Source organism: Saimiri boliviensis, chromosome 7, assembly GCF_048565385.1.
Source record: "Saimiri boliviensis isolate mSaiBol1 chromosome 7, mSaiBol1.pri, whole genome shotgun sequence".
NCBI classification, from domain to species: Eukaryota; Metazoa; Chordata; class Mammalia; order Primates; family Cebidae; genus Saimiri; species Saimiri boliviensis.
The window spans coordinates 45,773,543-46,926,975 of NC_133455.1; the positions used below are offsets into that span (position 1 = coordinate 45,773,543).

General features: G+C 33.9%; 3 protein-coding genes across 14 annotated transcripts; 2 read left to right on the forward strand and 1 right to left on the reverse strand.

Annotated features, from left to right (window-relative positions):
* The first annotated feature begins 114,483 nt into the window (after window positions 1-114,483).
* MGAT4C (MGAT4 family member C) lies at window positions 114,484-966,560 on the forward strand. 10 transcript variants are annotated; one of them, XM_074402455.1, is made up of 10 exons: window positions 114,484-114,793; window positions 241,872-241,904; window positions 381,174-381,237; window positions 512,102-512,210; window positions 621,697-621,759; window positions 717,887-717,953; window positions 901,328-901,377; window positions 954,481-954,633; window positions 960,364-960,511; window positions 964,711-966,560. In XM_074402455.1, exons 8-10 carry the CDS (start codon window positions 954,487-954,489, stop codon window positions 965,850-965,852), a joined length of 1,437 nt encoding a protein of 478 aa, XP_074258556.1. In that variant the 5' UTR covers window positions 114,484-114,793; window positions 241,872-241,904; window positions 381,174-381,237; window positions 512,102-512,210; window positions 621,697-621,759; window positions 717,887-717,953; window positions 901,328-901,377; window positions 954,481-954,486; the 3' UTR covers window positions 965,853-966,560. The 10 variants fall into 10 exon arrangements, with proteins under 10 accessions (XP_074258556.1, XP_074258558.1, XP_074258557.1 ...); XM_074402457.1 differs by lacking the exon at window positions 901,328-901,377; XM_074402456.1 differs by lacking the exon at window positions 717,887-717,953.
* A 59,474-nt stretch (window positions 966,561-1,026,034) lies between these two features.
* Window positions 1,026,035-1,129,030, reverse strand: NTS (neurotensin). Of its 2 annotated transcripts, none has more exons than XM_003927851.2 (5): window positions 1,128,945-1,129,030; window positions 1,033,774-1,033,977; window positions 1,031,549-1,031,610; window positions 1,029,310-1,029,534; window positions 1,026,035-1,026,803 (listed from the first exon to the last, which is right to left on the reverse strand). In XM_003927851.2, the coding sequence occupies exons 2-5, from the start codon at window positions 1,033,844-1,033,846 to the stop codon at window positions 1,026,651-1,026,653; spliced, it is 513 nt and encodes a 170-aa protein (XP_003927900.1). In that variant the 5' UTR covers window positions 1,033,847-1,033,977; window positions 1,128,945-1,129,030; the 3' UTR covers window positions 1,026,035-1,026,650. The 2 variants fall into 2 exon arrangements, with proteins under 2 accessions (XP_003927900.1, XP_074258566.1); XM_074402465.1 differs by lacking the exon at window positions 1,128,945-1,129,030 and adding an exon at window positions 1,049,437-1,050,049.
* RASSF9 (Ras association domain family member 9) lies at window positions 1,066,019-1,095,709 on the forward strand. Of its 2 annotated transcripts, none has more exons than XM_074402464.1 (2): window positions 1,066,019-1,068,041; window positions 1,094,298-1,095,709. In XM_074402464.1, the coding sequence occupies exon 2, from the start codon at window positions 1,094,314-1,094,316 to the stop codon at window positions 1,095,556-1,095,558; it is 1,245 nt and encodes a 414-aa protein (XP_074258565.1). In that variant the 5' UTR covers window positions 1,066,019-1,068,041; window positions 1,094,298-1,094,313; the 3' UTR covers window positions 1,095,559-1,095,709. The 2 variants fall into 2 exon arrangements, with proteins under 2 accessions (XP_074258565.1, XP_003927899.2); XM_003927850.4 differs by having other exon boundaries at window positions 1,066,019-1,066,291.
* Window positions 1,129,031-1,153,433: the final 24,403 nt, after the last annotated feature.

Here is a 1,153,433-nt window from a genome sequence, read left to right on the forward strand (position 1 = left end):
TGTGTTGATAAATTAGCACCAAAAGAAGTTTAATTTCATACTTGTGCTAGTAATTACAAGGGCAAAATTTTTAAATAATTCTTACTTGCAGCAGGGCCCCCTTATTTTTCATTTATAACCTAATATGTCAGTACTTGAATTATATTAAATATTGTAACATTGATTGCAATTTATGTTCAATATTTCTTAAATGTGTATTTATTATTTAATAATTTTTGGTTATTTTGTTATTTTTATTGCAACTTTCTACTGTGATGCAACAACTCTAACTCCAGAGACTGGGGACTTTCATCACTAAATTACACTGCACTGCTTCTTTATAACAAACCATAGGGTAACGTACCAGAGAAATTCTATAAGCTAGGTAATCAGCAAAGCTTTATTAAATATGTTCACACAGTAAATTGAGGAGCAGGAATGTTAAACAGGAAACACCATAACACTATTGCAATGAGTGTTATATGTGGAAAATAAGGTAATTTCATATTTACTAAAGACAGAATTAACTGTATTTATATTTAATATATACCTATATCTAATAACCTGAATGCAATTAGTAATCTATAACTATATAAATCTAATGTCTTTTAAGTTAGAAAGATTAGACAGAACAAAATTGGTATGCATCTTTCTTACAGAAATAAACACTACTCTTAACCAATGACCTTGAAAAATATATGTATAGTATAGAAAACATATTATAATACTAAATTTGATACTGCCTACCAAATAATAATTTTCTTAACTAATATTCTTAATAAAATAGGAGATTACAGACCATATTTGGTGGATTACCATCATAAGGAAATTAAAGTTTGGTAGATGAGGAAAAGTATTTATTTATGATGTGAATGTAGATACAAAATAAGCAGTATGAGCAGATCTAAAGATTTAGTACTAATTCAAGTATTGGAAATTAGAAAATCAATCTTATATAAAGCATTGTGAATTAAGACAAAGTAAATAAATTTAGCAAATTAAGTTAAGAAAGAAGGAGAATGATTTATGTTCCTTTGGATATATACCCAGTATAAAGACATATACACATAAGTTCATTGAAACACTATTCACCATAGCAAAGATATGGAATCAACCTAAATGCCCATCAATGATAGACTACATAAAGAAAACATGACAAGTTTACACCATGGAATACCATGCAGCTCTAAAAAAGAATGACAGCATGTCCTTTGCAGGGACATGGGTGGAGTTGGATTTTCTTTAGCAAATTAACATAGGAACAAAAAATCAAATACTGTATGTTCTCACTTATAAGTGGGAGCTAAATGAGGAGAACATATGAACACATAGAGTGGAAAAATACATATTGGGGCTTTTTGGAGGATAGAGGCTGGAAGGAGGAAGAGGATCAGAAAAAGTAACTAATAGGTACTAGTCTTAACACCTGGGTGATGAAATAATCTGTACAAGCCCCCATGACATAAGTTTACCTATGTAACAGACCTGAACTTGTACCCCTGGACTTAAAGTAAAATTTTAAAAAAGCATAAAAAGAATAGAGGCGGAAAAATATACCCTTTTTTTCAATAATGATGGCCAACATACAGAAACCTGTAAGCCAGATAGTAAATACTTTAGGCTTTATCTTACAGTCTGTTACAACTACTGAAATATGCCACTGTAGTATGAAAACAGTGATAGACAATTCAGATATAAAAGAGGGTGTCTTCCTAGAATATTATATTCTACTAAAAGGTGGTGAGTTGGATTTCTCAGGCTCTAATATAGATTGTCATGTGACTTTTGGAAGGCTCCTACCTTAATCAATTTCAACTTAGAGATTTATAAAATACAGAAATTCACATCTTCCTCATAGAGAGTTACTATTCTTGAAGACCAAGTCATGTATTAGAAACACCAATGAGCTTATAAAAGCTCAAGTTTCACAACCATGCTGGACCTACTGGATCAGTAATTCCAGCGAGGCATTTACAGTTCTGTTTTCCTAAAAGCTTTCATGGTGATCTGGTGTAGCCAGTTCCACATCAGACTAAGAGCTGACTGAAATAATGACTGTAAAATAATTATTATAGAGCCTAGCACAGTGTGTGCACTCAGCACTTAACAAAAGAAACATGATGATACAGTGGAAAACAGCCTTTAAAAAATGCCAAAGACAGCTGTAAAGAAAAACTTCACGAAGGGCCAGGGGTGATGGAAGACAAGAATGATAGTTGCTTCTACTTTAATCAAGGTTAGAAAAGCAAAGGAGCCAATTTAATGAATGTGACCCTGAGTATGTTTTAGCACAAATTTAATAGGATCCTCTTCTTTCTCTAACATTCTCTCCTGAGTACCGTGTCTCTCTGCTAGGAGTTTGGGTCATAATTTGGACACAGAGAATTCAAGTTCTTAGAATACATCTTCTCATTACATCTAGGTACATTGTTCTTTCTCTAAAAATTGACTTTATTCCTATCACATGGATTCATTCAGTCAAATTATACATATGCCTCAAGATGTAATTCAATATATTCCTTGAGAATTATCTCCCAAGATGTTATGGTCAATAATGTGTTATGGAAATAATCTCAGTGTTATAATGATTAGTTGACATATCTATCTCCTTCATCAAACTATAGTTCTGAGGAGATCATATACTACATTTCATTTACCATGCTGTCTCCAGAATTTCCCTCAGGACTTGGCACATAGTTGACATATACTAAAGGAAGTCTTTGAATCATGTCATTTTGTTTAATGCTGTTTTTTTTACAGTGTGATGAAAACAAAAGAAAACAAATTTTTGTCCAGAGCAACTCTCCTTGTATATTTTGCATGTTCTCTCAATGTCAGTGGGATTTTCTCCAGGTAATTCATTTTCCTCCCACATCCCAAAGCTGTGCATGTTAGGTGAATTGGCAACGTGTCTAAATAGTCCCAGTACTCATGAGTACGAGTGTATGTAGGACTGTGCCTTGGGAGGGAATGACATCCTCTATAGGGCGGGTTCCTGCCTTGTGCCCTTAGCTGCTGGGAATAGGTTTCAGCCAATCATGACCCTGTACCAGAGTAAGCCAGTAAGAAAAAGAATAAAGAAATGAATACAAATCACTGTCAAAGAAAAACTCATAAAATATATGATAACCATTAAAATGCATGACAATAATAACATGGTATCAAAGTGCTCAGCAAACAGCTATACTTGTGATTATTTAATTTTGTACTGTGTGACAGTAGGAAGTGCTCCTTAACAATATTTGCTTTGTACACATTTATTAACTCATCCCCACTAAGACCACTGTCACTCTTTGCTTACCAAATATTAGGTAAATAATAATCTTACTTCTTTTTATTAATCTGTCTTAAATGTATGTATAGTTCAGTTTTATTTCATTGTTTAATCTTATATAGTTATTTAGAACTTTGGTGATGATTTTGTGACCAGAAAGAGGCCATAAGAAACAAACTCTTTTTTATATCAATTCACCTGTAGTAAAATCAGTTTATTATACATCCTTATATTTAAAGTTGAAGTTTACAAGCATCTGTAGGTGATATTAAGTGAGGACTTATTGTGCAAGTTTGAAGAATGAATGCTAACTCCATTTTATTTTGAAATAAGAAGTTATGATATGAGTAGATTGATTATACAAAGTAGTACAGATAAAGAAGTGTAAAGTGAAGATAAACAGGTAATAAATAAAACTATAATATTGGTAGAATAGAGAATATGGATTTGAACACATTTAAATACACATTCCGTAGTATCCAGAGAAGAGAGAAGGTTAACAGACTAATAATATTAAAATTAAGATAAATGATGAAAATTCAAGAAACCAATACAGTTTCCCAAAAATGAGAAGACTAAAGTAAAAATGAGTGCCAGTGTGTGGGAGGAATAATCACATCTAAGTAATGAGTGGTCCTCATGACTACATTTTAGTGGTCCTTTGCTTCACATGGTAAAGATAAACGTGCTCAATACAATTGGCTATGCCTGCTTTGAGTGTCTATACTCAGGCCATAATCCTAAATCAACAGGAAGTAGGGTGAAGTATTGATACCTGCTATAACATAAATTATCTGGAAAACATTATGCTAATTTTAAAAATCCAGTCACAGAAGGCCACATATTGAATGCAGACCAAAAGTAAATGAATAGTTCCCTGGAGAAGCGGGTAACTTTAAAAAGTTCCAAAATTACAGGGAGGTTATGGTTGCATGACTCTGTGAATATATTTTTTTAAACCACTGGATGTAAAAGGGTCAATTTTAGTATATATAAATTATATATATATTTTAAAAGTTATTATTAAAAACTGAGGGAAACAGTCTGGGTACAATGGTTCACGCCTGTAATTCCAGCACTTTGGGAGGCCGAGGTGGGCGGATCATCTGAGGTCAGGAGTTTGAGACTCACCTGACCAACATGGTGTAACGCTGTCTCTACTAAAAATACAAAATTAGTCGTGTGTGGTGGTGCATGTCTGTAATCCTGGCTAGTCAGGAGTCTGAGGCAGGAGAATTACTTCAACCCAGGAGGCAGAGGTTGCAGTGAGCTGAGATTGCTCCATTACACTGCAGCCTGGGTAACAAAAGCAAAACTCTGTCTCAAAAAAAAAAAAAAAAAAAGAAAGAAAAAAGAAAAAACTACTAATTGCAGGATCTGGGGGAAAGCAGTTTGGTGCATGACCAGATAATAGAACAAGTAATTGACTCCTTTAGAAAATACGTGCCACATAGCACCCAAATATGTTTCCTCATTAGTTTATTGTGTCCTCTACCATTCTGAGATATTTTTTAAAATGCAGAACATTTTAAAGAAAAATAACAAAAGCTTTATGTTCCCAGCACCATAATTAGCAACTTTTAGCATGACCTGTTTGCTTCAGGACTTTTTGATATATAAAAACAAAATATATCACATACTTAAAAATGTCTCTTCAACCAATCATTTTGTTGGAAATGAGAATTTTAAAAATTATTTTAAAATGTGTGCTTAAGTTACATAATTTCCTAATGTATAGCTTTCTGACATGCAATTGTGTGCTAGAAAGTGCAAATGAGACACCATTTATTAACATTAATGTTTTCAAACTGCCAGTTAAGGTACATACACTTCAAAGTATAAAAAATAAATTGATCATTTAAAAAATATAAAAATTAATACAAATATTGCTATCAATTTATATTAGGAGAAGTAATAGCAGCCATAAAAAATATTTTCTTCACTGAAAGTAGTTTAGAAAAATGTTTAAATTTTTCCTTAGAGCAATATGAATAATGAGAAACTTGACAATACCGTTGAAAAGATGACAAATGTTCATTTTTTCTTGCATTCTTTCCAAGCTCTCTTAAAGTGATATTATGGAGTACACATAGAAAACGGAAAGCCTACAGAACAGAATAGAAGAATGAATTAACTGGAAATATAAGCCAAAACAATAAAGTTTTATTTTAATAGGCCATCCTTTTCAAACAGAGGAGCAGGAACTACAGTTGAATGCTCTAAAACAAATTAATTTTAATTTGGAGCTGCCATCATTCCAAGCTTGTGAGAAGTATGACCTTAGTCATTGCTGAAGATGTCCCACTCTGTTTATGGGCTGGAATCAATAAAAACACATTTGGACAATGCTCCAGAATGAGCCATCTCATGTGGGTCAAAGTGAATCTTCATGTAAAAACTGTATTTTATAAAATGCCAATTAATATCTATTTTTTAAAACCTACTCTGCTGCATAAGCTCAAGGTTTTGAGATTTCTCTGGCAGGCTGTCATCGAAGTCAGAGAAACACTTCAAAAAGCTAAGACACTGGCAAAGGTCACTTGTCCATAGAGGATATCATTTAAAACCATCATCACAGTCAACATGAACTCTTAGATCCAGTACCTGTCTGAGGCCTCTGTTTTAAGTGGGAGCAGGGGAAATGTCACAGACCACCTGTGATTCTGTCTAGTTATATAACATATGACATTTCTGTTTGTACTCTTTTGATACATTGGCATTGTGAGAATCCATCTCATCCAGATGACTGTAGAGTCTTGCTGTATCATGATACAGATGTACATCAGCACATCTGAGAAGCTCAGTTCACTTTCTTTTCACCTTTGTTTCCATCCCATATGCATGCTTGCTAGCTTCAGAACATCCTTGCCTTTCTCAAACTCACACTGGGGAATCTTCTTCCGATCCAAGATGGAACCTGCTATGCTTGTTCCTGGTGATAGACAGAAAGACAGAAAGCCTGACTGACAGATAGGTGTAGATATGGATACAGCTACTGATATCATTTCCTACTCAAGTTCATTTTCCTAGACATAAATTTTGGCTTTTGGAAACAAAATCTAGAAAGAGTCAAAAGTAATTTCTGCTTTTTAGTCTATCACCTAAATTCTCAAATTGACAGAAGAAAAATACTAATAGACTATAATGCAATATGATGTAATATCAAAAATTAATAATTGATTAACATCTCAAAATATTGCTCCCACTAGATGAATATATGTGAATGAAAACATTCTATTACATGTCTTATAGGTTGTTCTCAATTTTTCTAATGAACTTTCAAGAACATTTAAGAAAGTACATGCATAAAAGTCACAAAAGACATTTAATGGAGGCTTTCTATTTCTACAAAACTAAACATGTTCTAATATTAATAATCGGGTTTTGATATTCAAGGATTTTATTTGAGTTTTACGTTATATATGTGTCTTGTATTAAATATAAGCAGTGAATATACTCAGAAATAATTTTAAAAACTACATCTTTAAACTTCATTCTTTCAGTTAACTGGAAATTTAACAGTTTTAAATAACTATATTTAAATGTTGGGAGAAAGTTTGTTTTTGTGATGTTTTAAATGACTAATCAGAAAAGCAAAAAATTTTTGCATGAAAATTGTGTTGATGATTTTGACAATTTCTCAACATGTTTCTTAAATAAATTGTCAAGAAATTTAAAGGCCAGATTTCTCCTCTTTAAAAGGAGTTTGGTTTCAGCTCTGAGATGTAGAGAGCTGAAAAGAGGCTCACTCTCATTCATACAGCACTGATAAACCTGTGCAAACTGCACATTAATTATTTTTCTTGAACCCATCACAAAAAGCTGAGGCTACAGTGCAATTAACGAACCTGAATTAGAAAAAACCTGCAAGAAACAGGATCCTCTTTTTTGCTTATTTCTGGAGTGGATAAGAAATATGGGTAAAATTTGTGAACACATTGCTAAAGACCAAGAATGGACTATATGAGTGTGGGAAACCCTTAGGTGCTGTAGACATGAGGGGATCACAACCTTTTGAACACTTTCTCTGTTTGAACCCAACCAGCAGATCACAGAAAATAGTCCAAAACTGTCCAAGAAAGCTCACTGCTGATGCTGGCTGGGAAAATGTAATGACATTCACTCCTGAAACTGTACCTAGATCACACCTCCTCTATATTTCATTTAGAATAAAATAGTTAAGCAGCCAAGAGAAAGCAAAATAAAAATTACTTCCTTAAGGCATCTTGGAAAGCTATTGCAGATTATGGAAGGGAAGAAATTATAACAATTATAAACAATATATTTTAGAAATAGAAGGGAAGTAAACACTTCTTACCTTATCATATAAAGACGGTATTGCTTTAATTTAAAAAACAAAGTAATTAAAAGAAGAAAATAAGAAGCTAGTAATACACCTTGTTGAAGTCAATGGAAAGCTCCTCAACAAAACATCTGCATATTAAATTCAGCAATATATATAAGAGACAATATCTCACCACCCAGTTTGGTTTATCCTAGGAATGCACAACTGCTTCAAAAATAAAACAAAAAATTGTAAATCACCAGATTAATATACTAAAGAAAAAATAGAATATGATCTTTTCAACTGACACAGAAAGAGCATTTGACAAAACTCAGCATCAATTCATGATAAATATTCTTAGCAAATAATGAATAGAAAATAATCATTATACTACTTTGTTTTCACACTGTCATAAAAATAGTACCTAATACTGGGTAATTTATAAACAAAAGAGGTTTAATGAACTGAGATTGTAAGCCTCAGAAAACTTACAATCATGGCAGAAGGTAAAGGATCATGGCAGAAGGTAAAGGGGAAGCAAAGCATGTGTTACATGGTAGCAGGGGAGAGAGAGAGAGAGACAGACAGAGAGAGAGAGAGACAGAGAGAGAGAGAGAGAGACAGAGACAGAGACAGAGAGAGACAGAGACAGAGAGAAAGTGAAGGGGAATTGCCACCCATTTAAACCATCAGATCTCTTGAGAACTTGCTGTTACAAGAACAGCATGGGGGAAGCTACCTACATAATCTAATCACCTCCCACCAGGTCATTCCCTTGACACAGGGGATTACAATTTGAGATGAGATTTAGGTGGGGACACTGAGCCAAACCATATTAATGACCCTACTTTAATAAAGTGCCTTCTTTCTCTCTAAATTCAGAAAGAGGCCAAGAATGTCCACTCTCACTAGTGCTGTTCACCTTCACAGTGGAATTTCCAGCCAGTGCAATACCGGAAAACAAAATATAAATAAAATACATATGAATTTTAAAGGAGAAAAATAAAAATACATCTATTTACTAAATACTTGTTTTTCTATATAGATAATCTCAAAGACTTAACAAAGACTCAATGTGTTTAAATATGTTAAGCAAGAATACAAAGTTACCATTTAAGTCAATAATATAGCCATGTTGCTATGCAGACATTAACAGTGTATTTTAATTTTAATATCTAGCTTGTCTGGTATCTCCTACAGCTCCCCTTTTTCAAGAGATTTTTAAAAGTTCTTTCTTAGTCTTATCTTTCCATAGGAACTTCATAATTAATATCTGTTGTTTCAAATAAAAATGAATAATAGCTTGTAAACAATTGTATTTGGGTTGCATCATTTTTAAAAGTATGTTAGTAAGGCAAGAGATTTAGGCATTGAGATCTTGTTCATTTTGATAGGCTTTTATCATAGTTCCTTAAATTTATATTTAATTTTATTCATATATATATGAATATACACTTATGAACACATACATGTACATATGTATACATACATAAGCATACACACATACACCCATATGTGTGTGTGTGTGTGTGTGTGTGTGTGTGTGTGTGTGTGTGTCTGTAAATCAGAAAAGCAGATTAGCCAGGCGTCTTTACACCTTCATGATGTCTAGTAAGTTATTCATGAACAAAAAATGGCTTTTCATTTCCATTTGTTCAAACACACTTGCATTCCTTTCGGAAGTTTTCTTTTCTTTTCATACAGATGTTACATTAAAAAAAATCAATTCCCCAGCATTTTATATTTTTCTTATGATTTTAAATTGTTTTTCTCTTTCATTACATCTTGTATCTATTAGTTGGCAAATTGCGGTTTTTCTACTAAAAATAATTGCAAAAACTGCAATCACTTTGCCTCCACCTATAGTTGTATATGTGGAAGAAGTAGAACTGGACAGAAGAAAGAGCTGAACTGTTACACAGACCTAAGGAGGCTTCAGTCTACTTGATATGGAGTGCTGCAGTAAGGATTGCCTGTGACATAACTTGAGGGGAGATGGTTCTCTGCAGCTGATGTAGAGCCTGCAGGTGCTAAGTGCTGAAAGTTAGCTAACAAGTTCCTCCCCCAAAGGTAGGCCACAAGTCTGTCTGTGGGAAAGAATTCGTACGGTGCATGTGACCACCACAAGCTGGGAATTGTTATTTGAAGCTCAGGCAGATGGCTAAAAGTGTGAAGAGGTGAGAGTTTAAAAAGTGGCCTGAGGAATATTTAATGGATAAACATAGGAAGGAGATTTTGAAAAGCAGATTGCGAAGAAGATTAGAAGGTGGGGAAAGTTCTGGTATGTCAAAAATCTGTCATAGGATAAGGATTGAAAAATATTGATTTCATTACCAGATGACAAATCATAGTCATTGCAATGGCTTCCCAGCTGTGGAAGTTCTCTCTTCAAACCAAAGCAGACCAGTGAAGAGGAAAGGCCATAGTAATAGTTTTTTGGGATCTTGAGGCATTTGGCTTATTGACTTTCTGGAGGGCCACATAATAACAACATCTGCTTATTATGAGATACGATATGATATGAAATATGATAAAATTAGCCAGAGCTATAGCAGAAAAAGGCCCGAGAAAACCACCAGACAGTCCTTCTCCTACATGAAAATGCTTCTGTTCATTCCTTTCATCAAACAAGGGAAATTTTACAAGAGGTTTGGTAGAAAGTCATTAGGCATCCACCTTTTACTCTTGATTCAGCTATGGTTGACTTCTTTGTGTTTCCTAATCTAAAAAAAAAGGCGGCACTCATTTTTCTTCAGTTAATCACATTAAAAGACTACATTGACATGGTTAAATTCTTGGTACCCTCAGTTCTTCAGGGATGTACTAAATAACTGGTATTATCACTTATAAAGGTGTTTTGAATATGATGGAGCTTATGTTGAGAAATAAAACTTGTATTTTTAATTTGTATCCTTTTTTTACTGAACTTTGTCTCAACCTTCTTGAGGTCCCCTCATACAGCTGATCATCACAACTCCTTAACATAATGCATGAAACACTTTCCCTTGCTTTTCATGTATCTGCAGACTACAGTCCTGGATAGGTCTTTTCTAACTGCCATATATAATACGGCTTATACACTTATTATCTTTCCCAGCAAAATAATGATTACTGTCTTTACACTTCTGACTACATTTCCTATTAGGATTTATTTTATTTCCTGTGTTTTATGTTAGCGTGAAGAACAGGGACCATGCCACTTCACTGTACTGCTATATCCTATATGCTTTACACTGAACTTGGCATATAGTAGAAACTCAGTAAATATTTGTTGAATAAATGTCAGGAAAATAACAGGCATTCAAGTAACTATACTTTTCACTTTTCTCCATAAGGCAGCATTAGTTCTATGATTAGTAAACAAATTAAGGATTATTTTTATTTACTTTCTTTCTGTTACAAGATTGCATTCATAGATTGTCTTACAGATTAACTTGCCATAAGCCTCTCCACACTCCCGCACACACACAGACCCACATACACACATATGAATGCAGTTTACTTGAAAAATTAGTCTTGTTTTTAATATCATATTATAAAATGTGATGTTTTACATTTTAAATTGTAGGTTACTTAAAATTGACAATTTAATTTAACTTATATTTAATCCATTATATATGTATGTGTTTTTAAACATCTTATAAATGTGGCTAAGTTACACAGTGTGTAATGTTCGGTTTACTTTTTTTTTTCATTTTATTTATTTTGCTCATCTTTCTCCCTTGATCTTTTTGCTTTTTCTCAACTGATATTACTACTCTGACCACTCCTGTTTGCTGATGCAGTGTGTTTTCATATATTTATCTATGCTTGCGTAATTATAATCAAACATATATGGGATCATGTTTTTTTGAGTCATTTTTTTTACTCAATAAGACCTTGCAGAGTCAATTGAGTGGTATTCCTCTAAAGTATTATTCTTAATACCCATATGAGAGTACATGATATGAATGTGCCATCATCTTGCAATTTTTTTTTATTAATGAACATGCACTGTATTTCCTTGTGTTAGCCCAACATTCAATGCTGCCATACAAATCCTGGAAATATTCACTTACTTTGATTTCCATGGGATATATCCAGGAGAATGATTTTGGTCACAAGGTTTTTTTTCCCAAACAAATTACATCAATTCACATTTCTATTGACTGTGACCTCTAAAGTCTTCCCATAAATAGATCTATGCTTCCTTTGCTTTTTCTAAGAGTGATTGACGTAAATTAACACGTTATTCTGTTTTTAGACGTTTGGATTTATTTTGAAATTTGGATTTTCTAAATAAATCCAGATGTTATCTTCATATCATTTGCTATTCAGTTGTTCAACTGTAAATATGGCTAAGTCTGAATGTTTTCCATGAAAAATATTATTGTCAGGTCATATTACTTTAATTTTTTAAAGAATTATGCATGCCCTTTTGGTTACTGTGTAAGTCTCAAGAAAGGGGTGGTGCTCAAATTTGTCATGTCACTTAAGGGGTAGCCTGAGGTCACATTTGGCCAATGTGCTAGAAAAACCGGTTGATTTCAGGCTCTTTCAACCTACTTTATCCTATTTTTCTGAAGACAAAATTAAAGTTATTTTACATGAAAACTAAACTGCTTTGTATTACTTAATGTTATAAAACATACCATATTATGTTTAAAAATTGAGTCTTTTAAACTTGAAAATGAATTAAAGCAAAAAATAAATTCCTTATCTATTTTAAAAAATGATGGAACTCTTTCTAAGATTAATAGAAGTCAGGATGAAAAAAAAAAAAACTGAAAAAGACAACTTAAGTTTTTCTATTCATTTTACCTCTACTTCTCCTGACAGAGGTATATCTGTACCAAAATTTAAACTTTTAATATTAGTCAGTATGCATATATGTTGTTGGAATAAGAAACTGCATGAACACTTACTTTGCTTAGGAAAACACATGTGCTGGAAAGTCTTTTAGACAAAAGTCTATCAACGTGTCTCAATTACAAATGCAAAATTATGTAGTCATATTGCTATGTTTGAGTATGCATTTATTTCCTACATTAAATGATTTTATCTATTGACTACATTTTCAGAAACCATAATTAGCACAAACAACAATGAAAGTTCATAGCCAAGAAGTACTCACTGTTTAATGAGTTTTTTTTTTTGCTTTCTCTTAATTTTTAAATTAATATTTTAATATAAGATACATACAAAATGTAAATGGTCTCATAATACTCCTTTCATATCACATCTTATAAAACCAGTTTTTTAAATTTATTGCACAGTAGATGAATAACAACTGGAAAACCTCTGCTCAACAATGTTTTGTATCACTTAGAAGTTTTGCAAGATTTCATCCACTTTATTCATGTTGACAATGGCTATAGTTGAGTTGTTAATTGTATTTAGGAAATGGCCCAATGTAATCACATAAAAATGCTTGAAAGTCTATGTTTTACCTACACCTCTTTCCAGGGGTTACTAATTGGTGAGCAAGTTCAACAGAGGTTTTGATGAACCCACATCAGCCAGTAGGGCATTGCAAATAATACCATGATGATGAAAGTGGGTACAATGCTTAGAGATAAGAATAAGGGTGATAGACAAAGGTCAGTTAGTTTTAGTTTGGACTTCTCTAAACTTAATTTTTCACAACTCTAAAATGATGTGGTGCCTAGAGCTATCATGAAGGCCACACAAAACACTGGGCTGTCTCCTGTGGCTTGAGAAATGTGTTAAGTGTCACTATAGAATTTTTTTTTTTCTTTTTTTTTAGACAGAGTTTCGCTCTTGTTACCCAGGCTGGAGTGCAATGGCACGATCTCGGCTCACCGCAACCTCTGCCTCCTAGGTTCAGGCAATTCTCCTGTCTCAGCCTCCTGAGTAGCTGGGATTACAGGCACAAGCCACCATGCCCAGCTAATTTTTTGTATTTTTAGTAAAGATGGGGTTTCACCTTGTTGACCAAGATGGTCTCGATCTCTTGACCTTGTGATCCACCAGCCTCGGCCTTCCAAAGTGCTGGGATTACAGGCTTGAGCCTCCGCGCCCGGCCCTAGAAATTTTAACAAATTGTGATGTGTTCTTAAAAATAAAGAGTAGTAAACCATTTTATTGTCAATGTGGTAAATTTGGCCCAATAATAATCTGGCTAGTTTTAGAGATGAAATGAAGAAAATGTGATTCATGGTCTCAGAGAAAAAGAAGAAAGTTTGAAAAGGCCATAAAAAGACAAATAAACCCATACAAAATAAAAGAAAGAAATAATGTTAAAAAGCAATCAGTAGGGCTGGGCGCAGTGGCTCACGCCTGTAATCCCAGCACTTTTGGAGGCCGAGGCGGGTGGATCACAAGGTCAAGGGATTGAGACCATCCTGATCAACATGGTGAAACCCCATATCTACTAAAAATACAAAAAAAAAAAAAAAAAAAAAAAAAAAAATTAGCTGGGCATGGTGGCGCGTGGTGCCTGTAATTCCAGCTACTCAGGAGGCTGAGACAGGAGAATTGCCTGAACCTAGGAGGCAGAGTTTGCGGTGAGCCAAGATTGCGCCATTGCACTCCAGCCTGGGTAATGAGAGAAACTCCATTAAAAAAAAAAAAAAAAAATCAATCAGTGTAGCCCTTTTATTTCACAATGCGTAAAATGTGAATCAAAAAGACAAAATGTGAAACCAGTACCTATATTTCAAAATATCCATTTAGCTATATTTTCTTTAATTCTAAAAGCCTACATTTATTTTTCTCTTCTTATTATGTGTTCTTCTCCTTACTAAATACTTACACTATGTTTCAGACATGGAGCCTTACCTAAATAGTTACATCAGTAGTCCAAATTTGGGCCATCTTTCTAGACTCCTCATCCTTCTTATTTATTTATTCTTTTCATAAATTGCACTGCATTAATTTTTATATTCCAAACACTTGTTGATGTGAGTAATCAGTAGCTCTCATTGTATGTCCATGAGTAAATGTACTACATTATAATCCTTCATTGAGACATCTCTTCAAAACAAAACTTTATCAAAAATCAGGATTCAGGACGTGTAATAGGAAAAAAATCTTTAAAACAGGTGTACCTTTCAGTCCTTTTCATGTCACAGTTTGCATTTCTGCAAGTTTTAAACAAAGAAATTGGAAATACAATGATTCTGAGATCAAGCTTTGCCACATACATTGGTAACTTGTGGGCCAATTTCTATGTTTGTTTAATTCAAAGTTCTTATTCTGTGCATCTAGTGTACAAACTTGTAATGATCACATACAACAAATTTTCTGTGAGGATGAGTAATGAAAGACATAAAATAATGCATTTTGGGGGCTAAAATGCTACATCAGAAACCTTAATTTGCTGCAAATAAGACCAAATTAGAGTTTAAAATGAGAACATTGCTACCTGGTGCTTCTGGTAGCAATGCAGCATCCTAACAGCATGTAAGCCATCACAAGATTTAGAGCTCAACTCAATCAGTGGTAACAAAATTAGAAATAAATAGAGAAAGATCAATATAAAGTGTTGTCTGGAATAATTAAACAGCCCTGGGCTGGAAAAAATCTATTTTATTTTTCTTCTCTTAGGTGATCGGGAAATATCTGACTGAGCCCAGCAGAAACTGTTTACTTTGCTTATAAAGAGAAAGAAGAGTCACCGTAAAACACTATATATGATACATAAAGGTAAACATCAACTTATATTATTTATACATACCTATTTTTTTTTAAGGTCAGTTGACAGAACAATAGGACATTTAAAGAACACAGGTTTATCATTAAAATTATATTCAAATCAATTAAAATTGATAAGCCAGTTTTTAATATATTTACCATTTGATATGTTATTGCCTAACATTATTATTTTCCCTTGAATGTATTCCTTCAGGTTTAGGAGGTCACAATATTATTTTTGCAAACCTACTTACATAAGGAAATTCTAATGCATTTTATTGTCCATATATGTGATGTATCATGGAATGAAAACAGTCACAATCAAGGTTGCTCATTGCACTTCAAAGTTTTGAAGTACAAGGTTTAACCTGTGAGCTGAGGAGCTTTGAGCTGCCTGATTAATGTGATTAGTGACAATGATATGACAGTAGTGAGACTTTTCAAAATCTTAGCTACAGCTTCATCCTGATGGTTCAGCATTGATGGTTAGTGGAAGAACCACCATTTCTATGATGTTATCACAGGGCTGGAGTTTAATCTTTATGGCTGCAACAATATGGGGGAGCAATTCAATGGCAGACTCTACCATATCAGCCTTTGTGTTTGGTGAAGCACCAAACTTTCCCTTTAATGACAGAACTAGGGAGAGAGTTTTAGTATCCAAGAATTGCAACTGGCCAGGTAGAGCTTTCTAAACCTAGCCTAAGCCAGTTTCTGTAACATTTTGAGAAAGAGAAACAATTTTTCTTGCAGGCCACTTGGCAGATGATCAGTCTTAGGCTATTACCTCTTACATTTCAATATCTTTGTTTGAAAATGACATGATACATTTGAGTCTTGAATATTTAGTAAACTGTGAACTTACCTGAAATTTTACCTATGAATTAGATCTATGAATAGAGAGACTTTTCTCTTGAAAAATGTTTTTTACAAGCTTGGTGTTACAGTATATGTACCAAAATCAAACAAAATTAAATTCGATTGAGCACAAAAAAAACTATTAAGTGGAAATTTAAACACGTGCACACACACACACACACACACACACACACACCAGAAAAATCTTTGCAAGTAAAGGAAAGGTACCTTCGCCAATTGATAAACATTTCCTTTAACAGATTTATAGAGCAAGAGGTTACCTTCTCACGGGAAGTAATCCTTGAGAAAAACATTAGCTGTTTTAATGCTTCATTTTTTTTTCTTTTGCAATTTACACAAATCTATAGGGAACATCTTTTTATTAATCATCTAATAAGTATGTTGTTTGTTAAAGCATAGTATATAAATATGTACAACTATTACGTATCTATAAAAATTAAAAATAAAGTGTAATACACATCTATACACACCCACAGAATCACAACCAAAATACCCCAAAAAGTTATTGTATTAGTTAAAAATATTTAAGTAAAAGATTTTCATATGTAGAGGAAGACATTTAGAATTATTTTTCAATTTTTAAAAATGTTTGATTTTGTACTCTTTTTATATATAAAAGCAATGATAAAAGAAATAGAATTCATTTTCTTAATTTTTAGTATATTATACAGAATATTTTATAATACTTCACCTGTTGTCTCACTACATTCTTAATTAAATTACATTAAAAATGTAAAACCTCACATACCTTCATTTAAATATTATTATATTCAGAGTGATTGTACTGGAATGCCAATTATTCTAATGCCAGTTTGGGTTGGCATTCATTTATAGTATGTGGTTTTTTTTAATACTGTTGTCATAGAAAAAATGATTAACATAAAACATTTAAGGCTACAGTCTCATCTATCAACAGTTCCAGTTTATGCATGCAAATTCAAATAAGCTTATATTTTGGTTAATCTGCTAAAGCCAAATGCGTAATAAGTCATTTCAGAAAATAAACAATTTACCACTTTCATAGCTGGAAGTAATGTAATCAACAAGGTTGAATTAATGCTTTTTGTAGGCTGCAATGTTTATCATAAAAGAAGAATGCAGATATAATTACCACCTTAGACCTTTGCAAAGGTGAAGAAATGTTGCTGCTGTACCTCAAAGGTGGGTGATAATGAGAAACAGCTGCTTCATATTCTGTGCCTTTGAGATAGCCACCTGAGACATCACCTCTTTCTCAGGTATTCAGAATTAGGTCACAGTTTGTTATCAGATTTCTTAAACACCATTTGCAAGAAATTCATTTCAAGGAATAAAACTTACATACTAAAAAATTATTGTATGATTATTCTGAAAACATGTAAAACGAAATTCAAAACTAGATTTTTTTTCCTAGCCAGAATGTTATACTTCAGTTGTATCTTTACATTCTTATTTAGTTGGTTGGATTCTAGGGATTGGAAGAGGTCAAACACTAACAAAATTAAAGTGAAGGGAAAGGATACTTTCTTGCTTGTACATAATATATTTTTTCTTTTTTTAAAATAATTGTTTTTGCCCCCTTTTCTTGTACAAGAAAAAATAGATATGTGTTCTATCCTAATTGAAGATATGAACATTCAAGTGTCAGGGTAAAATGAATAGATTTTTAACAAACAATGCTTATTAAATTAATTGGGAACTCTAGTCATCTAAAACAAGAATGCTACATAACTAAAAAGCACTACATCCCAAACTCACGAATATAAAAGCCTTAAATAAAATAGGGTTTATCTCAGAATTCACCAAATGCATTATATGCATTAATAAATCTAATTAATTTACTACAAAATGTATTGATTTATATTGCTATGTAACAAATTATCTAAAGCTTAGTGTCTTGAAACAATTTACTTTATTATCTCACAGTTTTAAAGCTCAGAAGTTCAAGCATACCTTAACTGATTCTCCTGGCAGGGTCTTGCAAGGCAGCAATCAAAATGTCTCATCTGAGGTCATAGGTGCTCTCCCAAGATCACAGGGATATTTTAATTATTCACTTCATTCAGTTGTAGAACCGAGGTTCCCAGTTTCAGGAAGTTGGCTCTGTGCATTGAGAGTTCACAGGGCTGTTAGCTTCTTCATGGCCAGAAGAACATTTCTGCTGCTTCTAGTCTCAGATTTCTACTGTTTGATCTCTAGACTCTCTTCTAAATGGTTAACCTGATTACATCAGACTCATCCAGTACCATATCTCTTTTGATTAATTTAAAAGTAAACTTAATAGGAACCTTAAACGCATCTTCAGTATCTCTATTTTTGCTATGTTATGATACTGATTGTAATCATGGGAATAATATTACCTTACCATTGCTATATTCTAAAATGAAGTTACAGATCATTCTTACAGTCAAGATGAGGACATTAAACAGAAACATGGTTCCTTGGGGATTATATTATAATTCTTTATTTTATAATAATAAAGATACATTAATAAATTTATTAATATCTTCATTGAGTCACTAATTTATTATTATACATTAATATATGTAGAAAAATTAGTATATTATCATTTCTGTAGAGTCTTAAAAGGCACTTGACATAATATTAACTCCAATTCTGTTAAAAAGACAGTCAATAATTTGGTATCAATTAATACATCCTTAGCATGTTAGAATTGCTATATCTCAGCATTAAAGCTAGACACTAACTTAATGCATAAATGCTAGGAGCTTTTCCACTTGATCAGAAACAAACAAAAAAGGATTTAACTTATTTTCATTACTACTTAATATTATTTTGGGAGAAAATTCCTTATGATCTCTCTACAGGTTTATATCAAACTTTTTTTCAGAATATATTCTTAGGTGTGTTTTTATGATAAACGGTTTGGAAGTAGGCATAATGTAACCCTACAGTGCATAGGGTAGACTTGTTCACTGACGAGGATATCAGGATAATAAAGATTTTATATAGATATAGATATGTAGATCTATATATCTATAAATATAAAAATATATAATATAAAAAGATTATATAAGCTTGTATATATATTGATTTATAGATCTACATATTATATGTAATATATATAATATGTAGATTTATATATTATATATAATTATAATAGATAAAAAATATCTACATCTTATAGATATTATATGTGATATCTATATAATATGCAGATATTATATATATTATATCTATAATATATATTCATATATAAAAGTGTTATATATCTATATATTATATATGTAGATATATATATCTATATTATATATGTCTATATATAGTATCTTTTATTATATATAATATCTACATCATTATGTATGTAGATATTATATATAATATATATAGATATCTGTATATTATATCTATATCTATGTAGATATAATATATAATATATCTATATATAATATCTATATATCTATATATTTTATATGTAGATATTATATATAATATCGATATTATATAGATATATATGTAGATATATAATATAGATATATAGATATAGATATCTATATCTATATATCTAATATCTATATATCTATGTATCTATATATCTATATATCTATATCTACATATATAATATCTATATATCTATATATCTATATATAATATCTATATATCTATATATCTATATATCTATATAACTTTATAATATAGCTATATAATATATATAATATATATAAGATATATCTATATAGCTATATATCTATATATTATATATGTAGACATTACATATAATATAGATGCATATATCTTTATAATATCTATATTATATCTATATAATATATCTATATATCTATATATAATATAGATTATATATCTATATATCTTTCTATATATTATATATAATATCTACATATATAATAGATATAGATATATAGAGAGATATATAATATTTATATATTATATCTATATACTGTATCTATTATATAGAATATATTATAATATAATATATATTATATATCTATAATATAGAGATATTATAAATATATAATATGTAGATCTATATATGTATATATGTATATCTATATATCTGTATGTGTATGTAGATCTATACATCTATATAGTATGTAGATCTATATATCTATATATAATATGTAGATCTATATTATCTGTATATATAATATGTAGATCCAGATATCTGTATATATATGATATGTAGATCTATATATCTATATATAGAAAGATTTTATATATATAAAAAGATTTTATATAATATGTAGATCCAGATATCTGTATATATATGATATGTAGATCTATGTATCTATATATAGAAAGATTTTATATATATAGATACATAGATCTACATATCATATATATACAGATATCTGGATCTACATATTATATATCTAGGAATATCTTATCCTACAGATATCTAGGAATATCTTATCCAGGAATAAAAGTTGGACAGGTTTGTTTGTTTTCTCCCTATAAGAATGGGGGTGTCCTAGGTTGGGCATTCATCATTTGTGACACAAACCATTGTGGCTGCTCCAAATCACCCATGTGGAACTTGGAGAACAAGAACTCATAGAAATATGAAGCCCCTTCTGTCTGCTCTGGTGTAAATAACAAAATCCTTTGTGTTTGACCGAGAAGTCTCATGTTGTGTATCAGAAAGTTGGAACTGCAGCATTCTAATTTGTTATTTGGCAAGTATGCAAAATATCAGACCCTTTGTCATTTTTGAGACATACTTTGGAAAGATTAGCTACATCAATTAAGTGAGACAAAATCATTAAAATTGCAATGAAAAACATAACATAAACTTTATTTCCTTATAACCTGAATATACATGCAAGTCTTCCCAAAAATCCCTTTCACAATCCAAACAAATATTAAGATAATACAGGAAAGTGGTTGGTTTCACAATTAACACACTAAAATAACGTTCATTGATATTAACAGACAACTAAAAAGTGAAGAAGAAATATTAAAAGAGAAGATTTATCCTGCCATATACAATGAGTTAATTTCCAAATTTATCTTTTTGGGATTAATTATGTAAATGTACCAAGTAAAACAAAACAAAACAAAAAGCCATTAAAAGAAGCTGTGGATGAATCTCTCTCTAACTAGGAAGTAAGGAAATTCCTCTATCAGGACTAAAAGTCCAGACAAAATAGGAAATATATAAATTGAATTATATGTTAAAAATACTTGGCAAAAACAACCATAGGAAAAAAAATAACATATTCAAATTTTATTTCCAGAATCTCAAATCAAATGCAAATATTATTTTGAGACTTTAATGAAATGATAACACTTGAACAAAGTTAAGCTCTTGAGGGAGTGTTTGCTTACAAATCAAAGCTTAGTGACCTCTCAGGTTTTCCAGTCTCAACATTCAACAATTAACTTTGCTTTTCATAGGTACCTCTTGCTTTCACCAGGTGATACTGAAGTTTTTAAATTGTGTTTCTATTTTTGTTGATTAATAGTCTACGTCCAGCCTTCACACAACTTTCATATTCATCTTTTAATTTTTTTCTAATATTTTTGAAACATTCCATTAAGCTTATTCCCATCTCACCCCAAGTATTTTAGAAATATTTCCATAATTTCAATCTCATTTTATTAGTCTCACCCCATTTAAAGAAAATATATGTTTTATAGACTATAATTTCCTGTCTGCCATGTTTGTTTTGCTCTTACTTTGAAATTTTTAGTATAACCTTTTTGATGTTTTAAAAAGATAGTAATTCAGAAGCATATATAGAGTCATTATAGAATAGAAGTTTAAAATCACAGATCCGTAGGGCCAAGCTCTGTGACATGGTTAAGATACATATAAGTACATCTGCTATTGGAGAAAATATTTATTTTTTCTTTAATTAAGCTAACATGTTTGTATACTTTATGTTCCAAACCTAAACTAAGCTCTCAATATTCCAAACATGTCATTTAGCCTTAGTGTATAAATTCTTCACCAGGAAGCAATGTGTATTGCTTGATATAGAATGGCATATTTAACTGTAAGTTCTAAAGCAAACATTTGTGTTTATGATAAAGCTTCAAATCATAGAAGTACCATGACAGACTCATGCTGTGGTATACTGTGTATTGTACCATACTGTGGGCAAGTGGAAGGACATTTTCTAGTATACATTTATGTATACACATACACACACGTACATTTGCTTTTTGGAAAATAATCAAATATTTAATGGCATTTGTACTTGTTTTATTTCTTTTATAGCAAAGTCATGTCATATCTTAGAGACTTTTCTTAAATTTTATTTTTCTTCAACTTCAGTGAAACGTATGTGTTTTTCTTCCTGAGACTTTAATTGTCACTTGTTTGTTTTTATAGTTCCCAAGTTGTTCTGTGAGATTTTATTATTTTTTAGTAGTTTACTTATTTTAAAATGTCAGTACCATATAACCTTGTCATGATTTCACCTCAAATGTGGCAAAAACATTGTCAGAATGATCATTTTATGGTAAGGTAACGTTTCAGTCTTTTTAATTTTACTTTCAAGATGAACACCTACTGATATTCTTTTTCCAAACTACAGTAGAAGATTAAAAAACCTAAAATGTGCCATTTAATCAAATAATATTAAAGTGTCCTGACAGTTATTAGGAAAAAAAAAGCATCCTGAATTCTTTTCTTTTCTAAAAAGAATTAAATCTTTAGTATATTTTTATTGTATTAATGCTATTTATTCCACATTTTTAACAATACTTACATAGTTTTGTAGGAAAAAAAGGGAAATTTCTTTAGCATAAAAAGTGAAAAATAAATTGTCCTTATCCATCAGAAAATTCACATTTATTGAACATCTACAATATGCCAGGCACTGTCAATAACTGTAGATAAGGAAGGGCTAAAAGCCTTTGATCAGACTGGCATTAGATGGAAAAATTGATTGGTTTAAATAAAACAGCCTGCAAAGCAATTAATGTGGTATTCAGGGTGTCAAAATATACCAGATATAGTGAGTTACCATGAGATAGGAATTTATTTCAGTAGCTGCCTAAGGTAAATACATTTGGCCTGATAACAGTGGCTTTTCTTCTCCTGCAATTTGTTCTTCACTTTTGCTTTTGTCTTTTGACAATTGCTTGATGAAGTCCCTTTGCTTCTTTGGACAGCCGTTGGATACTGTTGCCCTCTGTACCCTCTTACTCACCTATATATTATGCCGTTTTAAATTCTGTCTTATGTTAACTACAATGGATCTATATTCTTCCTGACAGTTTATCTCTTGACTGAAAACATTATCTTAACCTCTGATTTTCTTTATTTAAAACTTATCAGATTATTTGAACATGCCCATCCAGGAACTTAGAATTCTTTGTCTAACTTTCCCATGCATGGCCTGGGTAGAAAGCCCAGGTGAGCTTCCTTTGCTTAGAAAGCCTGCCAAAAGCTCTGAGGGAGGAGGCTTTGATTGCAGGCCAGGCAACCAATCCAATATCAGAGTCAAATATCAATCACTCCAGAGGAAGTATGGAAAAGCTCCTCTGACTGGATGAGAACTTGAATAGGGAGAGAAAAATAGTGGGGTTAAAATCCTCCCTACTCCCTTACCTATACAGACTCCATCTCTGTACCCCCTCCCACAGGACATGGGAGCTGTCTTTCCCTCTTTCCCTATAGGGATACCCCCACCAGATTCCCCTCCTATGGCAGTGTGGGAGATCTTATTCTCTCTCCATTCTCTCTCTCTGCCAAATAAATCGCTCTCTAATACCTAAACTATTTGGGTCCCTGATATTTAATCAACAGTAAGCTCACCAGGCCGCCAGGGCACTCTCCCCATTCTTGGGTGAGAGCCCAAGAACCTGTCCACATCTCATCAGAGAGAGAGCCTCCCCCACGTCCCGTGACTCCGGTTACAATAGGCTCTGTATTTTTTTGGTTGAATGCTCATTGAACATAACAAAGTCATTCTTTTAGGGTTAACTTTTCCTTTGTGGGGGAAAAAGAATAAACTAAAGAACAAGTAACACAGTAAACATAGAGTTAAGTGCTATATAATAACATAAGGTAGGATAAAGGAACAGACAGTGATGAGAGTGAGGATAAGCTCATGCTGTATTCAGAATAGTCAGGTAACTCCTCTTTAAAGAGGAGCTGGCTCCAGATGGACAAAGGGTAAATGTTCATGCAAAGAGCTGCACCCAGTCAGATCAACGATCATTTTAGCAGAAGGAAGAAAAAAAAAAACAAAAACTCTGCGGTAGGAATAAGGGCAGTTGTTTGTAGTATAGAAAGGAGATTGGTAGGATTGAACACAGAGTGTTGGTATGAGTAAACAGAAAAGTTCTTGAAATGAGATAGATGTAAATGTATTTTTTATTTCCATTTTGGAGCTAAGAGTTTAATGTGTTTTAAAATACTGCACAGATGCTATGTATTCATTCATACTTAGTATTTATTTTACCTGGGCCTGGTTACAACTATTTTAGTATAGCAATTAACATATATTATTATTTTATTTAGTCATTAAAATATCTCTTTGATATTACAAAAGCAGACATGTCAGTGAGTTTTGCAGGTGAGGAAACTAAAGAGTTAGGGCTTATCTAATAAACAGGTAACTGGTGTATTTGGAATTTGTTAGGGATTCTTTGTACAATCACTTAATTCTATTACTGGCTTCTACTATATAGAAACTGGTGAAAGTGTAAAAAATTATTACAAAACTCAGTGCCACAAAACAGTAATATATGTTATCTCATTTCCTTTTTTTAGGTATCTGGGTATGGCTTAGTCTTGCTAATATTCTCACAGGCTTCAATTAAGGTGTCAGCTGGGAATGCCATCACCTTGAGTCTTGGCTGAGGAAGGATCTGCTTCCAAGCTCCCTCACCTGTTTGTTGATAGGATTCAGCTCACCTGTTTCTGCAAGAAGGGCTTCATTTCCTTGCTGGCTGTTGGCCAATGAGAGCCTTTCATTTCTTGCCAGGTGATCCTCTTCATAAGGTAGCTCACAGCTTTATCAGAGCAAGCGCTGAGAGAAAGAGAGAAAGAGCGAGCGAGAGAGCGTGAGAGCGAGAGAAAGAGAAAGAGAAATAGAGACAAAGAAAGTGAGGTAAGTCACAGTTGTTCATAACCTAATTTCTGAAGTGACATTTTATCACATTTGTGGTATTCTGTTTATTAGAAGCAAGTCAGCAGATGCGGTTTACACAGAAGTGAACTGGGTTACACAAAGGCCTAGCATTGGGCTCCATTTTAGAACTTTACACAATATTTGTATTTAAATGCCGGCAATATAATTAAAAGAAAAACATGAATGAGGAGGGAATAACTAAAAAAAATGAGTTATTTAAAGAGCAATGGGATGAAATACTGTAGTAGGAATGAAAGTGAGTTGCAGACTCAGGCCTAGAATCTTGATCCTCTTATCTAGGCCAAGTTTTTTTTTTTTTTTTTTTTTTTTTAAAGAAAGATAGTGTTTTTATTTTGTGATTTTTCTGTTGAATGTGTTATTATTTCTAACAAAAAAATTAATAATTGTAAAGAGCAATGGGATGAAATAGTAGGAATGAATATTTCATTCTAACACATTAAGAGTTTATATTTTAACTTTATTTTTAAGATTGTTCTATCCTCTAAAAGTGTTTTGGAAATTTAAAAATAAATTATTCCAATATTTTCCCTGTATGATTAAAAATTATTTTACTGAAAACTGTAGAAAACATTTGGTATTAAAATGAAGCATAATTTGTTTTATGTATGTTACAAGCGAAAAATTGCTTTCCTTTTCACTTGCATAAAATTCCTATATGAGAGCCAGAAAAACGTACTTCTAAATATTTATACTTAGTATTTATAGACAGTTTTAGAACATACATGGGCAATTCCACGACGAAAGGCATACATCAGTGTGGGCACTTGAAGACTGCGTTAAAATTGGTTCTCATTAAGAATTATAGCCTCCAGTTCCAAGCATGTTGTTGTAAAGGAAACTATTTCATTTTTTTTTAATGGCTGTGTATCCCCAAACCTCAGCATCATGAAATATTCTTACATAACCAATTTACCCCAGTAACGGGGCTGGGGGGGTGGGGCGTCCCAAAGATACTCCTAGTTCCCCAATCCAAGGTGGTTCTTGGCCTCTCTTACCCAGAAAAATAGGGAAAGGGGCCCTCTGAGGTGCAGTGAGCTTACCATTCGAGTAAATATCATGGACCCAAAGAGTTTGCGGAAAGTGATTAGAGACAGAAAAAAAGATACACACACACACACACACAGAGAGAGAGAGAGAGAGAGAGAGAGAGAGAGAGAGAGACACAGACAGCAACACACACAGACACAGAGAGAGAGAGAGAGGGAGAGAGAGAGAGAGAGAGAGAGAGAGACAGACGGACAGACAGACACACACACACACACAGACAGACAGCGACACACACAGAAGCACAGGCGGCTCCCACACTGCGTGGGAGGGGAGAGAGCAGGGGGATTTTAACCCTTGAGTTGTTCCCTACCCATTTATGTGCTCATCAAATGAGAGGAGTTCTTTCAAACTTTCTCTGGAGTCATTGATCTTTGACTCTGATATTGGATTGGCTACTTGGTCCACAGCTCTGAGTTAGAGAACCCCCTCCTCCCAGAGCTTTCAATGGGCCTTTTGGACAAAGAAGCCCACCTGGGTTTCTCTACCTTACCCGTGGAGGAAAACCCATACAAAGAACTTTACATTTGAAACTCCTCTGGTTGCCAGATGGACGGTTGGAACTGGGAAACTCCTGCCTTTGAAACCCCACCCCTTGTGGACCCGGAAAGTGTCCTCACCCCTTGCATCTAAAATAATGGTTGAAATTTAAAGAAAATATATCATCACTGGTTTTCATCACTGGCTTCTGGTTAGTATATGTACCCTCTGTATCTAAAATAATAGTTGACATTTAAACGAAATATTTCATCACTGGTTCTCATCACAGGCTTCTAGGTAGAAAATGTTGAACTCATAGAAGTAGACAGTAGAATGGTTTCCAGGGTCTTAAAGGATGAGAGATTGGGAAATGTTGGTCAATTTATAAAAAATTTCAGTTAGATAGGAGAAATAAATTCGAGACTTCTGTGGTACAACATAGTGACTATAGTTAGTAACTGTATTTTAATCTGAAAATATCTAACATAGATTTTGTTTTCTAACAACAAAGAATACGTGAGGTAATGCATATGTTAATTAGCTTGCCTGAGTCATTTCACAATGTAGGTATATTTCAAAACATCATGTTTTACACTGCATATTAAATATATATATATGTATTTATTTGGGGAGATAAGGTGTCAAGGCATGTATTGATGTGCCTTGACACCATACCTCACCAAATAAATCAGAACCTCTGGGGCTGGGATCAAGGTATCAATATTTTTAAAGTCATTTAGGTGATTCTAACACTCAACTAGAACTGAGAACCCCTGAGTTATCACAAAGAAGATACTGATGTGAATTCCAGTGTTGAACGCATACACAGTATACACAGAAACTACCTAGTTCTAACACGGAGGACTTTTCTGTCTTTAGTATTCAAAGACATTTACAGTTACTTGCTCTTACGGAGCTCTTTTCAGCTAATATTTTTGATCCTTGTAAAGAGTTGGAACCATCAAGTTATCAAATTAATAATGTGTCATCACCTGCTAACATGAAATAAGTGTTATGTTTCTAACAGCAAATGCTAGATTAATGTCATTTTAGTCACAAGGAGTTCAAAATCAATTTCAATGCTAATCAGTGGTTGAAAGAATAGATTAGCAATACAATGAATGCCATTACCCTTTCAAGCATCTCTTTTATGTGATGCTCCCTGCTGAGGTGAATAAGGTTGTGAGGCTGTGATATCAACAAGCAAGGCTATCAGTTAAAAAAAGAGATAAGAAGTATGAAGAAGAAAAAGTTAAGTTAAAAACTCTTAAATTACCTTATTTTTGCCTACAATTAACTATTATTTCAGCAATAGAGTGAATGCATTGCTATTTCAAATAAAAATGTTCTCTAAAACAAAAAATGGAAATTAACTTGATTTTTGAAGAATTTTGTGTTGTCATTTTAATTTTAATATAAAATTTTTAAATTCAAAGCTTTTACTTTATTTCTACTTACTTAATGTTATTTTATACTGATATGGCTAAATCTGCTCCACAATATTATTAAAGTTACCTAATAATGTAGGTTGCTATAATAATAATATATAGGAGAGAAAGCAGCACCTCAGTAATACTCTCAACAGAAAATATGATCTTATTACTCTGCTTCAGTGGTACTATGTAAAGAACCCAAAGCACATTTTCTTTTACTACATATCTCTTATTCATTTACAGTGTAGGTTTAAATGATATCTTGTAATTATACTTTGTATATCAAAGAATATTCTGTATGGAAAGAAATTTAGATCAATATTGAATGGATTTTCTGTTTAAGAAATTTCTTTTAAACCTTGACTGAAAATGAACTTTTTTTAATGTGGTATTTCTCTACTGTAGAAAAGTTCAGTTAAAAAAAAAAAAAAATAGGCCGGGCGCGGTGGCTCAAGCCTGTAATCCCAGCACTTTGGGAGGCCGAGGCAGGTGGATCACGAGGTCGAGAGATCGAGACCATCCTGGTCAACATGGTGAAACCCCGTCTCTACTAAAAATACAAAAAAAATTAGCTGGGCATGGTGGCACGTGCCTGTAATCCCAGCTACTCAGGAGGCTGAGGCAGGAGAATTGCTTGAACCTAGGAGGCGGAGGTTGCGGTGAGCCGAGATCGCGCCATTGCACTACAGCCTGGGTAACGAGCGAAACTCTGTCTCAAAAAAAAAAAAAAAAAAAAAAAGTTCAGAAAAAAAGGTAAAATATTTTTAAATTTTGTCATTTTGCTTAGAATTCTAGTATAAATCTATGAGTTTTATGTAATGAACTTAAACGTAGATTAGAAATTAAACTGATGAGCAAAACAATTTGTGTTTCTCAAAACTGAAAAATTATATTAAGTAGATTAGCTGTGTAGATCTGTACAGCTTATTACCACATCTTTTATGGTAAGTGAAATATAGCATATTTCCTCATATCAGCAGTACATTTTTACTTTTTCTAAACCAGAGTTTATGTACTGCTAATATTGAGTTTTTGAGTAATTTCATATAATATGTACTCTTTTTTTAGCAATGCTTTCTTAATATGATCTTTATGCAAGAACACAGTCAAACAAGGGTATAATAAAGAGGAATTCTCAGGCACTACCTTAATTCATTTCTGGTTATGAAGGCTAGGTCTCATGATGGCATTGTTTTAGTTCTTGTAGCAGGGCTGGTTTTATTTCATGGTCTTCTTTTCTAAAATACATTGATTCTTATCATTTAATATTGACCAAGTATCAGTTTGTCTTTTCCATCCTCATGCCTAAATTTATTTACTCTTTTCTATTCCCTTTTATTCTTGCTTGCAAAATGGCTAATGCTTTGGTTACCTATAAGTTTCTTACAATGCCTTGTCATACACAGTAAATAGCAAAAAATGATGTGCCACCAACGAGCTGTTTTTAACCTTCCATTACCCACCAATCTCGGGTAAATTAGGTGTATCATATGTTTTCCAATTCTTTGCTGGTGTAGTGAACTAAATATTTTTCACTACAAAATTTGGATACTGCCTCATACTCTAATAACATTCTTTTCCCACTGCCTATTGCTGGATACCTAAAGTAATGCTAGAAATATTTGATTTTAGTTTTTGAGGCAGTACCCTAGTCATAGGTACTAATTTCTGTTACAAAATAGACTAAATTAGGCTGCTTTAAGATATTGGTCCTTATTTTCTAATACCTCACATATTTATTCTCATTTTTCTTTTTTTTTTCTAATTTTAGTTGATTATTTACTATTTTCTTTTTTATGGAGTTTTTATGTAAAAGCTTTAACTGTTTTTCTTTATAATTTCTTACATAACTTTTATGCTTATTAACCCCTTGCATTTTTATTTTGGATTAATATTTATGTTACTTTAGTTATTAGGCTATTTTATCATTTATAAAATAATTATTGAAAGACAACTAAAACAGCTCATCTTGTTAAATTAATAGAATTCATTTTTAGAGCAGTTTTAAGTTTACAGAGAAAAATTAACAAAAAGTACAAGCGTTCCCATATGCCCCTCTGATTTTTCTGATTAGTAACATCTTGCATGACTGTGGAACATTTATTATAATTGATCAATCAATATTAATACATTATTAACTAAAATTTGTAGTTTATTTTGTGGTTTGCACCTTGCTTTGTAGAGTTCTGTGGGTTTTGCCTAATATGTAATGTTCTTTATCTGTCACTACACTGTCATACAAATAGTTTCACTTCCCCCAAAATCCTCTGTGTTCTACCTGCCATTCCTTTCTCTGCTCAAGATCCTGGCAGCTACTAATGTTTTCACTGTCTCTTCAGTTTTGCCTTTTCAGAATGTCATATAGTTGGAATTATCTAGTATGTAGCCTTTTCAAATAGGCCTCTTTCACACAGCAATATGCATTTAAAGTTTCCTTATGTCATTTCATGGATAGATTTCTTTCTTTTGCTAAACAATATTCTGTCCTCTGAATGCACTACAATTTGTTTATCTATTCACCTTTTGAAGGACATTTTGGTTGCTTCTAAGTTTTAGCAATTGTGAATAAAGCTGCTTTAAACATTTACGTTCAATTTTGTGTGTGGACACAAGTTTTCAACTCATCTGAGTAAATAGCAAAGAGTGAGATTACTAGAACATATGGTAAGACTCTTTAGCTTCATGAGAAACTGCTAGACTGTCTTTAAAAGTTGTTGTACCATTTTGTATTTGCACAAGCAATGAATCAGAGGTTCTGTTGCTCCACAATTGGACAGCAATTGGTGTTTGTCAGCATTTTGGATTTTGGCCATTCTAATAGGTGTGTGGTGATATCTTATTGAGGTTTTAATTTGCAATTCATTTCCCTTATCAGATGCTGATTTGCCATTTCTAGATCTTAAGTGGAATGTCCAGCCCTGTATTTTTACTCAGATTGTTTTAATTAAATTGTTTTTTTTATGACGAGTTTTAAGAGTTCTTTGTATATTTGGATGAAGGTTCTTTATTAGATATATGTTTTGCAAATATTTTCTCCCAACTCTGGCTTGACTTTGCATTCTCTAAACCAGGCGTCCCCAAACTTTTTACACAGGGGGCCAGTTCACTGTCCCTCAGACCGTTGGAGGGCCGCCACATACTGTGCTCCTCTCACTGACCACCAATGAAAGAGGTGCCCCTTCCTGAAGTGCGGCGGGCGGCTGGATAAATGGCCTCAGGGGGCCGTAGTTTGGGGACGCCTGCTCTAAACAGTGTCATTGGAGAGTGGAAGATTTTACTTTTGATAATGTTCAAATTACCAGGTTTTATTTATGTATAGTGCTTTTGGTATTGTATATAAAATGTCTTCTCCAAACTCAGGGCTACCTAGATTATCTCTATGTTATTATCTAGACATTTTACAGTTTTGCATTTTAAATTTAGGCATATGATCCATGTTGAGATCCTTTCTTTGACATACATAAGGTCTGTTTCTAGATTCTTTTTTTATTTTAAATGATGTACATGTCTAATTGTTTCAGCAGCATTTTTCCTTTCAGTTTCTTTTTTCCATTGGATTGTCTGGTTTTCTTTATGAAACATCACTTGACTATATATGTGAGGGTTGATTTTGGGGCATTTTATTCTGTTCTACTGATTTATCTATTCATTCAACAATAACACCATGATTTTATTAGTATAGCCTCATACGAGTCTTAAAGTTGGGTAGCGTCAGTCCTCTGACTTATTCATGTTGTGTTGGTTTTTCTGACTTTTTGTCATTTAATATAACAAATTTTAGAATCACTTTGTCAATATCCACAAAATAAATCCATAAAATAATTTGTTAAGATCTTGCTTGATATTGCATTGTATCTTTAGACTAAATTGGAAAAACCTGACGTCTTAACAATATTGAGTCTTTCTGTTCACGAAGTTGAAACATCTTCATTTATTTATATCTTCCTTGATTTTTTTCATCAGAGTTATGTAGTTTTCCTTTTATAGATCATATGCATATTTTGTCAGATGTATACCTCAGCGTTTATATTTTTGGTGCTAATTTTAATGACATATTTTAATTTAAATGTTCATTATTTTCTTACTGGTAAACAAGAAGGCAATTGATTTGTGTATATTAACCTTGTATGCTGAGACTTTGCTAAAATCGCTTATTAGTAGGATTTTTTTAATTCTTTGAGAATTTCTGCATAATTATATCATATATGAATAAAGATGTTTTCCTTCTTTTCTAATTGATATATATTGTATTTCCTTTTCATTACTTACTGCATTGTCTAGGACTTCCAGTAGGATGTTGAATAGCAGTAATGAGAGGAGAAGTTCATGCCTTGTTCTGATCTCATTGTGAAAGCATTTAGTTTCTCACCATTAAGGATGATGTCAGCTGTAAGATTTTTGGTATATGTTATCATGCCAATCATGGTTGGTTAGAGTTTATCATAAATGGCTATTGGATTTTGTCAAATGTTTTTCCTACATCTATTGTTATAATAGTATGGGCTTACATTTTTTTTTCTTTAGCCTATTGATGTGGTGAATTACATAAAGGGATTTTTAAAAAACTGAACCAGTCTTGCATACTGACATAAATCTCAGTTGTTCATAGTGGATAATGCTTTTACACATTGCTGAATTCATAATGCTTTCATTTTGTTAAGGATTTTTATGTCTATATGAGAAATATTGATCTGTAATACACATTTCTTGTAAGGTTTTTGTCTACTTTTGATATTAGGGTAATATTGACTTCATATTATGACTTAGGAGGTTACCATTTGCTTCTATTTTCTGGAGGAGATTGTGTAGAATCAGTATTATTTCTTGCGTAAAATTTACCAGCAAAGCCACTAAGACATGGTGTTTTCTGATTTGGTTATTAAACATTTATTTAGCTTCCCCTGCCCTGTTATCTATTTGTTATTGTGTGAACTTTGGTAGATTGTGTCTTTCAAGGAATTGTCCATTTTATCTAATTGTGGTCGTAGAGTATTTCTTAATATTTATTATTCTTGGAATGTCCATAAAATCATAGTGGTAATGGCACCACTTTCATTTCTAATAAAAATTTGTATCTTCTTCATTTTGGGGAGGGGGGAGGTAGCCTGACTAAAGGATTATCAATTTTATTAGTTTTTCAAAAAATCAAATTTAATTTGTTTCTGTTGATTATCGGTTTTTAATTTAATTGATTTCTAGTCTAATTTACAAATTACTTATTTTCTTCTGCTTAATTTGGTTTTAATTTTCTTTATAGTTTTGTAAGATTAAAAACAAATTTTTAGTCTCTTCTCGAATAAATGCATTCAATGCAAATTGAATTGAAAAAAGTACCATTTTTTACTGAATCTTACAAATGTCAACATTTTGATTTTATTTCAATTTAGTTCAGATTTTTTTAACCATATATTATTTAGAAGCACAATATTTAGGCTGGGCACAGAGGATGAGGCATGTAATTGCAAAATGTTGGGAGGCTGAGGAGACAGGATTATTTGGGGCCAGGAATTCAACACCAACCTGGGCAACATACTGAGACATCATCTTTCCAAAAAACAATTTTTAAAAATTAGTTGTACATAGTGACACATGCCTATAATCCTGGCTACCAGAGAGCATAAAGCAAGAGGATTGCCTCAGCCATGAAATTCAAGGTTATAGTGAGCTATAATGGTGCCTCTGCATTTCAGTCTGGAAGAAAAAGCAAGACTCCTCTGTCTCTACAAAATTTTTTAAAAATGCAATGTTATCTTATAAATACATTTGTCTTTTTTTCAGCCTAATTTAATTTTGTTGTGATCTGAGGTTAAACTTTGTATGATTTTAATTTGTAAACGTTTCTTGGGTATGTTTTATGGTCCAAAATTTAAACTATCTTTGTGAATGGCCAATGTGATCTTGAGAAGAAAGTGTATCTTGCTGTTGTTGGGTGAAGTGGTCAATAAATGTTAATTAGATCCAGCTGGTGATAGGGCTGCCTATCTCATTTACATCCCTCCTGATTTAATGACTGCTGAATTAATAATAAATTCCTGTTGAAATTTCCAACTGTAATAGTGGATTTCTCCTTAAACTTACAGTGTTTACCTCACATATTTTGATGCTCTATTCTTAGATATATGTACATTAAGGATCATTATGTCTTCTTGGAGATTTGACTCTTTATCAATATGTAATGCTCCTTTCTCTCTCTGATAATTTATTTTGCTCTAGGCTATCTTTTGTCTGAAATGAATACAACTAATCCAGTTTTTCTCTGGCCAGTCTTAGCATACTGTATCTTTCTTTACTTTCAGTCTATGTGGCTTTATATTTAATGTGTGTTTCTTCAGCCAGGCATAGCAGCTCATACCTCTAATCTCAGCACTTTGGTAGGCCAAAGCAGGTAGATTGCTTGAGTCCAGGAGTTTGAGACCAGGCTGGACAACATGGTGAAACCTCATCTCTACAAAAAGTACAAAACTTAGCCGGGCCTGGTGGCACTTGTTGCACCAGTGGTCCCAGCTGAGGCAGGAAGATCATTTGAGGCTGAGAGATCCAGGCTGCAGTGAGCAATGACTGTGCCACTGCACTCCAGCCTGGGTGACAGTGTAAGATCCAATGTGATACCCTGTCGAAAGAAAAGAAAAAAAAGGAATAGTTGGGTCTTGATATTTTAAATTTTTAATTAAGCAATAGTAACTATATATTATGCAGAATAAGTGCTATTTTGATATATGTGCACATTGCATAATGATAAATCAAGCTAATTAGCAGATTTTGGTAACCATCATTCTACCTCTACTTTTATGAGTTCAACGTTTTTAGATTCCACAAGTAAGTGAGATCATGCAGTATATGCATTTTTGTGCTTGACTTATTTCACTTAGCATAATGTACTCTAGGTTCATCCACATTGTCACAAATCACAGAATTTCCTTCTTTTGTGAGAACAAATAATATTCCACTGTGTATATATACACACCTTATTTTGTTATTTTTAAAAATTAATTATGACAGTCTTAGTCATTTTTTTTTTTTTTTTTTTTTCTTTAGACGGAGTTTTGCTCTTGTTGCCCAGGCTGGACAGTCTTTGTCTTTTAATTGGGGTACCTAAACCATTCCCATTTTACTGACATAATTGGTTTATCACAACCTTATTTTTAACTATTTTTGATCATTTAGCTTTTTCTTTTTCTCTTCCACTTTAGGGACTCTATTTATTCTCCTTTCTTAGCATATCATTATACTTATTTTAAAAATTAATGTTTAATGCTTGTTCTAGAGCATAAAAATAGATTACAATTAAAGAATCTAGGTTTGAATAACATTATAATATTTCACTGATAGGGCAGTTACTTATAGAAGTAATTTCCATTTCCTCTCTTGCATCTTTTTAAAAATTGGTGTCTTTCATTTCATTTATTCATAAGCTGTAATCCCTGAATGCTTTGCTGTTACTATTTTGAACTAGCATGATTATGAAGAAGTGAAAACCATATTGGGTATATACATCCCTTTGGAAGTCTCTAAGGGTTTGAGTAACTTAACAACTTGTTTCAGCAAGCAAATAGATGACTATGTACTAACCTGATGATACACTTTTAGATGGTCTTAGTCATTTCATCACTCTACCCAACAGCACCAAACATCTAAAACCCACCTTATTTCTTAATGCTATCGAATGTATATGTGTAAGTTTTTTAAATGAAGTTTATTTTCTTGGTTTATTAGTAAGAGCATTCAATGCATCCAAGCTACCTTGCCTTACCTCAAATTATTGCTTGCTTGCTTTCCAAAACAAAATATAACTTTTAATAAAATAGGGAAAATATTTCTAATAAGCTTTTACGGAATTTATTTTAGTGATTAACAAAGTGATGAATATAAAATTAGTTATCACCTTTAAAATTCAGTACTAAATACATAAAATGTACTTACAGTGAACTAAAATTAGGTGTGATCCTCAGGTATTTCTGGGATTTTAGAATTTTTAAAAAAAAATTATATCATGAACATATTTCTCAAGATACTGAGAAAAGGAAACCCAGAATACTGCCACAAATTAGGAGATATTCATAGCAATAAAAACTCCTTACTCTATGATATAATGACTTTTGCATCCATTTTCATTTTTGTTACTATCTGAGAGTTTGTTGTTTGTTTTTTTAAAACTACATTTTGCTACCAGATCATTGGAAAACTTTTTCTGTTTTGCCTATAAACCTAAGAATTACAGAGGTAGACTGAAAACTGTCAGAGAACTATTTTCAAAAACATATATGGTTTTTATTTTCTGATACAAGTTGAAATGCAATGCAATCTTTTCCATAAAATATCCAGAAAATTTGAAGTTTCTTTAACCAAAAAATGAATACAGAAGAAAACTTTAACAAATAAATACTCTATTTTACTTTTCATCTATTTTCAGTAGGTTGGAAGTGTATTTCAAAAATATTCAACTCCCTCTCTTTAAAATTCTAGGTTACATTTGGTTTCTGGAGATGATATTTCTACTTTGATACTAGGAAATACTAAAATGTGTATCATTCAGATAAGTGCCTCATAAATCATTTTGTGTAAATACTCTCAATGATAGTGATATATAGTATGAGTGCACTTAACAGGTTTTAGTACTTCTGTTTCAAGAATTTATAAAATTAAAACAGTAAATAATAATGTCAAAAATATTGTCTTACTGTCAAGTGTTGTATGGAAAATTAAACAATAGCAACAAAGCAAGACCCAGCTACCCTGGGACAGGGAAACAATGTCACCAGGATCAGTGATAGCAAATTACAGAGTAGAATATATTCTTATAATAAAAAATAATAATTTTATTTCTGTAGTCCATGACACAGAATCATCTCATACAGTGAGATATCATTAAGTTTAAATTAATCTTTTGGGTTCTTTAATAACAAAAATCTATTTTAGTGTAAAATCTCATAAAATTTTAGTGTAAAAACCCTCATAAAAATTAAACAATATATAGGCAAACTGCTTAACATAGTATCTATAACTGAAATTGTTTAGTGATACTTTGTTAGAATACTACCTTTTTATTGCAAATGCTTTTATCCTCTATTTTATCTCTACAGAAAGAGGTAAATATATTTTTAATTTACAAATATAATTTGTTCATTGAAGAAAAACCAAACCAATTTAGTAAAAAAGAAAAAAGTATTCTACCAAGGCAAGTCACTTTATAGTAATAATGAATATTTAACATTTTAAAATGCAGAAGAAGCTCTCACAATCTACTCTTTGAGAATCTAATTTTGGTCTTCTGAAATTAGAAAAGTATGAATAGTGCATTTGTGGTTTATCAATTACATTACTCTTGTTGTTTTTGGCAAGTATATCCAGTATTTGTCACAGCACTCCTGCCTTAGAAATCCCAGAAAAATGTAATGCATATTTTATGCATATGATTTTGAGCTCTCTTTTTCTCTTTTTTCCCTTTTTTTTGTAGTGTTTATGAAAAAAGAAATACCAGATTTTTCCTAAATATATGTATTTTTCTTGCCTAGGCACAAAGAAACATATTTTCCAGCCTCTACTCTTTCTTTTCATGCTCTTAGGTGGAGATGTCTGACAAATATCTGCTTAATAAAATATGAGAAGAATGGATAGGCACTGCAACCAAATTTAGGTTGTAGTATCTTCCTCACACAATCCTTTATTTCCATTTTTTTCCACATGGGCTGCAACTTCTTGGGCCATGTATCAAGGAGATCAGATCAGCTATACAAGATAAACAGATGGGCTGGGTATGATTTTCTAATGACAACCATGTAGGATTGTGATATGAGCGAGTAATCAACCTCCAGTGTTAAATTGCTAAAAAGCTTATTTATTTTTGATGCAGTAGCTAGTCTCATACACCCGAAGCCTGTAATCTTGTTTAATATACATAAGGTATTATATGTAGTGTAATAGAATATAATTTGGTGTCGTTAAGAGATATAATTAAAATTGAACTTTAATAATTTATTATTTTAAGGAAAGTTAAGTGAGAGTAAAAACATTTAGCTTTTGTTAATCTATTGTATATAATACTATAACACAGAAAAAAGTTAGCTTACCATTATAGTGTTGTCGGTACTTGTTTTACATACATGTCATGCAGAAATTTTACTTTGATTGACCACTCTCCATAAGTATGATAACTCAGAGGTAAACACATATTAAGTTTGCTGTTCTGCTTATATCTTATCTAAAGGAGAAGTCATTTTGAGTATTATGTAAAGAGCAAATATAACATTTTCTCTTACATATTTTTAAATAATTTAATCTAAGTATATGATAAAGCCTAGGAAACACTTTAGGTGCATTTTAAAAGTATAACGTGTTCAGTAATAAGCAATTATAATTACTTTACATGACTTGAATGTCATCTTTAACCTACAAATTTACTTGCTGTAGACGTGTCTCATTACCAAATCAAGTGTCATTTATTCTTAAAATACCATTTACAGAGACTCAATGTAAGAAATGTTTTAATTTACATATTACATAGAGAAAAATATAACATGGGACTTTGCTGTGAAAAAATGATTATAATATATTTTATGTGTAGATATTAATCACATATAGATGAGAAAAGTGGTTTTAATGGTAATAAATCACTTGCCATTTCTTTTCCAGAAGGTTTATGAATATAATTTTTGGTCAAATTCTGTAATTGTAATTGTCATATATGGAATAAAAGATATTTCAAATTTTATGTTACTTTGCTTATAAACAAAATATTAATATAGATGTAAATCTACTTCAGGCCATAATGGTATAAATGTTCACTAAAGGCAGTGTAATCTACTCAGCCATATTTGTTGTATCTAACATATAAAATGTTGCTCAATATGTTATAAATTACAAATATGATACATTGAAATTTATTTGTAAAGACATCAAAAGTTCCTTACAGATATATTTCACAGCCAGTTTTGTGGCAATTAGGGCAAATGATATTTGTGTCTTAATTAGAAAGGGAAACAGATAGTGTACTCAAATTCAAAAAGAACTCTCCATAGGAAGAAAAAAAAGGATTTTGCACCATGCAGTTAGGCATATTTCCATCAGTAGAATGGTTCGAAAAATTGATCTCAGCCACTGGTAAAAATGATCATTCTTGAACATAAGCATCAACCAAGAAAATCTGCTGTGAGTAATACAGAGAATTAAAACTATATAACATCCATATTTATCTTCCAAAAGATAGGTTTTTCTTACAATTGGGAGAGATTTGCAACAAACAATCTTTCACTTTCACACTTTACTATGAGCATGAAGCCTAATTATAATATTGCCTCTTTTTCTATTTGAATGTGTCAGTTTTTATATTATGACTTTCACACCTTTACAAGCTCAGATTAAATAGCCATGTCATCTGAGACCACCCAGCAACTAAACTGTGAAAATTAATTTCAATTTCACCTAAGCTCAGCCCCATGCTGTTTTTCTATTACTCCCATACCAGGATATCTGTGACTTTTGCCTACCAAATGGCTTATTTATTTTTATAGAAAATACTCTAAAGAATTGTGGTGACAAACTCTGTCTTTTACTTCAGTATAACTTTAATAAACATGTTTTATGTTTGGAGGAAGGATATTGTTAAATGATTTTTCTAATTTCTCACTATATTTAACTAAAAACAATTATAAATATTAAACTCAAAAGTGTTTAGGTTATCTGGCAACATATGTAGTAATATCATATAATAAATTTATAAATGTGTTTTAAAATATTTAGTACTTTGGGGAAAAAAAGTGTTTCAAAATAGGTAAGACAAAAACTAATAAAAGCCAAAGAAGACATAGAGAATTACAATCACAGTTGGGGATTTAATAGTACTCTCTTTAATAACAAAAATAACAAAACCAGATTAATACATTACAAGAAAGCTACAGTCTAATATAAGTTTGTTCATATGTGTATGTATTTATATGTATCTATATATATACATATGTAGATATTATATATATTATATTATACATATTGCATGTATAAACTTTTTCATAAAATACTCATCATTAGGATCCACCATTGTATAAAAATGATAGCACACCATGATCAAGTAGAATTTATTCCATAAATTCAATAACAATTTAACTTTGAAAATCAATTCGATTTATCATATTAACCAAATAAGTGAGAAAAATTTTTCATTTCTCTAAATGCAAATAAGTCACCTGATAAAATTCAACATTATTTAGATAAGAGTTTTCTTCAAAGTAGGACAAGAATTCCCTTAACCCTATAAAAAAGTATCTTAAATAAAACAAGCAAAGAATTTAGAGCTAGTATTATATTTAACAATAAATATAAAATGCTTTTCCCTGGAAATCGGGAACAGGGCAAGGGTAAACATCTGAACTTCTCATTTCTACTTAATGTTATGCTATGTTCCTAGACAATGCAATGAGAGAGACAGACAGAAAGAGAGAGAATACAGACTGAAACAAAGCAATAAATATTATATTTGATTTGAGGACATGATTGAGTGTACAGAAAATCCTAAGGAACCTACCAAATACTAGATTTGCTAAGCTCAAATCTAGTATGTTGTTAGCAAGTTATAAGATGCTAGGTCAATGTACAAAAATCAATTATATACAGTATAAGCAATTGAAAATATATTTTTAAATCTAAAATTTAATATAAAATGTTTATAAATATATTTTACGATATATATGCAAGATCTGTGAAATGAAAACCACGAAATATTGCTGTGAGAAAGTAACAAACACCAAAATAAACCAAAAGATATACCTTGTTATTGAATTGGAAGACTTGATATGCTTAAGACATACTTTCTCCTCAAGTCAATCTATAGAGTACTGTCAATGCCAATCAAAATCTAGCAAAATTCTGTAGAAATAGACAATGTTTTTCCAAAATGTATATGGAAATTCTAAGAACATAGTATAGACAAAGCAATTTTGAAAACAAAAAGCAAATTTAGACAACTATCACTATTTAACTGCCATACTATAAAATGTGGTATTGGTATAAAGATAGACATATGAATCAATGGAACAGAAAAGAAAAATGGAAACACACTTATATAATCAGTTGATACCAAACAAATGTGTCTAAGTAATTTATTGCGACAGACTATTCTTTTTAAGCAATTGTGCTGGAACAATGACACATTCATTTTCTGTTCTATTCATTTCTGGAGAGTGCCAGGTGGAGTTAGGTTATGTCCAAGCTAAGAGGATTATCTTCAGGAAATACACTGGAGTTGTGTAGAGTGGACTGCTGCAAAGTCAAACTCTGGAAAAGGAGAGTTGTTGGCTGAAGGAGCATCAAAATAAACATCGTCAAGGGAGTTTTAGCTGATGGGCCCAAAATGGGTCTGGTCTGTGAGATCAACAGTAAGCTTTAAATTTTTGCAAAATGCGGAATGTGCTAAACTCTTTTAAGAGAGCAATTATTCAAGCAGGAATTTCTCTATCCTGTAACTTTCTTCTTTACTTTTGATCTAATCCTAGAGGGGTCAGAAACAGCAGCTAATGAGTGGTAAATGATGAGCAAGAAAGAATAATGACTCCATATATAATTTCTTGTTCTTTAACCTGTACAAGTTAAGGGGAGGTAAACAAAAAAGGCTTATTGTTTTGTGTAATATATCAGAATGCATATAAGAATATTTCTAACTCATGGAAGCACTTTTTGATTTAAGTAATTTAGAATTCTCTATTTTTTAAGATTCTGGAAAAAAAAAATGTTATCAAAGAGCAGAGGAAACACCTGCAGAATATTTTTTAAAAAAGAGGAAAGAAGAAATATGAAGTCTCTGCTATGAATACTTCCTGGGGTTTCATTGTTTGTAAAAAACTCCCAGAGAAGGAGAGCAAATTAAAAAAAAAATTATTTATTTTACTTTAGGTGAAGAGCAAAATTTTAATGGAAATCAGGGATTCCGTGCCTGATTATTATATCATGATGAGATATAATGTATCTAGATGGTGATTTTCAACTCCATCAGATACTTTTCCTGGAGAAATTTAAATAGGAAAACACACTGAAATGATGCTGAGAAGGACACATAGATCAGACAACATAGAAGTCAAAATGTGGTTGTTACTATTGGTAAGCTAAATCTGTGCAGTAGAGAGAAGAGAGCTGTTAATAGCATTCAACATATCTGACAATGTTTGGAGTGGCTCTGTGTCTAGATAAAACAGCAATATATTTCTGTAAAATTTTTAGTATTTGATTATTCTTTTGGGACATAGGAGTTGTTACTGTATTCTGAATAAGAAAGAACTGAAGTCACTGTCAGGAGACCTAGGAGAATAATTTTGTGTTTCTATACAAGGCTATGTACTTTAAAAAATATTAGCTTTTATCTCCAGAGATAATATCCAGAGATAGCCCAGTTTTCTTACATTCAACTTACAAAATTTAGCAACTGATAACAAATATATATATATATTAGATATATTTATACAATTTTCTCTCTTTTCTCTCTCTCCATATACACACAAACATATGCACATGCTTATAATAAAACTGTATCCTGTCAGGATGATAGTGGAAAGCTGACTTTTGTTTTGGGTAAAGTTAATTGGCAAATGTAAATTACCTGTGAGTTCCCACTCCAACTCTTATAAATTCTGTTCCCTTTGTGTAACTGGAGAATATAGCAAGTATTTGTTACTAACCAGGATTAACGTATTGTATAAAAATTTTGTATTAACAAAATCACATAAAGTCATGTCACCTGAAAATTTAGTCCTTCTAAAAAAGGTACCTATAAATAATGAAAATTATGGGGTTTTTTTTTTGTAAAACATAATTGAAAATTTAAAATAATGATTTAATTGCCTCTTTCCCTCAACATATGGGGGTTACAAATCCAGAGATTTGAGTGGGAACACACAGCCAAAACATAATACTTTTTTTCTTCCTTTTTCCTCTTTTATTTTTTTAAAAAAGATAAAGAGGAAAAGGTACATTTTAAAAGAGAATATATATACATATTGGTCTTAGAATCAAAACAAAATGTAGTTTCTCTTTAAATATAATCACATTCTTATTAGCAAAAAACAAAAAGACCTTTGTACTTTTGTTAAAAAGCTACTCATAGAACTTTTATAACACTTTATTTTATTTTTAATGATTTTATCCAAATATGGTAAGAGTGGAAATCATCTCTTTGGACTTTATTGACTTTCATGTTGGCTTTTAAATTACATTTTATTAACTCTTTTATTCTTCGAAGAGGTTTTCTATATGATATAATTTCTACAATGACAGAAACATCTGGAGATAAATAAAAGAACTATCAGAATTTTCTAGAGAAATGAATGACTCTTTCAAGCCAGTGACCTGCCACATAGAGTCCTAGGTAGTTGCATGTCAGTGAGTGTTAGCTCGAGCAGGAGGTTCATATAATCTGTCAATATGCAGCTATAGAGTGTGTCAATGTTATTTGAATGAAAGGTGCTATAATGTATAGTGGGGAGTGAAAATAATATATAGTATGATATGTTAGTTAAAATATAATTTTATTTTCATGTAATTTGTACATTTTTTCAGAAGCACCTTTAATGAAGAGTAAAGCTAACCCAAACTAAAACAACTTTGAAATTTAATACCTTTATTTTTTAAGTTTCAGATGTAAACATTACATAAAATAATATTCACTCCTTCTAACAGTAGAAGTTGGTGCTAATTGTACTCAATCACATAATCTCCACTGCAAACATGTTATCATTCTAAAAGGTTTTCTTGTCCCCCTGTGAAATGTATGAACCACTGTTATAGGGTGAAATATGTTCCACAAAATACATATGATGGATTCCTATCGCCAAGTACTTTCAAATGTGGCTGTATTGAAGATGTGGTCTTTAAAGAGGTAATTAAGATGGACCATGGTCACACATGTGGGTTCTAATTTTTAACTGGTATCCTTATAAAAAAAAATTAAGACACACACACACACACACATACACACCAGAGGAATGACCATAATTAGACAGAGGGATGAGACAATCATCTACTAGTCAAGGAGAGAGGCCTGAGATGAAATCCACCCTTCCAATGCCTTGATCTTGGACTTTAGCTCCCACAGCTAGGATAATATATATTTCTGTTATTTAAGCCATTCAATCTGTGGAACTTTGTATAGCAGTCCTAGTAAACTAATACATCTAACCTCACCCTCAAGGTCAAGTAACCAATCATCTACCAGGTGTCATAATTTTGACCTTTCCAAATTTTATATAAATGATATCACACAGTATGCAACATTTTGCATTTAATTATTTTCACTTATAATTTTTTGAAAGTCATCCATCTTATTGCATGTATTTGTATTTTTTTTCCTTTGCTTAAATGGCTGAGGAATTTTCTATATGATGACTATATGACATTTTAAATTTCTATCTTCAACTGGATAAACATTTAGGTAGTCTCCCAGCATATGGCTTACATAAACTAATTCCATTACTGACATGCACATGTATATTCATGTGTGAATGTACTCTACTTAGAAAGATATCTGGAAGTGAGATTGCTAGGTTCTGTAACAAACTAATTTTTAACCTTGTAAAACACTGCCATGTCAACTTTTCAGAATTTTGTGTCTGTATCATTTTGAGTTTCTACAGCAATACATACATGATATTTACAGCTGATCCTTATTTTTGCAAACACTTAGTCATATCAGGAATTTTATCTTTATTGTATTTGATACATTGTCATTGGTGATTGTAATTTTAATTTGAATATTATTAATAACCAGTGATATTGACCATCATTTCATGTGCTTATTTACCAGTTGTGTATCTTTGAAAGTGCCTTTTCAAATATTTTACCCATTTACAATTAGATTTTATTATTGATTTTTGAGATACCTTTATGTATTCTGAATATAAGTCCTTTATTAGATTGGTGTTATTCAAGTATTTTTTCAGTCTGTAGCTTACTTTCTCATTTTCTTCAAAGAGTGAAAGTTTTAATCTTCATTAAAACTATTAATTTTTTATCTTTGCAGGACTGTTCTTTTTTATATAGTATTTGAAAATATTTTCCTAACTGTAGTTCGCAATGATTTTCTTCTATCTTCTTTAAGTGCAGCAATTTAACTCATGCACTTAGGTCATTGTCTACTTTGAATTTCTTATGATATAAAATATGTATTGAGATTCATTTTTCCAGATATACAAAATTGTTAAAAGAAAGTTATTATCTAACTGAATAACCATGGCAGTTTGTCAAATCAATTAATCAATGAAGTACTGGTCTACATGTGTACTCTGTTGTGTTCCTTGAATCTACCTTCTTTTTAATATCAGTGTACCTTTAAAGTAAGATTTGAAATTAGATGGTGTTAGTATTCCAAAATTTCCTTTCCTTTAAGAATTATTTTTCTTCTTCAGAATCATTTGCCTTCACCTATAGATTTTAAAGTCAGCTTACCAATTTACTCAAAAAACTTGCTGGAATTTTGAATGGGATTTTATTGAATCTGTAGAGCAATCTGAGTAGAATTGTGTTCCTAATAATAGTATTTCAGTTGCTGAACATGGTATATTGATTTTGGCTTTACTAAAAATGTCTGATGTTTTTGTAGGGGTTTTTTGTTTGTTTGTTTTGTTTTTTGTTTTTTTGTAAGCAGGTGCTAAAATTTTTGGTGAAATTTATTTCAAAGTATTTTGTTTCATACTATTATAAGTAGATTCATTGTTTGCTTGCCTGCTGGCTTATTTTGTGTGCTAATGTTCACTGTCATTATGCATAAAATTGACTCTTGTATATTGAGCTTGTAACCTGCAAACTCTGAATTTACTTATCAGCTTCTATAGTCATCTTTAAATAAAATCGAATTAATTCTTATTTTCTAATAATTATCACTATTACCTCTTTTCCTTATGTTATCACATTGGATCTCTAATAAAATATTCAACAAAAATGGTGAGAGAAGGTACCTTTGCCTTTGTTTTTTTTTTTTTTTTTTTTTTTTTTTTTTTTTTTTTGAGAGGAAAACATTATCTTTCATCACTAAGTATAATACTAAGTTTTCCATAGATCTTCTTTAAGTGAGAAATTTTCATAATACAGATTTGCTATCATATGCCTTTGAAAATATTACTTTGGATATAGTTTTATACGACACTGATTAGGATGGAGTGGAGGGTGCATAAGTGGAAACAAGAATCCAATTAAGAAGTGAATAAAGGGTCAAGATAAAGGTATCTCCTGCTAGTCTAAAATAAATGGGGAGATGAAGAGACAGGAATTCGTTTGAAGGATTTTAATAGGTAAAATCAATAAAATTTGCAACTGAGAATATGAGGAACAGGGAGAAATTATTGTTAAGAGTATTTTTAATGTAACGATTTGAATGGTTGCACCAGCCACTGAGTTTAAAGCTGGAGGATGATTATGGTTTTGGAGTGAATGATGGATAGCACACTTATGGTTTTGTACATACAGAGTAGATATTCTTAGTGGAACTGTGAAATGCACTATTCGATATATATTTCTGGAGCTCAGGTGAGAAACAGATATAGTATTTTAAGAATTATTGATGTAATAACTGATAAAGCTTTGATTCAAAAATATATAACATTTATTTTAGAATTTAGAATTTATTTTAGTCTTTTTAGAATCTTTTTAGTGTGTTAATACTTAAAACTCTTTTTGATTCTTTTCATCCATTCTATATAGAAACCAATTATGAAATAATTTGAAGTTGTCTTTAGCATCACATGGACCCTTTTTCTGAAGCTACTGCTTTCTTCTTTGCCATTTTAATCTTTTCAATTTTCTCACTGATTCCTTTGGTGCCTTTACTCTCATAGTAATGTAGGGTTTGGCAATCATTTACTGTAAAGGCCTGAGAATAAATATTTTAGACATTATAGGCTACAGAGAGTTTTTATTATTTAATTTTTTGATAGTCTTTAAAAAATAAAAAATATTCTTAGTTGACGTACCAATACAAACACAGGTTGCAAACTGAAATTGGCCTCTGGGCCATCATTTGCCTGTATCATAACACATGAGGCTGCCCTCTTGGCAACATATTATATTCTAATATATTCTTGCCTATCCTTTACTCATTTCTGTCTGTCAGTACTGAGTACTATTACCTTCTGATCGTGAGTATTACCTATTTGAGCATAGTACTCTCCTCTATCTAAATTTTATTCACTATTCAATTCTCTAAAATTGAACTTTAAAGACGTTCTTGACCCCACCATTGAGACGTTAATTATTCCCTTCTCTGTACATCCATTTTGCTTATTGCATATTCCTTTTATTAAATTTTTAAATGTCTATGATAAGCTTTTTGTTTTGATTTATTTTATGTTAAGGTTTTATTTTTATCGCTCCTATTAAACATTGTTCCACTGAAGGCCATATTAATCTCTTCTAGATGCCTAAAGTAATATCACAGGTTAAGAGACATTCCTTAATATGGATATATGGATATGATCTGAATTGAACTGAATCTCTGTATTTTTATCAATTTGGAACTATTGATAATACACAGTGCTTACTGATGTTATTAAATTGTGCAAGACAACATAATATACACATAGACTACCTGTATAGCATGTCCACATTGCATGAAAATTTACTTTTTATGCGTTATGTAAAATTTAGCCTTAGCTTTCTAGTTTATTATAAGTAGATAGTGATACTTGCATTACCAAAATTCTAGTATTGAACCATTCAAATGGGTATTGTTATTACTACTATTAAGTTTAGTGTATCCTTTTAGCCACAGGACATTTGCATTTCAACTAGAAATGTCAATGGCTTAGCTTAAATAAATTATCAAACAAAGTTCAGTAATTGATCGTCAGGTAGGCTGATTTTTTTAAAGTAATATTTTCTCTCCTTATCTAAAATTTGAATTATTTTTGTTTTTTCTAGCTATAAAAAATCCCTTTACTATCACATAGATTGCTATCAAGTGACAGCTAAGCTTATTGTCAAACTTCCTAAGGAATTTATAACTGTGCAACATCTTTGCAAAAATAAAATATTGTTTGATCCAAAATTACAATAGTGATTTAATTCAAGAAATTCTAAAATTTTTATGAACTATTCAATCTCTACTATACAAACATAACTATTCCTTATGGAGTGGTGGTGGTGAAAAGGTATAAAGGAACTAAAATTTGTAAAATTAGATTAGATTTGGAAAAGCTACAGGATTCCCAAGTGTTTAGATTATACAATTCTTCCAGAAACTTGTTTCTAAAATGATATGCAGTTATTTTTATATGATGTTTCCACCATTGGAGATTGTATTACCCAAAAATTTTTTTCAAACCCATCCAAATAAATTATATTAGAGAAAAATTTAGTAGTTGTTTATTTCATCAAAATAACCGTAAATAAGTATCAGCTTACTTACTAAAGATAAAAGTCCTGTGACCAATAACATTTAATGTATTATGAAATGTAACTTCATGGAAAAACTAATTGATGTAATTATATTTGGTAACATGCCACATTTTAATTAGGGCTAATTAAATTGAACTATTAGCAATTTTGGTTTATTTGTCTTATTAAAAAACAGCGACTATGATTTAGAGGATAATTGCAATATTTATAAGATAATATTGTTCTTTCACCATCTTTTTATTTTATAAAATTCAGATAGATAATATTGTTACTCTAAATAAATGTATGGATTATGTTTAAATATGATAGATTGAACATAACTGAAGAATGTAAAGACCTTAAAGAATATAAATATACAATTTTATTTTAAACGTGATTATTATGTTGATCATTTTTTATATAGATTATTCTTAACACCTAAGAGGGTGGTATTCTATGTTTAAATAGCCTTCTGTTTTTGAGCTTCCGTTGGCCTCAGTAATCTTAAGACAGCAATTCAGTTGTACTCGCTTTTATTCAGCCCTCGTAAACTCTTTAAATCATGGATTTCTTTGATTTTTAGAGATCTCAACCAATATCTCTCAAGTTAATCAAGCTCATGTCTACTGCTTAATTGCTTTACAATTTTGTGGCCTCTGGTAGGAGTCCTTATTTATAAGTTGTCAGATCCACTACTTACACCTATCACTATCATTTAATCTACCTGTGAGAAGCATGATCCAGCCCTTGTTATGTATTTCTCTAAAATTGCACTGAATAGCTAGCCACCCCAGTCACCAGTATGACATGAGTGAAAATTGTCAACTAGCTCAGGATATCTAAATTTAAATTGTAGCTCTACCACTGTAACTGGGCGTTGTACTTAAAAGCTCCAATCCTCAATTTCTTCAACATTAAAATGGGAGTGCTAATAATTTTATTTAAATATTAATAAGATAATTAGTAAAATTATCTTAATTATCTTAAAACTTAGCCCATATTCTATTTTTATTATTTGTTTTGGTTTTTACATTTTGGTTCCCAGTCAAGTTCGTGTATTTATTATCGTCATCATTGTCAATCTGTTCATTCTCTATACAGAGACGTAGAGAGATCAATCACAAACTATCAGTTATGTGACACCCCAAAATCCACTCTAGATAAATGTGTTTAGTAGGAGGAGAAAGTATCTCTTTGACCTGAAAGGCAAATCGGTATTAGTGAAATGGCTTACAAGTTATAATGATATATTTGCCTCTTTGTTTTCTTTATATCCTTTCCCCTTTGTCTTGGCAACTTGATCCTATGCAGCTCTAGTTCAGATAAATGGTCAGTTGTAGATAAAAGGATACAAGTAAACAAAGTCATAGCAAGAACAGAAGTTGAGTACATTTGGTACTCAGACCACTAGATATTGAAGCAGACCTTTTCCTCAGCAAAGCCACAATGAAACTAACTGATTCTCTTTGGAGAGACTCTGAGCAAACCATTTTAATATGAGCTGCCTCTGGCCGAATAATAGACTGAACAACTCCGAGGTTTAATTAAATAGCTAAGAACTTTGGAAATAGGAAACCACACTTTGATTATGATCAATTTTTGTTTAACACAAATCAGATTAGATGTTTATTATTTTGCTGTGTAGCAGTAAAAAAATTAGGTGATTCAAGCTTATATTTTAATTTTTTAGCTTGTAATCATGTGTCCTTGGGTAGAAAATTTAATACTGACAAATATGGAGCTAAAATGCTACAATCAATTTTTCAATACTAGTAAAATGAAATCTAATATTCCTTGTCTTGGGATTTTGTTCTATGGTCTTTATAAATTAGGATGTTTTGGAAATACATTGGAAAAATTTGTACTGTGAAAAGATAATCATTTCAGTTCATATCATCTTTTCAAGATGTACTAAATAAAATTTCTTGCATTATAATAGGCTTTGTTCTAATTTATTTTACTCACTATTCTTTCACTCTGTGCTTACCTAAAAATATTATTGAAACCATCGCAAACACTTAAAGATACTAAAATGATTCTTTTTAAAATCACTTTCTTTACAACCTATGAAAGTTCTTGGAAATGTAGTTCTTCTGATAGATGAACTTGAAACACAGCTCTGAAATAAGCCATGTGCATCTAATGTTATTACTATACTAATTATATTTTTTCTGTGATATTTTAGCAGAAGATATGAATGCATTCATTAAAATCAAATGATTGATAATTAAATTAGGATTATTTTCTTTTAAAAAGCAACTGAAATATATAAAAAAATATCTACTTCATGGGTTCATTTATGTGTATGTACTTAGACAAACTGATTTAGAGTGACACAAGGTATATAAAAACAAGAAAATGTTTTGCAACTCATGTGTTTTAAGTAATGCAAATATAGAAAATTATGGCCTTGTTTCCTAGTGTACCACAGATATTTTAGTGCAGCTCACAATTTTAAAATAACATGAAGTGATTAGTATTCATCAAAAGGAATTGGTAAGAGAAGCATCAATTTATTCTCAATTAATAGAAAACATGGCATTGTCTATTTTTAATCTCCTAGCTATTTATCCATTCCCTATGAAAGTGAGTGTTCTGTCACACTTCTAGTCTGCTTTCTTGCTAAAAGTGCTTGCTTGTGCTGCCAAGCTCACTACATAGTTTCTATTTGGCATGGAAACACTATCTGTTTCAGCCATGCAAGTCTGTGTTCTGTGATAAAGTTCAGTTATGGGCAGTCTTGCTGAATCTACTATGCTATAGAAAGAATTCTCTCTTGCTCCAGTATTCATTTGAAAACTGCCTTTCCTGATACTTGACTTTCTTCTAAAATTGTACTTGTCATCCTAATGGTTAACCCATTGTACTTGTTTAATATGAACTAGATACTTAATTCTAATTTAAGCAGCAAAGGAAGTTGCTGACTGCTACAGTAACTAAGTTTTGTAAGGGAGAAATTACTATTTACATACTTGATTTAACTGAGCATATATCAGTTAAATGTAGAGATTTTTAGTTAAGTTATTATGGAGGTAGTCTGACTTGTAATGTGTTCATCAATTTATTTCAATTTCTGTAAGAATTACAATGATTATTTCAGTCCATGTGATGGCATTAGTACTCTACATCTGTAATTATTTTCAGCATGATAAATGCATGGATTAGTTATACTATCAACCATTTCTTTAATGTGTGAGTAGTCATCACCTTAGAGCATCCATTTCTGGTATTTTGTAGGCACCTAGATACTCTTCTGCTTTAAACACCTAAAATAATAAAATATCAAAAATAAGATTTTAATGTATATCTGAATTTCAAGTATAAGAAAATACAGAACCAAAAATGAATAGCCACTTAGTAAATTAATGAGAAACAGCTAATGAAAGAAAAAAGAACATTATAAATAAAACAATTTTACAGAAGTTCCAGGTTAGGTATGTCTTTACGGGTAGATGAGATTAAGATTTCTATGTTGTTGTTCATGTATCGATGAAAAAAAGTCTTGACAAAGAGCCTGTATATTAAAAAAAAATTGAAGAGAGAACTCCCTATATAGTTGGGTTTCTATAAAGGCTATGACCTGAAGAATAAAACTTTTAAAAAGATGAACTGGAAATCACATTTAATCACCAATAAAAGAAGATGAGAGGATGTCAGGAAAAGTTTAAAAATTGGCCTGTGCTTTGATAAAACATAGAAAGAATCCACTTATTACTGTGTTCCACTGTCAAGCAGGTTTAGCTATTTCAATTACATAACATACTGAGTGTTTAAATTGAAAACTAAAATATTAACATAATGTTCCCTAGTGAGTGATCTACTGGTTGTCCAGCAAAGGCAAAATTTAAATTTAGTTGGATATATGCACTTTAATTCAACATTAAATAATATTTTTAAACATTAAATAAAAGCATTATTAGAATTATGCTCAGAATCCACAATTAAAAGCCATGTAATTGATTGTTCAACCACTTATGAGTGATCTCAGAAAAAAAAAATAGAAATGAGTATCTGATCCCTAAAAACTTCAAATAATAAAATTATGAAATAAAGAATATAACATAAGATGTTAAAAATTCTAAGTAGAAGCCCATGTAAAGAAATACTCATTTAGTTGCAGAAGCATCAGTAAAGATAATATAAATTTCAAAGGAAATAGGACATGCAGTTTAGAATTCTGATTTTCAAAGGCAGCAGAATTTGAGGGCTCAATATTTGGAAGAGAAGAGGCGCTCAGAGAAATGACCAGGACAATAGGCCACTATGTATTTATCAAATGATTAAGTTGACCAGGGCAGTAGCCTCAAAAACCACAAAGGGAATCTCTTAAACATAGAGGCAAGTTTTTGCAATTTTTATGGAGCTGAAAAGATAAAACTTTAGTTCATTATTTTCAAAAGGAATAACAGACTAGAAAATATTTCAGTTTCAAATTGCAGAGCATCCTATGGATAATAATAAAATGTTAAAAACTTCTGAGGTTGAGAAAAGATGGTGGCACCAGGCAAAGCAGTAAGTATTAAAATGTATACTGAAATTTCAAGCTAATAGACTAAGATAGGAAAAAAATAAAGGTTAGAACAGAGGAAGTTAAGCTGTCACTATAAGACAATCTAATTAGGTTCTTAGAAATCATAGAGTCTACATTTATATTATTAAAATTAAAAAATGAATTAAAATGTAACAACACAAGATGAAATACATTTTTCTTACATCAATAAACAAGTTGAAGTTAAAGTGAAGACTATTTCTAGCCATGCAATGTCTTTTAGAATGTATCTAATAAGTTAAGTGCAAGACCAGTAAACAGAAAGCCCCAAAACATTATTGAGAAAAGCTAAAGCATATTTATATCTCAACAGATGTGTGTGTGTCTAAAATGACGAAAAGCTGATATAAGGCTACGATAATTAACATAGTTGGTATTATGCAAATATATGCAAATAGACCCATGAAACACAATAGGATGGTGGTTCCCAAACTTTACTCTAGGTCATAATCATCTGAAGAAAGATTCAGTAGAAATAGGGGAGGAGGTCCATTTACACTAAATTCTTGGGTACGGACAGTTATCGCTACTGGTCTGGGCACAACACTTTCAAAAGAACTAGAAGAGAACAAGTCCAAAAATAAGCTCATATTTAAATATTTACTGGACTTATGGCAAAGGCAAGGTACAATAATATCCATTTAAATAAAGTTTACTGGGCTAATGAAAATTTACTTGGAAAAAAATCATGACAACCCATTTGTAAAATGGCAAAGAAACATGCACAAATACTTCACAAAAGAGGATAACCAAATGGCTTTTATAAACATATGAAAAGTTTCTGATTTTTATTATCAGAAAAATGCAAATAGAAAAACTTAACAAGATATCGTTACTTATCCAAAAAATTCTGTAGAATGGTAAATCTGTTAGTGGCAAGTATTGGTGAGATTGTATATAAATCCACATCTAGTTATAAGATTGGGGATAAAAAATTGAATAAGATTGAAGAATTACATCAAATATGAAGTTTGTAAAAGCATTCAGACAGACAAGAATAATAATTTATAACATACTTCTTAATAGCAACAATGATAATACGATGTAATTTAAAAGGCTGAGATAGCAAAATAGTCAACCTGAACATATTCCCATCTAAACTGTCATTCACAACTAAATTAAGTACATTCAAATAATAACTGCTAACCTTTAAATAATAATAATAATAATGCCAAAGGAGTTCAAAACAAAGAATGAGATATAAGAAATTTTGTATACATAGAAGTAAGTGAACCTGTAGGCCTATGTGTAGGTATAAATAAGGATTGAAAGTAAATATATTTGAAAGGATTGAAAATAAAAGTAAATTTATTTGAAAGGATTGAAAATAAAAATAACAATAAGTACTGATTTGTGATGTATAGGAATAAGACAGAAGACTTAAAAGAGCAAAACTTGCAGCCTGAAAAGTTCCAGGAGAGTTTTAAAACCTCTACGTTTTTTGAATTGTTTCTAAGTATGGGGAGAGGCTTTACTTTACATTAGATTTTTTTGTTAAGGATTTGTTTAGAAATACTAAAAATAATGATTAATAGTATTAGTATGTATTAATCAATATTTAGAATAAATAAGCAAATTAAACAGGCAAATCATAATACCTAGAAATCTCAATCAAGTCAATACATGGGAGCAAAGAAAACAATGGAGGAGTCAGTCTTTGCAGATCAAGATTCCAGATCCACCCCAGTGCCAGATGAATACGGCCATTACATAATGATAAAAGGATAAATTCAACAGGCATGTGTAAAAATAACTGATATACATACACTCAACATCAATGCACCTAAATATATGAAGCAAATATTGACAAGATGTGAGGGGAGAAATAGGCAGCAATGCAATGATTGTCAGATTCTTCATACTACACTTATCAATAAGAAAACAGCAGACTTGAACTACATTATAGGCAAATGAACCTGACAGGTACATATAGAAAATTCTACCCAACAGTAGCTGGGTTCTCATATGCTTCTCAAGTGTACATGGAACATTCTCCAGAATAGATCACAGGTTAGGTTATAAAACAAGTCTTAACAAATTTAAGATTAAAGTCATCTCAAGTATCATTTTCAACCACACTGGAAAAAACTAGAATTAATAGAGTGAACTCAAAAACATTTAAAATACGTGGAATTTAAACTACATATTATTGGGTTGAAGAAGAAATCCAAAGCAAAATTTTATGTATATATAACTTAGACACACACACACACATACACACACACAAACAGAGAGAGAGAGAGAGAGAGAGAGAGAGAGAGAGACAGCACTAAAAATTTTCTAGGATGCACCAAAAGCAGTACGAAGAGAAGAATTTATAAATTTAATTACTTTTTTTTCTGGCAGAGATCAATTTATTTACCATGCATATATTAAGTACTTAATATCTATAGTCACTTTTCTAGAAAATTGACATAATTCATTGAATAAAACAAGTGACAATCCCTGGGCCTCAGCTCTATCTGGGGAGTCAGATACTCACAATACACATAATAATCAGGTCACGTCCACAGAATGTGAGATGTGATGCCCTCATGGCCTCCTTTAGGTGTGGAGACATCCTCCCAGATTTTGACCAGGATGACAGACTCAACGACCAATATGACATTTAAATAGATGCAGAAAAGGGACATGACAAAATTCAGTATTTCTTCATGACACTCTCAACAAACTGGAGAACAAAAATGCACCTCAATGCAATAAAGAGGCCTATATGACAAATGTAAAGCCAACATGGCATTAAACCAGAAAAACAATGTAAGACTTTTCCACTAAGAGCTGGAACAAAACAAAGATGCCCAGCCCCATAATTCCCACTCACCACAGCACTGAATGGTCAAGCCAGGGTATTTAAAGAACAAAGTCAAAGGCATATAGATTAGAAAGGAGGAAGTCTGTGTTCTTGTTTGGAGATGATGTAATTTTATATATGTAGAAAACCCTAAAAACTCCAACAAAATATTGCTAGAACTAATAAATTCGGCAAACTTGCAAGATACAAAATCAGCCTACAAAGTCACCATTTGCATACACCAATAACAAAATATAATGCTATTGGTATATAGAAACACTACTGATTGTTGTGCATTTATTCCACATCCTGAAATCTCACTGAAGTAGTTTATCAGTTCTAGGAGTCTTTAAGCAGAATCCCCAGGGTTTTCTAGGTATATATCCCTATTATCAGCAAAGAGGGACAACTTGACTTCTTTTTCTATATAGATGACTTTTATTTCTTCTACTCATATGATTTTCTTACAAGGACCCCCAGCACCACATTGGACAGGAGTGGTAAGCATGGGCATCCCTGTGCTGCTGCAATTCAAAAGAGAATGCTTCTAAATGTTCTCCTTTCAGTATAATGATGGCTGTAAGTTTCTAATAGATGGCTTCTATTGTTTTGAAGTATGTTCCTTTGATGGCTAATTTGTTGAGAGTTTCCTTCACAAAGGGACACTGTATTGTATGAAAAGCTTCCTCTGCATCTATTGAGATGATCATATGATTTTTATTTTTAATTCTGTTTTTATGTGGTAAATTGCATTTATTGATTTCCATATGTTGAAGCAGCCCTGCATCCCTGGAAAAAAGCCTACTTGATCATGGTAAGTTAACTTTTTGATGTGCTATGAGATTCTATTTGCTAGTGTTTTTGTTAAGAATTTTTGTGTCTATGCTCTTCAGGGATATTGGCATGTAGTTTCCTTTTTCTGCTGTGTCTTTGCCAGATTTTGGCATCAGAGTGATTCTGACTTGTAGTATGAATTAGGGAGGAATCCTTCCTCCTCAGTTTTTTGGAGTAGTTTCAGTAGGATTGTTATCAGTCCTTCTTTGTATGCCTGGTAGAATTCAGCTGTGAATCCATCTGGTTCAGGGATCTTTTTTGTTGGTAGGTAATTTTTATTACTGACTCAATTTTGGAAATTGATATTTGTCTATTTGAGGTTTCTATTTTTTCCTAACTCAGTCTTTGGAGTTTGTGTGTTTCCAGGAATTTATTTATTGCCTCTAGATTTTCTAGTTTCTGTGCACAGAGGTATTCACTGTGGGGTGAGCTGCAATGTCACCCTTGTCAGTTCTAATCACGCTTGTTTGGATCCTCTCTTTTTTTTCATTAATCTAGCTAGTGATCTATCCATCTTACTTAGCCATTGAAAGAATAATATTTGGTTTTGTTTATCCTTTGTATGGATTTTTGGGTCTCAACTTTATTCAGTTCTGCTCTGATATTAGTTACTTCTTCTCTTCTGCTAACTTTGGGGTTAATTTGTTCTTGTTTTTCAACTTCCTCCAGGTGTGATGTTAGATTTTTAATTTGAGATGTTTCTAATTTCTTGATTTAGGCATTTTGGGCTATAAATTTTCTATTTAACATTACATTCACTGCATACTGGTGATTTTGGTATATTGTGTCTCTGTTTTTGTTTACTTCTAAATTTTTTTTTAATTTCTGCCTAATTTCATAGTCATTAAATGACCCTTAATTTATCCAAGGGTCATTCAAGAGCAAGTTGTTTTAGTTCCATGCAATTGTGTGGTTTTGAGAGATATTCTTGATATTGATTTATATTTTTATTCTAAAGTGATCTGAAAGTATGACTCTTACAATTTTATGCTTTTAAATTTATTGATACTTGCTTTGTAGGCAAGCACATGATCAACTTTTGAGTATGCTGTGTGTGTGAATGAGAAGAATGTGTATTCTGTGGTTGATAGGTGGAGTGCTCTGTAAATGTCTAGTAGGTGCAATTGGTCAAGGGTCAAATTTAAGCACAGATTTTTTTTGTTATTAGATTCTTCCCCTGATGATTTCTCTACCACTGTCAGTAGTATGTTGAAGTCCCTCATTATTATTCTGTGGCTAAGTCTTTTTGTAGCATCAGAAGTATTTGTTTTATGGATCTGACTGCTCCAATGTTAGGTGCATATATATTTAGGATAGTTAAGTCATGTCATTGAATGGGATCCTTTATCATTATGTAGTAGCCTTCTTTGTCATTTTTAACTGTAATTAAAGTCTTTTTTTTTTTTTTTTTGAGACAGAGTTTCGCTCTTGTTACCCAGGCTGGAGTGCAATGGCGCGATCTCGGCTCACCGCAACCTCCGCCTCCTGGGTACAGACAATTCTCCTGCCTCAGCCTCCTGAGTAGCTGGGATTACAGGCACGCGCCACCATGCCCAGCTAATGTTTTTGTATTTCCAGTAGAGACGGGGTTTCACCTTGTTGACCAGGATGGTATCGATCTCTTGACCTCGTGATCCACCCGCCTCGGCCTCCCAAAGTGCTGGGATTACAGGCTTGAGCCACCGCGCCCGGCCCTTAAAGTCTTTTTTATATGAAAATAATAACTCTGTTCTTTTTTGTTTTGCATTAGTATAACAGATCTTTCTCCAACTCTTTACCTTGCGTCTATGGGTGTTATGATTGAGATGGGTCATTTGAAGTCAGCAGACAAATGTGTCTTTTGTTGTTTTTTTGAGTCAAAATCTTGCTCTGTCACCCAGGTTGAAGGGCAACAGCATGATCTTGGCTGACTGCAATCTCCGCCTCCTGGGTTCAAGAGATCCTCCTGTTTCAGCCTTCCCAGTAGCTGAGATTACAGGCTGTGCCACCACGCCTGGCTAATTTTTTTTTTGTATTTTTAGCAGACATAGAGTTTCACCATGTTGGTCAGGCTGGTCTCTCAAACTTCTAACCTCAAATGATCTGCCTGTCTCAGCCTCACAAAGTGCTGGGATTACAGGCCTAAGCCACCTTGCCCTGCTGGTCTTGTTTTCATTGTTGTTTGTGTTTTAAGATGGAGTCTCACTTTGTCACCCAGGCTGGAGTGTAGTGGCACAATCTCGGCTCACTGCAACCTCAGCCTCCTGTGTTCAAGCAATGCTCCTGCCAAGCCTCCTGAGTAGCTAGGATTATAGATGTGCGCCACCATGCCCAGATAATTTTTGTATTTTTAGTAGAGACAGGGTTTCATCATGTTGGCCAGGCTGCTCTGGAACTCCCTGACCTTAAGCGATCTGCCCTCCTTGGCTCCCAAAGTGCTGGGATTACAGGTATGAGCCACTGCATCCAGTCTAGTCTTGCTTTTTTTTTTTTTTTTTTTTTTTTTTTTTTAATCCAACATGTCACTTGGTGCCTTTTAAGTGGGGCATTAGGGTCAGGCGTGGTGGCTTATGCCTGTAATCCCAGCACTTTGGGAGGCTGAGGCAGGCAGATCACCTGAGGTCGGGAGTTAGAGACTAGCCTGGCCAACATGGTAAAACCCCGTCCCTACTAAAAATACAAAAATATCCTGGTGTCTTGGCAGGTGCCAGTAATCACAGCTCCTAGGGAGGCTGAGGCATGAGAATTGTTTGAACCTGCAGGCAGAGGTTCCAGTGAACCGAGATCTCCCCACTGCACTCCGACCTGGGTGACAGAATGATACTCTGTCTCAAAAAAAGAAAAGAAAAGAAAAGAATAGAAAAAGGTTGCAGGGAGGGGGGCTTGAGAACGACTTACATTCAGAGTTAATTTTGATATCGGAGGTTTTGATTTTATTGTGAAGTTGTTAGCTGTATGTTTTCTACTTTCTACTGTAAAGTTTCTTTCAAGAGTTTGTGGGTTATGTACCTAGGTGTACTTTTGTAGTAACAGGTATCAATCTTTTGTCTCTATGATTAGAACTTTCTTTAAAGACTTTTGTAAGGCTGGTCTAGTGGTAATGAATTTCCTTAGTACTTGCTTATCTGAAAAATAAGTTATTTCTCTTTCATTTAGAAAGTTTGGTTTGGCAAGATACAAAATTATTTGGCCATAGTTCCTTTTCTTTGCGAATGCTAAAAGTAGGCCCCTAGTCTCTCTGGCTTATAGGGGTTCTACTGAGATGTCTGCTCTTAAGATGCCAGAATTTCCTTTGTGTGCAATCTGGCCTTTTCCTCTAGCTGCCTTTAAGATGTTTTCTTTACTGTTCACTTTAGACATTTTCATGACCACATGCCTTGGTGTTGTTCATTTTGTATAGCATCTGGCAGGTGTTCTCTGGAGTTATTGTTTTGAATGTCTACTTCTCTAGCAAGGTTAGGAAAGTGTTCTTAAATTATTTTCTCAAATACGTTTTTCAGGTTGTTTTACTTAGTCTCCTTCTCTCTCAAGAATGTCAATAATTCATAGTTTTGGTTGCTTTACATAATCTCATATTTCTCAGAGACTTTGTTCATTTAAAATTTTTTTCCTTATTTTTATCTGACTAGGTTAGTTCAAAAGACTAGTCTTTAAGCTCTACAATTCTTTCTTCTGCTTTGTCTGGTCTATGGATAAATCTTTTAGCTGTATTTTAAAATTCTTTAAGTGAAATTTTCAGTTCTAGTAGCTCTGTTTCATTTCTTTTTAAGATGTTTACCTCTTCCTTTATTAATTGGATTACTTTAGAGGTTCTTTTGTGTTGATTTTCATCCTTGTCTTGGATCTTGTTTAAATTTTCTGCCATCCGTGCTTTTAATTCTCCATCAGTCATCTCTTTGCCTCTTTCAGCTAGAGACCTAGAGTGAGCCTTTGGTGGTATCATAACGTTTAGTTTTTTTATGATGGAAGAATTATTATGCTGGTGCTTTCTCATCTGGAGGTTGTTTTGGGTAGTGTCTTTTGGTTTTGTTTCTATAGTCCTATGCACTTTTGATGGAAGGTTTTGTATTAGGCTGTGCAGTTTGACCTACAGGCCAGTGGATGGTGTCTGCAGGTGAGAGCCATCTGCCACACAAGCACGTGAGTTTGAACCTATCTCTGTTACTGTGAGGCACTGTCCTGTTGTTTCAGGTGATAGGCTAGTGAGATGTTTAGTTCCCTGAGCTTTCTTGTCCATGGGAGAGGCGGGGTACAGTTGGGCAGAGCTGAAGCCCCTGGATTACTAACAAATATGCCGATGGTAAGTGTAAGCACCAGCCCTAATGAGGCTAGCTGGGATGAGCTCCTGGTGTAGTACACTGAGGTCTTTGTTAGGCCAGTGGTTGGTAAGGGACCTGTGCTGTCTCCCTGTCCTAGATAGCTAGGAGTGTGATTTAAATTTATTTATTTATTATTATTATTATTATTATTTTACTTTTAAACAAATTTGTATTTTATTCACCATTATAGCATCTACAAACTTCCAAAAAATAATGTCATAGGTAGGAGAAACGTTCTTTAGTCTCCAGACAATGCTCAGCATATACATGATCTATGAAATTCTTTTTTTTTTAATTGCATTTTAGGTTTTGGGGTACATGTGACATGGATGAACCTGGAAACCATCATTCTCAGCAAACTGACACAAGAGCAGAAAATCAAACACCGTATATTCTCACTCATAGGCGGGTGTTGAACAATGAGAACATATGGACACAGGGAGGGGATCACTACACACTGGGGTCCGTTGGGGGGAAATGGGGGAGGAGCAGGGGGGTGGGGAGGTGGGAAGAGATAGCATGGGGAGAAATGACAGATACAGGTGAGGGGACGGAAGGCAGCAAACCACACTGCTATGTGTGTACCTATGCAACAATCTTGCATGTTTATTTTTTTATTTTTTTATTTTTACCTATCACATTGTTCCATGGCTCATGACTCCTAGTTCAGACACACACGATAGTCTATCTCCATGCCACAAGGGGGTTGAGAGCCACAGGGAACATCTATTTTGCTACTTTTCATGGGAGTGGTTTCAAGGCATAAGTTGTCATACAACCTGACACAGATAGCTTTAATACTTGCCTGTTTTCTCACGTGGCAGTACTACTGCCTCTTGTTAAAGAACTCCACATTTGAGCCCATGCTCATCTGTGTTGGTTGTGGGGGTATCAGTTGACTGAGTCAGCCCAACCTCAGGCTCTAGAAGAAGTGGTCAGGTACCAACAGAGTTGAAGTGGGGTAGGTTGGTTCTTCAGTCCCCAAGCCCCTAAATGGCCCACTGGACAGCTTTTGTAAGTCCTGGCAGGGCTGCATTTGCTACACAGAAAATAAAATACCTAGGAACACAGCTAACAAAGGACGTGAAGGACCTCTTCATGAAGAACTACAAACCACTGCTCAACGAAATAAGAGAGGACACAAACAGATGAAAAAACATTCCATGCTCATGGTTAGGAAGAATCAGTATCATGAAAATGGCCATACTGCCCAAAGTAATTTATAGATGCAGTGCTATCCCCATCAAACTCCCACTGACCTTCTTCACAGAGCTGGAAAAAATGACCTTAAACTTCATATGGAATTTTTAAAAAAGTCCACATAGCCAAGACAATCCTAAACAAAAAGAACAAAGCTGGAGATATTATGTTACCTGACTTCAAACCATACTATAAGTCTACAGTAATCAAAACAGCATGGTACTGGTACCAAAACAGAGATATAGACCAATGGAACAGAACAAAAGCCTCAGAATTAATGCCACACCCCTACAATCATCTGATCTTTGAAAAACCTGACAAAAACAAGCAATGGGGAAAGGATTACCTATTTAATAAATAGTGTTGGGAAAACTGGCTAACCATGTGCAGAAAGGTGAAACAGAACCCATTCCTTACACCTTATACAAAAATTAACTCCAGATGGATTAAAGATTTAAACATAAGACCTAATACTATAAAATCCCTAGAAGAAATCATAGGCAATACAATTCAGGACATAGGCATAGGCAAAGACTTCATGACTAAAACACCAAAAGCAATGACAACAAAATCCAAAATAGACAAATGGGATCTAATTAAACCTAAGAGCTTCTCCACAGCAAAAGAAACAATCATTAGAGTGAACTGGCAGCCAACAGAATGTGAAAAAATTTTGCAAGCTACTCATGTGACAAAGGGCTAATATCCACAATGTACAAAGAACTAAAACAAATTTACAAGAAAAAAAAATCCTCATCATAAAATGGGCAAAGTATGTGAACAGGCCCTTTTCAAAAGAAGACATTTATTTGGCCAACAAATATATTTTAAAATGTTCATCATCACTGGTCATTAGAGATATGCAAATCAAAACCACATTGATATACCATCTCATGCCAGTTAGAATGGTGATCATTAAAAAAGCTGGAGACAACAGATGCTAGAGAGAATGTGAAGAAATAGTAACACTTTTACACTGTTGTGGGCATGTAAATTAGTTCAACCATTGTGGAAGACAGTGTGGTGCTTTCTCAAGGACCTAGAAATAGAAATTCCATTTTACCCAGCAATCCCATTACTGGGTATATACCCAAGGGATTGTAAATTGTCATATTATAAAGACACATGCATAAGTATGTTCACTGTGGCACTGTTTACAATTACAGAGACTTGGAACCAACCAAAATGCCCATCAATGATAGACTGGATAAAGAAAATGTGGCACATATATGCCATGGAATGCTATTCAGTCATAAAAAGTATGAGTTCATGTCCTTTGCAGGGACATGGATGAAGCTGGAAACCATCATTCTCAGCAAACTGACACGAGAACAGAAAACCAAACACTGCATGTTCTCACTTATAAGTGGGTGTTGAACAATGAGAACACATGGACACAGGAATGAGAATATCACACACCCAGTCTGTTGGGGATGGGTGGATAGGGGAGGGATAGCAGGGGGTGGGGAGTTTGGAGAGGAATAACAACATTAGGAGAAATATTTAATGTAGGTGATGGGGGGATGGAGGCAGCAAACCACCATGGCTTGTGTATAGCTATGTAACAATCCTGCAAGATCTGCACATGTACCTCAGAACTTAAAGTATAACAAAAAAATATGTAAATAAAGTGCAGTGGAATAATATCACCATAAAATATTTCATTGGTGGACCCATCAAAAAAATAGAAGAAAACTGCATAAAAATTAATATAAATGAAAAACCAAAAATATATTAGTAAAATAAATATATCAGTAAATAATAAATGTAAGCTAACTAAAGGTACTAGTTAAAAGAGATAGTCTAAAAGTTTGCTTTACATTTGTGGAATTATCAGAAGGATTTTGTGGCACAAGATATTCATGAGTAGAGGGGGCCACCAATTACTTTATAAAATTCTCTAAAGAAGTATACTAATGCTAAAATTATACCCATTCAATAACATAGAAATGGTTTTACATATTCAAATACTTTATCAAAAAGGCATAAAATTAATTCTGTATATCAATATTTTATAAGATTACCTAATATTTTAATAACAACCTATTTTTTAAAATGTTTATGTGAAACTATAACCATCTTTTAAATTTACACATAGGTCATTAATTTATAAATAAAGGATTATTTGAATCTTTAAACTTTTAAAATTGGTTTTACTGTTTTTATATGTAGTAGATAACAAATACTTCTATCAAGCCCTTTGAATAATATAAGTTAAATTAGGAAAAAATTCCTAAAATAAGCACTCTGGATATAATTTTAATTCATAAAATTTTTAAAAATTATTTTTCCTGCATTTACAATTTAAATATATTATTTAGGAATTTCACAAGCATAGCAGAGAAAACTCACAACTGTAACAAGAAAATCTCTCCCAAAACTTTTAAAATTTTTATAAATACAAACATAAATTTATAAAATAGATTTATTTATATAGTCTAATATTAGTAACAGAAAAACAAATCTTGTTAGACATTTTAGCACAAAATAAAGAATCAAATATGCCACATTCTCCTAAATGTAATAAGAATTATCAATAAAAAAAGATACCTATTATTCTAAACTTAGAATGAAGTATTCTCGCTCTATACCTGACTTCTCTTATCTTGTCTTAACTTCATTATCTCAACTTACTTTCTAAGGGGAGTAGTGGGGTAAGTTGGTAGAAAATCAAAAAAACATTGTGCTGTTTGCTGTAGTAGTTTACTGTAATTATCAATATATTTGTTTTTTATTTATAAATTTGAAGCCACTTTAGAGGAACTTGTTCTATGTGCTAGGGTCCACCCAGGGACTTGTTGGACAGCAGAATTATTTTTTAGAACCGCCCAAATTAGTAAGTGGAATTCCCCACTTGGACTTACTGCCTAACTGAATTTTTATTTGTTCCCATAAACTTCTTTGCTACAGTTCTAAAGACATTTTAATGTCTTCTCCTCTGGTTTGACCACAATTCTAAAGATGTTTTTGTGTCATCCATAGTATTTCAAAATTCTTCACATCTTTACATATATTTGTTTCCTATAGCTATAACTTTAATATCAGGCTGATGACATTTTAGAAATAATAAAGGATATTTATGAGTAGCATAAAAATAGTTGATATTTGTTTATTTATTTTTGCTTTATTATAGACTACTTCTTTCCAAACCAGTAAAGTTGGCTTTTAGATCCTTTTCTTATTAAATAATAACAAGTTAAACATGTTATTCATATAGGAAACTATAAATGTCAGCTATTCTTTGATTCTTTAGGCAATATCCATGCCAAATTTCAGCGGAGACCCCAAGTTAAGGTATACTGGGAAGAATTTGGGTTTTACTGTTAGTCCAGTATTAGATTGATTACTAATCTGTCTATATCAATCACCACCTGTGTGATTTGGAACATGTTACTTAATTTGTAGATACCTGTTTTCATATATTTATATCTAGAATGACTAAACATGCCATACTGATTTGCTGTGAAAATAAAATTACCTCATATCTCTGAAGGCATTTTAAAGTGCCTGAACCATAGATAATTGTTATTTAATTATAGTTGCAATTAGTTAATCTATCAAAATAATCTTCGTGGAAGGGTGGAGTGGTTCATGACTAATATTAAATGAAGATTCTAAAATAGATTTTACTTTTAAGCTCACTCTAGTGCAAAGAACTTCATTTTATATCTGCCATCATTCATGCAGATGCCAAGAACTGTGAAGGGTCTGAGAGTTTACACTATATGTAAACAAAAAAGATAACTTGCCACAAATTCATGAACATTGGCAAAAGACACCAGATTCCTAGAGAAGAGACAAAGGGTGGTTTATCATAGCAACAGGAATAGTCAATATTACATGAGTTTCCCAAGTCCTAATCCCTACAGGGTAATATGATAAAGTGCAAGTGACAACTGTTCCCACAATGAGTTGTGTTACAGGAGAAAACTCTAAGCTTAGGACATCCACAATGTTTTATAAGAAGGCAACTAGCAAACCTATCCAACATTTGGACTACAGGGAGACATTGTCATTGGTAACATAAACAGCAAACCAATATACTCTCTGCTCTAGAAAAATACATTCTAACTTCCAAGGTTGTTTATAAGCATCTTTAAAAGACAGTGTATATAAATATGAAACTGTTACAGAAGACATAGAAATGGGCACATAGGCCAGAAATTTATGGAGAATTGTCTTCCAAAAGTAGAATGTAAACTCTGGCCTTCTAATATAACATAAAATTGATTATTGAATTTGTGATCATTTAAGGGATTCAGGGTACTGAATTTCACCAAAATAACATATTCATCAGGCATGGCAAAAAACACCACTTATTGAGAATGTCTTAATAGTGTTTCAGAGAGAGGAGGGGGAAAATTTGGAATATTTATGAGGTTTTAGAGGTGTAATTTAAAGCATGTATTTCAATGTGAGAGCTTGATGAGGATTAGTTAATGATATAATAGTTTAGAACTGGTGGGCAGGGCAAGGCTAAGGTTTTGAGGAAAAGATTCTGAGTGAGTGCTATCTATTGAAAAGGCAGCAGTCTGATGTTCATCTAAGAGTTTTTCAATAGTTTCTAAAAGAAGAAATAATCTTATTTGCATCTTTTATCTTTCTGAGAAAGAATTTTCTGGAGAAGCAAGGATAAGTTTAAGATTAGTGAAATAATGCTAGTATGGACTTTTAGCTGTGTAAGCATACATTATGTTGCTTCTCAAACCAAAGGACTTTTAGCCCAAACCTTCCCTTACTTGTACATGAAATTAAACTTGTGATGGGGATGGGAGGGATGTACTCATTTTTTCCTAGACTAGATATGAAAACTGGACATCTTTAATACAAGGATGAGAAGAAGAGTAAAATATATCTGATGAGGAAATAAAAATTGACCATACTTTGCAAGGAAATGACCTATTTAAGATAAAAATATATGTAGACAAAAATAAACTGTAAAATGTTGAACACACAGGAAAACATGTTTGCAGAACACTAGGAATGAATATAAAGATGAAGTCATTTTTATATGAAAACAAAATATCTCTCTAATTTAGGACAATGGAGAAAACAATTCCTAACCCAAAACCTGTTCTTCTAAGTATGTATAGATGTTTATTCTTCTTTAAAAAATATTTGATTAGATAGTATTTTAAAGGTGACTACAATAATTCAGTGTGAAGCCAACTGAAAATTCATTTGTGTAGGTTCAGGTATTTTTATTTCTTCTCCTATTTTCTTTCTGTATATATCTAATATTTTAAAAATGAAAAGTTACATAAGGTGTGGCATAGTGGCTTATGACTATAATCCCAGCAATTTGGGAGGCTGAGGTAGGTCAATCACCTGAGGCCAGGAGTTTGATATCAGCTTGGCCAACATAGCAAAACCCTGTCTCTCCTAAAAATACAAAAATTTACCCAGGTGTAGTGGTGGCCACCAGTAATCCTAGTTACTCTGGAGGCTGAGGCAGGAGAATTGTTCAAACCCAGAAGGCAGAGGCTGCAGTGAGCGGAGACCATGCCATTGCACTCCAACTTGGGTGAAACCCCATCTCAAAACACACACACAAAAAACAATTGCCTACATCCTCATAGGCAAGTGTTGACTTATAATCAAAAAGGGTCATCAAGATTGGGATGAAGTTTAAGAGAAGGAATAAGAGAGAAACCACTTCAGAAAACAAAAGTCTTATGTTCCAATAAGATTTTCCAAAGCCTGTCATTCTCAAAGTGGTTTGTCTGGAAAATAAAACTTCTTATTGAAATACACTTTCAGATTTAGAAACCATTTTGTTGTATATGACAATATTATATCTATATAATAAACTTTATATCCCAGGAATAATTATTCAAAATGCAAAAATAAAGTGGCAGTAATAGGTATAAATTTAAAATATTTACTGTTCTTTTTCCTCAAACGGAGAATTGACGTCTGTTCATACCGTTTGTTGAGCTGCTTTCATCTTGAATTCTTCTTTATATTTCAGTTTTTCCATTGAATATTTTCACTGGGTGCTTTACTAGGAAACTCATTGTTACAAAACATTATTACTCCATCCTCCAAACTCATCTAAGATCATATTAAACATTATCTTCTATGATAAAGATAATATTTAATATTCATCATTCAGAATCTTTTGTTCATCAGAATTGTTTTCAATGTGGATATGATACATATTGCAACAATATCTAACAGTGAGAACACAAGAGATCAGAAAGCAAAATGGAATAACTCCTTCACAGGGAGCTAAGATCCAGTAGAAAATTAAGATGTGTCCTTTAAAAGCAATAGATTGAGAGCTAGTAACGACAGTAATTGAAGACCAATCACTTAAATATTGTGATGAGTGAATTGAGTTGTCACAGAAAATACGGGCAGATTTTAAAGTGGAAAACTGGACAGATCAATGTAAAAACCTTAAAAACTATAGTATGACTTTCAAGATGAACACTTACTTTAAATAGAAACACAGGTATTTTCTCTTTCTTCATGAAATTTGTCTGACAAATTAATGCAATTTAACTTCTAAGGGAAGACACAACCAAGATGACACATTAAATGTTCCTCAGCCCAGGGTCCACCCTGAAAGTAAAACCTGAGTCAAAGCTCCTGTGAGGCTAGTCTATTTTAGAATGTGATCTCAGGTAAGAGATAGAATGCAAGGAAAAGAGAGTGAAATAGGGAAAGAGAAAAAGTCAGTGTAAAAATATATTACTAAGTTGGATGCCCTCCAAGCAACTGACTTGCTTCACTTGAACCTCCAAAGGAGCCTTATACAATGTATGGTTGTTCACTCTAAGACAAAAATATTTTTCAAACATCCTTCTGTCCTCATTGGCCCAGGGTGGCCCTGTTGACATAAATCTCTTGTATTTCCAGGTTTCCAAAGAAGTCTGATTGAATAACATTCTTTATGTGGGTCTTAGAGAAACCCCAGGGCAGGAATCACACTATAAGGTCCCCAACTTGAGGCAAGATGCAATAAGATAACATCTGTAAAAGCTGGTTGAGGTTTGCATGGATTGAGTTACTATGACCAGGGGATTTTTAAGTAGTTTGCAAGGTGTGCTCAAGACAAAGGGTAGTTTGTATATAATCATAATATATTGAATCTAGGTTGGGCTTAGATGTTGTGTGATAGACAGTTTTGGTGGGAGATTTAATTGTTTTAATGTTTCCAAAACAGTGGCATACTAGTATATTTGATTTCAAAAACCAGTTTAAAGACCCTTATCCTTTACATAACAAAATTATTTTTAAGAATAATAATAAAACTTAATTTATAGTGATAATAATGGCCAAAAAAAGAAAGCAGATAGTAAATATTTTGTAGAATTGTATGTTTATAATTATGCCAGTAAAATACTATGAATATTATAGAATAAAAATTAAAAACAAAATCAATAATTAAAACAAATACAAATTTATATTTCAATAAAAGGTAAACAAATAAAAATTTTATAACAATTCTGGCTTATTGCAATAATGAATGACAACAATACACTTTAGTTTTGAATCTTCATGTCTATAAACTTGTCAAACTTTTTAAAAAATCTTTTTTCACATATTAATGTTCAATAAATTGTATAGTCTAATTGTTCCATTTATTTTCATAAGTGATTCATAAGAATTTTTTAAATAAATTTTTCACTTAACTGAAGCAATTTATCTTAAAGGAAAGTTCTTAAATGTAATACTTTAAGAGAGAGTCATAAAAATAAATTTTACAATAAAAATCTCATTTTGTTTATGATTTTATTTCTTCAGACTTGATTCTAACAGATTTTTAATATTTCTGTTGTTCAAAAATATCTTCAACAAACAATTCATTATACATTTCTATCACATTTGATAAAAATCTTTGATGTTTCCTTCAAAGAAAAATCACTAAATGTTTGTATACATTGACTTCATTTGATCTGTTGATTTAGAATCATTGTTCAGCTGTTAGTAAAATTAGTTGAGACATTCAATCATTTTCTATTTTATTTCTTATAGTGGAGCATCACCATATTTTATAATTTCTTTTTAAATTTTTCTTCTAAATTTCATTCTTCCTATACAACTTTTTTGCAAAGTCAATAACTTGCTTCATTATTTTTTCTACTATTCATGGATTAATATAAGAGCTTGATGTTTCACTATCTCTTATTCACATCTTATTCTGGCTGTTCGCAAATTAATTATTAATATTTACATTTTAAGTTCCCTCTTTAAACAAAAGGTAACACAGAAAATCAGTATGTAACGGAGAGCAACATCTGAGCTGATCCTCCTGTATCCAGATTTTCCTTTTGGATGACCCAGTAATTCATAGGTTGGAATTAACATCCCAAAATTGTCTTTCCTGTGCCTAGAGCTTCATGATGAGTATTTTTCTATTAAGATAGCTTTTATATGGCTATGCTTATTTTAGTAGAATTTTTCATTGTTGAGGTAAGACAGTAAAAAATGATTTTTTAAAAAAACAATTTTCACAGTACATTACACTGAGGAAATTCTTCTAAATGAGGCTTATATGACTTTTAACCTCAACACCATGTGTTGTAGTGGTGGTGTAGCCTTGACTAATGTACAGTATGGTAAAAGTCTTAAGAGTACTGCTAAGAATTTTAAACTATTTTACATTTATAATATTTATAACTACCTGTTTTCAACATCATGCTCCAGAAGATGAAAGTAATTATTTGTATCAGTCTCTTTTCAGAAAAATATAGCATACTAATTTTTAAAATATGTATATATTTTTTCAAATTTTGGCCATTATTTGAAAGTAATGTCCTCAATTTTAATATGATGTCCTTTATTTGTTAATAATAAAATGTTTTTGAGACCAAGGAAAGTAAGGTTTTGTTTGGTTGAAAGCATAAGTAAATTCAAAATATGATGTAACCATCATTTTTTACATACATACATATATGGATATGTATGATGAAAAATAAAATGCTGAATTTTAAGTTTAAAAACAAGTGATTTTTAGTTCTGTTGCCAAAATCCTCTACATTATCAGAGCTATTGTTTAGATAGTTCAAATTCAGGGATGTTAGGTTATTCTTTCGGCAGGTTTACAGCAATTTGTAAAGTTGAATATTCCAGCCTTTGTCTAGTTATCTACAAATAGAGAAAATAATTTTTTTAATTTTAAAAATGTAAATTTCCTATACTTTTCCACTGTATGATAAATATAAAACTCAAAATTTGAAAAAAGTTGACTTTTCTTTTGTACTTATCTTATACTCACTCAAATTCATAACAATGTTCATTATGAAGTAGTTCACTCCTTTTAACCAGATTAACTTGCAATTACCTAGAACCCTTACTGACCACGTACTAGCATTAAAAAAATATTATAATCTCACTTGTGTTTTTGTTAAAGTCTTGCTTTTGGCAGTTGCAATCATCAGTTTCTTCTTCTATTGTTATTACTATTAATATGTATTGGTTTTTGATAACACTAATTTTCTCTTCAACATCAGAAATTAGAAAAAAACAATTGTCATTTTTTACTTGTATTATTTAAATATTGTCTTATTTTTTCTATGGCTACTTTAAATGTGTAAGGTTGAATGTAACTTTTATGAACTATAAACATTTCATTTGGAAAATATTACACCTTCCAAAATAAACTCAGCTAATAATTCAATTACTCTCATTTTGACTTCTTTTTCCCTTTGTGAGAGTGCAATGGATTGATTTTATTATGCATTGAAATAGTAGCATTTTAAATTGATGTGGATATCTATCTGAACATTCTTTACAAAACGTAGAATAATTATGAACCGTTTACTAATCCAGGCTTTATCAAATTCCTGCTGAAAGAAAACAACAAAAACACAACTAGTAATCAATAGTTCGTGTTTAGTGAATATCGTGAACTTTGATTTTTTGGCTATGGTGTGATGTTATTTAAATTTTTTTGTAAGTTAATCAGGTATATTTTATCAAAGCCAAAACACAAAATGCTCAATTTGTGTTACTACAGTACTGAATTGGTCCACTGTTGTGACGTTTAATTTTTATAATTTATTTTTATTCTAACTTTTACATTATGTTTAGGGATACATTATATAAGTAAACTCCTGTCATGGGGGTTTGTTGTACAGATTATTTCATCATCCAGGTAATAAGCCTAGTACCTATTTGTTATGTTTCCTGGTACTCTCCCTCTTCTCACTTTCCACCATCTGGTAGGACCCAGTGTCTGTTGTTCCCCTCTATGTGTCCTGTGGTATCATTTAACTCCCATTGTAAGTAAGAACTTGTGGTATTTGGTTTTCTGTTCCTGCATTAGTTTGTTAAGGGTAATAGCCTCCAGTTCCATCCATGTTTATGTGAAAGATATGATCTCGTTCTTTTTTTCTTTTTTTTTTTTTTTTTTTTACGACTTCATAGTATTCCATGGTATATATGTACTACATTTTCTTTATCCAGTCTATCATTGATGGACATTTAGGTTGACTCTATGTCTTTGCTACTGTGAATAGTGCTGCAATGAACATACATATTTATGTGTCTTTATAATACAACTATCTATCTATCTATCTATCTATCTATCTATCTATCTATATATATGGGTATATACCTAGTAATAGGATTGCTGGGTCAGATGGTAGTTCTGTTTTTAGGTCTTTGAGGAATGACATTGCTTTCCACAATGGCTGAACTAATTTACATTCTTATCAACAGTGTGTGTTTCTTTTTCTCTGAAACATTACCAGCATTGTTATTTTTTGACTTTTTAATAGTAGCCATTCTGACTAGTGTGAGATGGTATCTAATTGTGGTTTTGATTTAAATTTCTCTGATGGTGACTGTGGTTGAGCTTTTTCTTCATAAACATATATGTCTTATATAGAAAAGTGAGGAGGTTGGGGAGGGATAACATGGGGAGAAGTGCCAGATATAGCTGACAAGGGGATGGAGGCAGCAAACCACATTACCATGTATGTACCTATGCAACAATCCTGCATGTTCTGTACGTGTACCCCAAAACCTAAAGCACAAAAATAATAATAAAAGAAAATGTCTTTTCATGTCCTTACCTACTGTTTAATAGAGTGGTTTGTTTTTCCTTGTATTTCTTATAAATTTGTTTAAGGTCCTTATAGATGCTGGATATTAGATCTTTTCAGATGCATAATTTGCAAAAATATTCTTCCATTCAGTGTGTTTTTAACTCTGTGGATAAAGAGCTCTACAGAAACTCTTTAGTTTAATTAGCTCCTGTTTGTCATTTTTTGTTTTTGTTGCAATTGCTTTTAATGTCTTTGTCATGAAATCTTTGCCCATTCTTACGTCCAGAATGGTATTGACTAGGTTATCTTTTAGAATTTTTGTTTTATAGTTTTTTGTTTTACATTTAAGTCTTTAACCCATCTTAAGTTAATTTTTATATAAGGTGTAAGAAATGTTTCGTTTTTATCTTCTGCATATGGCTAGCCAGTTTTCTTTATTTCTTTAGAAATAAAGGAGATTTTTTTCATTTTTAAGCCCAAAACATAATATGTAATGAAAAATCTAATTTTAAATATAAGTTTAAACCAATAATAGATTGTCTATGTGAATTAATTTAACTTATCAAACAGAAACTGTACATTTCAAAGTTCACATGTTTTTTACTGTATTGTTTTAAAATACAAGAAAAATTTTCAGTGGTCACATAGAATGATGTAATTGAAATAATTTGTTTCATTTTTTCATCTATACATTATACTATCATTGTTTATTTTGTATTTACCATTACAAAAATTAATATGTCCTACTATATTGGCTAAGACACATATTGCACGTGAAGGGAATTCAAAGGATTACAAGACTTTACAAACTTAACTTTAGAAAATAATGACTATATCTAGTCTGCTTATTTCAGGGGCCTACTATATAACTGAGAATTATACAATTTCTAACAAGGAACATATATAAGAAAAATGTAAATTGAATGCATATATATTAATAGTATAAACATATTTTTTTAATTTACAATAGCTAAATTTTTCTTAGGGAAGAGTATTTTTGTTACTGACATAGTTTAATTTTTTTTAGATCATGGAGATAATAAAAATGCACAACTTTTACCTAATTTTATTAGTTTTTCCTTGTTCATGCATGTCCTTATCACCTGCTCTCAGGCAGACTGTTACTTCTATATATATCATTGTATGCTAAAATAGAGGCTTCCATTGAATAAAATTTTCTTTAATAGTCAATGCTTTTGACAAACCTAGTACTCGTTGATTTCATATCTCTCACTATAGAGAGTTTGTAAGACTGAATTTAGAGAAAATTAGAAAATTCAAGTATTGGAATCAAAAATTATAGAAAATGAAAAATAATGATGTGGTACCAATAATGCTATCAAATTAACAATTTAAGTAGACTAAGTAGTATGCTTAAGTGCTATGCAATCAGCTGATATTTTTAATAGTAGTTCCTTGATTGTAGACAAAAAAATTAGAATAAATAACTGCTATTTTACTTCTAAAATGTCAGTCTATGAAAAGCCAATGGTTGAGAGATCACATGGCAAAAATTCTGGTTACAATTATAGCTTCAGATAAGATTTCTTATGTCTAGGAAGTAGGAAGCAGTATGTAAGGTTCTTAGGTCTAAGTAATTTCATGTTAAGATGAAATAGTTGAAGAAATGGAGCAAGATGGCCAAGTAGAAATCTCCAGCAATTGTTCCCCTACAGGAATACCAAATTGATCAACTATCCAATAGAAAAAGCATATTCATAAGAACAAAAAATCAGATGAGGAATCACAGTACTTTGTTTTAATATTATATCAAAGAAAGAGACATTGAAGAGGGTAGATATGATATTCTTGAATTGCCAATACTATTCCTCACCCATTACCCAGGAGTGGTCATGTGGCATAGAGAGAATCTGTGTGCTTGGAGGACAAGAGTGCAGTGACTGTGGGACTTTGCACTGGAACTCAGTCTTGTCTTGTCACAGTGGAAAGCAACATGGGACAGAATTCAACTGGTGCCCACAGAGGAAGCATATAGATGAGACCTAGCCAGAGGAATATTATCCCTCCCAGCAGTCAGAATCTGCATTGTGACTAGCCCCAACACTGTGCATTAAGGACTTAGGAATTCTCTAAATTAAACTTGAAATAATTTGAGTTTAATTGAATTATTAATTGAGGCTCTAAACAAACTTGACAAACAGTCTAGGTCACAAGGACTTTAATTCCTGGCCAAGTCTTGGTGTTGTGCTGGGCTCAGAGCCAGAGGACTTCAGGTGCATGTAACATGGTGAGACACCAGCTTGAGTGGCCAAAGGAGTGATTACATTTCCTCACCACTAAAAGACATAGGGTTGCATAATGGTTAAAAACAAAACAAGTTCCAACAATATCTTGCTTACAAGTAACACATCTCACCTGTAAACATACATAGACCTATAAACACATCTCACCTATAAACATACATAGACTGAAAATAAAGGAATGAAAAAGATACTCCCTGTTCACTGAAACCAAGAAAGTGCCAGTGAGTGTAGCTATACTTATATCAGACAAAATAGATTTAGGAAAATATATATATATATATATATATATATATATATATATATATATATATAGATGAAGAAATTAATTATGTAATGTTAAAGTGGTCAATTCAGCAAGAGGATATAACAATTGTAAATATATATGTGCCCAACACTGAGGCACTCAGATGTATAAAGCAAATATTATTGGACCTAAAGAGAGAGATCGGCCCCAATACAATAATAGCTGTAGATTTCAATATCCTACCTTCAGCATTGGACAGATCATCCAGACGGAAAATTAACAAAGTAATATTAGACTTAATCTATACTAGATGCCAAGTGGATTTAACAAATACTTACAGAATGTTTTATCCAATGGCTTCAGAATACACACATTATTCTCCTAATACATGAATTATTCTTAAATATAGAACATATGTTAGGCAACAAAATGAGTCTTAAAACATTAAAAAATGTTTAAATAATATCAATTATGTTGTCTGACCACATGTAATAAGAAATCAATAACAAGAGGAATTTTGGAAATTGTCTGAACACATGGAATTAAACAACATGCTCCTAAATGACTAGTGTGTCAATGAAGATTAAGAAGAAAATGGAATTTTTTTTCAAACATATAACAATGCAAAAACAACAGGACCAAACCTATAAAATACAGTGAAAAAAGCATTAAGAGGAAAGTTATAGCAATAAGTGCCTATATCAAAAAAGTAGTAAAACTGCAAATAAACATTTTAATGATATATCTTAAAGAACTAGAAAAGCAGAAGCCAATTAAACCAAAAATTAGTAGAAGAAAAAAAATAATAAATACAGGAGGAAAAATAAGTTAAATTAAAATGAAAAAATATATAATATAGAATCTAGAAAAGCCTACAAACTCCATTAAAAAATGTGAACTGATTAAAAAAATCAGTAAAGTTGCAGGATAAAAAATCAACATGTAAAATTCAGTAGCATTTCTATGTGGCAACAGTGAAAAAATGTTTAAAAGAAATCAAAGAAATAACAGTGTTTACAAATCAGTTGCCTAGGAATAAAATTAACCAAAGAAGTGAAAAAGCTCTACAATGACAACTATAAAACATTGATGCCAAAAATTTTACAGGACACACACGAAAGATGGAAAGATATTCCTTATTTATGAGTTGGAAAAATATTGTTAAAATGTCCATACTACCTAAAGCAATTTATAGATTCAATGTAAGCCCAATCAAAATATCAACAATATTCTTCATAAAAACAAAGTAATTCGAAAATTTATATGTAATCACAAAAGACCCAGAATAGCTAAAGCCATCCTGAACCAAGATTATAAAACTGGAAGGATTACATAACAAGGTTTCAGATTATATTACAGAGATATAGTAGCCCAAACAGCATGGTAGTGTTATAAAAACATAGACTTGGAACAAGGAAACAGAATATATAGTGCCATATGTCTACAGTGATCTTATTTTTAACAAAGCTGTCAAGACAGGGCAGTCTCTTCAATAAATGATGTTGGACTGAATATTCATATGCAGAAGAATGAAATTAGATCCCTACCTCTTGCTGTATACAAAAATCAAAATTGATTAAGGACTTAAATATAAAACTTCAAACCATGAATCTACTTAAGTAAAACCTGGTAGTAGGTTTCCAAGACATTGTTTTGGACAAAGATTTCTTGAGTTGTATCCCCAAAGTATAGCCATCCACAGCAGAAATAGTCAATGGGATCACATCAAGTTAAAAAGTTGATGCACAGCAAAGGATACAGTCAAGAGATAATCCACAGAAAAGAAAAAATATTTGAAAGCTATCAATCTCACAAGAGACTAATAATCAGAATATATAAGGATCTCAAACAAGTCTATAGGAAAAAAAAACTAATCCCTTTAAAAATGAATGAAAAATCTGAATAGACATTTCTCAAAAGATATACAAATTGCAAACAAGCATATGAAAAGGTACTCGACATCATTAATCTTCAGAGAAATGCAAATTAATACTACAATGAGATACCATCCTACCACAGTTCAAATGGCTTTTATGCAAAAGACAGGTAACAACAAATGCTGGCAAGGATGTGGAGAAAAGGGAACCTTTGTACACTGTTGGTGGGAATGTAAATTAATGCAAACATTATTGAGAAGAGTATGGAGATTCTCAAAAAGCTGAAAATAGAACTACCACATGATTCTGCAATTTCACTGTTGGGTATATACCAAGAAGAAAGTTAACCAGTATATCAAAGAGCTATATACACTCCCATGTTTATTGCAGCACTGCTCACAGTAGTGGAGATTTAGAAGCAACATAATTTCCATCAGCAGATAAATGGAAATGTATATACACAATGGAGCACTATTCAGCCATAAAGAAGAATGAGATCCTGTCATTTGTGACAACATTAGATGAAACTGAAGGACATTATGTTGAGTTAAATAAGCCAGGCACAGAAAGACAAACTTCACAAGTTTTCACTCATTTGTTGGAGCTAAAGATTAAAACAATTGAATTCATGGAGACAGAAAGTAGAATGATGGTTACAGAGACTGTGATGAATAGTGGATGGGCATGTGAGGATGGTTAATGGATACAAAAATATATTTAGATACAATAAATAATAAGATCTAGTATTTGATAGCACAATAAAAATTTGTTATATATTTAAAGACAACTAAAAGAGCATATCTGGAATGTTTATAACACAAAGAAATAAATCCTTGAGGGGACAGATATCCCACTTACCCTGGGGTGATAATTATGTATTATATGACCATTTCAAAGTATATCATGTACACAATAAATATACACAGCCATAAAAATTAAAAAAGGCAATAGTAGTTGTAACCATTTTGGCTAAATTTGAGTAGGAAGTTTTCCTTTTTTTCCTTTGCAACTAAAATACTTCAAATAATAATGACCACGTAGAATGTCTGATGAGTATTCTAATATAATAGCCATTAATGTAATTACTATTATTATTAGCTTTCAGCAACCTTCACAGTATGCCAAGACATTCAGTTGATTTATCAGCTTAAACTCTTTTGTGCCGTATAGATTACAATTCATTTTTTCTAACAACTTATTTCTATCTCTGTATCTTATTTCCCACTGTGTTGCTGGGTTGGAAATAAGTATTTAATCAGATATTTTTCTAGTTCTCTTCTTCATATATCCAGTCTTCACTGAGCTTCAGTGAGATACATGCTAAATATTTTTCTAAATGGAGCTGGAATATTTCAGATGGTCTTCACTGTTCCCTGATTCTCTTTCTGAAATTCAGTTTCTTTTTCTTTTTTTTCTTTTTTTGAATAGTTGGCTCTGTTCTTAACTATTATGTTTCAAAGCCTCCTCACAATCTATGTGTAACTGTCATAGAAAATAAAAGTTAAGCTACAAATTTGGGAGTTTGCCACCCTTATTTCTGAGAAACAGAGAAATACTTCAAAGATCTATTGCTGGAAAAGAATTGTGTGAAAATGGTATATTTTACTAACCTGCTATGAGATTTTTAGCTTCTAAAGGGATAATCTTCAGAAAACAGAAAATTTTGAGAATAAAAGAATGCCTACTTTTCCACAATTCTTGGCAATTATATTTCATCAGTAAGCCAAGGAATTTTTTTCCATTTACTATTTGAGTACTCTACAATTCCATTCATTTTAGGACACATATCTTAATTCTAAAAACACAAAAGCATATTAAAGTGTCCATATAAGTTTCTTCAATCAAAATGTAAGACAGTGTGCTTTTAAATTGTATGAACTTAGAAGACTATTTAAAATGTGTTTAGTAGATAAGGCGTAACAGAGTAAAAGTCAGATTTTTGGATAAACTCATAGTGAGGGTTTCTAACTGGTAGACATAACAACACTTATTTTAATTTCATGCATTGACCATGCTTCTGTTCACTTGCAGAGTTCAGCATTTGTTGTCTTTTTATTTCTTTAGGTTCTTTATCCTTTTTATCTAGTACTAATTGATTTCAAAATGTATTAGATATTACTTCTTCCTGTAAATTTTCCAGAACCCTTAGTTCATTACTTTTCCTCATTTTGTCCTTTTATTTTGCATCGTCCTTATCTCTAGTTATAAAAATGCTTTTAAATTATCTGTTTTATTTCTCAGAATTTGTAAGCTCTACGAAGGCTTGAGTCTTCTTACCTTCTTATTAACCTTTCTACTCCATGGAAACAGCAGCATCTGATGCATAATTGGTATAAATATTTGTTGGATAAATATTTAAACAAATGAGTGAGAAAGGAGCTGTTTTAAAGAAAATCTTTCGACAAATTTAACATAGTTTTAGAAAAATGAAAAAAAAAATCATGAGTCAGTAGCCCTCAGAATTAGAAGAGGTTCAGAGAGCTACACTCAGCACCATGAGCAGTGAGTATTTATAGACAGAATATGGAAATAAAGCACAGAAATAGCCTGATTGTTTAGAGCTATGCTGTCTCATTTGGGACATGGTCTGATCAGTTGACAGTGGGTGGTTGGCTGAAGCTCATCTGCTTTTGATTGGCTGAGACTAGGCTATATGTTACAAAAATTAGATTCCTTATTAGGTTTGCTTTATTTATTTACTAAGTTACACTGCAGTTTGTTACATAGGAACTACAGGTACAGAGACAGCCTCAAGCCAGTGGCCTTCTGCTAATTTCATTCAACAGAGTGAACATATTGAATGTGATGACAAGGGCAGCATCATGGGATTCGGGTCCCATTCTGTTTTTACCACAGTACACCTCCTTAATTAATCATGTTCTCTGATTACGTATATTAGAGTAAACTGAGAACAAACAAACAAAAAATTTCTTTAAAATCCACTTAGGGGTTAATACGTGTGTTCACTTTTACTGACTTTAGTAATTCAGGTACATAAAACTCGCTCCAGAACTGTAACTCATTTGTTCTCATTTACATCTCTAAAGAGCAAGAATTCTACTGTCAATGAATAATGAATCACAACAGCTGGACTTTTATCACTGAGCAGATATATATAGTGCTACAAATAAATCAATATTTTTATTTGTGTGCTATGGCCAAAGTATTTCTTTTTCCTCTCTTAAATGCAGCCTTAATGAATTTTGTAGGCTATCTTGGAATTCAATGGAAAGTTCATCAGCAAACTCCAAAGGTATTCCTCTGTGAGATATTAAAATAGAAAAAAAAAAAAACAGCAATGTTAGATGGCCTACTTTAAAGAAAAAAAAGCACATAGATTTTAGAGTCTCAATTTGACTTTACTCTCTGCTTACGCTTCTGGAAATTTTCTGAGGCAATGAATATGATAATTCATTGACTGAGATGGGATAGGATGAGGGTGAAGGAAGAAGGTGATAGAGGGTTGGTAATGAGAGGAAAAGGAAGTAGAGACATACCACAGCATCTCTCCAAACAGACAGTGAAGCATCTTCTCTTAAATCACTTCTAGGTCACACTTATGATCACAAGTAATTGTTCCCTTTAAAACTCCAACTTCTTTCATAAAGAGAAATTTTAAAATACTATAGCCCAAGTGTAAAAGGTCAGAAGAGTACTTCTTATTTTTCCTCTCCTGAGTTCTTCCTTGCAAAATAAATATGTAAAATATTGAACATTATTTGAAGATGTTAATTTCAGACAGAAGCACTAATAGAGTCAAATAATTTCTTTCCTTACTACCCTGTAGGTGGAATATATTTTGTAGTTGACATATGTTAGTTTACATTGATCAAACAGCAAAATGTAAGTTCCATTGTAGTAATTGTATGATTTAGCTGTGTCCCCTCCCAAATCTCACCTTGAATCCCTGCATGTGAAAGTCAGGGCTAGGTGGAGATAACTGAATCATGGGGGCACATTCCCCATACTGTTCTCATGGTAGTGAATAAGTCTCAGAAGATCTGACGGTTTGATAAATGGGAGTTTCACTGCATAAGCTCTCTAGTCTGCCAACATGTAATACATGCTTTTGCTTCTCTTTGCCTTCCACCATGATTGTGAGGCCTCCCAAGCCATGTGGAACTGTGAGTCCATTAAACCTCTTTTTCTTTATAAATTATCAGTCTTGGTATTTATTCATAGCCGTGTGAAAATACAGTACTCTTCTGAATTACTTACATTTTCTTATAAATCATTTGACTAATATAGCCAAGTTACAGTCATTCAATTATCCATCTAATATATGTTTTATTTTGCAGACAAAAATTAATGAAAATAGGATACACATACCTATACACATAATTCTTTTTAACTGTTTTATGTAGAAAAAATGTTTTATGTAGAAAAAAAATGTTTTCAAGGGTATTTAGGCAGAAAACATTTTATACACAAAATATCTAATTAGCCCAGTCTCAAGCTGTCCTTCTGAAACTATTTTAGCTGAAGACAGTGGCTCAATTTCCACAGAAGTTAGTGGGAAGATTCTTGTTCCCCAATACCCATATATTTATTTTCACTTTGGCTTGAAAAATAGAATGGACTCAGATGGGTAACACACACAAAATTGATTGAATTCTAATTCAATATTATATTTTTAAATCATTATAATAGCAATTTGATTTAAATTCATTTTAATGGTGATTAGGTTTTTATGGAATAGTTCAATTTTTAAAAGAAGCAAAACAGCCAAACTTGGTTTTAATAATGATGGCCTCAAAATCTTATGTGCCTAGTGTATCTTAGCCATCCTCATTAACATATAGTAAGAACGACTTTCATAAATGCTTGTAGAGTAAATGTTTAGCTGTCTATGAGGTCCTCTCTTTGGTGAAGGCAAAGAAAAGGTTTTCCTGTTGCTTTGGCTCCTTTGTTCACATTATTTTAAAGCATGGTGAGCTTCTGCCAAGGCATAATTATGTGGTAGACTTTGCTACCCTCTCACATAATCTTTTACAGGTAAAGATAAATATATAACTGAATTTATTTATTCTTTCAAAATATGTATGGAAATATGAACCCTACATGAAGCATATTGAAGTAAAAATACTATTTTGCTTTTTTCTATGTGGGGAAATATATTAAAATAAATACCCTGTAGTGTTTGAAAAAGTTTAATGAGTTACTCCACAAAGAATATAAGAGAGTGATGGAATGGAAAATAGCAAGGTGGTAAGTAAGATGAGGCAGAATCAGTGAAACTTGTTAATTATGTAGTCATATAAATGTTTAAAGAGACATAGAGCAGAAAAAAAAAAAAACTCTCTCTCCTTGCTGTTAGCTAACAAAAAAACTGGGAAAAGTTCTGTAAGTTCTATACTTTTATTCCATATTTTTTTCATTCAAAAGAAAGTGATGTCCAAATAAACATGGCTTTGCATTTAAAATTCTTTATGTCTGACCTCATCCCTACATTAATATGAGATTTTTACTTAAAAAATATTTTTTACATTATACTTTAAGTTCTGGGGTGCATTTGCCAGACTTGCAGGTTTGTTACACTGGTATACACGTGCCATGGTGGTTTGCTGCATCCATTCCCCTGCCATCTACATTAGGTATTTCTCCTAATGCTGTCCCTCCCCTATCCACCAAACCCCTGCTATCCCTCCTGTATCCCAAACAGACCCCAGTATTTGATATTCTCCTCCCTGTATCCTTGTGTTCTCATTATTCAACACTCATTTATGAGTCAGAACATGCAGTATTTGGTTTTCTGTTCTTATTTCAGTTCGCTGAGAATGATGGTTTCCAGCTTTATTCATGTCACTGCAAAGGACGTGAACTCATCCTTTTATATGGTTGCATAGTATTCCATGGTGTATATGTGCCATGTTTTCTTTATCCAGTTTAACATACCATATGGTATTCTTCTTTTACACTAATGAAGCCATATTATTTTTGCCAAAATCTTTATAAACCTAAGCCACAGTTTAACAAACCAAAAAAGAATATGTATCATATAATATATGTGATGGGTCTGGACCAGAATAGCCTCAGAATACCTTGGCAAATTTGATAAATTAAGACTGTTGAGAGTTAAATTCCTAGATAGTGTATAAATGTCTGGAAGATTATAGTTTTTATGTTTTACAGCATAAAAATGTACCTCTGCACTATATCTTAGAGGGGTTTGTAGGTGAATATTTTTCTCATTAATATAATACACCTTTGCATTCTAATTACACAAACACAGATATAGACACACACATAAAATATGCTTCAATACAGTTGAAATTATTTTGGCCGTTATGTTGGATTATTTAGAGAGTTGTTGTTAGAGTCACCAATCATCACTATCATTTTCTCAAAGTCACAATCTTCCAGTACTTTGAAGTTATGTTAGATTATGCTTTCCTTCTCTGTCCCCTTTTGATTTAAATGTTTCATTACTTGACTTTATTATATTACTAATTTTACATTGTCATCTGTGAAATTTTCTCACTTTTTAAAACATTAGCTTAAGTTTCTGTGCCTGAAATAAACCATAGACATAAATAATTTGCACACATGAAAGATTCGGTGTGGTTGAGTGAAAGGAGCATGAAATTTATTACACAATCTCGATTTTCGTCCTACTTTCTCATTTATTAGTTTTATGACTTTGGACAAGTCACAGTGTATACTGATCCCCCACAATAATGGTAAAGATAATGTGATAAGATTATGGGAAGTCATAGAGGGTGTTAAAGTTCAAGGATATGAACATGGAAAAGTGATTTTTCTATTAAATATTCACAACAAAGTTCAGAAGGCATTTTTCTTCTCATCTAGAAATAGGCAGGCAGTGAATAATTATGATTGATAAAAGTTACTTTTATTGCCATAGGGATAGCCTACCTTAATTATAAGTCAGCCTGAAGTGCATAAAAGCTTTTTTTTTTTTTTTTTTTTTTTAGTTCTTAGTATATACTATGAGCTCTTATTTGAAAAGCTGAATGAAATGAATGCAAATGCATAACAGGCATTGGTCAATATAGAAGATTCCAGAATCAGGCTGCCTGAGTTTGAATGGTGCAATAGCACCAACAAGCTTTGTAACCTTGGACAAATTACTGCATGTCTTGGATTATAATCTGTAAAAGGGGAATGATGATATGTTAGATAATATATGTAGAGATTATAAATGTCTCTCATAGAGCAGCAGTTGATCAATTTTAGCCTTAACTATTACTGTTGGCTTTGCTACTGCTATTATTATTAAGAATATTGTTAAAGAACAAAAAATGTAGACTTAAACATGACCTTCTTTGGAACTTTAGGAAGTCAAATATTTTAGCAGTAAAACTTATTAATTAATAAATAGCTTTACGAATAACTAAATCTTTCCAAGTTACAACTGCTTATAATGTTGAATTCTAAAGAGTAGCTTATAACTTGGTAGTATGTGACTAAATGTGAAACATTATCCAAGTTTCAAGTGGATAACAAAGAAAGAGAAGATGTTTAGAGTCTTGGCATTTTATTTGAAGAAATAATTAATTTAGTATTCACTTAACTATGTCCAGAACTTAAAATACTTTGAACATTCTTGTGTTTAATGAGAGCTCATTTAGCTGCAATATATTCAACTATATTATGAAATAATATCTTTAAATTTCTAGTTAGGCAATAGTACAGATAATTACCCTTTAAAAGCGTATATGAATACAGAATGTGAATACTTGATTTTAATTCCTTAGTATTCAAATCAAATTTTAGTATATGTATGAGTCATTTACAAATAGACATAGTATATTTTTCCATTTAAATCTTATATCTCTCCTAATTTGCTATATCTCTCCCAGTTATGTTTTAAAGGAGACTGTTTTCTTAAAATGTGAATATTTAAGTTGATATCTAAAGGAACATGTTTTATATGCCATTTTCATATTGTAGAAAATTCTGTGCCTCTATTTCTTATACTAGTGAAGATGATATTAGCTAAAGTGAGTTGGTAATATTAAGCTTGTATATAAGTTGAAGCTGGATTCTTTAAGTAAATGTTGAGATGTCTTAGTTTAATAATAAGGAGAAATTATACAATTTTAAAAATAATTGTTCTGAAAAATACTTTTCATATGATGCATTTTAATTTATACTTACTTCATAACACTGATAATAATAGCTTCATATTTGTTAGTGGGAAGTTGCTGTGTTTCTACTATGAACAAACTACTCAACATTAAAGGATTAAATTTAATACTATCACTTAAATCTGAATCATGTGCACTGAATTCAGTAGTTGGCAAATAAATTTGTAACATAAACAGCTGGCAACTCAAGCCTAAAGAAAGAAAAGATGCAAATCTCAACTTGAACCCTGGGAGAAGACACCTATAGTGGGTTGAGGAAAATTTATTAATTAAGAGATAGGAGAAATAGAAGACAAGAAAGTGTTGGTGTAGGGAAAAAAAAAGAGTTTTATGTGGAATTGGTTAATAGTGTCAAAGAATATTAAATGACAAATTAGAATCAAGATAGGACTTTTGGATATTGCCAGGTACTGGAAATGATGAGACATTGTATTTAGAACCGTTGAGCAATGGACACATAAATTAGGTTGCAGAAGATATTGATAGAAGATCTTGTATTGCTAACACAGTAATACATGACAGAAATAACAGGGATGAGATGCCTCAGGAATAAATATTGTAAAGTTTTCTCAGTAGTAGAGGCTACCTAAATGTACACTACTTCATATTTTTGTTTTTCTTTTATTGGCTAGTATATATCCATGGATTGACTTTTAAATTCCTTCAAGATTTTTATGAATTCAAATGGCCTCACATAAAAGACCCAGATGTCTGCAGTGTCACTAGGTATGCTAATTGTATAGGATCACTTACCCTGAAATATGGCTTTCTAGAACATTGTACAAATGAGCTGTGTAGACATTACATGGTGTCTTTCAAAAGAGTAAAATAGATAACATGGTGACTACTATATCGTACAAAAACCTACAAATAGAACATTTAATGAAAACTTTATTTTGATTCAGTTTGATGATTTGTCAATGATACACCTGACATTAATTTTTGTCATGTTTCTTTTAATTTAAAACTGTCCTCTCTTTCTGTCTCTGTCATTTTCTTTTTTAAGGGTTCTTTACTTGAAGAAAATTTACCTTTTGTCTAGTATAATATCCTATATTCTGGTTTGCTTAATGTTTTCCTTGTGGTGTTTGCATATTCATCTATCTCCTGAACTTACTGCAAATTGCAAGTTAAATCTAAAGTCTCCATTATATTTTGACTTAATTTACCCCCAAGAGTATGCACAGGAAGTACCTTTGTGCTTTATCACATCAGGAGGGTGCATAGCATCTCAATTATGGCCAAGTTAGGAGTCATCAGTGGGCTCAAGTGATGCCAACACAATATTATTTGAAAGTTTCCCATCATCTTTGTATTCATTGATTTTTATAGGGTGGATAAATCACTTTATTTGGAATGGCAAAATGGTTATTCTATTTATTTTCTACATTTATTCACTTAAGTTGCTCTGTAAGAAATCAGCTAGGATTATAAAATAAGACAACTGAAACAATCACTTAAATACTTTTTCCTTTACTTACTAGTTTAAAGAATAAGAATTTAGTGGCCTAGCTCTTATTAAAAGAAACCATTGATTTTTTACATTTTCTTCAGTTTGAATACGGTTTCAAATAGACATGCTCCTCAACTTATGATATGGTTAAATGTTTTGACCAAACTATTTCAAGGCAAAAATATCTGAAGCTGAAAATGCATTTAATAACCCAATAAACTCATCATAAAGTTGAAAAGTCAGAAGTTTCAGATTGTAAATGGACATATATATATATATATATATATATATATATATATGTACATATACCCATATATATCATTTACAGACAAAATATACATACACATATATGTGTGTTATAGACATAGACACATATATTTTATATTACTGTATGATAATACAGTAATACAAAATTATAGGCCGGACATGGTGGCTCACACCTGTAATCCCAACATTTTGGGAGGCTAAAGCAGGTGAATCACGAGGTCAGGAATTCAAGAACAGCCTGGCCAATATAGTGAAACCCCATCTCTACTAAAAATACAAAACAAAGTAGCCAGGTGTGGTGGCATATGCCTGTAGTCCCAGCTACTTGGGAGGCTGAGGAAGAAGAATCATTTGAACCATGAGGTGGAGGTTACAGTGAGCAGATAGTGTGCTACTGCACTCCAGTGTGGGTGATACAGGGAGACTGTGTCTCAAAAAAAAAAAAAAAATTAACAGTACACATTTCTTGTGTGTGTGTTCATGCGTGTGTGTGTGTGTGTGTGTGTGTGTGTGTGTAGTGTGTGTGTGTATAGTCATTTTTACCTGAACATTTTAAGCTTTCAGGAGCAAATAGATATGTGTAATATGTGCATTCCATTCTCTACCTATAATGGTTCCAAGCCAAAAACCTACAAATGAAATAATGTATTGGGTGGAATCCTCGTATCTACAATAGATGAAGCAAGTGGTTCTGGTTAAGTGGAATCTGTGTCCATGTGGCCTTTTGACATAAAGAGGGAACCCCAAGGCTCAGAAAAGCAGAGTTTGACATTTTACTCCCATGGAATTATTAAGAGTTTTGTAATCAGTCATTCTCAATTGTATATCTGGATTTCGTTTCTCTTCTTCTCTTCCCTTTCTCTTTTTTCTTGTCGTCCTTGTCATCTTTTCCTTCTGTCAGCAGTTAGCCTTGTGATCTGCAAACTTTTAAAACTCTTTTCTGGGGAGTAGTCTTACTTGTTTTTGCCTAGATTCTTCATATAATATGTGAAAATCCACTTGGTCATCTCTGAAGTTGTTTGTATGTCTTAAATTTTGTGACTCAGATCTTCATATGTTTTTTTTTCTGTTCAAGATTTCTCTGTTTGCTCAACGCATAGGTCTCTCTGCCAGTTTTGACAAGTATAAGGAGGAGTATGATGGACAGTTACTGAATCATTACAAAGTTTCATGATGTACAGGTAGTACTAAATATACAACATTCTAAATGTATCTTTTTGTTGTTATTGGAACGCATATGATGAAAGTGTGCTTTTTTCCCTCTTATTAATTTTAGGAAAGAATGAAATAGACAGGTTGTAGAAGTGGATAGAGCATGAGGAGACAGTATTACAGTGGTCCTCCATTATCTGCAAATTTGCTGGTTTCAGTTACCTTTGGTTAACCAGAGTCTGAAAATACTAAAGAAAAAATCCAGAAATAAACAATTTCTGTGTTTCAAGTTGCACATTGTTCTGAGTATTGTTATAATTGTTCTATTTTAGTATTATTTATTGTTAATCTTATACTGTACTTAATTTACAAATTAAAATTTTTGTAGGTATATATCTATAGGGAAAATCATATTACTAATAAATATGGGGTGCAATATTATCCAAGGTTTTAGTCATCCACTGGGAGGTCTTAGAACATATATCCTGTGGATAAGGGAGGACTACTGAATTCAGATATTTATAATTTGACATGTCTGGAGCAATAAATTTTTAATTTATAAGTTTTAATTCATATTTATCTGTTAATCTCAAATATATTATTTTAGATATACACTTCATAAGGTGTATTTCAAGGTGTTTTTGGAGTTAGTGTGAGATTTTATAAGAAGAATGCTATGATATCACATATTTTGGGGGTAACAAATCATTCAATATGATTTACAGCTGATAAGGGGGAATAAAAATGCATCATAAAATACCTATAAAAATGCATTTGATTTGTCTGTTAGAAATTGATAATTCCAATTCTGTTTCAGAAAACAAATTGATATTCTTATACCTCTGACTTTTTAATGTACTTTTTTGCCCATCACACAATAAATCGATTCTGCACTGGTAAATAAATTGGTCCATATAAAAGAAAACATTTTAAATTTTAATTTTCACATTACTAAGAAAATATGTGTTGAGGTATCAGAGATACACATAAGATGCTCACAAATGATTATTCTGTGTATACATGTAGACAACTTATAGTACAGATGTTTAAACAAACTCAAAGTACAGTAATACAATAATATAAAAATCATAGCAGTACACATTTCTAGTATTATGATAAGCTGTGATTTTCTTGCTGTGGATGCCAAGATAAATTATATTGTTATTTAATTTATAGAAATTCTCAAATCTATAGAGGTAGTAGGTATACAGCACTATCTTAGAATTTTAAATCTCTTCTGTAAATGTTATTATAGTCTCATTTTCCCTTTAAAATTTTATTCATCCTTGTACTGTTTTCTGAAGCACAATTTTAATAAGATTTTTAAAGATGCAAAAAGATATATTTTACGTACTTATACATACTATGGAATATTTGCATATAATTATCATATTTACATACAAATATCTGCTAGCACTTAGCATATGAATTTATATATCAATATGTAATTCCACATACATTTTGATATCTATACTTCAATGACATCAAATAAGTACTTATAAATAAAATTAATATAAATAGAAAAATTCATATACCATTTTTACCTCTATAGTTAACTTATAGCTATTACTTGTCTATGAGCACATAGGCTATTCTTATATATTAATATATAGGCACATAACATGTAGTGTAAAATACAATTACAAATGTTTGCCTCAAAATTCAAAAGTTTAATTTAGGTACATTTGGTTTATAAGAGCATCTGAATAAAAAGCACTTTTAACACTAATAATTATCATGTAATCATATTACTATTAAAGGGATATATCCACAGTTTTTTTTAGACATGGAAAGATATTTTAACTTCAAGAGATATTAGGGTTTTAATTATATACAATTACTCGTTGTAGCTTTTGAAATGTGTGATTATTCTAATTCACATATGTTGGTTATAGATATCTAGTAGAAAATCCTCTAGCATTCACTTTTTTATTTTTTAGTGAGGTAGCCTGGGAGATACAGGCTTGGCTGAAAATGCTCTGTAAGAAATGAATAGATTTGGGGCTAGAAGTCTGACGTGGGCTATAAAGAGATTACTAGAAATGGAAACAGGATAAATCAGATGGACCAACACATTATTTGAGGAAGCTGCTATGTGAACTCCCACAAAAAATATGTCATGCTGACTTTCTCTGAAGAAATAAGCTGGGCTTTGTGGATGACAGTTGTGGTGGGTGGATAGAGGAAACAATTTTCAAAATATTACATATTCTACCAATAAAATTGTTCTGCAAGTGTTAAGGAATCCTTCTGGATATGTTAATGTGACTTGACTATAAAAAATTATTGAGCATAGGAGCACATGCACACACATACTCACACATTCCTTCCTTCAGTGTTATTTCCTTAGAAAGATGAATTAAAATTTTTGAAAACATATATGCTCTATATCTGCAGTAACATATGAGAAAACTTTCAAAATGTTAAAAATAAAGCTATACCACTCTATCCTGGCTCCCATCTGTGTGGCTGTTTCTTCACATGTCAATTGTAGAATTGTGCTTACAATAAGCATGTACAGTATAGTAATAGGACTTGGGTGACTAAATTTACCGTTTTGCTGTCATTGCCAATGCTTTTGGTTGTGAAAATTTATAAAATTGCTATGTAAGCCGCGCTTAATAAGTGAGTATTTTCAATGGGTGCAACTTGTTTAAAGAAGCATTTAACATTATGTAGGAGCATATCTCTGTTATTCTGTGAATCCTAATTTAAAGTGCCAAACTTTTCACCTCTTATTCCTTAATGCGCCTCTAAGCCTTTAGTAGCCCTACTAGTGAAAAATACTCATTGCATTTGGTATATACAGGCCAAGTGGAGAAGTGGGCAAATCTGCCTCTGCTCGTAAGTGGGAGGTCGAATAATGTCATCAAAAGTCAGAAATAAGCATAAATAAATTTTCTAAAAATAACAGACCCTCCCCTACCCACCAGTATATACACTTTTATATTTTATAATGGTTTTAAGAAGAATAGCTCTTAGGGATAAAACTTTATAATGTATAAAATGTGGCAGTACAGGGTGTATTAGACGCACCTATCCTTTAAGCATTAATGAAATGGGTCATAAAAACATATGTAAGTTACACATATGTAATTTAGTAACAGAGGTATACTTGGTAAAACGCAGAGCAAACATCCGTACACGTCATAGGAAAATTGATTTGACCTAAGTATAGTGATTAAAATACAGGTTCAAATTAAGATGAAAAAGTAACATGGTCTCTGAAGAAATTTCCTTTAAGAAACCTGGAGTATGAGTGATAAAAATAATTTTCTGTATTAATCTGATGTTTATGAGAAGTACCTTACCCAGTTAAAAACCGGATTTTTTTGTTTAGAAGTCATTAAAAACAGTCAGGTATGAATACTGAATTCAAAGGCCAATTTCAATTTATTAGATAATTACATATATGTACATGTCTACATATGTGTATATGCATGTGTATATGATACTTCCCATACATGAGGGGCACATGTAAACTCAACTGTACACACACATTTATAGTTACTCCCCTCCATGCAAGTATACTTTTTCTATTCTATATAACATGAGACTTTTATAAGGAAAATCTACTACTTATTAAAATTATTATTATCTAGAATGTAACCTTAAAACTTAAGAAATTTCATAGTCCCATGATCTGTGAAAAATTTTTATATAATGTTATAATCCTATAAAATTAAACTTGATATGCTCACATATATTTTATCAAAAAATCTTTTTAAAATATATATGTTTAAATGATACATAGTAATTTTACATATTTAGGGAGTACTGTGAGATATTTTGATGCATATATACAATGTCTAATGAAAGGAACTTTGTTAAAAAGCATTCTCAAACACTTGATTACAGAGTTGACTGTGGGTAAACATTTCACTTCACTGTAATAAAGCAGCTCACAATGTATCTCTGAAGTAACACACTCAGAATTAGCTTTATTCCCATGTGTAAATAAACCCTTCAATGTGGTGATAAGCACGATGGTAAAAAACATCATTAGAAATCACATTCCCATCAGAGTGACTAGCATATCCATCATCTCCAACTTTTATGTTGGGTAACATTGAAAATTCTCTCTTCTAGCTATTTGAAATTTAAGATAAATTATTGTTTAATAGTTACTCCACAGTGCTATAGAACACTAAAACTCATTCCTCCTATCTAGCTGTAATTTTGTATACATTAAACAGTCTCTATCTATCCCCTTACCTCCTACCCTTCCTAGCTTCTGGTAATTGCTATTCTGTTCTCTACTTCTATAGGATCAATTTTTTAGCCTCCATATGTAAATAAGGAAATATGGTATGCATTTTTCTGTGCCTAACTTATTTCACTTAACATTATTTCCCCATGACAGCATTTTACTCTTTGTTAAGCCTAATGGTATTTCATTATGCATATTCTGCAAGTTTACTTTTTCCATTCATCTGTTGATGGACACATTGGTTGATTCCCTATCTTGGCTATTGTGAATAGTGCTGCGATAATAGTGCAGATATACCCTCTGCACTAATAGTGCTACATGAGAGTGCAGATATACCTTCAACATACTCATTTCCTTACCTTTAGATATGTACTCGGTAGTGGGATTGCTGGATTATATTGTAGTTTTATTTTTTACCTTGAACAAATGTCTTTTTTATGAGCAGCACAGTGTCAAATTTTGAACAAGGATTCCAGTAAAAATATATGTTTAAAAACTTAATACAATTTTAAAAATAAAGACATGATATTTCTCAATATAAATTAGCATTATGCTTATTAACTGTTATTAAAAATTTAGGCTTTCAGAGATGTGATTTTTAAAAGTGGCATGAGATATGAGATGAAAAATCTCTACTATTCAGTGATAAGTGGTGTGCTAATTAAACTGCGTAATCAAGTAATGTCAAGGATTTAAAGATTATTATGCAGCTGCTTCAGAATGAGTGTGGAAACATGAGTGAGGCTTAGTTTATGTTTACTGCTTTTTAACTCCTTTAAAACTCATACATTCAAGGTAGAGGTGGCAGGCAAGAGTATAAGAAGAAATTGCTTCAGGCCAGCATTTCTCTCCACTTGAAAACTCCTCTTTACATCTTAATCCAGGCTTCTCATTTTGTTCTGTTGGAATTCTCTTTTTTGTTAGTGCAAATTTATTATTCCACTAAATGCTGTCATTGGCAATTACTTCTTACTTTCAGACTGCAAAAATAAGGCTATTTCAAGGCACTAAGCCCCACATTCCACTTAAACCTCGGGAGGCCACAAGCAGACCATTTGCACAAAATTCCTTTCTATGTGTAGAATACAATAAGACAAAAAAAACAGCATAGAATGCTATTTGAGTTTAATTATTGCTTTCCACTTGCTGTTAATGTTGTAGTGAATTTTCTTTTATATTTGGGGGCAAGGCAGGGGAATCCTTACTAACTCATACATTATCTTTCTAATTGTGAAACAAAATTGCTTCGTTATTCACATCTATAATGACATCTTTTACATTTTGCCTTGCCATTCAAGAATGAAGCATCTTGCTCCAAAATCTTTATGCATGTTCACAGAGAGGTGGACTACAGTCAGTGTTGATACATTTTTATTCTCACATTTCTTCCCCAGAATGATTCAATTCCATAAATTCATCAAAAAGAAAGAACTGCTGTAATTAGAATAGGGTGATATTTGTTGACAGCATTTGTGTACAGTGGATGGTAAGCTTTGCGTGAAAAGGCAGAATTCTGTCTTATTTAATACTGCAATCTCTGCATAATCCAGTACCTGGAATATAGTAGTTGTTACTTAAAATATATTTTTATATTTGTCATATGACATATTATCATCTATTATATTAAATGGAAATTGATGACACAATAAATTTATTTTAGTGATATTATCTTATTTTTTGAGCCCCTTTGGTGTAGCATTCTTCTTACATTGGTGGTAATGATGGTAATAACTGTTACCATATTAGGATCTTTGAGAACTGCATTAGGATACTATGTGCTTATCATGTACAGTATATTATGCTGGTACCTGGTGTTGCTGTCTGAGAATGTAGGCACTTTTGCCTTCTAAACTTTGATTTGAAGTTCAGTAGGGAGAATATGCACATCTAGAAGTACTATCCGTATATTTTAAAATAACAATGATTTTTGCATGTGATATAATTTGTTTAGCAGATGTTTACAGTATATATGTAGGATTATGTATAAGTGCAGATTTTAATAAGGTCAGTGTGAAAATGAAGGAAATTATCTGAAATCACTTAACAGACTAATCATTATCTTTGTCTATAGGCTATTATTTATCTTAATATGAAGAAATAAAACAGCAGAAATAACAGTTTATCATTAAGAAAGCATAAGTACAATGCATAGACAAATCACCTAATATAAATTTTTGTAAAATTTAAATCACATTCTGAAATTTGTCTGCTGTATCTTGTCATTATCATTTAGCCTTTTTATGATCTACTTGTCATGCTCTTCAAAATCTCAGTAGAGAGATTTCATTCTGATGTTGCATTCTAGCAACCATTCTAAAATTTGAAATGTGAATCATAATGATTTGTAATTTAAAGAAAATAGGAAGGACTTTGGTTTCAGCTCTAATATATACAAAGAGCTTAATAGTTGTCACTGCTGTCCTTACAACAAAAATAACAATAACTTAAAAAAAAACCTGAAAACAAAGAAATTTTACTTGACTCATCGGACAGACAGTTAAGTTTCAGAGAAAGTTGCCATCCTGAAATCTAGAGAGAAAGGGGAGGCAGAGAATCACAGCCAATATCTGCTTACCTGGAAGGAGGTGGAGCTATAAGAGTTAAAAATATATAAACAGTACTTTTAATAAACTGTTGGAGGCTCAGGGAAGACTAACTTGACAGGGAAAAACCTCTGAGGGAGAAAGAGGCAATGTCTTGAAGGGAATAACAGCTTTTGTGAGTTTTACCTCCAGGAAAGATCCCCTTGTGGATTGACTGGGCTAGAGAAATATAAAATATCAAACTAAAGGCCTAATTATTTCAGTCCCTGTTACCTTGTACATCATGTCTGTTTTTCACAAAAATATTACAAGGCAAAATAAAAGGCAAAAAGGAACAAAAAAGAAAAAAGTGATAAAGACAAAGGATAGAGCGGAAAATCAAAATAAAAAATAAAAATAAATATATAAGACCTTTGAATTGTTCATGAGTTTTTAGCTACAATATCAAAAGCACAATTTATGAAAGAAAAAATTGACAGTCTTTATTAAAAGTGTTTAAAGTCTAATCTAAGAAAGATAGTGCAGTAACCCCAGTTATCAGTTTTGATTTCTGCTGTTTAAGTTACCCATGATCAACCACTGTTTAAAAATATTAAATAAAATATTCCAGAAATAAACAATTCATGTTTTTAGCTGTGCACCATTATTTATAATGTAATTAAATATATCACTGTCTCACTCTGTCTCACCAGGATGTATATCATCCTATTGTACAGCACACTCATACATAACATACTAGGATTTTCCTATGCATAGGTACTATCAGTGGTTTCATACATTCGCTAAGGGTCTTGGAATTTATCTTCCATGCATAAATGAAAACTACTATATTAAGAGAATAAAAATATCAGCCACACACTGAAAAGAAAAAAAAAGATTTCCAGTATGTAAGAAGGCAGCTATATTCAAAATATACAAAGGAAGTCTTAAAAATCCACAATAAGAACCCCTAAAAAACTCATGATACCAGTTGCTGGTAAGGATCCAAACACAAGAAACTCATTCATTGCTGTTGGGAAGGTAAAATGGGACAGCTACTCTGAAAGACTGCTTGGCAATTTCTAATAAATGTAAACATAATCTTAATATAGAACCCAGAGATCATAGTTCTAAGTATTTATCTAACCGATCTAAAAAATTATGTTCCCACAAAAACCAGCAAGTGAATCTTCATAAAAACTTTGTAATTGGTATAAACTAGGACCATAACTATATTCTTCTATAGGTGAATGGGTAAACTGGCAGTATCTATGCAATATAATATTATTCAGTGATGAAAAGAAATGAGCTATCCAATGATCATAAGACATAGATGAATCTTAAATATTGCTAAGTAGGTAAAAGATAAAAAGGGTATGAAACCTTCATGAAAAGGATGCATGATGTATGACTGTAATTATACAAAATCCTGAAAAAAGCAAAATGATATTGATTATAGAATTATCAAAGTTTTTCTTGGTGTCAGGGGGAAGGAAAGAGAGGTAAATGTATGAAACATGGAAAATATTCTTAGAACAGGGAAATTATTCTTTATAATCTGTAATGGGTAACACATGTCACTATATATTTGTCAAAACATAAAAATTTATAGATAGAAGGAATTTTATATAAAAAACTTAGAAGGAATTTTATATAAAAAATTATAGCGTAGAATGCTACAAATTACAAAAAGGAGGTCAATCTCAGGATAGAATGCAAAAGTTGACAAATAATCTGACTATATTGTATATGCATAAAACAATCATACTATAAATGGGATGGAAGAAAAAGGTGTTAGTTGAGGTAACTTCAAAAATTATTACAGTATATATAAGCACTGTAATTTATTTGATTAACTTTATTCTGTAGAAGATACTTCTTAACAATTCTGACACCACTTTACCAATACAACAGATTTAAATAAGTAAGTATAAGGATGACTGATGGTGGGAGACAGGATTATCATGACTGGAGTTGGAGTTTTCAGATCAGCAGAGATCTGCTTACCTGAAGTAGAAGGGAGAGAAAGTAGAGTTAGTCATGTGGTAATGAAGTGGAATTGGAGAAATCAGTGTAAGCTCATGTATAACTGAATGGGTAGACACTGGTTTGTACATTGTAAGTTATATATATATATATATACACATACATACATACATGGTTTAGTATACACACAAATATTTTCCTATTAGGTTGGTTAAGAGGGTTAGGAAGCAAAAACTTCCCAGTATCAGTGAATACCCTTAGCACCCAGATTGCAGTTTCTTAATACCATTCTCCAGTAAAAGGAAATGGATGTCTTTGAAGAAATGGCTGATTGTGTAATGGATAGGAAATATAGAAGATTAGTCTTAAGCATTTTTTTTTTTTTAGTCACAGAGTACAAAAATGAAAGAAAAAGAAAAGAAAAAAAAATGAAACAATAAAAACCGCAAGAATGATGTGTTACATCACAGGGATACAAGAGCCAACTGAAAATGTTTCCAATGGCTGAAGCTGAAATGATTTGAGAAACAAAATAAATAAAATGATATTGGATTATAACCCAATGTTTTTATTAATGAGTTCATACTGATATAAATTAATAAAGAAGTAAGTCAAGAATAAATAAATCTTCTATGTAGAAGATTTTGATGTAAGTTATGAAGTTACTCTATCTTAAGGAAGAGAAGAACAGACGTTGTGCATAGTGACTTTATTCCAAGGAGTACTGTATGGCAAGAGATTTTTTTTTAAAGTCACTTTACAAGGGAGAAATCTGACTAACACTACTTATGCTGGGAGGTCAACCATGACAAGTCATATTTATCTTATGTACTCTTGATGTAATGGTATGAAAATAGCACTTTACCTTATGGTCTTCCTTGTAAAACCCATAAGCTCAGGCTAATGAAGAATGAGAAAAATGTTAGATAAATCAGTTAAGGCATCTCCTGCAAAATATCTAATTGGTACTTCTCAAAATCATCAAGGTTATTAAAAACAGAAATTCTGAGAAACTTTAAACAACCAAGAGGAGCCTAAAAAAATGAATAATAAATGTAATGTGGTACTCTTGTTGGAATCTTAGAACAACAGCAAAAAAAATCAGATAACAACTAATAAAATCTTAATAGATTATAAAACATAGTTAATAATAACATATCAATATTAGTTTCCTAATTGTGGTAAGTATACCATACTGATGTAAGATTTTAATATTAGAGAAATTGGTTGAGGGGCATGCAAAAACTCTGTAATTTGTTTCTGCAATTTGTTTTGCTAAACCAAAACTTATAAAATGTATTTATTTTTGAAAGACCAGAATTTGCCTTGTTTCAATAAAATTATAAAAACAATTTGGTAGTTCTAATACTATGATTTTGTGTGTGTTTGTGTGTGTGTGTGTGTGTGTGTTTGAGATGAATTAAACAATGTAGATATGCTGTACATTTCTACAAGTGGCTTCTGAATAAGGGTTTTCTATAGAAAACTTATTTACAATTTACAATTTTGATACCACTATATCTATGTAAGAGATTTAATAATGATTGTTAAATGGATGGCTGATGGTGGGAGACAGGATTATCATAACTGGAGTTGGAGTTTATAGAGAAGCAGTGGTCTGCTTACCTGAAGCAGTTAATCTTTTCTGTTTTCTTGTTATGACTGTTGCTATAACATACATTTATGTATGTATGAATGTATGTATGTATTTATTTATTTATTTATTCCTCAGAGCATATTGCTAAATAGAATCTTTTGGAAAATTTCAACTAATTCATAGGCTTTGTTTCTTTACCAGTAAATTTTAATTTTAAATAATTAGGGTAATAGTTAAAAGTTCCTATAAACATATGAAAATATTTAGATTCATAACTTGGTAGTAGTGTATTCATGGTTAAAACGCTTAGTCCTGAAGGACTGGTGGTGTGTAAAGCCTGACTGAACAGGATAAACTATGTGTATGATAATCACCTTTTTTTTCTACAAACCTTTTGAAATTGATTTGGTGATTTGAGATTTGACATATTTAATTAAGCCAACTATGTGCCTTAAAGTGAATAATTTGCAAAATCCATAGTTTTCTGGTATCATTGGTGCATTTATTTGTATAACTTAAAAATTAGCATTTCACATATGGGTAATTTTAGATTACTTTCTAAAGGCCTTGTATTGTTCATAGCCTGCTGAATTTTGAAAATATGACAGAGAACTAGAAGCATTTTAATAGTTTCTGTGTCCCTTGTGTGTTTTGTATGTCTATTTTCAAGGAATTGATTGAGACTTTGCCTAATACACAATGCATCTTTACTTCACTGATGATGAAGAATAAGTTTGACCTTCCTTGGTCTTTTAAGTAGGATATGTATGACCAGCTGTCTTTATGAAATAATTTTATTTTTTATTAAATTTTCTGCTCCACCATATATTTAGTGACTACCAAATACCTGCTTGTTATTCTCACTTGCACTTTGTTTATAATTCTCTCTGTCATATCATATTTTGCCTTATATTCAATTTCTTTCACATTTGACTGATTTTATGTTTCCTACTGAATTTTTAAAACATAGGAATAGTTACTATTTTTCTTCATTATTTTATTACCTGGCATGACTAACATAGTGATTTAATGTAATTATTAAAATTTGTGTGTGGCTGAATAAGATTATGAAGACATTAATATTCCCAGGTTTTTCTGAAGATAAAGGCATAGTACACTAAAATTAAATGACTATTAAATTAAAAATGTTGGTTCTAAATCTTCTGGCACTGACTTTGGGCAAGACAGCAAACCAGGCAATTATAAAAAGAGGGGTTGATGTATGTAATCAAGTTTCTTTCATAAATTTAAATGTGTATGATTTTAAAACATCCCCTCAAAGATATATCTTCTGTATTCTACTGAAGCCTAAAGATATGCAAAAAAAAAAAGAAAAATCCTTTGAAATTGTTTCCCAAAAGCTCTCCACTCAATAATTTGGCTGTAGGGAAGAATATATTGATTTCTTTTTCAATTAATTTTACTTTTTATTGATACATAAGAAATGTACATATTTTCAGTGTTTATATGATAATTTAATACTTTCCTGTAATTTGTAAAGATCAGATCAGCATAACTGGGATATTCATTATCTTAAATATTTATCTTTTCTTTATGCTAGAAATATTCGTTACTTTCTTATAGCTTTATAAATCTTACAATAAATAAATTATAGTAAACTACAGTTACCCTACTGATATATTGAACACTAGGTCTTATTTTTTCTATCAAACTGTAGAATACATATTGTTTTGTGATGATCACATTTTCTCACCAATGTAAGATTAAAATTATATTGGTATATAATTTAAATGAATTTTTCCTACTCTGTATAGTGAACAAAAACCTCTGCATATTCCTAAGACTTATTGCCCTCTGTATGATGATGGAAAATTATTTCAAGTGTGTCATTTGGCCTTGATCAAGAGCTTGGTATCCTTTTAGAGTGTGTGTGTGTGTGTGTGTGTGTGTACACTATATGGCGTGTATGCGTGCATGTATAATTTTTTAGAAGAGGTGATTCCATAGACTGTTTTACCTGGAAAAGTAATATCATTTTAGTGATGGAGTTCAAGTGATCTATTAACTTGTGTTTACCTACCTCGCAAACTGCTTAACATTTATTAGAAAATACATTTAAGTGGTTTAGTAATTTTTTAAAATAATGCCTTCAGGGAGAATATTTTATTGTTTATAAATACCACTTTCTTGATTCAAAGATGTCAGTTCTAATAGGATTAGCATTACAGTTCCCAAGTCATTTATAAGTACGTTATTTTTATGGAAATTAGTAATCATACATGAATAGATAACTGGTCTGGAGCTCTAATCTTTTGGGTTTGTCTCTTAAAGATAAATAAGAAGTTTATTTACTTGGGAAGAGTAAAACATAGTTTGCTAATCATATTGCTCTTTTTAAATGCCAGGGTTCACATCTTTAAAGAAACAAGATATCTCGCACGCTTTTATGCCATAAGCTGTTTATGAGGTTTCTGTAGTTGAATCTATTAATGGGATCTTTGAACTGTTGATAATTCAGCTTTCTTGAATTTGTGTTTATGCTCTTTAGTCTATCCTATGATATACAACATAAAATGCTGCTAATTTATACTACATTATTAAAAGATTATCTTGAGTGAAACGAATGAAAAACTTTTATATAACGATTTTTACTTGACATAGTTACTTAGAATTTACAAATAAATAATAAAATTTATGTTTAGAAAATAACTAAAATTTATTTCTATGTTGAAATTTATAATGGGAATTTCAAGTTTTATCATTGATTTTTGTTTTTGTAATATATTCACAAGTACTTTTCTCAATAATTTTTGAAACTGATCTGTGGAATATATAATTTCATATATATGAAATTCTTTGTGTTTATGCATGTGTCATATATGTACAAATGTGAACATATATATTTTATTTTTTAATTTTTGTGGTTATATAAAAGTTGTATGTATTTATGAGGTAAATATACACACACATATACAGAGAGGAATAAACAGAGAGAGAAGAGAAGAAGGGATATATCCTTAACACAGTTGATGCCAGTGAAATTTATGCATTTGATCTTTTTCTTTAACCTTTGTTTTTGGATTTCTCTACAATAAAATATAATCATTTTTTGTTTAAAAAAATAAACTTATTTTCTCTGTTTAGACATATGAAAGCATAATGAATAATAACAGCGGGTATCTTGTAAAAAAAAACCCACATTTTATGGAGCGTTTAGTATGTCATACAGAAAAACAGCATGTATATTTAGTGCTTTGGTTTTAACAATAATTTGCCTTACACTTAAGAAAATAATTATAATTTTTTCACCACTTTATTTTCTTTCAGCAAAGATTAGTAATGATTTAATATTTACTTTTGGACACAATTTTTTATTGTAATAAAATGTGCATAACATAAAAATTACCATTTTAATCATTTTAAGTGTATTCTTCAGTGGTATTAAGTATGATTGCCCAATATTGTTGAGCATCACCACCATTCATCTTTAAAATGTTTTTTTCAATTTCCCAATTGAAACTTCATAACCATAAACAATAACTCATACTGTCCTCTGTAAATCCCTGGAAACCACCACTCTACTTTCTTTCTCTATAAATGTGACTCTTAGGTCCCTCATTCAAGCATAATTATGCCATATTTGTCTTTTTGTGACTGGCTGATTTCACTTAGCATAATGGTCTTCAAGGACCATCTGTGTTGTAGGTTGTGTGGGGAAATTCTTTCCTTTTAATGTTGAGTAGAATTCCATTGTACATATATGTCACCTTTGTTATTTGATGGGCATTTGTGTTGCTTTCACCTTCTGACTATTGTGAATAATCCAGCTATGAAAATGGGTGCACAAATATCTGCTTGATTCTCATTCCATTCTATTCCATTCCTTAGGGTATATCCCAAAGTGGAATTTCTGAATCATATGATGACTATATTTTTAATATTTTGGGGAACTTCCATAACATTTTTTCATAGCACATGTAATATTTTGCATTCCCACGAACACTGCACAAGGATTTCAAACTCCACATTTTTGCCAACACTTGCTATGTTTTGCTAATCTGATTGTACTCATTTTAATGTATATGCAATAACATCTCAGTGTGGTTTTTATTTTCATTTCCCTATTAGTGATAGTATATTTTAATGTGCTTATTAGTCATTTGTGTATCTGTCTAGAGAAATATCCAATTTCCTTTGCCCATTTCCTAATTTGGTTGTTTTGTTTTCAGTGGTGAGTTCATACATTCTGAATATTAACTTCTTAGCAGATTCATGAATGCAAATGTTTTCTCCCACTCTGAGTTGCCTTTTTCACTCTGTCGATTGTGTCCTTAGATGCACAAAAGTTTTGAATTTTGATGTAATTCAACTTATCTCTTTTTTTTTCTTGAATATAATTCTGGTGTCATATCCAAGAAATCATGGTCAAATTCAATTTCATGAAAAATTTTCTTCTAAGAGTTTTATAGTTGTAGTTCTTATGTTTTGGTCTTTGATGTATTTTGAGTTAACTTTCATATATGATATATTGTAAGTGTCCAACTTCGTTCTCTTGCATGTGAATGTCCAGTCTTCCCAATACCATTTTTGAAAAGACTGTCCTTTCTTGGTTGATGAGTCTTGATATTCTTGTTGAAAATCATTTGACCATATACAAATTATCCCTGACTTACAAGGTTGTGACTTACAATTTTTTGACTCTGTGGTGGTACAACACCAATATGCATTCAAGAGAAACTGTACTTTGAGTTCCCAATCATTGGTTTTTCCATTTCAGCACAGTGCTCAATAAACTATATGAGATACTCAACACTTTATTATTAAATAGGCCCTGAATTAGATGATTTTGTTTAACCCTAGGCTAATGTAAGTGTCCTGAGCGTTAGGATTTTGATAAGTGTTCCAAGAATGTTATGGTAGTCTAAGCTATGATGTTTAATAGTGTGGTTGTGTATTAAATGCATTTTTGACTTACAGTATTTTCAAATTAACAGCAGATTTATTGACACATAACTCTGTCATAAGTTGAGAAGTATCTGTATTCAAGGGTTTTGGGGGGCTCTCTATTATATCCCTTTAGTTTACATGTCAGTCTTTATGCCAGCATCACACTATTTTGATTGCTGTAGATTTGTAATAATGTTTCAAATGAAGAAGTGTGAGATCTCCAACTTTGAATTTGTTTTTCAACAATTTTTCAGCAATTTGAGATCCCTTAAGAATCGGTATGGATTTTTTTATTTCTGCAAAAACAAAACAAAACAAAACAAAACAAAAAACAGTGGGATTTTGATAGTGGTAGCATTGAATCTGCAGATTGCTTTGTTTAATACTAATATCTTAACAACATTACGTTTTGAAATCCATGTACATCGAATATCTTTCCATGTATTGTGTCTTTTTAAAATTATTTCGGTAATGTTTTGTAGTGTTCAGTGTACAAGTCTTTCAACTCCTTGATTAAGTATATTCTTAAATTTAATGTAATTCTATACTTCTCTTCATAGAATGCATTCAGTTTACAAAGATGTTCTACATATACAATTTTTTATTAATACTGTCATATATTAAACTAATGTCAGTTTTATTTACAAGCAGGTGCTATGTCAATGTTTATTTTATTATTTCTTATTTTGGCCATGTTTCAGTCACTCCCCATTAAAAATAAAACATATATATATATATATATATATATATATATATGTGTGTGTGTGTGTGTGTGTGTGTGTGTGTGTGTGTGGAAGGGATAACAGGAGGAGAAATACCTAAGATAGATGACGGGGTGATGAATGCAGCAAACTGCCGTGGCACGTGTATACCTATGTAACAAACCTGCATGATCTGCACATGTACACCAGAACTTAAAGTATATTAAAATAAATAAATAAATTATACATGATGAAGTAATTTTGTTACAAAGTAGGCCAAATTTTTATACTGCTATAGCTACTATAAAATCAACCCAAGAGTAAATAATTTTTAGAAATAATGAATAATGGCTTAATAAGTAAACTTTCTTATTATTGCTATTTAAATTATGGGTGATAAAATTGTGTTTTACTATTAAAACTTTCAATATTTTAGTTGAGATTGTAATTTGAAAAAGCATTTTACAATAGAACTTGCAGAGATCTGTGAGTTTAACAATAACAGAACATAAATATATTGTATAATATATACATTTGATGTAGTCCTGTATCACAACTACACAATGAAAATCAAATGCAATCCATTTTTAAAACTGAGATCTCACATCAGGTTAATTGAAGAGAATATAAAATGGGAATGTATATTAATTGACAAAACTTTTGGAGTGTTTCTCTAAAAGGAAGATAGTTTTATGATCTTTTGGGGAGAAAGAATACAAGGGTGGAGTAAAGAAAGAAGGAAGAAGAATGGAATAAATGTTCTATAAATTTATGGTAAAATATAATAATGTGCTTACTAGTTTTGTTTTCTTATGACTCTCTGGTAAAATAAATATCAACTGAAAAAGTCATACAGTCAGATCTTGAAATCGATTTTAAGAATTTAGGACATTAATCTCCAGCTAATAATGAGTAAATAAACTGTTGTAAGCAAGAGCATGATTAATGCATATTTTAGACAGAGAACTGGCAGCTATGTAAGAATTGATGGAGGAAATGACTCAGAAAGATGAAATAAAATATTTTCGCCATCATATAGGTAAGAGATAATAAAAACTAGAAATAATGAAAGATATGGTATAACCAGTAGGTATCTGGCTTGACTAGGTACATAGTGATACTTTTAAACTGGAGAGCGTGGTATAACAATTGATCTTTCTAAAATGCAGATCTGATTAATTCATTTAAGAGCTCTCAGTGATCTCCAATTCAAAGGTAAAGCCGAATCTCATTAATAAAGCATAAAAGACTCATTTCCCCCCGTCCCCAGACTCATCTATTTCCATGTCCTTTATACCTCACTCTGCAACCAAGCCATACTGAACTAGATTCACTTATCCAAATGTAATACATATATTTCCCTTGGGATTTTGTTCTCTGTCTAGAAGTATTTCTCGTTCTTTTAACTAGGCTTACTTCGTCATTTCAAAAAAGTTACTTCTGATAAAAAGTAATTTTTAATGCTCCACAATAGTTTACGTTTCACTGTAATGTAATTGCATATGGTCCTGAATTCACCACTGGGTAGTCAATATTGCAATATTGTGTTAGTTCAATTGGCAGATTCTAGGTGGGGATAGACATCTGAGATTCTTTTGTTTGTTTGTTTGTTTCTTTCTTTTTTTTAAATTTTACTTTATGTTCTGGGGTACATGTGCAGATCATGCAGGATTGCTGCATAGGTACACACAGGACAATGTGTTTTGATGCGTCCATCCTGCTATCACCTACATCTGGCATTTCTCCCCCCAGTGTTGTCCCTCCCTTGCCCCCGCCTAACAGACCCCTGTGTGTGATGCTCCCTCACCCATGTCCCTGTGTTCTTATTGTTCAACACACGCCTATGAGTGAGACCATGTGGTGTTTGATTTTCTGTTCTTGTGTCAGCTTGCTGAGAATGATGCTTTCCAGATTCATCTATGTCCCTACAGAGGACAGAAACTCACCATTTTTTATGGCTGCATAGTATTCCATGGTGTATATGTGCCACATTTTCCTTGTCAAGTCTATCATCAATGGGCATTTGGGTTGGTTCCAGGTCTTTGTTATTGTAAACAGTGCTACTGTGAACATACGTGTGCATATGTCTTTATAACAGAACAATTTATAATACCTTGGCTATATATCCAGTAATGGGATTGCTTGGTGAAATGAAATTTCTATTTCTAGATCCTTGAGAGATTGCCACACTTTCTTCCACCATGGTTGAACTAATTTACACTCCCACTAACAGTGTAAAATGTTCCTATTTCTCCACATCCTCTCCAGCATCTGTTTTCTCCAGATTTTTTAATGATCACCATTCGAACTGGTGTGAGGTGATATCTCAATGTGGTTTTGATTTGCATTTCTATAATGCATGATGATGATGAGCATTTTTTAAATATGTTTGTTGGCCTCATATATATCTTCTTTTGAAAAGTGTCTGTTCATATCCTTCACCCACTTTTGAATGGTTTTGTTTGTTTTCTTCTTGTAAATCTGTTTTAGTTATTTTATTCTGGATATTAGCCCTTTGTCAGATGGGTAGATTGTAAAAAATTTTTCCCATTATGTTGGTTACTGATTCACTCTAATGATTGTTTATTTTGCTGTACAGAAGCTCTGGAGTTTAATTAGGTCCAATGTGTCTATTTTGGCTTTTGTTGCCAATGTTTTTGGTGTTTTAGTCATGAAGTCCTTGCCTATGCCTATGTACTGAATGGTTTTGCTTAGGTTTTCTTCTAGGGTTTTTAGGGTGTTAGTTCTTATGTTTAAGTCTTTAATCCATCTGGAGTTAATTTTAGTGTAATGTGTCAGAAAGGTGTCCAGTTTCTGCTTTCTGCACACTGCTAGCCAATTTTCCCAACACCATTTATTAAACAGGGAATCCTTTCCCCATTGCTTGTTTTTGGGAGGTTTGTCAAAGATCAGATGGCTGTAGATGTGTGGCATTGCCTCCGAGGCTTCTGTTCTGTTTCATTGATCTATATCTCTGTTTTGGAACCAGTGCCATGCTGTTTTGATTCTGTAGCCTTGTAGTATAGTTTAAAATCAGGTAGTGTGATGCCTCCAGCATTGTTCTTTTTGCTTAGGATTGTCTTGGCTATGCGGGCTTTCTTTTGGTTCCATGTGAAGTTTAAGGTGGTTTTTATCCAGTTCTGTGGAGAAGGTCATTGGTAGCTTGACAGGAATAGCATTGAATGTATACATTACTTTGTGGAGTATGACCATTTTGATGATAATGATTCTTCCTAACCATGAGCATGGAATGTTTCTCCATCTGTTTGTGTCCTCTCTTATTTTGTTGAGCAGTGGTTTGTAGTTCTCCTTGAAGAGGTATTTTACATCCTTTGTTAGTTGTATTCCTAGGTATTTTATTCTCTTTGTAACAAGTGTGAATGGGAGTTTGCTCATGATTTGGTTCTGTGTTAGTCTGTTATTGGTGTATAGGAATGCTTGTGATTTCTGCACATTGTTTTTGTATCCTGAGACTTTGCTGAAGTTGTTTATCAGTTTCAGGAGATTTTGGGCTGAGACGATGGAGTCTTCTATATATACAATCATGTCGTCTGCAAATAGAGACAATTTGACTTCTTCCTTTCCTATTTGATTACCCTTCATTTCTTTTTCTTGCCTTATTGCTCTGGCTAGAACTTCCAGTACTATATTGAATATGAGTGGTGAGAGAGAACATCCTTGTCTAGTGCCAGATTTCAAAGGGAATGCTTCCAGATTGTGCTCATTCAGTATGATATTTGCTGTAGGTTTGTCATAGATAGCTTTTATTGTTTTGAGACATGTTACTTCCATACCTAGTTTATTGAAAGTTTTTAGCATAAAGGGGTGTGGCATTTTGTCAAAGGCCTTCTCTTCATCTACTGAGATAATGTGGTTTTTGTCTTTGGTTCTGTTTATGTAGTGGACTACATTTACAGACTTGTGTATATTGAACCAGACTTGCATTCCCAGAATGAGGCCTACTTGATCGTGATGGATAAGCTTTTTGATGTGCTGTTGGAATTGGCTTGCCAGTATTTTATTGAAGATTTTTACATCTATGTTCCTCACGGATATTGGCTGGAAGTTTTCTTTTTTTGTTGAGTCTCTGCTGGGTTTTGATATCAGGATGATGTTAGTTTCATAAAATGATTTGGGAATGATTCCCTCTCTTTGTATTGTTTGGAATAGTTTCAGAAGGAATGGTGCCTGCTTTTCTTTGTACCTCTGGCAGAATTCAGCTATGAACCAGTTTGAACTTGGACTTTTTTCAGTTGGTAGGCTATTAATTGCTGCTTCAATTTCAGCCCTTGTTATTGGTCTGTTCAAGGTTTCAACTTCTTCCTGGTTTAGGCATGGGAGGGTGCACATATCGAGGAATGTATCTATTTCTTCCAGGTTTACTGGTTTATGTGCATAGAGTTGATTGTAGTAATCTCTGATTGTAGTATGTATTTTTGTGGAATCAGTGATGATATCCCCTTTACTGTTTTTTATTGCATCTATTTGATTCTTTTCTCTTTTCTTTTTTATTAATTTAGATGGTGGTCTGTCTATTTTGTTGTTCTGTTCAAAAAACCAGCTCCTTGATTTATTGATTTTTGAAGGTTTTTTTTTTGTGTGTGTGTGTGTGTGTGTGTGTGTGTGTGTGTCTTACAGTTCTGCTCTGATCTTAGTTATTTCTTGTCTTCTGATAGCTTTTGACTTTTTTTTTTAATCATGCTCCTTTAGCTCTTTCAATTTTGATGACAGGTGTCAATTTTAGAGCTTTCCTCACTTCTTATGTGGACATTTTTTTGTGTAAATTTCCCTCTAGACACTGCTTTAAATGTGTCCCAGAGATTCTGGTATGTTGTATATTCATGCTCATTGGTTTCTAAGAGCATCTTTATTTCTGTCTTCATTTCATTGTTTATCCAGTCAATATTCAGGAGCCAGTTGTTCAGTTTCCATGAAGGTGTGTGGTTCTGAGTTAGTTTCTTAATCCTAAGTTCTAATTTGACTTGTGGTCTGAGAGACTGCTTGTTATGGTTTCTGTTTTTTGCATTTGCTGAGGAGGGATTTACTTCCAATTATGTGGTCATTTTTAGAGTAGGTGCAATGTGGTACTGAGAAGAATGTATATTCTGTGGATTTGGGGTGGAGATTTCTGTAGATGTCTATTAGGTCCACTTGGTCCAGATCTGAGTTCAAGTTCTATATCTTTGTTAATTTTCTATCTTGCTGATCTGTCTAATATTGACAGTGGAGTGTTAAAGTCTCCCACTATTATTGTGTCAGAGTCTAAGTCTCTTTGTAGGTCATTAAGAACTTGCTTTATATATCTGGGTGCACCTACATTGGGTGTATATACATTTAGGTTAATTAGCTCTTCTTGATGCATTGATCCTTTTACCATTATTTAATGCTTTTCTTTGTCTCTTTTGATCTTTGTTGCTTTAAAGTCCATTTTATCAGAGACTAGAATTGCAACTCTTGCATTTTTTTGCTCTCCATTGCTTGATAAATCTTCCCCCATCATTTTATTTTGAGCCTATGTGTGTCCTTGCACATGAGATGGGTTTACCGAATACAGCACACAGATGGGTATTGACTTCTTATCCAATTTGCCAGTCTGTGTCTTGCGATTGGCATATTTAGACCATTTACATTTAAGGTTAATACTGTTATGTGTGAATTTGATCCTGCCATTTTGATGCTAGCTGGATGCTTTACCCATTAGTTGGCACATTTTCTTCATTTCCATCATCTTTACCATTTGGTACCTTTTTGGAGTGACTGGTACTTGTTGTTCCTTTCCTTGTTTAATGCTTCTTTGAGGAGCTCTTGTAAGGCAGGCCTGGTTGTGACAAAATCTCTCAATAATTGCTTGTCCATAAAGGATTTTCTTTCTCCTCTTATGAAGTTTAGTTTGGCTGGATATGAAATTTTAGGTTGAAAGTTCTTTTCTGTAAGGATGTTGAATATTGGCCCCTACTCTCTTCTGTCTTGTAGGATTTCTGCAGATAGATAGATCTGCTGTGAGTCTGATGGGCTTCCCTTTGTGCATAACCTGACCTTTCTCTCTGGCTGCCCTAAGCATTTTCTCCTTAATTTCAGCCCTGGTGAATCTGACGATTATGTGCCTTGGGATTGCTCTTCTTGAGGAATATCTTTGTGTTGTTTTCTGTATTTCCTAGACTTGAATGGTGGCCTGCCTTGCTAGGTTGGGGAAGTTGTACTGAATAATATCCTGAACAGTGTTTTCCAGCTTGGATTCATTCTCTCTGTCACATTGAGGTACACCTATCAGACATAGTTTAGGTGTTTTCACATAATCCCATATTTCTTGGAGGCTTGTTCATTTATTTCCCTATTTTTTCTCTATTCTTGCTTTCTCATTTTATTTCATTGAGTTGATCTTCAGCCTCTGATATACTTTCTTCTGCTTGGTTGATTCAGCTACTGAAACTTATGTATGTGTTGTGAAGTCCTCATGCTGTGTTTTTCAGCTCCACCAAGTCATTTATATTCTTCTCTAAGCTATTTATTCTAGTTAGCATCTCATCTAACTTTTTTCTTTCTTTTTTAACAATACATTTTATTGCATTTTAGGTTTGGGGGTATATGTAAAGAACATGCAAGTTTGTTGCATAGATACCTACATGGCAATGTGGTTTGCTGCCTTCCTCTTCATCACCTATATCTGGCATTTCTCCCCATGTTATCCTTCCCCAACTCCTCACCCCCCATTGTTCCTCCCCTAGTTCCCCCCCACAGGTTTCAGTGTGTGATGCTCCCTTCCCTGTGTCTATCTCAGTGTCCAACATTTGCCTATGAGTGAGAACATGAGGTGTTTGATTTTCTGTTCTTGTGTCAGTTTGCTGAGAATGACAGTGTCCAGGTTCATCCATGTCCCTATAAAGGACACAAACTCATCATTTTTGTGGCTGCCTAGTATTCCATGATGTATATCTACCACATTTTCCCTGTCTAGTCTGTCACTGATGGGCATTTATGTTGGTTCCAAGTCTTTGCTATTGTAAACAGTGCCATAATGAACATTCGTGAGCATGTGTCCTTATAATAGAATGATTTATAATCCTTTGGATATATACCCAGTAATGGGATTGCTGGGTCAAATGGAATTTCTATTTCTAGGTCCTTGAGGAAGTGCCACACTGTCTTCCAAAATGGTTAAACTAATTTACACTTCCACCAACAGTGTAAAAGTCTTCCTATTTCTCTATATCCTCTCCAGCATCTGTTGTCTCCAGATTTTTTAATGATTGCCATTCTAACTGGCATGAGATGGTATCTCAATGTAGTTTTGATTTACATTTCTCTAATAACCAGTGATGATGAGCTTCTAGGTTCTTAGTTTCTTTGCATTGGGTTAGCACATATTCTTTTAGCTCTGAGAAATTTGTTATTACCCACCTTCTGAAGCCTGTTTCTGTCAATTCATCAGATCATTCTCCATCCATCTTTGATTCCTAGCTGGTGAGGAGTTGTGATCCCTTGGAGGAGGAGAAGCATTCTGGTTTTTGGTGTTTTCATCCTTTTTGTGCTGGTTTCTTCCCATCTTAGTGGCTTTATCCACCTGTGGTTTTGTAGTTTTTGTTGATGTTAAAGCTATTTCTGTCTGTTTCTTAGTTTTCATTTCAGGCCCCTCTGCTGTAATGCTGCTGGAGTTCCACTGCAGACCCTGCTTGCCTGGGGATCACCTACAGAAGCTGCAGAACAGTAAGGGTTGCTGCTGGTTTCTTCTTATGTTGTCTTTGTCCCAGAAGGCTACCCATCAGATGTCAGCCTGAGTTCTCCTTTATAAGATGTATCTTTGGGTATATGGGGGTTGGGGAGCTGCTTGAGGAGACAGTCTGTCCCTTTTAGGAGCTCAAGTGCTGTGCTGGGAGCTCCATTGTTCTGTGCAGAGCTGCTGGGCAGGTACCTTTAAGTCTGCTGCAGCAGAACTCATAACCACCTCTTTTCCCAGGTGCTCTGTCCTAGGAAGTTTGGCATTATTTATAAGTTTCTGAGTTGCTGATGCCTTTTTTCATAGATACCCTGCTCCGCACAGAGTAGTCTAGTCACAGTCTTCCAGCAGAGGTATTGCTGAGCTCCAGCATGCTCTGCCCAGCTGCTGTGTGAACTGCCTCGGTAGTGGTGGTCACCCTTCTCCCACTGTACTGTACTGTCTTGGGTCCAGCAGCACTTGCTGGAAAACTATCAGTCTAGAGTGTTTCAGATTTGTTGTCTTGTGGGGGTGGTAACTGCCAAGCCAGATCGCCTGGCTCCCTGTCTCTGCCCCTCCCTTTCAGTTGAATGGGCTGCTCTGTCTCCCAGATATTCCTGGCACCAGTTGAAACGGTGCCCAGATTTGTGTGAGTTTCTGTGCACCAACCCAGCACTGGCTGAAACCACTGTACTGAAAACTCATGGCGCTTTTCAGCCCGGAGTCTCCTGGTCTGTAGGCAGTGAAAACTTGTTTGGAAATGTGGTGGGCATTCACCCTCTGCATTTTTCTGGCTGGGAACTGCACTCCAGAGCTATTCCTATTTGGCCATTTGGATCAATCATCCTGCGATGCTTAAAAAAAGAAAAAAGAATCTCATTTACTGCTGTAGTTTCTTATTATGTTAATTAAGGTAGTCAATGCACATCAGTGCAATGCAGTTAGATATTCAATCAACTGTCAATTATTAAATATACTTTTATCTTTTTAGATGATTTTTATATCTTTAGGCACTGAACACCATGGGAATTTTAGAAATAGCAATTGAGGCCAATAAATAGTTTGCTTGCTTGCTTGCTTCCTTTCTTTCTTTAAAATATGCCAGATAATTTTAGTTTCTAACTGAAATACTGAAGCTGCTTCTTTCCAATCTCCTTGTGTTTCTTCTGAAATAGCTCCAGTGATGCCTCTTCTCAAGAGGTAGAAGGTTTGAAGGCATCTTGCTGTGGTGTTTCATTTTATTTCTCCTTTTTTTTCTCCTCTCTACTTCCCTGAATGAAGTTATTAGCTACAGCTATAGGGTAGGTGGAGAAAAAAGAAAAATTCTTACTTACTTTTTTGTTGACTCTCAGGTGATTATATTGTTTGTCTCACAATGTGTAGACCTAATTTTGTCATAGAAACAACAGTTTGCTTAATTGTCATATAGACATGGAGCATTACAGATTGTCATGTTGAATCCTATGGCAAACATGAGATTGTTTTTATGGCCAGCAGGGATTTTTTAATGTACAGATTTTCATGGACTATGATGCTTGTAAGTGTCCTTTTTTGATTATGTAAAAATTGTTTTGTATGACAAATACAAGTAAAGAAGTGGAACAAAACATTCTGATAAACTTTAAATGTTTGTGTATTGCCAGTAAACCTAGTACAGTGTATTTATGTCTCAAATCCAGAATATTATGGAAATGCTAAAATAATTTTCTAACTTAGAGAAAAAACTATTGTATCATGACATGTCACTGAAATGAAATCAACAGAAGTCAAAATGGCTCATTTTTATTTAGAAGAGAAATAATTTATGAGCCTTGGTTTCATTTGGAACATCTTATTTTCCTGAGGAGGATATTGAAAGTGTCTATATTTACCTCTCTGGTCACATATTGTGATTAGAAATTTCCTTTTCTATTTTTATATAACTTCTGAATTTTGACTGACCTCTAAACATGACAATACTTCTCTGAATCTGCATTAAAATAAGTGATTGTTAATAAAAATTCAGGTATTCATATTGATGTATCACAACTTAAAACAAAACCTTCTGCATATTATAAAATACAATAAAATATCTTTGGGGACAAAAGAGACAATTTCCTATACGTAAATGACTGTTAAACTGAAAAAAGAGATAAGATTTAATTTATAAACTGAAACTTCAAATATTTCTGTTAGATAGAACTGTATATAGCCTGATAGTATGGATTCTAAACTAGTTTGAAAGAAAGCAATAGTGAAAATGAATTTCATGCCAGCAGACACTTTAAAAACTAGATTTAGCAGCAGTCACATTAGCTTAGATAATGGGAGAATTTTTCTTCATTGAAAATGCTCTCTGTCGCTTAAGAAGAACTTACTGAGGCAGCCTGCCATCTAGCTTTTTCACAGAAAAACAGGCTTGCAGACTGCAGATGAGAGAGTCTGGAGCAGAGACAATTTTAACTTAGCCATTCCTAATTTATCTCAAGTGTTTTCAATTCATCTTCACTGCTCTATGCACACAGGAACACCAGATTGCCGTCCCAGGGGAACAGAATGCAACCCGGGATCTAGAGAGCTGTCACATTCCAAGAAATATTTAAATTGTGCTGATTTTCTTCTGGAGAACTGAGCCCAGGGAATGAAACTCTCCATCAAGTCATGGCTTTGCGGGCAATAGATCAGAGGATATTGCCAGTTTTCTAATGGATTATTGTTATCGGGCAGATTTTCTCTGAAGGTACGTAGTTATTTTCTCAATTCATTACCTTCTCTTCTTTATCAGGTAATAATCTAATGAGCTAGGGATCCAAACCTGTAAAAAGAGAAAGATGTTAAGTAGTCAGTATTGACTAAAGAATGACACTTTATTGCTGCATGTTTATAGGTGAAATAATCTGATTCCTTTACTAAAGATTAGTACAATATAGTTTGAATTGCATTGTCAGCAGAAACAGGAAAAATCATAACAAAACCGTGCTGCAGGCTGCATTATCATAAGTTCATATTAATTCTCTTGAGGATTTTCCTTTTGTAGCTGCAAAATATAATGAAGAAAAATATGTACTTTGGAAACTCACTTATCCATATGAATTTTTGAATCTTTTAAAACAACCATAATATTTTCTCTATATTTTCCCCAATACAAACTTCGTATCAAATGCTTTTATTTATTTTGATAAAATGGATGCATATGATATATAAATATTTAAATGATGAAAGTATTTAATTTAAAGAAACTTCAGTTGAAGTATTTTGGAGGATATTATGTTGATATACTTTGTTTGCCTTAAAGATATTTATTTTTGAGTTTGAAAGGATTTTACTAAAATTGATTGCTGCAGTTTTAGTTAAATACACTGTAAAATTATTATTTAACTTTGTTCTCCTAGTGAAAACCTCAATGCGTTTCATAGAAGTACAATAACTGTTCAGCAAAGCAAAATGTTAAAAGCTGAAAAACTTCTGAATATCAACAGAACCAATAAAATGGGAGAAAGCCTATTCTAAACTGAAATGTATCCTATTACACTTATGATATCTTAGAACAGCAAAGGTGACTTCTGTGTCTGTTCCTGAAAAGTTAAAGGTTTCTGTGTTTGCTCTGTATCAGAGAGAGAATGAGAGAGTAGAATAGAAAAGAAGCATATAATAATCACAGTAAGCTTATAAACATGTAGTAGTAGGGCTTTTGATTTTTTTATTAATGTTTTATTACTTTGTGAATAGGATGAGTGAAATCTATCATGTCATTGGTGTTTTTCTGTGTTAAAATGACTATGAAAATGGTTAGAATAACAAGTATATTTGACCTGGAATATGGTGTACCTGCTGCTGTATTTGGACTGGAACAGAGTTTGTGTTCCCTTCAGTGGGTTAATAACAGTTTCAAGAGAGGAAATGGTGGCTGAGCTTCACAAGAGCACTTGTTAAGTGTGTTCTAATTTCTTTGGAGCATTGGAAAGACTATTAGAAGAATAAAGGAAAGAGAGAAGGATTGAGTCACCCAAATAGTAACTTTAAGTGCATTTTCTCTTATCCTCACAGGGATTGTAAAAAGCAAAAAAAAAAATGGAAAAGAGAAAAGAGTATAGAGTCCTCAAAGAGTACTTTTAAGTGCTTCTTTTTTTCATGAACTTTACAGGAATTGAGGAACAGAGTCTTAAAGTTTCCCTACGGGTTCCTCCATTTGGCAAGCTTTCTCTCCTTTGTGGAACCTTTTTCCTCCACTTACTTTAAAACATAAAAAAGTGAGATTGCTCCCAGTCTGGTTTCTCCCCCAATAACTTGCAGCTCTGATTTAAATCTACAGAAGTGCACTTTCTGAAACTACATATACTCCTGAATGTCTTAGAGTTTTACAATTCAATGGCTTATGACTTTCAGAGGTTACAGTGATTTAACATCCTCTCTCCTTCTTTACTTTTTTTTTTAAAAAAAAACTTACAACTGACTCTTCTGAAAATCTCAAACAATGTGCTAGAGGAGACACAGGAGGGAAAAAAGACAGTATTTCAGGGAGCATATTTTATGTTCTTTCAAAATCATACCAATGATGATGCCAATGGATAATGAAATAGAGTCACTTCATGTTTGAGTGTGGAACAGCTAGGGTATCAGCTTAGCAAAATATCCTTTAATTTGCCTTTTGAATGTTAGATGAATATAACACATATGAAAATCAGGAAGGGCAGCTCCAGTTGTCAAACTGCAATAAAAACTTTTATATATCTGACCTCTTATTAATCTTTTCTATCACAATCATGTTAGCGTCTCTTGCGTCCCCATAGGATTCACTCACCTACCCAGCCATTGAAATCTGCTCAGCTTCCAGGTTTAGCACTAAAACTTACTTTGCTTCATCTTATGGTGAGTTTATTACAAAATATATTACCATAATTTCATTTTATTAGTTGCTGTTAAATAACATTTATTGAGTGCCCATGATATGTTTGTTGCTTCCAAGCAACATGTAGAAAAAATTATGTAATGGTATTCTCTCCTAAATCAGCCAGTTTATTAATATTTCAGGATCTCTAATTGGTACATACAGAGGGAAGAAATGAAGTCTGGCTCTTTAGTTGCTGCTTATGTGCATGTGAGGCATGAAACATCATATATTCAGTCAATGACTTGCATTCATCTTTACAGAGGATTCCAGGCTGATATCCAGTTGTTTTCAAATTCTCCATTAGCTATATTCCATATGTCAAAGTGTTACAGTAAACAGAAAATAGGACTGGGAGTAAGACAAAGTAAGTTTAAATCTGTTAAGCTAGTTTAATTTATCTGTATACACCTCTGTCTCATTATCTGTATAATGGCACTAGTGGTATCTAACTTTTACATTCTTGTGGGTAGTGGAGACCACAAACATTAAATAACAAATACGTAGTTTGTGCATAGCATATTCTCAATAAATGGTATATATTTTTGCATGAATTTTTTTCACATATTTTCTCATAAAGATATTCTAGTTGAAATTAATTTGACTCTTTAATTGTGTGTGTGTGTGTGTGTGTGTGCATGTGTGCACATGTAGGGGGATTTTGGCTGTGTACATGTGTATTATCACAGGTCTATTTAGTAGTTTCAGTAGTAAAAATAATGCATTGAGCATATGGATGCTGTTTGCAACCAAAGTACCTATGGATACATGTGTGTAGATAAAATTGAAGAGTAACTAGTTTGGGAAATCAGTTAGCATATTCTATACAGTTATCAAATAGCTGAATTATCAACCATAATTTACCAGAGAAAGGAAAGAGAACTATTTCTCATTTCCCACTTTTACATTTTCCCAAAGGATATGGCAATAGTAGACAAGACAATAAATCCTCTTGCTCATTATACTTTGCCCTTTGCCCTTTTCATTTGCATTTTATTTTGCTACAGTGGCTTATCTAGTGAGATGGCCTTAAATTCTAACTGCACAGAGTAGTTCAAGCATGCCAATCTACCCCTCAAGGAACAAAGCAAATATATGAAGACCTTTATTAAAATAAAAGCTTCTGCTTTGAAGAAATGCTAAACCTTTTTTTAATGAGAATAAAACTGTCAAATGTGAATGTTAAATTCAGCCAGATGTTGACCTTAACTGTGAATTTAAATCTTTACAAAAATAGTATCCATGCTAGAAACTGTTTTTATTGGATCTCAAGACTACTGAAAAATTCTACGTCTGAATTTCTCAGATATACCCCATATTAAGTTAAAAATACACAGAAAACTTCCTTAAGATTTTGAATTATATGGGGAGATAAATTCAACATAACACGTCTGTCTTTACTTTTAGTATTGATATTTGGAAACATGTACAAAAGTCCTCTGTACAAAAGAGAACCACCAAGTAATTGTTTTGAAAGTCCATTACAGGACAGTATCTAGCATATTCTAGCTAGGTCAAAATGTGGACACAAAAGCAAGTACCTGCTAATGAACTATTCTAGTTTGTGTTTGTTTTCTTTAGAATCAGTGTCTTTTGACAGTGCCAATCCTGTAATAAATCTACAAATACTACCTACCAATAAGGAGATATTTTAGGCATCTGACTTCATTTATAACAAGATTCTTGAAGTTCTTCTATTGTTTTTGGATATTTTGACCCAATGTTTAACGAGACTAAAGCCTGTATTATAATTTCAGCTGTGTTTCCTAATCTGTAAAGATGTGTATGAGGTGGTTGGGGAAAGCAGATTGTAGGTATTCATCATATTCATGTGGTGATATGGATCAAATGACAAAAAATTGTAAAATACTATTATATGACCTTGTTCATATAAGCAGTAAAAAGTAGTATGGGTTATTGTTGTTTCTATCATAACATCATCAGATCCAGGTCCAACCCTGATGTTGAGTTTGCTGTTACTTAGTTTGGTTTCCAGACTTACTTTGTGGTTCCAGATTTGTGCTCACCGACTTTCTTCTTCTGTCTGTGGCTAACTCCAGGCAAATATTGCCATAATATTAAACCTTGCTGCCCCTTTGGCTCAAAATGTTGGTTTGGCTTGGCCACTAATTCCTTGAGGCACTTTTCTCTCAGCAAATATCTATCTATCTATCTATCTACCCATCCATCCATCCATCTAAAAAATCCATTATATATAAATATAAACATATTTATATATTTATCTATATAGATCTATAAATATGTAGATATTTATAGGTATCCATCGTTGGATGAATGCATAAAGAAAATGTTGTATATGTACACAATGAAACATTAAGAAAGAAATTCGGTCATTTGTGACAATATATATGAACCTGGAGGACATTATGCTAAGTAATATAAGCCAAACAAATTTGTAATGGGAAAGCAAATCTCTAAATTGAGTGATTCAATTTACATATAATTTCAAACAAATAGTAAAGGAGGTGCTAGGAAAATACTTCTCAGTTGTCAAGTGCACCCTCCTCAGTCTTCCAGAACACAGGCTGCTGGTAATTACTTTTTGTTTAAAAAAAAAAAAGGCAAGAAAGTTGGTTTGAATTGCATCCCCCTCGAATTTATATATTGAAGACTTAACCTCCAGTATCTCAAAATGTGACTATATTTGTAGATAGGTTCATTAGTGAGAGAATTAAAACAAAGTCATTAGGCTTGGATCTAATCTAATAGGATGGGTATCCTAAGAGGGTATTTGGACACACACTTACACAGAGGGAAGACCATGTGAAGACACAGGAAGAAGATGAACATCTACAAGCCAAGCAGAGAGGCCTCAGAAGAATACAAACCTGCTGACACCTTGATTTCAGACTTCTAACTCTTCAATTGAAAGAAAATAAACTCCTGTTATTTAAGCCACTAGTCTGTAGTACTTTGTTATGGGGGTCCTGGCAAAGTAATACAATAAATGTTTGACTTTGTGGGCCACATAAGATTCTGTTGCATATTATTCTTTGTTCTCTTTCTCCTCCCTCTCTTTGACTCTTCAAAATATAAAAATTATTCTTAGGCCAAATTTGGCCAAGGAGCATAATTTATTCTATCCTAGGATATTCAAGGTCTTTCAAAGCCTTTCAAAATTTGATCAAATTTCCTACTTTGGTAAGGTGTGTCCTAAATTTTCTAAACTTCCATTTTATGGTACAAGATAGTCTAATTTACTGATGGCAGCATTGATTTTTAGCCTAAAAAATTAACTAGACCAATTTCTTCACCAGTATACCTACAATATCTCAATTTGATATAAATATCTACTTCAGTATTTTAAATTCACTATTATTGGACACTTAGAAGTTTTGATGTTAAAACAATATATGAAAAAATTCATTGTAACATTTTTATATTGAATACATTCTGTGGAGTAAAGATTATTGACACACTTAACATGTGTTTTCTCATGTTCATTCTACTAGCAATCTTTCAGAGTACTTGCTATTATAAGCATTTTACTGATGTGGACATCAAGAAAGATAAAGCAACTGTCCATGATTACTTAGCATAAGTAGGTTATGTGGTTAGCTAAGGTTTGGGATCAGAATCTTTGTTCCACAATTTCACATTTAACCACTATACTCTAATGGCTCTCAAACCATGGCAGAGTTTTATGTTTACTGTAATAAAAGCTCTACAAATGTAGAAAAATATGTATCACATAGCACTGTAAGTGAAAAAGAGGAAAAATAACATGGTGCTTATTTGAATCCCATTTACATTTTTATGTAAATCACAGGTATGTTATTCTAGTTAATTATGTGATTTCTGTTTATCTTTTCCCATAGAGTATATGATTTATCTTTTTAGCACTTTTTTTTCTTTAAAATATTATGGTGAATGAGTATGGATAAATAAGTTAGACTTATTGTAGAAAATCTAAGAAACAAAATGGTGTAATTTGAAAGTCATGAACATTTTGTGTTTAATTTTGCAAGTAAATAAGTTCATGCTTAGTTTAATAATTCAGGTTATGTGGAGAAATAATGAATAAGCCAAACTGACAAGTAGTTATAAATATTCAATTATTTATTGTTATTTTAACATCATCAACAGGGACTAGACTTGAATGGTTTTGTGGAGGGACATGCTTAAGGGAAATCTTTGCCAAGTGGTAATTCTACTTTATTTCTAAGAAGCATATGATGTTGTGTAAATTCCTGGGTTTTCCTTTTTAAGTTAATTGATGCGTCTGATATGCCCACAGTATTTTTTGTAGAAATGAGTTGTATTTTCTTGCCAAATTTGAATTTGGCAGAATATCTTTGAAAAGTAGGCCAGCACCACCATGTGATGTAAGTACACTTGACCTCCCTCATAAATTATTCTTCTGTCACCTCATTTTCATAATAGAATGTTTGTGATATTGTCAGATAACCATATCCAATACAAGAAATATAATCATCATAAAGAAAGATTGTCAATCACCTGCCCAAATCGAACAATGTAAATAGCCTTAATAATTCCAAATTTTAATTATCTATCAATCATGTAATTAAAATGTATGCTTTTACATATGCATGATTGATATTATACTAAATCACTGTTATGATTTAAAAAATTGTTTCCATGGACCCTGTTATCTTAGTCTTTAGTAGGCTTCTGAACATAGGAGAACAAAAGCAAAGCAAAATTTCTTTAGCTATTTTTATTTGGACACATGAATAACGATGTACATTACATTGCATTTAAATTGTTTTTAGTTAATATGAATTTAGATTTACTATCTTTAAAATGGTTTTATGTTCACATGTGAGTAGGGATGCAAATGTGTGATATGAGGGTTTTACACATTTATGTCATGCATGTTTGTATGTATTTTAAGCCTTACAGGAGATTGAAAAGCAGATTTTTAGTCCACAGAAAGAATGTTGAGAATCATCTTTTTTATCCCATCACAAATAGACCCTTAAGTGTATAGAAATTGTAGAATTAAACCCCTCTGTGGTTGATCTTATAGCTTTCTGACACCCTCTCTCTACACAGTATGGTTCCTCACAGAATGATTTGAGCTTTAGAAATTATCTACTGGGATTTTCCTCTCTTCTTTTTGATTAGCATTGTGAGTTCAACATTGGGAATATTCAAGGAAAATGGAGATCTTTATGAGAATAAGTAGAATTTGCATGTAGAAATGAAGAAGAGCATTGCCAGTTATTGAAAAATGTGTACTCGTCATTGGTTGTCAACAGTGGTTGGGGGGCTGGATCTTGAAAACAAACTTGGAAAGGGAGATGTGCTCATAAGATAAATTTCTGAACATTGAGTTATTATATATTCTCTTTTTGCCTTGAGATCAGTGGTATTTAGCATTAGTTTCAAGTGTTATTTTTATATTAAAACTCCTTTAATAATCTTTAAACCTTTAGTAAATACCCACATAAGCCATGAGGTAGAGGTATGATGGAAATGTAGCGTTGTGCTACAATTGCATGTAAAACCTTCACAGCTTTTCTTTAGGAGAAGGGTAATGAGAAAGCAGAGGCCTGAGGTATAGATATCCGCATATACCTGTCACAGGTTTTTTGGTCATTTGTTTTGTTTTGTTTTGCTTTTCATTAGGGGTCTGCTCATAATATAGAGGCAGAATGAAATAGAGGGTAGTTTTTAATAGGCTAAAAGAAGCTGGCTTTTGAAAAATGTGACTAAACTCTAGATCCTACCATTACGTAGATTGGTCCTATAGAGTTGGCAGGTACTTGAGAGATACATACACACACAAATGATAATATGCACACTAATCTCTTAAGAAAAAAGTAATGATTTTTAAAGGTAGTATTTACTAAATCTACATTAAAGAAAAAATCTGCATGTATATACACATAGATAGAGTCATAGACAGACATGTAGCCAGATAAATACATACTTAGAGACCAATACAGACAGCCTTACAGGTACTCAGAGACAGGCTGATAAACACATGTGGTGACAAAATAACAAATAGACCTTTAGAATGGGACAGGACTAGTCAGACCCTGTGACAGAGGCAGGCAAACTGAAAGACAGTGTAAAACATACCACAGAGAGATATGGATGGATAGACAGGTAGACAAGCACAAATGGGCATACAGGGCAGAAAAACATGGATGGACTGACAAGAGGGACAGTGAGACACAGGCTCAACACAAACATGGCAGGCAAGTCCATTCATTGATAGGCAACCCAACATAGATATGGATATATGTGTATACACTTGCATTATTCTTACACATGAATTTTATCCTATATGATCATGAGGCAAAATTCAGTAATAAAGCATTTTCTTTTGTTTATTAAGGATATTTCTAAAGTATAACCATCAATTTTTTTATTATATAAATGTAAATTAAAAAAACATTGATATATATGTAAACACACCTTGTGATTTCCCTTCATTTTATCTAGTGCTGTTGTCTTTGGGTAAGAAAAACAAATTAAATAGTCAAGTTATTATGAGGTTGCTGTTGAAATGTTATCTTAAAGTCCTTTCAAGCTCTGTATTATAAGAGACAAGTCCGAAAAACAAATGATCAATTTTCTTTCTCCAGTATAAGCAACAACAATTATAAAAACAAACAAAAGAAAAAAACACTTGTGCCTCCAAAACATTATTAATGTCAAAACAGTTATCACAGTTCTTAGTCTTTTTGCTATAGGTCACTGAAATCATTTCTAATTTATAAATGCACTTGATATGTTTTGTTTGATATAAGATGAGAAAAAGGAATACATAATACTTCAATGATTGTATGAAATTTTAAATCTTGAATGAATACATATTAGACCTTAAATTTTGTAGAAAGTTTTAGCCATTGCATTATATTTAGCTTTGGATTTACTTGAAATAGTTACTCAGTCTTTCAAATGTTTTACAATTATAAGAACATTTATAGGATGAAAAAGCCTAGTGGTGTTTTAGGGGCTACTTTTACAGTTAGAAGTATATATAGACTACATAATTAAATGCATATGTTAAATTATTATCATTAAAAAATATGTTCCAGGTAGTAACTAGATGATATTTTTTAATCATCTTTTAGTTTTAATGATAGGTGAACATAATCAGCCAGTTTAAAACTATTTCTCATATTATTTAAAATCTATTGTGTATTATATATGATACTTAAAATTAAGACAAACTAAGAATTGAAGTTTGTGTTTTGCTATGAACTGTTAACTTCATAGCAACATACAAAATTTTTCATTTTTTATTAATATCTGGAAAGTATAAATGTGTATATAATGCAACTCCCTTTAAATAGCTCTGTTGAGGTATAATTTACATACCATAAAATTCTTTTAAGTATATAGGTTAATGGCCAGGCTCAGTGGCTCACACCTGTAATCTCAGCACTTTGGGAGTCTGAGGCAGGCAGATCACAAGGTCAGAAGTTTGAGACCAGCCTGGCCAATATGGTGAAACCCCATCTCTTCTAACAATACAAAAATTAGCCGGGCATGGTAGCAGGTGCTTGTATTCTCAGCTATTCAGGAGGCTGAGGCAGGAGAATTGCTTGAACTCAGTAGGTGTAGGTTGCAGTGACTGAGATCGTACCACTGCACTTCAGCCTGATGACAGGGCAAGACCCCATCTCTGAAAAGAAAAGTATATAGGTCAATAACTTTTCACAAATTTGTTTTGTTTTGTTTTGCTTTTTAATATATATCAATCAATTTATATCGGGTAAACTATCACCACACTCCAGGTTTAGAATATTTTCATCATTCCAGAAAGAATCCGTGTGTCCACTTAGTAGTCCTCTCATTTCTCACCCAAGGCTACCAATCCAAGGCAGCCACTAGCCTATTTTCTGTCTCTCTATCTTTGCTTTTTTTGGAAATTTCACATAAATAGAATCATGCAACATGTAGTCTTCTGTGTCTTGCTTATTTTTCTTTGCATAATGTTTTTAGGATCACCATACTGTAGCATCATTTCACTGCCCAATAGCATCCCATTTTTGTACATACCAAATTTTCTTCATCTGTTAACTAGTTAATGTACATATGGTTTGTTTTGAGGTTACTTTTTGTGATTGTGTACTCTCAAAGAGTGAAGATGGTATTCACTTTCCTAGAATATCTATTCACATTATGAATGTGTATTTGAAAACCAACTAATGTTCAAATTAATTTCTTTATGTTGATATTTTTAAAAGTCTTTCAGTAAAAGCTAAGATTAAAGCATAAAAGACAAAATTTTTAAAGTTTGTTATGAAAGTATAGTAAGGTTATGCATAATGTTATATTCTAGCCTAATAAAATTAGATTACTTATTTTAGATATACATCACCTCACTTAACATATCTCAGAGTAAAAATATAAATTATACACATATAGGCTAGTTAAAAATATTTTTTATTTTGCTTATTGTTTCCTGTTTAAGATGAAAAAGAACTATCTTCTCTTAAAAATTTGATGTTTTCTGATTGAAAAAAACTATAGACATAAAAATCTACAAATTAGCTTTACCATAATATTTTATTCATAACAGATTTTCCACTTTAAATGCATTTTATTCTATTTCTAGAAACTTTCTACATTTAATTTTTTCTTCTATAATTAATTGAGTAAAAGCTGAAGTTAGTCTTCTACATTTTTATCTTTAGAGATTGCTAATCTAATGAAAAATATAATAGGTATCTATTTCCAGATCATGAAGTCAGCTGAGGCTAACTATGTTAGCCTACTTATTGATAGGATTTCTATCATTTTTAAATTACTGATTTCCCAGAAGGTGCGCAAACTTTTTTCAAGTTTATGCTTCATGATAATTTTTCTACTTATTTATTTACTTGTGATTAATTAACATGGCATGTTACTTTTATATATATATTTGACTTTGAAATTGTCGACTTGAATATAAAGCATAACTTGACTTTTAAATTGATTGTTTTCTGCCACACACTGTGTCAGGCAACCAAACATGATTTACTACAACACTTTCTATTTGTTTAAGTATGAGAAATGCATGTCTTTTCCAGACATTTTTCTTTTGTTCAACTCTTAAGTATACATTTCTCTAAGTTTCATTGTTTGCCTTTTTTTCTGTATTTGCTCTCTCTGGATAGTTTCATTCATTGTCACATTTTTGACTCCATCTAAATCTACAACTATACTCATGACTTTTCCCCTTTGATTCTGACCTGGTAGTTATTGTTCAATATCCAACAGATTTTTTTTTTTTTAAGGAAATACTATTGAGAAAAACTCAGTAGGAAATATTCAGGAACATGTAAAGAAAAAATAGTGTTTACTTTGTTTGTTTAGAGAATACTAATGTTTTTAACAAGATTTTTGATCATGTACATTGTTGCACCAGGAACAAAAAGATTTTACACTCTTATTAAATGTTCTGTCTCCGATGATTGGTATCATGGGTGCTATAAAATCAACATGGTCTCTCCCTGTTGCTAACACGGCCAGTCTTTACTTGGTTCAGTTAAAATTATTTTAGATGGAGGAGGTCTCATACTAAAGCAGTTTTGCAACAAATAGAAATAAATATCTTCTGTCTGAAATGCTTTTGTTTTAATTCTATAAATAATATTCAATTTTTCTGTGTATCTATTAATATATTAATTGATTTTCTAAAGAAAATTAAGAACCATATTATTTCTGTTTTGTTAGAAGTATGGGGGATTAGTAGCAGAGATGTCTAGAGAGCTTCTTTATTTGGCTTTACAATAATTTTTGAACAAAAATAATTTTATTTTTCTTTGTATTTTAGAAAAATAGACATAGACTAAAAATATAAAGCCAAAGATGTAATATTATACTTGAGAAGATTTGGCAGAATCTCCCAACCATTTCCCTTTTATTTCAGTTTAACTAGATTGTTAACTCCCAGTAGTCTAAGAATACTGTAATATATCGGTCTAAGGAGAATCATATGCACTTACCTACAGGAACACTCTCATTCTCAGTCATGTCCACCTGCAACAAACCACAATTTCTGTTGGAATTTTAAAATTATAACTCTTAAATTCTCATGGAAAAAAAACTCAGTGGATTGTTTTGGGTAAAAAGACATTTTCTCTTAGCTTTTGTTTTGCAAGGTGTATTTAAACAAAAAGATTGTGACAGCATCATTGAAATATGGACATATCAATAATAATGTTATAATTTTTAAATAAATTTTAATAAATGATTTGAATTACTGTATTTGTAAAATGGTGTCAACACCGACACTGGAGTTTTGAGAGTCTGCTATTGCAGCTAGGTTTACTTGTTTATTTTTTTTCTTGAGACAGAGTCTTACTCTGTCACCCAGGCTGGAGAGCAGTGGTGCCAACTGGGCTCACTGCAATCTCCACCTACTGGGTTCAAGCAATTATCCTGCCTCAGCCTCCTGAGTAGCTGGGACTACAGGTGCATGCTACCACGCCCAGCTGTTTTTTTTTTCTTTTTTTATTTTTAGTAGAGAGGGTGTTTCACCTTATTGACCAGGCTGGTCTCAAACTCCTGACCTCATGATCTGCCTGCCTCAGCCTCCCAAAGTGCTGGAATTACAGGCATGAGCCACTGTACCCAAACTTAATCCTGCCTTGTCTCCCACCAGATCAGCATGAAATAAATCTGATCTCATGACCCTAACTAAGCCCTGGAATCTGGAGTAGCACCATGAAAACTCTAATCAGTTTTATTTTGATGCCCATACTGTGGAGTCACACAATGCAGGAAGGGGGTAGTCATTAATAGCTTATGTGCAAATGAGGCAGAGCAAAGCAGTCTGAAGAGAGCAATAGAGTAGAGGGAAGTTAAAGGAAGAGGTTGATGAGTTATCCCATAATTACAGAGCTAGAAAGTAGATGCAGTAATAGCGTGAGGAACTTGTTTGTCCTGAGTGCACTCACTTTCTGCTCTTGGATTCCAGGAGATATCAGGTGCTCTGGTGTCATCCCAATTGATCTGATGTAGGCTCTTAGCACTATTGCGAATTACAGTAAGTGTCCTCATGCTACAATCTCTTTTTGATACAATTATTTTATTTTCTTTCCTTCTTAAACCTCCAAGACCTGTTATTTTCGTATGTTTCTTATCTGAGTCAGAGATTTTTTATTTCACCTCCAAATACATAAATTTATGTTCACTGGCATCAGCCAAGGGGCACTGTAGTATCATACTGTTGTATGCTGGGAATAAGCTTAGTTTCTAGAGCCGGTGATAATAAGTTTAAATCTAGCTCCATCATTTACTAGAAGTATATATTTTATGTCTTTAAATACTCTGTCAAGGACCCAGAGAAGTAAAATTAAATATTCTTTGTTAATGTGTTTCTGTTTTTCCTTGTATTTTCTACAGATATGTTTATGTATATTGAAGCTCTCATGTGATATATAGTCATTACTAGTTTATCTTCAGTGTTATTGGTACCCATTAAAGTTATAAAGAGCTCTGATTTGTCTCAGTTAATAGTTTTGGCCTAAATATATACTTGTTTGCTATTAATATAGTAAACTCTGCTTCTTTATGTTTGAATTGTCTATATCTCCACACATTAAAAAGTTATATGAATCACTTTGTGTCAGGTTTATCTTATATATAGCAAAGAGGATCGTTTTGTAGTATTATCTGAAAAGTTTTCTCTTTTAAAATTATCTTACTGACTCGTGTATGTACTGGACATTAGTGAGTTCCATCTTTTTCGGATTTCTAATTATTAAAAAAGTCAGTATTCTACATACTTCCTGATTTTTTATCCTCTTTCTTCAAACCTTGATGTTTATATCATTTCTATATTAAGGCATTAAACACATACCTTCTGTTTCTTCATCCCAAACGTCACATCAGTTTGAATCTTACATCTATAGATAAATGCATAAATTCTTTCCTACTCTAGAGGTTTTTCTAGTCATTTTTGATTGACTCATGTTGATCTTTGCTATTTAGATCAGAAAAAAATTCATGAAAATATTTCTTGTGTATTCAAAAACTTTTATTGCTTTTATTCTTAAAAGATGATTTAACTCAATATAAATTCCTTGGATCGTAATTCCTTCCCTTGAGTACTTTGGAGGTATTTTTTCCATTTTAATCTAGCAGTAAAGGCTCTACAAAAGAATTCCAACAATAGCTTTATTTCATCCTGTTAATTTCAGTAGAAAGAACTTGTTTTTTTTTTTTTTTTTGGCCTGGTTGTCTAAAGCATAGGATTTTATGTTTGGTATCAAGCAAACTTACTGAGAAACCTGCAGTGTTGACAGCTTGGGACCATTTTTTCTCTGGGACATGATGCTATCTTTTCAAGATGCAGATTCAAGCCTTTTTTAGATTACAGTAGTTCCACCTCATCTACAGGGGATATTTTCCAAGACCCTCAAGTAGTACTAAGCCATATATATATGCTTTTCCATCTTAATTATCATCTACTGTAGCCATTACTTTTACAGTTTAAGAAAACTAGCACGAATTTATTTTTTCTCGTTCACAATTTCCAAATAGAAGATTTGTTCTTACTGTAGATCTTAGCAACCACAACATTCAATTGTTTTTTTCTTACAAAGTAGAGAACTTTGACTTTTTCCCTTAAGAATGACTTTACACCTTCCTTTTGGCATAGCCAAATTACCAGCAACATTTCTCTAGATCTTTGGAGCTACTATTAAATCAAATAAGATTTACTTGAACACATGCAGTGCAACATGCCAGGGTCAATCTGGTAAGATTTGACTGCCACTGAGATGAGCTGAGACATCCACTCAGGGACAGGGCAGGTGAGCACGGATATCTCGGAGAAAGGGATGATTCATGTCCTGGGTAGGATGGAGCAGGACAGTGGGAGATTTCATCATACTACTCAGAACAGTATGCAATTTAACACTTAGACATTGTTTATTTTTGGAACTTTCTATTTAATATTTTCAAACCATGGTTGACCATGAGTAACTGAAACCCTGAATAAGGGAGGATTACTATATAATCTTTTTAAAACTATTAGTTTTGTTTCATTATTTCTCTTTTATTACACGGGAATACATTTTTACAAATGTTAGCTCTCCTTATCTATGTTTCACTTCTACTGTTTTCTCCATATCACTTATTAATTAGTCTTTTAAAAAATAGATATGTTTTCTTTCACCTGTATTTATTTTCTGTGTTCCTTTTGACTATTTTTTTGCTAATCTTTTTTTATATCAGTCATTTTCTCCTTAACTCCTTTTAACTTTCTTTAAAAACATTTTTATTTATTTTTGCCCATTTTGGATCCTGGATATCTTTTTCATACTTTTATGATTGTATTCTACTCTTTTCCTGAGCTTTGCCAGACAATATGACAATTCTCTCGTTTTCTTATGTGTTCCTTGAGATGGTGAAATTACAATTTGTGTTTATGCCCTGCAGATGTAGCTATCTGTTAATTTTTTTCTGTAAAATTATTTTTTTCTGTAAAAATTAACAGATAATTACATGAAATTCATAGAAATTGGTTACCCACTCTGAGGTAACAATTACATAGGGTGGTTTACTTATTTTATTTAATTGTTCTTTTCCTATAGTTTCCCTTTCTCTTCTTAAAAATTAATTATTGCATTTTTATTGATTTTTACTTATTTTAAAGATATTTAGAAACCCTAAAATATTAATTTGCAAGTTAAGTCCTATAGGTGAATGTCTAGGGCTATGTCCCAGGCTAGGTAGAAATTTAATTTTGGGGGACCTGGAGAGATGGCTCTTGCCTGTAATTCCAGTAACTCAGGAGGCTGAGGAAAGAGGATCACTTGAGGCCAGGAGTTCAAGACCAACTTGAGCAACATAGTGAGACCCTAACGCTACAAAAAATATTTAAAAAGAAAAAGAAAGAAAGAAAGAAAGAAAGAAAGAAAGAAAGAAAGAAAGAAAGAAAGAAAGAAACCCACTGTGGTAGCACACACCTGTAGTTCTAAGTACCCTGAAGGCTGAGGCAGGTAAACTGCTTGAGTTCAGGAGTTCAAGACTACAGTGAGCTAAGCCCTAAGGTAGTTTCACTACAAATACAATTTTGTTCTTGATTTTTTTTCTTAATTATTGGTTTTAGATAATTTATTTGGAAAAAAAAAAGTGAGAGAGATAAATGTGGAATGAAAGCTATGCTAAGGTAAAAGGATTCTAGTTTGAGCCTGTGTTGTGTCTACAGCTAGAGGTCAGACTTGTGCCCAGAAGCTCCCTGAAAAAAATAAAAAAAAAAATTAAAAAAAAATTAAAAAAGGAAGTCAGAGTTGTGGGGGTAAATGTGAAAGACAAGTGGAGTGACTCAACTAGGACCTATTGGTTTGAGGGACTGAAGGCAGAAACCAGTTGTGGTTGACACTGATCTTTTAAATTATATTCCCAAAGCTGCATCATGATGAACTAGGTTCTTAGCAATCTGGTCTGGACTTGCCAGCCATCCCATTACTTTTTTACAGGAATGACCTTACAACAGCATTATATCGTTTAAATATATCCCATCTTTTTACAATGAAAAGGTATATAAAGACCATTCTTTTAGAATATTCTTTCTTGCATCTTACTAAAGTTGTGTGCATGCTTCAAGATTGTCAAATATGACAGTGTTCATCAAATTCACACAAACATTATTTTTCATCCTTTAAAATTTTATTGTACTTTTTATAACTTTTATGTTACTTATGTCATTTAACTTTGTATCATGCTAATAATAGTCTTCTTCTTTTTATCTTCCTCAGAAAGAACTGTCCTAATGCTCCAATTCAAATTACACCCAATCTGTCTGTTATTATTTTTCCTCATCATATACAACTTACAGTTATGGGTTTTGTTTATAATTATGTCTGTCTTCCCATTAAACTATAAGTTCTAATTGGTTGGGTTGTATTTTAGCAAAGAGCCTAATGATAATACGTGCTTAATAAATATTTTATCCATGCAATTAATAAAGTTTATTATATTATCTTATTGTATTTAAACCTCTTTATTTTAGAGAAGTGTGCTTTATAGGTACCTCTTTGTAATTTATCTAGTATTTGGCATCGATTGTCCATATAGATTTATGGATTTATAAGTTATAAACTTATACTTCATAACTTAAGTTATAAATTTATAGTTTTTGAATCTAACAAACCTTCTCATAAAATAGAGATTATATATCCTAAAAGCTTACCCTTATTTTTAATGATTAAACACCAAAAAACATGTATTGTATTTTCTTAGGTTCAAGGATGAGTGGGGATGTTTATCTCAATAAACTATTTTCTCAAGCTTTGGTCTAGATACAAGGGTTTCAAGAAAGGCAGTCAAAGGCTATTGAATACTAAATATATGCATATATTATAAGAAACTCATTATATCTATTTTTCTATTAGTAGAGTACAATTTCATTCTAGAAATTATGCATAAATTATGAATATAGGGATCATTTAGTTACATTACTTATACTACTTAATCAATGATATTAGTTATTTACTTAATTAATTCTTCATGTCTATTAGGCATAGCAGTTAAAATCTTGGCAGTTTGAGGCAGCTTCATCTCAGGTACTCCAGAGAATCTCTGGAACCTTAGGATATCTCACAACCATTCTATAATTCAAGAGTATTTGTAATTATCCTAATATTTATGGATCTAAATTATTTCTTTATGCTTTTAGTAAAAGTCTTTCAAATCAACAAATATTTAATACATACTAAGTCTTTGATCATATAAAATAGGAGAGTCTGCCCTTAATGGCTGCCTACAAGGAGCTAGACATATAAGAAAATAATTGAAAAAAAAATGTAGTAGTATAGAGATATAAATAAGCATCAGCACAAATGGAACACAAGGTTGGGAAAACAACTCAGCCTTTGAGAGAGTGAGTTAAGAGAAGTTTTCTTGTATAGATAATGGTTGAGCTTACACCGTATTTTGTTAAAATAGAAATCTCACTTCTAAGGTTTCAATCTAAGAAGATACACAAATATAGAAACATGTATGTCTAAGTAGCTTTACTGATACATTTTATCAGCTTTGTAATCAACCACATTTTTATTAGTGTAATAGAAGTTAAAAAGATTATGTACTTAATGTATCTTGAATAATATGCAGTAATGCAAGCTGATGATTTATACCTATATTTATTAGAAGGCAATATTTTCCATTATTTTATTGGGAGAAGACAGCAGATCACACAATAGTATGTGAGACACCGATTACGCAAAGTGGAATAGCAATAAAATGCTGCCCCTCTAAGTGGTGCAGTTTCCGATTATTTTTTAATTTTCTTTTGTTGTAGTGACATTGTACAGTTTTTATTGATTTTCTCAAATCCAAAATGCTATCAAATGCTTAAGAATAACACATTCTTTAAAAACACAAGGATTCCCTAACACTCATCCAAGTAACTAAAAGCAATAAGTTAAAGAATATTGAAATCCTTGGTAATTATTACACATAAATTTATACGGACAGACTTATTTGGTAATTTAATTAATAAGGTAAATACAAAATAATTGTAATAATTTATTAGAAGCACTGAATTATTTTGCCAACACTATGAGAAAAGGAATTTAATCTTGCCAAAGTGATCTAAAAAATTGCAGAGTCAAATTCTAATCGTTTTACTATAAGAGAATAGGTAATCTGATTTTTTTATGTATTTTTGTTTTACTTAATTCATTTTTAAGCAGGAATATGCATGTATTTTATAATTTTCTTACACATTATTTTGCAGCTGTGAAAATATCATGCAAATGAACATATCCTAAAAGGTTAATAATGAATATATCATTGCATATTGTAGTATATTTTAAGTTATTCCATTAGTGTTCAAATAACTAACATTAAAATATCTTGAAATTCTCTTTATGGTAAGTGCTACCAAGAAACTCGAATTGATTTTTTCATTAAAGAACATTTAAGGCAAATATAAATTTCAAATGTGACTTATGTTCAAAACATTGTCATTTCTTACTAAGGTATAGCTTTAATTTTATATACCCTAGATTAAGTTTAATATGTTATTTTTACCAAGAAATATTGAATTTTAACAATTTAAAGCTTCTTTTAAAATTTTTATTATACTTGAGTAAGAATGCAAATTTTTAAGCATCAAACACAGTATTTATTATTGACTGTAAGTATAATGTTGTGCAGCTGATCTCCAGAACTGAGTCGTCTTTCTTTTTATTGTACTTTAGGTTCTGGGGTACATGTGCAGATCAAGCAGGATTGTTGCATAGGTACATACATGGCAGGGTGGTTTGCTGCTTCCATCCCCCCATCACTTATATCTGTCATTTCTCCATATGTTATCTCTCCCTGACCTCCCATGCCCCACTGTCCCTCCCTTAGTGCCCCCCAACAGACCCTAGTGTGTGATGCTCCCCTCCCTGTGTCCATGGGATCTCATTGTTCAACACCCACCTACAAGTAAGAACATGCAGTGTTTGATTTTCTGTTCTTGTGTCAGTTTGCTGAGAATGATGGTTTCCAGATCCATCCATGTCCCTACAAAGGACACAAACTCATTTATTTTTATGGCTTCATAGTATTCCATGGTGTATATTTGCTACATTTTCCTTGTCCAGTCTATCATCAATGGGCATTTGGGTTGGTTCTAGGTCTTTGCTATTGTAAACAGTGCCACAATAAACATACATGTGCATGTGTCTTTATAATAGAATAGCTTATAATCCTTTAGATATGTATCCAGAAATGAGATTGCTGGGTAAAATGGAATTTCTATTTCTAGATCCTTGAGGAATTGCCACACTGTCTTCCACAATGGTTGAACTAATTTACCCTCCCACCAACAGTGTAAAAGTGTTCCTATTTCTCCACATCCTCTCTAGCATCTGTTGTCTCCAGAATTTTTAATGATTGCCATTATACCTGGAGTGAGATGGTATCTCAATGTGGTTTTGATGTGCATTTCTCTAATGACCAGTGATGGAGATTTATTCATATGTTTATTGGCCGCATATATGTCTTCTTCTGTAAAGTGTCCATATCCTTCACCCACTTTTGGATGGGTTTATTTGTTTTCTTCTTGCAAATCTGTTTTAGTTCTTTGTAGATTTTGGATATTAGTCCTTTGTCAGATGGGTAGACTGCAAAACTTTTTTCCCATTCTGTTGGTTGCCGGTTCACTCTAATGATTGTTTCTTTTGCTGTACAGAAGCTCTGGAGTTTAATTAGATCCCCTTTGTCTATTTTGGCTTTTGTTGCCAATGCTTTTGGTATTTTAGTCATGAAGTCCTTGCCTATGCCTGCGTACCAAATTGTTTTGCCTAGGTTTTCTTCTAGGGTTTTTTTGGTGTTAGGACTTATGTTTAAGTCTTTAATCCATCTGGAGTTAATTTTAGTGTAAGGTGTGAGGAAGGGCTCCAGTTTCTGCTTTCTGCACATGGCTAACCAATTTTCCCAACACCATTTATTAAACAGGGAATCCTTTCCCCACAGCTTGTTTTTATCAGGTTTGTCAAAGATCAGATGGTTGTAGATGTATGGCTTTGCCTCCAGGGCCTCTGTTCTGTTCCATTGGTCTATATTTCTGTTTTCATACCAGTAGTATACTGTTTTGATGACTGTAGCCTTGTAGTATAGTTTGAAGTCAGGTAGTGTGATGCTTCCAGCTTTTTTCTCTTGCTTAGGATTGTCTTGGCTATGTGGGCTCTCTTTTTTTCCATATGATGTTTAAGGTGTTTTTTTTTTTTTTTTTTTTTTTTTTTTTTTTTTTCAGTTCTGTGAAGATGGTTGTTGGTAGCTTGTTGGGGATACTATTCAATATATAAATTTGGGCAGAATGGCCATTTTTATGTTATTGATTCTTTCTAGCCATGAACATGGAATGTTTTTCTATCTGTGTCCTCTCTTATTTCCTTGAGCAGTTGTGTGTAGTTCTCTTGGAAGAGGTCATTTATATTCTTTGTTAATTGTATTCCTAGGTGATTTATTCTCTGTGTAGTAATTGTGAATGGGAGTTCATTAATTATTTGGCTCTCTGTTAGTCTGTTATTGGTGTAAAGGAATGCTTGTGATTTAGGCACATTGATTTTGTATCCTGAGACTCTGCTGAAGTTGCTTATCAGTTTCAGGAGATTCTGGGCTGAGACGATGGGGTCATCTAAATATACAATCATGTTGTCTGCAAATAGAGACAGTTTAACTTCCTCCTTTTGTAATGGAATACACTTTCTTTCTTTTTCTTGCATGATTACTCTGGCTAGAACTCCCAATACTATATTGAATAGGAGTGGTGAGAGAGGGCATCCTTGTCTAGTGCCTCATTTCAAAGGTAATGCTTCCTGTTTTTGCCCATTCAATATGATATTGGCTGTGTGTTTGTTGTAAATAGCTTTTTTTATTTTTAGATATGTTCTGTCAATACCTAGTTTATTGAGAGTTTTTAGCATAAAGCACTGATGAATTTTGTCAAAGGCCTTCTCTGCATCTGTTAAGATAATCATGTAGTTTTTGTCTTTGGTTCTATTTATGTGATGGATTACGCTTACAGACTTGTGTATGTTGAACCAGGCTTGTATCCCCAGGATGAAGCCTACTTGATGGTGATGGATAAGCTTTTTGATGTATTGTTGCAATTGATTTGCCAGTATTTTATTAAATATTTTTACTTCAAGGTTCATCATGAATATGGGCCTGAAGTTTTCTGTTTTTGTTGAGTCTCTGCTGGGTTTTGGCATCAGGATGATTTTGGACTCAGAAAATGATTTGGGAAGGATTTTCTCTTTTTGTTTTGTTTGGAATAGTTTCAGAAAGAATGGTACCAGCTCCTCTTTGTATATCTGGTAGAATTCGGCTGTGAAGCTGTCTAGACCTGGACTTTTTTGGTTGGAGGGTATTAATTGCTGCCTCAACTTTAGACCTTGTTATTGATCTAGTCAGGGATTTAACTTCTTCCTGGTTTAGTCTTGAGAGGGTGCAAGTTTCCAGAAATTTATTCATTTCTTCCAGATTTATTGGTTTATATGGATAGAGCTGTCTGTAGTAATATCTGATGATAATTTGTATTTCTGTGAAATCAGTGGTGGTATCCCCTTTATCGTTTTTTAATTACATCAGTTTGATTCTTCTCTCTTTTCCTTTTATTGATCTGGCTAGTGGTCTGTCTATTTTCTTGATCTTTTCAAAAAACCAGCTCCTGGATTTATTTTTTTGAAAGGTCTCTTGCATCTCTATCTTCTTCAGTTCTGCTCTGTTCTTAGTTATTTCTTGTCTTCTTCTAGGTTTTGAGTTTTTTGGATCTTGCTCCTCTAGCTCTTTCAAGTTTGATGATAGGGTGTGAATTTTAGATCTTTCCTCATTTCTGATGTGGGTGTTTATTGCTTTAAATTTCCCTCTAGATCAGACGTCCCCAAACTTTTTACACAGGGGGCCAGTTCACTGTCCCTCAGACCATTGGAGGGCTGCCACATACTGTGCTCCTCTCACTGACCACCAATGAAAGAGGTACCCCTTCCTGAAGTGTGGTGGGGGGCCGGATAAATGGCCTCAGGAGGCTGCAGTTTGGGGACACCTGCTCTAGACACTGCTTAAATGTGTCCCAGACATTCTGGTACACTGTGTGTTTGTCCATTTTGTCAGAGACTAGGATTGCAACTCCTCCTTTTTTGGCTCTTCATTTGCTTGGTAAATCTTCCTCCATCCCTTCATTTTGAGCCTGTGTGTGTCCTTGCACATGAGATGGGTTTCCTGAATGCAGCCCACCAATGGGTCTTGACTTTTTTTTTTTTTTTTTTTTTTTTTTTTTTTTTTTGAGACGGAGTTTCGCTCTTGTTACCCAGGCTGGAGTGCAATGGCACGATCTCGGCTCACTGCAACCTCCGCCTCCTGGGTTCAGGCAATTCTCCTGCCTCAGCCTCCTGAGTAGCTGGGATTACAGGCACGCGCCACCACGCCCAGCTAATTTTTGTATTTTTAGTAGAGACGGGGTTTCACCATGTTGACCAGGATGGTCTCGATCTCTTGACCTCGTGATCCACCCGCCTCGGCCTCCCAAAGTGCTGGGATTACAGGCTTGAGCCACCGCGCCCGGCCGGGTCTTGACTTTTTATCCAATTTGCCAGTCTGTGTCTTTTGATTGGGGCATTTAGACAATATACATTTAAGGTTAATATTGTTATGTGTGAATTTGATCCTGCCATTTTGATGCTAGCTGGTTGTTTTGCCTACTAGTTGATATAATAGCTTCCTTGTGTCTATGGTCTTAAAAATTTGGTATGTTTTTGGAGTAGCTGGTACTGATTGTTCCTTTCCATGTTTAGTGCTTCTTTCAGGAGCTCTTGTAAGGCAGAGCTGGTGGTGACAAAATCTCTCAGGAATCGCTTGTCTGTAAAAGATCTTATTTCTCTGCTTATGAAGCTTAATTTGGCTGGATATGAAATTCTAGATTGAAAGTTATTTTCTTTAAGGATGCTGAATATTGGCCCCCACTCTATTCTGGCTTAGGGTTTCTGCCAAGAAATCCACTGTGAGTCTGATGGGCTTCCCTTTATGGGTAACCTGACCTTTCTCTCTGGCTACCCTTAGCATTTTTTCCTTCATTTCAACCCTAGTGAATCTGACGATTACATGCCTTGGGTTTGTTATTCTTGAGGAACAACTTTGTGGTGTTCACTGTATTTCCAGGACTTGAAAGGTAGTCTGCTTTTCCAGGTAGATTGGGAAAGTTCTGAATAATATCCCGAAGAGTGTTTTACAGCTCAGATTCATTCTCCCTGTCACATTGAGGTACACCTATCAAACGTCAATTAGGTCTTTTCACATAATCCCCTATTTCTTGAAGGTTTGATCATTTCTTTTCACTTTTTTTTTGTTTAATCTTGCCTTCTTGTTTTATTTCATTGAATTGATCATCAGTCTCTGATATTCTTTCTTCTGCTTGGTTGATTTGGGTATTGAAAGTTGTGTATGCTTTACTAAGTTCTCGTCCTGGGTTTTTCAGCTCCATCAAGTCCTTTATGTTATTCTCTTAGCTGGTTATTCTAGTTAGCATGTCATCTAACCTTTTTTCCCCACATTCTTAGTTTCTTTGCATTGAGTTAGAACATGTTCTTTTAGCTCAGAGAAGTTTGTTATTATCGACCTTCTGAAGCCTGCCTCTGTTAATTCTTCAGACTCATTCTTCCTCCAGCTTTGTTTCCTTGCTGGTGAGGACTTGTGATCCCTTGGAGGAGGTGAGGCATTCTGGTTTTGGCTGTTTTTATCTTTTTTTCACTGGTTTCTTCCCATCTGCATGGATTTATCTACCTTTGATCTTTGAAGTTGGTGACTTTTGGATGGGGTATCTGAGAGGACATCCTTTTTGTTCTTGTTGAAGCTATTTCTTTCTGCTTTTTACTTTTCCTTCTAACAGTCAGGCCCCTCTGTTGCAGAACTGCTGGAGGTCCACTCGAGACCCCACTTGCTTGGGAATCATCTGCTGGGGCTGCAGAACAGTAAAGGTTGTTGCCAGTTTCTTCTTCTGTTATCTTTGTCCCAGAAAGGTACTCACCAGATGTCAGCCAGAGCTCTACTTTATCAGGTGCCTCTTTGGATATATGGGGGCCATAGAGCCACTTGAGGAAGCAGTCTGTCCCTTATCAGAGCTCAAGTGCTGTGCTGGGAGCTTCATTATTTCATTCAGAGTCTGCTGCAGCAGAACTCATAACCACCTCTTTTCCCAGGTGCTCTGTCCTGGGAAGGTGGAGCTTGATTTATAAGTCCCTGATTTGGTGCTGCTGCCTTTTTTCACAGAAACCTGCCCAGCAAGTAGGGAGTCTAGTCACAGTCTGCCGGTAGAGGCATTGCTGAGCTGCCTTGGGATTTGCCCAGCTGCTGTGCAAACTTCCCTGTGGTTTTGTTTACAGAGGTACAGTTAGAACTGTCTCAGTAATGGCGCCCTGCCTCAGTAATGGCAGACTATCTCAGTGATGGTGGACTGCCTCAGTAATGGCCGACTTCCTTGGTAATGGCAGACTGCCTTGGTAATGGTAAACTGCCTCAGTAGTAGTGGACTGCCTGGGTAATGGCAAATGTCCTTCCCCTCACCGACCTTGACTGTCCTGGGTCAAGCTCAAATTGCTGCACTTGCTGCGAAACTCGCAAATCAGAGCTTTTCAGATTGCTGGTCTTTGTGGGGGTTGGCCTGCTGAGCCAGATCACCTGGATCCCTGCTTTCAGCTCCTTCTTTTTCACTTAAATGGGTGGTTGTGTCTCCCAGGCATTCCAGGAGCCAGTTGAAACGGCCACTCAGCTTTGTGTGACATTTGTGTGGTAACCGTGGTGATGGCTGAAACAGCCATGCTGGAAACTCCTGGTGCTTTTTACCCTAGAGTTCTCCTTGTCTGTGGGTGGTAAAAACTGCGGCATAAGTGCAGTATCTGAACTGGAGTGCTGGAGTGGTTGGAAAAACTCCCAATGGCCTCCATTAGGCAGGGAGGGTGTCCTCTGAGGATTGCACTTCCCCAGTAAGGCAGTGCCCCACCCTGCCTCAGCTCACCCTTCTTGGGCTACACCCACTGTGCAACCAGTCCCATTGAGTCCCAAGGCACCTGTTGCCTTGTTTGAAAATGTGGAGAGCACTCACCTTTGGTGTTGCTCTCGTTGGGAACTATAATCCAGAGCTGTACCTATTTGGCCATCTTGCTTTGTCTCTCTGATTTATCTTTCTTAACCCGTTGATTAGTAACTTCCCATTTTCCTCTCCCACCAGCCCCTGATAATCACCATTTTACTCTTGATTTTATGAATTTGACTCTTTTAAATATCTTATGTCAGTATAATCATGCAGCACTTGTCTTGGTGTGATTGGCTTATTACAGTTAGCATAATGTGCTGAAGGGTCATCCCTGTTGCCACATGTTGTATAATTTCCTTTTTAAGGCTGAACAATATTTTTTGTCTGTGTATATCACATTTTATTTATCCACTTATCTGTCAATTAATATGTAATTTTCACATCTTGGCTACTATGAATTGTGCTGCAATTAACATGGGAGTCCTCCTAATATCTCTTCCAGACTCTTATTTCAATTTTTTTTTTTCAATAAGTTCCCAAAAGTGGGATTGCTGGATTATGTAATAGTCATATTTTTAATTTTGGGGGAAACTGCTATACTATTTTTTCATAACAGTTGTGCCATTTGCATTTTCATTAAGAGTTTTCAAGGGTTCCAATAACTACAAATATTCACCAACGCTTGTCATTTTTTTTTCTTTTTCTTTTTTTGATAATAGCCATGCTTAAAGGTGTGAAGTAATGTCTTATTGGAGTCTTTATTTGTAGTTGCCTGATGATTAGTGACATGAATCTTTGGCCATTGATGTTCAGTGACATTGAACAGCTCTATGTCATATTTGGAGAAATGTCTATTTAAGTCCTTAGCTCCTGTTGTATTTGGGTTTAGAATTTTTTTGCTACTGAGTTGTAGGCATTTCTATATATATGTTGAAGATTAACCCCTTATCAAATATGTGATTTGTAAATATTTTCTCCCATTGTGTAGGTTGCTTTTTCACTTATTTGTTTCCTTTGCTATGCAGAAACTTTTTAAAAATGTAGTCTCACTTGTTTACTTTTGTTGCCTGTGCTTTTAGCATCATATCTATAAAATCACTGCCAAGACTAAAGTCACAAAACCATCCTGTACATTTTAAGAGCTTTATTGTTTCAGGCCTCATATTTAAATCATTAATAGTATATAATATGGACTCAATTTTATTATTTTTCATGTGAGTATCCAGTTGTCCCAACACCACATGTTGAAGAGACTGTCCTTCCCTCATTGTATATTCTTGGAAACCTTGCAAATGCTCTGTTGTTAGTGTATGTGTAGATTTATTTTTGCACTCTCATCCTGTTTCATTGATATATGGCCTGTCTTTATGCCAGTACTATACTTTTTGGATTACCGTAGCTTTGTACTATATTTTGAATCAAGAAATAGGATGCCTCCAGGTTTGCTTTTGTATTCAAGATTGATTTGTGTATTCATAGTTGTGTGGTTCCACATAAATTGTGTTATCTTTTTATATCTGTAAAAAATGCCATTAGGATTTTGATAAATATTGTATTAAATCTGGATATCACTTTGGGGTTTTATGAACCTTCAAACAATATTAAGTCTCTCAATTAATGGACATAGTAGTCTTTTTATTTGTTTACATTTTCTTTAGATTCTATCATCAATGTATTGCCATTTTCAGTAGACAAGGCTTTCCCCTTCTTGATGAAATAATATTAAATTTATTCCTAAATATTTATTGTTTTTGTAGGTATTGTGAATGAAATTTCCTTTTCAAATAGCTTAATGTTAATGTGTAAAAAACAATGGATTTTTATATTTTGTTTTTGTATCCTGTAACTTTACTGAATTTTTTGTTCTAAGAGCTTTTTTTAAATAGTCTTTAAGGTTTTCAATATGTGAAGCTATATTGTCTATAAACAGGAATAATTTTACTTCTTTCTTTCTTATTTCAATGTCACTTATTTCTTTTAGCTGTCTAATTGCTCTGGCTAAGACTTCCAATACTACCTTAAATAGACATGGTGATAGTGTGTATAGTTGTCTTGTTGGTGATCTTAAAAGGCTTTCAGTTTTTCATCACTGAGTGTGGCATTAGCAGTGTACTTTTCACATCTAGCCTTTATGGTGTTGAGGTAAGTTTCTTTTATGTCTAATGTGTTGAGCAATTTTTATCATAAAAGAATGTTGGATTTTGTCAATGCTTTTTCTGCATCTATTGAGATAATGTTAATTTTTCCACCTTTATTCTATTAATGTGGTAGACAACATAACTAATTTCTGTCTTAAACCATTCCTGCACCTCAAGCATAAACCCTGCTTGATCATATGGTATAATTCTTTTAATGTGTTATTGAATTAAATCTGCTAGTTTTTTGTTGGATTTTTTTTATCTGTATTCATCAAAGATATTGGCCTACTGTTTTCTTTTCTTAGGCTGTCTTTATCTGGCTTTGGTACCAGGGTAATGATGACTTTATGAGTTTGGGCTGGGCATGGTGGCTCATGCCTGTAATCCCAGCACTTTGGGAGGCTGAGATGGGTAGATAACTAGGTCAGTAGATTGAGACTATCTTGGTTAACATGGTGAAAACCCATCTCTACTAAAAATACAAAAAATTAGCTGGGTGTGATGGTGCAAGCCTATAGTACCAGCTACTTGGGAGGCTGAGGAAGGAGAATTGCTTGAATCCCACAGGCAGAGGTTGCCATGAGCCAAGATTGTGCCACTGCACTCCAGGCTGGGTAAGAGAGCAAGACTCCCTCTCAAAAAAAAAAAAAAAAAAAAAAAAAAAAGAGTTTGGATGTGTTTCTGCCTAGTTGTTTATTATTATTATTATTATTATTTGCAAGAGATTGAGAATAATTGACATTAACTCTTCTTTAAAAGTTCACCCAAATTTTCTAGTGAATCCTTCCTGTTCTGGACTTTGCTTTGTTAAATGATTTTATTTATTAATTTAATCTTTATACCAGTTGTAGGTCTATTCATCCTGCCTATTTTTTTGATTTAGTCTTTCTGAATATATAATTATAGCAATTTATCCATTTCTTATAGGTTATCTAGTGTGTTAGTATGTGATTATTCAGAATAGTCTCATGCTCCTTTTAGAATGTTTGTGATATCACTTGCAATGTCTCCTCATTAATTTATAATTTTATTTGAGTCCTCTTTCTACATCTTTTTAAATCTAAGTTTTGCCAGTTTCCTTCATTTTTTTTTTTTTGAAAATCAAGTTCCAATTTCATTGATTTTTTTTCTAACTTTTAATTTTCTAATTTACTTATTTCTGTTTCAATCTTTGCTATTGTCTTCTTTACACTAACTTGGGCTTTGTTCTTTTTACTTCTTGTTTCTTGAAGTGTACAATTTTGTTATCTATTTAATATCTTTTTTAATGTAGGTATTTATCTCAATAAACTTTCTTGTAATATTTGGTTTGTGAATTTCATTAGTTTTACTATGTTGGGTTTTTGCTTATCTCTAGGAATTTTTCTAATTTATTTTCACTTACCCAGTGGTTGTTCAAGAGTGCATTGTTCAATTTTTGTCTATTTGAGAATTTTCCAGTTTTCTTTCTAAAATTCTATTGTGATCAGAAAAGACTTAGTATGATTTCAGTCTACTTAATAAATTTATTAAGACTTATTTTCTAACCTACCATGATTTATCATGAAAAAATTTCTATGTGCACTTGTGAAGAATGTGTGTTCTGCTGCTGTTAGGTAGAAAGTTTGGTATATGCCTGTTAGGTACAGTTAGTTGATAGTGTTGTTCATGTCATCTATTGATGTATTATCTGTTTGCTACCCATTCCTGAGTGTGCAGTATTAAATTGTTCCACTCTTTTTGCATGACTCTTTGTATATTGTTTCATGATAGGTGCTCTGATGTTGGGTGCACATATGTTTACATTTGTTATATCTTTCTGGCAATTCTTTTATCATTATATACTGTCCTTTTTTGTCTCTTGCTCTGTTTTTGACTTTAAAAAAGTATGTCTTGTCTGATATAAATATAGCTGTCTCTGTTTTCTTTTTGTTACCATTTTCATGGAATATATTTTTTCATCCATTGAGTTTCAGCCTGCATATGTCTAAAGTGAGGTTTTTTTTTTTTTTTTTTTTTTTTTTTTTTTTTTTTTTAGACAACACATGGTCAGGTCTTTTAAAATATTCATATGGTAACTCTGTAGGTTTTGATTAAAAAGTTTAATTCACTTACATTCAAAATAATTGTTAATAAGAGAAGAAGATTTACTACTGCCATTTTGTTTTCTGTTAGTCTTGCAGTCCTTTTGCTTCTTCCTTTTCTACTGTCTCTATGTGTGTCTTGTTGATTTGTTTGGAATGATAAGCTTTGATTCCTTTCTATGTCTTGTGTGTAACCTCTATACGTATATTTATTTGTGTGTGTGTATGTGTGTGTATGTGTGTTTAGTGACCTTGGGGCCTACATAACATATCTTATAACATTATATTTTAAGCTGATAACAACATAAATTCAATCACTATCACTTATAAAGCTCTACACTTTAACACCATCACAAACATTATGTTATTGTTATCATAATTTATACCAATTTGCATTGTGTGTCTTTTAAGGATATTACAGTTAGTTATTTTTAATAATTTTGTCTTTAACATTTCTACTACAATTAAAATAATTTACCTACATCATTATAGCAATATAGCTGTAGTAAGTAAGCAATGGCTAGATAATAAATCACAAGCATATATCTGTTGTCTTCCTCTTTTTATCTACAAACCAAAAAGAACAATAGTCTAAAACCTTTGTCAAGGCTTCTTTGTAACTCTCCAAAAAATTTTGATTTGACACTACTAGACCTAAATGTCCAGTGTCCAAACAGTGCTGAATATTTTTATTTTTTAACAACTGCAACAAACAGAAAGATAGTTCTAACCTATAACAAAACATCCTGGTTCACTTTGAAAGAAGGCATTAAGAAAGGATGATGAATGGGTACAAAAACACAATTAGATGGAAGAAATAAGATAAAATGTTTGGTAGCACTATAAGATGAGTGTAGTTAACAATAACTTACTGTATATTTCAAAATAACTAAAGGAGTAGAATTAAAATGTTCGTAACACAGAAAGAAAATGATAAGTGCTTCAGGTGATAGATACCCAATTACCTTGAGTTGATTATTACAAATCCTGTGCTTGTATAATATCAAAATATTGCACATATTCTGTAAGTATTATTATGCATCCATTCAAATTTAAAAATTTTAAAAGATTAAAGGTTACTGTACTTTGTAGTCAGCATTTTATCTATTTTTTTATTCACTCAATGCAACCTATACACTTATAAAATACCTGACCAGTTCCTTTTATACTTGCTGCATCTACATCACAGTATCTGAATAAATTGCAAACTCTCTCATATCTGGGTCATGGCACCAAAAAAACAAAAAAACTGCAAATTCTCTAAGGATTTATATTCTGTTTTTTCTTACCTTCTCCATTTTCTCTTCATGTATTACCTGCATACTCATTCTTTAATGACTAAGCTAAATAATAGTCATTTTCCTGAATGCCTTCTTTACACAAATATTTAACTTCAGTTATGCTTTGCCAAAGAGATTACACACCTTAAATAAAAACTTCCAGCATAGGCTAAGAATGGCTTTCTGTTTCTTATATACTAATATACTCCAGCATAATTGAGGATATTTCACCATTGTTTACTTTCAATTGTTTTACTTATTGCCCTAAATAGAGTGGAAATACATTTGATATGCTATGCATGGCAAATCGAGAAACATGAAAGATAACTATTTAAAACTAGTAAACAAAATATCTCCACTGTGACTTAATATTAGCTTTCAATAGTATATATTTATTTTTCCCAGATACATTCTTCACACTGAACTTAAAGTCTAATCTTATTAAATTCAAGTATTGTATCTCTTTTTCATCTCTGTATAAACCAATCTATAGTGGAACCTTGAAAAATCTATATATTATTTTATTAAATTATTTAAAAAGTTAAAATGACATTAAAACTTTTATAAAATAGTTTTAGATAACTATTGACCATGGATATTAGGGCTATTCACATATATATATATATATATATATATATATATATATATATATATATAGTTCTTCTTACAGATTGGAACTTACTACACTTTAAGATAGATAAGGATACTAGATTTGTTTTAGCCCATGAAATTAAACAAAGTATCATATGTCAATCAAAAGTTAAAGGAATTGATCTAGGGTGTCAAATTCTAACATTTTCTTTCCTTGTTGTAGAAATGTTATTTGTGTAGATATGAGGTCTTTGTCATACTGAGCCCCTGAAAAACCATTATAAATGGGGTCTTCCCATCATAGTGGACATATACAATAAGCAAGAAATTACCTTTGAAATATTGATCCAAATTTTGAGTTCTTGGTTATAAAAGTATAAACTTGCTCATTTTAATAAAGGAATTAAAAACAAACGTATTTTTATTTGTTGAATTAGAGACATTTCTTTTTACGAATTATACTTAATTTCAAATCTTGTTAGACGATGCTTTGTTTAAAGGCATCTGTATATTTTCTAATATTTGCTTTCCATATTGTAAACAAAAAAAAATATATTTACTCAGAATTATCTATAGCAAATTATCTCATGATAGCCTAATCTTCACAACAAAACATTATGCTTATATAATGATTTTTGTTTGTTTTTGGAAGACTTTATTCTTAATAGACAGCTTTACTTGTTATATTTGTTAATATAACATTATTAAAGCATTACTCTTCTTACTTGGAACTAGATATTTTTGTTTGTTAAATAACCTTTTAAAGTATAAGCTCTAAGAGTGCAAATTTAATTATCATTATAATTATGATCAAATGTTGAAGATATTTTAGTTAACTCTTAAGTTAGTCCTGCAAATTATTTCATGAAAAAAGTTTTCTGTATTAAAATATATATAATTATTGTTTACTACTGTACCTTGTTTCAGACATGTAGATATTACTTGGCAAAATAAGTTTTAAAAATTTTGCAATAAGGAAATAACTTTATGTTTTTTACATTCACTTTATTCAAATGTATTAGACCACATTACATATTTTTCACACACCAGTTACTGACCACCTCTGAAGCTAATCTTTTGCATTACATAATTTAGGAAAGATCTATTATTATAAGTCTCTAGAGAAAAAATAAATTACTTATAATTTGCAGTATAGTTTTTTTCTTTTTTGAATGTGGATCCTTAGAATACTGAAAATCTAAGCAGCTGGTAAGAATTTGATTAAATATAGCAAGGTTTATTACACCACAGTTTAGAGAAAAAGGAAGATTCATATCATATATGAAACACTAGCTGTGAGGGCTTAGACAAGTTATTTTAGCTTCATTCGTTTATTTATCATTTTAAATAGTTGATGCTGATACTTAACAAATTGAGGTATAATAACTGAGTTCTTTTATGTAAATCTCTTATCTTAATGACTGCCATGTCGAAAGTACTAAATAAAAATATGCAATTTCCTCATCTATTTAGAAAAAGGAAAATTAGTATATATCTTACATTTTTATTTTTCACAGTGCTTATGCCATTTTGCATTTGTATCAGGAATGTGTGAGATTATATACCCACCCCTGACTTTAAGATTTTTAAGTTGTCACTCTTCTAGTGAGTATATATTTGTGATTTTAATTTGCATGCTGGTAGTCAGCATTTATTCATATGCTTATTTACCACTTATATAATTATTCTGATGAAGCGGCTGTTTAAATATTTTGTCCATTTGTTTAAAATGTTGTTTGACTTCATGTAATTCTTATTATTAAGTTCTAAGAGTTCATTACTGAAGTTGTTTATCATATGTATTTCTGTTCTAGCACTTCAGATGAATACTGGAATCCAATTGTCCTTGCTCTCAAAGAAAGTACTATTGTCATCTTTTCTTCAGAAGCTTCAAAATGTTATTTGAGTGTCTTTTTATCCCTATTGAATGTCTACATGTGGATTTATTCCACTCAGGAGCTGTTGTGCTTCTTGAACTTGGACAAGAATTCATCAATTCTAAAATCTCCATAATTACCTATTTAAAGTCAACTCTCTCTACTTTCTCTAATTCTTATTGTTAGATGTCTCACTACACTTTCCACTCCCTAACAATTCCTTCTGATTTTATATTGTCTTATCCCTCTCTACTTCTTTATAATTATTGACTAGCTCACTCATTATCTTTTTAATCTGTGCATAGAATGGTTTTACCTGTTACTTGATTTTAATGTTTTTTATTCATATTATCTAAATTTTCATTACATTTGTTCTGTTTTGTTATTTTATAAACTTGCTTATTTTTAAGACACATTTTTATGTCCTTAATGAAGAATATTCTGTTATTGGTCTTGGAAATGCTAATTCTCTTCTCTTACAATTTTGAATTCATGATGGAAATTTTTTTCTTATGTTGCATAACTTAAAATTTCTTTATGAGCTTATTTCTCCCCTGTGTAAATTTCATTCAGTTGCAGTCATGGCAATACCTGATCAGAGTAGTTTTATGTTAATTTATTTAACAGATCTTTTGCTGTTGATGTACATTTTACACCTTGAGAAAGTAGGTCACTAGGTTTATAGTTTTTCAGATAAGTTATTTATTTACTCTCCTGTTTGTTAATACCAGAATTATGGCAGTGCCACTTCTGGGAGGAACTAGTTCAAATTCCTGCTTTAGGCAGTTGAAAAGGCCCACATTCTGTGCTACTATACAGATTCAAATAAAAGCCAATGGCATATTAAGACAAATTTCCACCCTCAAAACCTTTGCAAAAGGTGCTGCTGTGATTTTCAGTTTTGGCTGTATTTCTTCCCCAAGAATATTTCTATTAATATTTCTATTAATTTTCTGAGAAGTCAAACTTTGAAAAAGAAGTCATTGTCAAAGATAAAAATGGACATTTCTAAATGATGAAAGGAGAAATTCACTATGAATATAAAATGATTGTGAACTTTATTGCTTAATAACAAAAAGGTTCAAAATATTGACCAAACTAATATGCCTACTTCTCAGTAAATGAGAATTTTTTAAATCAAAGAACATTCATCCAAATAGGAGGACACAAAGGAATTCTCCAAATTACTAAAAAAAATATATAAAACCGGTGTCAAAATAAATGAAATAAAACATAAAAATGATACAAAAACAAAGAATTAAGAAAGCACAATTTTTGATACACACACACACATATTAACACACCAAAAAATTCACACTAATACAAAACACACTGCTGTTCTAAAAATATTTTAGTGGCACATGGTAGCAAATTTTAACATAATAGATAATTTTTATCTTATCTAAACTGTTTTTAACCAGAATGTAGTAAAAATGAAAAATTTCTAGAGTACTTACTTTTGCTGGTGTGTAACCTTCATATCAAAGCTTGTTTAGGTCAGTGTGAGAAAGATTGAAGGTTAATGATATTTTCAAATACTAATTTTTTTAAAATTTGAAATCTATATTGTCAATGTATACACAAAAGAATACATTGTCATAAAATACATGTTTTCTCAGAAATTAAGGGATAGTTTACCACCTGTTAATTTAAACAAACCCATAATATATTTAAAAAGGAAAACTAGGGGAGGGACAGCGGGGGGTGGGAAGTTGGGGAGGGAGAACATGGGGAGAAATGTCAGATATAGGTGATGGGGAGGAAGGCAGCAAACCACATTGCCATGTATGTACTTATGCAACAATCTTGCATGTTCTTCAAATGTACCCCCAAACCTAAAACACAATAAAATATATATTTAAAAAAATAAGGAAAACATAAGTAGATAGACAAAGTTTATTTGGTCAATTTTGGCACACAATTATAAAAAGCTGATAAAAACAGAAATAAATTATTTATAACCTACAAATAGAAGAGACATGAAAGATAAATTCATATACCTGATAAGAACATATAATAAAAATATATCAGGTTTCATCATACAATCTTAGAAGCAGGTCCTTTAAAATTAAGAAAACAAATTTTTGTTCAATAATTTATGGGGGACATGTTCAGTAACATAAAGAATAAAGATCAGAGAAACAATACCATTAAATTAAAATTTTTATTTTATTTCTTTTTTCTCACTCATTTTTTAAAATATTTACGTAACACAAAAATTATAACAATGTGAGTTAATGCATATTTTGATTCACTTAATTTAGCCATTTCACAAAGTATACATATATCAAAACATCATGTTTCACACCATAAAGACAATTGTTATCTGTGAGGTAAAAAAAAAATTAGCTTTAAAAGATGTATCTATTACTTTTTTATTATTATACTTTAAGTTCTGCAGTACATGTGCAGACATACAGGACTGTCACATACATATACAGATGCCATGATAGCTTGCTGCATCCACCCCTGTCACCTACATTAGATATTTCTCCTAAAGTTATCCCCTTCAGTCCCCCAACACCTGCTATCCCTCCCCTAGCTCCTCCATCCCACAACAGGCCCCAGTGTATGATGTTCACCTTCCTGTGTCTATGTGTTCTCATTTTTCAACATCCACTTATAAGTAAGAACATGTGGTGTTTGGTTTCCTGTTCTTGTGTCAGTTTGCTGAGAATGATAATTTCATGCTTCATCTATGTCCCTGCAAAGGACATGAACTCAACTTTTCATGGCTGCAAAGTATTCCATAGTGTATATGTGCCACATTTTCCTTGTCCAGTCTATCCTTGATGGGCATTTGAGTTGGTTCCAAGTCTTTGCCATTTTAATCAGTGCCACAATGAACATACATGTGTATATGTCTTTATAATAGAATGATTTATAATCCTTTGGATATATACCCAGTAATGGGATTACTGGGTCAAATGGTATTTCTATTGATCCTTGAGGAATCCCCATACTGTCTTCCACAATGGTTTAACTAATTTATGCTCCCAACAACAGATTAAAAGTGTTCCCATTTATTCACATCCTCTGCAGCATCTGTTGTCTCCAGATTTTTTAATGATCACCATTCTAACTGGCATGAGATGATATCTCAATGTAGTTTTGATTTGCATTTCTCTAATGATCAGTGATGATGAGCACTTTTTCATATGTCTGTTGGCTGCATAAATGTCTTCTTTTGAAAAGTGACTGTTCATATCCTCCACCCACTTTTTGATGGGGTTATTTTGTTTTTCCTTGTGAATTTGTTTAAATTCTTGGTAGATTCTGGATATTATCCCTATGCCATATGAATAGCTTACAAAAATTTGTTTCCATTCTGTTGGTTGCCAGTTCATGCTAACGAATATTTCTTTTGCTGTGCAAAAGCTCTTAAGTTTAATTAGATCTCATTTGTCTATTTTGACTTTTGTTGTCAATGCTTTTAGTATTTTAGTCATGAAGTCCTTGTCTATGCCTATGTCCCAAATGGTATTGCCTAGAGTTTCTTCTAGAGTTTTTATGGTGTTAGATCTTGTGTTTAAATCTTCAATCTATCTGGAATTAATTTTTGTATAAGGTATAAGAAAGAGGTCCAATTTCTGCTTTCTGTATATGGCTAGACAGTAACCCCAAGTAATAAATTAATAAATTATCCCATTTATTAGACAGGGAATCCTTTCCCCATTGCTTGTTTTTGTCAGGTTTTTCAAAGATCACAGATCACATGGTGGTAGATGTGTAGCATTACTTCTGAGGTCTTTGTTCTGTTCCACTGGTCTATGTCTCTGTTTTGGTACCAGTACCATGCTGTTTTGATTATTGTAGCTTTGTAGTATAGTTTGAAGTCAGGTAGCATGATGCCTCCAGCTTTGTTCTTTTTGCTTAAAATTTTCTTGGCTATGTATGCTCTCTTTTGGTTCCATATGAAGTTTAAGGTGGTATTTTCCAATTCTGCGAAGGTCAGTAGTAGCTTGATAGGGATAGCATTGAATGTACAAATTACTTTGGGCAGCATGACCATTTTCACAATATATGGAATATTTTTCCATCTGTTTGTCTTCTCTTATTTCCTTGAGCAGTGGTTTGTTGTTCTCCTTTAAAAGGTACTTCACATCCTTTGTTAATTGTATTCCTAGGTATATTGTTCTGTTTGTAGCAATTGTGAATGAGAGTTCAATCATTATTTGGCTCTGTTTGTCTGTTATTGGTGTATAGGAATGTTTGTGTTTTTTGCACATTGATTTTTTTGTAACCTGAGACTTTGCTGAAGTTGCTTATCATCTTAAGGAGATTCTGGACTGAGACAATGGGTTCTTCTAAATATACAATCAGAGACATTTTCACTTCATCTTTTCCTAATTGAATACCCTTTATTTCTTTTTCTTGCCAGATTGCACTGTCTAGAACTTCAAATACTATGTTGAATAGTAGTGGTCATGGAGGGCACCCCTGTCTAGTCCCAGTTTTCAAAGGAAATACTTCCAGCTTTTGCCCATTCAGCATGATATTAGCTGTGGGTTTGTCATAACTAGCTTTTATTATTTTGAGATACGTTGCATTGATACCTAGTTTATTGAGAGTTTTCAGCATAAAGAGCTGCTGAATTTTGTAGAAGGCCTTCTCTGCATCTATTGAGATAATCATGTGGTTTTTGTCTTTGGTTCTGTTTATGTGATAGATTATGATAGATTATGTTTATAGATTTATGTATGTTGAATCAGCTTTGCATCCCAGGGATGAAGCCAACTTGATCATGATGGATAAGCTGTTTGATATGCTGTTTGATTTGCTTTACCAGTATTTTATTGAATATTTTTGCTTCAATATTCATTGTGGATATTGGCCTGAAATTTTCTTTTTTAGTTGCATCTCTGTCAGGTTTTGATTTCAAGATGATGCTGGTCTCATAAAATGAGTTAGGGAGGATTCCCTCTTTTTGTAGTTTGGAATAGTTCCAGAAGGAATGGTACCAGCTCCCCTTTGTACATCTGGTAGAATTTGGCTGTGAACCCATCTAGTCCTGGACTTCGTTTGGTTGGTAGGCTATAATTGCTGCCTCAACTTCAGACTTTGTTATTATTCTATGCAGGGATTCAACTTCTTCCTGGTTTAGTCTTGGGAGGGTGTAAGTGTCCAGAAATTTATCCATTTCTTCTAGATTTACTGGTTTATGTGCACAGAGGTGTTTGTAGTAATCTCTGATGCTAGTTCGTATTTCTGTAGAATCTGTGGTGATATCCTCTTTATCATTTTTATTGCAACTATTTGATTCTTTTCTTTTTTATTAGTCCGGCTAGCAGTCTATTTTTGTTAATCTTTTCTAAAAACCAGCTCCTAGATTCACTGATTTCTTGAAAGATTTTTTTGTGTCTCTATCTTCTTCAGTTCTGCTCTGATCTTAGTTATTTCTTGTCTTCTGTTAGCTTTTGAATTTGAGCATGCCCTCACTCTCAAATCAAGAGAGACACAAAATTCATTTAGTCACAGTGTCTACCTCATGTCACTACCTATAGGCAATATACAGTCCTCTCCATTAGGTAAAGATATGGTTCTTAATAGCCTGATGTCTCACAACATAAACTGTAAAGATTAACACTACCAGCAAGCCACATAAAAATAGTAAGAGAAAAGCGAAGAAAAAGAAATCATTGACAATCACACGGCTATGTTAGGGTCAAATACTGAAGGCCATAAGAGAAGGTCTCATAGAACAAAATATGATATATGATTTGCTATTAAATAGCTTTTAGTATTGTTCTCTATTCTGAAAAATTCCTTTCTCGAAATATAAAAGCTATTTGTGCATCACAAATAATGGTTTAAAGAAAACTGACATGACAGCTTAAAGGAGAACAGCTGCGAGAAAGTATTGGTAACTGAAACCTCTGCAGTATCCACACAGGAAATAATGCATTTCAGAGAATATTCTTTCAAAAACTGAGGTTTTAAAGCACTATTTAATGCTGAAAATTTTTTCTATTTATGTTCAAAGCAGTTTTAAATGTGAAAACTTAGAGATAATAGAACATTGGAGAAATTATGCCTTACCTAATTAAGAAACATTTTGAGAGCTCACAACGTCAATGTAGTTTATAACAAGCAGAAACCACTGGAAAAATATTGGGAGGAATAATTATTTCGAATAATTAGGTTAAATTTATGAAAATCAAGTCAAATCCTCCTGTTCATATTGACTTTTGTATGCAGAATTTCACCTTAACATATAACAGTCTTTGCTAATTTGTAACTGGTACTTTTAACTGGTGGCCAAATGCTACAAGGCAAATTTAATTATTTAAGCAAAGGTTCCCTTCTATAAAGTGGCTCTGGTTTAGTAGCTTTTGCTTCTGAATGAAACTTATTTTTCTTTTTTTTTTTTTTTTTGAAACTTATTTTTCAAGACATGGCAACTCTTACATCATTTGCTTCTTATAGAATAATAAAGTATGTTATATTTACTTTGATTTTTATAAAACATTTTATTTATGTTGATATTTCTTCAAGAACTTACATATTTTTTTAATGATAATTGAAGTAGAAAATAGTTATTCTATTTTCTTAAATGCCTATCAAGAGCTAGTATTCTAAACTCCCAGGACTCAAACTTAATTACAATGGCATAGTTCATTCATTTTTCACATATATTGTTTGGATTTAGGAGCCTATATGTATTGAGCACTTGTAATATTGTACATAAATACAAAGATAGATAAATAATATGGAATTATTGCCCTTAAAGGAGTTTGGAGTATATTACAAAAACTCTGAGATTGTTATAAAATTGTGAAGTGAATAAGAAAGAAAGATGCACATAATGAAGCTTGTGGATATCCAGGTTTATACATCTGGGTGTTATTACCTTAGGAATCATTTCATGCCTGCTATCCTGTGCAGGTGCAGGGCAGCGGGCATGAAATGATTCCTGAGGCAATAATACCCATCCAGATATTAATCTGAAACATTAAGTCAAAAGTAGGTTCATTAAAGAGGAAGATGGAAAGAATATTCCTGGTAGAGAAGACAAAACAAACTAAGGAAAGGATGAACTGCAATGTGAATTGTAAATAAAATTTAAAAATACTGAACAAAATGTGTGAAGAATGGTAAATATAAGCAGTATATGTTGTTTCCTCATAAAGTGAACAAGGTTGGCTTCATGGGCCTGCAATCTGTGATGGCTTTATTTGGCATGGAAAGGTTCTGGTCAGTCAATCCGACATACGGGGGAAGTCCCTAAGGGGTTTTATGTAGGGTAAATATATTATGTGATATACACCCTGACAGCAACTGGATAGTTATGGATAGTTATAGGCAGGATATGTAAGTAGGTGTACACAGTTAGTATATAAAGTGAACACAAGTTAAGTTAATGACATGGTCATAAACGTAAATATTAGAAAATCACTTCAGAGTATTTAAACATAAATGCATGTGAATGAAACAATCAACCAATGAATTGTAAGATTGAAGAAAGACAGATGTTAACACTGATTTCTAAGATGCTGGTATGGTGTTAGTAACTATAGTAAAGAATACCAGAAGAGGAGGGGTTCAAATATCAAATATTTCAGACTTGAACATATTATCAATAAAGTGCCTTATGCTATTTCAGGACAGGTTATAGGATTGATTTTCATTAGTTGAAATCAGGAGAATGGTTCAAATTACCCAAAGAATTAGAATACGGTTACATAGAGGACATATTGCTAAGGAAATGAAGATAAAACATAATTAAAGTGAAGCAGATAGAGCAGGAAATAACAGCAGTCCATGGTCTCCATGGTTGCAGTGGGTCTATAAACATATAGTAAAAACACGGCAAGTCCTTCTGGGCTATTTTTAATAGGTGAATTGAAAAAAAAATTATCTGTTGCATTTGGCAATTTTTTACTTCCATATGTGTGTATATATAGTCATATGGTAGATATAGAAGCCAGTTGAAGTGAAATGATAGTACAGTGGGATGCAAGGAAGTAGAAATAGCAATAAAAAGTAAGAAAATTTGAAAGAAAAATAGAAGAATAAGATTGAATAATATCTCTAGAGGTTGTAGGATCATGGGGATGGCTTTTATTGTTATTTATTTTTTATGATGGGATGGCGCTTGAAATTGCTTATGACTTCTGGAGAGAAGCCAATAAATAAAAGGGATAAAAAATATAGAATAGAGGAGATAAAGGTACAGCAGAATTTAAATGAATAATGAGAAAGGAAAGCAGCAGTTTCAATGGCCTTAATTTTTCTCCAGCTGCTCTTAATTCCCCTCGTATTGTAAAGATGGAAGTTAAGTAATCGTACTTTTCTGGATGAGATATTCAGTCAGTGTATTAGTCAAAAAAAAAAAAAAAAAAAAAAAAAAAAAAAAGCCATCCTTCCCTACCACATGGGAGCAGAGCACCTTTTCATTTCCTTATCATGTTCCTTTTAAAAATTTTAAATTTTGTTGACAGATAAAATTTGTATGTATTGAACTAAATATGACATGATGTTTTGAAGTATGTAAACATTGTATAATGACTAAATCTAGGTAATTAACATATATACATTTCTTTACATAGTTACCATTTTTGTGGTGAGAACCCATACAACATTCTCTTAGCATTTTTCAAAAATACTATATATTGTTGACTCTAGTCACCATGTTTTACAATAGCTCTCTTGAATTTATTCCTTCTATGTAACTGAAATTTTGTATCCTTTGACCAATATCTTCCCAGCTGCTGGTAATCATCAATCTATTTTCTACTTCCATGAAACTTCACATAGAAGTAAAGTGATGTAGTATATCTTTCCATTTCTGGCTTATTTCACAACATAAAGTCCTCCAGGTTCATCCATCTTGCCAAAAATAACAATACTTTTTCTTTAGAATATGAATCTTGCTTTGGCAAACACTGTGAGGGCATGTTGTATGTTATTTCTCACTGTACATCTAGCACAAGGTCTGACACTTAGTAGGTGCTCAAGAAGCATTAGTGAAGAAATGGAAATGAAAGGAGGAAAGAACATAATTAAAGCACAGCAGCAACATACAACTTGGCATGTGCAGAAGTAATATAGTGTGGCTGTTGACACATCAAGTGTGAGAGAGCAGACATTAAAAAAAATACAAGTCACAGGAATTCTTTTTTTTTTTTATGTTTACCTATGTGGTAGACATTTTATTTTATTTTATTTTTTATTATTATTTTTTTAATTGCATTTTAGGTTTTGGGGTACATGTGATGAACATGCAAGATTGTTGCATAGGTACACACTTGGCAGTGTGGTTTGCTGCCTTCCGTCCCCTCACCTGTATCTGTCATTTCTCCCCATGCTATCTCTTCCCACCTCCCCACACCCCCGCCCCTCCCCATTTCCCTCCAGCGGACCCCAGTGTGTAGTGCTCCCCTCCTTGTGTCCATGTGTTCTCATTGTTCAACACCCGCCTATGAGTGAGAATATACGGTGTTTGATTTTCTGCTCTTGTGTCAGTTTGCTGAGAATGATGGTTTCCAGGTTCATTCATGTCCCTACAAAGGACGTGAACTCATCGTTTTTGATGGCTGCGTAATATTCCATGGTGTATATGTACCACATTTTCCCTATCCAGTCTATCATCGTTGGGCATTTGGGTTGGTTCCAGGTCTTTGCTATTGCAAACAGTGCTGCAATGAACATTCGTGTGCACGTGTCCTTGTAGTAGAATGATTTATAATCCTTTGGATATATACCCAGTAATGGGATTGCTGGGTCAAATGGGATTTCTATTTTTAGGTCCTTGAGGAATCGCCACACTGTCTTCCACAATGGTTGAATTAATTTACATTCCCACCAACAGTGTAAAATTGTTCCTATTTCTCCACATCCTCTCCAGCATCTGTTGTTTCCTGATCTTTTAATGATCGCCATTCTAATTGGTGTGAGATGGTATCTCAATGTGGTTTTGATTTGCATTTCTCTGATGACCAGTGATGATGAGCATTTTTTCATATGTTTGTTGGCCTCCTGTATGTCTTCTTTTGTAAAGTATCTGTTCATATCCTTTGCCCATTTTTGAATAGGCTTGTTTGTTTTTTACTTGTAGATCTGCTTTAGTTCTTTGTAAATTCTGGATATCAGCCCCTTGTCAGATGGGTAGGCTGCAAAAATTTTTTCCCATTCTGTTGGTTGCCGATTCACTCTACTGACTGTTTCTTTTGCCGTGCAGAAGCTGTGGAGTTTGATTAGGTCCCATTTGTCTATTTTGGCTTTTGTTGCCATTGCTTTTGGTGTTTTGGTCATGAAGTCCTTGCCTACGCCTATGTCCTGAATGGTTTTGCCTAGATTTTCTTCTAAGGTTTTTATGGTATTAGGTCTGATGTTTAAGTCTTTAATCCATCTGGAGCTAATTTTGGTGTAAGGTGTCAGGAAGGGGTCCTGTTTCTGCTTTCTGCACATGGCTAGCCAGTTTTCCCAACACCATTTATTAAACAGGGAGTCCTTTCCCCATTGCTTGTTTTTGTCAGGTTTGTTGAAGATCAGATGGTTGTGGGTATGTTGTATTTCCTCTGAGGCCTCTGTTCTGTTCCATTGGTCCATATCTCTGTTTTGGTACCAGTACCATGCTGTTTTGATTACTGTAGCCTTGTAGTATAGTTTGAAGTCCGGTAGTGTGATGCCTCCTGCTTTGTTCTTTTTGCTTAGAATTGACTTGGCTATGTGGGCTCTCTTTTGGTTCCATATAAAGTTTAAGGTGTTTTTTTCCAGTTCTGTGAAGAAGGTCATTGGTAGCTTGATGGGAATAGCATTGAATCTGTAAATTACTTTGGGCAGTATGGCCATTTTCACGATGTTGATTCTTCCTAACCATGAACATGGAATGTTTCTCCATCTGTTTGTATCCTCTCTTATTTCGTTGAGCAATGGCTTGTAGTTCTCCTTGAAGAGTTCCTTTATGTTCCTTGTTAGATGTATTCCTAGGTACTTTATTCTCTTTGTAGCAATTGTGAATGGCAGTTCGTTCTTGATTTGGCTCTCTTGAAGTCTATTACTGATGTATAGGAATGCTTGTGATTTTTGCACGTTGATTTTGTATCCTGAGACTTTGCTGAAGTTGTTTATCAGTTTCAAGAGATTTGTGGCTGAGATGATGGGGTCTTCCAGATATACAATCATGTCATCTGCAAATAGAGACAATTTGATTTCCTCCTTTCCAATTTGGATACCCTTTATTTCTTTTTCTTGCCTGATTGCTCTGGCTAGAACTTCCAGTACTATATTGAATAGGAGTGGTGAGAGAGGGCAACCTTGTCTAGTGCCAGATTTCAAAGGGAATGCTTCCAGTTTTTTTCCCATTCAGTATGATATTGGCTGTTGGTTTGTCGTAAATAGCTTTTATTGTTTTGAGATACGTTCCGTCAATATCTAGTTTATTGAGGGTTTTTAGCATAAAGCGTTGTTGAATTTTGTCAAAAGCCTTCTCTGCATCAATTGAGATAATCATGTGGTTTTTGTCTTTGGTTCTGTTTATGTGGTGAATTACATTTATGGACTTGCATATGTTGAACCAGCCTTGCATCCCTGGGATGAATCCTACTTGATCATGGTGGATGAGCTTTTTGATATGCTGTTGCAGTCGGTTTGCCAGTATTTTATTGGAGATTTTTGCATCTATGTTCATCATGGATATTGGCCTGAAATTTTCTTTTCTTGTTGAGTCTCTGCCGGGTTTTGGTATCAGGATGATGTTTGTCTCGTAAAATGATTTGGGAAGAATTCCCTCTTTTTGGATTGTCTGGAATAGTTTCAGAAGGAATGGTATCAGCTCCTCTTTGTATGTCTGGTAGAATTCAGCTGTGAACTCATCTGGACCTGGGCTTTTTTTGGGTGGTAGTCTCCTTATTGCTGCCTCGACTTCAGACCATGTTATTGGTCTATTCAGGGTTTCGGCTTCTTCCAGGTTTAGGCTTGGGAGGATGCAAGTGTCCAGGAATGTATCCATTTCTTCCAGGTTTACTAGTTTATGTGCATAGAGTTGTTTGTAATAATCTCTGATGATGGTTTGGATTTCTGTGGAATCTGTGGTGATATCCCCTTTATCGTGTTTTATTGCATCAATTTGGTTATTCTCTTTTCTTTTTTATTAATCTGGCTAGTGGTCTGTCTATTTTGTTGATCTTTTCAAAAAACCAGCTCCTGGATTTATTGATTTTTTGAAGAGTTTTTTGTGTCTCTATTTCCTTCAGTTCTGCTCTGATCTTAGTTATTTCCTGTCTTCTGCTAGGTTTTGAGTTTTTTTGATCTTGCTCCTCTAGCTCTTTCAATTTTGATGATAGGGTGTCAATTTTAGATCTCTCCTTTCTTCTCATGTGGGCACTCATTGCTATATATTTTCCTCTAGAGACTGCTTTAAATGTGTCCCAGAGATTCTGGTATGTTGTGTCTTCATTCTCATTGGTTTCGAAGAACATCTTTATTTCTGCCTTCATTTCATTGTTTATCCAGTCAACATTCAAGAACAAGTTGTTCAGTTTCCATGAAGCTGTGCGGTTCTGAGTTAGTTTCTGCATTCTGAGTTCTAACTCGATTGCACTGTGGTCTGAGAGACTGTTTGTTATGATTTCTGTTCTTTTGCATTTGCTGAGGAGTGATTTATTGCCAATTATGTGGTCAATTTTAGAGTAGGTGTGATGTGGTGCTGAGAAGAATGTATATTCTGTGGATTTGGGGTGGAGAGTTCTGTAAATGTCTATTAGGTTTGCTTGTTCCAGGTCTGTATTCAGGTCCTGGATATCCTTGTTGATTTTCTGTCTGGATGATCTGTCTAATATTGACAATGGGGTGTTAAAGTCTCCGACTATTATTGTGTGGGAGTCTAAGTCTCTTTGTAAGTCATTAAGAACTTGCCTTATGTATCTGGGTGCTCCTGTATTGGGTGCGTATATATTTAGGATCGTTAGCTCTTCTTGTTGCAGTGATCCTTTTACCATTATGTAATGTCCTTCTTTGTCTCTTTTGATCTTTGTTGCTTTAAAGTCTATTTTATCAGAGATGAGAATTGCAACTCCTGCCTTTTTTTGCTCTCCATTTGCTTGGTAGATCTTCCTCCATCCCTTTATTTTGAGCCTTTGTGTATCCTTGCATGTAAGATGGGTTTCCTGGATACAGCACACTGATGGGTTTTGGCATTTTATTCCAATGTGCCAGTCTGTGTCTTTTGATTGGGGCATTTAGTCCATTGACATTTAGGGATAGTATTGTTATGTGTGAATTTGTTACTGTCATTTTGATGCTACCTGGCTGTTTTGTTGGTTAGTTGATGCAGATTCTTGATTGTGTTGATGCTCTTTTACCATTTGGTGTGTTTTTGGAGTGGCTGGTACTGGTTGTTCCTTTATATGTGTAGAGCCTCTTTCAGGAGTTCTTGTAGAGCGGGTTTGGCGGTGATGAAATCTCTGAGTGCTTGCTTGTTCACAAAGGATTTTATTTTTCCTTCACTTATGAAGCTTAGTTTGGCTGGATAGGAGATTCTGGGTTGAAAGTTCTTTTCTTTAAGGATGTTGAATATTGGCCCCCAATCTCTTCTGGCTTGTAGGGTTTCTGCTGAGAGATCTGCTGTGAGTCTAATGGGCTTCCCTTTGTGGGTAACCCGACCTTTCTCTCTGGCTGCCCTTAGCATTTTCTCTTTCATTTCAACCCTGGTTAATCTGACGATTATGTGCCTTGGAGTTGCTCTTCTTGAGGAATATCTTTGTGGTGTTCTCTGTATTTCCTGGATTTGAATATTGGTCTGCCTTGCTAGGTTGGGGAAGTTTTCCTGGATAATATCCTGAAGAGTATTTTCCAGCTTGGATTCATTCTCTTCATCACATTCAGGTACACCTATCAGACGTATATTAGGTCTTTTCGCATAGTCCCACATTTCTTGAAGATTTTGTTCATTCCTTTTTGTGCTATTTTCTCTGTTCTTGCCTTCTCTTTTTATTTCATTGAGTTGATCTTCGACCTCTGATATCCTTTCTTCTGCTTGGTCAATTCGGCTGTTGAAGCTTGTTCATGCTTCACGAAGTTCTCGCGTTGCATTTTTCAGCTCCATCAATTCACTTATACTCCTCTCTATGCTGTCCATTCTCGTCAGCACTTCGTCCAATCTTTTTTCAAGGTTCCTATTTTCTTTGCGTTGGGTTATAACATGTTCTTTTAGCTCATTGTAGTTTCTTACTACCCACCTTCTGAAGTCTGATTCTGTCATTTCATCACCCTCCTTCTCCATCCGGTCTGGTTCCCTTGCTGGTGAGGAGTTGTGATCCCTTTTAGGAGGAGAGGTGTTCTGGTTTCGGGAGTTTTCATCCTTTTTGCGCTGGTTTCTTCCCATTTTTGTCGGTTTATCCACCTGTTGTCTGTCTCTGTCCCAGGGAGTTGGAGCTTTATTAGTTTCCATTGCACTACTGCCTTTTTTGATTTTTCTTTCAGGTCTGACCGGCCCAGCTAGCAGCACACCTAGCCACTGCCTGCCCGCAGGGGCTTTGCTGAGCTGCTGTGGGCTCCGCCCAGCTGCCCTGAGCTCTTCCCTGTAGTCCTTTTTATATGGGCATAGTTAGAACTGTCTGGGCAATGGTGGCCCCGCCTCTGTTATGGTGGACTCTCTCTGTTGTGGCAGGTTGCCTCGGCAACGGCAGCCTGCCTCCATAGCGGTGGAGAGTCTCAGTAATGGTGGAAGCCCCTCCCCCACGGAGCCGGACCGTCTGGTTCAGCTGTGCTTGGTTTGGAGGGCTCAACCCAGAGGGTTTCCAATTACTGTTTTTGTTTTCCTTGTTGTTGGGGGTGGATGGGTGGGATCAACCGAGCCTGATCACCTGGCTCCCTGACTCAGAGTCTTTTCTTTTAAGTTGAACAACCCCGCGTTCCGGTCGCTTGTTGAAAAGGCGCGGGGATCTCCCGTGCTGCGACTCACTGAGTTGGCTCAAATAGCGGAGCCAGCTCCTGGCGGATTTTTTGCCTAGGAATCTCCTGGCCTGACTCGCTATTTCAGATGAATGGGCAACTCTGCCGTCTCAGGGCTCTGCTCGCCAGCTAAGAGGGCTCCAGACCAGTGGCTTTTGTACAGAGAACCGCAGCAACAGGGAGTGGTCACAGCAGCCGCGCGGGCGGAATCAGCCCCGCGGGGGCCAAAACAGCCGCACCGGCTGGGACTGCGACGCTGGCGACCCCTCTGCCTGGGTATCTCCTGGTCTGTGGGCAATAAGAGTTCGTCTGGAAATGCAGCGTCCACTCACCCTCTGCATTTTCACTGGGAGCTGAAGTCCTGAGCTGTTCTTAGGCGGCCATCTTCCCAGCATCAGGAATTCTTAAAGTTTAGGTCAAGTTCAGGTGCTAGAGGCTTTTCTATAACAGAATTATTGTACTGGTGACCTAATACCAATTTAACTTGAAATTTCTTTATTCTTTTTTTAAAAATTATTATTATGTTAATGCTCAGGTTCAGCTCAGCGAAGGATATTTAAGCCAGCATGAACATTTTTTGAAGTTCCTATGAGAATATGTACTTCCATGCTCTTAAATATTACCAGTCTTACATTGCTCCCTTTCTATTTTCCATGTGGCAGCATATGATTTTCAAATCTAATTCCGACATGCTTTACAGGCATTCATTAAAAGATCTGCAGAAAGCAGTGGGATTTAAAATCTACTACTCCATGAACAACTGCCATCCTGGAGAGTCAAAAATTTCAGAGCAAGTAGGCATCAAATTTTTCTAGAAAAATATTTTCTGGAACAGGTTGGTGGGGAAGTAGATGATGGATAGAAGCATGTTTATATCAAGCAATAATTGAAAATCCTCAGAAACAGCTTAAATGTATTCATCTCTCTTCTTTCTGCACCTCTCCCTCCCTTTCTCTCTCTCTTTCTCTCTCTGTGTGTGTCTTTCTCTCTTACTCTCCCTCTCCCCTCTCTGTCTCTGTCTCTCATGTCCTATATTTCCAAATACATTGATTTCAATGCCATTTTTAAGCTTGGGTACATACAAATAAATGAACAAAGTTGAATTTTAAAACCTGATGCCACTTGCAGGGGCTAAAGGCAATGATTGCTAAAGACAAATGAAATAAGTATTTCTACAATATGCCTAATATTGTAGATATCTTGGGAATGGCGCGATGGGTAAAAATACTTGAATGTCATTGAGACCTACTGTCTTAGAATTTCACAAGTGGAAGTACATCAGTTTAACTTATCAAAGGCACAAAAGTTATTTTTCTCCACTCTTTCTTATTTACGTCATGGGACAAATTTGTTATTTCCACATTATTATTATAAAAGAACCAAAACAATAAGATTGTAATTAGAATATAAAAAATGCAGAGTTTCTAGTAAAAAGTAATTTTGTCTTTAATAATAAAGGAACACACAGACTTAAAAATTAAATAGTTTATGTATTTTGAAAACTAATATATTAAATGTTAACCATGCAAATTGTTATAATAAGCTATTATTTAAATTGAACATTTTACTTATAACATTTTAAAATACTGTTTCTATAATTTATTGTAAAGTAATTATCAGGTCAAATATGTTTTTGAAGCAAGTATTCAAACAGAATGGGGTACAGTGGTTCTATTTTCATGGAATATTGCTGATTTTCACAATGGTATTGACTTTTGTGTGGCTAAAACATAGCTACAACCACAACAATGAAACTTTATAAATCTGCGTCATATTTTATCAATAAGTCATATTTGATACATGACTTCAAACAAATTTATTTCTGTTTATACTCAGTTAATGTTGCTTTCACTTATGAACAAATCACATTATGCTTTAGAAAAGTGAAAGAAGAGTACAAATTTCCCTAAGAGAATACTTCTAAACATGCATTTAAGAGGACTTTCTCAGTTAATATTATTATTGCTCTTTGTGATACTTTATATTAAAAATATTTTTCTATTTTGATTTCTTTTCATAACAGCAATATTTTAAGAGGAGTAAAAATGATCAGTGTCATAGTACTATATTCTAGATATTAACTGCATGCTAAATATTAATATTGAGTCAACTTCTCGTTTTTTAAAAAAACAGATTGTAACTGAATCATGATCTTTGTTGTGGAAATGAGTTAATCTTATCACTTTTACTTTTCCATAAAAAAAAAACAGAAATAATATATTTCTAAAGGTTTTATTAATATTTCTGATGATATCCATGAACATATAAACTAATTCCTAATTTGAATAAGATTATTATACATATTTTAAAGCATCTAATTTTAAGTAAAATGTCAACAAGAACATACAGTTATCCACAATTTAAACATTTTAATAAAACATATTTGGATGTCTGAATATGTTTTTATTAAATCTGTTATAACTCTAAGTATTAAATAAATCATTGGTGATGTAAATATATTAATTCATCATTTTATTATGTACCATACAGGCATACTTTCTATTTACTTATCTGTAAAAATTTATATGTACTACTTCATATATGTTTGATTTAGAGTGCTGTATTTATTTAAAAATATTAACCCAAATATTCATTCATCTCTTACTCACTTCCCAAATTCTTGGCCTATCCATTTATTTGTTCAGTTTTTATTAGTAATATGAGGAAGCATTCTTCAAATTTTGTAGCCTTTGCCTATATCAGTGTTTTAGTTTGTCAACTCAGTATAATCTATAAAATATAATTGTTACCAACTAAGAGTTACAAATTGTACCTGGTGGCAGGGAATCACAAATCATTTATTGTTCACAATTTAATGAATAGTTTTTGAACAATAAATAAGACAATGTGGTGATTTCTCAAGGATCTAGAAATAGAAATACCATTTGACCCAGCAATCCCATTACTGGGTATATGCCCAAAGGATTATAAATCATTCTACTATAAAGACACATGCACACATATGTTTATTGCAGCACTGTTCACAATAGCAAAAACCTGGAACCAATCCAAATGCCCATCAATGATAGACTGGATAAAGAAAATGTGGCACATATACACTGTGGAATACTATGCAGCCATAAAAAAGGATGAATTCATGTCCTCTGCAGGGACATGGATGAAACTGGAAACCAGAATTCTCAGCAAACTGACACAGGAACAGAAAACCAAACACTGCATGTTCTCACTCAGAATTGGGAGTGGAACAATGAGAACACATGGACACAGGGAGGGGAACATCACATACCATGGCCTGTCGGGGGGTGGGGGGCCACAAGAGGGATAGCATTAGGAGAAATACATAATGTCGATTACGGGTCGATGGGTGCAACAAACCACCATGGCACATGTATACCTATATAACAAACCTGCTCACCCTGCACATGTATCCCAGATCTTAAAGTATAACAATAAATAAATAAATAAATTTTTTAAGAAAGAAAATTTAATGAATAAATTAACAATTTTGAGATTCTTCTTATATACTATATAAAAACAAATATACTATTACATAGGAAATATTGCCAGGTACATAGATGTGCACTCAGAAATGTTTAACTGAAAACAAAAGAACGTGTGAGTATATGTGTGTAACTGTAACTCTATTTTATTCATAGTTTTAAAATCGTCGAGCTTTCATCTGGCACTATACCTAATTTTAGTAAAATTTCCACATTTATTTTAGTATCTTTTACTTTGAAAAAACAAATATAAACAGTGAACATTAAATAAAAATATTTTTAAAACGCAGCATTATTAAAATACTATTGGCAACAATATAAATATGTTTGAAAAAGTGTAGACAGGTCAGACTAAGTTATCATTCACTTATGATTTACACTGAGTTGCTGAAAATTTACTTTGCTTTAATTACTCCATAAATCACTTCTTCTCTGAACAAAAGTTGCATCTTTAGATAGCACTAAGCAAGATTAAACTAAAAAAAACGAATTCCTGAACAATTAACTTTAAAATAAGTGCTCACCAACTGAAAAAAAAAAATCACTATCCAATTAAATGTTGGATATAAATGATACAAAATGTAAGATAGTATTTTCTAGCAAATAAGCTATAAGGTAAGGTGTGACGTAACTTCAGTGTCTGAGGAATAGAATATTCTCAAAACATACCTATTAATTAGATTTCCTAGGTAATTAAATTTTACCCAGGAAAATGTTATTTCAAAAAGAATGTTATTTCAACCAGTTTTTTTTTTTTTTTCCTTGCTGTGTTGTCCAGGCCAGGCTGGAGTGCAATGGCATGGTCTGAGCTCACTGCAATACCTGCCTCCTGGGTTCAAGTGACTCTCCTGCCTCAGCCTCACAAGTAGCTGGAATTACAGGCCTGTGCTACCACGCCTAGCTAATTTTTGTATTTTTAATGGAGTTGGGTTTTTACCATGTTGGTCAGGCTGTACTCGAACTCCTGACCTCATGTGATCCACCTGCCTCAGCCTCCCAAAGTGCTGGGATTACAGGTGTGAGCCACCATATCTGGCCACAGCCAGTTTTTAAAATGTACAAAGTTGTACTATTTTGTGGGAGTCCATATATTTACTCAATAGTTTTTTTGTTTCTTTCTTTTTAAATTTTACTTTAGGTTCTGGGGTACATATACAGGTCATACAAGGTTGTTGCATAGGTGCATACATAACCAGGTGGTTACTGAATGTTTATAACTTTATCAATTCAAAGCTATCTTTTGTGTATGAACAGCATTTAGGAAAACCATAAATTTGATAATATTTGTCTTTAAATTGACCTAATTTTTGATGGGACTCTTGATTTTACCTGGCTGTAAGAAAATATTACCTTAGTTGTTTTTAGTGCCTTCATTAGGTTTGAAAGCATTATGCTATTTTTCTGTCAATGGTGTACATAAGAATTTTTGCCAACACCTGGAAGTACAAATTGTTATTAACTGTTATTGTTAATAGAGGAAAAGTTACATTCATATGTGCTGATTCCATTTGGGAGTTATCCCCCTCTCCTCTCTGCTGCTGAGGACCCACAGTGCCTGTGTCTCCTCTGCTTCCAACCTCACAGTCACTGTGCTTTTCTCCAGCAATGAAGTTGGACTCTTCTCTTGTGATTAGACAAATTCCATCTGGATATTTCTTTTCAGAGGTCTTTCTCTTTGCTTATGGTTTCCTTGCAGCACTCTGTAAAATGTCCTCAATGAGTTTGGACTGGAACTAATGCTGAGAAAGGGATGGTTCTAGGCAAAAGCCTTCTTTCCAGTCACAAACCTGTCCAGAAGCAAAGAAGCAGAGAAATTGCTAACTGCTTGAATGAGAGAAGAAAAAGGTCAAAAAATGCAGGGAGAAAAAAATAGGATCTGTGAAATGAGTATTTGTATGTCAAAAATGGGCACACTACCATCAAAATATGCAAAGGAAATACAGCTTTTATTCTGTATAATTTATGTACTTTTTGTCTTAAGTCCCACAAACTGCCCTCACTCTTTATCCTGATGTGGGTTAAGAGAAAACAAACAAATAAAAAACAACATCACTTTAAAGTAGCATAGTTTCTTTGAGTTTAAAAGAAAATTCTTCCATGTAAATGCTCAAATAGTCAACCTGTATGACATCTGGTCCTTTACAAGATGGTGTTTGGATCTATCAGTGGAACCTCAAATACATATGATATTCTAGTTGTTGTGGAGTAGCTCCTTTGTTTTTGACCCTGCATTGGTGACTGGATATCTGTTGTTTCTGATGTGTCAGAGAGAATTTTTGGTACCTGTTTTTGGCATCTGTGGTCTTGGTCTTATTTCTCATATATAAAACCCCAAAATACAGAGGTCTCTTGGTCTTAACCATAACGCTTGAACCTCTCAGCATCTACATGTCCTCTTAGTAGAGCACATAGAAATTTCTGAATTCATTGTTAGCTATGTTTAGGTTTAGGAGAGTCAGAAGAGCTTTCTCTGGTTTCTTTTTCTGGCAATGTCCCAAAAACCCAGTGATGGCGTTGCCTACACCATGTGAAAGTTGGTTATATAGTGCTCTTTCTTTTTCTAGAGTAGTATTTCCCAACATTGTCTGAACATTAAAAACACTGGGTATTTGTTTAAAAATAGAGATGCCCAGTTCCCACATTGCATTTTTTGATAACTGAACCTAGAGCCTGGGCATCCCTGTTTTTTTAAAAAATACCCAGTGTTTTTAATGTTCAGACAATGTTGAACATGAAAACTGTTCAGTAAATTTGAACAATGACATTGAAGCTCTGAACTCAAAGATTCAATTTTATCAGTCTATACTGGGGTCTTTATACTGACAGTCTTGGCCTTGCAAATTTCTATTTTTCTGTGGCTGAGATTTCTCAATATTGTATGCAACTTCTTTCTTTCTGTAACTTATCAATAATGGTTTCAGAGATATACCTTCAAAACTATGGGATATAACCTGTGATTTAGTCAGCCAGGATTAGCTCCAGATATGTGAATGGAAGCTAATAGAAAAGAGCTTCTCATATCTATTTTTGCAAAGTCTGAGTTTCAAGATGATTGCTTTTTGGTATGCATTTAAGAAAGAAGTAAAACCCAAAATAAAACTACTAACTGAAACTTAAATCTAGTTTTGTCTATTTTATTCCATGTAGCATTTGACCTCCCTCTTTTCCTTAGGTTTAGAGCCCTATGGTGGGTCTTTGACTCTCAGGAAACAGGACTAATGGAAAAAATAAAAATAAAAATCATCAAAGTAGTAGACTCCAAATGCAATTATGGCTTGTTTTCAGATATATACAAGTAACAGTCATTATGTGCATTTATATATTTTAGTACTTAGGACTTCCAATTCTACCATCAAACAGGTAGTAGTCTACCTTAACCATTCACTAGTTTATTAGTTCAGAGTAGCTTAATCCTTGTGCCTCAGTTTCTTTATCTTCTGGGGAAAATCACTCCACATTATCTCTGATACCATTCAAGTACTTTCAGTACATGTGGTTTGCAAGGGAATGGTCTCAGGAACTCCTCAAAGAATGAATGACAGCACACAGTATAATGGTTAGTTTGTACTCTTTAGGGCCAGATACTTTCTGATGGAACTCAAATTCTGCAACTTAAGAGATATTTGAATAAGGTCAGGTGAATGAACTTCTATGTGTGTACATTTTCTCATTAATATAATGTAGATAGTAACACTGTAGTAAATTATGTGTTGTAGTTATTGTAAAATTATAAGTTAATCTATTCAAATTTTTTAGAATTATGGAAGTGCTTTAAGTCTTCATTGCTTTCATTATGCTTATCATCTTTATTATTACTATGTATACAATTAGATTGTTATAAATAGTGCTAATCCTTTAACACATGTCATCTTGATTGTTATAGGAATGAGTGCCATTGAATTTAGTCAAGGAGAATCAAGCCAAGACTTTACCACGTTCACTGATAAAACATCTATTTCTCTTTCCTCTGTATCTAGAGTTAGTTGAATATTCAATTGGACTGAAATAGCCATCTTGTGATTGTGAGGATTTAGGTAATGACAATTCATGAAAGGAGATTCAAGGTAGAGAATTGAAACTGTAAATATCGTTTATATGTTTTAAGCCTATGCATTAAATTTCCCTTTAAGACAATCCTCTTTCAAGAAGTTTTATTTAGGTGAGCCTATAAATGTCCTATTTGGTGAAGCAAATATAGATCAGATTTTTTGTTCTTGTGTGATTAGAGTCCTAAGAATTAAACAAGCTGTTCATATAGTCTAGTGAAGATTGAATGAGATAATCTACACAGTGTTCAGCACAGAATTTGGCATTTAGTTCTAAATACATTTCAGCTATTATTAGTAGCAAAGTTATTGTTTAATGTTAGCAAGAAGTGCAGTAAATACCTAACATATATGTCGGTTGACATTTTAAATTATAAAAATAAGTTCTTTTCTTGATATTTTTGGTATCCTGAGTCTTTCCTACTTTTAGCTCTCAATCTTTTATAATTTTGCAGGAAAATTACTTGCATATGAATAAATTATTGCCAGCTACACATTTTCAAGTAATTGAAAACATCTTAATGCTCTCCAAAAATGATATAATTCTTGTTTTCTCAATATAAATTGTTGATTTTATACATCAGCTATAAAAGTGTGAGAAACTTATTGTTTCCAAGAATTCTTTGCAAGCAGAGTTACTTTGTACATAGACAATATTTCCTTCAAAAGATAGCACAGTGTTTTCTACATAATTATGTTTTCAAATAACATCTGTTTTATCATAACATTTTCCACTGGACAGATCTTTTGATTTTTTTTATTCCATCTTTGAAAACTACATGTGATAAATAGAATCTTGTTTTATTTTGACTCCTAATATCTATGTGAAAACATCATAGAATGTAAATCTGTTTATGAATACAGTACTTTGGTTTTAAGCCAAAGTAAATCTACTCTGGCCAAATTACGGGAAACAAAAGGAATTTTTTGAAAGGATTCACGGCAACTCAGATTTAAAGGAAAAGAAAATCAGTCCTTGTATAGGACAGGAAGTGGAGATGTTTGCATAAATGAGAAAGCAATCTGTCTCTGTCATTGTAGTTGGTGCTTCTGTCCATTTTTTTCTCCTTTGTTCAGTGATTAAGGTTCACATTTCTGAGAGGCAAGATTAACATGATTTGCAGTGTCAAGGGATATTTCAAAGATAATTCAGGATGTTTTGCCAAAATAAACAACCCAATAATGAATAAAACAAAATAAAATAACAGCATATAAAAGATGCAGGGTAACCAAAAACAGATATCCACCATAATCCCTAATCTAAACTCCATAATGTGATATTCAAATACCTCTCCCTATCTCATGTACCCCATAAATATATATAAATACTATGCAACCATAATTTAAAATATATAAATATAAATACATACAAATAAAAACTGAAAAGAAGAGAATATCCCTACCTCATGAATCTGATCATTTTGTCATGTCTCTTCTATTATTTATCCATGACCTATTTTCTAGCCAAACTTTGAACCTTTTAAAAATCTAAACACAGGCAGGGGTTGGGCCAAGAGACTCAGTCCCTTTTGTCAATTGTTATATTTTATTGTATTTTAGGTTCTGGGGTACATGTAAAGAATATACAGTATTATTGCATAGGTACATAAATGGGCAATGTGGTTGCTGCCTCCATCCCTATCATCTATATCTGGCATTTCTCCCCATGTTATCCCTCCCTAACTCCCTATCCCCCACTGTCCCTCCTCTAGTTCCCCCCGCCAAACAGACATCAGTGTGTGATGCTCCCCTCCCTGTGTCCATGGGTTCTCACTGTTGAACACCCGCCTATGAGTGAGAACATGAGGTGTTTGATTTTCTGTTCTTGTGTCAGTTTGCTGAGAATGATGTTTCCAGGTTATCCATGTCCCTACAAAGGACACGAACTCATCGTTTTTTATGGCTGCATAGTATTCTATGGTGTATATGTGCCACATTTTTCCTATCCAGTGTATCATCGATGGGCATTGGGTTGGTTCCAAGTCTTGACTATTGTAAACAGTGCTGCAGTGAACATATGTGTGCATGTGTCCTTATAATAGAATGACTTATAATCCTTTGGATATATACCCAGTAATGGGATTGCTGGGTCAAATGGAATTTCTATTTCTAGGTCCTTGAGGAAGTGGCACACTGTTTTACACAATGGTTGAACTAATTTACACTCCCACCAACAGTGTAAAAGTGTTCTATTTCTCCACATCCACTCCAGTGTCTGTTGTCTCGATTTTTTAATGATTGCCATTCTAACTGGTGTGAGATGGTATCTCAATGTGGTTTTGATTTGCATTTCCCTAATGACCAGTGATGATGAGCATTTTTTTCATATGTTTGTTGGCCTCATATATATCTTCTTTTGAAAAGTGTCTGTTCATATCCTTCACCCACTTTTGAATGGTTTTGTTTGTTTTCTTCTTGTAAATCTGTTTTAGTTCTTTGTAGATTCTGGATATTAGGCCTTTGTCAGATGGGTAGATTGTAAAAAATGTTTCCCATTCTGTTGGTTGCCGATTCACTCTAATGATTGTTTCTTTTGCTGTACAGAAGCTCTGGAGTTAGATACGATTTGTTTATTTTGGCTTTTTTTGCCAATGCTTTTGGTATTTTAGTCATGAAGTCCTTGCCTATGCCTATGTCCTGAATGATTTTGCCTAGATTTTCTTGTAAGGTTTTTATGGTGTTAAGTCTTATGTTTAAGTCTTTAATCCATCCGGAGTTAATTTTAATGTAAAGTGTCAGGAAGGGGTCCAGTTTCTGCTTTCTGCACATGGCTAGCAAGTTTTCCCAGCACCATTTATTAAACAGGAAATTCTTTCCCCATTTCTTGCTTTTGTCAGGTTTGTCAAAGATCAGATGGTTGTAGATGTGTGGCGTTGCCCATATCATTTTGATATAGGATCTTGCTACCTGAGGAATGCGAGGAGGAGAATATAAAGGCAGGGGGCTTCTTTTTCTCCTAGAAGTGATTCTAACTATGTGAGGAGCTGCTGGATTCTATGATGTCTGATAGTTCTCATCTAACCAGAGCTGTTTCACTTGTGAAGTTCCAAGGTAAACAAAGGACATCTTGTTTGGAAGGGTGGTGCTGCAGTTAAACAGGAGTCAAGCAAATCTTTTTCTTTTGAATTGTTTATAGTTTAGAGCAATTAAGTGAGGAATGTTTTTGTAAGCAAGTTTACTTTTCTGTCTGAGCTCTCCAGAATTCAGAAACTGTTCCTGAGTATTCTGATTTTATGACAGTATAGTTATTTGCATAAATTTAGTAAGATTTGTTGAGATTCAAAGTGGCTACCAAATATTAAAGGAAATATTAGGTAGAGTGGTAAGTTTATAGTATCAAACCTTTTGGAAGGCTGAAAGTTTTTTATTAACTTACTGAACGGGCTGAAGGCAGCCAGGTTCTACATTGGAGCATTAGATCATAGGGTGAATATTAGGGATAATAAAAACTTCCCCAGTTAAGTCTGTTTCCCTCACATTCCTTTGTCTCTACTCTTAACTGTTTACTCATGTAAACTTTGTGCTGGATGGTCCCCTGGGTCAGGGCAGTGGGTGGGTGGGTGGGGAGTCAAATGGGGATTACCCATTAATGGTGTTTGTTCTGGGCCAGAGAACCAAAACCATTTATCATTTGTAAAACCACTCTTTTAGCCATGTTAATTATCCAAAAGTTTGTTGACTTAGAACCTCTGTTATTAAATCTATACTGAATAAATGCAAGGAGGAACAGGGAGTAATGGTTGATTAGCTGCAATTCCCCTCTGAGAGCAGCTGATGACCATCTCTAGCCCACTCACATCACTGTAAAAAGAAAGAAAAAAAAATCTAAACACAGTACACACTTTCCTAACTGCAGTGTCTTTTACTCTCCCTTGGCCAAGGGTATTCATTCCTCTCTCTTGACTAAGGCTACTCAGGAAGCTGAGGTGGGAGGATGGCTTGAGCCTGAGAGGTGGACTCTGCAGTGAGCTGTGATTATACCATTGCACTAAAGCGTGGGCAATAGAGTGGCATCCTGTCTTGAAAAACAATGTACAAAGCACATCATTCTACTTTGAGTTCATTGTAGAAATCTCCATAATTCTACTTTGAGTTCTTTGTAGAAATCTCCATGCTCGTTCCCAAAGAAGTTGCACTAGTTTGCCTTCTCACCAACAGTGTAAGAGCAATCCCTTTTCTCCTCATCTTTGCCAACAGCTGTTTTTTTCTGACATTTTAATAATAGTCATTCTCACTGTTATGAAATGGTATCTCATTGTGGTTTTAATTTGCATTTCCCTGATGACTAGTAATCTTAGGCTTTTTTTTTTTTTTTTTTTTTTTTTTCATTGAATCCAGCAGTCTCACTACTGGGTAGGTACCCAAAAAAAAAAAATAAATTCTCATATAAAAAATACCCATGCTTGTAGGTTTATTGCAGCACTATTCACAATAGAAAATATATGGATTCAACTTAATCAACAGATAATTTATAGACACACATACACAAAATTGAATGACTCAGTCATAAAAAGCATGAAATCATGTCTTTTGAAGCAATGTAAGTGGAACTGGAGGACATTATCTTAAGTGAAATAAGTCAGAAATAGAATGTCAGTACTGTGTGTTCTCACTTATAAGTGAAGCTAAATAAATCTATGTACATGTGGATGTAGAGAGCAGAGACTCAGACTAGTGGGAAGGTGGGAGGGGGGTGGGTAAGGGATCGGAAATTACTTAATTATAGAATGTACATTATTTTGTTGATGCTTACACTGAAAGCCCAAACATTACCACTATGTAATATATCCATGTAACCAAATTTTACTTGTATGCAATAAACCTATAAAAGTAAAAAGTAAAAAAAAACACATTATTTGATGAGTCTAAAGCTTATGGTTGAAGGGCATAATCAAAGGGTGAGTTTATTGATTACCAAAAAAGATTTAACTCAGTTCAATACAATAAATATTTATTTTGAAATGTGTGTAAAGCATTATAGACAAAATTAAAACATTACTGGAGAAAATTTCCTGTTAAAATGTTTACTACCTAATTAAGGAGAGAATAAGCTCAACTATGTGAACAGGATTAAAATAAGTAATAGAGAAGATTTTTTCTTTAAAACTTCAAAGATAGAGCAATTAAACTCAGACAAGAAGAGATGTCTTCAAAAGGGCACCAGGCCAGGCCACATATTTTCAGACATTGTAGTTTTCTTTGAGATAGATATTTATCAAGGCTAATAAATAGTATCCCAGAAAAACAAAAAGTTTGAGCAGAGGTTTGGAGTTAAAAGCAAACCTAGGGTATTCTGTGAGAAATGAAACCCCTGACCAACTGAAACAGATTGTTAGAATCTCACCAACATATTTAATTTTCTGACATCTTTGCCTTGTTCTTGCTTTCTTCTGAAACAGAAACAGAAAAATATATATATACATTTTACTGACATCACTGGTTAATCCATACTTATCTTTCACAGTCCAGTTTCTACTGTTTCTTTTGTTAGAAACCTGCAGATTCAACCATTCCATTATCTGTGTTCACAAAGCTCTTTATTCATAAGTGTTTGTAATATTTACCACATTGCATTTTTGTCAGCTGTTTATCTGTCAGACTTCACCTGCTGCTTTTTTGAGTTTTTAGAATTCAATAATAATATTTTATTTCTCTTTGTTCTTCTAACATGTAACACTTATCTGCTTTGTAGCAGGAGTGAATGTTGAATGATTGTAAATATAGAATTGTTGTAAGGAGACGTTATAGTGTTGTAGACAAAGCAGAGAAGTAAAGTTGTGTCACATTTTGGGAATTTTTGCTTAACAACTCAAGAAGAATGAATAAATGGAAATTTAAGTTACGTACTGCCTTTTTACTTGGAGCGTCTCTTTAGATATTTTGTAATAAACTCAATCAACAGAGATAAGGGAAAATTTGGGGTACCTAAAAAGTTCTGAGCATATTTCCAATGAATATTATGTTATACTAGTTTATATTATACATATACACATATATATGGGATATTAGTATAACACTCTCACTATTATACAAAATTTTATTTTTCTTTATAACTAACATCAAAACACTAAAATGATAATACCTTTTAGTTGTTATAATGAAAATGTATTTTATGTGACAGCTATTTTTTTATTGAATATATTATTTTTACCAAAACATAAAAATAAATGTTTTAATTTGCTACTCCATATTCCAGAAAATTGTGCTTTGTGTGGTTTATGTAACCCAGATATAATTTTCATAAGATTTGCACATTTCTGCATGGAATTTCACTTTTCCTTCAAGATAGGAATTTAATTTCTAAAAGCATTTATCTAATTTTCAGGAAGAATTTACTAAATAGTTGTGTTTATACTTTAATTGTATTAATATTTTTCAAGTTTTGCTTTTTGGAATACTGCAATGTTTGTTCAATTTAGAAGTTAAGGAAAAATGCACAAAAATAAAGAATAGATATTTTGTTGTCAGAGCAAATGAATATTGCTGTTCATTATCTTGGAATCAACATACTGAACTCATTTTTCCAGCAAATAGAGACGGACATTTATGATAGCTTAGTTTTCTCTATTTATCATTTGAATGATAAATAGTGCATAAAATAGCTCTACAATTTAGCGACTGTATTTATAGAGTTATTCCTGGCAGCTAATGCTGCCTGTCATTTGATGAAACTATGTAAAGAAAGATAGTACAAAGAAGGATTTTTTAAGCAGTTAACAAATATCCATTTTCCAAGTTTATATCATGCATTGATCAAAAGGCCCAAATCTTTCTAATTCCAACAGCATAATTACTAGTTTTCCATATCAATTCAAGGCTCCCTGATATCATTTCCCTTTCTCTGTATTGTTGCTTGAGTTATTTTTTCAGAACTGCATTTGGTATCTTCCTTCCTCTAATAACCCTTACCCTTTAAGTAAAGGGAATGGGCAAAGACACTGACCTTCAATGTCTTTTCCTTTTTCTAAGATTAAGATTAGCAGCCGGTCGCGGTGGCTCACGCCTGTAACCCAGCACTTTGGGAGGCTGAAGTGGGCAGATCACCAGGTCAGGAGTTGGAGACAAGCCTGGCCCATATGGTGAAATTCGTCTCTATTAAAACTATAAAAATTAGCCAGGCATCGTGGTGTGTGCCTGTAGTCCCAGCTACTTGGGAGGCTGAGGCAGGAGAATCACTTGAACCCAGGAGGCAGAGGCTGCAGTGAGCCAAGATCGCACCACTGGACCTCAGCGTGGGCCACATAGTAAGACTTCGTCTCAAAAAAACAAACAAACAAAAAAATATTAGCTAGGCTCTGTGTTATAAGATCAGTCTTTGCCTCCTGCAGGACTATGCAGGACTACTCTTTTGCTCCAGCTAATCTAGCCTCCTTTTTGTTTTATCCTACTGTGATATTCATTTCTTCATTCATTTAACGAAAGTTTTTGCCCATATTCTACCTCTATTATATCTCATCATGATTTTAACTTCACTTATCTGAGAGAAATAATTAGTATTAATGAAATCACAAGGATGGTGTCCTAATCCTCTAGTTACCTTTTTCAAGTATGTGATCAGTTTTTGTTTTTCTGGTTCAATTGTAAAGTTTATGAAGTAATACATGACATTCTTTTTTGCTTGCCAATTTTGTATTCTCTATGCTAAGCACAACCATCAATTCATAGAAAAAAATTAGAAATATGTTTACAAGAATAATGAAGAAATGCATAAATCTTTTGGTGGTCCACATGCTAAGTTTACTGAATATAAGAGAAGGCTTTGTAGTCACAGAAATTATGCATCACTCCATATCTCTTTGACACTTCCTGTCCAAACTTCTCTGAAGACATGCTTTGTAGTTCTTGGTTGGAAGAATTGTTGCAGCATATTTCGCTTCCTAATTGCCTACTAGGGGAACACTAGCATTATTTAATTGCAATGAATATACTGGATAATCAGTTAGGCACCATCAGGAGTATTATAGATGAATATAGTAACGGACGTGGAGGTGGAGTCCAAAAGTTCAAGACCTTAAGATACATGTACTTACTTCTGGTTGCCTTATCACCACAGTGCCCTCAGATTTAAGCTGCAGATTCAACTCAATGTCTATTTCAGGGCATGGGAATTTTCCTTTTGGTATTATAAGGAAGACTGATAAAGTCTTCCACCTTTAGTAAGCTGTCCTTGATGCCACTCCCCTCCAAAAAAAAAAAAAATAGTTGGCCAGTACTACTAATTTATTCCTTGCCAGTTTGAAGACTAAATTGATTTCCCCTATATTCTATGAGATTTTAAGTGTACCAAAATATTTTTTCATGTAAATGATTAGGTTATGTCAAATTTGATCCTACTTTCATAAATAAATAACTAAATAAATAAGAATGAAGCTATTTAGTTGGTTCTCCAAAATACAAAACTTCAGGATCACGGTAGAAAGTGCATTTAGGCATTTTGGAGATTTGCATTTAATTTCAATTTTTAAAAGTTCAAAACAATTACGTCAGGTACTGTATATATAATGAAAAGATAAAAGAAATAGGGTTCTTAGAGTCTCATGTGAGAGACAAACAGTAACCAAAGAATCACACAAATAAAAATAAAATTGTAATTGTGGTGATTTTCTTGAAGGGAAGATAGATAAGAAACTCTCTGAGTACAAAATATATTTCTGTCCTCTTGTTCTGACCTTCTTCTGGGTTGTAAGAGATAACTAAAATGATGCACGTGAAATAACTTTTTAATTGCATTAAACTAGGTAAATATATGGCATTCATACTAATACGTATTTCCTTTTGTCAATCAAACTTATTTTAATTATGTAACTCCTTCGGTGTTTATATTTTCATTTAACTCTTATGGTCTTTTCAGTCTTTATCTACTCATTTAATTTGTATATATTATGATTATGGCATCAGAATTCTCAAACCAGTCTTCTTGGTTGTGGAAAAAGTGAAGATGATCATGGAATCAGATACTTTTCTGGAGATCTGAATTATTAATATAATATCATTTTTCTTAAAATCATAACTGCTGTCTTTACAGAGTATAATGAAGATATGAGATAATTTAGAAGGAAATAATATAAAAACACAGTCCTAACTAGGTGTTCTATGAATTATATTAGTTTGCTGGAGCTGCTGTAACAAAATACTACAGACTAATTTGGATTAAACAATAGAAATACATTTTTTTCTCAGTTCTAGAAGCTGGAAGTCCCCAATATTAAGACGCTAATGGGGTTGGCTTCTGAAGTCTCTTTCTGGCTTATACATATGCAGATATTCAATTTCTGACTATGGCTTCACATAGCTTTTCCTCTGTGCAAGAGATCATTGTTATCTCTTTCTTTTCTTAAACAACACCAGTTCTACTGAATTACGTTCCCATTCTTATGATATCATTAACCATAAATATTACCTAAAAGGTCCTATGTCCAAGAACAGTCACATTAGGGGTTAAGGCTTTAACAAATAAATTTTGAGGGAAGACAACACAGTTATAAATATAAATCTTGCACTGTTAAAAAAATCTATTTACACTACTAATAACAACATTCATGAGATATTTATATTAACTCTATTCCAAATAAATCCTAATTCCAAAATTGTTTGTAACTAAACTTTGATTAAAAAATGTGGAGTTTTTTTCAAACTAATCAGATCTTAAAAATTCTGATTTTAATTTTTGTATGAAAACTTTAAGTGTGCTTCGTAGCAATCAAACAACTCTATACAAACACACAAGTTTATGTTAAAGCATCCACAACTATGGAAATCATCACACTTTAAAAATAACTTTTGAATAATTTTTGTCAAATTCTAGATTTGTTATCTAAGTAAGAGTTCATGATGGAAAATGCTGAATATTGAGATTATTGTGTAAAATAGTATCACTGAATGAAATTTCTATGAGGACAAGGATGTTGTCTTTTTTTTTTTTTTTTTCTCTTTCTGGACACCATGAGTGCCCAGAAAAGTGCCTTGTCAGTGAATACATTTTAACATCATTTAGTCAAATGAGCTTCATTTCTTATAACACTTCACAATTCACCTGAATCTTGACTATAATACCATAACATATGTGGTTTTAAGGACCTATACAGTTTTTTGGTAGAATCTTTCATACTGTCATTTTCTTTTATTCTAAGTCAAGAGTGCTTAGAATAAGCATTATTGACTAGAATCTAAGTCAATACTTCTATCTAGCTACTTCTTCAAATTTCTAACATTTATAAATTTATGCCAGTCAGAATGGCTACTAAAAAAATCAAAAAACAAACAGCTGCCGGTGAGGATGAAGAGAAAAAAGAGTACTTACAGATTGTTAGTGGGAATATAAATTGTTATAGCCTCTATGGAAAACAGTATGGAGATTTCTCAAAAAACTAAAACTAGAAACACTATTTGATCCATCCAGCAATACCACTACTGGGTATCTACCCAGTGGAAAATAAATTACTATATTAAAAAAAACCACATTTTTCTTGTATGTACATAGAATGTGGAATATTAGACATTGAAGACTCAGAATGGTAGGAGAGTGAGGGATGAGAAATTATGCAATGGGTATGATATGCATTATTTGGGTGATGGCTACACTAAAAGCCCATGTATTAGTTCATTCTCACATTGCTGTAACAAATGATCTGAGACTGGGTAATTTATGGAAAAAAAAAAGGTTTTAATTAACTCATAGGCAGGCTATACATGAAATATGGCTGAGAGTCTCAAGAAACTTAGTCTTGGAAGGCAAAAGGAATCTATACACATCTTATGATGGTGGTACAGGAGAACAAAAGCAAAGGGGAAGTGCTACTCACTTAAACAATCAGATCTCATGAGAACTCACTATCAAGAGAACAGCAAGGGAGAAATTTGCCCTCATGGTCCAGTCACATCCTACCCAGCCTCTTCTCTAATACTGAAGATCACAATTCAACATGAGATTTGCATGGGGACACAGAGACAAACCTTCTCAGCCCAGACTTCACTACTTTGCAATATAATAGCAAACATGGGATTTATATTACTCATGTAATAAAACCACACTTGCACTCCTTACATTTATAAAAATAAAAAAAAATTCTAATGTTAACCAAAGATCTAAGACTCATGGCTTTTGAGTTAAATAATTTAAGCTATATAATTCAGCCTAAATTCAACTTTAAAATTAAGATTAAAGTTTTAAGCAACAAAAATGAAAAAAAATATAAATATTCAAAAGTTTTAAAGTTGAATATAAGTCTACAATTAAAAAATAAATGGGGAATTGGCAACTGTATTATTTCATTTTAAAGGAAAGCTGCATTGTTAATTTTGGCCAACCATCAAAAGTAGATATTACTATTTATTACAAGTGTACATTTTTTTTTATTCTTATTTTGAGACAAATTCTTATTCTGGTGCCCAGGTTGTAGTGCAATGTCACCGTCATGGCTCACTGCAGCCTCAACCTCCCAGGCTCAAGCAACTCTTTCACCTCCGCCTCCCAAGTATCTGGGACTACAGTTGTGCACAACCATGCCTGGCTAATTTTTTAAATTATTTTTTTTTTAGAGATGGGGTCTCACTATGCTGCTGAGGCTGGTCTCAAACTCCTGGGCTCAAGTGATCCTCCCATGTTGGCCTTCCAAAATGCTGCATTTACAGGTGTGAGTCACTATGCCATTCCATGATGATCACAATAGACAGAAAATAGTTTTCAAAAATTATCAAGAAAAATCTGGGACATACCTCAATTGTTTTTGAATTTTTTACTCTGCTTTTACCAATTTATATTGTGTCTTTAATATGATGTAATTAGAATGATGTAAGCAAAGAGTTTACAATTAAACATGTCTACGTTGTAATTCCTGACAGCTAAGCTGCTTACCAACTGTGCATTTTCTGGCAATTTATATATCCTGTTTTCCCTTCAAGAAAAATAACAGGTTTTTTTTTTTTCAGTAAAATTGTATGTATAAAATACATACATGTGTATACATTTATATGTATATAATTTAAAATATCAGGCACAATAAAATGGCTCTCATTATATTCTTTCAGTAGAGTTTTTTTTTTTTTTTTGCAATAGTTTTGTTTTATATTGAGCTGGTTATTTAAACATTTAAATATTTGTCTTTGTATTATATTAAAATCAATTTAGAATTTCTTGACAAGGAAACTAGAGTAACTAATCTAAGTCTCTGTAAGTAATACAATGTACTGTGTTCTATTATGGTGGAATTTAAAAGGTTTTGAAAACATAAAAAAATCAATGTTATATCTTGGTAGAAAAGCTACCTCACAGAGATCCTGTTCCCAATATCGGTGTATGTGCAATTTCATAACAGGGATGAGTTGAATCACATAAGACTATGACCTTTTCCTTGTTATTTGTCACTAGCAAGCTTAGCAGTGGTGAGGATCTTGGAGACAAATCTAAGAATCTAGGGCATCTTTGCTCATTTTGAATATAGTAGATGCCTTTTTCCTTATGCAACTGTCAAATTAACCCTTTTCAGATTGCCAGGTCTAGTGTTTTAAATTATGTATAAATATATTTTTGTAAAGGAAAAAAAAATCTCAAAGAAGAGTGTACTTGTGTTTTGGTATTTTTTTTTTTTTTTTTGGAGAATGCATGTAAACAAGTTGTCTAAAATTATACATCTTCTACTTACATAGGTCATTCTCCCTTTTTTGTTGTCTGTTTTCTTTCTCTCTCTCTGCTCCACACATTTGAGTTAATATTAAAAAGTACAAATTTTCTTCAGTATTAGGACCTCTGAAAATGATCTTGACATTCTAAATGCATTATCCTTACCTTTCGTCTCTCTTATGAGGAGAGTATTATCCTTATTTTTACATGATAGAAAGCTGCTTTGAAAAGAAAAAGGGCTTGCTGCAGGACAAGCAATTAGTAAGCTATGGAGCTGTGGTGAGATTTGAATCATAGGTAATTTGTATCTCTAGGTTGTATATATCTCCGTCCTTCTAGAGAAAAAGGAGTAAGGAAAAAATGTTAATTCAATCATTTAAAATTTATTTATTTTTATTGCATTTTAGGTTTTGGGGTACATGTGAAGAATATGTTAGATTGTTGCATAGGTACACACATAGAAGTGTGGTTGGCTGCCTTCCTCCCCATCACCTATATCTGGTATTTCTCCCCATGCTATCCCTCCCCAACTCCCCATCCCCCTAGTTCTCCCCCAAAGACCCCAGTGTGTGATGCTCCCCCACCCCCAGTTCCATGTGTTCTCACTGTTCAACATCCACCTATGAGTGAGAACACGTGGTGTTTGATTTTCTGTTCTTGTGTCAGTTTGCTGAGAATGATGGTTTCCAGGTTCATCCATGTCCCTAAAAAGGACACAAACTCATTGTTTTTTATGGCTGCATAGTATTCCATGGTGTATATGTGCTGCATTTTCCCTGTCCATTCTATCATTGATGGGCATTTGGGTCTTTGCTATTTTAAGTGCCGCAATGGACATTCCTGTGCATGTGTCCTTATAATAGAATGACTTATATCCTTTGGCTATATATTCAGTAATGGGATTGCTGGGTCAAATGGAATTTCTATTTCTAGATCCTTGAGGAATTGCCACACCGTCTTCCACAATGGTTGAAATAATTTACACTCCCACTAACAGTGTAAAATTGTTCCTATTTCTCCACATCCTCTCCAGCGTGTTGTCTCCGGATTTTTTAATGATCGCCATTCTATCTGATGTGAAATGGTATCTCAATGTAGTTTTGATTTGCATTTCTCTAATTACCAGTGATGATGAGCATTTTTTCATATGTTCGTTGGCCTCATATATGTCTTCTTTTGAAAAGTGTCTCTTCGTATACTTCACTCACTTTTGAATGAGCTTGCCTGTTTTTTTTCTTGTAAATCTGTTTTAGTTCTTTGAAGATTCTGAATATTAGCTCTTTGTCCGATGGGTAGATTGCAAAATTTTTCCCATTCTGTTGGTTGCTGATTCACTCTAATGATTGTTTCTTTTGCTAGGCAGAAGCTGTGGAGTTTGATTGGGTCCCATTTGTCTATTTTGGCTTTTGTTGCCAATACTTTTGGTGATTTAGTCATGAAGTCCTTGTCTATGCCTATGCCCTGAATGGTTTTGCCTAGATTTTCTTCTAGGGTTTTTATGGTGTTAGGCCTTATGTTTAAGTCTTTAATCCATCTGGAGTTAATATTAGTGTAAGGTGTCAGGAAGTGGTCCAGTTTCTGCTTTCTGCACATGGCTAGCCAGTTTTCCCAGCACCATTTATTAAACAGGGAATCCTTTCCCCAAGCTTGTTTGTGTCAGGTTTGTCTAAGATCAGATGGTTGTAGATGTGTGGCATTGCCTCAGCCTCTGTTCTGTTCCATTGGTCTGTATCTCTTTTGGTACCAGTACCATGCTCTTTTATTTACTTTAGCCTTGTAGTATAGTTTGAAGTCCCGTAGTGTCATGCCTCCAGCTTTGTTATTTTTGCTTCGAATTGACTTGGATATGCAGGCTCCCTTTTGGTTCCATATGAAGTTTAAGGTGGTATTTTCCAGTTCTGTGAAGAAGGTCATTGGTAGCTTGATGGGGATAGCATTGGATCTGTAAATTACTTTGGGCAGTATGGCCATTTTCAAAATATTGATTCTTCCTAACCATGACCATGGAATGTTTCTCCATCTCTTTGTTTCCTCTCTTACTTCGTTGAGCAGTAGTTTGTGGTTCTCCTTGAACAGGTCCTTCATATCCTTTGTATGTTGTATTCCTAGGTATTTTATTCTCTTTGTGGCAACTGTGAATGGCAGTTCATTCTTGATTTGGCTCTCTTTAAGTGTGTGTTATTGGTGTATATGAATGCTTGTGATTTCTGCACATTGATTTTATATCCTAAGATTTTGCTGAAGTTGCTGATCAGTTTCAGGAGATTTTGGGCTGAGACAATGGAGTCTTCTAAATATATAATTGTGTCATATGCAAATAGAGACAATTTGACTTTCTCCTTTCCTAACTGAATACCCTTTATTTCTTTTTCTTGCCTGAATGCCGTGGCTAGAACTTCCAATACTATATTGAGTAGGAGTGGTGAAAGAGAGTATCCTTGTCTAGTAGGAGCGGTGAAAGAGGTATCCTTGTCTAGTGCCAGCTTTCAAAGGGAATGCTTCCAGTTTTTGCCTATTCAGTATGATATTGGCTGTGGGTTTGTCGTAAATAGCTTTTATTATTTTGAAATATGTTCCATCAATACCTAGTTTATTGAGGGTTTTTAGCATACAGGGCTATGGAATTTTGTCAAAGGCCTTCTCTGCATCTATTAAGATAATCGTATGGTTTTTGTCTTTGGTTTTGTTTATGTGGTGAATTACGTTTATAGACATGTGTATGATGAACCAGACCTGCATCCCCAGGATGAACCCTATTTCATCATGGTGGATATGCCTTTTGATGTGCTGTTGCAATAGGTTTACCATTATTTTATTGAAGATTTTTGCATCTATGTTCATCATGGATATTGGCCTGAAGTTTTCTTTTCTTGTTGAGTCTTTGCAGGGTTTTGGTACCAGGATGATGTTGGCCTCATACAATGATTTGGGAGAGATTCCCTCTTTTTGGATTATTTGGAATAGTTTCAGAAGGAGTGGTACCAGCTCCTCTTTTTATGTCTGGTTGAATTTGGCTGTGAACCCATCTGGACCTCGGCTTTTTTTTTCGTTGGTAGGCTATTAATTGCTGCCTCATATTCAGCCCTTGTTATTGGTCTCTTCAGGGTTTCAACTTCTTCCTGGTTTAGTTTTGGGAGGGTGCAAGTGTCCAGGAATTTATCCATTTCTTCCAGGTTTACTAGTTTATGTGCACAGAGTTGTTTGTAATAATTTCTGATCATGGTTTTTATTTCTGTGGACTCTGTGGTGATATCCCCTTTATCATTTTTTATTGCATCTATTTGAATATTCTCTCTTTTCTTTTTTATTAATCTGGCTAGTGGTCTATTTTGTTGATCTTTTCGAAAAACCAGCTCCTGGATTTATTGATTTTTTAAAAGATTTTTTTGCATCCCTATTTCCTTAAGTTCTGCTCTGATCTTAGTTATTTCTTGTCTTCTGCTAGGTTTTGAATTTTTTTTTATCTTGTTCCTCTAGCTCTTTCAATTTTGACAACAGGGTGTCAATTTTAGATCTCTCCTTGCTTCTCATGTGGGCATTTATTGCTATATATTTTCCTCTAGACGCTGCTTTAAATGTGTACACGAGATTCCGGTATGTTGCGTCTTCATTCTCATTGGTTTTGAATAACATCTTTATTTCTGCCTTCATTTCATTGTTTTTCCAGTCGACATTCAAGAGCCAGTTGTTCGGTTTCCATTAAGCTGTGCAGTTGGGTCTGAGTTAGTTTCTGAATCCTGAGTTCTAACTTGATTGCACTGTGGTCTGAGAGACTGTTTGTTATGATTTCCGTTCTTTTGCATTTGCTGAGGAGTGATTTACTTCCAATTATGTGGTAAATTTTAGAGTAGGTGTGATGTGGTACTGAGAAGAATGTATATTCTGTGTATTTGGGGTGGAGAGTTCTGTGTATGTCTATTAGGTTTCCTTGGTCGAGGTCTGAGTTCAGGTCCTGGATATACTTGTTAATTTTCTGTCTCATTGACAGTGTAGTGTTAAAGTCTCCCACTATTATTGTGTGGGAGTCTAAGTCTCTTTGTAAGTCATTAAAAACTTGCTTTACATACCTGGGTGCTCCTGTATTGGGTACATATATATTTAGGATTATTAGTTCTTCTTGTTGCATTGATCTTTTTACCATTGTGTAATGTCCTTTTTTGTCTCTTTTGATCTTTGTTGGTTTAAAGTCTATTTTATCAGGGACTAGGATTGCAACTCCTGCTTTTTTTTTTTTGCTCTTCATTTGCTTGGTAAATCTTGCTCTATCCCTTTATTTTGAGCCTTTGTGTATCCCTGCATGTGAGATGGGTTTCCTGGATACAGCACAGTGATGGGTTTTGGCTTTGTATCCAATTTGCCAGTCTGTGTCTTTAGATTGGGGAATTTAGCTCATTTACATTTAAGGTTGATATTGTTATGCGTGAATTTGATCCTGCCATTTTGATGCTCGCTGGCTGTTTTTCCTGTTAGTTGATGCAGTTTCTTCATTGTGTCGACGCTTTTTACCATTTGGCATGTTTCTGGAGTGGTTGGTATTGGTTGTTCCTTTCTATGTTTAGTGCTTCTTTCAGAAGCTCTTGTAAAGCAGGCCTGGCGATGATGAAATCTCTCAGGAATTGCTTGTTCATAAAGTATTTTGTTTCTCCTTTGCTTATTTATGAAGCTTAATTTGGCTGGATATGAAATTCTGGGTTGAAAGTTCTTTTCTTTTAGGATGTTGAATATTGGCCCCCACTCTCTTCTGGCTTGTAGGGTTTCTCCTGAGAGATCCGCTGTGAGTCTGATGGACTTCTCTTTGTGGGTAACCCAACCTTTGTCTCTGGCTGCCCTTAGCATTTTCTCCTTCATTTCAACCCTGGTGAATCTGATGATTATGTGGCTTGGGGTTGCTCTTCTTGAGGAATGTCTTTGTGGTGATCTCTTTATTTCCTGGACGTGAATATTGGCCTGTCTTGCTAGATTGGGAAGTTTTCCTGGATCATACCCTGAAGAGTATTTTCCAGCTTGGATTCATTCTCTCTGTCACATTCAGGTACACCTATCAAACATAGATTAGGTCTTTTCCCATAGTTCCATATTTCTTGGAGACTTTGTTCTTTTTTTTTTTTTTACGCTTTTTTCTCTCTTCAGCCTCTGATATCCTTTCTTCTGCTTGGTCAGTTTGGCTATTGAAACTTGTGTATGCCTCATGAAGTTCTTGTGTTGTGTTTTTCAGCTCCATTAAGTCATTTATATTCTTCTCTAAGCTGTTTATTCTTGTTAGCATTTCATCAAACCCTTTTTCAAAGTTCTTAGTTTATTTGCATTGGATTAGAACATGTTCTTTTAGCACAGAGAAGTTTCTTATTACCCACCTTCTGAAGCCTGTTTCTGACAATTCATCACACTCATTCTCCATCCAACTGTTTTCCCCTTCTGGTGAGGAGTTGTAATCCCTTGTAGGAGAGGTGTTCTGGTTTTGGGTGTTTTCATCCTTTTTGTACTGGTTTCTTCCCATGTGTGTGGATTTATTTACCTATGGTCTTTGTAGTTGTTGACTTTCAGATGGGGTCTCTAAGTGGATGTCCAGTTTGTTGATGATGAAGTTATTTCTTTCTGTTTCTTAGTTTTCTAACAGTCAGGGTGCTCTGTTGTAGGACTGCTGGAGGTCCACCCCAGGCCCTGCTTGGCCTTGCTTGCCTGGGGGATCACCTGCAGTGGCTGCAGAACAGTAAGGGTTGCTTCCAGTTTCTTCTTCTGCTATCTTTGTCCCAGAAGGATACCCACCAGATGGCAGTCTGAGCTCTCCTTTATGAGGTGACTCTTTGGATATATGGGGGTGAGGGAGCTGCTTGAGGGGACAGTCTGTCCTTTATAGGAGCTCAAGCGCTGAGCTGTGAGCTCCACTTTTCCATTCAGAGCTGCTGGGCAGGTATGTTTAAGTCTTCTGCAGCAGAACTCATAAATGCTTCCCCCCCCCACCCCAGGTGCTCTGTTCTAGGAAGTTAGGGCTTTATTTATAAGTTTCCGTCATGCTGCTCCCTCTTTTCAGGGCTACCCTGCCCAGCAAGGAGGCAGCCTAGTCACAGTCTGCCTGCAGAGGCTTTGCTGAGCTGCCATGGGCTCCACCCAGCTACAATGTGAACTTCCCTGCAGTACTGTTTATAGGGGTGTAGTTAGAACTGCCTTGGCAATGGTGGCCCCCCTTTGTAATGGTGGACTCTCTTTGCAATGGTGGCCCACCTCAGCAATGGCAAGCTGCCTTGGCAATGGCAAACTACCTCGGTAATGGTGGGTGCCCCTCCCCCACAGAGCTGGACAGTACTGGGTTCAGCTGTGCTTGCTGGGAAACTCTCAATCCAGAGCATTTCAGATTGCTGTTTTTTGTGCAGGTGGGACTGGCTAAGCCTGATCACCTGGATCTCTGCCTCAGATCCCTTTTTTTTCAGTTGAATGGGTGACTCTGTCTCCCAGGTGTCCCAGTCACCAGTGGAAACGGTGCCCAGATTTATGTAATTTCTTGTGCGTAGACCCACTGCCCCAGCTGAAACAGGAGCTGGAGACTCGGGGCACTTTTTCACCAGGGAATCTCCTGGCCTAGCTCCCTGTTTCAGTTGAACAGGCGACTCTGTCTCCCAGGCATTCCAGTTACCAGTTGAAAAGGTACCCAGGTTTGTGTGAGATTTTGTGCAGAGACCTGCTGTGCCTGCTGAAACGGCCACACTGGGCGCTCGTGGCACTTTTTCACCCAGGAATCTCCTGGCCTGGCTCCCTGTTTCAGTCTCCTTTTTATCAGTTGAATGGGTGACTCTGTCTCCCAGGCATTCCAGTCACCTGTTGAAAAGGTGCTGGAATCTGTGTGATTTCCTGTGTGGCAACCCACTACAATGGCTGAAACAGCCATGCTGGAGATTTGTGGTGCTTTTTTGCCCGGGAATCTCCTGGCCTGGCTCCCCGTTTCAGTCCTCTTTTTATCAGTTGAATGGGTAACTCTGTCTCCCAGGCGCTCAAATCGTAAGCTAAAATGGTGCACGGACCCACGTATTTTATGCAGAGACCCACCACACCAGCCAAAACAGCCACGCTGGCAACCAGTGGGGCTCCTCTGCCTGGGAATCTCCTGGTGTGTTGGCAATAAAAATCCAACTGGAAATGCAGTGTCCACTCACCCTCTGCACTCTTGCTGGGAGCTGCAATCCAGAGCTGCTCCTAATCAGCCAACTTGGATTCTCCCCCCTTAAAAATTTATTTATTAGTAGCATAAAGACTAATTGAGCAAAATTATTCAAAATTCAAAGTTTTGAATTCTATATAGATAATTAGTTTACAAATATATAGGAGACTGACATCCCTGTAGAGCTACATTTTCCTAATTTTATCAATGTTTCTTTTGAGACATAAGGTAGTTCCTCTATTCCAAATATGCAGAAAGCATTTGAACATATATTTCAAAGAATCTCTGGAGACAGCCAGTCGTAGTGAATTAACTTAAATTCTTGTATTTCCTCCTGGGCTCAAATGTGTGTTTCCTTCACTATATATTTGAGTTCTCATGTTCCTCTATTTCAGCTCTCTAGTTTTCCAAAGCTAACATGCTTGAATAAGAGGAAATCTGTGCCAAAGACTACTTAGAATATTTCCAGCCACAAGATTCAGATGGTCTGGCTGCCTCTAATTTAGTATTTCTAGCATATCCATCAGTGACTAAAGCCAAACAGATACCAGGCCAGGATGCTTTTTGATTTGCCAAAGCAACTTGTGAAAGAGGTAAATCAGTCCAATTCTGATAAATTATCTGCAAACAAATTAGATATTCTTCTAGCAAAAAAGTTTCAATACTGTAACCAAGCAGAGGTAACAGAATTCATAAGATCTTTCAGCAGAATATATCAGAAAAATCATTTTGTAACCATGGTAAACTTATTAAATCATTCTTCCAGTGTTTTCTTAAGCTTTTATTTGGACTTAATGGCCATTCCACAATGTATGTATGTGTGTGTATATGTATGTATGTATGTATATATATATACACACACACACACACACACACACACTTCAAAACATAATGTTTTGAAATATAAAAACCTAAAATTTTATCTGTTGATTTTAAAAAATAAATTTAAAAATATTTAAAGAATGGACTATATCACTAAACATGATACTCTGTTGTGATTTGGTGATATGCCGTTGAATCTTATATATTAGTCCTGCCAAATTAGATAAGTTCAGCCTCTTGATTTATTTCATGAAGAAGTTGGTAGCTCCTAGATAACTACTGGGTAGTTTTAGTTGGCTATATTTTGTAATTAATCAAATAGGCAATTTTTAAGTATACTTTAATCTTGTTAGTTATATATCTTTTTTTATTTATATTAATCTTTTATGTTGTATTGATAATATCCAGTCAGAAAACTGACTTTCTTAATAACTGGTGTTTGTAGATGGATTTTAGTAATCATCCTTTAAAATTTCTGAAATTTATGTCTCCTTTGATTTGAATGTATTCAAAGTGTGAGAAGGAAGTAATCTAACATATATAAAACATTGTACTAGATAGTTTAGTACATTTTAGCCAATTAGTCCTCACAATAATTCTGCAAAATATTATGCATATTTTATAGATAGTAAAACTGAGGATTTTTAACGTACAATGTCACAAATCAGAAAGTGAATATAATTCTATTTAGTACAGTAATTTGAATTTTCCACCAGATCATAAAAGACCCTGACAAAGATGTTGCTTTAAATGACCACTTAGAAAATGGATCCATCCTCTCAAAGGGTATTTAGTTATATGTGAATAAGTTTTACCTCCCCTATTAACTTACAAAAAACTTGAAGGGTAACATGATATCTTAAATTTATTCTTCAAATAAACTTACAATGAACCTCATACCTAGATATATTCATATAAATTTTAGATGGAAAAAAACTGTTCTAATTCATCTTTAACTTTTAGTAGCATTGCATTTATATAATATTTTATAAATACTCAAATGTAATATATTCAAAAGTACTTTTTTTAATCATCTCTATTTCTATTCTCTGAAACAAACTCTTTTCCAAAATGTCCTACTATGGCAAGTATTTCCATTGTCAATGGTCCCTGAGCTAAACATCATTTAATCTTACATTGGCTTCTTTTAGCCAACTCCCACATCTACTCAGTCATCAAGCTCTAGAGATTTTATTCTATTCATATCTCTATATTAGTCTCAGATTCTCACTCTCACTACTTTAGTTCAGGTATTTATAAAATAAACAAAAACATGATTGTTTTTATATGCAAAGTTCTGAACTTTTAAGAGTCATCATTATCATTCAAATTTTTATGAATTATTCTCTTGAATTGTTTGCAAACAAATCTACTTGGTAATACAAAGAAAAAAATAAAATCTCATGCTTGATAATGACTCAAGTAATTGAAAATATATATATAAATTCCAGGGTTAAAAAGAAAAAAAAAAAGCAACTAAAACTTTGAAAGTTTAGGACATAGAATAAGTGAAGATTCAGAAATAGTAAATTATTTGATCTTGCAAATGATAAGGTGCATTTGAGCACCATTATCCTTTTTCTTTCAAAGGTTATTATCCACATATTGTAGCACTTTCACATACAATTTTGATAGAAGTTATGATACTTTACTTTATTTGGTTATATGTCTGACATCTACATGGGACCTTCACCCCATGATGAGCCAAGACAATGCCTTTGGGCATGAGTGTTTGTACTACTCACTAAACATAATTTTTAAAGAAGTAAATAATTATATTTGTATTTATTTATAAATATTTTAATTATATAATTATACCTTATATATCATGTATGCATTGCTTATATAATATATTGTTATCTATGTTAAATATATACATATGAATTTAAAAATGAATGCATGTGCTTATCTTTATCTACATGGCTTTATGTTACGCTGTAGAATTTTATACTATTTTCAGTAGGATGGTAAATACTTTGTAAACATGTCCAAGTTAAAGACAGAGAAGTGACTCACCAGTTTCCTAATCCACAGGAGACTGAGAGATTGTGTCTGTGCCTGTGTGCAAATCATTTTAAAGAATCAGTTGCAATGTCTATTTCACGGCTCTTTTTACTAAATAGAAAAATCCATTTACTAAAGGCCTGTTGCTTTTTATTATGCAATGTATATCTTTTTAAAAGACAAGGCTTTGATATATTTACAAAAATTAACCACTAAACAATTATTTATGCTTAATTATACTTGACCTACAGATAATCTATTACATTGATTCTTTTCTCTCAAATAGTTCTCTTTTAAATTTCCAAGAATTGGTTGCCCTTGTGTGTTACTTTATCACATAATGAAGTACTCATGGGACCTCATTATAGAACCAATTCTATTTTCAATCATTAAATTAGTGCTCTTATTAAGATGAAGTATGAAACTGCTTGAATTGCTGCTTTCTTCACAATGCTTTTTAAAATACTTAAAATCCTTTTGAATGGTAAATTAAAATCTTTTGTAGTAATAAAGAATCATATTTATAGGTTATGGAAAGCTAACTAGAATTAAATTGATAAATGCTGTGAATTATTTTATATACAAATTGCATTGATGCAAACATGATTTCTTTTCTACAGGAGAAAAATATGAGAATAGAATAAGTATAGTCATTTGAGAATGCAGCCAAGCCAAACACTGAGACAGATAACTTTTCAAAGAAATATATCAAATATATCTATAGAAACTTATTTCCTCTCACCTATGTTTAGGTTCATGGTAGAAAGAAAAGAGGAAAGAAAGAGAGTTACCTTTTAAGTTACTTTTTAAGGCCAGGCATGGTGGCTCGCACCTGTAATCCCAGTACTTTAGGAGGCGGACTGGTCACTGGAGGTCAGGAGTTCAAGACCAGTCTGGTCATCATAGTGAAATCCCATCTTTACTAGAAATACAAAAATTAGCAGAATATGGTGACACACATCTGTAGTCCTAGCTACTTGGGAGGGTGAGGTTAGAGGATTGCTTGAACCCAAAAGGCAGAGGTTACAGTGAGCCTAGGTCATGCCACTGCACTCCAGCCTGGGTGACAGAGAGACTCCAACTCAAAAAAAAAAAAAAAAAAAAAAAAGAACTTTTAAAAAATGTGAACCTGTTAAACTGACATATTTTAGCTGAATAGAATTAGTATTTTAATAGAAAATAATCTATACTTAAGTATTTTACATAAACTTGTAATAATGTGGAAGCTTTACGTAATATGCAATATTACATGTAAGTACAAAGAAGAGTTTAAAAATATCCTTCCCATGAAAGAACCCAAAATTTAAAGTACACACACACACCCACACACATACATATATCACTTTCTTTATAAATAAGTAGTTAAGAGATATGAATATAAATTATTAGATTTATTATACAGTAGAATCGTATGCCCTGTGGTGCCTATAAATGTCAAATTTTCTATTTTGTTTCTACTCTGCAGTAGGAAAATATTAAGAAGTGTTTTTTGTCCGGTTTATATTATATATGTATATATATAATATATATTTATACATGTAAAACTATATATGTATTACATAAGCAAGTCGATTCAAACTCCTGGATTCAAGTAATCCTCCCAACTTGGCCTCCCAAAGTCTGGGATTACAGGCATCAACCACCGTGGCCATCCTTAGCTGCCTTCTGTATAGAATACGCGTTTTGTAAGAGAATAGAGACTTTCTCTACAGCTCTCTTTTTTTCTGAGCCCTTACCAGAGATACCTTCAATGACCACATTTCTACCATCAATTTTTCCAAGGAAATATAGACTCTTTCTAACATATATTTTACAACTCTTGCAGCCTCTACACAAAACCCAATTCCAAAGCCACTTTCATATTTTTAGATGTGTGTTACTGCAGCATCCCACTTCTCAGTACCAAAATCTGTATTAGTATTGCTAGGGTTGCTGTGACAGAGTGTCTCCTGCTGAGTGGCTTAAACATCAGAAATTTGTGTACAATTCTGTAGGCCAGAAGTCTGAGATCATGGTGGTGACAGGGTTGGTTTTTTCAGAGGCTCATGAGGAAAGATATGTTCCAGGTCTCCTTCCTTACCTTATAGATGGCTGTCTTATCTCCATGTCTTCATATCATCTCTCTCTTTCTCTCTCTCTCTCTCTCCCCACATACATACATACATATGTGTATATATATATATATGTATGTATATATATATACACATATGTATGTATATATCTATATATCTATATATCTGTGCTTAAATTTCCTCTTTATATAAGGACACCAGTCATATTGAATTGGGACTCACCCTAATAACCTCATTTTAATTGAATAATCTCTGTCTCTAAATACAGTTACATTCTGTGGAACTGAGAGTTTTGGGTTCAACATATGACTTTGGGGAAGGGGACACAATTCAGCCCACAATACCTTTTTTTAAAGCTCATATCATATTTATAATCCTCTATCTTATAACTAAAAATTTCTAGAAAAAGCACTCAAAATTTTTATCTTTAATTCCAGAATTATTATTTTCCCTTTTTCTAACACCTATTTCAAATAATGCAGACTAAAATTATTAACTATATTCAAGAATGAAACTTTAGTCCTCATATTGAAATAATTCATACATAAATTGATGTTTATGGTATTTAACATATACTCCTGAATCATCTGAAATTTATCACCACTTTCTATGGTTACATTATTTTTCTAAAAACACAGCCAACAATTTTAAATTGTCCTTTAACTTCCTTCTGCAGTGGAACTGCTATGGATCATGTATAATTTTTGGTACATTTTGTGAGGCTTAAAATATACATAAAGCAGAAATCATGGGAAATCATTATATAATGTTTCTTGAAGCATTTGTTTATTCTACAAAATGTGAATAGAATGATATTAATTAGATATTTAATAGCCACTACTCTCTAGTAGTGTACTAATACTGGAAATAAAAAGATTAATTAATGTAAATAATACATATATTTTCTTTTCTTTTGTTTTTTTTGAGACAGCATTTGGCTCTTGTTACCCAGGCCTGAGTGCAATGGCATGATCTCAGCTCACTGCAACCTCTGCCTCCTGGGTTCAGGCAATTCTCCTGCCTCAGCCTCCTGAGTAGCTGAGATTACAGGCACGTGCCACCATGCCCAGTTAATTTTTTGTATTTTTAGTAGAGACGGGGTTTCACCATGTTGACCAGGATGGTTTTGATCTCTTGACCTCTGATCCACCTGCCTCGGCCTCCCAAAGTGCTGGGATTACAGGCTTCAGCCACTGCACCTGGCATAATACATATATTTTCAAATGGTTTAAAGTCTGCATTCATAGAAATTTGGTATACCAGGTATACAACTATAGTTACTGCTCAATATCTACACTATTGTTGTCACCATAAATGGATATTAATATGAAAACTGCTTTCCCCTCTAATTTTTCATAGAATATTAATGTTTATGAAAAAAATAGTCTGTTTCTGAATGTAGGCTAAATCATTCTCATCCGATCATAAAAATTAATATCAAATACTAAACTTTAGATTACAAAAATTTTAACAGAATAAAGCTAATAATGTAATTCTTAACTGTATTCTACATATAGACATCTCAGCTAAATCCTAGGAGAAATAATCCATAAGTGTAATTATAACTACCAATTATAGAACAACTATTATGTGTTAAGAATTCTGTAGTTACACTATACAAACACACACACACATTATTGTGTGTGTGGGTTACTGAGTTCAGTTTTATATGTTTGTCCCTAAACAAATGAAAAATTAATCCTTAGATTACAAAATGCTCAAAATCATGTGTAATATTTTAACTGGTTTTATTGAAATTGTCTACAGAATCATTATGGATTATTTTTGGATAGTATTCAATCATAGATATGGACATTGATGATACAAAGATATATAAAATGAATTCTGCTTTCTAGTTGTTTATAAATTGAGTACATAATATAAATGCAGAAAACTAAAATCCAGTGGCACATATTAATATGATATCAAATGAGCACTGTATTCCAGAGTATACATAGGCTTAGATACTGTTAAAACATGAAAAATACTGATATGAATGCAGACCTTAAAGTGGGAAGTTTTACCCTATCTAGTTTTCAATATACCCTTGTAAAGGCAAAATTAAGAATGACAGTATAGATTCATAATTTTGTTTATAAGCCAGAGAGATAATTCACACTTTTGCTGTTCCCCTTGACATGTATATACAATTTGTTTTGAGTCAGACTTAACGTTTTTCTCTTGATAATTTCTCTTTATGATTTCAAGTAAAATAAAATAGAAACATGAAGACGTGCTTCATTATGTTCTTTCTACACCAATGGCAAAGCCCTAAGATATGCTTATTGTGTTAGATTTTGTTCCTTCTCAAAATATCAGAAAATTCAATAAGGTACATTTTGTAACAAAATGTCTTCAAGGAGCATAAATCCCCTGGAGAGCAGAAACATATGTCATAACTTAGAATCTGATTTATATTGAACACCTGCAGACTAGAGTTTCCTGTATTTGCTTTTCATTTGAAAATGGCAGAAAAGAGCATTGAACATCATCAATGCGACTCTTTTATCTGTCTGTTTTGAACCTGCTACTGCTTTATGATGACATGTTTCTCTACTTTGAAAATGTCTTCATTGTTTGTTAACAAGTGATAGATAGAGCCTGTAAAATAGGACAAAATGTTTTTACATGTCAAAAAATATATTCAAAGGGCTTATTCTTTTTCGTAAAACATGTAATGAAAATATTCAATGGGTTTTTCATTGCTTCCTTAACCAGGGAGAAATACTGAGGGACAAAGAACTAAGATTAAGATACACAGGGAAGAGAATATCACAAACCGGGGCTTGTTGAGGGGTGGGAGGCTAGGGGATGGAAAGCAGGGGTCGGGGGATTGGGGAGGGCTAACATTAGGAGAAATACCTAATGCAGATGACAGGGGGATGGATGCAGCAAACCACTATGGCACATGTATACCTATGTAACTATCCTGCACATGTACCCCAGAACTTAAAGTATAATAATAATAAACACATGTATAACTTTGGACTCTCAAAAACTTAACTGACAATAGACTACTGCTGACCAGAAGATTTACCAGTAATATAAACCATCAATTAGCATATATTTTTTTATCTCATTTATGTTATATACTTATATATTTATATAATAAAGAAAGCTAGAGAAAATAAAACGTTGTTTTTTTATAAAAAAGATACCAGCATAATAATGAGAGAAACTTTCCCTTGTTGGTTTGAAAGACTGAGCAGCTATGTGGCAGAGTCGTATTACCTGGTCCAGAAGACAGCTTCTAAAAACAAACAGTGTCTCTCTCAGCTGACAGCCACTAAGAAATGAGACCACAGTTCTACAGTCTTAATTCTGCCAACTACCTAATAAGTTTGGGAAAGGAACCTAAGTCCCATATAAGAGTGTAGCCCTAGGGCCAGGCAAGGTGGTGCACTCCTGTAATCCCAGCCCTTTGGGAGGTTGAGGCAGGCAGATTGATTGAGCTCAGGAGTATGAGACCAGCCTGGGAAACACAGTGAAACATTTTCTCTACAAAAAAACACAAAAATTAACGGGCATGGTGGCTCATGCTTCTAGTCCCAGCTACTTGGGAGGATGAATGAAGTTGGAGGATTGTTTGATCCCAGAGGGTTCAGGGTGCAGTGAGCCATGATCATGCCACTGCACTCTAGCCTGGGCAACAGAGCAAGACCGTAAGGAGAAGAAAAAAATGAGTGCAGCCCTAACCGTCAGCATTACTTCAGCCTGCTAAGACCCTGAGCAGAGGACTCAACTAACATGTTGTGGTAGACTAAATAATGCCCCTCAACCAAAGATATCATGTCCTAATCCCAAGAAAATATGAATATTATTCTATATGCCAAAGGAACTTTGCAGAGGTGTTTTAAGAATTTTAAGAAGAGACATCATTTTGAATCATTTTGATGGCACTGGACGCGATCACAAAGGTCCTTAAGAAAGAGAAGCAAAAAGGACAAGAGAATATTCATCAATATGAAGATGGAAGCAGAGGATGGAGGGATGCACTCTAAAGATAGAGGAAGTAGCCACAAGCCATGGAATACAAGTGGCCACTAGAAGTTGCCACTAAAGAGGCAAGAAAATGAATTCTCCCATGAGAGCATCCAAAAGAACCAGTCTTCTCCTGACCAGCCTGACTCCTGACATCTTTAATTCAACTTAAACTTAATAAAACTGATTTTAGAATTCTGATCTCCATAAATGTAAGAGGATAGATTTCTGTTGTTTTAAGCAACTAAGTTTGTGGTTATTTGTTATAGTGTTAATAGGAAATTAATGAACCCATACCTGGACTCCTGATCTATGAAAAAATAAATTTGTGTTGTATTATACCACAACTTTTGTGGCAATAGGAAACAAATATAATGTCTTTGTAGACAATTACACTTAACCTGTAACAATATTTAGCCTTAAACTACATCAGTACACCACAGTGACCCAAATTAACTAATATTCAAGCCAAAGTCATAAAGTTACTGTCCTCGCAAAACCCTTAGCTTACTTCCCTGGTATTTGGATCATTCATCAAAGAAAGACTGGCCTTTTATTTCATTTTCTTTCACTAAATGCTATCATTCCACGGAGGTCAATCACAAAAGTCAACTTTCCAAAACGTTATGCCCAAATCAGCAATTGCCTAGTTTTATTGAGGTATAATAGAGTACTATAAAATATACATATTTCAAGTGTACACTATAGGTTTTGGCACATTTGTACACTTGTGGAACTGAACAAAATTAAGATAGTGAACATACCCATCAACTACAAAAGTTACCTGGTAGCTTTGAGTTATCTCTTTCTACAAATCTGTCCCACAATGTGATCACTGATATGTTATCAATATAAATGAGCTTGCATTTTCTAGTTTTCTATAAGTGGAATTATACACCACATACACATTTTATCTGGCTTCTTTCACTGCACAGAATTACTTTTGAGATTCTTTTGTGTTGTAGGTGCAGGTCTCTCCCCTGAGCTGCCAGTACTCTCAGCAAAGTCTTTTTAACTCAGCACATTTTTAGAACTTCAATTGAATTCCCATTTCCTTTTCTATGCCTGGGACATTCTACCAAGAAAGCGAACTGGGACATTATGGAAATCACCATATTGTTTCTTATTTCTCTGGGATCACTATCCTTTCTTGCCCAGTGTCCCTAAAGCTGTTTCATTACACATTGTGCATATATTTTTGGCTTGATCTTTTCTTGGTTGTTTCAGGCAATAAGATCATTTTTACTCCATCTTGAATGGAAGTAGTAGCCTCAAAGATTTCTGCATTCTTGTAGAATTTGAATCACTCATTTTACATTTGCTATTTGTTACTTGGAAAAGATGCTTAACCCAAGAAAGAAAAAATCCATGACTAAACCATATCATGGAGCTTTCTTCTGAGTTCTTTCCAGAGATTTAGTAGTTTTAAGTCTGACATTGAGGTCTTTTTAATTCATTCTGAGTTAATTTTTGCATATGATGAGAGATAAGGATCTAATTTCATTCTTCTGCATGTGTATATGCAGTTTTCCCAGGACAATTTTTTGAAGAAGCTATCTTTTCCCCATTGTGAATACTTGGTACCTTTGTCAGTATTGATTAATGGTAGCTGTGTCCATTTATTTGTGGGCTTTATATTACTCCTAGTCTATGTTTCTGTTTTTATTCCAGTACCACATTGTTTTCATCATATGACTTTGTAGTATGTTTTGATAATAGGTGGTGTGATGCCACCAGTTTTGTTGTTTTTGCTCAAAATTGCTTTGGCTATTTTGTGGTCTTTTGTGGTTCCATATGATTTCCAGCAAACAAATGTAAATATTTACATATGAGGTTCCATAAAACTAAAACATTTTACAAGTAAAAGTAAATAATCAACAGATAAAAGGGACAACCTACAGAATGAGAGAACATATTTGTAAAATCTACATTTGATAAAAAAATTAACATCCAGTATATAAGGAATTTAAATAACTCGACAGCAACACACACACACACATACAAACTGATTTTTTAAATTGGCAAAATACCTGAATAGACATTTCTCTAAAGAAGAAATATACATGGCCAATACATACATGAAAACATGATCAATATCACTAATCATCAGGGGAATGCAAATCAAACTAAAATGAGATACACTTCAGTAATAACAGCTACTGTTCAAAAATCAAAAGAAAGTGTTAGGAAGGATGTGGAGAAAAGGGAACCTTATGTACTTCTGGTGGGAATATAAATTAGTACAACTATTCTGAAAAATAGTAAGGAGGTTCCTCAGAAAATTAAAGTAGAACTACAGTGTGATCCAGCAATCATAAGATTTGACATATATCCAAAGAAATAAAATTATTATGTTGATGAGATAGCTGCACTCCTGTCTTTATTGCAACACTATTCACAATAGCCAAATAGGAAACATGAATAATCCTCAATGAATGAGTAGATTAAAAACACCATGGTTTATATATGCAATATAATAGTATTCAGCCATAAAAATAATTAAATTATGACAGTTGCAGCATCACGGATGAAGGTGAAGGCCATTTATGTTCAATTAAATAAGCCAGACAGAGAGAGACAAATACCACAGGAACTCACTGATATGTAGTATCTAAAAGTTATTCTCATAGAAGCAGACAAAAGAATAGTGGTTACCAGAGGTTGGGAAGGGACGGAGGAAAGAGGATGATGAAAGATCATCAACAGGTGCAAAGCTACAGTTAGACAGGAATAGCCAGTGATGTTCTATTGAATAGTACGATGAGTAGTGTCAACAATAATATATTATATATTTCAAAATAGGTAGAAGAGAGATTTTGAATGTTCTCATATAAATAAATGACAAATGTTGAAGGTGATGGATACACTAATTAGCCCTATTCTATCATTACACAATGATCCAGGTATCAAAACAGCATGTTTTACTCCATATATGTGTTTGTGGAAGTTTGTGAGCTGATCCTTAGAGTTAACAATTTTGCATAACTACATATATAAATTTTAATATAATTCAGCTTTCTTGTTCATGACTATATTTATTTGAATACGAATGTGGTTACATGCAGAAATCTATGAAGCCAGAGTGACTGTGTTTGAATTTTGATTTTTGATTTTGGTGCTTTTCTGAATAATATAAGAAATTTACTAAGTGTCATTGTGTCTTAGTTTTCTTACCTATAAAGGGAAGAAAAGTTAAATGTATTTTTCTCAGAAAGTTATGCAAGGACTTAAGGAGTTAATAAAAGCATACAATAGCCGGGAGCGGTGGCTCAAGCTTGTAATCCCAGCACTTTGGGAGGCCGAGGCGGGTGGATCACGAGGTCAAGAGAACAAGACCATCCTGGTCAACATGGTGAAACCCCGTCTCTACTAAAAATACAAAAAATTAGCTGGGCATGGTGGTGCGTGCCTGTAATCCCAGCTACTCAGGAGGCTGAGGCAGGAGAATTGCCTGAACCCAGGAGGCGGAGGTTGCGGTGAGCCGAGATTGCGCCATTGCACTCCAGCCTGGGTAACAAGAGGGAAACTCCGTCTCAAAAAAAAAAAAAAAAAAAAGCATACAATAATAGGAATTGTACCTAAAAATTATGATAAGTAAAAACTAAATAGTTTTTTTTTTATTTATAAAAAAGCAGTCAGACATAAAAAATGTTCCCTAGCTTTATTTTCTAACATTTTGCAGTTTATCAAAATTCTTTTGATTCATCTTTATCCAAATAGGTGCTTCTGTGATAACCTGCCAACTTGGTCCAGCAAAACCCTTAGTGGTATATGATTGCAAAGTTTTATAGCAATTTATTTTTGTGACAGCAGTATAAGGCCAAAGGAACTTTGGGTAATTGAAATGCAGTTTGTTGAGTTTCAGTAGAAGCTCATGAGGTAAGATCTCAATCAACAGCCCTGTCACCTATCATAAGAAAAATGTAAAGAATCCCATGGATTGTGCTCAATACAATATGTTCTTTGGACAATTTTGAAAAGAAGCTGTTAGAGAAAGGCATTTTCTGACATGCATTTTCAGTTCACCCTGGGGATACTATATGTGATATCCATTGGTTCCAAGGTAACTGAATTTAAGAGGTTTTAAAAGTGACCAGATATGACCCATGGAGGACATAAGAGTTTCAGCAGTTAAAATTGAGGTGAGGCTATGGTTTTAGCTGAATTGGAAACTGAATTACTACTTACTGTTAGACAAAATGGTTATCTTTTAGTACCTTGAGGTTAAAGTCAGTGGGAAGGCATGAATCTGGGGTTTGTATTGTATTATTGGGAGCTGTCTCTACTGTGGTAGGCATACAGTTCCATTGTGACAATCCTTTACATTTTTAAGCATAAATATCTGTTCTAAGGAAGACAAAAATCCAGGCATTGAAAATATTAAACTCTATGCAGGTAACACTTGGAACAAACATTTTTCAAATCACTCTGGTAGCATGAAAAAAAAAAAAAAGCATTCCATGGGCATGCCTCACGTAGAAATGGATGAAGGAAATACAGATCCAGACCCCAGCATTTATACACATGCTTTCTCACTTAAATGTAGGTGCTCTTCAATCTGTTTGACCTACTGGATTTTATCATAAGTCTTTATTTGGAAAAAAAAAATCTAAAATCAGTTTCAAAATCTCTGCTTTACAGTATTTTCTTTATTTCTGGTGGGGAAATATATGTTATTTAGTGAAATGCACAAAGTTTTTGGCTATTTTTTAATATAGTAATTTATACAGATTTTAAAGATGTATTCTAAATATAACTTTTAGATAAATAAACAGTAACAATTTTAATACAATTTAAATTGAGAAAGGCTTATTACATTTATGTTATATATTTGAAGTAAAGTAACTTTTTTCCCCCCCATTGGAAATCTAGCTACTGCTTAGATTTGGGAAGTTACCTTTCAGGGTTTGGAGGGCAAAGTCAGTAGAAATGCCAGAACCAAGGACCTTATATTGCACCTGCCTTTATACTCTGTACTTCATATCAATATATCGTTTTATGGATGTGAAGATGTTTTCAGAGAATGTGGTTGACGAAACAAGAATAGTGCAACAACTTAGAAATAGTTCTTGTTTCTGCTATGACAGTTGTGCTGAAAAAGTCATTTAACTTTTTCAGTTTTAGCTTATTTCCCACCTATGAAATACAGTGATATGCTATTCAGTTTATAGTTGATACAGTGGAGGTTAATATCAAATGAGACAAAATATGCATACCTATTTTAAGAAATATAGAATTCCAAGGAAATCAGTTATTAGTGTTATTTAGAGTGTAGTATATTGCTGTGGATTGAATTATGCTCTCCACTCAAAAAAATCTTACGTTGTAGTCCTAATTCACCATGTAATGATATTAGGACATAGAAGCCTGTGGTAGGTAACTAACTATGGTTAGGTGAAGTCATATAGTTGGGACTCACATGATGGGATAAGTCCCTTTATAAGAAGAGATACCAGAGAGCTTAATCCTGCTCTGTCCCTGTATGAACTCACCAAGCAAAAACTTTGTGAACACATAGCAAGAAGGTGGCTATTCATAAGCCCTAATGAGAACACTTTGAAACAACGGCCAGCCTTGATCTTTGACTTCTGGCCTCAGAACTGTGAGAAATAAGTTTCTGTGTTCAAACTACCCAGCCTATGGTATTTTGTTATGGCAACCCAAACTGACTAATACATATATTTATTTTAAGATTAGATGAAAAAAATTGTTTAAAACTTTAAAAATTATTAATCTATTTAAAAATATTTATTGTGAAAGTAGTTTACTAGAACTAATGTGGTGGCTCACATCTGTAACTCCAACACTTTGGGATCCAAAAGCTGGCCAATTGCTTGAGGCAAGAGTTTGAGACCAGCCTGGGCAACATGACAAAACCCTGTCTCTACAAAAAATACAAAAAACTAGCAGGGCTTGGTGGCACACTCCCATAGTTCCAGCTACTCTAGAGGCTGTGGCTGAAGAGTCACCTGAGCTGGGGAGGTTGAGGCTGCAAGGATCAGTGGGTAACCAGAGTGAGAGACTGTCAGAGAGAGAGAGAGGGAGAGGAACGGAGGGAGGGAGGGAGAGAGGGAGATAAATAAAAAGAATGAGAGAAATGCAAGAAGAAAGGGAGGGAGGGAGGAAGGAAAAGAAGGAGGTAAGGAGGGAAATAAAAAAGAATGAGAGAAATGCAAAAAAAGTAGATAGTTCACTAAGTGTTAAGATATTAGCTTTGTGGTGAGAAAATGAGAGTGCCACAGTTCAGGAAATCAGGAATAATATTTCTCTGCATAGTAAATCTATGAAATCAGTGCATATTATATTACTAATGTTATGAGTCAGGGTTCTCCAGAAAACCATAATCAATGTAATGCAGATGTAGTTATAGATATACTGCAATATTTATTGTAAGGAGGTGGTTGTGGGGCTAGCAACTCCAAAATTTCTGAGGCAAGCCATTCAGCAGAAAACTCACTCAGGATTAATGTTACAGATTTGAGGAAGAATTTTTGTCTGGGAAATCCATATTTACTCTTCAGGCTTTCAGTGGTTGCATGAGGCCATCCTCATTATTATAAGTAATCTGCTTTACTAAAACCAATTTAAACTCAGCTGACTGTAGGTGTTAGTCACATCTCCACAATGTCTTCACAGCAACATGTAAATTAGTATTTTATTAAATAATTGACTACTATTGACTGGTTATATATATTAACCAGGTTAATATATATAACTAGTCATCACTGTGTTGTATAGACACTACTTGGCAGACTCACTATGAATGAAAAACTAAAGTCAGATTGGATACATTAACACATATAAAGGAAAAAAAAAATGACTATAGTTTTCAGAGTATCAAGGAAGCAAAGCACATAAGTCCCAGAGGAAAATACTGATAAAACTCTTCTCAACACTGTTCAGGAGACATAAAGTTTGTTCAAAACATCACTAATTTTTAAGTATCTGTGAAAGTCTACCCTAAAGCTGAAATGGATATATTGGGAATATATAGTCTAATTGCATTATACAGTCAATTTGTCTACATTTTCTTGTTCTAAGTTCTTACTCCACATTAAATATAGTTAATTGGTTTCCTAAATAGACTGTTTCTAGGGGAAAAAAAAGATATCTGCTTCTCAGGCTGCAATCCATGTGGCAGTTTTATTTTTCATATCCCTTTACAAAATTGCCATTCTGATTGTGTGTATTCATCTTTTAAACAGCTTTATTAAGTTATAATTGAGCTATAATATTGCTACACATATTTAAAGTCTACAATTTGATTAGTTTTGCCATATGTATACACCCATAAAACTAACATCACAACCAAAATAATGAATATGTATCTCACCCCTATTTGTAATGCCCCATGCAATCCTTCCCTCTCTTTACTCCTGCTTGCTAACAACCACTGCTCTGCTGTTTGTCCAAGGATGAGATTGCCTTTTCTAGAATTTATATATGACATTATTGAGTACATTCTCTTTTGATATGTCTTCTTTTACTCAATATAATTATATTGAGATTCATTTATGGTATTACATATAGCAAGATTTCATTACATTTTGTTGAGAAATCAAATTTCATTGCTTAGAAATACAACAAATTCTTTATTCACTCACCTGCTATGGATATATTGTTTGCTTCAAGTTCCAGGCCATTATACATAGAGTTACTATGAATATTCTTGAGTAAATATTTAAGAGTAGTAATTATATGTTTATATATTTTTTAAATGTCAAATTATTCTCCAAAGTTGTGTGATTTTACATCTACAACAACAGTATATGAATGGTCCAGTTGCTTCAAATTCTTGCCAACACTTTGTATGGTCAATCTGTTTAAATCCTAGGCAGTCTAAGTGTATAGTACTTTCTTGCTGTGGTTTAATTTGCATTTCTTAATAACTAATGATATCAAGCATCTTTACATTCACCTATTTTCTATTCATATCTTTTTTGTAAAGGGTCTGCTCAAACCTTTTGCCTACCTTTTAAATTGAGTTTTTTTTAAAAACTACTGAAGTTGAGAGTCCTTCATATATATAACAAGTCCTTTATCAGTTACATGATTTGAAATAGTCTCTCATTCTGTGACTTGTCAATCTCTCAACATTGTTTTTTGTAAGTCACAAATTTTAACATTCAAGAAGTCTTCTGATCCATTTGAAATAAATTTTTGTGTAGAGTAAGAAGTATGAAATGAAGTTTTACTTTTTGCATATGGATGGGCAATTGTTCCAAGATATTTTCCAAAAGGTATATTTGTTCGGTGAAATGCCTTCATACATTTCTCTAAAATCAGTTGCCTAGATATGCGTGGGTCTACTTCTGGGCTTTCTATTCTGTTACCTTTAACTGTTGTTCTATCTTAACTATTTGACTATCTTGAATGCCGAAAGAAATCAAGGAAAAGCTAAATAAATGGGGAGATATCCTATGTTCATGTGTTGGAAGATTAAATATTATTAATATATTGGGGGGCTCTCCAAGATGGTCGAATAGACACAACTCCATGGCACAACACCCAGTGAAAGAGATGCAGAAATCCAGAGATCTCCTAGCTCCAACCGAGGTACCAGGTGCATTTCAAAGAAAGAGAGCCCTTTCGGGGCAGACCAAGGTGGGGAGGTTTGCTGCTTCACCCAGAAAGTGCATCTGACTGGCGAGTCGGAGGCTCCTCCTCTGGCATTCTGGTATAGATACAGCGCTTCACCCAAAGCCTCAGCTATACACAGAACAGGGGATCTTTGCCAGTCTAGCACAGGGAATTAAAAGTGCAGAGTTGAATAATTAAATACAGGACAGTGTTCCGGATTGGCACACGGACCTAAACAGACGCATAAGCCCAAAAGGTGGCGTGAGAGCCTTCTAACCAAATTATCGCCTCTTCCCCATGCCCAGAGAGAGAGGGAGCTGTAAGTGGAAAGGGGGGGGGGCGGAGAGGGGATGAATGGACGGATGGAATGGCTGGGACGGCCCTTACCCTCTTACTGGAAAGAGAGGAAGCTAAAACAGGGAGATAGATAGGAGCGGCTGGCGGGTCCCAACCCTCCCCCACAAAACCCTGAGTGCTTAAGCTCTAACTCTAGAAGGTTGCGCAGCCAGTGCCACAGTGTGAGCTGAACCCTGAATGATCCAGCCCAGTGGAGGAAGGGCATAACTGACCCTTATAGGGGTGGGACTTAGCTACATGTTTTAACAAAAAACACAGGAAGATTACCTAGCAATGAGACTGCATTCTTGACCACCCAGCAGCACTGCCAGCAGAAGAGGCAGACCTAAACCCCCAGTGTAAACAAAAAAGACACAGGGAGCTTCCCTAGTAACGAAGGAGTCCCTAGAAACCCAGTAGTGCCTCCTCAGGCAGACAAGTGACCTCATCAAGCAGCTCCCTGACAACACAGCCAGGTAAATCCACAAAGATGGAAAAAAAAAAAAGCAGCACAAAAAAGTTGAAACCATCAAAGACCAGAACATCTCTTCTCCTTCAAGGGATCACAACTCCTTAAAAACACGGGAAGACAACATGACTGAGAAGGAGCGTGATGAATTGACAGAAACAGGCTTCAGAAGGTGGGTAATAACAAACTTTTCTGAGCTAAAGGAACACGTTCTAACTCAATGCAAAGAAACCAAAAATCTTGAAAAAAGGTTAGTTGAAATGCTAACTAGATATAACCAGCTTAGAGAAGAATGTAAACGACTTGATGGAGTTGAAAAACACAGCATGAGAACTATGTGAAGCAAACACAAGTTTTAATAGCTGAATCAATCAAGCAGAAGAAAGGATATCAGAGATTGAAGTTGAACTCAATGACATAAAAAGAGAAGGCAAGACAAGAGAAAAAAGAGTGAAGAGAAATGAACAAAGCCTCCAAGAAATGTGGGATTATGTGAAAAGACCTAATCTATGCTTGATGGGTATACCTGAAAATACCAAAGAGAATGAATCCAAGCTGGAAAACACACTCCAGTATATTATCCAGGAGAACTCCCCAAGCCTATCAAGGCAGGCCAACATTCAAATTCAATAAATACAGAGAACTCCATAAAGAGATTCCTCAGGAAGAGCAACCTCAAGGCACATAATCATCAGATTCACCAGGGTTGAAATGAAGGAGAAAATGCTAAGGGCAGCCAGAGAGAAAGGTAAGGTTACCCACAGAGGGAAGCCAATCAGACTCACAGTGGATCTCTCATCAGAAACTCTACAAGCCAGAAGAGAGTGGGGGCCAATATTCAGCATCCTTAAAGAAAAGAACTTTCAACCTAGAATCTCATATCCAACCAAACTAAGCTTCCTAAGTGAAAGAGAAATAAAATCCTTTATGGACAAGCAATTACTGAGAGAGTTCATCACCAACAGACCTGCCCTACATGAGTTCCTGAAAGAAACACTAACCACAGCAAGAAACAGGTATGAGCCACTGCAAAAGCAAATCAGTTGGCAAAGACCAAAAATGCAATGAAGAAAATGAATCAACTAACAGGCAAGAAAACCAGCCAGTAACAAAATGGCAGGATCAAATCCACATGTAACAATATTGACAATGAATGTAAATGGCCTAAATGCCCCAATTAAAAGACACAGCCTGGCAAACTGGATAAAAATTCAAGACCCATTGGTGTGTTGTATTCAGGAAACCCATCTCATATACAAAGAAATACATAGATTCAAAATAAAGGAATGGAAGATGATTTACCAAGCAAATGGAGAACAAAAAACAGGAGTTGCAATCCAAATCTCCAATAAAATGGACTTCAAACTAACAAAGATCAAAAGAGACAAAGAAGGACACTACATAATGGTAAAAGGATCAAACCAACAAAAAGAGCTAACTATCCTAAATATATACGTACCCAACACAGGAGCACCAAGATCCCTCACAATAAAAGTGGGAGACTTCAACACTCCACTGTAAATATTAGACAGATCAACGAGACAGAAAATTAACAAGGACATGCGGGACTTGAATGCAGATCTGGACCAAGCAGACCTAATAGACATATACAGAACGCTCCACCCAAAATCCATAGAATATACATTTTTCTCAGCAACACATTGCACTTACTCTGCAATTGACCACATCATTGGAAGCAAATCACTCTACAGCAAATGCAAAAAAATGGAAATCATAACAGTCTATCAGACCACAGAGCAATCAGACTAGAACTCAGGATTAAGAAATACACTCAAACCCTCACAACCACTTGGAAACTGAACAACTTGCTTCTGAGTGTCTACTGATAAATGATGAAATGAAGGCAGAAATAAAGATGTTCTTCAAAACCAATCAGAATGAAGACAAAACTTACCAGAATTTCTGGGACACCTTTAAAGCAGTATCGAGAGGGAAATTTATAGTAATAAATGCCCACGTGAGAAACAAGGAAAGCCCTAAAAATTGACACTCTGTCATTAAAATTGAAAGAGCTAGAAGAGGAATATATAAAAAAACAAACAAACAAACAAACAAACAAACAAAACCTCAAAACCTAGCAGAAGACAAGAAATAATTAAGATTAGAACAGAACTGAAGGAGACAGAGGCACAAAAATCCCTTCAAAACATCAATAAGTCCAGGATCTGATTTTTTGAAAGGATCAACAAAATAGAGTACTAGCCAGATTAATAGAAAAGGGAGAAGAATAAAATAGATGCAATAAACAAAGATAAAGGAGATATCACCACTAATCTCCCAGAAATACAAACTACCATCAGAGATTACTACAAACAGCTCTATTCACATAAACCAGTAAATCAGAAAGAAATGGATAAATTCCTAGACACTTGTACTCTACCAAGACTAAACCAGGAATAAGTTGAAACCCTGAATAGACCAATAACAAGGGCTGAAGTTGAGGCAGCAATCAATAGCCTACAAACCAAAAAAAGTTTGGACCTGGGTTCACAGCTGAATTCTACCAGATGTACAAAAGGAGCTGGTTCCATTCCTTCTGAAACTGTATCAAACAATACAAAAGGAGGGAATCCTCCCTGACTCATTTTATGAGACCAACATCATCCTAATACCAAAACCAGGCAGTCATTGATGCAAAAATCTTCAATAAAATACTGGCAAACAGATTGCAACAGCACATCAAAAAGCTTATCCATCACAATCAAGTAGGCTTCCTCCCAGGGATGCAAGGCAGGTTCAACATACGCAAATCTATAAATGTAATCCATCACATAAATGGAACCAAAGACAAAAGCCACATAATTACCTCAATAGATGCAGAGAAGGCCTTCGACAAAATTCAACAGCCCTTCATGCTAAAGACTTTCAATAAACTAGGTATCGATGGAAGATATCATACAATGATAAAAGCTATATATGGCAAACCTACAGCCAATATCATAGCCAATTTGAATGGGCAAAAGCTGAAAGAATTCCCTTTGAAATCAGGCACTAGACAGGGATGTCCTCTCTCACCACTCCTATTTAATATAGTATTGAAAGTTCTAGCCAGAGCAATCAGGCAAGAAAAAGAAATAAAGGGTATTCAATTAGGAAAGGAGGAAGTCAAACTGTCTCTATTTGTAGTTGACATGATTGTATATCTAGAAGATCCCATCATCTCAGCCCAAAATATTCTCAAACTGATAAGCAACTTCAGCAAAGTCTCAGAATACAAAATCAATGTGTAGAAATTATAAGAATTTCTATATACCAATAATAGACAAAGAGAGAGCCAAATCAAGAGCAAACTCCCATTCACAATTGCTGCAAAGAAAATAAAATACCTAGGAATAAAACTAACAGGGTGTAAAGGACCTCTTCAAGGAGAACTACAAAACATTGCTCAAGGAAATAAGAGAGGACACAAACAAATGGAGAAACATTCCATGCTCATCGTTAGGAAGAATCAATATTATGAAAATGACCATACTGCCCAAAGTAATCTATAGATTCAACACTATCCCCGTCAAGCTACCAATGACCTTCTTCACAGAACTAGAAAAAAACACTTTAAACTTCATATGGAACCACAAGAGAGCCTGAATAGCCAAGACAATCCTAAGCAAAAAGAACAAAGCCAGAGGCATCATACTGCTGAACTTCAAACTATACTATGAGGCTACAGTAATCAAAACAGCATGGTATTGGTACCAAAACAGAGATATAGACCAATTGAATAGAACAGAGGCCCAAGAAGCAACACCACACATCTAAAACCATCTGATCTTTGACAAACCTGACAAAAACAAGCAATGGGGAAAGGACTCCATGTTTAATAAACAGTGTTGGGAAAACTGGCTAGCAATGTGCAGAAAACAGAAACTGGACCCCTTCCTGTCACCTTACACTAAAATTAAGTCAAGATGGATTAAAGATTTAAACATAAGATCTAACACCATAAAAACACTAGAAGAAAACATAGGTAAAACCATCTAGGACATAGATATAGGCAAAGACTTCATGACTAAAACACCAAAAGCAATGGCAATTAAAGCCAAGATAGACAAATGGGATCTAATTAAAATTTAGAGCTTCTGTACAGCAAAAGAAACTATCATTAGAGTGAACTGGCAACCAGCAGAATGGGAAAAAAATTTTTGCAATCTACCCATCTGACAAAGGGCTAATATCCAGAATCTACCTAGAACTAAAACAGATATGCAAGAAAATAACAAACAACCCCATTAAAAAGTGGGCAAAGGATATGAACAGACACTTTTCAAAAGAAGACATTTATGCTGCCGACAAAAATATGAAAAAAATGCTCACATCTCTGGTCATTAGAGAAATGCAAATCAAAACCACATTGAGATACCACCTCATGCCTGTTAGAATGGCAAACATTAAACAATCAGGAGACAACAGATGCTGGAGAGGATGTGGAGAAATAGGAACACTCTTACACAGTTAGTGGGAGTGTAAACTAGTTCAACCATTGTGGAAGACAGTATGGCAATTTCTCAAGGATCTAGAAATAGAAATTCCATTTGACACCATTACTGGTGTCAAAGAACTGTATATATATATATACCCAAAGAACTGTAAATCATTCTACTATAAAGACACATGCACACATATGTTCATTGCAGCCCTGTGTACAATAGCAAAGACCTGGAACCAACCCAAATGCCCATCAATGATAGATTGGACAAAGAAAATGTGGTACATATATACCATGGAATATTATGCAGCCATAAAAAATGATGAGTTCATGTCCTTTGTAGGGACTTGGATGAATCTGGAAACCATCATCCTCAGCAAACTGACACAAGAACAGAAAGCCAAACACTGCATGTTCTCACTCATAGGTGGGTGTTGAACAATGAGAACATGTAGACTAAGGGGAAGGATCATCACACACTGGGGGCAGTTGGGGGGTGTAGAGGAGAGACAGTGGGGGGTGGGGAGGGTGCAGAGGGTTAATGTGAAGAAATACCAGATATAGTAAGCACCTAAATTAAAAAATAATAAAAATAAATAAATAAAAAAGAAAAATTGTCTTTCAAGAAGCTGGTCCCTGGTGCCAACAAGGTTACTCACTGCTGTTGTATAAAGTCTCCATGAACATTGAATTATCTAATTCTCAACCATTTCTCATAAGAGAAATAGAAGGTTAGGTTCCTGTGAGCCTCTCACAAACTTTTATCAACTGATAAGTATGTAACCTTCTTTTATGTATTTCTGATTAAAGACACATTATTTAGTATATATTGTTGATTCACTAACAGTGAGTTTATGGCCAACAGCACTGTAACTTATGTCTGAATGAAGCTAATCTACAGCATTTTCTGTAAAAGCCACATCACATCTTATTGTACTTAGAAACACTAGATAGCACATCAGTACTTTGCTTGCAAGCCATATTTAATGGTAAAATCACCAAAATAAAAGCATAAAAATGTAAAAAAAAAAAAAAAAGAAAAAAAAAAGGCACTAAATAGTCCATGGAGAGGACATTTGTTTCTAGTACAATAGCTGAAGCAAGAAAGACAGAGGATTACCTTGTTGATCTTCAGCTGGGAATGTATGTGTTGATTGACTGAAACTTTTTGCCACTCTATGCATGTCCACTCATGATTGTGAAAGCACTGAAAGTATTTATTTTGGGATTACAAAGAAATTTCAGAGATAGTAACTCTTTGCCTGTTAGAAGTTGAAGATTTTTAATTTTTTTAAAATGTATTTTTACTTTGTATTTTTTTTTACTGAATTTATATGTGTAATAAAGTTTATCAATCTTTTTCCTTAAAAAATAGATATTGATATTCACTAAATGAATATATAAATTCATACAGTCCCAATCACAGTTCTCATGAGGGAATGTTGTGGAAATTAACAAGGTAATTCTAGAACTATTATGAAAATCTAAAAGACCTAAGATAGCCAAAGCAGTTACCAGTGGTAACTTGCTTGCTTTGGCTATTCTACGTAACACTAGAGGATTAGTGTTATCTGATTTTAAGTAATCTTTAAACTGGAATAATAATCAAGAGAGTGTGGTATTTTTGTATGTATTCACTTTTTATGAAATTTTGTTTAAATTTTCTAATCTAATAAACTCTGGAACATTCATGAGACTAAATATCACTAACTGAATGATTGAACACTAGACACAGGATTGAATTGATTCAACAATATAAGTCTCATCTCACAGAGAAAATAATTTAAGTCCTACAGGTAAGAAATAACTCTTTAGAGGACAAAATAACTTTTCTATATAAACTATATAAAAACTTTTACTTGGTGATCATTACAATTTAATTATCTCATTCAATCTGATGATTCATTATATTTGATATGCCTTTATAAATCTCTCTATCTATTGTGCTCCAAGACATATGAAAATAATGCAAATAACATTTAGTCTTCATATCTTAACACGTTATTGAATACATGGTTTACATTAGTTAAGTGGTGAATTAAGCCAGATCCTAAGAAAACTTTTGAGATTTTATAAGCCTAACTTTTAATATATTCTTCTTATTCTCACATTTTATAGCAATTTACATAACAAAAGTTGAAGGAGGATAAACTAATGTTGATATGTTGTCTTCCTTAAAGCTTAAATTTGCCTAGTGACATGGTATTATTTACTACAAATCATCAATAAATTAAGCAATGTGCATTGAATTTTCTAAGATACCACCATCTGTAATTTGTATTTCTACAAAGAAGTTCAGGGAAAATAGCAGTTATGCTAAAGTTATTAATTACTAAGAAACCCAGGACATAAATACAAGTCATTTTAAATTAAAAGGTAGTCTGTCTTGAGATGTCCATTACTTAGCTTAGTGTAGGTGTTGGATTGAGGGAGTGGGAAGGAAAAGCTAAAATTTTGATAGTTTTTAGCTATTTTTAATCTTTAATTTCATTCTGATTTTACATCTTCATAAGATATTGTGTTTTTCTACATCTGCACACTTAACTGGTTAATATTTGTTAAAAGCACAGGAGTATTCTCACAAGTTAATAGACATAAGAAATCAAGAAAAAATGCAGAGTACAAAAAAATTTCTACAATTACCCGGCCGGCTCTTTGCTGTATTGAATTGCTTTAATGTGTTATAACTAAAACATTGCAATAACCTAAGTTTCTAGAATGTCCCTCAATGAATATTCTCTAGTCGATTGTCTACCTGAACATTTTGCATATCAGTGGATTAAGTTGGAACTATTTTTCAAACCAATGATGAACCTATTCCCTCCATTGGTCCCTCTCCTGGCATTGGTGTTCTAATTTCCTAATCAGTAAGATCTACTTACTGTGTTCTCATCCCCTTGGTTTTTGATGTACAAAGCTCTTATGGTATGAGCTATTGAGGTAAGGTACAATCCTCCCCACCACATTTTAAATAAATGCCAACTGTCACAGATGCTGGCTGGCCATGCCGTATTCCTTAACGTTTACCAAGGAAGTGTATTTCTAACTGTTCAAGGCTGGTATACATGTCTGGCCTGAAGTTTCTGAAAATTAATGCATCCCTATCCTGCCCTATTAACCTTCAGCAATTGTTGGCTAGAATTTGAGAAGAAAGTATACCACCTCTTTTGTCTTTAAGTTAGTATGTCCTTGTTCTGTATTGTCTTCCAAAGCTCCCCAGAGAATTAAGGTCAAATTACCTACATCAGCAACTAGCATAATAATAAAACTTTTTTTAACCTGTCTTTATCTCTTGTATTTATTTCTTATTTACTTAGTAGTTTTTAATAGAATATCTTCCCAAATACAATATTTTTATTGGAATTGTTATCTGGGATCTTTTTCTGGGAAAAACTGAAATACTACGATGGACAAGTTTGTTTTTTTTGTGTGTTTTGTTTTGTTTGCCCAAGCAAGCATCTCACACTTAAGTGTCTAGGAGGCCAGTTAAAAAATATAAAAGTAAAGCAGATCTAGTTTAAAATGATTGGGAATAGCGGGTAGAAAGCATAGCTAATGATATTCAAGTTAACTTTTAAGACAACATACAGTACAAACAAGAACATGTCTTCAGGATAATTCAGCCTCATCTATATAGGGACTTTTCTGTTAAGAGTGATTGGTAGTTATAGCTTTTCCAGCTGAGCTATAACCTTCCTTGGACATATGTCCCTACCTATGATACTACACTTTAGCTCTTGTGAAAGGATTGACCACATTAAGCTACTAGAGGCTTACTTAAACGAAATTATTTCTTCTATCTCTCCATAGATTCTTCTTGTGAAGTCTAATTTCCATTTGTCTAACTTTTGACAAGATACACCCCATTTCAGTTTACTCATATGGAAACTAGGGACATGAAATTAACAATCCAACAAATATATTGATTCCTACTGTGCTCAAATTACATGTGAGATATTCTTTCAGAGATTCAAGATGACCAAAGTTGCTCCTAAAATGAAACTGAATAAACCTTCATCCTCACCATTCAACCCAGGAAAATCTATATTCTGAGTGCCTATTAATATACATGTAATATTGGCTACTGACATCAATTAGAATCTATGTACCAGCTACTATTATTACTGAAGAAAACCCTTCCCTCAAACAGGTGGAAGTCATTAAGATTTATGCAGTGATAGTAAAAGGTTTTGATTTTCACACTCTGCATAATATCCAAAATTGGCAGAATTATTTGCCATATGATGTAATGTTTTCTGTATATTTAACTAAGATGTTTATTATAAAACCAGATTTGTCTTTAATTATTTAGTAGGGGGAGGGAAGATGTAAAACTGACATTTTTAAAAACCAGAAGAAAATTTCAAAATCTGATATGTAAATGGGCTAAATGCCCGAATCAAAAGACACAGACTGGCAAATTGGATAAAAAGCCAAAACTCATCAGTGTGCTGTATCCAGGAAACCCATCTCACATGCAAGGATACACAAAGGCTCAAAATAAAGGAATGGAGGAAGATGTACCAAGCAAATGGAGAGCAAAAAAAAGCAGGAGTTGAAATTCTCATCTCTGACAAAATAGACTTTAAACCAACAAAGATCAAAAGAGACAAGAAGGACATTAAATAATGGTAAAAGGATCAATGCAACAAGAAGAGCTAACGATCCTAAATATATATGCACTAAGTATAGGAGTACCCAGATACATAAGGCAAGTTCTTAATGACTTACAAAGAGACTTAGACTCCCACACAATAATAGTGGGAGACTTTAACACCCCATTGTCAATATTAGATCAATGAGACAGAAAATTAACGTGGATATCCAGGACTTGAACTGACATGGACCAAGCAAACCTAATAGACATTTACAGAACTCTCCGCCCCAAATCCACAGAATATACATTCTTCTCAGCACCACATCACACCTACTCTAAAATTTACCACATAATTGGAAGTAAATCACTCCTCAGCAAATGCAAAAGAACGGAAATCATAACAAACAGTCTATCAGACCACAGTGCAATCAAGTTAGAACTCAGGATTCAGAAACTAACTCAGAACCGCACGGCTTAATGGAAACTGAACAACTGGCTCTTGAATGTTGATTGTATAAATAATGAAATGAAGGCAGAAATAAAGATATTCTTCGAAACCAATGAGAATGAAGACGCAACATATCGGAATCTCGGGGACACATTTAAAGCAGTGTCTAGAGGAAAATATATAGCAATAAATGCCCACACGAGAAGCAAGATGAGATCTAAAATTGACACCCTATTGTCAAAATTGAAAAAGCTAGAGGAAAAAGATCAAAACAAAAAATTCAAAACCTAGCAGAAGACAAGAAATAACTAAGAGCAGAACTGAAGGAGATAGAGACACAAAAAACCCTTCAAAAAATCAATAAACCCAGGAGCTGGTTTTTCGAAAAGATCAACAAAATAGACCACTAGCCAGATTAATAAAAAAGAAAAGAGAGAATAACCAAATAGATGCAATAAAAATGATAAAGGGGATATCACCACAGATTCCACAGATATTCAAACCATCATCAGAGATTATTACAAACAACTCTATGCACATAAACTAGTAAACCTAGAAGAAGTGGATAATTTCCTGGACATTGCATCCTCCCAAGCCTAAACCAGGAAGAAGTCAAAACCCTGAATAGACCAATAAAAAGGTCTGAAGTTGAGACAGCAATTAAGAGCCTACCACCCAAAAAAAGCCCTGGTCCAGATGGGTTCACAGCCAAATTCCATGAGACATACAAAGAGGAGCTGGTACCATTCCTTCTGAAACTATTCCAAATAATCCAAAAGGAGGCAATCCTCTCTTACCTATAATCCCAGCACTTTGGGAGGCCGAGCCGGGTGGATCACAAGGTCAAGAGATCGAGACCATCCTGGTCAACATGGTGAAACCCTGTCTCTACTAAAAATACAAAAATTAACTGGGTGTAGTGGTGCGCACCTGCTGTCCCCAGCTACTCCAGAGGCTGAGGCAGAAGAATTGCTTGAACCCTGGAGGTGGAGGTTGCGGTGAGCCGAGATCATGCCATTGCACTCCAGCCAGGGTAACAAGAGTGAAACTCCATCTCAAAAAAAAAAAAAAAAAGAGGCAATCCTTCCCAACTCATTTTATGAGATCAACATCATCCTAATACCAAAACCTGGCAGAGACTCAGCAAGAAAAGAAAACTTCAGGCCAATATCCATGATGAACATAGATGCAAAAATCTTCAATAAAATACTGGCAAGCCGATTGCAACAGCATATCAAAAAGCTTATCCACCATGACCAAGTAGGATTCATCCCAGGGATGCAAGGCTGGTTCAACACACGCAAGTCTATAAATATATTTCTTTCAACTTAATTTTAAAATTAAGCATTTGACACTTTTAAATATTAATAACTAATGTGAACACCTCCTAGCTTCTTTGGCTCAATTATCTACTGGTATACTAAAAATTTTTAATTATTTTTATTTCTTGATAATTTGGTTAAGATATGGCTTTGTAAATGTTTTTAAAAAATCTGACTCTAGCAAGATACTCGAATTCACATCTTATACCAGTTAAATCTCTATAGATACTCATCTATTGATTACAATCTCCCTTTGATATTTTTCTTTGCTTTACATATTACACACTCTGTATTTCTGAACCTGACTACTCATTCTCCTACTCTGATTTCCAAAGTTAGGCATGGCCTGCAGATTTGTTCTCGGAGTTCCCCTCCTCATACTATACATAACTCTTGATACTCTCAGTCATAGCCTTATGTAGTGTTTTTATCACATAATTCCCAAATGTTAAAGTCAGTTATCTTTGAGTAGGTTGGCATGTTAAGTACATGAGCCAAAATTCTTAGAGATTCAACTTTCATTGAGGAGTAGACTTGGAAATAAAATGTTTAATTTCTCACTCTTCGCCATGCTTCCGGTTTCCACAATCATAAATTCTTGATACTTTCAGAAGCCAGAGGTAGGTTCTAAGATAATTATACAATTATAACTGTGTTATATTTCTAATTGTCGAAATTATATGAAAATGAGTTGGTGACACTGTCCTAATGACTAGATTAGTATGCTTAGTAGTCAATTACTTAGTATAACTCTTTAGCCAATCAGTAGGTCAAAGTTAGCACTTTTTTCTTTTGAGCTACACATGGCTTGGTCAAAGGAATTTTGCACATATTTACATGTCTCTAATCAAATATCCACTGATATGTTCATAAGTAATGATGCAGTAATACAGGGCTTGGTTCCTATTTGCTTATAAATCCATTATTGATGCTAATCAAATTAACTCTCTTCACATTAATTGTGATAGGTAACTTATGAGCTACAGAGCTAACTGTTAAAGATTTAAGAATCCTACATTCATAGGGTGGATAGTTTCTCTTCTGCATTTGCCACAGTACTTTGGGTCATTTCTTACTCATATGAGCAACTCAGGTCTATAGTCTTTCAAATTGAACATATCAGCCAGTTATTACAAGCTTTTTAAATTTTTAATTTACTTCCAGCTACCACTGAAAATAAAAGACTACTGGCAGTTTTTAATTTTACTTTAGACAGCAAAAGACATACCTGCACGTTTCAAATGCCAGATAGCTCTATAACTGTTATCAATTACATTAATTAAGAGAAAATTGTAGTGAAATTTGCTCTGAGAAAGAAAAAGAGCATTGCCCTAAAACCTTTGTTAACACATAGCTGTCCACAGCTATTGTGTTTTTCATAATTTAGCTACATTTTGTCCATTTTATGACAAAATTTTAGAGGACATAGAGAAAATACAATTTCAAAGAGAAATAATTGTGAAATTATTCATGTGTAGCTAGTTTAATATGAATCAAAACAACCTCTACACAAGTACAGGCTGATTAAACAGTTGAATTGACTAATTGTTTTGAAATACATGCCTAGGACAGCCATTTAAATTTGCTAACAAGCTGCACAGTTCAGAAAGTTTGTAAGCCATTTAGGAAAATGAAACTTATGGCTCAACAGCATTTCTGCTAACATTTAGAAAATTATAGTTTGAATTTCAAACGATTTTAAGTGTAAATCAGTGTTCAAAGATATTTTACATATATTAACTCATTTAATCCTCATTGAAATCCTGCATGATAAGGAGTACCAGAGGATGCTCTGAGTTTATCAGAGATTTGTCCAAGATTACACAAATCATACTGAAGTACACATTCAAAGTCAATTCATCAGGTTCCAAGTTTAGGGCCATCCTCATCACTTCATCTATATTTAAGTACCTAGAATGAGTCAGTACCTGGTAAGTACATCAGAGGAAGAAACCAAGAACACAATTTTGAATAGGATAATATTTTTGCTTTCAATTAGCTTTAAATGTAGCAAGTTATTTTGTTAAATTATCACATCCGGGGTAAGTATAAGGTATTTTGACAGCAACACAGGAGACATTACTTATATCTGGAGGGGGCACAAAGAAGATATCTAAGGTGATATTTGTTGATCTTCCTGTAATAGTGAGGTAAATGGAGATGAAGGACTGTTCCAGATGAGAAGAGTGAGGAGCATGTAGAAGGAACTGAGGTAAGAGAAAATGATTCTTGTTGTTAAGTGAACTATGAATAACTCACTATATTTGAAGTTTAGTATTTCTGTGAGAAACAGTTTAAATTAAACAGGTTCTTCAGCCTTCTCAGGAATATTTGGGCTCTGGAAATGTTTTTGTACATCAGATTAATGAAGAAGTGGTTATTACCAAAATTGAGGATCTCATTGCAGGGGTAATCCAGTATAGCGTGAAATTTTTTCACCCTTAAATTATAATTGTGGTCTCCTGAGCAACATAAATAACAGATCATCAAAAGCCTTGGAGGATAAATCAGGACATTTGAGCTGTCTTCAGAGGTACTTAAAGGGTTTTAAGGCCCCTGGGCCCCTAAAGGGTTTTAAGCAGAGGGTTAATACAACAAATTTCTGCTTTAAAAGGATCCTTCTAGTTGCCTTGTGGAGAATGCATTAGAAAATTTGAAAATAGACAGACAATACCACAAGCGTTTGTTCTACCTTGAATAGGAAAGTCTAAGAGAGCAGGAGAGATTTGGCCAAAACTAAGAGAATTTCACTTCATTGACTCTACCCACTGGAAAATGTGGATGCCAGCTTTTTGTGAGCAGAGTGAATGAGAGGGCATGAAATGTGCTAGAAGAACAAACTCAAAGAATAGTTCTCACAGAGGCTGGAGCAAAAACCACTTCAGACATTGGTGATACTCTCTTTTTTAGACATAGACAGCTCTGTAATTCTGCCTCATTAAAGCAAATGCCTCAAATCTTTGTTTGGTTTAAGTTCCTAAGCTGAATTTCTATATCTACAGCTGAAATAAAACTTTATTGATTCACATGGGGGTATTTAGTCATTCCATATCTTGATTCTGACAGAAATTCATTATCAGAGACAGAGATTCTCAGTTTAAATTTTTGTTGTTTTATGAAAAAGAAGATAGTTTAATGAAGCCAGATTTACTAATTAATTCATTCATTCATGCATGCATCATTCATCAAAACATATTGTGGGTATTGAGATAAGCATTCAACAGGTATAAATCATGTTTAAAGTTTGGTCTTCTAGGCCAGTATTTCTGGCATTGACATATTTTTCTCTGTATTTCCAAGGATTACTATTATCTTGCTGTTTAACTTCCTCTGAAACTTAACCAAACTGTAAAGACCCATGCCTACTATGTTGTAAAGTTTGGACTCCAAAATAAGAAGTAGAAATGCAAAGCCAAAATTATATTCATAGAAGTATGTGAATATTTTCTGAAATTGGTACCTCATTTATACCAAACATGTCTTTAGTTCTTCAAAGTAAAAAAATACTTTGATTATACAGAAATTTGTTCATTCTCCAGATGCAAACTGCTTCATTTACATGACCATTATGAATCTAAATATATATGCCTTTCTTGGTATAATTTAGTTATTCCAGACTTTCTATGTCATTTTAAGAGATGAAATGTCTTTCAATAGATGGTGAAGAGCCTAATTTTTTTAAAAAAATTTATTTTACACAGGTGTAACACAGGTGGTACACCCTTTCCTCTCTGCCCCATAGGGTGTAGCTCTAACTACCCTCTAGGGAAGAGAAGGTTGGGTGAACAGCCTTACTATTTCTCCAGCTCAGTACTTATCTGCAGGCACATTCTCTTCACTGCCCAGGAGTACTTAAGGAAAGTGCAGGCTGATACATGCAGAATGGATTTGCATCATGGTTCTTCTTCAGCAACTCGCTTCAGCCTCTTCCCCAGAACCAATACACATTTTAAGCTGACTATGTTTCCATTTTTTTATTGTCGGGTTTGGATCATTGTCATAAAATTGTTCATACTGTGGTAGAAGGGACTCAGATGCGGTGTAGCTATTTTTTTAAGTGACATACATGAAGAAGAGCTTTTACCACACAGAATCTCAGAGTGTGTTCTGCAAAACCACAGCCTCATCCATACTCATAGACTCATAACTCTGATATTGCTATGCTAAGTATGTCCTGGGTTTCATAAAAAAGCACATAGAAATAGTGAATAATGAATTATGGAGTATCTAAATAACTTGTGATTTTTTGTTTTTTACCTCATTTTGAGAAGTGATGAGAGTTGGTATTTACCACAAGTGGTTGTTTCAATCCATTAAACCACTCCACGGAGAGACAGAGTTCCACTGGAATTTTAGATGAACCAAAATGTACTATGAGTTTGGATTGAGTGAAGGAGGAGAGATTGTGAAAAATTCTTCTGTTTCTTTCTTGAAACACTGTACAGGTGTGCTACATATAATTGGTTTACCTTTCTAGGTTTCCTGATCATCCTTCCTCACTCTGCTTTGGTACCAGTAGGCCAATCTTTACTGTCTTTATCAATCATCTTTTTTTTTTTTTTCTTAGCATCTTGTTGAGTCTGGGTAATGGAAGCTATCCTCAGGAGAGAATATGCTAGCGTAGAGTGAAGTTATTTAGTTACATGGTTCTCCCTGCCGGGTCATAAACTAGCCCCTCTTGAGTTTATCTACCAAATTTTACAGCTCTTGTGGAGCAGTACTCTCTTGCCGTTGTAGTTACATCGCCAACTTTAGCCCGTTGTAAATTTCAGTATACGTTCCTTCCCACTGCCTCTTCAAGCCAAGTAATATTCATATCTCCTGCTATTGCTCAACTCAGGGTGCTTCCATATGCCTTGCTGGTTTTCTTTGAACTTGACCTCATACTTTGAAACTGCCCTTGCATTAAACTCTCCTAAATCACTATATTTTTACTGTGCCACTTTTTCCTGCTGATACCAACATTCATACTACTTAATACTTAATAACAATTTAATTGAGTAAAAAAAAGAGAGAGAGCCACACTTAGCTGTGAAAAATAGAAGTAAATTTAATTTTACACCTGTCAAATTTCAAATGCCTGACTAGTATTTCAGGAGTCATATGTTTGAGTAGTAATCCTATAGAGATGGAAGACTAAAGGGGTACCTGGGATGGATATTGATTTGCAGTTTAATAAAATTTATGAACCTGGAAAAATCTGAGCTTCACTTAACAATCTGTAAAATTGACGAAATGTATTGGTTATTTTCACTGTGCTTTCATCCCTGTGAGTCTTTATTTCATACAATCCAGCTAATTAGAAGATCAGGAACTTAAGGGACCCAGAAATCTATCATAGCCAGAAAACGTATATGAAAGCTGAAATGTCTTATTTTGTGCCAATACTTTCTGACCATTTACATCAAATGTAAAATAATCTCTTCAAGAGAAAGCTTATTTTCCCATGGGATACATTATCTCTTAAAACATAAAATATATATGTACCATAAGTTATTAAATCACTGAAGTTTGCATTGATATTTTCAGCAATATATAATTGAGAATGTATTTTCTTTGTATATAACCTATCTCTAATGTTAAAAAATACTTTAATGTAACACAGTGTGGCTATCTCCCTAGTACTTTGTGAAGAAATGCTTGTATTAACTCTACAGTACTTATAGTGTCTGAATGGAAGCCAGAGAGTGACCTGAGACTGACACCGAAATGACACTTATACACACACACACACACACACACACACACACACACACACCCCTATACACACATACACACATGCACACACATACACACACATACACACATACACACACATGTACACACACATACACACATTTTTCTTGGAATAAAGACTTAGATATTTCAATCTTTGAAATATGAAAATATCTTTAAAATGTAATAGCTTTAGTTTGTGAATAACAAATCACCTGTGAATACTATTTAATCAGGATGGAAGACTTAATATATGTTAGTATTCTTTTCTTATTATTGGTAACATGCTAAGCTGTTTCCTGTCTTTTCACATTTATTTACAATCCTATTAAGAGGCTCTGAATATATACTAAGTTGCTATGATAAGGAGTGCTTTTCAGTTTTCTGCTAGGATAATGCTGCATAATAATCCTCCAGAAACTCAATGGTTCAATAATTATTCATTTAATCTCAGTAGTCTTCGGGTCCACTAATCTCAGTCTAAACAGACTAAACTGGAACACAGGGTTTGGTTCATGTATATTTATTCTGGTAATCTGATGACAGAAAAATGGCAAACTGAGGCATGGCATACTCAGAGAGCAAGGTGGAAGTAGAAACACATAAATGCAACATTTCTTAAGGCATTGTTAAGCATAAACAAATAAATGCAACTTTTTGTTGACTCTAAAGTTGTCATCTGCCCTTTCTTTAATTGTTAAAACAAGTCAAAGAGCCATGCTTAACGTTAATCAATTATGGAAGTATACAAATACTGAACATCAAGCAAGCGCTTGAGAAAAAGGAAGAATTTTTGACAAATAATGCAATATGCCAAATAGAGTGTGCAAAGAGACATTTGTTCTCAGTTGGTTTTAGTTAATCAGCAGATATTCACTATGATTTTGTAGGCTTCAGAAATTTAAATCAAGGAGTGTTCAGTGTGAGATAAGTAATACATGAAATATGAATCCTTGATAACCCTAAGCCCAAATTGTGACCCAAGAAACTACAGAAGTATATAAATTGACTAAAAAGAAGCATAGACTCTCTTTTTCATTTTCAATGTCTAAATAAATGAACAGACCTTAAAAATTAAAATTAAATAATCAAATATGTGAATATAATGTTGTTTAAATAGAAAACAATTTTGTAAGCTGTTTTACTTGTTTACTTTTAAATATGTAGTCTAAAATTATGGAAGAATTAAATAAATTCTGTTCATGATAGTTCTCTATTATATTTAGTATTCTAAAGTGAGATCCTATTCAAAAGGAGCATCTCAGGATTGGAAGAGTCCTTAGATGACATGAAAATCTCAGGCAGTTGGGTAGGCATAAGAGGAAGATGAATCATTCTGCACAAGCAAAAGTATTCTTGCATTAAATTTCTGAAATCTTTGGGGGTAGTTTCTATGCGTTGTGTCAGAGACTGATCCTGGGTAGTAATTTTGTATTCTGATTTAAAAGTAAATTTTATTTTTCTTCTTGCCAATTACATAAAACAATGTTCAAGCATTACTAAAGTGGCACCAAACAAAAAACATTGGATTTCTAATTTTTAACTCAATATTTCTAAGCTACTATTTTTTAGTTACTGTTATGCAAAAAGTTAGCAAATTACTACACTCAGTGTGTTATTTTAACATAAAAATATGCACTATAGTTTCAAAAGACAAATGAAGATCAAATAAAAAAATATTATGCAATAATTTCTACAGTTGATAACCTGGACAACCTATAATATATCCAAGTAAGTTAAAATATAATCTGAAACCATTTTAAATGTCTTTTATTTTAAATTATTTTTATCCCATCCACCAATGATGGGCACTTGGGTCTTTGCTATTGTGAATAGTGCTGTGATGAACGTACGAGTGCATGTTTCTTTTTGTTAAACAATTTATTTATTTTTTTTTGCGGGGGCGGGATGTGGAGAACATAATCCTAAGTGAGTTGGCCTTGGAACAGAAAACAAAATACTGCATGTTCTCACTTATAAGTGGGAGCTAAACACTGAGTACAAGTGGGCATAACGATGAGAACAATAGATAGTGTAGACTACTAGATTGATAAGGGAAAGAGGTGGGTATGGGTTCAAAAATTACCTATTGGATACTATGGTCACTACCTGGGTGATGTAATTTGTATTCCAATCCTCAGTATCACATACCCATGTAACAAACCTGCACATGTATTCTCTGTATATTAAAATTGAATTTATTTTTTAATTAGATGCAATAATTTTCACGAATTTGCATTCATATAACAAACCCACACCATATGTGTAAAAATTACTTGTTTTAACTTAATGTCACTAAGAATACAACCAGATTGATAGGTATTTCCTAGGAGAATTGCTCTTTTGAAGGCCATGAGGACTTTGAGACTTTTCTGAAATCTTGTGAAAGCTGAGAAACCTAATATAGAAGTGTTATTAAAACATAGGTTGACATTCTGCTGTACAAAATATCGAGGAGAAGTACTGTGCAGAAATGGTTTATGCATAAAAACTGCAAAATTGAAGTGGCATTAAATTTCAAAAAGTATATTTTTCTTTGTTCCAATTTAATATTCTAACTAAATGTATCCTCTATTATCTTTTGGCTAATAAAAGCTTATATTTAGTCTTTCAACTTTTTTTCAGTGTTTTAAAAACACTTCCTACAAAATTCTTTAATTTGGCTTTACAATGTTCTACTGAGCAAAATCTACAATAAAAAGCAAAAAAGCATTATAAAAATATAATGAATCCTATCTTCATGACCATGATTATTTTACAACTTTTGAAGTATTACAAAAGTAGTATTTTTTCAAAGAAAAAAAGATTCCAAAACTCCACACTTTCTCATAATAATCTGAAATAAAATTAATTCTATTGTCCTCATAAAAAGAGAACATAGCTTTCAACATTGTCTGCCACAAATTTGGAAAAGGATTGAAATAATGAAGTGTTCTTGCTAAAATGAAAATGAACATTTTGCTTCATGTATATTTGTAATTTCAAAAACAATGATGTGAATCAACAATAGTTATGGACTTAGGGATAAAAACGGAGTTTTCAATATTCTTAAGCTTTTTAGCTACGAATAGCTCATAAGGAATATTATATTATAAATAGACTCTAAATTTACAGAAACATATATATATATATATATATATATATATATATATGCACACATACACACACACACATATATAATATGCCTGATGAATTATGTGTGTGTATATACATTTGCATGTATTTTTACATATATGTATAAGTATATACACATGCACACACACAAAAATAGTTGTTCCTCAGTATCCAAAGGGGATTTGTTCTAGAACCACCAGACAGATACCAAAATCCACGGATGCTCAAGTTCTTCACATAAAATAGTGTAGTATTTGCATTTAACCTGTGTACATCCTCCTTTACACTTTAAATAATCTCTAAACTACTTGTGATTACTTATAATATATAATTCAATGTAAATGCTATATAAATAGTTATTATTTCTGTATTGTTTAGAGAATAGTGATAAGAAAAGGCTTTACCTGTTCAGTACAGATACAATCATCCTTTTTTTTCCCCAAATATTTTCCATCTGCAGTTGGTTGAATCTACAAATATAGAATCCATGTATATGGAGGGCTAGCTGTATATATAGATATTCTTCCTAAGTGAGAATATATGCTTTATTTAATTTGAGTGTTATTAAAAGAATAAATTACAAAAAATGATTTATATCTGAATATATAAATTTCAATTTAAAGTTGAATATTTATTTGAATTTGGAAGTTTACTCTTTATGAATAAAATACAGACTTATAATAGCATATCCTTAGCATGTACAAAAGTTTATATCATTTATAGCTTATTTGTTTGCTTTCCAAAAAGTTTTGTCTTAATTATAACATAGAAGTTTTTGTTTGGTTTGGTTTTGTTTGCCTTGGGAAGTATAGCTGAATTAAAAATCTGCTTTGCCCATCTTAAGGAGAGCAATAAGACAAAAATTAGAAAGCCAACAATAAATAAAAGTGGATACCCTGACTGCAATCATTTGATGGCATTTATTCAATGCTTACTACACCAAAATTTTTCCTCTTGTCCCTTTGTGCTATAGCTATAAATAAGCATTTAATAAAATTTTATAATAAAATATCTTTTTCCCAGTAATAGCACATGGATACTATAAAAAAAGATAAAAGAGGTTTTATGTTGAACTCTTCAGTTTTATAGGTGCATAGGACCAGGAAATTTGTGGCAGGAGTGGAAATTCCACGCCAAAGTGCTAATTAATAAGCCCACTCTTGGACTTAATTTATTTTTACAATTGAAATGTATAGGCAAATGTATCATATTCTTAACACTTTCTATTAATAAGCAGTCTTGAAATTTCATTGATACAGAGGCTGACTTCTAAAAGCAGTAATATAATTGAAAAATATGTAATGTACTCCTCCTATGAGTTGCATGAATATAAACTGAAATTCATACTTGAAACTGACTATAAAATGGAACAAGTGGCATGATTCATTCAGCAAATATTAATTGAGTACCTGCTCTGTGTATTGGCTTTGTGGATCCATTAGTGAACAAAGCAAGCAAAAATTCCCACCTTTATGAAGACATTTATTCTAGAAGGAAACAAATTAAGTAAGGAACTGCATAAAATATGCCATATATTGAATAGTAGCAAGTGTTAAAATTAAGGAAAAAAGTTAAGAACATGTTAAGTCTAAGAATTGAAATAAAAATTTTAATTGGGTTATTTAGGCTGGAATATCTCACTAAAAACATTATTAGAATATAAAGATCTGAAGAAAATACAAATATGTGTGAGAAGAGAATCCAGAAAAAGGGAACAGTCAGAGCAAAGACCTTCAGGTGTTGTGTGAACTTAAGGCAGTTTTGAAAATATGAAGAAGGAGTATAAAAAAATGCTCATCATCACTGGTCATTAGAGAAATGCCAATCAAAACTACATTGAGATACCATCTCATGCCAGTTAGAATGGCGATAATTAAAAAATCTGGAGACAGCAGATGCTGGAGAGGATGTGGAAAAATAGGAACACTTTTACACTGTTGGTGGGAGTGTAAATTAGTTCAACCATTGTGGAAGACAGTGTGGTGATTCCTCAAGGATCTAGAAATAGAAATTCCATTTGACCCAGCAATCTCATTGCTGGGTATATACCCAAAGGACTATAAATCATTCTATTATAAGGACACATGCACACGTATGTTCATTGCGGCACTGTTTACAATAGCAAAGGCCTGGAAGCAACCCAAATTCCCATCCACTGGACAAAGAAAATGTGGCACATATATACCATGGAATACTATGCAGCCACAAAAAATGATGAGTTCATGTCCTTTGTAGGGACATGGATGAACCTGGAAACCATCATTCTCAGCAAACTGACACAAGAACAGAAAATCAAACACCACATGTTCTCATTCATAGGTGGGTGTTGAACAATGAGAACACGTGGACACAGAGGGTGGGGCATCACACACTGGGGTCTGCTGGGCAGTCTGGGGAGGCATAGTGGGAGGAAGGGTCAGGGGGATAACATGGGGAGAAATGTCAGGTATAGGTGATGGGGGGATGGTGGCAGCAAATCACCTTGCCATGAATGTACCTATGCAACAATCTTGCATGATCTGCACATGTATCCCAGAATCTAAAGTGCAATATAAATAAATAAATAAATAAATAAATAAATAAAGGAGTGACTGAGGCAATGACCTCTGACAAATGCTGTGGTAGTTGAGGTCCATGAGGGGCAGAAGGTCAGATGGTCAGATTATAAGTAAGTTTACAGGACAAATTGAATACTCTAGCATTCACTTTGAAAAGAGAAACTGTAATCAATTAAAGCCTTTTCAGTAGAGTGGCATTGTGAGCTGTCCTAAGTTTAACCAGGGCTTCTTTTTAAAATAGACCAAAAAGTAAAAGGAAAGGCAAGGAAAAAGAAGATAAATAGGCAGTTTATTCTAAAATTTAGGTAAGAGACACTAATGATTTTGACTAGTGTGTAAGCAGGAACTGCTGAGATATATTTTGAACAAAGCGCTACCAGTATTTACTAAAGCTGTGTATGTGAGAAGAAAAAAAGACTACAGGCAGGCTTTTTTTTTTTTTTTTTTTTTTTTTTTTTTTTTTTTAACTGGGCAACTGGAAGGAAAAAATTGTTATTGACCATGTTGGTGAAGACAAAACACGAGATTTTAGGGGTGGATGTGATAATCTCAGTTTTTGACTTGTTAAATTTTATATAACCAGCTTATGTGGTTGTACAAGTAAGTTTGGAGTTCAGGAAGGATTAGGAGCTGGAGACATAAATTTGAAAGACATCAGGACTGGCATGGAATTTGTCTTTGAAACTCGATGAAATCACTTAGGGGAATCAATACAGAGATACTGTTCAAAGATTGAATCTTGAGGTAGCTTACTATTTAGGGGTTTGCTAGATGATTTAAGAAAAAAAAAATAGACTGAGGAAAAATGGTCAGCAAAATAGAAGGAAAACCAGGCTTGTGGGTTATTAGGGAAGAGGCCTAGTTTTTAAAAAAGTATTTTAGTTGGCTAGACTCATCAATGGTGCCAATTGCTTCTGATAGGTCAAAAAAGTAAGGACTGAGGAATGACTATTAGACTTAACACTGTAGAAACTAATCTTAACAACAAAATGAGGAGTGAGGGTGGAGCTGTGGGGATGTGGGGATAAAAATTTGATGATAGTGAGTCCAAAAGAAAATAGGTAGAAAAAAATTTAAGATATCAAATATAGCAGCCACTTCAATGAGTTTTACTTCACAGGTAGAAGAGAAATGAGATGATAGCTCAAAGAAAAAGTGGGACAAGATAATTTGTCTTTATAAAATTGGCAGATAACTGCAAGCTAGTTTGATGTTGATGGGTGTGATCCAGTTGATGGGCAATATTTGATGGTTCAAGAGAGAGATGGGAAAATTACTAGAGCAATGCCCATGAGAAAGAAAGGGATAAAGGCATGTATACAATAGAAGGGTTGTATTTACTTAGGGTGCCATCCATCATAATAAAATAAACTAGAGTATTCAAGTACAAATGTGGAAAAATGGATGTGAAGGGACAGTTTGTGGAATTTCTCTTTTAAATGATTTTATTTTTTCTGTGAAGTAGAAAAAGTGGTTACAGCAGATGATAATTTTGAGGCAAGAGGACATAGTACAAAAGACTTCTATAGAAGTACAGTAAAAAAGTGAATGAAATAGGGTAATACAATGTGAGTTAGTGCTCATGAACTTAAAGTAGAGTCAGTCCTAGGGGTTTGGGTTTCCCTCCAGGCTTGTTCACTGGTGGAGGTGCAGATGAACAGTATGTGGAGAATTACTTTTAATCATGGTTGGAGTGGTTTACTTAACATACTATACAAATGTGATAGGAAGAATTGCTGCATTTAAGGAAGTGATTTTATAGTAATTAGCAATACAATTTAAGGTGGATAACAAGGGAAGTATGACTGGTAGGTGAGGAAGGAGACATAAGGAAAAGTGACAAGGTTTCAGTGGCTTCAAAAGATTCTTGGGGTTGGGTTCTTAGAAGGAGGGAGGTGAAAAATTAGAAAATTTTAAGACATGTTTCAACTTGAGGTGTTGGAATAATAGTAATTATTAGTAAGGCAAAGTCATGTGTATGATCACAGAAGTTAGTTTTGGAGTTAAAATGAGGACCAAGATTATTCAGAAGAAGAATGGAGGCGTTAGGTCTTGAACTTTGCATTCACTACCACAGAAATAGTGTTGGAGAGTGTTACAATGAGTCAAGAGCTAAGATTATCAAAAAACAAAGGAAGAGGACTTTTGATGACAGCAATAAAAAGATGCTTTTTATAAAAAATGTAAAGTTTGTATGAATATTTCTTCAGGTTGATGAATACAAAAAGACACCCCACATTGGGTAAAAAAGTATAAAGTATGCAGAAAAAAAAAGTTATCATTGGAAAATAGCCAGGTTTAATTCAGAGCAAGTCAGTGTGACAGACATTCAAGGAAGAGATTAAGGACATAGTCCATTTTGCTAATGACTGAATTTAAGAGAAAAACATGTAGATGGTGGAAGGATGAACAATCAGTTTCATAAGAGACTCTGGAATAGGAAGAGATTTCAAAGATTATATGATCTAATCTTTCGTATCTTAAGATACAAAATAACTTCTTCACAATATAACTCATATATAGTCTTCATTTGAATATTTCCTGTGACTGCTTTCTTACAAAATATTGCATTCAAAAAAATGACACACTTTTCCATGTTCACAAATACTTCCAAATCAAATAGAAATCTATCCATCACAGATTCTTCATGATTAGGATTCTCCTTTGCTTCCTGGTGCTGGTCCCAGGCGATTATTTCTGCTCAGCTTTAACCATCAGATTTGAACTGGCTGGTTTCCATACCCAGCTCCCCCTTTCCTTTCTGATGTGGAGTGTTTACAAATTTTCCAGTTACTTTTTTCAAATCATTAATGATTTCATCAACTGAAATCATCACCTTATCAGCTACCATCATTACAGACAATGTCTACAAGGGGGTGCCCAACTCACTGATCCTCTCTCAAGATTAATCATCTCCCTAATACTTTCATACTCTTTCTTCAGACCCAGCTTCTCTTCATTTTTTGCACAATATTTACTATTACCATTTTTAAAACACTCTTGACTCCCTTTTTCTAGTCTCACACTCATCAGGCAAAATGGAAACTCTAGACAAAACCCCTGAATAGCAAAGCATTCTATGGTAGATTGGATTCTCTACAGTTTATGTTCACCGAACTCAAGTGGGCTTTCCACAATACACATGGCCAAGTTCCACAATTAAATATTATCTTATACACACTATTTAAATGTTTTCCTTCTTCTTTCCTCCCTCTATTAATCTCAGTAGATTATTTCACTTCTTACCAGAACAAATACATCAGATGGTAACTACATAATCTTTTTGCTACTATAATTAAGAACTGACCTGCTGCATCTCTGTCCCAGTCAGTTTAGACTACTGTATAATAGAATACCACAGACTTGGTGACTTAAACAATAATAATTTCTCTCTCACAATTCCAGGAGCTGGAATATCCAAGATCAAGGATCTGACATATCTGGTTTATGGAGATGTCACTCTTCCTGATTTGCAGATGGTAGTCTTCTTTTGTATCCTCATGTGGTACAGAGCAGAGAGAGGGGAAGCAAGCTTTCTTGGCTCTCTTTGTAGGGTGGTTATTAATCTAACTCTAGAGGGCACCACCTGATGACTTAAGCCCAAAGGGTCTACCTCCTTCTGCCATTACATTGGGGCTTAGGATTTCTGTATATGAATTTTGAGAGGAGGGCACAAATATTCAGCTCATACTATGCCCATTTCCATTACAATGAAGGACATGCTACTTGGATCCAATTTCAGCCCCTGCACATCCATTCCTCTCTGCTCTCACTGTTTTTCGCTGTTTTTGTTCCTGAATCTTCAACATCTTGGTTTTTGCCATGGTTCCTTCTGATCAAACATGACTTAGTATCCCTAATCTTAAATAAAACGTAGCATGTTTTATCTTGACCTCATATCTCTTGTTAGCTATTATTTTTAATCTGTCTATTTCAATCTCCCTTCATAACCAGCTTTTAAAAATAGGTTTCTTTTTTGTAAATGCAACTTTCTCAACTTTCATTTAATTTTTTCCTCTTGCCACACTAGAGTTCTGATTCTATGTCACCAATTAGTAACTTGTTGCCAAGTCCTACATATTCCCATCCTACTTTGGCTGTCGGCAGTATTTTATATAATTGACCATTACATTTTTCTTGAGAAACTAGCTTCCTGATCTCCAAGTGTAGCAGATACATCTTTCATAAAATTCAAGTTAACACAATATGTAATTCTCTTTATTTCAATTTTATTTTTTTTTTCATAACCATAATTGTCTTCTAACTGAATTTGCATTTTGCTTGGTGGCAGAAAAAGTTAACTGAATCAATTCCAGGTAAATTCAGTGACTTCAAAGGATTCTCAGGCATTTCAGATTTTAATTCACTTAAATCAAAATTGTCTCCCCCACTTCTTCCTTGCTTTTTGGATTGATTTAACTTCTGGAAAGTTCATACAGTACAATAATATCAGATGGGAATCAGCCTTTCATTGTCCTATACTGACATCTATTGTGATGTACAATCATGCCTCACATACCTACCACATTTGCATCTCTTGAAGTTTCTGTATTCCCACCTGTTTTCTTGACATACATTTTACACTACTCTTTGTTATAATGTCTTTTTATCACAGCCACAATCCCTTTCACCATTTGCTTGCTTTCCTCAGCCGAATTTTTTTTGCCCTCTCTTCTTACTCGGGGATCATAAAATACTTGCTATGGCTGCCTTGTGCCTTCCCTTTCTTTAGCAGCAAAAAGACATCTTAAGCCTTTTAATTAGGCTATTGGGGAAGTCTAAAAGCATAATTCTTTATACTGTTCCAGAAACAATTAAGGACAAATGTGTTATTTCTAGATTTCTAAACTGTTCTCTGGGTTCTTCAACATCCCATGTACTTGTTCTCAATGACTGCAGAAAACACGATGAATAGGGCCTCTTCTTAGGTCCCATCAGTTTTTACATATTTCTCTCTACTGCATTTTTTGACTTTTTTCTACACTGGGTAGAGTAATTAGTATAGCGTGGAGGAAGAATGATTTAATTGTTCATTCTTCCAAATCTTTGTCTATTATGTCAGTAGCATAACTTTTATTAAAATGCAAAAAAACAAAGTTCACATTTTTGCTCTGTACTTTCACTCATCACTGGCTGGGCTTGGGGAAATAGTACCACATGTTAAAAATGAAGCTATTTAATGATCAGTGGGAGAGGCTTACTTTTCTGCATTATGACATAATGGTTAATCATGCTTATCTTTTTTTTTTCCCCTTGGAGAAAAAAAATATATAAATGCTGAATATGTTAAAACAGGGGTCCTCCAACCCTGGGCCACACCTCAATACCAGTCCATGGCCTGTTAGGAACCAGGGCACACAACAGAACCTGAGTGGCCAGAGAGCAAGAGAAGCTTTATCTGTATTTATACCTTTTCCCTATCAATTTATACCTTTTCCCTCCTGAGTTCTGCCTCCTATCAGATCAGCCTTGGCATTAGATTCTTATAGGAGTGTAAACTCTATTGTGACCTGCCCATGCAAGAGATATAGGCTGCATATGCCTTATGAGAATCTAATGCCTGATGATCTGTTAATATCTCCCATCAACCCCAAGATGAGACCATCTAGTTGCAGGAAAACAAGCTCAAGGCTCCAACTTATTCTACATTATAGTGAGTTATATAATTATTTAATTATATATTACAATGTAATAATAATAGAAATAGAGTGTGTAATATATGCACTTGAAACATCCTGAAACCATACATCCCACCACTGGTCTGTGGAAAAATTGTCTTCCATGAAACCAGTTCCTGGTACCAAAAAGTTGAGTACTGTTGTATTAAAACACTCAAATGCATTGATGAACTATATAAAAAGTGAGGAGCACTCCGAGGCATAAGTAAATGAAAGGATAAAATGAAAGTGACAAGCAGAATGCTGATACTGGTTTCTACCTTAAAAGGCATTGGACATTCTAGTAAACTTGAGTTTTTGTTTTCATAGATTTTCAAAGCACAGGGAATAGGGAGAAAATATCCAGTGGTTGGTGAAAATAGAAAATCTAAAAAACTATAATATCAACATAAACCTGGGCCCACCAAATGGCCTAGCCCCTCTACATAAGTGAAAAACAGAAATAAATGTCCACTCATTCACGGTTTTATAAGGAGCTATACCTATCTTGACTTCTAGTACTGAATGAAGGGGGAAAGGAATATTGCTTCTAGCTAAAAAACAGCCTTTATATTGGATTGCAGCCTGAATTTCTTCAACTGTGGGATGTGAAAACCTTAATGCAATACTACAGTTTAAAGTGCATCTAGGTTGGTATAGTCCCTGGCACGTAGCAAAAACAATTGCAATTTTTTTCCCAGAAGAGCTTGTCTTCAGTCCACACCATGAGCAATTCTCACAAATAAAAATTTAGAAATACGAATTTATACTAAAAAAAATCACAAAACACCAAGGAAACAAAGTGCCACAAGCTGGAGCCTCCAAATATGAGAACAAGATATCATAACTAAAAAGCAAATATACTTCATAGGCTACAAAAATAAAGGAAGTTACTGAAAAAAATAAGAAAAAAGCAAAATAATTTTACAAGACTGAAAAGATTTAACAAAAGACTCAAGAGAATGGCTTGATATTGAAAACTGCTATTTTAGGTCAGTGTCCCTGGAAATGAACTCTTAGATACAGATTAGCATGCAAGTAATTTATTTGGGTATATTCTCAGGGAAAATCACTGTTAAGGGAGTAAGAAAAGCTAGATTGGGCAGAAGGCAAAGGAGATGTAATTGCATTACAACTTTCAGCAGATAATATCATAAGTTCTGAAGTTAATCACTCCTAAAACTACTACTAAAAAGCAGACATACTTTTATTGTGTCTATATTATGCAGAACAGCTATCATCCCACAGACTGAATATAATAGTTACAAGGGAAAAATGAGATAACAGGCTTAAAATTTCTTTAAGAACTCTAAAAGTTCTGTACAAATGGGTTATTTTGATCATCTACACAGGAATCAAAAGAACAGCCACTGGAATCAGATAATCTTACTTCACTCCTTCACACTCACTAACTAGTTAACCAAAAGCAAATTACTGTCTCTCTATGACCAGTTTTTTTCATTTCTAGAGTGGCATTAATGATAGCTACTCAGTAGAAGTGCTATGGAGGATTAAATAAAGTGAACACATCTGAGTAAGTGTAACAACTATTACATAACAATAGTTTGTTAATAGCTGCTATAATAAAAGTACTTTTAAAAAGAGGATCATAATCATTAATTTATAATTTGCCTTAAATTTTCTTATATTTACTTTGATATCCTGTGTAGTTTACAGTCATGTGCAGAACCTAATTCTTACTCCAAAAGCAAAACAACACTTTACTGGAAATTTACCTTTAATGATATATGTGAATTCTGCAATAGCAAGAGATCCTTGACTCTTTCTCTGGCTCTTTATATTTGCTCTTTATATTTGCATTCTGGGGTATTTTAGAATATGTTCAAGATGATTCCTTTTATCCTACAAACGCACTGACAAACAACAGATTATAGCATTGAGATTTGTATTGTCAGAGCATTGCTGTTAATCAAATAACTCTGTAGCATGTTTGTACATGTTTTTCATCTGTGCTTGGAAAAAGATGATATGACTTTATTCATGCGTTTACTTGTTTATTTCTTACTCTTATAACAAATCAAGGTGTGGTATCTTAATACATTCCCTTTTCTCTGGCCCTTGGAAAACAGCAAAAATTAATGCTAAATTTAATCCATCAAGTAGTAACTGGAATAAATATTACATATCTAATCTACAGGTTTATTTCTTTGCAGTAATAAACAGATACTTTGTTTTATTTATGTTCGACCAGATTTATTCTGTTCTCCTTTAATGAAAATCTGGGGCTATTTGGCTCCTACAATAAGCTGTCAAGATGAAAAATCCACACTGTAATGTCAATTTGCAATGCTTGTGGTTCAAAGGGTATTTACAGCACATGATTTATTTTTTCAATCACCTAAGATTTAACAAAGAAACTATACCATGATTAATATAATAAAAGTGAGCAGTGATTTATTTTTACAAATTGGTCTTGAACAGCATAAAGCATGTTATTTCTGATAGTGCCTATTAGGAACAATAGCAATTCAAGTTTGTAAGAGTAAACAATTTAAATCTGCCATAAAAAAGTCAACACCTTAGAAAAAACTGGAACAGATACTCGACTTCCATCCTGTGGAATTATTTCATAGATATTAGATGAAGTGTTGGACAACATTTTTTCAGGGCTTTCGTTAGGAGAATAAGTGACCATTCTTCAAATGCATGTCACCCTTTTAACATATGATTATTCCACAGCCTTTTTTTCCTTTTATATTTAATATATATACATTTAAATTTGACAAAAATAAGTTGGTCGAAATAAAAATAAATAGCTCCTAAATTTCAAATGCCCTCTCACTTTTGGGAAACAACTTATGGCATTTCCTAGCATCAACTTAAGAAAATCTTTAGAATCAATCTCCCAGTAATATAACACTGTTCTATTCAGAATCAAATCTTTTAGACCTGCCTTCAGTGAAATAAGTGGTTGGCTGGATACAAAGTAGGTATATATATTTGTGGGTTACATGAGATATTTTGATATAGGCATGCAATAGATAATAATCACACCAGGGTAACTGGGGTATCCATCACTTCAAGCATTTATCTTTGTATTACAAACAATTCAATTATACTCTTCTCCTTATGTTAAATGTACAATTAAATTATTTTTGAGTATAGTTACCATGTTGTGCTAGAAAATATGATAGCATATATTATTGAAATTTACATGGGACATAAATTCTCCTCATGATATTTTATGTGTTTTCTTGCAAAATTACTTTGGTCTTGTTATGTTTTAACTATAAAAACTTATTTAATAATCAAGAGCTACAGTTAATTACAGAATTATTCTATTACTAGAAAGCTACATGTGAATTGATCATTCTTATTCTTTTATTACAAGTATATAATCATTAAATAAGTAGATGTATTTGAGTTGATATTAAAAGGTATCTAAGATATAATGCTAAGACAAAAAGTAAGCTAGAAAACAGTATATTTTCATAATTATGCAGTGGTACCCATATATTTATTTGTACACTTGCTGATAATGTTAAAGCACATTGGGATGTAAATTTTAAAAAATGTGGCATAATATGCAGCAAACTCAATAGTAGTGAGTGGGAATATAATAAATATTCATTTCTTTTGAGACAGAGTCTCCCTCTGTCACTCAGGCTGGAGTACAGTGGCTTAATCTCGCCTCCCTGCAAACTCTGCCTCCCAAGTTCAAGAGATTATCCTGCTTCAGCTTCCTGAGTAGCTGGGACTACAGCATGGTTGTACATAGAATAAAAATGGGACACTGGGCTGGGCACAGTGGCTCACACCTGTAATCCTAGCACTTTGGGAGTCCAAGGCAGGTGGATTGCCTGAGCTCAGGAGTTCGAGACCAGCCTGGGCAAAATGGGAACCCCATTTCTTCCTGAGTAGCTGGGACTACAGATGCTCACCACTATGCCCAGCTAATTTTTGTGTTTTTAGTAGAAATTGATGTTTTATCATGTTGGCCAGGATGGTCTTGAATTCCTTACCTCAGGGGATTCACCAGACTCAGACTCCTAAAATGCTGGGATTACAGGCATGAGCCACTGCAACCGGCCAAATATTCATTTTTTTAAAATACATCTTTTTGTCTTACATATCTTTATATGTTTCCTGACTAGCCAATATTTCTATAATAAAACATAGGAAGCAGACAGACATGTAGACTCACACATCAGTAATGACTGACTCCACAAGGTAGAATTACAAATGACCTTAATTTTCTTACTTCTTGTCTACATTTTAATATCTATGTTCATAACAAGAATTATTAATTTCTGTAAATACAAGGTAGAATCATTTTAATGGATTGATATTAAAAAACTTTTCTCATTTATTGCATAAACACATCTCACTCCTCATAGATTTTTCTGTGGAAATATGATTATATAAATATAATTAATATTTATCTGAATAAAATTTATTTATCAATAAAGAACCTTAATTGCATGAGCATTGTTAAATCACCAAACTAAATCTAATATATCACAACTAAGTTATCACGTGGCCTCCTCAAGACCTTCTTCAATTAATTGCTTGGGGATTGAGAATTAAGTTAGTTTTTTGTTTGTTTCTTCTTTTGTTCCGGTGTTTATATCAGTACTTTTGTGTAAAGTTACAAGTAATGGCAATGAATAACAACATAGATATTTTAATATATAATATTATAGAATTTTGAACAATAATTTCTATATCTACGAAATACTGAAAATAATAAAAAGTTTTAAAAAGTATTCTGTAAGCCCTTGTTTTAGAGCTCTTCTTCCTTTCAATAACATGCTTTAATAATCACTTTCTTATGCAACATGTGAATATTTAGGTGCTACTGTTTTAAAATTTTTCTATCCTTAAATATACATGCAACATTGCCTAATAATCCTCTCAACTTTTTTACTATTAGTATCTTTTTTGTTTTTAACATTCAGCTTTCCTTTGCTGCTTCAATCATCTCCAGCAATATTTAAGATCTCTGGTAGCTAACGGTAAATCTGAGAACATTTTCTGGATTCGAGCCAATCATAATATCTTTAAATAATATTTATATATTGCAAGCTTGCCAGCTACTTACCAGGGCATAACAAAAGATTATACACTCCTGTACTACCACCAGTAAGAGAAGCCAATCATCTGACTGCTAGTGACCTAATTTTTGCATAGCTGTTTATAATTCTCATCATCATGTTATAGCAATATGATTTATTAATCCTTCTGGCATTTTTCTCCTTGACAGCTTCTCAGCTGCTGTTACATTCTACTTGGATGGGTAAGTACTATATACAATTTTGAAACTGCACATCAAGTTTTATATGTTGAGACTTTATTTGCTTTAAACACTCAGTGTCTACTAAGGTAGAATAATTTGGATTTAACAATATGAAAGATAAAAATCATTTGTTCAGGGTTCAACATAGATGAGAATGAAGAAAATGCACATTTGAAGATGTGACTATAATGGAGCCTTTCAATATGTTTAACTCAGAGTGGGTTAAAATATAATTCATATCTTAGTTTATAAAAGCCATAGCATTTTACTTCAAATGGGAAATATACTTTTTAGTCCTCTGCAGACTTTTAGGTATACTGAAACAGTTCTGTATAGAAATATTTTTGCTATAATATCTAAAACCATACATGTTTTTAAGCAACAACTGCATGTTTTCACATTAATTTTTAATTGTCAAAAATTAGCTATAATCACCAATATAGGTGGTAAATTATGTATCTTTATATGTAACTACCACATTTTATTTAATTACAATAAAATTCAATTTGATGTTTTGTACATATTATACATATTAAACACAAACAAGAACAGAACAAAAAATACTGGAAAGGAATGTGCACATATTAACAAACACCCAATTAATAATTCACTACAGCTGTACTCTAAACAAGGTTGTGTTGCTACAATGTATGGCAAAAGAAGAAATATTTAGATTGTATAGTTCCCTTTGTCCAGTAAAAAAAAAAAAAAAAAAATCAACCATTGTTGCTTAATGTAAATGGACACATTTCTTGAAGCCAGTGAATCAGAAGGAGTTTAGGCATATAAAATACATTAGGTAATATCATATTGTGAACCACAGATTTGTACAGCAATGTTATTCAAGTGAGCAATTTACATTTTTGGATCTCTATTTGACCTTTCACTTGCATATTGACATTCCATCTCTATAAATTTTTCCCTTAGGTTAGAGATACATTTGTTGTAAGAAATAAAGATAATGTGGATTCATGTGACTTCCTTATGACCTAATTTAATAAAATTATTCTAAAATGTTAAAAGGAAGACATAGTTATATTTATGACATAATCTGCTCAAATTTCCAATGTTTTAAATTTTCTTTTGTCAAGTGATAGATGTTGTTTCTGTTGTAATTATCTGAATTTTTGAGATGAGCATTTCAAGGAGCTCCAGTTTCAATGGGAAAGGATCCATAATCTTTAAACACTGGACATTCGACTGTGAAGGATTTTAAGTGTGATTATATATTTTTTCTAATATTCATAAGTATTCTGTTATATTTATTCACAGAGGTAAAGCAGCAAATTAATTCCTCATAGTCTAGGAGAAATGCAACCATAATGCAACTTAGAATCTTTTCCATATTTGGAAAGGTTGTTTGAAAAGCCAGAATTCTTCAGCATCTTACTGTAAAGTCGTAATTTGTGTCTACCCTATTTTAATCATAGGTGTGACAACAGCATGGTTTTATATAGAATAAAAATGGGGCGCTGGGCTGGGCGCAGTGGCTAACTCCTGTAACCCTAGCACTCTGGGAGGCCAAGGCGGGTGGATTGCCTGAGTTCAGGAGTTAAAGATCAGCCTAGGCAAAACTGTGAAACCCCTTCTCTACTAAATTACACAAGAAATTTGCCGGGCATGGCTACGTGTGCCTGTAGTCCCAGCTACCCGGGAGGCTGAGGCAGGAGAATCACTAGAATCTGGAAGGCAGAGATGGCCGTGAGCCGAGATCATGCCACTGCACACCAACCTGGGCAACTGGGCAAGACTCCATCTCTACATGCACACGCACACAGTGTGTCGGGGTGCTGATGATTTAGCCTCTGTATTTTCCAATTTCTTGTGGAGTCTTTAATCTGGTCTGGTCTGACTCAAAATCATTGTCACTTATACCCAAGTTGTTTAAGGATAAGGATGTGATATTCTTCATTGAGTTCAGAGAACTGGCACGTAACTAACAGAACCAATTAAGTAACAATTTCACATAGTTTCTCGGTCATTAAAAAATGGAGAAAATGAGGAAAATCTAGTGTACTCTAGCTTCTAAGGAAGTAAATTCCTCTATTAAAGTCTCTTCTTTTACAGCATGTAACAAAGCAAATCAAGTAGTAGGCAATTCCATTATATTCAGATATTTTGACTTTTAAAACATTAGCTGTTAAGCTATTAATAACTGTGAGAGATCATATTAAACTCAAGTGATGATTATTTTAAAGGGATAAAGTTTTATGTATTATGTACAATGTGATATTTCAAGGTACTTATACATTGTGAAATGGTTGAATCTAGCTAGTTAAAAATGCATTACCTCATATAGTTATCATTTTGTGATAAGAACACTTAACATCTGCTTTCAACACAGAAGTATAGAGTAGCATGGTGGTTACTAGAGGCTGGGCTGGGTTGGGTGCAGCGATGTTGGGAAAATGTTGGACAACTGATGAAAAGTTACAGTTAGATAGGTAGAATAAGTTCAGGAGATAGCAATAATTTTTAAGCTTTCAGTAATTTAATAAATAACTTACATTGACATTTAACATGACACTTCACTATAATTGAAGGCTATCTTTCAAACATAACATATCTTATTTTTATTTTGAATGTCACACAAATGAACTAACGAAACTGCATGTATTAGGTAGATACTCAGGCATTTATTGACAGTTATTTTTAGTGAAAAGATTTTTTATAAACAACCTATACATAATGCTGCTGTTTAAATAATTAATATAATGTGGTAGGCCAGAGAGGTGGGGGTCCCAAAAGATGGCTCTGCAAGTAATATCAACACACTGAAAGCATTAGATGATCCAGTTTTTGAAACACTTGATATTGAACAAAAATTAGTTTCAGAAAATTGGTAAAGATGTCTGTAATTTTATCAAAGACCAATTGCATCATTAAAGCATTACATAATGGGGAGGAACAACAGTTCTGAGGAGGTGATAAAGATAGTTGTATGCATCTAGAAGTCAAGAATTTAAAAGAATGATTGAGTGTTGGGGTGCTCATTTGCCATAAATGATTTTGAACCATAATTAATAAAGAAGTATTCATTTTAAATCATAATGGCAACATTTTGTACTTAAAATTATATAAATGGTAAAAAGCCATGACAATGTATGTTTATACAAGTTTGGAGTTTTTCAGTATGTTATAAAAGGTAAATTTATAATGCATGGGTATTGTATGGAACAAATCTATTTTAATTTTATCTAAACAAGAAAAGACTTACACATACACAATTTCTGAAATCTTTTCAGAGAGGAACAATTTAATTACATGCTTCCTGAATATTTACCAATGAACTTTAAGGCAGTTGTTACACTTTATTTGTATTACAACCTCCCTAGAACTAAAAAGCATTATCATAACATTTGACCATTTTAATTGGAATATTTTAAAAATTAAACTGTTAGGAAAAAAAATGATAAGGAAAAGGAGACTCTTTGTAAGGGGTTGACTTATATCCTCCCCAAACTCATGTATTTAGTTCCCCAATGCCATAGAACATGACCTTATTTGAAAACAGTGTCTTTACAGAGGTATTCAAGTTAAAATGGGGTCACTAGAGTGATCCCTGACCCAATATAACAGGTACTTATTAAAAACAGAAATTCAGACATTCAGACTCATGCAGAGGGAAGACAATGTGAAGAAACGCAGCAAGAAGATGCCCAACTACAGCCAGAGAGCCCCTGAGGCTACTAAAACCAGGAGACAGGCCTGAAATAGATCCTTTCCTGGAGCCTTCAAAGGGACATCTTGATTTCAAACTTCTAGCCTCCAGAATTGTCAGACAATAAACTTCTGATGTTCTTAGCCAATCAATTTGTGGAACTATGTTTTGGCGCCCTAGAAAACTAATACATTATCTTAACCAATGTTTCCTGTCTAAGATAGAACTTTCATTTCCATAACATCCACAGTGGCTTAGGGAATTTATGTAGGAAATCATACATTGTAAATATTTATTTATATATTTCTGAGGTCCAGTGATGAAACTAGCAATATTAGTTGATTGATGTTCTTAAAATTCAGAGTAATCAGAGACAACTTTGCTAGTCAACTGATATAACAATAACTGAATAAACATTTTGTGATACGGCTATCAGTGTATAAAATAATTGTATAAATTTGAACATGAATCCAACCCCAGTATTACACATATATCTCTATATTCTTCTCAAGAAGCCCAAATAATTAATGGGACAACACCTGGGTTTAGCATCAGAATATGGTATTCTCCCTATGAATACCATATATTGGAAATATATTCTCCATATGAATACTATATTCTCCCCACTAAAATACCTCAGATAATTTTATGTATACCAATTAGTAAGGGCCCCAGTTTCCATCCCTTGATAACCTCCAAAACCAGAATGAGGGATCCTCATTTGACCTGGAGTTAATTTTTGAGGTGTGTGAATAAACTAAATCAGGTCACTGCTTTTGTTTTTTTTTTGCTACTTGGAGGGAGCAGAGTAAAGCAATGCTGAGATATGAATAGAGATGTAGACTTCTTTAGTAACAAAAGCCAATATATTCTTTTTTTAAACAAGTTCTGTTATTATTTTAGAGTTGACTCTTGATAAATCCATTAAAAAGCTATTGACTTGGTGGGATGTGATACTTTGGGACTTCCAGGTTATTCTTTGAGGTGGTCTTGGTAGTAAGCTATGTGTTCACAAAATGTATTAAGCTGGGGGAAATAAAGCAGTTCAATAAATGTTTGTTTACAATGTGTGTGTATTTACTTTTTCAGCAAGTTAGCTAATTTTCAAGAAAAGATCCTACAACAGAATTATAAATTTGCAATCTTTTGTTGGCATCTACAAGATGATCCTCAACTTCAGATGCTAAAGTGCTGTAAGGACACTGGCTCTATTTTACTCTGTCCTTTAAGATCCTTGGAAAAAGATGCATGCTTACAGTGCTCTCTGGCCTGTAGCAATGCCACAGTTCCCTCTTTCAGTTAGCTCCCTGCTTGCTTCCTGTCATGCATAGTTAACAGTGCCCTCCCTCCTGCTGTCACCCTCATTTCTCTAGATCTTGAGATCACTGGTGGGAGAACAGAACCATTACTAAAAGATGACTGCGAAGTGCTAAAGTGCTCACCCAGCCATAACATTCTTCTATTTACTGTCCTTGTTATTTATGTTGATATTTGCTTAATGTAGGATGTAAGAGCTTGACATATGGGGTGATTTAGCAATATCAGGGAAATAAATATTATCCAAAGTTCTATCATGACATGAGATTAATAACATCTGGGCTAACTATTCTACCCACATCAAATATCACAATCATAGATTTGAATATACTCCTTTAAAATATACAGTATTAGATTTCATTGAACCATGGTGTACTACATAAATAGAATACACTTAAACAATCAGGGACCCAGTTTGGACCACCTGGCAAACCTCATTTTTTGTTGTTGTTGTTCACTCTTATGTTATCGAAAGCTTATGGCCATTTTAAGGCAAAAACAGTCCCAATTCAGTAAAATTTGAATAATCCATCCCATAGATTAAACAAATTCTGAACCTAATTTGAAGTTACATGTTTTTCTCTTTCTCACTAAGGTACTTTGTAGTGTAAGGCAGAGACATTATTCTTCACTCTTTCCTAGCTCCCCAGTCCATACTAAACTTGAAAGCCAAAGATTCTTCTAAATCTATGGTCAAGATAGGGGAGAGAAGAGAGGAATGTGGCTAAGAACATTTTAAACATGAATTCAAGCTTCTGAGCCAGATGAATTGCTCTAGTCTACTTATTTTTCTTATGGTGCATTTGGTGTCTCAAATTTCTCAGACTCCCCCTCCCTTTTATAGGCAGGGTTTCTCTTAATTGTGTTTCTTCTAATTAACCCTCAAATGGTGACATAATGCACCTACAGCATTGACTAAAATCTTCAGATCCTGCAAGGTTATTCTTTTGGAAAAGATTATTTTCTAAATGATTACAGGCCAGTGTGCTTCCTGCTAGATCCACATATGGTGCATCACATTCTTGCACGATTGATTCATCTTGAGGGCAAAACTGATTATTTTGCACCTGCCATCTTCTCTGTTTCCCATTTGGCTTTTTCAAGCATGAGTCAATAACAATTCTACACTGGCCCCATACCCTTCTGCAAACACATATCAGATTCTTAACTGGTCAAAGTTTCTCTCACTACATTTGGATTAATTTTACCCTCCATGTTTTGATGTTGAATATATAAGTGAGGTATGGGGAAGAGCAGAGTATACAATTTACTAATCAGCTCTAAGGACATCTTCCTTAAATATTATGGTTTATTATTTCCAAACTCTCAACCACCATGTATCCTTGATGTGAAGAGGGAATTCATTTTAATTATCTACTTGAATTTCTATAAATAAGCCCTCTATTTTATAATGACTAAGACCAAATTTCATTTTTAACATGCTATTATATCAGTTGATATTCTAGAATTGTGTTTCATATTTTAGAATTTTCCTCAATTAACTAATAAGTGCCTTAAGGTCATAAACCATGTCCTGTGTTTTTTTTTTCTTATTGCTCCTGACACAGATAAGCCATCACTAATACATTTTGGATGGATGATTGAGTCAGACTTTAAAAAGAGTAGTAAGAAGCTAGATCATGATGGGGAAAACTTGAATGATGAAAAGATGATATAGATATTAATATTAAAAAAAACCTAATTGGGGAAGTACTTTAAAATAACATATAGGACATTGTAGTAGTTTTAAATGTCACCAGTTCTTTGACTCTCTTTCCCAACAGGAGGTCAAGTTTGTGTGCAGTAACTTGAACCTGAGGGCTTTGTAGGACTGTTTCAATGAATACATTGCAGAATACTTGATATTGCATAACTTTAAGACTACATTATAAAAGATCATGCAGCTTCCGTATGTCTCTCTTGGAACACTTGATTTGGGAGATGTTAGCTACCAAGAAATCCAGCAACCCTGAGTATGCCATGTAGAGATATAACAAAGCAAGAAAGTTGGTAAAGGATATATTTAATCTTAAATCATATTTAGAGAAAATGAAAAGAAATCAGGATTTCCTTTGTTCTTTATCCCCACCCAACCACTTCCATACTATTTTTCAGTCTGAGGCTCTCTCATTTGCAAAACATTTTTAAATTAAGACACATTTTATAATCCAAGATCAAATTCAAGATGAGCCTCTGTTAAGGATCCCAAAAGACCTAAGGTTAAGTTTTATAGACTCTTTCAAAGAGTCCAAAAGCCTCTTAGTGATGCCAAGGTTGTTCTTCACAAATAATCTCTGTAAAGTAATAGGAGATCTAATATATTTAATGGCTTTCCCCACAATATCCTCGAGATCTGTGAGTATATTTTTTCTAATAGAAAGAATTACACATTAATTCATCAAAAACCTACATAATTAAAACAACAACAACAACAACAACAACAAACTTTTATCAGTTAGATCTGTAAGAAAAGGGACAGTATAACATTTAAAAGGAAGTTGAATTTCAGGATTTCCATGAGCAAAAAGCTAGCTGAGAACGCTCAGCTACAAACACCAATCATTTCTTATGAGAAAGGAAGGATGATTCAGACAACAGAATCAAGATCCAGAAGGCAGACCAAAGGGCTCTAATGAATCATTCTCAAGCAGTAAGACTGAGCCATCATAAAGAAACTGGCAACATGTACTCAGTTGGATTTCAGAATTGCTATGAATCAGTGACTCTGATTGCCTCCATTTTACCTATTTAGAATGAAATTGTATCAGTTCTATATGTGAGCCATCAATGTATGTTGGCTATATGGTGGGCAGATGACTTGTCTCTTTAGGTCATAGGTCTTCACATCAAGAGGAACAGCACTGAAGGAGCTGTACTGAAAGAACCACAGGCACAGAGCTTCTTATGTGGATGGATCTGATTCAGATAACAGAATACTGAAACCTCAAACCTGAGTGTGATGCTGCAATGTACGAGACACTTGAAAGTCTTGAAAGGGAGTGTGTTTTGCATGTGGTAATATTATAAGTACTTGTGTTATGAAGGTAAACTGTGCCCTGAAGTTATTTGATGATCTTCATTCATTTAAGAGGTGGGAGCTATGTTAACTTTCCTTGAACCTGAACAGGATATTGTGACTGCCTTGAAAAACAGAATATGGTAGAAAAAATACTGTGCAACTTTAGAGAAAAATTTATTCAACTTCTGCCAGTCTTTCTGGGGACATCATCTTTTTAAGAGAATAACCCTCATGTAAAGAAACTCAGCTACCTTGAGGCCACCATGTAGAATTGTAGTCCCCAACCCCTTTGGCACCAGGGAGGAGTTTCATAGAAGATAATTATTCCATGGATGGGGTGGGAGACAGATGGTTTTGGAATGAAACTGGTCTCACCTCAGATAAACAGGCATTAGATTCTCATAAGGAGCATGCAACCTAGATCCCTTATGTAAGGCTCTTGCTCCTGTAAGAATCTAATGCCCAGTTGATCTGACAGGAGGTGAAGCTTAGGTGGTAATGCTCCCTTGCCTGATGCTCACCTTCTGCTGTGCAGCCTGGTTCCTAACAGCCCACAGACCAGTATTGGTCCATAGTCAGGGGATTAGGGACCCCTGATGTAGAGAGAACGATAAAGAAAAAATATACAGAAAGGATACGTCCATGCAGCCCCTACTGTTTCAGAATTAGTTTAATTATTTCTAGCCCAGGCTGTGTCTATGCAAGGGATAGGGCTTTTAAGATAACCCCATCCTCAGACATTGTATGACTGCTACCGCATGAGAGACACAGGTGAGACACTGACTTGCTAAGCATACTCAACTGCTGAGTTCATGAACAAAATAATTGATTGCTAATGTTTTAAGCTACTGTTTGGAGCTTTTATACCAAAGTAGGTAACCAAAACAAGAACTATTGAAATATTGAGAACTATTTTTTTTTCCAGAAAAAACAAAAAATGGATCAGTTACAGAGTTTATTGTACTATCACGGTTTAGATCAGGGTTTCTCAGCAATGGTGTATTGGCATTTAAATCCAGACAATTTTGTTGTGTGGGGCTTGCCTGTTCATTGTAGGCTGTTTAACAGCATCACTGGCTTGATTCAATAGAGAATACAACCTTTCCACCCTCAAATATGATCACTCAAAATGTCTAGAGACATTGCCAAATGTCTTCTGGGGACAAAATTCCTCCTGATTAAAATAACTGGTTAACATAAATTTGCAGAAAGAATAGTAGGGGAAAAGAAACCTAGAAAAGATAGTATAAACTTTTCTTACTTAACCAAAATATTATATCAAATTCCGTAATAATAAACTGTGAAGTAGAAACAGTATTGAAACAAGAACATTCTAGAATTGAATGCTGTTTGCAAAATAATCAAATATTCATGCTACCCATACATATGTAAGTATAGAAAATTAAGTTTCCATTAAGTTATGGATTTGTTGAGGCTCCCCATGAATGCTTACTTCTTGCACCTTTTTCCCTCTTATTTCATGCTTCAGCTGATTTTTCATGTTAACGTATATTGTTTCAATAAAAACACTTCTATAAATTAATGACTTTCCAAGAGATGAGTTTTATTTTCTCTCATGTGAGGTTATTTAACCTCACAACTTAGTATTTTAGCCTTTTGAAATACTTATCCAGAAAAAATCACTAATTGAGACTAACAAAATATGCTATCTATTTCTGAAAGTATAATCAGCTTCAAAATTTTGAAGATAATTTCAAGGCAACCTACAATTCAGAAAGGAAATAATATCAGAACTGTTAGTCATGGAAAAGGAACAAAGGGGTTAGTTTTAAAAGTGAGGGAAAACTAAGCTTTAATACAAAATTCTTGCTTATAGTATCAATGTTTTAAATTTTTGACATGACATTTCTATTTTTTCAAATTTTATTAAATTTATATTCATATGTGAGGCATTTAAGAATCAATTCTGTGTAGTTTATTGTAATTTGTTAATTTTCTCTATGTTTGTCTTTCTGAGCAATTTTTGTAATAATTATACTTAGAAGTTTTTCTTTTTTATCTCTCTTTTTAAAAAAATTGTGCTCTAAGGCAGAGGAAGTCCACTGGCCAAAAAGAGAGCAAAACATTTAATCAAATGTTTTTTTTAAAATTATTATTCTTCTATATGAATGTATGAATGTATTCTTGTGTAAAAATGTCTCATTTTTTTTCCCATTCTGAGGTCAGTTTCAAATGATGGTTGTCACAAACCAGGAGAAACAATAATTGGGTTAGAGCAAATTTGTATTACTTAGAGCAAATCTATCATTAGTACAATGATAACAGCTTAGTGTGTAGTATACAGTGCTAGAAGGTAAGAAGAATCAACTGAATATTTAAAGGGTAGGGGATACTCAACTCCCAATATTGGCATATTTCTGTTTATACTGGAAGCCCAGGTAAACTCGTGCCTTATCTTAGTCTCAACTTAACTTTCAAATATATGAAACATTATCTTTCACTTGGTAACTGGCATCTCCCTATTATAAGGTATGTGTCTGTCATCAGGTGACAGCTACCACTTATCAGAGGAATAGGACATTTGTTGCATAGAGCATTCAAAGAGATTAAATCCATTTTTCTCCTTTCTACAAACTTTGTATAGTGCAATGACATATGAATCAATTGGTAAACTATTAATAACTTCTAGATGAGTTTAGCCCCTTCATTTTTCAGAAGGGAAAGGAACTGTAGAGCTGAATAGATCTGGTGTGCCAGTACATTTACCTATTTACAACTGCTTTTCATTTTAGTGTTACTTTCTTTTTTGCAAGGGCAAGATACTAAATAAGATGAGATGATTTATATTTTGTCACATTTGCTTTCGAAGATTAATGAGCACCACTGAAAGGAATAAAAAAAATATATTAGGTAGAGCCAATTTATGAAGCAGAGGCAGTAGTTAATATATAAAGTAAAATTACACTGCATGTTTTCCAACAAAATGGTTTCTTTCTTATTCATTTGGCATGAATTAGTTTTAATTAATAGTAAATTAATAGCTTGTCCTGTTAAATATTTATACATGCCTCTTTTATGGGATAACTGATGGTTTATAAACAATTTTTGCAATTAATTGGCAATTTACTGTATCATTTGGAAAACCAGTGGGACAATTTTTCACAACAACTACAAAACACAGTAACCAACATATGATATAGTTATCTGCCTGAAACAACGGAACTTACATTATAGGTAGATTAACTAATTTCAGGTGCATAAATTGAAGCAAATAATAACACCATTTCTAGTTTTGTTTGCTCTTTCCTTTTTAGAAACACATCAACACTACTTGATTTAAAGTACATTTTTGTAAAAGACCAATATTTTCCCTTCTAAAATTTAGGTAACGTGATTACTAAACTTTAACCATTCATACACAAGAATAATAATAATCTAAAACTGACGTAGACCTAAGACACCAAATAAGGCTAAAGTATATGTAGTGACAAAATAAAAGTAGTGGACTTCATTAGATATCTGTATAGAAAATATTGCTTAGAAAAAGAAATGTATACAAGAATAATGCTTAAGAGCCTAAGTGTAGAAATCTGTCAGATTTGAAATTGAATCTTGGGTATGAAATTTTATTTTTCTGTGATTATGCTTTGATGTTTGCACATACCATAAGATGGAACAAGATTGGCTTTCTCAAAGTTTAAACTTGTTATCCAAGTATAATATACATACAGAAAAACATATAGTTTGGTGGTTTGCACAAACCTCAAATAACAGTATAATCCGCACTCAGATCAAGAAACAGCGCATTACCAACAGCCAGAATATTCCCTTATGTTCCTCACCCATCAGCCATTGCCACTCCCTCTCCAAGAAAAGCCTTTACTGTGATTTTTTTTTTTTAATTCTTTCAGACTTTTTATTGATGCATAATAGTGGTATATACTTATGGGGTACATGTGATATTTTAATACATGCATACAGTGTATAATAATCAAGTTAGGGCATTTAGGGTATTCATCACCTCAAACCTGTATCATTTCTATTTAAAGTCCTTCTTTGTCTCTTTTGTTCTTTGTTGGTTTAAAGTCTATTTTATAAGAGACAAGAATTGCAACTCCTGCTTTTTAGCATGCTTGGTTTTTGTTTTTGTTTTCTTGGTATAGTAGTTTAAGAAAAAAAAATGTAGAATAAAGTATCTTTACGTAATAGAAAAGACAATTAGCTGTCATACCTGAAATTCAGATTTTTGAAACGCTGTTTAAAAGATTTTATGTGTGGGTAAACATGCCTGAATAGATTAGTTTTATTGATATATTATTACCCACCTTTAAAAGTAAAAGACTATTTAGAATTACCATATATAGTTATACAAAGTTTGATTTAAACATAGGTTTCCATGTGACATGGTGGAATTATGACACCTTCTAATTAATTCTGAAATATGCTTTATGTTATGAGGTAAACTTAAGAAAAGTTTATGTTCATTTGTTGTTTCAGTCTTTTTCTAACTCCTCAGTAACAGCTGTTATTGTTTTAATATCTTCTTAAATAATATCTCTTATTCTCTTTACATCTTTCTTCTCTCCTTTCTTCCTTTATTTTCCTTCCTTCCTTTCTTTCTCCCTCCCTCCTTCCTTTTCCCCTTTTACCTCTTTCCTCACTCCTTCTCTATATTACTCAATTTTCAAACTACTGTTAAAGACATATTGGAGACTGTGTAATTTACAGAGAAAAAGAGGTTTAATGGACTCACAGTTCTTTGTGTGGCTGGGAAGACCTCTCAATCATGGTGGAAGGTTGAAAAGCACATCTTACAAGGTGGCAGGCAAAGAGCAAATGAAGAGTCCAGTGAAAGGAGTTTCCCCTTATAAAATCATTAGGTTTCATGAGAGTTATTCACTACCACAGGGTCTCTCTCACAACACGTGGGAATTATGGAAACTACAATTCAAGATGAGATTTGGGTGGGGACACAACCAAATGGTATCACTCTCTGTCTCCCTGCTTTCTATATATTTACTGTGAATTAACCACATGTCAAATACTGGGGTCATCACTAGGAACATAACATGAAAGCATTAGCGTACTTGTCTTCAAAGCGCAACCCACACACAGAGGCAGGTGAGACTTAAGCCAACAAGAAAAGTGAAATGCTAACCTTCATTTTGGTAAAAATACTGAAGTGTTCTCTCTATTTCCATAACAGGAATAGATGTCCTTTATCCATTCAATGGATGCCTATCAGATTTAACTTTCTAATAAAAGTTTAGTATGAAATTTTTATTAAAATAATAATAAAATTTAGTGCTGTTGCACCCTACATGAAATGTCTGCAACGCTCATGAGGACTCACATGATGTAATAAAGCCTAATATCTGTAAACCATTTTCTAATATGCTTCTAACATACCTGTTTACCCCACAGGTCAATAATTTAATAAATGTTTAAAATGTGAATTAACAACTAAAGAGGGCTCTGAATTTAATAGTGTGTTTGTATCTGTTTCTACATAATAGTGTAATACATAAGTCTGTAGGCAGTGGGGCCTAAAGTCAAATCTTTGCTCCTTCACTTCCAAGCTATGGTATTTTGGGAAAGTTACTTAAATTCTTGGAGCCTCAGATTCCTTATCCTTAAAATAGAGATAATTGTGCTGACTTCATAGGAGTTTTTAAGAAAATAAACTCATACACATAAAACTACTAATACATTGTAAAATCTCAGAAAATAGTTTAGCTAATATTTTTGCATTTCATAACTATACATTTCAAACATTTATTCAATATTTTCATAAAACTACCCTTTCCTGTAGCATATGGTCTTCCAAAAATTAAAAATACATAGATTTACTATGGAGGTATAAGCGCTTATAATTCCACAAATGTTAATTTTATAATATTAATTTATAACAGACGCATTCCTCATGATGAGAGAACCCAAAAAGATGAATGATGATTTTCAGAATAAGATGATAAATCCTCAGAGAATAAGGTCAACCTAATAGTTGTTGGTTGAATGTTCAACAGCTGTTTGAACATACAGTCACTTGGGAGAAAAAAGAAACAATTTATCAAAATCAACAATACTCACAGAGGGAGTTTTATAGTCTCATAACTACCTTTATATCAAATCTACTAAAAAAAAACCTCATCATTTAAACCATCTGTTATACATAAGAAGACACGAGTTAACAGTAACACTGTTATTTTCAATATAAGTGGAATTGCTGAATATAATAAGTAGCATTGTGTGTGTGTGCGTGTGTGTGTGTGTGTGTGTGTGTGTGTGTTTCAGCCTTATGTATTTGAGTGGAACAATTCCATAACAATTAAGGAGAAACAAAACTGGATCTAGAGACACGTTCAGAATACACAGTAGACAATTACAGATAGACTCAAACGTAACAATGCTAACCTTTTAACAATATTTATATCCATGAAATGATTTATCAATGCTTATTATTAGTCTCATAGAGGGAGGATGGCTTTTCTTCTCTGGCTTAATGTCTATAAATAAATAGGTATTGGGTGGTAGAAAAATATAGACTGTGTTAGAGAAGGGAGCCAGGGGAGGCAAAATTATCTACATTTGGCAGCTATCTTTTATGTATGAACTCAATGGAGCTTTTCCTTCCTGGTACCTGACATGACACTCTAAGCACCCTGGCTACTCGATTCTCACCTTCTTCAGAATTAATTTTGTTTCTGCTGTGGCTAGAAGATGAACACATTTTTAAAAACTCAGGTTAGTGATTCAAGCTTGAAGAAAAAGCCAGTTTTCAAAAATAATAGTTTTGTCATGAGTCACAGTGACATCAGATAGCACAAAAGCTCTGTCAAGTGGATCTTATTAAAGAGATTCCAGCATCCCCCAAACTCCTCATTGCTCCTATGCTGATAAAACACAGCCTAGCATATTTATTTCCTCAGAATTTTTGAGTTTCTGCTGTTGACTTATATAATCAGTCTGAATATATATTTTTTTATTTTTTATGGTTAGAAATTGATTGTGTTCTTCATGGGTTGAGAATTGATAAACATCTTGATTTTGGAAAAATACTTTATTGCTCCCTATGCCTTCCTTTTATTTTTTTGAGTTAGAATATTATATTTTATTGTTGCAGGGTAAAGAAGAGTAAATTCTGTATGTATACATTTCAAAAATATTTAAAAATATGGCTATTTTTAAAATATGTTATGTTTTTAAGTTATGTATTCTTCAAATGTGTATTTTATTACAACATTGAACTGATTGTCTTTTCATTTAATAAATAAATGAAATAGGAAACTCACAAAAATTTAGAATCTAAAGGGTTTATTGTATATGAAGGTACTTATGTAACATGAGAAATGATCACTAGCACATGACAACATATCAAAATTGAAATTATTTCCATTTAAAATTGTACTCTCTGTTCCCAGGGCAGGACAGATTTTGTGGGCATATGATCTGTGCAGTTAAACAGTCCCCACAGTTAAAAGGTCATCATCGTTTATGGCTCTTCTGTTGCTGTTTTGAAATTTTTAGTAATTGTTAACAAGGGGTTTCACATTTTCATTTTACACTGAGTCATTCAAATTTTTTATCTGGCTCTGATACAAAATAACTAAAATAAGAAACATAACAAACTCTCTGTTCTTGTGTAATTTAATATATTAGCAATTTTAATTTTAAAATATAAGCCTAATAACTAAATTTCTGAGATAAAAGCCTATCTTGTTTTTATATTTTTCTTTCATTTATCCTTTATTCCAAATTACTAGAGATCTTATACTACTGAATAAAAACAGTTGTACTATTAAAAAGAAAAAAAAAATATTAGAACCAAGAACCAATTTTTAATGAGTGCAACAGTGTAGTGGCAATCTGTGAACAAAATCTTGAGTCTGCATTTGTGAATATTTCCAAAACTATGTGGTAGATATGTTTTGGTATACTGACTGAATTCTCTTTATTGGGCCAATGTGCCCATATCCTAGTAAATATGTTGGTTGCTAATGTTCAAGTTTAGTGCTTCCCCAGCTCCTGGTACTGGCAGCTAGGATGGCAACTTGGGACAGCCAGGCATAGATTTTACCTTAGATGAATGTTTACCCACTTTTGGCTCTTTCTTTATTCCCATACTGTTTCTCTTCCTACATTGAATCAATAAATTATTAGTATTATTTTAAAATTAATTTATATTTGTATTTCAAATTTATTTGGGGTACACGTGGATTTTGGTTACATGGATGTTCTTTAGTGGTGATTTCTAAGTTGTTGGTGCACCTGTTACCTGAGCAGTGTATGCTGTACCCTATATGTAGTCTTTTATAACTCAGTCACCTCCCAGTCTTTCCCATCTGAGTCCTCAAAGTTCATTATATCATTCTTTGCATTTGCATCCTCATAGCTTTGCTCCCACTTATAAATGAGAACATATTATATTTGGGTTTCAATTCCTGAGATACTTCAGTTAGAATAAGGCCTCAAGCTCTATCCAAGCTGCTACAAAAGACATTATTTTATTCTTTCTTATGGCTGAGTAGTATTCCATGGTGTATATATACCACATTTTCTTTATTCATTCATTGGTTGGTGGGCACTTAAGTTGGTTCCATATATTTCCAATTGTTAATTGTGCTGCTATAAACATGTATATGTATGTGTCTTATATAATGACTTGTTTCCTTTGGATAGATATCCAGTAGTGAGATTGCTGGAATGATTGGTAGATTTACTTTAGTTCTTTAAGGATTTCCATATTGTTTTCCATAGTGATTGTACTAGTTTAGATATTCCCACCATCAGTGTAAAATTGTTCCCATTTCACCACATCCAGATGCAAATTAAAACCACAATGAGATATCACCTTACTCTTGCAAGAATAGCCATAATTTAAAAAATCAAGATTCAATAAATTATTGCACCCAAATTCCTTCTCAGGCTTGATTTCTCATTTAAGTCAAACACAGATTTAAGAAAATTTATGTGTTAAGGAAGCTGATTTAAGACAGCTCATATCCCTTGAAGTGGAACCAGAGAAAATTATGAATAACTTTAAAGAAATTGCTTACTAGAAAGTTTGTACAATAGTATCATACTGCACACCTCAGAAGTTCAAGAGTATTTACCACATCTTTATCGGCATTGACTATGAATGTACAAAAAAAAAAAAAAAAAAAAAAAAAGAGGGGTGGCCATTTTGATAGTGAAAACAGACATCTCACTTTCAATGAAATATATATGTTTCAGTGACTAGTGAAGTTAAAAGATTTCTAATATATCTATTGACAATTCTTATGAGTTCTTCAGATTTTTGTGGGGATAGCAGTATAAATTAGTGTTATTTATTCCATATTAAAAATAATGATCTCATAATCACCTTTATTTGAAGGACAATATTACCAAGGTTAGTGATTAATAATTTTTAGTTGTCACTAAGGTCAGAAAAAAATGGAACTGGACTCAACTTGAAAAACAAGGACATTCTTATGTGTATACAAGGATTTTATTCTAAAAATTTATTCCCTGCAAATCTAAAAAACAAGAAAACTATCTCTTCAGGATGATTATAATTAGTTCCATTAGACTATAAAGGTCCCTTTAGTGATTCAGAATCTATAGTTAGGAATACTTATTTTTAAATGCTCAGGTAGGGAGCAAAGGTTCCTCCTTGTAACTTCAGCACTTTGGGAGGACAAGGTGTGAGGATCACTTGAGGCCAGGAGTTTGGGATGAGACTGGGCAATATAGAGGACCACCTCTCTTATAATATATACATATATTTGTAAAATTAAAGTGTTTAAAACACAAATAAAATAAAAATATTCTATATCTGCTTAGGGCACAATAAATGTTTCTTAGGTGTATAAATTTCAGTATTTTTTCTAGTACTTCTAATTCTAAGTACAAAAGTGACCTGATTGTGATAATTTTATTACCAATATGCATAAATGTTAGAAATACAAAATGAATGATGAAGAGTGGTACTAGTCCATTTTCACACTGAAGATAAACACATGCCCAAGACTGGGAAATTTACAAAAGAAACGGGTTTAATGGACTTACAGTTCCAAATCACTGGAGAAGCCTCATAATCATGGTGAAAGGCAAGGGGGAGCAAGTCATGTCTTACATGGATAGCAGCAGGCTATGTTAAGACAGACCTTGTGCAGGGAAACTCATTCTTATAAAACAATTCAATCTCATGAGACTTATTCACTATCACAAGATGAGAAAGACCTGCCTCCATGATTCGATTACTTCCCAGTGGGTCCTTCCCATAACATGTGGGAATTCAAGATGAAATTGGGTGGGGACACAGCCAATCCATATCATTATGCCTCTGGCACCTCCCAAATCTCATTTCCTCACATTTCAAAACCAATCATGCCTTCCCAACAGATAGTCCCCCAAATGTTAACTCATTTCATCATTAATTCAAAAGTCCACAGTCCAATGTCTCATCTGAGATAAGGTAAGTCCGTCCTGCCTATCAAAAGCAAGTTAGTTACTTCCTAGATACAATGGGGGGACTGGCATTGGATAAATACAGCCATTTTAAGTGGGAGAAATTGGCCAAAACAAAGAGGCTACAGGCCCCATACAAGTACAAAATATAGGAAGACAGTCAGATCTTAAAGTTCCAAAATAATCTCCTTTGACTCTCTGTCTCATATCCAGGTCATGCTGATTCAAGAGGTTAGTTCCCATGGTCTTGAGTAGCTTCATCTCTGTGGTTTTGCAGGGTACAGCCTCCTTCCCTGCTGCTTTCAAGGGCTGGCATTGAGTTTGTCTTTTCTAGGTGCACAGTCTAAGCTGCCAGTGGATTTACCATTCTGGGGTCTAGATGATGGTGTCTCTCTTCTCAGAGCTTCACTAGATGGTGTCCCAGAGGGATTCTTTATGAGAGCTCTGACCCCATATTTCCCTTCTGCTCTCCTTGAAGGCCCCACCCATGCAGCAAACTTATGCCTGGACTGCCAGGCATTTCCATACATCCTCTGAAATCTAGGCAGAGGTTCCCAAACCCAAATTCTTGACTTCTGTGCTCCCAAAGGCTCTATACCAGTTGGAAGCTTCCAAGAGTAGAGGCCTTCACTCTCTGAAGCCATAATCCAAGCTGTACTTTGGCCTCTTTTAGTCATGGCTGGAACAACTGGGGCACAGGGCACCAAATCTCTAGACTGCACACAGCACAGGACCCTGAGCTTGGCTCATGAAATCACTTTTTCCTCCTAGGCCTCTGGGCTTGTGATGGGAGGGGCTTCCACTGAGACCTCTGAGATTCCCTTGTAATATTTTCTCCATTGTCTTGGTTGGGGCTTAATGTTAGGCCCCTTGTTACTTATGCAAATTTCTGTAGCTGCCTTGAATTTCACCTCTAAAACTGGGATTTTCTTTTCCATCACATTATCAGGCTGCAAATTTCCTGAGCTTCTATACTCTGCTTCTCTTATAAAACTGAAAGCGTTTAACAGAACCCAAGCCACTTCTTGAATGCTTTTTCCTTTAAAAATTTATTCCACCAGGCAGAGCATGGTGGCTCATGCCTGTAATCTCACCACGTTGGGAGACCAAAGCAGGTGGATTGATTGAGGTCAGGAGTTTGAGACCAGCCTGGGAAAAACAGTGAAAACCCTGTCTCTACTAAAATATAAAAAAAAAAAAAAATAAAAATAAAAAAAAATTAGCCTGATGGCATGTGTCTATAATCCCAGCTACTTGGGAGGCTGAGATAGGATAATCACTTGAACCTGGGAGGCAGAGGTTGCAGTGAGCTGAGATTGTGTCACCTCACTCCAGCCTGGGCAACAGAGTGAGATTCCATCTAAAAAAAAGAATTCTTTCACCATATACTCTAAATCATCTCTCTCAAGTTCAAAGTTCCACAAATCTCCAGGACATAACAAGAATTACCTTTGCACCAGTTCCCAACAAGTTCTTCTTTTTTGTCTGATACCACCACAGCCTGAATATTATTGTACATTTTGCTATTAGCATTTTGGGCAAAGTCATTCAACAAGTCTCTAGGAAGTTCCAAACTTCCCCACATTTTCCTGTCTTCTTCTAAGCCCTTCGAACTGTTCCAACCTCTGTCTGTTACCCAGTTCCAAGGCTACTTCCACATTTTTGGGTATCTTTTCAGCAATGGCTACTCTACTGATACCAATTTACTGTATTATTTTTCACACTGCTGGTAAAGACATACCCAAGTCTGGGCAATTTACAAAAGAAAGAGGTTTTAAGGACTTACAGTTTTACATAACTGGGGAAGCCTCACAACACTGGTGAAAGGCAAGGAGGAGCAAGTCACTTCTTATATGGATGGCAGCAGGTAAAGAGAGATACCTTGTGCAGGGAAACTCCCTCTTATGAAACATTCAGATGTCATGAGACTTATCACAAGAACAGCACAAGAAAGGCCTAACCTCACGATTCAATTACCTCTTGCTGGGTCCCTCCCACAACATGTGGGAATTCAAGATGAGATTTGGGTGGGACACAGTCAATTCATATCAAGAGCATTTCAATCAAATGAAAGACTTTAAAAGGATGACACGGTCTAGTCTTTTTTTTTTTTTTTTGTTTGTTTTTTTTTTCCCACTTGTGCCATTTTGGGGATTCCAGTGTGCTTCATAATTGAAGGAATAAACATGTCATTCCTTGAAATAAGAGACTATATTGAGGACTCTGACTTGCCTCTATGGCTTCTAAAAAATGTATTGTAAATGGGCAATTTATATTTTATTTTAAAAACTGGTATAAGTCTAGGTGTGGTGGTTTATGTCTGTAATCCTAGCCCTTTGGGAGACTAAGGCAGGAGGATCTCTTCAGCCCTGAAGTTTGTGACCAGCTTGGGCAAAATAGGGAGACCTGTCTCTATTTAAAAATAATAAAAAAAAATAAAACCTAGCATGAAATAAATGAAAATTCCTTGCTTATTATTTGTTGGACATTCCCAGGAAAATAGCCTTACAAAATTCAGCTTGACATTCTTATGTTATAACTTACCATCTTTAAGCAAATTAATTTTCTTTCTCAAATTCCCTTTCAATAAAACCATATTTTAATTTATCCAATAAGACACACAAAAAAAAGTTGGTTTCTATCCATATTACCTTCTTCCAAATCCTTCTGCATCTATCATTGTCTGAGATCATCACAGTAAGCACATATTGGTTTTGTTTCACATCATACAAAACCTCTTTCTAAGAGTATTCAATCTTCCCATTTTGTGTATTGATGGTAAGTAAGGCCTGTTTTGTGAACCTTGTGGTAGAATCATTACAACAAACACAGATGAATTGAATGATTCTTGCTTTTACTTACATCCATTTATTCTAGCATACTAATCTTCCTTTAAGAGAACTTCAATCACAGCAACATACATCAAAAACAAATTCTAGATTGTTACATGACATCCTCTTTTCTCAGATAAGAATATGGTAGCTCACAAAAGTGGAACTGTTGTACCATGGCTCCTGGTTTTGTATGGTCTTAAAAGCTCCTGATCCCCATTAATTATTTTTTTTCCACTGCATTGTATCTCCTCTTACATTTTGTCAAGCTCTATAAAGTAACTTTGTGCTTCTTAAATATTAATGCTAAATTTTCTTTCCTAGAGTCTCCCAAATTTGTTTATATTTTATTTATGAAGATTAATTGTGGATTATACTTTACCATGATTTTACGGCTTTTACTCAGGCACATTTGCTCATGCATTAATTATAAAAATTTTACATTTTTGTTTTTCATTGTCTTTTATTTACCTGGGATCCCTTTTTTTCTCCTAAACCTATCCTAAACTCCACCCATTTTTCAGAGATCCAGTAGATTTTCAATTCTATTGTGAAACCTTTTCTAACATCTCACTTTCCTTTCAGGTTTGGCAGTCATTAGTATGTGTATCATGAAGTTTAGCACTTAATTATATACTTTCCCTTGACTAACCCAGCTTCTTAATGGCAAATATTACAAATAATTATGTTTAAGTATTTCAGAAAAATGGATAGGTGGATAGATTTGATGATGGATATACAGATAGATATATACTTAGATGAGAGAGAGAGAGAGAGAGAGAGAGAGAGAGAGAGAGAGAGAGAGAATGAATGAATGAGGTAGTTTAGAAAATCTTGTAAGACCAAAGTATCCATTTTAATGTCTAAGCTCACAGAGACAATGTGTTAAAAACATTGAGGCTATTCTGGAAAAGGCAATACTTTCCCTGAACAAATGCCAGAATCAAAACAAAGGTCTCACTTATTTGAATATGATTAGGTGCGGCCTGGATAACATGCCTCCACTTTTTTCCAACAAAGACTACAAACATGAACTCTATATTTTGAGAAGGTGAAAGAAAAATATGAAAAGTTAACTAAAACAAGATACTGCTTAATGTGAATGAAGGACTACAGGATATGAAAAATATTTATGACAATGGCATGGTTGGTATTGCAGGTGTGTCTATATTGTTATCCCTAGAAGCATTTAAGTCTTAGTAGTAATACATCATGTGCTGTACTCCTCCATACACACTTGCAGGATTCAAAATTCTGCTCCATAGTGACTTTAGGCAAGAAAATTAATTTTACTACATGTTGCCAATCATGCTTACTATCAACAAATGTTGGATAATAAAATTTGCGTTATAAGGTGAATGTTACAACTCAAGAAAATAGTTGAAGTGTGCTGTGCAAATAATAGGTGATTCAAGAGCTTGACTTTTTGTCCTTCTTTCTCCCTTGCACGCTTTTCCATAAATATTAATACAATCATGAGCACATAATGTAACCCAAGATATTTCCTGTTTTATAATCAATAGATTTATTAATGAAAATTCTAAAATAACTTGAAAGTTAATGATAGTGAACATGTATTTGTTTTTCCATCATACAAAAACCTCTTTCCAATAGTATTTATTCATTCCATTTTGTGCTTTGGTCAAAGGTAAGGTCTATGTTACATAAAAGAAGGCAGAAAGGGCATTTTCTATCATTCTCTATGCAAAGCATAGCCAAAGAGTTGAGCTATAACCTAAATTAGGAATAATTTTCTTTTTCAAGTGGTAAAACTTGATCCCCAAGAACATAGATCATTTGTTCAATGAGGTAACTTTTTCATATATTCTTTAAAAAATAAATAAAATAATTCACAGAGAATACTTAGAGCCTTGAATATAGTAAAACATTGTTATAATTAGCTCTTATTATTTTGATTATTTCCTTGCCCCAATTGTTACTATTACATATTTACTTTAAAATTCATACTGTCCTTAGTTACTTTAAGCAAATTTTGGTCTAAAACAGTTGTGTCTATATGGAAATAAAGTAACAATAAAAATAAGACAGTTGTTTCTAGAGCTTTCTTGGTACCTGTTTGTTCCGTCTCCCATAAATTGTGAGAATTTGTGATAGCCTCCCAGTATTTAAGCCTTTTTATAAAGTTAGCCAGAGTTAGAACCTATTGCTTATATACCAAAAACTCCAAGTGATTAAAAATGTGAAAGAACTTGTCTTTGAAATTTTAAGTAGAGGTATACATAGGAGATAATGGTTAGGCTCCAGACAACAACAATAAAGTGAATATCACAGTAAAGCTAACCATATAATTTTTTTATTTCCCAGTGTATGTAAAAGTTATGTTTTCTACTATGCTGTAGTCTACTATGTATGCAATAGCATTCCACTTAAAAAAAACAATATACTTACTTTAATTAAAAAGGACTTTATTGCTAAAAAGTGCTAGCAATCATTTGGGCCTTCAGTGAGTTAAATTTATTTTGTTGCTGGAAGGTCTTGCCTCAGTGTTGATGGCTGCTGACTGATTAGGATGTTGGTTGCTGAAAACTGGAGTGGCTATGGTAATTTCTTAAAATAAAATTTAAAAAAATGAAGTTTACCCCATCTATTTACTCTTCCTTTTACAAAAGAATTCTCTAGGCAGTGGCTCACACCTGTAATACCAGCACTTTGGAAGGCTGAGGCAGGAGGATCATGAGGTCAAGAGATCAAGACCATCCTGGCCAACACAGTGAAACCCTGTCTCTACTAAAAATACAAAAATTAGCTGGGCGTGGTGGTGCACACCTGTAGTCCCAGCTACTCGGGAGGCTGAGGCAGGAGAACTGCTTGAACGGGAGGTGGAGGATGCAGTGAGCAGAGATGGTGCCACTGCATTCCAGCCTGGCACCTGGTGATGCAAGGAGACTCTGTCTCAAAAAAAAAAAAAAAAAGAATTCTCTATAGCATGTGATACTGTTATATAGCATTTTACCTACAATAGAACTTTCAAAATTGGAACCAATCCTCTCAAATACTTCCTTGGCTTTATTAATTATGTTTATCCTAAAGTTTTGTTGCTATTTTGACAGTGTTAATACCATCTTTACCAACAGTTTGTTTCATCCCAAGAAATCACTTTCTTTGTTCATCCATATGAAGCAACTCATCTACTTACATGTGCTCATGAAATTCCAACAATTCAATAACATCTTCAGGCTCCAGTTCTAGTTCTAGTTCACTTGCCATTTTTACCACATCTGCAATTACTTCCTCCACTGAAGACTTGAAACTTTCATCCCAAAATTGTCCATGAGGGTTAGAATCAACTTACTTCACACTCCTATTAATGCTGATATTTTGACCTCCATGCACAAATCATAAATCTTCTTAGTGCCATTTATAAAAGTGAATTCTTTCTAGAAGATTTTTAATATACTTTGCCTTGATCTATCTGTGGAATCTCTCTATTACAGATATAGTCTTAAAATATATATTTCTTAATAAGACTTGAAAGTCTTGATCCATGGGCTGCAGAGTGAATATGTCAGTAGGCATAAAAATAACTTTATTTGTACATCACCATCAGAGGTCTTGGGTGACCAGAGAATTGTCATTGGACAGTAATATTTTGAAAGGACTCTATTTTCCTGAGCAGTAGGTCTCAATAGTGGACTTTAAATAGTCAGTAAACCATGCTCTAAACAAGTGTGCTGTCATCCAGATTTTGTTGTTCCAATTATACGGCACAAACAGAACAGATTTAGCATTATTTTTAAGAGTTCTAGGATTTCCAGAATTGTAAATTAGCATTGATTTAAACTTAAAGTCATTAGCTGCATTAGCCCCTAACAGGAGTCAGCCTGCCTTTTGAGGCTTTGAATTTAGGCATTTACTTTTCCTTCATAGATATGACAGTCTTAGATGACATCTTCTTTTAAGATAAGGCTATTTAATCTACATTAAAAATCTGGGCCAGGCACAGTGGTACACAACTGTAATCCCAGCATTTTGGGAGGCCAAAGTGGGACAATTGCTTGAGCCCAGAAATTCAAGATTAGCCTGGACAACGTAGTAAGAGGTCATCTCTTAAAAAAAAAAAAAAAAAAAATGCTCAATGTGGTGGCATGCACTTGCAAGACTCGACTACTTGAAGGCTGAGGTGAGAGGATCTCTTAAGCCCAGGGGGTTGAGGCTGTAGTGGGCTATGGTCATGCCACTGTACTCTTCCCTGGGAAACAGAGAAAGACCTTATTTGAGAGAAAAAAAAAAAATCTGTTGTTTAGGGTAGCTATCTTTATCAATGATCTTAGCTAGATCTTCTAGATAACTTGCTGTAACTTCTACATCAAAACTTGCTATTTCAATTTTATGTTCTGAAGATGACATTTTTCTTAAACTTTATAAACCAACTTAACCCAGACCACTAAAACTTTCTCCATATTACCAATAAGGCAGTTTAACTTGCTTATAATTCTTGTATTCACTGGCATAGCCCTTTTCATTTCTTTCAAAAAGTTTTCCCTTGCATTCTCATATGGCTGATTGGCACAAGAGGCCTACCTTTCAACCTATTTTGGTTTTGACATGCTCTCCTTACTAAGCTTACTCATGTCTAGCTTTGACTTAAAGTGACTGATGTGAAAATCATTCTTTTACTTGAACCCTTAGAGATCATTGTAGGGTTATTAATGGCCCAATTTCAATATTGTTGTATATCAAGTACTAGGGAATCCGAAGGAGAGAAGGAGGACTGGAAAATGGCTGGTTGGTGGAGCAGTGAGAACAAGCAAAACTTCATTAATTTAGTTTACTGTCTTATAAGTGTACAGCTCATGGCATCGTAAAACAATTACAATAATAACATCAAAGATCAATGATCATCAATCAGAGATCACGATAACAGATATAATAACAAAAAAGTTGGAAATATTTTGAGAATTACCAAAATGTGACAGAGACATGAAGTGAGCATACGCTGTTGGAAAAATGACATCATAGACTTTAGTGCAGAGTTGCAACAAATAGTCAATGGGTAAAAATGTGCAACATCTAAAAAATGCAATGAAGTGTAATAAAATTAGGTATGCCTATAATCAAAAACCTTAGATTTATTTAATCATTAGTTGAATGTATCAATTTTGTGTTTTTAAACATTTAGTATTTCCATGATTCTCAAAATGGATAGCAGACTTGAAAGAATACTATGTCAAGGCTAGGTTTCTATTTAAGATATTGAAACAATAGAGTAATCTTATATCCTGTTGTTAACTTTTTAATGTATTTTTTCTTATTACATTTATATTTCTTGGAAAAGTTTACATTATATTTTGATAAAATTAGCTCTCTAATTTGCCATTTCCACAAGATTGAGGAAATTCTCTACTACCAATAAAGCTTAATTTGCTTACCATGAAAAAGAAAAATAATACTATTTTGTTTATAGTGTATTTGTTTTTGTAAAGAATCACATGAAGTATTATATACAATGTACTAAGCAATATTGGTCTTTTAAATAAAAATAATTTGCAAGAATGAATAATTAGGATAACAAAAGTCTTAGTTTTGATTATTGAGGCATTTATATGAAAGTTATGGTCATTTAGTCTCCACTTTAATCAAAACATTTCTTTTATTTCTGTTTCAGTAAATATAGATGTTTCTCCACATGCACCCATTATTATACATATATAATCTTTTCTTGACCTTACTGAAAAATCATACTGTGAGGAGGGTGCTTCATTTAAACTATATCCATTATTTCCTTTGAGAGTTATTAGATTAAGGCACAATCACAAGGCTGTGAAAAGCTTAATTTGCTTTACATGAAGTCTAACTGTACATATACCTTACACTTTAGTGTATCAAAGGTAGATAGTAATATTTGTGAACAATTTCACTTCTGAATGTTTATGTCTGAGCTTATACAAGTGCGCATGCACACACACACACACACACACAGTCTATCTCTAAAATTAACTCTGTTCTAGTCAATATATTAAGTGACTTCAAACCAATATATATGTTTTCTCTCTATTTATGCCAATATATACCTATCTATATATACCAACATCTATCTATCTATCTATCCATCTATCTATCTGTAATTATCATTATCTGTCTACAGTTGACCCTTGAACAACATAGGTTTGAACTCCATAGGCCCAATCATACACATCTGGTTTTTCCTAACAGTTACACCAAGTGTGCCTACCTCTCTTGCCTCCCATTCCACCTCCTCCACCTCTGCCTCTGTCACCAGTGACACAGCAAGAACTATTTTTCCTCCTCCTCAGCCTACTCAATATGAAGACAATGAGGATAAATACCTTTATGATGATCCACTTCCACTCAGTAAATAAATTTTCTACTGTTTTTGATTTCCTTAATGACATTTTCCCTCTACCTTACTTTATTGTAACAATACATCATATAATATAACATATGAATTAATCCATTGTTTATGATATCAGGCATCCATTCAACAGTTGGCTATTAATGATTCAGTTTGTGGGATATCAAAAGTTATGTGCAGGTTTTTTGGCTGCACTGGGATTAAGAGCTCCTACCCCCATGTTGCTCAAGGGTCAACCGCATACACACGTGCGTGCGTGCACACACACACACAATCCAGATTAACTCTGTCCCAGTCATATATTGACTTCAAATTAATAAGTAAACTCAGATGACCTAAACTGACAGAAGTTATATATCAGTTTATTGTCAAAATGTAATCTGAAATCATGTGAATTTATATATATATATTCTTCTTGAAAGACATGGAACTGAGTGTCTTGCATAGTAGAAAAAAATCTACGTGCTTATATTGCTATAGCATATTGATTTTCTGACTGTAGGATTCATTATAATTGGATAGTAAAATATCCTATTTAATTTGTATCAGTGTTGTCAGAAGTATGTAATTTAGAATTATATATTAAATGAATTTAAATAAGTCCCTTGGATTTTTTTATTTATCTACCTCATTTGAATTGAATTAAACTGTCCTTCTGTATGGTAATGAGAAGATATAGAATCCCTACTTAATGATGAAGAATGATTAGAATTTTAACATTTCTTTTGGAATATAAATTAATCCTCTAGTTAGTAAAAAATGGAGAAGACTATGCCTTGTTGCTCTAAAGCACTTAACACAGAATGTTATCTTGCCCATTAACTATGAGCTTACTGCCTCTTTTTCCTTGCATGTTTTTCTAATCAAGGACATACTTTCTCCCCTGAGGCACGTGGGAGTTTAGCAATTACTTGCAGCTCTAATACTAGGCAATTTCTTCTGGGACTGCAATCTGTTAGGGTTCAATTTTCTCAACCACAGACAAAACGATCAGAATGAATTCATTCCTTCAGAATGAAACCAAGTGAATAAACTAAATGTGATTGAAATGAACTTACATGGCACTCATACATAAATCAACAGAATACCCCCCCACACACACAGCTCAACTGTACATGCTTATGACTGACATAAGTTTCATATTCCAGCAATTTTTTGACAGTTTTTTATCCTAATCTTCCAAAAACCATTTTTAAAGCCCCAGTAAAGGCTAATATAAATGTACTAATTGTAATTTTGTATAGATATTGCTGTCATGTAAAGAGATTGCATTACAATCCCTGCCCTCCAACATTAGGGATGTAGGAGAGCTGCTGTAACACAACTGCACTAATGCTGGGTGGTAATAAATCTTATTATCTTTGCCAATCTGTAAAATTCACACACACACACACACACACACACACACACACACACACACACAATTTTTTAATTTGCACTTATTTAATGATGATCAAGGCTAAATGTTTTTTACTTGTATATTGGTCATTTAGTTAGAATTTTTTGGGTGAATCTATTTATATCCTTTAGGATTTTTCAGTTGAGTTTTTTTTTTTCATTTTCTTTTTTCTTTGTAACAGCTTATCACCATTTAAAGTATTGAGTCTCTTGTCATATGTGTTACAAACAGTTCTCAACATTTAGCTATGACACAGACATACTACTCCAAAAAAATCATATAACAAATACACAGGTTTATAAAACTCTATTTTAGTTATATTATTCCACATGCTAAGAACTATATTCACTCGAATGTGGTGAATAGAGTACTGGTTAGGTAAATATAATACATCTATTCAAGAGAATCTGAAGTTATTACAAAGAATGAGGCAGATCTATTGTGATAAAGAAGATATATTACAAGAGAAAGGCGATACTAAAAAGTGGTTTTAGGTGATAAGTAGACACTAGGGGCAGGAACGAGAGATTTTTGTTTTATTATATAACCTTCAGTATTTTTTAAATTGATTACAATATACATGCATTACCTTTGTCACCATCATCATCATCATCATTATTGCAGCTGCATTGTCATTATTCAAGTACAGAATCATTCTCGTTTAGCTTTTAGTAACAAATCTATATTTAAATATAATTTATCATGTAACTTTTCTAGTTTTTGTTCTTCCAAAGAAAGATATCTGAAATAGCAGTAAGTTCTAAAGGGTAAGAGTGAGTAGGAGACACTTCGGGTGATTATATTTTGTGTAAAACTTTGGATAAATTCTTATTCTGATTTTTCTAGGTGTGACTTTTTCTTTTGCCATGGAAATCTGACTTTCATTTTCAAGGATACCTATCACACTGTATATATAAAATGAGAAATTTAGACTTAGCAAAATTTAGGTTACCACTTTATTCAGCTGTCTATGATTCCCTGGCTCTTCCACTTTAATGCCAACAATTAATCAAGATTGAAGAAACATTCAGCATATATAAATGGTGAAATGGCCAGATCACAAAGGTAAACTGCATGAGTTTATGAAACTACAAACAGGGAGATATATTGTATGTAATCTCTACTACAGCCAACACATTTAGGAAATTTTAACCTATATTATAAATAAGGTCATGATCTCTGTTACCAGTCGCCTATGTAGAACACATGAAACTTCCAAAATGACTGGTTAAATTGATAACCAAAGGAAACCTTTTTTTTTCATATATAGGATTTACTACATTTATCTATTTGTATTTTCAGTTCAGTAACATAAGAGCTTATCGACTACACACTGTAAAAATTGAGGAATTTAGATAACAAATCAGAGAGAGAAAGACAGAGATAACACTTGTTAGACACAGGTTGTCTTCTAATATTTGTTTGGTGATTTTCCATAGTCCAGAATATAGCTTTCTGACTTACAGATTTGAAATCTGATTTTGTCTTCACACTAAAACCAGATTTCTTTTTGTTTAGTGGGCTAATATAAAACAAACTCATGTGAATGATGCTAGTTAATCATAAATGTTATTTAATTAAAATAACATTACCATTGTTATTTTAATCTGGACAGAGCCATAAGGGAAGCAAAAGAAAAGTCTGAAGTTTTCATGGATTTCACAGTTTGGGAATATAGAAAGTAAGTTTAGGATTAATGCAGGAACTAAAGTAACCTGTTGCATTCCTTTCTTCCAAATGTGATTGTCATAAAAAAAATGGCACTGGCATTTGCAAAACTCTTTCAATGAATATTTTGCATCCATCTCCAAAATAGGATGGACTTACCAACAGAACCATATTTCTCAAAGGCCGTTGCTTAAAGTTTACCTATGGTAAAATAGTTCTTGAAATGACTGCTCTGGCTTTTACTTATTTATTTATTGCAAAGAAAGTGGTTAGCTATTCTCATCTTTTGACCACTGGTTTTTAGTTTTTAATTTTGATTTTCATGGGTACATAGTATTATATACCCATGGTGTGCATATTTATGGGGTTCATGAGATATTTTGATACAGGCATGCAATGTGTAATAATTACATTATGTAAAATGTGATATCTATTTCCTCAGGTATTTATTATTTGTGTTATAAACAATCTAATTATACTCTTTTAGTTATTTTAAAATGTATAATTAAATTCTTATTGATGATAGTCACACTGTTGTGCTATCAAATACTAGATTTTATTCATATATTCCATATTTTTATACCTATTAACTATACCCATCTACACTCTCCCAGTCCCTACCCTAACTATTCTTCCTAGCCTCTGGTAACCATCATTCTGTGCTCTATGTTAATGAGTCCTATTGTTTATTTTTATTTTTATTTTTTTGTTTATTGCATTTTAGGTTTGGGGTACATGTGAAGAAAATGCAAGATTGTTGCATAGGTACACACATGGCAGTGTGATTTGCTGCCTTCTTCCTCATCACCTGTATCTGGCATTTCTCCTCATGCTATCTCTCCCCAACTCCCCACCTCCCCACCCCCGCTGTCCCTCCCCTATTTCTCCTGACAGACCCTAGTGTGTGATGCTCCCCTCCCTGTGTCCATGTGCCCTCATTGTTCAACACCCACCTATGAGTGAGAACATGCGGTGTTTGATTTTCTGTTTTTGTGTCAGTTTGCTGAGAATGATGGTTTCCAGGTTCATCTATGTCCCTACAAAGGACAAGAACTCATCATTTTTTATGACTGCATAGTATTCAATGGTGTATATGTGCCATATTTTCCTTGTCCAGTCAATCATCAATGGGCATTTGGGTTGGTTCCAGGTCTTTGCTATTATAAACAGTGCTACAATGAACATTCATGTGCATGTGTCCCTATAGTAGAATAATTTATAATCCTTTGGATATATATCTAGTAATGGGATTGCTGGGTCAAATGGAATTTCTATTTCTAGGTCCTTAAAAAATCACCACACTGTGTTCCACAATGGTTGAACTAATTTACACTCCTGTCAACAGTGTAAAAGTGTTCCTATTTCTCCACATCCTCTCCAGTATCTGTTGTCTCCAGATTTTTTAATGATCGCCATTCTAACTGGCATGAAATGGTATCTCAGTGTAGTTTTGATTTGTATTTTTTCATATGTTTGCAAAAATCACAAGCATTCCTATACACAAGTAACAGACTTAAAGAGAGCCGAATCAAGAACAAACTGCCATTCACAATTGCTACGAAGAGAATAAAATACCTAGGAATACAACTAACAAGGAACATAAAGGACTTCTTCAAGGAGAACTACAAACCATTGCTCAACAAAATAAGAGAGGACATAAACAGATGGAGAAACATTCCATGCTCATGGTTAGGAAGAATCAATATTTTGAAAATGGCCATACTGCCCAAAGTAATTTACAAATTCAATGCTATCCCCATCACACTACCAATGACCTCCTTCACAGAACGGGAAAAAAAATCACCTTAAACTTCATATGGAACCAAAAGGGAGCCCTCATAGCCAAGAAAATTTTAAGCAAAAAGAACAAAGCTGGAGGCATCACACTGCCTAACTTCAAACTATAGTACAAGGCTACAGTAATCAAAACAGCATGGTACTGGTACCAAAACAGACACATAGACCAATGGAACAGAACAGAGGCCTTGGAGGCAACACTGCACATCTACAACCATCCGATCTTTGAAAAAACTGACAAAAACAAGCAATGGGGAAAGGATTCCCTGTTTAATAAACGGTGTTGGGAAAACTGGCTAGCAGTGTGCAGAAAGCAGAAACTGGACCCCTTCCTGACACCTTACACTAAAATTAACTCCAGATGGATTAAAGACTTAAACATAAGACCTAACACCATAAAAGCCCTAGAAGACAATCTAGGCAAAACCATTCAGGTCATAGGCATAGGCAAGGACTTCATGACCAAAACACCAACAGCATTGGCAACAAAAGCCAAAATAGACAAATGGGACCTAATCAAACTCTATTGTTTCGATTTTTAGATCCCACAAGTAAGTGAGAAAACGTTATGTTTTTTTCTGTGCCTGGCCTTTTCACTTAATACAATGATTCCCAGTTTCATCCATGTTGTTGTAAATGACAGAATCTCATTCTTTTTTATGAATGAATAGTACTCCATTGTGTGTATGTACCAAATTTTCTCTATCCATTCATATATTGATGGACATTTAGGTTTCTTCCCAATTTTGGCTATTGTGAACAGTACAACTACAAATATTGGAGTGCAGATATCTCTCTATATTATTATTTGCCTTCCTTGGAGTATATACTCAGCAGTGGAATTGCTGGATCATATGGCAGCTCTATTCTTAGTTTTTTTGAGGAATTTCCAAACTTTTTCTTATAGTTGTTGTTATAATTTACCTTTTTACCAACAGCATACAAGGGTTGCTTTTTCTCCATTTCCTTGACAGTATTTTTTATTGTCTGTTTTTTGAACAAAAGCCATTGTAACTGGGCTCAGATAATATTGTAGTTTTAGTTTGCATTTCACTGATAATCAATAATGGTAAGCACATTTTCATATACCTGTTTGCCAATGGCATGTCTTCTTTTGAGAAATGTCTGTTCAAATCTTTTGCCTGGTTTTTAATCAGATTATTTTTCCTACAGAGTTATATGAGCTGCTTATTTATTCTGGTTACTAATCCTTTGTTAGATAGGTAGTTTACAAATATTTCCTTCCATTCTGTGAGTTGTCTCTTCACTTTGTAAATTGTTTCCTTTGTTTCTTAGAAGCTTTTTAATTTGATGTGATCCCATTTGTCCATTTTTGCTTTGATTGCCTGTGTTTTGAAGGCATTACTCAGGAAATTTTTGTCCAGACCAATGTTCAAGAGAGCTGCCCGGAGGTTTTCTTGTTGCAGTTTCAAAGATTGAGGTTTTAGATTTCAGTCTTTAATCTATTTCTATTTGATTTTTATATATGGTGAAAGACAGAAGTCTAGTTTCATTATTTTGCTTATATATAACAATTTCTTTTTTATGTGTAAATAATCTTGATAATTAAAATCCTATTGGAATGGGAAGATTGCAGTCACTTCTGGAGTGACCCTGACATGACATATTGTGATCATTTTTAAATGAATTTTCAAAGAGATATCTCATTTGAATCACATCTATCAAGGAAAAGAATACATCAAATTATCTAAATACTAGTAATGTACCAATTATGTAATTGTTACAAGGAAGTTCAATTACTGTTCTCTAATACCTCACTCTAAATATTTTGAAGCTCTGGCATTCTAATGTCAAGATAGGCATAATCATCACAAAATCCTTTTAAAAATTAGATTAAGGGAAACAGAGATTTAATGATAGCCTTCTATATTTTGTCATGTACAGAATTTATTTGGGACATACAAAGAAAGCTATTTATAAAAAGTACAATAGAAGAAAAATGACTAGAAGAAGAAAAATGACTAGCTTACAAAGAGTAATTGATGTCAAAGTGGTAACTAAGACAGAGCAAAGAAGATCTCAAATATATGATTTGAGATTCATTAAGAAATTGCTGGAGGAACACATCAGTTAAGAGTTTTGGTCAATGTATTTGATAATGTATTTGGAAATGTATCATGATTTACTCAGAAACACTACATATGGCAGAATAACTTAGAAGCTACATGTTAAAAGTTTTTTTCCTCCTTATATTGTTTTGTATTTATAACAATAATAAAACACATATTTTTAAAATTCAAGTTTTAGAAAAGAAGGTGGAGGATAATGGATGTCATTATTGGCTAAGGCTCTCAGACATTTAGATGTTAGTATTTGTTGGCAAAGGAAAACTAACTGATGAGTTTTCAAAACAGAATAAAGAAGACTTCTAGGGATTGTATGCCAGACATGAGCTTCCTAATAAGACATAAATAAAAATATTTTATAATTGAAATAATCCCAACTTGAAAATTTCTCTCCTTTACTTAGAATTTTCAATTAAATATGACCAGCTAGATAATGACAGTAAAATAAAACTATTTATATTTATTTAACCTTAATTGTAACATTTTCTTTGCTTCTAATAATTACCCAACTATCATCAAACTTTTTTCAAGAATAACTCATTTATTCTCTACATAACCAATGAATTATTTGCACCAAAAAGAATAACTTATAAGCCCAAAGCTAATTAGTCAATACTTATCAGAACTGGATATTAAATTTAAATAGGCATGATATCTAAAATATCAGAACTAACCAGATACTGACACATTTTTAACAATAATTACAATATACTTCATAGTTTGGCCTCTAATTTTCTACCCTCATTTGTTTAAAAATATTCATGGGATACTAGTTTTTGTAAAATATATTACTAGAGAAAATGATAACCAAGAGATGAATGTCTTGCCATTTTTAAGTTTACCAGCCAATGAATAAGTGTATACATGACAGGTAATAATAAATCATATGTTAAAAGTAAAACAGAGTGAAGTAGATACTCTGACACACCTTCCAAGTCTGCCTTCAAAAACTGCTTCACCTGCTGAGACTGCATTCTGTATATGGCCTTCAGCTATCAATCCCTTCAGATATTAGCTCAGCTAAAGAGTGTCAACTAACCCTAACTTAACTCTCTCTTCCATGGGTGGCTCATATCTAATGGCAGATCCAATCAGCAGTGTAGAGGTTTGGCCACCTTAGCCCAGTGAAGGATCACTATGTTAGGACACTCTAGATACAAAGGGTCCATGAGACCTTTCAAAACTGTTGTTGGGCCTGAATCACAACTCGGTATTTCCCTCTGCTTGATTTCTTCCCTGCTATACATGTTATTCTGAAACATACTCTATAACAAGCACATTGTGCAGTACACTAGTCTCAGGAAGACAATCAATCCAGTACTCTTCATCAAAATGCTCATCTTTTTCCAGGGTCAAGTAGGGCTACCTTTTGATAATTCAAGACTGCATAGGTAGATCTGATTCTGTTTACTCTATTCTACTTTAACAATATCCTTGCACCACTATTATTATTTTTATTATTGTGGCTTAATAGTAAATCTTGGTATGTAGAATGGTAATCTCATTTTATTCTTCTTCAGGATGGTTATATATCTCTGTGACTATTTTCATCTTCATAAGCATTAAATTTTCCCTCAAATTGTGCCCGGGTTTTATTAGCATTGTGTTGAATTTTAAATAAATTAATAAACTCTTTACAAAATTGAGTCTTTGAGTCTATATTTTCCATTTATTTATGTATTTAATATTTATCAATAATGATTGTTTTTTGGGTAGAGACCTCACACAATTTTCATTAGATTTCTTTCTAAGTAGTTGGTGGTTTTGATAATTTCAAGTACAATTATATATGATTGAGTATATCTGTGATAACACATAATTACGTTATGTACATGCTGTGATATTTGTTTGCAATTACAGTTTGCATCTTTGCCTTAATGTGTTTTTCACATTTAAAGATTCTCAAATAGTCTGTCTTTAAATACTGCTTATATTCTCTCTGTCCTCTTTTCTTGAAATTCTCTATCCTCTTTTCTTGAAACTGAACATGCAAATGTTTGCCTTGCTACCATGATCACATATCTTCAATAATCTTTTCTGTTCTGTGAAGAAGGTCAATGGTAGCTTGATGGGGATAGCACTGAATATATAAATTACTTTGGGCAGTATGGCCATTTTCAGGATGTTTATTCTTCTTAACCATGAGCATGGAATGTTTTTCTATCTGTCTGTGCCCTCTCTTATTTCCTTGAGCAGTGGTTTGTAGTTCTCCTGGAAGAGGTCTTTCATATCCTTTGTTAGTTATATTCCTAGGTATTTTACTGTCTTTGTAGCAATTATGAATGGGTGTTCACTCATGATTTGACTCTCTGTTTCTGTTATTGGTTTATAGGAATGCTTGTGATTTCTACATGTTGATTTTGTATCCTGAGACTTTGCTGAAGTTACTTATCAGTTTAAGGAGGTTTTGGGCTGAGGTGATGGGGTCTTCTGAATATACAATAATGTCGTCTGCAAATAGAGACAATTTGCCTTCCTCTTTTCCTAATTGAATACACTTTATTTCTTTTTCTTGCCTGATTGCTCTGACCAGTACTTCCAATACTATATTTAATAGGAGTGGTGAGAGAGGGCATCCTTGTGTAGTGCCAGTTTTCAAAGGGAATACTTCCAGTTTTTGCCCATTCAGTATGATGTTGGCTGTGAGTTTGTTGTGAATAGCTTTTATTATTTTGAGATATATTCCTTTGATATCTAGGTTATTGAGAGTTTTTGGCATAAAGGGCTGTTGAATTTTGTCAAAGGTCTTCTCTTCATCTATTGAGATAATCATGTGGTTTTTGACTTTAGTTCTGTTTATGTGATGAATTACATTTATAGATTTGCTTATGTTGAACCAGCTTTTCATCCCTGGGATGATGCCTACTTGATCATGATGGATACGTTTTTTTATTTTTATTATTTTATTTTATTTTATTTTTTGATGTGCTGTTGCATTCAGTTTGCCAGTATTTTATTGAAGATTTTTGCATTGATGTTCATGATGGATATTGGCCTGAAGTTTTCTTTTTTGGTTGTGTCTCTTACAGGTTTTGGTATCAGGATGATGTTGGTCTCATAAAATGATTTAGGGAGGATTGTCTCTTTTTGTGTTGTTGGGAATAGTTTCAGAAGGAATGGTATCAGCTGCTCTTTGTACATCTGGTAGAATTCAGCTGTGTACCCTTCTGGACCCAGACTTTTTTGTTGGTAGGCTGTTAATTGCTGCCTTGACTTCAGCCCTTATTGGTCTATCCAGGGTTTCAACTTCTTCCTGGTTTAGTCTTGGGAGGGTGCAAGTATTCAGGAATTTATTCATTCCTTCCAGATTTACTGATATATATGCATACATTTGTTTGTAGTAATCTCTGATGGTACTTAGTATTTCTGTGGAATAGATGATGATGTTCCCTTTGTCATTTTCTTATTGCATCTATTCGATTCCTATCTCTTTTCTTTTTTGTTAGTCTGGCTAGCAGTCTATTTTGTTGATCTTTTCAAACAACCAGCTCCTGGATTTATTAATTTTTAGATGGGTTAAACTTCATATGGAACCAAAAGAGAGTGTGCATAGCCAAGACAATCCTAAGCAAAAAGAACAAAGCCAGAGTAATCATGCTATCTGACTTCAAACTATACTACAAGGCTACAGTAATCAAAACAGCATGGTACTGGTACCTAAACAGAGATATACACCAATGGAACAGAATAGGGGCCTCGGAAACAATGCCACACGTCTACAACCATCTGATCTTTGACAAACCAGACAAAAACAGGCAATGGAGAAAGGATTCCCTGTTCAATAAATAGTGTTGGAAAAACTAGCTAGCCATGTGCAGAAAGCTGAAACTGGACCCCTTCCTTACACCTTACACTAAAATTAACTTCAAATGGATTAAAGATTTAAAAATAAGACCTAACACAATAAAAACCCTAGAAGAAAACCTAGAAAAAAAACCATTCAGGACATAGGCATAGGAAAGGACTTCATGCCTAAAACACCAAAAGTAATGGCATCAAAAGCTAAAACAGACAAATGGAATCTAATTAAACATAAGAGTTTCTGCACAGAAAAAAAAAAAAAAAAAAAAAAAAAAATCATTAGAGCGAACCGGCAGCCAACAGAATGGGAAAATAAAATTTGCAATCAACCCATCAGACAAAGGACTCATATCCAGAATCTACAAAGAGCTAAAACAGATGTACAAGGAAAAACAAACAAACCCATTCAAAAGTGGGCAAATGAGATCAACAGACACTTTTCAAAAGAAGACATTTATTAGGCCAAAAAAAAATATGAAAAAAAAAAAAAGCTCATTATAACTGGTCATTAGGGAAATGCAAATTAAAACCATATTGAGATACCATTTCACACCAGTTAGAATGGCGATTATTAAAAAATCTGAAGACAACATATGCTGGAGAGGATGTGGAGAAAAAGGAACACTTTTACACTGTTTATGGGAGTGTAAATTAGTTCAATCATTGTGAAAGACAGTGTGGCGATTCTTCTAGGACCTAGAAACAGAAATTTCATTTGACCTAGCAATCTCAATAATGAGTATATATCCAAAGGACTATAAACTATTCTACTGTAAAGACACATGCACAGGTATGTTCACTGCAGCACTGTTTACAATAGCAAAGACCTGAAACCAACCCAAATGCCCATTGACGATAGACTGGACAAAGAAATGTGGCACACATACACCATGAAATACTATGTAGCCATAAGAAATGATGAGTTTGTGTCCTTTGTAGGGACATGGATGAATCTGGAAACCATCATTCTCAGCAAACTGACATAAGAACAGTAAACTAAGCACTGCTGTTCTCACTCATAGGAGGGTATTGAACAGTGAGATCACACTGACACAGGGAGAGGAACACCACACACATGGGTATGTTGAGGGTGGGGGACCAGCAGAAGGACAGCAGGGGGTGGGTAAGTTGGGGAAGGAAAACACTGCCAGAAATGGCTGGTGTAGACGATGGGGGGATGGAGACAGCAAACCACCATGGTATATGCAACACTCCTCCAAGACTTGCACATGTATCCCAGAACTTAAAGTACAATTTAAAATAAAAATAATAATCTTTTCTGCATTTATTTTTTGAAAAAATTATCTTCATGCTTTTGTTGAAATCATTTGATCTGACTCATCTTCCAATATAACAATTCCCAACTCAATGTGACTAATACAATATTAAACAAGTTCACCAATATCTTAAGTAATTGTATTTTCAGTTATTAATCATCACATAATTTTCTGTATATACTCAGAAATAGAGCTATCAATTGAAATTTCATCTTGTCTTTTAAATACTTTCAAACAGGTATTTTAATATCTATATCATAACTCTATTATCTAGATTCCTATAAATGTTTTTATTTAGATTTCCTATATTTCTATTGTATATATTTACATGTGGGTATGTGTTTGGATATGTTGTATGTCTTACATATGACTGAATGCCAGATATAAATATTTGAAAAGTTGTAGATATAATTTAAAAAATCTGCATAATATTATATTTCATGAGATGATTTATTTTGCTTTTGGGTGGCAGCTAGTATATAGAACATCTATCTTAATCCAATTTAAAATCTAGCTGGTCAGTAACTGGGCTTCAGTCTCAGTGTGGACTGCCTATTCCAGTTCACTCAAATTTCTAGGGTATAGCCCTTAGGGGTTCCAATTCAAAGCTTAAGATATTTACTTGGGTGTCTTTCTTGTCTCTACCTCATCAACAATTTCTGTGTCTTCAGTTTAGTGACATTGCTCAAGCTCTGTTCATGCATCTCAAAATATCTCCTGCTGCTTTTGGAATCCACAACTCAAAAAGAACTTTTAAAAAATGCAATTATTTCTCTTGGTATTATTGCTTTTGGCTTCTCTTCTCTACCTAATCTTGATTCTGGTAATTCTCACGACCACAGTAGCTCCACTATGCCTTTAAACATGTATTATTTTATCAAATAAATATTCTTGTTGTTCTCAAGATAACTGTTCCAAAACATGTTAGTCCTTTACTGCCAGTAAATGGAACTAGTAACACTTGAAGATGGATTGAATATAAACAGATCATAGGAGAAATATCGAGGAAGTCTCAAAAGTGTAGGTGTGGAATAACAGAGTAAAACATCTTGCCATTTATTATGGTGAAAACAGTAAAAATGAACAGGTGCAGAGGTTGATGAGATCAAGTTTTATGGTAAAGAATATCAAATTTGAAATATAATGTCGACACAAATATACAAGTCTAAAACTTATACAAACTAAGTAGGTTAAACAATATAAATTTAAAATCATTAGTCTAAACTGCAGTATAAAGCTATCACACTAGAAAGATGATGGACCATTATAGGTATAAAATAAAAGTGATAAAAATATTGAATCCTGAAGATTTTAATGTCAAAAGTTGAAATGGTCACATAGGAACAGCTCCAGTCTGCAGCTCATAGTGAGACCAACGCAGAAAGCAGGTCATTTCTGCATTTCCAACTGAGGAGCCAGCTTATTTCATCTGAACTGGTTAGTCAGTGGGTGCAGCCCACAGAGGATCAGCAGAAGCAGCGTGAGGTACTGCCTCACATAGGAATTGCAAGGGGTTGGGGAACTCCCTGCCCTAGCCAAGGGAAGCCATAAGGGATTTTTCATTGAAGGACGGTGCTATCCAAAGCAGATACTATGCTTTCCCCATGGTTTTCACAGCCTGCAGACCAGGAGTTCTCTTGGGTGCCTATACTACCAGGGAGCTGGTTTTCAAGCCCAAAACTGGGTGGCCATTTGAGCAGACACTGAGCTAGCTGCAGGAGTTTTTTATTGTTTTGTTTTTTCATACATTAGTGGTGTCTGGAATGCCAGCAAAACAGAATTGTTCACTGTCCTAGAAAGAGGGCTGAGCCAGGGAGCCAAGTGGTCTTGCTCAGCAGGTCTCACTTCCATGGAGCCTAGCAAGCTAAGATCCACTAGCTTGAAATTCTCGCTGACAATGCAGCAGCCTGAAGCTGACCTGGGACACTGGAGCTTGGTGCGGGGAAGGATATCCACCATTACTGAGGCTTGAGTAGGTGGTTTTCCCCTAACAGTGCAAACAAAATGACCAAGAAATATGAAATGTGTAGAACCTACCACAGCATGGCAAAGCTGCTGTATCCAGGCTGCCTCTCTAGATTCCTCCTCTATGGGCAGGGCATCTCTGAAAGAAAGGCAGCAGCTCCAGTCAGGGGCTTATAAATAAAACTCCTTTCTCCCTGGGACAGAGCACCTGGGAAAAGGGACGGCTGTGGGATCAGCTTCAGCAGACTTAAACATTCCTGCCTGCTGCATCTGAAGAGAGAACTGGATCTCCCAGAACAGTGCTCCAGCTCTGCTAATAGACAGACTGCCTCCTCAAATGAGTCTCTGACACCTGTGTCTCCTGACTGGGAGACAATTCCCAGCAGGAGTCAATAGATAACCTCATACATGAGAGCTCCTCTGGCATTTGGTGGATGCCCCTCTGGGATGAAGATTTAGCCCCTCTGGGATGAATCTTTGCTATCCTGAAACCTCTGCTGGTGATACCCAGGCAAACAGGATCTCAAAACAATAAAAGCTATTTATGACAAACCCACTGCCAATATTATACTGAATACACAAAAGCTGGAAGCATTCCCTTTGAAACCTGGTACATGACAAGTATGTCCTCTCTCACCACTCCTATTCAACACAGTATTGAAAGTTCTGGCCAGGACAATCAAGCAAGAGAAAGAAATAAAGTATACTCAAATGGAAAGAGGGGAAGTCAAATTTTCTGTTTGCAGATGACAGGATTGTTTATTTAGAAACCCCATCATCTCAGCCCAAAAACATCTTAAGCTGATAAGCAACTTCAGCAAAGTCTCAGGATACAAAATCAATGTGCAAAAATCACAAGCATTCCCATATACCAATAACAGAGAGCTAAATTTTGAGTGAACACCCACTTATAATTGCTACAAAGAGACTAAGATACCTAGGATTATAACTTACAAGGGATGTGAAGAACCTCTTGAAGGAGAACTACAAAGCACTGCTCAAGGAAATAAGAGAGGAAACAAATAGAAAAACATTCCATGTTCATGGATAGGAATAAACAATATCATGAAAATGGCTATACTGCCCAAAGTAATTTATAGATTCAATGTTATTCCCATCAAGCTACCAGTGACTTTCTTCACAGAATTCGAACCAACTACCTTAAATTTCATATGGGACCAAAAAAGAGCCTAGATAGCCAAGAAAATCCTAAGCAAAAAGACCAAAGCTGGAAGCATCACACTGCCTGACTTCAAATTATACTACAAGGCAACAGTAATTAAAACAGCATGGTACTTGTACCAAAACAGATATATAGACTAATGGAACAGAATAGAGCCCGCAGAAATAACACCACACATCTACAACCATCTAATCTTTGACAAACTTGACCCAAAAAGCAGTGGGGAAAGGACTTCCTATATAATAAATAGTGTTGGGAAAGCTGGCTAGCCATATACAGAAAACAGAAACTGGACTCCTTTCTTACGCATTATAAAAAAATTAACTCAAGATGGATTAAAGACTTAAGGGTAAGATCTAAAACCATAAAACCCCCAGGAGAAAACCTATGCAATACCATTCAGGAGATAGGCATGAGCAAATACTTCATGACTAAAACACCAAAAGCCATTGCAACAAAAGCCCAAATTGACAAAGGGGACTTTATTAAACAAAAGAGCTTCAGCACAGCAAAATAAACTATCATCAGAGTAAACAGACAACCTACAGAATGAGAGAAATTTTTTGCAGTCTATCCATCTGACAAAGGACTGATATCCAGAATCTACAAAGAACTTAAACTAATTTACCAAAAAATAATAATAATAATAATAATAATAAAATAAAAAAGTGGGCAAAGTATATGAACAGACACTTCTCAAAAGAAGACATTTGTGTGGCCAATAAACATATGAAAAAAGGGTTATTGCCATTGGTCATTAGAGAAATGCTAATGAAAACCACAATGAGATAACATCTCACACCAGTTAGAATGGCAATCATTAAAAAGTCAGGAAACAATGGATGTTAGAGAGGATGTGGAGAAATAGGAACTCTTTTACACTGTTGGTGGGAGTGTAAATTATTTCAACCATTGTGAAAGACAGTGTGGTGATTCCTCAAGGATCTAGAAATAGAAATACCATTTGACCCAGTAATCCTTTTACTGGGTTATATATCCCCTAAGGATTATAAATCATTCTACTATAAAGACACATGCACGTGTATCCATAATAAATAATGTGTTCCTGTCCTTTATAGGGACATGGATGAAGTTGGAAAGCATGTCTCAGCAAACTAACAGAACAGAAAATGAAACACCACACGTTTTCCCTTGTAAGTGGAGTTGAAAAATAAGAATACATGGACACAAGGAGGGGAACATCATACACTGGGTCCTGTCATCAGGGGATGGGGGGCAAGGGGAGGGGAGAAATACCTAATATAGATGACAGTTGATAGGTGCAGCAAACCACCATGGCGCATGTATACCTATGTAACAAACATGCACATTCTGCACATATACCCTAGAACTTAAAGTACAATTATTTTTTAAAAAAAGGTGAGATTAAAATATTGAACAAGCAAAAATAATGAGAAGTAGCTTCCAGAGATGTGAGTGGATGAGTGTGGGAAGTCTCAGAAACCATTTAGAATGTTCATAAGAAAATAATATAAAAATATCAATTAATCATGCTTACATTCTAAAAATGCATAGATTTAGAAATGTTCATTGGATAAAGTAATGTGTTACTAATAGGGTGCCTTGAAAAAATAGTTTTGGGGGATGTATGGGAAGGAAGTCATGACTGGCAAATTTTAAAGAGAGGAGAAAAAAAGAAATGCAGCACAAAATACAGACAATTCTTATGTTATTTTATTTTATTTCAGTTGGGGTGTGTGTGTGTGTGTGTGTGTGTGTGTGTGTGTGTGTGTTTGAGAAGGAGTCTCACTTTGTCACCCAGGCTGGGGTTCAGTGGTGTGATCTCAGCTCACTGCAACTCCACCTCCCGGGTTCAAGTGATTGTTGTGCCTCAGCCTCCCAAGTACCTGAGATTACAGGCACTCACCACCACACCTGGCTAATTTTCGTATTTTTCATAGAGATGGGTTTCACCCTGTTGGCCAAGTTCGTCTTGAACACCTGACCTCAAGTGACCCGCCCTCCTCGGCCTCCCATAGTGATGGGGTTACAGGCATGAGCCACCCAGCCAGACAACATTTTTGAGCCATTTCCTTCCTGAAAAGGGATTGAATAATTGGTTATCACTAGAAGGATATAAAGTGATTTTTTTAATTAAATTGGGAAATTGTTTGAAAATAATTCAACTCAAAGAAAAAAGCAGATCATATAAGAAAGAAAGGGGAATAGTTGCATAAGATAATTCACAACTAGGGAGAGGATATCCAATATAAGGTACAAACAGAGGTTGGAATTAGATAAGAGAGTGGACAGTTCATCAGCTGCAACAAGAAAAAAGGCAGCATATGAGTGCAGATGCAGAGATCATTAGTGCTGTGTTCTTGTGATCGGTTGAGGACACAAATGTTTATCATGAGTAAAAAAGGAAAAAGATTTTAAGCATTAGGATTAAAACAAAAAAAACGTCGAGAAATTCTCAAGGGAATTGGAGAGTGAGTTAACTAGAGAAATATGTACGATACGAAGATTTGATCAGGGCTGTGGGTTCACTCTGTGTCTGTTTTTAACATGACACAAATTAGCATATTGGTGAGTTATGGTGAGGTGATTTGTGTTTTGTTTTTTCATAGTAGTAAGGTTTTTTTTCCAGCCTCATTCATTTCCAGGCATGATTTAGTCTGGATTTATCAAGTGTTTGTCAGAATGGCAGGGCAGTATTTTAGGTAGGGTGGGAAGAAGTAGTTGAAAAGATAGACAATAAAATTTAAACTATGCAAAACCCAGAGATAAAGATATGACGATGCTCATTAACTTTGTAAAGTTCAGAATTTTTGACTTATTTCTTGGAATCTGTTTCATGATTTAAAAAACTAAATAATGACAGATGATAAAGTTCCTTTTATTGAATCTTTCCTTTGTGCCAAATAGTGTTCTGTTTCTTCATATTTTTAGTAATTTGATACTTATAACCACCCTATGAAGTATTTTTATGGCAATTTCATAGAGACATTTAGTTACAGGGATATCATATGTTTATCCTAAGTTACAAATCTAGTGGTGCCAGGTCAAGCTAGCATTGCCAGACTCAGGCTTCAAACCCAAAGACATAATGCTCAGGATTCTAATTTATTGAACTTTGTACTGTTATTTCAATCTAGTGAAGTATCTGTCACTTGTAAGGTTTCAGGAGAAAATTGGAAGAGTCTAAGTTAATAAACCTGCATAACAAAGGGAAATAGATAAAAACAATGTTTTAAATACAGGAGGCAGTGATAGTGGTGTTCAGATAAGCACATCATTCTTTGTATCTCCTAAAATTGTAATTAGAAGAGAAGAGTGAGTCCAAATAAAAGTTTTTAACTGGAGGTTACTTTGTTATAAAATATATTTACTAAATATTTGTCCTTAAAGGCCATAGGCTGTGGAATCATTTATTCTCTGTGATGTCTGCAAGAGCATTTTGTACTAGTTCCTTTAATAGCAAGCTCAGAGATTTCTTAATGAAATGAAAGTATAGCATTACAGGTTATAATGTGGCAAGAAATTTTTTCCTTAGCTTGGGCTTCCACATCTAGTTGTCATGGTAGTTGCGGGTGAAGATTAAGGGAGCTTAAATTACCAGTGTTTAGTTATGAAATACATAGTTATAGTCAAGTAATACCACCTACCAATGCAAAGGCTCAAGACCACATTTAAATAAAGATCTTATTAAATGGTTCAGAGAAGAAAAACAATATATAGTTTCTTAAGAGTAAAAAAAAATGCCTTTTGTTGGAATTATTGCATAGTTAGTAAATTGCATAGCCTATTTCTTAAGCATGTTACCTCTTCACTTTGAACCTCATTCAATAATTTTTAAAAGTTCAATAAAACATTGCATCTAATAAAATTCTATTTTATACTATGTAATAAATGTTTACTCCTATCTACTGCCTGGTTTTACCACTAATACAATATAAAATTAATAAGTAAATATACCTACAAAATTTGCTCATAAGGGTTGTTTTAGAATTGTTAGAACTACATATAAAACTATTAACATTTTTCATTCTGTTTCACACAACCATGCACCTACATTCAGGTTTAAATTAAAATACAAAAATCTATTTAGAGTCAAGTGAAGATTATTTTGGGGCGGGGTATAATTGCCATTTTATGCATGTTCTCTTTCAAAGCTATACTGTCTTTGTAGGTTAATTGTGCACTAAGAGAAGGTGAATTGGAATACCAGTGTTAGCAGAGAAAGCTGCCGTAGTTTCAAGTAATTTTTGTTCAGTAAATTTCTACTTTCCAGGTTCTAAAATTTCTGTGAAAGCTAAGAAATTGGCTTTTACTTCCAATCTAAGGGGGAATCAATATTTCATGTTTGAGCTTATGTTAACTGTTAACCTTGTGAAAATTTTATATATATCAGCACTACAATGTATTAATTTATAATAAATATTTTGTTAAAATAAAATTAATTGGAATATGATTCCAATACAAGTAGCTGCTAGGTGTAGGGAAAACTACATGATAATTGTTGAATTCTTTGCTTGTGTCACTAGGAAATAGGCTTCTTTAGAAGATTGATAATTTCCAAATCATTTTTTCTTTTTATTCTAAGCAACTAGCATAGTACTCAATAACTATAAAACTGCTTGATGAATGAGTGGGTGGATGAATTTTAATGGCATTATCTTTAACTATCATTTATAATTAAAAGAAAATCTGATTAAATGAGTTGTGAAGGCACAATGTAGGTAAACTTTCAATAAAAATATATGATGAAGAGGGAAAATCTCATAGTCCACCATGATTGAAAATGCCATAGCCTGTAAAGTCACTGTCATAAGAGACCAGCCTCCTTTAAATAAGGTTTTATAATTTTCTTGTATATAGTGTGTATTTTAAAAAATCACCTCATTGGCAAATTAGTCTGAACATGGTTACTTTAGAAGCTATTTCTACTGAATTCATAATGAAATCTAAATTCTTAAATATATGATGCTAAACAATTACATTGTTAATAAATATAGTATCTGTATATAGAGAGAATCATATCACAGAAATTACTAGGTAATACATATTTTATTGTCCATGAGTAATAGGTCCTTTCTCAAAATTTTTATTTAAGTAAGTATGCTAAGGAGCTTGCAAAATAAATTACCATCATCTTGGAAACAGAATGCACGATAGTCCCATGAGCATGATGTATCACATATCAGAAAAAAAATTGCTTGCAAATTTGTAATAAGTAAGATTGTTTTCTTTTGTTTCTTCCTGATTCTTGGATTCAAACAGCTCTAAATTCACAACCATAGAAAGAAGAAATGAAAAGAACCACAAATATAGAGGCCTAAAATTTATAAATTATATATAATGATTTTCCTATCACATTCAGTAATATCAGTCTTATTCTGACTCAAGTGCATGGTTATGGATTTACCTTCAGAGCACTGTAACAATGAATCCAATATTCCTTCCACTCCAGGAAAATTAGATAGGTTAATAGCTATTTTGTGTCTAAGCCACTGTTTACTTAGAAAATAATTTGAAGAATTTGCTTTTTAAAAATGCAGTCGTGTCTGTGAAACTATATAACCATATAGCCAGAATTTATGCCCTGTGTATCTTGTAGACTACATTAAACAAAACATCTGCTTATTAGTCCTGAAGCTTAGTTATGTAAGACAAGTCTATCAGATCTGGCATTCCCCCCAGACTCTAACAATTCAATACATGTGGGACCTTGGAAAAGTAATTTAAACTCTCATAGCCCCATTCTCCTCATTTGCAAAGTGAGGGTACTTATATCTGCCTAGATTAGAATAATTTTATGAGATGATCTGCGAACTTAAAATACAAGTAATTGCAAAATTTTCAGTTAGTTTACATACTATAATTCAACCACCTAGATGTTACTAAAAGTAGATTAGTAATCCTAAAATACAGTGTATATGCATGCATTTAAAATTATGGGTTCATTCATCCAATAATATGAAGAAATCACCTACTGTGTATCAAATAATCTTTAACATAGTGGGGATTTGGCCAAATTTTCTGCTTAATGGAGACTAAGTTTTAGGAAGGGAAATAAACATACACAAGGAAATCACACAACCAGAAGAGGGAACAGAAAGAGGTAGCAAGAGGGAAGACCTATGTGTTCAGAGATGCGGGCCCTGAATGAGGTGAGGATACTCTAAGTTAAGGAAGCATTAATTGCCAAAGACCCTATCTTAGAGAATAGGTACTGACTTATCTTTATATGTCAGATCCAAACTAGTCTTGGACGTTTCTGGCTACAATAACAAAATACCCTAAACTGGTAGCTTATAAACAGCAGAAATTTATTCCCTACAGTTGCGGAGGCTGGAAAGATCAAGATGAAGACTCCAGCTAATTTGACATCTTCTGAGGTTCCGCTTCTTGGTTTATTTAACAAAAAAGTGGCTTTTTTTTTCTGTGTCCTCACCTGGTAGAATGGTCTAGATACCTCTCTGAGATCTCTTTTATAAGGGAACAAATCACATTCCTGAGGACTCTGCTCATGACTTAATAACCCCCCAATTCCCCCTAACACCTAATAATATCATCTTGGGTTATTGGATTTTAACATATAATTTTTGGGGTGCACAAACATTTAAACTATAGCAGTCCCTAAAGAAAGAACAATTTTGTCATATTTCAAGAACCATGAAAAGGCCATAATATAGGACCTTGTAGGTCATGGCTAAGAGTTTGCATTTGATGCCAAGTATGACAGAAAACCACTACAGGATTTTGGACAAGACGACATGATCTAGTCTGTATCTTAAATACAACCTTGATGGTTAGTATGTTAAGAAAAGCCTTCATCGAGTCTATCACTGATGGGCATTTGGTTTGGTTCCAAGTCTTTGCTATTGTGAACAGTGCCACAGTAAATATATGTGTGCATGTATCTTTATAATAGAATGATTTATAACCCTTTGGGAATATACCCAGTAATGGGTTGCTGGATTAAATAGTATTTCCTTTTCTAGATCCTTGAGGAGTTGCCACAGTGTCTTCCACAATGGTTGAATTAATTTGCACCCCCATCAACATTGTAAAAGTGTTCCTAATTCTCCACATCCTCTCCAGCATCTGTTGTCTGTTGTCTTCAGATTTTTTTTTTTTTTTTTTTTTTTTTTTTTTTTTTTTTTTTGAGATGGAGTTTCGCTCTTGTTACCCAGGCTGGGGTGCAATGGCGCGATCTCGGCTCACTGCAACCTCCGCCTCCCGGGTTCAGGCAATTCTCCTGCCTCAGCCTCCTGAGTACCTGGGATTACAGGCACGCGCCACCATGCCCAGCTAATTTTTTGTATTTTTAGTAGAGACGGGGTTTCACCATGTTGACCGGGATGGTCTCGATCTCTTGACCTCATGATCCACCGGCCTCAGCCTTCCAAAGTGCTGAAATTACAGGCTTGAGCCACCGCGCCTGGCCTGTTGTCTTCAGATTTTTTAATGATCACCACTCTTAACTGGTGTGTGGTGGTATCTCTATGTGGCACATATACACCATGGAATACTATGCAGCCATTAAACGAGAGTTCATGCCCTTTGCAGGGACATGGATGAAACTGGAAACCATCATTGTCAGCAGATTGACACAAGAAGAGAAAAAAAGAACACCGAATGATCTCATTCATAAGTGGGTGTTGAACATAGGGAATACAAGGACACAGGGAGGGGAACATCACACACCAGGGCCTAGTGGGTGGGGTGCTAGGGGAGGAATAACAGGGGGTGGGGGGATTGGGGAGGGATAACATTAGGAGAAATCCCTAATGTAGATGACGGTGCGATGGATTCAGCAGACCACCACCATGGCACGTGTATACCTATGTAACAAACCTGCACAATCTGCACATGTACATCAGAACTTAATGTATAGCAATAATAATAATAAACTTATTTTTTTTTTTAAAAAAAAAAGAAAGAAAGAAAAGAAAAGCCTTAAGAAAAACAAAAGAGGAAACAGAGCGGTCTGAAAGTACTTACACTAGGTAGGTTATGAATAGTGCAACCAAAATAGGTGATGAAGGTAGAAATGATAAATCAAAAGGCCCACTGAGCCATAACAATCTAGTGGTGGAATAAGGTAAGCTGAGGAATAAAGCATTAGTCTTAGGCTGATGTAGGATGGTGGTGTCATTGACTGAAATGGCTAAAGAGAGGAACATCTTATTTATTTGTTTTGGTTTGCTCCCCCATTCGCTGTGGGGTGAAAATCAGGGGTTCGGCTTCGGATATTTGAGATTCTCATCGAAGATATACAAATAGAGAAATGAAACTGGAGGTCATATCAGCAAATCTAGAAATCGGGGTGAGTTCAGAACTGGCAGTATAAATTTGGGACTCATCAGCATACATTTGGTATTTAAAGCTATGGGACTAGATGCTATTTTCTAGGAAAGTAAAAACAGATGAAAAACTTCCAAGAGCTGAACACTAGAGAATGTCTATCTTTAGAGGTTAGGAAAAAGAGGACTAATAGTCTTTCATTTAACAGTTTTAGTCATTTGCTTTCTGAAGTATTAAGAAAGGATAATGGAAAGTTAATATGGCTAAATTAATAACTGCATTTATATTGCACTTATGCTACTTCATATTGTTACATTTGACCAACATTTACCTCAGCTATTTAATCTCAAGCGGATTTTATGTGAAAATCATTAACTTGTTTTACCATGGTGTATTTATAGAAGATTTATTTAAGAATAATTAAAGAGTATTTATTTCTATTCCTTTTGAATACTGAGAAGATTTGTATTAACCTTCATCATTCCTTAATAAATTCTCTGTAAAGAAAAATATTGATGTGCTTCAAAAGTTTCTGTTTCCAAATGCTTACATTATCAATGATGTTTAAAACAGTGATTCTGAATGGCATGAAATTAAGAAGATGTGACCTCATTCCCTGATTGCTTAACTAAACAGAAGAGTAAATCTAGTAAGCACATTTTTGAGTAGCCATCGGGTACATAGCTCTATAGCCATTGGTTGAAATGTTACCAAAGAAGTAAAAGATGCAACTAGTAGTAACTCCTAATTTGGGAATTTGCTATCTAATAACCGTCAGGAGATTGGTGACAGACATCAAGTATGATTGGAATTTCTGCAGCTGAAGAGGGATGGGATTGATTAATATAAAATAGGTAATATTTTTCTTAATTCAGGGAGGTCTTTATGATTTCCCACATGGTTTCTAAAATAATAATTTAGGTAACCAAGTATTGGTTAAAAAACTTGTAACTAAGTCCATGTAGGGGCTTTTTTTTTTTTTTTTTTTTAAAGAAGAATACTACATCCTCCCATCTCAACATTCTTCAATCTGGCTTGTAACCTCCACCACTTAAAATGTGAACAGCCCCTTCACATTTCTACAACATCGGACACTCCTACAATTTCTACAATATCAGACACTCCTACAATTTCTACAATATCGGACACTCCTGATTACACACATCCTTCAATAGAATGTCTAGAAATATTTAAAAGATAGATGGCTGTTTTTCCATCTACCTCTTAAATATTTATGTTTATGAGAGTTCTGTTCTTGAACATCAACTTCTATCCTCATTTTATGAATCATCGTTTTAAATATGTTATAAACTTGTTTCACCACACTTACATGCTCTGCCTTGTTTTCTTCTGGGCTCAGGTCTTTCTTTTGTATATACGGAGTGTGTTCAGTTAATTGTCTCCTGGTTACCATAGCACTGACAAGTCAAAATGAAAGTTACTTTTTTTTATCCTCCTAACTCCATGCATTAGGGATTGTGAATGACATACTCATCTACCCAGGATACTTTAAAAAATAGCTAATTACTGATTATTCTTCATTATTGCATTGAATTCTAAACTGCCTGTTCATCTCTAAACAAGACCTATCAGTATTTCCTTAAAAAACACAAATAGATGTACTGCTAAAGGGCAATTATGTTCTAATGTTTCTATCCTGAGTGTGGAATGTATATTATGTGTAGGTGTTGTTCATTCAGGTTATTTTATACCTACCTATTGTCTTTAGAGTTAAAATGTAAAATCTTTGTCAGGAAATTTGGTTCCCCCATAAATTCACTCGAAGCTAATTATTTAAAATTAAGCTTCCTGTGCTTTTCACCGTGTTCTGTACAGGGTACTCATATTGAACTGCATACTTGAAATATCCCCAAATATCCTACATTATTACATCTTTTTAACTCTGCATGTATTTTATCCTGATTGGCATTCTTTCCTCTTTCACCTAGAGGAGTTTTCAAGACAAAATTCAATCCTCATTCCCTCTAGAAATCTTTATCTCACCTTCACCCACAGATTGTTTTCGTTGCCCCATCTGTGCTGCTGTAAGAATGAATTTACCTAAGTCTCTATCATATGGGTTACAACTGGCTGTTCATTTGCTATTTTTTTCATATTTATCTATAAACATCATTGAAATGAGTGGGTTTTTTAATTGCTTTTTTCATCTTTGTGATTAATGAGAAGAAAAATAAAGTTAGATAGGAAAACTAAGACCTAGTTTGATAGATTGGTAGGGTGACTATACTTAACAATAGTCTATTTTACATAAGCTATATGCAAATAATTTGAATGTTCCCAGTATAAACACAAGATAAATGTTTAAAGTGATGGATATCTCCATTATACTCTCATTATGACATAGTATATGAATATATAAAAATATTACATGCATCCCCAAAATAGGTATATATATATATATATATATATATGTTTCAACAAAAATAAAAAGCAAAAGGCTTCAGGATCATTAAAAAAAAAAAAAGTCAATGACAAAGCCCTGTTTCAGACCAGTTATATCCTAGAATGGTGTGTGAGCAGAGTGCTTCAAATATGCAGCTAGAGTTGAGAACCACTGGTCTGGTATAGCAACCTCATTTTACAGTTGAGAAAACTGAGAATCTTTACATACAATCTTTAAAAGCCCTGGTCATCTGGTTCCCTGACCCTGAGTAATTGAGAGGAATCAGAGCAGAAGGCTGTTAGAGGCAAGCAGGATGATCACAGACATGACAGTTGACAGCTTGACAGGCACTGCATCACCACAGGGTGTGAAAATGGATGTTCATGATGAAGTCTGGGAGTCATCAAGATAACTGTCGATTCCCTTTAGCAGCCTCTTTTTATGAAGAGAGAGTAGTCTTCTGGAAGATTTCTATCCACATATGATTAAAATAAATGTTTCCATGGGACCAAAAAGCAGCTTCCACTTTGGGAACAATCAGTAAGGGCATTCGTCTTTACTGGGGGTCATCTCTTGGGTACTAGGAAGAAAACTGGACTAGCATTAAAACACTGCATTTAAATTTTGATGATGACATGTATTTGCAGCACAATCTTGAAGACTTGATATAATCTAAGTGTTGTAAGTTCTCTCACTAAAGGACAAGAAAAATAATAAATTATATGTTATAATGAAGATAAAATGAGATTAATTTGTGTTTGGGGCAAATATTTATATATGTCCCTGTCCTAAAAAGAATAAATACAAAGAACCTGAACAAAAACATGTGCAGAGTACATAATGCAACTGATAAATAAATAAGAGATTCAGTAATACTCAGTATATATTTTACGTTAAAATAAAAGCAGTTACTATTTATTAGTCTTAATTACTTTTTGTTATAATCTATAAAATAAACATGTGTGTACTACTTGTGTTGGATGATTACACTAGAATTATATTTAGCTTTAAAATTATGTCTAGTCCCTGAAAAAGTATGTATTGATTTACTGAAAAACTAGCTTATGATGTATCTATAAAAAGAAATGCATAGTAAAAATTTGAAACTTTTTTTTATCTTTACCCAAGAATTTCTGGTATAAAAATGTTATAAAAAGTTTTATAAGATAATCATAAGACATTGTGCAATTTGATAATATTAGAAAATACAATCTAGACAATTAAAAAGTACATATTTTGATCTCTAAGTGAAAAGTTAAAAAGTTAATACCTCATCAATGTTCGTATTTGAATACTTAGCATTTTATACATAATCTTTATGGATATTTGACCGTAGTTTTGTTTTTGTGATTAATTGTCTCAAATTTGGGTTTTGTATGATGCTAAACTTGTAAACATTTATAATTTTTTTTTAATGAAATACAGTCAAGGAGATAGAATATATTACACTTCAGTACAATGCTGTCAATTATAACATAAATATTTTAAGTTACAAACTGCAAACAAATTGAAACACTTTACCCTAAGTCTAATTTACAAATCTGAGTTTTGAGTAGCAGTTGCAGATGCTTCAATATCCTCTTTTACTGAATTTCCATGTAGTGTAAACACAAACATTGCACTAAGAAATGCACATGTTGTTCAATTAGAAGTACTGAGTTACTTAAATAAGATGAAGAGTAACCTTACAATTGAATAACATTATTCTATTTCCTTCAGAAAAAAAATTCATATAATTAAAGGTAGCTAATGGATGTTCTTTTTCCCCAAATTCATATATTTCAAATAGTTATTTGACTATCTATTTAGTGTAAGACATACCAACTTTGTCTTATCTTGTACTTGTTGAAGATTAATTATTGTTTATTTTGAAATAAGATATATTTCATGTTTGAAATTAGGATTATAACTAGGAAAATAATTATTAAACATATTGAATATACTGAAAGTTGATCAAGATTGTTTAAGCTTATCAAAACCAAGTTTATCTTAATCACCTAACATCATGAGTAGTAAAATTATGTGAGAAATTATTATGTGTGGTTGTCTGTGGTTGTATGGGTGTGTGTGGGTGTCGGTGTGTGTGCACACATGCTTACTCAGGGAATCTGTGAGAATGAGAGAATGATATATGATGTGTGTGCTTTCTCACAATGATAATAAACAAAACAACTCTAAAAGGTTTACTTTGTATTAGTGCATATTCTAAGTATTTTATTTACATAAGTTAACTCAAAGTAACCTGATGAAATATCTTCAGTTTAAAGATGAATAAACTGAGGCATGGGATTTAGGTAACTTGCCCAAAATTATAAAGTAATAACTAGCAAAATTCTGATTTGTCCTCATTGTTTTTTCTATAGAAGGGCCCCAAAAGCCCTGTTCAAACCTGAAATGTGAATGTAATTTTTAAAATTAGATATCATAGTTATCACTTTGGCACTGAATCTTGACATTCAAGTAACTATTAACCAGATAAATTATGCATTGATATATTTAGACATATATTACATCTATATGTCTTTTAGGGAAAAAAGCTAATTACTTTAATATATCCCTCAAATATCTAAGATTGCTTTATTTCTTTCTCACCCTAACCCAAAACCCTCCATTTAAATCTAAATGATATTTTTAATTTTTTTTCAATTCTCAGATTCAGAGGGTACATGTACAGGTCTGTTACTGGGTCTATTGCATGATGCTGAAGTCTGGGGTAAAAATGACTCTATCACCCAAGTATTAAGCATAATATTTAACAGTTTTCAACATTTTCCCTGCCTGCCAATCTGCTCCATCTATTACTTTCTAGTTTCTATTGTTGCCATTTTTATGTCACCAAGTATATCCAATGTTTAGTTTACACTTATAATTGAGAACATTCAGTGTTTGGTTTTCTGTCCCTGCATATCCTAATTCACTTAGGATAATGGTCTCCAGCTGCATTAATGTGGCTACAAAGGACATGACTTCATTCTTTATTATGGCTGGGTAGTGTTTCATGGTGTGTATGTACCACATTTTCTTAATCAAATCCACCACTGATGGTCACCTAGGTTTATTCTGTTCTATTGTGAATAGTACTGTGATGAATATGTGAGTGCATGTATCTTTTGGTAGAATCATTCATTTTCTTTTGGATATAAACCCAGTAATGGGATTTTTGGGCTGAATGGTAGTTCTAAATTATTTGAGAAATCATCAAACTGCTTTTGACAGTGGCTGAAGTAATTTACATTCCCACCAACAGTGCATAACATACCCTTTTCTCTACAGCCTCACCAGCATCCATTATTTCTTGACATTTTGAAAAATGTATTTTTGTGGGTACATAGGTGTATATCTATGAGGTAATGTGAGATACTTTGATACAGGCCTGCAATGTCTCACAATCACATAATGATAAATATGTTATCAACCTTCTGAAAAATTTATCATTTAAGGTAAAAGTAATTCAATCTTTTTTTTGTGGGGGGAGGGGATATATTTCTTTGTTTAAAAAAAAATACTTTAAGTTCTAGAGTACCTGTGCAAATCTTTCAGGATTGTTGCATAGGTACACACATGCCATGGTGGTTTGCTGCCTCCATTCCCCTGTTGCCTACATTAGGCATTTCCTCCAATGTTATCCCTTCCCAACCTCCTCACCCTCGCTATCCGCTATCCCTCCCCTAGCCCCCCACCCCCTAATAGATCCCAGTCTGTGATGTTTCCCTCCCTGTGTCCATGTGTTCTCATTGTTCAACACCCACCTATGAGTGAGAAAATGGGATGTTTGGTTTTCTGTTCCTGTGTCAGTTTCCTGAGAATGATGGTTTCTAGATTCATCCTTGTCCCTACAAAAGATGTGAACTCATCTTTTTTATGGCTTCATAGTATTCTATGGTGTATATGTGCCACATTTTCTTTATCTAGTCTATCATTGATGAGCATTTGGGTTAGTTCTAGGTCTTTGCTATTGTAAACAGTGCTGCAATGAACATATGTGTTTGTGTCTTTATAATAGAATGATTTATAATCCTTTGAGTATATACCTATTAATGGGATTGCTGGGTCAAATAGAATTTCTGTTTCTAGATCCTTGAGGAATTGCCACACTGTCTTCCACAATGGTTGAACTAATTTTACTCCCGACAACAGTGTAAAAGTGTTCCCATTTCTCCACATCCTCTCCAGCATCTGTTGTCTCGATTTTTTAATGATTGCCATTCTAACAGGCGTGAGGTGGTATCTCAGTGTAGTTTTGATTCGCATTTCTCTAACGACCAGTGATGATGAGCATTTTTTTTCATATTTTTGCTGGTGGCATAAATGTCTACTTTTGAAAAGTTTCTGTTCATATACTTCCCCCAATTTTGGATGAGTTGTTTGATTTTTTCTTGTAAATCTGCTTTAGTTCTTCATAGATTCTGGATATTATCCCTTTGTCAGATGGGTAGGTTGCAATTTTTTTTTCTGAAATTCAATTATATTATTTATTCAAAAATCAACAATTAACTTATTATTGACTATAGTCACCCTGTTATACTGTCAAAGACTATGTTGTATTCATTCTTTCTATTTTATTGTACCCAATAACCATCCAACTTCCACTCACTCATTCTACCACTCTCCTCAGTCTCTGGTAACCACCTCTCGTAACCATTCTTCTATTCTCTATCTCCATGAGTTTAAATGTTTAAATTTTAGCTCCCACAAATAAGTGAGAACATGTGAGGTTTGTCTTTCCACACCTGGTTCATTTCACTTAACACAGGGATCTCCAGTTCCATCCATGTTGCAAATGACAGTATCCCATTCTTTTTTTATGGTCAAATAGTGCTCAATTGCATATATGTACCACATTTTCTTTTCTATTGGATAATCTAAAGTATCCAATACTTAAGTTTGTTTTCAAATATTGGCTATTGTGACTAGTGCTGCAATAAATGTGGGAGTGCAGATATCACTTCCATATCCAGATTTTTTTTTTTTCTTTTGGGTATATTCCTAGCAGTGGGATTACTAGATGATATGGTAGCCCTATTTTTAGTTTTTGAGGAACTTCCAAAATGTTCTCCACAGTAGTTGTACTAATTTACATTTCCCCCAACAATGTGCAGGTATTTTCTTTCCCCTCCAGCAGATTTCTTTCTACATCCCCTCCAGCATTTGTTATTGCCTGTCTTTTGGATAATGTCATTTGAACTGGAGTGAGAGTATACCTCATTGTAGTTTTTATTTGCATTTCTCTGGTAATCCAAAAGCACATTTTTATATGGCTGTTTGCAATTTGTATATCTTCTTTAGAGAAATGTCTATTCAAATATTTTATTCATTTTAAATTGGATTATAGTTTTTTGAATGGAGTAGTTTGAGCTGCTTATACTTTCTGGTTACTAATTCCTTGTCCAATGAGTAGATTGTAAGTTTTTCCCATTCTGCGGGTCATCTCTTCACTTTCTTGATTGTTTCCTTTTCAGCTTAGAAGCTTTGTAATTGATATAATCCCATTTGACCAATTTTGCTTTGGTTTTCTTTGCTTGTGGGGTATTACTGAAGAAATCTCTGCTCAGATTAATGTTAGAGAACAGCCTTAATATTTTCTTGTGGTGGTTTCATAGTTTGAGTTCTTATGTTTCAGTATTTTAATCCATTTTGAGTTTATTTTTTATATGACAAGAAACAGGAATCTAGTTTTACTCTTCTTTATATAGATACCCAGTTTTCCCAGAACCACTGAATGAAGAGATTGTCCTTTCCTCAATGTATGTTGAAAGCAAGTTTACTGAAAATGTGTGGATTTGTCTTTGTGATCTCTATTATGTTCTACTGGTGTGTGTATATGTTTTTTATGCCAGTACCATACTGTTTTGGTTACTATAGCACTGCAGTATAACTTGAAGTCTGGGAAAATGATTCCTTCAGTTTTGTTCTTTCTGCTTAGAATAGCTTTGACTGTTCTGGGTCTTTCATGGTTCCAAATAAGTTTTAGTTTTATTTCTGTGAATAATGTTATTGGTATGCCAAGGGAGATTATATTGAATTTGTAGATCACTTTGGGTAGTATGGACATTTTAACAATATTGATTCTTCTAACCCATGAACATGGAATATCTTTTAATTTTTTGAGTGTCATCTTCAAACTCTTTATTCAGTTTTGTATTTTTCATTGTAGCGGTCTTTCAATTATTGGGCTACATTAATTCATAGATATTTAATTTTATTGTGATCACTGTAACCAGATTACTTTTTTAATTTATTTTTCAGATTGTTCGCTGTTTTCATATAGAAATGCTACTAATTTTGTACAAAAATTTTTGATTTTGAATCCTGAAACTTTACTGAAATTGTTTTTCAGTTCTAATAGTCTTTTGGTGAAGTATTTAGATTTTTACAAATATAAAAACAACAATTATACAGTCTAATTGAATATAAGATATAAAATTATCATATGCAAACAAGAATAATTTGACTTCTTTCTTTCCAATTTGGACATCCTTTATTTCTATCTCTTGTTGATTACTCAAGCTAAGACCTCTAGTACTATGCTGAATGACAGTGGTGAAGTCGATATCTTTGTCTTTTTCCAGATCTTAGAGAAAAGGCTTTCTGTTTTTCCTCATTTAGCATGATACTAGCTGTGAGTTTGTCATATATGGCCTTTATTATGTTGATGTTTGTTCCTTCTATACCCAGTATTTTCAGGGTTATCATCATTAAGGGATATTGAAATTTATCAAATTCTTTTATAGCATATTTAAAATAATCCTCCTGTTTTTATCGTTCATTCTGTTAATATGATGTATCACATTCATTGATTTGAATATGTTGCATCATTCTTGCATCACTGGAATAAATCCAACTCGGTCACAATGAATGCTTTTTTTCACTGTACTGTCAAATTTGGTTTGCTATTATTTTGTTGAGGAATTTTGCAACAGTATTAAACAGAGATATTAGCGCGCACACGCGTGTGTGTGTGTGTGTGTGTGTGTGTGTGTGTGTGTGTGTGTGTCTTTGTCTGCTTTTGGATCAGGGTAATATTGACCTCAGCAAATGACTTTGTAGGTATTCTCTTCTCCTCTATTTTCTGGAATACTTTAGGATCACTATGAGTTATTTTAATGTTAAAATTCAGCAGTGAAGCCATTGGGTTCTGGACTTTTCCTTACTAAGAGACTTATTATAGCTTCAATCTTGTCACTTGTTTATTGGCATGTTCATGTTTTGAATTCCTTTATGGTTCAATCTTGGTAGGTTTTATGTGTCTAGGAATTTATCCATTTCCTCTAGATTTTCCAATTTATTGGTATGTAGTTTCTCATAGTTCCCACTAATGGTCATTCAAATTTTTGTGGTATCAGAGGTAATGTCTCCTTTTTCATCTCTAATTTTATTTATTTGGATCCTCTCATTTTTACTTAGTATGGTTAAAGGTTTGTCAATTTTGTTTATCTTTTTTAAAAAAACCTCGTTTTATTTTGTCAGTATTTTGCATTGTTTTCTTCATTTCATTTGTTATGCTCTAAAATTCAAATACTTCTTTTCTTCTATTAATTTACGGTTTGATTTTCTTGTTCTTTAGAATGATGCATTGTTAGGTTACTTATTAGAACTTTTTCTTCTTTTTCGATGTGGACAGTTATTTATTAGAAGTTTTTCTTCCTTTTTGACGTAGACAGGTATCACTCTAAAGTTCCCTGTTAATACTGCTTTTTCTGTACTCTATTGGTTTTGGTATGTTGTAATTCCATTAAGATTTGTTTTAATAAAGTTCTCAATTTTCTTCCTAATTTCTTCATTGATCCACTGGCCATACAGGACCATATTGTTTAATTTCCATATACTTGTATAGTTTTCAAAATTCCTCTTTTTAATTTCTAGTTTTGTTCCATTGTGGTTTCTTGACATTATTTCAAGGTTCTGAATGTTTTAACACTTTTCTACCACCTAATATATGCTCTATTCTGGAAAATAAGCCATGTACTCACTAGAAAAATGTATATTCTGCAGCCATTGGATGAAATGTTCTTGAAATATTATTTTTTTATATAAGTTAATTTCACATTTTTGGTTGATTTTCTGACTGGATGATCTGTCCAATACTGAAAGCGGGTGTTGAAGTCTCCAGTTATTACTGCATTGAGATTTAGTTCTTTATCTCCAATATTTCTTTCATATGTCTTGGTACTCCATTTTTGAGTGCATATATATATTTATAATTGTCACATCCTCTGCTGAGTTCACCGCTTTATAATTTGATAATGACCTTCTTTGTCTCTTACTACAGCTTTTGTCCTGAAATGTGTTTTGTCTGATATGAATATAGCTACACCTGCTCTTTTTTGTATCCCTTACATAGGCTATCTTTTTCCATTCCATTATTTTCAGTGTACATGTATCTTTATAGATGAAATATGTTTCTTATACACAACAGTTAATTGGGCCTTGCTTTTCTTCTCTGTGTTATATTGAAATTCTTGGTTGAAATATCTTTCCTTTAAGAATTCTGAAACTAGGCTCCCAATCTCTCCTGGCTTCTAAGATTTCTACTGAGAAATCCATTATAAGCTTCATGGGGTTCCCTTTGTATGTGATTTGACCTTTTTCTTTAGCTGCCTTTAACCCTTTTCCTATTTAGAAAAAAATAAGTGCAGCTGGTACACTCATATAATTTTATATAAACAGACTCTTTGAGGCTGAAGCAAATGTGACTAATTTTAAATGTGAAAATAAAATATAAAAACTGTTATTGATGTTATTTCTAAACAGAACTAACATCAGAATTGTCTGAATCATAATAATTGCCCATTTCAGAAAATGTATCAAATAAATCTTTGGTCAAGAACTGTTCAAGAATGATGTTAACTATATATATATAGCAATGCTACATTTTCTAGCATTTGACATTTTCAGCAATTGAAAATGACTATATTTTGTAAATGAAATAGCACTACTAAAAATAGAATGGTATAAATAAAATGTAGTCTTTTGTTTATGAAGTTGATATGCTAGGGTGATATGAAAATAATCATAAAAGTGAGATATTTTGTGGCAAATTTATCTCAGGCTAAATGCTGCAGCTGCAAGTGCCACCCATGAGCATTCATTGGGCAATGGAAAAAGGGTTAAGATTTTTTCTTTGGCGTTGGCCTTGGACAGTCTGGTGATTATATGCGTTGGTGATGTTCCATTGTATAGTATCTTGCAAGCATTCTCTGGATTTCTTCTATCTAGATACTTAAGTCTTTAGTAAGATTTTACAAATTTTCTTGAATTATTCCCTCAAATAGTTTTCTAGGTTTTTCACTTTCTCTCCTTCTCTTTCATGACGTCAATAATTTACAGGATTTGTTCCTGTATATAGAACCATATTTCTTACAGATTTGTTTATATTTTTAAATTCTTTATTTTTTTCTGAGTAGTTTGAGACACAGTTCAACAAGCTCTGAAAGTTTACTCTGAGACAGGTCTTCAAGATCTAAAATTCTTTATTTTGCTTTGTTTAGTCTATTGATAAAACCTTCAATTTTATTTTGAAATTCCATAAATGATTTTTTTTATTGCAAAAGTTCTAATTGATTTCTTCTTAGGATGTTGATACCTTCCTTCATGTATTGGATTGTTTTAAAACTTTCTTTGTTTTGTAGGTATTTTAATCTCGGCCTTGAAACTAAAATGCCTGTGCAGCTACTGTGCTGGGTCACTAAAAATGACTATGTATGTGCACAGATTAAAAATGGTTTTCAAACTTGTCTTGGAATTCATTGAGCTTATTTGAAAGCCATTCACTGAATTTTTCATCTTTCATTTCTGATTTTCCATTTTGGTTATGAACCATTACTGGAGAGCTAGGCCCATCCTTTAGTGATGTCACTACACTCCATTTTTTTAAGGTGACAGAATTCTTGCACTGGTTTATTCTCATTTGGAGACACTGGCACTTCTAATTTTTGTATTTATTTTCTTTCAGGTAGTATTTTTTATTTTTCTTTCTTTCCCAATAATTTTATTGGTTTTCTTTTTTCTTTCCCTTTCCCTTACCCCCATGCCTTTTTAGAGGTTGTCACCCTAGTTTAGAGAATGCTAGGCATGGCTTTCTGGCTTTGATTCTATGCCCTTAAGCACTTCTGACAGCAAATTTTGTATTAGGCAGTGTAGTTCAAACTACAAACCAATAGATGAAACTTACAGATAAGATCCAGCTGCGCCAACACGGCTGGGTAAATTCTTCATCTTTGTTAACTGGAAGCAGCTCTTTGCTGGTGCAGAGTGGTCTTATCTCTTTGCATGCCCGCCCCTGTCCCTCAACTTAGGAAGCGGGTGCTGGGGTCAAAATAGGGCCAAACGGGCCAGGTCTGCCTACAGGTCCCCCAGTGGCAGACATGAGCACCAGCTCCAAGGAATAATCCAGTGGGTGGCCACCAAGTGCCCAGAGGTGTGCTTAGTCATGGAGAAGTGAAAGCTTCCCAGGCCAATTCTCTACATGGGGATGGGGGACAGCCTAAAATCCTAATCTAGGAAAGTGGATCTTCCAAATGCCTGGAGATCTGCCTGGGCATGGAGCAGGGAGGGACCCCCTGCAAGAACACCTCTGCACAGGAGAGAGGTGGCAACTCAGGCTGCTGAACAAGGTAAGCAGGTGTTCTGAATGCTTGGAGATATGACTGGGCTTATGGCAGAGAGGACCCCCTGCACCTGGATCTCCACACAGAAAGGATAAGGCTGTTCATTCTGCTGTTTGAGGTGAGCAAATGCTTCAAATGCCTGAGAATATTCCTGGGCATGGAGCAGAGAAGGCCTTGTTGCAATACGATCAGGGTCCAGAAAGGGTGGGGTACCCCAAGTGGCTGAACCAGATGAATGGGTTTTCTGAACTCCTGGAGATCTATCTAGGCATAAAGCAAAAGACGTCTTCCTGCGCCACAATCTCTGCACAGGAAACATGGTGTAGCTTGGGTTGCTGGTCCAGACAAGCTAGTTGTGCTTGTGTGTGAAATGGAAAAAGTCCTTCTGTATCATGATCTATGTTAGAATGGGTAAGGGAGCTCAGGCTGCTTGTCCAGAAAGCTAGGTGCTCAAAATGCCTGGATTTCTGTCTGGGGGTGGAGCAGAGAGAGCCCTGTTTAAACACAATCTAAAGCCTAGAGCACCAAGCAATGGCACACACAGACAAGTTCTAATTCACCAAGTTGTACCTGATTGCAAGCCTACCACCCAGGAGAAACTGCAGCTGTTGCAGATCTTCTCCTGCTCCAGGCTTGTGACAGGGGAGAGCACAATTCCATCATATACTGCTGAGGCACTTTCTACAGTTCTGGCTGTGGAGTCCCCTACCCTGCTCCAGAGAAGGCATTTTAATCTCTGGTTTGAGACTAAAATGCCTGTGCAGCCACTCCACCAGGTCACCAAAATTCTTTGTACACAGAATCTTAGTCTTGGTGTATGTGCACAGACTAAAAATTGTGTCCTGCTCTTGGTCCTGGGTCTGGGAAAATGTCTGCAGCTACTCCCAGTGTCTTACCCTTATAATGTCTCCATGCCTTTCCCCAAGTTACCTTCAGGGCTTAGGAGAAACAAAGAGTTCTGCCTCCTCGTGGGTTGCCCAAACCCCAGGTGGAAAGATGAGTCACAGAGGGATGCTCCTTTTCTCTCTCATACACAGGGACTTCACTAACTTTTAACAGCCAGACACCATTGGGGGGTCTGTTTGGCAGCATCTTCCTCTCTGAAATCTGGAGAATCTGTCATGACCCTGGCAGATTCCTGATTTCCTTCTTGAACTGAAGCTCACAGAGTTTATCTTTAGGCACTATCTTGCTATTTCCACGTGGCTAAGGCATGTTAAAAGCCCCTGTCTGCCATCACGGTAACAAAATTAAGATAGCTTTATAATAGTACTTACAAAGAAATATAAAAATTATGATGTATAATCTATCACTGTTATTTTATTTGTCATGAAATTAAGCCATAGGCTATTGTGTCAAAGAATTAAATTAGAATATTTAAAGTTGCTGATGCTATTTATTTTTGGAAACGAATTTCAGACCAGAAAATCCTTGTGGAAACAATCAACCTTGCTTCCACGTATTTCTAGCATCAGAGAAGCATGATTACACATTTTTATTTTTTAGACTGTGGGTCACTAATCTACAATATACAGTTCAAAGTCAACTCATACTTCTTTTGTGCAACCTGCAGACTAAAGGCTTTTACAAAGTTTTTAAATGTTGGAAATATAATCATAAGAAAATCAGATTTGGATCATACAAAAATTCAAATTTTAGCATTCATAAATACATTTGTATTGGAATATAACCATATTCATTTGTTTACATATTGTCTATGGTTTCATTCCCATTGCAAGAAAGATTTGAGTAGTATTAAATCAGTGAAAAAGTAATTGTGGTTTTTCCTATTATGTTTAATAGTAACATAATAGGACTGAATGACTTACAACTGATGCTATTTACACACTGAAATCTTTCCGGAGCTTAAATCTCAATCTGAATTGTTTGTTTATTCAGATAATCAGTATGAACTCTTGTGATTTGCAGGATTTTCCATCTAGGTCTGTATTTCTGACTATTTGTCCTACTATCTCAAAATTAAAACTGAAAGGTTTACATGTTAGTCTGGATTTGTACGTGGCTACTGTGTGAATTCTGCCTAATCTAGCATATATCTGCTATGTAACAGGTATGTTCTAAATCTTCTTCTACTACAAGGCTTTCCTCTGTCTTCACAGGGATTTCCTTCTTAGCCAATCTACCTGATTTTATTATCAATCTTCACATTTCCTCTCCTCTTAATATTTCAAGTTGTATTTTGCAACAAAATTTATTCCATGAATATTTTATATACTATCTGTAAATTGCCTGATATCTTTTGTACCATAAAAGTTTCATTTAAGAAATAGACAGCAGGGGGGTGGTGCTTCAAGATGTCTGAAAGAAAGTTTCTTCATAATGCAGCTACCACCAAGTGAGACACAAAGCCAGGGCGATATCTGCATCTCCGAAAAAGGTACCGGTTTTGTTTTAAAGGGACTGGTTGAATAGCGGTATTAACCCCCCAAAAATGGCAGCAAAAGCAGCCCAAAGGGGTCGAGACGAGGCAAAGCAGGGCATTGCCCCACCTGGGAAGTGTGCCAGGCGCAGAGGATCGGAGGGCATCACCACCTCGGTTCTCTGAATCAGATACAGCAATTCACTTTGAGACTTCGGCAGCACACAGACCAGGAAAATGCCACCTTGTGAGAATGGTCTGGAGTCACAGACCCAGGTGACAGCCCAGGCTGGCAGCCCCAGCCAGTCTGGTGCCTTGTCAGTGAAGACCAGGGTGGAGATTTGAACTAATACCAAGAAAGCTTGCGAAAAGGAACTGCCCATCCCACAGGAGGGAGTGTTGAAAATGGGGAGGGGGATAGCCAGACAGGCCCCTCCCCCACAAGATCCTGGATCTCCCAGGAGTCCCAATCCTGGGAGAGTTTCACAGTTAACCCACCCTCCATCAGGGAGCAGTGGCCATTGGGAAGGCGAGGCTAACCCCACCAGTACGGAAACCAGGCAAAGAATAAACAGTAGTCTGGCAGAGACCGAGGCAGCTCAGGAGCGCCTCCACAGGCAAGCAACAGACAGATTGTCTCAAGTGGCACACGGACACCTGTGTTTTAAAAAAATAAAAGACTCACACAGGAAAAAATAACCCCAACATTAATAGAAAGGATGTCCACTCAGAGAATATGAGAAGAAACCAGCACAAAAAGGATGAAAACACCAAAGTCCAGAATGCTTCTCCTCCCCAGAGAGTTCACAACGACTCACCAGCATGGCAACAAAACAGGTTAGAAAACGATTTTGATGCGATGACAGAAGCAGACTTCAGAAGATGGGTAATAAAAAACTTCTCAGAACTAAAATAACATGTTTTAACCCAATGCAAAGAAACTAAGAATCTTGAAAAAAGATTAGATGAAATGCTAACTAGAATGACCAGCCTAGAGAAGAACATAAATAACTTGGTGGAGCTGAAAAACACAGCACGAGAAGTTTGTAAAGCACACACAAGTTCAATACTGAATTGATCAATCAGAAGAAAGGATATCAGAGATATCAGAGATTGAAGATCAACTCAATGAAATAAAAAGAGAGGGCAAGAAAAGAGAAAAAAGAGTGAAAAGAAATGAACAAAGCGGCCGGGCGCGGTGGCTCAAGCCTGTAATCCCAGCACTTTGGGAGGCCGAGGCGGGTGGATCACGAGGTCAAAAGATCGAGACCATCCTGGTCAACAAGGTGAAACCCCGTCTCTACTAAAAATACAAAAAATTAGCTGGGCATGGTGGCGCGTGCCTATAGTCCCAGGTACTCAGGAGGCTGAGGCAGGAGAATTGCCTGAACCCAGGAGGCGGAGGTTGCGGTGAGCCGAGATTGTGCCATTGCACTCCAGCCTGGGTAACAAGAGTGAAACTCCGTCTCAAAAAAAAAAAAAAAAAAAAAAAAAAAAAAAAAAAAAAAAAAAAAAAAATGAACAAAGCTTCCAAGAAATATGGGATTATTGAAAAGACCTAATCTACACTTGATAGGTATACCTGAAGAGGATGGGGAAAATGAATCCAAGCTGGAAGCTGGAAAACACTCTTCAAAATATTATGCAGGAAAACTTCTGCAACCTAGCAAAGCAGGCCAACATTCAAATACAGGAAATACAAAGAACACCACAGAGATACTCCTCAAGAAGAGCAACCTCAAGGCACATAATCGTCAGACTTACCAGGGTTGAAACAAAGGAAAAAATGCTAAGGGCAGCCAGAGAGAAAGGTTAGGTAACCCACAAAAGAAAGCCCATCAGACTCACAATGGATTTTTCTCCAGAAACCCTACAAGCCAGAAGAGAGTGGGAGCCAATATTCAAAATCATTAAAGAAAAGAACTTTCAATCCAGACTCTCATATCCAGCCAAACTAAGCTTCATAAGTGAAGGAAAAATAAAATCCTTTACAGACAAGCAATTACTGAGAAATTTCATCACCACCAGACCTGCCCTACAAGAGCTCCGGAAGGAAGCACTAAACACAGAAAAAAACATCCATTACCAGCCACTGAAAAAACATACAAAATGCCAAAGACCACTAATGCAATGAGAAAACTGCATAGACCAATGGGCAAAACAAGCAACCAGTAACAAAATGGCAGAAACAAATTCACACATAACAATATTAACATTAAATGTAAATGGCCTAAATGCACCAATCAAAAGACATAGACTGGCAAACTAGGTAACAAGTCATCAAAACCCATCAGTGTGCTGTATTACGGAGACACATCTTACACACAAAGACACAAAAAGAGTCAAAATAAAGGGATGGAAGAAGATCTACCAAGCAAATGGACAGAAAAAAAAAATCAGGAGTTGTAATTTTAGTCTCTGATAAAATCAACTTTAAACCAACAAAGATCAAAAGAGGCAAAGAAGGACACTACATAATGCTGAAAGGATTAATACAAGAAGAGCTAACTATCATAAATATATATACACCCAATACAGGAACCCCCAGATACATAAAGCAAGTTCTTAATGACATATAAAGAGACTTAGACTCCCACCCAATAATAAGAGGAGACTTTAACACTCAACTGTCAACATTAGACACATCAACAAGACAGAAAATCAACAAGGATATCCAGGACTTGAATGCAGAACTGGAACAAGTGAACCTAATAGACATCTACAGAACTCTCTACCCAACAGCCACAGAATATACATTCTTCTCTGCACTGCATTGCACCTACTTTTAAATTGACCACATAATTGGAAGTAAATCACTCCTCTCCTCAGCAAATGCAAAAAAAATAGAAATCATAACTAACAGTCTCTCATACCACAGTGCAATCAAATTAGATCTCATGATTAAGAAACTAACTGAAAACAGTACAATGTCATGGAAACTGAACAACTGGCTCCTGAATGTTGACTGTATAAACAATGAAATGAAGGTAGAAATAAAGATGTTCTTCGAAACCAGCAAGAATGAGGACATAACATAACAGAATCTCAGGGACACATTTAAAGCAGTGTCTAGAGGAAAATTTATAGCAATAAATGCCCATATGAGAAATGAGGAAAGATCTAAAATCAACATCCTATCATCAAAATTGAGATCTAGAGGAACAATATTAAAAAAAAAAAAAAAAAAAAACTCAAAAGCTAGCAGAAGACAATAAATAACTCAGATTAGAGAAGAACTGATAGAGATAGGGACACAAAAAAACCTTTCAAAAATCAATAAATCAAGGAGCTGTTTTTTTGAAAAAAATCAACAAAATAGACCACTAGTCAGATTAATTAAAAAGAAAAAAGAGTCAAATAGATGCAATAAAAAACGATAAAGGGATATCACCACCGATCCCACAGAAAAACAAATTACCGTCACAGATTTCTACAAACAACTCTATGCACATAAACCAGTAAACCTGGAAGAAATGAATAAATTTCTGGACACTTGCACCCTCCCAAAACTAAACTAGGAAGAAGTTGAAACCCTGAATAAACCAATAACAAGGGCTGAAGTTGAGGCAGCAATTAACAGCCTACCAACGAAAAAAAGTCCAGGTCCAGACGGATTCACAGCTGAATTCTACTAGACATACAAAGAGGAGCTGGTACCAATCCTTCTGAAACTACTCCAAACAATACAAAAAGAGGGAATCCTTCCCAAATCATTTTATGAGACCAAAATCATCCTGATACCAAAACCTGGCAGAGACTCAACAAGGAAAGAAAACTTCAGACCAATATCCATGATGAACATAGATGCAAAAATCTTCCATAAAATACCAGCAAACCAATTAAAACAGCACATCAAAAAGATTATCCGTCTTTCAAGTAGGCTGCATCTCAAGAATGCAAGGATGGTTCAACATATGCATGTCCATAAACATAATCCACCATGTAAATAGAATCAAAGACAAAAACCACATGATTATATCAACAGATGCAGAGAAGGCCTTCAACAAAATTCAACAGCCCTATATGCTAAAAACTCTCAATAAACTAGGTATCGATAGAATATAACACAAAATAATAAAACCTATTTATGACAAACCCACTGGCAATATCATGCTGAATGGTCAAAAACTGAAACATTCCCTTTGAAATCTGGCACTAGACAAGGATGCCTTTTCTCTCCACTCTTCCTCAACATAGTATTGGAAGTTTTAGCCAGAGCAATCAGGCAAGAAAAATAAATAAAGTGTATTCAATTAAGAAAGGAGAAAGTCAAATTGTCTCTATTTGCTGATGAGATGACTGTATATTTAGAAGACCCCATCGTCTCAGCCCAAACTCTCCTTAAGTTGATAAGCACCTTCAGCCAAGTCTCAGGATACAAAATCAATGTGTAGAAAACACAAGCATTCCTATACACCAATAACAAACACAGAGCCAAATTAAGAGCAAACTTCCATTCACAATTGCTACAAGAAGAATAAAATACCTAAGAATAAAACTACCAAAGGTGATAAAGGACCTCTTCAAGGAGAATTACAAACCACTGCTCAAGGAACTAAGAGGAGACACAAAAAGATGGAAAAACATTCCATGCTCGTGGTTAGAAAGAATCGATATTGTGAAAATGGCCATGCTGCCCAAAGTAATTTACAGATTAAATGCTATCCCCATCAAGCTACCAATGTCCTTCTTCACAGAACTGGAAAATACCACCTTAAACTTCATATGTAACCAAAAGGGAGCCTGCATATCCAAGTCAATTCTAAGCAAAAAGAACAAAGCTGGAGGCATCACACTACTGGACTTCAAACTATACTACAAGGCTACAGTAAATAAAAGAGCATGGTACTGGTACCGAAAGAGATACAGACCAATGGAACAGAACAGAGGCCTCGGAGGCAATGCCACACATCTACAACCATCTGATCTTAGACAAACCTGACAAAAACAAGCAGTGGGGAAAGGATCCCCTGTTTAATAAATGGTGTTGGGAAAACTGGCTAGCAATGTGCAGAAAGCAGAAACTGGAGCCCTTCCTCACACCTATACTAAAATTAACTCCAGATAGTTCAAGGACTTAAACATAAGACCTAACTCCATGAAATCCGTAGAAGAAAACTTAGGCAAAACTATTCAGGACATAGGCATAGGAAAGGATTTCATGACTAAAACAACAAAAGCAATGGAAACAAAAGCCAAAGTAGCCAAATGGGATCTAATTAAACTCCAGAGCTTCAATACAGCAAAAGAAACAATAATCACAGTAAACCAGCAACCAACAGAAAGGGAAAAAAAAATTTGTAATCTACCCATCTGACAAAGGGCTAATATCCAAAATCTACAAAGAACTGAATCAGATTTACAAGAAAAAAATCATACAAACCCATCCAAATGTAGGTGAAGGATATGAACACTTTTCAAAAGAAGACATATATGAAGCCAACAAACATGAAAACATGCTCATCATCATGGTCATTAGACAAATGCAAATCAAAACCACTTTGAGATAACATCTCATGCCAGTTAAAATGGCGATCATTAAAAAAATCTGTAGACAACAGATACTGGATAGGATGTAGAGAAACAGGATCACTTTTACACAATTGGTGGGAGTGTAAATTAGTTCAACCGTTGTGGAAGACAATGTAGCCATTCATCAAGGACCTAGAAATAGAAATTCCATTTGACCCAGCCATCCCATTACTGGGTATATACCCAAAGGACTATAAATAGTTCTATTATAAAGACACAAACACATGTATGTTCATTGCAGCACTGTTTAAAATAGCAAAGACGTGGAACCAACCCAAATGCCCATCAATGACAGAATGGACAAAGAAAATGTGGCACATATACACCATGGAATACTATGCAGCCATATAAAACAGTGAGTTCTTGTCCTTTGTAGGGACATGGATGAACCTGGAAACCGTCATTCTCAGCAAACTGACACAAGAATAGAAAATCAAACACTGCATGTTCTCACTCATAGGTGGATATTGAACAATGAGAACACCTGGACACAAAGAGGTGGGTATCACACACCAGGGTCCGTTGAGGGGGGCTATGAGAGGGATAGTGAGAGGGAGGGTGGGGGAGGGATAACATGGGCAGAAATGTCAGGTATAGGTGATGGGGGGATGATGGCAGCAAACCACCCTGCCATGAATGTACTTATGCAACAATCTTGCATCATCTGCACATGTACCCCAGAATCTAAAGCACAATTTAAAAAAATAAATAAATAGACAGCAGCAGTGGTATAGGGCAATTTATGCATGTATTTTAGAATCATTTTCACAATGTGACATCATGGTCAAAATGCTTCTAAAATACATACCTTGCATATCCCTTTCGACTGGGTAACTAGCACAAGTTACTATTGATTCTGATGACCGCTGTGTCTGCTAAGAGAAATGATGTTGAGCTTCAGTTTTGCAAAAGTAAATTTGAATAAATATGTTTTCAAGAGCTATTTACTTATTAATATTATCTGTTTACCATTTATTAGGTTGATAAATGTTTACCAACTATCAGTTCCAGGTAAAAACTGCTGCTTCATTGCTTAAGGACATCTGATTTGAAGTATGCCATAAAGATTAGTCGGTGTGCTAAACTCAACACCTCAGAAAAAAACACCTGAAATCTTTTCTCAAAGGTATTCTTAAAGCACAAAGATATGTTCACGTTTCTAATTACTGAAATTTGTGAGTGAACAAGAGAGTTCCTTGTTGATTCTTGTTTTCATGACATCGTTTTGTGACTAACATCAGAGCATTTGACATTTTATGAAAAATAAATATTAATAAAACAATAATTCTCAGTAAATTTAGATCCATTTGTTCTGCTTTAAAAAAAAAAAAAAAAGAACAAGTGATGAAATGCCAGAAGAGGTTAATGAAAGAGTGTTGTGGATATGTAGAATTTTTTTTTTTTTAATGTGGTATGACATATCAAGAATATTTAAAGGCTGAATGGAGGACTGGCTTACATTAGAAGAGGATTTATATGGTTGAGGATTAAACAAAGATCCATTGTTAGTTATGAGGCTTTTTCAAGATAAATCTTATTATATCGTTTTCAAGTGTGTCATGTTAATTTAAATGACTATGGTGATCTTAGCGCTATTGAAAAAAGTTAGGCTAATGGTGCCAGAGTGCAGGTCTTAAGCAGTATAGCTAAAAATTAGAGGTCTGTAACCAGCTATGAATCTAATGTTACCTTTGTGACATTGTCTGCAAAAATAGAGGACAATGTGAGGAAGCATGCCTCCTATTTTTTAAGTGTTTTAATCAAAATTGCATCAAGCTTGTTTTAAGAATTACAGTTTTGATTACTACTTTTCCAGTTTCATTGGCCAAGTGAGAAAGGAAGACAATTTTGAACAATATGCCTTTAAAAATATAGTTATTTCCTTAAATAGGAATATTATGAAAGAGATAAAAAAAAAACCCACATATGTAATATATTATTTTTGTTACTTTTTGCTTATTTTCAAGAGTTTTCTTTTAAATAAAATGCAAGCAAAAATAGACTCAACCTTAGGCAGTATAATTAGTCATCTCCAATTCTGCCTGAGGAAAACAATCAGTTTCTTGAATATCATTCTTTTTGACATTCTTAAATCTTCTCCTCATTATAATTCCAAACAAGAAAAATTGAAATTGTATAAAATTGTATAATTTTACAATATTGTATATTTAGTATAAAAGTTGTATCACATTTCTAACATAATCATTTGTCCATAATGGATTTCTATTGTCTCGCCATTTCCCAGAATCAGTCAGAAGAAAATTGAAAAGAAGAGGGCTGCTTTTCAAACCCATTAATGTTTTGCCACCTCACTTGAGGCTGGCCTTCCACTGAATACTGTATCCCATAAGTTAACTATGCTACTTAAGTTGTGGGCTGATACTATTGTTACCTTCACTGCTTGAGCGTTAATCATTAAGTGTTAATTAAAATATCATGTTCTTAAAGACAGTTTTTCTGATTTTATTAAAGTTAAAGTACAACATAGACCAGATAGAGCAAGATGGTGTGGGCAGGGGGGCTAGATTATTGATTGTTCTACTCTATATGACTGCAGGCACTTACATTGCTTCAATAATCAAGAGTAAAATGAGGGATACTGATACATGAAAGGATGTAATAATCCCATTCAGATATTAGAATACAACTAATTAGATTAATAATATGTGTCTGATTGTATCCCAAATAATTAGTTTATATGAATGTTGGCATTTACAGTTAACTAAAATGTCAAAGCAGAAATTTGAATTGCTTTCCTATAGTAAATATATTTAATGGATTTCTTAAAACACGTAACTACAGATTTTTAATCATTCAAATAATCAAACATTTTAATCATCTATAGGTTAGTAACTTGTCCAGCTGACAGGCACTTTTTTGTCTTTCTAACTTTTTCTTCTTTCAGGGAGTAATCAATGTCTGGAAACAAAATTTTTATATGGAACTAGAAAAAATATCAATGTAGCACTCTTAACTACAGATGATCCCTAACTTATGATGCTTCTACACAAACTAAAATCATAAATTATTATTTATAGTATTTATTAACATGTTTACAGAATTATCTTGGCAGTTTCAGTCTATTTTGCTCAAAGTCTGATATAAATAAAATAATACATTCTATTTTCTGACAAATCCCTTTTGTTTTGCACAAATATTGAAATTTCAAGTTAAGTAATTTTTTAGAGCTTTCACATTTAAATGAAAAGAGACAGAAAGAACCCTGCAAAAAGGAAGGAGGAAAGGAAAAGAAAGAAGAGAACAAGGAAGAAGAAAGGAAGAGGAGGACAGGGTGAGAGAGAAAGTCATATAAAAGAGAAAAGGGGAAAGATGTGTGGAAAGAAAAAATATAAAAGGGAAATAAAGGCATTGTTTCCGGACGTTACACCTAGGTAGCTGTGTATAAGTAGTTCTCTGACCTATAAAAAAAAAAAAATTGACTGTGCAATGCCAGATGATAAACAGCATTCAGAATCCCAAGTTTGTTGTTATTGTTTGTTTTTTATACTGATGGAATAAATGCATTTTCAAATGTTTGAATGCCAAGTCCCAATAGGTAATAAAATAGAACTGACTAATGACATCTGTGAAAAACAAAGCCTGATTAAAAGAAATACAGAAACTCAAACAACTAACCCCTCCAAATAATTTGAACTCCACTGTTGGCAGAAATCCAGGAGTTCTTTGCCCACGAGCCTAGGAGCTTTAAAGTAGTAAATTCAGCTGCATTTTTTTTTTTTAACTCAACACACAGCTTCACTCAAAAAACTAAGAATCTTGTATTTTCCCATCAGAATTAAGTAGAACTAAAATAATATTATATGACCTGCACAGGGGAGAGCATTATTAAGTAGTATTTTTTGAAATCTCACTTTACTCTTTCTCCACTAGTGACCAATCTCGTGAGTTTTCCATGGTTCTCATTATAAACAAGAATAGTTTACTAAAAGCCATAGTTAAGGGTCTAGATGGCAAAAATCAATAGGACACCTTTTTTCAAGTAAAAATCATTAACACTTAAAGCAACTTTTCTTGCCTTAAAGGCAAATCCTATTATGGTAAGTGAGTAAGTTTCACATGTACTTAATTTCTTTCTTTCTTTTTTTGTTTTTCTTCTTTTTTTCTATTGAGATGGAGTAGGTATCACTTTTTCACTCAGACTAGTGTGCAGTGGCAAGGCCACAGCTCACTGCAGCCTATACCTCCAGGGCTCAGGTAATCCTCCTATTTCAATCTCCCAAGTATCTGAGACTATAGGCATACACCACCTTGTCCAGCTAATTTTTAGTAGAGGCAGAGTTTTGCAATGTTTCCCAGGCTGGTCACTCCTGGGCTCAAGTGATCCACCTGTCTCTTTCTCCCAAAGTGCTGAGATTACAATGAGCCACAGTTCCTGGACCTTATTTTTATATGAATGGTCATCTCATCAATTAATTCTGACAAAACCAGATACTGAATAGATACTGAATAAGAATTTACTAATGTTAAAGTCACTTGGATTAATTGGTTAGTCAGCATGGAAACTACTTTAACTGCAATTAACAAATATGTATGTTATATACTAATTACTTACACATGATTTGAAGGGAAAGTAACTAAAATTGATAGAAAGAGTGCAGTGTTCATTTTTTGGCATAAATTAATGAAGTTAATTGGCTTATCTGTGGCCTGTCAAAACCTTGCTAGTGATCAAGTTCATTTATGATTAAAGATGCTGAATTAGAGCAGTGCAAAATGAGTAGCTACAAGTATATCAACACAAATGAGAACTACCATCCACTCTGTCATACACTATGCCAGATGATTTGTATGCATTTTTAATCTTCAGAATAGCTCGACAAGTTTCAGCCTGTTATCATTTACAGATTGGAAGTTTGAGAATCTGAGATATGAAAAAGATCAGTCAGTAAGGAAAATAATTGAGATTCAAATCCACAACTTTGTAATTTCAAAATTATTTGTTTCGTTCTATATTACAAATGCTCCTAAGATTTTTTAAGTAATGGCAAAAACATGAACCAAGGGTTGATAACAGACATAGGTTATTACCTAAACTTATGTGTCTATAATCTTCATATGGACATTATTCTTAAAGTCATTCTGAGATAAATATATAATAAACATAGATGAATTTTTCAACACAAATTACGTCAATAATATGTGCTAAGATTTTACCTTTTAAATTCAGGTTTTAAACTTTTTTTTCCTCTAAATATAATTTTGTGATTGTATTCAATATATACCAATGATTTATGGGATACACGAGTTAATCTTCTGTTCCTCTGATTTTCTGATCATACTGAGGTTTCTGAGAGCCTTGGGCTCATTAATGCCTAAATCTTAGTATTTAGTATTTACTGGGAGTAGGGGTCTTCATGTCTTCCTTACTCAAAATGAAGGCTAGAATTGAAAGTAGATTATATGCCATTCTTCAGTGTAATTAGGCCACAATAGTCCAAAGTGGTGGCCTGGACATCGGAAACTAGATATACAGAAAAGTCCGTATGTCTGCTCTGGTTATGTTTTTGGTTTATCTATTTATTATTATTTTTTGAGATGCAGTTTTGCTCTGTTGCCCAGGATGAAGTGCAGTGGTGCCACCTCGGCTCACTTACAACCTCCCCCTCCCAGATTCAAGCAATTGTCGTACTTCAGCCTCCCAAGTAGCTGGGACTACAGGCGCATGCCACATCTGGTTAATTTTATATATTTAGTACAGATGAGGTTTCACTATGTTATCCAGGCTGGTCTCAAATTACTAACCTCAAGTTATCCACCTACCACAGCCTCTCAAAGGGCTGGGTTTACAGGCATGAGCCACTATGCTCAGCCCTTGCTTATGTTTAATTGCTTCATTTGTACCCTGACAACCTCCCATTCAAAGGTATTTTGTTAACTCACCTTGGACTACCTTCTATGTCTTTAGTAGTTATTTCATCAACTAGAGTTTTCTATTCTAATTATACATATATATATATATATATATATATATATATATATATGGTTTACTAGCTTTAAAATACATATAGTTTTATATTTCATACTTGTTTAGTTATTAATTTCATGGGTTCATATTTATATTTTACCTTATGGTATTAAGATGAATTTTTTACATTTTTAAATATGCATCTTATTTATTGTAATATTTACTTTAAAACTCATTGCTTTAACTTTTATTTTGGATTATATATTTTTATTTGCTTACTCATAAAATTAATTGCCTTCATATGTTTTTATTTTACTTTGAAAATTGTGATTTTTTAATCTAATATTTTATACTCATTTTTTAAATTTGGATTTTTCCTTTTCCTTTCTTCTTGTTTTCTTTACCATACATTTTTTTCTCTCATAATTATCAACAGAACTGGGACTACAGTGATATAAATACGGAAGGAACCCAAGCCATCAAGGGGAGACTGAAGGTCTTCTTACCCATTAACTTTTTAACCATAGCTCTCTGTCTTCCCCAGAGGATATGCTAACTCATTTAAGAATGTTTACCCAAGAAACTTCACCCTTGGAGAGCCAGTTTATTCTACCCAGGGCTATAAATCACCATGTAGATGTCAATCTTGATTTATTGAGATGACGTTGCTTCCTGACAGCTTACATCATTCACTCATTGTATGAGAAATTGCTTTTAAAATTAATGGTCTACATGTGGATAAGGAATGCATGTTATGGTTTGCTATAAATCATACGAAAGATGGTATATGGAATGTCCCAACTGGGAATAAACCCTCCCTGTGCTACATAAGGGCTGACCCTGCTAAGAGTATAAATGGTATTAAACATTCTAACTGACAGAAGCCAAGGGAATAAAAGTGTACTGTTAAACATTAGTGTCCTCTAGGGTACTTGTCCTTAGCAGCCTTGTCTTTTTACTTCTGCTAATATCATCCAGTTCCTACTTTATAACCTAGCAATTCTCTACTAGTATCTATATAAAATATTTAATAATTATTTTGTAGAAAATATAAAATCTATATCCCATGTTAGATCTTTCCTGAACTCCAGATCTTTATATTCAATTTCCCAGAGAACACTTCACTATAGATATTTAATGAATATATTTAACTTAATGTATTAAATTAAATGTTTCTCACTAACTTATTTTCCTGCAAATCTCTTTGAATCTACTTTTTTTTTTTCTTTTTTGTCGTATCAAAAAAGGAGATTATTTTCTTCCTGAATTCCGCATTCCAAGGCATCAATCATCCACAGTGCAATCTAGGGGTTCTTGACTTCTCTGTCCTCTTCAATCACATACCCAATCTGTTATCAAATCCTGTCAATCTACTTTGTTAATGGCTCTACATCTATCAAAAGTATTACACCCCCTTTTCACTTCTTCGGAATGATCACCAAGGTCTCTTGTCTGGCATGTTGGTTATCAACTTACTGCCTTTTGGCTTCAAATTCCTAGTGCATTGCCTGATCTGCAAAACTAAACCTAAGATCTACAAGTAATTTTCTTTTGTTAGTATGACTTTAAACTTTGTAAGTAGAGGGTTCTGGACAGACATTGCAAGGGGAAAAAGTTTTTGCTTCCTTGTTCTGACATGCTAATGTAGGTAGCTTATTTATTTATTTATTTATTTATTTAATTTATTTATTTAAATCTCCCTGCTCTTGCAGTTTATAGAAACCAGCACATAAGTCCCCCAGAAAACCTTCTTGGATGGTTTCATAGTAGAATGTCATAGTAAGACATCATCTAGTCAACATATTTCAGTTAAAGTACATATTTTCGGCAAGTTCCACAGGTGTAGAACCACAGTGACTTCTCTGCTATGCAGGGAGTCAGAACCATAACCTCCAACGAGTTCTACATGACAGCCACAAATGTGGAAAAAGGGAGGAGCTAAGTCTCTTTTCTGATCTTTCTATCTCAACCCTAGTTCTTTATTATTATTATTGTTATTATTATTTTTACTCCTGGCTGCTTCTTACGTTTGTTATTTAGTTTTCCTGTTACTGTCCTATCCCTCATTATTCCAACCCTATGTAATATTTAATATTTCTATATATTAAGCATGCCCTGTTCAAATTATTATACAGTTTCTCTCTCCTGATTGGATCAAGGGTACACAGATAAGTGCAGTAACCTAATCTTACAACTCCCTGTTTTTCCCATATAGATTCATTTATTTTTCCTCCAGCTAAAAAAGTTAATTGAAGTTGATCTAATTCAGCAGCTTATATCTCTTCTGAATTTTGGGAGAATTTCCACCTTAGCTTAAGATGCTCTTCCTCCTCCTATGCACCTTCCATCTGAATAATAATTAATGTAATAACTGAACTACACACTAAGGATTCATAAATGAAACTATGGAACTTAGATTCCCATGAATGAAGAAAGACAATAAATATATAAAAATGCATGTTAAGTGAAAAAGGTTCTATAAAAATGAAGCACATTAGAGTAATTGTATCTGCTGTTTTATATGAGGTAATAATCCCTGAAAATAAGCTAGGTTATACTATAACAATCAAACCCCAAATCTCACAGGTTTAAGACAATAAATATTTGATTATGGCTAATATTACATATCAATCATAGGTCAAACATGGCACTTTTCCATGCTGTCTTCCCTCTGGGGTTCAGGTTGACAGGATAGCTTTTATCCAGAATATTAGAAGGCATCCTGGCAGAGGGAAAATGTGAAATCAGCAACAATGTGAAGATGCTTAAGGCTCATGCATAGAAGAACACAAGTGCCTTTGTGTCACATATTATTGGAGAAAGCAAGTCACATACCAAACCTAAAGTCAACTGGACAAGAATGTATACCTTCCTTGGGGGGGGCGGTAGGGAATGAATAATTGTGAATAGCAATACAATTTAACAGCAGTGGTTAAAAAAAAAAATAAGTCCTTTTGAGAAAATAACATTTGATCAATGAAATCTGAAGATCAGAAAGTAGAAGAGAGAGTTTGTGAGGCTACTTAGGAGCAGATCATTCCATAATAGGCACCTCAAGACTACCTTTATTCTTTTCATTTTAAATGAAAACACTTTAAATACAGAGAAAATGATTCTTTTAATAGTAATTCTCTTGACAGTAATTGCTGTGATATGTCAGGCCTCATATGGTTAGCATGTGAAGAAAATGAATCAGGCATATATCCTAATAATGATTATTCTAGTGAATAATGATTCAAACATACAAGAGGATAAGAATGTCCTTAAATGCCTGTCTCTCTTGAATCGTAATGGAAGTGTTGTGTTTTAAACAATGTGTGCTCTAAATATGTTTTTTGGGAAACAGTTTGTCAGATACATCTGCTTTTGCCATTGAGAAATTCTTATTTACGCCTATAATTCAATTGATTGCTTTATAAAATGATTATTTTTCTGATGATGTAAAGTTTGAATTTATCAATTGGTATGAATTATATTTGACTTACCACCTGAAGCAAATCGTACATTTCATATAAATGCCTTTGTTAAAGCTAAATATGTAATCTGCATACATATTATCTTGTATTTAACCTAATAGCATTTAACTTTGGTTGCATTAATAGCTGTAATCATTAATTTACCTAAGTATGTTACTTTCCAACTTTTAAAGGTAGAAATAATTCTTAATAAGCTATCTTCATGATTATTAAAGTAGGCTATGTTCATTACAGAATATTTAAAAAGTACTGAATAGTTCATAAAAGTCTGCAACAATAATAATCTATAAGCCTGAGGAACCACTGTTTTTAGGTTATTGTATGCCTTAATTTTCATAGAACATCTTGAATATGGTACCTTTTCAGTGAAAATATTTCACCGTGTTTTAATTTGCTTTGTTGGTTTAAACATTAGAATGCTCCTAAGATTTATGTTTTTCAGCCACATTTTTAATCTAGCATATTTACTAGCATAGTATTGTTCATAGCATTCTCATATTTTTAATTGTTCCCATGATAGTTATAATTGCTTTCACTCCAAATTTCTTTAACTTTTTTCTGTGCTGATTAGAGTTGCCAGAAATTTATGAATTCAATATATTTTAATGAAATAAAACAATGTTAGTTATCAATGCTATAGTTATCCAGTTTTCTTATCACTTAATTTCTGATTTTACTTTTCTAACCTTCCATTTTTTTTAATTGCTTTCTACATTCTACAGTTAAATGCTTGAGAGTTCTATCTGAGGCTCCTAAGCCCTTTTTTTTTTTTAACCTCTACCATTCCCTTCTTTATTTCCTCTTTTTAAATATATCCTGCTGAAGAAAGAGCATTTCTCCCTATGCCCATGAGGACTTCTATTATCAAGGATTTCAATGTAAGAATTATGATACAAGAAAGAGCCCATCACTTTTTGCTTCACTCATACTGTTTTTACTCAAAGCTCTAAATGTTTTTTTCTTACAAATTTCTTTTAGATGTTTCCACTTACTGACTTATATGCCAGATTTTGTCTTTATTTAATCTTTGCTTGTCCCCTTTTCTGGTAAATTTTGAAATGAGAACATAATGGATGATATGACAATTGTTCTAACTTTCTGCTTCTCACTTTTAGGATGCAAAAGTTGGTTGATGTGATTCTTCTTTGAAGTCAATTCACATGAATAAAATGTATGCATAATTTTAAGATACTCATATAAGTGACATTTCTAGTATGGGGTTTCAAAATGGTTAGAATCAAAATTTTGAACATATTTTCAAGTAATTAAATTTAAACAAAATTTTAAAAAACCCATAATTTCAAATGTAATCCTAAACCTATACTGAAGCTCTATTTATAAGGAAGTCAATTAATTAGAAATATGTTAGTTAAATTCTCAGGTATCTGATTTCAAAAGCAAAGACACACTTGGCTCAGGGCATATTTATCGGAGCACCAAAAGATGTGTGTGTTCTATTACTCCACAAAAAACACAAGGTTTCAGAATATTTCCAGCTTGTGAAGCAGTTTTCACACTCAGTGTACTCCCCAAGATGTTTTCTGCAACTGTTGAAAACTGTTTGAAATATTCCACTTCAGAAACGTGATCCTCGTATGGATTCATTTAACATCTTTTCTGAGTCAGCCAGGAATACTGATTCAGAAATAAAGCATAGAGTTTTAAGGAGCAGAGTCATTCTTGTTAGTACCTCATGTCTCTAGTATCTCATCTTTGTTGACAGGCTGATTTACCATTTTTTGGAATTGATCCTAAACTCTCTAAAATATACAAAGCAGGAATATATATATATATATATTTTCAAAATGCTTTTATTGTTAAATATATTCATGTTAAATACACTTACTTTCTTCGTGTTGAAATATTATTTCAACTTATTTCCAAATATATATATATATTGATAAGTTTGTGTGTATCTAAATAAACACAAATAAACTTATTAACTTATTAGTAATATGTTATGATTTACCACATATAGATCAATTACTATTTTTATTATGTCACCAAATTTTTCTAACATTTTTTAGGAAGCTAAAATTTACATAAAAACAAAAAGTTATAATTTTAAATGTAATCCTAAACCTTTAATGAAGCTCCATTTATGAGAAAGTCAATTAATTTGATAATTAATTAATCCAATAGTCAATAAATTTGATAAGCTTATCAGGAAAATTAATGATTTGCCTGTCTCATCAATATGGATTTTAGATAAACTTGTCAGGCCTGACAAGTTTATCTAAAATCCATATTGATGGGACAGCACTATTCTTTTTGTCTTTTCCAGACTGCTTCTGAAAGTAATGAAAAACTGTCCTTTTATTTTCCTTCCTTTCTTCCTTCCTTCCTTCTTTCCTACCTTCCTGCCTTCCTGTCTTCCTTCCACTACTCCAAGAAAACATTCAATGAGATAAACTGGAGTAACAGGCAATGTCCAATATTGTGCATTCTCTAACGATTAACTCTGTGCCTGACCATAATATACAAACAAAAGATATTTGTTAAATGATTACTGACCATTAACACCCTTGCATTTTTGTATACCCAATGCTACTTAAAACTTTTCATGGTCTTGCTCCCTTATTTTCATCCTCAATACTTACAGAAATATACAGAAGACAGTAGTACTTACCATTTATTTAGTGATGTCTGTGTACTATGCCTCACTGATTATTTTACAACAACTTTGCTAGGTTTATATTTCTCCAACTTTCCATATGAAGAAACTATTACTGATGGCAAGTGATACTTTTCCAACTCACACAACTAGTGAGAATCAGAGCCAGAATTCAAATTTAGCTCTCCTTGTATGAGCTTTTTTACTGTTCTCCGCTTCTAAAACTTTTTAATTCAAGTACCAGTAATAACAGGGGACAATTATTTTTCTTCGCTATGTAATGATAAGGGACAGATAGGATTTCAAAAGAAGTAACATGGTTCTAGGATTTGTTCTAACAGCTCATCTTTTTAAATACAGAGACAGAATGTTAGCATACATAGTTTATTAAAAGCAGGTTATCAAATATTTTACTTGTGTTAGGATGAACTGAGCCATATATTATTTTACTTCAATGGCAGCATACTAGAGGAATAATAGACAAAAATATATTTGGATGGACAAATCAAATTTTGTTTCATTGAATGGGGCATTTAAATTGTGGAAATAAGGCTAAATTGTGCTATATAGTATCTGTATGAGGGGAAGAATGACAAGAAAGCCCAGGACTGAGTGCTGGCAAGATACATTTATGAGGGAGAAAACTAGAAGGCAAAAAGAGATATCAAAGTATTTGTAGTGTGTAGTGATTTTGCTCTCTGCATGAAATGTACAGTGAAACACGTATTATTCAATAAAATTTTCAGAGTTGAATGGAGTTGAAAAGGAATAGGGAAAATAAGAAATTAAGAACTGCATAGTATTCAAGACATGTATACATCAAGGGCAAAAGATTCAAAAATGAACACAAAACATATTTATTATATCACCTTAATGCAAATTTTTACTTATTTTCTATAATTTATATGTTTTCCTCTATCAATAATGGTCCTCTCTTCCACAAAAAGTTCTAATAATTGATGATCCTGAAAGATGCTTCCTATTTATCCTGAACATTCTCCTATTTTCACTATAATATTCAAGACCAATATGACAGTTTCTTTAACAAACCTCCCAGAGAAAAAATTCAGATTCTTAATATATAACTGTAGGAGTTTAAAAAAAAAATAGGGAAACGAAGGCCTTGCCCTAAATCATATAACTACGACATTGCTGGATGAGATTCTGAGACTTTTGATTCTAATCCTATATTGTATAGCTAAGCTAAAGAAAGATAACATAGATGATAGACTGGATAGGGAAAATGTGGTACATATACACCATGGAATATTACGCAGCCATCAAAAAGGAAGAGTTTGTGTCCTTTGTAGGGACATGGATGAACCTGGAAACCATCTTTCTCAGCAAAGTGACACAAGAGCAGAAAGTCAAACACCACATGCTCTCACTCATAGGCGGGTGTTGAACAATGAGAACACATGGGCACAGGGAAGGGAGCACTACATGCTGGGGTCCGTTGGGGGGAAATGGGGGAGGGATGGGAAGGTGGGAAGAGAGCATGGGGAGAAATGACAGATACAGGTGAGGGGAAGGAAGGCAGCAAACCACACTGCCATGTTTGTACCTATGCAACAATCTTGCATGTTCTTCACATGTACCCCAAACCTAAAATGCAATTAAAAAAAAAAAAAAAAAGAAAGATTACATAAAAAGGCCAGGTTCAACAGATATCATCCACACTAACGTGAAGAGCAATTCTGCTTGGACATTGCCCTGAAAATCCACATGGATAATTATATTTTTCTTTTAAAGCTCTGATGTTTTGAAGTAAAACTTTTCCTTGAAAAGAAAGAAGACATGGTTGCTGATGCATAGATCATGCATATTTTCCAATGTTAATGCTTTTTATATCATTCTAGTTATCTACCACTTTGAAAAGAATGCTGATTTCCATTGTGACAGGGAAAAAAAAATAAACTTCAGACACTTATTTCCCATTATTTTCTAACTTCAGTATTAGGTTATTTCTAACTTTCTCACATTAGCCACAGTTGTAGACTTCACCCTCCTTGTCTGATGCAATCAGTGTAAATTAAATGGAGAATCAAAAGGTCAATATCTTTCTAATCCAGGAAACACCATTTCATTTTTGCTTTCTCAAGTTTCTCCTAAGCCATAATGCTTTGTTCATCAGTGATTAAAATTGTTGAATTATAGTGATTTTAAGAATATAGACTTTTTTAGTGCTTTCTCACCTCATCACAATCTTTCTTAGAACATTATGACAAAAATGACAACTCATTCTACTTTGTATAACATTTGCTTTTCCCTTCTGAAACATTTCTTATTCAATTTCTTATTAGAAATTGCAATACTGTTATTTCTAATAAGAAAAACTGTGTCATGAAAAAACACGTCCTATAAAATTAATGAGATTTAGTTTAATGCACATTTAATTTTAATACTACATATTTTGTTGTATTAAATATTTTCCATTCTAAATAAGTTTTATGCATATATATGCATAATATGTAGATATATGCAATATATTCCACAAGCAAAATATCAATTAACTTCTCATTTAAAATTTAAAAAAAATATTAGTTTAGTAATGTTAAATATTATATTACAACTAATAATATATTGATTTACTAATGTTAAAATATGTATATCCTGAATAGAATCTTTAAATGAGTGAAAACCCATTCCACTGATAATTGACAAAGTTTTTGTCTCCATCAACCTATGATTTCTAAGTATTATTATTGTTATATAGGAAAGATACATACAAAATAAATGAAAGAGAGGGTTGCTCATTGGGAGAGATTCCAATTTCTCACCAAAACTTATGTTTTTCTTCCTTTCAGTAATAAAACCACTATATCCAAATTTTAGCAGGTCTAATGCCTAAAGCCAGAAAATCTTCTTACACAGCTAAGTATGACCATTCAGATAAAGAACTACTATAACTATACGAACAGATGGGATGCATCCATCTTTCAGGATATTTCCATAAAATAAAATTCTGTCATTAACTTCCCATTTATTCCTTTCTACTTGCTGTGGAATGGACAGTTTTGTAACTACTACATTGGACAAAGAGTAGAAAAAAGTTTTTTGAAGTTAGTGGAAGTTACTGCCACCCTGAGTATATGAATAAAGACATAAAGTAGAGCTGCCCTGGACCACTTGTCTACTTGGGGAATTGTATGCATGAGAAATAAACTTCTATATTACTTAATCTGACTACAGTGAAAACTCACTGTTACAAATGAATCTAATTATATTGCAAATGACAAAATCAAACATCATAATAGTTTATGGTATCTAAATTAATTTCTGCAGCATACTCCACAGGCAAAATATCAATTAATTTCTCATTTTAAAAAGTTGGTTTATGAATCTTAAAAGCCCATATAGCTTTAATTTCTCTAGAAAAGAATAATTCTGTTGCGAGTCCTAAAAAAAATGACAAACTTTAGTATGATTATCTTTGTTATTACAGAATCATAATCAAGGATGTTTTTATTATAAAATAATGTCCATTCAAATGAGTTTAAGTGAAATAGGACTAAAAGTATGAAAGAATTAATTGCAAGAAATATAATGTGGCCATATTAGAAATATACACTTGCAGAATATCTTCATTTCTTTGCAGGGCTGCAAGATTTCTCATCTCTCTATACAGTTAAATCTTCCTCTCTGAAGAGTGGCTACTTAGGCACAGTATTTTCTTTCTTTTGATTTTTCAAAATTTTCTCTAGACCGTTGTTTTAGTTGTCATTGTCAGCAACAATGCTGCCAAATGTATGGACAAAATTCAACAGCCCTTAATCCTAAAAAATTTCAATAACCTGGATATCAAAGGAATATATCTCAAAATAATAAAAGCTATTTATGACAAACCTACAGCCAAGATCATACAAAACAGGCAAAAACTGGAAGCATTCCTTTTAAAATCCAGCACTAGACAAGGATGCCCTCTGTCACCACCCCTATTCAATATAGTAGTAGAAGTTCTAGCCAGAGCAATTAGGCAAGAAAAAAAAAATATTAAAGGGTATTCAATTAGGAAAAGAGGAAGTTGAATTGTCTCTATTTGCAGATGACATGACTGTATATTTAGAAGACCCTATCATCTCAGTCTAAAACCTCCTTAAACTGATAAGCAAATTCAGCAAAGCTTCGGGATGCAAAATCAATGTGCGGAAATCAAAAGCATTTCTATACACCAATAACAGACTAACAGAGCGTCAATTCATGAGCAAACTCCAATTTGCAATTGGTACAAAGAGAACAAAATACCTAGGAATACAACTAACAAAGGATGTAAAGGACCTCTTTGAGGAGAACTACATACCACTGCTCAAGGAAATAAGAGAGGACACAAATGGAGAAACATTCCATGCTCATGGTTAGGAAGAATCAATATTGAGAAAATGGCCATACTGCCCAAAGCAATTTATAGATTCAACACTACCCCCATCAAATTACCAATGACCTTCTTCACAGAACTGGGAAAAAAAAAAAAATAAACTTCATGTGGAAACAAGAGAGAGCCCACATAGCCAAGACAATCCTAAGCAAAAAGAACAAAGCCAGAGGCATCACACTACCTGATTTCAAACTATACTACAAGGCTACAGTAATCAAAACAGCATGATACTCATACAAAAACAGAGATATAGACCAATGGAACAGAACAGAGGTCTCAGAAACAATGCCACACATCTACAACCATCTGATCTTTGACAAACCTGATAAAAACAAGCAATGGGGAAAGGATTCCCTGCTTAATAAATGGTGTTGGGAAAACTGGCTAGCAGTGTCCAGAAAGCAGAAACTGGACGCCTTCCTGACTCCTTACACTCAAATTAACTGCAAGTGGATTAAAGACTTAAATATAAGACCTAACACCATAAAAACCCTAGAAGAAAACCTAGGCAAAACCATTCAGTACATAAGCATAGGCAAGGACTTCATGACTAAAACGCCAAAGGCGTTGGCAACAAAAGCCAAAATAGACAAATGGAACCTAATTAAACTCCAGAGCTTCTGTACAGCAAAAGAAACAATCATTAGAGTGAACTGGCAACCAATAGAATGGGAAAAAATTTTGCAATCTACAAAGAACTAAAACAGATTTACAAGAAAACAAACAAACAAACAAACAAACAAAAAAACATCCAAAAGTGGGAGAAGGATATGAAGATACTTTTCAAAAGAAGACATATATGAGGCCAACAAACATATGAAAAAATACTCATCATCACTGATCATTAGAGAAATGCAAATCAAAATCACACTGAGATACCACCTCACACCAGTTAGAATGGCAATCATTAAAAATCTGGAGACAACAGATGCTGGAGAGGATGTGGAGTAATAGAAACACTTTTACACTGTTGGTGGGAGTGTAAACTAGTTCAACCATTGTGGGAGACAGTGTGGAGATTCCTCAAGGACCTAGAAATAGAAATTCTATTTGATCCAACAATTCCATTACTAGGTATATATCCAAAGGATTATAAATAATTCTATTATAAAGGCACATGCACACGTATGTTCATAGTGGCACTGTTTACAATAGCACAGACCTGGATTCAACCCAAATGCCCATCAACAATAGGCTGGACAAGGAAAATGTGGCACATATACACCATAGAATACTATGCAGCCATAAAAAACGATAAATTTATGTTCTTTGTAAGGACATGGATGAATCTGGAAACCATCATTCTCAGCAAACTGACACAAGAACAGAAAATCAAACACTGAATGTTCTCACTCATAGGTGGGTGTTGAACAGTGAGAACACATGGAAAGTGTGAGGGGAGCATCACACACTGGGGTCTGTTGGTGGAGGTCAAGGGTGGGATAGTGGGGTGTGGGGAGATCGGGGAGGAATAACATGGGGAGAAATGCCAGATGTAGGCGACAAGCAGATGGAGGCAGCAAACCATATTGCCATATGTGTACCTAGGCAACAATCCTGCATAATCTGCACATGCATCCGAGAACCTAAAGTACAATTAAAAAAAACAAATAAAAAGTCTTGTCTATGTCTGCCTAATTCAGTGTATCAACATTCCAAACTACTCAAAGAAACACAAAATTATTTGCCCAGTTAGAATCAGGTATTCATTCTCAGGCTTCCCAATCTCCTGTCTTATCTAAACATCCGTATTGGAGGTTGGGTGTGGAAATGCTATCAAGAGCAAGAACTGAGATCTCCAGCAACAAATTAAAAGTTGTTCATGAACTAAATGCATTTATTAAATGTTTGGGATTCCAGTAATAGAGGGTGTAGGCAATTACTTTTTAAAACTGGTCTTTAGGTGTCCAAATGTAAATTATGTCTATGGGGCAAGGTAGTACACATGTAGGTTTAATTATTCTATCCATAATCATTATTGAGAATAAAAATTAGGTTTGTGTTTCTCCTACATCCATTGTCATTATATTATGGTTATGATTATTATTTCAAGTTTGAAAGAGAATGTTCTGGAGGAAAACACAGTGGTTGCTCTAAATATAAGCAATGCATGTAAGTTGTAAGAAAACTTTATTATGAAGTTACTACTATCTAAAAATATTTCAAAAAGCAATCATGTATGTCTTCAAACAGAGCCTAGTCTGGTTTAATGCCTGTAGGAAGCATATATTCAGCTGTTTTCACCCAGTCATTAAATCTCAGTCTCAAATAGATAGTACCTTAAAAACTTTGACTTGATTTACTGTTTTTAATTAAAAAAAAAAACCCTTAAAATATTTTCTGTAATTCTCATAGTTGCCTATTACTCGCCTGTGTTAACATCCTGTTTCATAAGTAAGCATTCATCTACTCATAGATTATAGTGTTAATCTAAATCAAGTCCAGTGATTTCATTTATTTTAATCATCCATTCACCAAAAAGTGATATTATTAGAAAATACAATTGTTGGAAGCTAGGCTAGAAAGATTTATTTATGGGCTATTTTCAAAAATTTACAATGTTAGGCATCTTGTGGGGAGAAAAAGTAATCATTAGGTCATAGCAGAATTTTAATTTTTACAGTTATTGTATCTACTTGTAATTAATAAGCAAATTCACATTAAGATGAATTCTAGATTGCCAATTAAAAAAATAATACTCAAAATCTTAACGGAGTTAGGTATTGCACAGATCTTTAACAAAAAATAATTTGATGAAAACATTAATAACAAAAATTCTAATTTGAAACTTAAGAATGCTGGGAAGATGGCTGCCTCAGAACAGCTCAGGACTTCAGCTCCCAGTGAAAGTGCAGAGGGTGAGTGGACGCCGCATTTCCAGATGAATTTTTATTGCCCACAGACCAGGAGATACCCAGGCAGAGGGGTCGCCAGCACCGCAGTCCCGGCCAGTGCGGCTGTTTTGGCCCCCGCAGGGCTGATTTGGCCCACGCAGCTGCTTTGACCATGCCCTGTTGCTGCGGTTCTCCGTACAAAAGCCACTGGTCTGGGAGCCCTCTTAGCTGGAGATCGGAGCCCTGAGACAGCAGAGTTGCCCATTCATATGAAATAGCGAGTCAGGCCAGGAGATTCCTAGGCAAAAAATCCACCAGGAGCCGGCTCCGCTGTTTGAGCCAACTCAGTGAGTCGCAGCACGGGAGATCCCGGTGCCTTTTCAACAAGCAACTGGAACGCGGGGTCATTCAACTTAAAAGAAAAGACTCTGAGTCAGGGAGCCAGGTGATCAGGCTCAGTTGGTGCCACCCCTCCACCCCCAACAACAACGAAAACAAAAACAGTAATTGGAAACCCTCTGGGTTGAGCCCTTCAAACCAAGCACAGCTGAACCCAGGAGGGTCCGGTTCGGTGGGGGAGGGGCATCCGCCATTACTGAGACTCTCCACCACTACGGAGGCAACACGCCGTTGCCGAGGCAACCTGCCACAACAGAGAGAGTCCCCCATAACAGAGGTGGGGCCACCGTTGCCGAGACAGTTCTAACTATGCCCATATAAACAGGACTGCAGGGAAGAGCACAGGGCAGCTGGGTGGAGCCCACAGCAGCTCAGCAAAGCCTCTGCGGGCAGACAGTGACTAGGCGTGCTGCTAGCTGGGAGGGTCAGACCTGAAAGAAAAATCAAAAAAGGCAGTAGTGCAACGGAAACTCATAAAGCTCCAACTCCCTGGGACAGAGCACCTGGGAACAAAAAGTGCTTTATGAGTTCAGCTGCAGCAGACCTAAACGTACCTGCCCAGCAGCTCTGAACGAACAACGGAGCTCACAACTCAGGACTTAAGCCCCAATAAAAGATAGACTGTCTCCTCAAGTAGCTCCCTGACCCCCACAGATCGAAAGACTCACCTCATAAAGGAGAGAATGGACTGACAGCAGGCGAGCATCCTTCTGGGACAAAGATAGCGGAAGAGGAAACTGGTAACAACCCTTACTGTTCTGCAGCTGCAGCAGGTGATCCCCAGGCAAGTAGGGCCCGGAGAGGACCTCAGCAGTCCTACAGAAGGAAAGCTTAAAAAAAAAAAAAAAAAAGAAGTAACTTCAGCACCCATGAACTAGAAGTTCACTCAGAGACCCAATCTGAAAGACAGTAACTACAAAGACAACAGGTGGATAAACCCACAAAATGGGAAGAAACCAGCGTAAAAAGGATGAAAACTCCCAAAACCAGAACACCTCTCCTCCTAAAAGGGATCACAACTCCTCACCAGCAAGGGAACCAGACCGGATGGAGAAGGAGGGTGAAGAAATGACAGAATCAGACTTCAGAAGGTGGGTAGTAAGAAACTACAGTGAGCTAAAAGAACATGTTCTAACCCAAGGCAAAGAAACTAGAAACCTTGAAAAAAGGTTGGATGAAATGCTAACAAGAATGGACAGCATAGAGAGGAATATAAGTGAATTGTTGGAGCTGAAAAACACAACAGGAGAACTTCGTGAAGCATGCACAAGCTTCAACAGCCAAATTGACCAAGCAGAAGAAAGGATATCAGAGGTCGAAGATCAACTCAATGAAATAAAAAGAGAAGGCAAGAACAGAGAAAAAAGCATAAAAAGGAATGAACAAAATCTCCAAGAAATGTGGGACTATGTGAAAAGACCTAATCTACATCTGATAGGTGTACCTGAATGTGATAAAGAGAATGAACCCAAGCTGGAAAATATTCTTCAGGATATTATCCAGGAAAAATTCCCCAACCTAGCAAGGCAGATCAATATTCAAATACAGGAAATACAGAGAACACCACAAAGATATTCCTCAAGAAGAGCAACCCCAAGGGACATAATCGTCAGATTCACCAGGGTTGAAATGAAAGAGAAAATGTCAAGGGCAGCCAGAGAGAAAGGTCAAGTTACCCACAAAAGGAAGCCCATTAGACTCACAGCAGATCTCTCAGCAGAAACCCTACAAGCCAGAAGAGATTGGGGGCCAATATTCAACATCCTTAAAGAAAAGAACTTTCAACCCAGAATCTCCTATTCAGCCAAACTAAGCTTCATAAGTGAAGGAAAAATAAAATCCTTTGTGAACAAGCAAGCACTCAGAGATTTCATCACCACCAAACCTCCTCTACAAGAACTCCTGAAAGAGGCTCTACACATATAAAGGAACAACCAGTGCCAACCACTCCAAAAACACACCAAATGGTAAAAGAGCATCAACACAATCAAGAATCTGCATCAACTAGCCAACAAAACAGCTAAGTAGCATCAAAATGACAGTATCAAATTCACACATTAACAATACTATCCCTAAATGTTAATGGACTAAATGCCCCAATCAAAAGACACAGACTGGCAAATTGGATAAAAAGCCAAAACCCATCAGTGTGCTGTATCCAGGAAACCCATCTTACATGCAAGGATACACAAAGGTTCAAAATAAAGGGATGGAGGAAGATCTACCAAGCAAATGGAGAGCAAAAAAAAGCAGAAGTTGCAATTCTCATCTCTGATAAAATAGACTTTAAAGCAACAAAGATCAAAAGAGACAAAGAAGGACATTACATAATAGTAAAAGTATCACTGCAACAAGAAGAGCTAACAATCCTAAATATATACGCACCCAATACAGGAGCACCCAGATACATAAGGCAAGTTCTTAATGACTTACAAAGAGACTTAGACTCCCACACAATAATAGTGGGAGACTTTAACACCCCATTGTCAATATTAGACAGATCAACCAGACAGAAAATCAACAAGGATATCCAGGACCTGAATACAGACCTGGAACAAGCAAACCTAATAGACATTTACAGAACTCTCCACCCCAAATCCACAGAATATACATTCTTCTCAGCACCAGATCACACCTACTCTAAAATTGACAACATAATTGGCAATAAATCACTCCTCAGCAAATGCAAAAGAACGGAAATCATAACAGTCTCTCAGACCACAGTGCAATCGAGTTAGAACTCAGAATGCAGAAACTCAGAACCACACAGCTTCATGGAAACTGAACAATTTGCTCTTGAATGTTGACTGGATAAACAATGAAATGAAGGCAGAAATAAAGATTTTCTTCGAAACCAATGAGAACAAAGACACAACATACCAGAATCTCTGGGACACATTTAAAGCAGTCTCTAGAGGAAAATATATAGGAATGAGTGCCCACATGAGAAGAAAGGAGAGATCTAAAATTGACACCCTATCATCAAAATTGAAAGAGCTAGAGGAGCAAGATCAAAAAAACTCAAAACCTAGCAGAAGACAGGAAATAACTAAGATCAGAGCAGAACTGAAGGAAATAGAGACACAAAAAACTCTTCAAAAAAATCAATAAATCCAGGAGCTGTTTTTTCAAAAAGATCAACAAAATAGACAGACCACTAGCCAGATTAATAAAAAAGAAAAGAGAGAATAACCAAATTGATGCAATAAAAAAAACGATAAAGGGGATATCACCACAGATTCCACAGAAATCCAAACCATCATCAGAGATTATTACAAACAACTCTATGCACATAAATTAGTAAACCTGGAAGAAATGGATAAATTCCTGGACCCCTGCATCCTCCCAAGCCTAAACCCGGAAGAAGCTGAAATCCTGAATAGACCAATAACAAGGTCTGAAGTCAAGGCAGCAATAAAGAGCCTACCACCCAAAAAAAGCCCAGGTCCAGATGGGTTCACAGCCGAATTCTACCAGACATACAAAGAGGAGCTGATACCATTCCTTCTGAAACTATTCCAGACAATCCAAAAAGAGGGAATCCTTCCCAAATCATTTTATGAGACAAACATCATCCTGATACCAAAACCCGGCAGAGACTCAACAATAAAATAAAATTTCAGGCCAATATCCATGAAGAACATAGATGCAAAAATCTTCAATAAAATACTGGCAAACCGATTCCAGCAGCATATCAAAAAGCTCATCCACCATGATCAAGTAGGATTCATCCTGGGGATGCAAGGCTGGTTCAACATACGCAAGTCCATAAACGTAATTCACCACATAAACAGAACCAAAGACAAAAACCATATGATTATCTCAATTGATGCAGAGAAGGCTTTTGACAAAATTCAACAGCTCTTTATGCTAAAAACCCTCAATAAACTAGGTATTGACGGAACGTATCTCAAAACAATAAAAGCTATTTACGACAAACCAACAGCCAATATCATACTGAATGGGAAAAAACTGGAAGCATTCCCTTTTAAATCTGTCACTAGACAAGGATGCCCTCTCTCACCACTCCTATTCAATATAGTACTGGAAGTTCTAGCCAGAGCAATCAGGCAAGAAAAAGAAATAAAGGGTATCCAAATTGGAAAGGAGGAAATCAAATTGTCTCTATTTGCAGATGACATGATTGTATATCTGGAAGACCCCATCATCTCAGCCCAAAATCTCCTGAAACTGATAAACAACTTCAGCAAAGTCTCAGGATACAAAATCAACGTGCAAAAATCACAAGCATTCCTATACACCAGTAACAGACTTAAAGAGAGCCAAATCAAGAACGAACTGCCATTCACAATTGCTACAAAAAGAATAAAATACCTAGGAATATATCTAACAAGGAACATAAAGGACCTCTTCAAGGAGAACTACAAACCATTGCTCAACGAAATAAGAGAGGACACAAACAGATGGAGAAACATTCCATGTTCATGGTTAGGAAGAATCAACATTGTGAAAATGGCCATACTGCCCAAAGTAATTTACAGATTCAACACTATTCCCATCAAGCTACCAATGACCTTCTTCACAGAACTGGAAAAAAAAACACCTTAAACTACATATGGAACCAAAAGAGAGCCCGCAGAGCCAAGTCAATTCTAAGCAAAAAGAACAAAGCAGGAGGCATCACACTACCGGACTTCAAACTATACTACAAGGCTACAGTAATCAAAATAGCATGGTACTGGTACCAAAACAGAGATATAGACCAATGGAACAGAACAGAGGTCTCAGAGGAAATACAACATAGCCACAACCATCTGATCTTCGACAAACCTGACAAAAACAAGCAATGGGGAAAGGATTTCCTGTTTAATAAATGGTGTTGGGAAAACTGGCTAGCCATGTGCAGAAAGCAGAAACAAGACCCCTTCCTGACACCTTACAGCAAAATTAACTCCAGATGGATTAAAGACTTAAACATCAGACCTAACACCATAAAAACCCTAGAAGAAAATCTAGGCAAAACCATTCAGGACATAGGCGTAGGCAAGGACTTCATGACCAAAATGCCAAAAGCAATGGCAACAAAAGCCAAAATAGACAAATGGGACCTAATCAAACTCCACAGCTTCTGCACGGCAAAAGAATCAGTCAGTATAGTGAATCAGCAACCAACAGAATGGGAAAAAATTTTTGCAGTCTACCCATCTGACAAGGGGCTGATATCCAGAATTTACAAAGAACTAAAACAGATCTACAGGAAAAAAAACAAACAAGCCCATTCAAAAATGGGCGAAGGATATGAACAGATACTTTACAAAAGAAGACATACAGGAGGCCAGCAAACATATGAAAAAATGCTCATCATCACTGGTCATTAGAGAAATGCAAATCAAAACCACATTGAGATACCATCTCACACCAGTTAGAATGGCAATCATTAAAAAAACCTGGAAACAACAGATGCTGGAGAGGATGTGGAGAAATAGGAACACTTTTACACTGTTGGTGGGAATGTAAATTAATTCAACCATTGTGGAAGACAGTGTGGCGATTCCTCAAGGACCTAAAAATAGAAATCCCATTTGACCCAGCAATCCCATTACTGGGTATATATCCAAAGGATTATAAATCATTCTACTATAAGGACACGTGCACATGAATGTTCATTGCAGCACTGTTTACAATAGCAAAGACTTGGAACCAACCCAAATGCCCAACGATGATAGACTGGATAGGGAAAATGTGGTACATATACACCATGGAATATTACGCAGCCATCAAAAACGATGAGTTCATGTCCTTTGTAGGGACATGGATGAACCTGGAAACCATCATTCTCAGCAAACTGACACGAGCAGAAAATCAAACACCGTATATTCTCACTCATAGGCAGGTGTTGAACAATGAGAACACATGGACACAGGGAGGGGAGCATTCCACACTGGGGTCTGTTGGGGGGAAATGGGGGAGAGACGGTGGGGTGGGGAGGTGAGAAGAGATAGCATGGGGAGAAATGACAGATACAGGTGAGGGGACGGAAGGCAGCAAACCACACTGCCATGTGTGTACCTATGTAACAATCGTGCATGTTCTTCACGTGTACCCCAAACCTAAAATGTAATTAAAAAACAAACAAACAAAAAAACTTAAATTGTTAGATTTTTAAAATTTATATCACTTGCAGATCTTTGGCTACCTGTGATATTTAGCTATTTGTTCATGCCAGGCATATCAGTGATTTTTTTCAATAAATAGATTTACAATTATATGGATTCAGACTTCAATTACCCTAATATTTCATATGGTTAATATACCATGAAGAAGAATCTGTGCTTCTCCAATAAATCACAGTAGTATAAATGGATTGAAACTTTTTTAAAAGGCAGATAGCACACACAGTATATTACCACTTAAAATATCTTAATATTACATATAATTAGAATGTTAAATGCCACCAACTACACTTTATAAATTATAGCTAGTGCACCTCTCACCAAAGACTTGCTCACCTACTGAGCAGCCATCATATTTAAAGCCCTTTTTAAGTGTTCTTATGCCCTCAAGGATAAGACAGGCTAAAGAAATGATGCTTTTGAAACTGCACATAATCAGCTCCTATAAAAACATCTAATCCTGATTCCAATTATGTTAATTCATTGCAGCAGGACTGTACATTTCAATCACCAAAAGGTTCAGTGGCTTTCTGAAGCCCCTTGGCAACACACAGGCAGTCCCTATGAAAGTATTTAGCAAATCCCTTTGTGATGCATGAGGGGTTTAAAGGAGTAATAAACCAATCCCTTTACATTGACAAATTCCTCTTAAGTCAATGAGGGCTTTGCAGGGACTGAAGATTAAGGATTTTTCTTCTCTAGTTCAATCTCTATAGGAATCTCAGACTATATAATACAGACATCTATTTTCAACTTCTAGACCCACTACATGGCAAGAGAATCAAAAGTCAAAGTAAAACCACAGTTTAAATCTGGGCCACCCAATTTCAGTTCCTTGGAAAAGCTAGTGGTACTTTTCTGCAGGATTTGGCATTAAATGTGTCATCGCTGTGTTTCTGTGAACTTAATGAAGCTCTCAAGACACATTTCTGGTGCTGTAGACAGGGTTACCTTGCAATATGCTAGTTTTACCTATAGAGAACCCCTTTTGTGATTAATGGGGTTCCTTTATGAGTCCATAACACAGTTTCTAGCATACAATTCTACTGATGCAGAAGCACAATTATATTTGAAGACACATAAGAAATATACCTAATAGAACTATAAGCTTATTATGAGTACTAACCTGCTCTCTGATGTAACTCTTTGTTGTAGAGTAAGCAGAGATTTTCCTTAGAACTTTTTTTCTTTTTCCAAACATGAAACTATTTATTAGTGACTAATACACCCAATGTTGTCAGAGGATATATATTCTGAGAGGAGCAGCTATTGTAAAATATAAAATGCCATGAAAAAGTATATTAAAGTTTATAACTCCAAAAGCATGACTTAATTAAGAATTGTGATCTGCAGCAGTTATTTAGCAAACCTTGACTTTTTTCAATTTTCCAGACTGATGGTGCATTGCAGGAGGGAAAAGTCTGGCAAGGACTGTCCTACTGACTTTGAAATTCTTTTTAACATTTTAAATATTTTCAAATGCTTTAAATGTTCTAATTTATAAAATAGTATTAAATATTTAATTCAAAATCTACTCAGCAGAAGTTTTGATGGTGCAAATTAACAATACCCTGTAGATATATTTTTAAGATCTCAATACATTATAGGACTTTGGTTTAAAGTTTTAAAATAATATATAAAATAATGGCCCTTAGATTTAACTAAGACCATGTCTTCAGTTAAATATTGCATTTTTCTTCAATCTGGCTCTTGGTCAAGGATAAGCTTAAAAACACTCAACTTAGTTTTATATAAAAAGTACATGTTATCAAGTGGGCTCACAACAGCATCGACATGCTTTACTCTCTTCTTATAATAGAAGAATATTTGGCCTTTATATCCACATAAAGAGTGTATATCTATATCTCTATATAACCCCTATTCTATTGAGATTTTAAATTATTTTTTATATTAAAAATTAGAAATTGTCTAATATCTAAAGCTAATCGAGTTTAAAGTGTTCCTTAAACATCTACTACATTAAAGATCCTGTGTTAATAATTAGAAATAAAAAATTCAACAATATTTTGTCTCACTCATCAAGGAGCTTATACCCTACTGGATGAAGAGAATCTGTTTGTAGATCATTTCAATAGAGTATAAAAGTATTATAATAATGAAATTCCCTGAAGCTTATAGATTCAGGGAAGAACATTCAGAGTGGTCTGAAGTACGGAGGTTTTTGGAAGAAGGAACACTTTCATAGGCTCTCAAAAACAAGCTTAGGTGTAAACATTAATACATGACAGCAAACAGATATCTGGAAAAAATCATCTATTGTTATTACTATAATCATTGAAAAAAATTATATGTATTTAAATTCCTGAATAAATATGGCAGAGCTTACTTTATTAATCCCCTAAATAAAATTGTTCTAATGGATTAAAATAAACAAACAACAAAAAAAATGCATTGAAATTAAGAACTCCAAATTTCATTGTATACATAGGAAAAAAAACTGTAGAGGGAACAATTTTAAAACACAAGAAATTAGTAATTACTTGCAATTATATACAGTTTGAGGAATGACATTTATCACTAACAAACTAGTCTAACAATTATATAATTTACCTTATACATGACAATATTATCATGATTAGATTAAAATGCTGTCTTAGCCAGTTCTAGCAGCTATGACAAAACGCCAGAAAAACTGGATGGCTTAAACAGAAAGCACTTATTTATCACAGTTTTGGAGGGAGTCTGGAATGTTCAAGATCAAGGTGGCTTTTTATTCAGCTCCCCTCAATGATTTTCAATTTCTGGTGAGGGCCCTCTTCCTGGTTTGTAGATGGCTATCTTTTCATTATTTGCTCCCATAGCTTTTCCTTGGTGCCTACACTGGGTATGAGAGATAGAGATCGTGTGTCTCCTCCTCTTTTTTACAAGGGCATTAATTTCACCATGAAAACCCCACTCTCATGACCTAATCTTACTCTATAACCTTCCAAAGTCTCCATCACCAAATAATATTACATTGCAGACCAGGCTTCAACAAATGAATATGCTAACCATATTTTCTGACCACAAAACCGCATCAAAATTACGTGAATTGCAACATTAAAATACTAACATTGCCAAATGAAGTTGATAGGAAATCAGAGTATTCAAATGAATACCAAAGACAGTGTTGGATTCAAAACAGTATTTCTTTTTTCTCCACAGTAACATGACATGTTTCTAGACTAAATTTATATATTTTAATATAATAAAAATTAATTGAAGAAATAACCCTAAACATAAACCTAAATGGAAACATCTTGTGTTCAACAGAGCTTGAAATTTGGAAACAGTTAAATTTACCTTTTATTCATCGAACAAGGATTTATTTAGCAATCATATTGCTAGATCCTGAGGTCACAATAATAAGAAAGAAAACTATGGCCTTTGCCTTCATGGAGCTTAGTGCCAATGGGACAAAATAGAAATCTACTAAGTTTGTTTAAACAACAACAACAACAACAACAACAACAACAACAAACAAAACAAACAAAAAAAAAACAACAACATGAAAAGAAGCAGGAATATATAACTTGAGGCCCTAAACCTGGTTTGGGGAATTAGGAAGACTTCTGGGAGAAAATGACAGTAAAAATCAGATATCCAGGTAGATTATCATAATGCTGATGAAATTTCATTAGGGAGTTAAGTAACTTTCCGTATAGTGCATACCTGGTGTTCTTGACACCTAGAATTTAGTCACCCTTCATTCAGCAAAATACTTTTTATCACTTAGAGTAATCATGTATCAGATGGAGGCAGTAAGACAGCTAAGGATTATAACATGTAATCTAGTCCAGAGATAATTAGTACATTTCAGGTCAATTAAACCCAAGAAGAATTTCCTAGGAATCATAAAAATAAATCCACTTTAAGATAGGCAATGACTTAATTTAAAGTTAAATGACAGAGTACAGAATTGAGAAAAGGGAAAAATCAGGTTATCTTCATCAGTATCATTTGAAAAGTTGATCAATTTACATAAACACCTGAAAACTGTGTCTCTAGATTTCAGACATAGATGAAGTAAAATTATTTCCTAACTCCTTGAGTGAGTTTGGCTCAGTTTTGATTTATTTTGAATGCAAAAGAAAAATCCTAATTACATGCAATAATTAAAGTAATTGTATTGGTTTTTTTCCTGCATAAAATCCACCCCAAATTTAATGGCCCAAAACAAGAACAATCTATAATTCCTCATGATTCTTTGAGTGGCTGCATAGTTTCTCTCTGCTCTCACGTGGGGTAACTCATGGGACTGTAGTCAGCTTGCAGGTCAACAGGGGACCAGTCTCTCTCGGAATAAGGGGAAACAGCTCAGTCAGGCCTGACTTTCTGGTCTCTCATCTTTCATGACAGAGTACAGAGTACAGCCATGAGGCTGACTCGGGTTTCATTACATGATGGTCTGAGGTTGTCAACAGCAGGACTGAGCAAGTGGTAATGAGTAACCACTTTGAAAGACTCTTCTGTGTTACCCTTGGCTAATGTTTTTATGGCCAAACCAATTTGCATGGTACAGACTAAAGTTAGCCTGGTTTGGTCATTCCGTAATACATACATGTATCAAAACATCACATTCTACCCCATACATATATGAAATTATGTGTCAGTTAAAAATAAAATAAAGCAATACATAATAATACATAATAAATTTGAGAGGTAGAGATATAAATTCCATCTCTTGATTGCAGGAGTAATATTGTGAAGAGTGTTTGCAGTGGGATGAGAGAAGCATGTAATCATTTTGGCCATATACTAAAATGGGGCTTTAGAGTGAATAACAGAAGTGAACACAAGAAAATATTTACAGAAAGAAAAATAAAGTGGAAAATAAAATAGCCAGAGTAGCATAAAATGTGACATTTCCTAGACAGAATACATTAAAATTATATTATCAACTTAGATTTTCTTTTCTCAAGAGAACTCGTAGTCTATACTCAGATTGAATTATAATAGTTTCTAGATTTTTGAAATCTCACAGAAACTCAGTTTCACAATCATGTTCTCATAATACAAGCAGACATACAATATTATACATCTTATTTTTACAAACTATTTTGTACCTAGAATATATGTTCAATGAATATTTAGTTAATAAACTAAGTGAACTTTTATGCTTGGCAATATGCAAGAACTCGAAAACAGTAATTTATTTAGAAGAAATCCAGTTAACTTGATCTCTAACCATAGCCATTTTACCACTTTGTTCACCAACGTTGCTTAAAAAATAGATTTTATATAAATGTTGCCTATCCATTCTCACTTTTTTTCAAAGTTAGCAGTCATTTTGACAGACTTGATGGATTTTTTTCCTATTATTCCAATTATTTTACAGACAAATCGTAGAAATATGCTGTATCCAATCAAAATTAAATACCTTCTTCCTCCTTCAATCTTGCTTCTAAATTTATGACTTGAGACTTCCAAAAATTATTTTTATTCATGTTGCTTTAAATAAAATTGACTGGAACATTAATGAATATGTACATTAAAGAATGGTATTCCTTTTTTTACAGGGGTGGGAAACTTCAATAATTACAGAATATTGTCAAGGAGCATGTTAGGCATAGGCATTACTATATTGAGTAGAAAAATAACCAGAATTTCACTAAATAATGTACTTTTTAACTTCCTGGTGTGGCTACATTTTACTTTTGAAAACAAGTATAAAAGGCCACTGCTGTCAGGAAGAATGAAATGTAGAAAGTATCTGCCATACAGATTTGGCATAAGATCATAAAATATTGAATTGGAAAATTTTAAAAGAGATTTATAAGAGAAATGTTTCCACATAACTCCACTGCCCTGAATACCTTAAAAACTTGCTGAGATTTTAAGATTTGCAGATTTAAGAAAGTATAGAGTATAGGAATAGAAATTAGTGCTAAGATTTTACTTTATTGCTTGCCGAATATTGTTCACTGTCTGAAAATCCCTTGACACATTACCCAGAAATATGCACTGCTAAAGGTTATGTTTCATTCAATTAGAACATTTCCTTGGTATTTATAAATGCTATATTTGTTATATAACATACATGTAATACATTTATCAGCTATGAAAATGAAAATGGTGACTTAATCTTTACCACCGAGCATTTCCCCAATAATGGTGTCACGTTATACTGAGATAATTTAAATTTTATAATTCTGAAAACATTAATGAGAAAAAAAGGATTTAATGTTGCTTATCATTTGGCATTAAAATTCATATATGCAGTACATGAGTGATCTCAGGAGACTAGAATTTTAACTTTTCAGAAGTAAATACTGAGTGTCCCTGCTTATCTCTTCTATCCCAGGCCAATGCCCAGAAATATGCACTGCTATAGGTTCTGTTTCATTCAATTAGAACATTTCCTTGGTATTTATAAATTCTATATTTGTTATATAACATACATGTAATGCATTCATCAACTATTAATATAGGCTATTTTAAATATAATGTATTTTATAATGTACAATGTAAAATATGATTTTTTAAATCATATAGATATGATTTTGTGCAGAAGTATTTATATACATGAGATCATATATATATATATTAGTTGTTAACTTTAATTTTAAATAATATTTGCATGGAATCACAACACACAAAAGAATGCAGAAATAACACTGAGTCTTCTCAATGATTGTGTAATCATATATAACTCAAAATATAGGACATTACAAGCATGTTAGAAGTTCCTATGTTCTCTTCTAATAAATACATGTTTTTGTCTTCCTAAACTTAATCAAAATCATGACTTCTTATACCATGTATTAGGTTTGTATGTTATTTTTAATTAAATTAATGATGTGTGTTGTTATATAGACAAAATTAAATTTTATTTTTACATGCTATTCATTTATTTTTATTGTTAATGAAAATCTAATATAATCTATTCATTGATCTACTCATCAGCCAATTGATGGACTTTGGGCTAAAAGAACAATGCAATGAAGCTTATTGTATACACACAGGCATTTTGCATTTGCTGGTTGATACTTAGAACTGCTAGGTTACAGGGTATGCATAGGTCGATTTTTAGTAGACAATGCCTAAGAGCTTTCCTAGACAATATACAAATTTGAACTTCCATTAGCATATATTAATACCTTACGCTGATGCCAACAACTGTTATTACTATTTTTAAAAATCTATTGATTCTGATTTGTATGCAATAATACATAGTTTTCATTTTAACTTGCTAAGGATAAATGAACATTTTCTAATGTGATTGACCATTTAAAAATATATCTAACATTTGAATAACCTTTTTGAGAATTCCTGTTCTAGTCTGTTTATCAATTTTAAATAAGATTCTTAGTTTATTCTTATTGATTTGAGTGAGCATTAGTGTATTCTGAATATAAACTCTTTGTCAGTTGTATCTTCTTCCACACTTGAAATTATGTTTTATTTGCACAGTCTATTTTAATTAACAAAGTATTATAACTCTAATATAATCAGAGTGATTAAAAGAAAGGTTAAGAAATAGAATTTGTTGTTTTAAGTTCACTTTTCTAGTCAAAATTCATAAATAAAAATTTAAAATGTAGAACCTGAGTTATTTTTATACTTAACCTCAAATCAACCTATAATTTATTGAATTTTATTATTCTTAGTGAGATCATTTCACATAACAAATTCACCTTTTAAAGTATCCAATTTAGTGTATTTTAGTATATTCACAAAGTTTTGCAATAAGCACTCTAACTACAGAATATCTTCATTAACCCAGAAAGAAATCAGATACCCATTAGAGGTCACACCTCATTTTCCCCTCCTGCCCTCCATGTAATCACCAACCTACTTCCTGTTTCTATGAATTTGTCTATTTTGGACACTTCTTAAAAATACAATCATAAAATGATTGACCTGTTATATGTATCTTCTTTCATTTAGCTTAATGATTTCAAGGTTCATCTATGTTGTAGCACATATTAATATTTTATTCATTTTTTTAGTTCAATATTACTCCTTTGTGGGGATATGTCACGTTTTTGTTTACTGTGTATCAATTAACAGATATTCAGTCTATTTCTACTTTGGGCTATAATGAACAATGTGGTTATGACTATTCATAAAAATGTTTTGTATTTGCACATGTTTTCAATTATCTTGAGTATTGCTATGATTTGAATGTGTCCCCCAATGTTTATATGATGAAATCTTAATCCCCAGTGCAATAGTGTTGAGAAGTGGGACCTAATGGCAGGTATATAGGCCATGGTGGCTGTAACCTCATGAATAAATTAATGCTGTTATTGAGGGTTCATTATCACAAAAGTGGGTTTGTTATAAAAGCAAGTTTAGCCCTCTCTTTCTCCCTTGCTCTTTCTTGAGTTCTCTTGCCCTTCTACCTTTCACCATGGGATGATTTTATTATCTTTATAAATTATCTAGTATATAGTATTCTGCTATAACAACATAGAATATGAAAAATATATGCCTAACAGTGGAGTTGCTAGGTAATATGGTAACTCTGTAAGTTTAATTTTTCAAAGACTGTTAAAGCATCTTTCTAAGCAGCTGCATCATTTTACATCTGCAATATAATGTATAAAGATTTCATTTTTTCAATATCCTCATCAAAACGTATCTCCTATTTTATTATAAGTATCCTAATGTATATGTGGTATCACATAGGTATACATACAAATTATCTTGTAAAACAAACATATTTAATAGTCTCAAAATCATGTTAATATAATGATCAATGTAATCTAATTAGGAAAATGAAAGAAATAAAGACAAAATCCTACAGGTGAACGTCTAATAAGTTTGAATGACTGCCCTAATATCAAATTTTTAGTATCTGAAATAACAAATTCTCATGATTCCTTTACAGGCTCCTGCCATGACACTATTAATTCAAATTTCATTTGTAAAATCCTCTCATTCTTTTGGCAAATGCTGGAGCTTAAAGCTATTTACTCAGCAACATTAACAATAGTATTCTACAATGTATAACATAACACAGAGTATTCTATTATGTTATACTAATTAAAATCATTTCAATATTGATGTATTCTCCTAACTTGTTCATAACTTTTTCTAACCCTCTCCTGTAGAGTTTCTTTCCATGAAGTGTTGTCAACAGAAAAGAATGAAAAGCCATGTAGACTCATGTACACCAGGTCATTTAAACTGATCAGGGACATACTAGCAGGATAAATGTCAGGAGAGAGAAAATTCCAAGATACTCTTTAGCTAATAAGGTGTACAAATGTGTTTTCAACCATATCTCAAATTCTTGTCTCAGTCTTTGTTCACAGCATTAATTCCTCCTTATCTCCGTATCAGTTACTCATCTAATTTGTAGTCACTATGCCACAACTACACCGTCTTTTCCTATTTGTCATTTCTATTTAATTCTTGCATTTTAAAGTAGCATGTAAAGTAAGATATGGTCTTCCTGATGCCAACAAGGTCTTATTGACAAAATACCTTACTGATTGAATACCTAATACTTTATCAAGATTATTTCTAAGGAAAAACATGTAATATATTTCCAAGCAAACATGACATTTATAGAACAACTGACATGTTTCTGTCACCATACACTATTGAACTTAATGATTTATCTTTAAATACTAATGGTCCTTCCCAATCAGGACTATCTTTGAATTGTATATTATTCTCCTTTTTTCTGTAGGTTTTGTTTTCCTTTGCTTTCGATAGATGTTCTTTTCTAATTTTTTGTTATCATAGCAATCTTATTTCAGCTAAACATAGTTGCCTATATATCTCTGTAGTATTTCTTAATTCTGTTTGTTCAGTAAGCTGGAGAAAAGCAATCAAAATCATCACTGTCACCCTTAATCCTCATTCATTCTTATCAGAGATCTGTACCTCTCCTTATAATTCTTAAAACTTATGGACAGGTTGAAATAAGTTTCCATTTATGTTAGGAGTTCTACTTTTAAAAAATTGACATTTCTGTCTAAGCTTTATTCAATCAAAATAACTCAAGTATTTATTGCCATAGCTAAATATACTATTGAGGCATTCAACATGAAATTAGTGAATACAGTAGTGGTTATTCAAAACAGTCCTCCTAGAATGTAAAATACTTGTATATGGTGGGCAAGACTATCTTTTTAATTAATGTGCTAACTTGTTTTTAAAATATTTCTTTTTAAATATATTTTTGGAGTATGATGTGAGGTTTATGTTTATATTAATTAAAGGTTATCTTTTTGAATAATTAGAAAATAAGAAAATTTAGCAGAAACAAGTTAGTTTAAAATCACATTTATTTGAAAAACTAATATAACTATGATTTTTCATAATTTAGAATTTTAGAAAATTTATATCTAATTGTGTCTGTCACTAGCTGATCAGGTAGCCAGCACAGGAAGCCAATTAAAGGAGAAAAGTAATCAAAGAAACCTTGTAATCTTGATGTTGCTAAATTTTCTGTTATAGATTTGGGAGGTTTGAGATATTGATTCCTGTCAAAACTAAAATTAAACAGTTGAAAATATCAACAGCTATTGGATATCTATTATACGGTATTTAAATGATTTTCTCCATTCATATTGGGAGCTTTTATTTGACATATAAGATACACTCTGAGTAATCATTATGCCAGATAATTGTAAAATGATAATTTTGCTCAACTAATATAGGCATGAACTATTCTTGGGGATCAAAGAACTTAGATTATTTTTAACATTTTATTTCATCAAATCAAATAAAATTATTCTGTGTACGGTTTTGGCTTCCTCCATTTGTATTCCTCTAAATATTTGATAGGTTGACTTGTATTTGCTCACTTTTTGTTTCACCTAACTATACCTTGTAATTCAGGCAAAATATGTATTTTTTCTCTTCATCAACAACAGCCCAAAAACCAATAATAGAAAATACTTATACAAGTTATCTTATTGATAGATTACTTCAGATGACTGTTTGAGAATCTGTGATGAAATAGCATTAGTACTATACTGAAAAATAGATTACTTGATGTAAAATGTAATTCAACACATAGAGACAATGAAATGTCTACTTTGTTTTAAAATATATCTTCATTATCAGATGGATTTTTATAAGAAACCAAAATATCATTGTGTCCAGGGTAAAGCAAAATAATTTTGATAAATAACATTGTGCCATGGAGAGCAGAGTGTACTAAAAAAATGAAGAGACTGGACTTTAAACTGAATATAAAAAGGACTAAAGTGATTCTTGAGATTTTCAAATTGTTATTTTTCAAGACTATATATATATATATTATATATATATAATATAATATATAAAATTATATATTTTTTTTTTTGAGATGGAGTTTCACTCTTGTTACCCAGACTGGAGTGCAATGGCGCGATCTCCGCTCACCACAACCTCCATCTCCTGGGTTCAGGCAATTCTCCTGCCTCAGTCTCCTGAGTAGCTGGGATTACAAGCATGCACCACCATGCCCAGCTAATTTTTTGTATTTTTAGTAGTGACAGGGTTTCACCATGTTGACCAGGATGGTCTCAATCTCTTGACCTTGTGATCCACCCGCCTCCGCCTCCTAAAGTGTTGGGATTACAGGCGTGAGCCACCGCGCCCAGCCCTCAAGACAATATTTACATCTGCAAAACCAGTAAGAAATATTATTTTTTAAAAATAATATTTTTTACATCATTTTGCACTGTAATGGAGAGATTTTAGGGCTCTCAAGCTATGAAGAACTGGAAAAAGTAACCAATAATTGAATTCAATTCCATGTAATGAATGTTGATATGAAGCTTTCACAGTAATACAGAAATAAAGTGGATAATGTGTTCCAGGCCCAAGAATAAAGCAGAGTTTCATAGTACACAACATATCTGAGGAAAAATTAATATAGTCAGAGTATTTATTTATTAGAAAATATTGTTCATGTTCATCTTTAGCTTCTATAGTCAGATTTCTTGTATATTAGTCACTGGTCTTACAGAGCTGTTACTTGGTACAAGTAATTAAACTCCACAGTTCTTTTATCTGGAAAAGGGAGACCCAAATTTTACTTCACTCAGAGAGTTGCAACTATTGATTACAGTAATATATGAAAAGTATAGGAAGTAAAAGTAAGCTCTGGTTTCTTTTCTTATAAAGCTACTAATCCCATCATGAAGGCCCTGTATTTATCACCTCATCTTATCCTGATTACATCCCCAAAGACCAATTTCCAAATACTATCATATAGGTAGACAGAACCTCAAAATGTGAATCTGAATAGAGGACAAACATTCAGTCCATAACAGGGCCTCTAGATGTGCTGATTTATGATATCGCTTTGTAGTCAGCTGTCCAGGGTAATGTCTAAAATGCTTTCTCATAGGAAAGTCCCTGCTCAACAAATCTCCCTTATTAAATTGAACTGGTATTTTCAGGGAGATATGTACTAAGAACACAATTCTAGCTCCCTTAGAGATTTAATTCATTCCATAGTATATACAGTAAGTCTAATATTTGATTTTTTTGTTAGATTAAAATTAAAAGGTAAATTGTTTATGGATAAAATAAATAATTTTAAAGACAAAGAGGGCACAAAATAACAAAAAGGAAGTCTGCATAAAGGGTCTAAGTACATGCTGCTGGTCATGCTCTCTGAAGTGTTAAAATAATCATGCACAAATGGTATACAATGTCTGAGTTATTTGATCAATAAAAATAGCTGTACATAGCAATAATAGAAATAATCCACCATTTAAAGCCCTATGATATAGATACAGGAATTATAAAAATCTGTATAGTCCTGTCAGACTAAGGTGTATATAGGTAACGTGGGTATGATCTGCCTACATCTAAAGAAAGAAGTGCTACTGATTAAAATGCTTTGAAGAGGTTCTGAGTTAATATGATTTACGGGAAAAAAATATTGAGATTTAAAATGCACTGACCAATTACAGGAAATGAAATCTAGATGCCATCTTACTGGCCTGAGGACCATTAACAAGTTTTATCTAATATATCTAAAAGAAGTAATGCAAAGTGAGAATATCATCCTAAGTCAAAGAGAAGCACTGGAAGATTTTTTACTTCAGAATTCAAGTTGCAGACAGGAATTCCATAATGTGGATGACAAGCTTTATAAATCTTGCCTGATTATAACCTTAACATATTTGGCTACTAACCTAAAACTCAAACATTAAAGTAATTCTGGGTATTCACTCAGGGAGAGATTTTTGTTACATTAACGGTGATGGAATCAGAATGGTGTACTCTGAAATCCTAGAATACCAAGCAAAATTTTTTTTTAAATTGTGAAAAAGTTATGCAACTCAGAGTACCCGAATATATAAAACGAAAATGTAGCCTATAGCACAGCTTCCTAGCTGCTTATTACCATGAATAAACATTTATGTTCAATATATAAGTAGTAGGAATGATCCAGACAGTAGAAGATTAGAGGCTATTGCCCATGAGCAGTCGATAAACTGTAATAAATAAATTCTACTTTGGAATTCACTTCTGTACAAAATTGTCCTTTTATAATCAGTCACTGGCTATGACCCCAGACAAATTTGAAATATAAGCACTGACTTGATGTATAATCCTCTTTCTACCTATTACAGGGGTCAAAAAAGAGGATATGTCTGGGAAGTAACTATCCTTAATAATGACCAACACTTAGTATGAACAAATTATTATGTTGAATTTTGCTGATAAAGGTGTAATTATGGAATTGTTATTAGGCACAGCAAATAAATGTGGAATAAATATTTTTATAATATTGACCATGTAAATGATTTACATTGGTAACTTAAAAGGATAATCCCTAGTGCTCTTTAAAATATATAAAACAACTGCCCAATTTTTATAAGATTGACAATAAAGTCACAAATTGGCAATTCAATCTACTGGCTAAAAGCAATATGTTCTTTTATAAAGGTTATTCAGTTGTTAAACAATATGAAACTTTCTCTCTGGAATATGGAAAACTATCATTAACTTACCTGATAATATCTTTCCCAATCCAGTTAACTCTTTGGATATTTAGATTATTTGATTACAATAATATATGAAAAGCACAGAGAGAAAAAACAAGCTCTGGTTTCTTTTCTTATAAAGGTACTAATCTCATCATGAAAGTCCTACATTTATGACCTCATTTATCCTAAGTACATCCCAAAAGTCCAGTCTCCTAATACTATCATATAGGTATATTGAACTTTAAAATGTGAATTTGAATAAATCACAAATATTCTAGAATACTATTGATATAATACTAAAATATTTTGAAGGATGTTATTTGGGATATAGTCATTATTGTGGAATGTTTACAATTTTAACAAAGCTAATGAGTTAATAAAGTGACTATACAAAAAGACAAGCCAAGATGTGTATTTCAGTATGATCATGTGTTGCTTAATAATGAGGCTACATTCTCAGAAATTTGTCCTTAGGCAATGTCCTCATGCAAACATTATGGAGTATGCTTACACAGAACTAGCTGGTCTGCTAGTATTAACCTACTATGCACCAAGGGTATATGGTATAGCTTGTTGCTCCTAGGCTACAAACCTGTGCAGCATGTTACTGTACTGGACACTGTAGGAAGCTGTAACACAGTCGTAAGTATTTTTGTACCTGCACATATCTAAATATAGGAAAGAAACGGGATATGGTGACTCATCCAGGTAATCCCAGCACTCTGGGAGGCCAAGCCAGGGAGATCACTTGAGCCCAGGAGTTAAGACCAGCCTGAGAAAGAGTGAAATCTTATCTCTACTAAAAATAAATAAATAAATAAATAAAATACCTGAGCATGGCTGCATCCTGAGTACTCCCAGCTACTCAGGAGACCAAGGTAGGCGGATGCCTGGAGCCCAGGAGTTCAAGGTTGCTTTGAGCTATGATTTCACCATGGAGCTCCAGCCTGGGCAAAAGAGCAAGGTCCTGTCTTATCATACATACACACACACACACACACACACACACACGCACGCATGCACGCACGCACACATGCACACACACACACACACAGAATATAGAAAAGGTACAGTAAAAATGTGGTATTATGATCTTCTGGGACTACCACGGTATATCTGGTGCATTTTTTACTGAAACATAATTATATGACACATGATTGTATTGGATTTCAGGAGAGAATGAGACGTAATTCTACTTATGAAAGAACACTGGGGAGAATCATTGGGAGATTCACCCACAGTACAACCTTGCCTACAATAAAATCTGCTAAGAATGGTGCTAGTACTGGTTTCTATATTATGCAATTGATGTATGACTGAGAACTTACTGCACTAACTGAGCAGGCCTACATCAGCTGGAATTTCTTTATGCCTTCACTTAAGAGTGGTCACAGGTTTAACTCTTCTTACTCCAGCCACCAAAGAACCTGACTAGTTCTTCACCTTCAGGAGGTTGTAAAATTGACATCTGACTTCCTGAGGATGCAAAAACCAGAGAATCACATCACAAACTTGACAATTTAGATGCATAAAGACAGAGCCTGTGATCAGTTGTGCAGAAAAATAAAGAGAAAATACTACAAGGAAACTTGTAAGGTGGCCTAACAGTGGAAGCAACTGAATTCATCAAGCAATAGGAGACATAAAGAGACTAGAAAATTTTCTTAGGTAAAAAGATCTGTAAGAGCTAAAAGCTGCAATTACTGAGGATGTGTTTCTGCCAACAGGGTTATAAATGATTTACTTGGATTTGTTGATTTAATGTTTGTGTGTGGGACACATGCTGAGCCGATCACCAATAGGTCACATGTTTACCTAATATCCTTTTTATGAAGGCTGAACCTATGACTTGCTACTAGTCAAGAGAATATGGTAAAGAATATGGAAATTAATGTTGTGACTATTTTAGCTTATATAAGATTCCATTTTACAGACAAGAATAAGACATTCTCCAGCTGGTCTTGAAGAAGTAAGTTGTCATACTAATAGAAGACCTGTGAGATGGCCTATGAGAAGGCTTCATGGCAAAGAATTATAGGAGGCCTCTTGTAGCTGAGAGCAGTTCCAGGATAGTAGCCAGCAAGAAAATAGGAATCTCAGTCACACAAAAACAAGGCATTGAATTCAGCTAACAATCACATCAGCCTCAAAGAGAACTCTGAGCTCCAAAAGGAATACAGCCAAAACAATTGCCTTACGAAACCCTGAGCAGATCTTGATAAATTGTGCCTAGACTCCTGACCCACAGGAACTGTAATAATTGTATGTTGTTTTAACCAGCTAAATTTGTGGGAATTTGTAACAAAGCAATAGATAATCAACACACCTGAAAACAACTCCATAAATTCAGTCCTATTATTATTCTAAACATGGTAACTGAAGTGTAGATGGATTAAATAACCTCATGAAGTTTACACAGGTAGTAAATACTGGAACTAGAATCTGAATCTAGGTAACACCTGGCAGATAAAAAGAGAATCACTTTCTGCAGTTGTAATTTCAAGTATAGAAAACTAGAAAATTCACTGTTAAATAGTCAGAACTGCTTTTAATCTACTAATCTGTTATGTCCTTTAATTGACTGCAAATTATTTTCTAATTTTCAACCACCCTGTTGAGAAAGTTTTAATTTTACGTCCTCATATCTTCAGGATATACTTACAATAAGCTCTATTTAAATATATTAACAAGAGCATGTTTATGTTTCCCTGATATTTTCTTCACATCAGAGTTAGAAACACCCATGAGAAGGTGTATTTATGTTTCACTTGTTGACCATTGTTATAATAAAAAAAATCTCATGCAAAGTAATTTACACATTACATACATAAGTACAGAGGAGGCAACTTAATGATCTAAGAATCTCATTTCATCCCTAAGTTTCTAAGATGAACTCCTAGAATTATGGCTAAATGACAAAATCTGATTAAATCTTAACATCTAGCTTACCCGTTTAGGTTTTAGATAAAGCAAACATTTTACCATAAGTGTAATAGGAATTACAACAAATTATTTCGGTTTTAATGATCAACTAAAATCATTTTAAATGCAACTGAACTGGCATATTTTTCTACAGTTGCAAAGCTAAACTGTTAGGGATTTTGCCATAATTCACAGCATCTAATTATTTATGAGATTACTGGCATTTTTTTTGCATCCTAATAGGTAAAGTCAGATGAAATTGTATTATTATCCTAGTAGTGAATATTGGAAAGGGCTGTTGTCTCAGTCTCTTGCTATGGCCTGCAAAGTATGCCACCAAGTTTGAGATATAGAAGATACTGGGGGAATGATATTTAAGTATTACTGTAAGTCTAAAAGGAAAAGAAAAGGGAATTTCTCGTGATTAATTTTTAAATTATCTATGATACTTAAAATGACAAAGATAGTAAATACAGTCTAATTGTATGTTTTAAAATTAGTTAATATGAGACTATTTTTGTCACATACAGCTAAAACTATTTTAAAATAATAATATAGATTAGAATGGAAATAATCACATATTTTATGTCTAATCTTCTATTATGTTCTCAGACCACATGGTTTAAAACTTGCAATAATAGATTATTTTAAAAATAGTTTTTACTTGAGACATTGTAGTTTTGGCTCTGGGAGTTTTGTTTGTTATACCTTTGTTGTTGATGTTTAACTTTCTCTTTTCTGTTAGTTTTGATGAAATGAAATTTATTAATAATAGCTGGTTTAATATACTTATCTACTAATTCTTTCATTTTTGTCATTTTTAGATTTGTTTCCATTAATTTTTCTCCTTACTATAGTTGTATTTTATTGCTTTCTTGGATTTCTAGTAACATTTTATTGGGTGCAAGACACCGTAATTTATTAAACTTGTTCATGATACATGTTTTGTATTCTTATTAATATTCTTGAGCTTTGTCCAGGAATATTGTTAAATTATTTTAAAATATTTCCTTATTTTGAGTCTTGCTTTTAAGGTTTGTTACATGGCACTGGTACAGCTTTTTGTCATGGGATAATTTTGTCCCACTACTGAGGCAAAATATTTCTTAGTGTTTTACCTGGTACTCCCTTAATTACCCTTTTTTAAAAATTTTTACTGATGTACATATAAATTATTTCCAGACCTGTGTGAACTCTTAGGTTTTTTCACTATAAATATTTTAGATGAGACTTTCTATGACCTAGTATAGTTTCCTCAAATAGATGGGTTAGTCTGAAATTAGTAGTGACTCAAGGAAACCCTCTGCTTGAATACAGACCTCTCTGTACAGGCTTATCATCACTAGTGCTCTTTCCTGAAGACTTTAACTGCCTACATTCCTTGGATTCCTACACTGATCTCTTAACCTTAGTCCCAGTCTTGGCCTCAATTTACTTTCCTTGAATTATGATGTTTATGTACAGATACTTCTCCACTTACCAATAAAATTACTTCATAATAAACCATCATAAGTTGAAAATATAAAATAAAATATATTTAATACACCTAAACTACTAAACGTTGTAGCTTAGCGTAGCCTATCTTAAAAGTGTACAGATCACTTACATCATACTACAGTTGAGTAAAACCACATGGCAACACAGTACTCATTAGTCTGCAGAGTATTAGTTGTTTACCTTTGTAATCACTTGGCTGACTGAGAGATGCATCCTGTCACCACTGCCAAACCTTTCCAGAAAGTATACTGCATATCACCAGCCTGAAAAAAAAAATCAAAATTCAAAACTTGAAATGTGGTTTCTAAAATGCATATTGTTTTTGCATCACTGCAAAGTTGTAAATTTGTTATGTCAAATCATGAGTTGCAACTGGGCACAGTGGCTCACGCCTGGCATCCTCACATTGGAGACCAAGATGGAGGGATCACTTGAGCCCTGGAATTCAAGAGCAGCCTGGACAACATAGTGAGACCCTGTCTATTTTCACAAAACTATAAAAAATTAGCCAGACATGGTGGTGTGCACCTGTAGTCCCAGCTGCTAAGGAGGCTGAGGTGGGAAGTTCACATGAGCCCAAGAAGTCAAGGATGCAGTGAGCCTTGATCTTGCCACTGCACACCAGCCTGGGTAAAAGACTGAGACTTTATTGCAAAACCAACCAATCAAACAAGCAAGCAAGCAAATAAAAAACATTATAAGTCAGGAACCATCTATACTCTCAATATAGTAAGTTGTGGTCACTCACAGAGTTCATCTTTTTTATTTCCACTCTCGCAGGAATTAGGGTACTATGCAGACTATTGTTTCAATATGAAAAAAAAAAAGTTTCAAATATTTTGTCCAGATTTCTATTTGTTTCAAGTAGGAGAATAAATTCAGTCTATGTTATAGCACTTTGCTCAGAAGCAAACATCTCTTCATTATATTTATATTTATATTTAGTTTTTAATTTAAAAAAGTTTGAGTATGTACTACCCATTTAAGACTATTTTTTATTTCACAAAATAGACCATTGAAAAATGATTGGGTACTATATAGAATTATAATTTTTAAATTTTATTTTTATAGATTTAGATGTTATGGTATAGTTTTATTACATCAATATATTAATTTATTATCCCATTGATATAAAGACATACCTGAGACTGCATAATTTATTAAGAAAATATTTCTAACTGTCTTGTGGTTCTGCAGTCTGCACAGGCTCCCGCTTCTAGGGAGGCCTCAGGAAACTTACAATCATGGTAGAAGCATTTCTTATGTGGTGGGAGCAGGAGAAAGAGAGAGAGAAGGGGGAGTTTCTATACACTTTTAAACAGTCAGATATCATGAGAACTCATTCATTATCACAAGAAGAGTAAGGGGGAGGTCTGCCCACATGATTCAATAACCTCCCACCAGACACCTCCTTCATCACTGAGGATAGAATTTGATTTGAGATTCTGATGGAAACACATAGTCAAATCATAGTAATTGATGTACTGTGTAGTAGTGAAGTATGGGCTTTTAGTGTATCATACAACTAGTAAATATTGTACCCAATAGGCATTTTTTCAACCATCATTCCCCTCCCACTGAATAGGCTCTCTAGTGTCTCTTATTCCATTTTACATGTCCATGTGTAAACATTGTTTATTTTCATCCAATAAGAACATGCAGTATTTGGTCTTTAGTTTCTAAATTATTTCTTATACAACAATGGCCTTCAATTCCATTCATGTTGATACAAAAAGACATGATTGTATTATTTTTTATGACTGAACAGTATTCTAGGATGTGTGTGTGTGTGTGTGTGTGTGTGTGTCTCACATTTTATCTAATTATCCACTGATGGACACTTAGGTTTATTCCATAACTTTGCTATTGTAAATAGTGTTGCCATAAACATAACAGCACAGGTGTATTTTTAATACAATCATTTATTTTCCTATGAGTAAATACCCAGCAGTGAGATTGCCAGATCAAAGGGTAGTTCTGCATTTAGTATTTAAGAAATCTCTATGCTGTTTTCCATAGAGGTTGTACTAATTTACATTCTTACTAACAGTGTTTAAGTGTTCCTTTTTCTCTGCGTCCACACCAACACCTGTTGATTTTTTAATAATAGCCATTCTGATTTGTGTATGATTAGTGATGATTAGTGTACATTTTTTTCTTGTTTCTTGGCAACTCATTTAAATTTATTTATTTCTTCAACAATTCCATATCACTTTTCTAAATTTAGGTTTATTCTAAAGTAACTATCAGGATTTTTACAAGGTGTTTTTTTTTTTTTTTTTTTTTACCCTTTATAAGTTTGCAAACAAGTGGAAAAGTCAGACAAGTATAAAAAACAAATATTTTTAGGTTATTCCTGCCAGGGGAAACAGAGTAAGTATACGCTATAATGTTGTTGTTTTACTTTCCCTTTCACTGGCTGGTAGTGTTTTTAACAGATGAAATATATTATACTAAGAGCATCTTTCAAAAGAATAAAGTGAGCTGTATTTAAAAAGGCAAAAAATGAAAAGAGCATACATGGGCATAGGAGCAGAGTGAGACAGTATGAAAAATAACCTTATGTTACTGTTGTATAAAATATTTGAAAGACAGTATAAGAAAGCAAAGTTTCAGAAGAAAGGAAAATAATACGGAGAAGCATAATACCATTCTTTGGTGTTGAGACTACATTTGTGAACAGTGAAGACCATGAAAGAGGGAGACAATCAGAATTGGACGGAGGTACAAGTACTGTGTCGAAAAAGTTTGTATAGTATGAGATATGTCCACAGTTGGGAGAACAACTGACTATGTAACTCAGATTTCTCCAAGATCTTATCTCGAGATACTATGAGAGAAGGACATTATCAATAGACTAAAAGACGCTGGAGGTGGGCCGGGTGCGGTGGCTCATGCATTTAATCCCAGCACTTTGAGAGACTGAGGCGGGTGGATCACGAGGTCAAGAGATTGAGACCATCCTGGCCAACATGGTGAAACCCCATCTCTACTAAAAATATAAAAGTCAGCTAGGTATGGTGGTGTGCACCTGTAGTCCCAGCTACTTGGGACGCTGAGGCAGGAGAATTGCTTGAACCTGGGAGGTAGAGGTTGCAGTGTGCCGAGATCGTGCCACTGTATTCCAGCCTGGTGCCTGGTGACAAAACAAGACTGACTAAAAAAAAAAAAAAAAAAAGAGTCTGGAGTTGAAGAAAATTTAAAAGGGAAAAAGTAGTTTAGTTATAGTGAAAACAAGATATATATATATATAACTAGATATAGAGACATAGTTGTTCCTCTATATCCATGGGAGATTGGTTCCAAGACTCCTATGGATACCAAAATCCATAAATGCTCAAGTTCCTTACATAAAATGATGCAGTATTTGCATACAATCCATGCATATTCTATCATGTACTTTAAATCCTCTCTAGATTACTTATAATACCTAATACAATTCTATATGAATAGTTGTTTTATGTGTTATTTTTAATTTGTATGTTTTGTTATTTTTTATTTTTCTGATGATTTTATTATTTGTACATATTTATGTGGTTCATGTGATATTTTGGTACATGCATGGAATGTATAATGATCAAGTCAGTGTATTTAGGTTATTTATTAATTAATTTGTTTATTTTTTGAGACAGAGTCTTGCTGTCACCCAGGCTGGAGTACTATGGCCTGATCTCTCTTGGCTCACCGCAACCTCCACTTCCCGGGTTCAAGCAATTCTCTTGCCTCAGTCTCCTGAGTAGCTGAGATTATAGGTGCACACCATCACTCCCAGCTAATTTTTGTATTTTTAGTAGAGACCAGGTTTCACCATGTTGGTCAGGCTAGTCTCAAAATCCTGACCTTGTGATCCGCCTGCCTTGGCCTCTCAAAGTGATGGGATTTCAGGCATGAGCCACTGCGGCACCAGGCCTATTTAGATTATCTATTATCATAAATATTTGTCATTTCTTTGTGTTGGGAACATTTCAAATCTTCTCTTCTAGCTATTTTGAAATATACAATGTATTGCCAACTATAGTCACCCTACTATGATATTGAACATTAAAACTTATTCTATGTAAATGTACATTTGTGCTCATTAATCTACCTATTTTTATCTCCCACCACTTATACACACATCCTTCCCAGCCCTTGGTTACCAACATTCTACTTACTATTTACATGACATCAATTTTTCAACTCTCATGTATGAGGAGAACATGAAATATTTATCTTTCTGTTCCTGGCTTAATTCACTTAACATAGTCAACTCCAGTTCTATCTGTGTTTCTCCAAACGACAGAATTTCATTCATTGTTATGACCATATTGTATTCAGTCGTATGTATATACCACATTTGCATTAATCATTCACCTGTTGATTAACAAATTGCTCTATATTTTTGCTATATTGTATGGTGTGGCAACAAACATGGAGGTGCAAATATCCCCTTGGTATACTGATTTACTTTCCGTTGGATAAAAAACTCAGTCATGGGATTGTTCTATCTTTGCTAGTTTTATTTTTAATTTTGGGGGAAATCTCCATACTATCTTCCAGAATGGCTCTATGAATTTACATTCCCACTAACAGTTTATAAGAGTTCTCTTTTATTCTCATCCTTGTTGGCATTATTTTTTGTAACTTTGATAATAGCAATACTAACTTGGATAAGATAATATCTCATCATAGTTTTGATTTACATTTCCCTGAAGATTAGTGATGCTGAACATTTTTAATATACCTGTTGGGTACCTGTATGTATCCCTTTGAGAAATGTCTAGTCAGGTCCTTTGCCCACTATTTGATGGTTTTTTTGTGGTGTTGTTATTATTTGAGTTCCTTACATATTCTGGGTATTAGTCCTTTGACAAATGAATAGTTTGCAAGTATTTTCTTTCTTCACTAGATTTTCTATTGATTGTTTTATTTGCTATGCAGAAGTTTTTAACTTGGATATAGTCCAGTTTGTCTATTTTGTGTTTTGTTGCTTATACTTTGAGTGTCATCCATAAAAATCTTTGCCTAGAGCAAAGTACTGGAGCATTTCCCCTAGGCTTTTTTCTAGTATTTTGTTGTTTTCTAGTTTTTTTTTGTTTTGTTTTGTTTTGTTTTGTTTTTTGAGACAAAATCTCATTCTTGTTACTCAGGCTGGAGTGCAGTGACCAGATCTCTGCTTACTGCAACCTCCACTTCCCAGGTTCAAGTGATTCTCCTGCCTCAGCTTCCCAACTAGGTGGGATTACAGGCATCCACCACCATGCCCAGCTAATTTTTCTTTTTAGTAGAGATGGAGTTTTACCATGTTGGCCAGTCTGGTCTCAAACTCCCAAACTCAGTCGATCTGCCCACCTTGGCCTCCCAAAGTGCTGGGATTACACGCATGAGCCACCACACCCGACCCTTGTCTTAGGTCTTATTTTTAAGTGCCTTATCCATTTTGTGTCTTTGGTTCTTTTTTTATTTATTTATTTATTGTGAGAGAGATGTCTAGTTTCATTATTCTGTATGTAAATTAATGAATATTTTCAATCTGGAGTTGGTTGAATCTCTGGATGCAGATCTCAGTAATAAAGCAAGTTGCTCTAATTATTATGAAGACAACATTAGATTGTTAAAATTGTGCAAATATTAAATCTATCTGAACAATTAGAAGAAACTGTTAAAAAACTAGTCAAGATTAGATCAGTTTGTAGGAAAAAAAATGACTACTACTAACTTGCTCTCAGTTTCCTTTGACCTCAGTTTAGATTTTAACCAAGTCAACCTGTTTCAGTTCATGATGAGAAATGGATGACTTAAAAGAATATTAGATATTTTTCAAATGCAGTCCATTACTGTATTGTGTAATCAATGAATTTTAATTCCTAAAATTATTTTTTTGCTAGATACTATTTTCTCCAGTGTAATGATCCTATTAGTCAAACACAACAAATAACAGGATTTTGAGAAGGTTTGTGTAGGTGACCTAAAAGTGAAAGGCTACTGTCCCTCTGCTACTCTTCTAAACATCTATTCCCCTGACTAAATGGTTTGTAGTATCAAATGATTGACAGATATGTGGGTACATATGTTTACTTTTCTCTCTCTGGATTTTTGTTTGTCCAAAGGTTGTGACAAACATTTTGAGAGAAAACTGTTTTCATTGAACTTGGAGAAGAAAAAATAAAGAAGCCCTGTTAACTCTGATGAAAGTCAGTTTACACAAGCAGCGTACAGCATACAGAAATAGATGAGTAGCATGTACTGTGTAAAATCTTGGTATTTTTGAAGAAGATTTCTATTGTTTTAGTATTTCAAGAAAATCAAAACTGACATGATACATTTTCTGGTCGTGAAATAGCAACTCTTGACATGAACTACACTTGTGAATTATCCTCACAAACGTCAAGAGTTTTAATTTAATGTACTTATGGTTACCTATGTTTACTTATGTTTATTCTGCTCTCAATTTTAACAAAAGATTCATTTAAGTATTGTTCTAGTAAATTATGAATTTTTCTAATCTAGAGTTATTCTTTTTGCAAAGCACAGGTATCTACTCAACAATCACAAGTATAAAGGGAAAGAAGCCATTGTTGCAAGTACAGCAGAGGTTTTATAACTAGATGTAGCAATTGTAAGGCTCGTAAATTTCCAAAGCTGCTAGCAACAAACACAGATGCTATACTCTAAATGATATCAGATCATTAATCAAGTTATCATGAATACTGGTTATAGAACTAAATCATTACCATTCAAGGTATTGTGTACATAACTCTATTCTGGAAGTAAATAAAAGTTTATGAGCTTGAATTCTACAACTGACTAGAATTTTGTAGACATTCTACGACTTTCTTACTGGAGCCTTAAAAGGTCAAGCTAAATTAAATGCTCTCTTGGTAATAAATGCTTCTCCAGTTTTACAAGTCTCTCACAATAGTGGATTTCATCATTCATATTTTTTTATGTTTGTTAATTCTCTTGCTGTGGTATCTGACCAGACTGAGCCTGATCTATTCTAGTTTTAACTATAGCGTGTACATAAGTTTACAGGAAAAAAAAAAAATGTTGAGATTAGATAAGTTTGGGAAAGTACCAAAATGTCATCACTCCAGGATTTCACAGAGCTATGAATTTGATGTTACTTATGACTCTCCAGTTTTTTCATGTTCCCAAATTGCAGAATATCTCATAGGATTAGTGTTCTTTGGAATGCATTTTGGTCAATGATGCTCCAGCTCTGTTTAAAAGAGTTAACCTTATTTCTCCCAAATTATGGTATTAGTTTATTATCCATACCTTCCACACTCAAGCATACCAAACTAATTTTTTCATAACAAAATATGAAGGTAGACCTCTTGAAAAACTTGGTAGAAAATGAGCAATTGACTTTTAGTACTGGGCATCCATTGTTAATTCCCTTTATTACCTCAAGGAAATGGTGCAATATGAGATTACAGTTTTAAACAATGTACGCTTAATACTAGGCTTAGTAGAAAGAAAATAGTTATGGACTAAATTTCATTAGCCCATTATAGACATTTTGTCTGCTGATATTTTTGTAAACATTACATCATAGCATAAATTATTATTAAATATGAATAATTATTTTAAAAATTGATAAATGTTAATGTTATAATACAGGAGTATTTCTGGCTTCCTTCTCTTAATTCTCTTTCAGAATAAGGCATCTGATTTGTAAAGAACAGAAAAATGTTTGTGTGTGTGTGTGTGTGTGTGTGTGTGTGTAAGCATATTGTACGTGCTGTTGTGATAAGCAGCCGCTCTAATGACATCTAATGATCTCTGCTTCTGGTAGTAATATTCCTGCATAGTCCTTTCCCGGACTGTACAACTGTCTAAGCTTTGGTCTTTGCAACCAATGACATGCATAAAGAATGAATAATATATCAGTTCTGATGTTATGTTAAACAAGTGCACTGGCTATTCTCTGTGTTGTTGTTGTTCTCCCTTTCTGTTTCATCACTAACTTTGTGGGGCAGCCAGATCTTATGTTAGGTAGCTCCATGTAGAGGCCCATGCAACAAGAAACTGATGTTATAGGCCAACAGATATGGAGGAACTAAGGCCTTCCAGCAGATACATGAGGAACTTGGCAGTGGACATTTTAAGGACGGCCAGAAGACGTGTGAGAAAACTTGAAGATCAACCCCAAATCAATTCTGACCGAACAGCTTGAGTGCAATCTCATGAAACTTATGGCAGAAACATCTGGCCAAGCTGTTCCCAGATTCCTGAACTACAGAATTTCAAAGGTAATAGATGCTTGTTGTTTTAAGGTGCTAAGTTTTGGTAGAATTTATTGTATAACAATAAATCACTAAGGTACCCATCTTCTTAAGCATCCAAAACCCTTTCAGCTACACAAAACTGCTTTCATATTTTTTCAGCCCAATATTTTCATTGCCTTTTAGTACAGCATTCTGGGGTATATTGCTCCTTCAGAATCCCAATTATTTGTTGAGTCATATATTAATTGGAAGTGACTTGATTATCCTTTTCAGTGTATTGCCCTAGTATATTGTTCACATTAATGAGAGAATATAAACCTTTTTTTTTTTTTTTCCTCACTGGGCTATCAAAAGTAATGAATCTATTCTCCATTCACCATATATAATACCTGTATTCTAGATACCATAATTTCTGTAATATTGTCAATTGTTTTTTCTTTTTAGATACATTTTATATTTATAAGATGATATATTCTTATCTAATATGCCTTATGAATCTTAGTAATAAAATAATATCCATAATCCAAATACCAAAAGAAATAGAGTATTATTTCATAAGATTACAAGTTCTGATGGGTCTGACTCTTACACAATTTAGAGGAAATTTTCTAAGGAAAAATATATACAATTTCCAAAATTAAATTCAGTGGAAGGATCTTGAAGAAAATGAACCAAGTGAGGAACTTCATAAACTTCATAGTGAATCTACCTATGGAGCTATGGACTTTATCAATACTGTTTAATGAGCCCCAAGGGTTTTTTTTTTTAGAGTGGAAATTTTTGTTTACCTTTTCTGAATTAACTTTATAATTTAAACATATATATATATATATATATTTGCAAATACATTGTTTAACTTTACCTGTTTTCAGGTAATCAATGCTTAAAATGGTATTTAAATTTATAAAGTTTCCTGTTACTTGCTTTCTCCATGACTCAATATTATATTTATAAAACTGACATATTGTTTGTGGGAGTATAAATTAGTTCAACCATTATGGAAGACACTATGGCAATTCCAAAGATCTAGACATAGAAATTCCATTTGACCCAGCAATACCATTACTGGATATATACCCAAAGGATTATAAATTGTTCTATTATAAAGACACATGTACACATATGTTCATTGTGGCACTGTTTACAATAACAAAGAACTGGAACCAACCCAAATGCCCATCAATGATAGAATAGACAAAGAAAATGTGGCACATATACACCATGCAATACTACGCAGCCATAAAAAATGAGAAGTCTGTGTCCTTTGTAGAGACATAGATGAACATAGAAACCATCAATCTCAGCAAACTGACACAAGAACATAAAAACAAACACCGCATGTTTTTACTCATAGGCAGGTGATGAACAATGAGAACACTTGGACACAGGGAGGGAAACGATACTCACTGGGCTAGGTAGGGAGGGATGGAGGGAAGGGGAGGGGAGGGAAATCGGGGAGTGGGGAGGATAGGGAGGGATAACACCAGGAGAAATAATTGATGTAGATGACAGGAGGAGGGATGGAGACAGCAAACTACCATGGCATGTATGTACCTATGCAACAATCCTGCAGGATGCAGGATGTGCACATGTACCCCAGAGCCCAAAATACAATTGAAAAAAAAAAAAAAAAAAACCCTGAAAAAACTGAAACATTATCACATAATTTTAAACTAAATAATGATATATAATTAAGAATGATTTTTAAATATTACAACTTGCAGAGATTACCTAAAGCATATATTATTCCTAATTCCTTTAATTATTCTGGCTTTTATCGCATACTTGCTACATCACCAGAGGACACAGTTTGCTAATGCCCTGCTTTCATCCCTCAAAGTGCTATGTTCTTCTATTGAACCAAATGTAATGTTGCACAGCCTTTGATGATTCTATACTCTTCTGAAATTCACGTGATATTTATTTTAGGTATTCTCTGGAGGATATAATCTGCTTGTTATATGAGAGTGGCCTATCATAATAACATACTGGATAGAAATTACTGCCTGGCTTCTAAAACTCTGGTCTATATTTTATATCATAGGCACAGTAAATATTTTATCCAATTACATTTCTTTGCACTGCCCATTAAGATGGTCAAAGTCCAATTGACATTCCATTTTTAGCAATTAAAGAGGATATGGTGCCATGCATTTTGTGTACTAAAATCAGCTTGATTCTCATTGACTGTTCCCATATATTTCTTTGTCCCTATCTTCTCATATATCTTTTGATAGTATATTTTTATGTCTTTCAATTTATGTATAAACTATGTGTGAGAACTAGAAAAGAAAAATATGTTTTAAATGTAGTCCCTGTTTTGTTCAGCCCTTAGGTTGTTCTTTATTATAATTTTGAATCTTAGTTTTTGTTTTTGATTTGATATATATGAAAAGCTGTATGGCTTATATTGAACCTAAAATATATAGTTTTAATTATATTGAAAATAATATAAATTTTGGTTTACTCCCTTATATTTAGGGTGCTTGCAGTTACAGTATTCCTAAGATCCACAAATATTATTAAAGTGTTGAGAAAGTTTTTAAGTATATACTTTAAAAAGTCATATTCCAAGACTATGCTTTTTGACAGCTGTGAAATAACAATGTAATTGCATCATAACTGTGAAATATAACTTCCTCTTGCTTGTAGAAAGTGGATATTTTGCGAATTCTGACATGTATACAACAGCCTAAGGACACCCCATGCTTCCTGACTAATCAAGTACCTACCAATGCTTACTTTGTGGGATTCGTTGCCACTTTATTTAAAAGTTGAGATAAACAGATTAAATATATATAATAAAAGCAGGTATTTTGAATAATACAAGTGTAATTTATCTTGTAATTACATGTGGAGAGATCCTATATAGAGAAAATTCATGTTATGTAATTCTAACCTAATCAGCCATTTTGCTATTTTTAAATTTTTTTTCTTTATTGACAATTGTTATAGACAATAGAGATTTCATATAAATTGGTACAATGATCCTCATATATTAATTTAAAAGTTTTCAGCTAGCCCCAGATTGGTGTTTTAATTTAGATACCTAATGGTAGTTCAAATCGTTAACTTACATATCATTTACAGGGAAATAGATTATGTAATTAATTCTTTTGGATAAAATGAATTTTAGATACAATTATTCGGTAATAGGTTTGGTTATGTTTTCATCAAAGGAATGCAAATACCATTGATTCACATTTTCTAATTCTTTTGATAACACTTTAGATTAGAAATTAGAACATTAATTGCAGCAGTTTTGTAGTTATGTGAGAGATTTTTAGAGTAACACAATAAGATAATTTATGTTGAAAAATTTGTTTTACAATGAAAGTTTTCTTTCTGAAAAACAGCTTAATTTAGTGGGGGGAGGTATATAACATCTAATTTATTTTATTTTAATTTATTTTGTTTTATTTTGAGATGGAGTCTCACTCTGTCATCCAGGCTGGAGTGCAGTGGCATCTCAGCTGCTATCTCCGCCTCCTGAATTCAAGCAATTCTCTTACCTCAGCCTCCCAAGAGCTGAGACTACAGTTTCCCACCACCACACCAAGCTAAAATTTTTGTATTTTAAGTAGAAACAGGGTTTCACCAGGTTGGCCAGGCTGGTCTCGAACTCCTGACCTCAATTAGTTCACCTGCCTCCACATCCCAAAGTACTGGGACTACAGGGATGAGCCACTGTGCCTAGCCCACATCTACTTTTTTAATTGTATTGTTCTTCTTTAAAATATGAGTAAACCCTCATTCTTGACCTGAAAACCTATGTGATAAGATAAATATATAACAAGCTTCTATGGAGGAAGAAGAACAGAGGTGGATGTGCAATCAGCTAGTAGAAATGATAGTTAAGCCAAGACTTTAAGCATGTATATAATGTTAGTAGGTTGAGAAAGATAAGTACATGGGATTATTCAAGTATAAAGAATATTATAATAAAATAAATGCAAATCTTAAGTAGCATAATGCATTCCAGTATCAGGTATGCAAGTTCTTCTTTATCATTAGAGTATAAAGTGTGAGGTGTGGAATAGTGGAAGATGAGGCTGGTTGGACAAATAGAAGTCCCAGGATGAGATGCTCAAAAGTTTGAATTATATTCTGAGGCCAGAGGTTGCTTAGAGATCCTCCAAGTTGTGATAAACCTTCAAACAAATAATGGCTTTTGCTGTTTTCTGATGTTTCCACATAAATTCAAATCCCAAATTGATTTCTTAAAATGTATTTAAAATATTAAAACATGTTAATATGTATAAAACTATTATAATAAACTAAAGGTACTTAAAATGGACCTCTCTACCTGCCTACCTACCTACCTACCTATCTATGAATGGGTGTGTGTGTGTGTGTGTGTCTGTTATAGAGATTCCAGAACAGTAAGCTTCAGGGAAGATGCACAAGATTTTGGAAAAACAATTATTTCAAAATGGACATTTCTTTCAATTAACAGGGTTTCTATCCTTTAAAATTTTTGTATGGTTCTCTAAATTTAACAGCCATGGAAATGTGTCCCTCAGATCTCACTTCATCAGAGAATACTTCCAAGGAGTAGTTAGCTGATAGCCTCCAAGTGCTATACCTTCAGGATCTATGTTCACACCAAGACCACACACCTTCTGGTTTTCTCCAGCCTATGACTGAGTGCAGCAGAACTTATTAGAGTTAGCCATTTCCGACCCACATGTAATTCCTCTAAGAGGGAGTCTCTACTCTGGGATTCCAAGGTTTTCTCATAGCCTGAGGCTATGCATTCTTTCTTCTTTCTCTTCTCTTTATTCACTGAGATCAGACCTGCACTGTGGTCTGAAGGTGAAACCCATGTTCTCCTTTCCCTTCTCTCTATTACTTTTACAGGTATTTTTCTCAATAAAACAGTTGCCCTTTTACCTCTTCCTTGGTGTCCACTTCCTGGAGAATGTCTCAATAGGACACATCAGGCAATATTAAAATGAGGGCTTTTCATCAGATGACTGGTACATGAGAGGATAATGTTTAGCTTTATATCTGCATGACCCATACATTCCTTCGAAGTAGATGGCCCTTGTGGTTTGACTGTGTGTCTCCTGTAATTATCTCCAACTTCTTCAAGCCAGGGTTATATGTTCTCCTTAGCAAGTATAGCAGTTAATTTACCAGCATGAGAGTTCAAGAACTCTTCAGCATTTTTAAATTAACCTCTTCAAAGTTAACAACCCTCTCAAGAACGATTTTCACTCTATACTTAACCACCTTTACAAAGCTTTTCTAAATCAATCACAAATTGTGGCATTTGTTCTTTATTGTATATCCCTTGATGTTGATAGAGAAAAAAAAAAAAAATGCCACACATGGTCAGTGAATTCTAAAGCCTTTCTAAATGTCAAATCATTCAAAGAATTTTTAGTAAAGCTTCTTGTTTGACAAACTTAGACCACAATCAGGTTTTGAATAAATAATTGGCAATAGTAGGTCTTGACAACTGTGATAACCTCATGAACTATAAAATCAGGGTTTATGGATTGCAAAAGCAGTGTCAAAGCTGGAGAGAAGAAAATCACCCGGATGTTAGGGCCATATTCTACCTCCCTAGTGCTGTATTCTACATCCCTGGTTAAATCCCAAAAGCTCAAAATGTCTAGGGCCTTGTTTACAAGATTTTTTTTTTTTTTTTTTTTTTTTTTTTTGCTGGTATTGTTTTATTAAGAGTAGGAGGTATAATTGTACATAATTCTCAAAAAAATCTTACTTTTTAAGGAGGCCTTTGAGGATCTCCAGGCAACTAGTAATTTCCTTTAGACATTCCTTTAGTAAATAGAGTTTTCAGAATGATAGATTAGTTTGGATTTTAACATAATATATTTAGCCCAAACACCAAGATCAGTAAAGTCAGCCTGTTAACTTCATTATCAGACACTTTATTCTTCTGAGGAATAAACCCACAGGACAATATCTGCTTCTTAACCCTGTCTTAACTACAATAATTTTGTTTATCAGTATAGTCTTTTCTGACTTTTTAAAAAATACTTGTCAGAAAACTGTCTTCTCATGAAGAGTTAATGAAGCTTCCATGATTATTTTGATGATACAAATATACCTTAAATATTGATTCTGTTGAATTTCTAAGGCTTGCTTTGAAAGACAATTTCAATGACAACTCCTTTCCTTCTGTCATGGTTTTCACCTTTAACTTTTCAAACATTGTCATTGCCTCTTTCTGAGTCAATTTGGTAGATAATCTGAGTCTTTGATTATCCTCTCTCCATTTATTTTCCCTATAATTTTGCATGTTTTTCTAACAAATAATGCTGTTTTCTTGTCACATAGTATATATGAATGCTAATTTATAAATTTGTTTACTATTTATAATTGTAATATATACCCTAATAATGCATGTTTAATATGCCTCCAATTTCTTTGGCATGCTCTTTTTTTTTTGTCAAAATATCTTAGTTTAATTCTATTATTTTTTAATTTTCTATGCTTTCATCTCTACAATTTCTTCAAAAGATTTTCAACTTTTTTTGACTCATAGAACAGAGAAAGCAAATATAAAATACACTGTGAAAAAGTGTTTGAGACAAGATTAGAAAGGCCAAGATGTTCAAACACTGTGTATAATATTGTGATGCTTTTCTCACATATGTCAACATCATACATAGATACCTTACATACATTTCAAATGGTTTCCATGTAATTTTAAAATTATTCCATTTATAATGGAGATATAGCTTAAATTGTTTTTTTTCCCGCCACATACTGGTTTATTTAAAATATTGCAGGAAATTTTATGAAAATAAGTCAATTTTTTCCATGTGAAATTCAGTCAAGGGTTTTGAACAATATGTATTTAAAGTACTAACCCATTGGGATAGGTCATATCTTATATATTTTACTATTATTTATTATTAGAGACAGCATCTTACTCTGGCACCCAAGTTGAAGTACAGTCCCATGATCAGGGCTCACCATGAACTCCTGGGCTCACGGGATTCGTCCATAACAGCCTCCTGAGTATCTGGGCCTATAGATGTATACCACCATGCCTTGTTATTTTTTATTTTTATTTTTTTTGTTGAAACAGAGTCTATGTTGCTATGTTGCCCAGGTTGGTCTTGAACTTCTGGCTTTAAGTGATCTCCCTTCCTAATCCTCTCAAAGTGCTGGGATTATAGGTGTTAGCCACAATGCTGGCCAAATCTTTTCATTTTTCTTATAAGATATTCTGTGAAAAATTCTTTTACACTGTATGTGACACATATATTTTGAGCTCTTTCCATTACAGACTTTATCACATGACATGATAATTAGGTTTACGTATTTGTCTGTCTTATCAGATTACTAACTTCTTGAAGGCAGAAACTATGTATTATTTTATATTGTATATTTCAGTTGTTGTAGTAAACTATCGGAGCATTTTAGCCTCAAGTAATATTTATTAAAGTGAATACAGGGTAAACCTTAAAATATTGATGGTTTTCAGCTATTTGGAAGGCTGGGGCAGAAGGATTGCTTGAACCCAGGAATTTGAGAGTAGACAACATAGTGAAATTCTGTCTCAATCAATAATTCAATCAACCAATCAATCAATCAAATAATGATGGCATAAAGGTATGAAACAAGTGGCATGGTTTTTTCCCCGGGTGCCATGACTCTTAATTTACTTTACTAACTTTTTGAATCACGCAAACCAGATAGATTAAGAAGGAGCATTCAAAGAAATTGAAAGTGATAGATCATGTCAAATTATTTTTTTTAAATGGACATAAATAGATTTTTAAAAGCTAACCCAATCTATGATTTCACCTTGTTTTTCTGTAACGTTTGTGTAACAGAGAGTATAGATGATGATAACCCATGTGGCATAACTCAAGGGATCACTATTTGTTTTCTGTGAACATAAATTAAAATTATGCAAATAAACAGCACTGTAATTGAGAAGAATGTCTCATGTTAGTAAAAATGTTATTGAAAAAACAAAAAGAGATCCAAACACCAAAGGGACAAAAGACATATTTACATATTTACATATATCTTTTGTCTCTTTGGTGTTTGGATCCCTTTTACATATATTTCTTATACAGAAGTAACTTTAGTTCAGTTATGTTGTATGTACATTGAAAACTTAATGGTGAGATCAGATAATACAAGTATTAACATTGAACACTAGTTTTATGCTTATTTTTACAATCATTGCCTAACTCAAATAGGTCAAATATTAGTTTTAACAAGTTAATAATAAATGCAGTTTTAAAATATTAGCTTCTTCCATTTTTCAAAAACCAATGTATATGTCATGAGTGGTAGGAATTTTAATTTCAGTATATTTTACTTTTAAAATAGCTAAATAGTATGTATTTCTAATGAAAAGGGAAAAAAGTATGAGATTTTCTCTTTTCCTTAAGTATTACTCTTTTTAAATTATTCATATGGGAAAATTTAGCATATTTGTATAGTACGTCATATACTTTCCAAAAAATAGAAGATATATTACACAGGAATGTTAAAATATTCAGTGTTTACTGTTGAATCATTTTATGAATTATAACCATCTAAATACTAATAGGTAAATTTCGAAATAAGAAATACCCTAAATCTAAATGTGTCACTGCATTGAATGCAGAGATAATATGAACAAAAACCAAATGTCAGAGTGGTCTCCAAGAGAGTAGAGATTCAGAGACAAAATATTTGTTTTATCTGTGATAAACGTGGCCTTTTTCTATCCAGCAATCTCGGCAGTTGTTTGCTTTCATCACATAACACTGAATTCAAATGAGGACAATGACTGTAAAAAATGCATCTTTTTGAGGTGGGCATTCAGAGGTAACATGCACAGCTGTGTTTTCTGAGTGAATTAACGGGAACTAGAGCTATGAAATTCTCAATCAGCAGGGCAAGCTGCTTATTCTCTGCTCTAGCTCACAAAGGGAGTCACACAAGCTAAATTACATCCCAAATGTCTGGTACTTTGTGTAGTTCATTGCTAATTACAAAGGAGTTATAGAAGAATATGGCAATCTGTATTTTTGTTATTTTACATATTTGCATGCCAGATGGCATTTAAGAGGATATGAAAGAAAAATGATTTAAGTTAAAAAAGTTTCTCTATCGACACATTGCGATAACATTTTGGTGGTATAGAAATATATGAAATTGGTGATATAACCTTAGCCAGAATTCATATTTCCCTAGTGTCTAATTTAGTATATACTTGCTGATATGGTAAAGATTTTGCCCATACCCAAATCTTATTTGAATTGTAATTCCCATAATCCCCATGTGTCAAGGAATAGATCAGGTGAAGGTAATTGAATCACAGGGGCAGTTTCCCCCATGCTGTTCTGGTGATAGTGAGTTTTCACAAGATCTAACGGTTTTAAAAGAGGCTTTTTCCCCTTTGCTCAGCACTTCTTCCTGCTGCCTTATAAAGAAGGTGCTTGCTCATCCTTCACCTTCTGACATGATTGTAAGCTTTCTGAGGCCTCCCCAGCTGTGCTGAACTGTGAGTCAATTAAACCTTTTTTCCTTTATAAATTACTCAGTGTCAGCCAGTTCTTTAGAGCAGTATGATAATGGACTAATACAGTTGCCTATGCCAGTTACATTTGCACTTTCTCTTAGCTTACAAACTGTGATCTCAGGGGATTCTATTTAGCCAACTAAAGTGAAAAATGTAGCTTGATTGAGGTTGACAATGATTCTCTATGTTAATACCAGCACTTGCTGGGAATAGAATGCTACAGAGTTTCCATCAAAATGGAAATCCTCCAAGTGGTCAGGACTTCTAGCAGTACTCACCATTGCTCAGCTTTCCTGAAAGGATAGCTTTAGTGAAAGTTCAATATCACTGTCAAAGTAATGATTCTTAAAATAGTAAATGACTTAGGTAATGGGGTTGTTCAGATGGAAAATTGAGAGTCAGCTATGAAAATGGACCTCTTAGAAAAACATTAAGACTAAAAATATTTGGGATTACCAGAAAATTATCATTATCATCAGCATTACTATTATTACTATTCTGAAGAAGCTGCCCAGTTGATCTATATATGCCAGTGGTCATGTTTACACATCAAAAAATCTACTCATTAAATGGGTGAAAGAACAATTATCATAGTTCCAAGGTGAAATAAATTCATGATTTTAACAACAGGAAATTCCCATCCCTGAAACTGACGTGTGTGTGTAGCAAAAATTATGAGGAATAAATTATATAAGAATTTACCTTTCCTGAAAAGTACCCTTGTATCCCAAAGCATATAGCCTTATAAAACAAAATACTGCCATATTAAAAATTCAGTTATATGGTCAGTTATAATGAGACCACACCCTGTGAGGATTGGCAGGCATTTTTCAGGATTCAAAATGTTCTCTGAAGCAATGTCCCTTAATCAAGACAAATAGATTAGAATTATGTAGTAACATTTCTCAGTATCCCACTTAATAGTCCATAAATTTTCACTTCCTGTACGCTGTGGTCTTTGAAAAGAATTCCCAAAGGAGAATTCTTCTACCCCAGTCAGTGAGAATAAAAGATGAAGGCAAAGAAGTTAAGAAGAGACATGGTACATGATCCCTAGAATCTTATTATCTTCAAATATGAGAACTGAAACTTTTTTTCTTATTTGATGCATGGAATTATTTTCTATTTTAATTCTATTTTTTTAAGTATGTATTTTATGTGTTTTTTCTTCACTATATAATATAGACCAGCCATTAAATTTCCATTTGTTTCTGAAGTATTTGAATATTGAGATGGAATTATAAAACAATTCTCAGTATTGAACACTCTAAAGAACACAGACTAAAATATCTGAAAGTGACTTCCAGTTTTCTCTTTTGTGGAAGAAGAATGAGTGTCCAGTATGAGGCACATCTGGATAGAGGGGAATAACTGTGTGTGTATCTATATGTCTGTGCACGTGTGGGTGTGCCTGAAAATAGCCATAAGGTTGAATCTAAAAGATGCCAATATGGGTTTAACTTTTAGCATATATAAATTTTCTGTTCCTTGGAAGGCCCTAAATTTTAAAAACTGAGCCTTGAGTGGGTCTTACATCCCCAGCTCTAGCTGACTGATCCAGAGGTAAATCAAAGCTGTATCATCAGATCATCCTTCCTGGGTGTTTTAGCCTAGAATGGAGAGATCTAGAAAATACAAATCACTAGCAATGAAGTTTGGTAAAGTCATTTCAAAAGAAGTTCTCCCAACCCCAGCTTCTGTAGTTTCTTCAGCTGCCATCATTTCCATTCTCCCAGATGGAATGTATTTTCTTAGATGTTCTTGGCACCCTGTGAACCACCAGGCTATCTGCTGATTAAAACCTCTGTGTAATTTAGTTAGGCAGAACCTCCTTCTGTTCACAACTACAGCAATTCTTTCCTCAGCTTTATTGAAGTCTGACAAAAATTACGTATGTCTATAATATTAATAATATGTAATATCATGTTCTGATATATGTGTATGGGTGAAATCTAACTACATCAAGTTCATTAAGATATCCAGCACCTCATATAGTTATCTTTTGTGTGTATGTGTCTCATAAATACTTGAGATATACTCCCTTCACAAATTTCAGGTGTAGAATATAGTATTATTAAGTATATTTATCATTCTATACATTATTAACCCTGCCTAATTGAAATTTTGTACCTTTCTGCCAACATCTCCCAATTTCTCTCACCTCACATATCCTGGACACCACCATCCTACTGTCTGCTTCCATGATTTTCACTGGTTTAGATTCCACCAATAAGTGACATTGTGCCATATTTTATCTTTTGTGCCTGGCTCCTTTCACTTAGCATTAAGTGCTCCATGTTATCTGTGTTGTCTTAAATGGCATTATTTCCTTCTTTTTAGAGCTAAATGATACATTTTACACACACACACACACACACACACACACACACACAGGCGCAGAGACAGGCAGGTGTTTGAGATACTGATTTCATTTGCTTGGCAAGATTAATGTTTTAAGGATCTTCCATTCAGTAATCTTAATTAAATCAACTCATTACAGGTGGTAAAAATACCAAACCATCTCGAACAAAAATTTGTAAGGGAGACCTGGAATCAGAGGTTCAGAAAACATTTTAAAAAGTAATTCCTGCTGAGTTTAAATAACTTTTAGGGTTGGAAGTTGCTTATGGGAGTTATAAAAGTAACATACTGGTAGATCAATATTAAAATAACACTACTGGTAAATAACATTAGTGGTCTATTAATTTTCTCATGTTAGATTTCGATTTCTCCAAGCCAGGTTTCTATCCATAGATGCAGAACAAGGAAATTTTGTAAGAATTACATTGTGCTCTTTGATATTATTTCCAGTACTTAGAAGCACACCTCAAAATGTGCAGCTCACATTCCTTGGGCATATAAATGATCACTTTAGAAGCTAATTTTCATTCTCGAACAAGAGGTACCACCTCGTCACAGGATCCTTAGGGTGTGGCTTCGCCACCCAGGAACCTCTGTAGCCACGGGCGCCTCTGCTAGAGTTTTGCCCGTGCCTGCTGGGCTTGTTTCACTCACTTGGCCCGGCAGGCTGTGAGGCTGTGTTCGACTCAAACCACTAGCCCGGATCCCGTACCTGGAAGGACGAGCCAGGCGAGGAGCAGCAAGGGGTTTGTGAGAAAATGAGCACGAGTCTGCCCACCGGGCACAGCCAAGCTTGCTAGCTGCTGCTACGGGATGGGAGCTCCAGGTGCCGGCACAGGTTCCCGCTTCACGCGAGGCTGCTGCTGGACCAGACTTACCGTGGCTTCCGCTGCAGGCACCAGCTTCTCCACGAGGGGAACACGGTGGCACCCCAAAGCTCAAAGACACCAGGAACCACAGAACCCCAAGAGGCTGTTACAGGATGTCACAGTCCTGGGTGAGAGAGACCAGAAGCATGGACTCCCAGAAAGGGCGCAGACCTTCTCTCCTTCTCGTCGCCCACAGCAAGTGGGTGGGGGTGGGATGTGAGTGTTTAGCCGGTTTGAAACTGCTCTTTCAGTCCTTCTGCCCCGTTCCGGCTCCACCACTGCTTGCCGGTCGGGTGGGGTGGCTGCTGGCAGAGGGTGGGGTTGCGCTAGTGGTACAGGCCTTTTATCTCCAGCCCACAGCTCAGCGAGCCAGCAGGGAAATGTTACAGCTGCTTTTGCTCCCGCAGTCTGCGGATCCCGCATCAGAAAGAATGAAGTTACTGACAATCGGAGGATGACCAAGGCGGGGAAGAGCTTTACTGGGTGACCACACAGCTCTCAAAGGAGAGGAGGCAGGAAGCGAGCAGCTTTTATCCACAGGCAGGTAGTCCCAGGTGCTGTGGGACCAGGGCTTTTATAGGCTCAGAATGGAGGAAGTTCATGCTAATTGGTTCATGGGTAGGATGAAGTGAGTGCTCATTGGTCCATGGGCAGCCCATGGGCGGGCTTGGAAAAAGCACCATTCCAATGGCCATAAGTTTTCGAGAAAATTCTCACTGTGGGTTGTGGCCTCCATCCGGAACTTGCAGCCCCACCGCCAGGCTTGAGGGTCGCGTCTTGCAAGGTACACACCCCTTCCGACCTCCGAACCCGTCTGCTCCTGCTGCCGTGAACATGCAGTCAGTGGCGCCCAGGCTGACGACTCTAAGGGGTGCCCATAGGCCCTCACGGAGCTACCGTCAGCCCGCAGACTCCCTTCCATGCTCATTAGCACCCAGCATTCAGCCTCAGAGCAGTTTCTGGAGCGGGCCAAGCCAGCGGGGAGTCGGCGCGTCAGCAGTGCCGCTAGTGTTCACACGCCTGACTGGGTCGCGACAGCGCCGGGGCTTGGCTGTCGGGACACAGCCACAACTTTGCTCCACTGCAGAGCAGGCGCTGGGAGCAGGAACGTCAGAGCCTGTGGAAGCAGGGAAAGCCCCGAGAATACAGGGACGCCGGAGTCCGGAGCCGTGGCTGGGCGGCTGCAGCGGGAGCGCGGGCTCCTCCTGCCTCACGAACTCAGTGGGACACAGGCTCGTTTCCAGAACCCACTGGCTCCGCCGAGTGCGCAGCCCTGGCCGTGCCTCCCCCTCTGGAGCTAATGTCCTAACAGCGGCTGCTCCAACTGGGCCGTTGCTGCCATCATTATGATGAAAATGTTTCCTTAGACGGGCTATACTTTGTACTAAGAGCGCGGTGTCCAGAGATGGGCTGCTGAAGATCACAGCCCAGTGTACCCTCACTAGATGGGTGACATCCTAATTAATTTCCCTGCTGACAGTCTTTCACAACTCAAATATGTTCTCTTCGAAATGACCTTTTCTACTGTAAATGAGATCACACCACGTTCTTTTTTAAAACCATTAACGGGTCTCCATCTGATTTAAAACAAAATCTAAGTTCTTATGAGCAGCTACCTATACACGTCCCACCTGTACTCACGGACTCGACCTGGGTCTCTCTCTCTCGTTTCATTGTGTTCCAGTCACACTAATAGGCTTTCCGTTTTTCACAGCTGACCAACTTACATCCCTCCACAAAGCACTTGTCTTAACTGTCCTTCTTTGTCGAAATGCTTTCCCTGCTTGTCACTTTTACTCTTCGTGTCTTCTAGAGAGTAAATAAAACCTCTAGAAGGGACTTTTCCCTCAGTGTTCTTTCTAGAGTAATATCCCTAAAGTGTTTTTTAGCACCCTGTTTACTATTTTTATGAAACTCATCACCTGTGAAATTCTTTAATTTGTTTCTATGTGTTTATTTTCAATCTCCTTCCCTAGACTGTAAGCTCTAGAAGGAAAACACACACACACACACACACACACACACACACACACACAAGCACTGTCTGTGTACTTCATGGAGGTACCTGAGTCCATAGAACAGGGTCCAGGTTTGATAAATACTTTTGAATGAGTAACTATAGTAGATAGTATGTAAAACTATATACTTGTTATTTCTCCCAAAAGTTACCTCCTAATGCCTTTAATTATATATTTCTAAGAGTATTTCACAAAATTCTGCAACATAAAGAACGGTGTTCTATCTCTGTGAATTTAGGAATGAATTTAACTTCCCTTTGCTCCATTTTTTTTTTTTTTCAGCTGTGAAATGGAGTAATGTTCACCCTGCTGTGAGCCCAGATATGTGACACTTTAGGCTGTAAATGTAAGTCTCTATTATTTGGCAACAAGTAGCAACCATACTTATTTCTCACTTAGCACTATTAAATTGTTTTGCAGTCTAAATCAAATGAAGTACATTCATAATGGTTTTAAATGTTTTAAAATATTGATCTTATTTGGATTGTGTTATTAGGCATTTGTAGACAGGTATTTATTTCTGGCAATGGCTACTTTTTCATCAATAAGCTAGAACTTAAATTATAATGTTTCCAGATAACATAATGAAAATAATAATTACGGTTGGAATTTTTAATACATCTAATGTGCCAGGGAAATGTGAATATATATATAATGTGAATACTGTATATATATATATATATATATATATATATATAATGTGAATACTGTATATATATGTATATATATATATACATACATATATATATATATAAAGTCTAATCAACCAGATTGTGCAGTGTATACATTTATAATTCATATCTGACACAAATATATAGGCTTACAGTATCTGTGGGTTTTGTCTAAGTTTCTAAAGTTGATAAATATAATAACTGGATTTCAAGACTATGCATATAGACAGAAATGGAGAAATAACTCTCCCCATTCTACCTTTAGCACTGTATATTCAGTGAAGAAGGAATTGTGTATTTATATTATTTTTGTGTATTATATACTCCTCAGGAAACATCTCTGCTTTCTTCTCCAACCATAATGACCTTAGTTCTGTCCCTTTGTAATTATTTACTTATTTCAGTGTGTAAATTCCACCCTTGCTAAACAAAATGGTGTAGAGAAAATGTCTGTTATTTGTTTTACTATGTGAATATATTTGAATATCACCAAATAAAGCAAAAGAAGTAAGCAGAAGGCTTTTGCCTACACAAAGTTTAAACCTTTTCCATTAGGTACTATGAAGGCACTGAGGTATTTTAGTTTCCTGAATAATGTAAGTAGAATTTTAAATTTTAGGAAAATTAATAATACCTTTTAGGATAGTTTAGAGAGAGTTGAAGACAATTTCCCTGATGAGTTTATATGATAATTGTTCAAACAGATGTGTAAATAATTATACTACAACATGATTAGGTTTTGTAATGAAGGGAATTTTTGTCAACATAATTAGAAAGAAGGGTAGCTTTTCTTTTGAAGATTTAAAGACTAACTTTTCCTAATCTCATTAGAATCCACAATTCAGGATAAATTTATACCAGATATACTATTTGTTTCTGTACTCTGCTTCTAAATAGGTGGAAGAATTATATAATTAAATATGATATATAAATACATATATCTCTATACACAAACATACATATATGTGAAGGCTCTAATGTTTTCTTTATTTTTCAATGAAATGAATATACATACTTTGAATTTATTTTATGATCTTTTAAAGGTTATATATAAATTATACATTGTGAATCACTACTAAATAAGGTATTTAACTTGATATTCAAAGGTATTTAAATAACTTGCATACAAATAAGTAAAATCTTTAAAGAAAATAGTTTTCCACAAATATATATAAATTGGCAATTACAATAGTGTTTGTCTATCTAAACCTATATAAACATAGATTAGTAAAAGTATGGCATAAAGGCTAAAAATATTACCCCTGTATACGGCACTTATCATGAATGGAGCTTGCAGTACTGGAAGTTGCTCTAGGAAGTTATAGGGCCAACAAGTTCATATGCCCACTGCACAGTAACAGTCCCATTACAATGAGACAGCAGGGTTTGCAATGGAGAAAGAATTTCGTTATCAGAGGTGACAAAGGAGGCAGAGGGAAGAGTCCCTCAAATCCGTCTCCCCCAGGGTTTTCTAAAGGAATTGTTAAAGGAAACAGACTGGGAAATTGGGGTTATTGATTGGTAGGGAATGGGGGGTTAAATCATCAGGATATAGTCTTTGGTAAGTCAGCTCCTGTGGGATCCTTCAGATCAGCTGGAGTATATGGGGTCATTCAAACCAGCTAAGTCGGTAGTTTCATCAGGAGGCACGACCTGAAAGAACATGAAAAACGAAAATCTTAATGTTTTATAAAGTTCAGGTTACTATCTATAAAAAAGTTAAAGAGAACTGTATGCTCTTAGCAGGGTCTACAAGATTCTGAGGCAATAGGAACAAAACAACTGTGGGAAAGCCAGTCAGACAGCAAGCTGATCTAATGATTAATGTTGCATGATCTGGAAGCTTGGTTTATTTTCATTTCTCCCTTTCCCTTTTTCCTGATTAATTTTATAAAGTTTTCAGGGATGGTTTCAGTTTCCCATGGGCTTCATCTTATGTCTATCTGGAGATGAGAGCTACTGTGGTGGAAACTGAGTGAAGAACACCTAGCTTTTTTTTTTTTTTTTTTTTTTTTTTTTTTTTTTTTTTTTTTTTTTTTTTGCTGGCAAGGGCAAGAGTTGGGGTAAGAGGCAGAATTAGATGAATGAAACTGCCGGGCAGTAACCAACAAGTGTTTACCAATTCCTGGTCCAGGATTTCAGGAACATAGCATGAATACATTAGGACTGTTGTCCATTGTATACATTTGAATCCCTGTTGTCAGAATCATGAGCCCAAATTTTAAGAGTCCTTTTAAAGTAAACTGAAAACTTTATGGTGTTTGTAAGATCTTATAGCCACAAAGATGCTGTTCTGTCTGTCATGATTTCTGTTTTAACATTAATATTGGCCAGTTGTTTGTAGACTACAAAAGGAAGAAGTTTGTATGACTTCCCATCCTGTTATGGTCAGGGACTCAGTTTTAAGGTTTGGTGGGGTCTCCTTAGCCACAAGGGGTCTATTCAGTCAGTAGAGGGCTTAGGATTTTATCTTTAATTCACATTCCCCCCTTGTTTGGTCAAAATATGCCAAAAGTAGCATCAATGGCCAAGCTTTTATTTCATTTCATATTATTGCCAGGCGCTGTGGCTATCTGCCTTCTTCTTCAATATATTCTCTTCTTCAGTGGGACCCATATGGCCAATGGACTTATAGCCAAAAGACTTATAGCTAATTAAACATTCTAGGACAAAAGGGAATGGAGGCGGGAAGGCACTCATTGTTTTTTAAAACTCGTTTGAGCACTATAAGAGCCACAAGACAAAAGCCAAAAAGTAAGGTTACAAATTCAATTTATCTATAAGTTCTATGTGTTGGGCCATTGGCATCTATAAGCCCATCTTTTTTGGAGGATTTAAACTAATTTTACCGCTCAAACCTGACCCTTATAATTTCACATGGCAATTTCTTTTACAATAGTTCCTTTATTGAATAGTTTTGAAAGGGATTGAATCGTTTTGATTTCTGGGCTCGTGTCTCACAAAAGCAGGTTACATTGATTGTCGCCTTTTTCTGGGTCTGAAGATGAGGCTTTGGTTAACTTGAGTTTGATGTCAGATACTGGAGTCAACATTCATGATTAAGAGTTGGTGCTTTTTTTAGGTGAGATATGTGTACCAAGGAGTCAAAGCCCTGTAAAGTAATAGTACGAGGATTAATTAATAGCATTTGATAAAGGACCCTTTCGAGGGGGTAAAGGGTGGGGAGAGTCCTTTAACTGATGCTTCTCTCAGTATATGTAACTATTAGATTGGAGGTGGTGATATTAGAATTCATGGTCTGACCAGAACTGTAAAAATATTTTATAACTGTATAGCTTTGATAAGGGCAACCAATAAGTCTAAGTCAGAAACTTATTTAGGATTTGATTTTGAGGATGTTTGTCAAAAATGTTAAAAGGCCCAAAACATTTGATCAAAGTAAAATCACAGTCTACTTTAAAATAGTAGTTATTGATTTAATCAGGAGTGATAATCAAAATATTTGAAGGCAATACAGTAAGTTACATGGTTATAAAATTCTTAAATGCAGTCTATCATCGAATGATATTTGGTCAAAAAATGATGATCTATATGTTACTGTGAATTTATTTAATAGATGATCAGTCTTAAAATAATGGTTGTTTAGGATTTTAAGATGACCCAAACCTTGCTGCTTAAAGGGTAAGCCACAGGCCAGCATCATCAGTGTCACATGGAGATTAGTAAAAATATAACAAACCTAGGCCTCAGGATGACTCTCTAAGTAAGAAACTATTTTAATAAGATCTTCAAGTTTTTTTTGTGCGTACCTAATCTTTGAGAAGCACTGGAATAGAATGTACTAAATCTTACGGAAATAACCTAAATAATGACCGCATAATATGGGGCTCTGAAGACCATGTGTGTGGAACAAAGGCAGAGAGTAGAATTAAATAAAATTTGCAGGAGCCCACAGACTTATACTGGGCTCCTGCATGGGCCCAACAGACCAAACCAATATAAAGCTTAATCACAGTAACTGAGCTTTAGGTAATTGCAGGAGGCTCTGTAACCAATTAACCAATTATACTGTAACCAATTTTGTTGTCTCTATACCTTAGTTCTGTTTTCTATAAATGCTCAGGTCACATAGCTGGACTTCTCTGAACCTGATTTGGTTCTGAGAGTGGTCTTCTTCATGAATCATTTTTATTTTGTTTCATTTTGCTTTTAATTGCTCAAATAAACTCCATTGAATTTAATTGGTGACATAATTTCTCTCCTTAACAGTAGCAAAATAATGGGACTATACAGTTCTTCTCAGCAGTTTTTTTTAGAATTTACCTAATATAAAAACATAATAGGTTTTTTAATGAGTTGATTTTTAAAGTCAAGAAAGGAGAATTCCACTTTTGACACAACAGCCTGAGGAGCTCTAGGGATTCACTCCCAGTGAAACTGGTGAATATTATAAAATAACCGTCATTTCAAGTCAATGGCTTTAAGAACATACAGCAAATAAGGAAACACATTTTTTAAAAATATTCTAACATTGATAAACAACTCCTCCAAGCTTAATGAAATGGAAACTACACTCCAGACTGATAAAGACATTATTTTGGGTTCCCTTTCCCTGCATTTCCAGTCAGATAAGTATTCTTTGAAGAGGGTTAGATAGCAGCACTTCTCACACTACTCCTAGCTACATGTCACTGAAGAGAACAGTTCAGTAGTGGAGGCAATCTTGTTCTGCTCACTCCCTACTTAAGAGACAGAGGATCTACATTGGATACCGTACTGCTGAATATACTGGAACCCTACCCTTCATTGCCCTGGCTTTTGTGTCAGAGGTTCCATGCTAGGAGAAGCAAGCCAAGGAAACATGGGGCTACTGCCTTCATTATCTATCAGGTTTTCAGTTCCTAAAGTGGAGGTGTCACAATGAGAGAAGCATGACATTGTTTCTACTCCCAGCACCAGAGGCAGGGTTCAACGAGTTTGCCTGGAGAAGAAGCAGGATATAGAACAGACTCCAAATCCCTACCAACTACATTTAATGGAAATCTATGAAGCACCTCACCCAACAGTGGCAGAATATATTGTTTTCAACTGCACATGGAACATTCACTAGGATAGACCAAATTGCAGCTGCCCCCCCCCAAAAATCCTCAGTCTATTCAAAAGAATAAAAATAATAAAAAGTGCATTCTCCAACAATCATAAAATGAAATTAGAAATCAATATAGGAAGCATGTAAGTATATGAAAGTTAAACATTCTGCTAAGTAATGAATGATTTGAAGAAGAAGTCACGAGGGGAATTAGAAAATATTTTGAGATGAATGAAAATGAAGACACATCATACCAAAATATATGGAATGAAGCTAGGGCAATGCTTAGAGGGAAATTTATAGCTGCAGATGCTTATGTTTAAAAAGAAGGATCTCAAATTAATAACCTAAACTTCAATCCTTGGCATTGGAAAAAAGATCAAATTAATTCTGAGGCTAGCAGAGAGGATAAAAATTGAAGATTAGAGCAGAAATCAATGAAATAGACAATAGAAAAACAAAGAAAATCAATAAAACCAAAAGCTGGTGCTTTGAAACAATTAACAAAATCAACTAATATTCAGTTAGATTGACCAAGAAAAAAAAAAAAAAAGACTTAAATTCTTAGAATCATAAAAGAGGGGAAATAGCGCTAAACTTCCTAAAATAAAAGGGGTTATTTTACAAAGAAGTATTATGAACAGTTGTATGTCAATAAATTATACAACTTGGGTGAAATGAACAATTTCCTATAAAAGTCAAAAAAAAAAAAAAAAAAACAGAATCACAATCTAGAAAGAAAAAAAAAAGTACAAATGTTGGGAATTAAAGGAAGACAAGTTAAAAGGTAGTTTAAAGGTGAAAAGTTTATAAACAGTGCCAGTGTTTACTTAAGTATGGTATTACATAACTCAAAACCTCTGATATTACTGATTACTTTGTGTTCACAAATGACTGCTATGTATTTTTTCAGTCCAACAGTTGACATAGACAATAAAGGTAACTTGATTTGGCCAGGGTTTGGCCAGAACACAGCTCATTCAATGCATATTTAGGTGAAAAATATTTAATATTAGAATAAAAGAGACTACACAATAATTGGAAAATTTAGAGAACGAAACATCATTGAGAGATTAGTTAAACTTGGAGGGATCATGAGCAAAGACCACACTATGAAGAATAGAGGCCAGTGATTCACTAGAGTGGTTCACTAGCTGGGAATTTCACGTCTGCACACACATCTATCTATAGCTGCCTCTTGATTACAGATTTAATAGTATATACCCATCAGCTGCCTAAAATTCAGCATGTGCCCCACATTGACAAATCTGGTTAGAAACCTATAGAAAGTGGATAATAGAGGTTGTACAGAGACTTTGGAATATGAAAATGATGTTTAAAAGGAAAAAATGTGAAACTTCACATTTTTGTCAATTAGACAGCTTGCTAAGAGTTATATATAGATGATGTAAGTAAACTTTTACAACCATTTTTGAAGAAAAAGATAAATACTCATTCTAGTACTGAGTCTTAATGTGGCTAAATGACATGTTCAAAATCACACAGTAAGTAGATAAACTGGAAGAAAATTCAGGTCTTCTAACGAAAATATATGGATTATGTTCTATCACAGCTGCTTGCATCATACTAATGATATCATCTACATTCTGTTTTCTACAAAGAGCAAAGTCTATACCTGATTTGCTCTAATCAACTTTTATTGGCAAAATAAAAATTAGACCTATAGTTACAAAATGAATTTGTATTAATTTGCTTTACATCTCTAAAGAACTGAATTTCTGCCATGTCTTTTTCATGCTACTGTAGATTGATGAATACAATTTCATTTAAAAAATATGTACACTTATTTCATGAAAGAATTTAATAACAAAGACTACATATTTTCTTCCAGAAATAAGATGCTATTAATTTGTTGACAACATTCTCTCTTTGCTGGTTTTTAACAATAGATATGTAAATATCTAAACAGGTAAAAATGTAATACAGTCAATTCCCATTTGAGAAACTATAGATAAGTAAGTAAAGAATTTGGATTGCCAGAAAAATTGAGATCATTCTTTGACTTTCATTTGAGTAATTAATGTTTTTATATAATTGAATTTGCAAAAGGATAATATATTAAAAATCTGTGATGATTTAAATTCTGGAACATTTGCATATCTATCTCAAGATGTATTTGAACTAAAGGTATAAATATTACAAGTTCATGTGTGTTCATTTAAATACATCTTTATAAAAGCATGCTTTTCAACATGAATTCTTAACTATTCTCTTTATTTTTGATGTTTGTTTTGGAACCTTAGTAATTTAATACATTTTTATCCCTTATTATCTTTCAGTTAGTATGTAAAAATCAATTTAAAAAATAGCAATGTAGATTGCAAAGTCTGTAATCATTCGAATACTAGGTGGAAAACTAAAATTTATTTTATTCAACATGGTAGAGCTACTATATTGAAGATGAGGATTTCATTTCATAATTGCCACAAATTATAAATGTGAATTTATGGTATCCTCTAAAAAGTAACATTAAAATCTCCTCACTTGTTCTGTTAATATCGTAGATCCTATGCCCTACTTAATTTCCAGGTATTGGATGTATGCTGATCAAGTCATATTTGATCTTAAGAAGGCTATAGTAGATGGATGCTACCATTTGCAACTATGTTCTTTGTTATTAAGTCTAACATTTTAGATAAATGATTATTAAATTGAATGACAAAACCCAACTCCTTTTAAAATGAGTTAATTCTAATAAAAATAAATTTTGAGTATGAAATTACCTCTGCATCCCTACTTTGAAAGGATTATGCACAGCTACTAATAAAACTGCTGACAACCCTGTCCATGTAATATTATAAACTCACAAGAAAGAGATAGAAAGTAAAAATGTGCAACATATTTTACTTGATTGGCCATAAACTCTCTGATGCATTGCCAAGTGCTAAAAATAGGCCTTCTTGATGCATTTCAGGAATAAATCCTCTGTATCTGATTAAAATGCAGATGAGCATCATAAACTATTGTAATTTGAAAGGACTGAACTCATGATGCAATCTGCCTCCATCTGCTTTCAGGTGTAAAGCAGGAGGGAGTTCTGCTAAAAGTACCACTGAATTCAATCTAGGTTAAAATTCAGGGAATTAAACATGCCAGTCTGCTCTCTCATTTTTTTTGTTTGTTTCTGTATTTATGTCATTTTGTTGTATGCCTGTGTAAGCTTAGGCCATCTGCATAATCATATTGCTGTTAATTATGACAAAATATGTTTTAAATATATTTTTTGAAAATATAGAGCTGTACATATACAAGAAAAAGCAGCTAAGATTACTGGGAGGATTTTGAAAGAGCTTTGGAATTATATTGACTGCCATAGACTCATTTTGTCAATAAGTTGTTTGCCTTTTCTAACATTTTTCAGCAAATATGAGAGCAGTGAAATGAAGCCATATGTAGTGAGCAGGAACCAGTTAAATAGTAGACACTCAGCTGAAAGTTATTGCTTCAGGGTTGAAAGCAGAAAGACAGAGGCTTTGGAAAAGACACACTTAGGTATGAAAACTAAGTCTCATGTCTAATAATTTTTTGGTTCAGGGAAATTCTTAAAATTTCTCTGAGCTTCAATTTCATCCTTGGTAAACGATCATGATTAATGTGCATATGCAGGGTTTGCTAGAGAATCATGGCTATAGACCACTAAGGAAGTGTTTGCATTTTACTGGGATTAAATGCATGTGTTCTGTTTTTACTATTTTTTTTTTAATCTGCATATCTGTACTCCTCTCCCTTTGTTAAAGGGAAACAGAGAGAGGCTCGTTCATCTGCATCCTACAAAGTGTTCCCTGGAGTTAATCGTATGCTTTTAGAAGTGCTCTCCAATATTTTTACATTTTGTATTTTTTGTTTTAATTTGAATAATGAAATGCAGAAATATATTTTAACATTGGATAGCCATGTACTTTTGTTTGTGCTTGGGAACATTTTACTTCCAAGTAATATTGCTTTGAAACATGCAGCCTATTTGGGAAAGTATGGAGATAGTCTTCATGATGCCCAAGAAAAATGAAGACAAGTGATATCACAATATGCTGTAAACAGCAAAGGGTTCAGAGCCAAAAAAGCTGATAATTTCAAGTCATCACATGGTTCATTAAATTATTAATAAGTCAATCCCATAAGAAATTATAGCCATCAGTAACATTTTCCCATTGCAAATAGCATTTTACCTTCAGGGCAAATTTGCCATATTTAATTAATGTAATATGTTTTTGTAGTATCGTTTTGTAAAATTTAAATTCAATCTGTGATCATTTTGCTTCAGGAGTCACAGAAAAAAAAGTCTAGTTTAATGCATTATCCATATTTAAACAATAATTAAACTGTTATAGTAACTCTAAAAGCCTGTAAGAATTTTGGTTTGGAATCATTTTTCCAATTCTACAAATAAATGGAAATTTATTAATAATGAATTAATTTTGAACTACTAAAAACAACTAATTGCTTTGAAAGAAAACAGAGTCCCATTTTATGCTATGTACGAAACTATGAATCTATAATAATATGAAAGTATAATATAAAGGAATAAATCTACAGTACAAATTATATTAAATTAAAATTTTATTTTTAAAGAAATAAACAGAGTCAAATAACAAATAATAGACTGAGATAAAATATGTGATTGAACCACACTCTAATGTTATTTGTGTAGAACAAAAATTTTCACTAATTGACAAATACATAGCTCAAACTGCTGTTTGAAGTATTTAACAGATAAAAAGTTAATATTTCTGCTTTACATAAAAAGTTATATGTGTTAATAAAAGGAAGATAAAATGCAAATGACCATCAATGAAAATAGCTTCCACTTCACTAGGCATCATGGACATGGTGATTGAAATGAGATCTATTTAAACAATCAAGTTGACAGAAATCTGAGATTGATGATATTCAGTGTTGCAATCATAACCTCCAGTAAAATTGGTCTTCACTCAAAACTTTGTGAAATTTGTTTGTCAGCATTTTTAAACATTAAAGTGTACATACCCACTGAATGAGCAACTTATTTTCTAGGCATTGATCCGATAGAAATCGAAGTGTCATCACATAGAAATACTGTGCTGAAAGGATTTTTATTATACTTTATTTGAAATGGAAAAAAGGTATAATAAATATTAAATAAATTGTGGTAAGTCAATACTCTGGGATCAAATGTAAATGTTTAGGTTGAGCAAAATACTAAGTTAAAAGAGCAAATTACAGAATAATATATTCACATATTACTGTTTTCTTAGGAAAACTTTGCAGGAAGAATTCCTTAGAGACTGTTGAGTCAATGAGGACATAATTTTAATGTTTGATAATATGACCAAATCCCATTAAAAATATGCTGTCATTTTAGAAATTAATATTGTTTGCGACTTCCCAAAGTCTCTATGAACTCATCAATATAGTATTATCTTTTTAAAAAAAAAATTTTTCTGTTTAATAGGCAACACATTATTTCTCTATCTCTCATTGGTGTTTCACAATGTTTGACATATACATAGCACTCAATGTATATGTGGATATTCACTGAATTATCGGTGAGTTTTAAAAGTCAATCATAAAAATTTTATAAAATATTTGACTTTTATATGTTTTCCTTGTGATTCTTATCTATGAGTCAATTATCCTCTGATAATGTTTGACTTGTATATTTAAATATCTCAAAAAATACACATTAAACCTATTATAGTAACTTATTAGTAGTATAAGGTAAGAGATAGTCTAACATTTAGCTGCCAAATAATTTTTAAAAGATTTCCAATATTCAAGATTGGAAAATGTTAAGAAAGATACTTCTTCTAGGGATACAATAAATACTTTAAAATATATATTCCATATTGAAGAACAGTTTAAAATTTTATGCAGATAATTTTTGTTTTTGACATTTTAAACTATTAATGAAGGATTATTGAACTCACTATGTATAGAATATATTTTCACTTAAAGACTGCTTAAATAACCTAAAATTGTAGTGATATAGTTTATTTATATTTTCAAAATGGTATAAAGGAATAAACTTTTTAGTACAATTTAAACGTGAAAATGCAAAGCTTGAAGCTAATGTTAGTATTTATTAACAGATGTGTTGATCCTGATAAATAGGGTTCAGTTATTTATTGGCAGATAATGCCTCTGAAATGAAGAGAGAGGAAAAATAAAGCACTAAGCCTGAAAGGACTTTTGCATTTAAAATAGGTTACTGTTGCCGATGGTTTTCTTTATTACTTTTGTTATTTTGAGAAAAGTCATTGAATATTTCATTTACCTTCTTTTCAGTAGATGTATTGATAGCCTGAGTGTCCCTTTATAGGAAACTCATTCCCTCAAGAAAACATTTTAAAGTAAATCTATGAGATTTGAAATCCCTGGGGGCCTTTTACTTTATTTTCTGGTTTCTTAGTATTTTATGTGTAATATGTAGTCCTGAAGGTATAAAGCTATTTAACACACAAACTTTCTGCCAACTTCTTACAGAGAAAATATTCTGATTTTAATTTTCTATAATTTTATATGAAAGAGGTCATTGCATCTTTGAAATAGTTTGTGTAAGCCAGAGGCAATATAATATAATTTTAATGTTCTTATTTTCTCTTTTATATTATTTCCCAGTTTGTACCATTTTCTTATCTGTGTTTATATGCCAGGTAAAGTAGTGATGTTTTATTATTTATGTAGTCTTTACTGTAAGAAAATTATATTCTTAAAATACCTCATCTTGTTAGATTTGTTTGGTTAACCTGAAAGAGTTTGGATGTTGATAGGGTTATATTCTTTCCTTTATTGCTGTTACCAGATACAATCAGGGAGTCACTTGGTCTATATAAGTCCCAATGTCGTTGGGACTCTATTTCTCCCTTTCTAATTTAAGCATAATTGAAGCAGCCTATTTGATATCACCAGGATACTTGACCAGACTATACATCAGATTTAGATATCACTATGATAACTTTTAGGATAAAATGCTTGACAGAAATTTAATTCATTATATTACTATATGTTTATCATACCAATAACCTGAAAGTAAAGTTAAAATATTCCAAATACGACTAACACTATCAAATCAACTACAGTAACATTTCTGTTCCCTTCCAACTGTTACCCATTTGCATTCGTGATTTTTACATATTTATTATCACAGCTTAGGCGCAATTGGATTTCATTCAATTTCAAGCAAAGCATTGACCCTAAACAGCTTTGTTCTCCTGACTATGAGGTCTAAACATACTCCATGTAAATTCTCATTGACTCAGCTTCACCTAAAGCCAAAATATTTTACTCTAATATTGTATTATTAAAAATAACTACTCATCATTTCACATTCAGAGTTATAACTTTCTAAAAATATATTGTAAACAGTCTCTTGAAGACTTTGTCGTTATCAGCAGATACAACGGTTGTCTGAACACAAACATCTGAAAATATTGCATTGGTCTTTGTATACACATGATTATCTTATACTATCATTAACAATAAGGCTCTCTAGGAAGCTTTAGATAAATAAATCCTAAAAATATTATTTTACAAGAATACTTTGACTCATGAGAATGATGCCAACCTGAGAACTTGACAATGTGGGCAAAAGCTTATACTTATCATAGATACTTACACCAGAGATATGTATCCCAGAAAATCTATCAGACACTTACTATATCATTTCTTATTAATAAAAGAGGGAGCCAGAAGATACTAACCTGATCAACTACTAATCAAAGATTAATTGTAAAAGTTGAGCATAGTTTTATCTAGATAGCACAGCACATTCATTAATTATTAATTTAGCTTTATTTGTAGTTACGTATTTTCAATATCAGAAGAACTGAGATTAGATAAGAGTGTTAGTGAACATGTGTGTCTTTTCCATGCAATTCAATGGAATTTATCCTAGAAATATTAATTCACAACAGACATATTTGAGGTAAAACTTCAGAGAAGCAAGCAATTACAAAGGTGATAATTATTCTATATCCTCAACTGAAGTGAAGATGTATTTCAAAAATTTGTTAGTATGCTGTTTAAGCAGACTGGCCAAGACTACTCACTCACTTATGAAAAGATAATACTAGCATTAAGTAGAGGAGCCATGCTGTGAATTAGGAGGCTCTGTTAGTACATCTTGTATGTTTTTAAACTCTCATTTGCAGGAAGCAGAACCATCACTAGCAGAAAGCATTTAATATGGGAATGTAGTTGCTGACTAATCAATTGAAGGTTCTTTTGGCCTAACATTCAGAAACAGTCCATGAAAAACTGGCTTGCCAGTGAGCTGCTTTGTCTCACTTCAAGAAAATACCACTGTGGCTATGATCTAGGCACCAGAAAAACACCTCTATTGCATCTGTGTCTCAGTAACCACTAACGTAGTGGCTAGACACTGGCTTCTGTTACAAAAAAATCTCAGCATCACTGTACTTTTCTGCAGCAACAGCTAAAACAAAGGAGGTATGCCCTTTCCTATACTTATACCCTCTCAATCTCACGTTATGCATTAAACTGGAAAAACCTAACTATACTAAGAATCTTTGTTGCACGGGAATCTTGAGAAATATTGTTTTGAGATATCCAACCTCTGAAAATGATGCAAATGATACTAAATGCCAACCCACTATGCCCAGCACACTTGGTGTGCTTTTAATTCTTTTCAATATCCAAATTTATGTGTGCTTATTAGATAGGCTAACCATATGTTGTGGTTTCTTGCGGCAGACCTGATATGCATCTGTTGTCCCAATGTAATTATAAATATTAGTGTCTTTTACTCTTAGATGAGTTCTGGTTTAAAAGATAAGTCACACATTTGCTTTAGCTTTATGTATGTTTATCTTACCCTACAGGATATAGGGATGAAAACAAAGAATGAAAATGTCATTATCTGGCATATGTCTTCTTATTCAATACCCAAAACAAGGCTATGGAAAAATTATTAACATTTTACATTAAAGGATGTAAGGTTTGAAGAAAATGCTAACTACACTCATCCCACAATACATAAGAGAACAAGAATGAATTTAAATTTAAGCCTGTGTTTCTATCAAGGACATAATTTTAGCTAATTACGTAGCTCATAACTATATTCAGTTCTGTGCTGACAAATGTTTCTGTCAAATTTATTATGGACTTCAGGCATTTTTTCATGCATTATTATTTCATTCATTAGTATATTCCACAACCATTAATTGAGTAACTACTATGTGAGCCAGACTATAATCTACACCTTACGGATAGATACAGTGTTAGGCCAAAGAGAGAAAATTCTTATCTGTGTCCAGCTAACAATCTAGAGAGAGGGCATATATTACAAATAAAAAGAAGACAAAATGTCTTAAATGATAAAAAGTGCCTAGAGAAAATACAGCAGATAGGTATGACAGGGAGAGGTGTAAGTGACAGCTGCTATTTAAATTTCATCAGTCACTGATAGATATAAATTACCCTGGAGATATTACACAGGTTACATTATTATTAAGAGCACTTAGGAAGAATGTAAATCAGGGGTAGAAATGAGTTTTAATCACAGACCTAGAGAAAGATATCAATATCCAAGTATAAGAATATTTTAGACACCAAGCAGATTCAGTCCAAAGAAGACTACCTCAAGACATTTAATAATCAGACTCCCAAAGGTCAAGGATTAAGAAAGAATCCTAAAAGCATCAAGAGAAGACAAACAAGTGAAAAAAGAAATACTTTTCCAGACAAATAAAAGCTGCTGAACTTCATCAATACCGGACTTGTCCTACAAGAAATGCTAAAGGGAGTACTTCAATCAGAAAGAAAAGGACATTAATGAGCAATAATGAGTCCTGAAGTTACAAGACTCACAGCTAATAGTAAGTACACAGGAAAACACAGACTATTAAAACACTTTAACTGTGATATATAAACAACACTTATCCTAAGTAAAAAGACTAAATAATAAATGAATAAAAATAACCACAACAGTTTTTCAAGACATAGTACAATAAAGAGAAACAATGAGAAGTTAAAAAGCAGAAGGATAAAAATAAGATATAGAGTTTATTATTAGTTTTGTTTTTGCTTGTTTCTGCAAACAGTATTTTTAATCAATTTAAAACAATGGCTCGCAAGATAGTATTTGCAAGCCTTATAATAACCATACATCAAACAAACAATGAATACACAAAAAATAAAAATCAAAACTGAATTATATCAGCAGAGAAAATCTCCTTTACTAGAGGAAGACAGAAAGAAAAGAAAGGAAGAAGAGAAGACCACAAAACAATCAGACAACCAATAACAAAATGGCCAGAGTCCATACTTATAAATAATAACATTGAATGTAAGTAAACCCTCCAATCAATAAACAGACTGGCTAAATAGTTAAATAAACAGTTGATCTGTAGCCTGTAGGAAACGTATTTTGCCATAAAGACATGTATAGACTGAAAATAAAAAGATGAAAAAACATATTCAATGCCACTTAAAACCAATAAAGATCAGGAATCACTATATTTAGACAAAATAGATTTCAAAACAAAAACTAAAGAGACAAGGTCACTATGTAATGATAAAGGGGTGGATTCAGCAACAGGATATAATAATTCTAAAAGCAAATGCACACAGCACTGGAGCACCCAAATATATGAAGAAGATATCATTAGAGCTAAATATAGAGATAGGTTCTGATAAAATAATAGCTGGAGATTTTATTATTTTTTTATATTTTTAGTGAAGACGGGGTTTTGATATGTGGCCCAGGCTAGCCTTGAACTCCTGACCTCAAGTGATCCACTTCGGCCTCCCAAAGTGCTAGGATTATGGATGTGAGCCACCATGCCCAGCCAATAGCTGAAGACTTTAGCATCCCACTTTCACCATTAAGACAGATTTTCCAGACAGAAAATCAGCAAAGAAATATCAGATTTAATTTGCACTATAAACCAAATGAATTTATTTACAGAACACTTCATCCAAGAACTATGCAATACCTTTTTTTTTCTTTTTTTTTTTTTTTTTCCCCCTCAGCACATGGATAGTTCTCTCAAGGATAGACCATAAGTTAGGTTCCAAAACAAGTCCTAAAAGATTTTTAAACATTGAGCTAATATCAAGCACCTTCTCTGACCACAAAGGAATAAACTAGAAATTGATATGAAGAGAAATTTTGGAAACTATACAAATACATGGAAATTAAACTGTATGTTCCTGAATGAGCAGTGGGTCAATAAAGAAATTAAGAAAGAACTAAAAAATTACTTAAATGATAATACAAAAAAAACTACTAAAACCTATGGATACAGAAAAAGCAGTACTGAGAGCAAAGTTTATAGTAATAAATGCCTACTTCAAAAAAGAGGAAAATCTTCAAGTAAACAACCTAATGATATATCTTAAAGAACTAGAAAAGGAAGAGCAAACCAAACCCAAAAATATTAGAAGTAAAACAAAATAAAGATCAGAGCATAAATAAATTAAAATTAAAATACAAAAGATTAATGAAACAATGTTTTCTGAAAATTTAAACAAAATTGACAAACCTTTAGCCAGACTAAGAAAAAATGAGAGAAGATCCAAATAAATAAAATCAGAAATGAAAAAGGAGACATTACAACTCATACTGCAGAAATTCAAAGTATTATTAATAACTGCTATGAGCAACTATATGCCAATATATTGAAAAATCTAGAAATGTTGCTAAATACATACAACATACTAAAATTTAATCAGAAAGAAATCTAAAATCTGCACAGGCCAATAACAAGTAACAAGGTCAAAGCCGTAATAAAAAGTTTCCCTGCAAAGAAAAGCCCAGGACCTGATGACTTCACTTCTGATTTCTACCAAACATTTAAAGAACCACTTACACGATCTCCAAAAATAGAGAAGAAGGGAATACTTCCAAACTTATTCTGTGAGACCAGTATTATCTTGCTACCAAAGCCAGAGAAAGAGACGATTGTTATCTAGCTATAGGTAACTAATACAGAAGGTAAGTGATGTCTTAAGTTTCTGATGTCACCACATGTCCTTCTGAAAAAGGAGGAGGGAGAGAGGAAGGCACAAGGGCCCAGGCCTGGGAGAGCAATTCTATGTATGCATTAAGTAGGATTCACCCTCCTAGTCAAATTTCTCAGAGCCAGAGTCTCTTTTCCTCCCTTACCACACAGATAGGTCCTTCTTATTCTATTCTTGCCATTTGGAGGATAATGAAACATACTGGCCATGGAAATAACAATCTTAAAAATAGTAATCAGGTGCCTGGACTGCAAATGATGCTCAGTGTGCCAAACACTGACATGTTTAGTACAGCAAGAGACCTGTGATCATTATATGAGCTATCTTATGACACTACTCATAATAAAATAAGTTTAATGAAGGATTATTTAAAATGTGATATATTGGAATTAAATACTGAATAAAAAAACTTATCAAAAGAGACAATTTGGAGACTTCTTGTATAAGTGGTTTTGAGAACTGAATACAAATTAAAACACCCTCCCCATAAAGAAAGAAAATTACAGGTCAGTGTATTTGGTTAATATTTATGAAGAAATCATCAATTAGGAAGATTTTTAATCATGACCAAGTGAGATTTATCCATGGAATGCAAGGATGGTTCAGCATACACTAATAAATCATGAAAGATTATATCAACAGAATAAAGGATAGAAACTATATGATGATTTCAGTTGATTCTGGAAACTGTCCCTTTATGATAAAAAGTCTCAGAAAACTGAATATAGAAGAAACATACCTTCACATAATAAAAACCATATATGACAGACCCAAAACTAGTATTATACTAAAATGGGAAAAACTAAAAGCTTATCCTCTAAGTTCTTAAACATGACAAAGGATGCCAACTCTAACAACTGTTATTCAACATAGTAAAAGAAGTCCTAGCTAGAACAATCAGACAAGAGAATTCAAAGGATATCCAAATTGAAAAGGCATAAGTTAAATTATTCTTATTTGCTGATAATATGATCTTATATTTGGAAAAACCTAAATACTACACAAGAAAACTATTAGAACTGAGAAATTCAGTAAAATTGGAGGATACAAAATCAATTGTACAAAAATCAGTAGCATTTCTATATGCCAACAGTGAAAATATGAAAAAGAAATAAGGCAATCCTATCCCCAATAGTCACACATAAAATTAAATAACTAGGAATTAACAAATGAAGTGAAAGATTTCTGTAATGAAAACCATAAAACACTGATGAAATAAAGAGAACACTAAAAAGTAGAAACATATTCCATGTGCATGGACTGGAAGAATCAATATCTTTAAAGTGTTTATACTGCCCAAAGCAATCTATAGATTCAATGCAATCCCTATGAAAATACCAACGATATTCTTCACAGAAATAAAAAAAGATTCTAAAATTTATATGGAACTACAGAAAATTCAGAATAGCCAAAGATATTTTATGCAAAAAAAACAATGTTTAATACTATAGAGCCATAGTAACCAAAATATGATACTAGCATAAAAACAGACACATAGATCAATGGGACAGAACAGAGAACTCAAACACAAATCCACACACCTACCGTGAATTCATTTTTGACAAAGCAACTGAGAACATGCGCTAGTGAAATGACATTCTCTTCAATAAATGGTGCTGGAAAAACTTGATATCCATATGCAAAAGAATAAAACTAGACTCCTATTTCTCACTATATACAAAAATTAAATGAAAGTGTATTAAAGGCTAAAATCCAAGACCTCAAATTATCTAACTATTACAAGAAAGCATTGTGTGAAATCTCTAGGACATTGGTCTGGGCAAAGACTTCATGAGCGATACCCCACAAGAAAACCAAAGCAAACATGAACAAATGCGATCACATCAGGTTAAAAAGCTTCTGCACAGCAAAGGATATAGCCAACAAAGTGAAGAGACAACCCACAAAATGGGAGAAAATATTTGCCAACTACCACTCTGATAAGGGATTAATAATGAGAATATATAAGAAGCTCAAACAACTTTATAGGAAAATATCTAATAATCCAATCAAAAATGGGCAAAAGATTTGAATTGACATTTCTCAAAAGGAGACATAAAAATGGCAAACAGGCATATAAAAAGATGGTCAGCATAAGTGATTATGAGAGAAATACAAATCAATATAAATCAAAGTTACAATGAGATATCATCTCACCCCATTTAAATTACTTATATCCAAAATGGGCAATAACAAATGATGACAAGGATATGGATAAATGGGGATATTGTACATTGTTGTTGGAAATGTAAATTAATGCAATCACTATGGAGAAGGGTTTAGAGGTTCCTCAATTGAATAAAAATTGAGCAGTCAAGAACAAATGACAAGAATGTGGATAAATTGGGACACTATATTGTTGGTGGGTATGTAAATTAGTACAATCACTATAAATAATAGTTTAGGGATTGTTCAGTTAACTAAAGATTGAGTTACTATATTATCCAGCAATCCCACTGCTGGGTATATACTCAAGAGAGAAAAATCAGCATATTGAAGAGAGATTTGCACTCTTGTGTTTGTGGTAGCACTGTTAACAATAGCAAATATTTGGAAACAACCTAAATGTTAATTATCAGAGGAATAAACCAGAAAAATGTGATACATATACAAAGTGAAATACTATTGAGCCATAAAAAATAAGAGCCAGATCCAGTTCTATCCATATCCAACAATATGGTTAGAGGTCATTACCTTGCAATAAACCAGGCACAGAAAGACAAACATCACATGGTCTCACTTATTTGTGGGATCTAAAAATCAAAACAATTTTTTGATGAGGTTGTTCATTTGAAAAAAACAACTGACCTCATCAAAAAGTGGGCAAAGGATATGAACAGACACTTCTTAAAAGAAGACATTTATGCAGCCAATGAAGATATGAAAAACTCATCATCACTGGTGATTAGAGAAATGTAAATTAAAACCACAATGAGATACCAATTAACATCAGTTAGAATGACAGTTGTTAAAATGTCCAAAGAAAACAGATGCTGGAGAGGATGTGGAGAAATAGGAACACTTTTACACTGTTGATGGGAGTGTAAATTAGTTCAACCATTGTGGAAGACAGTGTGGTGATTCCTCAAGGATGTAGAACCAGAAATACCATTTGACCCAGAAATCCCATTACTGGGTATATACCCAAAATATTACAAATCATTCTACTATAAAAACACATTCATGCACATGTATGTTTATTGCAACACTGTTCACAATAGCAAAGGCTTGGAACCAACCAAAATGCTCATCAAGGATAGACTGGATAAAGAAAACATGGGCACACATATGCCGTGGAATACTACACAGCCATAAAAACTGATGAGTTTATGTCATTTTCAGGGACATGGATGAAGCTGGAAACCATAATTCTCAGCAAACTAATACAAGAACAGAAAACCAATCACAGCATGTTCTCACTCATAAGGGGTAGTTGAACAATGAGAACACATGAACACAGGGAGGGGAACATCACACACCAGAACGTTTTGGGAGATGAGGGGTAGGGGAAGTATAGCATTAGGAGAAATACCTAATGTAGATGATGGTTTGATGGGTACAGCAAACTACCATGGCAGGTGTATACCTATGTAACCTGCATGTTCTGCTCATGTATCCTAGAACTTAAAGTATATTTTAAAAAATCAAAACAATGAACTCATTAACATAAAGTAGAAGGATGGTTACCAGAGGCTATGAAGGGTGGGCTTGGGGATGGGAAGTGAGGATGGCTAATGGTTACCAAAAATTAAAAAGAATGATTAATACCTACTGTTTGATAGTATAACAGTGTGACTACAGTCATTGATAACTTAATTGTGTATTTTAAAATAACTTAAAGAATGCAATTGGATTGTTTGTAACTCAGAGGATAAATGTTTGAGGGGATGGATGAAGAAAAATAATTTTGGAGAAGGACAAGGAAGCTAATTTTAGTGACATTAATGAATGAGGCCATAAATAAGAGATGAGTCTAGAGAAATTATTTGTGTTTTTGTTTGCAGTGTGTACCTGTGGGGGGTGTGTGTGTGTGCTTCTACAGGAAATGTAACATAGACTTAGAAAACCTAAGGTTTTGATTTCAAAGTGATATAGCAAGTGATTTTACTGAATTAGCATACTGGCATATTTCAGCCAGTTACATACATAGTCACTTTATCAGTCTGGTAGAAGAGCATTAATCAAATATGAGCTTGAGGGTAAAAATCCAGGGGATAATATTATGCATATTATCTAAATTATTTAATGCTCAAATTCATCACCAATATAAGTAGAATAATAAAAAATATTATAGTAGGGATTCAAATAATGTATAAATATACTTGTCTAGCATACACTAAATTGCTCAATCAATGAAGGCAGTTATTACTTGCTTAAATGAGGAATAATATTTAATCAAGTAATCAGCATACATTACTAATTGAATTCACTTTGCTGTTTATGAACCAAATAACTAGATTATTAAATATTATACAAATATTTAATCATGCATCCGTATATGCACATAAGTAATCTTAAACATTTTAACATGCTCAAGAGAAGAATCCAGCTGGTTCCAAATGTAATGACTAAAAATTAGATAATAAGATGGAGAAGATTACTTAATTGTAAAATAAATTAGAAAATTGGTGCTAGGTTTAGAAAATGCATTCTAAAATTCAGGTTACTGAATATTGAGTATCTGTGATGTCTGGGTCCCTATGTCAGGTGCAGACACTGCAAAAATAAAAATTTCATCTTAATATGGAAAGTGATGAACTTGAGAAGTTTTCACTGGATACTGTGAGCAGAAGTAAATGTCATCCCTACTTGAATATGGAACTGAAGGCTCTTTGATAGAAATTTTCTGGTGAGGTGGATCCCAACTCATGGTCTCTCTCTCTGTCTCAATATCCTAATGTATAGGTATTTATATCATAATTATGACTGAGAAGAGGAAGAAAGAAAATGGAGGCATTTAGGGGGTACAGGAATAGAAAGTATGCTAATTACCATATCATTTTTTTTTTTGGAAATGAAAAAAAAAAGTATTTCTATTCCAATATGATTCATGGTACCTTATGTAAGGATATATAAATCTAGTGTCAGTGTGGTTTCCTAAGAGCTTTATCTAAGAAAAATTTGTTGGTTTGAAAGTATCTGTCCAAGTTACAAATCAAAGGAAATGTATCTTATGAAATGTGATTAACTTTATGAGTGTGCAGTCATTGAGTTCTGGATATTGAAAATGATAGCTAATATTCTGAGCTTATATTCTAATTATGTTAAAGTCAAGCTATTAGAAAGTTAAATAACCAAATTCTAGCAATCCAGTTTAAACATGCACTTGAGGAATTCTTTTGCAGAACACCTAAATTAATACAGATGTTGCTTCTACCATATTTAGTGAACACATACTAATTACCAAAGAACTCTTTACAGAATAGTCAAGAAAATTCAAGGCTGTGCGCATGGCTTACACCTGTAATCCCAGCACTGTGGGAGGCCGAGGAGGGCAAATCACAAGGTCAGGAGATTTAGACCATCCTGGCCAACATGAGAAACCCCGTCTCTACTAAAATACAAAAAAAAAAAAAAAAAATTAGCTGGGCATTCTGAAATATGCCTGTCATTCGCCACTACTTGGGAGACTGAGGCAGAGGAATCACTTGAACCCAGGAGGTGGAGGTTGCAGTGAGCCAAAATCTTGCCACTGTACTCCAGCCTGGTGACAGAGCAAGACTCCCTCTGAAAGAGAGAGAGAAAGAGAGAGAGAGAGAGAGAGAGAGAGAGAGAGAGAGAGAGAGAGAAAGAGAGAAAGAGAGAAAGAGAGAGAGAAGGAAAGAAAGAAAGAAAAAGAAAGAAAAAGTTCACATTATTGTTGCCCTCACAGAGCCATATTCTAATAATAGCAATGATGGATAGTGATGGTGGTGGTGGTGGTAGTGAAATTCTACAAGTACAACAAAAAAGGGTTACATGTAAGTATCAAAATTATTGCACTACATAAAATCGAACAGTAAGCATATTTTGAATGCGTGGAAGTTCATAAAATTCAAAGATTAGTAAATGAAATGGACTTGATTTCTTTCTCTTTTATGACATTGAATGCAGGATCATTTATTTCTCTGTCTTAATTTTCTTATAGATAAAATTAGAGGAATACACAGCTTTCAGATAACACCTTTATTTCAATTGCCTTTCATATTGTCTAATTGTATTGTGTGTTTTAAAACATATGTGTTATCATGATCACATGTAAAACCTTAAATAATTATTTTAAAAATATTAAAATGGCTTAAAATTTCTTGTATACTTACGATGAGCCAGGACTTATGTTGTTTTTTTAATATATATTTTAAAAATCTGAAAGTGAGATATTATTAGGTACTAAAAAGGAAATAGGTGTAGAAGTAACATGTTAATGCCTTTGCTTTAATAAGTTTTGAAAGTACACTGGAGGAAGAAAACAGACATGTTTTGTCTTTATAAAATTTGCAAAACTAACATTCTAGATTGGATGCAGTTACAAGTATGTATAATTTTGAAAAATCATGTTTGAATGGTAACATTAAGAAATCCAAAAGCCCCTTGCCTTCAAGTGTCCACTATTCTTAGGAAAAAGAGGAAGGAAGAGAAGAAAGGAGAGAAGGGCAAAGTGAGACAGAGTGAGAGAGACAATTTGATAATTGATGATGTGCTTCAGGCTTCATGAAGAAGAGCACAGAACACTGCTTGATTAAGGTTGGGAGAGCCAGTGTTAATGTAACAGAGGGGGCAGATTTTGAGCTGGCTTGTTTAATCACATGTAATTGAGGCAAACCAGTTAGCAAAAGATAATTATAGATTAAGAAAAAAAGATAATGTGTATGTTTATAGATCCTCTTAATCTATAGACATGCAAAGGCCATATGAAAGAGCAGGATGCATTTAAAGAAGAGTAAGTAGTTCAGTATGTCTATAGAGTCACAGGATCCATGTAAGCTAGATGTGGTTGATGCAGATATAAAGGTAGGCAGACATGATAGTAAAGAGTGTGCCCTTCAAGATTATCCTTAAAATATTTTGAGCAATGGAGTGATAAAATTGGGGTTATGTATATTAATAAAAATTATAAGGGAGTGGAGCAGAATTTGAGAGGCATATTGGTTATAGAAACCATAGGATTGTATGATTGATTCAGTGAAAAAGAAATAGGATGTGAGGGATAGGAAGGGAATGAAGGTTATTCCCAGAATTTGTGGAAATATTTTCTGAACAGACACTGCCTGATTTTGTTGATTTATATATTTTATTTGTAAACTAAGAATATAAATATACTATTTTGAAATGTGTCCCTGTTTTTAGTTTAATCTCACACACTCTTCTACCACACAAAGCTAACCTTAAAAACATCTTCAAGTTAAAAAATTTTCTCAATTTTCACATGAGCAATATGGCCATTTATCCATCCTTGTCCTATGTATATCTAAGTTCAGATGAGTAAAGGTAAGATGTGGTTCAAATGCCATCATGAACTACCATAAATTTTCACTTTAAGTTGTTGAAAGGGGCATAATTTTGTTGATAAAAGTAAAAGAAATTCTAGACCTAAAATAAAACATAAAGTTAGTTACTTTAAATAGGATTTATACCATGCATTTAATGTGAACTGCCTTCTTAAAAGGGCTTCAGAAAACTTAGGTAGAAATCTAAATGCCTAATCTATATTTCACGCCTTTGACTTTAAAGTCATAGAAGACCATTTAACATTCAGCAGTATGGGGATTATCTTTAAGTTTTCCTATTCAGATAAAATTAATATGTTTTATGGTTAACTCTCCATTATCCATGCTAAGGTAAGGTAGGATTAAAGCTTATTAAAGCTTATAATCTATACGATGCATGTGCCCACATGTACATACATAAATACACACACACACACACACACACACGTGCGCACACATACACACATACTGTATTCATGAAGATTATACCCCTTATTTTCACTCTATTAGGGATTTCTTTATAAACTGTGTAAGCAATTCTACTAAAACAATTGTGTTAATTTGAATTTCAGTTTTGCCACCTATACAAGTTTTTCTCTAATGCATGTTTTAGTGTCTGTATATATATTCACATACACACACACACACACACATACACACAGATCTTACTATATATAGTATACTTCTGACAAAAGAACTTTCATATTTCATATTCATCTTTAAAATTATGCTTAGTAGAGTAGTTGTTTCCACCAAAACTGGTTTCTTGAATATGTCAGTGTAGAAAATATTGCTACTATAAAATGTATTTCTACATTAAAAGTATTTTAGAAGAAATGTATTAAAAATAATGAGCATTAAAACTCAAGGATAAATGAGTATTGTTAAAGCTAAGAAAGACTGATAAAGATAACAGGTAAAATGTCATTAGTATTTTGATAGAAATCTCATTTACTCTTTAATCTCTCTTTCTGAAACTCCCAGGATTCAAATATTTTATCATTTTATGATGTCATATATGTCATATAAGCAGGCTTCATCTTTTTTTTTTGGTCTGAGTTATTAACAAAACTGTTTTCAAGTTCAGAATTTTTTTTTATGATTGATCTAGTCTATTGTAGCTTCTTATTTTTAAAATTTCATTTATTCTTCATTTTCAGGATTTATCTTTTGCTTTTTATTACATATATCTTTAATTTTTTATTCAGATCATGTATTTTTTTCTGATTTATTTGTATGGTTTATCTGTGTTCTTTTGTAACTCACCGAGTTTCCTTAATATGTTTATTTTTTTTCAGGTAATCCATACATTTTATTTTCATTAGTATCTGTTTTTAAAGCACAATTATGTTTCTTTGGAGTTGTCAGATTTGCTTGCTTTTCCATGTTTTCTGTGTTCTTATGTTAATATGTATGGTGAAATAGTCACTTTTTCCCAATTTAATGGATTGACATTCTTAGAGAAACAATTTTCCCCATAAATATATTTATAGTGTGTGTTGAGTACAGCGTTTTGACTTTGATTCTGAGCAGACACTGTTATATAGTCCCCATATAATTTATTTGTCGGTAATCAGCATCAGTGTGGTGTCCATGACTTCCCCATGATTTAGGTTGTGGTTGTTAGTGAAGGATTGGTGAAGCTTTTCTGTGGACAAGGACATCAGGTGGGCCAGTCCTCAGGCACCAATGGTGTTGGTATTCGTCAGGGCATACTTATCCGGAGGTCACAGTTAATGTGCATGGGATCAGCAGTCCTGAGAATGGCAGTCTTTTCATCAGGCCACTGGATGATATGTGCAGGCATCACTGGTGACTAGCAGAATAGGAGGAATCCCAGGACCCCAAACAACCTGTACAGGCACCAATGGTGGGTGAGGCAGGTCTTTCCCCAAAATATTTTATTATTGTGGTCAACAGAAACTCATGGATCAAAAGTGTTATTTATTTATTTATCCTGAGGAAAACTCTTCTGCTTTTAGATACAAAATATTTATAGCAAGATATTCTAACTGCTAAATTTTAACATGAAATAACTTACTGAGAGATATCTAGACAACAAAAATATATTTCAAAAGTTTATAATTTATTTCTATGAAAAAGTATGATTTGAAGAAAATTGCTCAAAAATTAATGAAAACATTCTTTTTTTTTTTTTTTTTTTTTTTTTTTTTTTGAGACGGAGTTTTGCCCTTGTTACCCAGGCTGGAGTGCAATGGCGCGATCTCGGCTCACCGCAACCTCCGCCTCCCGGGCTCAGGCAATTCTCCTGCCTCAGCCTCCTGAGTAGCTGGGATTACAGGCACGTGCCACCATGCCCAGCTAATTTTTTGCACTTTTAGTAGAGACGGGGTTTCACCATGTTGACCAGGATGGTCTCGCTCTCTCGACCTCGTGATCCACCCGCCTCGGCCTCCCAAAGTGCTGGGATTACAGGCTTGAGCCACTGCGCCCGGCTTTGAAAACATTCTTAATCTCTCAAAACTGATATTTTTCCATCTCTTCCTCCTTACACTCTTCTTATATTTTCATGAATCTTTCTTCAGATTTATCTTTATGTATCATTATAATGATATTCTTTAAAAAAATAGTCAAATAAAATAAGTTGAAAATTTGGAAATATAAAGGTCTTATAATAGCAATGTAACTTGCAACATTTATAGCTGAATAATTGAACCTTACTTATTTTTCTGCAGTATTCATTCATTAGGAAACGGCCAGGTACTTCAGAAAATACCATCTTCATTAAAAGCATAAATATTGTTTTTAGTTCATGTAGTGACTTAAAGACAATGGGCTTATTTAACATTTTAAAAGCATGACAAATAAAACTCATACTTAATGTGTATTAAAGGAAAAAAAAATATCAGCAATAACTAATGTATATAGTATGGCTTTTTTTTTTTAATTCAGAAGTGTAAGCATTATTTTGGGTATAGACAAAACAAAAATGATAAAAATGCCATCTAGTAATATCAGTGGAAAACTGGAAGAATCTATACACACAAACCCTAAACCTTGAAAATCTTTCCAGTCTTTTGGATACTGTTCTTTGCTGCAGCACTTTTGATAGAGCAAAAATGTGAAAGATCAGGGAACAGGTAAAGTCTAATAATTTAGCATTGGTCACTCAAATCTCTTTAAGTGGTTAGCAGAGCAACATCCACATTTAAAAATGTAATGATAAAAATGCAATAATAATTTCTTAAAGGTCAAATTTATTTTCTTTATATGTAACAAAAAATTATAAACTTGAGAAAATGTCAGTTCTACATATATGCATAGGCATTGTGTATTTCTCAGCTGAAATATATCTTCCAATAGTTCAAATATCCCATTTATATTTCTATAAAATATCCCATTTGTATTTAGGTATAATTGATTGAAATAATAATCTTTAAAATTAATATAGTATTATGTCAGACCAATTACTATCATTTTGGACATTGTGATTTGCCAAAAAAATGGTACACCAAATATGTCTGTCCCAATTGCAATCTTGTGAACTGTGAATATGTTACTTTAAATACCAAAAGATACTTTGCAGAGATGATAAAATTAAAGATCCCGAAATGGGGTGTTTATCTAGTATTATCCATATGGGTCCAGTGAAGTCACCAGGCCCCTTACAAGAAAAAGAAGACAGAGGTGTCAGATGAAAATATGACTACCAAAGTAAAGGTCTCAGAGAGAGAAAAAAAAATAAATAAAAGATTTAAAGTTGCTATGCTGCTTGGTTTGAAGATGGAGAAGGGGGTCACAACGTAAGGAATTCAGGTTACCTCCAGAGGCAGGAAAAAGCCGATAAATGGATACTTCCCTAGAACTTCCAGAAGGAATACAGCCCTATGGACAACTAGATCTCCAACACAGTAAGACTCATTTCTGCCTCCTGATCTCCAAAATGTCAGATAACAAATTTATTTTGTTTTAAACCAGAGTTTCTGGCAATTTGTTATAGCAGCAATAGAAAGCTAATATAGAAATGGTGGGTTTCAGTTGGATGTCTAATAGAAATATCTGGCAGCAAGAAAGAAAAAATGTGTCTAGTCATATTATTTGGTGATTGCTATAACATAGTGATTGTTGAAATTACATGTATAGATGAGATCTTTCCTATGAATAATATGTAAGTTAAGGACAAACATAGGATCACCTGGAAGTCCTGGAAGTCTCCACAGTTAACATAAGGAGGATCTTGAGGAAACAGAAGAGGATCTTGTGAAAAGAATACACAGACTAGTATGATAGTGAAAAGCAGCAAAGCTGGGGAAAAAATGAGATAATCCCAAATAGAAGGAAGTAGCAAATAATAACAAGTATACCTAAAAGTAAATCAAGGGTTTTGTTGTTGTTGTTGTTTGTTTGTTTGTTTGTTTGTTTTTTAGTTTAATAATAGATCACTAGTGACTACATTTAGAGAAATTTTAGTGGCATGTCAGGGAGAGAGAGCACACAGCAGTGGGTCAAGTGGTGAACTAAAGATCAGTAGTGAAGACTAACTGTTTTTCACTTTTAAGAAATATTGGAAATGTAAATATTTGACAGAGAGGGACATGTGAGTGCCTGAACATATGTGTGTGTGTGTGTGTGTGTGTGTGTGTGTGTGTTTACTTGCTATGTTTTTTTTTTTTTTTTAATATAGGAGAACTTTGGGCATATTGAAGGTAAGGAGAGGTTGATAACTTTGAAAACAAGGAAGAAACAAATATAAGGTCGCTGAGATGTGAGTAGGGGGATTATTTCTATGATGAAATGGAAAGAAGAGATAGAAGCATAGTTATAAATTGAAAGCATATATAAATGGGTGAAAGACCAAGTAGTTTTGGAAATTTCTGACTTTCTCAATTAACTTTTAAACTCAGAGACAGGCATTCATAAATTTATGCTTCAGTGAGTGAAGTGTTAAAGGATGGCACAACTGAAAGTCAAGCTTCCAATTAGAATTTCTGAAAATGGGCCTAATAGAAATGCTTTAGCGTCTGAGGTAACTGGCTTTATGTCACTGTATTCTTAAAGTCTTTGTGCTGTATGGGAAGAGAAAAAAACATGTAGTCATCTGTTCACGCAAGCTACAGGTAAACTGGTGTCATCAGGAAGAAGCATGTTTTCAGATAAAACAAATGATTGCAGGGTGCAAATGTAAAGATAAAGGATTATAGAACAAGTTTCTGGGGTGGTATGAAGCTGATTCGGTGGGAGTGATAACAGTGAGGATGGTGGCTGGAGGTACTTACGAATAAGACTGGATTTATGTTATGTGCTTTAAAAGTCTGTAAACTTCTTATTGTGAAACTTTATTGATTCAGGATAATTTTATTTATTCAGTTTTCTTTTGCTTAGAATTTAGGGTATGTGTGAGTTTAAATATTTAAAGTCAAAAATGAATCTTATACCTTTACTAGTGACATGACCACCCCTAAAACGAAATGGTCCAAGGTCAATATAGAATATTGAATCACACTTTCATTAAGCCAGCAACAATTAGAATTAATAGAATTTTCTGAATAAAGATTATGCCAAGGTTTTGCTGAGTGGACTGCAACTTTATTGCCATGTATTAGATATAAAATTGACCTTAAGTAATTTGCATGATAATTATGTGCTGGTACACAAGCTTTCAAATTACTTTAAGAAATACTTACCTAGGCAGTATGATATCTTAAGAAAAGCAAATGATTTTTATTTCTGTATTCTTTATAGCTAAGAAAAAAAGATTATGGCTAGTATCAAACTAGAATGTGACTTGTACTTTTAATGGCAAAGCCACAATTACTTTTGCACCAACCTAATACATATTTTTAATGCAAGTCATTAAAATTGAGAGATGTGTTTATGTAATTTACTTCATAATAGTTACTGACCTACCCTACGAAAATTAATAGCTTATTTCACATACATTAGTTCATAACTCTCTTTATATTCTTTCATATTCCCTACCTAATTTTATTTATTTTTTATGTATTGATTTTTAGTATATTTTTAACTGACATATAATAATTTTACATATTTATGAAGTACATAGTGGTATTTGATATATATAATGTATAGTGAGCAGATATATGATACATTATTGTTAACTATAGTCAATCTACAATGGCATAGAACATTAGAACTTATTTTCTCTATGTAACTATACTTTTATATTCTTTGAAAAATCTGTGTCTCTTTCCCCACTCTTCCTAGCCTCTACTATCCTCTGTTCTCCTTTTTACTTCTATGAAATCAACGTTTTTTTCTTCCACATATGAGTGAGAACATGCACTGTTTAACTTTCAATTTCTCACTAACTTCACTTAACATAATGTCCTATGTTAAGTGAATAATAAAAATAATGCACAATTATTTTTTAAATTTAATTTTCTATCTATATTTTCTTCTGTCTATATTTTCTTCAGATTATTATATATAATAATCTGAAGTAAGTTTCCTTCAGATTATTATAATAAGTTTTTTTTCTTGCATTTTGTATTTTCCCTTATGATTGAGATCTATTACTGGATAATTTTTTTTTTTGTTTTTTTGTTTTTGTTTTTGTTTTTTTTTTGCATTTTCACATTTGGTGTGTGCCTACACATCTGATAAAAGTTACTTCTTCCAATTTTATGAAGAGGGGTTTCTAGGCGAAGATTTATTTGTATATGTGAAGTTTGGTGTATCAATTTGGTAAGGTGCATTGGCTTTGGTTCTAGTTTGACACAATAGTGTAATCTCTGTGTAGTTTCTTCAGGTGGAATCCATGCCAGTGACATTTACAAGCATCTCAGTGGCTTAAGTTGAGAGAATTTATGGCAGTGGTGGTGAAGTTTTGCCTGGTATTAGCTTATTAGGCTGTTTCTCAGCTTGGGGGTATGTGTCCACACCGTGGGTTTGCTAGCCAACATAAGATCTGTTTCACTGGAGTTAGAGCCATGATGCTATTACTCTCATGGGGGCACAGCCACCTAGTTACTCAGCTGGCCTTTGTGCATGTCTGCTGGCAGTGAGCCACAGGGCTGTTGGTTAGTCTTTGGATGTAGGCACAAGGCTACTTGGCCCCTGTGGGGATGTTCCCACCAGGGGCACCCCACGAGACTGTTTCTGAGACCTGGAACATGGGAACACAGCTGTTTGGTTGGTCTGGAGGCATGTCTACCAGAGATGTCCCGTGAGGCTGTTTCTGGTCTGGGGATAAGTCTGCTGGGAACAGCCCACAGGGCTGTTTCTATGGTCCAGGATACATGTGCAAGGCTGCTTGGCTGTCTTAGCTATGTGCCTGCAAGGTCTGGCCCAAAAGGCTGTGTATCAGGCCTGGGAAATGGTCACAAATTTGCTTGGTCAGCCTTGGGGCTTGCTCACCAGGGGAACCCCAAAGAGTTGTTTCTCATTCCCAGAACATAAGCATATAGCTGCTTGGCTGGCCTGGGGGCATGCTCACTAAAGGGAGCCCCTGGGGATATTTCTTAAGCCTGGATGTAAGCACAAGGCTGCTCAACAGGCCTGGGTGTATTCCCCTAAAGAATGGCCAGTGGTGCTCTCTCTTGGGCTTTAGATGTGGGCGCATAACTGATCAACTGGCCTGGGGGCATGTCTGCCAGGGGTGGCCCACAGGCATGGCTGTTTCTCTGGCCCTGACTGTAGGCACTCACCATTGGGCCAGGCAGAGAAATGTCCATGGAGAGTGGGAAAGCAATGTAGGACTGTAGGGCTATTTGTCCGGCCCCAGGCATAAGCATGTATTTATGCTGCCAACCATGTCAACTCTTTGGTAGCTCTGAGACTTTTCCCACTAGGGAGGGGTATACAGTGGTTTGGCTAGCTTATGGGCATGTTTACACTGAGTGAGAATGCCAGACTGTTTCTCCAGATGGGGGTATTGATGGTGGGTGTTAGTTTCCCTGCTTGCAGGACCACAGTTATAGCAGATCCTGGGCCAAGGCTTAGCATAGTGATATTGTGGTGTTAAGCCACCTTCGTGGACTTGTTGGAATGAAGATGAAGCCCCAGTGCTGGAGAGGTGCAGTAACTACTGTCCTCAAAGCAGGACACACTCCAGAGGTGGTGCTCATTTACAGATGGCACTGTGGTGAAGCAGTTTGGTCACAGTAGGTGAAGAGTGGAAAGTATACACCTTGTGCTTCTAATGCAGGACAATGCAGCTGTGTGAATTCCCAGCAGCTCTCCAAACTGGCCTCAGGCTTTCCAGGACTGTGGGATTTCCCTTCAGTAAAGACTGTAGGTGTTTGGAATGCCAGTAGGAGCTGGTGAGGTTCCTTTGTGTATTAGTCTCTTCTCACACTGCTATAAAGAATACCTGAGACTGTGTGGTTTATAAAGGAAAGAGGTTTAATTGACTCAGTTCCACATGGGTGGAAAAGCCTCAGGAAACTTACAATCATGGCAGAAGGCGAAGAAGAAACAAGTGCCTATTTATTCACAAGGCAGCAGAAAAGACAGGGAAAGTGAAGGGCAAGAACCTCTTATAAAACCATCAGATCTCATGAGAAGTCACTCCTTGTCATCAAAATAGCATGGGGGAAACCTCCCCCATGATCCAATCACCTCACTCCCCAGGCAGGTGGGGATTACAGGTTCCTCCTAGACATGTGGGGATTACATTTTGAGATGAGATTTGGGTGGGTACACAGTCAAATTGTATCAGTCTGCTTACCTTCCCCCACAACAGGAACTCCCTCCTGACTCTGGATCAGTCTAGCTAAGTGGGGGAGAGGGTCTGCAAAGGCTGGGTGCCTCCACATGTCCTCCTGTGCTTCCAGTCACCACAATCGTGTCTCCACTTTCCCATTGTTTTCAGCACTCTTCCTCAGACACTGCAGTCAAATCTTAGCTGTTTATTGGTTGTCGGGGTTCATTCTGTGGTAGGGGTGAGCACCAAGCATCTCTTCTGAGGCATCTTGCTGATGTTACTCGGCTACCCACAAAATAATATTAGTTTAAACTTGTCATTCCTCATTTAACTCTCTAACTAGAAGCATTATTAAAATATTTGGGGATGAGAAACCAGTCTTTCCAGTAGGAAATAAAGCATCATTAATCCTAAAATGAACAAAAAGAAAAACTGGTCTATAAATTATCATCTTCAAATTAAAAAGAAAATCACATTATAATTCCAACTGTAAGTCAACAGATATAACAGGCAATTAAACTCCTCAGATGACTTAATAATTAAATGCTTTTGACAGATATACAATAGTATGCATTGGTGAGCAACTTTATAGAGTCCTTGCCAATGAAACATTGGCAGTCAGATGAATTTCATTTTCAGAAAGCACTTGTATTTCTTTTATTCATTTAAAAATTATATGCAATGTATTTTAAGTATGTATACAATTTTTTAAAAAATGCAGAAATCTTAACAATAGTACTCTCAATATTTTGGCATATATCTTGGATACCTTTGTAGGATCATCACCATCAATGTTAAAAATCATTAACAAAATAAAATAGTTCACTTTTTACAGAGTGCTACTATATATATGCCTTACCCTGTTTTAAAACTTTTTCATATTGTAACTCAAAAAATCCTTGTGAAGTAGACAGGAAGTATTACTTTCACAGATGAAGGAATTAATATAGCCAGTAAGTGATAGAGCCAGGTTACAAAATCGGTCTTTTTAAGAGTTAGCTTCTTCCATTCTTTTTGACAAATTTCTTTCTTATATATTTAAAAATAACAAATAAAACACATTGATTATAGCATTCTATACATAGTTATAAATTCTTCATATACAGTGAGTTATCTAATCTTCAAAAAATATGTATGAGCAGTTTTTTATTACATTTTACATATAAAGAGACTATGGCCCAGTTAGTAATCATGTATATTTCTCAGAAATCACACACTCAATAATGAAAAGAGCCGGGATTTGAAACAAATGCAATGTGGCTACAGACTCTGTGCTCTTAACCAGTAGCCTATTCTTTAAGTTAGATCTTGCCTAAAACATCCATCTGGCTGATGTCCTTATTTTATTTTATTTTATTTTTTTATTTTTTTAAATGTATATTACACGGTAGACCATTAAGATAGTTCACAATTCATTCCAGGGATCCAAACCCATAAATGGGAATTTGCTAAAGCAAATTGGGAATTGGTAATTAACTAAAGGGAAATATGAGAAAGAGAAGTAACTTTTAAGAAGTATGTTAACTGTCATATTTTCACTTAAGAGAAATAAATTAATTTACCCTTGAGAGATTATCTTATTGTGGAGATCTTAAGTTCTCAAATATTAATTGAGCCCTGTTTTCCCAGTATTAAATTAAAAATCAAGAAAAATACTCTCCCAGTGTGGATCTTCTTTGGACACAAATAAAAATCTTCAGTTTCTTCCCTTAATTTATTTTTGCCATGCATACTCTTATTGATCCTCAGGATACAACTAGAATAGACAGAGATTGTCCTGTTCTCCACCTTCATGAGTATAACTTCTTTTTTTCTTTTTTTTCTGTTTTACACTTTTATTGCAGTGTAAAACAGATACAGAAAAGTACATATATCATCTTGTACAGCTGTATCATTCTCACAAACTCAACTGTGAGACAGACAACTATAAAATACACATACAATCATGTATATGCATGTGCATATGTATATATCATGACCTGAAGATCCTAAGAGCTAGAGAATTGCCAGAGGTGGGAAAACTTCTTCAGATAATGTAATGGGAATACACTTCTCACAAAGTAGATATTTGACTTGAGATTTGAAATACAAGAAAAAGCCAACCAAAGTGTTGAGGAGGAGCTTTAAGGGCAGGAAAACATGCCTATGCTGTAAAGTACATATTTTTTTGTTCTAAAAACTACCAAAAGTTTTGCATCTTCACAGATAGGGAATATATTTGTCTGTCTATTTTTGTCGTGGTTTGCTTAATCAGACAAGACTTAGCAAAAGTCATTCTGTTTTGACCCCAGTGATTTAATTCCACCACTTTGTGTATGGTGTTTTGACTGCATCATATATTCGGATCATTTAACTCTGCCCTAAATTAGTTTTCTTTTTCTTCCAAGTAATAAACAAAATTTACCAAATATTTATTTAATTTTTTGAGCAAATATCCAACAGATACAAGTTTAAATTGTACACTGTCATATGTGTTAACTAAAATTTATCTGAGTATCTTTGAGTACATGCTACGAACCAGGCATTTTTAGATGTGCAGTTAAGATATCAATGAGATATATAGCCAAAAATGCCTGCTTACATGAAGATTATAATTTTTAAAAACATTTAGATTTGCTAAAAACAATTAGGAATATTGGACTTAATAAGAATAAATGAAGATAAGAGGATAAGGAAGGATGAAAAGGAAAAAGAGAAGGAAGAGAAGGATGAGGAAGGAGAATAAAAACAAACTTCACTTTGGCAAAGGCCACAATTAGTAAAACTTTACATAAGCAAACAAGAAAGTATTAATATGTCAAACCTTATTCTAAAATTTACAGGAAAACATTAACCCTCATGAAAATTATCATAGCAAAATAAAAATAAAAATGAAAAATGTGGGAAAATAAAAGCAACTTCAATATATGGGAGATTAATCAAGAAAGATTACTATCTTATTAGATTTACCTTGGAATTTTTTTTTTTTTTTTTTTTTACAAAATGTATCAGTGTTGTCATAGTAATAAATGTCCTCAAAGTCAAAATTTCAGAAACAATAGCATGGCCTCAACCCACCCTGTTTTTCTCCTACATTTTTCTCTAGCATTTCTGTTTTTACCATGTCGCTTTTACATGGCATCTAGACACTAATTTTTTAGGGCTACCTTCTTATTTAGGCTATCTCCACATGTTATTTTAGAAGGGTCTCATGACATTTCAGCTTTCCAATTCAATGCATTTTCAGATAAAAGTACTTCTATTTGTTTCCATGTACTTACAGCTTAGAAAAAAAAATAATACAATTTTTAAAGTGTTTGAGTAAATACACTTTCACGGCAGGTGAAATTTAATTCTATAAACTATTCCAACTAAAACATTTTTAAAAATTTGCCTCTGCTTAACTTTGTGACCTTTAAGTCAAAGTTTAGTTTTACTTGAAGCCTATAAAGAAGTCTTTGTGAATTTAAAGATGTTCGTAGACATGTTGTTTCATTTTATCCTTAGTAATCAATAGAAAGTTTTTTTCCCACCAAGTTTTAGAAGTGTCCATGCAGAGATGCCATAGAAAAACTGAGCTGCTTTTTCTTCTCTATCCTATGTTCATGGCTATTTAGTATATAGAATAATATGTAATTATTGAATTATTTTATAAATTTCAATTTCAAATGCAGTAATAAAGATGGAACTTTATAATGCTAGAAAAAGAAATTCGTTTTTTAAAGTCAATGATGAAAATTGTTTTCTGAATGTTTGATACTACAATATGAAAGAAGAAAGCAAAAATACACAAATAAGCTTAAGGCCTTTCAACCTTTAATTCAGTTATACAGATTTATACACTTCCAGAATTACCTAGTTCAGATGTGATCAGAAGAAGACTATGACCATAATTCAAAAAGGTCAATGTTTTGAACATTGGAATCTATTTATTTAATTAATTTTATTGTAGGAAACATAGCAAAAAGCCTTTAAAAAGTGTTTCTAGTAATTTTATATTATGACTTAAGAAAAAATAGAATATTCAGAATACTTTTTATGGTAGCAGTTTAAAGCTTCTAGTATTGTTGTTATTCGCTGACATATTCATAAAATAAATAGAACTTTGTTTCTATAACAGGATTCTTACTACCTTCATATTTTGGTGTTGTGAGCCTGACTGGTTTTTTGAGTTAATTTCAATTTTTTTCCTAGGTTAAAATACCGTAATTCCCTTCTATCAAGCTGAGATTTAAAGTTCATTTGTCTTCTCTTTCCATCATTTATACTTTCAAATATCAAAATAAAGGCTTATTTTATTTTATTGCTTGGAGGAAAAGGCACACTGTTTCTAAAATCCTAAACAAACATTTAGAAACATATGGTAATTGAAAATCATAATCTGGCACTATAGTAACAGCCTGTTTATACAAGAGGATTTGGGGATTTGAATATTGCTTGTCATCTAATCTGGCAACAAGATGTAATATCAACTATGTGCTATTTTTAGAAGAGACACAGCCTGTGGTTGTGTAAAATTATTCAATCTATATTGAACTATAGACTGAGTTTGTTCTAGTTGAAATAAATATTTTGTGACATAGTATCTACATGAGGTTATCAAAGGTACGATTTCTTATTAAGAATTTTAGGAAAAAATGTACAATATTACCAAATTGCTATTGCATCTCTTTTAAAATAATGAATTTATATTTAATAAGTTTTACAACCAATCTTCACATCAATAAGTTGCATTACTCTCTGAGCAAATGTATAAATCGTCATTTATAAATTGATTCACATTTTAATATGCCAGAGGGTGGCTATTGAAAGGAATACTGTGACAAATTCACTTGTAAGTTGAAAGATCATAAGCTAATTTGTTCTTTGGATCCATAGAAAGAAATGTTTGTTATTGTTTCTGAGTTCAAGGCACACTTTAGATGTAGACTATTTGGATGCTCACTTGAAAAAAATTAGACTAAAAATGTTAACAAGTAAATTAACAGTGATTACAAAACTATCACTGTTAAATTTAAAAAGAGTTGCACAGTGAATATAAAGGCTGACTCAGGTATTTTTTTTTTTCATTTCATACCTCTCAGAATAATGAATCTATTGAGTATAATAGTTCAATTCCCTGACTACATGCCATAATTCACCAAGAAGTCATTGTATTTCTATGTTCCAGGAAATAAGCATTTGTTTTTGCCTTTCTTTAATGCTATTCTCTGCCTTTCTTTCTTACTTATAGCAAGCTGTCCCGTGTTTTACAATACAATGATTTGATTGACCAAGCAAGGCTCTATTTAATAGACAACATTCTAACTGTATGTATACTGTTCTTACTTGTAGCAAAAACACATTCTGTACACTTGAGATAAAGTATGCTAATTGAGGATCACTAACCAAAATGTTTATATAGGCAATGTGTGTTCTAATCAACAAATTTCTTTGACATTGGAATGGCTTCAACATCTTAATCACTATCCAACTAGAATTAACTTTCAGAAACAGATATATAAATAAAAATCAAATTGTTATGCATAAAGTAAGGATACAAATAAATCCACCAAGAACAAATATATTGCTTTGCAAATTACTATTAAATTATAATTGAATCAATTAAACATATTTCTGAGCAATTGTATATGTTTTCCAAAAAAATAATAATCAGACTTTTAGTCACCTTCCATGAAAATATTAGATGTCTTCTCAAATTCGTATGCAGGAATATGATCTTGTCTAAAGTGTGTGCAATTTAGATTATTTGGAAAACACACAATTCAGTCCTTCTTCTAAAAATTGCATTGTGGAAAGCTTCTGCTCTCTTTGAATCTAAGCTTGGCTATGTGACTTGTTTTGCCACTGAGACATTAGCTGATATGCAAGCAGAATCAACTAATGATTCTTAAGTGTAAAAGAGCTTCCAAAATGAGGCTTGCTCTCTAGCTAAATGTGGAATCCTGATATCATTGCATGAACAGCCTGAGCCTGCCTGATGAGGAGTGCATGTAGAAAATAACGTGTTGTGCTGTGACTGAGAGTGGGCCAACTGCCTTGTATGTGAGTAAGGCCCTCCCAGACTGCCTGGCCCTGATAAAATACCACCTGACCAGAGGAATCATCTAAACCAGTCTTATAAACACATAAAATTTTATTTTACACATCTTTTCTGATTTCAAACTTTCATTCAAATAAAGGCTTAAAGAGTGTAATTACTAACAAAACTAACTGTTCTCCAGGATAGGGCAAAGCAAATGTGATAATCCCTAACTTGAAATTTACAAAGGAATAATTTATGTATATATTTGCATTTCCGAATGCCTTATTAGTGATTTCAGTGGAATGCTCCAGGAAGATTAATAGTTTGGATTTGTACAAGTTCTTTTTAAAAGTACTATTGAAGGAAGTTTTTCATGGTATAATCTATGACTTACTAAAACTTTTTTTTTAGCAAGCTGATATAAAAATATCTTAGTTGTTATGCTGTGTAATTAAATAACTCAAACCTAATGATTGGAAGGGGAAGCTGAGAAAATCAGCTGTTAAATCTCTTTAAATGAGATTTATCTATATTAGAGACAGTGAACACAGAGTTTAAAAAACTTTAATATGTAATGTATTATTAAGATTATACTGAAAATCAGACATGACATTGCATTATTCTCTTCTGAAGAAATAATTTCATTTAAAAAATTATAGACAAATATAATCTATCTTAATCAACTGTTAGTTAAGAATTATAAAATAAAAATTATATGGGAAAATTATTATTGGTAAAACATAAGTAATATTGCATGTGGCTGTAATTGAGTTAAATTAAGTCATCCATTTTATGCATAAAATACGTGGGTCATTGGAAAATAATATTAGCTTAAATAAATATGTTCAAGATGCTTTCCAGGCTACATAATTTCTATGATATCAATAATTAGACTGAAAATTATTTCACTCTAAATTATGGATTAACAGTATATCATTTGATATTTGCTTTATCTTCACAAATGAACTTTTAGTGTAAGGTGACCATATATTTACAGTATTCTGCATAAGTCTTTTTCCTAAATATTACCTCTGCATTTTACTTTTGAAGATAAGAAGAAATGGAATCAATTGGATTGGAACCATTATTTGAATAGGCATATTTCAGTCTAGGAATCAGGGAGGACTTGCTTTGGTTATTTGCAAACATAAACAGCATAGGAAACCCAGAGCCCTTAACAATTTATAATAAAACATGGACAGAATAAACAGAAATAAAAAATAAATGAGCGTTATAATTACATCTATTATAAAGTAAAAACCATTGAAGTGTAAATTTATAAGATTTATTCTCTAGGGCACAGTAAATTTGGAGTCAAAAGCCATAGTTACTATCAATGGTTATTTGTTCTCAATGGACAAATTATTCAAATTTTCTTGGACTTTTTAAAGGAAATAAGAAAAATCTACTTCATACATACATGGTGAGAGTTAAATGAGGTAACATATTGTAAAATATTTAAAGAGATTTATTCTGAGTCAACTGTGTGTATCATGAACTCCAGGAATTACTGAGAATATGTGCCTAAGATGGTTTGTTTACATTTTTATTTTATACACTTTATGGGCACAGAAGTTACAGGCAGATGTCAATCAATACATGAAAGGTATACATTAATTCAGTTCAGAAAGGCAGGACAACTCAAAGCTTATAGGTCATGGATAGATTCAAAGATTTTTCTGATTGGCCATTGATTGAAAGAGTTGTCTAAAAACCTGAAATCAGTAGAAATGAATGTCTGGGTTAAAAGAAGAGATTGTAAAGACCAAGGTTTTTATTAGGTATTATGAAGCCTCCAGGTAGCAGGCTTCAGAGCTCTTATCAGCCAGACTCTCTTGGTGAATTGTCTCCTGTATCAGGAATGGACCTGAAAAGGAAAGGGGATTCTCTACAGAATGTAAATTTTACCCACAAGTAACAGATTTGCAGGGCTCTTTCAAAATATATCAATGAAATATATTGTAAAGTAAAATACTTCAACTTCTTCAGTCCTACTATCTGTCATGAGATACTATACTAGAATGAAATTGGAATTTGGTGTCTTATTGCTACAAAGAGTCTGCATTGTCAGTCTTAAGATCTCTGTTTTAACATTAATGCTGGTCAGTGGTGCCGAAATTTCAAAGGAAGAATGTATAATGAGACATATTGGGAATGGGTGCTGGGGGTCTTCCCATCATGACCTGAACTAGTTTCTTAGGTGTACTTTGGAATACTCTTGGCCTAAAGTGGGGGTCCATCAGTCAATTGCGTGACTTAGAATTTTATTTTTGTTTCACATATATACACATATTAAATTTTATATATATATATATATATATATATATATATATATGTATGTGTGTGTGTGTGTGTGTGTGTGTGTGTGTGTGTGTATATGCCTATTTAGTATATGCCATTTTAGATATTCAATATGAATGTTAAAAGGATCTGAGATACTGGAAAATTTCAGTGTCAGAGTAGAAGAGCCAAACCAGAATTTCTGTGAAAAAAGGTACAAGGAGGCCCAAAAGGACCTTATGAGAAATAACTTTTGACCGATCCAAGTGACTGCTTCTCCACAGAATGGGCTACATTTTAAGCTACTGAGTGCTTTGGTAGAAAGTTGTTTGAGAAATGGGTGACAACATTTCTGAGATTATAGAAAGGAAACTATTAAATGAACTATTAGACTGGAAGAGTGGATCATAAAGATCCCTCCATTCTTAGATTCGATGGTTTCTGAATGGTTTGTGGCTGACTACTTTTCAGCTACACATTTATTCTACTATAAAAAAATAGTGCTGTATGGCTAAAAATTGGGGTTCTGGAATCCAAATTGACTGTGTTTACATTCTGACATGATCATTTTATGATTATATGAATCTGTAAGAATGATATAACCTATCTGAGGTTTTGTTTTCTTATCTGACATTTGGAAAACACCATTTTTTTTTCACATAGTTACTGTGAAGATAAAATAGTGCATGGTGGAAACTAAGCAGAGTGTCTAAAACGTAGAAAATGGTCTCTGTAATTATAAGCGTTTTATTATTAATTTATCTCCTTGGTATGACTGACAAACCAAATCTAACTATATGCAAATATCTCTGTAAATAAACATAAGAAAGCAAAGTGAAAAATATCATGACTAAAAATGAGATAAGATTGAGCAATAAGTTACCTATCAAAAAATAAATGTATAAAATGGCATTCATATTAAAATATAGTTACCCCCAAATTGCAGTCTTTATGATGCAATCTTATCAGAACCATATTTAGTAGGTAGTTTCTAAATCCATACTATTGCCTAAGTTTACAACTATTTAAACTAAATTTAATACATGAGGTAATAACAGCTTCACAAATACAATGAGATTATTGGAAGTTATTCTCTGAATTTCTTTTTGCCTTTTAACTCACCAACATTGTCTTTGGCCTGTTGACCTACATTAATTTATGCTCCCAGAAAATTACTGTGGTGTTAAAATTTCCTACATTGTTAAAATCAATTTCTATTCTATATTAAGAGAAACCAACTTGGTCTTTAGTTAAAAATTTCTTAGAGCAATTTATTTTGGAGAGTTTACACTGTAGATAACTACATTTCTTTGAATTTATTTTTCTTAGATATAACAGTAATTTTGAGTTAGCTATCAAAAGAAAAACCTCATTAGCTATTTATAACTGAATAAGTGTTATATGCATGAATCCACAGAGTATCTAATAATAGTACAATCAATTATTACTACTAGTAATTATAGTTCTGTTCACTGAAATATAGCTTGTAGCTTATTGTCCCGCTTAACCTCATCTGAAGTATAGGAATTTCAGTCACTTACTTTAATGTCTGAAAAATTATCCTATTCCTAAGTTAAAGAATCCATAAAAATAACCATGATACCTTGACTGATAATATTATTTTAAAATAGAAGTTTGGGTATTTAGTTTGTTTTAATTGCCATTTACCTATTGGATGATTCCATAGAGTTGACTAATCCACTAGCCAATTTTTAAAGCCAGTTGTCCAAGTTTCAATAATTAGCATGCGAGTATACTGTGGAGTTCATGTTTATTTAAAATATATATATATATATATTTTTTTTTTTTTTTTGAGACGGAGTTTCGCTCTTGTTACCCAGGCTGGAGTGCAATGGCGCGATCTCGGCTCACCGCAACATCCGCCTCCTGGGTTCAGGCAATTCTCCTGCCTCAGCCTCCTGAGTAGCTGGGATTACAGGCACGTGCCACCATGCCCAGCTTATTTTTTGTATTTTTAGTAGAGATGGGGTTTCACCATGTTGACCAGGTTGGTCTCGATCTCTCGACCTTGTGATCCACCCGCCTTGGCCTCCCAAAGTGCTGGGATTACAGGCTTGAGCCACCGCGCCCGGCCAAAAAATATATATATATATTTTTTTAATTTAAAGTTCAAGGCTGGGCGTGGTGGCTTAAGCCTGTAATCCCAGCACTTTGGGAGGCCGAAGCGGGTGGATCACAAGGTCAAGAGATAGAGACCATTCTGGTCAACATGGTGAAACCCCGTCTCTACTAAAAATACAAAAAAATTAGCTGGGCATGGTGGTGCGTGCCTGTAATCCCAGCTACTCAGGAGGCTGAGGCAGGAGAATTGCCTGAACCCAGGAGGCAGAGGTTGCGGTGAACCGAGATCACGCCATTGCATTCCAGCCTGGGTAACAAGACCGAAACTTTGTCTCAAAAAAAAAAAAAAAAAATTCAAATCGTTACCAAAACCTATAGAATAAAACTCAAAATAAAATATTAAATTCAAAATTAATTACAATAAAATATTAAATGATGAACAGTAAATAGAGCATTTTGTTTATAATGCTACCTAACAAAATATCTGCAAAAATAAAATAAAATGCATCTAGCCTGAGTCTACAAATCAAGTGTTGTGGAGAGTGATTTCGTAACTGAATGGATATGAAGTCTGGAAGAAAAAGTGTCTTCAATATAACATTGTAAACTTGAGACATTTGAGAGTTAAATTTTGAATCTGCAATTTGTTGTCTTCAATATCTTGATGGCTAATGAAGGAAAGGGCAATCAGTAAACAAGTGAAACACTCTACCAAATATGGCTTAAATGACCACAGGCAATACCTAGCATCACACAGGGAAGCAAATTGGTAGTCATAGGAGACTGCTGTGCATTGATGTGATATGCCTTGAGGCTAAAACCAAAGAGCAACCAAGCCATTCTGTACCCCATGAAGTCTATAAGTGGTTTCCAGGGGTAACCTCTTTGAATGCACATTTGAATAATCTAATTTGGAGTTTCAAAAGTAGGGGAAATGATGGACACATCACATGCTAACTGGCACCCTTCCATAAATTGCAACACAAAAACTGTCATATCTGAAAGAGTTTATGATGCATTAAAAAAAAAATAATGAATGTTACATAAGCTATTGGATATGGCACAAAGACAAAATTTCTTGTCAATGCTCCACTCTTTTATCTGAAGACAAGTTTACTTTATCCATGAGTAGTTGGATGGTCCCCCTTTCTTTCTGAGAATAATAGAGGGGCTGCATCCTTACCCTCAATTAATTATGTGTATTATTTTAAAAGACTTAAGTATTTACAATTTTTCATGTATTAATTATACATTGAACTTGGCTATTTCTATCTATGTAAGATAAATATAATATAGCATGGTACCTCATATACATGGTCTTATTCTTAATAGAGTGTATATATTGTTTCTTCAAATGGATTGGAAAAGAAGTTATATTGAAGCCTTTATCAGGGCAGTTTCTTCTTTCGTTGGATTCCTAGGGATGGCATTCTTGATTGGGAAATAGTGTACACATTGTTTATGTCAGGCTGCTATATTGGAACATGAGTACTTTTTGGAGCATGTGTACTTTGTTGAACTCGTGTGTGTGCATTAAGTACTAATATAAATATCAAACATTTAAATCTTCTAGAAACGTAGGAGACCTTAGAAAATTAAAGAGTACAACAAATAAGGTATGATTTAGTTTGCTAAGTTACCTGCAAGAGTTAGTGTTGTTTTTAAAAGCATACTATTTTTTGTAGGGAATATATTTATTTTACTTATTTCTAAGGAATACATAATATGTCTTTGCTTATTCTTTAAGGAAAGGAGAATGGATTGTGACATCTACTAGAAAATAAGTGGTATAGAAATAGGATTCAGAGGGTATCTTTCTAGGGCATAGGTGAAAAATTTATTCAGTTTAGTTGTTTGAAAGATTATATATATATATATGTGTGTGTATGTGTGTGTGTGTGTGTGTGTGTGTATGTGTATTACAGAAAAATCTGGAGAATTAAGTAAAAGTGAGAACTGGTTGCTAATACCAGAGGAACAAAGGAGATAGCATAGCAATGACCAGTCCTAAAGTAAAGAATAAATTTTAATAGACGGCTATATAAGTTAATACATTCAGTCCTCCATATCCACCAGTTCTGCATTTGCATATCCACCAAAGTGAAGATTGACAATATTTTTAAAAATAAATAAAAAATAAAAATAAGAAAATGTGAAATAATATAAAATTTTAAATACATTACAACAACCATCTACATAGTGTTTACATTTTATGAGGCATTTTAAGTAGTCTGGAGATAATTTAAGATAGAGGATGTGTGTAGATTATATGCAAATACTATGCTATTTTATATGAAAATTGAACATGTGCAGATTTTTGATGTCCATGAAGGACTCATGGAATGAATCCATCATGGTAACCAAGAGAATACCATATGTATTCTAAGAACAATGCTTGGCATTGTGTCTAAAATAGAAAACTACAAAACAAACAAACAAACAAACAAACTATAGCCTTTACTTTGGAAGTTTCTGCTATGGAAACATAGAAAAAGGAAAAATCAAAACATATTACTAGACCTAGGAGGCAAGTTCCCTGGGGCCTGCATCATAGAATCTGAACTAGTAGACCATTCCTGATTAGCAAAGAGCTCCAGTGGGGCAGGCTTCATAGCCATCCACCAGCCACCCTGCTCCCTCCTCACACCTCAGCTTCCCAGGACCCCATGGAAACACTCCACATCACTTTGACAGTGCATGTATGTGTGCACAGGTGGATTTTGCTTTTCTTGCTCTGCCAATGTGTGTGTGTACATGCACCCTGATCTGCCACTGCTGCAGCAGGAGTGCAATTTACTCCCTGTTGACTTTCCTCCCCCTGCCAACCAATTGGAGTTGGAACCATGCTAGGCACAGAGACAGACAGCCCTGCTCCTGCCAGCACTCTTCCCTTGTACCAACACTGCCATGGGAGTCAAACTAGACACAGAGAACAGCAAACCCTCCTGGACCCTTAGCAACCACCTTTGTCCACCATCACCCTGTCCTTGTACCGACAGCACCACTAGCCTGACTGTATGCACAGTTACCAGCAGGAACTCCCTTCCCTCTGCCAACCCAGCCACATTGAATCCATCATTGTTTTAAATACCTGCATGTAGGCAGGCACCCCAGCACCTACTGACACTCTGCCACAGCCAATAAGTGTACACCCTGATGCACTGTCACTGGTGCTTGTATATGCAAATGAATATAGATTCCACTGTCACTATACTATGAAATGCTTTGGCTAACACTACCCATCAGAGTGTAGTGGTTCATAGTCTTAGAGGATCTCAGTCCTAAATTCCCCAATTATGAATCCCAGTGCAGTGGATTCATAACTTCAAGGATCCAGTGAACAAAGTCAAGGTCCAATACAAGTCCCCAGAATTAGAGCACACAGTCCGGAAGTTCAGAGATGAGTGTTGGTCCCCCAAAATCTTCCAGAAATAAAGCCAGTTAGCTGAATCTGCCTTAAACCACAATCATATCCTGAAGGTCATCAAAGTGGCTTAAAAATAAAAAAAAAAAAAAAAGAAAGAAAAAACACCCAAAGATCAGCAACTTCAAGGATTGAAGAAACATAAGCCCTCAAAGATGAGAAAGAACCTGTAAAAGAACCCTGACAACTCAACGAGCCAGAATATGTTTTTTTCCCTCCAAACAACCACACTACTTCTTCAGCAAGGGTTCTGAACTGGGCTGAGATAGCTTGTATTAGTCCATTTTTACAGTGCTATAAAGAATGATCTGAGGCTGGGTAATTTATAAAGAAAAGAGGTTTAATCAACTCTCAGTTTCACATGGCAGGGAGGCCTCAGCAAAATTACAGTCATGGCAGAAGGCAAAGGGGAAGCAGGAACCTTCTTCACAAGGCAGTAGGAGAGAGAGGATGGTGGGAGGGAAACTGCAAAACACGTTTAAACCATAAGATCTTGTGAGAACTCAGTATCCTGAGAACACAATTGGGGAACCTGCTTCCATGATTCAATCACCTCTCACCAGGTCCCTGCTCTGACATGTAGGGATTATAATTCAAGATGATATTTGGGTGGGGACACAGAGCCAAACCATATTGTAGCTGAAATAACAGAAACAGAATTCAGAATTTGGATATAAACAAATATCATTGAGATGCAAGAGTATGTTGAAACCCACTCCAAGTAATCTAGGAATCACAATAAAACAATGTAGAAGCTGACAGACAAAATAGTCAGTATAGAAAACAATGTAACTGACCTGATAGAGCTGAGAACACAGTATAAGAGTTTCATAATGCAGTCATAAGTATTAATAGCAGAATAGATGAAGCAGAGGAAATAATCTCAGAGCCTGAAAACTGGCTTTCTGAAATAAGACAGGCTGAAAAAAAGGAAGAATAATAAAAGGGGATAAACAAAACTTCTGGGAAATATGGAATTATGTAAAGACACCAAATGTAAGACTCATTGGTGTTCCTGAAAGAGAAGGGCGGAGTATAAGCAATTTGGGCAACATATTTTAGGATACAATCCATGAGAAATTCTCCATCCTAGCTGGAGATGACAGTATTCAAATTCAGAAAATCTAGAGAGCTTCAGTAAGATACTCCATGAGAAGATTCACCCCAAGACACATAATCTTCAGATTCTCCCAGGTCAAGATGAAAGAAAAAGTATTAAAGGTACTACTAGAAAGAAAGGTCAAATCACCTGCAAAGGGAAATTCATCAGACTAACAATAGCCAGAAGAGATCGGGGGCCAATATTCAACATTTTGAGATGAAGGAATCCCAACCCAGAATTTCATATCTGGGCAAACTAAGCTTCATGAGTGAAGGGAAGATAAGATCCTTTTCAGACATGTAAATGCTGAGGGAAGTTGTTAGCACCAGACCTGCCTTGCTAGAGCTCCTAAAGGAAGCATATAAATATGAGAAAGAAAGAACATTATCAGCCACTACAAAAACAGGCTGAAGTACATATGCATGTGACACTATAAAACAACCACACAACCACATAAATAAGTCTGCAGAAAAACCAGTGAACATCATGATGACAGGATCAAATTCACACATATCCATATGAATCTGGTATGTAAATGAGATGTATGACCCAATTAAAAGACACAGTCTGGCAAGCTGGTTAAAGAACCAAGATCCATTTGTATGCTGTCTCTAAGAGACTTATCTCAAATAACACACATAGTCTCAAAATAAAGGGATGAAGAAAAATCTACCAGCAAATGGAAAAACAGAAGAAAACAGTATTTGCAATCCTAGTTTCAGACAAAGTGGACTTTAAATCAATAAAGATAAAAAAGACAAAAAGGGCATTAAATAATGATAAAGGGTTAAGTTTAACAAGAACACTTAACTGTCCTAAATATTTGTGCATCCAACGCAGTAGCACCTAAATTCAAAAAGCAAGTTCTTAGAGACCTTCAAAGAGACTAAGACTCCTGTGCAATAATAGTGAGATACTTTACAACCCAACTGAGAGTATTAGATCATTGAAGCAGAAAATTAACAAAGATATTTAGGACATGAATTCAGCACTGCATCAAATGGACATGATTGACATCTCCACTCCCAAAAAACAGAATATACATTCTTCTCATTGCCACATGTAACATAATATAGAGTGGATCACATGGTTGGAAATAAACCCCTGAGTGAATGCAAAAGAGCTGAAATTATGCCATCCAATATTTTGGATCACAGTGTAATCAAACTAGAAATTAAGACTATTGAACTCATTCAAAACCACACATTTACATGGAAATTGAATAACCTGCTCCTGAATGATTATTGGGCACAAAATGAAATTAAGGCAGAAATCAAGAAGTTGCTTGTAACTAGTGAGAGCAAAGATACAACATACCAGAATCACTGAGACACAGGTAGTATTAAGAGGGAAATTTATAGCCCTGAATACCCTTATCAAAAAGTTAGAAAAATCTCAATTTAGCAACCTAACATCACACACAACACAAAGTACAAAACACATCACACACACACACACACACACACACACACACACACACACACACACAAAGCTGGAAAAAGACAATAAATTCCTGAAATACCTGAACTGAAGGAGATTGAGACACAGAAAACCATCAAAATTCAGGATTTTTTAAAATTAATGAAATAGAGCACTAGCTAGACTAATAAAGAAGAAAAGAGAGAAAATCCAAATAAATGCAATTAGAAATAAAAAACAGAATCTTGCCAATGACGTTACTGAAATACAAATAACTCTCAGAGAATATTAGGAACAACTCTATGCACATGAACTTCAAAATCTAGAATAACTGGATAAATTTCTGGACACAGACAACTTCAGCCTCCTAAGACAGCACCAGGAAGAAGCTGAATCCTAAACAGATCAATAATAAGCTCTAAAATTGAATCAGTAATAAATAACCTACCAACCAATAAAAGTCCAGGACCAGATGGATTCACGATGGAATTTTACCAGATGTACAAGGAAGAGCTGGCATCATTCCTGCTGAAACTATTCCAAAAAATTGGGGAGGAGAAACACTTCCTTAACTTACTCCATGAAGCCAGCATCATCCTGATACCAAAACCTGGCAGCGATATAACAAAAAAAGAAAATTTCAGACTGATATCCTTGATCAATATTGATGTAAAATCCTCAAAAAACAATCTGGCAAACCAAATCCATCAGCACATCAAAAATCTCATCTACCATGGATTTATCTCTGGGATGCAAATTTGGTTCAACACATGCAAATCAATAAATGTGATTTATTACATAAACAGAACTAAAGACAAACAACACATGATTATCTCAATAGATGCAGAGAAGGCTTTTAATAAATTTCAACACTCTTCATGTTAAAAACTCGAAAGAAACTGAGTACTGAAGGAGCATACCTCAAAATAATAAGAACCATATGTGACAAACCCACAGCCAACATGATAATGAATGGGCAAGAGCTGCAAGCATTGCCCTTGAAAGCTGTCACAAGACAAGGATATCCTCTCTCATCTCTCCTATTCACCATAGTATTGGAAGTCCTGGGCAGAACAACTAGGCAACAAAAAGAAATAGAACACATCCAAATGGGAAGAGAGGAAGCAAAACTACCCCTGTTTGCAGATAACATGATTCTATGTCTAGAAAACCCCATAGTCTCAGCCCCAAATATCCTTCAGCTAATAAACAAATTTAGCAAACTCTCAGGATACAAAATATATGTACAAAATTATTAGCATTCCTACACCACCACAACAATCTAGCCAATAGCCAAATCACAAAGATAATCTCATTGAGAATCACCACAAAAAGAATGAAATATGTTAGAATACAGCTAACCAGAGAGGTGAAAGATGTCTACATGGAGAACTACAAAACAGTGCTCAAAGAAAAAAGGAATGACAAACAAATAGAAAAGCATTTCATGCTCATGAAAGGGAAGAATTGATACTGTTGAAATGGCCATACTGCCCAAAGCAATTTATAGATTAAATTTTATTAAACCACCAATGACACTCTTCACAGACTAGAATTTTTTTTTTAATTAATATGGAACCAAATAACAAAAAAATACCAAGCCTGGATAACTAAGGCAATCCTAAGTAAAAGGAACAAAGCTGGAGGTATCATATTATGCAACTTCAAACTATGCTACACACTACGGGTCTGCAGTAAACAGAACAGCATACTACTGCTATGCAGTACAGACCAATGGGACAGAATAGAGACCCCAGAAATAGGCTGCACACCTAGAACTGTCTGATCCCTGACAAAGCTGACAAAGACAAGCAATGGGTAAAGTACACCCTATTCAATAAATGGTGCTGGAATAACTGGTTGGCCACATGATGGAAATTGAAAGTGGACCCCTTTCTTACACCATATACAAAACTCAACTCACAATGGATTAAAAACTTAAAAGTAAAATCCAAAACCCTTGAAGACAACCTAGGCAATGCCATTTTGGACATAGGAACAAGCAAATATTTTATGACAAAGTTGCCAAAAGCAATTGCAGCAAAAGCAAAATTTGACAAATGTTATCTAATTAAAGAGCTTCTGCCAGCAAAAGAAACTATCTACAGAGTGAACAGACAACCTACAGAATGAGAGAAAATATTTTCAAATTAGGTATCTTACAAAGATCTAATATTCAACATCTATAAGTAACTAAAAGGAAAACATTGATTAAAACAAAATGCTTGTTTAAAAAGTAGGCAAAGGACGTGAACAGACACTTTTCAAGAGAAGACCCACATGAAACAAAGAAGCATGTGAAAAAAGCTCAATGTCAGTGACCATTAGAAAAATGCAAATCTAAACCACAGTGAGATACCATTTCATACCAGTCAGAATGGCTATTACTAAAAAGTAAAAATAATAATAATAATAATAATAATAATAATAATAATAACAGGTGCTGGTTAGGTTGCAGAGAAAAAGGAATGCTTATACACTGTTGATGGGAGTATAAATTAGTTCAACCATTGTGGAATACACTGTAGCAATTACACAAAGACCTAAAACCAGAACTACCATTCCACCTAGCAATCAAATTACTGGGTATATAACAAAAGAAATATAAATCATTCTGTTATGAACATACCTGCACACACATGTTCATTGCAGCACTGTTCATAATAGCAATGATGAGGAATTAACATAAAGGCCCATCAAAGGTAGACTGGAAAAGGAAAATGTGGTAAATATATATCATGGGATAGATACTATGCAGCCATGAAAAAAAAATGAGATTATGTCCTTTGCAGGAACATGGATGGAGCTGAAGGCCATCATCCTTAGCAAACGAATGCAATAACAGAAATCTGAACACCACATATTCTTACTTATAAGTGGGAGCTAAATGATGAGAACACATGGGCACATGTAGGAGAACAAAGCACACTGGGACCTCTTGGAGACTGGATGGAAAGATGAGGTAGAGAATCAGGAAAAAAAAAATAACTAATGATTACTAACTAGGCTTAATACATGAATGATGAAATAATCTGTCCAACATATGTCATGACACAAGTTTACCTATGAAGCAAACCTGCACATATACATACCCTGCACTTAAATGTTAAAGAATAATAAAATACATTAAAGACTTATAAAAACTACTAGGAAAAAAAAAACATTAGGGAACAATTCCACAGCATTGATCTGGAAAACTATTTTTTGTTGTTGTTGTTGTTTAAGACCTCAAAAACACAGGCAACAAAAGCAAAATTAGACAATTGGGTTACATCAAGCTGAAAAATCTTATGCACAAAAAAGAAAAGAATTAATAAAGTAAAGTGATAACCCACATAATGAGAGAAAATATTTACAAACTATCCATTGGATAAGGGATTAATAACCAGAATATATAAAGAGCTCAAACAACTTAATAGCAAAAGAAAATACAAATAGTCTGATTTAAAAATAGGTAAAACATCTGAAAATACATTTCTCAAAAGAAGATACACAAATGGCCAAAATGTATGTTATGCCATTATTAACATATATTAAAAAAGACAGGCAATAACAGATGTGGGAAAGATGTAGAGAAAATGGAACCCTTATAGGCACTGTTGGTGGGAATGTAAATTAGCAGAACCACCCTGGAAAACAATATGAGGTCTTCAAAACTAAAGATAGAACTAGCATCTGCTCTAGCAATATCAGTACTGAGTATATATCCAAAATAAATGAAAACAGTATATCAAAGAGATATCTGCACTCCCATATTTATTGCAGCAGTATTCACAATAGCCAAAATATGGAATCAACCAAAGTTCCTATAAATATATAAATAGAAAAAAGAAATGTGTTATATATACACAATGGAATGTTACTGAATCATAGAAAAGAAAGAAATCCTGTCAATTGCAGCAACATAGATAGAACTGGAAGTATGATTAAGTGAAAATAAGCACATTATCAGTAAGCACTTTAACGATTTCTGATGCATTTTATGTACTTGAGCAATGACCACAATCTAGTCATAAAACATTTTGATCTCATCAAAAATTCCTTGTATTCCTTTTCAGACAATCTACTCCTTCCCTCCAGACTTAGGATCAGGCAACTACTCACCTATTTTTCTGAATTACATGTGTCTTTTCTAGAAAACCATATAAGGTAGAATAATGCAATATGTATTCTTTTATGTTTGGTTTCTTGTCAGTGGCATACTATTTTATTGATTCATTTTATGTATGTCAATAGATTTTTTTTAAAAAAAATTTGTTGCTGAGTAGGAATTCATTGAATAGATAAGCTATAATGAGTTGGGAATTTTCCTCCTGACAGATGTTTGCTTCCAGATAAGACTTTGTTGAATATTCCTGATAGAAATAGTAGTGTGCAAGTTTTTCTGAGCAAATATACTTTGATTTTTCATATGGAAAGGCCTAGAAATGGGTAAGATGAATCATACTATAAGCACATATTAAACTTCATAAAAACTCCCAAACTGTTTGCCAGAGTGGCTGTATCGTTTTGTGTTTCTATTGGCAATATTTAAGCATTCCAGTTTTCCTCCATCCTCTTCAATAGTTGCTATTAAGTTTTATGATTTTAGCTATTATATTGGATAGATATAGTACCTCATTATTGTTCTAATTTGCATTTCATATATGAAAAATAAGGTTGAACATATGTTCATGTGATTAATGAACAATTTGTATAGCTTATTTGGCAAAGACTTTAAATATTTTGTCTATTTTTTACCTTTATTTACTTTCTAGTTATATATATATATATATATATATATATATATATAGGAATCTCAATTATATTTCATTGTTTTAAGTCTATCCTTAAGGCAAGTACTGGGTCATATTGATTATTGTCACTCTCCAGTTAATTTTTAAGTCACATAGCACGAATTTTTCAATGTTGCTTCTATTTTTAAAAATACTTTAAATATTCTGGGTTCCTTGAGTTTCTATGTGAATTTTAGAATCTGCTTTTCAATTTCTGGGGAAAAAGAGTTGGTTAGGAATTTGATAAGAATTGCTTTAAATGTTTACATCAATTAGGGAGTATTGCTACTTAAAAATTTTCTGATCCATAAAGATAAAATGCCTTTTTCTTTATTTATGTCTGCCTTAACTTTTTCAATGTTGTTTTGTAACTTTCAGTGTACAAGTTTTTCATTACTTATATATAAGTATTTTATTTTTAATTCTATATATATTGAATTGTTTTCTTTCATTTTTAAATTATTCTTTGCTAGTTTATACAAATACAAGTAATTTCTGTGAGTCCATTTTTTATCTTGGAAACTTGCTGAATTTGTATATAAGTTCTTATATATTTTTTTTGTATTCTGTAGAATTGTTTTGTATACCAGATTGTGTCTTCTGGGAATAGAAATCGTTTTACTTATTCCTCTTCAATATTTTATTTCATTTTCTTCCAAATGGCTCTGGCTAGAATTTCTAGAACAGTGTTCAATAAATTGAGTGAGAAATAAATTATTTTGTCCTATTGCTAATCTGAGGAGGACAGTTTTCAGTTTTTTATCATTAAGTATCATGCTACCTGTCAGTTGTTTGTAGATAGCCTTCATGAGGTTGAAGATAATTCTGTGGGAGGTGGAATAATTGTCCCCAAATATCCACAACCTGATTCCCAGAACTTGTGACTATGCTTCATTTCATTTCATTTAATTTCTGCCCAAAGAACCTCCTTTCTCTGTCTTTTAGCACAAGTTTGCTAATAATATATTTTCTCTCTTCTTGTTTAATGCATGTTTTAATTTTTCCTTCATATTTGCAAAATAATTTTGCTGAAAGTAGAATTTTTGGTTGATAATCTTTCAACACTGGATGTCATCTCACTGCCTTCTGAGTACTGTGGTTTATGATGAGATATTTAATTTTCTTGAATGTGATAGGCAAAATAATTGACCTCCAAAAATGTTCACATTCTAATCTCTGGAACCAATGATTACATTAAGTTACATGAGAAAGGAGAGTTAAAGATGAAGACAGAATTAAAAATGCTGATCAGCTGACCTTGAAATGGAGGAGATTATCCAGTATTATCAGAGTGTGACCAATGTAATCACTAGGGTTCTTTTATCTGAAATAGAAAGGCAGAAGATAGAGAGAATTAGCAGCATGAGAAGGAATGAACTCTATTTTGCTGGTTTTGGTACTGGAAGAATGGGGCTATAAGTGAAGCAATGCAGGGGGTCTCTAAAAGCTGAAAAGGGAAAAAAATATAGATTATCCCATAGAGCCTCTGGAAGGAATACAGGACTGCTGACATCTTGGTTTTAGCCAGTGAGACCAATTTTAGATCTCTGACCTTTAGATATAGAATAAATTGGTATCATTTTAAGCTACACAGTTTGTGCTATTTTCAAAATTAAAGCAGTAGAAAAATGATACAGAACCCCCTCCCCCCCAGCTTTGTTGTTGTCATTGCTGGTTTCCATAGTGACTTTACTGAACTAATTCTCTTAACTGTATTTGTTGTCCCATGTGGCTACAGAAATTCCTGCTCAGTTAACTTAACGCTAAAATACTAATTAGACAGAGATTCTTAAAAATGCTATTATATAGTAATTCTTCAAATCTTTACTGAGGGATGTGTGTGTGTGTGTGTGTGTGTGTGTGTGTGTTAGTGCATGCCTTTAACACTTAGGCAGCTGACAGCTCTGCTTTCACTTTCTGCCTGCACTTCTTGCTTGTCAGATGATAGCAGTTCTCCAGGAATTTGGCTTTTGAGGGCTTCAAATCCTTTATGCCCGCTTTAGTAACTACTAGGCTGCTGACTTTCACAGCTACCTTGATTGTGAAACTGTTGTTTTCTAAAGCTAATGCAGAGCTGAAGAGGGGATAAAGACACTTTTTTTTTTTTTTTTACAAAGATTCTGTTATTGTTTTCCTTAAATAAATATTCCAAGACTTTGGCTCATTTGCAGAGTTCTAAAAAAGTTGATTTTGGCCATTTTTGCTAGTGTTATCATTGTTGTTATGATGGTACAGATACTTGAAAGTCACTACCATTCCCATAGATACCACCCTAGGTTCACTTGTATCCCATGCAGACATTCGGTTGTTCTGGCACAATATGTTCAAAAAACTATCCTGTCTTCATTTGTTTACTTCAGTTCATTGATTGAAATGAATTGATTATATATATTTGACTTTATGTTTGGGCTCTCTATTCTGCCAGCATACATAAAACTATGGCAGGCTAACTTATTAGTGTACAAGTAAAGAAAATTTCAGACCATTCAGGACAAGTCTGAAATAGAGACCATTTGGAACCATTCATACATGAAGAAATTATTTTAGGTACATCATCTGGTTGTCTTCACTTGGTTACAGCCTACCATTAACCCTATATTTAACATGAATTTGAGTCATGTTGTATTGAAAGGATAGTAACTATTTGTTTCTACTTGCCATATTTTCATTTAAATATATTTAAAATCCAAATGCTTTTAAATGAATATCTCATGATTTTTAAGTGTAATAGTTGCTGTTTTACTTCTTTGTTTTGTAGTTAATCTTATTTCATAAGTATTAAAATGCAAAGTATTATTAAGTATTGTGGGGATACACGCGTGCACATTGCGACTTTAGTTGGCTTCCTCAAGTTAATATTCTGCTGAGAGAAATAAGAATAAATATTAATAACTGTTGTGTAGCATTATATGGCAAATGTTTTCACAGGTCTACCATGCCTAGTCAGCTAATTCAGTTCTGTTTTTCTCTTATCATTTTTATTAGAGTAGGAACATGTAACATGAAATCTACCCTTTAAAAATAATTTTAAGTGCACAATACAATATCATTAACCATAGACATGACGTAAAGCAAATCTTTAGAACCTGTTATACTGTATAACTGAAAATTTCTATCAATTAAATAAAAAGTTCCTATATTCTCCTCTCTCTTACCCTATGGCAATCACTATTCTACCCTCTCTTTCTGTGAGTTTGACTACTTTAGATACCTCATATAAATAGAATCATGCAGTATTTGTTCTTCTGTGACTGGCTAATTTCACTTAACACAATGTCTTCCAGGTTCGTCCGTGTTTTGGCATATTGCAGAATTTTCTTGTTTTATTAATAGCTGAAAAATACTCCATTCTATGTATATCACATTTGCTTCGTCCATTTATATGTCAATGGACAATTAGGCTTTTTCATAGTTTGGCCATTATGAACAATACTCCAATGAACATAGAAGTGCAAGTATCTCATCAAGATTCTTATTTTATATTTTGAACAAATATCCTGAAGTAGGATGTCAGATCAAATGGCAGTTGTATTTTTAAATGTTTTAGGAACTGCCATAATCTTCTCTATAGCAGTGGCACCAATTTACATTCACACCAATAGTGTGACAGTGCTTCCAATGTCTTCATATTCTTACCAAAACCTGTTACATAATAATCGTAGTTCTAGCAGGTGTAAGGTGATATATTATTGTGGGTAGTTTGATTTAGTTATTTAGATTTCTCTAAAAATTATATTGAGTATCTTTTTTATAATACCTGCTTGACATTGGTATGTCTTCTTTGGGTAAATATTTAAGGGAGTCTTTCCCCTTTCTTTAACAGTGTTGTTTTTTTGTTTTATTCTTTTTGTTTGTTTGTTTCTTTCTGCCATTGTGTTGAGATGTTTTTTATATATTTTGAATATAAATCCTTTATCAGATATACGGATTGCAAATATTTTCTCCCAATTTATAAATTGACTTTTTACTCTATTAATTGTTTCCTTTGCTGTGCAAAAGATTTTTAGTTTGATTTAGCCCTACTGGTTTATTTTTGCTTTTGTTGTCAATGTTGTTAGTGTTACATCCAAGAAACTATTGCTAAGACGAATGTCATGAAGCTTTCCCTTTTTGAATTTCTGAGATTTTGTAATTTTAGGCCTATATTTAGATCTAATCCACCTTGGATTCACTTTTGTGAGTGGTGGACGAAACAATTCCAATTTCTTTCTTTTCCATATGAATATCCAGTTTTCTCAGCACCATTTATTGAGAGACGATGCTTTCTCCATTCTATATTCTTAGCTCCATCATCAAATATCAGTTGACTGTATATTTGTGGATTTATTTCTGGGATCTCTATTCTGCTCCATTGGTATAAATGTCTGTCTTTATCTTAGTACAATGCTGTTTGAATTACTGTAGATTTTAAAAATATTAGTTACATTTTTATATGCTAACAATAAACAAGCTGGAAGAAAATTAAGAAAACAGTTCAGTTTATAATAGCATCAAAATAATAAAATACTTTGAAATAAATTGAATTAATGAGCTGAAAACTTATGCACAGAAAACAATAAAACATTGATGAAAGAAATATAAAAAACACACGTAAATAGAAAAACATTTTAACATTGTTAAAATTTCTAAGTATTTAATTTTAACATTGTTAAAATGTCCATACTAACAAAAACAATCTACAAATCCACTGTGATCTCTGTCAAAATGTCAATTACATTCTCTACAGAAATAGAAAATCAATCCTAAAATTTGTAAGGAACTACAAAGAACTCTAAATGCCAAAACAATCTTAAAAAGAAAAAATAAGGCTGGTCATCACACTTCCTGATTCCTAAATATACTTTTAAAATATAAAACTCAATATTAAGGAAATACTTTTAGCTATTTTGCTCAAAGGTTCAGTAAACTATTGCCACAATTATATTGCATAAGAGACAAACCCCAAAATTTATATGAATTTCAAAAAAAAAAATTATATCTTGCTTACTCATTTGAAAGTGAGCTGGTATCTGGCTCACCTAGGCTCTGTTCAGCTGCTCTTAGCAACTAATGAGGGAGTTGAATGCATTTTACTTCCTGTGTCTCTAACCTCCTTTGGACAAGGGGCAAGCAAAGGCATATTCTTCACAGGGTTAATGACAGGAAACTAGAGAACAAACCCAAACACTCATCTTATTTAAAGCCTTGGGTCACCTCTTATTCATAAACATCCCACTGGGCAAAGCAAGTCAAATATTCAAATCTCAAGTCAAAGCACATGCAAATTTTCCTTGCATAAAGCTAAATAAAGGTTACATAACATAGCTTAATATTAGTGGAATGGAAAACATATTCTTCCCTTGTAGGTGCATGTATCTGTGTATTATGAGGCTAAGAAGTGGCTATTAGTTGAATAATAATAGACTACATCCACTCTCAGAAGTAAAATCTTTTCTGTATCTTTCAAATGAGTTTTACTGTGTCAGATAGTTTCTTACAAAATCTCAGAGAGATATTTTTTTAATCTCAGTATTTTATAAAAGGTGTGTAAAAATTAGTGTAAATATGTCATTTGCCATAATAATACTTTAAAAATAGTACTCGTAACAGACATTGTATATTGACCATCTGATATTGAGACCTGACATCAAGACAACCTCATTTTCCATCTTTTTCTAACTCTCAGTCTCCCAAGCATTCTTTTAAGATGGCCACAGTACACAATTCTGGTCAATAACATTTTGACTGAAATGTCTAAGTAGTGCTTCCAGCTTCAAACAACTTTTAAAGAAAACTTAAGAAGGTTTTAACCTTTTTCTTTAGCCCTATCCTTTCTTTCTGACTTCATCTATCTCAAATGTCATGCAGCCATCTTTCAAACCTAAAGTTGAAAGCTGTATGCCAAAGATGCTTGAAGATAAAATAAAAGGATACTGGATTTTGATAATATAATGGAGGTACTAGACTAATTCTGCATTTATTGCTACACAAAAATCAGATATATCGGTGTGGTTAAGCTATTGGAAGTTGGACTATTACTTGTGACCTAATGTATTTATATGTAATAAACCACAAGTAAAAAATAAGATTTTCATTATTAATGTCTAATTATATTCAATGAATAACAGTGTAATTTTGTAGAATTTTGTAGAAATATCTACTTTTTCTTTTCTAAATACATTTTGTGAAATGTTCTAAATTTTGAATCATTCAATGTCTACTGATTTTGGTCTGTGGTTCCCAAGACATTCTTTATCTCAATCAGATCCTCTTTCAGATATGCCCAGTATCTGCCAATAATTTTTTTTTGTTTTCTTTAATTTCCAAGTCCATAAAAATATTCATTTATACATTTACAAACAAGGTTGACAGAACACTCCTCTAGATAGGAAGAGTGATTCCATTTGGAGTGCTTGAAAATGAATTTTCATTTAATCACAGCATAACAACTGTGACAGAGGATGCTAAATTTCCCACAGAAACTGTTTTCTCATCTCTTTCTAACAAAAATACTAATCTTTCACTGGATATATAATCCTTTGGGTTGAAGACTGTATCTACCAGATTTCCTTAAAGTTAGGTATGGCAATTTAACTAATTTCTGGCTAGTGTCTAGGATAAGTGATTTGTCAAACATCTTGGGTGTGTCATTGATAAGAGGTGGCATGACCTGTTGTTTTTCCTTTTTCTCCCTTCTTCTGTTTAAAATCTCAGTTTATTTAAAGGACCCTATTTTGGACCATTTGTTTCTCCCTAGGAATAAGAAAAGAGAAAACTGTAAGAGTCTTTAAAGATGTTGGAGAAACCTGACCAGGACTGAATTAAATATATGTAGATTTTAGTGTGATAGAGAAATACATTTCTATCTTGCATAATCCAAGCTTATCTTCAGTACATGCAAATATACCTGTGTCACAATTAAGACAAAGACCTTTACTAATTTTTCTTGAAATTATTAAATGTTAAATAACTTTTTTAGCTACAAAACTTATAATGTAAGCTTAACCATTTCACATACCCTATTATACTATTTGCTGTTATAGTTATTCCAGATAGAAAAGTAAAGAGAAAAAAAGAATTTATTTAGGAAGAGGGAAGTGTTGATCTTTGAAAGATGGCATTTGTGCCAACTCTGGTTTATGTAAGTATAGAATTTTAGGTGTACCTGACCTCTGGTCTAACTTAAACTGATATATCCTAATTACATTTGGAAATTGTATGTTAAATTCAAACTGATCTACAGAATTTTCTTGATCATGTTCTGGGCCCTTATTTAACGTCTCCTGTATTGAGAAGAGAAATGTATGTGGAAGACTAGTACCTGAATTCTATCTTATATAGTTTATTGTGGCTTGTATCTGGCCAGAAAGCTAACATCTAGCCAGGATTTTGTTTTTCAAACAATTGAGAATAGTCATGAAGCCATAAATGTCCTCTGAGAAAGGCCTAGAATTAGGCTTCTCTAAGAATTATACTGCAATCCCATTTTTTTTTTTTTTTTTTTTTTTGAGACGGAGTTTCGCTCTTGTTACCCAGGCTGGAGTGCAATGGCACGATCTCGGCTCACCGCAATCTCTGCCTCCTGGGTTCAGGCAATTCTCCTGCCTCAGCCTCCTGAGTAGCTGGGATTATAGGCACGCGCCACCATGCCCAGCTAATTTTTTGTATTTTTAGTAGAGATGGGGTTTCACCATGTTGACCAGGTTGGTCTCGATCTCTCGACCTTGTGATCCACCCGCCTCGGCCTCCCAAAGTGCTGGGATTACAGGCTTGAGCCACCGCGCCCGGCCCCCATTTTAAACCGGTTGTTATTACTGGCAAATACTCAACCCATAGTGAGGACCCATAATGATGCTAAAGAAACCACACATTGAAATGCAAGTATGCCACTTGCAAGGTCTTCTGTGCAATTATATGTGTATGAATAAGATATTGTGTCCTTTAATTAATAAAAAAATAGATTATTTTTCTATGTATATGTTGTCCTCCTATTAACTAACATACCTTACTGGAAATAAGGGCAATGTATCCCGGTGATTAAGAGATTGGATTCTGAATTTAGATTGCCGGACTTTTATATTGGCTTGGAGTTTCATTTAAAGATTCTGAGCAAAGCAATCTAACCTGAATTAGGTTGTTTTTTTTTTAAGTAAACATTTGATGAAGTTTATGTATACATGCAGTAGCTTGTTTATTTATTTTTACTCTCTATAAAAGTATTCTATCACACATTAATACTCAAATGTATACATTATACTATAGATAGACATTTGGGCTGATTCTAGTTTTTATTTATTATAAATAATTGTTACTGTAAATATACTTACAGATGTCTTTCCATACACATATGTTGTTGTTGTTGTGTGTGTGTGTGTGTGTGTGTGTGTGTGTGTGTTTGTTTTGTTTTTTTGGTTATATGCCCAGGTGTGGAATTTCTGAGTCATAGGATAATGCACGTTCAGCTCCAGCAGATAATGACAGTGTTCAAATATATCCATAATATATGAAATTGAAAATTGTTCTACATCTTCACTAGGTATTGCCAAGTTTTTAATTTTTGCCATTCTGAAGAGATGCAGTGGCATCTCTTCATGTATATAATGTAGATTAACTTGACGACTATTGAATTTGAGCACCTTTTCCATAAGTTTCTTGGCCATTTGGTAACCTAGATTTTAAGTGCCTTTTCACATGTCTTGTGTATTATGAATTGTGTTTACTTTTCTTATTAATTTGTAGGAAAATTTTAAACATTGTTCATTGAAGATATAAATTTCAAAAATATTTTCCAATTGTGGATTTTTATAATGAACTTAATTTTTTTAGAGAAGCTTTAAGATTATAGCAAACTTAAGCAGAAAACTGAGAAAAATTCTGATATATATAAAACTTCACCCTCCAAAACAGTGTTTTCCCCATACCAACAACTAAAAATATGTCATATGCTTGTTACAATGGATGAACCTATACTAATACACTATTATTGATGAAAGTCCATAGTTTACATTGTGTTTTACTCTGTGTATTGTGCACTTCCATGGATTCTGACAACTGTATAATGTTATGAATCTGCCGTTATAGCAGCATACAGTATAGTTTCAGTGCCCTAAAGATCCCCAGAATTTCATCTAAAGATCTTTTCCTTCCTTCACCCAAACCACCTGGCAACCACTGATCTCTTTTCTGTCTCCATAGTTTTGCCTTTTCTAAAATGTCACAGAGTTGGAATCATATAATATGTAGCCTTTTCAAATTTGCTTCTCTCATTTAACAATAGGCATTTAAGGTTCTTCCAAGTGTTTTTGTGACTTGAAAGCTTATATAGTTTTATTTTTTCAATAATAATTCCTTCACGATAATATTCCATGTCCATCAAATGATAAACAGACTGTTGATTCATTCACTTTTTGAAGAATATCTTGTGTGAATAATGTTTCATTCTTTTAATGGAGTCAATGATGAGCTTTGATTTTAAAGGTCTAGAATTTGTCAGTTTTTTTCCTATAATTATATGTTTTTTCCTAATTATGATGCTTTAACATTGTTGGTGGAAATGTAAATTAGTTTAACTATTGTGGAAGACTGTGTAATTCCTCAAAGATTTAGAAATGGAAATATTATTTGACCCAGCAATTACTAGGTATATACCCAAAGGAATATAAATCATTCTATTACAAAGACATATGCACGTTTATGTTCATTGCAGTGCTATTCACAATAGCAAAGACATGGATTCAACACAAATGCCCATCAGTGATACATTGGATAAAGAAAGTTTAGTATATATACACCATGGAACACTATGCAGTCATAAAAAGGAACAAGGTCATGCCTTTGCAGGGACATGGATGAAGCTGAAAGCCATTAAGCTTATCAAACTAATGCAGGAACAGAAAACCAAGCACCACATGTTCTCACTTATAAATGGGAACTGAACAATGAGAACACATGGACATGACATAGGGTGGGGAACAACACACATTGGGGCCTTCTGGGGAAGGGTGAGGGAAGACCATTAGGAAAAAGAGTTAATGCATGCTGTGCTTAATATCTAAGTGATAGGTTGATAGGTGCAGCAAACCACCATGGCACACGTTTAACTATGTAACAAATCTCCATATCCTGCACATGTACTTTGCAACTTAAAAAATAAAATAAAATAAATAAAAATACAAATGCTATGGGGAAAAAAAGAAAAAATAATTTTTAAAATTTCAATGCAATGAAATTTCCTATGTTATCTTCTAGAAACATTTCTCTCCTCTTTTTAATATTTTTCTCATACTGTCAACTCAATGTATTTTTGTGTATAGGTTAATGTAAAGTTCAGAATTTCTTTTTTTTTTTTTCAAATGTGGCTATACAATTAAACAAGGAAATCATTATTATTAAGGAGATCATCTTCTTTCTGTGTGAGAGCTTGTTAAAAAATCTGGTGAATGTAGATGCCTGTTTCTGAACACCCCTCGTGGCAATATGCAAGGAGGAAAATTTTATCAAAAGATTGTTTAATCTACTGTAATTATACTATCTCTTTCATTTTTCATAAATTACTTAAGCTGCTTTTTACATGACAAACTAAAATTGCATTCAAGCAATAAATCCCATTTGATTGTGATATTATTTTTATATTTTGCTGAAATCAAATTTCTAATATCTATTTGAGATTATTGTGTTCATATTAATACAAAATTCTGACCTATAATTTTATTTCATGTAATGTCTGTATCCAGTTATGAAACAAAGTCATAGAAACATTATTGGATAAAGTAAATAGTACATCCCATTTTCTTTTGTCTGGAAGAGTTTGTATAAATTTGGTGGATTGTTTCTTCCTCACATGTTTGGGAAGATTCGCTGTAAAGGAACCTAAAATTGGAGTTTACTTTTTCAGAATGATTTGTATTTATATATTAATTTATTTAATAAATAAAGGACTATCTTATCTATTTTGCTGTGTCACTTTTATTATGTTTTGCCTTTCAAAATAACTTTTTCATTTAATAGAAAATTTAAATTATTGAATTATTGGCATAATTATAATGTGGGATCTATTTTAGCAATATAATATTTATATATATACTCTTTATTCTGAATTTTGATAATGTGTACGCTCATGTTTTCTCTCTCCTTTCTATCTTTCTCTTTAGGTACACCTTGTTTAGAGTTTATTATTTACATAAGTAAATCTGATTTTGTCATTGTTTACATTATTCTACTTTTTTGATCTAATTTTCTGTGTGCTGTTTTTTATATAATATATATGTGTGTGTATATAAATACACATATGAATATGTAAATATACCAATAATAAATTTGAAGTTTATATATATAAGTTTTGTATACAATCAATTTATTATATACCAGCAATAAACCAGAAATTCCCAATCTCTGTCAATAATTTATTGTTTTCTTTAATTTCCAAGTCTTTAAAATTTATATTTGTTTATATATTTATAGACAAGGCAAAACAAAACTTACATTTACCCGTTGTTTTGAGTGGTTATCTTTCTATTTATCAGCTGGTGATAGCACTTGATATTATCCAATGAGGATAGCAGTGGATTTAGAATGAATCCAGTTGTTTTGTGCTAAATACACAGATACCTATACATACATATGGATATAGATATTCACCATGTATTATATACACACATACATATATATAGATATATGGATATAGATATTCACCATATACACACACACACATATATATATACACAAATATACATATATATGTAATGAATTCAGCATTTTTTTTTTTTTTTCAATTCTGATACATTGAAAGGTGTCACATTGCCTGTAAGCTTTGGATGCTCTCTGCATGTTTTGATACGTTGTAAGAAGGCACATGCTGCTGCTTTCTACTGTGTCTCTAGGCCCATCTTCCACAGAAATTGGTGATCCTTGATGGGCAAAAGAAGAAAAAACCCCACTTACTTCCATATATTTATCTTCGCTCCATGATATTGCAATCTTAATTTTTAGCCGTATGTACTCTGGGATGCAATCAAATATTTTTAAAGAAGTATTTTTGTTTAGCTTCTCAAGTTGTTCGAGGGAGTGTATTATTTTAATCTGAACTACTGAGTCACAATCAAATTGAGAAATACTAATTTCTGACTGCCTGGTAAAAATGAATTGTGATAACTAGAATGAAAAAAATGAGAATTACTAGGAAGAGATTGTACCCGTCCAGGCAAAAATATCAAGGTAGCATTAACTGGCAATTTAAGTAGAAAAGTGACAGATAGTTGGTTTGGGGATATCTTTTCATAAAGGTCTGGCAGAAATTTTTAGGTATTTTAAAAAAGAGACAATTTAGAATGATTCCAGTTGGTTTTGCCTTAAGCAAAAGAGAGGTTTTACGTTTTGTTTTGTTTTCTTATTTAGGCCCAGTTTGAAACAGTTTCTCCTTTCATCGAGACAATATCACTATAGCAGTTTTACCTTCAGTAACTTTTGTGTTGAAATGTATATAGGTATATATGGTTGTGTGTGCATGTATGTATTATATATAGAGTATGGATATATGCTGTATATGTAATCAGATATAAATAACCAAGTACACAAATACATGTGCAGACACACACACACACACACACACACACACACACACACACACACACATAGATATAGTTGACCCTTTAACAACATCCTCAACTCCTGCATAGTCCAAAATCCACCTATAACTTTTAACTCCACCATAGCTACTAATAGCCTTACTAAAAACATAAACAGTTGATTAAAATATTTTTATGTGTTACATACTGTATTCTTAACACAAAGTAAGATAAAAAAGAAAATATTGTTAGTAAAATTTTAAGGAAGAAATAATACCTTTATTCTACTTATACTGTGTTTATTGATACCCTAAGTTCATATCCTCTATTTACAAGATGGATTCTCTTTTGGAAATGGTGGGCAGCTCCAGCTGCAGTATTCAATCTATAGTGCATATCAAGCAATTAAACTTTTCTTTTCCTTTTTTTTTTTTTTTTTTTTTTTTGTAATGTCATGACTTCTCTCTGTTTGGGAGTACTTCCAGCATCACTAGTGATTTCTTACAGGTCTCATGATGTTATTCAATGTTTACAGTTTTGCACTAAGCACAATAAAAAATACACAAGAATCATGAGAGAACACTTTTTCCTATAATAGTGCAATTTACTGAAGAGGTAAACTGCTCATGTGGAGATAATTAGCATCACAGGGCATTTTAAGTGGATACTTAGTACACTCGAGCTCACCACAATAGCAACAGGAGCTAGCTAAAAGTACAGTATGTACTACAGTTAATTTTATACAGTTATAATTTATTACTGAATCTGTACGCTTATTTACATTTCTCTCAATTGCAAATTGCAGCCAGGTATGGTCTGCAAATGTTTGTGTAAATTTTGATAAATTTTTACTCTTATAATAGCTATGTGTATATTTAATGACACTAAATGATAAAATAGATTAATCTTACATATATTTTATGTTTTCATTGTATACCTTACTCTTTATGAATTTTTCTGATATTTGTAGGTTACACAGTTCATCTTTGAGTTTTTCTTAAGCTGTTGCAAATCTTCAAAACATTTTCCACGGTATTTATTAGAAAAAATATACATATAAGTGGACCTACATAGTTCAAACTTCTGTTGTTCAAAGTTCAAATGTGTATATGTGATTAGATTGGCTGCATATACTTGAGTCAGTTGACGTAATCAGGGACTTTTTTTTTTTTTTTTTTTTTGTAAGTCCAAATAGAATACACAAATGAGAAAAGGAGGGAAAAACAAATGCCCCAAAGGAGGTAGTGGTGGTATTGCACTGAGAAAAAGGAATATGTGCTTACTATCAAAATACAAATAAAAATCTACTATATTAATGACAAATAAACTGTTCATAAGTAGAGATTAGAATAAAGATTATCCCAAACCTGAAAAAGATTTAATATATATATATGCTTAGAAATTTCATGAAAAAATTATAAATGTGGTAAAGGTGAAAAGGCCAGTTTTCTGAGATAAAGGATTTGTATATAGCTATACCAATTGAACTTGAATTATAAGCATCACCATGCTAATAACGGGCCACAATAAATCGAGCTTCATGAGAAGGTAATTTGTTAAAGGAACATGTACTTTCATGTTGGAAATGTAACCTGAGTCCTGTGCATCCTGTAAACTCCATAAAAAAGTTATCTGGTATTATGAGACTGGGTCCACCATAGTCTGAGAGTGTCCTGAAACTCTCAGATATTTTACAGCTTCTAACTTTGCTGTCTAGAAATGAAGGCATGGTTGGGAAAAGGGAGTCAAAATCCATTTCTGGTGAAGAAAAATTTGATAGATCTGAACACACTAGCACTAAATCAATTTATCTATCCATGAGCACAATAAAAGTAACAATTTCCTTCATTGTAACATTATTATTCAATTATTATGCTGTCAAATATTGATAAAGCAATTTCTATATTCAATTTATTCTCCTAATCAAAGCATCAAAATGCTGCTTTAATTTTGAAATGACATGGCTCATAGGTATATACTCCAAAGAGGCCAATTTATCACCGGTTAATTCTTTGGATTACTTTCTTAGTGACAACGTGGTTTTGTTAATGACATAAATCATGCAGAAAGGAATTAAGTAATTTAAAATCAATTACAAGAAAGTACACATTTGGAATTAAAAATAATTTTAATTAACTAAGTCCTTAGCAATTGTAGCCATCTGGATTTTACTGAAAATATTTGCATTTTTGTAATATCTAAAGTTGAAAAAGCTATGTAGTATGTGCTTAAATTTTTAATGTCTTTTTATCTTTAATTTGAAACTGTAAATAGAGGAGATAAAGTTTAATTATATTTTCCTTCTGAGAATAAATATACTGATATCTACTGTCAAATTCATATCTATCTACTAGGGTTATTTTAAATGCTTCATCAATATGGTTTTGTGGGAGACTCATATGGTAGTAGATGCATTTTCTAGCATGAACTACAGTCATTACAAAAATACTCAGAGCAATTGCATGACTCATACATTATTTAAAAGCATTTAATGATGAATCTTTTATAAAAGGCTGAATGGCTAGCTCAATTACACTGAGCCAATTAAAGAAGTGTTTTTCATAGTTGGTGTTTACCTTTAAACAGAACATTATGTATATATAAATATTTATTGTATGATTTTTCCAGGCAATCAGATTTGTTAACAGTTTTTTCAAATATATAGCTTCTATTTCTTGAAAACAATACATTTTGAATGAATGAACACAAAAACACATTTATCTCATTTTTATAGATTTTTAAACATTTCTGAAACATTATTAAATTTGCTACCACGTAATTTTAAGTATTGACATTCATGAGTCTGTATCATGTACTTTCTCTAAAAAGAATGAGAGAGTGAATCTCAATAATTTTTCTGTAGGAGCTTATTATTTTTGTTCAGGTAGCATGTCTGTAATCATTCTAATTACTGTTATACTCATTTACTTACTAAATGGCATCTACAAGATAATTGCTAGGCTAGAACTATTAGAAATAATAAATAGCATAACAAATGGGCTTAAATATCTGAGAGAGGAAACCAGTCACAATCTTTTTTTTTTTTTTTTTTTTTTTTTTTTTTTTTTTTTTTTCTCTCATGTGCTTGTCAGCAAGAGAGCCACTCAAAACCCAAGCTCTGTCCCACTCTTGTCTTTATCACTCTGCCAGGTCTCATCATCAAATGCATATGCTAGCGGAGGAAACCATTGTCTAGGTCCTATTGCTCACAGCATAGAAAACCAATCACTGAGACAATAAGTATTGCTAGGGCAGAAGGCACTATTTGGGTGCTGCAGCCAAGGAGGTAGGAGTTAAGTCTCAAATCCACCTCCCTAGCCCCAACCAACTTCACTCAGAGGTTTATATAGCTGATCAGGAATATAGCAACATGTAGGAAAACAGGAATTAGGGAAGGGTAAGGAAGAGAAATTGGTAAAGAGAAATTAGGGAGGGGTTAGAAAATCGTGATGGATGAGGGGTCTGGCATCTCACTGTCTGGAAGTAGTCATCTGGTGGGTTTTAGTTTCTTGTCTGAGTTTCAATTTCCTGAGGAACTCAGATAATACAGAAGTAAATTTCAAGTTTTAAGATACGAAGGGTCAATTTCTGTTTATTCAAAAAACTGTAAACATCCATTCTATGGGGAAATTGGGCCAGTTTCACCATCCCCACAGGAACTTCCTGTAGATACCTGCCGCTCTTTCAATCTGGGATTCAGATTAAAAATGCTTATACTACAATGAACCTGCAGCTTGAAGTGGAGGTGCCTGGCTGAGCCCAGCCTGGATACATGAAACACCAGCCAGTCTTCAAATACATGCATAGTGCAGATGTGAATGGCAGGACCATCCCATGTACTATAGATGTGAAGAATAAATTGTTATTTTCATTTGTCACGGAGCTGTTGTGGTTGTTTATTACACACAATTGCTGATAGGTATAATGCCTATACATATTTACATAAAAGCAAATATTACAGATGATATCAAACTCCCTTTTTTCTTCTTTCAGGTCCTATTTCTTTCCTTCGCTTCCTCAAATAAAGATTCATATGCAAATAACAGGGGCCTTCAAAAGTAATTTCCATAATTTTACTATGTAGAGTTTAAGTGTTGTATGTGGCTTGCTGCCTATTTATCCTCTCAAGAGAATATTTTTGTGTTCTATACGTAATGTTGTATAAATACATAGTTTATAAATATATTTGGGCATTTCTAATATTTAGACTGAGCAGTGGTTAAGAGTAACTTTAGTGTATATTCTTAGAAGAAATGGAATTGCTAGATCATTAGATGTGCATATTCTTAGAAGTAGAGTCACTAGATTATTAGATGTGTTTATTTTCAATTTTATTAGAAATATATTCCCAACTTCTTTCTCAGTGTTGGTTATCATTTGATGGTTATGCAAACATGTCTTATTATTATTTCTATTTAAATTTCCCTAGTTATCAGAAAATTAAGCACTGATTTTTTTTTTACCATTGTTATGGTTTGTGGTATTTCCTGAATTATTTATATAATGCTTTCTATCATGAAAACACATAACTAACTAAAATATATTTCTTTAATATTCTAAATTTTAAAATCATCAACATTTTATTATTTTATTGTTCGTAAAATATGTTTAGTTTGACAAAATTAGAAGTTGTGTATATGTTAGAGAGAGAAAGACATGGGGCTAAAAAATAAAATTGAAATGAAATCTAAAAGTTTAGTTTTTAATATACTAAGTATTTGAATTTTATCTTGTAAATTAGTGCCTCCAAATATGTGTGTGAAAAATAGAGGGTTAGGCAAAGTTGTTTTTTTTTTTCAATAACATTATACAAATGGTAATAATAAATAAAGAAAAAGTTGGATAAACTTCATTCAAATTACAACTTTTGATCTTTTGAAGAGATATTCAAGAAAAAAAAATGCAAGCTTTATGGAAAAAAAATTGTAAAACTATACTTTAAAAAGGGATCTCAATGACCATGAAGAGACACAAAGTAACTTTTTAAGGTGAATGAAAGCTTTAACATACTGATTGTCATGGTGATTACATGGCTATATAAAATTACCAGAATGTGTCAACTGTACACTTACAATGGGATCATTTATTTTATTGTATGTCAAATATAACTTAATAAAGTAGTACTTAAAAAAGAGAGAGAAAAAGTCTGAACCTTTTCAGAGATGTTGCAAGAATACAGATTCTCAGCATATACACAAACATCTGTAGCCTAAATACATTGTTTTCTGTATGCACAGGTGCTGCTATTTGATGCAGGATATTTTCTTGACCCCTTTACAGGACTTGGGACAGGGGTGCCTCATTTACTCAGCCCACACAACTCAACCCCTCACAGGAGGGAGCGTATGAGCAAACTAGTGTGGTAACTAACCAGCAGCTTCAGAGCTGGCTGGAGTAAACTCCATGTAAGTCCCATGCTAGCATCCAGGTCAGGGTGCTTGTGACCCCAAGGCCCAGAAGGTGTGTTATATGCTCTTTTAGCTCTGCAGTCTGCAGAGAGCAGTGTGTTATCAGCTCAATAGACCATTTGCCTTGTAGTTTAGGGCAGCTGCCTTCTGGCAGCAACAGAAAAAGGCCATTGTGACAGCCTTTTATGGTACCTGCACTTGATGTGTGCCAAATTCTTGTCCAGTTTCCAGAAGTCACACAGAGGTCACATGTCCAGAGGTAATGCAGATGAATTGAAAGATGTTGAATGTAGATAATTTTATCAGGTAATGAAAGCAGCTATCAATTGAGTGGGGAACTGGAAGGAGATGGGAAGGTTAAGTTGCTCTTCCCTGAAGTCAAGCCAACTCTCTACCTCTCTCTTCTTAAGATGCCTCAACCAATTGCTGTTTCTGAAGTGGAGTCACTGCTTCCCGACGTCCAGTTGCTTTTCTCCTATGCTAGCTGAGTCTGGGATCTTTACAGGCACAAGATGGGCCCTAGGCAGGCTGTAGGTAGTTTTGGAAAAGGCAACATTTGATTTTTAAAAAGACATTATTTAGAAAGAACCAATTGGGTGAGAGTGGGCACAGAGGGATGTAAGTTCTCACTTTTGGCCGTGGGTTTCAAGCTTTTATACTTGAAGATGAGGTTTTGCCAGGGACCCACCCCACCTGCCTAGAATTTCTCTGCCTCCTGTTGTTACCTCTCTTTTTAAAATAACCACATATATTTTTTGATGAAATAGAAATTTATTTTAAAATATTATTAATTTTATTCTACCATTTACAGCAGCTAATATAACTTTATTCATGTGGTAAAATGTACTCCGTGACTTCTTAATGTTAAGAAGGACTTGTGCTTGAAAATATTTGGATGCAATGTTGTAAAGAATAGTGTTTAACTGAGAAATAATATGGTTCTTCATTAGAACGGAGGTACTCATTAGGAGACAAATCAAAGGACTGAAGACTATTGAAACTCTTCAAGCCATTTATTGGAAATGAAATATATAAAGGACAAAATAAATCTAATTTGCTTACTCATTGGGTAGCTCAAGAGAGAAAAAGAAATCCAGGAAATTGTAGGAGTCTGCCTTAGATAAATTGCTAATGATGTTTTGTTTCTTTTTTTCTTTCTTTCTTTTTTTTTTTTTTTTTTTGAGAGGGTCTCGCTCTGCTACACAGGCTGAAGTACAGTGGCATGATCACAGCTTACTGCAGCCTCAATCTCCCTGGCTCAAGCAATCCTCTTACCTCAGCCTCCTGGAGTAGCTACAACTATAGGTACATGCCACCATGCCCAGCTAATTTTTATATTTTTTTGTAGAGACAAGTTTCCATTCTGTTGCCCAGGCTGATCTCATACTCCTGGGCAACATAGTGAGAATTTACTGTGTTGTAGGTCCACACTATCCTCTCACCTTAGCCCCCCAAAAGTGTTGGGTTCACAGGCATGAGCCACTATACACAGCCAATATTTTGAATACTGTGTTTTTATTACTCTGAAGTTACCTCTGATATCAGGCAGCTAAATCTACCTTTCTTAATCTGTATCTTGTGAGTTATGCGTTAAAACACTTACAGTTTCAATCCTGAACTTATTCCTCAATCATTTCATTAGCTTAGAAATAACATTCAACATTCAAAATGTATTTGTTTTTATTTGGTATAAACAAGCAAGTAAGGTTATTTTAGACACTTAATGCTTATTTATATAAATAAACTTAAAATTTATGTAAAGCTTGTAAAATTAGAGAAATTTGAAAACTAAAGTAAATCTCATGGGAATCTTTTAGGAAAAATAGTATTTAAAATAAAATTGGAAGCTTAATTTTCTTTGTTGCTTTATTTGTAATTGCATTTGAAATTTTAAATGGCATAACAGTCAAATTACCTTAAAATAATATGTAAATCTATTTAAACTTAACAATTGGTAGTTAGAAATAAAACATCTTCACACATTTGTGAAACACATACTAACTTCTTCAGCTCAAAGAAAATCAAAAACTCCGAAAAGAGCGTAGTTACAAACATCAAAATTCAGAAATACTTGCTTTCTAATTTGGCAAGTTTATGACAACAAAAGTCAATAGCCACTCCAAAACTTATGAATAAGAAATGAAGCCCACTTTGCAGGAGTTCAAGCAATGCAGGGAATTAAATCAGATCTGCAAAGTCACCTTTTGAAGCAAAGCAGTTTCCAGGGCTTAGTCCTAACTGGACAAATTCAAGGAAAGAATACATGTATCAAAGTGGAAAGCTGGAAAACTAGCTCAAAGGCATGACATATCAGTATCTAACTGTGCACTAATTAGGAGTAGGAATATTCTGGCTCCTGTGTTAATAGATCTCTTTCACTGAGAATAATCCCTGTAAACACTGGTCCCAAACGACTCCACTGATATTCAAGAAATCATCGTTTGCTTATTTTACAGGGAGAGAAAGGTGTGGCCATGATAGCGTAATTATTCTGATTCTTCTGTTATAGTTGTCATAAATTAAAATGATTGTAACTTCAGTTTACACACCAGTCTCTTGCAAGCATTCAATTGATAATCAGTCTTTCCCCTGATTGGTATATTTGTTTTAAGCATTCAGATAAAACTACCTTGCTGAGCCTGAAAATTTGATGATTGATTGATTCAGCAGAATTCAGAACTCTTGGCAAAGACTTCCAGTTTACCCACTGGGCTTAACTCTCAACAGGCTGACATTAAAGCAGCCTTTGCCTGAGAGAGCCCAAATGCCCAAAACAGCTGCCAAAGGAAATGTGGACATGGCAGCAGTGATCAGAGGAGGCACCCCCAGGGTCCAAGAGCAGACCTAGTGAGTAGGTTTAAGGCTCTCCCCAGCCCACTGAAAAGCACCACTGAATTCGATGAAATACAGAGCAGCTACACATCTGATCTAGAGGCTACCTCCTGGCCATTACTCTTAAGCACTAGAATAATCTATTATATTACAGTCCAAATTACAATGCCAAAAATATTCTGCCAGTATATACCACCTGTGAAACCCAGGACAAGAATTCAGCCACAAATAAAGATCCTGTATAAAGCCTTTTCCTTCTAAAAGACTCAGAAACAAAGCTAACTGACTATACTAAACTCACACCACAGTTAAAGAACAACAGCCTCTGATGAGAAAAAATCTGCATAAGAACTCTTAGAATTCAAAAAGTCAGAGTGTCCTCTAACTTTCAAATGAGCATGCTAGTTCCCCAGCAATGTTTCTTAACCAGACTGAAATGACTGACAGGTAATTCAGATTCTGAATGACAAAGAAGCCCATTAAGATTCGCAGTAAGTTTAAATCCAATCCAAGAAATCCAAGGAACCCTGTAAAATGATCTAAGAGCTGGATTAAAAATAGCCATTCTAAGAAAAACCCAAACCAGGCTTCTGGAATTAAAAAATCACTACAAGAATTTCATAATACAGTACAGCCTGTAGCATAAATAGCAAAATGGACCCTGACAGGGTGACTTTTTTCCTGGACAAGCCCTGTGATTACAGGCACAGCCCGCTCCCACACCGGTCCACAAACCCACATGTCTCAGCCCTCTTAGTGTTCCAGGTGTGGGGGATCCTCCCAAGCTGCATGCTACAGCCCTGAGGGATTGGGATCAACCCTCAGCTGTGTCCTTTTACTCCCTCGGGATCAAGCAGTGACTGTGCTGTGGAATTCGAACTGCTCTCAGCCCACTGGGAAAGTAGTCAGGTGGGACTGCAGGCAAAGCATCCAGGCTGGACTACAGAGGCTGCACTGTGCACACGCTTCTGTGAGAGTAGCCAGGGAGGGGCCTTGAGCCAGGCTAGCAGGCAGGGGAATGTGCAGAACAGATGTACCCAGTCCTGCAGGAAAGTTGTATGTGTTTGTGTATAATGATAATTATATTCATATTTCTGGACATGTAGATTGCTTCTAATTCTTTATGTATATGTATGTGTATGCAAATAATGCTGCTAGGAATATTCTTTCTCCAAATATTGTGTATCTCTTTGACTTTTTAAAAATAATATAAATTCTAGAAATTGAAATGCTATGTCACAGGGTAATGTACATATTTACGTCTCTTAAACTATGTTGTTAGACTGAACTCCAGAAAGGTTGTGTCAATGCACACTGCTAACAACAGCATATGAGAGCATTTCCCTCACATTTACACTTTTTATAACTTAAAAAAAATCTTTGCCAATTCTATTGGTATTAAGAAATCTAGAAGACAATTATTTCAGGCTTCTTTATAACCCTCTAGACTGAGCTATAAAAAAGAAATCTGTACGTTTTTTACCAAGACAATTTTAAAGAGAAAACGGAATATACATATTTCCCACACCAATCATTAGAATTTATAACATTATAAACCAATAGATACTTACTAGGTTTAACTTTTATTTAGACATTTAGATGTCCCTCATTGTCTCCTTGATGTTTGTTGTGATCATTGCTGGAAATATAGACATGTTTTATTTTTGAATGTTTGGTTTTCAATTGAAATATTTTATTTCTCACATTCTAACATTTTCACAATAATATATAGTTAGTTTTACTTCAAAATAACTGGGTATTTCAGTGAGTGGAAGGTGTCCTGATGTGATTAAGGGAGAAGAGAACACATTTTCAAATTCAGGAAGAAGAAGTAAAAAGAAACAACAACAATACAAAAGGTTGCTTTCCTGTAGAGAACCAAAGAGAATATCAATAGGAGTAAAAATCAATTAGCATCTATTTTTGTTAATTGCTGCATTGAAGCTAGGGGAAATAAAGAGTTACAGCAATGTGTGTTTTTATAAAAACTATTAAGTAGCATGTAACTATCAGTTTTGTTTCAAGATGAGAAAACTCCGGTTGAAAAAATAACATTTCATCCAATGACTTTCAAAAAGTAACTTAGTATATAAGGTTTCAACCCTATGTTTCTTAAACTCAAAGTCTAGCTCATAGGGCTAGAAGGAGGCCCTTATTTTAGTTATTATCTTAAAGTAACTATAGGAAACAAAAACTAATATTAACTAAATTATTTGTCCAACTAAATTATTTGTCGAGCTCATATACATGTGTGTGTGTATATATATATATATATATATATATATATATATGATATTTATAATTTATATATATAAGGACCTCAAACTTAGTAGGAAAGAAACAAATAATTTGATTTAAATGGGCAAAATATCTAAATAGACATTTCTCCAAAATAACATACAAATGGCCAACAGGCATATGAAAAAATGCTCCACATCAATCAAATCAAACCAAAATGAGATATCATCATACCCAAGTTAAAATGACTTTCATCCAAAAGACAAGTAATAAGAGAGGCTGATGAGGATGTGGAAAAGGGGATACTCTTGCAGAGTGCTAGTGGGAATGTAAATAGGCCTAGCCAAAATGAAGAACAAAATGCAGGTTCTTCAAAAAACTAAAAATCGAACTATCAATGATAAAGCAACCCCACTGCCAGGTATATATTTAAAATTAACAACATCAACATATGGAAGGGATATCTGTATACTCATGTTCCTAGGAGCACTGTACACAATAGCCAAGACTTGGTTGCAACCTAAGTGTCCATCAACAGCTAAGTAGATAAAGCAAATGTGGTGTATATACATAATGGACTAGTATTCAGCTGTGAATAAGAATGAAATCCTGTCATTTACAACAACATGGATATAATGGAAATGCATCATGTTAAGTGAATTAAGCCAAGCATAAAAGACAAATATTACAGGTTCTCACAAATATATAGGAGCTAAAAAAAAATTGAGCTTATGGAGATTAATAGTAGAATGATAGTTAGTTACCAGAGCTGGGAAGGGTAGTGGGTGGGGGAGATAAGGAGGAGATGATTAATGAGTATAAAAGTACAGGTATACATAAGTAATAAGATCTAGTGTTTAGTAACACAATAGGTAACTACAGTTAACAATAATTTATTATATGTTTCAAAATAATGAAAAAATTGAAACTAGAATATTCTTTACCTGAGAAGTGATAAATCTTTGAGGTGATAGATACTCCAATTACCCTGGTTTGATCATTATACATTGTATACTTCTATAAAATATTACATGTACCCCACAAATTTGTACAACTATTATTTTACCATAACTAAAAGTAAAACTTTAAAAAAATTATTTATATATATTAATAATTTTTAAAAGTATGCTGTTTCTAATAGTCTCTACAAGCACTATTCAGTAGAAATATATTGGAATCCACAAATGCAAACTACATATGAAATTTTAAATTTAGCAACTCCTTTAAAAATGAAAAGAAACAGGTCAAATTAACTTTAGTAATATATATATATATATTAACCTGATATGCACAATCTTATGAATATAAGTGAAATTTTTAATGATATATTTTACACTCTGTTTTATACTAAGTCTCAAAAGCTGGTGTGTATTTTACAGAAAATGCACTTCTTAATTTAGACAAGCCACATTTGGCTAATGGCTACCATATTGAACTGTTCATGTCTATATTTGTAATGCTTATTAGTATACTCTTTAACTTAAATAATTCTACTACTTATTAAGGTATCTGAAATATTAATGAATAAATATTTGACCTTTGAAAGAAAATATTCTAGTAGCCCAATGAAGCTGATACCTCACATAGAAGCCGGAGTAGTACTTTTCAAAGCTAGAGTCAACCCTAAGATGTCTTAGGTCAACTAAAGTCATCTCCAAAATAATTACCATGCTCTTTAAAGCCTCAAACAATCTGATCCATCCCTTCTTACTTTTCCACCTCATTTTTCACTATTATTTAATTTGCATAATATACTTTATTCATGTCAGACTTCTTGCTGTTCTTCAACTACCAGCATTTAATTTCAACCTTCCTTCTTGTAGTTACCTCTGTGTGGGGTACTTCCTACAGATAGTCATTATGGTTCAGGCCCACAATACATTTAATCTGTCCAAATATTACCTCCTCTGAGAGTGATTATTCTGTCTAAAAAAGCACTGCCCTATTATTTCATTCATTTAAAATTTTTCTAAATTTTTAAATTTATATAATTTAAATTACTATTTTACATTTTAGAGCTATTTACTGCACTGTATATTTTATGCTGTACATTGAATGCAAGCTCCATGAAACACAATGACTCCAATTTTGTCCACTGTATACCTATGGCAAAGAGAAGAGTTGGTATTCAATAAATAACTGTTGAGATGAATGAGTGAATGGATTGATTGTAGAATACAAATAATATAAATTCTACAGAATTAGTTCAGAAAAGCTTTAAAACAAATAAATGATAGCAAATAGCAATAATAAAGGATATTGGACAGGTCACTACATTACATTATTTAAAATGTTCTGTTTTCAACCAAAGAAAATTATGATGCATGGAGAAAAAATAATAATAGAAACTGTTCATGAGAATATCCAGATTTTGGACTTCCTAGACCAAGACTTTCAATTAGCTATTTTAAATAAGTTTAAAGAACTAAAGGAAACACTGTTTAAGAACAAAAGTGTAAGCATCATAATTCACCAACATGAATTGTCAGTAAAGTCATAGAAACTATTAAACAACTACCAATTCTGAAGTTAAAAATAGCTATCCAAAATAAAAACTTTACCGGAGAAGCTGAAGAGTACATTTGAGCTGTCAGAAATAAAGTGATATCCAACTTGAAGACAGATGCATTGAGATGATCTATTCTTAGGAATAAAAAGAAAAAAAAAAATGTACAAAAATTAAAAGACTCCCAGAGCCTGGTAGAACAGTGCTGATTTTACAAATACACACATGGAAAAAATCCTAGATGAAACAGAGAAAACAGAAGTCAAAAAGAATACTTAGAGATATAATGGGCAGAAAGTCCAATATTGAAAGAAAATATTAATCTACACATCCAATAAACTCAATAAACTACAAGTAGGAATAATTTCAATGAAATCCAGTGCAATACACATCAATATCAAACTGTCTTAAGCTGAAGACAAAGAAAGGATGTTGAAATCAGCAAGAGAGAAGCTTGTCATCTTCTATACAGAATTTTTAATAACAGTAACAGCAGATTTATCAACTAAAACAATGGAGAGCAGAATGCAGTGGGGCAATACTTTCAAAATGTTGAAAGAAAAAGAATGTTAAGAAAATTTCATATCTAGAAAATCTGTCCTCTAAAGTGTGGAAAATTAAGATATTTTCATATTTATAAACAATGGAATTGTTGTTAGCAAACCTGTACTGTAAATACTAAAGAGAGTTCTTTAGGAAGAAAAAAAACATTACTAGACAGTAACTCTAGTCTACATAAAGAAATAAAAATAACAATAAAGTTATCTACACTAATGTGTATAAAGGCAATGTATATGTGCATTTTTTCTGAAACATTTATCTTCTTTGATTCAGAAGTACATAAAGCAATAAGAATAAATTTGTGTTGACCACACAATGTATAAAAAATTAATTTTTCTGACAATAGAAACACAAAAGAGGGAAGAGACTAGAGCTATGTATGAACAAGATTTTTGGCTATCATTTAAACTAATAGGGATTAATGTAAAATATTAAGAATTAGGATGTCCATTATATTCCGTAGGGCAGCCACTAAAAAGAACTTCAAAACGATAGCAAAATATACAAGAAAATAATTTAAACAGCATATTAGAAAATATGCTTTTAATACAAAAAGGGCAGTAACAGAGAAATCAAAGACCAAATTAGACATTATACATAAATAAAACAAATAGCAAAATTGCCTGCCATATCAATAATTATATTTAATGTAAATAGATTAAGCATTCCCACCAAAAACAATTCTGCAATTCTTTCCATTAGCAGAATGGATTAAACATTATCTAATTATAGGTTGTCTACTGAGACATACTTTAGATTCAAAGACACAAACAATTGAGAAGAAAAGTATATACTACTCAAAGAGTAACCAAGAGAAAGAAGAGTTATCCTAATTCAAGACAAAATAAACTTTATGATAATTTTTTATAAGACATGAAGAATATTTATGACAAAATGGTCAAAACAATAAATATTATAATTATAAAAATATGTATACCTAACAAAAATAGCTTTCAGTGATCAAACCTAATTATGATTAAAGTTCTGAATCAAATTAATACTTGTCATGAAGTTGAGGCTCAAGGAACATGTTAGACTATCTCATTAGTTTGGAACCAGAAAAATCTATACTGAGGGAATGTGTATAGGTCAAACAGTTCAGAAAACTAAATAAAAATATTATAAGACAAAGAAGAAATGAAGGGGGAAATTATCTCTAGATTAAAAGAGACTTTAAAAATATCAAATTAAAAACTGAAAATGACAAAATTGTATTCTCTTTGAATGCTTACTGGGTGATGAAAACTATAAAGAAATACAAGAATATGACTTCTATTGAAATTCAGAATATTAATGTCTTGAGGAGAAAGGGCAAGAGTTTTTATTGGAATAGGGTACATAGATGGGCTTTTTTGGTAAATGTCACAGTTATTTTTAATAAGCTAGATGTATTTACCTAAGATTTGCTAATATTGTTATGTATTATTTTGTATGTTTTTCTTAATCTGTGTTTTCTTTTATAATAAATATTTAAAAACACTTTTGTTTTAACTGAAACCCCATAATTCCTCAGCCATAAACATAAACTATGCAATTTTGTACTGGATATGTTGTGAAGAGGCAGTTCTTATTACCTACTTTTTCAAAAGGAAGCAACAAAGAGGGACATTATTATGATAGCTGGTTAAATGAAAAGGACGTTGCCTCATCTAGAATGCACACACTACTTTAGAATATATATTTTATGTATATATATGTATGCACATATATACACACAAACAATATATACATATGTTTATCGATAACTATACATACATATGTATATATGTGTACATATCTATATATGCATATACACATACATGTTTATATGTTGGGTATATTTACTTATATGTACAGATATATGCATATGTATACACATACACAAATATTTTAAAATACCCCTTAAGTTGTCAGGCTGTGTTTCTCAAATATTACCAAATTGCCCTAAAAGCTAGACATATTTCCTCTGGTGTTTCATTTTGTTTTCAAAAGCAAGAAGTCTTCATTGTTTATTACTTACACATGAAAGAATATGTACATGTTCTCTAATGGCAGGAATAGTTTTTTTATAATGCAATATTTCCTTAGTGTATTTTTTCAAATCTTTTATAGAAAATTAAAAATAATATGATTGTGTTTTCTAAATAAATTGAGTGTGTGTAAATTTGAATCATAATAGAAACCTAGATTTTAAATTTTATCATAAAACTGTATGTTACCTAATTAACAAGATATTTATGGTATTATGTATTCATGTAAAATCAACTAACAGCTTAGGATCCTCTCTCTTTCCAAAGTTAATGATAATAAATATTAAAAAGGCATTTTGTTTTTCATTTTTAGAGTAACCTCCAAAGTGTGATCAGATTTTTATTCTATTCTCTTTTGCAACTTTGATTTCTAGGATTTTTCTTTACTGCCAGTTTCATTTTGATGATAATCCTACTAACAATTGCAGCTAGATGTAGGTAACTTTTAAAGTAAAAAGGATGTAAATGGATTAAGCATTCCCACCAAAAACAATTCTGCAATTCTTTCCATTAGCAGAATGGATTAAACATTATCTAATTATAGGTTGTCTACTGAGACATACTTTAGATTCAAAGACACAAACATATTGAGAAGAAAAGTATATACTCCACTTACGGCCGGGCACGGTGGCTCAAGCCTGTAATCCCAGCACTTCAGGAGGCCGAGGCGGGTGAATCACAAGGTCAAGTAATCGAGACCATCCTGGTCAACATGGTGAAACCCCATCTCTACTAAAAATACAAAAAAAAAAAAAAAAAAATTAGCTGGACATGGTGGTGCGTGCCTGTAATCCTAGCTACTCAGGAGGCTGAGGCAGGAGAATTGCCTGAACCCAGGAGGCGGAGGTTGCAGTGAGCCGAGATCGCGCCTTTACACTCCAACCTGGGTAACAAGAGCGAAACTCCGTCTCAAAAAAGAAAAGAAAAGACTCCACTCTTGCTCTATAATAAAGTCATTTCACTTACAATGCTGGAGATTGCTAATGACAGTTGTTATTGCCTTTTTTTAAAAAAAATAACTATAGTCATTCACTAATCTTTTTTATTATTTAAATCAAAATCCGAAAGAGTTGTTATTGCCCAAGGTATTTCAAATATAGGAAAAAAAAAATAGCTAAGGTCATATATCATGTGATCTTTTAGAAGATAACTATTTCAGTGTGAATCTATTTAGAGTTTGACCACTCTAACTCTTCTAAATAGCAATACACAGTTATTCACACAAACACACAGGCAGGTGCACACACACCAGCCCTACTCACTTTACCCAACAGAGCATGATGACTGTACTTTAAACCAGAAGATTTGAAAATTCTAGATAATATGAAAAATACTTGCCTTGCTCTACTATTTCTTTATAGTATTGATTAATTTCTTGCATACTTCAAAATTTATATATTCATTTTTTTATATTGGCAGGCTCTCCTCTTTGTAAACTTTTAAGGACAGAAAACTTTGTTTTTGTACACTGTTGTATCTAAATACATGATACAGGTACTGACAACAGAGTAACTTTGTTGAATGACAAATCTAAATTTTTCGTAGTTTGACAAGTCTATAGAATTTGATTTTTTTTTTAAGAGACAAAGAAGTGTTTACAATTATGCTTTTGGCTTGCTTGAAATACCTTTGCTTATTAATTCAAACAGAACTCCACTGCTCAAACTAAAAGTATAAAGATGTGGTGTAAAAAAGTCACATGTCTTTCAAATATGTGAGATTTCAAAACAAAAAATTTAATCTAAGGACTATGCTAAAATAATTTATTGTGGAATAATTCAGAACTTTATTTGAAAAATAGTTATTAAATAATTTAGATGTTTTGGGTTTTATTTTTCACATTACTTAATATTAATAGTTGGATATATTTGAGAAGCTATTTCAATCTGTTTCTCAGTTTCTTTAAAATGAGTGTAAATAATAGCATAATATGGTTGTGAGGTTTGAATTAGTTGAAACATTAAAAACAAAGGTTGGATAAACTATGACCTTGAGAAGGATTTTTAAATCATTCAAAAATTCCCAGTGTTAATCAAGGAATCTGAATTGCATGGGCAATTAAGTGAGGAACTGACTTAAATATTTAAAGAAAACAACAGAAAAATCTTAATTTTCAAATTTAGATAAACTACCAACACTTTTGCAGATATTATTGATACTTAAATCAGTCATAATATGAACAAATTTGCCAATTTTAGGTGACATAGATCTAAGCATTTATTTAGTTCACTGCTCTTTTCCACTTCTTGGTTCTTCTTGCTCCTGCAGTTCACTATGCTACCTGTTCCACAGATCCTGAATACATTACTGTTGGGCTTTAAAACAGACTGCAAAAGATTACATACTATTGTGTCTAACTCAAAAAGGAAAGGAAAATAATTTTCAGTCTCCACATGACATATTTCAAATCTTTCTTTCACTCTATTGTCATGAACATTGCAACTACTTTTCTAATTATTACTGATCAATCCACAAGGTTCACTCATTTAGTTGCTAGACTGGATTCTGTTCTCTTTCCTGCATATGAGTAAGTCATTTAAGCAGCCACCTCAGTGCCTGTGATAAATTATGAACAACTTAAAGTTAGGGACCATTTAATATTTAATTTTGAATCTGCAAACATCTCATAGTGCCTTATAAAATCTATGGAAAATTAAATTATAAACAAAATTTCTCAGCTTAAAAATTAAGAAGAAGAAAATATGAAATGCTCCTAAAAGATAATGTGCAAATTCGTAATTCCAAGTTAGTTTGAAGACTGTTTTATACATTAATATGCTTTAAGAAAATATTTTTTTTTCCATCTGCGTTTCCTTTTAACTTTATTTCAGATTAGGGGTCCATGTGCATGTGCAGGTTTGTTACCTGGGTATACTGCATGATGCTGAGGCTTGGAGTACCAATGATCTTATCACCCAGTAGGTAGCTTTTCAACACTTGTCCCCCTTTCTCTCTTTCTCCTCTAGTAGTCCCCATTTTCTATTTTTGCCCTCTTTATGTCCATAAGAACTCAACATTTAGCTCCCACTTACAAGTGAGAATATGTGCTATTTGGTTTTCTATTTCTGCATTAATTATCTTATGATAATGGCCTCTAGTTTCATTCATTTCACTGCAAAGGACAAGTTTTTTTGTTATTTGTTTTGTATTTTTTATATTAAAAAATGTTGTTCTGTATTTTTTATACAGGCTGCATTGTATAACCTGATGTATATAGACCATGTTTTCTTTTTTTTTTAATGTAGAAAAGTCAATTGTATTTATAAATACAATTAATATTCTGAATATATTAAGACTATTTCACTTATAATAAGTACAAAAATATATATTTATTTTTCATTTTGGATTCAGGGGTTAAATGTGCAGGGTTATTGCATGAGTATATTGCATGATGCTGAGGTTTGGGATATAGATGGTTCCATCACCCAGGTGGTCAGCATAGTATCCAATAGGTAGTTTTTCAGTACATTCCCCCCTTCATCATTTCCTTGTCTAGTATCCCTCAGTGTATATAGCTAGCATCTTTATGTTCATGAGTACCCAAGGCTTAGCTCCCACTTGTTTGTGAGAACATGCCATATTAGTTTCTTATTCCTGCAGTAATTTGCTTAGGACAATGGCTTCCAGTTCCATCCATGTTGCTGGAAATGACATATTTTTATCTTTTTTATGGCTGCATAGTATTCCATTGTATATATGTACCATATTTTCTTTATCCAATCCACCATTGATGGGCACCCTGGTCAATTCCATATCTTTACTATTGTGAACAGCTCTGCAATTAACATACAAATACATGTGTCTTTTGATAAAATGACTTTTTTTTTTGTTCCTTATTCTCAGTAATGGGATTTCTGAGTCAAATCGTAGTTCTGTTTTAAGTTCTTCGAGAAATCTCCAAACTGCTTTCCACAGGGATTTATATTCCCAATAACAGTATATAAACTTGTCTTTTTATCCAAAGCCTCAGCAGCATCTGTTATTATTATTATTATTATTATTATTATTATTATTTTCAAATGATAGCCATTCTGGCTGATGTGAGATGGTATTTCATTGTGGTTTTGATTTGCACTTCTCTGATGATTAGTGACATGGAACATTTTTTCATATGTTTGGTGACCACTTTTATGTTTCCTTTTGAGAAGTGCCCATTTTTAATGGAATTATTTGTAATTTCCTTGTTCAATTGTTTTAGCTCCTTATCGATTCTAGATATTAAACCTTTTTTAGATGCATAAATTGTGAATCTACTCTTGGTCTACATTTTTACATAATGTATAAAGAACATTGCATAATATATTACATATTGAAAATTTCATAAAAGAGTAGCTTTTAGATACTATTAACACATACACAAATGCACACATGCACAGTGAGGCATTACTATGGAAAGTGATGGATATATGTTTAACTATAGTAATAATTTCACTATCTACTTGTATAGCAAAACATCATGTTGTATAGCTTAAATGAATACAGTAAGAAATTCTGTAAAATTGACATTAATTAACACAAAGTAAAAAAAAATTAAAATGTTTAGTATATAGTGACTGTACAATAAATTCTTGGCAATTATAACTGATAATTAATAGTTTAAAATTGAAGACAGTTTACTTCATCATAATTATTTTGTGTCTATTTGTATTTATATCAGATACATTCAAATGATTTTCATGAAAGTTTCATGAAAGTTCATACCCAAAATACTAGTCACCACATTTTTAATTTCTGCTTTTCTCTTGACATAAATTATTACTGGAACATTGAACAATATACTGTTGAAAACATATTTTAAATGTTAAGTATTTCAAGAAAGAGAGATCATAATCAAAATGAAATATAATGCATACTTGCTATGCAATATGTAGATTCTGTGTCAGAAAATCATAGCTTTTTCCATAAAATCTTTTCAAACTGATGACCAACAATTTATTACATTTGAAATTATACAGTTATTCCAAATAGTATAGTCATAATACCATTAACACCTCAATTTTATAATGACTTAATTCATTTTTCTTCATGCATTATAAACTTAAATCTTTTAAATAACATATAAATTTTTGTCAATTATGTTTTCCAGTATTCTCTGCAATTATAGTTGTGACTGTTTTGCAACCAAATTCTATTTGGTAATGATTTATAGAATTTTCTATTCTGAGTATTTTACTAAGAACCTTTTACTATATTTCATCTAATCACTGAGACAAATGTTTGAGTTAATGATCAATGCAGTTTCATTTTGCATTTGAGAAAGCTGAGTTTTAACGAGTTTAAGAAATTTATCAAAAGTTACATTGTGAATAACTAGCAGTACTGGGGAGTTGAAAAAAAAGCATTCTGACTTGAGTTTATTCCTTAATTTTCAAGTTATACTGTTTTTGTTCTATGACTTCATCATTTTTATAATGCACATTAATATATATTCAGTTAGGAGCTAAAATTCTAACTTTGAATTTTTAAATTAAATGTATTTTTTGTACACGATCAGTTTACATGTGTTTTTATACATATACTTTTTATGCATATGTTTCAATTATTGACTGGTTGGAATTTAAAGAACCTATCTGTTTATTTGCTTTGTACAACGCAGGAAGAAACTAAGGCATTTAAAAGGTGTGCACATCTTGCAAAAGTACAAAGAAACAGGGTAAAAACATGCATAGTGTTGAATTCAATATTAATGTGACCATATCCCTATTTGGTACACTAGAAAACCTCTATTATACTATTAGATGATGAACTTTCTTATAAAAAATGAAAACTGAAAAGCCAGTGTATGAATCTTCTTTGGTAAAATGGAGAGCTCTTGTCATTTATACAATTCATAAAATCAGTTTAATCTCCCCAGACGTGAATGTGTGTATCTATAATTTAGGTACTTAATTACTTCTAGTCAAGAGGGAGGTTTGAACATTTCTGCTCCTTACTTTCTTTTGCTGAGAAAAGATCTTATTAGTATAGTCTGCCCTGAGGAGACTTTGGAAGAGAGTCAGAAGGGAGTATGGCATTATATAGCAGCAAAGAAACAAAAAACCTGTGACACAGTCTTGCTTTTCAATTTATCCATTGATAGAAATTTCTGCTCTTTGTTGCACAGTGAATTCTATCATATAAATTCTTCATAGTCAGATTTTGTGAATCCTCATGTCTCAAATATATTTGACATGAAAAGGCCCAATTTCCACATCTGAAATGTTAGCATTTTCTCCCACTTGCAATTACTCGTTAAACATTGAATATCACTCTATCTTAGGGAAGCAAATTTAGAAAGCCTTAATATACAGTTTAATAATAAATGAAGCAAAAGGCAGAATTTCTTTTAATCTTTTAAAAATAACATTATTATGCAATATTGCCATTATTTTGAATTAATCCCCCTAAGACTGCTTTATACAGTTTCTCAAGGCTCTTGAAGGCAGTAAATGGCAGATCCTTGATCTTCTTATTCCAGATGATGTCCTTTTTCTTATGACAGGTACAAGATCTTTTCTTAATTTTAACATTGTTTTCTTCTTCAGACTCTGGCAATGAGTAAAATTTTCAGCTATTAGGAAATATGTATCACTGATAAATGATTTAATAGGAGTATGCATAAAGAAATAATCAATATCTGAAACCTTAATGAGGTGCAAATTTGATTCCAGCAGTGGTTTGTCAGACTTGGCATTACTTGCTGTCAGGATGTTATCTCAGATTTCTTGGTGATTGCCCTCCACTCTTACTTACATGAAAATATATATATATATATATATGTGTATATATATATATATATATATATATATATATATATATATATATATATCAGGCCCAGTGCAGTATCTCACACCTGTAATCCCAGAACTTTGAGAGGCCAAGGCGGGCAGATCACCTGAGGGTGGTGTTCAAGACTAGCATGACCAACATGATGAAACCCCATCTCTACTAAAAATACAAAAAATTAGCCAGGTGTGGTGGCATATGCTTGTAATCCCAGCTACTTGGGAGGCTGAGGCAGGAGAATCACTTGAAACTGCAAGGTGGAGGTTGCAGTGAGCTGAGATTGTGCAACAGCACTCCAGCCTGGGCAACAGAGCAAGACTCCATCTCAAAAAAGAAAAAAAAGAATCAATATCTAGTTTCTTTCTCCCTCTCTTTCTCATTTAATTTCTCTACTGTACTAGCTATAAGACATGCTTCCTGTGAAAGATCATTTTCCAATTGTTTCTTTTTCTGTCTTCTTTTAACTCGACTGTAATTAAATATTTTATACCTCAAAATTTATACTTGTTGGTCACCTAATGATAATTTTATAAGACTACTAACACTCACAACTGCTTCTCACATAAAACTTGAAAATGCAAATATCTTAGTTTGTACTGTAAAGTATTTTTGTTAGAACATCCCTTTCCTCCAGAATAAATCATATTACTAAGATAGAACACTTAGAACTTTGAAGCTAGAAAAACAAAATTCTACGATAGTAAGATTTTAGCTATATAACACAAAAATAATATGTAGAGGGATGAAAATAAATTAGAACTTCATTTTTCTTACTGTAAGCTTTCTTTAATGAATATAAACTTTGAATTGAATTAAATACCGTATTTAGTCAAAAATCAGACTACCAAAACCTCTGATATTGGAGAAACAATTGTGAAGGAAAAGCAAAAAAGGATCTGGTCACTAATGAATATATTTGCTAAAGACAGGAAACTCCTTAGGCACTTCTCTTTAGCAAATTTAATGAAAATTCTATGTAAAAGAAATCAAGTCTTTTCATAGGCCTTATAATCTATCTAATTTTCTAGGAAACCAGAATACCAGCAATAATAATCTTCAAATGTCCTGTGTTTGTTGGAGGCAGACACATAGGAGAGAGACAAAGCATAGAGCCAAAAGTTTCTGTGGTTATCATTTTATTCCACTCCATCCTACAATTGGTACTCTAATGGGAACATTTTAAAAAATTATAGCATTAACTTACGAAGAGGTAAAGTATGCACCAGTGATAAATGTTCTAATATTATAGGTATATTTAAGGAAAATATTTTGCTAGATGCAGCTAAAATACAGAAATAATTGGCACTTAAAATAACTAACATATACAAAATGTGTATAAGATAAAAAAACTGTATTTAAAAGTTTACTAATATTATAAATAGTATTTATAAGTATCATAATTAAGTTAGATTACTAAATTTTATTATTTCGAAAATCCACTTCTATGGCTCATAGCATTTTCAGGCAATGCTATATAACATATAATACTTTGAATAGTAGTGAACAAAATGTAGTATTCTGTTTGATCATTGTAATTTGCTTTCTACCCAATTCAGCTTCTCTCTTCTACATCATTTTAAGGGTTCACTCATCTGCACTGAATCTTCTACTCTGTGACGTACTCCATTTTTTCTTATGCCAAAATTTTCTCACATCACTGACTTAATTTTATGGGCTAGAACTTATGGTCTAATACTTCAAATAACATAGTATATATAGCACATATTCTTATTTTGTCCTTCTAGTTCTTTTCTGCTTTTTTCGTATATATATGATATACTGTTCCATTAATTTATAGGCTTTCTATCTGTAACCTTTTTTATATTTTTGTATTTTTTGAGGGGGATTACAATATAAGTACCTAAATGATCACACTTTCTTGAGTTAATAATTTAGTATTTCAGGTAAGATGTAAAACACCTATAATCCTATAGGTCACTTTACTATCCCCTAATGGTTTCTATGTTATAGTTGTCATGTATATTATAAGCATGTACATTGAAAACTCCACCAGGTAAGAATGTTTTCTTTCAAGAGTTATACATATTTTCGAAAACCAAGAATGGAAAAGTTGTCTTTTATGTTTATCCAGATATTTACCATTTCTGTTGTTCTTTATTCCTGAAGATTCACATTTCCCCCTGGTATTATTTTCCTCTAGCCTAAAGAAATTCTTTTAGCATTTAGTTTAGATAGGTCAACAATAAATACTTTGGGTTTACCTTCACCTAATAATTTTCTTCTTTTACCTTCATTTCTGAAATATATTTTTGCTAGATATAAAATTCTGGTTTCATGGCTTTCCTTTTAGTACTTTCAAGATACTGTTCCATGCTCTTCTGACTGTCATAAATGGTAAAAAATTTATGGTCATTTAAACCACTGTTCCCCACCTGAACATTTAAGAATAATATAAAGGAAGTAAATACATAGATAGGGAGAGGAGCAGAGGAAGAGAAACAAATGTATTTATGTTATTTTGCTATGAATATGTGGTTGAAAATGATTTAAAGTTTGTTTTAGTGCATTATGATTACAATAATAACTATGACAACACATGCTATAAAACTAAAATATACAAAGTATACATGCCATAAAATTAAAAGGTACAAAATTGCAGATATTCAAAATATGATTTAAAATATGCCCTTTGCCTATTGAAGTAAGTTTAAATAGTATTTATAGTTTCTACATTGGACACCAAAGCATATGAAGTAGAGACACTTGTATCAATTTAGAATAAGATTCAATTCCTAAAATAAAGAAGCAAATAAGCTGTAAAATCAAATTAGAGATTCATTTCACTCTTATTATAAAGAATCTGCAGTGGGTCGAATGATAGGTTCACATTTGGTAGTGGGGAAAGGGAGTGAAGCGTGGGCTGTTTTATTTCTCTCTCATCCTTAGCATAGGATTCCTTCCTATTTTGGTTCTCCTCGTCACCCAAGATGACCTCAAAGTTCAGTCCTCTTATCTTCATTTCAAATAAGTAAAAAAGAGAACAAAAGGGTACTATTTCCATATGACTTAGCTATACATAAGTACCTTTCTTGGGAGACTTGTGTTTCTTCACCTCTAGAAGTAAGGAAGGCTGTAAATTATAGTTCTTTAGGTAGCAACATTACTTTTTGGAGAAAATAAAATTTGTGTTCTACTTGTAAGAAGCCAGTATCTAAACCTTAATTTAGATAATTTAGGCATTTTGCAATAGCCAAGATATTTAAAAACTCAAGTTTCCAACAATAGATAAACAAATAAATAAAATGTGCTGTATACATACAGTGGAATACTACTTAGGCTTTTAAAGAGAAATCCTATCAATTGCAACAACATTGATGATCATGAAGGATATTATGTTAAGAGAAATAAAAATATTGAGAAAAAACTAAACCAAAACACTCTCAGTTCCCATGGTTCATACAGGAGAGTTTAGTCTTCATGTAAATATGTGGTTTCATGTTGATTATCATTTTAGTAATCTACTGCTGCATAGCAAAGAATCCAAAAGATTCATGCCTGAAAACTACAACAGTTATCTCATAGTTTCTATGGGTTAAGTAAGAATCTAGGTACTAATTGTCTGGGTACTTGGGCTCTTACAAAGTCACAGTCATCAAGGCTCAACTGAAAAAAAAAAAAAAATATATATATATATATATATATATATATATATATATATATATATTTAGGTTGGTGCAAAATTTAATTGCAGTTTTTGCCACTACTTTCAGGGGAAAAAAAAAAAAAAAAAACGCAATTTCTTTGGCACCAATCTAACAGTCTCTTACCTGATTCTCATGAATGTTAACAAGATTAACTTTCTTGCTGGCTGGACTGAGGCCTCATTTGCTGATGACCTTTGGGCCAGAAGACTTCCCCGGTTCCTTGCTGTGTGTACCTATTCAAAAAGTACAACATGGCAGCTTGATTTATGAGAGAAAGGAAGCAGACAAAAGAGATTGTTGGGAAAAGACATAAGGCTAGCAAGAGGGAAGTCACAGGCTTTCATAACTAAATTATAGAAGTGATAACCCATCACTTTTGCCATATTCTATTCATTAAAAGGCAATTCTGTAGGTCCAGCTCACACTCAACAAGAAGAGTTACACAACAGAGTGAATATTAGAAAGCAGGCATCATTGAAACTATCTAGAAGTTGACTACCACAGGATTAACCAATATTATATACTTTAATGTATATAGTGTTATGACACTATATAGTGTTACAGCAGGTGTGTTTATTTCAACAAATACTTTTTGATAAGTACTATGTGTTTTAGGCCTGTAGGATACATCAAAGTACAAACTCCATTAATCCCTGTTTACATGGAGGAAAAGCTGAGAGACAATGAATGACCAAAAATAATAATAATAATAATTAAATTAGATAATATGTGAAAAGGCAATTTATATTATGAAAACAAAGATAAGCAAAAGAGACTAAAGGGAATTGAAAGTATCTTGAGAGCAGATGGTAAGCTGAGGATAAGTTGTGGCATTATAAATGTAATTTATAACAGTGTTCATTGAGAATGTAAGATTCAAGAAAAGACTTGAGGGACCTGAAACAGTCAGTGAAATAGATATCTAGAAGGAAAGCACACCAGGAAGAGAAAAAGATGGGGTAAAAGTACTAAAATGGGAATATGGGAATATGCTTGCTGTGTCTGAAACACCAAGAAAGTCAATGTGATTAGAACCAAGAAAAAGGAAAAGTTGTAGAAGAGAAAGTGGAAGAAATAACAAAGGTTATGTTCATGTAAGGCTTTATAGTCTATTTAAAAGCCTTAGACTTTTATTTTAGGTAAAGGGGTAGGCAGTAACAGGATTTTCAACAGAGGATTTATATAATCCAACTTATATCTTTTAAAAAACAACTCAGACTTCTGCATTTAGATATATTATGCATGGATGTGGGGTGGAGCAGAAAGAAAGATCACTTGAAAAACTAGGGAAAAAAAACTCTAGGAAGATAAGATAACATACGGGGCATAATGCTAGCAATGAAAAAGTGAGAAACAGGCTGTGTTCTGGAAAACCTTTAAAATAGGATCAAAGGGATTTTATGAATGTGTAATAAGGTAAAAAAAAAAAAAAGAAAGAAAAAAACAAACATACAAAAACAAACAAAGAAAAAAAAAAACCCACATGATTTCAAATGTTTGTCCTGCAAGGTTATTGGACAGAAAACTTGAAGGATAGAGTTATTGTCAATGAACATGGGGATGCAGCCAAGTAGACAGTAGGACATATGAATTTTGAGTTAAGGAAATATTTTTTGGCTGTGAATATACATGAGACATGCTACTTTATAGCTAGAAAATAGAAATGAGTGCAACTAGAGAATAGAAGAGGTAGAGGATAAAAGCACTGATTATTCCAACATTATTAATAATGTGGAAAATATGTCAGCTAATTCAGATTAAATAACAACTTTTTTTATTTAATTCAAATTAATTTGATATCTGTCAATCTAACATGTAACTAATTTTGGCTTGAGAGGTATGATAGATTTAGATTTCTTGGAATTAATAGAAACTATTGCCCTTTATCTCAAGAATCCTGTAAACAGTAAAACAGATGAATATTTCTCAATCGAAAAGTTATTTTGCGAGAAACCTCATTTAAATGGAGTAAAAAAGATAAAGATTTCTCAAAGAGAAAGTTGTTATCAATTCATTAAATTTTCCATCTGAACATCTGCATTTATTTTTGTAATACATATCTAAATTATACATATATATATATATATATATATATACACATACATATATGTTTACAATAACAGCACATTAAAAAAAAAAACTCCTGAATTAGTTCTAAACCTCGGTTATTTTTTGTATGTATTTGTGTATATATTTAGAATATAGGCTCTGGATGCTATTACAAAGACCCAATTATAACCTTAGTTATAAATGATAGAATTTTCTCTTTCATATTACAATACAAAGGTATTTCCAAATGCTAATATGGACCTACCCCATGGTGTCTTGGTCTTTGCCTTTTTTACTTAGCTGTTTTTTTTTTTTTTTTTTTTTTTTAATTTGTTGTCATTTTGCCATCTTCATCAGAAATATTGCTTTCTCTGGGTCCAAAATGGTTTCTCTGACTCTCACAAACATGTCCATACAAATAATTTACAGAGTAGAAAGAAAGAATAAAGTTATTTTCTTTTAAGGACATGGCCAAGAAGTAGAACATGTTGCTTCTATTCACATTTCCCTGGTCTTAAGCTAGTCTTTGGTCATATGGAGGTTCAAGGACTGTAAGTAATATAGTCTGTAGGTGCGTCAATTATTTTAGAGAAAACTACTAGTCTTCTATATTGTATGTCAGCCTGAGAAACATTAACCATAGCAAAACCTTGTTTTATTTATATGAGAATAAGACATATAAAATAATCAATGTCATATTTTATATAGTAAATTTACATAAATACTAAGTGGATTAGTAAAAATTATACAACTTAGAAATTTATGTAAATAAATAGAAATTACGTGATTTTCAAAATATTAAGCATCATGTAGAAATAAAATAATTTTTAAGAAAATATTTTAGGTTCACAGCAAAATTGAAGGGAAAGTACAGAAGTTTCTCATATATTCCCTGCCTCAAATATGCATAGACTCCTCATTTATCTGCATCCCCTGGCAGTGTTTCATTTGTTAAAACTGACGAACAAACATTAACGCACCACAGTAACCCAAATTCCATAGTTCTCTGTCTTCGTGTTGTATACTCTGGGTTCGGAAAAATATATGATGACATCTGTCAATCATTAGAGTATTCTACAGAGCAGTTTCACTATCTTAAAACTCCTCTGTGTTCTGTGTATTCATTCCTCTACCTAGCAACGCTCTGGCAATCACCTGACTTTTTATTGTCTTCATAGATTTGCCTTTACCAGAATGTCCAATGGTAGGACTATACTAAGTATGCAGCCTTTTCAGATTCACTCTCACTTAATAAAATGTGTTTAAGTTTCCTCCAAATCTTTTCATGACTTGATTGCTCATTTATGTTTAGTGCTGAATGATATTCCATTGATTGACTGTACCACAGTACATTCATCTGTAAACCTACTGAAGGTCATCTTGGTTGTTTTCAAATTTGGGCACTCATGAATAAAACTACTATAAAAATCCATGTTTGGATTTTTGATGGGACATATTTTCAACTCCTTTGGTAGATATAAAGGAGCATGATTGATGGATTATATGGTAAGAGAATGTTTAGTTTTGCAAAAAATTGCCAAACTGTCTTCCAAAGTGCTATATGATTTTGCATTCCCACCACCAATGAAAGAGAGTTTCCATTGCTCCACATCCTTGCCGGCATTTGTTGTTGTCAGCATTGTGAATTTTTGATCATCTAATAGGTGTACAATGTATCTGATTGTTGCTTAAATTTTGCAGTTTCCTAAAGACAAACAGTGTGGGTCATCTTTTAGTATGTTCTTTTTCCACCTGTATATCTTTTTTGTTGAGGTGTGTGTTCAGGCCAAATACTAGCTTTTTTTTTTTTTTTAATACAGGTTTTTTTTTGCCTTTTATTGTTGAGGGTGAAGACTTCATTGACTATTTTGGATAATGGTCTTTTATCATATATTGTTTTTGCAAATATTTTCATTTAGTATGTGGCTTGTTATTTCATTTTCTTGGCAGAATTATTTGTAGAGCAGAAGTTTTAATTTTTTTGAGGTCCAACATCTCCATTCTTTGTTTCATAAATGGTTCCCTTTAGTATTGTATTTTAAAAGTCATCACTATACCTAAGGTCATTTAAGCTTTTACTTATGTTATGTTTTAGGAGTTTTATAGTTTTGCATTTACATTAAGGTCTATTATCCATTGAGTTATTTTTTTGTGAAGGCTATGTGGCTTGTGTCTCAAGTCATTTTTAAATGTAATGTTCATTTGTTTTAGCATCATTTATTGAATAAAATTATTTTTCAGTGGAGAAAGAGTATAGGTTATTGAAACAGAAAGCCTAGAGTTAATCTATGACTCAATCATATACTAGTTACTTGGCTTCTGATAAATTACCTAACTGATCTGAGCCTCAGTTTTCTCACTTGTAATATAGGGCTAAATAGTACTTCTGCTACTGTTCAGTGTTTCTAGAATAATCCAACAAAATAGTGTGAATATCAAAGTGTCTTATATAGCATAATATATCACATAAATATAACATATTATTCATATATGAATAGTGAACTCTTTCATGGAAGTCATACATTTGTTTCCAAAAGTAAGCAAAATGATATTACTCAATACATAATTTATCTTTCATAGTTAATACAGAAATATTAACATACTTTTTATGAATCTTAAGGACATGGCCAGGAAGTAGAACATGTTACTATTTTAGAGACTGGTCTCCCTTTGTAAAAGATCTAATTGAGTAAACAAAATAAATGCTTCTTTGTAAAGAAATGAATATATTTGCACACATACAGTTATTGCACTAAGTAAATTTTAAATGATTGATTATTTAGGATGTTATTTTCATAGATACATGCTCTAAAAACATCTGCAGAAATTTGAATGTACAGTCATCAAAGCAGAACTTTAGTGCAGGTGAATTAGGTGTATGTGGAAAATATAGATGGTTATTTGAAAGACTGATGTTACAATCAAGTGTAAGCAGGTGTTCATGTTAGAATGATCATGACTTCCATATTAAGTGATTTTTGATATAAAATCACTTTAAGAACTAAAGATGCAATTTTCTCTACTCCCACTGCTTACTCCTTTTTATTTAAATACTGCAGAATGATTCTTTAATGTTTTAAATAAACAATTTGCTTCTAACTTCAGAGAGCTTCATTAGATTAGCAAAAGACTCAGCAGCAGCCTGTATAACATTCTGTGTGGTTAAACTGCCCCATATTCTTCAAATTACCTAGTAAACTTTATTTGGAATCATCAGTGAGACATCAAAGAAAAAATAATGTAAAGCTAGTCCTCAGGTAGTACTATCTTACAGTATGGCAGCACCTGTGAAGAAACTAGATTGGTTTATCAACCAAACTTAAAAAACACTCAGAAAGAAGGCTGGCTAAATTAAAAACTCATTAAGTCTGTGGTGCTGCTTTCTTAAATAACAACATCTCTGAAATAGCAAAAGGAAGTAGATATATCTAGTGAATTACAAGAAAGATTATAATGTAGTCACTTAAAGAATTTTTATTATGCATTTTAAATCTTAAGTTTTGCATTATTTTTCACCTTTGACTCTTTCAGACAATATCCCCAATAGATATTAATATAAGGAAAACATAGCAAAGTAAAAAAGTGTTTTATTAAAATAAGAGGAATTGTATATTACAGTTTACTATATTCATTAGGTACTAATTATAATGTTTACTTTCTTGCTAACATAATGGGTGTGAAACAAGGAATTAAAACAATTAAAATGGATGTTCTTAAAGAAAATTAAGCATTTTAAATAAAGATGTTTTAGGTGAATCTAACCTAATTTGTAGGTCAGTGAAGGTGTACCCTGAAAGAGTGAACTTTACCTTAAGTTCTGATGCATACGTAGGAATTTACAAAGAGAATGACAAAATATATCAGGAATGATCCTTTGTAAGTGTCAGTGGCCAGGACAATAACATATTAGAAAAGCCTAGAGGCAAGGGAAATTTGAGATGCATGTAAGAACTGTAGAAAATTTAATAGAACTTAGACCTAATGCAAAATTGTTCAAAGATATGACTAAAATAGTCTTCTTGAGGCATGATTACATGCAAGATAAGATCCCAAGCAAAATACTATGGCTGGTAAAGTGATTCATTCTGTGAAAAGGTCTTTTTATATTTTCAAATGATATCCCAGTGATGATTTTTTTTTTAAGACAGAGTCTCACCAAGTCTAGAATACAGTGGCACAATCTTGATTCACTGCAACCTCTGCCACCTGGGTTCAAACGATTCTCCTGCCTTGTTCCCCAGAGTAGCTGGGATTACAGGCATGCATCATCGCACTTGGCTAATTGTGTGTGTGTGTGTGTGTGTGTGTATTTTTAGTAGAGACAGGGTTTGTCTATGTAGGTCAGGCTGGTCTCAAACTCCCGACATCAGGTGATCCTCCCACCTCAGCCTCCCAAAGTGCTGGGATTACAGGCATGAGCCATCGTACCTGGCCCTCAATGGTAATTTTGTAAGCAAGTCTTTAACTTTTCTGTTAATTATTTGATGGAAAGGATATTGCAAATTTATGAGTCATAAATTAATATATTCTCAGTTGTCCATGTCTACACAAAAGGAGAGTGTCCCAGCTGGGCTCCAGATTTAGGTTTCAATGCAACTTGTAATTGCCAGAATTGAAGGCTCAGGTTCTAGAGGGTGTGGAGATACCACAGACCCAGTCACTATAAATAGAGGTTGTGATGGTTAATATTGAGTGTCAACTTGATTGGATTGAGGGAAGCAAAGTATTGTTCTTGGTTGTGTCTGTGAGGGTATCACCAAAAGGGAGATTCACATTTGAGCTAGTGGACTGGGAGAGACAGATTCACCCTCAATCTGGGTGGGCATCATCTAATCAGATTCCAGCACAGCTGGAATAAAGCAGGCAGAAGAAGGTAGAAAGAGCGTACTTGCTGAGTCTTCCCATTTCATCTTTCTCCTGTGATGGCTGCTTCCTGCACTCAAACATCAGCCTCCAAGTTCTTCAACTTTTGGATTCTTGGACTTACATTAGTGGCTTGCCAGGGGCTCCAGGCTTTCAGCTCTAGACTGACGGCTGCACTGTTGGTTTCCCTACTTTTGAGATTTTGAGACTGAGACTGGCTTCTTTGCTCCTCAACTTGCAGACATCCTGTTGTGGGACTTCACCTTGTAATTGTGTGTGTCAGTATTCTTTAATAAATTTCCCTTTATGTATACATCTATCTTATTAATTTTGTCCCTTTAGAGAACCCTGACCAACACAAAGGTGTTTCAAATGTTCCACATGTTGTCAATATTTTGTAATGTCTCCATCTTCTCCAACTGATGATGTTCTCATTTTGAAGGCAGGAACACTGTCTTATTCATCATTTCAAACAACTCAGTATTAATCACAGTGCCTGAAAATTGTAAGTACTTGGTAAACATTTGTTGAAGGCATTACTATATTCTTTAACTGAAAAAAATTCTTCTGGATACATCCTAACAGCCAATTTCCTAATGTGGAAAAAACTGTTGCTAAAGAAACATTATGTTTAATATATTCTAGAAAGTTACAAGCCCATTTTGTAGTGAACTGAACTTCTGTTATATCAAGGAATGCATGCAATATCTGTTATTTTAATGCCCATATTAGTTTAAACTGAGCTTTTCACCATCTGTTCCAACTCTTAACCATGAATGCAAAAGAACACATTTCCCGATTACATTTGTAAAATGTAATACATAAATGATTTAAATACAGTTATACACTCATGAAGTAATGCTGCATGCAGCTGGTACAGGGCTCCCTTATGTTACAAAAGGAAATAAAGGAGAAAGGCTGCTAATCTCTGACACAGAGTTTTATGCTACATGACCTTATTCTAGGGACAGTGGAAGGTCAAATATTCATCACAACACAAAACTGACTTCCTCAGTATAAATTTCATTTATAAACTAAAATTCTGCCCACCCCCATTTTGTTAAACTGTCTTTTCATGAGTATATTTTAATGTTTTTAGAAATTTATTACATTGTGTGAAATTCTAAAATAATGGACATGTATGTCTCTACTAGAATTCTTAGTGTAGTTTATGAGTCTTTATTGATTTTGTGTGGATTTTTTCTATTGAAATATAAAGATCCACCAAAAGAATCACTCACTGAGACCAATTAAAGTATAGTCATCTATATCATTATTGGTAAGAAGACATGTAAACAATTTTTAAATCTGCTTTTAATTGGCCTCCCTACATTGGAATTTATTGTAAAAATAATTAGAAATATATAAAAGTAGATATTTTGGCTGTTAGTCAAATCCATACCTAGTCCCATTATAAACACTTGAATGGCTTTGAGACTATGATTTTCCAGAGAGTTATAACATGAAAAGGACATGAAGCATAATAAATATGTATATTTTAAGTAGTATAAGAAACAAGAATTTACATTTACAAAAATGCCAAAACTTTTAGACTCTTGCATTGTGTTAAGGTAACGTATTTCCTTCAACTTCTAAATAAAATAAGACATAATTGCCATAAGAGTATAATTAAGAAAGTAGGTAATTTCTGCCATAACCTTGTTTACTATTGACATTTAGTATTTTTTTTTAAATGGCAAGGAAAATAAAATTAAATTTAACTATCGTGAATTATATTCATGGCTCTTAAACTCTATGACATTTCTCAGGGAAGGAAAAGCTAATAGACTATATTCTTAGTTTTGAGTCAGCTTCAGATACACACACACACACACACACACACACACAAAATCTTTAAGATGCAATTGTTTATTATTAAAGATAAGTACCCCAACACACACACAGACATACACATCCACAGACACAGAGACACAGACACACACACACATGCACGCTAAGCTACAATTTGACACAAGTACTTTAAAACCATATGAAGTCTTTCAGAAAAAGGCAATAGAAATTCAACCAGAAGAACTGCCATCTATTAATAATAAGTTTTAATGTGATATTCATAAAGTACTTTCTTTTATGGTTTAATTATAACAATTTACCTAACTACTACATGTGGGTCTAGCTTTGTTTTTCCTAGGTTTTATCATCATAACCTTAAAATATTAAAATATTGTATTAGTGAGTATAATCTTACCATAGGGTGGAGTTTACCTAATCTTAACATAGGATGGAGTTTGCCTAATCATCTCCTTCTGTGACTTCTCCCCAGGAAGTTTAAGTATTTAGGGTCCAGGTGTATTTCACACACACTCAGCTATTTTACCACTCACAGCTTTGTTTGTACTTTTTGAGGTTTTCATTAGAGATGGGTCTCCATATGTTGCTCAGGCTCTATTCAAACTCATGGGCTCAAACAGTCCTCCTACCTCAGCTTTTTAAGTGTCTGCATGGATGGGCACCATTACAGCAACCTCTCAAGATGTTTTTAGGTTTCAAGAACTTGCATTACAAGTTTATAAAGTTAGTATAACATCAATACTTAACTAAAAATGTCTGAATACTATAAAATATAAGAAAATTGTTCTTTGGAAGTCATTGAATAATAAGTTGTTATTCGTATAAGTTAGTGTCATGTAGTCCACACTCGGATGAAATTATTAATCCCTTTAAGCATCAACTTCCTTGCTGTCCTAGGGTGAGAGCAGAGGAAAGAGGACAAGAAGAAAGGGGTTTGTTTCTGTAAGTAAGACTGTGGATACTTCCCCTTAACTCAAGTTGCTCATATCCAGGAACCCTGTGGCTTTCCTATGGGGGGTGCAGGAGGAAGTGGAAGAAGGCTCCTTTGCTCAGTGTATTACCAGTTATCATAAATAATTTATGATTCTCATCTCAAACTTAGGGTTCTCTTCTAAGATAACTGATTGTTGGAAGATTTTATTTCCTTATGGCTGCGTGAGTGAAATCCTCATTTTCTTGCTAGCTATTCATGAGAGACGATTTTCAGCCACTAGTGGCCACCTGCAATCCCTTCCCATGTGGCCCATAGGTAGTTTACAACGTGATTATTTGCCTGCTCTAGCCCAAAGGGAGTCTCTCTGACACCCACCCAGCAGAGTCTCTTTTGGTTAGGTCCAAGTCAACTGTCTTGAACCTCATCACAGGAGTGATATTGTCATTCTGTTCACAGATTCTGCCTACACTCAGGGTAAGAGAGTTATACAATGTGTCACACCAGGAGCAGGAATTTTGGATACCATTTTAGAGACCTATTATACTAATAAAGATCGCATAAAGTTACATTTATTAATGTTTTTTACATTACACTTTCATCTTTTGAAAGCTTATATTTCATATATGTATTATACATATCCTATTACTACAAGAATACCTATATGATTCATAAGCATATGCATATATGAGAATTGGGACAAATTCTCAAAATATCTTCTTATTAGACTTTTTCTCTAGGAATTGAGTATAGTGATGAACCTGTGGAAATGATAAAAAGTTACTTTTAAAAAAGTAAAAAAATCGAGTCATTGGAAATGGCATCTAAAACTTACCTCAACCTTTCTTTCATTACTGTCTCTAAAATGGGAGTTAAACAGGATGAACTTTTCATTGGTGTTCATAATTCCAAAAGTATCCTACACATTATAATAAGTGTCCATATAAATATATTTTGCAAAAAGAATAAAAAGTATGCCTTGCTGAAATTAATAATTTGTGAGATAATTTAATAATTTAAAAATAATTTGCTCAATTTAAAAGCAAACTGTTGTGTTCATTCCATGTACATAGGGCATAACTGGTTATATTTTTTCATTCTCTTAATATGGTCTTTCAGAATTGGGAGAAGTAAACTGAATTCACATGAAAACATGTACTGTAGTGGCTAGCACACATAATATACCCAGCATATAATTGTTTGCTTTGTTCTTGTTCCATTCTTCCAAATGGAGAATTATAACTGTCCCTGTGAATACATATTAAATGCAAATACAGCCCAAAGGAATAGTTGAGGTAGATTAAGGATAATACCATAATGAGAACTGAGAAACCAGGTGAGAATCTGGAATTACCAAAGAAAAGGCTAATTGCAGTTTTGAGAACTGTAGAGAAAGTGTGTAAATTCTTATGCAGACAACTTAGGCATTTGAGCCAGTAAAGCCTAGACATCTTGATGGAGATGTAGAACAACATAAAAACTTTTAAAAATCAGGTGTGGTTTAGTTCTGCAGTGTGTAATGATCTGAAGTACTTCTTAATTATTTTTATTTTCTTCTAAAATAAATTTAAGGTAGCTGCCAAAATACTCTGGGTAGCTAATAACATATGATCACCCTTAAAGGTAATAGTTGATTCAGAGATGTATGAGTTATTTTGCATTATTTGCTGTTGGTAGTGATTTGTCTTTTAATTTAATTTTTGTTTTGTATTAACAACAGAAAATTAAATTACAGTTATCTGATTGTAATCTTGAGCTCTTAAAAAATTATCAGGTTAACAACATGTTCTTCACATGTAACCTAGAACTTAAAGTATAATTTTTAAAAATTATCAAGTTAAAAAATTGTCTTTGAAAGTATTTTATGAAAATAAAAATTCCAGTGAATTCACATGGATTATTGCATACTGAAGCACATGAAATTAGAGAGAGGTGAAATTAAAAAAAAAAAAACTGTAATTTTATTTATTATTATTTAGTTTTTCTTAACAAGATTCTACTAAAGCAATATGTTTTGATTTTCCTAGAGATGCCATCATTTCTTTAGTGGGTAGGCATAGTAGCAACTGCTGACAGCTTCATTACAAGCCACAGCCTCTAGAGTGTAAAGTCTATGACCAGAAGTCTCACTTGCTGAATAAATTAACATGCTATTTTCTTTCTCTTTAAAACTAAGATGACATTTCAGCTCAGCTATATTGAAAATAGCTTCCCATATGAAAAAAAAATCTCCAGCATATATATTCTTTTTATCATAACCTGAAAGCAAAGAAACAAGAGTAAGCCAGAAATAACATTATCTTTCCACCTAGATTATGATATGGCTTAGTTGAAAAAATCTCTTCATAAATGAAATCAAGCATTTACATTGAGACAATTAAAAAGTCTATTATTTTTTAAATATTGTTTTAATCCTCATTTATATGTATTTTTCTACTAGGTCGATAGGATGGGATATTAATTTACATTCTGCCTTCCATTAATTCTGTATGTTAAGTACTTTGGAAAAGCAAGTAATGGAAGTTAAATAATGAAAAATAGTATGCCTGCATTGGGCAAGAAAGCACTATAGCAGGTTAAGTAATTGACTAGTTATTTAGTTAATTTTATTAAAAACTATGATATATTAAATTCAGTAACACAAAGGAATTTTTTAAAATTCTTGTCTAAATTTATAATCCTGCCATAGAAAAAGTTTATTTGATATATTCTGGAACAGTGGATTCTCAACTGGGTAACTGTCATAATTTCTTAAGTTACTTGAAATAGGGGCATCCTGGACCATCTGAGATTTTAGTTCAGTTATTCAGGAAGAGGTTTCAGTAGTCTGGATTTTGAAAATGCTCTCTAGCATTGCCTTTTGAAGCCAGTTGAGTGCATGTCATTAGATTGATATTGGAAACCATTGTTCTACCAGGTAGTGGTGAAGTTTCTACTAGACCTTCCTGACAGGACATAAGAGAGAGAGCTCATAATGAAAGATTTCTGTGGGTTTTATGTCATGTGTCTTTTATAATCAAAACCTTCTTAAAATATCAGAACTCAATGCTAAAAGAAGCTCTCTCTAACTCTAAATACTAGCTTTTGATAAATTATCCTTTAGATAAACTGAATCATTTAGCCCCAGGAAGTAAGATCATGATCATGTTTACAAGGATGGTTTTTGAAACACATAGATCTGAATGCCAGGCTGCCATTTACTATCCACATTATGGAAGTTTATTTAAATTTTCTATTACTCATTTTAATAAAGATGATGAGATAACTAATGTTGATTATATACTCTTCCTTTTCCAAAAATTTTTATCATATTTTATCCTCATTTCTCTGTAACATCATAATGATGACAATCACAATGTTAAAAACAACAGTTATTCGCCTTTTAAATTCTGGCAGCTTGGTGAATTTGACTTTAGCATTTGTCTTCAAGCCTAGTGAATTATATTCTCAATAAATTAAATAAAATGATAAGCATTTATTTTTAATTGCCTTAATGAGAAGAATAAGGAATAGGAGGAATATGTTGATATACTTTCCATGCTAATCATGATTTTTTGAAGCATATTTTTCTTACATTAAATTCTCCTAGTGCTTAAGAGTAGATGCACCTTTTCTTTAACATTTATGAAGATTTAACAGTTCAAGTAATACTCTATTTCTTTCAGAACATTAGAACCCAATTTGTTATACATCTCATCTTGAAAATGTTCTTTTTTGACATGATAATGATTTGAAAAGAACCACACTAGACCTTACCAATAAGGGTAGGAACACACCTGGATGTTTAGAAACTAATTGTTTTAGAAATGGAAAACATTTAAAAGCTAGCTGCGGTGGCTCATGCCTGAATTCCCAGCACTTTTGGAGGCTGAGATGGGCAGATCAGCTGAGGTCAGGAGTTCGAGACCAGACTGACCAACATGGAGAAACCCCATCTCTACTAAAAAAATACAAAATTAGCCAGGCACAGTGGTGCATGCCTGTAATCCCAGCTACACGGAGGCTGAGGCAGGAGAATACCTTGAACCTGGGAGGTAGAGGTTGCTGTGAGCTGAGATCGTGCCATTGCACTTCAGCCTGGGCAACAAGAACAAAATTCCATCTCAAAAAAAAAAAAGAAACAAACAAAGAAAGAAAAATACCACTTATATATCCCATACTTTTGCCTGAAAAATGAATATTTGACTTTACTTGCATATTTTCTAATTTAAAAACATTATTGTTTCCACAACGAGCACATAGTAAGAGAGTCCATTAAGATGTAAGTGTGGGACCTCTATGTTTTGCTTATCACCAAATTTGTGTCTTCAAGTTTTGCTTGCAGAGAATTATGCTTAGAAAGGTTTTATTAACCCTGTGAAGAAAGAGTTTTCTTTTCTGAATTATTTTTAATTTTTCTATTTTCAGAAATAATAAAAAAATTAAAAAGCACCACTTTTCTATAACATAAAATGAAAGAATTAAAACTTTCCTGTTAATTAACAAAGACATATATTTGGCGATAGAAACTGAACTAGGGTCAACCTCATCCAAAGGAGGAAAAACTTTTCTCAAATAGATATTCCACATACAAGGAATGATTTAATTAATTTATTAGTCTATATACATCCATTGTCTTTTGGAAAGACAGATAATTGTTAAATGTTTGGAACATACCTTTGAAGAAAGTCCTGCATATATTGCTTACTTATTTGATACTGGAATAGAGCAAAAACTAATTCCTTTTCATTCAAGCACATTTACTAATGCCATCCACATATTTTTCCTAAAGTTATGGAGGTTTTAAAATGAAACAAGGGCATCCTAAATTAAATAATGAATAACAGGATTCACCATCAATGCAAGCAGGTAATTTGAAAATGTACTAAAATTAGAACAATAAAATTACTTAGTGATTAACATAAAACCAGCACCAGCCTCTTTGAATTATTAATTAGTCTAGTAATATATAAGAAGACATGTATTAGGAGAAAAGAGAGAATAGATAAAATGCTTTTAAGAGACAGAAACAACATAAAATTTGTTGGATTAGATATCTCAATTTCAGAATTTGAATTTATGTATATTTCATGTGAATGTCTTCAAACTTCAGAAAGTTTATACTTTTTGGAATTTGTGATTTTAGAAAACCAAACTGTTGCTATTATTAAAATTTCCCCATGTCATTGAATCTGCTCTTTTCTTACCTTTCCAGTGCCAAAACCAGTAGGTATTCATGAATGTTTTATTAATTTCATTGCTGATATATAAAATCTATGTTTGAACTGGCTTTTGTGTAGCAATGCATCCATCTGTCTATCTACTTATCAATTTTTATGTTTTATACAGTTGTATATATATGAATATGAGGCCAGGCACAGTGACTCATGCCTGTAATCTTAGCATTTTGGGAGCCTGAGGCAGGCGGATTGCTTGATCTCAGGAGTTCAAGACTAGCCTGGGCAACATGGCAAAACCGCGTCTCTACAAAAATTAATCAGGTATAGTGGTTTGTACCTGTAGTTCCAGCTATTTGAGAAGGCTGAGGTGGGAGAATTGCTTGATCCCAGAAGGTCAAGTTTGCAGTGAGTGGTGATTGTGCCGCTGCACTCCAGCCTGGACAACAGAGTGAGGCCCCATCTTAAAAAAAAAAAAAAAAAAAAAAAAAAAAAGCATGTATGTAATTGCATATAAATTATGATATATCAATAGTTTCCTGATTTTCTCCTAAGGATTAGTAGTGCTGTGCTCTGTTTAGTTGTAGGCATTTTACCAAAACATAGCCTTTATTCTGAAAAACATTGTAGGAAAATAACAGTTTTTTTTTTTTTTTCTACCATAGTTTTCTGAGCCCTTTATTGACTCTTTGAAAACATTATCATGTAAGTCATGTAAATAATGCCCTAATGTGTTTGGCCATGTTATCTTTTATTCATGGCTAATGATACCTGGAGAAATAATAAAGTAGATATTAAGAATCTAATCCTGGTGCACGGCAAGTGTAAGTACATTTGTGGGACAAATTTGATTTGGAAAGGTGATATGCATAACTAAAAAGCTACATATCCACACAGTCCTTACAGTTATGGATAAAGTTCTTGCAAGAATCTAGTAAGTAAAAGTTCTCATAATTTCTGGGAAATTTGTTTTCCTGACATAAGAATGATTATCTTATTATTGCTGCCAACTTCTCATTCTTGCCTTTAATGCATACATAATGCTAGAGGTGAGTTGTCCCTTGTATTGACAAGAGGCAAACATGAAGACTGGACAAAAGACAGAGTGTAAATAGGGGAGCTACAAGATTGACAGAGTCAAGTTCCCAGTGTCATCTTTGAGTTACCAAGTTGGTCTAGCTTATCTGCTACTGGACATATTGCAGCGTGAAAAAAATCAACCCCTTCCTACTTTTAAGTTTCTTTTACTTATAAATGAATAAGTTCTCACTAAACTGCTTAAACAGGGTAAAGTTTTCTTTTATTAGTCCAGAAGATTTACATAAACAGAATGTTTCAGGAACAGAACAATTTAATAAGCAATATTTGTAGAAATATGGTTATGTTTCTACTGAAAACTAAAACTCTCTTCTTGGTGTTATAATTTCATATATTTGAGTACTGTATACTGCCTAACATTGTTATGGTAGTTATTACTATTTGCTGATGAAGCAAATCAACAATCATAGCCTCTTTCCTTTATTAATCATGATATACTCTGCAAAGCACTCTGCATAAGAAATCTTCTTAACTATGGTTTAAATATACACTTTGAGTGGTATATTCATTCTCATTTAAAGAAAGGAAAACTAGGAGAGTTTAAATAACTTTCTCAGACTTTCATTTCTGTCTATAATGTCTATAATGTATTAATAGATATCAGACTGACTTTTTCACTAAGACCAACAATAAGGGTTTTAAATGCAAAACTCATGTGGTCAAAGATTTCAATGCAATTAAGGATTGGAGGAACAAGATCGGAGAGAGAAAATAGGCATTGTTGCGAGCCAGTCATTTACTTCCATTCTCCTCAATCCTCTTCTGTATGGCTTTGACTAATCCATGGCTCGCACATAAAGTCTGAAGAAAGAGATATAGTCGACAGTTGACCATAAACTCACGGGCTAGGAAGACAAACACTGGAGTCAAAGTTACTAAGTGATACCTTTACATGATTAATCATAATTATTTAAAAGTCTGTGTTTGATAATTTTAATATCTTCTAAGCTTGAGCAAAGTGACTATGCTATTACTTAATTTTTCTCTTGGTTTTCAATAATTTGGCCCGATATTCAGGAGGCCAATATTCTAGAAGAAAAATAAAGTGTAACAAATTGAGTCCAGTATTTTATGTGTAATTTGCTTTGAGACATTTATCAGTCCCTAAAATACAAACACATAGACTAAATAATAGAAATAAAGAATAAAATAGCTGCTACAAACAAAGCAGAGAACATGGCGGTCAACGGGACAGGAATTCAAGAGTTTGAAGTTCAGGTACAAGTAAGCAAGAATGGACCTAGTTAATACTGACACTTTCAATGGGGGGGGGGGGCGCAGAAGAGCTCTACCTGGTAGAAAAGCAAACAAGATACAGGTCAGCCTCAGTTAAATCAGGTGATCCATCTGTGACTTTCTACCTACCAATAATAAAACAAACAAACAAAAAAAATTGATTCTAATAGAATATAGGGGTCGAATGATTGAAAACCAAGCAAAAAAATAAGTAATATATTAGTCACTCAGGTTTGAAGTGACTCACTAGATAGTGAAATAAAATGCAGACTTTTAAACAATTATGATTAATACATGCAACAAGTGCTGAGAAAATAGAATATTGAAAATTTCAACAGAGAACTGGAATTGAAAATGTGTGTAATGTGAAAATCTTAGCACTGAAAATTTTGATAATCATAATAGAGAATGCAGTAGGTGGGTGTAAAAAAAGAGTGACTTTGAAGAAGAGAGGATTAATGTCTAATCTTATTTTAAAAGAATGAATTAATCAAAGACTAGCCATCTTGAAGAACAGAGACCATAAAATGGGACCTACATATAATCAGTGTTTTGGAAAGAGAGAAAATAACAGGCAAACACAAAATCAAAGAGCCACTCAATAATTTTTCAAATCTGACAAAATACATAGTACCAAAAATTGAAGAAGCTACAAGAATCCCAAGTACAAAGAAAGTCTAGCCACTTAATAATAACCTGTTGAAAATCAAAACAGAGAAAAGAATCTTCAAATATAGCTTAAAGGAAGGGCATAATGCTTTCTGTGTTAGTTTGTTCTCACATTGCTATAAAGAAATACCCGAGACTGGCTAATTTATAAGAAAAGATGTTTAAATGGCACAGAATTCTGAAGGCCTACAAGAAACACAGTGGCCTGTCTTTCTGGGAAGGCCTCTCTCTCAGCTTCCAGTCATGAAGGAGAGTGAAATAGGAGTGACAATATAAGAAGAGAGGGGCTACACACTTTTATATGACCATGTCTCACAAGAACTCCGTCCCTGTTGCGATGACAGTACCAGGAGGAATGGTGCTAAACCATCTGTGAGAAATCACCCCGTAATCCAGTCCCCTCCTACCAGGCCCCACCTCCAACACTGGCAGTTACCTTTCTATATGAGATTTGTGTGGGACACATATTCAAACCACATCATTTTCAAAGGAACCAAATAAGACTGATATAGTTGACTCATCTTTATATAATTATTATATATATGACAAAAATAACAAAATAACACAATGTAGAAGAGATGTATACAATATCTATTGCAGTATACTCATAGCTGTAAGTATGAATACATAAATGTATACATGTGCACATATATGGATACAAACAATATGTGTATACAAACATATATGTAAACAAGCATATGTATATATGTGTATAATAACATATTTATATATTGATACATATACATAAACAAATGTGTATTCGTGTGTGTGTGTGTGTGTGTGTGTGTGTGTGCATGTAGGAAAGAAAGAGGGAAACATAGAAAAATAAAGTAACCCAACAAGGCACATGTATACCTATGCACATGTACCACATAACTTAAAGTATAATAAAAAATAAATAAAAAGCTACCATAAAAAAAAAGAAAAAGAAAATAGCTTGATCACCAGGTTACATAATACAAGATAATCAATTTCAAGGAATCTTAAACCCAAATGTAAAAGTTAATACAATGAAAACTCCAGAAAATAACAAGATATAGTCATTATACAAGATACATTATACAATATACAAGATATAGTCATTACTATGATATATTTAAATATATGTTAACAAAACTCAGGAAGCACTAAATATGAAGGGAAATTGAACTGTATTAAAAGTAAGAACTTCTATTCACTATTAGGAGAGTAATACTCAAAACCACGGAATGAGAGAATATTTTGACACTTTGAATAATTGTTAGGAAATGTGTTAATCTGAGAAAAAATTATTTCAAATACATAAATTTATACAAATTAATAAGAAAATACAACATAATAAAAAGCTAAGCACTTCACTAACAAATCTATCCAAACAGACAATAAACTTATGTAGAGGAGCTCAACATCATTCATCAATAGTGAAATGCAGATTAAAACCAATGCATGTGGGAAAAAACAAATCATGTTGACATTGATGTGGAGTACTAGAAATCGCATTTGCTCTTGATGAATGTGGAAACTGGCACTGTCACCGAGAAAACTTGGCAATGTCTATTAAAGCTGAACATATGAATACTTCACAGTATAAATGGGGCAAAAATGAGATACAATGTTCAAAGCAACATAATTCTTTCTATTCAGGACAAAATCACATGACATGTAATTAACTATTTTAAAGGTTGCAATTCAGTGATAGCCAACACATTCATAATATTATGTAACCACCATTTCCATCTAGTACAAAAGAATTTCATTACCACAGAAGAAAACTCTGCACCCATTAAACAGTCAAAGTAAAATAATTATTAATGAACAAAAATATCTCACATTTTCATCAAATTTGAAATGAGTAAATTAGGTGTGGCCATAAAACCATTAGTTGTAGTCATGAAATGTGACAGTACATAAAATGAAAATTATCATATGGCTACTACATGGAACAATGGTACTAAGTCTTTTAAATAGAATATTCTGCAAATAAAATTAGACATAAAACACACTGTGTTATTACATCTATAAAAATTTTCAAAAGCAGATTTAGTTAATGGTGACAGAAGTGAGAAGATTGGTTACCACAGAGTGGTTGGGTAGAGTGATAACTAGCCTGCTTATAGGCAGGTTTTTGTGATCTTTGAAATATTATATAATTTGATTTGTTAAATGGCTGTCTCAGTGAATGTATTAACTTCATGAAGTACATCAAACTATACAATTAAGAGTTGTGCATATTACCTTATGTGATTTACCCCTCTAAAAATAAAAGCAAAAATAGTGAAATCTGAAATGATACAAGAGCATACTTTTAGTAAATTGTAGAGTTGGAATTTGAACCAAAGCCTATCTCACTAAAATTTCTTCAAACACCATAATGTCATACTATTCCTTTTTCATAGTAACACCTGAAAGCTCACTATGCTGTCTTAAAAAGCTATAGTATATAAGAAAACAGAAATTGCTGTAAACATTATAACTGAAAATTATTGATTTTACATTCTCAATTATCATATTATTCACCACAGTGTTACCACCTAAACGTTTAGTAGCACCCAATAATAGAAATTATGTTACAGTTTGTCTTAGCTCAGCTAACTTTTTCTTTCTGTATCTATAATATACCTCTACTCTGTTTTCAGTGACAAGAGATGTTGGAAAGCTTCTGGCTGAACATCTGTAGACTTAATAATTGCTTGAATCATGTACTACTCAATGATGAAGATCTAAAGCCTAGCTATCTGAGTTTTAAAATAAAAGGTTCCAATTACTGGATTTCCTTGACAGTTTAAAATTATATTTAAGCAAGACTCAAAGCTTTAATGAAATGTATGTTTTCACATTCGTTATATTAGACTTGTATTTCTCTGATTTGTCTGAGGAAGAAATATAAAGTTGAGTTAAACACTATTTCCTTACCAATTTTGAAGCCTACTTTGTCAATTTTAGAAGAAAATATTAATGTTAGCTGAGTTTTTTTCTAAGATTCATTTTAATAATTCTTTCAAAAATAATTTATTAAGCACCTTCAATTCGGCAGGAGATATGATTATAGTTACTAGATGTACAGCAAACAAACAGAAGTTCCTGCTCTCATAGCTTTACTTTCCGGTAAAGGAGTCAGGTAGTAAATAAATAGTAAATGATGTAATTTTTCATTTCATAGCAATGAAATGAAGAATATTAAGATAGGGTAAGGAGATGACTTTTAGGTTAGCATTGCAATTTTAATGAGGACGGTGAAAGTAAATTTTGCATAGAAAGAATGTGACTATCTTAGGTAGGATTTCCAGGAAACTAACTTTGAAGCAAGAAATTAGGTAAAAGTAAGTTGTGTGTGGTGATTCCCAAGAACCATGGCAGGAAATGGGGAAGTTCTGAAGGATTCCAATAAAAAATGTACAAATGAGCAGGAGACCACCACAGGCAACCCAGACTCCATCCTTCTCTGGAATTCTGGGAGATTGTGTGAACCATGTCTCATATTATATCATCGAAAGATTGAGGGAAATGGGAGGCACTTAGCCACTAATTCCCTTCTCTCATTTAACCAAAGGTTGCTTTGGGGAATATTTTTACTATCTGGCCTGACCTATATGCATGTAAATCATGTGCCATTGCCAATGAGAGCAACATCTAAGATGTGTGCAGCAAAAGGTCTCAAACATGTAGGGGAATCAGAATTGCTGAAGGGAAATGGCCAGGTTATGGGAAGCTCTGTCACAGTGTCATTTGCAAAAGCCTGGAAAAGGTAAGGAAGAATATTATGCAGTATATGGAGGAAGAGTATACTTAGAGAGATCAGCAAGTACAAAACACTTAAGTAGGCAAACATTGTTTGAAAAAAGTGGTTTTATTCTATCTACCTTAGTATCTAAATTTCCATCTATAGCTATACTATTGTTCAACTTATATTTGGTCTATATATTGCATGACTAACGTAATCATTTTAGAATACTCATTCACCAACACAAATGTTAGAACAATTCCTATTGTACAGGAGTAACTAAGTTTTTATTATTTATTTTACTCTCTAACTTATTTTACAATCTATTTAGAAAGTAAAAACATAATGAATCAATTAATTTTTTTTTTTTTTTTTTTTTTTTTTGAGACGGAGTTTCGCTCTTGTTACCCAGGCTGGAGTGCAATGGCGCGATCTCGGCTCACCGCAACCTCCGCCTCCTGGGTTCAGGCAATTCTGCTGCCTCAGCCTCCTGAGTAGCTGGGATTACAGGCACGCACCACCATGCCCAGCTATTTTTTTTTTGTATTTTTAGTAGAGACGGGGTTTCACCATGTTGACCAAGATGGTCTCGATCTCTTGACCTTGTGATCCACCCGCCTCGGCCTCCCAAAGTGCTGGGATTACAGGCTTGAGCCACCGTGCCCGGCCAATTAATTAAAAATTAAAGGCAGGTTTAATACAGATTTATCTGAAATTCTTGAAACAAACAAACAAAAAAACCTGTTTCCCTGAAATCTGCCATTATGATCATGCTAAAGGACACCAAATGCAATATGGGAGACATATTTTACCAACTATAATAGTATCAAGATCATCGTAGTTTTCATTTTCTTGTTACTATGCACACTCTGCTTTTAAAAACTAGATTGCAAGTTCTTGAGAACAGAATCTATGCTTTCTTTACATAGCTGTTAATAGCAGTCTCTGCACAATATCGTCCTAATAGTAGTAAGAACACAGTATTAAGCAGAATCAACTTAATATGGTGAGCGATTGAATTGAAAACTGTGACACCAGCAGGGAAGATTCTGAATTATTCAAAATATGACATACAAAATACTTAAATTGACAACTTGAGGTCCGAAGAAGGAAATTCAGATTGCACAAGGAAGAAAATATTTCCAATATTTTTTTGATAGATGTTAGAAATTTTAATGAAAATTGTAAACAATGCCAAAAGACTCAGAATTCAAGAATTAAAAAATACTAATATAGAGCCATACGTAGATTTATTTTTATAAAAATACTGAGGGAAGAACCCAAGTGATACATTATATGGATAAGTTGATAGAGAAAAGGAAAATGTAACAATGTGTGATAATCTTCTAAAGAGGTTCTTAGTATGATGATACACATAAAAATTGGTGTGTACCTCAAGGGGGAACTGAAAATAAAAGTAAGCAACAAGCTACTCTAAAACTGAAAGGTGAAGGACCTAGTAAAGATACAGCAGATAAAAGAAAAAAATAAATAAATTCTCAACTAGGTAAAGCACTTAGACTAACAACTAGCACATTACAAAGAATGAAATAAATATTAGCTGTAATAATTATTAGAAAAAAAATTGCTTCTTGGTCTTTTGGCTAAGATCAAGTATAATTATGTGAAAAAGTAGAATGAAAGAAGAGAATGGAAAGAGGAGGATGGAATTGAGAGAAAAGAAAAGTAAAAAGAGAAACAAGGAAAAGACATGGAAAAAGTAAATAATATTAATGGGAAATATTGCCCATCAAATTCTTTTTTTGTTGTTGTTGTTTACTGATCATTTATTTTTATATGTGATTTCTTAATGTTTTCTTTATCGTATAGTCATAGTCAATGTTGTTATATGCAATTATATACTTGTTTAGTATCTTTAAAAATAACATGATAACCAGGTTATTTGTTATGAAGAAGTTTATTATACTTCTTTAAGATATTATTATAATAAGTTTATTTAAGTACAGTTTTGAATACTTGAATTTTTAAAGTTTGGAAATGTGTGCAGATGAGAAAAAACAGTATGTGAATCTCATAAAACTTCACATAGCAGATGAATTTATATGTGAAACGTGAAGGACCCTAGTATAACCTGTAGGATCATCTGTGTTGCATAACTCTAAAAAGCACCATTTACAATTGTAAATAGTCAAGGACTTGTGGACTGGTGTAGGCCCACATAAATTCAACTCCTCTTACTTTTCCTTTATTTAGTCATTTAAATTTCTTTTCTAATATTAAATTGTTTTATTTAAATATAATTTACAACTGAAAAATCATCCATTTTAAGCGTACACTTTGATCAGTTTGATAAATTTATGCAAGTGTGTTTCCACCACCAAATTATAATATGGAAAGATTTTCTCACATTCAACAGTATCTTTTTCAGTCAACACTTCTGCCCCAGCCCCATCTCCAGCAAATCATTGATCTGCTTTCCGACAATATAGCCAATTAAAAATAAATTATATTGAAAAAAGGCCATAAATGGTTTGGCTATTAGAAAGAAACACAACAATTTTTAATGAATATTATATTTGAGATGATTAGTTATATAGTCAAATTCTGAAAATATTAAATTATTTGAGATAATAAAATGTTATGATATATATGTATCATGGAAAAAATGAGTAAAAACATACCTCAGTCAGATTTATTTGTTAAGTATTTGGTTCCTTTATTGCTCTCTCTTGCTCTTATTGTCTTTCTTATGTCTTCTCTTGTACTCTCTGTTTTCCTCTCATCCTTCTTTTACACTTTTAAAAGAATAATCTCCTCATTATTAAAAAAGATCTTTTTTTTTTTTTTTTTTTCCTGAGTAAACATGAAGGAGGCTATAAATCAAGTCCACTGACAACAATAAAATTTACAATGAGATCAGTCACTGGTTAACATGTGGGCTTTTTATTGTAAACAATTCTGTTAAACTTTTTTTTTTCAACTGGTGCTTATGGAGCATAAAGATTTTATTTAGTGGTAAATATCTCTAAACTCAGTTTATTGACACAGTTGTTGTTACTTTTAGATACAGCCAAGTTGTTTTCAGTCATTTTTTTTTTTTTTTTCCTCTGGCCAAAGTTCTCAGTCCCAGTTACAAAAGCAGAATGTTGCTCTTTTAGATGGCACAAGCCTGTAATCCCAGCACTTTGGGAGGCCGAGGCGGGTGGATCACAAGGTCGAGAGATCGAGACCAACCTGGTCAACATGGTGAAACCCCGTCTCTACTAAAAAAATACAAAAAATTAGCTGGGCATGGTGGCGCGTGCCTATAATCCCAGCTACTCAAGAGGCTGAGGCAGGAGAATTGCCTGAACCCAGGAGGCGGAGGTTGCGGTGAGCCGAGATCGCGCCATTGCACTCCAGCCTGGGTAACAAGAGCGAAACTCCGTCTCAAAAAAAAAAAAAAAAAGGCACTCCTTTGGAATACTGTTGAAGTATTCTTGTTGAAGGGTCTGTTCCTATCAAAGGGTCACTATTTTACAATCTTTTAGTCTTCGTATTGCTTATCTTTTTTTATCAATGTTTAAATCAATCTATTCCAAACTTATCTTTTGATGTGAAACACTAGTAATGCAATAAAACTCCTTAGTGCATGACATAGTATTGATAAGCTTCTAGATTAGAATAATTTTTATGTATTTTCATATAATGCTTAGTTTTGCACACCAGCAGGTTAATATAACCATCTCCCTCTCATAGAAGAGAAAACAGAGGCATGGCAATACCATGCAGCTTGTGCAAATTTACATACTTAAACTGTTTCATTACAATTGTGAAATCCACTCTTTCCACCATGGCTAATCACATCCATATATATCTGTATTAGAAGAATGAGTTGCATGATATAACTTTAAGTCCTGATAACAATTTTCGTCTTATATAAACATTAGATAATATAGAAAATAATGCATGGTATTCATATTATAAAGTGAGTAAAAAAGCAAGAAAACAATATAGATGATAAAATACTATTTTTTTTGCCTTTTTTTTTTCCTTTAAGACATTGATTTTGCAAATCACAAAAACAGCTAGTTGCTTTCTCTAAGTCAGTCTCAAGAAGTTTCATAAATAGATAATGTGAAATGAATACAGAGTAATATCTATGCTATAATGGTCTATTCTTTTGAGAAAAAATGAATGCATTATATACTTTACCAGTGACATTTGGAACAGCTTTCCTGGGATGAATAATTATTCACATGACTTTTTTTTTTTTTTTACTGGAATTTTTTATCCACATGTTTTACTTTCATTATCAGGACAAAATGGTTATTTGTCTTAGCAATAAATTTTCACAAAATATTTCAAGTTATATGTTTATAAAAAGCTGTTCTAAAAACATAAATCACAATAAATTTTATTCTATATTTTTGTAATATATTTTATGTGTAGGTATATATGTATATAGACACACACACACATATAAAGTTTTACTGATGCATAATATATAGCCAGAAATTGTAAGCCAGAAGGTAAACAACCCCGCAAATTTGTGCAGTGAATACATCTCCATACTAAAGTATGACTCTAACAGGTAATACAATATTACCAATATTTGAAAGAACATTTTATACCTCTTCTTAGTTATTAAATGCAGTCCAATCCAAAAATAATCAGTAGTTTGACAACTTTTACCAAAATTAAATTTACCAATTTTTGCAGCCTATATAAATACAATTAGGTGAGACATAATATTTGTATATTACATCTTTTCTCAACATTAGGTTTGAGACTCACCCGTGTTGTCATGTATAGCAAAAGTTTGCTCATTCTTATTGATATATTTTATTCTTATGTAAATAGTTTAAAATATATTTATCAATTTTACTGCTGGTGGACATTTGGATATTTTCCAGTTTTTGTCTGTTGCAAAGAGAGCTGTCATGAGCAATCAAAATGTGTATTTTTTGATGTCATGTGCATTTACTTCTTGAATATGAAATTAGAGTAGAATTGTTGGGTCTTAAGATGAGCATATTTTCAGATTTAGTATGTCCTGCCAGTTCCTCAAACTGCTTGTGCTAGTTTCCTTTTTTTTTTCAATTGTATATGAGTTTCACATTCCCTCAAATTTTGAAATTATTATTTTTACAAATTTTACTTAATATGGTGAATGAATATTTCTGATGAGAAATAATATTGAGTACTCTCTCTTATATGGTATTGTTCATTTGGATATCTTATTTTGTGAAGATTTTGAACAAATGTTTTTGCCTTTACATATTGGATTATTTTCTAATTTTTAATAGTTTTATTTCTGAACTTATTATAAATGCCATATTTGCAGTATAACTGGTATAAATTAAACCACATATTTAAAGTGTGCAATTTGATAAATGTAGACATGTGTATACACTACTGAAACCATCATGACAATCAAAATAATAAACACATCTTTTACCACAAAAATTTTGTGATCTTTTGCGAACCTTCACACCAATTCTTCCACCCTCACCTTTCTGGTTTCCAGGCAACAGCCGATCTGCTTTCTGTCACTATGGATAAGGTTGCATTTTTAGTATAAATTTAGTCATATAGTATGTAATTTTTTTGTTTAGCTTCTATCAGTATAATTTAGAAATTCATCTGTATTGTTGCACATGTCAATAAGTCCTTATTGTTGGGGAGTTGCTTAAGGCTTATGGAGTTTCCGTTCTGAAAGATGAAAATGTTCAGGAGATTAGTAGTACAAGAAAGGGAATATGCATAATACTACAGACTGTACCTCAGAAATAGTTCATATGGTAAACTTTATGCTATGCATTTTTGTTCAAATAAAACATTAAGATACAAAGTTAATACTTTGAATTTCAGCTCAAAAAATGGTTACTATTATTAAAATATAGAAGACTGGGTAGGGTCAGATTTGCAACAATATAGTAGAATCAGTTTTTCTTTTTTTGCCATGTTTGAATTTTAAAATCCTTTTTAGAGAGCCAAGAATTGAGATCAGTACACAGATGGAGAATCACATTTAAAGCACAATGGAAAAAGGTCAGGCTGCAGATCTAAATGTGTTAGTCAACAAGACAGATAAACACAAAGCCATGGAACCAGATGGCATGTTCTACAGGGATAGGTTGAGAAGAAAAAGGGGTCCATGATCAGTCAAGAAATACTCCAAGTCTGTTACACACACAGAGGACAAGAAGCCAGCAAATGAGCCTGGGATTAAAAGCTCTGTATAGTATGAAATAAATAAGAAGAATGGGGTATCATCAAAGACAAGAGAAGAGAATGGTTCAAGAAGGAATCAGTCAGTTGTTAGAACATCAGGTAAAATGAGGACTATTTTACTGCCTTGAAGGATATGAATGTTCTACAAAAGTGAATTGAGAGGATATTGTAAAGTGAGAAAATAATTTTCTTTTTTGAGACAGAGTCTTGCTCTGTTGTACAGGCTGGAGTGCAGTGGTGCCATCTCCACTCACTTTCTTTTTTTTATTATTATACTTTAAGTTCTAGGACACAAGTGCAGAACATGCAGGTTTGTTACATAGCTATTCACGTATCATGGTGGTTTGCTACATCCATCAAACCATCATCTACATTAGTTATTTCTTCCAATGACATCCTTTCCCTAGCCCCACACCCTGAAAGGCTCTGGTGTGTGATGTTCCCCACTCTGCATCCATGTGTTCTCATTGTTCAACACCCGCCCATGAGTGAGAACACGCAGTGTTTGGTTTTCTGTTCTTGTGTCTGTTTACTGAGAATGATGGTTTCCAGTTTCATCCATGTCCCTGCAAAGGACATGAACTCATCCTATTTTATGGCTGCATACTATTCCATGGTGTATATGCACCACATTTTCTTTGTCCAGTCTATCATTGATGAACATTTGTGTTGCTTTCAAGCCTTTGCTGTTGTTAATAGTGCTACAATAAACATATGTGTGCATGTGTCTTCAGAGTGAACAGGCAACCTGCAGAACAGGAGAACATTGTTGCAATCTATCCATCTCACAAAGGGTGAATATCCAGAAGCTACAGGGAACTTAAACAAATTTACAAGAAAAAGACAAACAACCCCATCAAAAAGTGGGTAAAGGATATGAAGAGACACTTCTCAAAAGAAAGCGTTTATGTGGCCAACCAACATATGAAAACCAGCTCATCATCACTGGTCATTAGAGAAATGGAAATTAAAACCACGATAAGATACCATCTCACACCATTTATAATGGTAATCATTAAAAAGTCGAGAAAATAAATATTTGAGATATTTTCCAATGTAGAAATATGGTTACTAGAGAGATAAATGAAGTAGTGGGGGAGCTTATTTTTGAAAGCGTAGAACTATTAAATGGCATTAAACACTGATAAGAATGAATCAAGGCAGAGGGAGTCTGATATGAATGAGAAGAATTAGCATGAGAAAGTTTGGTACAAACTTTGGTAAAAGAGTTTGGTAGATAATTGAGACGGATTGATATTTGGGGTTTCCTGCACAGAGACTATTGTTTTCTCAGTGAAGTTTAAGGCTATTCTATAAGTTTTAATTAAGATATTTTGCAGTGGTGAGTGCACATTTATTCTTCATGGTCAGTAATTTAAAGTAGTAACAGTTGTCAGGATTTTGAATTTTTCTCCTGGTCTATTCAACATGCTTCTGTGACACAATGAGTGGTTGAAATTTCAGTTTAATCACTTTAATAGAAAGCATCCACATTAATGGATAATTATGTTTGAGAAACCTATGTAAAATCATGAAACTATAATTATGTTCTTGAGTTAAATAACACAAATTTACCCGTGTATATATATACACGGGTAAATTTGTGTTTATAAATTTGTGTAAATATGTAAAATTTGTGTATGTAAATTTGTGTAAATATGTATCATATATATGTATATATGATATATGATACACAAATTTGCCTGTGTATGTATGTATATACATATGTTATATACAATGTAACATATATACTTACATATATACACAGGTAAATTTGTGTTTTTATATATATATATATATATATATATATATATATATATACACACACATATATATGATACATATAAATCTAATATCGGGGGAATACAAATATACTTCAGACATTTTGCAAGTTTGGTTCCAGACACCTGCAAAATGAATGTTGCAATAATGCGAGTCCACAAAATTGTGATTTCCCAGTGCATGTTATAGTTATGTTTATAGTATACTGTGATAAATTAACTATGCAATAGAATTACCTCTAAAGGACAGTGCACACACCTTAATTTAAAAACTGTTAAACTTATTCCTAAAAACCGTTAAGGATTATCTGAACCTCTAGCAAGTTGTAATCTTCCCTGCTGGAGGAGGGTCCTACCTCAATGTTGATGTCTGCTGACTGATCAGAGTGGTGAGTGCTGAACATTGGAGTGATCATGCAATTTCTGAAAATAAGGCAACAATGAAGTTTGTTATATTGACTGATTCTTTATTTCACAAAAGACTTCTCTGCAGTATTTGCTACTGTTTGACAGTATTTTACCCACAAAACAATGTCCTTCAAAATTGGAGTCATTCTTCTCAAACCCTGCTTGTTACCTAAGTTTATGTAGGATTCTAAATTATTTGTTGTCATTTCAACAATTTCATAGCATCTTCCTGAAGATAAGACCCCATCTATGAAAAAAATAAATAAATAAATAAAACTTCCTTATGCATAATAAGCAATTTCTCATTTATTTAAGTTTGATCATGAAATTGTAGCAATTCAGTCACATCTTCAGGCTCCACTTCTAATTTTGGCAATTTTGCTATTTCTACCACATCTGCAATTTCTTCCTCCTCTCAAGACTTGACTCTCTCATGGTCATCAATGAGGTTTTGTATCAAATTCTTCCAAACTTCTGTTAATCATATATTTTGACCTCTTACTGTGACTCACAAGTGTTCTTAATGATATCTAGAATGGTAAATTCTTTCCACAAGGTTTTCAATGTACTTTGTCTAGATTCATCAGATAAATCAAAATCTGTATCTGCTATAGCTTTGCAAAGTGTATTTTATTAATGATAAGACTTGAAAGTCAAAATATCTTTTTGATCCACGGGCTGCAGAGTGGATGTTGTATTATTAGCTATAAAAACAACATGATCTCCCATGGAGCTGGAAAACAACATCTCCATTAGAACTCTTAGGTGATTAGGTACATTTGCAAAGAGCAGTAATATTTTGAAAGAAATCTTTTTTTTTTTTCTAAGCAGTAAATATCAACAGTGGGCTTAAAATATTCAGTAAACCATGCTATATTTTTTTGTAATAAAGACAAAAATTATAATAATTTTTGGATCTTTTCTTCTATCAGTTAATTTATACTATAATGCATGGCCACTAATATTCTCTAAAGAAATTTGTATCTTGTGCTTATTATCATATTTCTACATTGAAAATTGTATAAATATATAGAGTATATTTCTTTTATTCACCACTATATTCTCATAACTTAACAAATTTAACAGAGATCCTATCACCTAGTAAATACTCAATAGATAATTATTAAATGTTAAAAAATAATAAAAATTGTCTTTTAGAATTTTATTTGCAAAGCATTGTGATCATCAATGCTTTGTTGTTCAATTTACAGAGCACAACCAAAATAGATTCAGAAGATTCTTAAGGGCCCTAGTATTTTCAATATGGTAAATGGACATTACCTTGAAGTAACCAGCTGTAGTAGATGCTACAAGAAATTCAGCACGTCCTTTGAAGCCTTGAAGACAGGAATTGACTTTTCCTTTCTGGCTATAAAGGTTCTAGATGGCAGCTTCTTTTTCTTCTGTGTTATGTGCTTTTTTGGATATCACTCATTATTGAAGCTTATTTTCTGTATCCCTTCCTCTCTTTACCCACCTTGAAGGTTCAGTAAATTCAGGTTATGCTTTGCTTCTCTTTATCCTAAGCAGCCAAATTAGTAATCCTCCCAGAATAAACATTCAGTGATTCAAAAGCGAGCAATTCTGGGTGCTTTCTCCTGAGGACAGCCAGCTTAGCAGCTTCATTTCTAGCATTTCTGGTTATTGGTCCAAGGCCCAAAGGAAATTTTGTACCTATATATTCCAACTGTAAAGTTTCTCTGGGATTTTTTAAGAGGTTCCTATTTGAATAATTCCTCTTTTGTGTCTGTTATTGGTTGAGGTTTTCTCTGTATTACTTATATATCATTTCAACCAAATCTGCTTTCTATCTTCCATTTTTCCAAATGTCTGTCTTCCATTTAAAAAAAAAAAATCAGTATGTTGATGGTGGACCTTGTTATATGTTTTTATTTTCTCTTCTGTCATCTCAGTGGTATTTAGAGAAGCCAGAGAGGTGAGGTGCACATGATGGCTCAGTCAACACCTTAAGCTTCCCAGTTATCTAGTGTTTTTTCTATTTCTGGTCCTATCTTTTATAAACTCTTTCAAAGAAAGAATTTCTTTGCATTTCTTCTGGTTTGTTTTGGAACTTGAAAGGTTTACATTTTGTTTTCCTTCAGCTTTGCATTTAATGTCAATTATCATGAAATCATTGATATCTCATTGCTGTCTATCTGGGTGTATAAATGACATCATTTTTTGACAGACTGCATTTATAGGCCTCCACAAGGTTCTACTTGCATGAAGCTAATTAGTGATGCAAAATTAACTTTAAAAATTTGGCCTAATTACTCATATTTCGTTTAATATGTATGTCACTATATTTTAATAACATAATTGTATTTTATTTGCCAGGTGACTGAATATTTTCACTTTACTTCTTCAGCATTCAGATCAATGGGAGATTTAATAAAACGCAATAACAACTTTTCATGAGCACAAGGTAGTCAACAAATATATCTTTCTAAAACAATTAATAATTTTAAGGATACAAGTAGGTTTTGATTACATAAAGGAATTGTATAGGGATGAAGCCTGAGATTTTAGTGCACGTGTCACCTGAATAGTGTTCGTTGTACCCAATAGTGCAATGTAGTTTTCTAAATCCTGCAACAGCCTCCTCAAATTCTCTCATGTCTATTACACTCTTCTGTATATCTTTGTATACCCCTCGCTTAGCTCTCACTTATCATTAGAAACAAGCTAAGGAGGTTGTATGTTTCCAGGAATGTATCCATTTCCTCCAGATTTTCTAGTTTGTATGTATAGATGTGTCTGTAACAGTCTTGAAGATTCTTTTGTATTTATGTGGTGTGAGTTGTAATGTGTCCATTTTCATTTATAATTGAGTTTATTTGAATCTTCTTTCTTCTCAGTTAATCTGGCTAATGGTTTATCAATTTTTTTATCTTATCAAATAATAAACTTTTTGCTTCATTGACCTTTTGTATTATTTATTTCAAATTAACTTAGTTCTAAATACTAAGTCACAGAAAATAGGTCAGTTTTTGTTTGGTGGTGCTTTTGGGATGGCAAGGTGGAGAGGCGGGGAAGGACTGGAGGGTAAAATTATGAAGGGTCACTAGGAGACTATTTGGGATAATGAATACATTCATTATGTTGATTTTAGTGGTGGTTTCATGGGCATGTACATATGTCAAAACTTATCAAATTATACACTACAAATATCCGTGGTTCCCTGTTTATCAGTTTTACCTCAATAAAGCTGTTAAAAATGCTAAAAAAAAAAAAAAAAAAAAAAAAAGAAGAAGAAGAATTGAAACAACACTGTGTAGAAAAGTTATCATATCTGAACAGAAAAAAAAAAGAAAAAAATACAAGCCTAATATACCAGATTGTAATTTCTTCAATGGCTTGACCTTAAAATTTATTTATACCTGATTTCTTTACATGTCATAACATTCTTCTTACTTTTAAATACTGTGACTGTCTAATAAAAATGCCAGCTTATGCTAAAAAAAAAAATAGTTCTGCTCTAATCTTTGTTGTTGTTGCTGTTGCTTTCTGCTAGCTTTGAGTTTATTTTTTTATTGTTTATCTAGTTCCTTAAGGTGTGATGTTAGTTGTAAATTTGTGATCTATCAGAATTTTTGATGTAGATATTTAGGGCTATAGGCTTTCCTCTTAGCTGCTTTTGCAGTGTCACAGAGGTTTTGATAACTTGTGTTACTGTTATCATTCATTTTGAATAATTTTTAGATTTTTGTCTTGATTTTATTGTTAACCTAAACATAATTCAGAAGTAGATTGTTTAATTTCCATATATTCCTTTTAGGATTAATTTCTAGTTTTATTTTTTCTATAATCTGAGAAGATATTTGATATTTTTTCAAGTTTTAAAAATTTATTAAGACTTGTTTTGTGATCTATTACATGTTCTATCTTGGAGAGTGATACTAATGAGAATAACATATATTTTGCAGTTCTTGGGTAGAATGTTGTGTAAATATCTGTTAGGTTCATTTTCTCTAGAGTACGCTTTAAGTCCAATATTTCTTTATTGACTTTCTACTTCAACGATTTGTCTAATGCTGTCAGTGGAATGTTGAAATCCCTTCTATTATTGTATTGATGTTTGTCTCTTTTCACACGTCTAGTGGCAATAATTTTGTGAATCTGGGAGCTCCAGTGCATATATATTTAGGATTATAACATCTTCTTGTTGGATTATCCTTTTATCATTATACAATCACCTTCGTCTTTTTTATTTTTTAACTTTTGTTATTTTAAGGTCTGTTTTATCTGATATGCAAATAGCTACTCCTGCTTGCTCTTGGTTTCTATTTGTGTGGAATATATTTTTCTGTCACTTTACCTTGAGTCTATAAGAATTCTTAGATGATTAAATGTGTCTCTTGAAGACAGCAGTATTTGGTTTGTGATTATTGTATCCATTCTGACAATGTGTATCATTTAAGTGGAGCATTTATATAACTGGCATTCAGAGTTACTATTGAGATGTGACATATTGTTCCAGTCATCATATTGTTACCTAATTACTTTGTTTTCTTCATGATTTCATTGTTTTATTGGAATGCCATCTTCTGTTAGAAGACTGTTTCATCGACATTGAAAATTTGTTGTTTAGTGTAGCCACCTTCATCGGTTGTCTCAGCCTGATCTTCTGGATAACTTGCTTCAGCTTCTTGCATCATCCCTTGCTGTTTGACCTTGCACTTTTAAGTTATACAGAGGGCAGCATTCTTTAAATATCATAAACCAACTTCTACTAGCTTCAAACTTTTCTTCTGCAGCTTCCTCTAACTCTCTCAGCTTTCATAGAATTGAAAATAATTAGGGCCTTACTCTGGATTAGGCTTTGTCTTAAGTGGATGTTGTGGCTGGTTTGATATTCTATACAGACCACTAAACCTATCTCCATAACTGTAATACAGTTGTTTTGATTTCTTATCATTTATGTTTTCACTGGACTTGCACTTTTAATAACTTTTTCCTTTGCATTTACAACTTGCCTGTTTGGCATAAGAGGCCTAGCATTTAGCCTGTCTTGGCTTTTGACATGCCTTCCTCACTAAATTTAATATTTTCTACCATTTGACTTAAAGTGAGTGATGTATGACTCTTCCTTTCACTTGAAAACTTAGATGCCATTGTAGGGCTATTAATTGGCCTAATTTCAATATTGTTGTGTCTCAGGGAATAGGGAGTATCTAGTAGAAGGAAAACTAAGAAGAACAGCTGGTGAGTGGGGCAGTCTGAACACACAACATTTCACTGTCTTATATGATTGTGATGTGTGGTGCCCCATAACAATTATAAGAGTAATGTTAATGATCATAGATATAATGATAATGAAACAGATAAAAGCTATAATGATAATGGAGAAACTTGATATATTGTATGAATGACCAACTTGTGACAAAGAGACACAAAGTGAGCCCTTGGTATTAGAAAAATAGTGCTGACAGATTTATTCAATGCAGCATTATCACAAACGTTGAATTTGTAAAACTACAATATCTGAAAAGTACGATAAAACAAATTGCAGTAAAACCATGTGTTCCAGTACTTGCAAAGAAACTTAAAATAGCTAGAATATATAAATGCTCTAAGTCATTTAACTAATGTGCTATCTTATGACAACTAATTTTGCCTTCATTATTTTATTTTAATATATTCATTTAGAAAGGGAGGTGTTAACAATAACTTTTAATTGAGAAATTGATTTACTCCTACAATCACATTATGTAATAGTTTAACTGTTCCAAATTTCATTATCTAATCAAGACCTTAACATTACTATTTATCTATGTAGATATACGTATATATATATAAAACAAATGGCATACATTGGAAAATAACTAGTAAAAATGTCTGCAATTGTCTTCTAAAATGTACACATTAAGAATTTCAGAATTATTCTAAAATGATTATCTCAATATTTTCAGCTATACTTTTTTAGAATGAATAGAATTTTTTTTGTAATAAAGGCACAAAAATTCTGATATCTTATGGATTTTTTTGTCAATTAATGAATTTATAAATTAACTCACTGCCACTCAAATGTTCTAAACAAATTTTTATCTTGGGCTAGTTTCATTTCTACATCAAAAATTACATAAAGTAGAAATATTTATCTTATTCATTACCATAATCTCAGAACTTAACAAAGAACCTGTCACTTAGCAGATATTCAATAGGTAATTCTTAAATTTAAAAAAAAAAACATTTTAACTTAACATCATATATAATTGTCTTTTTGAACTGCATTTGCAAATCATTTCCAAATTCATTAGGCATAGGAAAAAGTCTCAATGTATCACAGCTTCAAATATGTTATAATAATTCACTAAGTGCCTATGCTCCAATTTAAATCAGCAAGCCAAATCACACAAACCTTTCTTAAAGAAAAATATTAAATTTTTTTCAAAGAAAAAGTTGTTCAAACATAGCTGAATAACATCAGAAGATCCACTAGTTAAAAATTTCAAGTCTTTATCCTTTGAGTCTTAGTTATATCATGCATATAATGGAGAACTTAATAATGCTGTCTTCACTGTTCTAATTAAATATGAAAATGTTAGTGGAAATATTTATAAAGACAATTGTTTAATAAAAATAAATAAGGGTTGACTGATACAAACTATTTTAAAGAACAGTATGTAGTTCTCCCCACACACTCTGACTCTCTAGGTAACATAATTAGAAGGTTAATGACATCTGTTGTCTTAAAAGACTAGTATATATCAGTGTATAGTCCTCTGAATTATGATCAAAATCTTTAAATGACACCGAACATCTGTAAATGTGAATAAGAAATGTCTAGCTTTCAAGGTTGGGGTTGTTTCTAATTAAATATTTCATTTTAAAACTCAGCAATACATAGAATTTTACAAATAGAGTTATTTAAATTTTTAACTTTTAAAAGACATAAATTGTCATAATTTGTAATTTCTTGAGATTTCAGCAATCATAAATTTAAATAAGCACAAATTTTTTTGTTGTACTTGCTTAATTTGTATATATGATGAAAAATAACATACCAGATATAAAAATGAAAAAAGAAAAAATCCTTCTATCCAGTTAATTAATATTTTTCAAAGTGGTACTGCTGATAACTCTTAACCATCCTTTAAACCCATGGGAAGCAAGGCAAAGATTATATAATCATATAGTTGTAAGATCAATGTATTGCTTAGATCATTATAAAGAGTGACACAAATTGAAACTATATTTTTTATTGGGACTTAATTTTTGGTCTAGTGTTCATATTCATTTGATAACAAAAATATGCCATTTGTAATTGTAATGAGTTAATGCTTTCAGAAAAATTGAATGTTAAAATAAGAAAAAAGTCAATGCTTTGTGACCTCTTTATTGCTCCCATAAAATTTAAGGATGTGATTGCGTCTGGGTCACTTTGAAGCTTTAGGCAAAGGAACACTGGAATATTTAATGAGACTTAGAAATGCAGCACATTTGATCTCAGACTCTGGGGTATATTGTAGGCATTATTGATGTGGCTTTTTTGCAAAGCAGAGATACAGAATGTTCATTGGAGTTTTATCAAATAGTAAATGAAAGAGACTTAATAACACTGATATCTCATTAGCATATAAATACTGGCCTGAATGCTGTTAAATTAAAAAATAAAGACATATAGGTGCTAAGTACATTTATGTACCAGGCAATATCATCTTGATTTATAATTGTATTTTTTTAAATCTTAGACCATACATTCAGATATAATAACAGAACTGACACTCACAAATGCATGCGTTCTTTAGATATATTAATCTCAGCATTGAATAGAGAAACCAAATAGCTTGTATTGAAAGTAGAAATGTAATTGGCCTGTTTAGAGAAAGTCTACTAGAGTAACAGTGACTAGATTCAACATGCAAGTGCCATCATGATGAATGTTTACACTTTTTTGAGAGCCAATTATGCTGGTTTTTTGTGCAGGAACTGGAGATCAGCCAGATCACTTGTATGCAAAAAGCTGCTGTGGATCTGTCTTTCAACCAAGAGCGGCAGAAAACGCTATAGCAAGGTTAAAGCTTTATCCACTCTGGTAAGAGAAGCTTTCTTTTTCTTTGCTATGGTGAGAGTTTGATAAGAAATCCTTTTAAACCACAATGTGGTCAGGGAGAAGAGAGAGAGACTGTTATATAAATCAGAAAATGCCTTTTCTTTGAAATATTTTTTTCACTATGCTTTGTGCCTTTATGTTATAGCAAGATAAAACTGAAACAGTAAGTCATATTGCACGTGTTAAATTTGTATTGGACATAGGGGAGTCTTAAACTACTCTTCTGTGGAGTGAAATGTTGTGGGTAACACTTGCCCATGGGCAACAAGGAAGGAGAGCTGTCCAGACCCCAGGTACAATTAGTGCCTGAAGAATATCTTAGTCTATAGTGTTATTACTCAGTTTTTTTCCTTTATATAATCTTTGTATATAATCATATATTAGTTTATAGAATTAGTGCCTGAAGTATAAATTACTGCTTACATATATCTAGCTTATATAAAGGAAATAGCTGAGTAATAACACTATAAACTGAGATATTCTCCAGGCACTAATTGTGCCTGGGGTCTGGACAGTTCTCCTTCCTTGGTGCCCAAAGGGGATATTACCCACAAAATGTGAGATCATTTTATGTTTATGCTATAGATCTCCTGGTCAGGACAAAGAGAAGAAAGATTGGCATTCTAATACCATGGCTGAGAGTGAATGTATGTGTTTAAGTTTTCCCCTGACCAATGGTGTTATTAATTCCCAGAAGCCCACCACCACCAACTTTGGCCTTTGGATTCACTTACAGATATTTTTGACTACTCTAACCTCTTTTCATATTTAAAATTGGAAAATCTGGGGATTTTTCTGGATGAGTCTGTTTGAATATGGTTTTGTCACCTTTAGCTCTAACGAATGTAACTTTACATATATACATACAAAGGACAAGATTTGTTTTTCACATAATTTTTTCAGCCTGCAATGTGCTTCAACATTTGTATGAGAATCTACCTATTATAAACGCTATCCAAATTCATATCAGTCTAAAATGACAATAAATATTGAGAACATATACATGGATATATACAAATACTTATGTATACTTATATACATGTGTTATATAAATATATGTGTATAAGATTACATATGTATATACTTATACATATATCCTTATATACATGTATTATATAAGGATATATGTATAAGTATATATAAATACTTGACATGAGCAAAATTAATTTTAGATAATTACACATTTACTTATTAAAGCAATGTAATCCCCATGAAAATTTATAGCTTTTAATTTTCATTTTATATGGCCTTTCCTCTTCATTTGCTTGGTAAACTGTAGTTCAGAAAACAATAACATAAATATCAAAAAGATTTTACAATCAAAGCTATATTTGAAGATAAATTACGTTTTAAAATAAACTTGTATGATTCAGATTTTATTCTTTTTAAGTTGTTTAGTCACATCAATGATTTCATTTATATATCTATAAGATTTGAATATAATCTTTTCAGGAGTTTACCCCAGAATAGCCTTCCAGGCTTGAAAGTTATAAGCAGCTTGACATGTCTGCCTAATATGCTGCCAATAAAATTCATGCTTATCTGATAATTTCAATAGGTATTTATTTATTATGTACCTTGCTAAAAGCTTTGAAGAGAAGAAATATGTAACTTAAAGAAATGAAATGTAATATCTGTGTAGATTTAATGAGGATTTAACATATCTGCTTACAAATAACGAGTTTATACAGAAGGTTTGGCTAAGGACAAATAGCAGAGTCAGGAAGAGTCAGTGATGACAATGAATACAATGAAAATTAATTTTTCAGATGTAAAAAATAATTCTATGCTATAATGCACAAACGTAAAAATATATTTTTCCCTTCTTCTTCCCTCATTTAAATTATGCATACATTCAATTTAACCGTTTGAAATCTTTACCTGTGTACCTTGCACTGAAAAATTATAGACACCCTCACCTCTGAAAGAGATTCTAGTTTAAAGGGGAGCTGAGGAAAAAAAAAAAAGTCATTAACTATGTTACCATGAATCCATGTAGTAAAAAATATATAATATTTTCTTTGACTTTCTGTGATTTCTACACTCTTAAGACAATTTGTTGCTATAGACACATGCAGCCAAGCAACAACAACAAAAATATCAATTCCCGGCCGGGCGCGGTGGCTCAAGCCTGTAATCCCAGCACTTTGAGAGGCCGAGGCGCGTGGATCATGAGGTCAAGAAATCAAGACCATCCTGGTCAACAAGGTGAAACCCCGTCTCTACTAAAAATACAAAAAAATTAGCTGGGCAGGGTGGCGCGTGCCTGTAATCCCAGCTACTCAGGAGGCTGAGGCAGAATTGCCTGAACCCAGGAGGCGCGGAGGTTGTTGTGAGCTGAGATCACGCCATTGCACTCCAGCCTGGGTAACAAGAGAGAAACTCCACCTCAAAAAAAAAAAAAAAAAAAAAAAAAAATCAATTCCCTTAGTTTATCTCTTTCCCACTTTAAAATGAATTTCAGACAGAAAAAAAAAAATCCTTCTAGGGTAAGACCCACATTTAATGATGTGTGTGTGTGTGTGTGTGCACGCATATATAGTTACATACTTCTGTATACATAGTTATAAATATATGTGTGTCTGTTTTTTCTTTTCATTGTTATCTTCGCGTTTTGGAACTACAATTGTTAACATACACACATGCGCTTTAGTTCAGAAGATAGGAAAGAGAAGCAAGTATAGCATCTTGGCTCCCCCCCACCCCACCCCGCGATGAGTTTGGCACAGCAGGATAACCTACCATTTTCTACTTTCATTCCTTTGCTTTTACTTTTCATCTTGAGAACACTGCTTTTTCTACTGTCTCTTGTCCAGGTTCTACCTAAGCTTTATGGCTCAGACTAGAGGCTGCATTACATGAAGATATCTTCCTATCAAGCTTCATACCCATTCCAGGAAAAGGAATTTATTTCATTTGGGAATTTTCTTATAACTTTGATTTTTATGAAAAAAAGTTAGGAAGGTTTATAAAGTTTACAAACAGGATTCAAATTCACTGCTTCCTAATTATAAACACAATGAGACTGCTTTGTTACACTTTCTCTCCTTTTAGACGTATTTTGAGAAATCTGCTTTTTAGTGAGAGAGATTGTAGAAAATGTTTTATTACTCCTCAAATGTTCTTTGCCTTGTTCATTCTCTTTTTCTTACGGCTGATGAAATTGTGTCCAATTTCACTGAGAAGATAGAGATCATTTTATTGGTTTCCTGTGTTCTTTTGCCTCCAAATCTACAAAGGTGACCTCTCATTCTGCCCTCATACTGCTCTTTTTTCTTTCATTTGTAATGGGAAGAAGTATTCCAGTTTGCATGACCCCAGCTTCCATTTCTTCTACTTGTGATTTATCAGGTATACTCGTCTGTCTGATAAATATTTTTTATTCCTAATATTTAGCTCTATTTTCTCTATGAAAGTTTTCCCATTAAACACCTCTTTATATTTACTACACATGCCTACAAATATTTGGCTGGGATTACACATCCTTCTCTAAATACCATCCACATATCTGATATTCACAAAAACATCTCAACGTTTTTTTTTTTTTTTTCCAGATACCACTTCCGTATCCTTGCCTTCATTTTTTTTCCCTAAATTTGCCCCATCCTTGTAATTCTTCCAAATTTTCTGAGGTAGTTAAATTATTTTCTTATTTCTAAGCCCACTCAGTTTTCTTGGTTTCCCACCAGTATTTAAGAAGTGACTATTCAATTCATTTTTAAATAGTTTTCCCTTTACCTCCTTAACATTTTCCTCATTTTGTTTTGTTTCTTTTATTTCCTATTTCTTTGGTAGCTTTTTCTTCTAGTAGGGTATACTTTTAAGAGTTCCTCAGGACACGGTAGTAGACCTAATACTTTCTCTCTCTTTCTCACTCTTTCCTCTTCCCTCCAAGATCTTTATTTTTATAATTACTTAAAATATCAGCAATCTTACAGTGTAACCTTATAGCATGTGTCAATAATTGGGTACATTCCTTGATTCCATATGGATACAGACGAATGTTTTGAGTGTACAGTAGTGTGAAGGTGTTACACATTCAATAGAAAGTGGTATGATATTATTTTGCATTGCAGGGAAGCAGCCACAAGCTGCAGTCCCCATTCATTCACTCAATCATGAGGGTACATAATTGATACTCTACAGTATACTGTGTTGCCAGATAGTTTTGCCCAACTGTAGGCTAACACGCATTTTTAGAACATTTAAGGTAGGTGATGTTAAGCTATGATGTTCAGTTGGTTCATATGTTAAATGCATTTTTGACTTACAATATTTTTTAATTTATAATGGGTTTACTGGAAGATAATACCATTGTAAATGGAGGAGCATCAATATATTTATCAGGCATATTGGATTTAGGGTCAAACAGTGAAAACACCCTCTCTCCTGGAAAATACTTGATTAGATTCTACCATGTTTTTATTTTTATGTGTCCCTAGCACTCCCAGATGCTTTCCAGGAAGCCCACTCTGGCCTTACCTCACAGGGAACTCTAGGAAAAATGGTATGGCTAAACAACCCATGTCCACATAGAACCAAAGAAAGAGGCACAATGACAAGAGTGGATCTTGATGGAAGCTCTGTGTTCCTGCCAGCTGTAGTGCCCAATTGCAGATACCAGTCAACCTTATAGCCAACCTGCAGCACATAGTTAGGTGTCTTCAAAAGCATGGTGAAAAGTTTCACCTACTTTAAGTCCCTATGCTTATTTTTTACTCACCTAGTTTCAGAGCCCACCTCAACAATTCTGCCTGGCAAGGAGATGCCCCTCTCCTTCCTTTTTGAAGAAATGAAGGAGCTAGACTAGCTTAACTTGGCAACTCAAATAGCAGCTTTGCTCAGGCGATAAACACTCCTAATGACTTTGCCCAGGTAAGGAACTTCCCACTTCTGTGAATTTTAAAGAAGCAAATGGGTAGACCTACTTAAGCTAGAAAATCAAGTAGTATCTTCACTCCACACATAAGCCCTCCCAAACAGTCCATCCAAGCAAGAAGACTTCCATCTTTGTGCATCTCAGAAAAACATACAGTCTAGTTCTGCTTGGGATGGTGTTGAGAGGTTGGTCCAGCATCCTTTCAACATATCTAAAATATCACTTTATAGTTCCACATTGTCAGGGAGGCAATCCTTAATTTTTCTTTTCTTTTTTTTTTTTTTTTTTTTTTTTTTTTTTTTTTTTGAGACAGGGTTTTGCTGTTGTTGCTCAGGTGAGAGTGTAATGGCACAATCTTGGCTCACCGCAACCTCCACCTCCTGGGTTTAAGCAATTCTTCTGCCTCAGCCTCCCCAGTAGCTGGGATTACAGGCGTGCACCACCACACCCAGATAATTTTATATTTTTAGTAGAGATGGGGTTTCTTCATGTTGGTCAGGCTGATTAACTCCCGACCTCAGGTGATCTACCCACCTCAGCCTCCAAAAGTGCTGGGATTACAGGCATGAGACACTGTGCCCAGCCTAATTTTGTATTTTTAAGGACCACAGCCTCTGGATCCACCTGTCCAGAGTAGTGACTCCAACTAAACTTGTAGCCCAGCCTGCAGCCCTGCCCAACTGCAGGTCACCAATAACATAACTGGCTGGCCACAGTATACCTCTTATGACTGGCCTCAAAATTCATCACAGTACTCACCCAGCAACTGTATTTTATAGCCAACCACAGCCAATGCTCCCATAGGACAGCAGAGACCAAAGACCGACCCCACCCGAAATATACACAAAGTCAATAGGCCACTAGCTAGAGATTTCATAGAAAGCTCTGCCTCCCCATGAATCTATTTAAGGCTAGATTAAATAATGCATGTGTATCCCTGCCAGAGAACACCTATAAAGGCCAACAGAAGGGCCGTTTCCTCAAATGTGCAGACAACATAAGTACACTGGATTATGAAGAATCAAGAAACCATGACACCTCCAAATAAACTAATAAAGCTCCAATAATGAATCCTAAATAATTGAAGATCTAGAAAACCAGTGACAGAGAATAATACTCAAAGAGATGTTCCATGAAGTACCAGAAAATATAAATATAATATTTAGTAATATTTAGTAAAATTTAAAAAGCAATATACAAAATTGTAAGAAATTAGACAAAGAAATAGAAATACTAGGAAAGAACCAGATAGAAATCTTAGAGATGAAGAATACAATGGCTGAGATGAAAAACTCAGTAGAAAACTTCAAAAGCAGAAGAAAAAAAAGCAGCTACTTGAGTTGAAAGAACATTTGAAACTATCATCAATAGAGCAGAAAGATAAAGGAATAAAGCTTATAGTAATTATGGAACATCATCAAGAGATTAAACTTTCACATAATAGGAGTTTCAGATAGAGATGAATGATAATAAAGGCCAAAAAGCATATTTAAAGAAATAATGGTTAAAAACTTTTCTTTTCTGGGTTAGATGCCAATACCAGATACAGAAAGCATGAAGGTCTTCAATAAAATTCAACCCAAAGAGAAACACTGCAAAGCATATAATAACAAAACAATCAAAAATCAAAGACAAGAAAAAATTCTGAGCAGCAAGATATAAGAAACATATTATAGATGAAAAAGGGTAAATATTGCTATAAGAGTATTTCTCAGCAGAAACTCTTCAGGCCGGGAGAGAGTAGAATCATGTAGTAAAAGTTCTGAAGGAAAAAAATAAAAATGTGCCAACTTTAGATTCTTTATTTATCCAGACAGAAAATCAATAAGGAAACAATGGACTTGAACAACATTCTAGATTAAATGGACCTAACAGATACACAAAATATTTTATCCAACCACAACAGAATATACATTATTCTCAAGCACGCAGAAAATATTATCCAGAATAGATCACATGCTAAGGGACAAAGCAAGTCTCCCAATTTTTTTAAAAAGTTAAATTACATCAAGTATATTTTCTGAACACAATTGTATGAAACAACATCTATAAAAGTAGCAATTTTAGAAAATTCACAAATATATGTAAATTAAACAACATGCTCCTGAACAATCAAAAGGTCAATGATGCAATTAAAATGAAAATTATAAAAAATATTTCAAGACAAACACAAATGGAAACACAACACATCAAATCTATGTGATATGGAAAAGCAGTTCTAATAGTAAAGTTTTTGCCATAGGTACCTAAACAACAACGAGATCTCAAATAGACCAACTAATATTATACCTTAAGAAACTATTAATAGAAAAAGAACAAACTAGCCCCAAAGTTAGCACATGTGAAAAAATAATAAATATCAAGTTAGAAAAGAAAATGAAATAGAGACTAGAAAATAATACAAAAGATCAAAAAAGCAACTCTTTTTTGAAAAGAAACAATTTTAAAACTTTAGCTACAATAACAAAAAAAGAGAGAAAACTCAGAAACAGAAATGAAAAAGTAGACATTACAACAGATACCACAGAAACTACTATTGACAGTTACATGTCAACAAATTGGATACTGTAGAAGAAATGGATAAATTCCTAAACAGATACAACCAACCAGGACTGAATCATTAATAAATGGAAAATCTGAACAGACTGTTAACAAGGAGATACAATAAGTAAGAAAAAGTCTCCTGACAAAGAAAACGCAAAGACCATATGGTCTCACAGCTGAATTCTATCGAAAATTAAAGAAAACAGGTATCAATCTTCAAATTCTTTCAAAAAATCAAAGGGAAAAGGCCGGGAGTGGTAGCTTATGTCTGTAATCCCAACACTTTTGGAGGGTGAGGCAAACAGATCACTTGAGCCCAGAAGTTCAAGATCAGCTTGGACAACATGGCAAAAAGCTTTTTCTAAAATAATAATAATAATAATAATAATAATAATAATAAAATAAACACACACATACACACAAAAAAACTCTTTTCATGAGACCAGAATTTACCTGATGCCAAAGTCAGGCAAGAATATTACAAAACAAAACAAAAAATATATAGACAATATAATATCCACAACAATTACTAGCACACCAAATTTGACACGTTAAAAGGATCATCCATCATGATGTAAAGACAGTTCAGTGTATTGAAATCAACAAATATATTATAGCATAATAACAGAATGAAGGGCAAAAACGGATCATTTCTTTAGAGGTAGAAAAAAACATTTGACCAAATTTAGCATCCTTTCATGGTGAAAACTTTCACCAAATTATGTATTAAAAAATGTACCTAGACACCATAAAAGTCATGTATAAGAAGTTTGCTGCTAGCATTATAATCAATGGTAAAAAATAAAAAGCCTTTCTCTAGGATCTAGAACAAGGCAATCATGCCTCTTCTCTCCATATTTATTCAACATAGTATTGGACATCCTTGATAGAGAAATTAGTCAAGAGAAAGACATCCAAGTCGAAAATGAAAAAGTAAAATTTTCAGTATTTGCTGACAACTTGATCTTCTGTATATAACACTCTATAGACTCCACAAAAGAAATAAAGACTAGAAACTACTAAAGACTAAAACTACTAAAGACTACTGTAATAAACAAATACAGTAGAAATTGTAGAATACAAGATCAATACACACAAATTAGTAGCATTTCAATATACTAACTACAAACTACCCTAAAGCATAATCAAAAGAACAATTCAGTTTATAACAAATACTAAAAAATAAAATACTTAGTAATACATTTAAACAAGGAGGTAAAAGAGTTGTTCACTGTAAACTATACAATGTGGTGAATGTAATTGAAGAAGATACTGCTTTTCCAATAGTAATATAGTAATATCAGTGTAATTTTATAGAGTGTGTGTGTGTGTGTGTGTTGATGTGTGTGTGTGTGTGTTTTAGAACTAATGAGAAATGATTTTTCTAACTGAAATGAACTGTTTAAGGGTGTTTGTATTATTTCATAATTTTCTTATACAATTTTAAGTTATCTTGGTGTCAGTTTATGTCTTCTGCATACCCTTTAATGGAGTTGACTCTTCTCTTTGACCATATATAAAAATTAAATCAAGTTTGATTAAAAATTTAAATGTAAGACTTCAAGCTGTAAGAATCCTGAAGAAAATCTAGGAAACACTTAGGTTTTCTGGACATTGGTCTTGGAAAATAATTTATGACTTAAGTCCTCAAAAGCAAGTGCACTAAGACCAAAAATGACAAATGGGACCTGATGTTGGATTTCTTAGTTGGCTGATTTAAAAACCTAGGGTGAGAAAAAACCTACAAGTTTTTGACCCATTATAATGAAGGCTTATATTCGTAAGTATTTAAGGCTGTTACTCAAATTTTTAAAAAACACATTTTTTTTAATTTTCAAATATAACCATGGAGACAGCCAAATATAATCCCAATGCTCCATGGAAAAGAGTTTGAAAATTCCTTTAGTACTAGTATGCAAAATAGATTAAGTGCTTTGATGACTGATTAGACAAAAAAAGAATCATCAAAAATGATAACTTGAGGTCAAGCTCTAAGTAGAACTCAGTGAAAGCAGAGAGTTGGGTTCCAGCTGTTACTTCAGGCATGAAAGTAAATAAAGATCAAAAAGAGGCTCCATACTTTAGTCAGAGGTTCTTATATATAATGAGGGGAAGACCTTAGTTTTTATTACAAGTTTCTACCTTTCACCCTTACTAATTTTATAATCTTGATAAAATTACTTAAACTCACCAATTCTCAATTTATTAAATTAATAGAAATGAAGAAAAAAATAGTATCTCATAGATTATAACAACTGTGTGCAAGGTCTCAGGGTACAAGAAGTTGTTGTAGTTGTTGTTTTGAGACGGAGTCTTACTTTATTGTCCAGGCTGGCCTTGAACTCCTGGCCTCAAGTAATCCTATTGCCTAAGCCTCCCAAGTAGCTGAAGTTATAGGTGCTCACCACCATACCCACTTCACAAATGTTTTTGGAATGTGTTCAAGAATGTTATTGGAATCTTGAATAGAACTATATGGAAAAGCAGAGAAATGATATAAACATATATTTGAACTTTAATAGCAAGGCAACTATAACTTTTTCAGTTGGAGTTAAATTTTAAATTCTGTTGATTGCTAAATATATTCAATTATTTCTTCTTTACTAAGCATAACTTGAAAAACCACACATAACTATGCTATATTATCTCCAGATAAATTCTCAAAGCCTCTGTAATTATATTTTATTTGGGATAAAATATAGTGACTTTACCAAAATTAACATAGAATAGTAAATTTCTAACCTCCTAGGTATGTTCTATTATTTATTACTTGCAGTACATTATCAATACTTAATTTGACTTTGTCTTTTATTCTGTTTCCAAAATCTTGCAGACACATATTTCCATTAATTGCCAAATATTGCCTTTTGTGGCACCATAAATGAAATAAAGTTAATTGATACAAAACTGGAAATTAAATTTTAATTCATCTTTTTTTCAAAATGTCTCATTGTGTAAAAAAAGAAAAAAAAAACAACATAAGTTGATCCAAAATACAGTACACTTAAAAATATATAGAGAGAGATAGACAGGTAGATGGGTAATAAATAGATCAGTCGTTGCATGGAGGTTTTAAAATTTCATCTGTGTTCTATTCTTAATAATTCAGATTTTACATTCTAAATTTAGCCTCGTCATGAGTTAACTTATATATTCTATAAATTAAAGCATGGGAAATATGTTATAATTAAATTTGAATTTATTTTATTTTTTCTTACAACTTTTTACAATTTGAAATTAAATGTACCAATTGTTTGCTTATACACACACTTAGACATAGATAGATACAGTCTCAGATATTAGAAGTGCTCTTGATAAAATGTTGATTTTATACTCCAGAAAGTGAAAGACTTGTGTAGAGAATATTACCTCCTTCATTTCTCCTCTGACTAGATTTATTACTAAATTAAAAGATGCAAAATTTTTATTAGTGAGACCCTGATCTGGTTCCTCACTGTACCAAGGTAATGGGGCTTCCCAGAATATTTTCGTGAGTTAGCCAAGGATGGGACTGAGCCCTGATTTTCAGAGATTGTTTTCTATTATGTTCCCCAATCCTGCTCTCTGTAGATACATTATTAAGAATGAATGCATTAGGATCAGCGAGCCTTAGTTCAAATTCTACTTATATTACCTGCCAGTTGTTAGATAATCTTTGTATTTTTAGTAAAGATGGGGTTTTACTGTGTTAGCCAGGATGGTCTCGATCTTCTGACTTTGTGATCTACCCCACCTCAACCTCCTAAAGTGCTGGGATTATAGGCATGAGCCCCCAGGCCTGGCCTATATTAGCTTTTAAATATTCAATGTGCATGAAAAAGTTCACCTTTTATGACATTTTAGAGAACGTGGCAATTATATACTTCATTTTCACAAACAAAAATGAAATGAAGTTTCTTTTTTGGGATTACTAAGAATATGACTACTAAGGATGTGACAACTTCTATTCCTGAATGAGTAGGAGGGTGTGTGCACATGTGCATGTGCATTCTGGTGTGTGTGTGTGTGTGTGTGTGTGTGTAAAGTGAATGGGAGAATGAAATAATTCTATAATTTGACCAACACTAAGCTTCATTAAGTACAGAACTATGATATTATTAACTTTTCCTTTTGAAAAGATAAAAAATGAAAGAAAATTTATTATATTTATCTTAATTAAAATTGTTAGCACATTTTAAACTCTATTAATGTAGCATTATAATTTTATGTATAATACTCTCTTTCTCTCCAGTAATTTGGATGATCAAAATCAGACCAACAGTAATATGAAATACATGTCCATTTATGTGTAAATGTAGAATTGGAAGCATCAAAGCTGCCCACCAATGGGAGAAGGCAGCCCCTCTTAGGGAAATACACTTTTCCCTTCAAGAAGCATATAGAACAAAGCTGTAACAATAGTATCCGAATCCTGTAAAAGCCTTTCTTTCGCCAATCTATCCTTCCCCTGTTAGCAGACATTAAAAACTCATGGGCTCTTGAATAGGACAATGGTGTAAGAGGGTCTAAGAAGCATACTTTGATGTGATTTCACTATTTATCTTAAACTTGTAGTCATGTCTTTATATAGCATTGAATGAAGTATGCATTTGGAGCAGAGGCTTTGACTCAATCTGCCTGGGTTCCAGAAACATTTCTGTCACAGGTTAGCTGAATTAGCCTGAGCAAGTTGCCTGATGCCCCTAAGCCTTTGTTTCCTTCTTTGTATATTGTGAATGATACATATGATGTTTTACATGTTTATATATTATACATATGATTGTTTTATATGTGAAAAATAACTGAGAAGATAAATGTATTTATTATAGTGTCTTGTGCCTTATAAATGACCAGTAAATGATAATTATAATTTTACTCTTATATTTCATCTTCTACTCTTCTCAATATCTAGTAGTAAGGCAGCAGACTTATGAGCCAATGGGTAAACAAATGGCAGTGTAAGGTTCTCCATTTTCTTGAGTTAAAAACACACACTAACACTCTAAGGACATTGCTGAAGTAGAATTTACCAAGAAAGTCAAATGACTGATGGACCACACATTCAGAGGATACTTGTTAAAGGGCAGATGCCATAATGTACTGCCTATTTAAATGATTGCCAAATAGATTATAGCCTTTTAATATGGTTTTTAAATAAAATGTACTCAGATATTTAAATATCTATATTGCATTAACATAGCTTGCTTCTATTATAAAAAGAAAAACTTTAATTTTTATTTGATTGAGATAAAATATATCATGAGTATACGCTGGACTGGAGTATATGATTATTCATATTGGCATAGATTATTATAATTATTAATTTTATTAAAATACTATTTAAATATTAAAAACAGTAAGTCATTTGCAAATTAAAAGAAATAATTAGGATGAGACTTTAGTTATACAAATGTAAATTAATATCCAATTATTTATCTTAGAAATACCAAAGATATTGATAAAGTTATATGTATGCAATACTTCAGTCTTTTCATTGAAAAGATCATGTAATTTTCTTTGCTGGCTGGTGCAAGATCTTGGAGTCAAAAGCATTAGAGAATTTCCTCAATACTATGTGAAACTTAACACTGCTAGGATCCAAATGGTCAAATGGAGATATGATATGTATAACAGTGTATTAATTTGTTTTTTCATTGCTATAAAGATACAACTGGAGACTGAGTAATTTATTTATTTATTTTTATTTATTATTTATTTATTTATTTATTTATTTATTTATTTATTTATTTTGAGACGTAGTTTCGCTCTTGTTACCCAGGCTGGAGTGCAATGGCGCGATCTCGGCTCACCGCAACCTCCGCCTCCTGGGTTCAGGCAATTCTCCTGCCTCAGCCTCCCGAGTAGCTGGGATTACAGGCACGAGCCACCATGCCCAGCTAATTTTTTGTATTTTTTAGTAGAGATGGGGTTTCACCATGTTGACCAGGATGGTCTCGATCTCTCGACCTCGTGATCCACCCACCTCGGCCTCCCAAAGTGCTGGGATTACAGGCTTGAGCCACCGCGCCCGGCCCTGAGTAATTTATTAATTAAACAAGTTAAATTGACTCACAGGTCTGCATGATGACTGCAGAGGCCTCAGAAAACTTACAATTATGGTGGTAAGTGAAAGAGAAGCAAGGCACATCTTACATGGTGGGTGCAACAGAGGGAGCAAGAAAGCAAGAGCAAGGAAGTGCTACACTTTAAAACCATCAGATCTTGTAAGAACTCACTATCATGAGAACAGCATGGGGGAAACCACCCCCATGATCCAATCACTTCCCACCAGATCCCTCCCTAAACACGTGGGGATTATAATTAGAGAAGAGGTTTGGGTGTGCACACAGAGCCAAACTATATAAAACAGTTTAGAAAGTATTAAGGCAGTGTATTTCTTATTCTTCTTTAATTATGATGAAAAACTACATAGTATAATGCTCAGAGCAGGAAATCTGGAGCTGCCACCTTGCTGTCTAGGCTTAAACTCAGATTCTACCACTTAATGGCTGTGGAAATTTGAATAAGGTACTTTATCTCACTGTCCTAGACTTATCTTTAAAATGTATATAATAATAGTACCTCCTTTATCAAGTTGTTGTGAGAATTAATTGAGTGAACCAATATGTTCTTAGAATAGTGCTTGACATAAGAGATTAAGCCCTATGTAAGTATTTATAATGCATATGCTATTCATGCTGTCCAACCATACTCACTTAGGAATCAGTGGATTTCAGTGATTCAGAAGCTGGGCAGGTATTATTTAAAACAGTCCCCCATTGCTTAGATCTGACGCTGGAATTAGTTTGATGAGTCAATTAGTGGAAATATATTTATTAAAACTTAAATATAATTTTTAAGAAATATAGAGCCAACAATTTTTCATATCTAAAGAAATGTTAGAAATTTCACTTCAGGCTAAAGAAAGAACACTGAAGGCAACATTAGGCTAAAAAATAACACTGAATACACCCTAATACAACGTAAGAGAGAACAGTGTTCTAAAAAATAAAAGAACACTGAATATACAAATGGAGGAAGCATAGTGCACTTTTTATGATGGTTGGAGGAGTAGGGGACACAGTTTAAAGAGAAAGGCTTATCCTTTTGACAGCTACAATCAGCACTATTAATATTCTTCTTTTACAGATGAAGAAATGGAGGTTTAAAGATGTTAACAGGTGGCTGCTATGATTCTGGTACCTAGTTTCTTCTGACTTTAAACACAATGCTTCCAGTTTTTATTTCCTTCTATCAAAGGTTTTATTATATATGTTGGTTAATGTTTTAAGTTGTGAAGAGAAATCTCTCTTTAATTTTCATTCTTAGATGCTTACACAAATAACCAGGCCTTTTTTTGTTTGATTTGCTAACCTATACTAACAACTTCATTTGGTAAATATTTCCAAGCGGAAGATTGTTTCTCTAGAAAGTGTAGTCACCCCTACTTTCCCTATGTTCTACATCTTTGAAGCTCCTTTTTAAAATATCTATCTTATATGGGTATGGCTCAAAATAGATACATTTTAAAAGTAAGAACTTCATTTCTACATCTCATTATTGAGCAAGAGAGTGCCAATTCTCATGTGAAGAATCATACTAATAGTTCATTACATGCAATAAATTACAAATGGATTATAATATAATGTTCAATACATTGTGAATGGATAATTTACACACCAAGTTTTGGATTTTTCTGGTTTTTATTTTCAATTCCTTCTACTACAAGTCATTTCCAGTATCATTAAACTTAAAATCATATTAAAATATAATTCAATTATTACATTATATTCCCAATACACATACATATTTATACATGTACATATTCTATACATGCATACATTTACACACAAACACTTGATAGCAGAGATTATATAATTGATAGTCAAATTGTTAGTTGATCTATCATAGAAAATTCCATTACCATTGGTAGAATTGAAAACACCATGGTTACGTTATGTTTTCTGAGACTTCCTATTTATTTTTATTTAAATTGAGTACTTACATGCTAATATAATATTAAAACTCCAACTTCCATAATTTTATGTTAAATGACAGTAATAATATTGCTTCAGAGATTTCAAAGTATTTAATATTTAGTAGTTTTATTTAATGTGCCCTAACTGTATGATGCAGTGAAATATATATTTTGATACAAACAGAAATTTTTTTAGTCTTAAAACATTCATTAAGTAATATGTTAGAAAAAAATACATTAAAGCAAACAAGAAAGGCAAAGAAAAAGTTGCAAAAAAAAATCTTAGAAAACAACTGATTTTCTAATTCTACTTTCTCTTTTGTATCTATGCTCAAAAAGCCAATTTTCTTCTGATGTTTGTGCAGATTACTTTCTGCACATTGTACATCTTACTTCCTGCACTACATAACAAAATGAATAGGTGATACCTCTCAGCACTTGACACTGGTAGCAAAGATTAGCAGGATTGTTGATTTTGACATACCGGATATATTACGCCCTTGCTGTAGGGATGCATTGCAGAATAACTGATTTGCATGATAGCCAAGATACTCTATGATTTTTTTTCCAAAATAAAATACAACAATTTCAGAAGAATATTGAATGGAAACTCATTGCCAGTAAAACTAAATTTTTAAGTATTCTGCAATATCTTTGTTGAATGTTGTGACATTAGCCAGAATATTGACCCATGTTATTTTATAAAAGGGAAATAGAAATTTTGTGATTTATTTTAAATTGAGAGTTAGCATAGGCATGATAATTGATTTTTAAAATGTCGCTTCTTTGACACAGAAGTTGCATGTTGGCCATAAGATTTAATCTACAGTGCATTCTTACAACCACAGATATTGGTTTGCTTGTGTTTTAATAAGCTATAGCAATTTTTAAGAATTCAAGAGTAGAAAAATGATATTTTTTCAAATACATACCTGTTTCAGTGATATTGATGTTCCTTTAACTGATCTGTGAGTAAATTTTGAAAAGAAATTGTTTTCTTGTAAGTTCCATTTTTAATAGTTAAGGCGACAGTCCAGGACTTCTTACAGTTCCAAGGTTTTGAACAGTGGCTATATATCTGCTGACAGAATTTTGTACTTCAGTTAACCTTGTGTTTAAGCTAGGGTGAGAGATGGAATAAAGAAGGATGGGAATAATTGTTGAAGGGCAGATTTGAGTAAAAACATTTTGGGGTGGTTGAATATTTAATATAAATGTCATCTCCATTTTTTGTAGAGTTGTGGATACTCCTTGATTTCTATAACTTGTCAATCTGTATCATTCTGTCTTATCTTTGAATAAAACTGATTCTAAGCCTCAATTCAAGGAAAATAATATTTTGTAATAAATCACTAATAAGTAACCTAGTTCCTCTACTTAAACTGATTTTGTCATACATTTAAGTAGTTGAGAATGACTCTTCAGAATGACTTACAAATTAAAACAACAATTTCTGCTTATGCTTCAAATTTATATATTTTTTATTTCCTTGATTATATACCAGATATAAATGATACATGAGACTTATATTTTTCTCTTTACATTTTACACTTGTTTTTTGATCCATGGTCTTTTAAAAAGCATAGGCTGCTTGACAAATCATTAAATAGGGTTATTTGGGAAAAAGTGTATTTCTGTAAAAAGACAGATTTTTGATAAACAAAGGATGAACCTCAGTTCAATCTATCAATATGTAAATAATAATGGATTTGATGAATATGCCAAGGGCCTAACTTCCGGAAATCTAGATGTCACTATACCAGCAAGGGGTAGACCAATTATCTGAAACACAGGTATAGCCTAAACATTTTTTGTGTATAATTCATCATCTAATTCTTAATACTAATACATAGAAATGCTCAATTTTACTTCTGCCATGTAGATAAATTCAAAAGTCAGCAAAAGTCAGAACAAAGAAGAGCCAAGTTTAAAGGCATGTAATCTACTTTCCAGAAACTACCCAAGTTCTGACTCACATTAAATTTTATTTGGTTCACAATATCTCTATTTTATTACTATATTTTATTGTTTTATTTTATTACTATTATATTTTATATATAATATTTATACTATTATTTTATTATATATAATACTATTTAACATTTTATTTTAAACTATTTATATATTTAATTTATACCATTTATACTATTACTATATTTTTGTACTATTGCTAATTATTTTATTACTATAAAAAAGTTTTGAAATGTGAGCCAATTTGAAAGGATATGCGGCATAATTCTTATGATTCAGATTTTACCAGAAAAATTACATATATTACATATAATACATATAATTTTATATATTACATATATATAATTTTTCTGGTAAAAAATATAAATAATTTATATATTATGAAAACATACACACACACATATATATGTATATGTATATGTGTGTGTGTATATATATATATATATATATATATCAGATAAATATTTATTCATGTGGATTTTTTATAGCCAAACTGTTCAAGTAGTAGGCTATATGCAACTGGATATATTTCTAAACTAAAGTTGTTTCAAATTATTAATATTAGGAATTTTGGAAAGCAAGTTGTATATATCTCAAAGCAAAATGTGGTTCCTAAAGTATTATAAATTTTTTCTATGGTCTGTTTCTTATGGAGATGAATTGGTAGTATTTGCAATTCATCTCAGCAATGACTTTATACTATGAGCTGCTAAGACGTGGCCCAGCCTATTTTGTGGTACTATACATTTTGTGAATTTAGAGAACCAATGAATAGTCTTGCTACCTAGGCATTATGTTAGACAGTACACACTTGTAAATTGCACTTATTTATTTATTTATTTATTTATTTATTTTATTTTTGAGATAGGATCTTGCTTTGTAGCCCAGACTGCAGTATAGTGGTACAATTATAGCTCATGGCAGCCTTTAGCTTCTGGGCTCAAGTGATCCTCCCACTTCAGCCTCAGTGTAACTGGAACTGCAGGCACATGCCACCATGCCCCACTAATTTTAAAAAATCTTTTGTAGGACAAAATTTTCACCATGTTGCCCAGGGTGGTCTCAAACTCCTGGGTTCAAGCAATCCTCCCACCCTGCCCTCCCAAAGTGCTGGGTTTATGGATATGAGCCACCACACCTGGCTAATAAAATGCTTCCCCCCCCTCCAAAGTCTACATCATTAACTCAGAGTTTCAGAATCCTACTTAAAATAATTAACTTTTTTAAAAAATAAATTATAGGCTTTATTGAAATCCCTAAGCTATGGGAAAGACAGTCACATTTAAGTTGTGTAAGCAGTGTTTTTTCCTACCCTGTAGTCCTCACATTCACTGCTGCACTCAACACAAAACATATGAAATTATCTCCACCCATGCTTTTTTCTATGCCCTGACACAACTCCTTTAATATACAGGATCAGTGTTAGCCTTCCTTCTGCAGTACCACGAAACACACCCTTCGTACTATTACAAGCACATTGATTCCTTGGGTGTTTAGGGCTCATTTTTTTCTTTTATTACTAACCATTACAAGATAACTTAATGAAGTATAATGGCCTTATCCATTCATCCACACTTGAGTACCAAAATATTACTATCCACTACTCTGTTTTTACTTCTTTTTTACTCCTTTCCAAAGATTTGTGTAAGACTAAAATGTCATGCTTTTATTCTTTTGATTCCCTTTCAGAATTCAGATTAGGCCTCTTACTTTGTTTCTTGATCTAGGAAGCTGAAAAACTTAGTTGCAAAATCATTAATGTTAATTTGTATAATTTTCAAATTTAAATTATGTAGTTGTGTGGTTTTGAGTGAGTTTCTTAATCTCGAGTTCTAATTAGATTGCACTGTGGTCTGAGAGACTGGTTGTTATGATATCTGTTCTCTTGCATTTGCTGAGGAATGATTTACTTCCAATTATGTGGTCAATTTTAGAGTATATCCAGGTGTAGTATCAGTCCTCAACTGGGTGACCAGCTCCTCTGGTGAATATTTCTTAATGTCATAGATATTTTCTCTTCTGTTTTGTATGACAGTCATTTAAAAATCTTCAGCAGTCTCTCTAAAGGTCTCTTACCACTTTAATATTAGCCTGATTTATAATTAAATCAATTACTGATTTATAAAGAAAAAAAATTATTTCATAATGTAAATTTTTCCACCCCACAGTTTTAATTTATCCTGAAAAGCTTATGATAGTTTTTTTTTCTATCTTAGTCAGAAGACATGACCCCTCACTTGAATAAGGAATATTTTCAACAGGTTTGGCTTATTGTTGACCCTTTCTTAACTATCTTGACTTGGTTAATATTTCTTATTTTGGTCCATTTTCAATCTCTGTCTCTATTATAAATTATTGTTCTATTATACACAAATGTGTACACATATCCCTCAATACAAAAAAGTTCAAATTTTATTTTCTATAAGCCTATCTTTCCCTCTAAATAGCATTTCATGTCATTCTCTTTCTAAGCTTGCTGTTCTTTTTAGAGTCATCCTTACCTGGTTATATTTCCTGAAACATTTTTAGGGTAATTGGAGTTTTTCCTCCATTAATCCATTGAAACTGCCATGTCAAAGATTGCTAATGATCAACATTTGCTACAGTTGAATACAAATTAAAATAGAATTTTTATTTGTTATATGGACATATCCATTATTCTGATATATGGTTAGTTTTCCTGTAACCTCTCCAAATGTTCTTTCTTAGAATCCTTTGAAGTCCTCTCTGAATTCTTTTTGATAGGTTCCCTATATCAAGATTTTGTATCTTCATATAGGGATCCTCTACACAGTCTTGCCAGGATGATCTTTCCAAAATTCAAATATTGAGATATAATTATCTGCCTTTAAAAATCTTTAATTATTCATGTCCAATCCATTGTGTATAGGAAAAAAAAAATCCTCCTACTTAGATTGACTTCAAGGTTCTTATGATACAGACCGCATCTACTACTCTAAGCTCTTGTTCCATTACTTCTTCATATATCCATGATACTCCTGTGTGTTCATATGTCCACTGCCTGATTATCTTTTCTCTCAGTTATTATGCCATCCTCATACAGACACCATACATAATCATCTTTGTATGTATAATTATTAACACAGGGTCTAGCATGCCATGAGTATTAACAAATATGGAATGCATAATAGTTGAGGAAAGGAAGTCTTATATCCATGTCATTTCAGACCCTACTGCAATTTGATTACAGTTAGAACACCTGAAATTGACTTAACCCTTCTCTGTAATTCAGGTTTCCTGATGTAGAGATGTAATTATCGTTTGATAGACATGCAGAATAAACAAGTCCAGGAGAGACTTGAGCTCCAGGTGTCACCTTGCCTCTCATTCATTCCTTTCTACCCTTAAAATTTTCCCAAAGATTATCTGCTGCTGATAGAATAGGGGTGGAAAGTTTTTAAAGAAGAGATTTGTCTAGTATCACCAGTTGAAACTCCAGATGCATCTTTCCATAGATCATTGCTACAGATGGTTATTGCTGTAGTACAAATAGTGCTCATTCATTGAGTTAAACTTGTTTCACAGGGAGAAGGGACATTTGGTCTATAAAATGAACTATCATTAATAACGTGGAATGCAGCAGCATAAAATAGCTACTACTTCTACTAATGAAATTAGGAAATTTCAGTTCAAAAAAAAGTGGCTTGAATTAATAAGCAGTTCTCCCCATCTGGTTAAAAGTGAAACAGCCCTGTAACAAGTACACTTGTAGCAAAACATCTAATCTCCTTTTGAGCAGTTAGCCATTAGGTAGAAAAACAAGAAAAGACACAATGATTAGAATTACAGATCTTCAACATGAAGTGAATTTATTTTGACTCAGAAAAGTAACTAATGATTGTTTTAAAGCACCTACAGTTAGGAAATCATGTTGTAGATTTTAAAAATGGGCGTTTTCTGACAACTCATATATTGTTTAAATCAATAAAAAGTAACAAGTATGAGGCCGGGCGCGGTGGCTCAAGCCTGTAATCCCAGCACTTTGGGAGGCCGAGGCGGGTGGATCACGAGGTCGAGAGATCGAGACCATCCTGGTCAACATGGTGAAACCCCGTCTCTACTAAAAATACAAAAAAAACTAGCTGGGCGTGGTGGCGCATGCCTGTAATCCCAGCTACTCAGGAGGCTGAGGCAGGAGAACTGTCTGAGCCCAGGAGGCGGAGGTTGCCGTGAGCCGAGATCGCGCCATTGCACTCCAGCCTGGGTAACAAGAGCGAAATTCCGTCTCAAAAAAAAAAAAAAAAAAAAAAAAAAAGTAACCAGTATGTGCCCAGCATTTTATAAAAGAGGCTCTTGGGTTTGAAATTGTTCTTATGAGAATAGGATTAACTTGCTACATTTTGCTGATCACACATAATATTGTAAACACTATGTCCGTGAGGAGAATAATTAACAAAGAAAAATCTATTTTGTCTTTACACTATATTGATTAATGCATATGACTTTCTAGTTTGAGAATTTGTTTAACATTAATTAAAGTCCATTCTTAGAATCTTTATGTTTATTTATTTATTTTTTCTTCAGGTTTATTTTCCATAAAATTTAGTTCAAGTATTTTATTATTAACATCAATTGAGATGCATACAAACTATCAAATGAATTTTAGTTACATTTTTCTATCTCTCTGGTCAACCATTTATTCAAGGTGTTCTTCATATACTTGGAGAAAAAAACAAAAAACAAAAACAAAAACAAAAAAACAAAAAAACTTACTATAAGCATTTTTCTGGAGCAATTTCTTTTTTGAAGTGCTTCTTTTTCTAGGCAGTCAAAACCTGGTATTAACTCTATGTTATATGCTGACAATTCTGGCTACTAAGAAAATAGTTACTGAACAAAACAATTCTCTCTTCTCCTCCTGTTCCTCTTCCCTTATCTCTCCTTCTGTTTTCCCCCAAATGCTTATCATTACACTAAAGTGTCCAAACTCCCACCAGATTAAATGCAACCCTGGATTTTAGTATGCCAATTCATGGGAAGCTAAAGATGGCAAAATAAAACCACACACACTTGCTGACTTGTTTTAAGTTCAACTCATAAGCAATAATTTAGGTAGACCCCTTAGTGTAATAAGTAATGGTAATTCTACTTTGTTCCCCTTGAAAAATTACTCTAACAAATCTTTGATTTTATAAAATCTCTGCTCAAATTTTTAGCACTTCCCATGTCTCTGATTCTTAGCTGCCTCTTCGTTTTCTATTTCAGCAACAAAATGTCTCAGAAGAAAATTTTCACACAGGCCCAAACTACCATCCACATATCTTGAGCAACAGAGCTTGTCTCCTCTCACCTAATTTAGTAACATGGTTATCAAATTGTCATTAGCAAACTTATGATTCTGGCTGTGTATACTCCCCTGAGTTTCAAAGTCTCATATTTAGTTTATTAGGCATCTTACCTTGAGGCTCAACATTTTATTTCATTCATTTTCCTCTGAACAAGCTTCTTTGCCTCTTATTATTAGCTATTCACTTAGATTTTTAGCTGAAACCCAGAGAAGTGAAGTCATCTTTCACTCTTTTTTCTTTTGTCTCAGTAGCACTTCTGACATTAATTTTAGTTCTCTCTATAAATGTCTACCTCTGGTCCATTTTTCCTCCATTCTTATTCCTAGTACTTTTTTTAGTATACAAAAGTCAATTTTATTTTTATTTATAAGAAACACAATTTAACATAAAATTTTGTTTATTCAGAACAAAAAGGTAAAAGCACTATTTACTTGTAATCACAAAAGCCAAATACCTTGAAATAAATATTTGAAAATACAGTCTTACATGGCCCAAGCAGGAGGAAGAGAGTTAAGGGGGAGGTACTGCACACTTTTAAACAACCAGATAACTCTCTTATAACTCATGATAACTCACTCAGTATCATGAGAATAGCAAGGAGGAAGTCCACCCTGATAATCCAATCACTTTCCTCCAGGACCCTCCTCCAATACTGAGGATTACAATTCAGACATGATATTTGGGCAGGGACACCAATACAAATTATATTATTTGGTCCATGGTCCCTCCCAAATCTCATGTAATTCTCAAATTGCAAAATACAATTATCCCTTCTTAACAGTCTCCTAAAGTCTTAATTCCTTTCAACATTAACTCCAAAGTCTTACCTGAGACAAGGCAAGTCCCTTCCACCTATAATCTTGTAAAATCAAAATCATTTTGTTACTTCCAATATATAATGTGGGTACAGGCATTGGCTAAATACTCCAATTTCAAAAAAAGAAAAATCAGACAAAATAAATGGGCTACAAGCCCTATGCAAATACAAAACTCAATAGGACAATCATTAAATCTCCTTTGACTCCGTGTCTGACATCTAGGTCGCATTGAAGCAGGGGTTGGGCTTCCAAAACTTTGGGCATCTCTGCTTCTTTGATTCTACATGGTTCAGTCCCTATGGCTGTTCTCAAAGGCTAGTGTTGAGTGACTGCAGCCTTTCCACGTCCATGGTGTGTGCTACTGGTGGAAATATCATTCTGGTGTCTGGAAGATGGAGGCCCTCTTCTCACAGCTCCACTAGGAAGTGCCCCAGTGAGGATTCTGTGTGGGTGCTCCAATTCCACATTTTCCCTCTGCATTGCTCTAGTAGAGGTTGTTCATGAGGGCTCCAACCCTGCTACAGACTTCTGCCTGGACATCCAGATGTTTCCATACATCACCTGACATGGTGGACACTCCTAAGCCTCAACTCTTGTCCTCTGTGTACCTGCAAGCTTTACACAGTGTAGAAACCACCAGGCCTTATGGCTAGCACTCTTTGGAGCAGTGGCCTGAGAAATATTGAAGGCCCTTTTAGCCATGGCTAAAACTGGAACAGTTGGAATGAAGGTAGCATTGTCTTGGGGTTGGGCAGAATAGTGGGTCCCTGTGTCTGGCCTGAAAAACCATTCTCCCCTCTTAGGCCTCCAGGCCTGTGATTGGAGGGACTGCTGTGAAGGCCTCTGAAATGCCCCTGAGACCTTTACCTATTGTCTTGGCTGTTAACCTTTGGCTTCTCTCTTTACTCATGTAAATTTCTGCAGTCAGTTTTAATTCTTCTCCAGAAAACGGGGTTTTCTTTTCTAATACATTGCCAGGCTGTAATTTTTCTACATTTTTATAGTATGCTTCCCTTTTAAATATAAGTTCTATACCCAGGCCACTTATTTGCTCACAAATATAAGCAGAGGCTGCTAGAAGTAGCAAGAATATGTCTTGAATGTTCTGCTGCTTAGAAATTTTCTTTCTTTCTTTCTTTTCTTTTTTTTCTTTTTTTTTTTCTTTCTTTTTTTTTTTTTTTTTTTTTTTTTTTTTTTTTTTTGAGACAGAGTCTTTGTCTGTCACCAGGCATGAAGCTGGAGTGCAGTGGCACGATCTCGGCTCACTGCAGCCTCCACCTCCCAGGTTCAAGCAATTCTTCTGCCTCAGCCTCATGAGTAGCTGGGACTACAGGTGTGCACCACTACTCCCAGCTAACTTTTGTATTTTTAGTGGAGATGGGGTTTCACCATGTTGGCCAGGATGGTCTCAATCTCTTGACCTCATGATCTGCCCAGCTCAGCCTCCCAAAGTGCTGGAATTACAGGTGTGAGCCACCATGCCCAGCCTAGAAATTTCTTCTAATAGATATCTTAAATCATCTCTCTAAAGTTCAGAGTTACACAAACTCCTAGTGCAGAGGCACAGAGCGCTTTGCAAAAGTATAGGAAGAGTGGTTTTTACTCAAGTTTCCAATAAGTTTATCATATTCCTCTGAGACCACCTCAGACTGCTTCACTGTCCATATCACTATCAGCATTTTGGTCACAATAATTTGATAAGTCTCTAGGAATTTCCAAAGTTTTCCTCATCTTCTTGGCTTCCTGTGGGCCTTTCACACTGTTCCAAACTCTGCCTGTTACCGAGTTCCAAAGTTACTTACACATTTAAAGGTAACCGTATAGCAAAATGCCATCCCCAATACCATTTTTTATTAGTCCATTCTCACATTGCTATTTTTGTACCAACCTAATATAAAGAATTGTCTGAGACTAAATAATTTATAAATAAAAGAGGTTTAATTGGCGAACAGTTTCACAGGCTGTACAGAAAGCATGGCTGGGGAAGCCTCAGGAAACTTACAATTATGGCAGAAGTTACCTTCTTACCAGCACATGCTGGTATGTCTAACATGGTCCAAGCAGCAGGAGGAGAGCAAAGTGGGAAGTGCTACACACTTTTAAACAATCAGGCCTTGTACTAATTCAATATCACAGGAATAGCAAGGAGGAGATTTACCTCCGTAATCCAATCACCTGTCACGAGGTCCCTATTGCAACACCAGGGATTACAATTCAGACTTGAGATTTGGGTGAGGGCACAATTCCAAGTATCAGAAATAATTATCAGATATCAGAAGTAATTATCCTTCACTATAAAGATCAGTAATCAGGGTAATTCCAGTTTGAGATTGGACAGGCAGTTGCTGGGCTGAACTCCTTGTAGAAGTAATTTTTCTGTAAGGTTATGATGTGCAAATTTTTGCTTTTTTGTAGTCCTTTGTAATCCTTTATAATAGTTTTTGTTAACAGGCGTACAAGGATGAGGATGCTCACTTCATGGCCTTCTCTGTCTCCACTTGCCACAGGTTTTTGATTGTTTATTTGTACATAATATTAGTGACTACATTTTCAATCTGAAAACTTTCACAGCTTCTATAAATGCCAATGCATTCTGTTTTAGCATTGAATTCTTTAACTGCTTTAATTATGGAATGCTATTAATCATGTTATTATTACTACTTTAAGCATGTATTACCATTCCTAAAACATATCATTTATTTGTTAAAATTTGGTTGACCCAATGAATAAACCTATAGTTACTTTTCATTAATATTTTTATTAACTAATTTCTAGAAATAAAGTAGCTTATAGAATGAGTAGTGTTGAATTTAGAGTTCCTCACAGAGAAGTGTAATAAAGTAGATTAATTTTCTCTCTCAAAATTACTTGCTTCCATACATATTTAGTTTCCTTACTACACTGCCACAACCCAACCAACACATGCTCTTGGGAGCTTCATAAGAAAACATATCAGAAAGAAAATGTCTAGAAACTTTTTGTCATCTCTACAAAAAGTCATTTGGCTGAACCTGGAGAGACTTGAACCATTTCTAAAACTTTAAAAAAAAGGTTACATACTATTTGGAAGATATTAAAAATGGACAAGGGAATAGCTGGACATTTTATTCTGGAAAAATGGAGACTCAAGTTCTGCCTCTCCTTTTCAATAATGAATAAGGAGATCAATCTATTTCTTCAAAGAGGAAAAAAGAAAAAGTAGGTTAGCAAGCTTGTTTTGCTGAGTCACAAATATTACAGAATTTTTAAATATGTTCCTTCCTCCTGAAAATTATTATAAATTTTTCAATAATAGTTATGTATGTGAATTTCAGACACAGAAATTCTAGGTGTGGGAATCCAACGGGGAAGCAAAAAATAAAATTTAAAAAATATGTAATGAAATCAGAAAAGTGAAAAAGTACCCAATATGCAAGAAGATATGTGTGTGTGTGTGTGTGTGTGAAACTCTGTAATAAGACTTATTTTATTCCAGTTATATAAATAATAAAAATTATTTTACTTTATTCTAATTTTTCTTTAAAAAAACTCCTCAAACACATGTATAAATCTCTTATGAACACTCAATTTATCTTAGAAAATAAATTATTTTATTTCTTAAATATACTGTGAGTGATTGAAAGTCTATGATGGGTCATATTTTTATTAAAGACTTACAAAATCAACCATACTATAGTACTTTTATTTTGATGTATCCCATGTGTGCATTCAAACACATTTTATGGTACACTATTTTTTAAAACACAGGAGCTTTGGTCATTTCTGCAAGTGTGTGTGTGTGTGTGTGTGTGTGTGTGTGTGTGTACCACAAAATTACAGGAGTAATGTTTAATCTATCCAAGGAAGTTGCCTGGCAACAACATTAGAGTCAATTGCATTGCAAAGTGCAGTATATACCCATGTTTAGATTGCTATTTATCTTCATTATAACTAAGTAATTTAAGTTGTCAACTCTCTTGTGACTATTGCGTATCTGTTAACTATACATTTAATGCTTGACTAGACTGTGATTCTAAAAAGAAAAAGCAGCTATAAATTCCTGTGTTGAGTTTAAACCTTATGGCTGACATAAGGCTACAATATGTCTTCATCTTCTTGAAAAAAACGTTGTCTTTCTACCAAGTGTATATTAAATGAACCTTACACAGTAGCAAGGAGTATGATTTATTCACAAATTCATACAGAATAAACAGTTTTATGTGACTGAATCAAATTGCACCTAAGGGGATTGTTGAACCAAACAGCAAACTGATTAAACTTAAAAAAAAAAAAAAAAGTAATATCCTACTCTAGTAACCTCCACTGTAAAATGACATTAATCGTACTGAACCACAATAGAGTGTGCATTTTTAAACAAATAAAAACTTCACTCACACTTTCTCTTTTTTCCCATAAATAGTGAGGTCTGCATACCCAATATTCTCCTAACATTGTTTTTACAATAATAATGATTAAATATAATACAATCCTTTCCTCACTACACCTTTCAGTTACAGGCTAACAACATGTATAATCTTCAATTGCATCCTCCATTATAATTTGATATATAATGTCAGAAATTATAATACTGAGCAAAGGTGCTTGATTATATATTCTATGAAAACGGTGTTGATAAAAGTATTAAATTCTATATATTTTAAAGCATGATGTTGAATAATGATAAATATTAACCATGGGGACAAAAGTTTCTGCATTTTGGACCCTTGCAGACCTCATCCTATGTATCTTTCACCTGGCCATTTACCTATATTCTTTATAAGAACTTTTAAAGGATGCCAATAAATGTATCTGAGTTCTGAGATATCATGGCAAATTAATTTAATCCATAGGGGAAATCGGGTTTGTAACCACTCAGTCAGAAGTCTAGGTGACAACCTTCTACTTGCACTGGCATCTAAAGTGAGGACTGTCTTTCAGGACTGAGTCCACAATCTATGGATCTTACCTATCTCCAGATAGATAACATTAGAATTGAATTGGAAGATAGCCAGTTGGCCTCTGCTGGTGAATTACTTGACATATGTGAAATACCCTCACACGTCTGGTCACAGAAGTGTTTCATGTTGAGTGTGAGTAGAGAGAAAAAAGCTGATCTCATCCTTTACAGAGTACAATTACTGAGTTATATGGTAGTTGCACATTTAATTTTTTTATTTTTATAAACAAACTACCAAGCTAATTTCCAGAGTGGTTGTACCATTTTACATTACCACAACAATGTATTAATCGACCAGTTTTACTGTATCATCACCAACATTTGCTATTGTCACTTTTTTGTTTGTTTTAGCCACTCCACTTAATGGCTAAAACAAACATATATACGAGAATGTAGTGATTTAATTTTTGCATTTTCCAATTTGCTAATGATGTTGAACAACTTTTTATGTGCTTACTTGCCGTTTGCATATAATCTATGGTGAAATGTCTCTTTAGGTAGTTAGCTGTATTTGATTAGATTGTTTGTGTTCTTTTGTTGAGTTTTGAGAATCCTTCATGATGATATTTTAGATGCTAGCCTTTTGTTAGATAGATATACCGTTTATGATTTTTTTTTCACTTTGAAATTTGTCTTTTCATCTTCTTAATAAGGAATTTCACAGGGCAAATATTTTAATTTAACAGAAGTCCATTTTATACATTTTTTATTTGTGTCATACTTTTTTGTCATCTAAGTACTTTTTGACTGGCTCTAGAAACTAAATATTTTTATTTATGCTTTATATTTTACAGTTAATTCTATGATCCATTTAGGGTTAAATTTTGTTTACAATGTAAAAGTTACCTGGGATCTTCCTGGTAGAAAGATAATAGGTTTAATTTCCTTTGAAGTTATATATTTCATCTCTCAATCTTTATATGGGTGAAATAACATAAAATACACAAGAAAAAAGTTATATTTTTTCTTGAAAGATATATAACATATATATATGACATGATGACATATATGTATACATTTATATATAACTTACATGCTTATAAATGCATACATATAACTTATATGCTAGTGTTATATATTTATATATATATAGTGTATATATATATATATATATATATATATATATATATATATATAGCCTATGTATGTCCATTGTTTCAGCATCATTTGTTGAAGGGCCATCTTTCTCTCAATTAATTGCTTTGAAACTATAATAATATCAATTGGATATATCTGTATAAATTAATTTCTGGGCTCTCTATTCTTTTCCATCAAACTATTTTTTATTTCTACATCAATACCACACACTTTGATTACTGCAGCTATATATTACATCTTTAAATCTGTTAGACAGATTCCACCAATATGTCTATTTTATTTTACTTTATTTATTTATTTTTGAGCCAGAGTCTTGCTCTGTTACCTAGGCTGGGGTGCAGTGGCATGATCTTGGTTTACTGCACCCTCTGCCTCCCAGGTTCAAGCAATTCTCCTGCCTCAGACTTCGTTGTAGCTGGGATTACAGGTGCACATCACTACACCCAACTATTTTTTGTATTATTAGTGGAGACAGGGTTTCACCATGTTAGTTAGGTTGGTCTCAAATTCCTGAACTAATGATCTGCCCACCTCAGCCTCGCAAAATGCTGGGATTACAGATGTGAGCCGCCATGCCCAGTGTGCTTATTCGCTTTCAATATAGTTTTAGCTTATTTGGTTCTTTGTCTTTCTGTATCAATTTTATAGAAAAAAATAATTCAGGAATTGTGATAAGAATTGCCTTACAACTGTATTTAAAGTTGAGAGGGTTGACATCTTTACTATGTTCAGTCAATCAATTCATAAACCTAATATGCTTCATATATATATATATATATATATATATATATAGTTATTTCTTTTATCAGTATTGTATAGTTTTCACCATACGAATTTGGTGCAAGCCTTGTTATACCTACTCCTAAGTACTTTTTATGACTGTTTCTAAGTAGTATTTTTAGTCTTGGTGTCCACTACTTCAGTGCTGGCATATAATTGGCTTCTGCATGTTTATTGGCTCTGCTGGACTCACTTATTAGTTCTAGAAACATGTTTTAGATTCCTTAGGATTATTTTACATAGATAAACATGTCATCTTCAAATAGGGACAATTTTATTTCTCCCTGAATTTCTTGTCTTATTGTACTGGCTGAAACTACCATTTAGAATAGGAGTCCAAATATTACTATGACCATTTAAAATATTTTAATTTTGTTGATAAAAGATTCTGAGGAATCTTTCATAGTTTCTGAAAACTTTTTCCTTGTTTATTTTATGTGATTTCACCCCTTTAAAGATTGAGAGATTATATATATATATAACTTTAAAAGAAACTAAACCTACTATCTTTCTACCAGGAAGATCCAAGGAAGTAAAATCACATAAAACAATATTATTTTCTTGTCTCTTTTAGTTACATTTTATATTTGTAACTAAATTAAATTTGATGTTCCTATATAATACTAAGGGAAATTATCTAATTTTACTTTCAAAGGCAGTCCGTAAGTCTTTCATAGATGATGAATCATCTTTTATATTCATTAGGTAACTTTCCTTTCAATAATTATTTTTACACCAGTTCTTTACTTTTCTTTTTATTAAAATATGGGTGTATTAGTTTTTTGTGTCTGCTGTAGTAAGTTACCATCATCTTAGTGTGTGAAACAATATAAATTTCTTCTGTCATGATATAAATTCCTTCTGGAGGTCAGAAGTTCAAAATTAGTACCACTGGGCTATAAAGAGCTCATATGGCCTTGAAATTCCAATTTCTGCCTCCACGGTCATATTGCTTCCTCCTTTTCTGTGTATGAAGTCTCCCTCTCCCTCCCTTTTATAAGAATACATTTAGAGCTCTTAAAATAATCATCTTTAAAATTGTCTTGTAGAATCAGGATAGTCTCCCCATCTCAAAGCTTAGATGCTTTTTCCTCATAAGAAATATACAAGTAACATATGCAAGACCTAGAACTAGGATCTGATATACTTGGAAGTCATTATTTGGCCTGCTACAGCAAACTTGCCTTTATTAATTTAGTGTCTTCTAATTTTTAATGTCATTTTTGACATAATATTAAATGTGCCTGCACCAAGTTCATTAAACTACAATTAACTATGATTTTTTTCTTTCTTTCTTTCTTTCTTTTTTTTTTTTTTTTTTTTTTTTTTTGAGATGGAGTCTTGCTTTGTCACCAGGCTGGAGTGCAGTGGTGCAATCATAGCTCACTGCAGTCTCAAACTTCTGGGCTCAAGCAATCCTCCTGCCTTAGCCTCTCAATTAGCTAGGATAACAGGTGCACACCACCATGCCCAGTGAAATGTTTTAATATATAGTCTTCATTATTATTTCTGGGAATATTTGATTCTCTTATTGTCACATATACACAATCCAAGTTCTTCTGGTATATAAAATTTTACAGAATTTCATTGCTTAAGTATTATCAAAAATTATCCTGCCTAACTTAATATTTTAAATACATTTTATTTAAGATTCCGCCCTGCTGTATAAATGCTTTCATATCAACCAGTAATAAAAATGTCTTCCCATTGTGAGTCAACCTATCTTGATTCTTCCAGGGCAATAAGAAACATTTCAGGACAGCAGTGGTAAAATATAGCTTGAGAGATTGTAGTCTTCCTCTGCTTCCTTCCAAAATGTATGCCTAAGTAATGCACACATATTACATGTGTTGCTGTAACCTCTCTCCCTTAAAGAGTGAAAATTTTAAAAACTTAAATGGTCCTAATTTCCAGTAGAGGCATGTAATTTAAATTTAAAAATTCAGAAAAAGTACATCAGATGGGAGCCCTACTTTCTGTAGTGAATGAGATATCTGAACCACAGTTCTATCATATGAAATTATGCCTCTTTGTGGTTGAGATTTCTGTCATCCTAGTGAGTACACCTCTTCTGCTCTAGCAAAAAATATATTAGGTTATTTGTTTTCTATAAGGAAACAGAAGCTGCTAACGGGATTTGCATATGTTTTCCCTCAGGATGTGTTACATGAATGTTCCAGAAACCTCCATTAGCATTACATGCTTACAGATCATGGTTTAAATTTATTAAAGCATCATTTCCTGCAAGAAAACTTTCCCTAGGGCAGATTATGGGAAATAATAATTATCAATGTCAATGGCAGAAGATAAGCCTTACATTCATGTAAGAACTGCTGCTGATAACTCAATAAAACATATTGCTGTTTTAAATGAAGATGCCATAACAGTAATGGTATAGCAGAAATAAGATGGGAATTGAATCAAGAAGTATTGAATTCAAATTTGATAGTCATGGCCAATATAAAGTTAGGCAAGTTATTTAACTTGTCAGAGCTTCAGCTTTGTCATAAAACATGTTAGTTAATATTACCTAAACCCAGAAGTTCACTGTGAGACTATAAAATAAGATTATATGTGTAGTTACTAGTTCAGAGTCAGCAGGGAGAAGATGCTCAATAAATAATAATTCTATTTTTTCTTACTTCAGTAAAGTTTGCAATTTAAAATCACATTAAAATAAATAAATTCCATCAGTAATGCTGCAATTGCTCAGAATACCTGAGGAAATAGTCTTTTAGATTTGCCTTTATAACAAGATAAAATTAATTTTTAAATTTAGTCTATAAATCAAGTGCCTACTATATGTTAGACTCTAAGATAAGTTGTTAAGTATTGGAAATATAGACAAAATCATGGTAAATAACAGACATTATTTATTGTCAAGAAGAACAAAGACAAAAAAAAGAATACATCTATTGACTGATATCTATCTATCTATTCTAAAGTTCTGAGTGTGTAGAAACTTTTGTTGCAGTAAAGTTGGGGTGCAACACCCTCCCTCCTGGTGGATGACTTCCTGTTCACCTTTCTGTAAGCCCCAACTAGTTCAGCTGTTCAAAAGCTCACCATACGTTTTCCTATTGGGCCTTTCATGGAGACTTCATTGGTTAGACACCATTGAAGCAAGGACAACCGTGTGAAAATGTAACTGGACAAAAATGGTTTGATCTAATATCTGACCTGGACAGGGGAAGACCCATGCCTGACCGTTCAGATTCTTCTTGACCCCCCTGTGAAACATTCCTTCACTTTGGGTATGCAGGCAGGACTCCTAAAATGGGAGTCTATGACTTACAGTCAAACAAAGTAGGTGAGATAATTTTTTTATGTCCAACTCCAAGGCAGAAAGGTGGGGGGAAATTAGAATGTACTTTTAGTTTCTAAGACCTGCCTTGGGAATAAAAAGGAGCAAGTTAAAAAAGGGCAGGAGAAGATCAGAGAGAGAGATTCTGTTTCCTGAGGCCTGCTTCTGAGGCCTAAAGCACCCAAACTATGTAACAAAAAACTGATAAAAGCTTTATGGCAGCTATGAGTCAGGAATAATGGACAAGAATATATATATATATATATATATATATATATATATATACATATACTTATGGTTTATATTATATATACATGGTATACATGTATGTTAATATACTATGATAGTATATGATCAAGTTCTTGTCTCTGTAATTTGTAAATGTTACCTTAGATGAAGGAACAGTCTTTGCAGATTAAATTGCAAGAGACTTTTGTGATAAAATTAAGCATTTTGAGGTGCAGAGATTATCTCAGATTATCCAAGTGGTTCTATATGCAAAATGACCAAGGGGACAGAGATTGAAATGATGTGGCTACAAATCAAGGAACGGCAAAAGCCTGTGGAAGCTTGAAGAAACAAGGAATCGATTCTTCTCTAAAGCCTGTTCTAAAACATTCATTCTGGCTTAGAGATACTAACTTTAAAGTTCTGGCTTCTAGCACTGTGAGAAAATTAATTTATATGGCTTTAAACACCAAGTTCACAGTCACTTGTTATAGTGGCGTCATGAAACTAATACACACCTAATTTTGTTTGTTGTTTCAAACTAAATAATGCTAATTATTTTTCAGGATACAAACTGTGAGATATAATGATGCTAAAAACTTATAAACAAATTATTGCACAATTAAAAAAATAAGAGATGGCATCTCTGTCACTCAGGCTGGAGTGCAGTGGTGTGATCATATCTCATGGCAGCTTCAAACTCCTGTGCTCAAGTCATTCTCTCACCTCAGCCTCTCAGATTGCTGGAACTATAGGCATGCTCTACTATACCCAGCTCATTTTTAAATTTTTCTTTTACAGATGGCTCTCTCTATTTTGCCCAGGGTAGTCTCAAACATGTGGCCTCAAGCAATTCTCCCACCTTGGCCTCCCAAAGTGCTGGGATTACAGATGTGAACCAAAGTGGTTGGCCTGATTATTACATAATTCTAATAAAAACCAAAATATATTATTTTAAAAATATTTACTAAGGAACTATTATACATAAAACAGGAGTAAACAGCAGAAGTAGGGCTAATAAACATAAGATATCTACACTAGATATAGGGATATGTTTGACTTGATTCATAGGCTGTTTTTAAGCTTTTATTCAATAATCCAATACCTAAGGGAGAAAAAAAAATAATAAAAGTGTGGATATGAGGCAAAAGTGTACCTGGAGAAACCAGTGAAGATCAAGCTTGTTTAAAAACAGGGTTTTGCAGGCAAAAAATTAAGTTGATTTGCAATAGGGTTTGGGAGGTTTTATCTGTCTAAATGAGCATGATGATGGTTGTTTGACTGAGACATTCTTTTACTTCATACATATATATTAATATGTACAAAGTAACTAAGTACCATGTACTTAGTACATAGTACTGGAAAGACAAGGAAAAAAAATCATTTTCTACTTTCCATAAAATCCTTTTGCTGAAATGTGGATATTTTCAGTAGAATATGGCAAGTGCTGTAAAGGCAAATGTCCCATATACTAATGGGTATAATAATGAATATAATAATAAAATGCAAGCCTCCATCTTTGAGAATGCATATTTACTGTGTCCAAGTAAGGGTTCTTGGAACTTGTAGGTTTTGGTAGTTTGTGTACAAGTGATCTTCAAATCGCATATTGAAAAATGCTTCTATAGAGAAATAAGTTAAGTACATGCTGAGGAACATTTGTATTAAGAAAAAAAGAAGATGGAAGACTAGCAGAAATGACAAAAAATAGGTAGGCAAAAATATTGTTGGAAAATCTCATGAATACAGTGTCTAGAAGTATTTTTATTATAACATTTATGGCTACCATAATAGCTACAGATGTGCTTTTGCCGTGAATGGAGCCAATTACTTCTAATTTAATTTATTCTAAAGTGATAATTATATAAAAGTAAAATACATAATGACATTGTATCTTTGTCACTCCCTGCCCCATATCTTACCTGCCACTTCCTGCTTTTCTGCATTCTATCTCATTCCCTGCTCCCTCACCTTTGTGTTTTTGTTTGTTTAGAAAATATACTTGAAACATGAATAAAATTTTTCATTTTAGGTGTAAGTAGCCAAATGATGGATGGGCATCCAGATAATTGCACATAGAACTAATTTTCTGCTGTGGGTCAAATGCGGCAGTATCTTTTTGCCTGGAGATGTTTTAGCATAGTAATCTTTTAAGATGTGTAGAGCTTGATAATCTACAAGTCTTTTGTGCAAAAAATTCTTTGATTCTAAGCATGTATAAATTACAAAAATAGACTTTTGTTTTGTTAAAAGTTGTCAAATAGGGCAATACATAAGAATAACCTGGAATATTTTAAAAAAGTATTAAGAGACATGCTTTACTCCAGTATAAATAAACTTATAATAACTTAGAATTTTTGCATCTAGGTTTGAAGTCCATCTGTTGAATGTAAAAGTTTACACTTCTTAATTATACTTTTGGATTTATTACAGAATCCAAAGTATTGCTGAATCATAGCTAATACCTGGATAAAAAATTTTACAATAAAAGGAAAAAAAATCCACAACCCAATTTTATCTACTGCATGTTTAATTATGGTTATATTTCCACATATTATTATTCTGCAGTGTTTATTGTTAACTCCTGGTATTAATTTAATTATTTTTGTGAAACTCTGAGGCATATGTTATCACATTCTACATCTATACAATATATCACTGCCAACAAGCACACACAAAAAAAGCAAATTAAGTTGTATTGGGAAGACATTCACTTTAAAGCTATGTTATAGATTTCAAGGGAAAGAAAATCAAGGACTTATTACAGTATTACAGTTACTATGCACTGAATTGTAAATTCAAAAGGCCACTGCACTTTTAAAATACAAGAGCTCAGTACCACACATCAAAAACTTACATTGGTTGAATGTGCATAACAAAGAACAAATTTTTACTATAGGAATTTTCCTTGAATACAATTTTGAAATGTGTACTCCAAGCTTTAATAACTCACTTCATTTTTCTCTTACTTCTTGGATGATACACAGCTCTGAAGTGCTTAGTGTATTTTTCGTATTCTGTGCTTTTTAAAAGAATGATTTAAAATGTCCTGAATGTATATTGGTTTAGCTATTACTATCTTTTTTCCCTGTAAATGCTCTAATATGGTAAGATAAGTAAACCATGAATAATATTATAGTAATAAAAATATTATTTTAAAATAAGCCAGAATCTCTATATAATGCAAAGATTGATTTCTTTTCAGCTATGAAATTCTACAATGTTGTCTAATACATGGAAAAGAAACTGATTATATCTGAGATCTCAAATTTTTGTTACCTGAATTAGCTAGATCACTTGCTTTCTTAAATTCCTTTATTATATTCCATCTTTTTAACCTTACGTCACTTTACTAAATTATGTAATGTTCCTACTTATTCAAGACCACATTTTTTTTCTATTTTCTAAAGCTCTTAGACATACAGTTTCTTGACAAGAAAATATGAACAAAAGTGAGAAAGGGGACTCATGAATGTACTCCCGAAATATTAAATAGTGATACAAATTACATGTAATATTCCTCACAAAACATAATTGGGCTGGGAGTGATGTCTCACACCTCTAATCCCAGCACTTTGAGAGGCCAAGGTGGGCAGATCGCCTGAGGTGAGGAGTTTGAGACCAGCCTGCCCAACATGGTGAAATGCCATCTCTACTAAGACTATAAAAATTAGCCAGGCATGGTGGTGGGTGCCTGTAATCCCAGCTACTCGCTGTTACGTTGTAAAGTTTTCCCAATAATCATAACAGTTTAATTGCCATTTAGATATGTAAAATCATCACCACAATCCTAGAAGGCAGGGTATTATTATCCTTATCTCACCACTAAGAAAACTAGAATTTTAAAAAGATAAATAAATGGCTCATTACTATTCTGCTAGCATGTAACATAACTTAGAGTAGAACTCAAATTAACTTTGCTTCCCAGCCAGCCTCCTTATAAATGCCAACTTTTTGATTGAATAAAGTTACCAAGTTGCTCGGTAAATATTACGATTGGAACTTATCCGCAAAGTTTAAGCACAAACACCTCTGGTTTATCTAGAAATCAGTGGGATTTCTTCTCTAATTAGACTGGTATATTTATATGTGTTTTTGTTTGTTATCACTATGTGAATTCACTACCCTTTCACATTCTGATTAGCCCCATTCCTTTAAAGCAGCAACAAATCCTTGGCACAACTTCTCTGTATTTTGAGCTCAGTACCAGTCAGATAAACTGAAAATCCTTTACTCTAAAAATCAAAGTACTTGCATGTGCTTTCTCATACATTGAAATTTCTTTCTCTGAATTCATGTATGTTTTTAGAGTGTAGTTATTTCACACTCTTCAACTGCCTTTAATATCATCCAAAATCTTCTTAAATAAAAATTTGAAAACTCAAGACTACCTTTACAGACAGTTGCAAAATTGCAAGAGATTTTATAGAGAAAACAGATTTTGAACACCCCATCCCACAAAATGAGAAAGAAAAAAAAAATAATAAGTGATTCAGTAGTTCCATATTCTGTAACCCTTTAAGTTCTTTCTGGAAATGAGATATGTTTATTCATAGGGAATAATTCCATGAGATTAATGCATGGGTAGGATAGGGTTGTAGAACCAGAAGAATTGAAGTGCTCCACTTTGTAAATTTCTGTTTTTTGTGGTCTAATATCTATCTCCTTGAGCCTCAGTTTCTTATATGAAGTTCTAATTCTTTGTTCTATTACAAATTATTCTTCCTGGTAACTAAAATTTGAAAGGTGTAGAACTGGGTTCATTTTTTTTTTTTATCAATTTATAAACACAGTAAGGAAAAGGTTGTGACTACTGGTCACCAAAATTTTTTTGGAAGTTTGTATTCATCCATGATTCAAATTTTAAGTTGAAACTGGCATTATGAATGTTTGCTAGTTATCCATCAATGTTATTTATATTTCTGAATAGATGGGATTATAAGTTTCTCCTCAAATGTATTGTCCTTTGCAAACTGAATTGGTAAGTACACAGAATTATATTATTTTCCTTAAAATGTTGAATGCATTTTAAATAGCATATGTATTTCTGCTATGACTGTTTATTTTCCATATTTTCCCAGATTAAATTTAAATTATTCAACAGTAATATACAAAATGTTAGAATGGAAACATATATATTTAATACGATGATAAATAAAATCTGTTTCTTAACTATGGTACTTAACAAAATATGAGTTTCTTCACAATAGTACTACAGAAACTCATGTATATTTACAATTTATACAACAATAATACTGTATAACAAACCACGTTGAAGTCTGTGGCTTACAACAAAACTTACAGGACTGTGAGTCAACAGTGTCTCTTCTGAATTCTTTTGGAAACAGCTTAGTGTTTCCACTATAAGCTGTGGGTCAACCAGGCTTGTTTCTGGAATCCTCAATTGCATCAAGGTCAGCTGAATCATGAGTTTCACTCTGGAGCCTGGCTGAACATAAAGCTGTTAAAAGAGTGCATGCTCTCTAAGAAAGGATCCCAGGAGCACATAACCCAAATCAGTTGCACAAGTACATTTAAGGTTTCTATACTTTCATGACCTTTTGTATACATAAAACAAGTATCATAACCACAAGCAAAGACATTGTTATGGTGAGGTATGCTGCACCCTTGAGAGAGAAGAGGAAACATGAATATTCATGAAACAATAATTAGATTTATCACATAAAATATTTATTTTGAAATAATATCACATTTTTATATCCACATTTGGAAAAGAATCCTCAGCATTATATGTAACACATTGTAAAACAATAGTTTGATACTTACACTCAGTAGTTTCAGTGAAATTCACCTTATGATTTACAAGTTCTGGTTATACACTCTTAGTGTAAATTAGTTCAGTTATTGTGGAAGACAGTGTGGCAATTCCTTAAAGACTTAAAGACAGAAACGCCATTCAACCCAACAAACTCATTATGGGTACACACTCAAAGGAAGATAAATAATTCTGTTATAAAGACTCATGCACACACATGTTCACTGAGCACAAGTCACAATAGCAAAGACATGGAATCAACCTAAATACTCCATCAAAGACAGACTGAATAAAGAAAATGTGGTATGTATATACCATGGAATACTGTGCAGCCATAAAAAGGAATAACATCATGTCCTTTCCAGGGACAAGGATGGAGCTGGAGGCCATTTTTCTTAGCAAACAACACAGGAACAGAAAACCAAATGCTGCATGTTCTCACTTATAAGTGTGAGTTAACTGATGAGAACACATGGACACACAGAGGAAAACAACACACACTGGGGCCTTTCAGAGGGTGCAGAATGGGGGACAGAGAAGATCAGGAAAAATTACTAACGTATACTAGGCTTAAAACCTGGGTGATGAAATAATCTGTACAACAAACCTCTAATACAAGTTTACCTATGTAACAAACCTGCACTTGGTCCTGTGAAATTAAATAAAAGTTAAAAAAAAATAAAATTTACAAGTTCTTTCCATATACTAGAAAACAAACAAACAAAAAAAAAAACTGTGCTGGAATGAAATCATCAGGCACAGTGGCTCACACCTGTAATCCCAGCACTTTAGGAGGCTGAAGCTGGTGGATCACTTGAGGCCAGGAGTTCAAGACCAGCCTATCCAACAAGGTCAAACCCTGTCTCTACTAAAAATACAAAAATTAGCCAGGCATGGTGGCTGGTGCCTGTAATCTCAGCTACCTGGGAGGCTGAGACAGGAGAATTGCTTGAACCTGGGAGGCAGAGGTTGCAGTGATCCAAGCTCACACTACTGTACTCCAGCTTGGGCAGTAAGAACAAGACTCTGTCTCAAAAAAAAAAAAAAAAAAAAAAAAAAAAAAAGGATGAAGCCAAGGAGTTTATTAATCAAATGTCATTGACAGGCAGTGTGGTTCAGTGGGAAAACCTCTTAGAGACGGTTCTTATTTAGTTTCATTATCTCCTTCTGTGATAAATTTAATTGGCCTATGTGTGAATTAAGTTGCATGATTCAGTTTCCAAGAACTGCTTTACAAGTTATATTATTGCTTCAAATATACTTCATTGCTATCAGTGCTTCTTTACATATGAAAAGAAGTTCTAATGAGCTAACGTCTCATTCCAACCTTAAAAAAGTTGTACAAAATAAAACATTGTTCTCATCTTGGAAATTATAGTGCATTTCCTTTCCTAGAAGGATGATAAAGTTAAAAATTATGCAGTAGACACTTGTTTATCACGTTTATATTTTATCTCCAATATATGTGTATTTGAAATCCAATTAAATACAAACTCCTAAATAACATTGTGAAACACTTCTCATTTTCTTCATATCTTCCTCATAGAATGAGAACTCTATTCTATTAATAATATATTATCATTATAGTCTTCTTACTGCATTTATAAAACCGCTTTGCAGGAATCAGTTAAGATAGATGGCTTGAATATTTATATTACTAAAAGAGAAAGACATCTGAGCAGCTATGTCTGAATTACAAACATCTCTTCTGTATTGTGCATAAGTGTCTGAGCATTAGTATCTTGAAACTACACACTTACTGAATTTCATAATACTAGCTTATGTTACTGCTCCATAAAACAATAGAGTATTTTGTCATAGTGCCTTTCAGATGTACACATTCATCAAATTATGGTTAGCTAAGGTCAAGCTTGCAGCTACAAATAACATCCACAGTATTTGATAAATAATGCAATAAAATATCATTAACTGCTCAATGTAATGGATGATCTACTTTTTTTCTTCTTCTGCTGCTCAGCTATAATCTTTAGGGCTGCAGAAGTCACTCTACAGCTCCAGTAATAATAGGCTTGTTATTGAATCCATTAACTTATTATTTTTCTATTTTATTGCACATTCTAGATAAAATAAGCAGTTGACAACATTTATAAATAATGCCATTGAACAATGATTAAATAGACTTTTACTATGCTTCCTCCCTCAGTATTTCTCATGTTTAGCTTGTGAATTTATTTATAGGTAAAAAATGCAAACATGTAAATAATCTAAGCATACATATTTTCATATTTTATAAACAATTAATATTTTTGTAAATATACTGCTTTCAATTCTAGATTCATAATAATAGTACTGATAAGACACATCTGTGAAATACACACAAGCATGTATGTATATATTTACATATCAATAATAGAAAACAGAGGATAAATATTGATATTATTGACAATATTGAATATTAATATATGTGGATCTAGAAGTTGGAAGTGGCATGATCATTGCTCTGAGAGATTAGGACTAGTAAGTTTGCAGTAAAATTTTTATTGCTGTGGGCTCAAGATCACTGGGAAATTCATCAAGACTAAAGGAATTAATTCAGACAACTATGTACATTTTGTATTGAGAGGACTCTGTTAGAAGAAAGACTTATTACAGTGTCTGAAATGTTGACTTTATATGTAATATTCATAAAAGTATGATAATATTTAAGCCAATTTACAGAAAATGAGAAACAAATATGGTAAATTATAACTATGCAACTTGCTTCAAATTTTATTCATTTGGTAGCTTAGATATCTGAGAGGAAATTTATTTAAAGTAATATGTGTTATTAGTCAGCTATGCAAACAACAGCTAAATTGAACTTTGCATCAATTTATTTGTGTCATGTGGTTAACAAGTCAAATAGAAGAAGAGACACTTTCTATTGACACATTGTGTATATAAAAATGAAATTCAACTTTCAGTAATATTTTACTGAAGTCCACTGAGATCCTTTAATTATGAACTTTATTCCATAATGATTTTTTTTCTATTGAGAATAGTAGTCCAAAATATTAACTTGTTTCAATTTAAATAGTTTCTTATCACTTTGCTTTTGATCACAACACAAAACAAACATTGAAATAGGCAGAAATAATGTAATTGAAATGAAGGCAAAGAAGCTATGTATACAATTCTGTATTCCAGTGTGCACTTGGGGTAATCTTTTAAAATAAAATATGTTTCAACTGTGATTGTGAAGTCCTGAAAACACAATCTGAGATTTCTCCATATAGGATAAAATAAACTTATTCATCAGTTAGCAATTCCTACCTATGATGTACGAATGATTAGGGACATAGAAATCAGAGGCAGGCCCCATTTGTTTAGGTATTTGCTGCCTCCTGGGAGGAGGTAAGCACTACTCTTCCCAGCTGTACTCTGAGTCCTGTGAAGATTGGCGATGCAGGCATCTGTTTTGTTTGGCACTGTTTACTATGTATTCCCTGGAACTAGCACAGTGTCTTGAACTTAGTTGAGTCTCAAAAATAATTACCAATACATAAGAATAATGTTAACATCAGTATAAAATTGAGAGGGAACACAAAAGATTCACATCTTAACCTCAGATGACAGACAGAAAGGATACTGTGAGGAGATATTATCTGAGTTAAATTTGAGTAGTGTGGAGGAAACAGTGAAATGAATGAAAGGACTTGATGAGACAGATATTGGTGGACAACAGCATATGGCAGGAAGAGCATCAGTTGACCTGGCTCAACTTCTTCAATCTCATGGTACATGTTAAGTAATTTTCCATAGCTTAATTGTAGGGCACTTAGAGGTAAGTAGTAAGAAATGAGACTGACAAGATGGACTTGGACCACAAAAGGTCATACATGCCATGCAGAAGCCATTCGATTTTATCGTATAGACAGCTGAGGAGGCATAGAAAGACATTAAGTAAGAGAGTTTCAAGCTAATATTTTTTTAAATTAATCACTCTGACATCTAATTGGAGAAGAGGAGTTGCACTAATTATGGCATGACATTAACAGAGCCTGAAATAAAGGACATTTAATAATAAAGGAGCATATACATAGATTTGAAAGCTACATTTTAAGAGCTAAGAGGCATAGGATTTGTCCTCAAGGAAAATATTCTAGTATCAATAAGGCCCAGATGAAATGATATGCATACATTATTCTTATTATAAATTATCTTATGGTTCCATATGAAGTTTAAGGTGTTTTTTTCCAGTTCTGTGAAGAAGGTCATTGGTAGCTTGATGGGAATAGCGTTGAATCTGTAAATTACTTTGGGCAGTATGGCCATTTTCACAATGTTGATTCTTCCTAACCATGAACATGGAATGTTTCTCCATCTGTTTGTATCCTCTCTTATTTCATTGAGCAATGGCTTGTAGTTCTCCTTGAAGAGGTCCTTTACGTTCCTTGTTAGTTGTATTCCTAGGTACTTTATTCTCTTTGTAGCAATTGTGAATGGCAGTTCGTTCTTGATTTGGCTCTCTTGAAGTCTATTACTGGTGTACAGGAATGCTTGTGATTTTTGCACGTTGATTTTGTATCCTGAGACTTTGCTGAAGTTGTTTATCAGTTTCAGGAGATTTTGGGCTGAGATGATGGGGTCTTCCAGATACACAATCATGTCATCTGCAAATAGAGACAATTTGATTTCCTCCTTTCCAATTTGAATACCCTTTATTTCTTTTTCTTGCCTGATTGCTCTGGCTAGAACTTCCAGTACTATATTGAATAGGAGTGGTGAGAGAGGGCATCCTTGTCTAGTGCCAGATTTCAAAGGGAATGCTTCCAGTTTTTGCCCATTCAGTATGATATTGGCTGTTGGTTTGTCGTAAATAGCTTTTATTGTTTTGAGATACGTTCCCTCAATACCTAGTTTATTGAGGGTTTTTAGCATAAAGGGTTGTTGAATTTTGTCAAAAGCCTTCTCTGCGTCAATTGAGATAATCATGTGGTTTTTATCTTTGGTTCTGTTTATGTGGTGAATTAAGTTTATGGACTTGCGTATGTTGAACCAGCCTTGCATCCCCGGGATGAATCCTACTTGATCATGGTGGATGAGCTTTTTGATATGCTGTTGCAATCGGTTTGCCAGTATTTTATTGAAGATTTTTGCATCTATGTTCATCATGGATATTGGCCTGAAATTTTCTTTTCTTGTTGAGTCTCTGCCGGGTTTTGGTAAAAGAGAGCCCGCATAGCCAAGTCAATTCTGAGCAAAAAGAACAAAGCAGGAGGCATCACACTACCGGACTTCAAACTATACTACAAGGCTACAGTAATCAAAACAGCATGGTACTGGTACCGAAACAGAGATATAGACCAATGGAACAGAACAGAGGCCTCACAGGAAAAACAACATACCCACAACCATCTGATCTTCGACAAACCTGACAAAAACAAGCAATGGGGAAAGGACTCCCTGTTTAATAAATGGTGTTGGGAAAACTGGCTAGCCATGTGCAGAAAGCAGAAACAGGACCCCTTCCTGACACCTTACACCAAAATTAACTCCAGATGGATTAAAGACTTAAACATCAGACCTAACACCATAAAAACCTTAGAGGAAAATCTAGGCAAAACCATTCAGGACATAGGTGTCGGCAAGGACTTCATGACCAAAACGCCAAAAGCAATGGCAACAAAAGCCAAAATAGACAAATGGGACCTAATCAAACTCCACAGCTTCTGCACGGCAAAAGAAACAGTCAGTAGAGTGAATCGGCAACCAACAGAATGGGAAAAAATTTTTGCAGCCTACCCATCTGACAAGGGGCTGATATCCAGAATTTACAAAGAACTAAAGCAGATCTACAAGAAAAAAACAAACAAGCCCATTCAAAAATGGGCAAAGGACATGAACAGGTACTTTACAAAATAAGACATACAGGAGGCCAACAAACATATGAAAAAATGCTCATCATCACTGGTCATCAGAGAAATGCAAATCAAAACCACATTGAGATACCATCTCACACCAGTTAGAATGGCGATCATTAAAAAATCGGGAAACAACAGATGCTGGAGAGGATGTGGAGAAATAGGAACACTTCTACACTGTTGGTGGGAATGTAAATTAGTTCAACCATTGTGGAAGACAGTGTGGCGATTCCTCAAGGACCTAAAAATAGAAATCCCATTTGACCCAGCAATCCCATTACTGGGTATATATCCAAAGGATTATAAATCATTCTACTACAAGGACACGTGCACACGAATGTGCATTGCAGCACTGTTTACAATAGCAAAGACCTGGAACCAACCCAAATGTCCAACGATGATAGACTGGATAGGGAAAATGTGGTACATATACACCATGGAATATTACGCAGCCATCAAAAACGATGAGTTCACGTCCTTTGTAGGGACATGGATGAACCTGGAAACCATCCTTCTCAGCAAACTGACACAAGAGCAGAAAATCAAACACCGTATATTCTCACTCATAGGCGGGTGCTGAACAATGAGAACACAAGGACACAGGGAGGGGAGCACTACACACTGGGGTCCGTTGGGGGGAAATGGGGGAGGGGCGGGGGGTGGGGAAGTGGGAAGAGATAGCATGGGGAGAAATGACAGATACAGGTGAGGGGACGGAAGGCAGCAAACCACACTGCCATGTGTGTACCTATGCAACAATCTTGCATGTTCATCACATGTACCCCGAAACCTAAAATAAAATAAAATAAAATAAAATAAAATAAAAAAAAACAGACCAGGTAGGTTAAATTCCAAAAAAAAAAAAAAAAAAAAAAAATTATCTTATTCTTGTTTTAATTGGTTTATGTGATCATGTCCATTGCTGATTAAAAAATTGTGTAATGCAGTCAGATTTATTGTTTCAGCAAGTGTTTATTGAGGACCTACTGTTTAAGGAATACTATGTCATGCTGGGGAATACTATAGGAAACTACACTGAATTTAATCATTCTTTTCTCAGTTGTCTTTTAAATGGTAACATTCACTTTCAAAATATATTTCTTAGTGGAGAAAAACTACTATTTGAATGAATCCAGGCAAAGATAGGGGTTAAGAGAAATTAAGTAGGTTAGAAATTAGTAGAAATCTTAAAGAGAACAGTTACCTAAGTAAATCAGTTAACTGCACAGGTATCAATAGTGGGCAGGAGAGCAGGGGAGTAGCTGGTGACAAGCAGCAAGAAAGAGGCCATTTGGAGAGGGAGTAGCAGACATAAACTCAGAGTGTAAAGCTCTATACTGCCCAGATTAGTGGATCATTAAACAGAAAGCTATTTCTATATCATTCAGTTAATGTGGTTAACACCTTGATTTTGCTGATACAGAAAGAAAATGAGAATATGTAAATATTTTGTTATTGTTTAAAAAACATTGATTAAAGGAAAATTCTTCCAAAGAAAAAATTAATATTTTCACAATATGGATTTTTTTTCTTGCTGTATAAAATACTAATGAGTAGATAAGTTTGGGCAAGATATTTTATTGTCTTTAAGCCTCACATTAAAATAATAATGATAAGTCCTGCTTTATTGGGGTTGGGATCATAATCCCAAAGTCACAGTACTGAATACCATTATCTCAAATGTTACAGTCCTGAATAATTAATATCCTTAAAGATGAAAATCTCTAAAATCTGAATTCTCACTGTCTAAGATTCCTAGTGTCTAAAATCCTGCAGATTACACAGGATAGTTGTCTCATCTTAGGCAGAAATATTACTTTGTTAATTCATTTGGAAATTAAGTATGTTTTTTTTTGTTTTTTTTTTTTTTTTTTTTTTTTTTGAGATGGAGTTTCGCTCTTGTTACCCAGGCTGGAGTGCAATGGCACGATCTCGGCTCACCGCAACCTCCGCCTCCTGGGTTCAGGCAATTCTCCTGCCTCAGCCTCCTGAGTAGCTGGGATTACAGGCATGCGCCACCACGCCCAGCTAGTTTTTGTATTTTTAGTAGAGACGGGGTTTCACCATGTTGACCAGGATGGTCTCGATCTCTCGACCTCGTGATCCACCCGCCTTGGCCTCCCAAAGTGCTGGGATTACAGGCTTGAGCCACCGCGCCCGGCTAAGTATGATTTTTAGAAGATGCATATGAGTGCTCTATTGGTCAGTTTTCACACTGCTGATAAAAACATGCCTGAGACTGGGCAATTTACAAAAGAAATAGAGTTAATGGACTTACACTTCCACGTGGCTGGGGAGCCCTCACAATCATGGCAGAAGGTGAAAAGCATGTCTCACATGGCAGCAGACAAGAGAAGAGAGCTTGTTCACAGAGACTTCTGTTTTTAAAACCATCAAATCTTGTGAGATTTATTTACTATTATGAGAACAACATGGGAAAGACCTGCCCCCATGATTCAATTACCTCCCACCAGGTCATTCCCACAGCATGTAGCAATTCAAGATGAGATTTGGGTGGGGACACAGCCAAACAATATCATTCTGCTTCTGGCCCCTCTCAAATTTCATGTCCTCAAATTTCATGCATTTCAAAACCAATTGTGCCTTCCCAGCATTCCTCCAATGTCTTAAGTCATTTCAGCATTAACTCAAAAGTCTACAGTTCAAATTTTCTTCTGAGACAAAATAAGTCTATTATGCCTATCAGCCTGTAAAATCAAAACCAAGTTAGTTACTTCCTAGATATAATGAAGGTACAGGCATTGGGTAAATACACTTGTGCCAAATAGAAGAAATTGGCCAAAACAAAGGGGCTACAGGCCCCATGCAAGTCCAAAATTCAGTGGGACAGTCAAATCTTAAATTCCCTTTTAAAAAAGAAAAGATGTGTCTTTTAAAGAACATTTAAATTATTTTTTTTCTGAATTGTATTTTTGTGATTTTAGGCTTTAGGCATTTTGATATTTTGGGATTTCAACATTTGGGATTATGGGCTTGGGATTGTTAGCCAATCTCCTAGTTAAAGCATCTTCAAAAACTACACATTTTAAATAAAATATAGGCTTTATGTATTATGTATTTCCAAATTATAATTGGCTCCCTCCTTATTGTGTTCTCATGAAGACTAAATGAAATACACACAATACACACAAACTTAGTATGTTGTATAATGTTTAGCTTTGATCTAATCACAACTTTTTATCCATTCACTCTTTTAGGCACTGAAGAAACAGCACTGATTAAAACAAACGAACTAGGCTCTTTTCTAGTTTACTTTCTAACAAACAAAGTCATTATAATCAGTAATTTATTTCAGCATTTTTTGTCATTTCTGGCATGCAAACAATGTTATAATGTATGGCATGTTTACAGAATCAATATTTAATGCCCCCAAGCATCAAGTTCACTTTTTTCTTTTGAGGATTATTAAGAGTAAGACTATTTAACCAAAAGAAAGAAAATCTAGATGTAACAGCAATTCAGAAATTTGGTGAATTATTCTGATTTATTTTAATGTTATTTTTAATGTCAGTGAAGTCTTTTTAGTGGTTCTGATTCTTAGCATTTCCTTTCACTCTATAGAAAGAATGTATATTGTGATGTAGATCAAGTATTATTAAGCAGAACCAATTTAAACATATTCAGTGTTACAGCACAGTCAATGTTACCCCACACACCAAAAAAGGCTTATGTAAGAAATAATTGTACTAGTTCTACTCATTTCTAGTCTTTGGCCCATAAAATAATATCTAGGATATTGGCACACTTAAAAGTCATTGAGTAAAAGGTTAGAATGATGCTTGCCTGTATTAGCCCCTCTTATACAACATCCACTTATGAATCCCTACAAATTTTTCTGTGCTGTAAATCACTTATTTGATTATGAGTTTACCTTGAGATGTGAGATGAGTACCTGTAGCAAGAACATCTTATTCTGACTTAGCATAAAACAGAATTTTGGATTGAAGAATGGCAAAATAGGAAAAAGATAAAAGAGCAGATATAAGATCATTGAAATTTGTAATAGAAATGAGCAAGTTTTATATAATGACTGAAAGTATAATTTTAATTAATTGTTACCCATATTAAACTTAAAAAAAAAACTATTACATAGATTGTAATTAGAATACTAAGAGTAAATAGTTTTTTTTTTTTTTTTTTTGCTCATTCACTAGTCAAATATTTATCTAATGTTGTGTGCTCTGTACCATTCTAAGCAGTAGATATACAATCATGAATCAGTCAGACATATTCCCTGCTCTCAAATAAACTTTGCCAGAAAGAGGTGTCAATGGTGTTTTGTGCAAATAATATAAACCTTACTGCACAATGCTATTTTCATAGGCAAAGCTGTTCACCTACCAAGGTGGAAACTGGAATAAATATTCTTAGGCTTTATTATATAAAATGCCTAATTTCAATTTTCAGCCAAAGAATTCAACAGCAGCAAAATGATGATTAAAGTAACAAGTGTTTTGGTCCACATGGGAGAGACAACAAAGACTATATTTTAGTCAAGTAATAAAATGATAGCTTATATTTATGCAAAACTCTTAGCTAGGCATTATTCTAAACATTTTACACATATTTATTCATTTAACTTTTCCACAAATCTATAATGTAAATATGAACATTAGCATTATTTTTAAAGTAAAGAAACTGATAACCATTAGTTTATACTAATTGCCTAAGATATTTTTTAATTGTACTTTTAATGGACAAATAATTATTGTATATATTTATGGAATAAAATATGTTTGATATACAAACATCTGTTTTTGGCAAAAGACAGAGCTCAGATGATCAGATTTAAATAAAGCAGGTTGATTCTAGGAGCCCCAGTATGGGTTCTAAGTCTGTACAGCCATCAGGCAAAAAATAGCTGAACACTTCTGGCCTCACTGTAACTTTTGTAAACTTCTATAGTCTGGATTTTTAGGTACTTAACGGGACTTCGTTTTAAGACTGTTAGCCTGCAACTTTCAGCCAACATGGCTTTTAGTTGCAAGCAATTGCAGATTACTCCTAAATGAATATCGTGAGATTGATTTACTCATCTTCTTGCTAATCTTGTACTTCACATTGTCTTCCAGGGAAAACCCCATAAATAAATCTTATCAAATTTGAATCTCTATAATTCAAACTTTCTGTAGGTTATTATTTCTACATTTTCCTCATTAAGATTACTGCTCGCAGTTCTTGGATAAAAGAATGTTGTTGAACTGAAGTCACTGTGTTTGCTCTTCTTTTCTTTCTTCCACCAAATCTAAAACTCACAGACATTAATTTACAAACTTAAAGTCATATTGCTATATTGTTCCACCTTATTACACAAGTCAAATATCTAGAGATTCTTGTGAATTAGCTAAGGCAGAACCAAAAATCACACCCTTATTCTTTGACTGCAAATTCAAGTCTCATGTAAATACAAATACACTGTGGTCATTTGTTTAACCGTATAACAATAGTAATTAATATTTCATTATTAGTTTCTTAAAAAAAATAATAGAATTATCATATAGTACAACAATTTCACTTCTGTGTATGTACCCCAAATCATTGAAAATGGGATCTTGAAGAGCTACTTGTACACCCATTTTCATAACAGCATTATTTACAATAGCCAAAAGGTGGAAGAAAGCAAAATGTTTATCAATAGATAAATGGATAAATGTGGTATATACCCACAGTGGAATAATTCAACCTTAAAAAGAAGGAAATTCTGACACATACTACAGCGTGGTTGAACATTGATGACATTATGCAATGTGAAATAAACCAGTCACAAAGAGGCAAATATTCTATGATTCAACTTATATAAGGTATCTACATTAATCATGTTCATAGATACAGCAAGTACAATGGTTGTTGCCAGGAGCTTGGGGGCAGGGAAGGGAGAATAGAGTTACTGTTTGATGAGTTTAGAGTTTCAGTTTGGAAAACTGAGAAAAGCTCTAAAAATGGGTAGTAATGATGAGTGTGCAACCCAGGGAGGGTGAGGAGAAATGTCAGGCTTCAGAGTGGAGGTGTTCTGAAGACATGCCCAGTTTCCCAATCTGAGGTCCTTGGCTTCTCTTACCCTGAAGAATGTGGAAAGGGACCCCAGAGGTATGCTAATCTTACCATTAAAATAAATATCATGGACCCAAAGAGTTTTGCAGAAAAGTGATTTATTAGGCAGAGAGAGAGAAAGAGAGAGAGAGAGTGCTCCCATGCTCTTGTGGGAGAGGAATATGGATGGGGATATTCCTATAGGAAAGAAGCAGTAAAGTTTTAACCCTGGAGTTATTCCCTCCTCATTCATATTCTCTTTCAATGAAAGGATTTATTTTAAACTTCTTCCGAGTGGTTGATCTTTGACTCTGATACCAGATTTACTGCTTGGTCCACAACAGAGCCCCTTCATCCCAGAGCATTCTGTGTGCTTTTTGGACAAAGAATCCCACCTGGATTCCTCTACCTATCCCATGCATGGAAAACCTAACAAAGAACTTCACATTTCTGGCTGGGGTTACGGATGGAGGCATGGCACTGGGAAACTCTTCCCTTTCAAACCATGCCCCTTGTGGATCTTTTTTTAATTGTATTTTAGGTTCAGGGGTAAATGTGGAGATCATGCAGGATTGTTGCAAAGGTACAGATATGGCAATGTGGTTTGTTGCCTCCATACTCCATATCTGTCATTTCTCCCTATGTTCTCCCTCCACAAACTCACCACCTCACACTGTCCCTCCCCTGGCCCCCACTAACAGATCCCAGTTTGTGATACTCCCTTCCATGTGTCCATGTGTTCTCATTGTTCAACACCCACCTATAAGTGAGAACATGAAGTGTTTGATTTTCTTTTCTTGTGTCAGTTTTCTGAGAATGATGCTTTCCAGATTCATCCATGTCTCTACAAAGGGCACTAACTCATCACTTCTTATAGCTGCATAATATTTCATGGTGTATATGTGCCACATTTTCTTTTCCCAGTCTATTATTGATAGGCATTTGGGTTGGTTCCAGGTCTTTGCTATTGTAAACAGTGCCACAATGAACATACATGTGCATGTGTTTTTAAAGCAGAATGACTTATAACCCTTTGGATATATACCCAGTAATGGAATTGCTGGGTCAAACAAAATTTCTATTTCTAGGTCCTTGAGGAAGTGCCACACTGTCTTCCACAACGGTTGAACTAATTTACACTTCCATCAACAGTGTAAAAGTGTTTCATTTTTCCACATCCTCTCCAGCATCTATTGTCTCCAGATTTTTTAATCATTGCCATTCTAACAGGCCTGAGGTGATATCTCAATCTGGTTTTGATTTTCATTTCTCTAATGGCCAGCGATGATGAGAATTTTTTCAATGTTTGTTGGCCTTATCAATGCCTTCTTTTGGTAAGTGTCTGTTCATATCCTTCATCCACTTTTGGATGGGGTTGTTTACTTTTTTTTTTTTTTTTTTTTTAATAAATCTGTTTTAGTTCTTTGTAGATTCTAGATATTAGACCTTTGTCAGATAGGTAGATTGCAAAATTTTTTTCCCATTCTTTTGGTTGCTGGTTTGCTCTAATGATTGCTTCTTTTGCTATACAGAAGCTCTGGTGTTTAATTAGATCCCTTTGTCTCTTTTGGCTTTTGTTGTGGTTGCTTTCGATGTTTTAGTCATGAAGTCCTTGCCTATGCCTATGTCCTGAATGGTTTTGCCTAAGATTTCTTCTAGGGTTTTTATGGTGTTAAGTTTTATGTTTAAGAGTTTAATCTATCTGGAGTTAATTTTAATGTAAGGTTTCAGGAAGGGGTCCAGTTTCTGCTTTCTGCACATGGCTAGCTAGTTTTCCCAACACCATTTATTAAACAGGGAATCCTTTCCCCATTGCTTGTTTTTGTCAGGTCTGTCAAAGATCCGATTGTTGTAGATGTGTGGTGTTGCCTCTGAGACCTCTGTTCTGTTCCATTGGTCTATATCTCTGTTTCGGTACCAGTACCATGTTATTTTAATGACTGTAGCCTTGTAGTATAGTTTGAAGTCAGGTAGCATGATACCTCTGGCTTTGTTGTTTTTGTTTAGGATTATCTTGGTTATATGGGCTCTCTTTTGATTCCATATGAAGTTTAAAGTGTTTTGTTTTTTTTTTTTCAGTTCTGTGAAGAAGGTCCTTTGTAGCTTGATGGAGATAGCATTGAATCTATAAATTACTTTGGGCAGTATGGCCATTTTCACGATATAAATTCTTCCTATCCATGAGCATAGAATGTTTCTACATCTGTTTGTGTCTTCTCTTATTTCCTTCAGCAGTGATTTATAGTTTTCCTTGAAGAGGTCCTTTACATCCTTTGTTAGTTGTATTCCTAGGTATTTTATTCTCTTTGTTGCAATTGTAAATGGGAGTTCACTTTTGATTTGCCTCTCTGTTTGTTATTGGTGTATAGAAATGCTTGTGATTTCTGCACATTGATTTTGCATCCTGAGACTTTGCTTAGGTTGCTTAACTGTTTCAGGAAACTTGGGCTGAGATGATAGAGTCTTCTAAATATTTGCAAATAGAGAGAATTTGACTGCCTCCTTTCTTAGTTGAATACACTTTTTTTTTTTTCTTGCCTAATTGCTCTGGCTAGAACTTTCAATATTGTATTGAATAGGAGTGGTGAGAGAGAGCATCCTTGTATAGTGCCAGATTTCAAAGAGAATGCTTCTAGTTTTTGCCTGTTTAGTATGATATTGGCCATGGGTTTGTCATTCATTGATTTTACTATTTTGAGATACGTTCCGTTGACGCCTAATTTATTGAGAGTTTTTAGCATAAAAGCCTGTTGAATTTTTCAGAAGGTTTTCTCCACATCTATTGAGATAATCATGTGGTTTTTGTCTTTGGTTCTGTTTATGTGGTGGATTACATTTATAGATTTGCATATGCTGAACCAGCCTTACCTTCCTGGGATGAAGCCTACTTGATCGTGGTCATGATGTGCTGTTGGATTCAGTTTGCCAGTATTTTATTGAAGCTTTTTGCATCAATGTTCATCATGGATATTGGCCTGTAGTTTTTTTTTTTTTTTTTAGCTGTGTCTCTGCCAGGTTTTGGTGTCAGCATGATGTTGGTCTCATAAAATGAATTGGCTGGACTTTTATTGGTTGGTAGGCTATTAATTGCTGCCTCAACTTCAGACCTTGTTATTGGTCTATTCACGGTATCAGCATCTTCCTGGCTTAGCCTTGGGAGAGTGTAAGTCTAGGAATTTTATCCATTTCTTCCAGATTTACTGGTTTATGTGCATAGAGTTGTTTGTAGTAATCTCTGATGGTAGTTTGTATTTCTGAGAATTGATAGTAATCTCCCCTTTATCGTTTTTAATTGCATCTATTTGATTCTTCTCTCTTTTATTTTTTATTAGTCTTGCTAATGGTCTATTTTGTTGATATTTTCAAAAAACCAGCTTCTGGATTTATTGATTTTTTTAAGGTCTTTTTGTGTCTCTATTTCCTTCAGTTTTGCTCTGATCTTAGTTATTTCTTGTCCTCGTCTTGCTTTTGAGATTTTTTTTTTAATCTTCCTCTTCTAGTTCTTTCAATTTCAATGATAGGGTGTTGATTTTAGATCTTTCCTTGTTTCCCATTTAGACATTTATTGCTATAAATTTCCTTCTAGACACTGCTTTAAATGTGTTCCTGAGATTCTGATACTTTGTGTCCTTGTTAGGTTTCGAAGAACATCTTTATTTCTGCCTTCATTTCATTGCTTATCCCTTCATTATCAGAAACCAGTTGTTCAGTTTCCATTTGATTGTGCAGTTTTGCGTGCTTTCCTTAATCCTGTGTTCTACTTTGATTGTGCTGTGATCTGAGAGACTGTTATGATTTTCGTTCTTTTGAATTTGCTGAGGAGTGATTTACTTCCAATTATGTGGTCAATATTAAAGTAAGTGTGATGAGGTACTGAGAAGAATGTGTATTCTGTGGATTTGGAGTGGAATGTTCTGTAAATGTCTATTAGGACTGCATGGTTCCGATCTGCATTCAAGTCCTGGGTATCCTTGTTGACTTTCTGTCTCATTGATCTGTCCAGTATTGTCAGTGGAGTGTTAAAGTCTCCCACTATTATTGTGCAGGGTCTAAGTCTCTTTGTAGGTTTTAAGAACTTGCTTTATGTATCTGGGTGCTCCTGTATTGGGTGCATATATATTTAGGATAGTTAGCTCTTCTTGTTTAATACTCCTTTTACCATATGTAATGCCCTTCTTTGTCTCTTTTGATCTTTTCTGGTTTAAAGTTCATTTTATCAGAGGCTAGGATTGCTACACCTGCTTTTTTTTCCCCCTCTCCATTTGCTTCTTAAATCTTCTTTCCTTCCTTTATTTTGAATCTACGTGAGTCTTTGCATGTGAAATGGGTCTCCTCAATGCAGCACACCGATGGGTCTTGACTTTTTATCCAGTTTGCCAGTCTGTGTCTTTTGATTGGGGGCATTTATGCCATTTAAATTCAACATTAATATATACATTTTTAAATTTGATCTTGCCATTTTGTTACTGGCTGGTTGCTTTGTCCATTAGTTGACACAGTATCTTCATTTTGTCATTGTTCTTTACCACTTGGTATGTTTTTGCAGTTGCTGGTACTGGTTCTTCCTTTCCATGTTTAGTACTTCTTTCAGGAGCTCTTATAAGGCAGGTCTTGTAGCAATGAAATCTCAGCAATTGCTTGTCTGTAAATGATTTTATTTCTCCTTCATTTATGAAGCTTAGTTTGGCCGGATATAAAATTCTGGGTTGAAAGTTCTTTTGTTTAAGGATGTTGAATAGTGGCCCCCACTCCCTTCTAGCTTGTAGGGTTTCTACTGAGAGATCTGCTGTGAGTCTGATGGGTTTCCCTTTGTGTGTGACTTGACCTTTCTCTCTGGCTGTCCTTAGGATTTTTTCCTTCTTTTCAACCCTGTTGAATCTGACAATTATGTACATTGGGGTTGCTCTTTTTGAGGAGTATCTTTGTGGTATTCTCTGTATTTTCTGGATTTGAATGCTTGCCTGCCTTGTTATGTTGGGGAAGTTCTCTGGATAATATCCTGAAGAGTGTTTTCCAGCTTGGATTCATTCTCTCTGTCACATTCAGGTATGCTGATCAAGCGTTGCTTAGGTCTTTTCACATAATCCCATAGTTCATGGAGGTTTTCTTTGTTTCTTTTCATTCTTTTTTCTCTAATCTTGGCTTCTCATTTTATTTCATTGATTTGATCTGCAATCTTATATACTTTCTTCTGCTTGATCAATTCCACTGTTGAAACTTATGTTTGCCTCGTGAAGTTCCCGTGCTATGTTTTTCAGCTCCATCAAGTAATTTATGCTATTCTCTAAGCTGGTTATTCTAGTTAGCTTTTCACCTAACCTATTCTCAAGGTTCTTAGGTTCTTTGCATTGGGTTAGAACATGGTCTTTTAACTCAGAGAAGTTTGTTATTATCCACCTTCTGAAGTCTGCTTCTGTCAATTCATCAGGCTCGTTCTCTGTCTTGTTTTGTTTCCTTGATGGTGAGGCGTTCTAATCACTGGGAGGAGAAGAGGTGTTGTGTTATTTGATGGTTTCATAGTTTTTGCACTGATTTCTTCCCATCTTCATGGATTTATCTCCCTTTGATCTTTGAAGTTGGTGATTTTGGGAGGAATCTCAGTGAACACCCTTTCCATTGAGGTTGGACCTGTATCTTTTTTGGCACCGCTGGGCTTCCTTGGATTCAGTCAGGCTGCTGGGTGGGTGGTCTTCCCCTGGAGTTTGTTTAGGCAGGTGAGATTAGCCCCACCTTCACAATGAGGTCTCTCCTCCCCTGAGTTCCATCTTTCCAGTTAGGGCCAAACTGGTGTATTTGCTGCAAAGCTCTCTAGCACAGGCTTCAGTTTGAGTTTTGTGGGTGTGGAGCCGGCCAGACCTTATGGCCTGTTTCTCTGCTTTCAACTCTGCCTCTTTCTGTGGGGTGGGTAGCTCCATCTCACTGGCATTAATCCAAACTTTTATCTAGGTCTATGCTGACGATTTGCAGCACCAGGCAGAAGCCGTTGCTCAGATTTGCATTGACAACCCACAGCACCCCTCAGTATGTGGGACTCTCATGGACCTTGAGTTGCAGGATGGATGAGGGAAACATAGGATCTGAATAGGAATACCAAGGGGGTGAAGTTCCCAAGCCTCTGAGCCAGCTGCACATTCGAGGTAGGGATGTGCCTGTCTTGGTTTGCCCTCCCTGGGCTGCTCTTGCCCTGCTTCAGCTTGCCTTCCCTGGACTATTTAGTGTTATATCAGTCCCACTGAAATGAACCTGGCACCTCACTTGGAATCATGAAGTCCTCTAGTCCTCTGCGTCTCATTCACTGGGAGTTGCATTATGGTATTGCCTTCTATAGGCCATCTTGGCGCACCTCTCTAGTTCTCATATTTAATGACAATCTTGAGTTTCCTTTTGCTTCAGCATTTATTTATTTATTGTTGTAAACATCTACTTTTATAATTTAGTTTAACTTCTAAAAATTAATATTTGAAAATAGAAAAATAAATAACTATATACTGGTATACAAATAATCTGGTTCTATAAATTATCTAAAATTATGTACCCTAGTTTAAAAAAACTGCCAAATATTTATTTATGATTATACAGACTCCTCTTTTTCCTTCTCTGAAAATTTCAAAACATTAAGAAACAGATTGATCAGGTTTACTATAAAGAAAACAATAATAAACCTTGGATTATTAAGATCAATTACAATAAATCTCATATTAGTAGACAGCATGTCTATCCATACCTTATTTTCCTTTCACATTTTTATATTTTTGAGATGATCTAAAAAGGATTTCCCTTGCAGTTCGGTAGCAACACAACAGAGCATTTTTGGCATAGAATCTTCACGTAATTTTTCCATTCACTCTCTACTATTATTTCCAGTAGTGAATACAAAACCTTGAGTGCACTATTCTTTTGTATTTTCTATTTCTATGTCTCTTTCAAGATGCAAAGCTGCTTGAAAAAGGGGTCTGAGAAATACTGTGTTTTTTTTTTTTCTCTTAAATAGGCCAAGATTCACTCTTTTTTAAAATCCTATTCATGAGAAATTATAATTGAATGACAAAGAGTAACACTTAAACAAATTTGTGTTAGCTGTAAGAGGGAATGTTCTGACAGTAGGGAGTGCTAAACATAGGAAGCGCTTGTCAAGGGAAGTGGATTATCATTCCTGGCATTAAAAAATATGATAGTTTCCTCCTTAGTTGTCATGTCCTGGAGATGATTTGTTCATAAGGTCTGGTGCATCTTTCTAAAAGACTGAAATAGAGATGTTACTACACCAGCAGAGCAGGCTTTACCAGTCTTGCCTAAGCTACTAAATTAGTGTTGACTTTAGTAGCCTTAATAATTAGTGTTTCTAGTAATTGTAGTAAGTCTTCAATAAAAATGCTATTAAAGAGAAACTCCTCCACAAAGTCTGAAGGAATGCTCCATTTTCTTCTTGAAGTGCAAGTGCATGGTGAAGCATGAGCTACTGATCAAGAACTGACTTGTTTCAGATTTCAGCTTGGCAAATTGCTTAACTGAAACTAATTTTCTCATTTCTAAAAATGGAATAAATAGTTAACATCTTGTAAGATGTCTATAAGGAATATAATGCTTACAATGCAAAATTTAATATATTTTGACTGCCAGTAGTAAGTATTTAATAAGTTGTAACTCTTGTTGGTGTTACGGTGTGAACTCATCAAAGAATACAATAGTTTCTTAAGTGATTGTGAAGTCTCTCTTCTCTTCATAGCACTGTGCCTGACATCTGTTAGATGTACAAAAAATAAAAGTCACGTGGGTGCTGGATATTTTGCATTGGGTGCAGTGACAAAGAACTATCACTCTCAACATCCTTTTTCAGAAATCAGCTTTCTTCAGTGTTTCAGTATCGTTTGTGGGGTTAAAATTGAAATCCTTTGCTTGAAATTTAAATATCCTATAATCTGGCTTCAATATATTCTTTATTCTCACCTCACACTGATGATACCTGCACTACATCTAAACACATCTCTCATTTTTTTCATGTCTCTTCTTTTCTCATGACTTCTCTACCATTTTCCACAGAGAAGCTTTTGGATAGGCTAAATAACCTACAAACATCTCTCTATCTTTGAGATAGGTTCTCATGTAAGGCTCTGGATTTTCTCTGTCATGAGGAACTAACACAGTGCTTGAAACCTAATACACATTCATACTATATTTGGTAAATGTAAAAATGAACATTACAACTATGTATAGCAGTGGTTGTTAATGGGAAGACTTTACTGAGTAAATTAAGAGAAAGATATTAAAAGAAGATGAATGGGCTATGGGGCAGAATGAAGCAGAATGAGAAAGTTTAACAATTTTGGTAGTGTTGTTCAGTGAAACTAAATAAACTTATTTCAAGTATTTTGTCTATTGACCCCATCACTATGTTTCCCAGCTATTCATATTGGCTCTGCTATGGTTTTTTAATGCAGTAGTAACAGGGAACTTTGCCACATCAAAAAACAACATGTTCTTTTGTGATGGCAGTTTCCATTTCCCTATAGTCAATATTTAGACTGGGAAACCATATACAGAAATATTAAACATTTCTTCTTTAATCTGCTCTGGGATACTTTTTATCTACTTATCTGAAGTATAAACAAATGATTTTTGCTGTCTTTATTTGGGAAAAATAAAGAAAACAAAAGTTCAATATGAGGTATGTATTGTAAGGATGATGTAAATTTTGTCTGGATGGTTTCACTTTGCTATGCTCTCATGGTCTATAGCACTATGAAATCATGATAAATGTTTACAATAGGGTAAGTCCCAAGACTGATCTCTGAATGATAAAAGATGAGTCAGTTTTGCTAAACAAAGTTTAAAGGGCTGAGCATATTTAGTTTCGAAATGTTACAGTGAAAATAAAATAGCATTTGTAATCAAAAAGATTCTGGATCTGTTTTCTCTTAAATCTTAACCTTATCAGTTACCAAGATGAGAAACGCACTCAATATCTCTTAGCTTCAGACTTCTCACTTGTGAAAGTATAATAAGGTTTTGTTTATAGTTGTTCTTATAAAAATTAAATGAGTTAATTTATCAAAATACTATTAATATCTGAAGTTACATAAATAATTATTGTCTTCTTTTGCCTTTTATTATAATGAATTATTCATATAATGTATATATTTATAATTAATTTTATTTATAATTCAATTACTTATAAAATGGAATTTGAGACTGTTTAGCAATATAATTATACTTTTATTCAAACTGTGTATATGTTGAGCCTCTACAATGTACCAGTTGATAGTTTGGGTGTGGCAAATGTAGTGACAAAGGAAAGCTCCATACTAAACAGAGAGCAAATGAAAAAGCTAAACTAAGAAACTGTAGCTGATACAAGCTATTGTAATTGAATATAAAATTGTATTAAATACAAGGCAAGTCGCGGTTTACCAGATATATTTCATTAAATGCAACACTCCATTGTCTAGTTCCTTTGTTTTAGATTGCCACTACCATAAGGAATTACCAGTTCTGAATATATAACACTTCACATAGACTTGGGCAGTATATCCATAAAAGCTTTTAAAGCAGAATTTTTTTTTTATTATTTCAGAAGATGAAATGCATAATTTATCATTTCCTTAGAAATACCCTAACAAGTAACTGCCATTGTTTTTCCTTTGTACCTTGTATAAAATATTGAACAGTAGAATGATGTGATTTTAAAGAATTTATTTTGATCTAGATTAATTACTTTTTTCCTTTTTAATAAGAAATAGGAGACATATTATAGAATTAAGATACTCCAGGATATGTTTTATTGATCCACTAATACATAATTTGGGTGGTTAAAGCACTTAACCTTTAGGTTTGCAGCCCATAATATGCCCTAGACATGAATAAACAGAATAATAAAATGCGCCCTGGAGTGTCTTAATGTCATATTAAAAATAATAAAACACATGAACTCCTATTTCCTGAAATCAAATAAATGGTTAGCTATACAAACATCCAATACTCTGATTTGAATTAAACTGACACTTTTAAAAGCCTAATAATATGATTACTATATATAAAATTTTGTTTGATATAGTATATTTTGTGAAATTTGTTTTCTAAAATTTATCTAATGAACTTGAAAAAAAAATCTTGGTTAACATTGAAGTACCCAAAGGCAACTGTTGAATACTTAAGTATAGAAGTATTCTCCAGGAAAATTCTTCACATTTTCAATTTCCAAGGAAGTGTTTACTTCATGTTTTATTATATTATTTAACTGACAGGTCTTTTTCTCAACTGAGTTGATTTATTTTTATTTAATTCACTTTAAAACATATTTCATACTTCCAATATGATAAGAATTGACCCAGGAAGTTGGCTAAGTACTGAGGAATCAAAGACAAATAAAATGCATTTCTGGCCGGGCGCGGTGGCTCAAGCTTGTAATCCCAGCACTTTGGGAGGCCGAGGCGGGTGGATCACGAGGTCGAGAGATCGAGACCATCCTGGTCAACATGGTGAAACCCCGTCTCTACTAAAAAAAAATACAAAAAATTAGCTGGGCATGGTGGCACATGCCTGTAATCCCAGCTACTCAGGAGGCTGAGGCAGGAGAATTGCCTGAACCCAGGAGGCGGAGGTTGCAGTGAGCCGAGATTGCGCCATTGCACTCCAGCCTGGGTAACAAGAGCGAAACTCCGTCTCAAAAAAATAAATAAATAAATAAATAAAAATAAAATAAAATGCATTTCCTAACATCAGATGTTCAGAGTTTAGAAGTGAAACACAATATAGAAATTATAAAAGTAATTTCATACAAAGAGAAAAGTGCTCTAAAGTCAGGATTCTAGCTATTTCTGCCTATGGGATAATGGGGGAGACTTTATAAACCAGAACACATCTTTTTTTCAATTAAAGTATACAATTGTGAAGAAAAAGACGGCAAGAAAACAAATGAGGCCAGTCACTGTCACCTAGTAAGGGGTATTCTACCACTGGCAAAGGTTTTGGAGATTCTTCCTGAAGGCAATGTTTGCTGAACACTTTCATTGGTGTTTTATTTTTTTATCAAGGGAATCATAAGAGCAAATTTATCTTTTGGAAAGATCCCTCTAGCAGCAGTATGGAAGATTGATTGTTCTAGGGTGAAGTAATTACAAAAGTTTAAGTGAGAGATGGTGAGAAACTAAAAAGTGGGAAGGAAATGAAGAGCAGAAATTAAGAGAAATGACTGAGTTAAAGCTTTCTCCTTTCACAATGCACACCAATAGACAGAAAGTCTTGATGACTAATAAGATGTAGGATGCTGGGAATGAAAAGCAGGAAGGAAAGGAAGAGGACTTTTCAAATATTTAGTCCTCTTTAGCTGGAGCTATAACTAATACTGACACAAGACATGTGAGCATCTTTGCCAATTTTATTAATCTTATTATACTCAATATAAATTTTATTTCCTAAAGGAAATACTTAATCAGCTGATCTAAGCTCACAGCCTCTCTGCTCCCATTCATATAGCAACCTATGCATAATGATATAAAATCATCTTGATAGGCTATTGAAAGGGCCACCCCTCACCCCTCTGCTATGCCATCAAAGAAGCAAAAATTTAAAGGGCTGGAATGCTGTCTTATTTATGTTAGTATTTCTAGTGCTTAGCTTAGTTTTTCAGTGCTTGTCATAGGACACAGTCAGTACTATTGAAATTACTTTAATTTGGAAATTATTCATGGATATGACCCAGAGAACTTTTGGGGATTAAATAGACCAAAGAAAAAGACAAGTGGGAAAACAATTTACTAGGGAGCAGTAGAGCTACTTTATTGTGTGATAAGAATTATTCATAACATTTTGCCTTCATCATTCAGTTTTGCTCCTACAATAACCTTTTAAATCTGTAAATCTACTAAGTTATTTCCTTTGTTAGCATGTATCTATACTTTTCTACTGTTTTCCAAAGGATATTCAACTTCCTTAGTAAAATAAAAAAGACATTCAAGCTCTAGTAACTTCTTGCATCTGAAAGCTCATTAAATCTCATTACCAGCCAAGATTTTTTATACTGTGTGCTATATCAACATGCTTGTATTTTTCTCATACATCATATTTACTTCTTGATATTTTGCACATGTTATTTTCTCACACTGAAGATATCTATCTTTCCATTTTGAGTATAAGTATCACTTCCTGGTGGGGGACTTCCGTTTCACTCCATGTCTAAATAAAATACTCTGTTTTTTCTATTTCATAATGTATATTTACTCCAACATTTAGTACACTATATTATTACTCCTCCACTTTTGACTATGAGCTGCACCTCATTTCTAGTGAAGTAAATGTTACAAACTTGGGACTCAATAATCGCTTTTGAATAAACAAAATTTTCTTGTTGATGTCCCAGTTTGCCTTCTTCCTGGTAAAGTAGTTATTTATATATGACATATTCCTTTTCTATTTTCTAAATGCAAAATAGGAAAAACAAAATAATAATGAACTTAAAATAGGTAAGTTAGAACTAAAAAAAAAAAATAGAAAAGAAAGAAACTATTAAGTAAAATCCTGAATAATACCTAATCACAATCGTCAGCTGGAATCAGAGAAGATAGTACTAAATCTGCATTTACAAAATGAATTAAATGGCATAAAAGACTACAGATAAATGGTCTATTAAAGATTTAAAAGAGGTGGCTCTTGGAATTCAAAGGCAGACATTTTGCCTTTTTAAAAAAAGAAAAATAGCAACACATTCTGTAATTCTATTTTGTAGTTTGTCAATGTTGTAGAAAAAGGGTAATAACAATAATGATAAAAATAATTAATGGCTGCACAATTATAAAGAAGTAAATGCTGACCTCAACAGCATAGAGTGTATGTGGAGAAAGTAAAAGTGCAGAATTATTGCATGTGAATGAAGTTGTTATTAGCTAAGGAGACTGTTATAACTATGAGAAATTTAATACAAGCTCCATGGTAACCACACTAGAAAAACCTATATCAAATACAAAAATTATATAAAGGCAGAAAAATCAAAGAATATCACTATCAAAAATTACCAAATCACAGAGAAAGACAGCAAGAGAGAAAGATAAGAGACAAATTGCAAAAATATATAAAAACAAAAATGGCAATAGTAAGTTCTTATCTTTCCATAATTACCATAAGTGTAAATAAACTAACAAATTAAACATATAATTTTAAGAAAGATCCAACTATATGCTGTCTATAAGAGACTGACATTACATTTAAGTAAATGCATAGGCTGAAAAGGAAAGGATGGAAAAGGATATCCATGCAACGAAAAAAACAAATGAGAGAAAGGGTGACTAAACTTACATCAGACAAAGTAGACATTAAGTGAAAAATGTTTGCAAAAGATGCTGTATAATAAAAGGACATTTCAAAAGAAATATATAATATTCTAAATATGTATGCATCCTTCATCAAAGCATCTTAATAGACAAAGCAAACATTGACATCTGAAGGGAGAAATAGACAGTAGAATACTAGCAGAAAACTTCAATACCACACTTACAATAATGGACATATTAGACAGAAAATCAATAAGGAAACAGCATACTTGAACAATGCTATAGAAGAAATGAACACATATAGAATATTCCACCCAATAGCAGCAAAACCTATTTTCTTTTCAAGAGCACATGAAACATTCTTTAGGATGGAACACATGCTAAGTCACAAAATAACTTTTAATACATTTAAGAATATTGAAATAATCCCAAGTATATTTTCTGACCACAGTGGAATAAAACAAGAAAACAATAAGAAGAAAAAAAAAATTAAATTCACAAATTCCCAGAAATAACATACCTTTGACCAACTGTTGGCTCAAAAAAGAAATCATAATGGAGACTGGAAAATTTCTAGAAACAAACAAACAAAATGCAACATACTGAAACTTATGAGATGTAGCAACAGCAGCACTAAAATGGAAGTTTATAATGATAATCACATACATAAAGAAAAAAAGACCTCAAATAAACAACTTAAAATTAAAGCACAAAGAATCACAAAACAAAACAAAACAAAACAAAACAAACAAACAAAAATTAAGCCTAAATTTGACAGAATAAAATAGCAAAGATCAAAGCAGAAAAGAAATAGAGAAATGAAAATCTATAGAAAAATACTTAATGAAACTGTGTTAGTATTTTGAAAGATAAAATCAACATTTAATGTGACTAAGTTAGAAAAAAAAAAAGGAGAAAACTAAAGTAAATAAAATCAGAAATGGAGGAAGATGCACCACAACTGATGCTACAGAAATTTAAAAAGATCATAAAGAACTATGAAATATATTTATTTGCCAACAAATGAATATCCTAGAAGAAATTGATAAATTTATAAAAACATATGCCCTACCCAGACTGAAGCAAGAAGAAATAGCCTGAACAGACCAAAAATAAATATAATATTAAACCAATAATAATCAAAAGTGTCCCAAGAAAGAAAAAAAAAAAAAAAAAAAAAAAAAAAAAAAACAGGCCAGATTATTTTACAGGCAAATTCTGCCAAATATGTAAGAAGAATTAATGACAGTATTTCTTAAATCTTAAATTCTTCTAAAATGTAGAAAAGGGAACACTTTCCAACTCTTCTTATGAAGTCAGCATCATTCTGAAGTCAAAGGCAGTCTAGGACACCACAAGGAAAGAAAATTATATGCCAATACCCTAATGAACAATAGATACAAGACTCCTCTATAAATTACTACTAAATTCAATTAACAGAATATTTAAAAAATTATATACCATAAGCAAGTTTGATGCAAGGATGATTCAACATATGCAAATAAGTCACAGTTGATACACAGCAGTCACAGAATGAAGAATAAAATATCACCTGATCATTTTAATGATGCAGAAAAAAATTTGGCAAAATTCAACACCCTTTTATGATAAATATTTTTGACACGTTAGGTATAGAAATAACTTACCTCAACACAATAAAAAATATATATGGAAAGCCCATAACTATATAACAATGATACAAATTTAAAGTTTTAAGTTCCTGAAGAAGGCAAAATGCTGGCTCTATTCTCTTCTATTCAACATAGTACTGAAAGTGATAATTAAATAAATTATTTAAGAAAAAAAAATAAAAGGCACCCAAATCAGAAACTAGGAAGTAAAACTATATCTGCAGATATTATGATCTTATATGTAGAAAACTCTAAAGATTACACCCATAAACACAAACTCAGAATCAACCACCAGTAAAACTGTAGGATACAAAGTAAACATAAAAAATTGAATTGTTAATCTGTACAATAAAAAGAAACTATCTGAAAAAGAAAATAAGAAAATTTTATTAAAACCAACATTAAAATTAATAAAATCCTTAGAAATATACTTTAAAAAGGAGGTAAAAGACTTGAAAACAGAACCATAAAACATTGATTTAAAAAAAAAAATAAAGCAGACACAAATAAATGGCAAAGTAACCTTTTCATGAATTGGAAAAATTAACTAATATTGTTAAATGTCCATATGACTCAAGGCAATCTATAGATTCTATGAATTCCCTATCAAAATCCTAATGACTCGTTTAACTAAAATAGAAAATTAAATATATATGGAATCATGGCTCCAAATAGCCAAAGCAATTTTGAACAAGAACAAAGCTGGAGGCATCATCCTTTCTGATTTCCAAATATATTACAGAACTAGAATAATCAAAAGAGTATGATACTATCATTAAAAACAGATATATAGACCCAGGAAAATGAACACCAAACCCAGAAACAACTTGTTTCTATACTTTCAACCAATCTTCAACATGAGTGCCAAGAATACTCAATGAAGAATGGTCTCTTCAACAAATAGTGCTGGAAAATAAAACAGTATATCCACATGCAGAATAGAGAAATGTAATCTTTGTCTCATATAAAATCAACTTTTATAAGCATTAACACCCAAAATCATTAAACTACTTTTAAGATTTCAATTTTAAGACTTAGATGTAAGTATGACACTGTTAAACTTCTAGAATAATACATTGGGAAAATTTTTCTTGACATTGGCCTTGTAAATATTATCTTGCATATGACACCAAAAAGCACAAGCAACAAAAGTAAAAATAAAAACCTAAATTTACATGAAATTTTAAAACCCTGCACAGCAAAGGAAACAACAAAATGAAATGGCAACCTATAAAATGGGGAAAAAATTTGCAAACCACATATGATAAAATCCTAATATCAAAACTTATAAGGAACTACTAGAATTCAATAACCAAAAAAGCATGATTTTTTTTTAAATAGGCAAAATAACTGAATAGATATTTCTCTAGAGAAGACATACAAATGGCTAACAGGTATATACAAAATACTGATCATAAGGGAATGCAAGTCAAAATCACAATGGGCCACATCTGTTAGGATCGTTATTATACAAAAAAAGAAAAAAAAAAAGTAAGAACGATTAGCAAAGACGTAGAGAAAAATAAACTGTTAGTGGTTGTATACTGGCTCAGTTCCTATGGAAAACTGTATAGATTTTCGTTAAGAAATTAGAACTCAAATTGCCATATGGCCAGAATCCCACTTCTGGCTATATATCCAAAGGAAATAAATATAACATGAAACTCAAAGAGCTATCTGCACTTCCGTGTTCATGTTCGTTGCAGCATTATTCACAATAGCCAAGACATGGAAGCAGTCTAAATGTCTGTTGACAGATAAATGAATAAAGAAAATGTGATATATATATATTCATAATATATATGATATAATATCATTCAACCTTGTATATATATATAGCACCCATGTGTAATATATATATACAAGGTTGAATGATATATGTGTGTGTGTGTATGTGTATACAGATATTATATGGAGATATATATATATATATATATATATAAAATCTATGTATACAGGATACAGTATCATTTAACCTTAAAATGAAGGAAATCTTGCCATTTTCAACATGGATGAATGTGGAAGATATTAAGTGCAATAAACCAGGCATAGAAGGGCAAATACTACATGATACCACTTACATGACTAATATAAAACACTCAGGCCCATAGAATAGGAAAGTGGAATGGTGGTTGCCCAGAACTGGAGTGGGGAGGAGGAAGTGGGGTGATACTTTTCGAAGGGTAAAATATTTTAGTTATTCAAGATTAATAAGCGCTAGAGATACACTGTGTAGCATAATGCCTTTAGTTAACAATACTGTACTGCATATTTAAACTTTACTAAACAGCTAGATATTACATTAAATATTTTTAATAATAATAAAGAGATCTGGAGGAAATGTTTAAGGTGATGGATATGTTTATGTTATAGACAGTGGTGCTGTTTTCACTGTTATATAGCTAACTCCAAATTCATCGTTTATACATTGAATATGTACGTCTTCTTGTATGTCAATCATACCCCAATAAAAGTTTCTTTAAAGTCCATGTAAGAAATGGAGAAATGGAATTGTGACAGACAGAACTTTCAAGTGCCTCTGCAGGTAAGAAACAAGTGTTGCAGCGTTTTCACTCCTGTTATTCGGTGAGCAGGAGGGAGTGTTACAGCTCTTTTATTCCCAGTCAGCGAACTCCGGGTTCTTGTACCACAACCAAAAAGTACAAGGCATACAGTCACCAGAGGGTGAGTAAGGAACAGTTGGATTTATTAAGTGACAGAAAAGCTCTCAGAAAGGAGTGAGGACCCAAAAGGGGTTGCCAGCTGTGGGCCTAAATTCAGGGTTTTTATAGATTAGGAAGGTAGAGGAGTATGCTGACTGGTCTGCAGTCTACCGTGGAGAAAGCACCACTCAGAAAGAGACATGAGAGTAAATAGAACCAATTGCAGGCAGAGAGGAAGGCTTGGCTTTCAACTGATCATGGGCTGGAGTGACTTTATATTTTATGCAAACAAAAAATTTAGCTCACAGCCTGTGACAGAAAGGTAGGTACGTGTAAAATAGGTGAAAGGTAAGGCCCAATTGAGAGGAATCACATGAAACCAGACAAAAACATGACATGGAGAGAGAAATGTATTCAAATAAGGAGTGGAATTTGTTCATCTGGGTTCACAGATAAGGCTTTTCATAAAAGGATGCAGATACTTTCTTATCTGGAGCATGCAGCTTGATTTTCTAGCTGTTACTGGTTCTAAGGATTTTTGCTGAGGACCCACCCTAACTGCCTGCCTGACTGGTTTATTTCTTTCTCCCCTCTCACGAGAAAGTTTAATTATTTTCTGTGACCCTTTTTGGAAAAACACATTTTCTGAATACATGAGATTATAGCATATTAGGGTATGTAATTCAAGTTTATGTTACACGTATGATATGGAATTTGAAGCAAAAGGGTCAACAACAATAACAATAACAACAGAGGCAGCAACAACAACAAACTGGTCCTCATTTAATAAAACCCCTGGAATGCAGAGAAGAAGCAAATGCAAATTGAATCTGAAGAGTCACTCATGTGGTACATGAAGATACATGCAGCTCCCACACCCAATGAAAGATACATTTATAACAAAAGATTTTAAATCAAAATAGAGAATTAGAAGACTAAAACATAGATAAAGAAGTTATACCATCTGAACTCTCAGAGTAGTCTAAGACTATAAAATAAGAATAAATGAAATGTGTAAAGAAAGAAAGGAAGAACTAGAGACTATATGAAAAGATAGAGCATTTTGGTTGGGAGAGGACAGCACATTTGAAAAACAGCCAAATAGAACTTTTAGCAATGACGTATATTGTCAATAAGCTAAAACATTAATTGATAACTTAGATAGCAGATTGGCCATACTTAAAAAAAATAAATGTAATAAAAATTTTAGAAAATTTAAAAGATTCAGCAGAGATTTAAGCATGAAATTATGAAAGTTTAGAAAATCTGGAAAATTGGATTATAAATGCCAATATATGACTAAGAGAATTTCTAGAAACAGATAATATATGAGATGCAATATTTAGTAGTATAATAGTAGTTTCCCAGAATAGATGTAAGCCATAAATTCTCAGGTTGAAAAATCAGATGTTGTATTAACAGGAAAACAAAAATAATAAAGCCACATGTAAACATCTATAGTAAAACTGAAAAACATAAAAAAAAAAGAAAAACAACATAAAAATCAGATAGAAATGGTATTTGTTTTACAAAGATATTGGAATTTTAAGAACAATTGACTTCTCACATGAAACAAAGTCTTTAAGATAGAGTGTCTTAGACCGGCACAGTGGCTTACACTTGTAATCTTAGAACTTTGGGATGCCTAGGTGGGCAGATCACCTGAGGTCAGGATTTGAGACCAGCCAGGCAAACATGGTGAAACCCTGTCTCTATTAGAAAAAAAAAAAAAAAAAAAAAAATTAGCTGAGCATGGTGACACATGCCTGTAATCCCAGCTACTCAGGAGGCTGAGACAGGAGAATCACTTGAACCTGGGAGGCAGAGGTTGCAGTGAGCAGAGCTCATGTCACTGCATTTCAGCCTAGGTGACAGAGAGACTCTATCTCAAATAAAAAAGAAACAAACAAACAAACAAACAAAAACAGAGAGTGTCTTCAAATACCTGAAGGGAAATGACTATCAACCTAGGATTCTGTATTCAGGAGATCTGGGAGAAGAGAGAATTTCCTTTCCAATAGCAGTTTACTCTTAAGTGGGAGGAAATTGAGTAAAAGTGTATAAAATTCTTCCCAGCTAAACTCAAATCTAGGTGAAGACAGGGATGTATTTATTCATTTTGTGTACCATTGTGTCATCTGCTTCCCCTGGAACTAGAATATGCATCATGCATGGTAGCTTCTTGGAAATAAATTATTGAAGAGAAGAAATTAAATATGTACACCTTCTTGAATGTCAGTCACCCCAATAAAGTAGGTTTTTCTTAAGTCTACATAGGGAATGGGTAAAGGGAATTGTGACAGACTGGATTGTCTAAGTGCCTCTGAAGCTAAGAGGCAAATGTTACAACTCCTGTTGTTCAGCAAGTGGGAAGGAGTGTCATAGCTCTTTACTCCCACCATTAGCAATTAATAGCCTAGTTTTTGTTTTCCTTTTTATTGTTGATATGCATAGTAACATGTATTTTAGATATCATATTCTTGACAATTTGAGACATTTTATTTTCCGAATTTTTGCCATATTAACTTTGTCTTCTAAGACAAAGAACACAACTAAGAAAATAAAACCTTATTTTTATTATAGCAAATTTCATTAGTTTTTATGTTATAATTTGATTTAATGCTTATCATTTTAAAAGTTACTGTAAGAATTAAAGAAAGAGGAAAGAAACATGAAAGTTGGCTCAACAGACAAAGACAGGTTTATTTCAGAGAAAACAAACCAGAGAGAGGCTTCTGGCCACGTTAGGTCAGAGCCAACTCTCTTACAGACTAAGAGTTTTTAAGGATTCAGGGTGGGAGAGTTTTATCAGAGGCTTGAACTCCTTCTGTTTCTCTTTGTTCTGCTCATCTGGGAGGGAGAGTTTTGTGTCTGTTTCCATATACCTTCCTGCAGCTGCAGGCATACCATCACCCCATCCAGAGTATGCTTTTAGCTTTGCTATCTTAGTTCACCTGAAGGAAAAGGAATGTGCTTCTTAAGGCCCACTGTTTTACTGGGGCCCATTGTATAAAGACGAAGTTTGGCAATTACCCAAGAGACTTCCCCCCCCCACCGCCAACCCCGAACCTCCTTCTGTGCCTGAGCTGTCTTATCTGTGTTTGACTGTCTGCTCTTTCTAGCTACTTGTAGGTAGAAGAGATGTGATTTCCTTGAAATGCATGAGACTAGAAAGGGAGCTGGAACTTAAAGTGGTGGTGTTTGTCACAGATGATAGTGCTCCTACTGTGTCAATTACTCTACAACCAAGGTTATAAAAATATATTTTGACTTTGTTTTTTAAAGTTGCTTTGTAGTGTTACTTTTAACACTTTTAAATATGTTGTCAGCTGTAGAACTTTTGTAGATGCAATTTATCATGTTAAAGTGGTTCATTTATATTCCTAAATTACTGAGAAGTTAATTTTTATAAACACATTTTTAATTGTTTCAAATACTTTATCTGTGTCTATTGTTGAGTTAATGTGTTGTTTTATTGTTTAGTCTACTAATAGGAAGGTTTCATTAAATTATTCTCAAGTAGTGAATTATCTCTGCATTACTAGATTATTGCTGGATCTAATGTGCTAATTTTAAAACTAATATTTCTACTTTTATTATAAATTAAAGGATGCATATGCAGATTTTTTATATGTGTATATTATGTGATGTTGAGGTTTGGGGTATAAATGATCTTGTCATCCAGGTGCATGGTATGCAATAAGTAGTTTTTCAATTCTTGCCCCCTCCCACTCTCCTTCTAGTAGTCCCCAGTGTCTATTGTTGCCATCTTTATGTCCATGAGTGCCCAATGTTTAGCTCCTACTTATAAGTGAGAACATATGGTTTTTGGTTTTCTGTTCTTGCATTTATTTGCTTAGGATAATGTCCTACAGAACCACTTCCTTCAACATAGAACCAAAAGTCCAAGCTGGAGCAATCAGGCAAGAGAAATAAATAAAAGGCATACAAATAAGAAAAGAAGAAGTCAAACTTTCTCTCATTAATGATGATATGACTCTATACATAGAAAATCTTGAAGACTCTGCCAAAAAGGTTCCTGGATCTGATAAGTTAATTTAATAAAGATTCAGGATACAAAATCAATGTACAAAATGTACGTTTCTATACACCAGTAATATTCTAGCTGACAGCCAGATCAGGAACACAATCCCATTTACAATAGCCACACACATACACAATGAAATATCTAGGAATTCATCTCACCAAAGATGTCAAACAGCTCTGCAAGGACAAGTACAAAATGCTGCTGGAAGAAATTATAGATGAGAAAAATAAATGGAAAAATATTCCATGCTTATGGATTGGAAGAATCAATAATGTTAAAATGACCATACTGCACAATGCAATTTACAGATTCAATGTTATCCCTATCAAAATACCAATGGAATTTTCCACAAAATTAGAAAAACCTATTCTAAAATTTATTTGGAACTAAAAAAGCACTGGAATAGCCAAAGCAATGCTAAGCAAAATGAGCAAAGCCAGAGGTATCTCATTACTGGTGACAGTAAGCAAAACATTGTGGTATTGGTACAAAAATGGGCAAATGACTAACGGAACACAATAGAGGACCCAGAAATAAACTGCACACCTACAACCATTTGATCTTCAACATCAACAACAACATAAATGAGGAAAGGATTATCTATTCAATAAATGGTGCTGGAATAATTGGCTAGCCATATGCACTCCCTATTTAATGAATGGTGCTGGGATAATTGGCTAGCCATATGCAGAAGAAAGAAACTGGATTTTTCTTTCTCTCACCATATATGAAACTTAACATTGATTAAATAATTAAAGGCAAGACCACAAACTAAAAATCCTAGAATAAAATTTAGGAAATATCTTTTTTGGCATTGACTTTGGCAAATAAATAATGCTTAGTCTCAGAAGCAATTGAAATAATATGTTAAATTTTGTTGAAAATATTTCTATGTTCATGTGGTACATTGTTCTGTGCTTTTTATTTGTTGTACATTTTGTCTGATTTTTGTGTTCAAGCAGTGATGGCCTCAAGGAACAAATTAAGAAGTGTTTGTCCTTTTTTAATTTCCTGGAAGAGATTCTGTAGGATTACTATAATTTCCTCCACTATTTTTTCTTAGAATTACAGGACCAACGAAATTACCTGGGCCTGTAATTTTCTTGGAGGATACTTAACTACAAACTCAATTGGTTTTACAGGTAGAGGACTATTGAAGATATTTATTGTGCAGAAAGAGAGAGAGAGGGGTTTGGTATTTTTTTTCCCCAATATATTGGTTCATTCATTCTAAGTTGTTGAACTTATAGGCATAAAATTATCACTAATATTTCTTATTATCTTCTTATATTTTATTATATATTTAATAGCTGTGGGTTTTATAATAATATCTCTCTTTCCTGTTGATGTTAGTAATTTGAGTGTGAACCCATATGGTCCTGGACTTTTTTTTGGTTGGCAGGCTATTAATTGCTGCCTCAACTTCAGACCTTGTTATTGGTCTATTCAAGGATTCAACTTTTCCCTGGTTTAGGCTTGGGAGGGTGTAAGTGTCCAGGAATGTATCCATTTTTTCTAGATTTACTTGTTTTATACATTGAGGTATTTGTAGTAATCTCTGATAGTAGTTTGTATTTCTGTGAGATCAGTAGTGATATCCCAGTTATCATTTTTTATTGTTATCTATTTGATTATTTTCCTTTTTCTTTTTTATCAGTCTAGCTAGCAGTCTATTTTGCTGATCTCTTCGAAAAACCATCTCCTGGATTTATTGTTTTTTTTGAAGGGATTTTTTTGTCTCTATCTCCTTCAGTTCTGCTTTGATCTTATTTATTTCTTATCTTCTGCTTGCTTTTGAGTTATTTTGATCATGCTCCTCTAGCTCTTTCAATTTTGATAGTAGGGTATTGATTTTAGATCTTTCGTTGTTCCTCATGGGGACATTTAGTGCTATAAATTTCCCTCTAGACATTGCTTTAAATATGTCCCAGATATTCTGGTACATTGTGCCTTCATTCTCATTGGTTTAGAAGAAAATCTTTATTTTGGCCTTCATTTCTTTATTTATCCAGTAGTCATTCAGGAGCAGGTTGTTCAGTTTCCATGTAGTTGTGCAGTTCTGAGTGAGTTTCTTAATCGTGAGTTTTAATTTCATTGCACTGTGTTCTGAAAATATGTTTGTTATGATTTCCATTTTTTTTGCATTTGCTGAGGAGTGATTTACTTCCAATTACGTGGTCTATTTTAGAGTAAGTGTGATGTGGTGCTGAGAAGAATGTATGTTCTGTGGCTTTGGGGTGAAGACTTCTGTAAATGTCTAGTAGGTCCACTTGGTCTAGATCTGAGTTCCAGTCCTTGATATCCTTGTTAATTTTCTGTCTTGTTGATCTGTCTAGTATTGACAGTGGAGTGTTAATGTCTCCCACTATTGTTGTATGGGAATTTAAGTCTCTTTGTAGGTCATTAAGAACTTGTTTTATGTATCTGGGATAAAACATCATTAATATAGCAGGCAACTGTTTTCATTGTTTTTGGTATAAGCTGACTTTGCCCTAGACAGTAAAAATAAAAACTTATTTCACTTCATATGCATTAGAAATGATTTCAAATAAGTATCAATTAATAAGTGCCAATAGGCTCTTTATTCAAGTGTTATTATTTAAGTAGATTCACTTCTTATTTATCTGCAATCTTCTATGTTATATTTTTTCTGTAATATTTTTGCACATTTATTATAAGAAGAGAAATAAAAAATTACAAGAAACTAATAGTAATTCAACTATTCTGATGTAACAACTCTTTCATACAATAACCTGTGTTATGCTTGTTTCACTTACTGAACAATAACTTGTAGTTTTACTTTTAACTGTGATTACATTGAGATTGTTTTTCAACATGGTATCTAATGAATTTTCCATGTAACTATTGTCATTACTATCTCAATTTTAAGAACTGATTAAGATTGTATGCAATAATTTACCATTTCTCCAGTGAGATCTTTAGATTGTATAACAATTTGCTAGAAAGATTAAGGTTAAACTAAATATCTCAATCTACAAAGCTACATTCTTTATTTGATTTTATTCCTCAGGATTAATCACCAGAAATGAAATATTGAAAGAAAGTATATTTATATTTATAGTTCATAAAAACTTTTCATAAACTGCCTTTCAAAATTATCTTACTGGCAATGATTATGTTTGGATAATAGGATTATGTGTGATATAATTTTAATTTTGATTTTCATTTATTTTGTTATAATTTATAAATGTATTTGACAATATTTCCTTTATTTGGTTCTACTTTAGGCAAGTTTCATTGTTATTGATTGTTTTTGTATATTATCTCTGTACCTGTAGAAATATTTGATCAAATGCATGTATATCCCTACTGCCATCTCTAGTAATTTTTATAACAGAAACTGGTGAGTGACAAGAGTACAGGTATTGTTATATATCATGATTAAATGAAATGTTTTGTAATATATCCTCACAAGAAGGAAGTGCGTGAGGCAAATTTGGCATAGTTTTGGAACTAAACAATTTCTAGTATGTCTCTAGAGAAATGTTCATTTTTCCAGGCCAGAGATCTGCTTGGAAATGAAAGTATTGTACATGAAGTAAATCTTACTTAATGGTGTGTATTAGGGAATGATTTAGAAATCATATCATATATTCACATATTTAATATCAATAAATATATTTAATATTCAATATCATAAATTTAAGCTGTGTTTTTTTCTACCATATGTGGTGGAAAAAAGAAAATGAAAATAAACAGCATGTCTATAAAGATAAATAAAAACTACCAAAATAAATAAACAAAATATAGATGCCCTGAAAGATCATGTCAAGTACCACCAGAAATGCATAATTATGTGAGTTCCACCATAATCTTATGATAATTATATATCAAATATTTCAGTATATTGTAAAATATATTTAAAATTGCTAATTGTTGCTATTACAAATATTTGAAGGGAATTTTGATAATGCAAACTGATTTCTGAATACATTAACCACAATTTACTAAATGTTATTTTCATAAATATTCTTTTTTTTTTTTTCCCATCTATCCTTTTTTTTTTTTTTTTCTTTTTTTTTTTATTGCATTTTAGGTTTTGGGGTACATGTGATGAACATGCAAGATTGTTGCATAGGTACACACATGGCAGTGTGCTTTGCTGCCTTTCATCCCCTCACCTGTATCTGTCATTTCTCCCCATGCTATCTCTTCCCACCTCCCCACCCCCCGCCCCTCCCCCATTTCCCCCCAACGGACCCCAGTGTGTAGTGCTCCCCTCCCTGTGTCCATGTGTTCTCATTGTTCAACACCCGCCTATGAGCGAGAATATACGGTGTTTAATTTTCTGCTCTTGTGTCAGTTTGCTGAGAATGATGGTTTCCAGGTTCATCCATGTCCCTATAAAGGACGTGAACTCATCGTTTTTGATGGCTGCATAATATTCCATGGTGTATATGTACCACATTTTCCCTATCCAGTCTATCATCGTTGGGCATTTGGGTTGGTTCCAGGTCTTTGCTATTGTAAACAGTGCTGCAATGAACATTCGTGTGCACGTGTCCTTGTAGTAGAATGATTTATAATCCTTTGGATATATACCCAGTAATGGGATTGCTGGGTCAAATGGGATTTCTATTTTTAGGTCCTTGAGGAATCGCCACACTGTCTTCCACAATGGTTGAATTAATTTACATTCCCACCAACAGTGTAAAAGTGTTCCTATTTCTCCACATCCTCTCCAGCATCTGTTGTTTCCTGATTTTTTAATGATCGCCATTCTAACTGGTGTGAGATGGTATCTCAGTGTGGTTTTGATTTGCATTTCTCTGATGACCAGTGATGATGAGCATTTTTTCATATGTTTGTTGGCCTCCTGTATGTCTTCTTTTGTAAAGTATCTGTTCATATCCTTTGCCCATTTTTGAATGGGCTTGTTTGTTTTTTTCTTGTAGATCTGCTTTAGTTCTTTGTAAATTCTGGATATCAGCCCCTTGTCAGATGGGTAGACTGCAAAAATTTTTTCCCATTCTGTTGGTTGCCGATTCACTCTACTGACTGTTTCTTTTGCCGTGCAGAAGCTATGGAGTTTGGTTAGGTCCCATTTGTCTATTTTGGCTTTTGTTGCCATTGCTTTTGGCGTTTTGGTCATGAAGTCCTTGCCTACACCTATGTCCTGAATGGTTTTGCCTAGATTTTCTTCTAAGGTTTTTATGGTATTAGGTCTGATGTTTAAGTCTTTAATCCATCTGGAGTTAATTTTGGTGTAAGGTGTCAGGAAGGGGTCCTGTTTCTGCTTTCTGCACATGGCTAGCCAGTTTTCCCAACACCATTTATTAAACAGGGAGTCCTTTCCCCATTGCTTGTTTTTGTCAGGTTTGTCGAAGATCAGATGGTTGTGGGTATGTTGTATTTCCTGTGAGGCCTCTGTTCTGTTCCATTGGTCTATATCTCTGTTTCGGTACCAGTACCATGCTGTTTTGATTACTGTAGCCTTGTAGTATAGTTTGAAGTCCGGTAGTGTGATGCCTCCCGCTTTGTTCTTTTTGCTTAGAATTGACTTGGCTATGTGGGCTCTCTTTTGGTTCCATATGAAGTTTAAGGTGTTTTTTTCCAGTTCTGTGAAGAAGGTCATTGGTAGCTTGATGGGAATAGCGTTGAATCTGTAAATTACTTTGGGCAGTATGGCCATTTTCACGATGTTGATTCTTCCTAACCATGAACATGGAATGTTTCTCCATCTGTTTGTATCCTCTCTTATTTCGTTGAGCAATGGCTTGTAGTTCTCCTTGAAGAGGTCCTTTACGTTCCTTGTTAGTTGTATTCCTAGGTACTTTATTCTCTTTGTAGCAATTGTGAATGGCAGTTCGTTCTTGATTTGGCTCTCTTGAAGTCTATTACTGGTGTATAGGAATGCTTGTGATTTTTGCACGTTGATTTTGTATCCTGAGACTTTGCTGAAGTTGTTTATCAGTTTCAGGAGATTTTGGGCTGAGATGATGGGGTCTTCCAGATATACAATCATGTCATCTGCAAATAGAGACAATTTGATTTCCTCCTTTCCAATTTGGATACCCTTTATTTCTTTTTCTTGCCTGATTGCTCTGGCTAGAACTTCCAGTACTATATTGAATAGGAGTGGTGAGAGAGGGCATCCTTGTCTAGTGCCAGATTTCAAAGGGAATGCTTCCAGTTTTTGCCCATTCAGTATGATATTGGCTGTTGGTTTGTCGTAAATAGCTTTTATTGTTTTGAGATACGTTCCGTCAATACCTAGTTTATTGAGGGTTTTTAGCATAAAGGGTTGTTGAATTTTGTCAAAAGCCTTCTCTGCATCAATCGAGATAATCATGTGGTTTTTGTCTTTGGTTCTGTTTATGTGGTGAATTACGTTTATGGACTTGCGTATGTTGAACCAGCCTTGCATCCCCGGGATGAATCCTACTTGATCATGGTGGATGAGCTTTTTGATATGCTGTTGCAATCGGTTTGCCAGTATTTTATTGAAGATTTTTGCATCTATGTTCATCATGGATATTGGCCTGAAATTTTCTTTTCTTGTTGAGTCTCTGCCGGGTTTTGGTATCAGGATGATGTTTGTCTCGTAAAATGATTTGGGAAGGATTCCCTCTTTTTGGATTGTCTGGAATAGTTTCAGAAGGAATGGTATCAGCTCCTCCTTGTATGTCTGGTAGAATTCAGCTGTGAACCCATCTGGACCTGGGCTTTTTTTGGGTGGTAGGCTCTTTATTGCTGCCTCGACTTCAGACCATGTTATTGGTCTATTCAGGGTTTCGGCTTCTTCCAGGTTTAGGCTTGGGAGGTTGCAGGTGTCCAGGAATTTATCCATTTCTTCCAGGTTTACTAGTTTATGTGCATAGAGTTGTTTGTAATAATCTCTGATGATGGTTTGGATTTCTGTGGAATCTGTGGTGATATCCCCTTTACCGTTTTTTATTGCATCAATTTGGTTATTCTCTCTTTTCTTTTTTATTAATCTGGCTAGTGGTCTGTCTATTTTGTTGATCTTTTCAAAAAACCAGCTCCTGGATTTATTGATTTTTTGAAGAGTTTTTTGTGTCTCTATTTCCTTCAGTTCTGCTCTGATCTTAGTTATTTCCTGTCTTCTGCTAGGTTTTGAGTTTTTTTGATCTTGCTCCTCTAGCTCTTTCAATTTTGATGATAGGGTGTCAATTTTAGATCTCTCCTTTCTTCTCATGTGGGCACTCATTGCTATATATTTTCCTCTAGAGACTGCTTTAAATGTGTCCCAGAGATTCTGGTATGTTGTGTCTTCGTTCTCATTGGTTTCGAAGAACATCTTTATTTCTGCCTTCATTTCATTGTTTATCCAGTCAACATTCAAGAGCAAGTTGTTCAGTTTCCATGAAGCTGTGCGGTTCTGAGTTAGTTTCTGCATTCTGAGTTCTAACTCGATTGCACTGTGGTCTGAGAGACTGTTTGTTATGATTTCCGTTCTTTTGCATTTGCTGAGGAGTGATTTATTGCCAATTATGTGGTCAATTTTAGAGTAGGTGTGATGTGGTGCTGAGAAGAATGTATATTCTGTGGATTTGGGGTGGAGAGTTCTGTAAATGTCTATTAGGTTTGCTCGTTCCAGGTCTGTGTTCAGGTCCTGGATATCCTTGTTGATTTTCTGTCTGGTTGATCTGTCTAATATTGACAATGGGGTGTTAAAGTCTCCCACTATTATTGTGTGGGAGTCTAAGTCTCTTTGTAAGTCATTAAGAACTTGCCTTATGTATCTGGGTGCTCCTGTATTGGGTGCATATATATTTAGGATCGTTAGCTCTTCTTGTTGCAGTGATCCTTTTACCATTATGTAATGTCCTTCTTTGTCTCTTTTGATCTTTGTTGCTTTAAAGTCTATTTTATCAGAGATGAGAATTGCAACTCCTGCCTTTTTTTGCTCTCCATTTGCTTGGTAGATCTTCCTCCATCCCTTTATTTTGAGCCTTTGTGTATCCTTGCATGTAAGATGGGTTTCCTGGATACAGCACACTGATGGGTTTTGGCTTTTTATCCAATTTGCCAGTCTGTGTCTTTTGATTGGGGCATTTAGTCCATTGACATTTAGGGATAGTATTGTTATGTGTGAATTTGATGCTGTCATTTTGATGCTACCTGGCTGTTTTGTTGGTTAGTTGATGCAGATTCTTGATTGTGTTGCTGCTTTTTTACCATTTGGTGTGTTTTTGGAGTGGCTGGTACTGGTTGTTCCTTTATATGTGTAGAGCCTCTTTCAGGAGTTCTTGTAGAGCAGGTTTGGTGGTGATGAAATCTCTGAGTGCTTGCTTGTTCACAAAGGATTTTATTTTTCCTTCACTTATGAAGCTGAGTTTGGCTGGATAGGAGATTCTGGGTTGAAAGTTCTTTTCTTTAAGGATGTTGAATATTGGCCCCCAGTCTCTTCTGGCTTGTAGGGTTTCTGCTGAGAGATCTGCTGTGAGTCTAATGGGCTTCCCTTTGTGGGTAACCCGACCTTTCTCTCTGGCTGCCCTTAGCATTTTCTCTTTCATTTCAACCCTGGTGAATCTGACGATTATGTGCCTTGGGGTTGCTCTTCTTGAGGAATATCTCTGTGGTGTTCTCTGTATTTCCTGGATTTGAATATTGGTCTGCCTTGCTAGGTTGGGGAAGTTTTCCTGGATAATATCCTGAAGAGTATTTTCCAGCTTGGATTCATTCTCTTCATCACATTCAGGTACACCTATCAGACGTAGATTAGGTCTTTTCACATAGTCCCACATTTCTTGAAGATTTTGTTCATTCCTTTTTGCGCTTTTTTCTCTGTTCTTGCCTTCTCTTTTTATTTCATTGAGTTGGTCTTCGACCTCTGATATCCTTTCTTCTGCTTGGTCAATTCGGCTGTTGAAGCTTGTGCATGCTTCACGAAGTTCTCGTGTTGCGTTTTTCAGCTCCATCAATTCACTTATTCTCCTCTCTATGCTGTCCATTCTCGTCAGCAGTTTGTCCAATCTTTTTTCAAGGTTCCTATTTTCTTTGCGATGGGTTAGAACATGTTCTTTTAGCTCATTGTAGTTTCTTACTACCCATCTTCTGAAGTCTGATTCTGTCATTTCATCACCCTCCTTCTCCATCCGGTCTGGTTCCCTTGCTGGTGAGGAGTTGTGATCACTTTTAGGAGGAGAGGTGTTCTGGTTTCGGGAGTTTTCCTCCTTTTTACGCTGGTTTCTACCCATTTTTGTGGGTTTATCCACCTGTTGTCTGTCTCTGTCCCAGGGAGTTGGAGCTTTATGAGTTTCCGTTGCACTACTGCCTTTTTTGATTTTTTTTTTTTTTTTTTTCAGGTCGGACCCGCCCAGCTAGCAGCACGCCTAGCCTCTGCCTGCCCGCAGGGGCTTTGCTGAGCTGCTGTGGGCTCCGCCCAGCTGCCCTGAGCTCTTCCCTGTAGTCCTTTTTATATGGGCGTAGTTAGAACTGTCTGGGCAATGGTGGCCCCGCCTCTGTTATGGCGGACTCTCTCTGTTGTGGCAGGTTGCCTCGGCAACGGCGGGTTGCCTCGGCAACGGCAGCCTGCCTCCGTAGCGGAGGAGAGTCTCAGTAATGGCGGAAGCCCCTCCCCCACGGAGCCGGACCGTCCCGGTTCAGCTGTGCTTGGTTTGAAGGGCTCAACCCAGAGGGTTTCCAATTACTGTTTTTGTTTTCGTTGTTGTTGGGGGTGGAGGGGTGGGACCAACCGAGCCTGATCACCTGGCTCCCTGACTCAGAGTCTTTTCTTTTAAGTTGAACGACCCCGCGTTCTGGTCGCTTGTTGAAAAGGCGCCGGGATCTCCCATGCTGCGACTCACGGAGTCGGCTCGGACCGCGGCGCCGGCTCCTGGCGGATTTTTTGCCTAGGAATCTCCTGGCCTGGCTCGCTATTTCAGATGAATGGGCTATTCTGCCGTCTCAAGGCTCTGCTCGCCAGCTAAGAGGGCTCCCAGACCAGTGGCTTTTGTAGGGAGAACCGCAGCAACAGGGAGTGGTCACAGCAGCCGCGCGGGCGGAATCAGCCCCGCGGGGGCCAAAACAGCCGCACCGGCTGGGACTGCGACGCTGGCGACCCCTCTGCCTGGGTATCTCCTGGTCTGTGGGCAATAAGAGTTCGTCTGGAAATGCGGCGTCCACTCACCCTCTGCACTTTCACTGGGAGCTGAAGTCCTGAGCTGTTCTTAGGCGGCCATCTTGAAAGTCGGATCCATAAATATTCTTACAGCTAGCTATCCTGCATTTCTGGCACAAACCTAATGATCATATCTTCTTTTTTCTTTCATGCATAAATGAATTCCACTTGATATCATTATCTTCAATAATGACAATAGTTGCAGCAGTAAGGAGCATTGGTGAATAGTTTCCTTTTTCTGTGCTTTGTCATTAGGCTTACACTTGCTCTGTAAAGTAAACTTGAAGATATTCATCATTCATTTAGTTATTTGTTAAGCATTTATTGCTCATTTGCCTTGTACCATGCACCTACTGCACAAATAGAATATAACAGTGAATACAATAGAACTTGTGACTAAATCTAATAGCAAAAGAAACTCATTAAGGTTAGTTCAACATTCAGCTCACTTCATTTCTCCTTGGGACATTTGTTATACATAAGAGAAGCAAGCCCTAAGCTTTGATTTTCCCCTCCAAAGAATTTGCCAAATACTTAAACTATATAGCACAAGAGGTCAAGAAACCATGTAAGTAGAGATTTGGGTTTTATCTTCTTACTTCCTAAAACTATTTCTATAACTTTGGAATATATTATATTTACATTAAAATAAATTATATTTACATTTTAGATTAGAAAGATTTTATAGAATAAATTATATCTGGAATAAATTATATTTACATTATAGATTAGAAATCATTTATTGAAAATTTTAACAATTCCAGATAATATTAGCTGACAAATGGTAATTCATGACAAGTAAAATTTTTCACAGTAGATATATAGTAAGTTAATAGTAAAGATGTTACTAGAAGTTGGAGTTAAAACAAAACTCTATCTATAAAATCTGCTTCTTACTGGCTATGTGAGCAATTAACTTCAAATTTTTGTAGGTGGTAATTTTCAGTGGCCACTTTCTAACTGCACTGATAAAGTATAGAATGAGCAGAGTTTCTAGCTGTTTGAAGCACTAGTTGGTTTTTAGATGATTCAAAGAAAAGAAAAACAGAGGGTCTACAAGAGGCACTGAAGAATGTGGCTAGAAAGCAGAGCAGAGGATTTGACATTGCTATAGTGAGAAGATACATTTTGAGTTCATGAACCTACAAGAAAGAGGACTCTATAAACAGCTCAGGCTCATAGTTGGAAATACTAATATGCTATTTACTAGGAGTGGAAATGAGCATATGTACAGTGAGCCTTTTAAAGACTGAAACCCAGCCTTAAATTACCTCAACCCCTTATTGGATTAAAATAATCTGCCCTAGTTTACTGACCACAAAAGGGTAGGATGTAGCTTCTCTGAGCAAGATAAGTTCACATTATTGTTCTAATTTTCTACACACACATCTGGCATTATATGTGAAAATATATCCCAGTTCTTTACAAGTTAATTTGCAATAAGATTTCAAGGGCATGGTTACTAAATATCTGTAAATTATAGTGGAAATAAATTCAAGCAGTAAGAACTTTGGTTTCAAGAGAACTAAATCAACTGTTTATTGCTGTTGAGCTTGAACAGAATAATTCTAACAAAACACTTCATTTTAGTCTGTAGATGTGATTCATTTTTTTTAACTGAATGATATGATAACAAAAGTAATAAAATAGAAAAATCCATGAAGTTGATCATAATTATTTAAAATAAAATCTATGAAAAGAGCAATTTTAATTTTCCAGATTGAGAAAAATGATCACAATATTTTTAAGTTTCCAAGAAGCAAAAAGAAGAATGATAAAGGGCCCGTATAAATACACATCATTGTAATATACCCAGCTCCATGAATGATTGGAAGAGTCAAAAATTTTCACAGAGGAAAAATATATTTTAAAAATAAAAACACAGCTAAAAGACCGTGTAATACTGAATGAGATTCATACAGATAGCTACCACTCTGGGTAAAAATTTCAAAAGATGGTGATGCAAGGCCTTTGAAATTCTGAAATTCTATCTCTAGTCAAGCTATCATTCAAGTGCCACGTAACTGTAGTTTTAGGTAGCAATAATGTATGCAGTTTACTTTGAAATAAATCCTTTCATGAGAAAATTACTTAAGAATACAATTCAGCAAAATCCAAGGAAGAGAAATACATAGGAAGAAGAAATAATGAAACATTCTGAAGATTTCTGTGGGGAAAAAAAAAAAAAAAAAATCCCAACCAGGTAACAGGCCTAGAAAACAGCTAGTTGAATTTAAGTTAAAACGTCAGTGGAATCTAAGAAGAATATCTTAAAAAGAACAATGAATTATACTTTTAAAAAATTTTGAAAAGACTAAGGAGTGAATGGTATTAGTAATATAATAAGAAAAATATTCGCGTCCTCTATGAACAAGCAAGGCAACTTTTAGAAGTAGCACATTTATTGCTGAAATGTGAGGTAAAGTAGAATGTGAATGATTTCGAACAATAGGCATAAATAAAAATTATTTAATTTATCTAGATGTTAGGAATTTTTTTATTGATTCAGGGTTTGTCACAATGGACTGAATTTGAAGAAGTATAATTTATGCACATCATCCTGAACAACAATTATGAAATGTGTGTGTATCTTCCAAATAATGCAAATATTTATTAATTTGATTATGTACTCTTAGAATAAATCTAAAGAAGAAGGAAGGTACATTGTTACAGAATAAAATATGATTTTATTAACTTGAGGTGAATTAAAACTCAAAGGACAGAACATGAAAGTTCAAGGAAAAAAAGAGAGGTAGAATTAAAATAAAATACAATTTTACTTTAGTGCTTTTGTCATAAAAGTGTTAGGAATTATTTGCTAGGAAACATGAGGACCATACTTACGGTCTGATTTTCCTGACTCTGTAAAATGGCCTATCCCAATGAATGAACCAAAATTTAAATGCTATTCATACTGCTTTTCTACATGAATTAAAAGTAAATATGTGTCTATACGAGGTGACAAGTACTTAAGCATGAAAATGTCTCATAATTTTATTGGCAGGTAAGGTGGCATTGGCAAGTAAAGTTCCTAGGGATACGAGTAATTGGCAATGCATACTCTTAGAACTGAGACAAATTGGGTTTGTTTCAAAGGTGCATGGAGACTAGCTCTCCTAATTAAGCATAGAACTGATAGGTATCAGTATGTTTTTATATTTAATATTTCTCTGTAAGTCATGAATTCAGTGATCAAATACTACATATTTTATAGTCTTAATGTGGCCATGTTTTTAAAATATGCCATGGTTTTTTTTATACTTCATTTTTCTCTGTAAGTCGTGAATTCAGTGATCAAATACTACATATTTTGTAATTAGTCTTAATGTGGTGGTGTTTTTAAAATATGCTATGTGTATTATCCAGCGTTCTCTAGAGGGATAGAACTAATAGGACATATTTATATGTAAAAAGGAGATTATTATGGAGAATTGACTCAGACAATAACCAGTAAAGTCCCACAATAAGCCATCTGCAATTTGAGGAGCAAAGAAGCCAGTGGTGGATCAGTCCAAGTCCCAACACTTCAAAACTAGGGAACCTGACAGTGCAGTCTTCAGTCTGTGGCCAAAGTCCCAAGAGCCCCTGGAAAACCACTAGTGTTATTCCAAGAGTCCAAAAGCCAAACAACTTGGAGTCTAATGCTCAAAGGTAGTAAGCATCCAGTATGGGAGAAAGATGAAGGCTGGAAGACACAGCAAGTCTGCTTAATCCACCTTTTTCCATGTACATTTTCTAGGCCTACTGGCCACCAGTTGGATGGTGCCCACCCAGATTAAGGATCAGTCTGCCTATCTCTGTCCACTGACTCAAATGTTAATCTCCTTTGGCAATACCCTCTCAGACACGCCCAGGAACAATACTTTGCATCCTTCAGTCCCATCAAGTTGACACTCAATATTAACCATCACATCAGGCATAATACAAAAGTTGCAGTTATCCTCCAATGTGAGAACTAAAAGCATTTTAAGTGGAAAATTTTTGTTAATCATTTTTATTAATTGTTTATAATAATGTCTTTCAACAGGTGAATAGTTAAACCAATTGTTGTTTCTTAACTTCAAAGAAGAAACGACTGGCCTAGTGCTGTGGCTTACACCTGTAATCCCAGCACTTTGTGAGACAGAGAGGGGCAGATCACTTGAGGTCAGGAGTTCAAGACCAGCCTGGCCAACATAGTGAAACCCCATCTCTATAAAAAATACAAAAATTAGCCATGTGTGGTGGCACACATCTGTATTTCCAGCTCTTCAGGGGGTTGAGGCACAGAACTGCTTGAACCTGAGAGGCAGAGGTTGCAGTGAGCTGAGATTGCACTACTGCATTCTAGCCTGGGCAACAGAGTGAGACTCTGTCTCAAAAAAACAACAAACAACAACAACAAAAATCTACCCAGTACTACAGCCCATATTTGTATAGCAAATGATAGGTGGCCTTCTTCTGATGCTGCATGTTATAATGCAAACCAGGATTTAAAATAGTGGGCATTATTCATATAAATAGAATTTAGATTTGGTTTAATTAGAAATAAAATTAACCACTAAACTCCCTTTTTGCTATTTCTGTAAAAAAATTTTATTTTTAGAGAGTGAGCATAAAAAGTAAGGAAACAAGTAATTTGAGTGCAACTATGATTTCTCTTTAGAAACTTAAGGTCAGTCATAACTTTATATATGATGTTCTTAACATTTTCCTAAAACTAAGTGCATTACATTATTTTGGGTATCATATGTGTGAACATATTTGTGTGCTCAAAATAGTTTGTGTTAAAAAATAAAAAATGAACCTATTAAAACATCATGCATAAATGGTAGAATATTTCTTAAGTGATTTTATCTTAATTCACCTTAGGAATGTTTATAGGAAATACAAAGCTAACAGGAATGTATTTACCTGTAAATAGTTGTTTGAATTGTCACAAAATAAATGGAAGCAAGCCATAGGTTTGATGAACCAAATATGTCAATATGTCACATGTATTAATGCAATGGGCAACAACTTCCTCTAGAGAAATCTTATGCTTGCTGTCAATGTGCATCTCTTTCCCCTACACACACACACACACACACACACACACACACACACACAAACAAACAAACAAACAAAAAAACATAGAACTATATTGCTGTCTATTTAACACTTAAAAGAAATAACACTTTTCTTAACTAAGTCTTTTATACTTTACTAATCTTTAAACACTCTATATAGGCTCTATTCAATGTGTGTAAGTTTCAACCAATTGGAACCTGTTTAATATTTCTGACACACTAAGAAACAGTGGAGAGATAATTTAATTTTATATAACTGTATTCTTTAACAATGTTGGACAAAAATTTAGAAGTGTTATTTTTCAGAAGTCAGGTTTGTTTTTTTTTTTTTTTTTTTTTTTTTTTTTTTTTTTTTTTTTTTTTTTTTTTGCCCATGAATACTTTTATTTCTTGAAATAGCAAAACTATCATGGAAGAGTAGTCTACTTACTTCTTCAGGGCCTTACTTAATCAATTAAAAGCAAATTTCCTTTGGATAAAATAGTCCCTAAAGTTAAAAGTAAGCACAAATATAAAAATGATTTCATTTCAAATTGTAATTTATTCCTGAATCCTTAGGACGTTTTTCTTTTAAATGTATTGAGTCCATCTATAACTTTCTTAAGTGATTGCACCCTTGAGTTTTTCAACCCAATTTATTTAATATTTCTGAAGAAATTACATTTGAAACTTAAATATCAGACTATCTTTCTGTGAGGGTAGGGTATAAAGTTTGATAATCTGCAATTCTCACTTTATTCTGGCAAATTATTTTGTTTTTAGCTTAGAACTAGTAACAGAAAAGTTAAACAAAAAGGTAGAATGAAGAAACACCAGTGCTGCTAAACTCCCAATTCAGGTCATCTCTGTGTGAATTCATTGTTTCGTACCAAGGAATGGCCAAACAGCAGGCATTCACTTATATGTAAGCACACAGATCTATAAAAAAACACATTCAAAAACCAAAAGAAAAAAATCATTTTGTGCTGCTATAGCTTAACTTCAGTGGCTTTTTAAATAATGAATTAACTGAGTGAGGCTTCGTAGGAGTTGAGAAGGTAGCTGGGGAAGATCGATAGATAAGATGCTGATGTCTCATCCAATTTTTGATAAGGATATATTTCAACGTGTACACACTGTAATACACAGTGTTGCATCTTCATCTGTTTCTGGAATCCAAGTGAGGTTTGCCTTTAGGTTTTATACAATATATCAATTTTTAAATAGTTTGAACCATAAATCCATTTATGATCCTGAGTTTCCCTTGTTTAGAAATTTGGGGTAATAGGCTTAAAGGAAAATATGCAATAAAAATAAATTTTACCAAGACATATTTCCAATAGGTTTTGTAAAAAAGAAAACAATTGTATGATGCAATATGCTCAAATAATTAAAATTACACATTTTATAAGGGAAGACAAAAATATTTTCTGTTTCTCCTATGCACCTTACTAACAGATCAGTATATTATTTGAGGTGACAATAGATTTATCAAAACATCTACATTTTAATTTCCCTTCTGAAAAATGTTTCCAATAAGATGTAGAGCCAAGAACAGCTCTTTTTTATTGGACCTGCTCAACTAGTATATGTTTCTTTTGCCTTCATCTCTGCCTCTCTTCTGCTTTCTGGAACCTATATAGGACACCTGAAACTGAAGTAGCAATATTGTACTTTAAAGGTAGAAATAATTTTCTACCTTTAAAGAGTGGCAAAGCAGAAAGAATCCTGGGTCCTTAGAGACCACAAACTTCCAAAACTGCCCTGAGCTTTCTATCTCAATCTCATTTGAGTCATTTTGTTAATTTATTTATTAGTTTTTTTAATTATTTATTTTTCTATCCTATCTACTAAAGACAGTCATTATGATGAGGAAAACATAATATGTAATACATTCTGTTTGCAGCAAACTTTCTTTGGTAATTATAATCAATTATTTGCATTGGCTGTTTCCTATGAATCATTCACTGCAAATGCATGGCTAACTGCCAAGTCACACTCATCAAATATTTATTGAGGCTGACATTGCATTAGGTACTGGAAATATATTACAATATAAGAAACAACCAGGCTTCTGCCATTATGGGACTTGTACCTGATGCTAATTTTATGAATAATCATAGAAAAAAATGTAAAATGGTAACTTTGACACCAGCTAGGAGGGAGAGAGATGCTATACTATCAGATCCATGTTGCTATGGTTTAAATGTACCTCCTCCAAAATTCAGATGTTCCCAGTGTAATGGTATTACGAGGTGGGGCCTTTATAAAGTGATTAATCCATGAGGGCTCCTCTCTGATGAATGGGATTAAGGATCTGATAAAGGAGATTTCCTGCAGTGTTAGTCTCTCTTGCCCTTCTACTTTTCATCATGTGAGGACACAAGATCCTTCCCAGACAGGATGCAGCAATAAGCTGCCATCTTAGAAGCAGAGAGCAGCTCTCACTTGAGAGCCTAACCTACTGACAACTTGGTCCTGAACTTCCCAGTTGCCAGAACTATGAGAAAATAAATTTCCGTTCTTTATAAATTATCTAGTCTCAGATTTTCTGTTTTGCACAGCACAAACAGACTAAGACTTGTTAAAGGAGGCAGTAATGGGCCTTGTCTGGGAGGTCACAGAATGTTGCTCTGGGGAAATATTGATTAGGTAGGCATGAATGATGAATAGTGTTTACAATGAAGAGAAGATAGACAGGAAAAAAATATCTGTAAAGACAAATAAGCAGCAAAGATGATTGGAAGTCAAAATATCTAGATTGGTATGAGGTGAGAATAATAAACACAATACAAAAGTAACAGAGGTCACTTACTGATCTCTGACCAGCGCCTCAAACACTCTTAAAAATGTGTTTTATTAAAATATAATGCATATTCAGAAAAGTTTATAAATATTGGATTCAGCAAGTTATAGCAAAATGACCAACCACATATAATAACACCTACGGCCAATAAATAGAATATTGCTATCACTTCAGAGAAAACGTCCAAATAATTACCCCATTACTACTCTCCCCAGTTAATGACTAATCTAACTTCTAACAGCAAGTATTATTTTGCTTGTTTTTCAAGTTAGTATAAATAAATTTATCTGTATCCATTCTCTATCTAGACTAATCAAACTAAATTTTGACTGACATTATATTTGTTAGTTTCCTCCACGTTGTTGCTCACAGCACTAGTTGATGTGTTTCACTGCTGTACAATATCCCATTGTGTGAATATTCAATTATTTATTCATTTAGTTATTTTCTGATATTTGGTTTCAGCTCAGTTTATGGTTTATTATAAACAGTGATGCTGTTTTCACATATATGAATACATTTTGAGAGTATGTTTCTAAAAGTGGAACATAGGAAATGTGTATACAAATTTTAATATATTGTCCAAAAGTTTACTGATGTTGTTAAATTAATTCACATGGGGATAACAGGTCCCTCCCTTACACATAGGTATTACAACTTGAGATTTGATTGTGGGGACACAGAGACAAACCATATCATTGGTTATTCACTACAATGTCAAGTAAGTGTAATGGTAGTGGATATGATTGCTTTGATTTGTAATAAATTTATAGACTTTTATAGTCATCAGCACAACTGAGATTTAAAATCTTTCCACTGTGTTAAAACGATCTCTCATGGTCATTTGCTGCTGCAAATCCTCACTCTCACTCTCCTCCCTAATCAATGATAGCTGCCTTCTGCCTTAAAACATTTGATATTCCTAAATATTTTATGTGAGTTGAATCAACAATGTGTAGTCATTTGCATCTGGATTATTCCATTTAGCATAATGTTTTTGAAGTTCATCTATATTTTAACATATATTAGCAGATTGTTCTTATTTATTGCTGAACATTATTTTATTGTATGACTATAGTACTGTTTTTACTCATTTAACAACAAACGGACATTTGGCTTTTTCCCAGTATGTGGCTATTAGAAGTAGTGCTGCTATGAACATTCACATATAAGTCTTTGGATGACCTAAGATTTATTTCTCTTGGGTAGATACCAAGAAGTGAAATTGACAGTCATACACTAAATTTGTGTTTAATATTTTTGTAACTGCCAAATGTTTTTTAAAATGGCAGTATCCTTTTACATTGCCATCAGCAATGCACGAGGATTGTAGTTTCTCCCTTGCAGGAACTAAATCTAACATAGGGACTGCCAAGAGACCCTGCAAGGGTGCTGTTTCATAGGAAGAGCTTGTGCTGGGTCCCTTACACGTTCTGAAATCTAAGATGCTACAGCAAGGCACCATTTTTAAGCCCAATCCACAAGAGATTATGCACGGTCTTAGTGCCCAGAAGCACGTGCCAGCAAAGTGTGAACTTTTGTTGCTGGGGCTAAAGCATGAGCCAGTCACGTGCTGCCACAGAAGGACCTGATGTGTAAGTGAGTAAGGCATAGGTTACCACCACTGGCTCTGACTAGCAAGCAACTCTGAAGCTGAAATGCAAGCATGGCACCCATTTCCAACCAGCAAGACTAGGTTTCAGGCAATGAAGGCAGCCCAATTTTCCCAGTGTCAGGGCCACAGTGCAGTTGCTACTACTTCCCACCCAAGCATCTTTCCAGAAGCCTGGGATCATCCTGCCTCTGCATACCATAGCTGGTGCCTGCACACACAATAGGGGGTCCTGAGGACAAGCCTTCTGGGATTCTTTGCTACACTCTCCGTGTCAGAGTGCACAGCCCTGGAGCCTAGGGACTGCCAAGTAAAGTTAGCACCACCATTAGCACCTAAGCACTCTTCCTGGGAGCCTGAGGTTGAGCCCACACACCCTGCAGCTACTGCTACAGTTGGTACCTACTTGCATCTACCACCTGCAGGTCTGGAGCCTGTTCCATCCAGCCCTCACATCCCTCACCAATGCCAGAAATCACTGCTTAGAACCAGAGGGTTTTCCAGTCACTGGTACTGCCATAGTCCATGCCATCCCCCCAGGAGTCCAAGAGCCTACCCACCAACCCAGCCCACCCTTGCCACTACTGGCATGTGAACAAGCTATCTGAAGGTCCAATAATTGGCCTATCTAGACCTACTGATACTGGTGCCAACATATGCAGTCCTGGGACCTGGCATGCTATGCCCACTGCTGCCACCACTGGGGCCCAAACATTGACCCACCTGGCATCCCAGCCCCTAGCAAAACTTCAGGACAGCCTCCACAAAAATCTGCACGCCCAGTCACCTAGGAAATTACAGACACCAGAGACACTGTTTACACCTAAAGAAATCATGATACTAATGTACTACATGTACCTGGAATCAAAGCCAAGGTGCCCTACCCAACCAACATTATAGATACAACTTCAGGAAAAAGTCATTGCCTACAAAAGCAAATTGAAAAAAAAAAAAAAAAAAAAAAAAAAAACTAGAAGAACTGACAGTTATACTAGATACACAGATATCAACATAAGAATGCAGGAAACATGAAAAAGCAGGAAAATCTGATATCTTCAAATAAACACTATAATAAACATATTCCACACAAATAAAAACCAAAAACAATCACGAGTAGCTATATATCTATCAGAAAAAAAGTCAGATTCTAAATAAAAAACAGTAATAAAAAGGGGGAGTCATTACACAGTGATAATGGAGATCAATCCAGCAAGAGGATGTAACAATTCTCTCTATATATATATGCACCCAATACTGTAGCAATTAGATTCATAAAACATATACTACTAGATCTAAAATAGAGAGATAAATTCCAATTCAGTAATAGTGGCAAACTTCACCACCCTATTCTCAGCATTTGACAGATTCCCTAGACAGAAAATTAACAAGAAAATATTACATTTAAATAGGACTTCAGGTCAAATGAATTTAATAGACATTTACAGAACATTTTATTCAACAACTGCAGAATACACCTTCTTCTTATCAGCACATAGAACATTCTCTGGGGTAAACCATATGTTGAACTATAAAACAAGTCTCAATAGATTTTTAAAAATCAAAATAATGTCAATTATCTTCTCAGGCCAAAATGGAATAAGACTAGAAATTAATACCAAGCAGAACTTTGGAAAGTATTCAAATGCACAGAAATTAAACAACATGCTCGTGAATGATCACTGGGTTAATGAAGAAAAGAAGAACTAATACAAGTCCTCCTGAAACTGTTCGATTTAAAGGGGAGAAATTTTTCTCTAACTCATTCTATGATGTCAGCATTACTCTGATACCAAACCAGAAAGGATACAACAAAAGAAAACTATAGGCCATCCCTGAAGAAAATAGATGCAAAAATCCTCAACAAAATGCTAGAAAACCAAATTCAACAGTTGATTTGATCAAATGAGGTTTATCCCAGAGATGCAAGAATGGGTAAAAATGCAAATCAATTAATGTGACACAGCAAATCAAAAGAATAAAGAACAAAATATCTTTGACCATCTCAATAGACACAGAAGAAACACTTGAAAAAGTTCAACATTTCCTCATGATGAAAACTCTCAACAAAGTAGGAATAGAAGAAATATATCTCAAAATAATAAAGTCCATATCTGACAAACCCACAGCTAGCATCATCCTAAAAGGGAAAAAGTTGACAGTTGTTTTTCTGAGATCCTGATCAAGGAGAGGATCCCCACTTTCACTGCTCTTATTCAACATAGTACCACAAGTGCTAGCCAGGCTAGAAATCATGAAAGGCAATGAAACTGCAAAAGAGGGAGTCAAATTGTTCCTCTTTGCAGACAATATTATCTTCTATTTAGAAAAACCTTCCAAAAAACCTCTTAGAAATGATAACCACATAGAGTAAAGTTATAAGATACAAAATCAACATACAAAAATCGTTAGTGTTTCTAAATACCAATAATAGATAATGAAATAGACATAAAAGAAATGAAGAAGGCAACTCCATTTAAAATAGCTACAAGCAGTGCCAAGGAATAAATTTAACCAAAGAGGTAAACAGTATCTACAGGAAAAACTACAAATCACTGAAGAAAGAAATGTAAAAAGACACAAATAAATGCAAATATGTCCCATGCTCTTGGATTAGAAGAATATGTCTAAAATAACAATATGAGCAAAAGCAATCTACAGACCCAAATAAATGTCTATCAAAATATCAATGTCATTTTCCAAAGAATTTGAAAAAACAATTTTAAAATTCACATGGAAGCAAAAAAGATCAAAGCAGCCAAAGCAATCCTGAGCAAAAAGAACAAAGTTGCAGGCATCACACTACCTAATATTGATCTGTATTATAAGGCTGTTATAACCAAAACAGCATGGTGTTGATATAAAAAAAAGACACATGGTCCAATGTAACAGAATAGAGAACCCAAAAATAAATCCACCTACTTACAACAAACTGATCTTCCACAAGGTCATCAAGAACAAAGGCACACTCTCAGTAAATGGTACAGCAAAAACTGTATTACCATATACAGCTAAATGAAACTAGATCATTATCTCTCACCATATATAGTTATCAACTGTGATAAATTAAATACTTAAACATTGCAGCACTATTCACAATAGCAAAGACTTGGAGCCAACCCAAATGACCATCAATAAAGAAAATGTGGCACAGATACACCATAGAATAGTATGCAGCCAAATAAAATAAAATAAAATAAAATGGATGAGTTCATTTCCTTGACAGATACATTTATGAAACTGGAAACCATCCTTCTTAGCAAACTAACACAGGAACAGAAAACCAACCACCAAATGTTCTCACTCATAAGTTGGAGCTGAACAATGAGAACACAAGGACACAGGGGGAAGAACATCATACACAGGGACATGTCAGCGGGTAGGAGGCTAAAGGAAGGATAGCATTAGGAGAAATACTCAATGTAGATGACAGGTTGATGGGTGCAGCAAATCACCATGGCACTTAAACCTGCACGTTCTGCACATGTATCCCAGAACTTAAAGTATTAAAAAAAAAAAAAAAAAAAAAAAAAAAAAGAAAAAGAAAAAGAAAAAGAAAGAAAGAAAAAACTTAAGGATAAGACCTAAAATTATAAAACTATGAGAAAAAAATAGTAAGAAAAACACTTTAGGGCATTTGTTGAGGCAAATATTTTATGACTAAGATGTCAGAAACACAGGTAGTTATAACAAAATAGACAAAACTTCTGCACAACAAAGGAAAAACTCAATAGGGTAAAGAGACAACTTTTTGAATGGGAGAAACTCTTTGCAAATTGTATTTTTGACAGTGGAGTAATGTCTAGAAAATAAGCTCAAACAACTCAACAATTAAAAAAAGCTAATAACCCTATGAAAATGTGAGTGAAGGACATGAATAGACATTTCTGAAAGGAAGTCATACACATAACCCAGAAACACTTTATATATATGTATATGTGTGTGTGTGTGTATATATATATATATATATATATATATATATATATATATATGCTTAACATCACTAATCAGGCAAATGTATATCAAAACCACAAAGAGATGTCATATTACCCATATTAGAATGGCTATTAGAAAGACAAGAATAACACATGCTCATGAGGATGAAGAGAAAAGGGACCCCTTATGCACTTTGAGTGGGGATGTAAATTAGTAAAATCACCATAGAGAACACTAAAAAAAAATTCTTAACAAAATAAAAATAGAACTACCATACAATCCAGCAATCCCACTATTGGTTATTTATCTAAAATATATTTATTTATTCAAAGGAATACCTTTACTAACATGTTTATTGCAATACTATTCACAGTAGAAAAGATATGGAATCAACTTGGGTCCATCAATGTAAGACTGAATAAAGCAAATGTAGTGTACATTCACAATGGAATACTATTCAGCCATTTAAAAATGAATTTTTTATTTGCAATTACATGGAACTGGATGTCATTATATTAAGTAACATAAGCCAGACATCAAAAGACAAATATTGCATGTTCTCACTCATACATGGGAGCTAAAAAAGATGACCTTACAGAGACAGAGAATCAAATGATGGACACTAGTGGCTCAGAAGGGTGTGTGGATGGAAAAAGGGTTAATGAATACAAACATACAGTTAGAAGAAATAATTGCTAATGTTCTATTGCAGAGTGGCGTTATAGTTAGCAGCAATAATATTTTATATTTCAAAGTAGCTAGAAGTGAGGACTTGAAACGTTACCTATATATAGAAATGATAAATACCCGAGGTAATAGACTCCCCAGATAGCCTCATTACACATTCTATTGAAGTAACAAATACTCAAGTGTGTCCTGTAACTATGTAAACTATTATTATATTTAATACAAGAAAAAAGATTGTCCAATTTAACTATTATTTTCTTAAATGGAGTTTGCTTTTTTGTGTTACAGATAAGAACATATTATATAACTCAGTCTGAAGATTTTCTCCTATATTTTATTCTAAAAGATTGATAATTTAGAATACTACTTTGGGGCCTATCATTTAATTTTTGCTTATGATGATAAGTAAGAATCTACATTCACCATTTGGCATGGAGAAATCTAATTGTCACAGCAGCATCATTTAAAAAAAAATACCATTTTTCCCATTGAATAGTATTGAAATGTTTCTGAAACATCAACTGAACATAAATAAAAGAATTTATTTTTGGACTCTCAACCTGATGCCATTGATTAATATATTTATCTTTATGCCAGGACCCCACTGTCTTGATTATCATAACGTTATAGTTAGCTTTGCAAACATAAGTGCAAGTCCTTCAACTTTGTTATTTTTGATAACTTTTAGCTATTTTTGCTATAAAAGAAAATTTTCTGTATAGATATTTTACATTGACATTGATTTAAAAAGTAACATGCTGGCATTTTCATATGTATTATACCATATCTATATATAACTACAAAGAGAATCACCACTTAACACTATTGATATTTCTGATCCATGAAAATAGACTATATCCCAATTCACTTATATATTCTTTAAATTATCTGTCTTTTTTTTTTTTTAATGTTGAATAGAGAGCATCCTTGCCTGTGACCAATATAATGGGACATATCATTCTGTAATTCTTTATTAAGGATTATGCTAAAATAAGGTTTTTGTAAACATCCTTAATAGGTGGAGGAAGTCACTTTCTATTAGTAATGTTTTGAGAGATTTTTTTTCATAATTTTAGATTTCTTTTTAAAAGTTTCTTTTGTGCCTATTTAAATGATGGTGTGATTTCTCTTCTTTGTTGCCTTGCTATGTGCAGTATCTAATTGAATCTCAAATGTTAAAACAAACTTTTATTCCTGGGATAAATCCCATTTGATATTGATGTATCCTCTATATGTGTTGCTGGATATTAATTTGCTAAATAATTAATATGAAAGGGGTTGCATATATAGTCACTGAAATATTGCAATGTTGTTTTGTTTTGTCATGTCTATTTCTGACTTTGGTATTTGTTGATACTGGCCTCATAGCATGAGTTGGGAAATGTTTATGTTTTTGTTATTTTCTTGATAAATTTGTGAAGAATTGGTATTCTTGGTATTATTTCTACATTAAATACTTTCTAGAATTTATTCTTAAGCCATCTTAGTCTAAACTTTTGTTTGCAGAAGAGTTTAAATGATTTTACATTATTAATTCAGTTTATATGCTTGCTATTGAGGTATTCATATTTTCCATTTCTTCCTAAGTCAGTTTTGGAAAGTTGTGTCTTTATATATATTTGCCTATTCATTGATCAATACAATTCATAGTATTTTTTTATGTTTTTAATTTTTTTAATTTTTATTTTAGGTTTGAATGTACAAGTGAATATTTGTTACATAGATAAACACTTGTCATTAGCATTTGTTGTACATATTATTACATCACCCAGGTATTAAGCTTAGCACACAATAGTTATCTTTTCTGCTCCTCTCCCTCTTTCCTTCCTCCTCTGTCAAGTAGACCCCAGTTTCTGTTGTTTCCTTCTTTGTGTCCATAAGTTATCATGTAGCTCCCACTTATAATTGAGAACATGCCAGATTTGGTTTCCTGTTCCTGTGTTAGTGTGCTAAGGATGATAGCCTCTAACTCTATCAATGTTCTCACAAAAGTTGTGATCTTATTCCTTTTTATGGCAGCATAATATTCCATGGGATGTAAGTCCATTTTCTTTATCCAGTTATCATTGAAGGGCATTAGGTTGATTCCATGACTTTGCTACTGTAAACAGTGCTGCAGTGAACACTTGCATCTGTGTGTCTTTACAGTAGAATGCTTTATATTCCTCTGGATATACATGTAGTAATGGATTGCTGGGTCAAATGGTAGTTCTGCTTTTAGGTCTTTGAGGAATTGCGGTACTACTATCTACAATAGCTGAAGTAGTTTATGCTCCCAACAACAGTATATAAGGGTTTCCTTTAATCTGCAATCTCACAAACATATGTTATTTTTTGACATTTTAATGATGCTAACCATTCTGACTGGTGTGAGACAGTATCTCATTATGGTTTTTATTTGTTATTTCTCTAACGATTAGTGATAAACGTTTTGTTGTATGTTTGTTGACTGCATGTATGTTTTATTTGTAGAGGTATCTATTCGTGTCCTTTGGTCATTTGTAAATTTGTTTAAATTTCTTATAAATGCTGGATACTAGACTTGTCAGATGTATAATTTATAAAATTTTTCTGCCATTTTGTGGGTGGTCTGTTTTCTCAGTCTATAGTTTCGTTTGTTGTGCAGAAGTTTTAAATTTAATTAAATCATGTTTGTTGATTTTTGCTTTTGTTGCAATTTCTTTGGGTGTCTTTGTCATGAAATCTTTGCTGTTTCCTAGGTCCATGATGGTTTTGCCTAGGTTGTCTTCCAGGATTTTCTATAATCTGGGGTTTGAAATGTAAGGTTTTAATTATTATTGAGTTAATTTTTGTATATGGTATAAGGAAGGGGTCTAACTTCAATCTTCTGCATCTGAATAGCCAATTATCCTAGCACCATTTATTAAATAGGGAGTCTTTTCCCCACTGCTTATTTTGTCAGCTTTGTCAAAGATCAGATGGTCATCAATGTGCAGCCTTATTTCTGGGATCTCTCTTCTCTGTTCCATTGTTTATTTGCCTGTTCTTCTGTCAATGTCATGCTGTTTTTGTCACTGTAGACTTGTAATATAGTTTAAACTTGGTAGCAGGATTCCCTGAGCTTTGTTCTTTTGCTTAGAATTGCCTTGGCTATTTGAGCTATTTTTTGGTTTCATGTAAATTTTTAAATAATTATTTCTAGTTTTGTGAAGAATCTTCTGGGTAGTATATTAGGAATAGCCTTGAATCTGTAAACTCTTTTGAGTAGCCTAGCCATTTTAATTATATTGATTCTTCTTAACCATGAGCATGGCATTAAAAAAAAAAAAAAAAAAAAAAAAAAAAAAAAAAAAAAAGTTTGTGTCTTCTCTGATTTCTTTCCACAGTGTTTTGTAATTCTCATTGTAGAGATCTTTCAACTTCCTGGTTAGCTGTATTTCTCAGTATCTGTGTGTGTGTTGGTGGGGGGGAGGGTGTAACTGTGAATGGAACTTCCTTTCTGAATTGGCTCCCAGTTTGGTTGTTGTTGGTGTACAGAAATGCTAGCAATTTTAGTACATCAATTTTATGTCCTGCAACTTTGCTTAAGTTGTTTTTAAGCTGAAGGAGCTTTTGGGCTGAGATGGGTTTTCCAGATCTAGAATTATGCTATCTACAAACACAAATAGTTTTACTTCTTTATTTCTTTCTCTTTTCTGTTTTTTTCTGGCTAGGACTTCCAATACTATGTTTAATAGAAGTGGTGAGAGAGGACATTATTGTCTTGTTCTCATTTTCAAGGGGAATACTTCCAGCTGTTGCCCATTTAGGATAATGTTAATCGTGGGTTTGTCATAGATGACTCTTCTGTTTCTTTAATATCTACTTTATTGAGAGGGATTTTTTTTTTTAAGTTTAAATTCTGATATATATGTGCAGATCATGCAGGATTGTTACATAGGTAACATGTCATGGTGATTTGCTGCATTCATCCCCCATCATCTACATTAGGTATTTCTCTTAATGTTATCCTTCCCAAATCCCACCTACCCACTGATAATCCTCCCCTGCCCCCCAATTCCCTAATAGGCCCTGGTGTACCCCTTCCTGTGTCCTTCTGTTCTCATTTTTCAACACCCACTTATGAGTGAGATCATGTGGTGTTTGGTTTTCTGTTCTTGTGTCAGTTTACTGAGAATGATGGTTTCCAGCTTCATCCATGTCCCTGCAAAGGACACGAACTCATCCTCTTTTATGTCTGCATAGTATTCCATGATGTATATATGCCATATTTTCTTTATCCAGTCTATCATTGATGGGCACTTGGGTTGGTTTCAAGTCTTTGCTATTGTAAACAGTGCCAAGATGAACATACGTGTGCATGTGTCTTTATAATAGAACAATTTATAATTCTTTGAGTATATACCCAGTAATGTGATTGTTAGGTCAAATGGTATTTATTTCCACAATGTCTTGATGTCCTTGATTCCTTGAGGAATCCTACCAACAGTGTAGAAGTTTTCCTATTTCTTCACATCCTCTCTAGCACCTGTTGTCTCCAGATTTTTTAATAATCACCATTCCAACTGGCATGAGATGGTATCTCAATGTGGTTTTGATTTGCATTTCTCTAATGACCAGTGATGATGAGCATTTTTTCATATGTTTGTTGGCCACATAAATGTCTTCTTTTGAAAAATGTCTGATCATATCCTTCATCCACTTTTTGTTGGGGTTATTTTTCTTTCTTGTAAATTTGTTTAAGTTCTTTGTTTAAACTTGGGTTACAGGATTAAATCTTTGTAGATTCTGGTTATTAGCCCTTTGTCAGGTGGGTACATTGCAAAATTTTTCTCCCGTTCTGTTGGATGCTGGTTCATTTTTATGATAGTTTCTTTTGCTGTGCAGAAGCTCTTAAGTTTAATTAGATCCTATTTGTCTATTTTGACTTTTGTTGCAGTTGCTTTTGGTATTTTAGTCATGAAGTCCTTGCCTATGCCTATGTTCTGAATGGTATTGCCTAGTTTTTTGTTGTTGTTGTTGTTTGTTTTGTTTTGTTTTGTTTTTTTTTTTTTTTTGTTTTGTTTTGTTTTGTTTCTAGGATTTTAGAAAAAAATTAGGTCTTATGTTTAAATTTTTAATCCATCTGGAGTCAATTTTTGTATAAGGTGTAAGTAAGGGGTCCAGTTTCAGCTTCCTGTATATGGCTAGCCAGTTTGCCCAACACCATTTATCAAATAGGAAATCCTTTCCCCATTGCTTGTTTTTGTCAGGTTTGTCAAAGATCAAATTGTGGTAGATGTGTGGCATTACTTTGGTCTATACCCCTATTTTGGTACCAGTACCAAGCTGTTTTGATTACTGTAGCCTTGTAATATAGTTTGAAGTCAGGTAGCATGATTCCTCCAGCTTTGTTTTTTATTTGTTTATTTTTGTTTGTTTTTGCTTAGGACTGTCTTGGCTATCTGGGTTCTTTTTTTGGTTCTATATGAAGTTTAAGGGTTTTTTTGTTTTGTTTTGTTTTGTTTTGTTTTTTGTTTTGTTTTTCTAGTTATTTGAAGAAGGTCAGTGGTAGCTTAATGGGGATAGCATTGAATCTATAAATTATTTTAATCAGTATGGCCATTTTCACAATATTGATTCTTTCAAATAATTAGCATGGAATGTTTTTTCAACTGTTTGTGTCCTCTCTTATTTCCTTGAGCAGTCATTTGCAGTTTGCCTTGAAGTGGTCCTTCACATCTCTTGTTAGTTGTATTCCTAGGTATTTTATTCTCTTTGTAGCAATTGTGAATTGGAGTTCGCTCATGATCTGGCTCTCTGTTTCTCTGTTATTTATGTATTTGAATGCTTGTGATTTTTCCACATTGATTTTTGCATCCTGTGCAAATCCTCTGATTTTGCACAAAGACTTTGCTGAAGTTGCTTATCAACATAAGGAGATTTTGGGCTGAGAAAATGGGTTCTTCTAAATATATAATCATGTCATCTGCAAATAGAGACAGTTTTACTTCCTCTTTTCCTAATTAAACATCTTTATTTCTTTTTCTTGCCTGATTCTCAGTCCAGAACTTCCAATACTATGTTGAATAGGAGTGGTGAGGGAGGGCACCCTTATCTAGCCTCAGCTGTCAAAAGTAATGCTTCCAGTTTTTGCCCATTGTGTATCATATTGGTTGTGAGTTTGTCATAAATAGCTTTTATTATTTTGAGATACATTTAATTTATGCCTCGCTTACTGATAGTTATTTTTAACATGAGGCCATGTTGAATTTTATCAAAAGGCTTTTCTGCATCTGTTGAAATAATTATGACAGTTTTATCTTTCATTCTGTTTATGTGCTAAATCACATTTATTGGTATTTCTATGTTGAACCAACCTTGCATCCTGGGAATGAAGCCTACTTGATTGTGGTGGATTAGTTGTTTGTTTGTTTGTTTGTTTGTTTTGTGCTTCTGCGTTTGGTTTGCAAGTATTTTGTTGAGAACTTTTTCTCCAGAATATGTTTTTTGTTCATCAAGAATATTGGCCTGACACTTTCTTTTTTGTTGTGTTTCTGTCAGATTTTGGTATCAAGATGATGCTGTTCTCAAAGAATGATTTAAGGATTAGTTCCTCATCTTTTATTTATTTTTTTTCTTTTTTCATTGGCACTTATACTTAGAAAATAAGATATTCTTGAGATATCAGGCCACTATAATTGGTAAATAATGTCACTGTTTTTAAAAAAAGGTAGTGCCACTTTATTTTTTTAAAAAGAAAGAAAAAAAGAAAGAGAGAAAGAAAAAAAAAACAGAATGAAGGAGAGGAAGAAAGAGAAAGAGGAAGAGGGAGAGAGAACGGGAGTGTTGCTTTATTGCCCAGGCTAGAATGCAGTCTAAAAATGCATATTGAAAACCTATTTTATGTCAATAATTGTGCTTAATAATGGAAATAGGAATAAATGAGGGAAGAAAATAACAAACAAGCAGCCAACCAATATTTCCTTTAAACCTGTGAGTAGGTTTGATGTGGTACTGATGAGAGTGTATATTTTGTGTATTTGAAGTGGAGAGTTCTATAAATGTTTATTAAGTTTACTTGTTCTGGATCTGAGTTCAAGTCCTGGATATTCTTGTTAATTATCTGTCTCGTTGATCTGTCTAATATTGATGTTGAAGTCTCCCATTATTATTATGTGGGAGTCTAAGTCTCTTTATAAGTCTTATGTATCTGGGTGTTCCTGTACTGGGTGCATATATATTTAGGATCGTTAGCTCTTCATGTTGCATTGATCCTTTTACCATTATGTAATGTCCTTCTTTGACTCTTTTGATCTTTGTTGTTTTAAAGTCTATTTTATCAGAAGCGAGAATTGCAACTCCTGCTTTTTATTTATTCATTTATTTTTGCTCTCCATTTGGTTGGTAAATCTTTCTCCATCCCTTTGTTTTGAGTCTTTGTGTATCCTTGCATGTGAGATGGGTCTGGATGCAGCACACCAATGGGTTTTGGCTGTATCTTTTGATTGGGGGATTTAGTCTATTTAAATTTAGGATTAATAATAATATATGTGAGTTTAATACTGCCATTTGATGTTAGCTGGCTGTTTTGCCTATTAGTTGATGTAAATTCTTCATTATGTTGATGCTCTTTACTTTTTGGTATATTTTTGGAAAGGCTGATACAGGTTTTTCCTTTCTACGTGTAGTGCCTCTTTCAGAAGCTCTTGTAAAGCAGGTCTGGTGGTGATAAAATCTCTGAGTATTTGCTTGTTCACAAAATATTTTATTTTTCCTTCACTTATGAACCTTAGTTTGGCTGGATATGAAATTCTGGGTTGAAAGTTCTTTTCTTTAAGGATGTTGAATATTGGTCCCCACTTTCTTCTTGCTTGTAGGGTTTCTGCTGAGAAATCTTCTGTGAGTCTGATAGGCTTCCCTTTATGGGTAACCTGACCTTTCTCTCTGGCTGCCCTTAGTATTTTCTTCTTCATTTCAACCCTGGTGAATCTGATGATTATGTGCCCTGAGGTTGGTGTTGTTGAGGAATATCTTTGTGGTGTTCTCTGTATTACCTGGAGTTGAATATTGTCCTGCCTTGCTAGGTTGGGAAAGTTTTCCTGAATAATATCCTGAAGAGTATTTTCTAACTTGGATTCATTCTCTTCGTCACATTCAGGTACACCTATCAAATGTAGATTAGGTCTTTTTACATAGTCCCGTATTTCTTGGAGACTTTGCTCATTCTTTTTTATTCTTTTTTCTCTACTCTTGTCTTCTCATTTTATTTCATTAAATTGGTCTTCAACTTCTGATATCCTTTCTTCTGCTTGATCAATTTGGCTGTTAAAACTTGTGCATACTTCCCAAAGTTCTCGTGTTGTGTTTTTCAGCTCCATTAATTCACTTATATTCCTCTCTAAATTGTTTATTCTCGTTAACATTTTGTCAAACATTTTTTCAAAGTTCTTAGTTTCTTTGCATTAGGTTAGAACAAGTTCTTTTAACTCACAGAAGTTTCTTATCATCCACCTTTTGAAGCCTACTTCTGTTAATGAACACACTTGTTCTCCATCAGGCCTTGTTACATTGCTGATGAGGAATTGTGATCCCCTGTAGAGGGAGAGGCATTCTGATTTAGGGTATTCTCAGCGTTTTTGGGCTTCTTCCCTTCATTATAAATTTATCCATCTGTCATCTTTGTAATTACCGACTTTCTAATTAGGTTTCTGAGTGGACGTTCACCTTGTTGATTCCCAGCGCTGGAATCTGAGCAACCCACTGTGCCAGCTAAAAGAGCGGCCTTAAGATTGATGGTGCTTTTCTGTCTGGAAATCTCCGGTCTGGTTTCTCTCTTTAGTTTGTCCTTCAATCAGCTAAATAGGCTACTCTGCCTTCCCGAAGTTCCAAACGTTGGCCAAAATGGGACCCAGTCTCGTTTACTCTGCACCAACAACTGCTGCGTGGAGGTGCCAGCAAAACCGCAGCACCAGCCACAAGAGTCATGCTGGTGACCCATGGGGCTCCTCTGCTGGGAATCTCGTGGTCCCTGAGAAACAAAAATTCATCTGACAGTGTGGCGTCCTCTCCTTCTCTGCGCTTTCACCGGGATCTACAATCCCAGTGAAACTTCCTCGTCTTTCAATTTATTGAAGTAATTTCTGTAGAAATCATAACAGTTCTTCTTCATACATCTAGTAGAATTCCGCTGCATATCCATCAGGTACTTGGCTTTTTTGATTAGTAGGGTATTTATTACAGATTTAATTTCAATGCTTATTATTGGTCCCTTCAGTAAATCAATTTTTTCCTGGATCAGTTGTGGGAGAGTGTATGTGTCCAGGAATTTATCTGTCTCTTCTAGGTTTTTTAGTTTGTGTGTGCAGATGTGGTCATAGTTGTTTCTGATGGTTGTTTTATTTCTGTGAGGTAAGTAGTGACATTCCCTTCATCAATTCTAGTTGTGTGTATTTAGATCTCTTTTTTCTTCTTTATTATGCTAGCTAGTGGCCTATTTTATTTTAGTTTTTTTTTTTTTTTTTTTTCCGCTAAAATCAAGCTCCCAGATATGTTGATCTTTTCAATGGTTTTTCATGTCTCGATTTCTTTCATTTCACTTCTGATTTTTGTTATTTCTCATTTTCTGCTAGCTTTGGGGTTGATTTGTTTTTGCTTCTCTAACTCTTTTAGTTGTGAAGTTATGTTGTTGAGATCTTTTTAACTATTTTTATGTGGGCATTTAGTGCTCTGAATTTCCCTATTAACATGACCTTACCTCTGTCACAGAGATTCTGATATGTTGTATCTTTCTTCTCATTATTTTCAAATAACTTCTTGATTTCTGCCTTAATTTCATGATTTACCCCAAAATTATTCAGGAGCACGTTGTTTAGTTTCCATGTAATTGTATGCTTTAGAGTGATTTTCATTGTGCTGATTTCTCGTTTTATTGTGCTGTGGCCCAAGAATTTAATTGGTATGATTTCAGTTTTTTTACATTTGTTGGTGATTGTTTTATGTCCAATTATGTGGTCAATTTTAGACTATGTGCCATGTGGTGATGAGAAGAATGTTTATCTTCTGTTTGATGTGCTGCTGGATTTAGTTTTATATGTTCAGTAGATATATTCTCCACATGTCTACTGGATACTTTTGTAAAGGTCTATCAGATCCATTTGGTCCAATGCTCAGTTTAGGTCCTGATTATCTTTGTTAATTTCTTCCTCAGTTATCTGTCTAATAATGTCAGTGGAAAGTTGGAGTGTCCTACAATTATTGTGTGGGAGTCTATGGCTCTTTATAGGACTCTAAGAGCTTGCTTTATAAATCTGGCTGTTCTTGTGTTGGGTGCATATATATTTAAGAAAGTTAGGACTTCTTGCTGAATTAAACCCTTTATCATTATGTAATGCCTTTTCTTGTCTTTTTTTTTTTTTTTATCTTTGTTGGTTTCAAATCTGTTTTGTCTGAAATTAGGATTGCACACCCTGCTATTATTTGGTTTCCATTTGCTTGGTAGATTTTTCTCCATGTTTTAATATTGAGCCTAAGAATGTCATCATCTATGAAATGGGTCTCTTGAAAATAGCATAATATGTTATTTAACTTGTCAATCTGTGCCCCACTTTTAAGTGGGGACATTTAGACTGTTTACATTCAAAGTTAGTATTAATATATATATATATGAAGTTGATCCTGTTGTTGTACTGTTAGCTGGTTATTATGTTGACTTATTAGTGTGGTTGCTTAACAATGACACTGTAGGGATGATTTTTAAGGGACATGAACAACCACAAATTTTGGTATTTGTGAATGCCCTGAAACCAACTCCAAGAAACCACTTTATCAGAAGATGTTAGTGAGGAGGTTTGCCAGTGCTATTAGACCACCTGTATTTGCTAATATTGTTTATCTAAGTTAGGCTTATACACTTCCATAAAGACTGGAGATCAGGCCATTATGAGAAAGACTTTCCTGGGTTGTAAAAACTGGCAAGGTGCAGAGAGATTTGCATCTCAAAGGGGTGCAGAAAAAAATAAAATAACAAGTGTTCTAAAATAAATGCTCTAAGAAAAAAGGTTACGACCTAGAGTCAGAAGGAAACCTATCTATAGTCCAGTCAAGAAGAGGGAATGTTAATGGCATCCTGGTATAGATCTATTATTTGTTGAGTTAATGGATAGTTAACCAGAAAACTCAAAAACATTCCATAATACTGTATAAAACTCCTGTCATGTAGTAATGAAAATACTATTATTACTATGTGTTTATATAATTTAAATAAACTAGGGAATAATATATAACATTTAAAATTTTAAATATTCAAATGAATTGTTCTGAATATATTTTTACATTTTTTCTAACTCATAAAAAATAAAACAGCATTATTATAATATGGAGGTTCACAAGTAGGATTTAATGTTTTAAGTAAACATCTTAGTTCTGCATTTGCTAAAACTTCTAAGAAATTGCTGATGACTTTGACGTGCATTGCAAATTGAATAACACTATAAGCATAATGTGCATTGCAAATCGAATAACACTATAAGCATAACGTGCATTACAAATCGAATAACACTATAAGCATAGTAGCTAGATAGACCAGGAATAATAATTTTTATTGCCTACTAACTGAAATTCTTTCATATTTTGAATGGTGTTTAATGTTGTTTAAATTATTGTAACTATAAAGAAAATATATCCAATCTAATTAAACCTGTGTAATTTGAAAGAAGGTAAATTTAATAGCTATATTTATGTCCCTCCAAGTGTCATTGGATATGGTATTGGTAATGTTTTCAAAGCATTTTGCTTTTATTTTTTACACATTTAGGGTACTCTGTATCACCTAATATGTAAGACAACAGTTAATTAAGCTAAATTGATTATATTGTGCATTCTCTAAATTATATGGCTTATTTATTTTTCTTTCTAGCATCATCCATTTCTCTCCCAATTCCAGATGCCCAGCCATTTTGCATGTTTATGGAACTTAATCCCAGACCTGAATTTCATTAACTGACCATAGTCTTAGTTAAGTTTCTACAGTAATGAGTTCATTGGGCTGAAATTTTGCAAAGATATGGGGGGAGGGAGAGGAGTAAACATCATCTACATTTGAAAAGAACAAATTTACAAATCAGTACTCCTTAATGCAATTTTTTTCCCCTTGACTAACTAGGAGTTTATTTGCATGCATTCTAAGTGACAGCAGAATGAGAAACTAAGATTTTTGTCATTTTAATTTAACACAGACTCACCCAGAAAGCAGAGCACTGATTCTGCATGAGAAAGGCTATCTCTACAGACACTAAAATGTGAGTCCTGTTGACTTGTGTTATTAAATTTTACTATGCTTATATAACTGACCTGGTGATATGACCTGACATTTGTTAAGATATTTATTGAGATAGTCTTGATTAAGTGCAATTTCTGCATTCTTATAAGGAATACAGAATGTGAGAATTGATATGTTTGTCTTATTGTTTAGTTTAAAAGAATAAATAGATAATTTAACTCTGAAGAAGATAATGTATTTGTGCTATTAACATATTCAGTTTAAGACATATGGTTTTACATGGTTTTGATATTCTCATGTATTTATGGTTGATAAAGTATGTAAATGAGATCCCTCACATTTTCCATCCTTTTTTAAAACATAATTTTAAAATTTCTGTGACTAATATTCCTAAATACTTAGGACATATATTTATTATCTCAGTTTTTCTCTTGGATTTTCCAAATGGAATAAGCTGTCAGTTAATGATCAATGCTTGGTGCACTTTTCTTCTTTGCTCTGTCGTACTTCTGTCTTTCAGCTACTTGCTAATGGTGGGCATCTCTTCTCACTGTTTGTCCTCTGATAATTTGTCTTTGATAGCCTGCATTTTGTTCTTGAACCCTACCATGACTACAACTCTGGGACAGTAGAACTACCAAACATAAAAGTAAAAGAGCAAGATGCACAGAACCTGTGAAAGTTAGAGAATACATAAGGCCTGGTAATTGATGAATTTTCAACTGGAAGATAGTTTTTACTTTATACCATTTGCTGTCACAGTACCTGAAAGAATAAGGAAAAATTCCCCCCCCCCCCCCACCCAATAATGGCTAATTGGGACTATTTGCTTTTTGAGAATCTGCCAAGGCAACATGCCATGTGGCTTTATCTTTGAAAGTGAGGGTGAAACAAGCTTGCCTGGCTGCAGATAAGTGACTTAGAATGAATCCTATTCAGGTTTACCTGTCATTAATTTATCAGGAGGTTTTGTGATTCATACAAACTATTCTATGTGCGATAGAGCGTTAAATTGGTTTCCTCTGGGAGCAGGTCACATTCAGGGGTCGTCAGACTCATGTTATTGGTGTATGTATGCTTGACTCATATAGCCTTTTTCTGCTGGCAACTTGAACATAAGTTAGATAATCCCTTGGAACATTTATACAGCAAAGGGATTGACAAAAACTTCACTATCTCTTAATGTGCAAGTGTTTGTAACAACAACAAAAAAATTAATCAACCTGTCTTTTTTTTTAGCATAGTCATTTATTCTGATAATTAAGTAGTTATAGATATGTTTCAATTTAATGGCCTAGATCTTGATAAATGCACTTTCATAGCTCCTTTATTAAATTAAACAAAAGTATATTTACTTAAACTCATTAGTTTATACTGAAAAAATACAGAGGTGCTTTGAAACAAGTCTCGCCAAAAATTAAAAAAAAAAAAAAAACTTTAAGAAATAAAGATTTTTCCCAGTAACAATATGACTTTTTGCTGGGGAAATTTCAGTTGATTACTTTGTATATTTTGAAAGACAATGGCATAAGTTATAAAATGAGATAGATGAATGTTTATATTGTGCTGAGTGACTTGAGAGATTTGGGGACATTTTTTCTTTCTTTAACAAGAGATACTTAGCAAATACTAAAAAAGAAAAAATCCTTTCTTTATTTTATTATTTTCATGATGGAGTGTGTAAAACTAAAACCTAATATATTTCCTTGTGTTTTAAGTGTGCCTCATTCTGTGCAAAATTAAGCCAATAAATGGCAAAGTGGCAGTTAAATGAAAGCAATCAGTATAATCTTTCTAAAGCATTTTTAGCATGCCATGACAACAGTCTTTACTGTGGGTAAATGAGCAACATAAACTGATATGATTTTTTTTCTTTTTTTTTAATTTAAAATAGTTCATTATATTCCGTATTGCAATGTAAAACAAATGCGATCATTTCATAAAGTAGCAAAGAAATGCTCTTACAGGTTGATACAAATGACTTTATGCTGCATTTCCATTGTGTAATCTTTTAGTTTTGTCCTAGTTGTGAAAATGTGGAACATTCAACATAAACCAGGATTTTCTTATTGATGAATTAAAGTATAATTAGGGCATACTGTAGGGAACCTATTAGATCTTTCATGCATAATTCCCCATAATTAAATGAGATATCCTTCACATCACTCAATCCTTAAATTAAGACTGTGACCTTAAAACCATGTAAAACCTAATAAACAGCAGTGTGAAATCAATATTTTTAATAAAATTGTTTTAGAACTTCAAAATTTTCTGATAATTATCTCTCTTAAAAAAAGGCAAAACAAGAAAACTGGTTTATGAAATTTGAAAAAAAAAAGTACCATTATACCATCTGCAAAGTACATAGACATATTTCTGCCCTGTTCTCTCCATCCTAAAATTTTGTTTCTATAGAGCATAAAAGATCTCTAAGCTTTATTTGTTTAATATCTTTATAAATACTATTATAAGTAAAATTTTGATGCCACAAAAGAAATAGCACTTAAAGATATGACCTCTCAGCAAGGCAGTTTACTTTTATGGAATGACGTGGGGGGACAGAGCAATGATAGTCCCCACACACTTGGGCAAGGGGGAAGGGTTACTTATGCCTGATGGAGGGTCGTCTCTGCTGCTGTGTCATCCCCTATTGGCTAGGGTTAGACCATACTAGCTAGACTAATCCTGATGGCTATTTTTTTTAATTGCATTTTAGGTTTGGGGGTACATGTGAAGAACATGCAAGATTGTTGCATAGGTACACACATGGCAGTGTGGTTTGCTGCCTTCCTTCCCCTCACCTGTATCTATCATTTCTCCCCATGCTACCTCTTCCCACCTCCCCACCTCCCCGTCCCTCCCCCATTTCCCCCCATCGGACCCCAGCGTGTAGAGCTCCTCTCCCTGTGTCCATGTGTTCTCATTGTTCAACACCTGCCTATGAATGAGAAGATGCAGTGTTTGATTTTCTGCTCTTATGTCAGTTTGCTGAGAATGATGGTTTCCAGGTTCATCCATGTCCCTACAAAGGACGCAAACTCATCGTTTTTGATGGCTGTGTAATATTCCATGGTGTATATGTACCACATTTTCCCTATCCAGTCTATTGTCGATGGGCATTTGGGTTGGTTCCAGGTCTTTGCTATTGTAAACAGTGCTGCAATGAACATTTGTGTGCATGTGTCCTTATAGTAGAATGATTTATAATCCTTTGGATATATACCCAGTAATGGGATTGCTGGGTCAAATGGGATTTCTATTTTTATGTCATTGAGGAATCACCACACTGTCTTCCACAATGGTTGAATTAATTTACACTCCTACCAACAGTGTAAAAGTGTTCCTATTTGTCCACATCCTCTCCAGCATCTGTTGTCTCCAGATGTTTTAATGATTGCCATTCTAACTGATGTGAGATGGTATCTCAGTGTGGTTTTGATTTGCATTTCTCTAATGACCAGTGATGATGAGCATTTTTTCATATGTTTGTTGGCCTCCTGTATGTCTTCTTTTGTAAAGTGTATGTTCATATCCTTCGCCCATTTTTGAATGGGCTTGTTTGTTTTTTTCTTGTAGATCTGTTTTAGTTCTTTGTAAATTCTGGATATCAGCCCCTTGTCAGATGGGTAGACTGCAAATTTTTTTTCCCATTCTGTTGGTTGCCGATTCACTCTACTGACTGTTTCTTTTGCCATGCAGAAGCTGTGGAGTTTGATTAGGTCCCATTTGTCTATTTTGGCTTTTGTTGCCATTGCTTTTGGCATTTTGGTCATGAAGTCTGATTGGCTATTTTAAAAGGAGCCATGATCTGAGCTGGAGTGACAGGGTGGGTGTTTTGGTGGAAGGGACCATTATGGGTATGTCAGAGTAGGCAGCCAGGGGTGATCCGGTGACTAGGATGGGTCAGGTTGGGGTGAGGGATCAGATGTGAACTACTGATTACAACCTGTGGAGAAGATTGTTTACTAGAATTAAAAGGAAGTTAAACTTTAAAATAGAGAATTACAGAATAAGAGCTGAACATACTGACATACTGATTCTTTAAAGAGAAAATTGGGGTCCACTATAACAATACCATTATAAATATACAACCTATTAGATTATATTTGTTAGGGACATCTAAAAGATTTCACAAATATTTTGCTGCTCAGATTATAACAATAGTTTCAAATAGTTTTCTCTATCTTTTGTAAATTTTCTTCTGCTCTATGTGTTACATTAGGTAGTGAGGCAGGTATCAGCAGGGCAAGAGAGGCTCCTCCCCACCAACCACCAGGAATGCCAGTTTAACAGGTTCAGCTTTTAAACTGTCTCTCTAAAGAATTATTGGTTGCAGCATGTACCAGGGAAAAGCAATCTCCCATTTGATAGGAACACCAGAGACTGGTGATCAGCAGCTTCCCAATAAGATTTCAGAAGTTGGGCAGGTATACTGAAGCATGCACATTAAGAAGCAGAATGGTAGAGTTTAACTGGTATATGACCTTCCTCCAGAAACACTCAACTGGGAAGAGAAAGATGCCTCAAGTCACTAAGAGGCAAAATGGTGGAGTCTAAACATTCAACTTGCAAGGGAAAAATGCCACAATTGAACATACATATAACTTCAGTAAACACACTGCTCATGCAACCCCTCCCTAGTGCTGGCAGGCCACTGTGCATGAAGGCAGCCCAACTCAAGGGAAGAATCAAGGGAGAAGAGATACAACCCCTTGGAAGCATGCCAGTGTACAAAACACAAAGTCAAAGCTCAAACCACACACCTGAATCTCACAAGTTTCCTGATTGGCCCTCTTGCAAGTGTACTTTAATTCTTTCATTCCTGCCCTTCCTGCTTTATAAATTTTTAACAAATTTTCATTCCTACTCTAAAACTTGCCTTGGCCTCTCACTCTGCCATTTGCCCCTAGTTTGAATTCTTTCTTCTGAGAAGACTAGAAGTGAGGTTGCTGCAGATCCATGTGGATTCACCACTAGAAACATATATAGACATATATATGAATATTAAATACTATATGATAGCTCCCTATTTCTCAGACTTTGCTGAAGTCTATTTAAGATCTCTGTAGAAAGGCCTTTTTTCTAACATTACAATCTAATCATCATCTCTCACAGACTTCTTTCACATCATGATGCTTGCCATAATTATTTAAAATGTGTATAGTAATTTATATAAAACTTATATAATTATTTATTGTTTATTTCTGTCCCACAAAACTTAAACACTATATACAGTGCCTAGCATTGACTGAATAAAATCAGATAATGAAAACCAGATAATTCTATAAATAAGACTATCACACAGATCCAAAAATTATATGATCACTGGTTTATTTTACAAAATACTCACATATATACTTTGTAAATAAATAGAGAATTCAGTAAGCACCACATCTCAGTAGACAACATAAGCTACTAAAACTTATTAGATATTAAGCACCATGTGTATGCCAATATTTTTTTCCATTGGCCTCAGATTCCTGGCTAGCACTCCTTGACAGATAATTGAGAGAAAAATATAATAAATTTATTTATCCAAAGTTTTACATGATACAGGAGCCTTCAGCAATGAAGACCCAGAGACATGGTGAAAACTGTATTTTTATGCATGGGTTGGAAAGAAGAATGGACAGTTGTGTAAAAGGATAATTTGATAAAAAAAAAAAATTGTATGTACTAATGGCAATAAAGTGGGAAGTGACTTGGCCAGGCCTATTTGTTCAGATTCTTTTTGGCCTCTCTATGTGATATTCCTATTCTATAGATATGAGCAAGTGTATATCACATGGAGGGTCCTCAAAAGGGGGAACAGAAGAAGGGCAGAGAGATCTTTCTGCTTCTATAGTTTTCTTGATTTCCTTCAACTTAAAATACTCAGTCTACCATGAGTCTATATTTGGAGGTAGCATTTCCTGTGTCCTATCACATGGAATACATAACTAGTATTGTTGGGAGGAATTATGAAAATTTCTGTGGATATCTTTTGAAATAGTTTGAAGAAACACAGAAACACCTATGATTATTAAAAGCATCCATTCATTTATTTTACAAGCATTTGTTGAGGGTTAACTATGTATGAAACTGTGTGCACAGATCTACAGGGGATTTATCACTGTGAATTTTTAACTTTAACACCATGAATACAGTATATAGTAGGGAAATTTAATGTACACTTAAAAATACAGTAGAGCTTTAACTATACAGTAAAAGTTGGAAATGTCAATACTCATTAAGAAGTATTGAATATTACTTAATACTTGAGCATACTATATTTAAGTTTATAATATTAAGAAGAATGAGACTTCAGTTTCAGGCTAGGGAAACAGCAAAAGTACATTGCTGAAGTTGTTTTGAACCTAAGCTTTGAAGAAAACTGAGGGATTCTTGGCATAGGAAATGGAATTAGGAAAGATATGAAGAAGGTATTTAGTAAGAATTAGTTGCTTATTTTGGCAGTCATGTCAACTAAATGTAGGAGGATAGAATATATTATGTTTAACAGCTGTTGTGGATACAATTATTTATTAAAGTAGATTAGGACAAGATCGTGGAAGGTTAATACTGGTTTGAAGAGTTGGGATTCTGCTGGCATGTAACTATGTCGGCTGAATGGTCTCTTATCTTAGACTCATAAAAAGTAAGAATGTGATTATTTTGAAAATGAGTTCACATGGAAAAAATCTGGTACTAAGCACTATAAAATTTTCACTCTAGGGATGCATGTTCATGGGTTTCCTGTGCGTGTATGTGTGTGTGTGTGTGTGTGTGTGTGTGTGTGTGTGTGTGTGTATTTCAATTGACTTTATTTTACAGAATAGAGGATTCCTTAGTGTCAAAAATGTCAGTAATAGAAGGTTATCTCTCAGACACCCATTTGAGAAAGAACTCTTAAGGAAGATGACTTGTAAAGAAAGAAAAAAAGAGGGCTCAAATGTTTAATTAGAACCTTTATGACCCAAGGAGCAAGATATCTTTAACATACTACTTCTCAAAATGTAATTTTTATATAATACATGATGTAAGATGAAAATAAGAATTTGTGATCATTTTCTTTTTGGTCAAAGAAGTTTGGGTAATATTGTATAAAATACATATTTTGAAGAATTGCAAAGCGCATTAGGTTATTAAAAGTAGAAGAGTTAAGAATTCTTACATAAATACATGTTTGTGTTTAATGCCATACTTACCGAATTAATTTAACAAGAAACTCTTATTTCATGGCTCAAATTTCTCTATGATTCTATGTTACTCAGATTGAGATTTATAATATAATTCTGAGAGCATTTAAAAGAGGAAAAGTAAACATAAACTTTCTAATGTTTAGTGTGTTATGTTCTATTTAAGTAGTAGTGTGATTATTTTAAGGTTGCAATTATCCTATGTAAACCCTTCTAGAATCTTTATGCTGTTAGCTTTTACATTTTAGTTCTATAAATGAGCTAAGTTAATTTTTGTATATTGAGAGAAAGAGATAAAAATGAATTTCTAAAATACAAATGTCCAGTTAATTCGAGCATAACTTTGCTTTAGTTTTCTTTCCCTGCTGAATTGATTTAGATCTGTTACAAAATTAATTGAAAATTTATGTGTGAGTTTTTTTGGGGGATCCTTATTTTGTTTTATTGATCTATTTGACTATTATTAAAGTAGTTAACTATGCCATTGATGAATTTATCTATTATTATTTTATTTTATTTCTGAGATTGAGTCTTGCTATGTCACATAGGCTAAAGTGCAGTGATGTAATCTCAGCTCACTGCAACCTCCACCTCCCGGGTTGAAGAGATTCTCCTGCATGCACACTGACACATAGAGTCTAATTAAAAAGTTATCTAAGGCTGGGCATGGTGGTTCACTCCTGTAATCCCAGCACTTTTAGAGGCTGAGGTGGGTGGATCACCTGAGGTCAGGAGTTTGAGAACAGGCTGGTCAACATGGTGAAACTACATCTCTGCTAAAAATGAAAAAAATTAGCTGGGCATGGTGGTGAGCACCTTTAATCCCAGCTACTCAGGAGGCTGAGGTAGGCAAATCCCTTGACCCCGGAAGGCAGAAGTTGGAGTGAGACGACATTATGCCATTGCACAACAGCCTGGGTGAAGAGCAAGACTCTGTCTTAAAAAAAAAAAAAAAAAAAAAAAAGATTGTAATGTATTTTGAAATCAGAATGCCTGGTACCTCTGGCTTTGTTTTTTATATTCAAGATTGCTTTGGCAATTCAGAGTCTTTTGAGGTGGAATATAATTACTAGGATTTTTTTTCTATTCATGTAAATAATGCTATTAGAATTTTGATAGGGATTGCATTTAATCCGTAGTTCACTTGACGGTAGTATAGACATTTTAATAATATCAATTCTAATCCACAAAGCACAGAGTATTTTTACTTTTATCTTTGTCTTATTTAATTTATCAATATTTTGTACTTTTTCAGTGTATAAGTTTTTCACCTACCATATTAAGTTTTTCCCAAAGTATTTTATTGTTTTATTGATATTGTGATTGGGGTTACTTTCTTAATTTCCTGTTCAGATAGTTTATTGGAATCAGGAAGAGGGAGAACATCAGGAAAAATAGCTAATGTGTGCTGGGCTTACTTAGGTGATAGGTTGATAGCGTAGCAAACCACTATGGCACACATTTATCTATGTAACAAACATGCACATCTTGTACATGTACCCCAAAATTTAAATTTAAAAAGAAAACAAAACAAAACAATGGTTACCAGGGCCTGGAGCCTTGAAACATGGAGAGATGTTGGTCGAAAGGTACAAAGTTTTAGTTAACCTAGATAAAGAAGTTCTGGTGATCTAATGGACGGTACAGTGACTATAGTTAACAATACGGGATTGTATACTTGAAATTTATTGAGGATAGATCTTAGTGTACTCATCAGTCAAAAAAAAATGGTAATGGTGAGGTGATGGATATATTAATTAGCTTAACTGGTGATTATTTCAGTGTACGCATATATCTCATCATCTAGCTGTACAGCTTAAATATACACACTTTTTACTTGAACTATACCTCAATAAAGTTGGGAGTAAAAATAATTTTGAAAATGTGAGACACCTACTGAAATAGTCTGCAATACAAATATATGCTGACTTCAAGTAAGATCTTTCCATTACATGTAGTTCTTTTAAATGGATGGTGATGTAGGAAATGTTGATTAAACAAACAAAAACCAGTTCCCAACATTTTCCACAGCTTCTACCTGGAGCACCTCTCCACATACATTAGAATCTTGGAGAAAGTTCCTGTTCCTCAGGACTTCTCACCTCTACTTATCGCAGCACTGTGTCCTAAATCAATTGATAACTAGAAACAAAGGTATCCTTAATTTCAACAAGATAATTAGAACAGATAGCAAATGGAATTCTTGTAGGGAAAGAATCTTGCATTTTCCTTGATATAAATCTTCTAATCTTGGCATATCCATGGTGACACTTTATGGGTAGTTCACAGTATAGGGCATCCCAGTGCCTTAAAGTGATAATGAAGTGATATGATATTTTTTGGTAAAAGGATAATAAGATAATGGTAAAAGCATATTTTACAGTTACTTCTTCTTTGCATTAGTGCTTACATGTCTATTATCTTGATTACATACATAACTAATTATAAAGATATGGTTCTAGTTATTTTAGGAAAAAATTTTACAAAGTGAGAATAAGCCATCTGACTATTGTTCTGCTATTTGAGGCAGTCATATAAAAGGCTTCCTGATATCAAAATACAAATTTTCAATTATCTGAAATCATTCTTGTTAATTAGCTTAGTGTCTTATTTTTGTTATTACTGTTTAAACAGTGAAGTAACGATCCTTTAAATTGACTTTTGTTAGTTAAAATATTTTGTCTTTATTTATTAACTGCTTTCATTTCTGATTGTTCCCATTTTTTTTGTATGAAGTAGAAAATGGTGTAACACTTTCACAAATGTAAAAGCTCAAGTGATTTTCTTGATTTTGTAAATAATTAGATACATTTGTTCTACAAACACAAAAAATTTCCCTTTCATAACATAAAATATGATCCACATATATTAGGATCCAAACTAGTTATTTGTTCTTTAGTAATTTCATCTACTTTTTCTGTAATAAAATGTTACCATTTTATTAAAAAATCTAGTGGTTTTAAATGCTCATGATGCTTTATTACTCTTTGTGATTCTTTTTCTTTTCTGTTTTTACCTTTACTGAGGTATAATAGATAAATAAAATTGTATTAATTAGTGATGTACAATGTGATATTTTGCTATAGGTGTATGTTGTGAAAAGAATAACACAATCAAGCTAATTAACATATAAATCACCTTACATAATTACCATGTGTATGTATGTGTGTGTGATAAAAATACTGCAGATCTTCTTTCTTAGCAAATTTTAAGTATACACTACATTATTATTAACTATCATCACCAAGTTGTACATTAGATCTCATTGTTTTTTTTTTTTTTTTCTTCAGCTGAGTGTCAGGGTAAAAAATAAAACTAATATTTATCTGCTTAATTAAAAATATATTTATTTTGTTTCATGAAATCCTCCAACAATATTACAGAAAAAGATATTATTCTTATTCTAAATAATAGACAAGCTCAGATCAGTAATGTAATTTACTCACAGTTGCATATTTAGTTAGCAGAGTCAAGATGTTCTTCCTAATTTCAAAGCCTATACAATATTCACCACACCGTTTTGACATGAAGAATGTAATAGTAATAGAATAAAAATAACTGTACAGGGAGCCCTGTGTCGGGCACTACTTTTTTTTTTTTTTTTTGAGACAGGGTCTGAGTCTGTTGCCCAGGCAAGAGTTCAGTGGCACAATCATTGCTCATTGCAGGCTTGACCTCCTGGGCTAAGGTGATCCTTCCACTTCAGCCTCTTGGGTAGCTCAGACTACAGGCATGCTCCAGCAGGCCAGGCTAATTTTTGTATTTTAGGGTTTTGCCATGTTGCTCAGGCTGGTTTTGTACTCCTGGGCTCAAGCAATCCACCTGCCTCAGCCTCTCAAAGTTCAGGGATTACAAGTGTGATCCACTGTGCCCAGTCTCAGCACTATTTTTACTGTTTTAATGCTATATCTCTATGGAAAATAAGCTATAGAGATCTTTGGATTTGCTCATGCATAAAACAAAGTAGTAAAGTCAGTATTGAATTGTAATCCTTTTTGATTGCAAAATTAGGAATGAGCCAGTATCATGCTGTACATTTATTTGTGAATTGGGGTAAGGTTTTGCTTTGTTTTTCACTCTATATCATGTAGTTCTACTAAGTTCTAAATAAATCCTTAATTTTTTGATATGCTGCTGGAATATGTAATGATTAATGGAAACTTTATTTGGAAAAACATGGAAAAATATCAATAAATGTTTACATAGAGGAAAAAACTTTTATAATTCTCAGTATTAGTAGTTACTATGCATTAAATTGTATTAGAGATAATCCAATCTAAAAAATGAATGTCTATATTTGAATGTCTACCTACCATAAACAACATGCAAAAAATTGATCTAGTAGCTTCAAATTGTTGTTCATCCCTGTTTGAGGCACAGTGAAGAATGCAACGTTTATATTAAACAATTGTCTGCTTCTGAACATCTAAGACAGGTCAAAAAATTGACATTTATTATATAGCAAGTAACAGAATAGCTGTAATAATTTTTCAATGCTCATCTAAAACTCACCGTGCCATTTTAACACTGCAAGAATGAATAATAATCATTAGGAAGTGGTTATTTGGGAAAAACAAACAACTGTCATTAGATTTCTAAGACTGTTATCCAAGTACTTCTAATAAGCCACATCTCTTGAGAATGATACAAACCAAATAAACATCTCAACATAAATCTGGGGCAGAGAACAAGTATTTCTGGGAAAGAAATATTGATTGTTTTTCTAATTAACTTTGCACAGGAAGAAAAAAAAAAACAAAACTCTGGTTTCTCTACGGATTATTTGTCAAAGCATCTATATTCTCACTGCTTTACCTGCTGATACAAAATTAGAATATTCCAAACGGCACAATTACTGTTATTTATATGTTTTCCCTTTATAATTCACACTTAATAAAGTGGCACATTTGAAATATTTTCTAATTATTCCTGGATTTAAATCACATGTTTAGCAATAAAATCTACTAATAAATTCAATTAAAAGCAAAACTAAGATGAATATACCAAAATCAAACAACATAAAATAATATTAATGTAAAATATATTTAATCAGTAAGTTGGTAAAATGCACAAGAAATTAAAGGAATGTTAAGAATATGAGGCCGGGCGCGGTGGCTCAAGCCTGTAATCCCAGCACTTTGGGAGGCCGAGGCGGGTGGATCACGAGGTCGAAAGATCGAGACCATCCTGGTCAACATGGTGAAACCCCGTCTCTACTAAAAATACAAAAAACTAGCTGGGCGTGGTGGTGCATGCCTGTAATCCCAGCTACTTAGGAGGCTGAGGCAGGAGAATTGCCTGAGCCCAGGAGGTGGAGGTTGCAGTGAGCCGAGAACGCGCCATTGCACTCCAGCCTGGGTAACAAGAGCGAAACTCCGTCTCAAAAAAAAAAAAAAAAAAAAAAAAAAAGAATATGGAAGCTATGTACACATAACCTGAAATAAAACCAAACATATTTGTTGTCACTAATACAACATAATATGTATTTACCTTCTATGAGGATGTATTAAACAGGGCCATCTACCACTCTTTTGCCATCCATGAGAATCTGCCTAAATTTGTAATGCAGATAACTAAAACAAAGGGGAAATATGTAACCATAGAAAAAGAAATTGCTATTTGTTTTTAATATGGAGATTTTACATGCTAGTTAAAATAAATGAGTTTGTGCCAGTATGCTTAATTTACATTGTTGCATTTAATTAAAAATAAAGAAATTCTGTTTATGGTAATATATTTAAAGAAAATAACAAAACTAATTGATGTTTTATTTTTACTTGCAGTTTTGATGAGTAATGACTTATATAAGAAATGTTTACATAGTCTGTATTAAAATACAATATTTTGACATCAGACTTCAAGATTTTATAAAATTGAATAATTCTTGGGAATAGAAGAATATTGCCTCATTTAGCCTAGTAGCAAAGATTTAGTAGCTTTAGGTAGTCATTGATTTTAAATATCAAATTGCTATGATAAGAATTGTGGGAAGCATCAACAATTTTATTGGAAAATGTTTTAATGAGAAGGCATGAAACATGAATCTATAAAGTTATTTTAAAATAATTTTGATGAGTAAATATACAATAGAAGACCTATTATGTAGTTAATCTATATATATATATATATATATATATATATATATATATATGTTTGTATTTACTATGGAATGAATGTTCTTTTGCTGCTGTGAATTTCTGTTGAGTAATTATAGAAACAGAACACCTATGAGAGTTGGATAATATTACACTTTCCATAAATTATATTAGCTATATTATCATCTTTTTACCTACTTAGTGTTTTTCTTTGCCTTCTGCATATTGAAAACTGTCTCAATTGTTTTACTACCCTAAATAAAGATTGTGTTTTCTTGTTCATATTACCATCCCTTTAATATTATTTTACCATCTTTTTAATATTATTTTAGGAAATAAAGATGGAATATATTAAAACTTTACCATATTAACAACTGATACAAACAGCAAAGTGAATATTAAAATATGGATGATTATAATAACTTACTCTGAATTCATGTAGCTTTACCAAAGACATGCAAGTGATATTAACGTAGGGGCCATTAACTCTTGTGCTTTGCTGAAAGTAAGACTAAGACTACAATAAAACATACTACTTTTTTTATACTATGGAGTCTCACTGTGTCACCAGGCTGGAGTTCAGTGGCAGAATCTCAGCTCGCTGCAACCTCCACCTCCTGGGTTCAAGCGATTCTCCTGACTAAGCTTCCCCATTAGCTGGGACTACAGGCTTGCGCCACCTCGCCCAGCTAATTTTGTATTTTTAGTACAAATAGGGTTTCACCGTGTTGGCCAGGATGGTCTTGATCTCTTGTCCTTGTGATCTGTCGGCCTCAGCCTCCCACAGTGCTGGAATTACAGGAATGAGCCACTGTGCTCAACCTATTTAATTCTTTAGCCTTTCTATATAGAAAGTCTTGGAAAAGAGCAATTCAAGGATGGCAAGAGATAGAAACCAAATATGAGAAGGGCTCAAATAACTTGACAGGAGCTAATTAAATGTGTTCATTTTAATTTAAATAATTTATTTCTTGAATATTGGGAAGAGGAAGGACATGAAAGACAAGTGGATAATGCAGAATTAGTTAATGGGTACAATAATCAGGTTATGGAATACCCTAAAAGTCCTAGCTTGACTACTGCACAATCTAAGCATGTAACAAAACTGCACAAGTACACCATATATTTGTACAAAAATAATATAAATAAATTGTGCTTGGTAAAGGAAAAAAAAAAAGTAAATCTAAGCAAACTTCTTTAAATAAATAAAAAAAATTGCTCATTGGGAATACCAGAAAAATCTAAATTTGTATATATCATGTCAGGATGTGTGAGCATGGATTTCCATGACAGCAATGTTTCCAAATAGAAGTATTTCTGAAATGCAATTCTAAATATTTTGTTGAATTTTAGCAAATTAAATTGTATGGACATTTAAAGAAAAACAGTATAGAGACTTTTTGAAGTGCTATATTAGTTTTTGCTAATTCTTGACACAATTTGTTAAAAGAATACTGGACACTATATTATTTACTACAAAGTAGTAAAGCAAAACTAGATGAAGTCAAATGAAAGAACCAAAAACAAAACAAAAAATTTGTTAATAAGCCTTGCTATTTATTTTCTGCTTGTTTTCCCTTATACAATGTATTTACAAGAAAAACTTTCTGAAAATTTGAACATATATATATATATATATGTCCACACACACATTACTGTGGATTTTTTAACACAGGATTGCTTAATTATTTTTCTAATATAAGCCATAGACATTACATTTACACTAGTACTAAATATATATTATCAATGTCATAAATATAGAATCAGTCAGAAATAGCTGAATTTTTATCAGCTAAGAACTTTGATATAAAATCAATGTCAGACATATTATTTAGAATCATGGAATAAATTGTTTCCACAATCATCTTTGCTTGATTTTGATCATAGTTGTTTCTTAGCCTTCTTGCTCCTCAAGCCTTCTGTGGTAGGTTGAACAATGAGCCTCAACAATATCCAAGTGGTAATCCCTGGAACCTGTGAGTGCTAATTTATATGGCAAATGGGAAAGAGCATATGAAATTAAATGAAGAACCTTGTGATGGGAGATTGCCCTGCATTCTTTGGAGCAGGTCATAAACTTAAATCACCAATATCTTTTCCACAAAGGACATAGATGAAGTCTGAACAGAAGAAAGTAATACGAAGACCCAAGCAAGATGCTACACTGCTGGTTTAGAAGAAGCCAAAAGTAAAAAAAATATGAGTACAACTCTAGAAGCTGAAAAAGGGAAAGAGACAAATTTTCCCCTAGAAAGTAATTCTCCACTAGAACTTTGATGTTCCCCTAGAACCAATAGAGGAAACATGACCCTGTAGACACATTGATTTCAACCTCCTGAAACACATTTTGGAACTTTGGCCTCCAAAACAGTAAGATAATAATTTATATTGTTATAATTGACCAAATTTATGGTAATTTGTCACAAGGGCAATAAGAAACTAATACAAGTTATGTATCCTGATTTGTACTCACTTCAAAGCTGTCGCAAAGCTATTTCCTCTGTCCAGAGGCAGTTTTCTTAGATATCTGCATGGCTAAATTTTTATTCCTTTAAAATATTTTAAATCTTTTAAATACTTAAAAATATGTTAGTGACAGTGAGGATCATCCTCACCACTCAATTAAAATTAAAATTGCAGATACTTCCACCTTTATGATCCCCTTAATCTTTTCCATTTTTCCATATTATGTAACATTTTCTATATTTTATAACTTACTTATGGTTTTTACTTGTGTCTTCCATTGGAACAAATATGTTGTAAAGCAAAATTCGGTTTTTTTTTTTTGTTGTTGTTGTTGTTTTTGTTTTGTTTTGTTTTGTTTTGTTTTTTTCCATTTTGAATGACATCCCAAGATCCTAGAGTTGTGCCTAACATAAATACATGTTGGATGAGATAGTTGATTAATAATTTAACGTAAAAGAACAGTAGCTTTAGTTGTAATGGAAATTAAATGCATCATGAATCTGGATGAGAAAAGGATTGAACAGTATATATTTTTTGTATGTGTATTTTCATTTTGCCCTAATTATAGAGAAAAAAGAAATGGATACACTGAGCATAAAAAGAATGAAAAAAATATTTATGAGAAAGGGGACTGATGTGGTTTGTCTCTGTGTCTCCACCCAAATCTCATCTTGAATTGTACTCTCATAATTCCTACCTGTTGTAGGAGGGACCAGTGGGAGATAATTTAATCATGGGGCAATTTCTCCCATACTGTTCACTTGGTAGTGAATAAATCTCAGGAGATCTGATCATTTGATAAGGGAAACCCCTTTCATTTGGCTCTCATTATCTCTCTTGCTGCCACTATGTAAGAAGTGCCTTTCATCTTCTGCCATGATTGTGAGACCTCCCTAGCCAAGTAGAACTGTAAATCTGTTAACCACCCACGCCCCCCCCCCTTTTTTTTTTTCTTAGTCTCAGATATATATGTCATTATCAGCAGTCTGAGAATGGCTAATACAGGGATGTATATTCAGAACTTACTCTGTGTCAGGCATTATTTCTTAAAAGATTTAATTTAATGAAAGCATTCTTTAGGTTACCATTTTCTGTTTTTATTATCACTAGCTATCTGTCTACCCATAGTTGAGCTTTTAGGAAAAAAAAAAAAAAAAGAAAAGTAAAATTTGTCCAGAATTTACAGATTTTGAAGCTTTGATAGGTAATGAAGGGACGGGGTAAGTTCTTATTATTTCAATTGTTTTTTCTAAACACTTAATTTTTATAGAAAACTTTAATATATTTTATTTAGGGTTGCAATGAGAAATATAACATATGTATTATATTTCATTGTATAGTTAACATTTTTAAAAACAGCATTAAATAGTTAAAAAAAAAAAAAACCTTCCAAGAGACTATTTTTGTAGGCTTTGTGAAATCTTTCAATTCCCTCCCAAATTTATATTATCTATCAAACCTCACATGTTGAGAGTTTTAAAATAGGAGTTTAAGCTGTGACTGAAAGCCAATAAAAATGAGCAATGCCTGTGAAGAGTTTATAAACTTAATAATGATTTGAATAATAAATAAAATAGAAAATTAACTCCCCGCAATTTCCAGCAATAAACCTGACAATGCTCACAGAAACTGAAACAAGTATTACTATAAATTTTAAACTGACATTTTCACCATCCAAATCTAAAGTACCTTGTCTCATACTAGTAATATTTTGCAATCTAAAAATGTATGCTTTATGACTCATATATGAACATATGATTGGACTTGTAAAAAATGATAGAAGGTAATCTTTGAAGAAAGTATTTTGTGTTTTCAAGACAAAACAACTAAATTGGCCTTCTCGTTGACCACTTTCATTGAATTTCAACAAGGTAAGAGCAATGACAGCTCTACCAGCAGATGCCTTAATTAAAAATTTAATAAACTTCTAAATTCATTTTTTTCAAACCCACAGCCAATATCATACGGAATAGGCAAAAACTGGAAGCATTCCCTTTGAAAACTGGTACTAGACAAGTGTACTGTTTCCCACCATTCCTATTCAACATAGTATTGGAAGTTCTAGCCAGAGCAATCAGGCAAGAAAAAGAAATAAAGGATATTAAATTAAGAAAAGAGGAAGTCAAATTGTCTCTATTTGCAGATGACATGATTGTATATTTAGAAGACCCTATCATCTCAGCCCAAAATATCCTAAAGATGATAAGCCACTTCAGCAAAGTCTCAAGATACAAAATCATTGTACACAAATCATAGGCATTCCTATACACCAACAACAGACAAACAGAGCCAAATCATGATCAAACTACCATTCACAGTTGTCACAAAGAGAATAAAATACCTAGGAATACAACTAACAAAGGACATGAAGGACCTCTTTAAGGAGAACTACAAACCACTACTGACGGAAATAAAAGAGGACACAAACAAATGGAAAAACATTCCATGCTCATGGTTAGGAAGAATCAATATCATGAAAACAGCCATACTGCCAAAAGTAATTTATATATTCAATGCTATCCCCATCAAACTACCATTGACCTTCTTCACAGAGCTGGAAAAAACTACCTTAACCTTCATATGGAACCAAAAAAAGAGCCTGCATAGCTAAGACAATCCTAAGCAAAAAGAACAAAGCTGGAGGCATCATGCTACCTGACATCAAACTATACTATAAGGCTACAGTAATCAAAACAGGATGGTACTGGTACCAAAATAGAGATATAGACCAAGGGAACAGAACAGAGGCATTGGAGGCAATGCCACACATCTACAACCATCTGATCTTTGAGAAACCTGACAGAAACAGGGAATGGCAAAAAGATTTCGTGTTTAACAAATGGTGTTGGGAAAACTGGCTAGTCATGTGCAGAAAGCAGAAATGACCCCTTCCTGGCATCTTACACTAAAATTAACTCCATATAGATTGAAGACTTAAACATAAGACCTAACACCATTAAAACCCTAGAAGAAAACCTAGGCAATACCATTCAGGACATAGGCATAGGCAAGGATTTCATGACTAAAACACCAAAAGCAATAGCAACAAAAGTCAAACAAATGGGATCTGATTAAACTTAAGAGCTTCTGCACAGCTAAATAAACAATCATTAGAGTGAACTGGCATCCAAGCAGAATGGGAACAAACTTTTGCAAGCTACTCATCTGACAAAGGATTAATAACCAGAATCTCCAAAGAACTAAAACAGATTTACAAGAAAAAATCAATCCCATCAAAAGATGGGAGAAGGATATGAACAGACACTTTTCAAAAGAAGACATTTATGTAGCCAACAAACATATGAAAAAAAATGCTCATCATCACTGGTCATTAGAGAAATGCAAATCAAAACCACATTGAGATACCATCTCATGGCAGTTAGAATGGTGATCATTAAAAAATCTGGAGACAACAGATGCTGGAGAAGATGTGGAGAAATAGGAACACTTTTAAACTGTTGGTGGGAATGTAAATTAGTTCAATCATTGTGGAAGACAGTGTGACAATTCCTTAAGGATCTAGAAATAGAAATACCATTTGACCCAGCAATCCCATTACTGGGTATATATACAAAGGATTATAAATTGTCCCCTTATAAAGACACATGCACACATTATTCTCATTGTGGCACTGTTCACAATAGCAAAGACTTGGAACCAACCCAAATACTCATTAAAGATAGACTGGATAAAGAAAATGTGGCACATATACATCATAGAATACTATGCAGCCATAAAAGAGGTTGAGTTCATGTCCTTCTCATGGACATAGATGAAGCTAGATATCATCATTCTCAGCAAACTGACACAAGAACAGAAAAGCAAACACTGCATGTTCTCACTTATAGGCGGGTGTTGAATAATGAGAACACATGGACAGAGGGAGGGGAACATTACACACTGGGTTCTGTTGAGGGGAGGGGTCTATAGGAGGAATAGAAGGGGATGGGGAGATGGGGAGGCATAACTTTAGTAGAAATACCTAATCTAGGAGATGGGTGAATGGAGGCAGCACACCACAATGGCATGTGTATATCTATGTAACAATCCTGCAAGATCTGCACATGTACCCCAGACTTAAAATAAAATTTTTAAAAAAGGAAGAAAAAAATTAATATAGTACTTCCTTCTTTTAGAAAAATAAGAAACAAAGCCATTAAGATTGTAAGTCTAAAAAAAGTAATAGTAATCAAAATTATTTCAATACCTAAACCGGTAGTTCATAATGAAACATGTAAGCGGCACTCTGATTTTTAAAAAAATATAACTTGAGGACATTTTTTTTAAAAAGCACATATTAGTATTTGAATAAACATGTTTTCTAATGGTTATTTTCAGCATTTTAAAAACATTAAGCTACTATTGTTTTCAATGTCATGTCCTAGTGTTCTCATTGGTTCTGAATATTAAAACAAGGAATAAATACCAAACTATCAAAGTACTTCATAAAACTCAGTAGAAATCAACTGAAAAGTTGCATTTAATCTGGAAAATAAAAGAGGCTTCTTATATATTCAGCCAAGTTTAAATTATTTTATGTCATAACATATCTCAAATTAAGTCAAAATAAAGAGATGGAAATACAAGGATGTGAATGCTACATTTTAGAAGACAGGTTAAATCAAAATATTTGCTAATGTAACTGAAGTGGTCTTTTATGAATTATCACGTCATGTCTTTTTACATCTAAATCATCAATTTTTTAAAATAATTTTTCACACATAGATTTTAGAGAATGTTGGGTAATAAAATTGAAAGATTGAAAGATTGATACATTAAGACCCTTAATTTTAAAAAAAGGTATAGTGAATTTAAAAATTTATAAAGATAGTTCTAAGATTTATCTAGTTTTTTATATCTACTAAAAGATTTACATATATCTTTAGAATATCAAATTAGATATGTTTTTAGGATATATTCTTGATTTTTCATATCTTAATTATTTAGGAGAAAGAATAGGATTAAATAGAGCAAATAATATAGTTGGTAGATTTTGGTCCATTAAGAAGAATGATGTGGTAACAATTAAAGCTGGATAAAAATGTAAGTTGCTACACCATGTCATTTAGTTTTTGTTTTCAAAAAGAAAAAGCTTTGTCATGACTCAAGGCTATTAGTAAGAGATTCATGCATAGGGTTTAGTGACAGATAAAATATAACTCAATTGTAAAGCATTGTGGGTATTTTATTTTTTTTTTGAGAGGCTGTAGAAAATCATGATTTTTAGAGTTATACAGTTCATAATGTAAATCCCAGCCCCACCACTGACCAGCAGTGAGACTAACCATGATACTTAACCTATTGAAGCCTATTTTTCTACCTGTAAATTTTGGATAAAAGTTATTTTCTATAGAACAGATATGATGGTGAAATGAGATAATGTTCAAATAGCATTTGGCACAGTGTTTGGTACATGACAAATTCTCAATAAATTTTAGTTCTATTATTACTATTACTATTTTTACCATGAAAAATATTGACTCAATAAAATTAATAGTATTAAAAGTAAATGCCTATCTTTAGTAATCTAGACAACCTTTTTGCAGTCCATCTTTTTATGCAGTTTAAATCAAGGAGCTGGAAGAAAGATAACACTTTCCCTACTGGGAGTTACAACCAAAACATTAAACTATTTATTCATTTCTTTGGTCTACTGGCTGTTGGGTTTAAACATACAAACCTTTGTACAAGATGTATTAAGCTATTATCAGATGTCTTTTTTTTTTTCTCAGACAGGATTTTCTGATTAGTTTCTTTCACCAAGCTGAGGAAATAAAAAAAAAGAAATGTTGAAAAAAAGAAATACAAGAGAAAGTCGATTTAGAGGAAGATGCCATAAAGGAGCTCTTATACTGTCAGGAAGTATGGGCTGGGTCAGAGGCTCCAGGGCAGAACCGCAGATATCAGTTTGTCCTTCCTTGATGTTTACAGTATTCCAGGAGAAAAGCAATACGAACCACAGAACAGATTTTCTGTAAAACTAAATTGACTCAGTACATCATGAATTTATTTCTTTACTAATTGATGGGAATTAAAATTTCATTTCTTTGTTTCAAATTATAGTGAATGATATTGTTTTAATTTTTCATTGTTTGAATCCTAAAATATTGGGCATTTTGGGAGAGGTAATAACTTAGCCCTTTCAACTTTCAGATACTTGATGCAAAAAGGGGGGAATGCAAGATGCTAGTACAGTAATGTTTCCTAGGTAACTGGAAACATTCATTTCTCATGAAACCAGCATTCATTCATTCACCTACTTAAAAAATACAACCAACCTTTTAAGTATTAGGAATTCAGCAGAAAATGAGACAACATCCCTAGTGCCATTACACTTGCTTAATAATGGAAGAAAGAAAAGCAAACAAGTATTACCGTTCTTGACAGAAATAAAGACTAAGTGATACAAAACAGGGAAATGAGTGATTGGGTAGGCCATTTTATACAGGAGTCAATAAATGCCCCAATAAACATAGTAAGGTATTTAAACTTAGATCTGAGTTGTATTAAGGAATTATTCACTGCCTCTTTGATGGACTGAGTGGAAATGGGATGGGTTGCTTGGGTGACATGAGCGTATGCATGTATGTGGGGTATCAGCACATTTACCAAGAGTTTAATATAGAATTAGTGGGAAGTGAGTGCTCAAGAAGCAGTCTGGGATCATGTAATGAAGAGCCTTATATTTCATGCTAAATATGGTAAATCTTTAGAATTTTTATCCTAAAAACAATGGGAAGATATTATTAAAAGAAATTATACATGATTTGGTGTGTAGAGGATATAGTAAGTCTTCTAGGAGTCTCTTGTAATAAGTTCTTCCTTCATAGATATGATTATGGGCTTCAGCAGGAGTGGAAAGGAGTAGGTAGTTATCTGTGGTGGGTCAGAAAATGTGTTCTCAGAGGAAACATTTTACCCAAGTCTCGTAGGAGGGTAGTTAGGTGTTTGCCACACCTTAAAAAATAGAGTTTGGGTGATAGACATTGAAATCTCAGGCAAAATGAGAAGAATGGAAAAAGCATAGACTTTAAAAACATATCTTGATCACTAACACTTAATGACTAACACTTAAGACTGTAGAGGTAAAAGTTAGAGATAAAACTGGAAGTCTCACCTCTTGAGAGTGATAAAGAACAGCATCCTAAAAACCATTAGTAACAAACTTGGAATGATTCTAAATAATTAAACAGTGAAAGTTTGTGCTACTTAAAGATGTGCCATCAGGATGGTTGGGTGAAAAATGAGATGGGACATATTTTATTTTACGTATAATATAGTAAATACAATAAATATAATGTAATATAATTAAAACAATATCATACAACATGGTATAATATAGTCAGGACATTTTTTTTTTTTTGGTGACAAATCTGGAAGCCAACTTATACAGTAAGTTTATGATACAAAAAATATTTGTTCTACAACAGAAGCCATATTTTTAGGAAAAGTCATATAATTTATTTATGTGATCTAGAATTGGGCTCAATTGAGGAAGGCTGTTCCAACAATTAGAGTTGTGAAGAGTGAAGTGGGCTGACGGGTGCCAGCATGAACATTTCCAAAGGGTTGGCTTGCATTTTGGACATTGTCAGACATCAGGGAGGAGTGATGTATGACCTAGCTGTGTGATGGCTGCTCCTTCAGGCATAGACAATACTGCTTAGTATTAATGTTTAAATTCTGTGAGGAGTGTTGGAAAGAAATTTCAGGATCAAAAAAAAAGTAACAGTCATCTGGTTCTTTCCGGTGTGAATTCAAACCAAGAATGAAAAATAACAACAACAAAAATCTTCATAAAATATATATTTTATATTACCCCCCAAAATTAAACCAAATAAATCTGTCCTCACAGAACCAATTTCTACTTTATAATTTGTTATTGTAATTCTAGCTTATTTTGCCTTTGATTTCTCTGAGAGGTTTTCATCAAATTTATCTTCAATAAAAATTTAATATAAGGCCTTATTTTGCCTTGAGTTAAGTTTGCCACTTTATTTCCAAAAGCTGAATTCTTTTAACATAAGATATACGTGGAGAAAAGAAAGGACAACGATGAGATTTCTCACTGCAAAAATTTAGTCAAATTATATTAATTAAAAAACAAACAAACAAACAAACAAACAAAACAAAACATGAGTTTGCCATCTAGTAGCTGTTCCTTAAAAATCCTTTTGCTAAAGGCATGTTAGACCACACAGGCATCCCCAAACTTTTTACACAGGGGGCCAGTTCACTGTCCCTCAGATCGTTGGAGGGCCACCACAAGTATGCTTCTCTCACTGACCACCAATGAAAGAGGTGCCCCTTCCTGAAGTGCGGTGGGGGGCCGGATAAATGGCCTCAGGGGGCCGCATGCGGCCCGTAGTTTTGGGACGCCTGCTAGAACTTCAGAACGTAATGTCTCTTACATGCATGTAACATCCCTTAAATATCTTATTAATTCACTTTACAAGATGGTTCATTCCAGTGTTATTCATTAGAAAACTTTCTGTATTTTTAGCTAAATTTGCCTCATACTCCACACTCAAACTTCTCAGACTAAATATCCTAACTTCTCAAAAAAGTAGAGGTTTGCCTTGTTATCTCTATAAAATATGCTCAAAGTTAAAACTACCATCCTATTCATACTTCCTTCCCACTCTCAATCTCGTACCCAAGAGAACACACTACTTCTTTAATCCTGTGTATTCTTATATTTTTTCTGACACATTTAAATGTCTCAATAATGTGTTAATATTATTGAGTCTAATAATATTAGCCTACTGCACACCTGGGCTATATGGTTTAGGCTTGGGAGGGTGTAATTGTCCAGGAATTTATCCATTTCTTCCAGGTTTACTGGTTTATGTGCATAGAATTGTTTGTAGTAATCTCTGATGGTGGTTTGTATTTCTGTAGAATCTGTGGTGATATCCCCTTTATCATTTTTTGTTGTATCTATTTGATTCTTTTCTCCTTTCTTTTTTATTAATCTGGCTAGTGGTCTATTTTGTTGATCTTTCAATAAACCAGCTCCTGGATTTATTGATTTTTTGAAGGCATTTTTATGTCTCTGTCTCCTTCAGTTCTGCTCTGATCTTAGTTATTTCTTGTCTTCTGCTGTTTTTTGAGGGTTTTTTTGTTTTGTTTTGTTTTGTTTTGTTTTTTTATCTTGCTCCTCTAGCTCTTTCAATTTTGATGATAGGGTGTCGATTTTAGATCTTTCTTTGCTTCTCATGTGCACATTTATTGCTATAAATTTTTCTCTAGACACTGCTTTAAATGTGTCCCAGAGATTCTGGTACGCTTTGTCTTTGTTCTCATTGGTTTTGAAGAACATCTTTATTTCTGCCTTCATTTCATTGTTTATCCAGTCAACATTCAAGACCTAGTTGTTCCGTTTCCATAAAGTTGTGTGGTTCTGAGTTAGTTTCTGAATTCTGAGTTCTAATTTGATTACACTGTGGTCTGAGAGACTGTTATGATTTCCATTCTTTTGCATTTGCTGAGGAGTGATTTATTTCCAATTGTGTGGTAAATTTTAGAGTAGGTGTGATGTGGTGCTAAGAAGAATGTATGTTCTGTGGATTTGGGGTAGAAAGTTCTGTAAATGTCTATTAGGTTTGCCACTTTTTAATGGGATTATTTGCTGTCTGGTTGTTGAATTGTTTATAGATTCTGGATATTAGACCTCATTATATTGTGCTAAGCTTTTAAATAACCTTTATAAGAAGATGGAGAGTGGATGGAGCCAAAAGATGAGAAATGATACTTGAGAAAGCTGACAGGGAGTTTATTGTGCTCTTGAAATAATAAATATAGGAACCATTTATCCATTTCCATTTATATTGAACAAAAGGACACAGGCCTAAATTAGAGCAAATATGTTTCAGTTTAATTCACTGAAGCAGAATTCATTCATTTAGTTACTTCAATGGGAATTAATTCCAGCTACTACTTAGGTACCTACAGTTTCAGCGGTGATTTAAAATTGTTTCACATTTGCGAATCTCATTTAATGGTACCAGTTTTCTTACCATAGACATTGTAGATCATTTGGAAAAGCTTTTTAGATATGCATAAACTTTTTCTATTTAATTCTAATACTTGTCACTGGCCAAACAATTATTTCTAATTATCTTGGTAATTAGACTTAGTTATTTTATCATATTAGCTTATTTGCTATGATGTAATTTTATTAACCTACTCATAGACAAACATTTGTTTTCTATTGATTGCATATTTGTCTGTTTGTTTTTATGAGTTCATGAGAGAGTAATTAAATTTTTTCTCTTGGCTTCTCTCACTTGTAAGAATGTATTTTATTCTGCTTTTAGTTAACTGCCTTAGAAGCCTCTGCTGGTTTCTGTTAATCATTAGATATCTATGCTTTTAATGGATGTATAGATTTCACTGATCAACTAACTAAGATACACTATCCTTTAGTAAGCACGATATCAGTTACTTGTGACTAAATATGTTGATTCCATGATTTTGAAAAATAAATATTTAATATAAGTTAAATTTGTCTCTTCAAAATTTGTTTCTCCATATCTCTGATCTGCATTGTGAGTTTTCATTTTAAGACTAAATAAATTAGTTGCTTCATTTATGAATACCCTCAATGATTTCATGAAGATTACTTAAAAATACCCTGATAAAAAGTATGGTTCATTTGGAATTTAATTTTATTGTTTTAAACTGCTGTGATTACAGAAATACTAAGTGTGGGTTTTTTTTGTATGATAAATGTGAAAAATATCCAAATTCTTGTTTTTGCTAACTGTTGATCATCAGAGATGTCAGCCACCACTGTAACACTATTAAAACATGCAGAGTGGGCTAACATAGAGCTCCATTTTATGCAAACCAAAATTTCACATATCAGAAAACTGGAGGAAATTTTTGTAATCTAAGGAAAGAAGCCTTTTTATATATTAGACTCTGAATATTGTGTTTGGGGCTCAGTTCTTCCAAAGGCCATAAATTAACCTTAAGCTTGCTACTACAAGGCACTTGGCCTACTCACCTCATCCTCACAAGGACATTTGATGTGCCAATGCAGACTCAGTAGCCACAGACTTAAAAATTCTTAAAAATATAATGACTTGTAATCATTTCAGCTAAAGTTAAAAGTTTGTTTTTTCTGCCACCAAAAGTAGCTTAATTCTGTGTGCATTAAAATGCTAAAAACATAAAATATTATTTACATTGTGCGTAAATATATATGTTTTCATAAAATGTGTTTGTATTTTATGCTAGGCATTATGCTGCATATTTGTTTCATCTTACACCGTTCAACTTGAATAACACTGCAAGAACATTCTTTATTAAAACCATTTTATCAGAGTCAAGCTGGCTAAGGAAGGTTAAGTAACTTGCCCAGGGTCATCATTTAGCAAATGGCAGAATGAGAATTTGAATTCCATCTATCTGAGTACATCACAGCTCTGCATTCTATGCACTATATGTTTGAGATAACTAAAGTGAGCAAGCAGGTGCATTAGCAACAAAGAGTGGTAGTGCATTAGCAACAAAGAGTGGTAGCTATTATACTGGCATTTGCTCTTCACACTTTCCAGATTTGGGGTAGCGTAATGCCTGCTTCTAAATAAAATTGCCTCCTGTTTCTTTTAACTGCATTTTAAAGCACCTTCATGTTTTGCTGGACCATTTATGTTGATATTGCATGTTTTAGGTAAAGAAGAACAGATTTGTGGAATGCAAAGGACAGAGTAGGTAAGCAGATATAAAATATCCTGAGAAGCAGGTCCGGCTACATTATTTTGAGTATCCAGTATAAAATGAAAATACAGGATACGTTGTTCAAAAAGAAAAACAACAAAACAAAACAAAATCCACTTTTATTTTATTTTATTTTATTTTATTTTATTTTATTTTTGTCTCCTGTAGTCTTTTTTGAATTGCTGTGGTGTTTTTTATTTCCTATTTAATATTGGGTCCCCTCAAGCATGGGGCCTCGTAGGTGCCTTGGGCAAAGCCCCATGACTTGATCTCTGTAGTGTACATTCTTTACCCTAACTCTCCTAATACCCGTGTCTAGGCCCTTGCTGGAGTGGAGAGTGATATCTCGGCAGGAGTGGGGCATTGCCAGCCAAGAACCCAATCTGTGGAAGTGGTGAGATGGTGGGGGTCAGAAGGAGGCAGGACAACCTGTAAGCAAAGGCTCCAAACCTCAGCTCATGATCCATGTCCAATCAAACCTTCGAAAGCACATACAAACATAAAATTATTAATAATTTTAAGACGGCATCCACAGAGTTTTAGTAAACCCTAAAAACAGGGCTTCTTTCTGAATGCAGACTCTTTTGCAACTCCATTGATGCCATACCCGTGAAGCCAGCTCTGTTTGTAGGACATATTCCTTGGAATAGGCTTGATCTTAGAAAATAGATGACAACAAATAAGCCAGAATTGAACATTGTATGGCTGTCATTAAAACATTAGTTTAGACCAAAGCAAAATACTAAAGTCCTTTTAAAAACCAAATACTGTTATGTGCCACATTACAGTTTAGTCAGCAACAGATTGCATATACAACAGTGGCTCCATAAGATTATAATACTTTTACTGTATCTTTTCTATGTTTAGATGTATTTAGGTACACAAATACTTTATGCTATGTTATAATTGCCTATAGTGTTAGTATGGCAACATGCCTTACAGGTTTGCAGTCCAGGATCAATAGGCTATCCCATATAGCCCAGGTGTGTAGTAGGCTACACCATTTAGATTTGTATAGGTACACTGTAGGATGTTTACACAGTAACAAAGTCACCTAAAGACGCATTTCTTAGAACATATCATTGTTGTTACGCATGACTGTAACTGATGGAGAGCTTTGTGCTAGTCTCACATATAGGAAAGCCATCTGGAGAAGAGCAAGTCTGCAGACTTGCTCTTCTCCAGATGGCTTTCCTATATGTGAGAAAGCAGCAGGACCCATCGGGCCTTGAGAATAGCTAGAGGTAAAGTTAAGATATCATTTTATAATCTCCCACTTAAATTTTTAATAGTAGGCATGCAGACTAGTAGCCATAGGCCTTAATGTGCAGAGGTGGAGTCAGTAAGGGTTATGAGAGTACTCACATTAACTTAAACTTTTTTAAAAAAATGAGTATAGGGCTGTTGGGCCCCACAGGGTCGTGGGGTGTCCCTATGCTGTGCTGAAGTGCAGGATCCGAGAATTAAAGAGATAGGACACTGAAGAACTGGTTAGGAGCATCTGGACTCGGGGAGGCCATGCTACCTATGAGCAGAGACAGGCAAGGCCCCAAACGTGCAGAAGCATCTGTATTTATTAGGTACAGGCAGGGGGAAGGATTGTGAGATCATCATCTATAGGCTTAGTGATAGGTCATACATAATCACATGAGTCACAAGCAAGGGGGCCACCCCATTGTATTACCTGGCCAGAGAGGTGGGCCATGCACATTAGGGGGCTGTGCCATGCACAGTAGTAGAGGGGGTTGTGTACAGAAAAGGAGTCCACTCCCATTAGGTCACTGAGGCAAGGAGGTGGGCTGTGTGCAACAGGTGTAGTGCACAACACTTCTTATCTGGGGGCTGGAGACTTCAAAGGATTCCTAATAGAAGGATACTGTAAGCCAATGCAGTGGGAGCTGACAGATTTGTGCTATTCTCTTAAGATATTAATAGGAGGATGATTTGAGCTAGCACAAAGGTGAGAAAAGACAAGACTGACAGGGTGTATAGCCACTGTGACTGGTCACACCAGAGAGGTTCTTCTCTCTTGGTTATTTCTAGGATCTCAGGCCTGAGGTCTACCTTCCACAGGAACTGGATGCAAGGTACTACAAATCCTTTATCAGAAGGAGAGGCTCTTGCTCCAAACCTACCATACAACATATGCCCTTTCAGGCAGGGATGCCACCACCTGGGTCTTTGGTTCTTGTTCTAGTCTGGCTGTTTTCCCATGTACTGCTTCTGTTCTGTGGCTGCTCTAGGCATTCCTCCTACTATAAACTATTATATGGTTATATGGAAGGATTATATAAATCAGCACTAATTGTGTCAGTACATCTCCAACTATAATTCCTATGTTTTATACAGAAAGATTATATGAAACTAAGTATGATTATATATATAAGCTAGATATAGTAAGCAGTAAGTTTATACTTCAGGCACTAATTCCATAAACTAATATATGATTATATATAAAGGATTATATAAAGGAAATAGCTGAGTAATAACACTATAAACTAAGATATTCTTCAGGCACTAATTGTGCCTGGGATCTGGACAGTTCTCCTTCCTCGGTGCCCATGGGTGTTACCCACAAATGAGTTGTCAGTATTTCATATTTCTCTTAAAATTTGGATGTCAGCTTCTCATTAAAAAATACTGTCAATACTGGACAAAGCTGACTGATGCCTACCACGGGCCCTCTTTCAGGGCCAGTGTGAATGCTGGTTTGCCACACCATTCTTTGTTGCTTTCCAGAGACTGAGAACATAACCCTTAATCATTTCACTTTTACTGTTGTTTATTTCAAAAAGAAATGTTAATTTCTCTAACAAATGCAAGGAAAGAAAGCTTATTTAAAACCAAAGCAAAACTAAATGAAACACTAACCACATTCTTCTTACAATTAGCCCAATTTACTCATTCACATTACCTGTCTGACTTCAGGAAAAAAAAACTTGAGTTTGAGACTCTAGCTTAACACCTTGACTCCTCCCTCATCTTGTCCTTAGCTCATTGGTTTTTCTACTTCATACTGTCCTTTTTATTCTTTCTGTTCTTTGTCTATTATATTTATTTTTTAATAGAGTCTTCTTTTTGTTGCTTTATCCTATCTTCCTTTCTTCCTTCTCATTTTCCTACAAATACAGATTATACTCTTCCCTATTTTTATTTTGTTTTTAGCACACACTGTGCAAGAGAAAGCATGAGAGAGATACATTATTTTTAAAACTTCGGACTCTTTTGAGATAAAATCTATTGGATTCTGGACGATATATTAATGAATAAGGAGATCATCTGAGAAATAAGATAAGCAACACAGCCATTTATTAATATGCTTTCCCCTAGGATTTATTGTTTCAGAGGAAGTTTTGAATATTGAAGCCACCAATTTAGAAAATTATATCTTTTGTTTTTACTAACCTATTGCTGTGATTTGAATGTATCCCCAAAAATTCATGTTTGGATACTTAATTCTCAATGCTATAGTGTAGACAGATGGAACCTTTAGAAAGTGATTAAGTCATGAGGGCATAGCACTCATGAATTAAGGCTGTTACCTTGGTTCAGGTTAGTTATTCCTGGAGTGGATTCCTGATAAAAGGATGAGTTCACCACCCCTCAGCACCTTCTTTGCCTCCACTATGGTATGATGCAGCAAGAAGTCCCAAGTCAGATATCTTCACCTCGATAGTGGACTGCAGTCCCCAGACGTGAAAAATAAACTTATTTTCTTTACAGTAAATTACCCAGTCTATGGTATTCTTTTATAGAAACACAAAATTGACTAGGGCACTTGTATCTGGAGCCTATATTTCTTGGTGGTGATAAGTAAGCTGAGTACACTTGCTTGAGTCCAGGTCGTTGGTCAATTATGCATGTATCAGAAGATCCATAACATCTAGGGCTTTAGAAATAGAAGCCAAAATACTTATTTAATTTTGTTCTGAATCAGCAAGCAACTTAAAGCCCAGAAGACTGGGATAGAGGAAATCATCTGAATACCATGTTAGAAACCAGTAAAATGAGAACTTTTTGATAGAATCAGACCATATCATTATTATGGAAGAAAAATGAGTATTAATAAACGTTAGATTTTACTTCTCTTTTTATTAAGTTAAATATTAATATTAAATAATCTCTTCAAAAAAATGTAGCTCTCTATGGTTACAGATAATCCATTCAAATTTTCACTGGTGACTTCAAACTATTCCCTACCCCCTGAAGTCTTATTTAAAAAAAAAAAAATCTATAAAGCAGAGATGACAATCTAACATAAAAAATTGTTGTAAACATCAAATGAAATAATGTATATAAAATACTTAACAGAATATCTCAATAGTAGTGGGTTCAAACTAAACATAACTACAGAAAAAAATATGATATCTAGGGAGGACTCCTGTATTTGCCTGAAGCAAGAAAGAATGGCTTTCTCTGTATTAATTTTCCTTCTCAGTTTTCCTGTATTTTTGCCATTTTTAAAAAATGGTCAGTTTACTGAGATTACTACCATCACGGTTCGGCTGTAACATGACCAAGCAACCAATCAAGATTTTCTTAAAACAATAATCAAATAAATGTCTAAACCCCTATTTTATTTTTCCTTTGCAGAAGAAAATGTCCTTTTATTTTTCTTTCTCTCAGATCTCTTTTAAGTGAAAGAGAATTTGGATTTGTTATTGGTCATAAGCATTAAGAGACTTGTATAAATTCAAACTTTTCAGAAACACATATTTGTAGAGAAACTAACATAAAAACTCTCAACACAGCAGGAATAGGGTTGCTGTTTTATTTGTATTTTTCTCTCTAATACATGCCTGCAACAAAATAGGCATTTGGAAATACTCTTCTAAATAAATAAAATACTCAATAAATGTATCACATTTTTTAAGTAAGATATTTTGTTAGGAAAGATGTTCAAAGGTCCTGTATATACATTATATATGTCTGTGTGTCTGTGCAAATATATGTACATAAAAACAACTGAAGTTTTTAAATACTTCTTTAGATGTCAAATGTATTTAAAAAAGTACCTAAAAAAGCAGCTGAAAAATATTCCCTTTAAAATATTCCAGAACAAAATAAATGTAGCAGAGCTAATTTTCTACAGAAAACTGTGACCTTCCTTTATTTAATATAAAATTGTTGCTGAAAAGCAGACACTCAGTCATAGACAGTAGTTCTCTACCCCAATTGCATCTGAGTAGACCCTTTGGATTAGTTCCAGCTCATGGCTAGATAGTGATAATTCTTATTATCAGTTTAAATGAAATGCATCTCTCCATCCTTTTCTTCCACAAACACTTATTTAAAATCCGCTATGTAAAACAAGTATATTAAGTAAGATTAAAATAAGATTATAAACAATGTAGTAATACAGAAATAATTTATCTCATGTAACCAATGCCAGTGCTTCTAGTTAATAACTATATATTTGCCAAAACACCATAAAAATAATTTCTCATAATTAATATGAGATGTCTAAAACACTTCAATCTTTAGTACATAATATACAATTATTATAATAAATACAGACATTTAGTAGAACCTTTTAGTAACAAAACTACCTTAAGTGATAGTTACCTGTTTTGAAGTCAAAGAATAGCTCTATGTTTAAAAAAAAAATCATGAATGACTCTGGAGTCAATATGAATGAAGAATTCTAGACATAGAAGTGACATTTTTTGATTGTATCTACTAGAAAAATTACTCTCAAAATGATTTGTGCATATATGTTTGTAAATTTTTCTTATCAAATTTTTTCAACATTTTATTATGAAAATTTTCAAACATACTGAAAAATAGAATTTTATAGTACCTTTATACTCACATTAACATGTATCTAATATTACAATGTACCTAATTAACATTTTGCTACATTTTACTATACTTTCTTTATCATGTATCTCTTTAACTATCTATAGTTCAATTATCTTATTTCCTAAATTTCAAAAAATATTTGTAGAATCACTGCACTATTCCACTACATACCTTAGTACGTATATACCTAAAGGTCATTATTTGTTTACAATTCACTTAAAAATAAAATTTCCACAAAATAAAATGCACAAATCCTAGGCATATTATTACATTAATTTTGACATATGCCTGTCTAATCCAACACCCCATTAAGATATAAAACATGCTTTATCATCACAAATGAAAAACTATATATTACTGTCAAATACAGTCACCCAACCCCAGAGGTAACCAGTATTTTTATTAATTTTGTCTCTTTTAGAAATGCCTACCAATGAAAGTATACTATATGCATTCTTTTGTGTAAGACTTCCTTCATTTAGCATTGTTCATGTGGGTTTCATTCATGTTATTGTGTATGTCAATAATTACTTCATTTTCATTGCTAAGCATTTTCCTTTATATATACATTGTTTATTCATTCTGATGACAATTTAGGAAGGTTTCAGTTTTGGCCTATTTTACTTAAATCTGCTATTAACTTTCTTGATACATGTGTATAGACCTATGCTTCTGTTTCTCTTGAGTAATTTCCTAGGAGTGAAACTGTAGGATCCTGTGATACTACCTGTTATTACAAATGTAATAATACAGCATGGAAACTATTTACATATAATATATATTGTACCTTGAGGTTTGTAGGACACGGCCAGATCTTTTTTCTCAAAGTGATTATACTCTCTATTTTTTTTTATTTTATCAAGTTATAATTTAGAAATTAGACTTTCCTCCTAATCAATATGAATTCAGCCTTTCTTGCAATATGTATATTTCCTCCTTCCTTGGTAGAGGAGAAATATACATTAAAGAATACATTACATAGAAAGATGTATCTGAAAGTAAAACAATTTCTTTTAAAGATGTGTAAAGGCTGATTGTGAACAACTTTATGTGAAAGTATGTACAGCATTCTTCCATATCCACAGATATAACATGCTGAATTCAATAAATCACAGATTGAAAATGTTCAGAGAAACACAACAATAAAAGATAACAATACCACAATAAAAATTACAAATGTAATAATACAGCATGGAGACTATTTACATATAATTTATATTGTATTAAGTATTCTAAATAATCTAGTAATGAATGTAAGTATAGAGGAAGATATGCATAGCTTATATGTAAGTACTATACCATGTCATACAAAAGACTTGAACATTTTCAGATTTTGGTATTTATGGGGAGTCTTTGAACCAATCCCAAATGGATTCCAAGGAATGACTGTATATATTATATTAAGGGGTATTTAATTTAAAATTATTACATAGAGCATAGAAAAATTTTGCTAAAAATATTATAGGATTTATTCCCATAATCAATCAAAACATAACAGCATTTCTTAAGATACCATTCAAGTGAAGTGTTGGACATCATTATATTCAGTTTTGAACCAAACCTAATTTAAATAAGAATTAAAAATAAAATTATTTTTTAATAAAGACCAGATGATATCTATTGGTTTCTCAATGGTTGCCATAACAAGTATCAAAAACTAAGTGATTTAAAATAACACAAAGTTATTGTCTCACAGTTCTAAAGACTAGAAGTCTGAAACAAGGTGATGGCAGGATCATGCCCCTGAAACCTGTAGAGAAGAACTCTTCCTTTCTTCCTCCAGCTACTGGTGGTTTGCTGCCGTTTGGTAGTATCATTTGACTTGTATCCTCAGCATTTTAATCTCTGCCTCTATTGCCACATGGCATTCTCCTCTCATGTGTCTGCATCTCTTCTCTTTTTATAAGGACACCTGTCATATTGGATTAAGGTTCACCCTAATTATGACTTCATCTTTACCTTATTAAATCTACAAAGAACTTATTTTCAGATAAGGTCATCTTCACAGGTACCTAGGATTAAAATTTAAATACAGTATTTTGGAAGATCACAATTATATTCATAGCATAGGACATATTTGATATGTTTCCCATTGTGAGTAGGTAAGAAACAATGGCATGATTAAAAGTTTGGTTATTATTTCTTAAATATATTAGGACATTTGATGATGCAGATAAGTTTTGACAGTTTAAATAAGTATAAAGTTTTGATTCTGCTATTTTTTCTTATTCTCTTAATCTAATAGCTTTAGAAATCATCAGATATAGAGTATGTAAATTATTGTTTCCTTCAAGCTCTTTCACAAAAGCACCAAAAGCAATAACAACTTGTTTTACAAAATCAGCAGAACAGTACTGATTGAAAAAAAATCAGCCTAAAGTGTGAACTTATACAAGTTTGCAACAAGAAAGCTTATCTGCAAATCATTTTGGAAAACTGAAAACAATTTCTATATTTCAACACTGATATAATACTGAAAACAATTTCTATTTTCAATAATACTAAAAATTTCTATTTTCAACACTGATATAATACAGCCTCAAATATTCTGATTATTAGTTAGAGTTCTAGAAAAGGCACTTCCTCATTTCAAGCTAATGGAAATTTAACATTAAGAAGGTATAAAAACTGCTAACAGTACTGAAATTCTATGAGAAAATATAACTTATTTGTCTTGCGTATTTGTGAGTCATTTACCTATTATCAACTCAAGCTTTACTTGGAATGCCTACTTTCTATTCCAGTAAATAAATTAAGTATGACATAGCTATACAGTACAGAGGTTGAGAGAGAGAAAAGAGAGAGGGACACACACACAGAGGAAGACAGAGAGAGGGATGGAGGGAGAAAGACATTGGTTTACACAATATAACAAAGTAAAAATTACCACAGTATTAGATATTTAATTCTTTGAAAACTAATATGTTCCAGCAAAGTAAAATAAAATTTATTAGTGTATTAATCATAGGTAATGTGATTTTTAAGAGATTTTTTTTATGTTCTTGTATTCAGAAGGTACTAATATAATAGCCTCCTTTACTATATGCAGAAACTGAGGGCCAGAATTATTTAAGGTTATAGTAGTTTTACCCATTTTTTTCTTATTTAAGGTTATAGTAGTTTTACTCACTTTTTCTTTTTTTAAAAAATATCTTTAATCATTCTCCAAGGTATACCTGTATAAAAGTTTTAGTTTAAAATCCCAGATGCATATGATCTGACTCAAGGAAGGAAGAGATATTAGTAGAATTTGCAAATGCAGCTCTACTGTAAGATTCTGATTTTGTCTATTCCTATAGAGACAATGCAGCTAATGGTCTCCTTCAAAGATTTAATAGTTTATAAATATATCAAAATAATGCTGTTAGATTCTGCGGTTTTTTTTTTATTTTAATTTGAAAATTCAGAGAAGCCAGCATGATTTCAGAGCTCTGGAGGAAGGAATAGAGGTGTAATCAATAATAACAACTTAGATTATTCACCTTAAAAGAATAGGTATATAAGTTTATATCTAATCCTAAGCTCTCCTGTTTTCATTTTTATTATAGAAATATAATTAAAATTAGTTCCACAAAGGATGGAGATTAAAATGTTGAGTTGCAGTGAGAATAATGTAAAAATATGAGAAAAATAGAGAAGTAAAATTAATATCAAAAAACGAAGGAAGAAAAATGGTTGAAGTTCTACTCTATGAGCTGATGGCAGAAACTTGTATCTTCACAAAATGTGTGGGAAGAGTTAGAACCTGAATTCCTTTCCTCAAGGTAAAACTTGTCATTGCTTCCTGGAATCTTGATCCCTTAGCTTTCTTCCCTCACACCACGATTTCTCAATTCAAATAGATCTAACAGAAGTATGTCAACTGTTGAAATCACTGATTGGCTTGCAGTCACAGATTCTGTAAACTTCCTAAAGCAGAAAATGAATGAACTGAGATTAGTAAGTAAATAGCACAACAAACAAACAAAAGAGACTGAAACTGCCTATTCTTTCTCCTTGTCAATTTCCTACAAATTATAGATTCTTGTACAATAGAGGCAATTGAATTTCCCAAAGGTTTATTTATAATTTGATAATTTAAAAAAAATTATCAACTGTTTTTACTTAATTAGATGTGGCAAGCCTTTGATTTATTTAAAGTATGCTAGAGAATGTTTATATCTAACCTATTTCTATTTACCATAAAGTTTGAATTGTTGTGTGCTTACACACTGTAGCAAACCACCAATTCTGGAAAAGAACAATTCTCAAGACTGAATATTAAACCTACTTTGGGTCTATGATTCAAAAAATGTTTATTTAAAAATAGATATATTCTAGAGTTTTATAAGTGATTAAAATAGATTAATGAAATATTACAGCAATGCGGAACATACATAAATTTCTCTTTAGGAAGTTACAGGAGTTGATGTTGACATTTCACCTATAGGCAAATATTCTTGTGAATGCTGTATCTTGTGAATTCTAAGATTTCATCCATATAATATATCACAAACCTTGATTGTATGCTTTGTCTTTAAAATTGCGTCAGTGCACATAGCAATTTAGGATGAATCTTGATTTGAGACATACTAAAATGAGAAAAATATTTTAATATGTGAAGAAATGTGGCATATTTTAGAGTATGTTTCATTGTTTTCTTATTTATTACAGTGAAAACATTTTATAACAGAATTGTACAGTCATCTTAAGATATATCACACATCAATATACAGAGGACAGATGAAAATAGAAGATAATTTGTCTTTCAAAACAAAACAACAACAACAAAAACCTAATAGAAGAAGCATCCACTCAAATACTGTGTCATCGATTTAGTGAGAGAGCACACAAATGTAAAAGCAGAAATATTTCTATATAAAGGAACATATCATTTATTAAGTACAATGTATTTTAGAGTAGTACTAATTTGTAGCTCATGATAATCGTAGTATGCTGAATTATGCTCTATAAAATAAAAACAATTTTCCAGGCAATTGCTAGTGTAAACAAGGAAATTATTTATTCTACTTAAGAAGGAAGGTTAGCTAACTTTTAAAGGCTTGAAATCATCACTGATAAAAAACAAATGAGCTCATGATAAATGACTCTTATCTATGAAAGTAATTACAAGACTCTTTCAGTTGCAAAGACCAGCTTAACATTATCTCTTTCCTCTAGCAAGCCTTTGAGATGGTTTGTATGTCACACTTCTCATTGTTAGTGAGCTCCTGAATGTGATTAGGTTAAAGGAAGGACCAACACACTGCACCACCAACTGATAAACTGTAAAGGGTTGAAGAATAGAATTAAAGAGTTAATGTTTCTTACTGCTCCCTTTTTCTCCCACAAGATTGAATTTGGGTCTCTCCTCCATGACCCTATAGCACAGAGTAAATAGCTAATTTACAGCAACTTCCCCACTATTTTCAGTTGATGTATTTCTTCTTAGATATCCCTCCTTTGACTGAAACAAATGACTTATAAATATTCCTAATCAAGGATCATATCTAACATAACTTTTTATCTCTCATAGCTCCCACTGGCTTGTTTTTTTGCTGTTGTTTTTGTTTGTTTGTTTGTTTGTTTGTTTGTTTGTTTTAGTACTACTTTATTTTATACTGAGTCCATGAAATGCAAGCGAAACAGTTTTCATAAAAATTCAGAGTAGGGGGATGAGAAATGAGGAAGGTGGATTTTTGCTACATGGCAGGTTATATGTATTTTTAAAAAAACTACAATGCAAGCTAATGCTTTTTAACAATAGAATGATTACAAACTGACTATATAGGTAACTTAAAGTTGCTTAGTAGTGCTGTTACTTCTTCATTAAAACAATCTCTTCAAAACTATTCTTGTCATGAAGGAACCACTCTCTCTTTTTTTTTTTTTCTGTCTTTCCCACCCTATTTTAAAATACATGCTCTATATATACCTAGATAGGTTTTGATAAATTTCAAGTTAACTGGTTTGAATAGATTATGTTCAATTTCATTATTTTACTTTAAGTGATGATGGAGTTTCCCGTCTTTTTTATTTTTTAAATATCATGACCATGTCTGGTCAGAAGCTGACAACCAGTTTCTGCTACAATGTACTTTTTAATCAAATAAAGTATGTATTTATTCCATGATAGGCATTTTTGATGATCTGCATCACAGTGTGAACTCCTGTTCATTTCCAACTAACAACAAAGAAAAAGAATAGAAAAAGTTTAATGCACAGAGAATAAAATGCTATTCCACACTGGGTGCTTTGTAAATGTAAGCCAACTTGCACAATACTTTAGGCATCAGTAGAGATGAAGCTGAGCCAGAAAAGAAGAAAACATATCCAAATTGAGAAAGTTTGCTCAGCAGATTGAAATTCAGGCCTGAAACTGATAAGTCTGAGTTAAATCTACTGCAAAGGGCATATTTCATCCTTTACTCATTTTTTTCTTCAAATGCAAAGTTTTTAAAATGTTTATTTTTGTTACACATTCTGTACATATTTCCAGTCTCCTCTTCCACTTGATTTTCTGACATAGTACTTATTACTTAGGTAAATGGGAATAAAAACAGAATGTTAAATATTTAAACAATTTTATCTCAGTTTGCACACAGAAGTAAAATGTACTCCTTTATGTAATTATAGCTCAATATAGAAGATATAATTTGTCATATTGTCCCAAAGCAAATACCTTTTATATTATTGTACAGTATATTTAATACAAAAGTTTTGTTGTAAATTAGAAAGTTTTACATTAAACATTATGTAATTTTATTATTTGAGCTGTGTCAAGTTCATAAATGTTAAAGTGCATTGTAATCTAAATTTAATTTGAGAGAAGGATTAAAAATTACTGACAAGCCCCCCTGAAAAAAGCTGAATTAACATATTATAAATTGTTTGTCTCTATTGACCTAAACTAAAGGACAAACATAGCTCTCTTCATTTCTAAATTCTGTTGACATATTTATTTACCAGTATATAAAAGAGACATTTTCAGGTAGAAATTTACTGAAAGGATCAGAGTATTCTATAGATTTTCTGATTCTTTAACTATATTCCAGCAAAGAAAAGCAAAGAACATATTTATTCCCAACCCTTACAGGAAGTTGTAACATACATATGTTTAAAATTGTACTATGTGTTATGATTATAAAAAGGATATGCACTCATTTGTGAGAATTTTCTGCTGGACTAACTGTTGAGCATTTAGAGGTAAAATACAATATTCTAATTCTTACGTACAGTCTACTAGTTGACTTCAGAATAAATAGATTACCACTATTATTATTTTATTTTATTTCTTTTTAACATAGCAGGGTTTCTCAGTATAATTTTTTTCAACTTAATGTAAGAATTTTTAAAATCCATTAAAATTTTTTAATACAATTTTTCACAGCTTCATCTGATAGACCACCATTATTTAAGTTTTGCCATAATTTGGAGGTTTTAGGTTTGTTCCAGTGTTTATTATAATACATAATGTTATGAAAAACTTGTTTATACATGTTTTGAAGGTTCCTTTATGAGAGAATTCTAGAAATAGAATTCCTAGGTCATAGATTATTCTGAGGTATAATGTTAAATCAATTTTCAGAAATATTGCAGCAAATTTACCTGACTTCCAATGCTATATGCAAGTTGCCATCTCATGAGAAACCTGTAAGAAATATATATTATCCTATTTTATAATATTTGGTATTTAATACATGAAAAATATCTTTATTATATTTTTGTTCTTCATAACTAAATTAAATATTTTATATGTTTATTATCCACTTCGATTGTTACTTTCTATGAATTGTCTCTTACCGAAAGTCAGCTATAACAGAGTAGTTTTAGAGTTTGCACTTTAACACCTAATCTCACTATATAACAATTTTATTCTACCATCACTACTTTAAAAATCCATTATTTCTCCTTATTTTTGATGCCATGTTTATCATGCATCAAGCTCTCATATTTAAGTGACCTCTCTATTCTGTTCTATTTATGTGTGCTGTTAACATGTTTGTATTAATATGGCTTTATAATATGTCTAAATGGATAGGATGAACAATCCTACCTTTTTTCTTTCGTTAAAATTGAATTAGGTTTTCATAAACCTCCTGAGCTGTGTGTGTGAGTTAAAGGTGGTCAAAGGTGCAACAAACTCTCAAATCTTATCAGCATCGACTCTGTCTTTTAGGAACAGACCCTTCTCCTCATTTCTTAGAGTTTTTTTTCAATGGAAATCTCTTTAGCCTCTCACACATTCATAACATTATAAATCAACAAGGGATTTGGAGAGTCTACACTCAGATTTTATCTCTTAAACCTTCTGCAGCTAACTTGCTTCCACAATTTTCTTCTTAAATAACATGCACAGACTCAAATGTAGTTTAAAGAAGATGATAATATGTAGGGTAAAATTCTATATAAAATGTATATTTTTCTTTTAATACCACATTTACATATGTAAGTATATACATATATATATATTTGCATATAACATGCAAAATCATACTATTAGCCTGCTTCAACAATTGAGCTACGTAAAACCTTGCCTTTCTCTCTTGTACACGAATAAACTCTCCAGTACATAATTATTATGGTTCTTAAATATTCACAAGCTAATATTATTCTTAAATATTCGGAACTTTTTTTTTTTTTGTAGGATTCGAAAGCCTAAGTCATCTTGTCAATGGTGAAAATAGAGTATTCCTTAAATTTCCATGTCCATCTTTTCTCTTCCTTTCATTGTTGTCATATCTTCTGTAAAGTTATTTTACTGTAGATTTAAAATTTCTTTACTTCACTTGGGAAATAATTTATTTTCCAGGAAAATTATGTATCTACAACTTAAACTTGTCTTTTTTTTTGAGATGGAGTTTCACTCTTGTTACTCAGGCTGGAGTGCAATGGCGTGATCTCGGCTCACCGCAACCTCCGCCTCCTGAGTTCAGGCTATTCTCCTGCCTCAGCCTCCTGAGTAGCTGGGATTACAGGCACGTGCCACCATGCCCAGCTAATTTTTGTATTTTTAGTAGAGATGGGGTTTCACCATGTTGACCAGGATGGTCTTGATCTCTTGACCTCGTGATCCACCCGCCTCGGCCTCCCAAAGTGCTGGGATTACAGGCTTGAGCCACTGCACCCGACATTAAACTTGTCTTTATTTGCCTTTTTTACAAGAAAATATTTTAATCTTTTGCTGTTACTTTTTAAAAGTTATCACAAATTTTATAGCTTTGGAAATTGAATTTTAGAAGAATACTAAGGCTAGAACAAAATGTCCACATTTAATAGTGAAATATATATATACTATTTAAATAAATTATTTACGGCTATTTTTTAGGGAACTAAAATACTTTGAGAATAAAAGCCTGAATAAAATGCAAATATTTATGGGATTTTAAATAAAGTCATTATTTTTATAGGACCATTTTGTGCTTTAAAGGATTCATTCTCCTTGTAATTGTGGTGACTTGATTGGAAGTCAGCAAGGAGAACTGAATAATTTTGCAATTTTTGAAGAAGAATAGTGACAAATATTTTAAAGCAGGAATTAGGAGGAGCAGAAGAAAACAAAGACTTTATGAGGCACCACTGATAGCACTTATGTTAAATTTAGTTTTGCAGGATAGGTGAGCAAGAAGTAGGAGGAGATATGATGGAGGACTCAGGTTTGTGGATAAGGCAGCAAAGCTTCGATTTCACATTCTGAGATAGGGAAGAAAGAAAGCAGCTAAGGATGATGAGTTCCGGTTCAGAGTCGCTGAGTTTATTTAAATATTACCCCAATGAGATATTCTAAGTAGTACTACTTGTGTACACCAAGTAGTTGGGTATATGAGGCAGGAAGTAGGTCTGGCAGAAAGCTAGACATATTTGGAAGTAAAACCACAGTTGTTTCTTACCCAGAGTTCTACAAAAACCTCCTCTATGATCTGAGAGCTGCCTAGATTTCTAATATCACTTTATCTTATTCTTGCCTTCTATCACTGCAACCAAACTACATGAAGTTTCTTTCTGGCTTAGAATGTACAAAGCTTATATCTTAAGAGATTTTACCTTAGCTGCTGTTTCATTATTGACCTTTATAGACGATTATATCTGGTGTCCTTCATATACATACTTTTCACACTTATATATTATAATTTATAATTATATATTATATATTTCTTTACTTTGTATCACTAGCAATTGGAGTAGTACCTAGACTTAATGCATGTTTGCCGAATGAAGGAATCTCTATCTAGATGAAGGAATGGACAAGATTAACCAGGAAGTAGTGAGAGAGGAAAGAGCAAGGTCTGTGGCAGAACCATGAATAACACAGTGTCTTAGTAAAAGAAAAAAGAAAAGCTTGTAAAAGAAAAAATGAGTTTTAAATGTAGAAGAAAACCCATGAACAGGAAAATAAAAGTCTAAGTTGAAATCATTGAAAGGTCTATCTTATTCTTGTACAAACTTAATCATGTGAAGGACAATGACAGGCAAATGTAGCAACTGGGGAAAGCTTTATTTTTTAACTTATTTTGTTGGTTTTGTTTTAAATACTGTACAGGTTTGAGTTTACTAAAATCTTGCCAGAGATGAATTGGGAGAGTAGCAGGAGATAAAATCTTTATGAGACAGTGAATATTTGACCTTAGACCTGATGAAATATAGTTACAGCTTTCATTGTGAATTTGCAATCTTGGAGGTAATAAGTTGAGGGAATTCTGATAAATAAATATTGCTATTTACAAAATAGGAACCAAATAGTCTGCTGATATTGGGACAAGAAATAATAGTCACAGGTTTGAGACAACTGGGAAACTAAAATTATTTAACTTTTTTTTCCCCAACAAGTGTTGACTACAAACCAGAGATAAAAACTTTACTGAATAGTTCCTATTACTTGTTTTACAATTTTGTACAATTGCAGAATGAAGAAAACCAGATTGTCTGGGAGAAAGTGCAGTTGAATAAAATGAAGTGCTTTGTTCTCTTTTTGTTTTGATTTTCAGAACAGTCAAGCCCTGCGTGTATTTGCATGCAGAGGAGAACAAGTGCAATCGAAGAGGCATGTGGTGCTAGACAGGAAGATAATAAATTTGGAAGCAAAGTTCTGAAATAAGAAAAGTGATAAAAACAAGGATTTAGGGGAAAAAAATAAAGCATCTTTAGTGAGTGTGAATAACACTTTTCCCCCCATGATGGATGAAAGCTAGGATGATACAGAGAAAGATGTGTGAGAATTGAATTAGAGACAATCCAGGGGAGAGATGGGAAACGAGGCCCCCAAAAATGTTCATTGCTGTAATGATTTCACTAACTGCAAGTTACCTAAGTAAAACAGCTTTCAATTAAGTGTAAGTTACAGTTAAACTGCATAGGTTTGTTTTTAGTTTGTTTGTTTGTTTGTTTTTAATACTATGTTTCAATTTCTGAAGTGCCACAAGCCAGGCATCTTTCTATGTCCTGGAATACGTTTCATGATCTTTGTGTACACTGGTGGAGTTAACAGTTCATTGTGGGGAATTTTGTTGCTAGGAGTTGCAGCAGAAGAATTGAAGAAGAAAGGTGACACAATATTGGGTTATGGATTAATTTATAAATGAAAGAGGTTTAGTTGACTCACAGTTCCGCATTACTGGAGAAGCCTCAAGAAAGTTACAATCATGGCAGGAAGCAAAGGACAAACAGGCTACTTCTTCACAGGGCAGCAGGATGGAGGGAGTGAACACAAGAGGAACTTCCAAACACTTATAAAACCATCAGACATTGTGAGAACTTAGTCATTATCATGAGAGCTGCATGGGGTTTCCTGCTCCTGTGATCTAATTACCTCCACATGTGTACTCCCTTGAGATGTGGGGATTACAATTCAAGATGAGATTTGGATTGGGACATAGAGCCAAACTATATAACACAAACTACAAATAATATCATAATGACTCAATTGTTACAAGTCATAAAAGAGAGCATAAATATTACTCACATTTAAAAAGCAAGAACAAAACAAGAAATAAGAAATGGCTCAAAATTCAGATTTCTTCAACAGGTAGATAGAGTACACATTTTTCAATTGCCAAAAGAATTAAAATTCTGACATTCTATTGTTGAAATAAATTTTGCCTTCCTATTACTTTTTAAAAAACAGTAAAAAGAAAATAAAAATTAGTGATAAAGGTGAGAGACACAATGTTTTCTTGAAAAGATCAGCTCATTATCTTATAATTAAGCAGTATTTGGTAGAAAAGGGGCTTAGGAGACTCCTTATTGACTATATGTTTTATCACGAAAAGGCTATTAAACTACCAATATCTATTTATTTCAACATTTAAACCCATATACATACTGCTTCCATGCACAAACTGAACAACCCATTCAGATCAGCAAGAAATAATCACATTTATAACTATCATAATTTTCAATCTTCAAATTTAAAAATTAAACATCTAATCAGGGCTAAACAGCATATCTGTTATAGTACTCTTATTCACCAGGGATTGTACTAATGTTTAGAACATTTTAGAATATTCTTTTTGTCTTGAATTGTTTCCTGAGATCTCTAACCTGCAACCAACTGATTTTCTCATTTTTTTTTTTCAATGATGTCAAATTACATAGGAACTAGTTTTCCTGAATTTTTAGCAAAAAGTTAAAGGGCACTTTAATCCCATTGGTAAATTTTCTGTTATAATTTAGAAGTCCCAAATTTGCAGGTTAAAAAACAAACAAACAAACAAACAAAAACCAGTCATGTCTTTTATCTTTCTGTTTCTCCAGTAAGAATAAATAACTCACAACAGGGATTTTATTTTATTCTGTCAGGAGACCTCTACCGACATGATTGAAATGACACTCCAAGCTGTAGCTGTTATCAATTATATCAATTAAGGTCAAATAGAATGAAACAGCAGTTTTCATGTAAAACAATATGGGTGATGTAAACTGTTATTAATTTAAAGGCATCATATCATCTATGACAGCTCTTCAGAAGTTATTAATAATTTCTAGACTGTCATTTATATTCACATTTCTAAAATTCACTTGTTTTTCTGTGTTCCTTGAATTGCGGGAAAAATGGGCCCTGCTGGAAATCAATGTTTGCGAAATGGAATAGCTCTCTTGATCTTTTTACTGAAAAAGGAGTAGTAGGAATTTTTTTCTTATTCTTTAAACAATAGAGTGTGAAAAATTATGAATTTTGATATCTTTGCAAAGAAATAGCAAAAGGTCAAACTTCTTTGTAATAAGTTGAAAGGGTAGTAATATATGCATATTTATAAAATATGATATTTTAAAAATAATATTTTGTTCATTATAAAATTATATTTTTTCATTGTGAATATATTTGCTAAAATATATCTATATTATTCCGAGTTATTAACACTAATTACTTGCTATTTCACCATTACGAACAACAAACATCCAGAAATCTCAGTGGTTTAATAAACTTTATCTGTTACTAATTCCTTCCTGAGTGGTTTGCCTCCAGGCAGTAACAACAGGCTCCTACCATCCTCGAATGCCTCTGTCTTTATCTTAAAAAAGTGAATGTGGAGAATCAAGCAGGAAATTTTTGGGGCACAAGTTAGTCATATGATCCCAAGCTAACTGAAATGAGGACTGAAAACATAGCTTTAGCTGTGAGTCCAGAAGGAGATAGAAATGCTTTGATAAAAATAGAGCATTGTCTTTGTTATAGTCTTCTCTTTGGCCACCCAGTATTTCATTAGTGCTATTTTTCATATCTTCTACTTGTCCCCAAATCTGATCCAATCAGAGTATTCAGTTTATTTCTGGAATCTTTGGCTAATTACAGTTATTAGGTTGGTGCAAAAGTAATTGTGGTTTTGCCCACATGTAGTAGCATATTCATGCTTCTGAAATCTGCAAATTAAAAATCCATTTATTCTGATCCTGGATCCTTCATATATATATATATATATATATATATATATATATATATATATTTAGAGAGAGAGAGAGAGAGAGAAAGACAAACTAATATCAGTAAAAAACCTCATTTGGAAAAGACTAGAATAGAAGGCACACAGAAGTCATCAGTCCATGGTATTTATGGAATCCAGCTAAGATGATATTGTGAGTACCCACTTCCTGGTGAAAATAGAAAGCTTCTCAATTAGACCTGATTATCTTCCCTTGGAGAAACTCCCTTTTTAAGAAAACCAAATTTAGTTAATGCTAATTTTTTCCATCTTCTATGCTTTATCTAAATTAGACATGAAAAATATACATTTCTTGGCTGTCCATCATATAGTACGCATCTCATGTTCATGCTCATGTCACAGAGTTTTTTCTAGGATTACAGAGTCAAATACTTTTTAACCTAAACTTTGGCTATATGGCAATATAAATCTTTTAAGAACTTGGCAAACTATTTGCTTCCAGTAAGTTTCAGGTACAAGTAGCTCAAACTACCAGACATTATTCTCGACTATGTTTCATTTCTTTGCTATCTTGCTGTCATGCCTCTTTCTATCTCAACTTAAAGTCAGATAAGCTTGTGACCATCAAGCTTGAGTGGGCAGAGCTTACCCTTTATCTGATATTTGGCACAAATATGAGACACTGTTTAGCTGAGCAATTTCTCTGGGTCTTGGTTGTTCACAGCATTTTAAATCTCAAATCTTACCTTTTTCTGAGCTTCTTTATTCCTTTTCACTTCATTTTAAATCTGCTAATTATTTTCTGAGCTTATCTCTTTCTTTTAATGCTTTGTTAAAACCATCAATAATAAGAACACAAAATACAAGAATTTATTTTTCAAACACTTCTAGAGCTATAAACTGAGTCAGCTTTGGTCTGCCTTCCAAGTTACCACAGATTTTGGTTTCTTGTGGTTGTTGTTTACCTTCACTTATTCCTTTTTTTTCTCCTCAACTTTTACTTTCAGAGGATACATATACAGGTTTGGTACATGGGTAAACTGCATGTCATTGGGGTTTGTACACATGATTTTGTCAGGTTATGGTTTTTAAACATGTTTTCATTGCAATCACCAAGTGACTAACCTACTTTACCTATTTTCTTGCAATCTGCTGCCCCCTAGTAAGCTAATAATATGTGATTCAATTTTTATTATGTCAGTATCTCACATTAAGGGTCCAGGTTTTGTATTAGTCTGTATGATTACTGCTGGCTACTGCAATAAAAAAAAAATCTCAAAACCTCTGTGATATTTGTCATGCAAATTTGAATTGGAATATTTATCATTGTACTGCTGCTCTCCTGGGCAGCTTTTATCTAAAAAGTGATTTAGAGGCTGGGCACGGTGGCTCCTGCCCATAATCCCAGCACTTTGGGAGGTCGAGGCAGGTGAAACAGCTGAGATCAGGAGTTCAAGATCAGCCTGGACAACATGATGAAACCCCATCTCTACTAAAAATATAAAAATTAGCTGGGCCCAGCTACTCAGGAGACCGAGTCAGGAGAATAGTTTGAACCTGGGAGGCAGAGGTTGTTGTGAGTAGAGATCACAACACTGCACTCCAGCCTGGGTGACAGATCAAGTTAAAAAAAAAAAAAAAAAGTGATTTAAATATTCAGCATCCTTCTGTTTAGGAGCCCCATTGTCTTTTAAGTGTGACATGTGATGTCTCTCTTTAAGAAAAAAAGAAAGCATGGATGCTAACCTACAGAGTGTTTATACATAGGCTTGAAAGTCCACATTTTATTAACTTTTCATATGTTTTCAAAGCAAATGTGAAGGAAACTATGCTATATAAGTTAACTATGAACTTGTGAAAACAATTGCCTCAACAGTAAATACCTCATTTTTTTTTTTAAATTGTAAAGCAAAATAAAACTTTAGCAAAATTTCAGGATACAAAGTCAGTGTACAAAAATTAGTAGCATTTCTACACACCAACGAGATCCAAGCTGAAAGCCCAGTCAAGAATGCAATACCACTCACAATAGCCACAAAAATAATAAAATACCTAGGAATACAACTAGCAAGGGAGGTGAATGAAATCTACCAAACACTGCTGAAAAACATCAGAAATGACAGAACAAATGGAAACACATTTTATGTTCGTGGATAGAAATAAACAATATTGTTAAATGGTCATATGACCCAATGCAATTTATTATTTCTATCAAAGCTAAGGAATGTTCAATATTATTCCTATCAAACTACCAATGAGATTCTTCAGATAATATGAAGAAAAAAGTTTATCATTTATGTGAAACCAACAAAGAGCCAGAATAGCCAAGATAATATTTAGCAAAAAGAATACAGCCTGAGGCATCCCATTACACAATCCCAAACTATACTACAAGGCTGCAATAACCAAAACAGCCTGGTATTAGTACGAAAACAGACACATAGACTTATAGAACAGAATAGAGAGCCTAGAAATAATGCCACACACCTACAATCATCGAATCTTCAACAAAGTTGACAAAAATAAGAAATGGAGAAAGGACTTCCTGTTCAATAAATTGTCCTGGGATAATTGGCTAGCTGTAAGCATCAGATTGAAAGCGGACTTCCTGTTCAATAAATCGTTCTGGGATAACTGGCTAGCTGTAAGTGTCAGATTGAAACCGGATCCTTTCTTTACATTATAAACAAAAATCAAGGTGGATTAATGATTTCAATGCAAAATCCAAAACTATAAAAACCCCGGAAGACAACCTAGGCGATACCATTCTGGACATAGGCCCTGATAAAGATTTGATGACAAAGACATCAGAAGCAACTGTGACAAAAATAAAAATTGAAAAATAAGACCTAATTAAACTAAAAAGCTTATACACATGAAAAGAGAGTGTCAACAAAGTACACAGACAACCTACGGAATGGGAGAAAATATTTGCAAATTGTGCATCCAGCAAAGGTCTAATATACATAATCTCTAAGGAACTTAAACAAATTTATAAGAAAAAACAACAAACAATCCCATTAAAAAGAGGGGAAAAAAACATGAACAGATACTTTCCAAAAAAAGACGTACATGTGGCCAACAAGTGTACTAACAATTCTCCACATAATCGTTAAAAAATGGAAATCTTTAACAAACCTGATAAAAACAAGCAATGTATAAAGGATTCCTTATGTAATAAATGATGTTGGGAAAACTGGCTAGTCATATGCAGAAAACTGAAACGGAACCCCTTCCTTTTACTTTATGCAAAAATCAGCCCAAGATGCATTAAAGACTTAAATGTAAGACTAAAACTGTAAAAATCCTTAGAAGAAAACCTATGCAATACCATTTAGGACATAGAGATGAGCAAAGACTTCATGACTAAAACATTAAAAGCAATTGCAACAAAAGCCAAAATTAACAAATGGGATCTAATTAAACTAAGGAGCTTCTGCACAGCAAGAAAAATTATCAGAATGAATAGGCAACCTACAGAATGAGAGAAATTTTTTGCAATATGTTCATCTGACAAAGGGCTGATATCCAGAATCTATAAGACTTTTAAACAAATTTACAAGAAAAAAAATCCCCTCAAAAAGTGGGTGAAGGATATGAACAGACACTTCTCAAAAGAAGCCATTTACGTGACCAACAAGCATATGAAAAGAAGCTCATCATCACTGGTCATTAGAGAAATGCAAATTAAAACAACAATGAGATACTATCTCACTCCAGTTAGAATGACGATTATCAGAAAGTCAGCAAACAACAGATGCTGGAGAGGATGTGGAGAGATAGGAACACTATTACAATCTTGGTGGGAGTGTAAATTAGTTCAACCATTGTGGAAGACAGTATGGCAATTCCTCAAGGATCTAGAAATAGAAATATCATTTGACCCAGCAATTCCATTATTGGGTATATACCCAAAGGAGGATAAATCATTCTCCTATAAAGACACATGCACACATATGTTTATTGCAGCACCTTTCACAAGAGCAAAGACTTGAAACCAATCTAAACGCCCATCAGTGATAGACTGAATAAAGACAATGTGGCACATATACACCATGGAATACTATGCAGCCATAAACAAGGATGAGTTCATGTCCTTTGGAGGGACATAGACAAAGCTGGAAACCATCATTCTCAGCAAACTAACACAGGAACAGAAAACCAAACACTACATGTTCTCACTCATAAGTGGGAGTTGAACAGTGAGAACACATGGACACAGGGGAACACCTCACACTGGGGCATGTTGTGGGTGTGGGGGCTAGAGGAGGAATAATGTTAGGAGAAATATCTAATGTAGATGATGGTCTGATGGGTGCAGAAAAACACCATGGCATGTGTATACCTATGTAACAAGCCTGTACTTTCTGCACATGTATCCCAGAACTTAAAATATAATATTAAAAAAAAGATAAAAAAAGGAAAAAAATAGAAATGGAAATCAAAATCACAATTAGAAACTATCTCACATCAGTCAGAATGGCCATTATTAAACAGTTTTAAAAAAATACAGATTCTGGAGATGTAGGGAAAAAAGGGGAATAATTATATACTTCCCTGGTGTATGTATGGTGGGAATGTAAACTAGTTGGCCACTGTGGAAAACAGTTTGGTGATTTCTCCAAGACCTCAAAGAGGAACTACCATTTGACCCAATAATCTCATTATTGACTACCCAAAGGAATATAAATCACTCTACCATAAATCCACATACATAGATATGTTAATTGCAGCACTATTCCCAATAGCAAAGACATGGAATCACTCTTAAATGTCCACCAATGGTAGACCATATAAATCAAATGGTTTACATATACACCATGGAATACTATGCATCCACAAAAACGAGAGAGAGAGAGAGAGAGAGAGAGAGAGAGAGAGAGAGATTGTCCTTTGCAGAAACATAGATAGAGATGGAGACCATCACCCTAAGAGAATGAACAGGGGAACAGAAAACCAAATATCACATGTTATCACTTATAAGTTGGAGCTAAACATTGAGTAAATATAGAAACACAGTAGAAAACCACAGACACCAGAGCCTACTGAAGGGTGGGGTTGGGAGGGTGATGAGAATAGAAAACCTATTGTGTACTATGCTTATTAACTGGATGACAAAAGAATCTGTACACCGAAGCCCTGCAGCACACAGTTTACCAATATAGTAAACCTGCACATGTACCCCTTCACCTAAAATGAAATTTAAAAAGAAAAAAAGAAAAAACTTACTCTTTACTTAGAAACTACAAACTATCATGAATATTCAATTGTAAAGCTTTCATGCCTAATGAATATTCACTTAGTGCCACATTTTAAAACGTACATGCTTATCTGTGTGAAGAATATTGGCTTGTTAATTGTATTATTTTTCTGTATTGCAATTTCTGTTTCTCAAACAAGTACAAGTACTACCAATTTTGAAAAACATTTTGATGGAAAGCTTAATGTGGACATAGTGCATGGCCACTTACTGCTAAAGGTAGAGGTTTAATTAGGGCATCTCTAATGTTCTTTTTACTGCTAACATTTTATCACATGTGATACTCTCAAATTTAAACCAAAGTCATGCTAGGCTAGCATTTTAATGTGTATAAAACGTCACATCTTCTCTCCAACTCACTAAATATAATAATCAAGACTAGTTTCCTGCTGATATTTTAAAGGACTAAAAAAGGATACAGGATTTAAAAATGAAAGTCTTTTAAGGCGATTTTGTTCTTATTTCTCCACAGTATGTTTACTATAGAAAAAAGATAAATAAAGAAAAACAACAGTGAATCCCCATCTTTACTAAAAATGCAAAAATTAGCCAGGCGTAGTGTTGGGTGCCTGTAATCCCAGTTATTCAGGAGGCTGAGGCAGGAGAACCACTTGAAACCAGAAGGTGGAGGTTGCAGTGAGCCGAGATCACACCACTGCACTCTAGCCTGGGCAAAAAGAGTGAATCTTTGTCTCAAAAAGTAAAACAAAGAAAAAAGAAAAGAAAAAGAACAGACATTTGCAAAGAATTTAACACCCTTAAAATAAATTCTTGCTGGTTCATTGTATTTATTTTGTGTATGTGTAGGTATGTTTTATGATAATGTGATTTTATAAATGTGGAGTTCAGTTTTTCATTTGTGGTAAGCATTTTTATTTCATTAAAGAATCTATGAATGCATTATTTAAATATCTGCATAATATATACATAAGATTTATTAATTTATTTAATAAATCCTCAGATATTTAGGCAATCTGCATTTTTATGGACATGTTTATAACTGAAAATATCTTACACAGATCTTTATGTATATTTCTAAAGACATCAGGGTATATTGACATTTTTGAGGCTTTTGAGCACATATGGTATTTTTTTATATATACTTTAAGTTTTGGGGTTTGTGTGCAAAATGTGCAGGTTTGTTACACAGGAAAGCATGTACCATGATGGTTTGCTGCACCCCTTATGTAGTAATCGTCTACATTAGGTATTTCTCTTTATGCTATCTGTCTTCTAGCTCCCCACTCCCCAACACACTCCAGTGTGTGATGCTCCCCTCCCTGTGTCCATGTGTTCTCATTGTTCAACTCCTAATTATGAGTGAGTGTGTGATGCTCCCCTCCCTGTGTCCATGTGTTCTCATTGTTCAACTCCTAATTATGAGTGAGAACATATGATGTTTGGTTTTCTGTCCTTGTGCTACTTTACTGAGAATGATGGTTTCCAGCTTTGTCTGTGTCCCTGAAAAGAACACGAACTCATCATTTTTTATGGCTGCATAGTATTCCATGGCATATATGTGCCGCATTGTTTTTATCCAGTCACTGATGGGCATTTGGTTTGGTTCCAAGTTTTTGCTCTTTTGAAAAGTGCCACAATAAACATATATGTGTATGTCTATTTACAGAAGAATGATTTATCCTCCTTTGGGTATATACCCCTTAATGAGATTGCTGGGTCAAATGTATTTCTATTTCTAGATCATTGAGGAATTGCCTCACTGTCTTCCACAATGGTTGAACTAATTTACACTCCCATGAAGACTGTAAAAGCATTCCTATTTCTTCACATCCTCTCCAGCATCTGTTGTTTTCTGACTTTTTAGTGATCACCTTTCTAAATGGAGTGAGACAGTATCTCATTGTTGTTTTGATTTGCATTTTTCTAATGACCAGTGATGATGAGGATTTTTTTCATATGTATGTTGGCCATGTAAATGTCTTCTTTTGAGAAGTGTCTGTTCATATCCTTTGCCCACTTTTTGATGTTTTGTTTTGTTTTGTTTTGTTTTGTTTTGTTTTGTTTGTAAATTTGTTTAAGTTCTTTGTAGATTCTGGATCTTAGCCTTTTGTCAAATGGATAGATTGCAAAATTTTTCTCTCATTCTGTAGGTTGCCTGCTCACTCTGATGATAGTTTCTTTTGCTGGAGCACATACAGTATTCTAAACAATGTATCAATTCACACTTCTATCCATAATATACAAATGTGTTATTCCATCATTTCTATATCAGTAATTATCATTTTCTAACTTTTGTCAAAATTTGGTAGTTGGATAGTTCCCAGAATGTTTATTTCACATCTTACAATGTTAAATATCCTCACATGTTGTTTGCATTGTGTTTGTGTGTTATATAAATGCACATTCTGTATTAGATATGTATTGATTTTTATCATGAGCAAAGCACAGTGCTACATGCTGGAGATACGATGGTGAACACAATAGTCAAGATCCCTGTTCTTATAAAGCTTAACATTTAACAAGATAAAAGGGGCATTGCATATGTGTATTTGAAGCTCTTTTAACAAGCCCTTACATAATTGACTAATTTAATCAACACCCTTCATTCCCACAGCAAGACATAGTGAATAATATCTATAGAAAGCTCAACAATTGTGACTGAAAGATTAGTACCTGGAGAGGATGTACATTTTTGCTCCCTCCGCTTGTATTATCAATCAAGATTTAAATGTATTTGATCTCCAATTTGTTTGCCCAGCATATTTCTGTTATGGTATTTTTGAAATTTGTTGAATATTATATACACTAAAAAATGTGAGCGCAAATGAAATATGACTTTGTTTCTATGACATTTTGTCTAATGTTTAAAAAAACAAGGTTTATCTGCTAAAATTAATACTATTACATAAGGGTGAAAATTACTGAAAAAATAATTGACTGTCGAGAGGCCATGTGCACTCAGGATTTTCTGAATTACATTTTTCTTCCATCTAAAATTAGCAGAAATTGGAGATTATAGTATATTCATGATGGTCGTTTGCACATAAGAGAAGGCTATATGGAACTCTAATCAGCAGACTATTGCCACAAGAAGAAGCTTTAAATATAAACTAGGAAAAAATGTACACTTATGTGGGTTATGTCAAAATCAATGTTTAATAGAAACATATGATTTTTCATGGTTCCCTGTCCTCGCTTGAGAGGACTTTTTAAAATAGTTTTTGGTGTTTTTTGTTTTTTGTGTTTTTTTGTTTTGTTTTGTTTTGTTTTGTTTTGTTTTGTTTTAAGAATGAGAGAGGGGACCAGGTACACTTGCAAAGTAAATACCGTTCACCAAAGAGTGTTGCAGAAAAGTTACTTCATTTAGGTAGAGAAAGAGAGAAAACTTCCACTTGAGAGAGAGAGTGTGTGAAAGGGGATTCAAACATGGAGTCCCAAGGGGTGTAGAGTAAGGGAACTTTTAACGTGGGAGGAACCCCACCTTTTCCTAGACCTTTGGCCAATGAAAGGAGTTCTTTGGAACTTCCGTTGGAGTTATTGACTTTTGATTTTTCCCGTGCCTGTGAAAATTAAAACAGAGACCATTAAATTTCCCATATGGAGGGAGATGGGATGGGAGCATGGCGCTGGGAAGTTTTTGCCCTTGAAACTATACCCGCTTCTGTATCCAGAAAGAGGGCCCATTCCCTTATTCACCACTTGGAACAGCAAAGTTCAACTTTTGTTGGAACACAGGCATTGATTGCTTTTTAACTACTTTCTGCTGAAATGGGGCATGGAAGGGGCCCTGCAATTGAGGTTTTCTTTAGAGGAGAGCTTTTTAGGGGTACAGGTTGATTCTGAGGTTCACAAAAGAGCCCACGAGCCAAGGACATTCAGGGTTCCAGCGGCAGGATTATTTGTGACCTTATGGTTTTATAAGAAATGAGTGTGACAAGGTGGTTAAAGATGAGAAGCCCAGAGGCCAACAAATATAGAATGGTTATAAACGAGCCTATGAAAGAATAGAGCCAGGTTTTTGAAGGTTTTTAGCCCTGTGTTTGATTGATTTTTGAGTTTTACATTTAAAACAACACTTGACTGGTTTACAAAATAGCAGCATTTTCCTCGAAAAAGACAGGTTCCCTTTCTACTATGAAAAGGATTACTGGAATTTGAGAGACAGCAAAGTTGAGGGCTATAGTTGTATTAATGCCAGGACATATACTAGACTTATGAGTGGTTACTTTCCTGAGGATTTTGTTGGAAAAGCAGGTGCAGGTGCAGACTCTTTAATGGCTTTCAGGGTTATGAAGGGTTTTTTTTTTTTTTTTTTTTTTTGGAACTTTAAGCTGCAGAGTGGCGGATTATTTATGACTTTTTTAGGAGGTGTTTAAAGCTTTAGCTGAGTGTGATGAATTTATGAGTTAATTTTTCCTACCTTAACTGCCATTGGGATAGACAAAATGACGGGAAATGTTTTTTCCCAAGATGGGCCTAGAGAGGGAGAGTTTGAGGGGAAAGAATTAACGAGCACCAAGTTTCCAGGGCAGAAGAGAAATACTGAGAAGACCATGCCAGTGTTTAGGAGAAGATTAACTTCCTGTACCTTTATGGTTAGCTTTACCCAGGGCTCTGCGAGGGTGATGGTTTGTGCTGGCACTTGCTTCAGGCACCTTTAGTCCTGCCATTGGGTTATTTGGTTAGATACCTTAGGCCCTGGGAACCTTTGTCCCCTGAGACAGTGTGCTTTTTAGTGATTTCCTTGGCATAGTGGACAATGACGAGAGGGTGTTTTTTGGGGGGACAGAGACCATTAAATCTCCCCGAAGGAGAGAGATGGGAGGCGGGCATGGTACTGGAAGTTCTTGCCTTTTTTGGGTCACCCTTGTGGACCCAGAAAGAGAACACCTTCCCTCAATTCCACTGTTTCTTTTCAATTATTAAAAGTATTTGATCATAAGACAGCTTCTAGTATAATTAAATGATAATAAATATAAGGGATAAGTAATTATAAAATATTTTTACCAGAGATATGTGATTTGTTTTGTGAGTATTTTTGGCAAATTTTCTCAGGCTAGTTTAAACTTAAGCATAACATTAGCCAGGTGCAGTGGCTCAGGCCTATAATCCCAGCACTTAGGAAGGCCGGGTTGGGTGGATCACCTGAGGTCTGGAGTTCAAGACTAGCCTAACAACTATGGAGAAACCCTGTCTCTACTAAAAATACAAATTAGCCAGCATGGTGGTGCAGGTCTGTAATCCCAGCTACTTGGGAGGCTGAGGCAGGAGAATTGCTTGAACCCTGGAGGTGGAGGTTGTGGTGAGCCGAGATCGTGCCATTGCAATCCAGCCTGGGGAACAAGAGCAAAACTCTGTCTCAAAACGAACAAACAAACAAACAAATAAATGAAAAACCCAAAAACACAGCATCTAATAAGTAAACAGATCCTGGACTAGATCTTAGAAATAGGTGAAATCACTGCTTCTAGAAGAATTGTCTCCAGAGAAGCTTTGTAAGGACCACATTGTTACTTTTTATCTTCTCAAATTAAAGAGCTAGAAGAAAAAAATGTGCATTTAATATACATTTATATTAAGCGTTCATCTCAGAAGACTAAAGGCATCTTTATTTTTACGTACTATTAGATCTGAGTTGTGTATTCTATATTTAAAAACCATTTTTAAATGAGACAACCTGTTATAAAATTATTGATTTAGATTTTCCAACCCTGGATAGCATATTTGTATGCTATGCCTTATTCAAAAAAAAAAAAAAAAAAAACAGTTTGGAGGTCTTTTAGCCACTGCATTTAGCTTAGATGATACAAATATACTTTTGTTTGAACACACTTAAGTCTTAAAAAACTTTATGCTTATCTTTTATTCAGCTATATAAAGTTCTGTGCAACATGTAATGTTGGTTATCGTAGATTCAATAGATGCAACAGAGAATCAAATTGTAAACATTTTGAGGCAGCAATGCCTTAGCACAAAGTGTTGAACATGCTTTGAATTCCATACAGTGATATACTGTATCTCTACAGAACTGTCAGGGTGAAGAAAAGCAGTGTTCCAACAGCTATAAATATTTCACATACAGACATTTATTCAGACAAATAGAGATGTAGCCAGGTGTCATTTTTAAGCTCAACTATTTATGCTCTTTGCAGATAGTCGAAAACAGAATACATTTAAAACTCAGAGTTTTGAAAATCTAAAAGCAATCAACAGACAGTATATTACCCGTGGTCACTGTGTCAGAATTAGCCTAAGCATGTGGAATACTAAGTTATTATGATTTGATTTCATATCTAATCATATTAATAAAAATTGAATAGTTAAGAAGAACCGTAATTTGTTCCGTTGCGGAGATCGTTTTTAACTTTTTTTTCCTTCTTTGATTTCCTGTCTTATATTTTTAGAAGAAATAATCAGATTAAAATTCTAAATGTATATAGTATTTAAGAGAAAGAAGAATAATTTCTAAAGAGAATAATGGAAATTATATATAATGTAACATAACATGATATAAAATAAGCATATAATTTCCACTTATGTCCATGACAGGCTAGGTCTACCACTATAAAACACTGTAAGAACAGACAAAATAGGTGAAGCAACAGTATTTAGAATCTGAATAACAAACAGAATAGGGATGTGAGAAATACAAGAGGTGAAACTCACATCACTTTTCTATTTGGAAGAATTTTTTTTTTTTTTTTTTTTTTTTTTTTTTTTTTTTTTTACTGTTGTAGAATACAGAATGATAGAACCGAAGAAAAGCATAGGACTCTAATTGTGCTGAGGCGGCAGAAGTAATAGTTCAACAATGGTGAAATGCCTATAATTGCCAATGGAAGATATGAAGAAAAATGGCTCCAGGACTTTGCATAAGGTTGCTTTGGTGTCTTTTACAAGATACAAAGTTGCACATGACCAAGATGAAAAATTGAAAGTTTTTGAAAAGAAAAATACTGAGCAGTGTTGATCTAAAGTTTCATAGTGCTAGAAGACAAACCTATTATAATATAATAAAATGTTTTGGTAAACAACTGAGTCATTTAATCAACTCCAGAAAAGACATGCAATATACAAAAGCCTTTATAGTTGGGCTGCAATAATCCTAGAATAAACTTTATTCTAGAATCACAGTTAAAAAAAATGCTGAAAAACAAGACTGGAAATAAACAAGATTATATAGCAGTAGATTAAGTATTGCCAGAACAAACTTATTACTTTAATGGAGCGCAATTAATTAGATTCTCAACAATATAATATCCACAATATGTAACAAATATTTACTACATATCTGAAGAAGCAAGAAAATGTATCGTTAGAAAAAAACACCTATGACAAGTATATCAGGATTAGCTATTTCAGTATTTTATTTTGTTATTACAAATGAGGATTTAGAGAAAAATATAAACAAAAAAGTTAAAAAAATGAAATCTCAGTAGAAAATGGTAACTATTAAAAAAAGAACTGACTGAAAATTCTAGAACTGCAAACTCCAATATCCAAAACCAAATAGAAAGCATCGGATTAGGTTTAAGGACAGATAGGATAATGTATAAGATTGAATATTATGTAAGAAATTATAGGTCAGATTGAAGATAGAAAAGTATAAACCATTGAAAGTAATGCACGGAGAAATTTTTGTTAAATAAAATAAAAGTTCCACAGGAACGTGTGGAAAATGGCAAGCAGTCTAATTTATGTGTCATTGGGATTCCAGATGGAAAAATGTATGATGCAGATAACTACTTCATGGCAAAACATTTTTTTGCAATTTGAAAGAAAACACTAGCCTGCTGATAAAAGAATCACATCAAATTCTGAGTAAAATAAATTTTAATAATCCGCACATGTACACAATGTAGTCAAACTGCCATAGTTGAAATAAAAAGCAAATTTAAAAGGCAGGCAGAGGGGAATAACATTCTCCTTACACAGGAAATAATAATGACTGTGGTTATATACTTTAAATTTAAATAAAAGCAACAATAAAACAATGTCACTAAAGGCAAAAAAGAAATGAAAAATGTAATTTTTGAAATTTAATGTATATATTCCAGAAATAATTACATTCCTTAAATAGTGGTCACACAAAAAAAAGGCAAAATAAAAGTATTTTCTCATGAACAGAAGCTCAGATAACTTATCACAATCAGTACTGCATGATAAGAACACAGAACCAGGTTTACTGGGCTAAAAGAAAAAGATATATTATAAAATTTAGAATTTATTTTAAAAAGTTTATGCATAATGGCTTATCCCTCTATTCCAGCAACTGAGAAGGCTGAGGCAGGAGTTTGAAATCAGCCTGGGCAACACAGTGTGATCCTTGCCTCTAAAAAAATAAAAATAAATGAAAATTAAATAAAATAGACTTCCAAAAATTATTTGTAAAACTTCTCCAATATATAATAAAATAGTGATATATTTTGAAGGTATATATACAGAGATACAGATAGATATATTTCTATTTCTATCTATGTATATAAGGAAAATAATGTATATTTGTGGATAAAAATATGTATATTTTATATTGAGAGGGAGAAAGAGAAAGGAAAAGGGGAGGAAATGGAGAATAGGAAGTGGAAATAGAGAAAACGTGTGACAACAATTGCTTAGCAAGGAAATGAAAGTATAACAATGCAAATTTCTTAATTTTTTAGCAAAATTGATATAAAGACAGGCTATTCTGATAAATAGAAGATACATACTATAAGTCATAAATACTACCAAAATGAGGGACAGTCACAGTGAAAAAGAGCCAATAAACAACAGAAAAGGAAATAACAAAAAATTTATACAACCAAAAAGAAAATAGGGCACTAGAAAAAAAAGAAAAGAAAAGAAAAAAAAAAAACCAAAATTGTACAAACAAGCAAAAAATAAATAAAAAGCAAGATGATGGGCATGACCATTTCAATAATCACATTACTGGTAAATGGAGTAAACACTTGAATTACAAAGCTATAATCATTAAACAGAGAAGGAACCAATTATGTATTCTATATAAGAGACACATACTAAACAAAAAAGACTAGAAAGGTTAAAAGTAATAAGACAAAAAAGATGTGCTTTGTAAATAGAAACAATAGAAAAGCTGAAGTGATTATAATAAAGTCAGATTAAGTGAAATTTATGATAAAACAAAAATTAACAAAGTTGTTTTTGAAAGTCATTTCACAGTGGTATAGGCTTATTTCATCAAAAAAAAAAAAAGAAAAAGAAAAAGAAATTCAAAATGTGTAAGCTAGTAACAGAGGTTCCAAACACAAATAACAACAATGGACAAAATAATAAGAGATAAATAGACAAATCTATATCATGAAATTTAAAGGCAATAAAGCATAAAAAATTGTTCTAGGAATGCTGGGAAGATGGCCGCCTAAGAACAGCTCAGGACTTCAGCTCCCAGTGAAAGTGCAGAGGGTGAGTGGACGCCGCATTTCCAAACGAACTCTTATTGCCCACAGACCAGGAGATACCCAGGCAGAGGGGTCGCCAGCGTCGCAGTACCAGCCGGTGCAGCTGTTTTGGCCCCCGCGGGGCTGATTCTGCCCGCGCGGCTGATTCCGCCCGCGCGGCTGCTGTGACCACTCCCTGTTGCTGCAGTTCTCTGTACAAAAGCCACTGGTCTGGGAGCCCTCTTAGCTGGCAAGCAGAGCCCTGAGACGGCAGAGTTGTCCATTCATCTGAAATAGCGAGTCAGGCCAGGAGATTGCTAGGCAAAAAATCCGCCAGGAGCCTGCGCCGCAGTTCGAGCCGACTCCATGAGTCGCAGCACGGGAGATCCCGGCGCCTTTTCAACAAGCGACCGGAACGCAGGGTCATTCAACTTAAAAGAAAAGACTCTGAGTCAGGGAGCCAGGTGATCAGGCTCAGTGGGTCCCACCCCTCCACCCCCAACAACAAGGAAAACAAAAACAGTAATTGGAAACCCTCTGGGTTGAGCCCTTCAAACCAAGCACAGCGGCTCCGTGGGGGAGGGGCTTCCGCCATTACTGAGACTCTCCACCGCTATGGAGGCAGGCTGCCGTTGCCGAGGCAACCTGCCACAACAGAGAGAGTCCGCCATAACAGAGGCGGGGCCACCATTGCTGAGACAGTTCTAACTACGCCCATATAAAAAGGACTGCAGGGAAGAGCTCAGGGCAGCTGGGCAGAGCCCACAGCAGCTCAGCAAAGCCCCTGCGGGCAGGCAGTGTCTAGGTGTGCTGCTAGCTGGGCCGGTCAGACCTGAAAGAAAAATCAAAAAAGGCAGTAGTGCAACGGAAACTCATAAAGCTTCAAATCCCTGGGACAGAGACAGACAACAGGTGGATAAACCCACAAAAATGGGAAGAAACCAGCGCAAAAAGGATGAAAACTCCCGAAACCAGAACACCTCTCCTCCTAAAAGGGATCACAACTCCTCACCAGCAAGGTAACCAGACCGGATGGAGAAGGAGGGTGATGAAATGACAGAATCAGACTTCAGAAGGTGGGTAGTAAGAAACTACAATGAGCTAAAAGAACATGTTCTAACCCAACGCAAAGAAAATAGGAACCTTGAAAAAAGATTGGACGAACTGCTGACGAGAATGGACAGCATAGAGAGGAGTATAAGTGAATTGATGGAGCTGAAAAACGCAACACGAGAACTTCATGAAACATGCACAAGCTTCAACAGCCGAATTGACCAAGCAGAAGAAAGGATATCAGAGGTCGAAGATCAACTCAATGAAATAAAAAGAGAAGGCAAGAACAGAGAAAAAAGCGCAAAAAGGAATGAACAAAATCTTCAAGAAATGTGGGACTATGTGAAAAGATCTAATCTACGTCTGATAGGTGTACCTGAATGTGATGAAGAGAATGAATCCAAGCTGGAAATTACTCTTCAGGATATTATCCAGGAAAACTTCCCCAACCTAGCAAGGCAGACCAATATTCAAATCCAGGAAATACAGAGAACACCACAAAGATATTCCTCAAGAAGAGCAACCCCAAGGCACATAATCATCAGATTCACCAGGGTTGAAATGAAAGAGAAAATGCTAAGGGCAGCCAGAGATAAAGGTGGGGTTACCCACAAAGGGAAGCCCATTAGACTCACAGCAGATCTCTCAGCAGAAACCCTACAAGCCAGGAGAGATTGGGGGCCAATATTCAACATCCTTAAAGAAAAGAACTTTCAACCCAGAATCTCCTATCTAGCCAAACTAAGCTTCATAAGTGAAGGAAAAATAAAATCCTTTGTGAACAAGCAAGCACTCAGAGATTTCATCACCACCAAACCTGCTCTACAAGAACTCCTGAAAGAGGCTCTACACATATAAAGGAACAACCAGTACCAGCCACTCCAAAAACACACCAAATGGTAAAAGAGCATCAACACAATCAAGAATCTGCATCAACTAACCAACAAAACAGCCAGGTAGCATCAAAATGACAGCATCAAATTCACACATAACAATACTATCCCTAAATGTCAATGGACTAAATGCCCCAATCAAAAGACACAGACTGGCAAATTGGATAAAAAGCCAAAACCCATCAGTGTGCTGTATCCAGGAAACCCATCTTACATGCAAGGATACACAAAGGCTCAAAATAAAGGGATGGAGGAAGATCTACCAAGCAAATGGAGAGCAAAAAAAGGCAGGAGTTGCAATTCTCATCTCTGATAAAATAGATTTTAAAGCAACAAAGATCAAAAGAGACAAAGAAGGACATTACATAATGGTAAAAGGATCACTGCAACAAGAAGAGCTAACGATCCTAAATATATACGCATCCAATACAGGAGCACCCAGATACATAAGGCAAATTCTTAATGACTTACAAAGAGACTTAGACTCCCACACAATAATAGCGGGAGACTTTAACACCCCATTGTCAATATTAGACAGATCATCCAGACAGAAAATCAACAAGGATATCCAGGACCTGAATACAGACCTGGAACAAGCAAACCTAATAGACATTTAACATGTGCACACGAATGTTCATTGCAACACTGTTTACAATAGCAAAGACCTGGAACCAACCCAAATGCCCAACGATGATAGACTGGATAGGGAAAATGTGGTACATATACACCATGGAATATTAGGCAGCCATCAAAAACGATGAGTTCACGTCCTTTGTAGGGACATGGATGAACCTGGAAACCATCATTCTCAGCAAACTGACACAAGAGCAGAAAATCAAACACCGTATATTCTCACTCATAGGCAGGTGTTGAACAATGAGAACACATTGACACAGGGAGGGGAGCACTACACACTGGGGTCCGTTGGGGGGAAATGGGGGAGGGGCGGGGGGTGGGGAGGTGGGAAGAGATAGCATGGGGAGAAACGACAGATACAGGTGAGGGGACAGAAGGCAGCAAACCACACTGCCATGTGTGTACCTATGCAACAATCTTGCATGTTCATCACATGTACCCCAAAACCTAAAATGCAATTAAAAAAAAATTGTTCTAAATTTTGAAACATATCTGAAAAAAGTATGCATTAGTATATTATCAATGCTTTATGTCTAAAATTGTAGGCCATGGATCTTGAGTCAAAAGGACAATTTACTTTTATTTTATATGGTTTTATATTTTTGAAATAGTTACCTTTTAATAATATAAATTTAGTTAAAAATAAAGACAACTCTTTCCTCTAAAAAATAGATTAGTCACAAAAGAATATAATAATTGTAAATATTATATTCTTTTGTGACTAATCTATTCCAGCCCCTAATGCTGGAACACCTAAGTATATAAAACAAATATTATTGGAGCCAAAGAGAGAGATAGAATCCAATATAATAATACCTATAGACTTTAAAACCTCACGTTCAGCACTGGACAAATCTTTCAGGCAGAAAAGCAACAAAAAACATTAAACTTAATCTGTGCTATAGACCAAATTGACTGAATAAACATTTACAAAATATTTCATTCAAGGGCTGCAGAATACACATTCTTCTCCTAAGCACATAGATAATTCTCAATGTTGAGCCATATGTTACATCACAAAGCAAGTCTTAAAAGATTCAAGAATATTGAAATCATAGAAATCATCTTCTCTGACCATAATATAATAAAACTAGAAATCAATAAGAGGAATTTTGGAAACTTTACAATCATATGGAAATTGAACAATATGCTTCTGAATAGATCCATAAAGAAATTAGGAAAATTGAATAATGTCTTGAAATAAATGGTAGTGGGAATACAACATACCAAAATCTATGGAATACAGCAAAAGCAATACTACGAGAGAAGCTTAAAGCTGTAGGCATCCACATTTAAAAACAATAAGTAGAAAAACTTCAAATAAACAACTCAACATGAATCTTAAAGAATAAGGAAGCAAGCATAAACCATCATTCTCAGCAAACTGACACAAGAGCAGAAAATCAAACACCGTATATTCTCACTCATAGGCGGGTGTTGAACAATGAGAACACATGGACACAGGGAGGGGAGCATTACACACTGGGGTCCGTTGGCAGGAAATGGGGGAGGGGCGGGGGGCGGCTAGGTGGGAAGAGATAGCATGGGGAGAAATGACAGATACAGGGGAGGGGACGGAAGGCAGCAAACCACACTGCTATGTGTGTACCTATGCAACAATCTTGCATGTTCATCACATGTACCCCAAAACCTAAAATGCAAAAAAAAAAAAAAAAAAAAAAAGTAGAAAAAAAATGATCAGAGCAGAAATAAATAAAATTAAAATGAAAAAAATAAATAAATAAATAAATCAACAAAACATAAAGTTGCTTTTTGTTGAAAAGGTAAGCAAAGTTGATGAAATTTTAGCCAGACTAAGAAAAAGAGAGAGACGACCCAAATAAATAAACTCCAACATGAAAACAAAACAAACAAAACAAAACAAAAACTTGACAACACTGAAAATCAAAGGATCATTTGTGGCTACTCTGAAGAACTGTATGCCTATAAGTTGGAAAACCTAATGGAAATCCATAAATTTCTAGATACATACAACCTACCAAGATTGAACCATGAAGAAATCCAAAACCTGAACAGACCAATTACAAGTAATGAGGTCAATGTCATAATAAAAGTCTCCCAGCAAAGTAGGCCGAGGACCCAATGGCTTCACTCTTGAACTATACCAAATCTTTAAAGAAGACCTAATGTCAATCCTACCAAAACTATCCCCAAAATAGAGAAGGAGTGAATACTTCCAAACTTATTCTACAAGGCCAATATTATCCTAATACTGAAATCAGATACAGATACATTAAAAATATAGAAAAGAAAACTACAGTCCAATGCCCATGATAAACATTAATGCAAAAACTGGATATAGAAGGAAAATTCCTCAATGCAATAAAAGCCATATGTGACAGAGCTGCAGCCAGTATCATGAACAGGGAAAAACAGAAAGGCTTTCCTCAAGATCTGGAACATGACAAGGATACCCACTTTCACCACTGTTATTCAATATAGTACTTGGAAGCCCTAGCTATGGCAGTCAGAAAAAAGAAAGAAAAAATTGCATCAAATTGGAAAGAAAGAAGTAAAATTATATTTGTCTGCAGATGATATGCTCTTATATGTTGAAAAGCCTAAAGACTCCACCAAAAAACTGCTAGAACTGTTAGCAGATCTAGAATTTGCTTATACAAATTCAGTAAAGTAGCAAGACATAAAATCAACACACAAAAATTAGTTGCATTTCTGTATGCCAACAGTGGAAAATTTGAAAAAGAAATCAACAAACTAATCCCATTTCAATAGCTACAAATAAAATTAAATACCTAGGAATTAACCAAAGAAGTGGAAAAAAACTCTATAATGAAAACTGTAAAATATTGATAAAATAAATTGAAGAGGACACAAAAAATGAAAATATATTCCATGTTTATGAATTGGAAGAGTGAATATTGTTAAAATTCTCCTGCTACTCAAAGCAATCTACAGATTCAATGCAATCCCTATTGAAATTCTAATGTTATGCTTAAATGAAATAGATAAATAATCCTAAAATTTTTATGGAACCACACAAACACACACACAAAACAACAACAACAACAACTGGAGTAGCCAAAGCTATCCTAAGCAACAAAATCAAATTGTAGGAATCATTATTACCTGACTTCAAATTATACTACAGAACTATAGTAACCAAAAGTGCATGGTACTGATGTAAAAACAGACACATAGACCAATGGAACAGAACAGAGAACCCACAAACAAATCTTTGGATCTATAGTGAACTCATTTTCAACAAAATTGCCAAGAACACACACTGGGGAAAAGACAGTCTCTTAAATAATAGTGCTGGGGAAACTGGATATCCATATGCAGAAGAATGAAACTACTCCACTCTCTTGCCATATACAAAATTCAAATCAAAATTGATTAAATACTTAAATCTAAGACCTCAAACTATGAAAAAACTAAAAGGAAAACAGTGGGGAAAGTTTCTAGGACAGCAGACTGGGCAAAGATTTCTTGAGTAATGCCCTACAAGCACAGGCAACTAAAATAAAAATAGACATATGTGATTACATCAAGTTAAAAGGCTTTTTGCACAGCAAACAAAATAATCAGCAAAGTGAAGTGACAACCCAATGAATGGGAGAAAATATTTGCAAAGTATCCATCTGACAATGGATTAATAACCAGACTATATAAGGAAAATAATCTAATAATTTGATTTAAAAATGTGCAAAAGATCTTAATAAACATTTATCAAGAGGAGACATACAAATAGCTAACAGGTATATAAAATGTGCTCAACATCAAGAAATGCAAATCAAAACTACAATGAGATATCATCTCACTCCAGTTAAAATGGCTTTTATTCAAAACACAGGCAACAAGAAATGCTGGAAAGGATGTGGAGAAAGGGAACTCTGATACACTGTTGGTGGGAATGTAAATTAGTACAATCACTAGATAGAATAGTTTGGAAGTTCTTCAAAGAACAAAAAATAGAGTTACCATAAGATCCAGCAATGCTACTTTTTTTTTAGGTGCCTACCCAGTAGGTGACGACTACTCTTAAATCAGTATATTTAAGAGATATATGCACTCCCATGTTTATTGCAGCACTATTCATAATAGCCAAGATTTGGAAGCAAGCTAAAAGTCCATCAACAGAAAATGGATAAAGAAAACATAGTATGTATACACAAAGGAATGCCATTTAGCCATCAAAAAGAATGAGATTCTGTCATTTGCAATAGCATGGATGGAACTGGAGGTCAGTATGTTAAGTGAAATAAGCCAGGAACAGAAAGACAAATTTTACATGTTCTCACTCATTTGTAGGAGGTAAAAATTAAAATGATTGAACTCATGGAGCTAGAAAGTAGAAGAACTAGAGGCATAGTTATCAGAAGTTGAGAAAGGCAGTGCAGGTGTTGAAGAGGGGGGTTCAGTATGGTTAATGAGTACAAAAAAAAAAACAAAAACAAACAAAAACCTCTTGAAGGAGAACTACAAACCACTGCTCAAGGAAAAAAAGAGAGGACAAAAACATATGGAAAATCATTCCATGCTCATGGTTAGGAAGAATCAGTATCATGAAAATGGCCATACTGACCAAAGAAATTTACAGATTCAATGCGATCTCCATTAAGCTACCAATGACCTTCTTCACAGAACTGGAAAAAAACACCTTAAACTTCATATGGAATGAAAAGAGAGTCTGCATAGCCACTACAATCCTAAGCAAAAAAAAAAAAAAAAAAAAGCAGGAGGCATCATGATACCTGACTTTAAACTGTACTACAAGGCTACAGTAATTAAAGCAGCATGGCACTGGTATCAAAACAGAGATATAGACCAGTAGAACAGAACAGAGGCCTCAGAGGCAATGTCACACATCTACAACCATCTGATATTTGACAAACCTGACAAAAACAAGCAATGGGGTAAGGATTCCCTGTTTAATAAATGGTGTTGGGAAAACTAGCTAGCCATGTGCAGAAAGCAGAAACTGGACCCCTTCCTGACACCTTACACTAATATTAATTCCAGATGGATTAAAGACTTAAACATAAGACCTAATACCATAAAAACCCTAGAAGAAAACCTAGGCAAAACCATTCAGGGCATAGGCATAGGCAAGGACTTCATGACTAAAAACAAAAAGCATTGACAACAAAAGCCAAAAGAGACAAATGGGATCTAATTAAACTCCAGATTTTCTGTACATCAAAAGAAAATCGGTAAAGTGAACCAGCAACCAGCAGAATGGGAAAAAATGTTTGCAATCTGCCATTTGACAAATGGCTAATATCCAGAATCCACAAATAATTAAAACAGATTTACAAGAAAAAAACAAGCCCATTCAAAAGTGGGCGAATGATATGAACACTTTTCAAAAGAAGACATATATGAGGCCAATAAACATATGAAAAAATACTCCTCATCACTGATCATAAGAGAATGCAAATCAAAACCACCTTGAGATACCACCTCATGCCAGTTAGAATGATGATCATTAAAAATCTGAAGACAACAGATGGTGGAGAGGATGTGGAGAAATAGGAACACTTTTACACTGTTGGTGGGATTGTAAACTAGTTCAATCATTGTGGAAGACAGTGTGGTGTTTCTCAAGGACCTAGAAGTAGAAATTCCATTTGACCCAGCAATCTCATTACTGGGTATATACCCAAAGGATTATAAATCACTCTATTATAGAGATACATGCACACGTATGTTCATTGTGGCACTGTTTATAATAGCAAAGACCTGGAACCAACCCAAATGCCCATCAATGATAGATTGGACAAGGATAATGTTGTTCATATACACCATGGAATACTATGCAGCCATAAAAAATGATGAGTTTGTGTCCTTTGTAAGGACATGGATGAATCTAGAAAGCATCATTCTCAGCAAACTGACACAAGAACAGAAAATCAAATACTACATGTTCTCACTCATAGGCAGGTATTGCACAATGAGAACACATGGACACAGGGAGGGGAGCATTGCACACTGGAGTCTTGTGGGGAAAGGTTAGGGGAGGGACAGTGGGGGGTTGGGGTTTGGGGAGGAATAATATGGGGAGAAATGCCAGATATAGCTGACAAGAGGATGGAGGCAGCAAACCCCCTTGCCATGTATGTACCTGTGCAATCCTGCATGATCTGCACAGGTACCCCAGAACATAAAGTACAATTAAAAAAAAAAACAAAAAAAAAACACAGAAGTAATGAATACCTGCTACTATTTGATAGCACAACAGGGAGACCATAGCCAATAATAATCTAATTGCACATTTTAAAATACAGAAGTGTAACTGGATTCTTTGTAACATAAAGGGTAAATTTCTTGAGGTGGTGAATATCACATTTGCCCTGTTGTGATTATTACACATTGTATGCCTACATCAAAATATTTCATGTAACTCATAAATATACCCAGTATATACCAAAAAATTAAAAATAAAAAAATAGATTTCTCATCTTGTAAAGTACTACATCTTTTTTCAATAGCAATAGCTAAATTTAAGTAATTATATATTAGCATATTAATTTCTATTCTCTTTATAAAAAATCACTACTAACTTAAAGGCTTAAAACTATACAAATGTATTTTTTCACAACTGTGGAGGTTAGAAATCTAAAAGAGTTCACCACTGCTATATTCTTTCTAGAGATTCTCATTGAGAATGCTTGCCTTTCCCAGCTTCTTCAGGCTGCCTGAAATATTTGGCAAGTGGCCTTCCATCATTCCAGCCTCTGCTTTATTCCTTAAATCTCCTTCTCTGACTCTGCCTTTCCTTTATTTCTCTCATCAACATGTTTGTCACTACATTGGGTCCACTCATATCATCTCTCCATCTCAAGAGCTTTGACTTAATCATATTTGTAACTTTCCTTTTTCCAAGTAAGGTAATATATTGCCAGGTTCCAGGCATTAAGACAGGGACATCTTTGGGAGTCATTAAATGAATACAACAGCTGGGCATTGTACTGATTGCTTTACATTCATTCTTTCATTTACCTTCATAAAATCCTTATGACATGGGCTCTATTCAACAGAGGATACAAGTTCAGAAGGATAAATGAGACTGCATGAGATCATACAGTGGATTATGTTGAGAGACTGGGAAATGGGACTTTTAGCTGAATGGCTCCCAAACTCTTACTCTTAACTATTACGTTATCTACTTTCTTTAATATTATCCGATTAATTTGTGATAGTATTATCCATCTGATAAGTTGTGAAATTTCATATTGATTGTCATTTAATTTTCAAGTGACATTTAATACCTGTTCTAAATAGTATATGTTATGTCATATTAAACTAAATCAAGATGAATATACTGTTGACTGTAGGTTAGCTTTGTTTTTCTTGAACAAACTTATCTACTTTTTGAAACAACTTCAGTTTTTCAAAACCCAAATGGCCACACTAAAATGTCGGTGGGCCCCTTACCATATGTTCAACTATGTTTCAGCCAATCTTTGCTGTCTGCTGACATGAAGATTTTCTGGAAGTAAAGCTTTTCTTTTTCTGTAAATCTTCGCTTTTCTCACACTCTTCCTTTTACAGAATGGTGTTAACTCTTAGGCAAAAATTGACTTTCAAGCCTGCTTATGTATTCTGCCCTGACAAGTCTGGAGGCAAATACTGACCCCAGTATTATGTTTCACCTTAATGTAGTAGAATGACTCTAGCAAGCCTGAGTGTATAATATAGACAGGATGGCTAAACATTCTTATATTAAATACTACTGTTGCTTTTCATACTGCCCCTGAAAACTGAATTTTGGAATCTTCCATCTGTGAATCTGCCAAGGAGTTCCTGTTTACTGTCTAGCAGCCATTTTTTTAACATCGTTATCTGGTACGAAACCTCAGTAGCCAAATATACTTTCAAGAGTTTATTCTATAACATTGATGAAGATTGCCTCTATTGCTTTAGATTATGTTGACTCATACTCGTATTAAATTTAATCTGTAGCACAATACAGTTTTATCAATGGGAAATATATATAGATATAGATATAGATAAAACTGTATTTGTAAATATGTATTATCACTGTATCTCTAAATAACTATATATATGTAGCTATTCAGAAGATATGCAGTTTTTAAAGACTAGAGTATCTTTGGGTGTGATATAGATTGAATACGTATCCCCACCCAAATCTCATGTCAAATTGTAATCTCAGATGTTGGAAATGGCACCTGGTAGGAAGTGATTGTATCTTGGGAGTGGTTCTCATTAATGGTTCAGCACCATCCCCTTGGTGCTGTTCTCTTGATAATGAGTGACTTGTCATGAAATCTGGTTGTTTAAAAGTATGTAGCACCTCTTCCCTCACTCCCTCTTTTGCTCCTGCGCCTGCTGTGTAAGACAAGTGTTCCCCCTTAGGGGAGCTTACAAATCATCTCCGATGATTGTAAGTTTCTTGAGGCATCCCAAGGAGCTGAACAGATTCCAGCATTATGCTCTTTGTACCATCTGTGAAACTGTGAGCCAATTAATCCTCTTTTCTTTATACATTACATGGTCTCAGGTATTTCTTTATAGCAATGCCAGAATGTTCTAATACAGGGTGCAAGTAACATTAAAGTTTTTGAGCTTCAGAGTTGCATAAAGTTTTTGTTAGATTAAAACTATTTGTGGTTTCATGATAATTTGAATTATTGGAGTTTTATTACTAGGCCCTCTCTCACTTATATACTCACTCTATGTTGTCATATGCAATCTATGCACTAGCAAATCTCTTAAGTTTTGGAGATTACTGGGGTCTCACCACAAGACCCTCATTTTATTTATATGCTGACCCTATGTTATCATATATAATCTGCACACTGATGAATTTCTATATTGTGACTCCATGTGTCATCTCTTGTTTGTCAGTTTCATAGTGGTACAGTCCAGTTTTCACTTAAAATTGCAGATTATATATGTTGCATGCAGATTTAAAATTAAACATGCTTCCTGTATATATTCATTTTTAATTTTGTAATAAATAGTAACATTCAATCATTTTGCCATAAAATTGGGAAGCAATATTTATATTTTTCTGTTCTAAATATATTTAACATATATATCTATATTTGTCAAGCAGGTTATTTCCAAACAGACATAATTGTAAGAACTTTGTGCTCTACAATTTTCTGAAGAATTCATAAATATCTGCTGAATTCATGTGACGAGCTCACAACAATTAAATAAAATGTCATGAGGATAGTGAAAACACCACATAGTGTGAGAATTAAAAGTGTGTGTGTATATATATATATACATCTCTTTATATATATGTGTGTATATATATATGTATGTAAGTATGAAAGAATATATAGAAAAGGCAAATGAGATGTGTATATATGTGAGTGTGGGTTGATGGTGTTTGGGAGGGGTGCTCTAGTATCTCCTCTACTTGTTTTTCAGGCAAAAAAAAAAAACCCACTTTTTAAAAATTTTAAATGTATATGCATAATTGCTAAGAATAAAAAGTGTGCTACTTTATTTTCTCTCACATGAATAATATTTATTGATAAAAATCAAAATAAACAATAAAACTGAAGTTATCATTGGTAAAGCACAAAAATACATGTGTATGTGAATATATATATAGACATATATATATATATGTAGTAAATATCCTTTTTTCTGTTTTGATAATAAACCAATTAAATAAGTAAAACAAAATATTAAGGTTGTATCTTCTCTTAACTAATGTTTTTAATGGACCTTTCAAAAATCAAGGAATCCCTAAAGATATGGTAGATACTAGGTTTAACAGGGAAAAAATCAAGATCTCAATACACAGTCACTGAAGTGAAGAAGATGAAAAGGAAAACACTTCTTTATGTATCATGTATATTTCCAACACTATGATTTTATCTACATGAGCAAAATTTTGACATAGTAAGTAACTCTTTTGTGATGGGCCAGTTGAATATATTAATACAATTTAATATGTAAAAGTATGTAACAAAGAGATGGGGGCCTGAGAGTCAGAGTCCAAAAGTCTGGCTTTCAATTAAGGATGTCTTTAGTTAAAGGATTTTGGGTGAGTTAACTAAAAATCCTGAATTTTAATATGTAAAAGTATGTAACAAAGAGATGGGGGCCTGAGAGTCAGAGTCCAAAAGTCTGGCTTTCAATTAAGGATGTCTTTAGTTAAAGGACTTTGGGTGAGTTAACTAAAAATCCTGAATTTCATTGTTCATATCTGTAAAATTTGTAGTCTGAATGAGATGGTGAAATCAATAATTTCTAAGGCCACCAGTAACTGTAAAACTCCATAAGTCTGTTAGATTAATGAAAGCATTCTCCTTATAGCTTAAAAGAACTTATAATTCAAGGCTGACACACTCAGCCATCTTTGTGAGCATCTTCTCTAATGAGATCCCTTGATATTTCAAAGCCAACTTCACCCCAGTAATCTGGGGATGTCGCTATGAGTTTCAATATATTCTAATGCCACCAAAACCTATTTCTGTCCTACTGCCACTATGTTAGCCATATTTTGGTAAAAAAAAATATTACATTGAAGTTTTTCAGGAATTGCATTGCTTGTTTGCAATCGATATGCCTATATAATTCTATGAATTCTATATTGCAAGTGAAAATCTGCTTCTAAGATCTTAATACTTCTTCCCAAACCAAGAGAAGTCTACATTTTTACTTTAAAAATATGTTCATCTTTGCTTTGCACTTAATCAATGGTTTTTCAGTCTAGGCCTACTTACTATCTTATAATTGCTTTAGATATTTTTATATCTTTCCATTCCATTTATGGTTTATTTATTCACCCTTTATTGATTTATTACAGTGCATATAAAACTATTTGAGGACAGCTGTGAATTAAAAAGACATCTCTGAACTTATACAGATTTAATAAATCTAAAATTTTATTTAAAATTTTTAAATTATTTGTTTCTTTCTGCCTGTTTTTGTAGCTTGGAAGAATTTTGTAGTGGTGCCTGCCATTTGATTCATTTCTCTTCTTCCTTTGTATAATTACTTTAATAGTAATCTGTATGCTTTCAAGTGTCTTCATGATGGTGAACATCTACTCTTCACTTCCAAGTTTAAGATACCTTTGAACATTGCTTGTAGGTCCAGTCTAGTGATGATGAATTCCCTCAGCATGGAAACACAACCTAGCAAAACCTGTGAGATATAGCAAACTAGTGCTAAGAGAAAGGTTTATAGCATTAATATCTACATTGAAAAATAGAAAGATTACAAATTAGCAATCTAATAATACACTTGAAGGAACTAGAAAAGTGAAAACAAAACTGCAGAGGAAAGGAAGTAACAAAAATAGGAGCAGAACTAAATGGAAAGAGACAACAAATACAAAAGATAAAACTAGATTCTTTGAGAAGAAATAAAAATGATAAAGTAAGAAAAGAAAGGAGAGTATAAAACTGTCATCAAAAGTGAAAAAGGAGATATGAAATACAAAAGATCATTAGAGAATATTATGAACAACTCTATACTGACAAACTAAAAAGCCTAAAGGAAATAGATAAATACCTGGAAACATGCAATTTCCCAAGATTGAACCAAGAAAAAAATTAGAAACCTGAACAGGCCAATAAAAAGCAGCAAGATTAAATCAGTAATAAATAAATAAATAAATAAATAAATAAATAAATAAATCTTTCAACAAAGAAAAGGTCCAGGGCCAGATGGATTTACAGCCAAATTCTACCAAAAGTAGAAAAAAAAAAAAAACTATTAACAATCCTTCTGAAACTGTTCAAAAAAATTGAGGAAGAGAGAAGTTTTTCTAAATCATTCTATGAGGCCAGTATCACCCTTATACCAAAACCAGACATGTACACAATAACAATAAAACTCCAGAATAATATCCCGTGTAATCATAGGCACAAAATTCTCAACAAAATACCAGTAAACCAAATATAACAGCATATCAAAAAGATAATACACCACAATCAAGGGGGTTTTACACCAGGGATGCAAAGATGATTAAACATATGCTGATCAGTAAATATGATCCAGCATATAAACAGAATGAAGGACAAAAACCCTATGATCATATCATATCATATTTATATCTATGATCATATCAGAGATATAAATAAAGCACTTCTTAAAATTCAACATCTTTTCATGATGAAACCCTCATTTAATTAGGCATTGAAGGAACATACCTCAAAATAATAAAGGTCATATATGACAAACCCATAGCCAATATCATACTGAATGGGGAAAAGTTGAAATCATTTCCCCTAAGAACTGGAGCAAGACAAGAATGCCCACTGTCACCATTCCTATTCAACATAGTACTAGAAGTCCCAGCCAGAGCAACCAGGCAAGAGAAAGAAATAAAAGGTAAACAAACTGTAAAAGAGCAAGTCAAGTTATCCTTGTTTGTTTATGCTATAACCTTTTAGGGAGAAAAACCTAAAAATTCTACAAAGAGCTCCTAGATTGGATAAATGAATTCAGTAAACTCGAAGGTACAAAAAAGCATACAAAAATCAGTAGTGTTTCTATATACCAACAACAATTATGAGAACCAAATCAAGAAGGCAATCTGATTTACAATAGCTATACAAATAAACATAAATACCTAAGAATATATTTAACCACAGAAGTAAAAGATTTTTACTTCTGTGAAACACTGATGACAGAAATTGTAGATGACACAAATAAAAAGTATCCTATGCTCACGGATTGGAAACATAAATATTATTAAAATGATCATAGTTTCATTGAATCTGCAGATTCGGTGAAACCAATATCAAGATACCAATGTTATTTTGCACACAATTAGGTAAAGCAAACCTAAAATATATAGGCAACCAAAAAGAGCCTGATTGGCCAAAGCGATCCTAAGCAAAAGGAAAAAAGCTGGAGGCATCACATTGTATGACTTCAAATTTTATTACGAGGCTGTGGTAACCAGAACAACATGGTACTGGTTTAAAAAATAGGCACATAAATAAATGGAACAGAATAGAGAACCCAGAAATAAAGCCACATACTTAAAGCCAACTGATAATTTGAAAAAGCAAACTAGAATACATACTGGGGAAAGGACATCCTGTTCAATAAACAGTGCCGGGAAAATTAGCCACATGCAGAAGAATGAAACTGTCACAGGATACTTGGAGTGTCGCTTTATCATCTGGGAACCTCTGTGGCTGGTGATGCCTTTGCCTGAGTTTTGCTCAGGCCTGCTGGGCTCGTTCTTCTCATTTGGCCTGGCAGGCTGTGCTTGGCTCGCCCTACTGGCTTGGATGTCACACGTGACAACGGTGGGCCAGGCGTGGAGCAGTGAGGGATGTGTGAGGGAGCGAAGTGGGGTCTGGTCGCTGCGCACAGCCAGGTATGCAGGCTGCGGAACGGGGGCTGGCAGCTCCAGGTGACCGCACGGGTGCAGGCTCCCTGCGAGGCTGCGGCTAGCCCAGGCTTACTGCAAGCAGCTTCCACTGCTGACACCAGGAAACGCAGTGACGCTCAGGAGATTTGAGAGTCCAGGAATCGCAGAGCCCCAGAGAGGGTGTCAAAGCTCGTGCTTGTCAGTGCTCCAAGTTCAGAGGGGGCTGAGGTGGCAGGTCCCTAATGTGTCCACACTGCCCCGAGCGTGCGGACAGCACCTGACACCCGGTGTTCTCTCCGATTTCAGAGCAAAGCTGAGGCCGAGCTCAAGTGCTGTGTTTGTGACAGCACCTGAACTCGGCCTCAGCTTTGCTCTGAAATCCGAGTGAATACCAGCAGAAGCCAGGCAGTGTGAGCAGGCATTTCTGAGCCCTGCTGGGGCAAGGGGGTGCTTCCCGGGCCTCGGAGAATGCAGAGATGCCTGCGTCCGTAGCCATGGCTTGGGCGGCTGCAGCTGCACCTCAGAGGGCGGATATCCTGCCTGTCCCTGGACCCCAAGAGCACAGAAATGCCCAGATCTGCACCCACAGCTGTGTGGCTCCAGCCCAGCCAACTCGGAAGGGGGCGGGGCGTCCGCCTGTTTTTTTGCTTCCCTTGCCTCTATGGAGTGCGCATCCCCAGCCCTTATTCCCCTGCTGCAGTCTTCGCAGTGGAAGCTCCAGACAGATCTCTGAGGCAATCAAAACAGGGCCTCTGGACCTGGCACGGTGGCTCATGCCTGTAATCCCAGCAGTTTGAGAGGATGAGGTCAGCGGATCACCTGAGGTCAAGAGTTTGAGACCAGCCTGATCAACATGGCGAAACCCCTTCTCTACTAAGAATACAAAAATTAGCCAGTTGTGTTGGTGCATGCCTGTAATGCCAGCTACTCGGGAGGCTGAAGCAAGAGAATCACTTGAACCTCAGAGGCAGAGGTTGCGGTGAGCTGTGAATGCACCACTGCACTCCAGCCTGGGCAACAAAAAACAACAAACAAACAAAAAACAGGGCCTCTATTCCCTATCTCCCACTATATATAAAAATAAACTAAAAATGTGTCAAAGAAATAAACATAAGACTTGAAACTACAAAAATAATGGAAATCTAGGAAAAACTCATTTGGTTATTGATCTAGGTAAATAATGTATGACTAAGACCTCAAAAGTACAGGCAACAAAAACCGACAAATGAAACTTAAACTACAAAGCTTCTGCACAGCAACAGAAAGAGCTGAATGGGAGAAAATATTTGCAAACTACGCATTTGAAAGGGGACTAATACCCAGAATGTAGGAAGAACTCAAACAACCTAACAACAACAACCCCTGCCAACAAATATTCCAGTTAAAAAGTGGGCAAAAGTCATTAATAGACACTTCTCAAAAGAAGGCATGCAAATGGCCAATAGGTATATGAAAAGATGTTCAACATCATTAAGCATCTGAAAAAATGCAAATTAAAAGCACAAAGATATAATCTTGTGCCAGGCAGATTGGCTATTATTAGTAAGACAAAAAATACCAGATGTTAGTGAGAATTCAGAGAAAAGGGAAATCTCATATACTGTTGGCAGGAATATAAATTTGTACAAGCTTTATAGACAACAGTATGGAGGTTTTCAACATCTGAAAATGTAACTACAACTTCATACAGCAGTTGCACTACTGGGTATCTCCCCAGAAAAAAATTAAAAAAAAAAAAGATCAGGCTGGTCGCAGTGGCTCATGCCTATAATCACAGCACTTTGGGAGGCTGAGGTGGGTGGATCACCTGAGGTTGAGAGTTCAAGACCAGCTTGACCAACATAGAGAAACTCCATCTCTACTAAAAATACAAAACATTAGCTGGGTGTGGTGGCACATGCCTGTAATCTCAGCTACTCAGGTGGTTGAGGCAGGAGAATCGCTTGAACCCAGGAAGTGGAGGTTGCAGTGAGTTGAGATTGCCCCATTGCACTCCAGCCTGAGCAGCAAGAGCGAAACCCCGTTTCAAAAAGAAAAAAAAAAAAAAAAAGGAATGAATCAAAAAGATGTCTGCAATGACAGGCTTATTGCAGCACTATTTACAGTAGCAAAGACATTGAATCAACCTAAGTGTCATCAATAGATGATTGGATAAAGAAAAAGTGGCATATATACACAATAGAGTACTATTTAGCCATAAAATATATGAAATTATGACTTGTGCAGCAACATGTACAAAACCGGAGGACATTATCTGAAATGAAATAAATCAGACACAGAAAGACAAATATTTTATATTCTCACTCATAAGTGGGCACTAAAAATGTGTAGACATGGACACAGAGAGTGGAAATCATAGACAATAGTGACTCAAAAGGGTGACAGGATGGGATGGAGTGGGTAAGGAGAAATTACTGAATGGGTATAATGTGTAGGATTTGGGTGATAGATACCCTAAAAGCCCTGACTTGATCTTTATGTGATGGATGCATGTAACAAAACTGCACTTGTATCCCACAAATATACACAAATAAAAAAAAAAATAGAATATTTATTTGGCTCTCCAGTCTAGACCCATATCACTGATCTTTGGTTTCATCTATCAATTTGTGACGTTGTAACCTTAAGTTACTTTTTAAAAAAGGAAATTTTCACCTGTATATAGTAGGGTTAAAAACCACTATTTTAACAGAAATACATAAAATAAACTATTTTTAACAAAGTTTTTACATTTAACATGACTATACCTAGGAATAAAGTTGAAAAATATTCCATATGGAAATGTAGTCAGTCAAAAATTTTGAAAGTAAAAATAATAAGTAAAACATTTTAGTAAGTACTATAAAAATATATTTAAATGGCTTATCTTTTCTCTAATTCTGACCTCAGGTAAAAATTATTTTTGTTGTAAAATACAAATGATGTTTAAAATTAGAAAATTAAAAATCAATACCAATTACATGCAAAAGTAAGCTTATATGCATGTTTTGTGTGGTATTCTAGAATATCTATATATAAATTTAGTCTACAAAATGAATCACATGCCTAAGAGAGTAAGACATTCTGCCTGCTTTGAAGAACCTAGTGGAAGATACAAACATTTTAAAAGTCAGAGAAGTAAATCTATTGCAATGATAAATGCAACAAAAGAGAGCTTTCAGGATATAAGGTCACTTAAGAGAGATTTGATTTAATAAGTTAGGCAAGAATGATTTCTTTGTAAAGGGATAGCTGATCTGGGATGACTAGAGACACCTAGATAAAGAGAAAGATGGCATACATAGAAAAGTATTTAGAATAGAAAGCATACGCAAAGAACCTGTGACTGAAAGATGCAATATGACTATGAGTGATTGATAGATTCAGATGGTTTGGCATGTGAGAATAAGGAGTAATATGAAAGGAAGACTGGGTTAAAAAGCATTCCATGTAGAAACAACTTTCTGGGTATATAAACAGGCTCTGTAGCAAAATAAATTATTGAAGAAATGGGACTGATACTTGTCATTTGCGATGGAGAAGAGAGAAAAGAGTGAAATGAGAAGGCTGATGGAAAGTAAGGCTAGAGAGACTGTGGTCAAATCCTATAGGACATTGTAAATTATATTAAATGTATGCCTAGTGTTCTAATGTTGGAGTGATAAGCATGTGGGAGTTATTTATCCTACTGCTCAAGGTCATTGCCAAGGTCTGATTACAAAAATTCAAAAACTTGCAACCTCAGGCATAAGTGAGTTAAAGGTATTGCCTTTCTTTTTATAAGAACAAGAAACTTGGGAAGGATTTTAAATAAGCATGGATGTGGTGGGGGAGGTATGTTAAGAGTTTCCTTCATTTACATTCTATAATGTGATTTTTACCTCACATTCACTGTGATTCTTACTTCCTTCTAAGGCAGAGTGAAACCATAAGGTACAACACATTTCTGGTATGCTCTCAATTAATCATGTTACACCTTATCAATTCAAGATGATTCACAAGGTACTGGAGTGCCTTGATATGCCTCTTGGTCTTGGTTGTGCATATTGAAAATCAATAGAGTACTATGGATACACAGGTTGCAAAATATTGGTCTGAATCAGTCATGACATTATTATATATCTTAAAAGTTACTTTTCTCAGGAAATTGCTTCTAATAGCTTGCTGATCTTTTTTACTAATTCAAGTGAGGAACAGAAATATTTGACATTTCAACCTTCTAGGTAAACTTATGTTTATTTTAACTGACCAATAAGAAAATTGGTCTGCTATGTTTTATTTAATGTTTCATGCTCTCCCTTGACTAAGAATTCCTTGAAACTAAAGTATGAGTCATATTTTTGTTTGAATCATAGCAATTAATGCAATGTCTGGCATTATATAAGGTCTTTATTTTTTGTCTATTAAATGAATAGAAATGATGTTGATGCAATTTGGGTTTTTAAATATGTTCTGCCGCAGAAATTCACCAGTTCTTAAAATGTCAAATCAATTCAATACATGTTTAATGAGCTACTACTCTGTACAAGATAGTGCTAGACAAGTATTTATAACTGACTCACAAATGTTTTCAGATGCTGCTTCTATCAGACAGTTTTACTTTATCATGTGTTCTATTGTTCCTTCTGGTTCTATTGAATATTTATGAGTAGCTGTACATGCTGCTTAATGAACAAACCTTCCTCTTTATTGGAAAAATAAAGGTGTATAACTTAGTTTCTGTTTCAAAGATATTCTTATTACATAAAAATATAATGTGATAAGGGAAAAATTTATCCCTTGAGCAATTACCAATTAGTAAGCACTAAATAGCAATCTAAATAATTTATATAATCTATTTCTGTTTTTAATATCTTTATGAACCCTTTTGAGAAAGATCACAAGTTAGGCAACATTGTTCAGACAAGGTAAATAACTTGCTCCTTGTCATGGTGCATAAAGTATAGAGTCAATAATTGAAAGGAAGAATCTTTGATTTATACTCTATGCTTTGATTCAAGTCTAGTAGTGGAGCAATTCTAGAGAAAGTATAGATAATAACTAACTCTGCTTCATTTACTATGTAAACACACCTTAATATGAAAATAATTTGAGTTGGAGGTTTCTCTCTATTAGGAAATTGACACATTATAAATTATTCAATATTAACTGATAAATTTTAAAAGATAAGATAGTAGGCTTCTGGCTATTTCTGGCTATCAGGACATGGCTGTGCCTGCATCAAATTTTAATTTTTTAAAAGGCCCAAAGTAACCATATAGCTATTGAACAGGGGAAACTGAGAAACTAGTTTAGAATTAAGACAGTACTTTAAGGGGCAGATGCATGCTTACTCTCAGTGGGAGCAAGGGGTTGAAACAATAAAAGCTTGGTGAGAGCCAGCTGTGGACAAGCTTTTTTTGTTGTTGTTGTTGTTGTTTGTTTGTTTGTTTTTAACAAGCATATGTTTCTCTTTTTTCTTTGTGTTTTTAATTCTCTTACCACCTAATTATCTGCAAATATATTAATATAAATATTAAATGTCAAATATTAAGAATTTGATATAAATATTTGATATTTCAACTCAAGCTTCATTTTTGGGGCAGATTTAATTTTAATGTACCCCAACATAGTAAAGCCTACTTATCCGTTAATTATGTAGTAAAACAATGCTGATGAATAGTAAATTGCCTACATTGGAATTGGTTAGATTCCTCTCACCACATTCAACAAAATTGTTCATGAATTAAAGGTGTCATAATTATAACAGTATTGTTCAAAAAATAGAAAAAATGTTTTTTTAGTAGATAATCTGGGCTTTATTCAGAACCTTCAATAAAATAAGACTTTTCACATATAATGTTGTATGCTTTATGATATGGGGCTATTATGTTATCTACCAGTCAAGGTGCTGAGTTCTGGAAACCATGGTAAGGATCTTGTTATACTGAAACTGCTTTACCTAAATTCATTCATTTATAATTTAAAATCCAATAATAAACTTGAGTTTTAGACTAATCTTGATACTAGAGGCAAAATGTTTATCTCAGTTCCTAAGTGAATTACCCTGAGCTGCATAACTGATTTATATGGAAATAGATGTAAATATAATATAAATTACAGCTATTATCTATTGACCATTTACTACATGCTAGGTGCTTTGTACATGGCACATCACAGAATTTCTATATTTTGGTGAAGAGGAGATCAAAATGATTTACTCACCTAAAGGTTAAGTCATTTCTCAGCAAATGGAGAACCAAGGTTTAACCTCAAGCATTCTATGTAGTATCTGTTGAATACATGAAAAGCATATGAAACCATGCATATAATTCCTCAGTTACCTTTAAAAATCCTGAATGTTGTATTTTTGTCCTTGGTCTCTCTTACCTTTCCAATATAGTAACAAAACTATATCTATTGATCCTCCATTTGCTGACACGCAACGTGGTGATGGTCTGACTCCTGAACTTTTTTATGACTTTTTTTTTTCTTTCTTCTCACATTAGACTTGCAGGATATTCTCTTTATCCCCAGTAATTTAAATTTTTAGAGCAGTTAGAACAGTGTCCCTTAATGTCAGTCTTTTTCTTCCATTCTGCTAGGGCTTCCATGGGTTTCATCAATGTTCAAATTATATGTCCTTCCAGTTATAGATTAACTCCAGCAATTACACGTAGTAGAAAAATGACTGTTTTCATTGTAGAAAGAATCCCTGTAGAGGTGATGGTGGTGGTGACCCATCTGGGGCAGCCACTGCAGGCACACTGGTTGCAGTGGGGAAAACGTGACTGGGGCTGCCCCCTCTGTGGAGCCTGAACAGGTGGGAGCTCTGCCCCCTACTGAGTTAGCAGAGTTGGAGCCCCATGTTCCCAGGCCTAGCCATGGCTCTGAATTGGGACATCCCTGTGCTCTTGGGGCCTGGGAAACCCCCTTGTCCCCATAGGCTGGGAAGTGCCTGTTTCTGCTCCTCCTCATTCCTGGCGACTGCTCCCATATCAGAGCAAAGTTGAGGCTGATCCCAGTGCTGCTGCAACCCAGATGGGTGTGTACTTTCTTGGCAAGGCACTGACATGCCAGGCCCCTCCTGCCTTGGCCCCCTCCAGACATTGCACAGCAACGAGCTCAGGGAGGGATGCCAGTGGCTGCCGAAGGTGGCTCGGCGTCGACCTGTAGACACCCCTCCACGCAAACAACCTGGATGCTATAGATGGCATGTTCATTGCAGCAGGAAGCAGACAAGCTCCTGGGAGGAAAGGGGTGGGTCCCCAGTGAAACCCCACCTTTAAGCCAGGGCCAACCAGAAACTGGGGGGCGGGCTGCCAATTCCAGGGGAAGTCATGGCCCAGAGTCGGAACTTGTGCTTTTTTCTGGGCCTACCCATGGCTGCCCATGAACCAGTCAGCATGCACTTTCTCCTTTCTGAGCTTATAAAAACACCAGACTCAGTCAGATACAGACAGATGTGAGGACCACCAGCTGCGGGAAGGAGGTACCCATTTCAGGTCTCCTAAACTCATTGGATGATCTGCCTGCAGAAAGGAGTTACCCACTGTTCTGCCATTCAGTGACACTCCTATCTGCCTTGCTCACTCTGCAGTTGTCCTCGTATTTCATTCTTCTTGGATACAGGACAAAAACTTGGAACCCACCAAATGATAGGACTGAAAAAGTTGTGACACAAACAGGACTGAAATACATCCTCCCACTGACCACACTGCAGGTGATGAGGAGAGAAAAGCTGCAGCCCTTCTGGGAGTCCAGACCTGGGGGCTCTCTGAGTCAGGGCTGTGATACCCTCTTTGGGGCTCTGTGGTTCCTTGCATCTCCAAGCTTCTGGGTACCACCATGTTCCTCTCATCCAGTTGTGGGTGCCTGTAGCAGAAGCTGCATGCAGTAAGCACATCTGGTCTAGCCACAGCCTTGCATGGAACTGACACCTGTGTCGGTGTGTAGAGCCACCCACTCTGCTGCAGCAACTGGTGTGCCTGGCTATATGCAGTGGCCAGGCCCTGCATCACTTGCTCACATACCCCTTGCCGCTTTGTACCTGGCTCTCCCTTGGCAGGTGTGAGATTCAGACTGTTAGTGTGAGCTGAGTTCAGCCTGCCAGGCTGAGGGGGCAGAATGAGTCTAGCAGGCACAAGAAATACTCAGGCAGAAAGCATAACCAGCCACAGAGGTTTCTGGCTGTTGAAGTAACATCCCAAAGATCCTGTGACAGAGGATCCTGAAATCTCAAGAAGGAATATTTTGTGGCCAATACTATGATTTTAGTTTTAAGGTCTGTAGGCATATCTTGTGTGCAACAAACCTTAGCAATGTTTATATGGAGCAAGACTAAACAGAGGATGAGATAGGTTTTAAACAGAGTAATTTAAAATCCATGAAAGGCAGCTCTATATTAGGGACAGTATTTAGGAAGGAATAAGTTGTTTGAGCATGAGAAGAATTTAGCAGGCCTGGTGAGGTAGGTAGCTCCTTTCACAAAGAGGATGAACTCTAAGCCCACTTCCACACACTATATCAGAAAGTCCCAAGAGCCACAGTTGGCTCATTCTGAGATCTGGAATTTGGGGAACATCTGGGAACCTTGCCAGCCACCTGAAGGTTACAAAGTACCTATAGATCAGACTGTGTATTCCAGTAAGGTCTATAGTTTAAAAAAGTATGATGTATGAATAGTCATTTGTTTATTACCAGCATTTTATTGATTGATTCTGAATGCGGAGTAGTACCAATATCTTCCTTCTAGCCTATAAGCAGTTTTGACCCTCTTTAGTTGCATTGCAAAACAGATATACAAATTGCAGATAGCCTCTGGCAGAAGAAAACAATTTCTTTTTATCTATTGCATTTTTACAATGTCTACTTAGTGATCTAACCTGAAAAGAACTAGTGTATTTTCCAGGTCTACAGTTTCAAACATGGAGTGACAGAGATGAAAGATAAATATGCCAGCTATTTCACAAGGCTTCTGTCATACTTATTTGTTATTTGTCTTGGCAATTCATAAAGTTCCCATAGCCATTAGAGTAATCATTTACCTTTGCTGAATTCACGGATTAAGGTGAGTAATGTGTTACTGGACAACAGTCAATCAAGATCTGGTCTAAGATCATTAATTTATGTTGCCTGGCTACAATGTTCAGAAAGTGTGGCTGCAATTTAACCACTTAAAAAATGGCTAAAGGAGCACCCAGACATTTTCTATTTTGGTGACCTATGGTTGTAGGAGTACACTGTTACTGAATTGTTCCAGGTAAAGTGTAGTGGAAGATGCATTACCTAATATCAACTAATAGTAAAACTAGCAGAAAGGTACACAAATTTAAAGGAGGGTTATTTAACAAAGTTTGACAAAATAACACATGTACAGAAAGTTATTCTAGCCCTATATTGCTAAAAACAAGGAAGTTCTGAAAAAAGGCTGGAATAATGTAAGATTTAAATGAATTGAACAACAACTTCTGTTGACAGATCATCATGAAACAAAAATGAAACAATTGATTTTTAAAATAAATATGTTGCAATATCCTCAAATGTAAGGAGAAATAAACTTACTCTACATGTTACATGTACAGCACTAAACATTGAAAACAACTCTTAGAATTCTTTAGGATGTCTGTAACTGATTTCTGACTAATTATTGAATCTACTACAAAGATTTAGTAAGGTGAAATAACACAATCATTAATATTTCTATTGGTTTCTCACTGTCTTTCATGTATAAACATTAATATGTCTGAAGCAATGTTTTGTGCACAGCAGATTTGGTATGAATAATCCCCATTTTTGGTATAATACAAAGTGGTTGTGTTCATATGCTCCTCATCAAAATCTGAATTCAATTTTAACTTTCTATGAGACTAGTGTTGTTCCAAACTTGTCAAGATGAAGGGAGTCATTCTTGATTTTATCTAATTTGGGTTACATGAGATAAAAGGCAAGGAAATTGAAATGAATGAAAAAAATGTCAAGTGAAGTTGTAAGATTTTATATTAGGAACAAAGCAAAACATATTTATAAGAAAGCAAGTAAAGTGTCTTTAGTTAAGGAGCAGTGTGAATACACAAGATACCATTGCTCAGAGAACATGGTAAAAAACAAATCCTTCTACTCATTGATTTCTAGGTTTTTTACAAAGATTAACCATGACATTCAAATAAAACTTAAGTCTAATAAGCTTAAGTTATATTAAATTGGGGTATCTTTAATAAGTATAATAAGTTAGTGTTTTCAACTTTGCATTTAAAAACAGGATGCTGAATCACTAAAATAGCAATTGCTTCTTATTTTTATGTCTAAGAATCTGTATTTCAGCAGTACCACTTGTCTTCATCCTTGCTAAATCACTTTCTCTTACTCCAGAGTAAAATTTACTGACGTATAAACATAGTTAAACATCTTGGAGCTATCCATTCTCAGAAAATAAAGGTGATATGGCCTAATAATTCTAAGCATTTTCAAAAATTTTATCTGCATAGAAAACAGAAATAAATGTAATATACTGAAGCTGCCATACAATAGATTTAAGGTAGACGTAGAGAAAAAAAATGACAGTGCAGATGACTGAGTATAGAAAAGGAATTCAAGTGAGGTCAATAAATAGGTATTCTTATGAGGTTTAGTTGTACCTGGGACTTAGTAGATGGAAAATGCAATTCCTGAATCTCTCTTATTGTAACAGTGAGTTATCATTGCTACATAGTCACAGTTATTTTGAAGACTAACTTTGCATTTTTTAAAAGCAACATAAGACTTTGTGGAAACAAAATAAAAACGATTTATTATAAATAGACTAACCTCTGAAATAAATTTGAGATGAAACATTGGAATTTGTGTTAGCAAAAATGCAATGTTTTAAAGTTCTGCCTTTTCAGTAGCTTCTGTTTTTCAATAAGTTTTAACAATATCTATCTTTCATGGCTTATTCTCCTAAAACTGAAAAATTACCTAATTATGATTATTCATATACATAAGTTACTTATATAGTTTACCTAATTATGGAAATCACCTAGTTATGATCATTCATATACATAAGTTACTTACGTACTTTACATATTATATTTTCTTAAATAAAAAAGGATAAACTAGTGTATTAAGTGTTTGTGGCCATATAAATAGAGCTGCCATTTTGTGAATAACTAGGTAATGGGCCAGTCAATTTTGCAAGAGGTAGTAGAATGCTACATAGACCTAACTGCTCAAGAGGACATAGTGATGTTCACAACAGTTTTAAACTTCTTTAAATTCTTAAGTCCTGCCTATCAAATTATCACTTGAAGGACATGTTCATTCTTTCTGAAGTTAGTAATAAACTAAACCTTATTAATATGTAGGTTGGGAAATATTGGAGGATGGTTTTGCCAGTTTAATTAGCCTCTAGTGCTGATTTGTTTTGATAATATAAATAATTAGTTTAACCGCAAAATTGATGTAACAGAAATACTTGTCAGGCAATTAAATATTGCAATGATTTCAGCTCCTGAGAAATATATAGTATGTAAGTACCACAATAAAATTGAGATGTACTTGGCTTAAACTACAAAACATCTTCAACTTGATTTGTCAAAAATATTGTATTGATTCCATATTCTTCTTATTAGAAAACATTCACTAATATACATTTATTGAGAATGAAGACTAAATGAATGTCTATAGAGTGTTTTGCCATCTCATATTAAGCTTTTTGTGCACTATTAAAGTTAAAGTATTTTATGTTCTCTGAACTCACAAATACCAGTTGGCCATTTTAGTTGGAGGAATGTAATAAATAATGAGACAGTGTTGGTAAATTCACTCTCAAATGTGGTATTTGTTATTATCCCTTTATGAAATTAGAGCTATATACGGCATTTTACTCCTCTACATGTATATATTAAATAGAATATTCAAGAAGTCACACCATTCTTTCATTTCTCTTGCAATTTCTTAATGTTTTAACATGTTTACATTTAGAATTTTTTTTTTTTACATCTTGTATTCAGGTTGTATTTCTTAATATTATTATTTTAGGATAGCAGAGAACATTTATATGTCATATCATCAATGTTCACGTCACATACACACTGTCTTATTTTTTACTGTAACCCAGATACATGTGGAAACTGTTGTTCAAGTATCATCAGGCTTTTTTCCAAAGGACATTCTGCAAATGAATTACTGAAAGTTCTTGACATTTAGTATCTCTGCTCTTCCAAAAGAAACACCACTAAAGAATTACAAAAACATTTTATAAATTCCACTAATTATTACTTTCCAGTGATTTCTCCCCACTGTAAGGGAATATATATATACATATATATATGTATATGTGTGTGTGTATATATATATATATATATATATATATATATATATATATTTCTGTACTTATATATAAAATACCAATTTGGAGTAATAAAACTGATATGCATATATGACCTGTTATATCCTATATTTATCTGAAACATTCCTGCATATATAGATGTAATTATTTAAAACTAAAATATAAATTCTGTCCTAATGATTTACAACTAAATTTGAAACTTAAGACTCATTCATTATCATAGGCCAACATTAATGTGAAGTATTTCTAGTTCATTATCTTTTTTTCTATCAGTTTTCCTAGTAATTAAAGTATAAGCCAATAATTTTATTAATTTTTAAACAATTCAAATTTTAGATATGAAATTATTTTCATATGTAATGTGTGCTCCATCTTGTGTAATACTTAAGCATTGGAATCTACATTCTTAAAAAATCTCATTGACATATTTTAATAATAAAAAAACAGCATTCTTTACTAAATACCATACTCACTTATAAACAAATTTTGTGTAGGATGTAGGTAATTGATACAAAATGCCTATACAGTGATATCTGTGGTAATTGACAGATAAATAAATAAACAAACCAAACAATCTAAAGTGCCTACTGAACACTAGGAGTATTTAAGTTTCTCAATCTTTATATTGCTCTATTTCTCTAGGCACATTATATGTGACATTCTGTCACCCAAACGAATGCAAAACAAATAAGAGAGAATATGATTTGTGTGCAATAAGTCACCAGAAAATACATTTATCTTTAAAAATTAACTCAATGTGTGTGTGTGTGTGTGTGTGTATATATACATGTATGTGTGTGTGTGTGTGTATCAGCATGTTTTCTACATGTAACAGGGTATAATCTAATTTGCTAGCTTTCTCTGTCATTTAAATATTTATACTATTAAAATTTTATATTATGTATGCAATATAGGATTATATTTTATTATAGAAATATTTTTTCTGCTTGCCATCCCTCTTAGCAATTATAATATCTTAGTTTTATCATTTGTCTACCAGAAATACAGCTAATATTCCCATTGTCCAAATTCATCTTTCTGATCTGTAATTCAATTTTATGTCACTTTGCATGGCAATGAATTTTTTTATGCACATTTTCATCTAAACTGCCATGCTTTTAGGCAGAATTAAATGAACAATGTCTTTCACATTTGCCCGAAGTACATTTTGACAAATAGTCTTCTTGAGTTTAGTATCTTGGACTTGACTAATCATTAAACTCCAAATTATTCTAGGAGGGGTAACAACTTAGAAAAAAAAAGAGAGAGACTATTGAGTGAGTCAGTGATATAAACCAAGCTAATTTGAAACATTTTCAAATTGAAAATTTAAGAGTTTAAGATAATATTTATATAATTATTTTGAGAACACTAAAGTAACTCTACATTTTGAATCTTCCAACTGTCTTTGAAATGAACACATTTGATTGTTTTATAGCAACAGTATTAATTGTATCTTACATTTATGTAATACATTTATATTTTTATAACAAGCTTCTATACATTGTCTCATCTCTATGTCTTTATTATTTTTATTATTATTTTGCTGTACATAGCATTACCATTCTTAGTCTACACATAAAAGATGGTAAGTTACCAGAGTTTTTACAGATATTAAGTGGTGGAGCCAGAACTGGAGGCTGAATCATTTCAACCCTAGTCTAGAATTCTTGTTCCTATGTCACATACTAACTCTCTACTCAGAGCAATCAAATAAACTGACTATCATGAAAGTCAGAGCATGGGAGTAAATGTGAACATATGAAAGTGTCTTTTCATATGTTATCAACTTTTTGAATTCTCATTGAGGCCATTGAGTAAAAATAATTTTCTGTCACTGGAAATGCGGAGGGAGTATAACAAGTATTTGCCCTGAATCCATTATTCAGAAAGAAATGAAATAACATAAAGGCATGCAAGCGCACTCTTGATGACTTTTCTTTCCCTAAAGTTGGGGTGGTTCAAGTGAATTTTCCTGCTCTTTCTCCAGGTGCTTGCACTGTTTGCATGCTGAGCTGTACAGCTTTCAAAGGGCTTGCCCTGGGATATGGCTGGGCTAGATTTAGAAGAAATTGGTCATTGAATAGCTCTGGTAATTCTTGCATCTCACAGTTATGTGGTTGACAGCTCCTTTTGGTAGGGAAAGCTTGAGCATATTTCAAGGTGATTGTAGTTTTGTCCCTCTGGCAGCAAAGCTGCTGCAACCAGCTTAGCCCATTATCCTCCTCTCCCACTGGATTTAAGCCTGGGGAGAAATCTGGAGCTTTTGTCATGATAGAAGGTAAGAGATGGATAATTATTCCCCGTGTGTGCTCAAAGAGAACAACACTATATCATAGAGTAGCTTTCAACTACTGAAATGGGATTGTCTGAAGTTCCAGTTACTTATAAATTACTCTTTGTAAAAACCAATATTTAACATTAGTATTTTAGTGATGTGCTTTTAATATCTCATTCTTTAAGGTTTATTACACAAAACTTTGGAGATAGTGTTTAAGACTCAGACAATAAAATGCATTCCCATTTTTGTGTTTTTATTAGATTTAAAAACACAAATGGCTGCTCTGAAAAAACTGATTAAAAGAATCGCTCTACAATTGTTTACATTATATATTTTTTCATCTTGACTTTCTTAAATCTCAGGGGCTAGTACTGTAAAATCAATGCAAAGTAATTACAAAATTTAAAATTCCAGATGTTGTGATTATATACATCTTGTCCTTTGATATCCATTTTTTCAAATACCTTTTATAAACACTTAATAAACACATTTGGAAAATAAAATTTTCACTAATTTGATTAATTAATTAGCTAAATAAGTCTTAGTATATTTAGAGGGCAGTATTTTCAGTTTGTGATCTTTCAGGAGCTCAACATTACTTTCACTCTCCTTTTAAAGCAGAAATTATAGTCAGAAATGAGCATTTCAATTTGCAGCTGACAGTTTAGGGTTAAGATATGATTCCAGGTAACAGAAGCCAATGAGAGTACACCCAGTTGATGTTTGTGACATCATCTTCCAGTCGGAGTACATAGAACAGCTGAGGTAGCGTTCAGTTTCAGTACAGTGCCATTATGATGGATGTTTACATCTCTTCATTGAGAGCCAATTATCTCGCTTTTGTGTGAGGCCCAAGGATCACTCATGCTGCCAGGCTGCACAGAGCACTGTTGGATCTAGCTGAACGAATTGTTTTCTCTATCTCTGGTAAGATCTTCTTCTGTTTTACCTTCTCTTTTAAATTAAAGGTAGATGTGTCTTACAGAGGAAATAGTATAAGTGTCAAAGACAATTACTATCTGGTAAGCTTTTATTCAGCAATATTTATCATTATTTAAAGGACTATGGAGTTAACAAAATGAATTGAAGAAAAAAGCTTGCTAACGTGTACCTGACAAACTAATTTGCAGCAGAAAATGAATGGCAGGTAAATTAAGCTTTGCTTTAGAAAAAGGAAAGTAACTGCTGTTATAAGACCACAATTTTGAATATGTTTTTAAAACTACATATGTGTATGTATATCATTCTCTTTCATTTCTCTATATTTTTCTAATAGCAGTAAAGAATAGTGGTAGAAATGGTCAATCAAGTACTGTTGCTATAGATTTAAAATGAGTCAAAGTTTCTAATTGTTAAATGGCAGTTCTTTGGGACAGTTTTCCAAAGTTGTATCTATACAGGAAAACAAAATTTATAAGTGAGCAAAGGCTCCGGTTTCTGAAATAAAGTTGTAGGACTTTACATTCATATTTACCATTTAAATCTAAGGAAATAATAATAATGAAAAATTTTAAGAAAGAGTTTAAGGGCTTCTTTCTGGAATTAAGAGATATTAAAATCATTTATTGCAAATTTGTTATGCTTTGTAGCACATAAAAAATACTGTCTTTTATGTAGCCACAAAATGTTTAAATCCTAAAAATGTATATTTATATTATTTAATAATTTGTCAGTAGTAATATTTATGCCCGAGGATCTGATTATATAGTAGCAAAACAAATATATTTAGAGCTGTTGAACTGCTATGGATAGGTGACTGAATGTGACAGAGAAACCGAAAAGTCACTATACTAAAAGCTTTCAATTGACTAAGAATGTTCACATGCTAACAAATGAAGAATTCAAAAATACTTTTATCCCCTCAAATGTTGCCTATTATTATGATATAAAGTAGCATACTGCCATTATTTTAAAGTTGAATGCAGTTATTTATGAAATAAAGCCACAGAAAAGTATAATTGTTATTTTATTTAACATGCTCTTTTATTTTAATAGCATCTCCATTCCTCCTAGGGTAATAAAACTTTTGAATAATAGCTTGTTCATCAAGCTTTGATGTGCTTATGCTTTTTAGCTTTATTTTTACTCCATCTTTAACATAGAATATTTCTGTTTTTGCAAACTAATAATTTTGATAATTAAAATTCAGGATTTGGAGAGTCTCCAGTTGTGCTTTAAGACAGCAGGGGTTTCTCAGCTATGTCACACTCTGTATCTTCTGCTAGCCCAGTCCTGTTTGGCAGCTCTAAACATTACTGTTGTTCAAATGGTCTCCTTTAGTCAATTCAGGTCTGAACAAAACTAAGTTTATAGAAAGTGTCAGATATGTATTGATGAAATTAATGAAACACGTGAGCTTAATGTCTCAGTTACAACAATATATAATCAACAAAACCTCAAAAAGCTTCCAATACACATCTAGAGTTAATTTTTTGCTCAGGAAAATTTAGGTTGATATATTCTGTGAATTTCAAAATTTAAAGGTGAAATCTAAAAGTTTTGATAATATGAGCTTGAAAGCATAATGATTCACTGCTTTGAAATGAAGTGTGTGTGTGTGTGTGTGTGTGTGTGTGTGTGTGTGTGTGTTTCTTTCCTTAAGTACTCTAAAGTGGAGTAGAAAAACCCAGTGGTATTGACTATGTCATTTTCACAGGTGATCAGACTTAACTAAGGGAAAAGCATTTGTCTCCTAATAGTTAATTCTCTAAAAATCTATTTATATCATTATGTCAACAACAAAGAAAATCTTATTCAGCTAATAAATGATCTAGACATTTAAATAGTATTTTTTTTTTTTCTGTGAGTGATTTCTTCTTTCAGTATTAGCTTAGTTAGTCCCACATGTACTACACTGATGGTGATTGCAAGTGTTAAAGTGCTTGTCTCCTTATTTTCCTTTGGACAACTTTGTACAATGCAACTACACATATGATCTACATGGCTGATCAACTTCATTCATTTCACAACAAGTTTTTTTTGTTCTGTTTTTAGTTTTTTTTTTTTTTTTTTTTTTTTTAATTTAAGAGAGGACATCAATGAGATCATAGCAATTTCCTATACCACAAAGTCCCTAGGAAGGTTCTCAGTGCAAGATGACATAAATAAATGATGTGTGATGCTACATGTACTGCTGTGTTCTCCACTTCCTTTTAAATACATACGTTCTATGTCTGACTTAAGTAACCAGTATTAAGAAGAGATGGAAAGCAATAGACAACCATGAAAAGATTCTTATTAACTCTTCTGAAGTTCTCTGAATACTCTATATTCTGGGGGTGATTTTTTTTTCTTTTAAAAATTACTCCTCAAATTATGGTTTTACCTATTACAAAATAATACTCTCTTTTGTATGTTTTAATACTCTCCTGGAATTTAGTTTAATGTAAGCCCCTTTATTAATTTCTTGTAATGGTTGAATGCACAATACTGCTTGGTTTTTTAGTTCTCTGTTCAAACCCTTGAATGATCATGAATTCTATGTTTGTCTTGACACTGAAATTCTGGGCATTTCAGGCCAACTTTTTACTAAGCCAAAAAAATACAGTGACTATGATGTCATCTTGGACAGCTTGGACTTATTGTGTGAATGTCTGGATATTTAGGTGTATATTTTAGGTGCATAAATGTAATTTTTTTTCATTTTAAAGTTTGAAAAATATTTTTATCAACATTGTGTATATATAATTAATATTTAACAATTGGTATGTGATAAAGTAATTGATATTACTTTAATAATATCAATTACTTTAATAAAAGTAATTGAGGAAACAGAGACTAATAATTTGTAACTTGTTCCCAAAGATCACCCAGTCAGTAAGTCAGTAAATAGAGGAGCTAGGACTCAGAAACAGGTTTACAAATTTCAGTGCCTCAAATCAAACCATTTCTCATTCTTTTTCTCTTTCTTGTTTTCTTTCTCTTTCTCTCTCCCTCCCTCCCTTAATACAGCTGGTTATCTAATCACCATCAACATAGTGCATCTTGAGTATCAACTCTGTGCCAGGCATTCTTTCAGGTACTTGGCATTTATAACTGAATGATGTAAAAACATTCTTATTCTTGTATATGTTATCTTTTTTTCTACTGAAAAGCTCTCATCTTTAATTGTAGAATGTATTTTAAGGTGTGGCTAAATAAAATCGAAAACTTTCTGGGAAATAGGAAACATGAATTAAAGGATAAACTAATTTGCATTTCTTGTGTGTCTTTAAGTTCTCAGGTATGTTCTAATATGAAATAGATTTTTATATTCTTTATATTTGGGTTTTGTGAAAAGGTCTATCAATTATTATATAACTCATACTTGTTTCTAAATGTGATAACTGCAATTTTATAAAATAAAATAATCTGTGATAGATTCCAAAAAGAGTATCAAGCATTTTTGGACAAATTTATCTTGTATTTATAACGTATGTTCAAGCAAGTTAACTTTATTTTTGTTGTCTATTTTATAGTAAATTATTTGCTGGTAATAGTATGCTAAATTTATAGTTGTTTGACTTTGGACAGGGTTTTTGTAGTATAATAATAAAAAATTAATTAAAAACCTTAATATCTCCCAAATGATAGTAGTTTGTGTTTGAACAAGCAAACTAGAGACAATCTACCTTTTAAGACCAATTTATTTCAGTATCTTCCTAGATACTAATACTAGTTCCTAGGACAATGGCACTAAGAGTGATATTTATTCCCTATTGAACTTATTTACAGATACTCAGTGATTTAAAAGAAATAAAAAACCTAAAATACAACCTCCTCAGAGAAAAATCAATCTGTACATAGAACCTATCAGTTGAAGATAAACCATTTTTAGATAGTATCATTTAATTAGCCACTGAAGAATCTATCTAGTGACATACAAGTAAATTGTACAACAAAAGTTACCGGAACACACTTGATTTAGCACAAAATATTTTACTCTGTGCTATTGCATAATAAAAAAAATAGCCCTGAAGTTAGTCCCTTTAGTAATGCCTGTTTGAAGTATGCAGAATGAGAGGGTAAAATTAGAATTCAGTAGTTAAAAGTATGAATGTGATTTTTTTATCTGCATTCAATCTCTGCCTCAGAAGCTATGACATAGGAATGTGCCTTTTTCAGGGGTTAGTAAATTATAAAGACTTTTCCACTTCTTTCAGAGTTAGAGTCAGAGAAGCTTGTTCATATTATTGTTCACATTAGAAAGCTATGTAAAGCAAAAATATAATCTATATTCATATTATAATATATAATCTAGATTATAAATGTAATAGCTCTCCTATTAAGCAGTGGATGTTTTTTCAAGAAGTTTTACAAGGCACTAGTCCTTGGATTTAGCTATTTTTAACTACTTATATCTACAAATTAATTTTAATAGTGTTTTTGATGAGAAAATGTAAACGGACAATGGTACTTTTTAATGCTAAATTCTGGTAAAAGCAGAGAATTGATTGTTCAGTGTTTGATACTGGTTTCAGTGGCATGGAACTCAATATAACATATGGGTTGTCCAGGTAAATTTTCACAAATTTCACAGGTTCTCTATCTGTGTGCCATAGCATATCATAAAACTCTCAAGTGTATATCATAACATTTGGATCAATGAGGAAAATGCATTTTTCCTAAAACTGAGTATACATATTGGTACTGCAAAGTCAGTCAGATAAACTGTTGAGCTGAGTGAAACCAATAATATGGAGAAGAGCATAATACAATTTTCTGTGATGACAGGCAAGGTGCAAAGTTAACTTCCAGCAACTTTCCTCAGTTTGAAGTACAAAAGAGGCTATGATCAGATCAGCAGACAATTTTGTTCAGCAGAGCAAAAAAACAGCAGATGGTTTTAAAGACACTTTCTTGTTGGTTTGCATGTAAGAATATGGTTTCTGGGACCAGACTACCTAAATACAATTTCTTGTTCCACCGTTCTCAGACGTCATGCCTCCATAATAAAAAATAGGGGAAATAAAAGTACCGACTTCACAAGGTGGTTGTGAAAATTTCATGAACTAATCTTATAAACATGGAGAACAGTACTTTGCTTATAGTAAATGTTCAATTAGTATTGCCTCTCTCTTGTATTTTCATTGTTACTGACTTGCTTAGTATTGTGTGGATATGTCTTTTAATTGATTCAGGAGTTTCATTACAATTTGATATTCACTAACATGAAACCTCTGGTATAATACAAACACAAAATTTTGAGAACCAATCATGCTAATTGCTTTTGAAACTAAATGCTGATGATTACAGACTTTTTGATAGACACAGGTTAATTATTTACTGCATATAAAATTTCTGACATTTTAATTTTAACTGTTATAAGATGAAAGAAATGAATTAAATAACTTTTGGGAACATTTCCCTACTCTAAAATTATATAATATAGGATTTTATATATACATACAAATGTAAGTACATAATAAAATAGAAAGTCTTACAGCTTTATCTTTTTCTCTGTTTTACTTCATTACTTTTTTATTCTATGATTTTTCATAAGTCAGTGAGAGTTTGAAACCTGGAGTTATAAAAGTTTTATTTGTTTGATATATGTAGAAATCAATAGTCACTGCTTTCCAACAGTCCATTGTTTCATATTGGTGATGAAGTGGTGATGAAATTGAGTTAAAGTTCTTCAGTTCTTCTTTACTCATGATATTGTTTATTCTTAATATACTCGTTAGTGGCAAAATATTTAAAAAATTTCTGTGTGTGTGTGTGTGTGTGTGTGTGTGTGTGTGTGTGTGTGTGTGTTTGCTTGTTTCATTTTAATGAAGTATCTACTATGTACCTAATATTACACCAGGAGAGCTACAGATAGAAAAGGATTAAAATATATCTTTTCCACAGTTTATAATCTTGTAGAATCAAGGCATTAATGAACATGTAAAACATTTTTAAAAATCTATTCATTCTACTAAGGTGTTTTTCCTTCACTTTTAAGTGCTCTGACTCACTCTACAAATTATTTAAAGCTGAACCACTCAATTACTGAGCACTTATGGCATGCTAGCAGTGAACAGAGCACCACTGCTGCTCTCCAGGGGATCATGGTCTAGTGGTCAACACAAAGTTGAAAATAAATAATTACAATCCATTGTGATAAGTTTTACATCAGAGATGTGCACAGAGTGCTCAGGGGTCACATGCAAGGAGTGGTTTACTCTATGTGTAAAAATCGGGAAAATCTTTAAACATAAACTGTCACCTAGTTAAGTTTTGGAAAATTAGAGAATTTTTCAGGTACAGGCAGGCAAAGATATTTCAGACAGAGGGACCTCCATTAAGTACAAAGTCCAAGTGAGAAGAGAAAGCACACTGTGTTCAGCTAAGGAGAAGCCGTTTATCATAAGCAAAGCCAGTAGTGAGGAAGAGCTAAAAATTAACACCAAAGTATCAGAACAGATTCTAGTTGTAAATAACCAGTAAGGACAATTATCATAACTACATAAAGTTAATCCTTGGCTGGATGTTTGAATTAGATTGTTCAAATTTTAAATACTAAATAAGGTCTGTGATGACATGGATCACTGTGGTTTGGAGAAAATGAGAAATGCTTCCTAAAAGAGACAAGAAGCAGGATTATTTGGGACTATTTAAAACAGTCTGACACATCAAAGGAACAGGAATGACCAAGACATTCCATTTCATTAGTTTCCAGTCACTTTACTAGGTATATTAATCTATTAATTTATTTTAAATAACAGATAATATTTGATGGGGTGATTAATTACTCAAGAATATAAAGGTCAGTCACAGGAGACATAATTGAGGGGGATACTAGAGTTTAAGAAAGAGTCTCTGAAGTCAATATTCACTGACTTATAAACTTGAGCAGACATGAACTAGGGATAGTAACTATATGATGATGAATGACAAAATGCTTTAGGGCTTAGGTCAACTAGAAGATCCAGGGAAAGGAACTCCCCTTCTTACAGAATAACTCAATTCATTGTATTTATTTTTTAAATTACCTGAACAACATTATATAAAATTTATATAATAAATAATTATTTTAAAAGAAAAGAATAAGCATTGTGTCATTCTTTTCTTGGTGTAAAATTTTCTCAAGTGGCATGTGATTTACAGTGAACACAAATAGATAATGCGGGAAGATGGAAAGAGGTGCTCAGGATGGGAACAGTGCATTACACTAGCTAGTTTCGCAGCTGTCTCGAAGGCTATCTCCCAGAAGTTAGAATATGCTAAGTTTATTCACTCATTTCATCATGTTGAGATTCTAATATAATTAGATGGTATCCAAAGAGAGCAAAATGAACTAGGCTTTATGTATGACCTCTCCCATCTACAGTGTTATAGGCTCTCTGATAGGTGGTGAAGTTACATAAGGGTGGTGGTGGTGTTGTATCAAGAAAATGGGTGTCATAGCAGAGCACAACAGCCAATATGACAGATCACCCAAGAAAAGGCAAGACAGTTGCCTATCTACTTCTAAGGGATCCACTTCCTGCTTGCCTAGATCTTTAATATTAACTCTTAGAGCAATCTGTCATAAGGGGATACAAGTGATAACTTTAGGAGAAGAAATAGAACATGGTCTTTAGGGTGGAAAATAGAATAAACTGTGAGGCATTAGGGAGGTAGAAACATGGAGAGGCAAATATTTGGGAGAAAGTACAAAAAAAAAAAAATCCAGACAGTGTTGTAGTAACAAATCATAAAGGGTATTTTACTCCCTTTAGGTCAAAGATTCTCCCTGTTCTTTCTTAAATATTGATGGCCTAGAAAAGTGTTCAGCAGAAGTTTGTTGAATGAATGTCTGGTTGCCTGAGAGATGGGAGGGAAGGAGGGAGAAAAAGAAGGAGGAAGAGAGGGAGGGAAGGAGGGGGGAAGGAAGGAAGGAAAGAAGAAAGGAAACTAGTTTCTTTCTCTTTGTGTACTTTAGACATGCTATGCTTGAGATGTCCACTAAAGAGCAAATAAGGCATGTAGGTATTGGTTATCAAGAAGGCTTAGGGAATTCCACTATTTAAAGTGGTAAAGAGGCCATGGCACATGTATAACTATGTAACAAACCTGCACGTTTTGCACATGTATACCAGAATTTAAAGTATAATTTTTTTAAAAACGTGGTGAAGAGGAGGAAGAACAAACAAAGGAGACTCAGAATCAAAGAGCTTTTGGATAAGAAGGATAACTAAATCCAGGCTATTAAAAGTTCAGATCAGGAAGGAAAAGATGGTGCTGAGGGTAAAAGATCCTCTGAAACCTCAATGCAGGAAATATAAATTTAAACAAGACTCTCCTTTGCCCTCTCTTCTCCAAAACCTCCATTCCATTCCCTTGTCATCTAAGAGTCTTTAGTGTCCTTCCATTACTTATAGGATAATAACAAAACTAGTATGATTCATAAGGCCCAGCATGGTGGTCTGTGTGTTCCAGCAACATTTACTTTCTTTCCATCTCTCTTACTGAGCCTTAGCTTATGCCATTCCATCTGGTTAACAGCTTCCTCTGAACCTTTTTTTACATGTTTACTTCAATTCAGTTTTTGATTCTCAGTTAAAGAAGCACAGCCTTAAGGAAGAGCCTCCTTGACTTTCCTGATGAGGCCAGATATCCCTATTACAGGTTCTTAAAATAGTATTTAATACTTTCAAAATTTCCCATTGTAGGCTTTCTTGGTTGATTAAATTGTTAATGCCAGTCTTCCCATGGGACTGTAATCTTTTTATAAAAGTAATGGCAGTAATGGCCAGAGTCTATTCTGAATCACCACTGAACCTCCAGTGTCTGGAGTAAGGAGACCAGTTAGATAAATATGTTCAAGTGAATAAATGATGTGGGTAAACAGAAGATATCAAAAAAAAAATTATTTACACCTGGGAAAACAAAGTACTGAGGTGCTACTGAATGTTAATCCTAGAAATAAAATCCGAGTTGACTTTCTTAGAGCATTAATAAAATGCATGCCCATCTCTACAGCCTCCTTCCCGCTAATATATAAGTATGCAAATAAGAGAACAGGTTGTGCACTTTGAGTTATGTGCAGAATAATAAGAAATATTATCAATATCTACTCACAAACCATGTGAGTATCCTAATGGTCGTATGTAACACAGAAATAGTTTAAAGACTCAGAAACTGAGTGCGTATGTGTGTTTGTATAAAACCTGTACCAGGATATAACTGATGCTACTAAAACTAGAAAAAATGTAATTGAGAATGTGATGTCCAACCATATGAAAGGCTGCAGAAAGGCTCAAAATATAGAACAAAGAAAATTGCACTTTAAATTGCAAGGAAGGTCACTGGTGGCCTTAAAGAAAGTAGTTCGAGATATTAGATAGCAAGGAGTCCAGCAGGAAATTGATATTTAGGAATCGAAGTCATGTTCAAGCAATTTACAGCTGAAAAGGAATAAAGACCTGCTGGTCAGAACTGTCAAATAATAACTCTTTCAGGAATGGAAAAGTTGATTTGGTGGGCATATCTGTGAATTATGAAGTAACATTTACCTTTGTAAATAGGTCTTCATAACTTGTACAAAACATATTTATAATAAATAGTTTGTTGAACATATAGCTAAGTTTAAAAACTTCAAGCTTGGTTAGAACAAAATATAGCAATGTGTCCCGAAATATAGAAAGTTGTGGGAGTCATTTACTCAGCAGTTATTCTTTTAAAATGACTCTGTTTCAGTAGCCCCCTTTATAAGCAAGTTTATAGATAATAAACAGTTCATGAGTGTGTAGGCAAATAAAGAAACCTGACATGAAGACCTCTGGAAGGTTGTAGGATACTCTAAGCAATGGTGCACTAGGGAATATTCACGGCCTGCTAAATAGAAGATCTCGTAAACTCCTAAGAGATTGGATAAATTAACAGAAACCAAAAGAGAAAAGTATGTTTTAGACACAGCTTAAAAATTTGTAGGACTAGAAAATACTACTCTACATTAATATATAAATATGAATGTACAATGAACATGTAGGTATGTACAAATTATTTTAATTTAATTCTATAAAACTATATAATGATAGAAATCTTTGGCTACACATTGAGCTATTTATTCTGGTAGCTCTATGATGATTATAGATTTATTCTTAATAAATTTCTGATTTGTTTAGAAAAAAATCCTTTAATTAATTTGTTCTTGTTGTAGACGAGAACAAGATATTTTTGAATTATCTAGAGAGGATAAAAATTTTATTCTGCCTCTTTCCAAAATAGTTTGAAAAACATAGTGACAGGATTTGAGTACTAACCCCTAGGAGCTAACATGGAAGGAGGACAGGAATGCACCATGGTTTCAGAGAAATTGAGATCAAAATGGGTTTTGAAACTGGAACAGTTGGCCACAATACTATGCCTAGGATAGATCATGGCCACTCCTATGTGACAGAAATGCTCACTCAGAAATCTCTTATAGTCAGGGTAAACTGAAGATGACTAGACCCTGGAAACCATACAGAGGCACAGAGACCCAAAAACAATTTGAGGTTGCCCATGGGGCCAAAATATAAAGAACTTCAGAAAAGGAGGCAGAACATGGTGTCTGAAGTCTGATAGGAGGAATCTAGGCAAGAAGGCCGAACTCAGACTGTAGTTTCCAGGCAGCCTAGAAGGGCAGAACCTCAATCTGGAAACCTGGCTTGCTAACCTGGGACCCAGTAACTGGAAGAGACATAACCGCTCCTCTCTGCTTTTGGCAAAAAACTCGAGGACTGGACGGAGTGTCTGAGATCAGAGAGTTATGGAACCTGTGATGAATTTGTACCGATAGGTTGAGTTATTGTTTCTATTGGCAAAGAGTAGAGGGTTGATCCCACCATTTTGTGTATTTATTAGGGTTTAGACTGTTGATTATCGTGTGGACTTTGGAGTCAATTAGCTAGGCATTAATTCCTGGTTTTCCCACTTAACCAGTGTTATAACTATGAGCAAAGAATTTAACTTCTCTGTGCCTTAGTTGCCTCATCAGAGGGATGAAGTGAGGATCAAATGAGATAATGCATACCATCCGCTTAATACTGCACTGACACAGTACATGCTGGATAAATGCTGTACCTTATAATTATTATTACTCGCCCATAAACCATATGCTTCAGTTCTGCTGCTCCTGAAACTCACCTCTGGCCACTGGTACATGTTCTTTCTGTTTGAAGAATTCTGTGATGACAATTTCTTTTCATCATTACTGGTGGTGTTTGGGGTTTCTTCCTAGAACTTCTCTGGTGGGTGAGATGTCCCTCTTTTGTGCTCAGAGAACATTTTCACTTTCCCTGTAATGTATTTAAGTTGACCATTGCCTTCTCTGTATCCCCCATTAGCCTGTACGCTCTATGTGTTTTGGGATTTTATAAGTTGTATCCATTGCTGTATCAGCAGTGCTAGCACAGAGTAGAAGCTCATTAAGTGTTGATTAAATGAATGTATGATGAGAGACCCCAGACTTATATCCCTTTAGGGAGCCATAATCTGAAAGGATTTCTCTATTAGAGTTTAATTTGGGGAACTCTATTAGAACTTAGTTGTAGAGCCAGAACTAGAAGGTCTGAGGTGAGAGATAAAGCTCCTTTTAGAAGGAGGCAGTGAAACCCACCACTTCTCTAATCCCTGTCTATCTCCTGCCCCAATGGTGTTGGTAGAAACAACTTACATCCTGAGAGTTTCTGACAGCCCCAGAGCTGCTGTGGCAGTCACCATCTTTCCCAATCTAATTGGAGAAAACATGCCTGGAGGGTAGTCAGCAAATGACCACCTAGCATCATTAAATAATGCAAAGCATTCCAGAAAGTACAGGATGTGTGCTGCTTATGTGCATGTAGGCATGACCTATGTAAGATGCTGCTGTTTGTAGTATTTATAAGCATTTCTCATGCATTTCTTTCATCTCAATTCACTTCTTTATATTAGTGAGAAAAATGGCAAACACCACCAGCAGCACCATAGCCTTAAAAGCCACAGGGACAGGCTGTATATGGCCAGTTTTTTCTCCTCCTGGACTCTTCCCACTGCATGAAAAATGTATTTAATTTATATTGCTGTGTAACAAATTATCACAAATATAGTTGCTTAAAACTGTAGAAATTTATTATCTTGCAGTTTCTATGAGCCACTGATACAGACCCAGCTTGGATAAGTATTCTATTAATGGGTCTCAAGAGACTATAACAGAGGTGTCTGCTAATCTTTTTTTCTCTCTGGAGTTCAGGTTTCATTTTCAGGCCCAGGTAGTTTTTGGACGAATTCTGTTTCTTGCAGCTGTAGAATGGAAGTCCCTGTTTTCCTGATGGCCATCAGTAGGATACCACTCTCAGAATCTATAGGTGGCCTTAGTTCCTTGCCAGTCAGCCCTTTCGCAGCCCTTTTCACAACAGTGAAGCTTACTTCTTCAAAGCCAGCAGGAGAATCTCTTGCTTAAGTCTGCTAAAATGGAATCTTACACAGTCTAATAAAATCATGGGAGTGACCCATCACCTTTGCCATATTCTACTGTTTGTAAGTCACAGGTTCTGCCCACACTCAATGGGAAGGAATAAGACAAGAATGTGACTCATTGAAGGTCACCTCAGATTGTGTCTACCACAGGGAAGAACCACAGAACATTCTCAGAGACCTCTAAGTGACTGTCAGCTGCCACTGCCAAATCATTTCTTAGAGATATTCTATGAACTTCTCTAAGCTTGCAAGCAGAAGGGCTCACCCAATGAAAGTAATTTGAATTGAGAAAAATTTATCAATAACCAAGAGAAATTGTTGGTTGGAGCCAGATGAGATGGCCAGTTGCCTACCCAGTGAGCTCAATAAGAAATTGTAGCCTCATGTACTCATTTTGGGTTTGGAGAGCTGGGGAAATGGCTGCAGTGTTTGCCACTAATTTGTCAATTTGGAGAGTATATTTTGGGTTAGAAACCCCTATTTTCAACCCATTATCAAAGAGGAGAAAAGTCAAGAGTCACATTGCAGATTTTATCACTTGGGGCCACATTAATGTCTGTCTGAAAAAAAAAAAAAAAAAAAACTAAAAGATTTCTTGTTTCTGGGCTCTGTTAGTAGCTAGTCAGTTCCCTTAACCTGCATTGCTGAAAGCCCTGAAGAGCCATTAGAGCCCTTAGGGAGCTGGGAGGTTTGTGTCATATGTGTTGAGGTGTGTGTATGTTTATGTAGTGAGGAGTGGGGGATTAGTGCCTTATGCATGCCATTGTATAAAGGAAAGGTTGGATGGGACAGATAGGTTTTCAGTACCCCTCTTACCCTACTTTTCCTTCTCTTTTATTCTATTTACTTTGAAAGACCCTAACTTTTTTCTACTCTAAAGTACATCCCAAAACAATCAAATAAAATCAGTAAAGGCTCTTGGAACTTTAGACCAAAGTCATTGTGTCCTGATAAAAAGAAAATACAGGATTTAAAAACAAAGGCATTACATGTTAAATAGTCAATAGAAAAAACAGCAAAAAGATAATTGTTTAAGGGTTCATGCCTATTCACATGGACAAAGTATCAAAATAAAAGAATCTGAGAGCTATTTAAATAAAAGAAATGATCCAGATTCAAGGGAAAGATAGATTCAACCTGAGGCAGTATCTATGTTTACTAAATCCAGCTTTGTGGCCAGTGAGCTGAAAGGGAAGGGTGTATGTGTCTTGGCATTGCAGGATCCTGCAACTGGAGAGGTTTTCTAACATGTTCTCTGTTACAAAGTTACAAAGAGTTACAAAGAATGAATGCAGCCCTATAACTATTATCTTCCTGTTCACTGCATAAAAGGGAAATTGTTCTACTTGAGGTTGAGGCGCTGGGTAGAATTGAAGTCTCACTTCAAAGATCTTAAATATTTTTACCAGAGACTCAGCCATGTGACCGGACCATGCAAAGGGAGGCAACGGCAGTGTGATGGGATAGTGAATAGATGGAGTTTGCCAGTGGAGTGGGGATAATTTCTGAGATATAGGGAGGCTACCGAAAGTAAACACAAGTGGCATTTTCTCAATTTCCTCCCCTCCCCCATTCTCAGATGATTTGAGAGCTGGATTGGCAAAGCAGGCTCAGGCCAGGCTCAGGGAGAGTAGCTTATTGGGCCAAGTCAGACAGTTGGTGAGTCTGAAGCTAAAGGCTTGTCAGCATTGTCTGACCAGGCTTTTTGACATGTGGTTAACCACCTGCAGTGAAGGCTGGAAGGGGTTACAAGGCATTTTAGGAGGCATTTTATAAACTGTCTTCCCACATGAAGGAGTCAAACAGTTCGATAGAGGAGGCCAGACTGAAGTCAACTGCCTTGGAAGCACTCTCTACTGATCTCAGCTATCTTTTTTCTCTTAGGCAGGACAACTCTGCTCTTTCTAGACTTTCAAGAATGGGATCATAGCGCTATCTAGGAAAATGTTCAGAACCCAAACAATTTTCAACAGTAATGAATTATAAGCTATCAAACAAAGTAACAACTTATGAGCACATATTAATAATAAAGAGTAATTAGGGGAGAAGAGATGGTCCTTTTTTATGTTAGAATTCAGACAGCCAATTAGAAATATATAGAGAGAGACACTTGGAAAATTGTGGTTTTGCTTCCATACTAGTAAAGATCAGATCAGAAAAGAATCACCAATGGATGCTAAATCCAGGCGCTAATTTTATTGTGGGGCATGATACATACATAGTCATAAAGTGACTTCCCAAAGACTTCTTATTAGTTGCAAAGAAGAACAAAAATAATCATTATTCTGGAAAACCAGAATATAGTTAATTGTGTGTGTGTGTGTGTGTGTGTTTTTTTTAAAGTTAACACTGTCAGTGAGGGACAGGTGGATACTAGATGCCACCAGACTTGTTTCCCAGACAACAAATCACCTGTGTATTATTTTTGCCTAGAATGCATAATTTAAAATGAATCATGAACATCAGACAAACTAAAAGTGAGGAAGATTCTGTTAAAAAGAGAGTGGTAAGACTGTATTCTTCAAAATCATACATATCGAAGACAAAGAAAGGCTCTGATATAATTCAGGTTAAAGCAAGCTAAAAAGAAATAACTAAATATAACACTGAATTCTAGACTTTGTCCCATACTGAAGGGGTGAAAATGCTCTGAAGAATATGTTTTGGTCAAAAGGCAGAGTTGAAATGCAGATATGTATTATTTAAAATAATCACATCAATATTAAATATAATTGTCATAATTTAACTTGGTAACATAAATTTTTGATTCTTAGGCAATAAAAATAAAAATATTTAGGAGTAAAAGATCATGGTGTATGCAACTTGCCTCAAATGATTTAGGAAAGAGAGAACCATGGGAGGAGCTAGAGGGAGAAAGAAAAAGATTAAACAATGATTAAACAGTAGGGTAAAATATTCATAAAAGCAAAATCTGAATTTAAGTTAATAGTAGATGAATGATCCTTATAGTTTTTTTTTAATTTTTGCTACTTTGTGGTAAATTTAAAATTATTTCCAAATGAAGGATTCATTTTAAAAGTCACCCAACAAATATTGTTAAAAATCCGCAAATGTAGAACAGTATGTTCATTTTGCTCCCAGTTGTTCAAAAATAAAAAGAAACACAAAGTCACAGATGTTCATTAATTTACATTAAATTATATAGAAAGATAGATTGGACATAAAGTGGGGGACATTTGCCTCTGGGTCAGGGCCTATATATCTAGATAGGAGAGATACCCATTTTTTGCTGCGTAACTCTTTTGCGATGTATAAATAAAAACGAAACATGCACACACCTATATATTTTATATGTGTTGGACTTTTATATATGTGTGTACTTTTGAAATGAAAAACAAAATACATTTAATTTAATTCAATTTAAAATATATGTCTTGTTTTCTGAACATTACAATAGGCATTAGAGATATAATTTTTAAATTATGTTTTAAATCTCCTATCTTCCAGGAGCTCATGTTCCACTTCAGAAGAGAGAGATAAGATCTTTTAATCAATTAAGAAAAGTAAGAGAACTGAAAATGCCATTATTAGAGTAAAATAAAAGGAAAAGAATTATCAAACCATTGTAGTATGTCTGGATCTCCCAATGATTTAATTGTTGTAGCTTACCTAAAATCATTTATACTTTATTTTTCTCACTCTATAAAAGGATGAATAACATTTCTCTTTCTACTTGCCATATAAAAAATGCTCTAAGGATTAATTGGGATTATTTTATGAAGATTTTTAAACTTCATTTGGAAAGGATATTGGAAAGGATATGAAATAAATACAAAAACATGATGATATTATTAATTTTAATTGTAAAACATGCTTCTTTGAAACATATATAAATGTCAGCTAAAGGAGAAAGAGAGACAGGGCTTCTGGCTTCTTAAATTAATTTAAGGCTTTCACTGACCCTCAGAAATTTGTGTAATTTGGCATGTTACAGGGAATGTAGTCATGTTCCTTCCTATGTTGGCTTTCCTAAAGGGAAATTTTCATGTTATCAAAGCCAGATTATTGAGACATCCAAAAAGTGGTGACTTTGGGACAATTACATTGCAGTTACCACACTGAGATTGATTCAAAGTGTGCCACGGTCTCTGATGACCTTTTTGGAACCTCCTTAGTTTTAAGAATGCAGTTGCTATGATACATTTCCTAAAAGTAAAAGACAAGAACACCAGCAGAATACCAACATAAAAAACAAACAAAGTTAAAAGATTTTGTGCAGTACGGATCTTAAGGGTCACTGTTTAATATCATAAAAGCAGTACATTCCAAGTTTGAGGTTAAAACATGAGTCTTAGATTTCCTCATGGTACCATATATTACTGTTTTTATTGAACACTTTTAAATGTGATTCTGATAGCCACAAAATCCATGAGGTCTACTACAAATGAACATTTTAGGCTTTTAATATTAATACTATGAGTTTGCATAACACTTTATCTTTATTCAAAGGCTTTCACATTCATTATCTCATTTGAGAGCCTTAGCTGCTTCTTCAATGGCCTTTTTATTAAATCACATCACTTCTCCAGTAACTCTTTCATTCCTCTGTGGCTGAAAAAGTACACCTTAATTATAACCATAAATAATTCCATATTTTATTATTATGCTGGATGAAATATTGATTATTGAGTAAAAAGTTTCAACAATTTGAAGATGCCATACAATAGAAATTTAGATCTACCATGAAGCTATATCTGTGCTGTCCAAGTTTTCCAGTACATTAGAGCAGCCCCTTCAGCTAACAGCTTTGTAACTGCTAACCCTGAAACCATGCAAGCTTAATTCAAATAAACCCTATGACTGGGAATGCATATGCCAACATTTGTGCTGTTATGAATTTTTTTATAATTTTGTAAACTTGATATTTATATTAGAAAACATCAGATAGCATAATAAGAAAATTTGAAAATGTTTAAAATAAATTATGCTAACACCCAAGACAAGTAAATTTTTTTTATATCATGGATCATTCTTTGCAAACAGCTCAAAGCATCTTCCATGTGTTCAGTGTTTTATATTACTTGACTATGCAATGTACTGGCAGAAGATGAGCTTTGTCAACTCTAGCATCTAGGATTTGCATACCCCTTAATAGTAACTCCATTGGACAGCAAAAGCCACTAATGCATTTTTTTTTACTTCCTAATTTTATTTTAGATTCACACAACTTATCAAAAGTAAAAAGAAATAGCTAAACAAACTCACTAATATTTATTGATGGCTATTTATTGACTTCACAGAAAATGATAACTAAAATCTATTTAACTTTTGAAAAAATAAGTCCATATATTTCAAGTGACTCTACAATCCCAATGTAGATATTTTAAGCTTCTTTGGACAAGATGCCAAGACCACAGATTATAAAGGAAGAAAATTTGGGTAGATTTTAGTTATCGTTTTCTTTCAAGATTGCAAGATAAAATTACCTACAAATTAGCTGTTATACTTAATTATACCATGTCAGTTTTTCATGTTTTCTTGAAGGTCTCCTGTTTTATGTCTTCCTGAATGTCATATAAATTATTCATGTTTCAAGAAACTTTACTATAAGTGGACTATGAGCTTCAAAGTACTTAAAGCAATACATGTTTCTCTCCTAATAATCATCTATATGACATTATCTGTCTTTAATTTCCACAGAGTTATGAGTAAAGGAAAGAAGTTGAACCTATAGAAGCAATGGTTTTGGTCTGCTCATTGAGTCTGATTAAATAAAAGATTTTAATTGGCAATTTAAAAAAGTTTTATGAATGAGATTTTGCTTATCATTTTATTATGGCTATATTGTATGGCTAATATTATAAATAATTTTTATATTATTATAGCTATTATTAAAGTGATGTTTAAAACATAGTAGGCACTGTGCTGAACACTTACACATTTTCCCCTTTAATTTCCCAACTATCCTAAATTGCAATCAATTTATTATCACGATTTTGTTGATAAGAAAACCTAGGGTTATTTAGGTAGGTCACACTGCTAGTGCATAGTAGAGCTGGGAAACAACTTATAAGTAGGTTATCTATATCCAGAACTTTTATTCACACTGTTTTATTAAATAGTCATTTTGTTCATTGGTGTGTGTGTGTGTGTGTGTGTGTGTGTGTGTTTTCTACATCCTTATCATGTTTATATTAAACTGTATATCCACATTCTTCTCTCTCTATTTCTCCCCCTCTCTCTATCTCTAAATATGTATATTTAGAGAGGGAAAATTTATAAATATATATAAATATTAATATATATGTATATATCATATATTAAAGACTGAGCTAATGGGACATATAACGTATTTTTCTTGTTCAAGATAAAGCCTTTACCGGGTAAACAAATTTGGCTAATGTTTTTTGAAATCATATTTAGAACCCATTTACCAAGATAATGACATTGAATAACTCTGCTTCTCAGTCTCATGGCTGCAGAATATTTAATTCATATTAAGCTATTTCTGTTGCCTCTACCAATCAACTTTTGTGTTTTTTCTAGTTGAACTTGAGATGGTCCTTTAAATATTTAGTAAGTATATTTGCTTGCAATTATACTATTTTAACTGACCATATAAGTACTCCCTGTTCACTTTTCTCATCCATGAAATCAACATATATGCTTAATAAAGAAGCATCCTATATGGTGACATTGGCTTCAGACCCTAAATAGTGGCAACATTTTTGACCCTTGGCTTTGTATTAGCAATAATCTTTAACTTATTGACATCCATTTATATATACTTCTCCCTTTATTAATTTAGGACAATAGTTATCAGCCCATCTTCCTTGCTAGAATTAAACTGAGACCTAATTTTTGCTTATAAGGTATAAGCGGAAACCTGCTGGGATAAAGGTGGAAATGATGATAATTCTTTGTCTTAACATAAAGACACATAAATGAAGTCTCTTTTGTGGAACTTCTGCAAATATCTTACCAACTATAGGTAGTCAGAGAACCAAGACAATTAGTATGGGAGGGCTGAGTGCTGGAAAGTATCCAGGTCTTTGATAGTTTTGTAGAGCCACTACTTCAAGCAACCCTGAAAACACTCTACCTTTGGATTGTTATGTTAGACAGTACCTTTCATTATTTTCTTGTACTTTTATTGAAAACATATATACTTTCAGTGACACATGAACCACATATTTCTGTGATGGCAGTAGGACATCTGCGCTCACATTTTGAATGGCCAAAAATTAAACTTTCAATCTGTTGCAGGTTTGATTTTTATATACAGCTGTGATGTAATGCTGTTTATCCACGAATATATCTTAAATTATGCTGACTTTCTGTTATGTAGACTTGCCTCTTAGGTTTTTTGGAGCAGTTGGTGGTAGTGGCTTTGAAATCATACCATAGATATTTATTTAACACCAACTTTATTCCAGTCACCATGCTAAACTCTAAGGATAATAACAATAAGTAAGACTCAATACTGACCTTCCAGATTCATGCTTTAATGAAGGAAGCAAGTATCTACTCAAGAGTTAAGTACTATGAGATTCACAGTAAAGGTACTTAACCTAGTCTTCAGTGTTTAGGGAAGATTTTCAAGCAGAGAACTTTCTAAGATTAGATCTAAAACAATGAACAGAATTTACCAAGTACAATCATGTGGCATTTCAGGTAGCAAATACAAACACTCAGAGTTAGAGAGAACAATCCATATTCCATATCAATCTGCAAAAAAGTCGGTATGATACTAGCATTGAGTTAGGTGACAGAGCCTGGAAACAAGGGAGTGGAGGGAAAATTAGACCGGAAGTTGGCAGGAAGGAGAGAAATTATTACCAAATAAATCTTGTAAAGTCTTAGTATGTAGTTTGTGTTGTAACCTGTTTGCAGGAGGAAGTCACTAGAGAGTTTTAGTTTTATTAGAAAAGTGGCATGAATATATTTACATTTTATAAAAAAATCCCTTTTGATTATTGATGGATTGAAGTTAGAAAATTTTAAAACACAGATGTCAGTCAAGCGCATGATAAAATTTATTGAGGAAAGAGATGATGTGAACTAAACAAAGGTGGTAACATGGGGAAAAAGAAGAATAAATGAATTTGAGCAAGTGGAGTCAAAAGAATATGCATTATGCAGCTGAATCTATATACCCGGAGTTCATGGGAAAAAGCTGCCCTGGGAACCATATGAATATAAATAAACCTATGAAGATGAATGAACTAGCCCACAATAGAATAAGAGAGGTTTTGTTTGTTTTTTAAGTAAAAGAAAAAAAAAAAAAGCTAAGCACAGGTCTTTTAAAAATATCAACATTTAAGGAGAGACATAATGAGGTAAAGACAGCCCAAATAAGTAGACTAAACAGGAAAAGTGATGTAATAGGAATTTAAAAAAAAATTTCCAGGAAAGTGGAAAGAGCCAATAGTATCAGATGAAGTACCAGTTCATGTGTGGGAAAAAAACAAAAACAAAAACTGAGAAATGTTCATTGGTTTTAGCAAAAAGGAGGTCATTGGTGACCTTGGGAATAGCAGTTGCAGTGGAGTAGTGTGGGAAGAATACAAATTAGAAAAGGTTTGGGAATGAATTAGAGTAAATTAGGGGAGACAAAACTCAAGCAACTAATGTGAAGGGAAAAAGAGAGGTTATTAAGTGGAGGGGACAACTAGTGTCAGCCAAGAGCTTTGCACTGATATATGAGTTGTCAAGATTTCTGACTATGTACCCCAGAACTGTCAGTGGAAACCAGGACTTATGCTTGGATACACTGTTTACCAGACACAGATTGGTACCTATTTTGCATTTAGAATAATGCTCAAACCACAAGAGCATGCTGACTCAGCACAGTGATTCATACTTGATGGAGAGTTTCTCTGAAGTGTGCATACAAAGTACAATGTTAGGCATACAGTCATTCTTCAATAAACCCACATGACATAAAGGACTGAGTATATTAATTTTCAGTTAGCTATTGTTTTATAAAAATCAATTCAAATCCTTAGTTTACTTGTAATTTTTTCCCCAAATGCTGGTTCTACATGAGTCTAAGATAATGTATGCCACGATTTAAAATAATTCAATTAAAATATCTTATTATCAGATGTTATCTGGAATTCATCTTTAGGGAAATACATACATATTGTTTACAAAAAAACCTAAATCAGATGGCTTTTCAATCTGAATTTTGTACATATTTAGAATTGTATGTCCTAAATCAGAAATGTTTATCCTGCCCCATTTTATGCCTTTTTTTATTATTACTATTGCTACGATAGCATACATTATTTGACAAATATAAAATAAATTATTATCAAATATCATTGAGTATAAAATGTTCAGTTTTATATAAGAACATTTAATTAATTACATAATACATTTCATAAACTTTTATATAGTAGAAAATAAATCACAAACTTTTGAAGTCATAATGGAAGAAAACAAACAGAGCTGAGCTATCTTTAACTGATTTTGATAGCAAGAAATGCTATAAAATGAATATATACATATACTTACTGCAATTTTATTTCACAAGGAAACATTACAAAGGATAATTTAGCTCAAAAATAGTTATTTTCATGAATTTTTCTTTATAAATGTTTTTAGATGCTCATATCATACCTATTTAGAAAGGGGATTTCTAATCAAATTAAAAAGAAAAAAACAGTAAAATAAGTGAAATTGTGTTCCTGTGCTTTGCTATTAACAAAGATGCTTAATTCACCCTTCTTTGTAGTTATAGCAGAAAGAAATTGTCCTGGAATTCACCATCAAAATATTAAGTCCAAGGTGCTACAACTGTGAAACCTGGTAACTCAAAGAAATTAAAGTGAAACCCAGCAATACTGTCACCTATCAAAGGCTGCACCTTTGAAGTCCTTGTAATAAAAGTCTGAAGAATAATGTAATGTGTCATTAACATCAAAGTGTCTGCTAGCTAATAATACTGGTTTTGCTTTAAATGCATTAACTACTGGCCACATTGCTCGCTCCAAATTCCTAGTTGCTTACTGAGTAAGCACCAAAACTTTATCATATAAATTTAGCTCTTTGCATATAAGCTACTTATGAAGAAAATGGTTTCCTGCAAAATACCACTTTCTTTTCTAAAACCCATTTAATTCACATTGCACCACAAGAATAGTAGTCATGCAAAATTTGTAACATTACACTACATATGATACAAAAGAGTAAATCTAAATTAAAAAATCTAAAACAGGGTAACCTAGAGACTACCTCACCCATTACCTGCCTCATTGAGTCTTTTCACCACTGCTGGCAGATTACAGCTGTTGATTCTACAAATTATTAAAATTTTACCTATAATGTTATACGAAATTCCATGTACTAACTGCTGTATGGGATTAGGGAGTGTTTTTCTCTCCACATTACTTCAAATAGCTTTTCACAGAGTCCAGACATAGGTGTTCTGGGTTAGTAAGTGGTGACATATCCAGTCACATCCTCATCTTCAAACTTGTGAAATTTGTTTTCTCCTCTTATCCAGCTGCTGATTATTTGTTTTCCTCCTTGACACACATTAACATGTACACACATACTCACTGGGTCAATACCAGAGTGACTGAGGGCTACTCTTTATTTGGCATTCCTTGTCGATGCATTAATAAACAAATAGGAAAGATGTAGGTGGAACACTTGTATTCAGCTATCTTCTAAATCTGTTTATGTTTTATTTTATTCAACCAAAGCATAATCCTCTGAGTTAGGTTCATTGTTACCATGTTCATCTGAAAAAATACTGAGGATGAGAGAGAATAGCTAGTCTAAGAACAAATGTTTAATGACTAAGTTAGAGTTTAAACCAAAACACACTGGCATCTTATCTTGTGTTCTCTAGTACTCTGTTTTACTGTTTTTCCTTTCAAATCTGAACACATTTGAAGTAGCTGATATTATGTCTTATGTTAATTTATTTGAGAAAAAAAATTTCTTGAACTCTTTTGTGAAATCTTATCTTAACCAATCACCAAAATAAGAATAGATAGTAAGCTAATATTTATTTGTTAAATAACTAGAATTTTTAACTTTAAAATTTTTCCATATACATAAATAATTGAAGTGGGACCATCTTACTGGAACTGGCAATCACTTAACCCCCTACTCCCCACCTCCCCTTATTTTTTCCTTTTTGAGATAGAGCCTCTCTGTGTCGCCCAGGCTGGAGTACAGTAGCACTATCTAAACTCACTGCAACCTCTGCTCCTGGGTTCAAGTGATTCTCCTGCCTCAGCTTTCTGAGTAGCTGGGATTATAGGCACGTGCCACCAAGCCCAGATAATTTTTTTGTATTTTTAGTAGACAGAGGTTTCATCATTTTGACTAGGCTGGTCTCCATCTTCTGACCTCAAATGATCCCTCCGCCTTGGCCTCCCAAAGTGCTGGAATTACAGGTGTGAGCCACACTTAACTCCTTTAAGCTTTGATTTTATAATCTCTAATGATATTCGTCTTTGTTAGAAGGTTGTTATTTGGTATTAAATAATGTAATTTTTTTTTTTTTTTTGAGACGGAGTTTCGCTCTTGTTACCCAGGCTGGAGTGCAACGGCGCGATCTTGGCTCACCGCAACCTCTGCCTCGTGGGTTCAGGCAATTCTCCTGCCTCAGCTTCCTGAGTACCTGGGATTACAGGCATGCGCCACCATGCCCAGCTAATTTTTTGTATTTTTAGTAGAGACGGGGTTTCACCATGTTGACCAGGATGGTCTCGATCTTTTGACCTCAAGATCCACCTGCCTCAGCCTCCCAAAGTGCTGGGATTACAGGCTTGAGCCACCGCGCCCGGCTAAATAATGTAGTTATGAGCATGTTCATTGTTAACAATCAATTTCTATACAAATGTAATATACTATTATTATATTAACAAAATGAATGTTAATATTCTACATTCTGTATTAACTAGGAGAATATAAATGAATTTTAAATGAAAGAGGAATGAATACCCTGTATATCACTTATATGCTCAGAGAAATTCAAATACATAGTTTCTGAGGTTTCTCAGTTCTATTAAGTAACATGAAGACATTATTTATTAACATCTAGATTATGATGATTGTTGTACATACTTGATTTCCAGAATTAGACTCTTCTTTGATAATTAAACCCCCTGTCTTAAAATAAGCCAATCCTTTCTTCATGTTACATGGGTAGTTAGATAGGCAGATGATTAAGAAGGCAGAATGTAACCCGCTGGTTAGGTATACATATATAATAAGTAGGAGTTTTGCTCTACCCCAGTATATTGAGAATTCATAAAAGGAATCAAAACATTTTTAATGGATCTTGCCTAAGGATAAGTTATCTCTTTTAGCTTAAAAATTGCTTTGCTCCAGAAAAGTTCTCTTTTCAAATATGTGCAAATTATCATCTCTGACACTTCTTAAGAAAATAATTTGCTAAAGGGAATGTTTTAGAAAGTTTCTATTAAGGGGGAAAAATCTGATTTATAATCTCCACAGATTTCTAACACATTATATCTGATTACCAGACCATTGATGATATTAAAACTCGAGGCATAAATTTTTTGTCAGGATTTTATTTCAGTTTGACTCAGCTTTTCTACCACCTCAACTATAGAAGACATTCATTACTGCTCATGATTGTGTTGATCCTGAGAAAATGCAGTGAGGGAGGGGATGACTTTTTCATAATATAATGGAAATTATGTTTCCTGTTTGGCACATAAATTAGGAAGAAAGTAAAAAAAGGGGGGTGGGGTGGAGAGCGTTTAAAGTAGTTGGTCATCTGTTAAAAGTCAAATTTCCAGAGTCATCTTTGCTGCAAATGTGAGGAAACAGATTATTCAAAATCTTTTGTTTTATCCTGCAAGTGGCAGAGGTGAAATTCCCTTTGTGTTGCTCAGAGATTTTCTTTTTGTAGTTTTTTCTTTCCCACATAATCGCATGAAAATGCAATTTATTTCTGTGTTTTCTGTTCCTTTTCCTGATCAGACTGGCAAACAATATGTTGGCATGATCAGCTTCTCCTTTGTGACAAATTCTGATTTTCTACTTCATAATTAGATCAACTTACACCGGACACATTTTGTTTTCTCCAGAAGATGACTAGTTGAGCTGAAATTTGTTTATACAAACACTGTAATTTAAGTGCTAATAATGCCTTTGAGTTAAAGGATGGATGTAATTGAAAAGGTCAAAACCTATTTGACTTTCTTTAAATGTTTGATAGCTTGTTTACTTATACTTATGTTATCTGAAATGCCAAGACATTTGCCCTTTTCATGTAGAGTGTAGGGCTGTTCATTAATATTTTTTTCTGGCATCCATTCATTCTAAAACAAACAGTGCCCAGTATAATTATGTGTTTCTAATAGTTAATTAAGAGGTAGTTCCTACCTTCATAAATCACACATTCTGATAGATGAAAACAACTACTTAGCAACACATAATAACCACCATTTTTAGTGCTTTATTATTCATTCAACATACATTTGTAAAGTATCTATTATATACTAGACACTATTCTAGGATGTATACACATAAATAAAGCCAACAAAATCCTTGCCTTTTAGGTACCTTGCATTCTATTGGGGCGGGGGGTAATTGCAGTATTTCAGATTCTGATTAGTTAGATTGACATTGTCTCTTTCCATGGAAATTTGCAAGGTCATAGGTTGGCAGAAGTTGAGGGTGGTAGAAGAAAAAAAGCATTCTCTTTCTCTGCAATAAAGACATGATTTCATGTTGCTCATATTAAAAGGACATCTACATATCCATATTGTGTTTTTTTAACACTGTGATTTGTTGAAAGTTATATATAAGCTTATATAAGGAAAATAATGTGTCCTACTATATAATATAATCCAAGTTCTTCTTCATCACATCCACCATGATCTTTCTTGACTGTCCCTGACAAAAGTGTATTCCATTTTAAGATGATCATTTCGTTTTTCACTTAGATATAATTAAGTAATTCCTTATACCATTACTAGATTGTAAGCTACTTACAGATAAGAAACTACGTTGTAGTCATTATTCTATTATGTATAGAACCTAACACAGGGCGTTGCTTATACTGAATGAATATTTGCTGTATTAAGTTGAAATACAACCAATGTAAACTAAGAATTAAGACAAGAATACACACATACACACACAGTAGTCTCCATTCTTTATCTTCAGTTTCCAATTTGAATTTTAGCATAATTTTGGATGACATGCCTTTGTCCACATAAATATCTTATACTTCCTATATTCTCTCAGTATAGTAGATACACAACTACAATTTCTGATTTTTATAACTGAACAATTTTTCTCAAGAACAAAGAAAACATTAGATGGAAATATGCTATTTATTGTATTAATAGAAATGTATTTTAAACATTATCCTTAAAACTCAAAGTTTTAAGATATTAGGCATTTCTAAATTTACTTAGGTTGCTATATTTTTGTGAACACAAGTACCTATATCATTATTTGAGAAAGAACTATAGCAAAATTAATTATGCATCATTTTAACTTTATTATTCATTTGCTTTCTAATTTATTTGAACTTTCTAATGGTCATTAATATTCAGATTGCTCATTAATTTATACATAATAATAGTTACAGTATCTGAAGCCAAATTAGAAAAAGCATCAAGTTAATTATTTTCTCTTTACAAATCTGCACACATTTCATGATCTCTCCAGACATAAGAAGCCACAAGTTCACATTTTATTGACAGTGGCTTTCATAATCCCAGATCACATTCACTAACTAGTAGAGATTGGCTCCCTGAAGAGTTAGTCAGTTGATGGGCTGTATTTGTTTAGTTTGACTTTGCTGATCTTAACAAGAATTAACTCTCCTAGCTGTAGTGAATATCTAAGTATTGTAATGACATACATCTAACTGTTCCTTACTGACTAAATGGTTCTTCTTTTAGTTTTAAATTAGAGACTTAAATACATAAAGAGAAAACAGGTTTCATCAGCATAAGAATTTTTTTTCCACAAATTCAGACCCTTATTCCTTCTCTTACATAGAACAAAACTGGAGGACTAATACAGTGTTCGTTCTATTAGAGTGCAGACAAATCCTGTAAATATAAGAGTTCTCTTGATTCCTGCTCCTCCCAAAAAGAGATATTTCTGATTCATTGAAAACTCTAGAAATTCGCTTTGTGTGTTCGAAGTGTGTTTTCTTAGTTTATGCCAAATATATTTATTCCACTGGCTTAAAGAAATAGTTCTACAAAAATATTATACGCATTTTAGATTTGGTTATGAAATATGTATTTTGTGTGTGTGTGTGTGTGTGTGTATATATATATATATATATATATATATATATATATATACACATGTTGAATTAAAATTATCTATATATAAAATGGAAGTGCACTCAGGTAAAATTTTAGACTGCTGATCTTACCTGAGGAATACTGATTCCCTTTGGTTTTGTCCTCCCTTTCTATTAGATATTATCTCTCTCTCTCTCTCTTTCTCCCCTTCTCTCTCTCTCTCTCTCTCTCTCTCTCTCATTTTCTTTTTTTGGTCTACAGAATAGTCAATAAATACAATTGATGAATGTGGACATGTAGTTTCTGAGTAAAACTGTAGCCATGTGGCTCAGATCAGCAACTATGTCTTATTCATCCTTTTTACCCCTAACATCTAATAGAGTATTTGATGCATAATGTAGTTCAATAAATATTTATTGAGCTGAATAAGCTATACAAAGAGGTCATAGGCAAGATCTAATGAAACAATATGTTATTTTTATACTTGGAAAAAGAGGTATATGAGGAATATTAAAATCCATGATTCAGAGACTTGAAACAGGAAACCCTAGCCTGAATTAAAATGGGGAAATAATCTGTTTCATATTTCTAGCTGTACTACTACATCATTTAGTTTCGTTAGGAAATACTGGTATCAAAATGTTTACTATATTCTTCCTTTCTGCCATCATAGACACAAAATGATATTTCCACATCAGGATAGAAAATTCTTGGTATCGGGTATCTCTGTTTTTGCACTGAATTCTCTCAAATACATTTATGGAAATATTAAAATTTTGAAATTACATTCAAATGTAGACTCATGACAGATACTAATGATGTTATGTTAAGTAAAGGCAATCAGGATAAAATACTATAACTGTATTTAGCAAGAACCTAAATATGAAAATGTATTTTATACATGTGCTAAATTACTGAAATCTGATTCTCAATAGTAGAATTGCCACAGTGGACCTATCAAGAATTCACTTACATGGGAGCCAAGTCACTTGGAGTATAGCTACCCCATCCTCAAAAAACTTATGCTGGTTTTAAATGGATGGGTGTGATTATAAAAGTCATATTTAGAAAATCATCTGTGAGTAATTGGGAACACATGTTAGCCTTTAGAAGAATATGACAGCAGTATTGCTGAACAAGACATCTCATATTTATTGGAATATGAAGTGGACATTTTCTAAGCTCTGAGAGGAAAATGTTCCTGGGGGATGTGTATTCGGTGGGCATCATAGCAGCATCTCAGCTTTATTATATCCTTAGGCAGGGTTCAGAATCCCAGGAAATGGAAAGAACTGTGGTTCAGGGAGTCTCAGAAGATAAAATTATGAGCCTGTTCTGGAGAGAAAGAAAATCATAGAAGCCACATGGTAACTAGCAAGACTATTTTGAGAATAGGCAACATATTTCCTGGGAAAAACCAAAACAAGATGGGAAGGGATTCGAGGAGACTAGAAGTATTAAAATGAGTAGATGGTGGTAATCCAGAGAAAGCCCTTTGGATATATTACTTCCACATTAACATGATAAAAGGAAACATGAGTTGTATATATTTAAACATACATAGGAAAAAGGAAAATTTGGAATTATTTACCCAAAAATAATAAATAGCAATGTTTACATTATGGTGCCAAATTTACATATTTTTTTCTTTTGAAAATTGTCTGTACTACAGTTATATTTATTTTCTCATTTTAAAAATGTTTCTACCTACTTGTAATATATTTTTAAAAGAAACAAATCTAGCTAGTCAAAACTACCTTAATTCAAATAATTTATGCTCTGATCACCTCTGATTCTCACTTGTATTTATTTGTCACTCCGTCTCATTATCCCAAGTCTTAAAGAATGATTTCTGAACTCACAATGGCTTTCAAATTCTAAATAGAAACATTTGAAATAACTTTGACATATATAGCATAATTTCATTCAAAATGACTAGAGTTAGACCATCAAACTCCTACCCTATCCCATAGGAACTCTTTCTTAGATTCCTTCCTTGAACTCCTACCTTCATTGCGTATTAGTAGCATATGTATTTGAGCTACAAAAAATGGATTTGCTTTTCAATATTTAAATTGGCATTATTCATTCCTTCTTAAAATTTTAAATGTAGGTCTGAAATAATTTGGTTTGTTGGAAATCCCAGGGAATTGAGCAGCTGACCCTTCCTTAAAATATAAAGGAAGCAGTCGCCATCTGGTGAAGTTAACGATGCAAAAAGTTTAATATGAGTGCATGAACCTTATCATTGATTGATTCAAAACATTCTCAGACATTTATATTGTGTATACGTCAAGAGGTTTGGGATTGTGTAGGCAAGTGGTAGTATTGGGGGGTAATGGGTAGTCAAGAGGTTATTTTATGACTGAAACACTTTGCTCTCAGGAATCTGTTTATTTTCAGACACACAAAGGTCCCATCAGACGTTCTTATAATGATTGAGAAAAACTGACTTTATCAAAAGAAATAAGTAAACACATTTCTTAGAAAGAGCTACAATTGTTTGAATGTTTGATTAGAATCTGATTACACTAAACTCAATTGTTAGCAAAGGGCTGTTTTATTTTTAGTTATTTATTTTTCCCCTTTCCCGGCCATGTTACAGTACCAAATTATCTTCTCTTCCCTTCTATCCCATTGTGTGAGCGTAGATTATGATTAGATACATACAAATTTTTGAGTGGCAACCCTATGCTAAGCAGTGTTCTAAAGTCTGGGAATATATCAGAAAGCAAAATAAAAACACTCTTGAGGTGCTTTACGTTCCAATGAATCTATATGGAAAATAATGAACAAATAATTTTACTAGATCATGACAAGTCCTAATGAGAGAATACATTAGGATAAGGAAGGAGAATGCCTATTTTAGGTAGTATATTAAATGAAGATATTTCTGACACTGTGGCTTTTGAAAGAATTGATATCCAAACACCCAGGTAAGAATATTTTAGGCACAGAGAACAAATCCCTCGAAGTTCTAAACTGAAGGAGGGCATTGGATATGCAGTGAAACAAATGCAGAGAGGAATAGAAAGTCGGGTGAGATATGATGGTGACTTAACTAGGACCTTAGCAACGGAGCTGATGTAAAGTGCTTGAATTCTACATGTAGTGTGTAGATATTGACTCTAAACTAGGATTTGATGGTGGGCCACTGCATTATTTGGAAGTTTTAAAAATGAGGAAAAGTCAAAAAGGAAGACTAAAAATAGTATTTATTGAGAAAGAAAAAAAACGGCATCTCTGATACCACATAAAGAAAAAAAAAAAAGCATATAGTGATGAAATATGTCAAAAGCTGAGGAATTGATTAAGATAAAGTCTGGAAAAAATTTTAAAAGACCCCTGGATATGTCAGCCTGAATGCAAGTAACAGATTTAACAGGAAAATTTTACATGGAGTTTAAAGTTCACTAAAAGAAGGTTAAAGAATAGATAAAGACAATGTGAAATGATAAATGTAAACTACACTTTAGAGGAGTTTGCATGTGTTTCTATAAAGAGGAACACAGAAAGAGAGCACTAGTGGGAGTGGGTTATGGAGTCCAAAGAAGTTATTTTTTTGAGTAACATTACACACCATATATATATATATATGTATTCTGATGTGAACACTGTAGTAGATAGGAGAGAATTTAAAAACTTTTGATAATACTGAAAAGAAAGGAGGAGTCCAGCTGTCTGGGACTGTGTATAAGCAGATGACATCATATCATAAAGTAGGAGAGTTGTTCTTAAGAACATGATTCTTCTACTTTAATTGGAGAAATGACAAAATATATAGCTGGCTATGAATGTAGGTTAGTAGATTTCATCATTGGGGTTGAGGTGAGGGCAGTAATCTAAAAGTTCTTATCTAATTTATCCTATTTTCTCTGTAAAACAAAGAACAAAAGTAGCACATTAGACAGAGTAGAGAGAGAAAATGTTGGAAATTTAAGAAAATGAGAATACAAGCTTTACCAGTGGGGGCTTATTTCTAGGTGTTAAGAAGGAAGGGAAATGAGAAATGAGTTGCCACAGATTTTCTTACCAGTAAATACAGATTCCCAGGAACCCAATTTCATACATTGTATTCCAGCCATATTGATTTTTTTTATACTCTTTAAATATACCTCTCATTTTAAGACTTTGCAAATTCTATGGTTCTGATAGGGAAGCTATGTAACTTTTAATCATTCTTCCCACCTCAGTTTAAATTCCATAAAGGCTTCCCTGTGCAAACCCCCAAATCACCATAATCCTCACTTATTATATTATAGTGCACATGCTTTTCTTTACATGAGCAACTGGACATCCTTTTTTTTCGTGAAGATATAATGTGTCCAGTAGCTATGGGTAAAATATTACATATTATAAAATTGAATAGATTGGTTATTACATGCAAGTGCCTTGTTTTTTTGCTTCCTCCCAGCAAAGAGGTATAATTGACTTCTTCTTTTCCAGTTTGGATGGTTTTTATTTCTTTGTCTTGCCTGATTGCTTTGGCTAGGACTTCCGCTGCTATATTGATCAGAAGTGTGGAAAATAGCATCCTTGTCTTGTTCTAATTTTCAGAGAAAATACTTTCAACTTTTCCCCATTCAATATGATGCTAGCTGTGGGTGTGTCATATATGGCCTTATTATTTAAAGGTATGTTCCTTCAGTGCCTAGTTTGTTGAGGGGTTTTATCATAAAAAGATAAAAATTTTATCAAATGCTTTTTCTGCATCTACTGAGATAATTATGTTATTTTTGTTCCTCAGTCCATCGATGTGCTGTATCACATTGATTGATTTGCATGTTGAACCACCCTTGTATCTGTGAGATACATCCCATGTTATTATGGTGCATTGTCTTTTTCATGTGCTGCTGGATTTGGTGTGGTAGCGTTTTGTGGAGGAGATTTGTGCCTATGTTCATCAAGGATATTTTTCTTATTGTGTTATATCCTTGTCTGATAGTTAGTATTGGGGTGATGTTGGTCTCATAGAATGAGTTAGGAAGAATTCCTTCCCCTTCAATTTTTTGAAATAGCTTCAAGAAGATTGGTATTAGTTTTTCTTCATTTGATTGGTCAAATTTTGCTGTAAATTCCTCCAGTCCTGGGCTTTTCTTTGTTTGGAGACTTTTTATTACAGATTATATCTCCCTCCTTGTTACTGATCTGTTCAGGTTTTCTATCGCTTCCTGATTGAGTCTCGATAAATTGTATGTTTTTAATAACTTATCTATTTCCTCATTGTTTTTCCAGTTTGTTAGCACATAACAGTTGTTCTTGATACTCTCTGATGATTTTTTGTCTTTCGTTCATATCAGTTATAACATCTCTTTTTTCATTTCTGATTTTGTTTTGAGTCTTCTTTTCTTGGTTAGTCTAGCCAATAAATTATCCATGTTGTTCCTCTTTTTGAAGAAACCACTTTTCATTTCATTGATCTTTTGTATTATTTTTTAATTACATGTTTTTATTTCTTTATGCCCTGATGATTACTATTTCTTTCCTTCTGCAAGTGTTGAGCTTTGTTTGTTCCTGCTTTTCAAGTTCCTTAAGGTACAAAGTTAGATTGTTGTTTGATATACTTCTACATTTTTGATGTAAGAATATATTGCTGTAAACTTTGCTCTTAGTGCTGCTTTTGCTGTATCCCACAAGTTTTGGTATGTTGTATTTTCATAATCATTGGTTTCAACCATTTTTAAATTTTCTGGTTAATTTCTTTATTAAACCAGTGATTGTTCAGGAGCATGTTGTTTGATTTCCATATATCCGTGTACTTTCCAAAGTACTTCCTGATACTGATTTCTAGTTTTACTCCATTGTGGTCTGAGAAGATATTTGACATAATTTTGATTTTTTAAAAATTTATTTAGACATTTTATGGTCTAACATATGGTTTACTCTGAATAATGCTGCATGTGCTGATGAATGACTGTATATTCTGCAGTTTTTGGATGGAATGTTTTTTAGATGACTATTACATCCATTTGTTCTACAACCTGGTTTAAATCCCATGGTTTTTTAAAGTAATTTTCCAGACTAGATGATCTATCTAATGCTGACAGTGGGTGTTGAAATCCTCTACTATTGTATGGAGTCTTTTTATTTAAATTTAGTAATTTGATTTATAAATCTGGGTACTCCAGTGTTGGGTACATATGTATTTAGAATTGATATAGCCTCTTGACTCATCTATCTCTTTATCATTATATAGTGACCTTCTTTGTCTTTTTTCAGTTTTTGACTTAAAATCTGTTGGGATTCCAGGTGGGCAGTCTTCAGACCCCCATGGTGGCAGTGGTGGGATGAGTGTGCCTGTCTTGGGATCCAGGTTGGCTTTGCTGGCCCTAGTGTTAGTGAGTATGCATGGGCCAGTTCTTGGGCCTCCAGTTGGCTTGCTTGGATGCTGGCAGTAGTTGGCCAGGTTTTAAGCAGATTCTCAGCACCCTGGGCATCTGGTGTGATGTGGGCAATGGCTGTAGTAGTGGTGACACAACCCACTGGAACATAAGTGGTAGTGCTGGTGATACGAGTGACTGCAACAGGGTGGGGAGGTCAATCCCCTATTTCACTGGTGGTGTGTGCAAGTCAGTGCAAGCTATGGTAGTCTTGGCAGGTTGGGTCGACCAGACCTCAGACCTTCGAGTGTAGGCACCAACTAGGGTGGAATGGGTTGGGCAATTTCCAGGCCCCTAAATGCTGTGAACATCATTACAAAGTGAACAGGACTAGGCCACAGTCTTGTCCTCGGGCCCTCAGTAGTGAATTCAGGTATTGGCTATCTTAGGCAGGGGCAGGGTGGTTCTCAGGCTGCTGGAGGAATGCTCAGGTGTGGGCAATGTGAGCCTGCCTCCAGGGAGGGTGAGGCACTCACAGTGGAAGCAGAATAGCAAGGTAACTGAGGGGTGCATGTGGTTTCCTAGTGCCTTGGTATCACAGCAGCCTATAGTAGCTGCAGTAGAATTTGTTCTTGAAATGTGTGAAAGTGCCTGGCCTCCCCTGCCCTTCTTTGTCCTTGGTGTAGCAGTTGTTCCATCTGCACTAGCCCCAGGGCAGGACATAGACTTTTGGAAACTGGGCTCAGAATGGCGCTGGCTGTGGACTTGCTCTTGGGGAGAATGGTAATCCTTTCAGCTGGAGCAGCACAGACAGGCAGCTGTGGGAATTGTAGATTACTCCGTTTCCTCAGGAACCCTCAGCACCAATGCTGGGATTTGTTTGTGAGGTACATGGAAGTGCCTAGTTTCTCCTGTATGTTTTTGGCCCAGCCCCAGCAGTGTTGGTTTCCTTTGGGGACTTGGGTCTCAAAATAGTAGCAAGGGGCACCTGCTCAGAGTTTGGATGCCTGTGGGACTCCACATGTGTTCCCTCTCTAGAGCAGTACCTCTGTGCAATCCTTATACAGCTCTCCATGTTAGCCTTGGAGCCCAGAAAAGTCGAAGGATTCTCCAGTAGTTAGGATTGTAAAACAGTGTGGCAGGAGTGTGGAGTTGTGGATGTCTTTCTTTTGCCATTACCTCACATCTGGAAGCGTCTGGCTCCCAGACAATCCCTGCCAATCAACTTGCTTTTCTTCTCTCTCTTATTTAATTTTGACATTAACCTTTTCTACAAAGAACAGTGCAAGTTAAAATAGCCAGATCAAAAGTAAAATCTCTCTGTGTTATATATACAGTTTTGAAAAAAAGAAAATATGACAAATAGGTCAAAAAGGAAGAATAGTATAATAGAGTTTCAAAATCTTAAAAGTTAATTTTGAATTTGATCATTTCTAAAGAGATTAAAATTAAGAAGAGTTCATATTTGAGTTAGCTGAAATTTGCTAGCTTTCTTTTTTTATTATACTTTGGTTCTGGGATACAAGTGCAGACCATGCAGGTTTGTTATATAGGTGTACACATGCCATGGTGGTTTGCTACATGCAACAATCCCTCATCTACATTAGATATTTCTCCTAATGCTATCCCTCCCCTAGCCCCCCGCCCCGGCCCCCAGCCTGCGACAGGCGCTGGTGTGTGATGCTCCCCTCCCTGTGTCCATGTGTTCTCATTATTCAACTCCCACTTATGAGTGAGAACATGTGGTGTTTGGTTTTCTGTACTTGCGTTAGTTTGCTGAGAATGATGGTTTCCAGCTCCATCCATGTCCCTGCAAAGGACATGAACTCATCCCCAGCAAAGTCTCAGGATACAAAATTAATGTGCAAAAATCACAAGCATTCCTATACACCATAACAAACAGAGAGCCAAATCATGAGTGAACTCCCATTCACAATTGCTGCAAAGAGAATAAAATACCTAGCAATACAACTTACAAGGGATGTGAAAGATCTCTTCAAGGAGAACTACAAACCACTGCTTAAAGAAATAAGAGAGGACACAAACAAATGGAAAAACATTCCATTCTCATGAATAGGAAGAATCAATATTGTGAAAATTACCTTACTGCCCAAAGTAATTTATAGATTCAATGCTATCCCCATCAAGCTACCATTGACTTCCTTCACAGAATGAGAAAACACTACTTTAAATTTCACATGGAACCAAAAAAGAGATTCATATTTTATGGTTTTCCATAATTAACTCAAACACGTTATTCAAACTCTGACTTTCATACAAATATAAAGGCATAATTTAGGTGGATAGAAAGATGTCAATAAAACAATGTGCCAATAAGAGACTTTTTTTCTTATTTCTTTCAATGCCAGGAAAATATAATAGAAAAATCTGTCACTTTTGATGGAGAGCAGAGTATAATAAAATTTAGTCTTTCTTGAGACTTTGATTCAATTTGATTTTCAGTTAACTAAAGCTCATTGTTTAGTTTAAAATCGTGTAAATTTGGTTTTCTATCTGCACAAAGAGACACATTAATGCACCACACCAGAATTTTAAATACACTTTCAATTCTTTGTGATCTGTATTATAGTTTTCCTTCATTTAGAGCTGATTCTGTTTTAAAAGGAAAACTTGCATTTTTGACCTCGTATTTTTTTTTTCCCCAGAGAGAAAGCAAGAGTTTCTATTTTCAGTATTTATACTTTGGATTATGCCTGTGTAATATTTACTAGAACAGAGTTTCTTTGAAAATTTCTATTTCTGACTTTTACATTGTTCATCACAACATCAATACAGTCAACAATTATTTAAGATCCTGAATAATTATCTAATGAACAAAGGTTATTACGAATACTGTTTTTATGTGTGTGTGTTTGTATGTATATGTTTATGTATATACTGTTGTTAAAGAAAAAAAAAAACTTTAAACAAATTAAATTGAGCAGAGTTTATTTTAGCAAACAAGCCATGAATCCTGCAGCCTTCAGAACCAGAAGAGATTTAGACATTTTTACATGGCAATGTGGGCATGCAGTATTTGTAGACAGAAAAAGGAAGCAACATACAGAAACAGCTTGATGGGCTATAGCTAGGCATTTGTTTTATATGCACATGGTCTGATCAGTGACAGCCCATAATTGGCTGAAGGTTGGCTGCTGTGATCGGCTGAGGCTCAGCTCCTTGTTGCAAGAGTATACTCTTAAGTCAGGTTGCTGCTTGTTTATATATACTAATTTAGATTGCAGGTCACTATGTACAGAGGCAGCTTTAGGAAAAACTTAACTAATTTAGCAATTCTTTTCTTTTGATCAGCCCCTCAGTTTTGAGAGATTGACCAAATCCTTGGGCATGATGCCACTCTCAATCACAAAAATGTGCTTGTTTGGTCTTCAGTATGAAGTTCACAGTTGATGACATAGAATGATTCTTTATATTCTCTTCATTTTTTTGTGTCATTTAACCATAGTGAGACGACTTGATGTACAACAGGTAGATACATACAAATATTTATGACTCTTAAGAGGATATGGCACACCAGGAAATATATTATGATGGCCATCGGGGATAATACCAAGAGACAGAAGTATACTCTTTAACAGAGGCCCCCATGAGTAAAACAGAATTAAATATAACGACAATGAGCTAGAAGAAGAAGCTACTTGTTTTAACCAAGTAGCTTCTCTGTTGATTCTGTTCAACTGAGTTTCTACGATACTAGATGTATTTATCCAAGTGTAACTTGAGGGGTTAACTATCACACATACTCCCCCCATTCAGTCAACAGATAGTCCACAGCAATTCTGTTACCTAAAGCAATTTTAGCAAGAGAATTTAAATAGGTTTGCTGGGCAACTATAGCCTTTGTAGTAGAGTCAGCTATAGTAGCTAATATTTGAGATAGATTTCTAATTATAACTTCACTTGCATTATGACAAGACAGAGAAGAAGTATTTTACCAACAGAGTTATTTATTACCTACTGGAAAATTCCTCTTTATTCTGTAGGGCAAGTCAAGAGATGTAGACCAATGTTCAGTTTCCAATTGGTTATGGAGTGATAATGGTATTGTCAGAACATTTAATCCACAGTAACCCCTTATTTTTCACTTATTGAGACATGGAATTGTCTACACATAAAGTTGGTTGTTAAATCCCACATACATAAAAACATGTACTAGAGGGGCAAAACAGACAGTAGGATGCCTTGTGCATTAGGGGCCATAGTAGGGAATCACTAGTAATATTTGTCTAAGGCTTCATTATTGAATCATTGCATAGTTGAAGGCTACTGACAATTGTGGGATTAAGGTGGTAAATTTGTGTACAAACAGCTGAATTATCTATCTTATTAATTTTCTGGAATAATTTAACTGTAAAACTCTCACTATAGTTTTGCCTACTGTTAGTAACATGCCATACCTAATATTCAGTTAAGTTCTCTGCAAAAGCTATTGATCATGGAATCTTAATTATCATATTATCTTGCCATGTAGACATCAAAATACACAGGAAAAAAAGGAAAGGGGGCAATGACTTCATGGTGATAGAGTAAATAATTCCTGTTTCATGATCTTGAGAAAGCTGCCCACATCTAGGATGTCATCTTGTTCTGAGGAGAAACATCCTTGGTTAATTATACCTTGAGGTCTCCACTGAATGAACAGTCCTAAGCTTCTGGAGGGGTCCTCTTCCACTAAGATGATGTGAAGCCAATCCTTGAGGCTCTGATGTATAGGTGGCAAGAACTTGATACAGTCCCTTTTGCTTAAATTATAGGGCAGTCTTTCTCTGTTGTTAATTACAGAAACCCGAACTGTGGGTTCCCAATCATGAAAAGTCTGATTGTCATCAGTTGATGGGGCATGAAGGGCTTATTTTATCTTGTAAAAATATACATTAGCATATTGGATTAAAGCCTCGAAATATTGAGCCATGTCAGAACTCATAAGAGCATAAGTCACATGAAGTTATTACTATTAGGGGAATAGACCTTCCAGTAACTATTTCATAAGTGGTCAATTTACATTTTTCAGTAGGAGTGAATCTGACTTCCATCAATTGGTAATACCTTTGACCAAAGAAACCTAATTGATTCAGTTTGCTTTACCTAATGCTATTGTGTTTGTAATAATTTATTTAGCTATTTTACGACTTGTGCAGTGAAATGAGGAAGTCTATCAGTGGATATTTTTCCAGGAACGCCCTCTAAGGGGATGCCAATAACCTTTAGTTATGGTTATGTATTGGCCTTCCTGCACAGGAAAGCTTCTATACAGACAGAAAACATTCATTAAAGGTGACAACTGAATGAAATCTGTTCAAATTAGCCAAGAGGAACAGGGAATGTACCATCTGAAGTGTTTATTGTCTTATCAGAATTATGAGTTTAACAAACCAAACATAGGTTATGAATCATTTTAGCAATTTTAGGACAGTCACATCATTATTTTTTCTTTAACTTATTTTATCTCTTTTATGATGAGTCATATCATGCAGAGCTTTGAGGAATAGAACTTTTAAATATTCAGGAAGGATTAGGCAGCCATTAAGGTAGGTTATCCGTGAGTCCACACTCAAAACACTGAATTTGCAAACTTTTAAATACCAGTTTTGTTTCTCTAACTCAAGTGCATAGCACTGTTTATTAAACAGTTTAACATGGATTGTTTTGACTTGGATCAATCTTAAAGAGTTCATTTCAATTGATTATCTTAACAATTTCAGCATAGTTAGCATTAAAACCTGCCATAGCAGTTCCATGGTAATCAAATAATTCTTGTTCTGCTTAAAATTGGATTAGCATGAAAACATTTAGTTGTTCTATCAGAGTTCTGGGAATTCTTACTCAGTTTAATGGTATGATCAGATTTCTATGAACATCACACAATTTCTCAAACATATATTAATAACACTCCATACAAATATAACTCAAAAAAGATTTATCATTACTTATTTCACAGTGTTTTCCTTATAATTTATTCTCTCAAATAAGCTCAATTATTTGAATATCCCTCTTTAAGGAGAGAGACCCTTTTGAGATGTTCAAAGGGCCCATCTGGAAAATCTCAAAGTTAATTTGAGGATAATAAAAAATATTTTAGAATTTGTTTTTGGGAAGTTTGTAAAAAAATATCAAGGGTTCATCAAAGTAGTATTATAGGTCACTGTGAAGAAAATAGTAAATCATTTAACCATAGTGATAATCAAAGACTTCAAAGGAAACACAGAAACTTAACATAGTAGTAGAAAAACCTTACCTATTCTAATAGGATTCAGTTTTCTTAAGTGCTACAGGAACTAATAATACAAAGGATAGAAAGTTATCTTGGTAAAATGCAAAATCATTGTTTTTTTGTCCAGTTACCGAAAAGGTAAAGAAAATCTTTCACACTTTCCTATAAAAAGCAGACTAATGCTCCAGAAAAAACTTCTTGTTTTAACAGAGAGATCAAATTCTAGTTTTGAGCAATATAATTTTGATACTAATACTAAATTTTAGAAAAAAACTTATACTTTGTTTCTAGTTTTAGCCAGTTTGATTACATTTAAAATTCATTTCACAAGATTCGTCTCCCACCAAACTTCTACAACCTTCTTATATCATTTCAATTATTTTCTCTGTATTTTTTATTTTGAAACACTAGTTATTCTTCTTTGGGACTAAAAATACTTCATTTTTCCTTAACTTAAACAAAATCTCTTCATACTTGATAGCTTGTTCTTACCAAAAGCACATTTACCTTCCTTACATATTTGTATCTAGAACTGTTTTTCTGGCTATTTTTTAAAAAATAAGCAACATCTATAAGTTAGAATTCTTAACTCTAGTAACTTTCAATTCCAGTGAACACTGGGAAGCAAGCAATTGTAAACTGTCACACAGCAATATGGAGACTGGAAAATTTATAAATCATGATGTCTAGGAGCATGTGCTTTCTCATAGTACAATTTATCAATGTGGCACAAAACATGTTTACTAACAGTCAGCCTCTCTTTGTGATAAGAAACTGAAGGAGGGGACACTTCGGGAGGCCGAGGCAGGTGGATCGTTTGCAGTCAGGAGTTTAAGACCAGCCTGGCCAATATGGTGAAACCCCATCTCTATTAATAACACAAAAATTAGCCGAGCAATAGTGGTGCACACTTGTAACCCCAGCTACCAGGAGGCTGAGGCAAGAGAAGTGCTTGAGCCTGGGAGGCAGAGGTTGCTGTGAGCTGAGATTGTGCCACTGCGCACCAGTCTAGGTTGACAGAGTGAGAGCCTGTCTCAAAACAAACAAACAAAAAGTATGGAGGGGAGACATTTTATCACTGTCCTTAGGTTTCTTTGCTAAGCTTGAGAATTAAAATATTTATAAAGATTTTTCTCAGGCACAATTTTCAATTTTTGGGGTTAAGAATGTTAAAATCTTGTGCAATAGGGAGGAAATCTTTCGCATGGGAATTTTATCTTACAATTATTTAACTTACTTATATTTAGCTATTAAGCTTGAATTGCTTATAAAGATGAGAAAAAACAGCTAGTCATCATCTTATTTTCCTTCCTGAAGAAATTTGTAATACAAAGATAACATGAGCTTTTCACCAGCAAACTGAGATAGGAAAGTTGTATGTCTGCAATATATTTAATGCTGACAACTTTGAAGATGTGCCTGATTTAATCAACCATATATATATATATATAAAATTTTTTTTTCCCCCAAAGATTAACCAAGTCATGTGAACTTGAAAAGCATTTGGGTTAGTTTTTCTGAAAGAATACTTGATTTACATAAGCACTTATTTTTTTAAGATAATTATATAGAGCTCTTTTACAATTTAATTTGGCAAATTATAAAAAGATAGAAAAATATTACACATATAATTATACATAGTGACATTCACAAATATATAAACAAATAGTTCTTATCATTTTCATTTAAAAAAATACCAAATCCACTAATTTCTTTAAAAATACCTAGATCCAAATGATTTAACTGGCCAATGTAACAAGATTTTCTGCCCAGATAGCTACATCTTTTGAATAATATTTGTGAAAAAGACTTTTAAGATTTTATTCATTTGCCTTCTGTAAGGAAGCTTTTGATACAGTAACCTTTTATTCTTTAATGTTTTAGATGGCTCTGCTTACCAATTAAATAATGCATCCTATTGCTTTTTTGGTGTTTTCGATTCTGTCTTTTCTAAGGTACTTCGCCTCACAAGTCAACACATTTAAGTTAACATTTTCCTACACTAGTTACTATAATTCTATGTTTTTATTAGTAAGGTTAACCCATTTCTCCAAAAATATACTAAGTCTGGGCTCATAATTTTTGTACATAAACTTAGCCAGTATCCCAGAAAATAGAGTCCTAGGCTCTTGGAGTCTCAGACTCCTTAGATTTAAAAATCCCATTTTCATTAAATTGTCTGAGACCCCTTACTGGATTCAATCCAGTTAATTATGGGATCCAACTCAATCCTGGATCCCAGTTCAGTAAAAATTGCCCAAATAAATTTGGAGAGCAAAAAGTAAATCTGTGGAGCTCAAATCTGAGGAAGAACTCACCCATGACCCCAGTTACTGCAAGATAACAAGGGGCACAATGGGCCTGACAGGTACCTTTGATCTCTCAGTGCTTCTGGGAGTCACTGTAGGTCTACTTTGCATCCCACTTTTGACACAAAACTGTAAAAAGAAAAAACTAGACAAATTAAATTTAGCAGAGTTTGCTTGAGTAAAGAGCAAGTCAGGAGTTGCTAAAAACGTCAGAACCAGAAGGAGTTCAGAGAGCTTCCCACAGCAATGTGAACAGGCAGTGTTTGTAGGCAGAGAAAAGGAAGAAATACGAAGAAACAGCTTGATTGGTTACAGTTCATCACTGGCTTTATTTGAGCATGGTATGGTCAATTGGCAGCCTGTGATTGGCTAAAACTTGGCTACTATCATTGGCTGAAATTTGGCAACTTATTAAAGGAGTATATTTTTAATTTAGATTGCAGTTTGTTTACATACTAAGTTAAGTCGCAGTTTTAACACTGTAAAACAACATGAAAATTGCAATGATACTCTGTTTGTTATTAAGGATCTTGCTTTTGTATTATGGATGCAACCATGGAAATGTGCAAGAAATTTATTTTTTTTAAACCCTACAAATTAAGTCTCACAAACTTACATATACAAAATGCACAACCTGTGGAATAAGAGATGATGAAGTAGCTCCGTATGTCTATGAATTGGTTTAAATTAAAAATATATTTATACTCTAGCTTGCTGCAGAAAGCATTGTAAAAGGGTCTTGTTAATTACAATATTCTTATGAAAATAATCACTACTCTGTAACTCAAAATCTAGTGTTTTCCTCAATTTTCCAGGATTGAGAAATAGAGATAAGTCAAGAAGTCCCTATGAAGGTCATAGAAAAATAGAATTTGAAAATAGAATAGGTCTGAAAATTGAATTTATAATCAACTGATATGATACAATGTAACTTTAGTATCAGATCATTGGTACCAAATGAAAGTTACTAACATTGATCATTCAACAAATATCCATTCTGTATATGTTTGTAATGTTTCAAGTACTACTGTAGACACTGAGAACAAAGCAGTGAACAAGACCAATATGGACAAAATATTTTTGTCTTCTAAAATTCATATGTGAAAGCCTTAATACTCAATGTGATGGTATTTGGAGGTGTGTTCTTTAGGAAGTTATTACATAATGAGGGTGAAATCAGTAAGAATGAAATTAGTACACTCATAGGAAGAGACAGAATAGAGATGATCTCTCTTTATTCCATGTGAGACACAGCAAGAGGCTGGCCATCGGCAAACCAGGAGGAGGGCTCTCACCAAGCAAATAAGCTAACACCTTGATCTTGGACTCTTCAGCATCCAGAACTGTGAGAAATTAACATTTATTGTTTATGCCACCCAGTCTGTGGCATTTTGTTATAGTACTCACGTGGAATAAGACAAAGGCAGACAAAATCCCTCTTCTCATAAGACCGTCAAGAATTATTTATAGTCTGTAAATAAAAATCAGATAATGACAAATATTCTGAAGAAACTGAAATTGAGAATGGGATAAAGACTCATTAGCATAGGTAACCTAACTGAGTGTCACTAGGGGAAGATATCTCTGATACTTTGATCTGAGCAGAGAATGACATGCATAGTCCAGAAGAAAAGAGACCTATGCAGAGGATACAAGAAGTACAAAGACACAGAAATGAGGGTAAGCTTGTAGAAATACAGAAACACAGAGAAATTCAATTTACTGCATTTGGATTACAGAGTGTAATTGGAAGTGTAGTCACAGCTAATATCACAGATTTGGACCCAGGAAAAAATGATATAGTGCCTGGGAGTCCATAGAAGAATAGTGTAATTTATAGAATACAATGATAACTTAAAGAAGGTGCAACAAGACCTGCTGTAGGTTTACAAAGATCACCTAGACCCCCAGATGGGTAATAAATCATATGAGCATATAATAGAAGCAGGAAGCAGTTTAAAGTAAAGGGGTTATGGGATTTGATTTCAGGCAGTCACATAAAGATAGAGAAAATTGGAACTTGCTCTAGAAATTTTCTTTCTCAGTGTCCACATAATGATATCCTCATTTCAAACTGCTTCTGTGGGTTTATCCCCTTTTAACTTTGATTTTGGACAGGCAAATGCCTTTGTTAACATATGCCAAGCAGTCCAATATGTGTATAGAATATATAAAATTCTTACATACAAGTTTTAGATAAAAATGGCTAGCATCCTTATGCCATTTTCAGATTGATATACTGGCATCTTTTAATTAATTGATGTTAAAGAACCATTAAATATAAACCATTATGATGGTGGTTGTTTTTTTTAATTTGGAGAATAATAAAATAACTATTACAGATAATAGTGAAAAAATATATGATATTATACATGATTTCTATTCACTGTGAAATTTAAAACTATTTTATTAAATGCCTAAAGATGTATTTGTTTTCTTAACTTACCATATGGTACCATCATGACTTTGTCCCTGTGCAATCATTTTGCCCCGTATCTGTGAACCAATCAATCTATTGCAGTGAGTCTCAGTAGGGGTGGCCTGGAATAGGAAGAGCAGCAGCAGTTCTTGGGAAGCAGCACTTGGTCTCAGATTCACTTTTGGAAACAACTTGACAAGTGCATGTTTCTGTCCCAAATTGATCCGTCAATTTAGAACACTGATGCCCAAAGCCAGAAAAGCAAAGTTATCAGGAAATCTCAAGTAAATTAGAACCATATCCTCCAGCCACAAATTCTCTTATCCCTCAGCAGACAAAGCTAACGTTCCAGGAGTTTAGCTATTGAGTTGGTAAAGGAAATGTCACATCCTGAATTCCGCTGGGAAGTATGGAAAGCTGAATCTACAAAACACAGTATTTAGAGCAGACTTTTAAAGACATGGTTCATGAAAGTAACTTTGGGTGTAATTTATAAAAGCAATAATCTCACTAACAGTTAATGAGTATTATTTGTTACCTTTGTTTTTCTTTTTGGATAACTATTGAAAGCTTTCATATAACTGTCTCCAATAAGAATGAATATTGAAATATCAATTAGGTAATGAAAATATAATCCAATAAACAAAAACTTATTAAAATTTCTGTTTCCTCCTTTTTAAAAATATTTGTGTTCTGGCATACTGTTGTGACATTCATGTTTTTCTCCTCTTCATGAAAAATTACCATACTTATTTTAAATGATCCCGTCTTTTAAAGATATGTATTCTCTATGTCAAAGACCATGATAAAAGTATTTTATAGGAAGTTCAATATAATACCCACTGCCTTTGGGTGGAGTAGATTAGAATGTTAGTAGGGTTGCTTCCTAGGTAATTAGGTGAAATGATACGTGGTTAGAGAAAAATCTATACTGATTTGAAAAGCATGAATAGTGGATATGTAAAGGAGATGGGTATTCTTTATACTGTCTTCTTTATCTCCACACTAGCTGTAAAGTAATGATGATTCTAGGGCTATATTCTTTGAATTTAGAAGGTCAGTTGGTGTCTTTCTTTGATAGAAATGTTAGGAGGTAGCAAAGATATTTTCCTTTTCTGAGAAGATCAAATCTCTAAAAAGGCACCTGGAATATCAACTTCTTAGCTGGCCAGCAGCTCCAACATTCAGGGACTAAACATGGTGCAAAAGATAATATATGAAAGGATTCTATCTTTGTAAACAAATGAAGTGGCTGAGATAACATTAGCAGGGTGTACTTTCCAACAGCTGCAAAGAGAGAGCAAAGCCATGTAAAAAAAAAACAAAGCAAACGCACAAAAACAACTCCTGTATGGATCAGCTTCTCTGGAGGAAGGATACTAATAGCAAAGGAAATGGGTAGAACTTGAAAAGGCATTGGCAGAGACAATCAACTTAAGATGACAATATTGAGATTGGAAATCGCTGTAAGCTATGTAAGCTTTTGTTTTGACAGGCAAAACCCTTGTTAGCATATGCCATGCAGTCCAATAGGTATATATTCCAAATTGGACTGCGTGGCATAAGCTAACAAGGGCTTTTGCCTGGCAAAACCAAAGTTAAAAGAGGGAGATCCATAGAAGCAGTTTGAAGCTACTTTTCCTTAAAAGACATATGGAAGCAAAGAGATATACTGCCATGTGCTACTTTCAGTTCTGCATATTCTGAGTTAGATGTCTATCCTCTATGTTTTGCTAGCACTGTGTAATATACTTACCACTTTTTATCATAGGTGTTGGTTTACCTCCCTCTCTATTCAGATTAGAAACAGACTGATAGCAAGATGAAGTCTATTATTTATTTATCGCCAGTGCCTAGCAAAAGATCTGAAATCTATTATCGACTATCTGTCAAATAAATGAGCCATGCTTAACACTATTTTTCGGAGAGAGACAAAGTAATCCACTAAACATCCCAAACTAAAATAGTATGTGTTACTCTTGAGTAAAATCTGAGGTAATATGGAAGTACATGGAGTTGATATTAATTCCAATTAAATGAAAAGAAGTTAGACACTTTAATTAGCTACAGATAAATGAAGCCTTATAGTTAAATGATGATTGTGTATGAGATATTTTAAAATACTGAAACTCTTCATGAGTGCTTCCAGATAACTTTACTGATTTCTAACTGGAAGCCATTGACCTAGAACTCAAGAAAGCATTGAGGATCAAGGGTTGGAGTGTTTCTGAATCTGGACTAAAGCTGAGCTTATGAGTGAAAGTTCAGATGATGCAAATCTCAGGATAGAAAACCTGTCAACAATAAAAAACAAGACAAGGGCTTATACATCACAGTTTTTATAGTAAAATGATTTATTATGTACACTTCTGTTTACTGCATTGCAGACATTGTTATCGAAGAAAGCACAAAGATTTGTTCAACATTGCACCTGCAAACCAGTGATTGCCCCAAGGTGAATCCACTTATTTTAAATGGCTTTATTTATAGTTAACGTAGTGATTAGCATCACAACTTGATTAGGGAATATCTGTTGGAAAAAAACTACTATATGTATCTTAAGTATATTTATCTGTGTTTATAATGACCATGATTTAAAAAGCACATTCTGAAATTGATAGGTCATGGTGATCAATGGGCTAGGTAGATAAATTGGAGAGCAAAAGTAGTTTCAAGAAACAAGCAAATGAAACAGTTGAGCCTAAATTTGCAGACCTTACCTTTGAAAGAATAATAGAAACATAATCTGTATAATTATTAAGAGAACAAATGAAAGGCAATGGAGTGAAGAAATTAAAATTTCCTTTTTTAAAGATAGAAATGGTACCCTAAGAGGCTGTTTTGGTTTACAGAATAATAATTAAAACTCTTTCTCACCTTCCTTTTGGATAATTGTAGAACAAAGAACTGAGAACTCTAGGAAGTATATGGTAAGTGAAGAAGAAAAATGTTACCTTCTTATTTGTACCAAGCTACATCTTTCGTGCTCTTGCTTCATTCACTTCCTCTTTAATGACTAGGCCTGCCTTTGAATATTCTGTCACTGATGAATAGAAAATATAGAATCTTTTATTAAAATCATGTTGAGAAATATAGATTAATCTGCTTTAGTTTAATTAAATATGGGGCTGAAAAGAATTTCATGTGTCCCAAAACCCAATGCTGATGCTAAGGATATTAAGAATTTCAAAAATTGCTAAACATATTGTGGCTTGGACAACATGGCTGACAATGTAAGAATCATATTGAAAGATAACTGTGTCAAAAGTTGTGACTTTTTATATTAATATTTTCCTTAATAGAAAGAAAAATAATTCCTTTGGCTAATGAATACTGATAAGATTATGGCTTTGAAGGTATTAATAATGGGAACTCACAAAATAGAATTATCTTTATTTTCTTTTACAGATTTTTTTATCATAAGGGTGGTATCTGACTTTAACAAAATGTAATTGTTTAATTATATAATTCTTGTAAATCCCATTAAGTGCTATCTACATTCAGAGAAAAGTAATGGAAAAGATTTTAATATATAATATTGGTGGATATGAAATGTGAGTTCTTCTAAAAATTATATCCACAGAATATCATCAGTTTTTGTGAAGCCATATGTTCTTCAATTGTAGACAAGAGCTAGGAAAAGTCTATTAATGCAGTGTTCTTATGCATACTGATAGTATGTGAACATCAGAGAATTGTAGTGTCATATTTGAACACAATGTTTAGATCAAAAAGGTCCATACAAATGAAAAATTGAGAATCATTTTTGAAACTTATACATAAAGTTGTTAGAGAAGCAAATGGTGAATGTATAGGTCCTTTATGAGTTTATTTTGTACTAACATGGCTTCTTATTACTTAAGTAAATCTAATTTGAAGGTAATCAATTTATTATTTAAGATCATTATATATACAGTTAGAATTTAGAATTTGTGGATTATGTTGAATCCGGATATTTACTCTTCAAAATGCTACTGTCCTCACAGTTTGAAGGACTGTAATTATGTCAAACCAAAGATTGCACTGGGAAAAGTTAAGTAGGAAAAAATAAATAAATAAAATAACCTCTACTACTTCAATAGAGGAAAGAGATCAGAAAGCAGTCTCAACTCAGCCCTGCTGAATGTTTCCAAAGGAGAGCTCTTAGGTTCTTGGTAAAGATAATCCTGATTTGTACACCTGGCAAGAAGCTTAAAAAAAAAAATCTACATCTTAAAGGGACAAAGAAAGGATTTACACATTTTGTTGTTATCATTGTTGTTTTTGAGACTGTCTCGTTTTGTCATCCAGGCTAGGGTGCAGTAATGTCATCTCAGCTTACAAAATCTGCGTCTCCTAGTTTCAAGTGATCCTTCTGCCTCAGATGCTTAAGTAGCTGGGATCACAGGCACATGCCACCATACCCAGCTAATTTTTTGTATTTTAATAAAGAGGGGGTTTTGCCATGTTGCCCAGGCTGCTCTTGAACTCCTGACCTCAAGTGATCTGTGCATCTCAGCCTACCAAAGTGCTGGGATTACAGGCATAAGCCACTTCACAGAGCTGGGATTTACAGGTTTTGCAAAGGTTCTAAGGGAGGAAAGAGACCTCTGTGGTTAGGCCATCTGGATTCTATATGGGTTGGGATGAGAGGGAGGTCAGAAACCTAGAGGCAGGAAAAGGCTTATATAAAGTTTAGTCAAGCTTAGGAAAACATTCAGGCTGTCTTGATCAATTGTAAGATTTGTAAAAATTCCAAAATGAACTTCATCATTGATTTGATTGTAGGTAGTTTACTGTTTTTTAAAGTATAAATTAATAGCATAATATTTTATTAACTTTAATAATGTGATTCTTACTATATATGTATTTTTATATTCCATGTAGACATTATTTTAAAATATCTTATAGTAATTTTGATAAATTGCAAATATTCATTAATTCTTCTTTTTCAGGAAAACAATGATCAAAGTTCTTAGCACTGCTTTTTTAAGAAAACTAGATATAATCTATTTTTGCCACCTTGAATCCTACATATCACCTATATAAGTTATTGCAGGATTGGACAATTATTTAATATATTTGTAGTACTCATAATTGGATATAGTATATGTTATAAATGTGTTAGCAACCTTTTGTTTTCATTCTTGCTCATGCCGTTTTCTCCTTCCTCCTTCTTCATTAGCGTGTTATTGTATCTTTGTTGTTGTAATCATTGTAATTATCATATTCTATGCCTGATAAACTTGAATCCATTCTTCAAAATGCATAGTGTAGAACATAAGGATACAGGGAAGGGAGCATCACACACAAGGGTATGTCCGGGAGTCGAGGGAAAGGGGAGAAGGAGCATTAGGACAAAAACCTAATGCATACAGGGCTTAAAACCTAGATGATGGGTTGATAGATGCAAGAAACTATCACGGCACGTGTATATTTATATAACAAACCTACATGTTCAGCATATGCATCCCAGAACTTAAAGTAAAATTAATAAAATAATAATCAGAGTGTAAGGAAATGGTCTTTGGCATTTGGTGCCTGGGAAATCTCACTGTAAAGGTAATTAATCTATGTGAGCCTCTCTTCATGTCTAAAATGAGGATAACTAATTATTTCATTAAGTTGTAATGATTAAGTGAGCTAAAAAAAAAAAAAAAAAAAAACAGAAATAAGGAAATAATCCAACATAGGTTTTCTGTTTAAATACTGGTCTCTGTTTTCCCTCTTTTTTCTATACCTATGAAGAACTTTTAGATTTTACCTTACTATTTAGCCCTCCTACTAAATATTTAAAATTCAGTTTGTAATTCTCTTTTTACATTCAGCACCATAGAAAAGTACCTGGCATATGGCAGTTATTTGCCAAATATTTATTAAAAAGGAAGGAAAAGAAATTGAGGTGAAGTGAATGTTTTGTTTATTCTTCAATTTGTGGTTTGACCAAATATTGTAGGAGTGCCTGCTGCCAGAGGCTGAAAATGAATATGAGATATGCCAATATGAAACGTAAAATATAGTCTTCAACTGTGCATACCTCATACCTTTCACATAATATATCTTCAATAAAAGTGTCTTAAAGGGATGCAGTAAAGGAGAAAGAAGGAGGAAGGAAAACTGGTAAGAAGAGTGTGTGTGAGAGAGAGGGTAAGACAGCGAGAGAGGAGAAATAAAAGGAAGAGAGAAGAAAAGACCGGAAAGGATTGAAAGAAATAAGAGTGAAAGACAGGAAAGAGAAAGGATTATAGGAAAACAGAATGAAATGTCAGTAGGTTTCCACCGAAATACTGTCTATCCTATCATATACTACATTCTGCCAAGACTTCTGTCCCCAAAACCTAATGCCTTTTCAGCCCAGCCTGTCTTCAGCTTACTTATAGATGTCATTATCTACATGTGTGTAGATATTTCTGACTTTGGTTCAAAAATGTCTCAAGGTATTTTAAAGCATTTTATAATCCAAACACAATTTTACGAATCTCTTAACTACATTGTGCTTTTCTACTGCCTTTTACATTCTCTGTCCTTATTACTTCAAAAAGGATAACAGGTCTTGAAAATATAAGTGGTTCATAAAAATTGTCATAATGGTTTATACCAGTGTGTTGAGTCTACTGGAATTTAAATTAATTAATTCACGCACACATGCAAAAAAAATCATGACTTGGTATGCATATTTTTACATATAATATGTATTTTATGACCAAGAAAAAGACACAGTTGAATACAAATGTCTTGCTTATGTATTAAAATTATTTTTTTAAATATTTCAAAATCTACTAAATCTTTGTCTCAAACACATATGTCTTCAATTAAATTAATAACCATTTTGTGTAGAATCTTACAGATTTTATTATCTCTTTCCAATTAAGAGAAATCCAAGTCTGTATCTATATTATCCAAATAGATTGAATGTTTTGTAGATAACCAGAAAATTGAAAATTTTACACATAAAAAGATTATTAATGACTATATCGAATGATTAATTTATCACATTTTATAACTAGTGGTTGGTACAATTCAATTTAAATATTCTATAATTAACTCAGCAATTCATTTTATCTGACTTCATTTCTACCGTAATCACTTTTCCACACCTTTGGTTTACGCTTTTTACACATTCACCCTTCAGTAGACATTGCACTGAGTCAAGGAATTCATAGTGTTCAGCAATTCTCCCTTAATATTTTTCAAAGATTGTGTTGCTTATAAAAGAATATCTAAAACTGCATAATTTGTAAAGAAAAAAATATTTCTTACAGTTAGGGAGGTTGAGAAGTCTAAGGTTGAGGAGCTAAATGTTGTTAGAGACTTCTTGCTGGTGAACATCCTCTTCAGAGTCCAGAGGTGGCACAGGGTATCTTAACCTGACTTTGATAGCTCAGGTACTTCTTCCTCTTCTTATAAAGTAACCAGTTCCACTCCTATGATAACACATTAATCCATAAACCTATTAATCCATTAATCCATGAGCAGGTTAATCCACTCATGAGAGCAGAGATTTCGTGACTCATTCACCACATAAAGACCCCATCTCTCAGTACTGCCACACTGGTGTTAAGTTTCAACAGGAGTTTCACAAAGGTCAAACTTTCATTCCATAGCACATTGGCTTTCTATTTATGCTTGAGACGAAAGATACCTTCTGTACTACCCCATAGACCTTCCCACATTTTCTAAAGTGAAGAAAGCAGTAATTGCTTAATATTTTTACTTTTTTGGTAAAAGTGAGCTAAATAGAACACATGTAAGAAAATAACCTACCTTTAAAAATATTAATACACAAATGTCAGAAACTGAAATAACTCAAAGCATGAAGTTCCCAAAGTACCACTATAGGAAGTTTCAAATTAATTTTAGGTCAAAGTAAACCTGATTCATATGGAAATCTGAATTAACATTCTAGAAATACAGAGTCAAGCAAGAAAATGTACTTATTATGCCATATATATTAAAATTAGGTAAAAATTACACATTTATGAATCTGCATTGAAGGCTTCTAGTAGTTGAAGGGTTTAAGAACCGGTTTTATAGGAAATTTCAAACATTAGAAATATTTAAGTTACATATACTAATAGCCAAATTATTTGAAAATCTGTTAGCATTATGAATATCTAATTTCTGGTTACAACAAAAATATCACTTTTAGAGGATTAAAATACATGTAGAGACTAAACAAATTTTGAAAATTAGATATATTTTGCAGCTGATTATAATTTGTTTGTTACTCTTGAAACTCTATATTCAAATATCGCACTTTAGGAAAGCAATTCTTCAAGGGGGAATTTTAAATATCATAAAATCACTAAAAAATAAATAATTTAACACATTAATTATAATTCTCAAGAATCAAAATTAGAAAAATGATTAATTTTTCAATACTTATATTAATATGTATCTTGGCTATATTTAAAATAGTTTAATTATACTTCATTTCTACTAACTAAAGATTTCATAATGGTATATTTCTGCTTGATTAAAATTTCATGAATTATATAACTGCTGAGTTTTTAAACTTTCTGTTCTGAGCATTAACATTTTTGCTTCAGTAAATATCTAGAATCTAAATTTTTACATTTTGATTTTTCTATACTTCTAAAATAGAGTCACTATAATAGTAAGATGTACAAGGGTCAGCATTTTTGTCTGTGCCCATTATGCGTTTTTTTTCAATTATTTTATAGTGTATGTTATATTTAACATATAACTTACTATATGAATATAACACCTATTTTTTAAAAGCCTATGCTCTGAATTATCTTCATTTTCTTTGAAAAAATGTGTGAATCCATATGTTTTTTGGTTCTCAATAATGTTTTTACTTAAAAGTTTTAACTTAAGGCATTTATTTATTTTGTTGACACTTTACATATGTTGACATATCTTGTAATTCCAAAGCAAATGGTAGAAACATTTACACATCTTTCCTGGATGGACCAACCATCATCCTGGGTCTTAAACATTTATACAAATAAAATTACAAGGAAAATGTTCAGCCTAAAGCGAAAGTAACTTAGCATACAGAAAATAAGATCGTTTCAACAGAAAGCAGCAGAAACTACAGCCAAAAGAGTCCACAGGCACCTCTTGTTTCAAAGTTATATGCTGTTTCCAATGGTTTTGATGTTACTCTAGTCATTGAAAGTTATGTGCTTAATTTTATAATATATCTATCAATGTTTCCCCTCCTTTTACATGATCTAAGATCTTGGAACATTTTAACACCATTTATCTCTATAAGTTTATCTGTAGCAGTTATGTTTACCTTAATTATATTTTGCTTTTATTGTTATTTTATATCATTTATTTAAATTTACTCGTATACTACACCTTTTTGTTGTTCTTTTTAATTTGTTTTTTCTTTTATCTCAACAATTTCATCTGCAAAAATTTTACTTCTGATTAAATATCCAATCTTCTTCAAAGTTTTTTATAGTGAGGGGTCTGCTTGTGGAAAAATATCTCAATTTTTGGTTGTCTGAACACTTTTTATCTGACTCTGTTTCTTGTAATATATTTTTGTGAAGAAGTTTGCTACCATCTGTTGGTTCTTTGAAGTAAATTTATCTTTGTCTTTCTACTTCTAATTTATTTACCATTGTTACTCTAGAAGTTAGCTATAAGACATTAAGTAATTTATATGTATTTCTTGAAATATCCTTTAAAGAAGAAAAATAGATACAGACAAACTCCACATTCAATCCGGCATTTTGTCTGGTAACATATTATTAACTGATGCACATTCATAGGGGGAAATAAATGAGTTTGGAGCTATCAAAACACCTAGAATTTGATCAGGGAGACAGAAGATGCATAATTCTGCAAAGGAAGGATTCCAAAATTCTTCCTGGAAATGTTTGAGAATATTCACCTAAGAACTGAGCTTCAAATGTTCATGCTAAACACTCTGCTTGTTACCTTGTAGACAGTAAGTCCTGTTCAGCTAAGATATGACAGCAAAATAGAAGAGTTCATACAGCACCGGAGCCATTAGAGTTCTAGCCTACCTGTGGAAGTTTACATAAGAACACAGAAAGTTTTATAGGGATAAGAACACCACCTGTGAATCAGAATATAACCCTTTAACTGAGAAGGCAGCAAAAATAAAGACATCCTAACTAATCATAAATAAAGCTTAAGAAAATACAGAAAACTGTCAGGACTTTTTTATCAGGACAAATCAGTACCATATACAAAAAGAAATTATCTCTCCATTTAAGGTAACATTGACAATGTACATGATTTTAAAATATGTACCAGCTATGTAAAACAACATAAAAAATGTGAAATATATTTAGCAGCAAAAGCAGTCAGTAAGTATAGATTACTAGAGGAGATAGACTTCGAGTTAACAAAAAGGATTTAACACAGCTGTTAAAATATGTTTAAGGAAAGTAAATAAAATTATGGACATATGAGGGAAGAATTTTGAAATTTCAGAGGAATGAAAACTATAAAATGAAAATAGAAATACTAAAAATGTACTACAATATATTTTTTAAAATTTATTGAATGGATTAAGCAGCTTATTAGACAGTAGAGGAAAAAGAATAAGTGAAATTAATGGAAGATCAATAAAAATGCTCTGAAGTGAATATTTCAAATTAATAAAGTAAGTAAATGAAGATTTAGTAATATGTAGGAAAATACCAAGTAATATAGCAATGAGTGTGGTTCTAGGAGGGGACAGAAAAATAGAGAAAAATATTTAAAGTAATAATGGCTTAAAACTTGTTAAATTGGTGAAAAATATCAACCTATATAACTAGAAATTCACTGAAACACACAGATAAAAATACTTTAAAGAAGATATTAGCAAATTAAGTCCAATAATAAGTATAAAGTATAATCTATTACTATATGGACTGTATCTATTGAATGTAGGATTGGTTTAACATTTGAAGAGAATTAATCCAAAACATGACTTTACTGTAATAAAAGATAAATATTATATGAGTACATCGTTAGATCATCTTTAATAGCTACTCATGTCAGTAGCACAAACTAAAATGAGAATAAATGAAAATTTCCTTAATCTGATGAAGTATTTTTCTTAAAAACCTCGAGCTAACATTATATATAATGGCAATATATTGAGGCTTTCTTCCTAAGATTTCAAACAAGGCAAGAATGTGAGTTCTCATTACTTTATTTAACATTATATTAGAGGTCTTACCAGTGCTATCCAGCAAAATCATGACGAAAAGTAAGTAAACCTCTCTTTACTCACATGAAATGATTGGATTTGTGAAAAATCTTGAGAAATATATTTTATAAATGTAACAAATGTTTAATTTTTTTCAAATTCACTGGATACATGGTAAATATATAAAAGAAAAATTGTATGTAATAGTACCAAAAAGTGGAAAATTTAATTGAAGCCCAATACCATTTGCCATGGCATAAAAAACAATAAAATCTTAGCAATGAATTCAGTGGAAAATATGCAATATATCTGCATAAAACCATTTTTGGGAGAAATTAAAGAAGAACTATGGCAAGATAAATAATTTTCATGGATTGGAATATTCAATGTTGTTAAAATGTTCATTATTAAATTATTATATAGATTCAAATAAACCTCAATAAAAAACCCCAACAAGCAATTTGTTACAAATGGACTAACCAATTATTCTGGAAATTCAAAGGACCTGGAATAGTCAAAACAACACTGAAAGCAACAATAAATTTGGAGGACATATACTGCCTGATTTCTTATAATCAGAATTATATATTTATGTATTTAATATATGCAGTATAATTTTAAATTTAATATAAAATAGTATATTCTATATTATATAAATTATATAACTATAACATAAAATGTATTATGTATAATATAAATTTTAAAATATGAAATAATATTATAACGCTTATAGTATAGCTTCATTAATCAAGACAGGATGTTACTGACACAGTGATGAACAAGTAGAACAATGGATCAGAGTAGGAAGTCTATACTTACTGGTCAATAGTAGATGCACAGTCTAACTGGCTTTCAGAAAAGTTGCTGTGATAACTTAATGGTAAAATCTCATATCATAATAAAAATATTTTGGCATGGGTCATGCATACATGTAGAGTGCTTAAAATAATAGTTTCTAGAAGAAAAAATAAGGGAAATAACTTCACATCCTTGAAAACACAAGCCACAGCTTGAAAGAAAAGTATTTGCAAAAAATCTGTATTACTCTGCAGGGGCTTTCATAATAAAATATCATAGACTGCGTATTTCAAACAACAAAATTTTATTTTCTCATAGTTCTGGAAGTTAGAAGTCAAACATCAAAGTGCCACCAAAATTAGTTTCTGGTTAAGCCTCTCTTCCTGGCTTGTAGATGGCTGCCTTCTCATGACCTCATCTCACCTTTATTACCTCCTTATGCCCCTTTCCGAATACAGTCATGTCGGGGATTTTACATTTCAATGTATGGATATTGTGGGACAAAGTTCAGTCTGTAACACCATCTCTCTGACAAAGGAATTGAATGCAAAATGCATACAAATTCAAACCTGATGAAAAATGAGCAAAATCTAAACAATCTAAACAAATATCCAGTAAGAACATACAAAGATGCTTATCAGTCACCAGGGAAATAAATATTGAAACTACCATGAGCTGTGTCTATGAGCTTTTATCTACTAGAAGGCCTAAAATTAAAACAACTGATAACAACTGAAGTTGTGTAAAAAGTGCAGCAACATAAACTCTCTTAATATACCGGTAATGTATAAAATTTTCAACCATTTCGGAAAACTATGTGGTAGTTTCCCACAAAACACCAAGATCCAGCTAGGTATTTACTAAAGAGTGAAAATACATGTATACAAAATTACTTGTACAGGATATTTAAAAAGATTTATAGATAACAGCCAAAAACTAGAAACTACCAAATGTTCATTAATAGAACAATGGATTAAAATGACACTATATTCATAAAATATACTATATTGTAATAATACAGTAATAAAATCAACAACATGGATGTAGCTCAATACTATTATGGTAAACATAAGAAGCCAGATGGCCAGGCGTGGTGGCTCACACATATAATCCCAGTGCTTTGAGAGGCCAAGACTGGGAGATCACCTAAGATGAGGAGTTCAAGACCAGCCTGGCCAACATGGCAAAACCCCACCTCTACTAAAAGTGCAAAAATTAGCTGGTCATAATGGCATGTGCCTGTAATCCCAGCTACTCAGGAGGCTGAGGGAGGAGAATCACTTGAACTTAAGATGAAGAGGTTGCAGTGAGCCAAGATCCCACCATGGCACTCCAGCCCGGGCAACAGAGCGAGTTTTAGCAGGTGATTTCTTGTATTTGAGTTTTTAGTTCTCTGATATGGCATTAGTGATATACGTTTTCCAAAAATAACCATGTTACATTTAATTAGAGATTATTATTTACATTATGTACTTCACTAAGCATTTTACATGCATAGTATTAATAATTTTAACAATATATATGTTTGTTCTATAATATGTGATTTCATAAACCAGAATGCCAACCCCAATTAGGAAGACATTTAAAAAATATTTTGTTAATTTACAATATATCTCCAGTATCTACAACAGACCCAGGGCATAAAATAAATGCACATTAAATATTAATCTATGCTTAATGAATGATTATGAATGACGAAATAAAATATAACTTGGAATTTTTTAAAAACTTAAAAAATACAATGGACTGAGCACTGAAATCAGAATATGCAGCTTATTTAGAACAAAATTCTACCTTCTTTCACTAAAATGCCCCTTAACTTTGCCATCTCTCCTGCTAATCCTGCACTCCCCTGGATCTTCCTTTTTGCCTCTGCTTCCATTCACTGCTGCCTCTGCCGTAAGTCTTCATACTCCAGCTGCTACACTTTGCTGCTTCTATCCCTGAGGATTCCACAAGCATCCTTATTCTTCTGTCACTGATATGGTTCCTATTGGCATATCAAAAGTAATGGCCATATGAAGAAAAGTCTAGGGATGCAGCAGCAGCAGCAGCAATAGAAGCAACAATTTGTCAAGATGTTTTAATCTGGAATAAATTTCAGAATAGATCAATTCAGCATGATCATTAAGGTAACCGTTATGAGTAACGCTATTAAATCCTTTAATAGTGTTTTATCTCACATAGATAGCATTTGTTCTTTGAAAGTCCCAGTGATGTTAAAATGAACAAATTCTGGCACATATTTGAACATTTGCTCCACACAGCTCTCTGAGTCTAGTGTGAGCCATATGTGATGTCCAAGCTTGCAAAAATGCAATAGTCTTAGTGGCATATTCTTTAGTTTACCCTTGGTGCCTTGGGAACAGGAATTTTCAATTGGTAAATGAAGATGTATTGTATTGGCATTTTGAACATTACAGTGCAAGAAAGTTGGAATTAAAGTTAACAGAGACATGCTCTCAAATTACAACTGTCACAAAAGCATCATTCTATAGTAAACCATAAGAGTGTCACAATTTATAAAAATAATGAACAACCAACCACTCAAACTGACTTTAAAAATGCCTCAGTAAAATGAGAAGATCTGATGAAATAGGAAGCAATTACTATGCATATGAAAAATGAAAATGTGAGAAAAATATATCATAAAATTTATAAAAAATATTTTTATTATAAATCCATCTAAAATAAATGTTTTATAACTGTAGAGATGGTTACTAAAAAAATGAAAAGGTAGTGTCAGAAAGCCAAACATATTAGTAGTCAACAAAAAATTAGATTGTGGAAAAATATTCATTTTGGGTTTTGCTATAGTGCTAATATCTCAGGGGAAAAACAAATGACTGAATGTCCTTCGGACTCTACTGACAAAATGAAATAATTTTGAGTTTATGACTTTGTAATGAGTTATGTCTATATATATCTACTTAGATTATGTATTCAAGTTAAATACTCCTGGTTGTTTTTGTATATTTCATAGTGACAACAGTTTTGAGACTGCATATTAAAACATATATTACTAAACCTCATTCCATTAGCCAGTGTTCTGAATATGCATCATTTAAAATGAAGCATTCCATAAAATTCTGATCTTTCTTAAATGAAACATAGGGAACCATGCTCTGAGCTTTATAATTCCCATTTCTTCAGTTGTTTATTGTAACAATATTTTCATTGACATATTTTAAAATTTCTGTTCAACTATAAATTAATGTAAATCTCTCTTAAGCAATAAATTATGCTTACTCTTTACCAGATACTACAATTACTCCTCAAAAATTTTCTTGCTGATGTTAGACTATACATTTGAATCAATAGAAGCAGTTGTCTTGCCTGTGTAATAGTAATTCTAAGAATGCACCTTTAACTTTTTTTGTGTTAAAAAGATGATGATGCTTCCATATTAAAATGTGCTGTCATCTATCTATGGTTCTACGTATCTATCTCTGTCTTTCTTAACGATGTATCATAGAGTAAGGTGGCTTATAAAAATATACATTTATTTTTTTAATAGTTCTGGAGCCTGGAAATCTGGGATAAGAGTGCCAACTTGGTCAGGTTTTTGTGAGTGCTGTCTAAAGACTGCTGTCTTCTTGTATCCTCACATTACAGAAGGAGGGCAAGTGAACTCTGAGTTCCTTTTATATGGGTCTTAATTTCAATAATGAGGGCTCCACCTTGTGACTTACTTGCCTACCAAAGATCCCATTTAGTATGTTAGGCTGAAGGTTAGAATTTGTGTCTGTTTATGTGTATAAATGTGTATATATATATATACACATTTATTTATATATATATAAAAACATTTATATATATATATATATATATATATATATATATATATATATACACACACACACACCTACATGCAAACAGATAAATGAGGAGATATGTAGAGAAAATGTCTCATCTTAGAGAATACTTATATCATCATGAACAGAATATTGGTAGAAATATGAACAAAGGTGCTTCTGGTGAGGTCTCAAAGTGAGAAATATGTTATTGGAAATTGTAGAAAAGGCACTCTTGTCATAAAGTGGCAAAGAACTTCACTTAATTGTGTTCTAGTCTTTTGTGGAAGGTAAAATATGTGAATGATGTCCTTGGATATTTAGCAGAGAAGATGTCTAAGCACAGAGTTGATGGAGAGGCTGGATTTTTCCTTATTGCTTATAAAATGTGAGAGAAGATAAACAAATTGATTAAAATTTTAAGCAAGATGGAACCAGGATTAGAAGGTCTGGAAAATTATCAGACTATCCATATTGCAAAAACTGGAAAGCATGTTCTAGAAAGACCAAGTGTATACCTGGAAATTTGCTCCTTAAAGAGACTACCTATGAATTAAATCAGCCATCTCAGCTGATGACAGGAACAGAGATGGAATTACATCATCAGCAGCACTGGCAGCTGGAATAAATGAAACAGAATTTGATGTAATAAAAGAAGGCTGTCAGACTTCTGGGACTCTACAGACAGTAGAATTAGTTGGCTTCAAACATTCCTTATTATTTAAGAAACAGGAAGAATAACCCTGAAAGTGATTCAGAGAGCACCAGGGTTGCTATTCCCATCACATACCCAACGAGGCAAAGGTGTTTTCTCTTTGGTCTCAGAGGGAGAGGGCCACCTCCTAGGTTTCAACAGGCCAGGATGCCTTGCTCAGTATCACAGGGGCAGGGCTGCCCAGGCCACAGGAATGGTGCTCCTGTGCAGAGTAAAGGAGGTGAAGATATCACCCCAATGGACCCAAAGGGCAGAGCATCAGACCAAAGAGGATTATTTCTGAGACACGGTCCAGTGGAATTTGCCTTGTTAGATTTTAGACTTTCTTGGGACATCTAACTCCTTTGTTCTTTCAGATTTTCCATTTTTAGAATCAGAATGCCTACCCTGTGCCTATCCTAGCATTGTATTTTGAAAGCATATGACTTGTCTGATTTCACAGGTTCATAACTGCAGAGGAATTTTGCCTAAGGATGAATTATACATTGAGTCTCACCCTTATCTAATTTTGATGATATTTAGATAAGAATTGAGACTTTGAAATGATGCTGAAGTGAGTTAAGACTTTGGGGGGATGTTGGGATGGGGGTGAAAGAATTTTGCGTGAAAGCAAGACATGAACTTTGGGTGGGGGCAGGGGGCAGAATATTATGAATTGAATTTTTTTCATCCAAAATTTGTATATTAAAGTCTTAACTCCTAATAGAGCTGTATTCGGAGTTAGAAACTTTAAAGAGGTAATTAAGGTTAACTGAGGTCATTAGAGTGAGTCCTAATTTAATAGGACTGATGTCCTTTTAAGTTGATAAAGAGACAAGAGCTCTCTCTTACAGAGAATGACCATGTAAGGACACAGAAATAAGGTGCTTTCTACAAACCAAGGAGAGAGTGGAGCAAGGCCTCACCAGGAAGCACCCCTGCTGTCACCTAAAATTTGGACTTCCAAACTCCAGAGCTGTGAGAAATTAAATTTCTGTTGTTTAAGCTAAACAGTCTGTGATACTTTGTTACAGCAGCCTTAGGCAGACTAACACACGCACATAAATATGCAGACTAATACATTTATATATTTATATATTTTCATATACAGGTCTATAGAAACCTTTACATATATAGAGAGAAAGAGACAGAGAAAGAGTTGGGAAACAGGCAGACTGGAGAAAGATTTACATCTATGTAGAGTAAATATGCACTTCAAAAATGAACACAGATTCAGATGTTTGTTTTTTATGATATATAATTATTCATATATTTTGTGAGTTGCCATGTGATTCAGTTAATCTGATAATCTACTGAATGTCAGAAAATTAATTTTATAACACCACTTGAAATTTATGTAAGCCTAGAGAAACATATGTGATATGCATTTTAATTATCTAACACATTATCAACTCTGAGAATATTAGGTATGATCTAGAGGAAGACAATACCTATATCTGTATGTGATAGAATTGGTGCTGTCTTTTCAGAGGATAGAACCAATAAATCTTTGTATTTTCGTTTTCTCATTTTCAAGTATGTATTATACTTTACGATAATTATTATGCAAAGAATTGAAAACATGTAACCATAGACTAACCAAAAAGAGTATATTTGGTATTTTATAGAGTGATTCAATGTCTCCTTTATAAAATACCTTGTTTTCTTTACTAATAGCCTGATAAAATCACTATAATTAAATAAGGAAAAACTAGCCTATAGAAGACAAAACAGATCACTAAGGAAAATTATAAAAACTTTAAAAATGGCTTTAATTATTTTAAAATATTGAAAACATTGAAGCAACCAACCCTCGAGGAACCAAGATCTTGCAGAGAATAATTATATCAAGCAGTGCCCAAATTTCTGTGCCACCTTTCCTTTGCTTATTTGTGTAAAGGGTCCAGGTACAGAGAAATCAATCATAGCTTTAGGCAGGTTCTTAGGATAAGAAAAGTGAAAATAAGGATTGATGTTTACCAATGCAGCCAGAACTTGAGGTGCCAAAATTCCAAAAAGGAAGAGGAGCGCTAACAGGGGAGCCTAACACTTGGCACTTTTCTAAACATTTGCTGATACATTAATCTTAGCCAAAATGCTAAGAAGCCAAATGGAGGTTTGCCAATTTCATGGGTAGCAGAGACAAACATTTAGTTCGAGACCTGCCAGAGAAGATGGGCTTCAGTAAACACTTCAGGCTTTCAACTGGCATTAGAGCAAACCCAAGTAAATCCATTTGCAAAGGCAGAAATCCAGCCTCAAATCAGTCTTACCGCAGGCTGATAAAATTGATTTGCTCCAGCCAGCACAGTGACTCATGCATTTAATTTCAGCACTTTGGGAAGCTGAGGTAGACGGATCACCTGAGGGTAGGGTTCAAGACCAGCAATAGCCAACATGGTAAAACCCCATCTATACTAAAAGTAAAATAATAATAATACGATAATAATAAGGTATACGATAAATAATGTCAACAAACTACTTGCACTGATAATATGAATCACATGGTAACTGCAGAAATAACATTAAGAACATTGTTAGAGTGAGAGTTAGTGAATAGGAAGATAAGTCATCAGAAAATAGCGTAGATAACAGAAAGAAGTATTGAAAATACCGTAGAAAGCCTACAAAATGTATTAAACATGATCAAAAATTTTAATCTTTCTTCTAAATACCCCAAATAAAAAGAAAGAGAGAAATAAGAGAAGGTGAGTTTAGGCGAGATGATATAATATGAGGTAAGAAAATAATGAAACAAAGGCAGTGAGTGAAAACAGTGGCTATATTTCCCAAAACAGTAAGACAGAAAACCCCAAAGTTAAAAGAAACTGTGTACCTAAAGTGGAATATATATAAACAAAACTTCAATTTGCTGAAAGTCAAATACATAGAGAATATTTTGATTTAAACAAAAGGCACATTATCCTTGAAAGAGCAACAATATCATCTATAGCTGACTATATAACATAAGCAATGGAAACTAAAAGATAATATGATTGTATTACTAGAGAGCTAAAAAATAAAACTGCCAAACTAGAATGCTGTACCTGAAAGAAAAATCCTCCAAATAAAAAGAAAATAAGGAATTTTTATAAAAACAAAAACTGATAATTTGTTGTCAGTTGATTCAAATAAAGTGAGTATTGTTTATGCAAAAGAAAATAATTACAACTGAAAACACAGAAATACAGAGGAATAAAAACCAATGATAACAGTAAGTAAATATAAAATTAAAATGCATGACAATATAACACTGAAGCTAGGAACTTATAAGAAAATAGAAAAATTGAATAGTAGGCTCAAGTGGGGAGAGAGGTTCTATGGTCCTTAAGTTATTTAAAGTGAAAAATGTACTAATTTATATAAATGTATTAAGATAAGGAAGCATGCTGTAATTTTTAGAGTAAAAGTAAAAGCAAAATATTGTAAAAATAAGCTAATAAAGGGAAATTTTTTTTAAAAAAATTTCATTGGTTCTAAGAAAGATAAAGGAACAAAAAATAATAGAAAATAAAAAATGAAGTGTGAAATTTAAAGTCAAATATATCTGATTTTTATTAAGTCTAAATAGATTAAGCACACCATATAAAAGTTGAAGTTTAAAATAATTAATAGAAAAAAACTAATTTATGCTGCTTACAGGAGATACAATTAAAAATAAATATATACAAAAGTGAGAAGTGAAACTGTAACAGAAGATAAGCTCTACAACCCGAAGAAAGATTTGACAGAGCAATAATGTCAGATGATGACACATTTCATAATGCAACAATAACTTATCCAAGGGAAAGATTAGAATGCAAAATGTGAATGTACCCACATATCTATAAAATACCTAAAGAAAATTTAACATAACTAAAAATGAAAATAGACAAACTTACCATCATACTGGGAGCTTTATCACATGTCATTTACTTGTTGATAGAAAAAAGACAAAAAATTACAAGGATGTAGAAGATACTTCAATATCAACAACAAAAATCATCCAAAATGTTAGAAATATTAAGCAATAAACACATTCCGCAAATTCCTATGTATGGGTTAGAAAAATCCTGTAGTTCTTTTGGAATATAGAGCAACTCTTCATGGGCCACACTTTGCACTTCACCTTTTGGGTAATCTAGGATTTGAGTCTAGTTGGCAGTCTAGCAAGGTGGGTGTTGGGGGTGGATTCTGAGTAGAAGTAACAAAGTCTTGCAAGGCAACTCAAAGTCCATTTAATTTCCTCAGGTAAGACAGGTTTAATGTCCTTGGACAGGTGCGGAAGGGCTGCTGCCAAGATGACAGCAGAATTTTGGAATTCAGTGTCCTCAGCTTCATTAACACTGCTCGTGCATCCTGCTTTAATTTTGAGGATTTCATTTCTTCCTAATCAGCGCCCTAATATTAATAGCAGACACCCTTTGATTTTAGAAATTATATTTTTGTTGTAATTCAGCTACTTACAGGTTGAGATTGTGGGTTAAATTTTCAACAATCTCAGTTCTGATGCTACACAAGATAAGGGGTGTGTGTGTGTGTGTGTGTGTGTGTGTGTGTGTGTGTGTGTGTGTTTCAAGATAGACATAGAAACTTTCAGATCAGTTATGTGGTACTTAAGCCAAGAATTTGAAACCCTGAGCTCATCCTTTTCTGTAACCACTTTGTCCAGCACAATTAGGAGCAATCGCTAATCTCATTTTACTTGTTAGTTTGACAGAATGTCCTAAAATATTAAATACATGATCATCCAGAACCTTTCCTCTTATATTTGATTAGGAGATATTTTCAATGTATTTTAATATTTCCATTGTATTCAATGAAGATATTTTGGATAGTTTTCTTGCCACATCACACCAGAAAACATCAGTGCTCTCTTTAGTACTAGAAATAGAGACATTAGTCCGTTTATATCTAACCAGGTCCAATTCTAGAAAATCCCAGAATCAATTCAGAAAATGTATTCTGAAGATTCTATTCTTCTGGAACCACTCCCAGTACGAAAATTTGTATCACTCAGCATTCTTCAAAGAAACTGAACCTATAGGTGTATGCCTGTGTGTATGTAGAGAGAGAGATTTTAAGAAATTGCTTTGTGGTTGTAGAACCTGGAAAGTCCATTTGTGAGGCAGGCTGGCAGGCTGGAAACTCAGCTGAGAGTTGACATTTAGCTCAGACGGGCAGTCTGGAAACTGGGGAATGATTTCTAAGTTACATTCTTGAGACAGAATTCCTTCTTCTCTGGAAAAACTCGATTTTTGCTTTTAAGACATTTGACTTGACTAGATGAGGCCTACCACATCTTTTCTTTAAATCAAATTAAATCAAACGTTAAGGTAGGGTTGTTTATATTAGTCTTATCTACAAAATATCTTCACATCTAGACTAGTGTGTCACCAAAAATAAAAGACACATTTTTTGTCTTATTCTAGTCAAAATGATGTCTAATATTCATCATCACAAAATATTTACTTAGAAGTAAAATTTTGACCTCAAAGAAAGAACATATATTTAAATAGGTGTCATGGGCTATTGCAAAGTCAAGCCAAAATTCTGATAGAAACACTGTATTTGTCATGAGGAAAGCAACTGAGAGGGCAGCAATAATCTGTTAAGCCTGAAAACAAATCCAGAGATGGTTAAAGGAATGATGTATGATCTGATGAAATTATGCCATCCACAAGTGTGAAAATTTGTTCGTTAATGGTTATTACTATGACTTGAATGTTACAATTAACAGAAGAAACACACTTTAATTATGCCAATTTGATTATCAAAGAAAAACTTGAAAAACTTGATTATCCTCTTTATTTTGATTATAATTATTGAATGACATAATCTTTCTAATTGATTTTTTAAACTGTAATAGCAAATAAAGATTTTGAAAAAGTAGAAAAGTACATTACCTTTCAGTAATCTCTGGTGTAATTTTAAAGTTGCTATCAACCCTATAATATTGTTAGGACTTTTCCATTCCCTTAATGTTTTCTTATTTTGGCATCTATTCACAAAATTTACTGAGAGCCAAGTGGAAATTCCCACTGATAACCTGCAATTTAGAGGTGAAATGGAAAGGAATCACCAAATGTCTTCACAATCAAAATTCCAATCAAATGAAATTAGCCATCATTGTGAGATATATTAAACATTTAAAGGGCTAGTTAATTGTGTAAATATGAACGAGGGGGAGCAGAGATCCTTTTGAGAATCATCACATTATACCCTCAAAGGGAACATGTGAGTTGCTGCCTAAATGTATTATTTGAGACACAAACTATGGATTTGGAGAGAATACAAAAGGACTTTAGAGAGTGAACTACAAGACTACCCGTGTTTCTACAACTTCACTATTTGGTTTTAGGTTTTTGTTTTGCTTTGAAAAAAAAAAAAAAAAAAAGAATTGGACTTGTCATTGGAAATGTGGGGTTTATATGTTTGCATATGAAGATGTTTTCAAAGATAGAGAGTTTTTAAGAAATAAAATATTTTCCAGTTTTCAGGTGCTCTTGACTGTTTCCCTTATTCACTAATAGGAAATCAGTAGCTATAATTTCACCTTTTACTAAAAAGGGCTGCAATAGAAAAAATTTTTTAAAAATACAATGTTCTTCAATGACATTACATTTCCTGATTTTCCTAGTGCCCCTTATTTTTGCTGTCACAATGCTAATTTATTTTTGTAGCTTTTTCAGCTTATTGTGATTTTTTTCTTATAACGTGAGGCTGCTATGGTAATATGGAGAGCTACAGGTTGGGCATGAATATATTATATCCTTGAGAATCCAGTTACCTTAATAAATAATTTCTATTAAAATATTTTAGGTGACATTTCACCAGCAGCAAGATGTAAAAACAATTTTATGAGAAACTTAAGATGTTTTGGCAGAATTCTCCTCTAAAATGGGTTGAGAAGTTGAGTAGTAATTCAAGAAATCTAGTGTTCTCTTTGGAGTGTTATTTTTCATCTGGAAAAGACATTAAAACTCAATCCTATTTCTAGAAATAAAACAGTATTTTATGAGTCTTAATCACATAGGGAAAAAATTAAAATATTCACTTGACTTAAGTTTAGAGGGAAAGTCACTAATTTCTAAAATACGCTCCTCTATCTCCATATAAAACGTAGCAAAACCTGTCTTGTTACCATAACCACACTTATTTTAAAGCATATGCTTTATGATTTACTTAAAGGCTTCATTCATACTTTTTTTATTTGTGTAATTTAATTAAAATATAACATTTACTAAATTTATAACGATAACTTATCATTTGTTATTCAATATTCATTAAATAATTTCATTGTCAAGGATTTTTAGTGACTTTTACCCCTTCCAATAGACGCAAATGAACTGAAAGTTCACAGTGTCCCTTGCTCTTTATCAGCAGCTTAGGGGGTTAACAAAATTATAACAGGTAATGCATTTTCTTTAAGGTCATAAATATGAACTAAAATGCACAAATCAATTGTTCAAACTTCCAAAGATCACATCTAATACAACTTGTATAGCTATATTTTTTCCTCAGAATAATTCGAGGCTACATAATTTCTTATATCTCTTGAACTTTAAAGTTCTGGGGATATTCCTCTAACACATATGTTTCTGCATTCTAAATCTATTTCCAGCCTGTCTAGAGTGGGAATAGTGCCAAAGAATATAAAGACCAAACTGGGACCACAGAGAGAGAATGTGCATGTCCCTCCTGTTTGTCAGTTTTCTCTCATATTGTATGTATGTCCCATATGTTACACCCTGCTGCCCACAGGCAAGGAAGAAATAATGTTTATACTCCTACGGGAATTTTAAATGCTGTTTCAAAGAATTTCTTTTGTATCCTGCCACCGAACTATCACAACATATGCAGTTACCAGTTCTATTTTTCCCACTAGAAAACCGTCACTATGCTTGAGTGGATAATATAAACTCTATTCCCTTTAAATCACTGGAATTCTTAATCATTTCTCATCATCATTCTGGCTAGTTGTTTTATACTCCTGTTTGAAAAATACTTTTCTTGTATAACTTGAAAATCACAGCAGAAAAGAGAAAGCCAATCTCTACTAAACGGAAGTTACTTTAAGACAGGCAAAGGCTCATCAGGTCCTTATCTCAGCAGGACACAGCTCATCCTCACCCTCAGTACACTTTGGATGTGAATGCTTTGGTCACCTCCTCTGAGAACCATCAGATAAAATGGCCTTTTTGTAGGCATTTGTCAAAATAATTTTCTTCCTAATTCAAGAATATCTTTCATTTTTTTGAGATAACTCATTCTTGAGTTGTATGAAGTATTTTTAGTGAAGTGCACCTTAGATAAACAACGAATCTTTAATATGTTCAATCCTAGAGCCCTGAAAATAGCATTTTCTTTGCAATTGGAAAGCAGGAAGACATAGTGTCTAACAGCCAAGTAGTAGTACTCTGTCTGATTAGAACAATTATTTTTCTGTTTATTTGCCCATTTTAGGCCCTCTTTAAGTAACAATGAGCTAGTCACCATAGAAATGAAGTATTTATTATATGACATTCTATAATAGGCAAATCTATAGCCTGGGCAACACAGTGAGACTCGGTCTCAAATAATAAAAAAGAAAGAAAAGGCAAATCCAAAAGGAAGGTAATTATACCAATAGTTACCACATTCTTGTGGTGGTGTAGGAAAAAAGGAGAGACTGCAAAGGGTAGTGAAGACCCTATTTTCGACAATGGAAATATTTTTCATTTTAATTTTGGTGGTGGTTATATTATTGTATAGGTTCATCAAGATTCAGTAAATTATGCACTTTGAAAAGACTGAATTTTACTATATATAAATACTGCTTTAATAAACAAACAGTGAAGATTTACAAAGCTTCAAACTCATAATAATGGAAGGCTCAAGCTGTGTGAAATTTAAATAGGGAAATATCAGACTAGATTGGGTATGTTCAGGGTGGTAGGGGTGTAGTAGAGATTTGATCTTTATGATTTGTGATACTTATCACCTAATAAATAGTTGACAATATATCAGGAATCACATCCTGTTTTTAAAAAGTTTAGTGTCAAGGCCTTGTCTAAAGCATGAAAAAAAATGTACAGAATGTATGCATGCTTGTACACTTTGAATTATCGCCTTAGATCCTTCTGGATTTTGGTTTGCCTTCTTAGCCCATTGTGCTGACTCCAGTAATACGATATATAGATAATTGACTGCTGGCAGGCTGGCCAGCTAACACTACAGATTTGAGTTGATTTGGTGAACTTCCTTTTTGTCTTCTTATTCATAGAAAATCTACCGTACTCCTGTTTATTAATTTGAGGAAAGAACAACAGTGGGCTGTGTCTCTTAGTCTTCCCTTCAGTTAAATGTAACTGGTCTTACAGAATGCTGGAAAGTCCTATTGGAGACTCTACTCATGATAAGCTTGAAATTACAGATCATGCAGTTAAGTCGTTGAACCAAAGAATGTGGGGTATGGTTTCAGGCAAGACTTAAGCACCTATAGCTTCTCCTGTGCAACTAGGGGTCGTGGTTGAGCATTGAACCTCCCATGATTAAAGATGACTGCTTAGCATTCAAATGTTTTGAGATTTTAGAGCTCAAGGGGAACCATTTCTCCACTAGGAGGGAGAAATGAGCAATGTGTTTTACGGCTTTTTAAATTGGTGTGCTTGATTCTTCAATTAGTATGTAAAGTTTTGTATTTTCAGCATTGATATTTAATGTTTAGCCCATAGGTTTCTGAATCTGAAAGAGTCACAATTCTATGAAAGCCATGAACACCATGTGGATGATTTGAACTCAGTGAGTGACTTCAGCCTTTTAGTTATTTATTGATATGAGCAGATTTGCCTTTTGGGGATGCGACTTTAGGATTGGTGTTAGTTTGGACTTTGAGTTCATTGTTTGTAATACCTGCATTTGTGCTTAAACAGAGGATCTTGGAATTTCACATATGGTGACATGTCAAATATGTGACAGTGGGTACTGTATGGTTATCTTATGGTTGGCAGGCAGTAGTTTCAGGCTGATTGGTCTGTCCAACAAGTACCTCTTCTTTGAGACCTTTCTGTATCCTTCTCTCTACTATAAAACTGAGTCCTTTGGCCATGACTAAATGATTTCATTCTTTTCAAATCATCCAGGCTGAGACAATCAGGCTTTGTCTTACTGATTTTGTATGTTGAAAATAGACATCGAGACTGAGTGATTATCTGCTAAGTCTCCTTAATGACTTGTTTTTCTTTTGGGGTATGGACGAGAAATTGTCCTTAACATACCACCTGTTAAATTTTCCTGAGCAACTCTCATTTCTTTGCTTAAGAAATGAGTTTGCTGCTTTGGTCCTGCATTTTGTGAAATACTTGTGTTCTTACAATGAAATTTGTTTGATGGAGAAAAAATAAAATAGAAAACAATTAGAGATAATCTTTAAGATAATTTAGTCATGTAAATTAAGCTGGCATACGGATTCAAAATTTCAATCTGCAGTTAATTGCTGATTTCAGGTCAAAGTAAGGATGTCCCATATGTAAGTGATATTTGGTCAATAATGAGTATCTACAATTAGAATGAGGCAGAATTAGATCATGTTTGAAACTGTGCTCTTTTGTTTGTTATCATTGTTTTTAAAGAACATATGCTATGTGTATATCTACAGAGAACCTGAAAGACCATGCTCCCAAGACTTGCTAAATGCTGATTACTCAAAAAAGCATTCTTATTCAAAATAATGAGAGAATTTTAAAATACAAGTGCTAAGCTGTTCTCAGTAAACTTTGAGAAATGCCTACAATGAATCAGACCTATTTTATGTATACTGTATATATTATCCCCATTTTAAAAATGAGGAAAGTTAAAATTATTTACCAAAATGACGGTAGTAAAAACAGGAAGTGAAGCTGTACTACCTACGAGGAGTAAAAACAAGCAAGTTAGGAAATCACAATGAATACAATCAGACAAAAGGAGGAAAGGAATGTGAAAAGACAAAATTATAACAAATTTTGTTTAAAGATCTAATTGCCTTTTATTTGTGATTCTAGAGTTGGGCGACACCACATTCTATAAATTAGAAGTAGTATTCCAAAGAGCTGAGCGGGGGAAGTCGGCTTTATGGGCAGAAAGTAACTGAAGAAACAGAAGCAGGAAACAAAAAGTGGATTAATAATTTCAAAGTGACTTTCCTTACAGAGTTAAGACAGAGCAGGAACTATTTTGTTATGTTAACTCAGTTTGACTGGAACATCCAGATTTCTTTTCTTTTCTTTTCTTTTTTTTTTTCCTGAAAACTAGCCCATTTCAAAGTTCAGGTTGATTATGTGGTACTTAGCACAAATGACTCCATTCTGGTTTGGTCTGGTCTTCCGGGGCCTGGTGGAGGAGGCTGGTCCAAAACAATGGCCTCCCATAGTTTTTTTTATTTTTTTAATCAGGAGAAAAATAAATAAGGAGGAACAGTGTAGGAAGGAAGAGAACAGAGTAAAATAAACCAACAAAGAGAGAAAGGAAAGGAGACTGAAAGGAAAAGAAAAAAAAGAAAAAGTAATAATTGATTCAACAAACTAAGTAATGTATATCCAGCTGACTTCAAAACTAATAACCCTCTCTACTACTCTATGTAGCCTCACAGCAAGAGATGACCCAAGAATGATACACAGAAATAATTAATTTTCAAGAAAAGAACACAAAGGAATGTGAAAAATGTAAAAGTTAATTGTTACATATAAAAATTCATAGAATAATGCCCTGACACATAGAAAATAAAAGCAAAACTTCTTTTTGTTTTGTTTGTTTTTGTTTTTGTTTTGTTTTGAGATGGAGTCTCACTTTGTTCCCCAGGCTGGAGTGCAGTGCACAATCTCAGCTCACTGCAACCTCTGCTTCCCAGATTCAAGCAGTTCTCTTGCCTCAGTCTCCTGAGTAGCTGATATTATAGGCACGCACCGCCATGACCAGTTAATCTTTGTATTTTTAGTAGAGACTAAAAACTTGTTTTAATTGATTAGTAATTACAGTAAGCAAAAGAAATGGAACATCATTTTCTAAATATCAAAAAATCAATGCTACAACAAAATATCAAATAAAAATTGACTAGTGATTACTAAATGATGAAAAGAGGAGAATTCCCATTTGTTGGTCTGAAAGTGTGACCTTTATGTGAATCTCCAAATGGAATATACATGGACCACCAAATCCTTTTTCTCATACATATACGTAGATATATGAGAATATATATATAATATATATGTTTAAATATGTATTATATATATTATATGTATAATATAATTTTTGTAAAAATATAAATATATATAAAATTATACAAATTATAAATATATATAAATATGTATATATTTGAGAAGGAGTTTCACTCTTGTTGCCCAGGCTGGAGTGTAATGGTGAGATCTCAGCTTACCACAACCTCCGCCTCCCGGATACAAGCGATTTTCCTGCCTCAGCCTCCTGAGTAGCTGAGATTACAGGCATGCACCACCACGCCTGGCTAATTTTCCATATTTTAAGTAAAGACAGGGCTTCTCCATGTTGGTCAGGCAGGTCTCGAACTCCCAACCTAAGGTGATCCACCTGCTTCAGGCTCCCAAAGTGCTGGGAATACAGGCATGAGCCACTGTACTTGGCTCCCTTCAATATTTTTTAAATGGCTTGATGGAATGATTTGATAACTGATATAGACTGAATTTTGTTCCCCCAAATAGTACGTTGAAGCTCAAACTCTCAATGTAATTTTATTGGAAGACAGAGCTCTTAACAGATAATTAGGTTTAAATGAGGTCATAGAGTGGAGGATCTTAAGTTGATAGAACTTAACGGCTTTATAAGAAGAAAAGAGAGAGAGGGGGAGAGAGAGAGAGAGAGAGGGAGAGAGAGAGAGAAAAATCTCTTTTTGCATGCACACAGCATGGTGAGGTCAAACCAGTACGTAAGTCAGAAGGCCATCATCTACAAGCCAGGAAAGAGACTTCACCAGGAACCGAATTGGTCAGTCCCTTGATTTTGGAATTTTCAGTCCCCAGAATTGGGAGAAATAAATTTCTGTTGTTTAAACCATCCAGTTTATGATATTCCTGTTGTGGTAGCCTGAGTGGATTAAAACAATGGCAAATTGATCAAACTGATTGCTATTTATATTAGGTTCTGTATCTGTATCAGATCGTTTGCTGGATATTGGAAATAAATTGTTTAATTATCATAAAATTGTATGAGATTGGTATTATTTTTATCTTTTTTCCAGATTAAGAAATCGAAGCATAGGAGAGATTAAAAATCTAGCTCAAGTTACGGGGCTAATAAATTACACAGCCAGTCCTCAATTCTTGCATTTTGAAATCTGTATTTTTTCGAAATAGTTTCTTTTCCTGAAGATGGAAACAGATACTGAGTACATTTAAAAATACAGATCCTTTCCAGAACAAACAAAATATCAAAATCAAACACAATGATGTGAAAAATATAATAAGAGAGAAATTCAAAGTATATAAACTAAATATATGTAAAAATATATAAAGCATGAGTTCCTCAGAATGAAAATCAGGAACATACTGTTACCAAATAGTACAGCCTGGCAAACTGAACATGATGAAGAAAAATGGTATTAGTGCCTAAGCATACAGTTTTGTTTTATAGTACCATGTAATCAGAATAGACCCCAGAGATAACCCTAGCACAAATCTAAACTACTCCATTTGAAAAGCAGTTCCCTTCTAATATATACATATATAGTGCTGGGTCTTGGAGTAGCAGAGATAATTTTCTAGGAGATCTGTATATCCCTAACTCAGGTAAAATTGGTAACTATCTACATGACAGTGAGGCATTAGATAATCCTGTAGCTCTCTCGGGTATATATCATGACCAAATAACATCCTTCTTCATATTTTATAAAAATGCACTATTTTATATACTCAATTGCTGATTGTGACTGTCCTTGTATCAATCTAAGCTATTACTGACTTTTGTCAATAGAGTGGTCATGCACAAAGAAAGGAAGAACAAAATGGAGCAAAGGAAGGAGAGTACTAAATGGGAAGAGAGAATAGGAGGGAAATGAAGAAAGAGAGAGAAGAAGAAAGGGAAGAAGAAAGGAAGGGAGGAAGAGAGAGGAAGGCAAGTAGGAAGGGAGAGAGAAGAAGACAAATGGATAGAGATATAACAGGCCAGACAGAATAGGGAAGTTGGCATTTACCATTAGCACAAGCTTCAGGGAATTTTAGTTAAAAACGAATGTAAACATGTTACCATGAATCTAGTAAGAATTAAGTTGCATTTGTTGAAATACCAAGTTCAAATTAAGAAAGTTGTTAACCACAGTGTATATAATTTTGCACACATCCTGCCATATTTGAAAACAAGCCTGACACAAGGTAGACTATGACGACAAGAGTCAAAAGAGAGAGGAGAAAAAAGGAGAATGGTTAGCCTGGTGAAACAAAGACAGAAGAGAGAAATGAAAGGTATTGTCAAATATTTAAGGGATATAAAATGTTGATATTCTCAGTAATAATTTTATTCTGTGTCCAAGAGGATGGGGAAGACAAATTTCAATTTTATATTAGAAAAGCATTTTAATATATAATTCTCACCCAAAATGCAGTACAATGCAGTAGAAACAGTGTTATTAGCATTTTAAAAAATATTCAAACAATGGTTGGTTAAACTCTAGAAAAAAATGATCTAACTCAATTATGAGAATATAACTGACATAGTGTAATACTAAAAGTAGTATTGGAAACTTCAGAAGGGCTTAAAATATGTATTTTAATAGAAAAGTAATCTGTAACATCAAAATCAATTGAAAAACTGAATACTGAAAACAAAGGAGAACTATTGCTTTAATTTGCTGAAACAAACAGACAAGGGCAAAATTATAAAAATTTGATTTTGTTAAAAAAATTTATTCCACAATCTATTTCTTTGTCAGTTAAGGTTTAGATGACTCTGATATTCATGCTAAAAGTGATGTTTTCCATAACAGGAGTTCATGATAGATAGATGTAGAATTTCTAATATAAGTTGCTAAAATTTGCATTGTATAGGTTCATATATTTAGGATCCTTGAGCATTCATCATTTCAAAGATTCTCTAGAAAAATTGTAATATTGATTACTGTAATGAATAATTTTATATAATATGTAGTTTAATGTGCTAATTGACTGCTTATCTGTTGAGTTTTGTCCAATTACTTCCACTTCTTACCCCAAAGTAGACCATAATGCTATGTCTTTTTCAGATTCTATATCGACATCAGTATCATCTCTGGGTTAAATGTTATCATTAAAATAGACTTTAATCTGGAAACATGTCCTATTAGTTTGTTTTTAAGCTGCTGCAAAAGACATACTCAAAAGTAGAAATAAAATTTAATTTGACTTATAGTTCCACATGGCTGGGGAGGCCTCAGAATCATGGCGGGAGGCAAAAGGCACTTCTTACATGGTAGTGGTAGGAGAAAAATGAGGAAGAAGCAAAAGTGTAAACTCCTGAATAACCCATTAGATCTCGTGAGACTTATTGACTGTCCTGAGAATAGCACAGGAAAATCTGGACGACAGGTGGGAATTCTGGGAGAAACAATTCAAGTTGAGATTTGGTTGAGGATACAGCCAAACCATATCATTCCATCTCGGTCCCTCCAAATCTCATGTCCTCACATCTGAAAACCAATCATAACTTCTCAACAGTCCCCCAAAGTCTTAACTCATTTCAGCATTAACCCAAAAGTCCATGGTCCAAAGTCTTATCTGAGACAAGCAAGTCCCTTCTGCCCATGAGCCAATAAAATCAAAAGCAAGTTAGTTATTTCCTAGGTATGATGGGGGTGCAGGTATTAAGTAAATACAGCCATACCAAATGGGATAAATAAGCCAGAACAAAGGGGTAACAGGGCCCATGCAAGTCTGAAATTCAGCAGGGCAGTCAAATCTTAGAGCTCCAAAATGATCTCCTTTGACTCCAGGTCTCACATCCAGGTTACGTTGATGAAAGAGGTGGGTTCCCATGTTCTTGGGCAGCTCTGTCCCTGTGTCTTTACAGGGTACAGCCTCTCTCCTGGCTGCTTTTGTGGACTGGCATTGAGTGGCTGAGGCTTTTCCAGGTGCACGGTGCAAGCTGTCTGTGGATCTACCATTCTGGGGTCTGGAGGATGGTGTCTGTCTTCTCATAGCTCCATTAGGCAGTACCCCAGTAGGGACTCTGTGTGAGATCCAACCCCATTTTCCTTCTGCACTGCTCTAGCAGAGGTTCTACATGAGGGCTCCACCCCTGCAGCAAACTTTTGCCTGGGTATCCAGGCATTTCCATACATCTTTTGAAATCTAGGCCAAGGTTCCCAAACCTCAATTCTTGACTTCTGTGTACCCACAGGCTCAACACCAAGGCTTGGGTCTTCCACGCTGTGAAGTCACAGCCCAAGCTCTACATTGGCCCTTTTCAGCCATGGCTGGAGCGGCAGGAACACAGGACACCAAGTCCCTAGGATGCACACAGCATAGGGACCCTTGCCTGGCTCACAAAACCACTTTTTCCTCCTTGACCTCTGGGCCTGTGATGAGAGGGACTGCTATGAAGGCTCTGACATGGCCTGGAGACATTTTTCCCATGGTCTTGGGATAAGCATTAGCCTCCTTGCTACTTATGCAAATTTCTGTAGCTGGCTTGAATTTCTCCTCAAAAAATGGGTTTTTCTTTTCTACTGTATTGTCAGGCTACAAATATTCTGAACTTTTATGCTCTGTTTCCCTTTTAAAATGGAATGCTTTAACAGCACCCAAGTCACCTTTTGAATGCTTCGCTGCTTAGAAATTTCTTGTGTCAGATGCCCTGAATCATCTCTATCAAGTTCAAAGTTCCACAGATCTCTAGGGAAGGGGCAAAATGCTACCAGTCTCTTTGGTAAAGCATAAGAAGAGTCACCTCTGCTCCAGGCCCAACAAGTTCCTCATCTCCATCTGAGACCACCTCAACCTGGACCTTATGGTTCATGTCACGATTTTTGCCAAACCCATTCAACAAGTCTCTAAGAAGTTCCAAACTTTCCCACATTTTCCTATCTTCTTCTGAGCCCTCCAAACTGTTTCACACTCTGCCTTTTACCCAGTTCCAAAGTTGCTTCCTCCACATTTTGGAGTATCTTTTTAGCAATATCCCATTCCTGGTACCAACTTACTGTATTAGTTTGTTTTCACACTGCTAGTAAAGACATTCCCAAAACTGGGAACCAAACGGGGTTTAATTGGACTTACAGTTCCACATGGCTTGGGAGGCCTCAGAATCATGGTGGGAGGTTAAAGGCACTTCTTGCATGGCAATGGTGAGAGAAAAATGAGGAAGAAGCAAAAGCAGAAACCCCTGATAAACCCATCAGAGCTCATGAGACTTATTCACTGTCACTAGAATAGCACAGGAAAGACCAGCCACCATTATTCAATTACCTCCCCCTGGATCCCTCCCACAACAGGTGGGGATTCTTGGAGATACAATTCAAACTGAGATTTGGTTGGGGACAGAGCCAAACCATATCACAGGTATAATCCTAAAATGTGAATAGTATCTATCGTATTGGAAAAAGAAAATAGCAGGGAAAGAGGTTGGATCTACGGATTCAGGAAAAAAGAATCAGGAAGCAGAATCTTATGAAGGTGAAATTATAAAGATCACAGCAGAGGTAAGGGCATTGGTCAAGAAGATAGAAATCTATAAGTCAAATAAGCTAGGCATTATTGAGAAACATACTGATCAAAAAATTAAAAAGCTGAGGACATGATTGATAATGAAATGGCAAGCTAAATTTTATATTAATATGAGTATCTTAAGATTAATTTAATGGTTTCATAACAAGAGTTTTAAATGTGTTTCTCCCTGAACCCAGATCTAAAGATAAGCAGTCATTAGCTTAGCTAATCACCACAATGGAATCAGCAGGCATCTCTGATTCAGGGAAAACAGTTTGGGAGGAAGAGTTCTGCAAACTTAACTTGACTACAAAGAAAACCAGTAACAATAAGAATGTGATGAATAAATAAAATGTGGTAGGGCAAGAAATGTCATTTTAATCTGCTGAGAATAGTAAAAGCAAGGAGGAGAAAAAAGTCAACATTCTGCTTATAATTAAATTCTCGGCATAAATGTGAACATCTATGCCCTCAATCAAGGAGTATAGAGATTACAAATGCTCCACCCAGCCAATATGCTCTATACAAATTATCAAATTAATCTTCTTCCTATCAGTGTATTTACTATAATTCATTATATTTTCATATTCTCACATCATCATAAGCAAATTGGAAATCATATTTCAATAATAAGTAAAACCAACTTCTACACTATTACTAAGAAATGAATATATATTTGAATGCCTATCCCTAATAGGCTACAATTTTTATTCAATATTAAATTATAAATCCCAGTCTTGTGGGCTAATCACAATGTAAGTATCTGTCCGTATAAGCATGAAATGTAAAGCTAAGATTCAGATGGAAATGATTAGTAGAAAGAGATATAATCCAAAATATATTATATTAGACTTTGTAATCATAGGATTTGATTTGCAAATTCCTTTGCAGCTAGTAATTATTTTATGAGTAATACTTTAGTTTTTCTTAATAAATCCTTTTTGCATATGTATTATATTAAAAATAGGGCATTAGTGACATAGAGATTGAATCACTCATTTTATGAATTCTAGATGTATAAAAAGTTTATGACCCATTTCTATTTCTTAGATATTAGGGAAAATCTAATAATTATTAAGATAATTATGTTCTAGTTTGCAAGCTTACTTGAAAAAATTTCTACAAATGTTTTGATTTCATTTTCAACATTTTTTGTTTATGTGCACATTGAAAATTTTTCTTGTTATCCTGTTAAAAGTTTTCTACATCACTTGTGGTTAAAGATAGTTAAAACACTATATGCATCTTTAGAAATATCAAAGATCAGTTTCAGAATATCCCAGGGAAGATAATCCCATCATCATATCTATTTTCATACTGAGTATCATCATTACTTTCTCAATTAGGCTGCCCAGCTGTCTCTAATTTCACTTGCATTCTCTGCTCTATTGCTGAGAATTCCCCAGTAGCTGTATACTTCTGCTGAGACCTACACTTAGCATAAACGTTTCTTGAGAGAGTTGCAGGTCAATTTCATTGAATAGTAAGCTCGTGTTCTGACACAACTTTTACCAACCACAGTATACAGGGAGAAGAACAGATAGTGAAATGGCAATGGGTCATAGATACTGGCCTGCTGCTTCACTGTTTACGGTTATCTCTTTGAGTTTGGGGAAATTACATAATTTTAAACAGTGCTTGCTACACAGTAAGCTTTTGATATGTATTCCTAATTTAGTGAATTAATGAACTGTCACTTAATACATAATAAACATTATCTCTTCTTACCACTTCAGTACATACTAGATAAGAAAAATAAAACAGCAAATATAATTGGGCTCACCTTAAAAAGGGATTATATAGAACACACTATATAATATCATCAATATTTTAATTTCAGTGTTACAATTCACAACATATGGGAAATTATACTTATTTATAAAAAAACAGAATATCCTTATTAAGGAAGAAAACCTACAACCATGCCATTAATATAACAGACATGTTTTTATTTATTTTCAATATTCTTTCCAATGATTGACATGTACATATTTTACTTTATGATAAATATTTATAGTCAAAATACCAGATATGTTTCTGAATATATAGAAATAAATAAGATGAGGAGCTCACAAAAATTATATGCAAAACGGAAAAAATTTCTAGTTACATTTTGGTAAATATAGGGATATATGTATGCACAGGGACTCTCTTACCTGTGAGAAGGTTACACGAAAAAAGAGTTTGGGAAGGTGTCCAAGCCGAAACTATGTGCTGAATCTTGAATTTGATTATCAGTAAGCCAGGTAAACAAGGTTGCAGAGCAATGGAGTAGTGAAATAAAGGATGTTCCAGAAGAATGAATATATGATCCTTTATGGAAATATACAAGAGCTCACACTATTTAGGCCTATATGAAATGTGAATAAGTTTGAGAAATTGATGAGAGATTAGGTTTGAGAATGAAGCAAGAGAAGTCATGGAGAATTTGTTAGTTCAGATTAAAGCAGTGATTCTCAAAGTCTTGTTCCAGGATCAGCTATATTGGCATCACCAGGAAACTTGTTAGAAATACACCTTGCCAGGGTTCACCCAAAACTACTGCATAAGAAACTCTGGGAAAAAAAAAAATCCCAGAAAATTATTTGTTTTCAACAAGCCCTCCAGGTGATCCTGACACATTAAAGTTTAAGAACTACCACACTAAAATGTTTGGTATATGTTTGGCATTGCAAAACCGCAAAACCACGTACTCACAAATCTGAGAGGGAAGCCTGAATATGTAAACTCTAGAATAATCCTTTGGCAAATTCACTGGAAGGAGACATAAATTAATAAAATAATAATGAATTTAATAATATTTCATAAGTCCGGGTGAGAACTGATGAGGTTCTGAAATAACATACTAAATACATTTATATAGGGGATTGAGTGGATTTAAGAGAAATTTGGGATTTAAAAACAAAGTTTGAACATCATAAGGATAAGGCAAAGGAAGGAATTTTAATTGATTTCTAGTGTTCTAGCTTTGCAAACTAAGTAAACCAGTCATATTATTCACGCAGTTATTTAATATATGTACTCTCAAGTACTATTTGCATACGTTATTAATTTGCATATCCTTTTTTTGCAAGGCCTCAAAAACTTGATTATACTATAAATTGCTGTATATTCTTTGATTTAAGGCAAAAAAATGTATCTACAATAATTTAGGTGACAACTCAGTTCCTCATGTATAGAAATGTATGGTATACATGGCAATTTCTATTTATCAGCAGATACATCTTGAAATCATTTTTTTGGACATATGAAAGTGTTTATTAATTTTTATATTAATTAATTCCAAATGCCAAGCATGCTTAGTGCTAAACTAACATTCTTTCAAAGTCACAGAACTAATGTGAGTTCTAAGCTTACTGAAGAAAATATAAATATGAGGACCAGACAATGCATTTTTTTCTTTATCTTTTGTTTCTAAAATAACAAATTTATTTTTATGTCTCAAACTTTTAAAATCAGTGATACTACTTTTATCCTAAGATGGAGTTTTATAAAGCTTGTTTAAATATCACCTCATTAAGAATGTTTCAATTATTGGAATTACTAATATTTAGACAATGATTAGGGCTACCTACTAGAGCCATGAAAATAGAAGAGCGCAATAAAGGGTAGAACCTCAAGAAAATCTTGGATTTCCACAACAGAAAGAGGGGCACAAGTCAATGATAATATATGTATTAGTGATGCCTGCTAACTAAGTCCTGCCATATGCATTATCATATTCACTTTCAGTAAACCACTAATTGGGGGCAATATTTATTATCTAAATTTTGCACATGACAAAATTAAGACTTCCATCACTTGTACAATTCACAGAACTGGTAAGATAAAAACAGCCAGAGTTTGTATACAAATGTGTCTGCTTCTGAGTCCTTAAAAACCATTCAGAATTGTCTTGCAAAAAATATGAAAAAGAAGTGACCAGGAAAGTACATACAGAAAAAGGAAAATTTCCTGCAATAATAAAATCAAGAAAAATATAAATATTAAAAAATGAAGATGTATTTAAGTGTGTGTGTGTGTGTGTGTGTGTGTGTGTGTGTGTGTGTCTTTTTGGTAAAAATGAACTACTTTTAATTTCACTGTAAAAAGAAAAATTATGGCATTTGGGGCATTTACTAGATACTGTGCTACTGGCATTTTCCTTTCTATGTGTGAATGTGACAATATTGTGTTAGCTGGACACAGAATGACAACATTAGGTCTTAAAGACATAATTTTATCACAATATGAGAAAACTTGGACATAAAAATGGGAGAAAGAAGGAAAAACCCAATGCAATTCTAGAAATCATAAAACTATGTAGCTCTTATAAATGAAATGTAGAGAAGTCATGAATGGGAAAAAGACACATATAACAAAAATCAGTGAAATCCTCATCCCTTTTTTTCAGTCCAAGACTGTATTTACAAAAAATTTATTCCAGTATAACACATCCCACATATGCATTTTATGTAAAAATTTGTTAAATTACATAATAGTTCCCTGTCAAATGAATAACAAGGTGTTCTATTGTTTAAAAACAAAACTGTGAAAAGTCAAATACAATATTGGATTACTATTTTTGAACAAAAGTATATTTTTGGAAATGCAAATATATGTGATATATTTATAATTCTGGAAAATATTGTGGCTTATTTTAAGCAATTCCTGCTGATCTGTTGCATATCATTATTAAAATAAACAAAATTTTGCATAAAAATAAAGTAGCTAATGAAATATTTTTAAATAATTGTCTTATGGGCATTCTTGCCTAAGGTACAATAATAATTACAACATTTAAATCAACATTTCTAAAAATTATATCTCTTTGTGTAGTAATTGTCAAGAGGCATTGTTTTAGCACTCTGCATAATATATAAATGTTCAATTATAATAAATATAGTTGCCCAATATGAAAGTTGCTGATACAGAGTTAAATTAAGTGTTCTTAGTAATAAAAATCACTTAGTAATAAAAATTAGGTGAGGGGTAACAGGAAACTCTTCTAAGAGATATATGAATCCCCGTTTAGGTTATTCTGTCTCTTGCCAAGTGATTTAGCACTATGATCACAATTTATCCCAGCCTGAACTGGAAGTCTCCTGCAGAAAGTTAATGCTTGCATTAATGTAGATGTTGCTCGCTAACATTTATCTCTGTGACAGATTCATATTCAAAATTGTATAGGCATGGCCCTGTATGCATATAATTTTATGATTGTATTTTAAAATGTAATGACTCTATAATTTTATACCTGGAGAAGTCATCAATGGCTCTAATAACATTAATAAACTTCATCATTAATATTAATTATTAAAAGGATTTGTAGAATACATTGACTCAGAACACTTGGGTTTGGGACTCTATCAGCAACATTAGAAGTGATCTCATTTTTATTTCTTTTACCGTCACTAATCTAAAAAAAAATCAATTAAATACTAATCATTAAAAAAATACGATCTGTAGTATATATTAAGGTGGTCTCTTTGCTCTGAGTTGAAACTCTAATTTATACCCTTAGCAAGCTTATAGGATGTATAGACAATTGAGTAAGCACCATAATTCAAAAGTTAAATGAATAATAAATTACATGTGGCATATTTTAGCTCTAAGTGTTCTAACTAAGTACAGATTCAGTATATGTAATTTGTTTTTAAAAATAATTTATTTCTGTATTATGTCTGTATCCCCCATTAAAATAAAAGAAAAAATAAATTTTATCTGTTTTAAAAGCTATTCCATCCTCAGTGACTAACAAACAACCTGGTACATTGTATCTATTCAATATTTATTAAAATAAAATAAAAATATAGACATATTGGGCAATTATATTGTGTTAGACACTGAACAAATGCTTTCAGTATATTAATTTGAATATTATCCAATGATATAGGTGAAGAAATTTAGCTTGGTGAAAATAATATTCCCTGGTTTAAGCAAGTGGCTGAATCTAATACTATTTTTTTGTTATCTGAATAAAATAATAATTATTATGTCCATGATAATAGTAGCTGAGATATATAATAAAAAGTACCAGATCCTGTTCTCAAATTTGTACACATATCAGTTTATTTAATTCATATAACAACCTCCTGAGATAGGTAGGATATTACTCTAATTGTACCAGAGGAGATAATGAGGAAAGGTTCAAAAGAAAGTTATGGATAGTAACCTTATCATACTTACCATAAGCAGAGGACTGAAGAGCTGGATTATAAAGTGTCGCTGAAGAGGTTTTAGCCACTCAGCTTTACAGCTTTTCGATATGTTCATTTCTGTTTATGAATAAGGTATTTGCTTTGTGGGTCTCTAAATTGTTACTGATTATGAATAAAATAAATTCTAAAAGTGAGACAATCTGGAAATGTGGATTTATTCATCCAGAAACATTTATAAAGTTTGAAAAGTATGATATGACTGGGGTTGCAGGTCACAAAGGTTGCTGAAAATTATGAGCCATAGGGAAATTTTTATAATGTAATTTTGACTTGGTAATGTGTATTTGAGGCCACACAATAAAGTAAAATGAACATGTCTATAAGGAAAATGTCTTAATTTTAATCCCCAGCTGCAGTATCAGTAGCCATTGAACAGTCATTTAGTTTATCTGAACCTCAGCTTCTTTATCTACTAAAAGGAAATCAGAAACTACTGCTATGCTTGTTTTAATAAGCCATTAGAATGGTCATTTGATTTAATATTTGTGAAGGGGTTGTGTACACCAAAGTATTATCAAATTTTCAGTAATATCATAGCTATTTATTTGTGTGTTAGATCGCCATGTAAGATAGTAAACATCTTAAGAACAGTGCATCATGGATCTTGGAAAGTCTCAGAGTATCCAGCAAGATGCTTCCTACTTAGAATGTACCTCAAAGAACAGAATGTATGGGTATTCATGTTCAAATATCTCATGGTTAAAATATGTAATGATTATGTTTTTTCTGTTGCTCAGGCTAGGCTCAAGCAATCCTCCCACCTTAGCCTCTTGAGTAGCTGGGACTCCAGGTGCCCACCAACATGCCCAGCTATATTTTGCATTTTGTGTAGAGACAGGGTTTTGCCTCATTGCCCAGACTGGTCTCAAACTGCTGAACTCAAGTGATCCACCTGCCTTGTCCTCCCAGAGTGCTAGGATTACTGGCATGAGCCACCATGCCTGAACTCTATAACTATTATTAAATATGGGAATGATAATTCATTAGCTCTTTTATCTTTGGAAAATTAGTTAATTTCTTTAACTTTGCATTGCTCGTGGCAAAATTAGTATTAGTGACTACTTCATTAGCTTTTTACATGACTAGCAATGTTTGCAAACCAGGTAGCACACAGTACTAACACATAATGAAATACATAATTTAAATAATATTTACTAAAAGAATTAATTTATTAACAAGGTGTTAATGACATCAAAACAGGATTTCCAAGGAAACTACCATTTAACATTGAACAGAAACGCCGACAGAAGACTTTCTGAAAGCTTCAAGTTTCAAGACTTGATCCAGGAAGTAAGAGGAACATTTTTGAACTTTTGTAAACAGTTAGAATTTCCTAATTCTGGCCCTTTTCATGAGGATTCTCATAGCATGATCAATTATCCATTTTTGCTCAGGACTGTCCCAGTCTTAACATAAAAGTGGGTCACAAATGTTCAAAAACTCTATTCATATAAGAATCCTTTAGCCAAGCAACCAATATACTGTCTCTTCTGCTTTCTGTAACACATCTGAGAGTAAAAATTTCCCAATCAGTTCTTCCTGTCTAAATCATATATTGGTTGTTGGAAGAACTAAATTTGCTTAGGAATGCCTCTGGCCTGGTAAGAAATCGCACAAGTTTATTTGTTTGTTTTCCTGCCTACATTTCCTTTGCTAACCTTTGATATGGGAAAGATTTGTAAAATGAGAATATCGTTAAATATGTAACCCCTTTTATTTCTCTTTTTGATATACTTTTCATTCCATGAACTTTTTAAAAACTCTGGTTTCTCCATATATTTTCTTTTTCTGGGCTTTGATAGTTTTTGAGGGTGAAATATATTCCTGTTTTCCTCTCAAAGGTAAAAGGAAAGTATATTAGAAGAAGTTGATCTGAATTGTTGATGTATATTTTTTCTCTATGTGTTCTATGCCTCTTTACCTGATTTATTCAATCACTCATGAAGTATCTGCTATATGCTTGGCTCTCTCTTAGGCTGTAGGGAGTAGAGAGAGAGATTAATAATGAAACTACACCAATGGGGTACCAAAAGGTAAACAAAATATAGAATAAAGTATTAGATAGGAGTCTACTTGTATAAGAAAAATAAAACAAAATGTTTATTTAAAGATGAAGCTTGGGCCGGGCGCGGTGGCTCAAGCCTGTAATCCCAGCACTTTGGGAGGCCGAGGCAGGTGGATCACGAGGTCAAGAGATCGAGACCATCCTGGTCAACATGGTGAAACCCCATCTCTACTAAAAATACAAAATTTAGCTGGGCGTGGTGGCGGGTGCCTGTAATCCCAGCTACTCAGGAGGCTGAGGCAGGAGAATTGCCTGAACCCAGGAGGCGGAGGTTGCGGTGAGCCGAGATCGTGCCATTGCACTCCAGCCTGGGTAACAAGAGGGAAACTCCGTCTCAAAAAAAAAAAAAAAAAAAAAAAAAGAAAAGATGAAGCTTGAACATGAGTTGTAAAATGAATAACTGTTCTTCCATTAAAAGATATTTGAAGAGTATAAATGATTATTTCTAGTGAGAGATAACTAGATAGATGCTATAAAAAATTCTAATGGTTCAGACAAATTCAAGTGACTTAAGACAGATATAGCATAGAAGAAGAATAAAGGTAAGACTCAATAAGAAATTGGGCTAGAAGTTTGCCAAGGGCAAACTTATAAAGACACAAGACATGAAGAAACCCTTGCCTGATTTTTTGCCTTCATCTTTACTGTGCTTGTCTGCTCATTCTTTCACAGTGTCCAAATTTAATAGTTCAAGAGTGGAAACCAAAGAAGAAAGTGATGCATTCTCTTTGCTAACATCACTATTTATTAATGACTAAGACATTCGGATAGTGAAATATAGTGAAAACTTCTGGAGGCTGTATTTATCATGAGATCATGACACATTTTTTTTTTTTTTTTTGAGACAGAGTTTCGCTCTTGTTACCCAGGCTGGAGTGCAATGGCACGATCTCGGCTCACCGCAACCTCCGCCTCCTGGGTTCAAGCAATTCTCCTGCCTCAGCCTCCTGAGTAGCTGGGATTACAGGCACGCGCCACCACGCCCAGCTAGTTTTTTGTATTTTTAGTAGAGACGGGGTTTCACCATGTTGACCAAGATGGTCTCGATCTCTCGACCTCGTGATCCACCCGCCTCGGCCTCCCAAAGTGCTAGGATTACAGGCTTGAGCCACCGCGCCCGGCCTTACATTTTTAAGGTGGTTTTCTCCCACATTTTTTTAACAATCTTATCTCCAACATGAAACTTGTTTAAAAAAAACACACAAAGCAGAAGAAACAAACAATCAAGACTAGTTCCTGATGCTACTTAGATTTCATAAGATTGCCCTCAGCCAAGAAAGAGACGCTGTAATGACATGGGACCTGGTCTATAGCAAAAGAAAAGACTTTTCTTTTCTGAAATAATTATAAAAATATTACTTCAAACATGGAACTTCAGGTCATCTATACTAAATTCTATACTAAATTCTAGCGTGTTTTCGTCTACTCTCTCTGTCTAGGCAGCAGAAACAGTGGAAAGCACATAATCATAGTACAACTATGAGAATTGGAAAATTAACACTTTTACAACACCATCATCTAACCTACAGATTTTATTTATTTCTCCATTTGTCTCAATAATGTCCTTTATTGAATAGGAAAATCCAGAATTATGCATTGCAGTAAGTTACCCTCTTTTAATTTCTTTCAGTCTCACATACTTCTTCCTGAATCATACTGTTTTTTTGTTTGTTTTGTATATTTGGCACTGAAATGTTTGAAGAATTCGTACCTACTTTCTACAGTATCCCTCAATATGAATTTGGGTAATGTTAGCTCACAATAATTTTCTAATTATGGTAACTGAGAAAAAATGCTAATAAATGATGCTGTACATTATATTGGAAGGAACATGTCTTGATTTGTTTCATTACTGGTGATAATTTCTTAAGAAGTACTTTAATAATTTAACATGATAAATTTATAGTTTGGGAAGTTTAAGTTTCCCAGTTAAAGAGACCAAACTAGGGTTAATTTGACTTGTGCTATATGTGCACATGAAAAAGAGACAATGTATACAGATTTGTATTTGAACAAAAGAGATTTACAACTATAAAGTAGTACTACTTTAATATAATTCTTGAATAAATTCCAAATTTTTCACAAATGATATCTGAGAGAGAACACTGAGTTTTGAATATTTAAATTCAATTACAGTTTTATCGTTAAAAGGCATCCTAGTTGCTCTAGCCTCTTATGAAAAATTTTATCATAACACTTAACATACTTGACTAGGTTGTGAGCACACTGACAGAAGACAACATACCTTATTCACTATTTGACTCAAGTAGTAGCTCATAGATTTTTTGAAATAAATGTTTTCGTAGAATTTAGTTATGCTTTTAAGAAAATAGTCTTAAATTGAAAATGTTCACTGCTGTGCTTTGAATGAATTCTCCAAAACCCATAAAACTTAATATTCAATGCATCAGTGTTGATAGGAGGGACCTCTTATAAAAGTGAGTTTGCCCCTCTCTTTCTCTTTCTTGTATGCAACTCTGCTTGCTCTCTTGACTTTATACCTTCTGCTATGGGGTGGTCCTCACCAGATGCAGCCTCTTAATAGGTCTTGGACTACTCAGCCTCAAAAACTGTGAGCCAAAGAAATTTCTGTTCATTATAAATTGTCCAATTTTTGATATTCTGTCATAGCAGTACAAAACAGACTAAGATATTCACTAGTTCAGATAAAGCTTTCTCTAGTTTTAACCAATGAGATTTCATTGTGTTGCCTAATTCAGTAAACAATTATTAACCACCTTCTATATCAGCATTTTTCAATACATTTGTAATAAATACTGTGAACTGAAAAGGAGGATTTCTGACCTCAAAAAATGTATAATTTTATATTACTGTAACTATCATGATTATTGAGTTATTGTCTCATTTGTCACATTTTATAATTCCAATTTAACATTTCTTAGTGGAATTTTTTTTTTTAACACCAAACTTGCCATAGAGTAATTATTGAGTAAATGAGCATTGTTGATAGAATAAGAAACCTAGTTTTAGGTCTTGGATTTATGTCTTTCTAGAAGTGTCAACTTTAAGCACGTCACATAAACTCAATAAGTCTCAATTTCTTCATAAGCAGTTTTATGGAGTGAACTGAAGTAAATGAGATAATTTACCAAAATGTAAAGTATGTAATTTTAATTCAAAGTCAGCAAATGAAGTTAAATATATGATTTCATAATTATATATATTTGCCAAATATAAGTTTCATATTTCAAGTTGTCTATCTTTTATTTTATAGTCTTAATTAATATGAATATTGATCATCTTTTTCATGCGTTATTCTTTTTACGTGTTTGAGTTGTTTCGCTTTATTTAAATAATTTTACATACATTATATAATGTGCTGCAGCTATACTTATAGAAGGATAGGAAGGTAAGGATTATTTAGATCTTCACACATTTTTACACCATATTTATTAAGAAATGTCTAACCATAGTTATTTAATAGACTTTGTTTTTTAAGACAGTCTCACTGTCACAAAGGCTAGAGTGCAGTGGTATGATCTCATCTCACTACAGCCTCTGATTCCTGGGTTCAAATGATTTTCATTCCTCAGCCTTCCGAGCAGCTGGGATTATAGGCTTGTGCCACAACAGCTGATTACTTTTTCTAATTTTAGTAGAGATGGGGGTCTCGCCATACTGGCCAGGCTGGTCTCTAATTCCTGGCCTCAAGCAATCTGCCTGCCTTGGCCTCCCAAAGTACTGGGATTACAGGCATGAGCCACTGCACCCCACTTAGTAGTCAAATTTTATTATATTATGTAGTTGTTGGGGCTATTTTGCCTTTTCAGAAGTAAAATTCAGCATTTGAAAATGGTAAATCATGTTTGGAATCAGTAATAGTTTAAAATTTAAGATGCATTTTATTACTTTAATAATTTCAAAATGGTTTGCAACCTGTCAAAAGATATACTTATTCACAGTTGAGCATCTAACCCATTACAATTGACTATAATTCTATATATGTGCTCTACTTATTTTTCAATTTCCAATACATGTAGATAATTTTAGCTGTGGCTCAACAATAATAAAAGTAACAAGTTGTAGACAGCAGGGTAGCATACAGATTCTTAAAGCACATTTTTTTCCTTGCATGCACAGTATACTTTCAAACTTAAGAGTGTGATTTAGACACTATTTAATATTTAAATTTAGTGATTTTGACATATGCAATAACCTGTAAGCATTTAGCTGTTTCAAATCCTGACATTGATGAAACCAGGATCAGCTCTACTATGTCCACTAAACTTCTTACTGTATCACTATTTTATGCACTTAGAAAAATAGATTAAGCTACCCATTTCATTAACTAAATAATAAATATGAGTTCTTTACCGTTATATTTTGTAATTATAGTGTTTTGTATGTCAAAATAAATTTCAGAAATAGACTACTATACTAATATTAAATATATCTGATTTATATCAGAGTTTTAAATTGACTTTGGTTAAGATTCCATTGGCAATTTTAATAGCACTTGACAATAAAATTCTCAAAGTGATTTAAATAATAGACCAGCCAATGAAAGCAAAAAGTAATTTGAGAATAATAAAGAAAAAATTGTCCTACCACAGACTGGAATATATTGTGAAGCTTCACTTAAACAGGTTCCTTTTTGAACATGTTCACAAATGGAAATACTTTGGAGGAAACAAAATGTTTAGTTCATAGATAGACTTTGATATGCATAAAAATATATTTTAGGATAATGTGTTAACAAAGTATATGTAAAATAATAATTATTTTATTTTTTTATTTTTTAAAATATTATTTAAATATTTTAAATATTTTATTTCTAAAATTAATCTTAGGTTACATGTGTTATTAAAAAAAGAGAACCCATAATTTATGTATCTGTGGCATGTTTAATTTTTAAAGAGGATATTGACTACATATATTTGTGATGGTCAACAAATGCATTATTTATATCTACATTAATTATTTTATATGTGTATTTAGTTGTCTTAATGAATTAGCCCATTATAAATCTAATTATCCTATCTTAAAACCTAGTTGTTATCATTGAAACGCCCATTATTTTTTTCAAATTTCCAATAGCCAGTATAAGTTTTATTCTAAACATCCTTTAAATCTGCCTCCTGTTTCCATCTACCAGATTATCATATTCAAAATTTAATATCATGTTAAACCTGAATGGACTACTCATTTCAATAACCTGATGTCCCAGATATTCAGTATTCCTTTTCTACATCTTAGCCTAAATGAATTATTTTTAGTTCATTGTCAACATTTTATTAAAATCCTTCTATTACTGGCAGGAATTGACGGATTTTAATAAATCCTCACTACCAGTGGTCTTTTCATGACCAATCTCATTAAAATGGCCTCAATAGCCCTGTTAATTGGGCTCCTGCCTTCTTCTCTAGCCACATAAATTGCCGCCCTCACACTCTGCAACACTAGCATTTTTTGAAATCCTTAAGGGTACTCTGCTCCATAGACCATCAGACAATTGCACATGCTCCTTCCTCTGCCTATAATCATCTGTACCCTAATCCTTTATGCAGAACTGAACTTAAAGTCACTTATTCAGAAAAACTATCCCTAACATATGCTAATAAAACATCATGCACTATTCCACAGAAAAATTACCAATTAGAACATTTTGACTATTTAGTGGCTATTCTATTATTGTCTATTTCTCCCATTAGACTTTAAATCTTACATCTGTGTTATTGTTCAGCTTTGCACCCCCATTGCCTGGCAGAGTGCACAGTATAAACTCAGTATGCAGTAAAATAAATATTGATTAAATATGTATGTTTATATAGTAAAATACATGCATTTCAGTTTTGCAAAATATTTCATTTTCAATTTTAAAAATATTGGACATCACCTAATTCACATTACTTTGCTGGCAACTTACCTTTACCAAAATCATTGAGGAGACACAAAGCCCATAGATTAAACTTCAGATCTTTCAGCCTGGAGGACATAAGTCTTATAAAACACAGCTACATTTTAAAAGCTGCCCTTTAAAACTTATTTCACATTTTTTCTTTTGAGACAAAATCTCCCTCTTGTCACCCAGGCTGGAGTGCAGTAGCATGATCTCCACTCACTGCAACCTCTGCCTCCCAGGTTCAAGTGATTCTCCTGCCTCAGCCTCCTAAGCAGCTGGGATTACAGCCAACTGCCACCACACCTGGCTAATATTTGTACTTTTAGTAGATATGGGGTTTCTCTATGTTAGCCAGACTGGTCTTGAAGTTCTGACTTCAGGTGATCTGCCCACCTTGACCTTTCAAAGTGTTGGGATTACAGGCCTGAGCCACCATGCCTGGCCATTTCACACTTTAACTCTCTATAAACCGTCTGTTTTTGCTAGGTTGATTTACTCTCCCTCAAAGGCATATGACATTCTTACATTTCACCATGTCTATAAAACTATTCTTAAATAAGCAAAGGCTTATTTAATTCTAACTATCACTTAAAACTTACTCAGGTATGCTAATTGCCCTCTACTGCACATATATAAATATATAAAACGGGAAATGTGTATCTACTGTCTTGCATATTTTTGATACCTTTATGTGCACATATATCTTTTAAAATTAGATTTTAAAGTATCATATGAGTAAGAGTTATGATGAATTAAGTTTCCTACGAAGGAAACTTAAAGTATCAATTGATAGTTGGAAATTATAGAATTATGAAACATAATCTTGGTGCAAATAAGGGTTCAGTGGTTCATGTGATGTCTTATTTCATCTAGTTCAAAAACATTTCACATTATCAAGTTAGAATTTCATAAAGATTTTTTAATTAAGCATTTTTATGTAGAGAACAATCTATTTAAAACAGTAGTTTTGTTTAAAAGACTGATATAGTGATAACATGGATTTATTCACTACTTCAATTTTTAAAAAATCTGTTATGTTCTAGGCAAGGAATTATTGTTGAGGAAATAAAAGTTTGTGAAATGAAGAAGGTCTGGTTCTCTAAGAAATGTTGATTATTGGCCAGGCACAGTGGCTCACTCCTATAATCCCAGCAATTTGGGAGGTTGGGATGGGAACATTGCTTTAGGCCAGTAGTTCAAGACTGGCCTGGGCAACATAGCAAGACCTACCTCTACAAAATTTTTGAAAATTAGCCTGACATGGCGGTGTCATGCACAGTGTTCCGTGGTGAACACATACCACATTTTCTTTGCCTGTAGTCCTAGCTATTCAGGGCGTAGAAGAATTTCTTGAGCCGTGGAATTAGAGACTGCAGTGGCTTTGATCACTGCCCTCCAGCTTTGGTGGAAGAATGAGACCTGACTCAAAAAGAAGAATAAAAGAGGGGGAGGGGCATGATTACTAGTTTTATTCAATAATATCAATATCAAGAGGAAAGTTTGTGTGCAGAAGTTTTCTGGTAAAGGTAGAATTTGATTGCTCACTGTAACAGTTTTGCTCACAGAAGTCTCCACAGAGTACTAGAATCAGATTTTTATGAGATTTAAAATGCAGATTTCTAGGGCCCCTCCCAGACTTGCTGATGTCAGAGGCTCTATGAATGTATAACAGACATGCATTCATTTAATATAGCTATACAATTTTTATCCTAAGAACTAAGCATATAGTTTTTGGAAATAAGAAATAAGATTTGTTTTCTACATTTGTGGAAAATCTGAGTAGAATGTCCCACAAAGTATTGGTGATAGGAGAAACCTGCAATTGTCTTTGGCTGTGGATAAAACCATTAAAACAAACAATTCATTTAGCCTCTATGCAACACTAATTTATTTTAATGAATAATTGTTTTTCTAGTTAATAACATTTGCTAATGAAACATTGGCTGTCAATATCTATTTGTTGACCTGACATATTGAAGGCTTTATAATCTATTATTATTATAAGTTTTACTTCAACTTTCATTTTAGATAAAAGGAGTATATGTATAGATTTCTTAGGTGGGAATATTGCATGATGCTGAGGATTGGAGTATGAATCCCATTATCCAAAGAGTGAACATAGTACCCAATCGGTAGTTTTTTAACCCATTCCCCCTCCACCCTCTAGTTGTCACTACTCTCTATTGTTCTAATATTTATGTCCATGTGTATCCAATGTTTAGCTCCCACTCATAAGTAAGAATATGTGGTATTTGGATTTTTCTTTCTTCATTAATTTGCTTAAGATTATGGCTTCCAGCTCCATCCATGATGCTGCAAAGATATGACTTCATTCTTTATTATAGCTGCATATTGTTCCATGGTGTATACACACCACAGTTTCTTTATCCAATCTATTATTGATGCACAACTGGGTTAATTCCATGTCTTTGCTATTTTGAATAGTACAGCAATAAGCATGCAGGGTGCATGTGTCTTTTTGGTTTCATGATTTATTTCTCATTGAGTATATACTCAGTAATAGGATCGTTCAGTCAAAGGGTAACTCTGTTTTAAATTCCCCATAAAATCTCCAGACTTCTTTCCAGTGGCAGGACAAATGTACATTAGTATGGACAGTGTGTAAGTATTCCCTTTTCTCTGCAGCCTCTCCAACATCTCTTGTTTTTGACTTCTTAATAATAGCTGTTCTGACTGGTGTGAGATGTTATTTCACTGCAGCTTTGATTTGTATTTCTTTGATGATTAGTGATGCTGAGCATTTTTTCATGTGTTTGTTGGCAACTTGTATGTCGTCTTCTGAAAAATGTTCATGTCCTTTGCCCATTTTTTAATGAAGTTATTCTTTGCTTATTGATTTGTTTAAATCCCTAATAAATTGAGTATTAGGCCTTTGTTTAATGTCTAATTGGCAGATATCTTCTCCCATTCAGTAAGTTGTCTGTTTGCTCTGTTCATAGTTTTTGCTATGCAGAAGCTCTTTAGTTTAATTAGGTCTCACTTGTCTTTGTTTTTATTGCAACTGATTTTGTGAACTTAGCCAAAAATTATTTGCCAAGGCAAAGTCAAGAAGAGTGTATCTTAGATTGTCTTCCAGGATTTTTATAGTTTCAGGTTTTAACATTTAAAGCTTTAAGCCATTTTGAGTTGATTTTTGCATATGGTGAAAGATAGGGTCCAGGAGCTTCGGTCTTCTGCATATGGCTAGCCAATTATTCCAGCACCATCTATTGAATAAAGATTATTTTTCTTATTGCCTGTTTTTGTCTACCTTGTTGAAGATCAAATTGTTGTAGGTGTGTGGCTTTCTTTTTGAGTTTTTAAAAATTCTGATCTGTTGGTGTACGTATCTTTTTTTTTGGTACTAGTACCAATCTGTTAGGGTTATTGTGGCTTTATCGTACAGTTTGAAGTCAAGTACTATGATAGCTTCAATTCCGTTCGTTGTGCTTAGGATTGCTTTGGCTATTTGGGCTTTATTTTGGTGATACACAAATGTTGGAATCATTTTCTCTAAATCTGTGAAAAATTATGTTGGTAGTGTGATAGAGCATTGTATCTGTCAATTGCTTTGGGCAGGGTAGCTATTTTTACAATATTGGTTCTTCAATCCATGAGCATGGAATATTTTCCCATCTATTTGTCTTAACTCTGCCATCTGTTGTATTCAAGAGAGTATCTCGCATACAATGACACCCACAGGCTAAAAGTAAAAAAAGTAGAGTAAGATCTACCATGCATACAGAAAACACACAAAAAAGCAGGAGTTGCTAATGTTATACCAGATAAAGCAAATTTTAAACCAGTAAAAAATAACAATGAAGGACATTGCTTGATGATAAAGGATACAATTGAATAAGAAGCTTTAATTATTCTACATATCAGTGCACCCAACATTGGAGCACCCAGATTCATAAAACAACTTCTTGTCCTATAAAGACTTAGAAAACCCACACAGTAATTGTAGGGGACTTTAACACCCCCTGACTGTGTTAAATAAATCATTGAGACAGAAAACTAACAAAGAAACTCGACTTCAAATTGAAATTTTACCAATTAGATCTAGCAAACATCTACAGAACACTCCACCCAATGACCAGAGACTACTCATTCTTCTCATTTGCAAACAGACATATTCTAAGATTGATCGCATTTTTGTCATAAAGCAAGCATCAATAAATTCAAATCAAATTGAAATCATACCAAGTACATACTTAGACCACATTGCAATGAAAATAGAAATCAATACCTATTGATTTCCCAGTACTACACAATACTCCCAATACTATACAAATCTCTCACTACTACAGAAATATATGGAAATTAAACAACTTGCTCCTAAATAACTTTTGAGTAAACATTGAAATTAAGGCAAAAATAAAAAGCTTCTATGAAATTAATGAAAACAGTGAAAAAAACTTACCAAAATCTCTTGGATGCAGCAAAAGCAGTGTTAAGAGGAAAGTCTGTAGTCCTTACTGCTTTCAACAAGAAGATAGAAAGTTCTCAAATTTGTACCTAGAGTACCTAGAGTAACTTTCTATCTTCTTGTTGTTGTTGTTAGATACAACAACAACAAGAAGATAGAAAGTTCTCAAAGTTCTCAAATTTGTACCTAGAGTAACTAGAATAAAGAGCAAATAAACCCCAAACCTAGTAGAAGAAAATAAATAGTAAAATTAGAGAATAACCCAATACAATGGAGATATTAAAAATCTATTAAAAATTAATTTAATCAAGAATTGGTTTTTCAAATAAATAAATAAAATTGATATACCTCCTATCTGTATTAACAGAGAAAGAAAGAGAAGATGCAAATAAAGCCTAATTAGAAATGACAAAGGTGTTATTACAACTGATCCCACAAACAATCCTCAGAACACAAATATCCTCAGAGATGATTGCGGACAACTATGCACATAAATTAGAAAATCTAGAAGAAATGTGTAAATTCCTGGAAGCACATAATCTCCCAAGATTGAATAAGGAAGAGGTTGAAACGCTTAACAGGCCAATATCAACTTCTGGAATTGAATCAGTAATAAAGAACCTACTAACCAGAATGAAAGCCCTGGTTTAGGTGAATTCACAGCCAAATTCTACCAGATGTATAAAGAAAAAATGACACCAATTCTACTAATACCATTTCAAAAAAATTGAGGAGGAGGGGCTCCTCCCTAACCCTTCCTATGAAGGCAGCATCAGCCTGATATTAAAATCTAACAGAGACACAATGAAAAAAGAAAACTGCAGACAAAAATGCCTCATGAACATAGACACAAAAATCCTCAAAAAAAAAAAAAAAAGAAAGATAAAAGAAAAAAATCCATCAAATTGAGTCCAGCAGCACATCAAAAAGTTAATACAGCTCGATCAACTGGACCTTATTCTTGGGATGTGAGGCTGGTTCAACATATACAAATCAATAAACATGATTCACCACATTAAAAAATTAAACCATGTAATTGTCTCAATAGATTCAGAAAGTGATGTGATAAAATCCAGAATCCCTTCATAATAAAAACTCTCAAAGAACTGGGCATTGAAGGAACATACCTGAAAATGACAAAAATTACAAACCCACAGACTACATCATACTAAATGAGCAAAAACTCAAACCATTTCCCTTGAGAACTGGAAAAAGACAAGGATGCCTATTCTCATAACCCCTATTCTACATATTACTAGAAATCCCAGCCAGAGCAGTCAAGCAAGAAAAATAAACAAAAGCCACCAAAATTGGAAAAAAAAGTCAAACTATCTCTCTTTGCTGAGGGTATGATCCTCTACCTAGAAAATCCTATATTCTGTCTAAATACTCCTAGAATGGATAAATGATTTTAGAAAAGTTTTAGGTTACAAAATAAACGTAGAAAACTCAGTAATATTTTGATACACTAACACCATCTAGGCTGAGAGTGAAATCAAGAACAGAATCTCACAATAGACACAAAGCAAATGAGATATTTAGGAATATAGCTAACCTAGGAGGAATAATCTAAATATAATTTGTGAATAATTACAGTAAACTTTAGATATTTAATTTTCTCTAATGAAATAGCTTATATATGGCCTTCACTGTTTTTATAAAATGTCTTAATTTGAGTTTTTCACATTCTACGCAATATTTTACAGTTCTCTTAAATGCAAATAAAGCATTTTAGACCCTCAGCGTCTGGTTCTGTGTTGTTGATTCTTTTAAAATAAAATATATGAACTAAGAGAAAGAAAGGTGAGTAATTTCTGCATATCCAAACAAAGTACCAGGTTCATTCATTTCAATGGGACGGGTTGCACAGTGGGTGTAGCCCAAGGAGGGCAAACCAAGGCAGGGCAGAGCACTGCCACTCCCAGTAAGTACAACTGAATGGAGGATAGGGGACTCTTCCCCTCCAGTACTCCGGTTCAGATACTGTACTTCTCCCATGACTTTTGCAACCCACAGACAAGTAGATTCCCCATAGGGCTAAAAAGTCCCATGAGTTACTAGCACAGATCTGAGCAGCAGCTCCAGGGGCACCATGGGTTGTCAGCACAGATATGGGCAGACGTTTTGACTACTGTTGAGAGCACATGTGGGATGGAACTTTCCACTTCTCAGAAAGAGGGGGAACTGAAAGTAGAGAGACGGGTGATAGGCTTGGTGGGTCTTACTCTCACAAAGACCAGAAAACTGTAACCCTCTTGCTTGAGAATTTCACAGCCAGCATATCAGTTTGAGTTTGACCTGGGGCAATCAAGCTTGGTGGGGGGAAGGGTGTCAGCCATAGCTGATCTTACCTGTGTAAAGAAAAGCGAGAGGAAACTTACACAGCAGCTGGACTGAGCCTATGGCAGCCCAGCAGTACCTCTGTAGGCAGACAAGGGATGGACTGCCACCTCAAGCAACTCCTATGCATAACCAAAAAGACTCCACATACAGGAGAACTCTGACTGACAACTGGCAGGTACCCTTCTGGGATGAAGCTGTCAGAGGAAAGATCAGGCAGCAATACTTGCTGTTCTGAAGCCCCCACAGGTGATTCTCAGGCAAGTAAGGTCTAGAGTGGACCTCCAGCAGTCCTACAGCAGAGGGGCCTGACTGTTAGAAGGAAAACTAAAAAACAAAAAGAAATACCTTCAACATCAACAGAAAGGACATCCACTCAGAGACCCCATCTGAAACCACCAACTTCAAAGATCAAAGGTAGATAAATCCAAGAAGATGGGAACCGCTCAAAAAGGATGAAATCATCAAAGACCAGAATGCCTGTCCTCCTCCAAGGGATCACAACTCCTCACCAACAAGGGAACAAAACAGGATAGGGAATGAATTTGATTAACTGACAGAAGGAGGCTTCAGTCGTTGGATGATATCAAACTACTGTGAGCTAAAGGAACATGTTCTAATCCAATGCAAAGAAACTACAAACCTTGAAAAAAAAGTTAGATGAAATGCTAACTAGAATAACCAGCTTAGAGAAGAACATAAAGGACTTGATGGCACTGAAAAACATAGCATGAGAACTTCCCAAAGCATACACAAGTTTGAATAGCCGACTCAATCAAGCAGAAGAAAGGATATTAGAGATTGAAGATCAACTCAATGAAGTGACATAAGAAGGCAAGATTAGAGAAAAGAGTGACAAGAAATGAACAAAGCCTCCAAGAAATATGGGATTATATGAAAAGACCTAATCTATGCTTGATCAGTTTACCTGAATGTGATGGGGAGAATGAATCCAAGCTGCAAAACACTTTTCAGGATATTATCCAGGAGAACTTCCCCAGCCTAACAAGGTGGGCCAACATCCAAATACAGGAAATACAGAGAACACCACAAAGATATTCCTCAAGAAGAGTAACCCCAAAGCACATAATCATCAGATTCACCAGGGTTGAAATGAAGGAAAAAATGCTAAGGGCAGCCAGAAAGGTCGGATCATCCACAAAGGGAAGCTCATCAGACTCACAGCAGATCTCTAAGCAGAAACCCTACTAACCAGAGGATAGTGGGTGCTAATATTCAACATCCTTAAAGAAAAGAACTTTCAACCCAGAATTAAATATCCAGTCAAACTAAATTTCATAAGTGAAGGAGAAATAAAATCCTTTACAGACAATAAATTGCAGAGAGATTTTGTCACCACCAGACCTGCCTTAAAAGAGCTCCTGAAAGAATCACTAAACATGGAAAAGAACAACCAGTACCAGCCACTGCAAAAATGTATACAATAGTAAAGACCAATGACACAATGAAGAAACTGCAGTTAACGGGCAAAACAACCAGCCAGTAATAAAATGGCAGGATCAGATTCACACATAACAATATTAATCTTAAATGTAAATGACCTAAATGCACCAATCAAAGACACAGTCTGGCAAACTGGAAAGTCAAGATCCATTGGTATGCTGTATTCAAGAGACCCATCTCATGTGCAAAGACACACATAGACTCAAAACAAAGGGATGGAAGAAGATTTACCAAACAAATGGAGAGGAAAAAAAAAAAAAGGCAGTGGTTGCAATCCTAGTCTCTGATAAAATGGACTTTAAACCAACAAAGATAAAAAGAGACAAAGAAGGATATTACATAATGGTAAAAGGATCAATGCAACAAGAAAAGCTAACTATCCCAAATATATATGCACCCAATACTGGAGCACCCAGATACATAAAGCAAGTTCTTAATGACCAAAAAGAGACAGACTCCCACACAATAATAGTGGGAGACTTTAATACTCCACTGTCAATATTAGAGAGATCAACGAGACAGAAAATCAATAAGGATATCCCGGACTTGAATTCAGATCTGGACCAAGTGGACCTGATAGACATCCACAGAACTCTTCACCCTAAATCTAAGGAATATACATTCTTCTCATCACCACATTACACTTACGCTAAAATTGACCTCATAATTTGAAGTAAATTACTCCTCAGCAAATGCAAAAGAAGGGAAATCATGACAAACAGTCACTGAGACCACAGTGCAATCAAATTAGAGCTCAGGATTAAGAAACCCACTGAACACCACACAACTACATGGAAACTAAACAACTTGCTCCTGAATGATGACTGGATAAACAATGAAATGAAGGTAGAAAAAGATATGCTTCAAAACCAATGAGAATGAAGACATAACATACCAGACTCTCTGGGACACATTTAAAGCAGTATCTAGAGGGAAATTTATAGCAATAAATGCCCACATAAGAAGTGAGGAAAGATCTAAAATTGACACCCTATCATCAAAATTGAAAGAGGTAAGGAGCAAGATCAAACAAATTCTAAAGCTAGCAGAAGACAAGAAATAACTAAGATCAGAGCAGAATTGAAAGAGCTTGAGACACACACACACACACACACACACACACACACACACACAAAATCCTTCAAAAAAGTAATAAATCCAGGAGCTGGTTTTTTGAAAAGATCAACAAAATAGACCACTAGTGAAATTAATAAAGAAGAAAAGAGAGAAACATTGAATAGATGCAATAAAAAATGATAAAGGGGATCTCACCACTGATCCCACAGAAATACAAACTACAATCAGAGATTACTACAAATAACCCTATACACATAAACCAGTAAATCTGGAAGAAATGGATAAACTCCTGGATATGTACACCTTCCCAAGACTAAACCAGGAAGAAGTTGAATCCCTGAATATACAAATAACAAGGTTTGAAGTTGAGAAAGCAATTAATAGCCTACCAACCAAAAGAAGTCCAAGCCCAAGTGGGTTCACAGCCAAATTCTATCAGACGTACAAAGAGGAGCTAGTACCATTCCTTCTGAGGAACCAAAAAGAGGAAATGCTCCCTAACTCATTTTATGAGACGAACATCATCCTGATACCAAAACCTGACAGAGACACAACTAAAAACGAAAACTTTAGGCTAATATCCATGATGAACATAGTTGAAAAATCTTCAATAAAATACTGGCAAACCAAATGCAATAACACTTCAAAAAGCTTATCCACCATGATCAAGTAGGTTTCATCCCAAAGATGCAGGGCTGGTTCAACATAAGCAAATCTATAAACAAATCTATCACATAAACAGAACCAAAGACAAAAACCACATGATCATCTCAATAGATGCAGAGAAGGCCTTCAACAAAATTCTACAGCTCTTTATGGTAAAAATGGTCAATAAACTAGTTATCGATGGAACATATCTCAAAATGATAAAAGCTATTTATGAAAAACCCACAACCAACATCATATTAACAGACAAAAACTGAAATCATTCCCTTTGAAAACTGGCAATAGACAAGGATGCCCTCTCTCACCATTGCTATTCAATAAAATATTGGAAGTTTTAGCCAGAGCAATCAGGCAAGTGAGAGTGAAAGCTGAGGAAGGCAGTCTCAGGGAGTTCTGGCAAAAAGTTTTTGTACGAACAGGATTGCTGAACTTGACAGATGTGAACATGGTGTCAGGTGTGGGACCAAGAAAGTAGACTGAATCACATTAGTCAAGGTACCAAACTGGGACATCTGGCCCACAGCCTTGAATTGTGATATCAGAATTTGAAGAAAACAAGATTATAAAATAGCCTTAGTGACAGGAAAAACGTAAGGCTCTGCCTTAGGAACCAGGGCATTAAAGCATAAACGAGAACATACGCCATGACTATGAGCCACGGTTAATTTTGAAAGAGCCACCTGGATTACTGAAACTGGTCAGTCAGAAGAGTAATTAAAATGGGTTATTTTAAAAGATTATAATTAGGTAACAAGATTTTATTTTAATAAAACATACGGTTGTGTTCATTCACTAATCTTTTCACATAGTGTTAAGATTCTTTTTTTTTTTTTTTTTTTTTTTTTTTCTGCTGTGTATTCTGGGGCACTGATTTGACTTCCATTTTAATTGGAATTTTCTTTCAATTCCAGGCAGAAAAGGGTTAACTCAGCAGTCTTGGTTGCTTAAAAACTGCACATTCCAAAGAAAGATCTGTCTTTAGCATTGGCCCTTGGTTGAATCTTAGGAAATAATCTCTGAGAACTTGGAATATACTACCTGATAATAATATTTTTATATATCTGGGATCTTGGGACATGCTTTTCTAGTTTGGCTAGTATGGGTTATGCTAAGAATGTGATTTATGGTGAATGACTGTTTTTGCTGTGAGGAAGGGTGGATTCTGAGTAGCTGAGTTCAAATGCACCAGCATTGCATGCTTGCATTACTGACCCCCAATAAAAACCCTGGATGCCAAAACTTGAGTGAGCTTCTCTGTTTAGCAGCATTTATCATGTGTTGTTACCCATCATTTCTGGGAGGATTAAATGCATCACCATGAGATTCCACTGGGAGAGGACCCCTGGGGTGGCTTCCATCTGGTTTTTTTTGGACTTCCTTCCTTGCACCTTTCTCTTTGTTGATTTGAATTTGTGTCTTCTCTGTGATAAACCATAAATATAGGAGATTTCTGAGTCCTGTAAGATTTTTAAGCACATTATTGAACCTGAAGTTATCTTGAGGACCTCCAACACAATTTCCTATATAAACCACCGCATACTGCACCATCCATTATTTCCAGGTTTTGTCTCCTTGAAGAAGGAACACTTAATAGAACTTGAAATCTGACTGCACGGTCTTTCCAAATTTTATTGTTTTTAAATTAAAGGAAAAATTCAGCTTGCAGAAACATATATGAGAACTAACACAAGTTATTTTTGGTGGGCATAAGAGTACCAAAGGCAGTGAAAGTGCAGGGACACTTCTTGAATAATAACTAACACTTATTGAACATGTATTATTTGTCAGGCATTATTGTATGCCCTTATGTGTTTCAAACCATTTAATACTCAATTATGTCATTTAGATCAGGGGTCCCTAACCCCTGGGCCACGGACTGGTACCCTGCCCTGTTAGGAACCAGGCCACACAGCCAGAGGTGAGTGGTGTGTAGTGAGCTTTACTGCCTGAACTCCATGTCTTGTAACATCAGTGGGGGCATTAGATTCTCACAGGAGGGAGAACCCTATTGTAAACTACCCCTGAGAGGGATTTAGGTTGTGTATTTCTTATGAGAATCTAACAATTGCCTGATGATCTGAGGTGAAATAGTTTTATCCTGAAACCAAATTCCATTTAGCTACTACCCAGTCTGTGGAAAAAGTGTCTCTCATGAAACCAGTCCCTGGTGCCAAAAAGTCGGGCACCACTGATTTAGATGTCTGCACAAATACAGTAGAATGAATATCTAATAGTAAACTAGGATAATTCAAGAAAGAAATTTGAGTTTTTAATTTATCTTTTTATCTACTTTTCCTAACATACTCTCTTTAAATTATGAATGACATAAATTTTCTCTTTATTGAGAACCATGGTAGTTCTTCATAATGTTGTCTTTAAAGATAAAATTTTCATACAGATATTTCAAATAACTATAAGTAATGTTTTGGATGAATATAATAACATGAGACCCCTGTTGAAGAATTATGTTCTAAGATATCAACTCACAAAGAGTATCTACTTTAGATAATTTCTTTACAGCTTTCTTTTTCAGTTAAGATTTGTAATGAAAATTTAGATTTTGTGCTTTTTACTCTTTTATAGCTATGGAATGCTAAATGTTACTAGACACTGTATAAAATGTGATAGAAGAGGGCAATGTCTGCTCTGAGATGCTTCCAATTTGTCTTAAGTGAATGCTATAACAATGAACTCACCTCAAAAAGAAGTTACATAAGAAAATTTATTTTGAAATTTAACTTTTAAATGTAAACTTCAGTTACATAAGTTAAAATGAAGTAGATAATTTTTCTATTTTGATTGATCTTGAAATGACATAGCTATGCCACATCTGTCTTCTTTAATAATTTTAAAATAAGGATTTAGAAGGAATATCTTTTGTTTCAAATGTAAACACAATTAAATATATGAATGCCAGTCATTTTAACATTAAATACTAGCATGTTGTTATTGTGGAGTATGAAAAACGTTTAAAATGAACATAAACATTTTAATATTAATGTAAAACCTTTAAAATATTTCTCAGATTGTATTCAGCATCAAAAATCCATTCTTCAATTTTTAACCTATAAGAAATTTTAGAGTCAGCACCAGAAATAAGAACTTAAAATGTCATTTGTGGACCCTCCCACTGATATATCATATTGGGGCTAAACTTTTATTTTCTTTTCAATAATTGTTCATAAAATTAAAAGGGGGACACAGCAGTGCTTGGGGAGAGATATAAAAATTCAACATTAATTTTATTCAGATGAGATGATTTGTATGCAAACTGATTAGGCTACAAGCTTATCTCATTACGAGCTCAAGGCTCTGAGTGTTTCATCATTTCTCAGATGCCATTAAGTTTAATAATATGACTGCCTGTATTGTGTATTAAAAATGTGTGTCTATTCTGCAATTCTGTATGATGGTAAAGTGTTTGTGAGTATTTATTACTTTGTCTTTAGTGCTTTCTACTTTAGACTAAACAGCAGTTAATTGCCTATACTGCTCTAATTGCATTGTTTAGAGAATATTCTCTCCTCTTTCTGTTCAGTTGCAAAGAGATTAGTAAGATGCAGATTTTTTGACATGCAATAATTGGCATGAGAAAATTTGCACAGACATAGAATTGCACACCAAATTAAAACACAGTAGATACACTTGGTCTCTGGCAAGGTCAATTAGCTCTATACCCTTCTAAGAATGTAAGTGGCCAATCAGGCTAATTTTAACAGTTGCAGAGATAGTTTGGCATATGCAATTTGTTTCAAGAAATTATGATAAGCACACAATTTTTTTAACTGTTATTTTAAATTCGGGTTTATTACACAGGTAAAGTGCAGGACTGTTACACAGGTAAAGTTGTATTATGGAGGCTTGTTGTACAGATTATTTCATCACCCAGGTATTTCATTATGATACTAGGCTTAATGATTGCTGGTTCTTGCTCTCCTTCCACTCTCCAAGGAACATAACTTTTATGTAACAGCAAAAGGAGTATTTGCAAGAAGTCTTTCAAAATGCACCATTTAATCAGTCATTCAGTATATTATTCTTTCAAAATCAGTAGTTCTGTATGAAATGATTTAATATGGATGTGGTAGTTTTTTTTATATTATTTAGTTTCTGTTCTTCAAATTTTTCTCTCTTCTTTGTTTTACTATCGTTGGAACTCAGTAAATATTTTGTTTGTAAATAAAGCTCTGAAACCAAGAGGCCTGAAATTTAACCTTAGTTTTGTCTCTCAAATATTGTCTTAGAGAGACCACTTTATTTTCTGTTTATGTTTCTATACTGTCTAAATAATGGGTTCCTTACCTATATGTCATCATCTACAGCGTCTTCTCTATAAGTCACTAACATTAGTGTAAACATAAGCAATTATACTACTGATTTATGCCCCTACATATAAAACCTTTCACTCAGTATGATTTCCATCTTTTCCCCTTCACTTGTAATTCATCATACTATAGCAATTTGTCAAACTTTAAAGGAGAGCCAACTTTTCTTCTGTAAATATCTCCAGTGCTCCACTCAAATTAATATTATACTTCATCCTTCCAGACATATGTTATTTAGGAGGAAAAACTATCCTAAGTAATAGATAAAATTGTACAATTAAAAAATTTAATAGACTTTTGCTGTCTTATTTCTTCTCTTTTCCCTCATCTCACCTAGTCTTAGAAAACCCAATCCACCTTTGTAAGACATATACGGATCCAACACATTCATGCCCTTCTAGTTGAAAACCAATAAATAAAAATCATAAACACACACACACACATTTCATAATTGTGGGTGTGTGACATCTTTTCGTAGACATTATAAAAACAAGAAATATCCATCCAATGCTACTTAGATGGTCTGTTACTGAGTCTGATGAGTGTTGTGTAGTAGAAATACTTCCAAACTTTACAGAGTAGGTGAAGTTTAAGATATGTAGGAAATTGCCAGGCATGGAAAAAGCAAGGATACCAATAAATGAACATGAAAGTACATATTATAATCTGGAAAACAATGAGAGAATTATATAAAACAAATATTAAACCAGTAGATTGTTGTCCAATTGAAAAGGGTTTGAATCTCAATGATGAAACCTTTACATTTTACTGTTTACTATTGAGAAGTCACCAAATTTTTAATTAATGAATAAACTAATATTATAAAATTGATGGGAAGATAAGCTTTCAAGAAATAGGAAAAGCTAAAAAATATCCAGGGCTGCAGTGTCTAGAATGAAGACCTTGAAGAGGCCACTGGATTGGATAACTTGCAACTTCTTACAGAGATTTAAATAGAATAAGAGAACACAGAACCGAAACCGATAAATAACATTCTATTAAAAATAATTTCAAATTATTATCAATCCAGGGAAGTGAATGGAAAAAGAAAAAGTAGGAGGAGTAATGTAAAAAAGAAAATAAGAAGAAAATTCTCATTTTTATCAGAGAACGATGTCCATGTCTCCTAACAAACTGAATAAACTAATATGTGTTGAGGTGAAAATGTGATGGGACAGGTGGATTCCCTCAAGAATGCAAAGATGTTTATTTTACCTGTGATCTTAGCACAGAATAACCTGTCAGCCATAATTAGAATACACATGTAAGAAAATAAGTGGATTTCACCGCTACTCTCTAGTAGGAAAACTCATAGACCTTGGTTTCAGGTCTTCAGATCATAGAAAATGAAGTAAGGAAATGTTTATTTAGATATTGCTATGCTGTTAAAATTAGATAATATTATTATTCTTGTTTCCAATCAAAAGGAATGTCTGCAACATGTTTTTAATGTTCCCCCAAAATGTCTTTGGCTTTTTTCATTCATAATTATATTATTGAATCTGCTAATTTTATTTTCATATAAATACTTTTCATGTCTCACCTAGCAGAAAAAACCTATTATGCAAACTGTGACTATAGCGATGTTTCCCTAGGGTCTAATATTGGAAAGAGTTTCTTTGTTATAAAGGATACCTGGAGAAGCTCTATATTTGTCTGAGCAAAATCTTTCTATTCCTTCTTTTTATAAGCCTAAAATAATTTTCATTCTTTTTTATGTGTCTTTTTTTTTATGTTGGATCTCCCATTTCATTTCTTTTTTACATGTCTTTTTTTTTTCATTCTTTTTTTACAGTGTCTTAAGAAGTGATCAAACAAAATAAGTAAAGTAGATAAATGACTACCAAATTAGCACAAATCCCACCTCACCAACTTTTCTGTGATTATTAGATCAGCTCAAATATAAACATATTTAATTTCCTGACATGATAATCCATAATAAAACACAATATCTGCAGAAGGCACCTTCAGAACACCTGATTATCTCAGGAACATGAATGTTTTCATAACATTAAAATATAATTAGGTCTGGCTTTGGCCAAATTTAGGAGAAAGGCTTTAGAATCTGCGACTCTGCAATTAACATCTAATTGTTGATAATTGTGTTGTTTAGTTTTGTGCACAACCCAATTTATTTATTTATTTATTTATTTTTTTGCACAAGGGCCCATACCAATTATACTCTGTCCAGTACTGTTAAGGCTATCAACAAATTAGATACTGATTGCCAGAACTGCATGAAAATGGTCTCCTACCAATTTGCATAAAGTAGGCTCCTAAGCCAAAAAAGCAAGTCTGTGTTGAATGTTGGATCTCCCATTTCATTTCTAATTATCTATTAATGGTTAGCCAGGCCGGAACTTAACTCAGATGCTAGAGGTGGATAGCAATATAAGTTTTAGAGATCTATTTCTTATTATGTTTAAAATATTTAGACACCATTTAGAAGTTGTATAGCCTGACAGAAAACTTAGCAAGGTTTTATATTTAAACAGCTTTTGTTCCTGCAGTTGCTTTTGATTTACTTTGGTGCAGCAGAGTTGAGGCTTTAATATTTTTTGGTTTTGTTTTGTTTTCCCGCAAAATAGCCACTTGGTGCAAGCTGAAGCAATGTGAAATGAAGAATATGCATTGAAAATGCTTACTCTCTTATTGATAAAATATTTATTCTCATAAATGACCACCTAAAAATTGAAAATAATTTAACTTCTCCAAGGACTGATTTTATAGTATAACATATGAGTATTTTTCACATTCTTCTTGCAGTGACTACTTAAATAACTTTAATCATAGAAATTAAAACATAAAATGTCTTGTAAAACCTTACTATAACGATAATTATGCTACATTAGCCTATCACATACAATGAAGATATGTACTGAAAATATGTTACACGTTACAGTGCTGATGCATAATATTGAGATCCTAATAAAATGAATCCTCAGAGTGAAAGTATTTGGGGTTATAATTCATGGAAACAATAGCTTTTAGTGTTCTGCACTATATCGTAAGAGTGGCAATGTTGTGATGAAATGTAATGTATAATCTCCTTGGTCACATACACCAATTTTTTTCTGACCTGGAGAATAATGTGTCTCTATTTTAATAATAATGCTATGATTCTTTTTTTTTTCTTTTTTTTTTTTTTTTTTTTTTTTTTTTTTTTTTGAGACGGAGTTTTTGCTCTTGTTACCCAGGCTGGAGTGCAATGGCACGATCTCGGCTCACCGCAACCTCCGCCTCCTGGGTTCAGGCAATTCTCCTGCCTCAGCCTCCTGAGTAGCTGGGATTACAGGCACGCGCCACCATGCCCAGCTAATGTTTTGTATTTTTAGTAGAGACGGGGTTTCACCATGTTGACCAGGATGGTCTCGATCTCTCGACCTCGTGATCCACCCGCCTCGGCCTCCCAAAGTGCTGGGATTACAGGCTTGAACCACCGCGCCCGGCCGATTCTTAGCATCCTATAGTAAATAGATATAAGACCTGTACTTGAGGGTATAACTAGCAATGTAGTTTCAATTAGGAAAAGCCATCAGCATTTTCACTGAATATAGCTTTCCTGGTAAAAGACATATTTTACTTAATAAAATAAAGAATATTTATTAACATGGCCATCAGCAACTGCATATTAAAGCTGAAATGAAAAATATTATTTTAAAGGCATGGTATGGGACCAAGATATATGAAGAGATTATATCCAGGCTTATATAAAATATGTAAAGTACATGAAAGGTCTTTTCAGTCTTCTCTGTTTACATTTGTCCTAGTGGTCTCTCCTGGATGCCCAGGCACCTAGTGGCTCCTTCTTCAGCAAACCCCACACTTGAACTTCATTGTACACATCATCCCTGTGACTGGAATTTATTTAACATATATTATGTGCTAGGCGCTGTGCTAGGGGATGACATAACAAAGGACAAATCAACATTATTGCCAACCTAGAAAATAATGCCATGGAAATGAGGCACCTAAATCACTTACTAGCCTATGTTCTTTTTTATTTCTCTAACCTCCACATATTAGTTTCTATTGCCTTCATGTGCTGGGTTCAACAATATCTACAACCTGCTAAAATAGTATGTTTAGTATTCAGGGTTTCTGATTAAAAACACTTTGTACTTCTTTCTTTTCTTCTTACTTCTAGTTTCTGCCACTCAAGGTTTCAGGTATCTGTGTTTTATTGGCATGTCCTGCATTGGTTTTTTGGTTCTTCTCTTTAACACATTAAAGCTAATAAAGTAAACCAAAATAAAAATATCATAATAGCAAAGAACCTTAAATATCTGAAGTTTTGTTTTTCAGGTGAGAAAGGTTAAACTTTTCCCAAAAATACCCTAAGTGTAAATTTTCCCTTTATTTCCAATTAGTTACTCTTTTATTCTCCCATAGCAAGCTATCTAAACCTCTATTACGTTGTCATAGCCTGTGGTTTAGGACTTTCTCACTTTTTCTGCATGATAGACTCCTCTAAATCAGTAAGGCATACATACTTCTGGGTAGTAATAAATTAAATGCAAATTGATTTTGTCCAGGGAAAATTTCATTCTTAAGCCATGCTATGAAAGCAGGTGTGCTTTTTATGAAAGATTTGTAGCTCAGTAGAGATGAATCTGAAGCTTTGACAACTTACGAGTTGCTGTGTCATCTGGCTTCACTATGTAGAAATTTGGGGAATCTCAGGTAATAATTGGTTTTCCTCAGGCATGGGACTCACTGCTATATAAAAATACCATAAACTGGATTGCTTAACCAACAGAAATTTCTTTCTTACAGTTCTGGAGGCTGGAAAGGCCATGATCAATGTGCCAATAAATTTAGTTTCTGGTAAGGGCTCTGTTTCTGGCTCATAGACAATCACTCTTTTGCAGTGTTCTTACATAGCTTTCATTTGTGGGTGTGTGAAGAAAATAAGCAAATTGTCTGGAGTCTCTTCTTATAAGGAAACATTAATCCTTTTGAATCAGGTCCCCACATTTCTGACCTCATATAACATAATTAACTCCTTATAAGCCCTGACACCAAATACAGTTGCATTGGTGGTTGGGGTTCAACATATGAATTTTGAGAGGGACACAATTCAATTCACAGTAACATATTTTGGTAATAAAGAAGAAAAAACCCAATTTAAGTCTTAATAACCCCCAACCCTCTACACACACACACACGCACACACACACACACACACGCACACACGCACACACACACACACACACACGCACACATGCACACGCACACACACACACACAAATAGAATGGACCACAATGCCTCTCTCCATCCTTCCTATGTACTTATTGTAACCACCAATATCGAAATATATAATATAAATACATAAACAATTCCCTACTATATATTCAGCTGTAAAGAATTAGATTTTGCACAGAACTACAGCTGTAAAAAAGAGAGAAAGCAGGATTGGCATATACAAAGGTATTTCCTAGTAGCTGATGACTGAGATTACAGATACTAGATTTTGACGTGAAATATCTCATTTGGTCATTGCTAAGTTTGATAGGAAAATAAGCAACCCAGAGATCTGAGTTCTTACTTCACTTTAATTACATGAAAATAAACATGGGTACACTGATCTCTTGACAAAGAAGAAAATGGAACTGAACAGCTCTTCAGAACTCGGCAGGAGGCTCCATCCTTAACTTGCACATGTGTGCTATATTGACTTGATTTTCATCTCTGTGCGTGGCCTCACTTTCCCTCCTGACATCCATGTGACCAACTTCATATTTATATCACCTAAATTCTGGGCATAAACCATAGGTCTAAGTAGCTAAACCTGAATTTCAATGCTCAATTTTCAAGAGAGAATCAGACTTGCTTAACTGAAGTCAGATGTTTGTCCTTTTTAGGACTGACTAAAGCCAAGGGAATCAGTAATAAAGTTTATGAGGCTTCCTTAGAATCCATTTCTGCATGTTAATGTTGTTTGGATTCTAACACAAGACCATGGCCCTGTAAGAAAGAGACACTAACTCTCCTAATAAAGGAAGCAAATTCTGACATCAAGGTTGCACTGACAAAGTGAAAGGCTTCACTTTGATGGGTCTCTTCTTGGCCTATGAGATTAGAGATATTTCCAGTCCCTGAAGCCACCAGGAATAATCTTGGTGGGTATAAATTGCACTTGAATTGTATAATCTACAGGAGTTAAATTATATTCTTTTAGTTATCATATACTCACTACCTCTGAAACTTAAGTAGCTTTTTTTCTTTATGGCTAAAAAGCTAAACTTGAACATTAGGTATAGCTGGTAATTGGTTAATAGCATTTTATATTTCAGCTTTGAAACATAGGGGTCATTCAAAGAAAAGATCGCAAAACCCTTTCTGTACAGCTAATGGAAACTGTTCAGTTTAAAGCTGACCCATAAAATATTAATGGAAATTGTCATTCATAGCTGATAACAGCCATGGTCCTTACTGTTTTATGCCTAGACACATGAAAAGATTTACCTGGTAAAAGGCTTATAATTAATTTAAAATCAAGAACTTCTTCTTCCAAATTTTCCAGTGTTTAACTTTGTATTTCATTTTCATCTGAGTTATTTTGAAAAAAAATGGATTTGAGCAACTATTTTTATTTCAACTTAAATTGAATTCACTTTATTTTATTGATAATTACTTGTGAAACTTGTCACTGTTAAATTTGTGTCTTTCTAAGGATTATATCCTTTGTAAAATTTTCTCTACTGTCTGTGTTAACTTTTGCTGTCTACAAATCACTACTAAATCTCAGAGGCATTTGAAAAGAAGTATTTATGTCTCAATTTGTCAATCACATGGTATTTGGTTTATCTACACTTGTCATGTGACATTTATTCTTCAGAGACCGGCAAGCTAGCTCAACCACATTCCTCTCATGGTGCCAATGGAAGGAAATAAAGTACACCTTAAAGGACAAGCACATTTCATACTTCTCATGTCATTTTACCCAACATATTCCATTGGCCATAGAAGAGCATGGGCTCAATGCCACAGAAAAGCATACCACTCACTTGGAAGTTGGGTGAATTCAAAGTAAAAGAATAGAATAACTATTGGTTGAGGAAAAAATTTATCCCTTCTAGAATAAAAATTAATATACAGCATAATGCATATGTGTTGGGGGGATTAGTCATTCTCATTCAACATGTAAAATGAACGTTGACTATTTGTCAACTACTTTCTAGTTGCTCTAAATAAATTTGTGAACAACAGAGAACAAGAAGCTGCAATTAAACCTATTAAACATGAAGGTTAGTAGGGGGCACATTTTATTTTTTATTTTTTATTATACTTTAAGTTCTGGGATACATGTGCAGAATGTGTAAGTGTGTTACACAGGTATGCATGTGCCATGGTGGTTTGCTGTAACCATCAACCTGTCATCTACATTAGGTATTTCTCCAATATTATCCCCCTCCTATCCCCCAGGCCCTAGTGTGTGATGTTCCCCTCCCTGTGTTCACATGTTCTCATTGTTCAACTCCCACTTATGAGTGAAAATATGCAGTATTTGGTTCTCTGTTCCTGTGTTTGTTTGCTGAGAATGATGGTTTCCAGCCTCATCCACATCCTTGCAAAGTACATGGCAGCACATTTTCAACCACAATGCTTCATTATTTTTTTAGATAAATGCTATATTTTGAAATGTATAATTACAGCAGTATGAAGGGGGGTTCATCAATTCTGAAGAGTCCAGAAAAGCTTTCTTGCTCTAATGATATTTAACATAAGACTAAAAGAGAAAAGTTAATCAGAGGAGCAGGTGGAATTAAAGAGTTCCAGGAAGAAGTTTATCATCTGATGGCCTTGGGGCAGAATAAAGAAGAAACTTAAGGCCAGTATAGATATAGAGGGAAAGAAGAATGATATAAAATACTAAACTAGGGAGAGGTCAGGGCAAAAAGAATCCTTTGACAATGTTAAACTTTTAGAATTTATTTTAGGATCATTGAGAAACCATTAAAGGCTTTTAGAGAAGGTTTGGATGACTTAATCAGATTTATATTTGTAAAAGGTCATAGTAACTGCTGGATGAGGAATGGATTAGTCTTAATGCAAATGCAGAGCAGCTAAATTTCTCATGCACTGCAGGTAGGATTATGAATATAAAATTGGTATGAATGCTGTGGAAAATTATTTGGCATTGTCTAGTAAAGCTTAAGTCATATCCTCAAAGAACCATTTTTTTTCTATTTTTAAGTGTTTGAAGAAACTCTTACATTTGTGTATTAGAAAGCATATATAGAAATTTTCATTGAAATGCCCTCTATAAATGTAAATTAATTAATGGTTTATGTTAGTTATTAAGTTAATGTTAGTTAAGTATTTAAAACATATAGAAAAAATAAGCAATATATTTTAGGGATACAGACATAAATGATAAAATTTTAAGGGAATCATGAGAACGACTGATGAAACTAAAGGTCACAAAAATGGTCATGTCTGAGGAAAGACAAAATGGAACAGGATCAGAGAGAAGCACCCAGGGTGTTTCTTAAGCTGCTGGATAAATCAGTATTTCGGCATTGTAGGCTTATCTTTTATGGCCTTTAATGATTTTTATAATTTCTAAATACTTAATAAAACACTATAAAGCACATCATTGAAGGAAAGATTAGATACAAAGAAAATATTTTGAAAATTATTAGAACAATTCAGTAGAAATATAGTTAATGACTCTAGGATGGGGCAAATGAGATGGAGGAAACTCATGAGGACCTAGGAAGATGGCCTCGCCAGAGACCCTGAAGGACTCAGCATTTTCCGCCGTGGGCTTTCACACATGGTCTTCTAGCTGTTCCTCCCCACATCCTCTTGCACATGACATTATTGTCTAATTGTTCCTCTCCAGCCCTCTTGATATAATCCAGGTTGTCTGTAACTGCTAATTTATAAGGAAAATGTCTCTCTTCCTGACACTAGTCCAAAACAACTTTCTATTCTCCTCCTTCAAGTCTGAATGTCCGATTATGCTAACAGGTCTCTTGTTAATTTTCCTCCACAGTATGAGTATCTAATATAGAGATGATATGTATTAGGATATAACATATATATATATATATATATATATGTGTGTGTGTGTGTGTGTGTGTGTGTGTGTGTGTTATATACATATGTTATATGCAATGGGAGTTGAGCTAGATCATTGAGATGCATTGAGTTTGAGTTGCTGATATCCACGTGGGAATCCTGAGGAGGCAGTTAGGTATATTGTCTAAACCTGAGAAAAAGTATAGGGTAGTGAAAAAAACAAAAGTGACTACAACATTAGCCATAGGGATAGGAAAAATTGCCTAGGGAGGATTTATAGAGTGCAATCAGAAAAAAGTCTGAGTTTGCCCCTCGAGGAACTCAGGAATTTATATGTTGGATGAAGAAGGAAAAGTTGGCAGTGCGGAGCAAGGAAGAGGAGACAGGCAGGATAACGGAAATAGGATAGAGTGAAGTTTTAGGACATGTCTTCAGAAGCAGACCATTCAGATCGTGATTCATGTTCTGTTGATTTATTAGAAAAGTATCCTGGAGAAACTGGTAAGGGAGTAGGGAAGAGGAAAAAAAACATGTAAATGTGTGATTATTGGGACAATCTCAACTGTAGCCTTCTTCCTTAGGCAAGACCTGAAGGGTAAAATACTCCTCAGAATTTTTCCCAACTCCATGCAAATGAGCTGAACTTTTGTACTCCCACAAGTATTTGCTGAAGTCAGTTCCATGTGGTTATTGGCTCCCACTTACTGTCTGTTTCTGAAAACGGGTTGCAGTTGCCTGTAGGCAGTTCTTAATTTTTTTTTTTTTTTTTTTTTTTTTTTTTTTTTGAGACAGAGCCTTGCTCTGTCGCCAAGGCTGGAGCACAGTGGCACGATCTCATCTCACTGCAACCTGCGCCTCCTGGGTTCAAGCTATTCTCCTGCCTCAGCCTCCAGAGTAGCTGAGACTACAGGTGCACACCACCACAGTCAGCTAATTTTTGTATTTTTAGTAGTGAAGAGGTTTCACCATGTTGGCCAGAATGGTCTCAAACTCCTAACCTCAGGTGATCTACCCACCAGGCCTTCCAAAATGCTGGGATTATAGGCATGAGCCACTGTTCTCAGGTGGCAGTCCTTAAAATTTAATTGCAAATGCAGGAAGTTAGAAAGAAGTTTCACAGGAGTGGGGGTATAGGCAAGCAGACATGATCAAAGTAATCAGAGGGAATCTGGCCACAGCACCTATACATGTCTGCAAAATATGGCATCAAAGGATCCAAAGAGAGTTCCTAGACATGGTCAATTTTGCTAAATACTTTTCTTGAGAGTATAAGGTGAGTAAAGGACGGATAAGAATTTATTGGCTAGACGCAGTAGTTCACGACTGTAATGCCAGCACTTTGAGAAGCCAAGGCTGGTGGATCACCTGAGATTGGGAGTACAAGACCAGCTTGACTAACATGAAGAAACTCCATCTCTACTAAAAATACAAAATTAGCTGGGTGTGGTAGTGCATGCCTGTAATCCCAGCTACTCAGAAGGCTGAGGAAGGAGAATTGCTTGAACCCAGGAGGTGGAGATTTTGGTGAGCAAAGATCGCACCATTGCACTCCAGCCTGGGCATCAAAAACGAAACTCAGTCTCAAAAAAAAGCAAAAATTATTAGATTTAGGCAAAGGGCTTGTTTAAAGTTAGGACTGATTATATAAGATGTAATGTTTTATAAGGAGCTTGTACTTTAGGCAGTTAAGAGTCACTGAATGGTTTTAAGAAGAAGACTGACAAAGTCATATACACAATTATCTCAATAAGGTCAGTAGAAAGACAAATGAGGATATTTAATTGAAGCTTAGGAAAATGTATTGGAAGCTCTTGCAAAAGTTCAAGTAATCGATGACAAAGGATGAGGGTAGTAAGAATGAAGAGGTAGATTTTTTTTTATTTATGAAATATTTAAGAGGCAAAATAAATTGAGTCTTATGTTTCCATGAAGAAAAAGTAGTGAAGAATGGCTGTAGGTTTTTATATGTGGTTACTGAGTTAAGAGAGGAATATTAATGAGATGCTAGAAATAATTCATTTCAACTTGGATAGAATCTATGTAAGGTATCTCTGGGACATTCTGGTATCCTGATAGATACTAAGAAGTTGAATGTAAAGGTCTGAAGTTTGTAATGGAGCTCAGAACACCAGATAGGATTGTGCATATTATAGTCTTATCATATTTTTATAGTTGAAAATATGTGTGGGCCAGGTGTGGTGGCTTATGCCTGTCATTCCAGCACTTTGGGAGGCCAAGGCGGGCAGAATACCTGAGGTCAGGAGTTTGAGACCAGCCTGGCCAACAAGGTTAAACCCTGTCTCTACTAAAAATACAAAAATTAGACTGGTGTGGTGGTGCATACCTGTACTCCCAACTACTTGGGTGGATGAGGCAGGAAATCACTTGAACCTGGGAGGCAGAGGTTGCAGTGAGCTGAGATCACCCCATTGTACTCTGGAATGGGCGGCAAGAGCGAAACTCCATCTCAAAAAATAAATAAAAATGTGAGTGGATAAGAGAATGTAGGAAATGTTTGCAGGGTAGGAAAAGAAATAACTGATGGAATCTTGAGTAATGTAGTACTTAAGAAATAACAGAACCCTATCAGATGTTACTTGAACAACCCTTTCAGATTGCATGATATCTTCGTGATGTAACTGCTTGTCTGAACTTTTACTGTCATCTCTACTCAAAGGACACACTTCCAGAGGCCCTTCCTAACCATTCTATCTAAAATATTTGTCCTCCATGTAACCACCACCACCTCCATTATTCTCAGTCTCCATGTTTTCTTTTTTCTTTATATCACATACAACCTGCTGTTATTTTATTATATATTCATGGGTATATTTGTTTTGTATATTTCCAGTAGGATGTAAGCTACTTAAAGGCAGAGCTTTGTTCTGTTTTTCTCACCAAATAGAGCCCCTGTTTTTAGAACACTTCTTAGAACATAAAAGACTCAATTATTCTCAATGGAATTAATGGATGACTGATATACGTAAAAGACTAATAGGGTGATTATTTTATGGATTTATTGACATTTTAAACAATAATGTTTGAAAAATAAAATTCCCTCTACATATTAATAATCTATGAGAAAATGAAGCAAATTAATTCTCTAATAATAATATAAATTCTTGAATTACTCTAAAGAAAACAAGATGACAGTTTTAGTTCAAACAAACAAAATTGTTTCCTTCTATAATCTTTCCATGGTTAATCTGTATCCCTAAGCCAAGCAAGTCACAATAAATTGACTTGCTTGTAATTAATTTGTATCCAGATTTCACATGCATAATAATTTAGCAATAATGTGTTTAGAATTAGAGGTTATTGATCACCTTAATCTGAAAAACATATTTATCCCACCATTGGTAAGTTGTTACACTTCTATATGACACTAAGATGCTGTTAAATCAAAAATGATACTGACATTCTACAAGGGGCAGATTCTAATCAGTGTCACAGGAAAGTATGTAGCTTAAGGCACTATGTAAATGGTCAGTATAATTTTGTGATTGTTGCAGCAAAAGAAAATAGTCCTGAGAGATGTTCAAAAGACAGATACAGTTTATAACTATCCTTTTATCTTTCCAGCATTTATCTTATCTGCCTCCTTTCTTTTCAAGTCATACTATCTCAATATTTGCTTTTGTAATTACACTATCCAGCCTTTGCCTGAAACCTTGCAAAGAAGTTCATGCACACTCTTTCTCCTGATAGTCATATGGCTGTCTCTCTTTGGAACTGAAATTTGAAGTGAAAAACATTTAAAACAAAAATGTTGGGAGTTGATTTTTACTAATGGCATTACCCTGATGAGACTGTTCATTAGTTCCTCCTACCATACTTCTAGAAACATCTTGAGATCCTATCATTCTTGATCTTCATACTTTTCTAGAATTCCAAAAGCTACTCTATATCCTTCTAATAAACTCATGTTTTATATAAACCCTGGTTTTGTTTTCATTGCTTACAATCAAAGAACAGTAAAAAATTCAGAGGCTCTATTTATGATTCTTTTAAATAACCACAAATTGAGCAATATATATGTGATCTGGTATGAGAAGAGACATAACACAGGTGTAGTTTAAAGGCATTACATAAGACCTTATTACATTCTGGGTTTTGAGGTTTCCTATGCTCCCAAAAAAATATTCATTTAAACAAAGGTATCCTGTAGATTTGTCCCTGGTGATTTGAAATACCATGAATAATAACCTCATATGTAAGAGAAGTTTCTTTTTCTAAGTTCAGCTGAAATATCTCATTGTAGGAAAGCCTGTTATTAAATCTTCACATATGATAAATGACTTTCTCTTAGCCACTCTGTCCCTCTCCACTGTTCATCATCCCAGCCTTGGAGATCAGCACTCTTCTTTGAATGCATTAGTCACTCATGAATAATGACATAAAAGCTTAGCAATGCTCCAGAAAGAGAGGCTTTTATTATGCTTTTCTAATAACCATTAATATCTATAACACTCAGCAGTTTTCTAATTTTCTTTTATAAAAGGACAAGCTGTAACTACATGACAAAACAGCATGGGTTTCATTAGTAAGGGTGACAAAGGAAAAAATAGAAAAATGGGTTATGCTACTATCAGGCGCAAGAAACCTGTGATTAAATAAAAAATCAGGGAATAAAAGGATGGTCATTGAATTTCTAAACCTTAATTACAACAAAAATTACACCATATAAAAAAAAATCTTTTTCCAAACAAACGTTTTTATAGTGGGGTTGGGGGTGGATTCTGCAAGAAACAAGAACTTTATATTAGCTAAAATTTTGAAGCTAATATAGATAAAAAAATTTATGTAGTCCCATAATATTCTTAACAAAGTTTTGTCCAAGCAAAAACAAGGACTAAAATTCACTGGTTAATTAAATAAAATATTACTTTTTGAAACTTGTAGATCATACTTGTGAATTATTTAGACAAGAATATTAGAAAACATTATTTGAGTCTAACTGAAGGCTATCATAACTGAAAACAAAATGGTCATGATTTATGAGTAATATAGAATTGTATTTCACATAACTAGGATTAATGTAATTCGTTATATGTTTCTTTCTCTTCTTGAATTCAAGAAAAATGAAAAATTCAAATGTAGCATTTGAACTTTTTGGTATTTTTAGTTATTGTTATAGTGACATAAAATTAGGAATAAAATATTATAAGTTTGAAATAAAACCTAGATTTAGCAACTAAATTGCATATTTCTAAGTTCTCCATGGAATAAGATGTTTATTTTGTTTTTGTTTCATCTTGTTTTCGCCTAATTGAATATATATCATCTGAACAATCTACTGCAGCATCATGAATAACTTATTACAGATCTTTTTACTGAAATTACATCATTTTTACTTAACTGAGTGCTTACTAAAAAATATGTATTAGGAGCGAAACTGTTCTTCATTGTGAATTACAGCACCTTGGATCTTTACCTACAAGGATTTTAAATCCAATTATTAGAAAAGAAGTCACCATATGTAACAAGTGCATTATAATAAATGTAGGAAGTCAGTATAATAAACACTGACTTGATTCGATTTATTAATCCAGGGAAGTAACCCTGATTGTACTTAGAGCTTTTAAGGAATCTTTATGAAAGATAAACTGTCCATCTTTTTGTTGTACATTTCAAATTAGGAAAAATTATCAAACCGATCTTAAATTTGCAGTGCTTTATCAATAAACTCATTTACTTCAAAAAGTTTATAAGGCAAGACAAGTAACAAAGTCCTCATTTACAAATAATGATACTAGACATTTAGGAATTGATTTGATTTTGATGGGTGGCAGGCTACTGTAATGCTTAAGTATTTGTTTCCCAATTTCTGTGCTCTGAACCTTCCCAGATTCAATTAAAAAGCTATCTAATTAAATAAAAACGAGCAAATCACTCAACATATAATTTCTAAGTACATATTATCTGCTCATTTTTCTAATTATTTAATAGACAATAATTTGAAAATAAGGTATACTTCTTTTGAATAAAATTATGCAAATATAGCTATGAAGCAAAGCAATAACATAGGTACTTCTAGACACTTAGGAAAACAGATAAGTCTCAAATAGTTAGCAGATGATTCTCCCAAGAAGAGTAGAATAAAGAATAGGCCACTTTGTTCCTGAATTAAGAAAATATATGGACTCAGTAAAGAAATGAGTCTATCAATATGATGAAAAAATAAATGGTACCATGTTTAGAAGTAAATGTGTACTTTGATTTCATTTGATATATCAATTTAGGGTCTTTTTGAGAAATAACAACATTTAATGCTCTCAGTTTTTCACTTGTGTTTTAATTATAAGAATGTTTCTGGCTGAGCGCGGTGGCTCACGCCTGTAATCCCAGCACTTTGGGAGGCTGAGACGGGTGGATCACGAGGTCAAGAGATCGAGACCATCCTGGTCAATATGGTGAAACCCCGTCTCTACTAAAAATACAAAAAAAAAAAAATTAGCTGGGCATAGTGGTGCATGCCTGTAGTCCCAGCTACTCGGGAGGCTGAGGCAGGAGAATTGCCTGAACCCAGGAGGCGGAGGTTGCAGTGAGCCGAGATTGCTCCATTATACTCCAGCCTGGGTAACAAGAGCAAAACTCCGTCTCAAAAAAAAAAAAAAAAAAAAAAAAAAAAGAATGTTTCTACAAATAGTGTAATTGTTTTATAATTTTATAAGGCTGTGGAATAAGTGATGAAAGGAAGAATTATCCTAAGTCAAAAGCTCAATAGAGAAATTCAGGCAAAAAAAGAGAATTATCTAAACACTGTTGAATTTTAGAATTAATTTGTATTGAAAACAGAAAGTTCATATTCTCCTTGATATGTAACTGCTCATTCCATTTTGTTATAAGTCACATCTTACATTTGCTTGCAAATAATGAAACTATTTCAAATATTTCAGGCAGCCAGTCAGAAAGTATTTATTGAGTTCTCATTGAATACTTTCATGCTAATTTCAGGAAAAAGAGATTTTTGTTTTTAATTCTAGCATGAGCATAAAAATGTACAAACTTATTCAGACTGGTAGATCCTAAAATAACTTGGTGTCGAAAGTGTCCAGAAAGAGACCAAATTCTTATCATCAAAATAATTATGAAAATTTTTATTTTAATCACTTGAGCCATTTATAATTTTACTGCCTTTAGTGTTATGTATTCTTATTTAGAAAATGTACTACCTGGTTTGATTCTTACAATTGAATTAAATGGGCCACACAATAGTTTATATATGAAGCAGACTATTAATTATGGCTGCTATAATAATGTAGCTAAAATTTCAGTTATATAATATACAGCCTTAGCAACTTATTTTTACAAATTAAATAGAGTAAATTTTCTTAATGGTTGTATTGTGAAGGCTGAAAAAAATATCAGTTTTTATAAATCACCTCCTTACTTTGATACCATTATCTTACTCTCAGTAAATTATCATAAAAAAATTAAGAGTCTGATAAGATAAACAAAATCTGACTAATGGCATGAAGACAGTAAAATGTATTAAAATATTTTAGCACATTTTTTCTCAAGACAATGAAAAACAATCTCTTGAAATAAAAAAATTTATAAAAAACAAAAGAATAAAGGCCAAGTTCAGTATCACTTTTAATAACTACAAAATACTCCATTATAGATAAGGTATATCAGTTATTATTCAGATCTTTGTAGGTCTCTGAGGCCACACCACACATCTACAATCATCTGATCTTTGACAAATCTGACAAAAACAAGCAATGGGGAACACATTCCCTGTTTAACAACTGGTGTTGGGAAAACTGGCTAGCCATCTGTGGAAAGCAGAAACTGGACCCCTTTCTGACACCTTACACTAAAATTAACTCTAGATGGATTAAAGACTTAAACATAAGACCTAACACTATAAAAACCCTAGAAGAAAACCTAGGCAATACCATTCAGGACATAGGCATAGGCAAGGGCTTTATGACTAAAACACCAAAAGCACTGGCAACAAAAGCCAAAATAGACAAATGGGATCCAGCAAAACTCCAGATCTTCTGTACAGCAAAAGAAACAATCATTAAAGTGAACCAGCAATCAACAGAATGGGCACCATCACATAAAATTACTTTTGGTTTATTTGTATATTTGGCCCAGCAGAGTGGTTCTTTTACCAAGTCCATTCACATAACCAAGCTCCTTCTATCTTGTGGCTACATAAGCTATTGTTTAGGACCTTATCGTCCTTGCATTCAGGTAGGAAAAGAGAAGCAAACAGAGAAGACCCATGAACAGTTTCATGGGCCATGCCTGGATGTGATACTCATCACCTCTGCTTAAATTTCGACAGGGAGAACTCAAACATTTAGGCACAACTGACAGCAAAAATATTTGAGAAAAACAGTTGAACTGTGTGTCCAGGAAAAGAGTATAAATGAATTTTGGTGCATTGTTAGCATTCTTTCCTGTTAGGAAAGAAAGGAAACACTAGCCACCAATGATCTTTCACAGGGGCACAGTCCTAGGTAGTTATTGTAATCATCCTCTGGCCTGGCAATGGAGGAAATTATTTGATTAGTTACAGATTTTACTCTTTGGGCTTCTTTGTCAATTAGTCTTGGCAACTTTAAACTCTATCTACTTTGAGATTCTCCCTTATCCATTATTCTCCACTGAGATATATGATACATGGTTCTCACTTGAGGATGTGTGTCTTCTATCATCTACTTCTTGCACAAGCAAGTTGAGGCCCCAAGTGTTTTAATGTTCAAAAGTGAAAGTAATTTCAGGTCATTTCTTTAATTTCATTAGTAATTTTAAAAGTCTTAAAAAAAGCAAAGTTCCAATAATTTGCTTTTGATTATTTTAGTGTATAATTGACCACATTCAAAGTTATTTGCATTACTTTCTCATAGTACTTTATTTTTTTTTGCAAATTTCATTTGCATTTTATTAAGTAAAACGTAAGGGTAATATTGTTTTTTATTTTTCCATAACTTATTGCGGTACAGGTGGTATTGGGTTACATGAATAAGTTCTTTAGTGGTGATTTGTTAGATTTTAGTGCACCCATCACCCAAGCAGTATACGCTGCACCATATTTGTAGTCTTTTATACCTCACCTCCTTCCCAATCTTCCCTCCAATTTCCCAAAGTTCATTGCATCATTCTTAATGCCTTCGCATCCTTATAGCTTAGTGCCCACATATCAGTGAGAACATATGATATTTGGTTTTCCATTCCTGAGTTTCTTCACCTAGAGTAATAGTCTCCATCCAATCTCATCTAGGTAACTGAAAATGCTGTTAATTCATTCCTTTTCATGGCTGAGTAGTATACTACTCAGGAGAACTCAAACATTTAGCCACACCTGACAGCAAGAATATTTGAGAAAAACAATTGAACTGTGTGTCCAGAAGAGTGTAAATAGATTTCAGTGCATACTAGCCACCAATGGTCTTTAACAGTGGCACCGTCCTCCTAGGTAGTTATTGTAATTATCCTGTGGCCTGGCAATGGAGAAAATTCTTTGATTAGTTACAGATTTTGCTCTTTGGAATTCTTTGTCAATTAGTCTCAGTGACTAAACTCTACTTGCTTTGAGGTTCTCCTGAGTAGCATACTAACTACTCAGTCCTGAAAAGGAATACACACACACACACACACACACACACAAACACACACACACACACACACACACACACACACACACCCCACAGTTTCTTTATCCACTCTTTGACTGATGGGCCTTTGGGTTAGGTTCACATTTTGCAATTGTGAATTGTGCTGCTGTACGAGTGTGCAGATATTTTTCTCCAATAATAACTTATTTTCCTCTGGGTAGATACCCAGTAGTGGAATTGCTGAATCAAATGGTAGTTCTACTTTTAGTTCTTTAAGGAATTCTCCACATTGTTTTCCATAGTGGCTGTACTAGTTTACATTCCCACCAGCAGTGTAGAAGTTAAATCAAATAACTTTATTTAAGTTAGCAAATCAATAACTTAATGAAGAATTAAATCAATAACTCGAGCCCTTTTACAATAGCTGCAAATAGTGTAGAAGTGTTCTCTGATCACCATATCCACTCCAACATCTACTATTTTTCGATTTTTTGATTATGGGCATTCTGGCAGGAGTAAAGTTGTATCTCACTGTGGTTTTGATTTACAGTTCCTGATCACTAGTGATATTGTGCATTTTTTATATGTTTGTTGGCCATTTGTATATCTCCCTTGGAGAAGTGTGTATTCATGTCCTTAGCCCACTTTTTGATAGGACTATTTGTTTTTTTTCTTGATGATTTGCTTGAATTTGTTGTAGATTCTGGATATTAGTTCTTTGTCACATGTATAGATTGTGAAGATTTTCTTCCACTCTGTGGGTTGTCTGTTTACTCTGCTGACTGTTCCTTTTGCTGTGTAAATGCTCTTGAGTTTAATTAGGTCTCAGCTATTTATCGTTGTTTTAATCGCATTAGCTTTTGAGTTCTTGGTCATGAAATCCTTGCTTAAGCCAATGTCTAGAAGGGTTTTTCCAATACACCAACCAAATGGAGAATTAAATCAATAACTCAACCCCTTTTCAAATAGCTGAAAAACAACAAAAACAACAACAACAACTTAGGAATATACCTAACCAAGGAGTCAAAAGACCTCTACAAGGAAAACTACAGATCATTGCTGATAAAAATCAGAGCTGACACAAACAAATGGAAACACATTCCATGCTCATGGATGGGTAAATCAATATTGTAAAAATGAACACACTGCTAAAAGCAGTCTACAAATTCAATGCAATCCCCATCAAAATACCACCGTAATTCTTAACAAGCTTAGAAAAAGAACAATTCTAAAATTCACATGGAACCAAAAAGAGCCCACATAGCCAAAATAAGACTAAGCAAAAAGAACAAATGTGGAGACATCACACTACCTGATTTCAAACTATGCTATAAATCCATAGTCACTAGAACAGTGTGGTACTGGTATAAAAAATAGGCCCATAGACCAACGGAATAGAATAGAGAACCCGAATACTTACAGCCAGCTGATCTTTGACAAAGCAGGCAAAAACTTAAAGTGGGGAAAAGACACCCTTTTCATCAAATGGTGCTGGGATAATTGGCTAGCCACATGTAGAAGAATGAAATTAGATCCTCACCTCCCAACTTATACAAAAATCAACTCAAGGTGGATTAAGGACTTAAACCTATGACCTGCAACTATAAAACTTCTACAATGTAACACTGGAAAAACCCATAATACTTTATTAAAAGCAGTACTCAACTCTGGTTCATATTTTGAGGAAAATATTATGTTATTTTGGTCTTCAATAGCTTATTGAGTTGTGTTTTTCTTCTTAATCATTTATTCTTTGAACATAGATCCATATATTTTGATACATATTGTCAGGTGTATTAGTCTGTTTTCTCTCTGCTAATAAAGACATACCTGAGACTGGGAAGAAAAAGAGGCTTAATTTGACTTACAGTTCCACATGGCTGGGGAGGCCTCAGAATCATAGTGGGAGACAAAAGGCACTTCTTATATGCTGGTGGCAAGAGAAAGTGAGGGCGATACAGAAACAGAAACCCCTGATAAAATCATCAGATTTCATGAGACTTATTTACTACCCTGAGAATAGTATGGGGAAAACTGCCCCCATTATTCATATTATTTCCCACCAGCTCCCTCCTACAACATGTAGGAATTGTGAGAATACAATCTGAGATGAGATTTGGGTGAGGACACAGAGCCAAGCTATATCATCATGTGTTGCATAATAACATTTCAGTCAACAAAGGACAGCATTTATGAAATTGTTCTCATAAGATAATAATGGAGCTCAAAAATTCCTGTCTCCTAACAGAGTCTTAGCTGTCAGAATGTCAAACATTTCTCACGTGTTTGTGATGATCATGGTGTAAACAAATATATTGCACTGCCTGTTATATAACACACAGAATTAGGTATGGTGCATAATACTTGATAATGCTAGAGAACAATTATGTTACTGGTTTAATGTATTTACTATACTTTTAAACATTATTTTAGAGTGTACTCTTTCTACTGATTTTTTTTAAGTTAACTGTAAAAGAGTCTCTGGCATATACTTCAGGAGGTATTCAAAAAGAAAAAGAAGGAATTGTTCCCATAGGAGATGACAGTTACATTTGTGTTACTGCCCCAAAGACCTTCCAGTGGGATAAGATGTGGTGCTGAAAAACACTGCATAGATGAGCCTGATCCTGTTTCATACTAGGCTAATCTGTATGTCTTTTTGTTAGTTTTTAACAAAATATTTACATAGTAAAAAATTGTAAAAATCCAAAATATAAAAAAGCTTATAGAATAAGAATATAAACAAAATATTTTTGTAAAACTTCATAATGTGGTTGTGTTTTGAGCTAAATGTTATTATAAAAGAGCCAAAACATTAAAAACAATTAAAATGTTTATGAGCTAAGTTGAAGTAATTATCTATTATTGAAGAAAGAAAATTATTTTTTATAAATTTAGCAAGCGTATGGCATTTATGAAGTCTGCAATGGTGGACAGTAATATCCTAGGCTTTCACATTCACTCACCAGTCACTTAGAGCAACTTCCAGTCCTACAAAGTTAATTTATGATCAGTGCTCAAACAGCTGAGCCATTTTCTAAATTTTTTATGTTATACTTTTATTGTACCTTTTCTGTGCTTAGATGTGTTTAGATACACACATGCTTACCACTGTGTTACCACTGCCTACACTATTTAGTAAAGTAACATGCTATACAGGTTGGTAGCCTAGGAGCAATAGGCCATACCATATAGCCTAGGTATGTAGTGGGCTATACCATGGTCCCTAACTCCTGGACCACTGATCTGTACCAGTCAGTTGTCTGTTCGGAACTGGGCCACACAGCAGGAGGTGAGTCACCAACTAATGAGCATTACTGCTCTGCCTCCTGTCAGATCAGCTTTGGCATTAGATTCTCCCAGGAGTGTGAACCCTGTTGTGAACTGCACATGTGAGGGAGCTGGATTGTGTGTTCCTTGTTATAATTTACTTAATGCCTGATAATCTGAGGTGGAACAGTTTCATCCTGAAACTGTCTCCACTCTATACCCGGCCACTGCCCACTTTCATTGGTCCATGGATAAATTATCTTCCCAAAAATCTGTCCCAGGTACCAAAAAGTTTGGGGACCACTGGGCTATACCATCTAGATTCATGTTAGTACACCCTATGGCATTCACACAATGACAGAATTGACTAACAATGCATTTTCTCAGAACATATTCCCATTGTTAAGCTACACCTGACTGTATATATTTTCTATTATTTCTAACTAGTCTGCATATCATAGTTTTTAGTTTCTCTTTGAACTGAGTTAAGATAGTGATTATTTATTTATTTATTTATTTATTTTGAGACATAGTCTTGCTCTGTTGCTCAGGCTGGAGTGCAATGACATGGTCTCAGCTCACTGCAAACTTCACTTCCTGGGTTCAAGCAATTCTCCTGCCTCAGCCTCCTGAGTAGCTGGAATTATAGGTGTGCACCACCAAACCTAGTTAATTTTTGTATTTTTAGTAGAGACAGGGTTTCGCCATGTTGGCCAGGCTGGTTTCAAGCTCCTAACCTCAGGTAATCCACATGCCTTGGCCTCCGAAAGTGCTGGGATTACAGGCATGAGCCACCATTCTAGGCATTTATCCATATTTGAAGCTAAAACTTGTATTATCAAGCTTTATCACAATGTCAGAAACTGAGATATTGCATTACTACATTTGACTTGGTGCAATGGTTTTTGGAAAATATGTTTATTCTCAGTGTTTCATGACAAATTTAGTAGAACTGTTAAATTGGCTGTTTTAATTATATAATTAAGATAGCCTGTATTCTTTGTTGATGTATTAAGGACTAAAAAGGTCTTCTCTAGAGTCCTCCACTATACTTACTTTTGTTAAATTCTCTTTATTTTTTATATTATCTGCTGTCTTTAATGGCTTATAATTTGTTATGGCTTTCATTATTTTTCCTTTTTTAGTATTATGAGACACTTTATTTTTAAAGTCATTTTTATTCAGTGTTAATACTGCAGTTACATATGATATTTTAAGTAGGTTTGAAGTTAATTATTAAATGTTTTATTCTACTTTGTCTTTAATAAATGATACATAGTTAATTTATTTTGCAATAAAACCTTAAAATCTTTGTCTTTTCATAGGTAATTTCAACTGATTCCTGTATACTAATAACTAGTAGATTAAATCTTCTGTGTTCTTATTTAATGTTTTCTGATTTTTAACTTGATTTTCTCATTTTTTCCTTTTATTTTTATATGGAATATATTTCCTTTGAGTGAATAAATGAAAACAAAATATTTTCTTATTTCTAATAGAAATCTTCAGACTCATATTAAATTTATTTTCAAATCTATGCATCTGTCACTCATTGCTTCTATTTGGGGTTATTAACATTTTTAAATTTGATATTACTTTTTCTATCTCCATTAAGCCTTTCATATTTGAAGATTATAGTTTATCATGTAAAACTTGCTCTAGATTTCTTGATATGTTGTTCTCTTCAATTACATTTTCAAAAAATTTAGACATTTTCTAAAATGCTCTCCTGTTTCTTGTAATAATTCTGTTTCATTGAAAGGAATCTATTCTTTTTCTATAATGTAGTCTTTTTGTTTTCATATACCTAGTAATTTTACTGTTTGCCATTCTTATTTGTTGTTTATCTTCATTTTTGTTTATTGGGTCATCTGATGTCTTGAGATGATCTGTAACATTGTATGAGCCAATAAGGGAAAAATGGGAATGGTTATTTTACTTGGCTGAACCACATCAGTTCAGAGATGCAGAAATATAAAAATGAATGAGACCCAAAGGCACCATAAACAGTGAGCATTTACTTTGTGCTATACCTTTTTTCCCTGTGTGAGATGTAGGAACCTAGAACTACTACAAGTAAAATGTTAGTTGTCTTTGATAGGTACAGTATGTATGTCTAGCGTACATGTAGTAATCCCTGCTTGGCATAATCTCCAATATCTGATGTGTGCTCCAGAGGTATTGGTGAGATTCGGATTTATAACCAAACACATTACTCCTACAACTCTTCTCTGTCGACACACTGGAACACTGTCAGATCCAGCCTTCAGCTTTCCAAAAAAGACAGTTATTGAGGTTTAGTCAGAATCTGGCCAACTTTCCTAATAAGAGTATTTGTCAGATACAAACATGTGAGTTACAGGCTGTGTGAGCTCTTTCTTCATTCTGGTCACATTTCCACTCAGTCCTGTAGCATCCTATATTCCTTCAAGTATATAGAATGTGGGTATCATCTTTTCCTGGTTTTTAGGACTGATACAAATATTATCAATGACAAGAGACTAGGGATAGACCCAGAAATATACTCTCACCTCCACGGGGAAATTTATTTTAGCATTATGTCTTCTCCATGCCTGGTAAAAATATAGCACTAAAGGGAATGCACCAGATTTACTATATGACCCTGTCTCTGTGCCAGGTAGAAACTATAGTCTCCCAAAACTCCATCTTAGTGCCTGAAGCAATCTCTTGCACCTCTATGAATAGCATATCTGCTATAAGACCACAGAGACCTCTGAATTCGACTATTTTCTAAAACTGATGTTTATAGTCATATTCAGCCCAAATTTTATCAGCCACATCTGCTCCACTGATAGTTAGCATTTGCCCTACAAATTAGGATGTTTTGTGAGCTTTACCAGGATGCGACTTACCAAACCAACAAACAATCAAAACCTTCATATTTTACACTTTTCTTATTTCTACTTCTATCAAAGAGTCCTTAAAATTCTTAGAATGTGAAATATATCTTTCACTAACTTACAGTATTGTTACAGCTTTCCATTATTCTGTGTTTTCTTGTTCTCCTCTGCACTTAGCATAATACTTGGCATGTTTTAAGTAGTCTATCATACTAGTAAATTATCATTAATATGTTTATAGTTTATTATAACTTTAATTTTAAGTATAAATGATAAGACTACCGAGTTTGGAGAATACAAATCTGTTTTTGAGAGAAGCAGATGCTAATGATACAGGTACTGTAGTAAGATTGCATGTAATTCACAGGTTGTATTTTAAAATCAGTTCATAATTTTGAAAAGCATGTATAGTCCAAGTTATATTTGGAAAATTCTTACATCACTCTGAAATCTCCAGGAACTGAAAAAAGGCTCACCCTTTATTTCTTTTGGCTTATTTTACTTTGGTTTTATCCTATCAGTGGAGTGGTAGAATTATTTGGGGAATGAATAAAAATGGAATTTAAGGATAAGAATGGGACTATTTTTTTCCTACATGTCATTTTATAGTTGAATTAAATAAGTAAGTGCACATACAAGGGACTTTCTAATAATTTCATAATAGAAATCAGAGCCTATTCTTCCTCTGTACTTTATAAAATACCTCATTGAGACATTTCAAAAAATTCTTAAATGCATCAAAGATGTAACAAGATAATACGTTGCTGGAATAATTGAATGAACTGAACCAAGGATGCCACATTGAGGATTCAGATAGTTTTTACTACAAAGACATTTACATGTGAAGAAAAACCTCACACTTGAATTTCAAAGAAATATGAACACCCAATTAGATAATCCATGAAATGTATTTAAAAGAGTAACTGGTATACAGCAAGCACTCAATAACAAATGTTAGGTATTCTTGTTATGATTATTAATCCTAACAATCCTCCAGTATAGCAAATACAGTTGTAGATTTGCTATTACATGTGTAAGATAAGAAAGGCTAAAGTCATACATTTTCTGAGCACAAACTACATTCAGATGGTTATGAATATATCTGAAGCCCAACAACTGAGGATAATATTTTTTTCCATAGTTGAGCCTACCATTATGTATCTGACATAACCTCCCATGAAAAATACTCTTAATAACTGCAATAATATACTTTTTGTTTCAAAACACTCCTAGCACTTAACACTGTTAAATCCTTCAGGACACTACAATCATCCAGGATTAAACTTTGATGGCCATTTATGGATTCTATAACTTTTCTTTTTCAGCTGCTGTTTTCATGAGATGGCTTAAGGAAAAATACTCACAAAGCAATCTTGAGTGGCAACTAGAAAGTAATTTCTGTAAGAGTGGGAACTTTGTGTTCAGCACATACAGCAGAGCCTAACACAGCGCAGAAGTTCATTACATATTCGTAGAATGAATGACCTAATTATGACTAATATTGACTTCTCTAGATACAAACAAAAGCAGTGAGATCCTACTGGCCATCTTTCCCATATTTATATTTTAATGCAACTATCAATGCATTATGTATCTCTCTTTCTTTTTATAATTAATTATTTAGAAATGTTTAAAAATAAAAATCTATGTTGACACAATTTGTAACACCTTTGATGATATGTTAAGAATACTATCATTTTGTGCACACACACACCCATATATATATACACACACATACATATACACACAAACATTAAAAGAACTTTCAATTATTTTCATGTACTTCTGTTTATTTTTTTAATTCTTCTTTTATGCACTTTATAGCATCTCCTAGCAGATTAATTGGAAGCTTAATAGAACAATTTCCATCTGACTAGATTATCTGGCAGTGTTTATATATACGTAGTATAATGTTTACTTTCATCATTTATATAATTAACTTAGATTAAATGCTTGCACACTACTTCAAAAATGTTATAGATTAATTACTTATTTAATTAGTTATAACTTAGATAAGATGAAAAGTGTCATATAAAATTTAAGCACTCCTATTATAATAACTTTTTGCATAGCTGTAATTATACTAAAACTGTATAAGGAAAATGTGAAGTTGCTACATAAAATACTTTAGAATATGGAAGAAAATAATAATAAAGTGGCACAAATGTACTAGATTTTACATGTTAGGCTGTCGAAAGAAAGTAATAACCATAAAAGAGCACATTTTTTATAGTGCCTAAATGGTAATATGTGGGTTTTTACTAATCAAATAGCATGCCTTTTAAAATGAGTACATTTAATTATATGTATCATAACTATATACAATGGAGTTTCTAAATTGTTACAAACATATTGGCTTTTCAGAAACATGGTATTGATTTTCTAATGGTTATTAACAAAAATATAGTAAGTCAACAGTCTGTAATTATAGCAGCTCGAATTAGACAGCTATAGCTATTTTTCAAATTTTTAGTTATTTCTGAGGAATTTCAATAAAACTACACAACAAATAATTAAAAGAGAATATACTTGTGTTAATGTTTTCAATGCATTATTCATTTTCTTTTGAGCTGGATATTTATTATCACAACTGTGAAATGTTATTAAAATTAATAATTTGTATAACCCTTGAGGGAAAAATCTATTCCAAAGCTATGGAAGCCTTCCTTAATTAAATGAGAACAATTGGTTACATGTACACAGGAGGTTAAAAAGTGATCTGCTTTTAATATATATATTTTCTCTTGTTACAAACATATGGCCTATATTTCTTATTTTTTTCTGTAAAGGTAACAGATATTTAATCTTAAGACTGAGGCCCAGGAAGGTTGAACTTGTATAAAGTGTTAACATTGTAAAACATAAGCAATACAATGTTCAAAGCTTTTTTTATATTCAAAATAATTTGAGCAGTTTAATTCACAATATACCACCAAATAAAGGAAATATTACTACAGTGACATTATTCAAATGGCATTTCCTTTGGACATGTTCCTGGAACCCAGTTTTAATCACTTTAATATATTATTAAAAAGAAAAGCCAGATGCAGTGGGGCATACCTGTAGTCCCAGCTACTTGGGAGGCTGAGGTGGGAGGATTGCTTAAGCCCAGCCTGGGCAATATAGCAGGACTCCTATCTCTATTTAAAAAAAATTAGGGGAGGAAGGGAAGGGGATCAGGCATGGTGGCTCATGCCTGTAATCTTAGCACTTTGGGAGGCCAAGGAGGGTGGATCACCTAAGGTCAGGAGTTTGAGACCACCTGGACAACATGGTGAAACCCCACTATACTAAAAATACAAAAAATTAGCCAGGCATAGTGGCAGATGCCTGTAATCCCAGCTACTCAGGATGCTGAGGGTAGGAGAATCACTTAAACCCAGGAGGTGGAGGTTGCAGTGAGCCGAGATCACACCACTGCACTCCAGCCTGGGTGACAGAGTAAGACTCCATCTCCAAAAAAATAAAAAAGAAAGAAAAACACTTAACAAAAATGGGAGTTTATCACTCCTCTCAGAATATGGGGTTTAGAGTAAATGCTGTCTATGAAATTTGGTAATAGATGTTAGTAAATAAAATATACCTGGAAAGTTATCTTTTTAGGAATTTTGCTTGGGAATTGGGTCTTTCCCTCCGAATGCCGAGGCTCCATTTCCTACTGTTATATAAATGCATACCGATATAAAAATTAAAATAGGAAGATAATTTTTAGGCTCATTTTATTCAAAATGATTACTTTAAACTTAATTTTTATGTAATACTTGAAATCTCCTTTGATCTCAAATTTTGTCATATCACTTAGAGTAAAACTGTATAACATTGTTTCATTGTATTAATTAGCCTCTTTTGAGTTTTACTATTAATGTGATTTTTTTAATGTAATAATCACGATATTTTTCGTAGTCAACTCTTAGGATATTATGCATCCAGTATTGTTACTAAAATGGTTCCTCTACTGAAATTATACATCCATTTTAGACTGGTAAATTATCATTTGGGATCCACATAAAATATTAGGAAAAGCATGACAATGCTCTTCCCAGAGACATATAACGTGATTATATTGCTTTCTGGTCATCTACTGTTTTAGTAGTTTTATCAATATAAAAGCAATACATTTTATTTGCTATAATTCCACTTTTATTACTTATAAAAGCTCATAGTGATCTTTATTTTTAAAGTCTATATACAGCATCCTTTAAAAATCTATTATAAAAACATATCTAATTTAATGTCACAAGCCCTTGGCTTATAAAGGTATCATTTTTCATTAATAAAAATTGGCTCAGTTTTGGCATTCAGCATTGGCAATGGCTTGGTGAGAAGAAACCCATGGTATTGGCCTTCCTCTCTCTTATATGTCTCCATTTCCATGGCTAATTTTTTCATGGCCCCATTGCAACAACACTGCACAGTCAAGGATAAAGATTGGGTGACATTCACAGGATGTTTTATGTTGTCCACATTAGTATTGAGCAGTTCTGAGACAGATGCTCTCTAATGGGCTCTAACGTAAAATACAAAGATCCATGTGCTCTGTGCCTACCAAAATACCTCCCTCTCAGAAGTTGTTGTCATCTATAATATTTGGGTCTTGTTCCTTGCAGGACCCTGAACCACAGGACAAGCCGTTGCAAATTTCCCAGAAGTCTTGAGTACCCATTATTCAGGCTACTTCTCCTCCAAAGGCCCATAAAAGGGTTGGATTTTTTTCCCCTTGCCCAGTGCCCAGCTACACTAGGAAACGGCACTCAGTGCACTTGGGAAATAATCAAAAAAAAAAAAATTCATGTATCCTAGTGATAATTTTGCAGCCTTTTCTTCTAGTTATTTGAATATAGTTAGTCAAACTTACTTAGATCTATTACTTTGGAGAAAAATTGCAATTTTCTGGTTTGGTGACTAGTCTGCCTTTTTTATAGTTTGTGATTTTTCTTCCAGTTATGCAAGTCAAAATCAGTTTAGACAGCTGTTCATCTCTCTTACCATTAGGAACACCATTACCCATTATTCATTACCACAAATTTTTGTATTTAAGGCACTTTGACTGTCATTCTGGCCATGAAATTTATTATGGTGATTAAGTCTGCTTTATCTCTGGTGGATGAATACTATCATTCAAATATGATCATTCCAGACTCCTACTAGCCCTAATGATAATAAGAAAATGGTGGCATCTCCTACTCTTTACCCCAATTTCTAGAAATCAACCACCCTGTCCTTTTCAATGATGCCTGTTGTCTCATTACCAGTGCAGTTCTTAAAGTTTTCATGAAAGAAGTTTTATTTATGTGCCTGAGAAATTTGGTAGAGTGATGGTTCTCCATTCACATGATAAATTCATTCTAATATTCCTACATCTCTGCATTTTCTGGCCCTATCCTTAATATTTTGCCAAGGTAGTTTATGCATCTCCTCTAATTTGCCATAGTCCATCATCAGATATAAGCTTCAAAAAGCATTCCAGTGTGTTTTAAGACCAGGTCCAGATATCCGTATGGCATAAGAAATGGAAAAGTGCATTTTAAAATAATATATATTTCACCTGTCCTGTTTTATATTCTCCTTCCTGCTCAAAATCTCTGATACACTGTCACATATATTTTCCTAGTTAACGTCAGTATGTATTAGCAAAGTCATGCAATGTTTCCAGTCTGAAGTTTTCTTCTTTAGTTCATGCTGTAATTTTGTACCCAAGGTAACTTACGATTTGGTTTATTTATTGTTCTGAAGGAAATTAGGAGAAGAGAGGTATATCTTTGTGTAGAACAAACATTCCTTTGTAAAATACAGTGCGAGGTGAGGTCATTGCAGGGTCCACAGGCAAAGGGACTTTATTCAACTCTACTTGAGTGAGGGGTTGCTTCTCTTAGCCTGAAAGGTTCAAACGAATCTGGCAACTCATGATTCTTAGGCTTGTCCTCAACAAAGTTCCATTGTAGGTCTCAAGATCTAAGTTCTTCCTGTCTGAGCCATGACTTTGGCAAAGGGAGACTTGTCAGAATAGTGTTTTCATTCCCTTCATACTTCTACTACCACTAATACAATCCTAAACATGGTTTTTAACTTAGTTCTCCTTGCCCCTCTAGGAGATAAGGATAATTTTAAGTGCTCCCATTGATATCTTCTGATTTACCAGCTTTCCTAAAGCAGACGGTGGTTTACCTGAGCATTATATTCTCTATTTCTAAGTCTTTCAATCAACTAACAAAAACCCACCAACCCCAAAGGCATTATAATTGCCATTGTCCCTATAGTATTCTAATGTCATAACTGCCACGTATGCCAGTGTGTCACCTTCCACCTACACTTTATCCAATCTATCCTTGAGCTTTTCTTAGTAGTTGGAATGCTTTTGTTGAAGGAGTTAAACCACCTCACCTGCCCTCAGCAATGGAGCTGGTATTGCTGCCTGACTGGTGAGTAATCCATTTCCAGAATAAAGGTTTGTTTTCTATAGCCACTTTCAAAATCATGTCTCTTCATCTGAGCTTTGCATGTCTTCACCTGCTACCATTGAAAAACAAGTGTTTATTGGCCATAAACAAGAGTTGATCCAAAGAAACAAAAGAAGGGAAATAGGAAGAGTAAAACACAGAAGGAAAGGCCAATACAAAGTTGTTTGCCACACTAGGTAACAAAGGCTTAGTTCCACAAAAACATTCTGATGAGCCATATAGAATGCAATCTCAAAAGCAGTCAAAAATTGAATTTGTGGTTTCTCATTTTGTGCCTCCAGAGAGAAAATAACTTTTCCAACACTCCCTGTTATGTTGTATAGGATATCCTATATTTCTTTTATGCTGATAAAAAGATTCCACTGTGACCATTTGATTTCATGATGGCTGCCCCATTGTTCAATCCAGTCTCAAAATTCAAGTACTAATGAAATTATAGTATTCCATCTGAGTCCACAGAAACTCAGCCAACCTCACTGGTTAACCGAACCTATGAAGTTCCATAGTGTGCCTTTTTAGCAACAATTAAAGTATAATGAGATATTATCATATATAGAATATGAGTCCTCAATAAATGACTTACCATTAATATTGCTGCAACAAAAAACTTTCGATCCTTACACTGATAGAAAATACAAATTTACCTAACAATATTTTAATTAAAATATTTTCCTGTTATATGCAAATTAAAATATTCTGATGTTCAACTTCATTGATATTTATTCATTGAAAATAATCCCTAAAGTATTGATGTCAATAGTTTATGATAGTGAAATCATCATAAATGTTTATATGCACAGTCCTGTATGTAATTGTGAGTATTATCGCTGGAGAGATTTAACTATAAAATATTAACATAGAAAACAATTGGATTTCATCCCATCCCCCATCTTGCTCAACTTGACTGACAGATACTTATTTTCCCATGAGGTAATTCATTCTGATATTGGAAAATTTGAGTTAACAAATTTTTCCTGAACTCTGATTAGATCTACTTGTAAATGAGGTCCATATAAGTCCTTATTAAATTTTCTACAGTAATGTTGGGTATTTTTTCTGTTTTCCTATTTAAGAACTGAGACTGAATAATTGCTCTTAATTCTTCTATTAGCTTTCTATTTGACATCTAATCTCACATATGTCTTGTTGGATTTATGTTAAAAAAAAAAAAAATCTCTAATCAGGCCACTTCTCACCAAATTTACAGCTGCTTAGTCCAAGCCAGTGTCTTTGAATCTTTTTCTATTTGAACTACTTACTGCAGCAACTTCTGACTGATAATACTTGCTCCTATACTTCATTGAGAAATCAGAGTGGCCATTAATGCATAATTCTGATTATGCTCGACTTCTACCCCTAGGCTTGCTTCCCATTCAGAAGAAAGTGAAATGTTGACTCTTTCCTCTAAGGTCCTATGTGATCTGGGCCCTAACTACGAATTCTATCTCATCATCTGTCATTGTCCTGCTATACTCAGGCCAGAGCAACCTTTATGCTATTATTTGACCTATCAAGCCTATGCCTTTCTCAGGGATGTTCTTACTTTCTGAAATATTATTGCAGATTATTCATATGGTTACCGTTATGGGCTGAGTTCTGTCAACCCAAAATTCATTTGTTGAAATCTTAACCCTCGGTTCTCTCAGAGTGTGACTGCTTTTGGAGATAGAAAGTTTAAAGAAGCAATTAAGTTAAAATGAGATCATGGTGGACGTTAATTAATTTAGGATGTTGCCTGTCTTGTTCATTAAATCCTATCTCAAGGTAGATAGATGTTCAATAAATAAGTGTTAGAAGAGGAGTGTTCTGTCTTCCTACCATATCACTTACTTATCTTCTTCGCCAGAACAAACATCTTGAATTTCTTCCATCTTTCTTCTAATGTATTATTTTTAGAACTCTTGACATCTCATTTATATTCCCCTTCAAAATAAGAAAGTTATAATGAATTATTCTAAGACAACTTTGTCACTGAGAAGATTGGGACCATTATTTATAGTGACCTAGATTAATTAACACTACTTAGAGTTTTATTTACCTTAAAAAAAAAAAAACAGTTAATGTTCTCTATAATGAATTGAAACCTTAACATCTTATTTTCACACAAATAAAAATACTATTCTCCTGGTATATTCTATCAATATTTTTTTTAGTATCTCTATATATGATATCATGTCATTTAACTTAACATTGTATCATTAAAGTATCTTTAGTTATACTCCAAATCTTAAGTATTTGACGTAATTGATTAACAAGTTTTCTTGAATTTTGTCCTCCGCCTTTTTCCACTCCTGAATCAGTTATTTCTGAATCTCATTTTATGGAACCTTTCTTATCCATAAAATACCATTATCAACATATTGTCATATTTAGCTTTTTCTCCTTTCTTTATATACTTTTTTGAATAAATTCATTAACAACCTTGTCTTTATCTTAAAAGATTAAGAGATATGTGCTAAATGTATAAATCACTCTTCCTTTGTCAACTGATACTCATAAAAATGGTACTGAAATGCGCCTATAACCCAAATCTTTAAGAGTGCTACCAAAAATATTCATGAGGTCTTCTGATTGTATCATTTTCTCCATAAAATAGGGGTGTCAGTAAACAGTAAAATGGATGAATTCTGTTAGGTTATCTGCTATTTCCAGGAGTGTGTTCAAAGATGATTTATAATGCTTGGTTACCCCCAACTACCTCCATAAATCATGGAAGCTTTCCTGTAACCAAACATCACATTATTTCCTTAGGGTAGGTAATAGATTTTAACATCTTTCAAACCGCAATAATAATAATAAAAATAATAATAATAATAATAAAAGATGAAGGAGGCGGTTGGAAGATAAATGAAATAGTAGACATTTAGAGTCAGAGACATGATTGTCAAATTTCAGCTAATATCAATTATGTTAATAAGGAAGAGGGTAATGCGCTCTGCCACTGTTGGTATTTCCCAAGATATTCATGGCATTTTCTGACTGTCTCTGTATATTACAGACAATATACCTTGAAGCATGTAACATGCTATCTGAAAAAAATTTAAAATGCCTAATTAATGATTATTTTTACATTTCATTTTGAAAAAATATCAAAAGAGCCCATAATAGACAGATAACTACACTTTTTTATTCTTTAATTAAAAAAAAAAAAAAGTCATGTTGCATGTCATGCTCAGAAACCTTGGTTGAAGAGTTACCACAGATTGGTTTCCATGCTCTGGAGAACATAGTCCCTCTACTCTGGCCAAAATAATAATTCATACCCATATACTACCTATTGACTTGTGAGGCACACTTGATTTCAACAGGTGTATTTTTTGATGAGTGCCAAAACCATTCAAGGAATACCAAAAGAAGGAGCCAGCTGAGAACCGTGAGGCCAGAGAAGAAACAACACATCGGGATATTAATAAAAATTTAAAAATCTATCAGAAGGGAATTGAAGCTATAAGAGTAGATGTGTGATTGGGCAGAGTTCCTCACCTAGAAAAAAATACTTAGTGAAGTTAGTTAATAATCAGCTGCAAAAGGTAGACACAGAAGCAGATATAGAGAACTCACAATCTTAGTAACTCACTGGACGGTTTTAGAGTTGACAGCATGATTTGCACTGCTAAGATTTCTTCTTGTATTTTTAAAGGTGAAGGAGTGATGTTTTCTTTCCTCATGAGATCTATTATAGGTCTTTTGAGACTTTTCCTGTCTCTCTTACTTGCCTGGATGTGTTTCTGTTTTGTTTTGTTATTTTCAATCCATTATCTAAACTAACCTGGATACACCTCACTTTATTACAGTCTAAAATCTTAACTAACGTGAAACCGTTAGAAATCAACTAGTGCAGGCATCTTAATATACTAATGAGCAGTTGCTTTTACCCTTGTTCACTCAAGTTTCTTTAATACAAAGTGACATCTAGTTTTTCTACTAGTTAAGTTCTCTTTCTTTTCTAAATTCTCACAATACCCCAAATCTCCAAATTTTAGTAAAAACTGCATAGATTTCCTGACTTCAATGCTCTATTTCTCCTTTTCATGTTTGCATTCTTTTTTATGGTTTAATATTTTTATATCCTGTAATATTTCTTCTGTCTTATCTAAGGAGTTTCTATCCTTGAATATACATTTGTTAGCATCCACACAAAAAATTTCCAAACATGCCCTTTCCCCAAAAGAATAACTTGCTCCTGATTATTTATTACTAATAATCAACTGAGACAGAAAAGCAAAGATTGCACAATGCTTAAATTTTTGACAATATTATCTCTACATCAATATTGCTTAAGTCACTCTTGATAATTCTTAAGAATTTGTTCTTGAGATTTTTTTCTTAAAAAATGCTGTGGAGTCATATCCTTGTGTTTCTGAATCAAAATTAAAGTTTAAAAATAAAATAAGGAATGAGTTTATTTTGCTTAGTAAGACCTGAACATGTAGGGCTTGAACCTACATGTTCAGAATTTGGTTACTGCTAATCATATGTTTTTCCCCTATTTTGGCAATTTTTATTAATTCCATCTGAGTCCAGGATCTCACTGTCTCATGCCAAAACTATTACAGTGGTCTTTATGTATATATATATATATATATATATATATATATATATATATATATATGAAAACAGTAATGTGTATCACTACCCCACTAGAATTTCACTCGCTTTCCATTTTCCCCCAAATGCCTTTGCATTTCAAGACCCTACCCTTCTGTTTTCTGTAATATGGTGCTCCCCAGCATAAGCCTGTTTCAAAAGACTTATCACTGCATTGCCACTTACCAATACCATCTTCATTCCTTTACTCAATCTGTTTTTTCCTGTCTATTTTAGAGGAAACAACTAGTCCATGAATTATGTCATGGCTACTATAACCCACAATCATCTCTCTAATTGTCAAACATTTATTGTATTTATACTGTGTATTACTCAGCTAATACTTTGTTGGTCATTATTTCATGCAAATTCATTTGCTAAAAATAAACAGCGTATAGTAGAAGCCATTTTTCTTATTTCTATTGTTCTCAGTGGTTAGCACAATAGGAGGCTTATAGATGCTTTAATATATAACTTCTGGCTAATCAGTATCAAGCTTCCCTGAAAATGTCAGTAAAGAAGGGGGTAATGTGCTCTGCCACTGTTGGTATTTCTCAAGATACTCATGGCATTTTCTGATTGTCTCTGTAGACAAAGATGAGCTACACAAGGACATTAAGTACATCTATCACATTCAATGTAACAACAACAAAAAAAGGCGGGAGAACTGCTAGAAGTGGTGGAGAGGGGAGATCACATAGCACCACTTAGGGGATATTGAAATGTCATCTACCCTTTCAAGGTGATAGAAATTTTATCTACAGAGAGCTAAATGTTGTCACAAACCTGTATCTCACTTCAGTAACTATTATACCTGATTATAAGATTTTTCAAGCATGAATAATACATAGATGATGTGCACTTTAGTCTTCATTTCTTCCATAGTATTTAGCCTATACTTATCTGCTCCCACAGGTTTTGAGATTGTAGATTCTACTTATATACATATGTATACTTGTATGGTATACACCTGCATACATATATGGCATTTTATGCCAACAGCATTTTCCAGTAGTTATATTTTTCAATAATTGCATTATTAAAATGACTGGCGATACACATTCACCCCAGGTGGCTGTCTTTACCATTCAGAAGTGATTTACAGAAAGATCAGAAAGATATTTTGCATTCCATTTGTGGTTGTCTTTTATTGAACTTGGTTAATGTAACGTGCTTCTGTGATTTTAGGTTTTTAAAGTAAGTGCAGTCCCCTTGAAAGTGTTTGAACATAAGAGTGGGTGAAAAACATGTAGCCACTCTAGTTAAGCTTTCAAAAAGTGCATTTAGGAAAGGTTTGAAATTGAAGCTTGGGTTACAGACTTCCTTTACCATGCACAAATTACTCTCTAATCCTAAAGGGAATCAAACACATATATGAAATGCAAGAAAAGTAATCTTTAGTTCTTTCGTTTAAAATATTTTTAAAAATCTCTTTATCTAAAATAATTAAATAGAAGACTGCTAGGCGTATTTGTCATCTTTCTGGAAAATTGAGAAATTAAATCTGAATGTATGTAACTTTAAACGTAGGAGCCAAATGATTGTTCCATACAGATGTAACACTGAGATCATTTTGCAGATACAAGAGGATGGTGGGATATAGTATTATTTACACAGCCACAAATAGCAACATTTCTTATTTGATGATGGAATCCTGACAAATGCTTGATAGATACTACAAAAATTTCTATCCTCATTTTCTTATGCCGTTAACTTTTAGGTTAGTTTACTGATGCAGTTATATTTTTATACCTGTGTAATAAAGTTTCTTGTATGATGTGTCAACATCATTGCTTTAAATATATAGACAAAATTAGTTTCCATAAAATCCCAGAAACTTTCTATGGTTTAAAAACTACCAAAGTTACTTTAACATTTTATTAAATTCCTAAAATAAATTAGTATTTGTTAAAGCAAAGTGTTCTACTGCTTATATTTTAAAGTGAAATAAAAATAATCAATTTCAAATACATGAAAAATAACTATCTTTAGCATCTTTAAATTTTTAAGAGAATACAATGTCACAAAACAATAGTCTCACTGAAGTCTGCGTATCTCAAATTCACAGTAGTATATATAGCTGTATAATAGTTATATATTTTCATAGTTATATATATATATTAATTAATATTAGTATATACAACTATGCAATAGTAACATTGTAATATAACTGATTCTATCCTGAACTGAGTATTATAAATCCTATAAATGAAGCTTTCATCTCAAAGTTTCTTTAGATTTTTCAAATCTTTCATGATCATACTTTTCATTAAAAACACAAATATATTTTTTTAGAGAAATGTTTTATTAAAACTGAAGAAGTTGACTATGTGGCTTAGGAATTACTTCATAGAAAGTATTACTGATTAGAATTTCTCATAATGTTGAATGTCCTAAAAATGACATTAAAGAACTTTAAAATTATTTAGTATGTGTTTAGAAAACCAGATTTTCTTACTCAAATGTAAACATAATTGAAGAGTTGATGTGGCATTATATATTATAGTTTTCTCTTTTAAAAAGAAATTTTCCCAAATTCTGCCTTTGGAGTCATTGCTAATTTCATTTTCAACCCTTTGACTATATGTGTGTGTGTGTGTGTGTGTGTGTGTGTGTGTGTGTACACACACACATATATATGTATATACATATATATGCTTATTTGTTGTTTTACAGAGATAGAATCATAATGCATACACTTGCTTGAGATACTTCAGTTGCCACCATTATTTAGATATCAAACTCCTAGTATGTCACCTAAAAGATCTTGCTTGATATATCTCTCCCTTGGGGTAGCACCAGTCTTCCCTGGCTCCCTGTTCTGCAGTCATTTTGGCATTCTTCAGACCTTCAAAATTCCTGAAGTCGTAACTTTGACTGGGCTTTTGCCTAGGACTTTTCTTCTTCTTGGAACACTTTCCATACTTCTTCATCTGAATAACTCCTATTCGTTCTCCAGGCACCGTCCCACAGAAGCTTTTTTTCATCTCTAGGCTCATTTAGATTCTTCTATTATATCCACTCAGAGCTACTGTCTTCTTTCCTCAGTACTACTCAGTACTGTTGTAATGGATTAACTCAGTGTGGTCTTTTTTTCTTTTTTTTTTTTTATATGCATCCACCACTAGTGTAAAAGCCTCATAAAGTTAAGGATTTCATACATTTTGCCTACCACTTTTTGAAATGTGTGTGACTATTCACATGCTAAACATAATAAATAATTTGTCAGAATAATGAATCAATCAATATAATTTGCATTCTCCTTTTTTCTACCTAGGATTATACTATAAATACTTTTACATATTTCTAAGCAGTTTTATCATCACTTTAAATGAATGAATCAGAATAATAATGATAATTATGATGATGATAATAATACTGATATAACATCATTTACAAAGCTAATCTATATAATTTGGTATTCAAAACATCATTAATTTTGAATTAAACAAACATTATTATCTGACCTTATAGATGGCACTGATAAGAATATCTTCATGTGCATTTCTGTTTTCTTGTGTTTGACTAAGAAAACTGAGAAACAATAGCTAGTATAAGAATATGACATCTTTTGATTGCCACAAATAATTTTCTAAGAAGACTATATTAATTTACAATACTGCAGCTATATACCAGTTTCTCTGGAAACTTTCCAGAAAAGAGGGTTAACTGTTTATTTGGGTTTTGTTGTTGTTGCTGTTGTTGTTGTTGTTGCAAATTGTCTTGGAAGGCAAAATAGAAGATACAAAAAGAAAAATTTTGTTGCCAGTGTCTAATTAATTACAAATATTTTTAAAATAATATTTGATAGGAAGAGTATTGGACAAATTTATGGCTGCTGGTGATCTGTAGATGATCAATAGTGCTGATTTAAATCCCATGTTGTAGCTTTACTGACCACACAGGATCTCTGCTCCCCTTCAGGAGTCAGGTAACTCTATACAGTCATCCGTGTGATTCTTATTAACTTAACAAAACATAATTTATAATTTTAGAAAGGAGATTGTATTTCTTGTGAAGGATTGTAGCCTACAGGTGGCCATTCTGTAGGCTGGGAAGTATGTCTCTGTTAAAGAGTGAAGATAGACATTTTGTCTGTAGTTATGACTGGCAGAACAGGGGGTCAGTTAGTCAGCCTTTGTAAGCTCAAGGAGTTGTAATCATTGTAATAGTGTTTATCTTGAGACCAGCGTTGTTAGCTGCTAGGAAAAAAAGAAAAAAAATTGCGCAGTTAGAACGTAGTTTATTCTTTAAATGTAGGGGTGTGTCACTTAACCCTTGCCTGGCATGGCCTTATACCCTGTTTATAACTTGGTATCTTATTGCTACATAGAGTATCTTCTATCAGTCTTCGGATCTCTATTTTAACATTAATGCTGGCCAGCCATTGTGTCTAAACACCAAAGGAAGAGAGTATTGGGGGCTCGTCTGACCCCCCATCTCATCATGGCTGAGAACACAGTTTTAAGGCTTTTCTGGGATCCCCGTAGCCACAAGCGGGTTCATTCTGTGAATAGGAGGGCATATATTTAATTTTTAGTTTATTTTTCCAGTTCTCCACCTGAGATGTGTAAGCTGTTCTAGAGGGTTAAGCTTTTCAACTTTCCCATACAGGGGAAAATCATCATCAGTTGATTAATTCTGCCTTTTCTTTATTCAACTTCATGTTGGCTTGCCCTAGAAAAAAATTATTCAATATAATTCAATCAGGATAGCGTTTCCACAATAACATTTGTGAGAATTCCAAAATCCAAAAGCATTTAAGATAATTTTTAAAAGGTATAAAAATTTTCGTCCTTTAAGATAAGCAGTTTCTTTAATAATAAGTTTACTGGAAATTTCCTAGTATGCAATTTGCATCAATGACTTCATTAAGAAAATCTGTCATCAACTTAAATTGGTTCTGCCAGTAACCAGAAAAGGTCATCCATTTATTAAATACAATTTTACATAAAATTCAGAAAATGTAGCATATCAGTAAGAACTAAAAGGCCAAAAATACGTGAGATTTTGTACAACATTTTGTTCTCTAATTAGTGGAGGAACTGGTTACAAAGCCTAAGAAAAAAACTTTTTATATTGACATCTTTTGTCTTACCTGTGCTAAAAATATGAATACTGAAAAACAGAGCATATGTATTTTATCTTTTATTCTGTTATATTATATATAATATAATATATATAACAAAATAATATAACTGATTTACACTTAAATCTGAATTATCATCTTGTTCCTTAAAAATTAAAAAAAACACACACAATGATATGGATTTTATTTCAAAAAATGACACTGGCTTTGAATTCATAAACTCTTATTATTTCAGCCTTTGACCCACTTACCAATGCATTTGATTTTAAAATATATTTGAAACAAGAATTTTTAAAGTACAATGTTTATACAATTAAAACTTCGAATTTGAAATTAACCTGAAGATGCAAGCTAGATTCTCCAGCCCTGTCAAATTCTCAATTTCAAGATACACATTTACTAAAGCATACTCTATAAGTATAAAAGCTTTTTTAAAAAAAATTATTTTAACTGAAGAAAGAAAAGCACTTATGTTTCAGGACCACAAGAGTGAATCCTGAGGACTTAGTACACCTAACAAAAGAGTGCTCTTCATTCATGGTGACCAAGGCCACTGTCTGGAGAAGCCAAGGACTGCTCCACTTCACAAAAACTCTGCAGAATATTGATTCTCTTTGCTTTTTCTCTAAGGGAAATGTGGATTTGGAAAATATGAAAAACTGATTATTCTCAATCTACTTCAAATACAAAATCAAGCATGGTCTTACTTAGCAGAAGATGTATTATTTTTCATGACCAAAAGAAGAAATTGAATCTAGCAGACATTGAAATGACAGTAAATTTTTCTAAGTCAACACCTCACACATGGAAAGAAATAAATACTTAACTAAAGGATTAGGGCAAAAAAATTAAGTCACTCAGAGGAAAGAAAAAAAAAAGACCATTGACACTTTCAAAGTGAGAGAATACTCTGTAACAGGGAGGGCAGGTGTGGTGGCTCATGCTTATAATCCAAACACTTTGAGAGGTTGAAGTGAGAGGATTGCTTGAGCCTGGAAGTTCAAGAACAGCCTGGGCAACATGGTGAAGCTGTGTCTTTACTTAATAAATACAAAAATTAGCCAGGCATCGTGGCAGGAGTATGCAGTCTCAGTGACTAGGGAGGCTGATGTGAGAGGATTGCTTGAGCCCGAGAAATGGAGGTTGCAGTGAACTGGGATTGTGCCACCACAGTCCAGCCAGGGTAACAGACACTTTATCTCAAAAACCAACCTAAACTAAACTAAACTAAAAACTAAAATTATAAAATCGAATAAAAGAGTTCTGCTTTAAATGCCAAAAAAAAAGAAAAAAGAAATATATCAACCACTATATCAGATGGCAAATTAGTCAAAAAATGATAAAAACTAACCTAATAGCAGCATCATTCATAGTTCAGCTATTCTGAGAAAAAGAAAAATAACGCATGAAAATAAAACAATTTGGGAAGCAGTACTGGTACATATTCCATGCACAAAGGAATTTGTGAAAGGTTTGGATTTCAAACTAGAAAGAATGTAGCACTAAAAAAATTTTCTGAAGATGATGTTGAAGACTACAGCTCTCACTTAGGTTCACACATTTAAAGTATATGTTGTCTTTTACTCCCCAAACCCAAAATAAGTGACAGAAGATATTTGTAAAGTAGATGCACAAAATAATTATTGTGGTTAACCATTTTGGACAGAACCCTTATGCTGAAACAATGTTCTACCGTATTTTACTTTCTTTGCCAACCACTTTCCTAATGGAGTAGAAATATGTTACTTTATATGGCAAATATTCTATAGAAATTTACTTACTGAATTGAATTGTAAATGAATAGTTATTAACATGGAAGATAAAAACTCAAATTGTGTGTGGCTAATATTTTCTTAATTTGTACTTGCATTAATAAAAAGTACAATATAGAATTTGTTTTCTGATATATAGCCTGCTGGTATTTCTTACAATTCTGTTCTTCCCTCTTCTTTATATGAAATGTGAGAAAGATGCTGCACAGCATATGTATATCAATATGTTATTTGAGATACAAATTTTACTGCTATTGATTGATTGTTTTTGATAATATGTATGCTAATGAGGCCTGTGTGAGATATTAGAAAATCATACATATAATGCTTTTCCTATAAGATAATATACTTAATGTGATTTTGGAAGATTATGTGGTTTTTTATTTTGTTCTTCATGTTGTTTTGTTTTATGTTTTAAGACATTCTCTGATATTCAGTCAGACACCCCTGCCCTTCATCCCAGAGTTTATGTATATAAATCTTACTGGAGGAAGAAAATAGATTCCCTAAATTTCAAAACTATCACTCTTCATATGTATAAAACTATGTACTCTTAGGTCCAAGATAAAATAGTTGCTAAAAATGTTGATGTAATTTTACCATTTGCCTTGATATGATTGATTTAGTATATCATATTTTACCTGCCTTTACATATGAATTTTTCATGAACAAGGAATGTAAATTTAAATAAGATGTAAAGGCCTTTGTAATTAAGTCCATCTCTGTTTGAAATGGAATATTAGTAGCAAGAATGATTAAGGTGAGCATAGATGAGACAAAACTTAATGTCCAACTCTGAACCCTGTTAAAACTATTGGAATCTATTAAGTATGGATCAACCCAGAAACAGGATCAGTGAAAACAAAAAATCAGGTTTGCCATGTAATTTTCAATTTAATATGTTATCTAAATGTTCTGATAATCACTAAGGTATTAGTATTGTGAACATACTCTTAGTATCTGAAGATATTAAAACTGAAAACAAACGTTACCTTTTCCTTCCAGCTTATTATATCTTACCTCTTTTGGTCCATCCCCTACTCCCCAGAAATCAAATTACTCAAAAGTTTTGGAAAAATACTATTAAACATTATGAGACAATTTTTTTGTTGTTATTTGTTTGTTTGTTCTTGAGGCAGGCTCTTGCTCTGTCACCCAGGCTGGAGTGCAATGACACAATCGGCTCACGGCAACCTCTGTCCCCTGGGCTCAATCGACTCTTGTGCCTCGACCTCCTGAGCAGCTGGGACTACAGGTGTGAGCCACAATGCCTGCCTAATTTTTTTTGTATTTTTTTTCTAAGTAGAGATGGAGTTTTGCCATGTTGCTCAGGCTGGTCTCTATCGCCTGGGCTCAAGCAATCCGCCCACCTCAGCCTCCCAAAGTGCTAGGATTATGGGTGTTAGAGACAATGTTTTCAAAATGTGGGCTGTCCCTACTTCCATCTTTGGATTAGTAGCTCCTGCTTTGTACAATAAATCTGAGAAAAATAAAATAAAATAAAGTGCCCAGAGAGAGGAATTTCAGACCTCTGGACTTGGGATCTCCTTAAATGTCTATGTTTACATTTTGAGGTCTTTTAAAAAACCTTCCAATAATTTGGCAAAGCCAGAGTTCACACTGAAGACAAACTAATTTAGACAAATAATTTGTTCACTAAATTTTTATTAAATACCTACTATATGGCTGGCATAACTAAGTTCTAGAGGTGCAACAATAAATGAAAGATGCTATAAAAACAATGTAGGAATCTGATACCGGAGGATCTCAAATTTAAGGAGGTTGCCTAATTGACTATAGCTGCATGAGTGAGGGAACAATATTATTATTGGTATAGCTTGGATCAGATGTCCTCTCCCTTCCCCATCTTCGGTCTAAAAGAAGATGGCAGCTCGAGTTCAAAACGCAGGACACAGGGGCTATTAGTTTAGATAGACAAAAGGAAAAAACAAAGAAGATGTGCATCAATCAGCTTCCCGTGGCTCCCATAACAAATTGGTACAAATCAGGTGGCTTAAGATCAGAAGTCCAAAATCAAGACATCAGCAAGATAGCACTCCCTACAGAGGCTCTGAAGAATAATTTGTTCTTTGACTCGTCCAGATTCTGGTAGCTGACATTTCTTAACTTGTTGCACCCCAGTCTCTGCCTCCGTAGTCACATTGTCTCATCCTTTTCTATGTGTGCTCTTTTCTGTGTGTTTGTTTCAGAGCTTGCTGAGCCTCTCTCTTAGAAAGAAATCCACGCGTATATTTAAGGCCACTGAATAATTCCTTTGTCTCAATCTCCTTAATTGTATTTAATTATGTTTTTTGCCATGTAAAATATTATTCATTCATTTTTTTTTTTTTTTTTTTGAGACGGAGTTTCGCTCTTGTTACCCAGGCTGGAGTGCAATGGCGCGATCTCGGCTCACCGCAACCTCCGCCTCCTGGGTTCAGGCAATTCTCCTGCCTCAGCGTCCTGAGTAGCTGGGATTATAGGCACGCACCACCATGCCCAGCTAATTTTTTGTATTTTTAGTAGAGACGGGGTTTCACCATGTTGACCAGGTTGGTCTCGATCTCTCCACCTCGTGATCCACCCACCTCGGCCTCCCAAAGTGCTGGGATTACAGGCTTGAGCCACCGCGCCCGGCCATATTATTCATTCTTTTGCCTTGTAAGGTAACATTCCTAGTTTCCAAAGTTTAAAACATAGCTTTTTGTGACCATCATTTAGTCCCCCTTGGGATCCACCTTCCCAGCTAGCCTATATTATCTAGTTCAGTCAAAGAACCAACTGTATCTCCAATCAGAATAGGGAGTCAATGCAGGCAGTATTCCCTACTTCAGAATGCTAAAAATATTTGAAATGCAGCTCTTCTTAAAATAAAAATACGTAATACTAGGAACTTACTTCTTTTTATAAATATTTTATTATATTTGCCCTTTTAGCCAAGATCAGCAAACACAAAATATCTGATACATGTGTGCCAACTTTCCTGTTTCTCTATTGCATGTTACAAAAAAATTAAGAATTGTTAAATTTAAAGGGCTACTGTAAAGAAAAAACATTAAGTTTATAAAAACAGGTAAATGTTAAAATGGTAAACATTACATGTATGAGAATTGTAATGCAGCCTTTAACATAAAAAGTTACTATTTTATAAAGACGGGTTAGTGTTGGGTAAGACTACTAAGAATAAGTATATTAGAAGGATACCTTTCACCTCTTTCTCCTTTAGATGAACCTTACATTTGATTTTTGGGTTAGCTGACACTGTCCAGGAGATTTTTCTTTTCAGCTATTAAACCGTTTGTCAAACTAATGGACTGAGAGAACTAAAAATACTTCACTTCTAAACCACTTTGATGGCCTAATATGAACTTATTAGCTTAATGCCATATTCCATTCATTAATTTTTACTTCCAATAGGTGTTATTTTTGAGTTGTTTGAAAATTTCTCATAAAAGTAAATATATTTTCTGTGCCTTTTGTTTGTTTGGTTTGATTTTACTAGATTAATGATATGGCTTTACGTAACGTATGCTACTGCAGTTAAAGTAAAGAGAAATATTTAAGACCACTAGGAAAACAGCTCATGCTACATTTTTTTTTTTTTTTAACCATCGGCTCTTTAATTTCTCTTCAGTTTAAAGAAGTTTGATTTGTCACTACAAAAATAGTGTTGACTCCATTCCATTTCTACATCAACAATCAGGTATTTGTTGATATCCTATATTTTAGTTATTCAAGTTTACATCAGCATTTAGTTCCTCTCCCACTAGCTGTTTATATTCTAATGAAGTATGATGGTTAAATCTTTCAAATGAGATATAAAAGGCATTAAATTTTTATAATTTCTTTCGTTTCTCTTCTCTGTCACTTGTGATTAATTAGGCCAGTTGTCAGCTCATATTTTGGATAAGAAACATTATTCTTTCCAAAGAAGTTTACACCAGAGAAAGGATTGGGAAACAATATTGTTTGTTACCTGAAATTCAGTAGGTTTTCTTTTCTTTTTTTCTTTTTTTTTTTTTTTTTTTTTTTTTGAGACGGAGTTTCACTCTTGTTAACCAGGCTGGAGTGCAATGGCGCGATCTCGGCTCACCTCAACCTCCACCTCCTGGGTTCGGGCAATTCTCCTGCCTCAGCCTCCTGTGTAGCTGGGATTACAGGCACGCACCACCATGCCCAGCTAATTTTTTTGTATTTTTAGTAGAGACGGGGTTTCACCATGTTGACCAGGATGGTCTCGATTTCTTGACCTCGTGATCCACCCGCCTCGGCCTCCCAAAGTGCTGGGATTACAGGCTTGAGCCACCGCACCCAGCCTGTAGGTTTTCAACTTGAGAATTTAAGACTTTGATTCTATTAATTTTAGTTCATAAAGACAAAAATTCATAATGCATAGCCATTAAGTATACACATTCTCGTTAAATTCAAAGTCAGTTGAGGGAGACACCGGGGTCCATTAACTTTGCTGGTATTTAGAATAAATCCTATCTCTGCTACACTTCTCTCACACCAGCTCCACCCTAAACTAAATGCAGTTTTTACTGTACTGCCATTTTGGCTGCCTACATAGAAGATTGTGAGGTACCCACTGTGATTTAATCTGACAGGAGCAGTCAAGTTCACACTATGTGTCTCTAAGGAGGGTTATGAATAATTAGCAATCTCTAAGTTTAGAAAGACGTCTTTAAAAGATAATTTTACACTGAGAATTATGGATTTTTTAATATCTTGAATTATTTTATTTTTACTTTACTATCTCAACTCACTCATCTCAAAAGATCTACAGTCATCCTTGCTGTATTTCAAGCAACAGTTTAGATTTTTGCTTTAATGCTTATTCTTTGTGAAGGTCAATGATCTTGCCTTCTTTTGAATTCTACTAATAGTCACCCTCTACGTTACTAACAGTGTCACAGTAAATTATGAATGTTTACATGAGTCCTTTCATTGATGTTCCAAAGTATTACTTAAGCCCTTGTTCATTAACTTTTCAAAGTCTTAGCCCTTGTCTTCCTAACCAAAGTCAAAGTATCTTGAAGGCAACAACCATGTCTTTCAGAGTGAAAATGAATGCTGTAGGTACTCAATACATATTTATTTTTAACGAATTTCTGAATAAAATAGTGTCACCTTAGAAAGCAATGAAAAAGAATATGAAATATTTTTCAGCATTACAGTTGACAAGTGAATAGAAAAATATAACAATAGCAAAAATACACTTTCATGTTATTAGTTATCACTTTACCAGTATGAATGGTTTAGTTTTCATGCAGTAGTTTAGATTTGTTGCATAAATTATGAAGACAATCTTAAAATTATGTTTGCCACAAATATCTGGAACTATGTAATTTATCTTTTTCCTCCCTCTTCTCTAATAATATTATATTATTCTGCTAGCCCCAGTTATGAATATTTGTCAGTAAAGAAACAAGGGAAAAATAATCCAAAATTTTATTTGACCATGTTTGTGTGACAGTGACAATATTGTTTCTCACATTAATTAGAACTAGAGTTTGAGATAGGAAATAAGTCTAGTTACATAAAAATTTTAAATTTATGCACATTTGAATTGATCAATTATGAATATATACACTCTACATAATGAACAGTGGAGAATAATGAAAGTAGTAAACTATTATATATGTCAAAGTAATTTCTATAGCATTATGTTTTTAAATTAACAAAAATTATAGCTGATCTCAACATGGAATTGGTGCTGGGCATTGGGGGCAGGGAAAAGGGGAAAATATTGTCTTTTTTGGAATCAGCCTATAAATATTGATTAACCTTGAATGTTGATGTAAAATCTATTTGAAAATTTTATGTTTAATAATTTAATGGTAACCTTGAGAAGAGCAGAAATTAGCTGTAGAAATTTTAAATTAGTCAAATAAAATATTACCTCAAAATCCTTTGTCAATCATACCAAATTAAAAAAGAAAGCAAAAACAGGAGTGAATAAGTGATATAAAAGAGGATGTTATTGCTGAGCTCATTGCATTATAATAACAAATCTGAATATGAATAAATTCTCTGAATAAGAATATAAAAATTCTGGCCTACAATATTTTCTGGAGACATATATGAAATAAAGTGAAATAAAGATTAAACTTAAAAAGAATAAAATAGAAATGCTAATCAAATTTGATTGAATAAAAGATTCAAAAAACTACGGTAGTACAGAATTTTTATGCACTTATAATGTAGCTTCATAATGTAGAGAGCAAATACTAATATAAATGAACTGAGAAAATGGTAAATGATAATTCATGTTTAATTGAAACCTTACATTCCTTGTAAATCAGCCAGTTAAGAATATACCTGAAAAATTAACTAACAGAAAGTGTTAATTTTTTAAATAAATCATTAAATATTGATGAAAATGGACCATGTTTCATGCCACAAAACAATGCACCATATCCTGAAGAAACCACACCTTTCAGGTTTTGTGGCAAAAATACAACCAAAAAATTAGAATTTGACTCTATTAAAAAATAATAATAATGTACACACCATAAAAATTCAAAGGAAAAATTTCTTTTAAGTGATTTCTTACTTTAAATAGGAAAAGAAAAAATACAAGATAACAGCTTATTTAGAAATTAACAACCAAAATGATTTGAATAAAAATAACCAGGGAATCCAGCCAAACCATGAAATATTGAGGAACTGTTCTCAAAAGATGAAAGTCCTATATGGAAAAAGTAAAAAATAAAAATGAAATTATCGATCCTCACTGACAGACAAAAAAAAAATCTTACAATCACTTCTTGTGGAATTTGGAAAGTTGTATCAATTTTCTCTAACCATAAACCATAAAAATATAATACACAATAGATCATGAACAAAGGAGTTATTAACACAGATACATAAAACATTTAAAAAATAATTAGAGAATTATGATATAAACTAATATAAATTATAAATGAATTATAATTTATTTAAAAAGATAGAATTTCAACAAATGCCTAACTATTCTAAGTAGTTTTAGTGAGAAGAAAAGTTATCTGTAATTGAATGAAATATTTTACAATGCAAGTTTTCTTAGTTGGTATGACTTTGTCTATGAAAAAAGATAAATAGTTTATAGAAAATTGCTATTCATTTGGGAAAAATTAAAATTAGCCTAGTATATACATACATCTCTCACAAATGTACAAAAATAATATTGTAAAATAATTATAATAAACTGTAATCATTTTAACTTTTTCATAGGAATATTGTCATCTTTTAGCAAGAAGAAAATTATTCTTCTTGCAGAAGAATACATGCAATATATAAGTTTGGAAGCCCCAAAATGTTTTATATATGCACATAGGCACACACATGCATAGTAAATTCCATTTATATTTTAAAAGATCTATGTTAGTTGTGAAGAAAATAGTGATCGAGGACAGGAGGTGAAGGAGGACTGACTACTTAATGTCACCTAAAACTGTGGCAGAAATAGTGGGATTACAAAAAGCATCTAATGTACAGTCTCTACCTTCTAGCCATTCACACACTGTGGAAACAAAATGAACCAAAATAGAACAGTGTACAAAATGAAGCCAATATATGATAGTGCCAGCACATGTCTCATTGGCACTCGATCACACATGCCTGACTGGTTCCAACTTAATGTAAACTTAGAGATAGTTGCATCAAAACTTCTCATAGTATGTGGCCAAATCATTTCAGGCAGATTCAAGACTGATAGCAAAAAGAAACAAAATAACAAATTACCTTGAAAAATACATATTCCAGTATTAAAAGTTAAAAAAGGGAAAGCTGATGAGAGGCCACATAAAAGGAGGATGAAGGACAAGAAACTGTAATCATTTTAACTTATTCATAGGAATGTTGTGATTTTTTAGTAAACACTCTAAATTATAGTTTATGTATTACATATAATATGACTTAGTACAGCAAATGCTTCTCTTAGGAAATGTTTTCCTAAACACAGAGCCATTTGAAAACTGTAGAGAAATAGTCTATTAACTGACACTAAATGTAATTCAAGCAGGTGTTCCTTCCTTCAGGGTAAGTTTCAAATGACAGGTTGCTGCCTTCTATTTTACTAAAATTCTCATTAGAATTATCTTGGAAATAGCTGGTTGAAAAGCTAAAAGGTCTTTTCAGGGGAAGATGCAGTAATAGAATATATAAACAAGCATTTCAAGGTAGAGAATATTTCTTACTTAATAGGCACCTGAGGCTTTCCATTGTTGTAGTTTGAATAAAATAAAATTACTTGTAATAATGCAAATAATAGGCTAATTTTAAATAAATTAAAAGTACTTAAACATACCTATTGAGTTTCTTTTCTCAATACATACTCAATAACTCTGATAAGCAAAGGCTGAAATTTTATGAAATTTCTAAATCCATGGCAAGTGTCAAAGTATACTCTCTAGTCTTATGGTAATTTCCAAGATATATTTCTATGGAAATCTTCCAGGGACTTTGCAAATAGAGTATTTTTATGTCATAACTATTTATATTAAGCAAATTAAAATATGATATTGAAAAGAGTAAAGTCTAGAAGAAATGTTGTAATTAATCAACATGTTATCTTAGTATCCAGAATTATAGCAAGGATGCCAATTTCATTGTTATTCTAAAGTCACTGTAGTATCTTTCTGGCAAACAAGTGGTCAATTCAAGCCAATTTATTTTCTACAGAAGTTAACATATGTTATTTAATCCTTACCACTTTCCTCTTATCAATGGTTTTTGCAATACAATCCTTAAATTTAATATCTACAATAAGCTGTAACACTCTATAACAACAGATTGATGAATCAGGACTTACTTGGTGACAAAACAATTTAAAACTATGAAATTCTGAGGCCAAGATTCTGTGCAAACATGCCAGCTAGGGATAGTATAATATACTTGAACTTGAAAGAAAGCTCAGAGGGTGGTTTCATAAGAGGTGGTAGATGGATATATACTTCACGGACATACAATTCTAAAGAATATAAGAAAAGTAGAATAAGCTTAATGTTTGACTTATGGAAATTGCATAGGAGTAGAATAGTACTTCATATTAGATAATATGGAGAAGGACAGAAGTAGTAAAATGTTGATAATTCCCATATTCCTTCTAAGAAGGAAAAAATAGAAAATAGTCCTCCCAACTCAAAAAGATAGAGGAAGCTAAAAGCATGCATAAAGCATAAGCAGAGAGGTAGCCTCTAGAATAAAATTCAGTCATTCCTAAATAATGCATTAATAACTTATTTAAACACTTTACAGTAGTTGCCAATAAAAGGAAATATGTTCAAAGAATATCAGCTAAGATTCTAAAGCCAGGTAAATATTGTTCATAATTATAAAAAGCAATTAAAAAGTATCCTTTGAAATCAAAAATAAGATAATAAAATATACTTAAATATTCATTCAGAACCATACCAGACAAAAATATATTAATTGATTTTTAAAATATTAATTTGACTATATTCATCCCTGGGAGTATATATACTTTAAAATATGGAATTTGTCCTCATTCTTTCAAGATAACTGCTAGATCTGCAAGCATCATTCCTATGAAGAGCATGTGCTAGTTGACAAGACTTTTTGTAAAGCTTTTCTCCAAAGTGCACCCAACAACTTCAACTTATATCTCATTAGTCAGAATTTAAACATGCCTCATTTATATCAGTATGTAAATCTAGAAAATTTATTGTTCTTAAACGTGAGTACAATTCCACTACCTCCTAAGCTTGGATTTCTGAAACTAAGGAAGAAGGGGAGAATGGAATGGATATTGGGAACATCGCTAACATTCTCTGCCACCTAGCTTTTGCTGAGTGAATGCTGTGACAGTGAGCAGGTATCTCAGCCTCTAGTCTTGTCTCTTTCTAAGGGAAGAATTGACTCTGTAATCATTTAATCTATAGCTTAATGTACAGGGAAAGTTAGAAAGATTCAGAGGCAGTATGCTAACTGAGTCTTTGTAAGAAGAATAAATCCACATCATTACTCACAAAGGCAAGGGGCATAACATGATACCAAGGAAACAAACAATAAGAACCACAAAGTTTAAGGCCTCATACTCGGGAGAAAAAGAAGAAAGAAAGAAGGCAGATACTTGCAAAAATATTTTCAATAAAAATATCTTTGTAAAATTTATCTGAGCAGAAGGCTTGGTGTAATCCTATTTTTAGTAATAAAAGGGATAGAAAAAGATTAGAATACCTTCCAATGCATTAAGTAAAGAGCTTTATTCTGGGATATACTTTTGTCTTTTAAAATAGTATATAATATACTTAGCAGTGTATAAGGTATGTGTATACATATTCACATCTATCAATATTATTATAACATATACATTGCATTTACAAAGATACAGCACAGTTATTGTCAAGTTTACTTTCAATTGGGCATAATTTATGCATAGCAACTTCCTTTCCACCCATTTGAGAATATTTAAAAATAATTTATTTACTGATCTTTTCTGTCAATTTTTTGGAACAAAAATTGTGGCATGCCAAGATTACAATTTGTTTTGTTGGCCAATATCCAAGATCCTCTTTTTCAATGTAATTGTACAACCTTTTCTCTCTCTCTTAGTTTTGTACATATCACACTGCTCAATTCTTCTGTCTTTCCATGATTTACACATTATTTCATTGAATGCTCACTTGCATCAACACATTACCTGTTTTCCCCTTTTTCATTTCCCTCATTGAACATATTTTACACAATCTCTAAAGCTGGCACTATCATATTTATCTTGCAATCTGAAATAAATATGTTGAATACACATGAAACTTCAATATCTATGAGTAAGACATAAAAGTAAACTAATAGCACAGAAATAGTAGCAACTAAGTTTGCCCAAGCAATTCAAGACTACATTTAAGGAGGTTACCTATTTGTAGAATGAGGAAACATGAAATGTTTCCCAGGTAAATAAGAGCAATTTGAAAGAGCACGCCCTCCCCGCTTTTTATTTAGACAACAGTGTCACTCCGTCTTGCCCAGGCTAGAGTGCAGTGATGCAATCTTAGCTCACTGCATTCTCCACCTCCCGGATTCAAGCGATTCTCCTCTCTCAGCCTCCCAAGTAGCTGGGACTACAGGCATGTACCATCAAACCCGGCTAATTTTGTATTTTTAGTAGAGACAGGGTTTTGCTATGTTGATCAGGCTGGTCTCTAACTCCTGACCTTAGGTGATCCAGCTGCCTCCGCCTCCCAAAGTACTGGGATTACAAGCATGAGCCACTGCACATGGCCTTAAAAGGGCCTTTTAAGGTCTGTGAATAACTTATAGGACATAGCAAACTATCCTATAAGCATTTAGGAATGCTTACTGAAAGCATACAGGCAAAGTATTAAATAGAATCCTAGGTGAAGAGAGAAAGAATTGCTTATGCAGAATCAAGAAGGTAAAACAATTTGAAAAACTGTTAGAACTTTAGCTATATGATGTCAGAGTGGAAATAGTAGAAAGGAACATAGTGATAAAATTCAAAAGATTTAATAATAAGGAAAGTGATGTTTTGAAGGGGAGCAGATGAAAGTTCAGAGTCAGCTTTGAAAGAAGGACGTATTCATTTCTTTCTGACATTGTATGGTAGATAAAAGCATGAATAGAGACAAAGTTTCAATGAGGTTAAGAAGGTGATTGGAGGGACAGCTTTAAATGGTGAGTTAAAGGGACTGTCATATATCTCCTAGATACTGTGTTCTTGTCGTAACTCTTTTCTCTGCAGGCACTTAAGAGTCAGTTAAACTAAATACAATGATAAAGAGAAGATGGGTCTAGACCCTTGAGAATTATGGTTAAGGTTAAAGTTAAGATTCAGTGTCCACTTGGAACTCCAAAATAAATAAAAAACAGTTAATTGAGAACTTAGTTGAAAGTTTAACACTGAATCTAGTACTAAACTTCCCTGGGGCACACATATTTTATGTATTCGTATTTCCAGTGTTGTTAATATTTTAGTGTTTTGGGTCACTAATTATAATTGTGTTGCTGGGAAATAAATGACTTAAACTCTCTGGGCCTCAGTTTCACTATGAATAAAACAATAGGAGAATAATAATTTATCTCCACCTTTTTTCCAGCTCCTTCCAAGCTATATAAATATTATTACTTAATCAAACATGTTGAGAGTGAAGTATGCCGTAGTGCAATGATTGCTCCTGCATGCCAACTGGCAATTTTAAAAATGTTGCTTGTAGCTAACCACCCCTAATTTCTATTTGAGCATGAGATAGTTGTGTTATTATTTGAGAGAATTATTATATACACTAAAAGAAAAACAAAAGATCACTTGACATTTTTATAGGTATTTTTATCCTGTCATATATCAGAGAAGACTGAAGGGCAAAAGGTTACTTTAGGGTGACAAGAGAAAAACTATACTTAGTTCTTGCTGCAGAGAATGGAGTTAAAAAAGAATAGGAAAGGCAATTTTTGGTTCTTCCTGTGATGCTAGAGAACATGCCTTATTGCCTTTGGGATTCTCTCAAGGGAACTGTTATTAGATAAAGGGAAGGCTAGCTTTTTTTCATAATGTCTTTGTGTCTCTGGTGAATGCCAGAGGCAGGAACTTGCAGGTTATGTGAAGCTTCTGTGTTAATATAGAGATGTTATGATATACTTCAAGGGCTCTCCATCGAGTTAAGAGATATACAGAAACATTCCTTTGTGTTAAAGAACATCATTTTTATTTTCTTCTGCAATTCTATATTTAAGTCACTTTTCAATAGAATAGCATAAAATAAAAAGAGGTATTATACAGCTGTGACTTCCAATCCCTCAACATTCCTCTGAGTTTGTGGTTTATTATTTGCCTAAGACTTTCAGCCATTTCAGAACAAAAATCTAATATTCTCTAGATGCTATCATTGGTATTTAAATTTCTCCTGCCTGATTAGCCATTTTATGCTCTGCTTTCTTTTGTATTTGGCTAGTGATATCAAAATGCATTAATGCTTCATATAAAACAAAATATATCCTAAGTATTCTCATCGTAATATTAATATCTAAGGCCAGTGGGGGGAAAATGGTTAACAACCCATCAAAATATTCATGTTATGAAATGTTGACAATTATACATTGAGGTTTTGTGTTTCTGCCTCATTTACTCAAATCTTAGGAAGTAGCTATTATTCAAGGATACTGTTTTTATTCTTTCCTTTCTATTAAATCCAATTTTTAAAGAAATAGCCAAAGCAATATTATTTTAAAATATTTCTACTGAAGCACCAAGAATTACAAAATTTCTTGTGTGAGCATTTCAACCTATTTCAGATTCTTTCCTTTCAGTTTTTAACAATCTGTGTGTATATATATATATATATATAGAGAGAGAGAGAGAGAGAGAGTTAAACTGTGATCTAACTAATGAATCTGAAGAAGTCTAAATTCATCATGGCTTTGAGTTTTCAAGAAAGAGTTTGAGTAAGTCATTATTGTTTAGACATATACATGATTACGAAAGAATTGCTAACCTTGAACTAAACCTGTGACTCTGGAAAAATATACATAGACTGGTATTAGAATTCTCACTGCAATTTTAGAATCTAGAAAAGAGTAAAGAATATTTATAGAAATATGAGAAAAAAGTACTGCAAAAGTGGTATTTCTAGTCAGCCAATTTATCATACATATTTAAAGGCTAACAATAGGTATAGTATAACATAAAGTAATTCAGAAAGTATATCACTCCAGAGTTTTGATAATTACTAGAAGAACTGCTCCACCCAAATGAAAATTAAATAAGATAAAATATCACAAGGTGGAAGACACTGAGTATGAGAAATAGTATTTATGAGAAATGTAAATTTATAAAGTTTATAAATAAACATATACATAAACTTTATGAACAAATATAGTATGAGAAATATGTTTAATACCATCATATATGTTAGTACTAAATGTCTTTTAACATAATATTTGACATAAACAGATAATTCCTTAGAAACTATCAACAAACATTATATGAAATGGCTAAAATCTAAAGTGCCCCTTAATGAATTTAAGAACAAAACAATGACAATTGTAATTGCTATATAATTGTATATTCAAAATTTTGTTTAATCCCAAATAGAAGAAAATACTGTGTTTGTGAGCAACAATATTTGTAGAGATAAATCAGCCAATATTTTCCCAGGAAATTAGAAAAAATAATCTGTCTACAGTGCATTTTAAAATATGGGAATAAATGCATGTTATCAAATAAATGAAACCAACTATATCACCTATGAAAAAGAATGTGTAAATAATATGCTATTCAAAGATAAAGACTCAGTTTTGACTAAACAAATACAGATTGTAAAATCTGCCAAGGATAAACATACCTAAAGCAAAACAGCAAAATGTGATTTAAAAATAAATGATAAGCAAAAAAACAAAAAAAAAACAAAAACAAAAAAAACTGGTTATTAATTTTCAATTTGATATAATGACATTTAAGGACAAAAGCTTAAATAGGAAAAAGATGAATGATTTTAATAATAGGGCACCTCATCAAGATGATCAGCACGACAAGACTTAAAACAAAACACTTTAGAAATAACAGAGAAATTATTAAATAAAAAAAATAGTAGAAAAATTTAAGATGTTTTCCTGAGAGTTGACAATTCAACCTATGGGATAGTGGAGGAGAAAGACATGAACAATTTTAACAGAAAACTCCAACAAGCCCAATCTGTAACTGTATGTACATGTTATTGTGCTATGTTTATAGAACAGACACAAAACTTGAATATATAATTATCTACAAATAAAACTTTAGTACATTTTGAATGTACTGATAGATGATACATCTTTTAATAAAAATACAATAAAATAAGAAAAGCTTTTCAAAATATTCTTCAACAAGTACTTAAGCAAGTTATAAACAAAAGAGGAAAAGGAAGAGTTTAAATGTATTTCACATAGTTTTCGGTTTTATACTTACATTAGCGTTTCTAATAACTTTACACTGAACTTAAAACCATCTATAATTGTACTGTTGTTTTTTTTTTGTCTTTTACCTGAAGCTACCTAAACTGTGATTCATATATGTTAGTATTAAATCTTTTAATGTAATAATTGACATAAAAAGAGCATTCATTAAAAACTATCAACAAACATTGTATGAAATGGCTTAAATATAAAGTGCCCTTCAATGAAATAAGAATGAGACAATAATACTTATAATCGCTGTAATATAAACTATAATTTGAATATTTTAAGCCATAAAAGACAAAGACAGCAAAATAAATTCAGTTTTTAGGTCTTTGAGGAATCACCATACTGCTCTCCACAATGGTTGAACTAATTACACTCCCTCCAGCAGTGTATAAGTGTTTCCTTTTCTCCACAACCTCTCTAGCATCTGTCACTTTTGGCCTTTTTAATAGTAGCCATTCTGACTGATATGAGGTGGTATCCCATTGCGGGTTTGATTTTCATTTCTCTAATGGTTAGGGATGTTGAGCATTTTCTCATATACTTGTTGGCTCTGTGTATATCTTCTCTTGAAAACTGTGTGTCCTTTGCCCACTTTTTAATGGAGTTTCTTGGTTTTTTGCTTGTAAATTTGTTTAAGTTCCTTATAGACTTTGGATGTTAGACTTTTGCTAGATACATAGCTTGAAAATATAATATTTTCCACTATTCTGTAGGTTATCTGTTTACTCTGTTGAGAGTTTCCTTTGCTGTGCAGAAGGTCTTTAGTTAGATCCCACTTGGCAATTTTTGTTTTTGTTGCAATTGCTTTTGGCATTTTTCTTACGAAATTTTTGCCAGGGCTTATGTCCAGAATGGTATTTCCTAGGTTATCATCCAGAGTTTTTATAGTTTTAGGCTTTACATTTAAGTCTTTAATTCATCTTGAGTTGATTTCTGTATATGGTATAAGGAAGGAGTCCAATTTCAGTCTTCTGTATGTAGCTAGCCAGTTATCCTAGTACCAAAGAGAAGCATTTTTCCCCATTGCTTGTTTTTGTCATCTTTGTCAAAGACCATAGGTTTGTGGGTATTTGGACTTCTTTCTGGGCTCTCTGTTCTGTTCTGTTGGTCTATGTGTCTATTTTTCTGCCAGTACCTTGTTTTAATTACTGTATGCTCCCAATATAGTTTGAAGTTGGGCAATGTGATGCCTCTAAGTTTGCTCTTTTTGGTTAGGATTGCCTCGGCCATTCAAGCTCTTTTTTGGTTCCATATGAATTTTTAAATAGTATTTTTTCCTGTTTTTGTGAAGAATATTAGTGATAATTTGATTGGAATAACAATAAATCTGTAAATTGCTTTGAGCAGTATTATTGATTCTTCCTATCCATGAGCATGGAATGTTTTCTTGTTTGTCTGTGTAATCTTTGATATCTTTGAGCAATGTTTTGTAATTTTTATTATAGTGATCTTTCACCTCCAGGTTTAGCTGTATTCCTAGGTATTTTATTATTTTATACCTACTGTAGAACTCCACTGTGTTCTCCATAGTCTCAGACTAAAAGCTCCTAGATCCGAAAAACAACTTCAGCAGTTTCAGGATACAAAATCAATGTACAAAAATCAGTAGCATTTTGTACACCAACAGTCTCAAGCTGAGGGCCAAGTCAAAATAAGTGATCAATTCTAATGAAGAAGAGATTAATTTATCATTACTTATAGACTATATGGTGGTATTGTAAAATAAGTTAATTAAATACTAGAAAGAGTATAAGCATTAAAATGTATTAAACATAAGATAAATAAATCAAATAATATTTTACAGAAGCAACAAAATAACTGAAATTGGAAAAAAAATCCAAAGATAGAAAATTAACAGAAATATAAAATTTCTGGAAAAAGAAAGACACATAACAATGCTGAAAAGAATCAGGATTTTTTAGGTGAAAGAGCTTAGAGATGGTTTAATCCAAAGGCTTCATTTTGCAACTGAGGAAACAGAGACCAGCTTAAGGTCAACCTATGGTCATGTAGCTTGTTTAATGGCATAGCCAGACTTAGAAATACTGTCTTCTGGTTTTCAGTCTAGTGCTTTTTTTGTTTATGCTGTGCTGTTGTCCATTTTGTGACATTTCTGAAAGGGGGTTCTTATAAAGTGTTTATGCATGATTCACAATGTTTCCATCAGAAATACTTTCCCTGCAGAATGCCCGCCAAGGATTCTGCTACTAAGAGCTCCCACTGGGCTAGGGATCCCTAGACAGTATGCTGCACAAACTGTAATGAGCTACATAATGTCTCCATTCTCTATTGACATGGAGGCTTTACAATGTAGACTTTTTAAAATGAAGATTTTAAGCAAGCATTTCAGTTGTCTACTCTTTACACCACATCCCATGAGACAGGACCTACAGCCTGTCACATTCAGCCATGTTATATCTTAGGACAACAGGGAGATATTTCCAGATAGTTGGCCTTATTTATTTAAAGCACATTTTTTTTTTCCTTTTGTCTTTCATATATCAGCATGTTCTTTCCGGTCCTTTCTGTAGCTGAGCAACTAAACAAGGCCTCAATGTACAAGCTTCATGCACAGCAGTAGGGCAAATTGTCACTAAGTTGTCACCACCCAGACTTCATTCAATTCTTGTAATAAATATTCTCCATTAAATGTGCCAAAAGCTACTTTAGTCATTGTTCCCTAGTGTTATCAGTTGTGCTAGATGAACGCCAGCTCTTGAATATTCCAGAATAGATTCATGATGAATTTGTAAGTTTCTGTGGACAAAAAAAAAAACTATCAAAACAAATGTAATACTGTAATAAACAGCATCTATAGGAGATTAAAATGAGGTCCCTAATTTCTACACAATGAACATTTGTCTCTGGTTTGGATCACAGACTCCCAAATTAGAATCACTTTGGCTATGCTGACTTCTATCATCCCAAAAAGTCACCATAGCAACAAATCAATGACAATAAAAGCCAATTCATTATTGTTCCTTAACATCTATAGTGTGCCAGGATGCATCTTGGGAGCAAAATCCACTATTCAGAAACTGTTCAAGTGTCTTTTATTTATATTTCACTGCTATTGTTTTCTTACCCACAATAACCATATTTGTTTCCTCAGACACAGAATGCTAAAACTATGTTAAAGCACATGCTTCCTCTGGTTATATCCCATTGAATCATAGAGAAACAAATGGCAATCTATTCACATCAACTAAATGCAATTTTCCTTTTACATTTTTTCTTTAAGTTAAATTCTCAGAAAACATATGCATTATTTATAGACTTGATTTAATGTATAATTTCTTTTGAAAAACATATTTTCATGGTGAACACATAAGCTTATTCCAAAAATTAAATATTTTAATTTTGTTACCCAAAAATATTTCATAGTGATGAAAAATCATAATTGTGTTTTTAATTATGCTCATGCTGGGAAGCTAGCTTTATGGGGTAACATATTGATTTGAATATACCCTTCCTTCAGTTAATAAGTCCCTCCTTCTTTTTCTTCATACCTATTAATTTTGAGTAGAATACATAACTCTAATTATCTACTGTTGTTACAGCACTAGACATAAAATTCTGCTTGCAATGTCTTGATGCCAGATGAATTCATGGTACTGGTGTGTGTGTGTGCTCTGACATGTTTTTATAAGCACATTGAAGGACAAACAGTTGGAGGGATACTTTATGTTCTTTCTCTTGTTGCAATTATAGCACCTCACATGTTTTCAGGTATTTTTAAATGCTCTATTTGATAGTGATATGGACAATAAAGTTCAGGCTGAGGTAGTCTCAGATGGAGATGAGAAACTTGGGAACTACAGTTAAGGTGACTTTAAAAATTTGACTTCCCCACTGAATTTTGGACTTGCGTGGACCCTATAACTCCTTTGTTTTGGCCAATTTCTCCCATTTGGAATGACTGTATTTACCCAATACCCATACCCCCATTGTATCTAGGAAGAAAAACTAGCTTGCTTTTGATATTACAGGCTTATAGATGAAAGAGACTTCTCTTGTCTCAGATGAGACTTTGGCCATTCAACAAGTGTACAGGAAACTTCAAATCTTCCTACATTTTTCTGTCTTCTTCTGAGCTGTCCAAACTGTTCCAACCTCTACCTGTTACCCCGTTCCAAAGTTATTTCTACATTTTCAGGTATCTTTACAGCAGTGCCCCACTCTACGGCACCAATTTATTGTATTAGTCTGTTCTCATGCTGCTGATAAAGACATACCTAAGACTGGGTAATTTATAAAGAAGAGAGGTTTAATGGACTCACAGTTCCACATGGCTTGGAAGGGCTCACAACCATGGCAGAAGGTGAAAGGCACATCTTACATGGTAACAGACAAGAGAGAATTGAGAGTCAAGTGAAAGGAGTGTCCCCTTATAAAACCATCATATCTCGTAAGACTTATTCTCTATCACAAGGACAGTATGGAGAAAACTGCCCCCATGATTCAATTATCTTCCACCAGGTCCATCCCACAACATGTGGGAATTATGGGAGCCCACATTCAAGATGAGATTTGAGTGGAAACAAAGCCAAACCGTATCACTTGTTTTGAAGGAGCATTGCATGAAGGAATAAAAATGTAACTCCTAGTCCTCCCATGTGTTTCAGAATCACAATACTGTTAATGATTTGAGACATCGAGTAACGACTAATGAATCTCAAAAATTTTTCTTCTCCAAACAAGCAAACTACCTGAATAAGGACCTAAGAAATTAGATAATTCTCATAAATCTAGTATCACAATATAATAGAGGTATAAAAAACATTTGTATAGTTACTTTTCAGTTATATTCTGTTATATATTTCTTCTGTTCAATCTGTAAATCTCTCTCCCCTGTAGCTTTCTTCATTCCATTCTCCTTCCCTTCTCCCCTGTTCTGTTTCCCTCTCCATCTACCTGCATACTCATCTAATCAATCCATCTATCTATCTATCTATCTATCTATCTATCTATCTATCTATCCAAAAATCCTTTTATCATTTGCTTTGTTGTTTAAAATATATGAGATGGACGAAAATGGGAAAACTGCATGTGTTTGGCTTGTCTGTCTTTCTATCTAGAAAAAGACTTACAGATACAAATATACATATGGAAGCATGTTGTATACTTGCAAACATACTTGGCTCTTTATTTTTTCATTAACTATTTTTAATTTTTCTTCTCTTCTTTCATGTGGATGACAATAAAAAAGCATGGGTTAACCTGTAATTTTAAAAAGTGTTTTGGGAATAATACATACCGCTAACAAAAAAATTAGGAAATTCTAAAAAAGCTCTTATTTTGCTTTTTTTCAGAAAGATCTTTCTGTATAATTATTTTATTTACAGTCCTTATTTGAAGGTAGGGAAATGTGTTTTACTAACTCTATAACCTCGGGTACATCACTTAACCCTTTCGTCTTCAGTTCTATCATCTGTAAAAGTGGAATAATCATGGCAACTATCTCAAATGCCTGTTGTAAGGACTGAGTGTGTTAATATTTATAAAGACATTTGAACAGTGGTTGGGACACACAGACACACACACACACACACACACACACACACACACACACACACCCTATGCATTAACTATTACTTAATACTCTGAATATCTTCACAGAAAGAAAAGCTAATGAGAGCAAGAAATTTACCTTTAAGTTCATTGCCATTTCCTAGAGCTGAGAATTGGTGCCCAAAACATTGAAGGTGTTCAATAATTATTCTTTTGAAGACGCAAAATAATATCCTAGTTAAGAGCAGTGATCATGAAGACAGATTTTTTTGTACTGAAATTCTGGATCTAACATTTTTAACTGTTCAATTTGTGCAAGTTAGTTAATGCTGTGCTTTATTTCTCGAATATATAAAATGGGATAATAAAAATTCCTAACTCATACAATTATTGAGATAATTAAATGATTTAAAATATGTAAAGCTATGATACATAGTAAGTTATATTGCTACCATATTATCTGATGCTAAAAGAAATCATTCACATAGTGTTATGTTAGATGTAAATAGAATGTGCTCCTGAAGTTGCACAAACTAGCAGCCTTCATAAGAGCAACAAAATTAACCATAAAACTATGTTCTTATGAAGAGCAACGTAGTTACTTGTTAATAGCCAGATGTAAAGTTATCAAATACTTTATGGCCTAAATAATAGTGTTATAAGCCAACTACAAAGTGTGCTTTCTATATTATTATTATTATTTTATTATTCTTCAAAAACAATTAGGTCTATCTGAACAAAATCTTTCTGCTTTGTCTGATCCTCCGGATTTGGTCTCTAATAACTATCTGATTTACTTTTTCCTTTAAGCAAAATTACCTTTTTAAACTTTGACTTTCATTTTGGATCTATATATTTTCCCTGTCTGCATTTTCCCAAGACACCTTGATACTTTCCCATCTTCTCCAAGAATTGAATAGCTTCTGGCTGTGGCATTTTCACAATGAATTTAATAAGATTGAGTGCAGTGCCCTACTCTTTTTGTGCTTTACCATATCATATTCTCCATTGCCTACCTCTGCATTTAAAAGCAATATTACTCTGGAGTTGTACCTTGAGACTATCTGTCTTATTTCTTAAGCTTTACATTTCTGCTTTAGCTGCAATTTAAAGTAAGGAACAATCTTTTACGTAATAATGTAAATTTCACACCCATTTAGAAGAATTGCATACCCTTCAACAGGCAAATTAGGAGCATTATTTCCCATAGATTTTGGCAAAATAATGAATTTTCTTCTTACTTGGTCAATTAAAAAAATAGAGAAATAACTACATTATTAGAACTCAGTACAAAATTGGGATTGTGAATCTAATTGCTCATGGGCCTGATGGAAAGGTGATACTCTGTGTCCTGGTAAATATATCCCTGTATTATCTAATAAAATTTGAATATTGTCTTAGAAATCTTCTTAGGGACAGATAGAACTTTGAAACTGTAGCTCATTAAGAATTATGGAAAGAGCCACAACACATAAAAACTACTGCCACCTATACAAATACAGATCACCAAGGGAATTTGCCCTCTAGGTCATCAACTTATATTAAAATTAAAATTTGAGAAAAAAATATTTGTTGCTGAATATCTTGGTTGAATACACACAAAAAAGGGGATTCACAGTGGACTAGCTTTTACCTTCCTATTGATTCATTCTTTCAACAAATATTTTTATAATTATTTATCGGGTGACTAGCAACCATCAGAGAAAAAAATGATTACTGTTTTTATAAACTTGACAATCAAATGTGAGAAGACAGAAAATAAATAAATCATATAGCTTATTAAAAGTTGATATATGCTATATAGAAGAAAAACATTGGTCAAGTTCAAGTATATTAGAATGCCTGTTTGGAGGAAGGAATTTGCAGTTTAACGGTTAGAATAGACTTTGTTGAGTTGATTATATTTGACTTAGGAGGATAAGTGTTAGAGCCATGGTAATATTTAGGAGAAGCGATTTCCGTATTTCAAAAAAAAAAAAGTCCCATATCAAAAGTTCCTACATCAGGACCTCATAATTCACAGGACAGCAAGGAAAACAATATGCCTGCTGCTGATGGAGGAGATGAGTTCAAGCATGGTGCCAGGTCAAGAAGGGCCTTTTATAACATTGCAATTGGCATGTATTTAGCAATAAATGAGAATATATTTTTTGATTTTGTATAGAAGAACTTTCTTATCTGACTTTCATTTTAATAAAGTCATTCTAGTTACTCTATGTAACTAGTCATTCTAGTTACACTATGGGGGAGAGGAGGAGAAAAGGTTGCCAGATTTAAAGAATGGAGATGAGTTAAAAATATTTTAGTTAAAACAAGGTAAGAAATCATAGTCACTGAGACCAAAATGCTAGTAGTAACTTTAGTGAACCATTGTTATGGATATATTTTGAAGACGGGGCCAGCACAATTACCTAACATATTGGGTGTGTGTTTAAAGATAGAGTTAAGAATGACTCTAATTGGCCAGGGAACTAGTAGGATAGACATCAATCGAGAATAAGAATATTGTGTAAATTCACTCGCTTACCCAATCTGCCATAGTTCACACTGTTCGCTTTCACCTTCGTACCATAATACACATAGAATATTAAGATGGAGACTTTCCCACTACAGATACTAGTTTTATAAATGGCCTATGTAAAATCTGAAACTGAACACAAACACTTTATTTTTAGTTGGGGGTGTTGTGATTAGCCCAGTCACTTATGAAAGGATCACCAGTGCTACTGAATGCAATATTTGAGGACTAAATCTACATTATCTCCCCTTTGACTTGAATTACTATATTTCTTGATGGAGCTGTCCTAATTCAAGATAAAGAATAGAGTTTCATGGAGACATGCTTATTAAAATAATACTTAAGAAGAAGCAAGATACACTAGAATGTTATATTTTTAACTCAGAAAACTGAAGGTAAGGTACAAATTTACATGATCAGATTCCAGAAAAAAAAAAAAAATGACACCTTCCCAGAATAAAAGAATCGCATGACTGTTTTTATCCCTGAGGTCACTGCAGTATCAGGAGACAATCTGCTTTAGAAAGAAAGGAAAAACCAGTCCGATTTTTAGGAAACTATTAACGGCCACCTATAGGTTGGAGTGGTGAATTAGAATTTTAAGGATACTTCTGCGTAAAGCAATTCTGTATTATCAACCAACTCTTACAGAGGGACTTCACAAAGTGCAGTGCCACACCCTGACAAAGATTGCAACAAAGAGAAAGCACCACCCCAAGGCTTCCTGGGCTTTCATAGACTGTACTGCTACAGGTAAAAGGGGGCAGGGAAACAAAGTAGAGAGAGATTTTCAGAGGTACAAAAAGCTGGAATAGTAAAGAGAATGCCTCATAACCCACAGAGCCCAGAGAGCTAGCTCAACTATAGATTAGATTGGCATAAGACTTCACACAAGCATACAGAGAGAAGAATATGCATTTCCTGGGTATGTGTGTGTGTGTGTGTGTGTGTGTGTGTGTGTGTGTGTGTGTGTGTTTGTGTGTGTGTGTGAGATATATATAGATACATATTTATTTATAGTTATATTCATCTATTTATATATTTATGTTCCTAAGGAAGCAAGAAAAGTAGTTATGACTTTCATCAACTCTGAAAAATAAGAATGAATTCTTGAAATCAGAAAATGAAAACCCTAAGAGTGAAGTACAACAGCTTCATCAGTAACATAATGACTGAACTGTAACAATAAATGGAAAACAAACTAGTATCAATGATGATGACAAAACTAGCTACTTTTCCTAATATAGGGAAAGGATAGTTTGGAGATAGTTGCAAACCACATGAAGACTGGAAGAGTAGAACATCTACCAAAAAAACAAGCCAAAGTTTAAAAGAACAACAACAAACAAACAAAGAATTATTTGTTCCTTAAAAATCTAGTTTGTTGCTCTTTGTAACAAAATATGTGATATGTGCTTGACAGCACAGTCTGGTCAGAAAAACTTCAGTGATTTGTGAGAAAAGAACCTACACAACATTTTAAAATTAACTTAAGTGGATATTAAATTTGAAATTTTGTAGAGGTATCTGTGTAGCATTTAGCAGAGGCTTAAAAGGACCCAAGCATCTTCCAGATTTTTAAAAAAAATTATTTATTATACTTTAAGTTCTAGGGTACATATGCAGATTGTACAGGCTTGTTAGATAGGTATACACTTGCCATGGTGGTGGTTTGCTACATCCATCGCCCCGTCATCTACATTAGTTATTTCTCCTAATGCTATGATTTCCCAATACCCCCACCTCCTGCTATTCCTTCCCTAGTGCCCCAACCCGCAGGCCCCAGTGTGTGTCCATGTGTTCTCATTGTTCAACATCCACTTATGAGTGAGAACATGCAGTGTTTGGTTTTCTGTTCTTATGTCAGTTTGCTGAGAATGATGGTCTCCAGCTTTATCCATGTCCTGCAAAGGACATGAACTCATCCTTTTTTATGGCTCCGTAGTATTCCATGGTATATAGGTGCCACGTTTTCTTTATCCAGTCTATCATTGATGGGCATTTGAGTTGGTTTCAAGTCTTTGCTATTGTGAACAGTGCCACAATAAACATACATGTGCTTGTGTCTTTGTAATAGAATGATTTATAATCCTTTGAGTATATACTCAATAATGGGATTGCTGGGTCAAATGGTATTTCTAGTTCTAGGTCCTTGAGGAATCACCACACTGTCTTCCACAATGGCTGAATTAATTTACACTCCCACCAACAGTGTAAAAGTGTTCTATTTCTCCACATCCTCTCCAGCATCTATTGTCTCCAGATTTTTTAATGATCACCATTCTAACTGGAGTGAGGTGGTATCTCAATGTGGTTTTGATTTGCATTTATCTAATGACAAGTGATGATGAAGTGTTTTTTTTTTTTTCATATGCTTGTTGGCTACATAAATGTCTTCTTCTGAAAAGTGTCTCTTCATATCCTTTGCCCCCTTTTTGATGGAGTTGTTTTTCTTTTTTCTTGTAAATTTGTTTAAGTTCTCTGTCAATGGTGTATATTAGCCCTTTATCAGATAGGTATATTGCAAAATTTTTTACCATTCTGTTGGTTGCTGGTTCACTCTGATGACAGTTTCTTTTGCTGTGCAGAAGCTCTTAAATTAAGTAGCAAGTCCCTCTGACAGGGCTCATGGATCCGGGTTCTACATACTATGTTGATGTGATAACATCTCAATTTCTGTTCCAACTCTTGTTCTGCAGGGTAAGAAAATTTACTCCTGCTTTTGGATCTGGTCATCAACTGAGACCAATAGGAATCATAATCTACCACATGCTTTCTGTTGATGAAAAAGATGATCTAATGTCATCAAAAACTAAGGCAAATGAAATAAATACTAAAGAAGCTTTGGGCAATTTGCATTTTCACTTTCCCTTTTCTTGAAAGTGAAGCACCTGACCAAGGCTTTCTTCCTCCACACTGTCGCCAAGTTGAAAGTCCATATTAGGAATGGAAAAAATTGGGTCAATTGATGGGAGTATGATTTCCTTTCTTTCTACATCTTCCCCAAGAATCATATGAAATTTCCCCCACCATTAGTTTCCAGAGTGGAATTTTCCTGGCCAGCTCAGTTCACCAGCAGCACCAAGAAATGTCTTCCTATCAAGGGGTTTTCTTATGATCCTTCTTCAAACCAAGGATTTCACTGCTTACAACTACTTCTTGAAAAAAGAAATGAGTCCCCTTTTGGGCTGAATTCTACAGATAAATTTTCCTCTGAAGATACAGAATCTAAGCAATAAATGTTTATAGTTCTTTTCTTCAGCTATTTGGTACTATCTGTCTTTAATTTTAACAGCAATAAATTAAAAGATTATGCAGATTTATTCAATGCAAGGCTTGACACAATTGTAATTCCTAAGATATAATTTTCTAATTAAAGATTATTGATAAATTAGGATTGTAGGAATGAATTATTTCCACTTTATTAAACCCCTTAGGTTGTATTTTATTTCAAGTTTTGTATCATGATGTGATTAAATAGCCAGCCATAACATAAGCTATAATAGGCATTTTGCATGATTAAACAACTAGATATATTTTAAACTGTAGAAGCCATTATTTTCCTATTTATAAAACAATTATATAAGTTGCTTGAACTTTTTCTAAATATTTTTATTGTTTAAATAAACAAACAAAAAGAATTGGAGGCCTCAAAAAATGCTACAATTGAAAAACAATTCTTTATCCTTTCAATGAAGTACAATTTAGAAGAGGTCAGTCTACCTAGAGGCCTGCTTTTGTGGGTCAGAAAGCTCAGTAGAGTACTTGAGCTACAAATAGCTCTGTCATACCCCAAGGACTCTACTTCTTTTGGAAAAACTGAAGTTTTAGTCCTCATTGGATATTATACCTAACTAAATCATTCCTAGCAGATAGCCATATTTGAATGTTTTCCTCTCCATCTCCAAGAAATAACAAAAGAAAGAAGTCTGGAAAGAAAATGCTTTCTGTCTTTTCGTTATCTTTCTGCCTTATTTCTGTTCTCATCCTATATAAAATCTTTGTCTCCTATTCCTCTGGTTAGTTTCAGTAGGCTGACTTGTATCATAAGGTAGACAGTGTGGAGTTGAAAACTTATCTTACACAGTGTTAGAGTCCTGTGTTAGGGGCTGCTGCCCTGGTGTTCTTGATACAGAGAGATTACCAATTGAAAGGAGCAAGAACCAAATGATCAGAACCCTTCTCACTTTAGCTTCTTGTAATCAGGTACATTGAAGTTTCCCACTGTGGTTGTAAAAACAGATCTGCCTACTACAACCTATGCAGCCTCTATCAATTATAAAGGCCATATCAGATCAAAGCTTTAAATCTCTTTAGTCTGCCTGATAGCAGGGATGTATCTTACAAAAGGGAAAGAAAAGGTAGCATGTGCTACCTCTGTCTCACAGAGAACACAGAAGACAGGTCAGTTTCCAACCAGCAGAAAGGAAACTGGAAACAGTGGTCTGAGCCCAGCTCCTCCAGAGAACTATGGTTTCTTCTGAGGGAGAAGAAATCAACAAAGGGATAATCAAATATTAAAACAAAGAGATGAATAAATGTTGAAGAAAGGGCTAGAATGAACATTAAGAAGACATGTTAAGGCTGGATGTGGTGGCTCATACCTGTAATCCCAGGAGGCCAAGGCAAACAGATCACTTGAAGTCAGGAATTCAAGATTGGCCAACATGGTGAAACTCCATCTCTACTAAAAATACAAAAATTAGCTAGGTATGGTGGCAGGCACCTGTAATCCCAGCTATTCAGGTGACAGAGGCACCCAAGAATCTCTTGAACCCGGGAGACGGAGGTTGCAGTGATCTGAAATCATGCCACTACACTCCAGCCTGGGCAACAGAGTAAGATTCTGTCTCAAAACAAAACAAAACAAAACAAAACAAATTAACAAAAAAAATAGAACAAACAAAAAACATGTTAAGTCTTTCAGAGAAATGGAATGTTGTGGCATACAGCCTGAATAAGATGTTGGTATAAAATGTTATATTCTTTAAATCTATTTATATTCCTAAAAAATAATGTGGATATCTTTGTAAATGTTTTGTATACATAGTAAGATTGGAATTCGGGAAATTTTGAGGATAAAGCTTGAAAAACTGAGATATTTTTACATCTAAAAGATAAAATGTTAAATGTTTAAGCATGTTTTCTTGTAGTTAAATTAACTCTTTTTTTAAATTAAAATCATGAAAAAATTATGTCAAAAAAAAAGAGAGAAAGACATTTTTCTACATAGATACCATAAATTATTTTCATTTCAAACCTAGAAGACATATAAATGTTGCCTTGGATAAGTTACCAAATCTTTTAGGATTTCACTTCTTAATAAGAAAGATAAAGTCAATATCACAAATTGTTATACTTGTTTCATAAGACTATTGTATGAGTCGGTGACAATAAAAGTCTTAAAACATTTCCCAATTTTAAAGAACTGTAAATTGTAAAGCATAATTAACTGTAATCTTTTTTGAATGTTATATAAACTACTAGGGAAAGTATTTTTTACTATTAGCCTAATACTAAGTTCATTTTTTCTTGCTAAAAGAATTCATGAGAGGAATTTGAACATTTTATTTGGCAGATTGTAAAATATTTTATAGATTTTTGGGGATTTATACCACTTATACAAACTACTCAAACAAATGACCAGAAAGAAAACTGTCAGCTCTCTGGTGAAGCTTTTTAATTTGATTGCATTATCTCTTTCTAGCAGATTTATTATAGCATTTATATGAATTAGTGTTATAAAAGAATATTACCATTCTCTAGCCAATTTAGGTCACAAAATCCCATTAACAACTAACATATGTAGATACAAAAAACATTTACTGTGTTAATTACATGTACATTTTTATTTACAGCCTCTTTTCTCTTATAAAAATCTAAGCAAAAGTTCACTTAATCATTAAGCAAAGAAGTGAAGAAGTGTGGCAGTTTAGGTTAAAATCTAGATTTTAAAAGCCTTTACATTTAAGTAAATATATAATAATATATTATTTGAGACATCCAGAAACAACTGCCAAATCAAAATTACTTTCTTAAATAGCAGTGTTTAGAACTCAAATTTCTGTCTGCTATAGAAAACTTGTTGAATTAAAGTATTTCCCTTAAAAGCTCCAATTAGTGGGAAAATGTTACATTAATTTATGATATTAGTCATTTAACAAACAATTACTGAAGATCTACTGTATTCCAAACACAAAAATGGCATGGTATGATTTCTCCCCTTGAGGTTAAAACATTGGGTAGATACTGGCATTCACACTCAGACTGCAGTAAGATGGACTTAGCCCTCTAATGGTAGTCCCAAGAAGAGAGAGTGACATGTATTGCTATAGGGTCCACAGCCATTCCTGCAGAGGTGACAGTCAAAGTATTGTCTAGGAAAATGGAATATGTGTTCAAAGTCACTGAGGCATGAAAGCTTATATGAAATGTGTTTGGAAAAAGGCAGGTAGTTCAGTGTAGTTGCAGGATAGAATTATTGGTATGAGTAATATATACAGCTAAGAAATGTATTTATTCAAACAATGAGAAACCAATAAATGGACCAGAAACAAGAAGGATATGACCAGAATATCCTTTTGGCAGAAGAGTTTTATTCACTTATATAATTAGAAAGAAATGTTCTGAAAAGACCAAAAGGGTAGACACTGAGAGCCCAGGAATTTGAGGATGCAGTGAGCCATGATTGTACCACTGCACTCCCGCTTGGACCACAGAGAAAGACCCCATCTCTTTAAAAAAATAATAATAATTAGTAAAAGAGTTTACATAGTTTTAGAAATACATTATTATGGAATCTGCAAATTTCAAACGTTTTTGAGGTCTAAAGGAAATAAAGGAATTTTTTTAAAAAAAGTAATATAACTGCAACTAGTTTGTGTTAGCTTTAAGGAAAACTACTTTGATTTTAAAATCAAGGAAATACAGAAATATTTACTCCAGTATTAGTATGTTTCTTTTCCTACTTAACCTTAAATTTTTATATTATCACTTTAAATAAATCATTCATTTCACATACTACATGTTTTTAAAGTTCAAATAATCGTTTTCTCAAACTAACAAAGTTTAGCTCATAATAGATATAATAGAGATAACAAGTTAATTGCAAAATAAAGGCTTTAATGAGTACAGAACTCATTAAAGTTATTCAGAAGAATGCCTGGATTTTTTTTTTTTAACTTGTTGAAACTAGTGGTCTAGCCAAGCCATTGAAGAGTAACAACTAGTAACCATTTTACTTAGCTAGAGATTATCAATGAATGGATACTTTTCTTTGTAAATGACTATCTTCTCCACTGTGTCTGCATAGCCTAGAAGCAGATGCCAAGAAGTCAGGCAATCGAACTGAAAAAGAGGGGAATGATAAAAGAACTGAGGCTGAAAGACAGAATGAAGACGTGAAAAGATACTTAAATCATAAGTAAAGATCAAATGAAAACAAGATACCATTCTCCCTTTGCCCTCACCCATTTTAGGAGTGTAAAGATTTAAAAAGTATACACCATGGAATATTATGCAGCCATCAAAAGTGATGAGTTTGCATCTTTTGTAGGGACATGGATGAACCTGGAAACCATCATTCTCAGCAAACTGACACAAGAGCAGAAAATCAAACACCACATGTTCTCACTCATAGGCGGGTGTTGAACAATGAGAACACATGGACACAGGGAGGGGAGCACTACACACTGGGGTCCGTTGGGGGGAAATGGGGGAAGGATGGGGAGGTGGGGAGGTGGGAAGAAGTAGCATGGGGAGAAATGACAGATACAGGTGAGGGGAAGGAAGGCAGCAAACCACACTGCCATGTGTGTACCTATGCAACAATCTTGCATGTTCTTCACATGTACCCCCAAACCTAAAATGCAATAAAAAAAAACTTAAAAAAAAGTTTGAAACATCCAGCCACCAGTTGAGTGTTTGAAAAAAAAAATCCTTATACGTTTGTGATAATACTATATTAACATGAGTATTCAATGTTGATCCTTTCCATACATGGAAATCCCATGCTTTTCTATGATAAAGAGTAAATAGACAAATCAATTAAAGAGCAGGAATTAGATGGTTCTTATAGACAGGGGTAGTGTTCTCTTGTCAGTCATCCTAAGCTTCATCATCCTCAACATCACTTATATGATTTATGGTTTAGACATTTTTGATATTAATATATTTATTCATGTGCCTCTCCTTATCAGGAATGTCCTTTTATTTCTTTTGTTTAATTTACAATTTCAGCTAATATATTCTCTAGTCACTTAACATTTCACATTTGGCATTATTTTTATGCATATATCTTATTCCCTCTATTAGATGTTGAAACCAAGAAATTAATTTTAGACATTTTAGTATCACCCAATTTCTAACACAGTGCTTTATGTAAATTTATGATTAGTAGCTGTAGTTTGAATAAATCATCACTTTTACCCCAAGTCTTGTTGAGTCTTATGATGTTAGAACATGTTGGAAGTTACTGATAAAAATGAAAAATATGCAAATCTTTCAACAAAAACTTACTGAATATTTACTTCTTGTCAACCATGTACAAGACTCTGGGGACACAAGTCTGCACCAAAATGAAAAGGGTCTTATGTTCTAAAAGATCAGAAAGATGTTAAACAATCACATTCCTTAATATTTAATAAGGTTGCTGAAGAAAAGAAACAAAGGTTCAAGGAGTTTTAATTTCTAGATGTTTTAGTGAAGGAAAAATATTCGTTTAAAACCAAGGTTTTTTTCTGATTACGTAATAAATACATTTCTCAAAAAATTTATTTTCATCCAAATGAGGGACCCACACTTCATTCATGAGGGACCTACGAACTAGATAAACCTGGCAAACAGAAACCCACTGTATTTCTGGCTTTTGTTGTTATTGCTTTTTTTTAAGCTAGTTTATTCATTATTTTTCATTGATAAAAAATGAATATATTTATCATGTACAACATGATGTTTTAAAATATATATACATTGTGGAATAGCTAAATTGAACTAATTAACACATGCGTTACCTCACATGCTTATCATTTTACTGTCTTAGCATTTTTCAAGTATACAATATGCTGTTATTAACCACAGTCACCATGTTGTACAACAGACTCTTGAACTTATTTCTCCTGTCTAATTGAAATTTTATAACCTTTGACAAACATCTCTCTATCTCCACACCTTCACTCCAGCCCCTGGTAACTACTATTTTACTCTCCTTTACTTTTTATGAGTTCAGCTTTTTTATAATAGCTCTTCATACTGGTGAGAACATGTGATATTTGTCTCTCTGTGTTTGGCTTAATTTGCTTAGCACAATACCTCCTGGATTCATCCATGATGTGGCAAATTACAGGATTCCCTTATTTTTAAGGCTGAATAGATTTTCTTTATCCATTTATCCATTGCTGGACGGTTAAGTTGACTCCATATCTTGGCTATTATGAATAATGCTACAATAAACATGTGAGTGCAGATATCTCTTTGACATACTGATTTCACTTCCTTTGGTTATATATTTGGTAGTGGGATGACTAGATCATAGGTAGTTCTTTTTTTTTTTTTTTTTTTTTTTTAATTCTTGAGAAACTACCATACTGTTTTCCATAGCAGCTGTACTAATTTAAACTCCCACAATCAGTGTACAAGGGTTCCTTTTTTTTCCCCATATCCTCCCTAACATTTATTTTTCACCTGTTTTTATAATAGCCATTCTAATGGGGGACAGGTGATACCTCATTTAGTTTCACTTGCACTTCTCTGGTAATGAGTGATGCTGAGCATTTATATATATATACCTGTTGACCATTTTAGGTCTTCTTTTGAGAAATGTTTATTCCTGTGCTTTGCCGATTTTAATTGGATCATTTGTTTCCATGCTAATAGGTTGTTTGAGTTCTTTAGATACTTAGAATATTAACTTACCAGATACATGGTTGCATTTTTTTTTTCTACCATTTTGTAGGCTATCTTTCTGTTTCAATTATTTTCCTTGCCGTTTAGAGCTTTCTAATTTGACATAATCCCATTTGTCTATTTTTGCTTTTCTTTTCTATGCTTTTGGTATCTTAATCACCCCCCAAAAATCATTGCCCAGACCAGTGTTATAGAGATTGTTCCCCATGCTTATGGCTTTCAAAGGGGATCCTAGAACTTTCTCTTCTTGCTTCTCTGTGTTTGAATACTGCTCAGGGGATACTCAGCTCCAGTACCATAGATGAGCCTACACAAAATTCTTAGCTCAGCTAAGGAAAGTCGTGCTCAACCAAGGAACAGAACAACCTGCCTTTTAAGTTAGAAGTGTCCAACAATTATTAATTTCTCTCTTAGTCATCTCATCTACACTAAAAAAAAAAAATGTCAAAGACAGAGCTAATAATTTTCCAATTTTCTAGTCACGAAAGCTTCTTGTAAATGTTTATGTTTAAAAAAAAAAAGCCACTGTGGCTAATCATCTCATTTAAAAGTCCTATTAAATACTTGGACATTCACATGTATAGGCTGAAGTATATTGGCAAGGAATTGACACTCATAGTTCCCCAAAGATCTTTTGCTTTGCCTGGCTGACTCTGCAACTCCAATAAAGTGCAGCCAGACTCCAGTAAAAGAAATAAAGTGAACACTTTTCCTCCTAGTACCTTTGCTGCCGTTTGCATTTCACCACTCGGCTTATAGAGATGAAATCTAATACTTGGCAGGCACTGCTTGTACAAATGAAAGATAAATTTTTCTTCCAGATAGGACAGATCAGCGAGACTCATAAAATATTAATGATGAAAGCTCTAGGAATTATATATATCCCTGACCATAGGTTCTTCACCGTCAGTTTAATGCATTTTTTTTTCTGCAAGATTCCCATCAAGAATTATATGAAGAGAAAATAATACATGATTTAAGATTCAAATGAGCATAGATTTGAGGGAAAGATAATCTTTCTGTCTTTCATTTTCTTTCATGTTTTGTGTCCCAAATCAGCAATACATTTTGCTGAGTGATGTTGTGTTGTCAATTTGATTCTTGAAGCTGTTCATGTGCTCATGAAGGAAACTGCTTTTATGAGAAAAATACAGGAAGTAAGAATTTCTTATTAATTAATTTAACATACAATTTAGCAATAAATGACATTTATATAATTGAAACAATTCATATATCTCAAAATTAGAAATTTATTGAACATGTATTCAAAAATATATATTAATGAAGACATTCACTTTTACTTGTCAGATTTTGTTATCATGAACATCTTTCCATAACCATTACAAATCAATGGAAAAAGATAACATATATATAATTTAACCAGAAGAAATTACTTTTGCTTAATTACTTTTTATTTAACTGAATATCTGGTTTAATATATTGCTCTCTTCTCAGGTACATGATATTTTTCTTCAGTGTTTATGAGAAATTGTCAGCCAAATATAACCTTCATAAACTACTAATGGGATTCTAAGGTGCTGTGCCTTCAGTGTGTTAAAGTTTCTGGTTAGTGATACCCATATCAGTCTTTTAGAAAACTTATGAACTCGTTGTAAAAAATCAGATGCTGTTAAAATGTATTCTGAATTCTATTTAAAGGCATATGACTAAAAGACCTAGTACAAGACTTCTGGTCATGAACATTGTTATAATATTCTCAAAACCAGTGCTGCTTCTCCTGATTGCCTGATCATCTGATGATCACCTCTAATGTTTAGAAACTTTTCATCGATGTGCAAAACATGTAAGATTGAAAACATAAACATAAACCAAACATCTTGCTGTGACCAAATACCCAATCCTTGTCTTGAATTCAATCCATTGTTACTACACCTTTCTGAATAGCAAATTTCTTGGGATCTACATTTGAATCTCCTTAAGTTCTGCTTTCTTTCTGCCCCATGCCAATGACTGAAATCTGGTTTTACGTCCCAGCCTCTGCATTCTGTGATATAACTAATTGGACATGGATGAACCTTGAAACCATCATTCTCAGCAAACTGACACAAGAGAAAAAAATCAAACACCGCATGTTCTCACTCATAGGCGGGTGTTGAACAATGAGAGCACATGAACACAGGGAGGGGAGCACTACACACTGGGGTCAGTTGGGGGGAAATAGGGGAGGGACAGTGAGGGGTGGAGAGTTGGGGAGAGAGAGCATGGGGAGAAACGCCAGATGTAGGTGAAGGGGAGGAAGGCAGCAAATCACACTGCCATGTGTGTACCTATGCAACAATCTTGCATGTTCTTCACATGTGCCCCAAAACCTAAAATGCAATAAAAATAATAAATAAATAAATAAATAAATAAATAAATAAATAAATAAATAAAACAAAACTAATTGGCTGTGAAGAGAACTTCATGTTAAAAAGTGTGTTTTTGTGTCAAGAGAATCCCAAAATATCTACTACTGTTTCAAAATGTCAGTCTCAATTGCAACTATTCTTGTTGTCTGTGGAAACTACAGAAGAAGGCAGAGGAAAAATGTGGAAATCCCACTGGAGGTGTTGTTGACCAGAGAAGCTGACCATGGCACATTTAAGTAGGGAGAGAAATGCTAATGGAAATATCAGGAGAGCTGAAGGAATCTGTGCCTCAAGAGCATATAAATGTTCACAATTGGCTCTTGTCTGAAAAGATTAATGTTTACATAGCATCGAACTTCAAAAAACAGCATAATTGGTTCTACTCAGAGGTACTTAAATAACCCAGAGTAGCACTGAATTTTTTAAAATATAAATATATGTTTATATATAGTGGGAAAAAGCAATGTAAAATTAGAATATATTTATTTTCTCAAATTACCTTCGATTAAAGAAAATACATATAATTTTAAAGGCATGTTCTCTTTAGAGAATTTTCTTTACTTATTTATTGTCTTATACCTGCTCAGTATTTTTCTGAATGCCCTTGTTAACACAATCTGGCAGACATTCAATAGCAAACTGTGTTCCAGGCAATGAATTTATACTGTTGTTGCAGGAACAATCTCTTGAATGTTGTAACCCTTTATATATGATGGAAAAATCAATAACATGAATAAATGTGTAACAAACTAGCCTGTGTACTTTTTTGGTGAAGTGAAGCTCAGTAATATGGACTGAAGTACTTTCTAAAGGAAAATAACCCTATGCTTAAGTGGAATATTATAAAGTATACTTATTTACTAACACAGACATCAATAGTAATATTAAAAAGATACTTATATATGATCTCTATGCTGTTATATATAATTCAAAAATTTAATTTGATACTTTTAATATAAAGGTATGTATATTCTTTTGATATGGATATACAGACAAATCAATAAGATATTTAGTCTATATTTTCTATTAATTTAGAAATATTTTAAAATTGTAATCATAGGGCAGTTAGGTGAAAAAATAACAAATTAGTACACGTAATACTTTTTATTTTACTTTTATCAGTAAGAAACCAATGGGTTGTGTTAATAATATTAGGCTTTCTTTTTTTCCAGGGTATCGACGGTTTCTGTACAGCACAGATTATGACAGCTTCTTTCTTAAGGTGAGAGTAGATGTCACTCATGGTAGTATTCAAAGGGGATACACTTTTTGTTAATGCATTATCAAAAACATTTCATAGGTAAAATTATCATGGAGTAGCTACAAATGCCTAAATTGAGAGTATTTTCTCTTCAATTTTTTGTACATAATTCTATTTGTTCAACAGTATTGCTTTCATGATAAACTCTAAACAAGATTTCTTGAATATTTCTGAGTACAAGTCATGTAACTTGATACTTTGATTAAAACTTGGAAATGTGTTAATCATATAAGAAAATCAAGTTAGGGAACAACAACAAAACATTCTAATACAACAAATACAATTAAGGCATCTCTGTGAGAGTACACACACTCATGCAGGTACACACACACACAGACACACATGTACAGAGGAGGATAATTAATATTTGTAACTTTCTCCTAAAATACATTAGACTGTTTCAATTTTCAAGAGCCCTCCAGATTCTTATGTTAATGACTAGTTTTGCTCTATCTTCTTTATTACCATAAGAGTTAGCAATTTTTATTATTGTATTATAAGTTAGTTATATATGATTTATTCACACATTTACACTTTTTCCCACCATTTCTTATCAGACTTCACACCTTATCTAACTGCTAAAAGTATATACTTTATCATTTCCTTTAGTAAGGAATTGTCAAGTTTTCTTTGTCTGAAAGTATTTTTATTTTACTCTTACTCTTGAAAAATAATTTCCCCCAATGTGAATCTAGATTGTCAGTGGTTTTGCTTGCAACACTGAAGACTTTATTATATTGATTCCTGGATTCAATTAATGAAAACTCAATTGTCTATTTAGTTGTTATAACAGACTGGGCAATTTGCATTTCTTCTTGCTACTTTTAGAGTCTTCTCTTAATCTTTAGTGATCTGAAACTGGTTGTAATATGAATTGATATCAATACTATGTATCCTACTTTAAATTTATTGGCCTTCTTGAAAGTACCAACAGATGTTTTCCAGCAATTCTGAAACTCCTCAGTCAGTATCTCCTTTAATGTAATCTTTTCATTTCTTTATTTTCCATATCTCTCCCTATTTCCACATCATTTCATTATTACTTTGAATCTATATCCAGTTCACTGATTTTATCTGCATTTCTGATATACTATAAATTAATCTATTCATATTCTAATTTTTATTAGTATTTTTTTCAAATATTATTTTAGGTTCATGAAGCACATGTGCAGGTCTGTTACATGGATGAATTGTGTGTCACTGTTGTTTGGTGTACAAATGACCATGTTCATTCAGGAAGTAAACATAGTACCCAATTAGTAGTTTCTCAACCTTCACTCCCTACCTCCCAACACCCCTACTCTAGTAGTCCTTGTTGTCTGTTGTTCATATCTTTGTGTCCATGTGTACTCAGTGTTTAGCCCCAAATTATAACTAAAAACACAGAGTATTTGGTTTTCGGTTCCTGTGCTAGTTCACTTAGGATAATGGCCTCTAGCAGCATCCATGGTGCTGCAAAGGACATGATTTTGTTCTTCTTTGTGGCTATGTAGTATTCCATTGGTGTTAAGAAATTCTGTTTGAGTCATTTAAAAATTTAGTCATCTTTTTTTTTCTTGTTCTTATGTTCAATCCAAGCCTCTGTTTTATTTGTGATTCTATTTACACTCAGTGTTGTTCATGCTCAGTTTCACTCATGGAATCTTATTTTCCATGTGTGTTTGTTTTTGCTGTTTGTTTTAACTATGATTGTACACACATAAAATGTTATTTATGAAAATTATTTGAGATGAGACTTGAAGTTCTACTGTTAAATTTTTTGCTTCTGCCAGTTGCCACAGGACAATATCAACCTAAGACAAATTTATACTAAAGGCTTCACTTTAGGTTTCTGAGCAAACAAATAGTATGAATTCATTCCCATCTCAGGTCTTTAGTAAGGATTAATTTATTTTCGTAAGTTCTTAGTTTTGGTTTTATTTTCTCCAGACAGCACTAATGAATGAATATTTCTTTTCAGACCCTTTTTCCCCAAAAGGTTTGTTTCTTATTTTATGAGGGAGAGCCTTTTCTATTATATTTTCCACTATGGGTGGGCCATAAGGTTTATCTCCTGCACTCTGTTCAACATGAAGCAGTCACAATGTACTCTCAAACATTCTAAGGTTTGGTAGGAATTTTCACACAGAAAGCTGGCTTTGGTGATTACTTTACATCTCATGGTTTCTGCTTTTATTTTTATCTTAGTATTTATAGAATTTTTTCTTTCATGAAAGATGAAAGATTCTTATAATATGCATATGTATGTGTGTATACATAATTTTATTTTAATTGTTTTTCATCAGTAACTACTCTTGCTAGACAGATCCAATATGCAGGCCTGAAGCAGAAAACTAAATGTTTTTGATTTCTAAAGATGTTAATATTTGATTCTTTACATTTTGCAAATAGTAATGAAGAAAGAAATTGTAGTTATTTCTCTTTATAAACAACTGCTATGCCCAGAATGAAGAAATGTTGCAGAAAAATAGTACAGCAGTTCTTAAACATTTTGCTTTCAGAATATCAGTTTGTTAATAATTATTAAGGGCTCCAATGAGCTTTATTTTGGAAATTTTCATCTATTAATATTTGCTGTATTAGAAACTAAGATAGAAATTTAAAAATATCTATTTCCTTTTCTGCTAACAGCAAATCCATTACTTGTAACAGAAATAGTATATTTTATGAAAAATAACTAAATATTTTAAACAAAACAAAAATTAATCAGAGGTATAGCACTGCTTTGTACTTTAGCTAATCTTCTTAATATATGACTCAATAGAAAACTCAATAGAATCCTGCAGGAGTGTCATACCTGCTTCTGTATCTATTCTGTTTTGATATCAAACATCATGCAGCCTTTGAAAAACTTCACTGTGAATGGTGACAGAATGAGAATTAAGATAAATAATATCTTAGTATCATTGTGGATATAGTTTTAATATTGCAGCTCTGGAAAATTGCTTGAGACCTCCAGGAGACCCCAAATCACACTCTGAAAACTACTGACTTAATAGTTTACAACATTTTGTCACATGAATCTATAGGTTGCCTGGGTAATTCTATTGAATCTGGTAATTCAATCTGGGCTGGACTTGACTCATCTCACGCCGCTTACTAGTGTGCTTCTAGTCAGCTATTGGGTGGTCTTGAGGCTGGCTGCTCTAGAATGATCTTGGCTAAGATTATTAGGACCTCACTCCATATGAACTCTGTACCTGTGCCAAACATGCCTTGGTCTGTTCCCATGGCAGTTAGAAAAGGGTTCCACAAGGAAGAGTTGAAGTATGAAATGATTCCTGAGTCCTAGGCTTAAAGTTGTAGGCTGTCAGTTCCACTGCATTCTTTTGGTGCAAACATATGAAAAAGTCAGTTTAAACTCATGTGTGGGTAACAGGTTTCAACCTCTTGATGAGAGAAGTTACAAAGTAATACCAGAAATGTGGTACATACAGAGGAATGAATGACACAAGGCATTCTGTCAATCAATCTTCCACAGCATCTTAGATTCTCAACACAAAAACAAGATAAAAAGCTTTCTTTCCTCGTCTTCAAATGATTTAACTCCACTGTGGATACTATAGAGATCTGTAGGGACATGTCAAGAAGTAATACTGCTGTCACCTAAAATTCATTAGTTTGTCTATACACTGTAAATGCTCAGGTATAACCATAACCTGGGATATACCAGGCCCTGAGAGACAGGATCACACGAGTAAAATGCATGATACATTGATACTGATGACAATATTAACATCACTATTTTTAACTCATAATAAAAAACATAAATATTACTTGAGATGGAATTTTGTGTGGGCATAATCAGAAAAATCTCTCACTATAGTCAAGTAACACCAAGCATGTTATGAATATGCTGTCATTAATTAACTTTTACAGAGACCAGAAAGAGAAAAAATACATATTTTGGGCACATTTCTTATTTATGCATACACAAATATAGAAATCAGATTGTTGTTGTTCTCTGATTATCAAAAGAGACAATGGGAGATTAGAGAAATAAAAATTTAATAACATCAAGCTAACAAAGCTGTATCTAATTATAAAAATTTGGGTTTTACTGTTGTGTTTTCTTTTTCTAACATAATGGAAAATGCTTAACACATGTATACTACGTTTCTCTCCCCTCAAAGATAATCATACCATTAAGTGGAGAAATACCAAAATTGTATAGCATGGCTCCCTTTCTTCTGGATCAGATGTTTCATATTCCTCAAATGTCTAGAGCAGGCATCCCCAAACTATGGCCCGCGGGCCACATGCAGCCCCCTGAGGCCATTTATCCAGCCCCCTGCTGCACTTCAGGAAGGGGCACCTCTTTCATTGGTGGTCAGTGAGAGGAGCACAGTATGTGGCAGCCCTCCAATGGTCTGAGGGACAGTGAACTGGCCCCCTGTGTAAAAAGTTTGGGGACGCCTGGTCTAGAGTCATGCAGGTAATGTAAATAAATCACATAGTCCAGCAGTAAAATGTCCAGGACTTGTGGAGAGAGGAGTGTAGACAACTAGGATAAGCCTTCCCGATATACACAGTATTAGCTGTTACTTAGGTCCAGCCAATTGCTGCATGTTAGGAAGGAAAATCCATTATTACTATATGTTTTCATTTTAAAAACAAAAGAAGGTTGTCTCAGCAAGATGTCTGACTAGACACAGCCAGGAGGAATATCTGCTACCAAGTGACTAGGACATAGGGAAAACTGGCACACTATGAGCAGATCTTCAGAGGGAAGGTATTGAGGATGGACAGAGGGAGGACACAGACCCTGGGCTGAAGGAGGAGGAGGCTAGGAACCCTGAGTGGGGCTACCATGCACCACAACTCATTCCCAGCCCCCAACAACTCCTAGGGAAGGGGTGAGTTGAACAGGTGAGGAGCAAGCTGCCCTCCACATGGACCTCTGGAATCCTGGCTATCAGAGATACCAAAACACCCATGGACACTTGAACTGGAAGGGAGAGCTGTGTAGAGTTGATAGGAGCAGGACTCCAGCCTGCACTGAACTTGAACTTAAGGGGTATGGTGTGGGAAAGTCTGCGGTAAAATACAGCTAGGTCTGTTCTAGCCTGACAGAGTCCACTTGCAGTGCAGTGATAGATAGTCAACCAAGGTGCCTCCCAGGGACCCACATCATAGCCCCTTTAACAGCAGACTATGCCTGACCATCAGAGAGCTGCAGCAGAGTGGCCCCTGCTACCATGTACCAGCTCACTTGCCCCCTCTCCCAGCCACAGCCTCCCCCATGCTGCTTTGCCAACACTCACTTGCCCACTGCCACTCATCTCACTGTCCTTCCAGTGTGCCTGCATGCGAGTGGACTTTGCCTCCCTCCTCTGCCAGAATATATGTGTGCATGCATCCCCTCACACTACTGCCTACAGCTCAAACACATACACAGAGGCTGGCAACCACAAACCGACCAGCGTCCCAGTCTGACCAATGAACATGTAACCCACTGTGCTGCTACTGGCATGTGCAAATAAACATGGATTCTTCTGCCACCACTCAGACAAAGCACTTTGACTGGCACCATCCATTGTTTTGTTATGGACTGCAGTCCAGAAACAGCTCAGGCCCATTCAGTACCACAGATTCCTAACCTTGAGGGGCCGCAGAACAAATCTGGGAGCCTGGTATCATTCCCCCAAAGTTAGAGCACAAAGCTTAAGAGTGTTGAATGGAGTCTTAGCCTCCTAAAATCTTCCAGAAACAAATTCAGTCAATTGAAACCTTCGACCACAATCAAACACTTAAGGGTGTCAAAGAAGATAAAAGCAACAAAACCCATCCAAAGGACAGCAACTTCTAAGACTGAAGGAACATCAGCCCACACAGATGAGAAAAAAAGCAGAATAAGAACTCTGGCAACTCAAAAAACTAAAGTGTCTTCCCACCTCAAAATGACCCACACAGATTCCTCAGTAGTGGTTCTTAGCAAGGCTGAAATGGCAGAAATAGAATTCAGACAATGGACAGGAATGAAGATCATGAAAGTTCAGGAGAAAGTCAAAACCCAATTCAAGTATTCTAAGAGACTCAAAAATAATACGGAAGATGAAAACCAAAATTACCATTTTAAGATAGAACCAAAGTAATCTGACAGATCTGAAAAGCTCACTTAAAGAATTTAAGAGTACAACTGCAAATATAACAGCAGAATCAACAAGCTGGGGAGAGAATGCCACAGATGGAAGACTGGTTCTCCAAAATACCTCAGTCAGACCAAAAAAAAAAAAGTTAGAAAACAATGAACAAAACCTCTGAGAAATATAGTATTATGTAAAGAGACCAAATTTATTGACTCATTGAAGACCAAATTTATTGACTCATTGACATCCCTGAAAGAAAGGAGAAAAAGAAAACAACTTCAAAAATATATTTGAGGATGTGATGGTAATACTGAGCATCGACTTGATTGGATTGAAGAATGCGAAGTATTGTTCTTGTGTGTGTCTGTGAGGGTGATGCCAAAGTAGATTAACATTTGAGTCAGTGGACTGGGAAAGGCAGACTCAGTCTCGATCTGGGTGGGCACAATGTAATCAGCTGCCAGTGTGGCTAGAATAAAAGCAGGTAGAAGAATGTGGAAGGATGAGACCGGCTGATACTTCTGACCTCCTTCTTTCACCTGCACTGGATGCTTCCTGCCCTCGAATCAAACTCCAAGTTCTTCAGCTTTTAGATTCTTGGGCCTACACCAGTGGTTTGCCGGTGGCTCTCGGGCCTTTGGCCGCAGGCAGAACACTGCACTGCTGGTTTTCCTACTTTTGAGGTTTGGGACTTAGACTGGCTTTCTTGTTCTGCAGCTTGCAGGTGGCCTACTGCGGGACTTCACCTTGTAATTGTGTGAGTCAATACTCCATAACTCTCTTTTATATATACATCTATCCTATTAGTCCTGTCCCTCTAGAGAACCCTGACTAATACAGATGATACCACCCATGAAAATTTCCCCAACTTCACTAGAGAGGACAGCATTCGAATTCAGAGAATACAGAGGACCCTTGTAAGATACTGCATAAGATGACCATTCCTAAGACTCATAGTCATCAGAATGATCATTGGAGCAGAAAACTAACGAAGATATTCAGGACCTGAACTCAACCAAATGGACCTAATAGACACCCACAGAACTCTCCACCCCAAAACAACAGAATATGCATTCTTGTCATGTGCATATGAAGTGTACTCTGAAATTTACTATGAAATTGGCCATAAAAAATCCTTAGAAAAATCTAAAAGAGCAAAATCACACTAACCACAGAATCAGACGACATCGTAAAAACTGAAGTCAATACTAAGAAAATCCCTCAAAACCATATAATTACATGGAAATTAAACAACCTACTCCACAACGACCTGTGAGTTAACAGTGAAATTAAGGCAGAAATCAAGAAACTCTTTGAAACTTATGAGAACACAGATATAACATACCAGAATTTCTGGGACAAAGCAAAAGTAATGTGAAGAGGGAAACTTACAGTGCTACACACCCACATCAAAAAGTTATAAAGATTTAAAATTAATAACATTATACCTAGGGGAACTGGAGAAACAAGAACAAAGTATCTCAATCTCAAAGCTAGGAGAAGACAAAAAATAATAAAAATCAGAATGGAAGGAAATGGGTACATATAAATTATACAAAAAAAAATCAACAAAATGAAGAATTTGTTTTTTGAGAGAATAAATAAGATAGACAAGTAACTAGACGAATTAAAAAAAAAGAAGATCCACCATGTATGTACCTATGCAACAATCTTGCATGTTCTTCACATGTACCCCAAAACCTAAAATGCAATTAAAAAAAAAAAAAAAGAGATCCAAGTAAACACAATCAGAAATGGCGTATGGGACATTACCACTGAACTCACAGAAATGAAAAAAACAAAAAACCAAAAACCCTCAGAGACTGCTATGAACACTTCTATGCAACAAAGCAGAAAATCTGAAAAAAAAAAAAAAAAAAAAAAAAAAAAAAAAAAAAAAAGATTAATTCTGAGAGACATAACCTCCAAATTGAACCAGGAAGAAAATGAATCACTGAAGAGGCCAATAATGACTTCCAAGATGAAATCAGTAATAAAAATCCTATGAATCAGAAAAAGCCCATGACTAGATGGATTCACAGCCAAATTCTACCAAAGTATAAAGAAGAGCAGGTACTATTCCTCTGAAACTATTTCAAAAATTTTAAGAGAAGGAACTCCTTCCTAACTCATTCTAGGAGGCCAGCATCATCCTGATATTGAAACCTGACAGAGACCCAACAAAAACAGAAAATTTTATGCCAATATTCTTGATAAACACAGATGCAAAAATCCTCATCAAAATACTGGCAAAATGAATCCAGCAGCACGTCTACAGCTAATCCACTATGATCACTCAGGATTCATCACTGAGATGCAAGGTTGGTTCAACATATGCAAATCAATATATGTGATTTGTCACATAAACAGAAAACCACATGATCGTCTCATCAGATACTGAAAAAACATTCAATAAAATTCAATAGCCCTTCATATTAAAAACCTTCAACAAGCTACATATTGAAGGAATATGTTTAAAAAGTAAGAGCCATCAAAAATAAAATAAAAGCCCACAGGCAACAACATAATGATAAAAGCCCATAGCCAACATAATAATGAAAGGGCAAGAGCTGGAAGCTTTTGGGAACTGGAACAAGAAAAGGATATCTTTGTTCACCACTGCTATTAAACATGGTACTGGAAGTCTTAGCCAAAGCAATCAGGCAAAAGAAAGAAATAAAAAGCATAGAAATTGGAAGAGAGAATGTCAAACTATCCCTTTTTGCAAGTAATATGATTCTATACCTGGAAAACCCCATAGTCTCTTCCCCAAAACTCTTTGAGCTGATAAACAACTTCAGCAAAGTTTCAGAATACAAACAAATGTACCAAAATCAGTAGCCATCCTCTACAACAACATGCAAGCTGAGAGCCAAATCAAGAATGCAATCCCATTCAAAATAGCCACATAAAGAAAAAATGCCTAGAAATACAGCTAACTAGGGAGGTGAAAGACCTCCACTGTGAGAGATAAAAGACCATTCAAAGAAATCAAAGACAATATAAACAAATGGAAAAACATTCAATGCTCATGAATAGAATCAATATTTTAAAATAGCCGTACTGCCCAAAGCAATATAAACATTCAACTATCAAACTACCAGTAGCATTCTTTACAAAAGTAGAGAGGGAAACTTTTTGAAAAGTCATATGAAATCATAAAAGAGCCTGAATAGCCAAGGCAATCCTAAGCAAAAAGAATAAAGGTGGGGGCATTATATTACCCATTAAAACTATACTACAAGGATACAGCAACCAAAACAGATGGTGCTGGTACAAAAACAGCACATAGACCAAGGAAAAGAATAGAGATCCCAGAAATAATGCTGCACATCTATAACCATCTGATCCTGAATGAAGTCTACAAAAAAGCTATGGAGAAAGGAGTCCCTATTCCACAAATGGCCCTGGGAAAACTAGCTAGCCATATGCCAAAAACTAAATGTAGACACCTTCCTTACCCCATATACAAAAATCAACTCAAGATGAATTAGAGACTTAAATGTTAAACCTAAAATGATGTAAATTGTAGAAGATAACCTAGGAAATACTATTCTCAACATAGGACCTGGAAAAGAATTCACGACAAAGATGCTAAAAGCAATTGCAGTTAAAAACAAAAATTGACAAATGGGACCTAATTAAACTAAAAAGCTCTGCACAGTGAAAGAAACTATCAACAGGTTAAACAGACAACCAAAAAAGTGGTAGAAAATATTTGCAAATTACGCATCTAGCAAAAGTCTAATATCCAGAATCTATAAGGAACTTAAATTAACAAGCAAAAAACAAACCCATTAATTAGTGAGCAAAGGACACAGACACTTTTCAAAAGAAGACATACATATGGCCAAAAAGCATATGAAAAAATGCTCAACATTACTAATCATTAGAGAAATGCAAATCAACCCCACAATGAGATACCATCTCACACCAGTCACAATGGCTATTATTTAAAAGTCAAAAAATGACAGATGCTGGCAAGGTTTCATAGAAAAGGGAACGCTTTTGTGTGCACTGTTAGTAGGAATGTAAATTAGTTCAGCCATTGTGGAAAGCAGTATGGCGATTTCTCAAATATCTGAAAACAGAATTATCATTCAACCTAGCCATCTTATTATTTAGTATATACCCAAAGGAGAATAAATTATTCTACCATAAAGAAACATATACACATGTATTCATTGTGGCAGTATTCCTAACAGGAAATGGAATAAACCTAAATGCCCATCAGCAGTAGACTACATAAAGAAAATGTGGTACACATATACCATGGAATCTTACACAGCCATAAAGGACAAGTTTATGTCCTTTGCAGCAACATAGATGGAGATGGAGGCCATTATACTAAGGGAACTAATACAAGAACAGAAAACCAAATACCATCTGTTCTCACTTGTAAGTGGGAGCTAAACATTTGGCACATATGGACACAAAGAAGAGAACGACAGACACTAGGGCCCACTTGAGGTGTAGGGTAAGAGAAGATTGAGGATCAAAAACTACCTATTGGGTACTATACTTATTACCTGGATAATGAAATAATCTTTACACTAAACCCCAGTGACACACAATTTACCTATAAAACACTCTTGCACATGTACCCTTGAACATAAGATAAAAGTTAACAGGCCAAGTACAGTGGCTCACGACTGTAATCCCAGCACTTTGGTAGGCCGAGGCCAGCAGATCATGAAGTCAAGAGATCAAGACTCCCCGGACCACAGTGAAACCCTGTCTCCACTTAAAATACAAAAAATTACCTGGGCATGGTGGAATGCGCCTGCAATCCCAGCTACTTGGGAGGCTGAGGCAGAAGAATCACTTGAACCTGGGAGGCAGAGGTTGCAGTAAGCCGAGACTGTGCCACTGAACTCCAGCCTGGCAACAGAGTGAGACCTGTCTCAAAAAAAAAAAAAAAAAAAAAGAAAGAAAGAAAAAAGTTAACAAGTAAATATATGAATAAATAAAATAGAATAAAGTAAAAACACAAGAGCAATCCAGATACTTATCTAAAATTGTTTCCTTTTTTGCATATTATGTAGACCACCACATCCATGCTGCTAGAACCTTGATTTTCCCTTAGGTTGCTATTTTTGTGAACCTTACATCATTTGAACATTGCAGGTGTTATAATAAAATTCCTATTTTCAGGTCTTTTTCCAACTGATATATTGCATTGTTATTTATGTTAATATATTCATACATATTCATAATCTAGTATTGCACACTCTTTAAATATTTATGTAATATTTTGCTCTCATGCATTAAAATGTAAGAACAATGTAAGCAAATTTAACTGAAATAAATACCACTATAAAAGGTCAGCAAAACCAGAGAAAAATAATGCAGCAGAGACAGAAATAACGATTTATATAAATTTCTATACAGACCATTTTGGCTGTCATTTCATTTGGTTTATTCTGCTGTGACCCTGAAAATTAATGTGGGATATGAATCTACTGTTCACTCAGTTATTAATGGTTCCTACTTAACCTCTTACCACACTCAGATTCTAGTGCTTAAGATGCATGTATTTCATACCTGATGCAGAAACCCAAGTTGATTACATTTTGTACTCAAAAGAAAAGAAATATTTATAATGAGACGAGAACCACTGACTATGATAGATTCAATTGAAAAAGAATGTCAATCTTAAGTGCAGCACCAATGTGTTACTACTCCCATATTTGATTATACATGTTTTATGCTTTTGTTGGTGACTAAATGTAATGGTTACATGAAACACTGTGAATGTAGACTCTAAGAACAATTTTGCATTCTTCCAAATATACTGCACCAAACTTTAGAAACCTCTGGCTAGTCTTCAACCTAGTTAAATCAGTCACTTGGACTATTTTGGTATTGAATTTTTCTTTTGTTCAAAGTTGTAATTGAACTAACAATGTTTACATTTTTTTCTGGCTTGAATATTCTGTGGTTATCAGTTTTAGCCCATTTCTCATAACAATAAAATATACTTTAAACTACTGAATAAATGATAAACATTTCCTTCTAGATTAAAATATAAGTAATATTCCATTGGGAAACAATGCATAAATATATGTAACAGCTACTCAATTTCCAGTCTTGCCTCTTTAACCTCCTTTTAAAAAGTCCCAATCCAATGCTTTACACCTAATAGATTTCTCAACAAATGCTTGATACCAGTAAACCTTTTCACTGTTTTTTATTGATGGTCTTTGATACCAGTGTACCAGTGAACCTTTTTATTTAATGTGTTTTATCTCATGTAAAAGTCTGTAAAGGTTGTCATATGCACTAATAGTAGGTCATAGGATAGGTATGATCGCATTTATGGGCTATACAGGGAAGATTTCTCACATAGACTGTCATCTTTTCAATTCCACAATCATACTGATTTCAACTCCAGTGTTATTCTATACACATAAGCATCATATAAATTGTTCACATGAAATTTTTTAACCAGTTGATATGAGATTTCAAGGTGTGCAAACCTAAGTACAAATTTTATTCTGTCACATACCAGTTGTATGCACGTGGGAAAATTATTTGAATCTCTGAGCCTTCTGTGTCTCTCTTGTAAAATGCGCATGACTCACACCTATTGCCATCTCTTTCCTTCCTTCACTTACAAGTCTTTGTCATGTAATACGATATTTCCAACACAGAAAAAAAAATGCACTTGATGTAATTTTTACTTGATTTTCAATGTGCTCTTTTTAATAGGCGCAACAAACATTTGCCTAAGTAAATTGCTACTTATTATTAAGAAACTTGATGTTTATTATTGAATGAGTGTTTATATACTGTCCCTCCCAATACAGTTATATGTAATTAAATTTAATCCCAGACACTTTCTCCTCTATAATAAACTTTCACAGTTGTTTTTAATGTTCTTGAATTACATACATCCATCAATGAATAAAGAAAATCTCCAAAACAGAATATAATTACAATACATCTATCCTGTAAAATTTCTCATTAGGTATAAATAAAGTGTCATCACTGACAAGGGCAACATTATTAAATTAGGAGAGTGGATCCCTCCTAACTGAAGAAAATGAAAATAAAAAAATAATAAATTACTTTATTTTTAAATTTATTTTAGTATATTTTATTGCACTTTAGGTTCTGGAGTACATAAAAGAACATGAAGGATTGTTGTATAGGTACATACATGGCAATGTGGTTTGCTGCCATCATCCCTGTCACCTATATCTAGCTTTTCTCCCCATGTTATCACTCCCCAACTCCCTACCCTCCGCTGTCCTTCCGCTAGTACCCCCCAATAGACCCCAGTGTGTGATGCTCCCCTCCCTACGTCCATGTGTTCTCAGTGTTCAACACCCGCCTATGAGTGAGAACATGCGATGTTTGATTTTCTGTTCTTGTGTCAGTTTGCTGAGAATGATGGTTTCCAGGTTCATCCATGGCCCCTAAAAGGACACGAACTCATCATCTTTTATGGCTGCATAGTATTCCATGGCATATTTGTACCACATTTTCCCTGTCCAGTCTATCATTGATGGGCATTTGGGTTGGTTCCAGGTCTTTGCTATTGTAAACAGTGCTGCAATGAACATACGTGTGCCTGTGTCTTTATAATAGAATGATTCATAATCCTTTGGATATATACCCAGCAATGGGATTGATGAGTCAAATGGAATTTCTATTTCTAGGTCCTTGAGGAATCACCACACTGTCTTCCACAATGGTTGAACTAATTTACACTCCCACCAACAGTGTAAAAGTGTTCCTATTTCTTCACATCCTCTCCAGAATCTGTTGTCTCCAGATTTTTTAATGATCTCCATTCTAACTAGCATGAGATGGCATCTCAATGTGGTTTTGATTTGCGTTTCTCTAATGACCAGTGGTAATAAGCATTTTTTCATGTTTGTTGGCCTCATATATGTCTTCTTTTGAAAAGTGTCTGTTCAATTTTCTGCTCTTGTGTCAGTTTGCTGAGAATGATGGTTTCCAGGTTCATCCATGTCCCTACAAAGGACGTGAACTCATCGTTTTTGATGGCTGTGTAATATTCCATGGTGTATATGTACCACATTTTCCCTATCCAGTGAATATTCTCACTCATTGATGGGTGTTGAACAATGAGAACACATGGACACAGGGAGGGGAGCACTATACACTGGGGTCCGTTGGGGGGAAATGGGGTAGGGACAGGGGCGTGGGGAGGTGGGAAGAGATAGCATGGGGAGAAATGACAGTTACAGACGAGGGGATGGAAGGCAGAAAACCACACTGCCATGTGTGTACCTATGCAACAATCTTGCATGTTCTTCACATGTACCCCAAAACCTAAAATGCAATAAAAATACTATATATATATATATATATATATACATATATATATGTATATAAAAGAAAAGAAAAGTGTCTATTCATATCCTTCACCCACTTTTGAATGGGTTGGTTTGTTTCTTGTAAATCTGTTTTAGTTTTTGTAGATTCTGGATATAAGCGCTTTGTTAGATGAGTAGATTACAAACATTTTTTTTTTTCCCATTCTGCTGGTTGCTGGTTCACTCTAATGATGTTTTCTTTTAGTCGTAAAGTCCTTGCCTATGCCTATGTCCTGAATGGTTTTACCTAGGTTTTCTTCTAGGATTTTTATGGTGTTAGGTCTTATGTTTAAGTTTTTAATCCATCTGGAGTAAATTTTAGTGTAAGGTGTCAGGAAGGGGTCCACACATAGCTAGCCAGTTTTCCCAACACCATTTATTTAACAGGGAATTCTTTTCCCATTGCTTGTTTTTGTCAGGTTTGTCAAAGATCATATGGTTGTAGATGTGTGACATTGCCTCCAAGGCCTCTGTTCCATTGTTCTATATCTCTGTTTTGGTACTAGTACCATGCTGTTTTGATTACTGTAGCCTTGTAGTAAAGTTTGAAGTCAGGTAGCATGATGCCTCCAGCTTTGTTCTTTTTGCTTAGAATTGACTTGGCTCTGCGGGCTCTCTTTTGGTTCCATGTGAAGTTTAAGGTTTTTTTTTTTTTTTTTTTTTTTTTTTTTTTTCCCAGTTCCATGAAGAGAATCATAGGTAGCTTGATTGGGATAGCATTGAATCTATAAAATACTTTGGGCAATATGGTTATTTTCACAATATTGATTCTTCCTAACCATGAGCATGGAGTGTTTCTCCATTGGTTTGTGTCCTCTCTTATTTCCTTGAGCAGTGATTTGTAGTTCTCCTTGAAGAGATCCTTAGTTAGTTGTATTCCTAAGTGTTTTATTCTCTTTGTAGCAATTGTGAATGTCAGTTCATTCTTGATTTGGCTTTCTTTAAGTCTGTTATTGGTATATAGGAATGTTTGTGATTTATGCACATTGATTATGTATCCTGAGACTTTGCTGAGGTTGCTTATCAGTTTCAGAAGATTTTGGGCTGAGACGATGGGGTCCTGTAAATACACAACCATGTCACCTGCAAATAGAGAGAATTTGACTTCCTCCTTTCCTTATCAAATACCCTTAGCTTCTTTTTCTTGCCTGATTGCTCTGGCTAGAACTTCCAGTACTATATTGAATAGGAGTGGTGGGAGAGGGCATCCTTGTCTAGTGCCAGATTTCAAAGGGAATGCTTCCAATTTTTGCCCATTCTGTATGATATTGACTGTGCGTTTGTCATAAATAGCTTTTACTATTTTGAGATATGTTCCGTCAATACCTAGTCTATTCAGAGTTTTTAGCATAAAGGCTGTTGAATTTTGTCGAAGGCCTTCTCTACATCTATTGAGATAATCATGTGGTTTTTGTCCTTGGTTCTGTTTATGTGGTGAATTACGTTTATAGACTTGCGTATGTTGTACTAGACCTGCATTCCTGGGATGAGCCCTACTTGCTTGTGATGGATAAGCTTTTTGATGTGCTGTTACAATTGGCTTGCCAGTATTTTATTGAAGATTTTTGCATCTATGTTCATCATGGATATTGGCCTGAAGTTTTCTTTTCTTGCTGAGTCTCTGCTGGGTTTTGGTATCAAAATGATGTTGGTCTCACAAAATGATTTGGGAAAGATTTCCTCTTTTTGGATTGTTTGGAATAGTTTCAGAAGGAGTGATATAAGCTCCTCTTTGTATATCTGGTAGAATTCGGCTGCGAACTCATCTGGATCTGGGCTTTTTTTGGTTGATAGGCTGTTAATTGCTTCCTCAACCTCAGCCCTTGTTATTGGTCTGTTCAGGGTTTCTACTTTTTCCTCGTTTATGCTTGGGAGTGTGGAAGTGTCCAGGAATTTATCAATTTCTTCCAGGTTTACTGGTTTATGTGCTTGGTTTACTGGTTTATAGAGTTGTTTGTAGTAATCTCTGATGGTAGTTTGTATTTCTTTGAAATCTGTGGAGATATCCCCTTTATCATTTTTTATTGCATCGTTTGATTCTTTTCTCTTTTCTTTTTTTTTTAATCTGGCTAGTGGTCTATTTTGTTGATCTTTTGAAAAAACTAGGTCCTGGATTTATTAATTTTTTGAAGAGTTTTGTGTATCTCCTTCAGTTCTGCTCTGATCTTAGTTATTTCTTGTATTCTGTAAGATTTTGAGTTTTTTTGTTTGTTTTGTTTTTGTTTTGTTTTGTTTTGTTTTGTTTTGTTTTTGATCTTGCTCTTCTAGCTCTTTCAATTTTGATGATAGGGTGTCAATTTTAGATCTTACTTGCTTCTCATGTGGGCATTTATTCTATAAAATTTCCTCTAGACACTGCTTTAAATGTGTCCCACAGATTCTGGTACGTTATGTCTTCATTCTCACTGGTTTTGAAGAACATCTTTTTTCTACCTTCATTTCATCATTTATCCAGTCATCATTCAGGAGCAAGTTATTTAGTTTCCATGTAGTTGTGCAGTGTTCAGTGGGTTTCTTAATCCTGAGCACTAACTTGATTGCACTGTGGTCTGTTATGATTTTCGTTCTTTTGCATTTGCTGAGGAGTGATTTACTTCCAATTATGTGGTCAATTTTAGAGTAGGTGTGATGTGGTACTGAGAAGAATGTATATTCTGTGGATTTGAGGTGAAGAGTTCTGTAAATGTCTATTAGGTTTGCTCGGTCCAGATCTGAGTTCAAGTCCTGGATATCCTTGTTAATTTTCTGTCTCATTGATCCATCTAATATTAACAGTGGAGTGTTAAAGTCTCCCACTATTGTTGTGTGTGAGTCTCAGTCTCTTTGTAAGTCATTAATAACTTGCTTTATGTACCTGGGTGCTCCTGTATTGGATTGGGTGTGTATATATTTAGGATCATTAGCTCTTCTTGTTACATTGATCCTTTTACCATTATGTAATGCCGTACTTTGTCTCTTTTGACTTTTGTTGGTTTAAAGTCTGTTTTATCAGAGAGTAGGACTGCAACTCCTGCTTTTTTTTTCTCTCTCCATTTGCTTGGTAAATCTTCCTTCATCCCTTTATTTTGAGCCTATGTGTATTCTTGCATGTGAGATGCGTTTCCTGGATGCAGCAAACCCATGGGGTTTGACTTTTTATCCAATTTAACAGTCTGTTTCTTTGGATTGGAGCATTTATCCCATTTACATTTAAGGTTAATATTGTTATGTGTGAATTTGATCCTGCCATTTTGATGCTACCTAGTTGTTTTGCCCATTAGTTGACACAGTTTCTTCATTGCGTAGATGCTCTTTACCATTTGGTATGTTTTTGGAGTGGCTGGTACTAGTTGTTTCTTTCTATGTTTAGTGCTTCTTTCAGGAGCTCTTGTAAGGCAAGCCTGGTGGTGATGAATTAGCAATTGCTTGTTCATAAAGGATTTTATTTCTCCTTTGCTTATGAAGCTTAGTTTGGCTGGATATGAAACTCTAAGGTGAAAGTTCTTTTCTTTAAAGATGTTGAATATTGGCCCCTACTCTTTCTGGCTTGCAGGGTTTCTACCAAGTAGTCTGCTGTGAGTCTGATGGGCTTCCCTTTGTGGATAATCTGACCTTTCTCTCTGGCTGCCCTTAGCATTTTTTACTTCATTTCAACCATAGTGAATCTGACAGTTACATGCCTTGGGGTTGCTCTTCTTGAGAAATATCTTTGTGGTGTGCTCTGTATTTTTTGGACTTGAATATTGGCCTGCCTTGCTAGGTTGGGGAAGTTCTCCTGGGTAATATCCTGAAGAGTGTTTTCCAGCTTGGATTCATTCTCTCTGTCACATTCAGGTACACCTATCAAACGTAGATCAGGTCTTTTCACAGAATCCCATATTTCTTGGAGGCTTTGTTCATTTCTTTTCACTCATTTTTCTCTAATCTTGCCTCTTATTTTATTTCATTGAGTTGATCTTCAATCTCTGATATTCTTTCTTCTGCTAGGTTGATTTGGCTATTGAAACTTGTGTATGCTTCACAAAGTTCTTATGTTGTGTTTTTCAGTTCCATCAATTCATTTATATTCTTCCCTAAGCTGTTTATTCTCAATAGCATTTCACCAAACCTTTTTTTCAAGTTTTTTAATTTCTTTGCATTGGGTTAGAACATATTCTTTTAGCTCCGAGAAGTTTGTTATTACCCACTTTCTGAAGTCTGCTTCTGTCAATTCATCAGACTCATTCTCCATCCAGCCTTATTCCCTAGCTGTTGAGGAGTTGTGATCCCTTGGAGGAGGAGAAGCATTCTGGTTTTGGTGTTTTCATCCTTTTTGTGCTGGTTTCTTCCCATCTTTGTTGATTTATCTACCTGTGGTCTTTGTAGTTGGTGACTTTCATATGGGGTCTCTGAGTGGATATCCTTTTTGTTGATGATGAAGTTATTTTTTCTGTTTTTTAGTTTTCCTTCTAATAGTCAGGCTCCTCTGTTGTAGGACTGCTAGAGGTCCACTCCATACCCTACTTGCCTGGGGATCACCTGCAGTCGCTGGAGAACAGTAAGGGTTGCTGCCAGTTTCTTCTGTTATCTTTGTCCCAGAAGGAGACCTGCCCTATGTAAGCCTGAGCTCTCCTTTATGAGGTGCCCCTTTGGATATATGGGGGTGGGGGAGCTGCTTCAGGAGACAGTCTTTCCCTGATAGGAGCTCATGTGCTGAGCCATGAGCTTCATTGTTCCATTCAGAGCTACTGGGCAGGTACATTTAAATCTGCTGCAGCGGAACTCATAGTTACCTTTTTTTCCCAGGTGCTCTGTCCTGGGAAGGTGGGGCTTTATTTTTTTATAAGTTCCTCACATGTTGCTGCCTTTTTTCAGAGATGCCCTGCCCAAAGAGGAGGTAGCCTAGTCACAGTCTGCCAGCAGAGGTGTTGCTGAGCTGCCATGGGCTCTGTCCAGCTGCTGTGTGAACTTCCTTGTGGTTTTGCTTATAGAGGTATAGTTAGAACTGTCTCAGTAATGGCAGATTGCCTCGATAATGGTGGACTGCCTTGGTAATGGTGGACTGCCTCGGTAATGGTGGATTCTCTCTGTAGTGGTGGACTGCCTTGGTAATGGCAGACGCCCTCCGCCCACAGAGCTGGACCATATCGGGTCCAGCTGTGCTTACTGTGAAACTCTCAATCCAGAGCATTTCAGATTGCTAGTCTTTGTGGAGGTGGGACCTGCCGAGCCAGATTACCTGGCTCTCTGTTTCAGCTCCCTTTTTTTTTTCAGTTGAATGGATGACTCTGTCTCCCAGGTATTCCAGGTGTCAGTTGAAATGTGCCCAGATTTGTGTGAATTTTTGTGCAGTGACCCACTGTACCAGGTGAAAAAGCCATGCTGGAGACTCATGGTGCTTTCCCACCTGGGAATCTCCTGGTCTGTGGGCAGTAAAAATTCATTTGGAAATGTGGTAATCACTTACCTTCTGTGTTCTTGCTGGGAACTGCACTCCAGAGCTGTTCCTATTCAGCCATCTTGGATTGTCTGCCAATAAATTACTTTATAATTGTCAGGAAATATTTAAGCAGGTTCTCCTCTCTACTTTTTTAGGGGGATCCATCCTCCTGACTTTTTTTTTAAGGCAGGAAAATGTGATTTAGGAAATAAGCTGAAGGGGAAGTTTGTATTTTTATTTTCACAGTGTAAAAAGATTTTACTCTACTAGTTTTTAGCATGTTATATCTCTGTCTAACCAGTTTCCATAAGTTTGTGTGTATTTAAATGTATTGTTTAAAAAGTTTGTATGTATTTGAATGTATTGTTTAAAAATACTGGTCAGTATTGTATCAGCAATCTTTCTGTTATAGTTTTTCTCATCAGTGAGAGCAGATCCAGCCCTACAATTGAATTGGCTGCACCCTGATGTTGAGTACTCCTTTCTTTCCATTGACTCACTCTAGATTTTGACTCTGTCTTTTTTGACCTGATATTGACATATAACAAGTTTTCTATGAAAATTAGAATTATAGCATGTGAACTTCTTACATAGAGCTTGGCATATACTAAAAGCTGAATATGTTGGTTATTGACATAACATTGGACATCATCAGGCTTTACTGCTTATACCATTGTCCATTAAATAGCCTCAGGCATTTTACTATATTTGTCTTTAATCATTTCAACCTTTTATAAATGTGAGCCATATGACCATCATGATAATAAATATTGCAAATAATAATTAGAAAATATGGAAGATATTGCATGCTTCTCCAGTTTGAATAACAAAACAATAAAATAGTAAGAAAATGACATGTACAGTGAAAATAGAGATAATTGAAATATGTAATGAAAGATCTTATATCATTTCTTACTTATAATATGGATTTCCCCCACTTACTTGCTTTCTCAGTGCTTTTGTTTTAATAAGGTAATCCTACCCCCACTCATTAGAATCTTTAGGAACCAGGATCAAAACCCAACCTGTAATTTTCCACATAACAGAGCAGACAGAATAGCAACATAGTGTCTTATTACAGAACAATTTCCTTGACATTCTTCCAAAGAGTTTCTCAAATTTTAATTAAAGCGATATCTTTGTGTTCTCAAATGGTAAATTTATCCATTAAAATTCTAATCAAAATTGTTAGGGATTATTTCTGAGGTATATCTGGGCCTAATTTCTTGCCTTCAATAAGCCCAGAGTTTATCAGGGAAAAAAATTGTGTAAATAAATAAGAGTAAGAAAGTGTTAAAGGTGACGTGATGGACAAACTACAAGTTACATACCAGACCCCAAAAAATAATTGTTCACTTCTTCCTATAGGAGAGACAATGGCAATACTTCATAGTGGGAGCATCATTTGCCCTGCCTCAATGAGGAGTTCAGGGTATGTGAGCAGAGAAAGAGCATGGTGTTGGGATGGAATGCTGTCAATTACTGGGGCAAGAGAGGGTAATAGGAGATTTAATAACAATGCAAAAGATTTTGAACATTTTGCTATCAGCAGATGGAATCTTGAAATGTCTCATGCTTGAGAAGGACATGGTCAGATTTGTCTTAAGAAAGACTGTGCAGAGAAATGTGGCAAAGGGATCTATAAGATGCAAGTCATTATTTAGAAAAGGCAGTGATGGAAGATTTAACAGTATTTGATACTTCCTTGACTAGATACAGTTGATTTTCAAAGGCTGGAGAATGTATACAACTTAGGTCAATGGAAAATGTATAAAATAAAATATTATGCTGATGACAAGCTATTATAATCTGTAATATTTTATACTGATGATAAATAATTACTCTCTATATAAAATATTTTTTTCTAGGAAAAATGAAATGATGATTATGAATCATCACTGTTATTTCAACAATGAGTTTGGCAAAGTGAAGTGAACTTTAGAAATTAGTCAGATCTCTGGAAAATTGTAGTAAAAGCCATAATGAAGGCCACAGGGCATTGAAAGCTTCTGAACTATTTGATAAACCATGAAATATTAAATTATGCTTAACATATTTCAACATTACATGTATTCACATAAACTCTGAAATGTGACTCTAAAATGGATAGTTTCCCATTAACCAAACTATTTTGACCACAATTCTTAATCAGATAAAATACAGGTGTAATGTGTAGTATATAATGAACTATGTTTTATGTTAATGCTTTCATTATATGAATTTCATGAAAAACTGTGTGTATTTTAAAATAAAATTTTCTAATCTGTTGTCTGAGACAGAAAAATAGTACATCATACTATAAGATTTGATATGAGTAATTAAACATTCAATATTAGAGTAGCCAATAAAACAGAAAATTATAATCTTCAAAATAAAAATGTTTAACAAAACTACTTAAAATATAAAAAATTTCTAATTATCTTTAAATAATGCTTTATGTTAAGTTTTTTTTTATTGCATTTTAGGTTTTGGGGTACATGTGAAGAACATGCAAGATTGTTGCATAGATACACACACAGCAGTGTGACCTGCTGCCTTCCTCCCCATCACCTATACCTGGCACTTCTCCCCATACTATCTCTCCCCATTACTGGGTATATATCCAAAGGATTATAAATCATTCTACTATAAAGACCCATGCACACGAATGTTCATTGCAGCACTGTTTACATAGAAAAGATCTGGAAATTAAAGTATGCAAAATAAAGAATATGCCAGTTTTATACAAAAAAAAAAAAAGAAAAAAAAAAGAAAAGAAAAGATCTGGAACCAACCCAAATGCCTATCGATGATAGACTGGACAGGGAAAATGTGGCACATATATACCAAGGATATTTTAACTTAGTCACAGCCATTGTCTTTGAGAAAACATGGAATACAGCAAAAGTTTAGTTTATCAGAAGAGCCAAAGCCAGGAAAATACCCATGAATATGCTTCCGATGGGTCTCCAGGTAGCCCTTTCCTCTTCTATAATGACACTGTATGTTTAGTTTGCTTATGAGGTGAGGTATACTGTGATAGTAAAAAATTCATTATTTCCTGAAGATTTCCTAATGATAATTCATTATAGTTATGTATTGTCACTATCTTTCCTTTTAGGGTGTAGACATACTTACAGTATGCTGAGAACTGGTTGATAATGACTTTAGAAACAAAATCCAATGTAGATTGCAGCATATGCATATTTTCTATGAGGATTACCTTCCACTTAGTAAATGGTACCATACACAAATGTTTCATGTTGCTACTTTAATTGAAAAAGATCCCTTTCAGTAATGCTCTGTACTCTAGGGAAATTATAAACACATAGATTGGAAGAGCTGAGAAAGCTTATTTAACTAAGCTGTCAACAGCAGTATCTCAGATCTGCTTAAATTTACTGGGGGAAGATCTATTTGAAATGCTGAAAATAAACACTGAACCACTTGTAATGTTACACTCAATGCAAAAGAATATATTACAAGTCTAAGGGGAGCTAGAATTATCTTTCATACATGTGACTGACTATCTTTTGACCCATCAATTTTACTAATAGGTTTGTATCAAAAAATTAGGTGCAAAGATATCTCATACAATTTTTTATTGCATCATTTTTGTAAGATAATATTTGGAACTAAGGGAGTTAGTTAAATAAATGAATGTTTCAACTAGACCATTCAGCAACTTTAAAGAATAAAGTGAACCTATTTGTGATGATATGGAAAGATTTATAAGACATATTGAAAGAAACAAAGACATAAAGTAATAGACATTATATGGTTCAATGTATCTGTTACTTCTTAAGCAATTGTGTGTGTTTAGTGTTTGTGTGAGTGCACATGCACACACACATAGAAAAGTTCCTAAAAAATTAAATTATAGCAGCAATGGTAATCCATAGTAGCAATTACAGTAATGGGTGCACTGGAGAATATTCAACTGCTTCTATTTTGACTACATTCTTGCTTTGATTATGTAATTAACCATAAAACTAAAATTTTTATTTTTTAACCTCACTCCTTAGGAATAGGACTTGGACAATTCCTCTGATTATTGTAGTATTTTTAAAAATTTCTATGTTAGCAAGAACATAAAATTTCAGGACAGGTGACATAAATACATCATCATAACTGCAGGATGTATCTATAGTATTATATATATATCAGTATTATTAAGTATCAGGAAGCCTAAGCATTAAGATTGAATTGATGATTAATTACTTTCATTATTTGAGGAGAGAACATAGCATAGTGTCCAAGACCACAGTCTGGGAAGTCAAATACACCTCATCGCCACCTACAAAATCCTGGAGAAGTTCATTAAACATCCCCTAAAGCCTCATTTTTTCCATGATAAATAAATAGATATTATAATACCTAGTATTTGGAGTCCTAGGAGGATTAAAATAGATAATGCATGTAGATAGTCCCACAGCACAGTGCGTATCATAAAGTAAGTTCCCCTAAAATTTAGAATTTTGGTGTTTCTTCATAGCTTTTATTAATAGCCTATTTTCCTTATCTTTATAAGTTATATAGTATTTGAAACAACATATAAAAAGTATTATTTTATGAGTTTTTCAACAATGTATAAATTTTCAAAACTTTAATTCTCTAATGACATCTTTAGTTATCAAATATAGAAATTTAAATATTTTAGTATGAAACTGCTAAAAGATAGCCATAGAGAAATATATTTTATGTAATTCTTTCATTTTAATTGATTATCTACATAGTGCCATGAATCAATGATGTTTCAGTTACACAAGGGAAATATTGCAAATTAGATTACAAGATTGAACATAAGAAAATTGATTTTCACTGTTTAAATTATTTCTAAAATGAGTTTTTATTACCAATTTTTATTATACTTTCAGACCATAACTTCCTTCCTAATCAATAAAGCAATTTATACCATGGAGGAATTAAAAAAACAGTGAGACCAAAAGTCGGTATAACAATTGTTTAAGGACTTGGTAATAAATCTAGGTCATGTCTATTTTAAAATTCAGTTCTTCATAAAAATAATTTGATAATTTACTTTAAAAAATCTGTGACCAATAGGAAAAGACAACATTTGAATCTGGTTTCATGTGAAGTTATGCCAAATGAATCGAGGTTGTCATATAGTTGTTAATATCACAAGGGTTAACCCTTAAAAGTCTGAAAATAGGAAAAAATAGTTCAAGTGTTTGAAATGTTTAAGATTTGATAACTCTAATAAAGAGAATTGACACTTTAAGAAGCATTTTTTTAAATGTTAATTATACCATATCTATAAATGTCCCTAGAACACAGATACTTATTCTTCACATTTGACCATTTGACTATCGAAATGACCTTCAATCTCACTGGGAGTAGGCTGTATGATAGTTAATGACATTTTTCTTCTTTTATCTGAATTACCGCCAATAACATCTTTCTTCTTAAACCTGAATTACCACCTTGAGACAACCTGAAATTACTTGTCATTCATGCACTATGATGTACAATTCTGTGGCCTGATTTGTCAATTCAGATATTAGAGTGCAGCTTTAAGAGTCATTATAGAAATGAAAATTATATCTCCTATAAAATCAATGTAAGAGCAGTAATTTTACAAAATACAAAGGGAAAGAAGTAAAACACTCTTAGGCTTAGAAGACAGTATTTAACTTTAGAACTAGTCCCTTCTAGAATTTTTGCTCTACATTTTTCACATAATTTTGATAAAACATACAGAATTATAGGGGTTTTTAAAAAGCATTGTTCTAAATATAAGCTAAATATATATTTTTAATAAAATCTGTATTGAGAAAAGACGAAAGAGATAAAAGCAGAACCATCATTCTACTCTGTATTCTAATTTGATGTTATTTGTCCATTAACAAGCATAATATGGGTAAATAACATTAAACTGGAATACGGAGTAAAATGATGACTACCTGAAACTGGAAAGGAAGGATGGTTAATGGGCATATGCATATTTTTAAAAATTAGGAAATAGAGAAAGGTATAAAGAAGAAAATCATTCACAATTGTATGAAAAGCATACTGTCACTGTTAATATGTCATTGTAGTTATTTAATCCTTCTCTGTATATATTTTTTCATAAAGTTTTACATATTAAATATATAAGAACATTTAGAGGTCTTAGATGCAAGATAATATGTGGAATTTTTTGATACATATTATGCTTTTTCATTCAGGAAGAATTTTAAAGATTAAAAAAATCATTTCTCAAGTTTCTTAACATGGAAGGGACCTTTAAATTGCCCTACTCAACTCTAACTTTCTAAATGGAATAAACAAGAAAAAATGCTTGATAATTATTCTTGTAAACTCCAAACTATAAAAAATTTATAGCTGTTTTTAGCAACTTTGTGAATGAAAAAAAAGCTAGATACTGCTTTAAGTGGCTACAAACAACAGGATTTGAAGCTTGGATACAGTTGTATTGTATTTATATAATAAATATTTGCATAATATAAACATATATAATTTTGTAAGTATATAATATATATATTTTGTGATTCTATAAAATTCAAAGTTACAAAACAGGAAATAAGCTTAACACAAAGTCTTAAATACCACTTAATACAAAATCTAGCTTGACCACTTGGCTTTAAAAGCAATATGAGGATACCTAAATCCTACTGGTTTCTTGAATTTGGGATCAAAATTAGGTAAAGGAAAAACTGCAGTCATTTTTCACCATAGTCTTTTCATTCTTGGTTCTTCATTCATCTCTAAAATGACTTGGTGGAAAATTTAATTATTTTCTAAAGAGAAAAAATAAATCAATATTTTATTTCTGAAGATCTTACATAGCAGGAAAAAATGTATTTTACTTTGCTTCTGCAAAGTAAAGATAATTTTATGAATTATAATTATGGAACAATAGCATTTCCTTTGAAACATGTCCAGATATTTTCTTATTATCTTCTCATTTAATAAAATTATTGCAAAATAGAAGTCTGAAACCAGGCTGTTCATTTTGTTTATCATGAGCTCTATAGTGTATTACTTTAAACTATTTCCACTTAGAGGTGGAAGGATTCTAAGAAAACCAGAAATATCAACCACTTTTTCATACAGATATGTTACATTCCTTACGCCTTTTTTTTTTTTTTTTTTTTTTTTTTTTGCTATACTTTTACACTGGGATCTTTCCCTTATCTTACTTCCCTGTCTACCTTCATCTCCTCTATGTAATATTCTCTGAAAACAGCCACTCTCAAGTAGACAAGTTCCTTATTTCCCTGTTTTATGTTTCTATTATATCCTGTGCCTTTTTCTAACAGCATGCCTCTAATAATTTATTGATCTACTTTTTGGTGCATTTACCTTCCATTTGCCTTGAACTAGACATTGGTGCAAGAGCAGGAATTTATTTTAGAGACAGGGTCTCACTCTGTCACTCAGGCTGAAGTGCAAGCCACAATCATAACCCAACCTTGAACTCTTGGGCTCAACTGATCTCTGTCTTAGCCTCTCAAGTCTCTGGAACTACAGGTGTGCACCACCATGCCAAGCAATTATTTCTTTTTATCATTTTTCATAAAGGTTCTCACTATGTTGCTAAGGCTGGTGTCAAGCTGCTGGCCTCAAGCAATCCTTTCACCTCAGCCTCCCAAAGCACTGAAATTATAGACAGTGAGTCACTAGGCCAAGGAAGAACATGGATGTTAAATTAAGCTTTTCTTTCTTGCACAATGTCACCTGCATAGCAGGGCTTCAGTAAATGCAGATAGAACTAAGGCAATACTTAATGTCTTGGGCAATGCAGACTGAGTAACCACTTAAGATGTGTTTTCAAAATTCTTCGTAACAGCTATCAGGAAAGTATTGAAAGAATTTCTAACCCCAACATGTATTTTCTTCCTCTGTAATATTTTTCTGTTCTAGTTAAGCTGCATATTACATTGCAGTCATTGTTCATAGCACAGGTATCTGGTACCTAGTATAAACTCAATAAATGTTTGAGTGAAATAATAAATGAATGTTAATGATTCATCTGTAACAGAAATTGTTATTTTTAGAATTTAATAACAAGCTTAGGAAAATTAACACTTAAACAGGAAAATAATTCGTAATCTGAACATATTATTTAAATATAAAAATATGTTAATGCATGCATTAAATCTACCCAAATTTGTTATTTGATACTACTAAATTCAAGTTAACTTATCTGATCTATTACTGTATGAAAATGTACAGTAAAAAAGTGTAATGATAGTATTGAGACGATATATTACTGCCTTTTGCACTATACTACTGGTTGAACATAAATGTCTGTAGCATCCCTTTAAGGAAAAACAGTCATCTTATGTATTATTTCTTAACATTAATAGTGGAAACATGATTGCTAGTGTTCTTCAATACTATTGCTTAACCAATTTTTAACTTGACTTTGAAGCACCTAATTTTTATCTCTCTGATAAACTCTGTGTAGACTAGGATGCATAAAAATAGAGATTTAGAATGGCTTATGTTTAAACCGAATTGCCATTAATCATACATAGATAGGATATTTGCTACCTATTATGCTGGGGAACACCAGTAAAACTATCTTAGTTCAGTTTCTGTTTGTAGTGTAAGAATAATCATGAATCCATCTCATGAGTTTTGTGAAGGATTTAACAAAGTGTACTCTATAGCCCTTTGAAAGACTTAAGTTATTATCATCATTATCACTCTTCTCTTCCTCCCCACAACTCAAAACAGTATTCACAGTTACAACTTTTCTTAGAACAAGTTAATTCCTGTACTCTTGCTGACGTAGTTAGTTCAATGTTTGCTGCTACTGATTCCATTCTAACCAGGCACTTTTTCAGCTCACAGAAAAAAAAAAAAAGAAAGAAGGAAAGAAATAGTTAAGAGAATGATATTCTAAAAGAGAAGTTGATTAAAAAATTAAAATATAACTTGTCTTAATTAGCTTTAATATTGGAAGAGTCTTCCCAATCCTCATCTCGAGTTTTACTATTTCTGTAATCAGTGACAGGAATTCTCGATCCTGTCAATACTACACATTGTAGGATAGTCTAGCCTCTCTCTTTCTATCTTTAGTCCTGTCTCTCTCTCTTTCTCTCTCTCTCTCTCTCTCTCCATATAGGTATACAATATATATTTTCTATTTTGTTATCACCTATACTATAAATGGACATACAACTTAGGACTGTAAATATTATGAAACAACAAAACAATTACATGTGCTCCTATCAATACCTGAGACTTTTGTACACAATGTAATTATGTTTTGAAAAAGCTTTTAATATTTCTTACTTTCTGAAGATTTTGCTATGTCAGCAACATTCTTGCTGTTCATCAGAAAGTACTGAATACTGCCCTGAGAGCATATTCAGCCTTCTACAGAGCAATATAGAAAAATTGGGCAAGCATTTACAAAAGCAAGCGAAGCAAGTCAGTTACACACAATGGCACATGTTAGACAGATGAACAGTTGACTGCAACACTTCTTTCATGTTTTCCCTGATGTGAGGTTAAGTGTTGAATACAAGTCCTTATGATTTGGGGAATGTAATTTACTTTTGCATTCTGTTGATTTTAATATAAATGATTAAATAAAATGTTGCAGTTTAGTGCCTTGGGGTAGATTAACATTGTCACTGTCATTTTGAGAGGTCGAATTTTGTTTTTCCTCTTTTCCACCTTTTCATGAGGGCACGGAACAGTCTGCACTGGGGAAGTGCAACCCTGAAGAGCTGAAGGGAAAGAACTGTTTGGTGGTTTGTTGCATATAGCACAAGTAACACTCCCGATGTCATGGAATTTGTTATTCCATGCACACCCATATGCATTCTAAGCCTGGAGCTCTACAGTGTAATAATTCACTTGTCATTTTATATCAGCATCAATTCTTTAATAAATGAGCATTTTTTCTTGAGTTGATGAAAATTAACAGGTTCCCACACACTGTCTTCCCAAGAAGAAATGTAATAACATTTGTACAACCAATACTTTATCTGCCTTCATGAGCAATGACTAGAGGTAAATAACAGAGATTCATTGTGTTCCAGTGACAAAAAGAATAGTTTAAAATGTTATTTCTCTACATATATATGTATATGTATGAGGCAGTGAAGATAAGTAGATAGCCCAGTAGATTGCAAAAATACTTGTCCCTAAATTGTGTGGCTTCTCAAACTTTGCCCCATATCTAAATCTGATATTAGACAGATTAGATTACATGTCTGAGGTTCCCCCAGTATCAGTTTTGCTGCTTATCTTCTAACTGTACATAGCATCAATATTAATTTTTCTGTTGCATTTTTAAATATCCTGATTTTTTTTCTTTATAGCAGTTATAAAATATTTAAATTTATTATATAATTAAACTAACAAGTGGCATTATCCTCACTTCTCATTTAAATAAGTTATAAACAAATAAAGAAATATATGGTACTTTGTTAGTAGACAAAGTTAAGTTTGATATGCACGTTTGCATTTTTTAAATTAAAGAGCCCCAAAATTACAATAGAGATCTGAGTCATGTCAGAGAAACTCTTAAGCAAGTTTTTAAGAGTACTGTGTTATAGATAATAAATACAAATCTGCATGGCAGGTAATTTGTCTTATAGCTCCAAGTCCAAGATTCCTGCAATGTTAAAACACACACAAATTCACACACACACTCATACAAACACACACATACACACACACTCAAACCATGGTAGTAGTTGCAATCTTTTTTAAACATTCCCCTAAGTACATAATAAACATGACATAATAAATGTTTTTTAAAAAGTATTTTCACATTTAAGTAGATGAGAATCCAAGGGGAAAATAAGACATACAGACAACAATTCAAAGAAATAGAAACTATTGAGGAAACTAAGAGATGTATAGATAAAATGGTAGGAATTCAAAAAACTGAACAACATCTTTTGACTGAAATTAGGCTTAAGAGGCATTTTCTGTAATAAAGTAACATTTTTGGTGACTTAAAACTTAATTTTTAAAATGAGAGGATTGATTAAAGAAGAGAGCAAATCCATGGATATTAAAATGTGAGAAAAAGTGTGGAGAATATTACTGTTCTTAAGCTAATGCACTGAAATGTAGCAAACCTAAAGTGGAAAGGAATTGTGTAGGAAAACATGTCTGTATACCAAAACCAAATTTACACATAGGCCTTTGAGAAAGAATATACACTGTGTTGCACCAGTAACTTCCTTCTTGGCTTTATGTGCTTCTAAGTAGTTTAATCCCTAAATTTTTCTAACCGAGGGTGGAGAATTTAGAACTAACATACAGATTGGTTTTCACTTCTGTGTTAAGTGGCCTTACCTCAGATACAGGACTGATTCCACTCAATTCCGAGTTGTAAAAGTTAGTCCAACAGAACTTTCCTAGATATATGCTGCATTTTCCCAGGAGACACACAGTCAGGCACAGGGATTGATAATGCTGGTATCAGGAAAGTGCATAGCTTCCTTGGAACTATCCAGTCCACACAAAATATTAGTTTCCACAGTTTGGATCTGGCATCAACCAGGGCTTTTGCCAAATAAGTCCAAGTCCTGACAAGGTCATTCCATCTTCCTCTGGTTCCATCTGGATATCTGAAAATCTTCTGGCTCTTAAATTTCACTGGGATAGTTAATTTAAACCCTGTGACAAAACTTAATGACACAGGAACATCACATTTGTCTTTTAGGGTAGTGCCCAATGAACTCCATAAATGTTTCCTTCTAGAAAAAGGATTGTCCCAGCTGAATGCATTTAGTTGATATGTGGATGGCAATTCATTAAAGATTTGAGGCACTATTCCCAAAAAGGGTAATTTCTTTTAAGTTATGCTTGATTCATTTTTTTTCCTGTTCATCCTACAAGTAAATCTCAGTCTTTGCCTATTCTATCTGGGCCATCTAGAAGATTATGACTTATTCCATTGGTTTGCAATGTGAAATTATAGTGGTTTAGGTGCTGTGCATGAGGAAGAGATGTAGCCTATTTCTGTGCAATTGTATGCTTACTACCACTTACCTACCAGCTTCACATGTCCAGAACACAGAGATGTTCAATTGTGCATAACTTCACGGAAATAAAAGTAGTTGATCAATAGCCCTTCAATGTGATTACTTGCTATCCATTTACAAAAGATGTGAGATTATATACAAGCAAGGCACTAAAGGAAAGCATTTTAAGGTCATTAAAAACCAGAGGGCACCATTGGAGTTGAGAGCTCAGATCCCCTGAGTCACCATCTTAAAACTCTCTACATGAAGCTGCAAAGGATTTCTATTTCTTCCTCCAGTTATTGCAGCAATTGTAAAGCTTCTGTCTCAAGCAATCCAAGACTTACTGTGGTGGCAACTGTGCAGTATGTTTCTTCCAGCCAGGTGGATTTGGGCAAAGGTTATGCTTGATCTGCATAAACTTCAGTGTCCTCCCACAAAGGATGCCAGACCTCTGCCTTCCATACAGTCAAAATGAGAGATACTTGCTCACGGTGCAGTCACACCGGGTCCTCCAGTTCCTCTTCAAAGCCCAGCTAACTGGCATGGCCGCAGCACAAACAGCTTATAGGGAGGCAGCAAAGACAGACAATGCTAGAACCTCTCCAGTTTCCAGTACAGTGAGCTCTAGTTCTTTTTTTTTTATTTCCTAGAAGAAGAAAAAAAAAATACACAAAAACAATGTATATGTTGGTGCAAAAGTAATTGTGATTTTTGTAATTAATTGCAAAAACTGCAATTACTTTTGCACCAACCTTACTATTACTTGATATAATTACTCTCACTATTACAAAACAGAACAAACTTTATTTCACCTCAGAAGTGAAAAAACAGAAGTAGGACAGAGGCTGAGTGCGGTGGCTCACACCTGTAACTCCAGCACTTCGGGAACCGAGGCTGATCACTAAAACTCAGAAGTTCAAGGTCAGCCTGGACAACATGGCAAAACTTCATCTCTCCAAAAAAAAAGAAAAAAAGAAAAGAAAAATTAGCCGGGCATGGTGGCTCATGCCAGTAGTCCTAGCTCCTCAGGAGACTGAGGTGGGAGGATCATTTGAGCCCTCCAACCAATCAAGAGATCCTGTCTCAAAATAAAAATAATCATAGATTGTTCAGCCCCCCCTGCATCCTCAGGTACTGCTTGGTGCTCCAGAGAACAAATAAAAGCTCAGCAAATTCCAGGCCTTGAAAAATAAATACATACTTTTGAAGGGGCATTGGGTTTCTTCCCCAAATTCTTGCCAAGAGCAGGGTAAAAACAAACTGACTTTTGTACAATTTTCCCTGTATAAAATGTGAGGTCCCAGGAAAGCCCGCCCTGAAAGGACCTCCACCTGAAGCTCTGGGCAGGGCTGGCTGAGGTTCATGCTTACACGCCATGTTGCCATTCCTGTTTCTCACTGGGACAACTGAGATCATTTGCAGGCAGCCTTCTTGATTCACATGGCAGCATAGCAAAGCAGGATTGTTACGTTTCCCTCATTAACATCATCAAGCAGGCATCTGTTTAAAGCTCCTAGGCTGGAAATGCATCAAGATCTCTCCTCAAAGGCGCATCATCCCACTTCCGGTTTGGGGATGGAATGTCCAAAACTACTTTCCCACTTCCGGTTTAGGGGTTGATGCTTCAAAATTGTAATGAACAGGTAGGGAAAACCATCAGTAATGTAATTCTGTTGCCAAAATTAAAGGAAGTATTATTGATTATGGCAGTGAGAACTGAATGGGAAATGTGGCAGGTGAGATATTGAGGACAAGTGGGTTTGGCATATCTCGACTTACAAGAATAGAAGCTGTAGACTTAGCCCTGAGAAACCTGAGCCTATCAAAAATGAGAATCTGGAAGGAGAAGCTGGCAGGAAAATAAAATTACAGTTTTAGATGGGTTGTGTTTGAATGGTCAGCAGAAAAATAGATATAGACCATAGTCGTTATTCAAAAACTGGGACTAGGATTCAGAAAGGAGTCCTAGCAGAAGCCTAAATATGGTTGTAGAAGTCGTGTAATACCAAAAAGTTGTAACAAAGAAAAAGAAAAAAACGTTGGATAGAATGGTGGAAAATGATAATATCTATAAGAGTAGTAGACAAAAGAGTTTGTCAAGAAGACTTATTTCTTGTTTTGTTTTGTTTTTTTTTAACCAATATTCTGTGGACCTTTCTGACACTAGAAAAGCCTTATATTCTTTTTGTTGGTGGTTTGTAAACTGTAGGTAAAATTCAGGTAAGACCGCTATTAAATGGTGAAAAGAATAGTGCATGCTCACAGATTTATAAGTGAATATACCTCTATTTATTATGTATAATAGTGCATTTATATGTATAAAAATATATGCCACATCATGTATAATTTCTAAATTAAATGCAAATGCATGAATATATAATAAACATTTTATGTTAGTATATTTATCCATATATTCATATATAATAATCTTTTGTGAGGGGAAGTATAGAGCAAAAATGATTTATTTCTATTTAAAAAATTAATTACCTGGTACAGTACATCTTCAAAATAATTTTAATATTTGTATTTTGAAGTATTACTTTTATAGAAATTAAATTCATCATTCACATTTTTCTTTTTATTTTATTTTATTTTTTATTTATTTTTTTTTTTGGAGAGACAAGGTCTTAATTCTCTGTTGACCAGGCTGTGCAGTAATGTGCTAATAGTTCTTTGCAGCCTTGAATGCCTGGGTTCAAGTAATCCTTCCACCTCAGTATTCCAAGTACGTAGGACCACAGGCATGTGCCACCATGCCTGGCTAATTTTTTTTTTTTAATTTTTGTGGAGAAGATGCTTCACTATGTTGTCCAAACTGGTCACAGATACCTGTCCTGAAGCGATCCTCTCAACTCAGCCTCTCAAAGTGCTGGGGTTATCAGAATGGCCACTGTACCAGGCCCATCACCCAGATCTTTTAAAAAAAGCATATGATTCTGTTCCCAAATAAAAACCAATCAAGTCTTACTGACTCAGACGTACAAACGCTGCATATATTTGATACAGAGAAGTAAGGATATTGTTATAGCCTTGCTTCCATAACTGTGTTCTGTAGCCTTAGATCAGAAACATGTGATGAAGCTGTCTTTGAAAACACTTGCAACAAAATTAGTAAACAAAATATGTTCGGGATTTCTCATTGGATGTGAAAGAAATAAAAAGTATTGGAGAATATGCTGTTAGCAAGCAAATGTCTATGACATCAAGGATATATAAAGACAATGTATCATCCTGAGAAATAATTTACTCAAATTATGATAATATGAGTTACCACTTTTCAAATGAACCTAAACTGTAATAATCAACTCATAACCTTAAAAGAAAAACATACTTGTCCTTTGTAATATTATTCCAAAACAAAGAAAAAAATTCTAGCAGACAAAATGTTATTTGAACATGGAAGTAAAATTTGCTCAAATAATTTGTCTTCATTTGCATGATTAATATTTTCAGGCAGTAGCATGCTACATGGAAGTTTGTATTACCAGGGTATATTCACCTGGTTACAAATTTGAGACCAAAATTTTATTTTCTTCTAACACTTGGAGCTGGTAAAAGATAGTGGGTTTGTGTCTGCCATGTTCAATACAGTGTTTATTCCTAGTAATCAGTATTATTAGTGAATTGTATCAACATGCATTTTTTTTCTACTGGGATCCTAAGTTACTAATGTTTTTACAGTGTCTATGGATTTAAAATGTAAGTTTAAATGGCTACCTATTAGCTCTGTCCTACTACCTAGTAATTAATTTGCTTTCAAATTTCTTCAGTTCTCCCGTCTCATTTCTGCTGTGCTATTTGAAGCCAATGACATCTCTCTCGTGGAATGTGGTTCTCTCCAGTGTTATAATATTTTGACTTATAGTGGTTTATGGTCAGTTAGAAAATATATGTTTTTAAATCTCTACCTCTTATATATACTTTGTTGACCAAAACACACACACAATTACAATTCTAAAAGCTAATTTTGGATCTTTTATATTCTCTGTCTTTGCCAATGTTTAAACTATTCAAACTATGAAATTCTGAGAGAACATTAATTTCCTTCACTGTATTTGTGAATTCATAAACTTGTGCTTATGTTTCTAAAAGTTCTCGGCTTATACAATTTGCTGCTGTGATATTTGGCAATTGTTGGCTTCTTGACTTATAATGGGCTGTGATAATTAAAGACTCCTATTGTTAGGACTTTTGACTTCTTGCTTTGTCTGTTTTTCTGATTTAGAAAGTTGCTCATTATATTATACTTCCCTTTGTGATTGTATTGGTGTGTTTTCTGTTGCTATCTCAGAATACTGAGACTGGGTAATTTATAAAGACAGAAATGTACTTATAGTTCTGGAGTCTGGTAAATCGAATATGAGGTGGCAGCATCTGGTTGGCTTCTTGTGAGGACCTCATGCTGCATCATAACATGGCAAAAGACATTACAAGACTAAAAGGGCACACAAGAGAGAGTCAAGCTAACTTTTATAATAGACCCACTCTTGTGATAACTAACCCCTCCTGTGATAACCTGTCCATTAGCCCATTAATCCATGAGTGGATTAATCAAGTCAGAAGGGCAGAAGCCTCATTATCCAATCACCTCTTAAAGGCCTCACCTCTTAATACTGTTACACTGGGGATTATGTTTCAACATGGGGTTTTCGTTTGTGATTTTTGTTGTTTTTTTTTTTTTTGTTTTGTTTTGTTTGAGATGGAGTCTTGCTGGAGTGCAATGATGCGATCTCAGTTCACTGCAACCTCCTCCTCTTGGTTCAACCAATTCTCCTGCCTCAGCCTCTAGAGTAACTGGGATTACAGGTTCAGCCACCATGCCTAGCTAATTTTTATGTTTTTAGTAGAGACAGGGATTCATCATGTTGTTCAGGCTGATCTCCAACTCCTGACTTCGTGAGCCACCTGCCTCGGACTCCCAAATTGCTGGGATTACAGGAGTGAACCACGACGCCCAGCTTCAACATGGATTTAAAAAAAAACAAACATTCAAACCATTATACTAGTAGGGTTTCAAACAATTTTTCTTGTATTCATTTCGGTATTTAGGAACTCTTGTAGTTTTGTTTGAGTATTTTTTTTACAATTTACCTTTTACAATTATCCTTATTTCATTAGTCTTGTTTTCTAACTTTGCTTCTGATGTCTGTTTTACTTTAAATAATAGTCTGTGGCTTACACCTATTATCTATATAATGTAGCCAACTTAAAATACACACACACAAAAAAAGACTAATTCTTATTTCTGTTAACTGAAATGAAAAAGTTTGTAATATGCAGTTTGTCAGATAGAGTATTCAGAAAGGTATTGCCTTAGCTGTAAGGCAAAATTAGCTCTAGACTGAAGGTTTATCTGAGATTGGCACTCCAATAGCAAAAGATATTGGAAAATAAAAAAAGAAAATTACGTATCAGTTATTTCTGAAGAACATAAATGCAGAATGAAAATCTTAGCAAATCAACTCCAATGGTATATGAAAATAATTATATAATGTCTTAACGTATACTTCTATTTGGTTTAAATTACAAAATCATTGAGTACTATCCATCATATAGCACAATAAAGGAAAAGAAAACTCCATCAGTTCAACAGATGGAGAAGCAATATTCGACAAAATTCAACACTTATTCTCAATATAGAACCTTATCAATCCAGTAACAGAAGGAAATGTCCTCAGGGGGATAAGGTGTATCAGTAAGAAAACTACAGCTGTCATCACAACTTATATTGAAATGATTAATGCTTTCTTCCTAACATAACAGAGCAAAGAAGTTTGTTTTAATAACTTCTATCTAATATTTTATTGGAAGCCCATTTACTTATTGCAACTGCAATAAGGCAACAGTAAAACAACAAAATTTTAAAGTCTTAGAGACTGGAATAGAAGTATTAGAACTGTTTTTTTGCTTGTCAGTATCATGATGGTTAAATTTAACAAGGTCACAAAATGCAAGGCATCAATATACAAAAATAAATTGCATTTCTATGTAGTAGCACTAAACATGTTTAAAAAAGCATTTATAATAATAGTAAAAAGATAAAATTATTAGGGCTAAATGTTATAAGGCATGAAAGATGTCAACATCACTGAAAAATAAAAACATTGCTCAGACAAATTAAAGATGACCTGAGTAAATGTAAATAAATACCATGTTCAGAAAAATGTATTTTTAGATTCAAATAATTTATTTGTACATCCAGCAAATTCTCAAGTTCTAAATAGTTTTTAGTAGAAATTGGTAAGTCTATCATATGATAATTTATAGACCCGGCACATTTTTAATAAAAATTCTAGTTTGTTTTGTCAAAATTGACAATTGATAATAAAACTTCTATAGTAATGAAAATTTTTCAGGGCCCCTTTAAGAACTCTCGAGAACAGTTCAAGAACAAGATTTTACTTAAGATTTGACTTTGAAAAGGCAACACTCTAAAACATGTAAAACACTTTAGTGCTTTTTAAATTGCAATCTCTCAATTTTCTTAAAAATCAAGGCCATGGCAAAGGTTAACGTAAACACAGAAAACTATCTTGATAAGAAACAAAATCTTGCTTTCCTAGGAAGATTGCTTAAAAGGTAAAACAAACAAACAAAAGGACTTTTACTGTAATCCAAGACAACTGGCATTTTCAATAGAAAAAAAAAATCTAGTTTTGTGTTATTAAAGCACTGGGGCTTGTTTCTTCTTCTCCGCCTCCGCCTCCGCCTCCGCCTCCGCCTCCGCCTCCGCCTCCGCCTCCGCCTCCTCCTCCTCCTCCTCCTTCTCTTTCTCCTCCTTCTCCTTCTTCTTCTCCTTCTTCTCTTCTTCTTCTCCTTCTTCTTTTCTTTTTTTTCTTGATTCTGGCATAACTAATCATTTTACTTCAGGTCAAAATTACCCTCTCTTTCCCTTAACAAAAAGATATTCTTCATACCTTGCATTCTTTTCCTTAAAAACATATACGTTCTTTGCATACTCTACATACAAAGATGTTTTTCTTCATGCTTGTAGTTTTAATTACATATATTGATGATAGTTTTTGACTACTACTACTATTTCTTTTAACAGAAAAAATTAGGAAGAAGATAACTGTAAATTGTCTTGCATTATGTAGCAGACTAGCAAATCATCTTACAGTTTCGTATAGGTCCATGCGTCCTCATAGCACAAGTTTTGTGTGACAAAATAATGTGTTTATTAACAGGTCCAAATATGTTTCGTCTCACTTTATAAATAAGATGCCAACAAAATCTATAAAATTAAAAGTAATGCTGAACAATGAATGGTTCCGTAGTTCATCTTACTTAGAAATGACCTAGATATTTAATGAATATCTATTACTTAATTTAGCTTAGAAAAATATTAAAGCTTCAAGTTAACAAAAATAATTTGGAAACTGTTTTCAGCAACCATATTGTAACACCAGGCAAAGACAGTCATAATCTTAATTTACTTCTCTGTTAACTATTTTTACAGTACATCATCAGATTAGGCAAACACCACAAAAGCAAAAGCCAAAAAGAAGTTAAACATGCAGGTTTTTTGTTTTATGATTATGCTTGAGAAATAGGAAGTAATGGGCACCAAGCAACTCTTATTTACTGCATCTTTGCTTGTACATTTATTCTAACGTTGAATGTATAGTTTTTGTAATCCTAAGCATCTAGGCAACATATTACTTGATTCAACTAGTAAGCCCAAGTAGAATAAAAATGTACGTTCATATTATACCTAATGCTGATATACCAGAAAATGTAGCTGTTTTTATGAAACCAACACTATGAAACTAGTTTTAATTGTCAAATATATGTCCATTTCATGTGAATTTCAAATAGCATCTGAATTAGTTTCTGGAAGTTTTAGAAATATTTACCTTATATAAACACACATTTATCTCTGACAATGGGAATGGAAGTCAAGACATTTTAGGCCAGGCTCACTCCTGTAATCCCGACACTTTGGGAGACAAAGGTAGGAGGATTGCTTGAGCCTAGGAGTTCTAGATCATCCCAGGCAACATAGTGAGACCCATCCCTAAAAAAAATTGATAATTAGCTGGGCATGGTTTCACACACCTGTAGCCCCAGCTACTTGGGAGGCTGAGGCAGGAGGATTGCTTGAACCCAGGAATCTGAGGCTGCAGTGAGCTGTGATTGCACCACCGCACTCCAGCCTGGGTGAAAGAGTGAAAATCTGTCTCAGAAAAACAAAAAGAAAGTACTAAGTAATTTGATAATACCATTCATAAAGAAATCTCATACATATTATGATAAATAATCATGTATATTACATATATATTTGTATGTAATATATAGTCTATATATATATAGAATGGGATATATGTATATTTCATATATACATAGAATGGAGTATATGTATATTCTATACATATATGCATATTCTATATAAATATATATTCATATATATACATATTCCATATGTGTATACATAGAATATACATACATTGAATATGTATTGCATATATATATAAATGTAATATATGCATATATAATAAGAGAACTTAAAGGTTTTTACTTCAAAACTTTAGCTAGAAATAAGACAACACAGTAATACACTCTCTTATTTCCTCTACTTCATAGTTTTATCCATTGTGTTTCTGATAGGTGGAACAAGTTAAGGTTACCTTCTCAATATGAGGGCTAAAGCTTTTAGCCAGTATTTGTGGAGAAGACATTTAAGATTTCTTTCTTTCTTTCTTTTTTTTTTTTTTTTTTTTTTTTTGCCCATATATGCAATTTATGGAGCCTGTGACTACATTTTAGGCAAGAAACTGAAGGGGCATCAAGCACCTCTCTGGCTGTCTCTGAAGCCTCATCTGGATAAAATATCTAATCTATTTTTCAATCAGTCTTTTTTTTTTTTTCCTTTTCAATTTCAGGCAATTGCTTTTGGGGTCCTAGAGTCCCTTGAAAGTTATGAGGGAAATAGGAGGCCTGAAGTTCAAGTGACTGAAGGGCTGCAGCAGGAAGGAAAAATGTCTGGGAGGACAGGTAGACAGAGGAAAGAGGTCTGAAGAGACACATATCAAAAGATTCAAGGAAGCTGAAGGGAAGATTGAAGGCAGTAAATGGATGAAGGAGGAGCAGAAAGAATGGGAAGGGAAAGAAATTTGAGGACTCACTTCGGGGAACTCTTCAGTTTCCTAAAGAGATTCTGAAATCTCAAATTATCCTCAGCAAAATCATGACCACAAGAAAGGAAGTGGACAGAGTTAATGGAGTATATAATCAGTAAGGGTTTAAGAAGAGGCTTTCAGTTGACTGAAAAATTATCGTGGGAGACAGAGGATCAAATAGAACAGAAATGCCTCACAAAGAACCAAGGAAAATATTTCAGTTAAAGGATTCAAGATGTAAATTCCCACTCAAAGACAGAAATTGGGAGTAAGATTTATACACCAACCAGTAGCTTCCTAACAAAGAAGCATGTGACTAAACCAACTTCTTACAAAAAGTAACTTAGGACTAACTCAGCCTCTGTGTAGTGTACTCAGACTCTCTACCCTCACTCTGTGCTTCAACAGACTGTTATTTGGAGCACTGGCTCAGGGGTCAAAATCACCAATGGCTCATCCATCAATCAATCAGAAGTGAAGACAAAAGCTTCAAAGGTATGTGGTTGGGATTTTGAGTGAGAAGATTGGGGGTCAAATAATGAATGTGGTCCTATACAAGTCACAACAGCAAAATCTTTTAAAGAAAAAATTATAACACTTGTTAAAGATGGTAAGTTAGACTTTATCCAAGGGATTTCAAGGGACTACTACCATGAGATATTGAAATAGAGGAGATTGTTCTCAGTGCTGAATACAACGAAGTTGGAATTCATGGCCAAGGAGGAGAATGCAACTTAGCGGATTGAAAAATCATTAAGAAGGTCGGATAATATTTTGTTAAACTGACTTAAAAGGATTCTTACTGATTGCAGGCCAAGATGATTAGATGTTACCTGGGAGATAGTGGTGAGTGAGAAATTTGATCAGATATTGAAGGATCCGATATGGAGGTTGGGGAATTCTGGCTAAACTCATTTGACAGGATATGGAAATTGTCCTCTCATTGACAAAATTATGAGCACTTGAAGTTCCCAGGAGTATACTGTCTTTATGGTGCAAATGCAAGAAGAATCCAAAGTAGTGATAAGCATGAGCCTGTTAGAAATATACTTGAAATATGGAATGACAGCTTACAAGATGGATATGTTGCAGATTTAGGCATGATGCTTGGGGAACAGTTGATGAGAGATTGTAGAATCATTCTGTATTAAAAGGCATTCTTGGCCGGGCGCGGTGGCTCAAGCCTGTAATCCCAGCACTTTGGGAGGCCGAGGCGGGTGGATCACAAGGTCAAGAGATCGAGACCATCCTGGTCAACATGGTGAAACCCCGTCTCTACTAACAATACAAAAAAAAAAAATTAGCTGGGCATGGTGGCACGTGCCTGTAATCCCAGCTACTCAGGAGGCTGAGGCAGGAGAATTGCCTGAACCCAGGAGGCGGAGGTTGCGGTGAGCCGAGATCGCGCCATTGCACTCCAGCCTGGGTAACAAGAGCGAAACTCCATCTAAAAAAAAAAAAAAAAAAAAAAAAAAAGGCATTCTTTCATTTCATCTGCTGTCAAATTTATTGGCATATTTCTTTTTTTAAAATATACCATTATCCTTTAGAATCCTTAGTGATGTGACACCTGTCTCATTCATGATATTAATAATGTCTGTTCTCTTTTCTTGATCTATTGGCTAGAAGAATGTATATATTATTGATCTTTTTGGAGGACCAGCATTTGTTTCTAGTTTTTTTCTTATTCATTGATTTTTACTTTTACTATTATCATTTTTGTTCTGTTTACTTTTTGCCTAATTGGGTTTTTGTAGCTTACTTTTGGGTTAGTTGCCCTTTTTCCCTAATTTCTCTTAAAATTATTTTTATTTATAATTGACACAATTTTACATATTTATGGGGTACAATGTGACATTTCAATGCATGTGTATACATTGAACAATTATCAAATTAAAATAATTAGCATATCTGTCACTTTAAACAGTTTTTTTGTGGTGATAACATTCTGAATCTCTTCAGGATATCTTGAAATATACACTGCATTGTTATTAAATGTAGGCACCCTAATGTGCAATAGACTGCAAGAACTTATTCTTCCTGTCTAATTGTAATTGTACCTCTTACCAACACAGCTTCCATCTCCCTTCCCCAGCCTCCGGTAATCACTATTCTACTCTTCGCTTTTATGAGTTCAGCTTTTTTAGATTTCACAAATAAGTTAGGTCACACAGTCTTTGTCTTCTTATGCCTGGCTTACTTCGCTTAACATAACACATTCCAGGTTCATCTATGTTGCTGCCCAAGTGGCAGGATTTCATTATATTTTATGGCTAAATAGTATTCCATTGTGTGCATTTATACACACACACACATATATTAGACAAACACAAGTGTGTATGTGAATATATATACACATCCACATTGTATATGTATATACACATACATACACAATGTATGTGTGTATACATATGTGTGTATACATACACATGTGTGTATGTATACATGCCACATTTTCTTTATTCATCTGTATATGGCACTTTGGTTGATTCCTTATCTTGGCTCTTGTGAATAGTGCTGCAATAAACAGGGGATTGCAGATACCTCTCTAACATTGATTTGTCTTCCTTTGGATATATATTCAGTAATGAGGATACATTGTGAACATTTGTGTATACTTTCAATTTCTTTAAATGTGTTGAGACTTGTCTTCCCCACATCTGGTCTCTTTTAGAAAATATTTTATGTGCATTTGAAAAGAATGTGTATTCTGCCTGAAATGGTTTGGCTGTGTCCCTGCCCAAATGTCATCTTGAACTGTAATTCCCATAATTCCCATGTGTCATGGGAGGCAACAGTGAAAGGTAATTGGATCATCGGGGCAGGTCTCTTTCTCATGCTGTTTTCATGATGGTGAATAAGTCTCACAAGATCTGATTATTTTGTAAAGAAGAGTTCCCCTGCACAAGATCTCTGTCATTGCCTAATGCTATCCATGTAAGGCATGACTTGCTCCTCCTTGCCTTCCACCATGATTGTGAGGCCTCCCCAGCCATGTGGAAATGTAAGTCCATCAAACCTCTTTCTGTCCAGTCTTGAGTATGTCTTTATTAACAGCATGAATATGGACTAATACAGTAAATTTGTACCAGTAGAGTGGCGAGCTGCTGAAAAGATACCAAAAATGTGGAAGCAACTTTGGAAATGGGTAACAGGATGGGGTTGGAACAGTTTGGGGGCTCAGAAGAAGACAGAAAAATGTGGAAAATTTGGAACTTCCTAGATAAGTATTGAATGGCTTTGCCCAAAATTCTGATAGGAATATAGACAATGAAATACACATTGAGATGGTCTCAGATGGAGAAGAAAAACTTGTTGGGAACTGGAGCAAAAGAGATTCTTGTTATGTTTAACAAACAGATTGGTGGCATTTTGTCCCTGTCCTAGAAATTTACGGAACCTTGATTTAGGGTATCTCATGGAAAAAATTTCTAAGCAGTGAAGCATTCAAGAAGTGACTTGAATGCTGTTAAAGACATTCAGTTTTATAAGGGAAGCAGAGCATAAAAGTTCAGAAAATTTGCAGCCTGACAATATGATAGAAAAGAAAATCCCATTTTCTGGAGAGAAATTCAAGCCAGCTGCAGAAATTTGCATAAGTAACTACAAGCCAAATGTACACCAAGACAATGGAGAAAATGTCTCCAAGTCAAGTCAGAGGTCTTCACAACAGCCGCTTGCATCACAGAACTGGAGGCCCAGAAGGAAAAAATGATTTCATGGGTCAGACCCAAGGTCCCAGTGCTGTGTGCAATCTAGGGACTAGGTGCCCTGTGTCCTACCTGCTCCAACTGTGACTGAAAGGGGCCAACATAGAGCTTGGGCCATGGCTTTAGAGGGTGCAAGCCCCAAGCCTTGGCAGCTTCCATTTGGTATCAAGTCTGCAAGTGTACAGAAGTCAATAATTAGATTTTGGGAACCTCTGCCTAGATTTCAGATGATGTATGGAAATGCCTGGCTGCCCAGGCAGAAGTTTGTTGCATGGGTGGGGCCCTCATGGAGAACCTCTGCTAGGGCAGTACAGAAGGGAAATGTGAAGTCAGAGCCCCCACACTGAGTCCCTACTGGGGCACTGCCTAGTGGTGCTTTGAGAAGAGGGTCACTATCCTCCAGACGCCAGAATGAGAGATCCACTGACAGCTTGCACCACACACTTGGAAAAGACAGAGGCATTTTATGCCAACCCAAGAAGGCAACCAGGAGAGAGACTGTACCTTGCAAAGCCACTGGGGCAGAGCTTTTCAAGGCCATTGGAACCAATCTTTTGCTTCAGCATGACCTAAATGTGAGACATGAAGTAAAAGGAAATCATTTTGGAGCTTTAATATTTGACTACTCTGCCAGATTTCGGATTTGTGTGGGGCCCGTATCCCCTTTGTTTTGGCCAATTTCTTCTATTTGGAATGGCTGTATTTACCCAATGCCTGTACCTCCATTGTGTCTAGGAAGTAACTGGCTTCCTTTAATTTTACGGTATTATAGGCCAAAGGTACTTGCCTTGTCTCAGATGAGACTTTGGACTCTGGACTTTTGAGCTAGTGCTGAAATGAGTTAAGACTTTGGGGAACTGTTGGGAAAGAAGGACTGGTTTAGAAATGTGAGGACATAATATTTTGGAGAAAGCAAGGGCAGAACAGTATGGTTTGGCTGACTCCTTACCCAAATCTCATCTTGAATTGTAACTCTCACAATTCCCACATGTCATGGGAGGGACCCAGGGAAAGGTAATTAAATCTTGGGGGCAGGTCTTTCTTGTGCTGTGGGGTCAGGTCTTTCTTGCAATAGTGAATAAGTCTCATGATATCTGATGGTTTTATGAAGAGTTCCCCTGCACAAGCTCTCTTTTTACCTGTTGCCATCCATGTAAGATGTGACTGGCTTCTTCTTGCCTTTCACCATGATTGTGAGGCCTCCCCAGCCATGTGGAACTGTAAGTCCATTAAAACTCTTTCTGTTGTAAATTGCCCTGTCTCATGTATATCTTTATCAGCAGCTTGAGAATGGCTTTACACACTACTATTGTTGGATAGAGTGTTTCATAAATCCCAAATAGGTTCATTTGTTTGGTAGTGTTTTAAATATCTTTGACATATACTAGTTTTGTATTTGCATATTCAGTCAATTTAATAAAAAATCCTTTATTTCAGTATCTACTTATTGAAAATGAATGAATTTATTTATTCTCTTTCTTTCCTTTCATCCTCCTTTATTTATTAGTTTTTTTTATCCTTTCCCTTATGTTAGTTCTTGCTTCAGGTATTTTGAAACTCCTGTTCATTGCATGTACATTTATGCTTCTTTTGAAAAAACTGATATTTTCATCAATTATTCAGTGTTTACTCTGTATGATATTAATATATCCAGTCCAGCTTTCTTTTGCTTAATGTTTATCTTTTCTTTTATTATTAACTCATTTTTGTCATTATCATTAAAATTAGTTTCCTGTAGATAGCTCTATCAGTTATCTATTGTTGCCAAAGAAAGCACTATGAAGTTTAATGGTTTAAAACATTTATGATCTCACTTTTCCTGTGAGTCAGAATTTAGAGAGCAATTTGCTTTGTCACTCTCTCTGTGCTTAATTTGTATTATTTTTGCTATTGTATCTTCAGAGGCTCACTCTTTCCTGCTGTTTCTTATCTACTGGCCAGTGTGTTTGCATTTCACACATAATATTTTTCATCTCTAGAAATGTTGGTTTTGTTTTTATTTAAATCTCACATTTCTCTCCTTAAAATTGTCATTGTTTTTCTGCTTTGAGCTTATGAGACCTATTTATAATAATCTTTTCAATATCCTTTTTCTTTTAATTGTGTCATGTCAGTTATTTCTTGATTTTTTTCTCTCTGATTAGTTTCAGCCTAGTTATGGAGCATATTGTACTTTATTTAAATGGTATTTTTTAGTAGGTCCTGGATATTGTGATTTTTATGTTCTTAAGTTCTAGATATTGTGCTAGAAGTGTAAAGAGTGCTATAATTTGTAGTAGTATGGAGTTAAGTTATGCAAAATCATTTGATGCTATTGATGCTTGTCGTTAAGCTTTTGTTAGGACAAGCCTAGAAAGTATGGGACTAAATACTAAGGTAATGTGCTTCTGAGTATTCTTTTTATTGTTGTTTGCTTTGAGACAGGGTCTTACTCTGTTGCCTAGGCTGGAGTGCAGTGGCACAATTACAGCTTACTTCAGGCTTGACCTCCCAGGGTCAAGCAATGCTCTTGCCTCTGTCTCCCAAGTAGCTGGAACTACAGGTGTATGCCAGCACACCTGGCTAGTTTTATTATTTTTTATACAGATGGGGTCTCAATATGTTGCCCAGGGTGATCTCAATGTCCTGGGCTCAAGCTCTCCTCCTGCCTTAGCCTTCCAAAGTTTTAGGATTACAGGCTTGAGCCACCATAGCTGGCCTTTGATTGTTCTTGTTAATATCCAGGTCTATCCTGCTGGCTGATGGACACACAAACTATCTCCAACACAATATAAGCTTCAGGAACTGTTTGGCCTACTACTTTTTTATGGTAATTTCTCTAGTCTTATGTAGTTCCATGACACACATGACATATTATTATCAACTAAAAGATTCAAAGAGGCCCTCTGCAGAATTCTGACTCTCATCTGTCACTCTGTTCTCTTAAATACTCTGCCCCTCAAATTCTAGGTACCTTTATCTCCCCAAATTGTTATTTCTGTCTCTTCATTGGCAAGATCTCTAAGTTCTCTTTGGATTCACTCTCCTTGTACTGCCTTTTGAAAACTGCCTCTTGACAGCAAGCAGGAGAAATCACAGGGCTTACCTATTTGGTTTCCTTTCACTTGGTGATATTGCCCTGTGCTGCCTATTGTTCGATATCTAAGAAAAAAAAATCATCAACTATGGATAAAACATAATTTCTTCTAGAAATGCTAGGCAAAAAAGTTAACACTTTCAATTACCAATTTCACGTGACTGAAGATGCTGTAGTTTTCACCATCAATAGTAGCAAATGAGATTTCTTCTTCTTTCTTTTCTAATTACCATTTCATTATTAATTTATATTTCTTCAATATTTTACTATCAATCACAGTCCAGTTTCCCAAAATTTCTTAATGGAAGCCTTTTCAAGCCATTTTCTATGTCCTATAGTTATGTCCCACTAATCTTGAAAGCTTTCTTGATATATGTCACAACGAAAAGATGGCCTAATCCCAGAGTCCCTTCTCCGTACTTGAAATCAGCTATTTTGTTCTTCTTTCCATAGTAATTTTGTCAGTCCAGTTTTGGGTTTCTGTGTGGTTTTTTGGGGGGGAGGAAGGGGAATGGAGGATCATTTTTTTCAAACTTTCCTGAGCCAAGGTGAAGAAAATAATTCTATGCTTGAGGTGGAGGAGTAGTGTGAATGGCTTTATCAGCTTTCTTACTTTTAATGGCCTGCAGTTTAGCACAGTTTGCTTAATAAATGACATTTATTTTGGTCTGTCTTTTGACCTTTTGTTTGCTTTGATTTGGGCTTCTCATACTATTCTGCTGGTATAAATGTTTTCAATTAAATGTAAATTAAAGTTTGTGCCAACTGTCTGTATCATAGTTACGCTGGGGGTATACACCATGGAAAGCTTATTTCTATTCTGTATTGTGAATGAATTTTGGAGGATTACAATTTGAAGGATTTGGATATCAGAATTAGAAGAACATCATTATTCTCTAAGGACTTCTGTATTTCTTTGTCAACTATTGGGAATTATATCCTGGAGTTTTGTTGTTTTATTCTATTTAACATTATTGCAGACAGAACTAATGGCAGCAGTGGCCCATCTAGAGTGGCTGCTGACAAGATTCCAGCTGCAGCAGGGAGGCCTGCCCAGGCCTCTCACGCCACTGTGCAAGCAGCCACTACAGCTGCTCTCCCAGGTGCAGGATCCAAACTTCTCTGCAAGCTGCACCCTTGGAGGCCAGGAAGACCCCAGCCTACACAGGCTCAGGGGTGTCTGACCCCACTTTCCACTCTCTGGACAGTCCCTCCTACCACATTTGCTGCAGTTAACAAGTGCATCTTGGGGACTCCAGGGTCCATGAGTCCACAAGGTGACTACTAGAACCTCTGCCTTTTTTCTACATCTCCCCTCTCTTTTCTGGGCTTCCTCATGGTTCCCACTGCAAAAGACTGAGGTGGCCACTCCCCAGGAGGCCCTCCAAAGTACCACCTGGTTCCTCAGCCTGTTTCTGCAGCCCCCTCAGGACATCAGGGGACACTTGTGCAATAAACTCATCCCCCAGGTCCAGCTGTTCCTTAACCAAATCAGGAGATGGAGAGGCACACTTCACCAAGGCCCCTCCCAGCCCCCCCACCGAAGAAGGCAGTATGACTACCCTCCAATCACTAGTCTACCATTGATAGCTCAGTGCAATTGAGAGGCCTGGTCCCAGTCCCTTGAATGCCTTTCAGTATGAAAACCTGAAAGAGTTTTCTCCTCCCTTCTCCCATTTCATCATTGAGCGCTCATTTAGGGTCCTCCAATGGTACTGGCATTCTTCCAGCTGGATAAGACTCCTCCCTTCCCTGGCCCTATATAATATACGAAGCTCATTGCTAAAATTTCCTGCCACTTGCAGGGTGCCTTGCTTTTCAGTGGTGGTGAGGGTTTGACCCAAAAGTAACATGACATCCTTCCAGGAGAGCTCAAAGACTTGGGCTAAGTTGTAAAAAGCCTCTATGTACCTGTGAGGGCCATCTGAAAACTTGCCAAGATCCCCCTTAATTTGAAAAGGTTACCTGGACCTTCATGGGAACATATTCACCAGGCATCTGTTATTGGAGCAGTTGAGTTTGAAACCTGCCTAAAATGAGCATTTCTAGCCTGGGGCAAGCTTAAGAGAGAATCCACACAAGGAAGAGCAAAGGGGCTTGATTCCCCTGATGGAGGCACCTCTGGGCTTTGTTTCCATATTTCCATGGGACTGTCCCTTGCAGCCTCTCCTGAGATGGCCACTAGGAGTGCTTAATAAATCCTACTATCTGAACAAAGGTCCAAATTGCCCTTCAAGGCAAATAAGACCTGTGCAGCTGGGACCTTGGACCATTTGCCATCACGTTGACAGAAAAGCTTTCTTCTTGAGGTTGTGTTTTTCTTCTGTCCTTTCAGGTGCTTGATACTAAATTGGCAACAAAGGAAATGACAACATTTTTGCCACAAATTTATGTGCAGATACCAAGGCACACTTTGCTTCATCTGTGCTGCTCTTAACTTTCCATTTCATACTTTTGATGACTAAGCCAATTGCATATTCTACCCAGTAATATCTCTGGTTTGCAACATCTTTTAACATTTAACATTGTGTATAAAGAAGAGATAGGAACCTTGACAGCCACAAAAGAAAGAAAGAAAGAATGATGGGAAAGACTGGAGGTCCACATGCCAGCACCCTAATGGGCAGTCAGGAACTGGAGTTAGTCCAAGATCCTTTGGATCACACCAAGGTATAGCATCAGCCAGATATCCTCAGTTGCTCCAAGGCCTTTTTCCAGTCCTACCTGACAGCTAGCTCATCATTAGGGGAGACTGGGTTGAAACAAAGCCAACATTCCCAACACGAGAAGGTGATGGAGGATTGACAACGTCCTTTCCAACAAGTCTGTTCTCCATGTTTTAAGCCCTGGCAGCTGTGCTAGTCACTTTTAACTGGCTGACAAAGGTCCAGTATTTTTCTTTCATTTTTACTGTTGTGAAATTTAGAGACTCCAGTAAAAGGACAGTAAAAGCAGATCTGCTTTTACTCACCCTTCCACAGACTCTGGATGAGCACCCAAAATACTGGATCTTTGGGGTGTTGCTTTTCTGACTGGAAACCTGTGTGGCTGGTGGTGGCTTTGTCTGCCCTTTGAAAAGGTAAGGCCACTTCTGAAGATGTCTCACTGGTCACTGCCCCTGCCATATTGTCATCAGGATGGTGAAAACTTCCAGGACCTGATCTGATGAAATTTCTCCTGGAAACTCTGCTGCTTGAATTGTGAAGTGGACTTTTTTCTTTTTGTGGAGAATGGGGGTCTTGCTATATTGCCCAGGCAGGTCTTGAACTCCTGGTCTCAAGCTATTTTCTTACCTCTGCCTCCCTAAGAGCTGGAATTAGAGCCATGAATCACTGTGCCCAGCCACTGAGCCCCTCCAGCATGCAGCATCTCAGACTCACACCTATAATCTCATCTCTGGGCAGTGCTGACATGCCAGCCCCTTTTGATCTTAGCCTCCTCTGGGCTTTGGGTACTCACAAGTGTGGGGCGGATAACCAAGGAGGGCACTGAGGACGGCTTGTAACTGGCTTGCAGGTGCCTGTTGGTGCAAGCAGCTTTGGTGCTATGGACAGTAGGTGGAGGCAGACAGGCTTTTGGGGGAGAAGGCAGTGGGTCCCCAGTGAAGCTCTATGTTCAGGCCAGGGAAGGCCTGAAGTCTGGAGACCAGGCTGCTAGTCCTGAGGACCAGAGTGGGGACTTGTGGTGCCTTTTCTGGGCCTACCCATGGCTGCCCATGGATCAGTCAGCATGTGCTTCCTCCCCTACAAAGTCCATAAAAGCCCCAGGTTCAACCAGAGCAGAGGAGAGGATGGAGAGATGTTGGGAGCTACCCTTTCTGCTAAGTGCTGGACACTTGACAGGATGATCTACCTATAGAGAGGCTCTACCCACTGCTGGTCTCCTCTGAGTTGTTCTAACACTCAGTAAAGCTCCTCTTTATCTTACTCACCCCCGACTTGTATGCAAACCTCATTCTTCCTGGACACAGGACAAGGACTCTTGCAAGATGCCATCAGCCACAGAGGTTTCTAACCAGAAAAGCAACACCCCAAAGATCCCATAACAGAACCACAGTATTGCCTCCAAAGCATTATTTTCACCACTTCTCATACTATTCGAAATGTCATATATCATCCAAATCCTCAAGATATACATTTATGTGCATCTATACGTGCCTCTCTGTATACATATTTACAATTTCTACAAGTTAATAAGAAAAATAACCCTTAAGAAAAATGTGGTTAAAGAAAATGGACAGTAATATGTATAATATTATCATAATTCTTTATTTTTTAGAATTCTTTTGTTTTTCAGATATGTTAAGACTTTCTTCTACTTCCTAATATTTTTTTCTATAATTTATAAGGATTCATGAATTCTCCCTGGCATTAACTCAATGAAGAGATAAGATTTGCTAGCTAAGTTCTAGGCATAGTTCTAAGATTATAGGGTACAGACATTTTTCACTTTCTAAAGTCTTCCTTACACATAAGTACTTCGTCTTAAAGATAAACCCAGGGAGATCCATTACACAACTCTAAGTGGCACTATTTCTAGATTATCAATGTGTTGATTTTAGACAAAATGTGATTTTTCTAGTTTGTTGAGCACTTCAGATATGCTTATACTTTTTTAATAAAACAGTCAATAATATAAAGGAATCTTTGATTGGAAAATATCACAAAATATGAGTGAATTTTTTTTAATTCAGTTTTCATGAATCTTTCTGACTCTCAATTTGCCTTTGTGCAGCACAGGAATTATTGCAAACAGCTAAACTGTTAGTTAGTAGATATCAAGGAAATGAAGATATACCACTATAGGATTCACCGTGATTTAACAAGAATCACTGGAAAAATAAAGAAAGCAATTGTAACCAAGAAGTTTTCAAACATATGTTTGGATTTACCCCCACAGCTTTAACTTCTTTGTGACTTTTGTTTACTCAAATTCTCAGTTAAATGTTTTCAGTGACACCTACTCTAAGATTAATATTATGCCCATAATTCTGCTTTTTTTCCCATTTTTCTTATACTACAATATGAGAGGTAAATGTTACCTTAAAGTTATATCTCACCAATGACAGTTATTTTTGTACTGTTTCTCCTCAGAGGCCTGGGTTTTTACATGTTTATGACCAAAGTTCATCATTTTTCATCAGTAACAAGGAGGCTTGCTTTTTATTTTTATTTACTCTACATTAATACAAACCACTGCATTGGCCTTATATTAACATATTAATGATCTGTGCCAATCTTCCATGTGAAATTGGGAACAGAATTTTAATGCAAACATTTGAAAGATGAGATTCTACAAAGACCTGGATTTTATATATATGATAAAGAAATATTTGCATCCAAAACCAACTGTTAGTAATCCTGTGCCTTTTATCCACAGAAGAGAATGTTTAAATTTCATCAAATGAAACACGTTTTTGAAATACTTGATAAAATGAGATGCCTGCGAAAACGTTCTACAGTGTCGTTCTTGGGAGTTCTTGTCATTTTTCTCCTATTTATGAACTTGTACATTGAAGATAGCTATGTTCTGGTAAGTTTTGGAGGTTGATTGTCTTTTTTTCAAAATAAGGCATAAGTCAAACAAGAATTAGTCCCATTGTAACCTAACTTCAATCTCAAGCTATTGGAGAAGACTTAATTTGAACAAAATTGTAACATGTATATTGTCTATCTTTCTTTTGTACTTACCATACTTCAACATTACACTTGTTTTATGTTCCAATATTTTTAGTGCTGTATATTTTGTGCTCCAGATATGTACATGTAATTACAAATAAGTTATCCGTCATCACGATGCAAAATTAATATTATGTGGAACCATTAAGATTTCAGAGTTTTCATTTGAAATGTATAGAATAAAGAAAATCTAAAAAAAAAAAAAAAATCTGTTTAGAAAGTATGACTCTTTACTTGCTCTACTTTTCTATATTATCATTGAAATTTTCAAAATTCCATTATCTAACTAACAATACTTTTCAATTGTGCTGTTTCTATAAGTAATATTTTATCAAAATGTGTACCACCTTATTTGGATTTTGAATAGACCTAGATGATCTCTCTGTTTTGTATTCATACTCACTGAAAACATCTTAAGAGATAAAGATATTGATGTGTAAATTGTTCAGTAATTAAAAAGAGATACCAAATATTGTTAGATAATTACATATGAATAGCTTTTTTAGGGAAAATTTGACAATATGAAAAAGGACTTATTCTGACTAATTATAAAAATTAATTTGTTCATTTCAATTTTTATTATCATATCATGCCTGATGAGATTAATATGGACATTATTGCTCTTCACTTTTTCTATCTTAATGGAGCCTAAAATATCTCCAATTTCGTATGTTAATTAAAATTTATAGATTTCAGAAAATCAAAACCTGATTACAGTTATATATTTCAGAAATCAAAACCTTTACAACTAACAGGTACTAAAAAGTGATTTTCACATGCAAAAATGCTGAGAGTTTAAATTAGCATCTTAACAAGAGATAGAGCATTTCCAAAAAAAAAAAAAAAAAAAAAAGCTTTAGTTTATTAACCGAACGTGATTGGTTAACTATATAATATTTACCAGATACTGTGCTATATCCTATGAACCAACCATACCATTTTAGTTGGTACAGATATTCCTAGGAAGTCCTCTGTAAAACATCTTGCATCCTTTAGCTCTGTTCTTTGGTGGTGAAATTGTGCCAGAATCCTGGATTTTGACTCTGCCTAGGCTTTTTGTCTTCAAATAGTGGTTCTAATGTTGTGGACCCTTCATTCTTCTTTCCACAGTCTATCTACAATGGCTGAAATCACCATAGGTTAACAGTAGGATTTGAGTAGCCATGATTTAAGCAAATGTAGCAAACAGGAGAAACATACCAATGTTATGCATTTTTGAATATTTTTTAAACCTATTAGCTGTATGAGATATAAAAAGGACAACAGAGCAAGGACCATGTGTTTTGCTATTTTTCTCTTAATATAATGAAAGATCATAAGTTAACTAGAGATTCTCTTGATTAATGATTCAATTTTATAATAAAAATTTATTTACTGGTTCTGTGTCTACTGGTAGAAGTAAATAAAACTTCATAAATCAAACACATGTTTCTGGTTGGAGACTTGCTACTTGTTGAATTTATAAGAATGTTTTGAGTACAATTTTAATCTTTTACTTTCAAGAAACCCAAAGGACCATTATATGCACCAAATGCCCTTATGTCTTTTGAAATAGAACCTGTTGAAATTCAGTATAAAATGAGTAAGAAGTAGTAGAGTAAATGTCAATAAGAAAATAAAATACTATTTTTCTGTTTTGCCATTTTTTTACAGCACTATCTAAACATTGGTCTTAGCCACCAAATGTAAATAATACAATTTAAGGAAGTAGCTCTTCTACTAAAGGTACTTTCTCAATGAAATTGCTATGATTATACTAGGCATATATCTACTCAGATTTGCAAATCAGTCCAGGTGCAGAAAACAGATTGCTTCATAGCTTTCAAAAATTATTTTAACATACTTATAAAAGTTGGAAAAAAATGAGTTAAAGTGATTGTTAAATTCCAACATCCATCCCTTGTGGCAAATTTGATGATAGTATTTTTATTTAACAATTTACTACCTGATGTTTTTTAACCAAATTGCATTTTAACTGAATTTTACTTCGACTGTAAATTAAAAACTTTTTCAATGATTAATGTTAAATTGCATTACAATTATTTTTCTAAAAATGAATAGTATCGATGGAAAACTGGCCCTCTCCAAGAACATAATGCAGTTTCTTTTCAACAGTTTTCACTTTTGATCGTTTCACCTGTTTATTTCATTTTTCATAAAATTATCTGATATCATTCTTCTTCTTTCTTCCAGATTATCACAATGCATGCAATTTGCTAAGCATAGACATTAGTAGATCTTTTTTTTTCTTTTTTTTTTTTTTTTTTTTTTTTTGAGACAGAGTTTCGCTCTTGTTACCCAGGCTGGAGTGCAATGGCGCGATCTCGGCTCACCGCAACCTCCACCTCCTGGGTTCAGGCAATTCTCCTGCCTCAGCCTCCTGAGTAGCTGGGATTACAGGAGCATGCCACCATGCCCAGCTAATTTTTTGTATTTTTAGTAGAGACGGGGTTTCGCCATGTTGACCAGGTTGGTCTCGATCTCTCGACCTTGAGATCCACCCACCTCGGCCTCCCAAAGTGCTGGGATTACAGGCTTGAGCCACCGCGCCCGGGCCGACATTAGTAGATCTTTCATTTTTGTCTTCCTTTTTTAAAAACTGGAAAATAATACTTCTAATTTGGACATAGCAGGTGAATAGTTAGAAGTAGTAAGGTCTCTGGAGTTAGTTAACACATTCTATTCTGTTCTTTTTGTTAGAAAATCCATTTGTGGCCTGAAATCCTAGGCATTTTGGCAGTTTAGTATATCTACTTATGTATTCAAGATATATGTGCCTTTAAGTGAAAAAGGAATCTACACTTAGTGTAAGAGACAAATATCATTACAAGGCAAACTAAGTAGAAGAGACATTGCATGCCCAATCAACTTAGCCTCTTGGCTGTGAGCATCTTCAAAGTAGCCACAAGGGTATATATTTAGTCTGCAGCTAGTTCATTGAATTGCATTCCCATCTAGAAAATGATTGTCATAAAGCTTGTCTTATTACTGATAAATATACTACAGCATGGTAGCTACAGAAAGAAGGTATCTAGGGAGAGCCTGGCTGTTCAGGTAGATGCCTCTGGAAAGCAGCCAACAAGGCTGACTCAGGTGAAAGTTGCATTAATTATTTATGCTGAAAAGTCTAAAAAAGCTTTTTCTTGAGAATTTAATAAAGTGATTTTATATAAGTTCAATTTCTTGTTATATTCTGTTATGTCCTTAAATCAGAATGAATGTACTCCATCTTATAACACAAAACTTCTAGATTTTATGTGTTCAGGATAGAATTTTTAAACAGATATTAAATATCCAGCACTTACTTTAAAATGTAACATCACATAAGAACAGAATGGTAAAATGAATTTAGTGTTGTGACTACTGCACTTTTTTAGAAGTTTCTTCCAGGCATTATTAATTATGTATACCACTATATTAGTATTAAAATAATTGATACTAAACTGAGTCACTGATTACTTTTTAACAGTTCTAAATTTGTTTATTTTAGACTTTAATGATGTTTGATGGGTTTGCAGACAGACACCAATGAAAATAATTTTGTATAAAGACTTAAAATTGTCAGAATTTAATAGATAGTAAATTAATATATTTCCAAGTAATTTAGCATCTAAGGTTTAATCTCAAGTACTTTGAAAGTTTGTGGCTTCTACACATGGCAACTACATTGTGAACCTTATAAAGGACTAAAGTATGTCTTGGTCCAAATTATCAATGCAGTATAAAATAGAGAAATACACTATTAAATACCAAATTTAGATTTATAAACATAATCAGATATACAGAAAAGAAAATCAGAATGAATCTTGATTTAGAAAGGACCAAGCCTCCAGTTAAAGTCCCTATTTTCAGTTTTTATTCTAAGAATATTCAAGTCTGGTCATAGATTTGAAAGTTTGAGATAGTCATCTTTTTCACTGGTATTTGAGATTGATGTGAAGTATTGAATGTTTCAGTTGAGGTAAAACTTATATTTTGAGCTTTCTCTAATTTTTTAGAACAAGACTTTAATTAACATTTTAATGACCACAGCAAAATAGTATCAGGACCGAATTTATTTAATCCATTTACTTTCTCTGCCGTCTTAATGGCTAGTGCATGGCTAGCTTGATATTCTATACTGAGTAAAATAAATCCACATAGGGCTGGGCACGGTGGCTCACATCTATAATCCCAGCTCTTTGGGAGGCCAAGGTGGGCGTATCACTTAAGGTCAGGAATTTAATACCAGCCTTGCCAACATGGTGAAACTTCATCTCTACTAAAAAATACAAAAATTAGCCAGGTGTGGTCTGTAATCCCAGCTACTCAGAAGGCTGAAGCAGGAGAATGGCTTGAACCCAGGAGATGGGGGTTGCAGTGAGTTCAGATAGTACCACTGTGCTCCAGCCTGGGTGACAGAGCCAGACTCCATCTCAAAATAAATAAATACATAAATAAAATTTAAAAATAAATAAGTAAATAAATCCACATAACACCACATAGTAGAATGCACATTTTGCAAAATAGAAAAATAAGAAAAAGAGAGAAACATTTCTTTCTAATTATGTTTCTCTCAAACATATTCTACAAATTCTAGTAAATCACATTCAAGCCAAACAAATAGTCATTTTTCTAATAGTATATGAACAATAAAGGTTTGATCAAATGATGATTAGATAATCAAAATTTACCATTTAGCTTATATCAAAGAAGGGCAACTAATGACTAAAGGATATTTAACCTGAATATGAATGTTTTCTTGAATGTAAACCTTCCTCAAGATGTAATGACATACAAAGGCTGAAACCAAATATATAAGAGTTCTAAAATATAAAAGGATCAGACATTACATCCAATAGAATCACACACACACACACACACACACACACACACACACACACACACTTATGAGGAATTTTAGTCCAAGATTTCTACACATTACCTTGATTTGGTACAAATGTATCCTAGTTGAAGTTACTTTAGGACATATGAAAATAATTACTGCCATATCACCCAGAACTGGCCCTTCTCAACAGCTACATGGTAGCCACATGAGAGACTTATCTAATAAAGTATCCAAAATCCAGTGATTGTGTCGTCTACTGCATCTTCTTAATCATTCCTAAAGCTTCACCATCGTGAAGACACCTATGTAATATTCTATTTGAGAGTGCTTGAGGAAGAGTAAAAACGGCAATGTAATGCTGTGGTAACTAGCCCCAGATTAAATTATGGATTACTATCAATTTTGAGATCCCTAAATGATTGAAAAACATTTGAAAACTAGCATAAAGGCAGTGAGCGTTTTCATGTAGAAACTCTTCTTCTAAGAGAATGCCATTATTAATGTTTCCTGTGGAAAAACAAATGTAACTGTGGTATACATAGTAAAATAGGCCAGCCAGCAACTGGAGCAGAACCTCCGGGTAAAAAATGAGGCGAGTGATCATGAGCTACAGCTTATGATGTCAGTAATTGAGATTTACATGACCCTCCATACTATATATTGTAGTTGTACATTTACTGTGTAAAAAATAAACTTTATTTAATCCATGACCATCCATTATTTATATATTTTCTTTGCCTCTTTCTTGACATTTAGGAAGGAGACAAACAACTTATAAGGGAAACATCCACACATCAACTGAATTCAGAACGCTATGTTCATACTTTCAAGGATTTATCAAATTTCTCAGGAGCCATAAATGTTACCTATCGCTACTTAGCTGCCACACCTTTACAAAGAAAGCGTAAGTATCCTTAAACATTTAAATAAAGAATACATAAAATATTTTGCATTAAAATAATGACAATTGGTTTTATATGTATAGTAAAAACAGGTTTAGGGGCTTTACTAATATAATAAATTATTTGGGAAAAACTTTAATGTTTCTTCAAAAATTACAACTACTGAACTTACTGACCTAATACTGTTAATAACAAAAAAATTAAATAAAATGCCTAATCTTAATGTGAGATTTTGTTGTAGGATGGTATAGAGCAACTATTTTAAAAAATTACTTTAAAATTTAAAAGTTAATTTTAAGGCCATGTGCGGTGGCTCAAGCCTGTAATCCCAGCACTTTGGGAGGCCGAGGCGGGTGGATCACGAAGTAAACAGATCGAGACCATCTTGGTCAACATGGTGAAACCCCATCTCTACTAAAAATACAAAAATTAGCTGGGCATGGTGACACGTGCCTGTAGTCCCAGCTACTCAGGAGGCTGAGGCGGGAGAATTGCCTGAACCCGGGAGGCGGAGGTTGCGGCGAGCCGAGATCGCGCCATTGCACTCCAGCCTGGGTAACAAGAGCGAAACTCCGTCTCAAAAAAAAAAAAAAAAAAAAAAAGTTAATTTAAAAAATTCCTATGTTCGTATTGCTACAATTCCCAACCTCTAACAGTTTGGTTTTATGACATGGCACAACTTTTGAATTAATGAAACTCAGTGTTTTAGTTCCCTAGGTCTGCCATAACGAATCACCACAAAGTGAGTGGCTTTAAAAAACAGCAATTTATTCTCTCATGGTTCTGGAGGCCAGAGGTTGAAATTAAGGTGCTGGCAGGGCCCCACTCCCTCAGAAAGTTCTAAGGGAGAATCCTCGCTTCATCCAGCTTCTGGTACCTTCGCTTCTGGTATCCTTTGGCTTTGGAGCGTCACTCCAATCCCTGCATCCATCATCAATGGCCTTCTTCCCTTTGCCTTTCTGTGACTTTTCCTCTTTTTATAAGGACACAAGTTATTGGATTTAGGGTCCAATAATAAATCCAGCATTATTGCATGTCAAGATTCTTAACAAATTATATCTGCAAAGATCCAATTTACTAATAAAATTACATTCTGAGGTTCCAGGTAGACATGAATTTTTAGAGGAAACTATTTAACACACTACAGTCAGTTATATATATATATATATTTGGAGCCAAGAAGTAATATACTATATTTCTAGGTATCATAGCTTATAAAAAGTAGCATTATCTAATTAGTGTACCACTAAGAAGGTATAAGCATTACAAACTTTAATTATAATGCTATTAATAGTAGTATGCAGCCTGATTTTTAAATATTTCACTGTGTAAAATACAAATCTTGGACTGGGTTTGATGGTTCATGCCTGTAATCCCAGCACTTTAGGAGGCCAAGGCAGTGCATCACTCCTGGCCTCAAGGCCCAGAGTTCACGACCAGCCTGGCCAACATGGTGAAACACCTTGTCTACTAAAAATACAAAGATTAGACAGTTGTGGTGGGTGCACACCTGTAATTCCAGCTACTCAGGAGGCTGAGGAGGCCTAGGCACCAGAATCGCTTGAACCTGGGAGGTGGAGGCTGCAGTGAGCCAAGGTCTTGCCACTGCATTACAGTATGAGTGACAGAGCAAGACTCTACTAAAAACAAAAACAAACAAAAAATAAACCTTATAATGAGATACAGTGCTATCATCTTAATAAATTATGTGGGGACCACAAAAATTGACTTCTCTTTTAAGACTTATTTGTGTGAGTGTATTTGTTATCACTAGGTCGAGGAAATTGTTGAATTAATTTAGATTTCTTAAGATCTCATTTCTTTTCATTCTACCATTTCAAATGTCTACTATTCTTAGGCTTCTTTCTACTTGCCTAAGACTGCCATTCACTTATCGTCACTGATTATTAGAGGAACGCAAATGAAAACCGCATTGAGATACCACCTCACGCCAGTTAGAATGGCGATCATTAAAAAATCTGGAGACAACAGATGCTGGAGAGGATGTGAAGAAATAGGAACACTTTTACACTGTTGGTGGGAGTGTAAATTAGTTCAACCATTGTCGAAGACAGTGTGGCAATTCCTCAAGGACCTAGAAATAGAAATTCCATTTGACCCAGCAATCCCATTACTGAGTATATTTCCAAAGGATTATAAATCATTCTGTTATAAAGACACATGCACATGTATGCTCATAGTGGCACTGTTTACAATAGCAAAGACCTGTAACCAACCCAAATGCCCACTGATGATAGACTGGACAAGGAAAATGTGGCACATATACACCATGGAATACTATACAACCATAAAAAATGATGAGTTTGTGTCCTTGTAGGGACATGGATGAATCTAGAAAACATCAGTCTCAGCAAACCGGCATAAGAACAGAAAATCGAACCCCACATGTTCTCACTCATAGGCAGGTGTTGAACAATGAGAACACATGGACACAGGGAGGGGAGCATCACACATTGGGGTCTGTTGGGGTGGACCAAGGGAGGGACAGCAGAGGTTGGGGAGGTCAGGGAGGGAAACATGGGGAAAAATGCCAGATGTAGGTGACGGGGGTGATGGAGACAGCAAACCACATTGCCATGTATGTACCTAGGCAACAGTCCTGCATGATCTGCACATGTGCCCCAGAACCTAAAGTACAATAATAATAATAATAATAAAGCTAAAGCAAATACCATTAAAAAAAAAAAAGACTTCCATTCATTTTTCCTCTCCGTTATACCACCTTTGCTTGAACATTACTGGTCCTCCTTTCCCATTCTAAATTTATTAATATTTATTGGCATATGTCAACTGCTTTCTACTAGAGGCAATGTAACACAGAGGATAAAAGAGTGGGACAGTTTGAATCCTGATGCAACATCACTTACTATGTGTACCGCCTTGCACGAGTCACCTTATCTCACTGTGACTTAGTGTCCTTGTCTGTAAAGCAGACTGATGGTAATAGCAAACCTATCCTAAAAGACCATTATGACCATTTAAGACTCATATTACAGATAAAATGCCCCAACTCCTGCCTCTTATGTAGGCAGCATTTTATAGGCATTGGCTATTATTATTAATGAAGTTTGGTGGCTTAAAGTTTAATGGTACCAGATAACAGAAGTCAGAGTTGTAAGCCAAGGTATTTAAACAAAATGTGTAAATCACAACCTCTCTGACAAACAAAAAAATTTTTTTGAATGGGGCTTTTTTCAGTATCGTACAAACCACATTATGTAGGTGTCTATATTAAAACAATCTTGTTGCATATAAAGATTTCCCCATTTTCCAAATAGTGGTTTAGAAATGTTATTCAATTCTGATTCATATGAAAATAAGCTTTAAAAAGTGAAAATATTTTAATAGAATGACATCTAACACTTATCAGAGGCAAACTGTCTTTTCTCAGTGTTTTATTTTATTCTCTAAACATATTCTGATTGCTAATTTTAGATTTTAAATGTCTGAATAAAAATTTATCCAGGCAAACTTAGTATAAAATGTGTTTCAAACCTTTTTTTAAGAAGTGATGCTTATGTCTTGGAACAATGTAACATGAGTTAGCTGGATGTGTCTTATAATATTGTTTGCTTTCTAATTAGTATACTAGGTACATTGCAAGATAAAATTTTGAAGTCCCATTGAGAATTCTAGTACAATATAATTACAGCAAAAAAAAAAAAAAAAATCTGAAAATATGTGATGTGTTCTATAAAAAATTTAAAGATGATTGAAATAATTGCTTACCCTTATTTTTCTTTATCATTTAAAGCTACTTTCTTGGTCTTAACTGTGAATGCTCTTCTCTTTTTGCAAAACAGAAAAACAATTTATTTATTTTTAAAAAGTAATTTGTATGTTATCTAAATACCTGTCTACCTTCTCTAATGGGTGTATATGAGATTATTAAACTACAGAACACTTTAAACCTTTTTTTTTAGAATTTCATGAATAAATGTTCACAGCAATAGGGCTTATATATTATTGTGCTTAAGATGCTATTTATTTTTCATATAAAATATAAATTACGTACTAAGCATAGCTTTTATATATTTAGCTTATTTAATCATAAAATGTTCTGTGCATAGTCATTTACTAGATTTACTTAATATATAATAGTAGCAAGTCTAAAAAATAAATATTTCTCTTTTTCTTTTTCTGCTTCACATTTGTATTCTTTCTGAATTCTTTTTTGCAGGTTATCTTACAATTGGACTTTCTTCAGTAAAGCGAAAAAAAGGAAATTATTTACTTGAGACAATTAAGTCAATTTTTGAGCAATCCAGCTATGAAGAGCTGAAGGAAATTTCAGTGGTGGTTCACCTAGCAGACTTTAATTCTTCCTGGCGTGATGCCATGGTCCAGGATATTACACAGAAATTTGCACACCATATTATTGCAGGAAGATTAATGGTTATACATGCTCCAGAGGAATATTACCCAATCCTGGATGGCCTTAAAAGAAATTACAATGATCCAGAAGATAGAGTCAAATTTCGTTCCAAGCAAAATGTAGATTATGCATTTCTGCTAAATTTTTGTGCCAATACTTCAGACTATTATGTAATGCTTGAAGACGATGTTCGATGTTCAAAAAACTTCTTAACTGCCATCAAGAAAGTCATTGCATCCCTAGAAGGAACTTACTGGGTAACTCTTGAATTCTCTAAGCTTGGCTACATTGGTAAACTCTATCATTCTCATGACCTCCCACGTTTGGCACATTTTTTATTAATGTTTTATCAAGAAATGCCTTGTGATTGGCTATTGACTCATTTCCGGGGCCTGTTGGCTCAGAAAAATGTGATACGTTTTAAACCCTCTCTCTTTCAGCACATGGGCTATTATTCATCATACAAAGGGACGGAGAATAAGCTGAAGGATGATGATTTTGAAGAGGAGTCATTTGACATTCCTGATAACCCCCCTGCAAGTCTGTACACCAATATGAATGTGTTTGAAAATTATGAAGCAAGCAAGGCTTATAGTAGTGTTGACGAGTACTTTTGGGGAAAACCACCTTCCACAGGAGATGTCTTTGTGATTGTATTTGAAAATCCAATTATAATAAAAAAAATTAAAGTAAATACTGGAACAGAAGATCGGCAAAATGATATTTTGCATCACGGAGCCCTAGATGTTGGGGAAAATATTTTGCCTAGCAAACAAAGGAGACAGTGTTCTACCTACTTAAGACTAGGAGAATTCAAAAATGGAAACTTTGAAATGTCAGGTGTGAATCAAAAAATTCCGTTTGATATACATTGTATGAGGATATATGTCACCAAAACACAAAAGGAATGGCTAATTATTAGGAGTATCAGCATTTGGACTTCTTAGCCAATTAAATCAGTAGATTCAGTTTCTGAAGCAGATCTTCCTGTTTCCTCTTTTGCTACCTTTGTCTTTTGGAGGGAAAGCAATGGATGGGATATGTTAAAAGAAACGTTAATTACATTGGTAGTTTTCATTTATACATTGTTGACATAATTTTACTTTTAATACACACTTGTATTTAACTTCTGAACTTGAATATCAGTCTATAGCTAATGCTAGTTTTATTTATATTTTTTAATGTTCTTCATTTTAAACTTTCAACTGATTGTCAAAAGGGTAATATGAAAGACATTAAATGAAAAAATTTGTTGGATGATGATTTTTGAAAAATTGTCACCAACTGTATATACTTTCTCAAGAATTGATAATTCATTATATTATCAGATAGCTTTTATTAAGCATCTGTGGGAATATGCAGTTGGGATTATTTTTTGTATCAACTTAAGTTTCCATTGACTTCTGTATATCTACAATGAATACCTCCTCATAGAAGTGGTGTCTTTACAACAGATTTTTTTGTGTAGGTGAGGCTATGGAAAAAGAAAAAAAAATACTTAAAAATATCTCTCCCCTGATTATTTATATGAAAGGGGACATTGTTCATTGTTTAAAAATATTTAATTGAGCACCTATTGTTAATAAATTTTCTGGGGGAAGCAGTCTTTTACTAGTTTCCCTTTTGCAAAAAAAAAAAAAAAAAAAAAAGAATAATTAAGCTCAATATTTTCAGGTTACATTGAATAACCACATTTAATAGAATAAATTAGGTAAGTTCTAGAGTAGTTAGCTCATTCGTACAGACATTTTCAGTATATGCAGAAAATTTTTTTTGAAATTGATTTTATACATTTTGTATTAAAATTCATGTGATTGAAAGTATTGTGATTTATCATATACTTTTTTGGAATTTAAATGGGTATATTATAAAGGAAAAAAGTAAGAACCATAGAAATCAGTTGACTTTTCTAGAATTAAAGAGCTGTTTCCTACCAAGGCCAGAATGAGAGATCTGGTATTCTGATAACCAGACAATGCTCTTCTTCATATGATTTCTCCTGACATGATTTATGTTTTCTGTGTTCTATTTGCTACATGAGTCTCAGAGAATAAGTTATGCCATCTGGAAATAGCCGGTACAATTCTTGCATAAATAATATATCCTAAATAATGTTCTAAATGTTGCTTTTTTGGTATATGCCCCAAAATAGTAAGCACACTTGACTAAACTTTTCCTAATAGGGATTGGAGAGTGTGTCTTTACAATGTGTCCATTAAAGTAATTCAGGACACCATAGTGTGTCCTAAAGACATTGGTTTTCAGAATGTCCTGAGCTTCTCTCATCCTTTTAGTTTTTTAATGAACAGCAAAAACTAAGGGAACTTATTACAAAGGGAAATGGAGGGTGCTTCATATATGTTTAAGAAACTCAAGTATGTGTTGATATAGATGACTGTGTGTGTCTGTGTGTGTCTGTGTGTGTGTGTGTGTGAGAGGGAGAGAGAGAGAGAGAGAGAGAGAAAAGGCTAGACTCTTGACAGTAAGATAGAATGAGGAAATCTTCCTGTTCTTCCTTTCCATCCTGAAACACAATCCTTAAGATTTACTGGTATGCTCTGGTCCAAACAACATTAGGCTATTTTTATTTTATTCATTCTCTGAAAATAAATAAGAAACTCAGATAAAAATTGGGAAACATTTTCTTTCATTTATACAACAGCTGTTGTGTATTTTCTTTGTATCCGGTTACTAAAGTGTTAGGGGGAAAATGAATCTTTCATAAAATGCAAATATGTTGTGGGGCATCTAAATCTTAAAGTCATAGGCAAATGTGAACACTGTCACTGAACTATTATTTTTATCGTGATTTAGAGGATACTTGCCAGATACCTAAAAATGTTCTATTTTCTTTATTTTTCTCATCTTTTATTAACTGGCTAGTTGATGATATTGTGTGTATATCTCAGCTGTTACAAATGGTATTTTCTTCACTGTCAATGATAAAAGGTACACAATTGTATGCCAAAGACATCTAATATCAAGAGCTAGGCATACTCCATGAAATGAATTATAACTTTTACATATTCTTCTGGGAGTGGCTTTCTAAAGATCAGCTATTGGTGTCTATCAATGTCTTTAAAATGTTTCAAGAAAGATTGCTGAGCATAGCAGTGAAGTTGGATGTTTGCTAAGAAATCATGAAAGCAAATGTGACCCACAGAGGTGGTTTCACATTTTATCTTAATATCTTCTCCTTACTAACCTGTTTGCATAAGTTGATCAATCATCCACGGATGCCTCTATGCTTTCTTTACAGGTGGACATTGGGTCAATTTTCTAAGGAAAAGGCCTTGACAAATAAAGCTTCTTCATTAGGGGTCAACGGGGAAAAATATTCTCTTTCAAAAGAAAATCCAAACAATTTTTTTACATGGCCAAATGTTCTATTTCCTATATTTAGAAACTTTGAATAAGGTTCTAGTAATCTTGTCCCAGAGGCATAGAAACAAAAGTACAGTTATTAGGCTTAACTACACTCAATCTATTTTCTATTTTTAAATATTTTTGCTGTAAGCGCAAAAATATATATATATATATATTTGTTAAAAATAACCATTGAAAAGGACTGGCATGAGACATGAATAGTTGAGTTATTTAATTGCCACACAAATAAAATGCTGACAGGTTTCAAACAGGTTTCAAACTATATATAGTATATATCTTAAACAATGCCTCAGATTTGTATAATTTAAGCTGACTAAAAACCTTACTTACACTTAAAATTCTCCTTAAGGGAGTCTTTTCAACATTTATGAACATCAAAGAAAAGTGTCTTGTAAAAGGCACAATGAAATTTAGAAAATACACATTTATGGAAAATACACATTTTAGTAGCAATCACAAGTGTAGATTTAAAAGCATACATAAAATATGTTAATGCAAGCACTTTTTCAGTCCCATTGAAAATATGACCTTGTGCCATTTGTAAAGTAGATATTTTCCAGGTACAAAAATATAATTTGGAAACCACTGTATTATTTAGATCTATTTCTTTCATATACCTACACTACGAGTTGTGAACATTCAATTTCTTAATGGACCAATATTTTCTGGGAATTTTTATAATGCTATCATAGAAAAACCATTCTGTATAATAATGGCATGTAAATGAAACAAACATTTGCAAACTATATGATGTGCTAGGGAAAACACCTACATTTTTAGATGCTCAAATAGCACACTTCATGTCAATATTTGCCAATTTGTCAACAAGTTTATGGCAAAGAACATGATAGCCAGGATTAACACTGAAAACACTACACCCAAAGCCATCTAACAATTGACGAAGACTGTGTAATACTCTTCCTTTGCCTTGACAACACATCCATGGATACGTTAATGGTACTGTATTATTGAGTAACAGAGGTCACACTTAAACTTCATAATATTTATTATGTGATCTAATGATAAAATGATTTACCATTCTGTACAAGTTCAACTGATTTCTAGGGTTTTCTTTTAAGATTTAATATTAAATTTAGGATAATTATATCCTGTTTCTTTTGACTCATCCTCCAACACTTTCCAGATCTTGCTTCTTTCATTCCATGTCTTATACCTCCCCAGCATTATGTTCAAACAAATGTAATGTGCTTCTTAACGGAGGACAAAACAGAAATTTCATGCAGACTTGAGTTAGAAACCTAATTCTGTATTACCAGTCTTCAGATGTGAGGAAAGTTACTTAGCCTTCTTGAAACTCAGTTTCTACATCTGTGAATAGGAATAATTTTACCTCATAGTTTTTAAAGGTGGCAATTTTACTTTGTAGCTCCTTGCAGAGCTGGAATTGAGATAACATAAACTAGGCATACAATAAATATTTGTTTCCTTTTTATCCATGTCATGTATATGTAACAGGATATGACCCTGGAAAACATTACCAGAGGCCTTTGTCCTAATCAATAACAATTATAAAATGTACTGCCCATTAAAAATGTTATTCAGCCTACCTTTTTGTATTTTGTCCAGACAATGTCATGTGGAATTATAGAAACATTTTCCTAAAATCAACATAGATTCCTGTCATTCCAATTTATTCCTCTAGAAACTTTATCAAAAATATCAAAATGCCCCTAGTGCTCTCATCACAAATAATAATATTCATTTCCATTTTAAGAAACCTCAACACATTTACGATGAAACTAACATTAAGTCATTTTCTAATTTATAAGATTTTGTTCATATCTACTTTAAGCTCAGAGATGCAATCTTCAGATTCTTTTTACTTTTTTTTTTTTTAATGTCAAGGTCTGGTTTTCTAGCATCTTTTCCATAACTAGCAAAAGTTATCAATGCACTGACCTATAAATTACCTGGACAATGATCTTTGAAACAGGTCGCTTATCTCCTGGTCTACTTTGAGTTTCAATGTTGAGTTTTCCATTGCTTTGAATTTCTCTGTTCAGTTTGAGGTTATTCTTTTTAGAAAAGAAAAGGCCATAACAAAATTCAATGAGATTAGCTCTTGCCATTTATTTATTGTCTGCTTTTAAACATTTTTTCATTTATCCCAAACAGAGGATATATATTTTATTATACTTTTTACATGCTTTGAAATGATTTCATCATTGTATCTGTGCACGTAGATCTACATATGGTTAAATCTCTCAATCTGTGTGTATGTATATGTGTGTATATATGTATGTATACTCGAATATGTGTGTATATATGTATGGATATATACACTTATATATTTGTATATGTATGCATATATACACTTATGTATTTGTATATGTGCTGTATAAGTGTGTCTGTGTATGAGAAAGAGAGAGAAAGACAGGGAGATGCAGCATTTGCATTATTTTTTAGCCTTTACAACTCCACTTACTCTTGGATTTTCCTGACACATTAGCCTCTTGGTTGTGTCCCTCTTCTGAACTTGTTTTTGCTGTCATGTTCTCACTCACATATTTTAAACATGACACTCTCTGAAAATCATAGCACATTAGAGATTTTTGTGCATCCTTTTAGATACTTTTTTTTTTTTTTTTTTTTTTGAGACAGAGTTTCGCTCTTGTTACCCAGGCTGGAGTGCAATGGCGCGATCTCGGCTCACCGCAACCTCCGCCTCCTGGGTTCAGGCAATTCTCCTGCCTCAGCCTCCTGAGTAGCTGGGATTACAGGCATGTGCCACCATGCCCAGCTGATTTTTTGTATTTTTAGTAGAGACGGGGTTTCACCATGTTGACCGGGTTGGTCTCGATCTCTCGACCTTGTGATCCACCCGCCTCGGCCTCCCAAAATGCTGGGATTACAGGCTTGAGCCACCGCGCCCGGCCCTAGATACTTTAAATTTCTTAAAAGTTTACTAGAGGAGGACATCTCAAAAAATAATTTGTCTTTTAGAATTTCAGGTTTCGAATATTTATTTGAATGCTTTAAAGTTGAAAGATCAAAATATGAGTTGCAAAGTATTCTTTTTCTAAACTATAAAAATATTAAGATAACAAGGTCACATTTTAATAGAATTCTAGTCCCTTCCACCTCATTAATCTGTTTCTCATGTTTACTCCAAGTCTGAAGTAGAATTTACTTCAGTTATCTCAATATTTTCTGAGATGTTTAATGTCCCATTTTTAACATTGAAATTGAAATGTTTATTTGAGACCATTTGCCAGATAACTGGATCTCAATATCTTTTCTGAAAAACATGGAGTTGAGAACAGAGTCGTTTTTGATTTGACTCTTGTTTCAGCTTTCATTTCATTCTGTCTAGATGCTCTCTTGGAAGATTTACCCAAATGTTAAATTCTTATGTGAGAAAGTGATATGTAACCTGTATATGCCCATAGAAGTACAATTACATTAAGAAAATAGCACAATCAAATTTTCATATTATATTGGATTAAAAAGTACCCTAAATAGCCAACTTCTTTAAAGTAGGTGAGCCAAAGACATAATAATAAAATTTTCAATATTTTTCTATGAAATTAAAATTTCCATGAGGTGCACACACACGTTAAATTTAATATGAAGAAAATTGTTGCAAGAGTTGTTTAAGGGTGAACAACAGTGAATTACCAGTAACCAGAAGCTTACTCTATAATTTCAATGTACTGTACATTACTACAGCTTTAACCACAACAATTGACATAATCTGCAATCATTCTGCCCAACTACAAGTAATTACAGTTTTGATGTATAAAAATTGCAAAATCAATGCACAAATAAAGCAATAGAGGCTGAGAGCATTCATAATTGAAAGCTAACTATTGCAAAAATATTTTAAATATTTAATTTATAGTGCACTCAAAGCTCTGGAAGGGATGTAGGGATTTTTATCTTCCACTCTTTCCCTCACTTTACTACATATCATTAAGGTACCTAATCCACAGCACAGAGATATGTGGCAGTTCCATTTTCAATCAACAAAGCTGTAACTCTATTGGAAACTAGACATGTAAAAAATACTTTTATTGTAACTTCATCTGAGTTTTCTCATGGAATAATATGTGATCATTTTTCTCTATAGTATGTTCTCAATTGGAAAATGTTTAAAGTAGTACATGTCCCTTTTTTTTTCTCATAAAATACCCCACATTTGCTTAGCTATTTGATATAGTCCTATTTTTTCCATTTTTAATAATTGATAAGATTTTCCCTACTTTTATTTTCTCCCACACTTAAACGTTGTTATTCCACATTGTTTACTTACTTCACCAATGAGTGAAAGCATAGTTCCGACAAGTTAGAATAATTATCTCAGATCCTTTATCATAATTGTCCATCCTTTAAAGTAATCCGGTTTTCAATACAAGCAACACTTGCAGTCTTACAATTGTGCATTTTTTTTTTTTTTTGTCACAAAGGACCACATTACATGAGATCAGTAGTTGTCAGGAGTTATTCACTACTGTTAGAAAATAAACTCAGCAATGTAAACTATACCCCACACTTTAACAATTAATACGGTTGAATGATATTGAAGTATTATATCTTTATTTTTAATAATGAAGCAATATATTAAAAATAAACCTCCAAAAAAGTATTTTTATTTTTAGAAATTAGTCTCAATTTTCAAAAGAGCACTTGATATCTGCTAATAAAATGAACAGTTTTTCACTCAAGAAAAATATCTGTAAGCTTAGCTCTGTGTAGAAGCACATAATAAATAAGTTTTCCATTTTGAAAAAAAAGTTAAAATCCTAATAATGCAGTTTTTACTTCTCGTCTTAACATTTCTTAAGCTCTGAAACATAAGTAACCAGTAACATTTTTTTTTAAATTGCATGTCTTATCTTTACCAACCATAATTTGGTAAATAGTCATGATCCAAATCACTTACAAGAAGCAGCTGTTTTTGGAAAAACATTTAGAAAATTTATCACAAATTATCAAGAAGATTTTCAAGACATATATATGAACTATCTGTAATTTAATGGTTGGGGATATCTTCAGCTAAATCCATAAACAAGGTATGTATTATCCCTTCTAACTTCCTGCTGTGTTACAGTAGTCAATAGTAAATATTGTCAAAGTAGAAAAGACACACTCACCCAGAAAATTCCCAACAACCTATCTCTCATTCAATTCCTACTATTGACAAAGTATTCTTTTCAATTATTGTGGTAAGGAGGCCTTGCTGAGCATCGAGATATATAAAAATAACAACGGGGTAAATGTTACAAACATGAGGTAAAAGGATGCAGAGGAAAAGTTGTACTTTACGATTTTGCCTAAAGCAACTTCTTTCCTGTCAGCAATGCAAATTACCATGGCTCGACTTGCTTGTATTCAAGTAAATCAAAATTTGACTCCCTAAGAGTGTCAAAAGACAATTTTGGTACATATCTAGGGTTTTTACTTACTTGAACAAACAGGTCAAGTTTATTCTTAATGAAGTTAAAATTACAAGTTAAACCTGAAGCTCTTTTGTTTGCCATTTTACTAAATGGATAATCACTTTTCTGCTATGGGATGAACTACAATGAGATGTTTGAATTGATTTGGACAATTATGAGTCATGTGTTTCCTATAAAAGTGATACAAAATGTAAGTGTCCTTCAAGTTAAAGCAATCTAAACTGATCATCTTTGAAACATTAACAACATATTTTGTAATATTTGTTTCCTGGCAAATTTTTCAGCTATCCAAACTAATGTTTATAGATAAAGCTACGTATTATCAATCAGCATACCACCAAATAAGTAGATGCTCAATAGTGTTAATTTGATGCACTACTAAAATTAGTTAGCATAAAAATTATTTTCTTTTATAAGAAGAAAGTGACATTTGTTTAATTATTTTATATTTTATTCTTATGAATATATGTATTATATGAATGTTAATTTTGTTAAGAATAATTAAATTTATTATAAATACACTAATTTTTCAACATTCTTGATTTTCATCAGTAAATTGAATAACTATTGTTGCAATGAAATTTATACATTTCTCTCATAATATGAAATTTTACAAGGTACGATTTCACTTAACACAAACAATAGTACTCATGCCACTTTTACATTTTATTTTAACCTTAATCTCATTATTTATGTGATTAAGTTTGCAATTTTAGCCACTCGTTGGTTAGGAGCAATAGAGATAAACATTATATAGGTAAGAAAACATGTTTTTAGTAAGTTAAGAAACAAATTGTACATACTATGTCAACATTTCAGATTAGCGAATTTATTATCTTGCTGTATAAACAAATAAAAACGTAAGTTATTTTTCTTAAAATTCTTTAAGTTTCCTCCATTTCATTTCAAAGCAAAATGATATCTGGATTGTAAAAGCACTGTGAATTTGTAATAGTCTAATCACAGTAAATTCAATTAGTACTTTGCTAAATTTCTTATAGTACACTCAAGACAAATAATTATTGAAATGAGTAAAAATACTTAGGATGGTAGTTATTTTAATGCAAACTTAAAAATTACAAGACATATTTAAAAGAGTTATAGCTAGATAACACAAAACACTCACAGATTTTAAGGTAGCCTAAGGGGATTAATAAGTCATGTGCCTACCTTCGCAATCAATTCAACAGCTGTTACTGACTTGACACAATAATTTAGGGTATATTTCCAGACCACAAGATAAAACTAAATTTTGGCAATTTTTACCAGATGATTCAAAATTTACCATTTGATTCATTTCTTAATAAAACTGCCTGTAAATCTACTAGAATAAATAAGAATATAAATAATTAGATATTAATAATATAAACAAAATTTATGGAAAAATGACAATTTCATCTGATTTAATCAATTTGTGTGACTTAGTAAAGATATTCATTTTCGTTTGACAATTTTTATGAATTTTTTTATTAATTTCCTTAGGAATTATGTAATTAAATTATATTAGTATTCCATATTTATTGAAGGGTATAAAGGCCACAGAGTGAGAATAAATTATTTAAGTCTGGAGAAAAAGCATCTGGGGCAATAAAAAAGGAAACAAATATAACAAATACCTTCTAATTTACAGATCACTTAATGTAGGCTCAGCACCAAGAATAATGCTTACTATGTAAATATGTTCCGTGCAACTATGAGACACTCTGTGAAGTTTCATGTTTATTATCTAAAAGATTAAACAACCATACAAGGTAAGAGCTATTAGAAAAGCTAAAAAGCATATGAAAAATAGGTTTTTACTAACTTGTCTAAGGTCACAGGACTAATAAATGAAAGCGAGATGACAATTTCAAGTTTGTGTAATTCAAAATCTGTGCTCCTTATCACTATTATACATTGCCTCCTAACTATAATAATTTATTGAAAACCCTTTTGTCTATGATGGGATTTTCTGGAAGATATGACTATATTAAAATAACATTAAAAGTTGAAAAATGAATTTAAATATTTAGTAGTTTCTTCCTGTAAAACATTTTTTCTCTTGAAACATTTTTTTTAACTTGAACATCTAAAAGACTTGCTTCTGTAATTCCACCAAAACACAACCTAATTTCTGTTATTCTGAAAGAAAATAAAAACTCATGGGCTCTGGACATACTGAAAGTTTCCAAAAATTGTAAGTTTGAATTAATCATATAATAGTCTTTCATAACACCAGCACCAAATATGCCAAACTGGTAGTTAGACAATATGTACACAACATATTTTGGTTGATTAACTGCATTTTTAAATTTCAGCTATTATTTTGGACGTTGGAAAACATCAGTAAGTCCCAAAGTTGCATTTATTGACATAGCTTACATGTATGAGTATTTAATATGTATTTGGTAATCTCCTAATCGGTACTTCCATTACCTATTAAAGTAATGATTACAACAACTCATTATGCAAAATAATCAACTATAAGATTTACTGAAAATATGTGTTTCAGACTCTTGAATTCTTCCCTGTAAATCTAGGATAGATCTAGGAATTGGCACTTTTAATGTATTTTAATTAACACTGATAACAGATTGTCCATGGACTCCTTTTAGAAACACTGCATTAAATCCTCACAAGTCTATGAAGTATTAAAATAGAAAAGAATATTATTATTGCTACTTCGGTGATGAGGAATCTCAAAGTTAGTTAAGTGATGCATCAAAACTCTGACCTTGCCAGTGAACTCTTAAGCCCAGTTCATCTAAACGTTTTTATCCTCTGTTCACATTTGTTTAGATTACTAGTTTTTAAGTCCCGCTGTTCATTAATACCTCTGGCAAAATATTTCACCTATTCCTGAGCTCCATGCTCAGAGTTATCATAATTGTTCTGAGTTTTCAGGCATCAGCATACTTTTAAAATTCTTTCTAAGTGATTTTAATGTGCAGACAGATCTGATAACCACGGAGTTACTGAGAAAGACTGCATCACAGTAAAGTTCCTAAACTTCTCATTTATCCAGTTGGAAAGGTTATAGATTAGAAAACATGATAAAATTTGTAGATTATTCTGTGTTGCTTCCTGTCCCTTTTAGGTATTTCAATACTATAATTGCTGTACTGAAAAATAAAAGTTCCAGTCAATTTTTTTACGGCTTTGTTGGGTTTGTAGCGAACACTCTGCATGCCTTCCTGTTGAATCTGGGACTCTCATTTTTAGAGAACTACCTAAGTGATCTGTTTTCCTGAATCTTGACATATGGACCTTATTAATTAGAAACTACAAATCCACTTTTAAATACATAAAATCTAATGATATTATATTTTTAGATAATTAAAATACAAGAATATAAACAGCATTGCCTTCAACCCACTGCTGTTTATAAGCTGAGCTACTTTCCTCTTTCCAAAAAATTAAGTAAACGTATTCAAGAAAGAAGGAGAAAAACTATTGGTTTTCCATGGTGGACTTTTTTTCATAAATGCTTCGAATGTCAGCATGTATGTCTTGCCTAATTTAGTCATAGTCCATATCATCCAGATCCCCAAATTATTTGTTTTCTTTTTCCAAGAACTGGATACTTTAAAATATAGTTGTCAAATTTTCAAATTTCAGGTAGCAGAAATAGAACGAACACATAGACTTGCTCTATGTGTTTAAAAAGGTTCTGGTTCTTTGATATAGGCCTCAATATGTATTTCCACAAAGAAAATAAAGTATTTACACAGATATCTATAAAGTGTACTAGACTTAAAAGAAAAGCAATGACTGTGAATTGTGTATGTAAATATACATACACAATTCACATACACATATTCACACATAGTTCCAAGGATTCCCCTATATCAATTCCAAGTCAAAATTTTCTCAGTTATATTTGACTAAAGAGAAACATGGCCATTTAATTAAAATCACTTTTTAAAAATCTGACCATCTATTTTTTGAGGCCAATAAATACATTATTTTAATACTCTGTCTTATTCAAAATATTTTCTACACAGTGTCACTAGTTAAAATGAGGCATATTTTTATAAATGGAAAACATCCAAAAGTAATAATTTGAGATCCGTTTCATCTCAGACTCAAATGATTTTCAGGTCGGATCTGCATAAAATCAGATTTTCTGGAAAACTCATTTGTATTACTTATTTACTCTGTGTAAACATTGTGGAAAATTGAAACTAATAAGCTTGAATTTATGGGTTTATATATTTTAAAACATAATGTTTAGATATTTCTTATAATTATTTGATAGCTTCAAGAGAACCAGCTTTTTTCCTTTAAACATTGCATTGATTAATTTTTTTAAAATAACATTTTTTTTCCTGAGATGAAATGAAACTTGTTCTTAGGCAAACATCATTTATATAAACCAATTTATAGTTGAATAGTCTTAGTTGATGGATTCTGATTTACTAGATTTACCAGATTTGTTCACAATTTTACTACTAGTTGACATCAAAGAGGAAAAGACAAAACAATGCTATTTCTTTAGGATCTAATACCTTTTTAAATCATCCTGCAAGTGCATAAAATTAAAATAAAACCTATATTTTCAAAGAACTAAGAATTTTTTTAATGTTTTTGGTTATGTAATTAGAGTGCATAGTGTAATAAAACAGTCAGGTTTGATATTTTCACTGACAAATGATAAAAAGACAACTTTGATTAAATACTCAAATATTTTTATAAAACCTCCAAAGTTTTGAAGTAAATAGATGATGAGTAATAATTAAGTAGAGTGGCATAGTTATATGCCAGCTTAAAAAAAGACAGACTTGCAGCTTCCTCCACAAGCTTAGCAGAATATAAGAAAGAAACTGTGTCCAAATCAGACAAAGATAAATGAGAATAAGTTGTAGAAACTGACCTTCAAGTTAATAATGAAATGAGATGGCATAATTTTTCTCCATCTTGTTATTATTGTTTAGATCTTTAATAATGCAGAAATAAATATTTTATGAATTATTTTGAATGCAATTATAGTGAACAAAAACCGTAATATAAAATATCTCATAATAGGAAAATAATGCCTGATACTTTTAATTACTTAATATAACTTTTTATACTTTTTTTAATGTTATTTATTTGCCAGCTATTTTAGGAGTGTCCTCTATATCCTGGGCATCTCTTTCTATCTGGAGTCCTATGAGTCACCTTGTATCATTATTAGGATATGGTATAAAAATTTGTCCATTTTTAAAAGGAGAAATAATTCAGGTAAGTGTAAAAATGATGTAGTAATTTGAGTTCTGTATACTTGACATGAACCATGACTCAGAGAATTGAACAGAATTTGACAATTTTAAGTTTTTAAGTTAAACCAAAGCTGAAATTTCTAATCATTTAGAAGCTAACAAAAGTTCTTTTTCAAATTCAGTTGAGCACTTCATGAAAGGCAAAATTTGTACACACTGACTTCTTCTATTTCAGTGTAGACTTATTCAATTGTTCAGCATGTCCTTATTCCAAAGTTTACGATTTTTGTAATAATAAGAGAGCAACAAACAAATGTTACAAGCAATAAATTTTATAAACAGTGTTCTCTTAAGATTCAACACCTCACTTTAATTTGAAAGCAAATGTGCCTACCGAAGTTAAAGCACATTCTGTGAGTTTTAACCTTAGGTGCTAGGAAAAATCCATGACCTCCACATTTGAAAGGGAGTAGAAAAACTCCATGGTTTTCCTCATAATCCAAGGAATATCAGTGATAGTTTATTTGCATTTCTCAAGGGCTTTCTGGGACCTCACTATGTTACATAAAAGTGAGTTTAGTAATAGGAATTTCAGACATTATCCCACAGATGGGATATCTATTTTGGGATGGAGAACTTTTAATAAATCACATTACCTAGGTGGCCTCTCATTCTACTTCTCCATATGGCAGACTCTGCAGGAAAAAAAAAAAATGGTGCCTATAATATTTCTTCTTTACCACAGAACTGTCAGAAGAAACAGTAGAGAAAAGCTTAAAACTAAGCTACAATATTGGGCAAAAATAATTGTAGTTTTCAGAGAAGCAACAATTTTTCTGGTGTATATGTAGGATTAGATTATCTTACCTTCCTTAAATAATGTTATCTTTATCAGTAAACATGATATATTTGCCTTAACCTAGTCAATTTCCTTTACGGGAATTCCCTTAAGTTTAAAAGCATAATTTTTCAAGGTAAGTTTCTAGTCTTAGTAATGTTGCTTAAGAACCTGAAATAGAAAGATACTATTATTTCCTCCTGATATTAAAACCTCTAAAATTTTCTTCAAAACTAGCATTCTATGTATTTTGTGGCCAACGTGATCATAAATCCTTATGTAACCACAGAGAAAATATCTTATACATTTATCTTATAATGTTGCAAAATAGATAAAATATTTTGGAATTAAACTAATTTCAAAATCCACAAATTTCTATGAAAGAATTTTTAGCAGTACCCACAGATGAAAAGAATCATACCATCTAGATGCTCTCTGTAGAGCATCTTTTTGATAACAGAATCTAATCATTGATGTTTTATAATCTTTCCTAATTTTTCATATATTTGATAAATCCTGATGTTGCTTTTCTTTCTATTCAAACATCAATAATTGTTTTATGTCACTTTGACTTTTTTCTTATAGTTTTGTTTTGTGCTTGTTTGATTTCTCTAAATTATCATCATAGTCATAATCTGAGAGCTAGACAAACACAAGTACATCATGACTATCACTTTGGGGTGATATGATGTACCTAATATGATTTTTTCCCATTTTATTCTTGATGTATACTGTTGCTTACTCTTTTGTGTACACATATATTTTAAACATGTGCTTTCCCCAGCATTCTGCTTTCTCTCATTTTACTTATTATGTTGACTTTACTGTTTATGTATGATTTAACAAATAATTACTTATACAAATACTTATACAAATAATTATTAATATCACCCACCCCACTTACACATTAAAGCAAGGCTTCATTGGTCCTGGGATCATAATTTGAATTACATTGTCTGTGCCATTAAACAATTTTGAGCCTCAATAATGTCTGTTCAGATTTTTTCAATGGCCATTGTTCATTGGTAATTACATGCTGGGGACATACCAATGTCTCATGGTTTCTCAGCCACAAATATTTGTTAAGAATCAAATCAAAGGTATTTGACTTGGTTTTTATGATTCATGGCAAACCCAACCATAATCTTCAGCAGATCTTTAAACTTCCTGAGCTTAGAAGCAAACTCTGCGTGTCTGTCTGTATGTATGTATGTGTATGTGTGTTTCTATGTGGGTAAATTTTTCTTGCTAGCCTATCTGTGTTTTCATCACTATCAAAAAGTTTCAGGACCCCAAAATCGTTAAAAACACTGATTATGTGCTAGTTACATTACAAGAATTTTTTATATATATAAAAATGTTGTGTTTATTCTATAGGCAAAAGCCGTAGAAGAATGTATACTTTTAAAATACTTATGAGGAATTAAAAAATTAATTCTTATAATTTTTCCAATTTAATTAAAAGTTAAGGATGTGATTTTGTAATAGCCTCCAAAAACATTTGAAAACACCCAAATAATTAATTAAACTAGTAAAAGTTGCTTACAAACCAGAAAGCAAAACTATTTTCCAAATGGGCAATAAAAATTTTACCTTTGCATGTAAATAGTTGTTTAAATGAATAAGTTTATATTAATTAAATTCTTTTGGAAAATTTGCTACTAAAAAAGATCAGTGTTTGAACTCTATGAAATACTTGTTTTTATGTAATTTTTAAGCAGGTAAGAAAAATATATTTCATGATCAAATAGCTGCCCTGTAATACTAACATAAAAAGCTATTTACCCATTTACATTTAACTATTCAGTCAATTACACAACAGTTTTAATCATGTTCTTTAATGAGTAGAACAAAACTAAAGGTCTTTATAATAGATTATTTCATTTATATGATGAAATAAAATATCTTGGGATTAATAAAAGCAATGATGTTTTATTTTCATATTATGTAAAATGTAGTTGATATCACTGATATAATAGTAATGTTATGAGTGAAGTTTGCAGTTCATTACAAGTTGAATGTATTTAAACAGTTTACTTCTTTCCTTCCTTTGTTCGATTATTTAATTCAGCCTTTCTTTATTTGCAAATGTGATTTGTGTAATATATTTAGTAATAACCACACATATCATGTTGAATATTTTTTAGGATAAGAAAAGTAAAAAACTTTCGATTATTGTTAATATTTTATTTTCTCATCAATTATATAATTTAACTTTATTGGATGTTGTAAATTGTTCTGGTTTAGCCTTTATACATTTGAATCAAAATGGTCAAAGTAGTCTCTAAATTCAGACATTGACTTTGTTCTACAGATTTCAAAATTAAATATACAGTCAGATATTTAGACCAGAATACATGTGAAAATACTACATGAATGAATATATTTGATGCTGATCTTGAGATGACAATCTACAGTCCTACAGTAACTATTCTAACTTCACATTCTAGTTCATGCTCACTAGTCAGAGCACATCTCACCAATTGACATTGGAACTTATCCTTTCCTATGTTATTTTTAGTGTCTTAGGATGACTTTTGCAAATTGAAGTTTTAAGAGACTGTAAGAATATTCTACTGTGTGTTTACCACATGTCCGATTCAGGTACACAGAAGGAATGAGTAAAACCAGATGCAGCTCACAGTCTCACTGCTTTGATATGATGGGCAATGATTTTTGACAATGAGTAATCAACTCTTATGTCATGAGTTCCATCATCACAGAATAACCTTATGATCCCCAAAAAAATCACCTGGCTTAAAATTGTATTTAATAGCTGCCAATCCAAGCATCCTGACTATGCTAAACTATTATTTTAGAATAAATGAAAAGTGTATATCAATTTGCCTATTATAATACAAGTGGAAACTTTCATGCAAACAAGGTTGGACTATTTTGAAAAAAAAAACAAAAAAATAGGAAATGTGTTTTGATACATTTTCTTCAGTTTCTCTAACTGTATCTGGCATAAAAATTTCCTTAGGGTGAAATTTATATAGTGACAAGCATATACAATATTCTTTAGGTATTAGGCCACAGCCAGAAAAAGAGAATATAGGAGGAATTATGTGGTGGAGGATAATAAAAGATTAGAAATTGAAACTATACCATATATAATCATATATTATATACATAATTATCTTGATTATAAGTTAAATTGTAAAATCCCAATATTATTAGTACTATCCCTAGACACATTCCCTTTGTTCCTTAAATTTTTTACTCTCTAAAAATGGGAATCACAGAAACAGAAGATGTTTAAATGGTCATGCTAGGCATTTTTTTTCTGAGCTCATAAAAATTATTTGATCATTTAATGTGTTCTTCTCTATAATAAGACTGTAAAAACTTCAGTGTTTCAAGGCTGCTAAACAATGCCCATGGAGTTGACAGTCCCAAGAATGATTGGAAAATGATGGAGTTGGATGCTATAGGTCATACTTTATAAATCTGACTGAAGGAGAATGAGAATACTAATGAGAGTCAACAACCATTTCCTTACCTGCTCCCAATTTGTAATTCTTGCCCTGGTGGCACATATATTACAAAGAAAATATTGTTTTCTAATTTATAGTCAGAAAGTCATTGAGGTGGCTATGACTTTGTTCTTTAAATAGTAAGCTGATTGTCTTGTTTAAAAATGCATAGTGCCCTGGGAAGTTATGTGAATAAAACGATTTATTTTAAGTAAAGTGTAGTTTTATAAAATAAAGTGCCAAGCTGTATATAAATAAATATTTACAGGCTCAGTATCAATCAAACCAGTGGTAAAAGTGAAATTTTTCCATGTATGGCTTTCATATAAAATATCGTTTTGTTGGTGATTCAGTTTAATAAGAGTTTATGGTATGGTCCCATTCATGTCATATCCAAATAAAGAAAAACTATCCAGAGTTGTTCATGCCATCGATTCCTTCAGCACAGTCTTCAAATTTGTTTTCCCATTACCCACTTTGAAAGAGATTTCCAAGTAGAGGATAATGCAATCCATTCTACATGTGAACAATGGGTGGCACACAGAGTAATAATCATGATCCAAATTAGTTTAAAAATCAAAGGAGTAGGGGGAGAGAAAGGGAATGAAGGATTAATTGATTTTTCTGAGAGCTTATCACATGCTACTTCTTGTTTTACATTTTTCACCTATGTCTCTTACGTGATACAGACAAAAAATCTGTGTGGTAAGTATTGTTATCCTTATTCTACCACCGACGACACAGTAGTGAAGTCAGAATTCAAACTTGAAATTCTATTTTCTCCCTGTCAATTTTACCCCCAAAATTAGATATCCTGCATGCCAGTTTTGATTCTCTTATTCAATGAGAAAATTACTTCCTTTTTGGCCCTTGCCATCTTTGTCTGTATAACAAGGAGATAAGACAAAGATGTTTGATAAAAATGTCTTCCAGTTGTACCATGTTTTTGTTCTTAGTGGATAGGCCTTTGTAAGTCTGCAGAGTGCTGGCTAGTGACACATTGTGGCCACCACAGAAAGAAAAATAAAATTACTGAAAAAGTGAACTATATGTTCTAAAAATTGGACTTTAATCAATGTAGACCATGCAACAGTTTTCTTTAATACTGAATTGTATTTTATATAGCAATTTGCACAGATCTTCTCAATAAAACTATAAGAAAAGGAGAATGGGATATTATCTTTACATTTCTACAGAGGAGTAAAAAACTGACCTTGATCTAAACAGGTTTAGAAGTGGATTTTAACACTTTAATAAGCAAAAGACTTAATAAAATTGATAAATGACTATATTGATACTTTATTTGAAAGTAATATCATAAAGAAACAAAGCCAAAATAGATTCAGTTAACATAAAAAAGAGTTAACTTAGAAGAAAATAATGAATATCGATCTCAATTTCAGCTAACAGAAAAGAGAAAAAAAATTCAGAAAACAATGAGAAATTGTTAAGGTGAGTGAAAGAGGAGTGGAGGTTGCTCTGAGAAACCACAACACATTTATTATTTAAGTGTCTGTGTCAGATTTAAAGATGTGATTTCAATAACTGTTTTGAATAGAGTTTTTTACCTTTGTCTAAAGTAGTAAAATTCGTATAGATTAAAGCTGAATATGGGTTTTCCTCCTCAAATCCAACTCAATTCCAAGGTTTGAAATTGCAGGAGCTCCTGAGAGAAAGAGAAATATAAAAGAGACAGAGAGAGACAGAGAGAACGAGCGAGAGAGAGAGAGAGAAAGAGAGAGAGAAGAAAGAAAAATCTATAACTTGAAGCCCTGTAAAGCAAAGATTTACCAAACTTTAGATTTTATGCCCTCTCCTTTTTTAGCATATCCAAAGCTAAATGATCTTATGAGTGTAAATCTCGTAGTCTTCATGAAATTTTCCATCTTTTCTGCCTTCTAGATTGACATTTCTAGTTGCTTAAGGTTTCTTCTTCAAAGCAATGGGTATAAAATACATGATTATTATTAAACAGTTATGGAAAACATCATCTTTATTCCACTACTTTATCAGGTAGAACTTGAGGGTAAAATATAGTTTGGATGCCGAGTCTGCATGTATTGTATTGTATTAAGTGGTTACCAGAGATTTAATAACATAGCAGAATTAACTGAATCTTCCCCCTTTGCCTTATACACTTCTACTTTTCTTATTTCAAAAACTCCAGGAAGATAACAGTATGCAAAAATATAAAGTTTGTGAAATTTTCTACAACTTAATCTATTTGATCATTAGTTAAGTAAGCTTAACTAAATTGAAAATTTATTATATTGCTACTTCTTTTTAACCCTCTAAAGAATCCACTTAACAGTTTTTGAAGGAGCTTTAACTTAATGATAATAGTTCATCTTTTGTCAATTTTAGTACAAATAATTATATTCTTTCAATAATAAAAATTAATCTCTAAGTCTTTAAAATTGCTAGTTGCAAGTGAATCTTTAAGATTTAATTTGTACTTGCCAACACTCTCTGAACAAGTAGATAAAATTAACTTTATTTAACAGTCAAATAACTTGGTGGTTTCTAGTTAGTTTAAAAGTATCAATTAATTGTTTCTCACCTGTATTTATGTCCTTCACAGGATATAGTCAACTGTAGAGACTCAATGTAAAGTATTATGATACTTTTTATGTCTGAGAAAATAAGAAGGTTGATTCATAGAAAAGTTAAATGAATTTGAGATATAGATATTTCTGACTGCTTAGACTTACACTGTATGAAACACTTAAAAAACTGGCCAGGCGTAGTGGCTCACACCTATAATCCTAGCACTTTGGGAGGCCAAGAACTACTGAGGTCAAAAGTTTAAGACCAGCCTGGCCAACATAGTGAAACTCCAACCCTACTAAAAATACAAAAAAATTATCTGGGTGTGGTGGAGCACACCTGTGGTCCTAGCTACTTGGGAGGCTGAGGTAGGAAAATCTCTTGAGTCAGAGGTTTTGGTAAGCAGAGATTGTGCCACTGCACTCCAGCCTGGGCCACAGAGCAAGACTCTGTCTCAAAACAAAAACAAACTGCAACAATAACAACAACAACAACAACAACAGAAAACACTTAAAAACTGTAAACGATTCAGTCTTGTATTTGGAAGAATGGTGACTTGTAAATTTTGCTGTACATTAGTGACAAAGCTCTCACTTGAATAAATGTAATCTAAGTAAAATAATTTATGTCAGATGAAAATGTTCCAAATTTGCTTGGAGAAAAAGCAACAGAAGCCAATAAGTAATGGGGTTCCCATTACCCATTTAATCTTTAATATCTTAAACTATTATTAAATGCATGCACCACCTGCACTCCCCTGACTGATTACACTTTAACTGAAGGATTTCAGTTTGTATTTTTACCATGTGATCTGTCTAGATTCACTCTTTTCAGGGTTCATAGGTTTTTTTTTCTTCTTTTTTTCTTATTCAACTCTACAGTAAAATAAAACTTGTGGTTTTATTTTATGTAACGCAGCTATCTTCAGTCATAGTTAGAAGAAGGATACTAGGATAAAGGTCAATTTTTGTCTGCCTTCATAGCCAACTGGTATTTGTGGGATACTTGAAAATATCTCTCAAAGTCTGTTGCTCGGCCTCCGAAATCATTAATTCCCTTCTAGACACTACTAGAGTTCATCCATGTCACGAAAGGAAGGCTAGAGGGACAATTTCTGTATGCATATCTCTGGCCCACACCCTTCACTGAGACACAAATACGGTTTTCTGGGATTTTTGCAATAAATAACATGAGATAACCTCATTACAGAATGAGGTACAAGATCCTTGGCCTTGATGTTTCACAAATAATATGACTTCATTTACAGATGAAAAATAAAATTAAATAAAAATTAAACATAATCTTGGCTCAACTTCCTGCCTCTAACCCAGGTAGTATGCTATTACTATTTCTTTTATAAAAAACTGAATTCTGAATAACAGTCTTTAAGAGGAGCTGCTATGAGTGAATACAGATAATAACAAAATAATAACATATTTTTAATTTTTGCCACCAGTAAAAGGCTCAAATCTATATTTTTTTCCAACCAATGATTCTACACCTGCCTAAAAGGCATAAAATCAGCTTTTACAATGGGAAGACTACCACTGAACAGTTTTGTAACTCATTTCAGAATTGACTTTTGTATGTGTGTTTTGGTGTATTTCTGTGCTAGTTTGTGTCAATTCAAGAAATCTTCCCAAGCAATGTTACTTCAAACATTACTTGGGCATGGTAAAAGAAAAATAAAATTCTGTTGATTCAGAATCACCTTCAATCTCATGTCATAAATTATATTTCTCTAGTCTTTGATATTGTTTTTCTATAAGTGTGATTAGATTGCTTGAGGATAGACTTTGGGCTCATGATTTATTGTCTAATTATATGGTTTTCCCATTGTGGCTTAGGTTAAATCTTACAAGACAAGATTAAAAAGTAAAAACTGTAATGACACTTTTGTTTTCTGTACACCATAACAAGAAACACTGTTGGATTGAATTGAATCTTTTATAAAGACTAAATGTAATCCAAAAAACGATCTGTAAATATTCTCAACATTTGTCCCCAAACTATATTCTAGTAAGTTTTTCAATTGGTCCAACAGTTTTAAAATTTTACCTTGAGATAACTAAAATGGAAACATAATGAATATATTATCTCTATTGTCTCAGTACAAACAAAACACTGAAGTTATTGATAATTAGATTCCCATGTTAGCATAAATGGCTCATCTGGTTTTTTCAAGAAAACCAAGTAATAAATAAATCTACATTTTCAGTTTTCTGCCAGTATCACAGATGGCAGCCAATTGGTTTGATTAAAAATCTGATGCTTGCATGTTTGCATAGTAAAAAATAGGTTTTTCAGAGAAAATTATTATACTTCCCACTATGTTCCACACAAAGTTGAATATTATGTCCGAATTTGAAAAACAAATCCAATTAATTAAAACTAGCTACCATACAAATATATATTTTGCTGTTGAAAGTGTGATTTCAGTTGTGACGTTTCATTAAACTAGTTTTGTAAAAATCAGACTTCCTGTAAGCCAACCGAAAACGTCTACATTTTACTATCTGTGTTCATGGACTTAATTTCACACAAAAAAATACCAATATTCTCTGTGCCCTAACAATTGTAATTGCACTGATCTTGTAGTCAACGTTTACTGATTGAAATGTGTATATACAAAAATTATGTAAAAACTGATTAGGTGTTTCTTCATTAGATAGCACAAATAGTTATTGTAAACCTTTGTCTTGTATTTCTTAAAGTCTGCAACATGGTGAACTAGTATGCTTGATGGTTTTACTACCTGCGCCTGCAATTTATTATTCATTTGAAGCAAATAATTCAGAGTTGTTCAAAATAATGAAGGGTAAACAGCATAAAAACATTGTGGATTCTTTTATAAATATTTGCTTTCATCTTCTGTGTCTTGCACTTGTCTCCAAAAGAAAAAAAGATGTAATTTGTCTTAAGCTATGTTTAAAGGTGATAAATGAGAGAATTTTATGATTTATTTGAAATGGGGGGAATATTAATTCTATTCTTTCATTTTAAATCATGTGGTCATATAAATATAAATTTCTATATGAGTGAAAAATAGATTAAAAAAGCACAAACTAGAAATAATTAATAAGCTGAATTAAATGTTATACTAAATAAAAAGTTAAAATTGACTCAAAATAATAAAATCGCTGAACTTTCAAAAATTGGAAGAAATGTTGTGAGGACTATTTAATTACTGTTACTTGGATTAGTTCCACCACCTAGTGGTTGAATTTTACATTTACCGATATGAATTGATCCAAAGAAATTTTTTCCTAATGAGTTTTACTTTGAATATACTTTGAACTTCTGAATTTTTTATAAAAGTATCTGAAATAAATTCTAATTATATGACCAAATATTTATTTTAGAAAGGAAAAGCATAAATGTATTAATTACAATAGCATTACATAAAACAAAATTTTAGTTTTGTTTCATTCTCATTGTTACCATTTTGCTTTATGAGGCTAATAGAAAAGAAAAAATGAAAAATTTAAAAAAGCATATGATTCAAACAAAGCTATAACATACACAATTGGAAAGACACACAAAACAGTAGTCAATATTTTAAAAGTTTAAATAAAGCACGAATGGAGTTTGTTATCAATAATACTGTTTATCAAACTCCTTGAAAGTAACTATGCCTAATGAAGAGTAAGTCGATTAAGCTGCATAGTAATTTTTCTCATTGTTTTTCAACTAGTCATTTGTGAAACTGTGGATATATTTGTTGGAAATGAAACTGCCCTGTATTGATGTAGGGGCAGACATAAACTGAATCTGAATTTTCATTACTATTTTAAATTTTAAATTGATGGCTAAATTGAACCTCTATTTTAAGGAATATCTAACTTGAAACTTCAATTATTCATTCTTATATGAAGTGTTAAAAAAAATATCCTCATAACTTCTTTGTAATCTCAAATTTTATTTCGTTTTCATTCTTGGCATGTTCCTCCAAAAATGACCCAATGATTCTGATCCTACCTAACTTAAATGTTAGGAATACCTGTTCCTCTTCCTTCCATATTATCTTCAGGAGTCCGTTTGTTAAATAAAGCCAGATAAATCTCTCTCCACAAATCAAAACCAAACAGAAAAATTAGTAATATATTGAGGGACCACTGTACTACTGAGGCTGCTATAAGGCTGCATTTGCTTCACTGAATTAGCAAAAAAGAATAAAAGCCACCTGGTTCTAAGAGAGTCAGAGAGAAAAACAAAGGAAAGATGGAACACACATACACACACACATGCACACACACTTAAAGTCGTAAGCCCAAGCAATAACATCTCTCCTCACTTATCCTCAGATTTTATGTTGTCTTCTTGCTATCCCACACTACAAGTGATATTTATGTAACAAGAACAAAACAAACCAAAAAATGCACGTAAAAATGTAAAAGAGTAACTAAAGTTCTGATCAATCTATGATATGCAAAGATATATGATGATATATGTATCATTATCATTGGAATGAGATATATATCAATGATATGACTAATTATATATATATATATATATATAATTATATAACTCATATATATTAGCTTAATTATGAAGGCTTAAAGTAGTTCTATGTCAACTTGACTGGATTAAGGGATATCCAGAGAGCTGGTAAAACATTATTTCTGGGTGTGCCCATGATGCTGTTTGCAGAAGAGATTAGCATTTGAATCAGTAGACTGAGTAAAGAATATCACCCTTACCAATGTGGTTGGGCATCATCCAACCTGTTGAAAGCCTAGTTGGAACAAAAAAGCCAAGAACAAATTTTCTTTTTTCTTAAGGAGAACATCTGTTTTCTCTTGCCCTCAGATATAGTAACTCCAGGATTTTGAGCCTTTGGACTGCAATCTTCATCCTGTTCTCAGGCCTTCAGACTGAGGCTAAGTAACACTACCAGCTTTTCTTGCTCTCCAGCTTGTAGATGGCATACTGTGGGACTTCTTGGCCTCCATAATCATGCGAGCCAATTCCCGTAATCAAGTTTCTCTTATGAATCTATACATGCTATATAAGTTCTGTTGATTCAGTTTCCATAGAAAACCCTAACTAACACAACCACGTTTAAAATTTTTCCTAATCACTCTAACTGTGACTCTGCCAGGTTTCCAGCTTGTGATTACACAATAACCACTGAGCATCACTAGAGAATCAGTAAATTGAAATAACTGATAGACTAATTGAGGTTCTTGATTGTAGCTCCGCTGTTTTCTGCTTAAGAAGTTAATCCTCCTTTCAATCTTAAAATATGGTTTATAGGATCCTGGACTTAAAATAAGATACATCACTTTCTTATCTCTTGCAGTAAATTTATGTTTCTGATCTTATACAGGCTCTCTGATATCAACACCTACTTAAACCACCAGATGGCAATGTAATACAAATAATAAACCGGGCAAACATACAGGTACTAATTTTACTCAATGAATAATTTCTCATTTTCTTTTCCCTCAAATATATGTTTTAAACGTATATGTGTTTGGCTTATAAATTTTATTTATATTTGTCATCCTCACATCAAGTCTTTGGGGTTTTAATGATTGGTTATATGAAAAAACTAGAAAAATTCTTCTGGCTAGAAGTAATTTTCTTCTAGCTCCTTTGTCACAACAGTAATCAACTATTTCTAATTTTTTATTTTAATAATGGATATTATAATCCTAGGAATGGAAGAAATGTGTATGTGTTTCAAAATTATAGTAAAATTTATTTATAGCACCATTTTCTAGAATTAAAAATTTTATCATTTATTATTTATTAATTTATTTATTTTTGAGACAGAGTCTCACTCTATCACCAGGCTAGAGTGCACTGTCGCAATCCTGGCCCACTGCAACTTTTGTTTCCCTGTTTCAAGCAATTCTCCTGCCTCAGCCTCCTGAGTAGCTGGGACTACAGGCATGCACCACCACACCTGGCTAATTTTTTGTATGTTTAGTAGAAGCAGGGTTTCACCATGTTGGCAAGGATGGTCTCGATCTCTTGATCTCATGATCCACCTGCCTCAGCCTCCCAAAGTGCTTACCATTTATTTTTCTAAAAAAATTATTTATTTTACTTTATGTTCCAGGGTACATGTGCAGATCATGCAGGTTTGTTACATGGATATACACGTGTCATGGTGGTGGTTTGCTACATCCATCAACCCATCATCTACATTAGGTATTTCTCCTAATGTTATCCCTCCCCAGTCCCCCGCTCCACAACCTGCTATTCCTTCCCTAGGCTCCCACCCCACAGGCCCTGTGTGTGATGGTCCCCTTCCTGTGTCCATGTGTTCTCATTGTTCAACACCTACTTATGAGTGAGAACATGTGGTGTTTGGTTTTCTGTTCTTGTATCAGTTTGCTGAGAATGTACAGTCTGTTTTTCAACACAATTAAAAGACAATCAGTATATCCTTTTCTTAAAATCTACTAAATATAATCTCATTCTTGCTAATTACAAAGGCACATGCTATGATACAAGTGTTTTGGAATAGGTGGATTTGTACCTCAGAATGGACAATGACTCACCTTACATGGAATTGAGAAGAAAGGTCTCCAGTGTTACTGGAGCTCCTCATTCCATAACCACCACCACCTCCTCCCCTGCCCCATACAATGCGGTCTGTGTGACTTTCTTGGTTCCCCTATAAATTCCTCAAATCTAACTATGTTTATTTACTTTTCTGTTCAAACATGTCTAAAAGTCTATTTTAACCTTATTTCAATGATTTAAGAAGGATTAAGATGTTGGAGAGGACTCCACTCTCACCACTCCTATTCAACATAGTTATGGAAGTCCTAGCCAAAGCAATCATGCAAGAGAAAGAAATAGAAAAAGCAAGGTGAGGCTCCTTTGTCCCAAAAAACCCATTGAAACCTCTGGGAGGAGGGGGCTCGGTAACTCAGAGTTGTGGACCAAGCAGCCAATCCAGTATCAGAATCAAAGATCAATGGCCCCAGAGGAAGTTTGAAAGAACTCCTCTGATTGGATGAGAACATGAATGGGAAGGGAGTAACTCAAGGGTTAAAACTCCAGCTGCTCCCTACCTACACAGATTCCTTCTCTGGGCCCCTTCCCACTATAGCATGGGAGCTGTCTGTCTTTCTCTCTCTCTCTGTCTAATAAATCACTTTTTGGCAAAACTCTCTGGGGACATGATATTTATTCCAACAGCAAACTCACCACCCTCCTGGGCCATGGGCCCTTTCCTCATTCTTTGGGGTGAGCAAGGTCAAGAATATCTTCTGAACTCGGAGCTGAGTATGTTCCCTCCAGTTACAACAGAGAGAGACTCTGTCTAAAAAAAATATAAAAAAACATGGGCAACGGACATGAATAGACACTTCTCAAAAGATATACAAGTGGCTGCCAAACATATGAATAAATGCTCAGCACCACTAATCATTAGAGAAATACAAATAAAAACCACAGTGACATATAATCTCCCACCAGTCAAAATGGCTATTATTAAAAATAAAAAAAAAAATATATCAGAGGCTGGTAAGGATTGAAAGATAAAGGAACAGTTATATACTCCTAGTGGGAATATAAATTAGTTCAGCCACTGTGAAAAACAGTTTGAAGATTTCTCAAAGAACTTAAAACAGAACTACCATTTGACCCAGCAATCTTATTACTAAGTATATACCCAAAGGCAAATCAAGTGTTCCACCAAAATGACATGGATTTTCATATGTTCATTGCAGCACAAGTACCAATAGCAAACACATGTAATAAACTGAGGTGCCTATCAATGGTGGATTGAATAAAGAAAATGTAGTACACATACACCATGGAACATTATACAATCATAAAAAATAATGAAATTATGTAATTTGCAGCAACATGGCTGCAGTTAGAGGCCATTATCTTAAATGAATTTAATGCAAGAACAGAAAACCAAATGCCGCATGTTCTCACTTATAAGTGTAAGCTAACACTGAATACACATAGATATAAAGATGGGAATAATATATACTGGGAACTACCGGGGGAAAGAGATGGAGGGGTGCACGGGTTGGAAAACTACCTGTTGGGTACTATGCTCACTAACTGGCTGGTGATGGGATTACTTATTCCTCAAAGCTCAGCATCATGCAATAAATTCATGTAACAAACCTGCCCATCCACACTCTGAATCTAAAATAAAAATTGAAATTATAAAGAAATTGAAAATATTTTTTAAATGCAAGAAACTTTTTCAGGGTGAATTAACAGTGCGTCCTTACCCTTCAATGGTACTGAGCAAAACCATCCAGGTAAATATTATTGATTTCAGAAAACGGAAGCACATAGAATATAGCAGTAATAGAGACTCATGGCAGCATGAATGATGTATTTAAGTTCATTATTGGTCCTAGATATCCATAACGGTTTGTTCAATTTACCGACTTTAAATTAATAGTTTATTCACTACTTGGAACGAATCTTTTCTTGATAATATATATATATGTACAAATATTTTTCAACATTTAAACATATTAAATATTATTTTGCAAATGACCTTATTGTTAGGTAGAAATAGCCCATCCCTCATATCCAGGATCCCACATCCAGCAGGCCGCCTCTGGGGCCCACATCCAGCAGGCCGCTTCTGGGGCCCACATCCAGCAGGCCGCCTCTGGAGGTTGGTCTGCCCAGCAACAGGTCTAGCCAATCGCCTTCCCGTGTCAGCCCGCCAAAACCCGTACACGCCCCGGCATCAGCCCGCCAAAACCTAGCCAATCCCCTTTTGCCACAAGGCTCTTCCCTCTACTTTGTTTAACCTCCACCAATCACTCCGCGACACCTCGCCTAAACAGGCCGCTGCCCCTATAAAAACCCTCTCCGGCAGCTGCTGGTTGCAGCTCTTCCCTCTCCCGCTCGAGTTGCCCGCAAACCCCAATAAACCTGGACTCGGCTTAACAACTCCTCGCTCTTATTTGCTTTAGGAAGGGTCTCTGCGGGTCGCACACTTATTTATTCATGGAACAATGCCAATAAATTATAAAGTTAATCAAATTACATACTACAGGGATAATTTAGCAGAATTTTAGGTCTCTCTGTTTATTTCACCTAGATGAAAATGTACTACATATAGGACTTGAGGCAAGCTTTTTATTTCTTTTAAGATTAATGAATTCCATTTTGACCATCTGTAAAAATTGAAATAATTATATTATGCAATTGTGAGAATTCAGTGAATTAGTGTACAAGTAACTTCTTAGATTACAGATTTTCCTTCCCTCCAACTTTCTTCCTTTGTTCTCAGCTATATCCTGTACTTATTCTTATTACAGATTTTAAAACACTTTTTCATTGTTCAGTTCTTCAGAACTGTCCTTTTATGCCAGAGGTCCTAAATTATCAATATTTATATCCACAGTGCATGGAACATAATAGATAACAAATATCTTGAGGAAAAATGGGTGAATAATTAATAAACATTGCTTTCATTTGTGCAATACAAAAGTGTTCATATATGCTCTCATTCACATCTGTGTATAACATTACCCAATTTACATTATTCAGGCAATTAATATAAAGAACAAAAGACAAGCTATTATATTCAGTACTTACTTTTTCGTTATGTTTTTAAGTAGATAGACACTTATATTGAAGTAGCTATTTGCTTCACTGAATACTTAAAACAATGTTAAACTCTGCATTAAGAGATTTGGAAATAGCCTTATTTATGCTAGAATTAATCTGTATATACCTTGAGGAAGTGAGGTATAAATGGAAATATTCTAGCTACTATTCTTGATCACTCACATGAAACTATTTATATACAGTTATCAATTTTATAAATATTAGAAAGTGCTTTAATTTAGAATTGTAGAAAGCTATTAAATAATGTTGCACTCAACTGGAAAATGAGAAGAATCTGGATAATGTATACAAATCATAACTCTCTGTGAATCCATCAGAGATAAGACAACACAAAGCACCCACAAAAATGGAGTTCCAAAAGGAGGTATAGACACATGAACCTCCTGCAGGACATGGGAGAAAGAGATGACCACCAATCGCCCATGAAATAAAACAATCAGCTAAAAATTAAACAAATTGTTAAAGGATGAGTTTACATGAAAATGTTGATTTTCAAGAGCTGATATCCTCAGACATAAGGGAAGTCTGCAACTAGGTGCTCACTAGAAAGTTGAGAGTAATGCAAAAGAGCAGGGGAAGTTTCTTTTAGTGTTGCAAATATGCAAACAGCATTTGTCTGCTGTGGGGATTCAGGAAAAGGAAACCTGATCACTTCTCTGGATACTTCTTTTTTATGCAAAAATCCTAAGCCCTGGGAAAGGCAACAAATTCTCTTGCCACCAGGGAATATGCAAAGAGCTACTGCTTCTATAGAGGAGCAGAAACCAAACTGCCTCTCCAGTAGGGAAAAGCATCTGGCTCTCAAGAGATTGCAAAAAAACCCAGTGAAACTGAAGAGATGAAGATAGACATATATTTTCATTGGCTGAAAGACGAAGAAACTCTCTTGGGTAAAGAATCATATACCAATAACAAACTGTTATCTGCTACCACAGAGGCAGGAATAGGAAACTTTCTTGCCCAAAATCAACCAGAAATAAAACAAAGTACAGTTTGGCTTCCCTGGAGAGGAAGGGCAGGAGTGCTGGAGATAGACCTTGGCAAAAACAAACAAACAACAGCAACAAAAATACCCTCTCTGCTGCCCCAGTAAGCTTAGCAGCCCCTAACAAGCAAAAGGAGTTTAATGCTGGGAGATGGGCAAGGACATAACGTATGTAAGTATTAAAGAAGTAAAGATGTTCAACCAGGCAAAGTGGCTCACGCCTCTAATCCCAGCACTTTGTGGGCCTGAGCTGGGCAGATCATTTGATGTCGGGAGTTCGAGACCAGCCTGGCCAACATGGTGAAACCCCGTCTCTACTGAAAATACAATGAGGGAGGGACGGGGAGGGGGGAGGTGGGAAGAGATAGCATGGGGAGAAATGACAGATACAGGCGAGGGGAAGGAAGGCAGCAAACCACACTGCCATGTGTGTACCTATGCAACAATCTTGCATGTTCTTCACATGTACCCCCAAACCTAAAATGCAATTAAAAAAAAAAATTAGCTGTGTGGTAGTGACACACGCCAGTAATACCAGCAACTGAGGAAGCTGAGACAGGAGAATCACTTGATCCTGGGAGGCGGAGGTGACAGTGAGCCAAGATCAAGCCACTGCAGTCTAGTCTGGATAACAGACTGAGATGAGACCCTGTCTAAAAAAAAAATGTAACTTGGAAGGTCTGAGATTTTACTATCAAGAAAGCTAGTTAAGCATGCTACAGTTTTATGATTGCTATCAGAAGATATGAAACTCCTGGGTTAGAGCCAAGGAACTTTATTACTCCCAGCACAACAAGCAGTATTTGTTTCATGTCAGTGGTTGCCCTTGCCCTTGCCCTCCCTCCTCTCCAAGTTTCATGAAGATTACATGAAGCAGCCTGGTAAGTCCTGCACATTCAGTATGTTTATCTCACAGATGAGGAATGTTGAGCTTAGGAAACTTCAGTCTTTAAAAATGGAGTGCATGCAATGGAAACTTTATTATGCTAAAAGTAGGCAAATCTGCACTCTACTCCAGAAAGAGACATCCAGTCTTCCAAGGCTGTTTGCTATACAAGTATACATGAATATGTAGTTGGAATAAAAGTCTGCCAGTGCCTCTGCTCACAAGATATACAGAAGTGCAAGAGGTCTATGTAGTGCAGAGACTGATGTGGGCATGAAGATACTACTGAAAACTGAAGTAAAGCAGGGACACTGAGAAAAAACTTGGAGCACTACAAATCCTACACTGAATTCCATGCAGTTCACTGCTGGAGAAACTTGAAGTCAATGGTACACTGAGGATAACAATCATAACAATTAAATTATAACCAAGTTTTATTACTGACTAATTGTTATAGTGAACCCCAAGTTTCTCTTCAAAGAATCAGTATGTCAGCATGTTCAGCTCTCTTATTCTTTAATTCTCTATTTTAAAGTTTACCTTCCTTATAATTCCAGTAAACAACATTCTCCACCAGTTCTAAGCAGTAATTCACATTTGCTCCCCCTCCACCTGGCTCTGTCCTGACTCATCCCAGTCACCTGATCACCCCTGGCTACCTGCTCTGACATGCCCATAACCATCCTTCCTGCCAAAACACCCACCCTGCCATTCCAGCTGAGACCCCTGTTCTTTTTAAAATAGCCAATTGGGATTAGTCTAGCTTGTTTGGTCTAACCCTTGTCAATAGAAAATGACACAGCAGTAGGGACGACCCCCATCAGGCATAAGTATCCCTTCCTCCGTTGTCCAAGCATGCAGCTGCCATTGTTCCAACCATACACTACATCCTTCTGTAGAAGAAAACCACCTTGCTGAGAGTATATATCTTTGAGTGCTATTACTGAGGGGCTGTGTTAAATAAGAACATCTCTTCCTGGGTCCACAAAGGGCGTGGTTTCCAAGGCAGGAGTTTCCTGTCTCCACACCTCCATCCTCCAGCCAACCGGGTTTCAAATGTAAAGTTCTTTGTCTAGGTTTCACAGGCTAGGTGGGGAAAGCCAGGTGGGCTCCTTTGTCCAAAAAGCCCACCAAAAGCTCTGGGAGGAGGGGGCTCTATTGTGGACCAAGTAGCCAATCTGGTCTCAGAGTCAAAAATCAATCACTCCAGAGGAAGTTTGAAAGAACTTCTCTGATTGGATGAGAACATGAATGGGGAGGCAGTAACTCAAGAGTTAAAACTCTGGCTGCTCCTTAGCTGAATGGAAATTCCTCTCCATGTTTCCCTTCCACAACCGCTTGGGAGCTCTCTCTTCTTCTCTTTTTCTCTCTCTGTCTAATAAATAACTTTGCTGCAAAATTCTTTGGGTCCATGATACTTATTTGAACGACAACCTCACTGTGCCTCCAGGGTCCCTTTCCCCTTTCTTCAGGGTTAGCAAGGCTAAGGACCTCTTCCAAACCAGGAGGGAGCTGGAAGTGTCCTCAGGATGCCCAGCACCCCCCATGACATCTTTTGGCAAGCCAGTCAGGAGAACATTGACCTTCAAAGCAGTGAGTGATATTGGACCCCTTTTGCTTTCTAATCTGTCCTTTTGCTTCTTTTAAATTTGTTAAGGAGAAGAAGACCAGGTACCTGCTGGCCATCTAAAAGTGGCAGCAGTGGTTGGTCCCAGGCAGCTGAAGTGGCAGCTGCCCATCCGAACCACACCCAGCCCTTCAAAAGTATGCCAACTGGTCTAAAAACACCGTGTCAGGTTTTCTGGGAACAGACTCTCTCACTCCTGGCTCTCCAGAACTGGCAGCATGGGTCAGCCTGGACCAGTTTCCTTTTCTTGCTGTTCTTTATTTCTCTGGGCAATGCCAAGGACTGGTAGGAGGAAAGAGCGTGGTCCCAAACTCCTGGTTCAGTCCAGTCAAGGTTGGGGTCCCACATAAACCTCCTAAGAAAAAGCCGCCTATACAAGCTATGTGCAGCCTTTCAGGCCCCAACCTCCTGTGTCCAGATTTCCGTGAGGCAAACTTCTTGGCTCTTTCCTCTAGAATATTTCCTACACAGGAGACTATTACACTTTATGGTAGGATTTTGACACTCTTGGGATGGCAGTCCAGGGATCCTTGCCCATGGTGCCCTCAGGCTTATACCTATGAGGACCTCCTACTGTAGAAAGGGCCAGTTGCCTTAGTCCACAATGCAAGGTTATGTCCTAACAGAACCAGAGTCTATCAGTGGACACTGGAGGCTATAAGACATTTTGCATTTTGTCACCGCAATTTACCAATCCAACTGAGTGGTGCCAGAATCCAGTGACTTGCCTGGGATAGGCTTTCTGTATGACAGAACTTCTCCATCTAGAATACCAAAGTCAGACTAGGTCTGAGGCTCAAATAGTTAATTACAGGCCCCACAACCCTAGGGCATATTCCTGTGTTGGAGAGTGGGGTGGGGAGAAGGCCCAGGTCCCAAGAGCATGGTTCCAGCCTAGCCAGCTGGTGGCCCATTAGCTTCTTTAAGATTGTTGTGCTTAGAGGCCCCTCTCAAGGAATTTATCCTCCTAGGGCAGTTTTATGGTCAGGCCTATGTTAATTAAACTCTTGCTAGGGAATATTGGCACTCATTGTCCAAGGCTCACTGGCCTAGTTCTTCAAGGATGTGCTGATACAGGGCCACTAAGCCCGGCAGTCCCCATATGAGGGTGTGCCCATGATGCCCGTAAGTGTGATTAAACCCGGCACATGGGGGGGCCTGGAAGGTGACCACGCATCTAGGGCACCCTTGCACCCTACAAGGTGCTGTAACTGGGGGACACCCCAGGGCTAGCAGTTGCAAGGAATAGCCACGGATTTAGGCATCCTGTGTTCAATTTCAGATGGGTGCTACTCTTCCCAAGGCAAAATCACCCTTAAAGTCTATCCTGGATAACTGGGACCAACTTGACCCATGATCTTTGAGGAAGAAACTCATTTTTCTCTGCCAGACAGCATGGCCATGATACCCTCTGCTGAGTGGAGAAACCTGGCCTTCTAAGGGAAGTGTAAATTGTAACAAACAAATAGACCATTTTTGTAAGAGGGAGGGTAAAAGGATTCAGGTGCACTATGTGCAACCTTTCTTTTCTCTAAGGGATAATCCTCAGCTATATAAGGCCTGTAACCTATACCCTACTGGCCCCTCCTCAGGACTACCCCCATATTTAGGACTCCCTGTGGCCCCTCTGTCCACCTATGCTGACCAGTTCTCCTCAGCTCCTATAACCCAAGAGGAGACAGGGAAGGCCAAAGTGGCCAACGCACCTCAGGCTACTGGCATGCCCCAACTCTGCCCCCTACAGGCAGTAGGAGGAGAATTTGGCCCAACCAAAGTACATGTCCCCTTGTCATTTTCTGACTTAAAGCAAATCAAGGTGGACTTAGGAAAATTTTCAGATGACCCGGACAAATACATAGATGTTCCACAGGGCCTGGGTCAGTCCTTTGAGTTAGATTAGAAAGATATCACGTTATTGCTTAGTCAGACCCTAACCAGCAATAAGAGAGAGGCTGCTCTAGCAGCAGCACAAGAGTTTGAGGACACCTGGTACCTTAGTCAAATACATGACCAAATGATGTCAGAGTAGAATAATAGATTCCCTGCAGGTAGACAGGCAGTATCTAGCATGGACCCTCACTGGGATCCTGGCTTACAACAGGGGGACTGGAGTCATAGGCATCTATTGACCTGCATACTTGAGGGATCAAGGCGAACTAGGAAAAAGCCCATAAACTATGCAATATTTTCCACCATAACTCAGGGAAAGGAAGAAAACTCAACAGCCTTCCTTTAGAGGTTATGGGAGGCCTTAAGAAAGTATACTCCCCTGTTACCAGACTCCATCAAAGGTCAGCTAATACTAAAAGACAAATTTATTACACAATCATCAATGGACATCAGGAGGAAACTCCAGAAGCTGGTCCTGGGGCCACAACAGAGTCTAGAACCATTACTAAATCTAGCAACCTCGGGGTTCTATAATAGAAACCGGGAGGAACAGGCTGAAGCAGGAGGGACCAAAGGCCACAGTCCTAGTCATGGACTTCAGGCAAGCAGACCCAAAGGGCTCAGAAAAGGGAGAGGCTTGGGTTACTCCGAAGGGCTCAGAAAAGGGAAAGGCTTGGGTTACTCGCCAGTCTGGCAGAGCTTGCTACCACTGCAACCTACCCGGACACTTTGAGAGAGATTGTCCCCAGAGGAATGGACCAGCTCCTCGTCCTTGCCCACCGTGCCGAGGAGATCACTGGAAAGCACACTGTCCCAGGGGATGAAGGTTCCCAGGTCCTGAAGTGGCTAACCAGATGACCCAACAGCAGGACTGAGGGTGCCTGGGGCAAGCACCAGCACAAGCCATCGCCCTCACTGAGCCCCAGGTAAAGCTAACCAGAGGGGCCAGAGGGTCAATCTCCTCCTGGACACTAACTAGCGCAGCCTTCTCAGTTTTGCTTTCCTGTCCTGGACGATTGTCCTCCAAGTCTGTAACTGTCCTAAGAGTCCTAGGACGAGTAGTGTCCCGATATTTCTCCCAACCCCTAAGCTGTAATTGAGGAGATATTCTCTTCTCCCATACCAGAAAGTCCCACTCCCTTAGTAGGGCAGGACCTGTTAGCCAGAGCAGGAGCCATTATCTATATCAGGCGTCCCCAAACTACAGACTGCATGCGGCCCCCTGAGGCCATTTATCCAGCCCCCTGCCGCACTTCAGGAAGGGGCACCTCTTTCATTGGTGGTCAGTGAGAGGAGCACAGTATGTGGCGGCCCTCCAACGGTCTGAGGGACAGTGAACTGGCCCCCTGTGTAAAAAGTTTGGGGACGCCTGATCTATATGAATGGCATCAAGGAGGAAATTTCTCTCTGCTGCCCATTATTTAAGAAGGGATTAATCCCAATGTTTGGGCAATGTAGGGCCAATTTGGGTGAGCAAAGAATGACAACCCAATTCAAATATGGCTAAAGGATCCCACTTGTTTTCCTTACCAAGAACAGTACCCTCTAAGATTGGAAGCCAAAAAAGGGCTACAGGATGTTATAAGGAACTTAAAAGCTCAGGGTCTAGTGAGGTCCTGTAACAGCCCTTGTAATACTCCAATTTCAGGAGTGCAAAAACCTAATGGACAATAAAGGCTAATGCAATATTTCAGGATTACTAATGAAGGTGTAATCCCTTGTTACCCAGCTATGCCCAACCCCTATACCTTGCTCTCTTAAATACTAGGGAATGCACAGTGGTTTACAGCCCTAGGCCTTAAGGATTCCTTTTTCTGTGTTCTATTACACCTTGACTCCCAGTTTCTGTTCACCTTTGAAGACCCTTTAGATCAGAATTCTCAACTCAACTGGACAGTGTTACCCCAGGCCTTTTGAGGTAGCCCCAACCTATTTGGCCAGGCTTTAGCTCAGGATCTTAGTCATTTTTCACATACAGGTACCCTGGTTCTTCAATATCTAAATGACCTACTTTTAACTGCTAACCCAGAAACCCAGTGTCAGCAGGCCACCCAGGACCTCCTAAACTTTCTAGCCACCTGTGGATATAAGGTTTCCAAGTTAAAAGGCCAACTTTGTAGGCAAGAGGTAAAATATCTAGGGCTTGTCTATGGACACTCAGGTCCTTGATGGAGAACATCTCCAACCCATACCAGCCTCCCCCCATCCAAAGACCTTAAAACAGTTGAGGGAATTCTTAAGAATAACTGGTTTCTGCCCATTGTGGATTCCCAGATATGGTGAAATAGCCAAAACCCTAAATACTCTGATTAAGGACCCTGAAGCAGGCACTACGGCAGGCTCCAGCTCTAAGCCTTCCTACAGGGAACAACTTCTCCCTGTATGTTACAGAAAAGTCAGGAGTGGCTCTAGGGGTGCTGACTTAGACTCAGGGGACCACACCACAACTGGTGGCATACCTAAGTAAGGAAACTGATGCAGTAGGAAAAGACTGGCCACATCGCTTGTGGGTTATAGCTGTGGTGGCCATCCTGGTCTCAGAAGCTGCTAAAATAGTGCAGGGGACAGATCTAACTATATGGACTTCACATGATGTAGCTGGAATTCTGGCCTCTAAAGGAGGCTTATGGCTGTTCGACAACCACTTACTCAAATATCAGACCTTAATTCTTCAAGGACCTGTACTTTAGCTCACACATGTGCAGCCCTCAATCCAGCTACTTTTCTTCCTGAGGAAGGGGCAGACAAAGAGCATAGCTGTCAGCAGGTGTTAACCCAGAACTATGCGGCTCGAGAGGATCTCTTAGAAACTCCTTTAGCCAATCGCAACCTTAACCCATACACTGAAGGAAGTTCAGTTATAGAAAACAGAGTTTGAAAGGCAGGATATGCAGTAGTCAGTGATCAAACAGTGCTTGTCCTGGAACTAATGCCCAGCTGGCAGAAGGAGTAGTCCTCACCTGAGCTCTAAAATTAGGAAAGGGAAAGAGAATAAACACACACAGATTACAAATATGCTTACCTGGTTCTGCATGCCCATGCTGCCACATGGAAGGAAAGAGAGTTCCTCACCTCGGCAGGAACTCCCGTTAAATATCATAAGGAAAGTTTAGACTTGCTACAAGCTGTCCAATAACCCAAAGACGTAGCAGTCTTACACTGCCAAGGTCACCAGAGAGATGAGAAGGAAGCAGAGGGCAATCGCCAAGCTGACCTAGAGACAAAAAGGGCAACTAGACAAGAATTTATAGAAGGACTTTTAATATGGGAAAACCCTCTCCAGGGAACAAGACCTGAATAGTTATTAGAAGAGAGAGAGTGGGAAGTCTCCCAGGGACATACTCTTCTTCCTTCAGGATGGCTAGCTACTGAGGAAGGAAAAGTACTCCTACCTGCTGCCAGCTGCTGGAAAGGACTTAAAACCTCACATCAAACCTTTCATATGGGTATAGACAATACACATTGGATGGCCAAATCTATATTTACAGGAAAAGGTCTCTTCAAGGCTGTCCAACAAATAGTCAAAGGATGCGAAATATGCCAGAAAAATAATCCTTTGGCACATCACAAAACTCCTCCTGGGGAAGAGTGAACCAGTCATTACCCAGGTCAGGACAGGAAAATGGACTTTACCCATATGCCTAAGTCTCAGGGATACCAATATCTATTAGTGTGTATAGATACCTACACAAACTGGGTTCAGTCTTTCCCTTGTAGAACAGAAAAAGCCAAGAGGTAATACAAGTCTTGATTAATGAAATAATCCCTATATTTGTGCTCCTTCACTGTCTTCAAAGTGATAACAGCCCTGCCTTCAAAACTGCAGGAAGCCAAGGAATTTCCAAGGTGTTAAGAAAACAGTATCACTCTACTGTGCTTGGAAGCCTCAGTCCTCAGGGAAAGTTCAAAAGAGGAACAAAATTCCTAAGAAATACTAAAAGAAACTGGCACAGGAAACCCACCTCCCATGGCCTTCTCTTTTACCAACAGCACTCTTAAGTGCTTAAAACTCTCCTCAGAGAATAGGACTCAGCCCCTATGAGATGCTTTATGAACAGTCCTTTCTTACTAATGATCTCATATTAACAAGGAAACAGTAGATCTAATAAAAGATATAACCTCCTTGGCTAAGTACCAACAGCTCTTAGGCCCTTCCCTGAAGGACACCCTAGGGAAAAGGGGAAAGAGTTGTTCTGCCCCGGAGGCCTAGTGCTTGTTAAGTCCCTCCCCTCAGACTCTCTGTCTCTCTAGGTCCATCTTGGGAAGGACCATTTTCAGTTATTCTGTCCACCCCAATGGCAGTTAAGGTGCTGGAAATTGACTCATGGTGTCATCACACTCGGCTAAAGCCTTGGACACCTCCTGAAGAAAATCACAGGCCCTCCACTCGACAGCCTGAAGTTCCGGGAGATGACCCTTCATACACCTGCAAGCCTTTAGAGGATCTACATTTGCTCTTCGGACAAGAGGCCCAGGAAAGTAACTACTCATGAAGTCTAACTTACATCCTGGCATTAAAGGGACTATCACTCTTGACTTTAGTATTTGTGACTGAACTCTATGTGGTTGCCCCTATGGATTGGCCTAATAGCTCTCCTCCTCTCCTCCCTAGCACCGCCCATGACAATTTACACCGACTCTCAGGTGCAGAGTCTTCTCTTGCCAAGGTCATGACATACTGGAACTCCAATTATTCCTTTCATAGTGGGGGGAGGGCAGAATAATAGGGGACTTGGTACTGGCATTGGAGGGATTACTACCCCTACTCAATTTTACAATAAGCTATCTCAGGAGTTAATGATAACATGGAAAAGGTTGCTAATTTTCTCCACAGAAGCAGCTTAACTCTTTAGCTACCATAGCTCTTCAAAATAGAAGGGCCCTCGATCTGCTAACAGTAAAGAGAAACCTGTTTCTTTTTAGGAAAAGAATACTGCTACTTTGTAAACCAATCAAGTATTGTCTTAAACAAAGTTAAAGAACTTGGATATTGAATCGAACACAGGGCTAAAGATCTTCAAGAAACAGGATTGTCCCAGCTGTATCCTCTTCTAGGCTCGTTTATAACCATTTTATTATTGCTGGCCTTCAGACCGCTTATCTTTAACCTTCTTGTCAAATTTGCTTCTTCTAGAATTGAGGCCATGAGGCTCCAAATGATCCTTCAAATGAAATCCCAGATGTCCTTCATTCATGAATTCTGTCGTGGACCTTTGGATAAACCTGCACCCCTGGAAGACTCCCCACTAGAGGAAATCTCAACTACAGGGCCCCTTCTATGCCCCAATTCAGCAGGAAGTAGTTAAAAAGTGATCAATGCTCATGTCCCAACAGAATTTGGACTTTGCTGTTCAGAGGGGGAACTGAGAGACTGTGTTAAAGAAAAACATCTCTTCCTGGGTCCACAGGGGTGTGGCTTCAAAGGCAGGTGTTTCCTGGCTCCAGGCCTCCATCTGGAGTTTATTAAGTATTAACTCACATGATCACAAGGTCTCACAATAGACTGTCTGCGAGCTGAGGAGCAAGAAGAGCCAGTCTGAGTTCCAAATCTGAAGAATTTGGAGTCCAGTGTTCAAGGGCAGGAAGCATCCAGAATGGGAGAAGGATGTGGGCTGGGACACTATTTGTTTTCATGTTTTTCTGCCTACTTTATATAATAGATGAGTTGGCAGCTGATTAGATCATGCCTACCCAGATTAAGGGGGGTCTGCCTTTCCCAGCCGACTGACTCAACTGTTAATCTCCTTTGGCAACACCTTCACAGACAAACCCAAGATCAATACTTTGCATCCTTCAATACAATCAAGTTGACATTCAGTTTTAACTATCACAGACATTAACTATATCCTTCTAGAAAAAAAATCTCCAGGTCCCAATGGTTTCACTGGCAAGTTATTCCAAACATGTAAATAGGAAATATTAGTAAAATATGATACCCATGTATTCCAAATCTTATCAAGCTAGGATTAGAATACAACTCCTAAAACTTGATTAACAGAAACTACAAAAAATCATTAAGGTAACATCATAATTCATAGTGAAAAACTGAAAGCTTTTCTCCTAAGATCAAGAATAATGCAAATACTTTTCTTATTACTTCCATTCACACTTTCCTGGAAGTTCTAGACAGTGGAATAAAGCAAGAAAATAAAATGTATGTGGTTTGATCAGAGAGAAATAAAAATTTATTGTCTGACTACACCAGAGGTAACTTGAAAACTAACAAACCACAAAACATGCATATCTGCATGCATACATACTACCTACATATTTATGTATGTTAAGTGTTCACTGGCAAAATGCAACAGGAAGTCACTCATCAAAGGGAATCTGGGGGATGCAATTCTGCAGAATGGATAGGGGAGTTGTGGAACTCTTGGGAATAAGCAGCATAGCCGCATTCCACCTCATCACTGCTTAAATCTTTGAGAAAATTTATCATTGTTTTACAAGAGATTAGAGAATTAAGCCCCTTTACTATACATTAATTCCAAAAATATAGATAATTGAATCCAAAATACTTTAGATCTGAATAATTGTCACTATTTCCATTGTAGTCTCTCTAGCAAATCTTTTTGCAATTATAAACAGACAAATTTATTACATTAGAAAATGATATGCAAGTTATACATCCATATTAAATTATGTTCATATCAAGAAAAGAGCATGTTCAAATATTCATGTCTCATTCCAGGAATGAAAAACTAATAAATTTGCTCTAGTTACCATTGCTTTACATAACAAAATCCCTACTGTAATAATAAGAGTCTCAGAATTTTCCTATTAAATAGTAATTTCTATGAAACACTTTCTCATTACATATAAATAACTGAAATTATTAAACCATAATTACTATAGTATAGTAGTGAACTATGATAGTGAATAAATTTTCTAATTTTTCTTTATAGTTTCAACTTAGGCAATTAGTTTTTACCTCAGTGACTAACCTAACAAATAACCATTCTGACTAACCACTTGAACAGAAACAGTTTTAAATCATGAAAACTAAAGCAAAATGAAGAAAAGCAAAAAGTATTAATAGGAACCACATAATATGTCTAAACTCAATTGAGAAGTGACAAAGATATATTTAATATACTGTACATTCAAGGAACTGAAAAATTTAACAAGCCTATTTCTTCCTTTCGCTTTCTTACTGTCTCATCTCATAGCATAACTAAAACATTATTATAATAGTTTATTGCTGCTTATGTCTTCTGACTTGGTACATCTTCAATCAGTTAGCTTACAATAGGCAGTTATGGCCATATGTTCAATTAACTCATAGTTAGATGCCTGCCTCTATCAAGACTCGGTAACATGCAGGGCTCTGTTATTTGACTGATACACATTTCTCCTCTGTATTTAGCATGGCCTTTCTCCAGAAAGCTAGGGTTCTAGAATGCTTTTTTTTTTTTTTTTTTTTTTTTTTAAATGGAGTCTTGCTCTGTTGTTCAGGCAGAGTGCAGTAGCTTGATCTCGGCTCACTGCAACCTCCGCCTCCCAGGTCAAGCAATTCTTCTGCCTCAGCCTTCTGAGTAGCTGGGATTTGCCACCATGCCTGGGTGATTTTTATATTTTTAGTAGAGATGGGTTTTCACCATGTTGGTTAAGCTGGTCTTGAACTCCTAACCTCGTGATCTGCACGCCAAGGCCTCTCAAAGTGCTGGGATTACAGGTGTGAGCCACTGCACTGGCCGGATGCAATTTTTTTAATGGCACTTGTCGATATTTCAGATAGTAACTTTACAAGAAATACTTCTAGTAAGTACCGTGAGATATTCCTAATTGTATGGCCCAAATAGCAGGACTGCTTAAACAACATCTTGGACTGCTACAGAACCTTCTTATTGTTCTGGGTCTAACGTAGATCTATCAGTTTTCCACAACACTCAGTAAATAGGTCAAAGCAGTATGTTAACTCTGAAGTCAAACAAACCTACCAGTCATATGTCTTTCTTAGAAGTAGTAGAGTGTTGAAGTATCAATAATTCATCTTTCAACTTGGAAAAGAGGTATCAAAATGTCCCAAATTGCTGAATCCTAATAATTTTACCAATGTGTAGACTCCTGAGTCTTTTGAAATTTTGTCTCCCACCCTCTGGAGTGCATGGGTTACCAAGGTACCCATAATATTTGTGACTTCATGCTCATCAGGTTCAATAAATTTAATATTCAAGAAAACATATATATAACCCATGTTCTATTAGACTATATTGTGACAGAGATTAGGTGAATTAACAAAGCCCAAAGGCAAGATCATGAATGTATATGTTGTCCATTTTAAGTAAATGTAAACTGCTGATTTTCCATCCCAACAGACATTGAAAATAACATATTTTTCAAATTAAAAGCCATATAACATTTACCAGAAGCCATGTTGATGTGCTTTAGTAAATACACCACAGCCAGCCTTGCAGTTGTAATCTCTTGGTTGAAATTGTGACAGTCCACTTTCATATGCTACAGTACACTCAATCCTTAAAGGGACCTAACTGATAAATTAAATAGGATGATGATGGAAACCACCACTCTTGTAACCTTTATGACTTTGATGGTAGTACTAATCTGTATCATTGCTGTTGGGATGGAATCTTGTTTTTGAGTTGCTCTCTTGGCTTGGGATTGCATATTCACCTTTCTGGAACTATTTCTTCTCCTAGATCTTTGCTTTGTGGAGGAAATACAGCTCCTGTACACTTTTGGTTATCATGTTCCAATGTTTCCAGCTATTTTCAGCAGGGAGTAAGGCAAAATAACCTAATTTGTCTCCCAGTTGAGCTACAAACTTCTTAATACTGTTAAAAGACCAAATCAAATCAGAAAATATATTTCAAATAATTTTGAATTCCTTTGAATCATATTCCAACATAACTGAAATCCATTTTGTTTACTTACATCAATATTTTTCAAAAGCCTTTCTTCAAAATTATTCTAAAATATAAAAACATTGCAGATCTTACATAAAATGTTTATCTTCACATGGCACACCAAAGAGAGGGCTCCAGCATAAGGTTTAGTTACTCATCTTTGTTTTTTTAAAAAAGATATAGTGTATAAATCTATTTGTATAGTTCTCAGTATCATAGATTGTGGTTCATTATCATGATTGAAAATTTTATGGCCACACGTAGTCACAAGCAAAAGCAGAGTTTTAATAGAAAATTACTGCAATGTCCATTGATTTTTCTTTCCTAATTGAAATGCTTTGCCCTACTTTTTTTTTTAAGTACAACCCATTAGAACTGTGAATCAGTTGATTTCTTCCCTTTTTTATTTGAGATATTGCATCTGATTTTTTAAAATAAATCTGACTTTGTGAAAAACAAATTTTAATTTATCAGCAGCTAGGGAAAAAATATTGGTAATTGTATTTGCACAAGGATTTACATTGAAAAAAGATACTAACACTCACTATGACCTTAAAAATGCCATTTAGCTGACATTACTGTTAAAATTTGCTCTTTGGAAATTTACATGTATAAAAATGTGACAAGTAGTACTCTAATGGCATCACAGAGACTTACCATGAGCCATGATATGTATTACTTTCAAGTTGTGAAAAAAATCAAAATAGTGTACTGTATACCTTATTATTTGATTTAAAAATTATCCATAAAGAACATGACATTCAGGGTTATGAAGATTTAAGTGTTAAAATGTAAACATATAAATATTATTTTAAAATGTTAATTTTTGTATTGATGCTTGTTTATGTGTTTCAGGGGAAGAGGCTAGATAACAATAATTTCATTTGCACTAAATTTGTGATACTTTACAACAGAAACTTACAATTAAGAAGTAAAAAAACTGTGAGGAAACAGCCAACAAACTGTTCTAGTCCTGTCCTGTATTTTAAAAACATGATTATTTAAAGCAGAGTATGTCTGTGTATTGAAAATCAATGGCAAGATATTTTTGTCAGAAACCACTGTTTGACTAATTTAAATTTCACATTAAAATTCAAGCCAAAAATAATAAAATGATGATATTTCCAAAGAAATGTTAAATAACTGTTATCACAGTTTTGCGGATTAGGAATACCACCTAGTGGTCACAAATATTTATGCTACCCTGATACCTCTTTAACTTAGATGTCTCATATCTGCCTGATTCTCATTAATTTTATTCCCCTTGAGTATAGTTTTAAGTTTTGTAATTTCAGAATTTTGTCTTTCAAAGAAAAAGTATGCTAAACCTGTGAGAACACATTTACCTAAAAAGAAAATGGCAAAAATATATCATAATGTATGAAAATAATTTATAGTTGTGGGTACTTCTGGTTTACATAAAGAATTTTTGATAAAATAAAAATGAAATGTTAAAGAAAATAGCAACTTAATAAAAATGTACTAAAATGTAAGTACAATCTATTGGTCAACATTTTGAAACATATTTTAAAACTTGGAATGAATAGGAGCTTAATATGGATTATTACCGAGGTTTATACATATCTCTATGATAATTCAAATTACTAACTGACCCTAAATTTATTGCTCTCTACGTAAATATGCCTAGCTATCTACTTTAGATGCATAGAGACCATTGCTGGCTGAATAATAGCTCTCAAATATATCCACATCCTATTCCCAGGAACCTGTGAATGTTACTTTATATGGCAAAAGAGTCTTTGCAAATGTGAATAAATTAAAGATTATGAAACAGGGAAATTATCCTGGATTAGTCAGTGGACCTAGATATTCTGGGAAGGAAACAGGAAAAACAAAATCAGAAGAGATGGCTTCCTAATGAAGGAATCAGAAGTTGGAGTAATGGGCTTTGAAGACGGAGGAAATTACAAACCATGGAATACAGGTGGCTGCTTGAAGATGAAAAGGACAGGGAAACGGACTCCTGGCTCAGAGTGCTGAAGGAGCTAGCCCTGCAGATACTTTGACTTATCTGATATGGTTTGGCTGTGTCTCCACCTAAATCTCATCTTGACTTATAATCTGGGTTTTAATCCCCAGGTGTTGAACAAGGTACTTGATGGGAAGTGATTGGATCCACGGGGGCAGTTTCCCCATGCTGTTCTCTTGATAGTGAGGGAGTTCTCATGAGATCTGATGGTTTTAAAAGGGACTCTTCCCCCTTCACTCTCTCTTGCCTGCCACCGTAAGAGATGCCTGCTTCCTCTTCTGCCATGATTGTACGTTTCCTGAGCCTCCTGAGCCATGCAGAACTGTGAGTCAATTAAACCTCCTTAGTTTATAAATTATCAATTCTCAGGTAGTATCTTTATAGCAGTGTGAAAACAGACCAATACACTTGATTTCAAACTTCTGGCCTTCAGAAGAGTAAGACAATAAATTTGTGTGGTTTAGGCCAGTGAATTTGTGGTGATTGGCTTCAACAGCAATAGAAAACTTAGATAGATACTTTGCCGCAAATCATGAGTTCACCCTTTCACAGCAGTGACAATTTTCATGACAGTTGAAATAGCCCTGTGATTTCACCAAGGATTTCTATGCTGCAAAAATTTACTGTTTGGTCATTAGCATTTCATAAGAGAAAAATATTTATCAAAGAATTTTACTGAAAAGTTTTTCATTTTGAAATTCTAATTCTCTATTAGGGTGGCTTATTAGAAAAGTTGTTGACAGAATTTTCCACTGAATTCTTTCTTAGTATTAGTCAGTTCACTAAAGGTCTTCATTAATTGTGCTGCCAAATATTTTCCCAGCATGTTTTCACCAGAAGAAAAATCACTGGCCCTTGTCCCACTGTATATATCAGGAATACAAATTGTTATGCTTCCCTTATTGTATTCTGGAGTCCCTCTTATTAAAAAGTGCCCACATTAAAAACAGTTAATCAGTAGAGGTTTTAGGAAACCCTACACTGCAAAGAGAACCAGGGCACTGAAAATGCTTACAGGAATTCCTACTTAGGGTAAATTGGGAGGTCCTGTGACACGGTTTTTCAACAGACACAAGAAGCCTACAAATACACACACACCACCACCACCACCACCGCTTTTGGAATTCTAAATCCCTTAAACAATTTCCTATTTGTATGCCTCTTACCAGACTGCTTGATATCCTTTTTGGGGACATAAGGGGAGGCAACTTTTGGTAACATGTTATTTGCAATGATTTATCAGGTTGAATAATTGAGGATTGTTCACTTTAAGTACCACTTCTCCCTCAAAGAATTTCTAAAACGAAACGGTTGGGCCTTTGCAGAAGGAGCAGGGATATAAAGACATCTGTTTCACTCATGGGAACATGGATCTTTTTTTTTTTTAAATGTCTAGTGTTTGAACTCATGAAAGGATAAATTCTTTTTCTATAGGTTTGCAAGCCCATCCATACATCCATTCATCTATCCATCTATCCATCCATCCATCCATCCATCCATTCACTTAGTCATTTCTTCACTTATTTAATAAATGTTTATTAGTTTTTAACAAATTCGACTTTTCTGGGCATATACCAGCTTTTCTGAGTATATTATTATTTCCAGGGTTTCTTTACTAAGTATCAGAAAATCATATATAAAATATATGACCTTATATACTAGTAGGTAAGGTGATAGACAATTTTGAGGTGGTAGTTTTATAGGTTAGTTGGTACTGTTAAACTTTATTCAATAGAAATCTTCGTTTTTATTCCAAATTAGATACAAATAAATATATAAATACAATTTTTTTCTTTTAAAATTCAAAATATGTAATGTGATATATGATCATTATTCATTCAGCTCAAATTCTATTTCTTATAATACCATGCAAGAAATGGTGGTCTACGTGTTATAGAACGAATTGGCATTTCTCTTTTCATGTGAGCTGAGAAATTTGAATAGGGGAGACTATTTGAATCATGGTCAGATACAGCAACAAGATAGAGAAGTAGGGCATAGAGAAGACTATTTCATATTTGTATTTTGTATTAGCACCATTTTCTTATGGTGGCTCAGCAGGGGAATTCTCGGCTAAACTAAGGGCTCCTCGCCATCAAAAAGATTGCCTTTTATTTAGCATAAAAGCCATGGTTATTTAGTAGGCCATATATTCTTATTAAATACTGTCTAGACTATCTAGTCTTTATAAGGAAATTAATATCCTGATGATGCTGTATGTTTGTCTTCAAGTAAGTAAGCAGAAATTTAGCCATAGTCACTGCTAGCGGGGAGGGTCTGAACGATTTCTCCTCCTGCGTTCCACAGAACTAGTGAGTACCTCTCTAAGCAGGTGAGCAGAGAAAATGAAAAATAATAATAATAATAATAATAACATCAAAATGTATGCATCTCTTCTTGCTTTTCAATATTTGTTGACTATTAAGGCTTTCTGACATCAAAAGTTACAAAAGCTTTGCTTTTCATATCAGTTGTAGCCATTAGGTGGCAATATAATGCAAGAAAAATAAAAATACCTTTTAAATGCTCTCTCTAGATGTGCTTATCCTCCCAGATACAGTCTAATATTTTCTGTGCATCTCTGAAGTTTGTATATAATTCCACAATTAGATCCTATAAGCTATGCACATATCTTTATATCATTTTTATTTCTCTGTTCACATCCTTGAAATTATGAATTGTGTAGGAAAACCCATCTGCCTTGTACTCCTAAATATAAGATTATTTAGAGATATACGATCACAACAAAAAGTTATACTACTGATAACTTTAAAATGCCATATAAGTTCATTTAATAAAGATTATTGGAATGTGTAAAAATAACTTATAGGTAGTTTTTTTTCCAGTACAATCAGGAAATGAAGTTGTTTTTTAGTTCTTAAGAGAGTAATAACTTGATTATTTTCCAAGATAATTAAAAATCTATAAAAAACATTCTGTATTTTATCTCACCTTTGATTATTCTAAAGGCAGTCCATATGAATTAGGCCCCAGGATTTACAATGTCTCAAAGCAACCGAGGAGCAAAGATGACCTCCACAGTTAGAGAACTCAAAACTTTTATTTTTAAATATACTGACATTAGCCTGGGCATTTTGGCTCATGCCTGTAATCCCAGCACTTTGGAAGGCCGAAGCAAGTGGATAACAAGGTCAGGAGTTCGAGACCAGCCTGGCCAATACGGTGAAACCCCATTTCTACTAAAAAAAAATGCAAAAATTAGCTGAGAGTGGTGGTGCATGCCTGTAGTCCCAGCTGCTTGGGATGCTGAGGCAGGACAATCGCTTGATCCTGGGAGGCAGAGGTTGCAGTGAGCCGAGGTAGCACCACTCCATTCCAACCTGGAAACAGAGGAAGACTCCATCTAAATAAACAAATAAGAAAGTGATTACTAGGAAACTAAGAACAATTATTATCCATAAAGTCATAGCTAGATACCAGGGCTTGGGTGTTCTATTTCTTCAACTGGGTGATGGTTACACATGTGTTGGCTTTGTAATAATTCATAAAGCTGTACTTGTAGGATTTATGCATGTTTACGTGTCATATTTTCCAAAAAAAAATCTTTACAAGTAAAAGATACATTTATGTTCACTTTGCATTTGTTTTGTATTTACTGAGGATAATACAGAATCAATATTTCTACCAAAGATTTACAAGAATTTATAAAAAGTTAGTTCAAGTATATGGGCTTTTTAAACTTGTAATTTATTTTAATTTTTTTATTTCCATAGGTTATTGGGTAACAGCTTGCAGTGTGTGGTTGCATGAATAAGTTCTTTAGTGGTAATTTGTGAGATTTTGGTGCACCCCTTACCGGAGCAGTACACACTGAATCTAATTTGCAGTCTTTTGTCCCCCATTTTAACCTCATCAAGCAGGTGTTTTGTATCCTTTCTAAAGATCTGACCGCCCAAAGTTGTCTTTATAATTTTCTATGTCAACTTATCTTATTTTTCATCGTAGACCTACTTACCAACCAAAAATCTATAATTTTATTATTAGTTTGTTTAACCCCATCAAGTAGGTGTTTTATGTCCTTTCTGATCTGACCACCCAAACTAAAGTTGTTTTTATAATTTTCTATGTCGGCCGGGCGCGGTGGCTCAAGCCTGTAATCCCAGCACTTTGGGAGGCCGAGGCGGGTGGATCACGAGGTCAAGAGATCGAGACCATCCTGGTCAACACGGTGAAACCCCGTCTCTACTAAAAATACAAAAATTAGCTGGGCATGGTGGCGCACGCCTGTAGTCCCAGCTACTAGGGAGGCTGAGGCAGGAGAATTGCTTGAACCCAGGAGGCGGGGATTGCGGTGAGCCGAGATTGCGCCATTGCACTCCAGCCTGGGTAACAAGAGCGAAACTCCGTCTCAAAAATAATAATAATAATAATAATAATTTTCTATGTCAACTTATTTTATTTTTTCTTGTAGACCTACCTACCAACCAAAATTCTATAATTTTATTATTAGTTTGTTTCCCTATTTATTTTTTGTTTCTGTCTGTAGATCTAGAAAAGAAACTAATGAGAGCAGGGACTTTGGATAGATTGTTCTCCTTGTATTTCTAGAATTTACAATAATGCCTGGCAGTTAGCAGGAGTATGGAAAATAATTGTTAAATTACTGTTTTGGAAGGTGATGTTTCTCAAAATGTGTCCGTGAACACTGTAAAAAAATATCCTATTAAAGGGAATTCTCTGTCTAGTTCAGTAAGTTTAAGAAATCCTCTATCTTACATTTTAATCATGGATGATATTCAATGTATATTGAATTAATATGGGTTATGCAATATCCCAAAAAAATGTCAGTCTTTTCAACTTTGCTTATCAGAGAATTTTCCAAACTTTGTGTGAAATATTTCCTCAGAGCAGTGGGCCCAGAGGCTTGCCAAAAATGAGGAGTCTGACAATTATAGCCTAGAGAAGTTAGGACAGACTCAGAAAAGCATGCTGACGTGTCAGACTCTGAGACTGATTGGTAAAATTGGCTTCCCCAGTTCCCAATCTCTCACAGAAACCACAATGGGGTAGGTGGTAATGATACTTTATGGTGCCCACGGGGAGAAACTCCTGCTTGAGAAAAGGAGAGGGAAAAGGAACGAGCACTTTGTCTTGCAACTTGAGTACCAGTTTGAGCATCATAAATAAAGCATCATGCAGATTCCTAAAGCCCTTGATTCCAGGTTCTAGATCCTGGATAGCATTTCTAGACCCATCCTTGGCCAGAGGAAATCTACTGTCATGAAGGGACAGCAATATTTACCATGTTCTAACTAAGGAGACTTTGAAGTTGAATAAACAACAGTGGTAACCAGACAGTAGTGACCACAGACCTTAGGCGAGACGCAGGACCTCTTTTCAATGCCTTTTCAATATTCATCAATGAATATTCACAAGCATCAAGACTATCTAAACTGGGCACAGTGGCTCATCCCTCTAATCCCAGAACTTTGGGAGGCCAAAGCAAGTAGATCACGAGGTCAGGAGATCGAGGCCATGCTGGCCAACACTGTGAAATCCCATCTGTACTGAAACACAAAACATTAGCCAGATGTGGTAGTGGACACCTGAAGTCCCAGCTACTTGGGAGGCTGATGCAGAGGAATTGCTTGAAGTCGAGAGGTAGAGTTTGCAGTGAGCCGAAATCGTGCCACTGCACTCCAGCCTGGCAACAAAACAAGACTCTGTCAAAAAAAGAAAAATACACTCAAAAGAGCAAAACAAAGAGTTACTGACCTTAAAGAGGTGGCAGAGAGAGATTGGTGTAGAAAATTTCTTCAAAGTAATAATAACAGAGAACTTTTGAAACCTATAAAAATAGAACAATATTCAAGTACAAGAAGATTACAGAACATCAAACAGATTTAACCCAAAGAAGACTATCTCAAGACATTTAATAAACTCTCAAAGTCCAGAGTAGAGAAAGAATCCTAAAAGCATTAAGAGAAAAGAAACAAATAACATATAAAGAAGCTCTAATATGTCTGACAGCAGACTTCCCAGTGAAAACCTTACAGCCAGGAGATAGTGGCATGATATATTTAAAATACTGAAGGAAAAGAAAGTTTCTATCATAGAATAGTATATCCAGTGAAAATATCCTTCAAACATGAAGGCAAAATAAAGACTTCTCCAGAAAAACAAAAGCTAAAGGATTTCATCAATATCAGACCTGTCCTGCAAGAAATGCTATAAAGAGTCTTGCAGTAAGAAATCATTTGAAGGTACAAAATTAATTAGAAATAGTAAAGACAAATTGCACAGACAAATATAGAATATTATAATAATATAATGATGAGTACTTATGTCTTGAGTTGGAAGACTAAAGAATGAACAACTCAAAAATAATAAGCACAATAAATTTTTAAGATGTAGATAGTATAATAAGATATAATTAGAAAAAGAAGTTAAGAGGTGAAAGCATGAAGTTAAAATTTAGAATTCTTATTTGTTTTTGCTACTTTTTAAAATTAATTTATTTGTGTGGTTTTGCAATCAGAGTTAAGTTGCCACCAGTCTAAGATAATGTGTTGTAAGATGTTATTTGCACTGAATGTATTAACATTAGATCATAACCTTTTTTATTCAATTATAACTTTATACAACTTTTCATGCTTCGTTATACCTAAGAATAAAAATCGATAGTTTTCCCTGTATCTTTGGGTCTTCATACTAAAGGCTTGCATTTCAAATAAAAATATGATCAAGTAAATTTATATGCCTTATCTCCTATTAATCCATCTTTTTTCGGTTGATATTTCATCAAATTTTCAGAGGATAGTAAGGAAATTTTCCCTTTATTCCTACAATACAAATAAAATCTATTTTATCATCATAGATTACCAGGTGGAAAATAAATCTCTAAAAATAGCTAACATCCAAGTATTTCCCATATGTATTACTGTGTATCAGAGTTACTTTGGTAGCTTATTACAAATAAAAATACCAAATTTTGACCATGCATAATGGTTCACATCTGTAATCCCAGCACTTTGGGAGTCTGAGGTGGGAGGATCACTTGAGACTAGGAGTTCAAGACTAGCTCGGGAAACATGGCAAGATCCTGTCTCTGCAAAAAGAAAAGAAATTTAGTTAACTGGGCATGATGGTTTGCAGCTGTAGTCCCAGGTACTCTGGAGGCAGACATGGTAAGATAGTTTGAATATGGGAGTTTGAGGCTGCCATGAACCATGATCATACCATTGCACTCTAGTTTGGGCAACTATGTGAGATTTTTTCTAAAACACAAACACACACACACACACACACACACACACACACACACGCACAGAGGAAAGAAACAAACTTCACTCTCAGAAATTCTGATTTGCTAATTCTGCCAGGAAGTAATAGAATTCATATTTTTAACTCTGATGAAGAAGCCACCACCAACCTTCATTTGAGTAACACTGGTCTAACAGTCTGCATTCCACAGTAACAAGGTCAACTTAAGTTTCCTGCTCCAACTTGGAACTTCTGTTCTCCATTTCTAAGTAAGTTCAACCTGGCACAATACTTTGATAGTTTTTAATGTGACAGCTTTATTTGCCTCAGGAGGCCTTTTTCAGGGAAGAAACTATAGGAAAAAATAAATGGACATTGTTTCTAATACTTGTTGTGTAATAAATTAGTGTAGCTTTTAAACATGCCACTTTACTACTCTGTACATTAGTATGTCTTAGACAAAGTTAGATATATTGTGTGGGAGTTGTCACAGGTCTCCTTCCTCTCCAGGCAACCAAAGTGAGCATGCAATTGCTAGCACACACTCCCTCTTCACCCTGACGAGAAGCTGTTTCATCTGGGCCTTTATGGTACAAGATCAGCAAAAGGGCAAAGAGAGCAGAATCTGAAAGGTAGGGGAAGAAAGACACTGCAAAAGGGGTTGTAGGCTCCTTGTGGAGAGAACCAAACCATCTTGTTGTTTTCAGACTGTCATTTAAAAATTGTCACCAAGAGGAGGAAAAATGATGAAAGATGGAAAGAGGAAGGAAACTAGAGAAAAACTGCCACTTTGCAATTTTGTCCAGAATTAATTTCGACAAAAATAAATGTAGCACAGAGATATATTTCTAATTATTTTTTTTTTCTTTTTCTTTTTTTGAGATGGATTCTCACATTGTTGCCCAGGCTGGAGTGCAGTGGCATGATCTCAGCTCGCTCCAACCTCTACCTCCCAGGTTCAAGTGATTCTCTTGCTTCAGCCTCCCAAGTTGCTGGTATTAAAGGCACTCACCACCATGCCCAGCTAATTTTTGTAGTTTTAGTAGTGACAGAGTTTCACCATGTTGGTCAGGCTGGTCTCGAACTCCTGACCTCAGGTGATCTACCCATCTACCAAAATGCTGGCATTACAGGTGTGACCCACTGTGCCTGGAATACTTCCCATTAAGATTTTTTTCTAATCTAATTTGTTATTTCAGTCAATTAATCAGGGTTAATAATGATTCAACACTAAATGCCAAGCTTTCAGAAGAGGACTACTTTTTTCTGTTAATGTAACTTAAGGTTCAAATCAGTATCCAGTTGATATTTGAATTGGCGACACTTTTAAGTTCTTTAGGCTTAACAGTGCCTACATGGGCAGGGTGTGCTCAGCACAAGGGTTTCCAGAAGAGAGAATGGGTGGAAGATGAAACATTAACCTGTGCACCTAAGCACAGGGCTGAATCCTATTCATTGGGAGGAAGTGATATCTTTTTAGAAAAATTTTGGCCTGGTGGTAGCCTTGATCTTGTTTGTTTATTTTTAAGCATCTTTCTCTTTTTTAAAATCTATATAAATTTCAAAAGTACAAGTGCAACCTTCTATAGTTTTATCATGTGTATATGTGCACTATGCACATATTGCATAATGGTGGAGTCTTGGCTTTTACTGTATCCATTTCCCAAATAATATATATTTTACCTACTAAGTAATTTCTCATCAGCTACTCTCCTACCACCTCTCTGCCATTCCAAGTCTTCAGTGTATATCATTTCACACTCCATGTCATGGGTACACATAATTTACTTCCTGCTTCCAAGTGAGAACATGAAATATTTGACTTTCTGTTTCTGATTTTTTTTGCTTAACATAATGGCCTCCAGTTTCCATACATGTTTCTTCCAAGGACATGATTCACTGTTTTTCATGAATGAGTAGTATTCCATTATGTATACGCCACATTTTCTTTATTCAATCATCTGCTGATGGCCAGTTAGGTTGATTCTATATCTTTGCTGTTGTGAGTAGGGCTGAAATAAACATATGAGTATCTTCAATAGTCTTTCTGGCTATTTATCTCCTGTGGATATGTATTACAAACAAACAAAATTGATACTTCTCAGAAACCAGATAACTGAAATACAGAAAACACTCTTTGGGAAATAGTATGGAGATTTGCCAGAGAACTAAAAATAGAACTACCCTTTGATTCAGCAACTCTGCTACTGGCTATCTGCCCAAAGCAAAAGCAATCCTTATATCAAAAAGATACTCTGTTCTCTCTCTCTCTTTTTTTTTTTTTTTGACGGAGTTTCACTCTTGTTACCCAGGCTGGAGTGCAATGGCGTGATCTCAGCTCACCACAACCTCCACCTCCTGGGTTCAGGCAATTCTCTTACCTCAGCCTCCCGAGTAGCTGGGATTATAGGCACGCGCCACCATGCCTAGCTATTTTTTTTTTTTTTTGTATTTTTAGTAGAGACGGGGTTTCACTATGTTGACCAGGATGGTCTCGATCTCTTGACCTCATTATCCACCCGCCTCAGCCTCCCAAAGTGCTGGGATTACAGGCTTGAGCTACCGTGCCCAGCCACTCTGTTCTCTTTTTCTTCTTCCTTTGGTATTCCCCCTATGCATAAGTTGCCTTTCTATAGTTGTTCTACACTTATTAAATATTCTGTTCCATGTTTTCTCAGTCTTTCTTTTCTTTGCTTTTCAGTTCTGGAGCCTCATATACATATATATATATATATATATATATATATATATATATATATATAATCTCCAAATATATATATCTCCAAATATATATTCAAATATATATATATATATGTTTACAATTAAGATTTTTTCTAATCTAATGTATATGTATATTTGGAGATATGTAAATATATATATACTTGGATATATATAAAAATCTATATATATTTGGATATATGTAGACAATCTAAGAGACTCATCTTTCAGAAGTGTCCAGTTTACTCATAGGCTGATAAAAGATACTCTTCATTTCTGTTAAAATTGTTTTTAATCTCTAGCAATTTTTTTTGTTCTTTAAATTTATTTTTCTTTGTTTTCATTGTCGCCTATTCTTGTACAATGTCTACTTTATTCTTTAGAACCTTCTACATATTAATCGCAGTTATTTTAAATAGCTGATCCTGATTCCAACACCCTTGCCATATCTCAGTCAGCTTGTGATACTTGCTCTGTTTCTTCAAATTGTGATTCTATGCCTTTAGTATGTCTTATGACTTTTTTTCTTTTCTGATAGCCTGACATTATGTATTGAGTAAAAGGAACTGTTTTAAGTAGGCCTGTAGTACTGTGGTACTATGGTGTAAGGGTGGCAAGCATTCCATAGTTCAATGATTATGTTTTAGTCTTTCAGTGACCCCATGCCTCTGGATTGTGAACTTTACACGTTTCTCATTTCACCTCTCCTCTTTGCTTGTACCTCCTTGAGTGGGACAGAATGGTTACAGGGAGCTGGATCTTGGTATTATCTTCCCCCAAGTCAGGTAGGTTCTGATGAAAATCCCAAAAGGTTAGGCTCTGGTTGAACAGTTCATTCTAAAAACAGATCTTGTGAAGAGTAATCAAATTCTCTGATATATAAATTTTTTAATGATTTTCTTTTCTCAACCAGAAGCACAAGGAGATTTTTCTCTAATATTTACCATAAAAAAACAGGTTGTGCTCAAGGAAATAAAACTCACAAAAGTGTGGGAGCCCTCCAATGACGGAGTCCCTCTGGAGTTTTTAAGCTCTCAGACTTGTCCACACCAAGTCTCCAGCAAATTGTTAATCACAGTTAAGCTTTCTTCCCTGGCACTTGTTTCCATGAAGAATACTACCTGTGGGTTTCTGCTCCATTAAGTTGCTCTATGTATTTACCTGTTTGCCTCTCCAATTTCTGGGACAGTGATTTGCCCTGTGACCTCTTGAGTCTTGTAAATCTGAAATGGGTCATTGATTTTGTTTTTTTTTTAGTTTGTTCAGCTTTTTACTTGTTGTTGGGGTTGAGTGATGACTTCCAAGCTTCTGATATGCTGGACCAGAAATCAGAAGTCCACTGTGAGATTTTGAGATGGGATGTGTGGCTTGATTTAATTTATGCTTCTAAAAAAAAAAAAGGAAATGTGTAAATATTATTCAGCCATAAAAAAGAATGAAATCTTGTCATTTACGACAACATGGATGGAATAGGAGGTCATTATGTAAATGAAATAAGCCGACACACAAAGACAAATATTGCATCTTCTCACTAATATGTTGCAGCTAAAATAGTGGATCTCATAAAGATAGACCATAGATAGGTAGTTACCAGAGGCCAGAAAGAGTAGGGGGAGGGGGAGACAAAGAGATTAATTAAAAATAATAAATGGTGCCAATATACAACTTGATAAATAAAATAAGACCTAGTGTTCGATACATCAGTAGGATGACTGTAGTTTATGATAGTTTGTTGTATATTTCAAAATACCAGGAGAGAATAATTCAGATATTTCTAGTATAAAGAAAATACAAATATTTAAGATAGTGGATATCCTAATTACACTGATTTGGTCTTTATAAATTATATGAATGTATTAAATTATCCCAGGTACCCAGAAAATGTGTGCATCTATTGTGTATCAGTGAAAAAGTAAATGAAAATTTGTAATAAGGTATGTACTATATGGCTATAGATGAATAAAATCAATAGCAAGGTGCGAGGCTAGGAAGAAAGTGCCATAGTTCAGACGGAAATATGGTGGCTTAGGATAGTAATAGTGAATGCGACAAGACATAGATTTAAGTTGTATTTTGAAGGCAAAGCAGCACAACTTCATAGTGGATGAAATGGAAGATTTATATTAAAAGGATAAATTAAGAATGACTATTAGGCTTTTAGACTGAGCAGAGGTTAGGACCATTTACTGAGAAGGACCCATGAAGAAGTGACCCTGATAAAAGAAGAAACAGTTCTTTCATTGAAATGGAAGGGGTTAAAACAGAAAGAATGAAAGTTGCAGGGAGATAGTTAACATTTGATAGAGAGGGAAGGATGATAAAAAACATTTTTTCTTATTGTTTTGTAATTTTGCAAAACATATCTTGAGTTGTTTAAACAGTCAAAATGTTTGATATTTTATACCAGCTTATGAGATCAAAGAGAAATAATTGAAAAGTCATCAAATGAAAGTTAGGAGAATAAAAGATATTGAAATTCAAAGAAGAGAGGGTATGAAACAACATCACTGAGAATCAAAGGTGAAATTTATTTGACAAATGTAGTAGAAATTCCGAGCAATAACAAGGATTCCCTTGAGATTTGTGATTAAAAAAATTTAGGTGTGACTATTCAAAAGGTTAAGCACTTTCTTGCAGCTCTGTTAAGCTTTTCAGTGAGGTCAGAATCCGGGGAGATTTAAATTTAACAGCTAGTGTTTTGAGAAGGTTCTATGATTTAAGACAGAGTGTTGAAGGTAACAACGGAGTCATTTTAATTTTGGAGCAAAGTATCTAAGCTAACTAAAGAACAAGATAAAGGCATAATTAGAAGGTGAAGAGTAAAAAGTGGCAGAACAATGGATTAGACAGAATCATAGATGTTAGAGTGAGAGTACTAGCTCATGTGAACTGAAAAAGAAGATGATGTTTCAACAGTAGAGTGTTTGACATTGAGATTTTGTAAAGAATGAATTTATTGGTATTGAAAGGTTCTGTGATATGACCATGGAAGTGGCTGGTTGAGAGGAAAAGGATAAATGTCCCTTATTGGAGGTGAAAATGTTCAGAAACTGAGAGAACAATAGTTATTCAAAACACAGTAGATGAAATTGTCTTATGCTCTGTATTTCAAATAATCCATAGTTTTAAAAGGGAAAGGAATAATATACTGGGACCAGAACACATACCTCACTTCCAATGTTAACACATGCAGAAAAAGTCGGTCAGACGTTGAAAAAGCTATTAAGAAAGCACTGACCATGAGTTTCATAGCAAAACCAATGAAAGCATTTAATGGGTTAGAAAAGATTTGGTATTGGCTTAGAACAGAGCTTTGATGATGCCATATGATCTAGTGAGGTAAACAAGGAAGTGTACCATCTGATGAATACTTTCTTATGGGAAAGTTGGTATTACTGTTCCTACTAATGTGTTAAATTTAGTATGTTATTAATATGTTCAATGCATCATTCTAAGCATTTTTTAATATATTAGCTCATATCATCTTCCTGGAAACCTCATTATTGTCTACATTTTATGACTGAAGAAATGGGGAGTTTCAGTAAGTTGTCCAATACTGCTTAGTGAGTAATGGAGCTGAATCTAGGAATTGTAACAACAGAGAACACACTCTTAATCATTACAAAATAGTTTCCTTCTTATACGCAGAATCTTGGCACTTTTAATTATGAGATTAATGGGATGGGAAGAGATGGTGAGGTAGCAGTAATGGGAAGTCATGTTTTACAAGAAAAATGCAAGAGATCTATAGATTTTTCTTAAATTCTACTAAGCGTAAGATTAATAGTTGGGGAGGGACAATCTTCTCAAAAGGATCTGGAGTTGTCATGGCAGAACAATTCAGGCTCTGATTTATCCTGCATAGATGACTGTGAAATAGGTTGCAGCCTTGTGAGGAGAGGACTTCCTAGACCTCTATAAAAGAGGGAGTTAAGAAAGTCACCACTAGCTGGGCGCGGTGGCTCAAGCCTGTAATCCCAGCACTTTGGGAGGCCGAGGCGGGTGAATCACGAGGTCAAGAGATCGAGACCATCCTGGTCAACATGGTGAAACCCCGTCTCTACTAAAAAAACAAAAAATTAGCTGGGCATGGTGGCTCGTGCTTGTAATCCCAGCTACTCAGGAGGCTGAGGCAGGAGAATTGCCTGAACCCAGGAGGCGGAGGTTGCGGTGAGCCGAGATCACACCATTGCACTCCAGCCTGGGTAACAAGAGCGAAACTCTGTCTCAAAGAAAAAAAAAAAAAAAAAGAAAAGAAAGTCACCACTAATGATGACTTCCAAAGACTTTGAGAGCTTAAGATACCATAAGTATTGTCTTAAAGAAAATTTAAGAGGTGTTATTTCAAGCATAGCTTTTGCCTCAAATATACCTTCCCAATTGAGAAAAATAAGTCACACAAATACTTCAGTGAAGTTAAAAGTAAAACAATTATTTACTAGATCAAAATGTGAAAAGGAAAAGTAATCTATAAAAGTAACTCTTCTTACAGAAGTGAATCTGTGGAGAAACATATGATTTTTATGGCTAGTTTTCTTTTTATTGGCTATCAAGTTCACTTAACAGACAAAAAAAATCAGTTCATTATTCATTAAAATAGGAATAATTAACAATAGTTGATGAATCATTCTTTCAGATGGCCCTATTTTATCACAATAACTTTTCTTATAAATGAGAGATTAATGAGGAAGTCTTGAAAAGAGTATATATTTCTTTCAATTGAATAAAACATTCAGTCAAAATAATAAAAGAGGTACTATTACTTTGTTTTGGATGATTGATATGTAGGCTAGGCTTTGCTGTAGTACTTTGATCTCATAAGCTGGTATAATATATCAAACATTTTGACTCTTTAAACAACTCAAGATATGTTTTACAAAATTACAAAACATTAACATGTGATTTAATTAATATCTACTCCAATTATACACAACACATCATGCTGAAGATTTAGATTTATTTGAAAACACTTAGTTTAATTTATATTAGTGCAGAAAAATCACATTCAATAAACCACAATTGTAGAAGAGACAAATAAGTGTGATTTTGTCACATTTTCACACATATATAATGTAATATTTAATTAAGGGATGATGAATCATAATCACATGTAAATAAATGATTTATTTTCTCAGTAATAGTAAGAATCTCTTTTGAGTATGTAGGGTCTTCTGGGTTTATTCTCATACAGTTGCCGTTTCAGAATATAAGGAATTTTTCTCTTTATGACTTCTTCCTTTTCAATCTTGTCATTTCCAGTTTCAAGAATATCTTCCTGGATTAACTGCAAGATAGAGATAACATAAGTGAAACTTACATGAATAAAACCTTTTGTTTCAGAGCATTTTTCTACAGCCTATCTCATTTGCTGTTAAGACAGCAAAACATATGTAGTTGAGATATATGAAGTTCAAATAAATTGTTTTTTCAAAGGAGAGACAGCTATCCAGTGGCTGAAATAATATAAGAACATGTTAATTCTGGCTCAGTTCAGTATTCTTCCTAGTTCACCAGGCTAGCTCTTTTTAAAAGTTTCTATACACTTCACTAACCATATACTTCAAGGTCATACACTAATCCCTCCTTTTGAAGAAAAACACCAATAGACATTTGAATATTTTTCAGGCTTTGATTTATGATGGGAACACCAAAAGTATTATACATTACAATAAATATAGTTTTTGATCTGGTAAATCAAGTTTGGCCACAAAGGTAACTAAATTTAATACTCAATCACGTCAATTACTGGCTTGACATGAAAACCATTCCAAGGATCGATTTCTCAATAGAGGGAAGAATGCCTGCTTTATCCAACTTGATCAGTTGTAGAAATCAACATATGGGAAAGTTCTGTATAAATGATGACAAACTCTTTAAATTGTGGTTCTTAATCATTAAAGCAATCTCAGATTCAATAACTTAAGGGAGTTAAGCTTCATGTAGCATCTTGCCTAATGTGATGAGGCTCCTGCCTCATCTAATATGCCCCATTCTAATATTAAGTATTTTTTAAATCTAAGAATACGGCTCTGACTCAAAAATTTCAGCTACCATAAAATATTTAAGAAATCTGTCCAGAGTTTTACACACAATTTACATAAATTTTAAAAATAGGTTTAAGATAAAAATTGTCTTTATATTTTTGGTTGTCTTCTAATTTAGGGGGTCACTATAGCAAATACTGATCAGAGACTAAGTTTTAATTCATAATACATAGGAATAAAATATTACAACCAAGTACTTTATTTCAACCCACAGCTATTCAATTTCAGAGGAGAAAAAACAGCTACTGTCAGACAATCTAGTTTCTTAATCTTTAGTTTCTCTCTGCATAGTCTGTAATTACTTGTGCTATACTCAGAATGATATTATCATTTTATTTTTAAATCGCTCAAAAACATTTAAAATAGGCAAAAGTTTCTATCTTATATGCACTTGATTTGTCTGCATAATAGTTTATTGAGGTTTTTTTGGATGCATGTGATGTGATGCATATTTTATTACATTAAAATACATACATTTATTACATTAAAATACATATTTTTCAAGTTTCTTTGACCTAAAACATATTTTAAATACTAAGCCATTTACCATGAATTTAAATAATTAATAGTAAATTTAAAACTGGTCTTTTTAGCTTTGTTTAGAAATTTTCTTTTTGCTTACCAGTTATTATAAACACTAGAAATTCTGCCTGCATATCTTCTTATCTACAGGGTAGCTCTTTGGTAGTCAATTACAAGTTTGTTAAATTAGCAGTGAAGGCCCCCTCAGATCTCCAATGCTACTGTAAATCCAGAACATAAAATATTGACCAAATTTCTCTTAGAGGTTAATTTGAAAGAAATGTTCCCCTGTCAGAAAATTTTAAAACATTGTTTTGTTTCATTAAAGAATTTATTTTTCTTTCCCTCTCCTCTTCTTTATCCTGAAATTTTTCTCTATCTTTCCAAAGCTGCAATTTATCTTTCAGACAAAATGTACCAATGAAACCAATAAATTGTAAAGTGTTTTGCAAGTACATTATTACACACTAAGTTTTGTATGTGTTTATAAACAAACACAGAACACAAAGATTTCCAAACAAATTGGAATTATGGGGATATATATTCCTATTATATACTTTTACATAAAAATATTTTTATTTGCCTAATATATTCAAGTACAATAGGTTCCAGATAACACCGGAATAATAGGGAAATATTAGGTGCAAAAGTAACTGTAGTTCTTGCCATTACTTTTGGTGGCAAAAACTGCTATTACTTTTGCACTAACTTAATATATCCTTATCCTACGTTTTCATATACAAGCAACTACATTTTTATTTGCCTAATATATTCAAATATAAATAGATACTTTTATGTTTTATTCAAGTTTTATTTAGAACCTTTATATTCTGTGTTTGTTTATAGATCAGTAAACATGACTTTGTGTTTCTAAGACAATAATCTGAGCTCCTTACATTTGTTAGACATGCCACCACCTACAACAAAAATTGCCTAAACATGCCATCCACGTAAGCATAATAAAAACATGTGGATCAAATCTGCCTTAAGATAAATCCCCTTTTAAGGTTGAAGAAAAACGCATTTTGCTAAGTTTCAAATATCTGAAGGACATTTGGAAGATGGGAAGGAATGTTGACTTCAACACATGGCTTGTTCTTCTTCAGTACTTGTAACTCTTCTTGTTATGATTATTATCAGGAATTTAACACATTATTACAAATGAGAGCTAACTAGTGTAACTAGTGTAACTATAATTATATTAATGCTGTGTTATTGCTATACCTCCCAGTGTTGAAAAGCCCTGCTGTGACAAATTTTGTGGAGCTGGTATATTGTCAACATTGCTTCCAAGCTAAAGCCATCTAAAGCAGCAGGAAATTTCCTTCTTGTAACAAGTTCTTCCTCACGAACTTCTCCTGTTTCCTCAGCTGGGCTGTTCAAATTATTTACAAGACTGCAAACATTAAGCAGAGTCATCTTCCAAGAGGGAACACTTGTTTTACTAATCTGAAAAAAACAAAAACCCAAAAGCAAAAACAACTGCAATTAAAGTTTTGTTATATGAGCAAGAAATGAATTCCCAGTGTGCTAAACCATCATATGTTAGGGTCTAATTGCTACTCCAGTCTAATAAATTCAGTGTTATTAATTTAGTAACATCATGTCACAAAGTTGCATAGTGCCAATGTCTCATAACTTCTATTTAATAAAATACAATAGTTGCCGGGCGCGGTGGCTCAAGCCTGTAATCCCAGCACTTTGGGAGGCCGAGGCGGGTGGATCACGAGGTCGAGAGATCGAGACCATCCTGGTCAACGTGGTGAAACCCCGTCTCTACTAAAAATACAAAACATTAGCTGGGCATGGTGGCACGTGCCTGTAATCCCAGCTACTCAGGAGGCTGAGGCAGGAGAATTGCCTGAACCCAGGAGGCGGAGGTTGCGGTGAGCCGAGATCGTGCCATTGCACTCCAGCCTGGGTAACAAGAGCGACACTCTGTCTCAAAAAAAAATAAAATAAAATAAAATAAAAATAAAATAAATAAAATACAATAGTTATATTCACATACACATATGCGTGTACACACAGAGCAAAGTAAGAAAACAATGAAATTGAAATGATGGCAGAAATATGTAAATATGATATATACATATCATAGATGAAAAATTACAAATTCAAAAAATATTATTCTATCTCCATTAAATTTCAGCTTAATGTGTAATGGAGCAGTGACAAAGATGGTATTAATAAACATGGAAAATTACAAAGTATGAGGCCAATAATGTATTCCACACATTAATAATTGTTATGGATAGCATCACAGATCATTTAGGACCTTTATGTATTAAGTTGCACCTGGGAATTAGGTAAATCTATAACAAGACACCAAGACACCTAACTTATCCCATTTTCTAACACAGACTATTAATTTCAGTTGTCTTTCTATTTTTGAACTGAAGAGGTTGTATCCATTGGTATTCTGTTTGAGTACTGAACAATGAGAACACATGGACACAGGGAGGGGAACAACACACACTGGGGACTGTCAGGGGAGGGGTGGAGAAAGGAAGAACCTTAGAAAAAACACCTAATGCATATTGGGCTTAATACCAACGTGATGGGTTGATAGGTGCAGCAAACCACCACGACACACATTTACCTATGTAACAAACTTGCACATCCTGCATATGTATCCCAGAACTTATTCCTAGATACAGACTGGAAATATAAAAATTTGCTTTCAAGCCACCAGCAGAGGAGTAATAGGGCCCAGTATACAAAGTTGCATTTGGCCCAATTAAAAAAAAAAAAAAAAAAAAAGGAACGTGTAAAAATAACATGTCTGTTGTGGGGAGAATTTAAATCCAGACATACAATGAAGAGTACAGTTTACTAATTCTTAAATGCATTGTAGAACGATAAATGTCTAGAAGATTATGAACTGCAACCCCTGCATTTAAAAACAAGGAAGCACAGGTAAGCAAGGTGAATTAATCCACTTGCTAAAGATCAAATATTTGTAAGTCACTGTTTCAGGATTAGATCTCAAAGCTCCTGTTTGCCAATCCATTGCTCTCCCCTTTCTACAAACATTTCTTTCACAGGGTGTCATGAACTTTTACTTCTAATTTAGGAACACCTTTTTATTTCCCGTAATACAATAACAAAAGGCAAAGAGTTCACTTTGTTTTCATTTAACTGGAGACCAATACACCTTTCATCATGCCCAATGTAAAAGGCATGGAAACAAGTTCCTTTAAAAACATTTACAGCCACATAAATATATGTGACAATTAATTAAAATTGCAACATGCTGATTGATAGAACTCTAGTTTCTTTGCCTGTCATATCAGCACCTTTGACTTCTTTTTGCTAAAAGAAAATTTTTTTCAAAAAGGAAATGCCTCTCAAGGAATATTTCAATCTTGATAGGAAGTTATTACTATAGGAAAAACATACCAGGTTTTTAATGAAAGTTCATATGTTCTTCAACCAAGGGTTAAGGAAATTAAAAAGTTACCTTTGATGTACGCATATTGGTCAACAAATCTGCTTCTAATGCCTTCATTTCCTCCTCTGAATCTGAGTAAAATCAAAATCATGTTTACTGTAATCACATATCATATAATTATAATCTACAAATTTTAGGTTAATCTAAAATATTAGTTTTAGAGGTTTAGTCTTTCTAATGCATTTTCTTAAAAATAGTAACCCTAAAAAACAAATTATAGTTATATTTTAGCATAATAGGAAGCTAAAATAATAGAAGCACTTCTAAGGAAATGCATATGACTATTTGCTCTGACAGCTATTGATGACTTGGAGTTGTTTATTCTTTGAATTTCAGATTTTAAAAATGTGATCATATTGTGTAATACTTATTTTACCAAATATGCTAGGGTAGTTTATTTCTTACCAGCCATAGTTTACATATGTAGAAAATATGCATATTAACATTTAAATACACAACATAATGAAGATTATATAAGAGACTTTTTCAAGACAAAACCAAAGGGAATTGCTCATTGATAATTTTTGAATAATAAAGATACTGAGATTTACTTAACTTGAGATGATTTTTTTTTTACTAAAACTATTTTTTTTTTTACAAAAATACAGTTCTTTGAAAGAACTGTATTTGTACTTTAAGCAAGAATTTGGAATTATGTATCTTTGATTTTATCACAAGCATTTAAGGAAATTGTTTAAGCAAAAGTGGAGCTGTTCAGCATCACATGTACAACAGCATTGAATATGGATCACTGGATTTTTAAAAAACTCTATCCAAGTTTCTGTCAATGAATATTTTATAGAAAAGGAAAATTTAGAGAATGCTATAATAAAAATAAAGTTAAAAATGACTCTATCTTCCTTATACTACACATTCCTTAAAAAGAAATGTCACACTTAGAGAAACCATTTGTTTGATTTTACCTAGAATCTAAATTGTACAAGAGATCTTTCTCCCTATTTGCTAGATACATACTCTATTTTTCAAAAGGAATGGAAAATTCTATTAGTCATTTATGAACAATGTGTATATGAAAATCCTCATAACTTTTGCATTATTACAGCAAGTAGTTTCAAGTTAACAAACACAGTGCTTCATCAATAATCCAGTTTTTCTTTCAGAAGTATGTGAAGCTTTAATCTCACATAACTCAGATAAACTCATAATTGTAGAAAAGTTTTTGTTTTTCTCATAAGATTTAAAGTTATTTTCTGATGATTAAAATAATTTCCTAAATCACATATCTTCTTAGATTTCAATTTCATATCAAATTGTAGCATGAGTTTGAATTAAACATTTCAATGTCATATTTATGATACATAAAGGCATAGAAGAGGTTAAATTATTTTTGCTGCATTTTCTTCCTAAGGTGTTCCTTTCACTTTGAAGTGGTCATTCCAATATTTCTTAAATACTAAGTAGAGTTTTTGGAATGGTTGTAATATTTCATGTTACACCTTTCAATTTAAATCTCATTTCAAATGAGATTTAAATTATTCATAGACATTTAGGACTATATAACTTCTCCTTTCATACCGCATGCAAAACACTCTAAAGTCAAATCATTTCTGTCAACATAAGAATATCAATTTGCCAACTGAATTCTGTATTAATTTAAACGGCATGGAGAAAAAGTACCAAACTGTTATATTAATAGCATACTTATTAGACTATGCACAATGTATTCTCAAAAAGGACCGGGAATATTTTTGTATTTTTCTAGAAATAATTTTCTACAAATAATGCTTCATTTATTCACTAAGCATCAATTTGTGCTTCATGTATTATCTTAACACAAACAAGTAGGAAGATAATATGAGGACTATTACAATGGCATGAGGGCCACCGCTTTCTAAGAGATGAATGAGGATGAGAATAAAACATTTTGAATGGATGGGATTTAATGATGAGTTTGCAGGTTGACAGCCACTGCCTATGTACTTCTCATTAGATAACGACCAGCCTAACTGAAAGTTTTGTAGTTTTTTTTTCCCTCATGGTTGCATTCCAAAGGGGGTTGTGCAGTGTTTTGTTGAAATCCCTTTTATTGCTGTGCAGATTTTAAAAGGGAAAATAAATCTCTCAGTTATTGTAATCATAAAGGCAGAGAAAAAGATATTCACAGTTTCTATCACTGACAAGTAAATCCTAAATACATTAACATAAGTAGCAACACAATGCAAAGGAGAAAAAATAAATCACTTCAGGGAGTTGTGAAATGCAGTTTTGCTTACCTGAGCACAGACTGCAGGAGCTGAAAGCCAGGAGTAGAAAGCATACAAGCTGGATTTTCATTCCTGCCATCATCTTTCAGCCTTCTAGCAAGCCAAGTTCATAAAAGTCAGAAGGACACTGAAGGGGGCTCTCTCTAGCGCTTCCTCTTGCCTTCAGCTGGCTTCGAAAGTGAGTGAACTATGAGAGGTTCTCTGGCCATTCCCCTACATATATAAGCAGGAGGATGATGTCATTGATTGTGCAGGCATTATCTTTGCAGGACGTGCCCTATCTTCACCTCTATCCCTCCCTTCTTTCTCCTCCCCGTTTCATTTGTCCCCCCTTTTTCCTCCCCCATTTCTGAACCTTGAGAGAAAGTGACGATCTTCTCTAATTGCTGCTGCTGCTTTGGATTTCTGACGCACAGAAGGAGTCATTCAAAAGCACTGCTATATACAGCATACTGATCTCTTTTCCCATTTCTCATTCCCCCACTCCAAAAGTTGTCATTTTGATTTTGTGAAACATGAGATCTGTTCTTTCTCATTTTTAAGCAAAATCTCCAGGATGAACCCATGAAATCAGTGATTTCTTAGGCTTGGAAGTTCTTAAAGAGTTAGGGTACTTTTCTGGTAATCCAAACTTCTGAGCAAATGTTTAGTGGTTCCAAAACTAATAGAGGTTTTAAATAATTTATGCTAGAATAAGATAGAATATAGACAGAGAATCAGTTATAAAAATTAAGTAAATAAATTTAGAAATTAGAAGAAAATCAATAAAAAAGAAATAATAGATCCAGGGAATAAGACATTATTTCCTAACAAATGGAAAATATTTTATTGTAAGTAATGAGAGGTGACTGAACTGTGTATGCTGACTTTTGGTTGAATGTATTAGAAAAACAATTTCATGTTTATAAAATCCAGCTCTAAATTACTTACATGCTATCAGGTAAAAATGTGTATTTTTGTATCACTGACTTTTTTTTTTTTTCCTGTTCCTTATCTCTTTTGGTACCTATGTTGTTCTGCTTTTTGAATTCATTCGTGATGCCATGTCTCATTCTTTGTATAATTCTCCTCTCAGTAGTTTTTATTATTGCATCAACTTTTTTTTTTCCCTGCTGTAATCCTCTTTTCATCATAAAAATGAGATTGTGCTTTTGGAAAGGAGACAATCCTAAATAACCACCATTCACCAAAGTCACTTTTCTATGATCGTCTTCTTATATTTCATGAGTTACACTGATACTGTTCTTTGTCTGAGTTCTCAAAAGAAAATTGCTCAAAGTGCCTTTTAAGGTAAAACTTTCTTCTTGTATTCAGCATTTCAAGATACATGGAGTGATTTGACAAGTCAGTGCTGTTAGAGATGTAAATATTTAAATGTAAAGTTGTCTGAGCCTGGTTTAATTTTTAAATAAATCAATCATGTAGTAACAGTTGAGAAAAAATAGAATTGATTCCTCTAGAGAATTGATTTATATTATACAGTCTATGAGATTAACTTCTTCACCTTTATCTAAACTTAAGGAAAGAGATTAATTCCAAACATTTAATAATTACTTAGAATAGCAAGGACTCTTTCATGTAATAACAAGAATTTAATAATAGTTGATATATTTATTATTTTTAGTTCATTTTGTAAACTTACATAAAACACAATATTGAACATACTTGGAGGAAGGTTTCTGTAAAGCATTTAATTGACAAATGTGAAATATATACATCTAGATGTTTTCTGGTTTCCTACCATTAGGGGGAGCAATGGAAGCTTGAAACGCTTTTTATTTTCACTTAACAGATCCTATGTGAGGATTTGTGCTTACTTTCCTGTTACTATCAGAGCATCTTTGTGACAGAATCCTCTTAAAGCCACTTTGATGAGCAAATCATGAAAATTATATATACTTTGCATGATAATTAAGTTAGTTTTTTTCTCTGATTTTGAATTGCAAATACAAAGAATGATTTTTTTAAATGTGTGATAGCAGTCTAAGAGTGAAAAGGAAGTGTGATTCTTATTTTCCTCAAATGATTTATTCAATATGTTGAGAAAATTTATTCCTAGTTAATTAGACAAAAGGGGGAAGAAGGATTAACAGAAATTCATTTTAAATATATAAAATGAATATGAGTGATTATGTGAAAATTGAGATATATGATAAATCTTCAAGAATGGAGGAAACATTAAATTATGACAAATAATTCAAAATCAAATAGATGCTATATGCTATTTTTCTTTCGGGAAAAAAGATGTATAACTTTGGTAAAATTATGATGTAGCTAAACTTTGACCTCTAATTGGTATTTTCTTTAATGTGTTACGCTTTTGTTTCTAGCCCTAATTCAATGCCTTCAAGCTACAGAAAAACCAATAAAACAATCTGTTTTAGGGATAAAGGTTAAGTATGTATTTTTCCACTTAAAAAGTACCCTACAAACTTCCTAAATGATGTCTTTAATGCAGGACTGTAGACACCTCACTATGGAGATGCATGAACTATTTTTTATTCTAAAGGCTTTTTAACTAAGATTCTTCTACGTGTTACCTAGTTCTTAAAATATCTGAAAAATTTTCCACATTGTCGTTTGATAATCTTCCTGTGTTGGCCTTCCAGTTTGAGGTTACAAACTTTAAGTGGATGTCACTTGTTAGGTACCTCTTGATTGCAACATCTCTAAGATAGGTAGATTTCTAAGCTTGTACTGTCACTTACGCCATACCTTTATTAGGTAATTGCTCAAAATAATCAACAGAGATACATGCAAAACTGGCAATTACAAAGAGTGGTCTGTAAGCTTATCTAGTTTGGAGAAGGGCCAGCTCTGGACCCAAATGGTGAACAGTGGTTCTTCAGTTCCTTATGATTTCTTCCTATAGCTCTGGTGACTTCAGTATTTCATTAACAGCCTCCTGGGCTTTCTAATCTTTCAGTAACTTAAACACCTAAAACTTGGCTTATAATGTTTCTACAACCTGGAATCTCACCTTTACTTTCCTTTGACCATCCTGTATTTTATGGCCTAATCAACAAAAACATTTCCAAGTTTGAGTCCTGAAAGAAGTCTTGTCTACTTCTATTCTTCCTAGTTTTCTGTTAAATGCTCAGTAGTTTGTTTATATAGGTTATGGTAAACTGTAAACTGCTAGAAGGAAAACATTCTGACTTCTAAGGTTTATAATCCATAAGTGATCAATATATACTGACTAAATTTAATGAAAATACTGATTATATTAAATTTCTTACATGCCCTTTCCATGTTTTAATTGTAAACATTTCTTTCAGGCACACCTTTTAACACTTGTTATCATCAATCTTCACATTTTATGTAAGCTTTTGTAGTCAGTTTTCTCAGCCTTTTCTCTCATCATCCTTTTCCTCTCTAACTGGAAAAATTAACTTTTAAAAAAGTCATTCAAGAAGATTGTCCCTGGATCAGGTACAATCATCAGCTGAGTGTTTAGATAAATTGTGACTTTGCTCCATTTCCATTAAATAAGTCTATGGTTTGAAGCTGCAACTCTGACTCATCTGAACAAATAATGATGTCAAAGTCTGTGAACCCAACTGATTTTTCTGTTCAATTAAAGTCTATTTTCTAGGCATACAGGTGGACTTGTGCATGCATACACCCACTTAGGATGCGTATAACCCAACCTTGGGGATTTAGATTAATGTAAAACAAACATCCAGTTTCCCAATCTATACGTAACCTTGCTTTGCCCATAATCCTTACAAATTCCCAGCTCATTTCCATTTGGCTCTTCCTATCTCTGCTGTTGCATCCTTATAGGTAATTAACCTGGAAATATTGTTGACTGATTTCTGTAGTCAAAGCATATTTTGCACGTAAACCCTAATTACAACACATGCTTTGCTTGGGACTTACACATTAATGAGTTACTGTGCTTAACTAACCAGGCTCCACATTGAAGCCATTGCTGACTTTACCTGTAATCTTGTTTCTTATGTCTAAGAAAAAATGTAGCTATTCCCAAAATCACCACCCACTATGTGTAATGCTGAGGTAGTTTCCCTTATAAGTCTCCCTTTTGAATAACACCAAAATAAAAGTATGATAGAAAAAAATGTTCCTGAGAATTTTATTCTTTTTTTTTTTTTTTTTTTTTTTGAGACGGAGTTTCGCTCTTGTTACCCAGGCTGGAGTGCAATGGCACGATCTCGGCTCACCGCAACCTCCGCCTCCTGGGTTCAGGCAATTCTCCTGCCTCAGCCTCCTGAGTAGCTGGGATTACAGGCACGCACCACCATGCCCAGCTAATTTTTTGTATTTTTAGTAGAGACGGGGTTTCACCATGTTGATCAGGATGGTCTCGATCTTTTGACCTCGTGATCCACCCGCCTCGGCCTCCCAAAGTGCTGGGATTACAGGCTTGAGCCACCGCGCCCAGCCGAGAATTTTATTCTTTTATGTTTCTTAGTTTTATACATTAGTGTGATTATCTAGTATAATAAATAAGTCAAATTTTTATTAGAAGAAAACTTTTTTTTTAATGTTACAAAGTTGAAGAAGAATTCCGTAGCACCTGCAATACCTGAAATAGAGCAGATGTACCTAAGCTTCTGTCTATGAGGAGCAAATTCAGTGAAACACTTTTTTTCTTTTTCTCAAGGAAATACTGCATGTTAAATTTGGAATGAAATGGTTTTATATTATTCATATTCCTTGGGTTTATGATTCTTTTTAAATTTACAGTGTTTTCCCAGTGACCCTGATAAGCCTTATGGTTTTGAATCCTATGTATTTCCTAATAACCTCCAACTTTGCATCTATGACTACTCAAATTGTACAACCAATCACCTCATTAGCAGCTCTATTGGGAGTTTCATTAGGCAAACTTATTGTCTAAAGTAAAGATGCCTTTCGATGCCTCCAAAGATCTTTCTGAAAATCTTCTTCACCTCTAGAGATTTTTATCTCAATTATTAGAACAATGACTTACTGAGTTGTAGAGATCTAAAAACCAGAGTTTATTTACGTTGTTCCTTTCTCCCTTCCACTTCCAAGCTGGCAAAACTCCCTGGAGTGCAGGCCTGTTCATATATGTGTGTGTGTGTGTGTGTGTGTGTGTGTGTGTGTGTGTATATATATTTTGAGACAGTTTTGCTCTTGTTGCTCAGGCTGGAGTGCAATGGCACAGTCTCAGCTCATCACAACCTCTCCTTCCTGCGTTTAAGCAATTCTTCTGCCTCAGCCTCCCCAGTAGCTTGGATTACAGGCATGCGCCACCACGCTCCGCTAATTTTGTATTTTTAGTAGAGATGGGGTTTCTCCATGTTGGTCAGGCTGATCTCGAACTCCCGAACTCAGGTGATCCACCCACCTCGGCCTCCCAAAGTGCTGGGATTACAGATGTGACCAAAATATATTTTAAATCCAACTACTTTTCCTTATGTCATTATTGCCACCCGAATCCACACCACCTTCGTCTTTCTCCTGAGCTGCCATAATAAGCACTTGAGTAGTCTCTCTACAAAAACCATGATCCCTTTTAGTGGAGTTATCACAGAACAGCCAGAAACATTTTTTAAAATGTGAATCTATTCCTGTCATTCTCTGCTTAAAATACTCTAAAGGTTTCCTCTTGTAATGCCTGATGATGGCCTATGCTACCTAAGTGGGTTTTGTCTTCCTCTCTGTGATCATATTCTACGATCCTCCCCTTCTGATTATATGTTTCAAGCATATTGGTCTTCTGGCTATTCTGCAACATGCTAAGCTTTTCTGTTAAAAAATGCAACGAGCACTGTGATGACTGTTCAACAAATATTCATTCCCCGACGCCTCTCAGAGTGGATGAAATATACTTCCTCACTCCTTGACTTTAACTTAGGAAATGAGACTTGCTTTGGCAGTGGGATATTGGTAGACATAAGAAAAAGACACACTTGACTTGTGCTTAAAACATAGGGCCTTCCCCTTTTCTCTTCTGTCATATGATCCCAAAATGAGGAGGGGCATATGGAGCAAAGCTGTCCCAGTTGACTTGCACACCTGCAGTGTAAAGCAGAGATTCCTGAGCTTAAAGCAGGGTGACCCTAGCTGGTGCACAGACATGTGAAAAGAGTTAAATAATTTGTTTTAAGTAATTGCTTTTTGGAGTCACTTGTTATATAGCATTTTTGTGGCAGTAGCTGACTGATACAACCATTTATTTTAGAACCTATTTCACCATTATCCCCATTGAATCTCTACAAATCTTTATTTGTCCATTTATTTTTGCCGTTTGTTAATAAAAGCAAGGATATTCTTGTCTTGTTTCTGTAAATTAACAGAACACAAATAATTCTCCCACATAGTAATGATTCGGTAAATATTGATAATATGCTTTAATGAATTAAAATTAAATCCCAGTAGTCCCTCCCGGATGGTTTTAGAATAAGCTACTTCTCCCTCACCTCTCAGAAGGACATTTTTCTTCTCCAATCTGTGAATAATAAAATCCAGAAAACCTCTTTTGGAGAAATTCCTAGCCAAATGAAATAGTATGAAAAACTGCTTCCTTTCAAAGATTCTTGAATATTGATTTAATTGCAGTTGGCATTTTGTAAGTTGTTATTGAGGAAAATTGGGTGTATGGTGGTACTAAAGGCCTCCAATTTGGTGAGCCAATTTGTGCAGAAAGGATAAGTACTGGCAAGCTGACAGAGGCAGAAGACTGTAGTCAGTGTGATAGCATTGTGAGTCTAGAAGGAACAGCCATTGTAACTACTACCACAGACCTAGGAGTAATCAAAAGAATAAATTTGAAATTCATTTACTGAAAACCTACTATATGCCAGGTTAATTTTTTTTTCATGTAACATAGCATCCCATGAAGCAGAGTTCACATGATATTATTCCTATTGTGCAGACTTTTTTAAAAAAAGAGAGATACAAAAAGTTTAAGGACAATAGGACGTATTAAGTAGAGTATGGGTAGGACTGCAATACTTTCATTCCAAAGCAACAGCTAATCTTTGTAACATGAATACCAGACCCAAGGAATAAGTCAAAGAAAATCTTGTAATAACATGTTGTAGAAACTATTATGTCAAACAAAGTACAGACTAATACTTTTAACTTAAAACTGCATTTAGTAAAAACAAACAAACAAAAAACAGGTATGATTTTAATTCCAATTTATCAGTTTAACCATGTTTTTCTCCTTATTCAGGCCTAAATGTGTTGCACGTATTAAACAAAAACACAGACTCTTGATCTCAGAATTCTTCTTCTAATCACAGCGATCATGTAGAACCTAAATGGTCTCTGAATGTAATGAATTGTCATGCCTGGGTAGAAGATTCGAAAGCATGCATAGAAAAATCAGAGAAAAAGTGAGATTTTAGCCTGAGGAGAATCAAAGCTTGGTGATTGGGAAGGAGAATATTTCCCACTTTGTACTCTAGGTGGAGGCACTAGTATGTATAGAATGGAAATATCAGGCAAGGATTCACAGTACTAGACCATATGGCATTATATTTCATTGACCTAGAAAAAGTTAAAACTGCTAGTCTTATACTTTTGTTTTTCAGAGAAAGAAACAGAAGTCCAGATATTATAGGTGGGTTATAAATTCCCTTCACTTTCCAACTCTTAATCACATAGATCCTAACTGCTCTGAGTCTGACTTCAGGGGAAGGACTGATTCTCCAACATCAGTCAGGCTACTTCAAAAACTAATTCCTTCTCTGAGTTTCTGTATAGCATCACCACAAGCTGGAATACTTCAAAGGGTATTAGTTACTAAAAATAGGCTTTCCTTTTGGACAGCTTATTTTTGGTCTTTATTCTGCAGAATGTCTTGCTTTCCGCACAATCAATTCTGTTACTATTGCCCAGTAAACACTAATTCTTTAGCTCCTAGATTATGGAATCTCTTCTTGGCTAATTTTTTGTTTTACTATGTAACATTATCATCTTTTTCTAAGTTTTTTCTGGCCCTGAGGTTAAATGGACATGGTCATATGTCAGATAACCATACTCAAATGCTTACAAGGAGCAGGCAGGTAACATATCCTACTTAAGTTCTGTTTAAGGGGGCCATCTCCTTGCTACTGATCTTGAGATGGTTTTTCTCCACAAGAAAGTACAAACGAGGGGGTGGGGCCAAGATGGCCTACTAGAAACAGCCGTGTACTGGGGCTCCCATCCAAAAGAACTGTAATAAGCATGAGAATCCTTCACCAGCAATCAAGTTATCCAGGTTCTCCCATCAGAAATGACGAGGAGGCTGGCATGATCCACAGAGAGGAATGAAGAACAGTGTGGTGCAGTGGCCCACCTGAGAGACATGGGGCAGGGGAGCCCCACTACCCCCAGCCATGGGAGGCAGTGAATGTACTACCCAGAAGGAGAAACTGGGCTTTTTCCATGAACTCTGCAACTCATGGATTGGAAGATACCATTCATGAACCCACACAACTGGGGCCTAGAGTCCCAACCCTGGAGCTGTGCAGATTCTCAGCAGCCTCACAGCTGGAATCTGCTAAGGCCTACCAAGCACCCAGCACCACAGCTGCAGCTGCCTGCTGTCTAAGCTGTTTGAGCTCCTTGTGGAGGGGGCAGCAGCCAGCGCTGAGGCTCACAACTTCCTAATATGCTAAGCTCCCTGGTGGGGGAAGGGTGGCATTCATCTCTATCCCTCCAGGCTGCACTTTTCCCCCTGGAGCCAAGGAGGCTGGATGGCTTGGTCCCAAGATGTGTCTCCCGTAGCCTAACACACCAGCTGTGGCAGATGGCAGCCAGACTGCCTTTTCAGCCCTGACTCATTCTTCCTCACTGGGTGGGGCTTCCCTGCAGGAACTACAATAACTTTAGTTAGAGACTCAGGGACAGAACCTGGATCTTCCTGGGCCGGAGCCCCTAATGGAAGGCGAGTGGCTGCAGTCTCTGTGGACCAGCAGACTTAGCCTTTCTTCCCAGTAGTTCTGAGGAATCTGGGCAGCCTAAACAAGTAGGTTTTCCCCCAGCGAAGCACACCCCCTCCACCAAAAGGCAGAATGCTTCATTACATTCATCCTGTTCCCTGAGCCCCTCCAACATGGGTTGTCAGTCACCCTATTCAGGACCAATCCTACTGGCATCAGCATGATGCTCCACAAGTTCAAACATCCCAGAAGAAAGTGCAGATGCCCATCTTTGCTGTTCTCCCACCTCCTTGAGTAACATCTCTGGCACAGGTGCGAAACAGATGAGTAGGGCCTGAAATAAAACCCCAGCAAACTGCAGCAGCCCTACAGAAGAGGGACCTGACCATTGAAAGATAATCAGGCAGACAGCAAGAACAAGAGCATCAACAACAGAAAAGCCCCCACAAAAACCCCATCCAAGTGTCAGGAACCTCAAAGATTGAAACTAGACAAACTCACAAAGATGAGAAAGAATAAATTTAAAAATGCTGAAACGCAAAAGGCCAGAGTGCCTCTTCTCCTTTAAATTATCGCAGTGTCTCTCCATCGAGTGTGCAGAACTGGACAAAGGATGAGATGGACAAATTGCCTAAAGTATGCTTTGTACAATGGGTAGTAAAAAACTACACTAAGCTAAAGAGCATGTTCTAGCACATTGCAAAGGAGTTAAGAGCATTGACAAAAGGTTAGAGGAGCTGCTAATTTGAATAATCACTTTGGAGAAGAATATAAATGAACTGATGGGGCTGAAAAAGACAGTACTAGAACTTGGTGAAGCATACAGAAGTATCAATAGCTGAATCAACCCAGTGGAAGAAAGGATATCAGAGATTGAAGACCACTTTTCTGAAATAAGGCATGCCGACAAGACTAGAGAAAAAAGAATGAAAAGGAATAAACAAAGCCTCCAAGAAGTATGGGATTTCATAAAAAGACTGAAGCTATGGTTGATTGGAGTACCTGAAGGAGACAGGGAGAATGGAAACAAGCTGGAAAACACACTTGAGGATATTGTCCAGGAGAACTTCCCCAATCTAACAAAACAGGCCAACATGCAAATTTAGGATATACAGAGGACACCTCTAAGATACTCCATGAGAAGATCAACCTTAAGACATATAATCATCAGATTCTCCAATGTAGAAATGAAGGGAAAAATGTTAAGAGCAGCCAGAGAGAATGACCAGGTCACCTACAAACCGAAGCCCAGCAGACTAACCATGGATCTCTCAGCAGAAACTCTACAAGCTGGAAGAGATTGGGGGTCAATATTCAATATTTTTAAAGAAAAGATTTTTCCACCCAGAATTTTATATCCAGACAAACTAAGCTTTATAAGTGAAGGAGAAATAAAATTCAGGCCAGCAAATGCTAAGGGATTTTACCACCACCAGGCATGCTTTGCAAGAGCTCCTGAAAGAAGCACTAAATATGGAAAGGAAAAACCAGTACCAGCCACTGCAAAAACACAGCAAAATATAAAGTCCAATGACACTGTGAGGAAGCTGCATCAACTAGTGTGCAAAATGACCAAAGAGCATCATGATGACTGGATCAAATTCACACATAGCAATACTAATCTTAAATGTAAATGGGGTAAATGCTCCAATTAAAAGATATAGACTGGCAAATTGGATAAAGGGTCAGACTCCATTGGCATGCTGTATTCGGGAAACCCATCTCAAGTGCAAAGACACGCATAGGCTCACTATAAAGGGATGGAGGAAAACTCACCAAGCAAATAGCCAAACCCCCCCCCCCCCCCAAAAAAAATGCAGGGGTTGCAATCATAGTCTCTGACAAAACAGACTTTAAACCTACAAAGATCAAAAAAGAAAAAGAAAGGCATTATATAATGGTAAAGGGAACAATTCAATGAGAAAAGCCAACTATTCTAAATACATATGCACCCAATACAGGAGGATCTAGATTCATAAAACAAGTTCTTAGAGACCTACAAAGAAACTTAGACTCCTGCACATTAATAATGGGAAACTTAACACCCCACTTTCAATATTAGACAGATCAAGGAGACAGAAAATTAACAAGGATATGCAGGACTTGAACTCATCTCTGGATCAAGTGGACCTAACAGACATTTATAAAACTCTCCACCCCAATTCCACAAAATGTACATTATTCTCAGTGCCACATGGCACTTATTCTAAAATTGACCACGTAATTGGAATTAAAACACTCCTCAGCAAATGCAAAACAAACTGAAATCATAACAATCGGTGTCTCAGACCACAGTGCAATCATATTAGAAATCAGGATTAAGAAATTCACTCAAAACCACACAATTATATGGAAACTGAACATGCTCCTGGATGACTCCTGGGTAAACAATTAAATTAAGGCAGAAATCAAGTTATTGGAACCCAAGTAGAACAAAGAGACAATGTACCAGAATCTCTGGGACACAGCTAAAACAGTATGAAGAGAAAATTTATAGCACTAACCACATCAGAAAGCTAGAAAGGTCTCAAATTGACACCCTAACATGACAATTAAAAGAGCTAGAGAGGCAAGAGCAAACTATTCCAAAAGCTAGCAGAAGAGAAGAAATTACTAAGATCAGAGCAGAACTGAATGAGATAGAGACATGAAAAATCCTCCAAAATGTCAGTGATTCCAGGAGCTGATTTTTTTTTGAAAAAAAAATAATAATAATAACAAAATAGTTAGGTGGCTAGTTAGACTAATAAAGAAGAAAAGAGAAGAGAATCAAACAGACACATTAAAAAACGACAGAGGAGATATCACCACTGACCCCACATATATACAAACTACCATCAGAGAATACTATAAGCACTTCTTTGCAAATAAACTGGAAGAACTAGAAAATCTAAAAAAAGATGATAAATTCCTGGATGCATACACTCTCCCAAGACTAAACCAGGAAGTGAAATCCCTGAATAGACCAATAACAAGTTCTGAAATTGAGGCAGTAATTAGTAGCCTACCAACCAAAAAAAGGCCAGGACTAGTCAGAGTCGCAGCCAAATTCTGCCAGAAGGACCTGGTACCATTCCTTCTGAAACTATTTCAAACAATTGAAATAGAGGGACTCCTCCCTAACTCATTTTAGGAAGTCAGCATCATCCTGATTCCAAAACTGGGAAGAAACACAACAAAAAAAGAAAATTTCAGGCCAATATTCCTGATGAACACTAATGCAAAAATTCTCGATAAAATACTGGTAAAGTCGGTCCAGCAGCACTTCAAAAACCTCATCCACCATGATCAAGTCGGCTGCATCCCTGGGGTGCAAGCCTGGTTCAATGTACTCAAATCAATAAACGTAATCCATTACATAAATAGAACCAATGACAAAAACCACATGATTATCTCCATAGATTCAGAAAAGACCTTTGGTAAAATTCAACATCCCTTCCTGTTAAAAACTCTCAATAGACTAGGTCTTTATGTAACATATCTCAAAATAATAAGAGCTATTTATGACAAACCCACAGTCAATATCATATAGAATGGGCAAAAGCTGAAAACATTCCCTTTGAGAACTGGTACAGGCCAAGAATACCCTCTCACTACTCTATTTATCGTAGTATTGGAAGTTCTGTCCAGGGCAATCAGGCAAGGGAAGGAAATAAAGTGTATTCAAATAGGAAGAGAGGAAGTAAAACTGGCTCTGTTTGCAGATGACATGATTTTATATTTAGAAAACCCCATCATCTCAGCCCAAAAACTCCTTAAACTGATAAGCAACTTTACTTAAGTCTCAGAGTACAAAATCAATGTGCAAAAATCACAAGCATTCCTATACACCAACAGTAGACAAGCAGAGAGCCAAATCATGAATGAACTCCAATTCATAATCACTACAAAGAGAATGAAATACCTAGGAATACAGCTAACAAGGAATGCGAAGAATCTCTTCAAGGAGAACTACAAACCACTGCTCAGGGAAATCCGAGAGGACACAAACAAATGGAAAACCATTGCATCCTATGGATAGGAAGAATCAATATAGTAAAAATGGGCATATTGACCAAAGTAACTTATACATTCAAAGATATTTTCATCAAACTACCATTGACATTCTTCAGAGAATTAGAAAAAATTACTTTAAATTTTATATGGAATCAAAGAAGACCCCATATAACCAAGAGAATCCTGAGCAAAAAGAACAAAGCTGAAGGCTGACTTCAAACTATGCTACAAGGCTACAGTAACCAAAACAGAATGATACTGGTACCAAAACTGCTATGTAGACCAATGGAACAGAACAGAGACCTCAGAAATTATACTACACATCTACAACCATCTAATCTTTGACAAACCTGACAAAAACAAGCAATGTAGAAAGGATCTCCTATTCAATAAATGGTGCTGGGAAGACTCGCTAGCCATATGCAAAAAACTGAAACTAAACTGATTCCTTAGATCTTGTACAAAAATTAACTCAAGGTGGATTAAAAACTTAAATGGAAAACCCAAAAGTATAAAAACCCTGGAAGAAAACCTAGGTAATATCATTCAGGAGACTAGGCATGGGCAAGGATGTCATGATGAAACTTACAAAAGCAATTGCAACAAAAGCCAAAATTGACATAGGAATCTAATTAAACTAAAAAGCTTCTGCACAGCAAAATAAATAAAGCATATTCAAATAGGAAGAGAGAAATTTATCTACTTCTTTTGACAGCAAAAGAAACTAGCATCAGAGTGAACAGGCAACCTACAGAATGAGATAAAATTTTGGCAATCTACCCATCTGACAAAGGTCTAATATCCACAATTTACAAGGAGCTTAAATTTACAGGAAAAACAAACAAGCAACCCCATCGAAAAGTGGACAAAGGATATGAACGGGCACTTCTCAAAAGAAGACATTTACATGGCCAAGAAACATGTGGAAGAAAGCTCGACATCACTGATCATCAGAGAAATGCAAATCAAATCCACAATGACATCATCTTACACCAGTCAGAATGGTGATTATTAAAAAATCAAGAAACAAAAGATGCTAATGAGGCTGTGGAGAAATAGGAACACTTTTACACTGTTGGTAGGAATGTAAATTAATTCAACCATTGTGGAAGATAGTATGGTAATTTCTCAAGGATCTAGAACCAGAAATACTATTTGACCCAGCAATCCCATTACTACCAAAGAAATAGAAATTATTCTACTATAAAGACAAATGCACATATATGTTTATTGCAGCATTATTTACAAAATCAAAGACATGAAACTCAAATGCCCATCAGTGATATAGACTATGCAGCCGTAGAAAGGAATGGGGTCATATCCTTTATGGGGACATGGATCAAGCCGGAAACCACATCCTCAGCAAACTAACACAGGAACAGAAAACCAAATACCACATATTCTCACTCATAAGTGAAAGTTGAATATTGAGAATATATGGACACAGAGAGGGGAACAACACACACCAGGGCTTGTTGAGGGAATGGGGGTGAGAAAGGGAATTCAGGGTATGGGTTATTAGGTACAGAAAACCACCGTGGCACACATATAACTATCTCTTGGTTTTAAATTTGATTTTCTTTATGACTGTGTTGAACTCATTTTCTTGTGCATAATGGCTATTCTGTTGTTGTTGTTGTTGTTGTTGTTGTTGTTGTTGTTGTTGTTGAGACAGGTTCTCACTCTGTAACCCAGGCTAGAGTGCAGTGATGCAATCTTGGCTTACTGCAGCCTTGACCTCCTGAGCTGAAGCATGCTCCTGCCTCAGCCTCCAGAGTGGCTGGGACCACAGGGTATGCCATCACACCTGGCTGATTTTTGTATTTTTTGTAGAGATGGGGTTTCACCATGTTGTCCAGGCTGATCTTGAACTCCTAATTCAAGCAACTCACCTGCCTCAGCCTCCCGAAGTGCTGAGATTGATGGTGGTGGTGGTCCATTTGGAGCAGCTGCTGTGGGAACACGAGTTGCAGTATAGGAGGTGCAGCCAGAGCTACACACTCCATGGAGCTGGCCGGAGCTGAGAACAGTTAGGAGCACTGCTCTCTATTGCGTTGGGTGGGTGGCAGCCCTGTGCTCTAGGATTTAGCTATAGCCACCCAGCCATGGATGGCTTGCTGATGGCAGAAGACAGACAGGTTTCTGGGTAGAAACCTGTCTACCCTTCTGGGTAGAAGGCATAGGTCCCCAGTGAAATCCTTTTTCAATCCAGGGACAGCCTGAATCCTGGGGCCTTGGCTGTCAGTTCTGAGTACAGTTTACTGCCAAGGTGAGAACTTATAGTGCTTTCTCTGGGCCTGCCTATGGCTGTCCATGAACCAATCAACACACACTTCCTCCCTCCTGAGCCCATAAAAACCCCAGATTCAGCCAGACATCAGACTACCACCTGCAGGAAGGTGCTACCCATTCCAGGACTCCTCTCCATTGAGGGCTGCACTCGTCAGGACTACCTGCCTGCAGAAAGTAGCTACACACTTTGGGACTCCCCTCTGCTGAGAGCTGGACATTTGTTGGGATAATCTGCCTATGGAAAGGAGCTATTTTGTAGCCTACTAAGAATACTAAGCAGAAAGAATAAAAATGATCAATTGATTCCATCAAACTTAAAAATTTGCTCTTTGAAAGACATTCTTACAAAGATAGATAAGTTGTAAACTGGGAGAAATATTTGCTGTGCATATATCTGAAAAGAGAAACCTTATAACTCAACAATAAAAAGACCCATTAAATAATGAGTAATGATCTGAACAAAAATTTTCCAAAGAAAAATATCAGAGTAGCCATGGCTGGCTGCAGTGTCTCACACCTGTAATGTTGTCACAAGATCCTTAGGGTGTCACTTTTCCAGCTTGAAAGCTCTGTGTCCAGTGGCACCTTTGCTCTTTTGGTCTCCTGAGAACTGTTGCTCGATGAAGCTCCTCTTCACCTTGCCCATCCTTCAGTTGTCTGCATACCTCATTCTTCCTGGATGCAGGACATGTACTCAGAACCCATCCAATGGCAGGACTCAAAGGGCTGTAACACAAACAGGACTGAAACACCCACCTGCTCACAACTTTGCAGTTGACAAGAAGGAGAGAAGACAAAAGGAGAGAAGAGTTGCGGCTGTATTAGTTTATATCCATGCTGCTGATAAAGACATATCTGAGACTGGGAAGAAAAAGAGGTTTGATGGACTTACAGTTCCATATGACTGGGGAGGCCTCATGAACATGGTGGAAGGCAAGGAGGAGCTAGTCACATCTTACATGAGTGGCAGTGGGCAAAGACAAAGAGCTCGTGCAGGGAAACTCCCATTTTTAAAACCATCACATCTCATGAGACTTACTCACTATCACAAGAGCAGCACAGAAATGACCTGCCCCTATGCTTCAATTATCTCCCACCAGCTCCTTCCCACAACACATGAAAATTATAGGAGTTATGAGATTTAGGTGGGGACACAGAGCCCAACCATATCAGTGGCCCTTAGGGGAACCCAGACCTAGGAGCTCCCCAAGCCAGGGCAGTGACACCCTAGTTGGGGCTCTACAGTTCCTGGCATCTCCAAGCTTCTGGGTGTCACTGCGTTCCCTGGTGCCTGCAATGGAAGTCACTTGCAGTACATCTGGTTCAGCGGCAGCCTCTCAGGGAGCCAGTGCCTGTGTGGTGCCTGGCGCTGCTCACTCTGCTGAATCTGGCATGTCTGACTGTGTGCAGTGGCCAGACTCTGTGCTTGCTTACACACCCCTCACCACTCCACACCTGGCTTGCCCTTGGCAGGCATGGGATGTGGGCCTGTAACATGAATTGAGAACAGCCTGCCAAGCTGAGTGGGTGGAACAAGCTCAGCAGGCCCAAGCAAAACACAAGCAAAAGTAACCCCGGCCACGAAGTTTCAAGTTGGAAAAGTGACACTTTACCAATTCCTGTGACAACATTACAGATGTGAGACACTGCACCCAGCCATGGCTACTCTTATATTTTTCTTTGGAAAGTGTTTGTTCAGATTATTATCCATCGTTTAACTGGGCTGCCTTTTTATTGTTGAGTTATGAGGTTTTTCTTTTCATAGATATGCACTGCAAATATTTTCTCCCAGTTTGCAGCTTATCTATTTTCATAAGAATGTCTTACAAAGAGCAAGTGTTTAAGTTTGATGGAATTAATTGTCCATTTTTATTCTTTCTGATTACTGCTCCTAATAGCCTAAGAAATCTTTGTGTAACTTAATGTCACAAAATGTTTATGTTTTCTTCTAGAAGTTTTATAATTCTAGCTTTTATAATTTAAATCTATGAAATGATCTCAAATTAATCTTTGTGCATGCTATTGAGGTCAGGTTCATATTTTTCATTTTTATATTTCATTTCTCCACATTATTTGTTAAATAGATGTTGTTTCCTCATTGAAATTATTAGGTGCCTCCTTTGAAAATCCATTGATCAGATCATATAAGTTGATCTCTTTGAATGATCTTTTAATCTAGCATTATGTAAATAATATAGTATTTTCATTACTGTATCTTTGCAGTAACTTTGAAATCAACAAGCTAAAGTTCCTAAGCTTTGTTTTCTTCAAAATCTTGCTAGTTTCTGTTGATTCTCTGCATTTCTACACACATTTTAAAGTCAAGTTTTTGCTTATATTTTAAAAGCCTGATTTTGATTGGCATTGCAATAAATCAAATTGATTAATTTGAGATAATTGATATGTTCAGTGTATTTAGTATTCTCATCCATTAATATAGTATGTTCCCCATTACTTCAGGTGTTTTTAAACTTAACTTCTGCTGGGCATGGTGAGGCACATCTGTAATTCCCCTACTTCAAAAGCTGAAGCAAGAAGATACCTTGAGCCCAGGAATTTCAGGCTGCAGTAAGCTATGACAGTTCCTGTAAATAGTCACCCTACTCCATGTTCTTCTGCCTGTGCTACATAGCAAAACCTTGTCTCTTTAAAAGGAAAGAAACAGAGAGAATTTATATGTATCTTATAAACCATAACTTCTGTCAGCAATATTTTGTAGTTTTCAGACTAGAGGTCTGTTTTAGAAAGTTTTATTTATAATTGTTCATTGTTAGCATGTAGACAGCAAAATCATAGTTATAAATTGTCATTTCACCTTACTGTGTTGTTAAATTCATTTATTAGAGCTACTAACTTTTTTTTTAGATTCCTTTGGATTGTCTACCTAAACAACCATATTGTATGCAAATAATGACACTTCTTTTTTCTTTCTTTCTAACCTATAAGTCATTTAGTTATTTGTTGCTGTTTCTTATTGAATTAGCTAACACTTCCAGTGCAAAGGTGATGATAAGTGGTGAGAACAGAAATCCTTGCCCTATTTCTGATTTTAAGTGGAAACAGTATTTTATAATTAAGCATTATACTAACTGTAGGTTTTTCTTTATAATCCTAGTTTGCTGAGACGTTTTTATTTTTTAATCATAAATGGGTGCTCAATTTTGTCAAATGTTTTTACCACATGTATAAAGATTATCATATTAACTTTGTCCTTTTTATTAATTTGATAATGGTTTTGACCAATTTTTAAAATGTTAAATATAAGTTATATTGTTGGAATAACAGCCTATCATGTCTTATACTATTTATATCATGTAGAATGTATTTTTGTACTTTGTTAAGGATTTTGACATGTCTTTTCATAAAAGACTGGCTCTGTGATATTTATTTCTTGAAATATATACAACTAATTTTGGTATCACAATTAGTCTGGCCTCATAAAATTTTATGAAACTGTTCTCTTTTCTTCTATAGCTGAAATGTTTTTGTAAGATTGGTATCATTGCTTTACTGTTAGTTAGAGTGTACCAGTGAAAACTTGGCCTAGTGGGAAAGTTTAAACTTGTAAATTTCTTTTCAAAGAAATCTAGACCTATTCATGTGTTCTGTTTCTTTTATCTATCTGTCTTTCATCAAAAACTAATCCCAGAGGATGACAGACGGTTTCCTCTGCTTATTTTTAAGCCCTTTAATGTGTGCCTACAAGATGTCAAAGTACACCACAAATTACTTAAGAGGAATAATCAACGGCTTAAGTAAATGCAAGTGATAAAATTCAAACATACCAATAATTATGTTTGAACATGATCACTCTAGGAAGTTCTCTACTATTTCTGACAATATGGCCACAATACCAGCTTAAGATGCGGCCTCCGATAAGTATTTCTGGTTTTAAATGCATTAATATGACCTGGGTAAATAATCCTTGTTTTAGCAACTTCTATCATTCATTGGTTGTCCTATATTATTTAAGTCATCAAACTTATTGACATTTATTTGATCATAATGTTTAGTTATTATATAATATTTTCCGTAGGATCTAAAGTACCTTTCTGTTAATCATTTCTGATATTGTCTGTGTTTTTCTCTTTATTTTCTTGATGAATTTTGCTAGACATGTATCAGTTTTCTTCGTTTTATAAAACCAGCTTTTGACTTTTGTTGAGTTGCTTCATCATATATTCTCAATTTTATTAATTTATATTTTTGACATTATTTTCTTCCATAGGTGACTCTTAAACAATGTGAGTTTGAACACATGGGTCCACTTATGTACAAATATTCTTCTGCCTCTGTCACCCTGAGACAGAAGGACTAACCATTCCTCTTCCTCATCCTCCTCAGCTTACTGAACATAAAGATGATAAGGATGAAGATATATATGATGATCACTTCTATTTAATAAAGAGTAATTATATTTTCTCTTCTGTGTGATTGTCTTAATAATCTTCTTTATCTTACTTTTTTGTAAAATATAGTATATATATTATACACATACAATACAAAATGTGTGTTAATGGACTATTTATATTATAGTAATATATAGCTTGTCATAACTTTAACTGAGTAGGTATAAAATCTGTACACTGGAAATTACAAAAAAATTGAAAGAAATTAAAGAAGGCACAAATAAATGGAAATATATATTGTGTTTCTGGATTTAAATATTTAATTTTCTTAAAATGTACATGGGGATTCCTCTTCACTTCTCATCACTTGCTGTGCTGGCACACACCCTTTACCTGTATGTCTCATCAAAAATCGTATGTTCATCTCAACAGATACAGAAAAAGCTTTGGACAAAATCAAAAATTTCTTCATGATAAGAACTCTCAACATATTAGGCACAAAGGAACATACCTCAAAATAATGTGACCTATCTATGACAAACTCACAGCTAGCATCATACTGAATGGGAAAAAGCTGAAAGCATTTCCCTTAAGAATTAGAATAAGAAAAGGATGCCCACTCTCACCACTCCTATTCAACTGGAAGTCTTAGGCAGAGCAATGAGGCAAGAAAAAGAAATAGAAGGCACCCATATAGGAAAAGAAGAAGTCAAACAATCTACCTTCACAGATGTTCTAATTCTCTATCTAGGAACCTCGAAAGACTCTGCCAAAAAAAATTATAGAATGGATAAAAAAATTTTAGTAACATTTCAAGATGCAAAATCAATGTACAAAAATCAGTAGCATTTCTAAACGCCAACAATGTTCAAACTGAGAACCAAATAAAAAATGCAGTTTCATAGCTACACAAAAACTAAAATACCTAGGAATAAATCAAACCAAGGAGGTGAAAGATCTCTCCAACAAAAGCTACAAAACACTACTGGAAAAAAAAGTCATAGATGATACAAACAAATAGAAAAAAATTACGTGTTAATGGATTGGAAGAATTAGGATTGTTAAAATGGCCAAACTACCCAAAGCAATCAACAGATTCCTCTTTATTCCTATCAAACTACCAGCATCACTTTTCACAGAATTAGAGAAAACTATTCTAAAATTCATATGGAACCAAGAAAGAGCCTAAATAGCCAAAGCAATTGTAAGCACAAAGAACAATGTTGGAGGTGTCATATTACCCAACTTCAAAGTATAATACAAGGCTATAATAACCAAAACAGCATAGTACTGGTATGAAGGCAGGTATATTCATGAATGGAACATGATAGAGAATCAAAATAAAGCCACACACGCAGAGCCATCTGATTTTCAACAATGTTGACAAAAATAAGCAATAGAGAAAGTATTCCCTAGTCAGTAAATGGTGCTGCAATAACTGGCTAACCATATGCAGAAGAATGAAACTGGACTCTTGCCTGTCACCATATACAAACATTAGCTCAAGCTGAATTAAGGTTTTAATGTAGGTTCTAAAACTAAAAAAATCCTAGGAGAAAACCTAAGAAATACCCTTTTAGAATTCACATTGATCTTGGCATAAAAATTATGACTAAGTCCTCAAAAGCAACTGAAACAAAAATAAAAATTGACAAATGTGATCTGATTAAGCTAAAGAGCTTCTGCATAGCAAAACAAACTATCAACAGAGTAAACAGATAAGCTACAGAATGGGAGAAAATACTCATAAGCTATGCATCCAACAAAGGTCTGGTATCCAGAACTTTATTATAAGGAGCTTAAACAATTCAAGAAGTACAAAGCAAATAAATTAGTTTTTTTTAAATGGGCAAAGAGCATGAACAGACATTTCTCAAAAGAAGACATATAAGCAGTCAACACACATGAATAAATATTCCACATTGCTAATCATCAGAGAAATGCAAATCAAAATCACAATGACATAACTCACACCAGTCAGAATGGCTTTTATTAAAAAGTTAAAATATAACAGATGATAGTATGGTTATGGAGAAAAGTGAATGCTTATATATTGTTGATGGAAATGTAAATGAATTCAGACACTGTGGAAAGCAGTTCAGACATTTCTCAAGGAATTAAAAAACAAAACTACCTTTCAACCTAGCAATTCCATTACTGACTATATACCCAAAGGAAAACCAATTATTCTAACAAAAGGACACATGTAGTCATATGTTTATCATAGCACTATTCATAATAGCAAAGACATGGAATCAACTCAGGTGCCCATTAGTGGATTGGATAAAGAGAATGTGGTACATTTACACCATGTAATACTATATAGCCATAAAAATAAACAAAAGTGTTTCCTTTGCAGAAACATGGATGTAGCTAAAGGTCATTATCCTAAACAAATTAATATATAAACAGAAAACCGAATACTACACATTCTCACTTACAAGAAAAAGATAAACATTGAGTACACAGGAACATAAAGATGAGAACAATAGACATGGGGACTACTAGTGTCTCAAGGGAGAGAAAGGGGCAAGGGTTGAAAAGTGTATTTATTGTACACTATGCTTATAACCTGGGTGATGGGATCAAATGTGCTCTAACCCTCAACTTTATGTACTATGCACATGTAACAAGCCTGCACATCTACCCTCTGAATCTAAAATAAACATAATTAAAAATAAAAGAATTAAAAAGAATTGAAAATAAAAGAATTAAAAATAAAAGAAATGTTGAAATTAAAAATAAAAGAATTGAGGGCTCAAAATTAAATCCACACATTTATTACAGTCAATTGATTTTCGACAAGGATGCCAAGTATACACAATAGGAAAAAAACAGGTTTTTCAATAAATAGTACTGGAAAAACTGGATACACACATGCAGAAGAATGAAGTTAGATTCTTATCTCACACCCTATATAAAAATCTGCTCAAAATGAACAAAAACTTAAATATAACACTTGATACTGTAAAACTACTAGAAGGAAACATAATGGAAAAACCTCATGACATTGGTCTGGGCAATTATTTCTTGAATAGGATGCCAAAAGAATGGACAACAAAAGTAGAAATAATATACAAATCAGGTTATATTAAACTAAAAATATGCTTCACAAAAAAAGGAATCAATATAGTTGTATTAGTCCGTTCTGCCTGAGAGGATAATTTATAAAGGAAAGAGGTTTAATTGACTCAGAGTTCTGCTGGGCTGGAGAGGCTTCAGGAAACTTACAACTATGGCAAAAGGGAAAGCAAACACATCTTTCTTCACATGGCGGCAGGAAGGAGAAGTGCAGAGCAAAGTGGGGAAAGTGCTGTGTCCCTTACAAAACCATCAGATCTCATGAGAACTCACTCACTATTATAAGAACAGTATTGGCAAACATCCCCATGTTCTAATTATCTTCCATGGGGTCCCTTCCTCAACATATGGGGGTTGCAACTGGGATTACAATTCAAGATGAGATTTTGGTGTGGACGCAGAGCCAGACCATATCAATAGTGAATATGCGATAGGTAGAATGGGAGACAGTATCTCAAAACTATGCCTCTGAAAAGGTCCTAATATCTAAAAAATATACATAACTCAACTCAATGCCAAGTAAATAAATAATTCAATTAAAAAATAGGCAAAGGACTTGAATAGTTATTTCTCCCAATAAGACAAAATGGCCAACAAGTGTGAGTGTGTGTGTGTGTGTGTGTGTGTGTGTGTACTGCTCTACATCATAAATGTCATAGAAATGCAAATTAAAAATACAATGAGATATTGCCTCACATCTGTTAGAATGACTATTTTAAAAAACGATAACAAGTGTTGGCTAGGTTGTGGGGAAAAAGGAGTCCTCACAGAGTTAGTGGGAATGTAATTATGGAAAACTATGGAGGTCCCCGAAAAAATTCAAAAAACAAAACAAAAACAAAACAAAACAAAACAAAACAAAACAAAACCTACCATCTGATCCAGCAATTTAACCACTGGGCATATATCCAAATGAATAGAAATCTGTATTTCAAAGAGATATCTGCACCTCCACGTTTATTGCAATATTATTCACAATAGCTAAAATGGAGAATCTACCAAAACATCTATCAATGGATGAATGAATAAAGAAAATGTAATAAGTATACCCAATGAAATAGTATTTGGTTATAAAAAGAAGAAAATTATATAATTTTTAACAGTATAGATGATCCTGAAGGATGTTATGTTAAGCAAAATAAAACAGGCACAAAAGGAAAAATATTGTATAATGTAAAAGAGTCAAACTCAGATAAGTAGTAGAAAGAATGGTGGTTACCAGGGGCTGGAATGGTTTTGGGGTTGAGTGTTTGGAAATGTTGATAGAAGAATACAAAGTTTCAATTGGACAGGAGACATATGTTCAAGAGATCTATTCTACAACATAGTGGCTATAGTTAACAATGTATTATATTACTGAAAATACTAAGTGGATGTAAAGTGTCCTTATCACAAAAATAACTAAGGTAATACATAATGTTAATTAGCTAAGTTAGTCATTCCACAATATATGTATATTCCTAAAAATATATTGTACATAATAAGAACATACAATGTTATCTTTTGATTTAAAATATCGAATGAAATGTAGCAATAGAAAATATTCTATGATCTTTACTACAGTGTTTGCTTTCCCAGCTTCAAGCTGAGACATTCTTTCATTGCACACAGGTCTATTATAGTTAGGAATCGTTTTGAGAGAAGGAAGTCAGCAGAAAGATGGATAAATAATAAGAATGGTTTCTGGCATCTGGTTCTGATAATCCAATGCTTTATCTCCACAGTAATAATAGCTGGTATTTATGGAGTCATTGTTTTCTTACAGCATCTCTATGGGATTCATTTATATCCTGCTTTACAAAGAGACACAGAGGCACAGAGTTTGGATAACTAGTGTGTGGTGGAATTGTGCTTCAAACTCATGTAGTCTGGCTAAAAAGTCCACATTCTCAACTATTCTGCTATAAATATATGCAGAGTCCACAACATATAAGTTCCTGATATATTAATTCTTGGGGTGGCAATATTTGTATTGAGATTGCTTGGATGCAGCACTTCTTTCTCTCTCCTTTTCTATGCTTCCAGTGTGGCCAATGTCATTTTAACTAAGGCATTATTTATTTAGATATGATAATGGAGCCAATCATGTTTCTGTGAAGTTTTGTCAGGTGGCTTTGAATAACTGTCGTTAATTTACTATTGTTAATTTACAGGGAGAATGGAATCTGGAACACAGAGGAGGGGTTTGCATTCAGAAATATCATATTGGATTTTATATTTTTTAAAATATAATTTATTGCCATTCATTTAATATGACAAGATTTCACATTCAAAAAGTCAGAGTTTTAGGGTTTCTCTTGAAAAAAAAAAATCAGAAACTGCAGAAATAATGAACTCATGTTCCACACAGGGGCAATCTGCTAGAGCTATCTAGGTCACTATATTCATTAGCATAACCTGCTTAACACCCTTGGGCAATTTAGTTAGCAGCCATTGATATGTAGCTTCAGTTGAAAGAAAAACAAATCGTTGATGTCACTTCGTAAAACTGACTATAGATGTACCTTATCTTTTAAACATTTATGTCAAATGGTCCATAATTGGAATGTGTTTTTGTATTTAAACGTGCACTTATTAAAGCACATTCAATATATTTATTTATATAAGAGGGAGCCTATTGTAATAGCTAAAAGCATGGCTTTATATCTCTTCTCTGCCTCTTAGTAGCTTTGGAACCTCAAGCAAGTTATTTCACAACTCTATTCCATTTCCCTTATAAAATGGATTTGAACATGAGCCTATCTCACAGGCTCTTGTAAGCATTAAGGAAAGTGCCTGACATATAATAGGTGGTTGTTAGGCAATATATTTTTTACTATTGCACACAATGATGCCAAAATATACCTTTTTGGGCATTTACAATGTTGAATTCCTTTAGGTTAGATTTTTAGAATTAGAATCAGTAAGTAAAAAAGAAATGGCACTTTAAAGTTTTACAGATAAATTTTGGCAAATTATTCCCCAAGCAGGGAGTTTCAATTAAATACACATCAATAGTGTATACCTGGTAGCTAGCGGGGAGTATCATTCTTTCAAAATTTGGCCAATCTAATGTTTAAAAAGTGCCTTTTGTGGTTTTATGTTGCCTTTCTCTGATACCGTCTACATCTACTTACAACATTTATTTAACTCTGTGTAAGAATTTACTCCAAAACTTAGTGTCTTGGAACATTTATTAACTAAAGCAGTTTGTAAGAGAAAAGAATCTGGGAGCAGCTTTGCTGAATGGTAAGGTCTCAAAGTGTCTCATGAGACTGCAGGTAAACCTTAGATCAGAGCTGGCTGCAATCTCTGAAGGGATTGGAGTATCTAAATTGACTCCTATGGCTGTTGGCAGGAGGGCTTCAGTTTCTCACCATGTGCACCTCTCCATAGGGCTGCTCACAAAATGTCTTCCCGCAGAGCAAGACAGAACCTAGTCTTTTAAAACCTAATTCTAAAAATGATACCCCATCAATTCTACCAATATTTGTTAAAAGTTAACCCACTTTTATTCATTACAAGTATGTTAATAAGATGTTTCTACATTTGGCCTGGCGTGGTAGCTCACACCTGTAACCCCAGCACTCTGGGAGGCTAACAAGGTGGATCATTTGATGTCAGAAGTTCAAGACCAGCCAGGCCAACATGGTGAAATCTGTCTCTACTAAAAATACAAAAATCAGCTGGGTGGTAGGGGTACATGCCTGTAATCCCAGACACCTGGGAGGCTGAGACAGGAGAATTGCTTGAACCTGGGAGGCAGAGGTTGCAGTGAGCTGAGATCATGCCACCGCACTCCAGCCTGGGTGACAGAGTGAGACTCTGTGTCAGAAAAAAAAAAAATCATAATAAAAATAAAAAGAAACCAAAAACCTCTCTACACTCAAAGAAAGGTGAATCAATCTTTACCTATTGAAGGCAGCAGCATTAAGAATCTGTGGATGTAGTTTAAACACCTCAACAGTGAACTTCTTTAATTATTCTTGAGTTTTATGTTCACATCTGTGCCTTATTTATTTATTTATTTATTTGTGACATAGTCTTGCTTTTTCACCAACCTCCCAGGTTCAGGTGATTCTCCAGCCCCGACCTCCCTGGTAAATGGAATTATGACACTTGCCACCAGGCCTAGCTAATTTTTTGTATTTTTGGTAGACAGGGTTTCACCATGTTGGCCAGGCTGATCTCGAACTCTTGACCTCCAGTGATCCACCCACCTTGGCCTCCTAAAATGTGGGAATTACAGGTATGAGCCATTGCACCTGGCCTGTGACCAGTTTCTAAATTGCAGATTTCAAAGCCTTGCTACACATTAAAATCAATCTTAGTACAGTATAAAAATCTAAACCACTGGATTGGGAGTGTGATAGTCACTTTTAATGCATTATTCTATCAATTATTTGAATAAATCCATACATTATCAGGAAATCTAATATCACTTCTCCCTCTCTCCTCCACTTCCCACCTATTTATCTGCAAAAGCAAAGCAGTCCTGCTTACAGAAAGTACTCTGGGAAAGAAAAATGACAAATGTGAACAGCTTACCTAAAGTTCTAGCTTATTAACTGCTCTGCTTTCTATTGCTCTCAAAGATTTCAGTCTCAAACATTGGGTGAACAAAGACAGATGCAACCACTGCCCTAACAAGCTAAGATCAGTGTAAGTGTAGAAGTAACCTTAAGGTCATATAGTCAAACATTACTTCTGATCTACACTCAAAAACTCGCACAATCAGCTAGAATTTGAAGATCTATAGTGGTTGTGTTTTGAATGCTTTCCAGAATGAATTCTTGCTCATAAGCCTGCAGGTTTTTTTGTGTTGAACTCTAGTGAGAAAGCTGTAACCTGAGAAATTTCTTATGTCACAGGATCTTAGGTGTAGCTTTTCTGGCCAGAAACCTCTGTGACCAGTGGTGCCTTTGCCTGAGTTTTGCTTAGGCCCACTGGGCTTGTTCCGCCCACTCAGCCTGGCAGGCTGTACTCGGTTCCCGCTATCTGCCTACATCCCACTCCTGCCTAGGGAGAGCCAGATGTGGAGTGGTGAGGGGTGTGTGAGCAAGTGAGGGTGGGGTCCCACCACTACACAGTCAGGCACGCTGGCTGCTGCAGTGGTTGGGCAGCTCCAGATGCCAGCATGGACACCAGCTCACTGAGAGGCTGTGGCTGGACCAGGTACATTGCAAGCAGGTTCCATAGCTGACACTGGGGAATGTGGTGGTGCCTAGAAGCTTAGAGATGCCAGGACCTGCAGGGCCCCAAGGAGGGAGTAACAGCCCCGGCTCAGGGAGTTTCCCAGGCCTAGGCTTCCCGAAGGGCCACAGTTATTCTCTCGCCTTCACTGGGGAGACGTCTCGCAATGCGGTGCCCAAAGAGGGTGTTTCTGCCCTGTGTCACAGCTCTTTCAGCCCTGTCATTTGACAGGTCCCAAGTTCTTGTTCTGTATCCAGGAAGAATGAGGTATGCAGACAAGTAGAGGGTGAGCAAGGTGAAGAGGAGCTGACAGGAGATCTTGGAGTGGATAGCCCCTTTCTGCAGGCAGGTTGTTCCATTGAGTGTTCAACTCTCAACAGAGAGGAGGTATTGAAGTGAGTAGCTCCTCTCTGCAGGCAAGTCACCCCATCTCCCCAAGTCTGGCTGAGTCCGGGGTTTCTATGGGCCTCAGAGGGAAGAATGTACCTGCTGACTGGTCCATGGGCAGCCATGGGTGGGCACAAAGAAAAACACCATAAGTCCTCCCTCTGGTCCAGGAGACCAGTGCCCAGCCTGAAGGTGTGACTTCACAAGGGATCCAACACTTCCCACTTCCTCCGCCTTCCAGTCTGTATGCATTCTACTTGTAAAAAATCCAGGCAGGCCAGTGCCGAGTCTCCCTCAGTCCCAACTTGGTCTCCTGCTTGTGCTTATCAGAGCCCCAAGTCTAGAGGGGCTGAGGAGGCAGAGGGCTCCACTTTGTTTTAAGAAAAGTAGACATTATATAGAGAACGTAGCCAACTGTCTTCTATAAAGACTTCCTATTTGTTCAGAAAAAGGACTAATGTATTCTCACAGTTTTTCAGGGTATAATTTTCAGGAAGACAAAACATGAATTTTGTACAAATATATAGTGAGCAAGTGACCAAAGCTGACTTAACTCATTAATGAATTAATCCAGCAGAATTATAAAGCTGGTCCAAAAAAGAAGAGAGACTGTTATGTATAGAGAGTGAATTAAAGACAGAATGCTGCGAGAAAATTAAATAGATATAAACTTGCTTGATGTTCTATAAGACAATAAAACTACAATTTTTGTGATATCTTTTCTACTAGATAAAATAATTCGTATTGCTTCTGAACAACAAAATATACTCTTTTTTTTTTATAAAACAATTTAACATCCAATCTCATGGAGTCTCAGCCTAATAAAAAATAGTAAGTAAAACAAAAATGCATTCTTCCAGATAATTGAATAATGTTTGGAAGGATCTATTAGATAATGCTCCATTATATCTTTGAAATAACATGTAGTCATTCATTTATTTCATTCTCAAATTTGAGATAATTTTCTATCTGTACCCTATAATAAAAATAGTGTTAGTACTTAGGCTAACACTTTATGTCAGTAATTGGTATGCATTATTTTATTTAGGTCTCAGAATTAACATCAATGAACATAAGACTTTTTCTGAAACTTATTATTCTGTTGCAAAAAGTTTTTATGAGAAAAACTTGAATGAGAGTTTGAGTAGTTTGAAGATTATTGCTCTATATAGCCAAATTCATTTATCAAAAGTGATATGCCATTTTTTAAATTTATGTAGAATAGTATGCTACGTTCATCATACTGATACTATTGAGCATCATCATTTTAAAAATGAGTCAATTTGGTAGATATAAAATAAAATCTGTTTCAATTTAAATACACAGTGTCTAGTTACTAGTGAAGGTTACTTTTAAAACAATCAATAGTACATATATGGTGTATATATTTATGGGGTACAGGAGATATTTTGATGCAAGCATACAGTGAATAATAATCACCTCAGGGTATGTGAGGTTTTCCTTTATTCAAGCATTCATTATTTCTTTGTGTTCCAAACATTTTAAATTGTACTCCTTCAGTTATTCGTTATTCTAAAATATACAACAAATTATTGCTAATGGTAGTCAACTTTCTAAAACATGGTTTTAATTGGGCATGGTGGAGCATGCCTATACTATTAGCTACTTAGATGGGAGAGACAAAAGGATTGCCTGAGTGCAGGAGTCTGAGGCTGTAGTGTGCAATGATTGTGCCTGAGAGTAGCTACTGCACTCTAACCTGGGAAACAGGAAGATTCTAACTCAAAAAAAAATAAATAAATAAAAATAAAAAAATAAAAAAAATAACAGTGATTTTGTTACTTTCTTTTAAGACTGTTTTGCTTATTTTTCTATTAAGGCATTTGTATTCCTGTTTTTTAAAATCCTTTCTGCTTCTACTATCTGAGAGAATTAACCCTTTGTGCTTTTATTGTCAGCTTTATTAAGGTAAATTGTCAAATAAAAATGGTATATATTTAATGTGTACAAACCCTTTCATGTGTATTCTTACACATCAAAGAGCTTGCCATGAAAAGTATTAATAGGATATTTTATGTTAGGATTAATAACACCTAAATGAAACTCATTTGTGATAACCTGAAACTCAACATAAGATTATGCTAGTAAAGACATACTATTGTTTCCTCATTTTTTATTAAAATTCTTTTATCGAAAAATACAATACACATATGTATATAAATAATGTTAATAAGTGTGGAGAACTGAAAATAAAGGAAACAGATATTTGTAAATGTGAAAATATTTGCAGGTTGATTGCAGCAATTATATTAATAAGTAAACAGTACAGCTTTAAGGAATTACATTTGAACAACTTAAAATAACTAGGTAAACTTCCATAATAGTTAAATCATTTCTTTTGAGGTGTTAGTAAAACAAAATCAAGAACTAAAACAGAAACATACCCAAGATTATGTAATTTATGTTGCACGTGAAGTACATGTATACACAACATGTAAAATATAGATATATACTTATGTTTATGTAAATGAAGATGTTTATACGGATGTTTATACATTTATATGTGTGTATATATATACATATATATAAACAAAATATGTCTTTACTACTTTTGGTGTCTTAAAGATTTTCTCTGGAATCACTGACTATATCAAACTAAGACGGGTATGTATATTTTTAATTAGCCTAACTCCCAGGGATATAAAAAGATAACTAAATTATAGCATTGGCTATTATAATGTTTTTAATTTCATAATAATTTGGGGGTATATATGGATATGATGTATAAGTTAGTATATAAAATTATAAAGAAAATATTACAAATAATAAAATAATAGATATGATACATGTATATGTATATGTACATACAGAAACACAAAATATAGATGAATAGAGAAAGATGATCATAATAAATAATGGAAAACATGATTTATCTGAGCACTGCATAAATCAGTGTGTATAAGAATCATGGGAACCTTCGAGATGATTTTTTTGTTTGCTGTTATTGAGTTAGGGGATAAACTCCTAAAGGAAGTGTGACCACTCATAGCCTTTGCCAAGGCTCAGAAGGGACCCACGAGTTTGTTGGCTTTCTTTTCCCTGCATCCCTCATCGTCTGCCTGGGAAGCCCATGATTAGAATCCTGGCTGTATGACTCAATGGGCGCAAAATCTGAGAAAAACACGTCTGTGAGAAAGATCTCCTGGCCCTTTCACTCACAGAAGCCTGTGAACAGCACTTTCCTGTGAGTGCCAAGGGAGAGCTGCGCTGGGCCGCCCACAGGCACCCTGAACTCTCCTAGCTCCGTTCCCGTGCCCAGCTTCTGGGTTCCAGCTCTCCTGGGACCAGATGAAGCCCGTTCTCCCTTCCACTTGTACTTCACATTTCGAGTTCCAGCAGATCCTCTAGGTGTGTCTTCTTTACTAGTTGAGGGGCGGGAGCAGTTTGCTTTTCCTCTGAAAGTCCCAGGGCTCTAAAGTCCCAGTGAATTTCCAAGATGGGTAGGGGTCAGCATAAACGCATTGGGAGTGAAACCCTAAACTCCAGGGCTCCCTAGGCCAAGCTGATGCAACAGCCCTGGAGACCTGGAGCCCTGTGGTCCTTCAGGTCCTTCGACTTTTGCAAGATGAACTTGAGAGTGTGGAGGAGGGGCCTGGGAGAAGCTCTGGAGACCATGAACTCAGGGATTTGCAATCCTAAGTGGTCTATGAGTCCACCTTGATCCAGTTTCAGCTTTGCTCTCCCTGATATATTTTAAAGCCCTGACACCCCGACAGGATTTGGGGGTCGAATGAGTTGGCAAAGAGAGTTCTCGGCCTTCCCTCATGCTTGCCATGATCAGATGACTTTTCACAGACTGGAGCTGACTAGGAGTTGGGAGATATTTACTTTTAATTCTTTTATGTGCGTTCAGTACACCTTGTGTGGTTGGGTGTGGAAAGCGTGGGGCGGGGGGGTTTCCAGGGCTAGTGAAATTCCCATTCCATTGGTATTACCATGCCTGTGGGGTTGGCAGTTCTTTAAGTTTAGCTAGTCTGCAAATAACTACAGAACACAATAGAGTCCTCCGAGTCCTCCTCCCCTCCCCCCCCCCCTTTTTTTCTTTTCCTGCTTCCCAACGCCTTCTTCGAGGCTGAAGCTGGGCAGGTCTCCAAAGGTGCAGCAGCCACAACAATCCCGCAGTTCAAAGTTAAGCAGCAGTTGCACAACTTCTAGCAACTTTCTCAGCAGGCTACTAATGAGCTGAAAGCCAGGAACATCCGAGCAGAAGAGAAAGCTTCCAGCCCTCCTCCCTTCACCCTGGAAATCCTGACACCCCCACCCCCACTCCCAGATCGCTTTAAGATAATTTCTTTATTCACTTGCCCGACAGACCATGGCTCCCTTTGGAAGAAACTTGCTAAAGACTCGGCATAAAAACAGGTAAAGTCATGTGTGTGTGTGTGTGAGTGTGTGTGTGTGTGTGTGTGTAGTCGTGTGTGTCTGTAGTCGGGACCCTGTGAAAGTATGTGTTTCGTGGTTATTAGATTCTGATAAAAACTGCTTTGGGGGGCAAAGTCCTTAAGGGAGTTAGGCTAGTATGAATACCTAGAAGGCAAGGATATTCTCCCAGTGTTGATGATGGAAGTGACATGCTCAAGGATCCCAGAGAATAAGGAGTGATTATTTCTGACTCCTTTCTCCGCTTTTGACCAGTCCTTGTTCCACAGCTAGCAGCACAGTTTCTCTTTTCGTTGCCCTGGGCATTTGAGTAGAATAAAAAGTGTCATTTGGTTTCAAATAGAACTTTAGAATATTGTAGAAAAAGTTAAAACTTTGATAAAGGTATAACTAGAATGTATAGCCACTAATTAGGATGGAAAATAAAGCTACGGATACAATTCAGAAACAATGCTTTGGCTCCCCTGGGAGTGGGGCATTCCTGAAACCCGGGATGTTCCCAAAGTGAAAAATCTCCGGAGAGAAACTGTGTGTGAACTGATTCTTTCAAAAATCTTTGAGAACTTTAGGTAGTTTTAAGTGCTAAAGAAGGATTCAAGCAGCTATCCTCTCTAAGCCTTATTATTACTATTTTACTTTTTTCTTGATATTTCAAGCCTGAAATGGCCATAGTGTAAATAAGTTACTTAAAACACACATACACACATATTTTTCTTAAGATAGTTTGTCTGTCTTAGTCTTATTAAATACTTCATTTGCACATCAAACGTTACGCTTTCATGCCAAAAATGTGGGAATACATTTAGACATGGGCTATATTTTTAAAAAATATATTTGCTTTAGCCTAGGGGCTTGTCCACCACTTTTCTCTCAGTCTTCCTTGTTTGTACTTGTCCTAATTTGCTCGGTGTACATTTAAAAGGATACAATTACATGGTAGGAAATGATATAATTATTTTAAAGTGTCTGCATGACAACATAGAGTAATACAACTTTAAAGTAAATCTCCATACTTTATTTTGTGCACACATGTCTACTTTGAAAATCCTATTTTTAACTCATTTCAAATGTATTTATAATTTAGTAGACAAAATTTTCTTTAGAAACTAAATGGCCTTAATAAAAACTTTCCAAGTAAGTTTTATTTTCTAATAATTTGACAATATTTCACAAATGTGGTATTTATGATCATTATATATTAATATATTTATCATTGGTATTTATGATATGGTATTCATGTTAATTACAGATAAAGAAACTATCTGTATATTAAAATAAAGTGGTTTATTTAAAATTTGTGTTTTAATGGTGGCAATGTATTTTGAAATACTCCAGAATATTCCAGAAAAGCCTCCCCTCACTCCCAAAATAAAAATATCCTGGTTTTTAAATATTTTTATAGTGGTATTTTGTAGTATTGACATTTGTTTAAATGTCATCAAAATATATTAAAATACTTTGGAAAACTTTAGGGTTTCATAAATCAAGTTGTGTTTCTGGCATACTGTTCCTGTAGTCAGGGCTTTTTGTTTGTTGGTTTGAGGTTTTTTGTTTTGATTTGTTTTGCTTTAGCAGTTTGAGAATCCTGTCATTAGTACGCCGAATACACTGCAGTAAAACTTTACATGTGCCCCTGAGTTTCTCTCAGGGAAGTGCATTCTTCACTTTCATTACGTCAGTTCTGCCCTTCTACTATCTACTCTACCTATGAAACCAGCTTTCTTTCAAGAAGGTGAGTATCCAAACATTTTTTAATATAAAGTTTTCTATGCAAAATCATGAAAAGGTGAAAATAAAGATAACAAATAGGGAGTTTAATACTGTTCCAAGTTTCTTAGAAAATGTAATGTCTCTGAAAATGATGCTTTGTTATAAACGCAAGTGTTTTGGAAAGGCTGGCGATGGTAAGGATAAGTACGCTTCTCTAATGAGAGTATTTCCCTTTACAGACTTGTTTAATCCTTGAGACTTAAACCACAGCAGTGGTCTAGGACACAAAAATATGGGTATTTCAAAATAAGCAGTGAATAAATCACAGGGTGTATTTAAATAGAATTAATATTTGTTTTGGTATTTAGTAATGCTGCATATGGAGGTCTTTGTTTTGTTTTTATTTTCATCTTAACAAAGGTGAGACCACAGGTGAAAATTAGTTGCAAGATTAAGTTTGCTCATTTTGTTTACCAATTTCCCTAATGATTTGAATAATCACACTTCAAAGTACAGAAACAAAATATCTTTTCTTAAATTGTGATTTATCCTTTTATAGAAAATGTGGTTTATGAAAAGACAGTTATCTGATGAGTCACTATATCCTTCAAATATAGACATATAGCCTTTCTTGTACAATGTAAAGTAAGAATTTGAATAATAAATATATTCATATGCATTGTGATATATAACTAGCAATGATAACAAAAAACTCCCTGAGCGTAATTGCATGTTTATATGCAGGAAAAATATGAACTTTTAAGAAAAAACATTGGGAGTTTAAGGTCATAAAATTATGAGAAAGTCTGCTAGAAGAATTTGTATGCATGCTATTCTCTGCCTCTCTTTTCATTTTTGCTCCCTTGAGAGTGATATTTAATCACCCAAAATTGAACCTCATGAGATAGTACTATAAATCTTATTATAATAAATGGAGAACTGAGAGTTTTAAAGACAAACAGGATGCAAATAAAACTTCAAAGAATGAGGCAATAAAAAGTTTTACAAAATACAAACCATAAAGCTTAGAAAAGGTGGGGCTCTATCTGTCTAGACACCATTATGTTTTCATGTCCAGGACAGTGCCTGACATGTGGTAGACCTGCAATACAGTTGTTTATTCAATTTTGTAAACTGAACTATAATTTGTACTCAGACTACAACATACTAATTATTTTATTCTCTATTCATCATGTGACACCAGCTGGTATTATATAAAAGTAAATACTTTTTAAAGGGTTGGTTGATATTTAATATAATTCAAAACTTATATAGACACAGAAGTATATGGTTTTTGAAATCAAGTTAATTTTATCCTACTAGATACTTTTTTTCCCTCAATTTAAAGATTATTTAGTTCAACAATTTTGGATATAGTATTCAAGAAATTTGAGAATAATAGATGGCTAAATAAAAGCCTAAAAGTTTGTTTGCCCAAATATAATCAGGCTTTTTATTTCAAACTTTCATATAAAGACATGGAGCCAACCTAAACTTCTTTATGTTAACAGTCAGAGTCAATCTTTTAAAATATTCTAATTGTAGTAATGTTTAATTAGAAGACTTCAGTTTTCAGAAAAATCATTGGTTTTAGGAGATGAATTATCTACTTTGATTCTAGGAAAACAGAATGTTCTATTACTGAATTCCAAAGATTGATGCATATCTTCTTCATCAGATTTTTTGTTCAGCATGAAAAATAAAAACGTTTGTGAGTCTAGATTTTTTTTTAACACACTATGCAAGTTTCTGAAGGTGGTTTCTAAAAGTCACTAGGCACCCATTGTTCCTCACATAAAAGCTAAAGAAGTAAATAATGAACTACCAATCCATTTGAGATTCATGTGGACATTCAACAATTGGATTTAGATTATTAGCCTATTTATCATTCACATAGATTCCATTTGTGAAAGTGATTGTCTTTATATTAGATTATATCTTCAAGGTAAGGATTGTTTTAAACATTAATGGGTCTAAGTAACAATCAGAAAGTTCTGTAAAAGTTCAGATAACTAGAATGTTGTTATAAAGCTTTTTTTGGGGCCGGGCGCGGTGGCTCAAGCCTGTAATCCCAGCACTTTGGGAGGCCGAGGTGGGTGGATCATGAGGTCAAGAGATCGAGACCATCCTGGTCAACACGGTGAAACCCCGTCTCTACTAAAAATACAAAACATTAGCTGGGCATGGTGGTGCGTGCCTGTAATCCCAGCTACTCAGGAGGCTGAGGCAGGAGAATTGCCTGAACCCAGGAGGCGGAGGTTGTGGTGAGCCGAGATCGCGCCATTGCACTCCAGCCTGGGTAACAAGAGCGAAACTCCGTCTCAAAAAATAAAAAATAAAAAAAATAAATAAATAAAGCTTTTTTTTGAACACTTGGTTGTAAGGTATGATTTCTTAGTGTTTTAATTAATAAAATTTGGAGACAGAGAATTGGTTGGTACTTACATAAGCATAACATTGCCATAATGAAATAGTGTATGATATATTTCTCAAAATAGAAAATTAGAATAGTTTGCATAGATGATTTGTAAGATAAAAAATAATGAATACAAAAACATTGAATCCAGTTTAAGGGGCATTTACAATTATTTTTAAATACAATTTAGTCTTGTCTTGGTTTTCCCTTAAGTCATCTCAAGGATTTCCTTTGGCTTTCAAAAAACATACTGATATAGGGCTATCCACCACGGACTAGACATACTTGTAATATTAGCAAACATTCTTGTAATATTAACCTAAAATTAAAAGATTCCAAAAAATTTGCCTTCTCTGAATTTATTAGCATAAAATATTATATCTCTATTGTTTTATAATTGATACATAAAATTTGCATTACAGGTTGCTTTTGAATCAATTAGAACGTATTTAGCCAACAGTTCTTAAAGCCAAGTACATTATATTGTCACTAGAACTAAATCATTCAATGATTGCTTCACCAAAAGAAAGAATTACGTTTTATGGTTAGGGTAAAAGTTGCTGACAAGAAGGCTGCCTTCTCTCTGTAATTAGAAGTATGAAAATTTGTGAATTCTGCAGAAGGGGAAATTATTATGTACTGTTTTGTGTACCCTTCCAATCAAGATTTAAAATGTTCCCAAAACTGTATGGAGAAGTGCAGATATTTGAGTATGTAATTCATCATAGTTCTCAGGAGTTCCTGAAAGAGATTTCCCCTGATTATACCTGGTAACTTAGGTAGTTATTAGTTGGCAACAGATAGCTCTTTAGGAACAATGACTGGAATGCATTATCCCTAGCAAAACGATCCTGAGAGCTGTGGCAGGGGTGAAATTGAGCTCTAGGTTAAACTGAATTGTTTCTCAAGGAAACCTAAGCCAGCTTGGTACTACATAAAATGTTGGATTATATACAGTAATAATGCCTGACAAATGTCAAGGTGAGAAGTACTTAAATCAATTTTTTGGAGAAAAGTTTTAAAAAGTTTGAAGCTGGCTGACAATTTAATTAACATAATGTGTTTATTGACTGTATAACTCAGAAAGTTTTAATGTTATTTTACTGGCATGTAGTTCCAGGAGATCTGATGATAACTCTAAATGATTCACAAATGTGTGGCTCTATTCTTTTGATATTAGTTCTGAAAATGAAACAGAGTTGAAATAGGGATATACATTTACTTCTTTCAGGTGTATATGGATACCAGCACTTGACAAAGAATCTCTTTTCCTTTTACATATCAGCTTTCTAAAATAAAACCTCATGATAACTTTATCATGCATATGTCAGAGGAAAAAGTTCAGCTTACTTCTGCATTCTAATGATTTTAATGCATGGTTGCTTAATGAATTTCTTGACATCCAAACCCAACATTGGCAAAACATAACATTGATTGCTTAGGTGCTAATTCTTTACTGTTTTTAAATAGATTGTGATTCTATTCTTGTGGAGTCTGTTGTAGTACTACACCTTCTAGAGAAAGTTTATATATTTGTTGGATAAAATTAAAAGTAATTACTAATATAAGTAGTTATACAAGTACAAACTATTTATGCACATGGAATAGAGCTGTGGGAAGATGTTTAGCACTAGAAGTAACAAACAATATATTTCAACTATAAGAATGATCAATATAAATTAAATATGCTGATGAACAAGGAAAATTTTACTCAGAGGTTTATATTTTCAGACTGGAATCCACTCTTCTTTTATAAATAAAGTGACTTAAGCATTCTTAAAAAAAAAAAAATTCTCATTGAGTATAAGTCCAGTCAGAGCAGGGACCTCACTTGTCTTGTTCCTTCCTAGATAATCAGAGAGTAAGTACTCAAAAAATATTTGTTGATTGAATAAAGAAATTCAACATATACTCTCAAAATACAGCTGATCAGTAGTAGATCAGTACATTTATGTTAAATGGATGCATGGGTAACTTAAAGAATGAATACATAAATTCAAGGTTGACCTCTCATCTTCCCTGATCCTAGGCTCATCTCCTGGCTTTCAAGTGGTAAAGGGCCATATCTAATAAATAGATGATATGAAACTTTACCAGACTTTTGGTAGAAAAATAAATCAAGAATCATGCTAATTTGTTCTTCTCTAGGGTTGCTCTTACCTCCCCTCATCCCACTAGGACACAGCCAGGTATGCGTATGAGTGAAGTTTGGTGGATGAGACTGAATGTCTTCTACAGACCTCACTATTGAATGTGGAGCATATCTCCTCCTCATTTGAGATATTTTAGCAACACAGTTATAGGAATGTTCTGAGTAGCTACCTTTTAATTTTATTTCTTTAGGAGGGGTAAACTGTGTGTAGTATTGTACTAGACATGCAAAGACACAACTCCATTCCTAAGAGATTAAACTCCTAATTGAGAAAATAGTACCATAGTAAAATAGTTCATGCAAGAACTTTTTTAAAATCACCCTTCCATGGAAAACTATCCTTGACAAGGTAGACAAAATCATAATCTTTGTAATGTGATTAAGAAAATTAGAGTAAAATCTATTGGAGTTGATGAAGGCTATTTCTCTATAGAGTAGCTACTCAATAAATGTTGATTAACTCTATGTAGAAATATATGAGAGGAGTAAATGGAGGTAAAGGAAAATAAAATGATCATCATCATAATTAGCTAGCATTTATTAAACTCCCACAGGTGACAGGCTTGAACAAGAGAAGGGAATGCAATAAGATTTACAAAAAATATGTAGGAGGGGGCTGAATCACACAGGGCTAAGACTGACTCACATATGATAATCAAAAGAGAAGAATCCAAGAATCGGGCAGTAATATGGTCAGCTTGGCAAGAATCCATAATCGTAGTTGAGTTGATAGAAAACAATATTTTACAACTACAATAGAAGTTTTTTAAAGAATTTTGTGTATTTATGTAACATTGTCAGGCTTAAAGTCAGTGGTAGTTGGCTACTATTTATTCTAATAATGATAAGAAATTGGCCAGTTTATCAGATCCTGAAATTGAGTAACTACCATTTTGTGAGTCTTTTAAATTTTACTTTCATTGATCCAGATAGTGGTCCAACTTCAGCAAACTTTCAGGCTCACTAATTATGATTGGCAGATGCTTTGTGTCAGAGGCCTACTGATGTGCCCTATGGTGCACGTTTATTGTTCTCAACCCATCGTTGGGAGATTTTGTAGTCACCTGATGTACTTTTAGTTACTCTTAATGCTCCTTATTTACTCTGATCTTTTTCAATTTCACTGGAGTTTCTGAAATTATGGTTAACTGTGGTAATTTAGCCTTCAGCAGAAGAGGATTTATTTTGGGAAAACACAATCTTCAACAGTAAAGCCTAAAAGGATACCAGTATCAGCTCTGCACATAAGACCTTGTGTTTGCCTGAAAGATAGTAGAGATGCTATTGAGAAACCATGGATCTTCTTATGGGGTAGACATGTAATAACTACCTTTTCATATGAAGAAGAGTTGGACATGATTAGTAAAAACACTTAAAAGGCTATAGTAGAATTTCGAGGTTTCGTCTTTGTTAATAGTGCAGGAAACTAGGCACATCACAGAGGTAGACCACAAAGCATTCACTTCATTCCTTGACTGCCTGTTCTTCCAGCAGTTAAAGTTAAGGAATTTCTTCCCAGAACTATAATTAATAGCCTTGAGATTTAGACTAGGTAACTGTTTTTAAAATGTTAAGTATTTTAAGTGGTTCTACTTTTAATTAGGAGAACTTGCTGTAATCACAATTTAGAAGATTAAGTAAAATAGTTGACTGTGGAATGTAATGTTTTACAGAATATTCTCATCCTATAGCATCGCTTTATTTTTTTATTTTTCATTTTTGGGCACATAGTAAGTGTATGTATATATTTATGGGATACATGAGATATTTTGATACAAACATACAATGCATAATAATCACATGAGGGTAAGTGAGGTATCTACTGCCTCAAATATTTATCCTTGTGTTACAAACAATCTAATTACACTCTTTTAGTATTTGAAAATGTACAATTAAATTATTATTGCCTACAGCCACCGTCCTGTGCTATTAGATACTAGAATACTTATTTTATCTTCTCAGGAAAAAAATATACATGATATTTTAAATAGATTACAAATCTCTGTCAGACTTGTGATTTACTTAAATACACATACATATGCACACATATATATTTATATTGTAACTAAAGACGACGGTTATGTGATTATTTTCTTAAAACTTCATAAATATTAAATGAACTCCACACTTTGAGGTATATTGTGAAATGTTAATAATAAATCAGATAAGGATCACGTTTTTAAGGAGCTCGCTGGTTACCAAGACACACAAGCCATATGGAAACAATCAAAATACAAACCAAGCATTTTAAGGTGTTATAATAAAATCCATATGTTGAACAATAAATATTTATTTACCTTGTAATATGTGCCATATATTTTTCTAGATGCTAAGGATAAAGTAGTGAGAAAGATAGCCAAAGTTTCTCCTCTGATCTAATGCATAATGCAGTGGTAGACGGACAGACAATGCAAAAACATTACATGAATAAGACATTTGAGATAGCACTTTTATAGGGAAAAACTAGAGTCATGTAGTGGAGAGTGGAGAGTGGTCTGGGAAGAGGAGTCTTGTTAGTTAAGAATGTGATGAACCAAAGGAACCAGGTCAACTTGGCTAGCATGTAGAGAGGTAATTATCGAAGGACAAAGAGTGAAATCAGGGAATCTAGTTGTGGTGATATTACAGTGATCTAAGCAAAAGATGATGACTAGTGTAATGATAGTGGAGAAGGATTGTAGGAGACAAAATAGATACACTTTGGGAGGAGAACTCAAATTTGTACAGAGTGAGGGAAACTGAAAAATGAAGGATGATTCTGAGGGTTTTAACAGGGATGATTCTGAAGACACTGGGGATTCTGAAGATGTGGGGAAAAATAGGTGGAAAATTAATGATTCTTCTTCAGCCTTGCTAAGTTTCATATGCCAGTTAAATACACAAAATAGAGGTATTCAGTAAGATTGGAGCCTGAAGCTCAGGACTGAGATGCAGATAGGGTTGTATATTAGGTGACAAGGATAAGCAACCTCTGTGGGTTTTACAAAACAGCATCTATACTGGAATCTAAATGAGAGGGAAGGTTACAATATAAAAAGATGGGGAAGAGAACATTGCAGGTAAAGGAGAAACAAGAGGAAATCAAAAATATTTGGCATAATAGTATCAGTGAGTTTGTGCATGGCCAAACAGATTATTTTGCAGCTTAAATTTAGTTTGACTTTTCTTTATATTGTGGTGGGAACCACTGAAGGGCTGTAAGCAAGAAAATGATATAATCATTATGCCACATAAATATTAAACTTGAATAAATATATTAAAACATATTGGAAGGAATGGAGAAAGAACACCAGTGAGTCACATGTGAGAGAGTTAAAGAAATTTCTTACATAAAAAGAGAAGAAAGATTTAAGAGTCATCATGGAAAGAATTGATAGGAATTCAAAAGTCAGTGCATGGGGCCAGGATCAGGATGCAAGAAAAGAACGATTGGTAACTAGATTATGATTCTGAGTAACTGGAGACACATGTGTCATCATAAAGAACAGAAAATATGGCAGAGATAGGTTCTGGGAGGGAAGAACATCAGGGTGAAGACTGAAGAAAATTAAGGTGTGATTTGAATGTTTCCAAATATTCCACCTGTAAACACCTGGTGTTTGGACATACTGCACCTGAGATGGGACTGTGAAAACAGCCTTTCATCCAACCTACTCTCCTCCCTCCTGACATCCATATGAGGCTGATTAATACGGAATAGCACTATGCACCTGCAATGGGCTTTCAAGGCAAAACACAAACTGGTTTCCCAGTCAGGAGCTGTCAGGCTGACTAATCTTATATTAATCATAGTCAAGCCACATGAGGCAGTCACCCTTTTAATGATCCCTTAATCATTACCTTTGGTTGAAATTGGTTTCAAACATAGCCATTATTTCCACTAGATGAAAAGGGTGTGTGTGTGTGTGTGTGTGTGTGTGTGTGTGTGTGTGTGTGAAGATCACATTTTTTTCTGCCTTTTTATCTCCTAGAGAATGGTACAGACAAGACTTGTATAGATACTGAAGTTCAACAAATGTTTTATTGTTTAAATCAATATAGTGTAGATTTTTGGTGCAGGCAAATTAAGACAGTTTTCAAACTTTTTGTGTAAAAAACATAATAAATATTTTAGAGTTTCCCAGATGTAATGTCTCTATCTCAACTACTCTGTCCTTGTAGTATGCAAACAGCTATACATAATACATAATGAAATTGATGTGACTGTGTTTTATTAAAACTTTTGAGAAACATGTGGTGGAACAGTTATAGCCATGAGGCCCTTCCTTTTCAGACACCTGATCTAGATAATTGACGAAGAAATTTCCTTTATATATCTCCCTACAATTCCTCCTTCTCATCTCCACCCCACTCCCAAGTTTAGTTCGTACTATATTAGACATTTAGACTTCAAAAGTGAGAGTTATTCCTAGACTTGACTGTCAAACTAGTAAAAAAGCAAGCATTATCCAAAGTACAAAGTGCTGCTACCGAGTGTACATTAGGTTTTGTAGAAATATCAAAGATGGTGAAACCCTGACACTACTAAAAAATACAAAAGTTAATCAGGCGTGGTGGCACACATCTGTAATCCCAGCTACTAGGGAGGCTGAGTCAGGAGACTCACTTGAACCTGAGAGGTAGAGTTTGCAGTGAGCCGAGATTGCGCCACTGTACTCCAGCTTGATGACAAAGCAATACTCTGTCTGGAGAGAAAGAGAGAGAGAGAGAGAGAGAGAGAGAGAGAGAGAGAGAGAGAGAGAAACCAGTTTAAAATGCAGCTCTTAGAAATAATTTAAAGGTTCAATCCAAAAAAAAAAAAAAAAAAACTAGGTTTGCAGTTTAAAAATAGTAGTCTGGTAAGATTATGGGGCACAAATGTGAAGGGGAAAGATTTTATAGTAATGTAACATGCAATAGCTTACTACAGTAATATACAGTAAAACAGAGTTGTCTGAACTGTGGTAGTGGTGATGAATATGAGGGCAGATATTTGAGATATTTAAGAGAAAGGATAAAGCAAACAGTGATTAGTTAAAGTAAGAGGAGAGAAGCAAAGCAAAGAGTTTAGGAAAACTCAGTTTTGAAACTGAGTAGACAGTTGGGGAATACTATTAATAACTACATTCAGTAGTGTGGGAACTCAGGCAATGGAATAGTTTGCTATTTGAGAGAAGAGCATAATGAATTCGTTTTCCTGGGTCAAATTTGAGGTGTCTGTAAGTTATGAAAATGAAAATATCAACACGCAAAAAAAGAGAAGTTGGGAACATAGTTCTAGAGCTAAGGTCATAATAGTTAGAGTTGAGAACCATCATCATGCAATTGGTTTACAGACTACAACTATTATTGCAGTCACCCATAAGAATGTGTATAGTAAGACAAGAAATGAGTCATAGTCAAAAACCCAGGAGATGCCAACTGTATCAGTTATCACTAACTGCATAATAAAACCCTCCCCAAATTAGTGACAGAAAGAACAATTTATTATTTTCCATAATTCTGTGGGTCACCAGGACTGGCCCTTCTGCCAGCTTCACCTGGGCTCTCTCATGAGCAGCTGATTGGCTGAGGGCCCAGTTCAGGTAGAGCAACTTGGTTTAGATGGTTTGCCTCTTTCCTTTCCATACAATATTTCAGCTCAGGCTTTTTCATCATATAGCAATCTCATGGCTGCATTTCAAAAGGAAGTAAGCCGAAGCTACAAGACTTCCAGAGTAGCCTGGACTCCAGAACTTGCAAACATGATTTTTGTCACATTTCATTGGTCATAGCAAGTTCCAAGGTCTATTCAAGGGGTGAAGAAATAGAGAGCTTCTCTTAATAGAAAAAACTGCAAATAATTTGTGGTCATGCTAATCTTATCTTGCACGGCATCAACATCTATTGACTATGTGGAAGAAGTAAGGTCCATGTGGGAACTGGGAAGAAGCAGCTGGAAAAGCAAAGGAGGACCCATGTGAAAATGGCGTCATAACAGTCAAGGAGAGGAGAGTTGCAAGAATGGGAGGAGGAGGTCACAATGCATCTGTTACAAAGAGCTCATGTCAGATCCGTTCTGCAAGTGGCTACTGAACGCGGCAGTTAGGAGATTTCCAATAACCCTAAGAAGAACTGTGGAGGCAGTAGACATTTTGTGGTGGGTTGAAGAGTTTCTGGAAAGAGATGTACTAGAGAGAATGAATACGGATTGCTATTTGGCGTGTAAAGGAAAGATAAGTGAGGGAAATATGTAGTCAAGGGAAGGTTATTTTAATGTGACAAGATGGTAGAAGGAACCAGAGAAAAAGGTAGAACATAAAAAGAGTTTACGAAGAGGTAAATTATGAAGCAAAGTCCTAGAAGAGGTAGAGACAGTAAAATTCAAAGCATATTAAAGAGTTTAAAACCTAGGGAAGAAAAATAAACACACAATATTTTTGATATAGACGTTTAGAATTTTTCTCTTATCAATAATGTCCCCAAGTATAATATCTTACCTTTTCCTTAACAAAATAGAATGGCAGCCCTGATATACTCTCATTTCTACAAGTTAATAATTTGGTTTTTCTCTTCAAGAAACTTATTTGTGATTAATGTAAATAGTTGATTTTTTAGATGAAGCTTCCAATTGGAAGTCATTGTATTGCAGTTCATTTCAGAGTACATTCAGAAAATGAATGTCCAGGACAACAGAGCCCACCTCATGTTTTCAGTTATCCAAACTGGATAACTGAAATTCTTGCATATGATTTATGTCCCTCAAGTTTGCCAGCTTATCTAGGCATACATTTACAGGGGAAGAGCAGGTGGTTGCAGGTAGATACAAGCTCAAAATCATTATCATTAGGCAATATCTTCCACTAAGAAGGCAAAGCCAATAGGGATTTGGCTCACAAATGAAAATCTCTTGCTAATAACTGAAATAACTATAATTATCAATAAACAAAATATTCTGGCTAGGTGACTTTCCTTTTAATAAGTACTTACTGTTTTTTATTACAAAATATTTCTTTACAAAATACCAATCAGTAAGGGCACTTTAGCAACCTCCCAGGTGCAGGTAACACTGGGAAGTGAATACTTGAATTTCCAACAAGATTAGATATTTTCTCACCATTTCATCTGGTAAATACCACATGTTAAATATTTACATTTTGATTGTAATCAGTTTCCGGAATCTGAACTATGAACTTCGTTTACTTAACCCCAGTAGTTTCCAGTACGCATTATTTACACATTCTCTTTCCTTTTCTCTGTTTATGGGAATTACGTTCTATAGCTACCCTGCTGTTATGGAATGTCTAGGGTTTTACTTATCCTGCATGACTGATTTATAATATTACTTCTTAGAAAATTAAAGTGGCATTAGTGGAGCACAGAAATAATAAATACAAATACATACACATGCACACACACATTCATATACACACAAACATATATATCAAATTTTAATTTTCAAGATAATTTTTTCTTTTGTTTTTATTAATTGTTGACTGTCCTAATTTTTCATTGGAGTTATTAAGTTTCTGAAAGACTCCAATTTTCAAATGGTTTTTAAAAAAACTGCTAATGGTTTGTATTTGGAGGAAACTATTTTCATACCACTAATTTTCATTCTTTATCTATCAAAACAGTGATTCAAATTTCCATAGCAACCTAAAAAAATAGCTGTATTATTTATGGGTTCTGTATTTATCTCTCCCTAGGATAGCAGCACTATAATCCAAAAACAAATGTTACTTCCAAAGACATTTGCCACACAATGGGTAAAATTAACCAGAGTTAGTTGTGGGCCAGAGGTTCCTCACATTTACCTGCTTCATTAACTTTTATTTTGCTTACACTTTTCTTTTTATATGTGTAACTTTAAAGAAAAACCGTCAAAATTATAATTTAGCATTACTATTTCTATTTCGTATATAGCATATTCACTTTACCTAAAATGCCTTCAGTTTTCTGAGGTGATTATTTTAGGTTTTGGGGTACATGTGAAGAACATGCAAGATTGTTGCTTAGGTACACACGTGTTTTTTAAGTATAGAAAATAGCCAGACAAACTTAGAATTTATTGATCAATGTAGCTTTTAAAGGCTGAACAAGTGGGAAACATATCCTGCTTTGAAACTTAGTAAAAATAAATTGAACAATTCTCTAAAATTTAAAGAAGGCATGCAACTGTCTCCCAGACTGACATTCAATATGTATTCTTGAAAAACTTTTTAATGTTTTATGTAAGAGATCCCATCGTCATTTGAATAGAATTATATGCAGTCATACATTATTTACATGAGGGAAATATTATTTAATTTCTTGTTAGCAAATATAGGTGGCTTCTGAGGAAAAAAAGATGACTTTTTCATTTTATATAGTTAAAAATAGTTGCAGATGTTTCATGTAAACCTTAAATATTGTGAAATGTTCCAAGGTCAAATACATTTAGAAAATACTATATACTGAAATAATTTTCCTTTTCTTGGGGATTTTAAGATATCACATTATCATATTAAATGTCCTCAGAATTCTTAAAGAAACCTATGTCAATGTGTTTATCCAGGGGTTAGCAAGTTTTCAGTAAAGGACTAACAGTAAATATTTCAAGGTTTGTGAACCATAAGATTACTCTCTCTCAGATACTCAAATTCATGATTGCAGCATGAAAACAGCCATAGACAGTATGTAAATAAATGAGTATGGCTGGGTTTCAATAAAACTTTATGGAAACTGAAATTTGAACCTCATTATTTTCCTGTCTAAGCTGGTTATTTTCCTTTTGATTTTTAAAAACATTTAAAAATGTAAAACACATTCTTAGCACATGAACCATACAAAAACTGATGGTTGCCTGAATGTGATCAAAGGTCTATTGTTTGCTAACCCCGTGGTAGCCAAATAATTTCCAAATTTATTTGAACATCAAAACATTGACTTATCACCTATTTCTTGAAGAATTAACAAGTCTAATGAAAACTAGAAAAATAACTTATCTAGTTATCTTTTTCAATTTTCTGTTTCCAGAACTAGCAGAGACATTTTAGCTTTGTATGTTTAAATACGTAGACAACCTACTAATATTTACAAATATGGACTTGGTTTTCCGGTGGTCTTCATATAACTACATTATTGTTGTCTTTTTTTTTTTTGTTTTTTCTAAAGCAGACAGGAAACTAGTCATTACAAATGCTAACTATGTATCAGTCACTGATTAGGAACTTCACATATATTGTATAATTTAATATTTATTACAAATTTGTGATTTGGCTGTGTTATGTAGCTGAGAAAATTGAAGCTTAGATGTGCATAATGATCTGTCTGCACTTATTCATTCACTCATCCATAAAATGGGCACACTTTTAGTACATCCTTAATGGTTTGGGAAATGGATTAAATAGGTTTGAACATGTAAAGCACTTGTAAGAGAGCATAGCACATAGTAAGTGTTCATTAAATATTGATATTACTTTGGTTTTGATAAAAAATTAAATATTAATTATCTCCAGGTGCTGGAATTATAATATATTATATTGTTTTCTTATTTGAGATCCATATTTTGCTAAGTTTTATTAAACATGTTGTAGTATAATCCAGAATGAATACAGTGGCCATGTACCAGAGGCTCATGCCTGTAATCCCAGCACCTTGGGAGGTGGAAGCATCACTTAAGTTTGAGACCAGCTCAAGCAACATAATGAGAACCTGCCTCTAAAAAAAGAAAAAAAAAAAAAGAAAAGAAAAAAAGAAAAAAAAGAAAAGGAAATAAAAAAGAATCCTTAAAGCAGTAAAAAACATTGTCTAGTATGTAAAAAAGCCATTAATCAAACATACACGCATTTTATTTCTTCCAAGTTACTCATTATATTTTTTGGAGGTTTTTAATACTATGAAAAAAACTTTGTTTAACCTAGGTTTTAAAATATTTTTTAAAAATCTGAATTGAATGGATAATTCAATATTTTAGTCAGGTGTTCAGTAGAGAAATTATAAAATAATGCTATAGTTCTTTTTTAAATTGATTTAAAAAGTTAGGAGTCTGTTTATGTTCCTCAGCTACCATGCCCACATAAATCATGTTAAGGCACAATTTGAATAGGTCTCCTTTACAGACAAGATCTAAATTACCACCTTCATCCCACATTCAATCTCTTGAAGCTCTTTCTACAAAGGGTTATGGTAGTTGTGAATGAATTGAAGGAATTGCGGACACCTTCTATGTCTTTTTTACTATTGACTAAAGACTACTTAACTTCATTGTTGTTTTTCTTCTCTGAAATTGTATAGTACATTTGTACAGAACGTAGCATATCTTACAATTTCTAGTAATGCTTAGTGTGGTCTTGAGTTTTAAAAATTTATTTCTCTACACATATTTTTTTCTTCCCAGCTATATGACAATTTTTTAATATAAAGATCATTTTATCTTTCATTTCTTTTACATTAACATGAAATCATATTTGTTAAAACTGAAGTTTCATGAGCAAATATATGTTGAAACAAATTATAGTAATTTATATGCCATAGCTTAAAATGAACAATTTATTTGGAGGTAAAGTAACCTAAAATAAATGTAATTTATTGATATAAAAGTTTTTACTTAAAATCATACATTTAAGCATTTATTGTTACCCAATTTTGTCTCTAAATTTCTGCTTGGATTTGGATCACTTCTTTTCTCTAATTACAAAGACCCCGAGTCATATTATACAAAAGATACATTTTTCTTTTATATAGTCATAATAAAGCTAAATTAATTTATTAGGTAAACCAATTACATTTGTACTCTAATAACTGATTCTTGGGAAAAGGTAGTATGAAATTTGAAAGTGTTATTTTTTAGTTTGAAAATGGCTATGACATTGTATTTGAACCATCTAAACTGACTATTCATGGCATCTTAAACATTTTAAACTTCATAATTGGTATAGATCTGGGTTTGCAAACCCAGATACAAGTTTACAATTTCTGGAACAGAGATTAATTTAGTAAACTAGTTCTTTATAAAACTTATCTTTATTATTTAATGCATTATATGCATTTATACAAAGCAGTGTGAATTTCTACACATTCTATAAATATGAGTCTGAGATAAATATACTGAAATATAATATCTTGTCTTATTGTTTATAGCTCTTATTCCTAATTCTATTTCCAAACTTCGCATCTTTGAGTTATTCTATCTCCAAGTTTTGTTTGCTGGAATGTTTTTAATATGAATGCCATACACAGTGAGCTGCTGAGGAGTTCAGTAGGCTTGCCCTCATTCTCTGTAAGACTCAATAACTTATTTGCATAAGATGTTCTGTCTAGAAAGGATTTCCATAACTGGCTTAGTCGTTTATATTTTTCATTAAAAAGTGTAATTTTATGGAAAAGCTATTAAAATCTGGGCTTCCTGCTGTGTCAGATTCTCTGAGCAGAAATCAATTTTTTTCTCTTTATTATTATTCTATACTGCAATGTCAGAATATCACACAGTGTCAGAATTATATTTTGTACTAATTCTGGTTTTATTTCATGCTATGACTTTAAATTGTATATGATATTAGCATAAAATCAGCTTCTATCTACTGAGGATTATATCAATATACAGACATTTAACTGAAATTTTGAGGGAATTATGCTTACAATGTTTTAGGAAAATATTAGGAAAATAATCCTCATTTCCCTATGGAAAGAAAATTTTGGCTAAAAACATTTATTTACCTTCTATAGCATGAAAAAAAAATCAGTCTATGACACTATCTTAGCCAAATGCTGATAAAACATAAAACTGTTGCTTTTTTTTTTTAACTTTTTTTTTTTTTTTTTTTTGAGACGTGGTTTTGCTCTTGTTACCCAGGCTAGAGTGCAATGGCGCGATCTCGGCTCACCGCAACCTCCGCCTCCTGGGTTCAGGCAATTCTCCTGCCTCAGCCTCCTGAGTAGCTGGGATTACAGGCACGTGCCACCAGGCCCAGCTAATTTTTTGTATTTTTAGTAGAGACGGGGTTTCACCATGTTGACCAGGATGGTCTAGATCTCTTGACCTCGTGATTCACCCGCCTCGGCCTCCCAAAGTGCTGGGATTACAGGCGTGAGCCACCGTGCCCGGCTTTTTTAACTTTTAAGTTCATGGGTAGCAGTGCAAGTTTGTTATGTAGGTAAACTTGCATCACGGCGGTTTGTTACACAGATTATCGCCTTACCCAGATATTAAGCCAGTTCCCATTAGTTACTTTGCCTGAACCTCTCCCTCCTCCCACCCTCCACCCTCTGAAAGGCCCCACTGTGTGTTGTTGCCCTCTGTACGTCCATGTGTTCTCATCATTTAGCTCCCACTTACAAGTGAGAACATGCAGTATTTGGTTTTCTGTTTCTGTGTTAGTTTGCCCAGGGTACTGGACTCCATTTCTATTCATATCCTGGCTAAGGACATGATCCCATATTTTTATGAGTGCATAGAATTCCATAGCATATATTTTCCACATTTTAAAATCCAATCTACCATTGCTGGGCATTTAGGTTGATTCCATATCTTTGCTATTGTTAATAGTGCTGCAGTGAACATATGAGTGTGTGCATGAATTTTTATATCCAGCCTCTATAAGGAACTTAACAAGTTTACAAGAAAAAAAAACCAATCCCATAAAAAAGTGGGCAAATGACATGAATAGATAACATTTCAAATGAAGACATACATGTGGCCAACCATCAGATGAAAAAAATGTCATCACCGATCACTAGAGAAATGCAAATTGAAACAATGAGATACTGTTTCATGCCAGTCAGAATGGCTATTATTTAAAAAAAAATCAAAAAATAACAGATGGGGCTGGGTGTGGTGGCTCACACTTATAATGCCAGCACTTTGGGAGGCCGAGGCAGGCAGGTAACCTGAAGTTGGGAGCTCAAGACCAGCCTGACCAACATGGAGAAACCCTGTGTTTGCTAAAAATACAAAATTAGCCAGGCATGGTGGTACCTGTAATCCCAGCTACTCGGAGGCTGAGGCAGGAGAATTGCTTGAACCTGACAGGTGGAAGTTGACGTGAGCCAAGATTGTGCCATTGCACTGCAGCCTGGGCAAAAAGAGTGAAACTCTGTCTCAAAATAATAATAATAATAATAATAATAATAATAAATTTAAAAAATAACAGATGCTGGAAAGGTCGTATAGAAAAAGGAATGTTTATAAACTGTTGATAGGAGTATCAATAAATTCAGTCATTGTAGATGACTATGTGGCAATTCCTCAAAGACCAAATTCAGAAATACCATTAGACTCAGCAATCCCATTATTGGGTATATACCCAAAGGAGTAACGAAGTTTTATATTCAGCAATTAGAAAGCACAAATGACCACATTTTTGTTTGGAATAATGCATGTCACCAATTCACATGAATAATGATGACTTCGTGACAGTGTTAGATTCCAGAATGTCTTCTGAACAATGAAAGGAATATGTTATATTCAATTTAATTTTATTGCTAAGCTATTTTTTTTAAGGTCTGTCCCTGACTTACTTAGATCTATCTTTTATGCCTACAACTCTCCTAAACCAGAGGTTTTTCCCCCCCTCCTCTCTCATTTCCTACAGTTGTCTGTGTGGTTTCCCTTTCACGTTATAAAGACTGCAAATCATTTCTTGGTCACCTCTTTCCTTAAACTTTGAGTGCCTAGAAATCTCCCTTCCTAATTTTTTATCTTTGCTTGTCACCTCTGTCCAGTACAGGAATCACTTTGAGGAAGGCATATAAGAGAATTGCAATAATAACCCATTGTGCTGACCCCCAGCCCTACCACAACCGTATCATTGCACAGATCTCCACCATTCTGAGTATGTCATGTCATCCACACATCTTTTTATCCCATAGCTCATTTACCATTTTTAGTGGCCATACATTCAAGAACAATTTCTTTACCAAGAAGAAAAATTTACATGGCTGTGAATGGAAGCCTTTCCGTGAACTAAAATTAACCCTGTTCCTTAGAACCAGCTCCAGAGTTAACAGAGGGAGGCTCAGTTAGGTAGAATTAATTATAGCAAGCATAAAGATTGATGAGGAGATGAAAAGGAGAAAAAAAAAAAGTCCTATTCATATTTTGTTAAATAGAATGCCAAACTTCATCATATTTCAGACTACTTGAGATTGGTGGGTCTCCCTGGCTTGTTATTTTTGCTTTAATATGTTTTACTATTAGATTCCCTAGAAGAAGTAAGGAGAAAGGGGTAAAGAAGGAGCTATGATGAAAGTATGTTTTATTTTAAATCTGGAACAGAGTTTGTCAATAGTGCCACTATTGATATTTCAAGCCAGTTAATTATTTGATATGAGAGGCTGTCTTGTGCATTGCAGGATATTTATGTTCCTGGCTTCTGCCTACTGGATACATACCGTTTTGCTTTAAATCTGGAACAGGGTGTGTCAACAGTACCACCTGATGTGAAAGGCAAAAATGTCTCTACACATCCTCACATGGTTCCCCGGGGGCAAAATCATCCTTGGTAGGGAACCACTGAGATAAATTTCAGTTTGAAGAATAAATAATGATAGTAAGAAGGAAACAAAGACTAGTCTTTGGGAAACTGGCCAAGACTCAGATATGCCCCCAAAGCTTCACAGGCCTTATCCTTCAATCTGATGGAAGTTTCCATCACAATCTCTAGGCAGAGGTGTCACCAGTAGTTTGAAACTGAAAATATCCGGACTCCGATTTTCAAGCACAAAATCTTGTTCTGCAGACTGAAGCAATAAAAGCATTTTCCTTGGAATTATTCTTTTACATAGTCGCTAGATTGAGTTAGTATTACACTTTCCAGGCTGGCCTAGGAAATAAAGAGTTATTCCATATATTCTATGGAAAAATACAGTCAGAGTTCCAAATATGGTCCATAAATATTTATGGATTGCATCCTAGTGTTCATATACTGGGTTTTAGAAGCATATCTTATAATGTAATTATCAATAAATAATTTAATATTTTATTCTTATTGTTTTGAAAATGGGTTCAGTATTTATCCTGTTATGTTTTATATATAAAATTTCAGCTAAAGTTTAGTGTCTACTATATGCTAGGAAGAAATTTTGCTCTTTGATTGATTTTCCAGGGTCTAACTTTAGTGCCTTTTATCTTCGGACATCTGAATAAAGATAGCCAAATTTTATCTATTTATTTTCATTTTTCTCTACCTGCATACTACATTCCTTTTCTGTAAATATAAATTTTGTTAAATCTCCAATTTGACATTGCAATATCATAGACAATATTTTATCTTAAAACTTCAAGATTTAAACTGTTTATTATTTGATGCTTTGTTCTTAGTCAATTACAGTATATTGAAAGAATATTTTATTGTATGAATGTTGCCTTTTTTATTAAAGCCAACTCATTTTAATTCTGTGAAACAGCTTTTATTTTATTAATGCTACTTATCAATGGAGAACTACTTTGAGTTCTTGCTTCACAATAGAGTCAATGTAATAAATCCCATATTCAATTTTTCACTAATATTTGAGAGTGAATATGGAAAAATACTCATGATACTAACCACATGTTGTTGAAAGTTTCATTAGCATATAAATTTTCTTGAATTTATGATGAAGATATCCTAAAAAGGCAAAACCTGAATAATGAAACTGGTATAGATGAATAACCAGGTATATATATATATATATATTTCAGTGAAATGTGCCTCATTAGCACAAATTTAAACAAAATCAGAAAACTATAAATCAGGGAAACATTAAAAACATTCTTGGCTCATCTTTGATCCAAATTGTATACTAATGATTTTTAAAATGCCTCTTATTTGGTTAAGAGTTATTTTGTTTTGGTAGTGTACACGCCAAAAATATAGACTGGTTGAAACAGGTGAAAAAATATTGTGCATATGTTAGAAAATATTTATAAAATAATATTGCTAACTACTGTAGTAAGTTCAATAAAGTTACTGAATAGGAATACTAAAACCACTACAAGATTCTCTGTATTAAATAATAATAGTGGTAATTTCATTATCATTGCTAATAACCTGTATTTATACAGTATACTTTCCAGGATTTTTGAAGCTGTATTACTTTTATTTTTATTTGGAGAAATATGTCAGATGTCTACATTGCAGTATTATAGTAAAGAATATATAGAATTAGAAAAAAATATTTAGCTGAATTTTTTAAATCTGTTAGTAAAAATTAAGATAAAATAATAAATTTAAAATTTCATGTCCAATCATTTCTGCTATATATTAGTTAAAATATTTACAAGTGAAGCTCCTTAATATATCAGAAGGTATTAAATAAAAATATATATCATACAATTATGAACATTAAAATATTTTTCATATATATTAATAATTTTCAAACATATTGTGTGATTATAAACTATCTTTAAAATGAACAGAAGTATGCTAAGCAACAAAACAAAATATTTCTGTGTAAACCTTAGGATATATTTAATATTATCAAATATAACAAGATCTCTAGAGGAGGCCGCAGCATACAAGAACATGATCCTTCCAAAGCAGGAAGGATTCCAATTTGAATAGAGGTCATGGGAATATTGGGGAATTGTCACATATATCATCATCATCATCATCAACATCATCAACATCATCATTATTATTCTACTATTCAAAAGGATTATATGCTCAGTTTCTGAGTCTCCTTCACAGCTCTAGTGTAGGGATGAAGAATTTATAGGTCTGCTACAGGAAATAGGAACTGCTCTAAGGAGACGACAACAACAGAGGCTTTTGGATACATGAGAGCTTTGTCAGCTAAGGGAGACACCCAGGTCAGCCAGAAATCTTTTATTACTGTATCAACTATAAGGCAAGATTAAACTAAAATTAAAAAGGCACAGAAGAGAACAGTTTCTACACACATTTCTTTATGGTTGCCCTCTTCCTTGATCAATTGAGTGCTCTAATGGGGCACTATGGTTCATTCCACTGGTATCAAAGACTAATTTAAGTTCTTGTTAAAAAAGTCTTTCATTTTATTTCCAAATTAATCTGCATATCTAATTATCAAACGTATAAATTTGTTTTTCTGGTGCAGTGGTTAGAACTGCAGACTCTGGAACCAGTTATCTTTCTTTCTTTTCTTTTTAAATTCTTATTTATTATACTTTAAGTTCTGGGGTACATGTGCAGATCGTACAGGTTTGTTACATAGGTATACACATACCATGGTGGTGGTTTGCTGCCTCCATTTTCCCATCATATACATTAGGTATTTCTCCTAATACTATCCCTCTCCATGTCCCCCACCCACTGCAATTCCTCCCCTACCCCCCCATCACCCAGGCCCCAGTGTATGATGTTCCCCTCCCTGTGTCTGTGTGTTCTCGTTGTTCAACACAATTTATGAGTGAGAAAATGTAGTGTTTGGTTTTCTGTTCTTGTGTCAGTTTGCTGAGAATGATGGTTTCCAGTTTTATCCATGTCCCTGCAAGGGACATGAACTCATTCTTTTTGATGGCTGCATAGTATTCCATGGTGTATATGTGCCACATTTTCTTTATCCAGTCTATCATTGATGGTCATTTGGGTTGGTTCTAAGTCCTTGCTATTGTGAACAGTGATGAAATAAACATAAGTGTGCATGTGTCTTTATAATAGAATGATTTATAATCCTTTGGTTATATGCCCAGTAATGGGATTGTTGGGTCAAATGATATTTCTGGTTCTAGATCCTTGAGGAATTGCCCACATTGTCTTCCACAGTGGTTGATCTAATTTACACACCCACCAACAGTGTAAAAGCATTCCTATTTCTCCACATCCTCTCCAGTATCTGTTATCTCCTGATATTTTAAAGATCTCCATTCTAACGGAGTGTGGCGATATCTCAATGTGGTTTTGATTTGCATTTCTCTAATGACCAGTGATGATGAGCTTTTTTTCAGATTTTTGTTGGCTACATAAATGTCTTCTTTTAAAAAGTGTCTGTTTATATCCTTTGCCCACTTTTTGTTGGGGTTGTTTTTTCATGTAAATTTGTTTAAGTTCTCCATAGATTCTGGATATTAGCCCTTTGTCAGATGGGTAGATTGCTAAAAATTTTCCCATTCTGTTGGTTGCCAGTTCCTTCTATTGATAGTTTCTTTTGCTATACAGAAACTCTTAAGGTTAATTAGATCCCATTTGTCTATTTTGGCTTTTGTTGCCACTTGCTTTTGGTGTTGTAGTTATGAAGTCCTTGCCCATGCCTATGTCCTAAACGGTATTGTCTAGGTTTTCTTCTAGAGCTTTTATTGTGTTAGGCCTCATGTTTAAATCTTCTCCATCTAGAGTTAATTTTTATATAAGGTATAAGAAATGGATCCAGTTTCAGCTTTCTGCATATAGCTAGCCAGTTTTCCCATAACTATTTATTAAATAGGAAATCCTTTCCCTATTGTTTTTGTCAAGTTTGTCAAAGATAAGATTGCTTTAGATGTGCGGCATGCTTTCTGAGGCCTCTGTTCTATTCCATTGGTCGATATCTCTGTTTTGGTACCAGTTCCATGCTGTTTTGATTATAGTGTTCTTGCTTGAGTTTGAACCTTCACTGCATCACTAACTGTGTGACCTCAGGCAAGCTACCAACACCTCTTGTGCTTTGCTTTCTTTATGTGTAAAATGGGGATAGTTTTTATCTACCTACAGAATGGTGACAATAAAATTACTTAGTACATGCAAGCAATTTGAACAGTGTCTGGAACGTTTTCGATATCTTAGGATTGATAGTTACTATCTTTAATGTTATTTATTTTTAACAGGATTTCTTTTAGAGTTTAATCTTAAACACTAAAAAATAACATAAAACAAAATTGTTCTTAATTTTAACATAACTATTAGTATTATAACGTTGATAATTATGACAACTATTTAATTTTAGTTTTACCATTATTTATAAAATTTTATTTTAAAATTTTGTAATTTAACATGCAATAAGTACATAGAATATGGTTTACAGCTTTTCAAACATCCTAGTTGAAGTAAATAAACTCTAATTTATATTAGTTATAAATTAGTACATGGATATTGCATGTACAAGAAAAGGATTTATTTAGAGCTGACTTGTGCTATATAGCCATAACACAGATAGTAGTATTAGCTACTTAAAGAACTTGCTTTTTTTTGTTTAGAAAATATTTGTGTATTATTTCTCTGCTAATCTAAATATGAAAGTTAGTTGTCCTAATTTCTAACCTACCCTTTTGCTGCCTACAATTATTAAATGATGAATTATAAACATTGTCAAATATCATATTTACTTTAAAATATAATTTGAAAATATATTTGATACTGAGTCAATTAAGTGAAAAATATTTTATAAGAGAATTATCACAATTCAGTGTGATTATTTGAATAATCACTTACAACATTTTACTTCCTCGATGTGAATATTTCCATTTTCCTGGGAACTCTTTGCTAGGAACTAGACCTAATCTTTAGTGTTATTTGGCATCCCTGATTTATCTTTTACCTTTAGTAATCACTTTTTGACCTCGGGTGAATCAATAACTGAAGAATAAGAACTAGTTAATTTAAAATAAAGATAACAACATAGAAGTAATCACTATTGCTACCAAAACATAAACATTATAAACTCTAAATATTAAGTATTATAGGAGCCAGGGAAAATTTCTTTGGTATGTAGTTCATGGAGTCATATCCTTTGAGTGAACTACATAAATAAAGTAATAAATGATTTTGACTTAACTTCCACAAGAAGCCAGTTGCTACTCAAAACTGTTATACCAGTATAAATAATATTGTATTATAATTCATTACATTTAATTTGTTTCTTAGCATTCTTTTAAAGAGGTATTATGAAAGACACAGTCAATTTGATTTATAGTCATGATGGAAAAATATGATCTTAAAGATTCTCCAGTAGGTATGGCCTAGACATCACGGAATTTGCTTCTTTTACTACTTGTGTCGTTTTCTCTCCGAAGAACTGAAAAGTATTTTTCCCCTTTCCCTTCTACAGTACAGAGAAAATTGCTGTCAAGCCCATATATATACGTATATTTACATAAATACATGTGTGTGCCTCTGTATGCTGGGTAGGGGGTATCTATCTATCTAATCACCTATATCCAAACTCTGATTCCTTTATGATATCTGTACTGTTCAAACTCCAGTCTGGGTTTGAAACATCTCTTTTCTAGATTGATGCAATAGGCTTCAAGCTTCTATTCTTTCCTATTTTCCAGTTCATTTCACAAACAGAGGACAGACATAGGTAAAGCATAAATTAGTTCCATCTCTGCTTAAAACTTTTTAGCAGCTTCCACTTTCCAGTGGCTTTAGCTAAGGAAAGTGTTAGCTAACACTAGCTTCCCCCTTCTCCAATGGAGGGGATGGAGAAAGGAGATGTTGCCTTTCTCCATTCCCTCCAGCACCTATCATTTGATCTCTCCTTCCCAAGAGCAGTAATTCCCAACTGTTACCCTCATCCTCCCACTACATTCACATTATTGTTGTCCCTAGATCCTTATACTTCTGCTCATTCTTCCTGGAATTGTTTCCTGAGAACTCTGGTTGCCTCTTTTTGATAATTGACATCTCTAGTCCAATGTCACCTCCTTGAAGAAGACTGTCCTAAGCCTCTAATCAAAATAAATCTCCCTTCTTCCAAGTCATTTTCTATTCCTTCACCTGGTTTAATGTTCTTCATAGCATTTACTGGGATTTGCTATTACATTACTTACATATTCGTGTCAACATTCTTGTCTTCGCCGGGTACGGTGGCTCAAACCTGTAATCCCAGCACTTTGGGAGGCTGAGGTGGGTGGAACACAAGGTTAAGAGATCGAGACCATCCTGGTCAACATGGTGAAACCCTGTCTCTACTAAAGATACAAAAAATTAGCTAGGCATGGTGGCACGTGCCTGTAATCCCAGCTACTCAGGAGGCTGAGGCAGGAGACTTGCTTGAACCCAGGAGGCGGAGGTTGCGGTGAGCCGAGATCACGCCATTGCACTCCAGCCTGGGTAACAAGAGCGAAACTCCATCTCAAAAAAAAAAAAAAAAAAAAAAACAAACAAACAAACAAACAAAAAAACATTCTTGTCTTCTTTATTACTATATCTTTAGTTTCTTCAAATGTGTCTGGCACATAGTTGGCATGCAATAAACAGTTGCTACAGAATGACTATTTTTCCGTATTGTACTATTTTAAACTCTATGATTTCACAATTTCTACCCATGCTTCAATCAAAATAGCCTCCATTGTCTTACGTGAAAATTTGCTATGCCTAGAGCACACTAGGAAATAACAATTAGGACATATTTTTATGATTTTTATTTTTTTCTTGCATTAAATCTTTGGCTCTTTTTTTTTTTTTCTTTTTGAGATGGAGTCTTGCTCTGTTGCCCAGGCTGGAGTGCAGTGGCAGAATCTTCACTCACTGCAGTCACCAGCTCCTGGGTTAAAGCAATTCTCCTTCCTCAGCCTCCTGAGTAATTGGGATTACAGGTGCCTACCACCACACCCAGCTAATTTTTGTGTTTTTATTAGAGACAGGGTTTCACCATGTTGGCCAGGCTGGTCTTAAATTCCTGACCTCAGGTGATGTACCCACTTTGGCTTCTGAAAGTGCTGGAATTATAGGCGTGAGCCACCATGCCCCGTCAGTCTTCTGACTCCTAATCTCAACTTTAAAATGCCTCTCTCATTAAGGGTAAAAGTCTAGAAAGGATGTTAATTTTAAACCATCTTTCAGAGTTTACACAGGTGATGACAGAAATATAATGTGCTTTTGTTTTTCTTTTAGATCTCCAACTAAAGACATGGACTCAGAAGAGAAGGCAATTGTGGTTTGGGTTTGCCAAGAAGAGAAGATTGTCTGTGGGCTGACTAAACGCACCACATCTGCTGATGTCATCCAGGCTTTGCTTGAGGAACACGAAGCTACGTTTGGAGAGAAACGATTTCTTCTGGGGAAGCCCAGTGATTACTGCATTATAGAGAAGTGGAGGGGCTCAGAACGGGTTCTTCCTCCACTAACTAGAATCCTGAAGCTTTGGAAAGCATGGGGAGAGGAGCAGCCCAATATGCAATTTGTTTTGGTTAAAGCAGATGCTTTTCTTCCAGTTCCTTTGTGGCGGACAGCTGAGGCCAAATTAGTGCAAAACACAGAAAAACTCTGGGAGCTCACCCCAGCAAACTACATGAAGACATTGCCACCAGATAAACAAAAAAGAATCGTCAGAAAAACTTTCCGAAAACTGGCTAAAATTAAGCAGGACACAGTTTCTCATGATCGAGATATAATGGAGACATTAGTTCATCTGATAATTTCCCAGGACCATACTATTCATCAGCAAGTCAAGAGAATGAAAGAGCTGGATCTGGAAATTGAAAAGTGTGAAGCTAAGTTCCATCTTGATCGGGTAGAAAATGATGGCGAAAACTACGTTCAGGATGCATATTTAATGTCCAGTTTCAGTGAAATCGAGCAAAATCTAGACTTGCAGTATGAAGAAAACCAGACCCTGGGGGACCTACATGAAAGTGATGGAGTTGGACAGCTGGAAGAACAACTAAAATATTACCGAATACTCATTGATAAGCTCTCTGCTGAAATAGAAAAAGAGGTAAAAAGTGTTTGCATTGATATAAATGAAGATGCAGAAGGGGCAGCTGCAAGTGAACTGGAAAGCTCTAATTTGGAAAGTATCAAGTGTGATTTAGAGAAAAGCATGGAAGCTGGTTTGAAAATTCACTCTCATTTGAGTGGCATCCAGAAAGAGATTAAATATAGTGACTCATTGCTTCAGATGAAAGCAAAAGAATATGAACTCCTGGCCAAGGAGTTCAATTCACTTCACATTAGCAACAAAGATGGGTGCCAGTTAAAAGAAAACACAGCAAAGGAATCTGAGGTTCCCAGCGGCAACGGGGAGATCCCTCCCTTTACTCAAAGGGTATTTGGCAATTACGCAAATGACACAGACTCGGACACTGGTATCAGCTCTAACCACAGTCAGGACTCCGAAACAACTGTAGGAGATGTGATGCTGTTGTCAACGTAGTTCGAATGGGTTCTTTCCGGCCTGATTCATGTTTTAATGTTTGTTTAATTTAATAGGAAACCTTATTTTAAACACAGCTTTCTGAAAAAAATGTAAATCATATTATAGTATTCAATAGTTAATAAAAAGGAGAGAAATGTGTTGTTTTTGATGTGAGATTTCCAAGGGGACTTTAATTCTTACAAGTTTAAGCCACGAACTATTTATTATGAATGCAGCGCAAATAGCTTGTAGGTATAGAACACAGAAATAATTTGATGGGAATCACATCATAATCTTCCAGAGTGTCTATGGAAAATGATTTACATAAACTTAAAAACCAATCCTCAATATTAGACAGTCCAAATATTCGCATATAAAGAAATAGAATTAAAATGTGCTGTAATATATATTTTTTCAACACTGTATCACAGAAATTTTTAAATCTGTAAAGTATGTGGGAGCTACTGTGTTATAACTGTATTAGATCAAATTCTGGTTCCTTTAATTGATCCTTTGATAATACAGCATATCATGTATATCACTTCCTGAGCCCTTCTACCTGTTGGGACCTATGAAACAGGCTACTGTTGGGACATCTATAAATATTGGCAAGCAATCAGACATGTATAGAGTATAGATAAGGCAGGGCCAAGTGCCGCGTACAAACAGCAATTTTTATAAAGAACCCTAAAATTATTAAGAGCTATGCATGTATTTTTGCTATCTGGCAATACAGATCTCCTGACCAAACCCATGTTCTGTGCAGGTTTATTCACTAAGTGAGCATTACAGAGAAAATCAGAGTCATAGTGTTGTTTGTGTTCTGTCTACAAAAGTTGCAGTAGTGGAATTTGGAATCCTCTGCAAATAAATAGAATTCTATCTACTATAATTATTAGCATTTTGTCTCTGAACCTACAGAGGGGAAATCACATGAACAAAAGACTTATTTTGCTAAGAAAAAAAACTTGGTTCTTAAAAAAGTACTAGCAAAATCCCAAACACATTAGTAAGAATCCAAGAAATAGAAGTGATTATTTAGGTCTTATCTTGACTGACAGTCATTTCTATGGCAGACTATGGTTTTGCTTGGTGTTTAACTGGAAATGTGCTTTCTTCTTTCTTCCTTCTTTGCTAACTTTCTTCTTAACTGCCTTCCTGCCTGCCTTTCTTCCTGTCTTTTCCTACCTTCATTTCTCCTTCTCCTGTCTTCCCTTTATCCTTTTCTTCCTTCCTGCCAAAACACATGATGCAATTATAATAAAATAATTATTTTTTATTGTACTGTTCACTGAATACTGCTGCAGTTTATTTTTTATTTAGCTGATACCCTTCCTGTATATCAGTGCACATATAAGTAGGAATATTACTTTACCTAATTTTAATATATAGACATTGGTTGAGAGTCCCAATCTTTCTTTCTCACTTCTCACTTTTTCTCTTTTATTCTTTTTTTTTTTTTTTTTTTTTTTTTTTTTTTTTTTTTTTTTTTTTTGAGACGGAATTTCGCTCTTGTTACCCAGCCTGGAGTGCAATGGCGCGATCTCGGCTCACCGCAACTGGGTTCAGGCAATTCTCCTGCCTCAGCCTCCTGAGTAGCTGGGATTACAGGCACGTGCCACCATGCCCAGCTAATTTTTTTTGTATTTTTAGTAGAGACGGGGTTTCACCATGTTAGCCAGGATGGTCTCAATCTCTTGACCTCGTGATCCTCCAGCCTCAGCCTCCCAAAGTGCTGGGATTACAGGCATGAACCACCGCGCCCCGCTCTTCTCTTTTGTTCTTATGCATACTTCAGTGCAGGTTTTAACTCAGCTTCCTAATTGTGTTACTTTCGAAATTTGAAAAATATTTACTTTTTTAAAAGCAACTTTATTGTTAACTCATTTTTTAAAATCTATTATTCCTTAAATATTCTTAATGTATTTGTTCGTTCCTGTATTTTAATACATCTTTGGGAAGATATATAGAATGTTCTTTCTGTTTCAGTTTCTTGAGCATTTATACTGTGATTTCTTGTACCAAAATAGATATTTTCAGGTCATATTTCAAGTTAGCTGGTAAGAAAAATAGAAGTTTCCATTCCATGGAAAAATACAGTGATAAGGAGCAATAAATTTGACATTTTTTTTTTTCTTTTGTGAAGAAAAGATGGAATTGAATAGCCATCAGTGACAGGAAAGTTCACCTGCTTAAGAGTCCATAGAATTATTCAACAGTATAAGCTACTGACATATATTTATTTTTCACTGATGGGGATCAAATTCAGAAGATCATCATAAATGGTAAAGCAATTGTAACATTTTCCCTCAGTGGAAGTAATCTCTTTGAATTACTCTTATCTTTAGTGAGAAAATAATGAAATAATATGCTCATCTATTTGACTAATTATCTAAATTCTAAGGGGATTTTGATAAGAAGTAGGCCTGGAGACATAATTTAATCTTAGAAACTTTGAATTAACTTTTGCTTTTATACATTTAAGCACAGTAATGCATTTAAGGGTTAATTTGTCTACATTTTACAGTAAATAATGTTTGTAAGTCTTAGCAGTACCATTGCTTTGTAAATTCATTTTAGAATATCCATTTGCTCATTAGTTATAAAAATGTATTTGTGTTTTGATCATTACAATCATTAAATTTTAATCATTTATCAGCTACTATAGTGAATCTCTTAATTTACAGTTATATGTTAATATATTAACAGAAATAGAAGTACTGAAATACAATGCCCTCCTGTCTGGATACTGAACTATTTGTTATTAAATTAAGTGAGAATTAGAATTATAAATATAGAATTTAATAGAAAATGTAATGTTATCATTATCTATAGAAACTTTAAAGCATAAATTCTTGAGTAACCTTACAGGTTAACTATGAAATTGTTATATGCAGCTAGAAGAAACAAACCAAAGCTGACTATTCTTAATTTCTGTAACAAGACCTAGATTCATCCTTGTTCATCCTTCCACTTGGAATTCTCTTTTTTTTCTTTCTGCTATACTTTGAAATCTTATCTTTTCCACAGTCTTTTTAATTTGCTAGCTCTTCTATGAAATATAGTTCTTCCATTTAATCAGTTAGAATATCATCTCTGAACTTTAGAGGTACTTCTAATTAGAGAAATATTTTAGAGGTACTTCTTATAAGAAGCATTTTTATTCTGACTATATATATTTATGCACTTAAATAATTCCCCTCCTTCAATGGATTCTTATTATATTACTTTATTGTCTGTCTTGTTAACCTTACTCTTTCCTATTAACTTCTTTTCCCCCTACTCACTTTTTGAATTGAATGGCTAAATTTTAGAAGTTTGTAGCTTTTGTGTGTGTGTGTTTATATACATGGTAAATGATGCTTGTGCATTTTACATATCAATAAATATTTATTTTAGCAGACTTAAAACATTAACAGTAATTGTCCTTATAAATTTGGGGACAGAAAGCTAAATCTTCATTCTACTATGATTTTTTAAAATGTGGCATTAATTTAAATTTAAATTCTCAATTCACAGAATTACTGACTTAATAATACCCAAATGCTGTTTCTTTTAGCCGATTTAATGGTTAAATTATAGAATTTTTATTGCGTTATGTGCTTATAAGAAAAAAACATGTTTTAGAGTTGGGTTTTAAAAAAGAGACACATAAATTAACTTTAAAATCTTCTAAACAAGATATGTATTTCATTTTGCTTTGAAAGTAAAATAACACCTCATTAGTGTGTAGAAGGTATCTAATTCATTAAAATTTTATTTTTATATTTATTTAAATATCTACTGTACATGACAAAATATATTTCTGTGGCTGCATTTTATAATTATTTTACAAGTATACATATTGTTCTATTTAAAACATATTTTTTAGTGACAAAGAAATAGATTTTATCCTGATATGTAGTTTTTAAATATTAGGCTATTTCTTTTCATGCTGCCTAATTGGTTTAATAAACATGATATAACAAATATTAAGTATATATTGTTTCTTCATGTTGTAACTCATCCAAAATTATAAAAGAAATAATTATACCTTTCATGTGATATTATTTTTGGGGGTCTTTTATTTAGCTATATTAAAAATATTAAAAATAAATCTGCTTTCAGTTTGAATTACATAATTATTGCTAATTTTTTTTCTTTTTCTTTTTTTTTCTTTTTGAGACAAAATCTTTATCTCCCAGACTGGAATGCAGTGGTAGGATCTTGGCTCATTGCAACCTCCACCTCCCCAGTTGGGTTCAAGCAATTGTGGAGTCTCAGCCTCCCGAGTAGCTGAGACTACAGATGCCCACCACCATACCTGACTAATTTTTTTTTGTATTTTAGTAGAAACAAGGTTTCACCATGCTGCCCAAGGCAGTCTCAAACTCCTGAGCTCAGGCAATTTGCCCCCTCGACCTTCCAAAGTACTAGGATTACAGGCATGAGCCACCACGCCTGGCCGTGAATTATGTAATTGGTAATCTAATGCACAATTTATTTTGAGATTAGTTATTTCATGAAAATATAAGTATATAGCAAATATAAATATATAGCAAATAAGATTGAACAAAACTTTTTATAAGGTTTTATACATATTTGTTCCAATTTATTGTGGAAGAATATATATACTCTAACTGATAGTTTTCTTACATAACTCTTAATTCATTCTGAGATGTGGTTATTCTGGAGGTGGCCCTATATAGAGATTCCTTACTTTGTTTGATGGCAGTAGGGAAATTCACTCTATCAATCATAATAATTTATTTAACTAATTCCCTCCTTATGGGCTTTTAGATGTTTTCCAATAATTTACTATTATAAACAATGTTATTCCATCAATGCATTTCTGTAAGACTAGATTGCCAGATGAAGAAATATTGACCAAGGCGTTTTTAATTTTAGTAAATAATAATTGATCTTTATAAAAATTAATCTTTATTCACTGAGTTGTTAATGTACTCTTCCCACCCACAGAGTGTGCTATTTGTCTTTTAACTTATCTTAATGCAAAAAATTAAGTTATATAGTTGAACATATGGATAAGTAACTTGGGAAGTGTTTTATGATCATTTTTAAAAAGGCCTTCACTCTGCACGATGAATACTTTTTTAAATAATTTCTCCAATACTTCTTTAGAGTGCGTCTGTGCTTTTGTTTTAAACTTTCAACCGTCTGAAATTAAGTTTGTTACAACACTTAAAGGTGGGGAGATAATTGAGTCTTGTTAAGGTGATTACAAGGCATTCACATTAATTGCCAAATAACATTGTGCCACTGTTTTTAAACAGCTCCTTTATTGTGAACCGAATTCTGGTACATATTTTGAATCTATTTTTGGACTTTTTCTACCATCCCATTGATTTGGCTGTGTATTCACACTCAATATCTACATGATTTGAATTATGGTGAATTTATAATCCTATAATCCTTTTAAGATTTGATATACTTTAATTATTTATATATTCCTATTACTCATGTTTATTTTTAAAATTTTCCTGTTCATGCTTTCTAAATTTTGTGATATTTATAATCATCTTGCACAGCTACAAACATAGTCTGCTGGTATTTTAAATTGAGACCACACTAAATATATATATACAATTAGGGAAAACTGACTATTTTAATACTGAGACTTATTGTCTGAGAGCCTCATGTGTTTTCTTTTGTTCAAATCTTCAATTATGCCCCTCAGCAGGATTTAAAACTTTATTTTATTCTTGCACAAATAGTGTAAGAGTTATTTCTGAATTTCATGCCTTTTGTGTCACTGTCATAAGTGACGTTTTTCTCCCCCCATTAGATTATTCAATTGATAATTATCTTCATCCAAGTTAAAATGTGGAAATTCCCTAAGCACTGATTAAGCCCACACTTCAGAACTATGTTTTATGCATTGAATTCAATAACTTCACTGATTAATAGTACATTAATTCTTTATCGTACTATTATACTACACTACTAATAGTACATTAGTACTAACAATACATTAATTCTTTATAGTGAATTCATGCTTTAGTTTTAAACTTTCAACCACATTTTCAAATTACTGTTACTCTCAGGAATGTAGACTTTCTTTATTATATTATTTTGCATACCAGAAAAGTAAACTGAAAAAATTAGAAAATTATCTGATGAAATTTCAAACAAACAACTATCCTTACCCTAGGAAAATGAATTAACTGACCAACAAAATTAAGATTAAAACATATTTGAATGCAAATAAATCTAAGATTTGTACTAATTTGCATAGGATAGAATACCTACAATTTAACAAGTAATATTTGTAATGGCCATGATATAAATAAAAATAGGATGTATATTTTATCGTTGGTCCAGTCAGGAACTTTATGAGGCTACAAAATGAATGTTTGCATAAGAAAAATGGTTAACTTGCAGAGTTTCTCAGCTGTGGCATTGTCAGCATTTTGGCAGAAGAGTTTTGGGTTTGCTAGACTCTCTCATTAATTGAAAAACATTTAACACACCAAGATGCCTCCTACAAAATGGCAATGTTATCACTATATATTGGGACTGGCAAAAATGTCTTCCTCTAACCCTTCCTCTCACCCCTAAGGTTTCCAAGCATTCCCTAGAGGCTAATATTGTCCCTGGTGGCAAATAATGAAGCCATATGGGAGTTCAACTAGTGTTAGAATGAAACACCACTTATCTTTTAAAAATATAATTAAAAGAAGAAGAAATGACATGAACTCGTTATATTAAGTAAAAACGAACAGAACGATCTGCTTAAAACGAAGGAGGGCCTTCGTAGATCAAGTCTGATAATAATTTATGAGACTGAGACATAAACATAAAGATGGAGGGCAATTTAGATTTTTTTCTTGAATGATGATTGCTATTATGCTTATTTGCCAGGAATTCACAAGTCCAAATTTACTTCAACGTCTACAGAATATTGTTAAGATGCTTCTATAGGTATGGTGCTTCAGAAAGTGCTAATCAAATTATCAGCTACTGAAATAGTTGTCTCAGCGCAAGTATTACATGCTGCTAGGATGAAATAAAAGTTCAAATAGACTCCATGTGGGGAGAATATTTTTCTTCAGTTTTGTTTAATTAATATCTATAGGGATATTTAGTGATAAATTAGAACACTAATTATTATTCTGAGATGAGAAAATGATGCTTACAAGTTACTACTTAAAAATTCAGGCCGGGCGCGGTGGCTCAAGCCTGTAATCCCAGCACTTTGGGAGGCCGAGGTGGGTGGATCACGAGGTCAAGAGATCGAGACCATCCTGGTCAACATGGTGAAACCCCGTCTCTAATAAAAATACAAAAAAATTAGCTGGACATGGTGGCGCATGCCTGTAATCCCAGCTACTCAGGAGGCTGAGGCAGGAGAATTGCCTGAACCCAGGAGGCGGAGGTTGCGGTGAGCCGAGATCGCGCCATTGCACTCCAGCCTGGGTAACAAGAGTGAAACTCTGTCTCAAAAAAAAAAAAAAATTCAAACAATGAGCAAACAGAAAAGAAAATGGTAGAGATTAGAGAATATCTAGTTTTTGTATTAACTTGATCATTTCAGGCATGACATATTTCTTTTCCACTACAAATATATTTCAAAATATAGGATCTTTATAATTTAAAATTTTAAAAGTGTTTCCTGTATATGATATCCTTCTGACTTTCTTATTTCTTTGTTGAGGCTGTTTAAAGACTTTTATGAACATCAAACAGCTACAGAGTAATGAGCAATGTCAAAATCAACTAACTGAGAACTGGAAATCTGAAGGCCATAAACAATTTGAATTCCAGGATGTTAGATTCCAACCTAGAAAATAATTAAAAATAAAAAATTAAAAAGTTAAATTAGCCTTCAAGATTTTCAGCTTGGTCAAATTTTATTAAATAATGTATTAAATGGATTTGGTACATGCACAACAAACATTAGGTGTTTATTTATTGGACATGGCTCTATTCATTTTATTCTGGGTAGAGCCACCTTAAGAAGAGGTTAAATTAAAGTAGCCTACTAACTGAAAAAGGAGAGTGTCAAAACTCTGCATCTCCTGATACGTTCATGCTTATCTCTCATTTCTTTCCAGATTAGTAAGGGTGAGGGTGTAGGTTTATTATTATTGGCTATGATAGACAAAAGAGTCATGGTTATGTTAGCTAATTAAGGTATGGCCAGGAAAAAATGAACATTATGTGTATTTCCAGAACAGAAAAAGCTATTCTAGAAACAGAGGTGGAGAGAAAAGTAACTTGTAATATTTATTTTTATATCTCTAGTCCTCAAAGGAGATTAGAACCTAATATTTGCCAATAAATGTTAATAAAATTAGATATGTAAGTAAAGGGCAAGCATAGTGCCTGGAGCTTTGTAGTTCTTCTATAAATGTTAACTCTTATTGTAAGTAATGAAATAGAAGTTAAATTTCTATTACAGGTAAAATATTGCTTACATGCCTTACTTAAAATGAACACTACTTTCTCTCTTTCCTGTTTCTATCACTCAGGGAAAATATACTGGTACTTATACAGATACACAATCAAGATATGGTTTTTACATTTCAATACTATCTTTGAAGTTTTGCAAATTATTCTAAGCAGCATTTTTCATATGCCAGACAAGGCACAGAAACATTTTATACCTTTTCAGAACTGAAGTTAAAATTTTGAAATGTTTGTTAGTATCATGTGAAACTTGCAAGTCACTCTTCTCTAGTAAGTGTAGGTGCATGGCATGGTGAATGATAATAATTGTTCTGCTTTCCAAGAAGAGATCTTTTGACCAAAACTCTAAATTACCTTTGAGGGAAACAGCCCGAAGACAGATATCAAAGTACATATCCCTCTTTTAGCATCCACTCATACCACCCCCTTCTTGAAGTTGTTCAAAAAATTATAAAATACAAAAATGTCAAATAATATGAGAAATAGAAGTTTCACAAAGGATGAAGGTAGTAATGCTAACTGGGATTTATCATTCAAAAGTAAGACAGACTAAGGAAGAAAGTGTCCTGAGTTGGACATTTAACTTTTAGGTCAAGCCAAGTCATGCGTCTTTTGGAGGTAATTCCCAAACCTGTTTCCACAACAAACACACAAAGAGTACTTGTTAAAAATACAGATGCCTGAACTTCACCCTGGTGAATTTGATTGAGGTGGTCTGGACTGCAGTAGCAACTTTTGTGATTTTAAATATCTAGCCAAATGATTCTAAAGAAATGGCAGTAGAGTGTGGTTTATTAGCTCACAGCAAACCTGATGATTAAACATTTTACCAAGCTAAATGAAGGAATGTGGAGACCAAGCATTCCCAAAGTGATCCATAGAGCTCATTGGCTTGGAAGAAACATAAAAAGCAGTAGGTCCCAAGCCGAGGATAACTGGGAAACAGAAATGTGTTAAAGGGCTGCTCCATAGACTACAGGTGCCCAAGGCTTATTGTCTCTTTTTAAAATAGTGCCTAATTTAAGATGAAAATGAAAGAAGTAATCAGATCATTGTGGGAACTCCTGTTATCATACAAGTACTATAGATATTTTTTATGTGTCTTATACTTTTTTTCTCAACTATGACATTAACAGGGCTTGTACATTAGTTAACTGTCCAAAAGTGTCATTTTTCTTGGCTCAAATTAAATGTAATTTATGCTACAAAATAATGAAGACAAGTCATCTTTAAGAAGCTGGGCATATTTGGTTCAAATTTGAATTAAAGCCCCAGTTACTTGTGTGATTTTAATCAAATGATTCAACTATTCTGTTCATGAAGTTCCTCAACTGGAAAATTATAATAGTAATAATGCCTAAATTTTTGGAATGCTTTAAGGACAGGGGTTGTAGCATGAAAAATAGTCAGCATCTCACCTTGTATAGAGTAGACTCTTATAGTAACTATTATTATTCCAATATTTTCCTGATTTTATAATGAAAAGTGCATCACTATACTTATGTCAAAAAATATATCAGTGTCCATCAGTTTGAAGAGTAGGTTATGCTGCAGTTTCTCTCTTGGCTCTTGGGGATTATTTATAGGGTAACTATTTGCTCATTCTACTGTTATTTCATTTGAGTATTTATGCAACTTTCACTCTATTATAAAAGTGTATTTAAGCTATTTTACTACAGTACATCACTGAAATAAAAAGTCTGTATGTGAATCAAAAGAGAAAGAAAACGGAGGTATAAGGTCAGACATAATGTAAGTATTATTAGAAGCAATGCATGTGTTCTTCCTTGAAGGATTACTACATGTTTATACTTAATTTGGAGCAATAGCCAAAAGTTTCCTAACACCTATAAGACAATATAAAGTTGCACTGTATATGGTCATTGAAAAGATTTTCTATACAAAATAGACTGAGCAATTAAAGGCAATAGAAATGTCCAAGTATCCCAGAATAGACCACAGAATTTTCGAAGTTAAGAGAGGTTGATGTAACTTATGTGTTATAAGAACTATCACTCAGGTATCAAATGACAATTTGTCCAAAAAAAAAGATTTATTTATTAAAAAATAATTTTTGCCGGGCGCGGTGGCTCAAGCCTGTAATCCCAGCACTTTGGGTGACCAAGGCGGGTGGATCACGAGGTCAAGAGATCAAGACCATCCTGGTCAACATGGTGAAACCCCGTCTCTACTAAAAATACAAAAAAAAAATGAGCTGGGCATGGTGGCATGTGCCTGTAATTCCAGCTACTCAGGAGGCTGAGGCAGGAGAATTGCCTGAACTGAAGAGGCGGAGGTTGTGGTGAGCCAAGATCGCGCCATTGCACTCCAGCCTGGGTAACAAGGGTGAAACTCCGTCTCAAAAAAAAAAAAAATAATAATAATAATAATTTTCCCAGTAATGCTTAATTATGTTAGGGAATCAAGTTATAGCCAAGGAGAATTGCAGATTGTTATATCACATGTTTTTCTCAAAATAAAAAAATAAAGGTCATAAATATTTGTTATAAAAACCAGTATTTTACATATTTATGAATTAATCATTAACTCTCAATGCTTAAAAGTCATATAGAATAATTTAGAAATTCTTAATGAGAACACTTATACCTAAATTGCTAATATAACACAGAAAAAAAAAGATATGTGATTGTTGGCTAAAAATACTACAGCATGTATTTATTTTATTCTACAAAAACTGTTCTTAGAAAGACTGTATTACTGTAGGTATAGTATAGATAACTTATTTTAAACAGGCATTTTATAATAGTTAAAGACTGTCACATCAAGACTGTCACAATCAAGACTACAATTTCCAAAAAATGCAAAAGATTATAACAAAAAATTAATTATGTAAATCTATCGATCAGGAAAAAATTTAAATTGCTATATAAAGGAAAATTTGCTATGACAAGTGCAAAAAATTATCTCAGTGGTTTATGTTGTTTTGTCTTAGGTAGTCTGTATAAGTAATTATTTTTGTTTATTTGAAAAAAATGCTTAAGAAATCGGTGGAGCAGAGGATTCAAATTTTAAGAAAGGGAGGTAAAGTAGAAAAAAAAGTGATCAAAGATGAAAAATAACCCTGCAATATTGAGTTTTGAGCCTTAGAAAGTGATAGTAAGCAGGTGACTCCTAGGGTGAAATTAGCAATGAATTTTGAGGTCATACATGTGAATTAAATTTGTCCTTTCCTGAGCTTCATTTGAGTCATTATCTTCAAACCACATTAGCATTCTTTTTAGCAAAAGTATTGTTTTATAATATTTTGGAGAACGAAGAAGATTCCACGTCCACCTATCAGACTAGGTGGAGTTGAGAGAAGCTGGGAGAAAGCAAAATGTTGAGCAGAAAACAAATCATAATATGGGAAAACCCAGTTAATAGCTAAGTGATATGTGTACTATAATCATTATAAATACGGTGTCCTGTATTATTTTTAATTTTCTTGTTTGTATGTGGAAGTTGTAATTGTCATTTAGGCAAAAAAAAAAAAAAAAACCTTTAAAAGCACCTTGTCTATACCTAATGTAGATAACGGGTTGATGGATGCAGCAAACCACCATGGCACAGGTATACCTATGAAACAAACCGGCATGTTCTCCACATGTGCCCCAGAACTTAAAGTATGATTTTTTAAAAAAGCATCTCATCTGCATTTAATTAGCTCTACTGTTTATAATGAGCTGTTTGTGTCAAAGATGTGTAATGCTGTTGTCTAGTTTCTTTTGTTGCATCCTTCCATTTTGCTTCTTCTACAGAATACCATGTTCAATATACCTGTTTATTAGTTGGATAAAAAATTCTTCAGTAATAAGCCCAGTGGAAAGCAAGTATTAATAGGAATTTAAAGCTTTTTTCTATGGTCTTGGAAGTATATCTTATACCTAGAATTATTATTAGAAAAATATACTGAATTGGCCAGGCAATTACAAGAGGCTCACACCTGTAATCTCAGCACTTTGGGAGGCCTGAGGTGGGTGGATCATGAGGTCAGGAGTTTGAGACCAGCCTGACCAACATGATAAAACTTGTCTCTACTAAAAATACAAAAATTTGCAGGCATGGTGGCATGCGCCTGTAATCCCAGCTACTCAGGAGGCTGAGGCAGGAGAATCACTCGAACCCAAGAGGCAGAGGTTTTAGTGAGACAAGGTTATGCCACTGCACACCAGCCTAGGCAACACAGTAAGACTCTGTCTCAAAAAAAAAAAAAAAAAAAAAAAAAGGGAAAGAAAGAAAAAGAAAAATATATTAAATCAATGTTTTATATGAAGTGTTTAGCTTCAACACCAAATACTATATATTACCCTATTTGTAAAAAGAGCTTTCAAATGCTCTACATAATATTCTTTCTTAAAGTATTTCAATGAAATAACTTACTAATTATTTGAGCATTGTTTTAACAACTACAAAACACTGATAGTCTTCATGATTCTATGATATTAAATAGCACCAATAAGTTTGTATCTAATGGATGCATATTGCTAAGAGTTTGCAAACAAAATTTAAAATGTCAGTTTAACAAAGGTCTCCCTTAAATGTGATTTCTTAAAAACAACAACAACAAAAAGCAAAACAAAAAAATTAAATTGGGAGGAAAAAGATAGGAGTGGCAAGTTTCCATTCTATTTGGTAATCACAGGAAATATTAGAACACTGATTCCCTATAGCACATGAGAGAGCTTCAAGTGGCTTTATTCATATATGAAAATGAATGATCACTCCAGAAGCCTGAGGAAGATGGAGGTAGTCAGATTATACAAATTTAAGCAAAACAATTTTAAAATGAATCAAATGGCATTTAAATTAAGGTACATATTAGACATGGATTTTGAGTTTCCAGCAATCTTTAGAAACATTTATAACATTATTTCAATATCTGTGAATAGTTATCAATAACATTCAACTATCTTCCTCTAATATTACTTCACTTTAGTTAAGCTAAAGAGAAGGCAATTTATGACTGAACTTTGGCATGTAAGGAGCTACATTCTGAATATGTACAGTTGGAAAGATATTAGATCCTAACTTTATCTTAATGTCATAATTTTAAAAGGATTATTTTAGCAATTAACATGTTGGAGATACATGTAGTAAATATACCATTCTTAGGAAGAAAATTACATGGCCATTATTTCACATACAAAATAATGAGTTGCAATGACTGAGAATGAAGGACTCCCAAGTTACTATAAAACTATAAAATTATTTGCTTATTTTGAACTGAAAATCCTTCAGACTTTTCATACATACACAGAAAAGCAGCTTCTCATATCTAACGAAATTAAAGTATGTGATATGAGCTAAATATTCAAAGCCTGATGCAATGATGTGTCATTACCGATAAACTTAACAGCATTTTGTGAAAGTCTCTGTCACCATGGAAGCTCAGCTGAAACTGGTTCTGTAAGTTTTAGTCTCCACCTTACTGCACCTAACACCACCATTAGGTAGGCTCATGGGTAGTCACTACTTTAAGCTTCACCCCACTATCTTAAATGTATAATTAGAGCCCATGCTTAGTGTTCATCATTCCTCATAGATACAAATTAAATGAGGCTTGAAGAGTATATGCTTTGTCCAGGCTAAGTGAGTAATGAGTTTTTATGCATAATGCCAAGGAAATTTTTCTAGATGGTTAGAACAAGAACACACAAGTCAGGAAAATAAAAAAGAAAAAAAAGATTGATGATAGCTTTCCTGAGCAATCAGTGCTCAATTGTCAAATATGTGAATCACCCTGGCTGCTGCTTTCTCCTCATTTTGCCTGCGTTTTGGGAGATTGAACAGTTAACTCTGTTAACCAGACATCAGTTATTTAAATCAGCCTTTTCAGAATTTCCTTTGACTCATTACTCTACCAACTCCTCATATTCAATATTTCCAAGACCAGTTAATTTTTGTCATGTATTTCTCAGAAATTCAATCTTTCTTTTATCATAGTTTTTAAAGTTAGGTCTGAGGGGAAGTTAAGAGTTTATGTACTCCAAACCCATCACGTTACAAGAGCAGAAAGAATCCCAGACAATCGAAGATTTACAGTTAGTAGTGAAATTATTACTGCAATTCAGACCTTTGAACTCTCATTACAGTACTTTTTAAATTCTTCAAATTGCCTTAAGGAAAAGTGGATTCCTCACATTTTTCTGTTAATGCAATCCTTGCTGTTTTAATTCTGAAAAAGAATTCTATTCAACTGTAGCTAAATTTTAATATTTTCCTTAATTATAAAATTCTTTTTCTTAGGAAAAAAAAAAAAAACATAGAAAGTGTTACATTGCCCAGGAAGAACTTGAGCCTGTAGTTGAATTTTCCTGTAACTCACACCACGTATCCAGAGAAAGTTGCAATATCCTGTTTATCTTTGTTCAATGATCTCTTCATGCTCAGTCACTAGAAAAATGCCTACAATTGACAAATGTTTAATGAACATTGATTGAATTCAAATTCATTTGTCATTTCACAATTAGTGGCACAATTAGAAGACTTGCACCCTTTCATCTATTTCAACAAGAAGTTAACATTTTTTGTGTGTGTATCTCCTACAGGAAAATACCAGGTATTTCCAAAGTAGCAAAAGAGAGGTGGTTTTAAATATTATAAATATTGGGCAACATTTATAGAAGCATTATTCCTTATGTAGCATTAATTTAAAAATATTTCCTTGTTGGTCTGTTTCTTTATTGCAGTGAATATATTTACAAGGCAAATTGCCCATGATTTACGAGCACTGACAGAAATGTACCTCATCCAAGTAAGGACTCCTTAGTGAAGAGTTTGCGCTACCACAGTGTTTCTTCAGTGAGTGCATTTATTCACTTCAAACTTGTGATGGATGTGAAGGATGAGACCTCTTCTCTATGGGAACCACATCAAGAAAATCCTATCATTCGTTCATTTACTCAACAAATGTTTATCGCTAGTGGCTCTCGGTTTTTTCAGTTCTTTCATCTTTAAGAGAGGAGTGACACAAGGACATTCCAGAAGTTATCTGTGAAGCTACCCTCTGGAGCGTGAGTCACCGTAAGGAGTTGGCCTGCCTGTTTCCCTTGCCCTACCCTTTCTACCACTCCCAAGGGACAGCATGGGAGAGAGAGTTCACGAAAGGTGACAAATCTCCAAACAATTTGTTTATTCAGGCTCTCCCAGTAATCCAATATCATAGATAATTGAGAGTTGACTGTACTCTAATTATAACAAAAACATCTTGAGGTTTCATCTGTAACCTAGAGCACACCACTCGGGATGGGTGAGGAACCTGAATTTGGATAGACCTGGACTTCAGGTAGCACATTTAGCAAAAGGAGTCAGAGGAGAGAGAGTAGATCATAGTATTGTAAATGATATGAAAACAAAAAATATTATGCCTAATGAAAAGAAATTATGGGTGGCTGCAACAGTTCAGCTGTGGGGTCCTCACTGCCTGTGCCATGTGCTGTTTTTACTCTCACAGTGCTACCTCTTGTTGGACTGTCTAAGTATTGAAATTCCACTTCATGTGTTCAAACAAAGGTTTGTGTAGCAGATTTTCTTCAGACTTTGTGGACTGCACAACAAATGTCCCCTGTGTCTATGGGAAGCCAGTCAATTTTGACTGTACAGTGAAACCTTTTGTTACTGGTGTTAAGAGTTAAAATCCCAAAGTAACTTTATAATCAACATGACTTGTAGATTTTGCTGGAATCTTCCAAAAACGGAATATGAATGTTCAATTTTACCAGCAGCATGAGGTCCTGTCCTCAATGGCATTATGCTGTCAACTGCACAATAAACACATTCATGACTTGGGTAACTACTTTTTACAAAATGCTGTACTAAAATTGGGCTGCAGGCTGCAAGGGGTCTATTGCTCTGGCTCTAAGCATCACCCTTGGTGGCTTTGGAGCAGACCATTTCTACCTGGACCAGTGGCAAGAAGGCCTTGGCAAGCTCTTCACCTTCAGTGGCCTGCACACTAATAGACATCTTGCTAATTGGAGTTGGCTGCATTGGACCAGCAGATGTTTCTTGATACATTTAGCTCTGATTATGTGCTTTGAAGAGGAACAATGTTTAGTTAAAGTCCTTTTGCCTGTAGGAGTTAATGCAGTGTGAATGATATATTTGCATATTTTTAATGTGTAGCACTTGTTCTTTGCCTGTCTTGATGAAGTAAAAAAGAAAAATGAAACACTGAAAAAAATTAGAATTGAATAGTCTAAATATTGGAAGAAACACACCTACAGAATATTTATAGTATATATAATAATAATCTCACTTTAATACAGCAGTTCTTTGATGCTTTACAAAAATCTCAAAGTATATTTTACCCATGATATTGGCCAACCATCATAATTCATATAAAAGAAAGTTAAAAAACAATTTACCTACATTTTAGTGATGTTGAAACTAAAATACATCAGTTAATTTTCTCCCAGCGTTTCCATATGGTTAAAATTGTAGGCAGAGAATAAGTATCCAGTTTTGTTTTGTTGTTGTTGTTGTTGTTGTTGTTGTTGTTGTTTTGAGATGGAGTTTTGCTCTTGTTGCCCAGGCTGAAGTGCAATGGCACGATCTTGGCTCACAGCCACCTCCATCTCCTGGTATCAAGGGATTCTCTTGCCTCAGTCTCCCAAGTAGCTGGGATTGCAAGCATGCACCACCACACCCAGCTAATTTTATATTTTTAGCAGAGACGGGGTTTCTGCATGTTGGTCAGGCTAGTCTCAAACTCCTGACCTCAGATGATCCACCCAGCTTGGCCTCCCAAAGTGCTGGGATTACAGGCGTAAAACACCATACCCAGCCAAATATCCAGTTTTGTTTTGTTTTGCTTTGTTTTGTTTTTGGGAAAATCTGACATTGAAGGTATAAGGGTCAACATTCTTTCAAAGGTGGTTGTAAAGGGCAAGTTGGTGATCTTCAGCTTATGTGTCCATATTTCATTGCAAGTGCCCATGCCCAGAAATGGAGCATTTCTTTTTTTTTTTCCAACTCAAGTGCCAAACATTTTAAGTCTTCCAACTTCATCCAATTCTTAAGCTGAAAAAAAGTATGATTTAGTCATATCCTCAATTTAAAAGATGTAAATTATATATTAATACATATATACTCTAATGAAAAAGGCTCAGGAATGAAAGGCAATATCATGTCTCTCGGACCCTCAAAGAATTATTTAGGTTGGTACGTTTCTTTTTTTTAAAGAGAGAAAGAAAAAAAGAATAATAAGAGAAAGAATAAAGAAGAGGAAGAAAGAGAAAGAGGAAGAGGGAGAGAGAATGGGGGTATTGCTTTATTGACTGGGCTAGAATGCAGTCTAAATATGGGTATGCCTATAATTGTGCTTAATAATGGAGACCTGAAAGAAAATGAGGGAAGAGAATAACAAACAAGGAGCCAACCAATATTTCTTTTAAACTTCTAAGTTGATATGATGTGGTACTGATAAGAGTGTCTATTTTGTGTATTTAAAGTGGAGAGTTCTATAAATGTTAATTAAGTTTACTTGTTCCAGATCTGAGTTCAAGTCCTGGACTTCGTTGTTAATTTTCTGTCTCACTGATCTGTCTAACGTTAATGTTGAAGTCTTCCACTATTATTGTGTGGGAGTCTAAGTCTCTTTATAAGTCTTGTATGTCTGGGTATTCCTGTATTGGGTGTGTATATATTTAGGATCTTTAGCTCTTCTTGTTGTTGCATTGATCCTTTTATCATTATAGAATGTCCTTCTTTGCTTCTTTTGATCTTTGTTGCTTTAACAACTATATTATCAGGGGCAAAAATTGTAACTTCTGCTTTTTATTTATTTATTTTTGCTCTCCATTTGGTTGGTAAATCTTTCTCCATCCCTTTGTTTTGAGTCTTTGTGTATCCTTGAATGTGAGATGAGTCTGGATGCAGCATACTGATGGGTTTTAGTTTTTTATCCAAATTGCCTGTCTGTCTTTGGATTGGGGGATTTAGTCAATTTAAATTTAGAATTAATAATGATATATGTGAGTTTAATACTGCCATTTAATATTAGCTGGCTGTTTTGCCCATTAGTTGATGTAAATTCTTCATTATATTGATGTTCTTTACTTTTTGGTATTTTTTAGAAAGGCTGATATTGTTTGTTCCTTTCTATGTGCAGTGGTTCTTTCAGAAGCTCTTGTAAAGCAGGCCTGGTGGTGATGAAATCTCTGAGTGCTTGCTTGTTCACAAAAAACTTTATTTTTCCTTCACTTATGAAGCTTAGTTTGGCTGGATGTGAAATTCTTGGTTGAAAGTTCTTTTCTTTAAGGATGTTGAATATTGGTCCCCACTCTCTTCTGGCTTGTAGGGTTTCTGCTGAGAGATCTGCTGTAAATTTGATAGGCTTCCCTTTGTGGGTAACCTGACCTTTCTCTCTGGCTGCCCTTAGTACTTTCTCCTTCATTTCAACCCTGGTGAATCTGACGATTATGTGCCTTGGAGTTGCTCTTCTTGAGAAATATCTTTGTCGTGTTCTCTGTATTACCTGGAGTTGAATATTATCCTGCCTTACTAGGTTGGGAAAATTTTCCTCAATAATATCCTGAAGAGTATTTTCCAGTTTGGATTCATTCTCTTTGATACATTCAGATACACTTATCAAGCGTAGATTAGGTCTTTTCACATAGTCCCATATTTCTTGGAGACTTTGCTCGTTCCTTTTTATCCTTTTTTCTCTAATTTTGTCTTCTCGTTTTATTTCATTGAGTTGGTCTTCGACCTCTGATATCCTTTCTTCCGCTTTGTCAATTCGGCTGTTAAAACTTGTGCATACTTCACGAAGTTCTTGTATTGTGTTTTTCAGCTCCATCAATTCACTTATATTCCTCTCTAAATTGTGTATTCTTGTTAACGTTTCATTAAACCTTTTTTCAAAGTTCTTGATTTCTTTGGATTGAGTTAGAACAAGTTCTTTTAATTCACAGAAGTTTCTTATTATTCACATTTTGAAGCCTGCTTCTGTAATTGGAACACACTCGTTCTCCATCAGGCCTTGTTTCGTTGCTGATGAGGAACTGTGATCCCCCGCTGAGGGAGAGGCATTCTGATCTTGGGTATTCTCAGCATTTTTTGGCTGTTTTCTTCCCTTCATTGTAGATTTATCCATCTGTGGTCTTTATAATTAGCGTCTTTGTAATTGGGTTTCTGAGTGGACGTTCAACTTATTGATTCTCAGCGCCGAAATCTGAGCAACCCACTGAGCCGACTAAAACAGCAGCGTTAAGACTGATGGTGCTTTTCTAACTCTGCACCAAGAGCCGACGCTCCGAGGAGCCGGCAAAACTGCCTCGCTGGTCACAAGAGTCGTGCTGGCAACCCATGGGCCTCCTCCGCTGGGAATCTCCTGGTGCGTGAGCAACAAGAATTCATCTGAAAGTGTGGCATCCTCTCGTTCTCTGCGCTTTCACTGGGAGCTACAATCCTGAGCTGCTAGTGATCAGCCATCTTGGATCTCTCTCCCCAAATATCCAGTTTTAAACCATGTCTGCATTTTCATTTCCAGAAATTATTTTAATTGATTTTTTTCCTTTCCTTGTTTCATTTTTTTCTTTTTTGGTATGTGTGTGCATGTGTGTTTGTGTGTGTGTGTGTGTGTGTGTGTTTGTGTGTTTTAATACCGGAAGTTTTTTGGCTTTGTTTTTTCAGCCACAAATTAGAAACTCCCACAAAAATCTTTCATAATTTAAACTTTGGTTTGTACTTTGATAGAAGATTTTGTAACTGACTTAACAAAACCCATTTAACAAATATTTGATGAGCCCTACAGTGAATATGATACATGTTAAGTATGTGGTAGTTGCAAAAGAAGTATGATTCAAGATGGGGCACAGTCCCTAAGAGCTTGTTGAGGAGGCAAAACACACAACCATAATAGAGTTGAGTGATGATAATAAAAATAACATGACACTAACTTTAGGACTATGTGGAAGAAAAAATCAGAAAAGATAGTTAACATTTTTGAGGACTAATATTTAGCTAGGAACTTTGCAATTACTTTCTTATTTCAGTTTCACAACTCTGAGAGAAATATGTCATCTCAACCTTACAAATGTAAAAAAAAAAACTCAACCAACCAACCTGACACCAAAAGAGGATAAGCAAATTTCCCACTATAACAAGATCAGATTTGAAACTAAATTGAAGATCTTATCTTGGACCCAGAGGGACTTGGAAAGTTATACATAGAGAGAAAAAGAAACAAAACAGTATAAGCAACGGGATTAAAAAGATGAGCAAAGGAACAAAAGCTCTGAGGAGTCTAGTCTTGTTAAATGAAACAGGCTTAGGGAAAGTAAGAAATAAATGTTGCATGAAGCTTGTATTTAATTTTAGTAGCTAACAAATTGGCAATAATATGATCAAACTGTTTTCTGAAAATACTATTTTGAAAGGGTATACTGAATAGATACAATTGTAAAATTCTAAGCAGGAGGCAATGTGGCATTAACAGGTGGCTATGACTGGGATTATTGAGCAAAATATGTGAGATGTTCAGTAATATTATCTGTAAGAAAGCATTTGAATATGTGAGTTATAGTGGAGCTAGAAGACAAAAAATAATATAAAATTATAAATTTATCAGAATTAGCATGATCTCAAACAGACAAAATATTACAGATTTAGATTTATTTTGAGGTATTGTTTGAATTGAAAAATCAATTGCTATAAGCAATTGATTATATTAGAGAAATCTAATATATATAGAGAAATCCAGAGAGCGGTGACTGAAACCTTGACTGTTCATTACAATGACTTTAAGACAATTATACAGATCCCAATATCTGTGCTATACCCAGGCCAATTAAATCAGGATACTTGGAGGTAAATATAATCATTAACAATTTTTAAATATTTCCAGTTTGCAGCCAAAGTTAAGAAGCAATACCATAGAGCACGAGAATTGAAGGTATGGATATAGATGAGATCAGCAGGCGGTGGTGTATGTAAATACACGTAGTCTAATTCTGAATCAGCCAAGTAGACAAAGAAGAGACCACAGAGAGGTAGGAAAAACTGAATAGTGCAAGATCCTGAGGGCCAAACAAGCAAAGAAGCCAAATAAGCAGGGATACTCAATAGACCAACTGTTCATACACAATTAGGATGAGACTTGAAAGAAGGTTTCAGGTTTGTTGAAAAGGAAGTTAACGGCTGACTAGAGAATCAACTTTCAGGAATGTGGTGAAGATCGTATTACAATTAATTGAAAGAATGAATGTTGAAAAAGGAGAGCTAGTTTGTGTGAACTAGTCTTTGGAAAAGAAGTGGTCTGGGGGCTGAGGAAGAAAGAAATGAATTGAAGGAATTTGATATTTCCTGATGAATGACCTATGAACAGTTTAAACTGAAGGAAAGGAAGTAAGAAATAGAAGAAGATTAAACATGTATATGAATGAAATCGAGTCCAGGAGAAAGTTAAGGAACAGTGAGATGCAAATGCACATAGAGGTTGAGTCCAGGGAATATATTAGCACTATGTTCTTGGATAATAAAATGAATTAGGAAGAATGACTTTTTTGTGTTGTTTTGGTATTTTATTTTTATTTTTTTAATTTTTTGACATTGTCTTTCTTCATATGTTCTAAGAATGACTTTGAATTCTCTAAGAATTAGAAGTCATGGTCATTTTCTTAGGGTTTCAAAGTGGGATATGTACTTTCAGGAGAGTTAAGAAGATCTGGGATAGTTTATGTGCTAATTTTGGTAATGTTATCAGTAAGACACACACAGAGATTTCAGAGTAGCAGTGGGGGCTCAGTAGGGATGTCTACTTCATTAGCACACCTTTGAGACTTCTTTCAATAAGGCTCTGCTCTTAGGTAAATTGGCGGCAGGGTGATTGTGAAGTAAGTTTGCTGTGTATATGATTTGTATTTGGAAACTGACAAGAAGGAAAGAGTAGAAGCAGACCCTAATAGCCAAGCCTGGAGTTCCAATTGGTTACATTGATAAACAAAGCCAAAATGAGGAGAAGAGAGAGGTGCATGTAAATACTGACAGTGGTGACCAGTAGTGAGGAGTTTATTCAATCACATAAAAAAGTGAAAGAAGTAAGATGAAAAAGGTGTTAAAAAGAGAAATATTTCAGAGTTTATGCTTAGGCCATATAAGTTAATATCAAAATACCTTGGAGACTAAGAAGTAGGGGCAATGAAGGTCACTAAATTTGAAGACTTTAAGATTGGCGATGTTGGATATTAAAAAATCTTCATAAAGGCTTGCAGTCTGGTCTATATAAACCAGTAAATAGAATATATTACAAGAAACAACATACTAAGCATTTAAGGAAAATATTCTGATATTTTAACATAAGCATTTGCCAATAATCGTTCACTGAAATATTAGTCAGCTCTTTCAAAAAACACAGCAGAGGGTGTCCATGGACAATAATTTTGGAAAATATTGTATCCTTCCCTTAGGGAAACAGGAGCCTAGGAGAGCCAAGGTGACACCATTTTAAAATCAACTAAATCTTAGAAACTAGCAAGGTGCATTATTTGCCAGTCATAACCCATGACCCTAAGATGTTTATAGTTGAAGAAACAGCCTAAGGATACCTACAAGGACACACTCCTACAACAGTAAAAAGTCCAGTTCCCAATACCCATAACAATATGTGCTTTCAGGATATTTATAGTTATGCTTTGATGCCCTTAGACACTAAAATGACAAAGATAGTTTTCTTTAAATCAATAGAATAATAAATACTGTCATGCTGTCAGCCAAACTGCACGTAGGCACAGCTTAGTTTAGTCTTTACATAGACAAAACCACAATAGAGAAAAACTTAAAGCCAGTGTGTTTCTTTGTCTGCTTTGTGAGGACGCCCTATTCTGTAATAAGTGTCCTCAGAAAGGGGATGTCCATTTAACCAGCAATACACTGTATCTTCTCACTGCACCCTGTGACTCTGAATTCCTTCATATGTGGGATCCAAGAACCTTCTCCTGGGGTCTAGATGAAGACCAATTTTTTTTCTGGTAACACTACTATCTAGTATTGGATATTTACAATGCACATTAGTACATAACACGATCTGAGAAGGCCTAATGTAAGAACACACACCAAAAAAATACATAATAACAAACTACCACCACAACAAAACCTGTTTTACTCAACCTACGTCTAAACTTACTGAGTTACTGAACTTCTTTTTTCTGTTACACCTGAAAGACCCACTACACTAGCATTTTATAGAACATTTTGGAAAGTGACTTTCCTAGTTAAAATTTAATTGTAGTTTTAGCATTTATTTTCGATTAATCAGGAAGTAATTAAATTAATTTAGAATCTTATATTTTCTTCTGCCTTTATTTATTGAATTACGCAGCAAGCTAATTTCTATTTTTCCTTTAATTCACTAGACAAATGTTAACTTCCTTTACATTTAATTGTACATGAGTTGAAGTATGTATTTATATACTGGTATTAGAAGAATATACAAACTCTCATATTTTTTTTTTTTTTTGAGACGGAGTTTCGCCCTTGTTACCCAGGCTGGAGTGCAATGGCGCGATCTCGGCTCACCGCAACCTCCGCCTCCTGGGTTCAGGCAATTCTCCTGCCTCAGCCTCCTGAGTAGCTGGGATTACAGGCACGCGCCACCATGCTCAGCTAATTTTTTGCACCATTAATAGAGACGGGGTTTCACCATGTTGACCAGGATGGTCTCGATCTCTTGACCTCGTGATCCACCCGCCTCGGCCTCCCAAAGTGCTGGGATTACAGGCTTGAGCCACAGCGCCCAGCCCAAACTCTCATATTTCAAAAAATATGAGAGCATTATTGATAATCTTTGCCTTAAAATATTACTAGATACAATATGATAGAGGATGTTATAGTAACAAGAATTCAGAAAAAGAAAATGTTAACAGGCCCATCAACCATACACTTTTTTCTTTGCAACCATATACACACTCACACACACATGAAATATAATGCATGTGCATATACTGATTTATGTAATATACTGTATGAAACTCTAGATCATGTATCAGAATGTTAATGAAGGTGTATTATGTAGAAATTGATTTCATTTGGCTTGATCATGTATTCTAACTTTTCTTTTTTTTTTTTTTTTTTTAAGACAGGGTCTCACTCCTTGCTCTGTCACCAGGTGCCAGGCTGGAGTGCAGTGGCATAATCTCGGGCTCACTGCAACCTCCACCTCCTGAGTTCAAGCAATTTTCCTGCTTCAGCCTCACGAGTAGCTGGGACTACAGGCACCTGTCACCAAGCCCAGCTAATTTTTGTATTTTTTAGTAGAGACTGGGTTTCACCATGTTGGCCAGAATAGTCTCAATCTCTTGACCTCAGGATCCGCCTGTCTCAGCTTCCCAAAGTGCTGGGATTACAGGTGTGAGCCACTGCACCCGGCCTGTATTCTAACTTTTCTAATGTTACAATAATTAAATGGAAAGCTATTAGAATGAGGAAGCTCTAACACTCTGGGTTCCTTCGCTCTCTGCTTAATAAACTAAAAACTTTAATTTGCCAACGTTTATCTTTTAACACTACAATTATCATCTTATAACCACAAGGATTGTTTTTAAAAAAATCAATTTGACCACATGTTCCACTGACAAGAAGAGCTCAGTCCTGGCTTAAAAAGGCTGCTTCATATTTTCATAGGGAATTACAGGCAACTGCAACACAAATGTGAGTCTGTCTTATCTGTAGGCCCACACACAGGCTAAGAGGGAAGCTAGTTGGTGTTATACATAAAATTATGTTGCCTCTAATCTGTAGATATGCTGAAATATATGATTATAATTGCATTTGGTAGACAAAAATGTTTTCATAGACAAAGTATTCAATTAATTTCCAAACAATTAAAGAAGCAAATATTCATTTCAAATGAATAATAATCCAAATGTATGCTAAAGTTTCTTAAAAGAATAATTTGAGATCAGGTATCCCGCTAGGTTGAACAATATAAAATTACTGCTATTAAACCATTTTTTTTCTTTTTTACTTAGCTCCAACTAAAACTTAAATGTGCATGAAATCAGGATGTTAATCATTTACAATAGAGTGTATCTGCTGAATTGAAGGTTAGTTCTTGTATAGTAAATAACTTGAAAGAAGAAAATAAATATATTTGTGGTTTAGAATTGCAAACATCTCTATTGTTTTCCCTTTCTTGTTTTCTTATATCTAATGGTAAAGAGTTCCAAGGACAAACAATAGTTTGAACATTTTGAAGACACATAACTAAGCTCTATTTGTAGTTATACACAGAGACATATCTTGCTGAGTGATAAGGGAAAGAAATACAGTAGTTTTCTTTTACAAGTCTCATGAAATGAAGGGTTGGGCCAGGTTACAGAAAACAATCAATTACATAGAGATTTGATGCAATTCACCAATAGCAGAAAAGGGTATAATAATTACTTTTTTCGTAAGATGAAATTATCTTGATATAATTATTCTCTATTTTCAATCTCAACCTGCTGAAAACTGAACATGCTTTACTTGTTGCCAATTTTCTTTTCCTAGTCAAGATATTGATCAGCCACTTCTTTTCAAGGAGGTGTAGAGTCAGAAAGTCTAGCGTAATGATGCTGATCTTGTGGCTTCTAAATTCCATTAGCTTTAGCTACAGCCAACTCAAGTCCCTCTTGAGTTTCTTGTTTTTACAAATGATCTACTATTGTACTGTAACACAAATGAGCTAAATTAATTTTGCCGATTTATAACAGCAATCCCTTAAGCCTTGATCTTTGGCATTATTTTATTGATTGATTGATTGATTGATTGAGACAGAGTCTCGCTCCATCACCAGGCTCCAGGGTAGAGTGCAGTGGCATGATTTCAGCTCACTGCAACCTCCACCTCCCGGGTTCAAGCAATTCTCCTGCCTCAGCCTCCCAAGTAGCTGGGACTATAGGCATACACCACCATGCCCAGCTAATTTTTTGTATTTTAAATTGGTATACAAGGTCTTAGATAAATAAAGTAAAAGAGGAAAAGTTAATATATCATTGTGGGAGGAAAAATTCCAGTTTATCAAAGGAAAAATAAAATAGTGAGTTACAAAGAAAAAAAAAACTGGCCATGAAATTAGGTGAGAGATTGTGTGGGCAAAGAATAATCTTAGGGATGTCCCCAAAATAAAAATGAACACAATAAACTATCAAAAAGGCTCAACAAGAGATCACAAATGGAAAGTTCCATGGATAAGCAATTGATTTTAGAAACAATAAAAGACTATGTGGGAAGCTAATTGAGCAAAATAGACAAACAAAAGCATATTTAACCTTTACATATAATATATTCTGGGATTTTTTAAAACAACTTATATTAAGAAGAAATGAAAAAAGCTTCAAGGTATTTTGATTGTTCCCAGATCTGGGTGATGACACCTTTCATGAGTAAGAAAAAATTATTTTGCAAGAAATAATACTTTGCTATTGATACATTTCTACACTGCCAAAAATAAGCAAATAAGTGTTTTTAAAGAACCACAATTTTTACCTTTCAAGTTCTATGTGCAGATAAATTTATGCAAAATTACCTTGTCTGTATTAGTGATCTATTGCAGCATAGCAATTTATCCCAAAACTTGGCAGTCTAAAACAGTGCAAATTTATTTTTTCACAGTTTTTGTGAAACAGAAATCTAGCAACAGCTTAGTTAAGTTCTTTCCTTTTAAAGTTCTCACAAGTTTGTGATCAAGATGTTGGCTAGGGCTGTGGTCTCATATGAAAAGTCAAATTAGCAAGAATACACTCTCAAACTCATAAACATGGAAGAAAAATAAATGCATGTCATATTTACATTTAATCACACATTTAACTCCAATTTTACAATGTATAACATTTATTTAGAATAAAACTCACCAACTTTGAAATGAAAATGATTGAAGTAATGACAACAGTTAGAAATGATTATAAATATAGTTAAATGCAACAGTATGGAAATAAATACTGTTATTTCATTTATTTATTCATTTATTCTTTTATCCAGTAAATATTTTTGAGCACTCACTTGCTTCTGAGGATATGGTAGTAAACAAAACAGAAAACATTCCTGACCCCATGTAGCTTATATTGTAGTGAATGGGAATAGAAAATAAGCAAATAATTATTCAACATGTTAGCTGGTAATATTTGCTCTAAGAAAGCAAAGAACGTTATAGGACTATAACTAATTTTATATAGAATGCCTTCTCAAGGTCCCTCTAAACAGGTATCTGAAGGAAGTAAATAAGCAACATCCGTAAATAACAAAGCACAGAGCATTTGAGACGGAGGGAAGGAAAAGCATATATCCTTATTCATGGGCATGTATGATGTGCCCATAGAATAGTAAGGAAAAGTGCTGGCTGGGAACAGGTTAGAGTGATTCAGTAATTAAAACTCTGAGAGATAACTCTGGGCTAGATATGGTGTGTAGGAAGAAGCTGTAAAGACATAGGGGAGACAAAATCTAAGTTATGTTTTAATAGAATCCCTCTGGGTAATGTGTGTAAAACAGAAAGTGGAAGGTGGGGTGTCTAAGACAGTAAAACACAAAGACTTTTATTAGTTAAGACTCTACTGAACAACCTACTGAAATAGTCCAGGTATCCAGTAAAAGATGATGGAGGTTGAATGGAGGTGACAGCAGTGGAGATGGTGAGAAGTGGTCAAATGTGGGGTGTACTTTTATGTTATGGTGATTTTTTTTCTGAAAAAATAGATGTGGTGAATGAGTACAATAAAGGTATTTTATGTAGATACCAAATTGATTAAATAAATCTCTAACTTTGCTTTGATGGAATGTTTATATAAACAGCTTGTATTAGTCCATTTTCATGCTGCTGATAAAGACATACCAGAGACTGGGGAGAAAAAGAAGTTTAAGGACTTACAGTTCCACATGGCTAGGGAGGCCTCACAATCATGGCATAAGGCAAGAAGGAGCAACTGACATCTTACATGGATGGCGGTAGGCAAAGACAGAGCTTGCGCTGGGGAACTCCTCTTTATAAAACCACCCCATCTTGTGAGACTTATTCACTGTCATGACAGTAGTATGAAATCTGTCCCCATGATTCGATTACCTCCCACCGAGTCCCTCCCATGACACATGGGAATTTCGGGAGTTAAAATTCAAGAGGAGATTTAGATGGAGACACAGCCAAACCATATCACAGCTTAATATCAATATTTGTTAAAGGAAATGATATTTTTATTAAAAAGAATAGTACATATTGCCTTTTAAAATCTCATATACTTTTTATCTGATTTAGATTTATTTACAACTTTAAGACTATAAAGTATAAATATATGGATATCCACATAAACATATGTATATTTCTGAAGGATTTCATTTATCATTAAGTGTTCTGCGAGATGTCTGTTTCAGAGATGTTTTTTAAGGCTGATTCACATCAAATTTTACTGTTTACTTTTACTATAGGAAACATCTTTAAAAAGTTTCGATGGGTGGTGCTCATAGTATATGCTTAGGGCAAATGTCAAAAGCTTAAGAATCAATTAAGTGTCCTGGAATGTCAACTTGACAGGCTCACTCTGTTCTTTACTATTGATTTACTCTCTGTTGGACAAACATAAGTATGTAAAAGGAAAATAAATATATTTTTAAAATGATTAGAGTTTTAATTCCTGGGAACTTCATCATTCAATACAGAAACAATAAATATGAAGGAAGCTATACATAATTGAAAGCAATGACACTAATAAAGATGATTAAATAATTGTATCTAACTTAACTCATGGAATTACTTTTTAAAAGTCTTCCTTTTTAACTATTGTAGTATAACCATACTTACACTAAATTTAAGATCTAGAAAATTTACATATCAACCATGTGATCTTCATAAAGTTTCATCACTTCGAGCCTATATCTTTTATCTGCAAAAGGATAACATTGGGGTATATGACAAGTGAGAACAAGTAATATAAATTTTATTATAAAAAGACCCCAAAAGTTAATTTATAAAATTGTGATTTTTAAAATTCTTTATGACACATAAATAAGTTTAATTTGCTTTATTTTTAAAGTTTTGCTAAGTTAGACTTTTGTTAACATTTTTATTAAACAATTATATGTTTTTGTTGTGCTAATATTTTGCAGAATCAGATATGAAGTCCCACCCATCGCTCCCAAAAAGTATTCAGTTTTATTTAGGGAATATGTGAGAAAATAAACAAATTCAATACAGTAGACTATGAGAGTACTCTAATATGTTCATTAGAATACTCTAACGTGTTGTAATGTATTCAAGGGTGGGTATTTTTATTTGTCAGGACAAATTTGTAGTTGCCAGTGACAGAAATCCAATTATTAATAACATACTTATGTAAAAGCAGAGCTATATTGGAAGGATAACAAAGAAGCTCTCATAATCGAAGGAAATTCTATAGGAAAGCAGCATCTCTGAAGACCTCAGGTTTGTAAAAGAAACTCAGGCCCAGCATGGTGAGTTATGCCTGTAATCCTAGAACTTTGGGAGGCCAAGGCGGGTGGATCACGAGGTCAAGAGATAGAGTCCATTCTGGCCAACATGGTGAAAAATCCCGTCTCTACTAAAAATATAATAATTAGCTAGGCGTAGTAGCATATGCCTGTAGTCCCAGCTACTAGGGAGGCTAAGGCAGAAGAATCACTTGAACCCAGGAGGCAGTGGTTGCAGTGAGCCTAGATGGGCCACTGCACTCCAGCCTGGTGACAGAGTGAGATTCCATCTCAAAAAAAAAAAAAAAAAAAAGAAAAGAAAAGAAAGAAAGAAAATAAACTCTGCCATCACTACTTTTCTGTCTGTCTTTTTTCTATTTACTTAGCATCATTCTTTCTCCTACTGATAGGCTGTCTCAAATGATAAAGAATATAGCCACTAGCTTACCCAGGGTCATGTATTTCTTGTTCTATGTACCAGAAAGAACAGGGAGTTTCCATGTTGGCACAGTAAGAAAAGTCTCAGAAAGGGATTCTGATTGGACAGGCTACCGCATTCCTAGACCAATATCAATTGCTAGAGGAGTGGGTATACTGTGACTTCCCAAGCTATGTGTCTTCCTACCTCTTGTAGGAGGCCGGGAAAGAGGTTTGAGCAGAAAACAGCAGTAACAAAACACTAATTAACCCAGTAGCTAACCCAGAATATGGAAATTAAGTAGTAGAACTATTTGAATCTAATCTAAAACAATGAAGAGTAGGAGGAAAAAGGCACATTTTAGGCTATGGGAATAATATACAAAGGCATGGAAACATGAGAACATGTTAAAACTATAGTACAAGGTAACAGTCATGTAGGATGCAGTGAAGATGTGGGGTGCTGGTAGGAGACAGTAAAAAATAAGTTTGGAAACATGGGTCGGGTCACATTATGCAGTGCCTTTATGTTTCATGTTAAGCTTTTGGAATTTCCTGACTTTGATGCAAGATGATTGAGAAAGAAGGCCAGGAAGCAATTCAGGCAAAATTGGTTGTATCTTGAATGGATATCACGGAAAGAAAGAGCTAGAGAGGAAGCGAAGAGAGATTTTGCAGTATAATTTGGCATTTTGCTAAGAAGTAAGGGCAAAAGGAAAGATAAAGTCCAGAATGAATCTCCAGATTTCCATTCACATTGAAATAATGGTACTATTGACAATGAGAGCTAAAACACCAGACCAGGAAATTTAACTAACTTCAGAAAGCTCATGTTTTCAAGACTAGAATAGAAAATTTCCTTAAAAATTTGGATTACAGCTTTGAGACTTCAACTTGGACAGTATAGTCAGATCTAGTACTTACATTTTTTGTTTTTGTATAGCTCATGTTTTAAATTATTTTTTACTGAATATACCCTTGGTTGGTTTGGTTTGACATAGTTGGATTCCAAATGAAAGTATTTTAGCCTGTGAGTGTTATTATTGAAAGCCTTAGAACAAAGGGAAGGGTATAAAATGTAAATCAAAACCCTAATTAGTTGATTCTATGATTGAGATTGCTTATGTATGAGTTGTCGTGTGACCTATGAAAGATAAATTTGCTATTTTTAAATTATATTTTCTGTAAAATAAAAATTTATCTTCCAAATTCAGATATATTCTGAGTATTTCCTTGGAAGAGGACGGAGAACTGAGACTGTAAGCCAAAACTACATTGAAAGTAGCCCCATAGGATTGTACTCTAAAAACAGCCTATGAAAAAGAGCAAGAAAACAAAAATCTAACCTTTAATTGCTCTCTGCTTGTATGCTCCAGGAAGGTTGAATTTTGGTAGATATTACCACCTTTTTTATCACATTTTCTTCCCTGACATTTTCAAACTAGTCATCAGTCACCCAAATTTTTTGTCTCTGCCCTGGTTCATGCTAACGCTTTATTTAAAGGCTTTTCTCCATAGAAAGATGCTGTGGATATCTAGAACAGGAATAAACAATAATATGAATTCATATCTACACAGTCCACATTATGAACCAGGTACCGTCATTAGTGCTTTGTACCTACATCAGTCTTTTAACCATCACAGCAGCGATATAGGGTTGGGTTTTATTCACTTTTGTTGTGTGAAGGTAAGCATTATAAGGTAGGTATTATAAGTTATTTGTCCAAAGTCTTAAAGGCAGTGAATGATAAAGTTGAGGTCTGAACACAAGTAGCTGCCTCTGGAACCTGCTTGTCTAACCACTATGGAATTCTTCATCTTGACAGGCAAGAGAGTTTGATGTCACTGGGTTTCTGCAGGACTAGGAAAGGTTGGGGAGTAAGATGCCCTGTGTCTTTGATTGATGGTATATTTTAAATGTTTGCACTTGGGTGAGTCAGTTAATATTTCTCACCTGCTGCATTTATTTTCAGGAGGCTCTATGCCAGGAGAGAAGATCTATTTAAATTTACTCTTATAAAGAACCATTTGGTCACAATCTTCCTACTTCAGATCATTTTTACTGTATGTTATCAATTTAATCCAATGGCAGGCAATAATATATGAGGAAACCTTAAATATTAGAATTCTGGATAATTTCCTAGGAACAATGGCACTATGTATTACATAATTGTTTGTTGAAAATATATATTGACAATGAAATACATACAAAGTAAAACATTTATGCTAACCCAGATTACTATAGTCTTTTGGCAGAAATGAATTAGTTGATATGTTTTTGTTTGTTATTATTGTCATAAGAGGGATGTTCTCTGTTGTGGGGACTGTATTTATTATTTCTACAAAAGCTCTGTTTTCAAAACCAGTCTGACCAAACATAACGTGAGTCTAATGAACACTGTGCGCATAGACAGATCTCACTTTGTTTCTTTGCTATTCTTTCCATGTTGTTTTATGATGTTGACTGGGAACCTTTAAATGTTGGTTTATTCTGTTTTGTCACCATATAAATCCATTCAAATACCAACAGATTGAATATATTTTAATTATGTTGTTCAGTAAAGCAATAGATTGATTCAAAATAGGCTGCTAAATTGAATTATTATCTTGCTTACCTAATAATTACTATCACCAAAAAGTAAATCAGTTGTGCATATTATATGACAAACAGCACTACTTGATATTTTCCAAATGTATATTATTCCATGAGCACACATTTGCAGGGTTCCTATTATATGGCTTCCTGTGAACAGAATTACTGATGCTAATTTCCATGTAATATGTTTTAAAGGTACCGTAGATTTCAAAGGAATTCAAATTAAATTAGGATATGTATTTATCACTTCATTATTATGTTACATTATATATCACATTCATATATTAAGCAAGCCTTACATATTTCTTATTCTCTAATTGTCAGTTATATTAGAGCATAGAACTAAGTTATTAGGAGAATATTCTAATTTTTTTAACTGTCAAAGTAAAAAAGTGCTTTAAACAGCGGGTTTTGTTTTGTTTTGGTTTTGGTTGTTGATTAGGTTAAGTAAAAATAACTTGTTTTTTAAGAAAAACCAAAAAGTTAGATCTTCTTGTACATAAATAAGAAAGTGTAAATACAATTCTATTGACATGTAATGTAGACAATATGACCAAAAAACAAGTGAGGGGAAATAAGTTCTTACCTCATAAGCTGGTATACAATTATAAGAGACCTTGAAAGACTATTTTCCACTGTGGCTCTCCTCCCTCAACTGTGCGTGTTTTTGTCCCTCTCCTCCCTCAACTGTCTCTTCCTCTTCACTCTGGGTACATTTGAATTGCTCAATAAACAGCTACAAATTCACATAACAATTTCATCTTCCTCTCAGAATTGATATTGACCAACTGTTTCTCAATTAGGTGAATTTCGTATAAGCCCTCTTGCTAAAACTATAAAATTCCTCCTTCCTTCTCCAAGACAAAATGCTCCTAGCAAGCATTCTTGTTCTTAGTATTTTCAAATAAAGGCTTAGGCTAATGATATTCTGATTTTCTTCCAGAAAATGGACAGAAAATTGAGCAATATGTTTGCCTAACAGTGTTGTAGGAACCAAATGACTTTCCATTGTTATTGTTACAAATTAGGAAGTTCATTCAAGAACAAAGAGGTCTTCCAGTGGAAATGGAGTGATTTCTAATTCAACAAAATTACTTATAAATGTTCACTGAAATGAATATGGCATTGGAATCTTTACTTACCTGGGGGCATGGTTGCTCTTAAAATTCAGGGTAAGTACAGAAATGAAAATACATGAGTGAATAAATAAATGAATAAAGATGAATTGTTGAAATAGATCAAAATCAGGACCAGCTTTGCTTTTCTCATTTGGATCTGTTTTTTTCACTTGGAATAATTACAGTAATTGAACAATATGTGGAAAACATTGACAATCAAGTCTCGGTTACAAGTGACAAAAGCATACCTACTCAAACTACATGAAGCAAATATGATTGTGTCTGTGAAGTTGTTAGTTGAAACCTATTATATATGTTCAATAGCTATTACTGTGTGAATCGGAGAACTTTAAAAAATCTGCTTACTTTTGTAGGAGAGCTCAAAAATACCAGAAATCAAATATGAATATTTTGCTAAATGGCACAGTGCACATCTCTTCATTTTGTCTGCTCTTTAAATTTCCATCTTTGGGAACTATTTACATTTCTATTTTTTGAGGTAACTGTGGACCTGTCAACCATATCATCCCAACTACTCACAGATTTAGGAGAAGGCTTATGTTTAAGGCTTTATCAATCAGATTGCCTCATCGTCCTGTCCAGTGATTGATTTCCAGGATGGGCACGCAATTTAAACTAGGCTAAGACATTCTTTCTTTGCTAAGAAGATAAAAAGTTATTCTCTTGCTGTTGGGTTCCCAATGTAGAAAGGAGGTTAACTAAGCACTGTCACTGACCTTCCACACTACATGAATGAAACCTGTCTACAGTAGCAGAGAATGAGGCCAACACACAGAGAAGCAGGACAAGCACACTTTTAAGAATAGATTCTGAGCCCAGATCCACTCTTATGCCTATGGTACTTCCACACCTGTCCTCAGTTTTTGTGAAGTTGACCTTTCTTTTTTTTAGTTCCTCTACTTTAAGTTAGGTTTCTGTGAAGTAAATATTAAAGAAGTTTAATGCACATAAGATTACATGGAAAATTTTTCACTATTACTTAAGTAGTCCAGTATATAATTCTTTAGCAGTGTATTTGGTGATACTGATAACAGTATTGCTATTAATACCAATATAAAAGATGTCTGGCATTGTGGATACAGGTGAAAGTGGATGGAACTACACATACTGAGACATATTTATCAAATACTAGAATCAAAATAAGATAATTTAATTTGTATATGGATATACAGCCAATAAATTCTTATGACAACCTTTTCTAGTCACAAAATATTGATTTGTCTGTCTGATATTTATTAAATCATTGCAATATTTAAAATATTGGAAAATCCAAGGAAAATAACCTTGAATAATATTGGTGAGACCAGCTCCCAATACATCAACATGGGTGTAAGATCTCTCAAAGTGATGGAGTGGTCGGTGAAAAAGAAAGAGAGGCAAAGAAAAAGGTTTCCTTAAAGCTGAGCCCAGGGGAGACACCATATAATGCTGCTCAGTGGATGTCTGACATTCCCCTGAAAACCTCAGTTTTTTATTATGCTCTTTTAATAGAGGAGGGGAGTGAGATTTCAGTGATATTTATACAAAAAGAATACATTTGCAAAAACTGGTGCACAAAAATCACAGCGTGGTATTATAAAAGCAGAACAATGTAAAGATAACTTTCAGTGTGTCAGCATAGAAATCATACACCTTAGCAAGACTGTAGGTTAAACATAAACTTATGATTATCAGCAAGAACATACTGGGCTCACAGCTACAGGGGGAACAGGATCTGACACAGGGCAACCAGCCTGACCACAAAACTGCAAGAGGAGGGGGCCTCCACACAGGCCTTGGAGGAGAAGTGGGAGAAGAAAGACTTTTACATCCTTATCTCAACCACAGAGACAAAAGTCCCTCATGCATCTGTTTATAGGCTCTCCATAAGGGCCACATTCCCTTTCCAGAGACCTAATCAATATGCCTTTCCTGGGAAAGGAATCCAGGTAATAAGTCTCTCCATTACACATCCATTTATAGGCTCTCTGCAAGGAGAGAGCCTTGTCTCTCCCTGACAGTCAAGTTATGTGGTTAGTGCCTTTCACAGAGTTCCTGTTTTTACCAGAAAGCTTCAGCAGAGCCAAAGTTACAAGTTACATCTCAGCATTTCACATTATCCTTCATTTTCTCAAATATAATTGATACAGTAAGCATCACAAAGCAAATAACTCATTTCGGGGAAACCAAAATCAGGTTAAAAATCAACAACAACTTCTCGTTATTTCAGATAGCTTGGGTTTTGCCAATTCTTCCAGAAGCATGGGGTTGCTCAGTCACCACAGAGGAGTTCAGAGTATTCCCAGCAGAATAATGTTATGTTATTTTGGTAGGGATGGTGACTGCATTCTTTATAATGTCTCCTTGGTACATTTGTTTTTCCCAAACTCATGTTCTTAATTGAGATCTTTTTTTTTTAAAGTCTATTACATGGGGTGCCCTACTTATTTAAATTGACTTACAAAATACAGACTCTTAGCCAGAATGCATATGTTGTGATTTGTTTATCAATGATATATGGGACTGTTATCTTTGGAGTGCTAATTTAGTAGTTCACCCCATCTCACAGTGTCTTCAGGACTCCGTAGAGCTCTCTTACAAACAAAAGCAATTATAAACATATTTCTTCACTAGTAACATACTGTATTGACGCAAGGATAGCTGACTCTATGCCTCAATCAAGGACATGTTGCAAAATCAGGTTGTGTAAAGGTTGATTAACAATACAGCTTGTCTTTGTAGGATTTTATAGGGCATCATTCTGCAGTGTTCCTTGAGGGTTGACTCAGTTCTGACTTTATACTTTGTTACAAACAAATCAATATTTTCCATTGTAAAGATCTCAGCAACAAATGATCTGTAGCCTACAGAACATAGTAAATCATTTATATGACACACTTTGTTCTAGAGCTATTTAACATCTTTCTTCTCTGTGGCACATCCTGTTTTACAAAAACATCTCATTCTTTATCTGGAGTAGGACGAGCAAAACCATTTTAATGTAACCAATACTATTTTTTTAAACTAGGAACTAGTTATTATATAGAGAAAATATGTTTTTAAAATTTTTATTTTATTAAAGATTCTATTTCACAACTTCATACTCCAGTTCATGGTTTCTCTTTTGCTTTGTTTTGTTTTTATGAGACAGAGTCTTCCTCTGTTGCCCAGGCTGGAGTGCAATGGCACTGTCACAGCTCACTGCAACCTCTACCTCCCAGGTTCAAGCGAGTCTCCTGCCTCAGCCATCCAAGCAGGTAGGATTACAGGTGTGCACCACCACACCCAGCTAATTTTTGTGTTTTTAGTAGAGACCAGGTTTCAACATGTTGGCCATGACTGGTCTCAAACTCTTGGCTTCAAGAGATCCACCCGTCTTGGCTTTGCAACGTGCTAGGATTACAGGCCGGAGTGGCCAATTTTTTTTGTTGGTTTGTTTTAAATTTAGACTAAAATAGAAAACAAAGCAAGTACAAATTTTTATTGATTTCACCAAGTCTTCTCTTTATTTCTTTCTTTTTCTATTTTTTCTTTCCGTCTCGCCCTTCCTCCTTCCTTTCCTTTTCTTTCATTCTCTCCTTCTCTCTTTCCTTATTTCCTATCTTTGCTAGCTTACTTTTGAAAACAGTCATGTCCCAAAGCAAAAAAGAATTCGAATGTTTTAGTCATTACAATAAACATTTATAAATAATTTTTTGATAAAGACTATGATTCTTTTTCTACTACAAGGTGTTGTTGTTTTTGATTAGATTCCTAATTTGTAACAATAGAAATGGAAAGTCATCTTGGTGCTTTATTTTATGTTTAGATGTTTCTTATCTAAGAATCCTAATATTACAATCAACACTCTGGGTTAGCCTATGGAAAACAAGACTCCCACTGGCTGAAGGTGAGGAAAGGTGGATAATTTGACTTTCACAGCTATCTGTTTAGATATTCACAAGATGATACAGGTGAATGCAGTCTGTGATGTACTAGTAAACAAACAAACAAACAAACAAAAAATACATGGTTGTAGCAGTTTTTGATTTCCATGGTGTAAAATATACCCACCACGGCCAATTTCTAACTACCAAGCTAATCTCACAGAACACAGATTTGGGGCTAGATGCTGACAATTAACTCTAAGAAGCCAGCATGAGCTTGCTCCAGAAAGTCACTAAATAAGGGCGATGAGAGGAGAAACTGTGTAGTAATTACTAGCCTCTCTCCTTCCTTATGGTAGACCACATTCTCTTCAATGGAACGCTGAAAGAGATATTTACAAAAAACATTACCAATGTCAAAGGTAAGAGATAGAATCAAGGTCATCTTTCACAAGCAACCCTGAGGACTTGATGCTTTCATACTCTCAAACTTGAAAAGTACTCAATATGGGCCAGGTGCAGTGGCTCATGCCTGTAATCCCAGCACTTTGGGAGGCCGAGGCAGGTGGATCGCAAGGTAGGAGATCGAGACCATCCTGGCCAACATGGTGAAACCCCCTCTCCACTAAAAATACAAAAAATTAGCCTGTGTGATGGCTTGCACCTGTAGTCCCAGCTACTCAGGACGCTGAGGCAGGAGAATCACTTGATCCCAGGAGGTTGAGGCTGCAGTGAGCTGAGATCACACTACAGTGCTCTAGCTTGGGCAACAGAGTGAGACTGTCTCAAAAAAAAAAAAAAAAAAAAAAAAAAAAAGAAAAAAGAAAAGTACTAAATATGTAAATATGTTATCATCTTCAAATATAACTTGAAGTAACTAAAATTTACCTGAAATAATAGATTCAGAATATATTCCCAAAAGTGCATAACAGCTTCCAGACTGACTATGACTTAAGAATCAGTGAAGACAGAAAAACAATTACTAAGGTCCACTTAATAATTTCTTTGTTTAGAAATGGAAATATTTGAAGGAGCTTGGTAGTTTCATCTTTAAAAAGAAAGAAAAACAAAGAAGGGAAATATTAAGAGGAAGTTTAAGAATAAAACGACAAGAAGTGGAAGCATAGAGTTCAAATAAATTAAAAGACATTTATCTTTGAACTTTGTCTATCAATGGAAATGTTCTTCAATAAATTTTATTAGAGTTTACCTGTAGTTATCAAAGAGTGGTCTATGAACCCTCTGTAGCTATGATGATAGCTGTATATAGAAAATCTTGAAACATGCTCTGCCCTGTTGAATAAGAGTATCTCTTTTTGAGAACTTAAAATCTGTCTCTTTTATGAACTTACCATATAAATATTATGCATTCTGAATTAAAACCTCTCTAATCACTATAAAGTGTTAGAATTATAACTCATATCTGTAATTCATTTTTTATCCTAGCATGATAGCAGGTATATTATTTACTTACTGAAAGAATTGTGCTTTTATTTGGCTGAAACTTGAAGTTAAAAATAATTGCACTGAAGTTTATTATAGTCTAGCCAAAGACATAACTGCACTGCTTTTTGCCCTTATTTCAGACTGAAGAATAGTGAATTTCCCTGGAAGTGGAGTAGGAACCAAAATTACATGTTATGGCAGACCAGGAAGCTAGGTCCCTGATGATTACCTTCAGCAGCTGCATGAAACCTAATGGCCTTTTTCCTGACTCTAATTAACTTAAAAAAAAAAAAAAAAAAAAAATCATCCCATTTGTTTTAGCCACCGTGGATAGGTCTGATATAGAAACAATCAAAATCCTAACTAATACAGGCATTGATTTCATACTAAAATAGTAGAAACCATTATAGGAAGAGATTGAATTAGGTGAAAAGTAAGTGAACATTATTTAGTATCTGTATTTATGTGAAGAACATAAAAGCATCTAGATAATTCGGTTTTACATGTTTCTTTTACTTCTTTTAATTATTTAGAAGTTAGTCTACTACTGTTCATTTTCACTGTCTCCTTTTAAGAACTCACAATCCAGAATGCAAAATCATAAATGTGTGATATTCTCTTTCACTTAACTACAAACCTCTCAACAATCTACAATAAAATAAAATTTTTATTTATTGATTGATCGATTTAGAGACAAAGTCTCACTCTGTGATCCAGGCTGGAGTGCAGTGGCGTATTCTTGCCTCACTGCAACCTCTGACTACCTGATCCAAGTGATTCTCTTGCCTCAGCCTCCTGAGTAGCTGTGATTACAGGAACCTGCCACCAGGCCCAGCTAATTTTTGTATTTTTAGTAGAGACAGTGTTTCACCATTTTGGCCAGAATGGTCTCAATCTTCTGACCTTGTGATCCGCTCACCTTGGCCTCCCAAAGTGCTGGGATTACAGGCATGAACCACCACACCTGGGCAAATATGTGTAATTTTTAACTCCTTGTCTAAATATGATACTCTTGGTTGGATAAAGTTATTCCAAAACACAAAAGGTAAATTACATCTTTAAAAAATGAAGAGAAAATCTAAGTTAACAAAGAAGGAAATCAACTTTTTAAAAGAAAATGTTTTTAAAGACTGTGAAAAAAAAGTATAAATTATGAAACTGATAATTAAAAAAGTAGCAAAATATGGCAGCAGAAAATTTCCCAGGTATCTGATACAACCTCTTGAATTATTAATAGCCAATGTAATTTATCAGAGACTTTTGGTACAGTACTACATCTGGAAACTAAAAGTTAATCAATGTAGAACATTGGGTTGAAATTCAATAAATTTATTCTTCATATTTTTTCACAATATTCTTTTGTATTTGAAAGATATTATATTCAATTGTCCTAATATAATGTGAAATGAACACAGTTGCTGGGAAGACTGCAGAAAAGCAATAGGTATGATCAACATCTCCAAAGTGATGTGTGATAGATTCAGCAAAGCTCTAGTTAGGAAGAGACCTGTGCCAGCACAAAGCCTACAGTGATGTATTAAGCAAAAATTCAAAATAAAATATATTAATACAGGATTGGGAATGGATTTAACACTTTTCCTAGTGAAAGGATATTTTGCAGCTGTAAATACAAATGACCTAACAATAGCCTGCTTTCTCAGGACAGGATATACCCGAAACAATTATCCTTCTCTGGGGCAGATCCTAAGTTCTCAGGTAGCATCTCACTTCCTCTCTATTGAGTTAAAACAAACAAACAAACAAACAAACAAACAAAAAAACACTTATTGGTTTCTTCAGATTTTATGCTCCTGAGATGTAGGAGAGGAGAAAGAGAAGTAAACATCCTGTTCTGTTATCAGAATGAAACAATTGTAATGTGAACAATTCTCTTCCTAATACTCGTCTCTTATTTGGCAGATTCTAGAGATTTACTAGGGTAGCAAAGATTTACCCTCTTTTTATCAAAATCTCTTCTGCCTTGGTTTGGTTCTTAGCTTTAGTATAAAAGATGAGATTTTGATAAAAAAGAGGGTAAATCTTTGCGTCTTACTCCAGGGCAGCACCAAAAATGGGAAATCTTTGTTTAATAATGTATAGTTACTCTAAAAACATATAATAGAAAACTTTTAAGAGACAAGCCTAGAGAAATGATAGAACTTTCTGATTATCTTCAGTAATAACTCCTGAAAGAAGAACAGAGTGACAATAACCCTTACGTGTTCTCTCAGGGGAGAATAGTTTAAGCTCAAACCTCATGTTTCTATGTGGAGGAACGTTCCTGGAAGTCACACTCTTTGCTTTCACTCCTAGCCATGGAAGAATAGGGACTAATTCAATTATAGAATCTGAAAGGAGCTGAGCTGAGACCCTACCTATCATCTTTGGGTCAGCCTGCCTGGTCTTATCTTATTTTGGAGAAGTCTGTGTTCCCCAAAATGCCTATGTCTACCAATGGGTAAGCCTGGCTTCTTACTTCAATGCAACTAGGAGGGGAAATGACTTAACAATATTTATTTCTGCTTTATGGATGAGGCCTACTCTAGGCCTATTTTCTAAGTTCATTTTTGACTCTCAACCTGCAAGTACCATTACTGAACCTAGATTTATATTAAAAAGATGACATCAAATTATTTAATATAGTTTGAGAAACAGTATATCAAATTGTAAAAAACTACTTAAGGAATGTGAAGGATTGTGCAATAAAAGTGCATAGGAAGCCAAATAGCTAAAGAGTAGAGGGTAATAGAAGAGGAGTTAAAACTATGAACCTGTGAATAAAGGTAGAAAGCTCTATTAAGAAGCTCTTCAGTGAAATTTCTAGGCAAAGGTTGTTTTCTCAAAGCAAGTATTACATTATTTTTCCTATAATAAAAATGGCTATGTGTGATACCTCTCCTGGTATATGAATGTATTTAAAATATTTAGAAATAAAAAGACAGATTTCTTAGACTTTGCCTCCTTTTCATAAACTTTGCATACCAATTTGATGAATTCTATTAACTGGAAATTTAGCCTATAAATTTTCATAATTTTTAATGGTTTTTTGCTATATGCAGTTTAATGGATTTTTGCTATATACAGTTATCCTTACAGAATGACTGCATTTTATTAAGAATACAATAATTATCAGAAAAACTATTTGAAGCACTTTAGTGTCTTTACAAAGATTTTGCTTTCAAAAAATGTGCTGCTCATGAGCACAAAAGCATATTAATTTCTTAATAATTCTCACAAATTTTGGATGGGACTGGAAAATTATTAGAAATATTATTTATGGTATTTGAAAAAACACATCAAGTGGTTAATATAAAAAGTAGATAATGTTTAGGGAATTTAATAAATGTATTGGAATACAAAGGTGGCTGCAGAAGGATAGTTAGGCAAGCATGTTGAAGCAAGACAATGAAAACATGAGGAGTGGGTGTTTAATGACAGAAGAAAGGTAGGGCAGGGTAACGTAATGAAGTAGAAGATATTCTCCAATTTCTTTGGACAAATGCAAGAGGCACCTAAGTCATTAGACTGCAATTCTAATTAAATATGGGCCATAGTATATTGCTTCATTTTATTTTAAATCATTCATACATTTAAGGATAAATAAAGTAAAATAATGAATTAGAGAGCATAAAAAGATATTTTTAAGTTAAGAAAGCAAGATAAATTAAGGAGTAGGTAAAAATCAAAAGTAATTTAGGATAAATGAGTTGTTAGATTCTAATGAAATCAAAGAAATTACATTTTTATTATGATGACTTATTTACTCTGAATTAAATGTCACTTTTATTTTAAAGATTCTTTAAATACTGCTATGAACATTTATTAATCATTAGGAGTATTGTGTTCAAGTTTTATTAACTGTTAGAATATCAAATAGTTTTTAGGTTTTTTATATTTATCATTTATCAGTGTCTACCATAAAACCTGTGTTAGTTCATTCTCACACTGCTATAAAGAAATATCTGAAATTGGGCAATTTACAAAGCAAAGAGGTTTAATTGGCTCACAGTTCTGCAGGCTGCTTAGGAAGCATGGCAAGAAGGGCCAGGAAACTTACAATCATGTTAGAAGGTAGAAGGAAAGCAGGCACATCTTCACATGGGCAGAGCAGGAGGAAGAGAGAGTGAAGTGGGGAGTATTATACTTTTTTGAAAAAAACAGATCTCATAAGAACTCATTCACTATCATCTCGCATGATAATAGCAAGGGGAAATCCACCCCCATGATCCCATCACCTCCTGAAGCAGAAGTGGTGAGAAACAAACCTCTGGAACACAGAACTGAGGAAGGAAGTGGCTTTTTATTCAGCTGGGAGATACAGGGGCAACAACCTCATTGACCTACTTCCTCCAGCAGCAGCTTTTCTCCCCTTTTATAGGCTTACAACACTAAAGGGGAAACTGAGGTAAAACTATGTCGTCCATTTCCTGGATGTCCGACCTTACAATATTTTGGCTTCATTGATTTGCTAATTCATATGTATCTTGAGAGAAGACAGGCAGGGGCCAGGGCTCACAGAGACAAGACAAAAACAATAAGCTGTTTATTGGCAGAGGTGTTCCCAGGAGGGAGCCTGGGCCATGCAGATGTGGGGGCGTAACCCAGTTCAGGCTCCAGCCAGCAGGGATAACATTCATTTGCAGATCTTTCAAGGTTAACAGATAACAGAGATGCTGGGAACTTAAGAGGGAGTCATTTTCCCAGCTCTTTGGTATTTTTTTTTTCCTTCTTCACCCTCCTTCCCATCTGAAGGGGAGGGGAGGGAGGAGACTGAGATTGGGAAACAGAAGTAGGTGACGGGGGTCTCCCCTCTTACTCCCACCAGGCCCCTCTCCAATTAGGAATTACATGTAAACATGAGATTTAGGTGGAGAGACAGATACAAACCACATCACTCTATCCCTTGCCCCTCTCAAATCTCACATCTTTCTCACACTTCAAAACACAATCATGCCGTCCTAATAGTCCCGTAAAGTCAGAATTCATTCCGGCATTAATTCAAAAGCCCAAGGTCCAAAGTCTCATCTGAGGCAAGACAAGTCCCTCCCACCTATGAGACAATAAAATACATATATTTTTTTTAAGTTAGTTACTTTCAAGATGCAATGTATTTTATATGTCTTTATTTTTTTCTTTTGCTCACAAATATGAACCTAGGCTGCTAGAAACAGGCCACATCTTGAACATTTTGCTGCATAGAAATTTCTTCTGCCACATACCCTAAAATCATCACTCGCAAGTTCAACGTTCCACAGATCACTAGGGCAAGGGCACAATGGCGCCAGTCTTTTTGCTAATGCATAATAAAGGTGATCTTTGCTTTAGTGCTCAATAAGTACCTTTCCCCCATCTTAGACCTCCTCATTCTGGCCATCTCTGTTCATAACACTATCAACATTTGGTCAAATCTATTCGATGGGTCTCCAGGACCTGTCCAAACATTCCCTCATCTTCCTGTCTTCTGAGCCCTCCAAATTGTTCCAACCTCTGCCTATTACCCAGTTCCAAAGCTGCTTCCACATTTTCAGGGATCTTTATAACAATGCCCAACTCTCAGTATCAATTGAGAATTACCAGTCCATTCCTGCAATGCTATACAGAAATACCTGAAACTGGGTAATTTATAAACAAAAGAGTTTTAATTGACTAATGGTTTCACAGGCTGTACAGGAAGCAAGGCTGGGAAGGCCTCAGGAAACTTGTATTCATGGTGGAAGGTGAAAGGGAAGCAGGCACATCTTCACATGGCCAGAGCAAGAGAAAGAGACCATGAAGTGGGAGGTGCTAAATACTTTTGAGCAACCAGATCTGGTGAGATCTCATCCACTTTCTTGAGAACAGCAAGTGAGAAACCAGCCCCATTATCCAATCACCTCCCACCAGGCCCCTTCTCCAACACTGGGGATTACAGTTCTACATGAGATTTGAGACAGACAGCCAAAGCACATCAATATTTAAAATTTTAAAAAATTATGGAAGAAATAAATAAATAAATTCAAATAATTTACAGGATTCCTCCTTACTTCTTGTTTGCCTTTACCTCAGAATTATCATAACTACAAATTTTACTGGTAAATCTTACTCTTTTTCCATTTTAAACAAGAAACATTTTTCCATTTGATATATCAATGTGAGAAATAAAAAAAGAAAAAATTGAAATCATTTCATAAGATAGAAGGAATTTTGGTACCACTGTGATAAATGGGAACACCAATTATTGGGAAAAAAAAATGCCTTTCTGATTATTTTTATTCAACAAAACTTTTAGCAAAATAAATATAATGAAATTATAATAATTTTTATCTTTTACAAACATTTCCAATAACAAATGAGGGTTTTTTTACAATTTAACTTGGGGTTAAAAAAATTAATTTTCCAATCTGTAATTGAAAATGCTTTTACTAAATCATTCTAAGTCATAATTACCTGTTTAAAGAGTTATGATGTACTTAAAATTATCCAACATAAAAGTTTAACGTACTAAAGGAAGGTCTATTATTTTTTAAGATAGTATATAAAAGTTGGGGATTTTATTTTAATTTCATAAAGAATAAAAGTACCACTTTAAATCAGTCAAGCATTTCAGACAGAATCATTATCTTAATATATGTTAAAATAATGAACAATAACTCTTTTATTATTGTGATAATATAAAAGTGATTAACATTTATTAAAATACAGTTGATGTAATTTATCAATTCAAAATTTTAAATGCTCTTAAATATAAACAATAGACTAAAATTAATTTTCAGTCACCACAAGATAAATGCAATATACTAATTTGATAAATTTAAAAATCTCTAAGAAAATCCTTCATAATACAATTGTCTTTTCCAAGTTAGCAATTGTGAAGGCTTGAGAAATAAATCTAAAGGCCAAATGTGTTAATGCCATTTTCTGCTATTATTTTTAAGAAAATGAGAAATGGAGCATTATTTTCTTTATGAATTTCTTAATATTCATGAAGCTAAAAATGCTATATAAATACTAAGGAAAACATTACAAACCAATAACTTCAGTTTTACTGTAATTTAATTTTATTCTTTAAAATAAAAATATGGATTATGATTCATCTAACAATTAAAAAATAAGAAGAAAAGGTAGAATTTTTTAATTACTACAAATGCTTTAATACACATGTAGTTTAAGAGTTTGCATTTTGCTATATAATAGATAAATCTGATACTAATTTATGCATCTCTCATCTCTCTTTACATTATCTTAGCACCTATCAGCTGATGGGTAATATTAAATATTGAAGTTGATGTGTGCCAATGTTGCTGTGGGAAAGAAAAAAAGATGTTGATACACAATTGTAGTATATACCATCATAAACAGAATACTTGCACTTTTTCATGCTAATGGCTTTGTGCTCCCATGTTAGAAAGATAAATAAAAAATAAATGTAAGGGATACAGCAAGACATGTTCCTTGATCATAATGCAAAAGAAATGCAGCTCTGAAGAGAATTTTTCCTCCAAAACTAAGAACAGACACCTGAAAATATATATATTTTTATGAAGTTATCAAAGGGGAGAGTATTAAGACATAGAAGAATCTAGAAAAAACATAGACTATCAAAGTCAATTTGCTTATAAGATATAGGTCAATAGATTGCAGATAAATAATATCCTAGAGGGCAGAACTAGTACAAAGCAGTAATGTGGATTGCTTAACATGAGTTGATTGGCACAAATATTTGATTATTAATTAAGCTGATTTTGCTTCTCAGTAGCTCTGGATAATTTTTTATATACACAAATGCAAATATAACAACCGAAATTACTTGGAAGAATTTTGTTATATTGTTATCTTGGTGAAAGACAATATGAGCACATTAATAATTCAGGCCATCGCAGAAATAAAAGCAATGATATTTTAAAATTCCTCCCAAAAAGAGTCAAGGATATTTTTCAAGATAAACTTTTAACTTAGTAACAGTTTTAAATTTACAGAAAAATAGAGAAGTTAATGCAGATTTCCCTTATACCCAACAACAGTTTCCCTGTTCATTAATTTCTTATATGAATAGAATAATTTGTTACAATTAATCAGCCAACATTAAAGTCTGTACTTTATTTAGATTTCCTTTGCTCTTATCTAATATCCCTTTCTGTTTCAGGATTTTATTCAGGAAATCACATGACATTTAATAGTTATGATTCCTGTTAGTTGTGACAGTTGCTAATTCTTTCCTTGTTTTTGATAGCCTTGTCAGTTTTTAAGAGTAATGATGAGGTATTTTGTAGCATGTCCTTCAACTGAGATTTTTAAACTATTTTTCTCATGATATGAAGTGCTTATGTGTTCTTGGGAGGAACGCCACCAGGTCAGGTGCCATTTTCATCAGATTGTATCAAAGGTACATAATATAAAAAATAAATTACCACTTTTGATGTTAACCTTGCTCACCTGGTTAACATCGTGTTTGTTAGATTTGTCAGGATTTTCTACTGTGAAGTTCTTTTTTTCCCCTTTCCTGTCCCTACTGTGCTTTTTGGAAGGAAGTCATTATATGCAGCCTCCACTTAAGAAGTGAGCAAGGATACTCCAACTCCTGAAGTAAAAGTATCTGCATATGTTACTTAGAATTCTTCTACATGGAAGAGTTGTCTATTCCCTCCAACTTATTAATTATTTATATGAGTATAGAATTCTATTTATTTTATACTTTGAACTGTCATCCATGTCTACCTTATGCTTTTGCTGAAGTCGCTCTAGATTTGACCATTGGGAACTCTTTCAGTTGGCTCCCCTGTCCGTCCCTTTGACATAGTCCCGTCATTGTGTTTGTACTGGGCGCCTCCTTACCTTCTGGCACTACAGATGCTCTAAAGTCATCTTGTACATGTTCTGCCCCCGCAGTCAGCCAACTCCCCATTTATATTTGGCTTTGGTATCCATACTTGCACTTTGTACTCATTACATAGGAGCACATCTAATGTTTGATGAATTTATGTTGAACAAAATAATGAGAGCACACTGTGCATCTCTGACTCAGAATTTGAGCCACTGTCAAGTTTTCCCCTTCTATAACTTTATTTAATTTGTTTGTTTGAACCAAATCCCTGGGAGAAATAAACAGATTTCTCAGAGAGCCAGGCTTTTTCCAAACAAGAGTTTGGACTAAGCGGACTTTCCTATAGCAAAAAAAGTAATGTTAGAAAAACGTGCCAACAGAATAATTAATTTAACAGGGTAGAGATAACTGCCAGTAGAATAAAAATGATCTTTAAATAATTGTTAACAGAGAGAGAAACAGTGTTCTCAAAATATAAATAAACTAGCTGAATTTGATACACTTGAATAAGCCTATTTGAAGACAATCAATAACTGACTCGGTGAACTAACAATTAGTAATGATTTAACATTTGACTAGAATTATTTAATTCTGTAAAAAGTCAGTTCACACAATCTTAACAACAAAAGCATTTTTAAAGTCATCTAACTTAATATCATAATGTCTTAGATAAGAAAACTGAAGCTGGTAGAATAATCAAGATAACAATAGTAGTTAAAAACAAAACTAGAAGCTGCAATTCTGAATCTCAATTTATGATGCTTTCTACTACCTCGTGGTTTAAAATTGTAATGTTATTTGTGATAGTTTTATTTTCTAATTTATGCTACCACAGTTTCTTCTAGAGATAGTAATATATATGAGCATATGGAGAAAAAAGGAGAGTGATATTAAGATAATTTCAGCAATAATACAGCTTTTTATTAAAATATTTCAAATGATATTTTAAGCGAATTTTAAAGAATATTAAGGTCAGCATTCGCACAGTCCACCTTGGAAGTAAACTACTTTGGGTAAAAACTCTTTTTAGTGAGGCATTCAGATTACAAAGTATATAAAAATACTTTGGAAAATATCTTTGGTGAAATAATAAGTGTGTGTGGTAGTACATCCTGACAGAGATAAAGCATTTCTTGGGTTTGTTTTATAAAGTGTGTTGCTTGCTTTGCTGTTACTCAAAATGAGTGCTAAAACTATGACTGCAGACACCAGGTTGGCTCATCTAAGGAAAATGGAAAACTCTGCACTATGAAATTCGCTAATTCTAGCAGGTCCAAAACATATAGATGTAAATACTAGGCAAGCCAGTACGAGTCAAATAATAAAATTACCAGGTATAAAATATGCCTATGTGGAGAAAACTGGAACTTCGATCACTCTAGCCATACCTCATTGTTAGTCACACCATGACTCTTTCTAGAATTACATACACATTTTGAAATGACTAATCGCTTCTGGGAAATCTTAATTTCTTAAATGTGTGACATGTATTCTTAATTTCTTCCACTCTTCTTCTAGTTATTATTTTCCTCTTGAAACCTAAATTTCACATTATTCAGTGTTCCTTTGTGCCATTCCTATTCTTCACTTTCTAGGAATATAATTTTTTTCATCTCAGAATTTGAGTATATTAAGGGAATGGTTTTCAAACAAAGTTTCATCCTTGGTCCATGGAAAAAATTGTTACATAACTTCATTAAGCAATTATATATATGTGTCTATAATATGTGTGTATATATAACATATACACAGAGATGTATAAGTGATATATATACTTACATGTATATATGTATGTTTGTATATATATCAAGCTATATATATACACATATATGTGTATATACATACATATAAAATATACATATGAAGATGACATAATGTGTCCTCACTCAAAATGTTTATATTTAATACAATCAGTAATGTAGCTATGTATAAAATCTATAAACTTGATATTTGTTTATTGTCTTTTTTACTCACTGGTCTTTTTTTCCTGCTTTTTAAAATTTTATGAGTATGCTTTTAATGATTCTCTTTTATTTCTTTTGCTGACTTAGCTAAATTTTTTAAATTTTTTAAATTGTATTGATTGGGTTAGTATTTAGAATTTACATCTTTTAAGTTATGACAGTCTAGCTTCTGATGATATTATACTACTATATGCATTATATAAGGACTCAAAAATCATGTAGTTCTACTTTTTCACTTCCTGGGCTTGGTGCTATTGTTTTTACATGATATTAAATACAAACTAATGTGTAAAGCTAAGAAGCTGAAATTAAAAATTACTTTATTGGCTGGGCACGGTGGTTCTCGCCTGTAATCCCAGCACTTTGGGAGGCTGAGGCAGGTGGGTCACAGGGTCAGTAGATCAAGACCATCCTGGCTAACAGGGTGAAACCTCGTCTCTACCAAAAATACAAAAAATTAGCCAGGCATGGTGGCATGTGCCTGTAGTTGCAGCTACTTGGGAGCCTGAGGCAGGAGACTCGCTTGAACCTGGGAGGAGGAGGTTACAGTGAGCCCAGATGGCGCCACTGCACTCCAGCCTGGGCAACAGAAAGAGACTCAGTCTCAAAAAAAAAAAAAAAAATTGCTTTGTTGATTTTACCATAGGTATAACTTAAAGTTCTGGCTGAATTTATTTCTGTTGAATTTGCTATGGCCATATTCTCCAAACTGAGTTGTACAAAAGTTGTAACTCATGTATGTATATATTGTCAGAGTGTGGTAGCCATCTCTGCAAACCACATTTATGTCACATCATTTGGGCCATGCTCTATCAATAATGGTCATCGATTAAATAATTGAATTTTTTGTTTTTGTTTTTGTTTTTGAGACGGAGTCTCTCTCTGTTGCCAGACTGGAGTGCAGTGGAGCAACCTCAGCCCACTGCAACCTCCGCTTCCTGGGTTCAAGAGATTCTCCTGCCTCAGCCGCCCAAGCAGGTGGGACTACAGGCATGTGCCACCACACCCAGCTAATATTTTTGTATTTCTAGTAGTGATGGGTTTCACTATGTTGGCCAGGATGATCTCCATCTCTTGACCTTGTGATCTGCCTGCCTTGGCTTCCCAAAGTGCTGGGATTGCAGGTGTGGGCCACTGTGCCCGGCCTTGAAATTGTTTTTAATTTTATTGTTTTTGTTTATTTTTCTAAGATGTGAAGTAAATACAGCAGATGCACCTCACATTCTATCACAGTTTCAATTAAAATGAACTGAGAAAGCATCCAAAGATTGTTTAGTACTCATATCATTTTTTATAGAATTAAAACAACAAAATAGCAGTCTTTTAATAAATATGTATTAGGCAGTGGTTTTCAAAATAGATTTCCAAATTGAATTACTCTGCATCAGGCCCTGTGCTAGGAGTTTTAAAAAGTATTGATGTTATTTAATCCATAACATGAACTGTAAAGGTAAGCACTATTTACTCCCACTTTTGTAGACAAGGAAACAGAAGTGCTGAAAGAAAATGTAATTTGTCATATCTTCTAAACCATATCCACATATAAATGCTAACCATATATATTGGACAAAAAACAGTTCAAAGTTTCTATCACTCCAGTGGAGAGTCAAAGGTTTAAAGACAGCTACATTTTAGTTTTGTCAGTGGGTTTTTTAAAGGAAGGAAACCAGAAAGCACCATTAAGAGAATGTTTGTATAGTGTTCTGTGATGGCAAAAGGTTTTTTTTTTTTTTTTTTTTTGTAACCATTCAGCAATTGAGCAGCCTTTTATATACAGAATTTCCTGTGGGAAGTAAATAAAACCTTCCAAGAGCCAAGAGCCAGAAAAAAATTAAAAGCAAAAATAAAGTGATCATCTAGCCTTAGAAAATGGTAGTACAAACACGGCTAAACAGAAAAATAGAAAGCTATGTGTTGGGGAAAAGAGAGTTATAGCATTGAAGATAGGTCATGGAGAGCCCAATCAGCATGAAATTGTGCCACAAAGAGGAACAGCAGCGTGCACTAATGCTTTTAAAGAGCCAGACTGTGAAAATGAGCAGCAAATTCACGTTATAGGATAAATGGACGTTCAGTTGCAAAGGCAGTCTATAAGGCTTCCCCAAATCACATAAGAAAACTGCAGAACAATAAAAAAAACATCCTGAAATATGCACACACAGCCTTCCAGATTAATGAACTGTTATCACTGGGATATAATCAAACAGCCTAAGTAAACCTACCTCTACTTTTTATATGTAAAATTTGGTCTATTTTGTTTATAAATCTCTTCTGTTATTTTTTCCCCTCCAAACACATCGTTCTTAAATTCTTAGAGCTCTTTTGAGAAACAAAGGTCTCTTATAAAACAATTTATAAATTTGGTGGTCCATCCTCATAAATATGCATTAGGGTGAATCTCCCTGTACCTCACTACCTTCCCATTAGAGTTCACAAAAAGGAAAACTGCATTCTGAATGCAGGTGTCTGTATAAACAGAGCATACGTTTACAAAGACAAGTCCTTTCTGCATGTATAAACGTGCAAATATAAATGGAAACACATTGTATTTAAAAAAGTACTCTCCAACCTTACTCCTTTAAATTTCTCTTCATATTTTAGTCATGACAGCTAGTGCTTTATCTGACAGAGATGCATTATAAATCAAAACTAATCAAGTTCTAAGTAGTTTTTAAAGCTCTCTTGCTCAGTAACTCAATTCGCCACATTGATGGCCCTTGATTAATTTAATTGCACACTGTGTAACTTTCATGTAGTTTTCATAAAATTACAATATTCACAAAGTAAAAAAAATGCAAAGAAATAAATTATATAAAAGAAGTAGGAATGTTGACAGCATTATACTACCTAACATACTCTGTGAATAATTCTATAAATATTCAAGGAAACATTTGCGTGGCTGAATTAAAACATAATCCGAAAGAAAGGTTTTAATAAATTGTATCTGCCCCAACATATTTGAAAAGGGTAAGCCAAAACATCAACCTGTAATTCTGAGATAGTTAGGTATTACTTAGTAAGTAAACAGAGAGCTCCACAATATATAATAGGTGTAAATTGCCCTACATGTATAGTGTAACTGAATTATAAAAGCAGCTCACATCGGCTTATATCTTTTATTTTCAAATATGTGCATTTTATAAAGCATAATCATAAAATATTAAGACTAATATGTTTTCCTGAATTATCTGTTACATGGTGCTTCCTTTTGCAGTTCAAAGGGCATTTTAAATTACATATTTAAATTTTGGAGTAATAAATGCAAAAATTATGGTAGAAAATGATGATATTAAACAAAAAAATATCATTTTGATCCCTGCAAGTCCCTAGAGGCTACTACTCTTAATAAGGAAACAGTTTCTGGCCAGGTGCAGTAACATGCCGGGAGGCCTACACTTTGGGAGGTCAAGGTGAGAAGATCCTTGAGTTCAGGAGCTGGAGACCAGCCGGCGAAACATAGGAAGACATTGTCTCTATGAAGAATAAAAAATTTGACATACCTGTAGTCTTAGCTATTCAGGAGGCTGAGGTGGGAGGATCACTTGAGGCCAGAAAATTGAGGCTGCACTGAACCTTGATTGAGCCACTGCACTCCAGCCTGTGTGACAGAGCAAGAACTTAACTCAAAAAAAAAGAAAGAAAAATAAGAGTTTCTGTTTTTGTCACTTTTATAGTTACCAGTATAAGTTTACATTTTATACTTCTATTTATTATTTTATAACTTTTTATCATGTCTGTTGGCTGCCAAAAGATGAAAGGTGAATGAATTATTGATATACTTACACTAGAACAACCGAAACACATCATCTCTTACTGCCTTTTTCCACCATAACTTCAGGTTGTGGTTATTCAATTTCATTTTCTGTGGTAGTGTTTATGATTTTAAATTCAGTGCTTATTCATATTCTATGATTAATTAATTTTAATGAACATGTGTTAACTCCCTACTATAAAATGTGATACTATAATAATTTCTATCTTTTCTACAAACTCTCCTTTTAATATATCACTTTTAGTTACTTTAAAATTTTTAAAGTTATTTTTAGGGATATTTTCCAACATCAACAACTAATACTCCAATTCTCCTGACATCCACTGGACGTTCAACAATTTAATTCAATTCAATTCTAACACTAACTACTCAGGATTAGTGAAGATTCTATAATTTAAGGGCTGAGTTCTAAAATACTGCCCCCAACTTTAGATGCTGGTCTCAAGTCCCAGACCTCCATACTTCTGAAGAACCTCCTCCTAATGTTTTGTAATTTGTGAGGGTGGTCTCAAAATTCAAGAAGACACTACTTATATTTACTGATTTATTAGAAGATTACAAATCAACAGCCAAATCAAGAGGTACATAGGACAAAGTCAGAGGATCTTGAGCTGAAATCTTCTGTCACTGTGGAGCTAGGATGCATCATCCTCACATCGGGTTCAAGGGTTTGTCAATTCTGAGGCTCATCACATTTTGTTCAAGAGTCTTTATAGAGCGTAATCTCCAGGTGCCTTCCACAAGATCAGAAGGTGGCACTAAAAGTTCCAATCATTCTGATTATTTTGAGGTGATCTAAGGATGTCACCCTAAGTCACCTTATTTACATCTCTAAAACGCATTAGGAGCCCAGTGCCAGGATCCGAGGACAGACACCAAATATATTTCTTATACCATAGTTATTAAAAATTGTATTTTATTTGAGTAATTGTATCAAGTACTTATGACTGGATTTCATTTAAACAGTATTTGAAATTTATAAAATTATTCACTGTAAAAGCCATAGCATGACTGGAAATCAAATAAAGGACATGTGGTCTTCAATCAATGAAATTTCTTGCAGTAATGAGAATCTTTCAAGTGGCAAGGTCTACTGGATCCTCTTTTAATTATTTTAGAATTGATTTATGATTTCTGTGTTGTACATACATATATTTGGCTATAGCATGACCTTGCATCATGTTTTTAGTATGTTTTCATAGTGAACTATGCATGCATATTTGAAAGCATGCTTATTTTTCTTCACATTTCATTGAGACTTCAATGATATATAAAATTCTAGCATCATCTGGTTTTTTTTTTCTTCTCCCAGAGCTGTTAACATATCTTTCAATAATATACAACTATCTAGTTATTGGTATTTCACTTGAAGGCAGTCTGATTATCATTCATTTATTCATTCATCTTGCAAATACTTACTAAGTTTTGAGTATGTATAGACACAGGGAGGGGAACAACACACAATGAGTCCTGTCAGGGGGTGGAGGGTTAGGGGAGGGATGGCATTAGGAGAAATACCTAATGCAAATGATGGGTTGATTGGGTGCAGTAAAGAATCATGGCACATGTATACCTGTGTAAAAAACCTGCACATTCTGCACATGTATCCCAGATATTATACTTTTATTAAAGTATAAGAAAAAATGAGGAAAAAAGAAACAAATGTTGGTGACTCAACAATGATCAACAGTTAAAAAAATAAAAAATTCTCCTTGGGAAATTCTACTTAAAATATTGACTTCTAGGTCCTGTGATGACAAATTGAATCAGAATATCTTAGAGGACTGCAGGAGAATTAATACTTTAAGTTATTCACCTGATGTTAACAGTCTTCCAGGGTTGAAAACCACTGCTAGAAGGAGATTGGGCCACTTTGCTCTATCATCTATATCTCACACAAAACTCTTCTATTTCCATAAAAGTAAGAAAGTAAAGGAAAAGTGACAAGAGTGTTCTTTGGGTTTTGTGTTTATTTTATTTTAATCTTTGTGAATACATCGTAGTTTTATATACGTATTTGCTTATTTATTTATGGGGTACATGAGACTTTTGATACAGGCATACAATACTAAAAGCCCACATAGTGGAGAATGGGTTATCAATAATCTGAAGCATGTATTCTTTGAGTTACAAACAATTCAATTACACTCTAAGTTATTTGAAACTATACTATTAAATTATTATTGACTATAGTAAGCTTATAGTGCTATCCAATACTAGGTTTTATTCATTCTTTCTTTTTTTTCATACCCATTAACCATCCCTACTTCCTCCCAAGCCCCAACTACACTTCACAGACTCTGGTAACTATTCTTGTCTCTAACTCCATGAATTCAATTGTTTTGATTTTTAAATGCCACAAATAAATGATAACATGTGACATTTGTCTTTCCATGCCTGGCTTATTTCACTTAATATAATGATCTCCAGTTCAATCCACGTTGTTGCAAATGACTGAATCTCACTTTTTTTTAATGGCTGAAAAGTGCCCCATTGTGTATATGTACCACATTGTCTTTATCCATTAATCTTTTGATGAACACTTATTTCCAAATATTAGCTATTGTAAACAGTGTTGCATCATACATAAGAGTGCAGATATCTCTTCAATATACTGATTTTCTTTCTTTTTGGTATATATCCAGAAGTGGGATTACTGGATCCTATGGTAGCTCAAGTTTCAGTTTTTTGAGGAACTTCCAAACTGTTCTGCAGAGTAGTTGTACTAGTTTACATTTCCACCAACAGTGTACAAGTGTCCCTGTTTTTCTACATCCTCGCCAGCATTTTTGTTTTGTCTGCCTTTTGATTATAAGCTATTTTGACTGGGGTGAGATAATATCTCATTTTAACTTTGCATTTCTCTAATAATCAGTGATGTTGGGCACTTTTTCACATTCCTGTTTGCCATTTATATGCCTTCTTTTGAAAAATGTGTATACAAATATTTTGCCAATTTTTAAATCAGATTATTAGAGTTTTTCCTATAGAGTTGTTTGAGCTCCTTATAAATTTTAGTTATTAATCTCTTCCCAGATTGGTAGTTTATAAATATTTTCTCACATTCTGTGAGTTGTCTCTTTACGTTGTTGATTGCATCCTTTGCTCTGCAGAAACTTTTTAACTTGATGTTATCCCATTTTTCTACTTGGGTTTTGGTTGTCTGTGCTTGTGGGGTATTGCTTAAGAAATCTTTCCCCAGACCAATGTCCTGGAGATCTCCATTTTTTTTCTTGTAGGAGTTCCATAGTTTGAGTTCTTTAATGATCTTTAATTTAATCCATTTTGGTTTGATTTTTGTATATGGCTGGAGATAGGAGTCTAGTCCCATTCTTCTGCATAGACACCCAGATTTCTCAGCATCATTTATGAAAGAGACTGTCTTTTCCTCAGTAAATGTCCTTGGCACCTTTGTTGAAAATGGGTTCACCTTAGGTATGTGAATTTGTTTCTGAGTTCTTTATTCTGTTTTATTAATCTATGTGTCTATTTTTATGTCAGTACCATGCTGTTTTGGTTTCTATACCTCTGTAGTGTAATTTTAAGTTACATCATATGATTCTTCCAGTTTTCTTCTTTTTGCTTAGGATACTTTTGGCTATTCTGAGTCTTTGCGGTTCCACATAAGTTTTAGGATTGTTTTGTCTATTTTCATGAAGAATATATTGGTATTTTGATAGAAGTTACATTGAATCTAGATTGCTTTGGGCAGAATGGACATTATAACAATATTGATTCTTCCAGTTCATGAACATGAAATTTGTGTGTGTGTGTGTGTGTGTGTGTGTGTGTGATTGTGTGTGTGTGTGTCTTCTTCAATTTCCTTCATCAGTGTTTTATAGTTTTTATGATGTAGATCTTTTATTTCTTTGGTTAAGTTAATTTCTAGGTATTTAATTTTGGGGGTGGCTATTGTAAATGGGATTACTTTTAGATTTCTTTCTCATATTTTTCACTGTCGGCATATAAAAATGTTACATATTTTGTATGTTGATTTTGTGTCTTGAAACTTTACTGAATTTGTCAGTTCTAGCTGTTTTCTTGTAGAGTCTTTACGTACTTCCAAATATAAGATTACATTACCTGCAAAGATAATTCGACTTTCTTCT

Bases quoted from the DNA above. Each gene is read 5' to 3' on its own strand.
- MGAT4C (XM_039472168.2), top strand. From the start codon at position 922,716: ATGGAATGCTGTCAATTACTGGGGCAAGAGAGGGTAATAGGAGATTTA. The intron at 954,634-960,363 runs GTAAGTTTTGGA...CTTGACATTTAG, and splicing joins TTGAAGATAGCTATGTTCTG to GAAGGAGACAAACAACTTAT. The intron at 960,512-964,710 runs GTAAGTATCCTT...TCTTTTTTGCAG, and splicing joins CACACCTTTACAAAGAAAGC to GTTATCTTACAATTGGACTT.
- NTS (XM_003927851.2), bottom strand. From the start codon at position 1,033,846: ATGATGGCAGGAATGAAAATCCAGCTTGTATGCTTTCTACTCCTGGCT. The intron at 1,031,611-1,033,773 runs GTAAGCAAAACT...GATTTTACTCAG, and splicing joins CTCCTGCAGTCTGTGCTCAG to ATTCAGAGGAGGAAATGAAG. The intron at 1,029,535-1,031,548 runs GTAACTTTTTAA...TGTTTTTTTCAG, and splicing joins CCAATATGCGTACATCAAAG to ATTAGTAAAACAAGTGTTCC.
- RASSF9 (XM_003927850.4), top strand. From the start codon at position 1,066,245: ATGGCTCCCTTTGGAAGAAACTTGCTAAAGACTCGGCATAAAAACAG. The intron at 1,066,292-1,094,297 runs GTAAAGTCATGT...TTTTTCTTTTAG, and splicing joins AAGACTCGGCATAAAAACAG to ATCTCCAACTAAAGACATGG.